Below are 975,175 nucleotides of genomic sequence, written 5' to 3' on the forward strand. Positions count from 1 at the left end.
CTGTGCCTGATCCCCCGGAAGAGGAGGACGGGTTAGTGTTTAGGGGCAGGGGAAAGCTGTTCCATCAGTCCTGGGGAGAGTTCGAGGAGGAGTGTTGGACTGTACTGGAGGATTGGGTGGTGAGGAGAGCAGCGGAGGATTGGGAAGGGCTGTGCCATGCCGTTATCCGAGAGCACATGCTGAGGAGTTGTTTCCCAAGACTGCGTCACCATCTGGTGCGGTGTGGGTTCTCAGACCCCAGGGAACTTGCACGGGAGGCAGACCTCTGGGTAAGTGCCAGAGCGTCTGGGAAGGCTGAGGGGAGTGATCCTGAAGGGAGTGAGACGGGGAGGTGTCCCGAGGTGCCCCAGCTGTGGTCACCGGGCCTGGAGTGTTCTTTAAGAGAACCCCAGGTGGGGAGACTAGGCTGTCCCGATGTGTCATCCAGAGGAAGGGATCCCCTCATGTCAGGAGGACCCGGAGCATCAATAATCGGAGCTCCAGTGGTTCGGGGGTCTGACCAGTCACAGGGTTTAGATCCTGGACTGGGGTTCCAGGATAAGGGGTTGCCTGACCTGGAGGGTGGGGTACCTGTAATTCAGGTCCCTACCAATTTGACTCCCAGGGGTACTACTCCCAGTGGGAGGGTGCGGAACTCTGGGAGGGGGTGCAGAGGGAGGAAGGTCTCTTCTCTGTCACCAGCTCAGCCACAGGGCGCAGATCCTGGGTTGGGTGGCCAGGGACAGGGGTTGCCTGCCCTGGTGGGAGGGACCTCTGTAACCAGAGTCCCCCCGGAAGTGACTCCCAGGGGTACTTCTCCGGGTAGGAGGGTGCGGAACTCTGGGAGGGGGTGCAGGGAGAGGGAGGACTCGCCCCTGTCACCGGTTCAGCCTGTGGGTTTCGACTCCAGGTTGGGGAGAGAGTTGTGTGAGGGTGTCCCCAGGCGTAGGAGATGGAGGAACCCTAGGAGGAGAAGTAGGGGGAGGAGAGCCTCGCCCCTAAGGGCTGGTCAGTCTGAGGGTGTAGACCCCAGGTGGGTGGACCAGTGGCAGTTTGGAGAGAAGAGAGGGGTCCAAGAGAATTACAAGCCTGAGGCTAGAGCCTCCCACTCTAGGAAGGAGAAACATCCCACTAGGGAACACCAGTGGGGTGGTTTTGTTGAGGAAGGGAGGGTTGCGAAAGAGAACCATTGGGTTCCAGAGTGGAGGAGAGACTGCAGGTGCTCCTGTAGTTGCAGGCCTGCGTCCACCTTTTTCCGCCCCAAGCAGGGAAGCCCATCAAGGCATTGATATGTCTACCCTGGCTTTTGGCTGGGGGGGAGTTGTGTTGGACTTGGCCTTTTCCCCCCAAATTTTTTGCTTTTGACCCCCTTATCTAGACTGTCTCCCCCATGGGATTAAACCTGTATAGGCCATGAGTGGTGTGAGACACCTTTGTGTAAATGTAATTACATGTAATAATATGAGCACTTGTAAAATCCCCCATTTTAAAACTGCACCTGATTGAAATGTATTGTTTTTAAAATGGATGCCATGGCCCTGGGTTTTGCCACTGGACTGCCTTAGGTCAGCGGTCTAGATAATATTACCCAGCTACCCCTAGCTTTTGGAGGGAAAGCCTGGCACCTAGGGTGCTCACCCCCTCCCCTAGAACCAGTTTAGGCTAGATGTGCCAACATTCTAGAAGGTCCTGGCACTGCCTGGGAGGAGGGTATAAATAGGGTGAAGTGTCACCAGAAAGTCAGTCAGCGCGGGGACAAAGAAGAGAGGGGACCTGCTGTGAGGTGCTACCGCCACATGGACCTGTGAGCTGGGCCCTGCACCCCTAGAACCCCCCCCTCTGCTGTCCCCATGGGCCCCTGACAAGGGAGGGCCCCTATCCAGGTCACTGACGCTGTTTGACCGGGTATCACGCCAGCGCTGTGTGAAGAAGCGCCCAGGAGGTGAGGAGTGTGCCCCTGAGGAACTGCTGTGGGACTGTCTGCCCCTTTGAAGCACCATGGGGAAGATTGTGCCCCCAAAAGAAATGCTGCTGGCTGAGGTGCTGTGAGGCCCTGTGAAAGTGCTGGGCCCTGGGACTGTTGTGGCCCCCTAGTGCTGTAAAGCCTATCTGACAAGCGCTATAACTGCGAAGCGCTGAGGAAGTGCTAGATTCCTGCCCCCTCTGCGTAGTCTGAGGAAGGAGCTGAGGTTGTGGGCAGAGGGAGGAGCAGAGCGCTGTGAATAGCGCCGTTTTCGCTGTTTTCTGAGGAGACTGGCAGCCTGTGAATAGCGCTGTTTTGGCCGATATAAATAATTAATTAAAAAGGGAGCCTACCCCTTGTCGCAGCCGGAGATCACCATCGCAGCCCGGGTGCTGAGGAGACTGTGAGGGGACTTTATAACAAGAAAGGGAGCCTACCCCTTGTCCTGTCCTCGCGCTGTGTGGCAGCGCCGAAAATCACCGCCGCGGCCCGGCGCTGTCTTGAGGAGATTCCCCCCCCCCTTGCTGGGGTGTGCAACGTTGCGGCAGCCCCCGATGCCAGGAGGGGGCCGCCGAAGCAGAGAGAGGGCCGCGCTAGGCCCTGAAGCCGTTCCGGCCCGTAACACGTGACGAGGGGGCCAGGCTGCGTCATCGGCCCGCCCCCGCCGCGCACGGATTGGCCTGCGCGGCCGTGACCTCTGAAGGCCGCGCAGGGATTGGCGGTTGGCCGGGAAGGCCCGGAGAAGCTGAATCCAAGCCCCGGGTCCCCGTGAGGTAGGAGGGGGACCCGGGTGAAGAGTCGTTGCGGGGCCCCGTGATCGCGAGAGGGGAGCCCCGATTGAGATTGACCGGAGCAGGAGCCTACCCTGCCGGTCTATGCCCTGAGTGTGGGGCCGGGAGGATAGGCGGGGCCAGGGCACACTGTCGGTGCCAGCCCACCTCCCCAAGCAAAGCAGGGCACCACGAGAGCAGCGCGTCGCCTGCAGGGCTCCGTGTGGTGGAGGAGCCCTGCCATCACGCACAGGAGCCGGCCGGAGGAAGTCTGTATTCCTGCGGGGCTCCCAGCCAGTGAGGAGAGCCCCGCACACCGGCACAGTGAAGTCCTGGGCCCCCGTGAGAAGGGAGGGGCCCGGCTGTCATTGTGAGAGAGAGGAGGGGGCATCGAGGCACATTGCCGGTGCCTGCCCCCCTCCACGGAAAAGTGCCCTGCAGGGGAAGAGGACCCCCGGAGTAGCCCGGTGAGTGGGGCTTTAATTAAACTGTGTGGGGAGTGAAGAGGGCAACGGGGCACAGGGTCGGTGCTCGCCCCCCCCCCCCTCCGGGAGACATTGTAATTGAGCTCGTGGGCCCTAATTATACACCGGAGCCCCCGGGAGAAGTACTAGCAGGATTGCCAGGCCTCTGAACTGGGCCACGACATTAGTAATCCCTGCCTGGGGTGTCCAGGTGAATGCCAGCTAGTGTAGGCCCTGGGATTTGTGTTAGTGGGGCAAGGCAGTACGTCCGCTGAATTTCGCACCCAGTGTGTCAGTGTGTTTAGGGCCTAAGGGCACGCCCCATTTAGGTTGGCTTGAGTGAGCCGGGTGGGAACAGATGCCTAGGGAGCCTTCATTAGATGATGCACCAGTGGGGAGGATTAGGCTCAGGCGTATGGTTTAATACCTGCCGTTGCTCTATAATGTGTATGCCTAATGTTCATGAAGAGAGTTGGCTGTTGTGTACACCCTGTTGTTGATACCCCAAGGTTGTTGGTAGAGGGAGCCTAGCTATTTCCTTACAGGTGTTCCTGATCTATGAGGAGGGCCCCTACCTGATATCTATGCTGGGCGATGTATGTTCCGCCTAGGTGGGTCAATGGATCGGCCTGATGTGTTAATCCAGGCCCTTGTTTATGTACCAGATTGATGGGCCAGATAGGCTGATTTATTGCAGGTGTTCCTGCCCAGGTTATGCCGTGATGTCCTAATGTTTTCTTTCCCTAACAGGGGTTGGGTTGGTGTTAATGTGCATGATGATTAACTATGCTAATGTAGAACTTTTGCAATTACAGCCTTCCCTGTAGGATGAGAGCCTGAGTTGGCCCCGCCAGATTGGCCTCCGGTCTAGTGTTAAGTTAACCATCCTTTTTCCTTTCAGCATGGACTTTGGACTCAACCCTTTTTGTCCCATGTTAATAATTCCCCGTGATGTACTTGGCTCTGGCGCCAGTTGGCGCCTTGTCGTGAATACCAGTGTATTTTTCCTTTTTACCTTGCAGGTTGGAGATATCACTAAATTTATTCTTTTTCCAACCAAAGGTGGTGTTGTGACTCTTTTGTAGTGTGATTGGTGTGTCGTCTGTGGGTACTGCGTGAATGCTTCACATGTCCTCGAAGTTTGGCCTGCCCGCTTGATGCCATGCTACCCCCTTGGAGACTTGGGCAACCCCCATTTCCAACATTTGGTGGCAAAGCGGTGGGATAGGACTTGTGTTTGCGCAGTACCACAGCGGCCACGGGTTACACTGCAAAGAGAGCTTTGGATGTAATCCGAGCCTTGTTGTGGGGATTATTGTTGTTTGCTAAATTGCTTCCTCCTGAAAGTGTTTGACAATTGTGTCCCCTTGGTCCACTGTGGGTGTGTCCCGGGTGTATCTCGCCACGATGGGGTTGATTTACCAGGAAGTGGAACTGATGGAGTACACCGAACAGGAGGTGATAGACTTCCTCCTGGAGAGAGGGATACCCCCAGTAGGGAACATTAGGAGGAATTTGTTTCTCTATGAGGCCCTCAAGAGGGGAGAGCCCTTAGAGATTGATAGGGACTTGTCTGACTACCCCCCCGAAGTTTTGAAGGGTCAGTGGGTTAGAGACCAGAGCGAGGGCTCCCCATCTAGAACCCTGGGAGGTAATTGCTCCGATGAGGAGGAGGAAGAGTTTAGCAGGGCAGAGACGCCAGTAGCTGTGGAGGACACCGAGGATAGGGAGTCTCGCACTGGGTCCAGTCCCGGGGGCACTGCCCCATCCCTTTCCCTGTCCCCAGAAGAGTGGGTAGATAGGAGAGAAGTAAGGGAGCATCAGCTGGCGCTGGCAAAGCTCAGGCATGCCGAGGGCTTAGCGCAGCTGAGGGTAGAAGAGCAGCGACTAGAGACTGAAAAAGTCCTAGCCCAAGAGAGGATGGCGGAGGCGGAGAGGGCCTTCACCAGAGAGAGATCAGCTCAGGTGGGTAGGTTGTCCCCTGAGAGTGGTTTTAGGAGTCTGGATTCACCGAAGAGGGTGGGATCCAGTGGTGGCAGCGAGTGTAGGTCCAGTGCAAGGAGTCCCACTCCCGAAGCCCAAGAGACTGTGCCTGATCCCCCGGAAGAGGAGGACGGGTTAGTGTTTAGGGGCAGGGGAAAGCTGTTCCATCAGTCCTGGGGAGAGTTCGAGGAGGAGTGTTGGACTGTACTGGAGGATTGGGTGGTGAGGAGAGCAGCGGAGGATTGGGAAGGGCTGTGCCATGCCGTTATCCGGGAGCACATGCTGAGGAGTTGTTTCCCAAGACTGCGTCACCATCTGGTGCGGTGTGGGTTCTCAGACCCCAGGGAACTTGCACGGGAGGCAGACCTCTGGGTAAGTGCCAGAGCGTCTGGGAAGGCTGAGGGGAGTGATCCTGAAGGGAGTGAGACGGGGAGGTGTCCCGAGGTGCCCCAGCTGTGGTCACCGGGCCTGGAGTGTTCTTTAAGAGAACCCCAGGTGGGGAGACTAGGCTGTCCCGATGTGTCATCCAGAGGAAGGGATCCCCTCATGTCAGGAGGACCCGGAGCATCAATAATCGGAGCTCCAGTGGTTCGGGGGTCTGACCAGTCACAGGGTTTAGATCCTGGACTGGGGTTCCAGGATAAGGGGTTGCCTGACCTGGAGGGTGGGGTACCTGTAATTCAGGTCCCTACCAATTTGACTCCCAGGGGTACTACTCCCAGTGGGAGGGTGCGGAACTCTGGGAGGGGGTGCAGAGGGAGGAAGGTCTCTTCTCTGTCACCAGCTCAGCCACAGGGCGCAGATCCTGGGTTGGGTGGCCAGGGACAGGGGTTGCCTGCCCTGGTGGGAGGGACCTCTGTAACCAGAGTCCCCCCGGAAGTGACTCCCAGGGGTACTTCTCCGAGTAGGAGGGTGCGGAACACTGGGAGGGGGTGCAGGGAGAGGGAGGACTCGCCCCTGTCACCGGTTCAGCCTGTGGGTTTCGACTCCAGGTTGGGGAGAGAGTTGTGTGAGGGTGTCCCCAGGCGTAGGAGATGGAGGAACCCTAGGAGGAGAAGTAGGGGGAGGAGAGCCTCGCCCCTAAGGGCTGGCCAGTCTGAGGGTGTAGACCCCAGGTGGGTGGACCAGTGGCAGTTTGGAGAGAAGAGAGGGGTCCAAGAGAATTACAAGCCTGAGGCTAGAGCCTCCCACTCTAGGAAGGAGAAACATCCCACTAGGGAACACCAGTGGGGTGGTTTTGTTGAGGAAGGGAGGGTTGCGAAAGAGAACCATTGGGTTCCAGAGTGGAGGAGAGACTGCAGGTGCTCCTGTAGTTGCAGGCCTGCGTCCACCTTTTTCCGCCCCAAGCAGGGAAGCCCATCAAGGCATTGATATGTCTACCCTGGCTTTTGGCTGGGGGGGAGTTGTGTTGGACTTGGCCTTTTCCCCCCAAATTTTTCGCTTTTGACCCCCTTATCTAGACTGTCTCCCCCATGGGATTAAACCTGTATAGGCCATGAGTGGTGTGAGACACCTTTGTGTAAATGTAATTACATGTAATAATATGAGCACTTGTAAAATCCCCCATTTTAAAACTGCACCTGATTGAAATGTATTGTTTTTAAAATGGATGCCATGGCCCTGGGTTTTGCCACTGGACTGCCTTAGGTCAGCGGTCTAGATAATATTACCCAGCTACCCCTAGCTTTTGGAGGGAAAGCCTGGCACCTAGGGTGCTCACCCCCTCCACTAGAACCAGTTTAGGCTAGATGTGCCAACATTCTAGAAGGTCCTGACACTGCCTGGGAGGAGGGTATAAATAGGGTGAAGTGTCACCAGAAAGTCAGTCAGCGCTGGGACAAAGAAGAGAGGGGACCTGCTGTGAGGTGCTACCGCCACATGGACCTGTGAGCTGGGCCCTGCACCCCTAGAACCCCCCCTCTGCTGTCCCCATGGGCCCCTGACAAGGGAGGGCCCCTATCCAGGTCACTGACGCTGTTTGACCGGGTATCACGCCAGCGCTGTGTGAAGAAGCGCCCAGGAGGTGAGGAGTGTGCCCCTGAGGAACTGCTGTGGGACTGTCTGCCCCTTTGAAGCACCATGGGGAAGATTGTGCCCCCAAAAGAAATGCGGCTGGCTGAGGTGCTGTGAGGCCCTGTGAAAGCGCTGGGCCCTGGGACTGTTGTGGCCCCCTAGTGCTGTAAAGCCTATCTGACAAGCGCTATAACTGCGAAGCGCTGAGGAAGTGCTAGATTCCTGCCCCCTCTGCGTAGTCTGAGGAAGGAGCTGAGGTTGTGGGCAGAGGGAGGAGCAGTGCGCTGTGAATAGCGCCGTTTTCGCTGTTTTCTGAGGAGACTGGCAGCCTGTGAATAGCGCTGTTGTGGAGGCGCGCTTTGGCGGATATAAATAATTAATTAAAAAGGGAGCCTACCCCTTGTCGCAGCCGGAGATCACCGTCGCAGCCCGGGTGCTGAGGAGACTGTGAGGGGACTTTATAACAAGAAAGGGAGCCTACCCCTTGTCCTGTCCTCGCGCTGTGTGGCAGCGCCGAAAATCACCGCCGCGGCCCGGCGCTGTCTTGAGGAGATTCCCCCCCCTTGCTGGGGTGTGCAACGTTGCAGCAGCCCCCGATGCCAGGAGGGGGCCGCCGAAGCAGAGAGAGGGCCGCGCTAGGCCCTGAAGCCGTTCCGGCCCGTAACACGTGACGAGGGGGCCAGGCTGCGTCATCGGCCCGCCCCCGCCGCGCACGGATTGGCCTGCGCGGCCGTGACCTCTGAAGGCCGCGCAGGGATTGGCGGTTGGCCGGGAAGGCCCGGAGAAGCTGAATCCAAGCCCCGGGTCCCCGTGAGGTAGGAGGGGGACCCGGGTGAAGAGTCGTTGCGGGGCCCCGTGATCGCGAGAGGGGAGCCCCGATTGAGATTGACCGGAGCAGGAGCCTACCCTGCCGGTCTATGCCCTGAGTGTGGGGCCGGGAGGATAGGCGGGGCCAGGGCACACTGTCGGTGCCAGCCCACCTCCCCAAGCAAAGCAGGGCACCACGAGAGCAGCGCGTCGCCTGCAGGGCTCCGTGTGGTGGAGGAGCCCTGCCATCATGCACAGGAGCCGGCCGGAGGAAGTCTGTATTCCTGCGGGGCTCCCAGCCAGTGAGGAGAGCCCCGCACACCGGCACAGTGAAGTCCTGGGCCCCCGTGAGAAGGGAGGGGCCCGGCTGTCATTGTGAGAGAGAGGAGGGGGCATCGAGGCACATTGCCGGTGCCTGCCCCCCTCCACGGAAAAGTGCCCTGCAGGGGAAGAGGACCCCCGGAGTAGCCCGGTGAGTGGGGCTTTAATTAAACTGTGTGGGGAGTGAAGAGGGCAACGGGGCACAGGGTCGGTGCTCGCCTCCCCCCCCTCCGGGAGACATTGTAATTGAGCTTGTGGGCCCTAATTATACACCGGAGCCCCTGGGAGAAGTACTAGCAGGATTGCCAGGCCTCTGAACTGGGCCACGACATTAGTAATCCCTGCCTGGGGTGTCCAGGTGCATGCCAGCTAGTGTAGGCCCTGGGATTTGTGTTAGTGGGGCAAGGCAGTGCGTCCGCTGAATTTCGCACCCAGTGTGTCAGTGTGTTTAGGGCCTAAGGGCACGCCCCATTTAGGTTGGCTTGAGTGAGCCGGGTGGGAACAGATGCCTAGGGAGCCTTCATTAGATGATGCACCAGTGGGGAGGATTAGGCTCAGGTGTATGGTTTAATACCTGCCGTTGCTCTATAATGTGTATGCCTAATGTTCATGAAGAGAGTTGGCTGTTGTGTACACCCTGTTGTTGATACCCCAAGGTTGTTGGTAGAGGGAGCCTAGCTATTTCCTTACAGGTGTTCCTGATCTATGAGGAGGGCCCCTACCTGATATCTATGCTGGGCGATGTATGTTCCGCCTAGGTGGGTCAATGGATCGGCCTGATGTGTTAATCCAGGCCCTTGTTTATGTACCAGATTGATGGGCCAGATAGGCTGATTTATTGCAGGTGTTCCTGCCCAGGTTATGCCGTGATGTCCTAATGTTTTCTTTCCCTAACAGGGGTTGGGTTGGTGTTAATGTGCATGATGATTAACTATGCTAATGTAGAACCTTTGCAATTACAGCCTTCCCTGTAGGATGAGAGCCTGAGTTGGCCCCGCCAGATTGGCCTCAGGTCTAGTGTTAAGTTAACCATCCTTTTTCCTTTCAGCATGGACTTTGGACTCAACCCTTTTTGTCCCATGTAAATAATTCCCCATGATGTACTTGGCTCTGGCGCCAGTTGGCGCCTTGTCGTGAATACCAGTGTATTTTTCCTTTTTACCTTGCAGGTTGGAGATATCACTAAATGTATTCTTTTTCCAACCAAAGGTGGTGTCGTGACTCTTTTGTAGTGTGATTGGTGTGTCGTCTGTGGGTACTGCGTGAATGCTTCACATGTCCTCGAAGTTTGGCCTGCCCGCTTGATGCCATGCTACCCCCTTGGAGACTTGGGCAACCCCCATTTTCAACAAGGTGGAATAAAATTAACACATGAAAGTATGCCTTAATTTCATTGCCCTTGATTCACATTCTGGAACATAGTTGCGGGATAGGTCTAGGCATAGTCCTTGCAGCACACAATAGATTTGCTTGAGGCAGAGGCCAAAATTCAAAAGTCAGGAAACCAGATACAAGTAGGTGGTAACTCAGGGCAGGGGAAAACGCCTGTTGTCCGTGGAGGAGTCATTCCCATCCCAGAAATCTGCATTACAAATTAATTAATAGTATATATTTTTTAAATATCTGTTAGGTGCCAGTCCATATGACTTTCATATCTGCCTTTGGGATTCTATGTTGCAACTCCATAGGGTACATGTATCCTTTGTGAGCTTAATAAAATGTTGAAAATTCTACAAATCCTCACTCCTACATCCAAGTACTCTCATGCTACCATTCTACACTTTGCTCTGTCTGAAAAACAGCTCAACATTTTCAAAAGTCTGCATTGATTTGGCTTGTAAATTATAATTTTGGAAATGTACATGTATTAACTATTTAATTTTAATACTATAGGTGATTGAAATTACGGACGAAGAAAGCAAGATTTAGTACTAAGCAACTGAATGTCAGTGCCATAAGAAGGATTATTGTGAAAAACTGACGGACATCCAGCATTCTACGTTTAAACAATTTCCAAAAATCTAAGTGTGGCGAGGAAAGTACTATACCTGTAAGTGAAGTCTCTAATTTTGCATTTCATTAACCCAGAGCAAAGCCATATCTGTGCACACAGCATCAGAAATAATGTAGAAAGATCACTTCAGCATCTTCATCTGAAAGATTATCAGAAAGACAAATTGCCTCAGCATGGCAGAATAACGTTCATCTAAAGCATCTTGTAATTCTAGAGAGTAAGCACACACTGCATAAAAGAAAATTACAACAAAAGGTTCTTCTGGATACCAAAAAAGAAAAGACACTGAAAGAAGACTTCGAAGCTGACACGTTAACAACCAAAAGATTGGAAAATCACCTTTGTTCAACAACCATTTTTAACCAGTTACGCAGGTTTGAGACTATCTGCCTCTGGATAGAACACAACGACCCACTCTGCCCACTCTTGGGAAAACCTTAAAAATTCACCACTTTATTGTGTTCATGACCATCTCAGATAGTTTCCTTTTTATTGTGTACTGTTCTGTAATTCTATGTAAATCGCCTCAACATTATCTGTTGTGCAGGAGTGATATGTAAAACTGTTAAATATAAAAATGGATTAAAGGAGCACCGTTGCGCTATATCTAATGTAAATAAATCCTCATCCTCAGAACTACAAACCTTAACCTTACCCCAAACAAAGAAAGGGTAGAAGGAATTGATGTTCTGCGACTAATGATCCACAATAGTACTGTGCACGTTCTAACGCCCTCAGTTACTGCCATTACATCAGTGCAAAAAGGTACTTATCAGTTTAATCATTAAATATCAGACTAACACCTTATTACTACATTACTAAGAACCTATACAAATAGATTTGAGAAAAACTTCAGTCACAAATTAAGTTGCTGCCAGAGAGGCTATTACCTAAAGACGATTATCTGCTAGAAACATTTCAACAGGTGTTACAGGGCTGGTGCCAGACATATTTTGCTCAATTCAAGTGTTAAGAAGATTACATACAATTTATTTTAGAGATAAGTGCTGAACATTATCTAAACAAGCCCGACTCTAAAATCAGGTTCACTCTTACTGTGGCATATAAGCAAGAGAAAATTAGAGATATTAACTCTAGGAATACAATTGATAAAAGCACGGGCTGTGAGAACAAATTCAGTGTTCAAACCCGTCTCAATCAAAGCAAAATAACCCAAGTTGGGGAAAAAAGTTACCTGTGCCAACAAAGATTCAGCCATAAATCTCATCTCACTGAATTTGAGAGAATGCTCACTGGGGAAAACCACTCTCAGTGCAAAGTATGCCAAAAAAGTTTCAGGCGTAAATCTTATCTCACTGAGCATATGAGAATCCACACTGGGGAAAAACTTTACCAGTGCCCTGAATGCCAGAAATGTCTCAGTGACCAAAACAGTCTCACTCGGCATATAAGAACCCACACTGGGGATAAACCTTATCAGTGCATGGATTGCCAGAAATGTTTCATTGAGAAAAACAGTCTCACTCAGCATAGAAGAACCCACACTGGGGATAAACCTTTTCAGTGCTCTGAATGCCAGAAATGTTTCAGTTACAAAAGCAGACTCACTGAACATACAAGAATCCAATGTGGGGAAAAACCTTATCAGTGCTCTGAATGCCAGAAATGTTTCAGTTTAAAACGTAATCTCACACGGCATACAAAGATCCACACTGGGGAAAACCCTTATCAGTGCTCTGAATGCCCAAAACATTTCAAACTTAAATCACTTCTAACTGCACATGTGAGATTCCACACTGGGGAAAAACCTTATCAGTGCTCTGAATGCCAGGAAAGGTTTTGTAACAAACAACGTCTTTCTCAACATGCAATAACCCATTCTGTGGAACAACCTTATCAGTGCTCTGAATGCCAGAAATGTTTCAGTGTAAAACGTAATCTCACACGGCATAGAAAGATCCACACTGGGGAAAAACGTTATCAGTGCTCTGAATGCCACAAATGTTTCAGAGACAAAAACTGTCTCAGTCGGCATACAAGAACCCACACTGGGGAAAAACCTTATCAGTGCTCTGAATGCCAGAAATGTTTCATTGACAAAAGCAAACTCATTCAACATACAAGAATCCACACTGGGGAAAAACCTTTTCAGTGCTCTGAATGCCAGAAATGTTTCACTGACAAAAGAACTCTTTCTCAACATACAATAACCCACACTGGGGAAAAACCTTATCCATGCTCTGAATGTCAGAAATGTTTCAGAGACAAAATAACTCTTTCTCAACATATAAGAACCCACACTGGGGAAAAACCTTATCAGTGCTCTAAATGCCCAAAAGATTTCACACTTAAATCACTTCTAACTGGGCATATGAGATTCCACACTGGGGAAAAACCTTATCAGTGCACTGAATGCGACAAATGTTTCAGGGTAAAAAGCCATCTCACGCAGCATATAAAAACCCACACTAGGGAAAAACCTTATCAGTGCTCTGAATGCCAAAAATGTTTCGGCCAAAAAAATTGTCTCATTATTCATATAAGAACCCACACTGGGGAAAAACCTTATCGGTGCTCTGAATGCCTCAAATGTTTCAGTGAAAAAAACAGTCTCACTCAGCATATAAGAACCCACACTGGGGAAAAACCATATCAGTGCCCTGAATGCCAAAAATATTTCTGCCAAAAAAACAGTCTCATTATTCATATAAGAACCCACACTGGGGAAAAACCTTATCGGTGCTCTGAATGCCAGATATGTTTCATTAAAAAAGGTAGTCTCACTCAGCATATAAGAACCCACACTGGAAAAAAACCATATAGGTGCTCTGAATGCCAGATATGTTTCAGTAAAAAAGGCAGTCTCACTCAGCATATAAGAACCCACACTGGGGAAATACCTTATCAGTGCTCCAAATGCCAAAAATGTTTGAGCCTTAAATGTAATCTCACTAAACATATGAGAATCCATACTGGAGAAGAAAATTATCAGTGCTCTAATTGTCAGAAAAGATTCAGAGGTAGAGATAATTTCAAGCGCCATAAGAAAACACACCATCAAAATATTTTAGTGCCAGAAAAGCATCAGTTTTAAACACAATCTCACTCTACATGAGCAGACGCACACAGGGAAAAAGCATTACCAATGCTGTGAATGCCAGAAATTCCTATCTGATAGGCACAACCTCACTAACCATAAGCGATTCTCCATATTGATGAAAAACCTTATGAGTGTTCTGAATGCCAGAAAAGCTGCAGAGAAAAACGCTATCTCACCATGAGAAACTCCACACTGGAGAAAATCCTTATGCCAAAAAAGCTAGTATCTGAAAGACAGAATCTGAAAAAACACGTTAGTGTTGAATGAATGAATGAATAGCATTTTTATACCGTGCAAAACGTAGCCCCAAGGGGCATCAAGGCGCCAGACAAACAAACAAAAGGTCCACATTACCAGATAGATGAACCAGGAAGCCACAAAAGGCGCAGTCCCTAATATGCCTGGGAGAAAAGCCAGGTCTTCAGGTGTTTTTTGAAGACCGCTAAAGAGGATTGGCTAGTGAGCTCCAAAGTGAGAGAGTTCCAGAGTTTAGGAGCTAGAACAGAAAAAGCTCTGCCTCTCCACTTTGCCTTTGTGAACTTGGGGACCACAAGCAAATTCTTGGAAGAAGACCGGAGGGTTCTACTGGGGGAATACACACCCAGAAGGGCCCTGATACCTTCTGAGCCTGCGCCGTAAAAAGCTCCATGGGCTAAGCACAGGAGTTTAAAGGTAATCCTAGAGGGGATGGCAGTTCCTGCCAAAAGTCTTGAATCATTTGAAAAGATACCATGCAGCGTATGGCCGGCCAAATGTGTGGGGCCAATGACCAGTTGACCCAAACCACATGCCGCTAGACCATCTACAAGTACTGCAGTATCCTTCGATTCTATGGCCTCTAAGTGAAAATTAAAATCGCAGAGAATACTGAAGTGGGGCTTATCAACGTAGGGCTCTATCAATTTAAGGATGTCATGGGCAAAGGTCGTTCTGGGGCCAGGAGGTCTATAACAGAGAATACCAGAGAAAGAGGCCGAGGGAAGTAAATTAATAGAGAAATATAAAGCCTCAAACTTATCAGAGGGTAAAGAAAGAGGCTTAGTGCTACAAGTAAAAGTGTCTCTGAAAAGGATACCCAGGCCACCTCCCTTTCGTCCTGACCTATCCATTCTGACCAAAGAATAGCCCTCTGGGACTGCCTCTACGGAATCAGGGCCGGAGGTTTCAGAACCCCAGGTTTCGGTAAGACAAAGTCGTTGAAGGCAACATTATTACGAGTCAACGACCTAGCATTAAGGAGCAGGCCAGCCTCACTTAAATCGTTAGGAACGGGAAACTGACTTCCACATCTCCTAGATTTATTAAGACAATAATGGCGAGGGCGTATGGATCTAGAAACCCCTTTGCAACAGTTGAGATTAACCAGGTTGTCAGGAATAGAAGAGAAATGACACGGTTTAAACCCAGGTCTAAGTGCAAGAAGTGCAGAGTGGGAATATAACTCACGATTTTTATGAAGAGTAAAACGAGGTCCAGCCCAACTAGCCCCTTGCGCGTCCTTAGCGCGGACGGGTGCAACTTCGGCGCACGCCTGCTGCGTGCGTCCGCTGTGCGCGGAGAAAGTCATCACGATTAAATATGGCCGGCCCGAGTCTGGCGCACCACCTGACCGGCACCAGCCAATTTTTTATTTTTATTTTATTTTAAATTCTTCTATAGCGCTGGAATCAATCCCGTAAGGGTATCTCCGCACTTTGCCAGCTATAGAATCATCAGATAGTGCATAAATGAAATTAAAAAGACAGGAATGCTTCTTGATAAAGAAGGGTCTTTAAAGTCTTTCTGAAGGACAGGTGGTTGATGGTCATTCTTACATCAGTGGGAAGTTTGTTCCATAAGGCAGGTCCGACCGAGGAGAAAGCACGGTCTCCTTGTCTGGATTTCTTTGTGGTAGGAGGTTTTAGAAGGGCTTGATTACTTGAGCTGAGAGACCTGCTGGGCTGATACAACTCAAGGGATTGAGACAGATATTTGGGACTTGTTCCATAGAGGTATTTGTGAACCGTGCAGCATATCTTAAAGTTGATACGCTGCCGTATGGGTAGCCAATGTAGTTCTTTCAACCAGGGCTTAGACGGAGTCCTAGCTGGAGCATTCATGACCAATCTTGCTGCTGTGTTCTGGACTATCTGCAAATGACCCACTGCATCTGCGTTTGCTAATGTCAGCAGGCCGTTACAGTAGTCCAGACGACTGGTCACCAAGGCCTGTACAAGTGTCTTCCTATAGGTGGCAGGGAGATACGGGAAGACACGTCTAAGTAGGCCAATGGTGTGGAAACACAACCCTGCGATGTAGTTGGTGTGTTCCTTCAAGGTCAGCTTTTGGTCCAACTTCACCCCTAGATTCTTTACATGAGGTTTGGATGTAGGTACTAGTCCAAGATCTATTGGCCACCAGTCTGGGGACCAAAGGAGACTCGCCTTGCCAAAGAGCATGACCTCTGTTTTTGTCACATTACATTGGAGGCAGTTCACAGCCATCCAATGTGACACTGCCCTCATACCCTCAGCAAAGTTCTCCTTGACTTTAGGGCCAAGGGAGCTGAAAGGGTATAGGAGCTGGGTGTCATCAGCGTAGTAAACCGGTATGAACCCATATTTCCTCACAATCTCAGCAAGGGGGGCCACATATACATTAAACAATGTAGGGCTAAGGCATGAGCCCTGTGGCACCCCCTTCGTGAGCACCCTTGAGATGGAACGAAAGGGGCCTAGGCTGATAGATTGTGATCTCCCGGAAAGAAACTCTCCAACCATGATAGTGCTAAGCCTCCAATTCCAACTCCCTGCAGACGGCTGAGAAGGATGTTGTGGGACACGGTATCAAAGGCTGCGGACAGGTCCAACAGCACTAGAATCATAGAACCACCTCTGTCCTGTGACATTTTGATCTTATCTGTCACAGATAGAAGGGCTGATTCAGTGCTGTGGTTGGGCCTGAACCCAGATTGAGATTGGTCCAGGCCCCCTGTCGCCTCGATAAAGCTGGAGAGGATGTTGTTAGCGTGTTTCTCTGCCAGTTTGCTGATGAAAGGAAGGAGAGAAATCGGGCGGAGGTTGGAGAGTTCTGACCAGGGCCAGGTGGAATTTTTGCGTATGGGGTTCACTACCGCTTCCTTCCAGGAATGTGGGAGTTGTCCCTCGGCAAAGGAGAGATTGAGCAGTTTCTGGATGGGGGGTCCTAATATCTCGCTCAGAGGGGAGATTAATTTGGCGGGTATCAGATCAGTGGGAGAGCCGGTCTTTATTTGATTGATAAGTGCAGTAAGGTCTTTAATGGTTATTTCTGGGATTGCAAGAAGAGTATTCCCAGAGGTCACCATTGGGAAAGTTTCAGGGACCTCGGTTTCCAGGGGAGCTGAGACTGCAGTAATTTTCTTATATATCCCTTCTATTTTGTCCTCAAAGAACTGAGATATTTCATCGCATAGAACTTGAGTGAAGGTATCTGGGCTCTCACATACTACGGGATTGGTAAAGGTTTGAATGATTTTAAATAGCTCTCTTGTAGAGTTGCCCGCCTCTGCAATTTGGGTGGTGAGACTTATTTTTCTTGCTTTTTTTATGTTTTTGTAATAGGAAGTCATAGCCTCCAAATACCGGTTCTTGTCTTCCCCTTTGCCTGTCCGTCTCCAAAGTTTCTCCAGTTTTCTACATCCCTGCTTTTCTGTTTTAAGGGCCTCAGTATACCATGCTTCCCTTTTAGCTGAGGTAGGTTTTTTTACATTTTTCTGAGGAGCCAGAGTGTCAATGGCTGTCGCCAGTGTGGAGTTAAACTTTGAGAGAGCAGTGTCGATGTTATCGGAATTTGAGAGTATAGGCTGTTTCCATGTTTGTGTGAGCCTGGCAGGAGTAATTTTATGCCATGGTCTTCGTTTGGTGGAATAAGTGGCAGAGCGATTTATGGAATTGGATAAGTGTGGTAAAAGGAAATCTATCATTTTATGGTCAGACCAGTAGATGTGCTTAGGGGGGTGGCAATGGACATTGGGATGGGTAGTAAGGATCAAATCCAGAGTGTGACCACCTGAATGAGTAGGTCCACTATTTCGAGGATGTAAACCTAAAAGAGCAAGATCTGCCAGGAATACATTGGTATCAGGGTGATCATCAGTGTCAATATGAAAATTAAAATCTCCAAGTAAAATAAAGTTCTCGTTAGCTTTCATGTGGGGGGATAACAATTCAGTGAGAGCAAGGGAGAACCCAGCATTGGGTCCAGGCGGTCGATAAACTAGTGCTCCTTTCCAATGTACCTTGGGACTGATTTTTAAATAAAAGATTAATACTTCCATGGTAGGTAGCATCACTTGTTCTAAGACTCTAATATTCAATGTGTCTCTATATATGATAGCCGTCCCACCTCCTACCTTCTCAGGGCGGTCTTGACGAAGAATTTTATATCCCATGGGTATCCCTAGGGTGATAGTGGGGATAGTATGGGGTTTCAGCCATGTTTCTGTTAGGAAACATATCTCAGGCTGATTGCTGTAAATGGTGTCCCATAATTGTATATGGTGTTTAGGGAGTGATCTGACATTTAACAAAAAGCTTTTCCAGCCTCCCTGAGAGTCTATACTGTCAATAGGCCGTCCAGCAGTGATGTAGGAGTGAGTAGCTTGAAATCCGCATTTGATGCAGGAGAAGGGACCCTCTGGACATCTTAGCGTTCTATTTGTACAGCTATGATTCTCCTGGGGTTGCAGCATCTTAAGAGCGTGTGGTGCGTACCTGATACTAGGGGCGATCATTGGGCAGTCCATAGTAACAAGGGCAGAGTGGCTGGCCCCTGGCCCCGTCCTGTCGCGGACGGGCGCAGACGGGCCACTCTTTGGCTAGTCTTCGGCGATGTCTTCGGCTCTCCTGCGCGCGATCGCTGCGCGCTCAGGAGGGGGCGAGGGCTAAATAGCCCCGTCAGCCCTGGCCGCTAGAGCGCTAACCGCTCAGCGAAACCGGAAGTGGTGTTCTCCCTCCCCGGAACACAATCACGGGGAAGCGAGCGCTCAGGAGTCTAAGCCTCAGGTGATGTTTCTGCGTGTATGTGCGGGTGTGTGCACCTTTTAAATTCAAGTGTCACAGATGTGTAAATTTTTTAAATCAATTTACAATTTTAGCAGGTTGTAAATTTTTAAAATCACTTCACAATTTTAGCAGGTTTAACAGGTTTAAAATCTTATGCATACGCAACACGCGAGGACTGATAATACAGGCTGATGGTCCCAAGCAGGCCAGCGGGTCCGGGAAACACTGCCACTGTCCCCCTACCGCAGCGCGGGAAAGCACAGCTCAGCCTAAATAGCCCCGTCAGCCCTGGCCGCTAGAGCGCTAACCGCTCAGCGAAAACGGAAGTGGTGTTCTCCCTCCCCGGAACACAATCACGGGGAAGCGAGCGCTCAGGAGTCTAAGCCTCAGGTGATGTTTCTGCGTGTATGTGCGGGTGTGTGCACCTTTTAAATTCAAGTGTCACAGATGTGTAAATTTTTAAAATCAATTCACAATTTTAGCAGGTTGTAAATTTTTAAAATCAATTCACAATTTTAGCAGGTTTAACAGGTTTAAAATCTTATGCATACGCAACACGCGAGGACTGATAATACAGGCTGATGGTCCCAAGCAGGCCAGCGGGTCCGGGAAACACTGCCACTGTCCCCCTATCGCAGCGCGGGAAAGCACAGCTCAGCCTAAATAGCCCCGTCAGCCCTGGCCGCTAGAGCGCTAACCGCTCAGCGAAACCGGAAGTGGTGTTCTCCCTCCCCGGAACACAATCATGGGGAAGCGAGCGCTCAGGAGTCTAAGCCTCAGGTGATGGGCGCGGGGGGCGCGGGGGGACTAGCTGTCTGCCGCCGTGCCCTCCACGCAAACGGGAAAACCCGCGGTGGAACGGGGCACAGGCAGGGAGACCAAACAACACTAAGCAAAGCACCCAATGCACAGTAAAATAATTTCCAATTAAAATGCGAGAAGTTTTAAAATTCGGCGATATATGAAAAGTAAATTCTAAAATAGCAGCAGTAAAGACCAGTTAGCAGCAAGTCAATTCAAATTGTTTTAGAGCAACCGGGCATAGTAAGTCATGCACCGGTAACGAGAACCAACCGAGGATTCCAGTCGTCCCGATTAAATATGGCCGGCCCCGAGTCTGGCGCACCACCTGACCGGCACCAGCCAATGGGAGCAGGGGGACTAGCTGTCTGCTGCCGTGCCCTCCACGCAAACGGGAAAACACGCTGTGGAACGGGGCACAGGCAGGTAGGGACCAAACAACACTAAGCAAAGCACCCAATGCACAGTAAAATGATTTCCAATTAAAATGCGAGAAGTTTTAAAATTTGGCGATATATGAAAAGTCAATTCTAAAATAGCAGCAGTAAAGACCAGTTAGCAGCAAGTCAATTCAAATTATTTTAGAGCAACCGGGCATAGTAAGTCATGCACCGGTAGATTCCTTACCTTAGAATTACCCCCAGGCGTCAGACTGGATACGGAAAGTTTTTCGTCAGCAGTACCCCTGCGCGTCGGTAGGTGTCGTCTTCGGCTCCGTGTCGGTGTCGTGATCGCCGGAATGATGTCGCTGGAGTACTTAGTGGCCTCCCTCGCGCGCTGACGTCAGTTCTTCTTTTTTCCGCGCTAGCTAGCGCAGATCCGGGACGAGCACGTACCGTTAGTCATTTTTTGACTAACTTTTTGGACATTTTTGTCTATCTTTGTCGAGTCGACTCGACTCCTGGTGCCAGTAGGGATGCCCGGTTTAAAGCTGTGTGACGCCTTTAACCGACTGAAGTCTGTTACCGACCCCCTCCGCCGGTGTCCCTACTGTTTGGGGGGCGACCACGATGACAAGTCGTGCCCTGACTGCCGGGCCTTGACGTCGAAGGCTAGGCGGGAGCGTTCCCGTAAGCTCCTCGAGCTCCGGCAGTCGACTCTGTGCCGCTCAAGGTCCCAGTCGGGGAGGAAGTCGAGGAACTGGTCGCAGAGCCGCAGTCATCACCGATGATCCGCATCCAAGTCCTCGCACTCGGGTAAGTCGAGGCATGTCAAAAAGAAGCAGTGTTGCTCTTCGGACTCCCCTCGCCACTCACGCGGCTCAGGAGTCGCATCTTGTCCCACACCCTCCGCTCCCTGGACTCAATGCGACTCCGGGCGATATTAGAGACTTCCTCGTTGCCAAGAGGACTCTCTTCCCGCCGTCGACAACTGCCGGCGCGGCTTCGGGCCCCACTGGGAGTCCTAACTTGCTGGCGGCTTCGGCCCCGGTGCCGTCGGCAACTTCGGTCTCGGCGTGCAGGACCCCGTGGGATCCAGGCCTGGATCCCGGTCGACGCCAGTTGACCTTATGACTTCTCCGCTGGTGCTGACCCCGGCGCCATCCTCGGACAACACCGTCCCTGGTTTTAGCCCCAGTACCGGTTCGGCGTCGGAGCAGCGCGTCTCTGACGTCGATAGGTGAGCCCTTCACCTATGACCCGGCTCTGTCATTTATGCAAGTGTGGCTCACTGGTTAGAGGACGCAGACCCTGAAGCAGAGGTCAGACCTGGGACCAGGGTTCAATTCCCGACGCGGCAGGGTCTTGAGCCCAAATGTCCACGGACTCGACAATTCTCGCTTCGGTGCCTACTCGAATCACGGGTTCACACTCTGCAACTCTGGGCAATAGCTTGCTTAATCTCCAGTACGCCCCCCCCCTGCGGCGGGATGCCTGGCTTTCACCTTGGGGATGCCCAGTAGGGGTTATCTCACAGGGAACAGCCAGGTTCCCAAAGCAAGCGCATTGAGACCTATCGGTGATAAGGCGCTATATAAGAACCTTTGACATTTTACATTTGACATGCCTGTTAATCAGGACACGGATCAAGGGGAGGACTGGGAGGGGTCTGAGGACCCTCTGACACAGTGCCAGTTAAGTCAGGACTGAGCTGGGGATGCCAGTGGTCTAGACACTTTGCCTGACACTGGTTTTCTCTCTCCTCCCTCCGTGACTACGGAGGAGGGGGCTACTTATGCTGTGGTGTTGCGCAGGGCGGCAAAGGCCCTAGCCCTTGAGCTCCCTGCAGCAGCGTGAGGACTAACTTCCTCACCGAGGTGCTTCAACCGCCAGTCAGCTCTACGAAGCCTCTGCTGCCGTTTAATGAGGCCCTCACTGACTTTCTGATGTGCACTTGGTCCAAGCCCTCCACAGTTCTCCCTGTGGATCAGTATGTGGACCGACGCCAACGCCCGGCTCCGGGCGACCCCTGCTTTCTGTCCACCCACTCCACCCCCGAGAATCTGGTTATCCAGGCCTCCACGTCCCAGACCGCATTCCCGACCGCTCCGCCGGATCAGGAATCCAAAAGGCTAGATCAGTTTGGCAAGAAACTGTTCTTCTCGGTCAGCCTAGGATTGCGGTCCATTAACACTGCATGCCTTTTGGGCTGTTACACCCACTCTCTGGGATACGGTGGCGGACGTGCTGCCCCAGTGTCCGGCGGAGGCCCAGACACGGCTCGCCCAGGCTGTCGCTGACGGCCGAGATGCAGCACGGTATTCCATCCGATGTGGACTTGACACCACGGACTCGCTGGGCAGAGCAAATTCAACGACTGTGGCGATTACTCGTCACGCCTGGCTGAGGTCCGCCAGTTTTTCAGGAGATTTCCAGAACACACTCATGGACATGCCCTTTGATGACCGTCTCCTCTTTGGCGACAAAGCAGATAGCGAGCTTGAGCGCTTTAAGGACTTCAGGGCTATGGCCAAGTCCTTGGGCCTGTCGGGCCAGCGCCAGCAAACTTCTGCTTTTCGTCTCTTTCGTGGCCACGGAAGGGGCACCCCTACACGTTTGTACAGCCTCAACGCGGTCGCGGACGTGCTGCCTGCCGTGGTGGAGCAGGGGGTCAGAGAGCCGGTCAGTCCACATCAGCTCCCGCAGCTTCTGCCTCAAAGCCTTCCTAGTCCGAGCTTTCAGGCTCATTCCACTCCAGTCAGAGGCAGGGTTTGCCATCACGTACTCCACTGGCGTTCCATCACTTCGGACAGGTGGGTGCTGCAAATCATCCGAAGGGGCTACTCCCTCCCCTTTGAGGCGACACCTCCAGCCATGCCACCACAGTACCATGTCGGGGGATCACTTGCAACTTCTGCGAGAGGAAGTTACGGCCCTCTTGGCCAAGGAGGCCATCGAGCGCGTTCCTAGTCCAGAAGTAGGACGTGGTTGTTATTCCCACTCCTTTCTGTTTCCAAAGAAGGGTAAAGGGGGCCTGTGCTCTATCTTGGACCTCAGGAGCGTCAACGGCTTCCTCCTGAAGGAGAAGTTCAAGATGCTGACTTTAGCTCATGTTCTGGCTACCGTAGACCCTGGAGACTGGATGGTAGCGTTGGACTTGCAGGACGCCTATTTCCATATTCATGTCCTGCTGGCCCACCGGCGTTACATGCAGTTCATGGTAGGCCACGAGCACTTTCAGTTTACCGTGCTCCCCTTCTGCCTTACCAGTGCCCCCCGGGTGTTCACTAAAGTGATGGCAGTGGTTGCAGCTCATCTGCGCAGATTAGGGGTTCCAGTCTTCCCCTATCTCGACCACTGGTTGTTGAAGGCGGGCTCGCCCCAGACAGTCGTCTTCCACCTCCAGAGTACGGCCGGTCTCCTGCACTCGCTGGGGTTCTCCATCAACGTGCCGAAGTCACACCTGAGTCCCTCTCAGAAGATCCTCTTCATCGGAGCGGTTCTACACTCGCGCAGTTTTGGGTGTATCCTCCCGAGCAGCGGGTTTGGGATATTCAGGATCTGTTTCCAATCTTTCAGCCTTTATCCAGAGTTTCGGTCAGAATGACCCTGCGGCTCCTCGGGCTGATGGCCTCCTGCATCCTGCTGGTACATCACGCCAGGTGGCGGATGCGGGCTCTCCAGTGGGACCTGAAGTTCCAGTGGGCACAGCATCAGGGCAACCTGACTGACCACGTCCTGATCTCGAAAGGCACTGCGAGACAGCTGCAGTGGTGGCTCATGGACCGCGATTGGGTCAGTGGCAGATCCCTCTCCCTTCCCCAACCGGAGCACACAGTGGTGACGGGTGCGTCCCTCCTAGGATGGGGTGGCCACATGGGACAGGCGGAGATCCGAGGCCTCTGGTCTCCGGCTCCATATCAACCTTCTGGAGCTGCGGGCGATCCGACTTGCACTGAAGGCATTCCTTCCCTCTGTCCGGGGAAGTGTAGTGCAGGTGTTCACGGACAACACCACCGCAATGTGGTACTGCAACAAACAAGGGGGGTGGGGTTGTGGACCCTCTGTCAGGAGGCTCTGCGCCTCTGGACATGGCTGGAATTTCAGGGCATCACCCTGGTGGTTCAACACCTTGCAGGTTCGCCGAACACCAGGGCGGACGAACTCAGCCGCCGGTGCATGATCGATCACGAATGGCGTCTGTACTCGGACGTGGCGTAAGGTCTCTTTCAGCAGTGGGGAGAGCCTTGGTTAGATCTATTCGCCACCGAAGAGGACGAGCAATGTCTTCAGTTCTACGCGTTGGAATTTCCAAGGCGGCACTAGCTCGGCGATGCTTTTCGTTGCGAATGGAGTTGCGGTCTGTTGTACGCCTTTCTGCCTATCCCACTTCTGCCCAGAGTGCTGAAGAAGATCAGGCACGACCGGGCCCAAGTCATCCTTGTGGCTCCGGATTGGGCATGAAGATACTGGTATCTCGAGCTACTCAGAATGTGAATCGATCCCCCGATTCGACTGCCTCTTCAGGAGGACCTTCTGTCATAGCAGCAGGGAACAGTCCTCCACCCGAACCTGTCCAGCCTCCACCTCCATGCGTGGAGATTGAGCAGCGACAGTTGAGGCCATTTGACTTGCCTCCTGAAGTCTGTGATGCTATTCTGCCAGACAGGCGTCCCCCCACAAAAACGGTATATGCCTGCAGGTGGAACAAATTTGTGGCATGATGCACAGCAAAGGCTGTGGATCCTCTCTCTGCCCCTCTTTCAGAGGTTTTCCTCTTTCTTCTTTCTGTCGCCCAGCAGGGTTCTGTCCTGGGCACTATCAAGGGCTATCTTTCGGCCATTTCAGCCTTCTTGTGGCTTTCTGGTCAGCCTTCTATTTTCAAGTTCCTTGTTGTAAATAGATCCTGAAACTGAACTCGGACAAGACGGAAGTCCTCATCCTGGGATCTTCACCCTCCGCCTGGGACGACTCCTGGTGGCCCCCAGCCCTGGGCACCGCACCCAATGTAAATGTAAATGTAAATGTAAATGTAAATGTAAATGTGCTGGACTTGTAAAGCGCACAGCTGCCCGTAAGCGTCCCGGCGCTTGCTTAGGGAACCCGTCCTGGTATTCCCCTGTGAGAAACCCCGGCAGGGTGTCCACAAGGTGAAAGCCAGGCATCCCGCCGCGAGGGGCCGTAGTGGAGATTAAGCAAGCTATTGCCCAGAGTTTCAGAGTGTGACCCCGTGAGTTGAGTAAGCACCAGAGCGAGAATTGTCGAGTCTGTGGAATTTTGAGCCCGAGACCTGCCAAGCCAACCGACCACACACGCAACCTGGGCTTCATCCTGGACCCCTCCCTCTCGATGACCAGACAAGTCAACGCCCTCTCCTCATCGTGCTTCAATACCCTGCGTATGTTTCACAAGATCTTCCGCTGGATCCCGACCGAGACCAGGAAGACTATCACCCAGGCACTCGTCACCAGCCGACTGGACTACGGAAACGCCCTCTACGCCGGAACCACAGCCAAGCTACAGAAAAGACTCCAGCGCATCCAGAACGCCTCCGCCCGACTCATCCTGGATGTCCCCCGACGCAGCCACATCTCCAGCCACCTGAGGAACCTGCACTGGCTCCCCGTCGACAAGAGGATCACGTTCCGGCTCCTCACCCACGCACACAAGTCTCTCCACGACCTGGGACCCAAGTACCTCAACGACCGCCTGAGCTTCTACACGCCCACCCGCCAGCTACGGTCCACCAGCCTCGCCCTCGCAGCCGTACCACGCATCCAAAGAGCCACCGCCGGAGGAAGATCCTTCTCTTACCTGGCTGCCAAGACTTGGAACTCCCTCCCCATCCACCTTTGGCTGACCCAGGACCATCTCGCCTTCAGGAAACAACTCAAGACCTGGCTGTTCGAGCAGTAGCATACCCCTCCCCCCAAGCGCCTTGAGACCCTCTCGGGTGAGTAGTGCGCTATACAAATGGTATGATTGATTGATTGATTGATTGATTCTTGAAAGGCATCACGCACATGTTTCCTCCTGTTCCTTTCGTGATGCCTCAGTGGGACTTGAATCTGGTTCTTACCTTTTTGATGTGCGCTCCCTTTGAGCCACTTCATAATTGCCCTCTCCGTCTTCTGACCCTAAAGACTGCTTTCCTGGTTACCATCACCTCGGCCAGAAGAGTGAGTGAGCTCCAGGCTCTTAGCCTGCTTTCCTCTCTGTCCATCCGGACAAAGTTGTTCTGAGGACTCGTCCTTCTTTTCTACCCAAGGTGGTTACTGCCTTTCACATCGGACAGACCATTACCATGCCCACCATCTTTCCGCCTCCACATCCCTCGAAAGAGGAAGAGAGGCTCCACCGTCTGGACCTAAAATGTGCGCTCTCCTTTGACCTGAACCGCACACAACAGTTCCAGGTGGACGACCAACTCTTTGTTGGCTATGTGGGAGCTAAGAAGGGACAGACAGTGCACAAGCGGACAATCTCTCGTGGGTCGTTTTGTGCATCAAGATCTGTTATTCCTTGGCTAAAAAGGAACCTCTTGTGGGGCTGCGCACCCATTCCACTCAGGCTACAGCGGCTACTACTGGTTTGAGACGGGGAGTCCTTTGCTGGACATTTGTCAGGCAGCTACGTGGGCCTCGCTGCACACGTTTGCCAAGCATTACTGCCTGGAGAGCCAAGGCCGGAGAGACTTCTTCTTTGACCGTTCTGTTCTCCAGGACTTCCTGGTGTGATTTTGGTTCGCAGACCCACCACCGGGGTTGGTATAGCTGGGGTATCTATTCTAAGGTAAGGAATCTAACACTAACGTGTTTCTTTCAGATGCACAATTTACTTACCATCGGTAACGATATATCTATAAGAAACATTAGTTAGTGTTAGATTCCTTACCGCCCCACCCATCCTCCCCGTTTCTGCGAACCGATATCTAGGGTTCAGGAATTTCCCTGTCAGGGCCCTAGTTTCATGGTACCAGTGTCTGTTACTTGCATGGCTCTGTGTTCCTGGCGCGGAAAGCTATGTACAGAACTGACGTCAGCGAGGGTGGCGTCTAAGTACTCCAGTGACGTCATTTTGGTGATCACAATGACGGACGCGGAGCCGCAGACGACGCCTACCGACACGCAGGGGTACTGCTCACGAAAGTCAAATTCCACCAAGCAGTTCCAGCGCCTGTTCGTCGTACCAAACAACTGCAGCCAATGAATCCTGGGCTCGCTGTCAAACAAGTTCAAGTGTGACTCCTGATGAGACCATCGCCATTGACTGTCTTGTCTGTGAGAAGCTGCTCCAGCCCTCCTGTGATGGTGGGCTGGAAGACCTTCACCGCAAGTGAAATGCTCGCAACTCCAACAGCTTGATGTGGAGTTGGGTATCTGCCGCTGACGAGGGTTCCCTAATCTCTGTCTCCCGTATGGCCTTCCCATCCCATTCCAGAAGGTCGTGATTGCTATTCCCACTACTTCTTGGTACCCAAGAAGGACAAAGGCCTGCGTCCTATCTTAGACCTCAGGGACATCAACCGGTTTCTCCGGAAGGAGAAGTTCAAGTTGTTAACCTTGGCTCAGGTCTTGTCTGCCCTCGACCCTGGAGATTTGATGGTAGCGTTGGACTTGCAGGACGCTTACTTTCACATCCCCGTCTTGCCTGCCCACTGGCGCTACCTACGGTTCATGGTAGGCCACAAGCTTTTTCAGTTTACCACGCTCCCCTTTGGCCTTACCAGCCACCCCTAGGGTGTTCACGAAAGTGATGGCGGTGGTCGAAGCTCATGTGCGCAGATCAAGGGTTCCAGTATTCCCCTATCTCGATGACTGGCTGTTGAAGGCAGGCTCGCCCAGGCTGTCGTCTCCCACCTCCAGACTACAGCGGACTTCCTGCATTTGCTGTGGTTCACAGTTAACGTGCGGAAGTCGCACCTGATTCCCTCCCATAAGTCCTTTAAATCAGAGGGGTTCTGTCACAGCGCAGTTTTGGGTCTATCCTCCGGAGCAGCGAGTCCAGGATATTCAGACTATGATACCGAAGTTTCAGCATCCATCCCGGTTTTCTGTGAGAATGACCTTGAGGTTGCTGGACCTCATGGCCTCCTGCATCCTGCTTGCAGGATGAGTGAGCTTCAGGCTTATCTTCCAGACCTCCCTTTCTTGCTGTCCATCCAAACAAAGTGTAAGCCCTCTTTTCTGCCCAAAGTGATAGCCTCTTTCCACATAGGTCTGACCATCAGATTACCTACCTTCTTCCCACCTCTGCTGTGTTTTTCTCTGCCAGGCGCACAACATATAGACTGTTCACACACTTTCTGTAGTATGCTTTGTTCTGGGCAGATAAACTCTAATCCGCACTCTACTTCTATCCTCGTGTTAGTGCAGCCCGATGTAAACTGTAATTGTAATGTATTTTGTTTACATAACACTTACTACCCCATACGAACTTTGAAGCGCTTTTTCGACGAGTAGCACACTACTCTAGGATCCAAAAATGTTTAGTGGTGAATTAGTATAGGGAAAAATAAAATGTATATGAGAGCTGGACATGTTGGTCTGTTAGTTGGGTTAAAAAAGATTGTGGGGGGATAGAAGAGGGAAGGTTTTGCATTTATATAGCGCTTGCTACCCCTGATGAAGTGTTGAAGTGCTTTTCGGCGAGTAGCATGCTACTCCAGATCCCACATAGATGAATAGACAGATCAATTATGGTGGGGAGGTTGTTTTATTGTATACACACAACTGTACACAAATTAATAAAATTCCGTTGTAAAGTTGTATCCAAGAGGCAAGTATAGTCTCTGATAATAATGTATACAATACTGATAAGTTTTAAGTTGGCTTGCCATCAAGACTGATGCCTCGTAATGTTGATGCAAAGTCATCTGTGCTGGAGTATCTTAGACTCTTTTTGAATTGTACCATCCACCTTGTAGGTACTGCTATTTGTATCATGTCCACGTTGTAGGCAGACACAAACGCCTAAATTGTGCACTATTTATATTAAGCATAATAAGCATAATGTAAGTGAGCAGATGACAGTAAGCACTGTACAAGCTGTATTAGGTGCTTAGAAGTAGAGTGACATAGAGGGCAAAAAACACTCACTAAATCTTTTTTATTATTATTAACAGTCCTCATAAGAACATACAATTCAATACGATATACAAATAGCCCACTGGGGAACAGTTCAGGCATCATCTGGGGATTACACATCCGAGAAACACAAGTGTCTTTAATGAATACAAATTGACTACTCCTCCAAGGACTGCACTGTATTATTGACACAGGCGAAAAGGCAAACAAGCAGTCAGGAGGCGCACTGATTGTATACCCCCCACCTGACAGGATGGTGACAGACCCCTCCCACCTGCAGGGGAAACGTGCCACCTCACTTAATAGCTGCCAGACGCTTTACTATGTAAGCAGACTGGTGGTTTACAACTGCGCCTACGTTGGGTCACCACATGTTTTTTCCAGCATAATCTGGTGTTCTCGCCCCTGTGTGGGATGATAGCACCCACTGAAAACTGCACCGTTGTGTAGTCTGGGACAGTGCACCTTCCATGTAATTCTGAACTGGGCCTTTAAATACGGTACTATTTTGTGTTGTAATTCAGGTATACAAAGAATGTGGTACTACTTGTATACTAGGGTAGGACAAGGAAGATTGAATTTCTATGGTGGCAGAAATGTTTTTGTCAAAGTGCTTTATGCCCTAAATTCTCTCCCGTACCCTGAACATAATGAGATTACGTAGAATACACCTCTGCGTGCCTAATGCTGCCATTTGTATTTCAAGCCCAGTGATCAATGTGGCTTTATCAAGTTTAAAGCCATTAGGCGTTTCCGACCTGTCTGATACTTGCATATGGAAAAGATGGGTCATTTGAACCTATAGATAGATAAACATATTCATAGGTCACGATTTATGTCTGCATCTAATATAAAACTGTAAATTAGGAGAGGTGATAAGTCAGAAGTTAAAGGCAGCCGCTAATCGAGCTGCATTTGTTCATAGGCCTTCCTATATTATGAGATCTATTCCTGCTTAAGTCTTTAATTGTAATGAATACTTTAATACAAAGGCATGAAGTCATCGTCGAGCTGTTTAAATATCCACCTGTCTCCCCACCTCTTCCCCAATGCATCCTTAACCAGTGGCCTAGCCAGTGTGCCTTGGGCCCCAAGGCAAGAAAGGAAATGTGACCCCTGCCCTCTGTTTGGACTGTGGAAAACAGCAATAATCATTGTTCTGTGGATCCCTCAGGCCTCTGTTTGAACTGTGACAAACAGCAGTTATCAGGGTTCAGTGGGCCTTTAAGGCATCTGGGACCTGGTGCCACTGCACCTGCTGCACCAAGAAGTAGCTAAGCCCCTGCCCTTAACAGCTTCTATTCTAGCCCCACTGGAGAACCGAAACAGCCAAGTACTGATCTGGCCATATCTGCAGGCATGAGCCGCCTCTTCGACTGAAGGGATTTAAGTCGCATGAAAGCAGCATGCGGGAAACAACCATTTTCTGAGGTAAAGTCAACCAACGCCTTGTCTGTTCTAACCTGAATCCATTTAAAACCAGGGACGAAAAAACGGTTCATTGTCATCCCTTGCTTATAAGAAGGGTAAAAGAGATTCATCTAACATTACAGTGTACCACATAAAAAATTGTGATTCTGTTTACAAATTAAAACTAGCATGCATATCGGGAGCCTTTGGCCAAAATAGCCATTTTCCCTACCCATACGTTTAACACATCTTATACAAAACATGCTAATTACGTTGTCATCCGGAAATAGTCATTAATACCTACTCGTAAGCAAATGCTACTTAGAATTGTCTTTCACTTCAAGCTTTCAAAAGTAAATTGATATAAAAGCAGGATTGAATTTTTGACATTGCGTACTCTTACCACAATTTAGAGCATCGATTTTATATGACACACCATAGAAAAAAGGAGTTGTTTATATATACTAAACCTCCAGAAACATTTGAATACCCATTTATAAAGGCACGTCTAGCTTAGTTAGTTTATAGTCTTCTTTTTTTTTAATAGAAATTATTTCACATTGTTACTGGATCTGCATTGCTAAACACTTATAAGGTCCCAAAGGCGAGACCTATTGGCTATGCCAATGCTTGTTATTGATTGAGTACAATGAGCAGCAGCACTTTTGATTAGGTCCTGAAGAAAGCCGCAAACACTTCTTTGAAGGGTTAATAGGCTGAAACATGTTGACCTCCTATTAACACTAACAGTGCATATATTTTTCTACCACAGTGCCCTGTTTTTAATCGTGGCCCAAGGGAGTACAATTAATGGAAACCATATACCCTTTACCAAGTTTTAACTTTCATTCTGCTGCCCTCACTACCCTGAGCTCATTATTGTGGTATTTAGTATACCTTTCTCTATAACAAAACATGCCTGAACTCCTCCCTCTCAGTGAGGGGGTTGTACCCCGTACCGTGACTAGGCATAACTGTGCGAGGAGATTCCGAATGAGGAAGCATGGCAACTATGGTGGGTGAGGGAAATCCTCCTTTTAAAGGGATATTTCATCTTAGCTAGGTCTTAATTTGCAACAGTAATCCTCATAGACCTAAGGGTTTCTTGATTGTGGTAGAATACATTTTTACCCCTTCATTGTACGTTTAAGCACAGACCATTGCTTGAAATGTTGTGATCAATGTAGGAAAAATACTCTGTGCACTGAGAAAATGTATTAACCCCATGGATGCTCAGCATATTCCCCTCCTGTGCTGAGATTTGATGATTCCCATTATTCATGACGAGCTGGGCTCGTCATGAGCGTGCGAGGAGGCTACTTCATGACGAGCCCAGCTCGTCATGAGCGTGGAAGGGGTTAAAATAACGGAAAGTTGATAATCGCAGTTAATACCTTCTCCAACCTGGATTTATCTAGAAGAGAAGTCTGTTAATTCTAGCAGATTTTTGATACCACAAGGTATAAGAAATTAGGGGATCTTTATCTGATATCTTTATCAGTAAATTATCTGAAATTATTTAATATAAATGTTTGCAAGTATTATTTCTAAAGATAAAGGAAGGTCAATATTTGTCTTTTTAAAACGAACCCCAGTGCGTATGACTACAATAACTACCTCTCTCAAATCAATATTGTGCTTGGTTTAGTGAGAAAGCTAAATGATCTAGGAGAAACCAGGAACTGGCGTCAGTATTGTTCTTAGGAAGCTTTAAGTTAGAGAGTGAAAAATTTTTTTGAGTGCCCCAAAAATTGTGATAATGATATTTCAATATGTTTGACAAAAAGAATAGGTACATTTCATGACAATATTGAAAAGGGAAATAAAATAACAGAAACAAATATTTACACCAGATGACAAAAATATTAGAGACAAAATTTCAGCAATATAGGAAATACTGAGGTTCATGTATTAATAATCCATTTGGTAAAAGTGGTTGCTTGTGGAGTCAGCACACTACTGTGTCTGCGATTGCTTTTAAATAAAGGCATTTTTAATGCACCCCATTTTACTTTCAGATTCACAAATGTCCTCTTGGGTTACTACATCCTGTTACTGTTTTTCAGCGCACATATGGTTTCAAAGCTTAATACATACCTTAAGGATGTATTACATATTCAGAAGGGACACTATTAACATTCCCCTTCCAAATTCTGAATTGTTAAATGGGCTTAGTACATTTCAAAAAGGGGTTTAGCATTTGCAAACTCTGTGAATTACCGAACCAGTGGATTTTTGAACAATAAAACCCTTGGTACATGAGGCAATTTTTCTCAATTCCCTCCAAATTAAGTTTGCTAATAATGTTAGTTGGATGATAACCTGTGCACATACCTATTTTGTGATACTGTTGCTTCAGATCAAATAAAAATCATCACACATAACTCTTACACAATACTTAAAGACAGAATTTCTGACATCCAGCTTTAATGTTTAGTATATTTGCAAATGTTGTCACTTAAACAGGAAAGCATCTAAAGCGGTCTCTGGACATACATTGGATGTAATCATAATCTTTAGATACATTTTCTGAGTTTTAGGACCAATGTGTGTCTTCTGGGGTTACTCTAAACCACAATAATAAACATATTCAATCCTTTTAGAATTGATCTGTTTGTACTGGTTTCTATTGCAGACAATAATCTAGATTTAGACCAAGGATCAATTCTACCCATGGCTTTTAAAATCTATTTTTCATTGATCTCTTTTAGTGTTATTGCAAATAAAACTGTAATAGAACTGATCTGAGAGATGGACCTTCAAGTATTATGCCAGGTCAATTTATTGAACAAACTATGGAGTTAAAATCTGAATAGATTAGATCCACAAGCATTGCCTGACCACTGTATTTTACATCAATAGATTACTAATCAGCACATTTTCTCTAAGTACAATTCACTCATCTTCTATTTTTCACGGAGCTCATGCTGGGTCTGTTTGAACTCTCTTAAAATATGACATTTAAATGTCCAAAAGTTCAGGAACTCTAGTTTCAAGCCTGGTCAAATCTTAATGAATGCTATACCTAAAAATGCCCTTCTGTTCCTACATTTTATTGTGCACCACGATTCAGAAATGGCATGTTTTTCCTTTCGGAGGTCAAATTCTAAACATATTTATTGTTGTTGCCATCTGAAACATTATCACTAATTGGGAAGATAACAAGTGGTCCTGTAATGCTTTCTGGAATGGGAAGTGTTTAATCAAAAGGTGGATTGAATTCAAGTTTAGGTGACAATTTTACAAAAATGCATGCATTTTGTATATATTTAAAATTGCTGATCTCCAAAACGGCCTAAATCAATTAATTGAATTGAAATTCAAGTTTATCATTGTAATCCTATTGTTGGAAAAGATGTGATTTTGAACCCCATGAGGCGGTTCCTTTCCAGAAAGCATTCAGGTTGTAATCATGAGTCAAATAATGCTGAGGAGGTTACACTATTCAAATTGAATTCAAATTTCACATGAAATGTTCATTGTTCAATATATTTCTCTTAGTATTTTAGTGTGCAGACATTATTGCTTAAGGAAAATTATTAATTTTGTTTTTCTATACGTAGGAAGCATTACATTAATGAAATTACTGTATCCCACCTTCTTTCTTTCCTTTCCTGTTCTTTATGAACGTTTCTATCGTTTAACTTTAAAGATTGCCCGAAATTAGGAATTGTGCTCTACATAACTTTGCAGTGTTACAGTATGTTGATTTTTATGTACAATTTATTTCTCTTATGAGTATGGCAACTGATGTTCTGTTTTGCTTTAATAATCAGATTATGTTTATTAGGTTTTATTATTCAATAAAATGTTTCAAACACAACAAATGGTAGTTGATATGTATTTACAACTGCAGCATTTTTATTGTATGGGCACTTTCAAAGAGGCCAAAAATGTGGTCTGTGGGTTGACGGAGGACCACATTGGCATCGGCAGGGAGAGGTTTGGGCAGGTGATTGGGGATACATGTAAAGTTGGAAGTAGGGGGAACAACGCTTGTACATTGTGTGGACTGTGACTCCTGGAGTTATTGTGAGGGATACCATGCTACCCTGTAAATGAATCCCCTAGTGATTATTATCAGCAAACTTTATTCGGTTTTATAAAAGAAAACCATAAAAGTCATACATAAAATGATAAAACATTTTGCAAGTTCCAGATTGACAAATATAATATGTACAAATTAATCAAAACACAAGATAAAAATTCATGAATTACAGTACAGAAGTTAATCGCAGCTTGACCTGAGTCTAACAGCGAACCGTAAAAAGTTAAGCGTATGCAAAACAGTGTCTTTAGAGTGGAGTTGTAAAAAGATAAGAGCTGGTCTCGCCCTCCTAAAACCTGTTTTTTGAGAATGGGAATAATAAATAACTTTCTAGGGACAGCATAAAAACTACAGCAGTAAGAGACCGCCACGCGCCCCGACCAGCACGAATCTAAATAGGCACGCCTGGCCACTAGAACGCTGACCTGGGCGGAAGAAGGCGCCCCGAAGTGAAGTTGAATGAGGTCTTCCCTCCGCAACAATCGGCAAAGCTGTGGCGGACCGGGGAAGCCTCAGAACTAAGCAAGGTAGATGTGCAAAATGGCAAAAGTTAGCAGCAAATAGGAAATAATAGTAAAATATTGTTTTAAAAACCCAACATTGTTTTTAGAAGAGTGTCAAAGCAGCAAATACATTCAGTGACAGTTTCATGTGCACCATTTGAGAAAAAGATTATAAAACAGCTATAGGCATGATTCTGTAGTCTAGCCAGCAGTAAGAGACCGTTGAAATGAGTATCACAGCCTTTGACAAATACAAACTGTATGCCATCTTAGGTACAATGTTAGGCGTCTCATATCCCATTTCAGAATCATCATATACCTGAGACAACAGCATTTAGAACTCGTGCCCAAATCTGAAATGCACTAGCAAGTTGCTGAGTTGCGTGGAAAAGGTAGACACATACTCTTTGTCATACATCCTCTTTGGCCATGTAGACACACTTAATTTCAAATAAATACTCATTGAAGAGTTGGCGAACAGACTGCAACTAACATTTAAATGCTTGACTGTGGATAGTAGACCAAACAGCAAATACAGCACCCACACTACTAGTCACCTATATTTGTTTGTAGTGGATAATATTATGTATCCCTGTGTGCAATTCCCCGTATGCACCCCCTCCCCAAGGGTGCCTCCCTTACCAAGGGAATACAATACAACCAAACACAATGAGAGCTGCACCACAAAAAGAGGGCAAACGTGAGTTAAAGAGAGCGTCAACATTTCATAATCAGATACAACTTTTGTTTGTAATTGACAGTCTCTATACAATCCATATATTTTTCTCTTCCTTTTATTTATTGTGAATTTCCAAAAACCATCAGCCAAAGCGTTTCGTCCATTAAAACATTGGACTTCTTCAGGGCTGTAATATAAAATGAGATACACATATACTGTAACCAGACCATTCAGAACTAACAATACACACATATAAACAAATATATGCAACTAGGTTCGATAACACCTAAATAGTGATTAACGGATAAAAAGATATACCCAAGACATCCCATTTCCACAGATGAAAGGCCATACTATATAAGGCCATCGCAAACATATCAGAATAAATGACACACATTTAGAAAAAAACGAAACATTGTAGAATAAACCTAATCAACAAATGTATGGAGGAAAAAACTATGTAAGTGTAACAGAAAAGTGAAAAACTTGATTAAAATCATGAGCTATGTAAAAGAGACCTTATAAAATGCCCCAGTGAGTCAATGGCAGAGAAAGTGACACAGGGCACGCACAAGTGTCAATAGATTCCCTTCACCAAATTCCAAGAAACCTGCAATCTCCAAAGCAGTATCATATAACCATAAAAATAAAAATATCAAATGAGCAAGCCATCAAAGAATAATAGATGTTCATGCTCCTGCTATTGAAATTTCTAAAAATTCTGTCCAAAACCCAGACTAGCAAGAGTCCCTTATCTGGCCTAATATAAAGAGAAAAGATGAAGAAGGCAAGAAGGACCTATGTGCATATAATAAATAAATCATATAGATGAGTAACGTACCAATAGAGATGTAAATCGTCTATTCAGATCAAATTTAGTGTACCCAATATCAAAGGGCACTTTTCAATAAGTGTGCCAATATTCGGCGCCTGTAAGTAAAAAGACACAAGGCTTGTGACAACGCAAATCATTGCGAAAGGTGCATGTTTTCCTACAAAATCTAGACCACGAGAATGGGGCCTACCTGTATGAAACTAGAGTAACAATCTAAACAGTGAAGCCAATCAAAGCAATTGTCCAATATCGGTGATGGTTTGCACAATTAGAAATAGGTGTGCCAATCTCAATCTGAATGGCACCACATAATGGCGGTTATCCACCAAACTGTATGTACCTAAAAACAGAAAAAACATGCCTAAGACACCATACATAAATAAAACAAAATCAATAGCGTAATAGGTGTGTACATTTCTACAGACTCTCACACTCCAACTGTGGCATTAGGCCAGAATGAGATGTACATTACAATCCTAGGCACTGCACAACTCTACAATTAAAGCATGACCAGTCGAGAGCATTTACACACATGAGAACCATTGCGAATGTGTATCTGACATCATCCCTTACAATCAAACCCCTGTTTCTATCAGTGGCCTACTTTGTTAGCCACTAAATGGCACCTGTTGTCACTATTACAGAGCCTGAAACATGGACTCACACTTTAGAATGGAGAGGATGGAATTAGACACCCAATCACGTGAAAGGCCAGTGTGACAGGTGACACGATTTACCAAAGCAGTAATGTGCTCTTGGGATACATTGTTATATCAAAGAACAACGGTTCCTGTGGTATAATACTTTATAATATACACTTGGTATGTAGATTAATAGCAATTAACACTAACACAGAGGGTTGACAGGGATGGCGAAAAGAAATACACAACCAATTATATACATCTCAGGAATGTTTTACTTCAAAACATTAGTAGCATTCAAGCATATTTGATTTGTCACATAGTCATGTGAACACAAAGACACAAACAAGGTGCACAGTGTCCTAAGTGTACGTTTGAAACCAAAATAACACTACAGACAACATAAACTAAATAAGGGCACAGTGGTTTCTTATTGGATAACTGAAGAAGAGAAGGAAAATGACCAAACAAAGCATAAATAATTGTTATAGTGACTCTACACGATCGTAGGCACCACTTTAGTGGTCCAATTCCTTGTGGCGTTGACGGCGTTTCGACCCTCAGGGATACGGGTCTCATCAGGACAGGGCAATATGGGACATCTACAATTAAATGGACAAGGTGGAAGTGAGTTTGGTGTATGACAGTTATTGACAATTAGGTATATGGACAGGGGACCAAAAGTACCTGAATAATAGCTTGTATTCACCCATGCATGGTGAAGAATAAAAACGGACTTACAGGTAGCCCAGCCGGGTACTGTTGTAGTAAACGAGAAAACATTGGGGGATTGAAAAGCAATTAGGCAAGACTGAAGGTTTAGTTCTTATCACACAAACATATTTATTATGTGTGACACTCAAACAGAATAAGGGCAGGTGTAGTACTAACCACATGTAGTGGTCAGGGAAACAAGGATATAGTATGTACATGTAATGGCGTTGTCAATATTTTCCACAGGACAGTGCCTGTTGAAAACAATATATGCAAAACACGACGTTAGTGATTGCCTTCATTTGCGTATATTATCGGGCCAACACAATATTGCAGAGTTTGATTTTACATTTTTAATTTTTCTTTTTTTGTAAATACTTTTATTGAATTTTTTTATACAAAACAGCAAGGCAAGGGGAAACGTCACGTAGAGTACTGAATTCAATACGGGGAAGGAAAAACAACACATTGTAGTCAACGAGCAATGCAAGTGGGAAAAAGAGGGGAGGGGGAGGGGGAAGGGAAATCCAATACAGATCACATGTATAGATGGGATGGTGGAACATGGGTTCAGGGAGAAAGCGGAACATCCGGGGCATCTAATGAAGGTGATGTACATATATTTCCACGGTACGCATTCCAGGGTCCCCACACTCTACTCCATTTTCGGGGTTTACCCCGAGCGAGGTATACCGTCTTTCCCCGAAACATGCACCAGTCCATGTTTTCCTTCCATACCGTTACCGTGGGCGCCCTCGGGGATCCCCACAACTGTGCAATGTCCCTCTTAGCAATCATGGCTCCCAGGGTTACCCACAGCGTCAGAGTTACATTGTGGTCAGTTGGTTCCCATATATTCAGTAAACAGCGCCTGGCCTCCGGTCGAAGGGCAATCCCCGTGACCTCATCCATAACATCGTGTACCTTACTCCAGTAGGCGGAGACCTCACAACATTCCCAAATGATGTGAAGGAACGTCCCCACCTGCCCGCAACCACGCTTATACAGACCATCCTCAGAGAAACCCATATGAACCAGGCGTGGGCCTGTGATGTAAACCCTATGCAGAATCTTAAGTTGGACCACCCGGAGCCGAGCTGGGATCGCGACCTCCTTTGGCGAGGAGATCGCCGACTGTCAGTCCTCGTCATCCAGTTCAAGGCCGTCAAGGGTCCACTGCTCTCGGAGACGTGTGAGGAAGTCTGTTCTGTCGTTAATCAGTTTTTTATAAACTAGGGAGATGGTACTATCAGGCACATAACCATCCAACAACCTGTCCTCGAGCGGAGATGACTCCGGAACCTCCTCCCTGACCCGGAAGACCGAGCGCAAGGCATGTCGAACCTGCACATAGCGAAAATATTCGGAGCTGTGCAATTCGAATTCCTCCTGCTGCGACTCGAACGACTTTACCTGCCCCTTAACCCAAAGGTCTCCCACTTTGTTAATACCTATGAGGTCCCATTTATCGAACCCTTTGGTATTCCAGAGTTTACCAAGCTTGTCTGAAGAAAAAAGCGGGGTCGCCTGAGTCAGGCGATCAGTCCACCCCGTCGCATTGGTCGCGTCTCGCCACAAGCGTACCGCTATCTTTGTGGGGCCGGACAGCTCCCGAATGACGGACCTAGAATATAAAGCCCTATAGTAGTCGCCACCAGGTAGTAGCCATCTGTCCATCGCGCAGGCATGGTGGGGATCGGGCCATAGATGCTGTGGTTTATGGCACTCAGATGGGACACCCAGTAGTAACGCTTTATATCCGGGAGGGCAATACCCCCGTTGAACCACTGGAGTGTCAGATTAGCTAGAGAAATACGTGGTCTACTGTAGGAAGGTGGCTAACTGACTATGGTTACCCCAGATTTTTTGCCTGTGTTTAGCTGGTTTTTTGACTTAGTTGACCTGGTTCCCTGCTAATCAGGGCCCCAGGCCATCTGCTCTCTCTGTAAAATGGATTCCATGCACCCTAGGTACATACCACAATTGGAAATGGACTCCTTGTCAGCCTGTGTATAATGCACTATAGGTGCCCAGGGCATAGGGGCCACCAAGGCCTACCAGGGGCTGCAGCATATCTTTTGCCACCCCTGGCTGGCTCTTAAATTGACACAACTGGCTGATCACTCTGATCACATCAAACTTGCCTGTAGACTGCCTACTTGGTAATGATTTGGAAATCTCAGCCTGGGCTGAGGTTGAACAGGAAATCCATTCTAGAATGGTAAATTCCAATGGAAAGGTTAGTGGGGCTGTAATGGCTACTGCCCCAATCCAAGATGTCCTTCCTGAAAAGGTTGGTAGGGCTGAGAAACTCTCTGCCCCATCTTTAGCAAAAGCTCTTCCTGAACAGAATAGCAAAGCTGTTATGATAACAGCAGAAACCCAAACTGAGTCTCCTCCTGAAAAGGTTGGTGGGGCTGTGATGGCCACAGCCCAAACTCAAACTGATATGTGTGTTGTGAAGCCTGAAATGATGGATAACTCCACACAAACTGAGAGCATGGAGGAGGAAGAGAAATCTCCCCCTCACCAGACTTTAGGACCGGATCAGCCTCCTCAGGGAACTGATCTTACCCCTGATGAAGGAACTGCCCCAGAGGTGGTTGGGCCTAGCCTGACAGAACCTCTGATGTCAGTGGACCCTTCTCAGGTGGGACCCAGTCTGGAGCAGGTAACCTGCCCCTCTCTACCTTGCCTTAGCCAGCCCAGGGCTGCAGAGGACAAGAAGGACAGTGAGACCCAGAGGGCCCCCTGTCAAATAAAGCACCCCCCTCAACAGATTAGGGGCACCAAAACTAGTAGCCCTAGTGAGGTGAAGACTTTAAAAACTCCTGAGGGAGCCCCCTTAAAAACAGTTAGGGACCTCCCACAGATGGATTCTGTTGGACACAGCCAAACCTGGGACCCAAAGGGCCCAAACCTGAACTGTCCCTCCAGCAAGCCAAACAGAGGGACCCAGCCTCCAGCTTTAGGTAGCCAGAGGTTGACCCTGAGAGCACAGTGCAACTCAGTTAAAGAAAGAAAGGCACACATGGTGGAAGATAATTGGAGGAAGCTAAGCCCTAAATTAGTAGAGCCTCACTTCAATACTACAAATCCAAACCAGCCTTTAACTTTGCCTTATAATCCTCGCGGTTATATAGCAACTTTGGTTTGGCTTTATCAAAACATGTCGTGTAAGGTGTCATACGATTTGGAATACTATCCCCTCGCCAGTTCTGGCGACGGGGATAGCATTCCACCCCTCTAGAGGGGTAAGACATGTTACTTTACTTAAATGCGGTTAATTTCTAAAAGGACTTTAGATCCACAAAATGGATGCCTTATAATCCTCGCGGTTATATAGCAACTTTGGTTTGGCTTTATCAAAACATGTCGTGTAAGGTGTCATACGATTTGGAATACTATCCCCTCGCCAGTTCTGGCGACGGGGATAGCATTCCACCCCTCTAGAGGGGTAAGACATGTTACTTTACTTAAATGCGGTTAATTTCTAAAAGGACCTTAGATCCACAAAATGGATGCCTCTGCCACAGACAAGAGTCTGGACCGCTGCAGCTGACCGAAACTCAGCCAAATGGGGCCTGGACAAAGGGTTTCCTGTCGCAGGAGGGTGTCACCACCCTCCAGACAGGAGATAGTGGATTGTAGCAGGGAGGTTTGAAAGAAACCAGACACTGCTTGGGGCGCACAAGGCTGCCCCTTGCATAATCCGGCCAAACCGGTTCTGGGGCACTCCAGCCCTCGTGCCAGGGCGGCCTGGATCAAAGGAAGGGGGTGTATCCACCCACTTCCTGGGTCCCACCCATAAGGGGGGACCTAGCAGGTAATCACGCCCCCCAGATTCGAATAAGAGTGGGAGCAGTGCCAATGCACTTTAGATTTCCTGACGAAACATAAGAAACGAAACTCTGGACCCTTGGACCTCCTACTCAACGTGGAAGCCCGAAGAATCTCCCTTGTGGTCAAGGAGTGACCACCCTGTGCAAACAGGCACCATCCAGCCCTCGACGTCTACTTTGTTGCAGTTCCCGCCGGAACTCGAGCGACAGAGATCGACGAGATCAAGCTTGCCTGCCTTCCAACAGCCCGATCCACTGTCCCTGCAGAGCTGAGACCCGTGGAGGCAACCGGAAGCGTGGGGCACGCCATCTTGAATTGACCACGAGACGCTGACCGTGCAGCCCACGAGTGACCCTCGAAGCTGTACACCGGGGTTTGAGAAGCCCCCACCCTGAGCCACTCTTGCACCGAAGTTCAGCCCTCCACACTCGACAAGTGCTGCGTGGGGCCCTTCTGCTCCATTTGGCTCAACGCGTTGGCCCGGTCACTTGCCAGCTGGCTAGTGGTCCCTGTGCCGACGAAACTACAAATACGACTTGTGATTCTGGTGACCCCAGACTTGCACCAGCTCCCCTGAAAAGGAGCCCCCACTCTGACCCTCCTGGTTCGAGTGAGAAGCAATCTCCCGGTTCCGCATGGATTGCTCTTGCCAAGTGTTGTTTGCTCCAAACTTGAAGCCGACTGCACCGGTGAGAGCCTTCGTGGGACCGATCGTGACCCGCTCCTGGACGTCGCAGATGCCCCAGAGCCCACGTGACAGCGGAGATTAGCTCCTCGACGACCACCTGATTGCGCCCGACATTGCCTGGTTCCGTCCTGGTTCCACCCTGGTCACTGCTGAGTGACCCAGACTCTGTCCCCTCTGCTTTCAGGTACTCTTCGACTTGAGTCCACCCTTGGACTCCACCGGACACTTCACTTTCACCCCGCCTGCAGCCCTTTCAGCTTCAAGCACCAAGAGCCTGCGTGACGAAACCCGACTCAACTTCGACCCTGTGCACCCGCTTCCTGTGTGTAGGAAGGTGGCTACCTGACTATGGTTACCCCGGATTTTTTGCCTGTGTTTAGCTGTTTTTTTGACTTAGTTGACCTGGTTCCCTGCTAATCAGGGCCCCAGGCCATCTGCTCTCTCTGTAAAATGGATTCCATGTACCCTAGGTACATACCACAATTGGAAATGGACTCCTTGTCAGCCCCTGTATAATGCACTATAGGTGCCCAGGGCATAGGGGCCACCAAGGCCTACCAGGGGCTGCAGCATATCTTTTGCCACCCCTGGCTGGTTCTTAAATTGACACAACTGGCTGATCACTCAGCTGGGGTAAGGTGGTGTAATCACCCCTTGCTTAGATATAGTATACCTATATCTAAACCTATATCTGGACACATATTAACCTGTGAGTCACTCCTATGGAAGGCCTCATCAATCCTGGAGGCAGAGTGCGTGGTTTCATGTGAGATGGAGCTCTAGCATGAGCTGAGCCTGTCTGCAGCTGTCGGGAACAACTCCCTAAGCTGTTTCGGGATAACGCCATACCATATACTCTTAAGTGCCTTATAATCCTCGCGGTTATATAGCAACTCTGGTTTGGCTTTATCAAAACATGTCGTGTAAGGTGTCATACGATTTGGAATACTATCCCCTCGCCAGTTCTGGCGACGGGGATAGCATTCCACCCCTCTAGAGGGGTAAGACATGTTACTTTGCTTAAATGCGGTTGATTTCTCCAAAGACCTTAGATCCACAAACTGGATGCCTCTGCCACAGACAAATGTCTGGACCCCTGCAGCTGACCGAAACTCAGCCAAAGGGGTCCTTGACAAAGGGTTTCCTGTCACAGGAGGGTGTCACCGCCCTCCAGACAGGAGATAGTGGATTGTAGCAGGGAGGTTTGAAAGAAACCAGACACTGCTTGGGGCGCACAAGGCTGCCCCTTGCATAATCCGGCCAAACCGGTTCTGGGGCACTCCAGCCCTCATGCCAGGGCGGCCTGGATCAAAGGAAGGGGGTGTATCCACCCACTTCCTGGGTCCCACCCATAGGGGGGGACCTAGCAGGTAATCACGCCCCCCAGATTCGAATAAGAGTGGGAGCAGTGCCAATGCACATCAGATTTCCTGGAAGAAACATTTGAAACGAAATTCTGGACCCTTCGCCCTCCATCTCAACGTGGAAGCCCGAAGAATCTCCCTTGTGGTCAAGGAGTGACCACCCTGCAGCAGCAGGCACCATCCAGCCCTCGACGTCTACTTAGTTGCAGTTCCCGCCGGAACTCGAGCGACTGAGATCGACGAGATCAAGCCTGCCTGCCTTCCAAAAGCCCGATCCACAGTCCCTGCAAAGCTGAGACCCGTGGAGGCGACCGGAAGCGTGGGGCACGCCATCTTGAATTGACCACGAGACGCTGACCGTGCAGCCCACGAGTGACCCTCGAAGCTGTGCACTGGGGTTTGAGAAGCCCCCACCCTGAGCTACTCCTGAGCCGAAGTTCAGCCCTCCACACTCGACGAGTGCTGCGTGGGGCCCTTCTGCTCCATTTGGCTCAACGCGTTGGCCCGGTCACTTGCCAGCTTGCTAGTGGTCCCTGTGCCGACGAAACTACGAAGAAGACTCGTGAATCTGGTTGCTCCAGATCCACACCAGCTCCCCTGAAAAGGAGCCCCGACTCTGACCTTCCTGGTCCGAGTGAGAAGCAATCTTCCGATCCCGCGTGGATTGCTCTTGCCAAGTGTTGTTTGCTCCAAACTTGAAGCCGACTGTACCGACGGTGAGAGCCTGCGTGGGACAGATCGTGACCTGCTCCTGGACGTCGCAGATGCCCCAGAGCCCACGTGACAGCGGAGAGAAGCTCCTCGACGACCACCTGATTGCGCCCGACATTGCCTGGTTCCGTCCTGGTTCCACCCTGGTCACTGCTGAGTGACCCAGACTCTGTCCCCTCTGCTTTCAGGTACCCTTCGACTTGAGTCCACCCTTGGACTCCACCGGACACTTCATCTTTAACCCGCCTGCAGCCCTTTCAGCTTCAAGCACCAAGAGCCTGCGTGTCAGAACCCGACGCCACTTCGACCCTGTGCACCCACTTCCTGTGGGTGAGGTAACTTTGCTCCGCCGGTGTTCCCACACTGGTGCACACCTCTAGGGTCTGTGTGTTAAGTTTTGTTCCTCTAGGTTCAGCGGAAGTGTCCTTTAACTTTAACTTTACAACTTTTACGCACCATTGGTTAACATTGGTGCATGCGTGCGCTTTCCGCACATCTCCCGAATCCCGAGGGCCATTCCTGACTTCAGCATTGCTTGTCCTGACTGCTCCCAGCGATTCCCTAGGCCCTAGGCCTAACCACTGCTCGAGTGGCATCTCTTATACCACTTGTTTAGTATATGGTTTGAGTGGCCCCCTGCCCTCATCCATAATTGTGCAACTTTGTATGTTTAAACAGTGCTTTTGATTTAACGCTTGTGCCCCTTTATTCATAAAGAATACTGGGGATTGTTTTTAGTAATAAATACATATATTTTTATAATATATACTTGTGTGGTGTCCTTTCATTTGGTATTGCAGGATTGTATGTGGTAAAACAGCTCGCTTAACACGACCTCTTAAGTTAAGCCTTTAGGCTGCTTAGTCCATGCTACCCCTAGGTTAGCTTGTCTAATAAGGTTGACTTACAACCAGACACCATAAGGGATTGTTTGGTCTGATAACAGGTGGTTCCAGAATTGGAAACATCACCTATCAGGCCAACTTCTCACATTGGTGGCAGCGGTGGGATGATTTGTTTGGATTCCATCAATGTTTGTAACCTGGTATGTGGCACCAGGTAAAAGTTGCTTAGAGGGGACTATGCCATCAGCCACCATGGTGATGCTAGCCCCTGTGTCTCTAAAAGCTTCAACTTTCAAACCATTGATGATGGGTTCTTGTCTATACTTGCTCAAAGTATTTGGGCAAGCAGAGAAGATGGCAAACCCCATGCCAGTCTCATAAACAAGATCATTGGGTGATGGGCACCTGGATAGGCCAGGGTCCACCTGAGCTCCAACAGTAAACCCACCCAGATTCCTGGGTGTGCTTCCACTTCCTGGGGGATTACTGCTGACAGTAACAGGAGGTGTTGAAGCTGGCTTTGGAGGTATATTTTCTTTATTGTTATTCTTGGGACAACAGTTGTCTGTTTTGTAATGCCCAACCTGTTTACAGGGATAACAATAAGGCTTTTTCTCAGTTGAAGAAGTGTCTTGGGACCCACCCCCATCCTTGGAGTTTTGGGGCCCTGGGGAAGTCTTTCTTCTGGTTACTGTCCTGATTCTTAGGCCTAATCCTGGTTCTGACCCATTTGTCTGCCTTCTTTCCCAATTCTTGGGGAGAGGTCAGATCAGAGTCCACCAGGTATTGGTGTAAGAGCTGGTTCTGACAATTACTTAGGATCTGCTCCCTCATAATCAAATTATACAATCCTGTAAAGTCATGTACTTTGCTGCCATGTAGCCAACCCTCCAGAGCCTTAGTTGCACAATCAACAAAATCAGTCCAGTCCTGAGTCTGTGTCTTCTGGGTGTCTCTGAACTTAAACCTGTACTGTTCAGTGGTTAAGCCAAACCCATCTATCAGAACACTCTTCAGGACTTAGTAATTGTTTGCATCCTCATGTCTGACAGTGAGGAGCTTATCTCTCCCTTTCTCTGAAAAGGAGTACCATAAGATTGCTGCCCACTGTTCCTCAGGAACCTGCTGTACCATGCAGGCTCTCTCAAGAGCAGTCATCCATTTGTGGATGTCATCCCCTTCTTTGAAGGGGGGCACAATCTTTGTCAGGTTTCTACTATCATAGGACCTGGGTTTCTCTTTAGGAATATTGCTGCCACCAGTGGCACCTAAGCCACACAATTTTTGCTCTCTTGCCAAGGGAAGTCTAGCTTGAGCCAAAGCTACCTCCTCCCTCTCTATCTGGAGTTTGACAGCCCTCATTCTGGCCCTATGCTCTAGCTTTTGAGAAGCACTCATGCCTCTCTGTGATTCTCTGGAGGCACTAGAAATATGAGAGTCCCCTGAGGGAGATCTCACTCTTCTGTTGCCTGGGAGAATAACATGATGGGTTCTGGGGAGGTGCTGGCCCTCTCCATTCCCCAGTAGGTCCAAGTTGGCCTGGCTAAGCCTGGCAACTGGGACCTGGCTACCCCTCTGATCCTGATCTTCTAAGTCCTCAACTTCTGAGTCCTCCTCCTCCTCTTCTTCATCATCTTCCTCCTGAGGGGGGTCAATTACAGGGGGGTTCCCTCCATTTCCTGTTTCTAGGGAAGCTTCCTTTGCCCTTTCTAAGTCATCCTGCTCTAGGATTTCTACCAGGATTTGGCAGGTGGGGCTTCTGCCCCTTTTTAACCCTCTTGCTTTGCACAAGGCAATCAAGTCTCTTCAGGTTAGTTTGTCATATCCAAAAGTTGCCTGGGTAAGGTCAACTGTCACAGGAGTAGACCCTGAGGCTTTTCCTGTGTCAGACATGGCTGCTAGTGAGGTGTCATTGGCCCAAAGAGAGTGGCAGTGTCATCAAACTTGCCTGTGGACTGTCTACTTGGAAATGATTTGGAAATCTCAGCCTGGGCTGAGGTTGAACAGGAAATCCATTCTAGAATGGTAAATTCCAATGGAAAGGTTAGTTGGGCTGTAATGGCTACAGCCCCCATCCAAGATGTCCTTCCTGAAAAGGTTGGTAGGGCTGAGAAACTCTCTGCCCCATCTTTAGCAAAAGCTCTTCCTGAACAGAATAGCAAAGCTGTTATGATAACAGCAGAAACCCAAACTGAGTCTCCTCCTGAAAAGGTTGGTGGGGCTGTGATGGCCACAGCCCAAACTCAAACTGATAGGTGTGTTGTGAAACCTGAAATGATGGATAACTCCACACAAACTGAGAGCATGGAGGAGGAAGAGAAATCTCCCCCTCACCAGACTTTAGGACAGGATCAGCCTCCTCAGGGAACTGATCTTACCCCTGATGAAGGAACTGCCCCAGAGGTGGTTGGGCCTAGCCTGACAGAACCCCTGATGTCAGTGGACCCTTCTCAGGTGGGACCCAGTCTGGAGCAGGTAACCTGCCCCTCTCTCCCTTGCCTTAGCCAGCCCAGGGCTGCAGAGGACAAGAAGGACAGGGAGACCCAGAGGGCCCCCTGTCAAATAAAGCACCCCCATCAAAAGATTAGGTGCACCAAAACTAGTAGCCCTAGTAAGGTGAAAACTTTAAAAACTCCAGAGGGAGCCCCCTTAAAAACAGTTAGGGACCTCCCACAGATGGATTCTGTTGGGCACAGCCAAACCTGGGACCCAAGGGGCCCAAACCTGAACTGTCCCTCCAGCAAGCCAAACAGAGGGACCCAGCCTCCAGCTTTAGGTAGCCAGAGGTTGACCCTGAGAGCACAGTGCAACTCAGTTAAAGAGAGAAAGGCACACATGGTGGAAGATAATTGGAGGAAGCTAAGCCCTAAATTAGTAGAGCCTCACTTCAATACTCCATATCCAAACCAGCCTTTAACTTTGCATAAACACACCCAAGGTAGTGATTCCCTATGGTGGAGACCCTCTAATACCCCAAGGGTGAGGGACTGCTTAGTGGACCATGAGACAGGGGGTACCCATGCTAGTGCAGGTACTTCCTTATATGGCCACTCAGGCACTATAGGCTTACCTGGCCAAGGATAGCCTTATCTCCTTTCGTTTGGGGGGGGGTTATGTAGGAAGGTGGCTACCTGACTATGGTTACCCCGGATTTTTTGCCTGTGTTTAGCTGGTTTTTTGACTTAGTTGACCTGGTTCCCTGCTAATCAGGGCCCCAGGCCATCTGCTCTCTCTGTAAAATGGATTCCATGTACCCTAGGTACATACCACAATTGGAAATGGACTCCTTGTCAGCCCCTGTATAATGCACTATAGGTGCCCAGGGCATAGGGGCCACCAAGGCCTACCAGGGGCTGCAGCATATCTTTTGCCACCCCTGGCTGGTTCTTAAATTGACACAACTGGCTGATCACTCAGCTGGGGTAAGGTGGTGTAATCACCCCTTGCTTAGATATAGTATACCTATATCTAAACCTATATCTGGACACATATTAACCTGTGAGTCACTCCTATGGAAGGCCTCATCAATCCTGGAGGCAGAGTGCGTGGTTTCATGTGAGATGGAGCTCTAGCATGAGCTGAGCCTGTCTGCAGCTGTCGGGAACAACTCCCTAAGCTGTTTCGGGATAACGCCATACCATATACTCTTAAGTGCCTTATAATCCTTGCGGTTATATAGCAACTCTGGTTTGGCTTTATCAAAACATGTTGTGTAAGGTGTCATACGATTTGGAATACTATCCCCTCGCCAGTTCTGGCGACGGGGATAGCATTCCACCCCTCTAGAGGGGTAAGACATGTTACTTTGCTTAAATGCGGTTGATTTCTCCAAAGACCTTAGATCCACAAAATGGATGCCTCTGCCACAGACAAATGTCTGGACCCCTGCAGCTGACCGAAACTCAGCCAAAGGGGTCCTGGACAAAGGGTTTCCTGTCACAGGAGGGTGTCACCGCCCTCCAGACAGGAGATAGTGGATTGTAGCAGGGAGGTTTGAAAGAAACCAGACACTGCTTGGGGCGCACAAGGCTGCCCCTTGCATAATCCGGCCAAACCGGTTCTGGGGCACTCCAGCCCTCGTGCCAGGGCGGCCTGGATCAAAGGAAGGGGGTGTATCCACCCACTTCCTGGGTCCCACCCATAGGGGGGGACCTAGCAGGTAATCACGCCCCCCAGATTCGAATAAGAGTGGGAGCAGTGCCAATGCACATCAGATTTCCTGGAAGAAACATTTGAAACGAAATTCTGGACCCTTCGCCCTCCATCTCAACGTGGAAGCCCGAAGAATCTCCCTTGTGGTCAAGGAGTGACCACCCTGCAGCAGCAGGCACCATCCAGCCCTCGACGTCTACTTAGTTGCAGTTCCCGCCGGAACTCGAGCGACTGAGATCGACGAGATCAAGCCTGCCTGCCTTCCAACAGCCCGATCCACAGTCCCTGCAAAGCTAAGACCCGTGGAGGCGACCGGAAGCGTGGGGCACGCCATCTTGAATTGACCACGAGACGCTGACCGTGCAGCCCACGAGTGACCCTCGAAGCTGTGCACCGGGGTTTGAGAAGCCCCCACCCTGAGCTACTCCTGAGCCGAAGTTCAGCCCTCCACACTCGACGAGTGCTGCGTGGGGCCCTTCTGCTCCATTTGGCTCAACGCGTTGGCCCGGTCACTTGCCAGCTGGCTAGTGGTCCCTGTGCCGACGAAACTACAAAGAAGACTCGTGAATCTGGTTGCTCCAGATCCACACCAGCTCCCCTGAAAAGGAGCCCCGACTCTGACCTTCCTGGTCCGAGTGAGAAGCAATCTTCCGATCCCGCGTGGATTGCTCTTGCCAAGTGTTGTTTGCTCCAAACTTGAAGCCGACTGCACCGACGGTGAGAGCCTGCGTGGGACAGATCGTGACCTGCTCCTGGACGTCGTAGATGCCCCAGAGCCCACGTGACAGCGGAGAGAAGCTCCTCGACGACCACCTGATTGCGCCCGACATTGCCTGGTTCCGTCCTGGTTCCACCCTGGTCACTGCTGAGTGACCCAGACTCTGTCCCCTCTGCTTTCAGGTACCCTTCGACTTGAGTCCACCCTTGGACTCCACCGGACACTTCATCTTTAACCCGCCTGCAGCCCTTTCAGCTTCAAGCACCAAGAGCCTGCGTGTCAGAACCCGACGCCACTTCGACCCTGTGCACCCACTTCCTGTGGGTGAGGTAACTTTGCTCCGCCGGTGTTCCCACACTGGTGCACACCTCTAGGGTCTGTGTGTTAAGTTTTGTTCCTCTAGGTTCAGCGGAAGTGTCCTTTAACTTTAACTTTACAACTTTTACGCACCATTGGTTAACATTGGTGCATGCGTGCGCTTTCCGCACATCTCCCGAATCCCGAGGGCCATTCCCGACTTCAGCATTGCTTGTACTGACTGCTCCCAGCGATTCCCTAGGCCCTAGGCCTAACCACTGCTCGAGTGGCATCTCTTATACCACTTGTTTAGTATATGGTTTGAGTGGCCCCCTGCCCTCATCCATAATTGTGCAACTTTGTATGTTTAAACAGTGCTTTTGATTTAACGCTTGTGCCCCTTTATTCATAAAGAATACTGGGGATTGTTTTTAGTAATAAATACATATATTTTTATAATATATACTTGTGTGGTGTCCTTTCATTTGATATTACAGGATTGTATGTGGTAAAACAGCTCGCTTAGCACGACCTCTTAAGTTAAGCCTTTAGGCTGCTTAGCCCCTAGGATAGCTTGTCTAATAAGGTTGACTTACAACCAGACACCATAAGGGATTGTTTGGTCTGATAATAGGTGGTTCCAGAATTGGAAACATCACCTATCAGGCCAACTTCTCACAATGGTGCAGTGCATACATAGACATAAAAAACATATAAAAATTATAGTTTAATATCTACAAAGTTGCTAACTGTACAGTGTGTTTACAATACAAAGAAATGACACTTTTTGTTCTTCCTTGTCAGGCGTCGTTTCTGGCTCAGATACATCAATTGCACCAAGGTCTCCGTAAAAGGCTTTATTGGTTTTGCCAGTGCTTCATTACTAATAATAAGTAGCACAATACTCTAATAACCCGGAAACTTCCCTTAGTAAAGTAGTGTGCCTAACTACGGTTCGTGTCTTCCTACTAGCGAGCTGATACTCTGCCCCTTCGTTCTTAAATGTCCGCTCTTTATCGTTTTCAATGTCACAAAGAGCCCTGCATTTATATGAAAGTAAAGCAGCTTTATGAGGCGCGCACAGGATTGTGGGTATGCAGATTAGGAGTGATGCGCTGATAGTTCCTCCGGAGCCTCCTGACCTCTAGCGACAGGAGGGAGCATTGCACCTCCCGCTCCTTCGCGCGTTTACGCATGGCGCCTCGTTCTGCGTCACGGGACCTTACGCACAGCACCTCGTTCTGCGTCACGTGACCCCGTGACTCCTTCCCGTCACCCCGTGTTGCGCGCGCTGCGATGGCGCCTTTCTGAGGGAAGCAGCGGCCTCCTCCTCTTCTCAGCGGCCGACGAGCCCGACTTGGCCCCCCCCCGAGTCCTTACATTTTAACCAATCACTGAGTTTCTTGTTCAGAAACCCTCCAAAAATTAGAATAGTTTTCGCTTCTCACGGCCCTTCGAAGTGCGCGTGAACCGCGGAGCAATATACCAAAAAGGATGTGATGTATACTGTCGGCCACAATGACGATAATAATATCACTTCCTACTGGTAGGGTGACTTTACAGCGTTGACGTGTTAGTCACCCTCATGAATGCCTGTGTGTGCACAGCTACAGGCGCTCCTTCTCCTATTAAAGAAACGCCTGTGTCGCCTGTACTGATGAATCGGATGTTTGCCGCAGATGCTTCTGGGTATGCAAATGTTGGTGGCCGGCCACACCCCCTCCAGTGACAGCAAGGCTCCACTCTGTTGTGAGTTTTACACTGCATTGTTCCCCCAAATCTTACTGACCAGACTAAGCCCTGACAACATCATCTCCATGTTTGGAACGAGCTGAAGTTTGAAACGCGCCTCTTTAATACGTATTCTCTTTCTCCTGCCTGCATTAGACTCAATTGAAGTGGCTGTAAAGCAACCGGCGCGGGGACATACTTGCTAGTGTAACCAAGCACTTTACAAGATGTATAAATAATAATAATAATAATAATAATAATAATAATGCCATTATATTTGAGCTGCGTTGTGGTTTAGTGCAGCTCCAAGAACCGTTGCCTACATGCTCTCTTGCAAATAAAAATACCCATGTTAACATCATCCTGGGATTATAACTAACTTGCATTTATATCCGAGAAAACACTCAAAACTCACTTCTGCATTATTCTTCGCATGCTTTGCTTCTGGGTGACCCCATTGACTATTCGTCTTGTGAGTATTGTGCTGTTCACTACTACTTTTACGAGTAATGTTTAGCTACGTTACTGTCCAGTACTCTGACATTACTAGTTTCGGGAACTTACAAATTCATTATGTAGGTGATATGAAGTCTGTGTGTGTTAGAGGTGTGAGTATTGTCATTAACCACTTATGTGAGTACTTTTTATTGGTATCAGTTAATAATATAGGGCCCGATTCACAGAATGAACTTAATACTCAATCCTAAACTTACTACTATTTTGGTATTCACAGAATGAACTTACTACTTTTGGCATTCACAGAATGCACTTACTACTTTTGGTATTCACAGAATGAATTTACTACTTTTGGTATTCACAGAAGTTAGGATTTTGTCTTAAGTTTGTCTTAAGACAAACTTAAGACAGACTTAAGACAGACTTAAGACAGACTTAAGTTAAGATTTTGTCTTAAGTCTGTCTTAAGTCTGTCTTAAGTCTGTCTTAAGTTTGTCTTAAGTCTGTCTTAAGTCTGTCTTAAGTTTGTCTTAAGACAAACTTAAGACAAAATCCTAACTTCTGTGAATACCAAAAGTAGTAAGTGCATTCTGTGAATACCAAAATAGTAGTAAGTTTAGGATTGAGTCTTAAGTTCATTCTGTGAATCGGGCCCACTGTCTCTGGGTTTTAGTGCCGTGATCCACATTTAATGAAAGAGATCTATGGCAGAGGTTATCGCTGCTGTGGGAATTTCTGTCATTGAGCACTGGAGTATTGTGCACGGTAGTATAGCATAGTTATAATATGCATTTACGATCGTGTCTGCCGTGTTAAATGTTCCGCATTTTCTCTAGTCAGTAAGTTCTCGAACAGAAATGAAAAAAAAGTTAGTTTCTTTTTCAGTTTTACAAGTCTCAGAGAATCCCGATTAAGGGTATAATCTCTCAGTTGCACTTGCTATGCTATGAGCTTTGTTTTTTAGGCTATTGCTCGCTCATGAATGATCCAATCAATGACATTTTCAGAGCAGCATCAGTGCTTGCTTGCCTTTTGCTACTGAAACTGCAGGCACACAGTCTGTTAGTGCCCTTCCATTTCTGGTGCTTTGTAGTAGTTTAAAGATCTTTTTAGAGGTTCTCGTTACTCAAATAAGTGTAATTATTGATATTTATATGTAGTTTCCCTCATGTTGACTGCTTGATTTTGCTCGTGAGAAGGTGTCACTCATAGTTGTTGAAATGTCACTCATAATTGCAATGAAATTATGAAAATGTCACACATAGCAATCAGAAACCTTGACAGCTATGTCCTGCAGCAGCCCCATGGTGACTTGTGCTCTGGATCCAGGCTGAGAAGAGTCTCAAAATCCAGCAATAATCACACAGCTAACATTTCAGGACAGGGAGGGGGAGATTTAAAATAGAAAATCAGGAGAATGAAAATCCCCCGTTGACTTATGTTGGAGAAAATGCAATTTCAGAGACGGCTAAAATAAAGGCATTTATGGCTTGAAAAATCGGTAGTCTCCCGCCTGAATCGGGTCTATCATCATTAGAGCTCCCGGTTTTATGGTATTTTTTTTTTACCATTTCCGTCTGTATTTATCCATATTTATTTTGTGTTTTGCGTATAAATGTAGTTGAAAAACGGTACATTTCCATATTTATTCAAATGATAGTCCCACAGTCATACTTTAATGTCTGTTGTGTTTTAGCTATTTGAGTTGCGAAATATTACATAAAAGTACACCCACTGGCAAATATTAGCATTATACCTCAAATGTATGTTGAGAAATGCAGTTATTTCAAGAAATGTCATCCAGTTATTTAATTTTCTATGCTTTCATCTGCTCAGCTGTTGGGCTGAATTCATGAAAGATAGCACGAAGGGTCGCTGAAAAGAAGCACATTTTCTGTATTTATCCATGTTTACAAATAAATGCAGACAGAAATCACAATGTTTTCTGTCTGTATTTATCTTTAAAACTCGGTCAAACGGAAAAAAGGGAGCCTTAATTATCATGTATAAATAATGACCATAGGCTCCGTGGGGTTAGGGTACTCTCACAATATACTCGTGTGCATACGTGCCAACAGGCCCGATTCAGACAGGACAGTCCCGACTTTTGAGCCAAAAAGGCTGTCTCCTGCCTGACACGGCAGCTTCTTCAATGCAAGTCAATAGGGAAATGCATCTAGCCCTGCCCAGTACCACGCATCAGGAGTTAGACTAACACATTTTACTGCTGGTGTCCGCATCAATAGACTAAAATGCATTAGTCACGCAATTATAGCGCTCGGGGGACACTGTAGGAGCCGTGCTCGAGGAACTCAGCTGCACAGCCCTGAGCGATCGCACTGGCATGCGCTTTGCGGTGCACAGACATAATATCGACTACAAAATATCGTTTGGACATAATATCGACTCCAAAATATCGTTTGGAGAAAATATCGACAGGACAGAATATAGACAGCCAAAATATCGTTTTTAAGGTAAGTGAAGTAATATCGTTTTTAAGGTAAGTGAAGTAATATCGTTTTTATTTTTAGGGTTCAGGGTCAGTTTTGGGTTTTTGGGTAAAGGGGTATTTTTAGGGTTCAGGGTCAGTTTTGGGTTTTTGGGTAAAGGGGTATTTTTATGGTTCAGGGTCAGTTTTCAGTTTTTGGGCAAAGGGGGTATTTTTAGGGTTCAGGGTCAGTTTTCAGTTTTTGGGCAAAGGGGTATTTTTAGGGTTCAGGGTCAGTTTTCAGTTTTTGGGTAAAGGGGTATTTTTAGGGTTCAGGGTCAGTTTTCAGTTTTTGGGTAAAGGGGTATTTTTAGGGTTCAGGGTCAGTTTTCAGTTTTTGGGTAAAGGGGTATTTTTAGGGTTCAGGGTCAGTTTTCAGTTTTTGGGTATTATTTTATTATATTTTATTACTATATATATATGTTTAATAAATATGAAATAAAAAAATATTTATTTAACTTTCATTAATTATTTAATTATTATAAGTTAATTTAAGTAATTGTAAGTATATTTTAGTAATTAATTATTAATATTAATTTAATGTAACACTGTTTTTAGTAAATACGATATTTTTTACAACTATATTTTTGTAAACGATATTTTTAACTCGATATTTTTGTACTTACCTGTTTGTAGATAGAGACTCGATATTTTGACTGTCGATATTTTCTCAACGATATTTTTGATGGTCGATATTCTGTCCGTCGATATTCTTTCAGTGATCCGCGCTTTGCTAGTAGAGCATGCTTTCTCACTTGTTGTAATGTTTACACACTGCAGTGCCTCCTAATGAAGGAACTCCGGTGCCCCGTGGAGAATCAATCAATCGATCAGAGGGCAGGTGTCTCTGTCAGTAAATATTCCAGGCATGGATCCTGGAGGCAGCACCTTGCCTGTTGTTCGTTCCCGGCAACGCACCCGTCCCACTGTGACCTCGCACGGGCTGATTGACCAGAGTCAGACACCTCCAGGCAGCAGCTTTATTTTAAGTTGCCGCATCAGCAAATTAAACCCAGAAATCACCGGCCTTCACCCGCGCTCAAATCAAGCCTACCTGCGAGGGTTTCAGATCGCTATGAGTAAAATATTAATACATTCAGTGTAATTATGAGTGACATTTCAACGGCTATGAGTGACACTTACTCAAAAGCAAAATCAAGCAATGAAGACGAGGGAAACATATAAATATCAGAAGTTACACCCATTTGAGCAACGAGAAACTCTAAGAAGATCTTAAAACTGCTGCAAAGCACCAGAAATGGAAGGGCAATAGCCAGAGACAGACTGCACTTCTCAGTCAAAGAGGGCAGGGGGCACTGCAGCTGCTCAGAAGAAGATCTCATTGGTCTGATCATTCATGGTGCAACTAGGGGATTATACCATGAGGCCCAAGCGCAGTCTTATTTGTTATTATACCCCCATATTGCCGAATCCATCATTCAAGTCTTAAGTCCCCCACAGCTGTAGGTAAACACTGTATAAACCCTGTGACTGATACACCCATACCTATACATTCTGTCCATACATCTGCTGGCACCAAGGACAAGGTATGTGCTCTGCAGTGTTTGCTGGTTACCCCTGCATTTAGTAATAGAATAATGTGATGTTCACAGCGTGTCTGCGTCTCCTCTTCCACCACACACTCACCTTGAGCAATGCAGTGCTGCGGGCTTATGCGTGGGTGCCCATTAAACACACTATTAACAGTTTCCTGAACACGTACAAGAGTGCGGTGTGTGCAGGCTCGGTGTCATACTGTGGTGATAATAAACGGTGCACTGCATGTTAAGAACGACTCCACCTCTGATAGCTAATATTAACTTCAAAGTGTTTATTCATGGGTTCCTGGTTCCTCATACATAGAGAGCCATGCCAGCAAGCCCCAGCACAACAGCTACTCCTGGCCAACAGCCCCCAATGTTCCTATTTTAATACCCGATCATGTCCCTCACCAACCTTCCACTCACAACATTCCAATGTCCTACACACCTATACAAATAACAAACACAACAAAACAACAATAGACAAATGACACATGCTCATTTCCCTCTTAGAACACCAACTTCCCTGAAATAAATATGCACACTGTAAGTAACTAAAATATAATATTATTCCATCACAAACTCTTTAATATGAGCAGGCAATTTACTCTCTCTCGCACTTCAAGGTACTCTCCCATCTGGATCACTCTGACCTCCACCATTTGCCCCATCACAACTCCCACACATCTCACTCACCCTAGTGTTTGCTTCAACCCTTGAACACACCTCATCGCCCATAAAGCATCCACCTACAGTGTCATGCATACCACACTCCTGCCCATTATGTCCGCTAACTCTCCTGCACTCACTCACATGGCATAAATTCCACACTCTCCCATCTTCAAGTTTCACTGCACCTTTCAACACCTAAGCAATTTTAAGCTTTTTTAAGCAATTGTACTGAATGTTTTAACTTCCTCAACGGTCTGATGGATCAGAGATGACGGGGCAGATTTACAAGCCCTTTGCACCACTTTTGCGTCACTTTTAACATTTAAAAATTGACGCAAGGGGCTTGTAAATCTGCCCGAGATGTTTAAAGTAACTCTTAAGTTCATCTAAGCAACGTTATCTTCCCCATTGTTATTGAAAGGCATTTTTGCATGAAGCTAAATCCCTTAATTCACTGCATAGAACGTGACTAGGAGAGTTGTCACAGGAAACAAAGTCACAGTCGCTTTAGGAACAGCGAGCAAAAGCGTCATAGGCGGTAGGGATACGTGTGGGAGAGACCAGAGAAATGGCTCCCTTGACTGAAGACATTACAGGTATGGGTGTGCCGTTTGTTAGCTTGCACCAGTGAATAGATAGGGCAGCCACTTTATGTTTCAGTGTTTCATAATAATTTATGTGAGATATCAGGTTTTTCTTTTTACACCTGTCAGTAGCAAGATTTTATTGGCGGGCTTTAAACCGCCATCAACATCGATGTGCAGAAGTCCCGTTGGCGTTCTAGACCGTCTATCCCAGAAGCTGTTTTATTTCTTCTGTAGTAGTCTAACAAACATTTGCACCTGAGTGACCTCTGTGCCTTTACGACGCAGCCATCACAACGCAAGTCGTTACTACAACTTGCGCTGGATGGCGCTCTTGCTCAAAGAATAGTTTAATTTTCTATTCCGACACCTTCCCTACTGTTACGTGGGCTGGAGTTGGAATAGAAAATTAAAATAATCCACAATCCAGCGCCCTCCAACGCAAGTCGTTGTAACGACTTGCATTGTGATAACTGCGTTATAATGGTAGCATGGTGTAAACACCGCGTCGTAATGACATACATCCCCCTGAAGGCTCCTTGAAGCCCGACCGCTACTTCAGTACAGTTGCATGCATTAATGCGTTTTTTTTCCGTCTTGTACTTTCTTAAATGTGATTGGGGTAAAAAATCGTAAATTATTTCCCTTACTCACCACTTTATGTACTCTGTCACTTCAACCAAAAATGAAAGGCATATTATTTGCATAGTGGACGTTGCCCGTTTTGCTTGTGATAAACTGCGCACACTGTAGTTCATTGCAACGTTCCCGCTAACTTCTGCAATAAAAACTGCTTGCCTACAGCTAGCACTGGACATTTCGAGGAGTCTGAATGAGTCCAGGCAGGCACAGTATTTCTGAAATCCTGTCTCTTGGTCCAGTTGGGGAGAGGAGGCATTTTTACCTCTGATTCTTCTCAACGTGCTCTACATATAACAGGTTTAGCCAAAAAGCCTCATCTAGTCCATCTCCAAGGCAATCAGTGAAAATCTAGATTTAGGCATCATGGGAACTAAGAAGTATTAAAAGAAAATCTCATTAACCCCATGCAATCAATGCAACACATGGCCAATACTGGAAATGTTAAACTAAATGAATGTTTCATGGTTACATTCTGTGTTTATGATCCTTTAGACATGATCCAGTTCACCAGGTGCCACACTAACTTGGATGTTGTTTGTTTTAGATTGAGGTTTGCCAAGAAAGAGATCATTTCAGTGATCCTCTGCTGACTTAATCTGTTTTCATCCAAAAGGCAATCTCATAATAGAGCATCCTGTATATCTTGTTTTTTTTTATTTCCTCCCATGGAGCACCGGCCAAGTACTGTATCTTTATGCTTTAGGTGTTTATGGGTTCCTTTGGGGGCTCCTTTTTTATTTCTTGTCTGCTCATGTTTAACCGTGGGTGTGTGTTCTCTACTCTGACTGCCAGAAGCACTTCTTATAAGTGTTCTGTTTTGCCTTTTGTTCTCCTGGCTCATCGCGGCGCTCATTTCACGTCTGCTTCGCTTATTGTTTTTGTGTGCCTCATGCTCAGCACACTGCACACTTCAAGTCTGCTGTGCTTTACATTCGTTTTGTGTTCCTAATCCTTTACATGCTCGTGTTACACTGAGGGTGCATGTTAAGCTTTTGTGCCTGTTGCAATTCACTTAATCTCGACCGTGCTGCCCTCCCACCACCACCTCCTCCCGCCCGGATTAGATCTAAATTCATCCCAGCTGCACAATGTTTGTAGCTTATTTGGAGAACAAACCCTACTGTGTGATTCGCTAATAAACCTGTCATCTTAAAACTGCCAATATTCTCACTTTCAAAAAACACTAAAGCAGGACAAGTGCATACATAAAAAAAACAAGCATTGGCATAGCCAATAGGTCTCGCTGCATAACTAAATACTAATAAGGTCCCAAAGGCGAGACCTATTGGCTATGCCAATGCTTGTTTTATGCAGTTGAGCATAAAGTGACTCCGCTCAGAAGGGAAACAACAATTAAGGAGGATGTCACCGTGTGCCTTGTGCTCGACTGGCGCCTCGGGCATGTTTACTGTGAACACATGGAAATGCAAAGCCATCAATCAAGCAGGATGGCTCTGTCTGCCCACAGGCCCAGTGGCGCCTGTTGTCTGTTTACTGCGAGAATTAAAGAGGAAAAAGACCGAGAAGGAGAGAGACATTCAGCTAGTAGACTGTGTAATGTTTAAAATATGTGACGAATGTACAAAAAAAACTGCTTCAAAAAGTCATTCCCTTCATATAAATAACTAAGAAATATTCAATTGCAGAGGCCTTTTCACATCAAAATGAATGTTTATAATTTTTTCCTGGGAGCCCTCTTTTGGTCACAAAAGAAAGTAGCATTTCACCAGATATCATGCACTGAAGTGTTTTTTCAATGACAATGTTCTGAGTAATACGGTAATGAGGGTGGCTGGCCACTTTGCAGGTTGGGAGTGATCTGTGGTTGACGAGTTTTATGATTTACAAGGGCTGACTGCAGCATAGCGGCTCATTGCGTGTCTCGTCTCAAATTATACGTGTGCGCCGGCTGAATTCAGAATTGTATTGTATGTTAATGCCCGTGTCAGGCTACTACCATAAAATAAGCAGAGCAGCATGAGTCAGCGATTCGGAATAAGTGTCTAGTGAGAAGTACAGGCAAATGAAACTAACGAAAAGGAAGGGGGAGAAGGGAGGGGGAGATGTGAGCAGAGCCCAAAAAAAAACAAGGAGAGACACGAGAGTGAAAGTACGAGAAGAAATGCACACGGCGGGCAGGGGAGGGGGCGGAGCGGGGAGAGCGGCATGTGGGTGTGAAGAAGCCGGGGCCTTTGAAGTGAAGCTAAGCTTCACTTCAAAAGGTGTCGGAGGAATGCGGCTGAGGGAACAGACGGCGATTGCGGCTGAGGGAACTGATGTGCACGCGCTTTTAAGCTCAATGCACATGCGCATTGAGCTTAAAAGTCACGGGCACTGCAAGGAATCGCCACGATTCCTTGCTTGTTAGTTAAAGGTTGTTTAAGCCGCAATAGTCTCGCAAGCTCGATGCGCATGCGCATCGACAGGCGAGACCTAATGAATAGGATTTAGACAATCATATTAAAAATTTCTTATATTTATTCCTCAGAGTTTTGTGATTTATGGCACTTTTTTGCATACAATATACCTGTCACTAAACCAGATAAAAAGGATTCATATAAATAGTTATAAAAAATATAGACGCATATTTTCTAATTATACGTTGGCAGCAGGCATTAATAACAGCAATATAGTGAAGGAACAAGGTACACATCTTACTGGCTATACGTCCAATGTCAGAATTACATTGGTGGGAGTGCACCTTCGAGGCGGGCTAGGAGTGAGGTCCGTTCAGCAGTTTCCGTGCACTTTCTTGGTGCTGCAATGCTGCAGAAACTTGCCCTGGAATGGATCTAGCGGTACAATGGGGGATTTTGAGCCTTTCGGCACTGCTCAAAACAAACAAATTCTACAACCTAACAAGTGAGCATCTGGGGCTTGTGTAAGCAGAGGAGGACGTGATTTGTAAAAGTGGGGGGAGTTTTAGGGTTTGATTAACTGGTGTGGTTGAAGTGGAATATTGGTAACTTGTTTTAACACTTCTTGCCACTTGTTGCTCGCTCTTTATGCATCTGTAGCATGCTCTCCCCTTCTTTCTCTCTCCCTCACACACTTTCTGCTACTCCATCTAGAGTTCATTCATCACTTCTTGCATAAACTACTTATCCTTCTATATCTCAATTTCTATCTATTCTATACAGCTCTCACCCATGTATTCAACCTGTGACATAATTGCACGACATCAATATTCTGCACACCACACAATTCCACCCCATAAAATTCCACAACTAAGAATTCCAATTCAGCCCAAATAGTTCCACTCCAAATCACATACATCCACTCCACTCCAAACCAAAACACATAGATAAAATACATTGTCATTCAGTGCCAATAGCTCTAACTCTCACAAATGCAAGACCTATTGCATTGTAAAGGCTTGTTTAAATAGTGAAAGACTTTACTAAACCGTTCGCAGTATCTAGCATGATTCCCCCTATCGGACTACTTTCAAGATAACATTTTAGACATTTACTCTACGTTCGGCCCTACTCTGGATTGCCCGGTTCAAAACTCAGTGGTAACCAATAGTGAGCCATTCACCACCTTTCACCCGATCTCCCCTCATTTAGCACTGCAGAAATTGCTTGCCTGTAAATCAAGCTCCACAAAGGACCCCTGCCTGGCATTAATATTTAGCTCTTTAGCCCCCCTCATTATCTCTACTTTGAACTTGATTTGGAACACCTCCCTGTGAACTGGGGCTTTTCCTCTTTCCCTTTGACCTGGAAACAGGCCATGCTAATACCTACTTTGAAAAAAACGGATGCGGATCCTTCCGTTTTAAAAAATTACCGCCCCATTTCCCTGGTACCTAAACCAGCCATAGTCCGGGAAAAAGTAGTTCAGGAGCAATTATCGAGCTATCTTGAGACGTGCCATCATGTACACGACTCACAATCCGGGTTTAGATCCGGATATAGCACAGAGACTGCGCTGCTGGAGGTTTCTGAAACCATTTGAGAATGTTTGGACGCAAATGAAGCAGCGATGCTGGTGCTTCTCGACCTTTCCGCGGCATTCGATATGGTCTCTCATGATATTTTGCTTGAGAGACTATACAATCCTGGAATTCAGGGTACCCCTCTATCCTGGATCAGATCCTTTCTAGATGGCCGCACTCAACAGGCCTCCCTTCAGCCATTTGTGTCCGAGGAGAATCCACTGAACTGTGGAGTCCCTCAGGGCTCCGCACTGAGCCCGCTATTGATGTAAATCTCCCTCGTCTGGCCTCAGTGGTAGAATCTTGTGGTGTCAGAGTGATTTCTTATGCTGACAACACACAATTGGTGTTCTCATTTAAGCATTACTCAGAAGCAGCTTTCTCTAATTTTAGACACTGCTTGTGCAACATCTCCACCCGGTTGGCATCAAACACGCTTAGGCTCAACTCAGATAAAACCGAGGTGCTGTTTTTTCATCAAAAAACCCTCCTGCGCCTCTGTGATGGTGGCCATTGGAGTTAAACCCCCTCTGGCACCTGTGGACTCAGCCAGGAATCTCGGATTCTGGTTCAACAACCAGTTATTCTGTAAATCTCAATTTGACCGGGTTTCATCAGCGTGTTTCGGTAAATTGTTCATGATTCGCAAAATTCTCCCTTTTCTCCCTCGCGAATTTTGCCATAGCATTGTTCACGCCCTGATCACCTCACATCTGGACTATGCCACCTGTCTCTACGCTGGGGCTCCTGCCTACCTGATCAAACGCTTACAGATTGTTTAGAACGCGGTGGTCAGGGTGATCAATCCCATCCCATATTGCAACTCGATTTCTCCCCACCTGAAGAAGCTTCACTGGCTTTCAGTGACCAGGCGCATTCAGTTTAAGTTACTGGTTTTGGCTTTTAGAGGAATGCAGGGTCAGGGACCGACCTACCTTAGAGCCCGACTTAAGCATGCTCAGTCTAACCTCTCACTCAGATCAAACCATCTCCGCCTTTTGGTGACTCCCCGTTTTTGCCTCTACAGAATGGGTGGCAGAGCTTTCGCAGTGATCACAGCCAAAGCCTGGAACAGACTGCCAATGTCCTTGCGGATGGCTGAATCTGAATCTATTTTCCGATGCCACTTTAAGACCTGGCTGTTTTCCCACTCTTAGCCCTCTATGAGTACCCGCACCTGCCGCCTGTCTTAGAGCCGGGAAACGCCCGCTGGGGGTAGCTGTGCACTTTACAAGCTTCAAATAATAATAATAATAATCTTGATTCTGTTAATGACCTGAGTTTGACTCCGTTTCACATTCTTCTTCATCAGAAGCTCAACCTCTGACTTCCCTTTTTCTTCCTTCTTAATGCTCAACAAGCAAGGTACAAGTTTTGAAGAAGGTGTCCTTCCTCTTAAAACCTTAAATGGCATTGTACCTGTTATTGAATGAGGTGTAATCGTGTTTGATAACAACATACTTTGAAGAGCTTTCTTCCATGATAGCCCAAACTTAAGTGCCAATTGTATTGCCTCTTTGACAATTCCATTGAACCGCTCAACCTGGCCATTACTTTTGGGATAATCCAATGACGTGCTTACATGATTAACACCACACTTTTACAAAAGCGACTGCATCTTACTTGATGTAGGCTCCACCCCATTATCAGACACCAACGACTCTGGTACACCTTCTCTCGAATAAACATCCTCCAAAAAATCAATAAATAACCACCTCCGTGGTCACACTGCCTTTCATATGAACTTCCGCCCACATAGAGTAATGCCCAATGAGATCAATGGCATATGCCTTCTTGGATGGTAACGTGGTAAATGGCCCCATAATATCAATTGTTACTTTCCACCATGGCCCATCACATAAATGTACTGTTTGCATAGGTACCACCACTGGTTTAATCATTTTGTCACTTGACATGCATGCATTAGATTCCCTCACCCAGCAATCCACCATACCATCCAAACCTGACCTCCAAATTTCTTCTTAAACTTTCCACCTCATGCTTGACATCCTCCAATGGCCTTCATCTCCTAACTTGATAATGTTCTCGCGCTTCCCAATAGGCGAAACAAACCTATCTCCTCTTAGGACAATACCATTAGAAAAGGATAATTCCTAGTCGGGGCAAGATGGCGTCGGGGCAAGATGGCGTCGGGGCAAGATGGCCGCGGATCGGTCCATTGAGTGAGACGCCGAGTCATCCTTCTCCCTGAGAATGAAGTCGGAGTGAAAGTAATGCAGATGCCTATGCGACTGGAAGTAAGAAACCGAGGAGCGAGAGTTTCAGTATCGTCGCGGCTGGTGCAAAGGGCATTTCACAGAGTCCTTCGAATTATACGATTTCTAGAGGCGTTCACGTTGTCGTTCTGGTCAGATGCACCATTGACTCGAAGCGGGATGTCTATACGCAGCGCGAAGCAGGGGGGGTGATACAAAAAAATTACCTGTTGCACAGATCACCGCCAGGAACCAAGTGGTAAAAAGCAAGAACCCAGAGCTAGATGTTGATACGGACTCGGCATCCAGGAAGAAAGAGTTAAGGAGAAAGGAAAAGGAGAGGGGTGCCGACACCAGAGCTGAGCAAAGAGCTGAACGCAAGGCGATAATGGCAGCAGCAGCCGCGGAGAGAGCGGGGAAAGAAGCATTGAAAACAGAAGCTGCATTAAGAAAAGAGACAACCCCTAAAACTGGGCGAGGGGCGCTACGGCAACCTACCTTAGCGGAGTCCTTTGCGGGTACTTTAATGAATACCAATAATTAGCTGCCGCTGGAGCGGGGTCAGGACCTGGTGAATCTAGAGGTTGACCCAGCGTAGCCCGCGATACCGGTAATGCGAGAAACAATCCCTGCAGACATGGCGTTACTGGCGGAGGGAAAGTCTGCCAAGGAGGCTGAGGTGGCAGCGACAGAACAAGCAACAGGAGCGGGAGCACCGAGCAGGCAGTACGCGGAGAGCGGCTCGATGGATTCGAAACCAGGAGGAATAGCACAGCAGCAGCCGGAGGGTATGGAGCAGGAGCAGTGTCTACGCAAGACTATAGTTTCGTCCAAGGAGCCGCTGAATGCGGATGGAGGTCGAGAGGCTGAGCTGGGACTAGCATTCAGCGAGGAGGAGCACTTAGGCGACCTGACTCCCGTCCCTACTGAGGTACAGCCAGCTAACTTGACTCTTGGGCCAGGCGGGTCTGACGGCAATGTTCTGCTACCGACTGAGGCAGTGATAGCGGTTACCGACCCACCCAGTATATCGGAGGGGGCTGCGGGGGCTGTGGGGGCTGATCTATCAAAGAGTCCGAGTCTGAGTCGGAGCCTGAGCGGTGAAGTCAGCTCAATGGACACAAAAGGTAACGGGCAGGGAGATAAAGAGATGGGGCAACAGCGGATAGGGGGGACACAGGCGCTGCCAGGTACTCAACTCAATTCACCTCTGGGTAATCCAGACACAGGCACAGCCACAGGTACAGGTGATAACACAAGGAACTCAAATTTAAATAGGAACATGCTAGGAAATGGGCTGGCAGGGGCAATGTCGTTACTAAACATAGCCAAGACAGGGGGTACCGACACCTCTACTGCTAACCCTAATGCTTCTATTGTTTCTGGCACCGACGGAGTCTTTGTGTTAGGCATGATACCAGGCACGGTATCAGGCACACCAAGTGAAGAGATTTTTTACTCAGTAAATGATGAAACGGATGAAACAGACAGAGCTTCTGTAATGTCTAAAAGTGGGGAAGCAGAACCAGAGACTGAATCAGATGAATCTGATAGGAGTTCAGCGCTCAGCGGATCATCTGTCTCAGACCATGACTCAGAGCCTGACCAAACTCAGTCCTCTCTAGACGACAAATTGCAACAACCTACCGCAATTAGGAAGAAACTGCAGCATACCAGAAAACAGCAAAGCAGGATTAGCCCTACACAGATGGAGATGTCTAGAAAGTTGGTTTGGGATTATTCGGCAACCTGTAAAATATACCAAGAGGAAGGGGGAAGGAGGGCCCAACATCATGAGTCGACCGGTGTACAAAATCAAGGTTAGAGTCCCACAATGGGGACACTCTATGCAACCCTTAAACAGATGCAGGGGGAAGCTAGAGCAGAGACTAAAAGGTCTAAATGAGTGAGTAAGAAAATAGAGGGCTCTCTGAGTAAAATGAATAAATTATACGCAGAAATGGCTGGTCGTGTGACTGAAGTCGAAGAAAGAACAGGACATTTAGAGGAGGAAGTATCTCAATGGAAGGAGTTTAAGGCTGCACAGGAGAAGTTTAATGAGGACTTGCAGTGGAAGGCTGAGGATGCAGAGAACAGGCAAAGGCGTAACAATATTAGATTATTGGGTATTCCGGAGGGTCTGGAGGAACAAAATCCGAGAGCTTTCGTGGTCACCTTGTTGAAAGAGGCATTTCCAGAGATTACCGTTTGGAATTGGGACGTTGAAGTACAGCGAGCACATAGGTACCCCTTGACAATTAAGAAATCTTATGGGGCCTCACAGAATGTAAAACCAAGAGCATTGCTTATATATGTAGGGAACTTCCTGGCTAGACAGGAGATAATGGATAATGCTAGATTACAGGATCGCCGTTCCTTCAAAGGGACATCTTTCTTTGCCCGACCCGACTTTTGCCACGTCACGGTGGAAAGGAGATGGAGATTGAGGCAAATGATAGACCCCTTTCAAAAAATAGGATGCAAGGCCTATCTCTTGTTCCCTGCAAGATTAAAAGTAATTTCAGACGGGCACGCAAGAATGTTTTTCTCAGAAGTTAAAGCGCAGAGTTTTTTGACTGAATTAAAAGGAGAATAGAAGGCATGGGGTCGTTAGACCAGGCATCGAATGAACTGGAATAAACAACTTTATAGCTCCAATAGATGGTGTTAAGCATTTAGAGGATAAGGATGATAAAAGGATCCCTCAGGGAGTTGTACAGCCCTTACCCTTGCAACCCCCGTCTTTGGTCTATTCGAAAGACTATTTGAAAATCTTGTCCTGGAACATAGCGGGTATTAAGGCCCGCCTTGTCTCTACTGATTGGTCGAACTTTGTGGACAATTATGACATCATCCTGTTGCAGGAAACGTGGGCAACTGAGCCTGTTTACAAGTTGGGTTACATTACCTTTTTTAAACCTGCTACTAAAGGGGTTAAAGGGCGGGCGTCAGGTGGCCTGCTGATTTGGGTGAAACAATCCTTGGGTTCCCACCCAATTGAATTGCCTGTGGAGAATCTGGATCTTCTCCACGTCAAACTAAGCAAAGGGAACCAGCAAATCATGAACATTGTTAATATCTATGCTAGAGGTCTGCCCGGTGGTCGAAGCCCACCCTTGTTGAATTCCATTGACCATATAACCACGGAAATGGACAGAGGTAATCTCACTATTCTTGCTGGTGATCTAAATTGCACTATAGAACCTTTGTTTGATATGGGAGACACCTGGAGCATGGCAGAGGACTTTGTTTGGGGCATACCGGATTTAAAAGGGGTGAAAAGGGCAAAGGCAACAGAGGCGGCAGTATCTTGGATGGCATTTTGTCTACAAAAGGGGTTTCGTGCATGTAACGGCCGTTCTGCCTCGGACATTAAAGGCAATTGCACTTTTGACAATGGGCAAAGGCAGAGCCGCATTGATTACATTCTGCTGAACATGGAACATTGGCAGTTATTAATTGACATGGCAGTATTACAGCATCCGGAAAGCGACCACAACCCGCTGTCATTGTCTCTGAAGATACCGGGTCTAAATAGACTGGAGGAGCCAATCGCCACCTATACAGGGGACGCTCAACTTACTAATGATAGGAGGAGATTGAAATGGTCCCGGGTATTGGAGGACAAGTGTCTATGGGACAAGATCAATATTGTGGTAAAAAATGCGCTTAACGAAATGTCGCAAATAGATTTGTCGGGGGCAGACCCTGGACTGGCTAATAATGTGATGGGATTACATAGTAAATGCTTTGACCATCTAAAAACTCTTCTTTCCCTCCCGTGCCGAAATGCTCCTACAAAAGTAAATCCTTTGCCTCAAAAATGGTACAATAGGAAATGTAGGGAGGCACATGCAGCTCTCATCTCAGCCATCAAAATTCGGGATATGGTTAGAGTGAAAGCTGCAAGGCTCAATTATAGGAAAACCCTTAGAGAAGCTAAACGGGAGAAGGAGGATAAGTTTTGGTCAGATCTTTTGGAGGCATCCTCCACCAACAACCAAAAAAGGTTTTGGGATTTAGTTAAATGGGAGAAAAACTCGGACGGCTCTACCCCGGGAAATAATGTGCCCCTTGAGGATTGGGTATCATTCTATTCGGCCCAATTTAGAGCCGATGACTCCGAAACCATGAATCCCTTAGGCAACACACTCTTGCTGACCCCACAAAGAGAAAAACTAACCTTCACAGTTGCTGAAGCCGAGCTGGCCCTTGCATTGACTCTTAAAGGGAAAGCGCCTGGTATGGATCTGATCCCGGCGGATTTATTTAAATCTAATCCTGCCCTGTGGCTCCCTTATATAACAATGATAGCCAACACCTTAGCCCTAGGAGCCACAGTCCCGAAATCATGGAGGGGGGCAGAAATTGTTCCGATCTATAAAAAGGGAGATAGGTCCATCCCAGGAAATTACCGCCCTATTAGTTTGATCGATTCGATCCAAAAGATAATAGCACGAATGGTTCTGGGACGGGTCCAGGGATGGATTGAAACAGAGGGTATTCTGTCTCCCATGCAGGCGGGCTTCAGATCGGGAATGAGCACCATAGATCAGGTGTTTAGATTCTGCCTGATCTATTGGAAGGTGGTATGGCTTGGTGGCGGAACCATCTTTGCTGCATTCATTGATCTGAAGTCCGCCTTCGACCTGGTGCCAAGGGACAAACTGTGGGGTGTGCTGAAAAATCTGGGGTGCCCATTTGAACTATTAGACCTCATTGTTAGACTCCATGAGGACAACTTTGCGAGAGTGAGGTGGGGGGGCCAGGGACAAGTGACGGAGACATTTCCCGTAACTCGAGGTGTCCGCCAGGGGTGTGTCCTGGCCCCAACTCTCTTCCTCCTCTTTATTGATCAAATTGTCAAATTTTTTATGGATACCCCCACTGATGCCCCAATGCTGGCGGGGATGAGATTCCCTTTTCTCATCTTCGCAGATGACACTTTAATCCTCTCAAAAACCCGTAGCGGACTCCAGCGGGCACTCGACCGCTTCGAGGAGTACTGTGCCATCAACAACTTGGTGGTAAATGTGGGGAAAACGAAGTTCATGGTTTTTACAAAAAACCATCCAGTTCGGAGTTCCGTGAGGTTGAATGGAGTAAACCTCAAGCAGGTTGAAACCATGACCTACTTAGGGGTTACCCTTGATAGCCGTCTGAGATGGAAGGACCAGATTAATATACAACAGCTGAAACTTGCTAGGCTGACTGGTTGCCTTATTAAAGAGCAAAAGGAATCAATTACAAAGCGGGTTCTTCCGGCCCTCAAGATCTATGACGTTAAAATCTCCACCGCCATTTTATATGGCGCGGATCTTTGGGGCCACATGGACTCACTTAACTTGTTTAAAACTCAATGTAGATTCCTTCGTAATTTAGTAGGCCTCCCACAGTCGACACCTTCGATCCCCCTCTGCTTGGACCTTGGTTCCCCACCGATTAATGAGATGGCTAGATTTAGGCTGGTGGCACTGTGGAGACGGATCTGGACTTCTCCGGATCTATCACAATTTGCAAAGGAACTGGCAGAAGTTAGGTCTATTACGGGCTCAGGGAAAATCCCTTGGCTCTCTGCCGTTAAAACTATTCCTAATGATATGGGCTTGGAACACCTTTGGATATCCCCTCAATCTAATGTCTTCCCTTCCAAAGATGAGTTCAAATCCCTGTATTGGGCCACGACCCGCTTTAAGAGAGTTCTGCTTTCCAGCAAAAACAGCCTCACAGGCAGGTTCCTATCATTCAAACTTGACCTGTCGCGAGAGCCTTATTGGGACATAATAACCCGACCGTTAGACAAGAAGCTGTATCATCAGTTTAGGGTGGGTTCTTTGCCTCTGAACCCTTTTCTAAACAAATGGTCTATAGGGTCGTCGCCCAATTGTACATGTTGCCCAGGTCATATTGAATCGGAAGGACATTTTTTTTTTGCTTGCCCTAGGTACGCTGCACCCCGAAAGAAATGGCTAAAACCCTTGTTTCAAAAACTACCTTTCAAAACATCGAAGGAAGCAATATGGGTGCTTAGGACCAACACCTCCGAATTCTTTGTAGTAAGTCTGGCAAAATATTTGGGATGGGCTTGGCTCTTAAGGCTAAAAAAACATCATGCCTTAGTGGCCATAATTTGATTGATTATGTATCAGCTAATTAATATATGACTTAGTTGTCTCATCTGCACCCCTTGTATTTTTGTTATGGAGGGGCTCACTGATAATGAATTTGAACTGTAAATGTCTTTTTCTAACTTAAATTCATCCTTTTACAAAATATTCAGGTTCTTCAAAAATCGAAATTTAATCCTGTTTTATCTATTTGTCTTAAATGTTTTTTATCTGCATATTTTGGTTAGTTATTTAAATTCTTCTTTATTGTTCTCTTCTTTTCGGTTGTTTTTGTTTAAATTGAAATTGAAGGAGTTAATAATTTCCTTTTTGTATTTTAACGTGTCTTTTATGATTTGTTAAAAATCGAAATAAAGACTTTAAACCTGAAACCTGGAATAAACATGGACTAAATAATTCAGCAATGATGGTTCTCTATTTAAAACACGTTGTTTGGTTAGGCTGGCTATGCGGTGGAGTGATTAGCGAGGGGATCATGGCGGGGGTATTTATTGTGGCTTAAGGGTAAAGATAAAGCTTAATTATATGAATTAGGTGAGGTGGACTAGAGAGTTGGTCTCACTGGTTTCATCACTGGGCAGTTTTTCTATGTTATCGGCACTCTGCAAACAAGGTGAGGCGAGAGGGGAGAGGGAGGGTGGCGACACTCTAGGGGCTGGGAAACAGTCATACGTAGGTCAGGATTGACCTAGTTGCCTGTGATGGTGGGGTGGGGGGGAGGGGTTCTTGGGGTGGGGGAAGCACCGGACAAAAGGGAGTAGTTTTGATTGTACAGGGAAAGGAAGGGAAGTATGGCAGTTGGAAACGGCAAGGGAGGGAGAAACAGATGGAACTGAAGGCATACAGTAACAAGAAATACGGTAATCAGTATGGGTGCAAGAGATTCAGATCTGTAATGGTTGATTCAGGGTTAATAAATGTGTGAATCATCGAAAACCGTCTATGAGTGCAAGTATTAGAATAGTTACTATGAATGTATGTGGACTGAACGATAGAATAAAGAGACAGAGGGTAGCGTTATTGCTGAAGAACACTCAAGCTGATTTTATTTGTCTCCAGGAAACTCATATAGAGGGGAACAAACCATTTATGCTGGAACAACTGGGGTTTCGCTTGCTGGCCCATTCGAAACAGGGGGCTAGAATCAGGGGGGTTGCTATTCTAACGAAACATTTAGATATAAGAACAAGGAATAAATTCGAAGATCAATGGGGGAGATGTGCCTTGATTGAATGCTTTATAGGAGAGGAATGGGTCACTATCGGTTCTATTTACGGGTCTACAGAGAATGACCCAGAGCTATTTGAGTTTTTGGATATCGAATTATCTTCATGGGCATCAAGAGTTATCCTAGCTGGGGACTTTAACATTAACGGGCCACAGGTCTGGGTTTGGATGCGATGGGACAATATCAAGGCAGGAAGAGGAGGGTATGCAGAGCAATCTTGAGTATGGCTAGGAATAACGCATTAGTAGACGTATGGGGGGCACAGAAATGTTTGGATCCAGGTTTTACATTCTTTTCGGCACCACATCGTAAATGTATCCGGCTGGACTATTTTTTTACATCAAGGTCATTACTAGCCAATATGAAAATAGAAAGACTGCCACGAATCCTGTCGGATCATAATCCCCTAAAGCTTATCGTGGAAGGCAGTGGGTTTAGGAGGCGGGCAAAATCATGGACGTTTGTAAAAGAATTATTGAAAGATGAAGAATATATCACACACATGCATTCCTGGATTAAAGATTTTTGGGATCTCAACAGGGGGAGTACTAGTACTGAGAATGATTGGGATACGTTCAATGCAGGGGTTAGAGGGGAGGCACTCAGTTATAGTATAGCTAAACAAAAAACAAGAAAAGATAAGGAATGACCTGCTAAATACTGCCCTGTTAGAGGCGGAAGCAAGATTGGTTCAGGCCACGATAGACCATCAGGAGTTTGCTCAACGATTATTGGAGGTAACGATAGCTAAGACAGAGGCTGTAGAAGGAATGGCAATTAAGGCGGCTAAAATATATGATACAAGGAGGGAGAACTGTTATGAGTGTAGTGAAAGGGTTGGCCGGACCCTAGCAGCGCGTACCAGACAAAGGCTAGCGAAGGGGGAAATAAAAGAAATAAAAGATAGTAGTGGTAATATATACACGGACGATAAGGGGATACTTGAGGTGTTTAGGGAGTTTTATAGTAAACTTTATAAGGAGGAGCAAGATAGGGATAGTGAGGAAATATTGGACTACTTACGGAATATAAATGGGGGTGGGGTCGCACACTACTCACACACCGGCGGAGTCGCCCCTAAGGACTCTGGTCAATTACGGAATATACCTGCCAAAGTGCTAGACAATGAAGATAGAGCATACTTGGACGCCTGCTTAAGAGACGAGGAAATTCGTGAAGCAATATTGGGTTTACCTTCTGGTAAAGCAGCTGGCCCTGATCTGATACCGGGAGAGTTCTATAAGGTATTCATATCCTCAATTTTTCTGGATTTAGTGAGAACGTTTAGGGGAGTACAGTCGGGGTTATCGACCCCAGCTAGTTGGGCTGGGGCAGATATCGTAATATTACTCAAAAAAGGGAAGGAGCCAACAGAACCAGGCTCATATCGTCCTATAACCCTGATCAACGCAGACTTAAAAATATTCTCCAAAGTATTGGCAGTTAGATTTTCCAAGGTAATAGGGCAGATTGTTAGTACAAATCAGCATGGCTTTATACCACATAGAGGTACCACGTTGCATATCAGGAAGATGGTTACGCTATTTGATGTTCAGGGCACGGAGGGGAACCCTATGGCTGCTATGTTATTAGATGCCGAAAAGGCCTTTGACAGGGTGGCTTGGGAGTTCTTGTGGGCTGTGTTAAGGAGAGGGGGATTTGGTGAAGGGTTTATCAGAGTGGTTCAAACATTATATACGAAGCCCATGGCCTGCGTTAGGGTAAACTCAGGCCGCACCTCACCCTTTGCCATCACCAGGGGCACAAGGCAGGGGTGCCCGTGCTCACCCCTCCTATTTGCTATGTACATCGATCCGCTGATTTTGAGACTAGAGCAAAACGTTAGAATCAGGCCGTTAACTACTCGTATGGGGGATATTAAAGTCCTTGCTTATGCGGACGACATCGCGGTTATTACACCTAGGCCGGCGGAGGCAATAGGAGAAATTGAATTAGAGGCAGAATTATTCGGGCGGGTGGCAGGGTATGCCCTGAACAAAAGCAAGTCTCAAATTATAAAGAACTCCCACACAGATTGTGCAGATGAACGGGTGACTAGTGAAGGGGTGTACCTGGGCATTACTATCACGGCAGAATTGGAGAAGCTGGTGGAAATTAATATTGATCCAATTATTAATAAAGCAAGGAAGGATCTAGATAGGGTACATAACTTGCGCATGTCTATAGTAGGTAGGGTAAACTATGTAAAAATGAATTTACTGCCGAAATTTTTGTATTTGTTTAGAACGATACCACTTTTTTTTTAATATGATTTGGTTAACCAAGATAGAGAGTATGGTGAATCGATTTATCTGGTCACAGGGCAAGACCAGAAGAGCTTTGAAATACATGTCCTTGCCACGGGACAGTGGAGGATGGTCACTTCCAGACTTACGAATGTATTACTGGGCAGCGGCACTACAGCAGATGACAGGCCTGTTGGGTGGTGCTGAGAGGGAAAGGGAAAACTTTACAGGATCTACAGAGGTGTACGGATTAATTCTAGGTGACGAGACAAATAATGCATTCCTTAGATATTCTGAACCAAGCTACTTTAAACGAACCAGATTCAAGACGCTAGAAGCTGCATATAAAGTCTGGAAGGCGTTTAAAAAGAGTTTTGGTCTGGGAAGGTATCATGCACATACTAGGCTTACAGAGGATCCTATGCTACCTCCTGAGATTTTTGCTGACAGTATATTTAAGGAATGGGGCCGATTGGGAGTTAAAAGGATGGGTGACTTAATAGGGGAATCAGGGGTACGGCAATTTATAGAAATTCAGCAGACATTCGGAGTTAGTACAAGGAGTTTTTTTAAAATACTTACAGACAAGAAGTTTTCTGGGTAGTAAAAGAGGGGGCCCAATGCGATTCACGGACAATCCAATACTACAGATAATAGAAGGGGGACACTCGTGCACAATAAAAAGGTTTTATGCAGAACTTATAGAGCATAGAGAGGATGACTTAGGAAAATTTGAAGCTAAATGGATGGAAGCATTAGCAATATCTGAAGGTGTCTTTGAAAAATCATTACAGTTAGGACAGGATATTCTTTGTTCATCGGCTCTACAAGCTCAACACTACAAAACTCTGTTCAAGTTATACTATACCCCAGCCAGAATTGCTCAGTGGGGAGGGACACAGGGGATCAGATGCCCAAGATGTGATAGTTTGGAGGCTAACATGAAACATATGTTTGCAGAGTGCCCACATCTTCTCCCTCTAATAAGTAGTATTGAAGCATTTTTTGATAAATCTTTGAACTATAAATTGAAGTTGTCTTCGGAAGTAATTCTATTAGGGGTGGAGGAAAACATATCCCAACAACAACTTGGTTGCTTCATTTTTGTGGCTACGGCTGTTCTTTGCCTATGCATAGCCTCAGCGTGGCGAGATAAGTTACCACCCTCGATGCAGCAATGGCTGGCTAGGCTATTACATATGTATAATCTTGAAAAGGCTATCTACGCTAGGAGAGGGAAGAAAGGTAGAGCATTAGGCTTACAGATTTGGAAGCCTATTGCAGACTGGAAAAATAGGATGGTGAATGTATAGGAAGTGTAGAAATTCGACAAAATGTGCATGTATTTCTTATTTTTCTTTACCTTTTTTTGTTCTTATTTGGTGTGGAATGTTAGTACATTATTAAAATTCTCATTTAGTGGTATCATATTTAAAAGTCATGTAAAGTATACTTAGGTGTTGCTAACCCTCTTATTTTTTCCCTGTGGGTATATTGTCAGGTGCGGGGGGTGGGGGGTGGGGAGTAAAAATGTTGTAAAAAATTGCTTTATAAAAATAAAAACAAATAAAAGGATAATTCCTCCTTTACCTTCCAAAATGTGCTAAATTCAGCTTGCTATTCCCAGTCCAATGGCCACCCATTTGCAATTGTTTTATTTTACATCCAACAGCACCACATCTTTTTTCATTTCCTCTATCCTTCACCTCAGGCAACTCCAACCCATTCACCACATCTCTGTTCCTGCAACACATCACATCTTCATACATGTACGCCACATCACGTCCACTCTCATCCATTTCCTGTGCGTTGCACGATTCCACTGGTAACTGTGACAACCTATCAGCACCACAAGTATTTTTGTCTGGAACACATACAATATCATAATAATACATTTGCAACTTTGAAGCCAATCGTGCTAACTTTGCTCTTATATGTTTCCCAACTCCTGTTTTTGAAATATTCACTAAAGAGTAATGGTTTGCACAGATTTTGAATTTCCTGCCCCGAACATTCTTTCCCTATCATTGAAAATCTTCTGCCCACTTGTGTCAGGGTGCGAGATGCATATACAACCACCCACTCATTGCCATCCTTCTTTAGTGATAGAACAGCTCCTACTCGGTAACCACTGGCACCCACAGATTATTATTTTTTTTAAATATATCTTTATAAAGATTTTGGTGCACGATATATTTTAACCAATCCCTTGTAGGGTGGTGTACTTTTTACCAGTCCAAAGTGCGGTGCTCACAGACATGTACTTTGGTGGTTTCCATCTAGATTCATTAATATATTAAGACTTACCCCATGTTGGGGGGTCTTTTATGATGCTTTTATTAGCCATTTGGCCCACTCTTTATATTTCCATATTTGGCTAGCTTCCGCCTGGCCTACATTTTTAATGTCATACATTACATATATCATTGCTTTATTGAAACACAACTTTAATCATTCATTTGTGGTCAGTTGTTTGTGCGAGAAAAGTAATAGGTTCTTGGAGACCCACAGGGTTTCTTTCCCCGCGTTGATTATTTTCCATGTGGTCTGTTTGTCTGCGGAGGGTAGAACCAGGCCGTAGAGAATGGAATGTTTTCATGTTGTCGGTTTGTCATGGAGGTGATGTGATTTAGGAGCTTGCCCAGCTTCTTCCATAGTTTTTGTGCATATGGGCAGTTCCACATCAGATGAGTTGTGGTTTCTTTGTGTAGGCAGCTTTCTCTGGGGCATTTTTGTGTTCTCGCCATCCCTCTGTGGTGTTGGAACTGTCTGGTGGGGAGGCATTCGTGGACAACCATCCAGGTTAAGTCTCTTTGCTCATTGGTCAGGCGTTTCCAGCTTACTTGTTTCCACATTTCAACTGTCTTTTTTTCCGGCCAGTTGGCGATAGTGTTCATTGTTGTTTGATTTTCAATGTCTGTGGTCAGTTGTCTTGCCGTAGTTTTCTCCCCAATGTCTTGTAGTAGAGCTTTGTTTTTCACCATGAGGGGTTCTCGGCGTATGTACATTGGGGGTGTGATGAGGTCAAAGAATTTGTTTGCTACTGAGTAGAGTTTGAAACGGTGGAACAAAAAGCCTGCGTGAAATTTGATGTACGCTGCACTTTTTGTGTTCTTGTTGTGCAGGCTTCTATAGCATAGCATGAAATATTTAGTGAGCAAAAAGTCTCCGACACTTGGCATTTTCTTCCCTCCTTTGTCGTGGGATTTGCAGATGAGTTCTCTTTTCAGTTGTTTTGCTGAAGAGTTCCAAAGAAAGGTGAAAAGTAGCCTGTTCAGTTTTCGTAGCATGGCTTTGGTTGGAGGGAAAACCACAGCTATGTATAAAAGGATTGGTAGTATAACTGCTTTTGTGAGCAAGATCATCCCTTCCAGGGTTAGGTTTCTTGTGCGCCAGAGTTCTAGTTTGTTTGTGACTTTCTTTGTTGCTTCTTGTCAGTTTTTTCCCCCTTTGTGTCTTGGGAGAAGTGGATACCTAAGATTTTCGTGGGCTCTGTGGTGGTCTTGACTGGTAGCTTGGTTAGGTTGTCCCATTGGCCCATGATGAGAACAGTTGTTTTCTCCTCGTTTAGGGTTAGTCCGGATGCTTAGCTGAAGATTTGTACATGCAAAATAGTTCTCCTCACTGCTTGTGGGGTTTTGCAGATTACTGTGAGGTCGTCCATGCAAGCAATGCATTTGGCCTCCAGCCCTTTGGCTCCTGGTAATAGTGTCCTTCTGATGAGTTTGTCTTTCCTGATTTGTATCAGTAAAGGTTCCAGGGCACATATGAAGAGGGCTGGGGATAGGGGACAGCCTTGACGTACTCCTGTCTGGATGCAAAAGGGGTTAGACAGTGATCCATTTATATTTACACAGCTAGTTGCGTTTGTATGTAGCATTTCAATTGTTTGTATGAAGACGTGGTGGAACCCCATCTTCTTTAGTACTTGTAGGAGGAAAGTGTGTGCTACTCTGTCAAAGGCTTTATTGAAGTCTATTGCAAGGATGCCGACTGTTTCTTTCCTGTCTTTGGCTGACCCAATTGTATCCCTCAGTGTTATAAGGTTGTCCCAGATTTATCTGCCTGGGACAGCACAGGTTTGATCTTCGTGTATTACGGTTCGTAACACTTTCTTCATCCTGTTGGCTAGAACCTTTGTGAAAAGCTTGTAGTCCGCGTTTAAAAGGGAGATTGGTTTCCAGTTACCAATGTTTTTTTCTGGTCCTTTTTTGTGTATCAGAGATATTATCCCATGACAAAGACTGTCTGGGGTGGAGTTGTTCCTTACACATTTATAAAACATTTCTATTACATCGGTGGCTATGATAGGCCAGCAAACTTTGTAGAAATCCCACTTTTTAAAATTTTCCTGTCCCTTCATGACTTTCCCCTTCCTTGTTTAATAAGCTCCTGAATTTCCTTGTGAACTTGTTTTTTCCTAAAGAATACGGAGGTGCATTTTTATCCCTCTTCATAGTGTTTTACTCTGGCGTTGAAGATAGTCTCCTTCCCTTTTTCTTCTAACCATGTGTTCATTTCTTGTTTTGCCTTTGTCATTTCTTGTTGTACTTTCATCTCTAGGCCATCTTATTTGTGAAGGAGGGCTATTCTATCTTGCAGGATGTCAAATTGTTCTGCCTTATGTGCGCTTCTTTCTCTCCCTATGGTTTTGAAATGGGCGGCTATGTGTTGTTTTGCTTGCACCCACCAGTCTGCCATGGATGTGTGATGTGGTTTGTTGTCCCTTAGGTCTTTGTATATTGCCTCAAAATCCTTCAGTGCGCCTTCTTCTTGGAGGAGGGCAACATTCAGTTTCCAATACCCTTTCCCTCTTTTCTTGTTTGCTTGTATCTGGTAGGTGTCGGTTATCAAGGAGTGGTCTGAGAAGGATGTGGGGGTGATGTGCTATTGTGTGGTGTTTATGTTTTTGTTGCAGAAGATGAAATCAATACATGATGTAGTGGTGCCTTTGTCTGAGTGCCATGTAAAATGTGAGCCAGGCTTGTGTTTGTCTCTGTATGTGTCTTTTAGGTTTATGTCTTTGAGGAGAGCGTGCAGTGTTTTTGCTGATATGGCTAAGTTGTAGTTGGTTGCTTTCCCTATCCTGTCTTTTTCTTTTAAAATGCAATTAAAATCCCCTACTAGGAAGGTAGGGTGCGAACCTGTATGGAAAAATGTGATTATGTTAAACAATTCTTCCCTTTCTTTTTTGTCGGGTGATGCATAAACATTAAATATTTGGAAAGTTTCAGCATACAAGTTAATTGTGGTTAGCATTGCCCTTCCTGCACTTATAATAGTTTCCTTGGTTATTTGTGCGTTACTGTTTTTGCAGAGGATCGCTATGCCGGCATTTCTGTTCCCTCCCCCTGTCCATGCAGATGGAACTAGTGTCCACCAGTTTTTCTCCTCTGCATAGTCTTTGTTTAGGTCTAAAGAACATTCTTGCAAGCATATGATATCCGCATCAACATTTTTGCAGTATTCCATTACTGTCAGTTTCTTTGAGTGTTGCCCAAATCCTCTAATGTTTAAAGGAGCGAGTGTGATCGCCATTAGTATTATTTGTGTACTCATCGTGATATGTGTTTTTTTATGATGGTGACCATGGTGAATCCATATTTTCTGACATCCCACCAATCATTATTGGGTTAGTGACCATATTCCTCTGTTATCCCGAAGAATGGAGAAAAGATGGCGTTGTTTGTGTCCTGTGATTTGGCTGTTAATTGAGATTCCTGGGGTTCTGGGATCTCAGTTTCCTCCTGAACCTCCTCTTCATCAGAGAGGTTTTGTAGCACATTGAACTTCCCCTTTACTACTATCTCTTTTGCTTTGGTGAATTGTTTTTTTTGGAGTTTTCCTTTTATGGTTTCTGTGGCCTTTCTCTTGTGGCCTTTTGGGAGTTGCCACCCTTCATCGTCCATGCCGTTTTGAGTATTAAGCTCTGTTTTCTCTTCTTTCCCTCATGCTTTTTTTCAATGTCTGACTCCATCTGTTGAACTGCTAGCACAATTTGGGAGTCAGAGGGTTTGTTGTTTCCCTGTGGTTCTTGGGTTGTGTTGTTTGTTTTGGTCTCTTGCCTTTGTGAGTTATTTTCTTGTTGCTGTTCTGTGTTATTGCTTTCACTGTTCATGGGATCTGCTTGTTGGTTTTGTTCTGTGTCTTTCATGATTTCTTCTCTGAGTTTCTCAAGAGCTTCCAGATGGTCAGAGTCTATGTCTATTTCTTGATCTTGTTTGGACCCTTCTGTTTGATCTATTAGATTGAAGGGGTAGTTGTTTTTGGTTGTTGATGCGCTCTCTCCTTTGTCTTTTCTTACCTGGGCATAGGAGTTTTTCCTCATGGGGCATGAGTTGAATAAGTGTTTGTCGCTCCCACACATATTGCATCTCTTAGGTTTGGGGCATTCAAAGGTTTTGTGCCCGGTTTCATTGCAGTTCTTGCATACCTCTTTGTTGCAATTTTCTTTGGTGTGTCCAAAAGTTTTGCAAGATCTACAGAAGGTGGGTTGGTTGGGATAGTTGAGAAACCCTTTGTTTGCCCCTATAGAGAAGGTAGCGGGTGGGTGTCTGAGGTTCCCCATGCCTGTTTCATCTTGTTTACGTTTGCATAGGTACCTCCTTTTTCCATTCCATACTCCCAAGGAATTTTTCAGGTGCCATCCCCCTATGATTTTTTCGCAGTATTTACGTAAGAACAGCTCAACATCTTGATCAGGGACATATGGGTTATACATTTGGATTGTTATTGGGATTTCCTTTATCACAGTTGCATTGGTCATGGTTATTCCCTTCGTGGCCTCTTCATTTAAATAAAAAGTGTACCATACATTAAGTTGCTTACTGTTGCTTCGTTAGTGAAATTAAATTCATACACTCCCCTACTGGGATATTCCTGAAAACATCTTAATTGATCAATTCCCACTTTAAACACTTTTTTGAGTATTTCAGAAACAATGTATTGTAAACGTTTCACGTTTCTTTCCTCCTCATTGACTTCAATTTTAATTGTGTGTGTCCTTGCTTTGGCACATTTTTATGATACTGCGAGCCTGAGCCCATTGAGCTCCATGCTGGCGCCATCTCCCACGGAGAAATAGGAATGGTGAAATAAGAAACCCCCGTTCAACTCAGTAGCACTCGGTCTGTTGTCCCGACACTCACTGTTGAGCTCCTGGTCGTGTGGAGCTCGGGTGGGAGGCGACAGACGTGCGTGCGATTTTGCAGTGAGGGGGCAAAATCCGGCGATCTTAGGCTGGAGCGTTATTCTTCCGACACTGGGCAGTCTGGTCCTGCGGGTGAAGCGCAGTAGGGGCCCCGAGGTAGAGTTGTCGCAGCAGGCAGGGGTGGTGGGCGAGCGGGTGGACGTGCGTGATACATGTTCCGGGCTCAGGTGCGACATTCCCTCAGAGTTGTAGGGAGACCAGCCGGCCGGCGGGCTCCTGGTTGCGGTATAATTGGAGCGGCCCTCGGTCTTTTCGTCCCTACAGCTGTGTGCACTGACCAGTCGTCTGGATGATGCAGGTATCCCTCAAGTTTGTCTTTCCCAGCCAGACCCCAGACTAGGTGAACCTACCTGATTCCACCCCCATTACAAACAACTTCAAAAACGGCGCATTTACAACCTTAATCTTGATTGCTACAAACTCCTCCTTGTGTTCTTGCCAACAACGTAATGTCACATTTTTCTTTAATAACGCTTATTAATTATCCAACAGATATGGAACGAAGCTTTTGGATCATCAATGTCCCAACAATGACACCTATAGGTTATACCAATGCTTTTTAGGTCTCGCATATAGCGTTGGTCTGGCTGGGAGGTCTGACTCCGATCCCCAACACTTGAAGGTGCTGGGCCTGCACTCCTTGGCTTGTCTGAGACCAGGCTGCGCACCGATGAGTGGAGGGAGGAGGGGTCCAGGGAGAACTCGGGGAAGGCCAACTAAGGGGCTCGGACTCGTATCTGGCTTGTCCGGAGAGAGGCTCCGCTACTTGGGAGGCGTGTTGTATACACTATACTGGGTAAGCCTAATTAAGCTCCGCCCACTCTACACCCATGTTTTGATTGGGTTACATCATATATGCAGTGTTCTCATTGGTTTTCCCATTCTTAGTCCCTCCTCTTCACGGCCATGTTGTCATTTGTAGCCTTCCGAGGCTATCAGCCCCTTTACTGTAATGCTATTTTTTCCTTGTGTTCCCCCCTCTCCTGCAGTCCGTCACTTTTTAACCCCCTGCACCACTCCCCCCACCCCTCCCGTTCATGCCTTTTTCGACTCCCGCACTTTTAAAAAAAATGCAATAGGGCTTGTGTTAATACGAGTCCTATTGCATTTATAAATGCTTATTTTTCCTGGGATTGGCTGACTCAATCCGCAATCCGCACTCTATTTTGCCTGACTTCCTCCCGGCCAGCCCCTCACTTCCGTTCCGCTCTTTCGGGTTTCTCTTGTCCTTCCTCCGTTTGTCATCACTCTGCCGACTCGTGAAGTACTTCGGCGCACTTCTTCAAAATATGATAATTGATGCCTTGATCCTGTTAGTTATTTTGAAAATGTGTGGTGTTTGTTCTTCCAATATTTATGGTGCGAAGGAAGGCTGTGACAGGTTAGAAAGAGGAACCAGGGACGGCTTTTGGAACTTGGAGGCTTTGGTAAGCCTTGCAAGACGCCGAGCTGCAAGCGGCAGTGGTTGGAGAGGTGAATCTATTTGGGGAACGACTTACAGAGCCTTTTTCTAATTTTACATAAACAGTTCCCCCCACTTTTTGCTTTAATAAAACAACCAGCATGACTCCTGAACAGTTAGTGCCGACCTTGAGGTGCCGCCAGTATTTCGACTCCATGTTGTGGAAGGCGAGGGAGAAACAAGCCAGGGTGCCTGCGCCCTGAAAGAAATGTAAATGTAAAAGTGCTGTCCTTCTGATAGAAACTTATATTTTTAAAAAAAGGTTTGCACTAGGTCTGATTTTATATCACGAAACACAAAATGTGGAAATACTTGTTTTATTTGAAACACTGAAGGGCATATTAGCAAGGAACCTCGTGAAATTATCGCAGTCTTATCGACAGGAAACTGCCGCTAAAATGGCGATAATGGGCTTGTTAATATGCGTTATAGAATTCCTGTAGAATCCCAGGTTAGATGTCCTGCACATGCGTGCTTGCCTGTGTGTCCTCTTCCTATTGTCTCGTGCAGTGGTGCAATTGCAGCAATGGGGTGCACTTTACATGTGCATAAATGTAGGGGCAGATTCACAAGCCCCTTGCGCCTTTTTTACGCTGCCGTCGCGTCACTTTTGTGACGCAGCGGCGGCGCAAAAGATGCGCCATGGTGCGGGGTATTTACAACGTGACTCATCTGGGAGATGCGTCACGTTGTAAAGCCCTGCGCCAGAAGGAGGCGTTCCGGCGCAGGGGAGGGGGGGGGGGTACCGGCACAGGAACGCCTCCTAAAAGTGGCTGAGTGAAATCTACAAGATTTCACTCAGTCACTTTGGGGCCCATGTTGCGTCAAAACCCTGTGCCTGCTTGAAGCAGGCGTAAGGATTGACGCAGCATTAACAAGATAGGTCCCCCAGAGCATTACTGGAACTGCATCGCGCTTGCGACGCAACTCCAGCAATGCGCCACCTTTACGGCACAGATGCGCTGCGCTTCTGTGCAGTTTTTGCCCCATGGTGCGCCGCATTGTAAATGTGGCGCATCCATGGTGGCGGAGGCATGGCGCACAATAAGTGGCGCATCCCTGCTGATATGCAGGGTTGCGCCACTTATTGTAAATCTGCCCCAAAGTCTTTCATTTTTATTTCAAACCCCTACTACCACCACCCCTGTTGTCCACTGTTTCCTCTCCATCCCCTTTCCTTCCTAGCTCTTTAAATAGGGCAAACGATCACTCCACCGCAAACAAAAAAGCATAACTAAAAAATACGCCAGTAGCATACCGGTGCCAGTGGTAATTCCTCATTCTAAGTCCTCTCGTTCCTCATTCTGATGATATTGCCTGCATTGGCAAAGACAGACTGGGCCAGTACTTGTTTTTAGGGAGGGGGCAGTGTGTCCTATGAGCCTGTTTCACTTTTCATTGCTCTGGTCCTTAGTCTTCTATATTCAGATCCCAATGATCACCTTTACCTCAGCTGTGCCAGCCTGTGCTGCATGAGGAGATACTCAAAAGGACCCAAAAGCGAAACTGACTACATTACAAATGCATGTTTTACTTGTCCTATCTATAAATTGCGCACGAAACATTAATTAGCCGAAATGTTCCCTTGAAAAGTAGTGTGCCTCACTACGGTTCGTGCCTTCCTACTAGCGGGCTGATGCTCTGGCCCTTCCTTCTTAAATATCCGCTCTTTATCATATTCAATGCCACAAAGAGCCCTGCATTTATATGAAAGTAAAGCAGCTTTATGAGGCGCGCACAGGATTGTGGGTATGCAGATTGAGAATGACGCGCAGAAGGTTCTTCCGGAGCATCCTGACCTCTAGCGACAGGAAGCAGCGGTGCACCTCCCGCTCCCTCGTTGTGACGCACGGCACCTCGTTCTGCGTCACGTGACGCTGTGACGTCTTCCGTCACCCGGTTGTTGCCGCCCGAGCCTCCTCTTCCTCACGCATTCATGAGTGAACACGTACCTCAGCTCATTGCCTGGATATATTTAACTCCCAGTATAGAGCGCAGCTTTAGAATCCGTTTACACCCCATTTTCACCCACACACGGAGCTTCTTGTGCAGAAGCCCTTCAAAAATTACAGCGTTCGCCTCCCGGCGTCACGGCCACTCGGGGTGCGCGTGACACACGGACAGTGCGCAGCTGCGAACAAACGATGTTAGTCCGTGCAGTTTGCCAATGATTTTAAAAATATCACTTCCTACTGGTAGGGTGACTTTACACCGGTGACGTGTCAGTCGCTCTCATGAATAGCTCAGTGTGCACAGCTACAGGCGCTCCTTCTCCTATTAAACAAACGCCTGTGTCACCTGCAGAAATGAATCGGGTGTTTGCCGCACAGGCTTCTGGGTATGCAAATGACTGTGGCTGGCCACGCCCCCTCTAGTGACAGCCAGGCTCCTGCAGCAGCCCCATGGAGACTTGTGCTGTGGGTCCAGGCTGTGAAGAGTCTCAAAATCCAGCAATAAAGGGAATGTGTGAAGCTAATTTAATAATGACAAAAAGTGACACTAGAAGTCCCACCAGAAGTAATCCTGCCGAAATAAACAACAAAATAAACAAAAAAAGGGAGTGACAGAAGGTCAGGCGGTTGGCAGGAGTTCAAAGGTCAGTTATGGCTCCAAAGGGAGCAGGATAAACGCTCTTGTAGGATGTACGTTGTTACAACGCATGCTTTTACCACGCATGCTGTAACAATGCAAGTTTTAAAACGCATTCCATTAAAACGCATTACACTGGGGGGCGCTGGATAGTGAATAGTTTAATTTACTATTCCAACACCAGTCCCCGTGGACACTAGGGAAGGTGTTGGATAGTAAATTAAAACTATTCCCTATCCTAGAGCGCCCCCCAGTGTAATGCGTTGTAATGGTTTTCGTTTTAAAGTCTGCGTTGTAATAGCACTGCGTGCCAAAAGTTGCGTTATAAAGGTTGCTCCCCGCTCTTGTACCTCTTGACTGTCACTAGCGTCTCTATGGTTACACATTATTCAGCGCCTTGAGACACTCACGGGTATGTAGTGCGCTTTATAAGTGTCCTGATTGATTGATTGATTATTCAGGGCCTATGTACAGCCTCATTCAGGTGTGCCTGTGCACAATGGTGCAGATGGGTTTTGCTTTAGTGATACTTGGCCACTGAGTCCGACTGGCTGCAGGGGCCTCCTCTCCCTCCCCCCCGGGTTGCTGTTGAGAGCCCCTGCCGGCCGCTGGGACAGACCATCTGTGAATACTTAACGCCTGCTGGTCCATATCAGGAGGCAGCGACCTCAGGCCCTGAGTACAAGTGGGCTGCAAAATGGCGAGTTATTTACTGGGTGCAGTAAATACCTGGGGGCAGATTTACAAACCCCTTGCGCCACTTTTGCGTCATTGGTAACATGGGAAAAGTGACACAAGGGGCTTGTAAATCTGCCCCCTAATGTTCAGAAATCTCCTCTTGAAAAATGAGGAATTAAATGCAAACATTTATATTTTTTGCACCATATTTTGCATAGATCTGAATTAATTTCATGTTCTTCCAAGGAACATTTCACTAAGTTTGATCTGCCACAATGTTTCAAGGGAAAGTTGCAGGGTGATGTGTGAGCCTCGAAGCTTGACATTCCACTCACTGCACAAACAGGAATGTACCACCCACTCGGGACCAGGTCCTCCGTGTGTTGCTCTCTCATGCGTATGATGGGTGCCATATCATGTGTCACACGGTGACACCGTGTGAGTTAGCTGGTATGAGAATGTCCTGATGCTCTGTAATTCCCACGCACTCTTATTTTACCGGACATGCATATGATTCTTATGAGGCACTCTCAATCAATCAATCAAGGCATTTATATAGCGCACTACTCACCCGGAGGGTCTCAAGGCGCTGGGGGGGGGGGGGGGGGGGGGGGTCCGCTACTGCTCGAACAGCCAGGTCTTGAGCTGCTTCCTGAAGGCGAGGTGGTCTTGGGTCAGGCGGAGGTGGGTCGGAAGAGAGTTCCAAGTCTTGGCGGCCAGGTAGGAGAAGGACCTTCCTCCTGTGGTGGCTCTTCGGATGCAGGGGACGGCGGCGAGGGCGTGGCTGGTCGATCGAAGCTGGCGTTTGGGAGCGTAGAAGTTGAGGCGGCTGTTGAGGTATCCTGGGCCTTGGTTGTGTAGGGCTTTGTGTGCGTGGGTGAGGAGCCGAAAGGTGATTCTCTTGTTGACCGGGAGCCAGTGCAGGTCTCTCAGGTGTCCGGAGATGTAGCTGCGACGGGGGATGTCCAGGATGAGTCGTGCTGAGGTGTTCTGGATCCGCTGGAGTCTCTTCTGGAGTTTGGCGGTGGTTCCGGTGTAGAGGGAGTTGCCGTAGTCCAGACGGCTGGTGACGAGGGCCTGGGTGACCGTCTTCCTGGTCTCTGTGGGGATCCATCGGAAGATCTTACGTAGCATGCGCAGGATGTTGAAGCACGACGAGGAGACGGCGTTGACTTGTCTGGTCTTGGAGAGGGAGGAGTCCAGGATGAAGCCCAGGTTGCGTGCATGGTCTGTAGGTTTGGGTGCACTGCCCAGGGCGGGGGGCCACCAGGAGTCGTCCCAGGCGGAGGGTGAGGATCCCAGGATGAGGACTTCCATCTTGTCTGAGTTCAGTTTCAGGCGACTGTTCGACATCCACTTGGCTACGTCTGTCATTCCTTCGTGCAGGTTGGCTCTGGCGGTGGCGGGGTCGTTGGTGAAGGAGAGGATCAGCTGGGTGTCGTCGGCGTAGGAGATGATGTTGAGGTTGTGCTGGCGTGCGATGGCTGCGAGGGGGCTCATGTAGACATTGAAGAGTGTTGGGCTGAGTGAGGAGCATTGAGGGATGCCGCAGATGACTTCGGTGGCCTCCGACCTGAACGGGGGGAGGCGGACTCTCTGTGTCCTTCCGGCGAGGAAGGAGATGATCCACTCCAGTGCCTTCTCCTGGATTCTGATGTTGCTGAGGCGCTGGATTAGGGTGCGATGGCAGACAGTGTCGAACGCCGCGGAGAGGTCCAGGAGGATGAGGGCCGCAGTTTCTCCGTTGTCGAGCAGGGCTCGGATGTCGTCGGTAGCTGCGATCAGGGCGGTCTCGGTGCTGTGGTTGGCCCGGAAGCCAGACTGCGAGGGGTCGAGGGAGCCGTTCGTCTCGAGGAAGGTGGCTAGTTGCTTGTTGACGGTCTTCTCGATTACTTTTGCCGGAAACGGGAGCAGCGAGATGGGGCGGTAGTTCTTGAGGTCGGTGGGGTCGGCTGAAGGTTTCTTAAGTAGAGCGCTGAGTTCGGCGTGCTTCCAGGTCTCTGGGAAGGTGGCGGTGTCGAAGGAGGTGTTGATGATGTCCCGCAGGTGGGGTGCGATGACAGCGTCGGCCTTGTTGAAGACGTGGTGGGGGCAGGGGTCAGTCGGAGATCCAGAGTGGATGGAGTTCATCGTGCGGACAGTGTCTTCGGTGCTGATCGGGGTCCAGGCGCGGAGGGTGGTGGTGGGGGGCGGTGGTTCAGTCGTGGCGTGCGTCGGTTGAGTGCAGAAGCTGTTGTGTATGTCCGCGATCTTGTTGTGGAAGTAGGAGGCGAGGGAGTTGCAGAGGTCTTGTGACGGGGTGATGTTGTTGTTTCCGGCGTTGGGGTTGGAGAGCTCTTTCACGATCTTGAAGAGCTCCTTGCTGTTGTGTGCGTTGTTGTCCAGTCGTTCCCTGAATGCGGTTTTCTTGGTGGCGTGGATCAGTTGGTGGTGTTTTCGGGTGGCGAGCTTGAGGGCAGTCATGTTGTCCGGTGTTGGGTCTCTGCGCCAGGTTTTCTCGAGTGCTCTGCAGTTCTTCTTGGAGCTCTTGAGTTCGTCGTTAAACCATGGGGCTTTCTAGCTGCCGGGTCTGCTCGTCGGGGTCTTCAGAGGGGCGAGGTCGTCTGCGCAGTTGCTGATCCATTTCGTGAGGTTGGTGGCCGCTTGGCTGGGGTTCGTTGTGCTGGTGGGAGGGTTCTTGCTCAGGGAAGTGGCGAGCTGGTCGGCAGTGATCTTGTTCCAGCTTCTGCGTGCAGCCTGTTGCTGGTGATGGTGGATCATGGTCCTTCTGAAGCTGAAGTGGACGCAGCTGTGGTCCGTCCAGTGGAGTCCCGTGGCGTGGCTGAAGGCGATGTCCTTGCTGGATGAGAATACCGGGTCGAGTGTGTGTCCGGCGTAGTGGGTGGGGGTGGTCACCAGTTGCTTGAGTCCGAGGTTAGCGAGGTTGTCCAGCAGGGTGGTGGTGTTTCGGTCGTTGTTGTTCTCCAGGTGGAAGTTGAGGTCCCCGAGGAGGATGTAGTCAGCGGAGGAGAGGGCGTGCGGGCTGACGAAGTCGGCGATGTCTTCGCTGAATTGTGTGCGTAGTCCCGGGGGTCTGTAGATGAGGGTGCCTCTGAGGGTGGTCTTGGGGTTGATGTGGATCTGGAAGTGCAGGTGCTCGGCGGGTTTGAGGGTGTCGTCGGTGTTGGTCGTGATGCGGATGGTGTTCCTGTGGATGATGGCGATGCCTCCTCCAGTCTGGTTGATGCGGTCCCTCCGGATGATCTTGTATCCGTCCGGGATGGCAATGGCGATGTCGGGCGCTGAGGAGGCGTTCATCCAGGTTTCCGTGAGGAAGGCGACGTCTGGTGAGGTTATGTCGAGCAGGTTCCAGAGTTCGACGGCGTGTCTGTGGACGGAGCGGGTGTTGATCAGGATGCACTTCAGGTGGGTGGTGCTGGAGTTCGGCTTGGTGGGTGCTGGTGTGGCGTGGGTCCGGTTGCAGGTGAACTTGCAGGAGTGGCAGCTGAAGGGTCCGTGGGTGCGTCTCGGTGTGGCTCAGGAGCAACCCGGGGTTCGGCCGGTGTTGAGTGCGTTGGTTTCGGTGGCCTCGTAGGTCAGTCGGGTAGGCTTCCGTCGGTGGGGTCCAGGGTTCCTGGCACTGGGCGCAGGCCCGGCGCAGACGGGCTTACCTTTGGCGCACCTTCGGCGCTCATTCGGCGCTCCCGCTGAGCGCGTCCGCTGCGCGGTTGTTCCGGGGGCGTCATAAGTGAGGAGCCGGGAGGGCGGGTCAGCTGGGTGGCGGGAGCGGGGCGGCCAATGGGCAGGAGGGGGGGCGGAGATGCCAGAGGGCAGTGGCGGGAAGGAGGACCGAGGGCGGCTCAGCGGCGGCTGGGTCGTCCGGCGGCTGGGGGGAGCACACAGGTGGGGGAGGGCAGCAGAAGCGGGGGAGAGGGGTACAGAAGGCAAAGGGGAACAATGCTAAGTACACAGGCAGCGGACAGGGGAGACAACAGGCACACAGCAGGTTACAGAAGGCAAAAGGGGAAATAGGTGTTAAATACAACAGGCGAAATGCAAAGGGCAAACCAGGCACGCAGTAGTTGGCAAACAGCGGCAAAAAAACGGAGGTGGTAGCAGGAGTGCGCAGCATTCAGCAGGGCAGCGTGCTGGCAACAGCAGGCAGGAGCGGCGGAAGTGGGGCGACCTCGCCTGGGGCAGGCTCGAGTGGTCACCCCGTTAGGGCCTTAATGTACTCATGTAAACCTCTGACCCCGTTAGGGCCTTAATGTACTCATGTAAAAGGAAGGAAAGAACAGTCCCTCCTGACCAGGTATAACAAGGTGCACAAAGGCAGTCCCCCTGCCCCACCTATACTAATGATGGAGCAAGGATTCGCATATTACGCGACTTGCTTGAATTCATGAACCTCGAATAACATGTAACAGCGTAACCCAATCTGTTTTGTCTTACTAATTTCCCTTTATTTTGACATTTGGGGTGTCCTAGAGACGCTTGCCCATGTGTTTACTAGCTCAATAACATTTGTAACTAAAAATGGCCACTGCTTGGCGGGTTTTCTTCTGCGCATGCGTTAGTCACACTCACGTGACGTGACGTACTTGCAGTTCTGGTGGGAATCTTTGCGCTTGCGCATTAGCATTAAGATGGCTGCTTTGTATCCTCACATGGTGAAGCTTGCACAGCTGCTTTCGTGTTGTTGTTTATTTGCACTTAAGCCTAGTGCCATAGTATATATAAAGTAAGGGGTATAGAGTAGCTATTCATGGTATACATTGTATTCATTTATTTCTGCGTTTTAATTTGTTTTCGCTTATTTTTCATGTACCGCGTTCTTGTGGGTCTGAGAGACACTCGTGAATCCATCTTGAACAACCTTTCTGCGCATGACAGTCTTCTGCCGGTGGCATTGAATCCCTGCCAACCAGAGGTCTCAGCCACGATGTGCCTGGGCAATGCACCCTCACCTAGCAGAAGAAGCTAAACTGTCCTGCAAATGCAACAAATGTATTTTATTTCGTTGTATTCCGTAGAGTATGTCATGGGAACCCCAAAATCAATAGGCGGTCCCAGAATATGTTAATGCAGGCTTATAGAAATGAAATGTGATTGGTGTGTTGACCTATCCTATTTGGGGACCAATCGAAATTGGGGATTCTTACACTTGCAACATTTGGGGGGTGGTACACTGACCCGAAAACAGTATAACTAGCCTAGGTTTAGCTCGGGAAATTGTCCGACTTGTCTGAATAGCTGACCTGTCACTGACCCAACGCACTCAATATGTGACTGATACAGAGAGGCTGCGGAGCACTCTGTCCGAAAATTTCCATAGACTCTGGAGGTTTTTCTAAACCTTAAGTGCTGGCGGAGCACTTTGCTGGGGAATTCGCTAACCCAATCGGGGTTCTGACTGATAGCTGCAGAGAGGGTGGAGCGAAGGCGTTGCTTCCGAACTTCGGGTGCTGGTCGTTCCTTGGTGATCCTGTCCTGATCCTAATCTGGGTTTCCTGTCCTGTCCTGGGGTGTCCATTCTGCACCTGCTGTCCTGTCGATGACTGTCCTTCCTTGGGGTTTTTCCTGTCATTAACTGACCCGTGGCCAGGGTTGGTCTTCACACCATTCTAGGTAAATATACCGCTGAAAAGTCTATTCTGCACCTTCTATTTTTCTGTCTTTTGCTTCAATAAAGACATACCTTTGCATACGTTAATTTTCCATGCTTTTCGCCATCTACTAAATGAAAAGTCATACACTTATTTTTCTTAGCATGTTCCTATGTTACCCTTCCTTTAAGCAAAATTCTCCATACTGTTTATGAGATATAAATACGTGGGACACCTCCGCTGTGGATTACATCTGCAATGCCCCCTATCGCAGATCAAATTCCCAAATATGCCCATTACATTTATCATTCTTCTACCCTACCCCCACTTGGAGATCAACCCACCCCAACGGGATCCACTATAACAGGGGAATCCACTTACCAACAAGCAGAATGCAATATAGGCCAACATTTGGGGAGGATTTGTTTCCACATAATCCTACACACCTCCTTCAACCCCATTGGAATAGGTTCAGTGTGCTTGAGGAGGTGGATTGACTTAAAATGAAGGGGAACTCCCCATTACAAATTACTAATAAAGAGGCCATTGGGCGATGGGCAGTGGAGGAAAAGGTTACATTCACCACTACAGGGGACGATTCAATACTTTACTCCTAGGAGAAGGAGGGGACCAGAGAAAAGGGGAACCCGGATACCCCCCCTGTAAATGGAGGGAGGGAAGCTCAAGGCTTAGACAAACCAGTGGAAGGTTGTTTAAAAATAATCTCCTGGAACATAGCCGGGCTAAAAATAAATTGCATACACCAGATTGGCATTCTTTTATGGCTGCTCACGATATCTGCCTTATGCAGGAGACCTGGGCAATGGAGGAGAGCAATAGCCCAGCCTTTGCAACCTATGATATTCTAGCAGTATCGACAGGAAGAGGCCGCCCTTCCGGCGGACTATCGAAATGCATTGGCACCTACTTGGGCATCCAGGCAAAACAAAGGCAAACTAATTCCCTGGATGTCCAGTGTGTCCTACTAACACCCCAAAGTAACCCACAAGTAGCCATAATAAACATCTACTCAAGGCCAGTTAAAAAGGGGCAGGAATAAAATACAATTAAAGCACTTGATCAATTTATCCAAGGTTTGGACCCCTCTATTGCGATAATCTTGGGTGGTGATTTTAACTGCCAATTCGAGCCTCTGGGTAGCATGGAGGGTAGCGAACAAGACGAGTTAGACTCATTCTGGCATATCCCAGACCCGAAGATCACCCCAGTGAGAGCATTGACACCGTTGGTTCTCCAGATAAAATCCTTCACCCTTGCAACGTCTATGCGGTCGTGCAATGGGAGATTGGACCCCGACTGTCCAGGAGTAGTCACCTACAATAGGGCAAATCATACCTCCATCATAGATTACATCATGATGGAGGCAAAACATTGGGATAGACTGAAAGAATTGAGGGTTGTACCAAGGCATGATAGTGATCATAATTCCTTGGTTCTAACCCTCAAGCCTGGGTCTTTTGGTCTTACAAATCCTGCCCCAGACCCAGCCATGGTGAGAACACCTCTCACGGTAACTAACAACAGGAAAAGGGTAAAATGGCCACACTTTGCGAATTCTCCCACTAACCTCGCAAAAATATACCAGATTGCAATTCCCTATATAAGCGAGATGGGTGAGCCGGCTTCTTGCCGGCAACCCGTACAAATACATACGCAACTAGCTATTACACTAGGGGAGGTACTCTACCCAGTTAGTAGAAACAAACGAAGCATTCCTAGGTCGTGCCCTTGGTTCGACTGTACCTGCAAGAAAGTAAAAAGGGTCCTCCTTGCAGCAATAAAATCCAAAGATATGCCATTAATTAGGGCAACTAGACAGCGGTACAAATATAGCCCCCTCAGTATGGGAGTGACACTTCGCAGCTCTTTACACAAGTCCGGAGACTGGTGTTGATGCGTATCACAGATAGGCCCAGTTGTAAGGGGCAGATAGGACCCTTCGGACTTCCCCGGCCCCAGAACCCCCACACGAGTATCGACTGTTGGGGGCCTCTGGCCTGGGTCATCGGAGGGGCCCGTTGGACGAACGGGTGATGACTCCCTTTCCAAACCTAGAGAGTATTTCCCTAAAGGAAGTTGAGTCCGCTATCGAAAGATTGCTCGCAAACAAAGCTCCAGGCCTTAACAAATTACCCGGCGACCTATTTCGCTCCCAGCCCAAAATCTGGACTCCGTATCTCGTAGTCCTGTTTAATGCGATCCTTTGGGGTTCCGAGTTACCGGATACCTGGTTGGGAGCTGAGATCGTCCCCATTTACAAGAAGGGCGGCCCGTTATCCCCGTCCAACTATAGGCCCATTAGTCTTCTAGACACTACCCAAAAACGAATGGGCTGGATTCTACTGGATAGGATACTGGGTTGGATAGAGGAGCACAAAATACTGACCACCTTCCAAGCCGGATTTAGATCAGGCATCTCGACCCTGGATCAGATTTTTAGGCTGCAGGTCCTTTTCTGGAAAACTGCAAGAGTAGAGGGTGGCGGCCTCTACCTTGTTTTTGTGGACCTGCGGGCCGCCTTCGATCTTGTGCCCAGAGAGAAATTATGGAGAGTAATTGAAGAACTAGGCCTCCCGTCTTATTTACTAAATGTCTTGGTCCGACTCCATGCCTGGAACTATGCCCAGGTCACGTGTGGAAGGAATGGCGAACTCTCGGCCCCCTTCCCAGTAACCAGGGGTGTACGCCAGGGTTGCGCCCTTGCCCCTACACTCTTCAGCCTCTAAGTCAATGGCTTGATAGAGGAATTGGATGGAGTTAGGGATAACGATGCCCCGAGATTGGCTACTGGAAGGGTGCCTGCTCTGATGTTCGCAGATGACACTCTGTTGTTACCTCGAACATCAACAGGCATCCAGCGGGTTCTGGATGGGTTTTCAACTTTTTGTATAATTGGAGAAAACCGCTGCACTCCTGAGGTATGAAAATGGAAGTGATCGAATAATCCCAAATGACAGTCTTTTAGGTACTCAGGGAAACACCTTCTGGTTCCAAAAAGGTGTGCCAGACAATAGAAAAAAGGAAAGTCTTATAGCGAGTAAGAACTGCCCTGAGCACTCTGAAGGCACTGAAAAGTGCGTAAATGTAGGTAAACTTGAAATAGGAAACGTAGTGTTCAAAGCTTCATGAATTTTTTATTCATCAAAGTAGTTCAAGTGAATCCAAAAAATGATATTCATTAGCACATATTTCTTCATATGTTGATTAAGCTTCTAGTGAAGGATAAATCCATATCAATACCAATACATGGCACATATTCAACTTAAGGTGAAATGGAAATCCCAATGCATTTCGTGCTTGAGCAGCACTTCTTCAGGGGGATATATTTCCATCACCAAGAACGGGCGTGTGTACAGGGAGAATCACAACGGTTGGTCCGAGCCGCAACCCGGAAGACGCAATTCATGAAGCTTTGAACACTACGTTTCTTATTTCAAGTTTACCTACATTTACGCACTTTTCAGTGCCTTCAGAGTGCTCAGGGCAGTTCTTACTCGCTGTAAGACTTTCCTTTTTTCAACTTTTTGTGCCACAAGGGGATTGGAGGTTAACTTGGATAAAACCAAGTTTATGGTTTTCAATCCCCCAAGGCACACCCGCCCGAACCCTGTCTTGAACGGCACCTCGCTCGAGCGGGTGAAAACCTTTGTTTACCTGGGTGTCACGTTAACTGAAGATTTTGACTGGGGTCACCAGGTGTCTAGATCTGCCCTGAGACTTTCACAGATTACAGGAGGCATTGGGAAATTTCATAAAACTACACAATTTAAACAGTTTCCCCCGTTCTTGAAACTTATAGAGCCCAGACCAGGTCAGCAGCTACGTATGGGGCAGAATTATGGGGGCACAAGAATGCACTGAGTCTGCTCAGGGTGGAACAGGCTTTCATGAGAAATTTGGTAGGCTTACCCCAAAGCACCCCTCTCATACCGGTGCGGCTAGATATGGGCCTTGAGTCCATAAAAGATCTTATAGCCGCACGACCCTTGCTCTACTGGAGAAGGCTCTGGACTGTACCGGAACTAGCTGACTACAGAGCGGAATTTTTAGCAGTCTGGGAGCAACTCAAGAACAAAAATATACCCTGGCTATCCCACATTAAGGTTATGCTTTACCAAATTGGCTTGCCTCAATTGTGGGAGTCCCCGGGGGAGAGCTGTCCTAGGTTCCAGAGATCAGAACTGTTGGCTATCTTGAGAAATCACACCCTCAACTCGCTACACAACTCGTCAACTCTGGGTAGGCTAACAACTGAATTCCTGCAGGTGAAAACTGAGCCCAAGAAGGAAGAATTCTTAGACCTAGTGCAGCCTCCTCTTGCGAGAAAACTATATATCCAACTGAGGCATGGCTGCTTGCCCATCAGGGCGCTGACCTCTAAATGGACTATCTCAAATGAGGGAACCTGCCCAGCCTGCAATAACAGCACAGAAGATATCCTCCATGTCCTGTTCTTCTGCCCGGCGTATAGCAAAATACGGAAATGCTGGTTGGCTCCACTGTGCAGAAACTTGGGACTTAGACAATATGCACAGGCTTGCAGAATCTTAACATATGATACCTCCCCTCCCACTGTGTTTGCTGTTTCCCGCTTCTTACATAGCATGTGGCGTAGAAGGACCACCTTTCTGACAAGAACCTAATTGGAGCAACCCCCCTCTATTATTCCTTTTTCCTCTTATTCCCCTTCTTTGATAACTTTTGACCAACTCGTTGTTTAATAACTTTTTAACTGCTTGTATTTATTAATTTTATCACCATGCCTGTATGCATTTTATCTGCACTTTTATGGTCAATGACCGAAATAAAGTTATCAAATGAATGAATGAAATAGAGGGTTATGATCTGGGAATGTTTTTTATAGATATTTTGCATCTAATACCCACTCTACCCACTCACAGTAGAAATATGGTAGAATGTATCAAATTGTGTACACAGTTTGCTTACTGCTGAGCAGGAACCGTCAGCCATGTCAGGTTGTTTTGCCTGCATTACATGGCTTATCTCCTACTGACCGTCCTTCCTGCATTTCTTGTACATTCAATTAACTAGAAGCTGTGGATAACGGGGGAAAGGACCTTCCACAAGCCCACCCTCTTTACAGGTGAAATCACCTCCCATTATCACCAGGTTATCCACTAATCTTTTCAGACTCTCATAACATCCTTCTGTATCATTTAATATCTGCACCATCTAGGGTGGAGCCCCTGGTTTTACCCAGATCAGATCCTACTGTGCATGGGTGAAAAGAGTCTAGCAGAACCCACCCCTTAACATCTGTTGTGTAGTTTATTGCTTCCATCTTGGAGAGCTGAGTTTCTTGTAGAAACACCACTTTTGAATTCATATTACGAGTCATAACTTGAAATGGGTTTGTGCTGCCATTTTGCATCTATGGTTCAGTCCCTGCTTGTGAGCTGTCAATTCTAGCTTTCACTAGTCTGAGGTAGTTTCATATCCATATTGAAGTGAATGGAATTAACATTACGCATCTGTAATGGTGAAAAGCTCCTTCTACAGAGCAGAGGTTACAAAGCCCTCAGCCCTCAAACTATCCAACCTAACATTAGTCAGATCGACCTTCATGAGTCTGGCATCACGGAGTGGTTCCAACGCCACATCGAGAGGGCAGGGACTCATCATAGCAGTCCTCGAAGATAGTTTGGGGGTCGCCATCTGCAGTGCACATGCTATAAAAACTATTGTGTGGAAGTGGAGGAATGTCCAAGGATTGCTGTCCCCATTTCTGAACTTCAAGGTTCCTAGCAACACTTCAATACTTTTAAGCAGCCCCAGCCCCAGCATGCCCACAGACCAAACTGTTCTCATCTCCCGAAATATCCTACTGATGCCTGTGTGAGTTCAGCATTCAGGTTGTCCCGTTCAATAATGGTGCTGCGGGCGCACTGTACCCCTAAAATCCTACACCTGAAAAGCACGCCCAAGAGTTGGGTGGATCGGGGGCAGTATCAACCTCAATTTCATGAGACAACATGTCCCAGAGACAAGGTACAAAACTGCAAATCAAAATACAGTTAATTAAGAAAAGATTGACAAAAAATGTGAGTTCTTGAGTGGGAAGGTTTGTTACAAACCTTTTAAAGGTACAATACACAGTAAAGGAATGCATGAATTGATGATCCGATGTTGGTTCTCCGGGTGAATCGTTTTTGGGCATATACTTCCGCCCACGTGTACGCTTCGTTCAGCTTGTAATCTATCGTATCACTTTTACATTTTCTCAACTTCATCTCTTGTATCTCTTTCCCATATTTCTCAAGTTTGATGTTTAAATCTTCCAATAATTGATTCCACGCTCCTTCTTCCACCCTTGCTGACATTTCTCTTTTGATATTGTACATTTCTTCCTCCAAAAGTTGTTCTCTGTGCAGATGGATACTTAGAGCTGATGAGGATGTAGCACTGACATAAGCTATGTTCGTTATACAGAATTTTCATGTCCACAAGAGGTTCACTTCGTATTGTGGAATGAAAGCGACACACTCATTGGTAAGAATTATGGGAGAGGGGCACGACGGTGTTTGTTTACATTCACGAATAGCCCATACTGACACAAGCTTTCATTTCATCACCATGCAGTTCATGGCGGGCCACAAGCTAATTACTGGGAGCCCGTTTGTGGTGAGCTATTTGTTTGCATGACTTTTTCAAATCAATCTGGTCACATTGACACTGGGCTTTTCGGCATGAACAGTTTTACATTGTATTCAAGATGGAAATTGACATAGGTTTTCATGAACTGAGTGATGAAGTGTTGTAAATACAATGATGGTTCAAATATTGTGCACCGCAATTGATTTCATTATTATTTTTGCAGATTTGCCCCTGACGAAGGGATAGGCAGTCCCAAAATGCATTGGGCAGCATTTTTATTGTGATGTCTTATTTTGTAATTTAGAACATTAGAGTTGTTGTGTTATAAAGATGTGTCAGACTGTGAATATTTAATCTTGTAATATTCAATGGATTAATTAATCATACAATGAGTATTACATTGTATGTTGGATACAACTGAATAACAATTATTGATTAATTGTGTAATTTGTTGGAAAAATTGACACCTTATTAGTATTTAAACCCCTCGCTGTGCACATGTGAGTCTGAGTCGCCCCACCTGGGACCCAGCCACTTGTTGACTACATTTTCACATGACAGGCAGACATTGGTCACATGTCACGCGCAATATACTTTAAAGGCTAACAAGTTCTGTCACTAGCTTGCGGGCAAAGAGAAATAACCGCTCCACAACCCGACTAGTATGTTGTACCCTAGCTGTAATAAGGTGGTCCCAATTCAAAGTATCGTGGAAAATATTCCCTAAGTATGTAACATTTTTCAACTTGTCAATGGTCTTACCCTTAACCTCAAACGTCCTAGTTTTCGTATCTTTAGGGCCACACACCATGACATAAGAGTTAATAAAAGGTACTTTTAGGTCCAACGCCGCCATAAAATCGGTAAAAGCATCCAATGACTTTTGGAGGCTGTTGGCTGTCAAAGTCATTAAAACGGTATCATCCGCATAAGATGACATTGGAATTGCGTTGCCTCCACTTTTTGGGAAATCAAGTTCCTTCTCCATTAAAAAAGCCTCTAAACCATTTGTATACATTAAAAAAGAGGAATGGGGCTAGAATGCAGCCCTGCCGAACACCTTCTGTGGAGACAATGGGCCCCGTCTTCTCCCCCCTAGAACTGTATCATATGGCAACAGTTGTAGAGGTATGGGGGAAGATTTACAAGACCCTTGCGCCACGTTTACGCCGCTGTTGCGTCACGCAAGGTGGCGTAAACGTGGCACATCCCTACGAGGCATTTACTACGTGACGCATCTATGGAGATGCGTCACGGTGTAAGGCCCTGCGCCACATGAAACCTGCGTCAGGTATCATGTAGGCGTTCCGGTGCAGGGGGGGGGGGCATTCCGACGCAGGAACGCCCCTGAAAAGTGACTCAGTGAAAACTACAAGATTTCACTGAGTCACTTTCCCAACGCTGATGCGTCAAAACCCTGAGTCTGCTGGACGCACCACGTTAAAGATAGGGCATGTTGGAAAAGGGCTGGAGTTGCGTGCCGCACGCAACACAACTTCAGCACTGCGCCAACTTTACGCCCAAGATGCGACATGCATCTGTTCATTCCTGCGCCATGGTGCGCCGCATTGTAAATGCGGCGCATCATGGGTGGCGCAAGGATGAACTTGCGTGCCGTATCTTTCCTGGCGCATCTCTGCCGATTTGCAGAGATGCGTCAGGCAACGTAAATCTGCCTTATGAAGTCTACACAGGGGGATACAAGAGCCTCTTCAAAAGCCCTTTGCTCCATTTTTCCCCACAACTTGTCGCGATTAACTGTGTCGAAAGCACTGGACTAGACCCTGAACACCAGGTGGATAGAACCCCTCCTGGCCTTCATGTACTTGCCCATGATAAGGGACAAATTGAGGCACTGTTCTGTGGTGCCCACCCCCCTTGTTAAACCATATTGCAATCTGGACACAATCACGGCACTATTCGCCCAGGTCTCAAGACGCGTAATGATAACCCTCCCTAATACCTTTACAGTGGCGTCGATTAATGAGATTGGCCTATAACTGGAGGGGTCACTCCTGTTACCTTTCTTATATACTGAAACCACAATAGCCTCTCTCTAGGTTGATGGAATGGGGCCAATCACTGCAGCTTTAAAATCATTAGTGAGCAAGAGTGCCCATAATTAGGGTTTCTTTTAACCAGATCCAAAGGACCCCATCAGGGGCTTTCATGCTAATTCCTCTCTCAAGGGCCTGCTCAATCTCTGCCACTGTGAGTGATGAACTTAATTGTGAGGCCAATGATAGGTCAAAAACTGGTTCCCCACTTCCTTCATCTATTTTTTGGGTTAAATATTGCTGAAAGTGGGATTCCCAGGTTGCCCCTAGGATCTGTGAATCCAAGGCCATCTTTGGAAAGCGGGCGATTAATTATGTCCCAAAAACTTTTACACTCTTTCAGGGCAGTGGCTCTTTCCAAGTCCTCCCACGCCAAACTCCTAAGTTACTCTTGTCTTGGTTTAATGGTGCCCTTGTAGGTCTGCCTTGAATTTTGAATTAGTGTTCGATCACGGGGATTGGCATGGAGGGCTATTTTAAGATTCGTATGCGCTCTGGAACTCTCATCATTAAACCATTGCCCCTCCTGAAATTCCCCTTTTCTAAATGATCTGGTCAGATCTTTTGCCACATCTGCACCGATCAGTTAAAAATCATGAACCACCTCATCAGGCAGGGAGTCCGCAACTCATGATGAGATTTTAATTTGTCGTGGAGGTTTTTGCTTCAAATTGGATGGGATCAACTTTACCCCAGCTTAGTCTCAACCGTTTATTTTGATTAAAATCAATAGGGTCCCATCAACTTGCCATCCCTAGCTGTTATATGAAAGAGAACGGTTTAAGGGATATGCAGCCACATGCATCATTGTAGGAATCGCAAATTCCTATGCATCAAGAAATCGCAAAAGTTTTTGCGATTTCTTAATTTTCCTTATTTGCGATTCCTTAATTGCAAATTGCAATTAAGGAATCGCTTTACATTGACTAGGCCCATTGGAATCAATAGGAAGGCATTCTCATTTTGCGAATTCGCAATTAAGGAATCGCAAAATGAGAATGCAATTTCAAGGGTGCAGGGGGGGTCCACAGGACCCCCCCTGCACCCCTGAAATGTCATGTAAGTACATTTTACTCACACACATGTCCCAAGGGCATGTGTGTGTAAAACATAAGTTTCAAAAATGCACTTTTGTGCATTTTTGAAACTTTTCGCAAATTACCACGAAGGTTTACTTCATGGTAATTTTCCCCTTCCTAATTGTGAATTCCCAAATTAAAAAAAATCATGCATAGTATTTAAGAAATCGCAAAATTTGCGATTTCTTAAATGCTATCGCAATTTAAGAAATCGTAAAAAATTGCGATTTCTTAAATTGCGAAAAATGGAAAAAAATTATGCATCCCAAAAAAGGTTTTTGCATTCGCAAACGGCCGAATTTTGCCATTCGCACTGTTTGCGAATGCAAAGAAGCTTGATGCATGTGGCTGATGGTCACTTGCAGTATTTGGTGCTACCTCGAAGTCACCAGCCAGCAGGGAGTACTTCCTGGTAATAAACATAAAACCAATAGTGCCTTCTCTGCGTCCTTCAACATGGGTGGGACACCGGGGTGTACAGCTGCAGAACAAACGATTACTGTTAATAAGGACCAGGTCATGTCAATTACGAGGCCAAACTGCCCCCAGATGCTCCCATTTTCAACCAAGCACGGAATTCCTTTCCTGTTCAGAAACCCTCCAAAAATGTCAACAACTTCACGGCCCCCTCGAGGTGCGCGTGACCCTAAAATTGTTCTGTCCGCGGAGTCACAATAAAAATATAACTTCGTACTGGTAGGGTGACTTTACACCAGTGACATGCCAGTCACTTTCATGACTGCCTCTGTGTGCACAGCTACAGATACCCCTTATAATATTAAACAGAGGCCTGTGTCGCCTGCAGTGATGAATCGGGAGTTTCCCGCAGAGGCTTCTGGGTATGCAAATGTCTGCTGCTGGCCACGCCCCCTCCAGTGACAGCATGGATTCTATTACAGGACCGGAGGCTTCGGATTATGCTTCTCTTTCTTATATTTGCTACTCACAGCAGCCAATGAAAAACGTTTTGTATGCAAATAAAACTACATTTCCCATGATGCTTGTACATACATCACATCCTGTATAGCCCCATAAGAGCTACTGTATCCTGTGTCTCCTCCTCTTTCTTTGCTGCTCACGCAGACAGTTAAGTGCTCAGAACATTGTGTTTGATTAAGGTCTTAGTTGACTGTTGGATTGCCTTTGATGTATTACCTGTATGTTTGCGCTCATATCGCGCTAATTTGCATGCCTGCGCTTATATCGCGCTATGTGAAAATGCTCTGCGCTTTTATCGCGCTGTATTTTATGCTGGTGCCACTATGGTGTTTTGATGCTCAACGCATGTTTTTTGCCGACTTAAAACGGAATTGCCATACTTCTTGAACCAGCGCTCGTGAGCGCCGTTGATTGTTTTTGTGCTTACGGTGGAGCGGCTCCCGCTGGGAGCGGCGTGCTCCGGGGAAGTTTTTCCTTACTTGATAGTTCGGCCTCTCCGGCCGCGTTTTCCGACGCCCGACGGCCTCGGGCATGGCAGTGTTTATCGAGGGGGCGGAGTGTTGAGCCTTCCACAGAGAGTCTGTGCTTCCCTCTGTTGGCCCGTTCGGGAGCAGCTTCTGTCCCTGTTGGCCGCAGAACGTTACAGCTTCTGGCTCCCCTTCATAAATGGCGGGCGCGAGCCGCCTCGTCTCATGGGACTGTGTGTACGGCGGTGTAGCCGCTACGCGGGTGGTCTTATCAGGCGCCCTGTACTTCGCTGGTTTTTTTCCAGGGCCGTGCTTCCCTGCAGGGTCTTCAGGCCTCATTATCTTCACTATGATTGGTTTACACGTGGCTTAGGGGCAAGGCTGTTGCCTCTTATCACCATGGTGCAGGGTTCGATCCCAGGTGCCCCGAGTCATGTTTCCTAATTATCAAAAGGAAATTAAAGGTTATAATTTCTATCTTCGTGTGTTATTGTAATTCACGTTCATTATTTTCCTGGTACATGTTTCATTATTGATTTTGGTAGCGTTTTTGTTTCATCCACCAATACCATTTTCAGATCGCTCCTGCTGGAGTAGTGAGGTCACTTTGCTCTTGCCGGCGAAATTACGCCTCATGGGTGGCCTGGACTCGGCCGCAATCTACATCAATGCTCCCTCGGGAGCTGAAATGCGGCGCTTGCACTGCGCCATGATGAAATGGGTATTATGTTTTTGTCTAGACTTTTTGATCCTAGTTACGTTCCAGCGATGCTGTTTCCACATTGCAAGAGATTTTCCTATCACTTCCACAGGGTTGTTCGAATTAGGGCGCGATCTCGCGCTTTCTCCGCCAAATGCTTTCCCTAGTAGCCGAGTGCGGTTATGGAGTCATAACGCTCCGGTATGCGTAACCCACTTGGGCACAATTTTAGGCTTCATTTTGGGCAATTTGGCTTACGCATGTCGCATGCGGCCCCTGTTTGTTTTGTTTCGAGGTCTCAGTGCCTCCTGCTTTACCTGAGCAGATTTCCTGGTAGCCTCCAGGTTAACAATAGGCTGGCCCTCGGAGTGCGCACACGCTCCTTGTAATTTACATTGACTCCGACGCCCTTTGGACTGGTATTATGACTACAGCTTTGCTGAGGAGCCGATACATTATTCATTTCTCTGTTTCAGTGTGCACAGGGTTGGCTCCCCCTCTACTCCTCCATTGCGTTGTGCTTTGCACTACTATACATGTTGAATACGGATATCCCTTGAGGGTGATGGTGATATATATGTATTGGAGGATGACAACTACTGATAGGAGCGCAAGAGCCTCCTGAACTAATTATGTTGACACCCAGGTTCTTCCCGTTCTTGTGTGATCAACAGGGCCTCGAGTATGACGTTACCTAACTGTGTGACAGGGCTTGCTTGACGCACCCCTTTTTCCCTTCTGCTACCACACATCTTTGAGCATGATTTTATTTTTTATTTATTTATTTTTATCTATTATTTTTATTTCGTGTTTCCTTTTCGCCAACACATAAGGCGGCCGACGCGTGTGGCGGGATTTAGCCTAGGGAGTTGCGAGCCCCTCGTGGGTATAGTTGAGGATTTACCCGACGGTGTCGCCAATCTTCTTCTTTCCAGTTGTCTCGGAAAGGGTTCCCGGATTTGACAAGCTGCAAATCAATGTCGTAGTCAGCCACGATCGGCGGTATGACGCAGTTGCGCCAGATCGTCCGAGAGGCCCAAAGCCTTTCATACAGTTGGGCCCCAGGACATCAGATCCAGGTAGGCCCTTTCGCGACAGGCCCCTATGGGACAGATTGATTATCGTCGAGTGTGTAAAGGGTTGCTGTTTTTGCTGGTGGTCACAATCATACTAGTTGGTCGGTTCCTTTTCCATCGTTTTTCCTCAGCTTCTGGCATATAGCGTTCAGGAGAGTGTCTGGTGATCTCCTCCTTCCCCACGATGGCAGTTGTTCCGGTAGCGGTTCCCATGGGTGATGCGAGGTGTAGGTCGTACCAAGATATTAGCTCTCTAGTACCCTCCGAGTACAGAGTTATTTTACCTTTCAAGTTACCTGGATACATATATGTATGGATGGGTCTATCTTACCAGGCCTTGGCCTCACATTTCCAGGCATCGAATTGATGTGCTGGAATAGCCCGGTCATAACCTTCATACATTTGTGGCTCTTAGTTTTAGGTTTATCTCAAGCTTACGCGACTCAGTGGGTGTACGTCCCAATCTATAGTGCGAGATTGGCTTCCGATGCTATCAATGCTTGCGTTTCCCTTCATGTGAGTGCCACTGTTGCGGTGTGTTGGGCACCGTCATTCAAACAGTTTTCCGATACTTCAGTTATTCAAGCTTTTGTCGTGCACGCCTCTGGAGGCTTACTGATCAACATGCGCAATATCTCGACTGCGAGAACGATCAGCAGATATGGGCATATAGGTCAATTTTTAGTGAACTTGTTCCAGGACTCAGGCCATTCTGCCGAAACCTTCATATTTAGGTTGTTGAACCGGTATACCGCTTAACCTACATGACAGTGACGGATTGTTCCATCCGGTTCCTTGTATTTCCGGCGACTAGGTCGGTCCTTCGGGCAGGGTGGACTCCTTTTGAAATCCCAATGTCCCTTGGGTCCGCGGTGGCCAGCTCGGTTCCTGCCTTACCTTACAATTTTCCCTGTTTTTCTCATGAACTAGCACTATAGATCAGGGCAGATGCCTTTATGGTTCACCAGGGGCTACGGCCCACAGTTTCATCGCTGCCGTCTAGTATGCACGGGTCTGGGTTTGACACGTGGCGATGTGGTGAATACAGTTTTTCCTAGGTGATGGGTATTCAGACTTTGCTTTATTTACGATCAAGTTTCTGGTATCTGTATTAGCTTCCTTGTATTTCGAACGTGCTGAGGGCGTTCATTTCGTAGTCTGGGTCCTTTCATTCCCGACATACGTTTAAGCGATAGAGGGTCGCTTGTAGCTATGTGCGCCTTTGGCGGTTTTTGTGAGGACTGATTTCTCTACTTGTAAGCTATTTACCACATATTGTACGGGGACTTCGGTAACGTTCACCTTATAGCATCCATTTTGGCCGGTTTTCCGCGGCTCATTCTCGGTTCAGGGCAAGTTGCTGAACTTGCGTTGGGTTTTTTCTTGCGAATTCTTTGGTGGCGTACATATTCCAAACCGGACTAAGTCTCGTGATTCCTTTTATTACTATACTTATAATAGTATGTCGACTGGACATTACATATTGTCAGGCAGTGTTATGAAGCATTCCACCTTCAGGTGTTCCTAGGCGAGGCAAGCCCGCGTTTTACAGGTACAGTATATACTATAGGAAGTTGCTCTGTCAATGAGGTCTGAATTGCATGTGGCCAGGACCTGGTCACACGCTTTCGAGATGATGCACTTTATGGGTGTTTCTTCGCATGCCTCATGGCTTACAACGATGATTCTCGGATTTACTATCTGAGGTTTTCGAGTAGATGTTCATATGATTATTGACATTCTATATGTGAGTACGAGGCTATTACAGCCGATGATTGAGGGCCTATTGCCAGAATGGGTGTTAGAACCAATTGTGAGGCGCAGTTCGCCCAGGTACAATACTTTTCATTCTCGTTTAGATAATTCCATTGTTGTGCATGTTTTACTTATTCTGATGGAGTTTCTTGGACTCTATTTTAACCAGTATATTATGTGCCGGTGGGAGATTTAAGACGGTAGTTATGTTGATAAGCGTTAAACTAGCATAATCCGAAGCCTCCGGTCCTGTAATAGAATCAAAAATTAGCTAGCATTCGCGCCAAGAATTTTCAATTCTATTAAGGACACGGAGGCGAGGATTATCCCACCCGGTTTATTACAGTATTGGTAATAATTGCCCACCTGCATGTACTTGATATTCTGTATCGGCAGAAGTTACGGGTTTTTCCTGTCTCATTACTTTCAGCTTCGAGTAAGGAAGAAGGAGCAGGTGTTCTTCTGGCCTAGAAGATGTGATCTTTCCAGTTGACGATGGTTCCCCATGTTGAAGGATGTTTATCGAGACTCAGTTCCGTGAAAAGGACTGGATTTATTAATGCTGGTTCTCCATGTTGAAGGATGTTTATTGAGACTCATATTCTGTGAAAAGGACTGGATTTATTAATGTGTGGACTGTATATGTTCGTGCAAAGAAAGAGGAGGAGACACAGGATACAGCAGCTCTTATGGGGCTATACAGGATGTGATGTATGTACAAGCATCATGGGAAATGTAGTTTTATTTGCATACAAAACGTTTTTCATTGGCTGCTGTGAGTAGCAAATATAAGAAAGAGAAGCATAATCCTCGCCTCCGTGTCCTTAATAGAATTGAAAATTCTTGGCGCGAATGCTAGCAAATTTTTGATCCTGCAATAGTAAACCCATTGTGACCTGCGCTCTTGGGATCCCAAATGTATAATTTCCGTCTAGAGTCGGTTTCTTATACCAGGGGCCTTATTTATGAAGGCCTTGCGCCGCCGGTGCGTCACTTTTAACAAGGGAAAAAGTGACGCATCGGCGGCGCAGGGCTTTCATAAATAGGGCCCATAGTGTGCCTAGATTCGTGTCTTCCTACTTGAGGACTGATACTCTGGCCCCCTCGTTCTTATATGTGCGCTCTTTATCATATTCAATGCCACAAAGAGCCCTGCATGTATATGAGAGTAAAGCAGCATTATGAGGCGCGCACAGGATTGTGGGTATGCAGATTAGGAGTGACGCGATGAAGGTTCCTCTGGAGCCTCGCGACCTGTAGCGACTAGAAGGGGCGGTGCACCCCCACCCTCCCCCCTGCACCTCGTTCTGCGTCACGTGACCCCTTCCATCACGCAGCGTTGCACACACCTGCGATGGCGCCTTCCTGAGGGAAGCAAGGGGGCGCTCCTCTCCTCAGCGCGGCCTTATCGCCCCCGGTAGGCTCACATTGCAACCAATAACGGGGCTTCTTGCACAGAAACCCTCCAAAAATTAATCCACAGTCCGCTTCTCACGGCCCCTCGGAGTGCGCGTGACCCGCGGAATCAGGACTAGTCGAAAGATAAATGTCTATCTGTCCGCGCAATCACAATAATATTATCACTTTCTACTGGTAGGGTGACTTTACACCGGTGACGTGCCGGTCACTCTCATGAATGCCTGTGTGTGCACAGTTATAGGCGCTCCTTCTGCTGTTAAACAGAGGCCTGTGTCGCCTGCAGTAATGAATCGGATGTTTGCCGCAGAGGCTTCTGGGTATGCAAATGACTGTGGCTGGCCACGCCCCCTCCGACAGCCAGGCTCCTGCAGCAGTCCCCTGGGGACTTGTGCTCTTGGATCCCAAATGTATCATTTCCGTCTCGAGTCGGTTCCAGCACTGGGGGGGGCGAGGAGGGGGGGATACACTATCTTTGTTTCCTTCCTTGTCTGGGCGTCATCTCTGACTCCGACCCATCTGTAACACAATTATTCAAGGTCCCTCTATGGGGCACTATTGGCTTTACCAATGCTTCGTTTATAAACACATATGGTACAATACACTAATAAAATAACTTGGAATTTCCCTTAGAAACGCAGTGTGCCTAGTTTCGTGCCTTCCAATTTGAGGGATGCTCTGCTCCCTCGTTCCTAAATGTCCGCTCTTTATTTTTATCGTTTTTAGCGCCTCGAAGAGCCCGGCATCCGGTGACGCAGCGGCGCTGCGATGACGCCTTCCTGAGGGAGGCAGGGCGCGCTCCTCTCCTCAGCGAGGCCCGACAGCCCCCTGGAGGCCTCACGTTTCAACCAATCACGGAGCTTCTTGCACAAAAACCCTTCGCCAATCACACTAACTTCCACTTGTCACGGCCCCTCGCAGTGCGCGTGGACTGCGGATTGTGTATTGACTGAGTGACTCGTGTCCTGTGTACGTAAACACAATAAAAGTATAACTTTTGCACTAGTAGGGTGACTTTACAGCGGTGAAGTGTCAGTCACCCCATGAATGCCTCTGTGTGCACACCTACAGGCGCTCCTTCTGCTGTTAAACAGAGGCCTGTGTCGCCTGTACTGATGAATCGGGTGTTTGCCGCAGAGGCTTCTGGGTATGCAAATGACTGGCTGGTCACGCCCCCTCCAGTGACAGCAACGATCCTGCAGCAGCCTCATGGGGATTTGTATAATTTTCGTCTGGAGTCTGTCCAGCAATGGGGGAGGGGCGAATACACTTCATTTGTTTCCTTCCTTGTCAGGGAGTCTTTTCTGACTCCAGTCCTTTATTTACAGGTGTTGTTCAAGGTACCTCTATTGAGCATTAGTGGCTTTGTCACTGCTTCGTATTGAACTGCATAGAGAACAATACACTCATCATCCGGAATTTCCCTTTGAAACGTAGTGTGCCTAATTTCGTGCCTTCCTACTAGCGGACTGATACTCTGGCTCTTTCGTTCTAAAACGTCCGCTCTTTATCGTTTTCAATGTCGCAAAGAGCCTTGCATTTAGTATGACAGTAAAGCAGCATTACGAGGCGCGCACAGGATTGTGGGTATGCAGAGTGCTGGTGATGCGCTGAAGGTTCCTCTGGAGCCTCCCCACCACTAGCGGCAGGAGGGAGCGTTGCACCTCCCGCTCCTTCGCGCAGGCGCGCGTTTACGCACGGCACCTCGTACTACGTCACGTGACCCTGTGACGCCTTCCGATGGCGCCTGCGGGAGCCTCCTCTCCTCAGCAGCCAAGGAGGCCCGACCACCCCAGGAAGATCACATTTCTGACCAATCACAGAGTTTCTTGTACAGAAACCCTCCAAAAATGCCCCTTGGTTCAGCCCCCCACTCCCCAGGGGGAGGGGGACAGTGGCTGGACCGGGGGTCTCAGTGGAGGCCTCCCCGGGAAGCAGAGCCCGGGCACCAATAAGGATTGGCTGGAGATAAGGAAGGCGAAAGAGCGGGCCCACCAGAGAATGGGCTGGGCCAGCTCAGCTGTAAATCTAGGGTTAGGAATGTGGCAGGGGTTAGGGGTTTTTAAAGGTGGGCACCGGGCACAAGGCCCTCTTTCTCCGGGGAATTGTGTCAGCAGAAGAGGTGCGGAGTCGACAGAGTGCCAGGTGAGGTGGGGGAGGTGTTGGCTTGGGGGGTTGTAATATGGGGGGTGTAGGAGAGAATGAGTGGGAGAAGGGCACTGGGCAGCAGGGGGGGCTGGGTGGCGGTGGCTGGGAGTGCGGAGAGCGAGGCGCAAGGAGAGGGGTAGATGGTGCTATGGAAGGAAAGGTGAAGAGTGGGCGGGATAGCAAGTATTGATAGCGGAAGGTAGAGGACAGTTATTAGTCACTGCCCGCAAATTAGCCAACAATTGCCGGCGCAGGGGGCGGTAGATGATGGGGGGGAACACCAGGGGGGGGAGAGGGGGGTTATGGGTTTGCTGATCTTACTGGCTCGGGTCGGCGGGGCGTCAGGCCTGGGCGATTGCAAGGATTGGTTTCTGGGTGGGTAAATGCGAGGATCTAGGCGGCTGGAATATGGGGCGGTCTGAGGGGTTCAAGCCGCGCGCGGGCAAGGACATCACGGAGTTTCCAAGTATGGTGACAAGGGCATCGGGATAGAGAAGGTCGAAGAGGTGTCCGGTGGGGCAATGGTGCGGGTTGGGCCAAGGTTGCCATGGTGCTCAGGCGACAATAATGACAGCAGAAGGGGTGAGACCGAGTACAGGTGGGTAGGTGTGAAGTGTGGGATAGGCGAGCCCTCGGGCCTTATGCACAGGGAGGGGCGCTCGGGAAAGGGTACCTGCATTTAAATGGTTGGGGGGCGCGGGGGAGGCTCGTGGATCGTGGTTGGGGTCGGGGGCAGGAGGGTGGCTTGGCCGGACGGTGTTTTGTGTGTTTGTGGGGGGGGAGGGGAGGGAGGCCGAGGGCTTGTGGGCAGAACTGCCGGCACGGGGTGATGGCGCAGGGTGCAGCGCAGACAGTGGCCCTCAACAATAAGGGGAAGGGAATAAATAACGGCACGGAGGGCTCGATGTCAAGGGGACCAGGATTAGGGGGGTGCTCTGCCACGGGCCAGGAGGGACGGGTGCGCCCTGGGCAGGGGGCTCAAGGACAAGAAGGGGGTGGGTGGGGATGCAGGCCAGGTGGGGGAAAGGTGAATGCCGGATTGGGCATACGAGACACGGAGGATGTCAGGTTGGCTGGAGGTGGAATTTTATGGGCGCAAGGCGGGCGGCGGTGGGGTACCGGACCGCGGGGGCCAAAGCAGGGAATGCGGGGTGCGGAGGTGATTATGGGATGAGCAAGAACGTGCAGTCTAGGATAGCGAAAAAGGGCGCCAACGAGGTAGCCATGGAGGAGGCATAAGGGGGTCGGATTGCAGGGTAAAGGGTGGAAGCATAGGGTTGGTGGGAGGGGGCTACCAGGTGAGGAATGTAGGGAATAGGGTTATGGGCGAGGGTCAGGGAGGCACAGTTGGTGTCATTCGGTGAATAGTCCGCCGATGCTAAGGAAACAGAAATAAGAAGGGAGTTAGACATGTGTAGCGAAGGCATATCGTTAGATGGCACTCGTGGGGAATAAGCACTAAAGGTGTATGCAAGAATTAGGCATGGATTGTGTCGACATGGAACAGGGTGGCCATTAAGGGGAAGGGCAGGCGCGGTTCCGGTGAAATTCACGTGGGCTTGGGCTGGGGGTTATGGCGCAAAAAGCGAACAAGGGGCGGGAGACGGTCAGGGCGCCAAAAGATAGGGGGCGTAGTGGGGCACCAACGCAGGCAGCCAAAGAAGACACAGCGGAGGGGGTTAGGACAGCAAAGGGGGAGTCATCAAGGGAAAGGAATGTGTAAGAGGAGGAGAACAGGGAGGGCCGCGATGGTACTAAGGGCTGGTGAATTGGGGGGGAAGGGAGGCGGAGCCTGCCCCACCGGCATGGCAGGGAGCGGCAGATAAGGGGGGCGGGGGTGGGGGGTGGGAGCATAAGGTGCAGGGAGCTTGGAGAAGTCCCGGCAAGGAGTTTGCCCCCCCCTTCCCCCCATCCCCGTGGTAGTCAATTAAGAAGGCATGGGTCAGCGCAACAAGGATACGTATGGATATAGAACAAGCGGCCGGGTAGTTAGGAGGTTCGGGTGGGACAGACCTCGGCCCCTCAATAGAGTGAAAATCCCACTCCTGGCATCGGCGGGGCGAGCGCAATAAGCGAGGGTTATAATCGGAAGCATTATGCCATGAAGAGGGTGTGGGGACATTGAGGACAATGGCACGAGCAATGTGCCCAGGGGGCAGGTGGGACACAGGTCGGCAGTTACAGTGAGCACAAGGGTGGGTAGAGATTTGCTACATGTAAGTCCTCAGTAGCCTGCGTCTTATTGATAGTCATCTATAAAAGTTAACAACATTCGCTGTATATTCTTTCACACTTTTTCCTCCTGTAATGCACGGTTTGCTACCTCTTGTATTTTGTTGGCTCACGATTGTAATTTACCACTTGTATTTTGCTGGCTCACAATTGTCAATTTTGCTTCATTTATTGTAACGCTTGCTTTTGTATTTTGTTCACATGGAATTTTCTCATGTATCAGTTCTGTTTCTATTGTAAAGCGCTCTGACACCTTCGGGTAAAGTCCGCGCTATATAAAAATGCATAAATAAATAAACAATAGGTTCAGTTAAGGTACTACAGTAATAGGAGGTCATTCGGCTTGGTGTTAACAGGAAGATACCATTTTGGATTGGGGAATTTAGTTCTGCTTTGTTGCGAAATAAACACAAAAGATAAAAGTTCCAAAGAAACTTGCACTTCAGAAGTGCTCAAGGTTGATTTACCAATACGTACGAATTTATTATGTACAAAGTCTTAAAATGTTAAGTGCCGCATGAGTACATGTGAGCTTATTTTGTGTGATGATTCTAGCAGGTGTACATAGCTGGAAGGGAGGGCTGGATTCGAGTTGTGGGTGAGCCGCTCGAGGGTTGCGGATGCGGGGATGGCGAGGCTGCTGGTGCTCAGCGGAGAGAGGGGTGGGGTGGGGGGGCTGATTGCGAGGATTGGCCGGTGAGAGGTTGCACAGTATTCTCCTAGATGCGCGGCAATTATTTGTTTGTTTGTGTGGCGCGGGCTTTGCCCGGGGGGCGGCGGGGCGCCTCGCAATGGGAGCATTAAGGATATAAAAGAGGAGAATATTGCTGGTGGGCAAATGATGGGGGGACAGGGCTGAATTGCGCGGGGCAGTGGCGACAATTGTGGGTGGATACGGGAGGCGGCAAGGGGTACATTACTGAGGGACAGTTACAGGAGGCAAGAGTGAAGGGGAGTGTGTCCTGGGAAGGGGGCAAGGGGTAGTAAAGGAATTCTGGGGGGTAAAGGGTACCTGCATTGAGGGAGGAGAGGGAGGGCCCCGGTGGTCGGGTCCTGGGGGGGGGCGGCGAGCCTTGAGGATATGCCGAGCAAAAAAAAATACACGAACTAAGGGGGAGAAGGCGCCAAAAGATAGTACATATCACGGTAAGGTGGGCGTGCGGGAGTGCATACTGGCGCAAAAGCTGCCTTTGCAAGGACGAACATTGTTCAGGTGGATCCCACCGGGCTAAATAAAAAATGTAAAAGGTGCTGGAGGTGACTGTATTTCCTACCCGGTGTGGTTGGCACAGGTTGCAACAAATTTGGGATACAGTAAAGAGCCTTGGATAGAGATAAGGGAATTCTGCGGGTAGTAGGCAGGACTGGTCATAGAACAAAAATAACTGCGAGATTTCACCACATAGCAGGGACAATACGGATGCTTCCAAAGATACACCGAAATGATGAAACACTTTCCCGGCAGCTCGTCTGCCATCACGATTACTCGGTAATTCTCGTCATGTTAATGGCAGCCGGGGAGGGGCTGTATGTTTAAGTAATAAGCAAGGTGGAGCTCGGGCCTCTTGGAAGGGGTGAAATAACGGAGTATCGTTAATGCGCAGATGGTCTTCAAAGACCGGTTGGGTACTGGGGGATGGCGGCGTGTGTGCGCATGAAGGAGTCTCAAACAGGGCTGCCGGCCACACACGGCACAGGGGGGGGGGGGCAGGGCAAATTAACACAGGGTCCGGTTGGGGGGGGAGGAGTAGGATCAGGCTGAGCAGAGAACAACACAGTATACGAGTACAGGAGCACAGCGTTCATAAAGGGAGAGGTGGGGGGGTCCAGTCTGCCCCCACCTCTCCTGGCCTTGGTGGGAGTGTGCAAGGACAATGCCGGGGGTTTGGGGTGTGGGGGGGTTGGGAGAGTGGTGACATCCCAACACCCTGTGCCCCCTTCCCCAGTGTGCCTCCACCAATGCGGATGGGGGAGGGATGCATGGGCGGCAAGGATTGTGGGGAAGGAGCCATTGAGGATTAAAGGGTTTCGAAGGCACACAGGGATAAGTTGCCACTTGGACTTGTGGGTGGCATAAAGAAAGTAGGGCGCCCGAAGGGGGTGCGACAGTAGGTACAAGTAGCGCGTATGGGAAGTTAACATGTTATTTCTATTGTAGAGTCGAGCAAGGACTGCACACATTTGGACTTCAAGGGCTGAGGGAACGTACAGGTGGTGTCTAGTGGCGGAGGTAACAGACTGGACGAAGGGAACAGGAACAGGAATTAGGGGTCGGGACTTTGCAGAAGGTAAGTTTGCGACAGACAAAGGGGGTGGAGGGTGATAGGGGAGGTGGCTGTGTGGTAAATAAATAAATAATACCTCTATTTTTGACTAGATATACAATAACAGATAGCTCAATAAATAAGAGTCAAGATTCGAGGTAGTAGGAGTTTGCAGGTTTAATACAGCATGAAGGACAGGAACAGGACAACCTGCACGGACAAGATCTGGGATGGCTAGCCACTTTTAATAACCGTGCACAAGCATATATAGTTAAACAAAATGCATGATGTTCAATACAATAGGCGTAGCAGTGGGCAGGGCCTGTAGCAGTCGCGAAAGATAAGGCAGAAAGGAGGTGTAACAAGAGGCGTGAACAGGGCGTATACATAGACATGTGATGTAAACGTAACAGAATATGTCATAAATGGGGCGGAAACATGGAGGGGGCTACCTAAGGAGCCGGGACCTCTAACCTAGTGGTGCGCGCAAACTGACAATGACATGTTACTAGGGAGAAGCTGGGGGCTATGACTTCTGCGCTAGAAGCAGAGACTGAAGTCTGGAGAGTCAGAGCGACATGTACCTAAACACTATCTAGTATCTGATGTTTAGAGAACATGTTGATAGAATCCAAAAGTTATCAGGGTAAAGGCTAACAGATTCTAAGACTGGTGCATGCATTATTCTACATGTAGTGCGTGTTGAGGAATATTAAATGACCATTAATACAGTATTTCTCTTACATGGAGACGTAAAGGCTAGACCATGACGGAAACTATTGATGCGATTCAGTAGCTTAGGAATGCGGAGAAGGAGGGCTGGACTGATAACTGGAATCATAACATACTCTTGGCAGACTGGCAGGCAGAGCCAGGCCGAGCCGGGCACTGTGAGGCAGGAAGTAAGTGAAGGGTCAGGGATACAGGTGGGGGCTGTATCGCTCCTCAGCGAGGGTTCAGGAGACAGGAGCTGAATCTGAGTCCGGGCCCTTTTGAGGCCTAGAAACGGGGACTTTACAATGAAATAACGTGCACACTGAGAAACATGGCAACGTAGCTTTACATAGGCCTAATACTCGTAGCTTTCACGAGAACTGGAAACTGGCATACTAGAGATGGACACAACTGTAATTGCGTCTTTAATCGATCATGGGGAATACATATGCATATTAATCATGCACATACAACATAGGATGGGGGACACGTAGGGACACAGAACATGGCAAAATTTACTTTTCCACATTCCCTCCTTGTCACTACGTTTCCATCAGGAAACATCAATATTCATGATACCATCTATCATTTCATACAGTATCATTTGCTCGTCTCGAATTGTCTTGGAACGGGATCTAGGACGGGACTTGGGACTAGGAATACAAGAGGTAGCACAAATGCCGCAAATCGCAGGGCCACATTGTATACAGAGGCAGCAACTGAATATGATCGCTACTGCAATACCTAGAAATGACAATACTTTCCATCCCCAGGCAGAAATTATACTCCAAAACCAACCGGACCATGTCCAGGTGCCTGGATTCTGGTGTAACTGATGGGCAATTTTATGAAGTCTGGTTATAGCTGAATAAACAGACGGCGCGTTATTAGGAATGAAAATGCAGCAACTAGATCCGATGACTCTACATGCTCCTCCTCTATCGGCCAGTATGACGTCAAGAACGAGACGATTCTGGAGCACGACAAATCTCATAGCAGATTGCTCTTCGGTTAAGTTACCTAGAGCAGAGGCAGTCTCATTCACTACTGCTTCAAGGGTTCTGGTTAATCTACGTATTAACTTACTATTCTGGACAGGTCCTATAAAGAAGAAGAAACCTTTATTGAAATCTGTATACTGTTCTAGAGCAGTTTCAGTTTGATCGACAATTGGGGACTCAATCTCCCTTCTATGTCTAAGGTGTACTAGATTTGTGTTTCTGTGATAATCAGATGGGGCTAGGAAAACTGGTGGCAGTAGGAAGGCAATGTAACAGGTTCCCTCCCAATCGAGGGGCAGACGAACATATGCGGTCTGACCACAAACAAAATATGAATGACGTGAAGTTTTGAAAATAAATTTCCCACTGTCACTATACTTGACAATAGTAGTACAATCACTGTGTCCTACATGTACGGAACCATTATTTCTAACACATAATTCGCCTTTGACTGGTAGTACTGAAATAGCAGGTAAGTCTGGAGTAGGATCAGACTGAACATTCAGGACCATGAAATTCGAAGAATAATTACCCAAATTATAAACTTCATTTTCTAGATCTAACCCTGTTCTGTGGGGAAGACCTCGCTTGTCTGGAAAACATGTACTGTTCAAAAAGGACATATCTGTTGAGGATGACGTTAACATGGACCAGGCTCCACATGACCCATTATGTGAAAACGGATAAGGAAACAGTGGCAGAACTCCCTTCGGTGTCTGGAAAGGGGCGAGTCGACCACACACCCAACAATTAGTGGCATTGCTGGTCTGGTGTGAATAATGCAACATACGGATAAATGTATTGTTGCGCATAGCAAGACGATAGGATAGTTCGTGAGGAGGCAGATCACTAAACGTGTGCTCTACTGTAGCATTAGAAAACTTATTTACATGAGAAATTGGAAAACATAAATGAAATGCATAACTCGTGCAGGTAACCATCAGGCTGAGAAACAATATAAAACTTAGAAAAACGATACATCGGATTGAGTTTTGACTAACTCTCTCACTATGGGGGTCTATTTCATACATGTCAGATACCCGTCTAACCGTTTCACCTAGGGGAGGACTTAGACAATTAAACTGGCTGACTTATTTTACTAGACCGGAGCTTCAGTTTATACTCCTGCTGCGGAGTTTCCTCTAACAGGGGAGGCTTTGAATCAATGTCATTGGCGGGACAGTCCTTAAGAATAGTATCTGTAGAAGTGTTATTTAAAGTTTTAGGTCTTAGTCCGTGAAATTTCTTGACGTGAGACAGATGCACCCAGCCTTTCCTGCCTTCCAACTTCACGGCTGTGCGGGTGGTTAGAAGGACTAACTTCGGCTCCTTCCAGCGAGGCTCCAGCGGACTTGAACGATCAAAATTCCGGACGAGAACCAAGCTTCCTGGAACAATTTCATGCGGTTTCACCTCGGTATTGTCTGGAAATGCGGCGGCAACCTGTGAACGACAAGAGTGTAGGGCAGACATCAAGGAAGCTAGGTAATCTGTCAGCATATTACTGGAAACATCTGTAATACTTCGGGGTCTGGGTGTACCCCACACGTTCGGGGGGCGGCCGAATACGACCTCATAAGGGGACAGACCTGATCTGGAATGTGCGACCATGCGCATATAAAATAAAGCGACTGGCAAGGCAACTAGCCAGTCTACACCTTTTTCTTGACAGATTTTGGCAATGCGGATTTTCAAGGTTTGATTATGTCTCTCTACGAGACCGGCTGCTTCTGGATGGCGTACACAATGGAACTTCCACTGGTACCCTAACAAAAGGGAAACGTGCTTCATTAATTCAGATGAGAAGGGCTGGCCGTTATCAGAATACACGACCCTAGGGAGTCCATAGCGGGGGAAATATTCACGAACCAACTGCTTGGCAGTGGTCGCGGCTGTGTAATCTGGGACTGGATATGCTTCTGTCCACCTGGACAAAGCGCATACAACTACAAGGACATACTTGAAACCTCGACATCGCTCCATCTGAATATAATCCATCTGGAGGACTTCAAAAGGGTGGTCAGGGGGCTGGAATCCACCTTGTTCCACCGGGACACTTTTACCTGGATTGAACTGGCAACATATCATACAGGTACGGACTTTCTGCTTGGCTGCAGCTCGTAAATGCTTGTTAAACCAAATGTTCTGGATACTGTCTAACATGGCTTTTTCTCCTAAGTGTGCTGGACTATGTGCGGTATTGATAATGACTTGAACCATTGAGTCGGGGAGAAACCATGTGGCTTTTCCCTTCGTCAACCATCCCTGATCTGTCTGGACCCCTCCTTGTTCGGACCATTTCTTGATTTCTTCGGGAGTAGCATGTAACTGGATATCTATGACATCTTGAGTAGGGTCCTTAACTGTCATACAAGTAGTCTGTTCTAGAGTGGATGTCGGTGTCTTGTTAACTGGTATGTCTGGTGTCTGAGCTGTAAGCTTGGCTGTTCGATCTGCTAGATCATTACCTTGGGAAATAATGTCAGTAACTTTAGTATGTGCTTTGCACTTCATGATAGCGATGGATGTCGGTAAATGTATTGCATCTAACAGAGCTTGAATAAGGAAACCATGCTGAATCTTGGTTCCATGAGAAGTCATGAAACCTCTCTCCTGCCAGAGCACTCCGAAGTCGTGTACAACTCCGAATGCGTAGCGTGAATCTGTGTAAATATTAACTTTCAGGTTCTTGGCGTGTATTCAGGCTTGAGTCAGAGCGACTAGCTCTGCTGCTTGAGCGGACAGGGTGTCAATACGGTGTGTTTCAATAACTTCAGTGTCAGTAGTCACTGCATACGCGGCTACTAGTTCTCCTGTACTCGTTCTCATACATGAACCATCCACATAAAGTGTCAGGTCGGGATCTGGTAATGGAATATCTGTCAGATCTTGTCTTGGCTTAGTCATAGTGTTGACTACTTCCACACAGTCATGTGTGGCAGGATTCGAAGTAACTGACGGTAACAGTGTAGCAGGATTTAGAACGTTGCAGCGTCTGATTTCTATGTGTGGCTGGAACAGTGTCAGTTCATAACCTGTCAAACGTGCAATTGTCAAGTGCTGAGTCTGTGTTCGGTTTAAAAGAACTTCCACGGAGTGTGGAACTTGTACTGTCAGGGAGTGTCCTAATACTATGGAATCACTTTGTCTGATAGCTAGTGCGGTGGCTGCAACTGACTTGAGGCACGCAGGCAGAGCCTGGGCTACTGGATCTAGTGTGCTCGAAAAATAAGCACAGGGCTTGTACTGTCCGGCTTGATCTTGTGTGAGAACAGATAATGCTGTACCATCACGTTCTGTGACAAAAAGTGTAAAAGGCTTACTGTAGTTCGGTGTAGCTAGAACAGGAGCTTGGCATAAAGCTTTCTTTAACTCATTGAAACTAAGTGTATGTTCAGATGTCCAAGGGAGAACAGTCGATACGGCTGCCTCCTGTGTCGTTAACTGTATCAGTGGTTTGGCTAGAAATGCATACTGAGGAATCCATTGTCTGCAATAAGAAGTAAGGCCGATAAAAGCACGTACCTCCTTCTGTGTCTTGGGCTGTGGAAGACTCGCTATTAACTGGATACGATCGGGTGTCAACTGCCTACCCCACTTGGACAGTAAGTGGCCTAAGTAGATCACTTGCTGGACACAGAATTGAAGCTTTGAAGGGGACACCTTATGCCCCATCTCGGCTAGAAAATACAAGACTGTAAGTGATGCTCGCTCGCAAGCACGTTCAGAACGGGCTGTGATCAGTAGATCATCGACATACTGGAGCAGGGCAGTGTCAGTTGGCATGTGAATGTTGTCTAGTTGTCTCTTAAGTGCTTGACTGTAAATGCTAGGACTTTCTGTGAAACCTTGAGGAGCTCGTGTGAATTTATAGCTCCTTCCATTTAAACAAAAACCGAAAAGGTACTGGCTGTCTGGATGAATGGGGACACTGAAAAATGCATTCTTGAGGTCAATTACTGTAAAAAATATTGCCTCAGAATCAATGGCTGTCAATAGGGATGAGATATCTGGGACAACTGGATACTGGGGAATAATACATTTATTGAGTTCTCGAAGGTCAATCACTAATCGATATACTGGGGGTGCATTTGGATCAGTACGTTTCATGACTGGAATGATAGGAGAATTACATACATTGGAGTCAGTTTCTACAACTACTCCTTGAGCCATAAGCTCGTCAATAATTTTGGATAAGGCTGCTACAGCCTCAGGTGGCAATCTGTACTGTCTGATTCGTGGCAGGACTATACCTTGCTTGAGAGTCACACGATGGGGTGTGATTTGCATGAAACCAACATCAGTTGGACCTTGCGCCCATAGATGCTGCGGGACATTTGACAATCTCGGATCAAAATCTCGTAAAACATAGTGACCCTTGAAGTCACGTAAAAACAAACGTATTCCCTCTGGGGAACAGCAAATAACTGCACCTAATTCTTTCAGTGTCTTAATACCTAACAGATTTTCTGGACATGACTTCGTAAGCAATAGATCAGTAGTTCGGGACAATGGACCTACTTCTAGAGTAACTGGCTTTGATATCTCGTTTACAATAGGCTTTCCTGAAAATCCAAGGGAAACATTTCTAGAGCCTGAGAGCGGAGCCCCTGGAACCTCGTCGTGACTAATAGTCGTCCTACTTGCCCCTGTATCAATCAGAAACTTTCTGTTTTTCCCTAATACTTGACTATGGACATAGGGACCTTCTTGATCTACAGGAATCTCGATGAGAGGCAAGCCTACCTCCCTCTCTAGGCTGTTTTATGAATACGCTTGATACTCTGGATACTCTGTCTGTGCATACTGATACATTTGCTGTGTAACATGCTGTGTTGCAGCAATAGGCTGCAGTGCTGGAACTGTCTGTTGTGCATTCTGTGGCTGAGAAGTCTGTGAAACTTGTTCTTGTCTAGGCGGACGTGGTCTTTCTTTAGTTTTACCAGTGGCTATATTGTGTTTCAGAACTGCACACTCGTTTATAAAATGACCTGGCTGTTTACAATAATTGCATGTCCCTTTAACGGGAGCGGCAGGATGACTGGCTTGATTCGGACCCCTCTTCTGACTGTCTTGGGGAACAGACTGTGCAACTAGTACTTTCATTTTTGTGTCTTTCATACGTCTTCTCTCGTGTTCTTGCTCTTCTCTGATTCTATTCTGGTGATACTGGAGCATCTGTAACATTTGGGACGGAGTACTAGCTTGCCATGTACTTTCGACTTTCAAAACTCGATTTTTAACTTGTGGACTTGAATTCTCGACTAGTTTAGTAACAAAAAGATGAGGGTATGACTCGCTACCCGTCTTCAAACCACTGTTAATTATAAAACATTTCTCAAATCTGGAATAAAAATCACTAGTGTCTTCGTCTTGTTTCTGTTTACAGGCTGAGATTGCATCCCAGTCTTCCTTTTTAGTGGCTAATAATCTAGGCAAAACTTGTATTAACAGTTCTGGTAATTCTTTACATTTGTCTCCAAGACCGGTACCTGGTACTCGTATCTTATCTTCAGCTTCTAGAGCTGTCCAATCGATCTTTTTCTCTCCCACCTCCCAATCCTTTTCCTTGAGTTTCTCATATATGCCCGCAGGCAACAGGACTTTTAACATTTTAATAATATCTGGATACGTGTATTCTCCCATACGGAGCATGTCTTTTAATTCTCGGTGGAACCCTGCTGGATCTTTGTCGTGACAGGGAATTAATTTCTTCATCTCTAAGAGTTCCATCTTAGTAACTGGGGTGTAAACAAATACTCGTTGCATTTCACCATCCGCTGTCCTAACTGGGTGTACTTCTCGTAGCGGATGCTGTCTATCTATGTAAAACGGTTTACTTTCTGGAGGTGAGACATGAACAAAATGCGGGTTCAAAAACATACTATATTTGTGGCGCTGTTCTAGAATGACACTAATTAAATCGGTGCCTAAACCTTTCCATCTATACTGGAGTAACTCGTTCAGGATATCATGTAACGGACCTGGATCAGAATGTTGACCCTCATACAGTGTAATGAGGTGTTGGATCATATACATACCCACCAGTCGCTGCTCGGCTGGGGGCACTTTCAGAAACATTTGTGCCACTATTTCGTCTGGAAAAGTGGTAGAATCAGTAATCCATCGGACTGCTGATCGGGCTAGTTCTTGTTCATGCATAGTACTTAACTCACTATAACCGATTCGTGATTTCAGGATTTGATCGGTAGCTTGAAATACCTGTTCTAGAGAGCCTTGTTCTGGTGCTGGGAGATGAAAGACTTTCTTGTGTTCTAGGCGTGACTGTCGGTCTGGAAATCTAGATTTACCTACATACGCTATTCTGGCGGTATTCTCGTCCTCTACCTCTTCAGTAGAAGAGTCATTTTCTTTCTCGCTTCCTAGAGCTTCTTTGCGTTGTTCGTGTAACCTTATTATTTCTTTACGAATTTTCTTGTACATACTCTCTATACTATTGAGTGTCTTGTGCTTACCCTCGGCTATATTATCACTCCACCTTGTCAGAACTTTCATTTCGGTCGGATCTTTAGTCGGGGAATCTTGTTCCCGTATTAAACAATTGATCAGAAACTTTAATAGCATCAACTGGATCTCGGATTTCCTGAGAGACATGACTTCAGCAATACTTTCTGGATCTTGTCCTGTACGAATGAAACGATACATTCTGTCTAGATCTTCTTTCATATTCGGTAGGGTGACCAAATACTCGGACACCTGTCTTATACGCACGGAATATAGAACCATACTATCCTCGCCTGGGACTGGATCATAACAGCATTCAGTAAGAACTCGTCTGATTTCTGCAATAGACTTATATTTGGGCGTACGCTGTAACGCACGTTCATGTAACTCGACTGGCCCCAGACGTCTATTTGGCGGCGGGGTACCAGGAGGACCTCCTCCCGCGGCCCCTATACTGGAATCGTCGACTGATACTCTTCGTGCTGGCAGAGTGACTGATGTGGCGGTAATTTGTACTACGGGCTGGACCGGGGGTACCGTAACATGTACTGCAACAGGTGCCCCGGTGGCTGGAGGACCATGAATTACATTATTTACAGGAGCTGGTGGAACAGGATTTGCATATTCTGGGACTGTGTCGTCCAAATAGGACGAGAGAAAAATATCAGCTGCGGTCGGTTTGTGACGTAGCTTGGTCGGAACTAAGGGTGGCGGAAAATTACTGGATGCCTCCGGGGTTGCTTTTGGCAAGCCCTCGGCAAGAAGAGGATACATACCCTTAATGAGGGCATTCCTCTGTCTGTCTGACTGTTCGGTTTTAACTCGTTCACCTATTTCGATTAGTTCCCTTTCTTGGGCTCTTTCTAAGGATTCTCTACTTAATTCTGACTTTCTGATTTCTTTTTCGGTTCTTTTATGAGATTCTTTGCGCCATAACTCGATGGCATCTTTCTGTGACTGTCTGGCTTTCTTTTTCCATAATACTTCTTCTACTCGCATGATGCACTCGGCATCCCATGTGCCCGATACGGGCCATCTGTACTTTTCTTCTAACTGTTTGGTGTACTCCACCCATAAATCTAGATATAATATGGCACTTATGCCATGCTTTTGATACATAAAATGACCTGGACTGTCCCTAGGCGGGACAGGAACTGCTTCTTCTAACAGACCTTTTCTAGTTTTTAACTGACGTAACTTGGAAAACAACGGCATGACTGAACTGTAGTCTAGACACAATACAATACACAATGAACACGATAATTACTGAAGATACACTACTTTCATACCACGACATTGAAATACATGAATGACATTTAAAATAACAGTTCTGACAAAATACTACCTGGAATACTGAAAACAGAATACATGAATTTCTCGAGAACAGAACAGACTAGAACAGAAACTAGATGCACTGCTAAAACAGTACGAAACTTACCGGTCTCATAAAGAGACACGTCAGGACCCGCATCCACCTAAGTGGACACTTCGTGTTGGATCTGTGTACCCCAAACCCACGGACCAGAGACAATGCAATTGACCCTGTCTAGATACTACCCCAGCAACGGTACTCACCGGGCAGCAAGAACGGAAGGCCTCGGACTGGACTGGACTGCTACGACGCCGGACGGACGAACTTCGGACTTCTGTTACGGGTGGGCCTCCGGATACCTCGGACCTTGGACTCTCGGCTTGGGCTCTGGTCGGGACTCGCCACGTTCCTCCACCGCCTCGTCTGGATGCTGGACCGCAACCTCCGTCTCCTCCGTGGGCCTGAGGGATACTTGAAGCAGAAATATCTGCACGTGCACGGTATAGTTCCGTCACGGCTGCAGAGGATCAGGGGGCTTGCGTGGCTTCACCGGCGCGTGGGGAAAGGGCAAGTCCCTATTCGGGCGCCATTATGTGGTAAATAAATAAATAATACCTCTATTTTTGACTAGATATACAATAACAGATAGCTCAATAAATAAGAGTCAAGATTCGAGGTAGTAGGAGTTTGCAGGTTTAATACAGCATGAAGGACAGGAACAGGACAACCTGCACGGACAAGATCTGGGATGGCTAGCCACTTTTAATAACCGTGCACAAGCATATATAGTTAAACAAAATGCATGATGTTCAATACAATAGGCGTAGCAGTGGGCAGGGCCTGTAGCAGTCGCGAAAGATAAGGCAGAAAGGAGGTGTAACAAGAGGCGTGAACAGGGCGTATACATAGACATGTGATGTAAACGTAACAGAATATGTCATAAATGGGGCGGAAACATGGAGGGGGCTACCTAAGGAGCCGGGACCTCTAACCTAGTGGTGCGCGCAAACTGACAATGACGTGTTACTAGGGAGAAGCTGGGGGCTATGACTTCTGCGCTAGAAGCAGAGACTGAAGTCTGGAGAGTCAGAGCGACATGTACCTAAACACTATCTAGTATCTGATGTTTAGAGAACATGTTGATAGAATCCAAAAGTTATCAGGGTAAAGGCTAACAGATTCTAAGACTGGTGCATGCATTATTCTACATGTAGTGCGTGTTGAGGAATATTAAATGACCATTAATACAGTATTTCTCTTACATGGAGACGTAAAGGCTAGACCATGACGGAAACTATTGATGCGATTCAGTAGCTTAGGAATGCGGAGAAGGAGGGCTGGACTGATAACTGGAATCATAACATACTCTTGGCAGACTGGCAGGCAGAGCCAGGCCGAGCCGGGCACTGTGAGGCAGGAAGTAAGTGAAGGGTCAGGGATACAGGTGGGGGCTGTATCGCTCCTCAGCGAGGGTTCAGGAGACAGGAGCTGAATCTGAGTCCGGGCCCTTTTGAGGCCTAGAAACGGGGACTTTACAATGAAATAACGTGCACACTGAGAAACGTGGCAACGTAGCTTTACATAGGCCTAATACTCGTAGCTTTCACGAGAACTGGAAACTGGCATACTAGAGAAGGACACAACTGTAAATGCGTCTTTAATCGATCATGGGGAATACATATGCATATTAATCATGCACATACAACATAGGATGGGGGACACGTAGGGACACAGAACATGGCAAAATTTACTTTTCCACAGCTGGCATCTGGGGGTTTGATCCGGATGGGTGGATGCTTCTGTGAGGGATTGTTCTGATACAGCCCCAGTATCCCCCAGTTACTGGTAAGCTCTGTAGGGCAAAGGTTGTTTATGGGGACGCCTAGCTCTCTTGCGGCTACCCGCATCCTCCTTTAGATCGCAGTCCCTCTCCCTCTCTTGCTCCAGCGGCCGCGCCTCGTGAAGGGCAGAAGGGCCCCATGGTTGCTGCTGCAGGCACATACCGGTGGGCTCCACCCTCTGCTCTCCCTCACACCAAAGGTTTAATAGGACCATACTGTGGGGAAGGCAGCATGCAGAATTTACCTCAAATTATACGGGTAGATGAATGGGCAGGCGGGCTCGCCCACGACGAGGGTGGCCAACATTGGAAAGAGACATCTTGGTGATGTAATTTGATTACAGGTGTAATTTTACAGAGCTACCATGGCCTCCCTTGAATTATGAGTAGCTCATGCAGTGGCAATAGTCTGGTTTGATAGCTACCCACGGGAAAAGAGGTGCTCAACTACAACTTGAAGTTTAACACCATTTTCAATTTTAGGTCAGCCACAAAGGGGATTGATCCAAGACGCGTTTGAGCATGATGGGAGACGAGGGACTGTGTCACAGCGGGGCTCTGGACCTATCAGCAAACGAAGAGGCTGGACCAGGCGGGGTGTTCTCAGGACTGGAGTACCGTGGCGGCCAGGACGCGCAGCAGCTGTGGGCCAGCTTTGCAGCGACGGCTAAGGCAAAGAATTGGGAAGGTTGGGAGCTGGCAATGGCTCAAATGCAACCACCTGCCCCGGAAGGTGGTGGACAAAGCAAGGACGTGGAAGAGTGGCAAGGGGACGTTTTTCCGGTTAATGGCCATACCTATGCAGCAACACGTGGGGAAAAACGGGGTGTGAAAAAGAAGGCGAGGGGGCGGGGGGTCTCTGTCGCAGGAGCCAAAAAGGCAAGGATGCCCACAGAAGACATAACAACAAAGGCAATGATGGGGGAGGACTCACAGGCAGCGGCAATTTTGCAGGTGGTTGTGCCAAATAGGCAGTTGGGAGAGGACAAAGGCAACTCAAGTAAAGAAGGGGCATTGACAACGGAAAGTGGTTCCTTAGGTGAGTTGTCGGAAATAATTAAAAAAGTTGTCGCTAATTGGCAGGAGCGCAGGGGCAAAAGGAATGGAGAAGGGGTTATGATGGAGGAGGGGAGCATGGCAGGCAGAGCAGGTGAGGGGTCCCCAATACAAGTCTGGGTGGGGGGAAATAGGGACCAGGGGGGCGAAGGGGGGGTGGGAAAGAAAGTGTCGGCCCAATCTGTTAAGAGTGGCGCCATTACGCTGGGAAAAGGAGCCGTATCAAATGCATCCCTGGATAGCGACTGTTGGAAATGGGATCCCTGGCTGGCCAGGGCTTTCGCCAAAGTCAGTCAGAGACCACCACTCCCAAGTCAGGGCAAGGGAGTTACACGCCAAGATAACCCCTACTCACCCTCTAGGTAACGTGGCGCGAGCAGCAAGGCTAAACTTGGAGGCGATGTAGGCTAAGTATTTGCGCACGCACCCCAGCAACAACAACCAAAGGCCCACCACAAAGGAAACTCCACACAAGGTTTATATAAAAATAGCCTTTGTATTACACCAAAACACATTAGATAAAACACACTTTACAATGTGCCAGAGGCACGGGCAGAATTTACAAGGGATTATTTACAAGACAGGGCCACCTGGACCACTGTCAGGAATCAGCACTTTTAGAAGTAACAATACAATACTTGTAGGCCTAGAACTTAGAACATAGCCTATCAGACAGTACCTTCCGTCCTGGTTGCACGGGATAATGCGAGTGACCTCCTCAGTAAGCTTGAGCGGGCGACCCAGCGAAGCGGCGCGGCTCAGGGGAGAGCGGCGCCGCTCGAGGCTTGGACGGGCTGCCGGCACGGTACAAGCGTTTCTCTGGGGCGACCAATGTGTGCGGCTCAGAAGAGGAGGGGAAGGCAGGATGCGGGCGACCCAGCGAAGTGGCGCGGCTCAGGGGAGAGCGGCGCTGCTCGAGGCTTGGACGGGCTGCCGGCACGAGCTGCCGAGGGGAACGAGCGAGGCACACTACAGCGAGGCCCCAGGGGTCCAGGGAGATCAGACAAGTCCCATCAATTTGGCAGGGATGGCACCATAGAGTCCACTGGTCCTGGGACTCTGGTCAGGGGGCAAGCTTAGTATCAAGCCCTTGGGATCACTTATAACAGAAGATCACTGTAACACAAAATAGGACATAAAGCACACAACCAGTACCCACTGGTAACTGGTAAGTACCCCCTATGCAATCCTAACCACCCTAGGAAAAGGTCACGCAGGGAACCAGGACCTTACTAGCACCACCTGCACTAGCAAGAACAACCACCTCAGTATCACAATACAAGTAGGGGCATAGACCTGGGGACAAAACACATGATGCAATGCATAACATTCATTCAGAGGTGTAAGAGAAACAAGGCAAATGATGTATCAACAACACATTCAGCGGTGCAGCAAAGAGCACTTTGCAGAAATCACATTAACATGAACTTACATCAAAGTCCAGGGTCCAGGTTGCGCCACTGCGCCAAGACCTAAACGTAGCAGCTGCCCGCTACTTGCTGGGCAGCTGAGGGACAGGACAGGGGGCCTAAACGCTGCAGCTTCCCACTACTTGCTGGGCAGCTGGGATCAGAACACGCCAGGGGCTCTCACTAGCCCCTCAGGAACACTGCGCCACACTGAGCCATCTGGCTCTCGAAATACTGGGCACCTTAGAGCCTCTCTGGGCTTGAAAAACAAGAATGCCCCTTGAGCCTCTCTGGGCTCGTGAATAGGGTGGGGGGCCTTTGCTGGAGTCCCCCCTCTGGGGACTCGAGATGGCCATCTGGGCAGTGGGGTCCCCCACGGGGGACCTAGGAACACCTGGAGAGCCACTCGGGGTTCGACGAACCATGAGGCCGGGTTGGAGCCTCTCAGGGCTCAAGAGCAGCAAGTGGGCCAATGTGGGAGCCTCGCTGGACTCAACAAACGACTGGCCTCTTAGAGCCTCTCTGGGCTCTTAACACAATTTTGCGGGCATAGTTGGAGTCCCCCCTCGGGGGACTCGACATCACTTGAGGCCTCACGGGCCTCACAACACCAGGGTCTCGTTCTGGAGGGGAGAGGCGGGCACCGGCAACATGCCCCGACGCCCCCTCCCTTCCGCACACACTCACCGGGTCTCTGGTGCTCGGTGGCGGCTCTCCTCCTGGGCCGGGGCTCCCTCTCAGGCAGCGCGGGGCTCCTCTTCAACACCGGAGCCCCGCCTGCACTTTCAATCGTCCTTCCTCCGCGTCGGGGCTCTCCTCTCGCTGGGGGAGCCCTGGGGACAGACACAGCTTCCCTGGCCGGGCAGGAGCGCGGGGTGGCCTCCCGTCCGCTCTCTGCCGGGCTCTCTGTACTTCCGGGTGCGCGCGGGGAAGCCCTCGAGGTCGGGCCAATCCCTGCGCGGCCCCAAGATGACGCGTCGGGAGTCCCTGCAGACGAGGACCAATCACAGCGCGGCGGCGGGACTTCCTCTGGCAAACCGGAAGTCCCGCCCCGCATCAGGCACCGTAGTGCCTGACTTCCTGTTTTGCGGCGCTCGGGCCGCAGGCGGTGAATCTCGGGGGTATTTACGAGGGGTGGCACCCTCGAGATTAAAATAAACAGCGAGGTGGGCACTCGCTCGTTTTAAGAAATAAACGGGCAAATAACGCCGGGTGGGCACCGGCTGAGATCAATAGCGCTTCCAAGCGCTAAAAGGCAAATAAAGCGCTCGCCCAGCGCTAGGCACACAGAATACCGCTCTCCTGCACCAGGGGTCAATGGAAAGCGCTCCCAAGCGCTAGGAAGGAAAATACAGCGCTCCCAGCGTTATGAAGGCACAAAAAGCCACAAAGTCCTTCAGGAGGTGGTCATCAGAAGTCCAGGGGCTGGGCAGGGCTCAGGGAGGCAAGCCATCCCTGAGCCCAAGCAGCAGCACGCCCCTGGCAAGATTCAAGCAGCAAACAAGAACATTTTCATGGGGTCACAGCCCCTCTTTTATACACCTTTTCCCTTTGTCTTTAGGTGCAGGGTGGGGGCAGAACCAGTCGCAGCTGGTTCTGGAGCACTCTTGATGGCCCAACCACCCATTCTATTCACTGGCAGGGCTTGGGTCATCAGTCACACCACAGGGGGGCGGAGCCAGCATTGTGTGGGGAAAACCCAGCCCATCCAGGACACAGGTACACTCCTCCCACAGATCACTCATGCTAATCTCCCACTCACCACCGGGGCAGACCCACACAGACTTCCTGGAGCCTGGCATCCCAGCCAGCTCCAGCCAATCACACGCCAGCACCCTCACAGCACACGCACAGCCATGTCTAGAAATGGCGCTTCCCTACTAGACACATACATGCTGCATACACCATCTCGCAGCATTCACTCCCCCGAGTTCACACATACCAAACTTGACCATGCACACCTCACGCACCAGGAACTACCAGGGACACAGACATTCCCCATGCATTCCTATGGGAGGGCAGGCCAATCTCACACACGCACTCAGGGAGAGCACGCACTTTACACTGCGCCACAGTGTCAAAGTGCGCAAAGACCAGAAATCACTATAATTTCAAGGCAAAAAGTTCAGGGGTGACCCTGCCAGAAGGCCCAAGTCCAACACGACCCCCTTCCAGCCAAAACGCAGGGTAGGCCAATCACCACCGTGATGGACTTCCCTGCTTGGGGCGATAGAACACGGACGCGGGCCCGCACTGCAGGGACACCCTCCGGTTCTACGCCAAGTTGATCCATAAGACAAGCACATCCTTAAAAAAACACAGGCCCAACTAGGCTACCCCACTGGTACTCCTTAGTTGTCCACGGCTAGGACCAGGCCCTAGGCCACCTAGATACCACTGGTCCTTGCCAATCCACAGAGTGGGGGGTAGTAACCCCTGGCCTGCACTAGCCATTCTCCACTCCCTCTCAGTGTAGTTCCAAACTACCACTGATCCTCCAACCTAGGGTCCGCACCCTCAGGCTGACCAGAGGTCACGGCCACGATTGCCCCACCCTACCTCTACTTCTGAAGCACCCTCCAGAACACAACTCTCCACCGGGAGTCCACATTCACCGGATGCACAGGGGTCAGACTCCCTCTGACCCCCTTCCAGAGTTCTGCACCCTCCCACTGTAGAACAGGGTCCCTCCACTTAAGGTAGGCCCCACCTGCTCTCAGGGTAGTACCACATCACTCAGCCAAGAACCCTAAAGATCCCTGCTAGGCCTGTACCACCCCTTCTGGGAAACACAGGGTCTCTTCACTTAAGATGAGCCCCACCTGTGTTCACAGGGGTACCCCTAGAAGACAAACCGGCCAGGACACTGGCTACAGTCGCCCTGCCGTCCAGGACAGGCAACCACCTGAACCTGGCTCCCTAACCTAGGGACGCTACCCTTTGGTTAGATGCCTGGCGCACCAGGACTTCTACAAGTTGAAAACAAAAATCTAAGACTTTCTCTCCTCCTTCAGCAGCAAGGCAACCACTGCAGGTCAATACCCCATACAGCTTACCCGGTTCCTTCTCTTCAGGCAGGAGTTCCCTCTTGTAACTTCAGGACACCACGTACAGTTGCCCTTACGTCCAGATCCGGAAACACCGGCTACTGGCTCCCCAACCAAGGGACGTACCCTTTGGTCAGATGCCTGGCGCACCAGGACTTCCTTGAGGGTGACACAACTAATGTGACGTGTACAAGTCTGCCTGACACTCAGGACAGAAGTGGCATCACCATGGTCACTCACTGGCAACACAACCCTTCTGGCTGGCCCCTGACCCACTGGCTCTTCCACTGGGGAACCTATCCCCCTCGCACCCCTCCATCTGTACTTCTGCACCCTCCCAACTGGAGCGGTACTGCCAGACACCAGAACTACTGGAACCCTGGTTACAGAGGTTCCACGTTCTCCAGACACTCTGGAAGATCCTCCTCAGAATGGCCTATTGGTACAGCCTAGGCCCCCGACCGGACGTTCCCTTCAGAAACATTCCAGGCCCTGACACTGGGTTTCGGGCACCTGGAGACATGCAGTCCCACCCACTCCTTCTCCTCTTGAGACATGACGTGAGCCCCTACACCGAGACCTAGCTGGGCTACACTGAACCTCTTCCACCACGCTGGGCTGGAAGACACCTCAGACACTCCTTTTGGAATCACTCCATCCCCTATGCCTCTCTCCTCCCAGAACATTACCAACTCCAAAATTCTGTCTCTCAACAGACCACAGAAATCAAAAAGCAGGCTCCACTATCTGCAGACGTTCTTGGGAAAAGTTTAACACACGGAACTTAGGTACCTGAACAAAACTAGCATTCAGCAAGCTCCCCATCCAGAGAACTCACAAACACATCCAGTGCCACACACCATTCATCCACACACACCCCTCCCCAGACTGGTAAGGCAGTTTCTACCACCCCTGACTTCTCAACCTGACCACACTTGACACAGGTACCATTACTCCGGGGCAGGGACGGGGGACACATGCACTGGACACACTTATGCTGCCACCACTGGATCCCACCCTTCTGGTGAATCCAGAAAACACACTGCACTTAGGGGGATGATCTACCCTCCCGAGCTAGGGACACCTAACTCAAAGTGCACAAGAAACACATTTCCACAGAAATGACATTTTTAGCAAACTTAAACAATAATCCCCAAAATGTTTTTATCTAAAATGCAGAGTTTTGTGGTGCAGCCAGCTGCTACTAAGGTACAACGCAAACACAAATCCTTATCCTCACCGCTTGCCGCCAATGTTGGAAATGGGATCCCTGGCTGGCCAGGGCTTTCGCCAAAGTCAGTCAGAGACCACCACTCCCAAGTCAGGGCAAGGGAGTTACACGCCAAGATAACCCCTACTCACCCTCTAGGTAACGTGGCGCGAGCAGCAAGGCTAAACTTGGAGGCGATGTAGGCTAAGTATTTGCGCACGCACCCCAGCAACAACAACCAAAGGCCCACCACAAAGGAAACTCCACACAAGGTTTATATAAAAATAGCCTTTGTATTACACCAAAACACATTAGATAAAACACACTTTACAATGTGCCAGAGGCACGGGCAGAATTTACAAGGGATTATTTACAAGACAGGGCCACCTGGACCACTGTCAGGAATCAGCACTTTTAGAAGTAACAATACAATACTTGTAGGCCTAGAACTTAGAACATAGCCTATCAGACAGTACCTTCCGTCCTGGTTGCACGGGATAATGCGAGTGACCTCCTCAGTAAGCTTGAGCGGGCGACCCAGCGAAGCGGCGCGGCTCAGGGGAGAGCGGCGCCGCTCGAGGCTTGGACGGGCTGCCGGCACGGTACAAGCGTTTCTCTGGGGCGACCAATGTGTGCGGCTCAGAAGAGGAGGGGAAGGCAGGATGCGGGCGACCCAGCGAAGCGGCACGGCTCAGGGGAGAGCGGCGCTGCTCGAGGCTTGGACGGGCTGCCGGCACGAGCTGCCGAGGGGAACGAGCGAGGCACACTTCAGCGAGGCCCCAGGGGCCCAGGGAGATCAGACAAGTCCCATCAATTTGGCAGGGATGGCACCATAGAGTCCACTGGTCCTGGGACTCTGGTCAGGGGGCAAGCTTAGTATCAAGCCCTTGGGATCACTTATAACAGAAGATCACTGTAACACAAAATAGGACATAAAGCACACAACCAGTACCCACTGGTAACTGGTAAGTACCCCCTACGCAATCCTAACCACCCTAGGAACAGGTCACGCAGGGAACCAGGACCTTACTAGCACCACCTGCACTAGCAAGAACAACCACCTCAGTATCACAATACAAGTAGGGGCATAGACCTGGGGACAAAACACATGATGCAATGCATAACATTCATTCAGAGGTGTAAGAGAAACAAGGCACATGATGTATCAACAACACATTCAGCGGTGCAGCAAAGAGCACTTTGCAGAAATCACATTAACATGAACTTACATCAAAGTCCAGGGTCCAGGTTGCGCCACTGCGCCAAGACCTAAACGTAGCAGCTGCCCGCTACTTGCTGGGCAGCTGAGGGACAGGACAGGGGGCCTAAACGCTGCAGCTGCCCACTACTTGCTGGGCAGCTGGGATCAGAACACGCCAGGGGCTCTCACTAGCCCCTCAGGAACACTGCGCCACACTGAGCCATCTGGCTCTCGAAATACTGGGCACCTTAGAGCCTCTCTGGGCTTGAAAAACAAGAATGCCCCTTGAGCCTCTCTGGGCTCGTGAATAGGGTGGGGGGCCTTCGCTGGAGTCCCCCCTCTGGGGACTCGAGATGGCCATCTGGGCAGTGGGGTCCCCCACGGGGGACCTAGGAACACCTGGAGAGCCACTCGGGGCTCGACGAACCATGAGGCCGGGTTGGAGCCTCTCAGGGCTCAAGAGCAGCAAGTGGGCCAATGTGGGAGCCTCGCTGGACTCAACAAACGACGGGCCTCTTAGAGCCTCTCTGGGCTCTTAACACAATTTTGCGGGCATAGTTGGAGTCCCCCCTCGGGGGACTCGACATCACTTGAGGCCTCACGGGCCTCACAACACCAGGGTCTCGCTCTGGAGGGGAGAGGCGGGCACCGGCAACATGCCCCGACGCCCCCTCCCTTCCGCACACACTCACCGGGTCTCTGGTGCTCGGTGGCGGCTCTCCTCCTGGGCCGGGGCTCCCTCTCAGGCAGCGCGGGGCTCCTCTTCAACACCGGAGCCCCGCCTGCACTTTCAATCGTCCTTCCTCCGCGTCGGGGCTCTCCTCTCGCTGGGGGAGCCCTGGGGACAGACACAGCTTCCCTGGCCGGGCAGGAGCGCGGGGTGGCCTCCTGTCCGCTCTCTGCCGGGCTCTCTGTACTTCCGGGTGCGCGCGGGGAAGCCCTCGAGGTCGGGCCAATCCCTGCGCGGCCCCAAGATGACGCGTCGGGAGTCCCTGCAGACGAGGACCAATCACAGCGCGGCGGCGGGACTTCCTCCGGCAAACCGGAAGTCCCGCCCCGCATCAGGCACCGTAGTGCCTGACTTCCTGTTTTGCGGTGCTCGGGCCGCGGCGGTGAATCTCGGGGGTATTTACGAGGGGTGGCACCCTCGAGATTAAAATAAACAGCGAGGTGGGCACTCGCTCGTTTTAAGAAATAAACGGGCAAATAACGCCGGGTGGGCACCGGCTGAGATCAATAGCGCTTCCAAGCGCTAAAAGGCAAATAAAGCGCTCGCCCAGCGCTAGGCACACAGAATACCGCTCTCCTGCACCAGGGGTCAATGGAAAGCGCTCCCAAGCGCTAGGAAGGAAAATACAGCGCTCCCAGCGCTATGAAGGCACAAAAAGCCACAAAGTCCTTCAGGAGGTGGTCATCAGAAGTCCAGGGGCTGGGCAGGGCTCAGGGAGGCAAGCCATCCCTGAGCCCAAGCAGCAGCACGCCCCTGGCAAGATTCAAGCAGCAAACAAGAACATTTTCATGGGGTCACAGCCCCTCTTTTATACACCTTTTCCCTTTGTCTTTAGGTGCAGGGTGGGGGCAGAACCAGTCGCAGCTGGTTCTGGAGCACTCTTGATGGCCCAACCACCCATTCTATTCACTGGCAGGGCTTGGGTCATCAGTCACACCACAGGGGGGCGGAGCCAGCATTGTGTGGGGAAAACCCAGCCCATCCAGGACACAGGTACACTCCTCCCACACATCACTCATGCTAATCTCCCACTCACCACCGGGGCAGACCCACACAGACTTCCTGGAGCCTGGCATCCCAGCCAGCTCCAGCCAATCACACGCCAGCACCCTCACAGCACACGTACAGCCATGTCTAGAAATGGCGCTTCCCTACTAGACACATACATGCTGCATACACCATCTCGCAGCATTCACTCCCCCGAGTTCACACATACCAAACTTGACCATGCACACCTCACGCACCAGGAACTACCAGGGACACAGACATTCCCCATGCATTCCTATGGGAGGGCAGGCCAATCTCACACACGCACTCAGGGAGAGCATGCACTTTACACTGCGCCACAGTGTCAAAGTGCGCAAAGACCAGAAATCACTATAATTTCAAGGCAAAAAGTTCAGGGGTGACCCTGCCAGAAGGCCCAAGTCCAACAGCGACGAGAAAAACACACCGTCAAATAAGGTGGAATTAGGGGGGCCGAACGGGACACAGTCAGAAGCATGGCATATCCCACTGGAGGTGAAGGAGAAAGTTTGGAAGAGGGAATTCATTGGTATTTTCACTCTACTGGAGCATGTGCGCAGGGGGGTAGACACATTACGGGTAGCTGGGCCCAGCAGAGAAAATAAGGACAGGAAGAGGATTAGGCCCGATGAGAATATTAATAACTGGTTGGACGCTTTTGCATTATTGGCAGCCATAATGTTAGAGAAGTTCCTGGAGCAAGGTCCAGCATTGAGTAGGTACAACCAAGGTATCCTGGACAGGTTCAGGCGCCATGGGGTGGCTGCAATACGATCTGAACTTCCGCCAACGCATGAAAGAGTCACCATCGATGTCGTGGGATCAGAGAGAGGCGAAGGAATGGATGGAACAGATGGGGTCCAAAGCGGGGTATGGGTTAGGGGTAGTGGGGGCGGTGGTTGGGACACAGCAGTGGACAACACCAGTATCTGGGCAAGGTTGGCAGGCAAACACGCAGGCTCATTCCTTGGCTAATGCTCAGTATGGATTGGGGCAACAAATAGTGACAAGTTTTCCGCAGCATCAAGTGGGTCAGGTGCAGGTTCAACACGGGATCACCTATGTGGGGAATGGAACAATGGAGGGGTCCCAGCATCCAGGTGCTGGAATGGGGCCCTGTCAGCAGTCCCACCTGGGTGGCGGGGGGCAGCAACAGACGTGGACGGGTCCCATGCAGCCGCAGACAGGTGGAGGACAAACACTGCAACAACAACTGGGGTCGGGAGGATCACATTACACACAGGCGGGGCCTAGCCATCAGGCAGGCACGGGTTTTCCAATTGGCACCATACAGCTTGGGGGACAGCCTACACAGGGTAACAATGGGCTAACAAATGGGCAATTCAACGGTGGCAGGGGTCAGCAGCCCGCGGTGGGGTTCCCATCTGGAGTGGGGCAGTTGACAGCAGGGCAGCAAGGGGGACACGGTCAGGGCGGCATGGTTACAACACAAAGTTCCCCAGGGTCAGTGCTAGGACAGGGGCAGATCATGGGGAGGCACCAGCAGCCGCTCCAGGAGCAGCAGCAGGCATTTTGTGAGCCAAAGGTGGCAGACGGGTACAAGCAGCTGCTGCAGCGTAAACAGAGGGACAATACCTGTCGCCTGTTCAATGCAGGCAATTGCACCTGGGGGGTGCAATGCAAATTTCGGCATGGGTGCTCCCAATGTAGCGGGGACCATCCCGCTTTGGCATGCAAAGCCATCGTTAGAATTGCACCTGGCACCACGTTCATGGGTCAGCCATAGCCTGGGCTGGATAACAAAAGGCCCATCCCCAATAAACTTTGAATTGCTAGCAACACTTTTGAATGATTACCCGAAGGAAGAGGAGAGGGAATTACTTTTTTGGGGTTTCAAGGAAGGGTTTAAAATACCTTACTGCGGTCCTTTAGCAGGCAGGTCATCTAGGAACCTTCGCTCAGCGGAGGAACTCCCGGAAATAGTCGCAGAGAAGATACAAAAGGAGTTGCAGTTAGGACGGATAGCAGGCCCATTTGATAACACCCCTTTAAGTAACTTTATTATTTCACCACTAGGTATTGTTCCTAAAAAAAAGGCAGGCAAATACCGTATGATCCACCACCTCTCTTATCCCAGAGGCAACTCAGTGAATGACTGGCTAAGCCAGGATATTTGCACAGTCTCCTATGCAACATTTGATGAAGCCATTGAGTTAGTCAGGCAGGCGGGGACAGGAGCTCTCATGGCAAAAGCTGATATAGAATCAGCTTTCAGGCTGTTACCAGTGCATCCCGACAGCTTTCATTTGCTGGGGTTCCAGTTCAGGGATAAGCTGTACTATGACAGGTGTATGCCCATGGGTTGTTCCGTTTCCTGCGCTTATTTTGAGGCTTTTAGTTCCTTTTTGGAGTGGGCAACGAACAAGGTCCAGCCAGCGGGGGGCAAGCTGCATTATCTGGATGACTTCTTGTTTGTAGGCGAGGCTAACTCCCCCGAGTGTTCCCAGGCATTGGCAGCCTTCACGGTCGTGTCGCAGGGCTTGGGAGTCCCATTGGCAGCAGAAAAAACAGAAGGCCCCACAACTAAGTTAACTTTTTTGGGGATAGAGTTGGACTCAGAGGAAGGGGAGTCACGCCTCCCGGTGGAGAAAGTACAGGACTTTGCAGCAGCTATTAAAAAGGTATTGGCGAAAGATAAGGCCACTTTAAAAGACATCCAGGAGCTAATGGGCAAGCTCAATTTTGCATCCAGGGTCATTCAGGTGGGGAGAGTGTTTTCTAGAAGGCTGGCAGGTGCTACGGCAGGCATGACTCAGAAACATCACTTTGTCAGGTTGAAGAAGGGGCTGAAGCAAGACTTGCAGATGTGGTTGTCTTTTCTCCAAGGGTTCAATGGGGTTAGAATATGGCCGTCACTATGGACAGCCGATGAGGGGTCGCAACTGTACACAGATGCCTCCAGGCAAGGGGGTTTTGGTGCAATATTGGGTTCTGCGTGGTGTGCCAAGGAGTGGCCACCGGCCTGGCGGCAAGGTGGCCTCACCAACAATATCACAGCGATAGAACTCTTTCCTATTCTGGTGGCATTATCAATATGGTCGGACACCTTGGTTAACAAGTGCTTGGTCGTCCGGTCCGACAACATGGCAGCCGTCGAGGCAATAAATAATCAGTCGGCGGCGTGTCCCATGGTAGTAGGCTTATTAAGGCATTTAGTGAGCAGGTGTCTCCAGTATAATATTCAGATAACAGCCAAGCATGTGCCAGGGGTTCAGAACAAGGCAGCTGATGCTCTTTCTCGCTTGCAGTGGGAAAGATTCCGGGCAGAATGGCCAGAGGCACAGCAAGAAATGACGCCCTTCAAAGAGGAATATTGGAGACTGATGCATTAGAAGGTCTGCTACAGAATATGGCGGAGGAGGCTCTAGCAGTGGGAACAAGGCACCGGTATCGATGTTGTGTGGACACTTTTCGGAACTTTACAACGGATGATTCCGAGCTTCCAAACAATGTTCAGCAACTGGGGAGGCGGATCAAACAGTTTGTGGTGTGGGCCAAGGGAGCCGGCAAATCTAGGTCATGGGTTGGAGAGCACCTGGCAGCAATAGCATACCATTCAAAGCTGAAGGGTTTTGACGATCCTACTAAAGGTTTTGTGCTTAGGGCAGCCTTGAAAGGGTGGGCAAAAGAGGAAGGAAAAAAGCAGGATCACAGGTCCCCAATTGACTTTAAAACACTAAAGATTCTAATGGACCATCTCCCTTTAGTGTGCTACTCGGATTCTGAAAGTGCGCTGTTTAGAGTAACATTTTCCCTGGCCTTCTTCGGGGCATTTTGCATTAGTGAATTAGTAGCCAGGTCGAAAGGGGATAAAAGCAGCAGGGCCTTGTTGGTGAAGGACATATCCCTAGGCACACAGCAGGTATCCCTACGGGTGCGGCGCTCTAAAACAGATCAAGTGGGAAGGGGACAGTTCATTACACTGAATAGGATGGAAGGGCTCAGCTCGTATTGCCCAGTAACACTCTGGGCAGGGTACATCCGGGAACGGGAAGGTGTTAATGGCGATAACTACCTTCTCACCCACAAAGATGGGTCCCCGGTAACATTGTACCAGTTTAAAAGGGTGTTAGCAGCAACGGTCCAAGCGGCTGGCCTCCAAGGGTGCCATTACACTACACATTCATTCCGCATTGGGGCAGCCACCACAGCCTTCCAGGAGGGCATGTCGGCAAGTGCAATAAAACAAATTGGAAGATGGCAATCAGACAGGTATCGGGTGTACATTCGCCCAACATCCGACGGGTAGAGGAGGGAAGAAGACATGGGTTGCGGCGATTCAGTGGTAGGGGTCTTGACTAAACTTATGTACTGCAATTTAAATGTATAATAAAAGGCGGATATAAGATTTATACACAACATTTATGTGCTTCTGTTCTACTCCACAGAATACAAAACAGTGTGGGTCATCGGGCACTCTTACGTGTCAATGGCCGCTAACAGGGTCCGCAGCATTGGGTGGAATGCAACGTTCCCGTTCCAACGGACAAGGGTGCGATGGTTTGGCAAGCCAGGGTTGCATTGGAGAGAATTGGGGAGCATCATTGAAGACTTCCGCACCTGTGCAAAGGACCCAAATGTTTTAGTAATTCATCTAGGGGGAAATGACCTCCCAGTGATGGGGCGGGGGGAACTCTTTCACATGTTAAAGAGGGATCTCACTAATTTAGCTAGGAGCATGGACACCACAGAGGTTGTATGGTCCGAAATAATTCCTAGAAGGGTATGGGCTGGTGCTCACTCCCAAAACGGCATGGAGTTATCAAGGAAGAGACTAAATAGCCTCATGGCCAAGTTTTAAAAGGGGTAGGTTTAGGTAGCATCAGGCACACACTAATTAACTTGAGGCAGCCGCACTATTACAGGGCAGATGGGGTGTACTTATCAGACACTGGAACAGATGTCCTGCTACGAAATATGCTAGCAGCATTGAATGCAAGGGGCTGTTGGTAGTTTGCAAGAATGGGGCCGCAGTAATGGCAGGGGGGGCTCTCGCTGGCAGCGATAGCTCCCAGCGAGGCATGGCGGTACTTACAAAGCGATCCAAGAGGAATACAAAAGCAGGCTGTGAAGCGGGCACAGACCACAAACAGGGCAGTCAGGACTCAGGGGGTCACTGGCAAGCTCCCCGAGCTCCCCTGGATTCAGGTGAACCGGAAGTAAACGATTGAGGGTGGAGCCGGTGGCAGGGGGGAAGTGGGGAGACCAATTACCGGGTCACCTCGCAGAGATGGATGGGGGAGCAGGAAATCAGGTTGGACGGGCAGGAAGCACATCGGCTTGCCCAGGTAACAAAGGGTACACAACGGAAGCGAAGAGTAAATGGGCGGGGGTGGGACAGACGCTTACCCGGAAGGTGAACTCTTCAACCTCTTATTGATGCATGGTCATTCCACGCCTTCTTCTTGGGGAGAAGCCACTATAACGCTTATACCAAAACCAAATAAAGATTTAAAAAGAATTGAGTCCTATAGACCTATCTCATTGTTGAACACAGATATGAAGATCTATTCCGGTATCCTAGCCACTAGACTATCGAAGGTCATAAAATCCATAATTCACCCTGATCAGAGAGGCTTTATTCCAGGGAGACAGTTAAACGAATTAACATTCCAAGCAATAGGGGCCATAGACTACGCTAACGTTAAAAATCTTCCTTTGGCCCTGGTTGCCATAGACGCGGCCAAGGCCTTTGATCAGGTAAATTGGAAGTACCTATGGGCGACAATGGCGGCTTTTGGGTTCCCTCAAACGTTTGTAGAGGCAGTTAAATTATTATATTATAATCCGAGGGCAAAGGTCTTAGGAATACAAAAGCAGGCTGTGAAGCGGGCACAGACCGCAAACAGGGCAGTCAGGACTCAGGGGGTCACTGGCAAGCTCCCCGAGCTCCCCTGGATTCAGGTGAACCGGAAGTAAACGATTGAGGGTGGAGCCGGTGGCAGGGGGGAAGTGGGGAGACCAATTACCGGGTCACCTCGCAGAGATGGATGGGGGAACAGGAAAGCAGATTGGACGGGCAAGAAGCACATCGGCTTGCCCAGGTAACAAAGGGTACACAACGGAAGCGAAGAGTAAATGGGCGGGGGTGGGACAGACGCTTACCCGGAAGGAATGTGTGGACACCGGAAGTGAAAGGTCACCCGGCCGGGTTGGAACCCTATGGTTACCCGGGAGTGAGTGGACACCGGAAGCAAAAGGGGCCGTCCGGTTGGGTTAAAGCAGATGCTTACCCAAGTAGTGCGTGGCAACCGGAGGTAAAAGGTTACACGGTCGGGCTGGAAGCAGAAGCTTGCCCGGAGTGAAAGGAAAGGGTGCGTCCACAGGGGTATGGGTTACCTGGGCAAGGATAGCTGCACTGAATGTAGGGCACAGTGCAGAGCAATGGGGTTAAGGACGCTGATAGGTGACCTTGGCGAAGGTAGCTGCACTGGATGTAGGGCACAGTGCAGAGTTGATGGGGTGAGGATACAGGCTCGCCAGACAAAAATAATGGTGTGTAAAGGATGGCTTGTAAGTTGGAAATGCCTAATAAACTGCGGCCTCAATTCTTCCATTAAACAAAAACTTGTGTGGTCTGAAGTTATTGGGATTCGGGTGGTGCGACCATGTGGGGAGTGCCTCTGCTGAGTTATTCACGAGTTGAAATTAATTTTATTCTCTACGTTTCGCGGGTCACGCGCACTTTGAGGGGCCGTGAGAAGCGGAACTCGCTCCAATTTTTGAAGGGTTTCTGAACAGGAAACTCCGTGTTTGGTTGAAATTAGAGTTTACTGGGGCGGTCGGGCCTTTTTTGCTGCCGTGGAGAGAAGGTTCCCGAGGCGCCACCGGAAGGCGTCACAGGGTCACATGACGCAGAACGAGGCGCCGCGCCACCGGAAGGCGTCACAGGGTCACATGACGCAGAACAGGGCGCCGAGCGTGAACGCGCGAAGGAGCTGGAGCTGCAACGCTCCCTCCTGTCGCTAGAGGTTGGGATGCTCCGGAGGAACCTTCAGCGCGTCACCATAAATCTGCGTACCCACAATCCTGTGCGCGACTCATAATGCGGCTTTACTTTCGGAGAGGAGGAGCGGAAGCGGCAGGGGCTGTGGAACCTTTCTGGCATGAATCTAAATGAGCGGTGTGTGATGTACTACGCCATGAGCAGCTCTCCCGCGGATAACGCTGGCTCCCTCTACAAGAAAAGTGAAAGAAACTCTGCCTACCACAAGCGCTGGCTCGTTTGACAGTTCTAAGTGTTATTTTAGTGTGATGACAAGGATAGCAAAGAGCCTGCAGGTGCTGCCCCGTTGAACTGTGCGAGGCTACTGGAGTTCGCCTTTGCAACCGCGGCCCTATCTTCTGCCAGGCTGTCATGGAGGCCTGGGTTAAGGCAATCTCCTGGGCTAACTTTGACTACATGAGGCTTGTCCTCAAAGAGCTACAGAAACAGCTGGAGGAGTTGCAGCAAACCATCACTACAGGCGTTTCACTTCATGGCATCAAGGAGAAAGATAAACTAGCTTGGCCAGGGTGTGCGTATGAGGAAGACATGGCAGCGCCCTGCAAATGGCAGCGCTGCCCTTGTACTTGGAGCAACACCACATGGATGCCTAGGACTGCCTCAAGCCGCTGCCTGGCTTCCTCTCTGTAGCAGCCGCTCTCCAGCCAACAGACATTGCATGGATGGCAGTAACAAAATGCCTACCAGTAAAGGCATTTCAACACAAGAGAAACTTGGCCAAAGACTCAAAATGCCCGAGATCAACCTGCGCCGGAGAGGGGACCATCCTCCACTTCCTACGGAACTGTTCCTTTGCGCAGGAAATCTGGACGAAAACGGGGAAACTCATCAGAAGAATCACCAAACAATCATCACTCTCCTACGAACTTATCCTATATGGTATTGGCATGTCATGCCCAAAGGAGAAAAAAGACGCACTGTGGAGACTGATAAACTGCATCAAAGAAAGCCTGTGGTCCTCCAGAAACCTAAAACTATTCAAACACAAAGAAATCTCCCCCGAGGAATGCATCAAAATGGCACTTGACAAAGTGCAGACCTATGTATTTGTAGATGAGAGAAGGAATGGACAAGAATGGGCACTTGACAACTGGAAACAAAAAGACTGGTCAAAACTAATAAACAAACCATAGGCAGTAAAGGTATCTGTGCAATAAGCAATAAAATAATCTCGATGTACATTTTGCACATGACTGAGCTGCGTCTCTAACATGAATGCAAAATCCAAAATGACGCCACCATATTGGATTGGCTAACATGTAAATATGTAAAGTTTTAAATAAAGCCCGTTGAAACAAAAAAAATAAAAAATAAAATAAAAATACAGAGACCTTGGAGCAATTGATTTATCTGAGTCAGAAACGACTCCTGACAAGGAAGGACAAACAGTGTCATTGCTTTGTATTGTAAACATGCTGTATTGTTAGCAAGTTTGTAGATATTAAACTATAAATATGATATGGTTTTATGTCTGTGTATGCACTCCACCATCCTTTTGGAATGTACAGTTGCGAGATGTGATAACAATGAGAGGGGCAGAGAGAGAGGTGGGCACAGAGAGGGAGGTGGGCACAGAGAGGGAGGTGGGCACAGAGAGAGAGGTGGGCACAGAGAGAGAGGTGGGCACAGAGAGGGAGGTGGGCACAGAGAGAGATGTGGGCACAGAGAGAGAGGTGGGCACAGAGAGAGAGGTTGGCACAGAGAGGGAGGTGGGCACAGAGAGAGAGAGGTGGGCACAGAGAGAGAGGTGGGCACAGAGAGGGAGGTGGGCACAGAGAGGGAGGTGGGCACAGAGAGAGAGGTTGGCACAGAGAGGGAGGTGGGCACAGAGAGAGAGGTGGGCACAGAGAGGGAGGTGGGCACAGAGAGGGAGGTGGGCACAGAGAGAGATGTGGGCACAGAGAGAGAGGTGGGCACAGAGAGAGAGGTGGGCACAGAGAGAGAGGTTGGCACAGAGAGGGAGGTGGGCACAGAGAGGGAGGTGGGCACAGAGAGAGAGGTGGGCACAGAGAGAGAGGTGGGCACAGCGAGAGATGTGGACACAGAGAGAGAGGTGGGCACAGAGAGGGAGGTGGGCACAGAGAGAGATGTGGGCACAGAGAGAGAGGTGGGCACAGAGAGACAGGTGGGCACAGAGAGAGAGGTTGGCACAGAGAGGGAGGTGGGCACAGAGAGGGAGGTGGGCACAGAGAGAGATGTGGGCACAGAGAGAGAGGTGGGCACAGAGAGAGAGGTGGGCACAGAGAGAGAGATGGGCACAGAGAGGGAGGTGGGCACAGAGAGGGAGGTGGGCACAGAGAGAGAGGTGGGCACAGAGAGGGAGGTGGGCACAGAGAGAGAGTTAGCAGGTGACAGGGTGGAGTGAAAGCGGGCAGAGGCAGCTGTTTCTATGCACAGTGTGGAGTGAAAGCGGGCAGAGGCAGCTGTTTCTATGCACAGGGTGGAGTGAAAGCAGGCAGAGGCAGCTGTTTCTATGCACAGGGTGGAGTGAAATCGGGCAGAGGCAGCTGTTTCTATGCACAGGGTGGAGTGAAAGAGGGCAGAGGCAGCTGTTTCTATGCACAGGGTGGAGTGAAAGCGGGCAGAGGCAGCTGTTTCTATGCACAGGGTGGAGTGAAAGCGGGCAGAGGCAGCTGTTTCTATACACAGGGTGGAGTGAAAGAGGGCAGAGGCAGCTGTTTCTATGCACAGGGTGGAGTGAAAGCGGGCAGAGGCAGCTGTTTCTATGCACAGGTTGGAGTGAAAGCGGGCAAGGGCAGCTGTTTCTATGCACAGGGTGGAGTGAAAGCGGGCAGAGGCAGCTGTTTCTATACACAGGGTGGAGTGAAAGCGGGCAGAGGCAGCTGTTTCTATGCACAGGGTGGAGTGAAAGAGGGCAGAGGCAGCTGTTTCTATGCACAGGGTGGAGTGAAAGCGGGCAGAGGCAGCTGTTTCTATGCACAGGGTGGAGTGAAAGAGGGCAGAGGCAGCTGTTTCCATGCACAGGGTGGAGTGAAAGCGGGCAGAGGCAGCTGTTTCTATACACAGGGTGGAGTGAAAGCGGGCAGAGGCAGCTGTTTCTATGCACAGGGTGGAGTGAAAACGGGCAGAGGCACCTGTTTCTATGCACAGGGTGGAGTGAAAACGGGCAGAGGCAGCTGTTTCTATGCACAGGGTGGAGTGAAAGCGGGCAGAGGCAGCTGTTTCTATGCACAGGGTGGAGTGAAAGCGGGCAGAGGCAGCTGTTTCCATGCACAGGGTGGAGTGAAAGAGGGCAGAGGCAGCTGTTTCTATGCACAGGGTGGAGTGAAAGCGGGCAGAGGCAGCTGTTTCTATGCACAGGGTGGAGTGAAAGCGGGCAGAGGCAGCTGTTTCTATGCACAGGGTGGAGTGAAAGCGGGCAGAGGCAGCTGTTTCTATGCACAGGGTGCAGTGAAAGAGGGCAGAGGCAGCTGTTTCTATGCACAGGGTGGAGTGAAAGCGGGCAGAGGCAGCTGTTTCTATGCACAGGGTGGAGTGAAAGCGGGCAGAGGCAGCTGTTTCTATGCACAGGGTGGAGTGAAGCGGGCAGAGGCAGTTGATTCTATGCACAGGGTGGAGTGAAAGCGGGCAGAGGCAGCTGTTTCTATGCACAGGGTGGAGTGAAAGAGGGCAGAGGCAGCTGTTTCTATGCACAGGGTGGAGTGAAAGCGGGCAGAGGCAGCTGTTTCTATGCACAGGGTGGAGTGAAAGCGGGCAGAGGCAGCCTTTTCTATACACAGGGTGGAGTGAAAGCGGGCAGAGGCAGCTGTTTCTATACACAGGGTGGAGTGAAAGAGGGCAGAGGCAGCTGTTTCTATGCACAGGGTGGAGTGAAAGCGGGCAGAGGCAGCTGTTTCTATACACAGGGTGGAGTGAAAGAGGGCAGAGGCAGCTGTTTCTATGCACAGGGGGGAGTGAAAGCGGGCAGAGACAGCTGTTTCTATACACAGGGTGGAGTGAAAGCGGGCAGAGGCAGCTGTTTCTATGCACAGGGTGGAGTGAAAACGGGCAGAGGCAGCTGTTTCTATGCACAGGGTGGAGTGAAAGCGGGCAGAGGCAGCTGTTTCTATGCACAGGGTGGAGTGAAAGCGGGCAGAGGCATTTGTTTCTATGCACAGGGTGGAGTGAGAGCGGGCAGAGGCCGCTGTTTCTATGCACAGGGTGGAGTGAAAGCGGGCAGAGGCATTTGTTTCTATGCACAGGGTGGAGTGAGAGCGGGCAGAGGCAGCTGTTCCTATGCACAGGGCACCTGGATGTTCCTCTTCAGATACAGCAACGGAGCGAGTCAGCCGGTCCCACCACACCCGGAGTAGTTTATAATATAATAAGGATAAGCTTCGCCTCACAAAATGAAGCACCCGGGGCTCTCTCTGTAGAATGGGCTGGCTTCATACTGTAGCCAGATGTTTGTTATAACGTGCTGTAGTAGGGGAAAATACAAAATGTTAGTATTTAATGAATATTTAATGAACTAATCAAGAGGCATAAAAGTTAATGATGGAGGTGGGCGGCCGCAGGCTGCAGGGAGAGTTGGAGGCCGTGTTCTGCAGGTAACACTGCACCAAAGGTCACTTTTACCCAGTGCATAGCGTGCAAAGCACAATAGCAGTGAGAGCTTGGACGGTCCCAGCTTGTGCAATTGCATGGGGGGTGCAGAAAAGAATTAAAAACAAACAGAGAGGGCAGGGAGTCCCGGCAGGGCAATGGAACTGAAGAATGGGTGAGGGAGAGAAAGCAGCGAGAGGCCTCCCCTTTCATCTCCACTTCATCAATTAACCCAGCTGTGCATTCATGGTAGGTAGATGAAATAAACATATTTAATAACTGCAGCAATTGACTACGCTCCCAGAGACCCGCCCCGTTGTGATTATTTAGGGGATGGCATTAAAAAGATGAAGTCACATAAAGTAATGTGTTTCTTCAAATAACAATTTTTTTTTCTCCAGATTTAGGTTTATGGGACGCGAATGTCCTTTGATTGGAGATGAAAGGGGAAGCAGCTCGCTGATAATGCACTATCTGAATCTCCTATCCCAACTCAGCCTTTGAACCGCCGCGGGACTGATGAATGCCTTTATTTTAGCCGTCTCTTGCCTGAAATTGCATTTTCTACAACAGAAGTCAATGGGGGTGGGGCGTGGTCTGGCCACGCAGGAAGATGGTCGCCTGTTAGCGCAGCTCCGCCGAGGGACGGACCCCCGACGAGCTTCCCTATCTCACCTGCTCGTGTGGGTCGTCTCTGGGGCGATTACTGCCCTCGGAGACCCATGGAGAGTGCTGCGGTGTTTTCCCTTCCCAGCTGGTGGTTTCCATTCCAGAGATAGCAGCGGGACGGTGAGCCGAATGCTTCTGTGACGTTCGCTGCGGGGTTCGCGCGCTTCTCACGCCGCGCCTCTCCTCAGCGAGGGCGGCGTTCTCAATACCACAGGGCCGCGCCTCTCCATATTGTAGGCCGCGCCCCCCTCTGACGGTGGGGGCGCGTTACAACGAAGCCACAGACTGCCTTTTTTAATACTTTGCCTGCATTTTAGAGCACACGGCGCCCTCCTCAGGATTTTTCTGTGTTGTTTATTTCGAAATTAACAGCAACCTTACTTTGAATAGACACCGTGAAGGAACAACAAAAACAGGGTAAAGTCAATGATCAACTGCCACATTGAAGGGTGTTCTTGTCACACATGTTCTAATGACCTGGTGAAATGAAACAACTTGCACGGCTGCAGCTATGAATATCCTTTGAAGAGTCAGCATTAGCGGTACAGGCAGATTTACTTGTAATAGTACTGCTCCATCTCTCATCTGATTTTGGCACTTTTATTCAGCCGTTTTATAAGACATGTGTCATTTGGGACAGAGCTACTTGTCTCTATCACTTCTTTTACTGTGTCACCCTCTTCCTCTACTGCGACGCTTTGCTAGTTCTGCTACTCTTGCTTTAACAGGTGGAGGCAGATAGAGGGTAACAGGATAGAGGCTGCATTTTCAGTTATGATCGCCATCATATGTTATTAGCTCATGTATATTGCTTTATAAGCCAGCGTCATCATCTCACGTTTTCTTTGAGGCAGCCCTGAATGTATAATATTCCTAATATCTCATATACTACCCTCCATTAGAGACGCGCTTTACTTTCAAAGTGTACTCTCATATTTTGTACAATTACTTTGTCATTTTTGCATTGCTAATCCACTGTAACACTCATTTATTGTACTTTATGCTTTGTTTCTGTGGTACCTTTCGCACGCATGACCTGACACTTTAGCGCTACTTTGGTTTAGTAGCATGCTATTTGTTATCTTGTGCCAAAGCTGTAATAATTTCTTCAAATTTCAGGCATTACTTGTATGCTGTCCGATCTGGACATTCACTTGCTGCTCATATTTTCCTTCCTTCCTATTATTGGATATATTTCATCATTGCCTCCTATTCCAATATTTCCTCTATTCGCTATTGCAGACCATCAATACAGCAGTACTTGAAGATGTCTAATAATCGAAATGGTGGTCGTGGGCCTAAACAACCACTTTTTACTGATGTGATTAAACAATCCTCTACTTCGACGGCTAAAGGTAATGGATCTGTGCCACTTCCTACACCGCCAGCTACATCATCTCAAAGCGACAAATCTTTATCTGACACCATGCAACGTATTCTGCAAGAACTCTCTGGAGTTAACCGACGACTGGAGGGTCTGGATATTGCCATGACTTCCTTAACTGCAGAAACCAAGTCTATCAGGGCAGAACTCACCACTTTCCATACAAGGATTGACGTCATGGATTCTAAAATAGTGGCTATAGAAAGTCGATTGGATTCTATTCAAGGCTCAGATCAAGATCTGCTCTTTCTACACAGTAAGATCATAGATTTGGAGGATCGCAGTCGTAGAGACAATATCCGCTTTTTTGGTTTTCCCGAAAATATTGAAAAGCAAGATGTGAAGTCATTTCTTTGTAATGCTCTTCCTACTTTGACTGGAATTTCCTTTACTCCACCTATTGAGCTCCAACGTGCTCATAGACTGGGCCCACCACGCTCCAGTCCTTCGGCAAAGCCCAGGCCAATGATTGCGTTTTTTCTTCGCCATGAGCAAACTAGACAGATTTTATCATTGGCTCGCGCTCATGGCTCTTTCCTGTTTCAAGGTCATACCATCCATATGGCTGCAGACTTTTCCAAAGAAACGAATGAACGACGGAAAGCGTTTCTTTCCATGCGACCCCAGTTACGTCAAATGGACATCAAATATGGCTTATTTGAACCTGCACCGTGTTACCAGGAATGGAGAGTCCAAAGACTTTTATGATCCTGCACTTCTTCAACAGTTTCTGGACGATATCAAATCCAGTGATATGGAGACTCAGTCTTCTTACTCTGCCCCACCTCCTCAGTCTAAGTCCTCCTCTCCCACTCTGCCATCATCTCAATCCTCCACCTCTTCTTCCATTTTTCTATAAGAATAGGGAGTTGAGGTGTGTGTTGGTTGTTGTATTCGCTCTAATGTGTGATTTTCAGTTTTGCAGTCATTTAATCATTTTCAGGTTCCGATCACTATATGCTATAAGGATGTTATCTTCCTGCAGGTAGTTTTTCTTTATGTGATTCTCAACCTTACAGTCACTCAATCTTTTTCAGATTCTGCCTATTATATGCTATAAGATTGTTCTTTGTTCCATAAGAGATCTTTTTCTACTATTGTTCGTTATCTTTTCTATGGTGTTCTTCTATTATTCCGCTTCTCGTCATTCACTTCATGTATTAACTATTTTGACTTTCTATGATATTCTTTACTTCACTGAGTCTCTCGTTTCTCACTGTGCTCATTTTCTTTTCTATCTTCTCTACAAAATGGTTTCAGGAGGCCCTTACTTCTCTTCTTTTATCTTTTTATGACAATATTGGTATGTTCCTCATCACCTGTTTTCTTTTTCCTCGTTATTGTCTCATGTTGTGTATTAGGCCTTCTGGTTCTTTTATGCTTTGTACTTGTTGGTTGTCTCCCTTAGAGTATTTTCATCTCCTTTCCATATAAACCTTAGGATGCTGGGGGTTTTCATATGTTGGTTACTTTTATTATTCCATTTTATAACAGACCCCTGAGAAGATATCCAGGAGTTGGTCCAGCTTTTTATGTTGATATTTTCCTGTTTTCAGACTTATGCATTACATGTCACAATGTATCCTCTAAGTCCCCATTTTTTCTTCCTCGAAGGGGGTCTGATCCCTTCTGGCGTTGCTCTCAGTGCACCCAGACCCGCAGTTCACAGTCCAGATTGCTCTCTTTTTTCCTTCTCCCCCTATATTTCCTTACTGACTTTTTCTTCCCCTTTTCCTTCTTTTCTTCTCTTTCTTCCTCCCAGAGTAGCATTTCCTTTTTCTCTCTCTGACTTTTCCCATTTACTAGCCACACAATCCTAATATCATGCCCTCTACCCATCCGTTATCTGTGGTTTCTTGGAATGTTCATGGCCTCACCCATTACATAAAACGTAAAAAAGTTCTTTCCTATTTACATTCTAAACATGTGGATGTGGCACTATTGCAGGAGACTCATTTGGATGATATTGAGTCTAGTAAGCTCAGCAGAGATTGGGTGGGTAAAGTTATCCATAGTTCAGTCTCTAAACCTGATCCCACCAATCCTAACCCTCTTCGTAAGTGTGGAGTTGCCATTCTTTTTAGGAAGTCACTTCCTTTCACAATCTTAAAGACATGGTCGGATCCGGACGGTCGCTATGTTTTTGTTAAATTGAAACTTGGCAATTCCTTCCTTTGTCTTGGCTCTGTATACGCTCCGCTTGGCTCCAAAAAGCAATTTTTTCTCCGATTAAATCGCCTTCTCACGGAAACCAATGCTTCTCAACTTCTAATTGGGGGTGATTGGAACCTGGCACTGGATCCTGCTCTTGACAGAACGGGTTGCATTGACACTATTAATGCCTCTGACAGAGCCATTTTTGGTGACATTCTTGCTGATGTTGGTCTTGTTGATCATTGGAGATTAAGTCATCTACAGGATAAGGAATATAAAGTTTTTTCTTCCACCCACGGTACGTTTTCACGTCTTGATTACTTTCTTCTTTCGCAAGATTCGGTCCGGCTGGTTACTGATTCTAAGATTTTGGAAGCAGCTATTTCTGATCATTCCCCTGTCCTCTTGTCGCTGGATTTGGGTCTTATGAATCCGGGGCGCAAATCGTGGCGTTTAAATATCAACAGATATAAAACACCTGCGGGTAAACTTCTTTTACAATCCCACTTACATGAGTATCTTCTCCATAATGCAGACTCGGTTTCCTCTAAACGTATGGTTTGGGCGGCTGCTAAAGCCACCATTAGAGGCCGGCTTATGCGAGATGCTGCTCTGTATAATAAAAAGAATATTGCCAAGCAGACTGACCTGGAAAAAGATATTCGACGACTCTCTCAATTATATATTTCGCAACCATCTCTCCAAAATCGAAAGTTATTAGAACAGGCGCGTATGTCTCTTAATACACTTTTCACCTCTAAGGCGGAGTATGCTTTACAAAAAATGAAAGGCCGCCATTATGAACAAGGAGAAAAAGCTGGCCGGTTATTGGCTGCGCAGTTACGCCAAAGAGAGGCCGCTATGGCGATCCCAGCAATTAAATCAACTGGTGGTGATATCCTCACTCGACCACAGGAGATAGTTGAGGAGTTCGCCTCTTTTTATAGATCTTTATACTCCCCAGGTACTCAGGTAGACAAGACAATGATGTCTAGATTTCTGGATGGGGTTCGTCTTCCACGGCTCTCTGATGATGGCAGAGCTTTACTTGAGGGACCTATCACGAAGGAGGAGATTTCTTCAGCTGTCTCTTCTTTACCATATCATAAGGCCCCAGGTGATGATGGTTTCCCTCCTGAATTTTTTTAATGGACTGGTCAGTCTATGCTTGATACTCTTCATGCCGCTTTTGAGGAAGCTGTGGGGGAGTCCTTTCTGGGTTCTATCTCTAACAAAGCACTCATAGCAGTCTTGCCAAAACCCGGCAAGGATCCTCTTTTGTGTAGTAGTTATCGCCCCATATCTCTGTTGAATACTGATGTTAAACTTCTTGCCAGCATTCTAGCTTCACGACTTCTCAAGGTTTTGCCTTCCTTAATACATAACTCTCTAGTAGGTTTTGTTCCCGGTCGTTCCTCCCGTAATCATTTGCGTACCCTCTCCCATGCCCTATGGTCCGCCAACAATCTTACAGATGATGCCCTCCTTCTTTCTTTAGATGCTGAAAAAGCATTTGATCGTATTGAGTGGGAATACCTCTTTACCATCATGCAAAAATTTGGATTAGGCGATCAATTCATAGCCAAGGTGCGTCTACTTTACGACAACCCATCAGCCCAAGTTAATTGTGGGGGCTTTCTTTTCACTTCATTTCCTATTCGGCGGGGTACCCGTCAAGGTTGTCCGCTATCCCCTCTCCTCTTTCTTTTGGCTATGGAACCACTGGCTGCTGCAATTCGTCAATCGGCTGATGTGGTGGGTGTTCCTCTTCCAATTGCTCATTCCAAAATATATTTATATGCGGACGATATTCTTCTTACACTTACTGATCTTCCGCGATCGCTCCCTGCTCTTCTCCGTATTATTGAGGACTTCTCTTCTTTTTCTGGATATAAGATCAATTGGGATAAAAGTGAAGCCTTACCTATGTCCTTAGGTACTACAAAAGAAGCAATTTCGGGTTTTCCATTTCACTGGCAACCTTGTAGACTTAAGTACTTGGGTATTCTCCTCAACAGAGGATTAGATAATGTTGTAACAGACAATTTAACTCCCTTGATCACACAAATGCAACGGGACTTCGATAAGTGGAAGGCTTTAGGTTTATCCCTTTGGGGACGGGTTCAGGCAATTAAGATGGTTACTTTACAACGCTTTCTCTATGTTCTGGGTATGCTCCCTCTGTCTATTCCTTTGTCTACTCTCCGGTCCATTGATTCAAAAATCAAACTTTTCATATGGGGAACAATTAAACCGCGTCTCGCCTTTGCGAAATTAAAAGCTCACCAACTATATGGTGGTTTAGGTCTTCCATCTATTGAGCACTATTCTCTTGCCCTTCATCTTTCCCACCTCTCTTTCTTTTTACCTAAGTTCAAGGACGTTCCTCAATGGGTACCACTTGAACGTCATTTGTTGGCATCTGGTCCTGGTTTATCCCTTTTATATGGCAAGGGTTCTAGTTCTATTGATCCCAAAAACCCTATTTTGTCTGCCATGTTTAAGTCCTGGCAAAGAAGTCATCGTCTCCTTAAGTCTAATCCGCGGCTTCACCTTAATGCTCCTGTATGGTCTAATTCAGCTATTCGAGTGAGAGGTCGAACTCTACTTTGGCCTTTATGGCAAGAAGCTGGTATTCATTCCCTGGAACAGTTGTTTCATGGTGACCATTTCAAATCCTTCTCCCAATTGAGTGAAGAATTTCATCTGCCACTTACTCAATCCTGTAAATACTCTCACCTCCAACAGGCTATTACAAAGCATATAAGTTCCCGCCTGAGTTGTTATCCGCCTCTCCTATCTTAGCTTATCTGAATTTATGGGGCACTTTTAAGGGTGTCACTTCTGGTCTCTACAAGACTTTTCTACACCCTTTATTTTCGCTACCTTTCTCCAAAGCTCTTCAATTAAAATGGCAAACACGTCTTTCTGTGACCTGCTCAGATACTCAATGGGATCTTATTTTAGAAGGATTGCACAAGAGTGTTAGAGAAGCCCGCCTTAAATTTAGTATTTTTAAAATCCTTCATGAATGGCACTGGTCTCCGGTTAAACTGCATCATGCTAATTTACTTTCGCATTCCTTGTGTTGGAGATGTTCAGCTTCCAGGTGTGACATCACGCACATTATATGTGAATGCCCTCGTACTAGATCATACTGGCTTTTCATACGAAATACCTTGGCTCATTCTATGTCATTGCCCCTACCCTTTACCTCCGCAAACATAATTTTACATGACTTTCGTGACCTTCCCAAGTTTACCAAACCACAGGTTCGCCTTCTACACACTGCTTTAGCCACGGCAAAAATGTGTATACTGCGTCACTGGAAATCCTCCCTACCTCCTTCTCAGGAGGAATGGTTGGTGGCAATGATACAAACAGCTTCATATGAGCGTATAATTTATAATGTACAGGACCAAGCTTCCATTTTTCTTCAAGTATGGTCCCCATTCTTGGAAACCACAGTCGATAATGAGTCTGCCTCTCCTACTTCTTCTGCTGCGCCTATTACTCCTTCCTAATCTTACCTTTTTTTTTCCTTATACCATGTTTCTTTTATCTTACTCATCTATTTATTTATTTTTTGCCTCGTATCGTTCTTTTTATTGCTTTCGTTCTTCTTTATAACTAGATTGCTACTCTGGGTTTTTTTTTTCCCTTTCTTTCTCTCTTACCCTTCTTATTTCTTTTTTCCTTTCTTCTTCTTTCCCTTCTTATTTCTTTACTAAACTACACTTTCAGAATACTAGAGGATATGTTGTTTTACATCTATTTTATCATAATTTAGGAATGCCTTCCTCATTTGTATTGTATATCATTCCTTCTTCTGCATATGTATCTGCATTTGTAATTTGTTTGAAATTTTCTTAATAAATAATTTCACCACAAAGAAGTCAATGGGGGATTTTCCTTCCCCTGATTTTCTATTTTAAATCTCCCCTCCCTGTCCTGAAATGTTGCCTGTGTGATTATTACTGGATTTGAGACTCTTCGCAGCCTGGACCCAGAGCACAAGTCCCCATGGGGCTGCTGCAGGAGCCTTGCTGTCACTGAACGGGGCGTGGCCAGCCACAGTCATTTGCATACCCAGAAGCCTCTGCGGCAAACACCAGATTCATCACTGCAGGTGATACAGGCGTTTGTTTGATAGGAGAAGGAGCGCCTGTAGCTGTGCACTCTCAGGCATTCATGAGAGTGACTGACACGTCACCGCTGTAAAGTCACCCTACCAGTAGGAATTGATAGTTTTATTGTGATGGTGTGGACAGGACAACTATCCACATTATCCGCATTTTATGTTCTTCATTTTCGTCGCGGGTCACGTGCACTTCGAGGGGCCGTGAGAAGCGGAATTTGTTGACATTTTTGTAGGGTTTCTGAACTAGAGGCTCCGTGATTGGTTGAAATGTGAGTCCTCCGTGTGCGGTCGGGCCTCGCTGAGGAGAGGCGCGCCCGCTGCTTTCTTCAGAAAGGCGCCATCGCAGCGCGCGCGTCACCGGGTGACGGAAGGCGTCACAGGGTCACGTGACGCAGAACGAGGCGCCATGCGTAAGGACTGACGCGCGCCTGCGGGAGGTGCACCGCTCCTTCTTGTCGCTAGAGGTCAGGAGGCTCCAGAGGAACTTTCAGCGCGTCACCAGCACTCTGCATACCCACAATCCTGTGCGCGCCTCATAATGCTGCTTTACTTTCAAATAAATGCAGGGCTCTTTGAGGCATTGAATATGATAAAGAGCAGACGTTTAAGAACGAAGGGGCCAGAGTATCAGTCCTCAAGTAGGAAGACACGAACCGTAGTTAGGCACACTACTTTTCTAAGGGAAATTTCGGGTTATTAGTGTATGGTGCTGAAGATTAAAGGAAATAAAGCATTGGCAAAGTCAATAGTGCCCAATATAGAGACCTTAATTAATAACTGGAACTGCTCCCCATTTGCTGGAAAACATACAGTCCGTTTAATACTGAAGTTTATAAAGCGCGACAGCTACCCCAGACAAGGGGATACCAAGAGAAACTGAAGATTTCCCTAACCTGACCGATAGAAAGCGAGTGAATGTCATGAATGTAATCAACGTGGATGCAGAAGCGGGAGGGACCTACCTCAGAAGCGAGAGGGACCTACCGCTGGCTCTAACGAAGATAACGAATGAACACAGAGGACAGAAGCGAGAGGGACCTACCTCAGAAGCGGGAGGGACCTACCTCAGAAGCGGAAGGGACCTACCTCAGGAGCGGGAGGGACCTACCTCAGAAGCAAGAGGGACCTACCTCAGAAGCGAGAGGGACCTACCTCAGGAGCAGGAGGGACCTACCTCAGAAGCAAGAGGGACCTACCTCAGAAGCGAGATGGACATTCCTCAGAAGCGGGAGAGACGTACCGCTGGCTCTAACCAAGATAACAAATGAACGCAGAGGACAGAAGCGAGAGGGACCTACCTCAGAAGCGGGAGGGACCTACCTCAGAAGCGGGAGGGACCTACCTCTGAAGCGGGAGGGACCTACCTCAGAAGCGAGAGGGACCTACCTCAGAAGCAGGAGAGACCTACCGCTGGCTCTAATGAAGATAACGAATGAACGCAGAGAACAGAAGCGAGTGGGACCTACCTCTGAAGCGGGAGGGACCTACCTCAGAAGCGGAAGGGACCTACCTCAGAAGCGGGAGGGACCTACCTCAGAAGCAGGAGGGACCTACCTCAGAAGCAAGAGGGACCTACCTCAGAAGCGAGAGGGACCTACCTCAGGAGCAGGAGGGACCTACCTCAGAAGCAAGAGGGACCTACCTCAGAAGCGAGATGGACATTCCTCAGAAGCGGGAGAGACGTACCGCTGGCTCTAACCAAGATAACAAATGAACGCAGAGGACAGAAGCGAGAGGGACCTACCTCAGAAGCGGGAGGGACCTACCTCAGAAGCGGGAGGGACCTACCTCTGAAGCGGGAGGGACCTACCTCAGAAGCGAGAGGGACCTACCTCAGAAGCGGGAGAGACCTACCGCTGGCTCTAATGAAGATAACGAATGAACGCAGAGAACAGAAGCGAGTGGGACCTACCTCTCAGAAGCGGGAGGGACCTACCTCAGAAGCAGGAGGAACCTACCTCAGAAGCGGGAGGGACCTACCTCAGAAGTGAGAGGGACCTACCTCAGAAGCAGGAGAAACCTAACTCAGAAGCGGGAGGGACCTAACTCAGAAGCGAGAGGGACCTACCTCAGAAGCGGGAGGGACCAATCTCAGAAGCGGGAGGGACCTACCTCAGAAGCGGGAGGGACCTACCTCAGAAGCAGGAGGAACCTACCTCAGAAGCGGGAGGGACCTACCTCAGAAGTGAGAGGGACCTACCTTAGAAGCAGGAGGAACCTAACTCAGAAGCGGGAGGGACCTACCTCAGAAGCGGGAGGGACCTACCTCAGAAGCAGGAGGGACCTACCTTAGAAGCAGGAGGGAACTACCTCAGAATCAGGAGGAACCTACCTCAGAAGCGGGAGGGATCTACCTCAGAAGCAGGAGGGACCTACCTCCGAAGCAGAAGGGACCTACCTCAGAAGCGGGAGGGACCTACCACTGGGAGGGACCCACCTCAGAAGCAGGAGGAGCCTACCTCAGAAGCGGGAGGAACCTACCTCAGAAGCGGGAGGGACCTACCTCAGAAGCAGGAGGAACCTTCCTCAGAAGCGGGAGGGACCTACCTCAGAAGTGAGAGGGACCTACCTCAGAAGCAGAAGGATCCTAACTCAGAAGCGGGAGGGACCTACCTCAGAAGCAGGAGGAACTTACCGCAGAAGCGGGAGGGACCTACCTCAGAAGCAGGAGGGACCTACCTCAGACGCAGGAGGAACCTACCTCAGAAGCAGGAGGGATCTACCTCAGAAGCAGGAAGGACCTACCTCAGAAGCGGGAGGAACCTACCTCAGAAGCAAGAGGGACCTACCTCAGAAGCGGGAGGGACCTACCGCTGGCTCTAACGAAGATAACGAATGAACGCAGAGGACAGAAGCGAGAGGGACCTACCTCAGAAGCTGGAGGGACCTACCGCTGGCTCTAATGGAGATAACGAATAAATGCACAGCTGGAGCTGGGCTCCCCTGCTGCACCTCGGTTAGACAAGATAAAGTATTCTACTCCCGGCCTTTAAAGTGTCAAGGGCTGTTAATTTACAAAAAACTATTCAATATAAGGTGCCACTGCATGACTAATATGCTCTGGTCGCGAATGCTGTACTTGTAATTGTACTGTTGCTATTGCTAAAAAGACAATCTTTTAAATTTGCTTTTAGAAATTTGCCATGTTTTAAATACTTGCACATTACTCATATGTTTGGGTCTTCAGACTGATCACTTAGTATTCTATTTTCCTTTCCGCTTGTTGCCTCCTCTGCCTTGTGCCCCTTTCCACCGCGGGTGTTCCCGTTTGCATGGAGGGCGCGTCGGCAAACAGTTGGTCCCCACTCCCATTGGCTGAACTTGGTCAGGTGGGACGCCAGACTCGGGATCGTACATATTTAAACGGGATGACTTTCTCCGCGTTCAGCGGACGCGCGCCGAGGTCGCGCCAAAGTCAAGCCCGTCCGCGCCTGTCCGCGCTGAGGACGCGCCAGGGGCCAGGCGGGCCGGGCCAGGATTCGCTCTTCAGCCAGATCGTGAGTTGTATACTCGGTCCGCTCTCCTCTCTGTCAGGCCTCCTCCTAGGTCATGGCATTTTACCTTATATCCAGATATTTATTTAATATGCAGTGTTGCAAGGGGGCTTTAAGATCTGTACGGTCCCGGCAATTCATTAGAAATCAGGTACAGCCTGGGCGAGCAAAGCCCGTAGTAAACCCTATAAACCCTATTAAGGAGGCAGGCTTGCTTATTAATGCTAGGTCACTGGTCCGAAATAATGTGTCTTTTAACGACTTCGTCTCGCAAAGAAAACCCCCCTGGGTTTTTATAACCGAAACCTGGGGCTATGACTCCTCAGGCCCGGATCTTGTGGAGGCAGTCCCAGAGGGCTATACCCTGACCAGGATGGACAGGACTGGTCGCAGGGGTGGGGGGTTGGGAATTTTATTTAGAGACACTTTCATCTGCCGCACTGAGCCTCTTTCCTCTACCTCCGACAATTTTGAGGCAATGTACTTTTCTATAAACTTCACCCCCTTAGCTTCCTTTTCTGGCATTCTCTGCTATAGACCTCCTGGCCCTAGTACTACTTTTTCTCAAAATGTTCTTAAACTTTTAGCGCCTTTTATTGATAAACCCAACTTAAGTATCTTAGGCAACTTCAATTTCCATCTAGAGGCTGCAGATGCTAAAGACACTGCTGCTCTGGTGGAAGGTCTAGCCGCATGCAGTCTGGTCCAATTGGTTAATGGTCCTACGCACTCCGCTGGCCACACGCTGGATGGCATCTTCACTAATAATGCCAGATTAACGACTGGAACACCCATCCCTCTGAATTGGTCCGATCATCGGGTAGTACCATTCCACCTTAATGTTAATCCTATGCCACCTAATCTGCCTAAGAGTAACCTATGGGAGACCAGAAGGAACTATAGAGAGATCAATGATGCTACTCTAGCACCATTTATGAATGCTTTTAGTTCTCTCCCTCTGTCTGATCCCAATACGGCCGCACTAGGTTTGTCTAATGCCCTATCCAATGCAATAGACACCAAGGCTCCGGCAAAACAGCACTACTCAGCCCGTAAAAGTCCCTCACGGCCCTGGTACTCTGATCGCCTCAGGCTTCTGCGACAGAAGTGTAGACGACAGGAGAGGTTTTGGCATGCTCACCCTGACTCCATGGGAAAAGCCCTACATAAATCATTGTTGAGAGACTACAAGAAGGCTATTGTGGAAGAAAAAAGGAGTCACTTTACTAACCTTACTTCCTCCCTAAAATCATCGAGAGATTTGTTTAAAATAATTGACACACTTTCTGCACCTAAAGTAGCTGACCCTACTATCGAGACGCAGGAGCTTTGTGATAATATCCCGAGTTTTTTTCACTCAAAAATTGCTGATATTTACAATTCTCTCGAAACTCTCAACCTGGAGCTGGATGCCAACTTGGCACCTTCCTCTCTTTCACTCTCTCCCTCCCAAGTTGAGGCCGTCCAAGTTAACCCCAAATTGCGTCTCATCGGCTTCCCTCTTTTGACCCTAGAAGATCTAAACCGCCTTCTTGACGCCACTAAGTCAAGCTCGCCCTTGGATCCCTGTCCTTTAAAAACCCTAAAGACCTGTAGAGAGGTTATTCTTCCACCTTTATTAGAGGTCATGAACCTGTCTATTAGCAAGGGGATTTTTCCTCTATCATGGAAAACTGCTGTTGTTAAACCGCTACTCAAAAAGGCCTCTCTGGATCCAGGAGTCTTAAAAAACTACCGTCCTATTTCTTTACTTCCAGCCCCGGCCAAGATACTTGAGGCCCACCTCAATCGAAATCTCTCCACTTTTATGGAAAGTTCTAACCTGCTGGATATTTCTCAACACGGGTTTCGTACCGCACACAGCACAGAGTCTGCCCTCACGGTTGTGATTAACAACATCCGTTCTGAGGTTGATAGGGGACACTCGACTCTGCTGGTGTTGCTAGATCTCAAAGCAGCTTTTGACACCCTGTCCCCATCCATCCTGATCTCCAGGCTTGAGGGGATTGGTGTAGAGGGCACTGCTCTCAGTTTACACTCCTCTTTTTTACATCATAGAGAGCAGAGAGTTAAGATGGGTAATTTTCTCTCTTCCTCTCAGTCAGTGCAATGTGGGGTACCGCAGGGCTCTTCGCAGAGTCCTCTATTATTCAACATCTATGTTACCCCACTCGCTAAGGTGGTGAGATCTTTCGGTTTTGAGGTGCTATCGTATGCCGATTATACCCAGATTATAGTTTCCATCACTCAGTCGGCAAGCGATTCAGCCCTTAAATTTAGAGCATGTATGGAGGCTGTCTCCCAATGCATGGTGCGAAATTTCCTAAAATTGAACGGGGAAAAGATGGAGGTTATGATTTTTGGAGGAAATCAGAACCTGTGGTCTGAGGACTGGTGGCCACCCTCCTTGGGGGAATGCCCTCATCCTACTCTTTCCGCTAGAAACCTCGGAGTGGCAATCGATTCAGCTCTATCATTTGACTCTCAGGTCAACAGAACGGTGTCCACCTGTTGTGCCATCCTAAGAACTCTGAGGAAGATCGCCCTGTATCTGTCCCATGCAGCACGGAGACAAGCAACAGTTGCCTTGGTCTGATCTAGGCTTTATTATTGTAATGCCCTCTACAGCGGCATTAAAAAGAGCTCCATCCATCGCCTCCAAATGGTGCAGAACGCCGCGGCCAGGATGGTCTTGAACCTTCCTAGGCTAGCTTCGGTAACTCAGGCCAGAAAGGATCTCCACTGGCTCCCGATACTCTCCAGGATTTCCTTTAAACTTCTTTGCCTGGCCCACAGAGCTGTATATGGCTCAGGCTCAGAGGGTATTAGGTCCCTTTTGTGTGTTTACACTCCCAGTAGAACTCTCCGCTCAGCATCCAAGAAGCTGCTTTCGGTTCCAAGATTTGTGAAGGCAAGGTGGGGAGGTAGAGCCTTTTCCACCCTGGCCCCCAAACTCTGGAACTCCCTCCCTCCGGAACTTTCCAGTCAGTCTTCTCTGGTGGTCTTTTGGAAACTCCTAAAGACCTGGCTTTTTTCTCAGGCGTACTAGTGGCCTTGCATTCGGCAGTCTGAGATTTTATGTTTGTTTTCTCGCGCCTTGATGCCCTTTGGGGCTAAGTTTGCGCATTATAAAACTCCTTTTCCTTTCATTTAATTTCATTTCAGTATGCAACACCAGCTGTACAGGGTATGGAAAGGAACAATGTGCAGCACAGAAAGAGCAGACATGTGTGTTGCTGTACACTGACATCCCTGAGTGCATGCACAAATAGCCAAAAAGACTGTACATTTGAAGGAATCATTTGCACAAATGTATGTTATTGCGGTTGGTGGTTTGATTGGTGATGCAAATGATCTTGACAGTAGGGGAGATGTGGCCACCACTATGGCTTAGCAATCCATGCAGCTGACTCGCCGAGCTGTAATCCATCCGTCACACTTTTTCATTACTAGATTCACACACACTGAGGGGCATATTCACAAGGAGCTATCGCCGAGTTAACTTAACTTTATCACAGCCAAACTCGCGATAAAAACATCGTCCCATTCACAAGCTGGTGCAAACTGCACATAGCACCAGTTTACCAGCAATAGCAGCCGCAATAAACATCGCCACAGATGACCACAGCAACCGTCGCTAATGAGATGCAGAGTAGGCGTTCCTGTGCCAAAAGCCGCAACAACACCACTCCTCAACATTCACAACAAACAGCCCAATCGGCCCTAAGAACACAGAACAGACGGTAAAGCACGTTTGCACCAGGAAATTAACATCTGACCTGGTGTAAAGTCGGACCACAGCCTGCCCCACAAAAGGGAGCCCAGCCCAGAGCCACACCTGAAGAACAACAGATGCCATGGAGCCAATGATCATGCAGCTCGGACCACCAAGAGAGCCACAACACCCACCGATACCCCCCCCCAACCCAGGACCCCAACCCCCCCACCCCCTGAACTCTCCCCGGACCACCACAGAGGCAGCGCAGACAAAGACAGCAGATCCTGGAAATGCATCTGCATCACAGACCAAACACCTGACAATGCCATTGCCCCAAAAGGACAACCATCCTACGCATCCTGACCATCATCGCACAACAGGCCGATGGCACCAACACAGCGTACAACCAACATCCCACCACACACAAAGCGGCTGGCTGTGCTGCACATGTTGGCCTCTGGTACCCCCCAAACAACACCCGCCAAAGTCTGAGGAGTCACACAACCAGCCACATCAAAGTCCTGCACACCTATCGTGGACAACACCATCAGCCTGGTACCTCATTCCATATACGTACAACACAATGCGCAGGATCCGTCGGATACCAAGCAAGGACCATATGCCATAGCTGGATGCACGCACGTGTAGGTGGCTATCCACAGCACACATGTCATGCTTGTGCCCCTTAGTGACACAGCACAGAAGCACTTCTACAGGAAGCACACGTATTCCATCAATGTGCAACCAACAGTTGACCACCGTATAAACGCCGCCAATGTTGCAACAAAATACCCAGCCAGTGTGCATGAGTCCTTCAGCCTCCGACAGTCCATCATCAACCAGCGCGCCCAGGATGGTACCAAGGAAAATGCACAACCCCTTGTCGAGTTGCTAATGAACACCCCACACAACTCAAATCAAAAACCATGCAACTAACAACTCTGGATATGCACACGTCACAAAATCCCAACCAACATGCAAAACAACATGCCCACCCACCAGACACGACAGAACAACTTACAATGGTAAACTGGGATAGCCGTGGACATGAGCCATCAACGTCATGGCACCTCAGCCACACAATTGCGGAATGTGGGGAGAGGTGGAGCCAGGCATTTGTGAAGGTGGTTGGAGAACCATGTTCTGGAAAGTACACAATGCCAAAATTTGGAAGGGTGCAGTAAACACCCATATCCATGGCGACATACACCGCTGGTGTATGGAGTGTAGTGGACAGTGGACGCAACCATGTCCCCACAGCCAGTGGGGTACCCTGAATCCAGAGACTGTATAGTCTCTCAAGAAAAATATCATGAGAGACCGTGTTGAATGTCGCGGACAGGTCGAGAAGCACCAGCATCGCTGCTTCACCTGCGTCCAAATATTCTCAAATGTTTTCAGAAACCTCCAGCAGCGCAGTCTCTGTGCTATATCCGGAACTAAACCCGGATTGTGAGTCATGTAAATGATGGCACGTCTCAAGATAGCTCGATAATTGCTCCTGAACTACTTTTTCCTGGACTTTGACTCGTTTAGGTAGCAGGGAAATGGGGCGGTAATTTTTTAAAACAGAAAGATCTGCATCCGTTTTTTTCCAAATAGGTATTAGCGTGGCCTGTTTACAGTTCAAAGGGAAAAAGGGAAAGCCCCAGTTCACAGGGAGGTGTTCCAAATCAGGGTCAAAGGAAAGATAATGAGGGGGGCTAAAGAGCTAAATAATAATGCTGGGCAGGGGTCCTTTGTGGAGCTTGATTTACAGGCAAGTAATTTTTGGAGTGCTAAATCAGTGGAGATCGGGTGAAAGGTGGTGAAGGCTCACTATTGGTTACCACTGAGTTATAAACCGGGCAATCCAGAGTAGGGCCGGACGTAGAGTAAATGTCTAAAATGTTATCTTGAAAGAAATCCAATAGTCCATTACAGAGTTCCTGAGTAGGGGGAATCATGCTAGATACTGCGAACGGTTTAGTAAAATCTTTCACTATTATAAAAAGGGTTTTCGAAGAATTACCGGTGGAGTTCACTTTCTTGACAAAATACTCTCTCATTACTGAGCGCTTAAGTTTGTGAAAATTCTTAATCGTGGCTCTGTAAATTGATTTAGCCTCTGTTTCATAGGATAGTCTCGAATTCTGTTTGAGTTTCTTGCACTGACTTTTTTCATCGCGCAGAGCGGGAGTAAACCAGGGGGCAGATGTTTTTTTTCTAGAGGAGACAATAGGTTGCTCAGGGGCAACCGTATAAAGGACAGAGGAGAGCAAATAATTAAAGTTAGATACATCTAGTTCCAAACCCCCCTCCAACTGCAGATGGGTGCGAGAAAGGGCGGGAGCCAAAGTGTTACAAGTGATTTTAAACCATTTCCTACTGTGTTCCCGGGCCGAAGAGGAATTAGTTGATTCAGAGAGAGTAGACACACTAAACAGGATTAAAAAAATGGTCTGACCATGTAAAAGGTATATAAATATGTGAATATTGTACAATGATGGTTTGATATAAATTGGATAATACAAATAATTGATTTACTCTGGAATAAATAATGGTTCCAAAGACTTACTGATTTTTTGAGTAAGTTGTGAGGCACTCTACAGGCCCCCTTCCTATTCAGTGGGCAATACTGGTGCTTGTTTTGGTTTGTAGTTTATAGTGTGGCTTGTCCTTATTGCCCGTGAGCCCAGACCCAGTTTTGGTTACGGTACGGCATGTAAAAGGTATAGGCAGAGCCGTGGACAGATTAGGGTTGTACGTAAACAATAAATGTAGAGTATGGTCGGCCTGATGGGTAGGGCCTCTAACCCGCTGGGTTAGATTAAGGCCTTCCAGAGTTTCTAGGAGCTGTCCAGCTTTAGTGCACTTAGTATCATCCACATGTAAGTTAAAATCACCAAGGAATATAATGTGTGTATGTTTAAGCGACATATCAGCCGCAATATTATAAAACTCTGTAAAATGTTGAGGCGGGGAGCTAGGGGGTCTGAAAATAAGAATTCCAGCCACGGCTATATTCGATACAGCAGAGATGCTGAAATACATAGATTCTAAGGGGCTGATGTTAGGGATTTTCCTGGAAGAAATAGCCCAGCCCGAACGCAGGATCACTGCAATCCCACCACCCTACTTGTTGTTAGGCCTCTTTATTCCCACAAAACGATATTCAGGGGGGGTGCCAAGATTGAGGTCGGGATTAGAAATATCCCTAACCCATGTTTCCTAGGCATGAGTTGCATGGAAAAGCAAAACGTCATCCGAATGGCGGGGTAGCGATCTACAATTGAGTAAACAGGTTTTAGTGGGGGTGCAAGACAAATTTCCCCCTTTGCAGGTCCAAAGCGCATTGGGTGTAGTCTGGTAGGGGCTACGGGATCTAAATTAAAAGTGAATAGACAAGCGGCACAATTAAATTGAGACAAGGGGCCGAAAAAACTCACATAAGGTCGGGGCACCTCAGCACTTATCTCTCACTTCAAGCAGTTGCGACCTGGACCAAAGGATTCGAGCACCGGAGGGGCACCCAGCAGAATGGCTTGCGCTGACGGACTTGCTATTGGTGTGCCTTAAGTGCGTCAGTGGCGCGCCCGCTGCGCGCGTCTGCTGCACGCATCCGCTGCACAACAGAAATGCTAGGTTTAAGTAGTAAGTGGACGGTAGTGTGCTAACCCGCTTGTTCCACCTCCAGAAGCAGCCGGAAGTAGAGAAGCCAGATGTCCTCTATACTCTACACTTCAAACGGGCATGCCCGCCATGGACTAGAGTAAGAGGAAAAGAGGCAGGGGCCCTACATACAAGATAACCAAAAGTGCAATGTGCCAGCAATTGATTAAAAAACAGTTAAAAACACAAATATTAGTTTCAATTTCAAAATCTAAACGCAAATAGCGCGAGTGCCTTACATCTACGAGCGCTGGGTAATAAGAAGATGTCGAATATTTTGGTACGTCTGTATGTGCGAGTGAGGAAACCAGGCCTATTGGAAAAGGAGGCACCTCGTTGGTCTGATCCAGTGAAAACTTGAAGATGGAAGCGTGTGGAATTTATGCCATGTGAGTGAGTGCAAGGATGTTAGCGGATGTAGGAGAGTAGGATCTGCTTCCTATGGTTACCCCCACTTTTTGCTGTGTTTCACTGGTTTATCACCTTTAGTCTGGCTGTGGCCCTGCTAATCAGGACCACAGCCTAGCTGCTCTCTCTCTAAATTGGTTACATGTACGTTAGGTACACTACAGATTGGTTTCTGGGTTACCCTTGTAAGTCCCTAGTATATAGTACCTTAGGTACCAAGGGCATAGGTACCCCAGAGACCTACCAGGGGCTGAAGCATGTGTTATGCCACCCCTGGGAAGCCTTCCAAAATGACACCACAAGTCTGCGTTTGAAGCCTGGGTAAGGTGGTGTAAGCACCCCTTACTTAGATATAGTATACCTATATCTACATATATACATATAGACACATATAAACCTATAAGTCACTCCTATGGCAGGCCTTGACAATCCTGAGTGCTTGGTATTCTGTGACAGGGTGCCCTAACACGAGCTGAGCACCTCTGCAGCTTTCGGAAACCCTTCCTTATAGCTGTTCTATGATACAGCCATACCGTATACTCTTAAGTGTATTATATCCTCGCAGTAAATGCTAACTTTGGTTTGGCTGCATCAAAACATGTTGTGTTTGGTGTCAAACACTTTGGAATCCTACCCCCCCACCAGTTCTGGCGGCGGGGGTAGAATCCCACCCTTCTAGAGGGAGAAGACATGTACACACTGGTATACCAGGTAAATGTTTAAAAGAGAAGAACAAAATGGATCCTGCTGCCACAGACACAAGTCGGACCTCCTGCTGCTGGACAAAACTCCAGCAGGGTAGGCCTGGACAATAGGTTTCTGGTCCAGGGAGGTGCCAGCACCTACCCAGACAGGCTTTAGTGTATTAGGTAGTTTAGGAGACAAGGGTACCCCATAAAATGAACCTGGGGTTGAAGCGTATTTAGAGTAAACAATGGTTCAGTAGTGACCTAAATAGGTCCTAAGAAACTGGGGGCCTCATTTATGAGGCCTTGCATCAGTTTTGCGCTTCCAATGCGTCACTTTTTGTGACACATCGACGGCGTAAAACATGCATCCTGTTGCGCACTATTTACAAAGTGACGCATCTAAGCAGATGCGTCACTTTGTAAACCCCTGAGCTACATTATACCTGCGTCAGGTATAAGGTACGCAGGGGGGCGTTCCCTCGCAAGAAGCCTTGTAGAAGTGACGCAGTGAAATGTATGAGATTTCACTGCGTCACTTCTAGGACGCCGTTGCGTCAAAATCTTGCACCTGCCTCACAGCAGGCGTAAGACTGACACAGGTCCTTTCACATGGGGATTGCTCCATGTGAAAGGACACATTGCTGGAGTTGCGTCACTTTTGTGACACACTCCAGCAATGCATCACTTTTGCGCTTACAGATACGTCAGAAATACTGACATATCTGTAACTCCTTGCAACATGATGCGTCATACATTAAATATGACGCATCAGGTATGTCGCAAGGAGTGCGCACTGAGAAGTGACGCATCGCTGCTTTCACGCAGCAATGCATCATTTCTCATAAATGAGGCCCTGGAGCATTTAGTTAAGTCACGCTTGGGAGCAGAATATGTAGGGTAGCATATGAAAAAACACTTATTTTCAATTTTTAACATGTATGAAAGCGTTTCAGGTGCTCTCGCGAGTGACAAGGTGCATATCGTGACATTAGTGAACAAACTGAGACAGAACGAAATGGCACATAACAACGAGGTTAAGTCCAGAAAGCTATATGCAATGGGGTGGTGGCATTTCCTTGGATGGGTCGACGAAGTTTCGATCTTTAACAATTTAAGATCATCATCAGGACTGGGGAGCTTCCGGAAATATTGTATCTCTCGAATGTCCCAGCTTTTGGGCATGAGAGAAACTTCAGTCTTGGAGGTACTAGTTTCAGGGATTTAATTCATTTTTAAATTTTTATCCCAACATGTGGGTTTCTGAATGGAGCTCGGCGTAAGAGAATTTATTTGGTCTCAGGTGAGTTTTGTCCCCATTCATGTGGGTTTCGAAGCGAGGGAATAAATCTGGGTTCAATCTCCGGTAAAAACAAAGTCCTATTTGCAGTCCTGCCGGGAGTTAATCTCTGCAGTCCGTGGCCGTAATTGGGGGTCTGTGTTCCTCGCTGTTAGTGTATTAGGTAAGCATGGGCCAAAAATCCATTTCGCTGGGGTAAAATTCGCAAATTCGCTCAAGGGCGGATTATTTTTTTTTTGATAGCCCACGGTCACTGGAGGCAAATCTTCTGGCCCTTCACGCAGCTGAAGTGTAGGAAAAGCACTATACATTTACCCAACGATGTAGCACTTACTGATTAGCCAGTAGAAAGTACTCCAGTTGAATAGAGGTATCGCACAAAACGGTGGCGTCTTCTTGGATAAATATGCAGGGTAGGATTCATTCTGGCACGATGCACCTGTACCAAAAATTAAAACTAAACAGGAAGTACTAACAGATATAAATAAAGCAGGTGCTCGAGTTGAAGCTCAAATTCAGCAAAGCATTAATCAGCCCCAAAAAAACGTGAGCTTTGTCGAGGCTGGGCAGGTGTGCCTTCTCCCCATATCCACCGCCGAAAATGAGCTGTGATGCTTGATGGAGACCTTTGGATCCTTGACTTTCACGAGTGCAATCCCCGTGCAGTTCTTGTGACCAGAAGCTTCTTTCTCCTCATCTGCTGCTTTGGTCGGTCTGTGACCTTTTATAAACACAAGAGGCATGTGAACTCGCATAGAAGCCCGCCCGTTTTGCCCCGCCCCCACACACTAGGAGGTGTGCACATTCTTCCCGCCCTTTACACATTATGATGACCAGCTCACTCAAGGGACCCCGGCGCCCTTCAGCGCAATTGCAAAGTAACACACACATGGTCACTGGAGACAACTCTTCTGGCACTTTACGCAGCTGTAGTGTAGAAAAGCACTCTACATTTACCCAACGAGGTAACACTTACTGGATTAGCCAGTAGAAAGTACTCCAGTGCAAACAGCAATAAAATCCGTGAGTTCGCAGGAAAATCCGCAAACTCGCTGATTTTTTGCGATTTCGCGTGAATTCGCGGACCGCAGATCCGCAAAATTCGCCCATACTTAGTATTTGGGCAGGGTGGGTTGCATTCAGTAAATGATTTCCAGACACTGCCTGGGGCACACAAGGCGGCCCATGCATTTCCCAGTTCAAATCGGTTGCTGGAGCACTCAGCCCCAGCTCTGGCGTGAAACTGGACAAAGATGAAGGGGTGTAATCACACTTTCCCCAGGTCCTCCCAAGGTGGGATCCCAGAGTTAGTCCAACCCCTAAACTTGGTATAACTTTAGATTACCCTGGACGAAACAGTGAAACATAAATCTTTGACCTTTGACATTCCATATCGACTGGAAGATAGAAGAAATCTCCCCTGGGGTCAAGGAGTGACTCCCCTGTTCAAACAGTCACCAAAGAAGCATTTTGCCGGTCTGCATTTTCAAGGCTCCTGACAGATCCTAAAGAATCTGCGACACAGGACATAGACTTCCAGACATCTCCGAGGCTGACACGAGTCCCCAGCAAAGCTGAGACCTGTAGCTATCACGAGAGACGTGGGACCGGAACTCCTGGACATCCTGCAAATTTGCTAGTGCATCAACTTACCGAGCTTTCCTGAAGTTTTGCATTCGGGAGACTTGTAGTCCAAGCCCTGAGCACCTTTTACCTCGAGGATTGTGGGCCTACACTCCACGAGTGTTCCGTGGGCCCGTTTTCATCATTTCCGATCAAGGCGCCTTTGCGATCCCTAGTCCGTTGGCTAGTGGGTCCCCATGAAGGAATCTACTTTATTTCTAGGGCTTCTCTGGTTGCTCCAGACATGCCCTGACTCCCCTCCAAAGGGCGAGTCCCTCAAACCTTGCTGGTCTGCACCGAAGCCAATCTTGTCATCTTGCGTGGGTTGCTGTTGCCGAGGCTTGCCAGGTCCAATCCAGATACCGACACTGCAGCACTCGATATCCTTCATTGGACAGCTCGAATCCAGCTTCTGGTTGTCGTCGACGCCTCCTGGACCTCGTGGCTGAAGAGTCAAGCTTCATCTACTTCCCTTGAAAGCACCGGACATCGGCTGGCATCTTCCCATCATCATCCTCCTGGTCACTGGTTAGTGACCCACACTCTGTCCACTCTGCTTTCAGGTTCTTCAGATCTCTGATCCACTCTTGGATCCATCCGGACACTCTTCACCTGGACACCTGCAGCATTTCTTCGCAGCTCTCCATTGGAATCGACCACGAAAGCCAACACGAAAAGACACCTATGCACCCGGCTTCCCTGGGTGAGGTAACACAAGTACTTTGGTGCCTTCGTGGGTCTTGACTCTCGAAGTGTCTAGTTCTGAAGGGGATTTACCGTAGTCCACTCCTAAGTGTCCGTAAACTTTAAAACTGTAACTCCAACTTTCTCCATAGAAGTCAACTGTGATACGCGGCCGTGTTTAGACACTGCACACGTCCCCCGTGGGTCTCCTGCATCGCTACCATGGGTGGTTCCTGGTTGCCCCAGCGGTTCTACAGGTTCTAGGCCTGGTCTCTGTGTTGAGAGCGGTTCTTATACCACTTTCTTAGTATATGGTTTGTGAGGCCCCTAGGGCAAAACGTATACTGTGCTACTTTACTGTGTGCTATTTAAGTTCTTGTATTGTACTTTTGCTTCTAGCCTCATAAAGAGACTAGAGGGGTTGTGTTTAGAATAAATACATATATTTTATATATATATATATATACCTTGTTTGGTGCTCTTTTCATTTGGTCATTCAAGAGATTATAGACTGGTAAAACAAGCTGCTTTACATTCCTTCAAGACTTAGCCTGAAGTCTGCTCTCCACAGCTACCACTAGGATAGCTTTCTATAAAGGTTGTCTAAATCGACCATCAATAAGGGTCGTTTGGACTGGCGCAAGGTGCCCACTAGAATAGTGGACAAATATATGCCAGGCCAACTTCTCACAACGGACATAATAGTTAGGTGTGTGGTATGCATGTCACTGTAAGTGGATACTTGATGGGTGATAAGGTGTGTTCAAGGGTTGTGGCAAATGCTAGGGTGAGTGAGATGTGAGAGTATTTCGAAGTGCGAGAGAGAGTAAATTGCCTGGTCATATTACAGAGTTTGTGATGGAATAATATTATATTTTAGTTATTTACAGTGTGCATATTTATTTCATGGTAGTTGGAGTTCTAAGGGAGGAAAGGGCATGTGTCATTCGTCTATTGTTGTTTTGTTGTGTTTGTTATTTGTATTGAGGGGAAGGTGTGTGGGACATTGGAGTGTTGTGAGTGGAAGGTTGGTGAGGGACATGATCGGGTATTAGAATAGGAACATTGGGGGCACTTGGCCAGGAGTAGCTGTTGTGCTGGGGGTAGCTGGCATCATCTCTATGTATGAGGAACCAGAAACTGATGAATAAACACTTTGAAGTTAATATTACCTATCTGCGGTGGAGTCGTCCTTAACTTGCAGTGCACCGTGTATTATCACCACAGTATGACACGAGCCTGCACACACTACACTGTTGGATGTGTTCAGGAAACTGTTAATAGTGTGTTTAATGTGCACCCACGCATAAGCCAGCAGCACTGCATTGCTCAAGGTGAGTGCGCGGTGGAAGAGGAGACGCAGACACGCTGTAAACAACACATTATTCAATTACTAAATGCACAGGTGACCAGCAAACACTGCAGAGCACATACCTTTGCCTCATTTATGAGCCCCTTGTGCCAAATCATTACTTCTAATTAATAGTTTTTTATCATTGTCATTTTGTTGTACATTATACATCATAACTAAACTAACAAAAATGCTTCTCACACTTCTTTATTATAACATTTCAGTATACTGCAGACTTCTGCACAACAAAGCTTAAAAACAAACACAAACTCAATATCTCTGCCTTAACACTTATTAGTTCCCAAAGGCAAGACCTATTGGCTATGCCAATGCTTGTTTTGTTTATTTCAGCAGGATTATTTCTGGTGGGACTTCTAGTGTCACTTTTTGTCACTATTAAATTAGCTTCACACATTCCCTTTATTGCTCGATTTTGAGACTCTTCACAGCCTGGACCCAGAGCACAAGTCCCCATGGGGCTGCTGCAGGAGCCTTCCTGGCACTGGAGGGGGCGTGGCCAGACACAAATATTTGCATACCCAGAAGCCTCCGCGGCAAACATCCGATTCATCACTGCAGCCGACACAGGCGTTTGTTTAATATTATAAGGAGTATCTGTTGTTGTGCACTCACAGGCATTCATGAGGGTGACTGGCACGTCACCGGTGTAAATTTGCCCTACCAGTAAAAAGTGATATTTTCATTGTGATTACGTGGACAGGACAACTTTATACCAACAAAAAATAAATTGGCACTCCTGGGTCACGCACACTTCGAGGGGCCGTGAGAAGCGGAAGTTGTTGAAATTTTTGTAGGGTTTCTATACAAGAAGCTCCGTGATTGGTGAGAAACGTTATAATCCGGGGTCGGTTTGGCCTCGCTGAGGAGAGGAGGGCCCGCTGCTTCCCTTTGGAAGGCGTCATCGTCGCGCGTGTAACACTGGGTGACGGAAGGCGTCACGACGTCACGTGACGCAGAACGGGCGCCGCGCGTAAGGACTGACGTGCGCCTGCGCGAGGGAGCTGGAATGCTCCTTGTTGTCGCTAGAGGTCAGGAGGCTCCAGAGGAACAGTCAGCGCGTCACCAGCACTCTGCATACCCACAATCCTGAGCGCGCCTCATAATGCTGCTTTACTTTCATACTAAAAGCAGGGCTCTTTGTGGCATTGAAAACGATAAAGAGCGGACAGGCTCCGTGGGGTTAGAGTACTTCCACAATGTACTCGTGTGTATACCCACCAACAGACCTGAGTGAGACAGGACAGTCCAGACTCACACTGCAGCTTCTTCAACGCAGAAATGTATCTAGCCCTGCCAAGTGCCACGCAGCAGGAGTTAGACTACTCATCTCAGACACTGGGAATTGGAAGTATGGAGTTTTTTCTGAATTTGTTTCAACAAGAGTACCTTCAGGAATGGCTCTGAATCAAAAATTAGCTAGCTTTTGCACCAAGAATTTTCAATTCTATTAAGAACACAAAGGCGAGGATTATGCTTCTCAATCTTTATTGTAAAGAACACAGCAGCCAATAAACATACACTTATGATATTAAAAACGACATTGTCCATGATGCTTTGCATCAGTCACGCCCACTTTGCCCTCATAAGAGCCCTGGTAACAGTCCCATCTTCCTCTTTCTTTGCTTGAACTTGCAAACTAAGTCCATGAAATAACTCTTGATCCTCCAACGTGGAAGCCAACCTGGAACTCAATTCCAACTTAAATCGTCAGATGACAGAAGCGGTCACTCATTCTTCTTGTCAGCACCTAGAAATAGATATAAAAACATCCCGTAACTTCCGTTTAATATCAGCCAATAGCTTTATAACAACGGGTGGGCAAGCATAGTTAATACATTGACAATGCCGGGTGGGATAATCCTCGCCTCCGTGTCCTTAATAGAATTGGAAATTCTTGGCGCGAAAGCTAGCTAACTTTTTATTCTATTACAGGACCGGAGGCTTCGGATTATGCTAGTTTAATGCTTTATCAAATACCACAGATGTTATATCTCCCACCGGCTTATAATAAAACTGTTTGAATGTCGATTCAGACGACCAATCAGCACAATGCATGATATCCTGAATGTTCTCACCCAGCAGATATGACTTTGATGCCATGGCACCCCGAACTGAATGAGCCCCAAACAACTGAACATCCACACCAGCCTCTTTCATGATGAACGTAAGCCACCTGGCAATAGTAGCCGCAGAGACAGGCTTAAATGGCTTTTACACTGCAATCAAAGTTGAGAAACTCCCACAGGCCTCAAACGACGAGTAAATTCCTCGTAAGCTTTCAAGCATTGGACAACACATAATTTAGGATTATTTGGAAATGCATTATATTCAACATGCCTGGACAGAGTTTTCGTATGACCTGTAATAGTAAAGGAAACTCCTTCCAGAGTAAATACTCTACCTGTAATAGCCAGTGCACGCACGTCTGACGAGCGTCTGCAAGCCGATAAACCCAACAACATAGCCAATTTTGTGAAGAGTTGTTTCCTAGACAGAAGATCGTTAGCAGGCCAACTGTCAAAGAGTTTAATGACCAAAGAGACATTCATAAGCCGGAATACTTAGGCTTAGGAGGATTAGCTACTCTGATGCCCTTAGGAAGCTTACATATGAAAGGGTGCATACCCACCGGTTTTCCGTCTATTTGGGTATGACCCGCCGTGATGGCCGACCGAAAATTATTCACTGACCTGTAGGCCAGTCCGCTCTCTGCCTTCTCTGACAAAAAATTCACAATATGGGAAAGTCCTGCCCCCACGGGATCCAAATCCCGTTCCACGCACCAACCCATCCAGCCTTTCCAGGCTGAGGAGTATCGTTTTCTGGTGGATGAGGCCCAAAACCAACATCTGACCCCACGGACCTAAACAACTACCGTCCTATTTCCAATATCTCCACCCTGGCCAAACTGTTGAAAAAATGCGTACAACTCCAGTTAACAAAACACATTGAACAGTTTGACCTTCTCAACCCTCATCAATCAGGCTTCCGATCAGGTCACAGCACAGAGACATCTATGACACACATAATTGATGACGCCCTCCAAATCCTAGATCAGAACGATACCTGCCTCCTCATCTTACTTGATCTCTCCTCAGCATTTGACACTGTCAAACATGAGAACTTACTTGAGCTGTTAAATACGAGAATGGGTCTATCAGGGACCGTTCTCAAGTGGTTTACCTCCTTTCTGCATAACAGATCACAGAAATTCAAGAGCAACAACTTGATGTCCTAACCTATGCCTGTTACATTAGGCGTCCCACAAGGCTCTTCCCTATCCCCAACACTGTTCAACCTATTCATGGAGCCTCTCTCCACCTTGTTACAAGCATCCAATGTGCACTTTCATATGTATGCTGACGACACCCAGCTCTATCTCAAATTACAATCCCCGAAGACATCAATTTGCTGAACTCAACGCTCAGAAACACCCAAACATGGCTAGCCGAAAATCACCTCAAAGTCAATGCTCTGAAAACTGAGTTCCTTCTGATCACACCTCCCGCAAAAATCTCCACCACTCAAACTTGGCTTAAACACCTAACTGCACTCAACATCAACCCTACCATCGTGGACTCCGTGAAATCCCTTGGCATAACCCTGGACACCAACCTCAATATGCAACACCATATCAGCAAGGCAATCAAGGGAGCTAACTTCCAAATAAATACTCTGAGGAAACTTAAACCTTTCCTCCCAGCTAAAGACTTCCAAACTGCAGTACAAGCCCTAGTCATTCCTCGGATAGACTACGGAAGCGTCGCCCTCTGCGGACTACCCCTATCAACAAGCGCACCACTAAAAGCCTCACTGAACTCCGCTGCGAGACTCATCACTGGTTCAAAGAAACGCTCCCATATCTCCCCTGACTTGAGATCCCTGAACTGGCTGCCTTTCGAAGCCAGAATCCATTTGAAAATCGCCTGTATGACTCACAGGGGTGTACACCATAACTCACCCAGCTACCTCACTCAGAAGCTGACCATCTCAAGTGGCTCAAGAAACACTAGAAGCACAAGAAATCTTCTTCTGAAACCTCGAAGATTCCGGAAGTAAAAAACTTATAAACGCTCCTTTTCAGGAATGGCACCCAGGATCTGGAATGCACTCCCCCCAGAAACCAGACTTATCTCCTCCACTGCATTTTTCAAGAAGGAAGTAAAAGCTATCCTCATGGCTAAATTCACTTGAACATTGACCCTGGATATTTTTGCACCTTTGTATTATCTGTATCTGTTTGAGTTGGTATGCTCCTCGATGTAACTTCCCCCCTTTTAGATGCCCTTTTATTTACCTTCGTTTATTCTGTGATCAGAGATTTTGTTCAATACCTGCTTGTTTTTCTTATCCCTTGCTTTTGTTTTTTGTAAAGCGCTCTGATATCTGAAAAGATCTTGTTCGCGCTGTATAAAACTCTCAAAATAGAATAAAATAAAATAAGCTTGCTTGATGAACTCTGAAGCAGCTCCCGAAACTCCTGGCAAATCCCACTGTTGCCTGAAAGTCTCCATACCATCTGCGACAGTCGCTGAGATAGGATTAGTGGATGATGCTCCCCCAGAGGGCCCTGGAGGAGAGACTCTGAATAAGCTAACATCCTGGGAAGGTCGCAACACATCCTCAAGAGGACCGAAACCAAGGTTGCAACCTCCACAGTGGCGTCACTAACACCACTTCCACCGTCTGCTTGAGAATATGAGAGGTCACTCTCGGAATAAGAAGGAAAGGCGGGAAAGCATAATTCACTGCTCCCGACCAATCCTGGAGAAAAGCATCTGTTGCCATTGCTGCCGGATCCGGCCTCCAACTGTAAAACCTGGGAAGTTGGCTGTTCAACCTGGACGCAAACAAGTCCGTCTGACACGGGCCCCACAGGTCCTGGATCCAAAGGAACACATTGGGACGCAGCCTCCAGTCGCTGTAATCCTTGAGGTGCCTTGAATTCCAATCCGCTACTACATTGGACTGGCCCGGTATATACTCCGCAATTACCGTGATCTGGTGATTGAGACAATAGTGCCAAAAATCTTTGGCAATCTCCACCAGCATGGACGATCTCATCCCTCCTAATTTGTTTATGTACCTCACTGCAGACACGTTGTCCATCCGAAGAAGGATGCAACACGACGTCTGTCTGGGAGACAGGGTCTTGACGTGCAAATTCTAGGCAATTTATGTGTAATTCCAGCTCTTGGGGGAGACCATCTTCCTCCTGTGGAAACACTGCCACAGCGCGCTCCCCAGGCCAAACGGCTTGCGCCTGATTCTATGACCACCTCTGGTACTGAGCCAAAAATGGCTCTGCCGTTCCATGCCTCCACGTGTGCTAACCACCAACGCATCTGCTGAGACAGCAGAACAAGATCTGTGTAGGCCAGACCCTTCTGGAGATGTTGTATCTTCAGTCTCTGCAATGCCCTGTAATGCAAGGGTCCTGGAAAAATCGCTTGAATGGACGATGACAACAGTCCCACAACTCTGGCGATCGTCCGAAGGGATACTATCTGCTTGCTGAGCAGCTTCGCAATCTCCTTCTTTAGATCTTTCAATTTCATTTGCGGCAGGCTCAGCTGAGCCTTCTGAGAGTCTATTGATGAAGCAAAGCTTCGCATATTTTGCGGCTTGCCGAAATCAAGAACCTCATTTATGTGTAATAAGGTAACCCGTGTATGTTTTACTAACGTTTATATTAAGTTTGAGTAAAGTTTAAGACGCTTGCCTATGTGTATTTCTAATGAAATTAATCCATGTCCTTTTAAAAATGGCCGTCGCTTGTATTTTAGTTACTGCGCATGCGTCAGCCACACTCACGTGTCCTGACGCGTCTGCAGAAGTGGAGGGAAAGTTATGCGCATGCGTAATTCATAGCTGTGCTTATCATGTGGTACTGCTCGTGCCACTGCTCTTGTGTTTCGTCTAAATGTAGCTAACATTTAATTGCATAAGTTTATTTCTTGATGATGAGTTAAAAGTACAAACCCTGTGATGTGTTTTTCATAATGACATTATTATGTATTAATTTGTTTTCGCTTACTTTTCATGTACCGCGGGCAATGGGGGTCTGAGTGAGAGGAGAGCCATATTGGAGGTCCCTTCTGCGCCTGTGCGACTTTCGGCAGCACGAGGGACCTTGGCTGATGGAACATAGCCAGCTGGCAGTGATGGGCGAGATGCTCCTGAGAAAGTCACCTCTGCCCTGCGAGAACAGCGAATGTGGCTTCTTATATGTTACATTGTATTTTTGCGCTACTGTTAGCTCATGGGAACCCAAAATCTGCTAGGCGGTACCCAAATATGTTAATGAAGGCTTCAAATTGTGTATTGTGATTGGTGTGTTACCCAAACCCTACCTTAGGACCAATCGAAATTGGGGAATTCTGACACTTTGCAACATTTGGGGGGTGGTACACTGTCCCAAACTGTATATCTACCCTGGGTTCACCCAGTGAACCGTCCGACTTGTCTGGTTTAGCTGACCTGTCACTGACCCAACGTACTCAATAGGTGACTGAAGATACAGAGAGCTGCGGAGCACTCTGTCCGAATTTGACCATAGACTAAGGTTTTACTGAACCTTAAAGTGCTGGCAAGGCACTTAGCTGGGAGTTCGCTGACCCAATCGGGGTCTTGATCGATAGCTGCAGAGCGGGTGGAGCGCAGGCGTTGCTTCCGAACTGTGGATTTTGGTCCTGTCCTGAAGAGGGTCCTGTCCTGAGGGTTTGCTGTCCTGTCCTGAGGGTCCTGTCCTGATTCCTTTTCTGAGGGTATCCTGTCCTGTCCTGGGTGTCCATTCTGCACCTGCTGTCCATTGAGGGGTATCCTTCCTTGAGGGTTTCCTGTCCTTAACTGACCCGTGGCCAGGGTTTGGTTTCCACACCTTTTCTAGGTAAAAATTACCCTGAACCTCTTGAAAATCTCGCACCTTCTGAATTTCTAACTTTTGCTTCAATAAAGTTAAACATTGCATATGTGATATTTTCCATGCCTTTCCGCAACTATTGAAAGTCATTTATAATTTTGCAAAGTTATTCCTATGCCTTCTCATTTGTTAGAAATTATATTTTGCATAGCAGTGTGTCATTTCCTGATATGGTCTAGAACTTCGTTGCCTAGGTTGTTCAAAGGCACATTCACCTTAAGTGAAGCGTGTTATTCATTATAAGTTCTTCTATAGTCACACACACTTAGTCTATCACTGTTTAGTTAATACTGACTTTGCATAGTATCTTTTCTCGTTACATTTTCATTGATACTTTGATGATTACTTTGTCATTATTTCTTTCTGCCTATGTGATTTACGTTATCTTGGTTATTGATTGCCTTATTTTACTGTATCTCATGCAAGAAAATATTGAACTTTAGATAAACATTTTAAAACTTCCAGTTGTCCGTGGTCATTTAAACAATATTGAATGTCATTTGAAATTGCATTTTGCTGCCTTTCCTTTTACAGCTAGGCCCCTGATTCATTGTGGTCATTAGGCACCCGCATCGGTGGATGGTAAGTCGGGTGCACCGAAATTTGGTAGCAGGGAACACACACACACCAACTTGATAGAGCTCGTGAAGTCACCTGATCGATGTATATGGTGATTTGAAAAGTATATGGGCCCTGAAGCCGGAAACGGCGAAAACTGTTGGTCGGGTGGCCTCGCGCGCTCTATCAGTTTTCTGGTAGATCAGAGGATGGTTAGGGACTAGCTAAAGGTTAGGTAGGACCAGTTAGACTAGTTGAGTCGGAAGCTGCTAGTATATGGATGCTGCTAGAAGTGCGGCTGTTCTAAGAGACCTGATCAATCTCTTGTGAATACGCACGAATAATATCTTGTAAAAATAATTCATGAATTACTGTATTGTTATTATTCTTGTTCTTATATTGTTATATGTACTAATCCATGCAATTGTCAACCGTCTTGTTTCTTGTTGTCCGAACTCCCCGGGGAATTGAAAGGGCAAGTGGTGAATAGAATCCATTGTCCTGAGGTCACAGGTTCGAGGAAAGTTAGGTGCAGGTTAGGATAACCGGGAAGCACTAACTAGGGTTTTCTGAATACATGTGTGAATAAACGACAGTGACGGGGTTCATTGGCAAAATTCCCATAGTGGCGTAACCTAGTAAGGGTCACATCGGAAGAGTAGCAGGTTCCTCGGAGCTAGCGTGAAAGCAGAGGGGTCCGCTGAGAAATCTTAAACTCGGAACATATCCCGGAAAGAAGTGGATGAGTTTAGGGGAATAACAGGTTCATCGATGCTAGAGTGAAGGGTAGGCGGAAGAGATCTGCCCGCAGCGCGTGAAAAGTAAATGGAAGTAGTTTACTTGCAGTAAAAGAACTCTTTCTCTGTCTAGACACTTGAGCACTGTGGCGAATGTGTAGTTGTTGTAAATTAACCAAGCACTGAGCACTTTAAAGAAAGAAAGTTTCCGTTACCTTGTGAAGGGAGGGAGTCAGTCGCGAAGCGCCTCTGACGTCACTCTGTGCCGCGCTGGGATTGGTGGACACAGCGGGCGGGTAGCGGAGCTGAAATTGTAAAGGAGGGGTGAGCGCCGGAGCGTGGGAACTGTCTCACGAAGGGGCCGCGCACCCATTGGCGGAGCTTATTTTGTGTCGCGCACCCATTGGTTGCACGAATTTTCTGAAGCGCATTCTGATTGGAGGTAGTTTGTAAACAAAGTTAACGCAGAAAACGTATGTGGCACTCGTATAGTCCAGAGACTAGACCCGATCCAAGAAACCAAGGGTTTGAAAGGGATCAGTGGAAGGCTAACAGATACGATATTATGTACGGAACCAAGAGAAAAATGTCCCTTGTAAATAAGGTGAAAAATTATTTTAAAACGGACAAACCGATTAAATCAAGGGAAGGTGTTCTTGTCCCAGCACCCAATACTCCCGCCTCATTCATGATGTTTGACCGAGGGTACAATACCTGTGTGTGGCTGGAGAATTGGGTGAAGTATACAAAAGATGACGGAGTATTGGCTTTTCCGTTAGATGGTACTTTCAATGGTAGGATCTTATTTAATTTAAGAACCCGAATGAATGAACTGCATCCCAGACCGAGACTAACGCAGTATGAGGCATTAGAGGAATGGGAGATTGAGGCTTTTGAAAGAGAAAGACCCCGAATGGACAAGGGTTTGACCAAGTGGTACCCCAGGCTGAAACAGGAGTCCAGGGATAAAAGGATGAAACAGTGGAGGCAGAGCATGATTGTTGAGGGTCTGTTTCCCATGATGCCGGCATGTCATAACCCTGCAGCAGGTGAGAAAAATACTGAAAAATGTAAGCATTGGGGGGCCCTGGGGGATTCAGATGATGAACTAATAGATGACATCTGTACCAGAAGTCCGCCACCTTACAATGAGGGAACCCGACCTTCCAGTGTAGGAGATGTTCCCCGACGCCCCTTCCAAAAGGAAGAAGACAGGTCCCTGGGACTGGGAGGGGGTGGTCAAGTATTGCCCTACCATGAAAAACCGGAACTGGCGGAAACAAGGGACATATATCCCAAAGTGCCCGCAAGTCAGGAAGAAAATTATCCACGTACAAAAACCTTTTTTCCCAGATCCTTGTATGAAAGCGAAGAGAAACCCTCGAATTCAGGACTGCCTTTTGTTCAACCTCCCTATAGGGAAGAGAGCAGGTCCTTTAATACTGGAACTTTATTCCCGAAACCAAATTATGGTGGAGGACCAAGTGAAACGCATCCTACTGCCCCGAGTTTTACTCCTCCATTGACCTCCCAGATATTACATGACACAACTCTAAGAAGGGTACTAGTGGAAAAAGAGCAAGAGGCTCTAGCTAGACAAAGAACAGAAATAATTCAGAAAATTTCTCAGATAAATACCAGTCCTGAGGCATTGACTATTCCAGTAACTATTGGACCGGTGGTCCCATTATACGGAAATGGTCAGGGAAATTCGATTACTCCAGTCATGACCCCAGTCATAGCAACCCCGAGACAGGAACCAATCATCATAGATGATCAGTCCAGTGAATGCGAGTCTGAAGTTGCGTTCTTGGACTTGCCAAACAAACCGACCGGAAAGGGATTGCAGCAGAGGTATAATCCTTTTAATACAAAAGAAATTAAATTAGAGACAGCAACAGGTACTAGGAATGTCTCTCTGGTAACTCCGGATGAAATTGAGAGTTGGAGTCGTGAATTAGAGAAGCAGACTCCGCAAACAAAGCCTTTAGACCTTTACAAGCTGAGGGTTGAAATAGAGGAATTAATGGCAGGAAATGTGGGGTTGGATCGATTGAATACCTACTCTGAGGAAGAGTTGTCATTCATATGTAAGAGCTTTACAAGGAACACCAGAGTGCTCCATGAAAAACTGACCGAAACTGCAGTTAGTATGGGGGTAGATATCTCAAAATCCAAGCCCTTACAGAAACCGTACAGAGCAGACTTCTCAGACAAAGATATAGAACACCTGAATGTGGCAGGAAAGAAGTTGCAGATTAAAGAATTAATGGGGGTACTGCAAAAATGGGGAGATGTGGAAAAATGGAGAAGCAGGTGGGCGAAAAAGAGGGAAGAGGTTCGCTCCCGACAAGCGACTCCTGAGTTTGCTTTAAGAGAGGTAGAAAAACCTGAGCAGTTATGCCCCATGCGCGAAGTTCCAGGAGGGAAATATGTGCATGTCCCCTGGTCTAGGCAGGATATTGTGTCCTTCACGAACGATTTTCCAAAATTACGAGAGAAACCAGTTGACTGGTACCGGCAGGTGGAGAGGTTCGTGAAGGTACAAAAATGTCTGTGGAAAGACCTGGATGGGTTTTTCGACATTGTGGTTCCAGTAGATTTATGGACCCAGTGTAAGATAAACATAGATTGGCCCAGTGAAGAGTATCCCAGAAACAAGGAAACAGGGGAGCCATCAAAGGAAGTCATGCGAAAATATGAGCAGGTAATTCAGCACTTGAAAGAAAAGGTGCCCGCTAAGGAAACTGATTGGACAAAAATAGATAGAACAACACAGGAAAGGGACGAGACAGTGCACTCTTTTTATGAGAGGTTATTGCAGGTATTTAAAACATACAGTGGTATTGACAACATCGACCTGAAGGATATGACGCATTTTATTTACAGGTTTGTAAATGGTTTAAGACCTGAAATTTGTCAGTGGATAAAAGACAATAAAATCTGTTGGCATACTAAGAAAATGGATGAGGTCCTGCGGTACGCTAAGTACTGTGAGGATGAGATGGCAGAAAAGAAAAAGGCCCTTAAGGAGAAGGTTATGTGGGCTCAGGTGAAGCTCGCAGAACAACAGGAAAAACAATTGAGTAACATGGTTAAAAATGCTGAGAACAAAAGTCCTGGGGAAGGGGGTGGAGGAAAGCCCCGGCCCAAATTTAGCAGGGAAGAGGCTATGAAAAAATTTCCCTGCCATCAGTGCGGCGAAATTGGACACTGGCGAAACGAGTGTCCCCAATTAGTCGATGTTAATGAGACAACTCCTGATTTAATTCCACAGACGCAGAAAGAAAGACCAAGAAAGACTCAACCCCAGGTAAAAACAGTTCAGGTGCCTCGAGCACCCAAGCAGGTATACAGGGGAAGACAGGCAGAAAATGAAGAGATAGAGGTTTGGGAAAGCGGGGAGAACAGAAATACAGCAACTTCGCAGTATCTGCTGAATGATACCTTCCTTTGTAATGATCAGGACTGACGGGGCCTGAGAGGGGAGGACGAGGAGTGCGTACTTGGCGCTTCCTTGCCGGTAGACCAGTCTGGACCATATATTGAAGGAAAGGTTGACGGAAATGATGTCACCTTTCTGTTGGACACTGGCGCTACCCGATCTACTGTGAGAACAGTGGACGTTCCAAACCTACCCCTCTCGGGAGAAAATATCCAAGTAGTAGGTGTATCTAATCAATTGATTAGTACTCCTGTTACCGAACCAATGGAGATTTCAATTGGAAATTTTAAACAGATGCATAGATTTGTCGTCTGTGACACCAGTCCAGTAAATTTACTGGGACGTGATTTGCTGTGCAAAATGAACTGTACCATCTTTTGCACACCAAAAGGTGTTGAAATACAGACCCCAGATGAAGACGGCATTTATAAATTATTGTTGCTTAGACCTGACGCAGAAATTAAAAGATTGACCCTGCAGGACTTGCCCCAAGAACTACAGGAAGCCGTAAAGCCAGAAGTGTGGGATTTCACTGGAAAAGATGTGGGTTTGATGAAAGATGTGGACCCCATACAAATAGCCATCAAGGACAATGCAGTATATCCTAACACTAGGCCCTACCGAATGAATGCTGAAGTAAAAGCAGGTGTCACTCTGGAAATACAAAAATTATTGGAAGGAAACATCATACAGGAAGTGATGAGCAGCCCATGCAACTCACCGATTATGGGCATCAAAAAGCCTAGTGGCAAGTATAGGGTAGTGCAGGACCTGAGAAAGGTTAACAAAATTGTAGTTCCTTGCTGCCCTATTGTCCCAAACCCTGCAGTAATTCTGTACCAGATTCCTTGGGATGCTGAGTGGTTCACTGTGATTGATTTGTGTCATGCATTCTTTTCGATACCCCTGCACCCCGACAGCAAATTTCTTTTCTCATTTGCCTTCGAGGGTCACGTGTATTGTTGGAACCGGGTCCCTCAAGGGTATACAGAGAGCCCCTCTATCTTTAATCAGATCTTGAAGAAATGTCTAGAGACTTTGACCTTACCTGGGAACTCTGTATTAGTGCAGTACATAGACGACCTTCTATTGGCGTCTAAAAGTCACAGGGACTGTGTAGTTGACACCATTGCCCTCCTAAATCACCTGTGTGAGAAAGGGCATAAAGTGTCCCCTGACAAACTACAGTTCTGTGCAAAATCAGTGAAATACCTAGGACACCAGATAGAAAAGGGTGTCAGAAAAGTCACTTCAGAAAGAGTAAGAATAATTCAAAAGATGCAGTTGCCCCGTACTCAAAAGGAAGTCAGAATGTTCCTGGGTGTATTAGGGTACTGCAGGCAGTGGATTCTGGGATTTGCAGCCTTAGCCAGGCCCTTGATAAAAATGACCACGAGAGGAATGCCAGATGTTGTACAGTGGGACGATGAAAGTCTAATGGCTTTCACAAGATTGAAAAACTGTCTGTGTACAGCCCCTGCGTTGGGAATGCCAGATTATTCAAAAGAGTTTGCCCTTTTCTGTGACACTCGCGATAATTGCGCATTGTCAGTCCTGACTCAAGAACATGGCACAAACAGGAGGCCTGTGGCCTATTTCTCTGCCACACTGGACCCAGTAGCTGCTGGGTTACCAGGCTGTCTAAAAGCAGTAGCTGCTACCTGTGCAAGTTTGGAACAGAGTGAGTCCATTGTCATGGGACATCCTGTGACTGTTTATGTTTCACATGGAGTGGTAATTCTATTGACCAGAACTAAAACACAGTATCTCACCCCTAGTCGGCTGACTAAATACGAGAGGATTCTTGTGGGTGCAGCAAATGTAAGCATTGTTAGGTGCGGTATTCTGAACCCTGCCACCTTACTCCCCGACCCCTCGGAAATGGAAGGTAGGGATGATGATGAACATGATTGTATTGATCTGACAGAGTTCAGTACCAAGCCACGCCCAGACATAAAAGAAGTGCCATTGCCTGAGCATGATAAAGAACTATTTGTGGATGGTTCCTGCCTAAGACATGAATTAGGAGGCTTGAGTGCTGCTTATGCAGTAGTGTCTTTCGAAAAGATTGAACGAGCAGGTTACCTATATAACATCAAGTCTGCACAAGTAGCCGAATTGATAGCCATGATAATGGCTTGCAAAATTGGGAAGGACTTACGCATAACAGTGTATACTGACAGTCAGTACTGTTATGGCGTTGTGCATGACTTTGGCCAATTATGGATGCAGAGGGAATTCATGACTTCCTCAGGTACTCCCATTCGGAATGCAAAAGTTGTTCATGACCTTTTAGAGGCCATCCAGTTGCCCAAAGAACTGGCAGTGGTAAAATGTGCTGCTCATCAAAGGAGCATGGACAGAGTATCACTGGGAAACGATTATGCTGATCGAGTGGCTCAATGGTGTGCCAAAGATCGATATGTTATAAATCCAAAACGAGGGGGGCCAGGAACCAGCTGCCAGCTTCAGGTGTTTGAGGAAGTGCCTACATGGGATGAGGTGAGAGAGTGGCAGGAGTCGGCTCCTTGGCAAGAAAGAGAGAAATGGAAAGAGGATGGATGTAGACCGAGACGTGTGGATGGTGTCATCATAGGTCCAACTGGTATGCCTGTGTTACCCCGACACTTGCTTGGCACTATGGCAAGATTAATACATGAAGGATCACACATTGGTAGGGATGCCATGATTCTGGTATTTCAACAGACTTGGTACAGCAAGAAGTTCAGGAAGGTAGCAGAGTCCCTCTGCCAGAGGTGCCTGTCATGTCAACAGATGAACCCAGGCAAAAGGACAATGGTTGAACTGAGCAAGATTGGGAGGTCAGGGGGTCCCTTTATAAAAATACAGATTGATTTCATCACTATGCCCCGTTGTGAAGGGAAACGATATGTCCTTGTCATTGTGTGCGTATTTTCGAAATGGGTAGAAGCTTACCCTACTCCCAAAAGTGACGCACTGACAGTAGCGAAGTGTTTACTAAAAGAACTGATACCTAGGTTCGGAATACCATACATTATTGAATCAGACCAGGGTGGACATTTCCACAATGAAATAATGGCTGAACTGTGTAAGGCCTTTGGGATAAGGCAGAAACTTCATTGTGCATACCATCCAGAGGCTTCTGGAATAGTGGAACAAGTAAATGGAACTATCAAAAACAGACTAGCAAAGCTGACAGATGCTACTGGCATGAACTGGGTGAAGGCCCTGCCCCTGGTCCTGATGGGACTGAGAAGTGTTCCAGACCGCAAGACAGGCCTAAGTCCCCATGAAATCATTATGGGAAGAGTGATGAGACAAGCATGGGTGCCAGGAAGCAAACTGTTGAGTATTACTGATGATTTGGTGCTTGAATACTGCAGAAGATTGGGTGACCAAGTGCGTTCTATCTCTCGCCAGATTGGAGACGACGGCATCCTTAATCCAACGACTCCTCTCCACAACTTGGTTCCAGGAGACTGGGTCAAAATAAAGAAGCACACTCGATCAAGCTGTCTGGCACCCAGGTGGGGAAAGAAGCGCCAAGTAATCCTGGTAACAACCACTGCAGTGAAAGTCGCAGGTGTTCCCCAGTGGATCCACGCCGGACACACCCAGAAGGTATTGCCAGACAAAGGATTTGAAGAACCAGGGCAACCAGCAGAGGACCCTGAAGAAGCCAGACCAGTAGCAACTGACAACGAGCAGCCCAGCACCAGTCAGGTTGCAGGAACAGCAGACGTTGGCCCAGGAGTAGTTGACTGCGAACTGCCAAGAAACCAGCCTGCTGAAGAGGTCCAGGAAACTGAGCCAGGAGTAGCTGAAGACGAGCTGCCAAGCATATGGCCAGAGGAATGGATACCGATGATTGATCTGACCGAAGATCCTATCAGAACAAGAGAACGACTTAGTGAAGGTAGAGAGTGGACTAGTCAGGAAAAGCAAGGCACAGGCGAAGAACCTCAGCCACTTGAGATTCAAATCAAAACTGAGGAAGGAGAAGGTCAGACAGGGACAGAGCACGTGATTGATATAGATCCAGTGAATAAGACTGAACAAATATCCGATACTGAACAAGTACCTGAGACTGAACAAGTGCAGGATACAGAGCAAGTGTTCGATACTCCTCCATTAACTCCTGATGTGGATAAGGGACAGACTAGACATAGAGTAATAGTTCGAGCAGAAGAAAATCAAGAGATCGAAGTGCTTGAACAGGATCAGATAGAGTTAGAAAAACGGGTTCAGGAAATAGGAACAGAAACAGAGACAATAGAAAGCCAAAAACAAAATATTCCTGAACAAGGCCAGATTAGCAACCAGGCAGAAGAATTTGATGCTAGCCCTGGAACTAGTCAGATAAGGGAAGTAGGAGAAGAAAGTGGAGAAGAATTACCACAAGATAAAGAGAACAAGAGAAGAAGAAAAGAAAGTGAAGTCCAAGTACCAACTAAGAGACTAAAGAAAAGAAACAACCTTGAGCCTAGGTTTGTAAAAAGACTGAGACTAAGAATAAAGACAGTGGAAGAAAAACGTGCAGAAGCAAGAAGAAGTGCTCGAATAGCAGAGCAGGAAGAAGACTCTTCCAAAAGAAGGAGTGAGCGAATAAAAAGACAAAACAAAAAGTACAAGTCTCCTGAATGGACACTGGTTTTGGAGGAGCTTGAAGATCTTGATATAACTGACGTGAGTGACGGAGAACCTGTCCCAGAGTACTCAGCTGAAGAAGAAGACGAGCCACCGTGAATTTGCACAAAGTAAGCTAATTGTGTAAAGCCACAAAGAGGGGTTCAAGAGACTCCTTCTAAGCAAAAATGTCTGATTCAACAGTGAATGGTAGACCTAGTTGCAGCCGTTTTAAGACGTGTTGCAAGGTGTGTATATGTAGTATAGTAGTACTGATAGTTATCTGGATAGGATTAACAATTTTCATTCCCTTTGCTGTAAGTAAAGATACTAACATTGTCCCTACTGAAGTTGTAAATACTGACAATGAGGAGCTGACAACACAGAGTGTAGAAAGACATGAGAGAGCATTGAGACAAACTAAACGAGACTTAGAAGCATCAGATGAGAAAGGACTACATTATCATGGCATGAAGAACAGGACACATTTAAATGTTTTTGCAAACTTGTTAATACACTATGTAGAGACTATGGAAATTGAAGATTGCTATGTCTGCATGAAGCTACCTACTTCGGTGGCTGAAGGCGTGACATACCATCATCTGCCATTAACATATGGAATTTCCTGTAGCATTTTAGCTAGTTTATTTTACAAAAGGGGACCGTTACAGTATTATTACTCTAACAATGACGTGATCTTTTCTGAACTTCCTATACGTGGGAACCTGAATCCTGTACATACCAAAACTGACACCATAAGATATATGGGAGACTACTTTCTAACTATAGGGAACATTGACATAGCAGACGCACACAGAGATAACTTGACTTGTTCTTTGCGTGAGCAGGAAAAGATGTTCCTGAACATGGCAGAGAAAAGGAGAATTAAAATTCAGAAGAAGGCTAATGACGAAAGTCAGAAAAAGCCAAAATGGGCAGAAAACATGGAAGGCACCTCATCTGGTGGAGCGGGTCCTGCTCTGTTGCTGGATTTTGAAAAGAAAGGCAAGCTATGTCTTCACCGCGAGAAGACTAGCTATTATAACAATGTTTTCATTGGTTCCAGTGAATGCGAACATAATTACAAGGTAATTGGAGGTTGGGGTTTCAAAAATGGGTCAGAGCCTGTGTTTCCTGGAATTTATTATATTTGTGGGGACAAGGCTTATTTCAAATTGCCGGATCACTGGTATGGAAGCTGCTACTTTGGCATTGTTTTCCCGAAAATATACCATGTGAATGGAAAAGCTGGAAGCAATGAAGATACTAATGGCTTAGTGCGTAGTAAAAGAGAAAGTATAGGTGAAATTATGGGTAGTATTTTCAGTGCACTGATACCTGGAGTGGGAGTGGTTCTGAACACTCACAGAATTTGCAAATTGTCTACTATAGTAGATGTGCTGTCTACTGAAACAGCTCATGGATTTCTGCTGGTCAACACTGAAATGGTTGCGATCAGATCAATGGTTTTACAAAATCGGCTTGCTCTTGACACCCTATTAGCGAAAGAGGGCGGAGTCTGCCGGATGTTGAAGGCGCAACATTGTTGCACTTATATTCCGGACAAAAGTGTACAGATCAAAAAATATGTGAAAAACATTACTAATTTGGCAAAGGAACTGAAACCACTCGAGGTTGATAGTGCCTGGAAGAGACTGGTAGATGGTCTCTCAAATGTAGGTCATTGGCTTGCTGGCATAGGTAAAAGCTTATTATTCAAAATTCTGATGCCAATTGGTATTATAGGTCTTATTATACTTTCCATTTTCTTATGCTGTAAATACCGCAAGCGCACCAGAAAGCACGAGGTTAATGCAAGAGGAGTGAAACGAAGTGTGGATGAGATGGAATTAGAGGAAGTGAATGATCAAATATACAAAAAGGTGAAGACTTCTCACCCTGCTAAAACTGAAAGAGAAAAGCTAGAACGGTTGCTGGAAGAAATAGAACTTTATAAAGTGTGAAAGAAAGTTGGCATCTGGTTCCATTATAATTTGTGATGATAGTAGATATCATCAAAGAGGGGATTGATGAAGCAAAGCTTCGCATATTTTGCGGCTTGCCGAAATCAAGAACCTCATTTATGTGTAATAAGGTAACCCGTGTATGTTTTACTAACGTTTATATTAAGTTTGAGTAAAGTTTAAGACGCTTGCCTATGTGTATTTCTAATGAAATTAATCCATGTCCTTTTAAAAATGGCCGTCGCTTGTATTTTAGTTACTGCGCATGCGTCAGCCACACTCACGTGTCCTGACGCGTCTGCAGAAGTGGAGGGAAAGTTATGCGCATGCGTAATTCATAGCTGTGCTTATCATGTGGTACTGCTCGTGCCACTGCTCTTGTGTTTCGTCTAAATGTAGCTAACATTTAATTGCATAAGTTTATTTCTTGATGATGAGTTAAAAGTACAAACCCTGTGATGTGTTTTTCATAATGACATTATTATGTATTAATTTGTTTTCGCTTACTTTTCATGTACCGCGGGCAATGGGGGTCTGAGTGAGAGGAGAGCCATATTGGAGGTCCCTTCTGCGCCTGTGCGACTTTCGGCAGCACGAGGGACCTTGGCTGATGGAACATAGCCAGCTGGCAGTGATGGGCGAGATGCTCCTGAGAAAGTCACCTCTGCCCTGCGAGAACAGCGAATGTGGCTTCTTATATGTTACATTGTATTTTTGCGCTACTGTTAGCTCATGGGAACCCAAAATCTGCTAGGCGGTACCCAAATATGTTAATGAAGGCTTCAAATTGTGTATTGTGATTGGTGTGTTACCCAAACCCTACCTTAGGACCAATCGAAATTGGGGAATTCTGACACTTTGCAACATTTGGGGGGTGGTACACTGTCCCAAACTGTATATCTACCCTGGGTTCACCCAGTGAACCGTCCGACTTGTCTGGTTTAGCTGACCTGTCACTGACCCAACGTACTCAATAGGTGACTGAAGATACAGAGAGCTGCGGAGCACTCTGTCCGAATTTGACCATAGACTAAGGTTTTACTGAACCTTAAAGTGCTGGCAAGGCACTTAGCTGGGAGTTCGCTGACCCAATCGGGGTCTTGATCGATAGCTGCAGAGCGGGTGGAGCGCAGGCGTTGCTTCCGAACTGTGGATTTTGGTCCTGTCCTGAAGAGGGTCCTGTCCTGAGGGTTTGCTGTCCTGTCCTGAGGGTCCTGTCCTGATTCCTTTTCTGAGGGTATCCTGTCCTGTCCTGGGTGTCCATTCTGCACCTGCTGTCCATTGAGGGGTATCCTTCCTTGAGGGTTTCCTGTCCTTAACTGACCCGTGGCCAGGGTTTGGTTTCCACACCTTTTCTAGGTAAAAATTACCCTGAACCTCTTGAAAATCTCGCACCTTCTGAATTTCTAACTTTTGCTTCAATAAAGTTAAACATTGCATATGTGATATTTTCCATGCCTTTCCGCAACTATTGAAAGTCATTTATAATTTTGCAAAGTTATTCCTATGCCTTCTCATTTGTTAGAAATTATATTTTGCATAGCAGTGTGTCATTTCCTGATATGGTCTAGAACTTCGTTGCCTAGGTTGTTCAAAGGCACATTCACCTTAAGTGAAGCGTGTTATTCATTATAAGTTCTTCTATAGTCACACACACTTAGTCTATCACTGTTTAGTTAATACTGACTTTGCATAGTATCTTTTCTCGTTACATTTTCATTGATACTTTGATGATTACTTTGTCATTATTTCTTTCTGCCTATGTGATTTACGTTATCTTGGTTATTGATTGCCTTATTTTACTGTATCTCATGCAAGAAAATATTGAACTTTAGATAAACATTTTAAAACTTCCAGTTGTCCGTGGTCATTTAAACAATATTGAATGTCATTTGAAATTGCATTTTGCTGCCTTTCCTTTTACAGCTAGGCCCCTGATTCATTGTGGTCATTAGGCACCCGCATCGGTGGATGGTAAGTCGGGTGCACCGAAATTTGGTAGCAGGGAACACACACACACCAACTTGATAGAGCTCGTGAAGTCACCTGATCGATGTATATGGTGATTTGAAAAGTATATGGGCCCTGAAGCCGGAAACGGCGAAAACTGTTGGTCGGGTGGCCTCGCGCGCTCTATCACTATCACAAACCCCAGAACCTCCATCGATTGAGACGGGCGCAGCGCTGACTTGGTCTGATTGATCACAAATCCTAGGCTCTGCAACAATGACACCGTCATTTGTAGATGCTGCGACACTAATTCCGGACTGAGAGCCATGATTAGAATGTCGTCCAGATAAATTATCAAGCGCACTCCCTGTTCCCGGAGTTGCGCTACTACCGGCTTCATCACCTTGGTGAAACACCAGGGAGCCGAGGAAAACCCGAAAGGAAGGGCCGAATATTCGAACCACCGCCCGTTCCATTGAAATTGAAGGAAACGTCGGTGTGGAGGGTATATGAGGATGGACAGATACGTATCCTTCAGGTCTAGCCTGACCATCCAATCCCCTTGTTGTGACAAGTCCGCCAGAAGGTGGATACCCCCCATCTTGAAATGGTTGTAGACTAGGAAATAATTGAATTCCCTCAAATTTAAAACCAGCCTGTGACCTCTACCGCTCTTCTGAACTAGAAATATATTGCTGCAAAACCCTCGTGGACAGTTGTCGCACACTGCTATGGCGTGTTTTTGTAGCAATTCCTGTATTTCGCAGTCGATAAAACCTTTCTCTTGTTGGGAAAAATGGAGAACTCTGGGATATGTGTCCTGCCTGGGAGTTTCGTAAAACTCTAGTCAAAACCCCTGTACTGTCTGTAAAACCCACGCATCCTGAGTAATCTGACACCACTTGTTCAGGAAAAACTGAGTGCGACCCCCCACAGGCAGAAGAAAAGGATCCATTGCACTCACCTGAGGTATTCTGAGCGTGGAAACCAGCTCTGTTGCCACCGCCCTGGAACCTGCGTTTGTTAAAGAGTCGTCGAGTGGGGTAGAACGTGCCTCCTCTTGTCGAGTCCCACTCTCCTCTACCCCGACCGTAATCTCCTCTGGGGGGACCTTGATTCGCGAAACGGCCTGGCCCCTGCCTCGCCCGCCCCTGTTGAAATGGCTCTGCTGAAATACTCGCTTGATCCCTGACTGCGCTTTGTCGAGCGAGGTGATGGTGCAGACATATTTTGACACATCCTTTATGAAGCGATCTACAAAGAGGTTGCCCTTAGATAAGGGGCCTGGTTCTGCTGTCTCCAGATCCGTTAGATTAGTGTCTATTCGCATGAGTAGAGATTTGCGCCGTTCAGTTGAAATTGCACAATTTGCGTTACCAAGTAAGCAAATGGCTCTTTGAGTCCAGCCTGCCAGGATATCTGGGTCTACGGGGACGTTGGCCTCCTTGACCGCCAGGGCCATCTCCAGGATTTTTGCGAGAGGGCCAACCACATCAAGGAGCTTGTCTTGACAGCCGCGCCAAGCGCGGTCTATTCCCTTTTTTGGATCTTTTGCAAACTTCTTTAAGAACGTGAGCAAACTCACGTCAATTTCTGGCGTCTCAGCGACCTTGTCTGGAACGTCAGGTCGAGGACACTCCGACCTAAGACGGTTCTGTACCTCTTTATCAAATCCTTTCCTGAGGTTCTCGTGAAGATATTCCGCTACCTTTGGCGCCGGGGCCCAGTCGGAAGATCTCGGGTGAACTATCTCACTGGGGTTGAAAGTGAAAGGGGTATTCGAGGGAGCAACTGCACTGGCAGATGACACCTTTTTAGCTTTCTTGTTTGGAGGGGCCTCCTCATCCATGTCGGTAGTATTAGTATCCGTGGTAGTAGTGTACGTGTCCACATATACCTTCTGTTTGGTCTTTGCCTTGCCACCTACGGCATAACCATGGTCTCCGCCAGACGGGGGAGGAAGGGAACTTAAAGCACTGGCGTGCGGCCACTGACTGTCTTTCCCTGACTCAGTAGCTGGTGGAGTCCCTTTGCTAGCCTTATCTTTAGTGAACCCATGACGTTTAGCGAAACTTTCAAGCTGCTTTGTGATAGGCTTGAGTGCAGCTGCCAATGCTTGTTGCACAGTCGTGGGTACTGCGCTCTCAATGGCCCTATTAATCCCCACCCCAGGTGACCCCTAAATGTACATCATTCAAGGTGATCAGTAAATTGCGATAATTAGGTTTAGGTTCTTGATGGAAAAGACAACTTTCATAGTCTTCATTCTGGGATAAAAAATGAAGCCGGTAGGATCTGTCGTCACAGCCTCAGTCTCTTTGACACCTACTTCTTTCATGCGGCGACTTGATTGTGGGTGGGGGTATTGGCAGCGCACCGTGTTTGTACAACATGGCACTACAACCTGCAAAGGCACCGCTAGTTTTAGCCTGAATTGTGAGCATTCTTGCAAATTGTGTAACATTGTTCAATTTATGGGCATTCTGTATTACAAATGAACTGGAACTGCTATTTCAGCTGCTTTCAATGCATTGAGGTTCGATGTTTTTGATACACTAAGGGGCGGTTTTACAAGCCACTTGCGCCACTTTTGTGTCACTTTTCCCATGTTTAAAGTGACGCATAAGTGGCGCAAGGGGCTTGTAAATCTGCCCCTAAGTCTTTGATGATTTATCAGTACATTTTCTGAGTATGACGGATCGTGAATTGAATTGCGACGTTGCCGCCGAGCTGGACCCCACTGGAAGAGGCAGCAGGTGAACTGATTCCACTGCTTCCACCCTTGCTTGCTTCCTGTCTTCCCACCCTGAAGGGTCTTCACTTAAACCTTTCCACAGACTGTTGCGAGTCCCCATAGGGCCCACTGTCATTGGTCGCCTGCAGCACTTCTTCGCAGCTCTCTATTGGAATCGAAGACAAAACTCGACACCAAAAGGCACCTATGCTTCCCTGGGCGAGGTAACACGAGTACTCCGGTGCTCCTGTGGGTCTTGACTCTCGAAGTGTTCTAGTATAAAAGGGTCCCATCATAGTTAACCTAGAAGTGTCCTTAAACTGTAAATTTGTAACTTGTTCATTCTCCATAGAAAGTCAAAGGTAACCTGCGGCTGTGTTTAGACACTGCACACACCTCCCGTGGGCCTCCTACATCCTTAATTTGGTTGTTCCTAGAAGTCCCAGCGATTCCACAGGCCCTAGGCCTGCTTTCTATTCCAGACGTGGTTCTTATACCACTATTTTAGTATATGGTTTGTGAGGCCCCTAGGGCATAACGTATACTGTGCAACTTATCGTATGCTAATTAAGTTCCTTGTATTGTACTTTTACCTCTGACCTCATAAAGAGCGCAGAGGGGTTGTGTTTAGGATAAATACATATATATTTGATATATACCTTGTGTGGTGTGCTTTCATTTGATCATTCAAGAGATTATAATTGGTAAAAACAACTTGCTTAACTCGTCTCCAAGTCTTAGCCTGAAGGCTGCTCTCCACAGCTACCTCTAGGATAGCTATCTATAAGGTTGACTTTATAACCTACCATCAATAAGGGTCGTTTGGACTGGTGAAAGATACCCACTAGAATAGTGGACATCATATACCAGGCCAACTTCTCACACACACTACATACCCATGAGGGTCTCAAGGCGCTGAATAATGTGGAACCATAGAGACAGTTGAGAGGTACCAGAGAGGTACCAGATCGACTATTCTGCTCATTTTGGAGCCATAACTGACCTTTGAACCCCAGCCATCCGTGTGACCTTCTGTCACTCCTTTTTTAGGTCTTGCCTTGTAGTGTAGTTCCTATCTTCCCAATAGGCTCTGCGCATTGGAATAATACCTACAGCAGTAAAGGCCTAGACCAGACGTTAACTAGGTCTACTACTGTCGATACTAGACTTAAAGTTTTGGGTTCGCCAGCTTAGCTCAGAGTTCGCTAGAAACTTTCTCGAATGTTCAAGTAGGACTTAACTTCCCTGATTAGACAAGAAGGGATTTAGTTTCTGACAACCATAGAACATGACAACTTTGCTCTCCCCTAATCAAGAGTAAATCTCGAGAGTCGTGTGAACAAAAGGCAATTTATTTTACTCAGTCAGTACGTGCATTCTTAGTCTCATCAGATTGTAGAGAAAAGGAAGAGACTGGCGTGTTCAATAAAAAGGTGTTATTTATTGATCAGTCTCTTTTCTCATACATGAGAAATGGATCGATATTATTGCAATACTTATAGTTAAGTAAAGTGCATACATTAGAAGCAATAGTATAAAATAATACTGTAAAAACATTGATATGGTTTCTAAGCCATATGATGTTTAAAATGAATAAAATATATTTACATACACATATACATTTGACTAAACGTACTCAACTGGTGTTTCTAAATACGCCTACCCCGTGTACCTGACCTAAGTCTAATGCGTGGGCGGGAATAGAAAGTTACAGTTTAAGTTAAGTTTGTTTTTGCCAAGTGAATAACTAAAGAATTCTCTGCGAGGGGTTATTCAGTTCTGTACCTGGAAGTTAGGATGAATGAGGAATGGTATCTCTTTCTCTGCTCTCGATATTCCAGGCTGCCTGCGAGGGCTACCCGAAAGCGCCGGTGCTGGGTCTCTCGGCAGGAGATAGCAGCGCGTCTCTCAGCGCGTCAGGAAGGCGGGGCTGCTGCCAGCGGGGTCTGCTCTGCTTCTGGGCTTCGGCAAGTATGGCTGCTCCGTCTCGTCACCACGCGTGTGTTTGCATAGGGCAAGATCGGTAATATTTATACCTTAAAGGTGCCGAGATTGACGTAAGGATGGACATAGATACGTCAATAAAGATGTCATACGACTTGCTCGTTAGCACATTCTTTTACTGAAGTTCTCTGTGAAATCAAAACAATGTCCGCACGGATTTTCCAGGTTGTCATCGGTTTGATTTGTTATGAGAACGTCGTATGCCTTATCAGGGGCTGGAGGAATATCGCTTGTCTAATTAGATCTCAAGCGTTATGACCTAATCAGATAACACGTTCCTGTGCCGTAGTGTGACTGCGTCAGATAACGGTATCTGCATCATGGGGGTTTTTCTTGCCTCATGGGCTGACTGTTAGTTAACTTGATAGTTAGTTTAACCAGAATAGGGTCAGGAATAGGGGGATCGATTCAGAACCTATAGGAATACATGACACCCACTCCACGCTAACTATGGTCATATTTACTAATCTATGCATAGTATAACATAGTACAACATACTATAGAGTATAGTGTATACCTTACCACCCCAAAATACATAAATGCATTTTGAAACTTTCAAATATACTGAAAAGTTGCAGTCATATATATTGTATGCACTCAAGCTGTATAATAATGCTAAAGTAAACGCATTTGTATACATTATAGCTATTTGGTATATGAGAATTACACATGAAATGGCTCTTAATATGGCTATACAGAAAAAAAGTTTCGAGACCATTTCATCACATAATAAAATATTCATGAACATACCAGCGGGCAGCTAAAGTTTATAAAGTATCTAAAAATAGAAATCTTAGTTCTCTAGGAATAGTTTCTTACTTTAAGCAGAAGATTAGTGTCCCGAAAAATTTATATAGGAAAATATTTTAGGGGCTTGCTGAAAAAATTGCTGTCCGTGAACTGGAGTGAAATTGTTCATGTGACTTTATTTTAAAAGTTGAAGGCCGAATTCAGGGAACGCCGTGTGCGAGCTTGCTCAAAAGTCTCTATTTCTGTTCTGGAGAGAACATCATATCATTTAGGCTTTCGAAAAAACTGTCAACAGCTTCATGGGAAAGTTCCACTAAGTCGGAAATAGGTGTAACCATGCATTCGTGCGCATGATTGTCTCTATTGACATTCTGATTCGCATTGCTGACAGAAGGTCGTACCTGATCGATGCTGCTTTCATCTTGAACTTCACTACTCTTCAATCGTAGTGGTGAAGCTTCCACGAATGCCGTCATCAGGATTGGCAGCCTTTGAGGGCAGCACAAAGCGTGAACCTTGGTAGGAACCAACAGTGTATCTGCATCCACTGGCGCATCCGATTGTAGCGTCAGACAGGTGTCTAACACGCATTCTTCTCCGCATAGCAGGCACCTTAATACAGGTAAAACACACCTTTGCCACATTGGTCGAAATGATAGAAACCAAGTCATGTTCAGGTCTCTAAGCCGGGAGAGTCCCAGGATTTTTGATATCCGGTCCCGGTATCCAATGGCTAGGATAGTTTCTTCCATTGTCGAGAGAGTTTGGTCTGTGACATGGGTTGCCATAACGAAAAATAAGGACTAAGAATAGGATTCCTGCAATTAGTCCCAGGATCAGGGGAAGTCCGCCAAAAATCGAATGGACGAAATCTGGAAAAATACCCAGTATGGCTTTGAATGGTGTTAATGCCATCGAAAATACTGTCTTAAATACCTTTGAGACCCCAGTGGTATCAGAAATATTTAAGATTTCGCTCAGAATTTCCGCGAAATGTACGGCGGAATTCGTTGATAATAATGTATGTATCTCTGCAGTCGTCCTTGCGACTTGTAGATCATACGTTTCTTTTGATGACGTGAGCCTTGTAGGCGTCTGAAGAAGCACTGTTTTCATTCTGCTTAAAGTATCTATTCGAATAGAAGTAATTTTCAAATTGGGCCATGCCCTTGCCTCCCTGTCTGGAAAGGAGCTGGGGAACAAAGAACGTCCACAGCACTTGACCTTCGCAGTCGTAGTTACTAGATAAGGAGTCCCGGGCGTAAGACTACAACATCTGCGGTCTACAATTAGAATGTAACTCCCATTATAGAGTCTTTGAAAGAATGGTTCTATCTCAATTGCAGGTGCGCCTTGCAGGTGACATGAAAGGTTGTATGAATTCCCTTCACAGGCTCCATGCAAACTAATTCCGTTACACAGAAGCGTGCCACAACACAATTGTTGCCACTAAGAAACACTTTCTGTCCTTTATTACTGACACATGCATGTGAATAGGGCAGGTTCCATGTTGTTTTAAGGTACCCCTTTCCCAATTTCTCGTACATGCCAGCCTGTATATATTTTTGGCAGTATTGAAACCTGAAGGTTGAGATTGGAATATTTATGATTCCATGGATTATCCATTCACTGACAGGTCGTTCTGACATTGTCACTGGTAATCTTTCAAGTTTTTCAATGCTCAAGATTGTATAATCAGCACCCTTTTGCGCCATACTGATTTGTCTATCAGTAAGGTTAAAGATTTGGAATAGTGACGTTGTGTTGATTAAACGCCAAGGCACATAACCTGAACGCAGATTTTGTAACGTCCAGCCAAGTTGTACAATAGAACGCAATTGTGACTGACCATGTTGTAGCAACAGTAAGTCTTGCGATAATATATCGATTGCTGAAGACACAATGCTGTCCAAAGAAAAAATTCTGGAGGACAGAGTCATTAACCCATTGTCCACTACAGAAAGTGATTTTTCCAAATTAATACGGTCAATTTCCCGTATTCTCTCTGCTGTTTCAATTTGAGTAACCTTCCAGGCCTCATTGTATGCTGCATATACAGAGGCTGCTATGAAACGCTTTTGACGCTGTTTGCGTGGTCCCATTATGAAATCACGCAAGTCAGCACCATCAGTAAGTAAAGTTAGGTGTTGCTTAATTTCAGGCAGTGTGGAAGTTTGTAGCCATTGAAGGCATAATTTGCCCACACTGTAGGTGGTTATTATCCCTGGGTGTTGTCTTTGGGAATATCTAGGGTCTGGCCTGGTCATTTTGAACCCCTGTGTTTTATTCAGGAATCTGTCTTGACAGTTATTAGTATCTGTGGGCCAGATCAACCATTGTTTCCAATCAGGATGTGTTCTGTTTTGGTTTAAAATATGGTTTACGTCTATCTCTTCATCTGTAGAAGTGTTGCTAAACATTGTTGGCTTTGCAATAGACAGTTTATTTAAATCTTTGATTTTGGCTAAGCCAAGACAGGTGGTTTGTTGAACAGTGTCATTTAAAAATATCATTTGTTCTGGGATCATGCAGGCTCTAAACAAAGCTTCTAAACCCTGTACTTGCCATTCTTTTGTACCCCAAACACTTTTCAAATCAACATTTTACCATCAATAAGGGTCGTTTGGACTGGTGAAAGATACCCACTAGAATAGTGGACATCATATACCAGGCCAACTTCTCACACACACTACATACCCATGAGGGTCTCAAGGCGCTGAATAATGTGGAACCATAGAGACAGTTGAGAGGTACCAGAGAGGTACCAGATCGACTATTCTGCTCATTTTGGAGCCATAACTGACCTTTGAACCCCAGCCATCCGTGTGACCTTCTGTCACTCCTTTTTTAGGTCTTGCCTTGTAGTGTAGTTCCTATCTTCCCAATAGGCTCTGCGCATTGGAATAATACCTACAGCAGTAAAGGCCTAGACCAGACGTTAACTAGGTCTACTACTGTCGATACTAGACTTAAAGTTTTGGGTTCGCCAGCTTAGCTCAGAGTTCGCTAGAAACTTTCTCGAATGTTCAAGTAGGACTTAACTTCCCTGATTAGACAAGAAGGGATTTAGTTTCTGACAACCATAGAACATGACAACTTTGCTCTCCCCTAATCAAGAGTAAATCTCGAGAGTCGTGTGAACAAAAGGCAATTTATTTTACTCAGTCAGTACGTGCATTCTTAGTCTCATCAGATTGTAGAGAAAAGGAAGAGACTGGCGTGTTCAATAAAAAGGTGTTATTTATTGATCAGTCTCTTTTCTCATACATGAGAAATGGATCGATATTATTGCAATACTTATAGTTAAGTAAAGTGCATACATTAGAAGCAATAGTATAAAATAATACTGTAAAAACATTGATATGGTTTCTAAGCCATATGATGTTTAAAATGAATAAAATATATTTACATACACATATACATTTGACTAAACGTACTCAACTGGTGTTTCTAAATACGCCTACCCCGTGTACCTGACCTAAGTCTAATGCGTGGGCGGGAATAGAAAGTTACAGTTTAAGTTAAGTTTGTTTTTGCCAAGTGAATAACTAAAGAATTCTCTGCGAGGGGTTATTCAGTTCTGTACCTGGAAGTTAGGATGAATGAGGAATGGTATCTCTTTCTCTGCTCTCGATATTCCAGGCTGCCTGCGAGGGCTACCCGAAAGCGCCGGTGCTGGGTCTCTCGGCAGGAGATAGCAGCGCGTCTCTCAGCGCGTCAGGAAGGCGGGGCTGCTGCCAGCGGGGTCTGCTCTGCTTCTGGGCTTCGGCAAGTATGGCTGCTCCGTCTCGTCACCACGCGTGTGTTTGCATAGGGCAAGATCGGTAATATTTATACCTTAAAGGTGCCGAGATTGACGTAAGGATGGACATAGATACGTCAATAAAGATGTCATACGACTTGCTCGTTAGCACATTCTTTTACTGAAGTTCTCTGTGAAATCAAAACAATGTCCGCACGGATTTTCCAGGTTGTCATCGGTTTGATTTGTTATGAGAACGTCGTATGCCTTATCAGGGGCTGGAGGAATATCGCTTGTCTAATTAGATCTCAAGCGTTATGACCTAATCAGATAACACGTTCCTGTGCCGTAGTGTGACTGCGTCAGATAACGGTATCTGCATCATGGGGGTTTTTCTTGCCTCATGGGCTGACTGTTAGTTAACTTGATAGTTAGTTTAACCAGAATAGGGTCAGGAATAGGGGGATCGATTCAGAACCTATAGGAATACATGACACCCACTCCACGCTAACTATGGTCATATTTACTAATCTATGCATAGTATAACATAGTACAACATACTATAGAGTATAGTGTATACCTTACCACCCCAAAATACATAAATGCATTTTGAAACTTTCAAATATACTGAAAAGTTGCAGTCATATATATTGTATGCACTCAAGCTGTATAATAATGCTAAAGTAAACGCATTTGTATACATTATAGCTATTTGGTATATGAGAATTACACATGAAATGGCTCTTAATATGGCTATACAGAAAAAAAGTTTCGAGACCATTTCATCACATAATAAAATATTCATGAACATACCAGCGGGCAGCTAAAGTTTATAAAGTATCTAAAAATAGAAATCTTAGTTCTCTAGGAATAGTTTCTTACTTTAAGCAGAAGATTAGTGTCCCGAAAAATTTATATAGGAAAATATTTTAGGGGCTTGCTGAAAAAATTGCTGTCCGTGAACTGGAGTGAAATTGTTCATGTGACTTTATTTTAAAAGTTGAAGGCCGAATTCAGGGAACGCCGTGTGCGAGCTTGCTCAAAAGTCTCTATTTCTGTTCTGGAGAGAACATCATATCATTTAGGCTTTCGAAAAAACTGTCAACAGCTTCATGGGAAAGTTCCACTAAGTCGGAAATAGGTGTAACCATGCATTCGTGCGCATGATTGTCTCTATTGACATTCTGATTCGCATTGTTGACAGAAGGTCGTACCTGATCGATGCTGCTTTCATCTTGAACTTCACTACTCTTCAATCGTAGTGGTGAAGCTTCCACGAATGCCGTCATCAGGATTGGCAGCCTTTGAGGGCAGCACAAAGCGTGAACCTTGGTAGGAACCAACAGTGTATCTGCATCCACTGGCGCATCCGATTGTAGCGTCAGACAGGTGTCTAACACGCATTCTTCTCCGCATAGCAGACACCTTAATACAGGTAAAACACACCTTTGCCACATTGGTCGAAATGATAGAAACCAAGTCATGTTCAGGTCTCTAAGCCGGGAGAGTCCCAGGATTTTTGATATCCGGTCCCGGTATCCAATGGCTAGGATAGTTTCTTCCATTGTCGCGAGAGTTTGGTCTGTGACATGGGTTGCCATAACGAAAAATAAGGACTAAGAATAGGATTCCTGCAATTAGTCCCAGGATCAGGGGAAGTCCGCCAAAAATCGAATGGACGAAATCTGGAAAAATACCCAGTATGGCTTTGAATGGTGTTAATGCCATCGAAAATACTGTCTTAAATACCTTTGAGACCCCAGTGGTATCAGAAATATTTAAGATTTCGCTCAGAATTTCCGCGAAATGTACGGGGGAATTCGTTGATAATAATGTATGTATCTCTGCAGTCGTCCTTGCGACTTGTAGATCATACGTTTCTTTTGATGACGTGAGCCTTGTAGGCGTCTGAAGAAGCACTGTTTTCATTCTGCTTAAAGTATCTATTCGAATAGAAGTAATTTTCAAATTGGGCCATGCCCTTGCCTCCCTGTCTGGAAAGGAGCTGGGGAACAAAGAACGTCCACAGCACTTGACCTTCGCAGTCGTAGTTACTAGATAAGGAGTCCCGGGCGTAAGACTACAACATCTGCGGTCTACAATTAGAATGTAACTCCCATTATAGAGTCTTTGAAAGAATGGTTCTATCTCAATTGCAGGTGCGCCTTGCTGGTGACATGAAAGGTTGTATGAATTCCCTTCACAGGCTCCATGCAAACTAATTCCGTTACACAGAAGCGTGCCACTTAGTGACATAACACAATTGTTGCCACTAAGAAACACTTTCTGTCCTTTATTACTGACACATGCATGTGAATAGGGCAGGTTCCATGTTGTTTTAAGGTACCCCTTTCCCAATTTCTCGTACATGCCAGCCTGTATATATTTTTGGCAGTATTGAAACCTGAAGGTTGAGATTGGAATATTTATGATTCCATGGATTATCCATTCACTGACAGGTCGTTCTGACATTGTCACTGGTAATCTTTCAAGTTTTTCAATGCTCAAGATTGTATAATCAGCACCCTTTTGCGCCATACTGATTTGTCTATCAGTAAGGTTAAAGATTTGGAATAGTGACGTTGTGTTGATTAAACGCCAAGGCACATAACCTGAACGCAGATTTTGTAACGTCCAGCCAAGTTGTACAATAGAACGCAATTGTGACTGACCATGTTGTAGCAACAGTAAGTCTTGCGATAATATATCGATTGCTGAAGACACAATGCTGTCCAAAGAAAAAATTCTGGAGGACAGAGTCATTAACCCATTGTCCACTACAGAAAGTGATTTTTCCAAATTAATACGGTCAATTTCCCGTATTCTCTCTGCTGTTTCAATTTGAGTAACCTTCCAGGCCTCATTGTATGCTGCATATACAGAGGCTGCTATGAAACGCTTTTGACGCTGTTTGCGTGGTCCCATTATGAAATCACGCAAGTCAGCACCATCAGTAAGTAAAGTTAGGTGTTGCTTAATTTCAGGCAGTGTGGAAGTTTGTAGCCATTGAAGGCATAATTTGCCCACACTGTAGGTGGTTATTATCCCTGGGTGTTGTCTTTGGGAATATCTAGGGTCTGGCCTGGTCATTTTGAACCCCTGTGTTTTATTCAGGAATCTGTCTTGACAGTTATTAGTATCTGTGGGCCAGATCAACCATTGTTTCCAATCAGGATGTGTTCTGTTTTGGTTTAAAATATGGTTTACGTCTATCTCTTCATCTGTAGAAGTGTTGCTAAACATTGTTGGCTTTGCAATAGACAGTTTATTTAAATCTTTGATTTTGGCTAAGCCAAGACAGGTGGTTTGTTGAACAGTGTCATTTAAAAATATCATTTGTTCTGGGATCATGCAGGCTCTAAACAAAGCTTCTAAACCCTGTACTTGCCATTCTTTTGTACCCCAAACACTTTTCAAATCAACATTTTACCATCAATAAGGGTCGTTTGGACTGGTGAAAGATACCCACTAGAATAGTGGACATCATATACCAGGCCAACTTCTCACACACACTACATACCCATGAGGGTCTCAAGGCGCTGAATAATGTGGAACCATAGAGACAGTTGAGAGGTACCAGAGAGGTACCAGATCGACTATTCTGCTCATTTTGGAGCCATAACTGACCTTTGAACCCCAGCCATCCGTGTGACCTTCTGTCACTCCTTTTTTAGGTCTTGCCTTGTAGTGTAGTTCCTATCTTCCCAATAGGCTCTGCGCATTGCAATAATACCTACAGCAGTAAAGGCCTAGACCAGACGTTAACTAGGTCTACTACTGTCGATACTAGACTTAAAGTTTTGGGTTCGCCAGCTTAGCTCAGAGTTCGCTAGAAACTTTCTCGAATGTTCAAGTAGGACTTAACTTCCCTGATTAGACAAGAAGGGATTTAGTTTCTGACAACCATAGAACATGACAACTTTGCTCTCCCCTAATCAAGAGTAAATCTCGAGAGTCGTGTGAACAAAAGGCAATTTATTTTACTCAGTCAGTACGTGCATTCTTAGTCTCATCAGATTGTAGAGAAAAGGAAGAGACTGGCGTGTTCAATAAAAAGGTGTTATTTATTGATCAGTCTCTTTTCTCATACATGAGAAATGGATCGATATTATTGCAATACTTATAGTTAAGTAAAGTGCATACATTAGAAGCAATAGTATAAAATAATACTGTAAAAACATTGATATGGTTTCTAAGCCATATGATGTTTAAAATGAATAAAATATATTTACATACACATATACATTTGACTAAACGTACTCAACTGGTGTTTCTAAATACGCCTACCCCGTGTACCTGACCTAAGTCTAATGCGTGGGCGGGAATAGAAAGTTACAGTTTAAGATAAGTTTGTTTTTGCCAAGTGAATAACTAAAGAATTCTCTGCGAGGGGTTATTCAGTTCTGTACCTGGAAGTTAGGATGAATGAGGAATGGTATCTCTTTCTCTGCTCTCGATATTCCAGGCTGCCTGCGAGGGCTACCCGAAAGCGCCGGTGCTGGGTCTCTCGGCAGGAGATAGCAGCGCGTCTCTCAGCGCGTCAGGAAGACGGGGCTGCTGCCAGCGGGGTCTGCTCTGCTTCTGGGCTTCGGCAAGTATGGCTGCTCCGTCTCGTCACCACGCGTGTGTTTGCATAGGGCAAGATCGGTAATATTTATACCTTAAAGGTGCCGAGATTGACGTAAGGATGGACATAGATACGTCAATAAAGATGTCATACGACTTGCTCGTTAGCACATTCTTTTACTGAAGTTCTCTGTGAAATCAAAACAATGTCCGCACGGATTTTCCAGGTTGTCATCGGTTTGATTTGTTATGAGAACGTCGTATGCCTTATCAGGGGCTGGAGGAATATCGCTTGTCTAATTAGATCTCAAGCGTTATGACCTAATCAGATAACACGTTCCTGTGCCGTAGTGTGACTGCGTCAGATAACGGTATCTGCATCATGGGGGTTTTTCTTGCCTCATGGGCTGACTGTTAGTTAACTTGATAGTTAGTTTAACCAGAATAGGGTCAGGAATAGGGGGATCGATTCAGAACCTATAGGAATACATGACACCCACTCCACGCTAACTATGGTCATATTTACTAATCTATGCATAGTATAACATAGTACAACATACTATAGAGTATAGTGTATACCTTACCACCCCAAAATACATAAATGCATTTTGAAACTTTCAAATATACTGAAAAGTTGCAGTCATATATATTGTATGCACTCAAGCTGTATAATAATGCTAAAGTAAACGCATTTGTATACATTATAGCTATTTGGTATATGAGAATTACACATGAAATGGCTCTTAATATGGCTATACAGAAAAAAAGTTTCGAGACCATTTCATCACATAATAAAATATTCATGAACATACCAGCGGGCAGCTAAAGTTTATAACGTATCTAAAAATAGAAATCTTAGTTCTCTAGGAATAGTTTCTTACTTTAAGCAGAAGATTAGTGTCCCGAAAAATTTATATAGGAAAATATTTTAGGGGCTTGCTGAAAAAATTGCTGTCCGTGAACTGGAGTGAAATTGTTCATGTGACTTTATTTTAAAAGTTGAAGGCCGAATTCAGGGAACGCCGTGTGCGAGCTTGCTCAAAAGTCTCTATTTCTGTTCTGGAGAGAACATCATATCATTTAGGCTTTCGAAAAAACTGTCAACAGCTTCATGGGAAAGTTCCACTAAGTCGGAAATAGGTGTAACCATGCATTCGTGCGCATGATTTGTCTCTATTGACATTCTGATTCGCATTGCTGACAGAAGGTCGTACCTGATCGATGCTGCTTTCATCTTGAACTTCACTACTCTTCAATCGTAGTGGTGAAGCTTCCACGAATGCCGTCATCAGGATTGGCAGCCTTTGAGGGCAGCACAAAGCGTGAACCTTGGTAGGAACCAACAGTGTATCTGCATCCACTGGCGCATCCGATTGTAGCGTCAGACAGGTGTCTAACACGCATTCTTCTCCGCATAGCAGGCACCTTAATACAGGTAAAACACACCTTTGCCACATTGGTCGAAATGATAGAAACCAAGTCATGTTCAGGTCTCTAAGCCGGGAGAGTCCCAGGATTTTTGATATCCGGTCCCGGTATCCAATGGCTAGGATAGTTTCTTCCATTGTCGAGAGAGTTTGGTCTGTGACATGGGTTGCCATAACGAAAAATAAGGAATAAGAATAGGATTCCTGCAATTAGTCCCAGGATCAGGGGAAGTCCGCCAAAAATCGAATGGACGAAATCTGGAAAAATACCCAGTATGGCTTTGAATGGTGTTAATGCCATCGAAAATACTGTCTTAAATACCTTTGAGACCCCAGTGGTATCAGAAATATTTAAGATTTCGCTCAGAATTTCCGCGAAATGTACGGGGGAATTCGTTGATAATAATGTATGTATCTCTGCAGTCGTCCTTGCGACTTGTAGATCATACGTTTCTTTTGATGACGTGAGCCTTGTAGGCGTCTGAAGAAGCACTGTTTTCATTCTGCTTAAAGTATCTATTCGAATAGAAGTAATTTTCAAATTGGGCCATGCCCTTGCCTCCCTGTCTGGAAAGGAGCTGGGGAACAAAGAACGTCCACAGCACTTGACCTTCGCAGTCGTAGTTACTAGATAAGGAGTCCCGGGCGTAAGACTACAACATCTGCGGTCTACAATTAGAATGTAACTCCCATTATAGAGTCTTTGAAAGAATGGTTCTATCTCAATTGCAGGTGCGCCTTGCAGGTGACATGAAAGGTTGTATGAATTCCCTTCACAGGCTCCATGCAAACTAATTCCGTTACACAGAAGCGTGCCACTTAGTGACATAACACAATTGTTGCCACTAAGAAACACTTTCTGTCCTTTATTACTGACACATGCATGTGAATAGGGCAGGTTCCATGTTGTTTTAAGGTACCCCTTTCCCAATTTCTCGTACATGCCAGCCTGTATATATTTTTGGCAGTATTGAAACCTGAAGGTTGAGATTGGAATATTTATGATTCCATGGATTATCCATTCACTGACAGGTCGTTCTGACATTGTCACTGGTAATCTTTCAAGTTTTTCAATGCTCAAGATTGTATAATCAGCACCCTTTTGCGCCATACTGATTTGTCTATCAGTAAGGTTAAAGATTTGGAATAGTGACGTTGTGTTGATTAAACGCCAAGGCACATAACCTGAACGCAGATTTTGTAACGTCCAGCCAAGTTGTACAATAGAACGCAATTGTGACTGACCATGTTGTAGCAACAGTAAGTCTTGCGATAATATATCGATTGCTGAAGACACAATGCTGTCCAAAGAAAAAATTCTGGAGGACAACGTCAGTAACCCATTGTCCACTACAGAAAGTGATTTTTCCAAATTAATACGGTCAATTTCCCGTATTCTCTCTGCTGTTTCAATTTGAGTAACCTTCCAGGCCTCATTGTATGCTGCATATACAGAGGCTGCTATGAAACGCTTTTGACGCTGTTTGCGTGGTCCCATTATGAAATCACGCAAGTCAGCACCATCAGTAAGTAAAGTTAGGTGTTGCTTAATTTCAGGCAGTGTGGAAGTTTGTAGCCATTGAAGGCATAATTTGCCCACACTGTAGGTGGTTATTATCCCTGGGTGTTGTCTTTGGGAATATCTAGGGTCTGGCCTGGTCATTTTGAACCCCTGTGTTTTATTCAGGAATCTGTCTTGACAGTTATTAGTATCTGTGGGCCAGATCAACCATTGTTTCCAATCAGGATGTGTTCTGTTTTGGTTTAAAATATGGTTTACGTCTATCTCTTCATCTGTAGAAGTGTTGCTAAACATTGTTGGCTTTGCAATAGACAGTTTATTTAAATCTTTGATTTTGGCTAAGCCAAGACAGGTGGTTTGTTGAACAGTGTCATTTAAAAATATCATTTGTTCTGGGATCATGCAGGCTCTAAACAAAGCTTCTAAACCCTGTACTTGCCATTCTTTTGTACCCCAAACACTTTTCAAATCAACATTTTACCATCAATAAGGGTCGTTTGGACTGGTGAAAGATACCCACTAGAATAGTGGACATCATATACCAGGCCAACTTCTCACACACACTACATACCCATGAGGGTCTCAAGGCGCTGAATAATGTGGAACCATAGAGACAGTTGAGAGGTACCAGAGAGGTACCAGATCGACTATTCTGCTCATTTTGGAGCCATAACTGACCTTTGAACCCCAGCCATCCGTGTGACCTTCTGTCACTCCTTTTTTAGGTCTTGCCTTGTAGTGTAGTTCCTATCTTCCCAATAGGCTCTGCGCATTGGAATAATACCTACAGCAGTAAAGGCCTAGACCAGACGTTAACTAGGTCTACTACTGTCGATACTAGACTTAAAGTTTTGGGTTCGCCAGCTTAGCTCAGAGTTCGCTAGAAACTTTCTCGAATGTTCAAGTAGGACTTAACTTCCCTGATTAGACAAGAAGGGATTTAGTTTCTGACAACCATAGAACATGACAACTTTGCTCTCCCCTAATCAAGAGTAAATCTCGAGAGTCGTGTGAACAAAAGGCAATTTATTTTACTCAGTCAGTACGTGCATTCTTAGTCTCATCAGATTGTAGAGAAAAGGAAGAGACTGGCGTGTTCAATAAAAAGGTGTTATTTATTGATCAGTCTCTTTTCTCATACATGAGAAATGGATCGATATTATTGCAATACTTATAGTTAAGTAAAGTGCATACATTAGAAGCAATAGTATAAAATAATACTGTAAAAACATTGATATGGTTTCTAAGCCATATGATGTTTAAAATGAATAAAATATATTTACATACACATATACATTTGACTAAACGTACTCAACTGGTGTTTCTAAATACGCCTACCCCGTGTACCTGACCTAAGTCTAATGCGTGGGCGGGAATAGAAAGTTACAGTTTAAGTTAAGTTTGTTTTTGCCAAGTGAATAACTAAAGAATTCTCTGCGAGGGGTTATTCAGTTCTGTACCTGGAAGTTAGGATGAATGAGGAATGGTATCTCTTTCTCTGCTCTCGATATTCCAGGCTGCCTGCGAGGGCTACCCGAAAGCGCCGGTGCTGGGTCTCTCGGCAGGAGATAGCAGCGCGTCTCTCAGCGCGTCAGGAAGGCGGGGCTGCTGCCAGCGGGGTCTGCTCTGCTTCTGGGCTTCGGCAAGTATGGCTGCTCCGTCTCGTCACCACGCGTGTGTTTGCATAGGGCAAGATCGGTAATATTTATACCTTAAAGGTGCCGAGATTGACGTAAGGATGGACATAGATACGTCAATAAAGATGTCATACGACTTGCTCGTTAGCACATTCTTTTACTGAAGTTCTCTGTGAAATCAAAACAATGTCCGCACGGATTTTCCAGGTTGTCATCGGTTTGATTTGTTATGAGAACGTCGTATGCCTTATCAGGGGCTGGAGGAATATCGCTTGTCTAATTAGATCTCAAGCGTTATGACCTAATCAGATAACACGTTCCTGTGCCGTAGTGTGACTGCGTCAGATAACGGTATCTGCATCATGGGGGTTTTTCTTGCCTCATGGGCTGACTGTTAGTTAACTTGATAGTTAGTTTAACCAGAATAGGGTCAGGAATAGGGGGATCGATTCAGAACCTATAGGAATACATGACACCCACTCCACGCTAACTATGGTCATATTTACTAATCTATGCATAGTATAACATAGTACAACATACTATAGAGTATAGTGTATACCTTACCACCCCAAAATACATAAATGCATTTTGAAACTTTCAAATATACTGAAAAGTTGCAGTCATATATATTGTATGCACTCAAGCTGTATAATAATGCTAAAGTAAACGCATTTGTATACATTATAGCTATTTGGTATATGAGAATTACACATGAAATGGCTCTTAATATGGCTATACAGAAAAAAAGTTTCGAGACCATTTCATCACATAATAAAATATTCATGAACATACCAGCGGGCAGCTAAAGTTTATAAAGTATCTAAAAATAGAAATCTTAGTTCTCTAGGAATAGTTTCTTACTTTAAGCAGAAGATTAGTGTCCCGAAAAATTTATATAGGAAAATATTTTAGGGGCTTGCTGAAAAAATTGCTGTCCGTGAACTGGAGTGAAATTGTTCATGTGACTTTATTTTAAAAGTTGAAGGCCGAATTCAGGGAACGCCGTGTGCGAGCTTGCTCAAAAGTCTCTATTTCTGTTCTGGAGAGAACATCATATCATTTAGGCTTTCGAAAAAACTGTCAACAGCTTCATGGGAAAGTTCCACTAAGTCGGAAATAGGTGTAACCATGCATTCGTGCGCATGATTGTCTCTATTGACATTCTGATTCGCATTGTTGACAGAAGGTCGTACCTGATCGATGCTGCTTTCATCTTGAACTTCACTACTCTTCAATCGTAGTGGTGAAGCTTCCACGAATGCCGTCATCAGGATTGGCAGCCTTTGAGGGCAGCACAAAGCGTGAACCTTGGTAGGAACCAACAGTGTATCTGCATCCACTGGCGCATCCGATTGTAGCGTCAGACAGGTGTCTAACACGCATTCTTCTCCGCATAGCAGGCACCTTAATACAGGTAAAACACACCTTTGCCACATTGGTCGAAATGATAGAAACCAAGTCATGTTCAGGTCTCTAAGCCGGGAGAGTCCCAGGATTTTTGATATCCGGTCCCGGTATCCAATGGCTAGGATAGTTTCTTCCATTGTCGAGAGAGTTTGGTCTGTGACATGGGTTGCCATAACGAAAAATAAGGACTAAGAATAGGATTCCTGCAATTAGTCCCAGGATCAGGGGAAGTCCGCCAAAAATCGAATGGACGAAATCTGGAAAAATACCCAGTATGGCTTTGAATGGTGTTAATGCCATCGAAAATACTGTCTTAAATACCTTTGAGACCCCAGTGGTATCAGAAATATTTAAGATTTCGCTCAGAATTTCCGCGAAATGTACGGGGGAATTCGTTGATAATAATGTATGTATCTCTGCAGTCGTCCTTGCGACTTGTAGATCATACGTTTCTTTTGATGACGTGAGCCTTGTAGGCGTCTGAAGAAGCACTGTTTTCATTCTGCTTAAAGTATCTATTCGAATAGAAGTAATTTTCAAATTGGGCCATGCCCTTGCCTCCCTGTCTGGAAAGCAGCTGGGGAACAAAGAACGTCCACAGCACTTGACCTTCGCAGTCGTAGTTACTAGATAAGGAGTCCCGGGCGTAAGACTACAACATCTGCGGTCTACAATTAGAATGTAACTCCCATTATAGAGTCTTTGAAAGAATGGTTCTATCTCAATTGCAGGTGCGCCTTGCTGGTGACATGAAAGGTTGTATGAATTCCCTTCACAGGCTCCATGCAAACTAATTCCGTTACACAGAAGCGTGCCACTTAGTGACATAACACAATTGTTGCCACTAAGAAACACTTTCTGTCCTTTATTACTGACACATGCATGTGAATAGGGCAGGTTCCATGTTGTTTTAAGGTACCCCTTTCCCAATTTCTCGTACATGCCAGCCTGTATATATTTTTGGCAGTATTGAAACCTGAAGGTTGAGATTGGAATATTTATGATTCCATGGATTATCCATTCACTGACAGGTCGTTCTGACATTGTCACTGGTAATCTTTCAAGTTTTTCAATGCTCAAGATTGTATAATCAGCACCCTTTTGCGCCATACTGATTTGTCTATCAGTAAGGTTAAAGATTTGGAATAGTGACGTTGTGTTGATTAAACGCCAAGGCACATAACCTGAACGCAGATTTTGTAACGTCCAGCCAAGTTGTACAATAGAACGCAATTGTGACTGACCATGTTGTAGCAACAGTAAGTCTTGCGATAATATATCGATTGCTGAAGACACAATGCTGTCCAAAGAAAAAATTCTGGAGGACAGAGTCATTAACCCATTGTCCACTACAGAAAGTGATTTTTCCAAATTAATACGGTCAATTTCCCGTATTCTCTCTGCTGTTTCAATTTGAGTAACCTTCCAGGCCTCATTGTATGCTGCATATACAGAGGCTGCTATGAAACGCTTTTGACGCTGTTTGCGTGGTCCCATTATGAAATCACGCAAGTCAGCACCATCAGTAAGTAAAGTTAGGTGTTGCTTAATTTCAGGCAGTGTGGAAGTTTGTAGCCATTGAAGGCATAATTTGCCCACACTGTAGGTGGTTATTATCCCTGGGTGTTGTCTTTGGGAATATCTAGGGTCTGGCCTGGTCATTTTGAACCCCTGTGTTTTATTCAGGAATCTGTCTTGACAGTTATTAGTATCTGTGGGCCAGATCAACCATTGTTTCCAATCAGGATGTGTTCTGTTTTGGTTTAAAATATGGTTTACGTCTATCTCTTCATCTGTAGAAGTGTTGCTAAACATTGTTGGCTTTGCAATAGACAGTTTATTTAAATCTTTGATTTTGGCTAAGCCAAGACAGGTGGTTTGTTGAACAGTGTCATTTAAAAATATCATTTGTTCTGGGATCATGCAGGCTCTAAACAAAGCTTCTAAACCCTGTACTTGCCATTCTTTTGTACCCCAAACACTTTTCAAATCAACATTTTACCATCAATAAGGGTCGTTTGGACTGGTGAAAGATACCCACTAGAATAGTGGACATCATATACCAGGCCAACTTCTCACACACACTACATACCCATGAGGGTCTCAAGGCGCTGAATAATGTGGAACCATAGAGACAGTTGAGAGGTACCAGAGAGGTACCAGATCGACTATTCTGCTCATTTTGGAGCCATAACTGACCTTTGAACCCCAGCCATCCGTGTGACCTTCTGTCACTCCTTTTTTAGGTCTTGCCTTGTAGTGTAGTTCCTATCTTCCCAATAGGCTCTGCGCATTGGAATAATACCTACAGCAGTAAAGGCCTAGACCAGACGTTAACTAGGTCTACTACTGTCGATACTAGACTTAAAGTTTTGGGTTCGCCAGCTTAGCTCAGAGTTCGCTAGAAACTTTCTCGAATGTTCAAGTAGGACTTAACTTCCCTGATTAGACAAGAAGGGATTTAGTTTCTGACAACCATAGAACATGACAACTTTGCTCTCCCCTAATCAAGAGTAAATCTCGAGAGTCGTGTGAACAAAAGGCAATTTATTTTACTCAGTCAGTACGTGCATTCTTAGTCTCATCAGATTGTAGAGAAAAGGAAGAGACTGGCGTGTTCAATAAAAAGGTGTTATTTATTGATCAGTCTCTTTTCTCATACATGAGAAATGGATCGATATTATTGCAATACTTATAGTTAAGTAAAGTGCATACATTAGAAGCAATAGTATAAAATAATACTGTAAAAACATTGATATGGTTTCTAAGCCATATGATGTTTAAAATGAATAAAATATATTTACATACACATATACATTTGACTAAACGTACTCAACTGGTGTTTCTAAATACGCCTACCCCGTGTACCTGACCTAAGTCTAATGCGTGGGCGGGAATAGAAAGTTACAGTTTAAGTTAAGTTTGTTTTTGCCAAGTGAATAACTAAAGAATTCTCTGCGAGGGGTTATTCAGTTCTGTACCTGGAAGTTAGGATGAATGAGGAATGGTATCTCTTTCTCTGCTCTCGATATTCCAGGCTGCCTGCGAGGGCTACCCGAAAGCGCCGGTGCTGGGTCTCTCGGCAGGAGATAGCAGCGCGTCTCTCAGCGCGTCAGGAAGGCGGGGCTGCTGCCAGCGGGGTCTGCTCTGCTTCTGGGCTTCGGCAAGTATGGCTGCTCCGTCTCGTCACCACGCGTGTGTTTGCATAGGGCAAGATCGGTAATATTTATACCTTAAAGGTGCCGAGATTGACGTAAGGATGGACATAGATACGTCAATAAAGATGTCATACGACTTGCTCGTTAGCACATTCTTTTACTGAAGTTCTCTGTGAAATCAAAACAATGTCCGCACGGATTTTCCAGGTTGTCATCGGTTTGATTTGTTATGAGAACGTCGTATGCCTTATCAGGGGCTGGAGGAATATCGCTTGTCTAATTAGATCTCAAGCGTTATGACCTAATCAGATAACACGTTCCTGTGCCGTAGTGTGACTGCGTCAGATAACGGTATCTGCATCATGGGGGTTTTTCTTGCCTCATGGGCTGACTGTTAGTTAACTTGATAGTTAGTTTAACCAGAATAGGGTCAGGAATAGGGGGATCGATTCAGAACCTATAGGAATACATGACACCCACTCCACGCTAACTATGGTCATATTTACTAATCTATGCATAGTATAACATAGTACAACATACTATAGAGTATAGTGTATACCTTACCACCCCAAAATACATAAATGCATTTTGAAACTTTCAAATATACTGAAAAGTTGCAGTCATATATATTGTATGCACTCAAGCTGTATAATAATGCTAAAGTAAACGCATTTGTATACATTATAGCTATTTGGTATATGAGAATTACACATGAAATGGCTCTTAATATGGCTATACAGAAAAAAAGTTTCGAGACCATTTCATCACATAATAAAATATTCATGAACATACCAGCGGGCAGCTAAAGTTTATAAAGTATCTAAAAATAGAAATCTTAGTTCTCTAGGAATAGTTTCTTACTTTAAGCAGAAGATTAGTGTCCCGAAAAATTTATATAGGAAAATATTTTAGGGGCTTGCTGAAAAAATTGCTGTCCGTGAACTGGAGTGAAATTGTTCATGTGACTTTATTTTAAAAGTTGAAGGCCGAATTCAGGGAACGCCGTGTGCGAGCTTGCTCAAAAGTCTCTATTTCTGTTCTGGAGAGAACATCATATCATTTAGGCTTTCGAAAAAACTGTCAACAGCTTCATGGGAAAGTTCCACTAAGTCGGAAATAGGTGTAACCATGCATTCGTGCGCATGATTGTCTCTATTGACATTCTGATTCGCATTGCTGACAGAAGGTCGTACCTGATCGATGCTGCTTTCATCTTGAACTTCACTACTCTTCAATCGTAGTGGTGAAGCTTCCACGAATGCCGTCATCAGGATTGGCAGCCTTTGAGGGCAGCACAAAGCGTGAACCTTGGTAGGAACCAACAGTGTATCTGCATCCACTGGCGCATCCGATTGTAGCGTCAGACAGGTGTCTAACACGCATTCTTCTCCGCATAGCAGGCACCTTAATACAGGTAAAACACACCTTTGCCACATTGGTCGAAATGATAGAAACCAAGTCATGTTCAGGTCTCTAAGCCGGGAGAGTCCCAGGATTTTTGATATCCGGTCCCGGTATCCAATGGCTAGGATAGTTTCTTCCATTGTCGAGAGAGTTTGGTCTGTGACATGGGTTGCCATAACGAAAAATAAGGACTAAGAATAGGATTCCTGCAATTAGTCCCAGGATCAGGGGAAGTCCGCCAAAAATCGAATGGACGAAATCTGGAAAAATACCCAGTATGGCTTTGAATGGTGTTAATGCCATCGAAAATACTGTCTTAAATACCTTTGAGACCCCAGTGGTATCAGAAATATTTAAGATTTCGCTCAGAATTTCCGCGAAATGTACGGGGGAATTCGTTGATAATAATGTATGTATCTCTGCAGTCGTCCTTGCGACTTGTAGATCATACGTTTCTTTTGATGACGTGAGCCTTGTAGGCGTCTGAAGAAGCACTGTTTTCATTCTGCTTAAAGTATCTATTCGAATAGAAGTAATTTTCAAATTGGGCCATGCCCTTGCCTCCCTGTCTGGAAAGCAGCTGGGGAACAAAGAACGTCCACAGCACTTGACCTTCGCAGTCGTAGTTACTAGATAAGGAGTCCCGGGCGTAAGACTACAACATCTGCGGTCTACAATTAGAATGTAACTCCCATTATAGAGTCTTTGAAAGAATGGTTCTATCTCAATTGCAGGTGCGCCTTGCTGGTGACATGAAAGGTTGTATGAATTCCCTTCACAGGCTCCATGCAAACTAATTCCGTTACACAGAAGCGTGCCACTTAGTGACATAACACAATTGTTGCCACTAAGAAACACTTTCTGTCCTTTATTACTGACACATGCATGTGAATAGGGCAGGTTCCATGTTGTTTTAAGGTACCCCTTTCCCAATTTCTCGTACATGCCAGCCTGTATATATTTTTGGCAGTATTGAAACCTGAAGGTTGAGATTGGAATATTTATGATTCCATGGATTATCCATTCACTGACAGGTCGTTCTGACATTGTCACTGGTAATCTTTCAAGTTTTTCAATGCTCAAGATTGTATAATCAGCACCCTTTTGCGCCATACTGATTTGTCTATCAGTAAGGTTAAAGATTTGGAATAGTGACGTTGTGTTGATTAAACGCCAAGGCACATAACCTGAACGCAGATTTTGTAACGTCCAGCCAAGTTGTACAATAGAACGCAATTGTGACTGACCATGTTGTAGCAACAGTAAGTCTTGCGATAATATATCGATTGCTGAAGACACAATGCTGTCCAAAGAAAAAATTCTGGAGGACAGAGTCATTAACCCATTGTCCACTACAGAAAGTGATTTTTCCAAATTAATACGGTCAATTTCCCGTATTCTCTCTGCTGTTTCAATTTGAGTAACCTTCCAGGCCTCATTGTATGCTGCATATACAGAGGCTGCTATGAAACGCTTTTGACGCTGTTTGCGTGGTCCCATTATGAAATCACGCAAGTCAGCACCATCAGTAAGTAAAGTTAGGTGTTGCTTAATTTCAGGCAGTGTGGAAGTTTGTAGCCATTGAAGGCATAATTTGCCCACACTGTAGGTGGTTATTATCCCTGGGTGTTGTCTTTGGGAATATCTAGGGTCTGGCCTGGTCATTTTGAACCCCTGTGTTTTATTCAGGAATCTGTCTTGACAGTTATTAGTATCTGTGGGCCAGATCAACCATTGTTTCCAATCAGGATGTGTTCTGTTTTGGTTTAAAAAATGGTTTACGTCTATCTCTTCATCTGTAGAAGTGTTGCTAAACATTGTTGGCTTTGCAATAGACAGTTTATTTAAATCTTTGATTTTGGCTAAGCCAAGACAGGTGGTTTGTTGAACAGTGTCATTTAAAAATATCATTTGTTCTGGGATCATGCAGGCTCTAAACAAAGCTTCTAAACCCTGTACTTGCCATTCTTTTGTACCCCAAACACTTTTCAAATCAACATTTTACCATCAATAAGGGTCGTTTGGACTGGTGAAAGATACCCACTAGAATAGTGGACATCATATACCAGGCCAACTTCTCACACACACTACATACCCATGAGGGTCTCAAGGTGCTGAATAATGTGGAACCATAGAGACAGTTGAGAGGTACCAGAGAGGTACCAGATCGACTATTCTGCTCATTTTGGAGCCATAACTGACCTTTGAACCCCAGCCATCCGTGTGACCTTCTGTCACTCCTTTTTTAGGTCTTGCCTTGTAGTGTAGTTCCTATCTTCCCAATAGGCTCTGCGCATTGGAATAATACCTACAGCAGTAAAGGCCTAGACCAGACGTTAACTAGGTCTACTACTGTCGATACTAGACTTAAAGTTTTGGGTTCGCCAGCTTAGCTCAGAGTTCGCTAGAAACTTTCTCGAATGTTCAAGTAGGACTTAACTTCCCTGATTAGACAAGAAGGGATTTAGTTTCTGACAACCATAGAACATGACAACTTTGCTCTCCCCTAATCAAGAGTAAATCTCGAGAGTCGTGTGAACAAAAGGCAATTTATTTTACTCAGTCAGTACGTGCATTCTTAGTCTCATCAGATTGTAGAGAAAAGGAAGAGACTGGCGTGTTCAATAAAAAGGTGTTATTTATTGATCAGTCTCTTTTCTCATACATGAGAAATGGATCGATATTATTGCAATACTTATAGTTAAGTAAAGTGCATACATTAGAAGCAATAGTATAAAATAATACTGTAAAAACATTGATATGGTTTCTAAGCCATATGATGTTTAAAATGAATAAAATATATTTACATACACATATACATTTGACTAAACGTACTCAACTGGTGTTTCTAAATACGCCTACCCCGTGTACCTGACCTAAGTCTAATGCGTGGGCGGGAATAGAAAGTTACAGTTTAAGTTAAGTTTGTTTTTGCCAAGTGAATAACTAAAGAATTCTCTGCGAGGGGTTATTCAGTTCTGTACCTGGAAGTTAGGATGAATGAGGAATGGTATCTCTTTCTCTGCTCTCGATATTCCAGGCTGCCTGCGAGGGCTACCCGAAAGCGCCGGTGCTGGGTCTCTCGGCAGGAGATAGCAGCGCGTCTCTCAGCGCGTCAGGAAGGCGGGGCTGCTGCCAGCGGGGTCTGCTCTGCTTCTGGGCTTCGGCAAGTATGGCTGCTCCGTCTCGTCACCACGCGTGTGTTTGCATAGGGCAAGATCGGTAATATTTATACCTTAAAGGTGCCGAGATTGACGTAAGGATGGACATAGATACGTCAATAAAGATGTCATACGACTTGCTCGTTAGCACATTCTTTTACTGAAGTTCTCTGTGAAATCAAAACAATGTCCGCACGGATTTTCCAGGTTGTCATCGGTTTGATTTGTTATGAGAACGTCGTATGCCTTATCAGGGGCTGGAGGAATATCGCTTGTCTAATTAGATCTCAAGCGTTATGACCTAATCAGATAACACGTTCCTGTGCCGTAGTGTGACTGCGTCAGATAACGGTATCTGCATCATGGGGGTTTTTCTTGCCTCATGGGCTGACTGTTAGTTAACTTGATAGTTAGTTTAACCAGAATAGGGTCAGGAATAGGGGGATCGATTCAGAACCTATAGGAATACATGACACCCACTCCACGCTAACTATGGTCATATTTACTAATCTATGCATAGTATAACATAGTACAACATACTATAGAGTATAGTGTATACCTTACCACCCCAAAATACATAAATGCATTTTGAAACTTTCAAATATACTGAAAAGTTGCAGTCATATATATTGTATGCACTCAAGCTGTATAATAATGCTAAAGTAAACGCATTTGTATACATTATAGCTATTTGGTATATGAGAATTACACATAAAATGGCTCTTAATATGGCTATACAGAAAAAAAGTTTCGAGACCATTTCATCACATAATAAAATATTCATGAACATACCAGCGGGCAGCTAAAGTTTATAAAGTATCTAAAAATAGAAATCTTAGTTCTCTAGGAATAGTTTCTTACTTTAAGCAGAAGATTAGTGTCCCGAAAAATTTATATAGGAAAATATTTTAGGGGCTTGCTGAAAAAATTGCTGTCCGTGAACTGGAGTGAAATTGTTCATGTGACTTTATTTTAAAAGTTGAAGGCCGAATTCAGGGAACGCCGTGTGCGAGCTTGCTCAAAAGTCTCTATTTCTGTTCTGGAGAGAACATCATATCATTTAGGCTTTCGAAAAAACTGTCAACAGCTTCATGGGAAAGTTCCACTAAGTCGGAAATAGGTGTAACCATGCATTCGTGCGCATGATTGTCTCTATTGACATTCTGATTCGCATTGCTGACAGAAGGTCGTACCTGATCGATGCTGCTTTCATCTTGAACTTCACTACTCTTCAATCGTAGTGGTGAAGCTTCCACGAATGCCGTCATCAGGATTGGCAGCCTTTGAGGGCAGCACAAAGCGTGAACCTTGGTAGGAACCAACAGTGTATCTGCATCCACTGGCGCATCCGATTGTAGCGTCAGACAGGTGTCTAACACGCATTCTTCTCCGCATAGCAGACACCTTAATACAGGTAAAACACACCTTTGCCACATTGGTCGAAATGATAGAAACCAAGTCATGTTCAGGTCTCTAAGCCGGGAGAGTCCCAGGATTTTTGATATCCGGTCCCGGTATCCAATGGCTAGGATAGTTTCTTCCATTGTCGCGAGAGTTTGGTCTGTGACATGGGTTGCCATAACGAAAAATAAGGACTAAGAATAGGATTCCTGCAATTAGTCCCAGGATCAGGGGAAGTCCGCCAAAAATCGAATGGACGAAATCTGGAAAAATACCCAGTATGGCTTTGAATGGTGTTAATGCCATCGAAAATACTGTCTTAAATACCTTTGAGACCCCAGTGGTATCAGAAATATTTAAGATTTCGCTCAGAATTTCCGCGAAATGTACGGGGGAATTCGTTGATAATAATGTATGTATCTCTGCAGTCGTCCTTGCGACTTGTAGATCATACGTTTCTTTTGATGACGTGAGCCTTGTAGGCGTCTGAAGAAGCACTGTTTTCATTCTGCTTAAAGTATCTATTCGAATAGAAGTAATTTTCAAATTGGGCCATGCCCTTGCCTCCCTGTCTGGAAAGGAGCTGGGGAACAAAGAACGTCCACAGCACTTGACCTTCGCAGTCGTAGTTACTAGATAAGGAGTCCCGGGCGTAAGACTACAACATCTGCGGTCTACAATTAGAATGTAACTCCCATTATAGAGTCTTTGAAAGAATGGTTCTATCTCAATTGCAGGTGCGCCTTGCTGGTGACATGAAAGGTTGTATGAATTCCCTTCACAGGCTCCATGCAAACTAATTCCGTTACACAGAAGCGTGCCACTTAGTGACATAACACAATTGTTGCCACTAAGAAACACTTTCTGTCCTTTATTACTGACACATGCATGTGAATAGGGCAGGTTCCATGTTGTTTTAAGGTACCCCTTTCCCAATTTCTCGTACATGCCAGCCTGTATATATTTTTGGCAGTATTGAAACCTGAAGGTTGAGATTGGAATATTTATGATTCCATGGATTATCCATTCACTGACAAGACAGATTCCTGAATAAAACACAGGGGTTCAAAATGACCAGGCCAGACATTGTCACTGGTAATCTTTCAAGTTTTTCAATGCTCAAGATTGTATAATCAGCACCCTTTTGCGCCATACTGATTTGTCTATCAGTAAGGTTAAAGATTTGGAATAGTGACGTTGTGTTGATTAAACGCCAAGGCACATAACCTGAACGCAGATTTTGTAACGTCCAGCCAAGTTGTACAATAGAACGCAATTGTGACTGACCATGTTGTAGCAACAGTAAGTCTTGCGATAATATATCGATTGCTGAAGACACAATGCTGTCCAAAGAAAAAATTCCGGAGGACATAGTCATTAACCCATTGTCCACTACAGAAAGTGATTTTTCCAAATTAATACGGTCAATTTCCCGTATTCTCTCTGCTGTTTCAATTTGAGTAACCTTCCAGGCCTCATTGTATGCTGCATATACAGAGGCTGCTATGAAACGCTTTTGACGCTGTTTGCGTGGTCCCATTATGAAATCACGCAAGTCAGCACCATCAGTAAGTAAAGTTAGGTGTTGCTTAATTTCAGGCAGTGTGGAAGTTTGTAGCCATTGAAGGCATAATTTGCCCACACTGTAGGTGGTTATTATCCCTGGGTGTTGTCTTTGGGAATATCTAGGGTCTGGCCTGGTCATTTTGAACCCCTGTGTTTTATTCAGGAATCTGTCTTGACAGTTATTAGTATCTGTGGGCCAGATCAACCATTGTTTCCAATCAGGATGTGTTCTGTTTTGGTTTAAAATATGGTTTACGTCTATCTCTTCATCTGTAGAAGTGTTGCTAAACATTGTTGGCTTTGCAATAGACAGTTTATTTAAATCTTTGATTTTGGCTAAGCCAAGACAGGTGGTTTGTTGAACAGTGTCATTTAAAAATATCATTTGTTCTGGGATCATGCAGGCTCTAAACAAAGCTTCTAAACCCTGTACTTGCCATTCTTTTGTACCCCAAACACTTTTCAAATCAACATTTTTGTCCCAATAATCAAATCCAAAAGTATTCATTTTTTCGAAGAATGAATCTGAATATATCAATTTTGTGTTGGTTATCATAGTTTTCATCCCTGTCTTGTTTGACAATTTAAAATAAAATGTTTCAGCATTACTTGTGTTAAAACCTGAAAAATATGAATATTTGTCGTAAACGGTTCTTGAGCTCCCTTTTGGAGGTGTAGCACAATGTTCCCATTGATTATAATTTAAAACATTTCTAGGCTGTGCAGATTTATGTAGAAAATGGTTACCATAGTGGTTATAGCAATACATACTATCATAATTTGTAGAACCTTGCAAATAATCATGTTTGGTAAATTTAGCAGACATTACTAAATCAGACACCATATTATTAATGCTTTCGAAGTCCCAATCATCAGCAAATGAGTTCGGTTTCACAAAGTCACTCAAGGAGATCTTAATTTGGTGTGGATATTTCAGGATCTCGACCGGACCATAAATTTCATAGTCAGTGTTGTCCCATGCTACCCCACCCGGTATAGGATTGGCTGTGAAGTTGGCTGAAGAAAGTTCTCTTTTCTCGACGTGTGAGGATGTTTGTGGTTTGAGGATCAAGTTGATGTTCTGACTTGCTGTGTCCATTTTAGCATATTTTCCCTCAATGAAGCGTCCCAAAGTTAATACCATGATGAGCCAAAGTATGAGGATGAATGCACCAAAACCCACCCAAAATTCAATCCATGGAGAAAACAGAAATGTTTCTTTCAGTTGTTTCAAAAGTTCTTTAGCTTTGTCTTTAAAGGTTTTTGATGATGGCTGTGTCTTTGATTCACTGAAGCCTTCAAACGAATCATCGAAGTTTATGAAGTATCCGGATGCAGTTCTGTCAATTGTTCCAATTGCTTCAGGATTTCTGTTTCTTGCATCTTCACTTGGTACTTCACTGTAGATTGGTGTGTCTCTGCTAAATGTTTTTATTTGGGTTTTCAGAGGTCTGAGTTCTATTGCATTGTTGCATAGTCCTTGTTGTTCTTCTGTAGGCGTTTCGAATGTGATGAGCCTCTTTGATAGGACCTCTGTACTGGTAGCAAACCTTGGTGTTCTGCTACTCATTGGGAGTCCACTTGGCCTACTGTTTGTTATCGGCCACATGTTGTGGTTTTACCAGGTCGATGGATACAACTCGGTTCTCCTTTTTACCAGCAAGTGGCGGTAGTACTACTGATCTTGTCCCGTTGACAGACAAGACAGCAACTGCTTTTCTGTAAGAAGGCCCAAATTCCTTCTTTACCGCGATCTTCTCCCTGACTAGATCCCCGACTTTTGGAATCCAGACAGGTCTTGCTGGGACAGGTGGTGATTCTTCAGTGGTTGTTGGCTGTTGTTTCAACTGTATGTTGCTCAGGTCTTTTCTTGTTTTGTTTAAGTCCTGCAAAATAGCCAAACGGTCTTTGACATCAAAGCTTTTTTCTTTAACCACTGAAGTCTGACTGTCGAGGTCAGAGATAATCATTCTAGTTCCAAATAATAATTCGTACGGACTGAATCCCTTCAGAGAATTTCTTGGCAAGTTATTTAGACTACGTTGGACACTTATTAGATGTTTGACCCACCCACCTGGTGTCTGCAGTTTCCACTTGAAGATATTCATTCGTGTCCACTGTCTCCAGATGATTCATAAGGACTTTGCGAGCTATGCTCACTTCTGCTGCGCTGTCTAGCATTGTCTGAGCCCACTCTCCGTTTTTCAGCTGTGTCCTCAGTATTCTCGGCATTGTTAATGACCTTGATACTGGCTACCTTCTTTTTTGGAAATTGTAATTTCTTTTTTAGTTGAGCAGGTTCCTTGTCTTTGGACTTGGCGTGCTCTTCTCTTTGTTCTGATCGTCCTCTTCTTTCCGATTTCTGCGAGGAATTCTGAAAAGATTGAGAGGGACGTGTATCAATGTCTTGATATCTATCAGGCTTTTATATATTATCCCTATTTCTAAGGTTATATCTTTTCCCAGAGGGGTCACTCTGGGGTGACCTGTGTCTCTGGTTCGGAGATTTCTCCCTTCGCCTAGGAGACCTTCCTCGGGACTGGAATTTCTTTTCTTTAGGATTGGATTGTTTGTTTCCATCCCAGTTCTTTTTTGGTGAATTATTATAAAAAAATATTTTTTCAGGACTTTCAGTCAGTTGCGGTTTTTCTGGTATTCCACCTAAACTATCTCTACCTAGTTCCTCGTAGGATTTTTCTATGATTCTGGCAATTTCAGCTGGTTGGTCTGCTATATCTGTCTCTTTTAACCTCTGGCGGATCGCCACGTTTGCTGCTTCACCTTTTATGTTGGCTAATAGTATAGCCGAGACCTGCTTGAAGTCTTTCAGTAATTTCATACCAAGAGTTAAAGCAGGTTCTGGACCATATTCATCTTGAATTTGTTTTAGCACATCTGGTATTACCGAAATGGATGGAATACCGTGCGTTTTTGTGTAGATGGAAGCAAAGACTGTACCCCAAGTGTCACAGTCCTCAATGTGTGGTGCGATTCCCATTGGGAGACATATAGTCAGAATCCTGTGTTTTTCTAGCGGGGTGGTGTCAGGAAACACCGCCTCTATTTGGGTGATTTTTTGTGCCAACCAGAATGGTATCTGTTCCCGTTTAGCCTGAACTTTACCTAGGCAGGATTGGATGTTCTGTGGTGTAATTTTATTTGTGTTCCCCTGGTGAGGGGTCAGCTGTGGACGTTTAATCGCTGGCTGAATTGTTGAAGTCCGCATCACATACTGGACTAATTGTCTATGAATTTTTATTAATTGTTTTAGCTGTGTTAACAGCTGTGGTGCAGGCATCTCGTCGATGTCTGGATGTGGTGTGTATCTGGCTAGGACCGGCCACGTTGCTCCTGGTCTACCTAAAGGACCGAGCCTGGTAATGTGATTATTGTGTATTAGGGCGCCATCAAATAAGAGCAAATGCTCTTGAAATTTGAGTGGCACTTCCACCTCCTCGAAAGGAGTGTATATTTCAGGAGGTTCCTCTACTTTGTAATAGTGGAAGTACTTTGTTACAGCATTTGCTGCTGGAAAATGTATCCATGAATAGTATACCTCTGTCTGCCGATATTCGTGTGCCTCAATTACGAATATGACTGTGCCACCTCTAGGTGTCAGTCCATTTTCTATAAGTTTTAGAGTTATAGTTCTCCTTTTAATGACCGGAATGAGTATTATATCCTGGTCTGCTGCCTGCATGGTAGCATCAGCTGCTGCGAGTTCAGTTGCTAATCTAACTGCCTCTCTTTCATCTTCATTGTCTGACATTTTACTGTCTTGAAGGTTATTATGTTTGTTTGCAGATCAGGTTTCTTATGGAAACAAAGATTAGATGCACAATATTTTGGAACAGTGTATCCTTCAACGTTGACTTAAACCAAGAACCATACATAGGAGTTCCCTCCTGCGAGGTCTGGCGGATATAACCTTTCACCCACTCCAGACGTCTTTGGAGTATAATGGGAAAAGGGGTCTGAGTGAGAAAGCACGACTGAGTTACTCTAAATGTCTTACGTTAGTTTTATCGCCCTTTCCAAACGCGTTGGGCGCCATGTAGTGTAGTTCCTATCTTCCCAATAGGCTCTGCGCATTGGAATAATACCTACAGCAGTAAAGGCCTAGACCAGACGTTAACTAGGTCTACTACTGTCGATACTAGACTTAAAGTTTTGGGTTCGCCAGCTTAGCTCAGAGTTCGCTAGAAACTTTCTCGAATGTTCAAGTAGGACTTAACTTCCCTGATTAGACAAGAAGGGATTTAGTTTCTGACAACCATAGAACATGACAACTTTGCTCTCCCCTAATCAAGAGTAAATCTCGAGAGTCGTGTGAACAAAAGGCAATTTATTTTACTCAGTCAGTACGTGCATTCTTAGTCTCATCAGATTGTAGAGAAAAGGAAGAGACTGGCGTGTTCAATAAAAAGGTGTTATTTATTGATCAGTCTCTTTTCTCATACATGAGAAATGGATCGATATTATTGCAATACTTATAGTTAAGTAAAGTGCATACATTAGAAGCAATAGTATAAAATAATACTGTAAAAACATTGATATGGTTTCTAAGCCATATGATGTTTAAAATGAATAAAATATATTTACATACACATATACATTTGACTAAACGTACTCAACTGGTGTTTCTAAATACGCCTACCCCGTGTACCTGACCTAAGTCTAATGCGTGGGCGGGAATAGAAAGTTACAGTTTAAGTTAAGTTTGTTTTTGCCAAGTGAATAACTAAAGAATTCTCTGCGAGGGGTTATTCAGTTCTGTACCTGGAAGTTAGGATGAATGAGGAATGGTATCTCTTTCTCTGCTCTCGATATTCCAGGCTGCCTGCGAGGGCTACCCGAAAGCGCCGGTGCTGGGTCTCTCGGCAGGAGATAGCAGCGCGTCTCTCAGCGCGTCAGGAAGGCGGGGCTGCTGCCAGCGGGGTCTGCTCTGCTTCTGGGCTTCGGCAAGTATGGCTGCTCCGTCTCGTCACCACGCGTGTGTTTGCATAGGGCAAGATCGGTAATATTTATACCTTAAAGGTGCCGAGATTGACGTAAGGATGGACATAGATACGTCAATAAAGATGTCATACGACTTGCTCGTTAGCACATTCTTTTACTGAAGTTCTCTGTGAAATCAAAACAATGTCCGCACGGATTTTCCAGGTTGTCATCGGTTTGATTTGTTATGAGAACGTCGTATGCCTTATCAGGGGCTGGAGGAATATCGCTTGTCTAATTAGATCTCAAGCGTTATGACCTAATCAGATAACACGTTCCTGTGCCGTAGTGTGACTGCGTCAGATAACGGTATCTGCATCATGGGGGTTTTTCTTGCCTCATGGGCTGACTGTTAGTTAACTTGATAGTTAGTTTAACCAGAATAGGGTCAGGAATAGGGGGATCGATTCAGAACCTATAGGAATACATGACAGCCTAGGCAGCGCGCATGCGCTTCTCTAGGAAAAATGACCTCTTGGAATCGCTCTGGACTTCCCGCCTATGGATTGCTGTTACGTGCATTGGCTCGCAGGTGCTTGTGCACCACTCGCGGGACTTCCGGCCTATGGCTTTATGCTAGATATATATTGGCGACCCAGTTAGCTTGTGCCATAGGTGACTGCCTAGTACTCTCATACGGCTGCACCACTCCCGTGTAAACCTTCATATGGGTGATTGCACCATAAAGGCAGAAACAAGCACGGTCCTTCATAACATCAAACATAGAATTCTGTTTTTGATTGCATTTTTTTCTCTGTCTGTCTGTCTCTTGTTCCAACTAGCTTCTGTGAAGTGCCATTTCAGCTGCCTGCAGTTTTAGTGCTGGGTTAAGTGAGGTCTCCTTAACAAATGATAAAAAGCCTGTGAGAACTGAAAGCATTGGCATTTGTATAACATCACTAGTAAAACAACCACGAGTTGCTGTTTTTACACTGCACATTTTTATTGCAAGCAAATGGGGGCAGTGTTTATCATTTGCTTTCAGTTTGTGACACATGCTTCCAATAAAACTAAGAGTTTCACCTTCTTGCAAGGCTAGCAGCATTGGTTTTGCATATGCTTGCTTGATCTTGTTATTAGCTCCTGTTGGTAAGAACTCCTGCAGCAAGCTAGAGCCTCGAAGGGCTGCATGAATCGAGGGATTTGTTATTTGTAGACGTGCAATGAAGTCTGTGCTGGCCAGCCTGTGGCATGCTCATGCAGACTTGAGGGGGTGCTTTTCCTATAGTCCCCACTTTGTTTCTGGAACTCAGAGTTTGTTGCTTCGGCCTGCATGGCGGTGCTCCCAGGGGGCGTTGTGGATGGTAATCCCCACCCCAGGTGACCCCTAAATGTACATCATTCAAGGTGATCAGGAAAAGGCGATGTTGATGAGCTGGTGTCTGAAGGGCGTGATCCAAACCTTGGCTTCTCCACTTGACCACGATTGCATGAACCTGTGACACGAATGTCTCGTCCTGCACCTCTGGCTCTTTACCTGGCGAGCACCGGCAGCAGACTGAACCTCAACATCAAGAGTGTCTGTTTGGACCAGCCACGCCTAGAAGTGTCTCCCTCGCCTTATATTGTACTAGTCTCACTATTCACCATCTGGTGAAGTGAGACCACGAGAGCTGTCTCGTCTGCTACAATAATACCCTTTATGAAGCGCTGCGCCGGCGTCTAGGCGCTGTTCATCGGGTGAGGTGCATGCTAGGTGGAGGCCACGATCATGAAAGGCTTCTGCTGTGTATTAAGAGGTTGGCGAGATGCTGCGTGCTTGCGCTGCCGCAGTCCACAGGTGACTGGCCACTTCGACATGTACAGTGGGAGTTGTAGTCCATGTGTGCTGTGCGGTGCATCCTGCTTTTTCCTTCAACACCGGCTGCTTTTGAGTGGAGTGGGAGTTGTAGTCCTTGTGTGCTATGCGGTGCATCCTGCTTTTTCCTTCCACACCGGCTGCTTTTGAGTGGAGTGGGAGTTGTAGTCCATGTGTGCTGTGCTGTGCATCCTGCTTTTTCCTTCCACACCGGCTGCTTTTGAGTGGAGTGGGAGTTGTAGTCCATGTGTGCTGTGCGGTGCATCCTGCTTTTTCCTTCAACACCGGCTGCTTTTGAGTGGAGTGGGAGTTGTAGTCCGTGTGTGCTGTGCGGTGCATCCTGCTTTTTCCTTCCACACCGGCTGCTTTTGAGTGGAGTGGGAGTTGTAGTCCTTGTGTGCTGTGCGGTGCATCCTGCTTTTTCCTTCCACACCGGCTGCTTTTGAGTGGAGTGGGAGTTGTAGTCCATGTGTGCTGTGCTGTGCATCCTGCTTTTTCCTTCCACACCGGCTGCTTTTGAGTGGAGTGGGAGTTGTAGGCTGTGTGTGCTGTGCGGTGCATCCTGCTTTTTCCTTCCACACCGGCTGCTTTCGAGTGGAGTGGGAGTTGTAGTCCTTGTGTGCTGTGCGGTGCATCCTGCTTTTTCCTTCCACACCGGCTGTTTTTGAGTGGAGTGGGAGTTGTAGTCCTTGTGTGCTGTGCGGTGCATCCTGCTTTTTCCTTCCACACCGGCTGCTTTTGAGTGGAGTGGGAGTTGTAGGCTGTGTGTGCTGTGCGGTGTATCCTGCTTTTTCCTTCCACACCGGCTGCTTTTGAGTGGAGTGGCAGTTGTAGTCCATGTGTGCTGTGTGGTGCATCCTGCTTTTTCCTTCCACACCGGCTGCTTTTGAGTGGAGTGGGTGTTGAAGGCCTTGTAGATACCTGCTGGTGTGCCTTCTATCCACCTGGCCCACCCCCTCCCATGCATACTGTTTGCACTACGCGCCTGCACCACTGAAATCCTTGCACTGCCCCTACCTGCCCGCCACTGCCAGGGCATCGAGCTCTGGGGTCCATTGCAGGACAGAAAGGCAAATTCCTCTTCTTGCCACTACATCTTCACTGGATGGGGCTAGGAATAAACAAGATCCTTCTCTGCACCCCACTTCTTAGTCAGTCATCTATTAAACTTTACTCCTCCCAGCGCAGGCTCTGCTATCCACCCCTGCTAGGGGAGCTCCTGTTGCTCCGGGGTGGACCTTACAAAGCATGTTAACAAATTGCTGTCTTTAGTGCATGCCTTCGGGTCCCTCACCTCTGTCCTGAGTAGACTCTGCCATGGATGCTGTATCCTGTCCTTGCCGTTGGGTGGACAGAGTAGAGAATTTACCGTCTGTAACCTGTCCCTGTAGAGGGTGCTTCACGCCTGTGTGGCCCAGTACAGCTTTACTGGCTGCCTGTAGATAGTGTATGACATGGGTTAGTGGAGTTGTTTTTTTCTTTACTCCTGGGTGGAGTAAACCGGAGCAATGAAATTCTGAAATTTCCATTTTACTTATAATTGGTGATCATAACTAACTCACTCTCAATAACTCACTCGCTAACTCTCTTACTCTCACTAACTAAATCTCACACTCTCTCACTAACTCAATAACTCTCTCTCACTAACTAACTCACTCACTAACTCTCTCACTCTCACTAACTCAATAACTCTCTCACTAACTAACTCACTCACTAACTCTCTCACTCTCACTAACTCAATAACTCTCTCACTAACTAACTCACTCGCTAACTCTCTCACTCTCACTAACTAACTCTCTCACTAATTTTATCACTCTTACTAACTAACTCTCTCAATCTCTCACTAACTAACTCTCTCACCAATTGTATCACTCTTACTAACTCTCTCAATCTCTCACTAACTATCTCTCACTAATTAACTCACTAAATCTATCACTCTCACTAACTAACCTTCACTCTCCTGTTATTTATACCCACTCCTTTCACAATAAACACCATAAAAAGCAACGAATTTAACAGGCAGATACAAGTTGCCAGCATTCAAACATAAAAACCCACAAATCATTACTTCTAATGAATCTTATTTTTTATCATCGTCATTTTGTTGTACATTATACATCATAAGTAACAAAAATGCTTCTCACACTTCTTTATTATAACACTTCAGCATACCGCAGAATTCTGCACAACACAGCTTAAAAACAACAGAAACTCAATATCTCTGCCTTAGCACTTATTAGTTCCCAAAGGCAAGACCTATAGGCTATGCCAATGCTTGTTTTGTTTATTTCAGCAGGATTACTTCTGGTGGGACTTCTAGTGTCACTTTTTGTCACTATTAAATTAGCTTCACCCATTCCCTTTATTGCTGGATTTTGAGACTCTTCTCAGCCTGGACCCAGAGCACAAGTCACCATGGGGCTGCTGCAGGAGCCTCGCTCTCACTGGAGGGGGCGTGGCCAGCCACAAACGTTTGCATACCCAGAAGCCTCTGCGGCAAACACCCGATTCATCAGTACAGGCGACGCAGGCGTTTGTTTAATAGGAGATGGAGTATCTGTACCTGTGCACACACAGGCATTCATGAAAGTGACCGGCACGTCACCGCTGCAAAGTCACCCTACCAGTAGTAAGTGATATTTTTTATCGTGATTGCGCGAACAGATGAACAACTTATACTTAGTAATAAGCGTCAGGTTTCGCGTTTCACGCGCACTCCGAAGGGCCGTGAGAAGCGGTAAACATTCTCAATATTTGGAGGGTTTCTGTGCAAGAAACTCCGTGATTGGTCAGAAATGTGAGCTTCCTGGGGGTCGAGCCTCCTCGGCCGCTGAGGAGAAGAGGCTCCCGCAGGCGCCACCGGAAGGCGTCACGGGGTCACGTGACTCAGTACGAGGCGAAGGAGCGGGTCCTGTCGCTAGAGGTCAGGATGCTCGAGAGGAAGAGTCAGCGCGTCACCAGCACTCTGCATACCCACAATCCTGTGCGCACCGTAAAGCTGCTTTACTTTCATGCTAAAAGCAGGGCTCTTTGTGGCATTGAAAACGATAAAGAGCGGACATTTAAGAATGAGGGACCAGAGTATCAGCCCGCTAGTAGGAAGGCACGACCCGTAGTTAGGCACACTACTTTACTAAGGGAAGTTTCTGGGTAATTTGCTTTTGAGCTATAGGGATCCTATGAGTATCTTTGTAGCCTGATTGTAATTTTACTCAACATTTTCACAATTTCTCTGTAAACAGTGTAAAGATTATAAGTTGTTATCCATGGTGTGTCCTCGAGTCGTTAGTTCGCGTATTACAATTGCGTCGGCTGTCACTTGGATTATCATGAATTTGTGGAAATTAAATAACTGACTTCAAGACAGAAGCTTTGATTGGACTATTTAATTGGTTCTACTTCCTACAGTCTTTTGTGGATACAGGGCGTTGAAAAATCATTGATTTGTGTGTAACAACATCTATACGCCCTCCTATGTGAAAATATTAATTTTGGTGTAGCTTGGGTATTCTGTACCTTCAAATGAAGTGTATCTGTCGTCTCCTCCCCCCACCATTGCCGGAAACCGACTCTAGACGGAAATTATACAAATCCCCATGGGGCTGCTGAAGGAGCCTCGCTGTCACTGGAGGGGGCGTGGCCAGCTGCAATCATTTGCATAACCAGAAGCCTCTGCGGCTAACACCCGATTCATCAGTACAGGTGATACAGGCATCTGTTTAACAGTTGAAGGAGTAAGTGTAGCTGTGCACACAGAAGCATACATGAGGGTGACTGGCACATCACCGGTGTAAAGTCACACTACCAGTAAGAAGTTACATTTTTATTGTGTTTGCGCGAACAGTTGCAGCGCTATATGCATACAACCTACAACTCCGCGGATCACGCGCACTCCGAGGGGCCGTGAGAAGCGGTATTGTGGTTAATTTTTGGAGGGTTTCTCAACAAGAAACTCCGTGAGTGGGTGAAATGTGAGTACTTGGACGATAGAGCCTTGCTGAGAGGAGGCGTCACAGGGTCACGTGACGCAGTGCGAGGCGGGAGCTGCAACGCTCCCTCCTGTCGCTAGAGGTCGGGAGGCTCGGGAGGAACATTCATCGCGTCACTCCTAATCTGCATACCCACAATCCTGTGCGCACCGTAAAGCTGCTTTCCTTTCATATAACCGCCGGGCTCTTTGTGGCCTTGAATATGATTAAGAACGGACGATTAAGAACGAAGGGTTTAGAGTATCAGCCCGCTAGTAGGAAGGCACGAACCCTAGTTAGGCACACTACTTTACTAAGGGAAGTTTCTGGGTAATATGCTTTTTAGAAGATCACGTATTGCTAAATATCCATTATTAGCTTCCCCAGCTTGAACAGTCCCTGGGCGCATATCAAAGGTGCACCCTGCGAGGCCGGCCTGTCCAGGGCGTGCATCGAGGCGCTTCGAGGGTCCCTTTGAAGCCCCCACCACAAGGAGTGCCCTGCAGCAGTGGAGCGCGCCGTAAGAAGACAAAGAGACCAGCAGAGCATTTCAAAGAGCAGAACCCCAGCCCCTCAAGCCGAGACCCTCCTGGGCACGGCACGCCTGCAGCGCCACCCAGCGACCGACACAGGCACTGCAGCCTGCAAAGAAAAGGAAGGATTTCTCTTCGTTTCCAAAGGACTCCAAAGATCAAGGGGGGTCTGCGCCCCCTCCTCCCACCTGACACCCCCTCGGGGCTCCTTTACAACCCAGAGCTCCCTGAAACCCCAGCCAGCATACTCGTTGTATGCCATATCCTAGCAAGGGGAAGAGCAGGAGAGAATACCATTCCCCTGGCCTTCCCCCACAAACTTGTCCTAAAGGACACTCCTGCAAAAAATGGGGCTCCAGCCACGGCCCTTCCAAGGTTCTAGGCCTAAGCATCACAGGAGCACTTTATTGGGCTCTGCCAAGCTTAAAGTGCCACACCTGCCTGCCACTACCAAAGGTGGACACTAAAGTGCCACACCTGCCTGCCACTACCAAAGGTGGACACTAAAGTGCCACACCTGCCTGCCATTACCAAAGGTGGACACTAAAGTGCCACATCTGCCTGCCACTACCAAAGGTGGACACTAAAGTGCCACACCTGCCTGCCACTACCAAAGGTGGACACTAAAGTGCCACCCCTGCCTGCCATTACCAAAGGTGGACACTAAAGTGCCACACCTGCCTGCCATTACCAAAGGTGGACACTAAAGTGCCACACCTGCCTGCCATTACCAAAGGTGGACACTAAAGTGCCACACCTGCCTGCCATTACCAAAGGTGGACACTAAAGTGCCACACCTGCCTGCCACTACCAAAGGTGGACACTAAAGTGCCACACCTGCCTGCCACTACCAAAGGTGGACATTAAAGTGCCACCCCTGCCTGCCATTACCAAAGGTGGACACTAAAGTGCCACACCTGCCTGCCACTACCAAAGGTGGACACTAAAGTGCCACACCTGCCTGCCATTACCAAAGGTGGACACTAAAGTGCCACACCTGCCTGCCTGTACCAAAGGTGGACACTAAAGTGCCACACCTGCCTGCCATTACCAAAGGTGGACACTAAAGTGCCACACCTGCCTGCCATTACCAAAGGTGGACACTAAAGTGCCACACCTGCCTGCCTATACCAAAGGTGGACACTAAAGTGCCACCCCTGCCTGCCATTACCAAAGGTGGACACTAAAGTGCCACACCTGCCTGCCACTACCAAAGGTGGACACTAAAGTGCCACACCTGCCTGCCATTACCAAAGGTGGACACTAAAGTGCCACACCTGCCTGCCATTACCAAAGGTGGACACTAAAGTGCCACCCCTGCCTGCCACTACCAAAGGTGGACACTAAAGTGCCACACCTGCCTGCCACTACCAAAGGTGGACATTAAAGTGCCACCCCTGCCTGCCATTACCAAAGGTGGACACTAAAGTGCCACCCCTGCCTGCCATTACCAAAGGTGGACACTAAAGTGCCACACCTGCCTGCCACTACCAAAGGTGGACACTAAAGTGCCACACCTGCCTGCCACTACCAAAGGTGGACACTAAAGTGCCACCCCTGCCTGCCACTACCAAAGGTGGACACTAAAGTGCCACACCTGCCTGCCATTACCAAAGGTGGACACTAAAGTGCCACATCTGCCTGCCATTACCAAAGGTGGACACTAAAGTGCCACACCTGCCTGCCACTACCAAAGGTGGACACTAAAGTGCCACCCCTGCCTGCCATTACCAAAGGTGGACACTAAAGTGCCACACCTGCCTGCCACTACCAAAGGTGGACACTAAAGTGCCACACCTGCCTGCCATTACCAAAGGTGGACACTAAAGTGCCACACCTGCCTGCCATTACCAAAGGTGGACACTAAAGTGCCACATCTGCCTGCCACTACCAAAGGTGGACACTAAAGTGCCACACCTGCCTGCCACTACCAAAGGTGGACACTAAACTGCCACACCTGCCTGCCATTACCAAAGGTGGACACTAAAGTGCCACACCTGCCTGCCACTACAAAAAGGTGGACACTAAAGTGCCACACCTGCCTGCCATTACCAAAGGTGGACACTAAAGTGCCACACCTGCCTGCCACTACCAAAGGTGGACACTAAAGTGCCACACCTGCCTGCCACTACCAAAGGTGGACACTAAAGTGCCACACCTGCCTGCCATTACCAAAGGTGGACACTAAAGTGCCACACCTGCCTGCCATTACCAAAGGTGGACACTAAAGTGCCACATCTGCCTGCCACTACCAAAGGTGGACACTAAAGTGCCACACCTGCCTGCCATTACCAAAGGTGGACACTAAAGTGCCACACCTGCCTGCCATTACCAAAGGTGGACACTAAAGTGCCACACCTGCCTGCCACTACCAAAGGTGGACACTAAAGTGCCACACCTGCCTGCCATTACCAAAGGTGGACACTAAAGTGCCACACCTGCCTGCCATTACCAAAGGTGGACACTAAAGTGCCACACCTGCCTGCCATTACCAAAGGTGGACACTAAAGTGCCACACCTGCCTGCCATTACCAAAGGTGGACACTAAAGTGCCACACCTGCCTGCCACTACCAAAGGTGGACACTAAAGTGCCACACCTGCCTGCCATTACCAAAGGTGGACATTAAAGTGCCACACCTGCCTGCCATTACCAAAGGTGGACACTAAAGTGCCACACCTGCCTGCCATTACCAAAGGTGGACACTAAAGTGCCACACCTGCCTGCCACTACCAAAGGTGGACACTAAAGTGCCACACCTGCCTGCCACTACCAAAGGTGGACACTAAAGTGCCACACCTGCCTGCCATTACCAAAGGTGGACACTACCCAGTATGTATGACCAGTGTTTATTCTACCCCCGCACAGATCGTTCAAATGGTCTAAAATGTTTACACTGTCTACAGCAAAATGGTGAAAACGTTTAAATAATTTACAATCAGACTACAAAGGTATTCATAGGATCCCAATAGATCAGAAGCAAATTACCCAGAACCCTCCCTTAGAAAAGTAGTGTGCCTAACTACGATTCGTGCCTTCCTGCTAGCGGGCTGATACTCCGCCCCTTCGTTCTTAAATGTCTGCTCTTCATCGTTTTTAATGCCACAAAGAGCCCACAGGATTGTGGGTATGCAGAGTGCTGCTGACGCGCTGACTCTCCCTCTGGAGCCTCCCGACCTCTAGCGACAGGAGGGAGCGTTGCACCCCCCGCTCCTTCCTGCAGGCGCGCGTCAGTACTTCGCGCAGGCGCCTCGTACTGCGTCACGTGACCCTGTGACGTCTTCCATTGGCGCCCGCGGGAGCCTCCTCTCCTCTCCTCAGCAGCCCAGGAGGCCCGACCGCCTCAGTATCTCTCATTTCAACCAATCACGGAGTTTCTTGTACAGAAACCCTTCAAAAATTTGAAATGACCTCTGCTTCTCACGGCCCCTCGAAGTGCGCGTGATCCGTGGAAGAAACTGTATAAATATTCTACTTGATGATCTGTTCGCGCAATTACAATACAAAATATCACGTACTACTAGTAGGGTGACTTTACAGCGGTGACGTGTCAGTCACTCTCATGAATGCCTGTGAGTGCACAGCTACAAATACTCCTTCTCCTATTAAACAAACGCCTGTGTCACCTGTAGTGATGAATCGGGTGTTTGGCGCAGAGGCTTCTGGGTATGCAAATGATTGTGCCTGGCCACGCCTCCTCCAGTGCCAGCAAGGCTCCTGCAGCAGCCCCATGGTTTCTTGTGCTCTGGGTCCAGGCTGTGAAACTCAGGGCGCTATGACACTCCATCTCTTGCTTCTGCACAAACCTTAGAATTCTTATGATCCGGAGACAGCATGATCGCACAGGGCAAAAGATCGCCCTCTCAACAGCAGTGAACAGAAAACAAGGACGGCACACTTCCTGTGCCACCTATGAAAGATTCCAGCTGAGCGGAGACTGGAGCCACAGCACCAGGCATCGAACCATGAACAGACTGGACAGATCAAGCCTGCTGAATAAAATGAAGAATGGCAGGGCTCTTCGGCAGAAAGAGCAGGACTTGGTGAATAGCTACATTCAGACTAGTGAAGGGATTTCAGAATGGTGCTTAGGTTTGTGTGACACACTTCCAAACTTGGTCATTCATCTGCTGTTGGCCGAGAAAAGGCACAATGTGCATTGCCCTTCCTAAATCCAGAGCTCATGCAACGCCCTAAGGAAGAGACTTTGCTTTACTCAGAGCGTTCTGATCCTACAGGTAAAAACAAAGGTTGTGTTCACCACACAAGTCAGACCTGTGAATTCACTGCAGAGAGGAGGGGTGCAAAGCATCTGTCACTGAATACCCATCTCCTTTCCCAGCCTATCTCCGGTAGGAAAAAAGCTCACCCATATTACCTCAAAATGGCTGAAATGTCATCAGACTGGAGAGGTACTGTAACGCTAAGCACCAGGCTACATGTTGCCATTCCCACCATCTTCTGAAGCCTGAACCAACACAGCCACTGATAAAACACCTTTCTCGTGGCTTCCTGAGATGCCCACTGTTAAAACAAGAATCATTACACGGAGTAGGACTGAGTCAGTCAGTTAGGACAGATGCGGCCTCATAAGGCTATTCACGCGCTGTTACCGTTCTGACTGAAAGGTAAAACGAGCATTAACCAAAGAATCCAGCCGCAGTCCCAGCGATGCGAAGCAGGACACTATGCAGCCCTGCCTCAAGGTCAGGAAGCAGGGAACGGCAAACACATCCAGGCGGGGAGGAGACCTGGGAGGGGGAGGGCTGCCCGTGCATGCGTGGTACATGTTACTTTCGCATGTCCTGCAGCTCGCGCGTGCGGCCGGTGCAGGCAGCGCCTGTCCCCTTCCAGGGCTCCCGTGATGAAGAGGGAGCCCCGGCGCCAAAGAGGAAGTGAAGTGCGGGAGCTGAAGTCCCGGGAGAGCGGCAGATAGCAGTGCGGGGCTCCCATGCCTAAGGAGGCAGCCCCGCATCGTGCTGACAGAAATTTGGAGAAGCTAGAGTGCTCCAGTACCGCGCCACAGCCAGCCGCCACACCGGGTGAGTTTGGAGGAATCTTCATTTTTTGCCGATGAAGGCACTGTGGCAATGTTTATTTACTGAGTGAGCCCGCAAGGGCCGCTCCTACGATGATGCGAGTTTTCACAAAAGTGAAAGTGAAACTGCATGCTGACTTGCCTCCCAAGGGGGACAGGAGATGTGCACCGCGTTCACATTTCCAGTCCGGCCTGCGCATGCCCATCTCTTGTCTCCCGCGAGAGGCAAGTGGACAACAATAGATCTCGCTGGCGACAGTGCTTTCGCGAGAACTAAAAAACTTTGTCCCTTTCCTTTCGTTCCCAGAGAAGGCAAGGACAGTGTCAACTTCTCCTGATCTGCCTCTGGCAGCTGCCCTCCTCCCCTCTCTCGTTATTCCTCCATCTCTTTCTGTCTCTCTCCTCCATACGTGCTGATTTCAAGACACAGCTCTTATGTACTCTCTCTTGCCTCTCCTTTTCTTTATTTGTTCCCCTGTGAAATGGATCCAAAAAAGGTGGAACACTTTGGCTGGAAATGTCCTCATTTTCTGACCGTTTTCTATTCAAAAGAAAAACCTCAGGACGGAGAGAAAAATAATTAAATACCTAAATAAAGCAATACAGAGTGGGCAGCAGACAGGCCAGATTGTTATTACAGCCACACACATTAGCGCCACTTTACAGAGTTTGCCAGTGAAAGCGCTACTTTCTTTTTATCTTCTTTCTTTAAACAATATTGTTTTCCCAGGGTGGGGAAGTGCACCATTCCTAAAGGCAGTGCAATACCTGGTTGATGGGTGGAGTGGAAACGTTTAATGTGATTGTTTTCAACTGTTTTAATTATTTTAGCTTATAAAATGTGGCTCTGTGTTCGGGATGTGGTATTTTTTAAACCAAACTGCTTACATTTTGAAAGGATATAAGCAATGGAGATTGAAACGGGTCCCTTCCTGGTCCTGTAGCCATGTCCTGAACTTTTCAGGCAATATTACTCACTGATTTCTGAATAATGAGTTTTAAACAGTTACGGTAACAATGTTTGCTTTTTCCAGGGTGTTATTCATTTTTTTCAGGCAGCATTTTGCTGTTGTCTAGTGCATAATTTGAATTCAGTCGCAGCACACTTGATTTGTAGCTGAAGGCAGTGCGAGTTTCTCTCAGTGGGGCAGTATGGTGTTCAGTGTGGGAAAAGATGTGGAACTCTGGCCAGAGCTGCTGAATTTGGAACCGGAGAACCAAGTTCAGCCTTCATGACCAGTCCACCAGACCACACTTCTGACAGAGCTCATTCCGATGCTACACCTTAGAAGGCCCGATAGACCTTAGGAGCCCTGGTGTGTTAGCACCCGCAGGTGGACCCTAATGGTGGCAAGTGTGAGTTAACCTTGAAGGCCTCTCTACCACAATCCAAAGTGCAGTTCACCTCCAGTCTTGCGAGCAGGCATACGAAGAAGCACACCCTAGATCGACCGTGACTCTGTCACTGAGGTCACAAGACCCTTGAGGCCAGTCCACCTCACCCATTGGTACTTCCATTGGCCTTTTCAGCAGTAGTAGTGCAACTTACCAGGTGTTGGCAATGTAGGATTTGCATGCACACCAAACTTAGGGGGTGATTATAATGATGGTGAGAATGCCACGTCGCCACGTCAGTAGCTGTCCCAGTGACTGCATCACCGCCCGCCATATTACATTTGCGGGTGGTTCCCTGGCAGTCGGAAAGACCAACCACCACACACCCGATTGGCTCCTTGAGCCCGCCAGTGCAGCGGAGTGGCTTGTGGTTCCTACAATGCTGGTGGTGCCTATCAGGCACCGCACTAGGGATTATGATGTCCCTTACCAGCCAGCCTAGCCATGGCGGTTCACCCGCCATGGAAAAGCTGGCGGAAAGGGACATTGGGGGCCGTAGCACGCCCCTTTCCCCCAGACATTGGACCTGGGGGGCATCTATGATACCCCCTTACGTATCACTGCACCATGTGGCAGGCACCGCATTTTGCCTGCCACGTAGTGCAGTGAAATATGTAACATATCCCTTTTTTACATTGCCGCGGATGATGCAGCTAGCAGCACCTGCTGCAATGTAAAAGATATGCACTGTGAACGCCGTAGTGGCGGTCGCACTGTAAGGCCTATCATGGGGCCGCCACCTTGAAGGCCAGTGGTCCCATTCCCCAATTCGATGGTGAACAGACTGAAGTCCGTCTGCCATCGTAATCAGCCCCTAAGTTTGCAACCTTCTTGGTGTCTGCTTCATGCACAGACACGTTTAACATGTGCAGCATGCTTTCGGGCCACTGGAGTTATGCAGCAATGGAGACCAAAATTATCTTGCAGTGTCGACTAAATGATGCATCAATAAAAAAGGCTGCAGCGTAATGCGGTACATTTTATGATACTTTATTATTGTGACATATTTACACATACTAACGGCCTCTGCAAAGCTTTTGCCTCATTAGTACCTGTGTAACATACAAATGCCGCAGTGGGAAAGCTAAAAGGTCAGCCTTTCCAAAGGGCCCTACACTTCACAGTAACATAAGTCACATTTCTTTTAATAGTTTTTGATACGTTTGAGCTACAAAATTGTTTTGGGTGAAATTGTTAGATTATGCAGCAGATGATGTATTATGGGGCAAATATGATATACGTATTAGGGAGGATAGGAACATTCCGTCCTTGTTGGTGAGTGCACACTTCACTTGACATTCAAGTCTTTTCAACTTTTTCATTTACAAATCAGTCTGAGTCGCTTTTCCTGAGAAATAGTATTTATTTCATATTTCCTTAGGTCATTCAGTAGTTTTGCTGATTATATTTAATCAGTTTAATTTTGTCATCATGTTTCCACATATACCCAATGCATTTCGGGTTGTAAGGGAGACCCTTCCTCAGGGGTCTGTGAATAGGAAAGAACAGGGAACTTTAGCTAGCCTTATACATCATTCATAACATAGTTTCATCTGTTTACAAAAAATGATTCACTTTAAATTTCTGGTAACTGCAGTATCATCGTTAGACAGTGTGTGATACATAGAATCCTGACTCTAGGATGCGGATACATAGGTGTATATTTTAAATAAATTCGAAGGTTTAAATCACGGGGTTTCCATGGTGTGTTGTTCACTTCATTCAATATCGGCCCTGGCATGTTAAAGATATATATTACAGTTGTATCAACGTTTAAATACAGTGGCGGAAATTAATCGTTAACTTGTTAGAGCATCGTGTTATTATGTAGGGCGCCGGTTATTACAGATTACTATCTCTGCCCGTATGTAAACTATGTTTAATTTTCTAACATAACTTACTTCTGTGGTTGCGATGTTGGTGTTTTCCCGTCGTCCGTAGGTTGCCGGTTGAATAACCAATCACCAAGGCAGGTAGATTCAAATCAGCCATGTTGAATGAACTGGCTGATTTCATTGGTAGTCAATCGGTCATGTGATCGGGATGTTCGATCATCAAAAATCGTATTTTATAGTAATATTAAAGGGATTGAGTTGTGCACTATATAGAATTAAAATTCCTAATGGGTGTTCCGAATAAGTCAATTAGAATATTAACGTAATCCCGCGATTAGTGCTAAACACGAGTGTAAATTGCAAGAATGAGTAACCAATCACCTAGGTAGTTAGATTTAGATCAGCCGCGTTGGATGAACGGGCTGATTTCATTGGTAGTCAGTCGGTCATGTGATTGGGATGTTCTAGCATCAAATATCGTATTGTATAGTAATATCAAAGGTTAAAGAAATTAAGGTGTACACTGTATTTAATTAAAATTATTAGAGGATGTTCCGAAAGAGTCAATATGAATAGTGACGTAATTCCGCGATTAGTGCTAGACACGAGTGTAATTTGCAATGTTGATTATAATGTCGATATTTTTTGTGGGATTGGGTGGGAAAGTAAATTTTGGTAAAATAAATAATGACGAAGAACTAGTGTGTATCGGCCATGTATTCACAGACCCCTGAGGAAGGGTCTCCCTTACGACCCGAAATGCATTGGGTATATGTGGAAATATGATGGCAAAATGAAACTTATGAAATATAATCAGCAAAACTACTGAATGATCAAAGGAAATATGAAATAAATAATATTTCTCAGGAAAAGCGACTCAGACTGATTTGTAAATAGAAAAAGTTGAAAAGACTTGAATGTCAAGTGAAGTGTGCACTCACCAACAAGGACGGAATTTTCCTATCCTCCCTAATACGTTTGAAGTAAAGTGTTTTTAGACAAAACACTAGGTAGAAGTTGCACAAACAATTACCCGGAAAAAAGAGTTTAAATAAGAAAAATTAGAGTGCACCGACGGACTCAAGGATTTAGCAAATACGATACATCCATAGTTAAGGGGAAAACATTTTTACACGTAACCTAATTTTGCCCCAACATTGTAGTTGATCAATTTGTAAGTTCCCCAAACCCAAAATTCGAGTTTGGGCACAATTTGCATTTTAAAAGCAGTCCTACAACACAGGGCTACTTCTAAACTGACCTCAGGCTTCACCAGTGCACACATGCAAGCGAAGAAAGGGCTGCTGGCCTCTACAATGCCATGCCCTATTATATTCTAGGGACATACACGGTAGTTCTAATACCCCTGCCCTATTATGTACTAGGGCCTAATAGGATAGGTCATGCCAATGATAGGGGTACCCTAAGCCATAGTGCACCCTAGTGTATGTAGGTGTTTTCACTGTATCTTTAAGTGTCTCTTTCAACCTAGCACTGGCCCTGGGCCTGTTCAGGCAGAGGCCAGGGTCAGTCAGAGTCAGGTACCACCAGTACCAGTCAGCAAAAAGTTGGGGAGTGCCAGGGCACAGGGCAGCTTTGCAACACTAGAGAAGCACAAACTCAGAAATTAAAACATAACACCATGGTTAGGGGGTTCTCTTTAATAATCAGAATTGATTTTTATCCTAATGAACCCATTTTCCAACATTAGGATAAGGAAAGCCTGGGAAAAAATCATAAGATTCTAATCCATACCTTGAAGTTTTCATGCAGCTCTTTGATGACGGTTAATAGCTCTCTGTTCAATGTTAGGATTTTAACTTATAAACTGCACATACCAAAAGATTCTCTCAGACAAAAGCAGTAACTCACTGACCTATTTACATGATATGCAATTTGTGATCTGCGTGGTACACGTTCTTTGCAGCAGGCATATTAACCCACTGTGCCTACCTTACCATGAGTCAAAACTTCCACCAGACAAACCTCCGATCTCTCTCAATAAAGAACATTAATCACCAAAGTTATCTTCACATTTTTATTGTTAACTGAAAATTGCTGGAGACAAGGAATACAGCGGCAGGTATTTTTCAAACCACAATGCACTTGCAAACACGATGCCCCCACCCTAAGTCAGCGACTTTTGTTTGCTTGGTGAATGAAGATGCAAGATTCATATACATGTTTTTTTAACATTTGGTCTGATTACTATATGAGTGTAAATAACAATAAAGCATAATGCAAACTGATTACATAACTGCTTTTCTCAATATATCACTTCAAAAGTATGCGATTGTATTTGTTTAGCGGGCGGCGATTTGTATGGGGTCACTGGAATGTCCACAAGGTTGTCCCTTCCCCCCCAGAATTTTAGTGTCTCCTACGCCCCTGGTGAAGAGTCTCAAAATCCAGCAATAAAGGGAATGTGTGAAGCTAATTTAATAGTGACAAAAAGTGACACTAGAAGTCCCACCAGAAGTAATCCTGCTGAAATACACAAAACAAGCATTGGCATAGCCAATAGGTCTTGCCTTTGGAACCTTATAAGTGTTAAGGCAGAGATATTGAGTTTGTGTTTGTTTTTAAGCTGTGTTGTGCAGAAGTCTGCAGTATGCTGAAATGTTATAATAAAGAAGTGTGAGAAGCATTTTTGTTAGTTTAGTTATGATGTATAATGTACAACAAAATGCTGATGATAAAAAACTATTAATTAGAAGTAATGATTTGAGTTTTTTTATGTTTGAATGCTGGCAACTTGTATCTGCCTGTTCTAAACGTTGCTTTTTATGGTGTTTATTGTTAAAGGGGTGGGTATAAATAACAGGAGAGTGAAGGTTACTCAGTTAGTTAGTGAGAGTGATAGATTTAGTGAGTTAATTAGTGAGAGATAGTTAGTGAGAGTAAGAGAGTTAGTAAGAGTGATAACATTAGTGAGAGAGTTAGTTAGTGAGAGTGAGCGAGTTAGCGAGTGAGTTAGTTAGTGAGAGAGAGTTATTGAGTTAGTGAGAGTGAGAGTGAGTGAGGTTTAGTTAGTGAGAGTGAGAGAGTTAGTGAGTGAGTTATTGAGAGTGAGTTAGTTATGATCACCAATTATAAGTGAAATGGAAATGTCAGAATTTCATTGCTCCGGTTTACTCCATCCAAGAGTAAAGAAAAAAAACAACTCCACTAACCCATGTCATACACTAACTACACTGTGAAACAGTGAAGGTATTGGATCCTACATCTGACCAGCCCGGATCTCAACAATAGGGAAAAACAGAACAGGGTGGCTGGACAGGATAATTCACAAAACAATTCTCAAATCACACAGTCAATATGTACCGTGTGACCACTGGGTTTGTATCCCAAACAAATTTATTTTCTTTTTCACAAAATTTCCAAAACTTTTTTTAAGGAACAGGCGCAAACAGAAATACTGTCAGATCAAAAGGTTCATATATACAGTATCTACAAACATACACATTTACAAATTTACAACTGTATCACATTTGCAACAACGAATCAAGCAGAGCAAATATTAACACACCAAAAAACAATAGAATATATAATGATCCAATTGAATTGCAATTATATACAGTGCAAAATTAGTGCATGAACAAAGGAAAAAATCCAGTCCTTGGAACTAAAAAAACCATGAGACAGGCGGGAGTGAGATCAAGAAGTGGGCCTGCCTGTCTACAAAGGCCTGTGGTGTAATATTTCAGTAGGGTTGCAATGCTAGGGTCCAGAGTAGAGAGCTAATTTACATCCTAGCGACACCCTTTAATATTGCCACAGGGTGGTAGTGTTGACGCGTTTCGAACCTGGCTGTTTGTAGGTTCTCTTCAGGACAGGGACTGGGGGCAAGGATTCTGCACGGGGCACAGAAGTTGCCGTAGTGTGGGTATATCGTTGTTCACAGTCAAACCTGCAAATTGCGCAGAGATAGACTGGAAACGTGATGTCTGCCTCGCGGTGAACACTCGAGATTGGAGACAACTCACATATTTATGGCGCAGTTGTAGAGGGCTGTGTAGATGACAACAAGAAAAGAATTCCCTGAGTGCAAAAGACGAAGAGTAGAGCGCCTGGTCACTGAACCAAATTCAAGCCGGCAGGCGGAGTCGGTTTACACGCGACCCGTCGAGTGGAGGAATCAATCCGACTCTTCAAGTTTGTCGGTACTCCGTGAATCAATCAAGTTCTCCGAGTGACATCTAGTCTGTATTTTCATAATTGTGTTTGTAAAGGCGTTTTTGGATTTTAATGTGATGGTTTCAATATGTCACAGCACCTTTACCCTGTCCCTCACTCCCTATACACATCCTTTCCTTTCCTCACGAGAGCACTCTAAAATGTAATGACTTTAACAATTACATTGAAGTAACTTGGTTATACGTGTAGATAAATTTATCGTTAAATGATCAATTAATAACTCTGCATGAATAAATACCATGAGAGTTTTCTGAAGAGTTTTTGCAAAAATCATTGTTAATTGATCAAATCCAATGGTGATTGTGTGTTTAAAATTAAGTTTCACATATCATGAGACATTAAGTAAATCACTACTCGGATCCGTTTTTCTTTGTACTGCTTCGTGGACCCAGGTCCCCGAGTACTCAAGGGCCAACCCCTTTATTACTCATACACCTGTGGACTGCGGCAGCGCAAGCAAGCAGCATCTCGCCAACCTCTTAATACACAGCAGAAGCCTTTCATAATCGGTGGTACATTCAAAATAAATTGCGACGTAAACAACATTTCAACAAGAAAAACTGATACACAAAAGAAACCAGTCCTTTCATTCAAAAACCAGTGAACAGGTGGAAGTAGGGATGAAATTGGACTGCCTGCCTGTCTCACAAAACCTGTGACGTGTTTATTAATTTAAAGGATTAACAGCGGGTTCCACCAGAGTGGTATTAGTCAATCCTAGCTGCACCCTTCTTCCTTGTCACAGGCTGGGGGTCAACGCATTTCGAACCATATTAAATCGTGGTTCTCCTCAGGACATGGACTGGATAAAATCCTCACTACAAAAAATTAGAGGGAGGTGTCAAACTTATACTGCAACTGAGGGTTATCTGCACATCAAATGGAATAGTCTGGAGCTGGTTGGTATGGGGACCAAAGGTAGAGACACGCACGATCCTTTGTGTATCAGTTTTTCTTGTTGAAATGTTGTTTACGTCGCAATTTATTTTGAATGTACCTGTTATGTAGGAAGTCATTTTGGTGTCTTTGAATTTTGAGTATCCATTGTGAACCCCTGTACACTTGTATATATTGTGCACATTATTGTATGTTATTGATTTGACTGTTTTGACGTGAGTCTCCTTTGAAAACATATGGTCTGATTAATGAAACTTAACTATAAATGAAAATAAATCATTTTGTAACAAAAAAAGTCTAGTTCACGCAAGATAAATTGGTTGCGGGGGCAGTAATTCGTTACAAAACAAACCTGACTAGCCACTTCTGTTCTGTTTATTAGTCAATGCTCACAGGCATTTTATCATTTGTTAAGGCACAGCTTTCCAAACTGTGTGGCGCGACACGTTACTGTGTCGCGCCCCACACGTAGGTGTGTCGCGCGATACGACGCAATGACGTCTGCCGGCCGGCTAATTTTAGGCCGGGGAATGCGACTCGAGCCCCCTCACTTAAGGATTGCGACGTGCAAGGCGTAAGGTGGAGCAGCTGCAGAGCGGAGCCTTGAGGTCAGGCGCTCGATCCTGGACTCAGTGGGTGTAGTGTTGCATTGAGTTCCGGATCCTACAGTGGGGGCATTGTTGGAGTCTCAGCGGCGGTGTGCAGGCCTAGAGAGCAGGTAAGCTCCTTATAGTCTTCCTGAAAGTAGTGCAATAGGAGCTCCCATTGTGTACTAAAATCTTTCGTTTTCCCCTAGCTCACTTAAAAAGCTTTTCCATCGTCAGAAGCCACCACAGCCTCTCGATCCATTGTGCCTCCTTAGGGGATGCAATCTGTCCCCATAGTAGGGCCAGCACAGTCTGTTTGGCCACCAGCAGTAGGAGGGAGGTGAGGTGTCCTTTTCTACATCCCAGGAGATCGTTCTTGTCGTCTGGGTTGCACAATAAAATAAATTCCGGGCAGCAGGTCTGTTTCAATCAGGTGTATCGCTATCAAAATACATGCAGAGAAAGTCTGAATCTTTGGACAGGTCCAGAGGATGTGTGTCAGAGATGTGTCCCCACTGAACTCCTCCAAGTGTGAAGGGCTTCCCTCCCCATTCATACGGGCAAAGCACACTGGAGTGTATTGCCACCTACATAAGATGTTGACTGTTCCCACTCTCCTGGCAGTATGAGAGATAAAGTTAGTCACTCGCTGGAGTATCTCTTGCCAGAGGTCTGAATCTGACATAATGTGGAGTTCTTTCTCACAGGCCCTATATTTTTGGATATTGCACGTGAGTCCTTGGGGGCCATAAGAAGGTATTACTCAAATGGTGTCAATGGCCTGGCTGCTGTGTGTGTGTGTGTGTGGGAGGTGTGTGTGTGAGTGTGGGGGCGTGTGTGTGTTGGGGGGTGTGGGGGTGTGTGTGTGTGTGTGTGGGGTGTGTGTGTGGGGGGGGTGGGAGGGGTGTGTGGGGGGGGTGGGGGGGTATGTGTGTTTGGGGGGGTGTGGGTGTGTGTGTGGGTGTGTGTGGGGGGGTTGTGTGTGGGGGAGGGTGAGGGGGGTGGGATGGGGGTGTGTGGGGTTGTAAGGGTATGGGTTGTGTGTGTGTGTTGGGGGGTTGTGTGTATCGGGGGTTGTGGTTTGTGCTCGCTCGCGTTACCGTGTCCCTGAAATTTCTTCCACAAAAAGGTGTGTCACCAACATAGAAAGTTTTGAAAGCTGTGTGTTAAGGAGACCACACTTAACCCAGCACTTAAACTGCAGCCAGCTGAAATGGCACTTCACAGAAGCTAGTTGGAACAAGAGACAGAAAAAAATGCAATCAAAAACAGAATTCTATGTTCGATGTTATAAAGGACCATGCTTGTTTCTGCCTTTATGGTGCAATCACCCATATGAAGGTTTAAATGGGAGTGGTGCAACCGTATGAGAGTGCTAGGCAGTCACCTATGACACAAGCTAACTGGGTCGCCAATATATATCTAAAGAACCCAGTTTCAGAAATGAAAAGAAACACAAAAACTGGGGCACGTACTGCATGGTCTGCCTATGGAGATAGGGTTCATTGCCATGCACCCATGTGTGGGTGATATAATCGAAGATACAAAGTCATGGAAGCAATATAAAGGATTAAGAGATTTAATGCAAGTACAGAGTAGAAGCTGGTGTACCCAGTAAAGGCTCAGGAGCAACTGGCAAACAGAGAATGCAAGGACAGCAGGTAGCATCATGACATCAGCAAAGATAGAATGTTCTCAATTAAAGTGAAATGCAAGCAGAAATAAAATAAGAGAATACAACAGTGGTCTACACAGAAAGGCAGTGAGTGGAGCGGCCACACTGAAGACTGCCGAAGGGCATCTAGACTCCAATCCACTCATCTCCACAAGACCAAAATGTGGGCTTCGGAGCAAAGAGCTTATCTCCCAGCCCCCACTTCTCCCAGATGCAAAAAAACAAAAAAACACACTGGAGCACCTAGACAATATTTACCACCTGCCAAGCCACCCTCTACGTGTACCATTTGCAATGGCAAAAGTTGGCTCTTTCTTTTGAACTTTACGCCTGCCAAGTTGTGCTACACTGAAGAACACGAGTGCAAAGTTAGAGCATCCCAAATGTGCCATTTACACGTCAGAAAATAAAACAAACTGTGCTTAAACAGAACAGAGTCTGGATAAAAGGGGTTTCGTGTTTTCAGGGGACTTTGTTTTCTGCTCACAGAGCGCCCAGCTCCTGGGATAGGATTGTATTCTTCGCTGCTGTCTCCCACGGATAGGACACGCGTATCCCAACACCCATAACAAGAGCTTCAGCACACACACCACTCACACTGGACAAAAGTAACTCCCTGGTCAGGACAGGTCATCTTTGAGAGAGTCAATGGACGGCAAAGCACGGCAGCCTTCCAGCGTCTGTGGACACAGTGGTTCAACAGGTACCGACTGGTATATATCGGTCAGTGTTGCCGAAGTGTGAAGATTAGCCAGCACTGAATACTGACCCAGTGATCCCCATTGTGACAGCTGGTGTAAGTAAGCAAGAGTGAGAAGGGACACGCCCGCCCTCCCTAGCTTGAGGAATGCATGCACTTACTCATGTAGACAAGAAGGGCACAGCAAAGTGTGAGCAATTCGCGTATTTGATTTAAAACAAGCCCGGCCATGAATACAGCTACAGCGTCCCGCGAGTGGTGCGCGTACACTTGCGAGACGCTGCTCACAACAGCAAGCCGTAGGCCGGAAGTCCCGCGAGTGGTGCACAAGCACTTGCGAGCCGATGCACGTAACAGCAGGCAATAGGCCGGGAGTCCAGAGCAATTCCAAGAGGTAATTTTTCCTAGGGCAGCGCATGCGTGCTGCCTTGGCAAGACCTAAAATGGGAGTGACAGAAGGTCACACAGATGGCAGGGGTTCAAAGGTCAGTTATGGCTCCAAAGTGAGCAGAAGAGACGCTCTGGTACCTCTCGACTGTCAACAGTGTCTCTATGGTTACACATTATTCAGCGCCTTGAGACCCTCATGGGTATGTAGTGCATGTGAGAAGGTGGCCTGGTATATGATGTCCACTATTCTAGTGGGCACCTTGCACCAGTCCAAACGACCCTTATTGATGGTAGGTTATAAAGTCAACCTTATAGAAAGCTATCCTAGTGGTAGCTGTGGAGAACAGCATTCAGGAACGCTTTTTTCAGGTAGTTGAAGGCGAGGTGTCATCATCAAAGCATCCGCTCAGATGTGGGGTTCCGCAGGGCTCCTCCCTGAGCCCCACTCTATTCAATGTCTATATGCAGCCTCTAGAAAAGATAGTTCTCCCTTTTGGTGTGCGGATTGTCACCTACGCAGACGATACCCAGCTTGTGGTCTCTTTGGACCACGAGCTGGGCTCGTCTAACACATTGGGTCCGTGTTTAGAGGCTGTTGAAGGGTGGATGCAACTCTCCCACCTCAAAGTTAACGGGGAGAAGACCGAGATTATGGTACTAGGTAATTCCTCTCCTACTTCCCTGATGTCAAACTGGCCTTTGTGTCTCGGCGCCCCCCCGCTCCCCTAAAGATCAGATAAAGAGCTTGGGTATTTGGCTGGACAGAGCATTGGATTTTTCGGTCCAGGCTACTAAAACTGCCTCGGTATGTGTGGGCCTCATGAAAATGCTCCGGAAAGTGCTCCCCCTACTTCCTTTCCAGGCGAGAAGGGTCATGGTACAGGCCCTGATACTCTCTCGCCTGGATTATGGAAATGTGTTATATCTAGGGGCCCCGGCAACGGTGACAAAAAAACTCCAAGTCACTCAAAATTGTGCCGCACGCCTACTGTTTAATATTCCTCGCTGGCAGTCAGTAAGGACTGCCCTAAAAGAGCTTCATTGGCTCCCAGTGGCGTCCAGAACACTATTTAAAGCCATGTGCATTTTGCACAAATCCTTTCATCGAACTGGCCCGGCAGTACTGTTCCCTTTAGTGGCGCCGTATGTGCCGTCTAGAACCCTTCGTTCGGCCTCATTGCACTTGGCTACCAAGGAAAAAATCAAGAAAGCCCGTTGGGGTGGACGCTCTTTTACTCACTCAGCGGCGAAGGCATGGAACTCCTTGCCTTTACCCCTCAGACAAAACGACAACCTGATGTCATTTAGGAGAGATTTAAAAACCTACCTGTTTTCAAAGGCGTACTAATCTTACCCGGTAGCCAGACACAGTAATCAGCCGACAGCGCTGCGAGGCCTCCGGGTGGTTATGCGCTATATAAGTGGAATTTTTCATTTCATTTCATTTCATTTCATTCAGGCTAAGACTTGGAGACAAGTTAAGCAAGTTGTTTTTACCAATTATAATCTCTTGAATGATCAAATGAAAGCACACCACACAAGGTATATATCAAATATATATGTATTTATTCTAAACACAACCCCTCTGCACTCTTCATGAGGTCAGAGGTAAAAGTACAATAAAAGGAACTTAATTAGCATACGATAGGTTGCACAGTATATGTTATGCCCTAGGGGCCTCACAAACCATAAAATAAAATAGTGGTATAAGAACCACGTCTGGAATAGAAAGCAGGCCTAGGGCCTGTGGAATCGCTGGGGCTATTCAGGACAATCAAAGGTTAGGAAGTAGGAGACCCACGGGAGATGCGTGCAGTGTCTAAACACAGCTGTGGGTTACCATTGACTATTTATGGAGAACGAACAAGTTACAAATTTACAGTTTAAGGACACTTCTAGGTTAACTATGAAGGAACACTTTTAGACTAGAACACTTTGAGAGTCAAGACCCACGGTAGCATCGGAGTACTTGTGTTACCTCACCCACGGAAGCCGGGTGCATAGGTGCCTTTTGGTGTCAGGTTTCGTCGTCGATTCCAATGGAGAGCTGCGAAGAAGTGATGCAGGCAACCAGAGGAAAAGTGTCCAGGTGGTTCCAAGGGTGGATCGAAGATCTGAAGAACCTGAAAGCAGAAGGGACATAGTCTGGGTCACTAGCGAGTGACCAGGATGGTGATGGGAAGCTGCCAACCAATGTCGGGTAAATTCAGGTGAAAGAGGTGAAGTTTGTCTCTTCAGCCACGTGGTCCAGGAGGCGAGATGACAACTAGGAGCTGGTTTCGAGCTGTTCCACAAAGGATCTATCTGGTTGACTGCAGTGTCGGATTCCGAATTGGACCCAACAAGCCTTGGCAGGCGCAATCCACGCAGAATGTCGAGAATGGCTTCGGTGCAGACCAGCAAGAAACGAAGAGGATGAGTGCTGCAGTCTCACCGTTGTCCAGCATGGTCCTGATGTCGTCGTGGCGGCGATGAGGGCGGTCACGGTGCTGTGGTTGCTGCGGAACCCTGACTGGGCGGGGTCCAGGATTCTGTTGTCTTCGAGGTATCGAGTTAGCTGTCTGTTGATCATCTTCTCGATGACCTTGGCCGGGAATGGGAGCAGAGAGATGGGCCGGAAGTTCTTGAGGTCTCTTGGGTCTGCTTTGTTTTTTTTTTAGTAGGGCGTTGATCTCGGCATGTTTCCAGCTCTCTGGGAAGTTCACGGCCTTGAGGGAGAGGTTGATGATGTTGCGCAGGTGGGGTGTGATTGAGCTGCTTGCTTTATTGAAGACGTGGTGCTGGAGTGGGTCTAACGGAGAGCTGAGTGGATTGTGCTCATGGTCTTGATGGTGTCATTGGTGCTCACGCTAGCTGAGGCTAGCATGGGGTCGTGGTTGAAGATGTGCTGAGAGTCTGTTGTGTTGCTGTCAGTTGGGGCTGTCTGGGTGTTGAAGCTGTCGTGGATGTCTGCTATCTTGCGGTGTAGTGTAGTTCCTATTATCCCAATAGGCTCTGCGTATTGGAATAATACCTTCAATAGTATAGGCCTAGACCAGACGTTAACTAGGTCTTCTATTGTCGATATTAGACTTAAAGTTTTGGGTTTGCCAGCTAGCTCAGAGTTCACTAGAAACTTTCTCGAATAGGCAAGGAGGAGTTGAACCTCCCTGGATAGACAAGAAGGGATTTAGTTTCTGACAACCATAGAACATGACAACTTTGCTCTCCCCTAATCAAGAGTGTATCTCTAGAGTCGTGTGAAAACAAAAGACAACTTATTTTACTCAGTCAGTACGTGCATTCTTAGTCTCACCAGATTGTAGAGAAAAGGAAGAGACGGGCGTGTTCAATAAAAGATGGTATTTATTGATCAGTCTCTTTTCTCATACAAGAGAAATGGATCGATATTATCGCAATACTTATGGTTAAGTAAAGTGCATACAATAAAAGCAGAAGTATAAAATAATACTGTAAAAACATTTATATGGTTTCTAAGCCATAAGGTGGTTTAAAATGGATAAAATAGATACATACACATATACATTTGACTAATCGTACTCAACTGGTGTTTCTAACTACGCCTACCCCAGTGTACCTGACCTAAGCCTAATACGTGGGCGGGAATAGAAAGTAGCAGTTTAAGTTAAGTTTGTTTTGCCAAGTGACTGACTCAAGAATTCTCTGCAAGGGGTTATTCAGTTCTGTACCTGGAATCTAGGATGGTTGAGGGATGGTATCTCTCGTCTTTGGTCTCGATATTCCAGGCTGCCTGCAAGGGCTGCCCGGAAGCGCCGGAGCTGGATTTCTCGGCAGGAGAAAGCAGCGTCTCGTCCTCAGCGCGTCAGGAAGGCGGGGCTGCGCCAGCGGGGTCTGCTCTGCTCTGGGCTTCGGCAAGTCTGGCTGCTCCGATCTCGTCACCACCGCGTGTGTTTGCTTAAGGCAACACCGGTAATATTTATACCTGTAAGGTGCCGAGATTGACGTAAGGATGGATATAGATACGTCAATAAGGATGTCATACGAACTGGTCGTTAGCACATTCTTTTGCTGAAGTTCTCGGTGAAATCAAAACAATGGCCGCAGGGTTTTTCCCAGGTTGTCATAGGTTTGATTTGTTTTGAGAACTCCGTATGCCTTATCAGGGGCTGGAGGAATATTGCTTGTCTAATTAGATGGCAAGCGTTATGACCTAATCAGATAACACGTTCGAGTGCCGTGGTGTGGCTTAATCAGATAACGGTTTCTGCATCATGGGATGGCTGCTAGTTAACTTGTTAACCAGAACAGGGTCAGGAATAGGGGGATCGATACAGAACCTATAGGAATACATCACACCCACTCCACGCTAACTATGGCCATATTTACTAATCTAGGCATAGTAAAACATACTGTAGAGTATCGTGTATACCTTACCACCCCAAAAGACATATAATGCATTTCGAATTATGTAATATACGGAAAAAAATAGTCACATGTACTATATGCACTCAAGTTGTAGAATAATGCTAAATTAATCACGCATATATATACATTATTATTAGTCGAATATGAGAATTACACATGAAAATGGCTCTTAATACAGAAGAAAAAGTTCGAGACCATTTCATCACAGAATAAAAATAATTATGAACATACCAGCGGGCAGCTAATGTCTATAAAGTTTCTAAAAATAGAATTTTAGTTCTCTAAGAATAGTTCTTACTTTAAGCAGAAGATAAGTGTCCCGAAAAATCGTAAAAATATTTTGGGGCTGCTGAAAAAACTGCTGTCCGTGAACTGGAGGGAAAATTGTTCATGCTACTTTATTATTAAAGTTGAAGGCCAAATTCAGGGTGTTGGGAACGCCGTGTGCTAGCTTGCTCAAAAGTCGTTATTTCTGCTCTGGTGAGAACATCATATCATTGAGACTGTCGAAAAAGCTGTCAACAGCTTCCTGTGAAAGTTCCACTAACTCGGAAAAAGGTGTAACCATGCATTCATGTGCATGATTGTCTCCATTGACGTTTTGATTAGTATTGCTGACAGAAGGTCGTACCTGATCGATGCTGCTTTCATCTTGAACTTCACTACCCCTTAATTGTAGTGGTGAAGTTTCCACGAATGCCGTCATCAGGATTGGCAGCCGTTGAGGGCAGCACAATGCATGAGCCGTTACCGGACCCAACAATGTTTCTGCATCCATAGGCGCATCCGATTGTAGCGTCAGACAGGTGTCCAACACGCATTCTTCTCCGCACAGCAAGCACCTTAATACAGGTAAAACACATCGATGCCACATTGGTCGAAATGAAAGAAACCAAGTCATGTTCAGGTCTCTAAGCCGGGATAGTCCCAGGATTTTTGACATCCGGTCCCGGTATCCAATGGCTCGGATGGTTTGCCATAACGAAATATAAGGACCAAGAATAGGATTCCTGCAATTAGTCCCAAAATGAGGGGAAGTCCGCCAAAAATCGAATGGACGAAATCTGGAAAAATACCCAGTATGGCTTTGAATGGTGTTAATGCCATCGAAAATACTGTCTTAAATACTTTTGAGACTCCAATGGTATCAGAAATATTTAAGATTTCATTCAGGATTTCTGCGAAATGTATGGGGGAATTAGTTGATAACAATGAGTGAATCTCTGCAGTCGTCCTTGCGACTAGGAGATCATACGTTTCTTTTGATGACGTGAGTCTGGTCGGCGTCTGAAGAAGCACTGTTTTCATTCTGCTTAAAGTATCTATTCGAATAGAAGTAATTTTCAAGTTAGGCCATGCCCTTGCCTCCCTGTCTGGAAAGGAGCTGGGGAACAATAAGCGTCCACAGCACATGACCTTCGCAGTCGTAGTTATGAGATAAGGAATCCCGGGCAGTAAACTACAACATCTGCGATCCACAATTAGAATGTAACTCCCGTTATAGAGTCTTTTAAAGAATGGTTCTATCTCTGTTGCAGGTGCGCCTAGCTGGTGACATGAAAGGTTATTTGAGTTCCCTTCACAGGCTCCATGCAAACTAATTCCATTACACAGAAGTGTACCGCTTAGTGACATCGCACAATTATTGCCACTAAGAAACACTTTCTGTCCTTTATTACTGACACATGCATGTGAATAGGGCAAGTTCCATGTTGACTTAATGTACCCTTTTCCCAATTTTTCGTACATGCCAGCCTGTATATATTTTTGGCAGTATTGAAACCTGAAGGTTGATATTGGAATATTAATTATCCCATGTATTATCCATTCACTGACAGGTCGTTCTGACATTGTCACTGGTAATCTCTCGAGTTTCTCAATGCTCAGGATTGTATAATCAGCACCCTTCTGTGCCATACTGATTTGTTTATCAGTAAGGTTAAAGATATTGAATAGTGACCTTGTGTTGATTAAACGCCAAGGCACATAGCCTGAATGTAGATTTTGTAACGTCCAGCCAAGCTGTACAATAGAACGCAATTTAGACTGACCGTGTTGTAACAACAGTAAGTCTTGCGATATTATGTCGATTGCGGAAGACACAATGCTGTCCAAAGAAAAAATTCTGGAGGACAGAGTCATTAACCCATTGTCCACTACAGAAAGTGATTTTTCCAAATTAATACGGTCAATTTCCCGTATACTTTCTGCTGTCTCAATTTGAGTTACCTTCCAGGCCTCGTTGTAAGCTGCATATACAGAGGCTGCTATGAAGCGTTTTTGACGCTGTTTGCGCGGTCTCATAATGAAATCACGCAAGTTAGCACCATCAGTAAGTAAAGTTAGGTGTTGCTTAATTTCTGTCAGTGTGGAAGTTTGTAGCCATTGAAGGCAGAGTTTGCCCACACTGTAGGTGGTGATTATCCCTGGGTGTTGTCTTTGGGAATATCTAGGGTCTGGCCTGGTCAATGTGAACCCCTGTGTTTTGTTCAGGAATCTGTCTTGACAGTTATTAGTATCTGTGGGCCAGATTAACCATTGTTTCCAATCAGGATGTGTTCTGTTATGGTTTAATACATAGTTTACGTCTATCTCTTCATCTGTAGAGCTATTGCTGTTCATTGTTGGCTTTGGAATAGACGGTTTATTTAAGTCTTTGATTTTGGCTAGGCCAAGACAGGTAGTTTGTTGAACAGTGTCATTTAAAAATATAATTTGTTCTGGGATCATGCAGGCTCTAAACAATGATTCTATACCTTGTACTTGCCATTCTTTCGTACCCCAAACACTTTTTACTTCAACATTTTTGTCCCAATAATCAAAACCAAAAGTATTCATTTGTTCAAAAAATGAGTCTGAATATATCAATTTCGTGTTTGTAAGCATGGTCTTTGTCCCTGTCTTATTTGACAATTTGAAATAAAATGTTTCAGCATTACTTGTGTTGAACCCTGAAAAGTATGAATATTTGTCATAAAAGGTTCTTGAGCTTCCTTTTGGAGGGGTTGCACAATGTTCCCATTGATTATAATTTAAAACATTTCTAGGTTGTGCCGATTTATGTAGAAAATGGTTACCATACTGGTTGTTACAGTACATACTATAATAATTAGTCGAACCCTGCAAATAATCATGTTTGGTAAATTTAGCAGACATCACTAGGTCAGACATCATATCATTAACGCTTTCAAAGTCCCAATCATCAGCAAATGAGCTTGGTTTTACAAAGTCACTCAACGAGATCTTGATTTGGTGTGGATATTTCAGGATTTCAACCGGACCATAAATTTCATAGTCAGTGTTGTCCCATGCTACCCCACCCGGTATAGGATTGGCTGTGAAGTTGACTGAAGAAAGTTCTTTTTTCTCGACGTGTGAAGATGTGTGTGGTTTGAGGATCAAGTTGATTTTCTGGCTTGCTGTGTCCATTATAGCATATTTTCCCTCAATGAAGCGTCCCAAGCATAGTACCATGATGAGCCAAAGTATGAGGATAAATGCACCAAAGGCCACCCAAAATTCAATCCATGGAGAAATCAGATAGGTTTCTTTCAGTTGTTTCAAAAGTTCTTTAGCTTTATCTTTAAAGGTTTTTGTTGATGGCTGTGTTTTTGATTCACTGAGGTCTTCAGAGGAATCATCGAAGTTTATGAAGTAGCCGGATGCCGTTCTGTCAATTGTTCCAATTGCTTCAGGATTACTGTTTCTTGCATATTCGTTTGTTACTTCATTGTAGGTTGGTGTGTCTCTACTAAATGTTTTTATTTGGGTTTTTAGAGGTGTGAGTTCCAATGCATTGTTGCATAGTCCTTGTTGTTGTTCTGTAGGCGTTTCGAATGTGATTAGCCTCTTAGTTAGGACCTCTGTATTTGTAGCAAACCTTGGTGTTCTACTATTTATCGGGAGTCCACTTGGCCTACTGTTTGTTATCGGCCACATGATTGTGGTTTTACCAGGTCGATGGATACAACTCGGTTCTCCTTTTTACCAGCAAGCGGCGGTAGTACAACTGATCTTGTCCCGTTGATAGACAAGGCAGGAACTGCTTTTCTGTAAGAAGGCCCAAATTCCTTCTTTACCGCGATCTTTTCTCTGACTAGATCCCCGACTTTTGGAATCCAGACAGGTCTTGCTGGGACAGGTGGTGGTTTTTCAGTGGTTGTTGGCTGCTGTTTCAACTTTATGTTGCTCAGGTCTTTTCTTGTTTCGTTTAAGTCCTGCAAAATAGCCAAACGATCTTTGATATCAAAGCTTTTTTTTCCTTCACCACTGAAGTCTGACTGTCAAGATCTAAGACCAACATCCTCGTTCCAAACAATAATTCGTACGGACTGAATCCCCTCAGAGAATTTCTTGGCAGGTTGTTTAGACTACGTTGGACACTTATTAGATGTTTGACCCACCCAGCTCCCGAACCTAATATCCTTTCTGTTATAGATAGCTTTATGCCTTGGTTTTTTCTTTACACCATCCCGTATCCATCAGGAAGGAAGTGAGAAGAATCCCGCTGTGCTATGCTCATTTGGCCATGTTTCCCCACAGGCTTGAGGGCTAAAGTGAAAACATTGGTCAAACGTAGCATGCTCCTAGCGTATATGCCATTTAGACTCGCAAATCTTTGTATAACAGTCCCGACGTCAGCCGAGTGCTGGGGTCTACATTATAAGTGGAAACTAGTCTTTGTTTGTTAATAGGACACCTTATTCACACTGGTCTTATTGATTATTGCTTAGCCCTTCTTGAGTGAAACGCCATGGTATTACACCGTTTCTCTCGCCGCTGCGATCTCTGTTGCAGTCCGGGCATTTTTTTACAAAAATGTGATGCTGCAGGCTCATGCCTGGCCACCAGTACACTGATTGTAGTTCTTCCAGAGAATCTTTTAGTTTGAGATGACTAAGATCCTCACCTATATGTGTGTCTACAATTAACAAAGTTCTCCTGTCCATGTTTGGAATTACTCTATCCCCCACTCCAGGGATTCGAGCAAAAGGAACGGAGTTTGCATCGATTATGTATGTATAATTGAGTGGATAGTTGATCGGTAGCGCTGAGCAGTCGCCTTTTGATGACGTTCTCACCGCCAGCACTGTTTCACCGTCAATGTATTTCACTGTACGCTTTTTTCTAGCTACGGAAGCCGATTTAGTTGCTACCGCTGTGGCTGTCTCAGCCAATGAATTCCCTGCAACGTGAACGCCATCACGCTGATGACTCAGTGTATGTATCACATGAGTCTTTGGTAGTTCTGTTTGTAACAGAACTATTTGTTCCCAAAGCAGTTTTTGCTTCATTGTTGCACCTGTGTCATCTTTGTAACCGTTTTGAATCCATTTCTGCAAATCGTTGTTATATGATGTGACGCAGTAATATGAATCGGACACTATAAGTGTCGGGAATTCGCGATCTGCATTATCTAGCGCCATTTTCAATGCTATTATTTCAGTCTATTCTTCTGAATTAGTTTCTACTGAATGTGTTTTTATTAGCAGAGGTCTCAGTTTTCCTCCGCGCCACACTTCTTTTGTAATCTCACATGTGGGGTTGTATGCTTGTTCTCCCCAAACGGAGGGTTGAGCATGTCCGTCTGTATAGATTACACAAGTGTACTGTCGTAATGGCAGAATGTCGATTGGCAGAGGGAATGTTCTTTCATATTCTAGATTTTTCAATTCTTTTAATTCGGGATCAAAGTAGTATTTTACTCTGTCCGTTGTAATTGAATTCACCCATTGTATCCATTCCGGATTCAATGCTGTTGTTGGTAAATTACATGGTGTTGTTAATGCCTCAAAGGCTGATTCTGCTGTTCTGACTGTGATACGTCTACCGTCAGCTTTATCTTTTTCTCTCGCTATTGCGGTTTGAACTGCATGAACAATGTTTTCTTTAATGCTGAACTTCTTTTCAGCTTCTGTGTACAAGTGTGATTTGAATGCAATTGGTACCTTTTCTCCCTCATTAGAGGTCAGGTATGTGAATCCGCATCTTCCTGGGATGACTCGAATCACAAGATTGCGTGTGTTATCACGTGCTTCTAATTTTGTTTTAATTAACATGTCTGTTTGTAAGGATCTCAGAATTTCTGTGTGTATTTGAGTCCAATTGGTTCTTTTAAAATCTGGTTTTATTAGATCATAAAGGGGTTTGACCCTTTCTGCGTAATTTGCAATGTATGTTCTTCCGAAATTTAGGAAGCCTAGAATTGACTGTAGGTTTTTTAGTGTTCTAGGTGCTTGGAGTACGGCACATTTCTCTAGGAAATTGTCAGCCAGGCTTTTGCCTTCACTTGATAATTCATATCCTAAGAACAGGACTGTTAGATGGGCAATTCTAGATTTTTTAAAGTTGAATTTGTAACCCTCTGCTGCGAACCCAAGTATTATGGTGTTCACTCTCTTCAAGTGAGTATCCAAGTCATCATCTGTTAGGTATATGTCGTCGACATAAGATAATGCTTCGTCATCATATGTTTGTAGTAACTGTTACTCTCGCTGAGAATAATCCTGGGCTGTTCTTGTACCCCCGGGGTAACCGACAGAATTGTTTTTGAGCGCCATTTATTGAGAACGCGGACAAATATCTGCTCACTGGTGCTATATTTTGACAAAAGAATCCATTAGAGATGTCTAATGTTGTTTTGTATTTTTTGCGCACTATGTTATTCATTAGTGCAGCACTATGCGAGTTTTGCACTGCAAAAGTTTTGCAACATGAGTTAAGGTGCCTGTAGTCCAAAACTAGACGATATGAATTGTCTGGTTTGGAGACCGGAAACAAAGGGTTGTTCATTTGTGAGGTGCAAGTTTCAATCACCCCCTGGTATTCTAGTTGATCTAGTATTTCTTTTACCTGTTTTTTAGCTTCTTGCTTAATTGGGTACTGTCTTTGTGCAGTAGGTTGTGATTTTAACTGGATTTTGTGAGGAGGAGAGTCCTCATCCCATCCTACATGATTTTTATATAAAGCAGGAGCTTGAGCTACTGCCCATTTTCTAGCAAGTGTGTATTTTTTATGAATTGGAATATGATTTGAGAAGGCAGGCATAATTATTTCTTCGCCATGAGGGCAGTCCCTGACAAACTCTGGTGGCCAGTCTTTTTCAGCTAGAAGGATGTCATAGCCCTTGGAGAGATTATCCCAAAATAGGCCCCTTATTTTTCTAGTCTTATCCCCTTCTATACGTAAAGTTATTTCATATATTTTGTGAGGTTTGCTAACTCTGGTGTCTGCAGTTTCCACTTAAAGGTATTCATTCGTGTCCACTGTCTCCAGATGATTCATAAGGACTTTGCGAGCTATGCTCACTTCTGCTGCGCTGTCTAGCATTGTCTGAGCCCATTCTCCGTTTTTCAGTTGTGTCCTCAGTATTCTCGGCATTGTTAATTACTTTAATACTGGCTACCTTCTTTTTTGGAAATTGTAATTTCTTTTTTAGATGAGCAGGTTCCTTGTCTTTGGACTTGACGTGCTCTTCTCTTTGTTCTGATCGTCCTCTTCTCTCCGATTTCTGCGAGGAAGTCTGAAAAGATTGAGAGGGGCGTGTATCAATTTCTTGATATCTATCAGGCTTCTTTATATTATCCCTATTTCTAAGGTTGTATTTTTTCCCAGAGGGCTCACTTTGGGGAGACCTGCGTCCTTGGTTCGGAGATCTTTCTCTCCGCCGAGGAGACCTTCCTCTGGACTAGAATTTCCTTTCTTTAGGATTGGATTGTTTGTTTCCATCCCAGCTCTTTTTTGTGATGTTAAATTATTATTAAAAAATACTTTTTCAGGACTTTCAATCAGTCGGGGTTTTACTGGTATTCCACCTAAACTATCTCTACCTAGTTCCTCATAGGATTTTTCTGTAATTCTGGCAATTTCAGCTGGTTGGTCTGCTAAATCTGTCTCTTTTAACCTTTGGCGGATCGCCACGTTTGCTGCTTCTCCCTTTATGTTGGCTAGTAGTATTGCCGAGACCTGCTTGAAGTCTTTTAGTAATTTCATACCAAGAGTTAAAGCGGGTTCTGGACCGTATTCATCTTGAATTTGTTTTAGCACATCTGGTATTACCAAGATGGATGGAACACCATGCGTTTTTGTGTAAATGGAAGCAAAGACTGTACCCCAAGTGTCACAGTCCTCCACGTGTGGTGCGATTCCCATTGGAAGACAGATAGTCAGAATCCTGTGTTTTTCTAACGGGGTGGTGTCTGGAAACACCGCCTCTATTTGGGTGATTTTTTGTGCTAACCAGAATGGTATTTGTTCCTGTTTAGCTGGTACTTTACCTAGGCAGGACTGTATGTTCTGTGGTGTAATTTTATTTGTGTTCCCCTGATGAGGGGTCAGCTGTGGAATTTTAATTGCTGGTTGGATTGTTGAAGTCCACATTACATATTGGACTAATTGTCTATGTACTTTTATTAATTGTTTTAGTTGTATTAAAAGATCTGCTGCAGACATTCTTTCGATGTCTGGATGTGGTGTGTATCCGGCTAGGACCGGCCACGTTGCTCCTGGTCTACCTAAAGGACCGAGCCTGGTGATGTGATTATTATGTTTTAGGGCGCCATTAAACAAGAGCAGGTGCTCTTGAAATTTAAGTGGTACTTCCACCTCCTCGAAAGGAGTGTACTCATTAGGAGGTTCCTCTGTTTTGTAATAGTGGAAGTGCTTTGTTACAGCATTTGCTGCTGGAAAGTTTATCCATGAATAGAATACCTCTGTCTGCCGATATTCGTGTGCCTCAATTACGAATATGACTGTGCCACCTCTCGGTGTCAGTCCATTTTCTATAAGTTTTAAAGTTATAGATTTTCTTATGTTGACCGGGATGAGTATTATCTCCGGGTCTGCTGCTTGCATAGTAGTATCAGCTGCTACGAGTTCAGCTGCTATTCTAACTGCCTCTCTTTCATCATCACTTTCTGACATTTTACTGTTAGGAAGGTTATTCTGTTTGTTTGCAGATCAGGTTTCTTATGGAAGCAAAGATTAGATGCACAATATTTTGGAACATTGTATCCTTCAACGTTGACTAAACCAAGAACCATACATAGGAGTTTCCTCCTGCGAGGTTTGGCGGATATGACCTTTCACCCACTCCAGACGTCTTTGGAGTATTATGGGAAAAAAGGGGTCTGAGTGAAAAAGCACGACTGAGTTACTCTAATGTCTTGCGTTAGTTTTATCGCCTATCCAAACGTTTGGGCGCCATGTAGTGTAGTTCCTATTATCCCAATAGGCTCTGCGCATTGGAATAATACCTTCAATAGTATAGGCCTAGACCAGACGTTAACTAGGTCTTCTATTGTCGATATTAGACTTAAAGTTTTGGGTTTGCCAGCTAGCTCAGAGTTCACTAGAAACTTTCTCGAATAGGCAAGGAGGAGTTGAACCTCCCTGGATAGACAAGAAGGGATTTAGTTTCTGACAACCATAGAACATGACAACTTTGCTCTCCCCTAATCAAGAGTGTATCTCTAGAGTCGTGTGAAAACAAAAGACAACTTATTTTACTCAGTCAGTACGTGCATTCTTAGTCTCACCAGATTGTAGAGAAAAGGAAGAGACGGGCGTGTTCAATAAAAGATGGTATTTATTGATCAGTCTCTTTTCTCATACAAGAGAAATGGATCGATATTATCGCAATACTTATGGTTAAGTAAAGTGCATACAATAAAAGCAGAAGTATAAAATAATACTGTAAAAACATTTATATGGTTTCTAAGCCATAAGGTGGTTTAAAATGGATAAAATAGATACATACACATATACATTTGACTAATCGTACTCAACTGGTGTTTCTAACTACGCCTACCCCAGTGTACCTGACCTAAGCCTAATACGTGGGCGGGAATAGAAAGTAGCAGTTTAAGTTAAGTTTGTTTTGCCAAGTGACTGACTCAAGAATTCTCTGCAAGGGGTTATTCAGTTCTGTACCTGGAATCTAGGATGGTTGAGGGATGGTATCTCTCGTCTTTGGTCTCGATATTCCAGGCTGCCTGCAAGGGCTGCCCGGAAGCGCCGGAGCTGGATTTCTCGGCAGGAGAAAGCAGCGTCTCGTTCTCAGCGCGTCAGGAAGGCGGGGCTGCGCCAGCGGGGTCTGCTCTGCTCTGGGCTTCGGCAAGTCTGGCTGCTCCGATCTCGTCACCACCGCGTGTGTTTGCTTAAGGCAACACCGGTAATATTTATACCTGTAAGGTGCCGAGATTGACGTAAGGATGGACATAGATACGTCAATAAGGATGTCATACGAACTGGTCGTTAGCACATTCTTTTGCTGAAGTTCTCGGTGAAATCAAAACAATGGCCGCAGGGTTTTTCCCAGGTTGTCATAGGTTTGATTTGTTTTGAGAACTCCGTATGCCTTATCAGGGGCTGGAGGAATATTGCTTGTCTAATTAGATGGCAAGCGTTATGACCTAATCAGATAACACGTTCCAGTGCCGTGGTGTGGCTTAATCAGATAACGGTTTCTGCATCATGGGATGGCTGCTAGTTAACTTGTTAACCAGAACAGGGTCAGGAATAGGGGGATCGATACAGAACCTATAGGAATACATCACAGCGGTAGAAGAAAGTGGCGAGGGATTCGCACAGGGCTTGCAACGGTGGTATGTCGGTGTTGGAGCTGGGGTTAAAGAGTTCCTTCACGATGTTGAAGAGCTCTTTGCTAATGTGTGCAGTGTTGTCGAGTCGGTCTTTGAAGGATGTCCTCTTGGCAGCCCTGATGAGATGGTGGTCGTTGCAGATGGCATCCTTGTGTGCTGCGTGGCTGTCCGGGGTCTGTTCACTTTGCCATTTCTGCTCTAGTTTCCAGCAAGCTCGCTTGGAGGCTAGGAGTTCTGGGATGAACCAGCTGGCTCTCTTGTTGGTGTCTCTGTGGGGGGGTTTCTTCAGCGGGATGAGGGTGTTGGCGCAGTCTTCGATCCAGCGTCTGAGGCTTTGGGCAGCGTCGTCGGTGTTGGAGGGTACAGTGGGTGGGCTGAGAGCGAGGTTTGCATGTAGTTGGTCTTCGGTGATATTGCTCCAGCAGCGGTGGGGGATCTGTTGGATGTGATGGTGAGTGGTGGGTTTCTGGAAGGTGAAGTGGATGCAGCGGTGATCGGTCTAGAGGAGTTCGGTGGTGTGGTTGAAGGAGACGTGCAGGCTAGAGTAGAAAACGGGGTCAACCGTGTGGCCGGCGAAGTGGGTGGGCGCTGTGACGAGTTGTCTCAGTCTGAGGTTGGTGAGGTTATCGATTAGCGTTGTGGAGTTGCTGTCGTTGTTGTTCTCAAGGTGAAAATTCAGGTTTCCGAGGAGGATGAAGTCAGAGGAGGTCATGGTATGCGTGCTGATGAAGTCGGCGATGGAGTCGCTGTACTGGGGACGGAGTCCTGGGGGTCGGTAGACATGGGGGCCTCTGAGGGTGGAGTTGGGGTCTGTGTGGTTCTGGAAATGCATGTGTTTGGCGGTGCTGAGAGTGTCATCGGTGCTGGACGAGACGCTGATGGTGCTCTTGTGGATGATGGCAATTCCTCCTCCGACTCCGTTTGTGTGGTCGCGGGTGATCTTGTAGTCGTCTGGGATGGCTATGGCGATGTCGGGTGCGGAGGAGTCGTTCATCCACGTCTCTGTCAGTTAGGCGACGTCTGGGTATGTTGTGTCAAGCAGGTCCCAGAGCTCGATGGCGTGTTTGTGTGCAGAGCGGGTGTTTGGTAGAATGCATTGGAGGTGGTTGAGGTATTTCTTGGCAGGTGGTTCGTTGGGTCTGAGGCTGGTGTAGCTGCAGTTCTGGCAGGTGAAGGGGCCGTGTGTGCGTTTCGGGGTGGCCTTGAGGCAGGTGTGGGTCCATCCGGGGTTGAGGGCGTGCAAAGTACTGGCATCGTAGTGGCAGCATTCCTTGTGGTGGGTGCGGCTACCAGGGGTTCTGGCGCTGGGCGTGGTCCAGGCGCCGACGGGCACAGACGGGCTTGCCTTAGGCGAGCCTTTGGCGTTCCAGTGGCACGCCCGCTGCACGTGGCCATGCAACGGCTGGCATATATGGGGAGGTGGGAGGGAGGAGGCAGCTGGGAGGTGGGGGCAGTGAATGGGGCGGGGCCACAGGGGATGCAGCAGCGGGAGCGGGCGACTAAGGGAACAGAAAGCAAAGGGCATAAAATAGTGGGGCAGCGAGTGGAACAGAAGGCAAAAGGGCATGAAAATGCAGGGGCAATGAATGGACCAGAAGGAAAACAAGCATTTGCAATGCAATAGGTCTCGCATTAATAAAGTTTGAGCTTTTGGCATTGCTAATAATAATGCAACACCAATAGCTCAAACATTCAGTAATGCGAGACCTATTGCATTGTTAAAGCCATTTGCTTTGCTATACAATGCCATTAGCAAAGCAAATGGCTTTAACTTAATCAAAGGCGAGACCTATTGCATTTTCAATGCTTGTTGTTAAAGGCATCCATTAAGAATAAAGGCTGGCTTCACATAATTAATCTGCATTATTTATCCTCTGAAAAATGTATAGGCCATTTTGCTCCCTTGTTTATGACGCTTAGGGTCTGCTACATATGTAAATTTGTAACTTTTATTACTGATGAGTTTTCATTTGTGAGCTTTAGAAGTTAAGGGCAGATGGCTCATATTACTATGGTTGAAAAGATTGTGTTGCTTGTGCGACGAAGAAGTAGAAACTGCTGTACATATGCTACTATGTGAATGACATATGTACAATGTCACAAAGCACAGAACTGTCACCATCCCTACCAGAATGTAAGCATTTTGCGGAGAGTGTGCTGTTTTTCCTTTTCTGGAGCTTAAGTGTAATCATGCATATATGGCTGTAGTGTTTTTTTTAGATGGTTGCCAAAATATGTACATTAGAATAGTGTTTTGTTTTCTTTTAGTAAACAGTTGCATGAATTAGAAAATCGCATAATCTCTTTTACTCAATTATTTCAATGATTTTTTTATAAATGTAAATAATTTCACCTATTTCATTAAACTCTGTTGAAAGGGATTATTTTTCAGTGAAGCGTACGATACTTCTCACTCTTAGAGGAAGAAATTATTTTAAAGCCGAACAATATATGTATGTTTACTTATCCTGTAAAAGAACTGCATGTTGCCTGCAAGAAAGAAATGTCCATATGCGCAAAGAAGCAAGCACACAGACACATACTCTCTTACTTCGAAGTGCGCCTTATTTTCAAGAAAATATGATTTTCTGACACTCCAGTCCTTAATTGGCAAATAACATTTTCGGCTTTATACCGATATTAAATACGATTTAGGTGTTATGCGATGACGTTAACAATTCTGCTCTGAAAAAACACATTCCTCCGACGGGAAGTGTATTTCTCTCTGCAACAAACTCGTGACTTGCGTGGAAGGAAGTGGACGGGAGTCGAGGGAGCCAGGAAGAGTGGATCAGCCCGCACAGGCCAGAGGCTGCGGTGAATGTCTGCAAAAAAACCCACAAAACAGTCAAAACACTGGCCCATATACTGACCTTTCAGATCAGCCCATCAGGCACTGCCTGATTTCCCAGGAGGCCAGTCTGACCCTGATTAGAATTGAACAGTGCTTAATTTGAGCCTGAGGTTTCCAGTGCTCAGCACCAGAACTTAATTGTCAACACCAGCAGCGCTTGTAGCAGTGTGCCACAAAGGGGTGCTGTCTGAGATGACCACAACAACAGTCAATTATTAATTCAGTATACAATAAAAATGACTATTACTTGCCGCCCAAACCATTCTTATAGCTTTGGGGGCCTGGAATAGTCCGAATTGTCACGCTTGTAAGATTGTGATAGTTAGCAGTTGTGTTGTTGCTATCATAGGCAGCGCCAGCCGGGGCAATGTGTGGTGCAAGCTGCAGTGGCCTCCTGAGAGCCCTGGCACTATTTTGTTTTACAAATTAAGCACTGGAATTGAAAAGTCTCTTAAGAGCAGCAGGTGAGGATCTTTCCTGTGGAATTCATTTTCTGTTCTTAGTGTTTATTGGTACTGATTAAAACCGGTCTTTTCCAAACTTTTCGTCGTGTCACTTGTCTCTCCAAAGTGCCCTGAAGCAAACGCTCACTGGAAAGACGCTGTCAAAGTGCCCCTTGAGTATGCTGCAGATATTAACCCTTTGGGAGTCGCCGGTCAACATAAACAACATCATTCATTCTGTAACGAGGCTCAGTGAGATGCCTGCCGGAGGGATCACTGCTGGCGGCATGTTTGGGCGAACGCTGAAGCACGAGTAGGTGGCTCCGACCCAAGTGGAGTTGTGATTTATTCTTTCTGCCACTCAAGGACTTCTAAATACGCCGCGTGGCACTTGCATCTACATACAGAGAAAGCGAGTGGTGAATGGTTAACACTCATTAGAACATTGGAATGTTGGGAGCTCCATTGAAAACAATGACGTGCTCCGGGCTTATAATGGCTGGTATAAGCCCGGAGCTCCATCATACCAATGCTTCTTTGTTCACAGCTCTGGCTGTGAACAAAGGCTTCAGGGAGCCTGAGGGGATTCCAATCCCCTCTCGCTCCCATAAGGCTTTGTTCTTTTTTGTTAGAACATTCTGTCCTCTAGTGGCAGAATGTTCTAGTAGCCTTATAGCCCTTCATACCCTAGCTGGCGTGCCGCTGGAGCACCAAAGGCTCGCCTAAGGCAAGCCAGTCTGTGCCCGTCCGTGCCTGGACCACGCCCAGCACCAGAGCATCTGGTCCCCGCACCCACCACAAGGAATGCTGCCACTATGATGCCAGCACTTTGCACGCCCTCAACCCCGGATGGACCCACACCTGCCTCAAGGCTGCCCCGAAACGCACACACGGCCCCTTCACCTGCCAGAACTGCAGCTACACCAGCCTCAGACCCAACGAACCACCTGCCAAGAAATACCTCAACCACCTCCAATGCATTCTACTAAACACCCGCTCTGCACGCAAACACGCCGTCGAGTTCTGGGACCTGCTCGACACAACATCCCCGGACGTCGCCTTCCTGACAGAGACGTGGATGAATGACTCCTCCGCACTCGACATCACCATAGCCATCCCAGACGACTACAAGATCACCCGCAGAGACCGCATAAACGGAGTCGGAGGAGGAATTGCCATCATCCACAAGAACACCATCAGCGTCTCGTCCAGTACCGATGACACTCTCAGCACCGCCAAACATATGCATTTCCAGAACCACAGAGACCCCAACTCCACCCTCAGAGGCCCGCTCGTCTACCGACCCCCAGGACTCCGCCCCCAGTACAGCGACTCCATCGCCAACTTCATCAGCACGCACACCCTGACCTCGTCTGACTACATCCTCCTCGGAGAACTGAACTTTCACCTTGAGAACAACAACGACAGCAACTCTACAACCCTGATCGATAACCTCACCAACCTCGGACTGAGACAACTCGTCACAACGCCCACCCACTCCGCCGGCCACACGCTTGACCCCGTCTTCTCCTCTAGCCTGCACGTCTCCTTCAACCACACCACCGAACTCCTCTGGACCGATCACCGCTGCATGCACTTCACCTTCCAGAAACCCACCACTCACCATCGCATCCAACAGATCCCCCACCGCTGCTGGAGCAATATCACCGAAGACCAACTACATGCAAACCTCGCTCTCAGCCCACCCACTGTACCCTCCAACACCGACGAAGCTGCCCACAGCCTCAGACGCTGGATTGAGGACTGCACCAACACCCTCACCCCGCTGAAGAAACCCCCCATGAGCGACACCAACAAGAGGGCCAGCTGGTTCACCCCTGAACTCCTAGCCTCCAAGTGAGCTTTCCGGAAACTAGAGAAGAAATGGCACAGTGATCAGACACGGACAGCCACGCAGCAAACAAGGACGCCATTCGCAACCACCACCATCTCATCCACCTTTAATGCTGGAGAGGGCCTTTAATAGCCGGTATAGCCCTCTAAGGCGGGCTATATGGCCATATTAACACTACCATACGGACGCCTCCAAGAGTGTCATTACAATGTGTGTGTACAAAGCGCACAATATTTTACACAGGATGTGGGGCACTCACCAACCTCCTGTATATGTGTACAGATATAGAGACCCCGAACCGCGGAGGACGTGGCCCCGCCTTGTAGAGCAGCGATGACTACTTGTAGCGACATCTGTTGTTGCCTCGAGCATGTTTTGCTCTTTGACATAAGTGATAAGACAGGTCTGATAGGAGTGTGCGGTGAGGTCTGCACCAGAACAGTCTGCAATGAGAGCGCTGACAGCCGAGAACTGAGTAGTACACTTTCACAATATGTACTTGGTCTATTTTTAGTGAATGGCCCCCTGGTATCAGCTGGACAGTTCATGCATTTCTTTCTGTTTCCCTGTTAAAGATGGAATGTACAGGAATTGTATTTTAAGCAAAAATCAATAGGTCGGCAACAAGTAAAGTCACGCCAGCGAAGCTCTACTGAATAAACTGAGAGAGGGAGGATGAGCAGAAAAAGACCGAGCGCTGAGCAAGGGGACAGGCACAGAAATGAGACAAGAATGAAACGAACCGGACTCTGGAGGCGGGGGGGGGGTGGGGTTGCTGCTCCTGGGTTTTTCACTACTCAGTGCCCAGCAGCCGGCCTGATTCCTCCTCTGCGGCGATGCCTCGCTCCTACCTCGGATGCAGCTGCCCCCTGACCTGCTGCAGCTTCACAGGCAAAGGAACATCACCACGCTGCCGAAGATCACACAAAACCTGCTTTTCCAGACAAAAAGAGATCTAACCGGCCTGCTTTTACCCACAATCCCCATGACGTGTCCGGTCGGCATACTTTCAATTCTTATTCGGGCAGAGGGGCCGTGAAATGGGAGCCGCGAGTAAAATGACGAAGCAGAAAGCTCCCTCCACCCTTGGACGCTGACTGAGATTAGTCAGAGCAGCGCCAGCGGAGTACATCCCGGGGTTAGCGAGCCCTGCCACCTTCACACATGGGATCGGGGGAGGGGCCCAAAAAAATAAATAAACAGCGGCCGTGAAATGGGAGCCACGAGCGTGCCAGTGGAACAGAAGAGCTTGATGGGGGCTAGGGGAGGGCAAAACCTCCGTAAGTAAGTAGAAGCAGATGGCGGCCGTAAAACGGGATCTGAGCTAAGAAAAAGTAGTCCCTAAATAGACTGATTACAGCCCAGCAGCGTAACTAAACAGTAGTTAGTCGGTGCTGCTTCCTGCAAAACGGCAGCACAAAGGAAGTGACGTTTTGCATCCCAAACCAACCATAAGCAAGATAAGAAAGAGCAATGCAATGTTCAACAAATGGCAAGCAGCAGCACATATCAGCTGCCAATAGGCGGAGTTTCACTCAACATGTACATTACTTTAGTCCCGCTGAGACAGCGCATGCGGCACATGCGCTGTCCAACGCGAGACCTAAAAAGGGCAGAGGGTAACAGGGGCAGCTTAAGGACCAAAAGGCAAAGACGGGCAGAGAGACACAGACAGCAAGGGGTACAGAAGGTAAAACCGGGCAGAGAGACACAGGGACAGCTGGGGCAGGGACACACAGGCGGTGCGGTGAGGAGGGGGAGTGACCTATCTGGTAGGGTCAAGGGTCGTTCTCCTCACCGCGCAGCGGCCAGCATATATGGGGAGGTGGTATGGAGGAGAAGCTGGGAGGCGGGAGGTGGATGCAGCGAATGGGCAGTCAGGGGGGCCGGGCCACAGGGGGCGCAGCGGCAGGAGCGGTGAGGGGCGACTAAGGGAACAGAAGGCAAAGGGCACAAAATAGAGGGGCAACGAGTGGAACAGAAGGTAAAAGGGCACGGAAATGCATGGGCAACAAATGGAACAGAAGGCAAAAACGGGCAGAGGGTTACAGGGGCAGCTTAAGGACCAAAAGGCAAAGACGGGCAGAGAGACACAGAGACAGCGAGGGGTACAGAAGGAAAAACCGGGCAGAGAGACACAGGGACAGCGAGGGGAACAGAGGGGAAAAATGGCACAGATCAAGTACCGGCAGCAGGGGAAGACAGAGAACAGCAGTCACAGACACAAAAAAATGACAATAAAGGCAATACAGTAAATACAATACAATAAATAGCGGAAAAATAGAGGAGATGAACAACCTATGGCCTACCACTGGCCACCAGGAATGAGGCACAGGTGGTAGCTTGCGGGTGGAGGAGGGCCTCAAACTTCCTCAGCAGCGGCGGCTGGTGCAGGGACACACAGGCGGTGCTGTGCGGAGGGGGAGCGACCTACCTGGTAGGGTCAAGTTAACTCCCATCGAGTATTGCCTCTGGATCGAGCAGCGCCGTGCATGCTGCTTGAATGCCTTTATCCTCTTTCCTTTATTTCTTCCTTACGAAGAGCTTATATTTTAAAGTGTTTTATTGTTAACCTAGCCACGAATCCCCAAAGCTTTCTTTGCTATTTGGGGATTTGTAACCCCTTTTTTGTCTCTTGTTATTTTCTGTGCGCGCGTTTTGGGAATTTCACTTCAAGCACATATGAAAACATTCAGTTTACTGCTTTTCCGAACATCATGTTGTGGATAATTACCTTTGATGCTACTTAAAACACTCTCAATGGACCTGTCGGAAATCACACAGGTCAAACCCCAGAGATATAGGGGGAGACGCGCGAGCGCGTGAACAAAAATGGCCGCCGCCGAGTGAAGTTCGTTTCATTATCGGCCCGTTCCAGCCGAAAAACTACGTTTTTTGTCCTAAATTTAATAAAAATGAGGGCGATGGCTTGCTGAAGTGATTTCCTACCTGTATTGCGATTTTCCAATAGTTTCTTACGTCGGAAGTCTGGTTTCCTGCCTCCTGGTTCCTGCTCCCAGCCTCTCTTCAAGGTAGTGCCTGCTTTGTATGCTCAGGGGGAGTTGTGCTTCTCAGGAAAGGGCCTGGCTTAGGCCTAGCCACGCCTACTGTCTGATTTAGCTGCTGCACCAGTGACTTTCAAGAGTTTTTCACTGCTTTCTTCACATTATTACTCTTTTAATTCACTTTTGTGTTTTATTTTAGACTATTGTGCATTTTTTCACCTCACAATGGAATATAAAACTCCAGTCAACAATAAATGGAGACAGCAAGTTTCCCCTCATTCAGTTAAGTCTAAAGCGGTGGAATCATCTGAACCTTCTCTTTCCCTAATTTTGGAAGAAATTCAGGCTCTGCGAATTAATACTGACGCTATTGCCTCTGACATTAAAAGTGTGCGCAAAGATATGGCTTCTTTATAAATTAAAATTTCTGATAATTCCATCAAAATACAGGGTAATAAAAGTAAAGTTGACGCTTTCTCACCTCTAGTGGCTAAAATTCTTCCTATGCACGCTCAACTTTTGGATTTGGAAAATCGAAATAGGCAGTACAACCTTCGCATTTTTAATTTGCCTGAAGAAGTTGAGGGTTCTAATTGTCGCTTGTATTTGGAATCTTTGCTTCCTGGTCCTTTGAACCTCAAGTTTCCAGAAAAATTTGAAGTGGATAAGGTCCATAGAATCCCTTCTCATCGCAGCCCTCGCCATACTAAACCTAGGCAAATGATATTCAAGGTACTGAGCCATCATCATCTTGTCTTGATAAGGAAAGCTGCAAGAGATATTCCTTCACTCATGGTGAATGGTAACAACATTTTTATTCATCAAGACTTTGCTAAAGAGACGGTTGCTATATGCACAGAATTCTCTACCTGTCGTCCACAGCTTTGTAGCCTTGGTTTCAAATATGGACTTTTTGATCCTTCTACCATGCGCATATAGGAAAGATAACTTTTCCAAATCCTTTCAACGTCCTGAAGAACTGAGGCAATTCCTTGACCAACAAGCTCCAGCTTCAATGGATACTCATGACCCTGACACTTGACTCCTTCTAGTCAGAAATTAAATGACACATTTTTGACTACTCATTATCTTTTTGGGCTTCAACTGTTCTGGCCATGCTTGTGGAACGTGTGTGCGTTTCTATGTTTCTATTTATGTCTCTTGTTTGTTCTTTTCTCCCTGTTTTCTTTTCCTCCTCTTCTTTTTCTAATTATAGAGTTGCTATTATAATTTGTCTCTCAATTCTGCTTTTCTCCATCTCTTCTTGTCCCACTGCCTTTTTTCCTTGTTTTTCTTTTTATAATGGCAACTGTTCATAATATTAAAGTTGTTTCTCTTAATGTGAAAGGTTTGAGACATCCAGTTAAACGTACACAAATTTTAGATTATTTGGGTAGTTGCAAAGCTGATATTTGTTTTGTTCAAGAGACCCATATTGAAGATAAGATACTACATTATATGAATAAAAAATGGGAAGACACTATTGTTTCCTCACCGGCTAATGGAAAGAAAAACGGAGTTGCTATTTTCCTTGCGAAACGGCTCCATTGTCAGGTTTTGAATACGATTTCAGATTCCGAGGGTAGATATATAATAGTTAAAATTAAAATTCATGATTCTATTTTATTTTTACTTAATATTTATGGCCCTACAGCGGATGATCCCACTTTTTGGTCTAATATCACTACTAAGCATGGGCGCAAAATCCGTTCCGCTCGCGGATTTTGCGAATTTTTGGTAAATTCACGATCCGCGAACTCCCGCGAATTCGCAAATCCGCAAGCGGCGGATTCTGGGGTCACAAGTTGAAGTCTTGCTGGCCTGTTGTAACTGTTTTACGATGGCGCCGGCAAGCTGCCAGCGCCATCCTAAAATAGTTACTAAGTTAGCTTCAACAGGAAGCTCTAATAGATAAAATAAAGCAGGTGCTCGAGCACCTGCTGTATTTTATCTATTAAAGCTTCCTGTTGAAGCTAATTTAGTAACTATTTTAGGATGGTGCTGGCAGCTTGCCGGCGCCATCGTAAAATATTTATAACATGGCCTTCCTGTGCCTTCTTCCCAAATCTACCCTCGAAAATCAGCTGTGATGCTGGATAGCGGCCTTTGCATCCTTGACTTTCACGAGCGCAATCCTCGTGCTGTTCCTGTGGCCAGGAAGATTAAGGGACCCCTGCACCCCTCAGGGAGATTGCATAGTAACACACACATGGTCGCTGCAACTAGTTGAAGCTCAAATGCAGTGACTCATTCATCTGCCCAAAAAAAATTGTGAGCGTCGTCGAGGCAGGTGTGCCTTCTTCCCAAATATACCGTCGAAAATCAGCTGTGATGCTGGATAGAGGCCTTTGCATCCTTGACTTTCACGAGCGCAATGCTCGTGCTGTTCCTGTGGCCAGGAAGCTGAAGGGACCCCCTGCACCCCTAGGGGAGATTGCATAGTAACACACACATGGTCGCTGAAACTAGTTGTAGCTCAAATGCAGTGACTCATTCATCTGCCCAAAAACAATCGGACCTTTTACCCGCACAAGAGGCATGTGCACTCGCATGGAAGCCCCGCCACAAATCCGCGGATCCGCAAATCCGCAAATCCGCGAAACGTGGATCCGCAAAATCCGCCCATGCTGAAGTTTTAAAGTTGGGTAATGCTCCTATGATTGTTGGGGGCGATTTTAATGTTATTGCTGACCCATTGTTAGATAGGTTGTCTACCACTAGATTTCGCCCCCCTAAGGTGTTTCATGCCTTTAAATTGTTTACTCAAACTACCAAATTAGCTGACATTTGGCGACTCCACTTCCCTACTGAAAAATGTTTTACCTTTTTCTCCAACCCTCATAATTCTCACTCGCGAATTGATTCTTTTTTAATTTCTCCATCTCTTATTCAAACTGCAACTTCCCCGGTTATTGGTAATATTGACATATCAGACCATGCTTTAATTTCTTTTATTTTAAATATTTCATCCAATTTTACTAAGCAAACCAGGTGGCGTATGACTACTGGTATTGCTCTTAACGAGCATAATAAACCTAAACTATTACAAGCTATTCAGGACTATTTTTTGTTTAATCCAGAAAACTCTACTCCTGTAATCAATAGATGGGACGCATTTAAAGCTTACATTAGAGGCGCTACAATCTCTATTATGGCTCATGAGAATAAATTGTTTAATGCTAATATTAAACATTTGTAGAAACAAATAGCAACATTTGAACAGTTATTTATTACTTCTAATAATCCCCAATACAAAACTGAATTACAAAAACTTCGTTATGAATTCAATTCTATCCTTAGTAAAAGAGCTGGGGTTCAACTTGCTAAATCAAATGCTAGATTTAGTTTCAATTCCAATAAGTCTGGCAAACTCCTTGCAAATTACTTATGCATTAAAAGAGATAAAACACAGATTACCTCAATTCATGGTCCTCAGGGTAAGATTGCGTTGTCCCATAATGATATTGTTAATGAGTTTCTTGATTTGTATTCAAACTTATATAACAAACCAGATTTGTGAGACAGTTCATTAATTGATGCCTTTTTGAATAATTATGACTTACCACAAATTTCTCCCGCAGATAGGACTGGATTGGATCTGCCCATTACTAAAGATGAAATTTTGAAAGCCATTGATTCACTTAAAAAGAATAAATCTCCAGGTCCTGATGGTATCCCTGCTGAATTTTAAAAAGAATTTCAACCTCATCTTTTACCTTATTTATTTCAGCTTTTTTCTCACATTAGCTCTTCTGGAACCATTTCAGGCTTTTTTGCTGATGCTTTAATTATTGTACTTCCTAAGCCTGATAAAGATCCTACCCTAGTTTCCAATTATCGTCCTATATCCTTAATAAATCAGGACTGTAAATTATATGCTAAAATCCTTGCCTCTAGATTAGCTCCTGTACTCCATTCTATTATTCACCCCGATCAATCAGGATTTATTAAAAATAGATGCTCAGCTAATAACACTAGATTATTATTACATGTTATTGAACAAAGTCCTACCCTTCTTGTCCCCGCTGGGGTTATGACTTTGGACGCAGAAAAAGCCTTTGATAAAATTCATTGGCAATTCTTATTTCAAACTTTGCTGTCATTTAATTTTGGTCCTTCTTTTATTCCTATGATTTCTGCATTATATTATGCTCCCACTGCTCGTTTATTTATCAATGGCCAAATTTCTACTCAGTTCTCCCTTATTAGAGGAACACGACAGGGTTGTCCCCTTTCACCGCTTTTATTTTTGCTGGGAATTGAACCTTTTCTTAATTAAATATGTAATTGCACTGATATTCAAGGTATTACAATTAAATATGTCACTATTAAAACTTTAGCCTATGCAGATGATGTGTTGTTGTTTATTAGTAATCCCATCTCATCTGTCCCCCCATTATTAGATATTATTGCCAAATATTCTGCAATCTCAGGTTACAAACTTAACGTTAGTAAAACGGAATTTTTCCCTTTAAATATTCTTTGTACATCTGCTATGTTGCCTATTGTCTGGCAAAGAGACAAACTGAAATATCTAGGTATTTTATTTTCATCCTCCTTATCTTCCATGTTAAAATTAAATAGTAAATTTATACTTGACTATGTTAAACATAAAACTTCTAAATGGTCTTCTCTTCATCTCACGTGGTGGGGAGAATGGAATCTATAAAAATGAATATTGCTCCTAAAATATTTTATTCCCTTGCTATGATACCCACCCAATTTACATTAAAATTTTACAAAGATATTGATAAATTGTTAATTACATTTCTATGGATTAATAAGCCTCCTCGGATTACTTATAGAAAATTAAAAATACCTAAGTGTCATGCAGGATTTGGCCTCCCTGATTTTCTTCCTTATCATAAAGCATTTATTTAGAAACAAAGTTCCTTGTGGTTCACTATTTCCCCTATAGTTAAACCTCCTATTTGGTTTGATATAGAAAAATCACTTGTTGCTTATTTTCCATTACCCTCCTTACTCACAATGTCTCATAAATCTACTGTTGTGCACCATTCATCCATACTCAAATCATCAAGATTAATTTTTAATGATTTAGATATCAATTTTGTTTCTCCTTTAAGTTCTACACTGCATGTATCGTTCTGGCATAGTGCTATTATTAAGCTGAATAGAAATATAAATTTTTGGAATTCATATTTTACCTTAAAGATATATTCTGTGATAATGCCTTTATTCCTTTTGACAAATTGCAATCAAAATTTAAGTTGCCTAAAAATGATGTAGTTAAATATAAATTTCTATGTAATTCAATTTTAGACTCTTTTCCAAATGGTGTTCCTTCTACGGTTACGACTGATTTGATCATTTATCTTCACGTTGTTTCTTCATCCTCAAAAGCTGTTTCAATTTTGTATAAACAATTTGCTACTTCATTAGGTAACAATATTATTATAATTTCAACATTTTGGAACTCTGAACTTTCCATTCATTTACCCGATGACTCTTGGAAAGCTATTTGGCTTAATAGCATTTCTGGGTGGTTACCGGTGTCGCTCTACCAGACTAATGCACATATTTTGTTTAATTCCTTATGGACTCCATTACGCCTGCATCGTGCTAAATTACTTCCATCTGATGTTTGTTGGCACTGTCATTTACGTCCTGGGTCCTTGCGTCACATGTTCTTTGATTGCCACATAATTTCAAAATTTTGGTCTGAAGTTTTGGGATGTTTTGTTGAAAATGTTACCTATTCAGGATGTTCTTTCTTATAAATTGTTAGTTTGTAAATCAGTTGTGCTTATTCATCCTCTTCAAGATTCTGAATCAAATTGTTCAATTTCCTAATTTCAGCTGCGTTAAAATCCATTACTTTTTGTTGGAAAGGCGCTTCTTCTCTCTCTGTTCAGGCTTGGTGGTCATGGATCATTTTCACAAGAAGAGGTGCTCAATTATCATTACATGGTGTTAATCATAACTAGCTTTCTTATCAATCCTTCTAGTCACCTATTGACTCATATTTGTTATTACAACAATAGTTTTTAATATGTTTATCTCTTATTTTCACAATATGATGTTTATTCAATATTTAGATGCTAATAGTAACTCTAATGGTCCTTATGCATTGATTTAATATGTACCCTCTTCCTACCCCCCTTTTCCCTTCTCCTTCCCTTGATTGTATTTCTTCCTTGATTGATTATTTTGCTGATTGTAATTTCTTGACCTATTTTGCATCGTTTATTATTTGTATTGATTGACTGATTGGTTTTATTGATATGTAATGTATTTTTGTAATGTCTTTTTATGTCACTTATTGAAAATTCAATAAAATTATTCTGAACATAAAAACCCCCCAGAGATATAGCTTTAGAAGACCAAGAGCCACATACATCAAGCATGTTTGCCCTCGCGAGAGCAAAAAGGACTTTTCTGAAGCATGAAAGGCTTTGTATTTGCAAATTAGGTAATAAGCAATTTTTTACGATTACCTATATTGCGAATGCATTCAGGAAATTGCAATATGTCATTCCCTAATGCCGATGCGCGTAGCCTAAATGCGAACTGTGCATTTAGAAATGTGGCACAGTTGGGGCCCGAGGCACCATCCATTTCTGTGCCATTGGCGTCCCAGTTCAGTCCATCCCTAATTGACACACTAAGCCCTGAGCAGTATTATTTTAATGGCGTCGGAAACGCCTCTGTTATCTAAAGGTGTAATATCTGACATTAGTTTTTGTCTATTTTAATCCAGAAAATCCTAGCCACTGGCGGTCGGTGTATCACTCCTGAATCTCCAAAGCTCAGTGTGTGTGAATCTACTAATGAAAAAGTTACACGGATGGATTACAGCTCCCTGAGGGGACTCTTGCAGCAGTTCGGAGCCCTGCGTGTTGGTGGGGAAGTCAGGGGCAGGACCCAGAAACCGGCGATTACTGTGGCCGTGATCGGCCCGAGGGAACCACAATCCCCAGAATCCTTAGCGGCAGGAAGCCACTCTGACCCGCGCCAGGAGGGGCATACATCCACGGCTACCCCCGGTGGAGCGGGGGACTCTTGCAGCAGTTCGGAGCCCTGCGTGTTGGTGGGGAAGTCAGGGGCAGGACCCAGAAACCGGCGATTACTGTGGCCGTGATCGGCCCGAGGGAACCACAATCCCCAGAATCCTTAGCGGCAGGAAGCCGCTCTGACCCACGCCAGGAGGGGCATAAATCCACGGCTACCCCCGGTGGAGCGGGGGACTCTTGCAGCAGTTCGGAGCCCTGCGTGTTGGTGGGGAAGTCAGGGGCAGGACCCTGAAACCGGCGATTACTGTGGCCGTGATCGGCCCGAGGGAACCACAATCCCCAGAATCCTTAGCGGCAGGAAGCCGCTCTGACCCGCGCCAGGAGGGGCATAAATCCACGGCTACCCCCGCGTCGCGGGATCGCGCGCGGGTCGGCGCCGGGAGAAGCCCGGGACAAGGGCGGGACCATCTAAGGCCATCGTAGGCCAGAGGAGGCCGGGTCGGGGCATCCCCCTTGGAACTGCTTGAAGAAAAGAGGGGGAAAGGACAGAAGGTACAGACAGCCTTTTGACTACTACTACTATATATATCTCCCCCAAGTGTCAGAGTAACGGGACTGTGGAACTTTTTATTGGGGAGAGGGTACTGCCCCAGTGCCCATCATCAAAAGATGAACAGTAAGGGGGGCCTTGGAAAATCCTCCTATCAGAGCAAGTCACACAGGGGATTAATGGACTATTACGTCAAGAGCTCTGTTCTCCCTATTGTCCGCGAATTAGAGAGAATAGAGCAGTCACCAGTTATGGTTAGCTCCCCGAGTGTGTGTTCGCCCCCACAGACTACTGATCCAACTCAAGCTATTTCATTATTGGAGGAACTAAATAACATGTGTGGAACTATATATGCCCCTGTGGATCTTCAATCTAGAGCTCCTATTTCCCCTATAGTAATGCCTAGCCCTAGGACCAGCGGCTCACCTCAACTTACCCAAATCTCACAGGGTACACTACACGCAACAGGCCCAATAGTAAATCCACATCTTGCTGTCGCTAACCAGGTTTCCTCTACTATCAGGAAGGGAGATGGGGCTACACAAACAGGGAAGCAGGCCGAGCAACACACTCTAACTATAAACCCCCCACTCCCTAACACTCCTAGCATTGTAACACCTAAAGTATACTCCAATGTCTCCTTACTGGCCTCACTGGAAAGTATGATAAAGACATTAATTTCTCCGTTAATTGACAAAATGACCAGTCTAGGGGATAGGCTTTCAGGGGTTGAGGAAGCAATAAAGGCTAATTCCCTACTCTTAAGAACTAAGGCAGAGCCTGTTCACCCACTGCGTCCAGCCCCCACAGAACACCATAATACCACCATACAAAGTAAACCAACCCACAATCAATCGGCCGCCCTGCATAGTAAAAATATAAATCATTCCAAGCTAGCTACAACTTCACGGAGTTCTCAGCCTAGAAAAGTCCCAATTAAAGAAATGACACCACAAACGGGAATGGCGGCAAAATGTGATAATTTGCCACAAAAAACCAATCATTTACATTTGCCGCCTGAGGCCGCGCCCATTGTGTGCGTCCTCTCGGGTGTACCAGAAGTCCCAAGGGGAAAATACGAACACAACGAGGACTTAAGAAACAAGGTAGTCTTTTGGCTATCTAACAATAGACCTCTCCCATCAAACATTGACGGTACCATACTTAGCATCAGAAGGGCGGGCTGGTTAGGACCTCTCGAAAAACACATTGCGGGTGATCTGGTACTTGTTAAATTTAGGAACAAGCACGTTGTCTCATACCTTCAATCCCAACACCCACAGTTAAGAGATGGGCCCATTTCCGTTTGGTGTCTAGCTGATTTCTACCCCAGAACAACTTATGGCCCTCCGCATCGCCAAAACGAGCAGTATTAGAATAAAGTCTTTGAAATTGAAAATTTAGTAGGTATTTTTAAACAGTCAAAGTCTAAATGTGTTAAGTTGGCATCGTTTTTTCTCCGAAGGGCCAATGATTTCCCACACTCTGTTCTGTACAAATGAATTTTATTGGGATTGCGGTAAGGTTGAGGGTCCGAGGGGACAGTGCTGACAGTGCAGATATTTGTATAAATTGTATAATTCGTGGGGATTATGAATTGTATTTTGAATGTATGAACTGTTTTATGCACTTTTATGGTATTTTTTAAATACCGAATAAAGTTTCAAAAGAAAGAAAGAAAGAGTCAGCAGCAAGGATTGCTGAGCCATAGTGGTGGCCACATCTCCCCTACTGTCAAGATCATTTGCCCTACCAATCCACCCGCCTACCACAATAAGATACATTTTGTGCAAACTGTTCCTTCAAATGTACAGGCTTTTTAGCTATAAATGTCAGTGGGGCAGCAACACACATTTCAGGTCTTTCTGTGCCTGCACATTGTTCCTTTAAATACCCTGTCGAGCTGGTGTTAGTCTGCTAAGGACATCCACTGATTCTTCTGCCAACATGTTTTGCACACTTTAACCTCTTACACTCTAAAGGCCAGGTGTAGATCAAAATGTTAAAGTAAGATGTTATTTCCTTAAGTGACTGGCAATAAATCTTGAAACTCTGAGAGTTGTAAGAGTGTGAAGAGTGCATACTTTATGTTGTCTAACCGAGGTGCAGCAGGGGAGCCCAGTTCGAACCATGCATTTCTTTACTGTATTCATTCGTTATCTTTGTTAGAGCCAGAGGTAGGTCCCTCCTGCTTCTGTCCTGTTCTGGCTGCATTAATGGTAGTCACTCGCTTTGGTACTCTACCAGTTGGGTTAAGTAGGTCTTCCATTTGTCCAGCCCAATTCATGTCCTCGTCCATTTTCTTGGTATAGGGCTTATCTCTTCACATCTCAGGGGGATCTTCTCTAGAACGTGTGATAATCATCGGCGAAAATCGGTTATCGCAATGTTTCATATCGCCGTCCATCTTGGGAAAATAGCTCTGTGTTAACGTTTTTTTTACAACACCGCGATTATATGCGATATGTTCCCGATAACGTGTCAAATGTCCATGATAAAGTCAACAGGACAGCGATAAAACTGTTAACCCCAATGCAAATGAAGTTGCGATGGGGTCAACGGCGATAAATAAATCAGCAATAATCTTCACCAGGCCTGCAAGTCACACACGGCAGGTGGGAAAAATCACTATAAAAGTAGAAAAAAATATACAAACAAAAGCAAAACATCAGAGAAGCACAATGGAGGTAGCCGGAGCAAGTACAATGGACAACCAGAACCCTACAAGCCCCCCGGAGGACCAGCCTGCGACCTTGAGGTCAGGGCAGGCCAAGGACAAGAAGAAGAGGAAGAAGCAGTTCAGTCCACAGGAAAACAGGATCCTGATAACGGAGGAGGTAGAACACCATCAACAACAGTTTGTCACCTCCACTGTGTCATTGGCAACAAAAAATGGAATATGGCAGTCCATCGTGGACAAGGTGAATGCAGTCGGAGTGCTGAAGAGGACAATGGAAGAGGTTAAGAGGCGCTGAAAGAATGTGAAGCGCAAAACCCAGCAGAAACTCGCTAACAACCAGAAGGCAGCAATGCAGACTGGAGTTTGAAGTCCAACGCCACAGGAGGAGCTGGACGAGATAGAGGAAATGGTGTCCACCGTCATCAGTGGGGAGACGGTGGCAGGAGTGGGGGGACCGGACACATGACCAGATACAACAGCACCAGGGTGAGTAACAACCAGGGACTGGGGGGACGGTAGAGATGGGCACATTGGCACAAATGCACAACTAAGCATAGCACATCTGCAGACAAACCATGTCCCAGACCCCCAACTCCCAACAAGAGACCAATGTACCCAAGTCTGCAACATCTCAGCAGTGTATAAGCACAGAATTGAAAGGCACACCGCATGAAAAGGATAAGGGGCATCAAAATCAGAGCTGCAGGGGTGACTATCCCAAAATGCAGCACAAACACATAACATGCAGAGCACATCACCATTGACAACAATGTGTTACAATCTGCAACACGTCCACAACAGAACAGAGGACACAACTGGTGCCGCTTGTGTGTAGATACTGGCCAAACACATTTGGCATAGCAGGGAAATGTGAGTTGACAATGTACAAGTACATATAATCACATACTTTTGATGATGTCACGGTCCAAAGGCATGTCTTTAAGGTGGTTCAAGACATCTAAAGTATCCCTGAGATAAGTGGGGAGTTTCTGGACCAAAGGTTTGAGGTAGAAATCACAAAATTGTGACAATGGTTCCAGCAACGACCCCATCACGGAGACAATAGGTCTACCAGGAGGGGGTCGTGCTGGTTTGTGGATTTTCGGAAGGACATATAGATATGGTGTTTTAGGATGTTTGTTCACAAGGAATAATGCCTCATGTTCAGAGATCCAATCATTGGACCTGGCCTCTCCCACAGCTGTCACAATTTCTAAAGAGATTTCTCCAGTTGGATCTAGAGAGAGTTTCTGGTAATTTCTCTCATCAGCTAGAAGTCGAAGAAATTCCTCCCTGTATGTATCACTGTCCAGAAGTACCGTTGCTCCGCCCTTCTCAGCCAGTTTTAGAATAATATCCCTACAGTCGGTCAGTTCCCTCAGGGCCTCTTTTTCCACAGTAGACAAATTTGAAAAAGAAAGAGTTTGAGAGGTGTATAGTTTCTCTAGGTCACATACTACTGCCTGTTCGAAGGTGGCCACCTCCGGAGGTAATAGAGCCAATTGAGGAGTGAATGTCGATTTGGGGCAAAACGGGGTATCCCCCTTGAAGGGATCCTCCGAGTCACTGTCTTCAAAAAAGACCCGTAATCTCAAGTTACGAAAGAAGACGGATAAGTCCTGACGTAACCTGAAGGGGTCATGTCTTTAGGTGGTTCAAGATATCTAAAGTATCCCTGAGATAAGCGGGAGTTTCTGGACCAAAGGTTTGAGGCAGAAATCACAAAATTGTGACAATGGTTCCAGCAACAGCCCCACCCCGGAGACAATAGGTCTACCAGGAGGGGGTTGTGCTGGTTTGTGGATTTTCGGAAGGACATATAGATATGGTGTTTTAGGATGTTTGTTCACAAGGAATAATGCCTCATGGTCAGAGATCCAATCATTGGGCCTGGCCTCTTCCACAGCTGTCACAATTTCTAAAGAGATTTCTCCAGTTGGATCTAGAGAGAGTTTCTGGTAATTTCTTTCATCAGCTAGAAGTGGAAGACATTCCTCCCTGTATGTATCACTGTCCAGAAGTACCGTTGCTCCGCCCTTATCAGCCGGTTTTAGAATAATATCCCTACAGTCGGTCAATTCCCTAAGGGCCTCTTTTTCCGCAGAAGACAAATTTGAAAAGGAATGAGTATGAGAGGTGTATAGTTTCTCTAGGTCACATACTACTGCCTGTTTGAAGGTGGACACCTCCGGAGGTAATAGAGCCAATTGAGGAGTGAATGTCGATTTGGGGCGAAACGGGGTATCCCCCTTGAAGGGATCCTCCGAGTCACTGTCTTCAAAAAAGACCCTTAATCTCAAGTTACGAAAGAAGACGGATAAGTCCTGACATAACCTGAAGGGGTACAAGTGATTGGTGGGAACGAATCCCAAGCCCTTATTCAAAAGCTGTTCCTGGATGGGAGTGAGAACATGAGAGGATAGATTGACCACTAGGGATTCTGGCGGCTTGTCCCGGGCGCATTGCCCAATGCCATGCTCCTGGTCACTCTCTGTGTTATTTCCTGATCCTCCCAAGTTACCCGTTGTGGGCCCCTTTGTTTGCCCCTGCCTTTGTTCCGGCCTTTCCCTAAAAAAGCCCCCTGAAAGTTGTGAAACTGTGCAGGAGGAAAGTGGGGCACCTGAAAATGAGGGTACTCGAATAGAGGATTCGGGAAGAAAGGAGGTGGTGGGTATCCCATAACTGGCCAGTTGTAACCCTGATGTTGATACTGGTTGCCTTGCTGGTGGAACATAGGTGGTCTAAACCCCCGCCAGTTGCCCGACCTTGTCCTCTTTTCTTGTGGGGGTATTCATTTTCACTTCCATCACTGGAACTACTAGTGGTATACCGTCTGGGTCGTCCCTGTTGGTTCCCCTAAATGTTTTCTTGGATTTTCTGATGGGCATACTCTTCCTGAGTATATGGATATACCTTTTCCCGGGAAAAGTTCTTAAGATCTTTTTGTAATTTGTTTATCTTGGAGAGCATCAGATAGTCCCTGTACTCGGTGAGTTCTACATTAAACTGATCTAATTTGAAACTGCAGAGGATGACGATGCGGATGAATCTGCCTTCGTGGTAAGCAGGATGCAGTAGCATTCATCTCCGCCATATGGCTCTTTCTGCTTGGTTCTGTCCTGTGCATCATCACCTTCCACTGTCCCTCGATACACTCTGCGACACTCACCTTGGACCTCGACATGGACTGCCATATACTGTTTGGTCACCAATGACACAGCATTTAGACTGCGGACTGTACTCTTTCTCTTCTGATGAACTTGTCATTCCCTAAATGACTCTGGCTGACCCTCCACAGGCCAAAAATGTAAAGTGGGGTTTGCATGGCCCTGTACTGCTCCAGCTACAACACTCCACTGAATGTGCAAAAAAAGTTACATTTCCACCTTGTAGAGTATGGGGCAGATTTACAAGCCCCTTGCGCCTCTTTAACGCTGCCGTTGCGTCACTTTTGTGACACAGCGGCGGCGCAAAAGATGCACCATGGTGCGGGGTATTTACAATGTGACGCATCTGTGAGATGTGTCACACTGTAAAGCCCTGCTCCAGAAGGAGGCGTTCCGGTGCAGGGGGGGGCGTTCTGGTGCAGGAACGCCTCCTAAAAGTGGCTGAGTGAAATACTGAGTCACTTTTACATCCATGCTGCGTCCAAACCCTGCACCTGCTTGAAGCAGGCGTAAGGATTGACGCAGCATTGGACAGATAGGGCCCCCAGAGCATTGCTCGAGCTGCGTCACGCTTGTGACGTGACTCTAGCAATGAGCCGCGTTTACGGCACAGACGCGTCACAGATGCGTCACGCATCTGTGCCGTTTCGCATCCATGCTGACGAAGCCGTGGCGCACAATAACTGGCACACCCCTGCTTATATAAAGGGATGGAGCAGTTATTGTAAATCTGCCTCCAGGTCTCTGCAACATGCTTTCCAGCAGACTTGGAGCGGGGTCAATGGTTTTCCATCCATTCTTCCTCTCTTTTTTGTTGTTGCTTTTATTGCCCAGTGAATTGCGAGGCAGACACTACCAAACATTCCTAAAGGGATACAATTTTATGACAAGACCGGAGGCTCCTATTATGCATTCTAATCTTGCATTTATTGCAATAGCAGCCAAATAAGTGAATAACTACAGTTCCCAGAGGGCCAGGCGACAACTGGGCCATGGGAACGAGAAAAAACGATAATACAGTAACCAATCAGCACTTAGTAAACAGATAAGAGGCCATACTGACTGCGCAGCTTCCTCTTTTCTTGCTGCTCGCTGTCAGATAAGTGCTCTTATCCTTTGCTCTCAGTATTTTAATATTGCTTATTGTCATTACGTTTTTATTATTATTTCATTGCATAACTGGTTGTCATTGTACTTGGTTTCCAGACTTTGCGCTCTGCGCTCGTCATTTCACTTCTCTGTACAGCCTGTCAGCTGTTCTCCCCCCTCCCCTCTGTCTGCCGGTGGTTTCGCCCGGCTCAAGCCCTTCGCGCGCTCGTGCTCCTTCTCACCCTGTCACATTAATCTTCCACAGCGCTTCCGAAGCCTCTGTCCTCTCCGTTTGTTTTCAGCTCTGCACCGGACTGCCTCTCCCCTCAGTCCTGCCCTTCACACGCCTCCCACACGCCCACAGAGCTGCTTGGTTCTTTTAACCCTTTCCTGCCACACTTTGCTGTTTGTAGCTCTGCAATGGAACATGACTGTTCCTCTGAGGATGTGCCCTCTAAGGAGGACAGTGGCTCTTTCAAACGAGATTTGAGCAAGTTTATCAATAATTCTGTGGAACATGCAGTGGATTTATCCATGCAACGTATGTCTAAAACAATGGAAAACTCAATGCTCAGCATTATGTCCAAGGTTTTGACCCATTCTGCGGGGGAAAGCAGAAAACATAAGGTGGACCACTCTGCTCCTGTGCTTACTTCCAAAAAATCGTCATTGTTGGTGGGCGAGTCTTTCTTGCATTTGACTGAGGACTTAGTGCCTCCCAGGCCTCCTGCTAAGGAGGGGTTTGTTGGTTCCGAGGGCAAAAAGAAACATAAGTCAAAGCACGCAGAGTCACCGGTTAAAAAACTGGTAATTTCCACCGTCTTGGACACTGACGATGATATGGCTGATGCAGACGATTTATTTGATGTTTTTGATGTGGCTGACCCTCCTTCCCCCCCTGCAAAACTTCCCAAATCTGATTCTTTCACTTTTGAACCGGTCTTTGACTCTGATGGTCTCCCCATGTTTGACCCTGCTTCCATCCGTCACCCTAATTCCACGGAATGGCTTCCCTCCCACCATGTGGGAGAATATATTTCGGCACGTCGACGCCTTCCTCTGGAGACTGCAGTGCGGTCGAGACTTAAATCAGAGACTGTCGAATTTCTATACCATTGAGCGGGCGCATCAAGCCCCGGCTAGGCCGCCGTTTCAGGGGTGCCCTCCACGACTGGTGGTGGCGCGGTTGTTGCACTTTCGGGTCGCGGCTTGCTTTTAAGGAAGTCCCGCAGCGACTGCCCCTTTCAGGTAGATAACAGTAATGTCACTCTCTTTCCGAACTACTCGTTTGACACGCAGCGTCGCCGCATGTCCTTCCAAATTGTAAAGAAGGAATTGCGGGCAAAGGGGATCCAGTATTCCTTCTTCTTCCCAGATACGTTGCGCATAATACTAGATGGAAAGACCCATTTTTGTGATACGCCCGAGGAGGCCTGGAATTGGCCAGAGTCGTATAAAGCGGGAAAGGATGGTCAGGAAGCGGAGGCTCGGGAGTTGGCTAGTGACTCTCAACCACGCAGATCACAGCATTTGCGGCGCCGCAGGCGGGGCCTGCGGAAGCCATCACCCTCGCAGACGGCCATAGAGCCCAAGGGAGCCTTGGATGCGGTGTCGGCTATCTCCGGAGAGCTGCTGAAGACCACACCAGATGCATCTGAACTTGGCAGCGATAAGGGTCAATCGGAGGGGGAGTCCTCTGCGACGGACGATCAGGGACTGCCAGCGGTCACCCCTTGAATGGCAGATGAACTTCTAGATGAGTAGATATTGGGAGGTCTGCGGGGATGGGGGGTCTGCTCTGGAATGCTGTGTAGCAGTGACTGCCTTGCTATGATTGGAGGTAGTAGTGGTGACCTGGAAACGAGGGTCGTTGAGAGCCGGAGTCGAGAGTGACTGGGGTTGGGGTGGTGGCGGGGGTCTGCCGAGGGGATTCCGGGGGGACCTGGGAAGCATTGCATCTTGCGGGATCTAGGGGGCGGCCTCCGGGTGTGTTATTGGAACTACTGCAGGTCGTATTCTAGGCTCTATCCAACCCCCACCGGATGGTACTATTTAGTTTGCCTTAACCTTGCATGGGAAGGGCAGTTGGGTAGTTTGGATGGGATTCACTATGTTGGTGCCTGTTCTTGGGGGGTGGGAGATGCATTGGGTGGGGTGGATGAGTTTGGGGTTAGATCTTGTTTGTTGGGGGAGAAATGCCTGCTGATTAGCTTAACTGAAGACATGGGATCACTCAGTGTTGTGTATTTGTATAATGGTGGTACTGCCTGGCAGCCAGAGGGAGGGGGCTGCCTGGGGCAGCTTTTGCATTACAGTTGCGGGCTCGTCTCCTGATGTGAAATGTATAACCTGGAACGTGCGGGGATTGCACTCCATGCAGCGTAGATATAGGGTACACTCCTATTTGGTCCGCAGGGGCGCGCAGGTGGCCTTCTTGCAAGAGACACATCTGACTAAATCTGAGGGGCTTGCTCTGCAGCGTAGGTGGCGCGGTCAGCTTTATCACACCACTTACTCGGCCTTCGCACGGGGGGCACTGTTCTGGATTAGGGCGGGGGTCGCATTTCAACTGTTAGATCAACTGATAGATCCTGATGGCCGCTTTGTTGCGGTTAGGGGCCGACCATATGGCCGTGAGGTGACCCTCTGCAGTGTTTATGCTCCTAATGTAGAACAGGCATTTTTCTTGGAGACTTTGTCTTCGGTCCTCGCCGATTATTTCACGGTGCCGGAATTGATGGGGGGGAGACTTCAACTCAGTGACTGGTGTAGCAATAGATAGGTCCCATCCTCCGCTACCCATGGCCCCGATTAATAAGTTGGCTGGGGCTCAAGCCCACTGGCAGGAAAGTTGGGGACTTCTTGACATATGGCGAGCGCAGCATCCAACTGATAGGGATTATTTCTACTATTCGGCCTTGCATGACCTATATGTTCGATTGAACGCCATTTTGGGCAGCCCTGGTCTGGCATCACTGGGGGCTAACAGTGAGTATTTGATGCGCACCATATCGGACCACAATCCGCTATTGGTGAACTTTCGTTGGACGGCGGAGCGTCCCAGGATCCCACACTGGAGGTTGTGTCCCGAGATGTTGGAGGATCAGGTCTTTCGTGCGGAGCTGGGGGATGGGGTGGAACACTACTTTGCGGAGAACGCGGGCACTGCTACAACGGTGGCCGTAGAGTGGGACGCCTTCAAGGTGGTGGTACGAGGGATCCGTATTGCCAAATGGGTGGGAGTTAGGAAGCTGCTTCTGCAGGAAATTGAGACGGCTGAGCTGGCCCTGTGTAATGCCGTGAGAGCACACGCGGATGGTTTGGGGACGCACGACGGGGTGCTGTCCCAGAAGGAGGCGGTAGCGGCTGGGATAGAGCGGTTGCAGTGCTTTGACCATAAGGCTTTCATGGCTCGCATGCACGCGGAGCGGGACAAGGTGGGCACGTTAATGGCCTGGCTTGCGGACCCTGCCCCTAGGTGTGTGCCCATTCTGGCGATGGCCTCCCTCTCGGGAAGGCTGGAATATGAGCAGCATTGCATCAACGATCAATTTCGATCCTTTTATGCGACTCTCTACACCAGCCAGCTGCAGACTGGTGAGGTGGAGGCTCAAACATTTCTGGAGGGCCTGGAATTACCGGTAGTCGAGGAGGAGGAGGCAGAGGCTCTTCGACTGGATATTACATTGGCTGAGATTCGCTGTGCCATTAAGAAATTAGCTCTCAACAAAACACCTGGCAGTGATGGCTTGCCTATCGAATTCTATTTGACATATATTAACCTCCTGGCTCCCAGATTATTGGCGATGTACCAAGAGGCTAGGAAGACGGGGATACTGCCGGCTTCTACGAAGGAGGCCATCATTATACCGCTCCTCAAGCCAGGGAAGCAGCTGACTGACCCAGCTGTGTATAGGCCTCTCTCTATGCTTACTACTGACTATAAAATATTGAGCCATGTACTTGCCACCAGGCTCCTCACCTCGATGACACGGCTGGTGCTTTCAGACCAAGCAGGCTTTATCCTGACGCGCATTAGCGCCAGTAGCATCCGTAGATTGATAGGAATTTTGGACGGGGTTGTGGAGGAGAGGGACAAGCTATGGTGCTTTCGGTTGACATTGCCAAGGCATTTGACAGCCTGGAATGGCCATATCTGTTCTCAGTTATGACAGCATTCGGGCTTGGTGCTGGATATGTCCGTTGGACTAAAATCTTGTACTCCTCGGCAGCGGATAGGGTCCGCGTGGGCAGGGCTATTTCCTCTTCCTACCCAGTGGGGCGGGGCACTAGGCAGGGCTGCCCACTTTCCCCACTGCTGTTTGCTCTTGCAATAGAGCCACTGGCAGTGCGCGCTAGAATGGGAGGGCGTACCGGGGCCTCCGGCTCAGGGGTCGTGAGCACTATATTTCGCTCTATGCGGACGACCTCCTAATGTTTCTGGAAGACGCGGGGGAAGCCCTGAATGGGGCGCGCAATCTCCTTGATCGTTTCGGGGATATTTCGGGCCTCTGGGTTAACTGGGCAAAGACTTGTGTTTTCCCGGTGTCTAGTACATGCGACCCGCCAGTATTACCACCGACCTGACGTGGGAGCCAAGATGCCTCCCTTATTTAGGGACACAGGTGTATCATTCACGGGAGGACCTGCTTGAAGGCAACATTGGGAGAGCGATGAGAGGCGTGAGGAGTAGCATGCGGGTTTGGGGGACCCTTCCATTGTCGGTGGCGGGTCGTGTCACGCTCCTAAAGATGGTGGCGCTTCCTCAACTGTTATATTTCTTCCGAACCCAGCCGATTCGAATACCAGCAGCTTTCTTTCGACAACTCCGCTCGGCGGTGGGTAGCTTCATTTGGGGAGAGAGACGGCGCAGAGTTGCGCTGGACACTTTGATGCGGCCGCGAGCTGAGGGAGGCCTGGATGCACCAGATTTTGAACTATACTACCTGGCTGCGCAACTCCAGGTTCTTACTCAGGTGGTAGCGCTGGAGTTTAGAGGTCTAGAGGGGGGGACTGTGCCAGAAGTGCCGACGCATGTTCTGTCTTTTGTATTCCTGCAGCAGCGTCTGAGGATTGCTGAACTATTGATGGTGGAGAGTACCCTCAGGCATTGTTGGAAACAATTCCACAGCAGAATTGGGGTGCAGCGTCCCTACGCCCCCGAGATACCGTTGGGCATGTGTACGGCATTACTACGCGGTGGCGATTGGTCCGGCCTGGCAGAATGGGAGGAGCTGGGCCTGCAGATGGTGGGTGATCTGTATGCGGACGGCGCACTATTGCCCGATAGCGCATTACAGGAGACCTTTGGCCTTCCGCGGGGTCACTTTCTGATGCACGCGGCCTTGATTGCATCCCTACAAAAACATTGGGGAGCTGGCCTCTCAGAACCGCCAACAAGCAGAGCTTGTCAATATGTGGTGATGGCTGCGGGTACGTATAAGGCGGTTACCTGTCTATTTAAATGAATATTAGGGGAAGGGCTTAACCCTTTACAAAAACTGCGGGAGCACTGGGCGATGGACTTAATCAAGGATATCCCGGATGCGGCCTGGTCACAGATACTTAAAAGAGCGTGGAAGAGTACCAGGAACGTCAGGTTCCAGTTGATTCAATTCTTTGTGCTGCATAGGGCATATCTCACGCCGGCAAAAATTAATCTGTATTTTAGTACCGATACAGCGATATGCACCCGGTGCCGATCTCAGGGTGCGGACCTGAGCCATATGTTGTGGGACTGCCCTCAGCTGGGAACATACTGGGAGGAAGTAACCAGGTCGCTCTGTAGGGTAACTGCGCGGCAGGTCGATATGGATAAAGGTGCGCGCCTATTACATTGGTTCCCGCCCACTAGTAAAAACAAAATAACTAGCAAGTTTATGGACTTGGGTCTCATCCTGGCTAAAAGAGAAATTACATCAAATTGGAAGGCAGCAGCTGGCCCTAGTTTTGTTAGATGGAAAGCAGCGCTACTTATGTGGGCGGGCAGCGAGAGCTCAATTAGAATGCAGCAAGCCCACAGATCCCATAGCGACAAGGCGCTAGAGGCGGCGAGGGTGTGGGAGGCCTTGGTAATGGAGCACCGGAGGCTGGACGAGGACACTGACTCGTACTCTCGATCATCGGGGGGAGGAGCAGATATAGGCAGCTTCTTCTGGACTGGGGGTGATTAGTGCGGGGGAGGTCCCCGACACACGGGAGGTCAGGTTGACTCTTAATATAGTTATTGAGACGGCCTGTAAGCATAGCACACGCGAGGCTGGTACCTTAATAGCATTTCTCATCTAGATCACAGCGCCAGCGGCGGGGGTGGGGATTGGGAGTTGATAGATATTGGGGGGACCACGCATAGGACATTGATTGAGATTTAGAGCCTGAGCTCAGATGTGACACTAGGTTGATAGAGGGGGCTCGACATGGCAGCACTAGACTTGGAATGGGGTTTATATGCTTTGTTAATTGTTGAATAATTGTCGAGTCCGATTTCAACACGAAATGTGGGGTGCTTTGTACTTGTGATGGTCTCTTCTCATGTCTTGTTTGTGTTTTGAAACAATAAAAAGATTTTTTTTTAAAAATAAAAATCAGAAGGACTGTCTAGTAATTTGGTCAGAGTTGTTACAGTTCTGGACTTCTGTCCACCTCAGACCCCTCTTGCATAGAAGTTGTAAATGTATATGTTTACATACAGACTGATCTTCAAATTGATTGGACCAATATCGGGGCAATCTGTGTGGAGGGCCTGTACCTTGAAGCCTGTATCTTGCCTCATTCATATTGCAGCCCACCCAAAGGCCTGCCCATAGACCCACAGGTTGCCGGAACATGGTAGTTCAGGTACCCAGGATGGAATAATGGGTCAATAGACCAGGTTTCCTGGAATAAACAGATGTCGTATGAGTTGATAAAGGTGTTCCATTTTGGTGAAGTTACCTTAGATCTAAGGGCAGCAATATTCCAAGATAGCAAAGGCATCTGGGATGTAGCTTGAATCTGAGATTGGTTGGGGAGTTGGCTTCAATAATAGATCTGTTGATATGAAGACCCATTGGGGCACCAATAGGAAGAGACTCTGAAGAAGCAAATAATGGTATTAATTGTTTGGTATCCTTTCTAGAAACCATGGGATTCAAAGCCAAAAAGCATTCTTGAGGGAGCATTGATGACAGTCAATATATCTCTCGAGTTGGAGCCTCCACAGTGACTAGGGGAAATAATGTTTGTAATATAGGCTGAGTTTGGGATTCCAGTTACTCATATTTAAAATGTACTCTAGTTTCAACCCGGTGTAAAGTGCGTCAAAGGCCCCTAAGTTGTCTACTAGCTCTCTCTGATGGAATGTCAATGCTATGCTATCAAGCTGGGTGCCCTGCTGAGGAAATCTTTGTGCTTTACTTGTCTTCCCTTATGATTGATCGACATCCCCTCACCTGCCAAATCCAATGGGTACATTTATTTATCAATATGTCTTTGTCCTCCTTAATTAAGCTAGTTGATAATTTGGGGACAGGTGTCAGAAACACTGTACATTTTTGTTCTGTGGCCCGCCGTGCCTCTTTGGGGGATACACTTTGACCTGGGCAAAAGGAAAGGTGGTCTTGCCATAGGCCTAGGAGCTTCAAATGATTTAAGAAACCAAGGTATTTTCTGTGGTATACGCATTGATTTATTAGGATTTAAAACTGATTGCTTCTATGTATGCAAAAAGTCTGTAGGGAGTAATGGGAGTAGCTTTTGGGGGCAGTATTGACTGCTTGTTTCCCTGATAGGCTGTCTTTCATGACACAGATGGCCCGCTCTGGTGTGCTCAATTCTCTCATGGATTCTCTCATGGATTAACTGATTTAGCCACAATTGGCACATTTAATTTACTTATGAGGCCCTAGTTCAGTGCACTACATGTACCCAGAGCCTGTAAATTAAATGATACTAGTGGGACTGCAACACACAAATGGTAATGGGAGGCTGCTTGCAATACGTCTAACCACTGGCAATCGGTCAGGGTAGCACTCCCACCTATCATTCTTTTGCTCACCATGCCACGTCTGCTTGGACCCAGTCACATGGCTATGCGTCTTGACCCTGTTCCTCATGGGAACAATCCAGCCTGAACTGGAAGCCAGGCCCTTCCTGAACCAAACCACAAGAAACCTAGGACTGGGACCTAGGACCGGGTTTTGCCCAAGTTATGGGCTCATCAGCCAGGTACAGTTTCAGTGACACAGTGAGCATGGGACCCACATCTGGGTATACTGGGTATACTCATGCTCCTTACAGTGGCACATGAAACACAAAAAAATGATGGAAGGCTGTCTGCAATAAATCTAACCACTGGCAATTGCTCGGGATAGCACACCAACCCATGCTCACCATGCCACCTCAGTATGGACCCAGCCACATGCAAATCCGTCTTGAACTTATTCCTCATAGGACCAGTCCAGCCCGAAACTGCCAAGTGAGGTCCAAGCTGAATTAGAACACAAGCAACCCAGGACTGGTTTTACCCTTTTTATGGAATCATCAGCCGGGAATCACTAGTGGTACAGAAGCACTGCTTGTGCTACCCACTCAAGTAGCCCTTAAACATCTTGCAGGCCTGACATTGCAGAGCCTGTGTGTGCAGTTTACAGGACATGTGTTGTTAAGTTTTACATGTCCTCGTAGTGAAACTCTCCCAAAGTTGTGTTTTACTACAGAGAGGCCTACCCCGGTCATAGGTTAACATGGGAGATTCCTTATTACATTTAATAAGCTGTAATTCCTAATTGAGAGAAGGTTGAGTTGTCAAGTTTAGTACCTATGGAATCGTAATGATAAATCCTCTTTAATGGTAAAGTTGAATTTTTTTTTGTAGTCTGAAAATGAATGCCACTCATAGAGCGTTAACTGCAAACACAACAGTGATGGACAGAATGTGGATCAATGTCACACATTCACCCCAGTCCAAAGATCTGGGCCCAAATCCATCGTTTTTCCACTCCACACCACCCTGGGTTAGACAATGGCGATATGCAAATCAGCGCTGACCCTGTGCCCCATGGGAACAGTCCAGTCCGAACTACAAAAGCCATGTCCTTCCCAGAACGGAATCAAGCATCCGAGGACCGGCCCGGTTTCGAGGTAACACCTCTCATCAGCCCGGCTAGCTTGACTCCAGTGGTGTGGAGTGCCTGGGACTCACGTCTGAGCATCCCCAGTACACTTAGAGCGGTAAATGCAAACACAACAGTGATGGACAGAATGTGGATCAATGTCACACATTCACCCCAGTCCAAAGATCTGGGCCCAAATCCATCGTTTTTCCACTCCACACCACCCTGGGTTAGACAATGGCGATATGCAAATCAGCGCTGACCCTGTGCCCCATGGGAACAGTCCAGTCCGAACTACAAAAGCCATGTCCTTCCCAGAACGGAATCAAGCATCCGAGGACCGGCCTGGTTTCGAGGTAACACCTCTCATCAGCCCGGCTAGCTTGACTCCAGTGGTGTGGAATGCCTGGGACTCACGTCTGAGCATCCCCAGTACACTTAGAGCGGTAACTGCAAACACAACAGTGATGTACAGAATGTGGATCAATGTCACACATTCAGCCCAGTCCAAAGATCTGGGCCCAAATCCATCGTTTTTCCACTCCACACCACCCTGGGTTAGACAATGGCGATATGCAAATCAGCGCTGACCCTGTGCCCCATGGGAACAGTCCAGTCCGAACTACAAAAGCCATGTCCTTCCCAGAACGGAATCAAGCATCCGAGGACCGGCCCGGTTTCGAGGTAACACCTCTCATCAGCCCGGCTAGCTTGACTCCAGTGGTGTGGAGTGCCTGGGACTCACGTCTGAGCATCCCCAGTACACTTAGAGCGGTAACTGCAAACACAACAGTGATGGACAGAATGTGGATCAATGTCACACATTCACCCCAGTCCAAAGATCTGGGCCCAAATCAATCGTTTTTCCACTCCACACCACCCTGGGTTAGACAATGGCGATATGCAAATCAGCGCTGACCCTGTGCCCCATGGGAACAGTCCAGTCCGAACTACAAAAGCCATGTCCTTCCCAGAACGGAATCAAGCATCCGAGGACCGGCCCGGTTTCGAGGTAACACCTCTCATCAGCCCGGCTAGCTTGACTCCAGTGGTGTGGAGTGCCTGGGACTCACGTCTGAGCATCCCCAGTACACTTAGAGCGGTAACTGCAAACACAACAGTGATGGACAGAATGTGGATCAATGTCACACATTCACCCCAGTCCAAAGATCTGGGCCCAAATCCATCGTTTTTCCACTCCACACCACCCTGGGTTAGACAATGGCGATATGCAAATCAGCGCTGACCCTGTGCCCCATGGGAACAGTCCAGTCCGAACTACAAAAGCCATGTCCTTCCCAGAACGGAATCAAGCATCCGAGGACCGGCCCGGTTTCGAGGTAACACCTCTCATCAGCCCGGCTAGCTTGACTCCAGTGGTGTGGAGTGCCTGGGACTCACGTCTGAGCATCCCCAGTACACTTAGAGCGGTAACTGCAACCACAACAGTGATGGACAGAATGTGGATCAATGTCAAACATTCACCCCAGTCCAAAGATCTGGGCCCAAATCCATCGTTTTTCCACTCCACACCACCCTGGGTTAGACAATGGCAATATGCAAATCAGCGCTGACCCTGTGCCCCATGAGAACAGTCCAGTCCGAACTACAAAAGCCATGTCCTTCCCAGAACGGAATCAAGCATCCGAGGACCGGCCCGGTTTCGAGGTAACACCTCTCATCAGCCCGGCTAGCTTGACTCCAGTGGTGTGGAGTGCCTGGGACTCACGTCTGAGCATCCCCAGTACACTTAGAGCGGTAACTTTAAACACAACAGTGATGGACAGAATGTGGATCAATGTCACACATTCACCCGAGTCCAAAGATCTGGGCCCAAATCCATCGTTTTTCCACTCCACATCACCCTGGGTTAGACAATGGCGATATGCAAATCAGCGCTGACCCTGTGCCCCATGGGAACAGTCCAGTCCGAACTACAAAAGCCATGTCCTTCCCAGAACGGAATCAAGCATCCGAGGACCGGCCCGGTTTCGAGGTAACACCTCTCATCAGCCCGGCTAGCTTGACTCCAGTGGTGTGGAGTGCCTGGGACTCACGTCTGAGCATCCCCAGTACACTTAGAGCGGTAACTGCAAACACAACAGTGATGGACAGAATGTGGATCAATGTCACACATTCACCCCAGTCCAAAGATCTGGGCCCAAATCCATCGTTTTTCCACTCCACACCACCCTGGGTTAGACAATGGCGATATGCAAATCAGCGCTGACCCTGTGCCCCATGGGAACAGTCCAGTCCGAACTACAAAAGCCATGTCCTTCCCAGAACGGAATCAAGCATCCGAGGACCGGCCCGGTTTCGAGGTAACACCTCTCATCAGCCCGGCTAGCTTGACTCCAGTGGTGTGGAGTGCTTGGGACTCATGTCTGAGCATCCCCAGTACACTTAGAGGGGTAACTGCAAACACAACAGTGATGGACAGAATGTGGATCAATGTCACACATTCACCCCAGTCCAAAGATCTGGGCCCAAATCCATCGTTTTTCCACTCCACACCACCCTGGGTTAGACAATGGCGATATGCAAATCAGCGCTGACCCTGTGCCCCATGGGAACAGTCCAGTCCGAACTACAAAAGCCATGTCCTTCCCAGAATGGAATCAAGCATCCGAGGACCGGCCCGGTTTCGAGGTAACACCTCTCATCAGCCCGGCTAGCTTGACTCCGGTGGTGTGGAGTGCCTGGGACTCACGTCTGAGCATCCCCAGTACACTTAGAGCGGTAACTGCAAACACAACAGTGATGGACAGAATGTGGATCAATGTCACACGTTCACCCCAGTCCAAAGATCTGGGCCCAAATCCATCGTTTTTCCACTCCACACCACCCTGGGTTAGACAATGGCGATATGCAAATCAGCGCTGACCCTGTGCCCCATGGGAACAGTCCAGTCCGAACTACAAAAGCCATGTCCTTCCCAGAACGGAATCAAGCATCCGAGGACCGGCCCGGTTTCGAGGTAACACCTCTCATCAGCCCGGCTAGCTTGACTCCAGTGGTGTGGAGTGCCTGGGACTCACGTCTGAGCATCCCCAGTACACTTAGAGCGGTAACTGCAACCACAACAGTGATGGACAGAATGTGGATCAATGTCACACATTCACCCCAGTCCAAAGATCTGGGCCCAAATCCATCATTTTTCCACTCCACACCACCCTGGGTTAGACAATGGCGATAGCAAATCAGCGCTGACCCTGTGCCCCATGGGAACAGTCCAGTCCGAACTACAAAAGCCATGTCCTTCCCAGAACGGAATCAAGCATCCGAGGACCGGCCCGGTTTCGAGGTAACACCTCTCATCAGCCCGGCTAGCTTGACTCCAGTGGTGTGGAGTGCCTGGGACTCACGTCTGAGCATCCCCAGTACACTTAGAGCGGTAACTGCAACCACAACAGTGATGGACAGAATGTGGATCAATGTCACACATTCACCCCAGTCCAAAGATCTGGGCCAAAATCCATCGTTTTTCCACTCCACACCACCCTGGGTTAGACAATGGCGATATGCAAATCAGCGCTGACCCTGTGCCCCATGGGAACAGTCCAGTCCGAACTACAAAAGCCATGTCCTTCCCAGAACGGAATCAAGCATCCGAGGACCGGCCCGGTTTCGAGGTAACACCTCTCATCAGCCCGGCTAGCTTGACTCCAGTGGTGTGGAGTGCCTGGGACTCACGTCTGAGCATCCCCAGGACACTTAGAGCGGTAACTGCAACCACAACAGTGATGGACAGAATGTGGATCAATGTCACACATTCACCCCAGTCCAAAGATCTGGGCCCAAATCCATCGTTTTTCCACTCCACACCACCCTGGGTTAGACAATGGCGATATGCAAATCAGCGCTGACCCTGTGCCCCATGGGAACAGTCCAGTCCGAACTACAAAAGCCATGTCCTTCCCAGAACGGAATCAAGCATCCGAGGACCGGCCCGGTTTCGAGGTAACACCTCTCATCAGCCCGGCTAGCTTGACTCCAGTGGTGTGGAGTGCCTGGGACTCACGTCTGAGCATCCCCAGTACACTTAGAGCGGTAACTGCAAACACAACAGTGATGGACAGAATGTGGATCAATGTCACACATTCACCCCAGTCCAAAGATCTGGGCCCAAATCCATCGTTTTTCCACTCCACATCACCCTGGGTTAGACAATGGCGATATGCAAATCAGCGCTGACCCTGTGCCCCATGGGAACAGTCCAGTCCGAACTACAAAAGCCATGTCCTTCCCAGAACGGAATCAAGCATCCGAGGACCGGCCCGGTTTCGAAGTAACACCTCTCATCAGCCCGGCTAGCTTGACTCCAGTGGTGTGGAGTGCCTGGGACTCACGTCTGAGCATCCCCAGTACACTTAGAGCGGTAACTGCAACCACAACAGTGATGGACAGAATGTGGATCAATGTCACACATTCACCCCAGTCCAAAGATCTGGGCCCAAATCCATCGTTTTTCCACTCCACACCACCCTGGGTTAGACAATGGCGATATGCAAATCAGCGCTGACCCTGTGCCCCATGGGAACAGTCCAGTCCAAACTACAAAAGCCATGTCCTTCCCAGAACGGAATCAAGCATCCGAGGACCGGCCCGGTTTCGAGGTAACACCTCTCATCAGCCCGGCTAGCTTGACTCCAGTGGTGTGGAGTGCCTGGGACTCACGTCTGAGCATCCCCAGTACACTTAGAGCGGTAACTGCAACCACAACAGTGATGGACAGAATGTGGATCAATGTCACACATTCACCCCAGTCCAAAGATCTGGGCCCAAATCCATCGTTTTTCCACTCCACACCACCCTGGGTTAGACAATGGCGATATGCAAATCATCGCTGACTCTGTGCCCCATGGGAACAGTCCAGTCCGAACTACAAAAGCCATGTCCTTCCCAGAACGGAATCAAGCATCCGAGGACCGGCCCGGTTTCGAGGTAACACCTCTCATCAGCCCGGCTAGCTTGACTCCAGTGGTGTGGAGTGCCTGGGACTCACGTCTGAGCATCCCCAGTACACTTAGAGCGGTAACTGCAACCACAACAATGATGGACAGAATGTGGATCAATGTCACACATTCACCCCAGTCCAAAGATCTGGACCCAAATCCATCATTTTTCCACTCCACACCAACCTGGGTTAGACAATGGCGATATGCAAATCAGCGCTGACCCTGTGCCCCATGGGAACAGTCCAGTCCGAACTACAAAAGCCATGTCCTTCCCAGAACGGAATCAAGCATCCGAGGACCGGCCCGATTTCGAGGTAACACCTCTCATCAGCCCGGCTAGCTTGACTCCAGTGGTGTGGAGTCAAGCTAGCCGGGCTGATGAGAGGTGTTACCTCGAAACCGGGCCGGTCCTCGGATGCTTGTTTCCGTTCTGGGAAGGACATGGCTTTTGTAGTTCGGACTGGACTGTTCCCATGGGGCACAGGGTCAGCGCTGATTTGCATATCGCCATTGTCTAACCCAGGGTGGTGTGGAGTGGAAAAACGATGGATTTGGGCCCAGATCTTTGGACTGGGGTGAATGTGTGACATTGATCCACATTCTGTCCATCACTGTTGTGTTTGCAGTTACCGCTCTAAGTGTACTGGGGATGCTCAGACGTGAGTCCCAGGCACTCCACACCACTGGAGTCAAGCTAGCCGGGCTGATGAGAGGTGTTACCTCGAAACCGGGCCGGTCCTCGGATGCTTGTTTCCGTTCTGGGAAGGACATGGCTTTTGTAGTTCGGACTGGACTGTTCCCATGGGGCACAGGGTCAGCGCTGATTTGCATATCGCCATTGTCTAACCCAGGGTGGTGTGGAGTGGAAAAACGATGGATTTGGGCCCAGATCTTTGGACTGGGGTGAATGTGTGACATGATCCACATTCTGTCCATCACTGTTGTGTTTGCAGTTACCGCTCTAAGTGTACTGGGGATGCTCAGACGTGAGTCCCAGGCACTCCACACCACTGGAGTCAAGCTTGCCGGGCTGATGAGAGGTTTTACCTCAAAACCGGGCCGGTCCTCGGATGCTTGTTTCCGTTCTGGGAAGGACATGGCTTTTGTAGTTCGGACTGGACTGTTCCCATGGGGCACAGGGTCAGCGCTGATTTGCATATCGCCATTGTCTAACCCAGGGTGGTGTGGAGTGGAAAAACGATGGATTTGGGCCAAGATCTTTGGACTGGGGTGAATGTGTGACATTGATCCACATTCTGTCCATCACTGTTGTGTTTGCAGTTACCGCTCTAAGTGTACTGGGGATGCTCAGACGTGAGTCCCAGGCACTCCACACCACTGGAGTCAAGCTAGCCGGGCTGATGAGAGGTGTTACTTCGAAACCGGGCCGGTCCTCGGATGCTTGTTTCCGTTCTGGGAAGGATATGGCTTTTGTAGTTCGGACTGGACTGTTCCCATGGGGCACAGGGTCAGCGCTGATTTGCATATCGCCATTGTCTAACCCAGGGTGGTGTGGAGTGGAATAACGATGGATTTGGGCCCAGATCTTTGGACTGGGGTGAATGTGTGACATTGATCCACATTCTGTCCATCACTGTTGTGTTTGCAGTTACCACTCATAGAGCGTTAGGCATTTTCTTCCTCTTAGCCGTTTGGTGTCTGCTACCTGGCTCTGATCACTGGGTGGGCTGGGTGACAGCTCACTTTGTGTATTCCTTGTGGGAATCCAGACAAAAAGGAAGGCTGGGTGTGACTTCATGCGTCTTCCGGGGAGGATGGGAGGGAGGAGTGGGGCACAGCCTCACATATACACCTTAGTGGACTGTATCCTGTACACACATAATGGGCTCTATACCCCCTGAAGTGGGCTGGAGCTAGGGCAGGAAGCAAGGACCTCTGCACTTCAAAGACCCTTTTGTGAAGTCATCCTCACTTGAAAGGCGCAACGAGTATAAGTACTGGACCTCTGACTATATCAGCTCAGTACACTTCTGGACCTGAAACCAATCTGCAGAGAAGAAGAACTGTTGTGCTTAAGGACTGCCACTCTGCTGGACTGCTGCTCTAGAAGACTGCTGCCCTGCTGCGTTGCCCTGCTGCCTGCTGCTCTGTCTGATTGGACCTCCATCACTTGAACACTGAATGACTCCAAGGGCTTTCTGACAAGCCTTCTGTTCTTAAAAGTCTCAGGGACATCAAAGTATTTCACCCTGCCATTGTCCTGGTTCATTGGAAGTGAACACAGGAGCTTGCTTCAGGGGAACCAACACATCCTCTGCTTTGAAAGCAGATTTAAAACATTGCTGCTGTTGCAGGAACAAAACTGCCGCATCGCATCACTGCCAAGGCAGAGAGGGACAATTGATGCATCCTCTTGAGAAACTCGGTGCATCGGCTTCAGAAGCAACACATCTCGAAACTGGTGCTTCATCTTCAGAATTGCCCTGTTGCCATTGTTGCTTGGAGAAACTCAAAGCGTCACCTCAACTGTGGGATCAACACCGACACATCGCTTGGCTGCACTCCACATCTCACTTTTTGTGACCAGGATCAAGTAACTTTTTCTCAGTGGGCCCTGAATGGTTCCTGTAACCATCCCGAGCTCCATTGCTGTCGGCCTGAACTTCTGACTTTGTCCCAGTCCAGTGCAGCCAATTAACCCTATAGCACATATTGCTTCTAAGCACCATTTTCAGTCTTATTCTTTATAAATTAATATCTCGACTCCTACTTATTGGATTTTTGTTGTGTTGGTCATGTTTAATTTATTAAATTATGAGCTATTTTTGTAACTTCCTGTTGAACCTTTTTGTGTGGTGTCCACCCTGTGTATAGTTGCATGTGTATTACAAATACTTACACATTGTCTCTTAAGTTAAGCAGGACTGCTCAGTGTCAAGCTACCACAGGGTGAGCATAGGTTAACTTTGGATGTGTTTGTGACTTACCCTGACTCTGGTAGTGGTTCCTGCTAAGACAATGTGCATACCCCTTCTAACCAGAACCCCAATTACTAACACTAACAAACACAAAAACATATGAGAGTATAATAATTCTGATCAGAAGATTAAAGGATTTACTGACAACTAATGTAACAACCAATACAAAAAGAAGAAAAGGGCTTTCTTAAGGATGAGAACCCACACCCACCACCGTGAGGTGGCATTCTTCACCATAGGGTTCCTCCTCACACCACAACTCCTAGAACAGGAAGAGCACTTGGATGGTTTTGATCTATACTATGTGATAAACGTGCAAGTGTATATAAAGAGAATTTCTTTTTCCAGCCCATAACTTTCTTCAGGGAGTTCTTCCATTGTGGTCCCTAAATTATTGAAAAAATATTTCAGGAAGGTTTTACTTAAAAAAGTGCTAATTCCTTATGCATCGTGAAATCATCTCTTTTGAAGCAAGAAACAAACCCTAAACCCTTATTCAACATTTGTTATTCCTTTTTGGTGAGTTGCTGTAGGAAGCTGGCTCTGTATATCATATATCTAAATAAGGTATAGTGTGCACAGAGTACAGTGGGTCCTCAAAGGCTTACAGAAGTAAAAGTAGATAATACCTTGCTCTCTATCTGTGGTAGGGTGGGTTAGCAATAAGGCTTTATCAGAGGGTAGTGCTAAGCATTTATTGTACACACTCAGGCAAGAAATGATCTCACACACTCAAAGACTGAACTCAGACCAATTGTTTGTATCACAATTATGTATTTGTTGTATTTTATGTTTAGAACCAAGCAGGACTTGGTACAGGTAAGTGGAATTGTACCTTTCTAGAAAGATTGATCAACAAGCAAGCTGGATGAATAATGCCTTTTATTAGAGGTTTGTAAAATATTCAAATACAGTTTAAATTAATTTTTGGATTACTTTTGATTATGTTTTAGAGTACTTTTCACCCTCTGCTGCACTAGGGTTGCTGGGTGCAGAGTGCTGAGGCCCAATGTTAGTCTATGGGTTTAGGGGGCCTTCGTTGGTGGCTGCTCTCGGGCAAGGCACAAGGTTGAGGGAGAAAAGCTCCTAGGGTTAACCTCAGGGCAACAGGGGATCCAGGTTAGCACACAAGGTGCACCCACAGCGGCACAGGGGCGGCCAGGTGCAGGGTGCTCGATCGGCGTCAAGTACCCTGTTGTTTTCAATAGGAGATCTGCGGTTGGAACAAATACTGCAGGTTTGGGCAAGGAGGTTTCCTGGAGGAGACCACCACTTTGAAAGGTAATTTGGGATGCTGGCGGTTGTCTGGACACAGATGGTTGCGCCACTTAAGGCCGTGGGGCATTGGGTACAGGGGTGTCTTGAGGTGTTGGGTTTTCCTTACCAGCTCCAGTCGCAGTCAGGGGGATCCTTCAAATAGAGGGTGCAGGAATTGTCAGGAGGCTTGAGGTAATTCAGGGATCACCAGATCCCAAACCAGGATCCCTGGGGAGACCTCCTCGTGATGTTGGCCAACTTGTACTCAGGCCATGGGCATCGGGTGCAGAGAGAATATGGCTCTTGAGCAAGTCCGGTGCTCACAGGAGACAGAGTCTTTGGAGGGAAGGCAGGGCAGGTCCTTTGGGTTCTGGGGGGCTGCTGGCTGCAGGACACACTGGGATTAAGCTAGGGCAGGTCAGGGTAAAGACAGGCCGGAAGGGCTGGGGCCAAGGCAGTTGGTGTCCACCTCTTCTTCTTTCAACACAGCTCTTTGGTCCTTCTTCTCCACTCCTTGCTTGTCTGAGAAGGCAAGGTTCAGGTTTCCCCTAAATAGTGAATTTAGGTACATTTCAGGTAGGTACAGGTTGGGACCAATGGGTCTCGTCCTTGGGGTGGGTGCACCCCCTATTATGCCACTCTCCAGTGAAAGGGGGCATACGCTTCATTCTGGTTGGCTGGGTCCCACCATCTCCAAGATAGCCGGGACTGAAAGTTGTTCTTTGCCCCGCCTCCCCCACCTGAGGGGTGGGGTTGGAAAAGGTGGGCACACCTCTCCTCCTAATATGGTTTTCCTGCCGATTCTCCCTCCCAAGGTGGGGGTTAGAACCAGTGGGGGCCAGTTGCGGGGAGGAGAAAAAGGGCTTGTTCGGCTCACAAAGGTGGCAAGCCTTTGAAGCTTCCACTTCGTTGACCCTGCCCATCCGGGGGAGGAGCTTTGGCCCTTCTGCCTAGGATGTGCTTTGTTTCAGAATCCCGAGTGTGGGAGGCTCTCGACCCAAGGGTCCAGAAACATGTCTGGGAATGGCAGCTGGCGAGCGGCCAGTCAGTCAGGACACTAGTGCTAGGTAGTTTTTCAGGGGGCATCTCTAAGATGCCCTCTGAGTGTACTTGGCATTAAATCCCACACTGGCAGGCATCAGTATGGGTTTAATGTGCTGAGAAGCTTAATATCAAGCTTCTCAGAATTCAGTAAAGCCATTATGATGCTGTGGAGTTCGTAATGACAAACTCCCAGACCATGTACTCTTCATAGCTTTACTGCACTTACAATGTCTAAGAAAGGACTTAGACACTGTAGGTGTACAGGGCTTATGCACCTGAACTCTCACCAGTGGTATAGTACACCCAGCTAGAGAGTTGTCCTACCTATACAATAAGCAGTGGATTGTAAGCATGACACACAGGTATGTGTGCCATGTCAACTCTTCACTTTTCTCTGCACCAAAACACGCAGCCTGCAAGGGCCGTGTGTGTGTGTTAAGTTACAGGGCCTCTAATGGTGGCACAATAGGTGCTGCAGTCCTTAGAGGCCTTCCCTGGTCACACTGCTATTGGTACCCATGGTACATTTTACGAGGGACTTACATGTGGCCAGAAAGGTGCCAATTGGGGGTGCACAGGAACGGTTTTAGGGGGAGGACAGAGGCCCTTGGTACCTGGTTAGCAGGAACCCAGGGCACACTTAATCAAAGAGCTTCAACATTAGGCAAAAAGTGGGGGGCAACCATCAAAAACTGGCACTTTCCTACAGGTGCTGTCTGCTCAAATTCTCTACAAGTTCATCTTCCTACTGGGGCTTGTTTGCTGACCTCCCCTCGTCATGCTCCTTGTCTGTTGTGGTGAGGCCGGGGGCCTTCAACGGACGTGTGTATTGTTTCTTCTTCTGGGCTGAGCCGCTAGATATAATTATTTTGCCTTTTGAATGGGGCTATGTGATGAGGTCCAAGTCGTGGGCGCTATAGTTCCCAGTTCTGCCTAGGATGGGCAGTGACAGTATGGTTTTTATTCCACTGTGAACCAGCTGAGGTTTGTTGTTTAAAAGGTATGGTTAAAGGCCTGGTGAAACGCCTGAAGTTTCCCCATTGAGTACTTTTGTAACGCCTCAGTACAGTAAGCTAGACTGCTGCTTTGATTGATTGTTATATGGACTGGCATTTGACTGACGTGCCTTTGCTCCGACTTGGTTGAACAGGTTGATTTCATAAACCACAACACCAGATTTCCGTGGCTTGTCCAATTGATTCGATCATACCATCTTGTTTGCTGTTAAATAGGAGAGGGTGCTGGAACTCCTCATACTAGAAACTGGCAAGTGGTAGCCACTCAGGCAACTATAGCTTGTGAGCAGGGATTTATGTTTTAACGTTTATTTTGTCCTGTTAACCATCATGTCTACATTCTAAATGTTTTTCAAAGGTCTGGATGAGTGATTATGATTAATGACGAGCCCCTAATCTAAATGGAAAGTCTGTTTTCACTTTGCATGGACTTTTGGGCTACTATGCTTTTGCTGTTCTGACCATAAATACCTCATGTATAGATGAATCACATAAAAGGAGCTATATATTTGATTATGACATCCCATATACATTGATGAATAAAGCTGATGCCAAGATTGCATGTGTAACAACTTGAACTATACACTTACCTATACCCTTTCATATATGTTGGTGCATTAAATTGAAACCAAGATTGGAGGAGTGGCAATTAGATTGCCCGCTCAATAATATCATGTGAGTGTTTACAACCTAGGGATGTCTTTAAGGTAGTTTTGTATTTGCTTGTAATAAAGGCTGTGTGTTTGGTGTGTGTTCTTCGGCCACAGGCGAGAGTTACTTGCAAGGGTGAACCTTGAGATGAGGCAATAATACCCAACCATTGAGGGTAAGATGCTATATTGTGTGTGTACTTACGCTTTGGGTCCCCATGTTTTTCTACCTACCACCATCTAAGGGTCATTATTAAGACTGGCGGAGTTCGTGGAGTTCTACTAAGCAGAACTCCGTGAAGTGCAAAAAAACCTCTGAAATGCTATGAGGAGCTCCGCAAGTGGCGGAGTGCATTGGATAAATGCTGTTCGATGTGATTTTCAGTGCCAGGTGCCTTTCTGCACTTTGAAATCATTGTAAACGGCACCATGCACAGTGTGAGTGGGAGCTGCTTCCTTTCTGTCGCTCAAGTAGATTTTTACTCGAGCAGCTGCTTTCCCAACGCTAACAGACAGTTTCTCAAAACGAGCAGTCGCGGGCGTATGTGACCAGTCGGAATGAGAAATCTGACCGCCTGCGTTGAGAAATCTTGCCAGGATGTTGATTTTCCACGCTTGTGCTCGCCAACTTGATGTTGACGATCATGAATGAGGGAAAATCTCGCAGGGAAGTGGATTTTCCTCACTCTGAGCTTTTTGGAACTCCGCAAACTCAGATTAACGTGGAGAGCGGAAATCTCTGCAACTCTGCGAGCGGAGCAGGGTTCATCGCCCAGACTTAGTCATTATTCAAAAGGGATAAGCATGTCTCATCACTGTGCTTGTGGCTTGCACTGTCAATGAGTGTATACAATCAATGTACACTTTTGGCACACATTTGGATTTTGCTGTTGTTATGATATAATGACGGACTGTCATTTTCTCTATAGATGCCAATGAGGTGGATTCCCTTTACTCTTTGCTACCCACCGTTTATACTAATGTTTAAATTCTAATCATGCTACTATACTGTTACACTTCACATCAGAATGATTTTGAATTAAGTACTGATGAATGCCACCTACACTTTGTTGAGGGTTGTTTTAGGGCAGAAACATGTTGACTCATAAGATATAGTCAGGGATGATCATTTTTCTGCCATTTCTATTGTTTTTAATCCTATCCTTTGTAGACAAGAGTAATGTTTAGGGTCTGGCCAGGAAACAGTTTTAGATTCACCCCTCTTTGAACACACTGCGCAGCTCACCCACACCTTTCAATCACATAGGGTAGGTCAAAAACATCCAAGAGCTATTCCTGTTCTAGGAGTTCTAGCCCACGCCACAGCTGATGTACTGGTGTGAGGACTACTCACAGCAGAGTGGATGAGGGTTTTCATCCTTCAGGAAGCCCTTTCTTCCTTTTGTATGAGTTGTAACATTGATTGTCAGCAAATCCTTAAATCTTTTGATCATAATTATTAGACCCAGATATATTGTTACTATTTAATAAGAACCCATGGCATGTTATAAGGCAGACTGAAGAGAGCAAGACAGTTGAAAGACACCTGTGCCCACCTTTTCCAACCCCACCCCTCAGGAGGGGGAGGTGAGGCAAAGAACAACTCTCAGTCCCCGCCATCTTGGAGATGGCGGGACCCAGCCAACCAGAATGAGGCTTATTCCCCCTTCCACTGGAGAGTGGCATAATAGTGGTTGCACCCACCCCAAGGAAGAGACCCATTGGTCCCGACCTGTACCTACCTGAAACATACCTAAATTCAGTATTTAGGGGAAACCCGAACCCTGCCGTCTCAGACAAGCAAGGAGGAGAAGAAGGACCAAAGAGCTGTGCTGAAGGAAGAAGAGGTGGACACCAAATGCCTTACTGTACTTCTTCTGTTCGGATCCGATAAGGGAATGCCCCCTCTCCCTCTCTCGCATCTCCCTCTGTTCGGAGGTCCTCACTGACTCGCGAACCCCTCCTTTTTCCCACCTAGAACGTCTACCAATTGTGGCCACCGCCTAGTTGCTAACGAAGGGGAATGACCGATGCACCATTTATGATGTCCATTGAAGTGATCGAAGTGCTACATACTTAGTAGTTCGATTTGTTCAAATGTTCATGTTGATGATATATCTCTCTACGTTGTTATGCTCCCCCTTCCCTCTCCCTCTCCTCTCCCATCCTCCGACCCCTTCCCCGATCATCTTCCCCTCCCTCATTGATGTATGGATGTATACATCATGTTACAACTTCTATTTTGTATCATGCTGTGCACCTGTCTCACAACTGTGTTTTTCTTTGATATCCAATAAAAAATGATAACACAAAAGACATTTGAAAGAGTCGGACTAAATATGAGTCAGCTGGAGCTGTAGCCATGAATGGTATACCACTCACCTGATCATTAATGGCCTGGTGTTCCCGTACCCACCTTTTCTGGGTGATAAAATTATTTGATGCTTTTGCTAAATCAGCATCCAAACGCCGTCTGAGAATGTAATGCTCCCACCTGCAGGGCTACCTTTTCCCCTCCTCTCACCCCCCTAGGATAATATTGTGCTTAATATCACATCGTAATTTCATGTCTGTACAGTACTTTCCCATTTCAAGGGGCATAAGTCAATATACCATGGTACTGGTGGGTATTTGCACCTCACCGGTACCATGCAATGGGGTAATAATTAGATAATGTGATGCAATGAAAGGCTCTAATGTTAGAAAGACACATCTGGGTTTTCACCACATCTACCTTTCCAATGCACACAGTTTGAGTTATGTTTCTGCTCTTCATTAAGGGAGCTATCATGTGCCAATGTGCTAATGCATGCTGTGCATTAATTAGCCTATGCTGATGAGATAAGGTCTTAGTTAACAGAACCCTTCTATCAAAATAATTACAAATGAATGGCATAGGATGAAAACAAAATTAAAAGAATACCAGAAATTAAATCAATCAATCAATCAATCAGAGCATTTATATAGCGCACTACTCACCCGGGGGGTCTCAAGGCGCTAGCGGGGGGGGGGGGTCCGCTACTGCTCGAACAGCCAGGTCTTGAGCTGCTTCCTGAAGGCGAGGTGGTCCTGGGCAGGCGGAGGTGGGTCGGGAGGGAGTTCCAGGTCTTGGCGGCGAGGTAGGAGAAGGACCTTCCCCCTGTGGTGGCTCTTCGGATGCGGGGGACGGTGGCGAGGGCGTGGCCGGTCGATCGGAGCTGGCGTTTGGGAGCGTAGAAGTTGAGGCGGTTGTTGAGGTATCCTGGGCCTTCATTGTGTAGGGCTTTGTGTGCGTGGGTGAGGAGGCTGAAGGTGATTCTCTTGTTGACCGGGAGCCAGTGCAGGTCTTTCAGGTGTCTGGAGATGTGGTTGCGACGGGGGATGTCCAGGATGAGTCGTGCTGAGGCGTTCTGGATCCACTGGAGTCTCTTCTGGAGTTTGGCGGTGGTTCCGGCGTAGAGGGCGTTGCCGTAGTCCAGACGGCTGGTGACGAGGGCCTGGGTGACCGTCTTCCTTGTCTCGGTGGGGATCCACCGGAAGATCTTACGTAGCATGCGCAGGATGTTGAAGCACGACGAGGAGACTGCGTTGACTTGTCCGGTCATGGAGAGGGAGGAGTCCAGGATGAAGCCCAGGTTGCGTGCGTGGTCTGTTGGTTTGGGTGCGTTGCCTAGGGTGGAGGGCCACCAGGAGTCATCCCAGGCGGAGGGTGAAGATCCCAGGATGAGGACTTCCGTCTTGTCCGAGTTCAGTTTCAGGTTTCAAATCGCAAACCTGACAACCATCCTTTTAGCATAATTCATAAATGTTGGGTAAATAGCAGTGTTTTGTGAAAGCATGCAGAGAAGCTCAGATGTCAGCTCTGAAAGCAAAAAAGGATATTATGGATCTAAGAGACTAAGATGGAGGCCAAGGAAAAAAGCTCCATAGAAAGGTCACAGTTGAAGGCAATGTAATGTATCTGAAAACTGCTTACATAAATACACAAATACCTTTATATGAAGGCCCTAGACCTCTGTTACCTCAGCTGGTCGTCACCTTCTTCCATGACACTTGAAAATCAGGAGTAGACCTCAATAAAAGAAAACACAAATATTCTTAAAATGGAAAATAGTGCCTTACATAGCTCTCTCCTGACTATCATTAACAGACAGATTATTTGGCTCAACCACAAAACAAAAGTCTTTGGAGTAGAACTGAATGACTGTGTTGGGTTTGCTTGGATTCAGTGCAACACAAGGATAGAAGAAATTACATTTCTGGAATTGACATTAAAGGAATGTGAGTTTTGTCCAGATAGCAGCATGACCTTCCATGCCATTGTCTTCAGCCATTCCATGCATGAGTAGTTTTATGACCACTGAACGTGGGAACCAGTTTGTTAGTATTGGATTTGCATGGGTAGACACTTATGAAACAGTAATTGTCTGTTAAATATTAAGAGCATACTTCCTGAATAAACATAACTCCTTGTGATATTGATACCCATTTTTGCAATTTTATTTTTTTCAACAGAGTCAAATCTATGAGCCCCGCTCCTGTTCCCAAAGAAGTTGTTCGCATGCAGAAATTCTAGCATTACTACCGGTGCTCTGCAGCCGCCTGGCTTAAAAGGAGACGCAAGACTCATGGACAAATCACAATACAAAATATTCTTGAACCATAGTCTCAACTACCCAACCATTTCTTGGATGTCATTTCCACTTCTTTTAGTAAATCTCATAATGATTCCCACTGCTCATAAGCCATTCTTCACAGTCAGGGCTTGAGGAGAATTTCACCCCAATCTTCCATGTCTAAGACTTCTAAATGAACAGTGTGGATTCACTTGTTACCGGAGGAAATGTTAGTTAGTTCATGTTTTAGAATTGTTGCTTGCAACATACCCGTAAACAGTGCATAAGAGGTGACAATGTTATGCTATGTTTTGTTATGTTATGTTATGCATATTTGTGAAGTTCACTCTCACCCGGGACGTTATTCTGTCACTAAGCAGGTGTGAATCTATCCAAAACCTAGGGAAATATGTGATTACTCACACAGCCATGACTTCATATTCTTGTAGAACTCAAGAAATGAGGGAGAGGCTCAGATGTGTAGAGACAAATCATTCCACACTTTAGTATTTATTTATTTATATTTATTTGTGTACTTATAAAGCGCAACCTATCACCCAGAGGGCATCCTGGCGCTTTGAACTTCGGCAGGCACACAACTCACTGCTCAAACAATTTTCGGGAACAAATGCGTTTTCAGCGCTTTCCTAAATGGTAGGTAATCCTTGTGGCTTCTCAGAGAGAGAGGAAGGGAGTTCCAGAGTCTGGCCGCCACAACACTGAATGAGCGGCCACCCATCCTGACTCTCTGGAACCTCGGGACCACCAACAAGCTGGCTGAGGATGAGCGGAGGGGCCGCGAGGCAGCATACCAAGCAAACATGTCGCAAAGTGGTATTGGGCCCTGTTGGTGTACGGCCTTAAACACCAAACACGCGGCCTTATACATCACTCGCAGATGCACCGGAAGCCAGTGCAGGTCTCTTAGAGCCAGAGTGGAAGAGCTAAATCTAGCCCGCGAGAGAGCCAGCTTGGCAGCCATGTTCTGCACCCGTTGTAACTTCCCCACCAGATTTTTTGGGGCCTCCAGAAGCAGCGCATTGCAGTAGTCTAAACGACTTAAAATAGTACTGCGAACTATCTCTGGCCTGGCCTGGGCGGGGAGAAGAGGCAGAACTTTGCGCAACATGCGTAACAGCATCATGCACGTGGCGATAGTTTTGTTTACGTGCAGGTCGAGCTGTAGGTTCGGGCCAAAAATAACCCCCAAGTTGCGGGCTGATTCCGCCGCCGCTACTGGTTCCGGGAAAGCAGTGGGCCAGAAGTTCTCTGGAAGAGCCCGCGGAATTCGATCACTGGAGCAGTGGAGCACCTCCGTCTTAGAGCTGTTAAATTGGAGGGAATTGGCTCGAAGCCAATCCGCTGTAGCTGCCATACAGCGATGGAAAGTTTCCAGTGAGACCGCGTTGTTACCTTCCAGAGAAAAGACCAGCTGGGTGTCATCGGCGTAATTAAAAGCCGAGACACCAAAAGATTTAATAAGCTGGACTAGGGGGCGAAGATACAGATTGAAAAGTATCGGGCTGATGGCCGAGCCCTGTGGAACCCCCTGTCCCACTTTCCGTGGCTCAGAACAGAAAGGAGGAAGCGAGACCAGCTGTTGCCGGCTACCCAGATAAGAAACCAACCAATCTCTTGAGCTCCCTGTGACCCCGCACTCCTCCAGTCTTCTGATGAGGGTTTGATGGCAGACCGTATCGAACGCGGCCGACATGTCGAGCAGCACTAAAAAGGCTGCCCGTCCACTGTCGACACGCGTCCGGAGGTTGACCAGTACGGTAACCAGTGCTGACTCCGTCCCATGCCCGGGGCGGAAGCCAAACTGTGCCTCATCAAACCAACCGATGTTCTCAAGAAAACCAGAGAGCGAGCGGGTCACCCATTTTTCCATGATCTTAATAGGAAATGGGAGCAAAGAGATAGGCCTGTAGTTGGAAAGACAGGCAGGGTCTAACGTTGGCTTCTTGAGCAGTGGAGATACCACTGCTAACTTCCAGCAATCAGGAACCCAGGCCGACTCCAAGGACTGGAGGCAGATGGCGTGCAACGGCGGAAAGAGTTCTGCATGGAAGACCTTCCAAAATTTGGGAGGTAGTGGGTCGAGCGGAGAGCCCGAAGCAACCGTTTGTGCCAAACTGCAAAATTCCTCATAGGAGGGACGGGGAAACTGTCTTAGTTGGGGTCGACTGGATAAAATATCCAGAGCACCCAAGCAAAGACCAAGGTCACTCGAGTGGGGTCGACTGGGTGTTCCGACCGGAGCTCCCAGAGTGGGACCAGGTGTATCCACCTGGGGTCGACTGGAGGGATCACCCGGAGCTCCCACTCCAAGCGTAGCCTGTATAAGGCCTGCATCATTCGGCTGGGGTCGACTGGGTGACCCGTTCGGAGCTCCCGGGTCAGGACGAGACCCGCCTGACCGGGGTCGACTGATCGAGCTAACCGGAGCTCCCAGACCGAGGTCTGCTGGCAGAGGGTTTTTTAAGCCCTCTAAGATCTTAGCAGTCTTCTCCTCAAAGGCACCCGCCAGTGCGTCGCACAGGATTTGCGACGCCACGACCGTGTTGGCCACACAAGTTGGATGAGACAGGTCCCTGACGATTTTGAACAGGGCTTGCGATTTATTAGGCGCCTTATTCAAGATGGATTCCAAAAAGGCCGCCTTGGCCAACTTGATCTGCGCCTTATACCCCAGCAGAGCAGCCCTAAACGAGGCCTTTGCCGATGGCAGATACTGCTTCCTCCACGCCCGCTCAGCACGTCTACAACCCAGTTTAAGCAGTCGTAGCTCTTCCGTATACCAGGGGCAAGCCCGGTTCACTCTCCCTCGAGACTGACGAAGAGGAGCCAGCTTATCCAACGATTCGGTGATAGACTGACATAAGGAAAGATAACTTTCCTCCACCGAGTTGCTCAGACAGAAGTTGGCTGATAGTAGTGCGGGTAGTGAGGATGACTTGGAGAGACGAGACCAGGGTCTACCCAGTTTCGAGCCTCCTACCCCCGCAGCTTCCGCAGGGTAGGTCCCTAAATCAAGGGAAAAGGCCACCAGTGCGTGGTCTGTCCAGCACTGGCTTAAGATATCGTTTACCACTGCTGCTTGAGCGTAGTAGGGATGCAGCAGAAGGTTTGACCACCAGGTCAGGTTTTCTGAAACCTTGGGATGTTCTCAAGTAGGAGACTGACTGAAGTGAAGTGGTCTAGAGGGTATGTGAAAGCAGATGTGATTGTTGAGACATAATGGGCCAGAATTATATTTTGCTTTGCAAGTGTGAGTGAGGAGTTTGAATTCTTCTTGTTTGTGTATGAGTAGCCATTGTAGCTTCATGAGGTGATGTGAGATGTACGCAAGGCATGGGAGATTAAGAGGAATTTTGGCCACAGAGTTCTGAATGGTCTGCAGCTGCCTGGTGAGTTGTTTGTTGATCCTGATATAGAAGATATGCCAGTGGTTAGTTCCAAAGGTTAGCCCACCAGCAAATTGCCTGCTTCATTGAGAGCAATTGCCTTTATCAAGACTCCCAACATGGCTTTCGCAAAGGCTACAGTACAGAGTCGGCCCTCATTGAGATGGCCAATTCTGTGCGCTGGACCTTAGATCAGGGGTCGAGGGCGGTGTTGGTGCTGCTGGATTTGTCAGCAGCATTCGACACCGTCTCTCATTCTATTCTGTTGGATAGACTGAGAGCTATTGGTATTCAGGGCAGGGTCCTCGAGTGGATCGGATCATTTCTTTCAAATCGGAAGCAACAGGTCCACACCCCACCTTTTAGGCCATTGAAATGGGGTGTCCCTCAGGGCTCGTCCTTAAGCCCTCTTCTATTTAATGTTTATTTTTCGGCATTGGCAGAACTGATTTCCCGTTCAGGAATTAAAACGACGTCCTATGCGGATGATATTCAATTACTCTTCACGTTTGAGGAGCCATCTCTTAGCGCCTTTGACCCCCTCAAAGCTTGCCTGAGAGACATCGCTAAATGGATGGACTTTCTGAGATTAAACGCAGGCAAAACAGAAGTGCTCTTCTTTATCCAACCATCCCCCCTAAGTTCAAACATATGGTGGCCGGAAGATCTGAGTCTTGCCCCCACACCGAAGGACTCTGTCAGAAATCTAGGAGTACGTTGGGATGGCAAACTGTCCTTTGGAAACCAGGTCCACACAGTTACAGCTGCTTGTTTTTCTGAAATAAGAACTTTAAAACAATTAATAAATTATCTTCCAGCGCCGGGACACTCTTCGGAGTAGCCGTGCGCTATAAAAGTACCCCTTTAACATAACATAACATAACATAACATAACAGGAAAACTATAGTCATTTCGCACCTCAATTATGCTAATGGACTGTATTTAGGTTTAACTAAAAGCCTTTGTCAAAAACTTCAGATGGTACAAAATGCCACCGCGCGATTAATAGGTGGTCTCACCCGCAGGCAGCACATTTCATCATATCTTCAGAAACTGCACTGGGTCCCCATGAGTAAACGAATAGAGTTCAAAGCCATGACATTAGCGTACCGAGCCACAAAGGGCCTTGGTCTGCCCACCTATGATTGACCCTCCGGCCCTACTGCAATACTATAGCCCTTCACTCAAATACCAAATTTTTGCTAGCCACCCCAAGATTTAAAAAAGTTCGAGCTGGAGGCAAAACCTTTGAGTTTGGTGCTGCTCAAAAATGGAATAAATTGCCTCTGGACCTACGCAGGATCAATTCGGAACGAGAATTCCGTAGATCTTTGAAAACATTCCTGTTTCGCCTATAAACTTCTCCTCAGGGAGACTGTTTCTCAATTCTTTCAGCGCCGGGACACCCCGCTGGGGTAGCTGTGCGCTTTATAAAAGACACAATAATAATAAGAATGGTCCAGATTGTTGATGAAGGGGGCACGGGTGACAGTGTCCCTGAAGTTGGTTGGGAGCCTTCTAAAAATCTTCTTTAGCCTTTTCAGTGTATAAGAGTATACAGCAATGACTGCATTTGCTTGGACATTCATGTCTAATTTGCGGTCAATGACGATCCTGAGGTTCTAGGTTAGGGTGTGGGGTTGGGTGTCAGTCCTAGATCTGTCAGACACGGGGTAGAGTCTCGGGTGGCCAGCTCCTTCCAGTGTTTAGTTTTAAGGCAGTTTGACGTAATCCAATCAGCTATTTTGGTCATGAATTACCTAAGCTTGTTCTGGGTGCTCTGTGTCTTGTCTGAGTGGGAGTGGATAATTTACGTGCCATTCAAGTAAGAGAAAAAGTTGATGTCATAAGTGCAGGTGATGCTAGGCTTGAGGGGTCCTTACGCATTGAAGATGTTCAAGCTGTGGGAAGATCCTTGCAGGACTCTGCAGAAGAGCCCAAACGCATCTGAGGTGAAGAGTGCCAGACTGACTGACTGATTCCTGCCTGTCAGGAAAGGCAGATACAGTGGAGCATCTGACCTTGTATTTTAATGTTGGGAAGGTATAAGATGAGGATTGGGTGGAAGGCCATGTCAAACTCCGCAGACAGTTCCAGGAGGATGAAGGCTGCTGTGCCTCCTCTGTCCAGGGTCATGCACATGTCATCTGTCATGGTGATGAGGGCAGTTTTGGTACTGCGATTGGGTCTGAATCCAGACTCGGTGGCGCCAAGAAGTTGGTGGTTGTTTTAGGTATTCAGTGAGGTGTTTGTTGATGATTTCTCTGAAACCTTGGCCAGGTATGGAAGCAGGGAGAACAGTCTGTAGTTGGTGAGCATCAAGGGTTTCTTCAGCAAGGGGAGGAATGTTACCATGCACCTGGTAAGGTTGCTGAAGAGTTTCTGTTGTTTAGGATGGGTGTGTTACTGAAGAGTAGAAGTGCCAAAGAGTAAGTATGGGGGGTTCAAAGGTCTAAGAGGGCCCCAGTGTGGTAGGACTTCATGATGATGGCAATTTCTTCCTGGGTGATGTTGAACCAAGAGGTGTTTGCTCTTTGAAGGGGGTTGGGGGTCAATTTGCAAGGTTTGCCAGGTCCAGTTGCAAGTTAAAGTCGTGCATATGGTGATTTTTTTGTTTAGGGAGAGGTTGTTGCCGAGGTCCTGTGATACGGTGATTAATGTGGAGGCAGCCACTGGTGATTAATCCTCTACAAAAACCATGGTAAAAGTTGTTGGGTCTCAAGTGTTGTGGGAACGGGAACGGTTGGGCGACCCAGGTATGGTACATATGTGCTGGCATGCTCCCGATTTCATAATTCTGGCTAACCTTGTACCTGTTCATACTCTAATAAACCCAAACTACAAGACCACTTAGACATTTAACAGCCTCTTAAGTGTCCTTGGCAGCAGCTGACGGCTACACTCTGATAAGGATGATGCATATAAAGTATAACTCAAATTTAGAAGGAGAGACTATTGCTCCCTACAAATTCTATAGAGAGACTGATGGTTGCTAACATTTTGAAACTGATAAGTGGTAGATTTTTGAAAACTAAATTGGGGGAATGTATTTTATATGTTGCCTTACATTAAAGTGGAGGCTATTGTAGGCAGGAGACAGCTAAAATAAAGTTTTTTTTGGCTTAAAAAATTGTTAGTGTCCCACCTGAATTGGATTTGCTGGCATATATGCGGGTGTAAATAGGAAGATCCATTGCTCAAAGTAATTAGGATTTATTTCTGTTACACTTCCTTAACTCAATAATGTTTTTAAGGTTCTGCATTAATCATGTACTCAAACTGTATTCTGGATGCATCCAGGTATTAACATTATACCCAGTGCCATGGATGCCATACTGAGACATTAAAGTTTGGGTTATTCTTATCCAACATGGCGGATGCAATCTCAATACATCTCCCATGATGTCAACGAGACATGAGAATCACCAGCCATTTGGAGTGTATATAGAGATGCTAATATGGAATACAAACACTTCCTGTTCTATTTGTGCTTGCTCTTCATTTCAATGCTGGAACTTTCTGATCTGAAGCCTTTTTTTGGAACTTGTTGCTGTTTACAATTGAAGTCCTGTTGGATTGCTGACGCAGTATAGACTACTCACCATGTCTAAAGTTTATGCACAAACATTTGAGGCTTTGCACCCTTGCACCATTGTTTACCCGCTTTTCATTACAAACGTGTGAGTAATGGCCAAACCTCATTCTAGCTACCTGGAATAGATTGTAGGATATTGTTAAGCAACAGTTTATTACAAACCTTTCATGAAAGAAGTTCCTACAGTTTAAATGCATGAAGATCTAGTTATGTCTGAGTGTTTGATTTATGTGCACACTTTTAGTAATATTATTGATCTGACAAATTGTTGTTTATTTCCAGATTACCCTAGGTACAGCAGCATATGAAGCTAAAGATAGTTACTGAAAAAGTATAACTGTGACAAATCATTATCTGGACTAATCACTACAGTAGTATCTATACTTTTAAACAGGATAATCTATGTTTTAGGATAAGAGCTAGTAATCAGTACACTGCAGGTGAATTCCTCAATCGGTTCAGTTTCTATTTCTTTTCCCAATACCCTTTTCTCCTCAGTGCTACCAAGTGGCCTGGGCGGTAAATTCCATTCCGCTTGCGGAATTTGCGGTATTTGTGTAATTTTTCGCGTTACGCGGAGAACGCGAAATTGCCCAAGATTCTGTTTTCCGCGATTTCGCGAACTTTTTTGCTTGTTCGCGTTCTCAAATGCGTGTACGCAAGATATTTCTCCCCGAGCACGCAAACAGCGATTGCGAACAGTAAAAAAGCATCGCGAACAAGCAATTCCGCGTGTTCACGGAATTTCTGCGTGTTGGCGGAGATTATTTACCGTTTCTCGGAGATTTGTGTAACGCTATCCCGCAAATTCCGCACACCCATGATATTGAAAGCTAAGATGGCAAGGTCAGTGAGACGGAAAAGCTTCTGAAATTCCTGTGGACCCGGTGATTTGTGACATGCCCCTCATTACTTTTGTGTAACATATGCTTCCTTAACTGGTTCCTCTCCATGTAAACTGTTTTCTGGTTAAGATGGCAGCAGGTTTGGAGAACCCCTGAGAAGCTCTTGTACGTGAACCTGGAAGGACCCACTACACTGCTCACTGATGGGGGGACTAGTCAGTGGCACATTTTGATACACTGTCTGAATTGGCCACTTTGATCTGATGACTCTCCTCTGGACGACTCGATGGAATGCTTCCAACATTGCACCCTTGGCCGTGAAATGAAGTCCTGTAAGCAATAGCTTATGTCTTCGGACTCATAGTTCTGTTCTGATGAGAGAAGACCATGTCTGCATGAAGCAAAGGAGGAGAGGATCTCAGAAAAGTGGGTACCAAGAGGCACAGAAAGGTGCTTTGGGACAACATCCAGGGCAGCACCAAGCCTGCCATCCTCTGCCTGATTTGACATGGAGGAGTCAAGCACATCAATAACCTCATCTAGGAGGAGACCCGTGGTGTACTCAAGGTTTTTCTGAAGACTATCGCCACCAAAGATGTCGTGTACTCCCTTAAGGGCCAGGGGTGCACTCTATATGAATTTGACAGCTAATTACTCTACTTAGTCCCAAAGTAAATAAGAATCCATAGGAGGAATTCCTCCAAATCAAGAGTGTTCAACCTGGCCCTTGGCTACTCCCTGAGATGTAGGTGTGGTCGCAGAGGTGTTTGGTGACTGGGGGTACAGACGGCCACATGACACCTGGACAATGGCAAAGAGACACAGAGGGGCAGGGACTGAACCCATGCCTGAACATGCCTTGACTGTCTGCATGAACCTTCCCTGGCTTTCTTCTGAGTACAAAACAAAACCAAAGGGGATGATGGACAGAGTGTTGAACATTGCAAGCACTCACTCCCAGTCAACTGATCTGGGTTTAATCCATCATCATTCTTTAGCTCACTCCACCACCCCAGTTCAGACATAGCCATATGGAAATCAGTCTGACCCTGTGCCTCATGGTAACAGTCCAGCCCGAACTGCCAAGCTATGTCTTTCCTGGACAGGAAACAAGCATCCTGGGACCGGTTTCTGGCTAATTACCCGTCATCAGCCAGTCTAGCTTGAATCCAGTGGCAGAGTGAGCAAGGGACCCACGTCTGAGCATACCCTGCCAATCAATTGTGTGTCTTTTGCTTTCTTCTGAGTACAGCAGCACAGCATAGGTGCAGTGCAGCCAAGGTAGGAAACTTCAGAGTAACTGGTAAAGCACCACTTTGGCTATGACACCCATGATTACATGAGGAGGAGGTAGAAGCAGATCAACTCCAACCAAAAACATTAACTTACCACTGAGGACAATATTGCCCCTGTATAGTGAGGGATGATCAGGATCCCAAAATACTAGGGAATATGTCTTTGGGCAGCAAGGTGGCACGGCAATGGAATCCCTAGGACCCCATTACGCATCATACGCTAATAAAATGTAACTCAGTGCTGCATCCTAGCCACAGGAACCTCATCTACTAGGGTGGCATATTTATTTTTATTGTTTTTGATGGCAGAGCTTGGATTCTCTTGGGGGAATCTGGCTTGAATGGTTGAATGTCTTCGATGCTCTACTTAGGTGCTTCCTTGGTCCCGAAATTGCCCTAAACTCCTCAAGAAAGTATGATTGTCAACTGTGTATCGCAAGTATGGTGACTGCTGGCTTTCCCACTCTGTAGTGTCCAGCAGACCAGAACAGAGGTCCAATAGACCTTACATGATACTAGACCAATCTGGGTCCTGCTGTCCCTTAAACACCATGGGCCAGATGTACAATAGAAAATTGCATGCGCAAACGGGTTTGCAACCCATTTGCACATGCAAAAATCCTGTGGGCCATGCACTGACACCATTTTGCAAGTCACAAATAATTTGCGTCTTGCAAAATAGTTTTTTGCGACTTGCTATTAGGAAGGGGCGTTCCCTTCCAAAATATAGAAAAAATATAGAATGCAAAAATATCGAATTCCTATCTACAAACAGGTAAGTACAAAACTATTGAATTAAAAATATAGTTTTAAAATATATAGTTAGTCTTGAAATTGGCGAACCCAGGGACCATCTACAGTGACCTGCTGAGGATTCCTGTCAGCAGCCCTCAACTCAACCCCCCTTCAAGAAACAAGAAACTGGTATTTACAAAGCGCGCCAGAACCATGAAGCGCCAAGAAGAAACCTAACTACCACAGGACGACTGGGGATCAACCAGGTACTGGGCTGTGTTACTTCTGCGCCCCTTAATCCTGTCCTGGACCCCCTTTGCTGAGTGGCCACTGTCGCGTGGCCTGTCCTGTTTGAACTGCTGACTCAACTGCCTGTACTGCCAGGCGCTCATCCTTCGCAGTGCTAGCATCCTGAACTGAATAATTCCTGAGACTGCTGGGTGTGCCCCCACAACGTGTTTCGCCAAGTGCTTCCCTGAGCTGATTGTGCTGACTGAAGCTCAAGCGCGAAGCTCTGTGTCCCCCTGCAGAAGCGCTGTCATCTCCAGGACTGCGTTGCCCTTAAAAGCGCTGTGCCCGAATCGCGCTGCCTGGCCGACTCACTGCCGCAGCCCGGAGCTCATCGGTGTACCCTGCGAAGAGCCGCTGCGTCGCTGGGGCGGCCCCTGTGCGCTATACTGGCCAAGCGCTCCTCTGCCTTTGAAGCGCTGTTCCACACGGCGCCGTGCTGTCCCCTCAAGCGCTCACCTGCTGTGTTCGGCGAAGCGCTGTGTGTGCCCCAGGCGGCCCCCGGAGCCTAAGGGAGGCCACCGCCGTTGCTGACACCGCAGCCCGAGCCGACATCGTTGCCCCCCTCGGCGGCCCTCGGATCCAGGAGAGGGCCGCCGCACAGAGTCCACAAGGCCGCGCTAGGCCCGGGGCCGCGATCTCAGACCCCGTGATGGGGGCGCCGCGTCACTGGCCACGCCCCCGCCCATGCTGCAGCGCGATTGGCCCGCTGGGCCGCGGCCCCGAATCCAGGCTCCTGCCAGACCCGACACCAGGAGAAGCCCTGGCTTGGCCTGAGGCCCGTCGCGGAGGGGGGCCGGGAGGCGTGAGAGCCCCCTCCGATCTTTTACTGGCGCTGGTGCTGTGGAAAAGTAAATTTTGCCATGTTCGGTGTCCCTACGTGTCCTCCATCTTATGTTATGTGTGCATGATTAATATGCATATGTATCCCCCATGTTTGATTAAAGACGCAATTACAGTTGTGTCCATCTTTAGTATGCCAGTTTCCAGTTCTCGTGAATACTACGAATATTAGGCCTATGTAAAGCTACGTTGCCACGTTTCCCAGTGTGCACGTTATTTCATTGTAAAGTCCCCGTTTCTAGGCCTCAAAAGGGCCTGGACACCAGATTCAGCTTCTGTCTCCTGAGCCCTCGCTGAGGAGCGATACAGCCCCCACCTGTATTCCTGACCCTTCACTTACTTCCTGCCTCACAGTGCCCGGTTCAGCCTGGCTCTGCCTCTGAGTCTGCCAAGAGTATGTTTTGATTCTAGTTATCAGTCCAGCCCTCCTTCTCTGCATTCCTAAGCTACTGAATCGCATCAATAGTTTCCGTCATTGTCTAGCCTTTACGTCTCCATGTAAGAGAAATACTGCATTTAATGGTCATTTAATATTCTTCATCACGCACTACATGTAGAATAATGCATGCTCCAGTCTTAGAGTCTGTTAGCCTTTACCCCGATAACTTTTGGATTCTATCAACATGTTCTCTAAACATCAGATACTAGATACTGTTTAGGTACATGTCGCCCTGACTCTCCAGACTTCAGTCTCTGCTCCTAGCACAGAGTTCATAGCCCCAGCTTCTCCTAGTAACACGTCATTGTCAGTTTGCGCGCACCATTAGGTTAGAGGTCCCGGCTCCTTAGGTAGCCCCCTCCATGTTTCCGCCCCATTTTATGACATATTCTGTTACGTTTACATCACATGTCTATGTATACGCCTCTTGTTACACCCACTTTCACCCTTATCTTTCGCGACTGCTATTGACCACACCCACTGCTCCGCCTACTGTATTCATTGTAATGCAACTGTTTTAGTATATATGCTTGTGTACTGTTATTAAATGTTAGCGCGCTCATTCCCTGTCCCCCCTGCAGGGCCCTGCCATCCTGTTCCCGTGCAGGTTGTCCTGTTCCTGTCCTTTATGCTGTATTAAACCTGCAAACTCCTACTACCTCGAATCTTGACTCTTATTTATTGAGCTATCTGTTATTATTATGTCCAGTAAAACCTAGATCCGGTATTATTTATTTATATACCACATAATGGCGCCCGAATAGGGACTTGCCCTTTCCCCACGCGCCGGTGAAGCCACGTATGCCCCCTGATCCTCTGCAGCCGTGACGGAACCATACCGTGCACGTGCAGATATTTCTGCTTCAAGTATCCCTCAGGCCCACGGAGGAGACGGAGGTTGCGGTCCAGCATCCAGACGAGGCGGTGGAGGAACGCGGCGAGTCCCGACCAGAGCCCAAGCCGAGAGTCCAAGGTCCGAGGTATCCGGAGGCCCACCCGTAACAGAAGTCCGAAGTTCGTCCGTCCGGCGTCGAAGCAGTCCAGTCCAGTCCGAGGCCTTCCGTTCTTGCTGCCCGGTGAGTACCGTTGCTGGGGTAGTATCTAGACAGGGTCAATCTAATTGTCTCTGGTCCGTGGGGTTTGGTGGTACACAAATCCCAAAACGAAGTGTCCACTTCGGTGGATGCGGGTCCTGACGTGTCTCTTTATGAGACCGGTGAGTTTCGTACTGTTTTAGCAGTGCATCTAGTTTCTGTTCTAGTCAGTTCTGTTCTCGAGAAAATTCATGTATTCTGTTTTCCGTATTCCAGGTAGTATTCTGTTCGAACTGTTATTCTAAATGTTCTTCATGTATTTTAATGTCGTGGTATGAATGTGGAGTAATTATCGTGTTCATTGTGTATTGTAATTACGTATTGTGTCTAAGTTATAGTTCAGTCATGCCCTTATTTTCTAAACTACGTCAGTTAAAAAACAGAAAAGGTCTGCTAGAAGCAGCAGTTCCTGTCCCACCTAGGGACAGTCCAGGTCATTTTATGTATCAGAGGCATGGCATAAGTGCCATATTGTATCTAGATTTATGGGTAGAGTATACCAAACAGTTAGAAGAAAAGTATAGATGGCCCGTATCAGGTACGTGGGATGCTGAGTGCATCATGAGAGTAGAGGAAGCATTATGGAAAAAGAAAGCAAGACAGTCACAGAAAGATGCCATCGAGTTATGGCGCAAAGAATCTCATAAAAGAACCGAAAAAGAAATCAGAAAGTCAGAATTAAGTAGAGAATCCTTAGAACGAGCCCAAGAAAGGGAATTAATCGAGATAGGTGAACGAGTTAAAACCGAACAGTCAGACAGACAGAGGAATGCCCTTATTAAGGGTATGTACCCTCTTCTTGCCGAGGGCTTGCCAAAAGCAACCCCGGAGGCATCCAGTAATTTTCCGCCACCATTAGTTCCAACCAAGCTACGTCATAAACCGACCGCAGCTGATATTTTCATTTCGTCCTACTTGGACGACACAGTCCCGGAATATGCAAATCCTGTTCCGCCAGTCCCTGTAAATCATGCCATTCCTGCTCCTCCAGACACCGGAGTACCTGTTACGGTACCCCCGGTCCAGCCTACATTACAATTTCCCACTCTGCCAGCACGAAGAGTGTCAGTCGACGATTCCAGTTTAGGGGCCGCAGGAGGAGGTCCTCCTGGTACCCCGCCACCACACCAACGTAGAACGTTGGCCGAGTTACATGAATGTGCGTTACAGTGTACGCCCAAATATAAGTCCGTTGCAGACATCCGACGAGCTCTCACTGAATGCCGCTATGATCCAGTTGCAGGTGATGATAGTACAGTTATATATTCCATCCGTGTAAGACGGGTGACCGGGTATTTGGACACCCTACCTGACATGAAAGAAGATCTAGACAGAATATATCATTTCATCCGTACAGGGAATGATCCAGAAAGTATTAGCGAAGCCATGTCTCAAAGGATAGCTGAGATCCAGCTCTTGATATTAAAGTTTCTGATTAATTGTTTAATAAGAGAACAAGATTACCCGTCCAAAGATCCGGCCGAAATGAGAATCCTGACAAGGTGGAGTGATAATATAGCCGAGGGTAAGCACAAGACTATCAGTAGTATAGAGAGTATGTACAAGAAAATTTGTAAGGAAATACTAAAGTTACACGAACAACGTAAAGAAGCACAAGTAAGCGAGAAAGAGAATGACTCTCCTACGGAAGAGGTAGAGGACGAGAATCCCACCAGAATAGCGTATGTAGGGAAATCTAGATTTCCAGACCGCCATTTACGCCTAGAACACAAGTCAGTTTTTCATCATCCAGTACCAGAACAAGGTTCTCTAGAACAAGTATTTCAAGCTACCGATCACATTCTGAAATCACGAATCGGTTATAATGAACTTAGTACCAAGCATGAACAAGAACTAGTCCGATCAGCAGTCCGATGGATTACTGATTCTACCACTTTTCCAGATGAAATAGTGGCACAAATGTTTCTGAAATTGCCCCCAGCCGAGCAACGACTGGTGGGTATGTATATGATCCAGCACCTCATTACTCTGTATGAGGGTCAACATTCTGATCCTGGTCCGTTACACGATGTCCTGAACGAGTTACTCCAGTATAGATGGAAAGGTTTAGGTACCGATTTAATTAGTGTTATTCTAGGACAGCGCCACAAATATAGTATGTTTTTGAACCCGCATTTTGTTCATGTCTCACCCCCAGAAAGTAAACCCTTTTACATAGATAGACAGAACCCGTTACGAGAAGTACACCCAGTCAGGACAACGGATGGTGAAATGCAACGAGTGTTTGTTTACACCCCAATTACAAAGATGGAACTCTTAGAGATGAAGAAATTAATTCCCTGTCATGATAAAGATCCAGCAGGGTTCCACCGAGAATTAAAAGACATGCTCCGTATGGGAGAATACACGTATCCAGATATCATTAAAATGTTAAAGGTCCTGTTGCCCGCAGGGGTATACGAGAAACTCAAGGAAAAAGATTGGGAGGTGGGAGAGAAAAAGATCGATTGGGCAGTCCTAGAAGCCGAAGATAAGATACGAGTACCAGGTACCGGTCTAGGAGAGAAATGTAAAGAATTACCAGAACTATTAATACAAGTTTTGCCCAGATTATTAACCACTAAAAAGGAAGACTGGGATGCAATCTCAGCCTGTAAACAGAAACAAGACGAAGACACTAGTGATTTTTATTCTAGATTTGAGAAATGCTTTAGTATCAACAGTGGCCTCAAGACAAGTAGCGAGTCATACCCTCATCTTTTTGTTACTAAATTAGTCGAGAATTCAAGTCCACAAGTTAAGAATCGAGTTTTGAAAGTCGAAAGTACCTGGCAAGCTAATACCCCGTCCCAGATGTTACAGATGCTTCAGTATCACCAGAATAGAATCAGAGAGGAGCAAGAACACGAGAGAAAGCGTATGAAAGACACGAAAATGAAAGTACTAGTTGCACAATCTGTTCCACAAGACAGTCAGAAGAGGGGTCCGAATCAAGCCAGTCATCCTGCAGCTCCCGTTAAAGGGACATGCAATTATTGTAAACAGCCAGGTCATTTTATAAACGAGTGTGCAGTTCTGAAACATAATATAGCTACTGGTAAGACTAAAGAAAGACCACGTCCGCCTAGACAAGAACAAGTTTCACAGACTCCTCAGCTACAGAATGCACAACAGACAGCTACAGCACCGCAGCCTATTGCTGCAACACAGCATGTTACACAGCAGATGTACCAGTATGCACAGTCCGAGTATCCAGAATATCAACCGTATTCATGAAACAGCCTAGAGAGGGAGGTAGGCTTGCCTCTCATCGAGATACCTGTAGATCAAGAGGGTCCCTATGTTCACAGTCAAGTATTAGGGAAAGACAGAAAGTTTCTGATTGATACAGGGGCAAGTAGGACCACCATCAGTCACGCCGAAGTTCCAGGGGCTCCGCTCTCAGGCTCTAGAAATGTTTCCCTTGGATTTTCAGGAAAGCCTATTGTAAACGAGATATCTCAGCCAGTTACCCTAGAAGTAGGTCCATTGTCCCGCACTACTGATCTGTTACTTACGAAGTCATGTCCAGAAAATGTGTTAGGCATCAAGACACTGAAAGAGTTAGGTGCAGTTATATGCTGTTCCCCAGAGGGAATACGATTGTTCCTACGTGACTTCAAGGGTCACTATGTGTTACGAGATTTTGATCCAAGATTGTCTAATGTTCCGCAGCACCTATGGGCGCAAGGTCCAACTGATGTTGGTTATATGCAAATCACACCCCATCGTGTGACTCTCAAGCCAGGTGTAGTGTTGCCACGAATCAGACAGTACAGATTGCCACCTGAGGCTGTAGCAGCCTTATCCAAAATTATTGACGAGCTCATGGCTCAAGGAGTAGTTGTAGAAACTGACTCCAATGTATGTAATTCTCCGATTTTTCCCGTCATGAAACGTACTGATCCGAATGCACCCCAGTATATCGATTAGTGATTGACCTTCGAGAACTCAATAAATGTATTATTCCCCAGTACCCAGTTGTCCCAGATATTTCTTCCCTATTGACAGCCATTGATTCCGAAGCCTCATTTTTCACAGTCATAGACCTCAAGAACGCGTTTTTCAGTGTCCCCATTCATCCAGACAGCCAGTTTCTTTTCGGATTTTGTTTAAATGGAAGAAGCTATATGTTCACACGAGCTCCTCAAGGTTTCACAGAAAGTCCTAGTATTTACAGTCAAGCGCTTAAAAGACAACTAGACAACATTCACATGCCAACTGACACTGCCCTGCTCCAGTATGTCGATGATCTACTGATCACAGCCCGTTCTGAACGTGCTTGCGAGCGAGCATCACTTACAGTCTTGTATTTCCTCGCCGAGATGGGGCACAAGGTGTCCCCTTCGAAGCTTCAATTCTGTGTACAGCAAGTGATCTACTTAGGCCACTTACTGTCCAAGAGGGGTAGGCAGTTGACACCAGACCGTATACAGTTAATAGCGAGTCTTCCTCAGCCCAAGACACAGAAGGAGGTACGTGCTTTTATCGGCCTTACTTCTTACTGCAGACAATAAATTCCTCAGTATGCATTTCTAGCTAAACCGCTGATACAGTTAACGACACAGGAGGCAGCCGTATCGACTGTCCTCCCTTGGACATCTGAACATACACTTAGTTTCAATGAGTTAAAGAAAGCTCTATGCCAAGCTCCAGTTCTAGCTACACCGAACTACAGTAAGCCTTTTACACTTTTTGTTACAGAACGCAAAGGTACAGCATTATCTGTTCTCACACAAGATCAAGCAGGACAATACAAGCCTTGTGCTTATTTTTCGAGCACACTAGATCCTGTAGCCCAGGCTCTGCCTGCGTGCCTCAAGTCAGTTGCAGCCACAGCACTAGCTATCAGACAAAGTGATTCCATAGTGTTAGGACACTCCCTGACAGTACAAGTTCCACACTCCGTGGAAGTTCTTTTGAACCGAACACAAACTCAGCACTTGACAATTGCACGTTTAACAGGTTATGAATTGACACTGTTCCAGCCACACATAGAAATCAGACGCTGCAACGTTCTAAATCCTGCTACACTGTTACCATCAGTTAATTCGAATTCTGCCACACACGACTGTGTGGAAGTAGTTAACATTATGACAAAGCCAAGACAAGATCTGACCGATATTCCATTACCAGATCCCGACCTGACACTTTATGTGGATGGTTCATGTATGAGAACAAGTACAGGAGAACTAGTAGCCGCGTATGCAGTGACTACTAACACTGAAGTTATAGAGACACACCGTATTGACACCCTGTCTGCTCAAGCAGCAGAGCTAGTTGCTCTGACCCAAGCCTGCATACACGCTAAGAACCTGAAAGTTAATGTTTACACAGATTCACGCTACGCATTTGGAGTTGTACACGACTTTGGAGTGCTCTGGCAGGAGAGAGGTTTCATGACTTCTCATGGAACCAAGATTCAGCATGGTCTCCTTATTCAGGCTCTGTTAGATGCCATACACTTACCGACATCCATTGCTATCATGAAATGCAAAGCACATACGAAAGTTACTGACATTATTTCTCAAGGTAATGATCTAGCAGATCGCACAGCCAAGCTTACAGCTCAGACACCAGACATTTCAGTTAATCCGACACAGACACTCACTCCAGATCCGACTACATGTATGACAGTTAAGGACCCTACTCAAGATGTCATAGATATCCAGTTACATGCTACTCCCGATGAAATCAAGAAATGGTCCGAACAAGGAGGGGTCCAGACAAATCAGGGATGGGTAACGAAGGGTAAAGCCACATGGTTTCTCCCCGACTCTATGGTTCAAGTCATTATCAATACGGCACATAGTCCAGCACATTTAGGAGAAAAAGCTATGTTAGATAGTATCCAGAACATTTGGTTCAACAAGCATTTACGAGCTGCAGCCAAGCAGAAAGTCCGTACCTGTATGATATGTTGTCAGTTTAATCCAGGTAAAAGTGTCCCGGTGGAACAAGGTGGATTCCAACCCCCTGACCACCCTTTTGAAGTCCTCCAGATGGATTATATTCAGATGGAGCGATGTCGAGGTTTCAAGTATGTCCTTGTAGTTGTATGCACTTTGTCCAGGTGGACAGAGGCATATCCAGTCCCAGATTACACAGCCGCGACCACTGCCAAGCAGTTGGTTCGTGAATTCTTCCCCCGCTACGGACTCCCAAGAGTCGTATATTCTGATAACGGCCAGCCATTCTCATCTGAGTTGATGAAACACGTTTCCCTGTTGTTAGGGTACCAGTGGAAGTTCCATTGTGTACGCCATCCAGAAGCAGCTGGTCTCGTAGAGAGACATAATCAGACCCTGAAAATCCGTATTGCCAAAGTATGTAAAGAGAAAGGTGTAGACTGGCTAGTAGCCCTGCCAGTTGCTTTGTTTTATATGCGCATGGTCGCACATTCCAGATCAGGTCTGTCCCCGTACGAGGTCGTATTCGGCCGCCCCCCTAATGTGTGGGGTACACCTAGACCCCGAAGTATTACCGATGTTTCAAGTAATATGCTGACAGATTACCTAGCTTCCTTGATGTCTGCCCTCAACTCTTGTCGTTCACAGGTTGCCGCCGCATTTCCAGACAATACTGAGGTGGCACCGCATGAAATCGTTCCCGGATGCATGGTTCTCGTGAGGAACTTTGATCGTTCAAGTCCGCTGGAGCCTCGCTGGAAGGAACCCCGACAGGTCCTCCTGGCCACCCGTACTGCCGTCAAGCTGGAAGGCAGGAAGGGCTGGGTCCATTTGTCTCATGTGAAGAAATTTTACGGACTAAAGCCTGTTTCTAAGAACATTTCCGAGGATCTTAAAGATTGCCAAAGTACTATTCTTAAGGACTGTCCCGCAAAAGACAATGATACTGAACCCTCCCTGTTAGAGAAAACTCCGCAACAGGAGTATAAGCTCAAATTAAGGTCTAGTAAAATAAGTCAGCCAGTTTGATTGTCTAAGTCCTCCCCTAGGTGAAACGGTTAGACCGGTTTCTGACATGTATAAAATAGACCCCCATAGTGAGAGAGTTAGTCAAAACTCAATCCGATGTATCGTTTTTCTAAGTTTCGTATTGTTTTTCAGCCTTATGACTACCTGCACCAGTTATGCATTTTATTTGTATTTTCCAGTTTCTCATGTAAATAAGTCTTCTATTGTTACAGTAGAGCACACGTTTAGCGATCTGCCTCCTCATGAACTCTCTTATCGTCTTGCTATGCGTAATAATTCCTTTATCCGCATGTTACATTATTCACACCAGACCAGCAATGCCACTAATTGTTGGGTGTGTGGTCGACTCCCCCCTTTCCAGACACCGAAGGGAGTTCTGCCACTCTTTCCTTATCCATTTTCACATAATGGTTCGTGTGGAGCATGGTCCACGTTAACGTCATCCTCAACAGATATGTCTTTTCTTAACAGTACATGTTTTCCAGACAAGCAAGGTCTTCCCCACAGAACAGGGTTAGATCTAGAAAATGAAGTTTATAACTTAGGTAATTATTCTTCGAATTTCATGGTCCTGAATGTTCAGTCAGATACTACTCCAGATTTACCTGCTATTTCAGTACTACCAATCAAAGGCGAATTATGTGTCCGAAATAATGGTTCCATACACGTAGGACATAGTGATTGTACTACTATTGTCAAGTATAGTGACAGTGGGAAATCTATTTTCAAAACTTCACGTCATTCTTATTTTGTTTGTGGTCAGACCGCATATGTTCGTCTGCCCCTCGATTGGGAGGGAACCTGTTACATTGCCTTACTACTGCCACCTGTTTTCCTAGCCCCATCTGATTATCATAGAAACACACATCTAGTACACTTTAGACATAAAAGGGAGATCGAGTCCCCAATTGTCGATTATACTGAAACTGCTCTAGAACAGTATACAGATTTCAATAAAGGTTTCTTCTTCTTTATAGGACCTGTCCAGAATAGTAAGTTAATACGTAGGTTAACCAGAACCCTTGAAGCAGTAGTGAATGAGACTGCCTCTGCCCTAGGTAACTTAACCGAAGAGCAATCTGCTATGAGATTTGTCGTGCTCCAGAATCGTCTCGTCCTTGACGTCATACTGGCCGATAGGGGCGGGGCCTGTAGAGTCATCGGATCTAGTTGCTGCATTTTCATTCCTATTAACGCGCCGTCTGTTTATTCAGCTATAACCAGACTCCATAAAATTGCCCATATGTTACACCAAGATCCAGGCACCTGGACATGGTCCGGTTGGTTCTGGAATATTATTTCCGCCTGGGGATGGAAAGTATTGTCCTTTCTAGGTATTGCAGTAGCGATCATATTCAGTTGCTGCCTCTGTATACAATGTGGCCCTGCGATTTGTGGCATTTGTGCTACCTCTTGTATTCCTAGTCCCAAGTCCCGTTCTAAATCCCGTTCCAAGGAAATTCGAGACGAGCAAATGATACTGTATGAAATGATAGATGGTATCATGAATATTGATGTTTCCTGATGGAAACGTAGTGACAAGGAGGGAATGTGGAAAAGTACATTTTGCCATGTTCTGTGTCCCTACGTGTCCTCCATCTTATGTTATGTGTGCATGATTAATATGCATATGTATCCCCCATGTTTGATTAAAGACGCAATTACAGTTTTGTCCATCTCTAGTATGCCAGTTTCCAGTTCTCGTGAATACTACGAATATTAGGCCTATGTAAAGCTACGTTGCCACGTTTCCCAGTGTGCACGTTATTTCATTGTAAAGTCCCCGTTTCTAGGCCTCAAAAGGGCCTGGACACCAGATTCAGCTTCTGTCTCCTGAGCCCTCGCTGAGGAGCGATACAGCCCCCACCTGTATTCCTGACCCTTCACTTACTTCCTGCCTCACAGTGCCCGGTTCAGCCTGGCTCTGCCTCTGAGTCTGCCAAGAGTATGTTTTGATTCTAGTTATCAGTCCAGCCCTCCTTCTCTGCATTCCTAAGCTACTGAATCGCATCAATAGTTTCCGTCATTGTCTAGCCTTTACGTCTCCATGTAAGAGAAATACTGCATTTAATGGTCATTTAATATTCTTCATCACGCACTACATGTAGAATAATGCATGCTCCAGTCTTAGAGTCTGTTAGCCTTTACCCCGATAACTTTTGGATTCTATCAACATGTTCTCTAAACATCAGATACTAGATACTGTTTAGGTACATGTCGCCCTGACTCTCCAGACTTCAGTCTCTGCTCCTAGCACAGAGTTCATAGCCCCAGCTTCTCCTAGTAACACGTCATTGTCAGTTTGCGCGCACCATTAGGTTAGAGGTCCCGGCTCCTTAGGTAGCCCCCTCCATGTTTCCGCCCCATTTTATGACATATTCTGTTACGTTTACATCACATGTCTATGTATACGCCTCTTGTTACACCCACTTTCACCCTTATCTTTCGCGACTGCTATTGACCACACCCACTGCTCCGCCTACTGTATTCATTGTAATGCAACTGTTTTAGTATATATGCTTGTGTACTGTTATTAAATGTTAGCGCGCTCATTCCCTGTCCCCCCTGCAGGGCCCTGCCATCCTGTTCCCGTGCAGGTTGTCCTGTTCCTGTCCTTTATGCTGTATTAAACCTGGAAACTCCTACTACCTCGAATCTTGACTCTTATTTATTGAGCTATCTGTTATTATTATATCCAGTAAAACCTAGATCCGGTATTATTTATTTATATACCACAGTGCCCCACAATTGCCCCATTGCAGCGCTGGGCCGAGTAAGGCCTACAGGAGGGCCGGATCCCTTCCCCCTCTCTGCCAAAAGCCATCGCAAGGGCCTCGGAGGGCCGAAGACAAAAGGTAACCCCCAGGGGAGGAGGGCGGAAGGCCGGAGAAGGCCCCGAGTTCGCCCCTCCCCCGGGGAAACTGTTATAGGGCCCTGTTGGCCCCTAAGAGTACGGGGGACTGGGCAAGAGCCTGAATTAAGCCCCTACAGACTGGGCTGGAGGAGGAGTCAACCCCCCCAGCTAGGATGGTGGTTCCTGCCCCATGAACTGCTATCTTACCCAAATGCAATGTTGTCGGAGGTTTGCCGGAATTTCTTGCAGGTGCTGTTTAATGAAGTGTTGCCTGAATTCTCCTGCCCAATGAAATGGTTACTCTTGGGTAATGGGGATAGTTTAATGGTTAACCCTGCTGAAAGAAAGGTTGACTAAACGCCTATTGGGCTATAATGAAATGGGTGCTCCAATGAATGAGAAGTTGCTTGGTCTTCAGGGACCTGATATACGCCTGCATAGTGAAGTGTTGTTATATGTTCTTGCCTTATTCAGTGTTCCCAAGGGCCCTTAGCCACTCCCAGAAATGTTTATTGCTAAGCAATGCAGCATTCAACTATCTAATGAACTGGGTGTTGTGACAGGCCACATGTATTAATGAGATGCTCATGTTATTGTAGGCACTGTTTATTTCTGCCTTCATAAAAAGTTGACCCCTGGATGGGGGATAGTTCCTTATAGGCTAATGCCAGACCCTGATACATGGAGCACCGCTCTGGCGGGGGAATAAACATGTTTATTCCCCCGCCAGAGCGGTGCTCCATGTACCTGAGCTGAAGCCAGGTGAGGTGGGGCTAGTCCTTACTGCCAATAAGGTGAGTGAGCAGGAAAATGCTGTGACAAGTTTGAATGTTAAGGGTGGCTGTCATTAGACTAGCTAAAGGTTGAAATTATATTACTTTTATAATTCTGGCATATACTAATAATGCCATGTGTGTTCCTTTTTGTTTCTTCTGTATGTATCTGGTATTTCACCCTGGATGATCACACCATGAAGTCTGGAAGATGGTAACAGATCACGTCTAAGGTGATATTAGATTCAAGTTTTTTAGCAGTAGCATGTAATGGTCCTGAGGAAGCAGCAGGAGACCACCTGGCTCCATTAGTCTGCAGAAACATGTCGACCTAAGATACTTCTTAGTAGTTATTTTGTTATACTACTATTGCACTGGTTTTTATGGTTTGGATTGAAGGGGTACTGAATAAAAGTTGTTTTCCCCAATCACTACCCATTTTTAACAATTTTTCACCAACTCACTTTTATTATTTTTTTGCACTGCTACTCGGTCTCCCACAGACACCCAGTCCTCCTATGTTTGTTATAGATTAGGCTTAAAAACAACAGCCAATCTATTGTGGAAATGTTATGGTCCCCAATTGATGAAGGGCGGTCTCGTGAGTTGACTGATGGGAACTCGTACATCTATATGATGTTCCACTGAGTAGATTTTCCTATCTAGATACATACTCTAAGTTACATATGTTTTGACTTACTGCTATCTAGTTTTGGTGTTATTCCTACTTAGTGTCACATTCCTTGACAGCTTCCAGTTACCTAAAGCACGGGTTATCACTGAAGTGAAGAAACGCTTATTCCCTGAATGAAATGCTTTCCCGAAAGCCTACAGTCACCTACTGAAATGTTCACTGCGGTGTAAAGAAACGTTATTTTTTTCCTGACAGGATTATTGCAAGGTGCTGCATTGATGATGAATGTTTTCATTTTACCCCATGAAATGTTCTTGATTAATAGGGGTGCTGCTCTGCTTATTCAGGCAACAGGTAATGTGTTGGTTTTCCTCCTAACGAAATGTTCTTATTCTCACCTGATGAAAGGTATATCTCTACCAAATGAACTGTTTCTTCCTGACCAATTTAATCCTGCTAGGGAGTTTTATGTAATGTTCATCCTTGCTTGGTGAGAAGTACTTCACCGTGTTTAATCAAGAGTGAAAGGCATTAGCGTGAAGGGAGGAGTTCCTGTTTGTCTTCCAATAAACATTATTTACAGTGTTTGTGGTCTAACCCGTGCACTGAAGTATAAAGAATCTCTGCCCATTAATGAAAGTAAATACAGCAGCATCGCGTGTACTCAAGCGTTAAGGGACACCTTTCAATTATCTCTTTACAGCATGTCTACTCCAGTGCGTGCAACCAAGCGTTAAGGAACTGTGTAAATGACTGAAAGTAAATAGGGCTCCCAGAAACGTTTATCTAAAGCAAACAAGTGTGTTTATTCAAGAGTTAAGTGATATCGCTACACATTGAAAGGCTTCCAGCAACTCTTAACGTCAGTAACTGTCAAATAAACACAGTTTTCCGCTATTACTTTGTTTACTTTGCACAGCGCTTTCTAGACTGTCATCGTGGGAAGTCTGTTGCTTTCAATTCAACTCTGTCTACAACGTATAAACTCCAGCACCTGCAGTCAGGACGTGACTGTTGTTCATTAGCGCTATCTGCAATACTAGTTCTCCGGTTTGTACACCCAAGCATCAAACATTCACGTTTCATGTTGAAGATAAACACGGCGCTCAGTATCGTGTAATTCCCAGCGTTTTATTTTAAAAGTGACATTTCTTTGAAAGAAACAAAGTGCAAAGCAAACATCGACGTATTTACCTTGTTTTTTTTCATGAGTTTTCAACTTCGTCCAGATTCTTTCTAGGATCATTTCCACAAAGGAACTGCTCAGCAACAAGAACTCCTGTATATTTTCTATCCTGCTCATCGTGTCACAGCGCCACCTGCTGGTTCTTCATGCCATTTCTTTTCTTCAGCGTTTAACACGCTATTTGTGAGGTGTTGATGCTTTATTTTTTTTCTTTCTTCTCCTTCCACAGTTATTAACACACCACTTGTATTCCTGTGTTATTCTTTTTGTTTATTTTTAATTGATATTTTCTTTTTTAGGTTCTGGTGCTTTATTTCATTTACTACTTTGCTACTGTGTTTTCTAGTTTAACTTTGCATGGTGTTCTGTTTACATTATGCAATCTGTTACTTCTCCTGCTTTGTTTCTAAGGGATCCTGGAGAACCACTTTTACAATGGCGTGTTGGTTGAGGCCTTCTGAGGCATATATTGGAGACATTGATGGTTTAAAATTTAAACCAGAAAGAAAACGTAGCCTTTTATATTATTATTTAGGTGTTGAAGGGCAAAATGTTTTCCTGTATATTTGGGCCAAGATTTAGGTGATCTTGATGAATATCAACTTGCAATTAAAAAACGTACCTGTTTATTTTGAGGGAAAAGTCAATTTAGTGGTTCATCGTCACAAATTATTTACTCGCACCCAAGGTCCTAATGAACCCTTTGACACATTACAGCACTAAAAGTTTTAGCTTGTTATTGTGAGTTTGATCACTTCACTTCACAATCGATTAGAGATCAGTTAGTTTCTAGATGTTTTTTGAAGAAAATTCAACAAAGACTCTTATCTTGTAAGAATCCCTCATTGGATGAAGGTATTGATATAGCGAAAAGCATTGAAACTTCTGAAAGTGATTCCAAAATTTTGCAAACTCAACCTTCACCGTCTGCCACTCTTGATGGGGGGTTTCAATAAAGCCTCCTCATACCACTGATAATGTAACTAACAAAACCAGAGGTCCTCTTACCAATTTCAGAAGTTTCAGAAGAACATCTTTTGGTCGTAGTAGAATACAATACTTTAGGCGTGGTTTGAATTCTCATGTATCAAGTTTTAAAAATTGTCCAGCTGCAGCACAAAAATGCTGGAAGTGCAAAAAAATTGGTCACTTTGGCAATGTTTGTAGAGGAGGCAAACATCACCCTGTTAGATTTGTTCAAGACTCTGATGTTGATACTGAGGTTGTAGAAAACAAACTTGAAGAACTATTGTTAGCTGTAGATTGTATTGACATGAACAATGTACATTCTGATAACGCAACTTCAGATCCTTTGGTTCAGATCTTTATTGACAATGTCAACATTCCGCTACTTATAGATTCTGGGGCAAGAATTACCATAATTTCACAAGTATAAACAAAATTGGGAACATAAAGTGTTATTACCCCCTGATGTTGTCACCACAGTATTTGAAGGTAGCAAAATTGATTTAGCTAGGTATGTTGTGGCAATATTACTATTGAAACTAAAACCATTCATGGTAAGTGTCATGACGTGACTGCCTGACTCCTGTCTGCGACAGGACAGGCAGGAGAGGAAGGGGCGTGGGGAGGAAAGGAAGCGTGGGGAAGTTGGGTCAGTAAGAAGGTGGACACGATAAAATAAAGACGTGTTATACCACCTCCGCGGCTCCTGTGTTTTCCTTTGGGGGAGCGCGACACTGGCGACGAGGGTGGGATGAGAATCGATCCCCACATCGCTCGAGACCCCTGCCTCCTGTGAGCGGCCGGAAACAGAGAGCCTGCAGCCCGTGTCGGGGCGGCGCATGTGGAGCGAGAAAAGAAGCGAAGCACTCACACGCTACCCTCGATTGCTGCCAGAAACAGCATCCAGCGGTTACAAGCTGCCTTTGCCTGAAGGGGAAATACGCACGGCGTGCAATGCCACAAGCGGCCAGAAGTGCGGCTGGAAAGTAAAAATCGGCGCGAAAACGGTGCGAAAAGCGAGGAGCACCCGACGATCGACTGTAACGATCGGAAGTAAAGGGGTGAGTCTCAGAGACAAGAAATTACTTTGTTTAACTCGGCGGACACACTAAACGTTGTCAGGCACTGGGCAAAAGCATTGGAAGCTGCAAACACAGACTATAACTGAAGCCACGTGTCCCGAGCGGTGGCCATTTTTAAGTCAGGCATCGCCCATTGACTCTCTTTGGAAATTTCGTGTCGGCCATTTTGAGGTCAGGCATTTTGAACAAAGGTACAGATTTCACTAAAAAAAAAACGCTGCAAAATCAGATAAACAGAAATGTCAGTCACCAGCTCATCTAGTGGGACAGGAGGAGCGCCAGCAGCACAAGCAGCTCCAGGCAACCCACCAGTGGTTGCCCCAACGCATCCCACGGTTATGGGAGTGCCATACCTGAGGCCGCCAGAACCCCTGGAACTGACGTCTGGTAGCAGCATGGGACCCAAGTGGAAAAGCTGGTCCGAAGATTTTGAAGACTACATGACTGGGTCACAAGTACAAGACCCCAAACAGAAACTGATAGCCCTACGAAATTTGGTGGGAAAAGATATCGCACAGATCATTAAGGAACTGGCCAACGCGGCCACCGCCCCATACGATGATGTCAAGGGAGCCCTTGACCGGAGGTTTCTACACAAATACAACTTAGACTACGAGCGCTACACATTCAACTTAGCCACTCAGGAGAAAGATGAGCGAATGTGTGATTTCACTGTGCGCATCAGACGGCTAGCCCGCCACTGCGACTTCGATGACTTCAACACCGAGGATGCACTACGACTCCGCATAATTGAAGGGTGTCACTCGGAGTCACTACGTCGGCGGCTGCTGAAGAAGCATTACACCCTTGAAGAAATTGAGGAAATGACACGCATAAACGACCAGGCGGAAGATCATGCAAAGAAAATGGAAGGCAACAAGATTGATAGGAAAGAACAAGCCTTCAGAATGCAAGTACACAGAGAAAAGAAACACCAGACAGATCGCCACAAATCAAGCAAGTCAACGCATTCCACGTCCTCTCGGAGGCCGGTTGCACGGTATGAATCACGTGAATCGCGACACACTAAGTCCAGCAAAGCGGCGCCCGCATGCTACAGGTGTGGCCAGGATTACCCTCACTCAGCCATTGGACAACGGTGTCACCGCTGTGGCCGGGAAAACCATTTCGAGACTGTTTGCCAAACTCAACGCTCAGGACGAATATCATCAAAACCTCGATCTTCCACACAGCATCACGCCCGTGCAGTAACGGGGCAAGAAAGACACTCCTCCAGCTCTTCCCGGTCAAGTGTCCGGTCCTTAAGTTCATATCGATCACGAAAATCAACATCCAGCGAATCCCCATCACGCACACCAGTGTCACAAGACAGTGAGGAGTATATCTGTATGGTCTCCGATCCGGACAGTCTGAAGAAATATCCAAAACTGGACATCCGGATAGGGGACCACCCGGCGAAGTTTGTTTTGGACTCGGGAGCCTCATTAAATTACATCTGTGCACTAGAATACCAGAGCATGAAACCACGTCCCAAACTGGAGCCAGCAGCTGTGCGAATACTCACGTGGATGTCCAGGAAGCCACTACCGTGCCTAGGCCGTTTCAGCACGACCTTGTCATAAAAAGACCTACAGATCTCAGCCTACATCCATGTTGTTGATGGCCTGGATGTGGCTGATTACCTGCTCAGCCTGCCGACGGCTGAAAGACTGAGACTCGTGGAACTTCTATACATGACAGAAGATGCCCCGGACATCATCGCAAAATTCCTGAATCTTTTCAAAGGACTAGGGAAGTTAAACCACTTCAAGGTCAAGCTGCACATTGATGAGCGCGTGACACCAGTGGCATAACACCACAGGAAGGTACCGTTTCATCTGCAACAAGCGGTAGACGACGAACTCCAGGAGTTGCTCAAAGCTGACATCATTGAGCGCACGTCTGGCCCAACTCCGTGGGTGTCGCCTGTGGTAGTCGTACCAAAAAAAGGGACAGAACAACAAGGTGCGCCTGTGCGTAGACATGCGTGCACCTAACGTAGCCATTGAACGAGAACGCCACCCCGGACCACACATCAGCGACATGATTGCTCGTCTCAACGGAGCCACAGTATACTCAAAACTTGACCTCAACAAGGGCTATCACCAGCTTGAACTTCATGATAAATCCCGCTACATTAACACATTCACGACCCACCAAGGACTCCTCCGCTATAAGCGTCTAAATTTCGGCATCTCATCCGCAGCCGAAATCTTTTAGGAGGCTATCAGGCGCGTGATCCAAGGAATACCAAATGCCTTCAACTATAGCGATGATCTGCTGGTATTTGGAAAAGATCAGACTGAACACGATACGGCTCTCGACAGGGCATGCCATGCCCTGCTAAATGCAAATTTGACCCTGAACGCAGCCAAATGTGAGTTTCACAAATTAACCTTGAAATTCTATGGCCACATTTTCTCAAAGGACGGCATGACACCTGACACTGACAAAGCCTCAGCCCTGGCAGACACACCAATGCCGCAAGATGTCAGTGACCTCCGTTCCTTCCTCGGCATGGCGAGCTATTGTGCTCGTTACATTCAGGACTTCGCTACTATCAGCCACCCCCTATGAGAGCTCACTCGCCAAGGCCAGCCTTTTACGTGGACAGAAGCATGCAACCGCTCTTTCCACAAAATCAAGCACGCTGTCAGCTCCGCCATTAACCTGGCCTACTTTGACGCTAAAGAAACAAACTGAAATTACGGTCGACGCCAGCCCGGTCGGCCTTGCCGCCATCCTAGCACAATATCAAGACGACTCGGACCAGCGCCACATAATCGCCTATGCCAGTCGCAGCCTCACCGATACTGAGAAACGGTACTCGCAACCTGAGAAGGAGAGTCTAGCAGTGGTCTGGGCCTGCGAACATTTCCATCTGTTTGTTTATGGCAAACATTTTACTATCATCACTGACCACCAAGCACTTCTCACCATTTTTGGCAATCCTAAGGCCAAGATGCCTCCGCGTATTGAGCGCTGGGGCCTACGTCTCCGGGACTACATTTACACCATTGTCCACAAACCCGGGAAGTCGGACAACCCAGCAGACTACATGTCACGACACCCCAAGGCCACCACCAAGGAGGTGCGCTCCGTAGCTGAAGACTATATACATTTTGTCATTGACACGGCGTGCCCTCCCACTGTTCCTCTTGAAGCTATTCGAGAAGCATCCAACCAAGACCCAATTATCCAGGACGTCACAGAACGCATTCGCAACAACTCATGGCGTCATGTGAAAGAAGACCCAAACCAGAAGTCTCAGGAGATCATGGCGTTCAAACACATTCATGAAGAACTATCTATCAGCAATGAAGGCTTCATTCTGAGAGGGGGGAGGATCGTCATTCCTCAAAGACTGAGACAAGGAGTGATTAACCTCGCTCATGAAGGCCACCGAGGGATAAGTGCCACCAAGAAGGCTCTACGAGAGCGCGTCTGGTTTCCAACACTAGACCAGATGGTAGAAACCACCCTAAAAGACTGTATCTCGTGCCAGCTGGTAAGCCGTGACGAACCACCGGCTCCTCTACAGATGTCGGAACTACCTGAAGGCGTGTGGCAACAAGTCGCCATTGACTTCTTTGGACCTCTAAAATCAAGCCAATACATCATTGTCATTATGGACGAATACTCCCGCTTCCCATTTGCACACCTAATATCATCCACCAAGGCAACCGCAGTGATTCCAATACTCGACGAAACATTTGCAGCATGGGGCATCCCGCTGCGAGTCAAATCGGATAACGGACCCCCATTTAATGGCCACGAATTTGCAGACTTGGCAAAACACCTTTAGTTCAAACATCAAAAGATCACACCACTATGGCCCCAAGCCAACGGCATGGTGGAACGATTCATGGGGACCCTGAAGAAAGCGGTTCAGCAAGTGGAACTGGCCCACCGAGACATCCAACAAGCACTGAATGAAGTGCTGAGGGCATATCGCACCACGCCTCACAATACTACCAATCAATGTCCAGCCACTCTAATGTTGGGAAGAGTCCTGCGTACCCGACTACCCACTCTGGATGACACGATCCAACCTCCAGCTCCAAACATTGATCATGAAACACTGGTTAACATTGACTATGGAAAGAAACTGAAAATGAAGACATACGCCGACCAACGTAGGCACGCGAGACCCGCGGATATCCAGGAAGGAGACTGGGTGATGGTCCGACGTGACCGAAGAACAAAAGCAGACAGCCGCTATCTCACACATCTCTTAAAAGTCAGTCGCCGGAAAGGAACCATGATCACAGCACAAGGCGATCACAAGCGGATCACCCGGAACATTTCACACTTTAAGAAGTGCAACCCTCAAGGAAGACATGACAGTCGACACTGGGAATCCTCTACTGACAAAGAAAGTCAAAGCAAGAGCAGTGATCTCAGTCATTCCAGTCCGACAAGACGAGATCATCCCATGCATCACCAACTCCGGACACCAGAACAATCTGATCGACCCAGACGGCAAACCCGACGGCCGGAGCGTCTTATTGAAGTGATCTAAGGCACAGCAAGACATTATACAAAAGGGGGAGATGTCATGACGTGACTGCCTGACCCCTGTCTGCGACAGGACAGGCAGGAGAGGAAGGGGCGTGGGGAGGAAAGGAAGCGTGGGGAAGTTAGGTCAGTAAGAAGGTGGACACGGTAAAATAAAGACGTGTTATACCACCTCCGCGGCTCCTGTGTTTTCCTTTGGGGGAGCGCGACAGTAAGATTGATGTGGCATTCAAAGTCATTAATGCTCTGGGTTGGTGGTATCAAGCAGAATTTGAGATGATCATCAAACCTGGTCACAAACATCCTGTTTCTCTTACCAATTCAGTATCTGATCACACAGCTTGGAAAGAAAGATTTAAAAATGTATTCTCATACAAAATTGGTTTGATTAAATATTTTTGCCACATGATTAAGATTAAAGATGGTGTGCAACCAATCAAGCATAGACTACGCAATGTCCCGCACAGTTTTGGAAATGAACTTTCTGCAATGTTAAATAACATGCAGAAAGATGGTATTATAGAGAAAGCAGATGCTACTCTGTGGCTTTCTCTGATCATTTTGGCCCAAAAAAAGAAAAATGGCGAACTTCGCTTATGCATTGACTTGCGCTCCATCAACAATACAATTTGGGTAGAAAATGTTCCTTTGCCCTGCATTGAGAATTTTATCACTGCAGTTGGCCAATCCAAGTGGTTTTCCTAACTGGACTTACAAGCGGTGTACCATCAGGTGGAACTGGACGAGTCTTCAAGGAATTTCACAGCTTTCATTACACCTGATGGTACATTCCAGTTCCGCAGAATGCCATTTGGTTTGGCGTCAGCTGCGTCTGTTTTTCAGAAACTTATGAGCAATATGTTTAAGGATATTTCTAACGTAGTTGTATTTCAAGATGATATCTTGGTGCACACTGTTTCAAAAGAAGAATACCATGTAGTACTTGTAAATGTACTTACCGTATTACAAGACAATCATGTTACAATCAGAGAAAATAAATGCATCTTTTCAGTAAATGAGATTGAATATTTAAGACATGTTCTTTCCAAAGATGGAGTCAAACCTAAACCTAGTATTGTGGATGGTATTGTCAATGCACCTCACCCAATTGACAAAGATAAACTTCATTTGTTCATTGGGCTTCATGAATTCTATTCCAAGTTCATAAAGAATTTTGCAAGTCTCACTGAATGTTGCAGAAGTCCTTTAAAGAAAAACTCTGATTTTATATGGACAGCAACTTGTCAAGACCATTTTCAACGCATCAAAGAAAGTATCCTTTCAGCTCCTGCTCTTCAAGGATACACGGAAGGGTGAGATACATTTGTTACTGTGGATGCCAGTTCTTATGGCATGGGTGCTGTTTTTATCACAAATGGAAGGCAACAATGTGCTCACTATTGGTTTGGCTTCAAGACGAATGAAAGACATTGAACTGAGATGCTGAGTTATTGAGAAAGATTTCCTTGCTTGTGTATGGGGAATTGAGAAATTCAGACCATACTTGTGGGGGAGAAAATTCTGTTTGAGGACTGATCACACGCAATTAGTTGATATACTCTCTGGCAACAAAATCAAAAAAGCAACAGCTAGATGAGCTAGGTTATCCACCAAGCTTTTAGAATTCAATTTTACTGTACAATACATAGCTTGAGGAAAGAATATCAAAGCTGATTTTTTGTCCACACATCCTGTGCATGAGGATGAGTCTAATGAATCAGATGAAGATATTGAAGATTGTATCATTACTAGCACTGATGATACCTTAATTTGTTGAATTATGTAAAGCATTAGAAAGTGATTTACTGCTTAAATAAGTTGTGGAGTTTGTGGTGAAAGGTTGGCCTAAGGAAAGATCTATTGAACCTGAGTTGCAACAATTTTGTAAAGTTGCAAATGAATTATCTCTTGAAGGCAAACTTTTAGTCAGAGAAGGCAAATTAATTCCTCCATTTTGTTTTCGACAAAGAATTCTAGTAACTGCACATTCAGGTCATTTGGGTATGACTGCCACCAAGCGCAGCATACGTAATGATTTTTGATGGCCGTCTGTAGATCGAGGTGTGGAAGCACTTGTTAATAATTGCACACAATGTTTATACAGTGACTAACATTTAGTTACAAATTCTCTATCTCCCAAACCCTCAATTTCTCCCAACAGATTATGGCAAAAGGTCGAAGTAGATATTCATGGACCATTTCATGTTTTACCTAATTGTATGAAATATGTCATAGTTCTAATTGATCACTTATCCAGGTGGGTGGAGGTCAGAGGTATTTCTGAGCCAAATACCAAATCTGTAATTTGATTTCTTTGGGATGCATTCAGCAGAGAGGGCACACCTGAGGAATTACTTACAGATAATGGAGTTCAGTTTACTTCACAACTCATGCAAGATTTTTTGACAAAGATAGGTATCAAACATTTACGCACTCCTTTGTGTTTTCCTCAGGGAAATGGCAAAGTTGAAAGATTTAACATGTTTATAGTCGAATGTACTCAGAGTGCCATCAAAGCAAAAGCAGATTGTTGGTCTGCTATCAGAGATGTGGTATGGGCATATAAGACCACCTCTCACTCTGTATCGGGTTGTGTTCCTTTTGAATTGATGAGAGGGAGAAAAGTGGTCACTGTTTTGTTAAGTGCGCTATTTTCTATTTTTGTTAAAATGAGGGAGATATGTGGTGTCTGTGCATCATTTCTCAGTGCACTACCTTTATATAAAAATGTTGGAATGTTACTTTATACTTGTCAATGTATTCCATGTATTACTTGTTTAGAATGTGTGGGCCAGGCACTGAAATTGCTTCACAGGCAGTAGGGGGTACCACCTTGAGCCCTCTATACCTGTATACCTGTGTATCCTGTTGACTGCCTTAAATCTACTCAAAAAGTGAAGACTCCTGGTCTATGTGGATTGCTGTACAACGTTATTGAAGAGAGCCCACTTCAAACTGTCATTTGCTGAATTTGACATAATAGTTATGCGCTTGTTGTAATCAGAACCGGGAGACATGTCTCTTGTTGTATTGTCCTGTGAGCAGTTAATGTACTACATTACTAACAAAAAATGCAAAAAAAAGGATTTTTTCAAAAAACCGAGGCAAAGAAAATACTGAGTGCTGGAATCTCTCGCTCATATAATATAAGTGAGAGATTCCAGCAATCGGTAATTATTATTTATATATTTTAGTGAAATGTGAATAAAATTGTAAGAAGATAGATCTCACTGCATGTCCGAATAATAATATCAAAAAATATTTGCAGATATAGATATAGTGGTCTAAATATCTTTTTGATAAATGATGCTCTATTGATTGAAGATTTTCTATTATTAGTTCCGGAGTTGCCAAGAACATTTTGAATGTGTTAAATGTTGTAGGTATTACACTTATAGGTACTTCTAGTAAGCCCTCTTCTTCCATTGGTCTGCTGATGTGTTATTCATAGTTCCGTTCCACCCACAACAGCATACAGTGTGGGTCAAGGAGACAGACCACTTCTTCCATTGACTGGCTTTACTGTGAGTGACAACATTTTGGGGCCAGATGTGAATTTCGGCCTTTGCGAATGCGAATTTTCTAAATGGAATGTATGAGGCAAAATCTGGTGCAAAATAAGGAATCGCAAAATTTGTTATTCCTTATTTTGCAATTGCATTTAAGGAATCGCAAATTTTGAGATTCCTTAAATGCAATGTATGTAGCAAAAAAAATTTGCAAAATGCCCTTAAGGAATTGCAAATTACCACCAACTTCCAGTTGGTGGTAAGTTGCGAATTCCTTAAGAAATGCACATTTTTGCATTTTTAAAAGTGCCATGTGACGCACATACATGCCCTTAGGGCATGTATGTCCGTCACATGTGCACCCATGCATATTTCAGGGGTGCAACATGGTGTCCTTTGGACACCCTTGCACCCTTGAAATTATTCTCAATTTGCGATTAGCAAATTTAGAATCGCACATTGAGAATAACTTCCCATTCATTCCTATGGGCCTCCTGGCCCATAGAAATGATGGGGAAATTATTCCTTAATTGCGATTAGCAATTTGCTAATCGCAATTAAGGAATTTTAAGAAATCGCTAGAAAATAGCGATTTTATACATACATCTCAATTTGCAATTCCCAAATAGCGATTTCTAAAAAATCGCTATTTGGAAATCGCAAATAAAGGTAATGATATATCTGCCCCCTGGTCTTCACAAGGTGTGCATATGCCCACAAAGTAGTATTTTGTACAGCAAGTAAAGAATATTTAATAAAATATATATATATATTCATAGCAAGTTATTTTCAGTGCTTGATATTCTGGCATCAAACCCTACATTGTGCCCTTCCCTTTATTTCACAGCTGGAGGCCATTCTCTAAAAACAAATTTTCCTGGTTAAGTGTCAGGATATGTTCATATTAACTGCATCACACAGAAAAAGCCTACAAACATGAGTAAAAGAATCAGAGAAAAGTTCCTCTCCATTATACGTCTGCTCATTTACAGAATGATTCTGAAAAGGGGGTGGTGATGGACAGAGCATCTGAATTAAACAGAACACTCATACCCAGTCAAAAGATCAGGGCTTGATCCATCACCGTTTTTTAGCTCACTGCACCATCCCAGCTCAGAACCTGGCTACATGCAAATTAGTCTGTCCCTGGCCCAGTGCATCATGGGAACAGGGCAGACCAAACTACCAAGCCAATTCTTTACTGGAAAGGAAACAAGCTTCCGGGGACCGGTTTCTGGCATTGCAGCCATCTTCGGCCCGGCTTGCTTGAATCCTGATGGTGCAGTGAGCAAGGGACTCACATCTGAGCATACCCTGCCACTCCTATAGTGGCCAAAACGATTCTGAAAAGGGGGTGGTGATGGACAGAGAATCTGAATTAAACAGAACACTCATACCCAGTCAAAAGATCAGGGCTTGATCCATCACCGTTTTTAAGCTCACTGCACCATCCCAGCTCAGAACCTGGCTACATGCAAATTAGTCTGTCCAAGCCGGGCCGAAGACGGCTGTAATGCCAGAAACCGGTCCCCGGAAGCTTGTTTCCTTTCCAGTAAAGAATTGGCTTGGTAGTTTGGTCTGCCCTGTTCCAATGATGCACTGGGCCAGGGACAGACTAATTTGCATGTAGCCAGGTTCTGAACTGGGACGGTGCAGTGAGCTAAAAAACGGTGATGGATCAAGCCCTGATCTTTTGACTGGGTATGAGTGTTCTGCTTAATTCAGATGCTCTGTCCATCACCACCCCCTTTTCTGAATCGTTTTGGCCACTATAGGAGTGGAAGGGTATGCTCAGACATGAGTCCCTTGCTCACTGCACCATCAGGATTCAAGCAAGCCGGGCCGAAGACGGCTGTAATGCCAGAAACCGGTCCCCGGAAGCTTGTTTCCTTTCCAGTAAAGAATTGGCTTGGTAGTTTGGTCTGCCCTGTTCCCATGATGCACTGGGCCAGGGACAGACTAATTTGCATGTAGCCAGGTTCTGAACTAGGATGGTGCAGTGAGCTAAAAAACGGTGATGGATCAAGCCCTGATCTTTTGACTGGGTATGAGTGTTCTGCTTAATTCAGATGCTCTGTCCATCACCACCCCCTTTTCTGAATCGTTTTGGCCACTATAGGAGTGGAAGGGTATGCTCAGACATGAGTCCCTTGCTCACTGCACCATCAGGATTCAAGCAAGCCGGGCAGAAGACAGCTGTAATGCCAGAAACCGGTCCCCGGAAGCTTGTTTCCTTTCCAGTAAAGAATTGGCTTGGTAGTTTGGTCTGCCCTGTTCCCATGATGCACTGGGCCAGGGACAGACTAATTTGCATGTAGCCAGGTTCTGAACTGGGACGGTGCAGTGAGCTAAAAAACGGTGATGGATCAAGCCCTGATCTTTTGACTGGGTATGAGTGTTCTGCTTAATTCAGATGATCTGTCCATCACCACCCCCTTTTCTGAATCATTTACAGAATGGTCACCACAAAATAGGCCATCTATCCAACACCTATCCTTCAACTCTCTGTGTGTTCCACACTCTTGAAAATCAACAAAGAGGCTTTTCAAAAAACTTGAGCCCAGATTTAAAAAACACTTTGCATCAGGTTTGTAATACTTTTTTTAACGCAAATCAGATGCAAAGTTTTGTGATGGGATTTACAATCCAATGTAAATCATGATTTTTGATGGGATTGTAAGACATAGAGGCGTAGTTAAAAGGCAATTGCACCACTTTCGGCGACACTAGGGTCACGCAATGCCCTTCTCCATTGTTTACAAAAGAGCACTAAGGCACTTTGCGTGTCTTAACACCACCTTGTAAGTATCATACCCTTTGGGGCAGTTTTCTGTGTCAAAGGAGACTGCAATGACACCTATTGCTTTTTGACACAGACTCAGATTTACATGTAATAGTCGGTCCGAGGCAGCACCAAAAACTAACGCCATTGAAAGAGAGGCTTTACAATGGTGCAACTAGGAAAAAAGCATTTATCCCTCCTCGTTTTCTTCTCTTTCTATGTGTGCTACATTCTGCAACACACATAGAGGGAGCAAATTGTCATAAGATTGCTTGTGTGCAGGTAGGTCCCCCTTCCTGCACATAAACAATCATCCCTGTAACGGAGGCGCTCATGCACCATGGTGCAAGGGTGCCTGTGCTAGCCAGCTCTTTCAGCACAAGGGAAACAACAGGGGTGTAAATATGGTGCAAGCCTGCGTTCTTTTAACCCGTTTAGTGCTTCTGTCCGCCGTTGGACGTCGCGCAAGCTGCCTCCCTGGTGCTGCGCACGTCCAACGGCCGACACGGCCCCACCCGTTTCTTCGAATGTTCAGCACTGGCGCTGAACGTTCGAAGCAGTTAAGGCGTTAAATGACACAGTGCGGTGCAGCTATATTGCTTGCAGCTCTGCTTCATTTCATTGTACATATTCCCCTAAGTAACTCAAAGCTATGCATTGTGCTGCCTTGCGTTAACTTTGTCAAGGAGGCGTCCCATGGGTGGTGCATGGGAGTTTTCATCTAAACTCATATGAGTTTTGATGCAAATCTAAAGCTAGATTCTGTTGGATTTGCACCACAATCCTGCACCTCGTCTATACCTATGATTCGCCCTCTCAGCATTTGTTCTGTAGTCTACAGAAAAAGTGGGAAACACCCTGAAACATCCTATTTGTCTAGAAGGAAGTCCATTCAGTAGAAAAAGCTACACTTCCCACAATGCAGACACTGTGAGGCACGGGTGCCTGTAATGGTACGTGGTGGCCAAAAGTGTCCCTGGGAAGGAAGCGACAGTACAGCGCCACATGTTAGTTGACCTGGGGCCTGATGTAGGTAAATCTCATTCACCGGCTCTATAATACCGAATTTTACCGATTCGGTATTCTAGATTCGGTAAATGAGATTTAGGCAAAAATGCGGTAATTTTTACCGAATCGGTATGATTCGGTAATTACCGAATCGGTATGATTCGGTGATTACCGAATCGGTATTTACCATTGATCGGTAATTGCCATTGATTCCTATGGGACTTGAGGCCCATAGGAGTCAATGTCAATTACAGAATCGGTAAATACCGATTCGGTAAAATTACCGAATTGTCAAGGGGGACAGGGTGTCACTTTGACACCCTGTTGCACCCCTGATTCTGGCTTGTGTGCCATGTGACACACATACATGCCATTAGGGCATGTATGTGTGCCACATGGCACAGGTGTACATGCACAGATGTGCATGTATACAGCAATTCGTTATTTACCATAAAATAGTATTTCATGGTAAATAACGAATTCTTAAGGGATGTGGCACTGTTTTCAGTGCCACCTACATCTAGATTTACCGATTCGGTAAATTTACAGATCCAGTAAATTTACCGATTCGGTATTTTACCGAATCGGTAAATTTACAGAATAAGTACATTTAAGGCCCCCTACATTGCAAAAGCCAAAAACCGGTCGGTAAAGGACGAAATCGGCCGTTACTGACTGGTATTTGGTGTCCTACATCGGGCCCTAGGGGCTGTACTCATCTCTCTCCCAGCGCAGTGCAGTGCAACACTGCAACTTCACTTGTTTGCTGAGTTATGTAAATTTTATGTAAATCTGAGATGGGTGTTTATTTTGGAAAATCTCACTTTAGGTAAACATAACAGATTTAAAGATAAATGTTAAATGTGTACTGTAATAGCAACATTTCTGCTTCCACCTGAAGCCACTCCCAGGTAAAATAATTAATTATACAGTTAATGATAGGTACGGGCATTGGAGCTCAGATAATAATTAGAGGCGAGCATGTTATGTTATGTTATGTTATGTTATTAGTTTATTGAAGCGCAACAGCTGCCCCAGCAAAGAGGTGTCCCGGCGCTAGTGAGCGGTAAGGTGGAGTGAATGGAGCAGGCCAGCAGGGCAAAGCCTTAGGGGCAGGAGAACAGAAAGGTCTTTACAGCTTTACGGAAGGCAAGCAGATTCTCGAGGCCACGAATGGCAACCGGAAGGGAATTCCAGAGACTGGCTCCCAGCACCCGAAAAGAGCGCCCACCCATACGGCAGAGCCTGCTCTTAGGGATGATTGCAAGGTGTTGACCAAGGGAGCGTAAATTACGTTGTGGGACGTACAGAGTCAAAAGAGGACGTAAAATGGCCGGGCTCTCAAGTTTGAGGATTTTAAATGCCAAACAAAGCGCCTTAAATTTGATGCGGGATTCCATTGGGAGCCAGTGCAATTTTTTGATCGTAGCTCTGGCAGAGCATCTTCGGGGAAGGCCAACCAGGGTCCTAGCAGCCGAGTTCTGAACTCTCTGAAAACGGGCTACTTCCGTTTTGTTGGCACCTAACAGGAGGACACTGGCATAGTCTAAGCGTGACAGAATGATGGCTTGAATCACAAGCTGACGCATTGCGGGTTCAAAGAACCCCAAGATGGGACGAAGACTCCTTAATAGACCCACACAAGTCGCTGCCACTTTCTTTGTGTGGGTCTGGAGTCCCAAGGAGGGATCCATCCAGACACCCAAGTTTTTCACTGAGGCCTTAGGAGCAGGCATCAGACCTAAGGAGGGAGGCCACCAATGTTCATTCCACAGGGTCGTATTCTTCCCCAACAGCAGAATCTCCGTTTTACCGGCATTCAACTGGAGACAGTTGTTGGTCATCCAGTGCGCAACTGCAGCTATTCCGTCCCTAAATCTTGTAGCATTGACAGATGGACTCTCAGAGAGTGTGACGACTAGCTGAGTATCGTCAGCGTACGATACCAGCGTCAAGCCCCACTCTCTGGCAATCGCAGCAAGCGGCTGTACATAAAGATTAAAAAGGGACGGGCTAAGCGCTGAGACCTGTGGGACACCCTGACCAATATGGTGGAACTTGGATAGAAAGGGAGGGGCCGAGACCCTAAAAGATCTGTCCTGAAGGAATGACTTGAACCATTTCAGGGCACAATCCCTAACACCAAATTCCTCCAAGCGGCGAAGCAGGATCCCATGCGACACCGTGTCAAAGGCAGCGCTGAGATCAAGCAAGATCAGCGCTGCACTCTGACCTGCGTCGAGGATCTCTTGAAGGTGTTCGGTGGTAGCCAACAAGGCAGACTCTGTGCTGTGACCCGGTCTGAACCCATTTTGGGATGGGTCCAGGATGTCATTTTGGTGCACAAATTGTTCAAGCACAGAGTTAGCATAGGCTTCAGCGAGTTTAGCCACCCAGGGGAGGAGGGAAATCGGCCTGAAGTTCTCCGGTCTGGATGGATCCAGGGTCGACTTTTTTATGATCGGGGAGACCCAGGCCTGTTTCCAAGCATCAGGAACTGTTGCTGTAGAAAAGGACAGGTTAAGAAGAGATCTAAGGGGTAAAAGAAAGAAATTCAGGGAATCAACAAATTGGGTAGGCCGCATAGGGTCCGCCGGACTCCCGGATTTAACTTTTTTACAGATTATAGCCAGTTCATCAGCATTGATCTCGGGGATACAGGCCAAGACCGCTCCCTTAGAACTAGGGCAGGTGTAATTACCGGGCTCAGAAGGGTGCTGCGGAAAGGAGCTATATATGGTATTGACTTTCTCAACAAAGAAAGTGGCTAGATCCTCACACTGTTGTGCCGAGGTGATATTGGTGGATGGAGTTCTACTGTTTTGAAGTTCTTGTACAAGTTTAAACAAACATTTGGTGGGATTTGGGCTGACCTTGATTTCATCAGCGTAGAAGGCGGCATGTACGGAGCAGATGGCTTTATGGTAAAGTTTCAACTTGGCCAAATACAGCCGTTTATGCTCATCCCTATATTCACGCCTCCAGAGGCGTTCGGCTCTCTTACAGTCTTTCCTCCACTCTCTGAGGGCATCATTGTACCACGGGTGGGATGGTGACCTACGCCCTTTAGTCCATTTGGCAGGGACGAGGTCATCCAGTCCCTTCACAATCCAATCCTGAAAGATGGAATATGCGGTGTTGACATCAGGCTCCTCTCGACCGGGAAACATCCCCAATGTTGTCTGGAGATCGTCAGGTTTTAGTTTGTGCCACGGTCTTTTTAGGACCCGATTCAGCCCCAATGTTTTGAAAGGTTCCCAGACCTGCAAGGTAGCTTTGATCAGAAAGTGATCCGTCCAACCTATGGATTTAGGGGTGTCGACTCTAAGCTCCAAGATATTAGAGAAAACAGGGTCAAGTGTGTGTCCCGCCACATGTGTGGGAGTATGGACAAAGGATTCCAGTTGCAGGGCCATTAAGTCACTTAAGAGATTCCTGATAGTAGCATCGTGATTGTGGTCAAAATGGAGATTTAAGTCTCCTAAGACAGTAAAATTGGATGGTCCAATTACTAGGGAGCTCACTACTTCTATTAAAGATTGAATAAATGTTGATGCCGGTCCCGGGGGTCGATAGATATAAAGACCAGAGATCGTAAACTGGGGACAAAAAGCTATCTGGAATCTGGCACACTCGCAGTCGCAAATGTCAGCTCTAATAAAGGAGCATGTATATTGCTCCTTGAAAATAACAGCGATCCCGCCACCTCGTGTCTCTCTGTTAATTAATTTGATCAAATAGCCGTCAGGGAGAGTGAGATTAGGTAGGCTGGTGTCCGTATCATGCAGCCAGGTCTCACAAACAAAAAGGGCATCAGGGGTTTCCTCAAGCAAAAGCACCTGTGTCTCTAAGTAATGTTTGGCGAGGGACCTCACATTCAGCTGTAGGACGGTTAGCTGAGTAAACTTATCCGCCCTCGCTTTCTGTCCGACCGAGATGGCGGGCCCCTCGGCAGCACCTACTCGGCTGCAGTGGGGTAGGTCTGGGAGAGAGTGTAAATCCGAGCAGCCAACTCTGCTCTGCAGCAGTCCACAGCGCGAATAAGCACACCGTTATGGCCCCGTGATAATTGGGTGGCACGGTAAGAAATACAGGGCAATAACTGTTAACTAGTAAAATCAGTAAACAGTTAAAATACGACGTTTAAATTTTTTAAAATGAACCAGAACAAAGCGCAATTCTGTCAGCTTAGAAGTCCCGGCTTTCCGCCTGAGGACGCTACAACAAACACACCACACACATTTAGCAATCGTAACTGGTGTAATTCTCTCTAGTTTAATTCCTCCAAATACAGCGAAATGACATGTAATTATGGGCAATTACATGAGAAGCATATTCCAACAATTAGCATTATTTTCTTGGTACAAAATGCACCCTCGCTTCCAATATGGGTCAGCGGATGCATTTTGCCCTAAGAAATTAGCAGTAGATGCTACAGGACATAAACAGCTGTCCCCAGCTGCTGCTTACTCTTAGGAGCACATGAATCATTGTAAATTACATTTGCAAATGGTGCGAATCACAAAATTCGGTAGTTTGCGAATGCAATTTCAATTTTTGGGATGCATCACCATTTTTTTACTTTTTCGCAATTTAAGAAATCGCAAAATTGTGATTTCTTAAATTGCGATTGCATTTAAGGAATCTCAAATTGGGATTCCTTAATTGCAATGCATCAAACTTCAAAATTTTGCGAATTCGCAAATAAGGGGAGCAAATTACCATGAAGTTGACCTTTATGGTAATTTGCGAAAACTTTGAAAAATGCACTAAAGTGCATTTTTCAAAGTTCCATTTTACACACACACATGCCCTTTGGACATGTGTGTGTGCAATATGTACTTATAGGCAGATTTCAGGGGTGCAACAGGGTGTCCTTTGGACACCCCGGCACCCTTGAAATTTAATTCTCAATTTGCGATTCTCAATTAGAGAATCGCAATTAAGGAATTTTAAGAAATCGCTATTTTTTTAGCAATTTCTTGATGCATTGCAGTTTGCAATTCCTTAATTCATTATATTTCGCAATTAAGGAATCGCAAAATGCAATATTGATAAATGTGCCCCTTATTTATTTTATTTATTTATTAGTCGTATAAAGCACACTATCACCTTGCAGGCATCCTGGCACTGCAGGCTCAAAAAAGGACGGACGAGAGTCGAACGGGACAGGAACAGGACAGTCAGATTACATTACTTGGGAAAAAGCCAGGTTTTAACCTTTTTCCTAAAGGGGAGAAGCTCCCCAATTTGACTAATCTCGCACAGAAGGAGATTCCATATTTTGGCAGCAGCCACCTCAAAAGATCGACCCCCTGATCTAACCTTCCTAAACCTATGTACTCTCACCAGCCTAGCCTCTGAAGAGTGAAGCCGCCTGGCTGGGGTATACCAGGCAAATTTAGCTTGCAGGGGTAGAGGACCTATTCCATGAAGAGCCTTAAAAACGAGGCAGAGGGCCTTAAATTGTACCCTCTGTCTCACCGGGAGCCACTGAAGTTTCGCCAGAGCTGCCGTCGTGTGTGCTCCCCTAAGAAGCCCCAGGACCAGCCTAGCGGCCGCTGATTGCATTCTTTGAAGCCTATCCAACAAGAAGCCAGGGGACTCCAATAGTAGGGCATTACAATAATCTATCCTGCTAAGAATAGTACACCTAGCCACTTGGGTGCCCACCTGAAGTGGAAGTAATGGCATGATCTTCCGCAAAGACCGCAGGATAACAAAGCAGCAGGAGGTCGTGTTTTTAACTTGAGTCTCCATGCTCAGCTTCTGATCAAGCATAACCCCTAAATTGCGGACTGATTCCACTGGCCGCACTTTGGTCGTTGTCTCAGGGGGCCAAAAATTCTATGGTAAAGGACGGGAGATCTTATTCCCAGCGCTAAAAAGCACCTCCGTCTTCCCAGCATTGAATTGAAGAGAGTTGTTCTTCAGCCAGCGTGACGTATCCCGCAGACAATTGTGGAATAACTCCACAGGAGTCGATTCCTCTCCCTCAAAGGAGAGGATCATCTGCGTGTCATCCGCGTAGTTTATTATCTTGATCTTATAGGCTTTAATAAGCGAGATCAGAGGTCTTAGATATAGGTTGAAGAGAATGGGGCTAATTGCTGATCCCTGTGGCACCCCATGTTGGACATGAGAAAACACAGATTGAAAAGGGGGTAAGGACACCGCCTGCTGTCTGTACTGCAAGAATGACCGAAACCACAACAGAGCACTACCTCTCACCCCAGCATCACTTAAACGGCCCAGTAAGATCTCGTGGTTGACCTTATCAAAGGCGGCAGACATGTCAAGCAGAATCAAAACCGCTGCCTGTCCCCTGTCTGCACGCCTTTGAAGCTCGTCCACGGCGGTGACCAATGCCGTTTCGGTCCCATGAGCCGGCCGTGAGCCAAATTGATCCCCCTCTAATAAGTGATGCTGTTCCAGATGTTTTGAGAGAGTTGAACTGACCATACGCTCAACAATTTTGGCTGGGAAAGGCAGCAAGGAGATTGGTCTGTAATTTTGGGAACATTCAGTGTCTAAAGAAGGCTTCTTCAACAGGGGAGATATCACCGCCTGCTTCCACTGGGCTGGAACAATACCAGTGGCAAGAGATTGATTACAGATTAGGCGGAGAGTTGGAAATAGTTCCTCCTCATACTCCTTCCACATCTTGTGTGGCACAGGGTCCAAAGGAGATCCAGAGGAAATCCCCTGTGCCAGCCCACTAAAGGCTTCTTTCTTCAGAAGTGGGAGTTCTAGTAAAGGTTCACCCAGAGGCCAAACTGGCCTTAGATTATTGTTCCTGTGCTTCAGCAGTAGGATGTTTGCAACACATTACTATTGATTACTTTTGCTTGTTTCATTACATCATTTCACAATTTTTGCATCACAAGAGTAATGCGCAATTCCTTAAATTGCTCTGATAATTTCCCCAAGTGCAATAATAACATGCTCAGATGCTTTATTCAAATCTAAAAACTCAGCTCCTTCAATACAGATGGTTTGTGTGCCCAGAGCCAATCCAAAACAGTTCACCAGCTGCACAGTGCTTATCTTAGAGCAACAAACAATGCCCCTCAGTCTAGGACTATCCTGGGCGCCTGACCGCATTGTGCTAATAATGTCCTGTTCACATTGTTTCTAAACACAGTACACGCCGACCAGGAGAGTCCACTCTGCTTATTTGCTTTCATCTGTTATTACTAGGTGCATATCAGACATTATTGTCCTAGGCGTTGTTGCTAAATGGTTAGCAGTGCCCTCAGCACCACTGGCAGGGGCAGAAGGTCTCTAACAGTGTCTACACAACCTTCTGTTTGGTTGCAGTAGCACCTGATGGCCACTATACAACTTTAAGCAGCTGAGCATGAACAAACCAGCAGAACTAGATTTTCTCACCTATGAATTTTTTTCAATTTAGAACAACTTATTTACTCCTCACTGTAAGGAGTTGTAAAAGTCACTAACTTAATCTGAGCTGAACCCCTTGGTACCTGCCAGACACGCTTAACTTAGAGGTAATGTGTAAAGTATGTCTTTACTAAAACAATAATATAATGTAAAGTTTAATAAACAAAATGACAAATAAAATTACAACAAAATCTAATAAGGTAAGGTTTAAACAAAACTAGCACAAAGAAGCACAAGGTGCTAATGGTAGTCAATGGTCTGGTTAAAATGGGGCCTATGCTCAATTTGAAGATTGTGAAAAGGAGCACGCGTCGGACACACTAACCAGGTTCATCCTGGTCAAAGATTTTACTTTCTGACCTTTAGTTATTGAAGTCCCAATTTACCACAGTACTACACTACTAAAGCCCTTTAAGACCTTAAGGGAGGCACTTAGAAACCTACAGTGTGTCAGGTATGGTCCAAACAGTGTGGACCAGTAAAATTTAAATTGATACTTGTATAGCGCACTACTCACCCGCAAGGGTCTCCAGGCGCTTGTACGAATACCGCTGTGGAACCCATCCTGGCTTTCCCTGTGAGGTGTCCACTCCTGGGCACCCCCAAGGTGTAGCCAGGCATCCTTAGCGTTGTGGTGGCCGTTGTGGAGATTAAGCAAGCTATTGCCCAGAGTTGCAGAGTGGGACTCCATGATTGGAATAGGCACCGAGGCGAGAATTATCAGGCCCGTGGAATTTTGAGCCCAAGACCCGTCGAGGCGGGGAATTGAACCCTGGTCCCGGGCTAGACCTCTGCATCAGGGTCTGCCGCTCTAACCATTGAGCCACACTTCTCCACAAGGATGGAGGGGGCTCTAGGCAAGATGGCCGCGCTCTAGTACAGCTCTGAAGACCAGAGGGGAGCGCTGAGCCCTGTGCTGTGAATCTGTGAGAACGCGCGTGCGTGGAGCTTTAGGACTGCATGAGCGCCTGTTGGGCCTGTACTTGCTTAAGGAATGGCCTCACGATCTACAGCTAACGTCTGCCATAGCTGGCCGCCTGGTGAGTCTCTGCGCCTGTCGCAACATGGGAAGTTTCTTCCCTTCTTCCCTGGGCTTGTGGAGTACATTAGGGATACAAGGACCCTCGGGGACCATTATAATACACACTGCCACTAAAAGTTATAGTTACCAGGATATACTGAATTTACAAACAGGGCCTTGAGGACCTGTGGCGGCAGAGGTGAGCTACACATAACCCGCTTGCTATTTGGCTGATGATTCCACTATATGTGCCTGATATCGTGACACCCCCTCACTTCTTGACTGCTGTTGATGTCAGCATGTACAGCGGACTGGCGTCACCCTGCCTTTGAACCGATGGGATAAATATTGGACCAACAAAAGCAAGTGAGGTTGTGATAGTGGAATGGGCACATCGTTCTCTGGCAGCCAGGCCCCCACCGGGGACCCCTCCATGCCCCATGATCACACGACTCCTCAACTACTGAGACCGCAATGCAGTTCTCCGTATGGCTAGAGAGAAGGGGAACATTGTACTCAATGGCAACTCCATAGCCTTCTACCCGGTCTTTACGGTAGCGGTTCAAGCAGCATGAAAGGAATACCAACCGACAAGAAAATACTCATGGCTGAAAAGATACCCACGCAATGCTGTATTCTGCACGGCTGAGAGTAGATTTGAGCGGTAAATCTCAGATTTTCACCACACCAAATTCTGCAATGGATTATTCTAAAACGCTAAAATGTAAATCCAACCATTCACCTATCCCAACACCGGATGACGACGATGCTTTCTCGCAAGGCACGTCAGAGTGACACTCCACTTTTATTCTGGGTGATCCCCACCGCTGTTAGGGCAGATTATCTTTCTTGTGGGGCATTGTTAGAGGCAGACAGGGATGGCTTTGGCAGGTTAGGGTTGCTGGAGTTGGTGGGAGATTTGGATGGGAGGAGGGGAACAGGGGAATTTTTGTTGTAGGTAAAAGATACTGTGATAGGATGCAATATGAAGGGCAGTGACACTGAAAAGTTGCTTATTGGTGCATTTAATTTGCTATATGTGAAGACTATAGATGGTTCATGAAAACATTGTTTGCTTAACCTCATGCGTGCCGCGCATTTTCCCGCCGTGCGCTGAGTTATTAAAAAACCCGCGGTTCATGACGAGCTCAGCTCGTCATGAGCGTACGACAGGCGTACCTCATGCCGAGCTGAGCTCGTCATGACCGTCGAAGGGATTAACATGGAATGTTCTGAGCCTTTTCTCTCCCCAAAAAAATAAGGCTGCTACTGGCCTACCTAGATCGCATGACGTAAATATTGCACTCATTCAAGAAACGCACCCCGCACGACATATTGGGGCACAGATAGAGACCAAATGGGTGGGCTGTAGACAGGCCTCATTGTATTCGACATATGCCAAGGTGGTTCTCACCCTGATAAAGAAAATCTTCCCATTTACTCTTATAAAGAGTTGCATAGACAATTCAAGAAGGTGCACAATAGCCCACAGTAAGCTGGCTTCGATCCTCTGACCTTGCGCTGGTCCGTGTCCCACGCGTCTGGAGAGCGAGGGCTGGTGGTCGTTCCTTCGTTATCTGGCCGCAAAACTTTCACTGTTCGGCCCTGGACTTATGGGGTTTCTGGCTTCGCTGGGACGCCTCATTGCTGAGGCAGCTACGCGCATTACAAATCCTAAAATAAATAAACAAATAATAAATTTAGTATATGTATATGGTCCTAATGTAGAAGACCCTGCTTTTTGTGAGCGCCTACTTTCAATATTGCTACCATACTATGGGGCGGAGATCTGAATACCCATCTGGACCCAAGTATGTACAAGTTGAGTCGCGTGACAGGGCATTCTCCTAGATTTGCCAAGGTTATCAACAAGGGGATTGTGGAACTGGCCTTAGAGGATGTATGGTGCCTGCCACATCTGTATACGCTCAAAGGCACACATGTCTCCACAGTACACGCTAGTTGGTCCGGACTGGACTACTGGCTTATGAGTGCTAACAGTACAACCAGGGTATCGGACATAGAGGTGCTCCCTAGAACGCTGTCAGATCATAATCCAGTTAGGTTAGAATTACACATCCCACAAACATTTTCCCGGGAATTCACGTGGTGCTTCTGCTCTGAGGCACTACTTGATCCTCTATATAACCACACCATTAGGGAGGTGATCACACAATACTTTGATCAGAATAGGGGTTCTGTGGACAATGCCGCAGTACTCTGGGATGCTTTTAAAGCCACGATTTGTGGAGTGTGCATTAGTACGACAGCGGGAATCCTAGGAGACATAAGAGACCTGCTAGAAAAGACTGTATATACCTTGCAGCGCCTAGAGCGGGAATATGAGGGCTCCCCAGGACAGTGCTTCTAGCTCAAATTAAGGACTCACTTACGGCATATAACAAATTAGCAGATGATGAAATTCAATATTTATCCAGGAACCATATCACCCGTACATACGGAGACGGGGGAAGACCGGGGCACACATTAGCTAATAAAATTAAAGCAAGGGAAGGGGCACACACCATCACTAAAATAACAGATGCATCTGATGTAGATCATTACTCTAGAAGAGCCATTGTCTCACAATTCCAAGCAACCGATACAGATATGAACACCTCAAAGACTACTGCATCATCATCAGACTTAGATGAATATCTATTAGATATTGCGCTTGCATGGCTCTCTGATGCTCATAGGGAGTATCTGTGCCAAACTATAACTGAAGACGACATAAAAACAGCAAGAAAAGTCCCTTCCGAACAAAAAGTCATGACGGTCTCACCTGCAAGTTTTATAAAGAATTTGCAGAGGAGTTGACTCCTTATCTACTTGAAATGTACTTGGAAGCCTACGAGGTGGGCTCGCTCCCCCCGACACTACGGGAGGCCCTCATCATCACCCTGCTCAAAAAATATAAACCACCAAATCGATGTGATTTCTACCACCCGCTTTCCCTTATAAATTTAGATGCCAAATTGTTGGCAAAAATACTTGCGACTAAAGTGACCTCATTGATGCCCAGGTTGGTCCTACAGGACCTGTCCGGATTCATTCCCGAAAGGTCCACGTCACACAACCTGTGGACGTTACTAGCCATGTATCATGTTCTAAACCTTGACCTACAGGCGGCGGCTGTAATGCTGGATGCAGCCAAGGCCTTTGATTCCATTGAGTGGAGCTACCTTTTTAATATCCTCCAGCGGATGGGTTTTCCACCAATCTTCATCAACTGGATATGTCTGTTGTACAATGACCGTCCTGCTCCCAGCAGAAGCGGTCGCTCCACACGCTGCTCCTCGCCCTCACCTGGTATCGTAGCGATTCTCGCCCTGCTCTGCTTCTGCCTGCATAACTACTTCATTCATATTGATTGCCTGCATAATTATTTTCACTGAAATTGAAAGCGAGAGATTGCCCCGCCTGCCTATTAATAATTAATTAATTGCGGAGACACATTTGATCGTAGCGCTTGATTGTAACTTTTTTACTTGTGCTGCCTGCAGAGTTATTTTGGCTGATTGTGCCGACGCCACTGCCATTTGCTTCGCGATACTGCCGATCCTGCCCCAGTCCTCTTACGTTATTGGCTCGCTGCCATTTTGTTTGTTGTTGTTTGTGCCTCCCTGCCCTGATCTCCACCCCGCTCCCGCCTCCGAGCTGACCCTACCTCCCACGGATACTGACCAGCCCACTCCGCCGTGGTTGCGCTGTGACCGTCCTGCTCCCAGCAGAAGCGGTCGCTCCACATGCTGCTCCTCGCCCTCACCTGGTATCGTAGCGATTCTCGCCCTGCTCTGCTTCTGCCTGCATAACTACATCATTCATATTGATTGCCTGCATAATTATTTTCACTGAAATTGAAAGCGAGAGATTGCCCCCCCTGCCTATTAATAATTAATTATTTGCGGAGACACATTTGATCGTAGCGCTTGATTGTAACTTTTTTACTTGTGCTGCTGTGCTGCCTGCAGAGTTATTTTGACTGATTGTGCCGACGCCACTGCCATTTGCTTCGCGATACTGCCGATCCTGCCCCAGTCCTGTTACGTTATTGGCTCGCTGCCATTTTGTTTGTTGTTGTTTGTGCCTCCCTGCCCTGATCTCCACCCCGCTCCCGCCTCCCAGCTGACCCTCCCTCGCCCCTCCCCCTCCACCATTCACATATGACAGATGCTCTTACGCGCAGCGGTCGCGCCCCATGCGCGCCGAAGGCGCGCCAAAGGTAAGCCCGTCTACGCCCGTCCGCGCCTGGACCGCGCCCAGCGCCAGACCCCCTGGTCCTCGCAAAACCCACTCCACCCGCATAGCGTATGACGCCGCTCACCTCCTTGCCCTCAACACCGGACACTCACCACAATGCTGCACAGCTACCCCAGGATACACCCATGGACCATTCACCTGACACTCCTGCAAGTTCACCTGCATCAGAACCCACACCAAATCCTCTTCCCCCAAACACAGCTCCGACTCTAACTACCTGAAATGCATCTTGCTGAACAACCGCTCGGTGCACAGACACGCCACTGAACTCTGGGATCTACTCGACAGTACATCGCCGGACGTCGCCTTCCTTACTGAAACATGGATGAACGCCTCATCAGCACCCGACATCGCCATAGCCATCCCGGACAATTACAAGATCATTCGAAAAGACGGCACCGTCCAAACAGGAAGAGGCATCGCCATCATCTATAAGAACACCATCCGAATCACGACCAGCTCCGACGACAACCTCGCGCCCGCCGAACACCTTTACTTCCAGATCCACATCGACCCCAGGACCACATTGAGAGGCACCCTCATCTACAGACCACCAGGATCCCGCACACAATTCAACGAAGATATCCTGACTTCATCAGCCCACATGCCCTCACTTCCGAGAACTACATCCTACTGGGAGACCTCAACTTCCACCTAGAAAAGAAAATTGACAGCAACACCACCACCCTCCTGGACAACCTGGCCAATCTCGGACTCAAACAACTTGTGGACACCCCCACCCACTTAGCCGGACACGCGCTCGACCCTATCTTCACCTCCAGCAAACACATCTTCTTCGATCACACCTCAGCTCTTCATTGGACGGACCACAGCTGCGTCCACTTCAGCTACAAGAAGACCACGACTCTCAACCCCCACAACATATTCCTCGAAGAAACTGGAATAAAATCACCGCCGACCAACTCACCACATCGCTTATCCAAAACCCTCCTGCCATTTCATCGGACCCAAACCAAGCCGCCACAAAACTCACACAATGGATCACCCACAGCGCTGACGAATTACCACCCTTGAAAAACCACCAGATCAAACAAGGTAACAAAAAGGCCCCCTGGTTCAAAGATGACCTCAAAAAATCCAAGAAGTTATGTCGCACCCTCGAGAAAACCTGGAGAAAAAACCCAACCACCAACAACCTGACCACCTTCAAGGACGCCACCCGCAAACACCACCAATTGATCCGATCCACCAAAAGTCAGCATTCAAGGATCGAATTCACAACAACGCCCACAACAGCAAGGAACTATTCAACATCGTCAAAGAATTTACCAACCCCACCGCCGGCACCAACGACATCACTCCCTCCCAAGACCTATGCAACTCTTTATCCTCTTTCTTCCACAACAAAATCGCCGACATACATAACAGGTTTGAAAACCAGTCCGAAGAACAGTCCACTCCACCCACATCCGAACCAAAACATCACTCTCACAACCTTTGCACCTGGAACCCAATCACTACTGAAGACACCATCCGCCTGATGAACTCCATCCACTCAGGCTCTCCAACCGACCCATGTCCCCACCACATCTTCAACAAAGCAGACTCCATCATCGCACCCCATCTCCGCGATGTCATCAACTGCTCCTTCAACTCCGCTACCTTCCCGGAAAGCTGGAAACATGCCGAACTCAGCGCCCTTCTGAACAAAACCCACAGCAGACCCCTCTGAACTTAAGAACTACCGCCCCATCACACTCCTCCCATTCCCCGCCAAAGTCATTGAGAAAGCCGTCAATAATCAGCTCGCCGCATTCCTCGAATCCAACAATTCCCTCGACCCCTCACAGTCCGGATTCCGAGCCAAACACAGCACCAAAACCGCCCTCATCGCAGCTACAGACGACATCCGAACGCTACTGGACCACGGAGAAACAGTTGCCCTCCTCCTACTTGACCTCTCCGCCACCTTCGACAAAGTCTGTCATAGCACCCTCATACAACGCCTCAGCAACGTCAGAATACAAGGAAAAGCTTTGGACTGGATCATCTCGTTCCTCGCCGGAAGAACCCAAAGAGTCCGCCACCCCCCATTCAAATCAGAGGCCACCGAAGTCATCTGCGGCGTACCACAAGGATCATCTCTCAGTCCCACCCTCTTCAACGTTTACATGAGTCCCCTCACATCCATCGCGCGACAACACAACCTCAACATCATCTCCTACGCAGACGACACCCAGCTGATCCTCTCCCTCACCAAAGACCCAAACACCGCCAAAACCAATCTACATGAAGGAATGAAAGAAGTAGCCAAATGGATGAAGAACAGCCGTCTAAAACTAAACTCCGACAAAACAGAATTCCTCATCTTAGGACCTTCCCCCTCTGCCTGGGACGACTCATGGTGGCCACCGGCCCTGGGTACAGCACCCATACCTACAGATCACGCATGTAACCTGGGCTTCATCCTAGACTCCTCCCTCTCGATGACCAGACAAGTCAATGCAGTCTCATCTTCATGCTTCAACATCCTACGCATGCTCCAAAAAATCTTCAGTTGGATCCCCACCGAAACAAGAAAGACAGTCACCCATGCACTGGTCACCAGCCGACTAGATTATGGGAATACCCTTTACGCCGGAACCACAGCCAAACTTCAGAAAAAACTCCAACGCATCCAAAACGCTTCTGCCAGACTCATTCTGGACATCCCCCGTCAAGCTCACATTTCCAGTCACCTGAAGGAACTCCACTGGCTCCCCGTCAGCAAGAGAATAACGTTCCGTCTCCTCACCCACGCGCACAAGGCCCTCTACGACCTAGGACCCGAATGCCTCAACACTCGACTGTCCTTCTACAAACCCACCCGCCAATTACGATCTTCCAGTCAAGCCCGCGCTGCAATCCCGCGCATCCACAGATCCACCATGGGAGGAAGATCCTTCTCCTACTTAGCGGCCAAAACCTGGAATTCTCTCCCCACTTACCTTCGCCTTACTCAGAACCATCCTACCTTCAGAAAGCAGCTAAAAACCTGGCTATTCGATAAATAATGCGCCCACCATCCCTCAAGCGCCTTGAGACCCTCTGGGTGAGTAGTGCGCTATACAAATACTTGAACTTGAACTTGAACCCATCAGCACGCGTACGCATAGAGGGCGTCACATCCGACCCCATTATGATTTGCAGAGGCAAGCCGCAAGGTTGTCCTCTCTCGACGCTTCTCTTTGTGATAATGTTAGAGCCACTCATCTGTATAATTTGGCAGCAACATAGGGGAGCAGCGCTGCAATTTGCCCACCGCCCTGTGATCATATCTTTCTATGCGGACAATATGCTCCTCTTTGTGAGAGAGCCACAGAAGTTTCTATCTCAGATACTGAGAGAATACATCCAATATGGGCGATTCTCTAGCTTCACAATAAACTGGTCTAAATCATTAGTTGTCCTGCTTACTGCTTCCACATCTCCCCACACGCTGGAATTGCCACTACTGTGGTCAGAGGAGCCCGTCAAATACCTTGGTGTGTGGGTCCATCATGACCCTGAGCTGGTGGTCTGCAAAAATTACAGTACCGCATGCACAAAACTGGAACACCAAGTTGATCGCTGGATACGATTGTCGCTGTCACTAGCTGACTGCATGGCACTCATAAAAATTATTATTCTACCTAAGTTTCCATATTTATTTAACATCATCCCCTTATCTCGCCCCACAACACTGTTAAACATGCTCCAAATACTTCTAATTTTGCTAATATGGGGGTAAACGAGCACTGGTAAGTCTGTCGACCCTCTCCCTAGATCACAGCAAGGGGGGGTCATTGTACCTGACATGCGCCTGTACTATGTGTGCACACAGGCACAGCTGACGTACTACTGGTACCGCACTCACAACTACATTCCACATGTGGCTGTGGAAGATGGAGATGCACACCCCATCTCTCTACTCTCCATACTAACCCACACACGACAGGGCATATCTTTCGGAAATTAACTCTGTTAATACTACTATTGCAGCCTGGCAGGTGCTGAGTAGTAGGGTTGGAAAACTCCTGTTATACTCCCCACTTGTGCCCCTGGCACAACATGCGGATCTATCAGTCACTCATGAGAGGGGTGTCATGCGCACTTTAATATTAGCTGACATCGATAAAATACATGACCTCCTTCCGGATGGTAGCTTTCTGAAGCCGGCTGATCTAACCTACATACTCAGCTAAACGCCTTTATTCCTTTTCACTGTGCATAGGCTTCGGAAGGCATTGCAAGCACACTACCCATCATTTCCCCTCATGCTGCAACCTCTACATACACTGCTAGCCAGCACTACACGACATAAACTAGTGACTAAACTATATTGAGCTGCCAGAGATGATATTCAGTTGACTCAAAACAAGAGTATGGAGAAATGGAATAGAAAAATGGACCCACCACTTACGCAGAAGGACTGGGAATACTGCTGCCAGTTGGCTTAAGCACTTACATCGAATGGCAACCTGCGGATAATCCACTTTAAATACATAGACCATGTCTACCATACACCACATAAACTCTTGAAGTGCAGTCTGAGGGACCATACCAGATGCAAATGGTGTAATGAATCGGGTAGACTTCTGGCACCTAGCATGGGAATGTGAGAAGAATTGTGGGTGGCTGTGATAGCTATTCTACACGATATGACTGAGCGTCATTTGGAATGTTTCCCACATGTCTGTCTATTGGGCTTGGTACCATTTTTGAAGGGAATGTGCAGGTTTATTAAATTAGTGCTATTGCTAGCAAAGCATAGGGTGACCCTTTCCTGGGGAGTCATGTTTGTCCCTCCACTACCAAGTGGTAGCAAGACATGGTATATTGTCAGGAGACCCTGGCTATGTATGCTGAAGAATTGCCAACGACGGCTAGACCGAAAGAGATCTGGGAACCTCTGTTGCAATATTTTCGCTCACATCACAATGAAGCACCACTGGACTCTGATGCATAGCTATGTCGTGAGTTAATACCAAACTACAAATACAAACTTGCACTGTATGTATAGAGTCATATCAGAATATATGCACTACTGTACCTATTTAATGACACATGTTGTTATGGTTAACTGACAAAAGAAACTTGCAATATTGTATGTAACATGCAGAACTTTAATAAAAATAAATAAATAAATAGAAGGAAACATTGGGGTCCAGTACAGGTCTAGTTGACACTGGTCGGCTCGGTAGATGTGGGGAAAGTCCTCCTGAAGCTTCTTTTATCCTTGTAGCTTTAACAGGAGGTCAACCTTATGTTCATTGCAGTCTACTTCTTTGTTCTGGTCACAATGGGAGGAATGGTCCAATTAACTGTTCTCATCTCAAGTCTCAGACAGCAGGTCCAGACCTCTTTCCATTTTCAAAAGGAATTTTCTGGAGTGGTGCCTCCAGCTACTACATTTATACCTTCTCAGCTGCCCCGAGCACAGAGGAGCACATTATCTCGGTTTTATGTTTACAGAAGGTACCGTGCATCTCTGGCATCCACGTCAGATTCTGGTTGCCAGTTTTCCCCATTTTATGGCCTCAAGTAGGGGGGGGCGATAGGTGTGCATTAATCAAAGACCCATTACCAGACATAATTACACAATTTTAAAAGCTTTTTGGTCTCACCTAAGCTGCACATGGACTGTCTCTTTGAGATCTGCAGTATCTGCTCTGAGTGAGTATTTACCACTTTGTCGAAGTTGAAATTGACAAAATCAGTTTAAACAACAGGTTTTAATTGAATTAAGTTGGTCTGAAGTTGCGAAAATACTGATAGATCAATCGCCCCGTTACTGAGGTACTATCAAATAAATCCCCTTGTTGGCAAATTTACTATATCGAATTCTAGCCCAAGCTCGCAAGGGTATATTGGGTCACCCACCTTAATATAACTGTATCTGCTCTATGGCATTTGGAAACACCTCTTTCTTTTAATTTGTTTCTATCTAGTCAAAGTCATATGTAGCTTTATTCAAAGTCATAAGAAAACATCCATAAAAGCAATTGTACAAAGAGAAAAATTGCATAATTTTCATTTAATTATAGCTGATAAAATACAATTATGTACATTAAAAAGCAATATGAATATGAGCTCATATTATTAAAACAAATAGCTGTCTGATTTTTCATTGAGTGTTTCTTTAAATAAATTCCTACAGTTATTGAAATACAGTAGTATGATGTTCTTAATTTTTCGTTCCAATTTCTCTTACTCCCATGGCTCGTACTACCTGCGCCCCTCGAGTGTATACTCTTTACGCCGTGCACTAGGTAATAACTAATGACATATTCCTCCTAGCATAAAAAGATCCCATAAAAATGATGACGTTCCACAACAAATCTGTAATGTTGGCAATGATTGCAAAAACAAATATGCAGGACAACATTGTTTGAAACATAATTGTCTAATCATCGGAAAGACATACCGTTTCCTATACTTGGTATACAATTTACAAAAAAGAACCACGTGTGTAGTGTTCTGGAGCATCTTGTCACCGGAGAGACAGTTATTCAATTTTGTGGACCAGTCAATTCATAGTAGGGAAACTACATAATTGATGGAATATGTCCAGTCTTAAACATATAAGAACAAACCTATGCCATGCATTTAAAACAATTTTAAGATAAGACTGCATATTAAAAGAAGTTAACATCAATTGAATTTTTTAAACACTGAGTTCAAAAAATTCAATAATCAATGTTCAAAATGTGTCATTGCTTCCCTTTTCAACATTTTTCAACTGATTGTAACTAACAGTTCTGGTTTCAAATAGTATTCATGGTGAGCCACTACACAAAAAAATGCTGGACATACGCCAACCATGCAATACGTGAATATGAAGTTGATTTAAGACAATCGATTGAGGTCTGTGTATTTTGAGGTCCAGATTTTATGCCACAGCAGAATTGGTTCCAACTTAATTGCTTTTGTGAGAAAAGGGGCACCAAGTTCGGTATGGGATACGTACACTGAAGTACTTTTAGGGGTTGAAAGGAGGTATCTAAAACATTTATTTTCCATTAATTGCACCTCTGCAAATGTCTTGTATCCCTCTATACCCCCCATAAAGTGCTATGCTAAGGCATTTTGCTTTGTATATCTTTATCATCATCTCTTGTGGATTGGAGCCTACTCGTCTTGCAAAGCTTCTGAGAGCCCAACAAGTCTTGCTAAATAGTGTCTTTCTATTGTCGATGACCTGGTCCCATAGACCATCCTTGTTAAATAAGACTGCATGGTAAGAAAAAGTGTTGGTTAAACCAATCTTTGTTCCATTTAATATAGCCTTATAGCCCGCCGTAGAGGGCTAAACCGGCTATTAAAGGCCCTCTCCAGCGTTAAATGCTCCGTGCCGAAGGTGAGGGCCTTTAACAAGGGAGAGGGACTTTAATAGCGGTATAGCCCATCTACGAAGGGCTATAAGGCTATTAGAACATTCTGTCACTAGAGGACAGAATGTTCTAACTAAAAAAATAAAGCCTTATGGGAGCGTGACGGGATAGGAATCCCCTCAGGCTCCCTGAAGCCTTTGTTCACAGCCAGAGCTGTGAACAAAGAAACATTGGAATGTTGGCGCTCCAGGCTTATACCAGCCATTATAAGCCCCAAGCACTCCATTGATTTCAATGGAGCTCCTAACATTCCAATGTTCTAATATTATGTCTGTACATTTTATATTGTTCTTCCTGCACTTCAAGTTAAATGTTTTTGATTTAGTTGACGTGGAGACCTAATTCCTTCACATATTCAATAAAGTTGGTGAGCAGTGACTGTAAGGCCAGTGGGCTGCAAGCCATGAGAACTGCATTGTCAGTGTAGAGGAGGGCTCTTAAGACATGCAGTATCTTCTCTATGGCATTTGGAAACCCCTCTTTCTTTAAGTTGATTCTATTTGTTATTTAGTTTGCTTTGTAAAATCTTTTAGTTGTGATTGTTTAATTGTTTGTTGAAGTACCTCCTTTTAGGGTGACAGGCACACCTATGGCTTCTGGCCCATTCACTTGTATTAATCTGACGTTGTTGATGTGTGCTGGTTTCCTCTGACTTTTTTATTTATTTTTCTTTGCTTTGTAATACAAGCACTGAATCTAATGTGTGTAATGTTAAGGGACGTGTATTTTTAAAATGTGTTTTGCTTTGTTTTCTGTGTGAGGTGTATTAGAAGTAATTCTTGCACTGAATATAATGTGTGTATCTACTGTGCATAATGTTATGAAATGTATACTTTCTAATTTGCTTTACTTTCTTTTCTATGTGAGGTGTGTTCGAAGTAATGATAGCACTGAATCTAATGTGTGTAATGTTATGGAACATAGCACTTTTATTTTAACAAATGCTTTGTTTTTGTTTGGTTTTGTTTGTTGTTTTATGGATTGTAATATTTGTAGTCTTATTAGTGGTGTTGAAAATTAATATGCACAATTAATTCGATGTGCTTAACCTTAGGGTATTTGCACTTTTTGTATGTTGCTATGTTTCGCGTTTGTTTTTGTGAAAAATATGTTGAGTTTAAAAGTAACAAACCCATGAAGGTGATTCTTAGCCTTTAACAGAATTTGTCAGATCTTGCAAAAGTGGCCTCCACTTATCGAAGCATTAAATGCAATGTGTATCATTTTATGGAACTAGCACTTGTATTATAATAAATGCACTTATAACAAACACGCTTTAATTCAAGTGCCACCATGTGAAAAAAATGCATTGTTGCTTATCTCAGGGTATTTTTACCTATTTTATGTTGCTATGTTTTTTTAACTGTAATGGTTACGTCCTCTGCAATGGTAGGCTGTGCCGAGGATGTAACCATTGCTTCCTGGCACTAGCCCACATGGGTAGCGCTGGCACTCCACTGTGGGCCATCCCATACATGCCCCCACTGGGGATGGCAGCGGGAGCACTTGCGCTGCCAACCCGAACCCCTTCCTTTTCAATCGGATGACATTGGCACGCTAATGGCTGGCCAATGTCATCTTAGGCTGCTGGTGAGAAGCTGGGAGCCATTTGCTTCCAGCGTATCCAGAGAGAGGACGTACATCAGGTAAGTGCTTCTCTTGGGTGGGGGTTATTTGGGGGAAAACAGACACGGGGAAAGGAAAGAGTTTTTCCTTTCACCCTGTGCCTGTTTCTAATGGATTCATGCTCTACAATTGTGGGTGGGGCCCGGGATTGTGGAGCCAGAATCCATCCACTCGACCACCAGGGCTGTTTTCTTTTTATATTTTGTGGAGGGAGGAACCCCTTAAGCAATGGTCGCTTCCCTGGGGGCATTTGTATCAAAGTTGTGGCCCCGTGGGGGCTGATTCAGCCAATTTTAGGCCAATAATCTTCCCCGCTGAGCCAAAACAAACTTGGAACCAGGGAGATTTTATTTGCACGATTTGGGAGCTACCCCTTGGGCAAGAGCTGCTCCAATGGGGGTGATTTTATTTTGGCTGCGTTTCAGTTCCCCCTGGGGCTGATTCGGTCACATTTAGGCCGATCAACCCCGCCCCGGGTGGCCAAAACCCAGGAGGCCCCAGGGATTTTATATTTGCACATTTTGGGAGAAACCCCTTCGGAAAGGGTTGCTCACAAGGGGGTGTTTTTTTATGTCCATGTTTCGGCCCCCTCTGTGAGCTGATTTGGCTAATTTTAGGCAGATAAGCCCCTCTCCTAGGAGGGCGAACCCGACTAGGCACCAGGGATTTTATTTTTGAGCATTTTGCCAGTGACCCCTTGGGTTGCTCCCACAGGGGTGATAAAAATGTTTCTGTGTTTTGCCCTCTTCGGGCTGATTCAGCCGTCTTTCTGCTGATCTAGCCGCCATGGGAGTCGAAACCCACTAGATGCCAGGGGTTCATTATTTAATAATTACTGGGCAAGGATTGCTCCTCTTTAGGGGATGAATGTTTTGGCCATTTCTGCCCCCCTTGGAGTAGATTGGCTTTATATTTTTAGGTCCATCTGTCCCCAAGGGGGACAGAAACCTCTAGACCACCAGGGATGTTTTATGTATGTACATAGAAATGTTTTGGGGAGTGCCCCATTGGCAAGGGTCACCCCTTTTGGGGATGAATGTTCTGGCCATTTCTGCCTCCCTGGGGGACAGATCGGCCATATATGTTTAGGCCCATCTGCTCCAAAGGGAACAGAAGCTGCTAAACTGCCAGGTATTTTGTTGTTTACGGCCAATTCTCACGCCAAGGTCAGTCAGGGATCGCCATTTCTAAGTCAGGGCAAGGGAGTTACACACCAAGATAACCCCTGCTCACCCTCTAGGTAACGTGACGAGAGCAGCAAGGCTAATCTCGGAGGCGATGTGTAAAGCGTTTGCGCGAGCACCCCAGCGACAACACCCTAGGCCCACCACAAGTGAAACTCCACACAAGGTTATATCAAAAATAACCTTTGTATTATAATAATAAAAACACATTAGATAACACACACACTTTACAATGTGCCAACAGGCACGGGCAAGATTTACAGGGGATTATGTACAGGACAGGCCACCTGGACCACTGTCAGGGGTATGCAGTTTTTAGAAATAATACTTGTAGGTATAACACTTAGCACATAAACCTATAATGAATGTAGCACACAAATAGTAAATGTAGCATACAACCAGTAACTACTGGTAAAGGGTAAATACCTCCTACGCAACCCTAAAACTGTAGGAAAAATCACGCAGGGACCTAGGACCTTAACCGCAGGACCTATGGAAGGAAAACCATCACCTAAGCAAGTCACATTTAGCAAAGGGAAGGAAACCTAAAATAATCACCTAAGCAAGTCACATTTAGCAAAGGCAATAACACATCAACATTCCTCTAAGCAGGTCACTTTTAGCAATGGGAAATAAAAGCATAAACAATTACCTAAGCAGGTCACTTTTAGCAAAGGTAATAACATAAACAATCCTCTAAGCAGGTCACTTTTAGCAAAGGGGATAAAACATAAACAATTACCTAAGCAGGTCACTTTTAGCAAAGGTAAAAACAAACATTCCTCTAGGCAGGTCACTTTTAGCAAAGGGGAATAAAAACATAAAGAATCACCTAAGCAGGTCACTTTTAGCAAAGGTAATAACATAGGCAATTGCACATGAAACATTAAAACACATTCAGAGGTGCAGGTAGAACATTTGCGCAGAAGTCACATAAATCAGTAAATTACAATGCGCAGGGGGCATATAGCACAACACTAGGATTGTCCCTCAGGCCAACTGGCCTCGCAAGGGGCTGAATGCCCTGAGTCTCAATGTCAGGGAAGCTGCGCAGGCAGCACAGCACACAAAGCCTAAACGTAGCAACTGTCCACTAAGTGCTGGACAGTTGTAAATCACAGATGGGCACACGTTGGAGCCTCGTGGGCTCAAGAACAAGGGGTGGCGCCCAAGAACAAGGGGTGGCGCCCAAGAGCCTCACTGGGCTCTACAAAGTAATATGGCAACAAGATCCTCTCTCAGGGCTCTCTAACAAATGTGGGCGCTGTGAGCCTTCTCAGGCTCTGTAGAACACTGGCACCTCAGAGCCTCGGGGCTCTGCAATAACTAATGCGGGAGCCTCTCGGGGCTCGTAAATCTCAAATTGCTCCCAGGAGCCTCGGGGCTCCACTCACCAAGAATGCGGGCTGGTTGGAGTCCCTCACGGGGGACTCGAAATCTCGCAATGCCCACGAACCTTGTGGGCTCTTCAGAAATGCCCCACTCGTCGGAGCGGCCCTCTGCCAACTGGGGCCGCTCGAAGAGCAACAAAGAACCCGCCCCCCCGCACTCACCGGGTCCACGCTGGTGATGCGGGGGCAGGAACACTGCTGGCTCACCTCTCCGGGCAGCGCGGGGCTCTCCCTTCACTCGTGGAGCCTCGCCGGGGACTTCGCCTCGGCTTCCCGGCTCATCTCCTCGCTGCTCGGCCACTGGGCGGGACTTCCGGTTGGCCTCGAGGGGGCCGCGCTATGATTGGCCGGCCGGCCCAATACTTCCGGGTCGCCGCGGGCAGCGCGGCGGCTCGTATCAGGCAGGCAGGCGGGCTCTCAGCATCCGAGGAGTGGGCTCCCTCGTGATGATTTAAATATCCAAGGACGGGGCAATGCCGGGTGGGCACCGGCTTCCAAATTAAATATACAGCGAGGTAGGCACTCGCTATGCCAAAAAGCGGCAAAATAAAACTGGCAGATGCCGGGTGGGCACCGGCTGCACACAAAGCGCTCCCAAGCGCCGGGGACCACAGGAAAAGCACTCCTAGCGCTTGAAATAAAAATAAAGCGCTCCCAGCGCTTAGGGGAGAAATAAAGCGCTTTTAAGCGCAAGGGCAAAAGCAAAAGCTCCAGCAAGGTCTGGAGGCAGACAGGGGGGCAAGGCTGGGCCCAGAGCCAGCACACTGGGTCTCCAGGCAGGGAGACAGTCCAAGTGGCGGTCCTCCTGGCCCCAGCAGCAGCAACAGCCCCCTCTGGCAGGATCCAAAAGTAGAACAGTTTCTGTGGGGACACAGCCCCATTTTTATACAGCTAAATCCTTTGTTTCCAGGGTGCAGGGTGGGGGGGGGCACCAGTTGCAGCTGGCTTGGGAGTACCCTTGATGGCCCAACCACCCCTTTCATTCACTGGGGAGGCTTGGGTCGTTAGACAAACCACAGGGGGGCGGAGCCAGCATTGTGTGGGGAAAAACCCAGCCCATCCAGGACCCAGGTGCACTCCTCCCACACATCACTCATGCTGATCTCACACTCACCACCGGGCAGACCCATCCAGACTTCCTGGAGCCTGGTATGCCAGCCAGCTCCAGCCAACCACGCTCCAGCACCCTCACTGCACACATACATCAATGTCCAGAAGTAGCACTTCCCAACTCGACACATACAAGCCACACATACCATCGCGCAGCATTCATTCTCACGAGTTCACACATACCAAACTCGAGCATGCACTCCCCACACATCAGGAACTAACATGGACACATACATTCCCCATGCATTCCTATGGGAGGGCAGGCCAGCCATACTACACGCACGCACTTTTACTCTGGGACACAGGGAAAAAGTGCGCAGAGACCCAAAAATCACTACCACAGGGTCACAAATAAAAGCAAAAAGACTATGTGTTGGACTTGGGCCTTAGGGCAGGTTCACCCCTAGTGCGTGTAGTATGGCTGGCCTGCCCTCCCATAGGAATGCATGGGGAATGTGTGTGTCCATGTTAGATCCTGATGTGTGGGGAGTGCATGCTCGAGTTTGGTATGTGTGAACTCGTGAGAATGAATGCTGCGCGATGGTATGTGCGGCTTGTATGTGTCGAGTTGGGAAGTGCTACTTCTGGACATTGATGTATGTGTGCAGTGAGGGTGCTGGAGCGTGATTGGCTGGAGCTGGCTGGCATGCCAGGCTCCAGGAAGTCTGGATGGGTCTGCCCGGTGGTGAGTGTGAGATCAGCATGAGTGATGTGTGGGAGGAGTGCACCTGGGTCCTGGATGGGCTGGGTTTTTCCCCACACAATGCTGGCTCCGCCCCCCTGTGGTTTGTCTAACGACCCAAGCCTCCCCATTGAATGAAAGGGGTGGTTGGGCCATCAAGGGTACTCCCAAGCCAGCTGCAACTGGTGCCCCCCCACCCTGCACCCTGGAAACAAAGGATTTAGCTGTATAAAAATGGGGCTGTGTCCCCACAGAAACTGTTCTACTTTTGGATCCTGCCAGAGGGGGCTGTTGCTGCTGCTGGGGTCAGGAGGACCGCCACTTGGACTGTCTCCCTGCCTGGAGACCCAGTGTGCTGGCTCTGGGCCCAGCCTTGCCCCCCTGTCTGCCTCCAGACCTTGCTGGAGCTTTTGCTTTTGCCTTTGCGCTTAAAAGCGCTTTATTTCTCCCCTAAGCGCTGGGAGCGCTTTATTTGTATTTCAAGCGCTAGGAGCGCTTTTCCTGTGGTCCACGGCGCTTGGGAGCGCTTTGTGTGCAGCCGGTGCCCACCCGGCATCTGTCAGTTTTATTTTGCCGCTTTTTGGCATAGCGAGTGCCTACCTCGCTGTATATTTAATTTGGAAGCCGGTGCCCACCCGGCATTGCCCCGTCCTTGGATATTTAACTCATCACGAGGGAGCCCACTCCTCGGATGCTGAGAGCCCGCCTGCCTGCCTGATACGAGCCGCCGCGCTGCCCGCGGCGACCCGGAAGTATTGGGCCGGCCGGCCAATCACAGCGCGGCCCCCTCAAGGCCAACCGGAAGTCCCGCCCAGCGGCCGAGCAGCGAGGAGAGGAGCCGGGAAGCCGAGGCGAAGTCCCCGGCGAGGCTCCACGAGTGAAGGGAGAGCCCCGCGCTGCCCAGAGAGGTGAGCCAGCCGTGTTCCTGCCGCCGCATCACCAGCGTGGACCCGGTGAGTGCGGGGGGCGGGTTCTTTGTTGCTCTTCGAGCGGCCCCAGTTGGCAGAGGGCCGCTCCGACGAGTGGGGAATTTCTGAAGAGCTCACAAGGTTCGTGGGCATTGCGAGATTTCGAGTCCCCGGTGAGGGACTCCAACCAGCCCGCATTCTTGGTGAGTGGAGCCCCGAGGCTCCTGGGAGCAATTTGAGATTTACGAGCCCCGAGAGGCTCCCGCATTAGTAATTGCAGAGCCCCGAGTCTCTGAGGTGCCAGTGTTCTACAGAGCCTGAGAAGGCTCACAGCGCCCACATTTGTTAGAGAGCCCTGAGAGAGGCTCTTGTTGCCATATTACTTTGTAGAGCCCAGAGAGGCTCTTGGGCGCCACTTGGGCGCCACCCCTTGTTCTTGAGCCCACGAGGCTCCAACGTGTGCCCATCTGTGATTTACAACTGTCCAGCACTTAGTGGACAGTTGCTATGTTTAGGCTTTGTGTGCTGTGCTGCCTACGCAGCTTCCCTGACATTGAGACTCAGGGCATTCAGCCCCTTGCGAGGTCAGTTGGCCTGAGGGACAATCCTAGTGTTGTGCTATATGCCCCCTGCGCATTGTAATTTACTGATTTATGTGACTTCTGCGCAAATGTTCTACCTGCACCTCTGAATGTGTTTTAATGTTTCATGTGCAATTGTCTATGTTATTACCTTTGCTAAAAGTGACCTGCTTAGGTGATTCTTTATGTTTTTATTCCCCTTTCCTAAAAGTGACCTGCCTAGAGGAATGTTTGTTTTTACCTTTGCTAAAAGTGACCTGCTTAGGTAATTGTTTATGTTTTATCCCTTTGCTAAAAGTGACCTGCTTAGAGGATTGTTTATGTTATTACCTTTGCTAAAAGTGACCTGCTTAGGTAATTGTTTATGCTTTTATTTCCCTTTGCTAAAAGTGACCTGCTTAGAGGAATGTTGATGTGTTATTGCCTTTGCTAAATGTGACTTGCTTAGGTGATTATTTTAGGTTTCCTTCCCTTTGGTAAATGTGACTTGCTTAGGTGATGGTTTTCCTTCCATAGGTCCTGCGGTTAAGGTCCTAGGTCCCTGCGTGATTTTTCCTACAGTTTTAGGGTTGCGTAGGAGGTATTTACCCTTTACCAGTAGTTACTGGTTTTATGCTACATTTACTATTTGCGTGCTACATTCATTATAGGTTTATGTGCTAAGTGTTATACCTACAAGTATTATTTCGAAAAAGTGCATACCCCTGACAGTGGTCCAGGTGGCCCTGTCCTGTACATATCCCTTGTAAATCTTGCCCGTGCCTGTTGGCACATTGTAAAGTGTGTGTGTTATCTAATGTGTTTTTATTATTATAATACAAAGGTTATTTTTGATATAACCTTGTGTGGAGTTTCCTTTGTGGTGGGCCTAGGGTGTTGTCGCTGGGGTGCGCGCGCAAACGCTTTACACATCACCTCCGAGATTAGCCTTGCTGCTCGCGTCACGTTACCTAGAGGGTGAGCAGGGGTTATCTTGGTGTGTAACTCCCTTGCCCTGACTTAGAAATGGCGATCCCTGACTGACCTTGGCATGAGCATTGGCCGGCCGGGGTCCCGTTTCTAACATTGGTGGCAGCGGTGGGATTGGACTTGCGTTTGCGCTGTACCACAGTGGCGACAGGCCACACTACAAAACTCTGCAATTTTAGATAACCACTTTTTGGGGATTATTGTTTTTTAGGGAGGATCAGTATTGCTTCTCCTGAAAGGTGTCATTTTGTGATTTGTGTCCAGTACCTTGTTCCCCGCCCTACTCCCACATTGGTACCTGTGTCTTTATGGTCAGGTTGAGAAATCAGGGGTGGTAGAAACTGCCTTACCAGGGGGGGTGTGTGTGAATGAGGGTGTGTTACACTGGATAGAGGAGTGCAAGTTCTCTGAGATAGGAATCTTGCTGAATTTTTGTAATTGTGTACTCCTGTGTAAGCTCAGACCCCCTGGTTCCCTGTGTCAAACTCTTCTTGAGAACATCCGCCAAAATGGAGCCTGTTTTTGATCTCTGTGGTCTTTTTAGGTACAGTAGGTCAGAGCTGGTCAGATTCTGTGAAGAGGGAGGCATGGAGGTGAGTGAGTTGGATACTCAGTCTCAGCTTAGGGACGGCCTGATCCAATGGCAAAAGGGTCAGTGGGATCTTGAGCACAGTGAGCGAGAGAGGGCCCGGGCCGCACGTCATGACGATGGTGAGTCTGTTGGGAGCCCTGAAGAATGTGAAGTGAATGAGGATGACAGTGAATGGGCACCAGCAGATAGTGAGGACCCCATAGATAGGGAGTCCCTTGCTGGGTCCAGTGTCAGTACCAGCGCCCCATCCCTTGTCCTGTCCCCAGAGGAGTGGTTGGATAGAAGGGAGGAGCGGGAGCATCAGCTAGCGATGGAACAGCTCAGGTTGGAGCACGCCAAGCTAGAGGCTGAGAGGGCCTTGTTCAGGGAGAAGGTAACCCTAGAGGATAGGTTATCCCCTGAGTGCAGTTATGGTTTTCTGGATTCCCCAGGGAGGGTTGAATCCAGTGGTGGCAGCTATTTAAGTGTTAGTGTAGACAGTCCCACTCCCAGTTCCCCAAGTATGGTACCTGTTTCCCTAGAAGAGGAGTATAGGTTGCAGTTCAGGGACAGTAGGAAACTGTCTCACCAGTCTTGGGAGGAGTTTACAGAGGACTGTCAGTGTGCACTGATTGAGTGGTTAGAGGTTCCCACGGGACATGATTTTGACAAACTGTTTTGTCTTATTCTCAAGGAACAGGTGCTCAGTCATTGTCGGTCGGAGTTGCGGCAACACCTGTTGAGGTTGACCTTTGATCCTTGGGAGCTTGCAAAGGAAGCAGACCGATGGGACAGTGCGAGAGGTTCTTTAGAATCACTGGTGAGTGATTCCAACAAGAATGTTTTAGGGAGTGGACCCCTGGGCAAGGGTTGCTCCCCTTTCGGTGGTGAATATTCTGGGTGTTTATGCCCCATAGGCCTTGTATTTTTAAGTCCATGTGCCCACATGGAAAGTTTATGTGTTAAATCTAGTTCAGCTGATGGTCTGCGTGTTTTTCCATTCTTTGTGATCATAACAGTTTTTTCTCTGTTTCATTTCAATGCAAAGTTTTTGCTTTACTTTGCTGTAACTTGTGCTTGCGGTTTCGTCACCGGTAGAGCTGCAGTTAGTTTAGTTGAAAATGCTTGGCAAGTAAGCATTTTTTATTTTGTTTTCTACAAATGTCTATCAATGACCTACACGTATGTATTTTTTGAAATGTTGTAATAATAGCAGCCTATTTAGCTTCTGTGACATTTTCCTTGTATTTGGGCATAATGTGTATTGTGTTACTTTGTGTGTAATTCTATTTTGTTTTCTTTTTTAGTGAGATATTGGTGCTTGCTGTGTCTGTGCAGAGTAGGTGCTGGTGACTCTAGCTTCCTCTGGCAAGTGAGTGGTATTGTTTTACACTATATTGGTCTTTGTTTGTTTTGCATTGCTTAACTTTACCTTGCAAAAGCTAAATGCATGTAGTCATTTTTTTTTATAAATCCACACTTTGTTTATTACTTTTTTTTACACATTGTGGGATACTGTTGACTTATTTGTCAATTTACTTGTATAACTCAGGATTATGGCTAGCCGCAGGATGCCCATTCAGCACGTTGTTAGGATGCTTTTTGAGTCTTATTCTGACCATGATTATGCGACTGACTCTGCGTCTGAGGTGGAGGAGGAAGGTCAGGATTCGGGCTTTGAATCTACTAATCTCTTGATGGCAACATCTGTATTTCCTGCAACCATGAGTCGTAATTGGTAATTGCTTCTTCTTCGGATGTTGCATTTTGTTGATAATGCTTTTGTGTTGCCCTGAGATCACCCTGATTGTGACGGTCTTTTTAAGGTTCGGCCTATGATTGATTACTTTGTTATCAGGCTAGAAATACCTTATGTTGAGTCTTTGGTCCTGTTCAAAGTCTAAATTATTTTTAGGCAGTACATCCCTAGCAAGATGGCACATTTTGGAATCAAGATGTATATGACGTCTGAGTGTAGTACTGGATATGTCTATAATTTCAGGGTCTACTGGGGAGGGATTTCAGTACTGACCCTCCCTGGTTGTCTCTCCACTTTTGAAGATACCGAGAAAGTTGTGGGTAGTGGGTAGAGGACTTTTTAACAAAGGTCAACATTAAATGGAGAAAACTTTTATATGCCATTGTTCAAGGAATTGTTCAAAGTTGACAGTGCTGCTTGTGGCACAATCCGCTCTAACCATAAAGGTTACCCAAAAGAGGCAGTTTGAAAAAACATGTGACAGGACAGTGCAGCGCCTTGCGTAGTGATAAGCTTCTAGCTCTGACATTTTCTTACAAGGGAAATTTATATATGCTGACTACCATCCATGATGAAAGTACTTCACCTGTGACTGTTTGGGGTCAGGTTGCTAAAGTGTGTAAACCTTTATGCATTTTAGACTACAATAAACACACAGGTGGAGTAGATTGAGTATATGAGAGGTTAGAACCTTTCACTGTATAGCAAGCTACAATGCCTTTGTTGTTTTTAAGGATTGCTCTCCAGACTCAAAGATGATGGTTGTTCAGTTTCAGCAGTCTTTGATAGGCAGCCTTGTTTTAGTGGAACAGGCAGGAGTGCCTTTAGAAGCAGTGGTGGAGGATCTGGATAGATAGAAAGATCGCCACTTCACTGATCACCTTCTTCCCAAGACTTTCCAGCTAAAAAATGAAGTCTTTGCCTGAAGGGTCATATGTACTGCCCCTATTGTCCTTCTAATCCTGGACTGTGTCTGCCCACATGTTTAAAACTGTACAACACACAACAGAGTTTTTGATTGTAACCATGGGCACAAAAGTAAACTGACTGGTCTGTATCGTTTTATATTTTTATTCAGATTTCATGGTTGACATAAGTGTGATATATTTAGTTGGAGCTGTTATAGCTGTTGTGCTTGTAGTGTGCATGAACTAGCAGTGTATGTGGACTGGTGCTTGCCTGGTGGTGTTTGTGGACTGATGCTTGGCTGGTGGTGTTTGTGGACTGATGCTTGGCTGGCAGTGTGCATGAAATGGCACTTGGCTAGCGATGTGCGTGGCCTGGCACTTGTCTGGTGGTGTGTGTGGACAGGTGCTTGGCTGGAGGTGTGCGTGGACTGGTGTTTGGCCGATGGTGTGAGTGGACTGGTGCTTGGCATGTAGTATGCATTGACTGGCTCTTGGCTGGTGGTGTGGTCACTACACACATTGCTAGACAAACTCCAGTTCACACTCAGCTGGTGTGGTTGCTATGTCAGGCATGTGGGCATATGATAGTGATGGGCCCTTGAATGATGCTGCCTATTTATGCAAGTGTTGTAATGTGCTCAGCCCGCTGCTGGCAGTGTGAATGGTCTTGCAAGGGTCACAAATGAAAGGCGTGTAAAGGGCCAGTAAAGAGATTGGTGCCTTGTCTGGGCTTTACAGCTCACGAGCTGTGGGTCATCGGTTCAGGTTTTTAACCTTTTAACGATTAACAGTGCATTTCCTTTTTGTGAAATCTCTTGTTAATAAAATTTTAGATACTGAACCATCACTCACACTTGTGCCAAATCCAACCAGTATGTGTGTGAATTACATGTTCTGGCTTTCTCTGGCAGGGTGTAAATTATTTCTATAGAAAATCTACCAACTCTTGATATTTTCATAAAGTAGAAACTCAGGGGAGTACAGGTGTCCCTTTCATATATTTTGGCATGTTTTCCTACCCAAAATGCTCTGCAAATCCTTTTATGTGACTACAGTCCCAATTTTTTCTTGCATTACTGTGCCTTTTTCTTCTAGAATCAGAAAGAATCCCTAAATTTCCTTCCGCTTAGCATTGTCCTAAGTCTTCCAACAAAAATGGTACCTCACTTGTGTGTGTGGGCCAAGTGTCCGCCACAGGGAAGGACCATAAACGTATTGTGGAGGCATAAAAAATTAGCAATCTCAAAACAACCTGGTTTTCCAAGGAGGTCCCTTGCATTTTTGGCCGCAGGCTGAGCAGCCATGAAAGAAAACCTACCCAACCCAGACATTTCTGAAAAGTCGAGTCCCGGTAAAGTCGAAGGATGTGTGGCTTGGGTGGATTCCCCATGTTTTCCTAACCAAAATCACCAGCAACCTCAAATTTGGCAAAATAAATCACATGTTCCTTACATTTGTGTGTGGCAGAGTTGTGGATTCACCGGGCAAGCACACATTTACTACCACCAAGTGTTCCTCAAAGTCTCCTGATAAAAATGGTACCCCACTTGTGTGGGTAGGCCTAGTGCCCGTGACAGAAAATGGCCCAAACATTATAGTATAGGTGTAAAAAAAAGTTTAATCACAAAACAACTTGGTTTTACAAGAGGGTCACCTGCATTTTAGGCCCCGGGCTCCGTGGCCAAGAGGGAAACCTATCAAATCCAGACATTTCTGAAAACTAGCCACCCAGGGGGTCCAAGGATGTGTACTTTGCGTGAATCACCTGTAAACCTCACATTTTGCAAGAAAGTCACGTTTTTCCTACATTTCTAGGGGTGAATTGCAGTGCCGGCACAATATTCCTACCATCCAGCGTTCCCCTTGATCTCCCGAGTAAAACGATACCTCACTTGTGCGATCATCCAATGCAGAAACAGCTTTTTAAAAAAGTGTAGCGCTTAAAATATATTGTGCTATATCCTCAATCCCAATGTTTTTGGCCCTTCCCAGTCACAGGCCCTTGGCCCACCCACACAAGTGAGATATCATTTTAATTGGGAGAACAAGAGGAACCCTGGGTGAATTTATTTTAGCATACTTTGAGATTCACAGGGAATTCTGGGTATGAAAACATTGGGGGATCCATGCATGCCCCCATCATTGAACTTTCCCGGGTGTCTAGTTTTCAGAAATGGCTGGGTTTGGTAGGTTTCCCTACATGGCTGCCGAGCCTGGGGCCAAAAACAAAGGCAACCCCTCTGCAAATCTAGGTTGTTTAGTGAACGCTCATTTTTGATGCCTCAAAAATACGTTTTGGGCCATTTCCTACCCACACAACTATGGAACAATTTTTATCAGGAGACTTTGGGAAATGCCGGGTGGGTGGAAGTTTTTGGCTTCCCACAGAATCCAGAAATTGCCATCACAGAAATGTTGGGAGAAATAGTTTTTTTGACAAAGTTTGAGGTTTGCAAGACATTCTGGGTAACAGAAGCTGGTGGGAGCCAAACAAATCACCTCATCCTGGATTCCTCTGGGTGTCTTGTTTTCAGAAATATATAGGTGTGCAAGGTTTTCCTAGCTGCGAGCTGAGCTAGGGTTCAAAAAATGTAATGTGTCCACTCTGCATTTTGGGCCATTTTCTGCTGCAAGCACTAGACCTACCGGTACAAGTGAGGTACCATTTTATTGGGAGACTTTGTGGAATGCCAGGTGGGTGGAAGTTTGAGGCTCCCCACGAATTCCAGAACTTTCCATCACAGAAATGTGAGGAAAATGAGTTTTTCTGACAGAGTTTGAGGTTTGTAAGGCATTCTGGTTAACAGAACCTGCTGAAAGCCACACAAGTATTGACATTCTGGATTCCTTTGAGTGTCTAGTTTTTGAAAATGTATGGGTATACAAAGTTTCCTTAAATGCCGGCTTTCACTGGAAAAATGTGATGTATCCAAGCTGCATTTTTGGCCGTTTCCAACGCGAGAACTAGGCCTACCCACACAAGTGAGGAACCTTTTTTCTCAGGAGACTTTCCAGGAAATGCCGGGTGGGTGGATGTTTGTGGCTCACCACAGATTACAGAACTTTCCATCACAGAAATGTGAGGAAAACTTATGTGTTTTTTTTTACAAAGTTTGAGGTTTACAAGGGATTCTGGGTAACAGAATCTGGTGAGAGCAACAAATGTCACCCCATCCAGAATTCCCCTGGGTGTCTAATTTCCCAAAAAGTATAGGTTTGCTAGGTTTACCTAACTGCCGGCTGAGCTAGGGTTCAAAATCCACAGCTAAGCACATTGCAAAAAAAGGTCTGTTTTTACTGGAAAAATGTGATGTGTTCATGTTGCGTTTTGGTCAGTTTTCTGTTGAGGGCACAATGCCTACCCACACAAGTGAGGTACCATTTTTATCTCAAGACTTTGGAAAGTGCTGGGTGGGGAGAAGTTTGTGGCTCCCTCGGATTCAAGAACTTTCCATCACAGAAATGTGAGGAAAAATTTGTCTTTGTTTCCAAAGTTTGAGGTTTGCAAAAGATTCTGGGGACCCAGACCTGGTGAGAGCCACTCAAGTCACCCCACCCTGGATTCCCCTGGAAAAAGTTGATGTGTCAACGCTGTGTTTTGGGCCATTTTCTGTCGCAGGCACTGGTCCTACCCACACAAGAGAGGTACCATTTTTATTGGGAGACTTAGGGGGAATAGGGATGTCCTAGGGAAACACAGAATAGTAGAGCAAGCGTTATTACCAATTTACTTTCTTCGCATTTCTGCCTCCCAAATGTAAGACTATTTGTTAAAAACATAAGTCATTTTGAAAAATGCCCTCAAATTCACATGCTTGTATGGGTACCCACAATTTTGGCGTTGTGCAAATAACTACTGCTTTTAAACTCTATATTTTACTCCGATTTTAGAAACATATAGGTTTTCTTGGTACTTTTTTCACTCTTTATATTTTACCAAATTAATTGCCATATACCCAGTACATAATGAAAAACCATATCAAGACGAAGCTCAGTTATTGCCTCTGGGTTCCTCAGGTTCTTGGTGAACCAACAAGTCCTATATATCCTCACAGCCAGAAGGGTCCAGCGGATATAATGGTATTTTGCTTTCAAAAATCAGTTAGAGCGGAAAACATAGGCACAAATGGCAGTTTTTTTCAACTTCACTTCAATATTCTTTTATTTTAAACTGTAAGTTTCCATAGAAAATATCCTTGAATGATCTACACAAATGACCCCTTTCTAAATTTAGACTTTAGTCTACTTTTCAGAAATGTATAGCTTTCCAGGATCCATTATTGTTTCAAAACCATTTCTCCCACTAACTGGAGGCAGTTGAAAGCACAAAAAATAGGAAAAATATGCTATGTCCCTGTAAAATGACAAAACTGTGTAAAAAATGTTGGTTTTCCTCAAAAAGGTTTTGCTGGTCCTACAAGCTGTGAAATATGTGATTTTGACACCACAAACCCTTTGTTGATACCTTTTGCAGGGTAAAAAAACAGACGCTGTCTTCTGCAGCACATTATCCCCATTTTTGTGCCCAAAAATATAAATGTAGCTATATTTTGCCTAATTTCTTGGTGCCCTCCAGGTGAATCCACAAACCTTGGGTTCCTTTAGAATCCTTAAGATGTTGGAAGAAAAGGAAACACATTTGCCGAGGAAACCTTATGTGGACCTTATGTGGACAAAAAGTTATGGGGCCCAAGCATGAACTACCCCAAATAGCCAATAAAGGCATGTCATTGGTGGCCAGGCAGCGAAGGGGTTAAAACCATCAATTAGCTGCCTAGTAAAAGCAATTCTGAGCCTTATAAAAAATCAGTTGCATGTTGCAAAAGCAGAACCCATTTCTTTTCTTTAAAGTAAATAAAACTAAAACTACTGATGTTGCTTTGCACCTACGATAAATTTACTTTGAGAACAGTCTCTCTTCGAAGCTTTCTCTGGTGTGTTTTATGGCTAATTAGTTACTGTGTCCATGTGAATTATATACACATTTGGATACAATCTGGATAGTGATCTTGTCTGTTCTTTCTGTCGTCTTCTGTCTCTCTTCACCTCACACTCTTTAGTTATTTAGCCATCTCTGTTTGATTAGGTGAACACAGCTCACATTTTAAACCCTTTTCTGCTAAACTTAGCGTTTTGTGGTACAGATGACATGTTGTTTCGTTTGAGGCATTAACACTCAATGGGGCATATTCTCAAGGAGTTAACAGCCCTTTATCACAGCTAAAGTCGCGATAAATGTATCGCTGCATTCACAAGCTGGTGCCAACAGCCCATAGCACCAGTTTACCTGAAATAGCACCCGCAAAATTCATTGCCACAGATGACACCCTCAACTAAAGCTTATAAGATGCAGAATAGGCGTTCCGTACAAAAAGCCACCACAACATCACTCTGCAACATTCTCAACGACCAGACAGATCGGCAACACGACCACAACACATGCAATGAGGTGCGTTAGCAGCAGGAAACTAACACCTGCTCTGACCTGGTGCAAAGTTGGACCACAGCCTGCACCACAAAAGGGAGCACAGCCCACAGCCTCATCTAAAGGGCAACAGATGCCATGGAGCCCCTGATCATGAAGCTCGGAGCCCCAACAGTACCACAACACCCACCGCCACCACCCCCAGGACTCCCCTCCTAGGGGCCCCCTCCCGACCAAAGACATGCTACATCAACTACATGGAATGATGTACCAAATAATTATTGTCCTGACCCCTATTGGTTTGGAAAAATAAACAACTGCATAAAGGTTCTGATTATTAAACAAGGCAAAATCTGAAAAGTTTGTAAATTTAATAGGGGAATTGGTTCCGGAAAACTTGAGATTGTAGATTCTTACCTCTATTTGGGGAAAGTAATTTCAAGTAGTACAAAGATCATTCCCCAAACTGAACACAGCTCCTGCAAAGCAGCATTGAATGCAAATGGTCTACGCATATTCTATTGCGTTATGGGTTGAAGACATTTCTCACATTTGCTTTTAGTTTTTAAAGCTAAAACCCCTCCCACCTTGTTATATTCTATAGAATCTATACCAGTAAGAGAATGGAGTTTTCTGGATAAGATAGAAGGCCAGATTTTACACAAGCTATGCGATCTTAATACTCTTGTTCTAATAGCTGCAATTGAGCTTGAATTTGGTTTGGTAAGTTCTTTTATACTAGGTTTAACTTAATTATTTCAGTGTGCAAGAGGATTTAGTGGTGTTTTGTTCTCTCTCAGACTTGAAATCTTTCTTAAAGGTTCCAAGTGGCATAGTTAGTCACCAGAGAGATGTTACATTTTGTAGAAGAAGGGTCAGACTGAAGACAATTGCCAAGGCTTCTTCCCTGAGAGTTCATAACTAGGGACAATGGGCAAGGGCACTACTGAGCATTTAATGTTGTGAGGGCTTCAGGCAGTGTAGAAGCCCCACAGCAACATTAAAAAAAACAGTAAGTCTCCTAAAAATTGGAGGAATTGCGGTTTATGTAATACAAAATTTTACATATTTCATTGTCTAGTATTTCATTATTCTTATTGCAAATTTTACTAATGGTCATCATTATATAATTGTGTCAACCAGTTTTATGGTTTTTACCGGTGACATGGTTAATTGATGATTCCTTGATTCCACTATATGTGATACATGGTATAATCTGTATGGCTGTCTACAGCAAAACATTCCTGACAAGAAATTCAAAATATAGTATCGAAGAAAGAAAGAAAGCCTCCTGTTCATTACATTCATCACCCCAGGAGAGCTTACTATAATTTTCATAGCGCTCCAAGGTGGAACTCTATGCTTTTCACATGAAGTGCAAGGCCCGGTGTGCCTGTTTTTATTTGACTGTTTTTATTAGAGTTTACAATAGCAAACAGACATAGCAGTACATGCCCTAAAGCGGACCTAGAATCTTACAATATCATATTACTATCTTTTGTAAAATTGTAACAAACATGCAAGGTCTAAAAGTTTGATCGAGAGCCATTAACATCTCCTCATGTAGAGCGATGAGTGTGTTGACATTGTGCATTGAGGTTGCTACCCACCTAACCAGCGTGGTACCCATAAACTAGGGGAGGAGGATCATGATTTAGACTTAGAGAGCGGAAAATTCTTGTCAGAAAATAGCATGGGTAGATAAACAGAGCGGGGCTCCAGTTGTGGTGTAGATGTTGCAGCAGGCGTAGCTAGGACCTGGGATAGCATGCAGCTGCTGTGGGGTGCGAGATAGAGAGGCTGCATGGCAAAGGCAGGAGGGAGGGCCCAGACAGAGTTGTGAATTGGTGCAGACTAGAGCCGATTAAGGTCCAGATTGAATTGACAGGGTTAGGTCATCATTGTGTGCAAGCTGTTAAAATAGAACTTTCATATCACTCCTTATCTCATTGCCATAGTGAGAATACAGCAGTTGAGCTACTCTGGGGTCAGAGAGACTCGGTGTAGGATAGACAACTGTATTCCTTTAAATCGAGCATTTTGAGAATGCAAAGGCTTGTTCCATTGATTGTCATGTAGTGCCTTCCCTATGTTGTCCTCCCACTTGGCCCACAGAGCAGTCAGTGTAAACACAGTGTGTTGCCCCATCTCCCTATAAATCAATGCTTCCAGGTGCCCCCCTGCATGACAGCGTGTGTCTGAGGTTTCCAGCAGTGTGTGGACCAGAGGACCTGGCAGCTGTTGCATATTTTTCCATAGGTAAGATACTGTCCCAGTGGCATAACGTGCTCTGAGATACTTTGGTCAAGGTTAAGTAGGTGGCCGTCAGTGTAAAGATCACAGAATGTGGTTAGTGAATGCTGGTGACAGCTCCATAGTTCCGTGGTTGAGTAGTAGCGGGGGAATCGTGGAATGCCCCGCAAGGGGAACACCATGGTGTTCGGGGGGATTTGGCCTGTGAGGAGATGAACATTGGTGCTGCACAAGTGGGCTACTGACAATGGCAGGGACCATGGGGAAGTGGGAGTCATTTTGGGGATCAGGTAGCCTCTTATCATGACCAGTGCAAGAGGACCAGACCCATGGCACCTCTCAACCATGTTACAACCCGCCAACTTGGTTGAAACCCATTGCAGCTGTGCCAATAAGTAATAAGCTTTAAAGAATGCCAACTGGTATTTGCAGAATTTGCAATGAAATTTGGTCATGTTTGTGTCAGCAGAAATGTTCTCCCAGTTGGGCGTCTAGTTATTGGAAGAAGCACCGGGGAGGAGGGTAATTGGATGGTTTGCAAAATATTTGGACAATCAGTGGTGAAATTATTTTCTTGGACAGGGATATTTTCCTAGTGGTGGCTGAAGGGAGATTTTTCCAAAACTGTACTTGCGACTTCAGTGTAAACAGAGCTTTTCTTAGCTTTCCATTGTAAAGGTAGCCGGTGTATGGTAAAGGTGAACTACAAGGTATCAGACTGTGGCCCCCCTCCAGCTTAGCAAAGTACTCACCTCAAGTGGGGCTATGCCAGAATTCAGCGGGTATATGCACAATTTTGCTCAGTTGACTCAGACACCAGCTGCATGGGCAATTGCATAGAGTGTGACCTGTATTGAGAAGAGGTCAGAACGGATATCCTGGAGGTATAAGAGTAAACCATCTGCATACAGGGACACTGCATGTGTCGCATCATCGAACAGGTCTCCTCCTGCTCGGCTCCCTAACCATCCAAGTGGTGGATTTGGCTGTGACCAATCAGCGGCCCCATTACAAAAGTCAGGTAACTGTAGCTTGACTTCTGTTACACCAGTGTAGCTTCGACTACACCAGTGTAGCTTTTGCTCCACTGGTGCAGCTTCTCAGACTTGAGCCGTTGCACCAGTGGAGCACAAAAGAAAAACTTTTTAATAAAGGGATTTAAAATTAATTGAAGATATACATAATCCAAGGAATATTATAAAGCCTCGGAAATGATGAATTTTTTTCATTTTCCATCATTTTTTAGCGTTTTGGACCACTTTGAAGCACTGGTGGAGCTTTAGGAATTTAATGATTAATATGATCAGAGATACTCCTACCTCTGTTCTCTTATATTCTCACTTGTCTTCCCTCACTCCCTCTCTGTTACCCTCAGTCCCATTGTCTCCTCACTGTCTTACAACCCTACATTCACCCTCACTCACCTTCCATGCCTCATTATCATTAATCCACCGTTATTCACTCCCGCTTCTCTGTCACTCACTCCCCTTTCTTTACTCCCCTTTCTTCCTTTAGTTTTCCTAATGCACATTCCTTTAGTATCCTACTCACCTTCAGTTCATTTCTCTCTCCTGCTCTTGTTCACTGTCACTGAATGTATCCATCTCATTGTCCTTTTAGTAAGTTGCTCTCTCTCTATTTATTTTTAACTCTCTCTGACCTTCGCCATTCCTTTATTTTCCTTTGTGAGTCCTTCACTTCTACTTTATCTCTTACTAACTCTTTATGACTTTTAATCTCCTACTTTGTCTCTTGTATTGTAAAATATATATTATAAATATTCTAACTTATTTTTTTTCTCTTTCACAGATATTAAATTTAATGAAAATATGTAATTAAGTTTACATTACTTATAAGGTAAGTTTGATGTACTAAATTTACTTTCCCTATACTCTTTTCCTTAAACTCACTACTCTTCTCTGATGCTCCCACACCCCTGTTCCCTTATTGCACTTGCCTCACTTATTCTGAATCCCCATGTTTACTTCCCTTTTCCTCACTTCTCTCTCACACTCACCTTCTTTCAGACCTTCTCCTTTACTTTCCTTCCTCTCTCTTCCCTTTCTTCATTCCTTTACTCTTTTCCCTTCCCTTACTCTCCTTACTCCCCTTCACTAACTCCTTGTCTTACTCCCTTTGTCCTCTTACTTCTACACTCCCCTTCCCTCATTCTCTCTCTGTTAGCCTCATTCTCTCCGTCCTCTTAGTCTCTCACTCCTCTTCTGTCACGCTCACTCCGTATAACTCAGCCATACTCCCACACTCACCTTCTTTCAGACCTTAACCTTTACTTTCCTTCCTGTCTCTTTCCTTCTTTTGCTCCTTCACTCTTTTCTCTTCCCTTACTCTCCTGACTCCACTTCACTAATTCATTCTCTTACTCCCTCTGTCCTCTTAGTTCTACACTCCCCTTCCCTCATTCTCTCTCTGTTAGCCTCATTCTCTCTGTCCCTTTAGTCTCTCACTCCTCATCTGTCACGCTCACTCCCTATAACTCAGCCATACTCCCACACTCACCTTCTTTCAGACCTTAACCTTTACTTTCCTTCCTGTCTCTTTCCTTCTTTTGCTCCTTCACTCTTTTCTCTTCCCTTACTCTCCTTACTCCACTTCACTAACTCCTTCTCTTACTCCCTCTGTTCTCTTACTTCTACACTCCCCTTCCCTCATTCTCTCTCTGTTAGCCTCATTCTCGCTGACCCCTTAGTCTGTCACTCCTCTTCTATCACGCTCACTCCCTATAACACAGCCACACTCCCTCACTTATGTTTCTTTCCTCCCTCACTCAGTCCTCTACTCTCACTTTTTCTTTCACTTTCTCTGTCTGTTCACTCCCTTACTCACCTTGTCTCACACTCACTTGCCTTTATCCAGTCTGTATCTCCACTCTTTCCTCAACATCACTGCTCTTTTCTTACCCTTCCACACACCCGTTCCATTACTACATTTTCTTCACTTATCCTCATTCCCCATGTTCACTCCCCTTCTCTTCACTCACCTCCCACACTCACCTTCTTTCAGTCCCCCTACTTCACTTCCCTTCCCCTCTCGTCCCTTTCTTTGCTTTCTCACTCATTCTCCTTTCCTTTCCTCTCTCACTGCACTCCACTTCAGTTACTCTTTTTGAATTTTTTAAGAATACAGCTCTTTTTTTGAGAATTGGAGGTAGTACTAAAAAGAACTTTTTTTTTTCTTCTTTTTTCGTTTTTTTCTCAACACTGCACAACAGGAGCAAAAAAAAGTCAAAATTAGGGCTGTGTAGACGGCAGCGGTGGTTTTCTCTTGTTCGGACAATGTTCATAATACTTTGTTCACCGTAACAAAGTAGTTCATCACAGTCTTTACATTTGACTGTGATGCCATCAAAAACAGGCTGAATATTAGGAATCAGCTGTTCAGGTCGCCCCCTCACCGATGATGCAGTTGGTCCTCCAGTCGACGTTGAAGCACCATCCCTTGGAGCATCTCGTGCCAGAGCTCTGACATTCTACCGGGCATAGTTCTGGGGGTGCCTCCTCTGAACGTGCCGAATCATGGTCGAATTTCCAAAATTGTATTTCCTTGTAGGGTCACCCCATGAAAGGACAGTATGGCAAATTCTGCACTCCACCTTTGGAGCATTCACCTTTTTTTTATCAGCTGGTATTGTGAAAACTTCCAAATGAAGTGCTCTTTTACCCTGGGCTGAGGAGCCTCTTCCTGTATGAACTCATCCGAGTCCTCACTGCTACTGGTGGGTCTAGCAGCCATTATAATCCCAAAAAGGTTGAGCAGAAAAAAACAGGTATTGCAGTCACAAAAGTGAAAGAAGAAGTGTAGGAAATGGGTGGGGTTTTCGTTCTTTGTAAAAAAAACTGTTAGCAACCAATGAAAAGTGTTATTTTAAGGTCACATGACTTGACGCGCTTATGCTGCGCGCACCGGAGCGCTTCCGGGGGCGCTTACGCAGCACGAACGTGGGTGCTTCCGTGGGCACTTACGCGGCGCGCCTTAATGACATTTTGCTAGCTTTACGGAAATGCAAAATCATTTCCATTCTGAAAATCAAAAATACTACTTTTATAAGTCTGGTACTGAATGTCTTCCATTATTATTTAGTTTTCATACATATTTTTTTTTACGAATGCAGAAATGGCGCTCTCGCTGCGCTCTCGGGTGAGCTTACCGGTGCGTGCACCCTGAGCGCTTCAAGACAAAATGATACGGGTAAGCTTACCGGTGCGCGCACCCTGAGCGCCCCAGGAAAAAATGATAAAAAAAACAAAAATACATTGAAAAAATATTTTTTTTAAATAAATTAATAATAATTAATAGTTATACAAAACAGCTAATAAAAAAAAAACAAAAAATCGTAGGTTACAAACTTGATATTCAAAGGAATTAGCTTTTAAAAAACCTTTGAAATTCACTGAAAAAACCAGAGGTTTCACAATCGTTATAGTTAGGAATTAGCATTTTAAAAACCTTTGAAATTCACTGGAAAAAACCATGGGTTTCACACCAGTTATAGTTAGCTGAACATTTTACTCATACAAAACCATTGAAATTCCCACGTTATAGTTAGTTGGACTCACTATAACTCGCGCGCCCGCAATCCACTGCTGATGATGTCACATATTACATCATTCATGACATGGTCAGTGACATCACTGATGACATCACTGATGACATCTCAAATGACATCACTGATGACATCACTGAGGACATCTCAAATGACATCACTGATAACATCACTGATGACATCTCAAATGACATCACTGATGACATCACTGATGACATCATTCATGTGATAATACGATGCACCTCCTCACACTCTAATCTAACCTTTGATACATCCAGTGTTAAATACAGACTACCATTCCAGAAACCATTGACACACCAATACCAGTTACTACATACGCACTCACTGATTCCTAAGACTACACACATATCCACTCATTCACACATACAATCACTCATACATACAGTCAGTCATCAATACAACACTATTATATGCACTCATACACCTATACAGACACTCACGCACTGCCACTCATTCATAGAGTTACTAACACACCTAGTCAGTCATGCAAAGAAAATCACACTCCCATATCCTCATCTATACAGTTATACACACAAAACCTTACTTATTCAAACATAGATTAACACATACTTACTCTCTTTTACAATCACTGATAGAAGTACACATTGATCCATACAGTCACTTACGCAATCACAGGCTCTCATATATAGTCATTTATATATGCCAACTCTCACATGCACTGTGTTTTATATATGTACTTACTTGGACATGTAGCACTGAGATATCCATTCACTCACCAACACACCCATGCACACAGTCAACCGCCCATACAGCTCTTTCCACATGCACTCTTGAACCCATATACCAAGTGAATAAACTGCTCACACATCTATGCACAGAGTCACACACCTCCCAGCCACCCACACACACACTCAGCCTCACATACAAATACTTGGGCAAACAATCAATAACCCATATAGCCACTCATATAGCTACTGATCAACACATGCAGCAGCTTACACAACAACAGACATACTGATGCACACATTCAAACAGATTAGTCACTAACCAATGCATTCAGTAAGACACATTTAATCACTCACTCATACAGTCACGCACCTACTAAATCCTTCATCCTGTCACTCATACATCCACTCATTCTTCAAAATATAATACATATATTTACTTTTCAGAAACACACATTCACTGGATGATGTCATCTGTGATGTCATCAGTGATGTCATTTGAGATGTCATCAGTGATGTCACTGACCATGTCATGAATGATGTAATATGTGACATCATCAGCAGTGGATTGCGGGCGCGCGAGTTATAGTGAGTCCAACTAACTATAACGTGGGAATTTCAATGGTTTTGTATGAGTAAAATGTTCAGCTAACTATAACTGGTGTGAAACCTATGGTTTTGTCAGTGAATATATATATATATATATATATATATATATTCACTGAAAAAACCATAGGTTATAGATTATATATAGTTAGGAATTAGCATTTACAAAACCTTGAAAATTCACTGAAAAAACCATAGGTTATAGACCATATATAGTTAGGAATTAGCATTTAAAAAACCTTATTTTACTCACACAAAACCATTGAAATTCCATATATAGTTAGTTGCACTAACTATATATCGCGCACCCGCAATCCACTGCTGATGATGTCACATATTACATCATTCATGACATGGTCAGTGACATCACTGATGACATCACTGATGACATCTCAAATGACATCACTGATAACAACATCCAGTGATTTTTTGTTTCTGTAAAGTTTAAATATGTCTTAAATATTGAAGAATGAGTGGATGTATAAGTGTCTGGACGAAGGATTTAGTAGGTGCATGACTGACTGTATGAGTGAGTGATTAAATGTGTCTCACTGAGTGCACGGGTTAGTGACTAAACTGTCTTAATTTGTGCATCATTATGTTTGTTGTTCTGTAAACTGCTGCATGTGTTGATCAGTAGCTATATGAGTAAGTATATGGGTTATTGATTGGTTGCTCAAGTATTTGTATGGGAGACTGAGTGTGTGTGTGGGTGCCTGGGAGGTGTATGACTCTGTGCATAGATGTGTGAGCAGTTGATTCACTAGATGTATAGGTTCAAAAGTGCATGTGGAAACAGCTGTATGGGTGGTTGACTGTGTGCATGAGTGCATTGGTGAGTGAATGGATATCTCAGTGCTACATGTCAAAGTAAGTACATATGTAAAACACAGCACATGTGAGAGTTGGCATATATAAATAACTGTGCATGAGAGCCACTGAATGTGTGAGTAGCTGTATGGATCATTGTGAACTTGTATCAGGGATTGTATAAGAGAGTAAATATGTGTTAGTATATGCTTGAATAAGTAAGGTGTGTATAACTGTATAGTTGAGGAAATGGAGGTGAGATTGTTTCTTTGCATGACTGACTAGGTGTGTGAGTAACTCCATGGATGAGTGACAGTGTGTGAGTTTCTGTATACACTGAGTGTATCTAAGGTTATATTAGAGTCTGAAGAGGTTTATCGTATTAGCACAAGAATAATGTCAAATGAGATGTCATCAGTGATGTCATCAGTGATGTCATTTGAGATGTCATCAGTGATGTCATCAGTGATGTCACTGACCATGTCATGAATGATGTAATATGTGACATCATCAGCAGTGGATTGCGGGTGCGCGATATATAGTTAGTGCAACTAACTATATATGGAATTTCAATGGTTTTGTGTGAGTAAAATAAGGTTTTTTAAATGCTAATTCCTAACTATATATGGTCTATAACCTATGTTTTTTTCAGTGAATTTTCAAGGTTTTGTAAATGCTAATTCCTAACTATATATAATCTATAACCTATGGTTTTTTCAGTGAATTTCAATGGTTTTTTAATAGCAAATATCTGTAGCTGTAAAATGTATTCTTCTTTAAATCCCAAAATATATTTTATATGTTTATTAATAACTTTAAAAAAAAAAAAAAAAATTTCTTCGTTCCCGCTTCGCGAATCGGGAAGCTTCCCGTTAGCTGACCTTGATGCCGCGAAATAGACCGCGAGCCGGTAAACGTTTCTTTACCGCAACTGCCGCGTTAAAAAACAACATCGTGACGCCTCCCGTCCGCATGACGTTTCGCGTTCTCGCGCGATACGTCATATGGCGTACTACGTTAGCGAACTGGTACACTTACCGAGTCGCAAAGCACAGGTTTCTGGAAGCAAACCGGGAGGCCCTGCAAAGCGTGTAACGTAAACACAGCAGGTCATGTGACTTGGTAATAACACTTTTCATTGGTTCATTTCACTTTTGGTTTCCTAATGATGTAAGACTAGGTCATATAATCTAAAATGAACACTTTTCATTGGTTGAGAACTATTGTTTTTCCCAAATGATGAAAATCCCTCTTTCTTTCCTCACTCTGACTTTCATCATTGTGAGACAAAGACCCTTTGTTACCAGTGAGCAATGGCTTCTTTAGTAGCTTCAGCTGGTGCTTCCCCACCACCTCCACCACATCCAAGGAAGAGTGGACCGATGTGTGAATGTGTTCACTGTATGCAACAACTTTGACACTTACAGAAGCCTCACCTTCTCCATGCCTCCTACACAGTTCTACATGTACATCATAAATGCAAACAGAACAGAATTAATTATACATGTTAAATGGTTTATTTTTGCTGTTCTCAGAATGTATCAAATTTCACTAAAAACAGTGACTTGAAGGTATTCATCATATAACAGCGGGGAAAAAAAAACACAATCAAAATGATTGTGTTTAAAAAACCCATACAACATAACAAAGCAGAATTCAGAACTCCTTAAAGTTAACTTACTTTCCATGACGGCCAAGGATGTCCTATGAACAGCTTACACTCTGTTGTGCTGTTATTACTTTCAACCCGCCACTTTCTGAAAGAAAACCTCCATCGTTTTCAAAAACATGTTACATACAATAAATGACTTCTTGCTCTCTACCACAAGTTTCCACAAGGCCAAATCTTCTCAGACCCATTTATAACTCTTGGATTTCTTGTAAGCCAATCCCGTCTTTTCGCATTTCCGCAACTTTCAGAATTAAAATGTTGAAGATCATTTACACAATCCTGGACTAGTAATATCTTCCCCTTCTTGCTCAATCATGTTCTACATTTCCTATCACACTGATACTGCTTACTATGAAGCAGACTTACACTACCTTTATGACTAGTACAATTATTTAATTCTCTACATCACTTTTAATCACAAAGCAATGTAAAACAGTAGACAGCATTGCAGACTTACATTCCCTCTACTCCATGTTTTGATTGGCTGCTTCAATTAGCTTATAAAAAGAAATAGTTTTTCTGAACTCATTCAAAGTGCACGTATTTCTCCATGACGTCCAGTGTTATGGTAAGAAGTTATGTCTCTGTACTACACTTATCCTCAAGGCCAAATAGTGTAGGAGCCATGAGAACTTCTTGAAATTCCTCAGAGCACATCCCGAGATTCTTTCCCTAAAATTTTGGTTTTAAAAACACCAGGTAAGAGTTTTTAAGGTCATATGGCAATTTTTTTGTGAAAATTAAAACAGAATCATTGCAGAATGACCAGCCATTTCTACACTTTAAATAAGCTGTATAATGTCCTGATGTTATTGAAGGACCATCATGATATATAATTGCTACAGTTACAAAAGTCCTTCCTGATATTGACAACTGTGAAGCCACAAAATTTTTAATTAAAGTTGTCAATTTTGTTCCATCAGGCCTACATCGTTGGAACATTAAAATGACATACTGGCCATATGTTCGTATAAATAATGTGGACATCATTTCAGATTTACATTGGCTACACTCCATGTTGTGATCAGCTGCTTTTACTAGCTTATTAAAAGAGACTGATTTACTGTCTGGCAAAGTTAAATATATAAATCTTTCTGAGTCTACACTAGTAGTACTTGATACCCTACAGTTCTCGCAGTCATGCTGCCATTGATAAGAAAGCCCAAACAGGTGATCTACATCTACACCTTCATCATGCAATACATCAAGCATATACATTAAAAACTCCTGACAATCTTGCTGACTATTTTGAGAGAATTGTGTTTGGCCTGAACATCTGTCTAACAGATTTCGAATTTCAGACACACTTTCTATGTTTGTTCTATCAGTGCTACATTTCTCTAACACAGAATTTAACAAACTGCAAAATCTTTGATCAGAATTGACCACAATCTCTTCTTTTACATTTTCTAGAGAAAACAAAACATTAACCACTACATTAGCATAGCAGTTGACACCAGAACTGTTTTCAAATTGAAAACCAACAACATCTTCAACAGAATCCTTTTTGTTTCTGCTTATAATTTCAGGTTCATCGACTTTTCGTCTTTTTGCTACAACCTCCCCAGTATTGGTCACATTTCTTCGTTTCCGGCCTACCACACGTTTCTCAAACAAAGGATACTGAGGCAAATGTGGCGCATACTCTCTTCTCAACCTATTGTATTCCTTAACACAATCTAGATCCGCACAAATGTTTGTGACATCACACTCAATCAAGTACAATCCCGATAAAGTCCTAACTCGTGACAATGCCACATATGCCATACCCTCCTTGAACACAGAACTGCCAATATTCACCAATGCACAGTCTACACTTAAACCTTGCGATTTATGGATTGTCACCGCATATGCCAAGCAAACAGGAAACTGCTTACGACGAACATTTAAGTCTTTTACAAGCAAAAATCTAGCAGAACAACGAGCAATTAGCTGTACTTCCTCAATGCCATCAAATTAAATTTTTAAAAATTCAATTCCATCTCTATTTCTGTATTTCACAAAATCAACAACATTACCCATTGATCCATTTACCAGACCTCTTTCAACATGTAAATTCCTTCTTAAAATTATACGGCAGTTCAAGCACACATTCAGAGTCTTTTCAAAACCCGCAGTTTTAGATATACTCTTCTCTAATGAATCCAATTTTGTTTTCAGATTCTCAGACAAAATAATTGTTGATCCCATATGCTCTACTCTGTCAATAGCTTCCAGTTTCACAATCTCTAGCTTTTCTAAATGCAACATTTTGTTGTTGAATTTGGCACATTCTGCAAGAGTTGGCATCAAACATATTCCAGATTTTTTCTCAGTAACTTTCTGAAAAATATTCTCAGGCACAACATCTTCGTCTGGATATAAATTTGTCAGTAATCGTGCATGTAAAGCTTCTTTCCCATGGTCGGTCACTTTTCCAATTCTAACATCTTGTAGAATAGTCTTGTAAACTTCATCCTTTGCCTGACGCATATTTTCATGCAGTTCAGCATAATTGAAGTTTAACCATATATTGACGTTGCCAATGCTCCCTAAGCACTTCCTGGTATCTTCATGCGTGAGCATTTTGAACACAGGTTGCCCTTTCACTGGTGTCAGCTGCAGAAGATCTCCGAAAACAATGATGTGTTTGCCACCAAATAACACATCATACTCTGTTTTGAGAACTTCTTGCACTCTCAAATGCACAAAGGCAAGCATGACATTGGAAACCATGCTTACTTCATCAATGATAAGAAGTTTCATTTTCCTCAAGACTCTTGAAACTTCAAAACAAGCATCTCCAGATAGCTTGTGATATTCTAATTTGTTGTCATGCTCCACTGGCAGCATCAGTAAACGATGTAAAGTAATCCCTTTAATGTTATGTGCTGCCAGTCCAGTTGGAGCGGTGACAACACAAGACAGCGATGACTCTGTCCTTTCCTGCAAATAACACGAAATTGCTTTAATAAGGATACTTTTTCCAGTTCCCGCTTCTCCACTCACGTACAGTCGGACAGGCTTCAACGACGTACATGAGCACTCTTTCTTGTCATGACGTAATCCATGATCAATTTGCATGGTAAGTTCGTCATATATTTTCCTCTGCTCAACGTTGAGTTGTCTTTCCAACTCTTCTAAGTTAACCGCATCCTCCTGAGCATGTGCCATGGCTCTTTCCACTTCATTCATAGCAGTGGCAGCTTCATTTTCGATAAGAGGTCCTCCTAGTGGATCCTGACTCAATGAAGCAGAACTCTGACTGTCCTGAGAACTGTCTCTGGCAATCTCGGCTGCAATCGTTGCTTCCTGCTCAATTTCCACATTCAACATTTCTACATATTTAGGAAAAGCAGGACATTCTATGGTCTCCTTGGCAGCATTGAATGAGTCTTCGTAACAAAGGAAATCTCCAAGCAGTTCCTCTTCTGCACGCCAAGGCTTAAAAAGTTGCAAAAGTGCTAAATAGAAAAACTCCTTTTTTTCAGGACATTCGCCAGTCAATTTTCGATGGTTTATCAAGTGGCATTTTCTTTGCTTGACCAGACATCCCTCACTTCCTATTACAGCATACACTCCTTTCTCAGTATCTTCTTTGATGTTCCTCTTGAATATGTAATTTTGCAGAACCTCATACAGACAAACATTCTCGAGATGACTGCTTCGATTTGGATAATATGTATCCAACATGTTGCTCTTCAAAATGTCGGTACTGTTTGGCTCCTTTTCCGCCAAATACTCAATTTCCCGCACAGGTTTCAGAACTCGATTACGCGTTGCAGCAAGACCAACACTCGCCCAAACGATACTCCTGGACTTGGGATAGAGACTTGCTGAAGACAACCGGTCAGAACATTCGTAAGCTCCGATTTCTCGATGCGACAACATCTTCAGACTGAAACTGTACAACTTCTTGCTGAGGCTCTTTTCATGGGAAATGTCCTCCCACATATCCTTCAATTCTGTCTTCTCTTTTTTGGTGATGTAAGATGTCACATACCGAGCCACAGCCATACAGTTATCAGCCACAAACTGTATATCCATGTTAGCATTCCACATGGACAAAATCACCGGGTTGTAGTCGTTGATGTACTTAGACTCTTCGTTCCTCTTCAAATTGTATGTGTTTTTAGGTGATTTCTTCATCACATTATGTCGCAGCGAAGACATCAAACTGTTCACTCTTCCTTTAGAAATCACCGGTCGTGGAAAGCCGAAACGACATTTGGTGTAGAACTTGTCTTTGTTCCGGAATTTACGACGACAGTACTTTCCACATCGATGGCTTTGGAAACGTAGAACTTTTTCTCTTAGGCTTTTTTTCTCCTTTGCGTTTGGAACAGCACACGTAGAATACTGTTCTATGAAACTCATCACTGAGTCTTCTGCATCCATTCCAAATTTAGGTGCATCCTTGATCCACAGCAACATATGTATATGAGGAGCACCTCTTGCTTGGTACTCCTTCCTCCAGAAGAAATCCAACACCTCTCCAAGAGGTGGATTCTTCTTATTCATGATGAAAGACATCATACCTTCAAATCTATGATTGAAGTACCTACATACATTGACTGGATCCAAAGAGCACAGTTCTCCGGGTGTCTTGAATTCGATGTTTTCTAAGTTAGCATTTGCCTCTCGTAGAAATTCAAGTAAGTCTTCCCAGCCATACTCAGCACAGCTCAAAGTGAGGAACCATGTGGGAGTTCCTAAGTTCCTCAGCATACATTTTAAATCACCATGACGACGGTACCAGTACTCATTAGTACCACGCTGACACGCCATGAGATTAATCAGGTGAGAATCCAAAATACTGTCTTGGACATTGACTTTATCCATAAAGTCACTTGCCGAGATGTTTTGCATGTGTATACCACTTTTCAAGATGTGGTTCACTGCATATGACAGTCCAGACAGATCGCTTTCAAACAGGAGATGAAACAAATAAGGAATGCATTGTCGAAACCTAGGATCTCCTGCATACAATCGCAAAGTCCGGTATTCAGAAGCAGGAATTTGATGAGGTCGCTCATCATATCTTCCTCCCTGACCTGTTGGAAAAAGCTGTGGGAAACACCGAGCTTCCAAACTTTCCTCCCAAACACTAATGGGACTCCCTTTCGCTTGTTTCATTTGAAACAACTCAATAGCATTCCCCATGACTTCCTTGGAATGCAAAGGATGAACACTATAATGTTCATATATTTCTTCACTAGTACAGGGTTCTACTTTCTCAATTTGACCAGCACACAAATCGCTATCCTCTTCCTCACTTACTTCCTCTTCTGCAACATATACATTTTTATAGTATTTATTATATTTTTTCAAATACAATGTTGCCCTTTTGACTTTCCTAACATCTACTAAATCTTGCCATATTTTCTTATTCTTTGTCGGAACCCCATTAACTAAGATAACAAGAGGTTCCTCTTCCACTTTTTCTACTCCAATTGTGTTAATGTTTTTCTTCAAATCTAGAGGCAAATAAACAACTCTTCCCTTTAATCCTCTCTGTAAATCTGATGGAGGCAATTTCCCTGTCTTTGGCTCCATTCTTACAATAGCCTGAAAGGGATGGATACTTTGAATCAAAATAGATTCATAAGTATTTAAATCCTTCAATTCAGAAGGAATCTCAACCAATTCCAGATTATTATGAACTGCTCTAGCAGGCATCTGGTTTTGATTTAATTTGTTACAACAATAAGTACACACACGTTGATCCAATCCCAAATCAAAACAATTTTCTACCATCAAGTATGTTGTAAAATCCTTCCATTCACTATTATTTTCCCTTTCACTTTTTCCATATAAATCCACTAACTTAGTCTGATTCTTATAATAAGTGCGTCGACAACACACACAAGTGAAATTTGGCCTCTCACTTGATTTCACCTCAAACGTCGCAATTTCCCTCTGGATATTATCTGTACTGGAAACCTGTACACTATCTTCCACATTACTCTCTTCTTCTTGGTCAATTTCAACATTCTCCTCTTTACTTCCAAAGTAACAAAACTCAATTTCTTCACATATATTCTTCACATCTATTTCAGAACCATGCAAAAGAGCAGCGCATAATTGTTTAAGCATAATTGCTGGACTCTTAGCATAATACAACATTCTAACTAATTTCCTCACTTTATTATGATGCACTGCTAGCATCCTGAAATGATGAAAAACACTCTGGCATACTCTCCTGGAAAGACAAGCCAGTGAATGACCATGCAAACCTATCACTTCTCTCACTCTGCAAGGATCTAATTCTTGCAACAACTTCATTTTCTGCTTCAAACTTTTCTTATTAAATGACCGTATAAAATCACAAAGCAAATTGATGGAATCCTGTCGTACACTGCAAATACTACTACACTTCCAGGTGTACACAGGACCCTTAGGACGTCTCCCTAAAACCTCATTACCTAACACCTCTTCTATCTCTGTTCTCACAACTTTTTCTTTTTCAACTGGACAACCATCTTTCACTTCATAAGCTCGACCACTGGTGTCAACTACATGCACCAAATCATTATCCTGGAAATAACTCTCCTCATTAAAAAATGCCTCAGAGCTTGAACTATGCATCCATTCTCCAGAAAAAACTTCACAAAAATTACTACGATTAACTATTCTCTTCCATCTACTATTTCTTTTGAAATCATAAATTACCTTGTTTAGCTTCCTAATTCTATTGATTGTCAAAATAAATAACTTACGTTTAATTTCAAATGCCTGATCAATAACTTTCTCAACTATTTTTTTCTCTTATAAAAAACCACTTTCTGCTGACCTTTCTTAATATTTTTTAACAAATTCCCAATTATCCTGTTGCGGAACATTCGTTTACGAATATCCCTAAACTGTTGTTTCCTTCTACTTTCATGCATAGAGTTATCTCTTACTCTAGCAGTAACATTTCTCATTGGCCTTTCCTTACCATTTGAATTCTTTCTCCTTTTCTGGACTGAAACATTTTCTGTTGTAATATTTTTTTTACTACACATATTTCTTATGACTGTTTTTGGACTCTTACCCGGTGCTTTCTTGGTGACTTGACAAATCTTTTTGTTAGAGGACTGCTGCATTATTCCATGGTCCTGCTGTCTTTGACGTTTTGCAGCCTTTCTTACTCTTTCTTTGCTAGGCATCCTAAAATCTTGAAATAATCTGCAGTTGAATCTGTGGTAAAATATAATAAAAAATGTTATTAACCACTATTACCCAACAGTAAATTAATAACAGTCATCAAAAACTTAACACACTACTTAAGTATATAATATACTGAAGCCTATCTCCAATTTTTCACTGAACAGGACTCATCTCTTCTTAACCTTGGATAAACCTCACCTACTCTGTGTCCCCTGCACATAATTAAATGTAAAGGGGCAGATTTATATTAACTAGCACATCCCCAGGGATGCACCAGTTAACGTGCACCGCTGCTCTGCCACCCACGGTGTGCCGCATTTACAATCAGATAGGACAAAGCTACATCAAAACCCTGCGCCTGCTTGAAGCAGGCATAGATCTTGACGCAGGTAGGCTGAAAGCTAAAGCAACAACTAAGTGTCGTGTGCAGAAGTTAAAAAAAAGGAAAAATGGCGTTTAAACCAGTAATGAGACCATGCTAACGTAACACAGAGTAAAAATATCCAGGATCTACATCAGTTTGGGGTTCACGAACCTGGCAGGTACACTGAGGCTTTCCACCGTGCATGTCTCATCCCAAATCATATGTTGTTTGTGAATGAAACAATTTCCCAGACCAAATGCTTTGGATTGGCTACTTCTAAAAAATTAAACACCCCTACTATCCCGGAGTTAGAGGAATATGATGGTTGGAGTAATTTTATTCGTTGTCCATTAAAGATTTACAGGCCCTACTCCGTAATTCTTCCTTTAACATTTCCAGTATAAATCCAAAAGGTTGACTGCTTTGGCAACGTGCCTTATCCACGGTTTAATAACGCTGCCTTTTGCTTTATATAAGTTTTCAAATTGTATGAAATATATACCAATAGGTCGTTATTAACCTTTAGGTAGTGGTTTTCTTCATGAGGTCTGGTCGCTTCCATACACATACAGATTTTCAAAGATGATCAAGAACTTTATCTGAATGGAGAGGAATGCACTGAGACGCCAGATCATTCACTAATGTGTACGCACATACAGTTACACGGTTCATGCAACAAACACCGACCAAATATGGCTTGCGTGTTGCAAGGCACACCAGTTCCTGCTATCATCCCCACGTTCAAGTTCTTGGAAAATGGTAGTTATTTGATGCTCAATAATGAAGATTGTTCTGGGTTAATTAAAAGTATTCATTTTATCGTAACAGTAAATGAACGGGTTATTTGCTGCAGAAATGTTCTATTTCCTCCCACACATGAACATAGGGAGTTTTCAATCTGGCCACAAATACCAACCTTGGGAGCACATTTCAACGGCATGGCAAGAATAAGAGCTCTTTTGTCTCAGAGAGAGGTGGCCTTGAGTTCGGCCCGTGAAACTTTCGTGCTTCACACAGCGAACACCCGTACAGAGGTGCAGACCCTTTTAAATACAGATTCGCCTTTCCATTTCAGCAAGATGGTTCGGACTATCTCTAACGCGTCCTCCACAAAGGGCCTGGTGCACTTTTTTAAAGTTGTTACCAGTGGTGTCGTGACTTCATTTGAGAAAATCTTTGGAGTCATCCCTGCTTTCTTTCATTCTATTTTTTCCACTCTGCTTCGTGGATTCCCATTTTTACTTGCATTACCAGCGGACGCTCTTGTGCTTTTTTACATTTTTAAATATGGGTGTCCCTCCTGTGCAAGCTCCCGCCCTGCAGCTGCTGACACTGTTCCGCAATCGCATGCTAGAATATTATGGCACAATGCCGTTGGCGATATTAAGCACGGCATATGGATTATCTTTTCGATTCTCCTACTTCACCTGTGTCCAGCCTGTATTTCACTGCCTGACCTGTGATTTCGATTGGGCCATTGATTTGTGTCTCTGCGGACAGGTTTCTCCTGACGTCGACTTTAATCAGCTGATGACTCCTATCATTACTCACGAGTTGGTTTGTCCTGGCGAAAGGATTATGGCTGTGGCATTGATGCATGGACTAATTGGTCCCTGGAATTTACTGGCGGCAACACAGTCTTTCTTCGAACAGAGCTTTCTTGAAAACCCACCGAGCTGTCCTCTGATGTTGATAGAGGATCCGGTGCTGGGAGAGCACTTATGTTCTTTTCCGCTTTTAAATTGGATGGCTGAACTCTTTTCGGATGAAGACGGTGACTTCCTATTGGAGGCTGTTGCAGCTTATTTTGCATACACAGTTATGTCATAGACCTTTTTCATGTTTGATATGCTGAGTACTAGCATTTCATTGACAATTCATTGACTTATTTGTCAAGTTTTTATTATTTAGCTTGCCTATTGGCTTAAGACTCGATAAAGTACTTGGCTGTTTTATTTTTCTTTAGCATTAAATTTTCCTAGTTTTTAATGTTTTACCTTGCGGACCGTCCACATATAAAGTTGCAATCTGCTCTCATGAGATGGCACTTCTATTATCTTATTCAGTTCGTTTCCGGATCATGGGGAGGTGTCATCTAGGTCCTGGATATCTTTACACCGTGTTAAGTTAGCATGGACTCATTACCGGTTTAAACGCCATTTTTTCCTTTTTTGCAACTTCTGCACACGACACTTAGATGTTGCTTTAGCTTTCAACCTAATAGTTCATCGTGATTTACATGAGAATAATATGTTATTGCTCTACTATCTGCTTTACTTCTTAAACTATATCTGTACAGCGAGTGCTGAAGTTTCAAGAACAACACGATACAGAATTGTTATGAGGTCTGATCTCCACGACTTCATACTCATAACATAAGTGCAGCTTCTCCCAATTCTGGGCATGAGGCGGGTTTTATATTGCTTTGCCGAACACACATACACAACACTTGATGCGGTTCACATGAAGAGAGAGCTGGTGTATGCTGATGTGATTCCTTCAAATCTAAGACACTAAAGTATGGGCACGCCCTAAACCAACACAAAGAGACCTTCTTAGCAAATAATATATTATGTGTATTAGGGAGGGTGAGATATAAGCAGCCGCGGGCCGTGGAGGGAGTTACGGTGGGGCAGGGAGGCGGGGAGGGGGAGGGGCAGGGTGGAGCCCTCTCCACCCTGCCCCTCCCCCTCCCCGCCTCCCTGCCCCACCGTAACTCCCTCCACGGCCCGCGGCTGCTTATAAGTGTTGCTAACTCTTATTCATTTACAGCATGTTAACATACTGTCACCATTCGCTTTTTATGTACTATTGACTATGCTGGTAATTTTGCTACTGATAATATGTGTACTTGTATAATCTAAGATACTACGCCTGAGAAGACGGCATTAGTAAATAAACATTTCAAATACACATGTGTTCTTCTTAACTCCATGTTCTGGTTTCTAAGAAATATATAACGACCGACTGTTCATGAGTTCCACGTATCCTGAGGTACTATAAGATCATATTCTGGATTGTCTAAACATTGAGAGTTTGTTATATCCAATGTGACACTGTACCTAGCTTGCTAAGGGGTTTTGATTACTAAGGTGAGTTTTGGGACACCCTAATTCGCCGAGGTTCCAATCCTCTGTCCACAGTTCTGTGTCAGAACATAAACCCTGCGACAGGGGCACCCCTCAGCCTTACTGGAGCTTCATCACACTTGCGATACAACTCCAGCAATGCGACAACTTTACGGCACAAATACGTCACGCATCTGTGCTGTTTTTGCCCCATGATGCGCCGCATTGTAAATGCAGCACACCATAGGTGACGGAACAGCGGCACAGAATGACTAACACATCCCTGGTGATGCGCCAGTCATCATAAATCTATCCCTATGCTTCTTATCTTGTTAGAGATGAACCGCCATATGTATCATCAAAGTTTTTTGCATTTCCTAAATAGCGAACTTTAAGGAATAAATAGCGATTCTTTACCATTCCTAGTTTGCGATGACCTATTTGCTAATTACAAATTACCCATTCATTTCCATGCAGCAGGAGGCCCATAGGAATGAAGGTGCAATTTGCGATTAGCAATTACCTCATCGCAAATTACGAATTTTTCCGACGGTGCAGGGGTGTCTCAAGAACACCCTGCTGCACCCCTGAAAAAGAAATTTGGGGTCATATGGCGCACATAAATTTTGAAAACATTCCTTTACCTCAAAAACGATTTTCAACTCATAATTTGAAAACACTGCACATGGGGAAATGACTTAAAATGTCCTTAAGACACATAAAAGCATTTTTTGATTGCCTTTGCAGCATGTTTCAGTCACCTTTAACATGCCTATGTAACGGAAACATTCAAAATCTAAATTTGCCATGCACAGGTGGGAGCATATTTACAAGCAATTTGCTCCACAGACAAACTTCTTACATTGAAATGGGAAAAATAACATCAGAGACTCTCAATTACCTTATAAAGAAGCAGACACCATTATGTCCTTCTCATCAATATTAAAACCATTGCTTTTTCTCAAAAACGATTTACAAGTCATAATTTGAAAACACTCCACAGCTCCTATGCACATAAAAGCCCTGTCAGTACTAATACTTCACATTTTCTCCAATTACAATTTCTCAAAGAAACAAAATCTATTTGTGAAACACTTGAGACAAAGCAACATTTGAAAAACACAACTTTCTTCATAATTTTCTCCTTAAAGCACACTATTTTCTATCTAAATTAAAGAAATCTTTTCTCACCTTAGCAAATACTTTGAGTTTCAAAACAGTCTCAGAAACACACCAATTTGTCTTCAGCAGAGCAAAAGGTATGCACTCCAGAGTCTGCAGCTATCAAAAGCACAGAAATGCTGTAATTCCTCACACATATCTCTCATGTCACCCAATCAAAACTCTTCCCTCACTTTTTTTCAAAGCAAAACCCTTCCCCCATCTGCCCCCTCTCTGCTTTTTCTGCATAGCAACCACCTCTTGCAAGACCTCTCACACAACAATGTTGCAATTGAACTCTGAACTCTCAGTGCACCTGCATATCCAGTGCATTCTTTCATTTAATGATTTTTTCTTCGCCACTCAAAATACATCTTTCAACGAACTCATCCATGCACACTAACTTTCTGTTTTCAGCAATCAAAATCCACCAATCACTCTTACTGCTTCATTAACACAGAAACTCCTCAGTTTTTTTCATTTTACACTCTCATTTTTTCAACTGCCATTTCATTGCCACACTTCATCTGACTGCACCAGAACCTTCTCTCACCATGTTTTCTGTCTGGATTGTTGGACATAGTTACATCTATTGGGCTCAAAGGTACGCTGAAAACAGGAATTTACCTAACCTCAATTTACAAGATGTGGAAATTAAGTGGTTTGGCCACAGAGGATTAAAATGTCACCAATTGATACCATTGGTGAAAACCTTTATGCATTTGCCAAAACCTGACCTGTTAATTGTGCACTGTGGAGGTAATGATTTGGGCACTTTGACTGGGATAGGTCTGGAAATGCTTTTAAAGGACACCTTTGAGCAATTGATGGCACTTTTTCCTCAGACTGCCTTGGTATATTCAAATATATGCCAAAGACAGAAATGGAGGTGGTCGAACCAATTTTGTCCACAAATTGAGAAATCGAGGAAGCATGTAAACAAATCTGTTTCAGCTTACATGAGAGACCATGGAATGGGCTCCCTGTACAACAATAACTTGCGTTACTACATGCAAGATATATACAGAGGAGATGGAGTTCACTTCTCAGATGAGGGCAACAGAGTTTTCACTCTGAATTTAAGACTGTGCATTGGTACCTACTTATAAGTACCTAAATGTACCATAAACCCAAAAGCTCTTCTCAGAGCTACCCTACATCTGATCACTCACAATTATTATTTTACTCTAACTTTTTTCACTAATTTTCAAGAAAGTACGCTCCCCAGAACGCTTCCCGGTTCGCGAACCGGGCGCACTCCACGCAAAAAAACTAAAAAAATTGTATATTTTTTTTTTGCCCTGCGAGACCCTTTCAAAGCCTCCACATCAAACCTAGGGGGTCAGGGACGATCTACTATGCCCCCTTATGGTCATTTGCCCCTTCGCTTTGGCCTCCTCTTGTCTCTCGATCCTACCGAGAGACAAGATGGCGGCCGCTACGGACTGTTTGGAATGTTTACAGACGCCGAAAAACCAATCAGCTTCGCAAACCTCCGTAACGCGAAAAGTACGCAAAGCGGAGCGCTGTTACAGATATATATCTTTTTTGAACGTTAATTTCTCAAAATCCACTGGAGCACATATATTGAGACCTAGCAAAGGCACATCGGGCTACCAGTCCCTACAATTTTGCCAAGTTTCGTGCAAATCCATTCAGCCGTTCGATTATTATTATTTTATTTTTTTTTGCCCCGCGGGGCCCTTCTAAAACCTCCACATCAAACCTAGGGGGTCAGCGACAATGTACTATGCCCCCTTATGGTCATTTGCCCCTTCGCTTTGGCCTCCTCTTGTCTCTCGATCCTACCGAGAGACAAGATGGCGGCCGCTACGGACTGTTTGGAATGTTGACAGACGCCGGAGAACCAATCAGCTTCGCTTCACAAAGCTCCGTTGCGCGAAAAGTACGCGTCCTGGAGCGCTGCCCAGAGCGCGCTTACAGATATATATCTTTTTTTAAACGTTAATTTCTCAAAATCCACTGGAGCACATATATTGAGACCTACAAAAGGCACATCGGGCTACCAGTCCCTACAATTTTGCCAAGTTTCGTGCAAATCCATTCAGCCGTTCGGGCTAAAAGTGAGGCCAACCGCCCTATGGAAATTAACATGGGAAAAACGCGTTTTGGGACCCCCCTTTTTTCTCGGCCCCCCCTTGACGAACCCCCCCAAAATTTTCAGGGGCTGCTCAGAAACAAAATGTGCCATTTTCCTGAACATTTCAGCCAATTCCGTCCACAAACGCCAAAGTTATTAGACATAGAATTTTCAAAAATCCCATAGAGAAAAAATCCTAACTATATATACCTACTGGCGACCGCCAGTAGGTAATATATATATATATATATATATATATATATATATATATATATATATATATATAGGGATACTTTATCTAAGTAAAATGTGATTACACCACCTTACCCAGGCTGTGTTAACAGACCTGTGGTGTCAGTTTGGAGGGCCAGCCAGGGGTGCTGCAGCCCCTGGTAGGCCTTGGATGCACCTATGCCCTTGGTACCTATGGTAGACTATACAGGGACTCACAAAGGTGACCCAATACCCAATCTGGTATGTACCTAAAGTACATGGTTACAATTTAGAGAGAGAACAGCTAGGCTGCGGTCCTGATTAGCAGGGCCACAGCCAGTCTAAAGTTGAAAAACCAGAGAATCACAGCAAAAAGTGGGGTTAACCATAGAAAGCAGCCCCTACTATCCTACAGATGCCATATCCTTGCTTTGTGTCATTGCCTCTGATTACTGCTGGTATTATGTTTCTTCCTGTTTAAAAAACCAATAAAGTTGATTATCAAAAAATAAAAATTGTTGAAGAATCTGACAAATGTATGAGAGAAATGCACAATTTAGAGACAAAACGAGATGACAATGTAAAGTTGTAGGAAAGAAGGATGGCCAAAAAGACAGTGAGTACAAAGTAAAGCAAAAGAGTGATGCCATACCTAGTTTAATCAAATCTAAATCTAAATCTGTAGGGAACAACAAACAAACTTAATGGGTGTTATAGGGGTGGTAGTATGGGTCATGCTGCGGAATATGTAGGATGTTACGCTAGAGATAAAATTTGCAGAAAGTGTGGCAAAAAAAGTAATTTAAGTAGAATTTGCAAAGACCTTTCAAAAAATAGTCATTTTTGTTGATGAAGGTTATGTTGCTCCTGACATATGATTGTGTGTTGAAGACGAATCTTTGAACAAATTACAGAGACCTAAAGCAACCTTCTTAGTGAATGGGGTTGCTGTAGAATTGTTGGAGGATCCATATTCCATCAAAGGCTTAATGGAAACTAAGTTTGAATTTAAGGGAAGGAGTGCAATGGGAAGTGTATATGTCTCAAATGACGGCTCTGCTATCTTAGGCTGTGTACAACAGCATGATTTGATGTGGTCATAGATCCCAGGTCTACGGAACTAGTGATGTTGGTGGAGGATTGTGTTATGCTTGATGCCATCTTAACCAAGTACAAAGGAGTTTTTCGTGAGGATTCAGGAAAAATGGTGGGGTATGTGCATAAGATCAAACTTAAGGATAATGCTCAGCCGGTCAGAGATGGGTTGAGGAAGATTCCTATCTCCATTCGGGATGAGGTTAAGGAGATGTTGAGTGACATGCAGAAACAAGATGTTATAGAACCCATAGAAGTCTCGGAGTGAATTTTCCAGTGGTAATCACTAAGAAGAGGGATGGTAAACTTTGTTTTTCTGTTGACATCAGGTCTTTGAATCAAAGCATAGTTGTGCATAGTATTCCACTAAATTAAATTTAAGGTCAGCGTACCATCAAGTTATGTTGCCTCAGGATTACAATGGAGGGTGTCTTCCTATTCAAGAGTCTTCCTTTTGGACTCGCATCGGCCGCTAATGAATTCCAGTGCATGATTCACAGTTTACTCAAGAACACTCACTATTTCCAAGATGATATCCTTATAACTGGGAAAGACAAAGCAGAACATAACAGAACTTTGTCAAAGGTTCTGGAGATCATAGACATAGCAGGACTGACATTAAGGAAGGATAAATGCAAGTTTTTATTTAAAGAAGTAGATTATTTGGGGTACACTATTTCGGAGAGTGGTGTTCAACCTAAAGAAGATTTGTTAAAAGCTATTAAGCTAGCTGCCACTAACACTACTAAAGATCAACTCAAATCCAAAGGCACGGAAAAAAGGGCGGAACTTATGTCATCACGCCGACGTAGGCCTAATAAGGAGTCAGTGACGTCAGGTGGAGTTGCGCACAATGCCGTGCTCCTAGGACGTCGTCCACGGCGGCGTGCTGCAAAAGAATTTTCCGAACGATGCTGACGTAGGGGGGATATTCACAAGGTGAGTAATCCACAAGCAGATACTGTATCCACCAGAAAAAGCGTTACCGAAGGTAAGTAACTTGTTCTTTTCATTCATGTCAGAGAACATTAAGCACTAAAGAAAGGTTTCCCCCCTTTTCTTCACAGCTGATGGTCCTGAAGAGAACTCCAGAACTAATTGTGAGTTTGAAACGTGTAGACCTTTATATAGAGCCATAAGATCATTTGATTGCTCTTTCAAACTTTGTAAAAATGAGAAACTAAAGTGTCTATGGCTTTTTGTGAATTATACAATTGAAGTGTAAATAACATTGTGGTGTGTGAGTTGATGAAAGACAGTGCGACTGAGGAATGAAGTCAGTGTGAGTATGATTATGAATGATGAGAGGGTAATGTTTTTTAAAAACAATATTTGATTAATGTTTTTGTATGTTTTGTACAGTGATTTCTGAAATATGAAATTGGTGAAAATTCAACAAAAGCAATGAACTAAAAAAATTGAAAAGATAAAATAATAAAAGATTCATTCTGGAAATAAGCTGTGATGACACATATTGTTCAAGTCGTATGTGTACGCAATTTGGATTAGGAATAAGGAGAACAGTATTGGCATTTTCTTTGTTTGACAGTAGTCAGTGGCTTGGCCTTTGTGTTGGGAGCCCATACCCAGTGGTGTTTTTTTCGTAATTGACAGAGAGGCTTTAGCTGCGGCATGGGGTTTTCACTATTTTCGTACCTATTTGTGGGGTGCACGCTTTACCTTAAGAACGGACCACAAGCCTCTTATCTGAATGTTGAGTCCTGGTGGGGCAAATAATGGCTCTTGGCAATTAATGAGGTTTGCGGACAGGCTGCAAGAGTATATGTATAAACTTGAGTATACATCAGGATGGAAAAATGTTCAGGCGGACTGTTTATCAAGAATACCACTGGGTGTGGAAGGGAATGAAGAGAATTATGAGGAAATTGTATGTATTTTACCCAGTGTAGAGGATGTGCTTGAAAATAAATTTAAATCTGTGACCAAGGATGAGTGGTACAAAAGGGGTGGCGATGGACGGAGCATCTGAACCAATCAAACACTCACACCCAGTCAAGAGATCTGGGTTTAATCCATTACAGTACTTTAGCCCACTCTGCCACCCCAGTTCAGACATGGCCATATGCAAATCAGTCTGACCCTGTGCCTCATGGGAACAGTCCAGCCCGAACTGCCAAGCCATGCCTTCCCTGGACCGGTAACAAGCTTCCAAGGACCGGTTTCTGGCATTTCAGCCGTCTTCAGCCCGGCTTGCTTGAATCCAGTGGCAAAGTGAGAAAGGGACTCACGTCTGAGCATACCCTGCCAACTTATGGCGAACAAAGTGGTACAAAAGAGGGTGGCATGAAGCAGTCAAGAACGATGATGAATATAAAGAGTTGGTAAGTTCTATCAGGTCAGGATGAAAACGTGAAAGTGATCTCAAACCAGCCTTAAGAAATGTTGTCAAATTGCAGGAGGAGCTCAGTATTGGTGTGATGGATGACTTGGTTTTAAGGGGTGAAAGATTTGTACCCCACTAAAGTATTCAGAAAGAAGTTGTTGCTTCTGGGACATGAAGGTCATTTGGGACAAACCATTACAAAGAAACATCTCAAGGACAGTTTTTGGTGGCCAGAATTAGATGAGGATGTCAGATTGTGGGTAGAAAGCTGTGGCTTGTGCAGAGGGTGAGAAAAAAAAACAAAATTGGTTCACAGGGTATGGGTTCTATTTCTGGAGATCAGAGAGGGGCAGCGTGGGAGAAAGTGTGTATGGATTTCATTGGCCCCATGGATTTTCTACCTGGAGACAAGCGGTTTGCTGTGGTCCTGGTGGATGTCTACTAGCGAAGGGTCATTGTGGAATTTCTTAGAAACATCACTACTGGTACGGTGATCAAGAATGTAGACACTATATTTAAGAGAGAGGGTTTCCCTAGTGTTATGGTGACTGATAATGGCACTCAACTCATTTCCCATGCCATGCAGAGGTTTTTTTATGGGGAAATGGCATAAGACATGTGTGCACATCATTATACAATCCACAGGGAAATGGCATGGTGGTACGTATAAATAGAGTCATTAAAGGCACCATGCAAATGGCTGTTCAGGGGAATCAAGATGTTCGGAGGAGCATGGATAACATGGTATGGTATTACAACACTGCTATACATGGTGTCAATGATGAAATTTCGTTTAACGGGATGAGGAGAAGAGTGCCAAAGACTACACTTACTCCTCAGTGGATGCTTGAAAGTAGTGTTCGTGTCAAGGGAGAGAACACCTCAAAGAGAGGTAACACAGAAACTGGTGATTTGGCCATGGTCAAGTTGAGCAAAAGAAAACTACGGATTTTCTGCACCTGTGGAGGTGAAAGAAGTGCATAAGTGACATGTAGTCTTAATGAATGGACAAAAGTGGAACACGAGGAGAGTAGCCCTGTATTGCAAGAAATTGCCTAATTACGCTCTATGCTGTGCTAGTCAAATAATTTTTAACCTCACTGCATTTGTGATTTGATGATTTTTAAAACCATTTATTCTGTGTTTTGTTGAATAGAAATCACGCCAGAATCTGCACTCGTAGAGTGCCACTGTGTTTTTCCATACCTGAATCAATAGGAGGGGAATCACTTGTTAAAGGCAGCGGGGAAGCCTCGGCTCAACTTTCTTTCATGCCCGCCCCGTTCCGACAGGGTAACTAGTACCGTTGTGCGGCGGGTGAGTCAGGTGAGAGCCAGGTACTTCCGGCAATCCCTGGAGTGGTTAGCTCTCTAGTGGTTTCACTTGAAGGCTATTTAGCCCTTGCCCCCTATCGAGCGCGCAGCGGTCACGCGCAGCCGAAGACACGCCGAAGAGCAGCCCGTCTGCGCCCGTCCGCGACAGGGCGGGGCTAGGGGCTATGGCCTCTACTCTTTCCAATCCATCTTTGGCAGAGACATGTAAAATCAGGTACTCCATCCAAACTTTATTAAATTTACGGATAGCACCGCTGAAAGGATGTATAAAAGACTCCTGGCCATGTCCAGAAGGCCCTTTTTCATGTTTACCTGCCATTTTCAAGCATCTCACGCTAGCCTGAACAACAGGGAAAATAAAGTGATAGCTACTTTTTTAAGTGGCATAAAAAGCTTTCTCTTGAATGTTCGTTCTCTTCCCAAACACTATCTTGAAGTATGGGACCTTGTACATACATTGCAACCAGATATATGCTTCCTAACGGAGACTTGGCTAAAACCCCACACAGCCCCAGCTATAGCACTAGGGGTTCCCTTAGGCTATAAGTTTTTTAATTTAGATCGTCCTGAAAAAGTAGGAGGTGGGTTAGCCATTATGTACAAAGAACACCTGAAAGTCACTATACTAGAACAAAAGTATAGTTCATTACTAGAAATAATGATTTTTAAGATTAGCTCAGCCGCAAAAACATTTTGGAAAGGAGCGCTAGTTTATCGTCCTCCGGGACCTAACCCGGGTTTTACCCTTTCCCTCTTGGAGCTATTAGCCCCACATTTTAAAGCAAAGGAAGATTTTATTCTTCTTGGTGATTTTAATATTCATGTAGACATCCCCACGCACCCAGAAACCATATCCCTGCTTGCTGATTTATCCACCCTAGGTCTAGAATTACAGAATAGGGAACCTACACATATAGGAGGTCACTCTCTGGATCTACTTTTTTCCAACTGCTCCAAAGTACTGTGTCAACCTATTGTTCAAATAAATTGGTCTGATCACTTTTTAGTGGAATTCTCTCTACTGGGCATGAACAAACCTTTACAAAAAAACACTCTCCCGCCAATCTGGCGTCGACAGTGGCATAAGGCCACGGTGGATGAGCTGCAGAGGGTGTGGAAACGGCCTATTTTTATAGAAAAGGATAACGTGGAGTCTGCACTGCTTAAGTTTAACAACTCTCTTATAGAGGCAATCGATTTACTAGCCCCTTTAAAGCTACACAAACAATACCCCACCTCTAAGCAAGAAATATGGTATACTGAAGCACTAAGAACCGAAAAGCAGGGATGTAGAAAGATAGAAAAAAATGGAGGAAAACTCGAACAAACGAAAATAAGAAAGCATATCAAGACACCCAATCTAATTATTACAAACACATAAAGCTGGCAAGGAAGAACAGTCTTAAGCAGCAACTTGCAGAGGCGGGCAACTCTTCTAAGGAACTATATAAAATTCCACAGGCATTTACTAAACCGGCAGCCTGTGAAAGTCCAGATGACTTCTCCCAGTCCCTATGCGATGATATTTCTCTGTTTTTTGAAAACAAGATAAATATGATTTATGATAAAATAACGAAGGCCTCCAGCCAAAGGAACAACATCTCAACTCCCTCCATTCTGCCCACATATGGGGATAATTCACTTATGACTTTTCCGGCAGTTAGTGATCTAGACCTTCCATCCCTCATTAGCCACATAAAATCGGGGTCCCCTGATGATTTTCTGCCTGCTAAAATGGTTGCCTCCCTGAGCGTTCTGCTTGGACCGCAGATTCAATCAGTTATAAATCTTTCTCTTAAGGAAGGACAGGTGCCTATGGAGTGGAAGAAAGCGGTGGTGAACCCCATTCGTAAGAACGCAGCACTTCCTTGGACAGATCTTTCAAACATCCGACCCATCTCTCTCCTGCCATACCTTAGCAAAATGACCGAGAGGCATGTGAACACCCATCTATCTAATTACATCGAGACAGCGGAGGGTCTAGACTATTCTCAATCTGGGTTTAGACCCAATCACAGCACCGAATCTGCCCTCCTCTCAGTGACCGATAACATCAGGATGGCACTGGATGGAGGGGGCTCCATGATTCTGGTGCTGTTAGATTTATCTGATGCCTTTGACACGGTGTCACATGAGATACTTCTCGGTCGTTTGAGGGAGGTGGGCATTGGAGGCGAGGCCTGTCCTGGTTGGAGAGTTTTCTCTCAGGTCGCCTACAAGGAGTCAGATTGGGCTCCCACTATTCCATCTCAAGGGAGCTCACCAAGGGAGTGCCACAGGGCTTATGCCTAAGCCCTACACTCTTCAATGTGTACGTGGCCCCCTTGGCAGACATTGTAAGAGCATACGGGTTCACCTCGGTGACGTATGCTGACGACACCCAACTTTTGTTCCCTTTTCAGACCCTCACGCCCGCAATACAAAAATCTTTTGCGGACGGCATGAGGGCAGTATCAGACTGGATGGCCTCAAATTGCCTCCAGTGCAATGTAGGCAAAACAGAGGTCATGCTGTTTGGAGAGGCCACTCTCCTGTGGTCTCCAGAATGGTGGCCCCTGGACCTTGGACCAGCACCTAGTCCAAAACAGACCGTAAAAAATCTCGGTGTGCGGCTAGATCAGGCACTATTTGCGAAAGAACATACAAGCCAAGTTGCTGGATCCTGTTTCCGTGTTATCGGACTTTTACGTCGTGTTTTTCCATTCTTGCCTGATAACTACAGGAAAACACTTGTCCAGACCCTAGTAGTCAGTAGGATGGACTACTGTAATGTCCTGTTCATCTCGGCCAATAAAGAACAACTAAATAGATTACAAGTGGTCCAGAAAACCGCGGTGAGACTTGTTCTCAACACCCAGCCTAGGACCCCCTCACGCCCCCTTCTGGCCAAACTTCACTGGTTGCCGGTTAGGCAACGTGTCAAATTTAAAATCTGTTGCACCATACATAGGTGTTTGTTTGGTACTGGCCCCAAATATCTGAAAGAAAAATTCAACTTCTACAGTCCAGGACGCTCCCTGCGTTCCAGTAGTCAGCAGTTACTTCAGGTTCCAAGGGTCAGGAGAGCCAGACAGGGAGGTCAAGCTCTTTCCTACAAAGGCCCCATTCTTTGGAACTCACTCCCTCCCATTCTGAAACAAACTATTAATTTTCAGTCCTTCAGGAAGTCTCTAAAAACCTATTTATTTTCAACATCCTAACTATTAGTCACTTCACAGTGTATAATTTTGATTGGGCTCCTCCGGTAAAAGCGCAAGCGCGGAGATACCCCTTCGGGGTCGAGTCCTGCGCTATATAAGAATATAAATAAATAAATAAATAAATAAAGGTGATGCCTGTGTCGTAAATTGACAGCAATAGGTTAGCATTTAGCTGAAGCCATCTTGTATTTAGAAGTTATCTTATCCGCTTTGTAAAAGCCATTTTGTATTTCTGGCAGCCATTTTGTTTGCCTTGTGCTCTGTCTTCCCTCAGTGTTAACTGCTCTTGAAATCTGCCTAGAGACAAACTATATTCAGCATCTTCCACTACGCACATGCCCAGAAGGGCCTAACTAGTAGAATGCACCTGCTTCTCTAATATAACTGTCAGGCTATTTTTGCTGCTGTATGGAGAAGTAACTCTCCTCCCACTTTGTTGAGCAAACAGATTTTGTATGCCCAACTTAGTCATTTTGCATGATCACTGCCCCTTGCATTTATGCTTACTCTGTAACCCAAAGCATATTTAAAGCCTCTGTTTTCTGTACTCCTTAGACTGCCTCATTCAGTTGCTAAGGCTTCTGTGTGACGTAGTCTGACTCATTTGAGGTTAATAAAATGTACTTTTATATTTCAGCTTCTGTGCCAATTTCTTCTTTGTTGGTTTAAAAGGACCAAGTATCAGTGGGACCCCTGTTTCAGGTTTCAATGTTCTTCAGATGGCGCTCCAATGTGGAACTCATCAGAGAAGTGGCTATCTGAGGGTGTGTGATCTTGTCAGGAGACGGAAATCTACTGAGGATGACAGGACAGGATTCTACTAAGGAGGTACTCTGTGCGTGGAGATTCTGGGGATTCTCTGTCTCTGCAGCCCGGTATATTTCTGGTCTTCCTGATTTTGATCCTCCACATGATGTCACCCCTGACTGAGAACCTTTTTTTGGCGTGAGTATAAAAAAAAAAAAAAACGACCATCAGGTCATTCAGAACTTGGCAGTTAGAATTTGGACAACCATTTGTTTTGTAAGAGTCTTTCTGCAGCTCTTGATGCCTAGGATTGGTAAGGTAGTTTAGCAACTCTTACTGTGGCTTAGTATCTAAGTATGTGTTGGCCAACTTTTGATGATGATGTTGTAGAAAATATATGAATTGCAATTCATATAGGCAGGTAATGAGGAGATTTTTCTCTACTTTGATAAGTTGAACGGCGCACCGTACGCAGAGTACTTTAAGCACTACTTGGTTTATAATACTGCATATTGTGCACTATTTTTTGGCATGCCTGTTTCAAGCACACATCGAAGAATGTGTTGCTTTTTGGAGGTACCATAGTGAGATGTGAATTAAATTAGCCGTCTCCCTTAAGGGAATATCTAAATAGGTTTAGGTATAAAAACATATTTCTTCCTTGGTGATTCTGTATTTATTTATTTATTTATTTATAGGTTTTTATAGCGCTATGAATAAACTCCCGAAGGAGTATCTCCGCGCTTATGACACCTAGAGTGGAGAGCTTAGATGGAGCTACGGGGAGATATTATAACACTTTAATACCAAAGGTCTAGTAAAAACCAGCAGATAAATGCTTAACATAGGCTAAACAGAAAAGTTTTCAGACATTTTCTGAATTCTAGATGACTCCCACACTGTTTTAAAGAAAGCGGGAGGGAATTCCAAAAGCTTGGGCCTACCACAGACAAGGTCCTACCTCCTTGCCTTGCTTTGGTGATTTTTGGAATGTTCAACAAGAGCGGTTCACCAGACCTAAGGGTACGTGTAGGAACGTAGGGAACAAACTTAGCAGCAAGATACTCAGGTCCTAATTCATTGAGGCCTTTGTGGATTATACAGCCGATCTTAAAATTCACTCGCTGCCGTATTGGCAACCAATGAAGTTTGTGCAATAAAGGTCTAGAAGGAGACCTAGGGGGAGCATTGAGCACCAACCTCGCTGCTGTATTTTGTACCACCTGTAGGCGGTTAAGGACCTCTTCGTTAGCTCCTACCAGGAGGCCGTTGCAGTAATCAAGGCGGCTGATAATCAGAGCTTGAACCAGGGTTCTCCTATAAGAATCCGGAAGGAAAGGAAAAATCCTCCGGAGGAGACCTATTACGTGGAAGCATGTTCCTACCGTAATGGAGACATGATGTTTCATAGTCAGCTCTGGTTCTAGTCTGACTCCTAGGTTCTTGATCACTGTTTTGGGCTCAGGGACTGGGCCCAGATCAGGAGGCCACCAGTCAGGAGACCATTGGACCTTGACATCACCAAAAAGCATAACCTCCGTTTTTCCAACGTTGCATTGGAGGAAATTGGCGGACATCCATCTTGCAACTGCCTTCATTCCGTCGGAGAATGATTGTATTATCTCCGGTGTAAGATGTTTAAAAGGAAAGAGCAGCTGCGTATCATCAGCATATGATACTGGGTGGAATCCATAAGCTCTAGTTACACCTGCCAAGGGGGCCACATAGGTGTTAAACAGGGTTGGGCTCAAACAAGAGCCCTGCGGGACCCCCTTGGTGATGTTAACCTCCTCCGACCTAAAATCACCCATGGTGACAGATTGGGTGCGGTTGGAGAGAAAGCTTCTGATCCAATCCAGTGCCATACCACCGATTCCACTCTCAGCCAGGCGTTCGATAAGAATGTTGTGCGAGATAGTATCGAACGCTGCCGATAAGTCTAGGAGTACCAGGATGACAGAGTAACCTTTGTCCTGGTACAACCGAAGATCGTCAGTAATCGACAGCAAGGCCGTTTCGGTGCTAAATTTTGGCCTGAAACCTGACTGAGATGGATCGAGGTAGCCGGATTTTTCCAAGTAGGTGGATAGATGTTTATTGGAATGCTTTTCGGTGATTTTCCCCAAGAATGGTAAAAGGGAAATAGGTCTAAGATTAGACAGATTGGTCCATGGAATTGAGGAATTCTTCCTGATCGGTCTTACAAGAGCTTTTTTCCAACATTGTGGAACTACTCCAGATGTTAGTGAGAGATTTACTAGCCTCTGAACGTCAGGGCCCAGAATACTCCCTAGTGGGCCCATAAGCCTAGCTGGGAGCCGGTCTGCCGGACTGCCACTTTTGATATCCATAATTAGACTTTGGACCTCACTCAGTGAGATTTCTGGAAAGTTATTAAAAGAACGAGACTTCTTGGCTTTAGTTGATGATGTACGCATCAAAGCAGAATGATCTTGACTACTATTCCCAGTATTAGTGGTCTCTATTGTCCTGTAAATGACATCAATTTTATCGGAGAAAAAGCTTGATATACTATCACAAAGATGTTGTGAGGCCATATCTGTACTTTCGCAAGCAGCGGGCTTCAAAAATGTATTGACAATCTGGTACAAGGTCTTTGAATCATTACCAGCTGCCTCTAACTGAGCGATGATATGGTGCTTGCGAGCCGATCGTATGGCTTTGTGATAGGTATTAAGAGCCATCCTGTAATTGGCTTTATCTCCTTCCAGGTGGGAGGTTCTCCATGTTTTCTCAAGTTTCCTAGCTGTACGTTTTAAAGTACGCAAATCCTCCGAATACCAGACTTCGTGTTTCTTGGTGAGACTAGTTTTAAAGGTTTTAATCGGGGCAAGTTGTTCTACTACATCACCGACTGCTAAATCCCACTTCGAAAGAGCGCTGTTAATGTCGTCTGTACATACGACAAAAGGGGGACAGTATCTTTGTTCAAAGGTGTTTCTAGTGATTTTATGCCACTGCCTTCGTTTGGATGGAATTTGGGCATGTACAGCGGCAGGGGGAACGTTTATTGGCATGAAAAACTCCAGCACAGAATGATCTGTCCAAGGATAATATTTGGGTAGGTTACATTCGATGGCCGGAAAGTTGGCTATAATCATGTCCAAAGTATGTCCTGCTTGATGTGTAGGTCCACTGTTACATTGTTTTAGTCCCAGGAGAGAGATATCAGTCATAAACGATTGTACCTCCTTATTATTTCGGTCTTCACTGTGGATATTAAAATCCCCAAGTAATAGGAAATCTTTATCTATGCTAATATGTGGTGCAATTGCTTCCACTAACAGTTTAGACATGTTTTTCAATGGGCCAGGTGGACGATAAACCAAGGCCCCTTTCCTACTACATTTAGTGGGTAGATCAATCCTAAATGTCATCATCTCAAAATCAGAGGTGTAACATTGATCTAAAACAGAGACAGAAATGTCATCTTTAAATACGATTGCTATACCACCTCCGGTTTTTATAGGTCTATCCTGTCTGACAATCTTATAGCCCATCGGTATGCCAAGAGTAATAGCGGGAGTGGTATGAGGTTTAAGCCATGTTTCGGTTAGGAAACACATATCTGGCTTGTAAGTGGAAATGAGATCCCAAACCTCAGTGGAATGCTTAACTAGAGATCTAACATTACACAATAAGTTACTACCCCCATAAGTCAGAGTAGTCGTGGTATTAATAGTACATTGTTGATGGAAGACGCTATGCGTTGAGAATTGTGTATGGCAAAACCTACACGAAAAAGGCCCTTCAGGGCAACAGTGAGATAGCGTAAAACAGTTAGGTGAAAGCACATTAGGGCGTAAAGAACGTAAAGTGTGTGAGAGATATACCCGCCTGGTACCCTGAGTACCGTCAGTCGGTAGTGGCCTAGCCCCTAGCCACGTCCTGTCGCGGACGGGCGCAGACGGGCTTCTCTCTGGCGCGTCTCAGGCGTTTCACTGCGCGCGACCGCTGCGCGCTCGAGGCGACGAGGGGGCTAAGTAGCTTTCCTGAATGGGAGACTAGACCGCTACCCGCTTGTACTAGCGGAAGTGGAGTGTGTGTGTCTGCCTCTTACCTGCCCGCCCTCCGCTCAACGGCGCTACTAGCCGAGTCGGACCGAGGCGGACAGGCTGAACCACCGAGTGCAGACTCCCTTCAGTAGGTCAGTTTTAAAAACCCCTTTTGCCCCTGAGCAGCGTGTGCAATTATTAAAATACAATTTTCACTAATGTGCTGTAAAATTTTTAAGTAAAACGATATCAAGCATTAAAATACTGTTTCCGCATTTGCTGACTGGAGCAAGCTGTCTGGCGTCAAGCGGGTTGGGGAGACTCTGCCACCGTCCTCCCTACCGCATCCGCCGGCAGCTCCTCGCTGCCTAAGTAGCCTTCCTGAATGGGAGACTAGACCGCTACCCGCTTGTACTAGCGGAAGTGGAGTGTGTGTGTCTGCCTCTTACCTGCCCGCCCTCCGCTCAACGGCGCTACTAGCCGAGTCGGACCGAGGCGGACACGCTGAACCACCGAGTGCAGACTCCCTTCAGTAGGTCAGTTTTAAAAACCCCTTTTGCCCCTGAGCAGCGTGTGCAATTATTAAAATACAATTTTCACTAATGTGCTGTAAAAATTTTAAGTAAAACGATATCAAGCATTAAAATACTGTTTCCGCATTTGCTGACTGGAGCAAGCTGTCTGGCGTCAAGCGGGTTGGGGAGACTCTGCCACCGTCCTCCCTACCGCCCATGGAATTCAAATATGTACAAAAATACATACAAGGATCCTTTTTCTGCGCAATTTTATGAATGGAGATATGCAGAGCGATTTTTTGGTGTTCTGCCAGACAAAGCTAGTGAATTGAGTATATGTTGGCTTCTTGGAAATAAAACAGTCTGTTGGGCTGTTTTTTTTGCAGTCTTTTGGAATACTATTGAAAAGCTTTTCTTGTAAATATGAATTACAACTAGTATTTACAAATGGTTTGGTTTTAGTACAGTCTGTGGGCTGTCCTTTGTTTCTGTCCTCAGTGTTGATCTGAGGGTTAAATGTGTGTTTAAATGTCTATGTAGTTCGTGGTTTTACATTGCGCTATTTATGAAATAATGGCTAGCCTTAAGCGCGCTGTATTATGTGATTCTGAGTGTATGACCCTTTCTGTATATGTCTAAAATGAGCTCAATGCGTGTGTTGTTGGTTTTTCTTGAAGTCTTCAGTCTGTTATGCAAAATGTCATTTAATTAATATTAAAGAAAAATTAAAGAAAAATCCAGAAATTAATCATATGATATGCTAAATAACTATATGTTACTATTTAAATTATAGAGTAAGGAACTATGTACATGTACAAACTGCCAACGCTTAAAAGATAAAAGTAGAATTCACATTCAGTAGGAATAAAAGGCCTCAAAAACGAAATTGTGTGTTTTGCAGTAAAAAAAAAATACAGCATTTTCCTTAGATACATTGTGTTAGATATTAACAGGCAAACACATCATCTGAATAAATTGGATTTTGCTGAACTGCACACACATTTTAAAACTAGAAATGTCTCAGTTTTAAATAGACTGCCACCATGATTACGTTTCAACACTGAAAAAAATCTTAGCTACAACTGCCGTTTTTGCAGGCCACAAATAGACAGAAATGTTCACTCAGCCAGGATTTTGTCAATTAACACACCTGGTGAAACCTGTATTTCAGATTGCTGTTTTCAAAAGTTACAAAAATCAGGTTCATTATTTTAGATATGAGGAAAACGTTTAAGGTAGGGATTTCCATTCTTTAAAGTCTTTTACATAAGCACATTCTTGGTTATGATGCTAAAAAAAAAATAATAATAATAATTGTCCTTTTAAAAAAAGTTGCGCAAAAATGTGTCATGTTTCAAGTTAGGCTTCTGGCTTAGGCTTGTGAATGAATGCGTTTAAATATGATCGGCAAGGGATGCAGCTTTCTTTTTATATATGGAATTATCAAAAATGATTGGTTTTATTAAAAGAAAAAATTATTAATTATAAAAAAATTATTAAAAAATAAGGGCTTTTAAATTCATTTTTTAATATTTATAAAGCTTAATACTCATACTCTGACCTCCTAGCATTACAATTTAATTTAAGTTGTGGTATATCACATAATGAGGATATTTGCATATGGAATTTCACTCTGCGAAGGCGTAAAAAAATGAATTTTTCTAAGGATTTACATGAGATATGTCTAATGTTCAATCTCTGCAGAGAACATTCTGAGGATGATTAATATGTTACAAAATGACAAGATATTCATTTTTAAGTGCCCCAAATGTCAAAGTCGTAATTGGGTAAATTTCACTATTTAAACAGCATTTTTTCCATTTACAGTAGCTTTTAAAGTGACTTAGGCTTCAGTAAATGCATACATTTAGGTATAAAACAAAGAGCTGACCTTTATATTGCTGCAAAAGTATACTGCACACTGCTTATAATTGAAAATATGTATAAAACCAGCAGAAGTTATTTTCTTAACTCTAAAACTGACAGATAGGATTGTATTCGCACACACACAGAATAGCAGCTGTGAAGAGTTAAATGTCAGCTCTATATTTAGAAGCATAGCATGGCATCCAGAGCAAGGTCTGCGTGTTACCTTTTTTTTTGGCAAAAAACAAGCACTTTATGCACTCATGTAATAGAAAATGATATAATGGTATATGTGAACTTTGATTAAACAGATAACCTTTGCCACATTTATACAGCACTAATGCTTACAAGCTGAGGCAACAAAATGTGTATATTTGCTGAAAGGATTTTTAGCCCTCTCAATAGTGCTATGTACCTCCTATAACTTTGTTTATGCCCAGTTGCTACACACAGGGGTCGATAGTGTTGACAAAAGTGAAACCTGTTTCAGGTTTCCCTACTGTCAAACTGGCGGAAGGAGGCTAGCTCCTCCACAAATTAAGGCTAGTTAATATGTATTTTGCTCTCTCCTTTTCTCAATCTTTTTTTTAGCCTGTCTAAATTGTCTGTGAAATAGCAATGAGACATTTAATTGGCTATTCAGTGATACTGTTTTAAATATTGTTAGCATTAATAAAATGAATAAATATATAGGTTTTATTGCTGCCCATCCTGTTTGATGAAATTATGACAGGATCAGTAGTTTAGATTGTTGTTCTCTTATTTTGACCTTTAACCACATCGCTGCTAGAGGTTTTCCCCTCCTGTGCTGCAAAGTGGGATTTATCATTGTTCATGACGAGCTCAGCTCGTCATAAGCACACGACCAGTGTACTGCATGACGAGCTGAGCTCGTCATGAGCAGGGAAGGGGTTAAGGTGAATTAAATGTGGGTAGTTTTTTTCTACAAGTCTTAGATGATAACACCATTATTGTACGTTTTGCAAGGGCATTGCTAGTTTTTTTTATTAGCTAGTCTGTGTAAATAAACTGAGAGTCCTTATTAGAGCTGATGTTGCATAGTCTGGATCATGAAAAGTAGAACGGAGGGAAGATGCCCATGTGATCCTTAGGGAAATTTTTTTTGAAGGAAATGTTGTTTTATAGATAAGAACCCTGTTATATTCGCAGTTTTAGATTTTCCTGCTGCTCCTATAACATGAGAGCATGGTCCTAATCGTACAATGTAGGTATGTAGGTGCTTTTTATTAAGAAGAATCATTTTAGAAGTGTCTGCAGTCCTGTACAAGCAAATGTAAAATTTATGAGCAAAAGTGTGGAACATTTCCTTTTTTTTTTAGAGAGTTTTCAGCAGATAGACTTGAATGGCAGAGGATAATGCTCTCACATTGAAGTTAGTGAGGATAACGAAGAGTACCCAATTGAAGAGACTAGAAGTACTGCCTTTGCCTTAGTATTCTATGAGAGTGACAGTGCATTCTAGATCACAGTAGTCCCATGGCGTCTGGCCACTCCCTCGAAGGTTGCAGGCCATCTACCTGTAGTCCCATTGTTAAATACAATGAATTGTTTTTGTACTATATTGAAGGAAACTAACAGTTGTGTCAGGTTTTTATATCACCAGGTTCTGCAGGATCTTCCAGAATAAAAGGAAGAGTCATAATAACCTGCAGAACAATGATTTAAGCTGAGCCCTAATTCCCATCAGTGACAGCTACAGATGAAGGGCAGACGTCTTGGAACTACAGTCCCAGCACCCAGAAAGTAGCAAGGCTGGACAGCGATCGCCAGCACGCCATCAATGGCTAACCAGGCCGGCTTCCGACCCGGCCACTCTACGGAGACAGTGATCTTGGCCGTGCTGGATGCCCTGAGAGACGGTGTCGACAAAGGTACCCCCCAAGCCTTGGTATTATTAGATCTGTCAGCCGCCTTCGACACGGTGGATCATAACATCCTCCTCCATCGTGTCGAGCAGGCTGGCATCAAGGGCCTGGCTTTGGCCTGGGTCAAATCTTTTCTGACCGGCAGGTCTCAGACCCTCAGTCTGGGCACTTTCAGGGCTCCTGGGGAGCACTCACCTTGCGGGGTCCCCCAGGGCTCTTCTTTATCCCCCCTTCTCTTCAATCTTTATCTTCGCCCCCTTCTTTTTTCTTTGAGGCAGTGGGACGTTACCGTGTTTAACTACGCGGACGACCTGCAACTCATCTTTTCTCTCAACTCCCCGTCCGCTATCCCCAACTTTCAGGCAGTCATGTCCCACATTCTCCAGTGGATGGGCGACAACCAGCTAAAGTTGAACCCCGGGAAGACGGAGCTCCTCCTTCCTGGTAGGAGCGCCACCTTCTGGGGGCCACAATTTTGGCCGGCGGAACTTGGTCCTTCTCCCACTCATGTGGCCTCGGTGAAGAGTTTGGGGGTCACAATTGACTCCGGTCTATCCCTTGGGCCGCAGGTGGGGACGGTGGTCTCATCCTGTATCTACCAGCTGCGCAGGATCAGGAAAGTGGCATACCTCCTTACACCTGATGCCCTCCTGCAGGTCATCATGGCCCTCGTCCTCTCCCGCTTAGATTTTTCCAACGCGATCTATCATGGCCTGTCTAAAACATCGGTGGCTAGACTGCAAGTGGTCCAAAATCAAGCGGCGAGACTGGCCTTAGGGATCCCGAAGTGGCAATCTGCCAGGCCCCTCCTTGCCAAACTTCACTGGCTCCCTGTCGCCTCCAGGGCGGCCTTTAAGATCGGCTGCCTCATCTTCAAGGCGTTAGCTGGGCCCTGCCCCGCCTTTGTGAAATCTCTCATTAGATCTTACTGCCCATCCCGCGACCTGAGATCCTCTCATCTTCATCTTTTGACTGTCCCCTCTTACAAGCTCTGTAGATCTGGAGGCCGGAGATTTGCATACCTGGCCCCCAAGCTTTGGAACTCTTTTCCTTTCCTTCTCAGAACTTCTAATTCTTTGACTCTCTTCCGTAAATCTTTAAAAACTTGGCTCTTCCCCCAATCTGGTTAGTCCCTCTGTCCCTCCCACTTCCTACCAGCGCCAGGAAACCCATGGTGTCAGTGCGCTCTACAAGCACCCCTTACAATACAATACAATACAATGGCATCTCCAAAGCATCGTGCTTGCTCCATCTGGCGTCGTTGGACATCAGACAAAAAGGAGGAGCTGGTTCCCTGTTTGCAACAGAACCAGAGTTTCAGTGCAAAAGAGTGAAAGAGAAGGATCCCTGTTGTTGAAGGCAGGGCTGGTTTGAGGCTTCAGTTTTCTACCTGTCATGTGCTGGTAACCTCTGACAGCGCGCGGTCCCTTGAGCCCCTTGGCCTGAATTTTGGCCACCCCCCTTTTCTTTGCTCCAGCGGAAGGGCAGTGCACCGGAGGATCCAAGATTGGCAAAAGGCACTACATCGGGGTACCCATGTTGAAAGGAAAAATAAAATGAAAGAGCAGCCCGAGGGTCCTCTGACACTGAATAAAAAGTGTTGGAGCCTGAGAATGTAGCTGCCAGCAAAGACCTCAGGGAATTCCTTGATCCAGTCTCAATTAGCATTACTAAAAACCCCAACTGGTGGTAATTCTTTTAGGCAGACAGATCTCATTGGGATAAAGGCAGATATGTAGATCACGTTGATGGAACCAACTTATGAGCTGGTCCCCTTTCACCAAGAAATAGATTTTACCAGGGATGACTTTCCCTTGGAAGTCAATCGTGCCCCAGAAATAACCCAGCAACTCAATAGTCACCCCACCTTGACATTTTGGTCTAATGTTTGGCTTCAACAGGGTGACTTTGCCCAGCAGATTATGCTCATAAAATGTTTTTGGGAATAGAGTTATCTTGGCCCCAGAATTGAAGAGCATGCTCATTGGAGCAACATTGATCCAAACTAGCTCCTGAGGGCCATCACTAGCATTCCCTTTGAATGGGAGAATATTGACTCCTTCTCAATCGTCTTCATAAAGATCAACTTCCCTGACGTTTTTATGCTCGTTGCCCGTTCTGCAGCTCTTTAAGACGTGACCTTTTCTCTCACAAGTTTTGCACATGGCCTTCCAGCTTAGGCAGTCTTTAACCTGTTTACTGCGGCGTGAATTTCACAGCGGTGCGTGCATATTAATGATTGGGCGTAGTTCAAACGGCCCCCGGCCATCCTCTGCACATGCTCACTGTGTCGTTGGATGGCCGGGGGACGTCTGACGCACACAACGGGTTAAATTTGGCCATATGGCCGGAGTTGCCACACCTGAAGCACTTCCCTTGAAAGTTCTTTGTGTTAAAGGGCTTTGAAGTGGTGCTCGATTTGGGTTTAACAAATCTATCCACCAGCACATTGACATTAATGTTATCACCTGAATTGTCTTTGCGTATTTCAACACACGCTTTTAAATGCTCATGACTTTTGGCTATGGTCAGCACTTCTTGAAGTGATGGCGTGTCTTTTTGCCAGAGGGCGTGTCTCGTTTTGTCGAGGGGACAGCCCAACATAAACTGATCTCTTAAGCGCTCCTCTAAAGCTGCACCAACATTGCAAGGTAGTTATGTACTGTTCCACCAACTCATCCTGCCTTTGCATTCTTCTCCCGAAGTGATATCGTTCAAGGACAGTACTCACTTTGGGGAGGTAGTACAAGGAAGTACCACAGACACAAGCATAATGTGTGAAAACCTTCTTCCACTTCAGCCACGAGAGAGGAGGAACTCCTGGAGATGTCAAAAAGAAGGGAGGGGCTTTGACATTTTGCATTATGTATGTACTATGGGCCTTATTTATGAGAAGTGACGCATCGCTGGTGAAAGTGGCGATGCATCACTTCTCAGTGCGCCCTCCTTGTGACATGATTGATACGACATATTTACTGTATGACGCATCATGTCGCAAAGAGTTACAGATACGTCAGTATTTCTGACGTATCTGTATGGCGCAAAAGTGACGCATTGCTGGAGTGTGTCACAAAAGTGACGCAACTCCAGCAATGTTTCACTTCGTAAATATGCCGCAACATTGCACATCTTTAACGCCACTGGTGCATCACAAAAAGTGGCGCACCGGTGGTGCAAAAGTGATGAAGAGGCTCATAAAAGACCCCCTCTGTTTTGACCTAGTTACTACTTAAGGGTGATCTTCAGTGATCTGCTTACAGTGCGCAATATCCACAAATATTATAAGCTGTGCGCATCAGCGAAATTGCGTGAAACTTCAGCAGTTAAAATTTAGGCCAACAGTCCCAAAACTTTATTTGCTGTGGGCATCAGCGGAACCATCAGCCCGATTACTGATGGCACATATTTATGCAGGGAGGAGTCACTTTAGTCTGGTGCTCAATTACATGTGTAGATGTGAGTCTGGTGGTGCCAGAAAACTGAAATGCACATATTTGTTTACATACAATTTCATGTATATCTGATTCATTATTCCTATTACAGCGCCTTCTACCTTGAGAAGGCCCATCCTAGACCAGTATGTGGACAAAACCCATGCCGACGAATCAAGGACAAAGGGATTGGGACATGGTCTAGGGACACTAACAACAAATCCTACATCAAACCTCACGTTTAACTGATGGAGCGCTATGAGCGACCTGAAGCGTAATACTGAGAAAAAGTAACCTGGAGAATTGCTGCAAATTCAAGTAAATTAAAAAAAACTAATAAAGAACTACATAATCACAACTGTGTGACCCGGAAGGCGATTATTTCTCAACATAGCCCTTCTTTGCGATCACCTTACAGTGCTCAAATTATCATCCGCGCTAGAAGAAATGGGAGTCTGGGGTGTCTCGTCACAGAAGCTCATTTACATACAAAGGGGGTGACAGCCTGTTCACAACGCACAGCACAACTTGTTTACGTACAATGCTTGTACACAGAACAGGGTAAAGTCATGGTTTTTTTTCATTTTCTTTAATATATCCTGCACCTCGCTCTCTTCTTCTCTTTCTCTCATTTTATCATAAATTACTCAATTTCACTATTGCTTTATCAGCACGGCAAAAGTCGGGGGTGGGGGGGTAGCCACAGTTTAAGGGGTCCCCCCACTATTATCTAGAAACGGGACTCAGTTTCACCTAGATCCTTAGTTTGCAACTGGTAATTGTTACTTTGTACCCCAGCACTGCAGACACAGGCCTCTGAGTGTTTGTGTGAGTGGTGCAAGAGAGGAACAGAGAACTTGACAAAATTAGCCCTTCTATTGCTTAATATATTGTAAATGTGAAACAGTTTGGGGCTTAGGGGCTGGATAAAGAATACCGTCAGGAAACAAACGCAAATTAAAAGTACATTTTATTTATTCGCTGAAAACTGTTTAAAAATGTAATTTCCAAGTTCCACATCTCTGTTTAAAAATATTTACACTTTCAGTCAATTCAGAGTTTAGTTACAAACTGATAGTGGGAAAAACATATGATGTATAAAAACTATAACCGAAAAATTATTTTTACATTATTTTATATTTCTTGTTTTGAAACTGAGTCTGCTGCTTACAGTGGCTCAATTCTGGTAAAAAGTAGAGTTTGGCGAGTCACAAAATGAATAGGGAGAGCCAAGTCGGAGAGGAGCCACGGGTCGCACTTAGTAATAAGGCCTGAGTCACGGGCTGATCCATCAACCGATAACAGTGTGTAAAAGATGCAGCAAACGTTACTTAAAAACAAGGTATGTGCTCTTTTCTACCTGAAAATAGGTTATTTCTTGAACACCTGTGCTTCGCTTTAGTTCATTACATATACTGCAGTGGCATTTGTTAATAGTAATACCTACATTTTACCAATGAAGCTTCCATCTCCAGAGCTCTGACAACATGTCCACTCTGGGTATGTTGGGTTTATGCGTTTTATCACTAATCCGACAAGTTAGCTGAAAATACCCCTGTTAGTCCCAGTATTGTTCAGTGTTGCTTTTACAGGTAGTGTGGTCAGGTGCGATTGAATGTTTTTCTTTGTATCTCTTCTTCACCAACTAAAAATCAAGAATTTTTCTTTTCTTTTAATACACATTGTGCTTGTCTCCCACTGTGTATCCTGGTACATCATGTCACTTTTCTATGTGTACGGAAGTGAACAATCACTGGAAACAAACAATTTTATAATTCTGCAAATGCTGTTATCTGTTTTTCTTCTTTACTGCTAGTCAGGTCTTGTATCAACTGGTATTTCAAAGTCCCACATAATTTGAATTTTATCTTTTTCCGTAATTCATTCCTCTCACAATAACTGCACTGTTCTGCTCTTGTCTATGTCCTCAGATGGGTCAATATTATTTTTGATGTTCTTAAATTCTTTTCGGAATCTCTGCATCTCTAGCATTATTTCCATGTGAGTTAAATGAAGGAGTGTATTCACTGAGGGCTGTGTGGGATCGAAAATTGACAAAAGCCCTTCTCACTTTCATTGCCATTCTATGTTTTCCCCCTGTGTGTGTGTTCGCTGATGACTTTGAAGGTGTGATAACCGACTAAAGCACTTTGCACATTCACTGCACTTGAATGGTTTTTCCCCTGTGTGTGTTCGATTATGACGTTGAAGGTCTGATAACTGGCTAAAGCACTTTGCACATTCACTGCACTTGAATGGTTTTTCCCCTGTGTGTGTTCGATTATGACGTTGAAGGTCTGATAACTGGCTAAAGCACTTTGCACATTCACTGCACTTGAATGGCTTTTCCCCTGTGTGTGTTCGCTGATGTCTTTGAAGGTGTGATAATTGACTAAAGCTCTTCACACATTCACTGCACTTTAATGGTTTTTCCCCTGTGTGAGTTCGATTATGACGTTGAAGGTGTGATAACCGACTAAAGCACTCTGCACATTCACTGCACTTGAATGGTTTTTCCCCTGTGTGTGTTCGCTGATGTCTTTGAAGGTGTGATAACCGACTAAAGCACTTTGCACATTCACTGCACTTGAATGGTTTTTCTCCTGTGTGTATTCGCTGATGACTTTTTAGATGTGATAATCGACTAAAGCACTCTACACATTCACTATACTTGAATGGTTTTTCCCCTGTGTGTGTTCCCTGATGTCTTTGAAGGTGTGATAACCGACTAAAGCACTTTGCACATTCACTGCACTTGAATGGATTTTCTCCTGTGTGAGTTCGCTGATGATACCTTAATGAAGACGAGACGCGAAAACTACTGTCACATTCACTACAATGATAGAGTTTTTCCCCCGTGTGTGTTTGCTGATGTCTTTGAAGGCGTGATAACCGACTAAAGCTCTTCACACATTCACTGCATTTAAAAGGCTTTTCCCCTGTGTGTGTTTGCTGATGACTTTGAAGGTATGATAACTGACTAAAGCACTTTTCACATTCATTGCACTTGAATGGCTTTTCTCCTGCGTGTGTTCGCTGATGTTTTCGAAGGCTTGATAACTCACTAAAGCACTTTGCACATTCACTGCACTTGAATGGTTTTTCCCCTGTGTGTATTCGCTGATGTCTTTGTAGCTCTGATAATCGACTAAAGCACTTTGCACATTCACTGCACTTGAATGGTTTTTGTCCTGTGTACGTGTGCTGATGAAGCTTGAGTAGTGATGACAAACTAAAGCTCGTGCTGCATGTGTAGGATTCTTCTTTCTTGGTTAGTGTCTCTGGGTCGAGTATATATTTGTCTACATCCCATGACTGCATTTCCTGATGGGCCAACATGGCTGATAAAACACTTGTGTTTTTCTCACACATTTAATATGTGTGCGGTATTTCACATGTTTGATTTCTGTTTTAACAATACAATGCAATAGCCACCAAATATTTGCCACACTCCTAATACGTAAAATGTGTCTTTGGAGGCGATTGGGCCTTTAGATTGGATTATGGCTATGCACGCTTGTAGGTAAACATGTATCTTCCTTCTGGACGGTGCAAATTGGGACAGTCTGTTGTATTATAGATAGACAAACTCCTCTTTCCTTTACCCGTCAATTGTCTGGCTCCGCTCTGTTGGTCTCTTCTCTGGTTACTGTGGTTTAGCCAGAAAGAGTTTACAATTCTCCTAGAGCACGGAATGATGGCTTTTCATCATTTTAGAAAACAGAGCACTGTGGTAATCACATCATACCGATCCCATGATCAAAGCTGGTGTTAGGCACTTGTTTATAAAGGAGGCGGTTTGTTATTGTTGTTGCCTTAATTTTCCTAAGGTCATTTCTTCGTCTTGTAGCATGGAGGTGCACAGCTCAGACTCTTACAATCACTGAACTGCCCTTGATACTTCATCCAGGATCTGTCAGTTTGTGTGCAGGTTCCTCTGTCGCCGACTGCGCTGAAGTTTTCCTGAATACTGTAGCTCATTATTTCTGCTATGATTGAAGATTTACAGCATTTGCTTCATTATTGATGGTCATTTCATACATTCAAGGCTTGTTTTCTGTTGGATGTAAAGATATTTAAAATTACTAAATTGAAACATAATGTAATGAGAATTCACAATGTTTAACTGGTTGTAAAAGACATTTCGGGGGAGATTTACCAAATCTCCATGCATTGCAGCGCAGCCCCCCCCCTGCGCGCGAGGCTGCGCTGCGTGGCGCAACAGGAAGGGAACAGGAGAGCACCATATTTTCAAAGATATGGCTCTTTCCTTCCCTTTCCCTTGCGCCGGCACTGATTACAGCGGCACTGCATCAGGCACACACCTTAGCACCAGAGCGCTAGGGTGTGTGTGTGTGAGTCCAGCATCGGTTTTGTACAGGAAGAACACCCTTCCTGTACAAAATTCTATGTCAGACATGAGGGAATGCTTTTCCAAATTTGTATGCGTGTTGCGCAGTGCAGCACGCATGCAAAGTCAGAAAAGGAAGGAGAAATTAAATCATTTCTCCTTTCTTGTGTCTAGTTTAAAAGGGTGCAGTTTTCTCACGCTAAACTCAATCTACTGATTTTGGTAAAATGGGTTTAGCATGAGAAATCTTGGGTGGTTGCACGGGAACGCCCAAGCACCCCCCTTGGCAGGCCCCAATGTGTGAAGTAATGTGAAGCAGTGCTATGCGCTGCTTCACATTACTTTTAAATTATTTCCAGCGCTAAAAAAGTTTAGCGCTGGAAAGTAAATTAGGAAAAAAAGATTTTGCGCTGTTTTGTGCCACTTTTATGCTGCAAATACGGCGCAAAATATTAGTATATCTCCCTCTTCTTCTTTACCGCCTTTAAAAATTAGCAAGAAATATTTCATCTTACACAGATATTTAACTAAAGGTTCTGTTGATCAGGTGATATCTTATTAATGTCTGAAAAGGAGGTGATTTAACAGTGTTCACAGAGTAACTGAGCAAAGTAAGGGCGCTCATGGAGCACCCAAGTGCTCGAGGTATAGCTTAAGATAGACGCACATGGTCAAGATTTCATTTAAACAACAAAAGAGTTTAGAAAAAGAGATGGATCAGGCTGGGCTGCAGAATTTTCAGTAATTCTTCATGAAGTATACAACAAAAGTAACTCCATTCACACACTTCTTCTCGTTTCTTTCCTATTTACTTAAGATCCTCTCAAATACCAACTCCTGTCTTTACTCGCTGTTCATAAGTCACCTTTGACACTTTCAACAGCTCCCTTGGTTCAAGCATTTCTGGTTTCTTCTAACCTGGAAGATTGGAACATTATTGTAGTTTGAGGGGGGTTTCCTATCGCCATAACATCTGTCCATCTCCCTGAAACTAGTGCCGCTTACAGCGCACGGTACTGGCCCTGAAAGACAACTTTAAAAATCAAGTCTTTAGTTCTTACTAAAGTAAATAAAGTTCTGTAATATGCCGCTCCTTCCAGGGCTTTTATGTAAAACAGAGCGAGGGGTTCACTGTAAGGCCCTTCCTTTACATTATAAGCGCAGATAAGGCAAACAAACGTTGATTCATATAATTTAATATTTAACAATATCAGTAATTTAGTACTTATGGAGAACCCATCACAACCAATAATTTACCTGACATATCCACGCAGCAGATGTGGGCATATTACTCTTTTTCCCCCCTTTTCCACCATTACATGGCATCTGGCATGACGTTGTCAGTTTGGGGCCCAGGATGCCACTTTGTGACTGGATGGTCATTTGGCAGAGCGGGAGGAGGTGTCAGTTATCCACAGGTGATGCAGCATTTCTACCTTTCCATATTTCTCGTTTTCTAGTTTATTCATTTCCTGTCCTTCGGTCCCTCTACTGCCCTCTGGCTGCTCACTCACTCTGTAGGGTTCATCAGAAGTCAGATAACGGCCTGATACTCACTAAGTATGGGCGTATTTTGCTAATCTGCGGTCCGTAAATTCATGCAAAATCGCAAAAAAGTCTGCGAATTCGCGGATTTTCCCGCGAAATCGCAGATTTTTGGGCGATTTCCATCAACTCAACTGGAGTACTTTCTACTGGCTAATCAGTAAGTGCTACCTCGTTGGGTAAATGTATAATGCTTTTCCTACACTGCAGCTGCGTAAAGGGCTAGAAGATTTGTCTCCACTGACCATGTGTGCCTGTAACTTTGCCACCGCGCCAAAAGGCGCAGAGGTCCCTTGAGTGAGCTGTCCATCATAGTTGGGAAAGGGCGAGAAGACGTTTGATACCGCTAGTGTGTGGTGCGGGGCTTCTATGCGTGTCAACATGCCTCTTGTGTATAAAGGTTCAGAGAGCGAGCAATGCAGCAGGTGAGGAGAAAGCAGCCTCCTGGTCACAGGAACTACACGGGATTGTGCTTGAGAAACTCACGGATTCAAAGACCTCCCTCGAGTATTACTGCTAATTTTCAACGGCAGATATGGGATTAAAGCACACTTGCCCAGCCTCGACCGTGCTCACTAATGTTTTAGGCTGATTAAAAGTTACTGAATTTGAGCTTCAACTCGGGCACCTGCTTTATTTATATCTGTAAGTGCTTCCTGTTGAGGTTTAATTTTTGTGACAGGAGCTTCGTGCCAGAATGAATCCTGCCCTGTATAGTTATCCACAAAGATGCCACCATTTTGTGCAATACCTCTACTCAACTGGAGTACTTTCTACTGGCTAATCAGTAAGCGCTACCTCGTTGGGTAAATTATAGTGCTTTTCCTACACTGCAGCTGCGTAAAGGGCAAGAAGATTTGTCTCCACTGACCATGTGTGCCTGTAACTTGCCACCGTGCCAAAATGCGCTGAGGTCCCTTGAGTGAGCTGTCCATCATAGTTGGGATTGGGAAAGGGCGGGAAGACGCTTGATACCGCTAGTGTGTGGTACGGGGCTTCTATGCCTGTTCACATGCCTCTTGTGTATAAAGGGTCAGAGAGCAAGCAGCGCAGCAGGTGAGGAGAAAGCAGCCTCCTGGTCACAGGAACGGGGATTGCGCTTGAGAAACTCAGGGACGCAAAGACCTCCCTCAGGTATTACAGCTAATATTCGACGGCAGATATGGGGTTAAAGCACACTTGCCCAGCCTCGACCGTGCTCACTAATGCTTTTGGGCTGATTAAAACGTTACTGAATTTGAGCTTCAACTCGGGCACCTGCTTTATTTATATCTTTAAGTGCTTCCTGTTGAGGTTTAATTTTTGTGACAGGAGCCTTGTGCCAGAATGAATCCTGCCCTGCATAGTTATCCACGAAGATGCCACCGTTTTGTGCAATGCCTCTTCTCAACTGGAGTACTTTCTACTGGCTAATCCAGTAAGTGCTACCTCGTTGGGTAAATGATAGTGCTTTTCCTACACTGCAGCTGCGTAGGGCCAGAAGATTTGTCTCCACTGACCATGTGTCCCTGTAACTTTGCCACAGCGCCAAAAGGCGCCGGGGTCCCTTGAGTGAGCTGTCCATCATAGTTGGGAAAGGGCGGGAAGACGTTTGATACCACTAGTGTGTGGTGCGGGGCTTCTATGCGTGTCAACATGCCATGTGTATAAAGGGTCAAAGAGAGAGCAGGGCAGCAGTTGAGGAGAAAGCAGCCTCCTGGTCACAGGAACGGGGATTGCGCTCGAGAAACTCAGGGATGCAAAGACCTCCCTCGGGTATTAAAGATAATTTTCGATGGCAGATATGGGGTTAAAGCACACTTGCCCAGGCTCGACCGTGCTCACTAATGTTTTGGGCTGATTAAAACGTTACTGAATTTGAGCTTCAACTCGGGCACCTGCTTTATTTATATCTGGAAGTGCTTCCTGTTGAGGTTTAATTTTTGGCCCACAGGAAGCACTTACAGAGTTAAGGCAGGTGCCCGAGTTGAAGCTTACTTTGTAACCATTTTAGAATGGCGCCAGCAAGCACTCTGGCAGCTTGCCGGCGCCATTCTAAAATGGTTACAAAGTTAGCTTCAACTCGAGCACCTGCCTTAACTGTGCTTCCTGTGGGCTAAAAAAAAAAATCCACCCGCTCGCGAATTCGCAAATTTTTCGGCAATTTAACGAGATTCGCGGATTGCAAAATTGCCGAACATTTGCACATTTCGTGAGCGGAGCGGATTTTGTGCCCATACTTAATATTCACAAGGCCGTGGTTCTTACTTCTTCTACAACACTTATTATGGCCTAGTTTGAAGTTTGTCCAACAGATTATTGCCTCAAAACTAGGGGTGGGCGAAGAATTCAGCTCCGCCGGCAGAGCTCGCAAATTTTTGCCCAGAGTGCGGAGTTCCAAAAAACTCCATGAAGTAACGCAGAACTGAGTTTTTTTTCTCAAGCAGTTCTCCAACCGTAAGGTGGTGAGTGCTTGTGAGAAAATATAATGCACTAGACCTCCTCCTGGCGAGATTTCTCATTGCGGTAGGTCGCTGCAGGTCACGACCACTCGAGTGTAGAAATCTGCCACTCTTGTTGATGAAGCTGCCACTCGATTAGAATATCAATTAGAGCGGCAGAAAGCAGCATCGCCCTCTGGCGCAACGCGTAGTGCTGTTCGTGCTGATTTTACAGTGCAGATTAAACTCCTGGCACTACAAATCAGTGAGAGCAGCGCAACTAAACAAACTCTGCCACTAGCGGAAGTCTGCAGAGTGCGGCGGAGTTTCCCTGGCACTTCGTGGAATTCTGCGGAGTAAAACTCTGCAAACGACGCCAAGGCATTATCAAAACGTGACAGATATCCTGCCTGCCTTATTATAATTGCCACAGGATGTAATGCATTCCTAAAGGGGCGGGCAGGATACCTGTCACGTTTGTGTTGGAATAAACCATCATCTGAAATCTAAATCAGGCCTTTGATGTACATTGCGTCCAGTGTGGCTAGCTGGGCTTGACGGATCTTGTGGTTTGTGGGTCTCTCCCTGCTTTGAGGTCATCGCCAGGCAGACCTTCTGTCAGCTGTGCCCTGAGCAGATCTTCCTTCCAGGAAGGGGCTTCCGTCAGCTGCACCTTGTGCAGATCTTCCTTTCTAGGCAGGACTTCTGTCAGCTGTGCCTTGTGCATATCTTCCTTCCAGGCAGGACTTCTGTCAGCTGCGCTTTGTGCAGATCTTCCTTCCAGGCAGGACTTCTGTCAGCTGCGCCTTGTGCAGATCTTCCTTCCAGGTAGGAGTTCTGTCAGCTGCGCCTTGTGCAGATCTTCCTTCCAGGTAGGACTTCTGTCAGCTGCGCCTTGTGCAGATCTTCCTTCCAGGCTGGACTTCTGTCAGTCGTACTTTGTGCAGATCTTCCTTCCAGGCAGGACTTCTGTCAGCTGCACCTTGTGTGAATCTGCTTTCCAGATAACGGCTTATTTCCTCAAGGATCAGTTCAAAGGTCGGGAGAGGTAGAACTGGTCTAGGTCATCTTCTTTATTGCCGTTCAACTGGTCAAGCCACAGAGCTCGCGCTCTGAGACGAAGGATAGTCTGGATTTCTGAGCTCTGTGAAACATTAAGACAGTTCTACGGTATCCAGCACATACTACAAGACTCCAAGAGTCAACGCTACAAGTGCTGCTCCAAGGTTTAATTCAACCAATGTATCTGAACATCCCCTGGCAAATGTCAACTAGAGAATAAACATCCTGCCTGCACCAGCAGAGTGCAGAAAGCTTTTCAAGCGCCTGGAGGTATATGGACTTTCTCTATCTGTCGAAGACGTTAAACCTTGGTACCATCGATCCCCTTCGGATAAGGTCCCCCATTTTGTTATCAGAATGTAACTCATCCTGCGCAGACACAAACCCTCTAGTCCGTATTGCATGAAGCTGGGTGGTTCTCACCCAAAAGAGGGCCCTCCACAAATTTCTGACATTTCTTACACCCCCCGGACAGCTGTGGCAACACACAGACTAACTACACCCCCTCAAGGATCACCATTCCATCTGCCAGGATAAAGACTCAGATCTTTCAACCTTCTCTGTTACCATCTTTGGAACGGCCCGTCTCTGGGATTTGTGGAAGCTCCATACTCAGTGAGCTCAGAGTTGCCTTGTAAAACCATCTCATGAGAGTGGAAGAAAAGAACATTAAGTGACACGCACTGCACAGACATGTAAATAAATCTACCATTATCGTTCCGTGAACCATTGTCCTACTGCTGTTGTTTTGACATGGATGTTTTGCTGTCTATCACAGCAGCTTCTTCATTTAAAATCTTTCTCATCACTTTCTTTTCCATCATACCTATTTACCTATGTACTGTTTCTAACCCTACAACTTCAGACATGTTGTGCTGTCTGTTGCTTCATAAATGGGAAGTAGATTGCTACTGCTGTAGTGTAGTTCCTATATTCCCAATAGGCTCTGTGCATTTGAATAATATTTCCTATAGATTAGATGTAGGACTGAGGTCGACTAGGTCTCTTTCAAATATATTAGATTTAATTGAGAGTGTCAGCTAGCTCAGAGGTCACTAGAAACTTTCTCGAATTCACAAGAAGGGATTAGTTTCTGAAAACCGCATAAACATGACAACTTTGTTTCCCAAGAATAACAAACATATCTCTAGAGTAGCGGAAACAATAGATAAGTATTTCACTCAGTCAATCATTGCATGCTTCGTTTCAACAGAGTTTGTAGAGAAATAGAGAGACGGGCATTTTCAATCAAAAGGTTTATTGAACAGTCTTCTTTCTCATACAAGAGAAGTGAACTGCTACAATCGTTAAGCAGACTGCAAAGTATAATGCGTACAGCGAGAATAGTATTATAAAATAATACTGTAAGAGCATTGTATGGTTTCTAAGCCATATAAAAATACATACATAAATACATAGGCTAAAATACTCAACTGATGCTTCTAAAATACGCCTACCCCGATGTACTTAACCTAAGTCTAGTTCAAGGGAAGAAGTAAGTATTGTGTAGAATAGGTTTAGATTTCTTTGCCAAGAATCTATCGAAGATTTCTCTAGGTTCTAATCAGCTCCATACCTTAGTTAGAATGAAGGAGGTCTGGTATCTCTGTCTCGGGACTCGATTTCCCAACACCCCACAAGGGGAGCTTGGAAACACTGGAGCTGGATTCTCGGCAGGAGAAGAGACAGCTTCCTGATCAGTGCGTCAACTGAAGGGTCGGCTTCCGTCGGCACTTGCTTTAGCGAGCTCTGTCGGGCAAGTAGATAGTCGAACTGCTCCGAACCACCGTGTCTTGCTAGAGCAAGTGGAGGTATATTTATACCTCGAAGTGTAGTGTAGTTCCTATTATCCCAATAGGCTCTGCGCATTGGAATAATACCTTCAATAGTATAGGCCTAGACCAGACGTTAACTAGGTCTACTACTGTCGATATTAGACTTAAAGTTTTGGGTTTGCCAGCTAGCTCAGAGTTCACTAGAAACTTTCTCGAATAGGCAAGGAGGAGTTGAACCTCCCTGGATAGACAAGAAGGGATTTAGTTTCTGACAACCATAGAACATGACAACTTTGCTCTCCCCTAATCAAGAGTGTATCTCTAGAGTCGTGTGAAAACAAAAGGCAATTTATTTTACTCAGTCAGTACGTGCATTCTTAGTCTCACCAGATTGTAGAGAAAAGGAAGAGACGGGCGTGTTCAATAAAAGATGTTATTTATTGATCAGTCTCTTTTCTCATACAAGAGAAATGGATCGATATTATTGCAATACTTATGGGTGACTCACTCTCTGCTTCCAAGCTGAGTGGTCGCTCCCCTGCTGCTGAGGTATCGTTTGTGCAGCGCTTACGCTCTAACCTGGTCTGCGATTATAATTACTGCCTGCTGTGTGCCCTCATTACCGCAGCGTGCTGGAACTGCCGCTTTGCCCATTTAATTGCTGAATTTACCGATTTGCCCATTTACAGTGCGATATTGCTAGCGTGACTCTGTTGCATATTGTGTTTTCATCTCGCCGCTTTATCTCATTAGCATTTTGCTCCGTAGCGTGACACTATTGTAATATTTGCGTTTCCCCCCTAGCGCTCCTGCCGCCCTGACCCCTCCACCTCCATTTTGTTGTTGTTGTCGTCCTCCTTTGCCCGCCCCGCCTCCCAGCTGAAGCGCCCTCGCCCCTCCCCCCCCCACCTTCCATTTATGGCCAATGCCCCCACGCGCAGCGTCCACGCGCTACGGCCGCGCCGAAGGTGCGCCAAAGGTAAGCCCGTCTACGCCCGTCCGCGCCCGGACCGCGCCCAGCGCCAGTCCCCCTGCCCCTCGCGCTGCCCAGCCCCCCCGCGTTACCTACGATGCCGCCACCCTCCTAGCCCTTAACCCCGGTCGCGCCCCCACCTGCGTCCAAGCCGCTCCTGGACGCACCCATGGACCGTTCTCCTGCCTCTCCTGCAAATTTAGCGGCACCAACAACATCTCCGCTGCGACCACAACACAGATTCCCGACCCCAACCACCTAGAATGCATCCTTCTCAACACCCGCTCGGTCCACAGGCACGCCATTGACCTTTGGAACCTACTAGACACCATCTCTCCTGACGTCGCCTTCCTAACGGAAACATGGATGAACGCTTCCTCCGCCCCTGACATCGCCATCGCTATCCCTGATGACTATAAGATCACACGCAAGGACCGCACCGACCATACAGGAGGAGGAATCGCTATCGTCCATAAAAAATCAATCCGCATCTCAACCAGCTCTGACGCTAACCTCGCTAACTCCGAACACCTTCACTTCCAGATCCACATCGACCCCAAAATCACACTCCGAGGCACCCTCCTCTACAGACCACCAGGACCCCGCGCAAAATTCAGTGAAGACATCACGGACTTCATCACCCCACACGCGCTCCCCTCCAAAGACTACATCCTTCTGGGAGACCTCAACTTCCACCTTGAAAAGATCAACGACCGCAACACCGCCACCCTCTTGGACAACCTCGCCAACCTCGGACTTAAACAACTGGTCACTTCCCCCACCCACATCGCAGGTCACACACTTGACCCCATCTTCACCTCCAGCAACCATGTCTCCTTCAGCCACACTACGAATCTCCTCTGGACTGACCACAGCTGCGTTCACTTCACCTACAACAAGCCGAAACCCATCATCCACCTCCAACCAACTCTACAAAGAAACTGGAACAAAATCACCACGGAGCAGATCTCCACATCGCTCCTTCAAACCTCCCCAGCCCTCTCTTCTAACGCCAACGAAGCCGCCTCCAACCTCACCCTTTGGTTATCCAACACCGCCGACACCTTAGCACCACTGAAAAAACGTCAACACAAACTTGGCATCAAGAAGGCCTCATGGTTCAACGATGACCTCAAGAAGTCCAAGAAACTGTGCCGCTCCCTTGAAAAGGCCTGGAAAAAAGACCCATCCACCAGCACCAAGGACGCCTTCAAAAGCGCCATCCGTACTCACCACCAACTAATCCGAAAAGCCAAGAAAACAGCATTCAAGGATCGACTTGACAACAACGCCCACAACAGCAAGGAACTTTTCAACATCGTCAAGGAATTTTCCAACCCCTCGGCCAACTCCAACGACATCACCCCCTCTCAAACCCTCTGCGACTCCCTAGCCTCTTTTTTCCACAACAAGATTGCTGACATCCACAACAGCTTTGACAAACAACCCGGAAGCCAACCCACCCTACCATCAGCTGACCATCTTCCCCTCGTTAACACCCTTAACGCCTGGAACCCAATCTCCACGGAGGACACCATACGCCTGATGAATTCCATCCACTCTGGATCCCCCACAGACCCATGCCCTCACCACATCTTCAACAAAGCAGACTCCATCATAGCTCCGCACCTCCGAGACGTCATCAACTGCTCCTTCAACTCCGCTACCTTCCCAGAAGACTGGAAACACGCTGAACTCACCGCCCTTCTAAAAAAACCAACAGCAGACCCCACCGAACTCAAAAACTACCGCCCCATCTCGCTTCTTCCATTCCCGGCCAAAGTCATCGAGAAAGCTGTCAACAACCAGCTCGCCGCCTTCCTCGAAGCCAACAAATCACTCGACCCCTCACAATCTGGCTTCCGAGCCAAACACAGCACTGAGACCGCCCTCATCGCAGCAACAGACGACATTCGAACTCTACTGGACAATGGAGACACAGTCGCCCTCATCCTCCTCGACCTCTCTGCAGCCTTCGACACAGTCTGCCACAGCACCCTTTTACAACGCCTCAGAAACATCGGAATCCAAGGAAAGGCACTGGAATGGATCACCTCGTTCCTCACCGGAAGGACCCAGAGAGTCCGCCTCCCACCATTCAAGTCCGAGGCCTCTGAAATCATCTGCGGCGTACCACAAGGATCCTCACTCAGTCCCACCCTCTTCAACGTATACATGAGCCCCCTCGCGGCCATCGCCCGCCAACACAACCTCAACATCATCTCTTACGCGGATGACACCCAACTGATCCTATCTCTCACCAAGGACCCCAGCACCGCCAAAACTAACCTACACGAAGGAATGAAAGAAGTCGCCGAATGGATGAAACAAAGCCGTCTGAAACTGAACTCAGACAAAACAGAAGTCCTCATCTTAGGTAAATCCCCCTCTGATGGGACGACTCCTGGTGGCCGGAAGCCCTCGGAAATGCACCCATCCCGACAGACCACGCACGGAACCTTGGCGTCATCCTGGATTCTTCACTCTCAATGAACAGACAAGTCAGCGCCGTATCCTCTTCCTGCTTTAACATTCTTCGCATGCTCAGAAAAACATTTCGCTGGATCCCCTCCGAAACAAGGAAAACAGTCACCCACGCTCTAGTCACGAGCCGACTGGACTACGGAAACACCCTCTACGCAGGCACCACCGCTAAACTCCAGAAGAAACTCCAACGAATCCAAAACGCCTCAGCCAGGCTCATATTAGACATCCCACGCAACGAACACATCACTGGTCACCTTAAAGACCTCCACTGGCTACCCGTCAATAAGAGGATCACTTTCCGTCTGCTTACCCACGCACACAAATCACTCTACGACATCGGACCAGATTGCCTCAACTCTCGACTGTCCTTCTACACCCCTTTCCGCCAACTACGTTCTTCCGGCCAAGCCCTCGCCACGGTACCTCGCATTAACAAGACCACCATGGGAGGCAGATCCTTTTCATACCTGGCTGCTAAGACATGGAACTCACTCCCCGCTCACCTTCGCCTCACCCAGAACCACCTAGCGTTCAGAAAGCAGCTTAAAACGTGGATATTTGACAAATAATCCTCCTCCCCTCCTAAGCGCCTTGAAACCCTCTGGGTATGTAGTGCGCTATACAAATTTTATGACTTGACTTGACTTGACTAAAGACCTGGGATTTCAGATGTCACAGACAGTTCAAGAACAGGGCCTCACACATGGCTGCTGCTGTGTAAAAGTATTTATAGCTTCTCTTCAGATGAGCATCTTCCAAACACTGGCGTAAAGGACTGAAGAGTATTTACAGAGAGGTGACAACTGGAAGTGACAGTCTGTATTTCAATGAATATATCTGAATTTCAATGGATATATCTGTAATTAAATGAATATATGAGTATTTCGGTTTTGCAATTAAACTGGGCAGCTTATTTATTTATTGAAATAATTTATTTGCAGATTTTTCAAATCCACAGCGTGGTACATAGGAAAGTAAACAGAGGAAAATACCATGGAGTTTTAAACACCAGATCAGTGACAATGCGGCCTAGGCCATGAGTCAAAGCGACAATTAAAGGAACAGCTTATTTCTAATTTTCCTGTGTCTGTGGCATATTGCTGATATTTGATACGGTTTTATGTCCTCGAACAAGACTGGATTGTAAGCCCCAATTAGGTTTCGAGTTTCTGGTTTAAGAGTTCAAGTTCAAGTTCAAGAATTTATATAGCGCACTACTCACCCAGAGGGTCTCAAGGCGCTTGGGGAGGGGGTTCATTATTTATCGAATAGCCAGGTTTTAAGATCTTTTCTGAAGGAGAAGTGGTTCTGAGTAAGGCGGAGGTGAGTGGGGAGTGAGTTCCAGGTCTTGGCCGCCAAGTAGGAGAAGGATCTACCTCCCATGGTGGATCTTTGGATACACGGAACTGCGGCGAGGCCTTGATTGGAGGATCTTAGTTGGCGGGTGGGTGTGTAGAAGGATAGTCGAGTGTTGAGGCATTCGGGCCCTAGTTTGTAGAGGGCCTTGTGTGCGTGCGTGAGGAGACGGAATGTTATTCTCTTGTTGACGGGAAGCCAGTGGAGGTCTTTCAGGTGGCCGATAATGTGATCCTGGCGAGGGATGTCCAAAATGAGTCTTGCCGATGTGTTTTGGATGCGTTGGAGTTTTTTCTGTAATGTGGCTGTAATTCCGGCGTAGAGGGTGTTTCCGTAGTCTAGTCGACTCGTAACCAGTGCGTGGGTAACGGTCTTTCTTGTCTCGGTGGGGATCCAATGGAAGATTTTTTTGAGCATACGAAGTACGTTGAAACAGGAGGATGAGACGGCGTTGACTTGTCTGGTCATCGAGAGGGAGGAGTCTAGGATGAAGCCTAGGTTACGTGCGTGGTCTGTGGGTGTGGGTGCTGAGCCCAGATCCGAAGGCCACCATGAGTCGTCCCATCCTAGGATGAGCACTTCCGTTTTGTCTGAGTTAAGTTTAAGGCGGCTGTTTTTCATCCATATGGCTACTTCTTTCATGCCTGCTTGGAGATTGGTTTTGGCAGTGTTGGGGTCTTTAGTGAGGAAGAGGATCAGCTGGGTGTCGTCAGCGTAGGAGATGATGTTAAGGTTGTGTTGACGCGCTATGGAAGCGAGAGGACTCATGTAAACGTTGAAGAGGGTAGGGCTGAGTGATGATCCTTGTGGTACTCCGCAGATGACTTCGGTGGACTCTGATTTGAATGGGGGAAGTTGGACTCTCTGAGTTCTCCCAGCAAGGAACGAGATGATCCAGCCCAAGGCTTTTCCTTTTATGCCGATGTTGTTGAGGCGTTGTATGAGGGTGCTGTGACAGACAGTGTCGAAAGCGGCGGAGAGGTCGAGTAGAATGAGGGCTACTGTTTCTCTGTTGTCCAGTAGTGTTCGGATGTCGTCTGTTGCTGCGATGAGGGCGGTTTCGGTGCTGTGTTTGGTTCGAAAGCCGGATTGTGAGGGATCGAGGGAGTTGTTGGATTCGAGGAAGGCAGCGAGTTGGCTGTTGATGGCTTTCTCAATGACTTTGGCAGGGAATGGGAGGAGGGAGATGGGGCGGTAGTTTTTAAGTTCAGAGGGGTCTGCTGTGGGTTTCTTCAGGAGGGCGCTGACTTCGGCATGTTTCCAACTTTCCGGGAAGGTAGCAGAATTGAAGGAGCAGTTGATGATATCACGGAGATGGGGTGCGATGATGGAGTCTGCTTTGTTGAAGGAGTGGTGGGGGCATGGGTCGGTTGGCGAACCAGAGTGGATGGAATTCATTAGGCAGATGGTGTCTTCAGTAGTGATTGGGTTCCAGGCGCTGAGGTTGTTAGAGGGCGGTTTGGGTTCTGAGGGGGGTGGAGAGTGTAGGAGAGTAGGGTCTGCAATCCTATGGTCACCCCCGATTTTTGCTTTTTGCTTAACTAGTTTTTTTTTTTGAAAATCTGTTTATTAGCATAGTGAATGGAGCAGTTACATACATATTCGGGCATAGCAATAATCAGAATGTCACATTCATATGTCTGCTCTGTGATTACAGGTACTTAGTGTCATTGATTTTTCATTTTCGTGCGGAACCATTGCAACTGAACAATCCCGTAACATACCCACACCCCCCACCCACCCGCAAAGATCCCTCCCGGCACTCTACTAACATGCGTATAAGTGTGATGTTTACATCCTGGTCACTAGTTGTTCCGTATAGTACAGTTTTTAGTCTTTCCCACACACATAGGCAGGCTGGGATAGAATCGTCAACGGTACGGGGTTCTCCGTACCTCCACCCAGTGCACCTAACATCAGGAATGCCCTAAGGGTTTGGGCCCATTCAGCCCGTGTGTATAGAGTTATCCGTATCCCCTCCGTCCTCCTCATCCCCAGCCTCAAAGGTCCCCTGCCTCAAAGGTCCCCAGCACAGTGAACCAATCTAAGGAGATCAGTGTTTTCCTGAGACCTCTGTGTTCCTCTCGCTGCAGCGCCTCGCCCTCTGCCTTGCCCCACCTTATTACCTCTGCTTTCCATAAATCCGGGTCAGAGGGCCTGGGGGATTTCCACCTCATCGTGATCGCTCGCTTCGATAGTAATAGGGCCAAGTCTGTGAAACGTGTCGCCACGGTCCTAGTGCGTGTCGGCGGTCCCAACCCTAATAGTGTATGTTCTATGGTGAGCGATTGGGACAGGGTGCCAGCATTCTCAAGCGTGTCAGCGATGGTAGTCCAGTAATGACCCAACTTGGGGCATAGCCATAGCATATGTATTAGTGATGCGTCATCAGCGTCGCACCGGGGGCAGTTGCTACTCGCGTCGGGGAACATCATGTGTAGGCGATGCGGGGTCAGGTAGGCCCTATGAAGTAACATTAGCTGAATAAACTTGTATTTGGGGTTTCTGGCTACCTTCTTGGGAAATTGGAGGATGCGTTCCCATTCTTTGTCTCGCAGCGGCCTACCAATGTCTCCCTCCCATGCTGCCCTGAGTGGTGTTAGCGGGATCGCCCTCTCGGTTTTTATGCTAGCAGTGAGCCATTTGGTTAGGTGGCCGCCCGTGCCCATAAGGTAGTGCATTGTTATCAGGGGGTTTGTAGTTGGCTCCTGTCCTTCAGGCGCCCAGGTGTGCGTTATATAGTGACAAAGGCATGCGTGTAAAAGGAATGAGCCTCCAGAAACGCTATGCACAGCCTTGAAATCTGTAAAGGACAGTAGGTGCCCCTCCGCGAACAGGTCTCCCACATACGTCACACCTGCGTCCTGCCACGGCGTTAGCCTGTTTGTCGTGAGCGTGCCCGAGCCCAGCAGGATGCCCAGAAGCGGGATCGTGGGAGCGTACAATGTCGTGGGGGAAGTGTATTTCACTGCCTTCCGCCAGTATGTCACCGCAAGCCGGAGGAGCGGTGGGGCATCTCTCGGCATGTTCGAATGGGGTAGGAGCAACCTGTGTACGTCCCCTCTTTCATGTTCCCTCTCTGTTTATGTTGATCTCGTGAAGGTTGCGGCTCGCCACCCAGTAGGCTAGCCATTGTAGCTGGCATGCATAGTTGTATGCCCTAAAGTCCGGCAGGCCCATACCACCGGAGCCTGAGGGGAGCTGCAGTTTAGCCAGACCAATACGTCTGCACCCGTGTCCCCATACAAGTTCCGTAAGTAGTGTGTCGAGGTGTTTAAATGTCGCAGCTGGAATCAGGAATGGTAGGTTGGTGAAGTGGTAAACAAGGCGAGGGAGCATTACCATTTTAGAAATGGCCACCCTGCCAGCAACAGAGAGGGGCAGCGTCAGCCAGAATTGAATTTGGGACTTCAGTGCTCTCAGGGTCCTTCCAAGGTTGCCGTCAATCATCATGTCAGCTTCCCTGTAGATGTGCATCCCTAGATATCGGAAAGTGGTTCCCGCTATCTGGAATTCATGTGGGGCGAAGGGTAGGGGAGTGGAGGAATCTGTATTCCTGAAGGTGAACCCATAGGACTTGTGTTCGCTTATGGTGAGGCCTGAGATCTCCCTAAAGTCCTCAAATATTTGGGGTATAGGGCCCATGTCGCCCCGCAGGTCCCGAAGGTACAATATGATGTCGTCGGCATAGGCGGACACAATATGCGCCGTCCCATGTCTCCGGATACCATAGCGGGGGGCCATCGCCCTGAGTCTGCAAAGCAGGGGTTCGAGGGCGAGGATAAACAGGAGAGGGGAGAGCGGGCAGCCCTGTCGGGTGCCCCTCGCTATAGCTATAGGTCCCGAAATGTGCCTGGAAGTCCTCACTCTCGCTGTAGGGAGAGTGTACAGAAGCCTGACCCAGGCAACGAATTCGGGCGGTATCCCGAATTTTAAGATTGTGGCAAACATGTAATCCCATCTGAGGGAGTCAAACGCCTGCCTCAAGTCTAGTGATATGCAGACCTCCGGGCCCGTGTCCACCACGCTTCCTAACATCAGTTGGGCCAAGCGTCTGAGATTCATGGCCGTGCTCCGGCCCGGCACAAAACCACATTGGTCAGGATGGATCAACTGAGGTATATATTGCATAAGTCTCGTCGCCAGCACTTTGCTCAAGATCTTCGAATCCGTATTCAGGAGGGACAGGGGTCTGTAGTCGGCCAGTTGCAGCCCGCCCTTGCCTGGTTTTAAGAGGGATGTGATCAACGCTTGCATGGATGTTTGTGGTAGGGAGGCCGACCGTAGGGCTTCTAGATAGAGAGCATGTAAACGCGGGGCCAAGAGATCTATAAATGTTGTATAGAATTCGGCTGGGAGGCCATCGGTTCCAGGGACCTTGTTCCTAGGGAGGGCTCGTATCGCCTGTCTAATTTCCGCTAGAGAGATGGTGCGCTGTAGATCTTTGCTTTGCATGTCGGTGAGTCGGGGCAGGGCCAGTTCCTCCATGAAGGTCTCATAAGCGATCTCTGACTGGGGCGGCGGGGGGCTATACAGCGTGGTATAATAGTCCTTGAACGCCGTATTGATCCCTATTTGGGTGGTGGCCGGATTGCCTGCTTGGTCCAATATTTCTAAGATTGGGTGGCAAGGTGGGGAGTCTCGCAGTAGCCGGGCCAGGAGGGTGCCAGCTCGGTCTGCCTGTGTATGCTGTCTATTTGTGTGCTCTCTGTAGTCTAGGAGTCTCAAGTCTTCTAATAGCTCTGCATGCCTGATGTGAGCCTCCTGTAGTGGTGTGAAATGTGCATTGGTGCCCGCTGCCGCACTCTCCAGGGACGCTAGGGAACCCTCCACTTCGCTTAATTGACTGATAACCTCTTTCTTTCTACCCACTCGGGCTGCCATCGCCTCTCCCCTTAGACAGACTTTAAATGCGTCCCATTCGATCTGACGGGTACTGGCTGTGTTCGCATTTGTGGTGAAGTAGGTTTCTATAGTATCGGATAGGGAGGATTGGAAAACTGTGTCTTCAAGTAGGTCGGGGGGTAGTCGCCAAGCCGGGATGGGGGGCAGCAGCTTGCCCCATTGCCAAGTGAGCTCGACGGGGTTGTGATCGGATAGGGTTTTCCCCATGTGTTGGGTTTGGACAATTGAGGTCGTCAGGGAGCGGGAGCAGAAGACATGGTCAATTCTGGTATGGAGCTGGTGGGGCGGGGAGAAAAAGATATATTCCCTCTCCTGTGGGTGCGTGCTGCGCCATGCGTCTGCCAGATCCCAGCCCACAGCCCAGCGTGCTAGAGCGTCCGCCTGTTTCCTGCTCTCCGTGGCCAACAGGGGGGGGTGGGACCTATCTAATGTAAGATCGAGTACAGCATTGAAATCCCCGCCAATGACCCACTGGTGGTCAGCCCAATCAGCAAGTATCACGTTTAGAGTTAGCAAAAATTCCGACTGGCCTGTGTTTGGTGAGTACACACAACCTAGTACAATGGCATCCCCATCCAGTAAACCCCGCACAAACACATATGGCCCCTCCTTATCAATCTTTTGTTCTAACGCCTTGAAGGGGACAGAGTTACGAAGCCAGATCGCCGCCCCCCTGGAGAACGCAGAATAGGAGGTAGCAAAGAGCTGTCCTCGCCATTTTTTGCGCATCTTCACGTTTTCAGCATTGTTCAAATGTGTCTCTTGCAGGCAAGCTATCTGTGTCCCTCTACGGTTGAGTTGAGCTAAAATTCGGTGGCGTTTGTGTACTGAGCCCAGTCCCCGTACATTCCAGGTGCACAAATGATAGGCATTAAGAGGTCCCATAACCTTCTGTGCGTGGTGGTAGAGCGGAGCTCATGAGTGACCATGTAAGATTCGTCGTGGTACTAGGTGAGAGTGCCTCGTGAACGTCTATCCCCTTAACTAAAAGGTCCCCAGGCCAACGGGCTCGGGAGCCAAACAAGGGTGCCCAACGTGGGCACAAGTCAATGTGTTCCATGTTCAGAACGGGGGGAGCAGGCCTCTGTTGACTGTCACTTGATGGCCCGCTCTGGCATGGTAGCCCTTGACAGGGTGAGCCCTTCTGCAACCCACCAGGTATGAGAGGGGGGGGGGTCGGTTATACGTTACCACCCGGAGAGGACCAATCGTGTCGCCAATCAAAACTCCTCTGCCATCTGGGCTGTGATCTTTGGGAACAGTTGCAGACTGTCCACTGACCCGGAAACCTCAGTGTGGGTGTCGGTGGTGACGGTGAGTCTGTCCCCGGTTGCTCCCGCGTCGTGAGCGGCCAGCGCTTCCTCTGTTAGTCGCATCCGTGGTGATGGAGACTGATCTGCTGCCCGGTCCCCCGGCGGTTGAGTGTTCATAGGCGCGCTTCGTGGGGATTGATGTTTGGAGGTGGAAGGATTATCTCGTTGACCCTGCGAGGATCTGCGACCCCCACTGTGGTCGTCTGCGAGTGGGTCATGGGAGGCCGGTGGGGTGAGGGCGACTTCCATCCATTCCTCCGCCTCTTCCGGCGAGTCGAAGAAGTGGGATTTGTTGCTGTGTAATATCTTGAGCCTTGCAGGGAATAAAATAGCATATTTCATATCTCTGTCCCTGAGTTTGCGCTTAACCCCCAAGAAAGTGGATCTGGCTCTTTGCACTGTGGGCGTGAAATCGGGGTACACCGATATGTTTTTATCTTCGAAGCGTATAGGTGCCTTCTCCCTTGCCACTCTTAGAACAGTGTCTCGATCTTTGTAGTGGAGTAGGCGCGCAATCAGTGGTCGAGGGGGCGCCCCCGGTTGCGGGGGACGCGATGGCATCCTGTGCGCTCGTTCCACACTGTACAGGGCCGTAAGGTCTTCCTGGCCCACTAGATTCTGGAGCCAGTCCTCCACCAATAGGGTGGGGTCCCTCCCCTCACTTCTCTCCGGAATACCCAGGATGCGGACGTTGTTGCGGCGGGCCCGTCCTTCCGCGTCGTCCACCCTGCCCCATAGCTGTTTCTCCACGGCCTCCAGTTTCGTGGAATGCTCCGTCTGTTGGGGTATGAGGTCACTCAGCGCTATCTTCTGTTCCGAGACCCGCTCCGCCAGCTTGGTATGGTCAGCCCGCAGTAGGGATAGGCCAGTCGCCATGCTGTCTATGCGCGATTCTAATGCCTCGCGTGTGGCGCGTATTTCGTTGAGGATGAGGTCCAACTTGGCGTCTTGGGATCCCTTACCGGTTGGCGGGATGATGTCCGCATTCGAGGAGGCCAATGGGTCTTCGGAGCCCGTGGACTGCATGTCTGCTGGAGCGCCCGGGTCCTGGTTCCTGCCCCTGTGCCTACCCATTGACCTGGTATGCAGGGCGACGCCGGAGTAGCTGTAGTCGCCGACCTCCCCCTTCGTACTTGTCCACTCAAAGGTGCAGGGCTGCGATGTCAGTGTGCCCAGGTTCCGCTGGATGCAGGCTATTGCGGTGTAGTCCTCGGGTTAGCCAGGAATTACGTTGGCCAGCTCGTGCACGGAAGGCATCGACTGGCTGGTCGCGGCGTTGTCCTAGTGCGGAGTGGTGGTCTACTCGTGGTCTTGTGGGTCGTTAGCGACCTGGCCGTGCAAGGTGTAGGGGGGAGTCCATAGGCCTTAGATTACAATGAGGAGGGATCACTCTAACAGCCGGGATCGCGGTAGGCGCCGGGCTCGCAGTGTGGCAGCAGGGCTCCGCAGCGCGCGTCTTCTTCCTCCCGCGTGTGCCTGGTTACCCCAGCTCCAGTATGTGAGGTCGCAGGCCCCACTGCAATATGGGCTACTGTGCACTGACCGTGCGTGTGTGCTGCCTCGGGTGCTCCCGCTGTGTGATGCCCGCCGTCGCTGGAGCCTGGGGTGTGCAGGTTGCCGAGATCAGTATCCCGGGGGCCCGGGCTCGGCTCTGGGGTGCAGACAAAATGGCGCCTGTAGGATCGCCCTGACGCCGGCTGCCCCGCGCCCCTCGGCGCGTTGTATTGGGAGCGGACTTCGGGTCCGAAGCGCCGATGGCGAGTCTCGTATTCCGCTAGACCCGTCCTCCTCGCCGGTGGGGTCGAGGGCGCGGGCGCTTCAGCTGGGCTCAGTCCGGTGGCGGCAGGTCCGGAGCCTCGGGCAGCCCAGCGGGTCCCACAGCGGGGGAGATCAGCAGGTGTGCAGCAGCCCGGTGGAAGGGGCTGCGAGGCTGCAGGCGGAGCATGGGGAACCCTCCTGTGTGTCCTGGTAGCGCGGTGAAAAGTCCGCTGCACCTTTGGTCCGGGGGTCCGCCTGGAGCGAGACAGCAACCCGGGGCGGGACAGGCAGGTCACAAATCGAGGCCGAGGCCTCACTCCATTCTTCAGGCCGCAACAGGCTCCACGGTCACAGCGTGTCACCGGCGAGGTCCGGGGGGGAGCAGCACCCCTCCGCTGCACGCCGCTCGCTCTCGGGGCCTCTGTGCACCGTTTGTAGGTGGGTTGTCTGTCAGGATTGCAGGATAATTGGCTAGTATTACGGGCTAAGGACGGAGCTCCGGAGCTACACGTCCACCATGATCGGCTCTTGGCCACGCCCCACTTTTGCTTCACTAGTTTACCACTTTCCCTGGCTGTGGGCCTGCAATCAGACCCACAGCCTAGCTGTTCTCTCTCTAAATTGTCTCACGTGTACCTTAGGTGCATTTACCAATTGGTACTGGGCCACCTTATCAGTCCCTGTACAGCATACCTTATTTATCCTGGGCATAGGTGTACCCAGGGCCTACCAGGGGCTGCAGCATGTATTATGCCACCCCTGGCTGGCCACTCAAATCTGACACAACTGGCTGCACGAAGTGTGGCTCAGGGGTTAGAGGCGGCAGACCCGGAAGCTGAGATCGGCCCTGGACCAGGGTTCAATTCCCCGCCTCGGCGGGTCTTGGGCTCAAAAATTCCACGGACTCGATAATTCTCACTCCGGTGCCTTCTCGACTCACGGGTTCACACTCTGCGACTCTGGGCAATAGCTTGCTTAATCTCCACAACGGCCCCTCGCGGCGGGATGCCTGGCTTTCACCTTGTGGATACCCTGCCGGGGTTATCTCACAGGGGAATACCAGGACGGGTTCCCTAAGCAAGCGCCGGGAAACCCTTTGTGGGTAGCTGTGCGCTATATAAGCTCAAATACATTTACATACATTTACACGACAGCTGGGGCAAGGTGGTGTAATCACCCTTTGCTTTAGATATAGTATCCCTATATCTAACCCTATAATGGACACATATATTCCTATCAGTCACTCCTATGGCAGGCCTTAACAATCCTGAAGGCAGAGTGCTTGGAATTATGTGAGTTGGTGCTCTGGCATGAGCTGAGCCCGTCTGTAGCTTGCGGAACCAAGTCCTAATAGCTGTTCCATGATAACGCGTACCATATACTCTTAAGTGCATTATAATCCTCGCGGTTATTTGCCAACTTTGGTATCGCTTTATCAAAACATGTCGAGTAAGGTGTCATACCAATTGGAATACTAACCCCTCGCCAATTCTGGCGACAGGGTTAGCATTCCACCCTTCTAGAGGGACACGACATGTATGTAGCTGTGAACCCCGGTTAAAGTTAACTCGAGCCTCAGCATCACAAAATGGATGCTGCCACCACAGACACAAGTCTGACCTCCTGCTGCTGGGAGTCCTTCCAGCGAGGAGAGCTTGGACAAAGGGTTTCCTGTCAGGGGCGGTGTTAGCACCATCCCAGACAGGGTTTTGTGTATCCCAGGTAGGCAGGGCTGAGAGGAAGGTGACTGCAAGTGGCACCCCGGTGCTCACTGTGCATATGCCGGCTCAAACGAGTTCCAGGGGCACACCAGCCCCTGAGCTGGGGAAAGTCCGGACAAGGGAGAGGGGTGTAACCACCCCCATCCTGGTCCCACCCATGGGCAGGACCTAGTCGCGTGCCAGCCCCTTTTCTTAGGTTAAAGGTAGGAGCGGGCCCCCTTCCCAAATTAGATAATTCTGAATCTTGAACTACTTTCCACAAAAGGAACTCTTGACTTTTTCTGAAGACTCTCCCTTGTGGCTAAGGAGTAGCCACCCTGCACCCGCAGGCACCATCTAAGCATCGCGGTTTGCTGCCCTCCATCCTCCGGATCAAGACTGACCAGCTCAACAAGACCCGGATTCCCTGGCATCTCTGACCTCTACCTGCATCATCAGCCCAGCTGAGATTCGTGGGTGTGACGAGACCTGAGGGACCGGCCATCTTCTGAAACTGCACGACGCTTAACCAGCACGACCGCCGAGGGATCCTCGAGTGAGTGCTTTGGGGTTTGAGAAGCCCTAACCCTGAGCAGCTCCAGCACCGAAGTCCAGCCCCCCTGCATCCACGAGATCTGCGTGGGGCCCTTCTGCTCTTTGCTGCTCACCGCGTTGTCCGGTCACTTGCCTGTTGGCTAGTGGCCCTCCTGACGACGTACCACGACGATTACACCGCTGGTCTAGTTGCTCCAGACTGGCCCTTGCTCCCTTCCAAAAGAGGAGCACCCCTGACCCTCCTAGTCCACTCCAGACGCCATCTTGACTCCACCGCGTGGGCTTGAATTTGCCAAGGTTTGTTGCCCCAATCCTGGGTCCAGCATCGCCGACAGCAGACACCTTCGTGAGACAGCTCGCACCTCCAGCCTGGTCACCGACAATGCCTCCTAGCCCGTGTGACTGCAGAGTCCAGCGTCGCCCACTCACCTGGTCGAGGTGACTTCATCCGGTGCTATCCTGGTGCCCACACAATCACTGGCTAGTGATTAAGAACTGAGTCCCCTCTGCTTTCAGGTCATCTCCATCACCGATCCAGGCTTGGATCACATCGAACATCTTCACTGGTCGCCTGCCAGCAACTTCTTCTTTCAGGCTCCATAGACTACAACGAGGATTCCCGACGTCTTTTGAACCCTATGCAGCTGCAGGCCCTGGGCTAGGTAACCCGAGCATTTCGGTGCTCCAACGCAGGTTCACTATCCAAGTATCCAGATCCTTTTTCGTTTTAAGTCTATCTAGTCGGATTCGTCCGATAACAGTAACTTTAGAAATACTAGCCTCCATAGACTTTGTCCCGCATCCCGCGTGAGAGTGCACACTCTGCACCCGATCTCCCTAGGCCTCCTGCTCCTAACCTTAGGGTTCTGTAGTGTAGTCCTAGCAATCCTGAAGCCTCTGGATCTTGTTACTTACCTGCTAGTATTTCGCATTCCACTTTTAGTGTATATGGTTTTTCGTGCCCCTCAGGCATTTGTGTAAATTGTGCAACTTGAAGTATTTTCTTAAGAGTTTTGTATTGTGCTTAGCTCCCTGACTCAAAGAGTTCAGGGTAGACTTGTTATAAATAAATATCCTTTATTTTCATAACAACTTGTGTGGTGTCCTTTCACTTGGTGTTCAAGGGGTATATGTGATGGTAAAACAGCTGGCTTAACACGCCCTCTAGAGTTTAGCCTAAAGACTGCTTTTGTCCACGCTACTAGGATAGCTGGTCTATAAGGTTGACTTACAACCAATCATCAATAAGGGTCGTTTGGTATGATACACAGTTATCACTAGAATAGTGAGCACTATATATCAGGCCAACTTCTCACAGAGAGGATTGTTCGTTGGAGCTGATTTCGAAGCTGTTATGTATGTCGGCAATTTTGTTGTAGAAGAAGGAGGATAATGAGTCGCAGAGGTCTTGGGAGGGAGTGATGTCGTTTGAGGCTGCGGTGGGGTTGGTGAATTTTTTAACGATGTTGAATAGTTCCTTGCTGTTATGGGCGTTGTTGTCGAGTCGATTCTTAAATGCTGATTTCTTAGTAGCTCGAATCAGCTGGTGGTGTTTGCGGGTGGCTGCCTTAAAGGTGGTCATGTTGTCGGTGGTTGGGTTTTTTCTCCATGTTTTCTCAAGAGTACGGCATAGCTTCTTTGATTTCTTGAGGTCATCGTTGAACCAGGGGGCCTTTTTGCTGTTTTGTTTGGTGTGATGGTTTTTCAAGGGTGCTAATTCGTCAGCGCTGTGAGTGATCCATTGTTTGAATTTGATGGCAGCTTGGTTTGGGTCCGAAGAGAGGGCGGGTGGGTTTTGGTTGAGCGATGTGAGGAGTTGGCCGGTGGTGATTTTGTTCCATTTTCTTCGAGGGATAGGTTGTGGGGGATTGTGGGTCGAGGTGGTTTTGTAGCTGAAGTGAACACAACAGTGGTCCGTCCAATGGAGAGCTGTGGTGCGATCGAAGGAGATGTGTTTGCTGGAGGGGAAGATTGGGTCGAGCGTATGTCCGGCTACATGGGTGGGGGTGTCAACAAGTTGTTTGAGGCCGAGATTGGCCAGGTTGTCAAGAAGGGTGGTGGTGTTGCTGTCGTTTTTCTTTTCCAGGAGGAAGTTGAGGTCTCCTAGGAGAATGTAGTTCTCGGAGGCGACGGCATGTGGACTGATGAAGTCAGGCCAACTGTCTCCTAAAATATTAAGATAGCGGTCTCTTCCAGGCGTTGTTGTTTTTACAGTAACCACCTCCATCTTTCAACAGAGATTCAATCACAAAAAAAAGAAAGCAATATGTCTTTGAAACAATTAACTCCTAAGATCATAGAGCAATCAATAATGATCCAAAGATTTCTCACAGCGTGCGTTGAATCATAAAAATGTGTGGGTGTTTCTGGTCTGAAGAACCGGGGAGGGGCATTTCACTAATCGAAAATATTGTTCTCCTTCACATAGGCCCCTATATCATAGTACGCTCATCATCAATACACCGTTTATTAGTGAGTGCAACAACTCTTTGCAGCATTGTCCTGCAAGCTACCTTGGGCGACACAACAGCAACATTAGTTCGAACGTGTATAAATCAGAGCCCTCGAGCCTCACTCATCACGAGTGACACTCACACATTTAGAGGTTGTGCTGAAGACTGACTCAAACCTGGCCCATTCTTCAAAACTATGGAGATGAACTAGAACTTCACACATGACATCTGCTGTGTGCTGAGTAGCATCGCCCTAACTTTCTGCACAGAGCAGACTCCCCGTCCACATTTTGGTGGCAAAACCTTTCTCATATTTCACCTTGAGCACTGCACATGTTACAGTTCAATAGAATGCTGATGTGAATGCCTATTTTAGTGAGACTTGGTTGTTACTTGTATCACTTTACACGTGTTCTCATCATATCTATAAATTCAGTAATGTCTCTTCCTTTTACATAGTCACAGTCAAATGTTAAGTGACATCACTCCCTGTAAGGTCATCTGTATGCCAATTCGTTTTCAAAAACTTGAGAGGCCTTTTTTAAATATCTCAATTCTTAATTGATTTTCCATATACAATCAAGAGGTATGAAAGATCATCTATGAAGCAGAGTCCAAGATACTGTGTAAATTGGAACTTGTGAGAATGCATGGAGAACAGGAGAAACAAATAGCATAACCCTTCGAGATAGAGGTGATACGGCCCAGAAGATCCCGCAGATGATTAGGGAAGGAGGACGAGGGGGAACATGAGGGGAAGGGACATGGGAACAGGAGTGAAATGTCAGGGAGCCAGGCCACCTGGCAGCCCCTCAAGAAGCCAACTCCCATCCCGAAGTAAATCAAGGGGCAGGTACGGAGGACGGAACCAGGCCGATTGGTGTCAGCGTATACTGCTACCCATGTAGGAATGGACCCCAGACTTCTGCAGTTGGTCTTTCAGCTTACACATAGGTCTTTTGTAAGTGGCCATGGTGTGCATGTCAAAGAGCCATGTACCATGAGACGGTAGCGTGGTGGAAAACCAATGCCATAAAATTTCACCTTTGCCTCTATGAAGGCCGTAGCCAGCCATCTCTTACCATGGTGGGTTAAATCTGGGAATATTGACATTTTGTGAAGCAAGGTCAGATGGGTCGTTAATTGTGGTGTCGCCCCTAGGTTGGTCATCAAGGTATCCCAAACTGAGCCCTAGTAGCACAAAAGTACTATACAGTCCCACAGGAAATGCAAAATGTCACAGGCCAGTGAACCACACCTTCAGCACCTCCAGGACTTGGAATCCTCTGCCATATGTGCTTTATAGACCCACTCTGGCTTCCAGTGCCATTGGTGTAGGAACTTGAATTAACTGAATTTGAACCTTTTTGATTCAGTACTTGGTGCAATTATATCGCACCAATCTGACTCTTACATCTAACAATAAACAACTTCTTGCAGTCCCTAGGATTAAACAGTCACAGACAGGAGGTCGACAGTTCCCCTAAAACGTGGCCAAGTTTTGGAACCAGCTTCCGGACCATATTCGTCTTGAACATAACTATCTTAGGCTCAGGAAGCAGTTGAAGACGTTTCTCTTTCCTTGAGCTGTGGTGAATGATAAGGTGTCACAAGAAGCGCTGGGATGCCCTTGGGTAGCCACGCACTATACAAGTGCGTATTCATTCATTCATTCAACCTGGCCTCTTGGAGGGAAATGACATGGTCTTTCCAAAGTTCATGGGAGTCCTCCTCAGAGAGTGAGAGGTACAGCCTCTGCTCCAACAAACACCATAAATTGTGGATGGTGAAGCTCGAAAAAAGGCTGTCTGCAGCGGTGTAGCAAAGTAGGATCTGCTTCTATGGCTCCCTTCCCTTTTTGCCCGGTGTTATACTGTTTCTGACTAGTCTGGCTGGGATCCTGCTAACCAGTACCCTAGCCTCTGTTCTTTCTTCCCTAAATTGGCTATGGCAAGTACCTTGGTACATTCATGTTTGGCTACTGGTGCACCCTTGTAAGCCCCTTGTATATGGTACTGAAGTACCTGGGGCATAGGTGCGCCAGGGTTCCTCCCTGGGCTGAAGCATGTATTATGCCACCCATGAGTGTCCCTCTAAATCCTGACTACAGGCCTGCCATTGCAGACTGTGTGAGTTGGTGCTTGCACCTCTCACCGGAGATATAAGCTCCTCATATCTCTCTCCACTGCACTTAGACCCTATAAGTCACCCCTCTGGCAGGCCTTTTCAGCCCCATAGGCAGGGTGCTCGGTTATAAGTGTGAGGGTGCCCCTGCATGAGCGGGACACCCCTACAAACCCTGGAGTCCATTCTCCAGGCTTTGTAAGTGGAACAGCCATCCTGAAATAGAGAGGCCAAGAGTCATCACGCGATGACCATCTCAAAACTGACTGGAACGAACCTGGGCATGTTTGGTATCAAACCTGCTGGAATCATACCCCAACACCATATCCGGTGTTGAAGGTATGATTCCAATCACAGGAGAGCTCTTCCGGGGAACCCTCCCTGCTCCCGAGACCGACGTTACAGAGCCTAACCGCAACCTAGGCCGATGCCAGACACAATTCTGCCTTCCTGCTGCTGGGCCATGGCCGAGCGGGGAAGGAAGGACAATAGGTTTCCTGTCACAGGGAGGTCGCTCCCCACACTGCAACAGCACCACCTGCCTGCCCGTGTCTCCCAGCTCTCTGCTGTTGCCTCGGACACGAGTTCAAGGCCCTCCTCCACCCGCAGGCTACCACCTGTGCCCCATCCCTGGTGACCAGTGGTAGGTTGCTTTGTGTAATTGTATTGCTTGTTGTATTGTTTATTTTGTTTGCTTCATTCCCCCTGTTGCCTCTTGTGTTACTTCTATGCCCTGTGCCCTTCTGTCTTCTTGCCGTTCCTTCTGTGGTTTCCCCGCCGCTGCGTCCCCTGTGGTCCTGCCCCCCTGTCGCTACACTTCGCCTTAGTGTATATTGTATTTGTATTGCATTTTGTTGGATTGTTAGTTGTTTACCTTTCCATTCCTCCTTTTCCTCTTGTGCCATTTCTGTGCCCTTTTGCCTTCTGTACCCTTGCCGTTCCCATTTTTCCTGGCGCTGCGACCCCTGCGGCCCCAACCCCCGCTCTCCCATTCATGCGCCCCCACCTCCCAGATGCTCCTCCCTCCCAACTTCCCTTCTTATGGCGGCTGCTGCACGGTGAGGAGAACGATCCTTGACCCTTTCACAGGCAGGTGGCTCCCCACGTCGCAACAGCACCACCTGTCTGCCCGTGTCTCCCAGCTCGCTGCAGCTGCCTTGGACGCGAGATCGGTCCCTCCTCCACCTACAGGCTACCACCTGTGCCCCATCCCTGGTGACCAGTGGTAGGTTGCTTTGTGTAATTGCATTGCTTGTTGTATTGTTTATTTTGTTTGTTTCATTAACCCGGTTGCCTCTTGCGCTACTTCTGTGTCTTTCTGCCTTCTCGCCGTTCCTCCCATGGTTTCTCCACTGCTGCGTCCCCTCCGGCCCCGCCCCTCCACTTGCTACACTTCGCCTTAGTGTATTTTGTATTGCATTTTGTTGGATTGTTAGTTGTTTTCCTTCCCATTCCTCCTTTTCCTCTTGTGCCATTTCTGTGCCCTTTTTGCCTTCTGTACTCCCGCCGTTTCTCCCCCGTTTTCCAGCCGCTGCGCCCCCGCCCTCCCGCTCACCCATTCGTCTGCCCCCACCACCCAGCTGCTCCTCCCCTCCACCGCCCCTTCTTATGGCGTCCGCGGCTGGACCGCGCCCAGAGCCAGAACACCGGGCCCCCGCGAACGCCACGACACCCGTCTCCGCTACAACTTCAGCTCCCTCCACGCACTCAACCCTGGACGATCATGCGCCTGCTGCCTGGCTGCCCCGAAACGCACCCAAGGACCCTTCTCCTGCCGGAACTGCAGCTTCACCAGCATCCGGCCCGCCAACTACCTTAGATGCATTCATCTCAACAGGGCAGTAGAAAAACGAATTTGCAGGAAGTTGGCACTTCTTTACGATCCCAAAGGGATTCTATAAGGACAGTATCCACTTGTCCTAGCTCAAATTTACATTTTGTTACAATCAGTCAGGGAACTTAGAGTCAAAGAACTTAAAGTATAAGTAAAAGATTCATATATTCATTTGAAATGTAAATGCTCCACGTTCGATTTATGAAGAACGAATAAATCATTGTGGGTTCTCTCCGCGCTTCTGGTTAACGAAACACAGCAGAAAACATAAACGGGATGCAGCTGGCAGCCGCAGCGTGTGCATGCAGTGTTCAAAGGCCTCGTGTAAGATGGCCGATCAGTTGAGTGGCGGTTTAGCTGCCGTTTGCTGAATGGTACAAGTGGGATGATACGAAGTATGCATCTAAGACTACCCAAGGTTTCAGTCCTGTTTTTCTATCACAAACTTACTTCAAATGTTTTCTTTGATTTAACTTATTCCTGTAACTGTTCAAAACGAAGAGATTGCTCTTGAGAACACAATTTGTCACAAGGGTAGGCTGAGAATTAAGAAAAACAACAAATCTCCTGGTTTTATAGATGCCATCTTGTTTTTTAGTGGATGTCACTGTCTGTGATGGTGAGACCGGGACCGTTCTTATCATGGAAATGCCACTGAGTGCAAGCTGCCCAGACCTTGAATAAAGAGTTCTCAACCACAATATTTTGGCAAAGAGGTGAAGCCAGGAATAAATGAGTGAGGTTTGTGGCTGCCCAAATCAGTGAACACCTTGTTGGGGGGGGCGGGGAGATTCACAAGGATTTTTTTGAAGCACTCGCGCTACTTTAACAGAGCCAGTTTCCAAGCACTCAAAGTGTTTACCGATAAGAGACTAAGGGCCAGATGTAGGTAGCTAAATACCGGTCGGTAATGACCAGAAATTGGTGAATTTCCCGTTACAGACCGGTATTTAGCCCTTTCCAATGTAGGAGGTTGTAAATAAGGATTTGGTAATTTACCGATTCGTTATTTTAAGGAATCAGTAAAATACCGATTCGTTATTTTAAGGAATCAGTAAAATACTGATTCCTTATTTTAAGGAATCAGTAAATTACCGAATCCTTAAAACCTATGTAGGTAGCACTTAAGTGAGTGCATTTTTGCTTTAAGGATTCTCTATTTACCACCAACTACAAGTTGGTGGTAAATACCGAATACCTTTAAAAAGCAATTATTTGCTTTTTTCAAAGTGCCATGTGGCAGACATACATGCCCTTAGGGCATGCATGTGCGCCACATGGGCACACATGCACGATTCAGGGGTGTAACAGGGTGTCAATGTGACACCCTGCCACCCTTGAATATGCTCCCGCTATTACCGATTCGGTATTTACTGAATCGGTAATAGTAAATGGCTTTCTATTCATTCCAGGGCCATAGGGATAAATGGGAAGGTATTCCTCATTACCAAATCGGTATTACTGATTCGGTAATAAGGAATATTACCAAATCGGTAAATTTTACCTATTTTTTACCTACATCATATTTACCGATTCTTAAATACCGAATCGGTAAAATTCGCTATTTAAGAATCAGTTATTTGAGATTACCTACATCGGGCCCTAAAGGTATAATAAGGAGATAGCGATGCCTAAGATTTTATTTCATACCAATCGAGTTACTTCCTGTGTAGACTTGGCTCACCAAATGCAGCCATAGCAGGCAGAAAAGGCTTACTTTAAGGTCCAGTACCGTCTAATCTATGTTTCTTCTAAACACTAGGGGATTCAACAAACTTTATTCGGTTTTATAAATGGAAAAAACCATAAAAGTCATAGATAGGATGCTTTTTTGCAGCATGCGTATGACAATATGAAAGAAGCCTGTGAACAGATACAAACACTATTCCTCTGTAGAAAGTACGCATGTTTACCTGCTAATAAACACAAAGCATCACTTCTGAAATGATGAGACTGTGAAAGAACTATCAGGAGTCTCTTTGAATTGACTTACATAGTGAAGGGTGGTCCTGCTAGATAGAGACCCGCCCCACTTAAAGCCTTGCGTATGACAATATGAAAGAAGCATGTGAACAGATACAAATACAATTCCTCTGTAGAAAGTGCGCATGTTTACCTGCTAATAAACACAAAGCATCACTTCTGAAATGATGAGACTGTGAAAGAACTATAAGGAGTCTCTTTGAATTGACATACATAGTGAAGGGTGGTCCTGCTAGATAGAGACCCGTCCCACTTAAAGCCTGGCGTATGACAATATGAAAGAAGCCTGTGAACAGATACAAATACTATTCCTCTGTAGAAAGTGCGCATGTTTACCTGCTAATAAACACAAAGCATCACTTCTGAAATGATGAGACTGTGAAAGAACTATAAGGAGTCTCTTTGAATTGACATACATAGTGAAGGGTGGTCCTGCTAGATAGAGACCCGTCCCACTTAAAGCCCTGCGTATGACACTATGAAAGAAGCATGTGAACAGATACAAATACTATTCCTCTGTAGAAAGTACGCATGTTTACCTGCTAATAAACACAAAGCATCATTTCTGAAATGATGAGACTGTGAAAGAACTATAAGGAGTCTCTTTGAATTGACATACATAGTGAAGGGTGGTCCTGCTAGATAGAGACCCGTCCCACTTAAAGCCCTGCCTAGGACAATATGAAAGAAGCATGTGAACAGATACAAATACAATTCCTCTGTAGAAAGTACGCATGTTTACCTGCTAATAAACACAAAGCATCACTTCTGAAATGATGAGACTGTGAAAGAACTATAAGGAGTCTCTTTGAATTGACATACATAGTGAAGGGTGGTCCTGCTAGATAGAGACCCGTCCCACTTAAAGCCTTGCGTATGACAATATGAAAGAAGCCTGTGAACAGATACAAATACAATTCCTCTGTAGAAAGCATGCATGTTTACCTGCTAATAAACACAAAGCATCACTTTTGAAATGATGAGACTGTGAAAGAACTATAAGGAGTCTCTTTGAAGTGACATACATAGTGAAGGGTGGTCCTGCTAGATAGAGACCCGTCCCACTTAAAGCCTTGCGTATGACAATATGAAAGAAGCCTGTGAACAGATACAAATACAATTCCTCTGTAGAAAGCATGCATGTTTACCTGCTAATAAACACAAAGCATCACTTCTGAAATGATGAGACTGTGAAAGAACTATAAGGAGTCTCTTTGAATTGACATACATAGTGAAGGGTGGTCCTGCTAGATAGAGACCCGTCCCACTTAAAGCCTTGCGTATGACAATATGAAAGAAGCCTGTGAACAGATACAAACACTATTCCTCTGTAGAAAGCACGCATGTTTACCTGCTAATAAACACAAAGCATCACTTCTGAAATGATGAGACTGTGAAAGAACTATAAGGAGTCTTTTTGAATTGACATACATAGTGAAGGGTGGTCCTGCTAGATAGAGACCCGTCCCACTTAAAGCCTTGCGTATGACAATATGAAAGAAGCCTGTGAACAGATACAAATACAATTCCTCTGTAGAAAGCATGCATGTTTACCTGCTAATAAACACAAAGCATCACTTCTGAAATGATGAGACTGTGAAAGAACTATAAGGAGTCTCTTTGAATTGACATAAAGAGTGAAGCGTGGTCCTGCTAGATAGAGACCCGTCTCACTTAAAGCCCCGCGTATGACAATATGAAAGAAGCCTGTGAACAGATACAAATACTATTCCTCTGTAGAAAGCACGCATGTTTACCTGCTAATAAACACAAAGCATCACTTCTGAAATGATGAGACTGTGAAAGAACTATCAGGAGTCTCTTTGAATTGACATACATAGTGAAGGGTGGTCCTGCTAGATAGAGACCCGTCCCACTTAAAGCCCTGCCTAGGACAATATGAAAGAAGCCTGTGAACAGATACAAATACTATTCCTCTGTAGAAAGTACGCATGTTTACCTGCTAATAAACACAAAGCATCACTTCTGAAACGATGAGACTGTGAAAGAACTATCAGGAGTCTCTTTGAATTGACATACATAGTGAAGGGTGGTCCTGCTAGATAGAGACCCGTTCCACTTAAAGCCCTGCCTAGGACAATATGAAAGAAGCCTGTGAACAGATACAAATACTATTCCTCTGTAGAAAGTGCGCATGTTTAGCTGCTAATAAACACAAAGCATCATTTCTGAAATGATGAGACTGTGAAAGAACTATAAGGAGTCTCTTTGAATTGACATACATAGTGAAGGGTGGTCCTGCTAGATAGAGACCCGTCCCATTTAAAGCCCTGCCTAGGACTATATGAAAGAAGCATGTGAACAGATACAAATACAATTCCTCTGTAGAAAGCACGCATGTTTACCTGCTAATAAACACAAAGCATCACTTCTGAAACGATGAGACTGTGAAAGAACTATCAGGAGTCTCTTTGAATTGACATACATAGTGAAGGGTGGTCCTGCTAGATAGAGACCCGTCCCACTTTAAGCCCTGCCTAGGACAATATGAAAGAAGCCTGTGAACAGATACAAATACTATTCCTCTGTAGAAAGTGCGCATGTTTACCTGCTAATAAACACAAAGCATCACTTCTGAAATGATGAGACTGTGAAAGAACTATCAGGAGTCTCTTTGAATTGACATACATAGTGAAGGGTGGTCCTGCTAGATAGAGACCCGTCCCACTTAAAGCCCTGCGTATGACAATATGAAAGAAGCCTGTGAACAGATACAAACACTATTCCTCTGTAGAAAGTACGCATGTTTACCTGCTAATAAACACAAAGCATCACTTCTGAAACGATGAGACTGTGAAAGAACTATCAGGAGTCTCTTTGAATTGACATACATAGTGAAGGGTGTCAGTGCTAGATAGAGACCCGTCCCACTTAAAGCCCTGCGTAGGACAATATGAAAGAAGCATGTGAACAGATACAAATACTATTCCTCTGCAGAAAGTACGCATGTTTACCTGCTAATAAACACAAAGCATCACTTCTGAAATGACGAGACTGTGAAAGAACTATAAGGAGTCTCTTTGAATTGACATACATAGTGAAGGGTGGTCCTGCTAGATAGAGACCCGTCCCACTTAAAGCCTGGCGTATGACAATATGAAAGAAGCCTGTGAACAGATACAAATACTATTCCTCTGTAGAAAGTACGCATGTTTACCTGCTAATAAACACAAAGCATCACTTCTGAAATGATGAGACTGTGAAAGAACTATAAGGAGTCTCTTTGAATTGACATACATAGTGAAGGGTGGTCCTGCTAGATAGAGACCCGTCCCACTTAAAGCCCTGCCTAGGACAATATGAAAGAAGCCTGTGAACAGATACAAATACTATTCCTCTGTAGAAAGCACGCATGTTTACCTGCTAATAAACACAAAGCATCACTTCTGAAACGATGAGACTGTGAAAGAACTATAAGGAGTCTCTTTGAATTGACATACATAGTGAAGGGTGGTCCTGCTAGATAGAGACCCGTCCCACTTAAAGCCCTGCGTATGACACTATGAAAGAAGCATGTGAACAGATACAAATACTATTCCTCTGTAGAAAGTACGCATGTTTACCTGCTAATAAACACAAAGCATCATTTCCGAAATGATGAGACTGTGAAAGAACTATCAGGAGTCTCTTTGAATTGACATAAAGAGTGAAGGGTGGCACTGCTAGATAGAGACCCGTCCCACTTAAAGCCTTGCGTATGACAATATGAAAGAAGCATGTGAACAGATACAAATACAATTCCTCTGTAGAAAGCACGCATGTTTACCTGCTAATAAACACAAAGCATCACTTCTGAAACGATGAGACTGTGAAAGAACTATCAGGAGTCTCTTTGAATTGACATACATAGTGAAGGGTGGTCCTGCTAGATAGAGACCCGTTCCACTTAAAGCCCTGCCTAGGACAATATGAAAGAAGCCTGTGAACAGATACAAATACTATTCCTCTGTAGAAAGTACGCATGTTTACCTGCTAATAAACACAAAGCATCATTTCTGAAATGATGAGACTGTGAAAGAACTATAAGGAGTCTCTTTGAATTGACATACATAGTGAAGTGTGGTCCTGCTAGATAGAGACCCGTCCCACTTAAAGCCTTGCGTATGACAATATGAAAGAAGCCTGTGAACAGATACAAATACAATTCCTCTGTAGAAAGCACGCATGTTTACCTGCTAATAAACACAAAGCATCACTTCTGAAATGATGAGACTGTGAAAGAACTATAAGGAGTCTCTTTGAATTGACATACATAATGAAGGGTGGTCCTGCTAGATAGAGACCCGTCCCACTTAAAGCCCTGCGTATGACACTATGAAAGAAGCCTGTGAACAGATACAAATACTATTCCTCTGTAGAAAGTACGCATGTTTACCTGCTAATAAACACAAAGCATCATTTCTGAAATGATGAGACTGTGAAAGAATTATAAGGAGTCTCTTTGAATTGACATACATAGTGAAGGGTGGTCCTGCTAGATAGAGACCCGTCCCACTTAAAGCCTTGCGTATGACAATATGAAAGAAGCCTGTGAACAGATACAAACACTATTCCTCTGTAGAAAGCACGCATGTTTACCTGCTAATAAACACAAAGCATCACTTCTGAAATGATGAGACTGTGAAAGAACTATAAGGAGTCTTTTTGAATTGACATACATAGTGAAGGGTGGTCCTGCTAGATAGAGACCCGTCCCACTTAAAGCCTTGCGTATGACAATATGAAAGAAGCCTGTGAACAGATACAAATACAATTCCTCTGTAGAAAGCATGCATGTTTACCTGCTAATAAACACAAAGCATCACTTCTGAAATGATGAGACTGTGAAAGAACTATAAGGAGTCTCTTTGAATTGACATAAAGAGTGAAGCGTGGTCCTGCTAGATAGAGACCCGTCTCACTTAAAGCCCCGCGTATGACAATATGAAAGAAGCCTGTGAACAGATACAAATACTATTCCTCTGTAGAAAGCACGCATGTTTACCTGCTAATAAACACAAAGCATCACTTCTGAAATGATGAGACTGTGAAAGAACTATCAGGAGTCTCTTTGAATTGACATACATAGTGAAGGGTGGTCCTGCTAGATAGAGACCCGTCCCACTTAAAGCCCTGCCTAGGACAATATGAAAGAAGCCTGTGAACAGATACAAATACTATTCCTCTGTAGAAAGTACGCATGTTTACCTGCTAATAAACACAAAGCATCACTTCTGAAACGATGAGACTGTGAAAGAACTATCAGGAGTCTCTTTGAATTGACATACATAGTGAAGGGTGGTCCTGCTAGATAGAGACCCGTTCCACTTAAAGCCCTGCCTAGGACAATATGAAAGAAGCCTGTGAACAGATACAAATACTATTCCTCTGTAGAAAGTGCGCATGTTTACCTGCTAATAAACACAAAGCATCACTTCTGAAATGATGAGACTGTGAAAGAACTATAAGGAGTCTCTTTGAATTGACATACATAGTGAAGGGTGGTCCTGCTAGATAGAGACCCGTCCCACTTAAAGCCCTGCGTATGACACTATGAAAGAAGCATGTGAACAGATACAAATACTATTCCTCTGTAGAAAGTACGCATGTTTACCTGCTAATAAACACAAAGCATCATTTCTGAAATGATGAGACTGTGAAAGAACTATAAGGAGTCTCTTTGAATTGACATACATAGTGAAGGGTGGTCCTGCTAGATAGAGACCCGTCCCACTTAAAGCCCTGCCTAGGACAATATGAAAGAAGCATGTGAACAGATACAAATACAATTCCTCTGTAGAAAGTACGCATGTTTACCTGCTAATAAACACAAAGCATCACTTCTGAAATGATGAGACTGTGAAAGAACTATAAGGAGTCTCTTTGAATTGACATACATAGTGAAGGGTGGTCCTGCTAGATAGAGACCCGTCCCACTTAAAGCCTTGCGTATGACAATATGAAAGAAGCCTGTGAACAGATACAAATACAATTCCTCTGTAGAAAGCATGCATGTTTACCTGCTAATAAACACAAAGCATCACTTTTGAAATGATGAGACTGTGAAAGAACTATAAGGAGTCTCTTTGAAGTGACATACATAGTGAAGGGTGGTCCTGCTAGATAGAGACCCGTCCCACTTAAAGCCTTGCGTATGACAATATGAAAGAAGCCTGTGAACAGATACAAATACAATTCCTCTGTAGAAAGCATGCATGTTTACCTGCTAATAAACACAAAGCATCACTTCTGAAATGATGAGACTGTGAAAGAACTATAAGGAGTCTCTTTGAATTGACATACATAGTGAAGGGTGGTCCTGCTAGATAGAGACCCGTCCCACTTAAAGCCTTGCGTATGACAATATGAAAGAAGCCTGTGAACAGATACAAACACTATTCCTCTGTAGAAAGCACGCATGTTTACCTGCTAATAAACACAAAGCATCACTTCTGAAATGATGAGACTGTGAAAGAACTATAAGGAGTCTTTTTGAATTGACATACATAGTGAAGGGTGGTCCTGCTAGATAGAGACCCGTCCCACTTAAAGCCTTGCGTATGACAATATGAAAGAAGCCTGTGAACAGATACAAATACAATTCCTCTGTAGAAAGCATGCATGTTTACCTGCTAATAAACACAAAGCATCACTTCTGAAATGATGAGACTGTGAAAGAACTATAAGGAGTCTCTTTGAATTGACATAAAGAGTGAAGCGTGGTCCTGCTAGATAGAGACCCGTCTCACTTAAAGCCCCGCGTATGACAATATGAAAGAAGCCTGTGAACAGATACAAATACTATTCCTCTGTAGAAAGCACGCATGTTTACCTGCTAATAAACACAAAGCATCACTTCTGAAATGATGAGACTGTGAAAGAACTATCAGGAGTCTCTTTGAATTGACATACATAGTGAAGGGTGGTCCTGCTAGATAGAGACCCGTCCCACTTAAAGCCCTGCCTAGGACAATATGAAAGAAGCCTGTGAACAGATACAAATACTATTCCTCTGTAGAAAGTACGCATGTTTACCTGCTAATAAACACAAAGCATCACTTCTGAAACGATGAGACTGTGAAAGAACTATCAGGAGTCTCTTTGAATTGACATACATAGTGAAGGGTGGTCCTGCTAGATAGAGACCCGTTCCACTTAAAGCCCTGCCTAGGACAATATGAAAGAAGCCTGTGAACAGATACAAATACTATTCCTCTGTAGAAAGTGCGCATGTTTAGCTGCTAATAAACACAAAGCATCATTTCTGAAATGATGAGACTGTGAAAGAACTATAAGGAGTCTCTTTGAATTGACATACATAGTGAAGGGTGGTCCTGCTAGATAGAGACCCGTCCCATTTAAAGCCCTGCCTAGGACTATATGAAAGAAGCATGTGAACAGATACAAATACAATTCCTCTGTAGAAAGCACGCATGTTTACCTGCTAATAAACACAAAGCATCACTTCTGAAACGATGAGACTGTGAAAGAACTATCAGGAGTCTCTTTGAATTGACATACATAGTGAAGGGTGGTCCTGCTAGATAGAGACCCGTCCCACTTTAAGCCCTGCCTAGGACAATATGAAAGAAGCCTGTGAACAGATACAAATACTATTCCTCTGTAGAAAGTGCGCATGTTTACCTGCTAATAAACACAAAGCATCACTTCTGAAATGATGAGACTGTGAAAGAACTATCAGGAGTCTCTTTGAATTGACATACATAGTGAAGGGTGGTCCTGCTAGATAGAGACCCGTCCCACTTAAAGCCCTGCGTATGACAATATGAAAGAAGCCTGTGAACAGATACAAACACTATTCCTCTGTAGAAAGTACGCATGTTTACCTGCTAATAAACACAAAGCATCACTTCTGAAACGATGAGACTGTGAAAGAACTATCAGGAGTCTCTTTGAATTGACATACATAGTGAAGGGTGTCAGTGCTAGATAGAGACCCGTCCCACTTAAAGCCCTGCGTAGGACAATATGAAAGAAGCATGTGAACAGATACAAATACTATTCCTCTGCAGAAAGTACGCATGTTTACCTGCTAATAAACACAAAGCATCACTTCTGAAATGACGAGACTGTGAAAGAACTATAAGGAGTCTCTTTGAATTGACATACATAGTGAAGGGTGGTCCTGCTAGATAGAGACCCGTCCCACTTAAAGCCTGGCGTATGACAATATGAAAGAAGCCTGTGAACAGATACAAATACTATTCCTCTGTAGAAAGTACGCATGTTTACCTGCTAATAAACACAAAGCATCACTTCTGAAATGATGAGACTGTGAAAGAACTATAAGGAGTCTCTTTGAATTGACATACATAGTGAAGGGTGGTCCTGCTAGATAGAGACCCGTCCCACTTAAAGCCCTGCCTAGGACAATATGAAAGAAGCCTGTGAACAGATACAAATACTATTCCTCTGTAGAAAGCACGCATGTTTACCTGCTAATAAACACAAAGCATCACTTCTGAAACGATGAGACTGTGAAAGAACTATAAGGAGTCTCTTTGAATTGACATACATAGTGAAGGGTGGTCCTGCTAGATAGAGACCCGTCCCACTTAAAGCCCTGCGTATGACACTATGAAAGAAGCATGTGAACAGATACAAATACTATTCCTCTGTAGAAAGTACGCATGTTTACCTGCTAATAAACACAAAGCATCATTTCCGAAATGATGAGACTGTGAAAGAACTATCAGGAGTCTCTTTGAATTGACATAAAGAGTGAAGGGTGGCACTGCTAGATAGAGACCCGTCCCACTTAAAGCCTTGCGTATGACAATATGAAAGAAGCATGTGAACAGATACAAATACAATTCCTCTGTAGAAAGCACGCATGTTTACCTGCTAATAAACACAAAGCATCACTTCTGAAACGATGAGACTGTGAAAGAACTATCAGGAGTCTCTTTGAATTGACATACATAGTGAAGGGTGGTCCTGCTAGATAGAGACCCGTTCCACTTAAAGCCCTGCCTAGGACAATATGAAAGAAGCCTGTGAACAGATACAAATACTATTCCTCTGTAGAAAGTACGCATGTTTACCTGCTAATAAACACAAAGCATCATTTCTGAAATGATGAGACTGTGAAAGAACTATAAGGAGTCTCTTTGAATTGACATACATAGTGAAGTGTGGTCCTGCTAGATAGAGACCCGTCCCACTTAAAGCCTTGCGTATGACAATATGAAAGAAGCCTGTGAACAGATACAAATACAATTCCTCTGTAGAAAGCACGCATGTTTACCTGCTAATAAACACAAAGCATCACTTCTGAAATGATGAGACTGTGAAAGAACTATAAGGAGTCTCTTTGAATTGACATACATAATGAAGGGTGGTCCTGCTAGATAGAGACCCGTCCCACTTAAAGCCCTGCGTATGACACTATGAAAGAAGCCTGTGAACAGATACAAATACTATTCCTCTGTAGAAAGTACGCATGTTTACCTGCTAATAAACACAAAGCATCATTTCTGAAATGATGAGACTGTGAAAGAATTATAAGGAGTCTCTTTGAATTGACATACATAGTGAAGGGTGGTCCTGCTAGATAGAGACCCGTCCCACTTAAAGCCTTGCGTATGACAATATGAAAGAAGCCTGTGAACAGATACAAACACTATTCCTCTGTAGAAAGCACGCATGTTTACCTGCTAATAAACACAAAGCATCACTTCTGAAATGATGAGACTGTGAAAGAACTATAAGGAGTCTTTTTGAATTGACATACATAGTGAAGGGTGGTCCTGCTAGATAGAGACCCGTCCCACTTAAAGCCTTGCGTATGACAATATGAAAGAAGCCTGTGAACAGATACAAATACAATTCCTCTGTAGAAAGCATGCATGTTTACCTGCTAATAAACACAAAGCATCACTTCTGAAATGATGAGACTGTGAAAGAACTATAAGGAGTCTCTTTGAATTGACATAAAGAGTGAAGCGTGGTCCTGCTAGATAGAGACCCGTCTCACTTAAAGCCCCGCGTATGACAATATGAAAGAAGCCTGTGAACAGATACAAATACTATTCCTCTGTAGAAAGCACGCATGTTTACCTGCTAATAAACACAAAGCATCACTTCTGAAATGATGAGACTGTGAAAGAACTATCAGGAGTCTCTTTGAATTGACATACATAGTGAAGGGTGGTCCTGCTAGATAGAGACCCGTCCCACTTAAAGCCCTGCCTAGGACAATATGAAAGAAGCCTGTGAACAGATACAAATACTATTCCTCTGTAGAAAGTACGCATGTTTACCTGCTAATAAACACAAAGCATCACTTCTGAAACGATGAGACTGTGAAAGAACTATCAGGAGTCTCTTTGAATTGACATACATAGTGAAGGGTGGTCCTGCTAGATAGAGACCCGTTCCACTTAAAGCCCTGCCTAGGACAATATGAAAGAAGCCTGTGAACAGATACAAATACTATTCCTCTGTAGAAAGTGCGCATGTTTAGCTGCTAATAAACACAAAGCATCATTTCTGAAATGATGAGACTGTGAAAGAACTATAAGGAGTCTCTTTGAATTGACATACATAGTGAAGGGTGGTCCTGCTAGATAGAGACCCGTCCCATTTAAAGCCCTGCCTAGGACTATATGAAAGAAGCATGTGAACAGATACAAATACAATTCCTCTGTAGAAAGCACGCATGTTTACCTGCTAATAAACACAAAGCATCACTTCTGAAACGATGAGACTGTGAAAGAACTATCAGGAGTCTCTTTGAATTGACATACATAGTGAAGGGTGGTCCTGCTAGATAGAGACCCGTCCCACTTTAAGCCCTGCCTAGGACAATATGAAAGAAGCCTGTGAACAGATACAAATACTATTCCTCTGTAGAAAGTGCGCATGTTTACCTGCTAATAAACACAAAGCATCACTTCTGAAATGATGAGACTGTGAAAGAACTATCAGGAGTCTCTTTGAATTGACATACATAGTGAAGGGTGGTCCTGCTAGATAGAGACCCGTCCCACTTAAAGCCCTGCGTATGACAATATGAAAGAAGCCTGTGAACAGATACAAACACTATTCCTCTGTAGAAAGTACGCATGTTTACCTGCTAATAAACACAAAGCATCACTTCTGAAACGATGAGACTGTGAAAGAACTATCAGGAGTCTCTTTGAATTGACATACATAGTGAAGGGTGTCAGTGCTAGATAGAGACCCGTCCCACTTAAAGCCCTGCGTAGGACAATATGAAAGAAGCATGTGAACAGATACAAATACTATTCCTCTGCAGAAAGTACGCATGTTTACCTGCTAATAAACACAAAGCATCACTTCTGAAATGACGAGACTGTGAAAGAACTATAAGGAGTCTCTTTGAATTGACATACATAGTGAAGGGTGGTCCTGCTAGATAGAGACCCGTCCCACTTAAAGCCTTGCGTATGACAATATGAAAGAAGCCTGTGAACAGATACAAACACTATTCCTCTGTAGAAAGCACGCATGTTTACCTGCTAATAAACACAAAGCATCACTTCTGAAATGATGAGACTGTGAAAGAACTATAAGGAGTCTTTTTGAATTGACATACATAGTGAAGGGTGGTCCTGCTAGATAGAGACCCGTCCCACTTAAAGCCTTGCGTATGACAATATGAAAGAAGCCTGTGAACAGATACAAATACAATTCCTCTGTAGAAAGCATGCATGTTTACCTGCTAATAAACACAAAGCATCACTTCTGAAATGATGAGACTGTGAAAGAACTATAAGGAGTCTCTTTGAATTGACATAAAGAGTGAAGCGTGGTCCTGCTAGATAGAGACCCGTCTCACTTAAAGCCCCGCGTATGACAATATGAAAGAAGCCTGTGAACAGATACAAATACTATTCCTCTGTAGAAAGCACGCATGTTTACCTGCTAATAAACACAAAGCATCACTTCTGAAATGATGAGACTGTGAAAGAACTATCAGGAGTCTCTTTGAATTGACATACATAGTGAAGGGTGGTCCTGCTAGATAGAGACCCGTCCCACTTAAAGCCCTGCCTAGGACAATATGAAAGAAGCCTGTGAACAGATACAAATACTATTCCTCTGTAGAAAGTACGCATGTTTACCTGCTAATAAACACAAAGCATCACTTCTGAAACGATGAGACTGTGAAAGAACTATCAGGAGTCTCTTTGAATTGACATACATAGTGAAGGGTGGTCCTGCTAGATAGAGACCCGTTCCACTTAAAGCCCTGCCTAGGACAATATGAAAGAAGCCTGTGAACAGATACAAATACTATTCCTCTGTAGAAAGTGCGCATGTTTAGCTGCTAATAAACACAAAGCATCATTTCTGAAATGATGAGACTGTGAAAGAACTATAAGGAGTCTCTTTGAATTGACATACATAGTGAAGGGTGGTCCTGCTAGATAGAGACCCGTCCCATTTAAAGCCCTGCCTAGGACTATATGAAAGAAGCATGTGAACAGATACAAATACAATTCCTCTGTAGAAAGCACGCATGTTTACCTGCTAATAAACACAAAGCATCACTTCTGAAACGATGAGACTGTGAAAGAACTATCAGGAGTCTCTTTGAATTGACATACATAGTGAAGGGTGGTCCTGCTAGATAGAGACCCGTCCCACTTTAAGCCCTGCCTAGGACAATATGAAAGAAGCCTGTGAACAGATACAAATACTATTCCTCTGTAGAAAGTGCGCATGTTTACCTGCTAATAAACACAAAGCATCACTTCTGAAATGATGAGACTGTGAAAGAACTATCAGGAGTCTCTTTGAATTGACATACATAGTGAAGGGTGGTCCTGCTAGATAGAGACCCGTCCCACTTAAAGCCCTGCGTATGACAATATGAAAGAAGCCTGTGAACAGATACAAACACTATTCCTCTGTAGAAAGTACGCATGTTTACCTGCTAATAAACACAAAGCATCACTTCTGAAACGATGAGACTGTGAAAGAACTATCAGGAGTCTCTTTGAATTGACATACATAGTGAAGGGTGTCAGTGCTAGATAGAGACCCGTCCCACTTAAAGCCCTGCGTAGGACAATATGAAAGAAGCATGTGAACAGATACAAATACTATTCCTCTGCAGAAAGTACGCATGTTTACCTGCTAATAAACACAAAGCATCACTTCTGAAATGACGAGACTGTGAAAGAACTATAAGGAGTCTCTTTGAATTGACATACATAGTGAAGGGTGGTCCTGCTAGATAGAGACCCGTCCCACTTAAAGCCTGGCGTATGACAATATGAAAGAAGCCTGTGAACAGATACAAATACTATTCCTCTGTAGAAAGTACGCATGTTTACCTGCTAATAAACACAAAGCATCACTTCTGAAATGATGAGACTGTGAAAGAACTATCAGGAGTCTCTTTGAATTGACATACATAGTGAAGGGTGGTCCTGCTAGATAGAGACCCGTCCCACTTAAAGCCTTGCGTATGACAATATGAAAGAAGCCTGTGAACAGATACAAATACAATTCCTCTGTAGAAAGCATGCATGTTTACCTGCTAATAAACACAAAGCATCACTTCTGAAATGATGAGACTGTGAAAGAACTATAAGTAGTCTCTTTGAATTGACATACATAGTGAAGGGTGGTCCTGCTAGATAGAGACCCGTCCCACTTAAAGAACTGCCTAGGACAATATGAAAGAAGCCTGTGAACAGATACAAATACTATTCCTCTGTAGAAAGTACGCATGTTTACCTGCTAATAAACACAAAGCATCACTTCTGAAACGATGAGACTGTGAAAGAACTATCAGGAGTCTCTTTGAATTGACATACATAGTGAAGGGTGGTCCTGCTAGATAGAGACCCGTCCCATTTAAAGCCCTGCCTAGGACTATATGAAAGAAGCATGTGAACAGATACAAATACAATTCCTCTGTAGAAAGCACGCATGTTTACCTGCTAATAAACACAAAGCATCACTTCTGAAACGATGAGACTGTGAAAGAACTATCAGGAGTCTCTTTGAATTGACATACATAGTGAAGGGTGGTCCTGCTAGATAGAGACCCATCCCACTTTAAGCCCTGCCTAGGACAATATGAAAGAAGCCTGTGAACAGATACAAATACTATTCCTCTGTAGAAAGCACACATGTTTACCTGCTAATAAACACAAAGCATCACTTCTGAAATGATGAGACTGTGAAAGAACTATAAGGAGTCTCTTTGAATTGACATACATAGTGAAGGGTGGTCCTGCTAGATAGAGACCCGTCCCACTTAAAGCCCAGCCTAGGACAATATGAAAGAAGCCTGTGAACAGATACAAATACTATTCCTCTGTAGAAAGTGCGCATGTTTACCTGCTAATAAACACAAAGCATCACTTCTGAAATGATGAGACTGTGAAAGAACTATCAGGAGTCTCTTTGAATTGACATACATAGTGAAGGGTGGTCCTGCTAGATAGAGACCCGTCCCACTTAAAGTCCTGCGTATGACAATATGAAAGAAGCATGTGAACAGATACAAATACTGTTCCTCTGTAGAAAGTGCGCATGTTTACCTGCTAATAAACACAAAGCATCACTTCTGAAATGATGAGACTGTGAAAGAACTATAAGGAGTCTCTTTGAATTGACATACATAGTGAAGGGTGGTCCTGCTAGATAGAGACCCGTCCCACTTAAAGCCTTGCGTATGACAATATGAAAGAAGCCTGTGAACAGATACAAATACTATTCCTCTGTAGAAAGTACGCATGTTTACCTGCTAATAAACACAAAGCATCACTTCTGAAATGATGAGACTGTGAAAGAACTATAAGGAGTCTCTTTGAATTGACATACATAGTGAAGGGTGGTCCTGCTAGATAGAGACCCGTCCCACTTAAAGCCCTGCGTATGACACTATGAAAGAAGCATGTGAACAGATACAAATACTATTCCTCTGTAGAAAGTACGCATGTTTACCTGCTAATAAACACAAAGCATCATTTCCGAAATGATGAGACTGTGAAAGAACTATCAGGAGTCTCTTTGAATTGACATAAAGAGTGAAGGGTGGCACTGCTAGATAGAGACCCGTCCCACTTAAAGCCTTGCGTATGACAATATGAAAGAAGCATGTGAACAGATACAAATACAATTCCTCTGTAGAAAGCACGCATGTTTACCTGCTAATAAACACAAAGCATCACTTCTGAAACGATGAGACTGTGAAAGAACTATCAGGAGTCTCTTTGAATTGACATACATAGTGAAGGGTGGTCCTGCTAGATAGAGACCCGTTCCACTTAAAGCCCTGCCTAGGACAATATGAAAGAAGCCTGTGAACAGATACAAATACTATTCCTCTGTAGAAAGTATGCATGTTTACCTGCTAATAAACACAAAGCATCACTTCTGAAATGATGAGACTGTGAAAGAACTATAAGGAGTCTCTTTGAATTGACATACATAATGAAGGGTGGTCCTGCTAGATAGAGACCCGTCCCACTTAAAGCCCTGCGTATGACACTATGAAAGAAGCCTGTGAACAGATACAAATACTATTCCTCTGTAGAAAGTACGCATGTTTACCTGCTAATAAACACAAAGCATCATTTCTGAAATGATGAGACTGTGAAAGAATTATAAGGAGTCTCTTTGAATTGACATACATAGTGAAGGGTGGTCCTGCTAGATAGAGACCCGTCCCACTTAAAGCCCTGCCTAGGACAATATGAAAGAAGCATGTGAACAGATACAAATACAATTCCTCTGTAGAAAGCACGCATGTTTACCTGCTAATAAACACAAAGCATCACTTCTGAAACGATGAGACTGTGAAAGAACTATCAGGAGTCTCTTTGAATTGACATACATAGTGAAGGGTGGTCCTGCTAGATAGAGACCCGTCCCACTTAAAGCCCTGCCTAGGACAATATGAAAGAAGCCTGTGAACAGATACAAATACTATTCCTCTGTAGAAAGTGCGCATGTTTACCTGCTAATAAACACAAAGCATCACTTCTGAAATTATGAGACTGTGAAAGAACTATCAGGAGTCTCTTTGAATTGACATACATAGTGAAGGGTGGTCCTGCTAGATAGAGACCCGTCCCACTTAAAGCCCTGCGTATGACAATATGAAAGAAGCCTGTGAACAGATACAAACACTATTCCTCTGTAGAAAGTGCGCATGTTTACCTGCTAATAAACACAAAGCATCACTTCTGAAATGATGAGACTGTGAAAGAACTATCAGGAGTCTCTTTGAATTGACATACATAGTTAAGGGTGGTCCTGCTAGATAGAGACCCGTCCCACTTAAAGCCCTTCGTATGACAATATGAAAGAAGCCTGTGAACAGATACAAACACTATTCCTCTGTAGAAAGTACGCATGTTTACCTGCTAATAAACACAAAGCATCACTTCTGAAATGATGAGACTGTGAAAGAACTATCAGGAGTCTCTTTGAATTGACATACATAGTGAAGGGTGGTCCTGCTAGATAGAGACCCGTCCCACTTAAAGCCTTGCGTATGACAATATGAAAGAAGCATGTGAACAGATACAAATACTATTCCTCTGTAGAAAGTACGCATGTTTACCTGCTAATAAACACAAAGCATCACTTCTGAAATGATGAGACTGTGAAAGAACTATAAGGAGTCTCTTTGAATTGACATACATAGTGAAGGGTGGTTCTCCTAGATAGAGACCCGTCCCACTTAAAGCCCTGCGTATGACACTATGAAAGAAGCCTGTGAACAGATACAAATACTATTCCTCTGTAGAAAGTACGCATGTTTACCTGCTAATAAACACAAAGCATCACTTCTGAAATGATGAGACTGTGAAAGAACTATAAGGAGTCTCTTTGAATTGACATACATAGTGAAGGGTGGTCCTGCTAGATAGAGACCCATCACACTTAAAGCCCTGCCTAGGACAATATGAAAGAAGCATGTGAACAGATACAAATACAATTCCTCTGTAGAAAGCACGCATGTTTACCTGCTAATAAACACAAAGCATCACTTCTGAAATGATGAGACTGTGAAAGAACTATAAGGAGTCTCTTTGAATTGACATACATAGTGAAGGGTGGTCCTGCTAGATAGAGACCCGTCCCACTTAAAGCCTTGCGTATGACAATATGAAAGAAGCCTGTGAACAGATACAAATACAATTCCTCTGTAGAAAGCATGCATGTTTACCTGCTAATAAACACAAAGCATCACTTCTGAAATGATGAGACTGTGAAAGAACTATAAGGAGTCTCTTTGAATTGACATACATAGTGAAGGGTGGTCCTGCTAGATAGAGACCCGTCCCACTTAAAGCCCTGCCTAGGACAATATGAAAGAAGCCTGTGAACAGATACAAATACTATTCCTCTGTAGAAAGTGCGCATGTTTACCTGCTAATAAACACAAAGCATCACTTCTGAAATTATGAGACTGTGAAAGAACTATAAGGAGTCTCTTTGAATTGACATACATAGTGAAGGGTGGTCCTGCTAGATAGAGACCCGTCCCACTTAAAGCCCTGCCTAGGACAATATGAAAGAAGCCTGTGAACAGATACAAACACTATTCCTCTGTAGAAAGTGCGCATGTTTACCTGCTAATAAACACAAAGCATCATTTCTGAAATGATGAGACTGTGAAAGAACTATAAGGAGTCTCTTTGAATTGACATACATAGTGAAGGGTGGTCCTGCTAGATAGAGACCCGTCCCACTTAAAGCCCTGCCTAGGACAATATGAAAGAAGCATGTGAACAGATACAAATACAATTCCTCTGTAGAAAGTACGCATGTTTACCTGCTAATAAACACAAAGCATCACTTCTGAAATGATGAGACTGTGAAAGAACTATAAGGAGTCTCTTTGAATTGACATACACAGTGAAGGGTGGTCCTGCTAGAGAGAGACCCGGCCCACTTAAAGCCTTGCGTATGACAATATGAAAGAAGCCTGTGAACAGATACAAATACAATTCCTCTGTAGAAAGCATGCATGTTTACCTGCTAATAAACACAAAGCATCACTTCTGAAATGATGAGACTGTGAAAGAACTATAAGGAGTCTCTTTGAATTGACATACATAGTGAAGGGTGGTCCTGCTAGATAGAGACCCGTCCCACTTAAAGCCTTGCGTATGACAATATGAAAGAAGCCTGTGAACAGATACAAATACAATTCCTCTGTAGAAAGCATGCATGTTTACCTGCTAATAAACACAAAGCATCACTTCTGAAATGATGAGACTGTGAAAGAACTATAAGGAGTCTCTTTGAATTGACATACATAGTGAAGGGTGGTCCTGCTAGATAGAGACCCGTCCCACTTAAAGCCTTGCGTATGACAATATGAAAGAAGCATGTGAACAGATACAAATACTATTCCTCTGTAGAAAGTACGCATGTTTACCTGCTAATAAACACAAAGCATCACTTCTGAAATGATGAGACTGTGAAAGAACTATAAGGAGTCTCTTTGAATTGACATACATAGTGAAGGGTGGTTCTGCTAGATAGAGACCCGTCCCACTTAAAGCCCTGCGTATGACACTATGAAAGAAGCCTGTGAACAGATACAAATACTATTCCTCTGTAGAAAGTACGCATGTTTACCTGCTAATAAACACAAAGCATCACTTCTGAAATGATGAGACTGTGAAAGAACTATCAGGAGTCTCTTTGAATTGACATACATAGTGAAGGGTGGTCCTGCTAAATAGAGACCCGTTCCACTTAAAGCCCTGCCTAGGACAATATGAAAGAAGCCTGTGAACAGATACAAATACTATTCCTCTGTAGAAAGTACGCATGTTTACCTGCTAATAAACACAAAGCATCATTTCTGAAATGATGAGACTGTGAAAGAACTATCAGGAGTCTCTTTGAATTGACATACATAGTGAAGGGTGGTCCTGCTAGATAGAGACCCGTCCCACTTAAAGCCTTGCGTATGACAATATGAAAGAAGCCTGTGAACAGATACAAATACTATTCCTCTGTAGAAAGTACGCATGTTTACCTGCTAATAAACACAAAGCATCACTTCTGAAACGATGAGACTGTGAAAGAACTATCAGGAGTCTCTTTGAATTGACATACATAGTGAAGGGTGGTCCTGCTAAATAGAGACCCGTTCCACTTAAAGCCCTGCCTAGGACAATATGAAAGAAGCCTGTGAACAGATACAAATACTATTCCTCTGTAGAAAGTACGCATGTTTACCTGCTAATAAACACAAAGCATCATTTCTGAAATGATGAGACTGTGAAAGAACTATAAGGAGTCTCTTTGAATTGACATACATAGTGAAGGGTGGTCCTGCTAGATAGAGACCCGTCCCATTTAAAGCCCTGCCTAGGACTATATGAAAGAAGCATGTGAACAGATACAAATACAATTCCTCTGTAGAAAGCACGCATGTTTACCTGCTAATAAACACAAAGCATCACTTCTGAAACGATGAGACTGTGAAAGAACTATCAGGAGTCTCTTTGAATTGACATACATAGTGAAGGGTGGTCCTGCTAGATAGAGACCCGTCCCACTTTAAGCCCTGCCTAGGACAATATGAAAGAAGCCTGTGAACAGATACAAATACTATTCCTCTGTAGAAAGCACACATGTTTACCTGCTAATAAACACAAAGCATCACTTCTGAAATGATGAGACTGTGAAAGAACTATAAGGAGTCTCTTTGAATTGACATACATAGTGAAGGGTGGTCCTGCTAGATAGAGACCCGTCCCACTTAAAGCCCAGCCTAGGACAATATGAAAGAAGCCTGTGAACAGATACAAATACTATTCCTCTGTAGAAAGTGCGCATGTTTACCTGCTAATAAACACAAAGCATCACTTCTGAAATGATGAGACTGTGAAAGAACTATCAGGAGTCTCTTTGAATTGACATACATAGTGAAGGGTGGTCCTGCTAGATAGAGACCTGTCCCACTTAAAGCCCTGCGTATGACAATATGAAAGAAGCCTGTGAACAGATACAAACACTATTCCTCTGTAGAAAGTACGCATGTTTACCTGCTAATAAACACAAAGCATCACTTCTGAAATGATGAGACTGTGAAAGAACTATCAGGAGTCTCTTTGAATTGACATACATAGTGAAGGGTGGTCCTGCTAGATAGAGACCCGTCCCACTTAAAGTCCTGCATATGACAATATGAAAGAAGCATGTGAACAGATACAAATACTGTTCCTCTGTAGAAAGTGCGCATGTTTACCTGCTAATAAACACAAAGCATCACTTCTGAAATGATGAGACTGTGAAAGAACTATAAGGAGTCTCTTTGAATTGACATACATAGTGAAGGGTGGTCCTGCTAGATAGAGACCCGTCCCACTTAAAGCCTTGCGTATGACAATATGAAAGAAGCCTGTGAACAGATACAAATACTATTCCTCTGTAGAAAGTACGCATGTTTACCTGCTAATAAACACAAAGCATCACTTCTGAAATGATGAGACTGTGAAAGAACTATAAGGAGTCTCTTTGAATTGACATACATAGTGAAGGGTGGTCCTGCTAGATAGAGACCCGTCCCACTTAAAGCCCTGCGTATGACACTATGAAAGAAGCATGTGAACAGATACAAATACTATTCCTCTGTAGAAAGTACGCATGTTTACCTGCTAATAAACACAAAGCATCATTTCCGAAATGATGAGACTGTGAAAGAACTATCAGGAGTCTCTTTGAATTGACATAAAGAGTGAAGGGTGGCACTGCTAGATAGAGACCCGTCCCACTTAAAGCCTTGCGTATGACAATATGAAAGAAGCATGTGAACAGATACAAATACAATTCCTCTGTAGAAAGCACGCATGTTTACCTGCTAATAAACACAAAGCATCACTTCTGAAACGATGAGACTGTGAAAGAACTATCAGGAGTCTCTTTGAATTGACATACATAGTGAAGGGTGGTCCTGCTAGATAGAGACCCGTTCCACTTAAAGCCCTGCCTAGGACAATATGAAAGAAGCCTGTGAACAGATACAAATACTATTCCTCTGTAGAAAGTACGCATGTTTACCTGCTAATAAACACAAAGCATCACTTCTGAAATGATGAGACTGTGAAAGAACTATAAGGAGTCTCTTTGAATTGACATACATAATGAAGGGTGGTCCTGCTAGATAGAGACCCGTCCCACTTAAAGCCCTGCGTATGACACTATGAAAGAAGCCTGTGAACAGATACAAATACTATTCCTCTGTAGAAAGTACGCATGTTTACCTGCTAATAAACACAAAGCATCATTTCTGAAATGATGAGACTGTGAAAGAATTATAAGGAGTCTCTTTGAATTGACATACATAGTGAAGGGTGGTCCTGCTAGATAGAGACCCGTCCCACTTAAAGCCCTGCCTAGGACAATATGAAAGAAGCATGTGAACAGATACAAATACAATTCCTCTGTAGAAAGCACGCATGTTTACCTGCTAATAAACACAAAGCATCACTTCTGAAACGATGAGACTGTGAAAGAACTATCAGGAGTCTCTTTGAATTGACATACATAGTGAAGGGTGGTCCTGCTAGATAGAGACCCGTCCCACTTAAAGCCCTGCCTAGGACAATATGAAAGAAGCCTGTGAACAGATACAAATACTATTCCTCTGTAGAAAGCGCGCATGTTTACCTGCTAATAAACACAAAGCATCACTTCTGAAATGATGAGATTGTGAAAGAACTATAAGGAGTCTCTTTGAATTGACATACATAGTGAAGGGTGGTCCTGCTAGATAGAGACCCGTCCCACTTAAAGCCCTGCCTAGGACAATATGAAAGAAGCCTGTGAACAAAAACAAATACTATTCCTCTGTAGAAAGTGCGCATGTTTACCTGCTAATAAACACAAAGCATCACTTCTGAAATTATGAGACTGTGAAAGAACTATCAGGAGTCTCTTTGAATTGACATACATAGTGAAGGGTGGTCCTGCTAGATAGAGACCCGTCCCACTTAAAGCCCTGCGTATGACAATATGAAAGAAGCCTGTGAACAGATACAAACACTATTCCTCTGTAGAAAGTGCGCATGTTTACCTGCTAATAAACACAAAGCATCACTTCTGAAATGATGAGACTGTGAAAGAACTATCAGGAGTCTCTTTGAATTGACATACATAGTTAAGGGTGGTCCTGCTAGATAGAGACCCGTCCCACTTAAAGCCCTGCGTATGACAATATGAAAGAAGCCTGTGAACAGATACAAACACTATTCCTCTGTAGAAAGTACGCATGTTTACCTGCTAATAAACACAAAGCATCACTTCTGAAATGATGAGACTGTGAAAGAACTATCAGGAGTCTCTTTGAATTGACATACATAGTGAAGGGTGGTCCTGCTAGATAGAGACCCGTCCCACTTAAAGCCCTGCTTATGACAATATGAAAGAAGCCTGTGAACAGATACAAATATTATTCCTCTGTAGAAAGCACGCATGTTTACCTGCTAATAAACACAAAGCATCATTTCTGAAATGATGAGACTGTGAAAGAACTATCAGGAGTCTCTTTGAATTGACATACATAGAGAAGGGTGGTCCTGCTAGATAGAGACCCGTCCCACTTAAAGCCCTGCGTATGACAATATGAAAGAAGCCTGTGAACAGATACAAATACTATTCCTCTGTAGAAAGCGCACATGTTTACCTGCTAATAAACACAAAGCATCACTTCTGAAATGATGAGACTGTGAAAGAACTGTCAGGAGTCTCTTTGAATTGACATACATAGTGAAGGGTGGTCCTGCTAGATAGAGACCCGTCCCACTTAAAGCCCTGCCTAGGACAATATGAAAGAAGCCTGTGAACAGATACAAATACTATTCCTCTGTAGAAAGTACGCATGTTTACCTGCTAATAAACACAAAAATCACTTCTAAAATTATGAGACTGTGAAAGAACTATAAGGAGTCTCTTTGAATTGATATACATAGTGAAGGGTGGTCCTGCTAGAGAGAGACCCGTCCCACTTAAAGCCCTGCGTATGACAATATGAAAGAAGCCTGTGAACAGATACAAATACAATTCCTCTGTAGAAAGCACGCATGTTTACCTGCTAATAAACACAAAGCATCATTTCTGAAATGATGAGACTGTGAAAGAACTATAAGGAGTCTCTTTGAATGGACATAAAGAGTGAAGGGTGGTCCTGCTAGATAGAGACCCGTCCCACTTAAAGCCTTGCGTATGACAATATGAAAGAAGCCTGTGAACAGATACAAATACAATTCCTCTGTAGAAAGCACGCATGTTTACCTGCTAATAAACACAAAGCATTACTTCTGAAACGATGAGACTGTGAAAGAAGGATAAGGAGTCTCTTTGAATTGACATACATAGTGAAGGGTGGTCCTGCTAGATAGAGACCCGTCCCACTTAAAGTCCTGCGTATGACAATATGAAAGAAGCCTGTGAACAGATACAAATACTATTCCTCTGTAGAAAGTGCGCATGTTTACCTGCTAATAAACACAAAGCATCACTTCTGAAATGATGAGACTGTGAAAGAACTATCAGGAGTCTCTTTGAATTGACATACATAGTGAAGGGTGGTCCTGCTAGATAGAGACCTGTCCCACTTAAAGCCCTGCGTATGACAATATGAAAGAAGCCTGTGAACAGATACAAACACTATTCCTCTGTAGAAAGTACGCATGTTTACCTGCTAATAAACACAAAGCATCACTTCTGAAATGATGAGACTGTGAAAGAACTATCAGGAGTCTCTTTGAATTGACATACATAGTGAAGGGTGGTCCTGCTAGATAGAGACCCGTCCCACTTAAAGTCCTGCGTATGACAATATGAAAGAAGCATGTGAACAGATACAAATACTGTTCCTCTGTAGAAAGTGCGCATGTTTACCTGCTAATAAACACAAAGCATCACTTCTGAAATGATGAGACTGTGAAAGAACTATAAGGAGTCTCTTTGAATTGACATACATAGTGAAGGGTGGTCCTGCTAGATAGAGACCCGTCCCACTTAAAGCCTTGCGTATGACAATATGAAAGAAGCCTGTGAACAGATACAAATACTATTCCTCTGTAGAAAGTACGCATGTTTACCTGCTAATAAACACAAAGCATCACTTCTGAAATGATGAGACTGTGAAAGAACTATAAGGAGTCTCTTTGAATTGACATACATAGTGAAGGGTGGTCCTGCTAGATAGAGACCCGTCCCACTTAAAGCCCTGCGTATGACACTATGAAAGAAGCATGTGAACAGATACAAATACTATTCCTCTGTAGAAAGTACGCATGTTTACCTGCTAATAAACACAAAGCATCATTTCCGAAATGATGAGACTGTGAAAGAACTATCAGGAGTCTCTTTGAATTGACATAAAGAGTGAAGGGTGGCACTGCTAGATAGAGACCCGTCCCACTTAAAGCCTTGCGTATGACAATATGAAAGAAGCATGTGAACAGATACAAATACAATTCCTCTGTAGAAAGCACGCATGTTTACCTGCTAATAAACACAAAGCATCACTTCTGAAACGATGAGACTGTGAAAGAACTATCAGGAGTCTCTTTGAATTGACATACATAGTGAAGGGTGGTCCTGCTAGATAGAGACCCGTTCCACTTAAAGCCCTGCCTAGGACAATATGAAAGAAGCCTGTGAACAGATACAAATACTATTCCTCTGTAGAAAGTACGCATGTTTACCTGCTAATAAACACAAAGCATCACTTCTGAAATGATGAGACTGTGAAAGAACTATAAGGAGTCTCTTTGAATTGACATACATAATGAAGGGTGGTCCTGCTAGATAGAGACCCGTCCCACTTAAAGCCCTGCGTATGACACTATGAAAGAAGCCTGTGAACAGATACAAATACTATTCCTCTGTAGAAAGTACGCATGTTTACCTGCTAATAAACACAAAGCATCATTTCTGAAATGATGAGACTGTGAAAGAATTATAAGGAGTCTTTTTGAATTGACATACATAGTGAAGGGTGGTCCTGCTAGATAGAGACCCGTCCCACTTAAAGCCCTGCCTAGGACAATATGAAAGAAGCATGTGAACAGATACAAATACAATTCCTCTGTAGAAAGCACGCATGTTTACCTGCTAATAAACACAAAGCATCACTTCTGAAACGATGAGACTGTGAAAGAACTATCAGGAGTCTCTTTGAATTGACATACATAGTGAAGGGTGGTCCTGCTAGATAGAGACCCGTCCCACTTAAAGCCCTGCCTAGGACAATATGAAAGAAGCCTGTGAACAGATACAAATACTATTCCTCTGTAGAAAGCGCGCATGTTTACCTGCTAATAAACACAAAGCATCACTTCTGAAATGATGAGATTGTGAAAGAACTATAAGGAGTCTCTTTGAATTGACATACATAGTGAAGGGTGGTCCTGCTAGATAGAGACCCGTCCCACTTAAAGCCCTGCCTAGGACAATATGAAAGAAGCCTGTGAACAGATACAAATACTATTCCTCTGTAGAAAGTGCGCATGTTTACCTGCTAATAAACACAAAGCATCACTTCTGAAATTATGAGACTGTGAAAGAACTATCAGGACTCTCTTTGAATTGACATACATAGTGAAGGGTGGTCCTGCTAGATAGAGACCCGTCCCACTTAAAGCCCTGCGTATGACAATATGAAAGAAGCCTGTGAACAGATACAAACACTATTCCTCTGTAGAAAGTGCGCATGTTTACCTGCTAATAAACACAAAGCATCACTTCTGAAATGATGAGACTGTGAAAGAACTATCAGGAGTCTCTTTGAATTGACATACATAGTTAAGGGTGGTCCTGCTAGATAGAGACCCGTCCCACTTAAAGCCCTGCGTATGACAATATGAAAGAAGCCTGTGAACAGATACAAACACTATTCCTCTGTAGAAAGTACGCATGTTTACCTGCTAATAAACACAAAGCATCACTTCTGAAATGATGAGACTGTGAAAGAACTATCAGGAGTCTCTTTGAATTGACATACATAGTGAAGGGTGGTCCTGCTAGATAGAGACCCGTCCCACTTAAAGCCCTGCTTATGACAATATGAAAGAAGCCTGTGAACAGATACAAATATTATTCCTCTGTAGAAAGCACGCATGTTTACATGCTAATAAACACAAAGCATCATTTCTGAAATGATGAGACTGTGAAAGAACTATCAGGAGTCTCTTTGAATTGACATACATAGAGAAGGGTGGTCCTGCTAGATAGAGACCCGTCCCACTTAAAGCCCTGCGTATGACAATATGAAAGAAGCCTGTGAACAGATACAAATACTATTCCTCTGTAGAAAGCGCACATGTTTACCTGCTAATAAACACAAAGCATCACTTCTGAAATGATGAGACTGTGAAAGAACTGTCAGGAGTCTCTTTGAATTGACATACATAGTGAAGGGTGGTCCTGCTAGATAGAGACCCGTCCCACTTAAAGCCCTGCCTAGGACAATATGAAAGAAGCCTGTGAACAGATACAAATACTATTCCTCTGTAGAAAGTACGCATGTTTACCTGCTAATAAACACAAAAATCACTTCTAAAATTATGAGACTGTGAAAGAACTATAAGGAGTCTCTTTGAATTGATATACATAGTGAAGGGTGGTCCTGCTAGAGAGAGACCCGTCCCACTTAAAGCCCTGCGTATGACAATATGAAAGAAGCCTGTGAACAGATACAAATACAATTCCTCTGTAGAAAGCACGCATGTTTACCTGCTAATAAACACAAAGCATCATTTCTGAAATGATGAGACTGTGAAAGAACTATAAGGAGTCTCTTTGAATTGACATAAAGAGTGAAGGGTGGTCCTGCTAGATAGAGACCCGTCCCACTTAAAGCCTTGCGTATGACAATATGAAAGAAGCCTGTGAACAGATACAAATACAATTCCTCTGTAGAAAGCACGCATGTTTACCTGCTAATAAACACAAAGCATTACTTCTGAAACGATGAGACTGTGAAAGAAGGATAAGGAGTCTCTTTGAATTGACATACATAGTGAAGGGTGGTCCTGCTAGATAGAGACCCGTCCCACTTAAAGCCCTGCCTAGGACAATATGAAAGAAGCCTGTGAACAGATACAAATACTATTCCTCTGTAGAAAGTACGCATGTTTACCTGCTAATAAACACAAAGAATCACTTCTGAAATGATGAGACTGTGAAGGAACTATCAGGAGTCTCTTTGAATTGACATACATAGTGAAGGGTGGTCCTGCTAGATAGAGACCCGTCCCACTTAAAGCCCTGCTTATGACAATATGAAAGAAGCCTGTGAACAGATACAAATATTATTCCTCTGTAGAAAGCACGCATGTTTACCTGCTAATAAACACAAAGCATCATTTCTGAAATGATGAGACTGTGAAAGAACTATCAGGAGTCTCTTTGAATTGACATACATAGAGAAGGGTGGTCCTGCTAGATAGAGACCCGTCCCACTTAAAGCCCTGCGTATGACAATATGAAAGAAGCCTGTGAACAGATACAAATACTATTCCTCTGTAGAACGTGCGCATGTTTACCTGCTAATAAACACAAAGCATCATTTCTGAAATGATGAGACTGTGAAGGAACTATCAAGAGTCTCTTTGAATTGACATACATAGTGAAGGGTGGTCCTGCTAGATAGAGACCCGTCCCACTTAAAGCACTGCGTATGACAATATGAAAGAAGCCTGTGAACAGATACAAATACAATTCCTCTGTAGAAAGCACGCATGTTTACCTGCTAATAAACACAAAGCATCACTTCTGAAATGATGAGACTGTGAAAGAACTATAAGGAGTCTCTTTGAATTGACATAAAGAGTGAAGGGTGGTCCTGCTAGATAGAGACCCGTCCCACTTAAAGCCCTGCCTAGGACACTATGAAAGAAGCCTGTGAACAGATACAAATACTATTCCTCTGTAGAAAGTGCGCATGTTTACCTGCTAATAAACACAAAGCATCACTTCTGAAATGATGAGACTGTGAAAGAACTATCAGGAGTCTCTTTGAATTGACATACATAGTGAAGGGTGGTCCTGCTAGATAGAGACCCGTCCCACTTAAAGCCCTGCGTATGACAATATGAAAGAAGCCTGTGAACAGATACAAATATTATTCCTCTGTAGAAAGCACGCATGTTTACCTGCTAATAAACACAAAGCATCACTTCTGAAACGATGAGACTGTGAAAGAACTATCAGGAGTCTCTTTGAATTGACGTACATAGTGAAGGGTGGTCCTGCTAGATAGAGACCCGTCCCACTTTAAGCCCTGCCTAGGACAATATGAAAGAAGCCTGTGAACAGATACAAATACTATTCCTCTGTAGAAAGCACACATGTTTACCTGCTAATAAACACAAAGCATCACTTCTGAAATGATGAGACTGTGAAAGAACTATCAGGAGTCTCTTTGAATTGACATACATAGTGAAGGGTGGTCCTGCTAGATAGAGACCCGTCCCACTTAAAGCCCAGCCTAGGACAATATGAAAGAAGCCTGTGAACAGATACAAATACTATTCCTCTGTAGAAAGTGCGCATGTTTACCTGCTAATAAACACAAAGCATCACTTCTGAAATGATGAGACTGTGAAAGAACTATCAGGAGTCTCTTTGAATTGACATACATAGTGAAGGGTGGTCCTGCTAGATAGAGACCCGTCCCACTTAAAGCCCTGCGTATGACAATATGAAAGAAGCCTGTGAACAGATACAAACACTATTCCTCTGTAGAAAGTACGCATGTTTACCTGCTAATAAACACAAAGCATCACTTCTGAAATGATGAGACTGTGAAAGAACTATCAGGAGTCTCTTTGAATTGACATACATAGTGAAGGGTGGTCCTGCTAGATAGAGACCCGTCCCACTTAAAGTCCTGCGTATGACAATATGAAAGAAGCATGTGAACAGATACAAATACTGTTCCTCTGTAGAAAGTGCGCATGTTTACCTGCTAATAAACACAAAGCATCACTTCTGAAATGATGAGACTGTGAAAGAACTATAAGGAGTCTCTTTGAATTGACATACATAGTGAAGGGTGGTCCTGCTAGATAGAGACCCGTCCCACTTAAAGCCTTGCGTATGACAATATGAAAGAAGCCTGTGAACAGATACAAATACTATTCCTCTGTAGAAAGTACGCATGTTTACCTGCTAATAAACACAAAGCATCACTTCTGAAATGATGAGACTGTGAAAGAACTATAAGGAGTCTCTTTGAATTGACATACATAGTGAAGGGTGGTCCTGCTAGATAGAGACCCGTCCCACTTAAAGCCCTGCGTATGACACTATGAAAGAAGCATGTGAACAGATACAAATACTATTCCTCTGTAGAAAGTACGCATGTTTACCTGCTAATAAACACAAAGCATCATTTCCGAAATGATGAGACTGTGAAAGAACTATCAGGAGTCTCTTTGAATTGACATAAAGAGTGAAGGGTGGCACTGCTAGATAGAGACCCGTCCCACTTAAAGCCTTGCGTATGACAATATGAAAGAAGCATGTGAACAGATACAAATACAATTCCTCTGTAGAAAGCACGCATGTTTACCTGCTAATAAACACAAAGCATCACTTCTGAAACGATGAGACTGTGAAAGAACTATCAGGAGTCTCTTTGAATTGACATACATAGTGAAGGGTGGTCCTGCTAGATAGAGACCCGTTCCACTTAAAGCCCTGCCTAGGACAATATGAAAGAAGCCTGTGAACAGATACAAATACTATTCCTCTGTAGAAAGTACGCATGTTTACCTGCTAATAAACACAAAGCATCACTTCTGAAATGATGAGACTGTGAAAGAACTATAAGGAGTCTCTTTGAATTGACATACATAATGAAGGGTGGTCCTGCTAGATAGAGACCCGTCCCACTTAAAGCCCTGCGTATGACACTATGAAAGAAGCCTGTGAACAGATACAAATACTATTCCTCTGTAGAAAGTACGCATGTTTACCTGCTAATAAACACAAAGCATCATTTCTGAAATGATGAGACTGTGAAAGAATTATAAGGAGTCTCTTTGAATTGACATACATAGTGAAGGGTGGTCCTGCTAGATAGAGACCCGTCCCACTTAAAGCCCTGCCTAGGACAATATGAAAGAAGCATGTGAACAGATACAAATACAATTCCTCTGTAGAAAGCACGCATGTTTACCTGCTAATAAACACAAAGCATCACTTCTGAAACGATGAGACTGTGAAAGAACTATCAGGAGTCTCTTTGAATTGACATACATAGTGAAGGGTGGTCCTGCTAGATAGAGACCCGTCCCACTTAAAGCCCTGCCTAGGACAATATGAAAGAAGCCTGTGAACAGATACAAATACTATTCCTCTGTAGAAAGCGCGCATGTTTACCTGCTAATAAACACAAAGCATCATTTCTGAAATGATGAGATTGTGAAAGAACTATAAGGAGTCTCTTTGAATTGACATACATAGTGAAGGGTGGTCCTGCTAGATAGAGACCCGTCCCACTTAAAGCCCTGCCTAGGACAATATGAAAGAAGCCTGTGAACAGATACAAATACTATTCCTCTGTAGAAAGTGCGCATGTTTACCTGCTAATAAACACAAAGCATCACTTCTGAAATTATGAGACTGTGAAAGAACTATCAGGAGTCTCTTTGAATTGACATACATAGTGAAGGGTGGTCCTGCTAGATAGAGACCCATCCCACTTAAAGCCCTGCGTATGACAATATGAAAGAAGCCTGTGAACAGATACAAACACTATTCCTCTGTAGAAAGTGCGCATGTTTACCTGCTAATAAACACAAAGCATCACTTCTGAAATGATGAGACTGTGAAAGAACTATCAGGAGTCTCTTTGAATTGACATACATAGTTAAGGGTGGTCCTGCTAGATATAGACCCGTCCCACTTAAAGCCCTGCGTATGACAATATGAAAGAAGCCTGTGAACAGATACAAACACTATTCCTCTGTAGAAAGTACGCATGTTTACCTGCTAATAAACACAAAGCATCACTTCTGAAATGATGAGACTGTGAAAGAACTATCAGGAGTCTCTTTGAATTGACATACATAGTGAAGGGTGGTCCTGCTAGATAGAGACCCGTCCCACTTAAAGCCTTGCGTATGACAATATGAAAGAAGCATGTGAACAGATACAAATACTATTCCTCTGTAGAAAGTACGCATGTTTACCTGCTAATAAACACAAAGCATCACTTCTGAAATGATGAGACTGTGAAAGAACTATAAGGAGTCTCTTTGAATTGACATACATAGTGAAGGGTGGTTCTGCTAGATAGAGACCCGTCCCACTTAAAGCCCTGCGTATGACACTATGAAAGAAGCCTGTGAACAGATACAAATACTATTCCTCTGTAGAAAGTACGCATGTTTACCTGCTAATAAACACAAAGCATCACTTCTGAAATGATGAGACTGTGAAAGAACTATCAGGAGTCTCTTTGAATTGACATACATAGTGAAGGGTGGTCCTGCTAAATAGAGACCCGTTCCACTTAAAGCCCTGCCTAGGACAATATGAAAGAAGCCTGTGAACAGATACAAATACTATTCCTCTGTAGAAAGTACGCATGTTTACCTGCTAATAAACACAAAGCATCATTTCTGAAATGATGAGACTGTGAAAGAACTATAAGGAGTCTCTTTGAATTGACATACATAGTGAAGGGTGGTCCTGCTAGATAGAGACCCGTCCCATTTAAAGCCCTGCGTATGACAATATGAAAGAAGCCTGTGAACAGATACAAATACAATTCCTCTGTACAAAGCACGCATGTTTACCTGCTAATAAACACAAAGCATCACTTCTGAAATGATGAGACTGTGAAAGAACTATAAGGAGTCTCTTTGAATTGACATACATAGTGAAGGGTGGTCCTGCTAGATAGAGACCCGTCCCACTTAAAGCCCTGCCTAGGACAATATGAAAGAAGCATGTGAACAGATACAAATACAATTCCTCTGTAGAAAGCACGCATGTTTACCTGCTAATAAACACAAAGCATCACTTCTGAAATGATGAGACTGTGAAAGAACTATAAGGAGTCTCTTTGAATTGACATACATAGTGAAGGGTGGTCCTGCTAGATAGAGACCCGTCCCACTTAAAGCCTTGCGTATGACAATATGAAAGAAGCCTGTGAACAGATACAAATACAATTCCTCTGTAGAAAGCATGCATGTTTACCTGCTAATAAACACAAAGCATCACTTCTGAAATGATGAGACTGTGAAAGAACTATAAGGAGTCTCTTTGAATTGACATACATAGTGAAGGGTGGTCCTGCTAGATAGAGACCCGTCCCACTTAAAGCCCTGCCTAGGACAATATGAAAGAAGCCTGTGAACAGATACAAATACTATTCCTCTGTAGAAAGTACGCATGTTTACCTGCTAATAAACACAAAGCATCACTTCTGAAATGATGAGACTGTGAAAGAAGGATAAGGAGTCTCTTTGAATTGACATACATAGTGAAGGGTGGTCCTGCTAGATAGAGACCCGTCCCATTTAAAGCCCTGCCTAGGACTATATGAAAGAAGCATGTGAACAGATACAAATACAATTCCTCTGTAGAAAGCACGCATGTTTACCTGCTAATAAACACAAAGCATCACTTCTGAAATGATGAGACTGTGAAAGAACTATAAGGAGTCTCTTTGAATTGACATACATAGTGAAGGGTGGTCTTGCTAGATAGAGACCCGTCCCACTTAAAGCCCTGCCTAGGACAATATGAAAGAAGCCTGTGAACAGATACAAATACTATTCCTCTGTAGAAAGTGCGCATGTTTACCTGCTAATAAACACAAAGCATCACTTCTGAAATTATGAGACTGTGAAAGAACTATCAGGAGTCTCTTTGAATTGACATACATAGTGAAGGGTGGTCCTGCTAGATAGAGACCCGCCCCACTTAAAGCCCTGCGTATGACAATATGAAAGAAGCCTGTGAACAGATACAAACACTATTCCTCTGTAGAAAGTGCGCATGTTTACCTGCTAATAAACACAAAGCATCACTTCTGAAATGATGAGACTGTGAAAGAACTATAAGGAGTCTCTTTGAATTGACATACATAGTGAAGGGTGGTCCTGCTAGATAGAGACCGTCCCACTTAAAGCCCTGCGTATGACACTATGAAAGAAGCCTGTGAACAGATACAAATACTATTCCTCTGTAGAAAGTACGCATGTTTACCTGCTAATAAACACAAAGCATCATTTCTGAAATGATGAGACTGTGAAAGAACTATAAGGAGTCTCTTTGAATTGACATACATAGTGAAGGGTGGTCCTGCTAGATAGAGACCCGTCCCACTTAAAGCCCTGCCTAGGACAATATGAAAGAAGCATGTGAACAGATACAAATACAATTCCTCTGTAGAAAGTACGCATGTTTACCTGCTAATAAACACAAAGCATCACTTCTGAAATGATGAGACTGTGAAAGAACTATAAGGAGTCTCTTTGAATTGACATACATAGTGAAGGGTGGTCCTGCTAGAGAGAGACCCGGCCCACTTAAAGCCTTGCGTATGACAATATGAAAGAAGCCTGTGAACAGATACAAATACAATTCCTCTGTAGAAAGCATGCATGTTTACCTGCTAATAAACACAAAGCATCACTTCTGAAATGATGAGACTGTGAAAGAACTATAAGGAGTCTCTTTGAATTGACATACATAGTGAAGGGTGGTCCTGCTAGATAGAGACCCGTCCCACTTAAAGCCTTGCGTATGACAATATGAAAGAAGCCTGTGAACAGATACAAATACAATTCCTCTGTAGAAAGCATGCATGTTTACCTGCTAATAAACACAAAGCATCACTTCTGAAATGATGAGACTGTGAAAGAACTATAAGGAGTCTCTTTGAATTGACATACATAGTGAAGGGTGGTCCTGCTAGATAGAGACCCGTCCCACTTAAAGCCTTGCGTATGACAATATGAAAGAAGCCTGTGAACAGATACAAACACTATTCCTCTGTAGAAAGCACGCATGTTTACCTGCTAATAAACACAAAGCATCACTTCTGAAATGATGAGACTGTGAAAGAACTATAAGGAGTCTCTTTGAATTGACATACATAGTGAAGGGTGGTCCTGCTAGATAGAGACCCGTCCCACTTAAAGCCCTGCCTAGGACAATATGAAAGAAGCCTGTGAACAGATACAAATACTATTCCTCTGTAGAAAGTACGCATGTTTACCTGCTAATAAACACAAAGCATCACTTCTGAAACGATGAGACTGTGAAAGAACTATCAGGAGTCTCTTTGAATTGACATACATAGTGAAGGGTGGTCCTGCTAAATAGAGACCCGTTCCACTTAAAGCCCTGCCTAGGACAATATGAAAGAAGCCTGTGAACAGATACAAATACTATTCCTCTGTAGAAAGTACGCATGTTTACCTGCTAATAAACACAAAGCATCATTTCTGAAATGATGAGACTGTGAAAGAACTATAAGGAGTCTCTTTGAATTGACATACATAGTGAAGGGTGGTCCTGCTAGATAGAGACCCGTCCCATTTAAAGCCCTGCCTAGGACTATATGAAAGAAGCATGTGAACAGATACAAATACAATTCCTCTGTAGAAAGCACGCATGTTTACCTGCTAATAAACACAAAGCATCACTTCTGAAACGATGAGACTGTGAAAGAACTATCAGGAGTCTCTTTGAATTGACATACATAGTGAAGGGTGGTCCTGCTAGATAGAGACCCGTCCCACTTTAAGCCCTGCCTAGGACAATATGAAAGAAGCCTGTGAACAGATACAAATACTATTCCTCTGTAGAAAGCACACATGTTTACCTGCTAATAAACACAAAGCATCACTTCTGAAATGATGAGACTGTGAAAGAACTATAAGGAGTCTCTTTGAATTGACATACATAGTGAAGGGTGGTCCTGCTAGATAGAGACCCGTCCCACTTAAAGCCCAGCCTAGGACAATATGAAAGAAGCATGTGAACAGATACAAATACAATTCCTCTGTAGAAAGCACGCATGTTTACCTGCTAATAAACACAAAGCATCACTTCTGAAACGATGAGACTGTGAAAGAACTATCAGGAGTCTCTTTGAATTGACATACATAGTGACGGGTGGTCCTGCTAGATAGAGACCCGTCCCACTTAAAGCCCTGCCTAGGACAATATGAAAGAAGCCTGTGAACAGATACAAATACTATTCCTCTGTAGAAAGCGCGCATGTTTACCTGCTAATAAACACAAAGCATCACTTCTGAAATGATGAGATTGTGAAAGAACTATAAGGAGTCTCTTTGAATTGACATACATAGTGAAGGGTGGTCCTGCTAGATAGAGACCCATCCCACTTAAAGCCCTGCCTAGGACAATATGAAAGAAGCCTGTGAACAGATACAAATACTATTCCTCTGTAGAAAGTGCGCATGTTTACCTGCTAATAAACACAAAGCATCACTTCTGAAATTATGAGACTGTGAAAGAACTATCAGGAGTCTCTTTGAATTGACATACATAGTGAAGGGTGGTCCTGCTAGATAGAGACCCGTCCCACTTAAAGCCCTGCGTATGACAATATGAAAGAAGCCTGTGAACAGATACAAACACTATTCCTCTGTAGAAAGTGCGCATGTTTACCTGCTAATAAACACAAAGCATCATTTCTGAAATGATGAGACTGTGAAAGAACTATAAGGAGTCTCTTTGAATTGACATAAAGAGTGAAGGGTGGTCGTGCTAGATAGAGACCCGTCACACTTAAAGCCCTGCGTAGGACAATATGAAAGAAGCCTGTGAACAGATACACATACTATTCCTCTGTAGAAAGTACGCATGTTTACCTGCTAATAAACTCAAAGCATCATTTCTGAAATGATGAGACTGTGAAAGAACTATAAGGAGTCTCTTTGAATTTACATACATAGTGAAGGGTGTCAGTGCTAGATAGAGACCCGTCCCACTTAAAGCCCTGCCTAGGACAATATGAAAGAAGCCTGTGAACAGATACAAATACTATTCCTCTGTAGAAAGCGCGCATGTTTACCTGCTAATAAACACAAAGCATCATTTCTGAAATGATGAGATTGTGAAAGAACTATAAGGAGTCTCTTTGAATTGACATACATAGTGAAGGGTGGTCCTGCTAGATAGAGACCCGTCCCACTTAAAGCCCTGCCTAGGACAATATGAAAGAAGCCTGTGAACAGATACAAATACTATTCCTCTGTAGAAAGTGCGCATGTTTACCTGCTAATAAACACAAAGCATCACTTCTGAAATTATGAGACTGTGAAAGAACTATCAGGAGTCTCTTTGAATTGACATACATAGTGAAGGGTGGTCCTGCTAGATAGAGACCCATCCCACTTAAAGCCCTGCGTATGACAATATGAAAGAAGCCTGTGAACAGATACAAACACTATTCCTCTGTAGAAAGTGCGCATGTTTACCTGCTAATAAACACAAAGCATCACTTCTGAAATGATGAGACTGTGAAAGAACTATCAGGAGTCTCTTTGAATTGACATACATAGTTAAGGGTGGTCCTGCTAGATATAGACCCGTCCCACTTAAAGCCCTGCGTATGACAATATGAAAGAAGCCTGTGAACAGATACAAACACTATTCCTCTGTAGAAAGTACGCATGTTTACCTGCTAATAAACACAAAGCATCACTTCTGAAATGATGAGACTGTGAAAGAACTATCAGGAGTCTCTTTGAATTGACATACATAGTGAAGGGTGGTCCTGCTAGATAGAGACCCGTCCCACTTAAAGCCTTGCGTATGACAATATGAAAGAAGCATGTGAACAGATACAAATACTATTCCTCTGTAGAAAGTACGCATGTTTACCTGCTAATAAACACAAAGCATCACTTCTGAAATGATGAGACTGTGAAAGAACTATAAGGAGTCTCTTTGAATTGACATACATAGTGAAGGGTGGTTCTGCTAGATAGAGACCCGTCCCACTTAAAGCCCTGCGTATGACACTATGAAAGAAGCCTGTGAACAGATACAAATACTATTCCTCTGTAGAAAGTACGCATGTTTACCTGCTAATAAACACAAAGCATCACTTCTGAAATGATGAGACTGTGAAAGAACTATCAGGAGTCTCTTTGAATTGACATACATAGTGAAGGGTGGTCCTGCTAAATAGAGACCCGTTCCACTTAAAGCCCTGCCTAGGACAATATGAAAGAAGCCTGTGAACAGATACAAATACTATTCCTCTGTAGAAAGTACGCATGTTTACCTGCTAATAAACACAAAGCATCATTTCTGAAATGATGAGACTGTGAAAGAACTATAAGGAGTCTCTTTGAATTGACATACATAGTGAAGGGTGGTCCTGCTAGATAGAGACCCGTCCCATTTAAAGCCCTGCGTATGACAATATGAAAGAAGCCTGTGAACAGATACAAATACAATTCCTCTGTACAAAGCACGCATGTTTACCTGCTAATAAACACAAAGCATCACTTCTGAAATGATGAGACTGTGAAAGAACTATAAGGAGTCTCTTTGAATTGACATACATAGTGAAGGGTGGTCCTGCTAGATAGAGACCCGTCCCACTTAAAGCCCTGCCTAGGACAATATGAAAGAAGCATGTGAACAGATACAAATACAATTCCTCTGTAGAAAGCACGCATGTTTACCTGCTAATAAACACAAAGCATCACTTCTGAAATGATGAGACTGTGAAAGAACTATAAGGAGTCTCTTTGAATTGACATACATAGTGAAGGGTGGTCCTGCTAGATAGAGACCCGTCCCACTTAAAGCCTTGCGTATGACAATATGAAAGAAGCCTGTGAACAGATACAAATACAATTCCTCTGTAGAAAGCATGCATGTTTACCTGCTAATAAACACAAAGCATCACTTCTGAAATGATGAGACTGTGAAAGAACTATAAGGAGTCTCTTTGAATTGACATACATAGTGAAGGGTGGTCCTGCTAGATAGAGACCCGTCCCACTTAAAGCCCTGCCTAGGACAATATGAAAGAAGCCTGTGAACAGATACAAATACTATTCCTCTGTAGAAAGTACGCATGTTTACCTGCTAATAAACACAAAGCATCACTTCTGAAATGATGAGACTGTGAAAGAAGGATAAGGAGTCTCTTTGAATTGACATACATAGTGAAGGGTGGTCCTGCTAGATAGAGACCCGTCCCATTTAAAGCCCTGCCTAGGACTATATGAAAGAAGCATGTGAACAGATACAAATACAATTCCTCTGTAGAAAGCACGCATGTTTACCTGCTAATAAACACAAAGCATCACTTCTGAAATGATGAGACTGTGAAAGAACTATAAGGAGTCTCTTTGAATTGACATACATAGTGAAGGGTGGTCTTGCTAGATAGAGACCCGTCCCACTTAAAGCCCTGCCTAGGACAATATGAAAGAAGCCTGTGAACAGATACAAATACTATTCCTCTGTAGAAAGTGCGCATGTTTACCTGCTAATAAACACAAAGCATCACTTCTGAAATTATGAGACTGTGAAAGAACTATCAGGAGTCTCTTTGAATTGACATACATAGTGAAGGGTGGTCCTGCTAGATAGAGACCCGCCCCACTTAAAGCCCTGCGTATGACAATATGAAAGAAGCCTGTGAACAGATACAAACACTATTCCTCTGTAGAAAGTGCGCATGTTTACCTGCTAATAAACACAAAGCATCACTTCTGAAATGATGAGACTGTGAAAGAACTATAAGGAGTCTCTTTGAATTGACATACATAGTGAAGGGTGGTCCTGCTAGATAGAGACCGTCCCACTTAAAGCCCTGCGTATGACACTATGAAAGAAGCCTGTGAACAGATACAAATACTATTCCTCTGTAGAAAGTACGCATGTTTACCTGCTAATAAACACAAAGCATCATTTCTGAAATGATGAGACTGTGAAAGAACTATAAGGAGTCTCTTTGAATTGACATACATAGTGAAGGGTGGTCCTGCTAGATAGAGACCCGTCCCACTTAAAGCCCTGCCTAGGACAATATGAAAGAAGCATGTGAACAGATACAAATACAATTCCTCTGTAGAAAGTACGCATGTTTACCTGCTAATAAACACAAAGCATCACTTCTGAAATGATGAGACTGTGAAAGAACTATAAGGAGTCTCTTTGAATTGACATACATAGTGAAGGGTGGTCCTGCTAGAGAGAGACCCGGCCCACTTAAAGCCTTGCGTATGACAATATGAAAGAAGCCTGTGAACAGATACAAATACAATTCCTCTGTAGAAAGCATGCATGTTTACCTGCTAATAAACACAAAGCATCACTTCTGAAATGATGAGACTGTGAAAGAACTATAAGGAGTCTCTTTGAATTGACATACATAGTGAAGGGTGGTCCTGCTAGATAGAGACCCGTCCCACTTAAAGCCTTGCGTATGACAATATGAAAGAAGCCTGTGAACAGATACAAATACAATTCCTCTGTAGAAAGCATGCATGTTTACCTGCTAATAAACACAAAGCATCACTTCTGAAATGATGAGACTGTGAAAGAACTATAAGGAGTCTCTTTGAATTGACATACATAGTGAAGGGTGGTCCTGCTAGATAGAGACCCGTCCCACTTAAAGCCTTGCGTATGACAATATGAAAGAAGCCTGTGAACAGATACAAACACTATTCCTCTGTAGAAAGCACGCATGTTTACCTGCTAATAAACACAAAGCATCACTTCTGAAATGATGAGACTGTGAAAGAACTATAAGGAGTCTCTTTGAATTGACATACATAGTGAAGGGTGGTCCTGCTAGATAGAGACCCGTCCCACTTAAAGCCCTGCCTAGGACAATATGAAAGAAGCCTGTGAACAGATACAAATACTATTCCTCTGTAGAAAGTACGCATGTTTACCTGCTAATAAACACAAAGCATCACTTCTGAAACGATGAGACTGTGAAAGAACTATCAGGAGTCTCTTTGAATTGACATACATAGTGAAGGGTGGTCCTGCTAAATAGAGACCCGTTCCACTTAAAGCCCTGCCTAGGACAATATGAAAGAAGCCTGTGAACAGATACAAATACTATTCCTCTGTAGAAAGTACGCATGTTTACCTGCTAATAAACACAAAGCATCATTTCTGAAATGATGAGACTGTGAAAGAACTATAAGGAGTCTCTTTGAATTGACATACATAGTGAAGGGTGGTCCTGCTAGATAGAGACCCGTCCCATTTAAAGCCCTGCCTAGGACTATATGAAAGAAGCATGTGAACAGATACAAATACAATTCCTCTGTAGAAAGCACGCATGTTTACCTGCTAATAAACACAAAGCATCACTTCTGAAACGATGAGACTGTGAAAGAACTATCAGGAGTCTCTTTGAATTGACATACATAGTGAAGGGTGGTCCTGCTAGATAGAGACCCGTCCCACTTTAAGCCCTGCCTAGGACAATATGAAAGAAGCCTGTGAACAGATACAAATACTATTCCTCTGTAGAAAGCACACATGTTTACCTGCTAATAAACACAAAGCATCACTTCTGAAATGATGAGACTGTGAAAGAACTATAAGGAGTCTCTTTGAATTGACATACATAGTGAAGGGTGGTCCTGCTAGATAGAGACCCGTCCCACTTAAAGCCCAGCCTAGGACAATATGAAAGAAGCCTGTGAACAGATACAAATACTATTCCTCTGTAGAAAGTGCGCATGTTTACCTGCTAATAAACACAAAGCATCACTTCTGAAATGATGAGACTGTGAAAGAACTATCAGGAGTCTCTTTGAATTGACATACATAGTGAAGGGTGGTCCTGCTAGATAGAGACCCGTCCCACTTAAAGTCCTGCGTATGACAATATGAAAGAAGCATGTGAACAGATACAAATACTGTTCCTCTGTAGAAAGTGCGCATGTTTACCTGCTAATAAACACAAAGCATCACTTCTGAAATGATGAGACTGTGAAAGAACTATAAGGAGTCTCTTTGAATTGACATACATAGTGAAGGGTGGTCCTGCTAGATAGAGACCCGTCCCACTTAAAGCCTTGCGTATGACAATATGAAAGAAGCCTGTGAACAGATACAAATACTATTCCTCTGTAGAAAGTACGCATGTTTACCTGCTAATAAACACAAAGCATCACTTCTGAAATGATGAGACTGTGAAAGAACTATAAGGAGTCTCTTTGAATTGACATACATAGTGAAGGGTGGTCCTGCTAGATAGAGACCCGTCCCACTTAAAGCCCTGCGTATGACACTATGAAAGAAGCATGTGAACAGATACAAATACTATTCCTCTGTAGAAAGTACGCATGTTTACCTGCTAATAAACACAAAGCATCATTTCCGAAATGATGAGACTGTGAAAGAACTATCAGGAGTCTCTTTGAATTGACATAAAGAGTGAAGGGTGGCACTGCTAGATAGAGACCCGTCCCACTTAAAGCCTTGCGTATGACAATATGAAAGAAGCATGTGAACAGATACAAATACAATTCCTCTGTAGAAAGCACGCATGTTTACCTGCTAATAAACACAAAGCATCACTTCTGAAACGATGAGACTGTGAAAGAACTATCAGGAGTCTCTTTGAATTGACATACATAGTGAAGGGTGGTCCTGCTAGATAGATACCCGTTCCACTTAAAGCCCTGCCTAGGACAATATGAAAGAAGCCTGTGAACAGATACAAATACTATTCCTCTGTAGAAAGTACGCATGTTTACCTGCTAATAAACACAAAGCATCACTTCTGAAATGATGAGACTGTGAAAGAACTATAAGGAGTCTCTTTGAATTGACATACATAATGAAGGGTGGTCCTGCTAGATAGAGACCCGTCCCACTTAAAGCCCTGCGTATGACACTATGAAAGAAGCCTGTGAACAGATACAAATACTATTCCTCTGTAGAAAGTACGCATGTTTACCTGCTAATAAACACAAAGCATCATTTCTGAAATGATGAGACTGTGAAAGAATTATAAGGAGTCTCTTTGAATTGACATACATAGTGAAGGGTGGTCCTGCTAGATAGAGACCCGTCCCACTTAAAGCCCTGCCTAGGACAATATGAAAGAAGCATGTGAACAGATACAAATACAATTCCTCTGTAGAAAGCACGCATGTTTACCTGCTAATAAACACAAAGCATCACTTCTGAAACGATGAGACTGTGAAAGAACTATCAGGAGTCTCTTTGAATTGACATACATAGTGACGGGTGGTCCTGCTAGATAGAGACCCGTCCCACTTAAAGCCCTGCCTAGGACAATATGAAAGAAGCCTGTGAACAGATACAAATACTATTCCTCTGTAGAAAGCGCGCATGTTTACCTGCTAATAAACACAAAGCATCACTTCTGAAATGATGAGATTGTGAAAGAACTATAAGGAGTCTCTTTGAATTGACATACATAGTGAAGGGTGGTCCTGCTAGATAGAGACCCATCCCACTTAAAGCCCTGCCTAGGACAATATGAAAGAAGCCTGTGAACAGATACAAATACTATTCCTCTGTAGAAAGTGCGCATGTTTACCTGCTAATAAACACAAAGCATCACTTCTGAAATTATGAGACTGTGAAAGAACTATCAGGAGTCTCTTTGAATTGACATACATAGTGAAGGGTGGTCCTGCTAGATAGAGACCCGTCCCACTTAAAGCCCTGCGTATGACAATATGAAAGAAGCCTGTGAACAGATACAAACACTATTCCTCTGTAGAAAGTGCGCATGTTTACCTGCTAATAAACACAAAGCATCATTTCTGAAATGATGAGACTGTGAAAGAACTATAAGGAGTCTCTTTGAATTGACATAAAGAGTGAAGGGTGGTCGTGCTAGATAGAGACCCGTCACACTTAAAGCCCTGCGTAGGACAATATGAAAGAAGCCTGTGAACAGATACACATACTATTCCTCTGTAGAAAGTACGCATGTTTACCTGCTAATAAACTCAAAGCATCATTTCTGAAATGATGAGACTGTGAAAGAACTATAAGGAGTCTCTTTGAATTTACATACATAGTGAAGGGTGTCAGTGCTAGATAGAGACCCGTCCCACTTAAAGCCCTGCCTAGGACAATATGAAAGAAGCCTGTGAACAGATACAAATATTATTCCTCTGTAGAAAGCACGCATGTTTACCTGCTAATAAACACAAAGCATCACTTCTGAAATGATGAGACTGTGAAAGAACTATCAGGAGTCTCTTTGAATTGACATACATAGTTAAGGGTGGTCCTGCTAGATAGAGACCCGTCCCACTTAAAGCCCTGCGTATGACAATATGAAAGAAGCCTGTGAACAGATACAAACACTATTCCTCTGTAGAAAGTACGCATGTTTACCTGCTAATAAACACAAAGCATCACTTCTGAAATGATGAGACTGTGAAAGAACTATCAGGAGTCTCTTTGAATTGACATACATAGTGAAGGGTGGTCCTGCTAGATAGAGACCCGTCCCACTTAAAGCCTTGCGTATGACAATATGAAAGAAGCCTGTGAACAGATACAAATACAATTCCTCTGTAGAAAGCATGCATGTTTACCTGCTAATAAACACAAAGCATCACTTCTGAAATGATGAGACTGTGAAAGAACTATAAGGAGTCTCTTTGAATTGACATACATAGTGAAGGGTGGTCCTGCTAGATAGAGACCCGTCCCACTTAAAGCCCTGCCTAGGACAATATGAAAGAAGCCTGTGAACAGATACAAATACTATTCCTCTGTAGAAAGTACGCATGTTTACCTGCTAATAAACACAAAGCATCACTTCTGAAATGATGAGACTGTGAAAGAAGGATAAGGAGTCTCTTTGAATTGACATACACAGTGAAGGGTGGTCCTGCTAGATAGAGACCCGTCCCATTTAAAGCCCTGCCTAGGACTATATGAAAGAAGCATGTGAACAGATACAAATACAATTCCTCTGTAGAAAGCACGCATGTTTACCTGCTAATAAACACAAAGCATCACTTCTGAAATGATGAGACTGTGAAAGAACTATAAGGAGTCTCTTTGAATTGACATACATAGTGAAGGGTGGTCCTGCTAGATAGAGACCCGTCCCACTTAAAGCCTTGCGTATGACAATATGAAAGAAGCCTGTGAACAGATACAAATACAATTCCTCTGTAGAAAGCATGCATGTTTACCTGCTAATAAACACAAAGCATCACTTCTGAAATGATGAGACTGTGAAAGAACTATCAGGAGTCTCTTTGAATTGACATACATAGTGAAGGGTGGTCCTGCTAGATAGAGACCCGTCCCACTTAAAGCCCTGCCTAGGACAATATGAAAGAAGCCTGTGAACAGATACAAATACTATTCCTCTGTAGAAAGTGCGCATGTTTACCTGCTAATAAACACAAAGCATCACTTCTGAAATGATGAGACTGTGAAAGAACTATCAGGAGTCTCTTTGAATTGACATACATAGTGAAGGGTGGTCCTGCTAGATAGAGACCCGTCCCACTTAAAGCCCTGCGTATGACAATATGAAAGAAGCCTGTGAACAGATACAAACACTATTCCTCTGTAGAAAGTACGCATGTTTACCTGCTAATAAACACAAAGCATCACTTCTGAAATGATGAGACTGTGAAAGAACTATCAGGAGTCTCTTTGAATTGACATACATAGTGAAGGGTGGTCCTGCTAGATAGAGACCCGTCCCACTTAAAGCCCTGCCTAGGACAATATGAAAGAAGCATGTGAACATATACAAATACAATTCCTCTGTAGAAAGCACGCATGTTTACCTGCTAATAAACACAAAGCATCACTTCTGAAATGATGAGACTGTGAAAGAACTATAAGGAGTCTCTTTGAATTGACATACATAGTGAAGGGTGGTCCTGCTAGATAGAGACCCGTCCCACTTAAAGCCTTGCGTATGACAATATGAAAGAAGCCTGTGAACAGATACAAATACAATTCCTCTGTAGAAAGCACGCATGTTTACATGCTAATAAACACAAAGCATCACTTCTGAAACGATGAGACTGTGAAAGAAGGATAAGGAGTCTCTTTGAATTGACATACATAGTGAAGGGTGGTCCTGCTAGATAGAGACCCGCCCCACTTAAAGCCCTGCTTATGACAATATGAAAGAAGCCTGTGAACAGATACAAATACAATTCCTCTGTAGAAAGCACGCATGTTTACCTGCTAATAAACACAAAGAATCACTTCTGAAATGATGAGACTGTGAAAGAACTATCAGGAGTCTCTTTGAATTGACATACATAGTGAAGGGTGGTCCTGCTAGATAGAGACCCGTCCCACTTAAAGCCCTGCTTATGACAATATGAAAGAAGCCTGTGAACAGATACAAATATTATTCCTCTGTAGAAAGCACGCATGTTTACCTGCTAATAAACACAAAGCATCATTTCTGAAATGATGAGACTGTGAAAGAACTATCAGGAGTCTCTTTGAATTGACATACATAGAGAAGGGTGGTCCTGCTAGATAGAGACCCGTCCCACTTAAAGCCCTGCGTATGACAATATGAAAGAAGCCTGTGAACAGATACAAATACTATTCCTCTGTAGAAAGTACGCATGTTTACCTGCTAATAAACACAAAGCATCACTTCTGAAATGATGAGACTGTGAAAGAACTATAAGGAGTCTCTTTGAATTGACATACATAGTGAAGGGTGGTCCTGCTAGATAGAGACCCGTCCCACTTAAAGCCCTGCCTAGGACAATATGAAAGAAGCATGTGAACAGATACAAATACAATTCCTCTGTAGAAAGCACGCATGTTTACCTGCTAATAAACACAAAGCATCACTTCTGAAATGATGAGACTGTGAAAGAACTATAAGGAGTCTCTTTGAATTGACATACATAGTGAAGGGTGGTCCTGCTAGATAGAGACCCGTCCCACTTAAAGCCTTGCGTATGACAATATGAAAGAAGCCTGTGAACAGATACAAATACAATTCCTCTGTAGAAAGCATGCATGTTTACCTGCTAATAAACACAAAGCATCACTTCTGAAATGATGAGACTGTGAAAGAACTATAAGGAGTCTCTTTGAATTGACATACATAGTGAAGGGTGGTCCTGCTAGATAGAGACCCGTCCCACTTAAAGCCCTGCCTAGGACAATATGAAAGAAGCCTGTGAACAGATACAAATACTATTCCTCTGTAGAAAGTACGCATGTTTACCTGCTAATAAACACAAAGCATCACTTCTGAAATGATGAGACTGTGAAAGAAGGATAAGGAGTCTCTTTGAATTGACATACATAGTGAAGGGTGGTCCTGCTAGATAGAGACCCGTCCCATTTAAAGCCCTGCCTAGGACTATATGAAAGAAGCATGTGAACAGATACAAATACAATTCCTCTGTAGAAAGCACGCATGTTTACCTGCTAATAAACACAAAGCATCACTTCTGAAATGATGAGACTGTGAAAGAACTATAAGGAGTCTCTTTGAATTGACATACATAGTGAAGGGTGGTCCTGCTAGATAGAGACCCGTCCCACTTAAAGCCTTGCGTATGACAATATGAAAGAAGCCTGTGAACAGATACAAATACAATTCCTCTGTAGAAAGCATGCATGTTTACCTGCTAATAAACACAAAGCATCACTTCTGAAATGATGAGACTGTGAAAGAACTATCAGGAGTCTCTTTGAATTGACATACATAGTGAAGGGTGGTCCTGCTAGATAGAGACCCGTCCCACTTAAAGCCCTGCCTAGGACAATATGAAAGAAGCCTGTGAACAGATACAAATACTATTCCTCTGTAGAAAGTACGCATGTTTACCTGCTAATAAACACAAAGCATCATTTCCGAAATGATGAGACTGTGAAAGAACTATCAGGAGTCTCTTTGAATTGACATAAAGAGTGAAGGGTGGCACTGCTAGATAGAGACCCGTCCCACTTAAAGCCTTGCGTATGACAATATGAAAGAAGCATGTGAACAGATACAAATACAATTCCTCTGTAGAAAGCACGCATGTTTACCTGCTAATAAACACAAAGCATCACTTCTGAAACGATGAGACTGTGAAAGAACTATCAGGAGTCTCTTTGAATTGACATACATAGTGAAGGGTGGTCCTGCTAGATAGAGACCCGTTCCACTTAAAGCCCTGCCTAGGACAATATGAAAGAAGCCTGTGAACAGATACAAATACTATTCCTCTGTAGAAAGTACGCATGTTTACCTGCTAATAAACACAAAGCATCACTTCTGAAATGATGAGACTGTGAAAGAACTATAAGGAGTCTCTTTGAATTGACATACATAATGAAGGGTGGTCCTGCTAGATAGAGACCCGTCCCACTTAAAGCCCTGCGTATGACACTATGAAAGAAGCCTGTGAACAGATACAAATACTATTCCTCTGTAGAAAGTACGCATGTTTACCTGCTAATAAACACAAAGCATCATTTCTGAAATGATGAGACTGTGAAAGAATTATAAGGAGTCTCTTTGAATTGACATACATAGTGAAGGGTGGTCCTGCTAGATAGAGACCCGTCCCACTTAAAGCCCTGCCTAGGACAATATGAAAGAAGCATGTGAACAGATACAAATACAATTCCTCTGTAGAAAGCACGCATGTTTACCTGCTAATAAACACAAAGCATCACTTCTGAAACGATGAGACTGTGAAAGAACTATCAGGAGTCTCTTTGAATTGACATACATAGTGAAGGGTGGTCCTGCTAGATAGAGACCCGTCCCACTTAAAGCCCTGCCTAGGACAATATGAAAGAAGCCTGTGAACAGATACAAATACTATTCCTCTGTAGAAAGCGCGCATGTTTACCTGCTAATAAACACAAAGCATCACTTCTGAAATGATGAGATTGTGAAAGAACTATAAGGAGTCTCTTTGAATTGACATACATAGTGAAGGGTGGTCCTGCTAGATAGAGACCCGTCCCACTTAAAGCCCTGCCTAGGACAATATGAAAGAAGCCTGTGAACAGATACAAATACTATTCCTCTGTAGAAAGTGCGCATGTTTACCTGCTAATAAACACAAAGCATCACTTCTGAAATTATGAGACTGTGAAAGAACTATCAGGACTCTCTTTGAATTGACATACATAGTGAAGGGTGGTCCTGCTAGATAGAGACCCGTCCCACTTAAAGCCCTGCGTATGACAATATGAAAGAAGCCTGTGAACAGATACAAACACTATTCCTCTGTAGAAAGTGCGCATGTTTACCTGCTAATAAACACAAAGCATCACTTCTGAAATGATGAGACTGTGAAAGAACTATCAGGAGTCTCTTTGAATTGACATACATAGTTAAGGGTGGTCCTGCTAGATAGAGACCCGTCCCACTTAAAGCCCTGCGTATGACAATATGAAAGAAGCCTGTGAACAGATACAAACACTATTCCTCTGTAGAAAGTACGCATGTTTACCTGCTAATAAACACAAAGCATCACTTCTGAAATGATGAGACTGTGAAAGAACTATCAGGAGTCTCTTTGAATTGACATACATAGTGAAGGGTGGTCCTGCTAGATAGAGACCCGTCCCACTTAAAGCCCTGCTTATGACAATATGAAAGAAGCCTGTGAACAGATACAAATATTATTCCTCTGTAGAAAGCACGCATGTTTACCTGCTAATAAACACAAAGCATCATTTCTGAAATGATGAGACTGTGAAAGAACTATCAGGAGTCTCTTTGAATTGACATACATAGAGAAGGGTGGTCCTGCTAGATAGAGACCCGTCCCACTTAAAGCCCTGCGTATGACAATATGAAAGAAGCCTGTGAACAGATACAAATACTATTCCTCTGTAGAAAGCGCACATGTTTACCTGCTAATAAACACAAAGCATCACTTCTGAAATGATGAGACTGTGAAAGAACTGTCAGGAGTCTCTTTGAATTGACATACATAGTGAAGGGTGGTCCTGCTAGATAGAGACCCGTCCCACTTAAAGCCCTGCCTAGGACAATATGAAAGAAGCCTGTGAACAGATACAAATACTATTCCTCTGTAGAAAGTGCGCATGTTTACCTGCTAATAAACACAAAGCATCACTTCTGAAATTATGAGACTGTGAAAGAACTATCAGGAGTCTCTTTGAATTGACATACATAGTGAAGGGTGGTCCTGCTAGATAGAGACCCGTCCCACTTAAAGCCCTGCGTATGACAATATGAAAGAAGCCTGTGAACAGATACAAACACTATTCCTCTGTAGAAAGTGCGCATGTTTACCTGCTAATAAACACAAAGCATCATTTCTGAAATGATGAGACTGTGAAAGAACTATAAGGAGTCTCTTTGAATTGACATAAAGAGTGAAGGGTGGTCGTGCTAGATAGAGACCCGTCACACTTAAAGCCCTGCGTAGGACAATATGAAAGAAGCCTGTGAACAGATACACATACTATTCCTCTGTAGAAAGTACGCATGTTTACCTGCTAATAAACTCAAAGCATCATTTCTGAAATGATGAGACTGTGAAAGAACTATAAGGAGTCTCTTTGAATTTACATACATAGTGAAGGGTGTCAGTGCTAGATAGAGACCCGTCCCACTTAAAGCCCTGCCTAGGACAATATGAAAGAAGCCTGTGAACAGATACAAATATTATTCCTCTGTAGAAAGCACGCATGTTTACCTGCTAATAAACACAAAGCATCACTTCTGAAATGATGAGACTGTGAAAGAACTATCAGGAGTCTCTTTGAATTGACATACATAGTTAAGGGTGGTCCTGCTAGATAGAGACCCGTCCCACTTAAAGCCCTGCGTATGACAATATGAAAGAAGCCTGTGAACAGATACAAACACTATTCCTCTGTAGAAAGTACGCATGTTTACCTGCTAATAAACACAAAGCATCACTTCTGAAATGATGAGACTGTGAAAGAACTATCAGGAGTCTCTTTGAATTGACATACATAGTGAAGGGTGGTCCTGCTAGATAGAGACCCGTCCCACTTAAAGCCTTGCGTATGACAATATGAAAGAAGCCTGTGAACAGATACAAATACAATTCCTCTGTAGAAAGCATGCATGTTTACCTGCTAATAAACACAAAGCATCACTTCTGAAATGATGAGACTGTGAAAGAACTATAAGGAGTCTCTTTGAATTGACATACATAGTGAAGGGTGGTCCTGCTAGATAGAGACCCGTCCCACTTAAAGCCCTGCCTAGGACAATATGAAAGAAGCCTGTGAACAGATACAAATACTATTCCTCTGTAGAAAGTACGCATGTTTACCTGCTAATAAACACAAAGCATCACTTCTGAAATGATGAGACTGTGAAAGAAGGATAAGGAGTCTCTTTGAATTGACATACACAGTGAAGGGTGGTCCTGCTAGATAGAGACCCGTCCCATTTAAAGCCCTGCCTAGGACTATATGAAAGAAGCATGTGAACAGATACAAATACAATTCCTCTGTAGAAAGCACGCATGTTTACCTGCTAATAAACACAAAGCATCACTTCTGAAATGATGAGACTGTGAAAGAACTATAAGGAGTCTCTTTGAATTGACATACATAGTGAAGGGTGGTCCTGCTAGATAGAGACCCGTCCCACTTAAAGCCTTGCGTATGACAATATGAAAGAAGCCTGTGAACAGATACAAATACAATTCCTCTGTAGAAAGCATGCATGTTTACCTGCTAATAAACACAAAGCATCACTTCTGAAATGATGAGACTGTGAAAGAACTATCAGGAGTCTCTTTGAATTGACATACATAGTGAAGGGTGGTCCTGCTAGATAGAGACCCGTCCCACTTAAAGCCCTGCCTAGGACAATATGAAAGAAGCCTGTGAACAGATACAAATACTATTCCTCTGTAGAAAGTGCGCATGTTTACCTGCTAATAAACACAAAGCATCACTTCTGAAATGATGAGACTGTGAAAGAACTATCAGGAGTCTCTTTGAATTGACATACATAGTGAAGGGTGGTCCTGCTAGATAGAGACCCGTCCCACTTAAAGCCCTGCGTATGACAATATGAAAGAAGCCTGTGAACAGATACAAACACTATTCCTCTGTAGAAAGTACGCATGTTTACCTGCTAATAAACACAAAGCATCACTTCTGAAATGATGAGACTGTGAAAGAACTATCAGGAGTCTCTTTGAATTGACATACATAGTGAAGGGTGGTCCTGCTAGATAGAGACCCGTCCCACTTAAAGCCCTGCCTAGGACAATATGAAAGAAGCATGTGAACATATACAAATACAATTCCTCTGTAGAAAGCACGCATGTTTACCTGCTAATAAACACAAAGCATCACTTCTGAAATGATGAGACTGTGAAAGAACTATAAGGAGTCTCTTTGAATTGACATACATAGTGAAGGGTGGTCCTGCTAGATAGAGACCCGTCCCACTTAAAGCCTTGCGTATGACAATATGAAAGAAGCCTGTGAACAGATACAAATACAATTCCTCTGTAGAAAGCACGCATGTTTACCTGCTAATAAACACAAAGCATCACTTCTGAAACGATGAGACTGTGAAAGAAGGATAAGGAGTCTCTTTGAATTGACATACATAGTGAAGGGTGGTCCTGCTAGATAGAGACCCGCCCCACTTAAAGCCCTGCTTATGACAATATGAAAGAAGCCTGTGAACAGATACAAATACAATTCCTCTGTAGAAAGCACGCATGTTTACCTGCTAATAAACACAAAGAATCACTTCTGAAATGATGAGACTGTGAAAGAACTATCAGGAGTCTCTTTGAATTGACATACATAGTGAAGGGTGGTCCTGCTAGATAGAGACCCGTCCCACTTAAAGCCCTGCTTATGACAATATGAAAGAAGCCTGTGAACAGATACAAATATTATTCCTCTGTAGAAAGCACGCATGTTTACCTGCTAATAAACACAAAGCATCATTTCTGAAATGATGAGACTGTGAAAGAACTATCAGGAGTCTCTTTGAATTGACATACATAGAGAAGGGTGGTCCTGCTAGATAGAGACCCGTCCCACTTAAAGCCCTGCGTATGACAATATGAAAGAAGCCTGTGAACAGATACAAATACTATTCCTCTGTAGAAAGTACGCATGTTTACCTGCTAATAAACACAAAGCATCACTTCTGAAATGATGAGACTGTGAAAGAACTATAAGGAGTCTCTTTGAATTGACATACATAGTGAAGGGTGGTCCTGCTAGATAGAGACCCGTCCCACTTAAAGCCCTGCCTAGGACAATATGAAAGAAGCATGTGAACAGATACAAATACAATTCCTCTGTAGAAAGCACGCATGTTTACCTGCTAATAAACACAAAGCATCACTTCTGAAATGATGAGACTGTGAAAGAACTATAAGGAGTCTCTTTGAATTGACATACATAGTGAAGGGTGGTCCTGCTAGATAGAGACCCGTCCCACTTAAAGCCTTGCGTATGACAATATGAAAGAAGCCTGTGAACAGATACAAATACAATTCCTCTGTAGAAAGCATGCATGTTTACCTGCTAATAAACACAAAGCATCACTTCTGAAATGATGAGACTGTGAAAGAACTATAAGGAGTCTCTTTGAATTGACATACATAGTGAAGGGTGGTCCTGCTAGATAGAGACCCGTCCCACTTAAAGCCCTGCCTAGGACAATATGAAAGAAGCCTGTGAACAGATACAAATACTATTCCTCTGTAGAAAGCACGCATGTTTACCTGCTAATAAACACAAAGCATCACTTCTGAAATGATGAGACTGTGAAAGAACTATAAGGAGTCTCTTTGAATTGACATACATAGTGAAGGGTGGTCCTGCTAGATAGAGACCCGTCCCACTTAAAGCCTTGCGTATGACAATATGAAAGAAGCCTGTGAACAGATACAAATACAATTCCTCTGTAGAAAGCATGCATGTTTACCTGCTAATAAACACAAAGCATCACTTCTGAAATGATGAGACTGTGAAAGAACTATCAGGAGTCTCTTTGAATTGACATACATAGTGAAGGGTGGTCCTGCTAGATAGAGACCCGTCCCACTTAAAGCCCTGCCTAGGACAATATGAAAGAAGCCTGTGAACAGATACAAATACTATTCCTCTGTAGAAAGTGCGCATGTTTACCTGCTAATAAACACAAAGCATCACTTCTGAAATGATGAGACTGTGAAAGAACTATCAGGAGTCTCTTTGAATTGACATACATAGTGAAGGGTGGTCCTGCTAGATAGAGACCCGTCCCACTTAAAGCCCTGCGTATGACAATATGAAAGAAGCCTGTGAACAGATACAAACACTATTCCTCTGTAGAAAGTACGCATGTTTACCTGCTAATAAACACAAAGCATCACTTCTGAAATGATGAGACTGTGAAAGAACTATCAGGAGTCTCTTTGAATTGACATACATAGTGAAGGGTGGTCCTGCTAGATAGAGACCCGTCCCACTTAAAGCCCTGCCTAGGACAATATGAAAGAAGCATGTGAACATATACAAATACAATTCCTCTGTAGAAAGCACGCATGTTTACCTGCTAATAAACACAAAGCATCACTTCTGAAATGATGAGACTGTGAAAGAACTATAAGGAGTCTCTTTGAATTGACATACATAGTGAAGGGTGGTCCTGCTAGATAGAGACCCGTCCCACTTAAAGCCTTGCGTATGACAATATGAAAGAAGCCTGTGAACAGATACAAATACAATTCCTCTGTAGAAAGCACGCATGTTTACCTGCTAATAAACACAAAGCATCACTTCTGAAACGATGAGACTGTGAAAGAAGGATAAGGAGTCTCTTTGAATTGACATACATAGTGAAGGGTGGTCCTGCTAGATAGAGACCCGCCCCACTTAAAGCCCTGCTTATGACAATATGAAAGAAGCCTGTGAACAGATACAAATACAATTCCTCTGTAGAAAGCACGCATGTTTACCTGCTAATAAACACAAAGAATCACTTCTGAAATGATGAGACTGTGAAAGAACTATCAGGAGTCTCTTTGAATTGACATACATAGTGAAGGGTGGTCCTGCTAGATAGAGACCCGTCCCACTTAAAGCCCTGCTTATGACAATATGAAAGAAGCCTGTGAACAGATACAAATATTATTCCTCTGTAGAAAGCACGCATGTTTACCTGCTAATAAACACAAAGCATCATTTCTGAAATGATGAGACTGTGAAAGAACTATCAGGAGTCTCTTTGAATTGACATACATAGAGAAGGGTGGTCCTGCTAGATAGAGACCCGTCCCACTTAAAGCCCTGCGTATGACAATATGAAAGAAGCCTGTGAACAGATACAAATACTATTCCTCTGTAGAAAGTACGCATGTTTACCTGCTAATAAACACAAAGCATCACTTCTGAAATGATGAGACTGTGAAAGAACTATAAGGAGTCTCTTTGAATTGACATACATAGTGAAGGGTGGTCCTGCTAGATAGAGACCCGTCCCACTTAAAGCCCTGCCTAGGACAATATGAAAGAAGCATGTGAACAGATACAAATACAATTCCTCTGTAGAAAGCACGCATGTTTACCTGCTAATAAACACAAAGCATCACTTCTGAAATGATGAGACTGTGAAAGAACTATAAGGAGTCTCTTTGAATTGACATACATAGTGAAGGGTGGTCCTGCTAGATAGAGACCCGTCCCACTTAAAGCCTTGCGTATGACAATATGAAAGAAGCCTGTGAACAGATACAAATACAATTCCTCTGTAGAAAGCATGCATGTTTACCTGCTAATAAACACAAAGCATCACTTCTGAAATGATGAGACTGTGAAAGAACTATAAGGAGTCTCTTTGAATTGACATACATAGTGAAGGGTGGTCCTGCTAGATAGAGACCCGTCCCACTTAAAGCCCTGCCTAGGACAATATGAAAGAAGCATGTGAACAGATACAAATACAATTCCTCTGTAGAAAGCACGCATGTTTACCTGCTAATAAACACAAAGCATCACTTCTGAAATGATGAGACTGTGAAAGAACTATAAGGAGTCTCTTTGAATTGACATACATAGTGAAGGGTGGTCCTGCTAGATAGAGACCCGTCCCACTTAAAGCCTTGCGTATGACAATATGAAAGAAGCCTGTGAACAGATACAAATACAATTCCTCTGTAGAAAGCATGCATGTTTACCTGCTAATAAACACAAAGCATCACTTCTGAAATGATGAGACTGTGAAAGAACTATAAGGAGTCTCTTTGAATTGACATACATAGTGAAGGGTGGTCCTGCTAGATAGAGACCCGTCCCACTTAAAGCCCTGCCTAGGACAATATGAAAGAAGCCTGTGAACAGATACAAATACTATTCCTCTGTAGAAAGCACGCATGTTTACCTGCTAATAAACACAAAGCATCACTTCTGAAATGATGAGACTGTGAAAGAACTATAAGGAGTCTCTTTGAATTGACATACATAGTGAAGGGTGGTCCTGCTAGATAGAGACCCGTCCCACTTAAAGCCTTGCGTATGACAATATGAAAGAAGCCTGTGAACAGATACAAATACAATTCCTCTGTAGAAAGCATGCATGTTTACCTGCTAATAAACACAAAGCATCACTTCTGAAATGATGAGACTGTGAAAGAACTATCAGGAGTCTCTTTGAATTGACATACATAGTGAAGGGTGGTCCTGCTAGATAGAGACCCGTCCCACTTAAAGCCCTGCCTAGGACAATATGAAAGAAGCCTGTGAACAGATACAAATACTATTCCTCTGTAGAAAGTGCGCATGTTTACCTGCTAATAAACACAAAGCATCACTTCTGAAATGATGAGACTGTGAAAGAACTATCAGGAGTCTCTTTGAATTGACATACATAGTGAAGGGTGGTCCTGCTAGATAGAGACCCGTCCCACTTAAAGCCCTGCGTATGACAATATGAAAGAAGCCTGTGAACAGATACAAACACTATTCCTCTGTAGAAAGTACGCATGTTTACCTGCTAATAAACACAAAGCATCACTTCTGAAATGATGAGACTGTGAAAGAACTATCAGGAGTCTCTTTGAATTGACATACATAGTGAAGGGTGGTCCTGCTAGATAGAGACCCGTCCCACTTAAAGCCCTGCCTAGGACAATATGAAAGAAGCATGTGAACATATACAAATACAATTCCTCTGTAGAAAGCACGCATGTTTACCTGCTAATAAACACAAAGCATCACTTCTGAAATGATGAGACTGTGAAAGAACTATAAGGAGTCTCTTTGAATTGACATACATAGTGAAGGGTGGTCCTGCTAGATAGAGACCCGTCCCACTTAAAGCCTTGCGTATGACAATATGAAAGAAGCCTGTGAACAGATACAAATACAATTCCTCTGTAGAAAGCACGCATGTTTACCTGCTAATAAACACAAAGCATCACTTCTGAAACGATGAGACTGTGAAAGAAGGATAAGGAGTCTCTTTGAATTGACATACATAGTGAAGGGTGGTCCTGCTAGATAGAGACCCGCCCCACTTAAAGCCCTGCTTATGACAATATGAAAGAAGCCTGTGAACAGATACAAATACAATTCCTCTGTAGAAAGCACGCATGTTTACCTGCTAATAAACACAAAGAATCACTTCTGAAATGATGAGACTGTGAAAGAACTATCAGGAGTCTCTTTGAATTGACATACATAGTGAAGGGTGGTCCTGCTAGATAGAGACCCGTCCCACTTAAAGCCCTGCTTATGACAATATGAAAGAAGCCTGTGAACAGATACAAATATTATTCCTCTGTAGAAAGCACGCATGTTTACCTGCTAATAAACACAAAGCATCATTTCTGAAATGATGAGACTGTGAAAGAACTATCAGGAGTCTCTTTGAATTGACATACATAGAGAAGGGTGGTCCTGCTAGATAGAGACCCGTCCCACTTAAAGCCCTGCGTATGACAATATGAAAGAAGCCTGTGAACAGATACAAATACTATTCCTCTGTAGAAAGTACGCATGTTTACCTGCTAATAAACACAAAGCATCACTTCTGAAATGATGAGACTGTGAAAGAACTATAAGGAGTCTCTTTGAATTGACATACATAGTGAAGGGTGGTCCTGCTAGATAGAGACCCGTCCCACTTAAAGCCCTGCCTAGGACAATATGAAAGAAGCATGTGAACAGATACAAATACAATTCCTCTGTAGAAAGCACGCATGTTTACCTGCTAATAAACACAAAGCATCACTTCTGAAATGATGAGACTGTGAAAGAACTATAAGGAGTCTCTTTGAATTGACATACATAGTGAAGGGTGGTCCTGCTAGATAGAGACCCGTCCCACTTAAAGCCTTGCGTATGACAATATGAAAGAAGCCTGTGAACAGATACAAATACAATTCCTCTGTAGAAAGCATGCATGTTTACCTGCTAATAAACACAAAGCATCACTTCTGAAATGATGAGACTGTGAAAGAACTATAAGGAGTCTCTTTGAATTGACATACATAGTGAAGGGTGGTCCTGCTAGATAGAGACCCGTCCCACTTAAAGCCCTGCCTAGGACAATATGAAAGAAGCCTGTGAACAGATACAAATACTATTCCTCTGTAGAAAGTACGCATGTTTACCTGCTAATAAACACAAAGCATCACTTCTGAAATGATGAGACTGTGAAAGAAGGATAAGGAGTCTCTTTGAATTGACATACATAGTGAAGGGTGGTCCTGCTAGATAGAGACCCGTCCCATTTAAAGCCCTGCCTAGGACTATATGAAAGAAGCATGTGAACAGATACAAATACAATTCCTCTGTAGAAAGCACGCATGTTTACCTGCTAATAAACACAAAGCATCACTTCTGAAATGATGAGACTGTGAAAGAACTATAAGGAGTCTCTTTGAATTGACATACATAGTGAAGGGTGGTCCTGCTAGATAGAGACCCGTCCCACTTAAAGCCTTGCGTATGACAATATGAAAGAAGCCTGTGAACAGATACAAATACAATTCCTCTGTAGAAAGCATGCATGTTTACCTGCTAATAAACACAAAGCATCACTTCTGAAATGATGAGACTGTGAAAGAACTATCAGGAGTCTCTTTGAATTGACATACATAGTGAAGGGTGGTCCTGCTAGATAGAGACCCGTCCCACTTAAAGCCCTGCCTAGGACAATATGAAAGAAGCCTGTGAACAGATACAAATACTATTCCTCTGTAGAAAGTACGCATGTTTACCTGCTAATAAACACAAAGCATCATTTCCGAAATGATGAGACTGTGAAAGAACTATCAGGAGTCTCTTTGAATTGACATAAAGAGTGAAGGGTGGCACTGCTAGATAGAGACCCGTCCCACTTAAAGCCTTGCGTATGACAATATGAAAGAAGCATGTGAACAGATACAAATACAATTCCTCTGTAGAAAGCACGCATGTTTACCTGCTAATAAACACAAAGCATCACTTCTGAAACGATGAGACTGTGAAAGAACTATCAGGAGTCTCTTTGAATTGACATACATAGTGAAGGGTGGTCCTGCTAGATAGAGACCCGTTCCACTTAAAGCCCTGCCTAGGACAATATGAAAGAAGCCTGTGAACAGATACAAATACTATTCCTCTGTAGAAAGTACGCATGTTTACCTGCTAATAAACACAAAGCATCACTTCTGAAATGATGAGACTGTGAAAGAACTATAAGGAGTCTCTTTGAATTGACATACATAATGAAGGGTGGTCCTGCTAGATAGAGACCCGTCCCACTTAAAGCCCTGCGTATGACACTATGAAAGAAGCCTGTGAACAGATACAAATACTATTCCTCTGTAGAAAGTACGCATGTTTACCTGCTAATAAACACAAAGCATCATTTCTGAAATGATGAGACTGTGAAAGAATTATAAGGAGTCTCTTTGAATTGACATACATAGTGAAGGGTGGTCCTGCTAGATAGAGACCCGTCCCACTTAAAGCCCTGCCTAGGACAATATGAAAGAAGCATGTGAACAGATACAAATACAATTCCTCTGTAGAAAGCACGCATGTTTACCTGCTAATAAACACAAAGCATCACTTCTGAAACGATGAGACTGTGAAAGAACTATCAGGAGTCTCTTTGAATTGACATACATAGTGAAGGGTGGTCCTGCTAGATAGAGACCCGTCCCACTTAAAGCCCTGCCTAGGACAATATGAAAGAAGCCTGTGAACAGATACAAATACTATTCCTCTGTAGAAAGCGCGCATGTTTACCTGCTAATAAACACAAAGCATCACTTCTGAAATGATGAGATTGTGAAAGAACTATAAGGAGTCTCTTTGAATTGACATACATAGTGAAGGGTGGTCCTGCTAGATAGAGACCCGTCCCACTTAAAGCCCTGCCTAGGACAATATGAAAGAAGCCTGTGAACAGATACAAATACTATTCCTCTGTAGAAAGTGCGCATGTTTACCTGCTAATAAACACAAAGCATCACTTCTGAAATTATGAGACTGTGAAAGAACTATCAGGACTCTCTTTGAATTGACATACATAGTGAAGGGTGGTCCTGCTAGATAGAGACCCGTCCCACTTAAAGCCCTGCGTATGACAATATGAAAGAAGCCTGTGAACAGATACAAACACTATTCCTCTGTAGAAAGTGCGCATGTTTACCTGCTAATAAACACAAAGCATCACTTCTGAAATGATGAGACTGTGAAAGAACTATCAGGAGTCTCTTTGAATTGACATACATAGTTAAGGGTGGTCCTGCTAGATAGAGACCCGTCCCACTTAAAGCCCTGCGTATGACAATATGAAAGAAGCCTGTGAACAGATACAAACACTATTCCTCTGTAGAAAGTACGCATGTTTACCTGCTAATAAACACAAAGCATCACTTCTGAAATGATGAGACTGTGAAAGAACTATCAGGAGTCTCTTTGAATTGACATACATAGTGAAGGGTGGTCCTGCTAGATAGAGACCCGTCCCACTTAAAGCCCTGCTTATGACAATATGAAAGAAGCCTGTGAACAGATACAAATATTATTCCTCTGTAGAAAGCACGCATGTTTACCTGCTAATAAACACAAAGCATCATTTCTGAAATGATGAGACTGTGAAAGAACTATCAGGAGTCTCTTTGAATTGACATACATAGAGAAGGGTGGTCCTGCTAGATAGAGACCCGTCCCACTTAAAGCCCTGCGTATGACAATATGAAAGAAGCCTGTGAACAGATACAAATACTATTCCTCTGTAGAAAGCGCACATGTTTACCTGCTAATAAACACAAAGCATCACTTCTGAAATGATGAGACTGTGAAAGAACTGTCAGGAGTCTCTTTGAATTGACATACATAGTGAAGGGTGGTCCTGCTAGATAGAGACCCGTCCCACTTAAAGCCCTGCCTAGGACAATATGAAAGAAGCCTGTGAACAGATACAAATACTATTCCTCTGTAGAAAGTACGCATGTTTACCTGCTAATAAACACAAAAATCACTTCTAAAATTATGAGACTGTGAAAGAACTATAAGGAGTCTCTTTGAATTGATATACATAGTGAAGGGTGGTCCTGCTAGAGAGAGACCCGTCCCACTTAAAGCCCTGCGTATGACAATATGAAAGAAGCCTGTGAACAGATACAAATACAATTCCTCTGTAGAAAGCACGCATGTTTACCTGCTAATAAACACAAAGCATCATTTCTGAAATGATGAGACTGTGAAAGAACTATAAGGAGTCTCTTTGAATTGACATAAAGAGTGAAGGGTGGTCCTGCTAGATAGAGACCCGTCCCACTTAAAGCCTTGCGTATGACAATATGAAAGAAGCCTGTGAACAGATACAAATACAATTCCTCTGTAGAAAGCACGCATGTTTACCTGCTAATAAACACAAAGCATTACTTCTGAAACGATGAGACTGTGAAAGAAGGATAAGGAGTCTCTTTGAATTGACATACATAGTGAAGGGTGGTCCTGCTAGATAGAGACCCGTCCCACTTAAAGCCCTGCCTAGGACAATATGAAAGAAGCCTGTGAACAGATACAAATACTATTCCTCTGTAGAAAGTACGCATGTTTACCTGCTAATAAACACAAAGAATCACTTCTGAAATGATGAGACTGTGAAGGAACTATCAGGAGTCTCTTTGAATTGACATACATAGTGAAGGGTGGTCCTGCTAGATAGAGACCCGTCCCACTTAAAGCCCTGCTTATGACAATATGAAAGAAGCCTGTGAACAGATACAAATATTATTCCTCTGTAGAAAGCACGCATGTTTACCTGCTAATAAACACAAAGCATCATTTCTGAAATGATGAGACTGTGAAAGAACTATCAGGAGTCTCTTTGAATTGACATACATAGAGAAGGGTGGTCCTGCTAGATAGAGACCCGTCCCACTTAAAGCCCTGCGTATGACAATATGAAAGAAGCCTGTGAACAGATACAAATACTATTCCTCTGTAGAAAGTGCGCATGTTTACCTGCTAATAAACACAAAGCATCATTTCTGAAATGATGAGACTGTGAAGGAACTATCAAGAGTCTCTTTGAATTGACATACATAGTGAAGGGTGGTCCTGCTAGATAGAGACCCGTCCCACTTAAAGCACTGCGTATGACAATATGAAAGAAGCCTGTGAACAGATACAAATACAATTCCTCTGTAGAAAGCACGCATGTTTACCTGCTAATAAACACAAAGCATCACTTCTGAAATGATGAGACTGTGAAAGAACTATAAGGAGTCTCTTTGAATTGACATAAAGAGTGAAGGGTGGTCCTGCTAGATAGAGACCCGTCCCACTTAAAGCCCTGCCTAGGACACTATGAAAGAAGCCTGTGAACAGATACAAATACTATTCCTCTGTAGAAAGTGCGCATGTTTACCTGCTAATAAACACAAAGCATCACTTCTGAAATGATGAGACTGTGAAAGAACTATCAGGAGTCTCTTTGAATTGACATACATAGTGAAGGGTGGTCCTGCTAGATAGAGACCCGTCCCACTTAAAGCCCTGCGTATGACAATATGAAAGAAGCCTGTGAACAGATACAAATATTATTCCTCTGTAGAAAGCACGCATGTTTACCTGCTAATAAACACAAAGCATCACTTCTGAAACGATGAGACTGTGAAAGAACTATCAGGAGTCTCTTTGAATTGACGTACATAGTGAAGGGTGGTCCTGCTAGATAGAGACCCGTCCCACTTTAAGCCCTGCCTAGGACAATATGAAAGAAGCCTGTGAACAGATACAAATACTATTCCTCTGTAGAAAGCACACATGTTTACCTGCTAATAAACACAAAGCATCACTTCTGAAATGATGAGACTGTGAAAGAACTATCAGGAGTCTCTTTGAATTGACATACATAGTGAAGGGTGGTCCTGCTAGATAGAGACCCGTCCCACTTAAAGCCCAGCCTAGGACAATATGAAAGAAGCCTGTGAACAGATACAAATACTATTCCTCTGTAGAAAGTGCGCATGTTTACCTGCTAATAAACACAAAGCATCACTTCTGAAATGATGAGACTGTGAAAGAACTATCAGGAGTCTCTTTGAATTGACATACATAGTGAAGGGTGGTCCTGCTAGATAGAGACCCGTCCCACTTAAAGCCCTGCGTATGACAATATGAAAGAAGCCTGTGAACAGATACAAACACTATTCCTCTGTAGAAAGTACGCATGTTTACCTGCTAATAAACACAAAGCATCACTTCTGAAATGATGAGACTGTGAAAGAACTATCAGGAGTCTCTTTGAATTGACATACATAGTGAAGGGTGGTCCTGCTAGATAGAGACCCGTCCCACTTAAAGTCCTGCGTATGACAATATGAAAGAAGCATGTGAACAGATACAAATACTGTTCCTCTGTAGAAAGTGCGCATGTTTACCTGCTAATAAACACAAAGCATCACTTCTGAAATGATGAGACTGTGAAAGAACTATAAGGAGTCTCTTTGAATTGACATACATAGTGAAGGGTGGTCCTGCTAGATAGAGACCCGTCCCACTTAAAGCCTTGCGTATGACAATATGAAAGAAGCCTGTGAACAGATACAAATACTATTCCTCTGTAGAAAGTGCGCATGTTTACCTGCTAATAAACACAAAGCATCACTTCTGAAATGTTGAGACTGTGAAAGAACTATAAGGAGTCTCTTTGAATTGACATACATAGTGAAGGGTGGTCCTGCTAGATAGAGACCCGTCCCACTTAAAGCCCTGCGTATGACACTATGAAAGAAGCATGTGAACAGATACAAATACTATTCCTCTGTAGAAAGTACGCATGTTTACCTGCTAATAAACACAAAGCATCATTTCCGAAATGATGAGACTGTGAAAGAACTATCAGGAGTCTCTTTGAATTGACATAAAGAGTGAAGGGTGGCACTGCTAGATAGAGACCCGTCCCACTTAAAGCCTTGCGTATGACAATATGAAAGAAGCATGTGAACAGATACAAATACAATTCCTCTGTAGAAAGCACGCATGTTTACCTGCTAATAAACACAAAGCATCACTTCTGAAACGATGAGACTGTGAAAGAACTATCAGGAGTCTCTTTGAATTGACATACATAGTGAAGGGTGGTCCTGCTAGATAGAGACCCGTTCCACTTAAAGCCCTGCCTAGGACAATATGAAAGAAGCCTGTGAACAGATACAAATACTATTCCTCTGTAGAAAGTACGCATGTTTACCTGCTAATAAACACAAAGCATCACTTCTGAAATGATGAGACTGTGAAAGAACTATAAGGAGTCTCTTTGAATTGACATACATAATGAAGGGTGGTCCTGCTAGATAGAGACCCGTCCCACTTAAAGCCCTGCGTATGACACTATGAAAGAAGCCTGTGAACAGATACAAATACTATTCCTCTGTAGAAAGTACGCATGTTTACCTGCTAATAAACACAAAGCATCATTTCTGAAATGATGAGACTGTGAAAGAATTATAAGGAGTCTCTTTGAATTGACATACATAGTGAAGGGTGGTCCTGCTAGATAGAGACCCGTCCCACTTAAAGCCCTGCCTAGGACAATATGAAAGAAGCATGTGAACAGATACAAATACAATTCCTCTGTAGAAAGCACGCATGTTTACCTGCTAATAAACACAAAGCATCACTTCTGAAACGATGAGACTGTGAAAGAACTATCAGGAGTCTCTTTGAATTGACATACATAGTGAAGGGTGGTCCTGCTAGATAGAGACCCGTCCCACTTAAAGCCCTGCCTAGGACAATATGAAAGAAGCCTGTGAACAGATACAAATACTATTCCTCTGTAGAAAGCGCGCATGTTTACCTGCTAATAAACACAAAGCATCATTTCTGAAATGATGAGATTGTGAAAGAACTATAAGGAGTCTCTTTGAATTGACATACATAGTGAAGGGTGGTCCTGCTAGATAGAGACCCGTCCCACTTAAAGCCCTGCCTAGGACAATATGAAAGAAGCCTGTGAACAGATACAAATACTATTCCTCTGTAGAAAGTGCGCATGTTTACCTGCTAATAAACACAAAGCATCACTTCTGAAATTATGAGACTGTGAAAGAACTATCAGGAGTCTCTTTGAATTGACATACATAGTGAAGGGTGGTCCTGCTAGATAGAGACCCATCCCACTTAAAGCCCTGCGTATGACAATATGAAAGAAGCCTGTGAACAGATACAAACACTATTCCTCTGTAGAAAGTGCGCATGTTTACCTGCTAATAAACACAAAGCATCACTTCTGAAATGATGAGACTGTGAAAGAACTATCAGGAGTCTCTTTGAATTGACATACATAGTTAAGGGTGGTCCTGCTAGATATAGACCCGTCCCACTTAAAGCCCTGCGTATGACAATATGAAAGAAGCCTGTGAACAGATACAAACACTATTCCTCTGTAGAAAGTACGCATGTTTACCTGCTAATAAACACAAAGCATCACTTCTGAAATGATGAGACTGTGAAAGAACTATCAGGAGTCTCTTTGAATTGACATACATAGTGAAGGGTGGTCCTGCTAGATAGAGACCCGTCCCACTTAAAGCCTTGCGTATGACAATATGAAAGAAGCATGTGAACAGATACAAATACTATTCCTCTGTAGAAAGTACGCATGTTTACCTGCTAATAAACACAAAGCATCACTTCTGAAATGATGAGACTGTGAAAGAACTATAAGGAGTCTCTTTGAATTGACATACATAGTGAAGGGTGGTTCTGCTAGATAGAGACCCGTCCCACTTAAAGCCCTGCGTATGACACTATGAAAGAAGCCTGTGAACAGATACAAATACTATTCCTCTGTAGAAAGTACGCATGTTTACCTGCTAATAAACACAAAGCATCACTTCTGAAATGATGAGACTGTGAAAGAACTATCAGGAGTCTCTTTGAATTGACATACATAGTGAAGGGTGGTCCTGCTAAATAGAGACCCGTTCCACTTAAAGCCCTGCCTAGGACAATATGAAAGAAGCCTGTGAACAGATACAAATACTATTCCTCTGTAGAAAGTACGCATGTTTACCTGCTAATAAACACAAAGCATCATTTCTGAAATGATGAGACTGTGAAAGAACTATAAGGAGTCTCTTTGAATTGACATACATAGTGAAGGGTGGTCCTGCTAGATAGAGACCCGTCCCATTTAAAGCCCTGCGTATGACAATATGAAAGAAGCCTGTGAACAGATACAAATACAATTCCTCTGTACAAAGCACGCATGTTTACCTGCTAATAAACACAAAGCATCACTTCTGAAATGATGAGACTGTGAAAGAACTATAAGGAGTCTCTTTGAATTGACATACATAGTGAAGGGTGGTCCTGCTAGATAGAGACCCGTCCCACTTAAAGCCCTGCCTAGGACAATATGAAAGAAGCATGTGAACAGATACAAATACAATTCCTCTGTAGAAAGCACGCATGTTTACCTGCTAATAAACACAAAGCATCACTTCTGAAATGATGAGACTGTGAAAGAACTATAAGGAGTCTCTTTGAATTGACATACATAGTGAAGGGTGGTCCTGCTAGATAGAGACCCGTCCCACTTAAAGCCTTGCGTATGACAATATGAAAGAAGCCTGTGAACAGATACAAATACAATTCCTCTGTAGAAAGCATGCATGTTTACCTGCTAATAAACACAAAGCATCACTTCTGAAATGATGAGACTGTGAAAGAACTATAAGGAGTCTCTTTGAATTGACATACATAGTGAAGGGTGGTCCTGCTAGATAGAGACCCGTCCCACTTAAAGCCCTGCCTAGGACAATATGAAAGAAGCCTGTGAACAGATACAAATACTATTCCTCTGTAGAAAGTACGCATGTTTACCTGCTAATAAACACAAAGCATCACTTCTGAAATGATGAGACTGTGAAAGAAGGATAAGGAGTCTCTTTGAATTGACATACATAGTGAAGGGTGGTCCTGCTAGATAGAGACCCGTCCCATTTAAAGCCCTGCCTAGGACTATATGAAAGAAGCATGTGAACAGATACAAATACAATTCCTCTGTAGAAAGCACGCATGTTTACCTGCTAATAAACACAAAGCATCACTTCTGAAATGATGAGACTGTGAAAGAACTATAAGGAGTCTCTTTGAATTGACATACATAGTGAAGGGTGGTCTTGCTAGATAGAGACCCGTCCCACTTAAAGCCCTGCCTAGGACAATATGAAAGAAGCCTGTGAACAGATACAAATACTATTCCTCTGTAGAAAGTGCGCATGTTTACCTGCTAATAAACACAAAGCATCACTTCTGAAATTATGAGACTGTGAAAGAACTATCAGGAGTCTCTTTGAATTGACATACATAGTGAAGGGTGGTCCTGCTAGATAGAGACCCGCCCCACTTAAAGCCCTGCGTATGACAATATGAAAGAAGCCTGTGAACAGATACAAACACTATTCCTCTGTAGAAAGTGCGCATGTTTACCTGCTAATAAACACAAAGCATCACTTCTGAAATGATGAGACTGTGAAAGAACTATAAGGAGTCTCTTTGAATTGACATACATAGTGAAGGGTGGTCCTGCTAGATAGAGACCGTCCCACTTAAAGCCCTGCGTATGACACTATGAAAGAAGCCTGTGAACAGATACAAATACTATTCCTCTGTAGAAAGTACGCATGTTTACCTGCTAATAAACACAAAGCATCATTTCTGAAATGATGAGACTGTGAAAGAACTATAAGGAGTCTCTTTGAATTGACATACATAGTGAAGGGTGGTCCTGCTAGATAGAGACCCGTCCCACTTAAAGCCCTGCCTAGGACAATATGAAAGAAGCATGTGAACAGATACAAATACAATTCCTCTGTAGAAAGTACGCATGTTTACCTGCTAATAAACACAAAGCATCACTTCTGAAATGATGAGACTGTGAAAGAACTATAAGGAGTCTCTTTGAATTGACATACATAGTGAAGGGTGGTCCTGCTAGAGAGAGACCCGGCCCACTTAAAGCCTTGCGTATGACAATATGAAAGAAGCCTGTGAACAGATACAAATACAATTCCTCTGTAGAAAGCATGCATGTTTACCTGCTAATAAACACAAAGCATCACTTCTGAAATGATGAGACTGTGAAAGAACTATAAGGAGTCTCTTTGAATTGACATACATAGTAAAGGGTGGTCCTGCTAGATAGAGACCCGTCCCACTTAAAGCCTTGCGTATGACAATATGAAAGAAGCCTGTGAACAGATACAAATACAATTCCTCTGTAGAAAGCATGCATGTTTACCTGCTAATAAACACAAAGCATCACTTCTGAAATGATGAGACTGTGAAAGAACTATAAGGAGTCTCTTTGAATTGACATACATAGTGAAGGGTGGTCCTGCTAGATAGAGACCCGTCCCACTTAAAGCCTTGCGTATGACAATATGAAAGAAGCCTGTGAACAGATACAAACACTATTCCTCTGTAGAAAGCACGCATGTTTACCTGCTAATAAACACAAAGCATCACTTCTGAAATGATGAGACTGTGAAAGAACTATAAGGAGTCTCTTTGAATTGACATACATAGTGAAGGGTGGTCCTGCTAGATAGAGACCCGTCCCACTTAAAGCCCTGCCTAGGACAATATGAAAGAAGCCTGTGAACAGATACAAATACTATTCCTCTGTAGAAAGTACGCATGTTTACCTGCTAATAAACACAAAGCATCACTTCTGAAACGATGAGACTGTGAAAGAACTATCAGGAGTCTCTTTGAATTGACATACATAGTGAAGGGTGGTCCTGCTAAATAGAGACCCGTTCCACTTAAAGCCCTGCCTAGGACAATATGAAAGAAGCCTGTGAACAGATACAAATACTATTCCTCTGTAGAAAGTACGCATGTTTACCTGCTAATAAACACAAAGCATCATTTCTGAAATGATGAGACTGTGAAAGAACTATAAGGAGTCTCTTTGAATTGACATACATAGTGAAGGGTGGTCCTGCTAGATAGAGACCCGTCCCATTTAAAGCCCTGCCTAGGACTATATGAAAGAAGCATGTGAACAGATACAAATACAATTCCTCTGTAGAAAGCACGCATGTTTACCTGCTAATAAACACAAAGCATCACTTCTGAAACGATGAGACTGTGAAAGAACTATCAGGAGTCTCTTTGAATTGACATACATAGTGAAGGGTGGTCCTGCTAGATAGAGACCCGTCCCACTTTAAGCCCTGCCTAGGACAATATGAAAGAAGCCTGTGAACAGATACAAATACTATTCCTCTGTAGAAAGCACACATGTTTACCTGCTAATAAACACAAAGCATCACTTCTGAAATGATGAGACTGTGAAAGAACTATAAGGAGTCTCTTTGAATTGACATACATAGTGAAGGGTGGTCCTGCTAGATAGAGACCCGTCCCACTTAAAGCCCAGCCTAGGACAATATGAAAGAAGCCTGTGAACAGATACAAATACTATTCCTCTGTAGAAAGTGCGCATGTTTACCTGCTAATAAACACAAAGCATCACTTCTGAAATGATGAGACTGTGAAAGAACTATCAGGAGTCTCTTTGAATTGACATACATAGTGAAGGGTGGTCCTGCTAGATAGAGACCCGTCCCACTTAAAGTCCTGCGTATGACAATATGAAAGAAGCATGTGAACAGATACAAATACTGTTCCTCTGTAGAAAGTGCGCATGTTTACCTGCTAATAAACACAAAGCATCACTTCTGAAATGATGAGACTGTGAAAGAACTATAAGGAGTCTCTTTGAATTGACATACATAGTGAAGGGTGGTCCTGCTAGATAGAGACCCGTCCCACTTAAAGCCTTGCGTATGACAATATGAAAGAAGCCTGTGAACAGATACAAATACTATTCCTCTGTAGAAAGTACGCATGTTTACCTGCTAATAAACACAAAGCATCACTTCTGAAATGATGAGACTGTGAAAGAACTATAAGGAGTCTCTTTGAATTGACATACATAGTGAAGGGTGGTCCTGCTAGATAGAGACCCGTCCCACTTAAAGCCCTGCGTATGACACTATGAAAGAAGCATGTGAACAGATACAAATACTATTCCTCTGTAGAAAGTACGCATGTTTACCTGCTAATAAACACAAAGCATCATTTCCGAAATGATGAGACTGTGAAAGAACTATAAGGAGTCTCTTTGAATTGACATAAAGAGTGAAGGGTGGCACTGCTAGATAGAGACCCGTCCCACTTAAAGCCTTGCGTATGACAATATGAAAGAAGCATGTGAACAGATACAAATACAATTCCTCTGTAGAAAGCACGCATGTTTACCTGCTAATAAACACAAAGCATCACTTCTGAAACGATGAGACTGTGAAAGAACTATCAGGAGTCTCTTTGAATTGACATACATAGTGAAGGGTGGTCCTGCTAGATAGATAACCGTTCCACTTAAAGCCCTGCCTAGGACAATATGAAAGAAGCCTGTGAACAGATACAAATACTATTCCTCTGTAGAAAGTACGCATGTTTACCTGCTAATAAACACAAAGCATCACTTCTGAAATGATGAGACTGTGAAAGAACTATAAGGAGTCTCTTTGAATTGACATACATAATGAAGGGTGGTCCTGCTAGATAGAGACCCGTCCCACTTAAAGCCCTGCGTATGACACTATGAAAGAAGCCTGTGAACAGATACAAATACTATTCCTCTGTAGAAAGTACGCATGTTTACCTGCTAATAAACACAAAGCATCATTTCTGAAATGATGAGACTGTGAAAGAATTATAAGGAGTCTCTTTGAATTGACATACATAGTGAAGGGTTGTCCTGCTAGATAGAGACCCGTCCCACTTAAAGCCCTGCCTAGGACAATATGAAAGAAGCATGTGAACAGATACAAATACAATTCCTCTGTAGAAAGCACGCATGTTTACCTGCTAATAAACACAAAGCATCACTTCTGAAACGATGAGACTGTGAAAGAACTATCAGGAGTCTCTTTGAATTGACATACATAGTGACGGGTGGTCCTGCTAGATAGAGACCCGTCCCACTTAAAGCCCTGCCTAGGACAATATGAAAGAAGCCTGTGAACAGATACAAATACTATTCCTCTGTAGAAAGCGCGCATGTTTACCTGCTAATAAACACAAAGCATCACTTCTGAAATGATGAGATTGTGAAAGAACTATAAGGAGTCTCTTTGAATTGACATACATAGTGAAGGGTGGTCCTGCTAGATAGAGACCCATCCCACTTAAAGCCCTGCCTAGGACAATATGAAAGAAGCCTGTGAACAGATACAAATACTATTCCTCTGTAGAAAGTGCGCATGTTTACCTGCTAATAAACACAAAGCATCACTTCTGAAATTATGAGACTGTGAAAGAACTATCAGGAGTCTCTTTGAATTGACATACATAGTGAAGGGTGGTCCTGCTAGATAGAGACCCGTCCCACTTAAAGCCCTGCGTATGACAATATGAAAGAAGCCTGTGAACAGATACAAACACTATTCCTCTGTAGAAAGTGCGCATGTTTACCTGCTAATAAACACAAAGCATCATTTCTGAAATGATGAGACTGTGAAAGAACTATAAGGAGTCTCTTTGAATTGACATAAAGAGTGAAGGGTGGTCGTGCTAGATAGAGACCCGTCACACTTAAAGCCCTGCGTAGGACAATATGAAAGAAGCCTGTGAACAGATACACATACTATTCCTCTGTAGAAAGTACGCATGTTTACCTGCTAATAAACTCAAAGCATCATTTCTGAAATGATGAGACTGTGAAAGAACTATAAGGAGTCTCTTTGAATTTACATACATAGTGAAGGGTGTCAGTGCTAGATAGAGACCCGTCCCACTTAAAGCCCTGCCTAGGACAATATGAAAGAAGCCTGTGAACAGATACAAATATTATTCCTCTGTAGAAAGCACGCATGTTTACCTGCTAATAAACACAAAGCATCACTTCTGAAATGATGAGACTGTGAAAGAACTATCAGGAGTCTCTTTGAATTGACATACATAGTTAAGGGTGGTCCTGCTAGATAGAGACCCGTCCCACTTAAAGCCCTGCGTATGACAATATGAAAGAAGCCTGTGAACAGATACAAACACTATTCCTCTGTAGAAAGTACGCATGTTTACCTGCTAATAAACACAAAGCATCACTTCTGAAATGATGAGACTGTGAAAGAACTATCAGGAGTCTCTTTGAATTGACATACATAGTGAAGGGTGGTCCTGCTAGATAGAGACCCGTCCCACTTAAAGCCTTGCGTATGACAATATGAAAGAAGCATGTGAACAGATACAAATACTATTCCTCTGTAGAAAGTACGCATGTTTACCTGCTAATAAACACAAAGCATCACTTCTGAAATGATGAGACTGTGAAAGAACTATAAGGAGTCTCTTTGAATTGACATACATAGTGAAGGGTGGTCCTGCTAGATAGAGACCCGTCCCACTTAAAGCCCTGCCTAGGACAATATGAAAGAAGCCTGTGAACAGATACAAATACTATTCCTCTGTAGAAAGTACGCATGTTTACCTGCTAATAAACACAAAGCATCACTTCTGAAACGATGAGACTGTGAAAGAACTATCAGGAGTCTCTTTGAATTGACATACATAGTGAAGGGTGGTCCTGCTAAATAGAGACCCGTTCCACTTAAAGCCCTGCCTAGGACAATATGAAAGAAGCCTGTGAACAGATACAAATACTATTCCTCTGTAGAAAGTACGCATGTTTACCTGCTAATAAACACAAAGCATCATTTCTGAAATGATGAGACTGTGAAAGAACTATAAGGAGTCTCTTTGAATTGACATACATAGTGAAGGGTGGTCCTGCTAGATAGAGACCCGTCCCATTTAAAGCCCTGCCTAGGACTATATGAAAGAAGCATGTGAACAGATACAAATACAATTCCTCTGTAGAAAGCACGCATGTTTACCTGCTAATAAACACAAAGCATCACTTCTGAAACGATGAGACTGTGAAAGAACTATCAGGAGTCTCTTTGAATTGACATACATAGTGAAGGGTGGTCCTGCTAGATAGAGACCCGTCCCACTTTAAGCCCTGCCTAGGACAATATGAAAGAAGCCTGTGAACAGATACAAATACTATTCCTCTGTAGAAAGCACACATGTTTACCTGCTAATAAACACAAAGCATCACTTCTGAAATGATGAGACTGTGAAAGAACTATAAGGAGTCTCTTTGAATTGACATACATAGTGAAGGGTGGTCCTGCTAGATAGAGACCCGTCCCACTTAAAGCCCAGCCTAGGACAATATGAAAGAAGCCTGTGAACAGATACAAATACTATTCCTCTGTAGAAAGTGCGCATGTTTACCTGCTAATAAACACAAAGCATCACTTCTGAAATGATGAGACTGTGAAAGAACTATCAGGAGTCTCTTTGAATTGACATACATAGTGAAGGGTGGTCCTGCTAGATAGAGACCCGTCCCACTTAAAGTCCTGCGTATGACAATATGAAAGAAGCATGTGAACAGATACAAATACTGTTCCTCTGTAGAAAGTGCGCATGTTTACCTGCTAATAAACACAAAGCATCACTTCTGAAATGATGAGACTGTGAAAGAACTATAAGGAGTCTCTTTGAATTGACATACATAGTGAAGGGTGGTCCTGCTAGATAGAGACCCGTCCCACTTAAAGCCTTGCGTATGACAATATGAAAGAAGCCTGTGAACAGATACAAATACTATTCCTCTGTAGAAAGTACGCATGTTTACCTGCTAATAAACACAAAGCATCACTTCTGAAATGATGAGACTGTGAAAGAACTATAAGGAGTCTCTTTGAATTGACATACATAGTGAAGGGTGGTCCTGCTAGATAGAGACCCGTCCCACTTAAAGCCCTGCGTATGACACTATGAAAGAAGCATGTGAACAGATACAAATACTATTCCTCTGTAGAAAGTACGCATGTTTACCTGCTAATAAACACAAAGCATCATTTCCGAAATGATGAGACTGTGAAAGAACTATAAGGAGTCTCTTTGAATTGACATAAAGAGTGAAGGGTGGCACTGCTAGATAGAGACCCGTCCCACTTAAAGCCTTGCGTATGACAATATGAAAGAAGCATGTGAACAGATACAAATACAATTCCTCTGTAGAAAGCACGCATGTTTACCTGCTAATAAACACAAAGCATCACTTCTGAAACGATGAGACTGTGAAAGAACTATCAGGAGTCTCTTTGAATTGACATACATAGTGAAGGGTGGTCCTGCTAGATAGATACCCGTTCCACTTAAAGCCCTGCCTAGGACAATATGAAAGAAGCCTGTGAACAGATACAAATACTATTCCTCTGTAGAAAGTACGCATGTTTACCTGCTAATAAACACAAAGCATCACTTCTGAAATGATGAGACTGTGAAAGAACTATAAGGAGTCTCTTTGAATTGACATACATAATGAAGGGTGGTCCTGCTAGATAGAGACCCGTCCCACTTAAAGCCCTGCGTATGACACTATGAAAGAAGCCTGTGAACAGATACAAATACTATTCCTCTGTAGAAAGTACGCATGTTTACCTGCTAATAAACACAAAGCATCATTTCTGAAATGATGAGACTGTGAAAGAATTATAAGGAGTCTCTTTGAATTGACATACATAGTGAAGGGTTGTCCTGCTAGATAGAGACCCGTCCCACTTAAAGCCCTGCCTAGGACAATATGAAAGAAGCATGTGAACAGATACAAATACAATTCCTCTGTAGAAAGCACGCATGTTTACCTGCTAATAAACACAAAGCATCACTTCTGAAACGATGAGACTGTGAAAGAACTATCAGGAGTCTCTTTGAATTGACATACATAGTGACGGGTGGTCCTGCTAGATAGAGACCCGTCCCACTTAAAGCCCTGCCTAGGACAATATGAAAGAAGCCTGTGAACAGATACAAATACTATTCCTCTGTAGAAAGCGCGCATGTTTACCTGCTAATAAACACAAAGCATCACTTCTGAAATGATGAGATTGTGAAAGAACTATAAGGAGTCTCTTTGAATTGACATACATAGTGAAGGGTGGTCCTGCTAGATAGAGACCCATCCCACTTAAAGCCCTGCCTAGGACAATATGAAAGAAGCCTGTGAACAGATACAAATACTATTCCTCTGTAGAAAGTGCGCATGTTTACCTGCTAATAAACACAAAGCATCACTTCTGAAATTATGAGACTGTGAAAGAACTATCAGGAGTCTCTTTGAATTGACATACATAGTGAAGGGTGGTCCTGCTAGATAGAGACCCGTCCCACTTAAAGCCCTGCGTATGACAATATGAAAGAAGCCTGTGAACAGATACAAACACTATTCCTCTGTAGAAAGTGCGCATGTTTACCTGCTAATAAACACAAAGCATCATTTCTGAAATGATGAGACTGTGAAAGAACTATAAGGAGTCTCTTTGAATTGACATAAAGAGTGAAGGGTGGTCGTGCTAGATAGAGACCCGTCACACTTAAAGCCCTGCGTAGGACAATATGAAAGAAGCCTGTGAACAGATACACATACTATTCCTCTGTAGAAAGTACGCATGTTTACCTGCTAATAAACTCAAAGCATCATTTCTGAAATGATGAGACTGTGAAAGAACTATAAGGAGTCTCTTTGAATTTACATACATAGTGAAGGGTGTCAGTGCTAGATAGAGACCCGTCCCACTTAAAGCCCTGCCTAGGACAATATGAAAGAAGCCTGTGAACAGATACAAATATTATTCCTCTGTAGAAAGCACGCATGTTTACCTGCTAATAAACACAAAGCATCACTTCTGAAATGATGAGACTGTGAAAGAACTATCAGGAGTCTCTTTGAATTGACATACATAGTTAAGGGTGGTCCTGCTAGATAGAGACCCGTCCCACTTAAAGCCCTGCGTATGACAATATGAAAGAAGCCTGTGAACAGATACAAACACTATTCCTCTGTAGAAAGTACGCATGTTTACCTGCTAATAAACACAAAGCATCACTTCTGAAATGATGAGACTGTGAAAGAACTATCAGGAGTCTCTTTGAATTGACATACATAGTGAAGGGTGGTCCTGCTAGATAGAGACCCGTCCCACTTAAAGCCTTGCGTATGACAATATGAAAGAAGCATGTGAACAGATACAAATACTATTCCTCTGTAGAAAGTACGCATGTTTACCTGCTAATAAACACAAAGCATCACTTCTGAAATGATGAGACTGTGAAAGAACTATAAGGAGTCTCTTTGAATTGACATACATAGTGAAGGGTGGTCCTGCTAGATAGAGACCCGTCCCACTTAAAGCCTTGCGTATGACAATATGAAAGAAGCCTGTGAACAGATACAAATACAATTCCTCTGTAGAAAGCATGCATGTTTACCTGCTAATAAACACAAAGCATCACTTCTGAAATGATGAGACTGTGAAAGAACTATAAGGAGTCTCTTTGAATTGACATACATAGTGAAGGGTGGTCCTGCTAGATAGAGACCCATCCCACTTAAAGCCCTGCCTAGGACAATATGAAAGAAGCCTGTGAACAGATACAAATACTATTCCTCTGTAGAAAGTGCGCATGTTTACCTGCTAATAAACACAAAGCATCACTTCTGAAATTATGAGACTGTGAAAGAACTATCAGGAGTCTCTTTGAATTGACATACATAGTGAAGGGTGGTCCTGCTAGATAGAGACCCGTCCCACTTAAAGCCCTGCGTATGACAATATGAAAGAAGCCTGTGAACAGATACAAACACTATTCCTCTGTAGAAAGTGCGCATGTTTACCTGCTAATAAACACAAAGCATCATTTCTGAAATGATGAGACTGTGAAAGAACTATAAGGAGTCTCTTTGAATTGACATAAAGAGTGAAGGGTGGTCGTGCTAGATAGAGACCCGTCACACTTAAAGCCCTGCGTAGGACAATATGAAAGAAGCCTGTGAACAGATACACATACTATTCCTCTGTAGAAAGTACGCATGTTTACCTGCTAATAAACTCAAAGCATCATTTCTGAAATGATGAGACTGTGAAAGAACTATAAGGAGTCTCTTTGAATTTACATACATAGTGAAGGGTGTCAGTGCTAGATAGAGACCCGTCCCACTTAAAGCCCTGCCTAGGACAATATGAAAGAAGCCTGTGAACAGATACAAATATTATTCCTCTGTAGAAAGCACGCATGTTTACCTGCTAATAAACACAAAGCATCACTTCTGAAATGATGAGACTGTGAAAGAACTATCAGGAGTCTCTTTGAATTGACATACATAGTTAAGGGTGGTCCTGCTAGATAGAGACCCGTCCCACTTAAAGCCCTGTGTATGACAATATGAAAGAAGCCTGTGAACAGATACAAACACTATTCCTCTGTAGAAAGTACGCATGTTTACCTGCTAATAAACACAAAGCATCACTTCTGAAATGATGAGACTGTGAAAGAACTATCAGGAGTCTCTTTGAATTGACATACATAGTGAAGGGTGGTCCTGCTAGATAGAGACCCGTCCCACTTAAAGCCTTGCGTATGACAATATGAAAGAAGCATGTGAACAGATACAAATACTATTCCTCTGTAGAAAGTACGCATGTTTACCTGCTAATAAACACAAAGCATCACTTCTGAAATGATGAGACTGTGAAAGAACTATAAGGAGTCTCTTTGAATTGACATACATAGTGAAGGGTGGTCCTGCTAGATAGAGACCCGTCCCACTTAAAGCCTTGCGTATGACAATATGAAAGAAGCCTGTGAACAGATACAAATACAATTCCTCTGTAGAAAGCATGCATGTTTACCTGCTAATAAACACAAAGCATCACTTCTGAAATGATGAGACTGTGAAAGAACTATAAGGAGTCTCTTTGAATTGACATACATAGTGAAGGGTGGTCCTGCTAGATAGAGACCCGTCCCACTTAAAGCCCTGCCTAGGACAATATGAAAGAAGCCTGTGAACAGATACAAATACTATTCCTCTGTAGAAAGTACGCATGTTTACCTGCTAATAAACACAAAGCATCACTTCTGAAATGATGAGACTGTGAAAGAAGGATAAGGAGTCTCTTTGAATTGACATACACAGTGAAGGGTGGTCCTGCTAGATAGAGACCCGTCCCATTTAAAGCCCTGCCTAGGACTATATGAAAGAAGCATGTGAACAGATACAAATACAATTCCTCTGTAGAAAGCACGCATGTTTACCTGCTAATAAACACAAAGCATCACTTCTGAAATGATGAGACTGTGAAAGAACTATAAGGAGTCTCTTTGAATTGACATACATAGTGAAGGGTGGTCCTGCTAGATAGAGACCCGTCCCACTTAAAGCCTTGCGTATGACAATATGAAAGAAGCCTGTGAACAGATACAAATACAATTCCTCTGTAGAAAGCATGCATGTTTACCTGCTAATAAACACAAAGCATCACTTCTGAAATGATGAGACTGTGAAAGAACTATCAGGAGTCTCTTTGAATTGACATACATAGTGAAGGGTGGTCCTGCTAGATAGAGACCCGTCCCACTTAAAGCCCTGCCTAGGACAATATGAAAGAAGCCTGTGAACAGATACAAATACTATTCCTTTGTAGAAAGTGCGCATGTTTACCTGCTAATAAACACAAAGCATCACTTCTGAAATGATGAGACTGTGAAAGAACTATCAGGAGTCTCTTTGAATTGACATACATAGTGAAGGGTGGTCCTGCTAGATAGAGACCCGTCCCACTTAAAGCCCTGCGTATGACAATATGAAAGAAGCCTGTGAACAGATACAAACACTATTCCTCTGTAGAAAGTACGCATGTTTACCTGCTAATAAACACAAAGCATCACTTCTGAAATGATGAGACTGTGAAAGAACTATCAGGAGTCTCTTTGAATTGACATACATAGTGAAGGGTGGTCCTGCTAGATAGAGACCCGTCCCACTTAAAGCCCTGCCTAGGACAATATGAAAGAAGCATGTGAACATATACAAATACAATTCCTCTGTAGAAAGCACGCATGTTTACCTGCTAATAAACACAAAGCATCACTTCTGAAATGATGAGACTGTGAAAGAACTATAAGGAGTCTCTTTGAATTGACATACATAGTGAAGGGTGGTCCTGCTAGATAGAGACCCGTCCCACTTAAAGCCTTGCGTATGACAATATGAAAGAAGCCTGTGAACAGATACAAATACAATTCCTCTGTAGAAAGCACGCATGTTTACCTGCTAATAAACACAAAGCATCACTTCTGAAACGATGAGACTGTGAAAGAAGGATAAGGAGTCTCTTTGAATTGACATACATAGTGAAGGGTGGTCCTGCTAGATAGAGACCCGCCCCACTTAAAGCCCTGCTTATGACAATATGAAAGAAGCCTGTGAACAGATACAAATACAATTCCTCTGTAGAAAGCACGCATGTTTACCTGCTAATAAACACAAAGAATCACTTCTGAAATGATGAGACTGTGAAAGAACTATCAGGAGTCTCTTTGAATTGACATACATAGTGAAGGGTGGTCCTGCTAGATAGAGACCCGTCCCACTTAAAGCCCTGCTTATGACAATATGAAAGAAGCCTGTGAACAGATACAAATATTATTCCTCTGTAGAAAGCACGCATGTTTACCTGCTAATAAACACAAAGCATCATTTCTGAAATGATGAGACTGTGAAAGAACTATCAGGAGTCTCTTTGAATTGACATACATAGAGAAGGGTGGTCCTGCTAGATAGAGACCCGTCCCACTTAAAGCCCTGCGTATGACAATATGAAAGAAGCCTGTGAACAGATACAAATACTATTCCTCTGTAGAAAGTACGCATGTTTACCTGCTAATAAACACAAAGCATCACTTCTGAAATGATGAGACTGTGAAAGAACTATAAGGAGTCTCTTTGAATTGACATACATAATGAAGGGTGGTCCTGCTAGATAGAGACCCGTCCCACTTAAAGCCCTGCGTATGACACTATGAAAGAAGCCTGTGAACAGATACAAATACTATTCCTCTGTAGAAAGTACGCATGTTTACCTGCTAATAAACACAAAGCATCATTTCTGAAATGATGAGACTGTGAAAGAATTATAAGGAGTCTCTTTGAATTGACATACATAGTGAAGGGTGGTCCTGCTAGATAGAGACCCGTCCCACTTAAAGCCCTGCCTAGGACAATATGAAAGAAGCATGTGAACAGATACAAATACAATTCCTCTGTAGAAAGCACGCATGTTTACCTGCTAATAAACACAAAGCATCACTTCTGAAACGATGAGACTGTGAAAGAACTATCAGGAGTCTCTTTGAATTGACATACATAGTGACGGGTGGTCCTGCTAGATAGATACCCGTTCCACTTAAAGCCCTGCCTAGGACAATATGAAAGAAGCCTGTGAACAGATACAAATACTATTCCTCTGTAGAAAGTACGCATGTTTACCTGCTAATAAACACAAAGCATCACTTCTGAAATGATGAGACTGTGAAAGAACTATAAGGAGTCTCTTTGAATTGACATACATAATGAAGGGTGGTCCTGCTAGATAGAGACCCGTCCCACTTAAAGCCCTGCGTATGACACTATGAAAGAAGCCTGTGAACAGATACAAATACTATTCCTCTGTAGAAAGTACGCATGTTTACCTGCTAATAAACACAAAGCATCATTTCTGAAATGATGAGACTGTGAAAGAATTATAAGGAGTCTCTTTGAATTGACATACATAGTGAAGGGTGGTCCTGCTAGATAGAGACCCGTCCCACTTAAAGCCCTGCCTAGGACAATATGAAAGAAGCATGTGAACAGATACAAATACAATTCCTCTGTAGAAAGCACGCATGTTTACCTGCTAATAAACACAAAGCATCACTTCTGAAACGATGAGACTGTGAAAGAACTATCAGGAGTCTCTTTGAATTGACATACATAGTGACGGGTGGTCCTGCTAGATAGAGACCCGTCCCACTTAAAGCCCTGCCTAGGACAATATGAAAGAAGCCTGTGAACAGATACAAATACTATTCCTCTGTAGAAAGCGCGCATGTTTACCTGCTAATAAACACAAAGCATCACTTCTGAAATGATGAGATTGTGAAAGAACTATAAGGAGTCTCTTTGAATTGACATACATAGTGAAGGGTGGTCCTGCTAGATAGAGACCCATCCCACTTAAAGCCCTGCCTAGGACAATATGAAAGAAGCCTGTGAACAGATACAAATACTATTCCTCTGTAGAAAGTGCGCATGTTTACCTGCTAATAAACACAAAGCATCACTTCTGAAATTATGAGACTGTGAAAGAACTATCAGGAGTCTCTTTGAATTGACATACATAGTGAAGGGTGGTCCTGCTAGATAGAGACCCGTCCCACTTAAAGCCCTGCGTATGACAATATGAAAGAAGCCTGTGAACAGATACAAACACTATTCCTCTGTAGAAAGTGCGCATGTTTACCTGCTAATAAACACAAAGCATCATTTCTGAAATGATGAGACTGTGAAAGAACTATAAGGAGTCTCTTTGAATTGACATAAAGAGTGAAGGGTGGTCGTGCTAGATAGAGACCCGTCACACTTAAAGCCCTGCGTAGGACAATATGAAAGAAGCCTGTGAACAGATACACATACTATTCCTCTGTAGAAAGTACGCATGTTTACCTGCTAATAAACTCAAAGCATCATTTCTGAAATGATGAGACTGTGAAAGAACTATAAGGAGTCTCTTTGAATTTACATACATAGTGAAGGGTGTCAGTGCTAGATAGAGACCCGTCCCACTTAAAGCCCTGCCTAGGACAATATGAAAGAAGCCTGTGAACAGATACAAATATTATTCCTCTGTAGAAAGCACGCATGTTTACCTGCTAATAAACACAAAGCATCACTTCTGAAATGATGAGACTGTGAAAGAACTATCAGGAGTCTCTTTGAATTGACATACATAGTTAAGGGTGGTCCTGCTAGATAGAGACCCGTCCCACTTAAAGCCCTGCGTATGACAATATGAAAGAAGCCTGTGAACAGATACAAACACTATTCCTCTGTAGAAAGTACGCATGTTTACCTGCTAATAAACACAAAGCATCACTTCTGAAATGATGAGACTGTGAAAGAACTATCAGGAGTCTCTTTGAATTGACATACATAGTGAAGGGTGGTCCTGCTAGATAGAGACCCGTCCCACTTAAAGCCTTGCGTATGACAATATGAAAGAAGCATGTGAACAGATACAAATACTATTCCTCTGTAGAAAGTACGCATGTTTACCTGCTAATAAACACAAAGCATCACTTCTGAAATGATGAGACTGTGAAAGAACTATAAGGAGTCTCTTTGAATTGACATACATAGTGAAGGGTGGTCCTGCTAGATAGAGACCCGTCCCACTTAAAGCCTTGCGTATGACAATATGAAAGAAGCCTGTGAACAGATACAAATACAATTCCTCTGTAGAAAGCATGCATGTTTACCTGCTAATAAACACAAAGCATCACTTCTGAAATGATGAGACTGTGAAAGAACTATAAGGAGTCTCTTTGAATTGACATACATAGTGAAGGGTGGTCCTGCTAGATAGAGACCCATCCCACTTAAAGCCCTGCCTAGGACAATATGAAAGAAGCCTGTGAACAGATACAAATACTATTCCTCTGTAGAAAGTGCGCATGTTTACCTGCTAATAAACACAAAGCATCACTTCTGAAATTATGAGACTGTGAAAGAACTATCAGGAGTCTCTTTGAATTGACATACATAGTGAAGGGTGGTCCTGCTAGATAGAGACCCGTCCCACTTAAAGCCCTGCGTATGACAATATGAAAGAAGCCTGTGAACAGATACAAACACTATTCCTCTGTAGAAAGTGCGCATGTTTACCTGCTAATAAACACAAAGCATCATTTCTGAAATGATGAGACTGTGAAAGAACTATAAGGAGTCTCTTTGAATTGACATAAAGAGTGAAGGGTGGTCGTGCTAGATAGAGACCCGTCACACTTAAAGCCCTGCGTAGGACAATATGAAAGAAGCCTGTGAACAGATACACATACTATTCCTCTGTAGAAAGTACGCATGTTTACCTGCTAATAAACTCAAAGCATCATTTCTGAAATGATGAGACTGTGAAAGAACTATAAGGAGTCTCTTTGAATTTACATACATAGTGAAGGGTGTCAGTGCTAGATAGAGACCCGTCCCACTTAAAGCCCTGCCTAGGACAATATGAAAGAAGCCTGTGAACAGATACAAATATTATTCCTCTGTAGAAAGCACGCATGTTTACCTGCTAATAAACACAAAGCATCACTTCTGAAATGATGAGACTGTGAAAGAACTATCAGGAGTCTCTTTGAATTGACATACATAGTTAAGGGTGGTCCTGCTAGATAGAGACCCGTCCCACTTAAAGCCCTGTGTATGACAATATGAAAGAAGCCTGTGAACAGATACAAACACTATTCCTCTGTAGAAAGTACGCATGTTTACCTGCTAATAAACACAAAGCATCACTTCTGAAATGATGAGACTGTGAAAGAACTATCAGGAGTCTCTTTGAATTGACATACATAGTGAAGGGTGGTCCTGCTAGATAGAGACCCGTCCCACTTAAAGCCTTGCGTATGACAATATGAAAGAAGCATGTGAACAGATACAAATACTATTCCTCTGTAGAAAGTACGCATGTTTACCTGCTAATAAACACAAAGCATCACTTCTGAAATGATGAGACTGTGAAAGAACTATAAGGAGTCTCTTTGAATTGACATACATAGTGAAGGGTGGTCCTGCTAGATAGAGACCCGTCCCACTTAAAGCCTTGCGTATGACAATATGAAAGAAGCCTGTGAACAGATACAAATACAATTCCTCTGTAGAAAGCATGCATGTTTACCTGCTAATAAACACAAAGCATCACTTCTGAAATGATGAGACTGTGAAAGAACTATAAGGAGTCTCTTTGAATTGACATACATAGTGAAGGGTGGTCCTGCTAGATAGAGACCCGTCCCACTTAAAGCCCTGCCTAGGACAATATGAAAGAAGCCTGTGAACAGATACAAATACTATTCCTCTGTAGAAAGTACGCATGTTTACCTGCTAATAAACACAAAGCATCACTTCTGAAATGATGAGACTGTGAAAGAAGGATAAGGAGTCTCTTTGAATTGACATACACAGTGAAGGGTGGTCCTGCTAGATAGAGACCCGTCCCATTTAAAGCCCTGCCTAGGACTATATGAAAGAAGCATGTGAACAGATACAAATACAATTCCTCTGTAGAAAGCACGCATGTTTACCTGCTAATAAACACAAAGCATCACTTCTGAAATGATGAGACTGTGAAAGAACTATAAGGAGTCTCTTTGAATTGACATACATAGTGAAGGGTGGTCCTGCTAGATAGAGACCCGTCCCACTTAAAGCCTTGCGTATGACAATATGAAAGAAGCCTGTGAACAGATACAAATACAATTCCTCTGTAGAAAGCATGCATGTTTACCTGCTAATAAACACAAAGCATCACTTCTGAAATGATGAGACTGTGAAAGAACTATCAGGAGTCTCTTTGAATTGACATACATAGTGAAGGGTGGTCCTGCTAGATAGAGACCCGTCCCACTTAAAGCCCTGCCTAGGACAATATGAAAGAAGCCTGTGAACAGATACAAATACTATTCCTTTGTAGAAAGTGCGCATGTTTACCTGCTAATAAACACAAAGCATCACTTCTGAAATGATGAGACTGTGAAAGAACTATCAGGAGTCTCTTTGAATTGACATACATAGTGAAGGGTGGTCCTGCTAGATAGAGACCCGTCCCACTTAAAGCCCTGCGTATGACAATATGAAAGAAGCCTGTGAACAGATACAAACACTATTCCTCTGTAGAAAGTACGCATGTTTACCTGCTAATAAACACAAAGCATCACTTCTGAAATGATGAGACTGTGAAAGAACTATCAGGAGTCTCTTTGAATTGACATACATAGTGAAGGGTGGTCCTGCTAGATAGAGACCCGTCCCACTTAAAGCCCTGCCTAGGACAATATGAAAGAAGCATGTGAACATATACAAATACAATTCCTCTGTAGAAAGCACGCATGTTTACCTGCTAATAAACACAAAGCATCACTTCTGAAATGATGAGACTGTGAAAGAACTATAAGGAGTCTCTTTGAATTGACATACATAGTGAAGGGTGGTCCTGCTAGATAGAGACCCGTCCCACTTAAAGCCTTGCGTATGACAATATGAAAGAAGCCTGTGAACAGATACAAATACAATTCCTCTGTAGAAAGCACGCATGTTTACCTGCTAATAAACACAAAGCATCACTTCTGAAACGATGAGACTGTGAAAGAAGGATAAGGAGTCTCTTTGAATTGACATACATAGTGAAGGGTGGTCCTGCTAGATAGAGACCCGCCCCACTTAAAGCCCTGCTTATGACAATATGAAAGAAGCCTGTGAACAGATACAAATACAATTCCTCTGTAGAAAGCACGCATGTTTACCTGCTAATAAACACAAAGAATCACTTCTGAAATGATGAGACTGTGAAAGAACTATCAGGAGTCTCTTTGAATTGACATACATAGTGAAGGGTGGTCCTGCTAGATAGAGACCCGTCCCACTTAAAGCCCTGCTTATGACAATATGAAAGAAGCCTGTGAACAGATACAAATATTATTCCTCTGTAGAAAGCACGCATGTTTACCTGCTAATAAACACAAAGCATCATTTCTGAAATGATGAGACTGTGAAAGAACTATCAGGAGTCTCTTTGAATTGACATACATAGAGAAGGGTGGTCCTGCTAGATAGAGACCCGTCCCACTTAAAGCCCTGCGTATGACAATATGAAAGAAGCCTGTGAACAGATACAAATACTATTCCTCTGTAGAAAGTACGCATGTTTACCTGCTAATAAACACAAAGCATCACTTCTGAAATGATGAGACTGTGAAAGAACTATAAGGAGTCTCTTTGAATTGACATACATAGTGAAGGGTGGTCCTGCTAGATAGAGACCCGTCCCACTTAAAGCCCTGCCTAGGACAATATGAAAGAAGCATGTGAACAGATACAAATACAATTCCTCTGTAGAAAGCACGCATGTTTACCTGCTAATAAACACAAAGCATCACTTCTGAAATGATGAGACTGTGAAAGAACTATAAGGAGTCTCTTTGAATTGACATACATAGTGAAGGGTGGTCCTGCTAGATAGAGACCCGTCCCACTTAAAGCCTTGCGTATGACAATATGAAAGAAGCCTGTGAACAGATACAAATACAATTCCTCTGTAGAAAGCATGCATGTTTACCTGCTAATAAACACAAAGCATCACTTCTGAAATGATGAGACTGTGAAAGAACTATAAGGAGTCTCTTTGAATTGACATACATAGTGAAGGGTGGTCCTGCTAGATAGAGACCCGTCCCACTTAAAGCCCTGCCTAGGACAATATGAAAGAAGCCTGTGAACAGATACAAATACTATTCCTCTGTAGAAAGTACGCATGTTTACCTGCTAATAAACACAAAGCATCACTTCTGAAATGATGAGACTGTGAAAGAAGGATAAGGAGTCTCTTTGAATTGACATACATAGTGAAGGGTGGTCCTGCTAGATAGAGACCCGTCCCATTTAAAGCCCTGCCTAGGACTATATGAAAGAAGCATGTGAACAGATACAAATACAATTCCTCTGTAGAAAGCACGCATGTTTACCTGCTAATAAACACAAAGCATCACTTCTGAAATGATGAGACTGTGAAAGAACTATAAGGAGTCTCTTTGAATTGACATACATAGTGAAGGGTGGTCCTGCTAGATAGAGACCCGTCCCACTTAAAGCCTTGCGTATGACAATATGAAAGAAGCCTGTGAACAGATACAAATACAATTCCTCTGTAGAAAGCATGCATGTTTACCTGCTAATAAACACAAAGCATCACTTCTGAAATGATGAGACTGTGAAAGAACTATCAGGAGTCTCTTTGAATTGACATACATAGTGAAGGGTGGTCCTGCTAGATAGAGACCCGTCCCACTTAAAGCCCTGCCTAGGACAATATGAAAGAAGCCTGTGAACAGATACAAATACTATTCCTCTGTAGAAAGTGCGCATGTTTACCTGCTAATAAACACAAAGCATCACTTCTGAAATGATGAGACTGTGAAAGAACTATCAGGAGTCTCTTTGAATTGACATACATAGTGAAGGGTGGTCCTGCTAGATAGAGACCCGTCCCACTTAAAGCCCTGCGTATGACAATATGAAAGAAGCCTGTGAACAGATACAAACACTATTCCTCTGTAGAAAGTAAGCATGTTTACCTGCTAATAAACACAAAGCATCACTTCTGAAATGATGAGACTGTGAAAGAACTATCAGGAGTCTCTTTGAATTGACATACATAGTGAAGGGTGGTCCTGCTAGATAGAGACCCGTCCCACTTAAAGTCCTGCGTATGACAATATGAAAGAAGCCTGTGAACAGATACAAATACTATTCCTCTGTAGAAAGTACGCATGTTTACCTGCTAATAAACACAAAGCATCACTTCTGAAATGATGAGACTGTGAAAGAACTATAAGGAGTCTCTTTGAATTGACATACATAGTGAAGGGTGGTCCTGCTAGATAGAGACCCGTCCCACTTAAAGCCCTGCCTAGGACAATATGAAAGAAGCATGTGAACATATACAAATACAATTCCTCTGTAGAAAGCACGCATGTTTACCTGCTAATAAACACAAAGCATCACTTCTGAAATGATGAGACTGTGAAAGAACTATAAGGAGTCTCTTTGAATTGACATACATAGTGAAGGGTGGTCCTGCTAGATAGAGACCCGTCCCACTTAAAGCCTTGCGTATGACAATATGAAAGAAGCCTGAGAACAGATACAAATACAATTCCTCTGTAGAAAGCACGCATGTTTACCTGCTAATAAACACAAAGCATCACTTCTGAAACGATGAGACTGTGAAAGAAGGATAAGGAGTCTCTTTGAATTGACATACATAGTGAAGGGTGGTCCTGCTAGATAGAGACCCGTCCCACTTAAAGCCCTGCCTAGGACAATATGAAAGAAGCCTGTGAACAGATACAAATACTATTCCTCTGTAGAAAGTACGCATGTTTACCTGCTAATAAACACAAAGAATCACTTCTGAAATGATGAGACTGTGAAAGAACTATCAGGAGTCTCTTTGAATTGACATACATAGTGAAGGGTGGTCCTGCTAGATAGAGACCCGTCCCACTTAAAGCCCAGCCTAGGACAATATGAAAGAAGCCTGTGAACAGATACAAATACTATTCCTCTGTAGAAAGTGCGCATGTTTACCTGCTAATAAACACAAAGCATCACTTCTGAAATGATGAGACTGTGAAAGAACTATCAGGAGTCTCTTTGAATTGACATACATAGTGAAGGGTGGTCCTGCTAGATAGAGACCCGTCCCACTTAAAGCCCTGCGTATGACAATATGAAAGAAGCCTGTGAACAGATACAAACACTATTCCTCTGTAGAAAGTACGCATGTTTACCTGCTAATAAACACAAAGCATCACTTCTGAAATGATGAGACTGTGAAAGAACTATCAGGAGTCTCTTTGAATTGACATACATAGTGAAGGGTGGTCCTGCTAGATAGAGACCCGTCCCACTTAAAGTCCTGCGTATGACAATATGAAAGAAGCATGTGAACAGATACAAATACTGTTCCTCTGTAGAAAGTGCGCATGTTTACCTGCTAATAAACACAAAGCATCACTTCTGAAATGATGAGACTGTGAAAGAACTATAAGGAGTCTCTTTGAATTGACATACATAGTGAAGGGTGGTCCTGCTAGATAGAGACCCGTCCCACTTAAAGCCTTGCGTATGACAATATGAAAGAAGCCTGTGAACAGATACAAATACTATTCCTCTGTAGAAAGTGCGCATGTTTACCTGCTAATAAACACAAAGCATCACTTCTGAAATGTTGAGACTGTGAAAGAACTATAAGGAGTCTCTTTGAATTGACATACATAGTGAAGGGTGGTCCTGCTAGATAGAGACCCGTCCCACTTAAAGCCCTGCGTATGACACTATGAAAGAAGCATGTGAACAGATACAAATACTATTCCTCTGTAGAAAGTACGCATGTTTACCTGCTAATAAACACAAAGCATCATTTCCGAAATGATGAGACTGTGAAAGAACTATCAGGAGTCTCTTTGAATTGACATAAAGAGTGAAGGGTGGCACTGCTAGATAGAGACCCGTCCCACTTAAAGCCTTGCGTATGACAATATGAAAGAAGCATGTGAACAGATACAAATACAATTCCTCTGTAGAAAGCACGCATGTTTACCTGCTAATAAACACAAAGCATCACTTCTGAAACGATGAGACTGTGAAAGAACTATCAGGAGTCTCTTTGAATTGACATACATAGTGAAGGGTGGTCCTGCTAGATAGAGACCCGTTCCACTTAAAGCCCTGCCTAGGACAATATGAAAGAAGCCTGTGAACAGATACAAATACTATTCCTCTGTAGAAAGTACGCATGTTTACCTGCTAATAAACACAAAGCATCACTTCTGAAATGATGAGACTGTGAAAGAACTATAAGGAGTCTCTTTGAATTGACATACATAATGAAGGGTGGTCCTGCTAGATAGAGACCCGTCCCACTTAAAGCCCTGCGTATGACACTATGAAAGAAGCCTGTGAACAGATACAAATACTATTCCTCTGTAGAAAGTACGCATGTTTACCTGCTAATAAACACAAAGCATCATTTCTGAAATGATGAGACTGTGAAAGAATTATAAGGAGTCTCTTTGAATTGACATACATAGTGAAGGGTGGTCCTGCTAGATAGAGACCCGTCCCACTTAAAGCCCTGCCTAGGACAATATGAAAGAAGCATGTGAACAGATACAAATACAATTCCTCTGTAGAAAGCACGCATGTTTACCTGCTAATAAACACAAAGCATCACTTCTGAAACGATGAGACTGTGAAAGAACTATCAGGAGTCTCTTTGAATTGACATACATAGTGAAGGGTGGTCCTGCTAGATAGAGACCCGTCCCACTTAAAGCCCTGCCTAGGACAATATGAAAGAAGCCTGTGAACAGATACAAATACTATTCCTCTGTAGAAAGCGCGCATGTTTACCTGCTAATAAACACAAAGCATCATTTCTGAAATGATGAGATTGTGAAAGAACTATAAGGAGTCTCTTTGAATTGACATACATAGTGAAGGGTGGTCCTGCTAGATAGAGACCCGTCCCACTTAAAGCCCTGCCTAGGACAATATGAAAGAAGCCTGTGAACAGATACAAATACTATTCCTCTGTAGAAAGTGCGCATGTTTACCTGCTAATAAACACAAAGCATCACTTCTGAAATGATGAGACTGTGAAAGAACTATCAGGAGTCTCTTTGAATTGACATACATAGTTAAGGGTGGTCCTGCTAGATATAGACCCGTCCCACTTAAAGCCCTGCGTATGACAATATGAAAGAAGCCTGTGAACAGATACAAACACTATTCCTCTGTAGAAAGTACGCATGTTTACCTGCTAATAAACACAAAGCATCACTTCTGAAATGATGAGACTGTGAAAGAACTATCAGGAGTCTCTTTGAATTGACATACATAGTGAAGGGTGGTCCTGCTAGATAGAGACCCGTCCCACTTAAAGCCTTGCGTATGACAATATGAAAGAAGCATGTGAACAGATACAAATACTATTCCTCTGTAGAAAGTACGCATGTTTACCTGCTAATAAACACAAAGCATCACTTCTGAAATGATGAGACTGTGAAAGAACTATAAGGAGTCTCTTTGAATTGACATACATAGTGAAGGGTGGTTCTGCTAGATAGAGACCCGTCCCACTTAAAGCCCTGCGTATGACACTATGAAAGAAGCCTGTGAACAGATACAAATACTATTCCTCTGTAGAAAGTACGCATGTTTACCTGCTAATAAACACAAAGCATCACTTCTGAAATGATGAGACTGTGAAAGAACTATCAGGAGTCTCTTTGAATTGACATACATAGTGAAGGGTGGTCCTGCTAAATAGAGACCCGTTCCACTTAAAGCCCTGCCTAGGACAATATGAAAGAAGCCTGTGAACAGATACAAATACTATTCCTCTGTAGAAAGTACGCATGTTTACCTGCTAATAAACACAAAGCATCATTTCTGAAATGATGAGACTGTGAAAGAACTATAAGGAGTCTCTTTGAATTGACATACATAGTGAAGGGTGGTCCTGCTAGATAGAGACCCGTCCCATTTAAAGCCCTGCGTATGACAATATGAAAGAAGCCTGTGAACAGATACAAATACAATTCCTCTGTACAAAGCACGCATGTTTACCTGCTAATAAACACAAAGCATCACTTCTGAAATGATGAGACTGTGAAAGAACTATAAGGAGTCTCTTTGAATTGACATACATAGTGAAGGGTGGTCCTGCTAGATAGAGACCCGTCCCACTTAAAGCCCTGCCTAGGACAATATGAAAGAAGCATGTGAACAGATACAAATACAATTCCTCTGTAGAAAGCACGCATGTTTACCTGCTAATAAACACAAAGCATCACTTCTGAAATGATGAGACTGTGAAAGAACTATAAGGAGTCTCTTTGAATTGACATACATAGTGAAGGGTGGTCCTGCTAGATAGAGACCCGTCCCACTTAAAGCCTTGCGTATGACAATATGAAAGAAGCATGTGAACAGATACAAATACAATTCCTCTGTAGAAAGTACGCATGTTTACCTGCTAATAAACACAAAGCATCACTTCTGAAATGATGAGACTGTGAAAGAACTATAAGGAGTCTCTTTGAATTGACATACATAGTGAAGGGTGGTCCTGCTAGAGAGAGACCCGGCCCACTTAAAGCCTTGCGTATGACAATATGAAAGAAGCCTGTGAACAGATACAAATACAATTCCTCTGTAGAAAGCATGCATGTTTACCTGCTAATAAACACAAAGCATCACTTCTGAAATGATGAGACTGTGAAAGAACTATAAGGAGTCTCTTTGAATTGACATACATAGTAAAGGGTGGTCCTGCTAGATAGAGACCCGTCCCACTTAAAGCCTTGCGTATGACAATATGAAAGAAGCCTGTGAACAGATACAAATACAATTCCTCTGTAGAAAGCATGCATGTTTACCTGCTAATAAACACAAAGCATCACTTCTGAAATGATGAGACTGTGAAAGAACTATAAGGAGTCTCTTTGAATTGACATACATAGTGAAGGGTGGTCCTGCTAGATAGAGACCCGTCCCACTTAAAGCCTTGCGTATGACAATATGAAAGAAGCCTGTGAACAGATACAAACACTATTCCTCTGTAGAAAGCACGCATGTTTACCTGCTAATAAACACAAAGCATCACTTCTGAAATGATGAGACTGTGAAAGAACTATAAGGAGTCTCTTTGAATTGACATACATAGTGAAGGGTGGTCCTGCTAGATAGAGACCCGTCCCACTTAAAGCCCTGCCTAGGACAATATGAAAGAAGCCTGTGAACAGATACAAATACTATTCCTCTGTAGAAAGTACGCATGTTTACCTGCTAATAAACACAAAGCATCACTTCTGAAACGATGAGACTGTGAAAGAACTATCAGGAGTCTCTTTGAATTGACATACATAGTGAAGGGTGGTCCTGCTAAATAGAGACCCGTTCCACTTAAAGCCCTGCCTAGGACAATATGAAAGAAGCCTGTGAACAGATACAAATACTATTCCTCTGTAGAAAGTACGCATGTTTACCTGCTAATAAACACAAAGCATCATTTCTGAAATGATGAGACTGTGAAAGAACTATAAGGAGTCTCTTTGAATTGACATACATAGTGAAGGGTGGTCCTGCTAGATAGAGACCCGTCCCATTTAAAGCCCTGCCTAGGACTATATGAAAGAAGCATGTGAACAGATACAAATACAATTCCTCTGTAGAAAGCACGCATGTTTACCTGCTAATAAACACAAAGCATCACTTCTGAAACGATGAGACTGTGAAAGAACTATCAGGAGTCTCTTTGAATTGACATACATAGTGAAGGGTGGTCCTGCTAGATAGAGACCCGTCCCACTTTAAGCCCTGCCTAGGACAATATGAAAGAAGCCTGTGAACAGATACAAATACTATTCCTCTGTAGAAAGCACACATGTTTACCTGCTAATAAACACAAAGCATCACTTCTGAAATGATGAGACTGTGAAAGAACTATAAGGAGTCTCTTTGAATTGACATACATAGTGAAGGGTGGTCCTGCTAGATAGAGACCCGTCCCACTTAAAGCCCAGCCTAGGACAATATGAAAGAAGCCTGTGAACAGATACAAATACTATTCCTCTGTAGAAAGTGCGCATGTTTACCTGCTAATAAACACAAAGCATCACTTCTGAAATGATGAGACTGTGAAAGAACTATCAGGAGTCTCTTTGAATTGACATACATAGTGAAGGGTGGTCCTGCTAGATAGAGACCCGTCCCACTTAAAGTCCTGCGTATGACAATATGAAAGAAGCATGTGAACAGATACAAATACTGTTCCTCTGTAGAAAGTGCGCATGTTTACCTGCTAATAAACACAAAGCATCACTTCTGAAATGATGAGACTGTGAAAGAACTATAAGGAGTCTCTTTGAATTGACATACATAGTGAAGGGTGGTCCTGCTAGATAGAGACCCGTCCCACTTAAAGCCTTGCGTATGACAATATGAAAGAAGCCTGTGAACAGATACAAATACTATTCCTCTGTAGAAAGTACGCATGTTTACCTGCTAATAAACACAAAGCATCACTTCTGAAATGATGAGACTGTGAAAGAACTATAAGGAGTCTCTTTGAATTGACATACATAGTGAAGGGTGGTCCTGCTAGATAGAGACCCGTCCCACTTAAAGCCCTGCGTATGACACTATGAAAGAAGCATGTGAACAGATACAAATACTATTCCTCTGTAGAAAGTACGCATGTTTACCTGCTAATAAACACAAAGCATCATTTCCGAAATGATGAGACTGTGAAAGAACTATCAGGAGTCTCTTTGAATTGACATAAAGAGTGAAGGGTGGCACTGCTAGATAGAGACCCGTCCCACTTAAAGCCTTGCGTATGACAATATGAAAGAAGCATGTGAACAGATACAAATACAATTCCTCTGTAGAAAGCACGCATGTTTACCTGCTAATAAACACAAAGCATCACTTCTGAAACGATGAGACTGTGAAAGAACTATCAGGAGTCTCTTTGAATTGACATACATAGTGAAGGGTGGTCCTGCTAGATAGATACCCGTTCCACTTAAAGCCCTGCCTAGGACAATATGAAAGAAGCCTGTGAACAGATACAAATACTATTCCTCTGTAGAAAGTACGCATGTTTACCTGCTAATAAACACAAAGCATCACTTCTGAAATGATGAGACTGTGAAAGAACTATAAGGAGTCTCTTTGAATTGACATACATAATGAAGGGTGGTCCTGCTAGATAGAGACCCGTCCCACTTAAAGCCCTGCGTATGACACTATGAAAGAAGCCTGTGAACAGATACAAATACTATTCCTCTGTAGAAAGTACGCATGTTTACCTGCTAATAAACACAAAGCATCATTTCTGAAATGATGAGACTGTGAAAGAATTATAAGGAGTCTCTTTGAATTGACATACATAGTGAAGGGTGGTCCTGCTAGATAGAGACCCGTCCCACTTAAAGCCCTGCCTAGGACAATATGAAAGAAGCATGTGAACAGATACAAATACAATTCCTCTGTAGAAAGCACGCATGTTTACCTGCTAATAAACACAAAGCATCACTTCTGAAACGATGAGACTGTGAAAGAACTATCAGGAGTCTCTTTGAATTGACATACATAGTGACGGGTGGTCCTGCTAGATAGAGACCCGTCCCACTTAAAGCCCTGCCTAGGACAATATGAAAGAAGCCTGTGAACAGATACAAATACTATTCCTCTGTAGAAAGCGCGCATGTTTACCTGCTAATAAACACAAAGCATCACTTCTGAAATGATGAGATTGTGAAAGAACTATAAGGAGTCTCTTTGAATTGACATACATAGTGAAGGGTGGTCCTGCTAGATAGAGACCCATCCCACTTAAAGCCCTGCCTAGGACAATATGAAAGAAGCCTGTGAACAGATACAAATACTATTCCTCTGTAGAAAGTGCGCATGTTTACCTGCTAATAAACACAAAGCATCACTTCTGAAATTATGAGACTGTGAAAGAACTATCAGGAGTCTCTTTGAATTGACATACATAGTGAAGGGTGGTCCTGCTAGATAGAGACCCGTCCCACTTAAAGCCCTGCGTATGACAATATGAAAGAAGCCTGTGAACAGATACAAACACTATTCCTCTGTAGAAAGTGCGCATGTTTACCTGCTAATAAACACAAAGCATCATTTCTGAAATGATGAGACTGTGAAAGAACTATAAGGAGTCTCTTTGAATTGACATAAAGAGTGAAGGGTGGTCGTGCTAGATAGAGACCCGTCACACTTAAAGCCCTGCGTAGGACAATATGAAAGAAGCCTGTGAACAGATACACATACTATTCCTCTGTAGAAAGTACGCATGTTTACCTGCTAATAAACTCAAAGCATCATTTCTGAAATGATGAGACTGTGAAAGAACTATAAGGAGTCTCTTTGAATTTACATACATAGTGAAGGGTGTCAGTGCTAGATAGAGACCCGTCCCACTTAAAGCCCTGCCTAGGACAATATGAAAGAAGCCTGTGAACAGATACAAATATTATTCCTCTGTAGAAAGCACGCATGTTTACCTGCTAATAAACACAAAGCATCACTTCTGAAATGATGAGACTGTGAAAGAACTATCAGGAGTCTCTTTGAATTGACATACATAGTTAAGGGTGGTCCTGCTAGATAGAGACCCGTCCCACTTAAAGCCCTGCGTATGACAATATGAAAGAAGCCTGTGAACAGATACAAACACTATTCCTCTGTAGAAAGTACGCATGTTTACCTGCTAATAAACACAAAGCATCACTTCTGAAATGATGAGACTGTGAAAGAACTATCAGGAGTCTCTTTGAATTGACATACATAGTGAAGGGTGGTCCTGCTAGATAGAGACCCGTCCCACTTAAAGCCTTGCGTATGACAATATGAAAGAAGCATGTGAACAGATACAAATACTATTCCTCTGTAGAAAGTACGCATGTTTACCTGCTAATAAACACAAAGCATCACTTCTGAAATGATGAGACTGTGAAAGAACTATAAGGAGTCTCTTTGAATTGACATACATAGTGAAGGGTGGTCCTGCTAGATAGAGACCCGTCCCACTTAAAGCCTTGCGTATGACAATATGAAAGAAGCCTGTGAACAGATACAAATACAATTCCTCTGTAGAAAGCATGCATGTTTACCTGCTAATAAACACAAAGCATCACTTCTGAAATGATGAGACTGTGAAAGAACTATAAGGAGTCTCTTTGAATTGACATACATAGTGAAGGGTGGTCCTGCTAGATAGAGACCCATCCCACTTAAAGCCCTGCCTAGGACAATATGAAAGAAGCCTGTGAACAGATACAAATACTATTCCTCTGTAGAAAGTGCGCATGTTTACCTGCTAATAAACACAAAGCATCACTTCTGAAATTATGAGACTGTGAAAGAACTATCAGGAGTCTCTTTGAATTGACATACATAGTGAAGGGTGGTCCTGCTAGATAGAGACCCGTCCCACTTAAAGCCCTGCGTATGACAATATGAAAGAAGCCTGTGAACAGATACAAACACTATTCCTCTGTAGAAAGTGCGCATGTTTACCTGCTAATAAACACAAAGCATCATTTCTGAAATGATGAGACTGTGAAAGAACTATAAGGAGTCTCTTTGAATTGACATAAAGAGTGAAGGGTGGTCGTGCTAGATAGAGACCCGTCACACTTAAAGCCCTGCGTAGGACAATATGAAAGAAGCCTGTGAACAGATACACATACTATTCCTCTGTAGAAAGTACGCATGTTTACCTGCTAATAAACTCAAAGCATCATTTCTGAAATGATGAGACTGTGAAAGAACTATAAGGAGTCTCTTTGAATTTACATACATAGTGAAGGGTGTCAGTGCTAGATAGAGACCCGTCCCACTTAAAGCCCTGCCTAGGACAATATGAAAGAAGCCTGTGAACAGATACAAATATTATTCCTCTGTAGAAAGCACGCATGTTTACCTGCTAATAAACACAAAGCATCACTTCTGAAATGATGAGACTGTGAAAGAACTATCAGGAGTCTCTTTGAATTGACATACATAGTTAAGGGTGGTCCTGCTAGATAGAGACCCGTCCCACTTAAAGCCCTGTGTATGACAATATGAAAGAAGCCTGTGAACAGATACAAACACTATTCCTCTGTAGAAAGTACGCATGTTTACCTGCTAATAAACACAAAGCATCACTTCTGAAATGATGAGACTGTGAAAGAACTATCAGGAGTCTCTTTGAATTGACATACATAGTGAAGGGTGGTCCTGCTAGATAGAGACCCGTCCCACTTAAAGCCTTGCGTATGACAATATGAAAGAAGCATGTGAACAGATACAAATACTATTCCTCTGTAGAAAGTACGCATGTTTACCTGCTAATAAACACAAAGCATCACTTCTGAAATGATGAGACTGTGAAAGAACTATAAGGAGTCTCTTTGAATTGACATACATAGTGAAGGGTGGTCCTGCTAGATAGAGACCCGTCCCACTTAAAGCCTTGCGTATGACAATATGAAAGAAGCCTGTGAACAGATACAAATACAATTCCTCTGTAGAAAGCATGCATGTTTACCTGCTAATAAACACAAAGCATCACTTCTGAAATGATGAGACTGTGAAAGAACTATAAGGAGTCTCTTTGAATTGACATACATAGTGAAGGGTGGTCCTGCTAGATAGAGACCCGTCCCACTTAAAGCCCTGCCTAGGACAATATGAAAGAAGCCTGTGAACAGATACAAATACTATTCCTCTGTAGAAAGTACGCATGTTTACCTGCTAATAAACACAAAGCATCACTTCTGAAATGATGAGACTGTGAAAGAAGGATAAGGAGTCTCTTTGAATTGACATACACAGTGAAGGGTGGTCCTGCTAGATAGAGACCCGTCCCATTTAAAGCCCTGCCTAGGACTATATGAAAGAAGCATGTGAACAGATACAAATACAATTCCTCTGTAGAAAGCACGCATGTTTACCTGCTAATAAACACAAAGCATCACTTCTGAAATGATGAGACTGTGAAAGAACTATAAGGAGTCTCTTTGAATTGACATACATAGTGAAGGGTGGTCCTGCTAGATAGAGACCCGTCCCACTTAAAGCCTTGCGTATGACAATATGAAAGAAGCCTGTGAACAGATACAAATACAATTCCTCTGTAGAAAGCATGCATGTTTACCTGCTAATAAACACAAAGCATCACTTCTGAAATGATGAGACTGTGAAAGAACTATCAGGAGTCTCTTTGAATTGACATACATAGTGAAGGGTGGTCCTGCTAGATAGAGACCCGTCCCACTTAAAGCCCTGCCTAGGACAATATGAAAGAAGCCTGTGAACAGATACAAATACTATTCCTTTGTAGAAAGTGCGCATGTTTACCTGCTAATAAACACAAAGCATCACTTCTGAAATGATGAGACTGTGAAAGAACTATCAGGAGTCTCTTTGAATTGACATACATAGTGAAGGGTGGTCCTGCTAGATAGAGACCCGTCCCACTTAAAGCCCTGCGTATGACAATATGAAAGAAGCCTGTGAACAGATACAAACACTATTCCTCTGTAGAAAGTACGCATGTTTACCTGCTAATAAACACAAAGCATCACTTCTGAAATGATGAGACTGTGAAAGAACTATCAGGAGTCTCTTTGAATTGACATACATAGTGAAGGGTGGTCCTGCTAGATAGAGACCCGTCCCACTTAAAGCCCTGCCTAGGACAATATGAAAGAAGCATGTGAACATATACAAATACAATTCCTCTGTAGAAAGCACGCATGTTTACCTGCTAATAAACACAAAGCATCACTTCTGAAATGATGAGACTGTGAAAGAACTATAAGGAGTCTCTTTGAATTGACATACATAGTGAAGGGTGGTCCTGCTAGATAGAGACCCGTCCCACTTAAAGCCTTGCGTATGACAATATGAAAGAAGCCTGTGAACAGATACAAATACAATTCCTCTGTAGAAAGCACGCATGTTTACCTGCTAATAAACACAAAGCATCACTTCTGAAACGATGAGACTGTGAAAGAAGGATAAGGAGTCTCTTTGAATTGACATACATAGTGAAGGGTGGTCCTGCTAGATAGAGACCCGCCCCACTTAAAGCCCTGCTTATGACAATATGAAAGAAGCCTGTGAACAGATACAAATACAATTCCTCTGTAGAAAGCACGCATGTTTACCTGCTAATAAACACAAAGAATCACTTCTGAAATGATGAGACTGTGAAAGAACTATCAGGAGTCTCTTTGAATTGACATACATAGTGAAGGGTGGTCCTGCTAGATAGAGACCCGTCCCACTTAAAGCCCTGCTTATGACAATATGAAAGAAGCCTGTGAACAGATACAAATATTATTCCTCTGTAGAAAGCACGCATGTTTACCTGCTAATAAACACAAAGCATCATTTCTGAAATGATGAGACTGTGAAAGAACTATCAGGAGTCTCTTTGAATTGACATACATAGAGAAGGGTGGTCCTGCTAGATAGAGACCCGTCCCACTTAAAGCCCTGCGTATGACAATATGAAAGAAGCCTGTGAACAGATACAAATACTATTCCTCTGTAGAAAGTACGCATGTTTACCTGCTAATAAACACAAAGCATCACTTCTGAAATGATGAGACTGTGAAAGAACTATAAGGAGTCTCTTTGAATTGACATACATAGTGAAGGGTGGTCCTGCTAGATAGAGACCCGTCCCACTTAAAGCCCTGCCTAGGACAATATGAAAGAAGCATGTGAACAGATACAAATACAATTCCTCTGTAGAAAGCACGCATGTTTACCTGCTAATAAACACAAAGCATCACTTCTGAAATGATGAGACTGTGAAAGAACTATAAGGAGTCTCTTTGAATTGACATACATAGTGAAGGGTGGTCCTGCTAGATAGAGACCCGTCCCACTTAAAGCCTTGCGTATGACAATATGAAAGAAGCCTGTGAACAGATACAAATACAATTCCTCTGTAGAAAGCATGCATGTTTACCTGCTAATAAACACAAAGCATCACTTCTGAAATGATGAGACTGTGAAAGAACTATAAGGAGTCTCTTTGAATTGACATACATAGTGAAGGGTGGTCCTGCTAGATAGAGACCCGTCCCACTTAAAGCCCTGCCTAGGACAATATGAAAGAAGCCTGTGAACAGATACAAATACTATTCCTCTGTAGAAAGTACGCATGTTTACCTGCTAATAAACACAAAGCATCACTTCTGAAATGATGAGACTGTGAAAGAAGGATAAGGAGTCTCTTTGAATTGACATACATAGTGAAGGGTGGTCCTGCTAGATAGAGACCCGTCCCATTTAAAGCCCTGCCTAGGACTATATGAAAGAAGCATGTGAACAGATACAAATACAATTCCTCTGTAGAAAGCACGCATGTTTACCTGCTAATAAACACAAAGCATCACTTCTGAAATGATGAGACTGTGAAAGAACTATAAGGAGTCTCTTTGAATTGACATACATAGTGAAGGGTGGTCCTGCTAGATAGAGACCCGTCCCACTTAAAGCCTTGCGTATGACAATATGAAAGAAGCCTGTGAACAGATACAAATACAATTCCTCTGTAGAAAGCATGCATGTTTACCTGCTAATAAACACAAAGCATCACTTCTGAAATGATGAGACTGTGAAAGAACTATCAGGAGTCTCTTTGAATTGACATACATAGTGAAGGGTGGTCCTGCTAGATAGAGACCCGTCCCACTTAAAGCCCTGCCTAGGACAATATGAAAGAAGCCTGTGAACAGATACAAATACTATTCCTCTGTAGAAAGTGCGCATGTTTACCTGCTAATAAACACAAAGCATCACTTCTGAAATGATGAGACTGTGAAAGAACTATCAGGAGTCTCTTTGAATTGACATACATAGTGAAGGGTGGTCCTGCTAGATAGAGACCCGTCCCACTTAAAGCCCTGCGTATGACAATATGAAAGAAGCCTGTGAACAGATACAAACACTATTCCTCTGTAGAAAGTAAGCATGTTTACCTGCTAATAAACACAAAGCATCACTTCTGAAATGATGAGACTGTGAAAGAACTATCAGGAGTCTCTTTGAATTGACATACATAGTGAAGGGTGGTCCTGCTAGATAGAGACCCGTCCCACTTAAAGTCCTGCGTATGACAATATGAAAGAAGCCTGTGAACAGATACAAATACTATTCCTCTGTAGAAAGTACGCATGTTTACCTGCTAATAAACACAAAGCATCACTTCTGAAATGATGAGACTGTGAAAGAACTATAAGGAGTCTCTTTGAATTGACATACATAGTGAAGGGTGGTCCTGCTAGATAGAGACCCGTCCCACTTAAAGCCCTGCCTAGGACAATATGAAAGAAGCATGTGAACATATACAAATACAATTCCTCTGTAGAAAGCACGCATGTTTACCTGCTAATAAACACAAAGCATCACTTCTGAAATGATGAGACTGTGAAAGAACTATAAGGAGTCTCTTTGAATTGACATACATAGTGAAGGGTGGTCCTGCTAGATAGAGACCCGTCCCACTTAAAGCCTTGCGTATGACAATATGAAAGAAGCCTGAGAACAGATACAAATACAATTCCTCTGTAGAAAGCACGCATGTTTACCTGCTAATAAACACAAAGCATCACTTCTGAAACGATGAGACTGTGAAAGAAGGATAAGGAGTCTCTTTGAATTGACATACATAGTGAAGGGTGGTCCTGCTAGATAGAGACCCGTCCCACTTAAAGCCCTGCCTAGGACAATATGAAAGAAGCCTGTGAACAGATACAAATACTATTCCTCTGTAGAAAGTACGCATGTTTACCTGCTAATAAACACAAAGAATCACTTCTGAAATGATGAGACTGTGAAAGAACTATCAGGAGTCTCTTTGAATTGACATACATAGTGAAGGGTGGTCCTGCTAGATAGAGACCCGTCCCACTTAAAGCCCTGCTTATGACAATATGAAAGAAGCCTGTGAACAGATACAAATATTATTCCTCTGTAGAAAGCACGCATGTTTACCTGCTAATAAACACAAAGCATCATTTCTGAAATGATGAGACTGTGAAAGAACTATCAGGAGTCTCTTTGAATTGACATACATAGAGAAGGGTGGTCCTGCTAGATAGAGACCCGTCCCACTTAAAGCCCTGCGTATGACAATATGAAAGAAGCCTGTGAACAGATACAAATACTATTCCTCTGTAGAAAGTACGCATGTTTACCTGCTAATAAACACAAAGAATCACTTCTGAAATGATGAGACTGTGAAAGAACTATCAGGAGTCTCTTTGAATTGACATACATAGTGAAGGGTGGTCCTGCTAGATAGAGACCCGTCCCACTTAAAGCCCTGCTTATGACAATATGAAAGAAGCCTGTTAACAGATACAAATATTATTCCTCTGTAGAAAGCACGCATGTTTACCTGCTAATAAACACAAAGCATCATTTCTGAAATGATGAGACTGTGAAAGAACTATCAGGAGTCTCTTTGAATTGACATACATAGAGAAGGGTGGTCCTGCTAGATAGAGACCGTCCCACTTAAAGCCCTGCGTATGACAATATGAAAGAAGCCTGTGAACAGATACAAATACTATTCCTCTGTAGAAAGCGCACATGTTTACCTGCTAATAAACACAAAGCATCACTTCTGAAATTATGAGACTGTGAAAGAACTATCAGGAGTCTCTTTGAATTGACATACATAGTGAAGGGTGGTCCTGCTAGATAGAGACCCGTCCCACTTAAAGCCCTGCCTAGGACAATATGAAAGAAGCCTGTGAACAGATACAAATACTATTCCTCTGTAGAAAGTACGCATGTTTACCTGCTAATAAACACAAAAATCACTTCTGAAATTATGAGACTGTGAAAGAACTATAAGGAGTCTCTTTGAATTGATATACATAGTGAAGGGTGGTCCTGCTAGAGAGAGACCCGTCCCACTTAAAGCCCTGCGTATGACAATATGAAAGAAGCCTGTGAACAGATACAAATACAATTCCTCTGTAGAAAGCACGCATGTTTACCTGCAAATAAACACAAAGCATCACTTCTGAAATGATGAGACTGTGAAAGAACTATAAGGAGTCTCTTTGAATTGACATAAAGAGTGAAGGGTGGTCCTGCTAGATAGAGACCCGTCCCACTTAAAGCCTTGCGTATGACAATATGAAAGAAGCCTGTGAACAGATACAAATACAATTCCTCTGTAGAAAGCACGCATGTTTACCTGCTAATAAACACAAAGCATTACTTCTGAAACGATGAGACTGTGAAAGAAGGATAAGGAGTCTCTTTGAATTGACATACATAGTGAAGGGTGGTCCTGCTAGATAGAGACCCGTCCCACTTAAAGCCCTGCCTAGGACAATATGAAAGAAGCCTGTGAACAGATACAAATACTATTCCTCTGTAGAAAGTGCGCATGTTTACCTGCTAATAAACACAAAGCATCACTTCTGAAATTATGAGACTGTGAAAGAACTATCAGGAGTCTCTTTGAATTGACATACATAGTGAAGGGTGGTCCTGCTAGATAGAGACCCGCCCCACTTAAAGCCCTGCGTATGACAATATGAAAGAAGCCTGTGAACAGATACAAACACTATTCCTCTGTAGAAAGTGCGCATGTTTACCTGCTAATAAACACAAAGCATCACTTCTGAAATGATGAGACTGTGAAAGAACTATAAGGAGTCTCTTTGAATTGACATACATAGTGAAGGGTGGTCCTGCTAGATAGAGACCGTCCCACTTAAAGCCCTGCGTATGACACTATGAAAGAAGCCTGTGAACAGATACAAATACTATTCCTCTGTAGAAAGTACGCATGTTTACCTGCTAATAAACACAAAGCATCATTTCTGAAATGATGAGACTGTGAAAGAACTATAAGGAGTCTCTTTGAATTGACATACATAGTGAAGGGTGGTCCTGCTAGATAGAGACCCGTCCCACTTAAAGCCCTGCCTAGGACAATATGAAAGAAGCATGTGAACAGATACAAATACAATTCCTCTGTAGAAAGTACGCATGTTTACCTGCTAATAAACACAAAGCATCACTTCTGAAATGATGAGACTGTGAAAGAACTATAAGGAGTCTCTTTGAATTGACATACATAGTGAAGGGTGGTCCTGCTAGAGAGAGACCCGGCCCACTTAAAGCCTTGCGTATGACAATATGAAAGAAGCCTGTGAACAGATACAAATACAATTCCTCTGTAGAAAGCATGCATGTTTACCTGCTAATAAACACAAAGCATCACTTCTGAAATGATGAGACTGTGAAAGAACTATAAGGAGTCTCTTTGAATTGACATACATAGTGAAGGGTGGTCCTGCTAGATAGAGACCCGTCCCACTTAAAGCCTTGCGTATGACAATATGAAAGAAGCCTGTGAACAGATACAAATACAATTCCTCTGTAGAAAGCATGCATGTTTACCTGCTAATAAACACAAAGCATCACTTCTGAAATGATGAGACTGTGAAAGAACTATAAGGAGTCTCTTTGAATTGACATACATAGTGAAGGGTGGTCCTGCTAGATAGAGACCCGTCCCACTTAAAGCCTTGCGTATGACAATATGAAAGAAGCCTGTGAACAGATACAAACACTATTCCTCTGTAGAAAGCACGCATGTTTACCTGCTAATAAACACAAAGCATCACTTCTGAAATGATGAGACTGTGAAAGAACTATAAGGAGTCTCTTTGAATTGACATACATAGTGAAGGGTGGTCCTGCTAGATAGAGACCCGTCCCACTTAAAGCCCTGCCTAGGACAATATGAAAGAAGCCTGTGAACAGATACAAATACTATTCCTCTGTAGAAAGTACGCATGTTTACCTGCTAATAAACACAAAGCATCACTTCTGAAACGATGAGACTGTGAAAGAACTATCAGGAGTCTCTTTGAATTGACATACATAGTGAAGGGTGGTCCTGCTAAATAGAGACCCGTTCCACTTAAAGCCCTGCCTAGGACAATATGAAAGAAGCCTGTGAACAGATACAAATACTATTCCTCTGTAGAAAGTACGCATGTTTACCTGCTAATAAACACAAAGCATCATTTCTGAAATGATGAGACTGTGAAAGAACTATAAGGAGTCTCTTTGAATTGACATACATAGTGAAGGGTGGTCCTGCTAGATAGAGACCCGTCCCATTTAAAGCCCTGCCTAGGACTATATGAAAGAAGCATGTGAACAGATACAAATACAATTCCTCTGTAGAAAGCACGCATGTTTACCTGCTAATAAACACAAAGCATCACTTCTGAAACGATGAGACTGTGAAAGAACTATCAGGAGTCTCTTTGAATTGACATACATAGTCAAGGGTGGTCCTGCTAGATAGAGACCCGTCCCACTTTAAGCCCTGCCTAGGACAATATGAAAGAAGCCTGTGAACAGATACAAATACTATTCCTCTGTAGAAAGCACACATGTTTACCTGCTAATAAACACAAAGCATCACTTCTGGAATGATGAGACTGTGAAAGAACTATAAGGAGTCTCTTTGAATTGACATACATAGTGAAGGGTGGTCCTGCTAGATAGAGACCCGTCCCACTTAAAGCCCAGCCTAGGACAATATGAAAGAAGCCTGTGAACAGATACAAATACTATTCCTCTGTAGAAAGTGCGCATGTTTACCTGCTAATAAACACAAAGCATCACTTCTGAAATGATGAGACTGTGAAAGAACTATCAGGAGTCTCTTTGAATTGACATACATAGTGAAGGGTGGTCCTGCTAGATAGAGACCCGTCCCACTTAAAGTCCTGCGTATGACAATATGAAAGAAGCATGTGAACAGATACAAATACTGTTCCTCTGTAGAAAGTGCGCATGTTTACCTGCTAATAAACACAAAGCATCACTTCTGAAATGATGAGACTGTGAAAGAACTATAAGGAGTCTCTTTGAATTGACATACATAGTGAAGGGTGGTCCTGCTAGATAGAGACCCGTCCCACTTAAAGCCTTGCGTATGACAATATGAAAGAAGCCTGTGAACAGATACAAATACTATTCCTCTGTAGAAAGTACGCATGTTTACCTGCTAATAAACACAAAGCATCACTTCTGAAATGATGAGACTGTGAAAGAACTATAAGGAGTCTCTTTGAATTGACATACATAGTGAAGGGTGGTCCTGCTAGATAGAGACCCGTCCCACTTAAAGCCCTGCGTATGACACTATGAAAGAAGCATGTGAACAGATACAAATACTATTCCTCTGTAGAAAGTACGCATGTTTACCTGCTAATAAACACAAAGCATCATTTCCGAAATGATGAGACTGTGAAAGAACTATCAGGAGTCTCTTTGAATTGACATAAAGAGTGAAGGGTGGCACTGCTAGATAGAGACCCGTCCCACTTAAAGCCTTGCGTATGACAATATGAAAGAAGCATGTGAACAGATACAAATACAATTCCTCTGTAGAAAGCACGCATGTTTACCTGCTAATAAACACAAAGCATCACTTCTGAAACGATGAGACTGTGAAAGAACTATCAGGAGTCTCTTTGAATTGACATACATAGTGAAGGGTGGTCCTGCTAGATAGATACCCGTTCCACTTAAAGCCCTGCCTAGGACAATATGAAAGAAGCCTGTGAACAGATACAAATACTATTCCTCTGTAGAAAGTACGCATGTTTACCTGCTAATAAACACAAAGCATCACTTCTGAAATGATGAGACTGTGAAAGAACTATAAGGAGTCTCTTTGAATTGACATACATAATGAAGGGTGGTCCTGCTAGATAGAGACCCGTCCCACTTAAAGCCCTGCGTATGACACTATGAAAGAAGCCTGTGAACAGATACAAATACTATTCCTCTGTAGAAAGTACGCATGTTTACCTGCTAATAAACACAAAGCATCATTTCTGAAATGATGAGACTGTGAAAGAACTATCAGGAGTCTCTTTGAATTGACATACATAGTGAAGGGTGGTCCTGCTAGATAGCGACCCGTCCCACTTAAAGCCTTGCGTATGACAATATGAAAGAAGCATGTGAACAGATACAAATACTATTCCTCTGTAGAAAGTACGCATGTTTACCTGCTAATAAACACAAAGCATCATTTCTGAAATGATGAGACTGTGAAAGAATTATAAGGAGTCTCTTTGAATTGACATACATAGTGAAGGGTGGTCCTGCTAGATAGAGACCCGTCCCACTTAAAGCCCTGCCTAGGACAATATGAAAGAAGCATGTGAACAGATACAAATACAATTCCTCTGTAGAAAGCACGCATGTTTACCTGCTAATAAACACAAAGCATCACTTCTGAAACGATGAGACTGTGAAAGAACTATCAGGAGTCTCTTTGAATTGACATACATAGTGACGGGTGGTCCTGCTAGATAGAGACCCGTCCCACTTAAAGCCCTGCCTAGGACAATATGAAAGAAGCCTGTGAACAGATACAAATACTATTCCTCTGTAGAAAGCGCGCATGTTTACCTGCTAATAAACACAAAGCATCACTTCTGAAATGATGAGATTGTGAAAGAACTATAAGGAGTCTCTTTGAATTGACATACATAGTGAAGGGTGGTCCTGCTAGATAGAGACCCATCCCACTTAAAGCCCTGCCTAGGACAATATGAAAGAAGCCTGTGAACAGATACAAATACTATTCCTCTGTAGAAAGTGCGCATGTTTACCTGCTAATAAACACAAAGCATCACTTCTGAAATTATGAGACTGTGAAAGAACTATCAGGAGTCTCTTTGAATTGACATACATAGTGAAGGGTGGTCCTGCTAGATAGAGACCCGTCCCACTTAAAGCCCTGCGTATGACAATATGAAAGAAGCCTGTGAACAGATACAAACACTATTCCTCTGTAGAAAGTGCGCATGTTTACCTGCTAATAAACACAAAGCATCATTTCTGAAATGATGAGACTGTGAAAGAACTATAAGGAGTCTCTTTGAATTGACATAAAGAGTGAAGGGTGGTCGTGCTAGATAGAGACCCGTCACACTTAAAGCCCTGCGTAGGACAATATGAAAGAAGCCTGTGAACAGATACACATACTATTCCTCTGTAGAAAGTACGCATGTTTACCTGCTAATAAACTCAAAGCATCATTTCTGAAATGATGAGACTGTGAAAGAACTATAAGGAGTCTCTTTGAATTTACATACATAGTGAAGGGTGTCAGTGCTAGATAGAGACCCGTCCCACTTAAAGCCCTGCCTAGGACAATATGAAAGAAGCCTGTGAACAGATACAAATATTATTCCTCTGTAGAAAGCACGCATGTTTACCTGCTAATAAACACAAAGCATCACTTCTGAAATGATGAGACTGTGAAAGAACTATCAGGAGTCTCTTTGAATTGACATACATAGTTAAGGGTGGTCCTGCTAGATAGAGACCCGTCCCACTTAAAGCCCTGCGTATGACAATATGAAAGAAGCCTGTGAACAGATACAAACACTATTCCTCTGTAGAAAGTACGCATGTTTACCTGCTAATAAACACAAAGCATCACTTCTGAAATGATGAGACTGTGAAAGAACTATCAGGAGTCTCTTTGAATTGACATACATAGTGAAGGGTGGTCCTGCTAGATAGAGACCCGTCCCACTTAAAGCCTTGCGTATGACAATATGAAAGAAGCATGTGAACAGATACAAATACTATTCCTCTGTAGAAAGTACGCATGTTTACCTGCTAATAAACACAAAGCATCACTTCTGAAATGATGAGACTGTGAAAGAACTATAAGGAGTCTCTTTGAATTGACATACATAGTGAAGGGTGGTCCTGCTAGATAGAGACCCGTCCCACTTAAAGCCTTGCGTATGACAATATGAAAGAAGCCTGTGAACAGATACAAATACAATTCCTCTGTAGAAAGCATGCATGTTTACCTGCTAATAAACACAAAGCATCACTTCTGAAATGATGAGACTGTGAAAGAACTATAAGGAGTCTCTTTGAATTGACATACATAGTGAAGGGTGGTCCTGCTAGATAGAGACCCGTCCCACTTAAAGCCCTGCCTAGGACAATATGAAAGAAGCCTGTGAACAGATACAAATACTATTCCTCTGTAGAAAGTACGCATGTTTACCTGCTAATAAACACAAAGCATCACTTCTGAAATGATGAGACTGTGAAAGAAGGATAAGGAGTCTCTTTGAATTGACATACATAGTGAAGGGTGGTCCTGCTAGATAGAGACCCGTCCCATTTAAAGCCCTGCCTAGGACTATATGAAAGAAGCATGTGAACAGATACAAATACAATTCCTCTGTAGAAAGCACGCATGTTTACCTGCTAATAAACACAAAGCATCACTTCTGAAATGATGAGACTGTGAAAGAACTATAAGGAGTCTCTTTGAATTGACATACATAGTGAAGGGTGGTCCTGCTAGATAGAGACCCGTCCCACTTAAAGCCTTGCGTATGACAATATGAAAGAAGCCTGTGAACAGATACAAATACAATTCCTCTGTAGAAAGCATGCATGTTTACCTGCTAATAAACACAAAGCATCACTTCTGAAATGATGAGACTGTGAAAGAACTATCAGGAGTCTCTTTGAATTGACATACATAGTGAAGGGTGGTCCTGCTAGATAGAGACCCGTCCCACTTAAAGCCCTGCCTAGGACAATATGAAAGAAGCCTGTGAACAGATACAAATACTATTCCTCTGTAGAAAGTGCGCATGTTTACCTGCTAATAAACACAAAGCATCACTTCTGAAATGATGAGACTGTGAAAGAACTATCAGGAGTCTCTTTGAATTGACATACATAGTGAAGGGTGGTCCTGCTAGATAGAGACCCGTCCCACTTAAAGCCCTGCGTATGACAATATGAAAGAAGCCTGTGAACAGATACAAACACTATTCCTCTGTAGAAAGTACGCATGTTTACCTGCTAATAAACACAAAGCATCACTTCTGAAATGATGAGACTGTGAAAGAACTATCAGGAGTCTCTTTGAATTGACATACATAGTGAAGGGTGGTCCTGCTAGATAGAGACCCGTCCCACTTAAAGCCCTGCCTAGGACAATATGAAAGAAGCATGTGAACATATACAAATACAATTCCTCTGTAGAAAGCACGCATGTTTACCTGCTAATAAACACAAAGCATCACTTCTGAAATGATGAGACTGTGAAAGAACTATAAGGAGTCTCTTTGAATTGACATACATAGTGAAGGGTGGTCCTGCTAGATAGAGACCCGTCCCACTTAAAGCCTTGCGTATGACAATATGAAAGAAGCCTGTGAACAGATACAAATACAATTCCTCTGTAGAAAGCACGCATGTTTACCTGCTAATAAACACAAAGAATCACTTCTGAAATGATGAGACTGTGAAAGAACTATCAGGAGTCTCTTTGAATTGACATACATAGTGAAGGGTGGTCCTGCTAGATAGAGACCCGTCCCACTTAAAGCCTTGCGTATGACAATATGAAAGAAGCCTGTGAACAGACACAAATACTATTCCTCTGTAGAAAGTACGCATGTTTACCTGCTAATAAACACAAAGAATCACTTCTGAAATGATGAGACTGTGAAAGAACTATCAGGAGTCTCTTTGAATTGACATACATAGTGAAGGGTGGTCCTGCTAGATAGAGACCCGTCCCACTTAAAGCCCTGCTTATGACAATATGAAAGAAGCCTGTGAACAGATACAAATATTATTCCTCTGTAGAAAGCACGCATGTTTACCTGCTAATAAACACAAAGCATCATTTCTGAAATGATGAGACTGTGAAAGAACTATCAGGAGTCTCTTTGAATTGACATACATAGAGAAGGGTGGTCCTGCTAGATAGAGACCCGTCCCACTTAAAGCCCTGCGTATGACAATATGAAAGAAGCCTGTGAACAGATACAAATACTATTCCTCTGTAGAAAGTGCGCATGTTTACCTGCTAATAAACACAAAGCATCACTTCTGAAATTATGAGACTGTGAAAGAACTATCAGGAGTCTCTTTGAATTGACATACATAGTGAAGGGTGGTCCTGCTAGATAGAGACCCGTCCCACTTAAAGCCCTGCGTATGACAATATGAAAGAAGCCTGTGAACAGATACAAACACTATTCCTCTGTAGAAAGTGCGCATGTTTACCTGCTAATAAACACAAAGCATCATTTCTGAAATGATGAGACTGTGAAAGAACTATAAGGAGTCTCTTTGAATTGACATAAAGAGTGAAGGGTGGTCGTGCTAGATAGAGACCCGTCACACTTAAAGCCCTGCGTAGGACAATATGAAAGAAGCCTGTGAACAGATACACATACTATTCCTCTGTAGAAAGTACGCATGTTTACCTGCTAATAAACTCAAAGCATCATTTCTGAAATGATGAGACTGTGAAAGAACTATAAGGAGTCTCTTTGAATTTACATACATAGTGAAGGGTGTCAGTGCTAGATAGAGACCCGTCCCACTTAAAGCCCTGCCTAGGACAATATGAAAGAAGCCTGTGAACAGATACAAATATTATTCCTCTGTAGAAAGCACGCATGTTTACCTGCTAATAAACACAAAGCATCACTTCTGAAATGATGAGACTGTGAAAGAACTATCAGGAGTCTCTTTGAATTGACATACATAGTTAAGGGTGGTCCTGCTAGATAGAGACCCGTCCCACTTAAAGCCCTGCGTATGACAATATGAAAGAAGCCTGTGAACAGATACAAACACTATTCCTCTGTAGAAAGTACGCATGTTTACCTGCTAATAAACACAAAGCATCACTTCTGAAATGATGAGACTGTGAAAGAACTATCAGGAGTCTCTTTGAATTGACATACATAGTGAAGGGTGGTCCTGCTAGATAGAGACCCGTCCCACTTAAAGCCTTGCGTATGACAATATGAAAGAAGCCTGTGAACAGACACAAATACTATTCCTCTGTAGAAAGTACGCATGTTTACCTGCTAATAAACACAAAGAATCACTTCTGAAATGATGAGACTGTGAAAGAACTATCAGGAGTCTCTTTGAATTGACATACATAGTGAAGGGTGGTCCTGCTAGATAGAGACCCGTCCCACTTAAAGCCTTGCGTATGACAATATGAAAGAAGCCTGTGAACAGACACAAATACTATTCCTCTGTAGAAAGTACGCATGTTTACCTGCTAATAAACACAAAGAATCACTTCTGAAATGATGAGACTGTGAAAGAACTATCAGGAGTCTCTTTGAATTGACATACATAGTGAAGGGTGGTCCTGCTAGATAGAGACCCGTCCCACTTAAAGCCCTGCTTATGACAATATGAAAGAAGCCTGTGAACAGATACAAATATTATTCCTCTGTAGAAAGCACGCATGTTTACCTGCTAATAAACACAAAGCATCATTTCTGAAATGATGAGACTGTGAAAGAACTATCAGGAGTCTCTTTGAATTGACATACATAGAGAAGGGTGGTCCTGCTAGATAGAGACCCGTCCCACTTAAAGCCCTGCGTATGACAATATGAAAGAAGCCTGTGAACAGATACAAATACTATTCCTCTGTAGAAAGTGCGCATGTTTACCTGCTAATAAACACAAAGCATCACTTCTGAAATTATGAGACTGTGAAAGAACTATCAGGAGTCTCTTTGAATTGACATACATAGTGAAGGGTGGTCCTGCTAGATAGAGACCCGTCCCACTTAAAGCCCTGCGTATGACAATATGAAAGAAGCCTGTGAACAGATACAAACACTATTCCTCTGTAGAAAGTGCGCATGTTTACCTGCTAATAAACACAAAGCATCATTTCTGAAATGATGAGACTGTGAAAGAACTATAAGGAGTCTCTTTGAATTGACATAAAGAGTGAAGGGTGGTCGTGCTAGATAGAGACCCGTCACACTTAAAGCCCTGCGTAGGACAATATGAAAGAAGCCTGTGAACAGATACACATACTATTCCTCTGTAGAAAGTACGCATGTTTACCTGCTAATAAACTCAAAGCATCATTTCTGAAATGATGAGACTGTGAAAGAACTATAAGGAGTCTCTTTGAATTTACATACATAGTGAAGGGTGTCAGTGCTAGATAGAGACCCGTCCCACTTAAAGCCCTGCCTAGGACAATATGAAAGAAGCCTGTGAACAGATACAAATATTATTCCTCTGTAGAAAGCACGCATGTTTACCTGCTAATAAACACAAAGCATCACTTCTGAAATGATGAGACTGTGAAAGAACTATCAGGAGTCTCTTTGAATTGACATACATAGTTAAGGGTGGTCCTGCTAGATAGAGACCCGTCCCACTTAAAGCCCTGCGTATGACAATATGAAAGAAGCCTGTGAACAGATACAAACACTATTCCTCTGTAGAAAGTACGCATGTTTACCTGCTAATAAACACAAAGCATCACTTCTGAAATGATGAGACTGTGAAAGAACTATCAGGAGTCTCTTTGAATTGACATACATAGTGAAGGGTGGTCCTGCTAGATAGAGACCCGTCCCACTTAAAGCCTTGCGTATGACAATATGAAAGAAGCATGTGAACAGATACAAATACTATTCCTCTGTAGAAAGTACGCATGTTTACCTGCTAATAAACACAAAGCATCACTTCTGAAATGATGAGACTGTGAAAGAACTATAAGGAGTCTCTTTGAATTGACATACATAGTGAAGGGTGGTCCTGCTAGATAGAGACCCGTCCCACTTAAAGCCTTGCGTATGACAATATGAAAGAAGCCTGTGAACAGATACAAATACAATTCCTCTGTAGAAAGCATGCATGTTTACCTGCTAATAAACACAAAGCATCACTTCTGAAATGATGAGACTGTGAAAGAACTATAAGGAGTCTCTTTGAATTGACATACATAGTGAAGGGTGGTCCTGCTAGATAGAGACCCGTCCCACTTAAAGCCCTGCCTAGGACAATATGAAAGAAGCCTGTGAACAGATACAAATACTATTCCTCTGTAGAAAGTACGCATGTTTACCTGCTAATAAACACAAAGCATCACTTCTGAAATGATGAGACTGTGAAAGAAGGATAAGGAGTCTCTTTGAATTGACATACATAGTGAAGGGTGGTCCTGCTAGATAGAGACCCGTCCCATTTAAAGCCCTGCCTAGGACTATATGAAAGAAGCATGTGAACAGATACAAATACAATTCCTCTGTAGAAAGCACGCATGTTTACCTGCTAATAAACACAAAGCATCACTTCTGAAATGATGAGACTGTGAAAGAACTATAAGGAGTCTCTTTGAATTGACATACATAGTGAAGGGTGGTCCTGCTAGATAGAGACCCGTCCCACTTAAAGCCTTGCGTATGACAATATGAAAGAAGCCTGTGAACAGATACAAATACAATTCCTCTGTAGAAAGCATGCATGTTTACCTGCTAATAAACACAAAGCATCACTTCTGAAATGATGAGACTGTGAAAGAACTATCAGGAGTCTCTTTGAATTGACATACATAGTGAAGGGTGGTCCTGCTAGATAGAGACCCGTCCCACTTAAAGCCCTGCCTAGGACAATATGAAAGAAGCCTGTGAACAGATACAAATACTATTCCTCTGTAGAAAGTGCGCATGTTTACCTGCTAATAAACACAAAGCATCACTTCTGAAATGATGAGACTGTGAAAGAACTATCAGGAGTCTCTTTGAATTGACATACATAGTGAAGGGTGGTCCTGCTAGATAGAGACCCGTCCCACTTAAAGCCCTGCGTATGACAATATGAAAGAAGCCTGTGAACAGATACAAACACTATTCCTCTGTAGAAAGTACGCATGTTTACCTGCTAATAAACACAAAGCATCACTTCTGAAATGATGAGACTGTGAAAGAACTATCAGGAGTCTCTTTGAATTGACATACATAGTGAAGGGTGGTCCTGCTAGATAGAGACCCGTCCCACTTAAAGCCCTGCCTAGGACAATATGAAAGAAGCATGTGAACATATACAAATACAATTCCTCTGTAGAAAGCACGCATGTTTACCTGCTAATAAACACAAAGCATCACTTCTGAAATGATGAGACTGTGAAAGAACTATAAGGAGTCTCTTTGAATTGACATACATAGTGAAGGGTGGTCCTGCTAGATAGAGACCCGTCCCACTTAAAGCCTTGCGTATGACAATATGAAAGAAGCCTGTGAACAGATACAAATACAATTCCTCTGTAGAAAGCACGCATGTTTACCTGCTAATAAACACAAAGAATCACTTCTGAAATGATGAGACTGTGAAAGAACTATCAGGAGTCTCTTTGAATTGACATACATAGTGAAGGGTGGTCCTGCTAGATAGAGACCCGTCCCACTTAAAGCCTTGCGTATGACAATATGAAAGAAGCCTGTGAACAGACACAAATACTATTCCTCTGTAGAAAGTACGCATGTTTACCTGCTAATAAACACAAAGAATCACTTCTGAAATGATGAGACTGTGAAAGAACTATCAGGAGTCTCTTTGAATTGACATACATAGTGAAGGGTGGTCCTGCTAGATAGAGACCCGTCCCACTTAAAGCCCTGCTTATGACAATATGAAAGAAGCCTGTGAACAGATACAAATATTATTCCTCTGTAGAAAGCACGCATGTTTACCTGCTAATAAACACAAAGCATCATTTCTGAAATGATGAGACTGTGAAAGAACTATCAGGAGTCTCTTTGAATTGACATACATAGAGAAGGGTGGTCCTGCTAGATAGAGACCCGTCCCACTTAAAGCCCTGCGTATGACAATATGAAAGAAGCCTGTGAACAGATACAAATACTATTCCTCTGTAGAAAGTACGCATGTTTACCTGCTAATAAACACAAAGCATCACTTCTGAAATGATGAGACTGTGAAAGAACTATAAGGAGTCTCTTTGAATTGACATACATAGTGAAGGGTGGTCCTGCTAGATAGAGACCCGTCCCACTTAAAGCCCTGCCTAGGACAATATGAAAGAAGCCTGTGAACAGATACAAATACTATTCCTCTGTAGAAAGTACGCATGTTTACCTGCTAATAAACACAAAGCATCACTTCTGAAATGATGAGACTGTGAAAGAAGGATAAGGAGTCTCTTTGAATTGACATACATAGTGAAGGATGGTCCTGCTAGATAGAGACCCGTCCCATTTAAAGCCCTGCCTAGGACTATATGAAAGAAGCATGTGAACAGATACAAATACAATTCCTCTGTAGAAAGCACGCATGTTTACCTGCTAATAAACACAAAGCATCACTTCTGAAATGATGAGACTGTGAAAGAACTATAAGGAGTCTCTTTGAATTGACATACATAGTGAAGGGTGGTCCTGCTAGATAGAGACCCGTCCCACTTAAAGCCTTGCGTATGACAATATGAAAGAAGCCTGTGAACAGATACAAATACAATTCCTCTGTAGAAAGCACGCATGTTTACCTGCTAATAAACACAAAGCATCACTTCTGAAACGATGAGACTGTGAAAGAACTATCAGGAGTCTCTTTGAATTGACATACATAGTGAAGGGTGGTCCTGCTAGATAGAGACCCGTCCCACTTTAAGCCCTGCCTAGGACAATATGAAAGAAGCCTGTGAACAGATACAAATACTATTCCTCTGTAAAAAGCACACATGTTTACCTGCTAATAAACACAAAGCATCACTTCTGAAATGATGAGACTGTGAAAGAACTATAAGGAGTCTCTTTGAATTGACATACATAGTGAAGGGTGGTCCTGCTAGATAGAGACCCGTCCCACTTAAAGCCCAGCCTAGGACAATATGAAAGAAGCCTGTGAACAGATACAAATACTATTCCTCTGTAGAAAGTGCGCATGTTTACCTGCTAATAAACACAAAGCATCACTTCTGAAATGATGAGACTGTGAAAGAACTATCAGGAGTCTCTTTGAATTGACATACATAGTGAAGGGTGGTCCTGCTAGATAGAGACCCGTCCCACTTAAAGTCCTGCGTATGACAATATGAAAGAAGCATGTGAACAGATACAAATACTGTTCCTCTGTAGAAAGTGCGCATGTTTACCTGCTAATAAACACAAAGCATCACTTCTGAAATGATGAGACTGTGAAAGAACTATAAGGAGTCTCTTTGAATTGACATACATAGTGAAGGGTGGTCCTGCTAGATAGAGACCCGTCCCACTTAAAGCCTTGCGTATGACAATATGAAAGAAGCCTGTGAACAGATACAAATACTATTCCTCTGTAGAAAGTACGCATGTTTACCTGCTAATAAACACAAAGCATCACTTCTGAAATGATGAGACTGTGAAAGAACTATAAGGAGTCTCTTTGAATTGACATACATAGTGAAGGGTGGTCCTGCTAGATAGAGACCCGTCCCACTTAAAGCCCTGCGTATGACACTATGAAAGAAGCATGTGAACAGATACAAATACTATTCCTCTGTAGAAAGTACGCATGTTTACCTGCTAATAAACACAAAGCATCATTTCCGAAATGATGAGACTGTGAAAGAACTATCAGGAGTCTCTTTGAATTGACATAAAGAGTGAAGGGTGGCACTGCTAGATAGAGACCCGTCCCACTTAAAGCCTTGCGTATGACAATATGAAAGAAGCATGTGAACAGATACAAATACAATTCCTCTGTAGAAAGCACGCATGTTTACCTGCTAATAAACACAAAGCATCACTTCTGAAACGATGAGACTGTGAAAGAACTATCAGGAGTCTCTTTGAATTGACATACATAGTGAAGGGTGGTCCTGCTAGATAGATACCCGTTCCACTTAAAGCCCTGCCTAGGACAATATGAAAGAAGCCTGTGAACAGATACAAATACTATTCCTCTGTAGAAAGTACGCATGTTTACCTGCTAATAAACACAAAGCATCACTTCTGAAATGATGAGACTGTGAAAGAACTATAAGGAGTCTCTTTGAATTGACATACATAATGAAGGGTGGTCCTGCTAGATAAAGACCCGTCCCACTTAAAGCCCTGCGTATGACACTATGAAAGAAGCCTGTGAACAGATACAAATACTATTCCTCTGTAGAAAGTACGCATGTTTACCTGCTAATAAACACAAAGCATCATTTCTGAAATGATGAGACTGTGAAAGAACTATCAGGAGTCTCTTTGAATTGACATACATAGTGAAGGGTGGTCCTGCTAGATAGCGACCCGTCCCACTTAAAGCCTTGCGTATGACAATATGAAAGAAGCATGTGAACAGATACAAATACTATTCCTCTGTAGAAAGTACGCATGTTTACCTGCTAATAAACACAAAGCATCATTTCTGAAATGATGAGACTGTGAAAGAATTATAAGGAGTCTCTTTGAATTGACATACATAGTGAAGGGTGGTCCTGCTAGATAGAGACCCGTCCCACTTAAAGCCCTGCCTAGGACAATATGAAAGAAGCATGTGAACAGATACAAATACAATTCCTCTGTAGAAAGCACGCATGTTTACCTGCTAATAAACACAAAGCATCACTTCTGAAACGATGAGACTGTGAAAGAACTATCAGGAGTCTCTTTGAATTGACATACATAGTGACGGGTGGTCCTGCTAGATAGAGACCCGTCCCACTTAAAGCCCTGCCTAGGACAATATGAAAGAAGCCTGTGAACAGATACAAATACTATTCCTCTGTAGAAAGCGCGCATGTTTACCTGCTAATAAACACAAAGCATCACTTCTGAAATGATGAGATTGTGAAAGAACTATAAGGAGTCTCTTTGAATTGACATACATAGTGAAGGGTGGTCCTGCTAGATAGAGACCCATCCCACTTAAAGCCCTGCCTAGGACAATATGAAAGAAGCCTGTGAACAGATACAAATACTATTCCTCTGTAGAAAGTGCGCATGTTTACCTGCTAATAAACACAAAGCATCACTTCTGAAATTATGAGACTGTGAAAGAACTATAAGGAGTCTCTTTGAATTGACATACATAGTGAAGGGTGGTCCTGCTAGATAGAGACCCGTCCCACTTAAAGCCTTGCGTATGACAATATGAAAGAAGCCTGTGAACAGATACAAATACAATTCCTCTGTAGAAAGCATGCATGTTTACCTGCTAATAAACACAAAGCATCACTTCTGAAATGATGAGACTGTGAAAGAACTATAAGGAGTCTCTTTGAATTGACATACATAGTGAAGGGTGGTCCTGCTAGATAGAGACCCGTCCCACTTAAAGCCCTGCCTAGGACAATATGAAAGAAGCCTGTGAACAGATACAAATACTATTCCTCTGTAGAAAGTACGCATGTTTACCTGCTAATAAACACAAAGCATCACTTCTGAAATGATGAGACTGTGAAAGAAGGATAAGGAGTCTCTTTGAATTGACATACATAGTGAAGGGTGGTCCTGCTAGATAGAGACCCGTCCCATTTAAAGCCCTGCCTAGGACTATATGAAAGAAGCATGTGAACAGATACAAATACAATTCCTCTGTAGAAAGCACGCATGTTTACCTGCTAATAAACACAAAGCATCACTTCTGAAATGATGAGACTGTGAAAGAACTATAAGGAGTCTCTTTGAATTGACATACATAGTGAAGGGTGGTCCTGCTAGATAGAGACCCGTCCCACTTAAAGCCTTGCGTATGACAATATGAAAGAAGCCTGTGAACAGATACAAATACAATTCCTCTGTAGAAAGCATGCATGTTTACCTGCTAATAAACACAAAGCATCACTTCTGAAATGATGAGACTGTGAAAGAACTATCAGGAGTCTCTTTGAATTGACATACATAGTGAAGGGTGGTCCTGCTAGATAGAGACCCGTCCCACTTAAAGCCCTGCCTAGGACAATATGAAAGAAGCCTGTGAACAGATACAAATACTATTCCTCTGTAGAAAGTGCGCATGTTTACCTGCTAATAAACACAAAGCATCACTTCTGAAATGATGAGACTGTGAAAGAACTATCAGGAGTCTCTTTGAATTGACATACATAGTGAAGGGTGGTCCTGCTAGATAGAGACCCGTCCCACTTAAAGCCCTGCGTATGACAATATGAAAGAAGCCTGTGAACAGATACAAACACTATTCCTCTGTAGAAAGTACGCATGTTTACCTGCTAATAAACACAAAGCATCACTTCTGAAATGATGAGACTGTGAAAGAACTATCAGGAGTCTCTTTGAATTGACATACATAGTGAAGGGTGGTCCTACTAGATAGAGACCCGTCCCACTTAAAGCCCTGCCTAGGACAATATGAAAGAAGCATGTGAACATATACAAATACAATTCCTCTGTAGAAAGCACGCATGTTTACCTGCTAATAAACACAAAGCATCACTTCTGAAATGATGAGACTGTGAAAGAACTATAAGGAGTCTCTTTGAATTGACATACATAGTGAAGGGTGGTCCTGCTAGATAGAGACCCGTCCCACTTAAAGCCTTGCGTATGACAATATGAAAGAAGCCTGTGAACAGATACAAATACAATTCCTCTGTAGAAAGCACGCATGTTTACCTGCTAATAAACACAAAGAATCACTTCTGAAATGATGAGACTGTGAAAGAACTATCAGGAGTCTCTTTGAATTGACATACATAGTGAAGGGTGGTCCTGCTAGATAGAGACCCGTCCCACTTAAAGCCTTGCGTATGACAATATGAAAGAAGCCTGTGAACAGACACAAATACTATTCCTCTGTAGAAAGTACGCGTGTTTACCTGCTAATAAACACAAAGAATCACTTCTGAAATGATGAGACTGTGAAAGAACTATCAGGAGTCTCTTTGAATTGACATACATAGTGAAGGGTGGTCCTGCTAGATAGAGACCCGTCCCACTTAAAGCCCTGCTTATGACAATATGAAAGAAGCCTGTGAACAGATACAAATATTATTCCTCTGTAGAAAGCACGCATGTTTACCTGCTAATAAACACAAAGCATCATTTCTGAAATGATGAGACTGTGAAAGAACTATCAGGAGTCTCTTTGAATTGACATACATAGAGAAGGGTGGTCCTGCTAGATAGAGACCCGTCCCACTTAAAGCCCTGCGTATGACAATATGAAAGAAGCCTGTGAACAGATACAAATACTATTCCTCTGTAGAAAGTACGCATGTTTACCTGCTAATAAACACAAAGCATCACTTCTGAAATGATGAGACTGTGAAAGAACTATAAGGAGTCTCTTTGAATTGACATACATAGTGAAGGGTGGTCCTGCTAGATAGAGACCCGTCCCACTTAAAGCCCTGCCTAGGACAATATGAAAGAAGCCTGTGAACAGATACAAATACTATTCCTCTGTAGAAAGTACGCATGTTTACCTGCTAATAAACACAAAGCATCACTTCTGAAATGATGAGACTGTGAAAGAAGGATAAGGAGTCTCTTTGAATTGACATACATAGTGAAGGGTGGTCCTGCTAGATAGAGACCCGTCCCATTTAAAGCCCTGCCTAGGACTATATGAAAGAAGCATGTGAACAGATACAAATACAATTCCTCTGTAGAAAGCACGCATGTTTACCTGCTAATAAACACAAAGCATCACTTCTGAAATGATGAGACTGTGAAAGAACTATAAGGAGTCTCTTTGAATTGACATACATAGTGAAGGGTGGTCCTGCTAGATAGAGACCCGTCCCACTTAAAGCCTTGCGTATGACAATATGAAAGAAGCCTGTGAACAGATACAAATACAATTCCTCTGTAGAAAGCATGCATGTTTACCTGCTAATAAACACAAAGCATCACTTCTGAAATGATGAGACTGTGAAAGAACTATCAGGAGTCTCTTTGAATTGACATACATAGTGAAGGGTGGTCCTGCTAGATAGAGACCCGTCCCACTTAAAGCCCTGCCTAGGACAATATGAAAGAAGCCTGTGAACAGATACAAATACTATTCCTCTGTAGAAAGTGCGCATGTTTACCTGCTAATAAACACAAAGCATCACTTCTGAAATGATGAGACTGTGAAAGAACTATCAGGAGTCTCTTTGAATTGACATACATAGTGAAGGGTGGTCCTGCTAGATAGAGACCCGTCCCACTTAAAGCCCTGCGTATGACAATATGAAAGAAGCCTGTGAACAGATACAAACACTATTCCTCTGTAGAAAGTAAGCATGTTTACCTGCTAATAAACACAAAGCATCACTTCTGAAATGATGAGACTGTGAAAGAACTATCAGGAGTCTCTTTGAATTGACATACATAGTGAAGGGTGGTCCTGCTAGATAGAGACCTGTCCCACTTAAAGTCCTGCGTATGACAATATGAAAGAAGCCTGTGAACAGATACAAATACTATTCCTCTGTAGAAAGTACGCATGTTTACCTGCTAATAAACACAAAGCATCACTTCTGAAATGATGAGACTGTGAAAGAACTATAAGGAGTCTCTTTGAATTGACATACATAGTGAAGGGTGGTCCTGCTAGATAGAGACCCGTCCCACTTAAAGCCCTGCCTAGGACAATATGAAAGAAGCATGTGAACATATACAAATACAATTCCTCTGTAGAAAGCACGCATGTTTACCTGCTAATAAACACAAAGCATCACTTCTGAAATGATGAGACTGTGAAAGAACTATAAGGAGTCTCTTTGAATTGACATACATAGTGAAGGGTGGTCCTGCTAGATAGAGACCCGTCCCACTTAAAGCCTTGCGTATGACAATATGAAAGAAGCCTGTGAACAGATACAAATACAATTCCTCTGTAGAAAGCACGCATGTTTACCTGCTAATAAACACAAAGCATCACTTCTGAAACGATGAGACTGTGAAAGAAGGATAAGGAGTCTCTTTGAATTGACATACATAGTGAAGGGTGGTCCTGCTAGATAGAGACCCGTCCCACTTAAAGCCCTGCCTAGGACAATATGAAAGAAGCCTGTGAACAGATACAAATACTATTCCTCTGTAGAAAGTACGCATGTTTACCTGCTAATAAACACAAAGAATCACTTCTGAAATGATGAGACTGTGAAAGAACTATCAGGAGTCTCTTTGAATTGACATACATAGTGAAGGGTGGTCCTGCTAGATAGAGACCCGTCCCACTTAAAGCCCTGCGTATGACAATATGAAAGAAGCCTGTGAACAGATACAAATACTATTCCTCTGTAGAAAGTACGCATGTTTACCTGCTAATAAACACAAAGAATCACTTCTGAAATGATGAGACTGTGAAAGAACTATCAGGAGTCTCTTTGAATTGACATACATAGTGAAGGGTGGTCCTGCTAGATAGAGACCCGTCCCACTTAAAGCCCTGCTTATGACAATATGAAAGAAGCCTGTGAACAGATACAAATATTATTCCTCTGTAGAAAGCACGCATGTTTACCTGCTAATAAACACAAAGCATCATTTCTGAAATGATGAGACTGTGAAAGAACTATCAGGAGTCTCTTTGAATTGACATACATAGAGAAGGGTGGTCCTGCTAGATAGAGACCGTCCCACTTAAAGCCCTGCGTATGACAATATGAAAGAAGCCTGTGAACAGATACAAATACTATTCCTCTGTAGAAAGCGCACATGTTTACCTGCTAATAAACACAAAGCATCACTTCTGAAATTATGAGACTGTGAAAGAACTATCAGGAGTCTCTTTGAATTGACATACATAGTGAAGGGTGGTCCTGCTAGATAGAGACCCGTCCCACTTAAAGCCCTGCCTAGGACAATATGAAAGAAGCCTGTGAACAGATACAAATACTATTCCTCTGTAGAAAGTACGCATGTTTACCTGCTAATAAACACAAAAATCACTTCTGAAATTATGAGACTGTGAAAGAACTATAAGGAGTCTCTTTGAATTGATATACATAGTGAAGGGTGGTCCTGCTAGAGAGAGACCCGTCCCACTTAAAGCCCTGCGTATGACAATATGAAAGAAGCCTGTGAACAGATACAAATACAATTCCTCTGTAGAAAGCACGCATGTTTACCTGCAAATAAACACAAAGCATCACTTCTGAAATGATGAGACTGTGAAAGAACTATAAGGAGTCTCTTTGAATTGACATAAAGAGTGAAGGGTGGTCCTGCTAGATAGAGACCCGTCCCACTTAAAGCCTTGCGTATGACAATATGAAAGAAGCCTGTGAACAGATACAAATACAATTCCTCTGTAGAAAGCACGCATGTTTACCTGCTAATAAACACAAAGCATTACTTCTGAAACGATGAGACTGTGAAAGAAGGATAAGGAGTCTCTTTGAATTGACATACATAGTGAAGGGTGGTCCTGCTAGATAGAGACCCGTCCCACTTAAAGCCCTGCCTAGTGTGGTAAATAAATAAATAATACCCTATTTTTGACTAGACTTATAGCATAACAGATAGCTCAATAAAATAAGAGTCAAGATTCGAGGTAGTAGGAGTTTCTGCAGGTTTATTACAGCATAAGGACAGGATCAGGACAACCTGCATAGGAATAGGACAATAAGGCCCAGCAGGACAACTGGGGCCCAGCAGCTGCTGGGGCTAGGTCTGGGATGAGCGCGCTAACATTTAATAACATAACATTGACTTATATACATAGCGCAAACACATAGCATTACATTACAGTAGGCGTAACAGTAGGTGGAGTAGAAGGCGTGACAGGTAGCAGTCGCGAGAGATAAGAGTAAAAGTAGGTGTAACTGGGAGTATACATAGACATGTGATGCAAAACGTAACAGAATATGTCATGAATGGGCGGACACATTGGAGGGGGCTACCTAAGGAGCCGGGACCTCTAACCTAATGGTGCGCGAAAACTGGCAATGACGTGTTACTAGGAGAAGCTGGGGGCTACGAACTCTGTGCTAGGAGCAGAGACTAGAGTCTGGAGGGTCGGAGCGACATGTACCTAAACCCTATCTGGTATCTAATGTTTAGGGAACGTGTTGATATAAACTAGAAGTCATGAGGGGAAAAGCTAACTTGATTTCTAAGACCGGACCATGCATTATTCTACATGTAGTGCGTGAAGAATATTAAATGACCATTAAATACAGTATTTCTCTAACATGGAGACAAAAAGGCTAGACAATGACGGAAACTATTGATGCAGTTCAGTAGCTTAGGAATGCAGAGGAGGAGGACTGAACTGATAGCTGGAACTATAACATACTTTTGGCAGACTCAGAGGCAGAGCCGGGGTGCACCGGGCACTGCAAGGCAGGAAGTAAGTGAAGGGTCGAGGATACAGGTGGGGGCTGTATCGCTCCTCAGCGAGGCTTTCAGGAGACAGGAGCTGAATCTGTGGTCCGGGCCCTTTTGAGGCCTGGAAACGGGGACTTTATAATTGAATAACGTGCACACTGAGAAACGTGGCAACATTACTTACATAGGCCTGATATTCGTAGTATTCACGAGGACTGGAAACTAACATACTAGAAGTGGACACAACTGTAATTGCGTCTTTAATCAGAAATGGGGAATAACATATGCATATTGATCATGCACACATAACATATGATGGATGAGGCGTAGGGACACAGAACATGGCAAAATTTACTTTTCCACATTCCCTCCTTGTCACTACGTTTCCATCAGGAAACATCAATATTCATGATACCGTCTATCATTTCATACAGTACCATTTGCTCGTCTCGAATTGTCTTGGAACGGGATTTAGAACAGGGCTTGGGACTAGGAATACAAGAGGTAGCACACATGCTGCAAATCGCAGGGCCACATTGTATACAGAGGCAGCAACTAAATATGATCGCTACTGCAATACCTAGAAAGGACAGGACTTTCCAACCCCATGCGGAAGTTATATTCCAGAACCAACCGGACCATGTCCAGGTGCCTGGATCTTGGTGTAACAGATGGGCAATTTTATGGAGTCTGGTTATAGCTGAATAAACAGACGGCGCGTTATTTGGAATGAAAATACAACAACTGGATCCGAGAATTCTACAGGCCCCGCCCCTATCGGCCAGTATGACGTCAAGGACGAGACGATTCTGTAAAACGACAATTCTCATAAAGGATTGCTCTTCAGTTAAATTACCTAGAGCGGAGGCAGTCTCATCTACTACTGCTTCAAGGGTTCTTGTTAACCTACGGATAAGCTTACTATTTACAACTGTGCCTAAATAAGGGAAAACACCTTTATCTATATCAATGAATTGCTCTGCGGCGGTTTCAGTATAATCGACAATCGGGAGATTTCTCTTGTGTCTAGTGTGTACTAAGAAAGAATTCCTATGATAGTCAGGTGGGGCTAGAAAAACAGGTGGCAGTAGGAAAGCAATGTAACAGGTTCCCTCCCAATCGAGGGGCAGACGGACATATGCAGTTTGACCACAAACAAAATAAGAATGACGTGAAGCTTTGAAAATAGATTTCCTACTGTCACTATACTGGATAACAGTAGTACATTCACTATGACCTATATGTACAGAACCATAACTACGGACACATAATTCGCCTTTGACTGGTAGTACTGAAATAGCGGGTGAGTCTGGAGTAGTATCAGACTGAACATTCAGAACCATGAAATTCGACGAATAATTTCCTAAATTATATACTTCATTTTCTAAATCTAAACCTGTTCTGTGGGGGAAACCTTGCTTGTCTGGGAAACATGTACTGTTAAGAAAAGACATATCTGTTGAGGATGACGTTAACGTGGACCATGCTCCACACGAACCATTGTGTGAGAATGGATAAGGAAAGAGTGGCAGAACTCCCTTCGGTGTCTGGAAAGGGGGGAGTCGACCACACACCCAACAATTAGTGGCATTGCTGGTCTGGTGTGAATAATGTAACATACGGATAAATGTGTTATTACGCATGGCGAGGCGGTATGCATATTCGTGAGGAGGCAGATCACTAAACGTGTGCTCTACTGTAGCATGAGCAGACATATTTACATGAGGAACTGAAAAACACAGATAGAAAGCATAGCTGGTGCAGGAAATCATTATGCTGATGAATAATACGAAACTCAGAAAAACGATACATTTGATTGAGCTTTGACTGACTCTCTCACTATGGGGGTCTATTTTATACATGTCAGAAACAGTCTAACCGTTTCACCTAGGGGAGGACTTATACAATCAAACTGGCTGACTTATTAGACCTGAGCTTTAACTTATACTCCTGTTGCGGAGTTTTCTCTAACAAGGGAGGGGTTGTAATAGTGTCTTGTGCGGGACAGTCCTTTAAAACAATGTTCTGGCAATCCTTCAAATCCTGGGAAATGTTCTTGGAAATGTCTGGTTTCGGTCCTTTGAAAAGTTTTACATGAGAAAGATGAACCCACCCCTTCCTGCCTTCCAACTTGACGGCAGTTCGGGTGGTCAAGAGGACCTGACGTGGCTCCTTCCAACGTGGTTCCAGCGGACTTGATCTGTCGAAATTTCTGATCATCACCAAGGAACCTGGAACGATCTCGTGCGGTGCCACCTCGGTATTGTCTGGAAATGCGGCGGCAACCTGTGAACGACATGAGTTGAGGGCAGACATCAAGGAAGCTAGGTAATCTGTCAGCACATTACATGAAACATCGGTAATACTTCGGGGTCTAGGAGTACCCCACATGTTAGGGGGGCGGCCGAAAACGACCTCATACGGGGACAGACCTGATCTGGAATGTGCGACCATACGCATGTAAAACAGAGCGACTGGCAAAGCTACTAACCAGTCCACACCCTTGTCTTTACAGACTTTTGCTATACGGATTTTCAGAGTCTGATTATGCCTTTCGACTAGTCCAGCTGCTTCTGGATGGCGTACACAATGGAACTTCCACTGGTACCCTAACAAAAGGGAAACGTGTCTCATGAGTTCAGATGAGAATGGCTGGCCGTTATCAGAATATACGACTCTAGGGAGTCCATATCTAGGGAAGAATTCACGAACCAACTGCTTGGCAGTGGTCGCGGCTGTGTAATCTGGGACTGGATATGCTTCTGTCCATCTGGACAAGGCGCATACAACTACAAGGACATACTTGAAACCTCGACATCGCTCCATTTGAATATAATCCATCTGGAGGACCTCAAAAGGGTGGTCAGGGGGCTGGAAACCACCTTGTTCCACCGGGACACTTTTACCTGGATTAAACTGACAACATATCATACAGGTACGGACTTTCTGCTTGGCTGCAGCTCGTAAATGCTTGTTGAACCAAATGTTCTGGATACTATCTAACATAGCTTTTTCTCCTAAATGTGCTGGACTATGTGCGGTATTGATAATGACTTGAACCATAGAATCGGGGAGAAACCATGTGGCTCTACCCTTCGTTAACCATCCTTGATCTGTCTGGACCCCTCCTTGTACAGACCATTTCTTGATTTCATCGGGAGTAGCATGTGACTGGATATCTATGACATCTTGAGTAGGGTCCTTAACTGTCATGCATGTAGTCAGATCTGGAATATGTGTCATATTAACTGGGATGTCTGGAGTCTGTGCTGTAAGCTTGGCTGTGCGGTCTGCTAAATCATTACCTTGGGAAATAATGTCAGTAACTTTCGTATGTGCTTTGCATTTCATGATAGCAATAGATGTCGGTAAATGTATGGCATCTAATAGGGCTTGAATAAGGAGACCATGCTGAATCTTGGTTCCATGAGAAGTCATAAAACCTCTCTCCTGCCAGAGCACTCCGAAGTCGTGTACAACTCCGAATGCGTAACGTGAATCTGTGTAAACATTAACTTTCAGGTTCTTGGCATGTATACAGGCTTGTGTCAGAGCGACTAGCTCTGCTGCTTGAGCGGACAGAGTATCAATACGGTGTGTTTCAATAACTTCAGTGTCAGTAGTCACTGCATACGCGGCGACTAGTTCTCCTGTACTAGTTCTCATACATGAACCATCCACATAAAGTGTCAGGTCAGGATCTGGTAACGGAATATCTGTCAGGTCTTGTCTTGGCTTTGTCGTAATGTTAACTACTTCCACACAATCATGTGTGTCTGGATTTGAACTAACTGATGGTAACAGTGTAGCAGGATTCAGAACGTTGCAGCGTCTAATTTCTATGTGTGGCTGGAACAGTGTCAATTCATAACCTGTTAAACGTGCAATTGTCAAGTGCTGAGTTTGTGTTCGGTTTAAAAGAACTTCTACTGAATGTGGAACCTGTACTGTCAGGGAATGTCCTAAAACTATGGAATCACTTTGTCTGATAGCTAGTGCTGTGGCTGCAACTGACTTGAGGCACGCAGGCAACGCCTGGGCGACTGGATCTAATGTGCTCGAAAAATAAGCACAGGGCTTGTATTGACCTGCTTGATCTTGTGTGAGAACAGATAATGCTGTACCTTCGCGTTCAGTAACGAAAAGTGTAAAAGGCTTACTGTAGTTCGGTGTAGCTAGAACTGGAGCTTGACATAGGGCTTTCTTTAACTCGTTGAAACTAAGTGTATGGTCAGATGTCCAAGGGAGGACAGTCGATACGGCTGCCTCCTGTGTCGTTAACTGTATCAGTGGCTTGGCTAGGAATGCATACTGGGGAATCCATTGTCTACAATAAGAAGTAAGGCCGATAAAAGCACGTACCTCCTTCTGGGTTCTGGGCTGGGGAAGACTCGCTATTAACTGGATACGGTCGGGTGTCAACTGCCTACCCCTCTTGGACAGCAAGTGTCCTAAGTATACCACTTGCTGGACACAGAATTGAAGCTTCGAAGGTGACACCTTGTGCCCCATCTCGGCTAGAAAATACAGAACTGTAAGTGATGCTCGCTCGCAAGCACGTTCAGAACGGGCTGTGATCAGTAGATCATCGACATACTGGAGCAGGGCAGTGTCAGTTGGCATGTGAATGTTGTCTAGTTGTCTCTTGAGTGCTTGACTGTAAATACTAGGGCTTTCTGTGAAACCTTGAGGAGCGCGTGTAAACATATAGCTCCTTCCATTTAAACAAAATCCGAAAAGAAACTGGCTGTCTGGATGAATTGGAACACTAAAAAATGCATTCTTGAGGTCAATAACAGTGAAAAACATGGCTTCGGAATCAATGGCTGTTAACAGGGAAGAAATGTCTGGAACAACTGGGTACTGAGGAATAATACATTTGTTAAGCTCTCGTAAATCAATCACTAATCGATATACTGGGGGTGCATTTGGATCAGTACGTTTCATGACTGGAATGATCGGAGAATTACATGCATTGGAGTCAGTTTCTACAACTACTCCTTGAGCCATGAGCTCGTCAATAATTTTGGATAAGGCTGCTACAGCCTCAGGTGGCAATCTGTACTGCCTGATTCGTGGTAACACTACACCTGGTTTGAGAGTCACACGATAGGGTGTGATTTGCATGTAACCTACATCAGTTGGACCTTGCGCCCATAAATGCTGCGGAACATTAGACAATCTTGAATCAAAATCTCGTAATACATAGTGACCCTTGAAGTCACGTAGGAACAGACGTATTCCCTCTGGGGAACAGCAAATAACTGCACCTAATTCTTTCAATGTCTTAATGCCTAATAGATTTTCTGGACATGACTTAGTAAGTAACAGATCAGTAGTACGGGACAATGGACCTACTTCTAGAGTAACTGGCTTTGAAATCTCATTAACTATGGGTTTTCCTGAAAATCCAAGGGAAACATTTCTTGAGCCTGAGAGCGGAGCCCCTGGAACTTCGGCGTGACTAATTGTGGTCCTACTTGCCCCTGTATCGATCAAAAACTTTCTGTCTTTCCCTAATACTTGACTATGAACATAGGGACCTTCTTGGTCTACAGGTATCTCGATGAGAGGCAAGCCTACCTCCCTCTCTAGGCTGTTTCATGAATATGACTGGTACTCTGGATACTCGGACTGTGCATACTGGTACATCTGTGAAGTAACGTGCTGTGTTGCAGCAATAGGCTGCGGTACTGTAACTGTCTGTTGTGCATTCTGTGACTGAAGAGTCTGTGAAACTTGTTCTTGTCTTGGCGGACGTGGCCTTTCTTTAGTCTTACCAGTAGCTATGTTGTGTTTCAGAACTGCACACTCGTTTATAAAATGACCTGGCTGTTTACAATAATTGCAGTTCCCTTTAACGGGAGCCGCAGGATGACTGGCTTGATTCGGACCCCTCTTCTGACTGTCTTGAGGAATAGATTGTGCAACTAGCACTTTCATTTTCGTGTCTTTCATACGTTTTCTTTCGTGTTCTTGCTCTTCTCTGATTCTATTCTGGTGATACTGGAGCATCTGGAGCATCTGGGACGGAGTATTTGCTTGCCAGGTGCTTTCGACTTTCAAAACTCGGTTTTTAATTTGTGGACTTGAATTCTCGACTAATTTGGTAACGAAAAGATGAGGGTATGACTCACTACTTGTCTTGAGACCACTGTTAATACTGAAACATTTCTCAAATCTAGAATAAAAATCACTAATGTCTTCATCTTGTTTCTGTTTACAGGCTGAGATTGCATCCCAGTCTTCTTTTCTAGTCGTCAGTAATCTGGGTAAAACTTGAATCAATAATTCTGGTAATTCTTTACATTTATCTCCAAGACCGGTACCTGGTACTCGTGCCTTGTCTTCAGCTTCTAGAGCTGCCCAATCGATCTTTTTCTCTCCCACCTCCCATTCTTTTTCTTTTAACTTTTCATACACCCCTGCGGGTAGCAGGACCTTTAACATTTTAATGATATCTGGGTAAGTGTATTCTCCCATACGGAGCATGTCTTTTAATTCTCTATGGAACCCCGCTGGATCTTTGTCATGACAGGGAATTAATTTCTTCATTTCAAGGAGTTCCATCTTTGATATCGGAGTGTATACAAATACTCGTTGCATTTCGCCACCCGCCCCTTGGACTGGGTGGACTTCTCGTAGCGGATTCTGTCTGTCTATGTAGAATGGTTTACTTTCTGGGGGTGAGACATGAACAAAATGCGGGTTCAGGAACGTTCTATACTTGTGGCGCTGTTCTAGAATGACACTAATTAAATCGGTACCTAGACCTCTCCATCTGTACTGGAGTAACTCGTTCAGGATATCATGTAACGGGCCTGGATCAGAATGTTGACCCTCATACAAGGTAATGAGGTGCTGGATCATATACATACCCACCAGTCGTTGCTCGGCTGGGGGCAGTTTCAGAAACATTTGTGCCACTATTTCGTCTGGAAAAGTGGTAGAGTCAGTAATCCATCGGACTGCTGATCGGGCTAGTTCTTGTTCATGCATAGTACTTAATTCGCTATAACCGACTCGTGATTTCAGAATGTGATCGGTAGCTTGAAATACTTGTTCTAGAGAACTTTGTTCTGGTGCTGGATGATGAAACATAGACTTAGGTTCTGGACGTAAATGGCGATCTGGAAATCTGGATTTTCCTACATACGCTATTCTGGCGGGATTCTCGTCTTCCTCTTCAGGATCAGAGACACTTTCTTTCTCGCTTACTTGTGCTGCTTTACGCTGTTCGTGTAACCTTATTATTTCTTTACGAATCTTCTTGTACATACTTTCCATGGCACTAATGGTCTTGTGCTTACCCTCGGCTATATTATCACTCCACCTTGTTAGGATTCTCATTTCGGCGGGATCTTTAGACGGGTAATCTTGTTCTCTTACTAGACAATTGATCAGGAACTTTAATACCATGAGCTGAATCTCGGCTTTTCTTTGAGACATAATCTCGCCAATACTTTCTGGATCATCCCCTGTACGGATGAAACGATATATTCTGTCTAGATCTTCCTTCATATTCGGCAAGGTGACAAGATACTCGGTCACCCTTCTTACGCGTACGGAATATAAAACCATATTATACTCGCCTGGGACTGTGTCATAGACACATTCGGTAAGGGCCTGTCTGATTTCTGTAACAGACTTATTACTTCTAGGAGTACGCTGTGATGCTTGAGCATGTAATTCGAGTGCTGATAAACGCTTGTGTGGTGGCGGGGTTTGAGGAGGACCCCCTCCTGCGGCCCCTAGACTAGAATCGTCGACTGACATTCTTCGTGCTTGCAGGGTCGGTAATTGTAACGTGGGCTGAACTTGTATGGCAGGCTGACCCGGGGGTACCGTAACAGGTACTCCGGTGTCTGGAGGAACTGGAAGTGCCTGATTTACAGGGACAGGTGGAGCGCGAACTGGATTTGCATATTCTGGAACTGTGTCGTCCAAATAGGACGAAATAAAAATATCAGCTGCGGTCGGTTTGTGACGTAGCTTGGTCGGAACTAATGGTGGTGGGAAATTACTGGGTGCCTCTGGGGTCGCTTTTGGCAAGCCTTCGGCAAGAAGAGGATACATACCCTTAATGAGGGCATGCCTCTGTCTGTCTGACTGTTCGGCTTTGACTTGTTCACCTATCTCGATTAATTCTCTTTCTTGGGCTCGTTCTTGGGATTCTCTACTTAACTCTGACTTTCTGACTTCCTTTTCCGTTCTTCTATGCGCTTCCTTACGCCATAACTCGATGGCATCTTTCTGTGACTGTCTGGCTTTCTTTTTCCATAATGCTTCTTCTACTCGCATGATACATTCGGCATCCCATGTACCCGATACGGGCCATCTATACTTTTCTTCTAACTGTTTGGTATACTCTACCCATAAATCTAGATACAATATGGCGCTTATGCCATGTTTCTGATACATAAAGTGACCTGGACTGTCCCTAGGCGGAACAGGAACTGCTGCTTCCAGCAGACCCTTTCTAGTTTTTAACTGACGTAACTTTGAAAAGAGCGGCATTCTAAACTTGAATCGGAACACAATACAATACACGAAAAACAATAACAATTGGGAAAACAATTCAGGCATACCACGACATTGGAAATACATTAAACAATATCATAACATAACAGTTCGAACAGAATACTACCTGAAAATACTGAAAACAGAAACAGAACAGAATTCTCGAGAACGGAACAGACTAGAGTTACTGGATGCACTGCTGTAACAGTACGGAACATACCGGTCCCATAAAGGAACGCATCAAGACCCGTATCCACCTAGGTGAATACTTCGTTTGTGGGCTTGGGTACCACCAACCCACGGACCAGGAGTCAATTTAGACTGACCCTGTCTAGACACTACCCCAGCAATGGTACTCACCGGGCAGCACGGAACGGAAGGCCTCGGACTGGACTGGACTACGACGACGAACTTCGGACTTCGGACTTCAGTTACGGGTGGACCTCCGGATACCTCGGACCTTGGACTCTCGGCTTGGGCTCTGGTCGGGACTCGCCGCGTTCCTCCACCGTCTCGTTCGGATGCTGGACCGCCTCCTCCGTCTCCTCCGTGGGCCTGAGGGATACTTGAAGCAGAAATATCTGCACTTGGCCAGTATGGTTCCGTCACAACTGCAGAGGGTCAGGGGGTCGGCGTGGCTTCACCGACGCGTGGGGAAAGGGCAAGTCCCTGTTCGGGCGCCATTATGTGGTAAATAAATAAATAATACCCTATTTTTGACTAGACTTATAGCATAACAGATAGCTCAATAAAATAAGAGTCAAGATTCGAGGTAGTAGGAGTTTCTGCAGGTTTATTACAGCATAAGGACAGGATCAGGACAACCTGCATAGGAATAGGACAATAAGGCCCAGCAGGACAACTGGGGCCCAGCAGCTGCTGGGGCTAGGTCTGGGATGAGCGCGCTAACATTTAATAACATAACATTGACTTATATACATAGCGCAAACACATAGCATTACATTACAGTAGGCGTAACAGTAGGTGGAGTAGAAGGCGTGACAGGTAGCAGTCGCGAGAGATAAGAGTAAAAGTAGGTGTAACTGGGAGTATACATAGACATGTGATGCAAAACGTAACAGAATATGTCATGAATGGGCGGACACATTGGAGGGGGCTACCTAAGGAGCCGGGACCTCTAACCTAATGGTGCGCGAAAACTGGCAATGACGTGTTACTAGGAGAAGCTGGGGGCTACGAACTCTGTGCTAGGAGCAGAGACTAGAGTCTGGAGGGTCGGAGCGACATGTACCTAAACCCTATCTGGTATCTAATGTTTAGGGAACGTGTTGATATAAACTAGAAGTCATGAGGGGAAAAGCTAACTTGATTTCTAAGACCGGACCATGCATTATTCTACATGTAGTGCGTGAAGAATATTAAATGACCATTAAATACAGTATTTCTCTAACATGGAGACAAAAAGGCTAGACAATGACGGAAACTATTGATGCAGTTCAGTAGCTTAGGAATGCAGAGGAGGAGGACTGAACTGATAGCTGGAACTATAACATACTTTTGGCAGACTCAGAGGCAGAGCCGGGGTGCACCGGGCACTGCAAGGCAGGAAGTAAGTGAAGGGTCGAGGATACAGGTGGGGGCTGTATCGCTCCTCAGCGAGGCTTTCAGGAGACAGGAGCTGAATCTGTGGTCCGGGCCCTTTTGAGGCCTGGAAACGGGGACTTTATAATTGAATAACGTGCACACTGAGAAACGTGGCAACATTACTTACATAGGCCTGATATTCGTAGTATTCACGAGGACTGGAAACTAACATACTAGAAGTGGACACAACTGTAATTGCGTCTTTAATCAGAAATGGGGAATAACATATGCATATTGATCATGCACACATAACATATGATGGATGAGGCGTAGGGACACAGAACATGGCAAAATTTACTTTTCCACACTAGGACAATATGAAAGAAGCCTGTGAACAGATACAAATACTATTCCTCTGTAGAAAGTACGCATGTTTACCTGCTAATAAACACAAAGAATCACTTCTGAAATGATGAGACTGTGAAGGAACTATCAGGAGTCTCTTTGAATTGACATACATAGTGAAGGGTGGTCCTGCTAGATAGAGACCCGTCCCACTTAAAGCCCTGCTTATGACAATATGAAAGAAGCCTGTGAACAGATACAAATATTATTCCTCTGTAGAAAGCACGCATGTTTACCTGCTAATAAACACAAAGCATCATTTCTGAAATGATGAGACTGTGAAAGAACTATCAGGAGTCTCTTTGAATTGACATACATAGAGAAGGGTGGTCCTGCTAGATAGAGACCCGTCCCACTTAAAGCCCTGCGTATGACAATATGAAAGAAGCCTGTGAACAGATACAAATACTATTCCTCTGTAGAAAGTGCGCATGTTTACCTGCTAATAAACACAAAGCATCATTTCTGAAATGATGAGACTGTGAAAGAACTATCAGGAGTCTCTTTGAATTGACATACATAGAGAAGGGTGGTCCTGCTAGATAGAGACCCGTCCCACTTAAAGCCCTGCGTATGACAATATGAAAGAAGCCTGTGAACAGATACAAATACAATTCCTCTGTAGAAAGCACGCATGTTTACCTGCTAATAAACACAAAGCATCACTTCTGAAATGATGAGACTGTGAAAGAACTATAAGGAGTCTCTTTGAATTGACATAAAGAGTGAAAAGTGGTCCTGCTAGATAGAGACCCGTCCCACTTAAAGCCCTGCCTAGGACACTATGAAAGAAGCCTGTGAACAGATACAAATACTATTCCTCTGTAGAAAGTACGCATGTTTACCTGCTAATAAACACAAAGCATCACTTCTGAAATGATGAGACTGTGAAAGAACTATAAGGAGTCTCTTTGAATTGACAAACATAGTGAAGGGTGGTCCTGCTAGATAGAGACCCGTCCCACTTAAAGCCCTGCCTAGGACACTATGAAAGAAGCCTGTGAACAGATACAAATACTATTCCTCTGTAGAAAGTACGCATGTTTACCTGCTAATAAACACAAAGCATCATTTCTGAAATGATGAGACTGTGAAAGAACTATAAGGAGTCTCTTTGAATTGACATACATAGTGAAGGGTGGTCCTGCTAGATAGAGACCCGTCCCACTTAAAGCCCTGCCTAGGACACTATGAAAGAAGCCTGTGAACAGATACAAATACTATTCCTCTGTAGAAAGTACGCATGTTTACCTGCTAATAGACCACAAATGCTGCAACCCTATGAGCTGCTGCCACACGGTAAACCACTGGCTTAGTAACCCTCCCTGCCAAGAGGCTCCTTGCGGCCTCGTTTATATTGGGCATGTGTCACCGAGCACTCTCTGATTTGGAATCAAACCTTTCCTTCCTCCTGGATTGCCTCCTCGGATATCATTTACTTCCGTTTCTCTTCAGCAGCGACGCACAGGCTGTTGGTGGTTATTCGGAGTTTAGCGCAGCTGATTCAGGGCTGACACCATCTACGCTGGAGGGCAGTTAAACTATTTATTATTTCTCCCCCCCCCCCCTAGCCTTGCAATGCAGTTTTCTTGCGCCCGAAGCGCAGAGGCTTTGAGGAGGAGATCGGATCATCCACAGGACTCCCAGCAGACGACTTTGGGGTCAGGCGCGGTGCGTCCATTGGGGCGTGGGGACGTAGCCCCCCCCGCCCGCAGCTCCCTCGGCGTCTTTGAACTTAAGTAAACTCTCAGTTTACTTAAGTTTAAAGACGCCGAGGTTGAACTGACAATCATGTCAGTCAACATGACGCCGGACCGCCCGGTCCGCGTCATGTTGACTAACATGATTGTCAGACCAGTGGGGGGCAACAGGCATCAGCACAACAAAAGTGCGCAGGAGTGGGGACGGAGGGCACCGTGCCCACGCATGCGCACTTGTGTTTTGACCTGTTTTGACCTGTTTGCGCATGCCCATTAGGAGCCCTTTGGGCTCCTAATGGGCGTGCTACGGGCGAAGAATAGCCATGCCCTGGCGCTGCCAGGATTGGCTTAGAGGGGCTGTACCTTTGGTGGTGATCCTGCCTCCCGTCTGTGTGTTGAAACGCAGCGCTCCCTCATCACACAAAATGTCCCACTGCGAGGAGGAGGGTTAAGGGTAAAGAAGGTTCATGTATAACCATAATTGTTTAAAAAACCACAGACCCTCCTGTGATGTAACGTGAAATTTATTGCCTTAACATCAGAGCGCGGAAGGCTGTGTTTCTATGGTTACATCAGTACTGGCAAGAACTATCTGCACCTGGGGTTTCACAGCTGGCGAGCTGTTCTCTCTGCGGTTTGATTGGCTGGTACCAGGGCTATTGTTTCAGTAATAAATCCACGAACTGAAGTGTCCACCTATACAATAAGTATCTTTTAGGCATTTGCAGGACATAAACCTGGCCTGATGGGCGGCGAATCGCTTTACATAATGAAAGCAGAGATATGCAAAGCGAGTAGTCTCATATATAATGATACATTGGGGCAAGTAGGAAGGTGGGGGCACGGAACGTTAGGGCCACTGTTTGGTTTTAAAGTGACCATAGCTTATTGTTATGACATGAAAAATACAAATACACTGCGGCATCCGCTGGTGGATATCAGGCACAGCAACCTGCCGGGGATACTGGTGAATGGGGGAGGGAGAGGGGGGGGGGGTGGTCCTGGTGGCTGCGAGAATGGATTAATTGAATTCTATTGATGAAGGGTAGATGGATGAATGTCATGTGGGAGAGTTTGAATTCATGGCTGCAGGTGGATGGATGAATGTCATGGATGCAGGATGGATGGATGAATGTCATTGATGCAGGATGGATGGATGCATGTCATTGATTCAGGATGGATAGATGGATGGATGAATGTCATTGATTCAGGATGGATGGATGAATGTCATTGATGCAGGATGGATGGATGAATGTCATTGATGCAGGATGGATGGATGAATGTCATTGATTCAGGATGGATAGATGGATTGCCCTTTGCTTACCGTGGGACGTACAGTATTAGTGTGGAAACTCCCACATAAAAACCTGCAACGAGACACAAAACTCACCCTTGAAATGTTCTCACGCCTGACGAAGTCATTTCATTGGTACTATTTATAAGATTAATTTAAATAGAAGGCAGCAGAACACCACGTCCTTAAGAGCAGCCTACGACGGGTATAAATACATCTACAGGAATGCAGCGTTCCCTGCTCGTGCGGGAAATGAACCTGCCATCACTGACCCGGAAGAGGAAAGTCCATTTCGCCTTTCACCAACAGAAAAACACAAATTAATAAAACAACCAGAATCCTAGCCCCAGAACTCCCAAGTGCATTATGGTATATGTAGTTCACTGTAATGTTTCAAGCATGCGACATTCACCAACAGAGAATAGTCCATTTGGTCTGTGGGGGCCTCATTTTCAAATTTCACTAGCTCCATTTTAGCAACGAGCGCACCCCCATGTTTCGTCAACTGCATTGAACCCACAGCTTCCAGAGGCTCTTGACACAAAGAGCTGAACGCTGCAGGTTGGTCAAACCCTAACTGGCCAGACCTACACACTATGTCACAGTTGCGCACGAGCAGGACCACGCGTCACAGGTGCGCAAGCGCAGGACCGCGCGTCACAGCTGCGCATGTGCGGAGCTGCGCGTCACAGCTGCGCATGTGCGGAGCGAAGATAGACTCAAATCGCCGAGTTAGGACCTACTTCTGGACAGATCTCACTCAACCTGCGCAGAGGAAAGACACTTCTCCCCGCATAGAGGAGCCAACCCGAGGCGCTTAAATATATCTCAGCGTGTGCCGTATGTTGTCCTCAGCGCATGCGCAGTTAGTCTAAGGCCTCTTTACCCGGCGCTGTGGGGAGCTGTGTCTATCTCCAGCGCATGCGCAGTTGTTCATCCACGGCCCTCTTTTAACCCGACCCCAGCAGGGCCCACAGGACCCACATCAAACCCCAGGTGAGGGCATGAGATACAAAGACTGTCTGGTGCTGGCAGGGTCTCGAGCCTGCTGTCCGGGATTCATTTTGTTGTTGTCTGCATCGATCGATGATTATTTGTATCAAAAATGCTGATTGACCCTCATTGGTCATCCATTCCTATGTGACCCTTGAGTATATCCAGTCATATCCCTTCCCTATGTATATAGAGATAACTCTAATCCAGGGGCGGCTGGTGACATTTGAAAGTGGTGGGGCGTAAACTAATTTGCATATTGCACCGCAGCGAGCGAGCACAGCGAGCGAGCGAGCCCGAACCACCTTGCATCCATCCATACATCATTCATGCATCCACCCATCCATCCATCCACCCACCCACCCATCCATCCATCCATCCACCAATTCTGCATCCATCCTGCATCCATCATTCATTCATGCATCCACCCATCCATCCAGCATCCATCATTCATTCATACATTCACCCATCCATCCATCCTGCATCCATCATTCATTCATGCATCCACCCATCCATCCATCCACCCTGCATCCATCCTGCATCCATCATTCATTCATCCACCCATCCTGCATCCATCATTCATTCATGCATCCACCCATCCACCCATCATTCATCCATTCATGTGTCCACCCATCCATCCACCCATCCTGCATCCATCATTCATGCACCCATCCATCCACCCTGCATCCATCATTCATGCACCCATCCATCCATCCACCCATCCATCCTGCATCCATCATTCATTCATCCACCCATCCATCCACCCATCCAGCATCCATCATTCATTCATTCATGCATCCATCCACCCATCCATCATCCATCCATTCCTGCATCCATTCCTGCATCCACCCATCCATCCATCCATCATTCATTCATGCACCCATCCATCCACCCTGCATCCACCCTGCATCCATCATTCATTCATCCACCCATCCTGCATCCATCCTGCATCCATCATTCATTCATGCATCCACCCATCCATTCATCCACCCATCATTCATCCATCATCCATCCATCCATCCACCCATCCTGCATCCATCATTCATTCATGCACCCATCCATCCACCCTGCATCCATCATTCATTCATTTACCCATCCACCCATCCTGCATCCATCCTGCATCCATCATTCATTCATGCATCCACCCATCCATTCATCCACCCATCATTCATCCATCATCCATCCACCCATCCTGCATCCATCATTCATTCATGCACCCATCCATCCACCCTGCATCCATCCTGCATCCATCATGCATTCATCTACCCATCCACCCATCCTGCATCCATCCTGCATCCATCATTCATTCATGCATCCACCCATCCATTCATCCACCCATCATTCATCCTGCATCCATTCATGCATCCATCCATCATTCATGTATTTTTATGACCCTATAACTTGCACACAGCTTGTCAGTGTTTAATACCAGTCTCGAACCTTGTACTCCAGCACCAATGATACATGATTAATATTAATTGTTTTTAAAAACATGTATTTATTCGACACCAATTTCACACCTTAGTCGGAACATCATTTTTATTTGTTTTTTAAAATATCTATTTATTTAACACCAGTGTAAGTCATGTATACATTTTTATGGTTCGATAAGAGGCTCGAACCTGGTTTCCCATCACCAAAGTCGGCCGTGCTATCCGTCAGGGGTTATGTAACAGGGCTATGTAGTGACCAGCCAATCCTGCGCCAGGATTGGCTGGGGGGGCACCATGACTCCTCGCCCAGTCGCCCTGTGTAACCCCGGGGGCTGCGGCCCGCCCCCTGGTCCTCTCTCTAAGGGGGAATTCACAAGAAAACGATCTGCGCATGCGCGGGCATGTTTGTGCCCAAAAATACACTTGCGCAGCTGCAGCAGCCCGATCCTTCCCCCCCCCCCCCCCCCCTCCCCCCCCTTGCACACTCCGGGAAGGTCGGGTGTCTCCCGGTTTCCCGGCCGGCAGATAGCGCGATTTTTTTAAATAATTGTGTTTGGCTTCTAGTGACAACGTGGTGGGTCCATGGGGCTTAGTGGGGCTTCGCCCCTACGCCCCAATGGACGCACCGCGCCTGCTCTAATCACTAGTATATGCAGTAGACCGTTGTACTCTCTACCATTTCTATGTGACTCTTAGAGTATATCCATCCGTATCCCTTCCCTATGTATATATAGATAACTCTAATCACTAGTATATGCAGTAGACCTTTTTACTCTACCATTCCTATGTGACTCTTAGAGTATATCCGTTTGTATCCCTTCCCTATGTATATAGAGATAACTCTAATCACTAGTATATGCAGTAGACCTTTGTACTCTCTACCATTCCTAGGTGACTCTTAGAGTATATCCATCCGTATCCCTTCCCTATGTATATAGAGATAACTCTAATCACTAGTATATGCAGTAGACCTTTGTACTCTCTTCCATTCCTACGTGACTCTTAGAGTATATCCATCCGTATCCCTTCCCTATGTATATAGAGATAACTCTAATCACTAGTATATGCAGTAGACCTTTGTACTCTACCATTCCTATGCGACTCTTAGAGTATATCCATCCGTATCCTTTCCCGATGTATATAGAGATAACTCTAATCACTAGTATATGCAGTAGACCTTTGTACTCTCTACCATTCCTATGTGACTCTTAGAGTATATCCATCCGTATCCCTTCCCTATATATAGAGATAACTCTAATCACTAGTATATGCAGCAGACCGTTGTGCTCTCTTCCATTCCTACGTGACTCTTAGAGTATATCCATCCGTATCCCTTCCCTATATATAGAGATAACTCTAATCACTAGTATATGCAGCAGACCGTTGTGCTCTCTTCCATTCCTACGTGACTCTTAGAGTATATCCATCCGTATCCCTTCCCTATGTATATAGAGATAACTCTAAACACTAGTATATGCAGTAGACCTGTTATATGTGACTCTTAGAGTATATCCATTCGTATCCCTTCCCTATGTATATAGAGATAACTCTAATCACTAGTATATGCAGTAGATGTTTGTACTCTCTTACATTCCTATGTGACTCTTAGATTATATCCATTCGTAGCACTTCCCTATGTATATAGAGATAACTCTAATCACTAGTTTATGCAGTAGACCGTTGTGCTCTATTCCATTTCTATGTGACTCTTAGAGTATATCCATGTCTATCCCTTCCCCATGTATATAGAGATAACTCCAATCACTAGTAAATGCAAGAGACCTTTTTACTATCTTAGAGTATATCCACGTGTATCGCCTCCTTGTGTGACTTTACATCTTGTACATTTGCAATTTTTTCCGTGTGTATCCTTCTTTTGTAACGCATGTAATCCTAAGTCCTTATGTTTCTCAACTGGTGCTTATGTAAAGCGCTCTGACACCTTTGGGTAAAGTTCGCGCTATAGAAAATCGCATAAATAAATTGGTGGAGTTGGGTCACTCTTTTTTTTCCCGCTGGGTCTGGGTACCTTAAGGTCTGTACTACATAGCAGCTATACTGGGTCTCCTTGTGTCTGCTGAGCTGGGTCACTCTTTTGAAGGCCTCAGCAAACGTTGACATTTTTTCAGCCTGAAAACTCAGTGTGATGAGAAGATCGACTCGAATTCCGTTTTTGGCTTTCACCAGAGTAAAGGGGGGCAGCCCCGTCAATTGAAAGTGAAAGATCACACTCACAGTCAGCACCACCAACTGCGCCTCATTGCTACATAGCCCTGGGCCTGCACATCTGATGTGGATAAAGAAAAATATGTCTAAACATCACTAGGGCCTCAGTAACCAGGTAGCGGTCAGCCAATGCCCATCAGGTAAACAAGCATGGGCATAGCCAGTAGGTCTCGCCTCTGGGACCTTATACGTGTTTAGTTATCCAGCACAATATCCTTGGGGCAACAATATCAACTGTTGCATGGCTAAACACTTATAAGGTCCCAACGGCGCAACCTATTGGCTATACCAATGCTTGTTTTCATTGGTTCCTGTTTGTGCCTTTCAGAGATGCAAGCTTCTGTTTCATCCTCCTGTCTAACTACTTCCATCTTTTGTTGATCTAGGTCACAGGTACTCACAAACATTTTCCTGGGGCCCGCAAAGTTTGGTCTATGGTAGGACCGAGGGCCGTACTGATGCCATCGGGGGTGTTAACTCTGGGTAGGGGAAACAAAGCATTTATATCTAGTGGCTGCCTTTAAGAATGAAGGTGTTCCTAAAGTTAAGGGCCTAGTTACCTCCTTTTTATTTCTCGTGGCGTTAACAGCGCGAGCGCTGTCTCGCCAGAGACCTATTGTTAGCGACGCAGCTTTCCAGGAGACAGGACCTGGCCGCGTGCCTCTCCTCTGCCGGAAGGCGATTTGAGCGGGCCACGCGCACAAGAACGCGCTCGCTGTGGCCAGCTCCTGTCTCCTGGAAAGCTCCACCACACACGCATGTGCACACACAGAGGCACACACGCAAGCGCACATACACGCACGCACACATACAGAGACACCCTACTCCCCCGTCGCACACAAGAGACACACACACAAGCACACCTACACGCACGCACACATACAGAGACACCCCCCTCCCCCGTAGCACACAGAGACACACACATGAGCGCACATACACGCATGTACACATATAGAAACACCCCCCCCACCGTCGCACACATACACACACGCGCGCACACATACACGAGCTTACCGACACCCTCCTGCCGCCCCCCCTACAAGTAAGGCCCACTTACCGGCACTCCGGACATCTGCAGCCTACGCGGGGCTCTCCCTCGGGCATAGGAGCCCTGCGTCACCACTGCTCCTCCAGGCACGCTTTCACCAGGCACACACACACCACCAGCCGTCAGAGCACGCTTTCACCAGGCACACACACACACCACCAGCCGTCGGTGCACGCTTTCACCAGGCACACTCACACCACCAGCCGTCAGTGCATGCTTTCACCAGGCACACACACACCACCAGCCGTCAGTGCACACTTCCACCAGGCACACACACACCACCAGCCATCAGTGCACGCTTCCACCAGGAACACACACCACCTGCCGTCAGTGCAGGTATCAGAGCGCTTTAAATCAGCATGCTTATAACAAGCAAGACTAGCACTCTATATTACTGCCAACTTTGCTTAGCATAAGCAACAGCTAACCATTCACAAACAATGTTTACATACCAATTGCAAATTAAAAAAAAAATTAATGCAAAGCATTGTCAATTACAATGCCAGTAACTCTAACTTTAATGCTGCGAGACTTATTGCATTGTAAATGATTGTTCTAACTGCAATTAACCTTTAAATAAGTGTTTGCTGTATATGTACGTTTCTTTTTCATGTTAGTTCTGAGTCAAGTAAACAGCAGCCCAGTGCTGCTGCTTCCGAGGGGCCCGCATGTAAAGACCTGGAGGGCTGGGGCTGCCCTTCCAGATGGTCACACCCTGCACAGCTCAAGAAGCTGCCATGGCTTAACAAGAGAAACAGGAAGAATCAGAGAAACTAACACAGGTCAGACACACGGTACCAGAGAGTACTAACTGAGAACTTGCTTGTTTGCACAGTCTCTTTAAGCCAGAGTATTTTGAATGATTGAATGTATCGCTTTTAAAATTACTCTGGATGCTTCTAAGACAATCGCATTTTAAATTTAAAGCTTTTTGAAACAAATGTTTTTTAAACTGAAATTGCATTGAATGCTTACTCACTGTGGGTAAGCCTGACTTACGTCGAACAGTAGAACGGGAACGGGAGCTGGGCTGGGCAGGACCAGTGACCACAGCTGGAGGACTCACCCTCGTGGGGAGCGAGGGACAGGTCAGCGCTCTAGTAGTTAAGCATAAGCCTACTTATGGTGCCCACAGCATGGACGTGCAGCGGCACGCTGCTGGCGCGCCTAAGGCTAGCCCGCCTGTTTACGGACACGGTCGAGGGCGAGGAACCATGCCGGATTTGTCCCAGAAAACGGTAAGCTCATCACATATGATAGAGCATTATTACTCTAATTTAGATACTCGGGTAGAGCCCATTGTGAGATGATTCTAGCGCCAACAAGCTTGATAGGGTGGAAGATGTCATGCTCTATCTGCCGCACTAAGTTTAACTCAGGCATGGTGATGGATGTGGTGGTTATGGACGTGGTGATGGTGGTGGACATGGTGGCGGTGGATGTGGTGGACATGGTGGTAGTGGACGTGGTGGTGGTAGGTGTGGTGGTGGTGGGCGTGGTAGTGGTGGACGTGTTTTGTACACAAATACAGTGCCATTTAATACAATTAAAAATGTGTCAATTCATATGAAGAATAATGACAACCTGTATTTTATTATTCTTCATGTGAATTGACACATTTTTAATTGTATTAAATGGCACTGTATTTGTGTACAAAAGTATTGTTTTATATCGAATAAATTGTACAATTTTCTTAATATTTTCTCAAAATTGTTTTGATCTTATTTTTCTATTTTTGTGTTTTATTAGAAATGTGGTTATGGCATTAATGGGTCTGTGAGTTATGAGTGGTCGCATTTTGAATTCCTTTTCATTTTTGGAAAAATAGGGACTTGTTTTTATTACTAGTCTCGTAAATACAACACATATTGCATTACAAATGCTATAGGTGTCACATTTGCGAAAGTTATAACTATTGGCATTGTAAATGACAAAGCTATTAATTTTGCTATTTTCAAAACCAACACATAAATAAAAAAATTGTCATTTACAATACCAATAGCTCAAACTTTCCTAATGCGAGACCTATTGCATTGCAAATGCTTGTTTAAGTATTTGACACAATATTGAATTTATAACCTTTGTTTTTATGGTCATGAGTCACCAGAATACTAAAAACGTGTCTTTTATTTTCAGGGTCAATTAAGTAATGGTCACCAGCTTGGAAGCTCTGTTCATTCTTCAGTATTTGTCATTGATCTCCACTTGTGGCTGGTTTGGGTCTGCCCCCTGCATCGTTCCCGATAACTCGCACAGGTAAGGAGCTTGTAGCAGCAACATGATAACCCCATACTCGTCTGTAAGAAGTGCGCTCTGAGGCAGGAATCCGATCATTTTTGTGAAACAAGGAAGGGCCAATATCTGCTATGTACATTTGTTAAAATAAAACAGTCAAATCACAGTATACTGTTCCAGAGGTTCGTCCCAGAGACATTTTCTGTAACTGAATGCAGACACCCTAAAGCATGTGCTTTTAAGACAAGTTGTGTTTACTCACCTGAAGGTGACATGTTTCATCATTGGGCTATACTCCTCACCAGGCCGGTGCTACAATGCCTGGTGGGCACCCCTAGAGGGCACTCTGTCGGAGATCTTTTAATAAGTACGTTGGATGAGCATAGTAGGACAGAGGATGTTGTGTCATAAGATGTGAGATTGGTGAAGTCTGAATATAAGATCAACTATCGACCAGTTGCCGCAATATACTTAATGTGATCTTCCTGGTCCATGTTGAGATTAAAAACAGTGGCAGAGAAATTGAGGAACTAAGGGCGCCTATCACTGTGTGAAAGTATTGATCACCTATGGACCTGCTGGTAAGCTGGGGTCTATACTTCAGGTCAACTTTGTTCATGCCTTGTGTAGTCATGGAGCAATCTGTTGGCATTTCATCAGGACCAAATATGGGAAAATTGGTAAATGGGACCTAATCTTCTCCACAGCGTGAGGAGCTCTGTAACTCAAAGCCCTGCACCATGCATAGGTGATAAGGTGCCTAGTAACATCTTACTACCACAGGTGAGCACTCTCTAACAGAGTGCACTAGTTACGGTAACCCTCCTAAAATTCAGGACAAACTGATTTATTCAATAACTTGGACGCCGCATCAGGGGGCAACTGGTTTGAAAAGCACATGCTTCCTAGGGTGTTCAGTTAGAGATAATGTCTGTGGGACTGAACCTCCAGAACAGTATACTGTGGGTTGATTTATACAAAGAATGTGTATACTGGACTGTCATATTCCTCGTCATCTCTTATGATATGTAAAATAAAACACAACACACCTGGAGGCCAACACATCTATTATAAATTTAATGCAAAAATAGCAAAAGGCCAAGCAAACTAACAAGTGACAATTGTCTTTGCAATGGACAAGAGCATCCACCCTAAAGCAAGTTGGAGTATATAATGCTAATGCTACACAATGCATTTTTATACACTTCACCTAATACAAGTCAATGAAACATGAACACGTGATACAAACAGTTACTTAAACAATACTAATGAGTAGGAGGCAAGATCTTCTCTCGAGAGGAATGTGAGGAGTCCGTGAGGTGCAGATAAAAGATACACAGACAAGCAGCAGAATTCACTGTTTCTGGAAATAACACTTCTGTTTGTCAATATTCAATTTACGACAAGGTGCAGGAAAGTGTGGAGATGGACATCACTAAATAAAACGGTTCTGGGCCTAATAGAATCATGTAACTTTGCAGGCATATTAAGGCGAACAGTCACATCAAATTAATATAAGAATATTGTAATTTGGTAATGTAATATATCAATGCACGTTGTGGCATTCATGTGTAACCAATTATCGGTGTTAAAGAAACCAGTATATCCAGGTATGCTTTCTCAATTCCTTCTTCCGAGAGGCCACCACTGCTGCTAGCCAGCTGTATTCAGCAGTGCCACCTGTGACCTGGAATCCTGCATTTAATCAATACCAAAGGTCGTCAATGCTTCTAGCCAACTCCGGTCACTGGTGCCACTCGCACCCCACCACCCTTGGGCCTGTTATTCTTTTAGCCAGCTCCAGTCAGTAGTGGCCCCTTGGACCTGTATGTAAGCCTACTAGCCAGCTCCTGTTAGTACTGGCCCCTGGGACCTGTTATCATCCTAGCCAACTTGAGTCATTAGTAGCACCTTGGGACTAGTGATCATACTAACCAGCTTCAGCCAGTATTGGCTCCCTGAGACCTAGTATCCTGCTAAGTAACTCCAGTCAGTAGTGACCCCTGTACCTTACATCCTGCTAATCTACAAAACCAGAGGTCAACTCTACTGCCAACCAGTTCCAGTCAATATTGACATGCATTGTTAGCCTGCTTGTCATGAATACCAGAGGCCAGCATTGTTGCTAACCAGTATTGGCTCCCTGAGACCTATTATCCTGCTAAGTAACTCCAGTCAGTAGTGACCCCTGTACCTTAATTCCTGCTAATATTCAAAACCAGAGGTTAACTTTACTGCCAACCAGTTCCAGTGAATATTGACATGTATTGTTACCCTGCTTGTAATGAATAACAGAAGCCAGCGTTGTTGCTAGCCAGCTTCAGTCACCATTGGCCCGTCACATATTATCCTCAATAGGATCAATGCCCAAGGCCTGTGCAGCTGCTAACCTGCTCTAGTCAGCAGTGACTTCCCGGACCTGTTATTCTGCATATAATCAGCATGTCTTCAGACCTAAATACACTCACCCCACATCCTTACTGTATAATAGCAATTATTTACTTACATCATACAGTAGGTACCGCACTATATCACACGATCCCAAAAACAAAGAAAATAAAAAAACGCCTAAGCCTTCAGTACTCCACCTTGTCAAAAATGACCAAATCACACCAAGCACTATAGCCTGCCACATCACATGGCACACTCAGCCACAACATGACGATACCACAGCAGGGATTTGGGGCCATTAATCCTCTGTTCTAGGCATGTATGCTGTAGATGCACATGATTTGCATACTCCTGCCATCTGGTGTTGGGTCCGGATGTTTGCAAGTTGTCTTTGAAGAAGTCTTTCCAGTCACGAGGTAAGGTGACCATCTTTCGGTGATAGTGCACATGGGCATTGACTCCATTGTTAGATTGTTTTTTACCCCAAACGGGTTCGGGTGCATATTGCTGCACTCCGAAACCGCTCTTCGGGTTCCCCTCAGTGCGCAGTCCACTCTACCCTCAACTGTATTGTTTCAGTACACATTTCCCTGTTCTCCTCGTTTCAAATAGTTTGGAAAACTCTCCATTTTTGATAGAAAACCTTGTGGGCAACCGTCTGGCCTTGCTGCGTAGGGCCAGCCATCTCAAATGGAACGGCCTCCATTCTATTTCTGTCCTGAGTGCCACACCAAGTTCCCTCCACCGACGTACATCAAGTTTGTAACTTGTTCCTCTCTCCGGAGCACAAGAAGGAAGACTGCGACCCTTGTAAGTCGTTTTGGTCCAAGAGAACTCTACCCGATCATCAGGCTCGATGACAAGAGAAAGAAACTCAGATGGTGATTTGGCAAAAACCTTGTTTTAAACTTGTGTGGTGTCACTTATTTACTTGAATTGTGATCCTTACTGTACCCTCCACAACAGTAAAAGCCTCTTGAAGCACACAGCGGTGCATACGCTGTAGCGCTTTTTACTTTGCTAAAGCGGCCGCCATTAGACCAGGCGTGCTCGCCGACCACGCCCACTAGAGGCCACGCCCCCATTTTCCCGCCTACTTAAACGCTGATCGTCAGCGCAACGTTTACATCCCTGACCCAGTCCTGAGGCGGAAGCCGGGAGCTGGAGGTACGCATCAAACCTTGGCAAAAACCTTGTTTTAAACTTGTGTGGTGTCACTTATTTACTTGAATTGTGATCCTTACTGTACCCTCCACAACAGTAAAAGCCTCTTGAAGCACACAGCGGTGCATACGCTGTAGCGCTTTTTACTTTGCTAAAGCGGCCGCCATTAGACCAGGCGCGCTCGCCGACCACGCCCACTAGAGGCCACGCCCCCATTTTCCCGCCTACTTAAACGCTGATCGTCAGCGCAACGTTTACATCCCTGACCCAGTCCTGAGGCGGAAGCCGGGAGCTGGAGGTACGCATCAAACCTTGGCAAAAACCTTGTTTTAAACTTGTGTGGTGTCACTTATTTACTTGAATTGTGATCCTTACTGTACCCTCCACAACAGTAAAAGCCTCTTGAAGCACACAGCGGTGCATACGCTGTAGCGCTTTTTACTTTGCTAAAGCGGCCGCCATTAGACCAGGCGCGCTCGCCGACCACGCCCACTAGAGGCCACGCCCCCATTTTCCCGCCTACTTAAACGCTGATCGTCAGCGCAACGTTTACATCCCTGACCCAGTCCTGAGGCGGAAGCCGGGAGCTGGAGGTACGCATCAAACCTTGGCAAAAACCTTGTTTTAAACTTGTGTGGTGTCACTTATTTACTTGAATTGTGATCCTTACTGTACCCTCCACAACAGTAAAAGCCTCTTGAAGCACACAGCGGTGCATACGCTGTAGCGCTTTTTACTTTGCTAAAGCGGCCGCCATTAGACCAGGCGCGCTCGCCGACCACGCCCACTAGAGGCCACGCCCCCTCCACCTAGAAATGTGCATGCACAGGAAGCGCAGCGGACGAGCGCAGCGGACGAGCGCAGCGGGAGCGCCGTTTGCGCACTGAAGGCGCGCCTAAGGCAAGCCCGTCTGCGCCCGTCCGCGCACGACCGGGCCTAGGGCCAGCCCCCATGCCGGAACCTACCGCCAATAGGAGATATTACTCACGTCGAGATCTCCTCAGCATCAGACCTTCGAAAAATATCACCTGTCATGCAATACACGACCCAAACGTCCCCTTCACTAGCTGTAACATCTGCAAACCTGGAAACCTACTCCTTCCCAGGATGGCCGCCCCACTCCCAGGCCTCAAATTAGCGACACTCAACTGCAGATCGCTTCCCAAGCATGCCCTACTCATAAACCATCTGATTGTCGATCACGATCTGGATATACTCTTCCTAACCGAAACTTGGATCACCGGTCATTCCAACTCCGACATAGTCTCGGCCCTTCCCCCGGGCTTTCTCATCATGTCCCAACCCCGCCCTCTGGGTCGAGGTGGTGGAATAGCCATCATCTACCGAGACTACTTCACCTGCCGATCTACTGAGATTCAGAACCAGGAGTCGGAGAGCTGTCTGTTCACGCTGACGCTCTCACCATCCTACTCCCTGTCAGGCCTTCTGGTCTACCGGCCCCCTGGACACCTCAGCCCCTTCTCCGCCGCTTTCTTAGAAACCGTTTCATCCCTGGCCCACTTAACATCTAACTTCTTGATTACAGGTGACCTTAACATCCATTTTGATGATCTATTAGACACAGGGCCATCTGACTTAATCTGTGAACTTGGCGCCCTTGGCTTCTCCCTGGCTAACTCAGGAGCCACGCATTCGAAAGGACATCTGCTCGACCCTGTATTCTCGAACATCCCTTCCCTCCAGTTCACCAATTCCCTCCCCCTCCCGTGGACGGACCACTTCTTGGTCTCGGCCCATCTCCCAGGGTCCTTTAAGAAACCCCATAATCCCCCAACTTACACCAAGGACAGATCTTGGGCCAGACTTTCGATGGAAAACTGGGCCTTGGCTCTTGACGCTACCACCCCCAGTCTTGCAGCCGACCCCGCCTTGGCAGACACCCAGTTCAGAGACTGGATTTCCTCCTCCCTCGACAGCCTCATCCCCATCAAAAATCGAGAGGTTAAAAATAAGACCAAGGGCCATGCACCTTGGTATAATTCCGAACTCAGAGCGCTCCGTAAAGAGTGCAAGAAGGCCGAGAGAGTATGGAGGAAAGATTGGCTCCATAGTAACAAGGACATATATCACAATGCGGTAAGACGATACAAAACAGCCTTGAAATTAGCTAAATCAACGTTTTATGACAACAGAATAAAAACCGCGACTAACTCATCCAAAGAATCTTATCAGATAGTCAAAGAATTACTAAACATCCCAACAGCACCCCCCCTCACTCCCCCCCCCCCCAGACAGAAGTAAGGATCTGGCTAACTACTTCGATTCGAAAATCCTGCGGATACTGGACACCCTTCCTACCGTCAGCCCCCCTCCCATCACGGATATAGCGAACGGCAACAATAGCCCACAGCTGGACACCTTCAGAGCAGTTTCCCTCACCGAGGTGATGTCCACGCTAGAGAAAATGAAAAGCGGTTCCCCCCTTGACCCAGCCCCGGTCAGATTCCTAAAAAAGGTGTCTCCCATCATAGCCCCCATCATCGTGGACCTTATCAACTCTTCCCTCGCTGGAGGAACGGTGCCCCCCAATTGGAAGAACGCAGTTGTTAAGGCCCTGCTGAAAAAACCCCAACTTAACCCGGACGACATGTCTAATTACAGACCGATCTCACTGCTCCCATGTATCAGTAAGATGGCTGAAAAGCTAGTTAACTCGCAACTGTCCCAATTTCTTGAGACAAACAATATCCTGCGCCAATCCCAAACTGGGTTTCGACCCGGCCATGGCACGGACACCGCCCTCCTCTCTGTCATCGAGGAGGCAAGGTGTATCCTAGACTCAGGGGGATCAGTGGCAGTGATCCTCCTGGACCTTAGCGCCGCCTTTGATACGGTGGATCACCGTGTCCTATTACATCGCCTGGCCAAGGCAGGAATTGTGGGTACGGCGCGAGCGTGGATCGAATCCTTTCTCTCCTATCGATCCTTTCAGGTGTGGGACGGCAACTCCCGGTCAGAATCTCTTCCACTGAAGAATGGAGTTCCCCAGGGGTCGTCGCTCAGCCCCACCCTGTTTAATGTCTATATGGCCCCCCTGGAAGACGTAGTGGCCCCCTACGGTATAAAAATAATTAACTACGCTGACGACACCCAACTAGTCGTCTCCCTGTCCCACCTGGATAACCACCCTGACAGCTTGCTGCATTGTCTCCAGGACATCCATACCTGGATGTGTGACTCGGCTTTGAAGCTGAACGGTGCAAAGACCGAGATCATGCTCCTGGGCAACAAATGGACGTCCTTTCCACCATCATCTTGGCCTGACACCTTCGGCGAAATCCCCTCTCTTAAAAATGAGATCAAAACACTAGGAGTATGGTTGGAACCTGACCTAACCATGGAAACGCAGGCGGCCAAGACAGCAGGCACCTGCTTCGGTCTCCTGCGTTCCGTGCGCAAGATCCTACCTCTTCTTCCCCTCCCATCCAGGAAATTGCTGGTCCAGGGTCTTGTCTTGGCCCGGCTCGATTACAGCAACGCCATCTATCTTGGGGCCCCTGAGTACACCCTGGCCAAACTCCAACGCACCCAGAATGCGGCGGCCAGGCTCATTATGAACCTCCCCCCTAGAGTTTCAGCAAAGCCTGCCCTCAAAGCCCTACACTGGCTCCCTGTTCGCCAGAGAGTAGAGTTCAAGGCCCTCTGCACCACCCACAAGCTCATCAATGGAGCTGGTCCAGCCGCGCTAAAAAATATGGTTACTCCATACAAAGCCTCCAGACCCCTTCGCTCTGACGCCGAACATCTTGCCACGGTTCCCAAATTCAGGAAGGCCCGCACCGGCGGTCGTCGCTTTTCGGTCAAAGCCTCCACAGCATGGAACTCACTCCCTCTCAGTCTACGTCTGGAACCCTCCCTCACTGCGTTCCGCAGGAAACTTAAAACCCTCTTGTTCCCCAAATAATTCACTCCCTCTCCCCCTCCTCTGGATCTTCTCAGGTTTATAGCGCGGGGATGCCTACGGGTCACCAGGCGCTCTAGAAATCGCAAAATAAATAAATAAATAAATAAATTAGAATCGTGATTTAAAAAGAGTGTGGGCTACTCATCAGACAATAATTTTATTGAGAAGGTAGCTTTAACTCTAGTAAAAACAGTGAAAAAACAATGGACTAGTGATTGGTTGGGTTAGCTTGAACCAATAAGTCCTCACAAAGGTGACAAATAAACAAAGATGGTCAACATGTTTCTGCTAAGGAGCCCAGAGTCAGCTCAGCATTCGTCAGGACCAAAACACTCATTCATACTCCTTGGTGGGCACTCACTAAGGTGTCCTAACCTAAGGTGTAGAAAAAGAAAAAACTAATACAACCTGGTGACTGTAAGGGTTCCTAAGATGGATGAATCTCCATGGGGTCTCGCCTCATTAAGGGAGACTAAAATTCTGAAAAATAAAAGAAACAAACAAATCTGTTTTGCTACTAATTGTACTAGACTTAATAGAGTTCAGTTTATCTAAGCCAACGTGCACAAGATTTACCAGTTAATAAAATTACCACAGAAAATTGTACTGTAGAAAATACAGGGTACAGTGCCCGAGAGAAGGCCATCTCATGTTATGAGTTCCCAGACAAGTATTTACTCGTTATTTAACCAATATCAGAGAAAACACGCAAATAATATTATATCTGCATGTTTTAAGGGTAGATACTTTATTAATGAAAGTGCTCGTCAAAAACGACCAAAGGTCGGGATTGTGAAATTGCAAAAACGCCCTTTAAATAAAGCGCAATCAGAAGTCATATCGAGACAGGGAGGTAAAACTCACTTTCAAAAGTCCGCTGTCGAACATCATGGGCTGGCGGAGGGGGGAAACCTTCACGCTCGGTCAATCTGTCAGCATAACATAATGGTATTAATAGCCGGTTCTGCTGGCGTGTGTTTTTAGAGTTGCGGGTTTTTTTTTATGCGGTGAATGGAGTGTAAACCTAAGACCTACTTGCTCCGATGTGACTCCCCGCCGGTAGACCTGTTCAGACCAAAACCACCGCCCGCAACAACCGAGGGGCAATGCGGTCGCGGATTTGTTTTTGTTGGAAAACGCGGAAGTTCGGGAAGGGCGCGGCTCGCGTTGTCAGCGGTCACGTGTTCCTATGACTACTCATATCACTTAAAGGGACCTCGCTGTTTCTTAGTTCGTTGTGCCGTGTTCCCAAATTATCGGCATAGCAAAACGAAGAGATCCCATCATTTTGGAAAAATGCTATGTATCATTGACACTACGTTTATAAAGATGGCATATTACACTAATATGATCACGAAATATAGGGAAGTCAGGACACATCCAGGGAGTAATAATTTTAATTTAGGATGGCAAAACAATTAGGCCAAACTCATTGCGGGCATGTTTAAAGGGGATAAGTGTAATCTGGGTACAATTCACCTTATTGCTCGCATCCCCCTCACTCCATGCCTGGAAGGACATACTGAGTGCCATCTGCCTGATTGGTTTTAATATCTAGATTAGGAGCTCCCTATGGAATGGTGCGCGCTTAAGTACTCTCACTACAAACCAATGCCATACTCTGGCCGTTTGTCGCACAATATATGGATTATCTCTTGGTGTTGCTGATTCCTCCATTAACAGCTCCGGAAGACAACCAGCATCCACCATTCCCGCCGAGAGCCGAATTTCCCAACTAGGGACTGTGTTGAGCCATCGAGCTGCGTGTTGAAAATGAACGGCATAATATTAGGGGTCCAAATCCCCCGCTGCATACGTCCTGGTCAGTGTGGCCAAAGCCGGAAGCCACCTACCAGATCTTACCAAAAACCCAAAATGCCGCAGCCCGCCTGCTCACAAACACCCCATCAAGAACATCGGCCAAACCAGCGTTGAGAAAACTTCATTGGCTCCCCGTGAGGGAAAGAGTCGCATTCAAGGCCCTCTGCCTGGCCCACAAGACCCTGCACAACGCTGGCCCCCCCATTCTGAGCACGTGGATCACCCCTTACAGACCACCGAGAGCGCTCCGGTCTGAACAGGGAAACCTTATCGTTGTCCCTAGGGTGAAGAAAGCCCGCTTTGGCGGTCGCAGATTCTCGGTAAACACGGCCAGAAAATGGAACGCTCTTCCCCCGAACCTTAGAGCGGAACCAAACCTCCTAAGATTTAGGAAGTCCCTCAAAACCCTCCTCTTTCCTTGATCTACTTGAAGTTTCCCCTGCCCCCCCCCCTGTAGGAGTACGAGGTTTCAGCGCTGGGATACTCGAGGGTGACTACGCGCTCTATAAAAACCTAAAATAAATAAATAAATAATAAATAAATAAATGTGTAATGGCCTTGTTGAAAGATTTAACAAGACAATGAAGGGCATGATCGGTGGACTTCCTGAAAAACTCAAAAGAAGAAGGGATGTCTTACTTCCCTGCCTGCTTTTTGCCTATTGGGAAGGGCCACAGAAAGGAGTAGGGTCCTCCTCATCTTAACTTCTGTTTGGGTTTCCTGTCGGTACCACTGTGCCTTGTGAAAGAGTGATTGGAGAAACCTCTCGTTGAACCTTAGCAGATATAGTGGACTATGTGTTTGGCTTTTGCTCCAGGATGTATGAGTACGTGGAAATAGCAAGCAAAAACGTCGAGGCCAGCCTAGCTCCAGAAGCTCTGGTAATGCCAAAAGGCTGCTATGGTTGAGTTCCAGCCAGGGCAGATGGTGTGGGTTTTGGGGCCTGTGACTCCTAGGGCTCTGCAAGGTAAGTGGAGTGGACCCTACCCTATCCTAGAACGAAAACTGGTGGTCACCTACCTGGTAGACCCTGGCTCAGACAGGAACCATAAGAGGGTCGTCCATCTCAACCGCCTTACACCCTACTATGACATGGCAGATGTGACCATGCTCATGGTTACAGATGAGGATCGGGAAGCAAAGAGTGAACCTGCCCCTGACCTGTCCAGCAATCAAAAGATGGGTCAGTGGAAGGTGTGGTCTTGTCAGACACCCTACCTGCCCATCAGGAGACTGATTGCAGGCAAGTCCTAAATCAGTTTGCTGAGCTCTTCTTTTTGACCTGTCGCCAGACTAGCTGGTGTATCCATGCTGTAGACGCTGATGAAAGGCTACCTTTCGAGAATAAAACATACAGGCCGACCGAACATGTGAAAGAGAGCATCAAAGCTGAAGTAAGCATGATGCTGGAATTGGGAGTTCTAAAGCCTTCTGAGAGCCCCTGGACCTGCCCAGTTGTCTTAATCCCCAAGCCTCATAGCCAGGATGGTAAGAAAGAAATGAGGTTTTGTGTGGACTATTGGGGCGCGAATGCTGTGATCAAAACTGATGCATGCCAAATTCCATGGGCAGATTAACTTATTGACACGTTGGGAGCAGCCAAGTATCTGAGTATGTTTGATCTCACATCAGAGTACTGGCATATAGGTCTCACGACTCCAGGAGCAAAATAAATATCTGCATTTTCAACCCCAGATGGGTATTATCAGTTCACTGTAATGCCCTTTGGTTTGAAAAATGCATCTGCCACTTTTCAAAGGTTGGTGAACTAAGCCCTTGCTGGGTTGGAATCCTTGAATGCAGCATTTCTACACACTATTGCTGTCTTTAGCTCCACCTGGCAGGATCACCTGAACCACCTTAGGAAAGTACTGTGGGCTCTGAGAAGTGCAGGCCTCGTTATCAAGGCATTCAAGTGTCAGATAGGGCAGGGAAAGTTTGCATACTTGGGTCACCTTGTTAGTGGAGGCCAGGTTCAACCCTTACACCCCAAGATCTAGACGATTCTGGACTGGGTGGCTCCAACTACCCAGACTCAAGTGAGAGCCTTCCTTGGCTTCCCTGGTACTGTAGGAGGTTTGTGAGGGATTATGGCACCATTGTGGCACCCCTCACAGACTGACTTCCAAAAGAATGCCACAAATAGTGAACTGGACTGTGAGCAGTCTAATAAAGACTTATAAAGCGCGCGCACACCACAAGGTTTCATGGTGCTGCGGACAAGAGAGTCCTGCCGCTAAGTATTTCATTCATAAGCCTGGCGAAAAAACCAGGTCTTTAATAGTTTCCAAAATTGAGGATATGATATCATCGATCTAATGTCCCAAGGGAGAGAATTCCAAAATTGAGGGGCCAGGACCGCAAATCTTATTCCCCGCGATTTCTAGCGTTTAAAGGATGGAGTAGCTAGGGGATTCAAATGGGAAGACCTAAGATCCTGAATGTGGATATATTTCTGGACCCGAGTAGATACAGACAATGGGCAGTTGCCATGGAGCGCTTTAAAGAGGAGGCATCCCAACTTGAATGCACTGCGTTCGACTACCAGAAGCCAATGTAACTTTTTCATAAGAGGGGTGACATACTGCATTCTTGGCTGGCGATAGATTACTCTAGCAGCCTGGTTTGGCAGTAGTTGCAGTCTTTTCGATTGATATGCCGGAATGCCAAAGTAAAGAGTTAGTGTAGTCAATGTGAGAGATAACTAAGGCTAAAGCAACTTGGGTAAGAGCTTCAGTAGTGAGAAATCTGTTGTTCTCCAGTAATGGGGTAACTTTCATAGATTCACATGCTTGAATCATTCCCCGTCATCGAAGTGAGATCCCCACGGTACATAGAATAGCAGTATAGCAACAGCATAGCTAAAGCACAGCTAAAAGAGCAATAGGAAGTATTGTAACATGGACGTTAATAGGAAAAAAACGTGTCACTTTACTAACTTGTCCAAGTCCTTAGATATGGTACAAGCTCCAGCCAATCAGGCGACCGCACCCTCTGGAACCTTCTCCTCAGAGGCTCAGGCTCTCAGATGTTCTACCGCACGTCGTGTGAAGGGAGTCTCCCTGAGCGCTGCTCAGTCCCTCTACCTTTTCTCTTCAGAAACCCATCTTCACTGCTTTGTCTACTAGAAAGAGGTCACTCATCAGACACTGTGAGTCTTGTGGGAAACTCCGGCTTTATTCCAAAGACCCCCACAAAAAATGTATCTACTGCCTCCACCCTGAACATCAGGTGAGAGATTGTAAAATCTGCTGGACTTTTCTTCAAAAGACTTTAAGAGACAGAGAGGGAAGTCTACTTCTGTGGTTACAGAAACTCAAGACCACGGATAATCCCTTATCAGATGTTGAGAGTGATTCCTCTCTCAGGACTGTCATCTCTAAGAAGGGGCTAGTGACTGGGGGTTTGGTATCTGCTAATCAATCAATTAATCAAAGACATTTATATCGCGCACTACTCACCCGGAGGGTCTCAAGGCGCTTGGGGAGGGGGGGTCCGCTATTGCTCGAACAGCCAGGTCTTGAGCAGCTTCCTGAAGGCGATGTGGTCTTGGGTCAGGCGGAGGGGGTCGGGAGGGAGTTCCAGGTCTTGGCGGCCAGGTAGGAGAAGGACCTTCCTCCTGTTGTGGCTCTTTGGATGCGGGGAACGGCGGCCAGGGCGTGGCTGGTCAATCGGAGCTGGCGTGTGGGAGTGTAGAAGTTGATGCGGTTGTTGAGGTATCTCGGGCCACTCGGCTACGTCTTGCATCCCTTCGTGAAGGTTGGTTGTGGCGGTGGTGGGGTCATTGGTGAGGGAGAGGATCAGCTGTGTGTCGTCGGCGTAGGAGATGATGTTGAGGTTGTGTTGGCGTGCGATGGCCGCAAGGGGGCTCATGTAGATATTGAAGAGGGTGGGGCTGAGCGAGGAGCCCTGAGGAACGCCGCAGATGACTTCGGTGGCCTCTGACCTGAACGGGGGTAGGCGGACTCTCTGTGTCCTTCCGGCGAGGAAGGAGATGATCCATTCTAGTGCCTTCTCCTGGATTCCGACGTTGCTGAGGCGCTGCACTAGGGTGCGGTGACAGACAGTGTTGAATGCTGCGGAGAGGTCTAGGAGGATGAGGGCCGCTGTTTCTCCGTTGTCGAGCAGGGCTCGGATGTCATCGGTGGCAGCAATGAGGGCGGTCTCGGTGCTGTGGTTGGCCCTGAAGCCCGACTGTGAGGGGTCGAGGGATCCATTTGTCTCGAGGAAGGCGGCCAGTTGCTTGTTGACGGTCTTCTCGATGACTTTGGCTGGAAATGGGAGGAGCGAGATTGGGCGGTAGTTTTTGAGTTCGGTGGGGTCCGCTGTTGGTTTCTTTAGTTGAGCGCTGAGTTCGGCGTGCTTCCAGCTCTCAGGGAAGGTGGCGGTGTCGAAGGAGGTGTTGATGATGTCCCGCAGGTGGGGTGCGATGACGGCGTCGGCCTTGTTGAAGACGTGGTGAGGGCAGGGGTCGGTGGGGGATCCGGAGTGGATGGAGTTCATCGTGCGGATGGTGTCTTCGGTGCTGATCGGGGTCCAGGCGCTGAGGGTGGTGGTCGGGGGCGTTGGTGCGGTCGTGGGGAGCGTTGTTTGTGTGCTGAAGCTGTTGTGTATGTCAGCGATCTTGTTGTGGAAGTAGGAGGCGAGGGAGTTGCAGAGGTCCTACGATGGTGTGATGTCGTTGTTTCCGGCGTTGGGGTTGGAGAGCTCTTTCACGATGTTGAAGAGTTCCTTGCTGTTGTGTGCGTTGTTGTCCAGCCGCTCCTTGAATGCTGTTTTCTTGGTGGCGTGGATCAGTTGATGGTGCTTTCGGGTGGCGAGCTTGAGGGTGGTCATGTTGTCCGGTGTTGGGTCTCTTCTCCAGGCTCTCTTGAGGGCTCGGCAGATCTTCTTGGAGCTCTTGAGTTCGTCGTTGAACCATGGGGCCTTCTTGCTGCCGGGTCTGCTGGGCGGAGTCCTCAGTGGGGCGAGGTCGTCTGCGCAGATGCTGATCCACTTCGTTAGGTTGTCGGCGGCCTGGCTGGGGTTCGCTGAGCTGGCGGGAGGATGCTGGCTCAGGGATGCGGCGAGTTGGTCGGCCGTGATCTTGTTCCAGCTTCTTCGTGCAACCTGTTGCTGGTGGTGGTGGATCGTGGTTCTTCTGAAGCTGAAGTGCTCGCAGCTGTGGTCCGTCCAGTGGAGTCCGGTGGCGTGGCTGAAGGCGATATCCTTGCTGGATGAGAAGACGGCGTCGAGTGTGTGTCTGGCGTAGTGGGTGGGGGTGGTCACCAGCTGCTTGAGTCCGAGGTTGTCGAGGTTGTCGAGCAGGGTGGTGGTGTTGCGGTCGTTGTTGTTCTCCAGGTGGAAGTTGAGGTCCCCGAGGAGGATGTAGTCAGCGGAGGGGAGGGCCTGCGGGCTTGTCAGGGTGTCGTCGGTGTTGGTCGTGATGCGGATGGTGTTCCTGTGGATGATGGCGATACCTCCTCCCATCTGGTTGGCGCGGTCTCTCCGGGTGATCTTGTAGCCCTCCGGGATGGCGATGGCGATGTCAGGCGCTGAGGAGGCGTTCATCCAGGTTTCCGTGAGGAAGGCAACGTCTGGCGATGTGGTGTCGAGGAGGTTCCAGAGTTCGATGGCGTGTCTGTGGACGGAGCGGTTGTTGAGCAGGATGCACTTCAGGTGGTTGCTGCTGGTGTTCGGTTTGGTGGGTGCTGGTGTAGTGCAGGTCCGGATGCAGGTGAACTTGCAGGAGTGACAGCTGAAGGGTCCGTGGGTGCGTCTCGGGGTGGCTCGGTAGCATCCTGGGATTCGGCCGGTGTTGTGTGCGTTGAGGGTGGCGGCGTCGTACGCCCGGTGGGTGGGCTGGGGTCTGCGGGGGACAGGGGACCTGGCGCTCGGCGCGGTCCAGGCGCGGACGGGCTCAGACGGGCTTACCTTTGGCGCGCCTTCGGCGCACAATCGGCGCGCCCGCTGCGCGTACGCCCGGTCGCCATTTATGGCGAAGTGGGAGGGAGGGAGGAGCTGGGAGGCGGGAGCGGGGAGGGTACAGAAGAAAAGGGGGCGTGGCCACGAGCACGGCGGCGGGAAGCGGGGAGCGGGGCGGGGGGCACAAGGGGAGACAACAACACGGAGGAAAAGTGCAAAATCACAGGGGCACAAGGGCAAATAACAGCACGGAGGAAAATAGCACAAAGTCAGAAGCTCAGGGGGATACAAGAAACAGTGTTACACGGGAGGAAAAACAAGTTTAGCACAAGGTAGACAATGCGATCCCGCTAGGGCAGCGGGGGGCGGGGTCGTGGCTGCAGGCTCAGCGAGGCTGAGTGCAGCAGCGGGAAGGAGGGGCACACACAGCAGCTGGTGGTCGTGCGGTGCGGGGGTGTCCTGGGAGCAGGTCACACTCACCTGCGCCGCACGGTCGCCATTTATGGCCAAGTGGGAGGGAGGGAGGAGCTGGGAGGCGGGAGTGGGGAGGGTACAGAAGAAAAGGGGGCATGGCCGCAAGCACGGCGGCGGGAAGCGGGGAGCGGGGCGGGGGGGCACAGGGGCACAAGGGGAGACAACAACACCTAGGAAAAGTACAAAATCACAGGGGCACAAGGGCAAATAACAGCACGGAGGAAAATAGCACAAAGTCAGAAGCTCAGGGGGATACAAAAAACAGTGTTACACGGGAGGAAAAACAAGTTAAGCACAAGGTAGACAATGCAATCCCGCTAGGGCAGAAGGGGGCGGGGTCGTGGCTGCAGGCTCAGCGAGGCTGAGTGCAGCAGCGGGAAGGAGGGGCACACACAGCAGCTGGTGGCCGTGCGGTGCGGGGGTGTCCTGGGAGCTAAGGCTAAGGTGCTCAAGAAAGACCACACCTCTACTCATGAAGGCCAGACTTCTTCCCCAAAAAGGGCTCCTGCTCCTTCTAAGGGACTACTTATGACCTCTCGCCTCCGAGATTTGCCACTAAGTCTCAGGCTTCTAAGTCTCTTCCTGAGTCAAATTTGCCTAAAAAATGGGTTCCTCGTCGACGAAGACTTCCGTCGCCACTGCTACAACGACGACTTCCACCTTCTCTTCTCCTCAACCTACAATGATTATTTAATTCGCGTCCTCTCCGTCGATGTTTGTCATGGTGTCGGTGAAGCCTCGCTTGTCTGCCACCTCCCTCACTTCGTGGTCAATGAAAAATAGTACTGTCTCCGGTCGGTCGTCGTTGGATGCCTCCTCGCCGACGAGACGGTCGATGGCTTTCAAGGCTCTACCTGCTTCGTCGACAGATGCCTCGTCGAAGGTTGTCTCGAAAATGATGAGTGCCCAAGTCGGCAGCTCTGGCTGCTGCACCACATCCTCTCCCCATAGCAAGTACATAGGCTGGACACTCGTCATTATGAGTTCGCAGCTCCATGATGGCTTCACTGAAATATGTGATGTTTGGCCCCAAGCATCTCAACATAATAAACTTCCACCGATTCCAGTGTAAATTTTTATTAAAAATTACACACATAGGGCCCGTTAGCGTGGTCCCCTGAAACCTACCAATCCTTAGTGTGGTAATTGACTGGCCTGAGCCTGCCTGCTACCACCAGAGTGTGTTCTGACCTCAGGGGAGAGTGCCTGCGCACTCTGAGACTGAGAACAATGCCTTTCCTGGGTGGAGGTGTTCACGTCTCCCCCTGCACAGGAAGAGACATCCGTGGTGGGGAGCCTCAAAGGTCTTGCCGCCTCTGTAAGGCAACCCCAGCCTCTTCTGTTTGAAGGAGCTGGTCTCCATCCTGTCCTCACCCCCTTTTTGGCAGCAGGACAGGTGGGAAACCTTTGATAGAAGAGGAGATGTGCCCCCCTCTGCCAACTATACCCCTCGGGTGATGGAGGCTAGGTCAAGTTCACTTTTCAGTGACCACCATCTTGAAGATGATGGGACTTATCCAGTTAGGGCTAGGACTGTGTCCTCCTCTCACAGAAGGTGGGCATGTTAGAGGGCGTAGACCCCCCAGGCAAAGGGCCCATTGGACACTACCTGTCACTCCCTTGTAACACCCTTAAATCTAGTTTTCAGGTGGCATCCCCAGACTCTGAACTTCAGTTCCTGATGAACTAAGAAGAGCCGGCACTACCGATGTGCACCAGCAGAGAAGATTGCAGAGAACTACTGTACACAGGTGTTCCAGGACCTTTTGTCTAAAGTAAAATCTGTATCCCCTACGGACTGCTGCCCACCACACATCCTAAAAGAAGCCTTCACCGGCCTCCCAGGACCAGCCCTCTCTCTTCTGAATGAGTCCCCATTCTAGAGTTGTGTCACTAAGGCCTTTAAAGATGCAATTGTGGTTCCCCTTCTAAAGAAATCAGGGGCAGACCCCCAGATCCTGTTGAATTACCGCCCAATCTCTTTGCTCCTGTTCCTGTGGTGAAGTGCCTGTCCAATTTTATTGAACAGTCCAATTATATCGACTCACACCAAGCTGGCTTTCGGCCTGCCCACTCAATGGAGACCGTAATACTGGCGGTATTGGACTTGAGAGAGGGCTGACAGAGGTACTCCTCAGGCCCTGGTGCTGTTGGATCTCTCGGTTGCCTTTGACACGGCCGACCATGGTACCGTGGACCGTGTCAAGGAGGCTGGCATTCAGGGCTCAGCCCTTAGTTAGATTAGCTCCTTTCTAGAGGATCGCTCCCAGTCAGTCTAGAGCGAGAGTCCACCATGAGCTGACCTCGTCTGGACTCCTCGACGTTACCTGCAGCCTCTGCAAGGAGACCCCCTCAACCTTAACGTGCTTTGGTATGCCTTTTCTGACACCAAAAGGCACCCTTGCAACCATCCGTTCTGGGCTTTGGTGAAGAGGACAAAGGGTGTCGCTATGTTCCAGAGAATCAAAACTTACCATGACAGCTTTTGGTTTCCTTCGACCGGCCTCCTGGCCCGAGCCTGCAGATCTTTTCCAACTTGGCCGGTCTTTGATGCTGTGTTGTCTTGCAACCTCCGTCGCTGGTGGTGTGGTGTAGTCATGGTGCTGCTTTGGGCCATGTCCAGTGTTGGCCTCAACCCCCAGAGACTAGTTCCCACAAGCCGCTGTTACTTACCTGTAAGCAGCCTCTGTCCGATTGCCCCAGTCCCCCTTAATTTGTATTGGGTTTCCAACCTTGAACTTGCACTTGCACCTGGGCGCCCCTGTGCCGCTAGTGGTGCCCTGTTGGTTCGGAACTGAACCTTGTCCAATCCTAACTTTAACTTCCGAAGAATGGTCTTGTAAGTAGATGTTGCCTATACGTATGTTGAATGTTTTCTTCACCCCATAGGTTAACATTACAAAGTCTGGAAAATGCACTAATTGTCCACTTTTTATATTGAACAGAATTACTATTGCAAAACGTATTTGCCGAAGATGAAATTCTGTGGTTCCGCAAAATAAATCTGACCAAGTGTCATTTTATAAATTGGTCTCAGATTTATTCATTGAGTGTGTGTCATTTATTACCACTGTGTGTACAACAGTGTGTGTCATTTATTGCCACTGTGTGTACAACAAATGCTTAAAACAATCCCTCGTATACGTCTAACTGCTCCCCCACACTACCACAAAGAGCATTAGTATTATCTACTTTAGCCTCTGTTTACCTCTGGGGATCCGCTGGACTCTCTGCACGCTATACCTCTTTTTGAGCCGGCTCCCCACGCTCAAGTACTCACACTCACTCAGACATAGACAGACAGACACACACACTCTCTCTGTCTCTCTCTCTCTATCTCTCTCACACATACCCACCCTACCTCACATAAGAAACATATATTTAACTTCTAAATGACACCTTCAATTAGGACCATTAGTAAATAGGTTCATGCAGAATTCAAAAGATCCTACTTGTAAGGATATCTGTGCAGTCATCCCCATGACAGGAAAGAAGAAATACAAATGAATGAATAAAATGCTTTAGGAGGCTGAGCACTCTTTTATGTATTTATTTATTTTGACTTTTTTTTATTGATTTTAATGCAAAAACAAAAAGAAAAAAAACTGACCTGTCAGATACATACCTGAGAATTACAGTCAGCATACATAGTCATAATCAATACAGAAACCAACAACTGAATAGCATCCCCCAATTCCCACCCCCAGCCCGGGCCTAGTTCTGCATTGTTGACCACACATTAGCATGATTTGACCCATCTGGGTGGAGAAGTGTGGCTCACGGGTTAGAGGAGGCAGACCCTGAAGCAGAGGTCAGACCCGGGACCAGGGTTCAATTCCCGACGCGGCAGGGTCTTGAGCTCAAATGTCCACAGACTCGATAATTCTCGCTTCGGTGCCTACTCAAATCAGGGGTTCACACTCTGCAACTCTGGGCAATAGTTTGCTCAATCTCCACAACGGCCCCCGCAGCGGGATGCCTGGCTTTCACCTTGGGGGTGCCCAGTAGGGGCTATCTCACAGGGAAAATCTAGGACAGGTTCCCAAAGCAAGCGCCTTGATACCTGTAAGGTGATAAGTGCGCTATATAAGAAACCACACATACATACATACACATACATCTCGCTGATGGATACGTATATCAGTACTAGAACACATCCTTACCCTGTGGGCTTGCAGTTCAGTGGCTACAGTCTTTGACTGAAACAGTTCTCCCGTCAGTCTGAAGGAGCATTGACCGCATCTTCAGTCTGCTCACTACGGGTCAACAAGTGTTCTCGTAACGGGGCCCAGATGTCTTTAGGTCGTGATCTCATTGGAAGTTCTTCTTCATAGAGGGACAATTGCGCCAGACAATACACCATATCAGTTAACCATTTGGCAGCTGCCGGGCCTCGCTTCCCATCCCACGTGAACAGAACCCTTCTCTTTGCCAGCAATATAGCAATTCTCACAAAGCGTCCCATCACATCCTGCACTGTCTGCAACAACTAGTATCGTCTGCAACAACTAGTATCTCTAAGTATCTCTAAGTCCTATTTTGTGTAAGCGTGCGGGTGTGTGGTATGTTTGATGGAGGAATTTAAGGTGTATAATGCGTAAATTACTATTAGCTGACAGCTTTCCCGTCAGACCACAAATCTGTCCCCACATTTCCAACGTGACCTGTGTATCTAAAACCCTGTTCCATCTTGCCAGACTCTTGTCTTCCGGGAGCACCAATTCTTCCTGCACCACCCGATAAAGTTTAGTGAGTAAATGTTTCCTAGAGGCTGCCGTCACAACCAATTGCAGCTATTTGGAAATGTAGTATAGTAATCCCTGACAGCTCTGCGCAGACGATAGCAGGTATAAGTAAACAACGGTGTAGGATTGGATATAAAGCTCAAATCTTCCCCAATAATATATGTCCCATCTCTATAAAGATCACCCATCATCGAAATGCCTGCCTCTTTGAGTGCACGAAGCGCCCCGCGCTCTCGCGCAACCGATAGGGCACTATGCCCCTCAATAGGCATGTTAGGAGCATACAGCGGGAGTTTATGTGTCCTCCGGCCTATAGCTTGCCATGCAGAGACCGTGGCATCAATGGTATTTATTTCGATTTGGGCGTCAATCTATGCACTTGTGTAATAATGCCATGCAAAGGTATCTCGCCGGCATCCCCCTCCTCAACCGGCACATGAGGAATAAAATCATGCGGCCGAAACCAAAAATATGCGTATTGGGCCAGTAGGTAGTATACGAAGAAGTCAGGAGCACAGAACCCCCCTGTATCAAAAGGCAATGTAAGTGTGGACCAGCCAATTCTGGGTGGCTTCGCACCCCACGCCAAGCGGAGCAATTGTGTTTGCACCGTTTTAAAAAATTGCTTGTTTAAGCGGATAGGAATATTACTGAACAGATACAGTAATTTAGGCAGTATCACCATTTTGATGACAGCTATGCGGTCCGCTAGTGATAAAGGTAACCCCACCCATCTATCAATTAGGTGTACCAGGTCAGTGTAAGCCCTCCCATAATTTTCGCGGACAACCGTCACGGGGTCACTATGGATCCAGATGCCCAGATATTTCACAGGATCCTCTGACCACAGCAAGGGATAGTCAACCTGGGGCGATTTAGTGGCAGGTGTGAGGGGAACCTTGACAGATTTCTCCCAATTAATGGTGAGACCAGAGTACAGCCCATAACGGACATATTCACGGATGACCTGCGATAGATATAGCTATGGTTCACGAATGTATAGAACCATGTCGTCTGCATACGCAGATATGCCCACTGGCCTATTATTAAAGTTCAAAGCCACCGCCCTGTGTGTTTGGCGAATTCTACAGGCAAGGGTTTCTAGCACGATGGCAAAAAGGAAAGGGGATAAGGGGCACCCCTGTCAAGTGCCCCCTTGTATAGTGAACGGAGCAGATGTGAAGCCACCCACTCGCACCCTTGCCAAGGAGACTGTATACAAAATTTGAACCCGCCGGACAAACACAGGGGGGAATCCCATCCTGTACAACATGGAAAGCATGTATTTCCATTCGATGGAGTCGAACGCCTTGGCTGCATCCAGTAGCACAGCCACAGCAGGCAACTCGGGGTTCAGCACATGGAACATGGCAAAAATCGTCCTGAGATTCCAAGACGTGGAGCGGTCCGGGATGAAGCCAGACTGGTCTGGTAAAACCAGTAGGGGCATTAAAGGATGTATATTTTAGCGAGGACTTTGGCGTCAATGTTAATCAAGGATAAGGGGCGATACGATTCGCACCGTGATGCGTCTTTATCTTTCTTCATCAGGGTGATAATAAGTGCCTGCCGGAGGGATGGAGGGAGATGGCCAACCTCATGCCCCTCCGCATACACTGCCAAGAGGTGAGGCGCAAGCAAGTCGACATATTGCTTATAAAATTCTGCTGACAGCCTATCGGGCCCAGGAGCCTTCTTGTTGGGCATTGATAGTATAGCGTCCTTGACGTCTTGCACATCGATGGGCAAGCTTAAGAATTTTCTATGTACATCAGATAACGATGCGCAAGCTGTATCCGAAAGGTAGTCTGTTAAGGCGGATTCCGGCAGGTCACCTCGAGAGGTATAAAGTGTCTCATAGAAGCTACAAAATTGACCTAGGATGTCCCCAGGGGTGAAGTGTTTGCCCCCCCCCCCCGTCGTCCACAATGCGCTCTATCTGGGGGGCATCCATACGGTCACGAAGACGGTTAGCCAGCATTCGGCCCGGCCGGCCACCCTCCCCATACGCTCTTGCCACAAACCTCTTAGACAAGTACTTCACCTCAGAGGCACCTAATGTGTTGTATTCGTCAATGTATTCTCGAATGAGTGTAAGTGTCTCAGGCGAGGGCGTTGCGTCATAAGAGGATTCCAATTCTCGCAATTTATCCTGGTGCGCCGCAATTGCCCCCTTAAGTCCTGCAATATGCCTGCCGGCATACCTATGCATACTCCCCTTATTGTGACCTTGAAGGCCTTCCACAGGGTGGCCGCGCTATCAACCGAGCCCACATTCAGATCAAAATACTGTACTATGGCTTTCCTAATGGTATCCTCATATACAGGGTTTAGGAGAGAGTCTGCCCGAAACCGCCAAGTAAATGGCCTGTGTATGTTCTGTGGCACTAGGAGTTGTAATATAACCGGATTGTGATCCGAAAGGATCCTCGGGAGGGCGCTAACCTCAGTGACCCAGCCATTCGCCTCACCACCCAACAGCCAGTAATCTAGCCGTGACCATGTATTGTAAGCAGGTGTGATATGCGTGCCCTCTCTAGCTCCAGCATGTCGGGAGCGCCAGATGTCCGATAACCCCCTCTCCTCCATGAAATCCCACACACATTGGACAACCTTAATCATACGTTGACTAGATGAGGGAGACTTGTCCATGTGTGGATCTAAACAGGTGTTTAAATCGCCCCCCCCCAGCAACAAGGCCGATTCCGGCCACTCGCGCAGTACCTGAAATAGAGATAGAAAAGATGCTGGCTCATCAACCACCGGGCCGTAAATATTGGCTATTGTCACCAACACCTTCCCCAATTTACCCCACACCACAGCCCATCTCCCCTCTCCATCTACCCTGGTATCCAGTGGCTGAAACGGGGTCCCCTTCTTCACAAGGATTAAGGCACCTCTGGCATAGCTAGAGTATGAAGAGGCCAAACGAAAGGTGGCCCAACGCCTTGCTATAGACCCCTCCGTATGTTTGGTTAGATGGGTTTCCTGTAATACGGCTATTCTGACGCCATGCCTATCCAAGTGCGCGAGCACCTGCCTGGTCTTCTTAGGCGTATTCAGCCCACGTACATTCCAAGTAATACACCCGTACTTCTCACCCTTCAGACTTCCCCCTTGTAGCCAATCTCGAGCCAGCATCTCCCCACAACGAGAAATAACACGCCTCAGTTTATGCAAATATCACCAGTACAGTAACTAAGCAGTGAGCAGACTCAGACCCCCCCCCCTACCACCCACTTTGGCACCCCCAACCCGCCAAAGACACAATACACCCACCCCCCTTGCCCCAACATACCCAACAAGAGCCAATATACTTTTTGGGGCATTCCCATTGAGGGCCGTGGTGGCGACATACACTCCCGGCGCTAGGTGGAAGTGGGCCACCGCAGTCTACTTTACCCACACCTCAGAGACCGCTGACATTAGTGACATAAGTGACTACGTAGGAGCAATCAGCATTCCATATACCATACGGATATTGGGAACTGTCAATAATCCCTCCCGTCTCTAGGATAGTCTGTAAGTACATTACATTGTTAAAGCCCAACAACATTTCCGCCATTCGAGGAGAAACACCGCTTGTGCAACCGCCTGTCCCACTCATCATCCCCAAAGTTCCAGCAGTATTGAAAAAACAAAGGAAGGAACACAATACTGGCATTCAGAAAACAAAGATACATATCTCAAGCATTGTCATACTCAGTCATCAACCTCAGAAGTGGAGCCATCAGATTTGCGCTTTTTCTGCAAGGATTTAGCATATGCCATGGCCTGTTTCGGCGTCGCAAAGATTTTCCCTCCTTCATACTCGCCGATCCGCAGTCGCGCAGGATACAGCATGGCATAGGGGATGTTTTCTTGCAGGAGCAGTTTTTTCACATTCTGGAATTCTTTCAGCGCTGCCTGTACTTGAGCCCTAAAGTCCGGGTAGAATGATAACGGAGTGTTCTGGTATACTACTTTGCCCTTCCGCCTAGTAATACGCAGAACAGTGTCTCTGTCCCGGTAGTTGAGCAGGCGAACAATGATAGGCCTTGGCGGGGTACCCGGGGGTGGACGCACCGCCAAAGACCGATGTGCCCTCTCCACCACAAACATGGGGGACAGTTCCTCCAGGCCGCACACCTCTCGTAGCATGGTCTCCATATAGTCCTCCATCCGGCCCACATTCGTCGACTCCGGCAGCCCCAGCACGCGAATATTGTTGCGCCTCGAGCGTGCTTCGATGTCCTCGTTCTTCGCTTGTATGACCGCAAGCAGCTTGGTGAGGTCTGACATTTTTTCCGGCACCTGTGGAGGAGTCCATCCTCTGCGTCGGAGATCCTTTGTTCCGCCTCACCAATGCGCGCCGCTTGCTTGTCGAGTTTGGCGGAGAACAGATCCATGCGACCATTGAGGGCTTCAATCTTCCCATCTATGGCCTGGAGGCTATGTTGGATGGCTGCCAGCGCTTTCTGCAGACTGGGGGCACCCTGAGACGCGGTCTCCATGTCTGGGTCCAACGTTTCAGATTGTGGTGGTTTGCCATTTTTTCTGAGTTCGAATGTGAGCTTCGGTTGGGCCCTGTCTGGCTTGCCCATGTTGCAGTCTCGAGCTGGCTGGTCACTCGGCACAACCACGTAGCTGGCGCCCTTCAGACCTTACTGTCCCCGTCACTCACCGACGTTTTTTTTTAGGGGTACTGTCACCGCCTCCTTACACTCTTCGCACCTCACCCTGCACGCTAACCTGGGGCGGCTCCCCTGCACAACGTCAATGGCGACCAACCTCACCCCCGGGAGATTTGAATAAGTGTTGCGGTAGGGGCGGTCGTCGGTTAGGCGCACCTCCTTCCCACCTCTTGTGTAATCACCGCCAGGCTTCACAAAACCTCAGTAAAAGGCACAGGCACTCCACGAGCCCAGTGGCGTCCTCCGGTCATGGGAGTATCGACGGAGACCACAGTGTATAAGGACACTCACAATCTCTCATCCGGTGGATCCCAACGGAGTGGCTCCACACACATGTCCATACGGGCAGGGGTGAGGTCCCAGTGATGGCTAATGACCCTTCCACTGTTGTCCAATCGGTCAATACCAAAGTCCCAGCCTCGAGGGTCGCGGCCTATCCGCGGCCTAGTGCACCCTCAAGAGCAGGGCGCTGACCTGGTGATGGTGCCCGGCTCTCTGGAGCCCCGCTCACCAGCGCGAAACTCGAGGGCCGCCCACAGCAGTTCTTAGATGTTCCCCCACTGTGATCTAAAAGGGGGGACGGTACAACACAGGGGCAACAGTCACTTCATTTGCGGACTCTAACTGGCAACTAATCGTCCATGCCGGGAGTCGGGAGGTGGAGTAAGCAGCTTCACAGTGGCCTACTATGGGAGCCGGCCGCCTCCCCGCAGTGGTTCACTCACCCCGGCTGCATGAATCTCGAGGTCCGCTCGCGGCGGTCCTTCGCGTCCTGTACACTGGGCACAGTCTCCTCCGCTGTTTCGGTGGTTGCGTGGACCTGTAGTGTTCCCCAGCAGCGTCCGATGGGCCTCACTGCAGCCACACTCCGTACTGTGCCCGGAGCCGGGGGCGATGTCCGGTGCCACTTAACTAAGCACCGCGGCTCACCTCAGTCTCCGTAGACCCCACGCTTGGTAGCAGTTTATGAACACAGTCCGCTCCGTTCCAAACAGGCAAGCATCTGTCTCCGATAGGGCAGGATATTTCAGGATATTGCACGGTGGCCCGTGGAGCAGCACTACAGCGCTGCCATCTTGCCGCGCGCCAAGCCGCGCCCCCAGGCTGAGCACTCTTAAATTAAGAAATGAAAGAAATATAAACCAGGAATAGAGAGAAACAGACAAAGCAATAAGAAAGAGAAAAAAAAGAGTAATAAAGATAATGAAAACAAGAGAAATAGAAAGTATGAAAGAAAGAAACAAGGCTCCCCTATATCATATTCAGTAGTGCTTGTAACACGACGGCCAGGATATCTGTCACGTTTGTGTCTGAGTAACCCTGCCAGTAGCTCACCCAGCGAACTCTAAATCAGGCTCTTGACACTTTGCATGTTGCTGCTGTTAACTGTGCACTATTACTTCTTCACTACTTGCATTGCCCGGGCCCTCTGCGGCGTCGCCGGCGGCTCTGGCACCGACTGGCTCGGCTCCAGGATTGGAGGATGTGATGCTGTTGGGGTGCGGACCTTCGGAGGTCCCTCCTTCGGATCACGCAAACTCCTGCGCAAGTCCCTGTGGTGACGCGGGAGGTCACCGGGGCTCGGGTCGCACAGCCCTACTCCGCCCTCTAGACAGGCGACAACCTTTACCACGGCTGAGCTTACGCCGCTACGGCGCCGGCGCCTGCTGGCCCTGGCGGCGCCACAGGGGTCGGTAGACTCGCTCATCCTGCTCTGGGTCGTGGCTGGACGGGGCCCTTTGTCCCCCTCCGGGCCCCTCTTGTCCCGCCACGCAGGAAGCTGCCTCATCGGAGGTCGAGTCGGAGATTGAATCGGCCCCAGGCGGCGCTGCATGCATCGGCGGACCACCTACGTCACATTCTGGGCCGAGGCTGGCAGAGGGCTTCTTGTCACTCCCCTGGTCCCTCTCATCCCTCCACGCAGGCGGCTGCCTCGTCAGAGGTCGAGTCGGTGCCGATCCGGCACCGCCCCTTGGCCACTTCGGCTCAGGTCTCCGGCGCTGCGTGATTTGGAGGAGCCCTGTCCGGCGTCTCCTTCGGCGCCGGATGGTGATGACGTCCTGCCTCGGGCTGCAGACTCTACGACACCGGACAGACATTGAGTTGCGGATTCGGCTTCGGATAGTCATAGTCATAGTCAGACATTCTTATTAAGCGCGCAAATCACCAAAGTAAGTCTCAGGGTGCTCCCTCTTCTCCGGAGGTTGGGTGCCTGCTGGCGTCATCCTCACCGGAGGCAGTCCGCCGCTTGGTGGCTTTTTCACCGGCGTCATCAATGGGCAGCTCCCCACCATTTCTAATGCCGCGGCGTTTTCCGGGGGTGCAACAGGTCCCCCACTCTTCGGTTCCTCCTTCGTACTTCCAGGTCTGGTCTTTGCCCGCCCCGCCCCGCTTGGCTTCGGGGACAGGCGTCTTAGTTTACAGCTGTATCCCACGGAGGAGCTGCTTCTCCACTGCAGGGCCCTAAGAAGGCGGGTGCGGCCTTTGCTCACGCAGTGTCCACGGCTGTGGGTATTCTGCGCATTGGTGACCCGCTTGCTCATTTCCCGGCAGACCACCTTTTGGAGGTTCTCCCCCAGGGCTCTGGTGGGAGGAAGCTATTGCTACCCTTTGAGGGTTCGCTCCTTTCTTCCCTGATGGGGACCTGGGGGCGTCCCGCCACAGGCGATCCGGTGCCCCAACACCTCCTGCAATGGCACCTTCCAACGCCAAGTGACTCGGCGTGTCTTTCCCTCCACCCCTCTGCCTCCAGTCCACTTTTGCGGGCTGTTTTTCCCTCCCTGCCGCCACTGTTGTCTCCGCCATCCCGGTAGGTACGCTGGCTGGACTTGAGGGCACAACATGTTTGCCTCGACCAGCGACGCTTTGCGGGCCCTTAACACCTTATGAGTGTTGGCTAGGGCCGCCTCTTCTCTGTGGGACTCTGCTGAGTCCATGGGATCCACTGCTTTACAGGAGACTGTTCAGGTCAACTTACGCCATCATGCGTTGGATGGCCGGGAGCTAGCGGCGTTTATTCTCCGCTCCGCTCTGGACATCTCGGAGGTGCTGGGCCATACCATGGCTTCCTCGGTCGCCCTTGGTCGGCATGCTTAGCTTCGAGATGGTGTGTTCCCTGAAAATGTTCAGAAGTGGCTGGTTGATCTTCCTTTCAATAGCACTCTGTTATTCCATGCCCCAGCAGATTCCGCCATCCAGAGGTACTTGGCAGGGCTCAGTCCTCCTCCTCCTCTTTCTCCTCCTCCACCTTCTCCCCCTCAGTTACTGCTGAGTTTATCTGGTTCTTGGACCTTCTTTTGGGCAGGCTGCCCTGGCTGTGAGGTGTGTTTTATGGCCACTCGAGTCCTCCTTGCTGAGACTGTGGCATTGTTGGCTGCTGGACGGCCCTTTGTTGACTGTTTATTTATTTATTTTATCAATTTATAGGGCGCAACAGCTACCCAAAAAGGGTTTCCCGGCACCTGTGTGTGTGTTTGCTTGAGTTATCTGCACATAATTGGCCCTGAGATTAGGCCTTCTGTTTTTGTTTTGGGCTGCTTAACAAGTCTTCTGTGGGTTTTTCCCCCGTGGCTCTTTTGTTTTTTCCTCTGCTGCGGAAGTTTCTTCCAAAGAGGGTTCCCTTGTCTTGGGACTTAACGTAAACTATGTGGGGTAGTCGTAGCTGTTATACAGCTTGCGCTCTGCTAGGGAGTTCTGGTCGCCTTTGGGTCTCTGCTCTCCATGGCGTTTATGTATGTTGCTGATGCTTCTTTGGGTCGTGTGCGCGGACCCCTCGTAGTAGTGTGTCTGGGCATTTCCTCGCCTTCATGCTCCTGTCCTGGAGGCTGGGTTGGTTCTGTGTTTCTCCCTTCGTCAGGCATAGCCTGCCCGGTCTTCCTGGGGCCCGAGCTGTTCTTCCTGTTTTCGGTGGCTCATTACTGCCGGCGCCGCTCTGTCTCGTCTGTTGCCTCGAGTGTATGGTGGGCTCGCCTTCTTTTTCCTCGTTTCCTTGGGCCCTCTAGGCTTTTCTTCTACCTCTTCCTTGCCCTGGCATTGGATAGAAGCTCTGTTGCCTTTTAGGGGCATGGGGTGCTTCAGCCTCCCTGGCCTTTCCCTTGGTTCCTCTGTTGAGAGTGAACGGGCTTTCTTCTTCTTCCCACACCCTTCTTGGGGTTGGTGTTTTTCTGCTTGTGGGGGTTCCCCCTCATGCCTGGGAGGGCGGGGCTCTTCACCCTGTCCATTGGATTAGTCCCCTGTGGGACCCTCTGTCATGCCCAGGCTGGTGGGGTCCTTCCCGTGGGTATGGCTAGGGTATCTATGCTACGTTAAGGAATCTGCCGCTAGTAGTCTCTATCAGATGTACGAGTTACTTCCCTTCGGTAACAATGTATCTTTTAGAGACGATTCTAGCCGCAGATTCCTTCACGGCCCGCCCTTCCTCCCCGTTCTGCGAGGACCCTTTGGCTTTCCCTTCTGCACTCGCCGGCGGATGACTATGATGAGTGAGTGCATTCTTTCGCTCTCTCGCCAAGATGTTGTCTTGCTTTGTTCCTTCCTCTTCCGTGGCAATGTAGAGGCTGGGTCTATAGGTACTCCTGTGCCCCTCTACTCTGGTTGCTCCAGGATTGAGGCTGGTGTTCTTTCATCCCTCTTGTTCCTGAGGGTCCTGGCCCCTCTGCTACCCTCTGGGTTGGGGTCATTTGGCATTGCCCTGCCCTGGCTTCCTTGGGGGGGGTTGTCTTGGAGGTCTGTCGTTCCCTGTTTGTCTTGGAACTGGCTCCCCTTGATGGGTCTTGGTTGGGGGTTGTAGTCCTGCTGCATGTTGTCATGACATTTTGCATATGTTCCTTGTCTTAAGGGGGTACTATTTTCATACTGGCAGGGTGGCTGCTCAGGGCTGTGCTCTGTTCTTTCTTCTTTCCCTGTTTTGGGTACTGCAGTGTTGGCACTGGTCCTTTTGGTGTTCTTCGACACCATTCCTTCTTTTCCATTTTTCTGCAGTTTCGCACACTGTTCCCATGCTCCCACAGCTTCTCTGCTGGCTCCGCGTTGTGGTGCGGAAAAGTTCTCCTAACAAAACTGACGTAGGTGCGCCGGGGTGGGACTTATGGAACCTCGCTGACGTCACGTACGCAGACGACGCCTGGGCGAAGTCGCGTAATGCTGTCCCCCCGGTGCGCAGGGATGCTGTGGCAAAAAGTTTTCCGGATCCAGTCTCACGCCTGGGGATAATTCTACATTAAGGAATCTGCGGCTAGAATCGTCTCTACCAGATACATCGTTACCGAAGGTAAGTAACTCGTACAATAGGTACATCATAGAAAGACTGATGGACATAATGAAGCAGACCTAGAGATATATGCATAACAAAGAAAATATAAAGGTCTTGATTTAGAGTTTGGTGAGCAGGGTACTCCGCCACAAATGTGGTTGAGTACCCTGTCCAACAAACGAATGGTCTGCCTGATCTAGTGCAAGTCAGCAGGATTGTCATGTGTCCAGCCTTGCTTGAGTGGCATCAGTGTGAATACATCGGATGGCCCTTCCTCTCTAGATCAGGCTGGCTGATGTATTTTTCTCTTATTCAGGACCACCAGGGAATACCTGGCAGTCGTGATGAGAATTTCTTTTTAAATGAACCCCACTTCCTGGGAGAAAATTAATCGGGGAGAAAGTTCCAAGGGTGTGAGAGTGATTAGTTATTTGTTATTAAAAACAAACTCCAGCTTTGGAAGCTTGTTTTTGATAAACACAAATATTGGTGAATGGGCGCCTGAAACATGGCAGCCGCTCACCACCCCTGCAGTGCCTTCAGAGGAGCCACCGTGGCTGCTGCTCCTCTGAAGGGCCAGAGAGCGCCACAGGGCCAGCAGAGATCGCTAACAAGTCGGGTTACCCATTGAACTTAAAATCAGACCCATAGTCTTGATAATTGACAAATAGAGGAGTGGAGAAAAGAGAGAGTTAATTAGAATGCTGCCTATATGTTATTTCTTTTATGTGAATAAGTAAATGACAAGACGCTGCTGTGTTCCTTACCTTAACGCAGCCTTTTTTTTAAAAACTGCTATCTATGTTTCTGGGTTTATCTCTGCTATGTCAGCTGAACAAGTTACTGGTTATGTTCAAATCAAATTGTCTTTATTCGGGTTTCGACAATCATTGAAACACCATAAAAGTTCATAAAATACATTGTTTACATGATTATTTAAAAACACTAGAACAGGACTATTTAGATTGTACGAGGATTAAGACAAAATACACATAAATGTACAGTTAATTAAAAGCTTGCTTTAGGGATGCTTATTGTAAAAAACGAAAGCAGTTAAAATTAATGGTACCGACTTGTATCACATGTTGGCCAATCTGGAGCGAGTCAGCTCCATTCACACTAGCTGTACATTTTTCACAGATTTGCACGGTGCCTAATACAAAATTTAAGAAAGTAGGCTACAGGTTTGGCTATAAGTTCGTTTTCCAGGCATTGGAAGGCCAAAAAGGCTGGGCGACACTGCCTCAAGTTCCATGCCTTTAAAATGGGAACAATCCATCGCCTCCGTGGAATTGAATAAAATTTGCAGAAAAACAAAACATGTATGGTAGATTGTGACGAACTTAGATCACAGGGACAGGGGGATAGATTTGAGGTCCAATCATTCTGGGAAGGGAAAGAAATCAGACGATGAAATACATTGAACCTGAAACGGGTCAACAGAATTTTACCATATTGGTTTATGTTGTAGTTCAGGTATGGCTGAATAGTAGGGGCTGTTTGCATTAACAGACAATGCTGGACAGAAGGTTTCCCTATCTCACTCAACAGCCGGAGTACATTCAAGTGTGACAAACAAACCATTTTTAACTCCTTCCTTGTAATATCCAAAATTGTTGTTGGATCGGAATAAAACCTTGCAAGACCTATGTCTGTTAAGAATGACTTTACATATGCTAGCCATCCTATTTTTCCAGTATTGTCTAACTTCATACAATCCTTCACAATTGACCTCGTTAGATGACACTGGTCCGTGACCCAAATTCGTCTCCACAACATAACTGGTTGGATTTTTATAATGTCTGTTAGATAATCCATTCCCAGTTCAATGTCGCACCCATATGTTGTCGAACTTTTCGGGACTGCCAGCAAATACCTAAGGAAAGAGTTTTCAATTAGCTGGAGCTGGTCTACGTTCGCCCCACCCCAAATCCCTGCCCCATAAGTTGCAGCACTGACACACTTTGCCCTATATATTGTGAGCATTTCTGCAGGGGGTCTTTTCCCCAGTTTTTGGGCAAAAGATTTCAATGCGGCAACCGCCCTTAGGAAGACTAGTTTGCGTGATTTGATGGCTTCCTTCCATTTGAGTGCCTCATCGAATAAGATTCCCAAATAGGGATATGTAGCTGTGCATTCGAGAGGGGCCGTGTTCACGAAGATTTTCCTGAGGTTTCTAGTCTTTGGGCCAACGTGCATCACAAAAGTTTTCTTTATATTTACTTTTAGATTCAGACTATTCATAAACGAGCAGTACTTGTTCAGAACCCGTTGTAGCTGGACTGGGGTTCGGGCCAGGATAACCACGTCGTCGACATATAATAATGCTGGTATCGGCCGACGACCAATGACAGGGAGATCAACTGCGCCCTCAAGAAGGGCGGCCTCTAGGCCGTTGGTGTATAGGGTTAATAGGAAGGGGGCCAGGACGCACCCTTGCCTGACCCCCATCTCCACCACAAAACTATCCGTCAGTTGCCCCAAATCTGACTCTCCCGGTAGCCCCAGAATACAGTTCCCGTAATAAATTGACAATAGGGGGGTCAATTCCCATTTCTAGTAGGGTTGTCCACAGCCTCGTATGCACAACGCAGTCGAATGCTGCGGACAAGTCGATGAATACCATGTACTGGTTATGTTAAATTATGTCATGCTGGATTGCGGTCTAGAAAACATACAAGGACCAAATGCTTCAGCTTGACAAAGAAAGGGAGTTTCAGTCCTGTCTCTATGTTAGTCCACTTCTGGGGCCTCTAATAGGTCAAAGGGGTCCCCTGGGGAGGATGTAGGGCAGGTCAGCAGGGGAAAAGTCAAGATTCTAAGCAAGGGAGGGACCTACCCTGTATTTCATCAACTAGCGGCTCATCAGGAGTCCAGCATTTACAATCAGTCGCAACTTTGAGCTCTCTCCCTTTTTAGTGCCACATTAATTAATCAGAGAATTCATTCATTCCAAAAATATACTTTTTATTTTTATTGTAGTTTTTTCCATATATTATTTGTAAAACAGTACATTGGTTAATCAGATTCGACAAAGAAATTATAAATAGCACACTTCCCCTCTAGTTCATACATTCATGCATCCCATTCGGCAGCAAACCTCACACATTCGCATTCACTATTCCTCATAACACACAACACAGCTTTAATCAATAGTGCTCTGAGAACATCCTGAGTAGGTCCTCTCAGCCATCGGCAGGGGACCCAGAACTGGAAACTCAGGACAAGATGTAGTAACGCCAACGCGCGTTTCGGTGCGAGGCCCAATGACCGGCCGCACCTTCGTCCATTTCTGGGGCCATGGGATAGGCAGCGGCTACTGGGTTGAGGTCACTTTCCTTTGATGTTATGTGACCTGTCCTAGTAAGGCTGTGCAAACTGACCAAGTAAACCCTTTTTTGTACTTGACTCTCAAGTTAGCGAGGGCGAGCAGTCACAATATTCACAGCTTTGTAATGTCGACCAGCTTGAACTCAGAACTCAGAGCTCAACAATAGATCAACAGACTCAATTGAATAATGTCCAGCACACTGATTATCTTGCCAAGACACAGTTACTTTTAAATACTCTTTTTATTGAACTAGTGCTCAATTGATGGTGTTGACAACGAAAATACGGTGCACATTAGTGAGAGTGATTAGACCAAAAAGTCTGCAAATATGGAGTGAGTAACATAGCTTGGCTTTTCCTGATACTCCCTGGCCAAATCCCACTACATAAACCTAGATCGCAAGGATGGTACATATTTAACTTTCTCTACCTCATGGCCGGTCACATGGCCCAGTAGCTCTGCCAGCCCTCCCATATCTTTTCCCATTTACAAGGGCAGCCCCTGCTGAGATCCACCCTGTGTCCACCCGTTGACACCAATCGAGATCTGCTTCCCAATCCTCCACTCTGGGGGAGAGCTGTCTCCCCACCCCGTGCAATATTATGCTTGCCAACCGCTGAAGCCAGGGCCAGTCATATTCTGCGAAAACAATGCCATGTCACCTCACTCGTGATATCCATGAGGTGCCATTTGGCCCCCATGGGGATCGCTAGTCCCATGACCTGGGACTTTATTCTCATGATCTCTACCCAGTAGCATTGAATTACCGGACAACTCCACACCGCATTAAAACAAGCCCCTCCCTCACATTCCTTTACGCAGAGAGGTGGCCACCCGCCCTATTCGGTGCAACAAAGTTCTGGAGTGGTAGGTCCTATGTAGGATCTGTAGTTAAATTAGACCAAAACGAGTTCTAATTGCCACCTCCCTGGCACCCTGAATGGCCTCAACCCAATCGCCATCGCCAAGCGTGCCTAGGTCCCTCTCTCACATATCCCTCCGAGTCCCCAAGGGATCCAGGGAATTGTAGATCAACTTCCTATAGATGGTTGAGATTGCTTTTTTGGTCAGGGGATTAGTTAGCAGATGGTCCTCCAGTAGGGATGCTTCAGGCAACTGCTCCCCTTCCCACATGTGACCATGCAGAGCATGACCCACCTGCAAATGTCAGAACCGTTTTTAGTCACCTAATTTATACTTTTGTTGTAGGTTTGTGAAGGACACAAGCGCCTGTCCCCTCCACACATCGCCCGGCCGCTCTAAGCTAACAATCCCCATTTTGTGAAGCCCTGCAATCCTCCCGCTGCACTTACGAGATCACCACCATACAGTGGAGTAATTTCAGTCAGCTTACCTTCCCAGCCTAAATACTTGGTAGCCTCTCTCCACACCCTTACCAATGTTTGTGTATGAGTAGGTAGGGTGCACTCATACTTTCTTCGATATAGCACCGGGGTGGGGTAACCTCTCTTGCCCATGGCCTATCCATCTACCCGGTAACAGGTTCTTCACGGTCCGCAAAAATCCAGTTGTTGACTGCGACCAGCTGCGTGGCCCAGTAATACTTGAGAATGCTCCGGACCGCCGGTCCACCTTAAACTCCCCTCTGCAACTTACTCAGCGCGAAGTGCCACCATCCCACAACAGGAGCCGAAGTTCTCAGACTACCTTTTGAAAGAAAATGCCTGCTGGGATCTTAAAGGACGTTTTTTGCACAATGTACAGCGTGCCAGTTTGGGTTATCCCTGCGACACCGGTCTAATTTCGGGAGTATGTTCCTGCCTGTGGCTCTCTTGTAATGAACACACCCAAATATTTTGTTTGAAATACATTTTTATTTGGTAGGTAAAGAATAGAACACAGGTCCAGATATACACAGCGTTAAGCTCACAACCCTATTTAGAGCCGGCAGCGTACTATGAGAGTCTACAAGAGTATAGAGAAGCAGTAGCAAAGTAGCTTGAACACAGCATGTCGCCTACAACCTTCGTACCACATTATTTATAGCAATATTGGTCTATTGTGGGAAGTCGCAGGACCCTTTAAAAACAACAGCACTAAGAACACGGGCAAGAAGCCCATAAGAAGTGAGCAGTTATGAGTGGACAGAAAAGTGTCGGAAAGAGAAAAGGTAGTAGGAAAGACAGATTACGCCCAAATATTTAAAGCCATGTAGTGCCACCCGAACTGTGCACCTAGAGTGTAGCCGTATGGTCCATTGCCTCCAGCAGGAATATTAAGAACTTCTTCCAATTGATCCTCCATCCTGAATGATCTCCAAATATGTGAAAAATTTGTAAGATTTGTGCACTCGAAAAGGCTGGTTGTGTGTCATATAGCAAAACATCAGTGTAGAGGGAGATTCTCTCATCCCACTCCTGATAAACTGGAATACCCCATCTGAGAGGTCCTGACTAACCCACGCACCTGAGAAGAGCATAGAAGACAAGGAACATCCCTGTCGGAGGGAAAAGACTCGGGAGACTGTATTATTGACGCTCATGCGCACTAGAGGGGCCACATTACAAGAGCTTGACAGCAACGCCACTGGTTTTAGCAAAGGAATCCCCTGTTGCATATGGTACTCCATTAAGGTGTTGGAAATTTAAGCGCGTTCCCGGGTGTGGCATAAAGCCCGATTGATCAGGATGAACCACTGTTGCAATTACTGTCCGCAGGCAGATCGCCAGGGTGTACGCAAGGACCTTAGCCTCAAAATTAAGCAGGTAGATAGGTCTATAAGACCCACACTCAGTTGCTGGTTCGACCTTTTCTGGGATGACCACCACCTCAGACGTTCTTTGGTCCTCTGGGAGACACCCTTATTTTCACGCAGTCTTATACCTCCTCTGGAGGCACTCTCTGCTTTTATATATTTGTAAGGGGAGCTCATCAGGCCCTGTCGCTTGCCCTGTTTGCAAGGTTCCTATTGTCTTATTTATTTAGTCTACTGGCAGGTCTTGGTCTAGTGCGTCTCAGTCCTCATTCGTTAGCATTGGCAGGGTCAGGTCTTTCAGGAAGTCTCTCCCAATATTTCCGTCCCCTTGTAGTCAGTGTCCTCAAGGATCCTGTTCCGTCCTTTGTCTTGTCTCTCTAACCATGTAAGCAACTCATTGGCTTTATCACCAACATCATAGAGACCATTCTGGGTAGCCAGCGCATGAGTGCCCGCTATTTTCCATTAGTGCTCTTAATGTAATAATAATAAACTTTATTCGGATTATTACAATCCATAAAAGCAATACAAATTAAAAAATCTTCAAAGAGATCTAGTTATCAGTTACTTAAAATGATTGCAGAAAGGAATTTCATTAGTATATACAGTACAGATATATTTTCTTAAAGGTTTTTCCTATGTCTGTATATACATTTCAAAAAATTAAGGACATGGTAACATGTGGCTTCAGTATCCAGAAGCTGCAGGCTCAACATGGCCACTCTGCATTGTCTGAGACCCCACGATTTTAAAAGGGTCAGTAGCCAGAGTTTGCGGTGTTCCTGATAAAATTTACAGAACAGAACTGTATGAAGCGTGGATTGACCTGATATCCCATCACATGGGCATGGAGGTGAATTTAGGTCCCACACGTTTGGTGTTGGGAAAACCACCAGTTTGTGAAATAAGTTCAGTCTGAATCTTATCAGGAGGAATCGTTCAAAGGTACCAATGTCAAGATTTAAATAAGGCTGCATCGAAAGAGTAGATTGAACCAACATGGCGTGCTGCGTCGACTGTTTCCCAGCCTCGACCTGAAGTCTTAGTTTGATCAAATGGTCCAACGCTCGCTGTTTTAAATTCTCCTTTGCGAGTTCTCCAATTTTTTCGGGATTAAGATAATATTTTTCCATTCCAAGATCTCGAAGAAAGGTCCGAATGTAGGCCAGCCATTTAATTCTCGAGACATAATCCAGGGACATTGCGTCCGCCACTATCATTTTTGTGAGGGCGTTTTTGTCCGATGTCCAGATACGTCGCCAAAGTAAAATTGGTTGTAACTTGGCAAGGTCTTCAATATATGGTGCCCCTAGTTCCAAGTGGCAGGCGTAAGTGGAGGAAGTTTTGGGGGCGGATAGGATAAATCTAAAGAATTTATTTTCTGCAGTTTGCAGAGAGGTGACGTCCATATGTCCCCATAGTCCTGCACCATATAAAGCTGTGGATTGGCATTTGGCTTTATATATAGTTATCAGTTCTCTAGGTGGACGTTTTCCTAATTTTTGAGAGAACGATACCAAAGCGGCTAGTGCTCTTTTGAAACAATGGCTTCTGGCTTCTATTGCTGGTTTCCAGGAGAGTTTATTGTCTATCATGACCCCCAGATAAGAGTATTCTTTGGTTGAGTCAATTTTTTGACTATCAAGGTAAATAGAGTTTTGCTGTTTTTTCCCAACCCCAGCATTCATTACAAAAGTTTTTTTCACATTTATGTGGAGGTCAAGAGTTCTCATAAACTGGGAATAACTATTAAGGGACCTTTGGAGTTCACGGGGAGTTTGTGCGAGAAGGACGGCGTCATCCGCATACAGCAGGGCGGGGATCGGGCGATGTTTTGCCAAGGGAAGATCACGGGCACCCTTTAGTAGCTCAACCTCCAAGTTGTTGGTATAGAGGGAGAAAAGGAAGGGTGCCAGGACACAGCCTTGTCTGACCCCACGCTCTACTGCGAAGGACTCCGTCAGTTCTCCCTTTATTCCATAACGAACTCTTGCAGATGGATAGGAATAGAGTTCCCTTAGAAAATTCAGGAGTGGAGGATCAACCCCCATCTGTGCCAAGAGGGACCACAATTTTGTATGGGCGACGCAGTCGAACGCCGCCGACAAATCTACGTAGATCATATAAAGTTTTGCTTTCTTTGCATGCACATATTTTCCAAAAATTAATGATAAATTTAGGGCTTGTTCCACGGTACCTAATCCTTTTCTAAATCCGAATTGAAGGTCGGATAAGATACCTCTTTCTTCTGCCCAGTCCTGAAGTCTTTCTAAAATCACTCGTCCTGCTATTTTTCCCAATGAGTCCAACAAGGAGATTGGGCGATAGCAGGCGGGGTCCATGCGATTACCTTTTTTAAAAATCGGCACCATAATGGACCTGGTCCAAGACTCCAAGATTCCTATTTTTGCTGTAGCGGTGCAGACTCTTGTTAAAATTGGTGCCCAGAGATCTATTTGATGTTTGAAAAGATCTGCCGGGACACCGTCCGGCCCTGGAGCTTTCCCTTTTTTGGTGGAGTTCAGTGCCACGAGAATTTCGGGAATATCAAAGCTTATATCTATTGGGTATGGTGAGGGTATTTTTTCCTCTTCTTCCAGGTCTTGATCGTGGGTTGGTTTTCGGAAGATGCTGGTGAAATGTGACACCCAAGTTACAGCGTCTATGGCAGCTTCGATTTTTGGGCAAATGTCGTCTGCCAAAAAAGGAGTTCTTATAATTTTCCAGAAAGCTTTAGAGTTTTTTTCCTGGGCACTGGTGTGAAGTTCATTCCACAGCTCTCGCTTCAGTTCCTCTTTCCTCCTTTTTCTTATTTTTAGATATTCACTTCTGAGAGTGGCTATTGTTCTAGGATCCCTTTCTTTTTTATTTAGGGCTTGCTTTAGGTTTGTATGAGCCTTGGTGCACTCTTGATTGAACCAGCCATTAGGCTTGGATGAGGTAGGTTTTTGTTTTTTTGTTAGTAACACCTTAATTTTTCCCATGATTTGGGCGAAGTTGGTTAAAAGATCCGTATCGTTGGTGGCTGTATCCAAACAAATTTCAATTTGGGGATGGACTAATCTTATTAGCTCTTTAGTGAGTTCCTCTGGATTTGTCCTCTCCCATTTTATAGAATACCCATTTACTTTATCCATGTTAATATCTTCCTGAGTCAGTGCGTTGGCTATTATTTCAGAAGAACATTTCTGGTTAATTAATGAGACTTCCAGAGTTAGAATTGCATGGTCGCTTTGGGAATTTGGTATTACTTCAAAGTTCTTTACTCTTAGTTGTAAGGACGCTGATATAATTATAAAGTCTACCGTAGTTTGGTAGCCTCTTCCAATGTAGGTAGGTGCAAGCGAGTTTTCCCCATAGTCCGAGGTGTTTGCTATCTGGAGATCCAGATCGGATAGGAGATCATTCATTTGCCTTCCCGTTTTATTATGGGAAAAATGAGTGAGTAAGAGGCCTTCTTCCGTCACCATGCCGGGACATTTTCTTTTTGGTTTGGTACAGGCGTGTAGGTTGAAATCGCCTGCCCATAATATGTTTACCGGGCCTCCTTCTCCTTGTTTCATTCTTAAATTAATTAGTTTCTCGTGAAGGTGGGCCAAGACTTTCTCGAAGTCCAATTCATCCAGATTGTTATAAAAATTGATAATAATCATCGACTCTCTTTTCTGGAAGTAAAGACCAAGGATCTGCAAATTTTGTGCCAATTCGATAACCTTTATTTTAACGTTTTGGATAGTGTTGGCTATAAAAATACAGAGACCTCCCTTTGGTCTACCTGTATGTCCCGACTGCGCAAGGGACGAGTACGTTTTAAATCCTTGCAGGTGGTATTCTTGTAGGGACCATGTCTCCTGTAAGCATAGTACTTGATGATTAAGCGTATGATACAGGATTGTCCCATCCTCTATTTTTGTCTTTAATCCCGCAGTGTTCCACGAGATCAAGCTCAGGATTATTACGCTATCCCTTGAACTTTTTGTACTTTTTAATTCATTTCGGATCTCAGGAGCTGTTAGGGTCTCTGAGACTGGGGAGACTAACGGGCTTTCTATTTGAGGTTGGGAGTCTTCCTGAGGTTGTGATTGTGGTAGTCAATCAACACATTCCAGGGGGCTGTATCTATTTTCTAATTGGGGGCCATTCCAACTATCCCAACGTGCGGAATCGTTGCACTTTGTCCGGTGGTCCTGGCCTCTCCATTCGTCCCTATTTCTGCCATGATGATTTGGGCCTAGTGGGTTGAATGGGGGAAGCCATCCTTGCCGCGGCTGTTGCCAAGGATGGATACTAAAATGCGTTGGTTGCTGAGGTTGGTGAGGTTGCCACCCTTGTTGGGAGGTGTGATGTGAATATTGTGGTAGGTTGATGGGGTGTTGGGTTGCATGGTGTGCAAATTGGGAAAATAAGGCCGGTGATTGCCACTGAAAAACTGAATGTTGTACGTTTTGTGGGAAGTTAGGCCTATCTAAGTAGTGTTGGGGATGATATATGTTATTTTCGGGGGGATTTGCAGGGCCGGGGTTTGGTGGATATGCATAAAAGGGAAAATTCTGCCTTGAAGGTGAAGATAAAAAATAAGACAAGGGGAGGGGATTTATTTTTGTGGCAGGACCTCTATTGGGCGAATTACAGATATAATTTGACGCCCCGATCTCCCTGAATTTGATACTGATGACATCCCCCGCTATTGCCTTCGGGGTTCTACCAACCCAGTCTCCTCTACGTACAGAGAAGATGTCACCCCTAATATGTGCGGGTAATGGTCTGTGGAGTTGGAGCCATTGGGCACATTTGTTCCTCAACTCTGCGAAAGTTTCTCTCGTACCCTCCTTCAGTGGGGGCACCGCTGTTAGCACCACCACGAGGGGAGAGGCTTCCGGGGGTAAGTTAATAATTTTGGGCCGAGGTTGCTTTGTCTTCAGATCTGATGGATTTTCCTGAGAGGGGGTCTCTGGTGGGATAGTGAGATTCCCTTTTGTTTGTCTATTATTTGTTTTTAATTGACCTACTAAACCTGTTTGTGTGGCAGAAGGAGGAACTACCACCTCCGGAGTGTTTTGGGAGACTTCCAAATTGCTCCCTTTTTTTGCTAAAGGAAGTGTTTCTGCCGCTTTTTTAATTTGTGAAATATTGGGATTAACTGTTTTACCTGTTAATTGTTTGGTGCTAGGTGATTTTTGAGGTGTTTCCTTTGCTCCCTGTGTTGGGGCAGGACCGTTTCTACTTAATTTACAACTGCATTTAGTGTTAATTAATGACGTAAGTCTGTCCAGCTTTGATATGAGTGGTTTGATCTGTGCTGTAATTTTAGCTTCAAGGTCAGATTTTAGATCCATAACCATGTTTTCCACCCAACAGGGGATACCTGCCGAGGGATTTGGGGTAGGAGTAATTAAATTATGGTTCTTTATTTTTGATTTTCCCTTGATGATTGGCATTTCCTTTGAGAAAGTAGTGATGATTTCCTTTGTTTTTGTTGGTTCTACATACGTTTCTGGCTCAGGTGGTAAGGAATTACAAATGGGACTTTGAACTAATTTCTCATCCGGTGATTGGCAAGCTTCTAGATCAGGAGTTGCGTCGAGATCAACATATGATTGATCGGAGTCCGATTGGGTTACGGATAAGTCTACTGAGTTTGGAACAGTCACCATAGGAACGATGGTTAGTGGCAGGGGTAAGGAGCAATTATTATTGTTTGCCCCCTGATGGACAGGAGAATTTGCGGTAGCAATTGAGCCGAGCGAAGATCGTTTTGCCTGTATGAGGTCTAAAGAGACTCTTTTCTCCAGTAAGATGATGCTTTTGTCAATGGTGTCATTTACCCTGGATATGAACAGGTCTATAGGGCCGGTCACTTGCGTCACCAGTGTTGCTTTCTTGGACGTGCTTCTTGTTTTGGGACGCATCCTGATCCCCAATAATGTACGTTAAATAATTCAAAGGGGCCCAGAAGGGTTGTCGTGGGGTGCAGGGTGACAGGGCCTGGGCCGTCCTCTGCCGTCCTCGAACGGCCTCAAACGGCCCTGTCTTTGCCCTGTCTTCGCCCGAGCTGCGTCCCGCGCTGCGGGAGGGAAGTGTTGTTTTGTAGGAGGTGCAAAAGGGCGGGGGGCGGGCCAGCAGGGAGAGCGGACCGGAAGCTCTTCCTTGGTCTTGCAGGGACTTCTGGGAAATGAAGTCCCCGCACGCTCGCAGCCCCGCTGGTCCCTCGCGCCCCTTACCGCCTTGGAGTCTTGCTGCCGGTATCCTCGCCTCAATCCTACAAGAAGGTGCCTCTACCAGCACCCACCGGCGAAGCGGCACCCGCGAAGCGGCACCCGCGAAGCGGGTGCGGCGAGAGGTGGGCTCGGGAGGCTGGGAAACTGATGCGCTGCTTGACTGGTGCGTGGAGCTGATGCCTTCCGCTTGGCTACAAAGTAGGTAAATGTCCCACGAGGTGGAGGGAGAGGGACGCTTTTAGCTGGCTCAGGTGGGCGGGGGGCGGGCCAGCAGGGAGAGCGGACCGGAAGCTCTTCCTTGGTCTTGCAGGGACTTCTGGGAAATGAAGTCCCCGCACGCTCGCAGCCCCGCTGGTCCCTCGCGCCCCTTACCGCCTTGGAGTCTTGCTGCCGGTATCCTCGCCTCAATCCTACAAGAAGGTGCCTCTACCAGCACCCACCGGCGAAGCGGCACCCGCGAAGCGGCACCCGCGAAGCGGGTGCGGCGAGAGGTGGGCTCGGGAGGCTGGGAAACTGATGCGCTGCTTGACTGGTGCGTGGAGCTGATGCCTTCCGCTTGGCTACAAAGTAGGTAAATGTCCCACGAGGTGGAGGGAGAGGGACGCTTTTAGCTGGCTCAGGTGGGCGGGGGGCGGGCCAGCAGGGAGAGCGGACCGGAAGCTCTTCCTTGGTCTTGCAGGGACTTCTGGGAAATGAAGTCCCCGCACGCTCGCAGCCCCGCTGGTCCCTCGCGCCCCTTACCGCCTTGGAGTCTTGCTGCCGGTATCCTCGCCTCAATCCTACAAGAAGGTGCCTCTACCAGCACCCACCGGCGAAGCGGCACCCGCGAAGCGGGTGCGGCGAGAGGTGGGCTCGGGAGGCTGGGAAACTGATGCGCTGCTTGACTGGTGCGTGGAGCTGATGCCTTCCGCTTGGCTACAAAGTAGGTAAATGTCCCACGAGGTGGAGGGAGAGGGACGCTTTTAGCTGGCTCAGGTGGGCGGGGGGCGGGCCAGCAGGGAGAGCGGACCGGAAGCTCTTCCTTGGTCTTGCAGGGACTTCTGGGAAATGAAGTCCCCGCACGCTCGCAGCCCCGCTGGTCCCTCGCGCCCCTTACCGCCTTGGAGTCTTGCTGCCGGTATCCTCGCCTCAATCCTACAAGAAGGTGCCTCTACCAGCACCCACTGGCGAAGCGGCACCCGCGAAGCGGGTGCGGCGAGAGGTGGGCTCGGGAGGCTGGGAAACTGATGCGCTGCTTGACTGGTGCGTGGAGCTGATGCCTTCCGCTTGGCTACAAAGTAGGTAAATGTCCCCTTAATGTGTGCTGCTTCAGTTGATGGTGTAATAGGAAAGAATCTCATTCCCCACTTGCAAAGGGAACCTCCAGGAAAGCACATTCCTTGTCCTGAGCCTCGCACCTCAATTTACGTTCCTTCGGCATTCCCCCATCAAGGTTTGTTGCTTGGCTTGAATTACTGCCTTGAATTCATCCTATAGCACGCAAGATGATTAGACAGGCCGCCCGGTCTCCATAAAATAGAAGTCTGCTCCATCTCTCATACGAGCTTTGAACATCTTGTCTAATAAATATCACAGATCAACCCTTGGGGGTAGCATGAAGTCCACAACCGGACCATCGAGTTGCACCTCCATCAGCGAATGGTCTGAGATTCCCCCTGCTATGTGTGCAGCGGCTCTAAAATCAACTTTATGGCTAGTCTGGGTGAAAGGATGGTGCATGCATGCCAGACTACCATGTGCTGCAGACAGGTGCGTCCGGTTCTGATCCTCTCTTCCCCTCTAGGGGCATTTAGGAGTATCATGAATATAGTATAGGTGCAGTTCTGTCACTCCAGTCACCCCAATGCGTATATGCTCTGTCGTAAACATCTTACCCTTCCACAGGATGAGTCAGTCTTGCTTGGGTCTCTTTCCTGTTTCCCGGCACTTGAATGGCACGCCCGAACACTCGAGAGAGCAGTGACCCACCAGCAGGCTTTTGTGGAGCACTTTTGTCCTGGATGTAGGGCTGCATACAGTAGGGCACCCAGTCTGTCTTTTCTTTGCGGTTGCCTGAAGATCAGCAGTCCCAAGGTAGCAGTCACACCTGGCCTGTCGGTAAGTGCAGCCCCTCTGGAGGCCTGACTGTCAGCAATTGAGCCCACACTGTGGCCGGCTCAGACAGGGTGTTCAACACTGGAGTAGTTGTAGTCCCTCATGGGCCTCTGACACAGAGTAGTCAGGAATTCAGCCGCTAAAAGCCCAACACAGGCTTTCCAGTAAGCCAATAGATTCAGACCCAGTTGTGTTAGGAATTTGGCAAATGCAACCTTGAACGGGCCGGTTGGCAGCACACAATCGTCCAACTGGGCCTCAACAATCACGTTGTCGTAGAGTATTAGATTCTGCCTTGAACTGTTGTGAGCGTCTTGGGGGTGGGGGTGTCCCTCAGACTAGCGGTTTACTCTGTCGCACTCTCACATTGCATTTATCCTACGCACACCAACACCCTAAACATGCACTTGATGTTGGCGCAAAGTCTGGGCACAGGCATAGAAATGGAGCATTACATGGGTGTGTCAGTAGGACGCCACTCCAATGACCATAATGCAAAGATCTCATCAGGCTATTGATCCTTACAACAGGGTGCATTGCCACCACCGCTCTAGCTGTTAAACCCATGACAGTCCTCTGCCTTAAATAAGGGCACACTTGGTGTGACCCTCCAGGTCACAGGACCCGTCCTAGACCTCTCATAGCCCCTTGTTAGAAGTTGCACAGTACTGGAGTGGCTGAAAAGTCTCATGTAATTGTTTTTTTTTTAACTTTGTGGTAGATTTACCCCAGTAACGTCTAGTTACAAGTTTGACGCAATGGACTGAAGAGTTGCCACGAGGAATAGGTTCTTCTGCCTGTCAAACCACATGCCATTCACTATTTCATAGTGTTTTTCTGCTTTTATTTGCCACTTATTTTAAGCAGGTGGTAGATATATGCATGTGGTTGGTTGGGGGGAGATAGGTGAAGCAGGGGAGGGAAGGGGAAAGCATTTTCTAACAGAGGGAGTAAGGTAAATTGTATTTACATGATTAACAAAAATCTTACAATTACTACATTCTTAAAGAAAACACACCACTTTAAAATACAGACCAATAATTTTAACATTTCAAAAAATCCAAATTAGTTTGATTAACATAAACACAATTTATAGACATTACATCAGACCGTCATCTTTCCAGGACTTAATATAAATAGTGTCAATTAATATTTCTGTAATGTATGTGTGATATCATAAAAATTGTCCTAAATGTTGTCCTTAATTATCTTAGACTTCCAGATTTCCTGTGGGCACCTCACAAGTATCCAACTTCTTTTTAACAAGTATTAAAAATGTTGTAAAATTGGCGTTCATCTTAATAACCGTTGGTCTAAAACAAACTACCATGGCATGTCTGCAGGTACGAACACCTCTGTCAATGAAGCAGTTTTTCAAATATCGTTTTCTTTCTGTCATCATTACTGCACATATACAAACAAAATGCAAAATACTTTCGTCCCATAGGTTGCATACTCTGCACATAGTCGGCTTAGATGGTCTCAGCCAGGGCACTAAGCCAGGTAAGTTGCCGAATTGTGCTTTCATAAAGGTGTTTTTGGTTTGTAGAGACCATGGTATTTATAAATATAGTTGGATCTTAAGACTTGTACATTCCTGGACCAACATGCATGCGTGGGATCTCTTAATAAACAGTTCTTTATCTTTTAAAAGTGACAAATATTTAACTGATTTGTTATTTATTTTCTTAAACTATGTACTGTTAAAGACATTTCCCAGATCTCAGCAATTGACAATTCTTCAAGAGCTTTTTTCAGATATTTACAGAAGGACAATTTTTTCATTTTGTTGCATTTCTTTCCACAAAAATATGCACATTGGGGTATTGATATTAGTTTTGATTTGTCTCCAGGTCTTAACATACTGACCCATTCTTGCATATTGTTGATTACAAAAGCCAAATTCTAGCCTTATCTGAGCAGGTGATACATTAAGTGGAAGCCGAAACAGATGTTTAAATGTATTTGTAATAGCATTATTTAATAATGCAGAATCCAAAACACTGAGTATTTCACTTCCATATAAGGCTCAGGAGCAATTTCGCTTTTATTACTTTTATTAATGGGGTATAAGTTGGGCCTCCCAAGGAGCTATAAAGTTGGCGAAAAGCCCCTTGTAGACTTTTGGCTCTTTTCTTCATCTCCATTTTATGGTATGAGAAATATCCTTTCTCGTCAAACAGTATCCCAAGATATTTAATACATTTAACTTTTTATCTAGCTACCTCTTTTGGTGGTACCACTTGAATTGACTGCCCTTCCGTTTCTTGGTACTGACTTCCATTACTTTTGTTTCGTTTATTGTCATTTTGTTCTCAATTGAATACATTGATGTTTTGTTTATTAATTGCTGCAGTACTACCCTTGTTTGGCTTAGCAGGACGACATCATCAGCGTATAATAAGTTTGATATTTGTTTCTCAGCCAGCTTTGGTGAGTCTGCTAACTTATTGTTTATTGCAAGGGTAAAGTCTGATAAAAATAGATTAAATAAATATGGAGCTAAAACACACCCTTGCTTTAAGCCTAAAGTTTTTTAAATTTTCCTCGAAAGTTTTGAGCCATTCCCAAGCCGGACTCTTGTCCAAGTATTGGTATATAACAATTGTATTGCATTTACAAGGCTGAAGCTAATGCCATAACAATCCTGTTTCCTCCATAAAATCTGCCTATTTACACAGTCAAAGGCAGCTTTATAATCAACAAAACATAAATATAATGGCTATTTTTTTGTTTGATATTTTTCCATTAAAATTCCCAGTGTTAACACATTTGTTGTTGTACCTCGACCGTGTACAAACCCGATTGGTTCGGTGGAATTAAATGGTTTTCATTAGCCCAATCAATTAACTCCTTAAGTAGAACCGATGCAACTAATTTAGCTTCAGTATCTTGGAGCGTAATTAATCTGTAATTGGATGGGAGGGACCAATCCCCACTTTTATATATGAGAAATTATAGATCCCTTCCATGCCTCGGGGACTGTTCTTGATTGGAGAGCATAATTAAATACTGCTGTTCGATAGCTCGACTAATATGATGCTTTCTCCTTATACAACACAGCGGGAATCCCACTTGGGCCTGGGGCACCATTGGATCTCTGATTCTTTGTTAATATACATACTTGGTTTTGAGTTATCTTTCTTTTCTCCTCCAATTCATAGCCCAATCAGTAGAATTCACAGCCATTTTAGGAGTAGGATTCAAATGCATATCTATGAATGATACCCATTCAGATTCAGTTACTGTTGATGAAGTAGATTTCCAACTAGATCTACTCAGTTTGTTTACTAGAATCCAGAAGGCTCTTGGATTACTCCTTTTGCAAGCATATAGAGCTTTTGCCCACAACAATTGCTTTTCTTGCATTTTGTCCTTCCAGACCATTTTCCTTACTACTGCATTTATCTTTTTAAGTTTTACTCTGTAAATTAAATTAACTGGGAGCTTTTTTACCAATCTCAGGATTCTGTTACGTATTATTTTTAATTGATGGCTTTCAAACTAAATTTTCACCAATGAACATGCTGTTTTTGTCCTCCACTAACCTTTATTAGCATATTATTGAGATTGACTGGTAATTAATTGCTGTGTGAAGAAAGACCATTTTTCGACAGCATTCGAATAATCTCCTTCAAAGTGAAAATCAACAATTGCCTGCGCAGTGTTTGTAATAGAATCTTTGGTGTTATCTGACCAATAAAGTTTCTTATAATTTACTGTCGTTATTTCTCCCGGAAGTGTAATATAGTTTTCAAATCTTAGGCCATTTAGGTTTAACTCCATTATTTGTTGATCGTGGTCGCTTATATCTATTCCCACTATCTGATAAGACAGAAATGTATGAAATAGATGCAACAATGCTATGGTATAATCTATTCTAGACCTATGATACCCTTCTTGAAAAGTCCATGCTGATGGCGAATCTTGGGGAAATTGCTCATTTAGCACCCTTAGACCTATGATGTATAATTCTTTTACAAGAGTCTTGCCGATTTTTTCATTCTTTTGTTCCCTCATACCCATTGTTGATGATAATCTTGGAATTGACCATAAGTAATTTTGCCATTGTATTTCAACATCTCTATCGTAAGACCATAGCATGTTCATGTTATATTTCCCGGTAATAATAATCTCAGTTTGGGTGTCATTGTCCATTTGCTGCGTTATCATAATTATCAAATTGGTCGCCATTGTTCTTCGTGATTATATACGTTGATTACTACACGAGATTTAATTATATTTTGCTCCTTGTATCGTATTTTGACAATTAGATCATCCTTTTGACTTGGGACGTCCATTTCACTTACCATTTTTAGCTCAGTTGATATAGAAAATAGCCAAACCCCCACAAGGTCTGCCATAGTTACTTGTTCTCTTAGCTAATGAGTAATAAACCTATACCCTTCCAATCTAAAAGGAACTAAAGCCCAAGTGTCTTGTAAACAAATGATTTGAAAACAGCACAAAGTAGCTAATTGGTTATTCTGAATCTTTGCTTGAACGCCATTTATATTCCACGAACATAATCGGACCCTTTCATTCATAATTGTTGGCCCCCTTAAAGAAACTTCAGATTGTAGATGTCAATCCTGCCTGACATTATGGAGGGCTGCTGTTAGCCAACCTAATTTGACAGTGTCAAATAATAATTCTCCTATTTTTTCCCTCTAATTATTTCAAAAGATGCCTGTTGGTCATACCTATAGGGTTTTTTAATATGGAGTATTTCTTATTATTCTCGGTTCTCATTTAGTTATGATTTTGTAATTTTGTTGAAATAAAAGGGCTAGGATAGGAAGATTGCAGGGGAGTTATTTTTAATCCCCAGTTCTGAAAGAGATTATGTTCTTGCATAATACGGCTGGCGGCAGTAGAAGATGTCCAAATTACTAATGTTGATTCGCGATTATTATTCTTGATGTGTCTAATTCAATTGATTCTATGCAGGTACATTTAATTTTCTTTAATGAGGGTACTGCATTACACAATTTTAATATGTTCCCACGAGTCAAGATATCATTATTACCCCTAGATTGATATTCTGGCGTAAAAATTACCTGCTCCACTCCTTCTTTTTTATCTGGGTTATTTAATTTAATTTGTTGCAGACTATTTTCACCTTGAGCATGTTCAATTAACCTTCCATTATGATTACTAACAGTTTGAGACCATGATTGTCGATGTTTATGTAACTGCTTCGTTTTGGTTCCCAGATCTTGTGGTAATTTAATATCCTTCCAGGTTTTTAACAAATCTCTATTCGTTTCATCTTCTCTAATACTCTCACTCTTTGCTCTATTTGTTTCCAATAGTGATGGCTTATTTTCCACCTGTTTATTACTTTCCTCCACTTGCAGCATTTCTAAGGACTGAATTTTCCCATTCTCTATCATTTCCATACGATCAGCTTGCTTGTTTAAGCATTTATTTTTCATAACTGCTTTTACCTCCGATAGATCCTTATTAAATAGAGGGTAAAAGGGTTTTGTTGGTAACATTTGTTTACCCTCACCTTCACAATATGATATTTGGTCATGGTTGTTTCCAGTGTTCAATCTCACTATATCTGATGAATTTGTATTTTTTTATAATTTTAGAAGCTTTATTTCTTGCTTTCTGTTGTTTTTTCCTCTGTCTTTTTGATAGATGAACTTCTGGAGCTGCGTTTGTCAATGTTGATTGTGTCCAGCATAGGTGTATCACTTCTTGATCTTTTGTTTTATCATCTATTTTTTCTTTAACAACAACAGTATTGTCTTTACATTTTATTGTATCTTTAGAGGGGCAGTCGGTCTTGATGGGTTGAATTCCCACATTAGGAAAATTCCCTTTTACATTGTCAATTATCGTTTTTAAAATATCCGGAATGGTAGCAAGTTTGTTAATTAGCGGGGCACAACTACACTCTGCATACGTAGATATTGGCTGAGATTGTGCCCTTACTATTAGATTATTTTGCGTTGTTATCTTCTGCTCAATTCCGGCAACAGAGGATGCCATAGCCCTCAAGAGATCTATTTGGACCTCCATTTTGTTGGACTGATATGTTAAAGCTTCCAGATTTAATTGCGAGGTTTTGAAGAATAAATCCCAAATTGCTCCCGCGTTCCCACTTCCAGGTACCTGAGTACCTGGGCTATGGTGTTGCCCATTTATGAATGATAGGTCCTTATACTCCTCTTTTTGTGGTCCTTGAAAATCATGTCCCTCGTCACAGCCGCCGCACCAGCAGCACCGCAGGCCAAGGCTCCTTTGACCCCTGCAGCGTCCGCCGCACAAGCAGCACCAGCAGTGCCTTAGCACTGCGGTGCCGGCAGTTGCCGTTCCTGCCCCCAAAACAGATCTGTCGAACTTAAAGCGCCCGTATAACAGGACGCGGGTGAAGCGGGAGAAACCTTCGGGAGCGGGAACTGGTCACAAAACAAACCCGGGCAGTCGTCCCAGGCTCCGCTCCTCTTGCTCGTTAACTCCTCCTTGGCTCGGCCCCTCGGCTCTACTCGATACGCTCTGCACTCAATGCCGAATCATAGGCCGACAACGACTGTGAACACCAACAGAGGGAAGAATTGTGGTTTTCCCCCAGTTAGTAAAGAAAACAGCATAAGTCTTGGCTGCTTCTGCTGCACCCCCAGAGTCTCATGCGTCTTTTCAGTCTAATTTTTCTGTCTGGAAAATAATTGTGTCCTGATTTTCTGCACCCAGTAATTCCAGGTGCAGAAAACCTAACAACTGATAATCAGGTGGAATAAAATGAACACATGAAAGTACGCCTTCATTTTATTGCCCTTGATTCATACTCTGGACCATAGTCGAGGGATAGGTCTAGGCATAGTCCTCGCAGCACATAATAGATTTGTTTGAGGCAGAGGCCAAAACTCAAAAGTCAGGATACCAGATACAAGTAGGTGGTTACTCAGGGCAGGGGAAAACACCTGTTGTCCGTGGCGGAGTCCTTCCCGTTGTCCATGGAGGGGAAATTCCCGGCCCAGAAATTTGCATTACAAATTAATTAATAGTGTATATTATTTTAATATCAGTTTGGTGCCAGTCCATATGACTTTAATATCTGCCTTTGGGATTCTATGTTACAACTCCATAGGGTGTATGTATCCTTTGTGAGCTTAATAAAATGTTGGAAATTCTACAAATCCTCCCTCCTACATCCAAGTACTCTCATGCTACCATTCTACACTCTGCTCTGTCTGGAAAAACAGCTCAACATTTTCCAAATTCTGCGTTAATTTGGCTTGTAAATTATATTTTTGGAAATGTACATGTATTAACTATTTCATTTTAATACTATAGGTGATTGAATTTACGGACGAAGAAAGCAAGATTTAGCAATAAGCTACTAAATGTCAGTGCCATAAGAAGGATTATTTTGAAAAACTGAAGGACATCCAGCATTCTACGTTTAAATAATTTCCAAAATCTAGGTGTGGCGAGGAAAGTACTATACCTGTAAGTGAAGTCTCTAATTTTGTATTTCATTAAACCAGAGCAAAGCCATATCTGTGCACACAGCACCAGAAATAATGTAGAAAGACCACTTCAGCATCCTCATCTGAAATATTATCAGAAAGACAAATTGCCTCAGCAATGGCAGAATAACGTTCATCTAAAGCATCATGTAATTCTAGAAAGGAAGCACACACTGCATAAAAGAAAGTTATAACAAAAGGTATCTTCTGCATACCATCAAAGAAAAGACGCTGAAAGAAGACTCTGAAGCTGACACATTGACAAGCAAAAGATTGAAAAATCACCTTTGTTCAACAACCATTTTTAACCAGTTACACAAGTTTGAGACTATCTGCCTCGGGATATAACACCTCGACCCACTCTACTCACTCTTGCGAAAACCTGAAAAATTCACCACTTTATTGTGTTCATAACCATCTCAGATTGTATCCTTTTTATTGTGTACTGTTCTGTAATTCTATGTAAATCGCCTCAACATTATCTGCTGTGCATGAGTGATATGTAAAACTGTTAAATATAAAAATTAGATGAGCACAGTTGCGCTATAGGTAATGTAAATAAATCTTCGTCTTCGGAACTACAAACCTTAACCATACACCAAACATAGAAAGGGTAAAAGGAACTGATGTTCTGCGACTAATGATCCACAATAGTACTGTGCACGTTCTAACACCCTAAGATACTGCCTTTACGTCAGTGCAAAAAGGTACTTATCAGTTTGATCATTAAATATCAAACCAACACCTTATTACTGCATTCCAAAGAACCTATAGAAATAGATTGGTGAAAAACTTCAGTCACGAAATAATTTGCTACCGGAGAGGCTATTACCTAAAGACTATTATCTGCTAGAACAATTTCAACAGGTGTTCAGGGCTGCTTCCAGACATATTTTGCTCAATTCAAGTGTTAAAAAGATTACACACAATTTCTTTTAGAGATAAATGATGAACAGTATCTAAACAATCCTGACTCTAAAATCAGGTTCACTCTTAGTGTGGCATATAAGCAAGAGAAAACTAAATGTAGAGATATTAACTCTAGGAATACACCTTATAAAAACACGGACTTTGAGAACAAATTCAGTGTTCAAACCCGCCTTAATCGAGGCAAAATAACCAAAGTTGGGGAAAAAAGTTACTTGTGCCAAAAAAGATACAGCCATAAATCTTATCTCACAGAATTTGACAGAATGCACACTGGGGGAATCCACACTCAGTGCAATGTATGCCAAAAACATTCAGGCGTAAATCTTACCTCACTGAGCATATGAGAATCCACACTGGGGGAAACCACTCTCCGTGCAAAGTATGCCAAAAAAGTTTCAGGCGTAAATCTTATCTCACTGAGCATATGAGAATCCACACTGGGGAAAAACCATATCAGTGCTCTGTATGCCAGAAAAGGTTTAGTATCAAACCGAGTCTATATCGACATGAATTAACCCACTCTGTGGACAAACTTTACCAGTGCGCTGAATGCCAAAAAAGTTTCAACCGTAAATCTTATTTCACTGAACATATGAGAATCCACTCTGGGGAAAACCCTTATCAGTGCTCTGAATGCCAGGAAAGGTTTTGTAACAAACAAAGTCTTTCTAGACATGTGATAACCCACTCTGGCGAAAAACCTTACCAGTGCTCTGAATGCCAGAAATGTTTCATTTACAAAACCAATCTCACTCGGCATAGAAGAACCCACACTGGGGATAAACCTTACCAGTGCTCTGAATGCCAGAAATGTTTCATTTACAAAAACAGTCTCATTCAGCATAGAAGAGCCCACACTGGGGATAAACCTTTTCAGTGCTCTGAATGCCAGAAATGTTTCAGTTGCAAAAGCAGACTCACTGAACATACAAGAATCCACACTGAGGAAAAACCTTATCAGTGCTCTGAATGCCAGAAAAGCTTTTGTAACAAACAAAGTCTTTCTAAACATGCAATAACCCATTCTGTGGAACAACCTTATCAGTGCTCTGAATGCCAGAAATGTTTCAGATACAAACAAAGTCTTTCTCGACATGCAATAACCCACACTCGGGAAAAACCTTATCAGTGCACTGAATGCCACAAATGTTTCAGTGAAAAAATCTGTCTCACTCGGCATACAAGAACCCACACTGGGGAAAAACCTTATCAGTGCTCTGAATGCCAGAAATGTTTCAGTGAAAAAGGCTATCTCACACTGCATATAAAAACCCACACTAGGGAAAAACCTTATCAGTGCTCTGAATGCCAGAAATGTTTCAGTGAAAAAATCCATCTCGCGCAGCATATAAAAACCCACACTGGGGAAAAACCTTATCAGTGCTCTGAATGCCAGAAATGTTTCAGTGACAAAGGAAGTCTTTCTCGACATACAATAACCCACACTGTGGAAAAACCTTATCAGTGCTCTGAATGCCCAAAAGATTTCAAACTTAAATCACTTCTAACTGCACATGTGAGAGTCCACACTGGCGAAAAACCTTATCAGTGCTCTGAATGCCAGAGATGTTTCATTGACAAAATGAGACTCACTAAACATACAAGGACCCACACTTGGGTAAAACGTTATCAGTGCACTGAATGCGACAAATGTTTCAGTGAAAAAAGCAGTCTCACTCAGCATATAAGAACCCACACTGGGGAAAAACCTTATCAGTGCTCTGAATGCCACAAATGTTTCAGTACAAAAAACAGTCTCATTCATCATCTAAGAACCCACACTGGGGAAAAACCTTATCAGTGCTCTGAATGCCAGATATGTTTCATTCAAAAAAGAAGTCTCACTCAGCATATAAGAACCCACACTGGGGAAAAACCTTATCAGTGCTCTGAATGCCACAAATGTTTCATTGGAAAAAACAGTCTCACTCATCATATAAGAACCCACACTGGGGAAAAACCTTATCAGTGCTCTGAATGCCAGAAATGTTTCAGTAAAAAAAGGAGTCTCACTTACCATATAAGAATCCACACTGGGGAAAAACCTTATCAGTGCTCCGAATGCCAAAAATGTTTCAGACAAAAATCTCATCTCACTGAACATGTGAAAATCCACACTGGAGAAAAAAAATTATCAGTGATCTAAAATTCAGAGGTGGAGATGGTTACAAGCGCCATAAGAAAACACACCATCAAAAAAATTCAGTTCTCCGAATGCCAGAAAAGCATCAATTTTAAACTCAATCTCACTCTACATGAGCAGATGCACACAGGGGAAAAACATTGCCAACGCTTTGAATGCCAGAAATTCCTATTTGATAGTCACAGCCTCGCTAACCATAAGTGACTCCATACTGATGAAAACCCTATGAGTGCTCTGAATGCCAGAAAAGCTGCAGAGAAAAACGCTATCTCACCATGAGAAACTCCACACTGGAGAAAATCCTTATGCCATAAAAGGTTGAATCTGAAAGACAGTGTTATGCTTCATGAGAGATCCACTCTGGGGAAAAACCTTATGAGTGCTTGAAATGCAAGCAAAGATTTGGTTACAAATTACTTCTCACTTGACATGAGCAAACTCACACGCGGGAAAAAAGCCTTATGTGTGTTCTAAATGTCAGATAAGGTTTAATCACGAATACAATCTCACTTCAAAAGAGAGAATTCACACTGGACTAAAGCCTTTTACAGGAGGGGAAAGCCAGAAACGTTATACTCAGAAAGGAGATCTCACCAAACATGAGCAATGCATCCACACCAGGTGGAAAGTAAGGCGTATCTTGAGTTGCAGAAAAGCTTCTAACCTGACTTTACATGAGAGAGCACATATTGTAGTTGCAATAGGATTCATCAAGAAACTCTTGTAGGATAACTTAGGCTGCCTGCATGCAACCCCCAAAGAAATTTCAGGCCTTGAAATATTTTTAATTGCAACAGAATCCACAATTTGAGTATCTGAAAGTTACAAAACTCTCAAGGTCTTTACTTGGCACAGAGAAGTGTTAGTACTCGCAAAAATCAAATAATTGCCAAAAAAATCACAATATTAAAGTCTCATAAATATTTTACTCTACCAAAGAAGGTTTCTACTCACCCTTGTTTCGTAACTGACTGAAATCTATATTTTCATGATAAGATTAAGCCTAGGCGGAGTTCCTCAATGAAGAACTCCGCGAAGTGACAAAAAAACTCTGGTGGTCTACGCGGAGCTCCGCGAGCAGCGGAGTTCGTAAGGGTCATGCCGTTGGTGGTGATTTTGATCTCCTGGTGTTTGTCCCGCCCTGTAACAATAAACACGAAAGGCACCATGTGCAGCACAAGAGGGTGCAGTTGCTTCTACTCGAGCGGCAGCTTTGTCAATGCGTATGAAGGTTTCTTAACACAAGTGGTTGTGACCTGCCGCGACCACTTAGATTGAGAAATCCGACGACCCTCTTTGAGAAATCTCACCAGGAGGTTGATTTTGCTTGCCAACTAGACCTTGGCGAGCGCGAGCAAGGAAAAATCTCATCAGGAGGTGGATTTTCCTCGCTCCAGCACATGACGTTGAAGAGCATGAGCATTGAAAAAAACCTTGCTACGCAGCGGAGTTCAGCACCCAGAATTAGATCATATACAACAGCAGGAAAACATAACAAACCAGTTATTTGCCTATGGTAACGCTTTTTCTGATGGATACTCCTTTACCTTCAGATTCCTCACCTTGTGAATATTCCCAACATGCCAGACTGGATCCTAAAACTTTAAAGCAGTCCTGCTGCACGCAGGAGGAGACATCATGCAGCTCAGTGTCGACCTCATTCTGCTCCAGAAGTGACAAGCGGAGATTCATATAAGCACTTCTCATGCGCACATTGAACAAATACAGGGGTTTATGAGTTCACTATCTCACAGGTCTGTATCACATATGCAGGCCCTGGGCAGATATTAATTCACCATTTTTATCATGATTAGAATTCAGATGAGGCCTTTTCATTTCCAAAAATTCTAATTGCATTCTCAGCAGCAAGTGTATATATAGTGTATATATAAATCGTTGAGTGATGACTGTGCAGTGCTCAAGATGAAAGTGATATGATGATGAAACAGTCTGATCCACATTTTGTACACCAAAACAGGGCTGTAAATACTTTTGTACAATACAAGTTAAGCAAAGCTATTCTTAGAAGACATAATTTTATGAAATAGTCCCTGTATAGTTAATGTTTCGACCGTTCCTGTTAATTACCATAGTCTCGTCAGGACGGTAGATCGCCGCCTCTCCAATATGCTTCTCAACTATATTTAATACAACCGAGTAAGGATTCTTCTGTATCTCGGGGCAGCGTACCTGGGAGGAACTCACGTTCAACTAAGCAGTTCCAGCGCCCGTTCGTCGGACCAAACAACCGCAGCCAGTAAATCCTCGGCTCGCTGTCAAACATGTTGTGACTCTTCCTGATGAAACCATCGTCATTGACTGTCTTGTCTGTGAGAAGCTGCACCCGCCCTCCTGTGATGGTGGGCCGGAAGACCTTCACCGCCAAGTGAAATGCTCCCAACTCCAATAGCTTGATGTGGAGTTCGGTCTCTGCCGCTGACGAGGGTTCCCTAATCTTTGTCTCCCATATGGGCATCCGATCCCAGTTGTGATACCTCCGTCACCACTGTTGAGTCTGGGTGGAATAGGGAGAGGGGTCTGCCACTGGCACAATCTAATTCACTGAAGAAAATGTTGGATGCTGCCTACAATAGGGTGAGTCAGTGTCTGGAAGGACACAAAGAGGTTTTGCAGCTGTACCAGTAGTGGCAGCAGGTCACTCAGTGGCATGATGTCCTGGACATTTCCTATATGTGCCATGGCCATGAAAGAACTGGGAGACCTGCTGGGTTTGCAGCAGGGTCTGGCGCTGGCAGTGTTGAAAAACCCTACTGTAGCCAAAAGGGGACGAGATTTGTGATGAAATTGTGTGGCAGAGGCAGACAGACCCAAGGAATCTGCCTGGGGCCTAGTCCGCTTTCTTGCTTAAAAGGCGAGAGCCATCGAATAGCTTGTCCATTAACGCTGCTCGGGTATCTTTAGAGAAGCATATAGACCTATTCCGGGCAATGCACCGAAGTTCCACACTCATGCCAATCGCCTGACCAAAGAAATTGGCTGTGTCCAAGTCACAACATATTACGAACTTTACTGAAACACATCTATCCTGAATAGCTTGTGTTCGCCGACAGAGTTTAGGCCACTGTTTCCCACAGGGCATGATTATATTTGGGAGCATTGTCATTCAGACCCTCCAGGATATGCACGATGTGCAAAAAAAAAAATCGCCAGTTTTGTAACAAACCTGCACTTGTCATAAAAATTCCAGTGAATGCAACCTCGTCCTTGTATTGATCCAGTGCTCGCCAATGGGCCAATAAAAGGAGGAGTCTCAGCAGCAGGCAAGTGATGTGTTCTTTGTTTATTTACTCCTCACCGGCCTGCCTGCTGTTTTGCATTCATCTGGAGGGCTTCGGACTCCACCACCTGCCGTCTGACCGGAGGACCTTCCTGGCTGCAGCCTGGACTCTTCTCCAGCTAGAGGAGAGAACAGACTACGTCGGAGAACGGGGCACCAAAAAGTAGATCAGGTATGTTATACTGGCATGCTGCAGCAGTGTTGTTAGAAAGGCGGTTCCAGGAGAGACAGAAGATGTCTGACTGCCGCCCCGAACCCCACCTCTCCGTATGGAATTGGCCGAGCGCCGTTGAGAGGCCTCTTGGGCGAGGCTCCTCTCCTACTATCGTAACAGCCGAGCAATCACACCACCACAGAGGGACACCACACGAGAGTAGATTTAAGAGTCTTTATATAAAGAATAAAGGCAAGGTTCTGCAGAAATATGTACAGGGGGATCGTGGGATCCCAACAAAGTCTCAATGTCCGGGGAAGGGGGTAGCGGGACAGTCTTGGTACCAGAGGGTACTAGGCAACCCTGCGCACAGCTCTCAATCCTCGAGCTGGGGGGGTGCCGGGAGCCGCGACAGCGTCAGCAGGGCTCCGGAGAAGGTTCAGCTGGGTCGAGTCGCGACAGCGTCAGCAGGGCTCGGAGAATGGTTCAGCTTGGGGGAGCCGCGACAGCGTCAGCAGGGCTCGGCGGATGGTTCAGCTTAGGGGAGCCACGACAGCGTCAGCAGGGCTCGGCGGATGGTTCAGCTTAGTGGAGCCGCGACAGCGTCAGCAGGGCTCAGAGGGTGGTTCAGCTTGGTAGAGCCGCGACAGCGTAGGCAGGGCTCGGCAGATGGTTCAGCTTAGTGGAGCCGCGACAGCGTCAGCAGGGCTCAGAGGGTGGTTCAGCTTGGTAGAGCCGCGACAGCGTCAGCAGGGCTCAGAGGGTGGTTCAGCTTGGTCGAGCCGCGACAGCGTCAGCAGGGCTCAGAGGTTCCAGGGTCCAGGTTCAAGAGTTCTTATCAGGATCAGCCGCGACGAGGTCAGCAGGGCTTCGACTCCCAGATACAACTGACTTCCTGACCCAGGGCTGGCCCAGACATAGGACTGGAGTCCTTTGATGTCCGGACCCTCGCGCTTGTGGGGCAGAGGGTCCGGGATGAAGGTGTCCGGACACTCAGCAGGGGGGTGGAGCTAGCGCCCAGGGAGGCTGGGGGCGATCGATACCAGGCGTCCGAGGATGGCTGGAGGGCCATCGAAACTCCTCTCCTCCGGGATCCGCCAAGTGGCCACTTTACCACCTGGGTTGATCTTGGTGCCTCGATGTCTGGGCTTCGCTGGGGCCACGGCCGGGGTCGGACCGAGGCCACGTGCTCGGGACGTGATGGGCCCAAGATGGAGTCGGGCCTGAAATGGTGGCTCGGGCTGGTAGCCGGACCTGTCGGGTTTGGGGCGAGCAGGGTCGCCGGGGAGAGCCGCGGGTTGCCAGGGGCTGCTCTCGTTGGTAGTTCGTGGAGGGTAGTGTTCCGGGGGGGGGCGACAGCGGGCTGATGGAGGGCCGATGTCGTCCTGGGTCCGCCATGCGGGAGGGGTAGGACCACGCCACGAGGCCGGGTCCAACACACGTCCCCTCCAGCTGAAGGCGGGGAGAGTCACCCATCTTCTTGGGGATTCTCCTCGTCGAGGCGGAAGAAGCGGGACAGGCCGTCAGCGTTGGTGTGGTCGTTGCCAGGGCGATGTTCCACAGTGAAGTCCATCCCTTGCAGGGAGATGGACCATCGCAGCAGCTTCGGGTTCTCTCCACGCATCTGCATCAACCACCGCAGGGGCCGGTGGTCGGTCTGTACCCGAAAGTGGGTGCCGAAGAGATAGGGCCGGAGCTTCTTGAGGGCCCACACGACGGCGAAGGCTTCTCTTTCGATGGTGCTCCACCGTTGTTCTCGCGCCAGCAGCCGCCGGCTGATGAAGGCCACTGGTTGGTCAACTCCCTCAGGGTTGACTTGCGACAGGACTGCCCCGATGCCGTGCTCTGAGGCGTCAGTTTGGACCACAAACTCTCGGCTGTAGTCAGGGGCCTGGAGCACAGGGGCGGTGCACATGGCGGCCTTTAGAGTCTCGAAGGCCGTCTGACACTCGGGGGTCCAGTGTACTTTCTGTGGTTGCCTTTTGGATATCAGCTCAGTGAGGGGCCCCACCAGGCTCCCGTAGTCCTTTATAAAGGGCCGATAATATCCCGTGAGCCCTAGGAAGGCTCGGACGGCTGTCTGGGTGACCGGGGGCTCCCAGGCCACGATGGCATCAATCTTGGGCTGGAGGGGAGCCACCTGACCGCTCCCCACTTGGTGCCCCAGATAGGTCACGGACCCTTGGCCTATTTGGCACTTGCTTGCTTTCACTGTTAGTCCGGCCCGTCGGAGGGCCGTCAGGACCTCCCAGAGGTGTCTCAAGTGTTCATTCCAGTGGAAGCTGAACACCGCAATATCGTCCAGGTATGCGGCACTGAACTCTTCTAGCCCCGCTAGCACCCGATTCACTAGTCTCTGGAAGGTGGCCGGAGCGTTCTTCATGCCAAAGGGCAAATCTCCCCCGAAATGTATTTTACAACCAGTTAAACATTGTGAATTCTCATTCCATTATGTTTCAAATCAGTAAATTTAAATATCTTTACATCCAACAGAAAACAAGCCTTGAATGTGTGAAATGACCATCAATAATGAAGCAAATGCTGTAAATCTTCAATAATAGCAGAAATAATGAGCTACAGTATTCAGGAAAACATCAGCGCAGTCGGCGACAGAGGAACCTGCACACAAACTGACAGATCCCGGATGAAGCATCAAGGGCAGTTCAGTGATTTTAAGAGTCTGAGCTGTGCACCTCCACGCCACAAGACGAAGAAATGACCTTAGGAAAATTAAGGCAACAACAATAACAAACTGCCTCCTGTATAAACAAGTGTTCAACACCAACTTTGATCATCGGATCGGTATGATGTGATTACCACAGTGCTCTGTTTTATAAAATGATGACAAGCCATCATTCCGTGCTCTAGGAGAATTGTAAACTCTTTCTAGACAAACCACAGTAAGCAGAGAAGAGCACAACAGAGCGGAGCCAGACAACTGACGGGTAAATGAAAGAGGAGTTCTTGTATCTACAATACATTAGACTGTCCTAATTTGCACCGGCCAGAAGGAAGATACATCTTTACCCGCAATTGTGCATAGCCATAATCCAATCAAAAGACAAAATCACCTACAAAGACACCTTCTACGTTTTAGGAGTGTGGCAAATATTTGGTGGCTATCACATTTTATTGTTAAAACAGAAATCAAACCTGCAAAATACTGCACACATATAAAGTGTGTGAGAAAAACACAAGTGCTTTAACAGCCATGTTGGCCCATCAGGAAATGCAGTCATGGGATGTAGACAAATATATACCCAACCCACAGACACTCACCAAGAAAGAAGAATCATACACATGCAGCAAGAGCTTTAGTTTATCATCACTACGCAAGCTTCATCAGCAAACCTACATAGGAGAAAAAACATTCAAGTGCAGTGAATGTATCAAGAGCTTTAGTAGATTATCAGAACTACAAAGACACCAGCGAACACACACAGGGGAAAAGCCATTCAAGTGCAGTGAATGTGTAAAGTGCTTTAGTCAGTTATCAAACCTCCAAAAACATCAACAAACACACACAGGAGAAAAACCATTGAAGTGCAGTGAATGTGCAAAGTGCTTTAGTCAGTTATCAAGCCTTCAAACACATCAGCGAACACACACAGGGGAAAAGCCATTCAAGTGCATTGAATGTGGGAAGAGCTTTAGTCGATTATCAAACCTTCAAAGACATCAGCGAATACACACGGGGGAAAAACCATTCAAGTGCAATCAATGTGCAAAGTGCTTTAGCCACTTATCAAGCCTTCAAAGACATAATCAAACACACCCAGGGGAAAAACCATTCAAGTGCAGTGTATGTGCAAAGGGCTTTAGTCAGTTACCAAGCCTTCAAAGACATAATCAAACACACCCAGGGGAAAAGCCATTCAACTGCAGTGAATGTGTGCAGAGCTTTAGTAAGTTATCAGACCTAAAATGTGATCAGCGAACACACATGGAGGAAAAACCCTATAATTGTAGTGAATGTGACAGTAGTTTTCGTGACTCTTCAGCATTAAGGAATCATCAGCGAACTCACACAGGAGAAAAACCATACAAGAGCAATGAATGTGGGAAGAGCTTTAGTCGATTATCAAAGCTACAAAGTCATCAGCGAACACACACGGGGGGAATACAATTCAAGTGCAGTGAATGTGCAAAGTTCTTTAGTCATTTCTCAAGCCTTCAAACACATCAGCGAACACACACAGGGGAAAAACCATTAAACTGCAGTGAATGTGGGAAGAGCTTTAGTCGATTATCATTCCAACAAATTCATCAGCGAACACACACAGGAGAAAAACCATTCAAGTGCAATGAATGTGGGAAGAATTTTAGTCAATTATCAGACCTACAAAGACATCAGCGAATACACACAGGAGAAAAACCATTCAAGTGCAATGAATGTGGGAAGAGCTTTAGTCAATTATCAGACCTAAAAAGTCATCAGCGAACAAACACAGGAGAAAAACCATTCAAGTGCAGTGAATGTGTAAAGAGCTTTAGTAGGTTATCCGACCTACAAATTCATCAGCGAATACACACAGGGGAAAAACCCTATCATTGTAGTGAATGTGAAAGTAGTTTTCACAGCTCTTCAGCATTAAAGTATCATCAGCGAACTCACACAGGAGAAAAACTATTCAAGTGCAATGAATGTGGCAAGGGCTTTACTCAATTATCAGACCTACAAAGACATCAGCGAATACACACAGGAGAAAAACCATTCAAGTGCACTGAATGTGCAAAGTGCTTTAGTCAGTTATCAGAACTTCAAAGTCATCAGCGAATACACACAGGAGAAAAAACATTCAAGTGCACTGAATGTGCAAAGTGCTTTAGTCAGTTATCACACCTTCAAAGTCATCAGCGAACACACACGGGGGAAAAACCATTCAAGTGCAATGAATATGGGAAGAGCTTTAGTCGATTATCAGAGCTACAATGTCATCAGCGAACACACACAGGGGAAAAGCCATTCAACTGCAGTGAATGTGTGAAGAGCTTTAGTCAGTTATCAACCCTACGACAACATCAACAAACACACACAGGGGGAAAGCCACTCAAGTGCAATGAATGTGGGAAGAGCTTTAGTCTAGTATTAGAGCTACAAAGTCAGATTCCAGAAAGAACTTAAGAACATCAAAAATAATATTGTCCCATCTGAGGACATAGACAAGAGCTGAATAGTGCAGTAATTGTGATGGGAATGAATTACGGAAAAAGATAAAATTAAAATTATGTGGAACATTGAAATGCCAGATGATACAAGACCCGACAAGCAGTAAAGAAGAAAAACAGATAACAGTGTTTGCAGAGTTATGAAAGTGTTTGTTTCCAGTGATTGTTCACATCCGAACACATAGTAAAGCGATATGATGCACCAGAATACACAGTGGGAGGCAAGCACAATGTGGACTAAAAGAAAAGAAACATTGTTGATTTTTATTTGGTGAAGAAGAGATACAAAGAAAAAAATTAAATCACACCTGACCACACTACCTGTAAAAGCAACACTGAACAATACTGGGACTAACAGCAGTATTTTCAGCTAACTTGCCGGATTAGTGATAAAACGTATAAACCCAACACACCCAGAGTGGACATGTTGTCAGGGCTCTGGAGATGGAAGCTTCATTGGTAAAATGCATGTATTACTATTAACAAATGCCACTGCAGTATATGTAATTAAGTAAAGCAAAGCACATGTTTTCAAGAAATAACCTATTGCTAGATATTAAAGAGCATATACCTTGTTTTTAAGTAATGTTTGCTGCATCTTTTACACACTGTTATCAGTTGATGGATCAGCTCGTGCCTCAGGCTTTATAACTAAGTGTGACCCGTGGCTCCTCTCCGACTGGGCTCGCCCTATTCATTTTGTGACTTGCCAAACTCTACTATTTACCAGAATTGAGCCACTGTAAGCAGTAGACTCTGTTTGAAGAATGTGGTGAAATAGCGAAATTGCTTGCCGGGGTCCATGTTGCAATTTCCTTCTGTAGCAGCCAGAAGAGTAATTTCCAGATTCAGGCAAGCAGAAGGGGTGACGTCTCTGTATCCCTGAGACTTCAGACAGGAGGCAAGCTCAAATTCAAGCCCTTGGAGATTTTCTGCAAGATGATGAAAGTTTCAATAAAAGTCTTTTCTCCTCTCCTTGGCAATAAAGAAACCACTGCAGGCCAACCCAGCAAACAACACACTGGCATAGGGTTAGTCAAAAACTCCTGCCGATTGTCTGGTTCTTCTGCTTGGCAAAAGGTCCATCTTGATTTCCAGAAGTGATCTAAAGTTCTGGGGTCTGGGTTCCCCTTTTTATACACACAAATGCCTTGTCTCTGAAGGCAGAGAGTGTCTGTACCTGGTCCAAACCAGTTCTGGGTGCATCCTGCCAGTGCAAAACTTCTTCCTTTGTCAGTGTGGGCCAGGGTCTTCAGACACACCATAGGAGGTGGAGCCAGCATTGTAGATCGCAGGCACAGACCTATTCAGGCCCAGATGCTACTCCTCCCACCACTCCCACTTCAGATAGGTCTATTTAGACTTGTGCTGACTCACCCTGTCTCCTGGAGCCACCTCAGCCCCTGTCACTCACAAGCCAGACATGGAATATACAACCTAGCAGAGGCAGGCTTGGATGGTTAGGCAAGAAAATACCTATTTTCTAAAAGTGGTAGTTCAAACACAATGTTAAAACCATGTTCACTAAAAGATGTACTTTATCATTCTGAGTGCAGGCATATTAAACTTGTTTTTCTACCATGTTCCCTGTGATAGTTAGGATTATAAGGTATTATAACCAAGCTGCCCATTCTGGCCTATGGGGACAGGTACCCTTGCAACAGTGAAAAATGAAATTGGCTGTAATTCACTACCAGGACATGCTACACACATCAGGGCATGTCCTACCTATCACATACAATGCACCCTGCTTTAGGGCCTACCTTAGGGGTGGCTAACATTTAGAAAATGGCAGGTTTAGGGACTGGTCAGTGGGTGCACTTACCAAGTCGACATGACAGTACTAGACTGCACACAGGCTCTTCAATGGCAGGCCTGAGACACACTTTACAAGCTGCTTCTGCGGGTGGCACAATCAGTGCTGCAAGCCCACCAGCAGCATTTGACTTACAGGCCCTGGTCACAGTGCATTGAACTAGGGTCTGACAAGTTAATCAAATAAGCCAATCATGCAATTAATAATTCATTACATCAATTTAACATAGGGAGCACTTGCACTGTGGCACTGAATAGCAGTGGCACAGTGCCCAAAGCATTTAACCAGCAAAAACATATCAAAAACAGAGGAGACAACAGCGAAAAATGGAAGGGAGACTCACGCCAATGCTACCAGGTCTAACAGTGGGCAGAATTGAGGACTGGAAAGAGAGAAAGAGGTGATAAAAAAAGAAAGATCTTGTATGATAAAAGGAGGGCTGTGAAGAGAACAGTGTTCGACGTGGGAGACTGAGTCAAGATCAAGTCTCCCAGATCCAAATTCAGTCTTCCGTTTCAGGTTATCAAGGTTTTCAAAAATGCAATAAAGACAGTTGGAATCTAAGTCGAGTGGCGAAGTGCCAGGCGAGCACTAGTTTTGATACCAGCACCGCAACTGGTGGGCGTGATTCGGGCTCTGAGGTGGAAGAGCCTGTTGCACGAGAAAGGGGCTCAGGGCCACTTCACTTGAAATGTATTCCCCGATGTTTGCACGATTGTGTTTCTTAAAGTGAGCTCTTTCCCATTTGCCATGCACCCCAGTTTTCTCCTTGCCTATGAAATCGCTTTTTTGAGCTCTTCAAAGATCGTAACTGCATTCTCCATTATGTTATTTGTACCCTCTGCATTCATAGTTAAGTTTCCTTTTATTTTCTTTAAGTTTAGAATGTTTAAGGGGGAGAAGGTATGTCGTCCTGTGTCATGATATTCTGCAATGTGGGGATGGTTGCTAAGCCGTGGGCTGGAATAGAGACATTTGTCCGTTGGTCTTAGCTTGATGATGGATGGGGTCTCTGTAGCTGTGATACTTAAATAAAGCTTTCTTGACCCCCGTATGATCTACTGTGCTTTCTGGAGGGACACATTTCCACAGACGTCAATGTTAAATCTAGCAGCGCACAACCCACTGAGCATTCTTGCAGGTGTGGTACTTGATGGCAAAGGTTAATTGTCAGCGGTTTATGCTCCAACGCCTAAAACATTGATATTTACACCACATAACAAAACAATCACAATTCTTGTTAATTTAAAATGACTTAAGCATTGTTCATATAAATACTACACTTTGCACATAATCCATGATCTGACAGAAAATGCAAGTGCAAACGGATGACGTACATCACTATTAAAACCAATCAATTAGATAGAGCATCATTAGATCTTACTAATCTTACTAATCTTACTTCTTGGTATTTGTCATTCGGGGATGGTATGTTACGAAGGCCCCCTTTGCAGTGGCCTGGGTTTCCAGTCAAGGGTGCAGGATTGATGATTGGGGTATTACGTGTTGTTTGTGTGCTCTGGGTAGTGAGATGATTAGATTTCACTATCGTGAGTGTACTCAAAGGGCGCATGGATAGTAATGTCTCTGGGCTACTGCGATCTTCTCTAATGAGATGTAATTTGGAAATGAGGGTGGTTAAAGTCCTTATTGTTTCTTTTAGGGCTAGAATTTCCCTCTGAAGTTCTAGGTTAGTTGGTTTTGTTTCAGTATTCGTCTCCCTGCAACCACAGAGGTGAAGGGTCATATCCATCCCACCAGGGGCTGTGCCCATAGGTCGCGAGCTCTTCTTGTGAATGGGTGTGTCTGACGTAACTGGTTGTTCTTCGAGGGATGCAATTCTATTGCTCAAGGTAGGTTTACTAAAATCCCACCTTGGGCTTCGCTATGATTGCCCGGGAAGCCGATAGGGAGCGCCTCGATATCTTCAGTGCGATATCAAAGGGGACGATGCGCGGAGAGTTGGAGCAAATCAAACACTCACACCCAGGCAACTGATCTGGGTTTAATCCATCACCATTCTTTAGCTCACTCCACCACCCCAGTTCAGACATGGCCATATGCAAATCAGTCTGACCCTGTGCCTCATATCTTCAGTGACTTTCGCCAGTCGTTTCTTGTTAGCTACCTTTTTGAATAGGCTTGGTATGCTGCCAAGCCTGGAGTAACAGATGCAGCGGTAGAGGAGGTGGAGGTTTGGGGGTCCCTCGGGGAGGGAGAAGATGTAAGAGTAGATGGTATAGATGTCATAAGCAAGCCCTCACAATCAAATAGTATGGTTTCTATTCAGTCCATCACATTTTCCCCAAGTTCCCCCTCTCAAGCCCAGGGCTAGGATTCCGAGTCTTTTTCTTCAAAGCGCCTCCCAGCCCTCCCTCAATTACTTTCCTTTCCCCAATAGTTAAGCAGGAGCGCAACACCATGAGAGAAAAAGACCAAGAATAAAACTAGCTGGTCACTATTAGGGGATCTGTTTTATAGCTTGGAAGAAGTCAAAGTCGGTCACAGTACCTTTAGAGGGAGGGTCAAGCCTTCAGTTGTAGGTTTCAGGGGGGTGGGCCAGCCCAGCCTCTGATGGGCGCAGACTGGCCCACCCACGCTTGTCCTGCGCTGCGGGAGCTCTGCTGCAAATTTAAGCGCCTTCTAGCGTGCTCTGCTGCCGTCTTTGGCCTCAAGGGATACTGGGCACTGTAGTCCTGTGGCCCAGGGAAGTGCAGTTGCAACGAGGTCTGCAAAATGGGCTTCCCGCGCTGCGGGAGCCCTGCCACAAATTTAAACACTTCCTGGTGCACTCTGCTGCCGTCGTCAACCCCAAGGGATGCTGGGCACTGTAGTCTTGTGGCCCAGAGAAGTGCGGTGGCAACAAGCTCTGCAAAACGGGCTTCCCACACTGCTGGTGCCCTGCCGCAAATTTAAACGCCTCCTGGCACACTTTGCTACTGTCGTCAGCCCCAAGGGATGCTGGGCACTGTAGTCTTGTGACCTAGGGAAGTGCCGTGGCAGCAAGGTCTGTCAAGTGGGCTTTAGGTGCTGTGGGAGCCCTACCGGAAATGTAAGCCCCTCCTGACGCGCTCTGCTCCCATCATCTGCCCCAAGGGATGCTGGGCACTGTAGTCCTGTGGCCCAGGGAAGTGCGGTGGCAACAAGGTCTGCAAAATGGGCTTACCGTGCTGGGGTTTTCCTGCTTTGCAGAGAGTTTTTAAAGGGATCTTCAAAACCAACCTTCTGCAGCATTGTTTCCTATATTTTCACTGTTGGCAGTATCGCCAAGACCCTTGCTGCTGAGGTAGTTACATATACCCCTATTCTGCACATTCATGCTCTCTTTTGCCCCCACTGCTCCTAGCTGTAGAGTCTATTTGGGAAGGCTCACCCCCCTCATCCCTGCTGTCAAGAGTTCATACGCAGCCAGGCTCCATCTGGCTGTGGACTACCTGGGAGTCATTTACCTTCACAGTTTCTCCCATTGCTTTTTCCGGAGCATCTTCTGTCAGGCCTCTCAGCTCATCCTGCTCCACATCGGGCTTCTCCGGAAGTCCACTAGTTATGTTCTCATCTCGGGGCTCCTGCATCTGCACGGTCCCAGTCCCAGGGCCCAGTCCAGGCCGCACTACAGGGCCTCTGAACAGATAAGCAATCATGGGACTGGCGAGGCGCTGCTGGGGCGCAGCTCCTCCCTTCCCCTTTCTCTATAGAGCTAATGTATATTTTTCCTAAATATGGATACAATTTGACTACTTCCAATTTCTCGTTTCCCAGGAACCAATTCAAATTTTTTCTGACCTTACATCCTTTATCACAAAAAATCATAACTTTGCTTTTTATAATATGTATTTTTAGATAATAATCCTCTGTGTACATATTTAACTCACCAAGTCGTCTTTGCAGTCCAATTAGGGTTAAATCCACCATGATGGCATCATCTGTATATAGTCGTATGAACAACACAGAGTCTTGACTCTTAACCCAGCAAGGCTAAGCCAAATATAAGTAATAAACAACACAAATGCCAATACTGGACTTGACTTACAACATTTACTGTTAACCCCTTTATGAATAAAACATAACGGTCCATTCTTTTCTAACGTCACTAGTTTGTTTATTTATTTATTTCACTAGTCACTTTTAACTTTTTGTTTCTCAGAAGCACTTTTTTTAGGTGCATATACAAAAATATACAATAAAAAAACAATCAATTACAATAACATATATTCACTGTACATATTTACAACACATCCACCCCAAACTTTGACTAGTCCATTCACCCCACACTCACGCACACACATGTATATAACATGAAATCAGAGAGTATGGCCCTTTGCCAACCAAAATTATCCAACGTACAATTTATGTACCCTACTAGATATCTTAATGTGACTACATTACATGAAAATATACAGTTAGAACTCGATTTCTTAGTATCCTAACACAGTCCTTCTAGCCTTATTATTGGCTCAGGGCCAACTAAGGTCGACGCATTTCGAACCCCCTGGTTGCGGGGTTCTCCTCAGGACCATAAAGTTCTACAAAAGACAAATGTGCCAGATTAAGTCACCTATTCCGTGAAACTGCCCTTTTTATGTATCAACAAACAGCCGCCCGCCGGCTCAAATCCGCCTACCTTATGTCTAAGGAATTGAAGTCCCTTGGAAGGTCATGTGGTGTAGTCACAATGAGCTGGACAAAAAACTATTACAAAGAGACATTTACTATACGTAGGGAAGGCCTCTACATGCGCGCCAAAGCTAATGGGGCGACGATTTTTGGTACTCACCTCATTCAACTTGTGTTGAGCAGTGACACTAAATGGAACAGAAGCTACAAGTTAGTCGGGAAAGAGACGGGCTAAAGCGATTTGTAAAGTCACTGGAGATGAGACTAACCTTAGTTATGCGTTGGAAGGGCTAGTAGTGCCTAAAGAAAGAAAGCGTGTGTCGAGAGTTACTAAACACTAAGCATGGGCTGAAAATTTGTTCCGCTCGCGAAATCGCGGTAAAATCCGCGAATCAGCGGGGACGATTTTTCAGCCAAGCACTTACAGGGTTACCGCAGCATGTGCAAAAGTTGAACCTAATTTCTTTGTAACCTTTTACAAAAGGGTTACAAAGAAATTAACTTCAACTTGGGCACCTGCTGCTAAGTGCTTCCTGGCGCCTCGTTGCCTACTTGCAACTATTCTCTGACCCTGCTCTGACCCTTGAAGCAGGGTCAGAGAATAGTTACAAGTAGGCAACGAGCACCTGTCCCAGGAATTAAACCTCATCAGGAAGCACTTACAGATATAAAAAACAGGAAGAAGGGAGAGGATGGCAAATACACCCATTTTGAGTTGTCAGGAGGGGTTAAACTAAAAGAGACCGTTACAGCACAATTTTCATATGCATTTTGCTAAAAATAAAAAGCTGTCTGTTCGGTAGGGGCAACTCAGGAATCTGGCCCTTCAGAGATCCGGCCTCTCTTTCTTTCTCTTTCTCTCTATCTATCTCTCTCTCCCTCTCCTTTCTTGCTCTATGTATCTCTTTCTCTCTCTCTTTCAAGTTCTTCCTCTTTCTCTGCTTATCTCTTTCTTTCTCTGTTGTTCTCTCTCTCTTTCTCTCTTTCTCTCTCTCTTTCTTTCTCTCTCACTCTCCCTCTTTCTCTCCCTCTTTCTCTCTCTCATCCTCTCTCTCTCTCTCTCTCCCTCTCTGTGTGTCTTTCTCTCTTTCTCTCTCTTTCCATGTCTCTCTCTCTCTTTCTCTCTCTCTTTTACTTTCTTGCTCTTTCTCTGTCTCTTTCTTTCTTTCTCTCTCGTTCTCTCTTTCTCTCTCCCTCTCTTTCTCTCTCTCGATCCCTCTCTCCTCTTCTCTCTCCCTCTCTCTCTCTCTCTCTCCCTTTCTCCCTCTCTTTCTCTCTTTCACTTTCTTGCTCTTTCGCTGTCTCTCTCTTTCTTTCTCTCTCATTCTCTCTCTCCCTGTTTGTTTGTTTGTTTCTTTCTTTCTTTCTTTCTTTCTCACCCCTCTCTCTCTTACTCTCTCTTTCTCTTTCTCTCCCTCTCTTTCCCTTTCTCTCCCTTTCACTTTCACTTTCTTGCTCTTTCTCTGTCTGTCTCTTTCTTTCTTTCTCTCTCTCTTACTTTCTTTCTTTTTTCATTATTTCTTTCTTTCGTTCTTTCTTTCTTTCACTCTCTCTCTCCCTCCCTCTCTCTCTCTCTCTATCTCTCTCTCTTTCTCTCTTTTGAAACATTGCAAAGATCTTGTAGATGACAAAGTACAAACAAGCATTTGCAATGCAATAGGTCTCGCATGTTTTGTATTTACGTGACTTAGCTGTATTGATATTACAAATTACAATGGCTTTTAATTTTTTTAAATAATTAATACTTAAATAAAAGTAATTTAAATTTATAATGGCAATAGCTTAAACTTTTGTAAATAACGTTTGTGAAGATTATGTTCAGTGTATTTTATCCAAGAACAGAAGTGAAATATTAACAACTTTTTGTGACATTTGTAATAAAGTTTGAAACATTGAGAGAACATATTTGAACCAGTTGTTGTTGAATGGTTGCGCAGATTGATGCTGGGGTGGCGCTGAGTGGTGCTGTGGTGGTGCTGAGTGGTGCTGTGGTGATGCAGAGCGGTGCTGTGGTGGTGCTGAGTGATGCTGGAGTAGCGCTGAGTGATGATGTGGTGATGCAGAGGGCAGAAAGGCACAACAAGCAGTCTAGCAAAGGGCAGAAGGGCAGAAAAACAAGGGAAAAACAAGTCTAACAGAGGGCAGAAGGGCACAAAAAACCAGTCTAATAGAGGACAGAAGGGCACAAAAACAAGGGAAAAACGAGTCTAACAGAGGGCAGAAGGGCACAAAAACGAGTCTAACAGAGGGCAGAAGGGCACAAAAACAAGGGAATAACAGAGGGCAGAATGGCACAAAAAAAGAGTATAACAGAGGGCAGAAGGGCAGAAAAACAAGGGAAAAATGAGTCTAACAGAGGGCAGAAGGGCACAAAAAACGAGTCTATCAGGGGGCAGAATGAATCCCGCCCTGCATGTTTGTCCACGAAGATGCCACCTTTTTGTGCAATACCTCTACTCAACTGGAGTACTTTCTACTGTCTAATCAGTAAGTGCTCCCTCGTTGGCTAAATGTATAGGGGCAGATTTACAATAACTGGCGCATCCCCAGTGATGCGCCAGTTATTGTGCGCCGTAGTTCCGCCACCCATGGTGCGCCGCATTTACAATGCGGCACACCATGTGGCAAAAACGGCACAGATGCGTCACGCATCTGTGCCGTAAAAGCAGCGCATTGCTGGAGCTGCGTCGCGCTTGCGACGCAGCTCCAGCAATGCTCTGGGGGGCCCTATCTCCCCAATGCTGCATCAAGCCTTGCGCCTGCTTCAAGCAGGCGCAGGGTTTTGACGCAGCATTGTCCTAAAAGTGACTGAGTGAAATCTTGTAGATTTCACTCAGCCACTTTTAGGAGGCTGAGTCGGAACGCCTCCAGATGGCGCAGGGCTTTACAACGTGACGCATCTCACAGAGAGATGCGTCAAGTTGTTAATACCCAGCACCATGGCACATCTTTTGTGCTGCCGCTGCGTCACAAAAGGTCTCGGAGAGGGTGGCAGTGGTGAACCAGAGGGTGGCAGTGATGAACCAGAGGGTGACAGTGATGAACCAGAGGGTGGCAGGGGTAAACCAGAGGGTGAGAGTGCTGAACCAGAGGGTGGCAGTGCTGAACCAGAGGGTGGCAGGGGTGAACCAGAGGGTGGCAGGGGTGAACCAGAGGGTGGCAGTGCTGAACCAGAGGGTGGCAGTGCTGAACCAGAGGGTGGCAGGGGTGAACCAGAGGGTGGCAGGGGTGAACCAGAGGGTGGCAGGGGTGAACCAGAGGGTGGCAGTGCTGAACCAGAGGGTGGCAGTGCTGAACCAGAGGGTGGCAGAGGTGAACCAGAGGGTGGCAGGGGTGAACCAGAGGGTGGCAGGGGTGAACCAGAGGGTGGCAGTGATGAACCAGATGGTGGCAGAGGTGAACCAGAGGGTGGCAGTGGGGAACCAGAGAGTGGCAGTGGTGAACCAGAGGGTGGCAGTGCTGAACCAGAGGGTGACAGTGGTTAACCAGAGGGTGGCAGTGGTGAACCAGGGGGTGGCAGTCGTGAACCAGAGGGTGGCAGTGGTGAACCAGAGGGTGCTGTGATGAACCACAGGGTGGAAGGGGTGAACAAGAGGGTGACAGGGGTGAACCAGAGGGTGGCAGTGGTGAACCAGAGGGTGGGAGTGCTGAACCAGAGGGTCACAGTGGTTAACCAGAGGGTGGCAGTGGTGAACCAGAGGGTGGCAGTGGTGAACCAGAGGTGCTGTGATGAACCAGAGGGTGGCAGTCGTGAACCAGAGGGTGGCAGGGTTGAACCAGAGGGTGACAGTGCTGAACCGGAGGGTGGCAGGGGTGAACCAGAGAGTGGCAGTGCTGAACCAGAGGGTGGCAGTGGTGAACCTGAGGGTGGCAGGGATGAACCAGAGAGTGGCAGGGGTGAACCAGAGGGTGGCAGTGGTGAACCAGAGGGTGGCAGTGCTGAACCAGAGGGTGGCAGTGGTGAACTAGAGGGTGGCAGGGGTGACCCAGAGGGTGGCAGGGGTGAACCAGAGGGTGGCAGTGGGGAACCAGAGGGTGGCATGGGTGAACCGGAGGGTGGCAGTGGTGAACCAAAGAATGGCAGTGGTGAACCAGAGGGTGGCAGTGCCGAACCAGAGGGTGACAGTGGTTAACCAGAGGGTGGCAGAGGTGTACCAGAGGTGCTGTGATGAACCAGAGGGTGGCAGTGGTGAACCAGAGGGTGGCAGTGGTGAACCAGAGGGTGACAGTGCTGACCCAGAGGGTGGGAGGGGTGAACCAGAGAGTGGCAGTGCTGAACCAGAGGGTGGCAGTGGTGAACCAGAGGGTGGCAGGGGTGAACCAGAGGGTGGCAGCGGTGAACCAGAGGGTGGCAGTGATGAACCAGAGGGAGGCAGTGGTGAACCAGAGGGTGCTGTGCCCATAAACGACTGCATGGGTAACTTCGCCATGCAAGCGGCCCGCGAACACGCAAAAAGTCCAGCGAAAACGCAAAAAAACCCCGCGAACACACAAAAAAACAAAAATCCGCAAATTTGCACGAATTCGCGGATTTTGCGGATTGCGAGTTCGATTTCGCGGAAAGCGAATTCGCAAATTTCGCCCATACCTAACATCAATACAATTCGACGAAACCAGCCAGTTAATGGTTACAATGGACGTAGTCTCATTGTATATCCAGATCCCTCAGGACCAAGCTTTGGAGACTTTAACAATTTTCTTGGATCAAAGAGAACAACCTACTAGAGTACCTACACGGTTTTTAGTGAGATTGGCCAAGTTTGCGCTGAAAAAACTATTTTCAGTTTGACACTGACTTCTTTTTCCAAACGAAGGGGGTGGCCATGGGCTGCCCCTTTGCACCGGAATTAGCAGTATTGTTTATGGGGCTCTATGAGACCAAATTAATTTACAACAACAATCCGTTCACTGAATTCATTACTAAGTACATCAGATACATCGATGATGTATTTTTCATCTGGTCGGGGACCCAAGAGGCATCAAATGATTTTGTGACATGGCTCAACTAAAGAACTGAGGACATCAAATTTAGCCACACTGCATCTAATAAAAGTATCACTTTTCTTGACGTGGAAGTGTATGCAACGGAAGGCACATTAGGAACAACATTGTTTCGGAAGCCAACTGATAGAAACAAAGCCCTCCACTACACAAGCCACCACCCTAGAAGCCTCAAGCAAAATTTGCCATTTTGTCAATTTTTACAAATTCGGCGAAATTGCTCCAACAAAGATGAATATTTCAAGCATGCTAATGGGCTGATCGAGCGGCTGCGTGAAAGAGGCTATCCAAAAAAACTATTGAAACACTCATTAAGGAGTGCCTGGTGTGTTCCCCGTGAGACTTTGTTACAAAAGAAGGAACGACCTGATACTAAGAGGATTGTGTGTGTGACCACATTTGGCCCCAGCTCACACCAACTGCAAAAAATGGTAATGCAGAACTGGCACCTGGTAAAAAATCTACATTGTGACCTTCAAGAACCACCGCTGTTCGCATTTAGAAAAGAGAAATGTGTGGCTAACCATGTGGTACGGGCTGCCCTACCTCGTGAAACTAAATCCACACTAAGAGGAATGTTGGGGTTACCCCCGATAACAGGACATCATAAGTGTGTAAATTGTGCCTGTTGTGCACAAATGGAGGAGGGTGCAGTGTTCAGTTTTGATGGAATTCATTGGAAACATGACAAATTCACTAATTGCCAGACAAGGAATGTGGTATACGGGATCATGTGCCCGTGCCCAAAACTAAATATTGGAAAAACTACACAGGAGGCACGCCAGCGGATTACGCAGCACAAATCCCAGATAAGAAGAGAAGTACCCAACGCAACATTGGTCCAACATTGGATATCAGAAAAACATATGGAGGAAGATTTACTCTGGACAATCATCTCAAAAATTGACAAGGACCCTCGAGGGGGTGACATGGAGCTGAAGCTGGGACAGCGGGTGGCACTACTAATAATGAAGTACAATACTGCCCTTACTGGCCTAAACGAGATTTCTGAAATCTTCAGAGCTACTCCTCAAGACAGTATACCTTTGACATTTGTAAGCTGCCTGCCTGCTGAACCAGAGGGTGGCAGTGGTGAACCTGAGGGTGGCAGGGGTGAACCAGAGAGTGGCAGGGGTGAACCAGAGGGTGGCAGTGGTGAACCAGAAGGTGGCAGTGCTGAACCAGAGGGTGGCAGTGGTGAACCAGAGGGTGACAGTGATGGACCAGAAGTTGACAGTGATGAACCAGAGGGTGGCAGTGGTGAACCAGAGGGTGCTGAGATTAACCAGAGGGTGCTGTGATGAACCAGAGGGTGGCAGTGATGTACCAGGGGGTGGCAGTGGTGAACCAGAGGGTGGCAGTGGTGAACCAGAGGGTGGCAGTGGTGAACCAGAGGGTGGCAGTGGTGAAACAGAGGGTGCTGTGATGAACCAGAGGGTGCTGTGATGAACTAGAGGGTGGCAGTGGTGAACCAGAGGGTGCTGCGATGAACCAGAGGGTGCTGTGATGAACCAGAGGGTGGCAGTGGTGAACCAGAGGGTGGCAGTGGTGAACCAGAGGGTGACAGTGCTGAACCAGAGGGTGGCAGGGGTGAACCAGAGGGTGGCAGTGGTGAACCAGAGGGTGCTGTGCCCATAAACGACTACATGGGTAACTTCGCCATGCAAGCGGCCCGCGAACACGCAAAAAGTCCTGCGAAAATGCAAAAAACCCCGCGAACACGCAAAAAACCAAAAATCCGCAAATTCGCACAAATTCGCGCATTTTGCGGATTGCAAATTCGATTTCACGCGAATTCGCAGAACGCGAATTCGCAAATTTCGCCCATACCTAACATCAATACAATTCGATGAAACCAGCCAGTTAATGGTTACAATGGACGTAGTCTCATTGTATATCAAGATCCCTCAGGACCAAGCTTTGGAGACTTTAACAATTTTCTTGGATCAAAGAGAACAACCTACTAGAGTACCTACATGTTTTTTCGTGAGATTGGCCAAGTTTACGCTGAAAAAAACTATTTTCAGTTCGACACTGACTTCTTTTTCCAAACGAAGGGGGGGCCATGGGCTGCCCATTTGCACCGGAATTAGCAGTATTGTTTATGGGGCTCTATGAGACCAAATTTATTTACAACAATCTGTTCACTGAATTCATTACTAAGTACATCAGATACATCGATGATGTATTTTTCATCTGGTCGGGGACCCAAGAGACATCAAATGATTTTGTGACATGGCTCAACCAAAGAACCATGGGATGGGATGGGATGGACGGCACAGCCAGCCCAGGCTGCAACTAGAGATAGAGCACATGGTGAAGTTCTTTGAATTAGGTGACCCCATGGTTGTTGTTTTTTTAGCCCAAGTAACACTTTTTAGCCAGCGCATTTGATTCCATATGTATCTAATTCTTGGTTCATACCATTTGCGATGCTGAAGGCAGGCTTTTATTACGAGATGCAATAGCCTGAAGACCCATGTGCATGTTGCCGGGGTCTTGGTTCGAATAATGACCTTATCTGTGACCGTACCGATGACGAGTGATAATTCAAAGAGGTTGCGCACACACTGTGAGTCTTTTTTAACAAAAACGACGTTTAAATGTCTGATGCATCCATGCGGATCGGCATTAAAGAGTGATTGTGCACGTACTTTTCTTTGACTCGCAATAAGTTGCATCAAGCCCAATAGGCGATGTACCTTTAAGAAAATACTCGATCACGTGGCCAGAACGGAGCGTGATATACGTACAAGTCGGCGTTCAACGGCAAACTTCCGGATTTCTTTCGAGAAATGCATCTGGCATAATCGTAAGTCTAAACAGAGGGTTTTCATGTTTCCCTGCGCCGCCGGTTCCTTAAAATGCTCTTACTTAGTCTCCCCGTTTCTATTTTTAGAACCCCCCAAATTGTCATGTTTTGCATATTGAAGCTAATATAAAAATAATGTATTATTAAGAGTTGCACTTGGATTTGGACTATGAAAGGAAAAATGTTACAGTTAAGATTAGGGAAGGGTTTAGTTTAAGGGTTGAAGGTGAGGTTTGGAAGGTAAGAGATGTGGTTAGGGTGAGGCATTACGTTTGAGTTAGAATAGGCTACAGTGTGAGATCAGACTTAGGAGTACAGTTAGGGTTTAAGAGTGAGAACTGGTGTAACGGTTAGGGTCTGGGTTGGATGTATGGTTCTGGTATTGTTACTGGTTAATGATATAGTATTATGGTTAAGGTTGAAGTACGTGTTGGGGTTAAATTACAAAAGGGGGTGGTGATGGACGGAGCATCTAAACCAATCAAACACTCACACCCAGTCAACAGATCTGGGATTAATCCATCACCGTTCTTTAGCTCACTCTGCCACCCCATTTCAGACATGGCCATATGCAAATCAGTCTGACCCTGTGCCTCATGGGAACAGTCCAGCCCGAACTGCCAAGCCATGCCTTCCCCGGACCGGAAAAAAGCTTCCGAGGACCGTCTTCAGCCCGGCTTGCTTGAATCCAGTGGCAAAGTGAGCAAGGGACTTACGTCTGAGCATACAAATTGATACTTTAAGCAGAATGAAAGCCATTCTTTTTCAAAAAACGGTGCCACTGACCTCTGCCAAAGTAACCTATGATCTACAAGTCGCAAGGACTTCTGCAGAGATACATGCCCTCTTAACTACAAATTGCCCTATACATTTCTCAGAAATGTTAAGTCGTATCTTAAACATGTCTAATACGAGTGGTATTGTACCACTCGACTTAGGACGCAGTCGCTTATTTGCGCATTGGGGACATCTTCTGGGGTCATAGCTAGTGTAGCTCTCACCTGCACTATAATTGTACCGCCACTCGCACTTTGCGGGACCTAGAACTTCTTGGAAACCGCATCGCGGTATTTTGGGCACCATCTTGGGTGTGGGTAGCCAGGAGGTGCCGAATAACGGGCGCCATCTTGGATGTGGGGCCAGAGATCTGCCTCGCAGGACTCCCGCGCTCTGAGGAGGGATTTAAGCAGGAACTCCCTAGTCCAGGTAGACTTTACCTGCTACTGCACGCTTGCGTAAGCTGCTGCTGCTTTTTGTTGTTTTATCATTATAAAACTCACTTCACGCGCACTTGCACCGCGCTGCTCGACTTAGGACGCAGTCGCTTATTTGCGCATTGGGGACATCTTCTGGGGTCATAGCTAGTGTAGCTCTCAACTGCATTATAATTGTACCGCAACTCGCACTTTGCGTGACCTAGGACTTCTTGGAAACCGCATCGCGGTATTTTGGGCGCCATCTTGGGTGTGGATAGCCAGGAGGTGCTGAATAATGGGCGCCATCTTGGGTGTGGGGCCAGAGATCTGCATCGCAGGACTCCCGCGCTTAACGGCTATATAAGATGTGCCACTCCCAAGCGCGCAGCGGTGCCGCGCAGCGGGCGCGCCGTAGACGCGCCGGAGGTGCGCCAGAGGTAAGCCCGTTTGCGCCCGTTCGTGCACCGGTCGTGCCCAGTGCCAGTCACGCTGTCCTTGACTCTCACACTCCTATCACCTACTCTAGGACTAAGTTAATTCAGTTACGTCAAAATCCCGAAGCCAGCCAGGTGCTGAACATCAACTCCGCTAAGCCGGAGGCGTTGTCCTGTGGCCTGCTGAATGTCCGCTCTCTTTGTAAACACCATGCTGAAATCACACTCCTTATAGATTCCTACAGGTTGGACGTGCTCTTTCTAACTGAGACGTGGACCCGAGCGGATAGCGATGTAGAACTTGGACTGGCCTGTCCTCCAGGCTACAAAATCTTGCATTGCCCGAGGCTGGGAAATAGAGGTGGAGGAATCGGTCTCATTTTTAAAGACTCCTTGACCTTCTCCCTATTTGAGGTCAAAGCGATCCAAGGGTTCAAACTTACGGGCTTCTCGCTCAAAGGGCACAAAGGTGTTTTGAACTCTGATCTGCTCTGCTACAGACCACCGCGTTCGGCACTATGTAAGATACCAGATCTGGTAGACTTAATTTATGATCTTTCTAACTCCATACTAGATTACTTATCTTGGGGGACTTCAATCTATGGCCTAATGGGCCGCTAGACACGGCCTTCAGGGAACTGTGCCAGGCATGCAGCAACCTTCAGTTGCAACAGCTGGAACCATCGCAGACCCATTCGAAGGGCCATATCTTAGATCTGGTCTTCTCAGAATGCTCCGGGTGGTGATTAAGGAAATAGCTTTTCAATGCTGGACGGATCATGCATTAGTTCATTTCTCCCTTTACCTGCCCGTAGAGTCCCTCAATAGGAATGGCCTGGATTCCATCAAGGCCAACAGGCAGTGGTCCAAACTTCTGCATAACCCTAATCTCCCTTCTTTGCTTCCCGGAGGTTTTGAACTGAGGGAGAATGTCGAGGCGAGCTATTCTAGCTTGTGCCAGCAGATCACTAACTCGCTGGACGCGCTGGCTCCTTTACGTAAATCTAGAGCCAGGCGAAGGCCTGCCATGCCATGGTATTCGAGCAATCTTCTCCAGTTTAACCACCGGTACAAACAGGCAGAAAGGGCATGGAGGAAGTCCTATTCTGAGGCGGACAAATCCCGATACAAATTAACACTGCTGGAATATAAAGCCCAGATTAAATGTGCCAAATCTGAATACTTTGAGACCACACTGACACACGCAACTAACAAATCGCAGGCTTTGTTCAAAATAGTAAACGACCTTTCAAGGCCGGCTTGCGCAGCTAATAACATCCCAGCCTCTCAATCTCTTTGCGACTCACTTGCAAAAGCGTTTGAGGATAAAATTGCGAATATTCTGTGCGGCCTCTCCACTCCAGACACTTCTTGCCTGCAGTCTTTGGACACTCCCGTATTACTTCACACGGTAGCCGAGTTGGAAGAACAGGCAGCTCACCGGCGGTTGGAGAGTTTCTCTCTTCCTCCGTTTGCTGAGTTTTGTGCCCTAGCTTGTGGAGTGTCCTCTGGCTCCCCTCTAGATCCCCTCCCGCACAAATATTGGAAATCCTTTCAGGAGGAACTCTTCCAGCCTTTATACTCCATCTGCTACCAGTCTTTCAGCACTGCCACGGTCCCTGACAGCTGGAAGCTGGCTGTGGTTTCCCCCCTCCTAAAGAAATCCACTCTTGACCCCACCTGTCTGTCTAACTATCGGCCAATCTCGTTGCTTCCTTTTCCTGTTAAGATCATGGAGAAGCTTGTGACCTGGTCTCTATCCAGCTTCCTGGAAAATAACATCTGTCTGGATGTGGCCCAGTTCGCTTCCGGCCGGTCCACGGTACGGAGTCGGCACTGGTGGTTGTGTTGGACACCCTTCGATCACGGGTCGACAATGGTCGATCAACCTTTTTAGTGCTGCTCGACATGTCGGCCGCGTTCGACATGGTCAGCCACTCCATTCTTATCAACAGGTTGGTGGAGGCCGGGGTAGCAGGACTCGCACGAGATTGGCTAATCTCCGATCTTCAGAACAGACACCAGGTGGTGGCCTTACCTCCTTTTCGCTCAGGTATTAGAAGAGTGGGACAGGGTGTCCCTCAGGGGTCCGCATTCAGCCCCATCCTGTTCAACTTGTATCTTTGCCCCCTGATTACCTTGATCAAGTCCTTCGGCATTTCAGTGATCAACTATGCTGACGACACCCAGCTTATTTTCTCCCTTGAAGGAGAAGATGCTGTGTCCACAGAGACCTTCCATCGCTGCATGAATGCTACCGCTGACTGGTTAAAAAATAACTCGCTCCAGTTTAATAGTAGTAAGACCGAGGTACTTCATTGCTCATTAGACCAAGTTCTGCGTCCTTTACCATCTGATCTCTGGCCTTCCTCCTCCCTGGGCAATGTGGTGGCAGGGGCTTCTGCCCGCAACCTTGGAGTCATGTTTGATTCTAATCTTCAGCTGGACAGCTTTGTGAACAAAACCATCTCTACTTGCATGGTGCTACGCCGCACTTTGTGGAAAATCCTTCACCTGCTCCCAATTCAGGCAAGGCCAGAGGTGGTGCGTGGCATTATCATTAGTAGGATAGATTACTGCAACGCACTGCTTCTGGGGGCACCTGCTACCCTGATCAACAAGCTGCAGCGCATTCAAAACATGGCTGCGAAGCTGGCTCTTTCTAGGCCTCGTGCTGCCTCCTCTTCCCTTGCATTTAAGGATCTCCACTGGCTGCCAGTCCAACAGCGAATCCTTTTTAAAGCATCTTGTCTGGTCTTTAAAGCTCTACATGACCAAGGCCCAGTCATGTTACGCAACCTCTTTTCCTGGTATCACACAGCGAGACCTTTGCGTTCTTCATCAGCTTATCTTGCGGTGGTCCCGAGGATCCAAAGGCTACGGATGGGGGGCTGATCCTTTGGATATGTGGCTGCCAAGCTCTGGAATTCTCTCCCCTTGCCCCTGAGAAGCCTGATGGACTTCCTCTTAGTCAAGAAAAACTTAAAAACCCATCTTTTTCCCAGAACAGCATAATATACGTGACTATGTAGGTGGTTAGTAGAGTCAAAGCGCCAGGATACCCTCTGGGTGACAGTTTCGCGCTATACAAGTGCATAATACATACATACATACATATTGTACATGTATTTAAGACCATATTTTTGGGACTGTTAGCACCTTTTGAAGCAGTCCTAGTAATATTTCCAAACTTTGTGCACTCTGTGTTTGGCGGATTGCCTCTCATTTTGGGACTCGCTGCAGGAATACTATTTTTGCTTCTATTGCTGCGATATGGCAAGGCATTTCACAAACGACAGCTAGTTCTCCATGGAGACAACTCTACTGGCGATGAAGTGTCGTGAGCGCACCGTCCAAATTTTGGGACTACCTCATCTAAGAGAAATAAATACCACATGCTTTCTGTCATTCAGACCAATTTGGCAAGATTGCATCCTACCTGTTCTACGCTGCCTGCTATGCGGAGAAGAATGCGTCTTAGACGCATGTCTCACACTCCCATCAGTCATGCCAACGGATGTTGATACTTTGCTTGAACCAGTAACGGCCAATGCACTGTGTTGTCCCCAGCGGCTACCGATTCTGATAATGGCATTCATTGAGATCTCACAGATGCAAAATGCTACTACTGTGATTCATGAATTTTTATCTTGTGTTCTGATTAACTAGGACATATTATATTTGTCAATCTGTAACTTGGAAGATGTTTTTCTTTTATAAAACCGAATAAAGTTTGTTGATAATAATCACTAGGGGATTCATTTACAGGGTAGCATGGTATCCCTCACACTAACTCCAGGAGTCACAGTCCACACAATGGACATTTTTTGTTCCCCTTCTACTTCCAACCTTACATGTACCCCTAATCACCTGCCCAAACCTCTCCCTGCTGATGCCAATGTGATCCTCGGTAATCCCACAGACCATATTTTTGGCCGCTTTGAAACTGCCCATACAATAAAAATGTTGCAGTTGTAAATACATATCAACTACCATTTGTTGTGTTTGAAACATTTTATTGAATAATAAAACCTAATAAACTTAAGCTGATTATTAAAGCAAAACAAAACATCAGTTGCCATACACATAAGAGACAAAAGTAGTACATAAAAATCAACATACTGTAACACAGCAAAGTTATGTAGAGCACAATTCCTAATTTCGGGCAATCTTTAAAGATCAACAATAGAAACGTTTATAAAGAACAGGAAAGGAAACAAAGAAGGTGGGATACAGTGATTTCATTAATGTAATGCTTCCTACATATAGAAAAACAAATACTAATTATTTTGCTTAAGCAATAAAGTCCTCACATTAAAATACTAAGAGAAATATATTGAACATTTCATATGAAATTAGAATTCAATTTGAATATTTTAACCTCCTCAGCATTATTTGACTCATGATCACAACCTGAATGCTTTCTGGAAAGGAACCGCCTCATGGAGTTCAACATCACATGTTTTCCAACAATAGGATTCAAATGATAAACTTGAATTTCAATTCAATTTATTTAATTAGGCCACTTTGGAGATCAACAATTTGAAATATATACAAAATCCATACACTTTTGTAAAAATTGTCTCCTAAACTTGAATTCCATCCACTTTTTGATTAAATACTTCCCATTCCAGCAAGCATCACAAGACCACTTGTTGTTATCTTCCCAATTAGTGATAATTTTTTGGCTGGCAATAACAATAAATATGTTTAGAATTTTAACTCCAAAAGCAAAAACATGCCATTTCTGAATAATGGTGCACAATAAAATGTAGGAACAGAAGGGCATGTTTTGGTGTAGCATTCATTAAGGTTTGACCAGGCTTGAAACTAGAATTCCTGATTTTTGGGACATTTAAATGTCATATTTTTGAAAGAGTTCTAACAGACCCAGCATGAGCTCTGCGAAAAATAGAAGATGACTGAATTGTACTTAGAGAAAATGTGCTGTTAAGTAATCTATTGATGTAAAATACAGTGGTCAGGCAAAGCTTGAGGATCTAATCTATTCAGATTTTAACTCCATAGTTTGTTCAATAAATTGACTGAGCATAATACTTGAAGGTCCATCTCTCATATCAGTTCTATTACAGATTTAGTTGCGATAACACTAATACAGATCATTGATAAATAGATTTTAAAAGCCATGGGTGGAATTGATCCTTGGTCTAAATCTAGAAAGTCTGCAATGGAAACCAGTACAAACAGATCAAATCTAAAATCATTGAATATGTTTATTATAGTGGTTTAGAGTAAACCCAGAAGACACACATTGTTCCTGAAACTCAGAAAATGTATCTAAAGATTATGATTACATCCTATTTTATGTCCAGAGACTGCTTTAGCTGCTTTCCTGTTTAAGTGACAACATTTGCAAATATATTTAACAAAACATTAACGCTGGATGTCAGAAATTCTGTCTTTAAGTATTGTGTAAGAGTTATGTGCGATGGTTTTTATTTGATCTGAAGCAACACTAACACTAAATAGGTACATGCACCGGTTATCATTCAACTAACAATATTAGCAAACTTAATTTGGAGGGAATTGAGAAAAATTGCCTCATGTTTTATTGTTTAAAAAATCTACTGGTTCAGTAATTCACAGAGTTTGCAAATGCTAAACCCCTTTTTGAAATGTACTAAGCCCATTTAACAATTCAGAATTTGGAAGGGGAATGTTAATAGTTTCCCTTCTGAATATTTAATACATTGTTAAGGTATGTATTGAGCTTTGAAACCATGTGTGGGCAGCAAAAACAGTAACAGGAGGTAGTAAGCCAAGGGGACATTTGTGAATGTGAAAGTAAAATGGGGTGTATTAAAAATGCCTTTATTTAAAAACTATCACAGACAAAGTAGTGTGCTGACTCTACAAGCAACCACTTTTCACCAAATGGATTATTAGTACATGAACCTCAGTATTTCCTATATTGTTGAAATTTCGTACCTAATATTTTTGTAATGTGTAAATATTTGTTCCTGTTAGTTCAGAATTTCAATATTGTCATGAAATGTACCTATTCTTTTTGTCAAACATATTGAAATATCTTTATCCCGATTTTGGGGCATTCTAAAAAGTGTTTTCACTCTCTAACTTGAAGCTTCCTAAGAAAAATACTGACGCCAGTTCCTGGTTTCTCCTAGATCATTTAGCTTTCTCACTAAAACAAGCACAATATTGATTTGAGAGAGGTGAATATTGTAGTCATACACACTGGGGTTAGTTTAGAAAAGACCAATTCCTTAATCTTTCGAAATAATACTTGGAAAAGTGTATGTTCAATAATTTCAGATAACTTACTGATAAAGATATCAGATAAAGATCCCCAAACTTCTTATTGTGGTATCAAAAATATGCTAGAATTAACTTTCTAGTTATATTTGCGATGATCAACTTTCTGTTATTTTAACACATTTTGTCAGTGCACAGAGTATTTTCCCTACATAGATCACATTTCATGCAATGGTCTGTGCTTGAACGTACAATGAAGGGGTAAAAATGCATTTCTGCCACAATCAAGAAACCCTTGGGTCTCTGAGGATTACTGTCGCAAATGAAGACCTAGCTAAGATGAAATATCCCTTTAAAAGGACGATTTCCCTCTCCCACCATAGTTGGCATGCTTCCTTATTGCGAATCTCCTTGCACCATGAAACAACTCCCTCACTGAGAGGGAGGAGTTCAGGCATATTTTGTTATAGAGAAAGGTATACTAAATACCACAATAATGAGCTCAGGGTAGTGGGGGCAGCAGAGTGAAAGTTACAACTTGCTAAAGGGTATGTGGTTTCCATTATTTGTACACCCCTGGGCCAGGATTAAAAATAGGACACTGTGGGAGAAATATATATGCACTGTTAAGAGTCAATAAGAGGTCAACATGTTTCAGCCTATTAACCCTCCAAATAGGTGTTTGCGGCATTCTTCAGGACTTAATCAAAATGTTTTGCCGCTCAATGTACTCAATCAATAACAAGCATTGTCATAGCCAATAGGTCTCGCCTTTGGGACCTTATAAGTGTTTAGCCATGCATATTCAGTAATAATGTGAAATAATTACTATTAAAAAAAGAAGACTATAAACTAACTAAGCTAGACGTGACTTTATAACTGGTTAATCAAACGTTTCTGGAGGTTTAGTATATATAAACAACTCCTTTTTTCTATGGTGTGTCATATAAAGTTGATGCTTTAAATTGTGGTAAGAGTACACAACGTCAAAAAATTCAATACTGCTTTTATATTAATATACCTTTGAAAGCTTGAAGTGAAAGACAATTCTAAGTGGCATTTGGTTATGAGTAGGCGCTAATGACTATTTCCGGATGACAATGTAATTAGCATTTTTTGTATAAGATGTGTTAAAAGTATGGGTAGGGAAAATGGCTATTTTGGCCAAAGGCTCCTCTTTCTTTATGCATGCTAGTTTTAATTTGTAAACAGAATCACAATTTGTTATGTGGTACACTGTAATGTTAGATGAATCTGTTTTACCCTTTTGATAAGCAAGAGATGACGATGAACCGTTTTTTCGTCCCTGGTTTTAAATGGAGTCAGGTTGGAACAGACGAGGTGTTGGTTGACTTTACCTCAGAAAATATTTGTTTCCCGCATGCTGCTTTCATGCGACTTAAATCCCTTCAGTGGAAGAGGCGGCTTCATGCCTGCAGATATGGCCAGATCAGTACTTGGCTGTTTCGGTTCTCCAGTGGGGCTAGAATAGAAGCTGTTAAGGGCAGGGGCTTAGCTTCCCATTGGTGCAGCAGGTGCAGTGGCACCAGGTCCCAGATGCCTTAAAGGCCCACTGAACCCTGATAACTGCTGTTTGTCACAGTTCAAACAGAGGCCTGAGGGGCCCACAGAACAATGATTATTGCTGTTTTCCACAGTCCAAATAAATGGCAGCGGTCACATTTCCTTTCTTGCCTAGGGGCCCAGGGCACACTGGCTAGGCCGCTGGTTAAGGATGCATTGAGGAAGAGGTGGCGAGACAGGTGGATTATTTAAACAGCTCGATGATGACTTCGTGCCTGGGTATTAAAGTATTCATTGCAATTAAAGACTGAAGCAGGAATAAATCTCATAATATAGGAAGGCCTATGTACAAATGCAGCTCGATTAGCGGCTGCCTTTAACTTCTGACTTATCACCTCTCCTAATTTACAGTTTTATATTAGATGCAGACATAAATCGTGACCTATGAATATGTTTATCTATCTTTAGGTTCAAATGACCCATCTTTTCCATATGCAAGTATCAGACAGGTCGGGAATGCCTAATGGCTTTGAACTTGATAAAGTCACATTAATCACTGGTCTTGAAATACAAATGGCAGCATTAGGCACGCAGAGGTGTATTCTACGTAATCTCATTATGTACCTTAGTATACAAGTAGTACCACATTCTTTGTATACCTGAATTAAATAGGCACACAAAATAGTACTGTATTTAAAGGCCCAGTTCTGAATCACAGGGAAGGTGCACTGTCCCAGACTACACAACGGTGCAGTCTTCAGTGGGTGCTGTCATGTCACACAGGGGGAGTACACTGGATTATGCTGGAAAAAGCATGTGGTGCCCCAACGTAGGTACAGTTATAAACCAGCAGTCTGCTTACATAGTAAAGCGTCTGGCAGCTATTAAATGAGGTGGCACGTTTCCTCTGCAGATGGTTGGGGTCTGTCACCATCCTGTCAGGTGGAGGTATACAATCAGTGCGCCACCTGACTGCTTGTTTGCCTTTTCGCCCGTGTCAATAATACAGTGCAGTCCTTGGAGGAGTAGTCAATTTGTATTCATGAAAGACACTTGTGTTTCTCGGATATGTAATCCCCAGATGATGCCTGAACTGTTCCCCAATGGGCTATTTGTACATCGTATTGAATTGTATGGTCTTATGAGGACTGTTAATAATAAAAAAAGATTTAGTGAGTGTTTATCGCCCTCTATGTCACTCTACTTCTAAGCACCTAATACAGCTTGTACAGTGGTTACTGACCTCTGCTCACATACATTATGCTTAATATAAATAGTGCACAATTTAGGCGTTTGTGTCTACCTACAACGTGGACCTGATATGAATAGCAGTACCTACAAGGTGGATCGTACAATTCAACAAGAGTCTAAGATACTTCAGCACAACTGACTTTGCATCAACATTACGGGGCATCAGTCTTGATGGCAAGCCAACTTAAAACTTATCAGTATTGTACACATTATTATCAGAGACTATACTTGTCTCTTGGATACAACTTTACAACAGAAATTTATTAATTTTTGTACAGTTGTGTGTATACAATAAAACAACCTACCCACCATAATTGATCCGTCTATTCATCTTTTTGGGATCTGGAGTAGCATGCTACTCGCCGAAAAGCACTTCAACACTTCATCAGGGGTAGCAAGTGTAGGAAGGTGGATATCGGACTATGGTTACCCCCAAACTTTTTGCCTGGTGTTTAGCTGTTTTTTGACTCAGTTGGCCTGGGATCCTGCTATTCAGGGCCCCAGGCTAATTGCTCTCTCCTTAAAATGGACTCCATGTACCTTAGGTACATTACCAATTGGAACTGGTTCACCTTATTGGCCCCTGTAACAGTGTACCCTAGGTACCCAGGGCATAGGTGTTTCCAAGGCCTTCCAGGGGCTGCAGCATGTATTGTGCCACCCCTGGCCTGGCCTCCATATTTGACACAACTGGCTGATCACTCAGCTGGGGTAAGTTGGTGTTATCACCTCTTACTTAGATATAGTATATCTATATCTAACATATATGGACACATGGTAACCTATAAGTCACTCCTATGGCAGGCCTTAACAATCCTGGAGGCAGAGTGCTTGGTTTCATGTGAGATGGTGCTCTGGCACGAGCTGAGCCTGTCTGCAGCTGTCGGGAACAACTCCCTTAGCTGTTCCGGGATATTGCCATACCATATACTCTTAAGTGCATTATAATCCTCACGGTTACTTGCTAACTTTGGTTTGGGTTTATCAAAACATGTCGAGTAAGGTGTCATACGAATTGGAATACTACCCCCTCGCCAATTCTGGCGACGGGGGTAGCATTCCACCCTTCTAGAGGGACACGGCATGTACATAACCTGAACCCCGGTTAAAGTTAACTCGAGCCTCAGCATCACAAAATGGATGCTGCCACCACAGACACAAGTCTGACCTGCTGCTGGGAGTCCTTCCAGCGAGGGAGGCTTGGACAAAAGGTTTCCTGCCTTGGGAGGTGCTAGCACCACCCAAGACAGGATTTTGTGTATTAGGTAGGACAGGGCTGAATAGAATGAGACATGCCTGGGGCACACAAGGTGTCCCTGTGCATATGCCGGTTCAAACCGGTGCTGGGGCTTTCCGGCCCCAGTCCTGGCGCGGAACTGGACAAAGGAAAGGGGGTGTAACCACCCCCCTTCCTGGTCCCACCCAGAGGAGGGACCTAGCAGGTGATCCGGCCCCTAGATTTGGAATAAGAGTAGGAGCTGTGTCCCAAGACTTCAGATCATCCTGAACTCAACTTGAAACTAAGAAGAAAACTGGACTTCGACATTCTGCTGCACAGAAGACTGAAGAGCATCTCCCTTGTGGCCAAGGAGTGACCACCCTGTGAATACAGGCACCATCCAGCAACTCGATGTCTGCTTTGCCGCCGCCTCCCGCCGGAGCCCGAGCCCAGAGCTCGACAAGACCTGGATTCTCAGACATCTCAGAGCCCGATCCACAGTCCCTGAAAAGAAGAGACCCATGGAGGCACCGAGAGATGTGGGACTGGCCATCTTGGAAGATCCACGAGGAGCTGACTGCGCAGCACCCGAGGCACCCTTGATGCTGTGCTTTGGGGTTTGAGAAGCCCTGCCACCGAGCAGCATCTGCACCGAAGATCAGCCCCCCAGCATCTCCACGATCTGCGTGGGGCCCTTTTGCATTTTGTCACTCGGCGCGTCATCCCGGTTACTGGCCCGTTGGCTAGTGGCCATCTTGGTGACAAAATCCGAATTCAACACCACTGGTCTGGTTGCTCCAGACTGGCCCTCGCTCCTGTAAAAAGGAGCAGCCCCTCTGACCTTGCTGGTCCGAGTGAGAAGCTTGTATCGTTTCCTGCGTGGCTTGCATTAGCCAAGGCCTGTTTGCTCCGATCAAGAAGCCGACACCGCCATCAGCTAGAGCCTTCATGGGACAGCTCGTGATCGGCTCCTGGACATCCTCGACCTCTTCGTGTCCACGTGGCTGCAGAGACAATCTTCACTTCTTCACCTGTTTGCACCCAACATCGCCTGGTTCCCTCCTGGTTACACGGTAGTCACTGGCTAGTGGCTTTGAACATTGTCCCCTCTGCTTTCAGGTCTTCACCTCTTCAGATCCACCCTTGGATCCACCGGAACTCTTCTCGACGACCCGCCTGCAGCATCTTCATCTACAGGCTAATTAGACCAGCGCGACGAAACCCGACACACTTTGAGACATATGCACCCGCTTCCTGTGGGTGAGGTAACCCTGGCACTCCGGTGCTCCTGTGTAGCAATACACCTCTAGTGTCTTTGTTCCAAGTTGCTAGGTTCTAGGTCATCCAGAAGGTTCCCTTTGCAGTAACTTTGTACTTTTTACGCACCATTGACTTTGCATTGGTACATGCGTGTGCTTTAAGAGCTGCACCCGAGTCCCGCGGGCCTTTCCCGACTTCATCACTGCTAGTCCCGCATAGCTCCAGCGATTCCCAAGGTCCTAGGCCTACTTCCTTTTCGATTAGTGATACTTATACCACTATTTTAGTATACGAGTTGAGTGGCCCCTAGGGCCTATCCATATTGTGCAACTTTTTTATATTTAAACAGTGTTCTGTTTTAACGCATTTGCTTCTATGCTCATAAAGAGTATAGGGGATACTTGTAGTAAATAAATATATATATATTTTCAATACATATCTGTGTGGTGTCCTTTCATTTGGTATTCAAGGGGATTGTATATGGTAAAACAGCTTGCTTCAAATGCCTTACCAGAGTTTAGCCTAAGACTGCTTTGTCCATGCTACCTCTAGGATAGCTGGTCTATAAGGTTGACTTACAACCAATCATCATAAGGGTTGCTTGGCATGGTACAAGGTGATCACTAGAATTAGTGAGCATCATATACCAGGCCAACTTCTCACAGCAAGCGCTATATAAATGCAAAACCTTCCCTCTTCTATCCCCCCACTATCTTTTTTAACCCAACTAACAGACCAACATGTACAGCTCTCAAATACATTTTATATTTCCCTATACTAATTCACCAATAATCATTTTTGGATCCTGGAGTAGCGTGCTACTCGCCGAAAAAGCGCTTCAAAGTTCGTATGGGGTAGTAAGTGTTATGTAAATCTAAATACATTACAATTACTGTTTACATCGGGCTGCACTAACACAAGGATAGAAGTAGAGTGGGGATCAGAGTTTATCTGCCCAGAACGAAGCATACTACGGAAAGTGTGTGAACAGTCTATATGTTGTGCGCCTGGCAGAGAAAAACACAGCAGAGGTGGGAAGAAGGTAGGTAATGTGATGGTCAGACCTATGTGGAAAGATGCAATCACTTTGGGCAGAAAAGAGGACTACTTTGTCCGGATGGACAGCAAGAAAGGGAGGTCTGGAAGATAAGCCTGAAGCTCACCCATCCTGCAAGCAGAGGTGATGGCAAGCAAAAAAGCAGTCTTCAAAGGAGGCGAAGAGGACAATTTGGTAGGCGCTCAAAGGGAGCAAACATAAGACAAGTGAGGACAAGATTCAACTCCCACTAGGGCATTACGAAAGGAGAAGGAGGAACGAGAAGAGTAATGCACTTCAAAAATCTGTTAACAATAGGATCGTTGACCATGCTCAAGGGCTCGGGGGTACCAGACTTGGGACTGATCGCGTTTGATCTTCTTCAGCAATCTTGGCAGAAGTGGTACAGGAGGCCGCAACTCCACTCGCAACTAAAAGGGTCGCCGAGCGAAAGCCGCCTTGGAAACTCTAACAAGCAGAACTGCTGACATTGAGCGTTCTCTTCGGTGGCGAATAGATCTAACCAAGGCTCTCCCCACTACTGAAAGAGACCTAGCACCACCTTCGAGTGAAGATGCCATTTGTGATCCATCATGCACTGACGGCTGAGTTTGTCCGTCCTGGCGTTCAGTGAACCTGTTAGGCGTTGAACCACCAGAGATATGCCCTGATGTTCCAGCCATGTCTAAAGGCGAAGAGCCTCTTGACATAGGGTCCACGACCCCACCCTGCCCTGTTTGTTGCAGTCCCACATGGCGGTGGTGTTGTCCGTGAACACCTGCACCACTCTTCCTTTGACAGAAATAAGGAATGCCTTCAGTGCAAGACAAATCGCCCGGAGCTCCAGAGGGTTGATGTGGTGCCTGGACTCTGCCAGAGACCAGAGGTCTTTGATCTCCGCCATTCCCATATGGCTGCCCCAACCCAGGAGTGACGCATCCATTACTACTGTGAACTCAGGTTGGGGAAGGGAGAGGGATCTGCCGTTGACCCAATACTGGTTTGTGAACCACCACTGCAACTAACTTGCAGTCTCCTCCGAAATCTGAAAGTCATCGAAAAGATTCCCCTGGTGCTGCGCCCACTGGAACTTCAGGTCCCACTGCAGAGCACGTATATGCCATCTGGCATGATGCACCAGCAGGATGCAGGACATAAGGCCCAGCAGCCTCAGGGTCATTGTCACCGAACACCTGGATGGAGGCTGAAACATCGGTATCATAGCCCAAATATACTGGACTTGCTGCTAGGGAGGATAGACCCAAAACTGTGCTGTGTCCAGAACCGCTCTGATGAAAAGGAGCTTATAGGAGGGAATCAGGTGTGACTTCAGCACGTTAACTGAGAACCCCAGCAAATGCAGGAAGTCCGTCGTAGTCTGGAGGCGGGAGACGACAGCCTGGGCGAGCTCACCTTCAACAGCCAGTCGTCGAGAGAGGGGAAGACTGGAACCCCTGATCTGCGCAGATGAGCTGCGACCACCGCCATCCCTTCCGTGAACACCCGGGGGGGGGGAGGGGCTGGTAAGGCCAAAGGGGAGCGTGGTAAACTGAAAATGTGTGTGGCCTACCGTGAACCGTAGGTAATGCCGGTAGGCAGGCAAGACGGGGATGTGAAATTAAGTGTCCTGCAAGTCCAACGCTACCATCAAATCTCCAGGTTCGAAGGCAGACAAGACATGAGCCAATGTTAACATCTTAAACTTCTCCTTTCGGAGGAAGCGGTTGATGTCCCTGAGGAATAAGATAGGATGCAGGCCTTTGTCCTTCTTGGGTACCAACAAGTAGTGGGAGTAGCAACGCCGACCTATTTCTGGCACAGGGATGCGTTTGATAGCTCCCTTGGCAAAGAGATCCATAACTTCCTGGAAGAGAAGGGCCAAATGATCCTCCGACATGGGATGAAATCACCACAAACTGCATGACCCTTACGCACTCCGCTGCTTGCGGAACTCCGCGTTGACCGCCAGAGTTTTTTTGTCACTTTGCGGAGTTTCTCACTGAAGAACTCCGCATAGGCTTAATCTTATCATGAAAAAATAGATATCAGTCATATGTTAAGAAACAAGGGTGAGTAGAAACCTTTTGGATGGAGTAAAATTTAAGACATTATTATTGTGATTTTTTGTGCAATTAGTTGATTTTTGCAAGCACTAACACTTCTCTGTGTAAAGTAAAGACCTTGAGAGTTTTGTAACTTTCAGATACTCAAACTGTGGATTCTGTTGCAATTAAAAATATTTCCAGGCCTGAAATTTCTTTGGAGGTTGCAAGCGGGCAGCCTAAGTTATCATGCAGAGTTTCTTGATGAATTCTATTGCAACTACAATATGTGCTCTCTCATGTAAAGTCAGGTTGTTAGAAGCTTTTCTGCAACTCAAGATACGCCTTACTTTTCACCTCATGTTGATGCATTTCTCATGTTTAGTGAGATCTCCTTTCTGAGTAAAACGTTTCTGGCTTTCCCCTTGTAGGAAATGGGACCCCCGGCCGGCCAGGGCTTGCGCCACAGCCAGTCAGAGACCGCCACCCCTATATAAAGTCGACCCCTGCTCAACCTCTAGGTAACGCGGCGTGGGCAGTCAGGCCTATCTCGGAGGACATGTGTGAAGCATTTGCGCACGCACCCACCAACAGCAACATCCCAGGCCTCCCACAAAAGGAACTCCACACAAAGTATATATGAAAATAGTCTTTGTATTAAGAAGGACACATAGGAACACACATTGTACAAGGTGCCAGGGGCACGGGCAGGGTTTACAGGGAAGAAGGTACAGGGCAGGGCCAAGGGGCCCCTGCCAGGGGTATGCACATGATGGATCTAGCATTAGAACACATATCCACTGGGAGCTTCCTCAGACTAGGACTAGAACACATAATCACCAGGAGCTTAGCATTAGAATACGTCACGCCCCGGGGTCTCATAGAACTAGCAATAGAACTCACTCTAACCAGTATAGACATATATGAGGCAAGGTTATACAGGAGGGAAGGAATGGCAAGGTACATAACACAACAGAGGCCCCCATCAGCAGGGCAACACATAAGAATTCTCAGCATTACTTTGATAATAGTCAGCAGCGCCCCCTAGGCCAGAAGGCCTTCCTGGGGCAAGGGCGCTCTAGAGTCTGGATGTCCAGAGTGGGCTGCAAGGGGCCCGGGGCAAACCTAAACGTGGCAGCGGCCCACGAAGTGCTGGGCCGCTGGGGGACTTGGACGTAGCCTTGCAGGCTCAGGGGGGCAGGGGGGCAATGGTGGAGCCTCTCGCAGGCTCGGCAGGGTCAGGGACACGTGGTGGAGCCTCTCGGGGCTCGGGGATTATAGCTGGAGCCACTCGGGCTCAGGAACACTGGGCGGAGCCTCGTGGGCTCGGAGGGCCAGAGACACATGGTGGAGCCTCCTCGGGGCTCAGGGGCAAATGGGCCCGGGGTGGAGCCTCCTCGGGGCCCAGGGAATTTAGATGGAGCCTCTCGGGGCTCAGGGGGCCAGGACACGTTGGAGCCTCCTCGGGGCTCGGGGGAGAGTGTGCAGATGGAGCCTCTCGGGGCTCAGGGGACAAGGGATGGCCAGGCGGGATCCCCCTCGGGGGACCCGGCATCAATGGGGGCCCCAGGGGCCGTGACAGAGCCTCGCGGGGCTCAGGGAGGAAGTTGCGGACAGGTGGGGTCCCCCTCGGGGGACCCGGCATCCCTGGGGGCCCCGCGGGCCTCTATGCACATGTGTGCCCACGCGGGAAGGGAGGGGCGAGCACCGGCAATGTGCTCCGACGCCCCGCCTCCCCTCCTGCAGCACTCACCGCTCCAGTCGCGCCGGTTTCTCCTCGTTCTCCGGGGCTCCCGTTCACTCCTGGGGTGCCCCGGGGGGAAGCGGCACTTCTGTTGGGGGACGCAGGGGTGCGGAGTCGGCTCCCGCTGCCCCCTGCACTGCTCGGCTCTCTCTCCCCGCCTCCACAGCTCCCCGGGCCGCCGGCCAATCAGAGCGCGGCCCGGGGGAGCGTCATCAGCCAATCAGAGCGCAGCCCGGGGGCGGGCCTCACAAGGGTTCCCGGGCTGCGGCGGTGAACACCGGGGGGATTAACGAGGAGTGGGCTCCCTCGATAATTACAGCAAGGGCGGGGGCAAGCGAGGTAGGCACTCGCTGGGGGCTCGGGCCCCTCACACGATCGGGCAATTGCCGGGTGGCACCGGCTGGTGAAAGATAGCGCTCCCAGCGCTAGAAACATAAATGAAGCGCCCCAAGGCGCTAGGCCGGCAGGAGAGCGCTCCCGAGTGCTAGAAGCATTGATGAAGCGCCCAAGGCGCTAGGACAGCAGGAAAGCGCTCCCCAGGGCTAGTGGCATGGAAAGCAGAGTCCATAGGAAGTCCGTAGTTCAGGAGCAGAACAGGGCCCAGGGAGGCACGCCCTTCCCTGAGCCCAAGCAGCAGCACGACCCTGGCAGGGTCCCAAGCAGGAAGAAGAAGAGAGAGAGAAGAGGGCCCACCCTCCTTTTATACAGGAGCTCCCTTTGTCTCCAAAAGGGGCAGGCAGGGAGAGAACCAGCTAGAACTGGTTATAAGGAATTTCTTGGTACTGGCCAGGCTAGGGACACTGGACGCACCCCAGGGGGGTGGAGCCAGCCTGGTGGGGGGAGGCCCAGCCGGCTTCAGCCAATCATACGCCAGCACACCTACTGCACACACGCACCAAGGTCTAGAAGTGGCACTTCCCTTCTAGTCACCCACATGCCGCATACATCATCTTGTAGCATTCAACCTCACGAGTGCACACATACCAAACTCGACCCGGCACGCCCCAAGCATCAGGGACTACCAGAGCCACATACATTCCCCATGCATTCCTATGGGAGGCAGGTCTCTCTCACCACACACACACTCAGAAGGGGGATCACCAGTCCCAGGTCACATATAACAAGCACAAAACTTCAGGGGGGGACCTGCCAGAAGGGCCACGTCCAACACATGCCCCTCCCAGCCCAAACGCAGGGTAGACCAATCACTACCGTGATGGACTTCCCTGCTGCAGGGCGATAGAACATGGACGTGGCCCGCGCTGCCGAGCCACCCTCCAGTTCGACGCCACATGGACCGATAGACACACACAGACTAAAAATTTAAAAAAATAAAAAATAATAAAGACATAGGCCCAACCAGGCTACCCCACTGGCCCGCCTTAGTTGTCCGTGACTAGGACCAGGCCCTAGGCCACCCAGATACCACTGGTCCCTGCTAATCCGAAGTGGGGGGTGGTAACCCCTGGCCCACAATAGCCCTTCTCCACTCCCTTTCTCAGGGTAGCCACGACTACCACTGTTCCTTCCACCTAGGGTCCGCACCCTCAGGCTTGCCAGAGGTCACGGGCAAGAATGCCCCACCCTACCTCTACTTCTGAGGTTCCGCGCTCTCCCAGGAGAACACCCTCAGAACACACTCGCTTACCAGTCTTGGAACTTCCTCCCTCCACTGGTCTTCCACCTGGGAACTAAGTGTTCAGCTCTCCCCTAAAGCAAGCCGCGGCCGAGCCAGCAGGTATTCCTTGACCGGGATACCACTTAACATAAATTCAGCCAGGGCAACACATGACGCCTAAAACACAACAAGATGAGCCGCGGCAGCGCCAGCAGGTCTCAGTGTTCAGCTCTCCCCAAGGCAAGCCGCGGCAGCGCCAGCAGGTCTTCCTTGTCCGGGATACAACTCAACATAAATTCAGCCAGGGCGACACCTGACACCGAAAACACAACAAGATGAGCCGCGGCAGCGCCAGCAGGTCTCAGTGTTCAGCTCTCCCCAAGGCAAGCCGCGGCAGCGCCAGCAGGTCTTCCTTGTCCGGGATACAACTCAACATAAATTCAGCCAGGGCGACACCTGACGCCTAAAACACATTCAGCGGGGTAAGGAAGACATGATGCATCCAACACATTCAGCGGGGTTAGGAAGGACACTATTATCGTTGATTCAGCAAGCTCCCCATCCCAGAGAACTTACACTCCATTACTCAGCACACCTCAACATTCATCCACACACCGTCCCCTAGACTGGTAAGACAGTTTTCCACCGCCCCTGATTCCTCAACCTGACCCTTGTGGCACAGGTACCATCACTCTAGGGAAGGGACAAGGACCACACACTTGAACACAATTACGCAACTACTACTGGATCCCACCCTTCTGGTGAATTCAGAAAACCATATTGTACTAGGGAGATTATTTACCCTCCCAAGCTAGGGACACCTAACTCACAGTGTATACGCACACATTTTTCCACAGAACGGACATTTAAGTAACCTTAAAAACTTTCCACAGAACGGGTATTTCTATTAATCATTAAACATTTCCATAGAACAGACATTTTTAGCAACCTGACCTGACCCATGTGGCGCAGGTATCATTACTCCAGCGAAGGGACAGGGACCATACACATTGAACACAATTACGCTGCCACCACTGGATCCCACCCTTCTGGTGAATCCAGAAAACACATTGCACTAGGGAGTTGATCTACCCTCCCGAGCTAGGGCCACCTAACTCATAGCGTACCAGAATACATTTTTCACAGAACGGACATTTAAGTAACCTCTTAAAAACAATAATCTCCTTTCTTTGCGACCCTTTACAATGCAGAGTTTTGTAGGGAGGCCAGTTATCGTTGTGGTACAGCGCAAACACAAGTCCGGATCCCACCGCTAGCCACCAGTGTAGGAAATGGGACCCCCGGCCGGCCAGGGCTTGCGCCACAGCCAGTCAGAGACCGCCACCCCTATATAAAGTCGACCCCTGCTCACCCTCTAGGTAACGCGGCGTGGGCAGTCAGGCCTATCTCGGAGGACATGTGTGAAGCATTTGCGCACGCACCCACCAACAGCAACATCCCAGGCCTCCCACAAAAGGAACTCCACACAAAGTATATATGAAAATAGTCTTTGTATTAAGAAGGACACATAGGAACACACATTGTACAAGGTGCCAGGGGCACGGGCAGGGTTTACAGGGAAGAAGGTACAGGGCAGGGCCAAGGGGCCCCTGCCAGGGGTATGCACATGATGGATCTAGCATTAGAACACATATCCACTGGGAGCTTCCTCGGACTAGGACTAGAACACATAATCACCAGGAGCTTAGCATTAGAATACGTCACGCCCCGGGGTCTCATAGAACTAGCAATAGAACTCACTCTAACCAGTATAGACATACATGAGGCAAGGTTATACAGGAGGGAAGGAATGGCAAGGTACATAACACAACAGAGGCCCCCATCAGCAGGGCAACACATAAGAATTCTCAGCATTACTTTGATAATAGTCAGCAGCGCCCCCTAGGCCAGATGGCCTTCCTGGGGCAAGGGCGCTCTAGAGTCTCGATGTCCAGAGTGGGCTGCAAGGGGCCCGGGGCAAACCTAAACGTGGCAGCGGCCCACGAAGTGCTGGGCCGCTGGGGGACTTGGACGTAGCCTTGCAGGCTCAGGGGAACAGGGGGGCAATGGTGGAGCCTCTCCCAGGCTCGGCAGGGTCAGGGACACGTGGTGGAGCCTCTCGGGGCTCGGGGGTTATAGCTTGAGCCACTCGGGCTCAGGAACACTGGGCGGAGCCTCGCGGGCTTGGAGGGCCAGAGACACATGGTGGAGCCTCCTCGGGGCTCAGGGGCAAATGGGCCCGGGGTGGAGCCTCCTCGGGGCCCAGGGAATTTAGATGGAGCCTCTCGGGGCTCAGGGGGCCAGGACACGTTGGAGCCTCCTCGGGGCTCGGGGGAGAGTGTGCAGATAGAGCCTCTCGGGGCTCAGGGGACAAGGGATGGCCAGGCGGGATCCCCCTCGGGGGACCCGGCATCAATGGGGGCCCCAGGGGCCGTGACGGAGCCTCGCGGGGCTCAGGGAGGAAGTTGCGGACAGGTGGGGTCCCCCTCGGGGGACCCGGCATCCCTGGGGGCCCCGCGGGCCTCTATGCACATGTGTGCCCACGCGGGAAGGGAGGGGCGAGCACCGGCAATGTGCTCCGACGCCCCGCCTCCCCTCCTGCAGCACTCACCGCTCCGGTCGCGCCGGTTCCTCCTCGTTCTCCGGGGCTCCCGTTCACTCCTGGGGGGCCCCGGGGGGAAGCGGCACTTCTGTTGGGGGACGCAGGGGCGCGGAGTCGGCTCCCGCTGCCCCCTGCACTGCTCGGCTCTCTCTGCCCGCCTCCACAGCTCCCCGGGCCGCCGGCCAATCAGAGCACGGCCCGGGGGAGCGTCATCAGCCAATCAGAGCGCGGCCCGGGGGCGGGCCTCACGAGGGTTCCCGGGCTGCGGCGGTGAACACCGGGGGGATTAACGAGGAGTGGGCTCCCTCGATAATTACAGCAAGGGCGGGGGCAAGCGAGGTAGGCACTCGCTGGGGGCTCGGGCCCCTCACACGATCGGGCAATTGCCGGGTGGCACCGGCTGGTGAAAGATAGCGCTCCCAGCGCTAGAAACATAAATGAAGCGTCCCAAGGCGCTAGGCCGGCAGGAGAGCGCTCCCGAGCGCTAGAAGCATTGATGAAGCGCCCAAGGCGCTAGGACAGCAGGAAAACGCTCCCCAGGGCTAGTGGCATGGAAAGCAGAGTCCATAGGAAGTCCGTAGTTCAGGAGCAGAGCAGGGCCCAGGGAGGCACGCCCTTCCCTGAGCCCAAGCAGCAGCACGACCCTGGCAGGGTCCCAAGCAGGAAGAAGAAGAGAGAGAGAGCAGAGGGCCCACCCTCCTTTTATACAGGACCTCCCTTTGTCTCCAAAAGGGGCAGGCAGGGAGAGAACCAGCTAGAACTGGTTATAAGGAATTTCTTGGTACTGGCCAGGCTAGGGACACTGGACGCACCCCAGGGGGGTGGAGCCAGCCTGGTGGGGGGAGGCCCAGCCGGCTTCAGCCAATCATACGCCAGCACACCTACTGCACACACGCACCAGGGTCTAGAAGTGGCACTTCCCTTCTAGTCACCCACATGCCGCATACATCATCTTGTAGCATTCAACCTCACGAGGGCACACATACCAAACTCGACCCGGCACGCCCCAATCATCAGGGACTACCAGAGCCACATACATTCCCCATGCATTCCTATGGGAGGCAGGTCTCTCTCACCACACACACACTCAGAAGGGGGATCACCAGTCCCAGGTCACATATAACAAGCACAAAACTTCAGGGGGGGACCTGCCAGAAGGGCCACGTCCAACACCCCTCCTGTATAATGCTTTAGTCCAGTGTGAATTCTCATGTGAAATAACATTGTATTCAAGACTAAACCTTATCTGACATTCAGAACACACATAAATGATGTTCACTCTTCTAGTGAGCACCTTGCACAAGTCCAAACAACCCTTATGGTGATGGTTGTAAACTCAACCTTTGTAGCAGGGATTCTGTACCTATACAGAACTGTGCATAGAGACCCAGAACATCAGTGAATGAGGGTGTGCCAAAAACTCACCTCAGTATCCAAAATCCCCTACCAGACTAGCAACCAGTGTCTCATTGGTTCTTTCTCATCCCCAATGATTAGACAACCCAGAACATGAACTCAGAACACCTCAGGTAAAGTGGAATACATGAACACTCTTTCGTCATACCAACATATCAGTCGAGAACGAGGAGTAAATGAAGACACGTGCAATTTTGAAATGTTTATTTCTAATGCCGTGTTCTCAAGCGCAGTGTCTTAGATAATACAAGGAAACATTATCAAGAACAAGGTTATCAGCATTGTTACTATTCCATAAAATACAAAAGGAGAAAGCATGTCGAAATGCTAATAGTAAAAGGTTACATTAAACGTAAGTTTACCCTCCCTAGTCAGTATATTATATTATATCTAAAGAAGGTCTCTTTTGGGTTTAGAAGGGCAGACCCATACCTCTTGGTCTTAGCAGAAACGGATCACATCATCTCCTGCACCAACACTCAGCATACGAATCTCCATCAAGTGTGTTTTACTTCTCTGTGCAGTGCATTATTAAACCCGCTCAATCCCAAAGTTGGCCACAGCTGCAAATGTGTTATGTCTAGACCGTGCGCTGATCAACTCGAACAACAAGCACTGTGTTGGAAAACCTTGAAGGCCTCGGCACTCACTGTACAGACATAGATTATCAAGCAAACCTTGTTATTCTCACGTCAAGCAAAATATGCAACTGGGCGAAAAGCTGTAATAACATAATGTGCCGTGTGCAGAGGCAGCAGAAAAGGAAAATGGCTTTTAAACTTGTAAAACGCTCATGCTAACTTAACACAGTGTGAAGGTATAATTACAAACACGTGACACCTTATAGACCAGCTATCCTAGGGGTAGCATGGACAGAGCAGTCTTAGGCTATAACTCTATAGCTGTTTTACCATATGTAACACCTTGAATACCAAATGAAAGGGGCACCACACAGGATATATATAAAATATATATGTATTTATTCACTAACCCACTCCTCTGAACTCTTTATGAGGAAAGAGGCAAAAGCACATAACAAGTTACACTTAGAAATACTTTAAATAGCACAATTTACAGTTAGGCCCTAGGGGCGCGTAAAACCATATACTAAGTAAGTGGTATAAGAACCACGACTGGTGAAAGGAGAAGGCCTAGGGAATCGCTGGGGCTACACTATCTGACCCTTAGGTTAGGAGTAGGAGGCCCACAGGCGGCGCGTGCAGAGTTGGAACACTCACGCGGGAGTCAAAAGAAAGTCTATGGGAACTTAAAAGGTAAGTAATTATAGTTTTAGGACACTTCTGGTTTAAATAGGAGGAAACTACAAGCAAATCTGGACACTAGGATAGTCAATCCCTACAGGAGCACCGAAGTACTCGCCTTACCTCACCGACGGGCTGCGGGTGCATAGGTGTCAAAGTGTGTCTGGTTTCGCCGTTGATTCCAATGGAGCCGTGAAGAAAGATGCTGCAGGCGACCAGGAGGAAGATGTCCGGGTGGATCCAAGGGTGGATCGAAGTTGAAGAAGGACCTGAAAGCAGAGGGGACAGAGTCTAGGTCACTAGCCAGTGACCGGGTGGAATCAGGAAGCAACCAGACGTCGTCGAGGAGCAATCAGGTGCTGTCGTGAAGCTGGTCTCTGCAGCCACGCGGACCAGGAGGTGTCGAGGACGACCAGGCGCTGGAGAGGAGCTGTCCCACGAAGGTTTTCGCAGAAGGAGGGGTCGACTTCAAGATCGGAGCCAACAAGCCTAAGCAAAGGCAACCCACGCAGGATACACAAAAGGCTTCTGGTGCAGACCAGGAGGGTCTGAGGTACTTCACCTTTTCAGGGAAGCAAGTGCCAGTCTGGAACAACCAGACCAGCGATGGATTTCTTAAAGGATCGTCGTCACAGGGCTACTAGCCAACCGGCCAGCAACCGGGACAACGCGTTGAGTAGAACACAAGCAGAAGGGCCCCACGCAGAACACGTGGAGTGTGGAGGGCTGATCTTCGGTGCAGGTGGTGCTCATTGTCGGGGTGTCTCGGTCCCCAGTGCACAGCTTCGAGGATGCCTCAGGAGCTGCGCTGGTAGCAAAAAGAAGGACTTTTCAAGATGTCCGGTCCACGAGGTCCAACGCCGTCCAGGTGCTCATCTGTGCTGGAGTCGTGCAGTGGGGTCAGAGGGCTCAGGGAGTCAGGATCTTGTCAGGCTATGAGCTTGGGTTCCGGCGGGAACGGGGGCAAAGCAAGCCGTCGAGTTGCTGGATGGTGCCTGGTTGCCCAGGGTGGTCACTCCTTGGCCACAAGGGAGATTCTTCAGTCTTCAGCTTAGGTGAATGTCGAAGGGTCCAGAGTTTCGTCTTCAGTTCGATTCCAGGATTAATCTAAAGTCTCCTGTCTCAGCTCCTATCTTTATACAACTAAAGTGGGCTGGTTTACCTACTAGGTCCCTCCTATGGGTGGGACCAGGAAGGGGGGTGGTTACACCCCCTTTCCTTTGTCCAGTTTCGCGCCAGAGCGGGGGCAGGGGTGCCCCAGCAACCGGTTTGAACTGGGGTATGCATGGAGCACCTAGAGTGCTCCAGGCAGTGTGTTTCTTTTCAACCCTCCCTGTCCTAATACACAAACTCCTGTCTGGGGCGGTGCTCGCACCTCTCCAGGCAGGAAACCTATTGTCCAGGCCTCCCTCGCTGGATGGACTCCCAGCAGCAGAAGGTCAGACTTGTGTCTGGGGCAGCAGCGTCCATTTTGTAACGCTGGGGCTCTGGTTAACTTTAACCGTGATCGTCAGAACTAACATGTCTTCTCCCTCTAGAAGGGCGGAATGCTACCCCCGTCGCCAGAATTGGCGAGGGGGTAGTATTCCAAAGTGTATGACACCTTACACGACATGTTTCGATAAAGCCAAACCAAAGTTAGCATTAACCGCGAGGATTAAAATGCACTTAAGAGTATATGGTTTGGCAATATCATAGAACAGCTATAAGGAAGCAGTTCCGAACGCTGCAGACAGGCTCAGCTCATGCTAGAGCACCATCTCACATATAACCAAGCACTCTGCCTTCAGGATTGTTAAGGCCTGCCATAGGAGTGACTTATAGGTTACTATGTGTCTATATGTATGTAGGTATAGGAATACTACACCTATGCAAGGGGTGATTACACAACCTTGCCCCAGCTGAGTGAAAAGCCAGTTGTGTCTGGGTGGCCAGCCAGGTGTGGCATAATACATGCTGCAGCCCCTGGTAGGCCTTGGTTGCACCTATGCCCTGAGTACCTAGGGTACACTATACAGGGACTCATAAGGTGAACCAATATCCAAATGTGTATGTACCTAAGGTACATGGATTCCATTTTAAGGAGAGAGCCGATAGTTGGCCTGGGATCCTGCTATTCAGGGCCCAGGCTAAGTCGAAAACCAGCTAAACACTAGGCAAAAAGTTGGGGGTAACCATAGTCAGATATCCACCTTCCTACAGTGTGTTTTCTTATGGCGCTTGTAACCATCTCTACCTCTGAATATTTTCTGACATTTAGAGCACTGATAATTTAATTCACCAGTGTGGATTCTCACATGTTCAGTGAGATGAGATTTTTGGCTGAAACATTTTTGGCATTCGGAGCACTGATAAGGTTTTTCCCCAGTGTGGGTTCTTATATGCGGAGTGAGACTACTTTTTTCACTGAAACATTTGTCACATTCAGTGCACCGATAACGTTTTACCCAAGTGTGGGTTCTTATATGCTGTGTGAGACGGATTTTGACTCTGAAACATTTCTGGCATTCAGAGCACTGATAAGGTTTTTCCCCAGTGTGGGTTCTTATATGCGGAGTGAGACTACTTTTTTCACTGAAACATTTGTCACATTCAGTGCACCGATAACGTTTTACCCAAGTGTGGGTCCTTGTATGTTTAGTGAGTCTCATTTTGTCACTGAAACATCTCTGGCATTCAGAGCACTGATAAGGTTTTTCCCCAGTGTGGAATCTCACATGTGCAGTTAGAAGTGATTTAAGTTTGAAATCTTTTGGGCGTTCAGAGCACTGATAAGTTTTTTCCCCAGTGTGGGTTTTTATATGCAGCGTGAGATGTCTTTTTTCACTGAAACATTTCTGGCATTCAATGCACTGATAAGGTTTTTACCCAGTGTGGGTTCTTGTATGCAGAGTGAGACTACTTTTTATACTGAAACATTTCTGGCATTCAGAGCACTGATAAGGTTTTTCCCCAGTGTGGATTCTTATGTGCCGTGTGAGACTACTTTTTAAACTGAAGCATGTCTGGCATTCAGAGCACTGATAAGGTTTTTCCCCAGTGTGGAATCTCACATGTTCAGTTATATGTGATTTAAGTTTGAAATCTTTTGGGCATTCAGGGCACTGATAAGGTTTTTCCCCAGTGTGGGTTCTTATGTGCCGTGTGAGACAGCTTTTTTGAATGAAACATTTCTGGCATTCAGAGCACTGATAAGGTTTTTCCCCAGTGTGGGTTCTTATATGCTGAGTGAGACGGATTTTGACTCTGAAACATTTCTGGCATTCAGAGCACTGATAAGGTTTTTCCCCAGTGTGGGTTCTTATATGCTGAGTGAGACTGCTTTTTTCACTGAAACATTTGTCACATTCAGTGCACCGATAACGTTTTTCCCCAGTGTGGATTCTCATATGTTCAGTGAGATGACATTTTTGGTTGAAACTTTTTGGGCATTCAGCGCACTGGTAAGGTTGTTCCACAGAGTGGGTTAATGCATGTCGAGATAGACTTGGTTTGTTACAAAACCTTTTCTGGCATTCAGCGCACTGGTAAGGTTTTTCCATAGAGTGGGTTAATGCATGTTGATATAGACTCGCTTTGACTCTAAAGCTTTTCTGGCATTCAGAGCACTGATAAGGTTTTTCCCCAGTGTGGATTCTTATGTGCCGTGTGAGACTACTTTTTAAACTGAAGCATGTCTGGCATTCAGAGCACTGATAAGGTTTTTCCCCAGTGTGTACTCTCACATGTTCAGTTATATGTGATTTAAGTTTGAAATCTTTTGGGCATTCAGGGCACTGATAAGGTTTTTCCCCAGTGTGGGTTCTTATGTGCCGTGTGAGACTGCTTTTTTGAATGAAACATTTCTGGCATTCAGAGCACTGATAAGGTTTTTCCCCAGTGTGGGTTCTTATGTGCTGAGTGAGACTGCTTTTTTCACTGAAACATTTGTCACATTCAGTGCACCGATAACGTTTTACCCAAGTGTGGGTCCTTGTATGTTTAGTGAGTCTCATTTTGTCACTGAAACATCTCTGGCATTCAGAGCACTGATAAGGTTTTTCCACAGTGTGGAATCTCACATGTGCAGTTAGAAGTGATTTAAGTTTGAAATATTTTGGGCATTCAGAGCACTGGTAAGGTTTTTCCCCAGAGTGGATTCTCATATGTTCAGTGAGATAACATTTTTGGTTGAACCTTTTCTGACATTCAGCGCACTGGTAAGGTTTTTCCATAGAGTGGGTTAATGCATGTTGATATAGACTCGCTTTGACTCTAAAGCTTTTCTGGCATTCAGAGCACTGATAAGGTTTTTCCCCAGTGTGGATTCTCATATGCTCAGTGAGATAAGATTTACGCCTGAAACCTTTTTGCACTGATGTAATGGCAGTAACTGAGGGCGTTTGAACGTGCACAGTACTATTGTGGATCACCAGTCGCAGAACATCAGTTCCTTTTACCCTTTCTATGTTTGGTGTAAGGTTAAGGATTGTAGTTTTGAAGATGAGGATTTATTTACATTACCTATAGTGCAACGGTGATCCTTTAATCCATTTTTATATTTAACAGTTGTACATATCACTCTTGCACAACAGATAATGTTGAGGCGATTTACATAGAATTACAGAACAGTACACAATAAAAAGGAAACAATCTGAGATGGTCATTAACACAATAAAGTGGTGAATTTTTAAGGTATTCGCAAGAGTGAGCAGAGTGGGTCGAGGTGTTATATCCCGAAGCAGATAGTCTCAAACTTGCGTAACTGTAAAAACGGTTGTTGAACAAAGGTGATTTTCCAATCTTTTAGTTGTTAACGTGTCAGCTTCGGAGTCTTCTTTCAGTGTCTTTTCTTTGATGGTATCCAGAAGAAACCTTTAGTTGTAACTTTCTTTTATGCAGTGTGTGTTTCCTCTCTGGAATTACATGATGCTTTAGATGAACGTTATTCTGTCATGCTGAGGCAATGTGTCTTTCTGATAATATTTCAGATGAGGATGCTGAAGCGGTCTTTCTACATTATTTCTGATGCTGTGTGCACAGATATGGCTTTGCTCTGGGTTAATGAAATGCAAAATTAGAGACTTCACTTACAGGTATAGTACTTTCCTCGCCACACTTAGATTTTTGGAAATTGTTTAAACGTAGAATGCCGGATGTCCTTCAGTTTTTTAAAATAATCCTTCTTATGGCACTGACATTCAGTTGCTTAGTGCTAAATCTTGCTTTCTTCGTCCGTAATTTCAATCACCTATAGTATTAAAATTAAATAGTTAATACATGTGCATTTCCAAAAATATAATTTACAAGCCAAATCAATGCAGAATTTTGAAAATGCTGAGCTGTTTTTCAGACAGAGCAGAGTGTAGAATGGTAGCAAGAGAGTACTTGGATGTAGGAGTGAGGATTTGTAGAATTTTTAACATTTTATTAAGCTCACAAAGGATACATTTACCCTATAAAGTTGCAACATAGAATCCCAAAGGCAGATATGAAAGTCATATGGACTGGCACCAAACAGATATTAAAAAATATACACTATTAATTAATTTGTAATGCAGATTTCTGGGACGGGAATGGCTCCTCTACGGACAACAGGCGTTTTCCCCTGCCCTGAGTTACCACCTACTTGTATCTGGTTTCCTGACTTTTGAGTTCTGGCCTCTGCCGCACGCAAATCTATTGTGTGCTGCGAGGACTATGCCTAGACCTATCCCTCAACTTTGGTCCAGAGTGTGAATCAAGGGCAATGAAATTAAGGCGTACTTTCATGTGTTCATTTTATTCCACTTGATTATCAGTTGTTAGGTTTTTCTGCACCTGGATTTACTGGATGCAGAAAACCAGGACACAATCTTTTTCCAGACAGAAAAATTAGACTGAAAAGACGCACAAGACTCTGGGTGCAGCAGAAGCAGCCAATGCTTATGCTGGTTTTTTTTCACTAACTGGGGGAAACACACAATTCTTCCCTCTGTTGGTGTTCACAGTTGTTGTCGGCCTGTGATTCGGCGTTGAGTGCAGAGCGTATCGATTAGAGCCGAGGGGCCGAGCCGAAGAGGAGTTGACGAGCAAGCGGAGCGGAGCCTGGGACGACTGCCAGGGTTTGTTTTGTGACCGGTTCCTGCTTCACCCGCGTCCTGTTATACAGGCTCATTAAGTTCTACGGATCTGCTTTGGGGGCACGAACGGACGCTACCGGCACCGCGGTGCTAAGGCGCTTGTGGTGCTGCTCGTGCGGCGGCTGCTGCAAGGCACAGAGGAGCCTTTAGCCTGCCACCTTATTTATGTCAAAAATTTGTTCATTAATTTTTTTTCCACAGTCCACAGGCATAAATTACATCATCACTTGGTCCCACACAGGGGATCAGAAAGTCTGGGGAACTGGGTTCGAGTCTCGGTAATGTCGCTAAAACATCCTGTGATTCTGGGCAAATCACTTAATCTCCCCGTGCCTAACAAAAATGAATGTGTGTCCTTATGTAACGTAACTGGTGCTATGTAAAGCGCTCTGATAACCTAATCGGTTCAAGTTCGCGCTATATAAAAACTCGAACAAAAAAAAATATATAAACCAGCTCCTCCTCTTATTAGATAAGCCAAATGAAAGATACGGCTTCTAAGTGCCCCGGAGATGAGATAGAAAGATAAAAAAAGAAGATCATGCAACTTTGCTAAGCCTGCAGATAGGTCTAAAGAAAACTTAACGGGCTTCTGTAACGGTAATTTCTCCAGGTTGCTCCACCGAGGTGTTGTATGCGGAATAGCCAAAAAGCGTGGACAAACGCATCTTAACATGGGATAAGTAATTATGATTCTAACAAGGAACAAAGAAAAAAAAAAAAGAAAAAAATCCACCCTCCACCCCACCCGTGGTGGCGGTGTGTTCATACTAACGAGAGGTTGGTCGACACTGGGATTGTGATCAAAACTGGAAGAGGTGGCGGGCTCTGATGGTGGAGGGACACACCGCAGACGGACGGCCCTGGGAGAGGAAGGAGACAAGGGGGCCCCATTTAAATTCGAAATTCTTATAATTATCCCTGAAAATATCAGCCATACGGTTTAGACTAAGCAGTCTCCAAAGACGCGAGTGCCATAGGGAAATAGTTGGAGCCTCCCTTCTCTTCCAGGCGGCTGCCAGGGTGATCTTAGCTGCCCCATACGCACCACTCTTAAAGTATGGACTCCTTTTCCATCCGCATTCACTCCAATCCATTTCAATCCAACTTTCCCCCCGGCCCAACATAAGGGACCCTTTGATGCCCGGAGAAGGGGAGGCTGCTTAGCTCTAATACATTTGTTCCACAATTTCGATCCCCTTACTTTTGATCAATGTCAAAGGCACTTTGAATTGAAGAACACGGAAAGATATCAGTATATCCAATTGATGCACTGGGCCCTCACACCTCAGATATGGGAGGCTGCTACTCCACCTCTCACAAAATTTGAGGCCTTTCTCACCAAGACTGCTAACATGAAAGGGGTGATCTCATTTATCTATAGCTTCCTCCTTAAAACAGTGCTTTCCCCACGCCCCCGGTATATGTCTATGTGGGAAGACTTAATTCACCGTCCTATTTCCGATGAGGAATGGACGCATCTATGGTCTGACATCACACGCTTCAATCATTCCTCAGAACTCAGGGAACTGCCGCCTGATTTTATGTATACACAAAGCATTGAGCAGAGCAGAGCTGAGCAGAGGAGTGGAGGGAAGTGCCTACATCTGCCGTCTGTAGAGGGACTGGCTCTGGATCCCGCTCTTGCCCTTGAACAATTGCCAGCATTCTCCCTTGTACTCTTGACAGGGATGAATAGCAACGAACAAGCAATGAACAGTGAGCGGTGAGTGACAAGTGGCAAGAGGTGTGTGGCATGTGGCGAGTAGTTAAGGTTGATCCGTCCGTAAGTCGCTGAGCCATTGGAGTCTGTAACAAGTCTGTAATACAAAATCTGAGAAATTATGCAAAGGGGAAAGTGACAATAGACTTTGACCCTGTTAAAGCACCCCTCGACCCCTGATTTACTATGCATGCCTAGACTACAGCCCTACCCGGAGCCCGGATATTAATCAATTGATTGATTAATTAGTTCATTAAATAAGTAACCAGCAGCACCGACGGATTCTGTGCTGAGATGTGCTTTGGGGGTGTTTTCCCTTGGAGGTGTTTGGAGGTGTTTTTGTCCAATCAAAGCACCGTTTGGTCTTGTCACTGGCCCGTTTGATTCTCTGAAAGAAGCAAGACTTCTTCACCTTAGAGGGTGTATTATGAGGTCAGGAAAGGAGCAGCCACCTTTCCCTCCTATCAAAAGGAAAAGAAAAATACAACAAACACTAATATTAAATATGTTTAAAATAAAACAGACAGGTGACATATAGTCCATTGGGGAACTGGGAAAGTAGCTGTCAAAGTTTGATTTTATGAAAGATCCAACTGGTGCTATGCTAACATTGCTAACTAACCCATGTGTTCTTCAAACTCCAATTAAACCACTGAGTAGAACAAATATTATATCCCCTAAGCAAGGAGTAAGTGAACGAGGCCACCCTGAGTCTGAAGCTGAAGTCGAACGAATGTCAAATTCAACTAAGGACCAAGTCAACCACTGGGGTCAAATAATGGACCTAGAAATGTTAACTATTCCACTTACTGGTCATTCACAACAAAAGGACACAAAATGCACAAATCTAACAATGGGAGATACTCAGCACTTACTACCAACTAGGCAGCCAATGCCAATAGAAGTGCAAGTAAAAATCAGAAAAGCTAACGGTATAGGGAAACCATCTAATTTGGGCCAAATAAATCAACGAGAGCAAGAAGCTCCAAATGAACTAAATGGTGGGGTGAAAATCATAAGGGAAGCCAATACCCCACTGAAATCAGATCTTACTCGTCTAAAATAAATTCAGGTAAAAACAGGACCAGCCGAAATGTAATCAAAATAACGGATCTCAAATTAATAAGGACGAATACAACAGCAACCCAGAAACTCTGCAGCGTTGGAGTACTCCGTATCAAAAAGACGTTTTCAATAGCAGTCCACAATTCATTAATTCTTGTGACGAGGACATGATTTTCAAGGACAACAAAAAGAGGAGTATAAGGACCTATCATTCATAAATGGGCAACACCATAGCCCAGGTACTCAGGTACCAGGAAGTGGGAACGCAGGAGCAATTTGGGATTTATTCTTCAAAACCTCGCAATTAACTCTGGAAGCTTTAACATATCAGTCCAACAAAAAGGAGGTCCAAATAGATCGAGCGCTATGGCATCCTCTGTTACCGAAATTGAGCAGAAGATAACAACGTAAAATAATCTAATAGTAAGGGCACAAACCCAGCCAATATCTACGTATGCAGAGTGTAGTTGTGCCCACTAATTAACAAACTAGCTACCATTTCGGATATTTAAAAAACAATAATTGACGATGTAAAAGTGAATTTTCCTAATGAGGGAATTCAAACCATCAAGACTGACTGCCCCTCTAAAGGTACAATAAAATGTAAAGACAATACAGTTGTTGTTAAAGAAAAAATAGATGATAAAACAAAAGATCAAGAAGTGATAAAACTATGCTCGACACAATCAACAATGACAGATGCAGCTCCGGACGTTCATCTATCAAAAAGACAGAGGAAAAAACAACAGAAAGCAAGAAATAAGCTTCTAAAAGTATAAAAAATACAAATGCATCAGATATAGTGAGATTGAACACTGGAAACAACGATGACCAAATATCATATTGTGAAGGTGAGGGTAAACAAATGTCTCCAACAAAACCCTTCTACCCTCTATTTAATAAGGATCTATCGGAGGTACAAGCAGTTATGAAAAATAAATGCCTAAACAATCAAGCTGATAGTATAAAAATGATAGAGAATGGGAAAATTCAGTCCTTAGAAATGCTGCAAGTGGAGGAAAGTAATAAACAGGTGCAAAATAAGACATCACAATTGGAAACAAATAGAGCAAAGAGGGAGAGTATCAGAGGGGATCAATCAATCAATCAATCAATCAATCAATCAAGCATTTGTATAGCGCGCTACTCACCCGGAGGGTCTTAAGGCGCTGGGGGAGGGGGGTCTGCTACTGCTCGAACAGCCAGGTCTTGAGTTGCTTCCTGAAGGAGAGGTGATCTTAGGTCAGGCGGAGGTGGATGGGGAGGGAGTTCCACGTCTTGGCAGCCAGGTAGGAGAAGGATCTTCCTCCCATGTTGGCTCTTCGGATGCGTGGAACGGCGGCGAGGGCGTGGCTGGTCGATCGTAGTTGACGGGTGGGAGTGTAGAAGGTCAGGCGGTTGTTGAGGTACCTGGGGCCCAGGTCATGGAGGGCCTTGTGTGCGTGGGTGATGAGTCGGAACATGATTCTCTTGCTGACGGGGAGCCAGTGCAGGTCTCTCAGGTGTCCGGAGATGTGGCTGTGTCTGGGGATGTCCAGGATGAGTCGTGCGGAGGCGTTCTGGATGCGTTGGGAGTCTTTTCTGTAGTTTGGCTGTGGTTCCGGCGTAGAGGGTGTTTCTGCAGTCCAGTCGGCTGGTGACGAGTGCCTGGGTTACCGTCTTCCTGGTTTCGGTGGGGATCCATCGGAAGATCTTTCGGAGCATGCATAGGATGTTGAAACATGAAGATGAGTCGGCGCTGACTTGTCTGGTCATCGAGAGGGAGGAGTCCAGGATGAAGCCCAGGTTGCGTGCGTGCTCCGTTGGTTTGGGTGCTCTGCCCAGGGCAGGGGGCTACCAGGAGTCGTCCCAGGCAGAGGGTGATGATCCAAGGATGAGGACTTCCGTCTTGTCTGAGTTCAGTTTCAGGCGGCTGTTCATCATCCACTCGGCTACGTCTTTCATCCCTTCGTGTAGGTTGGTTCTGGCGGTGGGATGAAACGAATAGAGATTTGTTAAGTGGTGCAGGTAATTTTTACGCCGGAATATAAATCGAGGGGTAATAATGAAACAACTTGCAAACATCCGGACCCAACACAAGATGGCAGGAGTATTCAAAGCATGTGCATCTACAGCATACATGCATCGAACAGAGGATTAATGGCCCCAAATCCCTGCCGTGGTATCTGGTCATGTTGTGGCTGAATGTGCCATGTGATGTGGCAGGCTATAGTGCTTGGTGTGATTTGGTCATTTTTGACAAGGTGGCGTGCTGAACGGTTAGGCAAATTTTGAATTTCTTTGTTTTTGGGATCGTGTAGTGCGGTACCTACTGTATGATGTAAATAAATTACATCGCTAATATACTATACGGATGTAGGGTGAGTGTTATTAGGGGCGAAGCCTTGCTGATTATATGCAGAATAACAGATCTGGGAGGTCACTACCGACTAGGGCAGGTTAGCAGCTGCACAGGCCTTGGGCATTGATCCTATTGAGGATAATATGTGACGGGCCACTGGTGACTGGAGCTGGCTAGCAACAACGCTGGCCTCTGGTATTCATTACAAGCAGGGTAACAATGCATGTCAATATTGACTGGAACTGGTTGGCAGTAGAGTTAACCTCTGGATTTGAATATTTGCAGGATTTAAGGTACAGGGGTCACTACTGACTGGAGTTACTTAGCAGGATAATAGGTCTCTGGGAGCCAATACTGCCTGAAGCTGGTTAGTATGATCACTAGTCCCAAGGTGCTACGAATGACTCAAGTTGGCTAGAATGATAACAGGTCCCAGGGGCCAGTACTAACAGGAGCTGGCTAGTAGGCTTACATACAGGTCCAAGGGGCCACTACTGACTGGAGCCGGCTAAAAGAATAACAGGCCCAAGGGTGGTGGGGGTGCGAGTGGCACCAGTGACTGGAGTTGGCTAGAAGTATTGACAACCTTTGGTATTGATTAAATGCAGGATTCCAGGTCACAGGAGGCACTGCTGAATACAGCTGGATGGCAGCAGTGGTGGCCTCTAGGAAGAAGGAATTGAGAAAGCATAACTGGATATACTGGTTTCTTTAATACCGATAATTGTTTACACATCATACACATCAATGCCACAACGTGCATTGATATATTACATTACCAAATTACAATATTCTTATATAATTTGATGTGTCTGTTCGCCTTAATATGCCTGCAAAGTTATATGATTCTATTAGGGCCCAGAACCATTTATTTAGTGAAGTCCATCTGCACACTTTCCTGCATCGTGTAGTAAATTGAATATTGACAAACAGAAGTGTTATTTCCAGAAACAGTGAATTCTGCAGCTTGTGTATCTTTTATCTGCACCTTACGGACTCCTCACATTCCTCTCGAAAGAAGATCCTGCCTCCTACTCATTAGTGTTGTTTTAGTAACTGTTTCTATCACGTGTTCATGTTTAATTGACTTGTATTAGGAGAAAAGTGTATAAAAATACATGGGGAGCATTAGCATTATATACTCCAACTTGCTTTAGGGTGGATGCTCTCGTCCATTGCAAAGACAATTGTCACATGTTAATTTGCTTGGCCTTTTGCTATTTTTGCATTAAATGTATGATAGATTTGTTGGCCCCCAGGTGTGTTGTGTTTTATTTTACATATCATAAGAGATGAAGAGGAAAATGACAGTCCAGTATACACATTCTTCATATAAATCAACTAACAGTATACTGTTCTGGAGGTTCAGTCCCACAGACATTATCTCTAACTGAACACCCTAGGAAGCATGTGCTTTTCAAACCAGTTGCCCTCTGGAGCGGCGTCCTCGCTATTGGATAAGTCAGTTTGTCCTGAATTTTAGGAGGGTTACCGTATCTAGTGCACTCTGTTAGACAGCGCTCACCTGTGGTAGTAAGATGGTAATAGGCACCTTATCACCTATGCACGGTACAGGGCTTTGAGTTACAGAGCTCCTCACGCTGTGGAGAAGATTAGGTCACATTTACCCGTTTTCCCATATTTGGTCCTGATGAAATGCCAACAGATTGCTCCATGACTACACAAGGCATGAAAAATGTGGACCTGACGTATAGACCCCAGCTTACCAGCAGGCCCATAGGTGATCGATACTTTCACACAGTGATAGGGGCCATTAGATCCTCAATTTCTCTGCCACTGTTTTTAATCTCAACATGGACCAGGAAGATTACATTAACTATATTGTAGCAACTGGTCGATAGTTGATCTTATATTTAGCCTTCACCAATCTCACATCTTATGACACAACATCCTCTGTCCTACTATGCTCATCCGGCATACTTAATAAAAGATCTCCAACAAAGTGCCCTCTGGTGGTGCCCGCCAGGCATTGTAGCACCTGCCTGGTGAGGAGTATAGCCCAATGATGAAGCATATCACCTTCAGGTGAGTGAACACAACTTGCCTTAAAAGCACATGCTTCCTAGGGTGCCTGCGTTCAGTTACAGATAATGTCTCTGGGACTGAACCTCCGGAACAGTATACTGTGATTTGATTGTGTTTTATTTTAACAAATGTACATAGCAGATATTGGCCGTTCCTGGTTTCACAAAAATGATGGGATACCTGCCTCCGAGCGCACTTCTTACAGACGAGTATGGGGTTATCATGTTGCTGCTACAAGCTCCTTACCTGTGTGAGTTATCAGGATTGATGCAGGGAGAAGACCGAAACCAGCCACACATGGAGATCAATGACAAATACTGAAGATTAACAGAGCTTCCAAGCTGGTGACCATTACTTAATTGACCCTGACAATAAAAGAAACGTTTTTAGTATTCTGGTGACTCATGACCATAAAACACAAAGGTTATAAATTCAATATTGTGTCAAATACTTAAAAAATGGAACTGGGTGTGCTGAATCAGATGTTGCCCCAGGTCATGCGTGACACCTTTCACCACTATTGCTTATGGGACTTGTAGTTTTGTTCTTCTCATTAAAAGGATGGGTTCTAAAGTCCCAGTGATCTCCTCTTTGCCTTAATCTTGGAACCACTGGCTGCCTTGACACGCACAACACCACTATATCATGGGATAACATGGGAGGTGGGCTGGGAAGACCGTATCTCCTTGTATACCGATGATTTGTTGCTCTACATGAAATCCCCAACAGCATCCCTGCAGACCCTTCTGGATATACTGACCGGCTTCGGGGAGCAATCCGGCTACATGATTAACTGGTCTAAATCATTGCTCTACATATTGCGCGGCCCGACTCCTACCCTGCCCCCAGACTGCCCAGTACAAATAGCTTTTCCGCTAGATAATCTCGTCACATTGACCTAGTACATACACCACCAGAGCATAGTACCCTTAGCCCAAACCAACAATCCTTGGGGTATCCACCAACAACCCTGTATTGGGACATCCCAGTATTTTCTACTGTCATTCCCCTGGTCCCAGATCATATCTGAGAGGGGTCCTCCTTTTATTTACTCAGTACAAATAGCGACCAGGGGATTTAAATATCTGGGAATCTACATTACACCTCAGGCCACCACTTTTATGGCGGAGAACCTATTGAAGCCACTCCATAGACTAAAATCAGATGTATCCCACTGGCGGTCTCTCCTGCTTACCCTGCTAGGTAGAGCGGCTCTTTAAAATGTTGGCGCTTCCCATATTTCTCTATGCACTACAAAACACGCCTTTCCCGGTCCCGCTCTCATATTTCCAATCTATCAATGCCGAAGTGGCGACTTTACTGTGGGATGGACGCCCGGCCCGAATAGCGCACCCCAAACTGTCTCGGAGCTGGTATGATGGGGGTATAGCACTTCCAAGTGTCAAACTGTATTACTGGGCGGCTCAACTAGTGGTAATCCATCAGTGGTTGCATGCACCCCACGACGACCCAGCTTACAGACTGGATAGGGAGATACTACCGGCTGACCACCTGAAGAGGGCTTTATACACCACTAAGAGACGCCTGGCGCTGACTGGCCCCACGGCCCACACGATTCGTATATGGCACACGGGCCAGAAGGCATTACAGGGAGTGCTCACGCTGGCTACTCCACTCTGGGAAACAAGACGCTTGGCACCTTAGCAAACACCAAAGGGTTTAGACACTGGGACCTCATAGGTATCAAACATTGGGGACTTATGGGTTCGGGGGGAAATCCTCTCCTTCGCTGCGCTCAAAGAAAAATACGGCATGGCTGACACGGAGTTGTACCGCTACTCCCAAATCAGGCACACACTCCGGGGTGCCATTACCCCCGAAACCACGTTGGTGGACGCCTCCCCACTGGAGGACAGGCTCCTCACAGATCATTTAGATAAGAAAGCCATTTCCCTACGTACCGGAAACAACTGGTCAACAACCTACCTGACCCTACAGTGGTGCTGCGCAGGAATCAGGCTTCCGATCAGGCCACAGTACGGAATCAGCAATGACACTCATAATTGATGACGCGCTTCAAATTCTTGATCAGAAGGGTACTTGCCTCCTCATCCTACTCTACCTCTCATCAGCCTTTGATACGGTCAAACACTAGAACTTACTCGATCTGCTGAGTCTCAGAATGGGTCTATCAGGGACAGTACTCAAGTGGTATACCTCCTTTCTACATAATCGGACTCAGAAATTTAAGATTAACAATACCATGTCCACACCCGTTCCAGTAACACTAGGTGTTCCACAAGGATCCTCCCTATCCCAAACATTGTTCAACCTAGTCATGGAACCACTCACCGCACTACTTCAAGCATCTAATGTGCAATTTCACATGTACGCAGACGATACCCAACTGTACCTTAAAATACACACCCCAGAAGATGGGTGTGTAATCTTTACGCCAGGCTCTCTCGCTCTGGCGGAGAGATTGTTTCAGTAACCGAAGAGCATCATTGAACCAAGGAGCACCTTTGCCCTTGTCCAAGATTCTCACCTTACGTGCGTTCTTGCATTGATTGCATCAGATTCTCCCAGTGGCAAGTGGGAGATTGAACTTGGGAAAAAAACGACTCGGACTGGATGGAGACACTTGCATCAGCGAGAGAGGCCGCAATCCCCTCCTGTTTGAGATTGGTGCAGCTTAAAATCCTGCACCCGGTCTACTACTCCCGCACAGTGATACACAAAATAGGGCGGGTGCCTGATCCACTCTGCCTCAGGGGATGTGGTCAAGCCGGTACTTACTACCATACGTTATGGACGTGCCCCAAAATACAATCATACTGGGAATACGTGCTGGAGCAACTCTCGGAAGTGAGTGGGGTGGAGGTACTGGCAGATCCTCGTTGTATCTTGAACATATGGCAACCTACAGATCTTAATGTGGCACAGAAAACGTGGGCGACATTGGGTATGGCCCTGGCAAAACGGAATATAGCACGGAACTGGGGCTCCGGGGTGACACCCTCACAACCACAGTGGGAAGAGGATATGAACATTGCTATGATAGCCGAGAAGGCGGTTTACACGCATAGGGGCTGCCCAAGAAAGTGGATGCGGGCGTGGGGGAAGTGGAATGAAGCCAGGGGGAACTTATGTGAGCCGCCACGTACAGAACACACACCGGAGAGCAGCCCATGAAAGACGCAATCCTTGTAATGGCCGATGGCTTTATAATGCTGACGGGATTGGAGGGTGGCGGATGGGGTGATGGGTGGGAGGATGTGAAGGGTTCTTACTGTAGGTGTACTGTCCTAAGATCACATAATGAAACTGCTATGATGTTGATTAGCCTTGATTACTGGAACAGGAGACAACTGTATTTGTTTGATTTGTTCTCACTGCCTGCTCAACTGAAAATAAAAATAGTTTAAAAAACAAAATGCTCGAACGCAGATTTCTTTAGCCACCACCTCTCATCAGCCTTTGATACGGTCAAACACTAGAACTTACTCGATCTGCTGAGTCTCAGAATGGGTCTATCAGGGACAGTACTCAAGTGGTATACCTCCTTTCTACATAATCGGACTCAGAAATTTAAGATTAACAATACTATGTCCACACCCGTTCCAGTAACACTAGGTGTTCCACAGGGATCCTCCCTATCCCAAACATTGTTCAACCTAGTCATGGAACCACTCACCACACTACTTCAAGCATTTAATGTGCAATTTCACATGTACGCAGACGATACCCAACTCTACCTTAAAATACACACCCCTGAAGACATCAAACAACTCAACACAACGCTTAGGAACACACAGACTTGGCTGGCAGAGAATTATCACAAACTTAACGCTCTAAAAACGGAATTCCTCCTAATAGCACCTCCAAAACTCCACATCACTCAGGCTTGGCTGAATCATCTCACTGCATTCAACGTGCAACCTACCATCGTGGACTCAGCGAAATCTTTAGGCATAACCCTCGACTGCAATCTCAATATGTAGCATCATATCAGCATTGCAACGAAGGTAGCTAATTTCCAAATCAACACATTGAGGAAGCTGAAACTCTTCCTTCCAGTCAATGACTTCAGGACTGCAGTCCAAGCCATAATTATCCCTCGAGTAGATTATGGAGGTGTCGCCCTCTGTGGCCTCCCTACATCGACAACCGCACCCCTAAGGGCCTCTATTAATGCTGCAGCGAGACTAATCACTGGCTCAAAAAAACGCTCTCACATCACTCCCGACCGAAAATCCTTGAACTGGCTGCCATACGAAGCTAGAATACACCTGAAAATCGCATGCATGACACACAAGGCTATACACCACAACTCACCCAGTTACCTCGCTCGGAAACTGACAATCTCGGGTGGCTCAAGAACCACGAGAAGCACAGAAAATCTTCTTTTGAAACCTCAAAGATTCCACAAGAAAAATACATATAAACGCTCCTTCTCAGGGATGGCGCCCAGGATCTGGAACGCCCTCCCTCCAGAAATCAGACTTATCTCATCCACGGCATCCTTAAAAAAAGAACCAAATCACTCCTCTTAGCTAAACTCACCCGAATATAGACTAAAGAAATCTCGAGACTCATTATTTTTCCTCGCATGACTATGTCCAGACTGATCACCTATGCATCGGTACTACCTTGCGTTGACTCTATTGTTAACCATTTGCTCATCTTTGCACAAATTGACTTGTTTAATTATTATTCCTCAGTTCTTGGTATTCCATCTGTGTGTAAAGCGCTCTGATATCCGTAAGGATCTTGTTCGCGCTCTATAAAACTTTGCAAATAAATAAAATAAATAAACAATGCAATAACACAGGCCAGGCGTTGGGAGAACTGACGCAAACAATGCAATAACAGGTCAGACACTAGGTGAATCTGACGCAAACACTGCAATAACACAGGCCAGGCACGAGGAGAATCTGATGTAAACAATGCAATAACACAGGCCAGGCACGAGGAGAATCTGATGTAAACCATGCAATAACACAGGCCAGGCGTTGGGAGAAACTGACGCAAACAATGCAATAACACAGGTCAGGAACGAGGAGAATCTGACGCAAACAATGCAATAACATAGGCCGGGCACAAGGAGAATCTGATGTAAACAATGCAATAACAGGCCAGGTATGGGGAGAATCTGACGCAAACAACGCAATAACGCAGGCAAGGCACTAGGAGAATCTGACACAAACAATGCAAGAACACGGGCCAGGCACGAGGAGAATCTGATGCAAACAATGCATTAGCACAGGCCAGGCACAAAAAGAATCTGATAAAAAAATGCAATACCACAGGCCAGGCACGAGGAGAATCTGATGCAAACAATGCAAGAACGCACGTAAGGTGAGAATCTTGGACAAGGGCAAAGGTGCTCCTTGGTTCAATGATGCTCTTAGGTTACTGAAACAATCTCTCCGCCAGAGCGAGAGAGCCTGGCGTAAAGATTATGAACCTAGCACCCAGATTGCCTACGCAACAGCGTTCGCCGCCTATAAACAGGCCATCATGTTACGGAAGGCTGAATTCTATGAGGACAGAATTGCTGCTGCTAGCAAACCCCAGAAAGAAACTTTTACGGTCCTAAATGAGTTAAGGAAAAATGAGGGGCAAAAACCCTCCTTTACCCAGGAAGACTGCCACACATTTCAGTCTTTTTTTACTAAGAAAATAAAGGATCTCCTGTTGGAAGTTCATCGCACCCCAAGCCTCCCCTGTCCCACAAGCCCCAACCCCACACCCCCTATGATTGCCCATCCTTTAACCACCTTGCCACTACTCACTAAGGAGTCCCTGGCAGTCCTGACCAGGCGGGTGAAATCAGGGTCACCAGTGGATCCCTGCCCACCCAAGATTTTCAAGATGGCCTTCCAGGAATCGATGAAGACGTAATCGCTCTCTGGAAACCCAGATGGAGTGTCGGATCTACAACTATGCCGACGACACTCAAATCAATATCCAAATCGACAGCTCTCCGACAGCACATGTAAGAATGCAAAACATACTAAAATTCATGGTTAATTGGATGTCAGCCAACTCATTAAAAATAAACCCTGATAAAACAGAGGTACTGGAGGTTACCTCAGCTTCCAGTCCATGGAATGACCTCTTCTGGCCAAAAGAACTTGGGCCTTTTCCTGTACCGGCAGTGGCCGTGAAAAGCCTGGGAATCAAAATCAATGCCAAACTTTCTATGACACAAGAAGTCTCAGCAGTCGTAGGTACTTGTGTTGGCCTCCGGAGACAACTGCGAAAACTGTCTCCACTCCTCACCTTGGCCACGCTCAGACAAGCGGTCTCAGCAATGATCCTGTCGCATCTGAACTACGGCAACTCCCTGTACCCCAAACAACAGTTGGACAGACTACAAATTGTCATGAACGACGCAGCAAGACTAATTTTTCAAAAACCAAGATGGACGCACGCCACACCCCTGCTACGCGATCTCCATTGGCTCCTAATCAGGCAGATAATTAAATTTAAGGGTCTCTGCATTACACACAAAACCCTGTACGGCAAAGCCCCAAGTTATAGCAAGGACCGCATTGTCCCCTAGTTCCCCAGTAGGACACTGCGGTCAGGAGAGGCCACCCTTTTGGTCTGCCCCGGCTTCAAACTGTCCTCCGTGGAAGGACGAGCGTTCTCAACCGCAATCCCCCTGTCCTGGAATAGCCTTCCAGTGAGCCTACACAAGGAATTGAATCTCCTTCCCTTCAGGAAGAAGCTCAAAACCGTGCTCTTCCTGGAAGCATGGGGTACGACTTAGCAGCCTTCCCTCCCCTCTCTCCACCTAGTCCATGTGTGCCCTCTGACAGCACTTAGAGACCTCTGGGTGATAATGCGCGTTACAAATTTAAATTACAATAACACAGGCCAGGCACGAGGAGAATCTGAGGCAAACAATGCAATAACACAGGCCAGGCACAAGGAGAATCTGAGGCAAACAATGCAATAACACAGGCCAGGCACAAGGAGAATCTGATGAAAACAATGCAATAACGCAGAGCAGGCACTAGTAGAGTCTGACGAAACACTGCAATAACACAGGCCAGGCACAAGGAGAATCTAATGCAAACAATGCAATAACACGGGCCAGGCACGAGGAGAATCTGATGCAAACAATGCAATAACACAGTCCAGGCACGAGGAGAATCTGATGCAAACGATGCAATAACAAAGGACAGGCACGAGGAGACTCTGATGCAAACAATGCAATAACACAGTCCAGGCACGAGGAGAATCTGATGCAAACAATGCAATAACACAGGCCAAGCACGAGGAGAATCTAAGTCGAACAATGCAATAACACGGACCAGGCACGAGGAGAATCTGATGCAAACATTGCAATAACAGGCCAGGCACGAGGAGAATCTGAGGCAAACAATGCAATAACACAGGCCAGGCACGAGGAGAATCTGATGCAAACAATGCAATAACCAAGGCCAGGCACGAGGAGAATCTAGTGCAAACAATGCAATAACACAGGACAAGCACCAATGGGTTTGCACCCAGTGGAGTTACTAATAGAAAGTGTTCAATGTCTACTTGCAGAAAAACTTCTATTCTGTTTGTAAGTTCTCTTGACAGGTGAGCATGTAATAGCTGACAGGTTCCAGGGTACTGTGTGGGCAAGAGGGTGGGAAAGTAAAGACTAGTTTCAAATGGACTGAAGCATGGGCAAAATGAGCAATATTTCAAGGAAGTATCACCATATAGTAAATCATGCAGTCATTTGTTTTTTTGGGGGTCCAAGTTTGGGATATTACGTACCAAGGAGTGTCAGAGAGATTATAATCTTCCCTACAAGGGTCATCTGCTTTACAAAGAATTTCAATACGAGGAGTGACTCTAAAAAGCAGCGGCGGGACATGCAGTGAGAGGAGAGAACGCAGATTTTCACTAACATTATGGAACAGCACACAGCTTTAGAGGCTACGTAGATACAAGGGAGACACCTGAAATGGGCTCTGCACCTCACATGAATCCAGTACACGAAAGCGCATTTACACAGAGACCAATCATCCTTGATGGGTCCGACTGGAGGAGGAGGGGCTCAGAACACAAACATAGAAGGAAGAGCTAGTAGGCGTTCAGGGACACGTTACTGGAAACTGACTACTCTAGTTAGTAGTGTCATGGACTGGTTGTGGAGACAGTAGTCCCCTACAACAAGCAGCTTTGCCCCACGACAAAAGGAAAAGGTCTCAACCTTCTTACATGAAAATATTGGTAGACAGTCACTTATAAATATGCTCAATACATCTACCAAATGCTGTAAAAAAACCTTGACACAACCCTTAACGAGGTAGGCAATTCACTAGTGTGTGCACACACCACCACTAGACATAACATCTAATCCCGGCTTTACCACTTTACCTAAAGATGCTGGAAATAAACACCAAATGGTACTGCTCAACTGGGCCACTGTACAGGCCATTATCCTGGGATAGTAGTCCCTCAGCTGCTCCCTCACAATCTCCAACACCCCAAGTGTGGTTTACTGCACTAGGAAACTGTGCAACCAGGAGACTCTGTGTTTAAACCTGACCTACCAATTTGTGAAATAGTGCGCTTCGGGAATCACTAAGTAAATTTATGCTTCTCTTCCCATTTTTGTCCAAGATCGGGGGTATTTACAAACATCCTAAAGTTGTAAGTAAAACTGTGCTTTTAAAAATGGACCCAGACTGTGGTGATGCGTCTTTAACTAAAGATTCCTTCCAGCAACTCCTGGAATGTAGTCGATGCATTGCCAGGAGTGTTGATGCGCTGCCAGGAGTGTTCCCGACAGTTAGGGTCAGTTCTTGGTACAGTTGGGTGAGTGGTGAATAAATCTTACCCTTAGCCTACCGATGACACGAGAGTTTGATTACCACATAGACATTGCCTGGGTGGGTGGGGGAAGGGTACACATCACCCACTCTCATGGACTATTCACCAGAATGTAACGTGTCCAAGTAATAACCTTTGGAAAAAGTAGTTCTGTGTTCATTCAACTTAAACTGTTTAGTACTAGGCGAATCCTACTCTTTCTGTGCCTCTGTCCCCTTAGCTGGATGGAAGACAAACATGAAAGGCACGTTTCCCAGCACCAACCACCAGCATGGATTTCATTCACTCGTTCAGAGCTGCTTAACTGCAGGTCTCCACACTCCATATCAGCATCTCTAAAGGCAAACACTGTTGAAGCAAAGGGAGGGAGAGAGCCCGTATGATCCTATAGAGCCTAGGCCGCTCACTAGAAAACGACGACGAAGGACAGGACAACAGGATAAACCAATCCAACTCAAATATGAGGTCAACGTATTATTTATCGCCTTAATGGTGCAAAAATCACTCTGGAATTAAATCAATACTATTCGAATAATCAAGGTTCGATTTAGAAGAGACACATTGCTGTGCTGCAATAAAAGAAATCAGCGGCAACAATAGCTATTCTCACAACAAAGTGTACTTATTTCAAGTTTGGCTTGCATATTTTACAAGAAGGGGATAAAGTGAGAACTGATAGACCACATTATAAAGCTTGCCTTATAAAGGTTACTGGTACTTTTAGAACACAAAGGTTAAGGAAAAGCAGTAGTATCAAGGTAGACAGTATATCCACAATGACGGACAATAAACCCTTATTAATAGTGACCACATAACAACCGTCTCCAGGTAGGAGTGCCTAATTACAAAAGACCTGCTAATACGGTGATCGACTACAGTGCATCAAACTGTGACTATGACATTGGTCTTTCAAAACATTTGAGTTCTGCGTTTGTTCTTCTCGTTAGGTGTTGATCCTGGAAGATATAGGTTGATGGGTTTCGGGCTTGTGCTTTATGCACGCTTCAGGACTTTGTGGAACGAATGTCACCCAAATATCACACCATGTTGAGGAGGCCATTGGGGTGAGAGTGGGTCGCGTAAAATGGAGCGCTACGATAAAAACTGTTCGAAGAAGCACTGGGGTTACCAGCTTCTCAAAAGGGCATGTCCTCTGTTTAGATAGCTGTCCAGAGGGCCAGAGACCTGGGTGGGGCCATAAATGTAAGCAATGGCCCAGAGCCGCCTTGGCTAACTTGTAACTCCTGGGTCAGTTTGCTTGTGTGGTGGCAGCAAAGATTCGTAGTATGCTGAAATGGTTGGGTTGCGAACACGATCCACAAACTGGCATGTGGACACTCACTTTGCGATCCTTGCTGCCGGGCAGCTCCTGCCACCCAGCACCAAACAAGCAGGACTTTTATAGCTGAGCTGTGTGCACCCTCCAGGCTGTTCCAGTTGTGCTGGCATCACCGAGCTGCACTAAATGAGTGCAGGCAATGGAGCAGACCACCCAAGGGCGCGACAAACCTGAAGAATCACAATAACAAAGAGTAATTCTTTTTAAGATTACTGTGAGGGTGTTCCCAGTACTTCTTTAATGCAGTATTTTCATGGAAACCTTAAAAAAGGTTAACTCTAGCTACAGTAGGATTGTGGATACTAAAAATGTAACATCTGATAGCACAGTAAGCATTTACACGTTCTCTCTTTTTGCAAATTATGCTCGACTGATCTTACTCTGTACAGCTCATCCTATAATTTGTGTAGCGTATTGTATATTTTGTTTAATTCTTTCTTTAAACTATTGGCTTTCATATTCAAAGTGCTGTCTGTCACGGGCAGGGACGTCATAGCACTGTAAATATACAAGTCACTATTCCCTTGTGCACCAACCAGGATTCAAATTAGCAACTCTCCACTTTGAGACAAAGACATCAGAAATTATAACACTAAGCCCAGTGCCCCAGGCGATCTGAATAGCGTCTGAGTTGAGCCCATTTACGTAAACGCAGGCCATAGGCTGGGTGTCCAGCAGCTTCATACCTGATCTCAAACTCCCTGACATAGCAAGCCGCCTAAACGTCTCGATCATAAAAGGCTACTCCAGGGAGTAAAACGCCTTATCGGCATCAGCTGACTTCATGTCTGGGTTTACCCGATGCAGCACTGCGATTACAGTCTGTAGATCAACCGCTGTGGGTTTATGTGGGACAAATCCCAACTGTACAGGGGAGACTATTTTCTCTAGTAGGAGGGATAGCCGTGTCGCATCACCTCAGGCAGAAATGTATTGTCATTATTACCCAGTGGCAGAGGGCAATAAGATAATCACTTAAAGGGTATTTCCAGGCTTAGGGGGCACTGATATGACTGCATCACTTATAGGCACCAGCGACACACCGCCCTTCAATGCCTCGGCATACACCTCCAGCAGGTATGCGGCTGGTATTTGTTTGTAAAACTCTACACCAAACCTTCAGATCCCAGAGCCTTTCCTCCTCCTAGGGCGTCTATAACGGCAACAATCTGTGGCCCAGAGATCGATGGCTTATGATGGGATGTGAGAGACAATTTATATAGCGCTGCACAGCTAGTTCGGGACAGAAGTGTCCTGGCGCTAGTATAAGCACATAAGTATCAAAATCCCACAGCCCCTGAACATGAACAGAATGGTTTTGATTTATATCCTGAAAGAACTCATGTTTTCTTGGTTGCACAGGGCAGGTGGGAGGGCATTCCATTCCAGGTACCTGCAGTTACCACAAGCAGAGAGCAGCCATCTATTCTGATTTTTATAAACTTAGAGACTTTACGCCGCAAAGCATGATGGGATCTCACCCCTCGGCCAGCTGATACCAGGCAAAAAGAAAGGACAAATAAGAATGAACCCTCTGACTGTAGAGCGTTTATGACATTTAGGGGCATATGTATGAGCAAGCCCTTCTGCGATTCCTTAATTGCGATTTTTAGCGAATTGCTATTACGGAATCGCAAAATGCTATGTATGTAGGAATCGCAATAATGATTGCGATTCCTTAATATTCCTTAACCGCATGCGTGCGGCCGTTTTTCCCGCTGTATGCAGCAGTTTTCAAATTACCGCGATTCATGACGAGCTCAGCTCGTCATCAGCACACGGCAGGTAACGCTGATGACGAGCTGAGCTCGTCATCAGCATGGAAGGGGTTAATTGCGAATCGCGATTCGCAATTAAGGAATATCTTCCTATTCATTCCTATGCGCTAGGAGGCCCATGGGAATGGATTGGAAGACAGTCTCAATTTGCGATTCGCAATTAGAGAATCGCAAATTGAGAATGTAATTTCAAGGGTGCCAGGGTGTCAAAAGTATACCCTGTTGCACCCCTGAAATATGTATGTGTACACATATGACGCACATACATGCCCCAAGGGCATGTATGTGCGCCACATGGCACTTTCAAAATTCAAAAAAGTGCATTTTTCAAAGAAATCGCAAATTACCACCAACTTGAAGTTGGTGGTAATTTGCGATTTCTTAAGGCCAAATTGTACTTTTACCATGCTTCATACATTGCATTTAAGGTTTCGCAATTTGCGATTCCTTAAATGCAATTGCAAAATAGAGAACCGCAGATTTTGCAATTTTCTAATTTGCGATGCCCTTTTGGGATGATACATCCCAAAAGGCCTTTTCCCGTTCACAAACGGGCCGGGAAAAGGCGAATGGGAAAAGGGCTTGATACATATGCCCCAAAGTGCTTTAAATTGACATCTTTTCAGGACAGGAAGTCAGTACAATTTGGCCAGTTTGTTGGAGAGCGACGTTGTTTTTTTTAACCTCAGAACTAGCCCAGCTGCTGTATTTGTAGCAGCAGCAATCTATGATGGCGATATTTAGATATGCCTACGTATAAAGAGAGCAGAAATTCCTTCTCGATAGAATCAGAACCAGAACCAGGTCCTTCCTAGATAAAGCAGGGATGAACGAAAGTATTTTTCTGATAACTTTCAGCAGTCAGAAGCTTGAATAGCAGATGATATTAATGTATCCTTTTAAGAACAGATGCGAATTCACCCAAACTCCCAGTTTGCTGACTTGATGGAATGGGGTGGACAGAGCTCCCAACGACAACGGCCTCCACCCTTGTGCCATGAAGCTCTGGACCCAAATACCACTATTTCCATTTTTTTCACTGTTCAGCGCCAGGGATTTGAGCTCATCCAATCAGCGACTTCCAGGCGGCAGCTCCTGAAATTACTGGACATTTTATCTGTATTTAATTCTAATCTAATGATTTGTGTATATTTGAGTAGAGGTGATATCGAATGACTCGATCAGGCTGGCCAAGTGGGCCATGTAAAGATTCAAAAGATTGTGGCTCAAAACCAGCCGGGGGAGGGGGAATTGTCTTAGGGGTTGATCTGAAGTGAGCTGAGGCCACCGCTTGGGTCGGATCTTTCAAAAAGGATAAGAACCAAGCAGGCACTTTCCCCAAAGACCCACCACCTACAATCTCTGGAGGAAAGTGGAGTGGGAGATGGTGTCAAAGGCTTCTGATAGATCTAATCAGATCAGAGCCCCCACCTCCCCACCCCCATACATAATGTCTCTAATATCCCACGTGGCTTTAGCTCTGTTGGAGCCCTGGATGGACTTTGTGCAGAAGTTGGTGGGACTCAAGGTATTTGGTGAGCTGCTTGTTCACCGTGGCCTCAGTTAGTTTGGTGAACATCAGGAACAGAGAGACATGCCAATCCTTAGAGTTAGAACTGCTGTGACTACTGGAGTAGACATCTGGAAGTAATGTTGTCTAAAGCACTCTGATTGGCTGCAGGCTGGGGTGCAACGGAGGGCAAGAACAAGAAGGATGGGCTGGGATGTGTCCCTGAGTAATAACCAGAGCCTGGGATGAACTCAAACATTCCATCCATCATTTTGCTTATTTCTAAACAGGACAGGTGTGCCCAGATGTGGGTCCCGTGCTGGCTGCAGCGCTGAAATCAAGCCGCACCCTACAGTCAAGACCCAGATGTGGGTCCTGTGCTTGCTGCACCGTTGAAATCAAGCCAAACCCTACAGTCAGGGCCCAGAAGTGGGTCCCGAGCTCGCTGCACCACTGGAATCAAGCGTCACCCTACAGTCAGAGCCCAGATGTGGGTCCCGTGCGTGCTGCACCGCTGGAATGAAGTCGCACCCTACAGTCGAGGCCCAAATAGGCTAAAACCAGTCTTGGGTTGCTTCTGTTCCGGTTCAGAAAGAATCTGGATTGGCTCTTCAGGCTGGACTGCTCCTATTGGGAGGAGTCTAAAGCTGATTTGCATATGTCTGCTTCCTGTTTGAGGTGGCATTGTGTGTCAAAAACCAGTTGATCTCCCTCTGCAGCTTGGCCTGGTTGGGACCAGGATGTGAGCCGGAGTCTAGTGAGGACTAGCATGTGGGCAGGGCTTGTTATAGACCAGGATTTGAGCCGGACTCTAGTGAGGACCAGGACGTGTGCCAGGACCTTCTGAGGACCAGGACGTCAGTCGGGGCCTGGTGGGGACCAGCATGTGAGCCAGGGCCTGGTGGCGACTAGGACAGGAGCCAGTGCCTGGTGGCGACCAGGACGTGAGCCAGGGCCTGGTGGCGACCAGGACGTGAGCCAGGGCCTGGTGGCGACCAGGATGTGAGCCAGGGCCTGGTGGACCAGGCCATGAGCCAGGGTCTTGTGAGGACTAGGACGTGAGCTCCGGCCTGGGGGACTAGGACGTGAGCCAGGGCCTTGTGAGGACCAGGACGTGAGCAGGGGCCTGGTGGGGAATAGGATGTGAGCCAGGGCCTGGTGGGGACCAGGATGTGAGCCAGGGCCTGGTGGGGACCAGGATGTGAGCCAGGGCCTGGTGGGGACCAGGACGTGAGCTCCGGCCTGGGGGACTAGGACGTGAGTCAGGGCCTTGTGAGGAACAGGACGTGCGCAGGGGCCTGGTGGGGACCAGGCTGTGAGCCAGGGCCTGGTGGGGACCAGGATGTGAGCCAGGGCCTGGTGGGGACCAGGATGTGAGCCAGGGCCTGGTGGGGACCAGGATGTGAGCCAGGGCCTGGTGGGGACCAGGATGTGAGCCAGGGCCTGGTGGGGGACCAGGACGTGAGCTCCGGCCTGGGGGACTAGGACGTGAGCCAGGGCCTTGTGAGGACCAGGACGTGAGCCGGCGCCTGGTGGACCAGGATGTGAGCCAGGGCCATGTGAGGACCAGAATTTGAGCCGGGCCTTGTGAGGACCAGGACGTGAGCCAGGGCCTTGTGAGGACCAGAATTTGAGCCGGGGCCTTGTGAGGACCAGGACGTGAGCCGGGGCCTGGTGGACTAGGACGTGACATGGGGCCTTGTGAGGACCAGGATGTGAGCCAGGTGCTTGTGAGGACCAGGATGTGAGGTGGGGCCTTGTGATGACCAGGACATGAGCCAGGGCCTGGTGGACCAGGAAACGAGCCAGGGCCTTGTGAATACCACGACGTGAGCCGGGGTCTGGTGGGCCAGGATGTGAGCCGGGGTATGGTGAAGACAAGGATCGGAGCCGGGGCCTTGTGAGGACCAGGACATGGGCCGGGGCCTTGTGAGGACTAGGACGTGAGCCGGGGCCTGGTCTGGACCAGGACGTGACCTGGGTGAGCCGGGGTCTGGTGGGGACCTGGATGTGAGCCAGGGCCTGGTGGACCAAATGTGAGCTGGGGCCGTGGTGGACCAGGAGGCTGAGCCAGAGGCTGGTGGACCAGGACATGAGACAGGGCCTTGTGAAGACCAGGATATGAGCCAGAGCCTGGTGAGGACCAGGACATGAGCCGGGGCTTTGTGAGGACCAGGATGTGAGCCGGAGACTGGTGAGGACCAGGACATGAGCCGGAGTATGGTGAGGACCAGGACATGAGCCGGAGTAAGGTGAGGACCAGGATGCTGAGCCGGGGCCTGGTGGACCAGGATACTGAGCCCACTCTCGCTCTCTTTGAGAGGCCCGACTAAACACCCAATTCGTCCTCTCTTGCAGGACCAGGCAAGGGCCAGTACAGAGATCCAAGGACATCAGAGACTGGGGCGCTGGACTTGCACCCCCTGTTTTTCATTGCATTTCTCCATGAAACTGATAAAACTGTGTGAAATCTCCTTGAGAGAGATTCAGATTCCCTAGATCTCACTGGACTCACAATCTGCAGAAAGAGGCTGAGAATGAAAGTCCTTGCACATTAACTGTTCTACTCTTTTCTGCCACAATCCCCTGGGATGTACCAAATATTTCCGTAGAGTGATCCCCCAAATATTCATGCCTGTACTTTCATGTAATACGTAAGTGCATTCTGGGAGTTGTAGTCTCCGTTACTTCACTAAAAAAAGTGGTTAAAAAAATAAACTCCTTGCTTGGAGATGTGTGCCTCTGTCATGAGCCATCTGGGGCTCAATGGTAACTCCGGATACTTTTCAAAAACTCAGATTATGAGTGTTGGATTTGGGGGTCTCTAGTTGGCACAGGTAGGTACTAGTGACAAATAGGGCCCCTCTCCTCTAGTCAGGATAAGGGGATTACACTCCCAAAATAACCCCTGCTCACCCACTTGGTAGTTTGGCACGAGCAGTAGGGCTTTACTTCAGAGGCGTTGTAAGTTAAGCAGTTGAGACCACATACAATAACCCAGTGACAACACTACAAATGGACACCACACAGGTTTTCTATCAAACATAAGTAGACTTTATATAGAGTTACCACAAGACCATCAATGACAAAAAAATACACACTATGATTACTTTAAGATGGTAGATGTTAGACCTGGCACCTTGGCGGGAGTCTCCCTTCCACTTTTTGTTGCTGTGCCTCGTGTGTTTTGCTTGTGTTAGCTGCTCAGAGCACTGTGCCACTGCCAACCAGTGCCACAGTGCAAGTGCTCCCTGTATAAAATGTAGATATTGATTGGACTCCATGATTGGCTTATTTGGTTTACTGTCAGACCCCAGTACAGTGCACCAGGAGTGCCCAGGGCTTGTAAATCCAAATGCTGCTTGTGGGCCTGCAGCACTGGTTGTGCCACCCACAGAAGCAGCCTTGTAAAATGTGTCTACGGTCTGCCAGTGCAGAACCTGCGTGCAGTCTGGTACTGTCATGCTGTCTGGGCAAGTGCACCCACTTGCCAGTCCCTAAACCTTTCCTTTGCTTCATATCAGTCACCCCTATGGTAGGCCCATGGGCAGGGTGCATTAAGTATAAGGTGGGACAAGCCCTGTGTGGCATGTCCTAATAGTGAATTACAGCCATTTTCGTTTTTCACTATTGCAAGGCTACCTGTTCTCATAGGCCAGAATGGGCTGTTGGAATTGTTACATTCTATGATCCTAACATACTCTGGGAACACGGTAGAAATTCGAGTTTAGTATGCCTGAAGAATAATAAAATACATCTTTTAGTAAAGTTTATTTTAATATTCTGTGTTTGCAAATACCACTTTTAGAAAGTAGGTGTTTGCTTGCCTAACCATTTCAGCCCGTGTCTGCTAGGATGTGTATCTGCTGTCTGGCTTCTGTGAGTGACAGGGCTGGGGGATTCCAGGAGACAGGCTGAGGCAGCCCGGTGGTGAATAGAGAGATTTACATCCAGATGGGTGGGAAGAGTGCACCTGGACTCTGCACAGGACTGTGCCTTTCCACCACAATGCTGACTCCACCTCCTGTGGAGCGTCTGATGTCTCTGCCCTGCTCCGTGAATGAAAAGTCAAGAGTCATGTCAACAAAGTGCTCAAGAACTGGTTCAGGCTAGGCAAAGGGCCCTCAACCCCAGAGGAACAAAGGAATTAGGTGTATAAGTATTAGGACCCTGCTCCCAAGAAATTAGATCCTGCTTTGACAAGAAGAAACCTCTGCCCGACGAGAAGGAACTGGGAAAGCTGAAGGAGGAGTACTGCCCCTGACTTGGGGGATTGGCCTGCAGTGGTTGCCTTGCTGCTGAAGGAGAGGAGAAAGACTACAAAGACTTTATTTCCCAACTTGTGCAAAAGATCTCCAAGGGCTTGTGAGTTAGCTTGCCCCCTGAACGAAGTCCCAGGACCATTGGACTTCATCCACCTTGCAAACCACCGCTGGAAACACTGCTTTCAGTCGCCGACTCGCACCGCTTTCAAGGACTGTACGACTCCAGCTCCCAAAGTACGGCTCGTACGTCGCAACGGAATAGTTCGCACCGCACAAGGCACAGTCCCCTAAAGAAACGCACAGGCTCGCACCGCGACAGGAGGACATCGCCGCGTACAACGTTTTTTTTTCAACGCATCGTCCGTGACAAACTAATCAAAGCAAAGGTACTATGTACGACTTGCACCGCATTTTGGTACGCATCGGACAAGAGTGTCGGCTGCGTTTGTTAGACTCTTTCTGGGTATTTTCATCACCGTGAGAGCCGGACGAAGGGTACGAAGCGCACAGAACTCTAAAATACGCATTTCAACAAGAACTCTTTATTGCTAATAGTATTGTGGCTCATTTTTGTCGTTATTTGGTCTTGTGCTAAGTCTCTATATAAAGATAACTATTTTTGATATAATACTAGTGTGGTGTCCATTTGTAGTGTTGTCACTGGTTTACTGTATGTGGTCACAAATGCTGAACTTGCAAAGCCTCTGAAATAAGTCTTGTCTGCTTGCGTCAAGCTACCTAGAGGGTGAGCAGAGGTTATTTTAAGAAGGTAATCCCCTTATCCTGACTAGAGGAGAGGGTCCCTGCTGTCACAAGTACTTACCTGTGCCAACCAGAGACCCCCAAATCTAACAGTAGATTTAAGCTTAGTTCAGTTCAGTTCTTAGATGCGTCAATGTACCTTAGGTTGCGTTGCGCTTCCACAACAAGCAATGTCGCAGCGATGGGAAATGCGGCAAAGTTCAGATACAAAGAAATAAAGACGTGAAGATCTCCCAGATGCGGCACACTTCTAGGGGATGCTAGAGTCCTCGGTTCGATGCGTGGACTGTAGCGGTGACACCCTTTCGATACGACGGCAACAGCTCCAGCGGCGACGCTCTTCTCCCATGATACGTGAAGCTTCCGCTTGATGCAACAACTACAGCGGCGACATCCAAGATGCGACGGCAGCAGCTCCGACCGCGGCGCGCTTCTCAGGGATGCGAGGTGCTCTTGGTCAATGCGGTACAAAGCGACAGTTCCAGCGGCGACACCATCCTTCGGAGTTGCGACGGCAGGCACAGCGACGGCGACACGCTCCGACCTCGTTGCGAGATTCTTCTCCTGATGCGGTGCAGTGCGACAACTACAGCGGCGACACCCTCCTTCGGAGTTGTGAGGGCAGCGACGGCGACATGCTTCCTCTTCGTTGCGGCATGCTTCTCTCCAATGCGGTGCAGTGCGACAGTTCCAGCGGTGACACCCTCCTTCGGAGTTGCAACGGCAGGCCCAGCGACATGCTTCTTCTCGTTGAGTCGCGCTTCCAGCTCCCTGCGACACGCAGTTCTTCAGAAGGCCCAAAACAGCAGCAGGCACTTCCTAAAGAACTCTGGGGAGCTGGGGGGTGACGTCTATTGTCCATGAGACTTCAGCAGGAGGCAAGCTATTTTCCAAGCCCTTGGAGATCCTTCACAAGTTGAAAGCAAAGTACACAAAGTTCCTTTCTCCTTCCTTTGGCAGTAAGGCAACCACTGCAGGCCAATCCCCCAAGCAGCACTTCAGCTTGGGAATAGTCTCTCCCCAGTTTCTTGAGGTTCATCTCCTCAGTTTCTTCTTGTAGTCCAAAGTGATCTAATTTCATGAGATCAGGGTCCCAATATTTATACCCTAAAATTCTTTGTTCTCTGGGGGGAGAGGGGCCTTTGCCCAGTCAAAACCAGTTCTGAAGCACTCTGTTAACCAGACTTCTCCTTTCCTTTCACAGTGCAGGCATATCATACGTCCCACAGGAGGTGGAGCCAGCATTATGGAAGGCAAGTACAGTCCTGGAGCACTTTGTTTACAGGACTCCTTCTCTTCTTTCAGTGTGCAGGGCAGAGACTTCAGCCGCACCCTAGGGGGTGGAGGCAGCATTGTGGAAGGCAGGCACAGCCCTATTTAAGGTTCAGGTGCAACTCCTCCCTCCCATCTAGATGCAGATCTCTCTATGCACCACTGGGTGACTCAGCCGGTCTCATGGAATTCCCCAGCCCTGCCACTCACAAAAGCAGACATAGGAATACACAACCTAGCAGAGGCAGGTTTGAATGGTTAGACACGCAAACACCTACTTTCTAAAAGTGGTATTTGCAAACACAGAATATTAAAATAAACTTCACAAAAAGATGTATTTTATTATTCTGAGTTCAGGCATACCAAACTCAAATTTCTACCAGGTTCTCTGAGTCTGTTAGGATTATAAAATGTAATGACTAACAGCCCATTCTGGCCTACGGAGAACAGATAGCCATGCAATAGTGTAAAAACGAAAATGGCTGTAATTCACTATTAGGACATGCCACACACATCAAGGCTTGTCCTACCATATACTTACAATGCACTCTGCTCTTGGGCCTACCATAAGGGTGACTGATATGAAGAAAAGGGAAGGTTTAGGGACTGAGAAGTGGGTGCACTTGCCCAGTCAGCATGACAGTGCCAGACTGCACGCAGGCTCTGCAATGGCAGACACTAGGCATATTTTACACGGCTGCTTCTCTGGGTGGCACAACCAGTGCTACAAGCCCACCAGCAGCATTTGAATTTACACTCCCTGGGCACACTCAATGCACTAGATTAAGGTCTGACAAGTAAACCAAATAGCCAAACAAGGAACCACTGATTCATACATCAATTTACAATAGGGAGCACTTGCACTGTGGCACTGGACAGCAGTGGTACAGTGCCCAAAGCATCTAACACCAGCAAAAATACATGAGGCGACAGCAAAAATGGAAGAGAGACCCACACCAATGGTTCCAGGTCTGACAATGAACTCTTAAAATAAAATGATATGCCTCTAAAGGAGCATCTCTGGCTGGTGAGAGCAGTGGCTGAGGTGGTCGACACTCCTCATGTTGTGCTGAGCCTCAGCTAGGCCTACCACTGCTAGGGGTTTGCCCTGCTCTGCACAAGTCCTCAAACCAATAGAATAGAAGTTGGCACGGAAACTGGAATATAAAACAAAAGCTTTATTAACCTCATGAGGTGGAACTACATTCACACAACACCACCCTTTGGTAGTGTATGAAGTAGCACAAGGAGTAGAAGGACCATGGGTCTTTTATACTCACACAAGGGCTCAAAAGGAGGCGGTACAAGTTCACAGTGGAGAGTTCACATACATAAATGGTCACACAGATATGCACAGTCAACAGTAAGAAGGAGCTAGCAGTTTGCGGACTCCAGTAAAAATAACCTGACAGTTACAGACTAGAACATGTGTATGAACAGGTACAGTTTCTTCTGCGCATGTGCAGAGTAGCAAAGCCTAAATATAGCCAGTCCATAAGCAGAGTACAAGGGTCAATGACAGTAAAGACGGACAGAGCACATGGTAAGCACATGGCAGATAAGATGAATGCCGGAAACAAGATGGCTTCAGCTAAATGCTAACATCGATCGCTGTCAAATTACAACACTCATACCCAGAGGACAAACCAGGACAGACATCTCCTCCGACCCCACCATGGCAGGTTTCATAACAGCACAGGACAGGCCTCACCTCCTTTGCTTCACCCCACCAAGACAAGACAGGCATCTCCTCCTACCCGCGTAGGGCAGGCTTCACCTCCTCTGCATTCCCCTGGACAAGCCTCACCGCCTCTGCACCCCTGGACAGGCCTCGCCTCCTCTGCACCCTCTTGGACAGGCCTAATCTCCTCTGCGCCTCCCTGGACAGGCCTCGCCTCCTCTGCAGCCCTTGGACAGGCCTCACCTCCACTGTAACCCCTGGACAGGCCTCACCTCCTCTGCATTCCTTGGACAGGCCTCACCTCCTCTGCATCCCTTGGACAGGCCTCACCTCCACTGTATCCCCTGGATAGGCCTCACCTCCTTTGCATCACCCACAGCCTGTTCTGCACCCCCCCCCCCCCCTACAGGACAGGCCTCACTTCCTCTGTAACATAACATGTGTATTTGTAAAGCGCACATTCACCAATAGGTCTCTTGGCGCTGAAAAACAGATGTTCATTGTTACCCAACTCAATGGTACTCATTTTATCGACATCCGATGTATGAAATGCTGAGTGGGCCCGCCGAGATTTGAACCTGTGAATATGAGGTTGAACACAGACCCCTGCAATGGACGCATTAGTCACCTGAGCCACCAGACCCCTGGGCAGGCCTCACCTGCTCTGCACCCCTTGGACAGATCTCATTACAACTGCACCCCTATATACACCTCATCTCCTCTGCAACCCCCTGGATAGGCCTCAACTCCTCTGCACACCCTGGATAGACCTCACCTCCTCAGCATAGTACAGGCCTTACCTCTTCTGCACCCCCTGGACAGGCCTCACCTCCTCTGCCCCCCCTGGACAGGCCTCACCTCCTCTGCACCCCTCCTGGTGTTGTAATTTGACAGCGATTAGATTGAGCATTAGCAGAAGACAAGCTGTATTTGGCAACTATCGTAACAATTCAGTCGACTCTATTTTGTATTTGCGGCAGCCATTTTGTCGGTCATATGCTGCCATGTGTTCACCGTGTGTTTTGTCCTACTTCCTTGTTAACTCTGCTCGAAATCTGCCCAGCAACAGGCTATATTTAGTATCTCCTGTTTCAGCGCATGCCCAGTAGCGTCTGCAGCTGTTAGTAATTAGTTCCAGATAGGAATGTGTTTTCGAAGGTCTCGAGAACCGATAACTCCGCCCACTCATCGATTGTGCTTCTAAAATGTCCTTATAAGTACATAAAACTCATTCTTGTGTTTTGTACCTCCTTCTTTGAGCCCCCTCTTTGTGTATAAAATGGGCCATGTGCTTTAGTTCCGTGTGCTACTCCATACAATACTGAAGGGTGCTGTGTGGACCGTAGTACCACTTCCCGAGGTTAATAAACTATACTTTTCTATTTTCCAGTTTCTGTGCCAACTTCTTCCTATGGTCTGAGGACTTTGTGCAGAGAAGGGCGAACCCCTTGCACTGGTAGGCCTTGATGAGGTTTACTTCTACAAATTGGCGCCCGACACGTGGGGCTCTTCGGCGACTCGGATGCCCGAAGGAGTGATCGTGACGAAGGATTGGAATCTCGCTGCGGACGCGATCGCATGCCAGAAGAAACCCGAGTCTTGGCACCCACGGCGTTTTTCCTTTCTTTCCGATCTGACCATCCAGGTGGCTCCGGTCCTCGACTGAGATCTCTTCTGTTGACTTGCTGTGCAGTGACCGTTTGGTCGAATTTAGAACTTGGCAGTTGGAATCTAGATGCCCTGTGATTGGTAAGCACCGTTGTGCTTTACTTGCTGTGGGTTTTGGAAGCCTGGGAGTGGCAAGGCAGTTTTAGGAACGCTTGCTGTGGCAATTTGATTTGGGAGACTAGTCATGATTGGTATGATTTGGAATTGGATACATGCGTTGCAACCCATATAGGCAGGAGACTTTTCTCCAAATTGCGATTTTGATTTGAACGGCACAATGTATTAAAGATACCTTAAGTGCTACTTTGATTATAATAATGCATATTTTGCACTATTTTTGGCATGCCTGCTTTTAGCGCACTTCGTAGGATGTGCTGCTTTTGTAGTGATAACCGGTTAAGACTTGAAGAATCGCAACCGGCTCCACCAGAGGGGACGCCTAATAGGGATATGTATATTAAATATGGTCTTTCTTCTATAATGTACATGTACAACACATTATGGAATAAATACACTCGTGCGGGAGTTACTTTGGCTAATGCATGGGTCATTTGATTCGCGAAAGATTGAGTACGTGGAACAGTTTATGTTTGAGCGGAAATCCAGACAAGATTTGTTTGAATGTATACGAATGTGGGTGAAAGAAGTACGTGAACGAGAGAGGCGTGAGCAAGCGTTGATTGAGAAAGAGCAGCGGAAGAGTGTGTATGAGAAAGCAGAGGAGTTGAGAAAGAAAGAAGTGAAAGAATTGTAAGAGAGACATGAGAAGGAACGCAGATTACAGATATCTGGCCAATATGCTGTACGGCAACCTCTCTATCCTGTCCTTCATAAACCACAAGATGATTTTTTGTTATTAGATCGTCCTCCGCCTCCGTATGCCGTTCCGTCCGCTCCGTCTGGCGAAGATGAGGATTTCGATTCGGACCACAAGAAACGAGGCACTCGCTCTATGCGGTCGGTCGACCGTGCGTCCGAGCTCAGAAAGATCGCTCATCAAGCACTTCGTGATAATGTTTCTGTTTCTAACATTTTAGACAGCTTAAAGGGGTGGCAGGAAAAGAAACAGTTAAATTTTACTGAGTCGTTTGCTGGAGAAGTTGTTGAGATGTTTCGGAAAGTTTTTGGTATTTTAGAACCTGATGATGTAGCAGCCGATTGTAAGCAAATGCGTGATGGTCTTTTTACTCTCCCCCAGGTGGCTGATGCGATAAGGCGGTTGTTCAAAGTACGAACTGATGCGATCCGTATGCGAGAGGAGAAAATGAAAGCAGATGCAGCTGCACGGACGGTTTCGGCTGACGGAAAGCAATCATCTATCTTTGAAACAGATAAGACCATGATAGTGCATGCGAAGCCTATGCGAGAGGCAGCGCCCTTAGATGTTCTTCCTAAAGGAACGGGTACAGGTGAGGATAAGAGTTCTGCTGATGCTAAAGGCTGTTTTATTTATAATTGGGCATACACTCCCTGGAATAGGGCAGAGGTAATGGCACTTAAAGCAGCATTACCTGACCCGCGGAAAAATCAAGCCACTTTCTATGAGGAAGTTTCAGGGTGTTAATAACTCTTGTACTAGGACTTTGGCTGACATTGATTTATTTTTCGGGTTCATATTACCGCCTGATATGTGGAGGTCTGGGCGTAAAATTGATGATCGTGCAGTTTTTGGGGCATTATGGAAGGAGATAGATCAAGAGGACGAGGAAAGGGAACCTGCGAAAAAGCGATGTCGATTAATATTAGATCTTCCCGCCGCGATATTAACTAAGTTAAAAATGATTATCCCCCCCTAAAGAGATTGAATGGACTGTTCTAGCATTGTGTAAGCAGAAGGTAGATGAATCGGTTTCAGATTTCTTTACGCGCTTTGAGGAAGCCTTTCATGATTTTAGCGGACAGTTGCTAACTAACGATACGTGTCGACATTGGTTTGTAGATAAATATGTTGCAAATTTATTACCAGGAGTGGCTAGTAGTTTGAAAGCTAGTGAAAGCTGTTGGACTACCTCTTCACCGGCATCTCTCTTGGCGATGGCTCATATATTACGTGCGTCAGGAATTAGAAGCGAAGGGTAGTGAGGATAAGAAGTCTAAGGAGTTAAAAACAAAGGTCACGTTAGCCCAAGTATATGGTCCGCCTTCTAGGGATAACGATAGAGGTGGACGTGGTTCTTATGGTTCTTCTTACGCTCGAATGTGCGTATTGTAGGAAATTTGGGCATTGGGCAGCTGAGTGTCCAGCATTGCACTCACAGCAGTATACACGTGGTCGGGGACAAATGAGAAATCACGCGGGATATTCAGGGCCTAGGGGAAATACAAATGATCGCGCTAGATTTGATTCTAATGCATGAATACAGAACGGGTTCAATACTTTTGACAGACGTAATCAATATCAAATGTCTGATTATGCGCAGCCTGATTTACATGATTCTGCTTATGCATAGGATTGCCTAGGATGGGGTATGGAATCAGTTGAAGTTCCAGTAGATCAGAGGGGTCCTTATGTTACAGCACATGTTTTGGGTTCCACTGATCAGTTTCTGGCGATACAGGAGCTACTCATAGCGCGCTGTCTAAACAATTGGTTCCAAGGGCTCCCCTGTCTGGCTTAACCATCACATCGATAGGGTTCGATGGAACACCTTCCCTTAGCCCAGTGGTTCCCAAACTTATTTAACCTGTGGCTCCCTTGACCTAATTGGCAGTTGGACGTGGCTCCCCATCATGTCATGAGGTTAATTGGGATGAAGAAATGAATAAACTGTCTTGGTGTCAATTTTAGTATCAGGTATTTCTTTCATTCCTCCGTCACATTCCTCTTCCCAGAAATAAAACAAACATGGCCCAGTTTGGGGTGATTGAACAGCGTGCAATCCTTTAATTCCAGGTTCATCTCGGTATATATTTTCCACTTGCTCTCAGCAAGTGAAAATGTGAGTAGAAACACACTTTGTTTCATTGTTTTAACTCAACAATCAGTAAAAATGGTAATTGTGCAGGGTTAATTAACCCAAAAATAAAATAGAAATAACCAAGCCAGACCACTCAGAATACGCTCCAAAATCATTATCCCAAGTTCAAGGGGAGCTTTTCGGAATCGGACAAAAGTGGATAAAATGTAAGCACGTCCAGTGGTTTCATAACACTACATTTTCTCTAGGTGAAATACAACTTCAGCTTTAAGAAATAGCTTCAGAGCAGTGGAAGTACCAGTTCCGTATAAATAAGCTGTGCATGTCTTATCTCACATTTCAACAGCCAGGCCAACAATCTATTCTACATATATTCTTTTTGCCTGTAATTAGGGCCCATCTAGATATTTGTTGTAGCAAAATAATACTCGTCCTGACGTCACCTCAGTGTGTGATTGTAGATAAGGTTTGAAAATACTCATTTTTATTTTGGAGGCCTTATTCTTGCTTTGAAATAATAAGTAATTAAACAGCTGTAAGTTTGTACTTGTGGCGTTTTACCTGTTAGCGCCTGTCTCTTCCTGAAGCAGTGGGCATCAAATCCAGCAAAAGGGAACATTTTGGCATTTACTAACAGCAAAGCAGAATAGACAAGCACTCACTGTTGGGACAATATATGTCATATATAAACCTTTCCTGAGCACATGTGATGCTGGAGATAATGACATCTCAAAAAATAATACTCTTCGTAAATGTTGATTTAGCAAGAAGTAGCACAAGTAAGGTATCCATCACAGCGAGGGTGAACCTTGCCCAGGCCAAGGCCTCTATAGCCTCCCATCTGGTGCCACAGGAAAGCAGTCAAGACTACTAGAAATGAAACGTGCTAATGTCCTTCCCTGACACTGCCAACTTGATCCCTGACATCAGGGATAGAGGGGCCTTCCAATACGAGCCAAATCATGCGGGAAAACACAACTTTTCCCCGATCTGGATAGGGAATTCAGAGGAAGAACAAGTCTTCCCTTCTGGAAAGGAATGAGGGTCACACGAGGCAGCTGGGAGGAGGTGATGTTTCTTAGAAAGGGAAGGTGTGTTTATTTCTAGCAAGTCCGACCATAAAATTACTTCAGTGGCAAACTCCTGAAATATACGGAGGAAATAAGGGGGAACTGCTTTCACTGAGGCTGGAATATGCTTTCTGCCTGGCCTTGGTTGAGGGTCAGACTGGGTCCGGGAAACGAATCCAGGCTCCAATTGTAGCCTATTTCGAACACAGCAGCGAGTTTGCCCACTGGAAATTCTGTCTGGTAATTTCTGGCACAGACACGAACAAAGTGCAGCAACAGCAGCCAGCATAATTACAGGGGCTTGGCCGGTCACGAGCTAGTCATGTTCCCCTTTTTTGCAGTAAGCAAGAAGTATTTTAGTCCGTGTGAAACCAACCTGTATAAATTATGAAGGATCCTCAAAAGCTGCGCAGCAGAACACGGGCTGCAACAACGCTCGACAGGCTGCTGTGCGTAAGCGGAGGCTACCTGAAAGCATGTCAGTAGCGCGTATGGCGGCCGTGGCTCCTGGGCCAAACCAAGATTTCAGATTACTCAGGTGGCATTTGAAACTCCCCCGTGTGTTGCGCCGCAGCTGGGTGTCGTCATTTGAATACCATTCACTGTCTTGCTGCCTTAAAGCTGACCGCTGACAGGTAGCGGTAGGGTGTCTAAAGACGCATCACTTTGTTAATGGCGCACCTTCTCACTATTACAATACTACATGATTAGAAGCTTCCTCAGCGCAGGCCATCTTCCCACATTGTGTGCGGCGCCCCTGGTGACTCTTGACGGCGCACCGGGGTGCCGCGGCGCACAGTTTGGGAACCACTGCCTTAGCCCATTGTCGCAACCACTTGCATTTCATGTTGATAAATTCATCGCTCCATGTCTGTTTTTGCTTTTCCCGAATACACCAGATAATATTGTGTGGGTCTTGATATGCTCAAGTATTTCAGAGCTACAATATGATCTTCCCCTGAAGGAGTATGTGAGATTTTGAATGATAATTACCCTGTAATGGAAAGAGATTGCCTTGTTAAAGAAGATACTGCATTAGCTTCCCTCGCTGAAACTTTGTGGGCTACTTCAGATACTGATTTGGGACAGATGGTTATTCCACTGGTGCATATTAGTGTAAAGGAGGGAGCTGTGTTACCACGTTTGCCTCAATATAGAATTTCACAGGAGGGTGAGGAAGCACTCACACAAATTGTACAGGATCTTATTGAAGTTGGGGTTGTTGCCATTTAATGTCTGCAACAGTCCGATTCTCCCTATTTTGAAAAAAGATACTGACACTAGAATTTATCGATTCATAATTGATTTGCGAGAAGTGAATAAGATAGTGGTACCACAATACCCAGTGGTTTCTGACAGCACAACACTTCTTACTCTAGTTCCTCCAACTGCAACTACGTTCTCTGTTATAGACTTGAAGAACGATTTCTCTTCGATCCCTATTCATCCGGATAGCCGATATTTGTTCGGTTTCACTTTGAATAATCGATCGTATAGATTTTGAAGAGTTCCTCAAGGCTTTACCGAGAGTCCTAGTATTTACAGCCAAGCATTGAAATGACAACTAGGTTCTTTTGTTCTGCCTGAAAGTGTGGCGCTCATACAATATGTCGGTGATATCTTGTTGGCAGCCGATACCCCTGAGCAATGTGAAAAATGCACTCTGTCTTTGCTTTCCTTCCTTGCTTCACATCATCATAAAGTATCATGAAAGAAATTGCAATATTGTATACCAAAGGTAACCTATTTAGGTCACCTTTTGTCTAAGGAGGGACGTGCACTCACATCAGATCGTATTCAGGCAATTTTAGACACACCAGTACTTTCTACACAGAAAGAAGTTTGTGTATTTCTTGGTCTTACTTCCTTTTGTGGGCAATGGATATTAGGATTTTCATACATTGTTAAGCCTTTGTTAGCACTGTTGACAAAAGATACTCCAATATCCCTTCCATGGACAGATGAATGTGAGAATGCTTTTCGACAGTTATGACAAGCCCTTTGTTCAGCACCAGTGTTAGGTACTCCAGATTACACGAAGCCTTTTACATTGTACGTACACAAGAGAGATGGATGTGCATTGTCATTTTTAGTGCAGACACATTGCGATAAGCAACCTCCTTGTGCATATTTTTCAGCAGTACTTGATCCTGTTGCTCGAGCGTTGCCTCGATGTTTTCGCTCAGTAGCGGCAACAGCTGTGTCAATACGCCAGAGTGAATGGATAGTTTTGTCACATAAACTGTTGGTGCTGGTACCCCATGCTGTTGATGCCCTTTTGAATTAAACAAAGACGCAGCATTTAACTAGTGCTCGTCTGACAGGATATGAGCTGACGCTGTTAGCTCCTCACATTACACTGAAGAGATGTGCAACACTAAGCCCAGCCACGTTTTTGCCATTTCCGGTGACTCAGCCTGAGGCACAAGAAACACATGATTGTATATTCCTGGCTGAAGAACAGACAAAGGTTCGTATTGATTTACAAGATACGCCCCTTCTAGATGTAGATGGAGAACTGTGGTTTGATGGGTCTTGTCTGAAGTTGCCAGATGGTACAACTTCAGCCGCATACCCAATTACCACACTTCACACAATAGTGGAGACAGCTCGCATACCACAGAAGTTAGCTCAAGCAGCGGAACTAATAGCTTTGACACGAGCATGTGAGCTTAGTACTGATTTGTGTGTGAACATTTATACAGATAGCCGCTATGCTTTTGGAGTGGCGCAAGATTTTGGCCTGCTCTGGAAGGAAAGAGGCTTTCTGACGTCACATGGGATGCAGATAATGCACGGAGAATTAGTGCATAACCTTTTGACTCCATTGACATACCCAAAACAAGCATTGGCATAGCCAATAGGTCTCGCTTGTGGGACCTTATAAGTATTTAGTTTTGCAGCACAATATCCTTGGTGCAACAACATCAGCTGTTGCACGGCTAAACCTTGTACCTTATAAGTGTTTAGGCATGCAACAGTTGATGTTGTTGCACTAAGGATATTGTGCTGCAAAACTAAATACTTATAAGGTCCCACAAGCGAGACCTATTGGCTATGCCAATGCTTGTTTTAGGACTTGTGCCCTGCACTTAACCACACACCTCGCACGATATAGCGTGCTACCCACGGGGGAAGCGCTTCTGTGCCGCACATAGTAGTAGTAAGCACTGTACAAATTCTGCAATAAAGGCACGACTTCATATAAAACAGATACTTCCCTCGCCCTTGCTCTATCTGGATGAACAATTTCTTCAATGCCATGTCCATCAAACGTACACACTACGCTTCAGTTTAAGTGCGTTTTACAACAATCGCCCACAAAAGTGCGCGCCTTTAGCTGAGAAAGGCATGACACAAATAAGCGGTTTTACAGGCTTTCAGAGTACGGGTAATTTTCACTCCCTCCCTGAAGTTTCCCGTGCTTGTAAACCAGGAAGTAGCAGGATTACAGCTCCCAGACACGATGTCCCGTAACACTTAATGCTCCGACCTCGCTCTGGAAGAGAAACCCGGCCGGGATCTCTGTTTGTGAAGCGCGGTGAGTCAGAGCCTACTCTGTAAGCATGTCCTGTTTTTCGGCAGACACTGAATGTAGTGCGCATGTTGAAACCTGAGCAGTGGCAGAGAAAGGTAAGGTGTCTTATAATGGTGCTGCTCTGTCTCTGCCTAAATGGTTCTTTTTATGCCGCCCTTCCCGGTACTGGGTGCGATTAGAAAAAATGCCATTGTGCCGCTAATTCAATTTCCGACGGATTATTGCTGAAAGTCACGCAAACAGGCCACGGGCGAAACGTTTGTATCTGCCGGCCACGCACTCCGTTCTGCTGTTTGTTGTTTTGAGGGACGCAGCATTTGAAACAGGCACGGCTGGCACAGGTAAACGTGGTTGGGTGGGGCGTAGTGGTGGGGAGACGACGGGATAATAAATAAAAAAAGAAAATAACAAGAAAGCAAAGCAAATGCCGGATGGGTGCGGGAGAGCCTGGTGGGGGGGTGGGAATGCGAGGGAGGAGAAGTGTGGCAGGCGGAATGCCTGAGGGAAGCCGGCGACGGTGAAAGCGAAACCTAACGTGCTGACACGATAAAAAAAAACAAGAACGCAAAGCAAATGCCGGATGGGGGCGGGAGAGCCTGGTGGGGGGGTGGGAATGCGAGGGAGGAGAAGTGTGGCAGGCGGAATGCCTGTGTGCGAAAGCGCGATGCGCTTGGAGAGAGGCCGGATGGGGGCGGGAGAAACTGAAAGTACGAGTAGGAGGGAGGCTGATGCGCGTGCTTGTTTGCTCACGTGATTCACGTGAACTTAATGAAAACCGCAGCGCAAGAAGCCCTTGGTTTCACTAGGATTTCGAGCACTTGAATTCTCGCTCCGCTCAATGCGCTTGCGCGCATTGATAGGTCGCGAGACCTAAAGAATAGCTATTGTGAAATGTAGTGCTCACAAGAAAGTTACAGATAAGGTGGGACAAGGTAATGCTTTTGCAGATCGAGTGGCACGTGAGACTGCGATGCAGCCCAGTACTACTTCCATGTATGTAGTGAAGTTGCAAGCTGAGCGGTAAAACAATGCTAGGCAAGAAGTATTAGAGATACAGAGAGCCGCTTCTGAGAAAGAACGGGAGCAACGGTCTAAAGATGGAGAGTTGGAAGATGAAGGTTGTTGGCGAAATAAGCAAATGGATAAATGGAAGTTGTCCATAGCTTTTGTACAACCTGTGGATCAGATGGCACATGGGCTGGCACATGTTGGAGCTTCAGCAATAGTGAAATTGCTTACGCCAGTTTGAGAGCATACAGAAATTGGTAGCACAGCTAAGAGAGTAGTACAATCATGTATGATTTGTTTGCAATTTAATCCTGGAAAAGGGACACGAACTCCTGCAGGAGGGTTTGCTACACCAACTGCACCTTTTGAAGTTTTGTAAATGCGTTATATTCAGCTTGAACGCTGTAATAATCTGAAGTATGTCTTGGTGGTGGTATGTGCCTTTAGTAAGTGGATTGAGGCGTACCCCACAAAGGACTACACTGCTATTACTACGGCAAAGGTGCTTTTGAAGGAATTCTTTCCTAGATATGGTGTTTGTAGACTTTTGTGGAGCGATAACGGACCTCACTTTATAGGGAATGTTATCAAGTATGTCCTGAAAGGATTAGGGATCAAACAGAAGTTCCATGCGGTGTTCCACCCGCAATCAGCAGGATTAGTGGAAAGATACAATGCTACTCTGAAGTTGAAATTAACGAAAATACAGGTTTTTACTTTTTTGACTTGGCCAGATGCGTTGCCACTGGCATTGTTGTCTATTAGATCAGTACCGCATTCCCGGACAGGTCTCACGCCCTACGAGCTTGTGTTCGGGAGGCCAATGAATATCTCGGGAGTTCCTAAACCAAGTTCTATTTATGATGTACCTTGTGTCTTAATGAATGACTATTTGCACAATTAATTGATAACTTGGTTTCTATTCATCAACAGGTTCGAGAAGCACTTCCTGATAGATCTAAAGGTGAAGCCATGAACTCCGACTGGGTGGCTTCGTCATGGTGAAGTCATTCGAGAGGTCGAGCAGTCTGGAGCCGAGGTGGCGCGGACCAGAGCAAGTATTACTTGCTACGAGGACAGCGGTTCGAGTCACGAATCGGAGAACTGGGTCCACAGTACTCGCTGCCGGAGAGTACGCCCTGCCTTGGTGGAGCCTGCTGTGTTGACCGACCATCGAGAGGTTTTGACTGCGGAGAAAGGCCACGCCGTGACACCTGACGGATCTGAGGAGTTCTTCCCAGACCCGACAATCCCTGGAGCATCGAGATATAATTTGAGGCTGAGGAAGGAGTTTGCAGTACCTGTGAAAGTTGTCTGAGCATTCCCTGGGTCAGTGAAACGGAGAGCCCATGTGGCAAGGGGGGGGGGGGGGGGTCAGCCATGCATTAGAGTAGTGACACCAGTCTTGGCCCGTGGTGAAGAAATCAACGGCTAACCAGGGGTAAGAGCTCTGGCGACTACTTTAGTTTCTGGAAGAATGGTCTAGTGCTCTTATTGAAATGGAGAGAAAGAAGATTTTTTGTGCTATAGGGTTTATTGCTGCTTTAGTGATTTTGTCAACAATCACTTGGTCTGTTGAGAAGACAACTCCTGCTCGTGAGTTGTTTGTTACTACTACGCCAATACCGGAGGAGCACTTCTTCTTTACGCTCCTGTATCAGGAGCAGAAGCATCGTCAATCTTATCTCAACAACACTTTTATTCAGATGCTGCATCATACTCATAATGCTACAAACGCAACCAATTGTTGGGTATGTGGGATGATGCCTGCTCATCAAAAGAAAGGAGGAACACCTTTTATACCTCTTCCTTTCTCACATAATGGCTCTTGTCGAGCCTGGTTCACTCTCTTGTTTGCAACCAGAAAGCCTACAGTAGGTGGACTTCTTTTCCGTTTGAATAAAGAGTGTTATCAAGACAAGGATGGGTACCCTCAAGCTAATGGAACTAAATGGGAGGAATACCGACCGAACAATATTTCAACGCCATATGTCTTCAGCAACACAAGAGACTCTGCCGAAAGTGAACGCTTTGTGATTTCTGTTACAAAGACTAAAGCAAACATGTGTACAAAGTGTTGGACAGATTCCTGTTGGAATAAGTGACTGCTTTACCGTTTTTAATATAGATGGAATAAATTATAGTTCTTTCCTAGCTTCACATAATACATACTTTGTATGTGGCAGCTATGGGTATTACCGACTACCAGCTGGGTGGTCGGGTGTATGTTATGTATCGTTTTTATTGCCCCCTGTATTTTTAGCACCTGCATCATATCATCGAGATCTTAAATTGTTTAGTAATATTACTATGAATCGGTATAAAAGGACTTTAATACAGATGATGTAGATGAAATAGATACTACTTTACAGCAATATGTGGACTTTAATCTAGGACTGTTTTTTTTGTAGGTGCTGCATTAAATAGTAGGAAAGTGCGACGATTGACTAGGATTGTGAAAGCTGTTACAAATCAGGCAGCTATAGCACTTGGAAATATTACTGAAGAACTGAAAATTGCTAGAGTTGTTGCACTCCAGAACAGGATGGTGCTAGATGTTATGCTTGCTGACCGAGGTGGTTCATTTCGCATCATTGGTAGTAGTTGTTGTGTGTTCATCCCTGATCACACACCGTCAGTGTATAATGCGATAAATAAACTCCATAAGATTTCTTCAGAAATTCATACAGAAAATGGTACTTGGACTTTTGCGGGATGCTTTTGGACTCTAGTTTCTGCTTGGGGCTGGAAAATATTGACTGTGCTGTGTATCATAATTGCGATAATCTTTACATGTTGTATTTGTGTGCAATGTAGTCCAATATTATGCTCTATGTGCATTACTGCCTGTATACCAGCTAGGAGAAATACTGCAGATATGAAAGTACAAAGTATTTTAGACAAAGAAGTAGCTGAAACGATGAAAATTGGTATACAGGATGAATATTTAGACTATCCCAGGAAGTCGAATGTATTCAGCTAATGCTGAAAGGGTTGTCTGTTGTAATTTAACAGCAATTAGATTAAGCATTAGCAGAAGACATTCTGTATTTGGCAACTATCGTAACAATTCAGTCGACTCCATTTTGTATTTGCGGCAGCCATTTTGTCCTTCAAATGCTGCCATGTGCTCACCGTGTGTTTTGTCCTACTTCCTTGTTAACTGCGCTCGAAATCTGCCCAGCGACAGGCTATATTTAGTATCTCCTGTTTTAGCGCATGCCCGGTAGAGTCTACAGCTGTTAGTAATTAGTTCCAGATAGGAATGTGTTTTCGAAGGTCGAGAACCGTTAACTCTGCCCACTCATCGATTGTGCTTCTAAAATGTCCTTATATGTACATAAAACTCATTCTTGTGTTTTGTACCACCTTCTTTGAGCCCCCTCTTAGTGTATAAAAGGGCCATGTGCTTTAGTTCGGTGTGCTACTCCATACAATACTGAAGGGTGTTGTATGGACCGTAGTACCACCTCCGGAGGTTAATAAACTATACTTTTCTATTTTCCAGTTTCTGTGCCAACTTCTTCCTATGGTCTGAGGACTTTGTGCAGAGAAGGGCGAACCCCTTGCACTGGTAGACCTAGCTGAGGTTTACTTCTACACTGGATAGGCCGCACCTCCACTGCACCCCAGCCCAGGACAGGTCTCTCCTCCTTAGCACAGTACAGACCTCACCTCTTCTGCACCCCCTGGACAGGTGTCAGGGTGCATCAAAAAGTAATTAAAGCTCTTCTTTGTCTCGCAGTATCTGCCATTGAAAGTGCATTGCAAAGATCACCCGCTCGCAAAAGGTCGCAGGCGATTATAGCGCGGAACCGGGCATTCTCCCCTATACTACCAACAGGGAGGACCGCGGTGGAAGTTGCCGGTCTAGTCCTGAGTTCCTGGACACGGGCGCGAGGTCTAGACCAGCTTTGAAGTGCGCCGGTTGATTCTAGAACCGAGGCACCAATGGATTTTTTTTAGAGATTAGTGATATTCTTTCTGTAGTCTAGTTAGATGGAAATAGCGCAATTTTTTGCCAGGCTTAGGCGCATGTTCGAGCACTTTGGTGCGTCGGTTAGTTAGTTTGGTAATTTAGAACTAGAGAGAAATACCAATTTAAAATGAATAGGAAAAAAGAAATATAAAGAGAAGAATTAACACTTACCCATTGAATACTTCAGTTCCTGATTTCTTCGTTGCTTGGTTGATGACGGAGGCTCCAGAAGGTTTCTAAGGGAGAAGTAAGAAGAATTCAGAAGATAAGAAAGTAAGGCAGTGAGTGAATGAACGAATGAGTGAAAAAGAATAAACGAACTCACAGAGTTAAAGGGTGCGAAAAAGTTGTTTATAATGCAGGTTACCAATGAATAAAATACTTTAGGAGCAAAAGCCATAGGCTCTCTGGGAAAGGAAATATATATATATATATATATATATATATATATATATATATATATATATATATATATATATATATATATATATATAGAGAGAGAGAGAGAGAGAGAGAGAGAGGGAGAGAGTGAGAGAGTAAGAAAGTGGAGAAGGAATTGAAGAAATTTAGTAATGGTGTGCTTTTCTGTTACATCGATGAGTAAACATTTTGTAAAGAAATGTCCCAAGAAGCCAAAAACCTTCAAGAAGTAAAACTCTCTGCACCACTAGTAGAAGGAGTTGGGCTGGTGGTTGCTAACAAGGATACAACGCCAATTTCTCATCAAGTGGCCAATATTCTACAATCTTCTGCTCCACACCTTATTCTGATGAGGAACCTAGGATTTCAAGACAGAGTTCTTTCAGGAGTGGGCGTGATGCTGGACTCCGGTGCTACGGGGAACTTTCTCCCAGATATGACGCACCTCCTCTGCACCCCCAGCCCAGAACAGGCACCACCTCCTCTGCACCCCTGGACAGGCCTCACCTGCTCTTAACCCCCTGGACAGGACATGCCTCACCTCTTCTGTACCCCCGGAAAGGCATCACCTGCTGTTAACCCCCTTGACTGGACATGCCTCACCTCCTCTGAACCCTTGACAGGCCTCACATGTTCTGTACCCCCATGGACAAGACATGCCTCACCTCCTCTGCACCCCCTGGATAAGCCACGCCTCCTCTGCTCCCCTGAACAGGCATCTCCTCTGCACCCCTCATGACCCGCCTCACCTCCTCTTTTCCCCCTGGACAGGTCTCACCTGCTCTCCTCCCCATGGACAGGACTTACCTTCTCTGCACCTCTAGGACAGGCCTCGCCTCCTTCGCAACCACCCCACCCCTGAAAAGGACATGCTTCACCTCCTTTACACCCTTTGGACAAGCCTCAAATCCTCTGTACACCCCCCGGGCAAGCCTCACCTCCTCTGCAACCCCTGGACATGCCTCACCTCCTCTGCACCCCATGGACAGGCCTCACCTCCTCTGCACCCCATGGACAGGCCTCACCTCCTCTGCACCCCATGGACAGGCCTCACCTCCTCTGCACCCCATGGACAGGCCTCACCTCCTCTGCACCACTCTGGACTGGCCTCACCTCCCCTGCACCCTTGGACAGGCCTCACCTCCTCTGTACCCCCGCGGGACAGGCCTCACCTCCTCTGCACCCCTGGACAGGCCTCATCTCCTCTGCTACCCCTGGACAGGCCTCATCTCCTCTGCACCCCTGGACAGGCCTCATCTCCTCTGCTACCCCTGTACAGGCCTCACCTCCTCTGCACCCCATGGACAGGCCTCGCCTCCTCTGCACCCCCTGGACAGGCCTCACCTCCTCTTCACCACTCTGGACTGGCCTCACCTCCTCTGCACCCCATGGACAGGCCTCGCCTCCTCTGCACCCCCTGGACAGGCCTCACCTCCTCTTCACCACTCTGGACTGGCCTCACCTCCTCTGCACCCCATGGACAGGCCTCGCCTCCTCTGCACCCCATGGACAGGCCTCGCCTCCTCTTCACCACTCTGGACTGGCCTCACCTCCCCTGCACCCTTGGACAGGCCTCACCTCCTCTGTACCCCCGCGGGACAGGCCTCACCTCCTCTGCACCCCTGGACAGGCCTCATCTCCTCTGCTACCCCTGTACAGGCCTCACCTCCTCTGCTCCCCCTGGACAGGCCTCATCTCCTCTGCTCCCCCTGGACAAGTCTCACCTCCTTTCCTACCCCTGGAGAGGCTCCACCTCCTCTGCACCCCTGGACAGGCATCACCTCCTCTGCCCCCTGGACAGGCATCACTTCCTCTGCCCCCTGGACAGGCATCACTTCCTCTGCCCCCTGGACAGGCATCACCTCCTCTGCCCCCTGGACAAGCCTCACCTCTTCTGCACCCCATGGACAGGCCTCACCTCTTCTGCACCCCATGGACAGGCCTCTCCTCCTCTGCACCCCTGGACAGGCCTCACCTCCTCTGCACCCCTGGACAGGCCTCACCTCCTCTGCACCCCTGAGAAAATCAACTCCCCAGCACACGTATTTAAGTAAGATGTGGTTTCCCTCCAAGTTAAAAACAAGTACAGTAAATGAGTCACAGAATATACACAATTCTTTCTTTCTTTTGTCTTGTTCGCGTTTTATTCTGGTGTTCTCGGCCACAACCAACGCGTGTTTCGTCGCTACAGGGTGTGATCCCGCGACTTTATCAAGGCTGTGTAAAAAATAAAAGGTACAGAACCATGGTCTAAATAGAAGTCACATCCTTGTCAGTCATTGGTATTATTTTTTCTAAAATTAAATACGGCCACAGGGCATATAAACTAAGTTTGTTGTCTATGTTGGGTATACAAACAATAGTAACCTAACCTTGTTGAGACGATACATGTAAAACAAGCATTTACAATTCAACGGTCTCACCTTTGCCAAAGTTAGAGCTATTGGCATTGTAAATGACAATTTTTTTATTTATGTGTTGGTTTTGAAAACCGATAAATAAATGGCATTGTCATTTACAATGTCAATAGCTTAATTTGTCGCATATGGCACAGAAAGAACTGAGCGATGAGAGACATCACATAGAAAAGTAGAGCAACAAGTCAAGCTAAGGGAACACAGGGCAACCTAAGGCATTGCAGGCCTTGAGTAAAGCGTCACAGCAAACACAGACAACTAATGGAGTCAGTAAAACACCACAAGAGAACCTACGACAAGCCTTTAAACAAAACAACACATGGCAAACTAAGACAACACACGACAAAGCGGGGCACCAAAAGGGAAACAAACAGAAAATAAACCAAAGTAATATATGCCTCACATTTCAGCACAAAAAGTAAGACAATTCCAAACAGGCTAAGGCACAAGGCAATCTAACGCAACACACGAAAACTACCTTAACACGAGGTACCCTGAGGTAATTAAAAGCAAACCATGAAATGCAAAGTAGGAAAAATAGCTATTGTGAAATGTAGTGCTCACAAGAAAGTTACAGATAAGGTGGGACAAGGTAATGCCTTTGCAGATCGAGTGGCACGTGAGACTGCGATGCAGCCCAGCACTACTTCCATGTATGTAGTGAAGTTGCAAGCTGAGCGGTGACACAATGCTAGGCAAGAAGTATTAGAGATACAGAGAGCCGCTTCTGAGAAAGAACGGGAGCAACGGTCTAAAGATGGAGAGTTGGAAGATGAAGGTTGTTGGCGAAATAAGCAAATGAATAAATGGAAGTTGTCCATAGCTTTTGTACAACCTGTGGATCAGATGGCACATGGGCTGGCACATGTTGGAGCTTCAGCAATAGTGAAATTGCTTACGTAAGTTTGGGAGCATACAGAAATTGGTAGCACAGCTAAGAGAGTAGTACAATCATGTATGATTTGTTTGCAATTTAATCCTGGAAAAGGGACACAAACTCCTGCAGGAGAGTTTGCTACACCAACTGCACCTTTTGAAGTTTTGCAAATGCGTTATATTCAGCTTGAACGCTGTAATAATCTGAAGTATGTCTTGGTGGTGGTATGTGCCTTTAGTAAGTGGATTGAGGCGTACCCCACAAAGGACTTCACTGCTATTACTACGGCAAAGGTGCTTTTGAAGGAATTCTTTCCTAGATATGGTGTTTGTAGACTTTTGTGGAGCGATAACGGACCTCACTTTATAGGGAATGTTATCAAGTATATCCTGAAAGGATTAGGGATCAAACAGAAGTTCCATGCGGTGTTCCACCCGCAATCAGCAGGATTAGTGGAAAGATACAATGCTACTCTGAAGTTGAAATTAACGAAAATACAGGTTTTTACTTCTTTGACTTGGCCAGATGCGTTGCCACTGGCATTGTTGTCTATTAGATCAGTTACGCATTCCCGGACAGGTCTCACGCCCTACGAGCTTGTGTTCGGGAGGCCAATGAATATCTCGGGAGTTCCTAAACCAAGTTCTATTTATGATGTACCTTGTGTCTTAATGAATGACTATTTGCACAATTAATTGATAACTTGGTTTCTATTCATCAACAGGTTCGAGAAGCACTTCCTGATAGATCTAAAGGTGAAGCCATGAACTCCGACTGGGTGGCTTCGTCATGGTGAAGTCATTCGAGAGGTCGAGCAGTCTGGAGCCGAGGTGGCGCGGACCAGAGCAAGTATTACTTGCTACGAGGACAGCGGTTCGAGTCACGAATCGGAGAACTGGGTCCACAGTACTCGCTGCCGGAGAGTACGTCCTGCCTTGGTGGAGCCTGCTGTGTTGACCGACCATCGAGAGGTTTTGACTGCGGAGAAAGGCCACGCCGTGACACCTGACGGATCTGAGGAGTTCTTCCCGGACCCGACAATCCCTGGAGCATCGAGATATAATTTGAGGCTGAGGAAGGAGTTTGCAGTACCTGTGAAAGTTGTCTGAGCATTCCCTGGGTCAGTGAAACGGAGAGCCCATGTTGCAAGGGCGGGGGTCAGCCATGCATTAGAGTAGTGACACCCGTCTTGGCCCGTGGTGAAGAAATAAACGGCTAACCAGGGGTAAGAGCTCTGACGACTACTTTAGTTTCTGGAAGAATTGTCTAGTGCTCTTATTGAAATGGAGAGAAAGAAGATTTTTTGTGCTATAGGGTTTATTGCTGCTTTAGTGATTATGTCAACAATCACTTGGTCTGTTGAGAAGACAACTCCTGCTCGTGAGTGGTTTGTTACTACTACGCCAATACCGGAGGAGCACTACTTCTTTACGCTCCTGTATCAGGAGCAGAAGCATCGTCAATCTTATCTCAACAACACTTTTATTCAGATGCTGCATCATACTCATAATGCTACAAACGCAACCAATTGTTGGGTATGTGGGATGATGCCTGCTCATCAAAAGAAAGGAGGAACACCTTTTATACCTCTTCCTTTCTCACATAATGGCTCTTGTCGAGCCTGGTTCACTCTCTTGTTTGCAACCAGAAAGCCTACAGTAGGTGGACTTCTTTTCCGTTTGAATAAAGAGTGTTATCAAGACAAGGATGGGTACCCTCAAGCTAATGGAACTAAATGGGAGGAATACCGACCGAACAATATTTCAACGCCATATGTCTTCAGCAACACAAGAGACTCTGCCGAAAGTGAACGCTTTGTGATTTCTGTTACAAAGACTAAAGCAAACATGTGTACAAAGTGTTGGACAGATTCCTGTTGGAATAAGTGACTGCTTTACCGTTTTTAATATAGATGGAATAAATTATAGTTCTTTCCTAGCTTCACATAATACATACTTTGTATGTGGCAGCTATGGGTATTACCGACTACCAGCTGGGTGGTCGGGTGTATGTTATGTATCGTTTTTATTGCCCCCTGTATTTTTAGCACCTGCATCATATCATCGAGATCTTAAATTGTTTAGTAATATTACTATGAATCGGTATAAAAGGACTTTTAATACAGATGATGTAGATGAAATAGATACTACTTTACAGCAATATGTGGACTTTAATCTAGGACTGTTTTTTTGTAGGTGCTGCATTAAATAGTAGGAAAGTGCGACGATTGACTAGGGTTGTGGAAGCTGTTACAAATCAGGCAGCTATAGCACTTCGAAATATTACTGAAGAACTGAAAATTGCTAGAGTTGTTGCACTCCAGAACAGGATGGTGCTAGATGTTATGCTTGCTAACCGAGGTGGTTAATTTCGCATCATTGGTAGTAGTTGTTGTGTGTTCATCCCTGATCACACACCGTCAGTGTATAATGCGATAAATAAACTCCATAAGATTGCTTCAGAAATTCATACAGAAAATGGTACTTGGACTTTTGCGGGATGCTTTTGGACTCTAGTGTCTGCTTGGGGCTGGAAAATATTGACTGTGCTGTGTATCATAATTGCGATAATCTTTACATGTTGTATATGTGTGCAATGTGGTCCAATATTATGCTCTATGTGCATTACTGCCTGTATACCAGCTAGGAGAAATACTGCATATATGAAAGTACAAAGTATTTTAGACAAAGAAGTAGCTGAAACGATGAAAATTGGTATACAGGATGAATATTTAGACTATCCCAGGAAGTCGAATGTATTCAGCTAATGCTGAAAGGGTTGTCTGTTGTAATTTAACAGCAATTAGATTAAGCATTAGCAGAAGACATTCTGTATTTGGCAACTATCGTAACAATTCAGTCGACTCCATTTTGTATTTGCGGCAGCCATTTTGTCCTTCATATGCTGCCATGTGCTCACCGTGTGTTTTGTCCTACTTCCTTGTTAACTGCGCTCGAAATCTGCCCAGCGACAGGCTGTATTTAGTATCTCCTGTTTTAGCGCATGCCCAGTAGAGTCTACAGCTGTTAGTAATTAGTTCCAGATAGGAATGTGTTTTCGAAGGTCGAGAACCGTTAACTCTGCCCACTCATCGATTGTGTTTCTAAAATGTCCTTATATGTACATAAAACTCATTCTTGTGTTTTGTACCGCCTTCTTTGAGCCCCCTCTTAGTGTATAAAAGGGCCATGTGCTTTAGTTCGGTGTGCTACTCCATACAATACTGAAGGGTGTTGTGTGGACCGTAGTACCACCTCCGGAGGTTAATAAACTATACTTTTCTATTTTCCAGTGTCTGTGCCAACTTCTTCCTATGGACTGAGGACTTTGTGCAGAGAAGGGCAAACCCCTTGCACTGGTAGACCTAGCTGAGGTTTACTTCTACACTGGATAGGCCGCACCTCCACTGCACCCCCAGCCCAGGACAGGTCTCTCCTCCTTAGCACAGTACAGACCTCACCTCTTCTGCACCCCCTGGACAGGTGTCAGGGTGCATCAAAAAGTAATTAAAGCTCTTCTTTGTCACGCAGTATCTGCCATTGAAAGTGCATTGCAAAGATCACCCGCTCGCAAAAGGTCGCAGGCGATTATAGCGCGGAACCGGGCATTCTCCCCTATACTACCAACAGGGAGGACCGCGGTGGAAGTTGCCGGTCTAGTCCTGAGTTCCTGGACACGGGCGCGAGGTCTAGACCAGCTTTGAAGTGCACCGGTTGATTCTAGAACTGAGGCACCAATGGATTTTTTTAGAGATTAGTGATATTCTTTCTGTAGTCTAGTTAGATGGAAATAGCGCAATTTTTGCCAGGCTTAGGCGCATGTTCGAGCACTTTGGTGCGTCGGTTAGTTAGTTTGGTAATTTAGAACTAGAGAGAAATACCAATTTAAAGTGAATAGGAAAAAAAGAAATATAAAGAGAAGAATTAACACTTACCCATTGAATACTTCAGTTCCTGATTTCTTCGTTGCTTGGTTGATGACGGAGGCTCCAGAAGGTTTCTAAGGGAGAAGTAAGAAGAATTCAGAAGATAAGAAAGTAAGGCAGTGAGTGAATGAACGAATGAGTGAAAAAGAATAAACGAACTCACAGAGTTAAAGGGTGCGAAAATTTTGTTTATAATGCAGGTTACCAATGAATAAAATACTTTAGGAGCAAAAGCCATAGGCTCTCTGGGAAAGGAAATATATATATATATATATATATATATATATATATAGAGAGAGAGAGAGTGAGAGAGTAAGAAAGTGGAGAAGGAATTGAAGAAATTTAGTAATGGTGTGCTTTTCTGTTACATCGATGAGTGAACATTTTGTAAAGAAATGTCCCAAGAAGCCAAAAACCTTCAAGAAGTAAAACTCTCTGCACCACTAGTAGAAGGAGTTGGGCTGGTGGTTGCTAACAAGGATACAACGCCAATTTTTCATCAAGTGGCCAATATTCTACAATCTTCTGCTCCACACCTTATTCTGACGAGGAACCTAGGATTTCAAGACAGAGTTCTTTCAGGAGTGGGCGTGATGCTGGACTCCGGTGCTACGGGGAACTTTCTCGCAGATATGACGCACCTCCTCTGCACCCCCAGCCCAGAACAGGCACCACCTCCTCTGCACCCCTGGACAGGCCTCACCTGCTCTTAACGCCCTGGACAGGACATGCCTCACCTCTTCTGTACCCCCGGAAAGGCATGACCTGCTGTTAACCCCCTTGACTGGACATGCCTCACCTCCTCTGAACCCTGGACAGGCCTCACATGTTCTGTACCCCCATGGACAAGACATGCCTCACCTCCTCTGCACCCCCTGGATAAGCCACGCCTCCTCTGCTCCCCCTGAACAGGCATCTCCTCTGCACCCCTCATGACCCGCCTCACCTCCTCTTTTCCCCCTGGACAGGTCTCACCTGCTCTCCTCCCCATGAACAGGACTTACCTTCTCTGCACCTCTAGGTCAGGCCTCGCCTCCTTCGCAACCACCCCACCCCTGAAAAGGACATGCTTCACCTCCTTTACACCCTTTGGACAAGCCTCAAATCCTCTGTACACCCCCCGGACAAGCCTCACCTCCTCTGCAACCCCTGGACATGCCTCACCTCCTCTGCACCCCATGGACAGGCCTCACCTCCTCTGCACCCCCTGGACAGCCCTCACCTCCTCTTCACCACTCTGGACATGCCTCACCTCCTCTGCACCCCATGGACAGGCCTCACCTCCTCTGCACTACTCTGGACTGGCCTCACCTCCCCTGCACCCTTGGACAGGCCTCACCTCCTCTGTACCCCCGCGGGACAGGCCTCACCTCCTCTGCACCCCTGGACAGGCCTCATCGCCTCTGCTACCCCTGTACAGGCCTAACCTCCTCTGCACCCCATGGACAGGCCTCACCTCCTCTGCACCCCCTGGACAGGCCTCACCTCCTCTTCACTACTCTGGACTGGCCTCACCTCCCCTGCACCCTTGGACAGGCCTCACCTCCTCTGTACCCCCGCGGGACAGGCCTCACCTCCTCTGTACCCCCGCGGGACAGGCCTCACCTCCTCTGCACCCCTGGACAGGCCTCATCTCCTCTGCTACCCCTGTACAGGCCTCACCTCCTCTGCTCCCCCTGTACAGGCCTCACCTCCTCTGCTCCCCCTGGACAGGCCTCATCTCCTCTGCTCCCCCTGGACAAGTCTCACCTCCTTTCCTACCCCTGGAGAGGCTCCACCTCCTCTGCACCCCTGGACAGGCATCACCTCCTCTGCCCCCTGGACAGGCATCACTTTCTCTGCCCCCTGGACAGGCATCACCTCCTCTGCCCCCTGGACAAGCCTCACCTCTTCTGCACCCCATGGACAGGCCTCACCTCTTCTGCACCCCATGGACAGGCCTCACCTCTTCTGCACCCCATGGACAGGCCTCACCTCTTCTGCACCCCATGGACAGGCCTCACCTCTTCTGCACCCCATGGACAGGCCTCACCTCTTCTGCACCCCATGGACAGGCCTCACCTCTTCTGCACCCCATGGACAGGCCTCTCCTCCTCTGCACCCCTGGACAGGCCTCACCTCCTCTGCACCCCTGAGAAAATCAACTCCCCAGCACACGTATTTAAGTAAGATGTGGTTTCCCTCCAAGTTAAAAACAAGTACAGTAAATGAGTCACAGAATATACACAATTCTTTCTTTCTTTTGTCTTGTTCGCGTTTTATTCTGGTGTTCTCGGCCACAACCAACGCGTGTTTCGTCGCTACAGGGTGTGATCCCGCGACTTTATCAAGGCTGTGTAAAAAATAAAAGGTACAGAACCATGGTCTAAATAGAAGTCACATCCTTGTCAGTCATTGCTATTATTTTTTCTAAAATTAAATACGGCCACAGGGCCTATAAACTAAGGGGGTTGTCTATGTTGGGTATACAAACAATAGTAACCTAACCTTGTTGAGACGATACATGTAAAACAAGCATTTACAATTCAACGGTCTCGCCTTTGCCAAAGTTAGAGCTATTGGCATTGTAAATGACAATTTTTTTATTTATGTGTTGGTTTTGAAAACAGATAAATAAATGGCATTGTCATTTACAATGTCAATAGCTTAATTTGTCGAATATGGCACAGAAAGAACTGAGCGATGAGAGACATCACATAGAAAAGTAGAGCAACAAGTCAAGCTAAGGGAACACAGGGCAACCTAAGGCATTGCAGGCCTTGAGTAAAGCGACACAGCAAACACAGACAACTAATGGAGTCAGTAAAACGACACAAGAGAACCTACGACAAGACTTTAAACAAAACAACACATGGCAAACTAAGACAACACACGACAAAGCAGGGCACCAAAAGGGAAACAAACGGAAAATAAACCAAAGTAATATATGCCTCACATTTCAGCACAAAAAGTAAGACAATTCCAAACAGGCTAAGGCACAAGGCAATCTAACGTAACACACGAAAACTACCTTAACACGAGGTACCCTGAGGTAATTAAAAGCAAACCATGAAATGCAAAGTAGGAAAAATACTTATACGGTTCCAAAGGCGAGACCTATTGTCTATAGCAATGCTTGTTAGAGTGTGCAGTCGATATGTCTAGTCAGTGTATTTTATGCACCTTCGTTAGTTCACTTGAGGGTTGTAGTTGTCTCGTCTGGAGGTCTTCATTTTTTCTGAGAAATAATGCAGCTTTTAGGTGGTTCATGGCAGCAATTTCTACACATTTTACATGCAAAAGTACGAAACTAATTATAGAGGTATGGTTTAGCGGAGCTCGTAGTTGGGTTCTGTAGGACTTGGTTAGGTGGCCGACTTTTCTGCATACATTTTGGAAGACCGTTTATACAGACCGACAAACTAATTAGAGCTATTGTTGTACCATGATGCTTGATTCAAAATGAAGTTTAAACATCTTGCTTTACCGTCCTCACCACCCCCGTGACCGACGGAAGCTTTGAGAGAGAAATAAATAAATGGTTCAGGGTTGCAGTGTTCATGAGTTTTTTTTTTTTAAATGTACTACTTCCTGATGTTCCCTAAATCAATAGTTTTGGGAAGTTTGAGGGGACGACGCTGATCTAATTATGTAGCGCATTGTATTAATCAGTAATGTTGACATTTAAACTCGCAGATGTAAAATGTAAACGTTATAGAAAAGTTTCATTAAATGATTTACGCTTTGCAGAAGGCTTTCACTAGTCAACATTGATCTTGTGGCATTGGGCAGATACCCATCAGTAGCATTCTGTGATTCCCCGTTTCCTGGATGTCTAAGTTGGTGTCAGAAATGCTGAGAGTGAATGATGTATTAGTATGTTATGTGAGGGTATAGCTAGGAGACAGACAGTTACATGAAGGATGAAGCTCTGAGGGAACATATCTTCTGTTTCTGTAACCTAAGGGCCCAACATGAAATAAAGATCTTAATTGAGTGGCTCTTGTATGAAGATCCTGCCCTCTGACTTAAACGTTTTTGCAACATGCCTGAAACATAAAATACAGTAAAAATCAGTAACCTTTGTGCCCCTGCTGCCCCAAGCCTCGCCTCTGGGTAACACTAGGATGGCAGAGACGAGTCGGGCACCACGCGCCATAGTATTCCAATTCACACACACTAAGACACAAGCGCTCAATCGCATCTGCCTTCTACGTGGTTGTCAAGGATCAGCAGAGGCGTCAGTTCTGGATGCTCAAACCGCGCATCTGTTCCCAGCTACTGCCAGAGCACATGATTGCAAATGCCCTGCAGTCCTGTCGGTCAGAAAGAATGTGCAGCAGGATACAGGGTGCGGGGATAGGACCGTGAGCACGTGCACTTTGCACCAGTACAATAACACTTTGAACAGACGCTTCTCAGGACTAACTAGTGCAAAATCGATATTTGCGCGTAGTGAGCTATGCAAAATATTTACCATACGCCAACAGTGCAAACCTATTCATTTCTAGGTCAGCTAACCTGTGCACATGCTTTGCACTGGTGTGGCGATGCAAGCCTGCAGTGCACTAGTGGTAAATTGGAGGGGGGTGTCATTGTCTGCTAACAAGATCTAATCTGCCAGATTCTCCGAATAGGCGGAGAATGCAGTGTTGTTGTAGGAGCAGGACACAGTGTTTACTTTGTGCAAGAAAACAATGGTTTAATTTTGGGAATCAGACTTAATTTCTCACCAGACTGATTCCGAGAAAGCGATAGAAAGGCAGAAAAGAGGAATAACGATTATGAGAAACCCAACATAACAGAAAGTGGGAGATAGTGATGAACGCGAACAACAATTACATATAAAGAGGGAGTTTAGAGAGGTGTACGACAAAGGCATGAGGTGAAATAAAAGAATCACAAGTGTGTACTTATTGTCAGTGGTGTGCGGGGCATGTGGCTGTGAGGGGCGGGGCCTGTGAGTTTCGGCGGGGTCTGTGAATGAGGGGTCTATGTGAGTGAGGCCTGAGGGGGTGGAGGGTCTGTGGCTGGGGTGGAGGGTCTGTGGCTGTGGGGGCGGGACCTGTGAGTTTGGGCGGTGTGGGAGGGCAGTGCGGATATACAGACGCGGAGGCTGGATATATTGGCGAATACTCCCCTGCACCCCTGGATAGGTCTCATCTCCTCTGCTACCCCTGTACAGGCCTCACCTCCTCTGCACCCCATGGACAGGCCTCACCTCCTCTGCACCCCCTGGACAGGCCTCACCTCCTCTTCACCCCCTGGACAGGCCTCACCTCCTCTTCACCACTCTGGACTGGCCTCACCTCCCCTTCACCACTCTGGACTGGCCTCACCTCCCCTTCACCACTCTGGACTGGCCTCACCTCCCCTGCACCCTTGGACAGGCCTCACCTCCTCTGCACCCCTGGACGAGCCTCATCTCCTCTGCTACCCCTGGACAGGCCTCACCTCCTCTGCTCCCCCTGGACAGGCCTCATCTCCTCTGCTCCCCCTGGACAAGTCTCACCTCCTTTCCTACCCCTGGAGAGGCTCCACCTCCTCTGCACCCCTGGACAGGCATCACTTCCTCTGCCCCCTGGACAGGCATCACCTCCTCTGCCCCCTGGACAAGCCTCACCTCTTCTGCACCCCATGGACAGGCCTCACCTCTTCTGCACCCCATGGACAGGCCTCACCTCTTCTGCACCCCATGACAGGCCTCACTTCCTCTGCACCCCTGGACAGGCCTCACTTCCTCTGCACCCCTGGACAGGCCTCACTTCCTCTGCACCCCTGGACAGGCCTCACTTCCTCTGCACCCCTGGACAGGCCTCACCTCCTCTGCACCCCTGGACAGGCCTCACCTCCTCTGCACCCCTGGACAGGCCTCACCTCCTCTGCACCCCTGGACAGGCCTCACCTCCTCTGCACCCCTGGACAGGCCTCACCTCCTCTGCACCCCTGGACAGGCCTCACCTCCTCTGCACCCCTGGACAGGCCTCACCTCCTCTGCACCCCCGCGGGACAGGCCTCACCTCCTCTGCACCCCCGCGGGACAGGCCTCACCTCCTCTGTACCCCCGCGGGACAGGCCTCACCTCCTCTGTACCCCCGCGGGACAGGCCTCACCTCCTCTGTACCCCCGTGGGACAGGCCTCACCTCCTCTGTACCCCCGCGGGACAGGCCTCACCTCCTCTGTACCCCCGCGGGACAGGCCTCACCTCCTCTGTACCCCCGCGGGACAGGCCTCACCTCCTCTGTACCCCCGCGGGACAGGCCTCACCTCCTCTGTACCCCCGCGGGACAGGCCTCACCTCCTCTGTACCCCCGCGGGACAGGCCTCACCTCCTCTGTACCCCCGCGGGACAGGCCTCACCTCCTCTGTACCCCCGCGGGACAGGCCTCACCTCCTCTGTACCCCCGCGGGACAGGCCTCACCTCCTCTGTACCCCCGCGGGACAGGCCTCACCTCCTCTGTACCCCCGCGGGACAGGCCTCACCTCCTCTGTACCCCCGCGGGACAGGCCTCACCTCCTCTGTACCCCCGTGGGACAGGCCTCACCTCCTCTGTACCCCCGCGGGACAGGCCTCACCTCCTCTGTACCCCCGCGGGACAGGCCTCACCTCCTCTGTACCCCCGCGGGACAGGCCTCACCTCCTCTGTACCCCCGCGGGACAGGCCTCTCCTCCTCTGCACCCCTCTGGACAGGCCTCACCTCCTCTGCACCCCTGGACAGGCCTCTCCTCCTCTGCGCCCCTGGACAGGCCTCACATCCTCTGCACCCCTGGACAGGCCTCACATCCTCTGCACCCCTGGACAGGCCTCTCCTCCTTTAGACAGGCCTCACCTCCTCTGCACCCCCTGGACAGGCCTCACCTCCTCTGCACCCCTGGACCGGCCTCACCTCCTCTGCACCCCTGGACCGGCCTCACCTCCTCTGTACCCCCGCGGGACAGGCCTCACCTCCTCTGTACCCCCGCGGGACAGGCCTCACCTCCTCTGTACCCCCGCGGGACAGGCCTCACCTCCTCTGTACCCCCGCGGGACAGGCCTCACTTCCTCTGTACCCCCGCGGGACAGGCCTCACCTCCTCTGTACCCCCGCGGGACAGGCCTCACCTCCTCTGTACCCCCGCGGGACAGGCCTCACCTCCTCTGTACCCCCGCGGGACAGGCCTCACCTCCTCTGTACCCCCGCGGGACAGGCCTCACCTCCTCTGTACCCCCGCGGGACAGGCCTCACCTCCTCTGTACCCCCGCGGGACAGGCCTCACCTCCTCTGTACCCCCGCTGGACAGGCCTCACCTCCTCTGTACCCCCGCTGGACAGGCCTCACCTCCTCTGTACCCCCGCGGGACAGGCCTCACCTCCTCTGTACCCCCGCGGGACAGGCCTCACCTCCTCTGTACCCCCGCGGGACAGGCCTCACCTCCTCTGTACCCCCGCGGGACAGGCCTCACCTCCTCTGTACCCCCGCGGGACAGGCCTCACCTCCTCTGTACCCCCGCGGGACAGGCCTCACCTCCCCTGCACCCCTGGACAGGCCTCATCTCCTCTGCTACCCCTGGACAGGCCTCATCTCCTCTGCTCCCCCTGGACAAGTCTCACCTCCTTTCCTACCCCTGGAGAGGCTCCACCTCCTCTGCACCCCTGGACAGGCATCACCTCCTCTGCTCCCTGGACAGGCATCACTTCCTCTGCCCCCTGGACAGGCATCACCTCCTCTGCCCCCTGGACAGGCATCACCTCCTCTGCCCCCTGGACAGGCATCACCTCCTCTGCCCCCTGGACAAGCCTCACCTCTTCTGCACCCCATGGACAGGCATCACCTCTTCTGCACCCCATGGACAGGCATCACCTCTTCTGCACCCCATGGACAGGCCTCACCTCTTCTGCACCCCATGGACAGGCCTCACCTCTTCTGCACCCCATGGACAGGCCTCACCTCTTCTGCACCCCATGACAGGCCTCTCCTCCTCTGCACCCCTGGACAGGCCTCACCTCCTCTGCACCCCTGAGAAAATCAACTCCCCAGCACACGTATTTAAGTAAGATGTGGTTTCCCTCCAAGTTAAAAACAAGTACAGTAAATGAGTCACAGAATATACACAATTCTTTCTCTCTTTTGTCTTGTTCGCGTTTTATTCTGGTGTTCTCGGCCACAACCAACGAGTGTTTCGTCGCTACAGGGTGTGATCCCGCGACTTTATCAAGGCTGTGTAAAAAATAAAAGGTACAGAACCATGGTCTAAATAGAAGTCACATCCTTGTCAGTCATTGGTATTATTTTTTCTAAAATTAAATACGGCATAGGGCATATAAACTAAGGGGGTTGTCTATGTTGGGTATACAAACAATAGTAACCTAACCTTGTTGAGACGATACATGTAAAACAAGCATTTACAATTCAACGGTCTCGCCTTTGCCAAGGTTAGAGCTATTGGCATTGTAAATGAAAATTTTTAGGTCTCGCCTGTCGATGCGCATGCGCATCGAGCAAGCGAGACTATGGGGGCTTATTCACTCTTGATCCACTGCAAGGAATCGTGGCGATTCCTTGCAGTGCCCGTGACTTTTAAGCTCAATGCGCATGCGCATTGAGCTTAAAAGCGCGTGCACGTCCGTCTTGTTTACCCGCTCCGCCCCCTCCCCTTCCCGCTGTGTACCATTTCTCCTCCCCCCTCCCCCGTCCGTCTTGTTTGTTTAATTTAACCCGCTCCGCCCCCTCCCCTTCCCTTCCCGCCGTGTCGCATTTCTCCTCCCCCCTCCCCTCTCTTCCCTCAGTCTCGTTTGTTTAATTTAACCCGCTCCGCCCCCTCCCCTTCCCGCCGTGTCGCATTTCTCCTCCCCCCTCCCCTCTCTTCCCTCCGTCTCGTTTGTTTATTTTACCCGCTCCGCCCCCTCCCGAGTTAGCCCACTGCTCTCTTCCCAGCTCTGAAGATCATCCTCGGCAAAAGAGCCGCCGACCCGCAGCCAGCATCAATGCGGTACAGACCTAGGACTATGCTGGTAAGTACTGGCCTCCGGTGCAAATGCTTGTTTCCTTTGTTGAAGGATGGGACATGTAATTTCCTGCCTGACTTTAACGTGGCCGCTGGATCAGTGAGCGAATTGTGTATTTTGTCTGCCTTTCTGGCCTCTTACCAAGCCCGGTCATGTGGTTCTAGAGCGCAGATGCGTGCGAGGGCTGCAAAGAAGTAAACAAACGAGTGGGCGCTGTGGTGTGTCACCGACGAGTTGAATAAACAATTTCCCACGGCAAAAATCGTGAAATAAAGCTCTTATCTTTGATTTATGGTAGTTGCGCTGTTGAAATGAGATATACTTCTATCAGCCCCACCTCTTGACAGAATGTACACACATCATGACACCGTCCCAACTTTATTTCTTGGCAAGCAAGCGCAAATAATACAGAAATCTACCTGTTTAGCATGTACTGCAGTGCATTTCCTTAATTAGGATCCACACCACAGGGTATCCGGGTGACCCGAATGTGTAGGGACTGTCCCGGGTTTCAACATCATTCTAGCCAGTACATTTAGCAAGTAGACAAACGAGTGAACAAAGGTGATTTGTCATGCGCTCCAGTGCAGAATGAGTTAGAAGCCCTCTACGGAAAATAATTAACTGAGAAGATCTGATGTGTAAAAGTTTGCATTTATTTACTCCTTATGTTTGTTTTCTACATTGGTGTTCTGTGGCCCTCAATTGATGCAAACTTGTGGTCTTGCTTCTGTGTTTCAGCAATGTCTCGGTGTTTGGTTTTCAAAGTCTGATCGCCATGCCTTAAAAATAATGCATTTTGCAAGCTGCATGTGAACTTACACTACAGCTCGTTACAAATAAATGCATCTCTGTTGACACCACTCATTCCTTTGGACGTACCTCTTAGGCAATTGTGGGGAAGAATGACTTGTGTATTTTTAGTGTTTTGAGGGCCCAGAATGTGACAGAAAGCATTGTGAAAATGAAGTTGTTTTAAACTCACATTATACCAGAATACGGTAGGCTGTCACAAAATGTGTAAAAAAAAAATAGGTTTAAGAAAAAAGCGCTTTCAAATTATAGATTTTTTGTAATACACCATCAGACTGTAACTCGTGCAAACATTTTTATACGTGTCCATTACAATCACGCACTCCACAGCTCAGCAGCTGACACCCTTACAGTGCCTCTCAAGTAGCATAGATCTATGTCATCACAAGGTTTCAAAGGGCTCCATCAATTAAAGCCTCACCCTCACCAACCCTCACCCTCACTCACCCTCAACCCCTCACCCTCACTCACCCTCACCCTCACTCACCCTCACCCTCACTCACCCTCACTCACCCTCAACCCCTCACCCACCCTCACTCACCCTCAACCCCTCACCCTCACTCACCATCAACCCCTCCCTCACCCTCACCCTCACTCACCCTCACCCTCACTCACCCTCACCCTCACTCACTCAGCGCAACCACAGCATCTTCACTAAATATATTTAATAAACTTTAAGCTATTGGCAATATAAAATAAAATCCATTTTATTTACGTATTAATTATTAATTGTTTTTTTAAGCCATTGATTTTTTTTATATCAATACATATAAATCACATATAAGTCCCGTTAATACAAAACATGTTGCTTTACAAATGCTAGAGGTGTCACATTTACAAAAATTATAACTATTGGCTTTGTAAAGAAGAAAGCTATTAATTTAGCTATTTAGAAAAAACAACACATAAATAAAAAACAAAAAAAAAATAACACCTATAGCTCAAACTTTACTACTGCGAGACCTATTGCATTTCCAATGCTTGTTTTATTTATGTGTTGGTTTTGAAAACAGATAAATAAATGGCATTGTCATTTACAATGTCAATAGCTTAATTTGTCGCATATGGCACAGAAAGAACTGAGCGATGAGAGACGTCACATAGAAAAGTAGAGCAACAAGTCAAGCTAAGGGAACACAGGGCAACCTAAGGCATTGCAGGCCTTGAGTAAAGCGACACAGCAAACACAGACAACTAATGGAGTCAGTAAAACGACACAAGAGAACCTACGACAAGACTTTAAACAAAACAACACATGGCAAACTAAGACAACACACGACAAAGCAGGGCACCAAAAGGGAAACAAACAGAAAATAAACCAAAGTAATATATGCCTCACATTTCAGCACAAAAATCAAGACAATTCCAAACAGGCTAAGGCACAAGGCAATCTAACGCAACACACGAAAACTACCTTAACACGAGGTACCCTGAGGTAATTAAAAGCAAACCATGAAATGCTAAGTAGGAAAAATACTTATACGGTTCCAAAGGCGAGACCTATTGTCTATAGCAATGCTTGTTAGAGTGTGCAGTCGATATGTCTAGTCAGTGTATTTTATGCACCTTCGTTAGTTCACTTGAGGGTTGTAGTTGTCTCGTCTGGAGGTCTTCATTTTTTCTGAGAAATAATGCAGCTTTTAGGTGGTTCATGGCAGCAATTTCTACACATTTTACATGCAAAAGTACGAAACTAATTATAGAGGTATGGTTTAGCGGAGCTCGTAGTTGGGTTCTGTAGGACTTGGTTAGGTGGCCGACTTTTCTGCATACATTTTGGAAGACCGTTTATACAGACCGACAAACTAATTAGAGCTATTGTTGTACCATGATGCTTGATTCAAAATGAAGTTTAAACATCTTGCTTTACCGTCCTCACCACCCCCGTGACCGACGGAAGCTTTGAGAGAGAAATAAATAAATGGTTCAGGGTTGCAGTGTTCATGAGTTTTTTTTTTTTAAATGTACTACTTCCTGATGTTCCCTAAATCAATAGTTTTGGGAAGTTTGAGGGGACGACGCTGATCTAATTATGTAGCGCATTGTATTAATCAGTAATGTTGACATTTAAACTCGCAGATGTAAAATGTAAACGTTATAGAAAAGTTTCATTAAAGGATTTACGCTTTGCAGAAGGCTTTCACTAGTCAACATTGATCTTGTGGCATTGGGCAGATACCCATCAGTAGCATTCTGTGATTCCCCGTTTCCTGGATGTCTAAGTTGGTGTCAGAAATGCTGAGAGTGAATGATGTATTAGTATGTTATGTGAGGGTATAGCTAGGAGACAGACAGTTACATGAAGGATGAAGCTCTGAGGGAACATATCTTCTGTTTCTGTAACCTAAGGGCCCAACATGAAATAAAGATCTTAATCGAGTGGCTCTTGTATGAAGATCCTGCCCTCTGACTTAAACGTTTTTGCAACATGCCTGAAACATAAAACACAGTAAAAATCAGTATCCTTTGTGCCCCTGCACCTGCTGCCCCAAGCCTTGCCTCTGGGTAATACTAGGATGGCAGAAACGAGTTGGGCACCACGCGCCATAGTATTCTAATTCACGCGCACTAAGACACAAGCGCTCAATCGCATCTGCCTTCTACGTGGTTGTCAAGGATCAGCAGAGGCGTCAGTTCTGGATGCTCAAACCGCGCATCTGCTTCCAGCTACTGCCAGAGCACACGACTGCAAATGCCCTGCAGTCCTGTCCGTCAGAAAAGAATGTGCAGCAGGATACAGGGTGCGGGGATAGGACCGCGAGCACGTGCACTTTGCACCAGTACAATAACACTTTGAACGGACGCTTCTCAGGACTAACTAGTGCAAAATCGTTATTTGCGCGTAGTGAGCTATGCAAAATGTTTACCATACGCCAACAGTGCAAACCTATTCATTTCTAGGTCAGCTAACCTGTGCACATGCTTTGCACTGGTGTGGCGATGCAAGCCTGCAGTGCACTAGTGGTAAATTGGAGGGGGGTGTCATTGTCTGCTAACAAGATCTAATCTGCCAGATTCTCCGAATAGGCGGAGAATGCAGTGTTGTTGTAGGAGCAGGACACAGTGTTTACTTTGTGCAAGAAAACACTGGTTTAATTTTGGGAATCAGACTTAATTTCTCACCAGACTAATTCCGAGAAAGCGATAGAAAGGCAGAAAAGAGGAAGAACGATTATGAGAAACCCAACATAACAGAAAGTGGGAGATAGTGATGAACGCGAACAACAATTACATATAAAGAGGGAGTTTAGAGAGGTGTACGACAAAGGCATGAGGTGAAATAAAAGAATCACAACAAGTGTGTACTTATTGTCAGTGGTGTGCAAATCGAGTCGTGATTGGTTGAGTGTTTCAAAGAAGCTTTTCATTTGAACGCTCGGACACAGTTTTATTTATTTTGCTTAATATACCAGTTGTGGTTCATGAGCACACAATCTTATTTATTTTGCTTAATATAACAGCTGTGTTTCAACGCCCTGAATACTCGTGCGACTCTGCTGGCGCTGAATACTGGTGGCGCTGGTGGCTGCGGAGTGACACGACAATGACAGCTCAGCATTTCCTTCTTGGCGCAAAAGGAAGGCCGGGGCCAGGTGCGGTGAGCCAGGGCTATCAGCGGTCCTACATTATTGAAAAGTCAATATGAGATGTCTCACTATTGCCTGCCGCCTAGCCTACCTCTGGAGGCATCCCACTGACTCAACTCCACAGCATCCGCCTGTTCGGTGACTCCCAGGACGAGCCCCAGCCGCCTGCTCGATTTAAGGCAGGCAGTGTCATCGTCAGGCGCAGCTCTTCACAAAATGCTTCCCCGCTAAACATTCACTTCAACCATCCAAGGAGCGCTACTGAGGCTGCAGGCCTCATTAATAATGGATCCATGCCTAGCAATAGATTTAGACAACTGGTATTTACGTATCGGTTCTTATTGGAGTCAACGAACTGTTGTATCCCCCCATCCCTCGTCTAGCGGCTACATAAAAAAAAATTAAACTAGCTGTGCGCTTGCACTCTCACGAACTTCCGGTTTCGGGATGTGCACGCTTACGGCTGTCGTGGGGAGGGACTTCCGTCTTTGCGAGAAGCCCGCGCCCACGGAGTGGATGGCCCAGAGGAGCGGTGGCAGCAGAAGTCAGGAGTGGCGGCTGAGGCCGCCAATGCGGTAAGTGGGGCTTGGTGTGTGTGTGTCTGCGCGTGTGTGAGTGTGTGTGTCTGCGCGTGTGTGAGTGTGTGTGTCTGCGCGTGTGTGAGTGTGTGTGTCTGCGCGTGTGTGAGTGTGTGTGTCTGCGCGTGTGTGTGTGCCTTCGGCCGGCCTGCGTAAGCGCGTCCACAGACCTTGGTAGGCTCGTGCACCGCTCTGTCTCCCTTGAGAGACAACTGGGCGACAATACGTCTCGAGAGCGAGACCTAAAAAGCATTCTAAGATACAGTATACGATGGAGAGAGCGAATCCAGATAAAACTCCAATGTTAAAATTACCTCCTTATAGCCCTGGTGCACAAAATCCTTCGTACTTTCAAGTGTGAAAACACGTGTCTGTGATTTGGTCCGAATGATGGCTATCATGTCGCATGCTCTAGTCTAGGGGTCATAAGTCCCAAACCTTAGAGCCCCAAGTGTATCAAGCATGAAGTTGAGAAATAAATACCTATACCGTCCCAGTATAACTTTCTGTAAATAAAGGATATTTTTAAACGTCTGAAAATCCATCTCTGTAAAGTTCCAGAGTGCTGGTTATTTCAAAGAAACCTACTGTTGCATGTCTAGTTTTTCTCCTCCTTTTCTCTCCCTTCCCATTGGTCATGATAATGACGTAGGCAGGAATGTTCAGTAAATATTTATAGGAGAGCCACGCCCCTGTTACGGAGTCGGCTTCTTCCTTCACAGCTGTTCCTTCACCTTTCGTGAGCTCGCTTAATTTAATAAAATACTTCACTTTCTATTTTACTCGTTTATTGCATTTCTGTGACCTACATCACAACATATTTTTTTTTTCACAACATATTTTTTTATTGAATAAAGCAAGCAAGGCAATCAATGTGGCACCCCACAATCAGGAGGAACCACCAAGCATTTGGATACATTGTATATTGCAGGATCTGAGTCGGATCTAGAATCATGGCAAAACATGTACATTAGAAACTACCCCCCACCCCACCCCAAACTCCCACCACCCACAGCCCATCCCTCCCCGTTATCCCTCCCTAACCCTGTGCATGTGTGAAGAAGAAACCACGTTGTATGAGCATAATGTGGCAGGCATGGCGCAAGTCGCAGGCCTATACAAAGGAGGAAGTCTAGAGCTCCTCCTCAGATTCGACTGGGGGATCCAGTGGCAAGTCCCTATAATCGGCCCACTTTTTCCATATCTTAAAGTGCTTGCGGGGGCATCCTCGCGCTTCAAATATCGGTCGCTCCAGACCCATACAGAAATCTAATCCTGCTTTCCATGCACACAGAGGAGGGACCCTTTCGTCTTTCCAAGCCCGTGCTAGGTCTCTCTTGGCCAGGAAAAGCCCCAGTAGCAGTAGATGGCGCTTATAAATATTCCCCCCCACTCCCTCAAGAATATGAAGCAATCCTAAACGATGGGTGCGGGGCAGGTCCCAGTGCAGCACTTCAGACAGGCAGCTCCACACACCTCTCCAAAAACCAGCTATTCTTGGACACAGCCATACAGTATGGAGCAGCGAGCCCACCTCCATCCCACAACGCAGGCATTCCGGCGATTCAATCAGTCCAGCTTTCCATAATCGCTCGCGGGTATAGTAAGCCCTGTGGAGAATTTTGAATTGGATAAACCTGAGCCTCATTGCGATGGCAGTCCCTCGCGGGGATTCCAGAGCCTCCCGCCAATCATCCTCGTCCATGGGACCAATGTCCACCTCCCAGGCCGTCCGCAGGGGAAGGAGGTCGGAAGAGCAGTGAGTGAACAACGTTTGGTATATACGGGATACTTTTTTGTCTCCGAGATCGCCCATAAACAATTTCGCCTCAATAGGGCTGAATTCGGGGAGCGAGTCCAAATCAGCAATGCTGGGTGTTAGCGCATGCCGAAGCTGCAGATAGCGGAAGAACTGGGTCCGTGGCATGTGGAACTCCGTACTGAGTTCCTGGAACGACTTGAGGGCAACTCCAGACATCACATGTCCCAGTAACGAGATCCCGATCGCGTCCCATCCATCAAAACCCGACAGGGAGGCCAGTGCAGGCAGTCGACCGTTATGCCACAGCGGTGTTTCCGCAGTCAGCCTACCCCACCAGCCCATGCGTCGCAACGCTTGACGCCAAACAATGAAGACAGTTTTTGTGACTCTAGGCAACTCCCGCCGTAGCTGAGCAGAGTAGAGGAGCACGTGAAGCGTATTTTCACCCATCAGCACGCGTTCTAACGCGTAGGCCGGATCACCCCAATCGCTGTACCACCAGTCATTGAGGATGAGCAGATGAGCAGCTTGATAGTAGGACATGAGGTCCGAGGTGGCGAGTCCTCCACAGTATGTGGATAAGAAGCACGTACGCAGCGCCACCCTGGCGGACCCCCCAGCCCACAGGAACCGTCCCAAGACCGAGTTCACCTGCCGAAACCATGAGGATGGGACTGGATGGGGATAGTTCTGCAGCTGATATAGGAGGCGTGGAAGCGCCACCATCTTGAAAATGGCAGATCGGCCAAATATATTAAGAGGCATCCGAGACCAAGTTTTCACGTCAGCCTGCACCCGCTCCCAAACCGGCAGCACGGAGTGCTCCCATGTGAGGTTCACTGATTCCGATAGGAACACTCCCAGGTATTGCAAGCCACCAACCGCTACCCGCAGGTCCAATGTCCAGGGATCCGCCACCGCACCACCCCCAAGGACCCACAGGGTGGATTTACCTAAGTTGAGGTAGAGGCCCGAGACCTCTCCGAAGACCCGCATTATTTCCAAAACCCGCGGCCCTGAGCGTCGCAGGTCGGTGAGGAAGAAAAGGATATCATCTGCGTACAACGCAATTCTATCAGAGAGGCCCCGGGGCCACACAAATCCTCGCATCTGCGCATCTATACGCACCCAGGCGGCCAAAGGCTCCATAGCAAGGGCGAATAGGTAAGGGGATAAAGGGCATCCCTGTCGGGTTCCTCGGCCAATGTGGAAGGTCTCCGACACCGCCCCGACAATACGCACTGCAGCCGTGATATCCGTATAGAGCAGCTTAATATAGGACAGAAATACCGGGCCCAGATTGAGACGGGGCAGGAGCGCGAATAGGTACGTCCAGCTCACCGAGTCAAATGCTTTATTGATATCAGCAAGCAACAAAGCTGCCTGCTCACCTGTGGCCCCCATAGCATCTATCGCAGCCCATGCACGCCGAATATTGTGGCGCGTAGCCCTGCGAGGCATAAAGCCGGATTGGTCGGGGTGTACCAGATCCGTTATATACGGAAGCAACCGATTCGCTAGAGCTTTGGCCAGTATTTTGGCTTCTATGTTAAGTAACGAGATGGGGCGATTTGAGTCATGTCTATCGGGGGGTCGACCCGGTTTCGAGAAAACTACTACCTCGGCATGGCGCCAATCAGGAGGCAGCCTACCCTGTGCCCGTGCCGCCTCAAGCGCACGACGATAATGGGGCCCTAGTTGCGTATGAAATTTTCTTAAAAATTCACAGGGGTAGCCGCTCGGCCCGGGGGCCTTACCTACATTGAGCTGTCCCAGAGCCTCCCCCAGTTCCTCCGCCGTAAGAGGAGCATCTAGGGATTTCCTGGCCTCATCTGACACTGCTTTTGGGGGCAAGTCATCAATAAATTTAGCCACTTCGTCCACTGATAAGCGATCACACGGAGCATATTGCGTCGCAAAGTAGGTGGCAAAGCTCGCTGCTAGTTCGGTAGGATCGGTGATGACCACCCCATCCTCAGCCATAAGACTAGGCAGTGTGTCGGGTTTAATGCTATATTGGCATAGTCTATGGAGCAGGGAGCTCGATTTATCACCCCACTGGTATATCCTGCTCCTGGTGGCCAGCCATGCCTGTCTGGCTTCGTCTAGTAAGACCGACGCATAGGATTGCTGTGCCTGAAGAAGCAGCCGTATGCCAACTTCATCCCCTCCTCCTTGACTCCGCCGCTCCAGTGTCTCTACTAGTGCCGCAGCCGCCGTGATCGCCTCGCGACGCCCACGGCGGGCCGCAGTGTTCCACGCAATGTCCACCCCTCGCACAGTGGGCTTCAAGGCCTCCCACACCACCACCGCGTCAATATCATCCACTAGGTTCTCTCGCCAATAATGATCTATGACCTCCCGAAGATGCTTGACATAACCAAGCTGTTGGAGATGCCACGAGGACATCCTCCATCTGAAAGGTTGACGTTTCCTAAGAAGGTCCACTTCAATTGACACTGGGGAATGATCAGACAGTCCCCTTGGCAAGATCTCCGCTGCTCGCACCCTGCAATCCCAAGCCCAAAGCAGAGGGCCTAAGACCAACCATGCCAATGGATCCCAACTCCCGGAAACCCAGTTGTCGCAACCCCCCCCCCCAAACAATTCCTACTGACGTAGGAGAGGGACTGCCCCCAATCTGTGGTCCCCGAGCCATTCCCACCACCCCACTCAAGTCCAATAACACAGTCTCGAGATGACGCTGAGGCATCAAATAAGCATCTAATTCACCGGGCCACAGCCGCCACTTCTCCAATCCCCGGGAACCACACCATCAAACAGGGAACACAGAGTACCTGAGTTCATCAGTGTCACTTCCCAGATTGGTCTGAGTCTTCAGTTCTGCCACTTTCCTGTGCATCAGAGACAGAGGCCGACCGCTTCAGTGAGCGGGACCTCCGATTTCTCCTACTCTTGGTCGGTCGATCTCCCCGTTCCTGCGACGGCCCCCTCGAAGATCCCGGGTTCAATCCCGGCTGAGCATGTGGCCTGAGCGCCACTGTTTCATCCTTCCACTTAAAGAGATCCTCCGGAGAATCAAAAAACAGCGTTTTGGACTGGAAGATCACCCTCAGGCGAGCCGGGTACAGCAACGAGTATTGGAGTTTCAAACCCCGCAGCTTCGCCTTTGCATCCATGAAGGACTGTCGCCTCTGCTGCACAAGCTTAGTATAGTCTGGGAAGATCATGATCTTTCGATTTTCATAGTGGAGAGCATCCCTGGTCCTGGCTTCCTGCAAGATGGCATCTCGGTCGTGATAATTCAACAGTCTAGCTATCACCGCCCTGGGACGTTCACCCTCCGGAGGCCTCTGGGTCAAGGCGCGATGTGCACGTTCGATGATGAAACAGTTGGACAGGGCCTCCGGAGGCATCCAACTCTGCAACCACTGAGCAAGAAACTGTTCCATGTTCCCCTTCTCACAACGTTCCGGAAAACCGATGAAGCGGAGGTTGTTACGACGAGCACGTCCTTCCGCATCCTCAGCCCTAAGCGCCAGATTCTTATGCACAGATTCCACTACTGCCAGTCGTTTCTTCAAGGAACCCACATCATCCTCCACCACCGAGATCCTGGATTCTGCTTCGGTAATCCGCGCTACAGCGTTCCGTAGATCCTGGCGAATCAAAGTAACATCGACACCAACCGCGCCTACTTTGGCGTCCAGCATATCCCTGGACTGGGTGATGGCGGCCATAAGAGCTGTATTGTCCGCCCCCCCCCCCTGAGGGGGGTTGTTGTTGTCCACCACCCGATGGGCCTCCAGTGGGTCCCGTGTATTTATCTATGGTCGGCTGCTTGGTTGGACCACCGCCTCCTCCTTGGGTCATGATTACCAACCGCCAATGGGCCACCGACAGACAACACAGGTATGACAATATGGGGTCTCCTATCTCGTCTGTGCAGTCCTGCCGGGACTCACCCAGCCGATCTCTCCCACTGCCGGGTGTGTTCCCCCGTGTTTCTGATCCCGTGTCCTGGCTAAGGTAGGACCTACAGACAGCTTGTTCCTGGGAGAGAGTGAGCAACACGGACCTTCTGTGGCTTGATTACTTCATTCAGAAAACGGGCCAACTTTAACTGCCGGCCTGAACTGAGGCCAGTGACCGGCCGCTTCCCTCCCTGTGGTCTGCATAGCCAGACCTACACGCGCAAAATAATGTGAGCCGCCCTGATACCTGCAAGCTTCTGAAGCCTGACACCACGCCTTAAGTCCTGCTCTGCGCCTATTGCAGGTGTGAACACGACATACCTACGCCACGGCAACCTTTGTGCCCGCGTGCAGAATCTGTTTCCCAGTCCCTGTCCTGAAGAGAACCTTGAATACTTAGGTTCGAAACGCGTCGACAATACCACCCTGTGGCTACAACAAAGGGTGCCGCTAGGATGTAAATCATACCACCACTCTGTATCCTAGCCTTGCAACCCTATTTAACATTACACCACAGGCTTTCGTTGACAGGCAGGCTTGTTTTTGATCTCAACCCCGCCTGTCACTTGGTTTTTTCAATCTCTAGGACTGGTTCCCGTTTGTTCGCTTATGGATTAATCTCTGCACTGTATATAATTGCAATTTATTTGAATTATTATACATTTGTGATTGTCTTTTGGTGTGTCTAACCAATCTTTTGTTTGATTCTTTGTTGTAAATTTGTAAATGTGTGCATTTGTAGATACTGTATATATGAACCTTTTGAATTGACAGTGGTTTTGTTTGTGCTTGTGTTTCAAAAAATTGCTGATAAATGTAAAAAAGAAAAATAAACTGGTTTGGAAAATTAAATCCAGTGGTCACACGGTACAGATTGACTGTGTGTCTGGGGAATTGTTTCACGAATAATCCTGTCCAGCCACCCTGTTCTGTTTTTCCTAAGGTAGGTCAAGGCAGGCCTCAGGATCTGCCCCCACACCGCCAGCAGCCCGCAAGTCCTCTGTTGCACCCCCCGTATGCTGTAAGTCCGGCTGCTACCGCCATGAACGTCTGGGGGCCCAGAGGCGGGTACTCACTATTCGTCGTCTGCTGCAGGGCCCACTGACAGTCGTCCCACTGTGCTCAGGGCCGTTCTTTGTGTGGGAGCAGCAGGGAGGTTCCCCGCCAATCCCAGCGCTGAGGCCTCGTCCAGCCCCGGAGGCGGCCGCAATCCACAGCGAGCCCCGGGCGGTAGTCGCGAAACTCGAGGCCCCCGGCTTCGCTGGTTCCACCAGGCCGCAGCGTCTAGTAGGACGAGCTCACGCCCCTCCGGATCCTCAATCGTCCCGCTGGGCTCTCGAGGGATATGCGCCGACTATTGTGCCTCCCGCTGGGCTATCTCGGTGCCAGGAAAGCGACAGGGCGGTCACGCCACACTGGTGTTCCCCACTTCGGGTGCACCAAAATCGAGTCCCCTGCCTTCCGGCTGTGCGCTGGGCCGCACTCCCCTCGCTGTCTCCCGGCCGCGTTCAAGGTGCCCGGGGCACCGCCAACCACACCGGAGGAACTCAGGCACCTACAGCAGTTGTCGCCTCACTCTGGGTGTGATGTAGAGGCTCGGTGATCAGGATAAATGAGCAAATATGTCGCGGGCAAGCGGGAGCTCTAGAAAGCTGCGACCGCCATTGCCGCTCGCTAAGCCACGCCCACATCACAACATATTTGGCAACGAGGTCGGGATACGAATTTTCGTGAAGCAAGCTTGCGCAAAGAGTTCGGTCGGAGCGTCTTAACCACAACTTCAAGGCAAGTTCAGTATTTATTGATGTTTGGAGGTTATGACACTCGCCTAATTTTCAATTTCCATTTAATTCGAGAAAACGGTAATAGCCGAGTGTTAACATCACGTCGTGGCAAGTACCGAAGAAGACGTGAAGTCCCCGTGGTATGCAGACGACGGATTGCTAATATTGAAGAGGCAAGTTATGATGTATTTTTTATCATATTTAGTTTACACAAGTTGAAGTGTACGTATTTTCCGCTACAGAGAGCAGTTTCTGAGGTGATCGTTGCGTCAGTGAGAGCTGACAGTTCAACTGTCAATTTCTTCGCGCAAACTGCCATTCCGATTCACACAGCTGAGAGGCAACGTCAGCTGTTCACGTCAAGACGTCATCAACGTGATCGACGCGACGCCATTTTGCCTCTTGTCAGAAAGTCATAGCGTCGGGAAAGCAAGGTAAATTGCAACCGAGTGACTGTTTTATGAGATTCTTCACGTTACTCGTTTTAAACAGTGCGAGTTTACCTACTTCTTTTTGAATCCTACATTGGAGTGGAGTAACCTTTTCACGTTATTTCACATGTGACTGATTTAAAAAAAATATATATATATATAGTGTGTTAGACCTGTCTGGATTTTTTTGCGCAGTCCCTCCTCATTATTATTTATTTTGTCCCCTTTTTGCCCCTCATACCCTTACTATTTTTTGTGTCTACTACTTTTTAGGTGTTGGTCAAGGGGATAGGTGTTCTTTTTCCCCCCCATAGTCTTTTACCTCAGGCCCAGAGGCCTGTTCTGACAGGGAAGCTGGCACCACCTAAAATGGTGGCCACCAACTGCCCCCAACTGTCGCACCTAGAACTTGGCCATAGCTTAACATAGGGCATTCCAGAACCTTCTGGTCCATGCTGGACCATTGAAGGGCAGCCTATAAAAGGCGGAATGCGAGGCAGCCATTTTGTCTACCTGTGGAAGTCAGCTGGAGGACAGGTGGTAGCTGAGGGTGGGAAGAGGTTGGACTCAGGGTTGACCTCCTGAACTGGGAGGCTGCTTTACTGGTTTAACCCATTATTCCCCTGTTGGTTACTCGCCCTGGCCCCGCTGTGGGAAGTTGCTGGAGACCCTGGGCGCCTAGTTGCCCCTTTCTAACTAATAGTGGGGAAGCCCTAGGAGAAGGAGACTGCAGCGCTGCGGAGCGCAGTCCTCTGCCCAGAGACTGGTAATTGAGATAGACTGTTCCCTGGTCCCTGATTCTCTGGAGCGTCACCTCTCACCTGCTGTGGTGGAGCGCCACTGAGGAGAGTAGAAGCCAGGAGAAAACGGGCTGATCCGCCCTTCTGAACCCCCAAGTTGGCACTGGACGAGCGGCGCCGTTGTGGAGCCGAGTTTGTGTGCCCTGTGGTGAGAAGCAGACCGGGGAGAGCCCTTGTCAAGTGCCCAGAGGAAGAGCAGCGTCAGACAATCAGCGCGGTCTCCGGAGGTGAGACACTCCTCTCTCGCGCATGCCCAGTGGCGCTGTCAGGCTCCGTGAGGCGGAGTTGGAGTAGTGCAGGCGGGAGCGAGGGAAGCGTCGCGCATGTCTGGAGGATCAGCGCGACCCCTTTCAGAGTGAGGAGAGCGCCGCGCATGACTGGAAGAGCAGCGCGACCCCTTCCAAAGTGAGGAGAGACGCGGAGAGTCCCTCGGCGGTTACTACACAGAGGAGCTTTTCTCTTCCCCCCCCCCCGGCTCGAGCGCCCTGCAGTGAAGTGAGCGCGAGCGGGGAGGGAAATATCTGAAACCCCCAGCGGCCCCCTTCCTTCTGAAAAGTATTAGCGGGAGCGGAGCAGCGCGACCCCTTCCCAGCGCCTGTGTGGCTGTGCTGGCGAGGAGGCGGCGCTGAGAGTAAGAGACCATCAGCGGTGAGCTCCAGCTACTAACGCTGCATCACAAGTAAGGTGGGGGATCTGGGTTAGTAAAGACTGGACCACGAGAAAGGAAGGTCCTACAATTAAAGTACTATGAACAAGTCCCTAGTGTGAGTTCATGGGACAGGTTTAATGAAATTGTGATCTTGAGACTGGGGGGAAATCTCCCAAAGTACTTAACCTGGTTACTGAAGCAAGATAAGATTGCCAGATTGATGAACTGAGTAATACTGCTGGTTAGGATGTTTGTTTTTATTACAGAGTGGGACAAGTGAAGAAACTAGATGACAGTAGTGATAGAAGCCAAAGTTAATTAAGGTTGCTGTCTGATGCCATGTTTACTTTTGACCATAGCTCTTGAAGCAGGTTCATATTCCTGGAGGTGGCACTACTGATGTTCATGATGTCCAAATGAAATGAAAGCTACTGCTGATTAACTTATTATTAATTCAATAATATCTTCTTGTGCTTATATTGTATGATAGTTTTCTCTCCCAAAACTCTAGTGAATTGCTCTTTACTTGATTTATTGTAAAGTACTGAACTGTAAATGCTAACCGAATAAGAGAACAGAGTATATTATTTTTATAAAACAGTACTTATTTTTCCACATTTTTGGTGTAGCGTTTTCTTTTGTGTGATATTGCGTGATTTTACTTTTGGGTGGTCTGCAACCTTAACACTGTGCCTCTGAAATGCATGTCTTGCCCTAGGCCAGGCTACCCAGTTCCAACATAGTGCAATTTTCTCTTCTTCTTAAAGTAAAAGAAATATGTGACACATAGAAAAGTATATACTTTCAAGGATTTTGTTTTATTAACCATTCAAAATTGCTCTATTCATTAAGAAAGAGACTGCAGATCTAGATAACATGGCAAATGAATCGAACTTCAATGCTCCTGCAGTATTTCTAAATAAACCTGGCAAACCAGTTATGAGATGGCGCAACTGGTACAGGGCCTTTGAAAACTATTTAATTGCCATAAATGGTAAGTGATTCGACGCAGAAAGGAAAACAGCTATTTTAGTAGGTTTATTAGGCGTAGCAGGCCAAGAAATTTTTTATAGTCTGCCCGAGTATGAACCACCATCAGGTCAATTCATACCATTAGATGAATTTCAGGAAGCAGTTAAAAGATTGGAACGACAAATCGATGAGGAGGAAAATATAATGGTGGGCAGACACCGTTTCTCAATGAGAAAACAATCTGAGAATGTGGAGGAATACATAGCAGCGTTGAGAGTTCTAGCAACGAAATGTGATTATAATGATAGAGTGGACGAATATATACGCGACCAATTAGTCTTTCATTGTTATGAAAAGAAGATTCAGGAGAGACTATTGGCATGTAAGAGACCCACTTTATCTGAAACTATTGACATTGCCAAGGGTATCGAAAGATCAGTGGAAGGGTCAAGGGAAATAACGGGAACCGCAAACAAAAATGCAAATGTATATTTGGTTAATGATAAAAGAAGAAATTTATATAGCAACAAGAGTAAGCCACATGCTAATACTAACATTTTGCAATTTGTATGTTATAAATGTGGTTCTCACAACCACAAGGCAGATTCCTCAAATTGCCCGGCTTTGGGAAAGAAGTGCACGAGATGTTTAAAGGTAGGGCATTTTGCGGGGTTTGTGGCACATTTGGCCAGAAACGTTTTACACCAACTTAAAATAAATTGCGTAGAAGAGTTTGATGAGAACATGTGTTCTAACATTGTAATTACTATAGAAGAAGATTACAAAGACATAAAAGGCCCTTTAGGTGTAGCCACTGTGGGAGAAGTACAATTGAACATTATGGCGGACTCGGGTTCACCTATTACAATTGTGTCTGACAAAAAATTCCTGCAGTATTGGCCACAAGTTGATTTGGTTGAGTCAGATGTAAATCCTAAAGCCTTCGGTGAATCTAACATTAATATATTTGGTTATTTTGTAGATATTTTGAACATTAAAGGCAGGAGTATCTATACCAATATATATGTTGCAGAGCGAGGCAGGGACATTGTTGGTTGGAGAGACTTAGCTAAACTCAAAATAATCTTGAAGCCCGGAGCAGAAGACCCCATCATACTGGATGATGGATTTGTTTCCAACATTAATGTTTCTTCTATAACATGTGAAAATGAAAATGTAAATAACATTCTAAGTAAGTATGAGTCACTTTTTGAGGACAGAATAGGTTGTGTGAAAGGTTTTGTTCACAAGATAGTTCTCAAGAAGGATGCAGTACCGGTAAGACATAGGGTAAGATCACTCCCTCTATCAGTCAAGAATGATTTAAAGTTGGTCCTTGAAAAATTGGTAAATGAAGGAATCATTGAACCAGCAGATTCTGCTGAATGAGTTTCGGGAATAGTGATGATAAAAAAGAAGAATGGAGAATTCCGCCTGTGTGATCTGAGGTCACTTAATAAAAATATTCTAGTAGATTGTTTCCCTCTTCCAAGAATACAAGAAATCCTTGCAGCCACAGCAGGTTCAAAATATTTTTCCTTAATGGATCTCAGATCAGCATACCACCATGTCAGGCTTGATGAGGAATCAAAAGAATTGACCACGTTTATCACACCCCTTGGAGCTTACCGTTATGTACGATTGCCATTTGGGTTGGCATCCTCAGCTAGCGTTTTCCAAAAGCTCATGGAAAATATGTTTGGGCAGATGTCTGGAGTACAAAAATTCCAGGATGACATACTTATCCACGCTGAAACGATAGGAGAACATAATGTCATCCTGGAAAAAGTCCTTGGTAAGTTACAAGAGAGGGGCATGACAGTTTCAAAAAAAAGTGTGAGTTCTTAAAAACTGAATTGGAATATTTAGGCCATGTGATCAGTCAAGAAGGTATCAAACCTAAGATGAATTTAATCAAACCCATTGCTGAAGCACCCAAACCTGAAGACAGGGATGCGCTCAGGTCCTTTTTAGGGTTAAGCGAGTACTACTCCAGGTTCATAGAAAACTACGCAGATTTAGTGGAACCATTAAGATCTCTTTTACGCAAGGGTGAGCAGTTTAAGTGGGATGTACAGCATGAAGTATCCTTTACAGAGATTAAAAAATGTATAGTAGAGGCTCCTACATTGAAACCATTTGACTCAAAGGGAACCAATATAATTACTGTAGACGCCAGTTCAGTAGGTAATTAACAAACAGATGCATACGGTAGCGTTCATTTCACGCAGACTAACAGAAGCTGAAAAAAATGACAGTACAATTGAACGTGAAGCTCTAGCTTGTGTGTTGGCAGTGGACAAATTGAAGATGTATATATGGGGAAGAGAATTTGAATTAATTACTGACCACAAACCGCTCACATACATGTTTGATGGTTACGGAAGAGGTAACGGTAAGGCCTCGGCCAGATTGGTAAGACTTCTAGCTAAATTGCAGGAGTATAATTTTTCCATTAAGCATATATCAGGGAAGGACAATATTCGAGCAGATTTCTTGTCAAGGTTACCTACCGAAAATAATGAAGGTCAGAATGAAGATGACACTGAATGTGTAGTCTCTGCTATTTCCAGTTGCTATGCAACAGGTAATGCTTTGTCGGAAAACGACTGGGTAGAAGCCATGAAAAATGATGCCGTGTTATTGAAGGTTAAACAATACATGTCCCACAAATGGCCCCCTGTTCGGAATTTGCCCCATGAATTCAAAAAGTTTTTTCAAGTTTCAGAAGAATTAAATTGTGTTGATGGGTACATTTTGAGGGGTGATTTGGTGGTTCCTCCATGTAAGCTAAAGAAAAAGCTTATTGAAATAGCTCACAGTGCTCACTTAGGTGCCACCATGACAAAAAAAAGACTAAAAGAACAATATTGGTGGCCCCAAATGGATTTGGATGTAAATTTATTTGTTGAAAAATGTATTGAATGTATCAGATCTGACAAGCACTGGAAACCCAGAGTCCAAGAGATGTAGTTGGTGTCCATTCCTAATTCTTCATGGTACAAGGTAGCCATTGACATGGCGGGACCTTTCCAAGTTTTGAACCAAGGATCCAGATTTCTCATTGTCATGAGCGACTATTACAGCAAATGGATTTACCATAGGTTTGTTAAAACCATCGACTCGGACACAGTCATAGACTTTTTGGACAATTTTTTTTCTGTGGAAGGAAGCCCACGAATACTCGTATCGGATAACGGAAAGCAACTTACGTCCAGTAAAATGACTGCATTTTTGAGATTCCACGGTATTAGACAAGAGAAAACTCCATTCTACTCACCTAAATCTAACGGTCAGAGATAGAAAGGGTCAATCGATTCATTAAAGACGGTATCCAATTGGCTTTGTCTTCCAACATTCCAGTCGAGCGATTCATACAAGACAGAGTGTTTGCGTATAATACCACCCCGAACAGTGTAACTGGGTTTTCCCCATTCTTTTTGATGAGGGGGAGGAGGTGCGATAACGAGATGGTACCGAAATTAGAAGATTTTGAGTCATGTTTGCCAGAGCCAGTAGCCTTAAGTGATGAACAAATTCAAGTCAAGCAAAAGATTTGTGACAACCAATCCAAAGCCAAAGTATATCACGACAAGGTGCACAAAGCAGTTTACAAGGAGTTTTGCAAAGGAGATTGGGCACTTATCAGAAAACATGAGAACCAGGTCAAAGGAGTGTCCAAGTATTATGACCCTGAAGAGGTGGTAGAAGTCACAGATAGTGCCATTTGTTTGAGATTCCTGGGTTGGCGGAACAAAAGTGATGCTATACATTTAAGCAAAGAACAAGTTGATTTATGGTTCAAAGGGAAAAGAAACAAGGAAGTGTTGGATAACGAATTGTCATGGTGTATGTATACTGATATTGAAGATCTACAAGTGTCTATGCCACACAAAGAATATGCAAGATTCCATGATGTGTACAACAATGTTGAAAGTCATGAAAATGATTTGAGTAGTTCTGGTGACGAGATAGAACGGAGTATAGATGAGGAGATTACCACAGAAGTTATAGATGTCAGTAAGAAAATGTCTGATCAAAATCCAAGTACTTCTGGTACATTCAATGAGGAGAAAAATGAATGTCTTGGAGGGTGGGAAGGTACTTGTACCAGGTTTGGAAGAATATCCAAATTACCCATTGGCCTCAAAGATTATGAATTAATGTGAATACTGCTTATGCCTTTTGATAAAAGGGAGATGTTGCATGTCTAGTTTATTTTCTCCTTTTCTCTCCCTTCCCATTGGTCATGATAATGACGTGGGCAGGAATGTTCAGTAAATATTTATAGGAGAGCCACGCCCCTGTTACGGAGTCGGCTTCTTCCTTCACCTTTCGTGAGCTCGCTTAATTTAATAAAATACTTCACTTTCTATTTTACTCGTTTATTGCATTTCTGTGACCTACATCACAACACCTCCTTTCAAAGCCGTGTTTAACCGAGCCCTGCCACAAATTGTTGAAGTCTATCAAGGCATCATTCTTTAATGCAAACACTGACAGTCACATGCGCCTGCTCTACGTGAAGGAAGGGCCCTCGGGTCTATGGTCAGCGCGGATCTCACCTCGAGAGTCCGAGTGACCCACAGGGAGCCGCTCTGGTATGAAACCTCAGCGTGATGACCCGGAAGCTCTCAACCGACATGAACCCTGTGATCTCAGTCTCACCTTTCTACCGTCGCAGAGTCCAGCAAAGGATCCAAACATCAGCAGAGCTCAGCCCGTCGCTCGGGGTGACTTCCGGTATCCCGACATAGCAACAAACGAAGGACTACGGCAATGGAAACGGGCGCCATCTTGGAATGGTGAAGATGTCAACTGCTCGTGGTCTGTACACTCATCAACTTCTGAGTTCTAGCAGCATTATACATCATAAGAGGGGTAGAGCGCATGCGCAGTTGTTTAATCAACCAGTCCCTCTTTAACCCACACTGTGCTGTGGGAATCAGCGTCTGTCCTCCGCGCATGCGCAGTTGTTAACCCATCGAACCCTCTTTAACCTGCGCTCGTAGTTCAGTCCTGGGGCTTTACCGTGTTTGAGGGAAGACAGTGTGGACGGTCCCGGTTGTGTCCCCTCTCGGTTGGACTCTGCTGTCCCCTCTCTGGTGGCCGTGATCTCTCTGCGGTGTTGCTCAATACACAGTAACTAACTCTTACAGTTTAATGTGCTTCGCTATCCTCAGCGCATGCGCGGCCATCAGCAGTGGAAATCCTGCGCATGCGCACTCGTGACAATGCGTGTCCTGCGCAGCTGCAGGTCATCGGCGGCTCATGTCCCGCGCGCGGTCTGTGGTCCGTCGTCCCCTCAGGGCCGCTCCTCACAGAGTAACGCACGAGAGGTGAGGGAGACGAGGCCTCGAGGCAGCGGGGGCTGGGCTATGGCTGTGGGGGCGGGGCCAGTGGGTGGAGGCGGGGTCTGTGAGCTTGGAGGGGTCTGTGAATGAGGGGTCTGTGTGAGTGAGGCCTGGGGGCGGGGCTGCGGCTGCGGAAGCGGGGCCAGTGGGTGGAGGCGGGGTCTGTGAGCTTGGAGGGGTCTGTGTGAGTGAGGCCTGGAGGCGGGGCTATGGCTGTGGGGGCGGAGTCTGTGGGTGGAGGCGGGGTCTGTGTGCTTGGGGGGTCTGTGAATGAGGGGTCTGTGTGAGTGAGGCCTGGGGGCGGGGCTACGGCTGCGGGGGCGGGGCCAGTGGGTGGAGGCGGGGTCTGTGAGCTTGGAGGGGTCTGTGTGAGTGAGGCCTGGGGGCGGGGCTATGTCTGTGGGGGGTGGGCCTGTGAGTTTGGGGGGTCTGTGAATCGGGGTCTGTGTGAGTGAGGCCTGTGGGCGGGGCTATGGCTGCGGGGGCGGGGTCTGTGGGTGGAGGCGGGGCCTGTGAGTTTGGGGGGGGTCTGTGAATGAGGGGTCTGTGTGAGTGAGGCCTGGGGGCGGGGGTGTGGGGGCGGGGTCTGTGGGTGGAGGCGGGGTCTGTGAGCTTGGGGGGGGTCTGTGAATGAGGGGTCTGTGTGAGTGAGGCCTGGGGGCGGGGCTATGGCTGTGGGGGCAGGGCCTGTGGGTGGAGGCGGGGTCTGTGAATGAGGGGTCTGTGTGAGTGAGGCCTGGAGGCGGGGCTATGGCTGTGGGGGCGGAGTCTGTGGGTGGAGGCGGGGTCTGTGAGCTTGGAGGGGTCTGTGAATGAGGGGTCTGTGTGAGCGAGGCCTGGGGGCGGGGCTGCGGGGGCGGGGCCAGTGGGTGGAGGCGGGGTCTGTGAGCTTGGGGGGGGGTCTGTGTGAGTGAGGCCTGGGGGCGGGGCTATGTCTGTGGGGGTGGGCCTGTGGGTGGAGGTGGGGTCTGTGAGCTTGGGCTGGGTCTGTGAATGAGGGGTCTGTGTGAGTGAGGCCTGGGGGCGGGGCTATGGCAGTGGGGGCGGGGCCTGTGGGTGGAGGCGGGGTCTGTGAGCTTGGGGGGTCTGTGAATGAGGGGTCTGTGTGAGTGAGGCCTGGGGGCGGGGCTATGTCTGTGGGGGTGGGCCTGTGAGTTTGGGGGGGGGGGGTCTGTGAATGAGGGGTCTGTGTGAGTTAGGCCTGGGGGCGGGGCTATGGTTGTGGGGGCGGGGTCTGTGAGTTGGGGGGTCTGCGAATGAGGGGTTTGTGTGAGTGAGGCCTGGGGGCGGGGCTATGAGGGCGGGGTCTGTGGGTGGAGGCGGGGTCTGTGAGTTTGGGCTGGTTCTGTGAATGAGGGGTGTGTGTGAATGAGGCCTGGGGGCGGGGTCTGTGAGTTTGGGCGGGGTCTGTGAGTTTGGGCGGGGTTTGTGAATGAGGGGTCTGTGAGTGAGGCCTGGGGGGTGGAGGGTCTGTGTCTGTGGGGGCGGGACCTGTGAGTTTGGGCGGGGTCTGTGAATGCTGGGGCGGGGCCCGTGGAGGGGCTGTGGGGGTGGGGCCTGTGAGTTTGGGCGGGGTCTGTGAATGTGGGGGCGGGGTCAAAACAGCAAACCCGCCCCGCCTGGGGGCGTTACATTATACAGGGAGCGGGCGCCAATGTGTCTATGAGTTCGATTTCCGGCGTGCACCGACGCCAGTGCCTGTGCGGCCAAAGTTAAGGAATCAAAGAAAGGTAAGAAGAAAGGAATAGAGAGAAACAGAAAAAGCAATAAGAAATAGCAAAAAGTAAAATAACGATAACTAAATGAGAGAAATAGATAGACGAACGATAGTAAAATGACTTTGGTATATTATATTCAATGGCACTTGTAATACGACGGCCAGGAATAACCCAACCACCGAACTCTAAATCAGGCTCTTAATACTTTGCAATGCTTCTGCTGTTAACTATGCAACATTACTCAAAAGTCATGACAAAGAGACATCTGGTCGTGCAACCAGAGTTTGGAGCTCGCACCCTCTGTACCTCCGCACCGCCACCTCTTTCCGCTTCTTCCGAAAGGACCTTAAAACTCTTCCAAAGACACAGCGACCAATAACTCTGACTGTTTCGTATTCCTCACTGGAGACTAGTTTGTTCTTACGCTTCGATTGTGGAATGTGTTTATTTGGAACCCTAATCGCTTTAACTTTAGTTTGCCGGGTGTAATTTTTAGCGACTTTATACTCTGTAAATGTGTTACCACAATATCTAATCCTATATACTTCGCTCTATCTTAAAGCGCTCTGACACCTCTGGGTAAAGTATGCGCTATCGAAAAATGCCTAAATAAACACAATGCCCTGCGACCAGGCTGTTGGGGACTCCTTGTCGCCCGTGGCCGTGGACTCACTGGGTCTGTAGACTAAAGACTTTTTAAATAATTTAATTTTAGTAGCCCGCTACTCATAACTGTTCAATTCCTCAGCCTCTGGCTTTTGGAAGCTTCATATGATAAAAGACAACATTATGTCAAAAGGTAACACTAGGGGAGTCAGATATACTGGTATGTAGAAAACATTACGAGGAAGGAAAAAACGGGAGACTCGCGTACATTTTTTTCTAAAGTGCACATGGCATCATATATTTAGAAAAAGGGATGTGCAGTTGTAACAGCACAATAAGGATGAAGGGCAATGGCAGCACAACTTGGACTTTGTGCACAATTGTGCTTGTGACACATAAACGTGGCAACGCAAGTGACAAGGTGAGAACAGTGAACGGCGCGTAGTGAGAGCAGGTGAAGTAATATATACAAGTGACTGTGTGGTTCAGCACGGTTTGATTCACAAAGGTTGCATAGATATGCCGTCAATCGCGCTGTGTGAGTCCACGACTTTTCAATCCTATGGATTCAGGATCATCTTCGTGACGGGGCTGCTGTATTTGAGGTAGTGCTCTCCATGGGGGTCCGGAGGAGTCGAGGTAGTTGAACTACTGTTCGTCAGCGGGTAGTGGATCCTGCGACAACAGATCTTGGCGAGTGTATTTGATTGGGGGCTCTGGAGGGGCAGAGGAGGCAGGTAGGGAGCCACGGCAGCGAGGAATGCTGACCCGGGAAATGGCGACCGGAAGGTTGGGTGTCGAGTAGCCAAGAATGAAACCACGCATTAGGGATTGGCGCGTTAATCAGCTGATAACCGCCACGGTTGTGTTTGGAGGCTTTAGGCATGATTCTGAATGCCGCCGTAGTCGGCGAATCTCAAGTTGCACATTCTTACCTTTCTTTTGGGCCTCTGCAACCACGTACTGCTGACCTCATCTATAAATGATGTTTTTGACACAAGTGTGTCCACATGAGCATCTTTTAATTTGGCTGATCTGGGACATGACCTGGGGCTTGCTGCAAATATTTTTTTTAAAGCCATGCTCTTGTATTTACAATCAGCAGAAGCTTGTGCAGTGAGGGCTGGTGCTGCTTCTGACCTCCCAATCAGTTTGTGGAAGTGCACTTTTTGTGAATACAGATCATGTCTACTCTCTTATCGTGCTTCAGTGCACAGGCCCGACGTGGCTGCCTTCACAGTTTTATCCCACACAAAAGTGTCTACTTGCACACCCGGCAGCCTTCTTCTCAAGCACCAAAAGACAGAGATGTTCACCGTCTCTTTCGCTAAATCTTGTTTTAAATGGAACAATTCTGTCCTTCTCTGCTTGGTGCTTCTGAATATATACAATGCTAACAATACAAGATCAAAATTAGATTTTGATCATACACAAGCGAAGTATAGCATTTTAAGTGACATGTTCTTGTTTCGGACAAATATATAACTTTTAAGTCACTTGTAATATAACAGCTGTAGTTAAAACTGGCTTGAGTAAAGCCACAGCAATTGCAGCCTATTTCATTGAAACCATTTTTATTACAAAAGCTGATCACTAGGGCAAATACGCGTCTTCTGTGGTAATATGTTAGATTGTGGTAATAAATACCTCTCTGCAGGCTTTAATGCAGTGTAATAGCAATTCCCCTATATTATATCCTTAGCCACTTTAACATATGCTTTTCATAATAAATACATCCGACCATATGTTTTTGCATATCTTTTATTAATAAATTGATCAGGCATATTGCCTACAGTAAAATTGATTGAAATTATTTTAGGGAGCTAGTAGCTAAGCTGAAGCCTTTTGAGAAAATTACATCTGTGTGCCTCAGCTTCTCACTCTCCTGAGGTTTGCCCAGTGCTGCGGCGGGCTGGGCAGCACTCCGAGTTAGCAGACTGTAGTTACTTTAAGTAGTAATGATAATTTATTAGCAGGCAGCTGATATTATCCGCGTTGGGGCCTCTCAAATCCTGTTTGGTACAGTCATTTCCCACACAGGGCTCGACAAATCCTAAAAATGTTAAAAAGCCTTGCAGATCTAGTGACTCAAATAATCTACTCAACCTAATTATAGTGCTCTTGACCCCTAAATTGGTTTCAAATTATGTGATCCTGGGCAAGTATTTTAATTTCCGCAAGATAAGACTAAAGGATTTTTTTCAAGAATAAACCTTAGCTTGTACTTTAGTCAAGGGTACACAGATTTGAACTTGGAATTATCTTTGAATTTCCAACCAGGTTGTATCCCCCCTGAAGGTTTGGCCTGAAGATGCTGCGATAAAGCAGATTGAGAATGTAGACATAAGGATAGCCAATTACAATAATCTTACACAGATTGAAAGAAAAGCCCTGGGAAGATCTTGAGAAGAAGCCTCTACTAGTCATAAAACACGCGGATAAAGGAGGCGCCATTGTGATTCAGTCAGCAGATAACTACAGAGAGGCATACCTTACCCTATTAGGAGACACCAGAAATTACAAAGTGTTGGAAACTAATCCAACTGAAACACTTCAGAAAGAGATTAATGTTTTGATGGAAGAGGCCAAGAATGAAAGATGGATCACTGGAAAGGAAGCTGCATTTTTGATTACAATGAATGCTAAGATACCCTATTTTTATATTTCTAAAACAGACATAAACAGAGCCTCCACATGGGCGCACTATCGTCTCTGGCATAGGTTCTGTTCTTGAGCCCCTTTCCAAATTTGTGGATTGGTTTTCATGTCCACTTGTCTCAGAAATGAGGTGCTACGTTAAAGACACAATAAAACCTGTTGAATATCATCTCAGATCAAGAGTTTGATGTAACTTTCAAACTTATGATGTGCCTTGATGTGGAAGCATTATACACAAGCATTCACCGAGAAGAAAGCCTATGAGTCATTGAAGACATCCTAAATGAAAGGGAGTGGCCTTTGAAGCACCAGTCAAGTGGACTATACAACTAGCGTGCATCGCCCTAACAAGGTACTTCTTTCAATTTAAAGATACCATCTACTCACAATTACATGGAACTTCCATGGAAAGCACTTTCATGCCTAGCATAGCCTGTCTCTATGTACACCGATTCGAACAACAGAACAAATGGAATAAAAACCTCCTTTACACAGGAGCTACGTCTGTGGTGCAAATACAAAGATGATGGCTTCATTATCTGGCATGGCACCTTGGAAAATGCAACCCGCTTCTTAAATTAGCTTAACAGCTGAAACAAATTCGTTTGGGTTTGCTCAAGTGGCAGCAGAGCTAGCTGTGCCATTGATATAAAATTGCGCCGTTGGGTGGCTTTTGAGGATGGACTGATGAGTAATGGAGGTTGCGGTTAATAATCGCGCTCCTCACTTTGAAGGGATGGCCTCCCCTGTAGGGGATGGCCTGTGTACCCTGTGCATGATAGCCCCTTCGTGCTATACCTGTCCCCGATGTGACTTTCTGTGGCTTGAGCTGTTTCAGTGGCGTTGGCATCGTAGTTGTTTCGAGGCTTTCTACCGGCATGAGGTGCTTCGGGTACTATAGGATCTAATGAAAAACAAGGAACCTGGTCTCGATTTTACGTGGCTGCTTTTTATTTTGGCAGACTCAGTACCTCAACAAGTTAATTCTTAGGTACTTATATTTGTCGTCATCATCTATTTACATCATATATTTTTACACATTTGTGATTTTCAAAAATGTCCAAGTTTAAAACACTACAAGACATTCAAATCAATAAACACTTTTTCAAAAACAATATAAAGACACCAAAATGTGAGAAAAATAATTGCAAACAATTGAGTCCATTCACAAAAAAATGTACAACATTACATAGCGACAGTACACCAGTTAATTTTCTGAAATAAGTCCTATCACATCTACTTATTTAATGTCTCAGTATGGGACTATAGGAGGCAGCTAGCAGCGAAGGGTGAAAAGGTGATATTGAAGGTACATTAACAAACACGGAATCGAAACGAGTGTGCGCCCGCAGCACAGAGGAGCGGGGGCGAGGGAGGCCGGCAGCAAAGCGAACGCGTGCTGATTATAAACACATGTTTATATTCGTTCTATACAAAAATTGCTCTTATTTCAGAAGCTCAATGTCAATTTACATCGATCTCTTTGCTGGTGTAAAACGGATCACACAGCTCTTCTTACTCAAGATCAAAGTTAATTTGAGTCGATCTACTGCGGGTTATGTGAAACCATTGAATGTCATAAGTCGACGGGTGCAAATACTTGCGTGAGAGTAGCAAAACCTCTATAGCCTCTTAACGTTACGTCTTGATCTACATTTTTAACGACCCTTCACAATGACTCCTCTTTTGCTCTCAAAGTTCTTAACAAACTTGACTGATCTGCAGATAAATTGTGGATCCGCTGTACACAAAACTTGTATGATGGCAGTTCGACAAGTACGTATTCCATAGTCATTAAATTTTTCCTTTAACCAGCGCCGTCGTTCCTCGTCCAATGTTGGACAGATGCAAAATAGGTGGATAAGGTCTTGTTTTGTGGCACCACATAAGTCACACTCCTTGGTGTCCGGTTTCAACCAAGCTGGTTGATCTGCATTTGTCAGCAGGTTTCCCATCCTTAAACTAAGGTATTTCAGCTTGACAAATGATGAAAAGGATGACCCGAAATAAACTGCGGGTTTGAGCATAGTGTATGATTGAATTATCATCCAGGCATGGGCGCGGTGACTAAAGATTGACTTATCATTAGTCAGCGAATGCCTGTTTGCCGCCGTTTTAAGTACTTGCTTGAACGATGATACCGGTAGCTTAGTTTGCCACAATGATGCAAGTTCGGTAGTATCAAGAGACTGATTTAAAAACTTGGTGTACTGGGAATTGGGACTATTTTGCATTGCCTCCCACGTAGCAGAATTGATCTCTGTTTGCCTGTTCATCCAGATGTCATACCAGAACTTAATGGTCTCATACTTTTTTTGCAGATCTTGGGATTGCAGGCCAATCTCGAGTCGGACCTGTGCCGGAGAGGCATTGTGCGGTAAACTGAATATACGCTTGTAGACTCTAGTTTGAATCTTGTCTAGTAGTTGTGCACTTCTCCCATGGTGTAACACACTGCCGTAGGCTATTGTAGGGAGTAGCTTGGCCTTAATGACAGCCAGAAGTGGATTAAACAGAGGGCCCTTTAACTGCTTAGAAATACTGTTGAATGCATGTAACAGTGCTATTCCCTTTTTTTCGATGGCCTCAAAGTGCGAGGAAAAGTTAAGGTGTCTGTCCAGTTGTATTCCCAGGTACTTATAACTATCCACTACCTCCAGTTTCTTGTTGTCTATGACAAAAAGTGGCGGGGCTTTGCGCTGGCGAGTTATTATCATGATCTTTGTTTTTTGGCTATTTATTTCAAGAAGATTCTGTTTAGTGTATTCAGCCAGTTCATGCAGGAGGCGTTGCAGACCTATTTTAGTCTGACTAAGGAGCACCACATCATCGGCATAGGAGAGATGTGTCAGCCGTAATGTTCCTAGCCGCGGTGGGTGGGCGTTAATCCCATCCAGACTTGTTGTTAGGTCTGCCATGAATAGATTAAAAAGATGGGGCGCCAAGACGCAGCCCTGTTTCAATCCGCCATATGTCCTGATCTTCTGTGTTAGTTGGTGCCCATTAGCGATCTTTACCTGCATCCAGGTATCCGTGTATAAATCCATTATGGGATTTAGAATTGTGTCCGGCAGTCCCTGCTGTTTTAACTTGGACCATAGTAGCTGACGATTGACACGGTCAAAAGCCGCCTTGAAATCAACAAAGCAGGCGTACAGTGCTTGACGGCTTTGTATACTCTTTTCGGCGATTAAACATATCGCCATGGCATTAGCCATAGTGCCTGTACCCCTGCGAAACCCTGTCTGATTTACCGGAATCTTCTTATTATCTTCAGACCATTTGGTAAGGTCGATTAGCACAAGGGATGCATAGTATTTTGCTTCAGCATCAATAAGTGCTATCAGACGGTAATTTGCTGGTTTTTTTCGGTCTCCTCCTTTGTAAATCGGATTTATAATCGCCCCTCTCCAGCTTTCAGGGAGCCGACTTGTGCTATTTATTGACTGAAATAGGATGTTTAATTTGCATGCCCAATATTGGGGGTCCTCCTTATAGATGGCCTGGGGAACACCATTTGGTCCTGGTGCGCTATCTTGCCTGCTTCTTTAAATTATTTTTGATATTTCTGATTCCACGTAAGAACTGGATGTCTGAGCCCCACCTTTCTGATTGGTACACAGATTGTTTAATTGTGCTGGAAAGGAGGTCTTTAGGTTCACTACATTTGATGTATTGTTAGTTGTTGTTATGGGCGGCATCGATAGATTTACTGAGAATGTGTCAAGTATATGTTGAACCCATGCCTGTTCTGTAACACAGGTCATGTTTATTATTTGTGCTGATCTGTTTAATGAATTTACCTGTGACCAGAACGCTCTGGAATCGGATTTCTTTATGTTATTCAGTAGTTTGGTCCAAAAATCGGTATCTCTGTTTTTTTTTTCAATCCATATTTGTCGCTTATATTGTTTCCTTACATGTCGGATTGTTTGCCAAACATGCAAATCTGAACTACGACCCTTTGCTTGCCTCATGAACTTCCGCAAACGCCTTCTTAAGGACAGAATGATCTTACTGGGCTGACCTTTATTCCTTTGGTTGAATTTTATGCTCAAGTTGGCTCTAGTCTTTAATAATTTATTCAAAAAGGTAGTCCATGTTTCTGCGCACATTTCATTTCCATTGGTTATATTTTGAAGTAGGTGCTTTGCTTCCTGTGCTATTTGCGGTAGCGAGTTACTCGTCCATCTTAAACGCTTCAGGTTGATTGTCGATGTTTCCCCAGCTAATGATCGAGCTTTTAAATGTTTGAACGGTGCCAGGCTGATTTCAATATGCTGCATTGAATGGTCGCTGTCAGCCGTACACAGAATTTGGAATTTTTTGATTAATCCCAGCAGAGGGAGCGAGACAATGGTATAATCCTAAATTGTACTTGCGCTAGGGCCTATATAGGTGTTTGAAGGGGGTTTATCCTGTTTGATTCTTCCATTAAGTACTCGCAACCCATGATTTTCCAGAGCCCACATCAACTGTTTTCCCACTTGGTCAGTCTTCTTGGCGAGCGGGATCTCCTGTGTTTCAACCACCCAAAATTCGTTTGCAGCGATGACATTATCCTCCTGTTCTGGGTGGTGTATAAGATTAGTATTGAAATCGCCCGTAAGGATTATCTCCCATGTTGGTTGATCAAGACGAAACCCAGATATTACATTGTTAATGCATTTAAATAGCTCTTTTTTTACCTTCATTTTTGGGTGAGCATATATATTGATTAGTATTATGGTTCCGATACCAGCCTTGGATAACCTCTCAAATTTGATTATTTGCATATCGGTCGTAGAGTTTGCCAGTTGGGAGGCTTTGATGTTTAATGCAGTATTTATGTAGACCGACAAACCGCCTTTCGCTCGTCCATGGCGCTGGGTGCGGGTTGCACTAACATGAAAACTGATTCTGCCTGGGACATCAATTGGCTCTGTTAGCCATGTTTCCTGCAGGGCAACGATGTCATAAGTGGCCCAAGTGTCCATTTTCCAGTTGTTGTTTAAAATTTCTTTTGCTTCAGCGATCTTCCAGGAGAGGACTTTTACTATACTTTGTTCGATGTTATACGCCCTGCTGTTAATTCGGTCTTCAGTAGGACATTGCATCGGCCTACTCTGTTGCTCAGCTTTTATAAGTTCTGCACCCCTGGCACCTTGCAATACCGAGTATGTTTGTTTTCGACTTATACCGGTCTGATCTTCTCGTCTGATGTGCTTTCTTAATAGGGGCGAGGGATAGCCTGCCGTTTTCTCTTCTTTGAGCGAGATTCCCCACTCTTCGAATTTTGTGGTTTCATTGAGTAACTGCTTAACTATTTCCACGCTCCTCCAGGTTGAGAGGGTGCCTTCCTTGGCTGAATTGTTCCCAAGATCAACAAATTCAATTGTCAATAAGTCTGCAGGCGTTATATGGTTGAGGCTCGGGATAGCCGAGATCAGATGTATGATGTTTCCTCGGTTTTAGTAGTCTTGTGTGTCTCGCATTGTGTAGTTAGGTATAAAAAGTATCCTTCCAGTTGTTGTTAATTGTATATCATCCACATTGCAATGTTGCCGAGTTCTCACATTTTTATTACTTCCGTTGTCCCTCGACTCATCCTTTATGATTTTGACCTGTTGGATATAGTCATCATTCACTAATTGCTCTGTTGGCATTCTTGTCTTGGTTTTTACTTCCGGAATTGTTCTTTTCTGTCCGCCTGATTTTGTGTTAGGCGTACAATCGTTAATGGTGGTCACTAGAGAAAGCATTGGTCTTGTTGCTTTTCCCGGTCCTATGCTTTGATGTTGGTCGTACCGCTCTGTAATAATCTTTACTTGTAGTTGATGCTGCTTACTTCTATCGACTCTTGCTGTAACTTGTCTTGTGTTAGTTTTGTCCCTTTTCGAGGTAATGTTGATACTCCTAGTTGTATCAGGATTTGGCGTAACTTTATGTTTATTATCAAAACTGTTAGTCACTACCCTTTGATCTCCTTGCTTGTTGAGCTCGTATTTACTGATTTCTTGTTTCATTCCTTGGTGGTTAGTGCCTTGCGGCTTGACGCAGGTTCTTTGTTGTTTTTTATTCCCATCATTATTTGGCTCGTCCTTCAAACTCACTTGTACTCTGTTCAATGGTGAGTGGTCATACTCAATACTTTCCAGACTCCAATCCGCACTGCTTGATGTTGTGGCTAGGGTTGCATGTTCATCCTTATTTGAGTCATCTGTATCTGAGCTTGCGACATGGATCATCTCCTCGTGTGTTGTTGCTGTTCGTGATCTTTTTATTTGGGCTAAGTCGTTACACCATTCTTCTTTGGCAGTGTGCTTTTGCCTTTCTGCTTTTAAGCTCTGCTTCCCGAGGCTGCCCCGGGATTTTGGTGTTATTGATAGGGGGTGTAACCCCTCTTCATTAATAGCTTTGGCTTTGACTGATGGCTTTGGGCGGTTAAAGATCGGGAAGTTGATCAAGGTCTGCTTTGTTGCTGGCATACGGTTTAATAATTGGTTTCTATTTTTCCTCGCCCGTTTTTTCTGTCTTTTGGTTAGGGGTTGGTTGGTGTTCGGATTTTTTTCACTAACCTGTATGAACTGTTTCTTCTGTGTTGGATCATGACAAATGCTATTCCGAGGCCCTGGGTTTGTCCCTCTAAGATTTTGGACATCCTGTTGTTCTTCAGTTATTATTTTTATTGACATGTTTTGTTTCGATTCCTTATCTGTTGTTTGTTGTGCTGCTACTGTTTTCAAATCTGCCTTTCTCTTTTCTCGATTTGCTATTTTATCTTTGAGTACATCTTTTTGTTGCACGATAAGGTTTCTTGTATCAAATGTACCGTTGACTCCCTGATTTGCCTGCTTGCATTCCTGTAGAATGTCTTTAAGTATTAAAGGCAACTCCTTTAGTTTTTCCAATATTGGACTGCATGTACAATTCGGGGGCTGTGTCTGGAGGCGAGATTGTTCCTGAATAATCGCAACCATGTTTCCCATGGTATCCAATTTTTTGTTTATACTGGATATGTGTTCTGCTATTGTGCTCATTAAGTAGATTTGAATATCAAGTTTGTCTGACTGCATATTCAATGTTTTGATTGAGGTTTCCAATATGTTACCCAGTGCACTATGTAAGGTTATTATTGATTCCAGATTTTGGTTGAGACCTGCTTGCATTCCTGCTTGCTGGCGTACGTTTGCTTTAGTAGTGTTTGGCGTGAATTTAATGTATGGGTATTCATCAAGAGACGCTAGTATTCGATGTTCCTCGTTTAGATTGTGTAGAGATCCCTTATGTACTGACTCTTTTACGAGTGGTGGCTCACATAATGCTGTCACACTTGAAATTTCTATTATTGATGATTCCTGACGGTGCTCGTAGCCGTTGCAGTTAAACAAATCTGTACGTTTTTGGGTTTCTTGGGTTTCTATATCCTGATTTGACCCACTAGATAACTCAATTAAACTATTATTTGGTGTTACCAGGGTTGATTGATTGCCTTGGTGCTGTTCTTTTGAGATATTTTCTTTTGCCTCTGTTGTTGGCGCTACAGACTTGTTGTGTAGTTTCATTTGTTTGGAACCAGTCAAGTTTGTTTGCTTGTCTTGTTTTACATTGCGCGACATTATGCTTTGTTTATTGTCTGAAAAAGTTTGGCAGTCCGTCCAGTAATTACATCCATCACTGTTGTCGCTGGGCTTTGACTTTATTTGATTTAAACGTGAGTCCAGTCTCGGGGTTGAGTGATTATTTGATTGTACCTTGTACACAGCATCAATCCCACTAGCATTATGGCTTCCTACATCAACACCCACAACCAGAGGGCTACTGGTCCTTGGTAGTTCTTGATTTATGTCAATTATTAATGGAACTGACTGTGTTGAATTCGTGGTGGTCCTTTGAGGCCACATGGTCGACATACTGTCGCCCAAGGGTTTTTCACTAGGACTGTCCAGTTTCCAGTCAATGATACCGACGGCATTGAACGATTCATTTGTTCTTGAGCCGGGTCGTGACGACTGTTATCCGCGTGCTTCGTGTGTACCGTATGTACTTGATCTTGAATTTGTATCTTGTGCTTGTTGTTCCTCAGAGCTATTTGTGGGCTCTTGTCTGATTCAACTTTTCCAAAGCCCTTCGCTGGGGTAACGGTTGCACCGGACAGGGGGGGCTCTGGAACAACTGACTGCATGATAGCCTTGCTCGGAGTCATAGGTTTTTGTAGTCCATTTGGGATTGCTGGCATTGTGTATATCGCAGACACAGGATCTTTCAAAAAGGTGAATTTTCCATTTGGCTTCATAGAGCCGAATATTGAATAGATTGGAGGTATTAGTGGGGTGGTGGGGGGATTGGCTACAGTATCTATACGGCGGCTAGTGTTTGCTTTTGCTTTGGTTTTCCGTTTTGTGGTCCGTTTTGTGGTCTGTGGGGGGTTTCCTCGTGTTTTTCCCAACCTCATTGTTCCCACCGACTGAACTCCAGGCCTCTCGCTGCCCTTGGCGACCTTTGCGATGGGAACTTGCTAGGTGTATACTTGCTTAGTATGACGGTCATTAAACACGGGTTGTGGCCGTTAATAAGTAAACTGATCTGGCCCAGACACCCCCTCTGCACTCCACTCCACCCCTCTCCAAAGTCCTTTCCAAACTGTTGCTCCAGCTATGGCTGCCTTTGCCACTGCAACCCCCTGCTGTCTCCTCTGTTGCCGCTAACACTCAAGACCCTCCACCTCTCCTCACCGGGTATGCTGCTCACTGCTCACTGCTCGCTCGCAGGATTCCTCAAAAGATGCTTTAGGCGTTACAACCACTTTGGGCACCTCCGTGCTGCCGCCTCTCCTCTGAACAGGTTTTGGGTCCTCTCCTCTGGTCAAGCTTTTAGGTCAGACATGTGGCCGGCAGCGCCTCGGGGGCTTCAGGGCTTCGGGATGCCACGGCGCTTTCAAAGCCTCAAAATTCACTTATGCTCCAGACGGTATTAAAATGCTCCTGTTTATTTATCCTGTTTATTTACCTGCATCTGCGTCTGGCATCTGGCACTGGTGTGACGCGGTACTTCAAGGCTCCGAGTACCAAGTCAGCCTGGGAGTAGCTCTCAGCTCTCAGCCTGCTCCCGGCACCCAGCTCCTGCTTCTACTTGAACCTCTGCAGGGCGGTGCGGCGCAGAGCTGTAATGGAATCCCCTGGGCTTCCGAGGTGGAAACAGCGCGGGGCGCCTCAGGGCTTTCGAAAATACCGCGACGCCTCTGCACTTTAGAGCGCTTTAGAGCACCACCAGCGCTCCAGCGCTTAGAGCCCCACCAGCGCTCTCGTCTAGCGGCTCGCGGCTCGCACCTCGCTTCAGTATCACGATGCAGTATGCAGTATGCCGGCTTTGATCCCACCGGTGCTCACCAGCCCTCTTAGCCCTCTCAGCCCGCTCCAAAAGCCAAAAGCCCGCTCCGGCACCCTCCTCTCCTGCTCCTCTCCCGCTGCAGCTCGACTGCTCCACGCCGCTCGATTGCTGCTCAACAAACAGCCCAACACATGTTTATAATTTAAACCAGATGTCCCTGCTGCGCGTAACAGACACCAATAGGCCATGAGCGGAGCAATGCCCCCACCTGTGGCCAATTGCGTGCTGTCTTTTTTAAAAACAACAACAATAAAAGGGGTATGCCCAAATCACCCCCTATACCTGGGCATATAACATCAAAGATGTATAGCAAAGAAAAATAGTACGGAGGGACCAATCAATCATTTATTTTTGTTCATGGTACCATCAATTACCCTGACGTTTTTTAGTATTTTGAAAATCTACATATACATGATACTAACAAATACACGTGTCATATCACGGGCTGAGTACAGAACATCAATTGCTCATACATTAAACATAATATATACAGGACATGAACAAATACTGAAAATCACATATACATCACAATTACGTATATAACACAATACATATACACAATATATACAACATATAAAATACCTAATTATAACCAAAATGAATGTACACTCCTTACTCTGAGCAATACACTCTGAGGAAGTCCCCTGCGCGCCTGAGGTATAACACCGCTTGTCTCATTACCCTATAGGCGCCCTTACTCTAAGGCAAAATTCAAATTAATGCGACTCCTCATATGTTTGTCGACGCAGTCCCGGTCGCGTTTCAGCCAATCATTTCTTTCGGCTTCATCAGGACATGGGTATAAACATATCTACAATTATAATGAAAAAAGCATAACTACATTCTATTCTACCGGAAAAAATCTCCCTATCCCATCAGTGCCCATGCAGTGCTCAGAAAGTCAAGAGACCACGTGAGATCAGAAAGAGCCAAAAAAGGGGAGGGGATCAAGACGGTGCCACACATGAAGCAAAACTCTACACTCACCCACTCAAATATCCATCCACGCCTGGGTGTATGGTGCAAGTACCACCGGGTCGGTGTTAACCCGAACGACACACGGGGGCAGAGAAAAGGTACTTAAACTAAAAGGCAGCCAAAGAAGTACCTGTAGTGAAGTCTTCACTCTCGAGTTCACAGACAAATTTATACTTCAGGGGTACAGAGATACCCACATCGCCCGAATCCTAAAACAACTCGAATCCTAAAGTGATAATGAAAAAGGGGGGGCAGGAGTCATTCATCACAAAGCTTCATCCTGGATCTGATTCTACCTCGAGTGTGGTACAACACATGTAAAACACATACCAATCAGGCATACTTGCGAAATCACGCTATTAATACTGGTCAGAGCAGCCGCCAACGTTCTCTCGTTCTGTCGGCAAGCTGGGGGTCGCATAACTAATTCCTACACCTCGCTTCCTACAGTACAAAATATCCAGAAATTATCTCCCCATTTCTCCCCACCAAATGCTCTTACTGTATGGTTCAGATAACTATTTTATAATAGTCCACAACATTTACCTGTATATCGGGGCCCCGTCAGCAAAAGGTCCTAAATCTTCCATCATGCTCACAGAATTGAAAACGCCACAACACTGGGTTGGGCACAGTTAATTGTTTTAGTTTTAGTTTCAGGAGGACGTTTGACAAAAGGTGCTATAACAGGATTTAGACGAAAAGACATAATAAAACTGCATTACGTAGAGCCCAAGGAGTGCTAAACTTCAAGGATGCTTATGATTCACACAAATTCGGAGAGTAGTGACGGGGATCCCCAGGCACAGGCCTCCAGACCATCCGGTCTCCTGTTGAGGGTACTATCCTGGAATGTTAATGAGCTGGGGGATAAAATCAAGCGAGCCTGGTCTTGCATTACCTTAGGCCAGCAGTTCCCAAACTGTGCACCGCGGCACCCCGGTGCGCCGTAATGAGGTGCCAGGGGCGCCGCGCGCACAATGTGGGAAATTGCCGCAGCGTGTTTGCTGGCTGCCGTGCTCTGCCGTGCCTCGTGGGACCCTCTGCACAAGGAAGTAGGTAAGTCCACCTAAGTCCACGTTAGCCAGTAATGGGCAGGGAATGAGTGGGTACGTGTAATAGGGGATGGAAACACAGTGCTGGGGGAGGTCATGTTACAGGATGGTCGAGCGTTATGTTGGTCAGGTAACAGCTGCTAAAATCTGTGTGCAGTGTGAAAGCATAGCAATGGGCTAGCCTGGATTTTCAGTGACGTCATCCTTGTGATTATAACTCTGTGCAGTATTCGTTTGTTGATACAGACAGTGGGTCTGCCAGCGCGGCAAACAGATGACCGCAAACAAAACATGGAGAGGGCGTTGCACATGGTGCGGATTATGTAAAGTATCTCTTGCAAAACTTCAACTAGAGAAGTGCTGACATTTAAAAGAACTGTTTGCAGATTTGGACTTCCCATGAGACCGCGCGACAGTTTTTAAACTCTGCACAATATTTTTGAATGTTTTAATAGCCCCTGGCGACCAAGTAGAGCCAGGACCATGCCAATTTGCTATATTAATTAATTATTTGTATATCTAGCTCATGCACATATCCTGAAAATATGTTTAGATCCAGCCTTCCAGGGCCTGTGTTGGACACACCTGCACTAACAGATGTTATGTTATGATCCCGAGGTGTGAGAAATTGCGTTTATGTGACATATTTATGATACTTTTTTTTTTTTGTCCTCATCTCATCAATAAGCTGCTGCAGATCTTTCAAAGCCATCAATTTCGAACTGGGCACCCTTAGGCTTCCTGCACTTGCTTAGGTCACCCGACAAGCCCCTTTTTTGGGGTTTTGGTGTAACTAATCATAGTTCCAGTAGATTTTTACCTTAGATGTCCTAATAATCTCAAGTCTCGGCCCATGGTGATAAAAGGTTGCCAAATATTCGTTGATCTATCACTGGTTGCTGCAGGTTCAAGGCAAGCCATTGCAAGTGAGGATTTTAGCCAATCTTCTGTTTTAGAAGGGTGGGGATCTCTCCATTTTATACATATTTCCTTGCGGGCAAGCAAAATCAGACATAACAACAACCCTTTGTGTGTCTGTGTTAAGTCTGCTGTGGAAAGACCGTCATTAACGAAAAACACCAATGAACCATTAACCTCAATGTTAACTTTGAAGATGTTACGCAGATAGTCTCCTACCTCCTTCCAAAACCGCTCTAACTCGGGGCACTCGTAGAATATATGGATATCATTGGCTTTAGGTGCCATGCATCTGGGACATTTTGGCTCAGGAAGTGGGCGAATTTAGCAATTCTGGCGGGTGTATAATAAATGCGGTTAGAGACAAAAAAGTGATTTTTCTTAAGACTAGCTGGTTTAATAAACTTATACAATAGTTTAAAGATGATTCTAGGTGGTTACCCATGATGGATTCGAAGGGGGATTGGTTCTAAGACGATGACTGTGGTGGAATTCCTAGATCATTTGCATCCAAAAGCTTTTTTATACCAGATGGAAATTTCTTTCTTGTATGGCTGGACAGATTGAAAGAGGATCTCTATATCCCAGATGCCTCTTATGCCCCCATTGTCTGCCTCAAACCAAGATTTAAGTAGTAGGTAATTAAACTTTGAGAAACTAGAACCTATCTTGGCTCTTAAGAATTCCCACAGATGGATTCCGTTTACATCCCCCAGATCAGACCATATGGAGATTCCCGCTCTCTTAATGGGGCCAGCTAAACCATCTTGAAGGCAGGGCGGTGTCCCCGGGGAGTCCCATATAGGTGTAAAATCAGAATAGTAGCCAATTTCCCATTTAGGGCTAGATGTAGGTAATTTCTATTTACCGATTCCTGAGTACCGAATTTTATCGATTCGGTATTTAGGAATCAGTGAATAGAATTTAGGTAAACAATCAGTAAATTTTACTGATTCTGTAATATTCGTTATTACCGATTTGGTATTTACCGAATCAGTAATAAGGAATGCCTCCCTATTCATTCCTATGGGCCTGGAGACCCTATAGAGTAGTGTCGGTTACACCAGTCCAGGCAGCGTGTAGCCTACCCCGGCGCGCCTTCCAGTCTGGGATCTCCGCTAAGTAGGCCCCTTTCAGGGTGCCTGATCGGGTATTGCACCGCCGACCCGAGTAGGAGCAGGCCCAATGATGAAGCAAGACACCTGCTAGTTGGGTGTGTGAGGGTCTTTTTCAGAATAGGAGGAACCCTTCCTCCCTGTTTGGTTTTGCACTGACATTGGGGTTCACTGATCCTCGCAATACATACCTAGTTTCCACCTGCTCCCCTTTCTTTCTCTACTATTCCCCCTCAGGAACGTCATACTAATCTTGTTACACTAGTTTGTGGGCCTGTATGTTCGACCTTCATAGCCCATCGTTCCCTCTCATTGATATAATTAATACCGTGAGGACCTATCAGGTTCAAAACTTAGTGTCTTTGGTTGGGCCCGAGCAAAGGACGTTGCCATCTCCACAGCTTGATCTACAGAGAGATGTGGCTGTTGACATAGCCACCTCTGGGTGGGTGTTGGTAAGACCTCAAGAAACTGCTCCAGATAAATGACCACCAATATTTGTTCCTTGCTGTTCTCTTGGGGTCTTAACCATGTATCCGCAGCCGCCTTTAACTTTAAAAATATGGTCTTTGGGTTATCTCCGGGGTTACCTCGTTCCTTTCTGAATCTTGACCAATATGCTTCAGGATCCATTCCCAAATGGTCCAATATGACAGTCTTAATGTCCTTGTAAGGAGTGTTTCCTGTGGGGTTAGCCACCTGGTACACAGCCTGGGCCTCCCCTGTCAATAGCGGTGCTAAAAAGAAAGTCCACTTCCCCTCCGGCCATCCACAGCTTGGGGAGCCCTTTCAAAATTCGTAAGGAAGGCATACGGGTTCTCGCCCGGTTGTTTTTTCTGAAGGGATATGTTGGGGTGCCCTGCATGTACCCCTTGGTGGCTCTGTTGATTCGTGGTTTAGTGCGTTTGACCGTCAGCAACCTCATGTATGCATTCAACCTGCTGGGTGAGTGAAGCCTTGTACATTTCCCTGCCCACTTGGGCCGTCGTCATCTATCTCTCTATGGCCCATTCCAATTTTTCTTGACCACGAATTATTTGTTGTATTAGGCTTACCATTATCTTGGACTAATGGAATTATGCCCACATTCTACACCAAGTATGTAGAAGAGTCGGTCAAGAAGGAGCTCATTGCATTGAATAATTTCTTAGTATGCACTTTTTTTAGTATTACAGGAAATCACAGTAATTGATTGTCTCTTTTGTATTCTTCTTTCCCACAGAATCTTCTACTTCAGTCCCTTAGGTGAGCCTCGGCCACCGTCGTCCCTCGGACAGAAGGAAAAGGCTCAGGTAAGTGTTTTTGCTTTATGGTTTAGTCAAGGGAGGATGTGAAGGATAAATAATAGCTATGCATAAATGTGAAGGAAGGCGGTAGAGGTTGGAGTAACAAAAAAGAAAAAGAGTAGCCAATGATTTCTGCTCTTGTCTTTCTTTTCCGTCTCACTTATTTCCTTTTCCCTGGGCCCCTTTCACCCCTCAGCCTCCCCTCCCTCTTTGACTCAGCCCCTTTCCAAAAGCCCCGTATACGCCCACGCACCTGGAAGAGCCACGTCCCTCCGAGCCGTGGCGTAGTGACTACGCGTCCTTCATTGAGGTCTGGTCTCCTTCTGCTTCAGCTTTCCCTCCTCTGCCAGGTTCGGGTGTTCCGTTCGCGGACAAGCTGTGACCTCCCCTGGGCTCCGGTTCTCTCTCTCGGAAGGTTGTTAGGTCTTCTCCGTCTTTCCAGTCTTCCCAGCTGGTTTCTCTGCCTCGCGCTCCCTTGCTGTGTGTATCTGGACCAACTACTGACCTACCTGACCGGCTCTCCGCCCCGCCTTCTTGAATCATGTATCGTCTGAAGTCTGTCCTCATCTCTGGCTTAAAGGGGCCTCCTTGTCGTGCAGGCCTCAACCAGACCCTCTAGTGCAAGGGGTTTGCCCTTCTGCGCACGAAGTCCTCAGACCCAAAAGGAAAAAGTTGGCACGGAAACTGGAAATGCAAAACATAATGTTTATTACACCTCATGAGGTGGTGCTAAAATCCGAGAAGTAGCACAAAGGGCTACTGAACGCATGGTTTATTTATACCCACACAGGGGCTCAGAAGAAGGCGGTACAAAGCATAAGAGCACATTTTATGTCCATACAAGGTAATATCGAGATGCACAATCGATCAGTGGGAGGAGCTAACAGTCTTGGGGTCTCGGCTAACATATTTCAATCTAAGGCTAACCATTAACAGATGCGGACCCTAACGGTCAGCGGCAAAACACAGAGATGCTATTATTAGCCTGTTGCCGGGAAGATTCAAAGGCCATGAGCAGAAAGGTAGGACAACGCACATGGTCGACACGAGGCAACGTGTGGCAGACAAAATGGCTGCCGTGAATCCAAAATGGATGCCGCTAAATGTCAAGATAACGGCCAGAACTAAGATGTCTTTTGCTAACGCTCAATTTAATCTCTGCTAAATTACAATAGACAACCCTTTTAGCGTTAGCTATAGACATATGCTCTTTTAGGGTAATCTGTGCATTCATCTTGTATATCTATGCACATTATATTTGTCACTTCTTTATCCAACGATTGTTGCACTTTTACTGCATTTCGTTTCGATGGTATACAGGCATTTATGCACATAGAACATAGCATTGGGCCACAGTGGATACACATACGACAAGTGAAAATCAATGCAACTGCAATACATAGAACAGTCAGTAACTTCCAACCCCAGGCGGAAACCAAAGCCCAAAACCATCCAGCAAAAGTCCAAGTGCCATTTTTCTCATGAATATCGGCAGCTATTTTATGTAGCTTAAGAATTGCTTCATATACAGAAGGCGAATTGTCAGGGATAAATACACAACAACTACTTCCGATGACTTTACATGCTCCTCCTCTATCTGCTAACATAACGTCCAGAACCATCCGGTTCTGAAGAGTTACAATTCTGGCAATTTGTAGTTCTTTGGTGATATTACCAAGAGCTACAGCAGTTTCATTGGTGACAGCTTCTACAACTCTAGTCAATCGGCGTATTTTCCTACTATTTAATGCAACACAAACAAAAGGAAACAGGCCTAAATTGAAATCAACATATTGCTGCAGACTAGTGTCTGTTTGGTCAATGTCCTCAATCCATTTACTGAAGGAGCAAACCACCACTAGGACATACTTTAAATTATTACACCGCTCAAGCTGAATGTAGTCCATTTGAAGGACTTCAAAAGGTGCAGTTGGTGTAACAAAACCTCCAGATGGAACTCGTGTCCCTTTTCCAGGATTGTATTGCAAACAAATCGAGCAAGACTGTACTACACTCTTAGCTGTGCTAGCAATCTCTGGATGCTCCCAAACCTGCATAAGCATTTTCGTTATTGCGGAAGCTCCAACATGTGCTAGCCCATGTGCCATCTGAACCATAGGTTGTACGAGAGCTATAGGCAGCTTCCATCGATCCATCTGCTTATTTCTCCAACAACTTTCATCATCTAACTCTCCTTCTTTAGACCACTGTTCACGTTCTTTGTCAGAAGCTGTCTTCTGTATCTCTCGCACTTCCTGCCTAGCATCGTGCCATCTTTCAGCTTGTGACTTCACTACATACATAGAAGTGGTATTTCTCTTCATCGCAGTTTCACGTGCTACACGGTCTACAAAGGCATTTCCTTGTCCAATCTTGTCTGTTACTTTCTTGTGTGCACTGCACTTCACTATAGCAATTTTCTTCGGATATGTCAATGCAGTCAAAAGATTATGCACTAAGTCTCCGTGCATTATCTGTATTCCGTGAGATGTAAGAAAGCCTCTTTCCTTCCAGAGTAGGCCGAAATCATGCGCTATTCCAAAAGCATAGCGGCTATCTGTATAAATGTTCACACACAAACCAGCACTAAGCTCACATGCTTGTGTCAAAGCTATCAATTCAGCTGCTTGAGCCGATTTCTGTGGTATGCGTGTTGTCTCCACTATTGTCTCAAGCGTGGTAATTGCATATGCGGCTGAAGTCGTACATCTGGTAATTTCAAACAAGACCCATCAACCCACCATTCACCATCTACATCTGGAAGGGGCGTATCCTGCAAATCAATGCGACCCTTTGTCTGTTCTTCAGTCAGAAAAATACAATTGTGCGTTTCTTGTGACTGAGGCTGAGTCACCGGATATGGCAACAAAGTAGCTGGATTCAAAGTTGCACATCTCTTCAATGTAATGTGGGGGGGTAGCAATGTCAGTTCATATCCTGTAAGACGAGCGCTAGTCAAATGCTGCGTCTTTGTCTGATTCAAAAGGGCATCAACAGCATGAGGTACTAGCACTAACAATTTGTGTGACAAAACTATTCCCTCACTCTGTCGAATTGACACCGCTGTTGCTGCAACTGAGCGAAAGCGTCCAGGTAATGCTCTAGCAACGGGATCAAGAACTGCTGAAAAATATGCACACGGACGTTGCTTATCGCCGTGTAACTGAACCAACACTGACAATGCACATCCATCTTTCTCGTGCACGTAAAGTGTGAAAAGCTTCGTGTAATCTGGTGTGCCTAACACTGGTGCTGAACAAAGGGCTTGTCGTAACTGTCGAAAAGCACTTTCACATTCATCTGACCATGGAAGGGGTACTGGAGTATCTTTCGTCAAAAGTGCTAACAAAGGCTTAACAATGTGTGAAAACCCCAAAATCCACTGTCTACAAAAGGAAGTAAGACCCAAGAATGCACGTACTCCTTTCTGTGTGGTAGGAACTGGTGTGTCTAAAATTGCTTGTATGCGATCTGATGTCAATGCACGTCCCTCCTTAGACAAAAGGTGACCTAAGTAGGTTACCTTTGGTCTACAATATTGCAGCTTCTTTCGAGAGACTTTGTGATGATGTGAAGCAAGAAAAGAAAGCAAAGATAGAGTACATTTTTCACACTGTTCCGGAGTGTCGGCTGCCAGCAAGATGCCATCGACATATTGTATGAGAGCCAAACCTTCGGGCAATAAAAAAGAATCAAGTTCCCTTTTCAATGCTTGACTGTAAATACTTGGACTCTCAGTATAGCCTAGAGGAACTCTACAAAATCGATACGATCGATTATTCAAAGTGAAACCGAACAAATATCGGCTTTCAGGATGAATGAGGATCGAAAAGAAAGCGTTCTTCAAGTCTATCACAGTAAATGTAGTGGCAGTCGGAGTAACCAAGGTAAGGAGTGTTGTGATGTCAGAAACCACGGGATACTGTGGTACTACGATTTTATTCACTTCCCTCAAATCAATAATGAATCTGTAAACTCGTGTGTCAGTATCTCTTTTCAGAATCGGAAGAATCGGACTATTGCAAACATTGTATGGAACTTCCTCAACAACCCCAACTCGTATCAAATCATGTACAATTCGTATGAGTGCATCTTCCCCCTCCTGTGAGATTCTATATTGTGGCAAACGAGGCAACACAGCTCCCTCCTTGACACTAATCTGAACCGGAGGAATGACCATCTGACCCACATCAGTGTCTGAGGTAGCCCACAAAGATTCAGGAAGTGAGGCTAATGCAATATCTTCTCTAACAAGATAAATTCTGTCAAGTTCAGTGTAATTATCATTTAAAATGACTCGCACCCCTTCATGAAAACATCGTATCGTGGCTCGAAAGTGCTTCAACATATCAAGACACAGAATGTTATCTGGTGTGTTAGGGGAAAGCAAAAACGGACATGGAGCACTGAATTTATCAACAGAGAATGAGAGTGGTTGTGACAATGGGCTAAGGGAAGGTGTTCCATCGAAACCTATCGAAGTAATAGTTATGCCAGACAGGGGAGCCCTCTAAACCAATTGTTTAGACAAAGCGCTACGTATAGCTCCTGTATCAACCAGAAACCGATCAGTAGAGCCCTAAACATGTGCTGTAACATAGGGACCCGTCTGATCTACTGGAACTTCAACTGATTCCTTACCCCATCTTAGGCAATCCTATGCATGAGCAGAATCGTACAGATCAGGCTGAACATAATCGGACACTTGATATTGATTCCGCCTATCGAAAGTGTTTGGTCTCTGCTGTGGGCGTGTATTTGTGTCGGATCGGGCACCATCATTCATATATCCCCGAGGCTCCGAGGAACCTGAACCAGTTCTCCCTTGGCCCTGCTCCCTGGCATCCTGTTGAGGATGTAGCAACGGGCAATTACACATCCAATAGCCTAGCTGCTTACAATATGCACATTGATTGAGAGATAAATCCGTACGACCGTAAGGAGTATTGGGAAGTGCTCGTCCACTGCTCGCAAATCTACTTTCAATACTCATGCTGATTTGTTCACTGTCTGCCCGGATTTCTGCACGCAAAACCATTTGAGCAACGTTCAGTGGCGACTTGGAAGGTAACTGCACGCAAATCCACCATTCTAGATACTCATGCCGATTTCCCACTTTCTGCCCGGAACTTTGCACGCAATCTATTACTTTAAACACTCATGCCAGCTTTTTACTTTCTGCACAGAATTTTAAACTGATATCGCTTTACTTTATGCCCGGAATTTTGAACTGATATCGCTATACTTTGTATTTTCGCGGGCTTTGCGATCGTCTCACTCTCCATTGGCCAATATGGCTGGGGCCATAAACTGGTGCCATAAATCGCCCCCCTACCCACCGGATGACCATGAGGCTACATACCAAGGCGGTCAGGGATCAGCAAAAAAGAGATAAGCCTCGCTCCTCACCATCTAGCAACATAAAAGCTGAACTCCATCCTCCCCTTCTAGCAACATGGAAGATGGACTAACTCGACCTACCCAGAGTAGAAAGGGAAACTGAACTCTGTATTCACCACAATTTGGCGGCCATTTTAGACTGGTCTCTCTTTCTCTCTCTTTGGCGGCCATCATGGCCTAGTCATATTCACATATGACCACACCCTAAGAACTGGCCTCTTTAGTCTATTCTCAACTAGCGATTGTCTGCCTTTTATTGCAGTATTATACCTCTACTTGTATTTAATGCGCCGATCGTTAGCTCATATATTTCTGGCTGTTCTCTAGGCTCATTTTTGACTCATTTAGCTCTTTGTGTACACCTGTATTTTGTTCCAGTATATAATTAGTATTATACTCCTATATTGTACATTGTTTAAGCTGCACCCTTTGCACTTTCTATTTTGTATTGCACCGAGTGCTACCTCATATTTTTATATATCTCTCTGTTCTTTTTCTTTATGGTAAGCGGCACTCATTTCCATTTCACTTTGTGCGCACATGTATTTTGTTCCAGTATATCATTAGTATTACACTTCTATACTGTACATTGTTATAAGCTGCACCCTTCTCACTTTCTATCTTTGTATTGCACTGATCGCTACCTCATATTTTTTTATTATTGTTTATTTTTTTATATATCTTTCTTTTTCTTTTTCTTCTTTGAAAGCTGCACCCATTCCACTGCACTGCCTTCCCCTGACCCTCCAAAACAGACAAAGGACTCGCCTCTCCCTACCCTCCTAGTAAGATAGAAAAAGGACTGCCCCAAAACTTGGTTGCATCCCTGATTTCAGGACATAAGAACAAACATAGGACTACCTTATTCTGTGCTACCTCTATACCCTGGCAGCCATCTTAACCATGCCTAACGAAGCGGCATCTTAGGCTAGTCAAATCCTCTACCCCCATGCACACTTCCTAACTCCCTCTCCCACTCCCACTCCTCCCCCGCGCACACCTTAGCTTTTGCTTACGCTCAACCTCACATCCCCCTTCGCACGCCTCTTCCCCCTTTTGTCCAACATGGAACTCACGGGCAAACACACATATAAAATTAACTACCCCCCAGAGCTCTCCAAAAAAACCGCAAAACGTTTTAAGCAAAACTTCTTAAAGTCCCACCCTGAAACGCCCTTCCTAGACACCTACTACTCCCCCATCAATGTAGCCAAGAGCACCGATATTATTCTCTACACTGCACGCAGAGCACAATGGAGAAAAACAGTCCTCACCCTACTCACCATATTGACCACCAGGAAAACTGCTCACGGCATTACACTCTCCACCGCACCATCCCAACGCTACCCAGCGAAAGCATCCATCACTATCTACAATAACGGTACTATCTTAATTCAATCCACAGACAGAAACCTCGACCTATTTGACAACCTGTTCCCCACTTTCATAGAACACATCTCCAACGCTCAGATCCCACAACACCTGGCCCCCAATTCCAACACCACGACCTACCAGCACCCCCTACCACCAACACGCACCTCCTTCCTTCCTCCAGTACTGACACAGCACAGCCCTCTATCCCAATCGTGGCTCTCCCCTCCGCCACCAACACCCCCACCCCCTCTACCCCTCTCCCACCCCCACCCACCTCTAACCCGCTCCCACCGAACCAGCACCCCATTGCCCTGACTAGCTTCCCAGAACAACAAACATCACCTGACAGCACCCAACACAACATGACTCTCTCCCAACCCATCACCCCTCTCACTCTTTTCACTCCCGTCACTCCTAGCCCTCACTCTTCCCTCAACTTCTCCCCCCACACTCTCTGTATTACCACCACTCCTAGCCCTCTCCCCCCTTCAACATCCCCCCCCACTCTCACTCCCTTCTACCACGCTGTCACCCCCGCAACATCCAGCCTCCAAAGATCCCGCAATTACCTCACTCCCCCTATCATCGATTCCCTGCTCAATAACACCAACACCACCACTAATCCTCTCTCACTCACCCCCTCACCCACCCCCCCAACATCCTCACCTACCCGATCAGCAACACACTCACTAACACTTCCAACCCCAACTCCATCCACCTCACATGCACCCCCTCCCCTCCCCCCCGTCTCCAGTAACACAGACACTAGCTCTCCATCAATCCCCACCCCCAACACCGTACCCAACCCCACGCTTGACACTATCATGTCCACCCTCCTACAATTGAGAGAAGAACTCCACACCCTCAGAGAGTTTCTCTTCACACGCCCCAGACACCCCCTTCCCATCTCTACTTCTCGACCTAACAACCTAGCTCCCTCACACCGTTCTCGACCTAACAACCTAGCCCCCTCATACCGCTCTCGCGACCGAACAACCTAGCCCCCTCATACCCTACGCACCCCCCTCAGTGGACCACTATCCCCTCTCGCAACACCTCCAACCGCCCTCGACGCACCGTCAGGTCTCTGTCGGACCTCGACATACTCACCCTACTCCGCACATATGTCTCGGCTCGCCAAAACTCCATGGCCACGACACACCTGTCCATTCCTACGATTCTCTCTAACCCTCGTAGGCACCCCACGCAGAACAACAGAAGCTCTGTCCCCAACAACCTCACTAAAGTACCCTTCACTCAAGATCACCCACCCACCCTCTGCACCCCCAAACTCAAATGCACACTTCTCAACTGTAGATCGGCCCAAAGACACTCCTCGGAGGTCGCGGATCTCATCATCTCTCTGAACCTTGACCTAGCCATCCTAACTGAAACATGGTTAACTGAATCCTCTACTCCTTTCATGGATATCCTAGTCCCCCCCCAACTACTGCATCATTCGACTTGACAGACCCAGGAAGACAGGCGGTGGAATTGCATGCATCTACAAGAGCAACCTTGCAATTATTAAAGTCTCCACCCCCTCTCTTACCTCCTGTGAATACTTCTGCCTTGATGTCATCAGTGAAAACAAACCTGTTTGTTCACTACACATCATCTACCACCCTCCTGGGGACAACCTCACGTTCTCCCAACAACTCATGGACATTATCTCAATCAACTCAGGCCGGCAAAACACACAAATTTACCTTGGAGACTACAATCTTCACTGGAATGATGGTAGTGACGCAGAGGTCAATAGCCTCAAAAACTACCTTAGCGCCTCCGACCTCACCCACATTTGCAACAGCCCGACCCATGACAAAGGATCTATCCTTGACCTCATCATCTCCAAAGAAGGCACTATTCAACTTGATTCAATCCAACCCTGTGACTGGTCAGATCACCATACTGTCACCTTCTACATCAACGAAAAAGTTAAACGGATCCCGGTCCAATCCTCCAAGCCCAAAGTTTGGAAAAGAGACTTGAAGAAACTCAAGCCAAACGCCGTACCCCCTAACAGCTGCAACCTCCTACTTCCCCCGTCCGACGTTACGGACGTTCAGTGCTTAACTGACCAATATCTCAACGCTATGACCTCAATATTCAATGAGGCTGCACCGATGCAACTGAAAAGAGACACCTCCAAGATCTCTAACCCTTGGTACGACGGGAGTCTCAATGAAGACAGACGGGCCATGCGAATGGCAGAGCGCACATGGAGATCTGTTCCCTCGGCACAGCACCTAAAAATTCTGAAGAAAAAGAGAAACGCATACTTCAGGAAAATAAAGCGCTCAAAGTCAGATTTCTTCAGACTCCAGCTCGACCAAGCAAAAAACCGTCCAAGAAAATTGTTCGAGCTAATTCGATCCCAATACAAGGAACAACCCCAAGCAGTCGACACTATGGGCAATGCACCTTCCTGTGAAGACTTCTCTGCTTTCTTTAAACAAAAAACTGACAACATAAGGAGCGATCTCCTCATTGACGCAAACCTCTACTCCAAACACCACTGCATAACACCCAATGTACCAAAAAGCAATGCAACATGGTCATCCTTTGCCAATTTCTTCTTCAGAGTACGTGTCAATCTACTCAGCACCCTGAAACCATCAAATCACCTCAGTGACCCTCTTCCCGCTAACGCTGTAAAAGACTTCACCCCGTTTATCCTTCCACTCTGGACTAAAATTATCAATAGCTCACTTCAGCAAGGAATGATACCTGACTCCCTCAAAGTGGGACAAGTAACACCTTTACTAAAGAAACCAACAGCAGACCCCACTGATCTAAACAACTACCGCCCTATCACCAACATTCCCACTCTTGCCAAACTGTTGGAGAAATGCGTTCAACTACAATTGACAAAGCACATAGAACAGTTTGATCTCCTCAACCCTCATCAATCAGGCTTCCGAGCAGGGCACAGTACCGAAACTGCTATGACTCACATAATTGACGATGCCCTCCAAATCTTAGATCACAATGACTCCTGCCTGCTTATCCTTCTTGATCTCTCTTCGGCATTCGACTCTGTGAAACATGAGAACTTACTGGAACTTTTAAAGACAAGAATGGGTCTCTCAGGGACTGTTCTTCAGTGGTTCACCTCATTTCTTCACAACAGATCTCAGAAATTCCAGAGCAACAACTTGATGTCCTCCCCAGTACCTGTATCATTAGGTGTACCTCAAGGATCCTGCCTATCCCCTACTTTGTTCAACTTAGTTATGGAACCTCTCACCTCCATGCTACAAGCTTCCAATGTACACTTCCACATGTACGCCGATGACACTCAATTGTACCTCAAACTACAATCCCCCAAAGACATCATGCGTCTGAACTCAACGATCAGAAGCACCCAAGCATGGCTGGCCGATAACCACCTCAAACTCAATGCTATGAAAACTGAGTTCCTTCTGATCTCACCTCCCGTGAAAATATCTACCACTCAAACTTGGCTTAAACACCTAACTGCACTCAATGTCCAGCCGACCATCGTGGACTCAGCAAAATCTCTAGGCATAACACTTGACGCAAATCTCAACATGCAACAGCATATCAGCAAGGCAACTAAGGGAGCGAACTTCCAAATAAATACCTTGAGGAAACTCAAATGCTTCCTCCCAGCCAAAGACTTCCAAACTGCAGTACAAGCGCTAATCATCCCTCGCATAGACTACGACAGCATCGCCCTCTGCGGCCTCCCCCTAACTACAACTGCACCCCTGGGAGCCTCACTAAACGCGGCAGCGAGACTCATCACTGGATCAAAAAAACATTCACATATCACCCCTGACTTCAAGTCCCTGAACTGGCTGCCTTTTGAAGCCAGAATACACCTGAAAATTGCCTGCTTGACACACAAGGCTATACACCTGAACTCACCCAGCTACCTCACTCAGAAGCTGACAATTTCAGGCGGCTCGAGATCCACCAGAAGCGCAAAGAATCTTCTGCTGAAACCTCGAAGATTCCGGAAGGAAAGAACATACAAACGCTCCTTCTCAGGAATGGCGCCGAGGATCTGGAACTCACTACCTCCTGAAACCAGGCTCATCCCCTCCTCTTTTCTTTTTAAGAAAGAAGTTAAAGCTATCCTCATGGCTAAATACACCTGAATTCCCACCCCCGATCTTTTAAGACTCTGCGTCGATCTGTACTCGTGCTCGATCCATTTGCACAGCTGTTTCGTTTTACCTTTATTACCGACCTTCCCGATTGTTATTACTCCCTCCTATCTGTATTTTATGCTCCCTCATGTACCCACCCTCCCTTGCATATGTAAAGCGCTCTGTTATCTGCAAAGATCTTGTTCGCGCAATATAAAACTTTCAAAATAAATAAATAAAAATATCATAATTTCTATCAGGGCTCCTATTGTAACCTCTAGAAGGCAGGCCATAAACCTGGGCCAACATAACTTTCGTTTTTAACTCTTTTGATTTCTTGTCCTCATTCCCCTTCGCCTCCGCCGCCTGGCGCTCATAATACTGAGCTATCGTCAACACAGAGGCCGGAGAGGACGTAGTCCAAGAACTTTCGCTAGCTTTTAGACGGCTGGCTATCCCTTCGTAACATATTTATCAACAAACAAATGCCTACCGGTATCATCTGTTAAAGACTGGCCACTAAAATCATGAAAAGCTTCCTCGAAGCGAGTAAAGAAATCAGAAACGATTCATCTATCTTTTGTTTACACGATGCTAAAACAGTTCAATCGATGTTTTTAGGGGGGATAATCGTTTTAAGTTTAGTCAAAATGGCTGCAGGAAGATCTAATATTAACCGATGTGGTTTTTGGGCGGGCTCTCTGTCCGCAGCTAAACGTTCTAAATCTTTCCATTCATCACCGAAAATAGCACGGTCATCAATTTTATGAACAGTCCTCCACATGTCAGGGGGCAAAATTAAACCGAAAAACAAATCTATATCACATAAGGTCATAGTACAAGAATTTAAAGCGCCTTCGACTTCCTCATAAAAGGCGGCTGGATTTTTACGCGGATCAGGTACTGCTGTTTTAAGCGCATTACATCTGCTCTATTCCAAGGAGTGTACACCCAATAATAAATGAAATATCCCTTAGAATCAACCGAACTTTTGTCATCACTATCACCCGTTCCCTTAGGAGGAACATACAAGGGCGCGGCTTCCCGCGTAGGTCTCATGTCAGCTGGTTTTATCTTATCTGTCTCGAAGAGGGAGGACTGCGACTCTCCAGGCGGATTGGACTGGGGAACGTTGTCCGCAATCTTTTTCTGCTCCTGTAGGTGGCACGCCTCGTTTCGTAATTTAATCAGTCGTCTAACCGTGTTGTTTACCTGGGAAAAAACAAAAGAACCATCACGTAACTGTTTACGATCACTTGCGATATCATTAGGTTCTAAGACTGTAGAGTATTTTCGAAACTTTTCTACAACTTCATCAGCATATGTTGTAAGAAAATATAACTGTTCTTTTTCCGACCAATCTGTCATAATATTCAAAAGTTCAGGAGCAGATTCAGTGTCACGTAATGCCAAACGAGCAGCTTGCCGAAGTTCGGTCGCGCGTGCAGTAGTCAACGTGGATCGAGTGTCCCACGATTTTCGTTGATCCGAACCAGAGTCCTCGTCGTCTCCGGACGGAACGGCATACGAGGGTGGAGGTCGGTCTAATAACAAAAAATCATCTTGTGGTTTATTAAGGACAGGATAGAGAGGCTGACGGACAGAATATTGGCCAGATATCTGTAACCTACGTTCTTTTTCCTCCCGCTCCTGTAATTCTTTCGCTTCTTTCTTTCTCAATTCCATCGCTTTCTCACACACAGTCTTTCGCTGTTCCTTTTCAATCAACGCTTGCTCACGCTTCTCTTGCTGTCGTACTTCTTTCTCCCACATTCGCAAACTCTCAAACATATCTCGTCTAGACTTTCGCTCAAACAGACATCGTTCCACATACTCAACCTTTCGCGCATCAAATGACCCATGCAGTGGCCAACGTAACTCGGGATCCTTTCTCGTGTATTTGTGCCACAACGTGCTGTACATTATGGCAGAAAGACCAAACTTCTCATACATATCTCTATTAGGTGTCCCCTCTGGGGGAGCCGGCTGCGATTCCTCAAGTCGTAAACTGGTACCATCAAACAAGCAGCACAACTTTCGAAGTGCGCGAAAAACAGGCATGCTCAAGAATAGTGCAAGATATACACTACTATATGGAAAGAGCGCTTAAGGTACTTTCTTAGTACGTTGCGCTATACAAATCAAAGTGGAGGAAAAGTCCTCGCATGGCCTGCCTATATGAGTTGCAACACATATATTCCCATATTCAAATCAAAAGTCAAACAAAATCCAAAGTAGACAAGTCTATTCCCAAATACAAATATGCCACGGTAAGTGTTCCTAAGACTACCTTACCATACAAGGGCATCCAAAACCTACAACAGGCGCCGCAAAACGTCTCTTACCAATCATAGGCTGTCCAGATTCCAACTGCCAAGTTCTAAATTCGACCAAACGGTCACTGCATGGCAGACCAGCTGAAGAGATCTCAGTCGAAGACCGGCGCCACCTGGATGGTCGGATCGGAAAGTAGGGAAGAACCACCTCGGGTGCCAAGACTCGGGTCTTCTCTGGCAGCGATCGCGTCCAAAGCGAAGTTCCGAACCTTCGTCACGACCAATCCTTCGGGCCTCCGAGTCGTCGATGAGCCCCACGTGCCGGGCGCCAATTTGTCGTGCAGGCCTCAGCCAGACCCGCTAGTGCAAGGGGTTCGCCCTTCTGTGCACGAAGTCCTCAGACCCAAAAGGAAAAAGTTGGCACGGAAACTGGAAATGCAAAACATAAAGTTTTACACCTCATGAGGTGGTGCTAAAATTCAGACAGTACCCTTCAGCACTGCGAGAAGTAGCACAAAGGGCTACTGAACGCATGGTTTATTTATACCCACACAGGGGCTCAGAAGAAGGCGGTACAAAGCATAAGAGCACATTTTATGTCCATACAAGGTAATATCGAGAAGCACAATCGATCAGTGGGAGGAGCTAACAGTCTTGGGGTCTCGGCTAACATATTTCAATCTAAGGCTAACCATTAACAGATGCGGACCCTAACGGTCAGCGGCAAAACACAGAGATGCTATTATTAGCCTGTTGCCGGGCAGATTCAAAGGCCATAAGCAGAAAGGTAGGACAACGCACATGGTCAACCCGAGGCAACGTGTGGCAGACAAAATGGCTGCAGTGAATCCAAAATGGATGCCGCTAAATGTCAAGATAACGGCCATAACTAAGATGTCTTTTGCTAACGCTCAATTTAATTGCTGCTAAATTACAACATCCTGCCGATTCCCCTCTCTCCACTTCATGCTGGCAGCAAAACGGCCAACTGGTAACAGGGGACTGTGAATATAGGAGGGGATATGAAGGGATGGCATGGCACTCTTTATCCTCTAACCCATCGTCTACTACAGGGCCTTCCTGACACCCGTTTTGCTCACAGGTTAGACATCCCTCCTCGCAGAGTGATTGGCAAGCAGCTGAGTTGAGGTTTTAGCAGGGAGTGACCTTGCAATGACAGCAAGTGCTCCTCTGCCCCAACCCAGAAATGTTTGTTTATTGATAGCAACAAGCATTCTTGTTTCCAGGCCGAGACCTAAGTCAGGCCGCCCTTTGTTCATGATCTATTGATAGCTCATGGACGAATAACAAACCGTCTCATCTGCACAATGTATGTTCAGACCTTATGAGTTGGTCAAGGTGTAGTGATAGTGTTCTTACGAAGTGGAATTCGTAAGCAAAGTAGTTTCATGGAAACTAATCCTTCACTTTCACAAATGCAAATGCGTCAAAAGTCATCATGTGAAAGAAAAGGCAACTTTGTCGAACGTGTCCATGTTAAAATGGCTTAAGAAAGACCAGGGAACCCAAAAGGTATGCCATAGGGACCTTGGGCAGTATCATGTTACAAAAAACAGTGGTCCCTACTCGTGGACACAATGGTATACTGAGCTAATAATCACTCACCTGATAAGTGTTATGTCTTTTGTCCAGCCGGACAAGGAATTTATTTAACATTTTTCTTAATAAAAACTGAATGAACACATTAATAACAAGTGGGCACAGCCGTGACCCACAACATTCAGACAAAACAACGAACAGAATGGTAAAAGGAGCAAAGCAAAAATATGTCTGTGTACTTGTAGTCAGTGTTAAAGACAGAGATTGTTATAACCACACCAATGCATTTCACAATATTTTAAATGTCATATTGCATAAGGGTTTTTTTTGTTCGACGACGTTTCGATGCCTGAGTTAAATGAGGGGTATCATCATCAGGACAAAACTATAGTCATTGTTGTCTTTAAATATTACACTGCCTTTTAACGCAATTCTATACAATTATACATTCATAGGAAAAAGGAGGAGAAAAGGGGGGAGAAGAAGAAATACATGAAATTAGGCATGTTGTATTGGAAACTTTCAACCTCATCTCTTACATTAAAACAGAGTATATTTAAGTGCTCGTGGTGGAGAAAAACGACGCATTTGTGGAACTCAGTGTCCAGGACTGTGAAATACACAAGGGAAATGACTTCATTGTGTGAGAGGGGTGTATTTGAGTGCCAGTGATGACAAAATAGCGGCGCATAATAACAATTCCCGTGAGGGCAGACTATTTAGGCGCAGTGATGGAGACAATTGTTCCGAATTTCGATGTGACATAGTGACCGGAGTGAGAACGGTCGGAAATGAGTAGTTGATGATGGCTGGCAGTGAAGGTCTTTATACTATAAATTAATTGTGGACGGAGGCTGAACCGGGTAACGTGGGGCAGGCATGTAGTGAAGGGCACAACCATTATTAGTGCAGGTGAACATTAACACGGAGCATACGACTGGGAAAAATAGAGGCTAAAACCTACGCGTATCACATCAGGCAATTCAACGGATAAGCAGATACCATGAACAATGGAGGAATCTGGAAAAATAATGGTTGAGCATTAAAAGGGGTCGAGTGCGACCGAGGGGGGGGGGGGGTTGAGCGGCATGGCGTACTGCTGGCAGAATAATTACCGGTACTGCCGTTTCCAGCGTGGAAATGTCGTCTGGATTGGGAGTGTAATAGCTCGATCTGGGGAGAAAGTTCAATGGAGTCAATTACCCAGCGGGGCATGGTGGGACTAGAGTGATAAGAGAAACGGCGCTTGCGGGTTACTTACATGTAGAAGTCGGCGGCGCTGTGGCGGACGGTGAGGTTCTGATGTTGGAGAACTCACATGTGGCAAGTTTTTAAAGGTCCATGTGGTCTGTAGAAAGCGATGGTGCACTGCGAAAGTGAGAGCCGGTTAGGCTGTGAACAGTGAAAAAGGACTGGGGAAGTAAAACCTCTAGTCATGGTGTGTAGACGCGGCGGCCATCTTAAGGTGGTGAATATTGTGAAAAAATCAGGCACATTGCAATACATAGAAAACCAATTAGAGGGTTATTTCATGTAAGCCTTGTTTACAGTAGGGAGGTCCAATCTTCAAGACGATTCAGGCCATTCCTGATGCTGTTGGTTTTAACGATCCAATGGAGTTCCTCCTTGTTGAGTAAAAGGGACATCTCTGCTCCTCTAGGGGGGGTTTGATGATTATCACAGTCCATACAAAGTCTTTGTCACTGACCTTTTTCTGAAAAATGTTCAACAAGCGGTGCATTAGCTGTCTTGCACCTTATCCTGCTTCTGTGTTGTCCAATTCGTAGTTTCAGTTTCTGGCTCGTTTGGCCTATGTAAATGAGCATGCATGGACATAAAATAGCATATACAAGATTTGCGGAGTTGCAGTTGGAAAAGTATTTACGGTCAAATTTTATATTTCCATACTCAAAAGTTTTGCCTTCGATGGTTGAGTCGCAACATACACAGTTTCCACATTTTGAATGCGCCCCTATTTTGTCATCACTGGCACTCAAATACACCCCTCTCACACAATGAAGTCATTTCCCTTCTGTATTTCACAGTCCTGGACACTGAGTTCCACAAATGCGCCATTTTTCTCCACCACGAGCACATAAATATACTCTGTTTCAATGTAAGAGATGAGGTTGCAAGTTTCCAATACAACTTGCCTAATTGCATGTATTTCTTCTTCTCCCCCCTTTTCTCCTCCTTTTTCCCATAAATGTATAATTGTATAGAATTGCGTTAAAAGGCAGTGTAATATTTAAAGACAACAATGACTATAGTTTTGTCCTGATGATGATACCCCTCATTTAACTCAGGGATCGAAAAGTCGTCGACCAAAAAACCCCCTTATGCAATATGACATTTAAAATATTGTGAAATGCAATGGTGTGGTTATAACAATCTCTGTCTGTAACACTGACTACAAGTACACAGACATATTTTTGCTTTGCTCCTTTTACCATTCTGTTCGTTGTTTTGTCTGAATGTTGTGGGTCACGGCTGTGCCCACTTGTTATTAATGTGTTCATTCAGTTTTTATTAAGAAAATTGTTAAACAAATTCCTTGTCCGGCTGGACAAAAGACATACCACTTATCAGGTGTGTGATTATTAGCTCAGTATACCATTGTGTCCACGAGTAGGGACCACTGTTTTTTGTAACATGTTAAAATGGCAGCGTTTCTCCCTGGGCCTAATTGAGCCATGTGACAAACCGTCACAAGTAAGATTTTGAGAAGGGATAATACAATAGCAGTTTTGAAGCAGTGAATAGATATTAGTTAAGCTGGAGAGATTTAGTAGTGAGGTTCAGCCGAGAAATGTATTCAAAAAGGTGTTTAACATTCACACCCATGAAGAGGTCAGATGTTGTGCAAGATGGATTGGCTGATTTGAGAATTGCAATGGGTTCTCAAGGTGAAAAAAAAGAATTAAAGTGAGTGTTCAGCAAAGAGATAAAAGAGAGATGAGGGGCAGTAAGTGAAGTAGCGGGGTGCTCCCCAAAGTCGTGATCTTAGAGGAAAGTACGAAGTAAGGTTAGTGGTAGAGAGTGTGGAGTGAATGATGAGTGGGCTTAGTGATCAGATGATATCTTGAAAGTATGTGCACTTGATATTAGCAGCAGCTAGAGACTGTGTGTTTAGTGCATTTATGTTAGTGACAAGATTTTCTTGTTAAATTTGTCGGGAGGTCAGTAGAATGAATATAGAATTTTATAATGGTCTGGCGTAGGCCATATTAATTTGCTGCATGTGCAGTAGCCTACACATGATTCTGTTTTCACCCTGGCGTGTGCAGGTTGTCAGCTCATCTGGTTCTGTTTACTGATTATGTCAAATGCAGATCTAAATTACTTGTTGATTGGTCCATCCCATATGGTAGATCCTATTTTTTAATCCTCTCTTTTCTCCAGTGAGTTTGGTCAGTAACATACCAATCCCGGTACAGGAGAGAATCCGCTTTAACGCTCTATGCGTTGCCCATAAATCTCTGAAGGGAAACGGTCCACCCCTCATCAGGGCCCTGTTTAGACCTTACAAGGCCTCCAGAAGACTTCGCTCTGACGAGCTCCACCTGGCCGAGGTTCCTAGAATAATGAGGGCTAGATCAGGTGGCTGCCTCTTCTCATACAATTCGGCTAAGCTTTGGAATTCCCTACCACTCTCTCTCCGGAAAGAATCGAAACACCTGGCTTTCCGGAAACAGCTGAAGACCTGGCTCTTCCCCTAAGGGCCCCCCCTTTAGTCCTGCCTCTGGGTAGCCAGGCTCTATATAAAAGCCTTTTTCATTTAATTTTATTTCAATCCTGCCCCCTGCCCGTGCAGTTTCTTTATTACCTCCACTCTCTGTTTGTACTAAGGGTTTCAACCGAGATCTGTGTAACTTTGCAGCTTGTATAACATTTTGCAGACCACTGGTAACTATCAGCTACTCAAAAGCTTTAAAATAGACGCTTCCAATGCTGAGCAAGTGCCTTATTTAGAGTTTGGAGGACAGGGGACTCCTTCTTAATGTGGTGGGTCTCCCACCTCCCATGTTTGAAGTTCTATTAACGTTAACGATGTCCAGACTGCATGAGCAGATATGCCCCAGCAATATCCTTGTCGATTCCTGGATATTGCAAGTGACCAGGGAAGCTCTGTAGTAAGTGCGTTGCTCTGAAATATGGGATATTTGATAGCAAACATCTCAGCATATTAAACCTGCATTGATTGCAGTGTCCGATTTATAAAAAATTGCACACAGAGTGCCGCTTAGAGGTGTCCCCTAAGATCTACCAATCCTTAGTATGGGCACCGACTGGCCTGAGCCAACCTGCTACCACCAGACAGTGTTCTGTCCACATGGGTAGAGTGCCTGTGCACTTCGAGGTCGATAACAATGCCTTTCCTGGGTGGAGGTGCTCACACCTCCCCCTGGTCAGGCAGAGCCATCTGTGGCAGGAATTTTCAAAGGCCTTGCCGCCTTGGTAATGCGACCCCAGCCTCTCCTGTTAGAGGGAGCAAGCGATCTTCCTGTCCTCACCCCTTTTAGGTGCAAGGAGAGGTGGGAAACCTTAGATAGAGCAGGAGGTGCAACCCCCTCTCCCTCTGTCAACTCCACCCCTCAGGTGCTAGAGGCGAAGTGAAGTACACTTTGTAGTGCCCACTATCTTGAAGATGGTGGGACTTATCCAATCAGGGCTAGGACTGTGTCCCCTTCGCACAGGAGGTGGGCATGATAGAGGGTATAGACACCCCAGGAAAGGGGCCCATTAGCCTCTACCTGTCACTCCCTTGTAACACCCTTAAATCAAGATTTTAGGTGGCATCCCCAGACCCTGAATTTCAGTTCTTGGCGACCTAAGAAGAGCCGGGCACCGCGGCCTTCTCTGCTGGTGAGGCTCTGTAGAGAACTATGGACTTGGTCCCAGTCCTACTGGCCTGTCTGCATCCCTGGATGAACCTGAATCAAAAGTAAACTCGTCTTGCAGGCCCAACGACCTCCAGAACCTTCGGAGGACTACCTGCCTTCAATAAAGGGCAATCTAGTTTTATGTAGTGGGATTTGGCCAGGGAGTGTCAGGACAAGCCAAGCTATGTTACTCACTCTATATTTGCAGACTTTGTGTTTTTAGTCTAATCACTCTCACTAATGTGCACCGTATGTTCGGTGTCAACACTATCGATTGAGCATTCGTTCAATAAAAAGAGTTTTACAAAGTACCTGTGTCTTGGCAAGGTAAGCAGTGTGCTGGTCATTTATTCAATTGAGTCTGTTGTTGAGCTCTGAGTTCATGCTGCCCTTTAATGTAAACAGGGTAATTGATTTGGCAGTATCAGTATCTGCAGTTAAATTAGACAAAAATGAGTTCTAATTGCCAACTCCCTGACACCCTGAATGGCCTCAACACAATCGCCATCGCCAAGCTTTCCTAGATCCCTCTCCCGCACAGCTCTCCGCATCCCCAAGGCATCCAGAGAATTGTAGTTCAACTTCCTATAGATGGTTGAGATTACTTTTTTGGTCAGGGGATCAATTAATAGCTGGCCCACCAGTAGGGATGCATCAGGCAACTGCCCCCCTTCCCGGATGTGACTTTGCAGACTGTGGCCACCTGCAAATGTCAGAACCGTTTTTAGTCACCTAATTTATACTTTTGTTGTAGGATCGTGAAGGACACAAGTGCCTGTCCCCTCCACACATCGCCCGGCCGTTCTAAGCTAATCAATCCCCATTTTATGAAGCCCTGCAATCCTCCCACTGCACTTACGAGATCACCATCTTACACTGGAGTAATTTCAGTCAGCTTACCTTCCCAGCCTAAATACTTAGTAGCCTCTTTCCACGCCCTTTCCAATGTTTGGGTATGAGTAGGTAGGGTGCACTCATACTTTCTTCGATACAGCACCAGGGTGGGGTAACCTCTCTTGCCCATGGCCAATCTATCTACCCGGTAAGCAGGATCCTCACAGTCCGCAAAAACCCAGTTGTTGACTGTCACCAGCTGCGTGTCCCAGTAATACTTGTGAATGCTCCGGACCGCCATTCCATCTTAATAAACTCCCCTCTGCAACTTACTCAGCGTGACGTGCCGCCATCCCACAGCAGGAGCCGAAGTTCTCAGACTACCTTTTGAAAAAAAAATGTCTGGTGGGATCTTAAAGGACATTTTTTGCACAATGTACAGGAGATCCTGGAGGGTCATCACTTTAAATAGGGCCACCCAGCCCAGTAAGGAGAGCGGGAGGGCCCGCAAGTGTGGGGCATCCCAGCGAAGACGGTCTAATTTCGGGAGTATGTTCCTGCCTGTGCTCTCTTGTAAACACCACAACCAAATATTTAAAGCCATGTAGTGCCACTCGAACTGTGTACCTAGACTGCAGCCGCAGGGTCCCTGCCACCATCAGGAATATTAAGGACTTCTTCCAGTTGATATTAAAACCTGATAATCGGGAATATCCCATATGAGAGGTCCTGGTGAACCCAAACATGTGCGAAGAGCATAGGAGACAAGGAACATCCCTGTCGGACGGCAAAGACTCGGTAGACTGTATTATTGACGCCCATGCGCGATAGAGGGGCCACATACAAGAGCTAAACAGTAGCGCCACTGGTTCAGCAAAGGAATCCCTTATTGCATATGGTACTCCATTAAGGTGTCGGAGATTTAAGCGCGTTCCCTGGTGTGGTATAAAGCCCGATTGATCAGGATGAACCACTGTTGCAATTACTGTACGGAGGCAGATCGCCAGGGCGTTCGCAAGTACCTTAGTCTCAATATTAAGCGGGGAGATAAGTCTATAAGACCCACACTCAGTTGCTGGTTCGTCCTTTTTGGGATGACTGCCACCTCAGACGTTCTTTGGTCCTCCGGGAGACACCCTTATTTTCAGGCAGTCTGAAACATACTCTTGAGGTACTCCCTGATTTTATCCATCATGATTTTATATAATTCTAACTGGAGCTCATCAGGTCCCGCTGCTTATTTATTTAGCCTGTCAGGTCTTGGTCTAGGTCCTTATTTGTTAGCATTGGCAGGGTCAGGTCTTTCAGGAAGTCTCTCCCAGTATTTCCGTCCCCTTGTTGTCAGTGTCCTCAAGGATCCAGTTCCGTCCTTTGTCTTGTCTCTCTAACCATGTAAGCAACTCATTGGCTTTATCACCAACATCATAGAGACAATGCTGGGTAGCCAGCGCATGAGTGCCCGCTATTTTCCATTAGTGCTCTTAATGTGTGCTGCTTCAGTTGATGGTGTAATGGGAAAGAATCTCATTCCCCACTTGCAAAGCGTGCCTCCAGGAAAGCACCTTCCCTGTCCTGAGCCTCGCACTTCAATTTACGTTCCTTCGGCATTCCCCCAATCAAGGCTTGTGTCTGGCCTCGAATCACTGCCTTGAATTCATCATATAGCACGCAAGCTGATTCAACAGGCCGCCCGGTCTCCATAAAATAGAAGTCTGCTCCATCTCTCATACGAGCTTTGAACATCTTGTCTTATAAATATCACAGATCAACCCTTGGGGGTAGCATGAAGTCCACAACCGGACCATCGAGTTGCATCTCCACCAGCGAATGGTCTGAGATTCCCCCTGCTATGTGTGTAGGGGCACTAAAATCAACTTTATGGACAGTCTGGGTGGAAAGATAGTGCAGGCACGCCAGACTACCATGTGCTGCAGGCAGGTGCGTCCGGTTCTGATCCCCTCTTCCCCTCTATGGGCATTTAGGAGTATCATGAATATAGTATAGGTGCAGTTCTGTCACTCCAGTCACCCCAATGCGTATATGCTCTGTCGTAAACATCTTACCCTTCCACAGGATGAGTCAGTCTTGCTTGAGTCTCTTTCCTGTTTCCCGGCACTTGAATGGCACGCCCGAACACTCGAGAGAGCAGTGACCCACCAGCAGGCTTTTGTGGAGCACTTTTGTCCTGGATGTAGGGCTGCATTCAGTAGGGCACCCACTCTGTCTTTTCTTTCCAGTTGCCTGAAGATCAGCAGTCCCAAAGTAGCAGTCACACCTGGCCTGTCGGTAAGTGCAGCCCCTCTGGAGGCCTGACTGTCAGCAATTGAGCCCACACTGTGGCCGGCTCAGACAGGGTGTTCAACACTGGGGTAGTTGTAGTCCCTCATGGGCCTCTGACACAGAGTAGTCAGGAATTCAGCCGCTAAAAGCCCAACACAGGCTTTCCAGTAAGCCAATAGATTCAGACCCAGTTGTGTTAGGAATTTGGCAAATGCAATCTTGAACGGGCTGGTTGGCAGCACACAATCGTCCAACTGGGCCTCAACAATCACGTTGTCGTAGAGTATTAGATTCTGCCTTGAACTGTTGTGAGCGTCTTGGGGGTGGGGGTGTCCCTCAGACTAGCGGTTTACTCTGTCGCACTCTCACATTGCATTTATCCTACGCACACCAACACCCTAAACATGCACTTGATGTTGGCGCAAAGTCTGGGCACAGGCATAGAAATGGAGCATTACATGGGTGTGTCAGTAGGACGCCACTCCAATGACCATAATGCAAAGATCTCATCAGGCTATTGATCCTTACAACAGGGTGCATTGCCACCACCGCTCTAGCTGTTAAACCCATGACAGTCCTCTGCCTTAAATAAGGGCACACTTGGTGTGACCCTCCAGGTCACAGGACCCGTCCTAGACCTCTCATAACCCCTTGTTAGAAGTTGCACAGTACTGGAGTGGCTGAAAAGTCTCATGTAATTGTTTTTTTTTAAACTTTGTGGTAGATTTACCCCAGTAACGTCTAGTTACAAGTTTGACGCAATGGACTGAAGAGTTGCCACGAGGAATAGGTTCTTCTGCCTGTCAAACCACATGCCATTCACTATTTCATAGTGTTTTTCTGCTTTTATTTGCCACTTATTTTAAGCAGGTGGTAGATATATGCATGTGGTTGGTTGGGGGGAGATAGGTGAAGCAGGGGAGGGAAGGGGAAAGCATTTTCTAACAGAGGGAGTAAGGTAAATTGTATTTACATGATTAACAAAAATCTTACAATTACTACATTCTTAAAGAAAACACACCACTTTAAAATACAGACCAATAATTTTAACATTTCAAAAAATCCAAATTAGTTTGATTAACATAAACACAATTTATAGACATTACATCAGACCGTCATCTTTCCAGGACTTAATATAAATAGTGTCAATTAATATTTCTGTAATGTATGTGTGATATCATAAAAATTGTCCTAAATGTTGTCCTTAATTATCTTAGACTTCCAGATTTCCTGTGGGCACCTCACAAGTATCCAACTTCTTTTTAACAAGTATTAAAAATGTTGTAAAATTGGCGTTCATCTTAATAACCGTTGGTCTAAAACAAACTACCATGGCATGTCTGCAGGTACGAACACCTCTGTCAATGAAGCAGTTTTTCAAATATCGTTTTCTTTCTGTCATCATTACTGCACATATACAAACAAAATGCAAAATACTTTCGTCCCATAGGTTGCATACTCTGCACATAGTCGGCTTAGATGGTCTCAGCCAGGGCACTAAGCCAGGTAAGTTGCCGAATTGTGCTTTCATAAAGGTGTTTTTGGTTTGTAGAGACCATGGTATTTATAAATATAGTTGGATCTTAAGACTTGTACATTCCTGGACCAACATGCATGCGTGGGATCTCTTAATAAACAGTTCTTTATCTTTTAAAAGTGACAAATATTTAACTGATTTGTTATTTATTTTCTTAAACTATGTACTGTTAAAGACATTTCCCAGATCTCAGCAATTGACAATTCTTCAAGAGCTTTTTTCAGATATTTACAGAAGGACAATTTTTTCATTTTGTTGCATTTCTTTCCACAAAAATATGCACATTGGGGTATTGATATTAGTTTTGATTTGTCTCCAGGTCTTAACATACTGACCCATTCTTGCATATTGTTGATTACAAAAGCCAAATTCTAGCCTTATCTGAGCAGGTGATACATTAAGTGGAAGCCGAAACAGATGTTTAAATGTATTTGTAATAGCATTATTTAATAATGCAGAATCCAAAACACTGAGTATTTCACTTCCATATAAGGCTCAGGAGCAATTTCGCTTTTATTACTTTTATTAATGGGGTATAAGTTGGGCCTCCCAAGGAGCTATAAAGTTGGCGAAAAGCCCCTTGTAGACTTTTGGCTCTTTTCTTCATCTCCATTTTATGGTATGAGAAAGATCCTTTCTCGTCAAACAGTATCCCAAGATATTTAATACATTTAACTTTTTATCTAGCTACCTCTTTTGGTGGTACCACTTGAATTGACTGCCCTTCCGTTTCTTGGTACTGACTTCCATTACTTTTGTTTTGTTTATTGTCATTTTGTTCTCAATTGAATACATTGATGTTTTGTTTATTAATTGCTGCAGTACTACCCTTGTTTGGCTTAGCAGGACGACATCATCAGCGTATAATAAGTTTGATATTTGTTTCTCAGCCAGCTTTGGTGAGTCTGCTAACTTATTGTTTATTGCAAGGGTAAAGTCTGATAAAAATAGATTAAATAAATATGGAGCTAAAACACACCCTTGCTTTAAGCCTAAAGTTTTTTAAATTTTCCTCGAAAGTTTTGAGCCATTCCCAAGCCGGACTCTTGTCCAAGTATTGGTATATAACAATTGTATTGCATTTACAAGGCTGAAGCTAATGCCATAACAATCCTGTTTCCTCCATAAAATCTGCCTATTTACACAGTCAAAGGCAGCTTTATAATCAACAAAACATAAATATAATGGCTATTTTTTTGTTTGATATTTTTCCATTAAAATTCCCAGTGTTAACACATTTGTTGTTGTACCTCGACCGTGTACAAACCCGATTGGTTCGGTGGAATTAAATGGTTTTCATTAGCCCAATCAATTAACTCCTTAAGTAGAACCGATGCAACTAATTTAGCTTCAGTATCTTGGAGCGTAATTAATCTGTAATTGGATGGGAGGGACCAATCCCCACTTTTATATATAGGAGAAATTATAGATCCCTTCCATGCCTCGGGGACTGTTCTTGATTGGAGAGCATAATTAAATACTGCTGTTCGATAGCTCGACTAATATGATGCTTTCTCCTTATACAACACAGCGGGAATCCCACTTGGGCCTGGGGCACCATTGGATCTCTGATTCTTTGTTAATATACATACTTGGTTTTGAGTTATCTTTCTTTTCTCCTCCAATTCATAGCCCAATCAGTAGAATTCACAGCCATTTTAGGAGTAGGATTCAAATGCATATCTATGAATGATACCCATTCAGATTCAGTTACTGTTGATGAAGTAGATTTCCAACTAGATCTACTCAGTTTGTTTACTAGAATCCAGAAGGCTCTTGGATTACTCCTTTTGCAAGCATATAGAGCTTTTGCCCACAACAATTGCTTTTCTTGCATTTTGTCCTTCCAGACCATTTTCCTTACTACTGTATTTATCTTTTTAAGTTTTACTCTGTAAATTAAATTAACTGGGAGCTTTTTTACCAATCTCAGGATTCTGTTACGTATTATTTTTAATTGATGGCTTTCAAACTAAATTTTCACCAATGAACATGCTGTTTTTGTCCTCCACTAACCTTTATTAGCATATTATTGAGATTGACTGGTAATTAATTGCTGTGTGAAGAAAGACCATTTTTCGACAGCATTCGAATAATCTCCTTCAAAGTGAAAATCAACAATTGCCTGCGCAGTGTTTGTAATAGAATCTTTGGTGTTATCTGACCAATAAAGTTTCTTATAATTTACTGTCGTTATTTCTCCCGGAAGTGTAATATAGTTTTCAAATCTTAGGCCATTTAGGTTTAACTCCATTATTTGTTGATCGTGGTCGCTTATATCTATTCCCACTATCTGATAAGACAGAAATGTATGAAATAGATGCAACAATGCTATGGGATAATCTATTCTAGACCTATGATACCCTTCTTGAAAAGTCCATGCTGATGGCGAATCTTGGGGAAATTGCTCATTTAGCACCCTTAAACCTATGATGTATAATTCTTTTACAAGAGTCTTGCCGATTTTTTCATTCTTTTGTTCCCTCATACCCATTGTTGATGATAATCTTGGAATTGACCATAAGTAATTTTGCCATTGTATTTCAACATCTCTATCGTAAGACCATAGCATGTTCATGTTATATTTCCCGGTAATAATAATCTCAGTTTGGGTGTCATTGTCCATTTGCTGCGTTATCATAATTATCAAATTGGTCGCCATTGTTCTTCGTGATTATATACGTTGATTACTACACGAGATTTAATTATATTTTGCTCCTTGTATCGTATTTTGACAATTAGATCATCCTTTTGACTTGGGACGTCCATTTCACGTACCATTTTTAGCTCAGTTGATATAGAAAATAGCCAAACCCCCACAAGGTCTGCCATAGTTACTTGTTCTCTTAGCTAATGAGTAATAAACCTATACCCTTCCAATCTAAAAGGAACTAAAGCCCAAGTGTCTTGTAAACAAATGATTTGAAAACAGCACAAAGTAGCTAATTGGTTATTCTGAATCTTTGCTTGAACGCCATTTATATTCCACGAACATAATCGGACCCTTTCATTCATAATTGTTGGCCCCCTTAAAGAAACTTCAGATTGTAGATGTCAATCCTGCCTGACATTATGGAGGACTGCTGTTAGCCAACCTAATTTGACAGTGTCAAATAATAATTCTCCTATTTTTTCCCTCTAATTATTTCAAAAGATGTCTGTTGGTCATACCTATAGGGTTTTTTAATATGGAGTATTTCTTATTATTCTCGGTTCTCAGTTATGATTTTGTAATTTTGTTGAAATAAAAGGGCTAGGATAGGAAGATTGCAGGGGAGTTATTTTTAATCCCCAGTTCTGAAAGAGATTATGTTCTTGCATAATACGGCTGGCGGCAGTAGAAGATGTCCAAATTACTAATGTTGATTCGCGATTATTATTCTTGATGTGTCTAATTCAATTGATTCTATGCAGGTACATTTAATTTTCTTTAATGAGGGTACTGCATTACACAATTTTAATATGTTCCCACGAGTCAAGATATCATTATTACCCCTAGATTGATATTCTGGCGTAAAAATTACCTGCTCCACTCCTTCTTTTTTATCTGGGTTATTTAATTTAATTTGTTGCAGACTATTTTCACCTTGAGCATGTTCAATTAACCTTCCATTATGATTACTAACAGTTTGAGACCATGATTGTCGATGTTTATGTAACTGCTTCGTTTTGGTTCCCAGATCTTGTGGTAATTTAATATCCTTCCAGGTTTTTAACAAATCTCTATTCGTTTCATCTTCTCTAATACTCTCACTCTTTGCTCTATTTGTTTCCAATAGTGATGGCTTATTTTCCACCTGTTTATTACTTTCCTCCACTTGCAGCATTTCTAAGGACTGAATTTTCCCATTCTCTATCATTTCCATACGATCAGCTTGCTTGTTTAAGCATTTATTTTTCATAACTGCTTTTACCTCCGATAGATCCTTATTAAATAGAGGGTAAAAGGGTTTTGTTGGTAACATTTGTTTACCCTCACCTTCACAATATGATATTTGGTCATGGTTGTTTCCAGTGTTCAATCTCACTATATCTGATGAATTTGTATTTTTTTATAATTTTAGAAGCTTTATTTCTTGCTTTCTGTTGTTTTTTCCTCTGTCTTTTTGATAGATGAACTTCTGGAGCTGCGTTTGTCAATGTTGATTGTGTCCAGCATAGGTGTATCACTTCTTGATCTTTTGTTTTATCATCTATTTTTTCTTTAACAACAACAGTATTGTCTTTACATTTTATTGTATCTTTAGAGGGGCAGTCGGTCTTGATGGGTTGAATTCCCACATTAGGAAAATTCCCTTTTACATTGTCAATTATCGTTTTTAAAATATCCGGAATGGTAGCAAGTTTGTTAATTAGCGGGGCACAACTACACTCTGCATACGTAGATATTGGCTGAGATTGTGCCCTTACTATTAGATTATTTTGCGTTGTTATCTTCTGCTCAATTCCGGCAACAGAGGATGCCATAGCCCTCAAGAGATCTATTTGGACCTCCATTTTGTTGGACTGATATGTTAAAGCTTCCAGATTTAATTGCGAGGTTTTGAAGAATAAATCCCAAATTGCTCCCGCGTTCCCACTTCCAGGTACCTGAGTACCTGGGCTATGGTGTTGCCCATTTATGAATGATAGGTCCTTATACTCCTCTTTTGTGGTCCTTGAAAATCATGTCCCTCGTCACAGCCGCCGCACCAGCAGCACCGCAGGCCAAGGCTCCTTTGACCCCTGCAGCGTCCGCCGCACAAGCAGCACCAGCAGTGCCTTAGCACTGCGGTGCCGGCAGTTGCCGTTCCTGCCCCCAAAACAGATCTGTCGAACTTAAAGCGCCCGTATAACAGGACGCGGGTGAAGTGGGAGAAACCTTCGGGAGCGGGAACTGGTCACAAAACAAACCCGGGCAGTCGTCCCAGGCTCCGCTCCTCTTGCTCGTTAACTCCTCCTTGGCTCGGCCCCTCGGCTCTACTCGATACGCTCTGCACTCAATGCCGAATCATAGGCCGACAACGACTGTGAACACCAACAGAGGGAAGAATTGTGGTTTTCCCCCAGTTAGTAAAGAAAACAGCATAAGTCTTGGCTGCTTCTGCTGCACCCCCAGAGTCTCATGCGTCTTTTCAGTCTAATTTTTCTGTCTGGAAAATAATTGTGTCCTGATTTTCTGCACCCAGTAATTCCAGGTGCAGAAAACCTAACAACTGATAATCAGGTGGAATAAAATGAACACATGAAAGTACGCCTTCATTTTATTGCCCTTGATTCATACTCTGGACCATAGTCGAGGGATAGGTCTAGGCATAGTCCTCGCAGCACATAATAGATTTGTTTGAGGCAGAGGCCAAAACTCAAAAGTCAGGACACCAGATACAAGTAGGCGGTAACTCAGGGCAGGGGAGAATGCCTGTTGTCCGTGGCGGAGTCCTTCCCGGCCCAGAAATTTGCATTACAAATTAATTAATAGTGTATATTATTTTAATATCAGTTTGGTGCCAGTCCATATGACTTTAATATCTGCCTTTGGGATTCTATGTTACAACTCCATAGGGTACATGTATCCTTTGTGAGCTTAATAAAATGCTGAAAATTCTACAAATCCTCACTCCTACATCCAAGTACTCTCAAGCTACCATTCTACACTCTGCTCTGTCTGAAAAACAGCTCAACATTTTAAAAATCCTTCATTGATTTGGCTTGTGAATTATTATTTTGGGAAATGTACATCTATTAACTATTTAATTTTAATACTATAGGTGATTGAAATTACGGACGAAGAAAGCAAGATTTAGCACTAAGCCACTAAATGTCAGTGCCATAAGAAGGAATATTTTGAAAAACTGAAGGACATCCAGCATTCTACGTTTAAATAATTTCCAAAAATCTAAGTGTGGCGAGGAAAGTACTCTACCTGTAAGTGAAGTCTCTAATTTTGCATTTCATTAACCCAGAGCAAAGCCATATCTGTGCACACAGCACCAGAAATAATGTAGAAAGACCACTTCAGCATCCTCATCTGAAATATTATCAGAAAGACAAATTGCCTCAGCATGACAGAATAACGTTCATCTAAAGCATCATGTAATTCTAGAGAGGAAGCACACACTGCATAAAAGAAAGTTACAACAAAAGGTTTCTTCTGGATACCATAAAAAAAAAGACGCTACAAGAAGACTCCGAAGCTGACACGTTAACAACCAAAAGATTGGAAAATCACCTTTGTTCAACAACCGTTTTTAACCAGTTACACAAGTTTGAGACTATCTGCCTCTGGATATAACACCTCGACCCACTCTGCTCACTCTGGCGAAAACCTTAAAAATTCACAACTTTATTGTTTTCATGACCATCTCAGATTGTTTCCTTTTTAATGTGTACTGTTCTGTAATTCTATGTAAATCGCCTCAACATTCTGTTGTGCAGGAGTGATATGTAAAACTGTTAAATATAAAAATGGATGAAATGAGCACCGTTGCGCTATAGCTAATGTAAATAAATCCTCGTCTTCAGAACTACACCTTACACCAAACATAGAAAGGGTATAATTAACTGATGTTCTGCGACTGGTGAGCCACAATAGTACTGTGCATGTTCTAATGTTCTCAGTTACTGCCATTACGTCAGTGCAAAAAGGTACTTCTCAGTTTAATCATTAAATGTCAGACTAACACCTTATCACTGCATTGCTAAGAACCTATACAAATAGATTTGAGAAAAACTTCAGTCACAAAATAAGTTGCTGCCGGAGAGGCTATAACCAAAAGACTTTTATCTGCTAGAAACATTTCAACAGGTTTTACAGGGCTGCTTCCAGACATATTTTGCTTAATTCAAATGTTAAGCAGATTACACACGATTTCTTTTAAAGATAAATACTGAACATTATCTAAACAAGCCAGACTCTAAAATCTAGTTCAATCTTACGGTGGCATATAAGCAAGAGAAAACTAAATGTAACTCTAGAAATACACCTTATAAAAACACAGGCTGTGAGAACAAATTCAGTGTTCAAACCCGCCTCAATCAAAGCAAAATAACCCAAGTTGGGGAAATAAGTTACCTGTACCAAAAAAAATTCAGCCATCAATTTCATCTCACTGAATTTGAGAGAATGGACACTGGGAAAAACCTCTCTCAGTGCTCAGTGTGCCAAAAAAGTTTCATCAGTAAATATTATCTCATTGAGCATATGAGAATCCACACTGGGGAAAAACCTTATCAGTGCTCTGAATGCCAAAAAAGGTTTTGTAACAAACAAAGTCTTTCTCGACATGTATTAACCCACTCTATAGAAAAACCATACCAGTGCTCTGAATGCCAGAAATGTTTCAGTTTAAAAAGTAGGCTCACACATCACATACGAATACACACTGGGGAAAAACCTTATCAGTGCTCTGAATGCCAAAAAAGGTTTAGTGACAAAGCGAGTCTATATCGACATGCATTAACCCACTCTTTGGAAAAACCTTACCAGTGTGCTGAATGCCAAAAAAGTTTCAGCCGTAAATCTTATCTCACTGAACATATGAGAATCCACTCTGGGGAAAAACCTTACCAGTGCCCTGAATGCCAGAAATGTCTCAGTGACCAAAACAGTCTCACTCGGCATATAAGAACCCACACTGGGGATAAACCTTATCAGTGCACGGATTGCCAGAAATGTTTCATTGAGAAAAGAAGTCTCACTCTTCATATAAGAACCCACACTGGGGAGAAACCTCTTCAGTGCTCTGAATGCCCAAAACATTTCAAACTTCAATCACTTCTAACTGCACATGTGAGATTCCACACTGGGGAAAAACCTTATCAGTGCTCTGAATGCCAGAAATGTTTCAGTTTAAAACGTACTCTCACACGGCATACGAAGATCCACGCTGGGGTAAAGATCCACGCTGGGGTAAAACGTTATCAGTGCTCTGAATGCCAGAAATGTTTCATTGACAAAAACAGTCTCACTCTTCATGTAAGAACCCACACTGGGGAGAAACCTTTTCAGTGCTCTGAATGCCAGAAATGTTTCATTCACAAAAACAGTCTCACTTTTCATGTAAGAACCCACACTGGGGAGAAACCTTTTCAGTGCTCTGAATGCCCAAAACATTTCAAACTTAAATCACTTCTAACTGCACATGTGAGATTCCACACTGGGGAAAAACCTTATCAGTGCTCTGAATGCCAGAAATGTTTCAGTTTAAAACATACTCTCACACGGCATACAAAGATCCACACTGGGGAAAAACCTTATCAGTGCTCTGAATGCCAGAAATGTTTCATTGACAAAAGAAGTCTTTCTCAACATGCAATAACCCACACTGGGGAAAAACCTTATCAGTGCTCTGAATGTCAGAAATGTTTCAGAGACAAACTCGGTCTCACTCAGCATATAAGAACCCACACTGGGGAAAAACCTTATCAGTGCTCTGAATGTCAGAAATGTTTCAGAGGCAAACTCAGTCTCACTCAGCATATAAGAACCCACACTGGGGAAAAACCTTATCAGTGCTCTGAATGTCAGAAATGTTTCAGAGACAAACTCAGTCTCACTCAGCATATAAGAACCCACACTGGGGAAAAACCTTATCAGTGCTCTGAATGTCAGAAATGTTTCATATACAAACTCAGTCTCACTCAGCATATAAGAACCCACACTGGGGAAAAACCTTATCAGTGCTCTGAATGCGACAAATGTTTCATTGAAAAAAGCCATCTCACTCAGCATATAAGAACCCACACTGGGGAAAAACCTTATCAGTGCTCTGAATGCCAAAAATGTTTCTGCCATAAAAACAGTCTCGATAATCACATAAGAACCCACACTGGGGAAAAACCTTATCGGTGCTCTGAATGCCACAAATGTTTCAGTGAAAAAATCCGTCTCACTCACCATATAAGAACCCACACTGGGGAAAAACCTTATAGGTGCTCTGAATGCCAGATATGTTTCAGTGTAAAAGGCAGACTCACTCAGCATATAACAACCCACACTGGGGAAAAACCTTAACAATGCTCCGAATGCCAAATATTTTTCAGCCTTAAATGTAATCTCACTAAACATATGGGAATCCACACTGGGGAAGAAAATTATCAGTGCTCTAAATGTCAGAAAAGATTCAGAGGAAGAGATAATTTCAAGCGCCATAAGAAAACACACCAAAATATTTTAGTGCTCTGAATGCCAGAAAAGCATCAATTTAAAACACAATCTCACTACATGAGCAGACGCACACAGGGAAAAAACATTACCAATGCTGTGAATACTAGAAATTCCTATTTGATAAGCACAGCCTCACTAACCATAAGCGATTCTCCATACTGATGAAAAACCTTATGAGTGTTCTGAATGCCAGAAAAGCTGCAGAGAAAAACGCTATCTCACCATGAGAAACTCCACACTGGAGATAATCTTTAGGCCAAAAAAGCTTGTATCTGAAAGACAGAATCTGAAAGAAACACGTTAGTGTTAGATTCCTTACCTTAGAATTACCCCCAGGTGTCAGACTGGATCCGGAAAGTTTTTCGTCAGCAGTACCCCTGCACGTCGGTAGGCCTCGTCTGCAGTTCCGTGTCCGTCGTCGGCGTCGTGATCGCCGGAATGATGTCGCTGGAGTACTTAGACGCCACCCTCGCGTATTGACGTCAGTTCTTCTTTTTTCCGCGCCAGCTAGCGCAGATCCGGGAAAAGCACGTACCTTTAGTCATTTTTTTACTAACATTTTGGACATTTTTGTCTATCTTTTTCGAGTCGAGTCGACTCCTGGTGCCAGTAGGCAGCCCTTCTGTCCCTAAAATTAATAATTATACAGTTTCCCTCGATAGACTTTTTCCGTGGCCCAATCCAATCCACGCGCCTTGCAAACAAAATTTCAGTAGATACCTTAGGGGGAAAAGGCCTGTTGTAATTAAGGCAATGGATACATTTGTTCTTAAGCTCCATATACTCCTCCCTTCTACCCTGGCTCAATGGTGGGACCCCCCGCAAGAACCACACATACGGTGTGGATACCAGGGGAAGATCTATAGGCGGTAACCCATTTGTTGATGGAACATGAGAAATATTATTGTTCGCTTGGCGTTGTTCAATTATAGCCCTGCTCCCATCTTCTATCAATGCCCTTCCACTCAACACAATGTGGTTAGTCACTGCAATATCATTAGATGAGATGAAGTAGGATTAGAACAGGGGCACTGATATCAGCTGCATTACTCGTAGGTAGAGGGGTAGAGGGAATTTCAGATTCATTAGTTTGCTTAGATAATCTCTTTTGTTTTTCTGTTATCCCTTTATCCCGGTTCCCACCCCGTGCCTGAGCCGAAGCAAGCGATAATTAGAGACTTGCAAGCCTGTTTTCTATCAAGTTAAGTCTGTCATAAATGGGGAGACATGTCTTTTTAAAAATGTGTTCAAGTTTGGTCCAAAAGTCCAATCCCAACTCAGCGGGAAACACAACACCAGGACTCAATATCGATGTGGGCTCTTCCGTGATGGGCTGGCATGTAGCAGGACTAGGCAGAGTTGGTGGTAGGCAGTATATGATGGTCTCAACATCGTGGCCATGAATTCCAACACTGGCACTAACACCCTCGCAATCCCAACCCAGCCCCTGATCACGGACACTAGGGAAGGACCCTCACTCACCCTCCCTGCCTACTCCAGCTTTCCCGCCCTAAAGGAGCCGCAGGTCGCTGATCTTCTCCTACAGATGAAGTCAGGATCTCCTCTATATCCATGTCCCCCGCACATCTTACACTCAATCCCAAAAGCGATAACTGGAGTTCTGACCTCCTTATTAAATAAGGCTATCAGCCTGGGCAAATTTCCTTCAATTTGGAAAAAAGCCTGCATCCGCCCGATTCTCAAGAAAGAAACGCTTAATCCCACAGAATCTAAACACTATCGGCCCATATCCTGCCTACCTCTACCAGCTAAAATCCTCGAGAAAGCTATGAATCTAGAATTAATGACTTTTTTAACGCATAACAACCTTCTAGATTCTACACAACATGGCTTTCGAGCGTGCCATTCAACTGAGTCAGCACTCATTATGGCAACGGAGGACATTAGGAAGACGATGGATGACGGTGGAAGAACGGCCCTTATACTACTCGACTTAACCACGGCGTTCGACACCGTCAACCATTCGGTTTTATTGAGTCGATTGGAAAAACTGGGCATTTCAGATGCCGCTTTGGCCCTACTAGCATCATTTCTAACTGGCAGAATCCAACAAGTACATTGGGATGGACTCATCTGAGGAATTTACTCTCCCTGGAGGTGTCCCGCAAGGGTCGGCATTATCACCAACTCTATTTAATCTGTATGTAACACCTTTGGCCGACCTAATAAAATCCCATGGTTTAAAATTAGTGTCTTACGCCGACGACACGCAAATTATTGTGTCTGTCTCTGAATCTATTGAAGCTACTGCAGGGCGTTTCAGAGACTGCCTTCTCGACGTGAAAAATTGGATGAGTCAAAATGTTCTCAAACTAAATACAGAGAAGACCGAAGTTATAGAATTCGGTCAGAAGCCTTTGATCTGGAGTCACTTATGGTGGCCCCCGGAAGCTGGCTCTTGCCCGACTCCAGCTGAGAAGGTCAGAAACCTCGGGTTTCTGCTGGACAAAAACCTCTCCTGCACGTCACAAGTTAATCAAGTCACCTCAGCATGCTTCCATGGTCTTTGGTCTCCGGAGGAAAGGTTGCTTCACATTAACCTTCTAGAGTTGCGGGCAATACGTCTAGCTCTCAAGGCCTTCCTCCCTTCCCTTCGCGGTCGGTTCAGGTCCTGACGGACAACACGACCGCGATGTGGTACATCAATAAGCAGGGAGGAGTGGGGTCGCAGTGTCTCTGCAGAGAGGCTCTGCGTCTCTGGTCCTGGGTTAAGAACCATTAGATTTGTCTGATGGCAAATCACCTGGCCGGAGTACTGAACGTGCGTGCAGACAGTCTCAGTCGGCAGTTCTCGACCGACCACGAGTGGAGGCTTCATCCAGAGGTAGTTTGTTACATTTTTCAGATGTGGGGGACTCCGCAGGTGGACCTGTTCGCTACTCTCGAGAATGCTCACTGCCCATCATTCTGCAGTCTCCAGTTTCTGATACAGGGAGCCTTGGGGGACGCGTTTCAGTTGAGTTGGGACTCAAAACTACTTTACGCGTTTCCTCCCATACCCTTGATTCCTCGGGTTCTGAGGAAGATTCGCCAAGACCGGGCCCAAGTCATATTGGTCGCCCCGGATTGGCCAAGAAGGGTGTGGTACACAAATCTTCTCCGCCTCTCCTCTTGCTCGCCGCTCCGTCTCCCTCTCAGGGCAGATCTACTCTCTCAGATGAAGGGGCAGGTTCTACACCCCCACCTCCAGACCTTACACCTTCATGCCTGGAGATTGAATGGGGCAACCTAAATTCCTTTTCTCTCCCACCTAATGTGGTGGATGTCATCTTATCAGCCAGGCGTGACTCCACCAAGTCTATCTACTCTTATAGGTGGTCCAAATTTGTTTCCTGGTGTGGAGAGAGATCTATTGACCCCTTGAGGGCTTGTTTTGTCCAACATACTTCAGTTTGCTCTTTATTTGGCCCAGCAGGGCTTTGCTGTTTCAACTGTAAAAGTTTATTTATCGGCCTTGTCGGCATTCCTTTGTTTGCCGGACCAGCCGTCTTTATTTAAATCACCTATTGTGTTACGTTTTATAAAAGTTCTGACTAACAAATTCCCTCCTACTCCATTTATTGTGCCTCAATGGGACTTGAATCTTGTTTTGACCTATTTGATGGGTTCACCTTTTGAACCATTACACAGGTGTCCCATGAGGCTTCTGTCTTTTAAGACTGTTTTTTTTTGTAGCAATCACCTCGGCAAGGAGGGTAAGTGAGTTTCAAGCTCTTAGTTCTAGGCCCCCATTCTTGACTATTCACGCTGAACGAATGGTACTCAGGACCAGGGCTGCTTTTCTGCCTAAGGTGGTAACTCCCTTCCATCTAGGACAGTCCATTACCCTTCCTACCTTCTATCCTCCCCCTCACCCTTCCAAGGAGGAGGAGAGACTACACCGTCTGGACCCTAAGAGGGCGGTGAGCTTTTATCTCGATAGGACTAAAGACTATCGTGTGGATGACCAGCTCTTTGTTGGTTTTGCTGGCTGCAAGAAAGGAAGGGCACGCTATCAAGATGGATTATCCTGTGCATTAAGATATGCTACGCTCTTGCTGGTAAGGAACCTCCAGAAGGCATAAGAGCTCACTCTACTAGAGCAAAGTCATCAACATCTGCTTTGTCTAGAGGTGTACCTGTTGAGGACATTAGTTGGGCGGCAACTTGGACCTCCCTCCACACTTTTACGAAGCATTACTGCTTGGATGCTGAGGTGAGGAGGGACGGCCACTTTGCTCGCTCTGTCCTGCAGGATTTTCTGGTATAAGAGAGTGGACCCCCTCCTCCGGGAGTGGGGACTGGTGTGGGACTCTATTCACAAGGTGAGGAATCCACTGGCAGATGTATCTATCAGAAGAACAAGTTACTTACCTTCGGTAACGCTTTTTCTGGTAGATACAGTTTCTGCCTGTGGATTCCTCACTGACCCACCCGCCTCCCCGTTGTCCACTCTTCTATACCTGAGTTACTGTAATGTAAATATTTTTTATTGTCAAAGGAAATGTTTTATTTCAATTGCTTTCCTGCATTGGTTTCACACTGTTTGTGTTATCTTGACATTTGTGTACTGTGTATTCTGTGTATATATCTACTGTCATCGCTCCGCCCGTGTGCCTCGAAAGCACGGAAAAAGGGCGGAACTGATGTCATCACGCCGGCGTGGGCCTATTATGGTGTCGGTGACGTCAGCGGAGTCACGCGCGATGCCGTGCCTCTGTGACGTCGTCCACGTCGGCGCGAAGCTACAAAAAGAATTTCCGGATGTTGCTGACGCAAGGGGATATTCACAAGGTGAGGAATCCACAGGCAGATACTGTATCTACCAGAAAAAGTGTTACCGAAGGTAAGTAACTTGTTCTTTGAGTAGTTTCCGGAATCTCATGAGGTCTGTGCACGCTCTAGCTTCCAGAGTTAAGGAGTTCCATAATTTTGGGCCTAGGGTGGCGAATCTTGACCCTCCAGCGCGTTTTAGCCTGAAGGGGGGTATGGCCAGAAGGTGCAGATGGGCAGATGGCAGGTTGCGAGTGGGAATGTATCTGTTGATCAAATTATCGATGAATTTAGGATTTTTATTATTCAAGGATTTGAAAATGATACATCCCACTTTGAAGGCGCATCTCTGGGTTATAGGGAGCCAGTGTAGCTTCTTTAGCAGTGGGGTGGTGTGTTGGCTCCTATTTGCTTGAAGGACCAGCCTGGCCGCCTGATTTTGAACCATTTGAAGGCGGTTGATGAGGTAGGTCGGGATGTCGAAATAAAGGGAGTTGGCGTAGTCGATGTGGGATATTACCATCGCAAGGACTGCCTGAATCTATGCTTCCTGGCTAAGGAATCTACTATTTTTTCTTATTTTTCTTAGCTGGAAACAGCAAGTAGAGACCACAGCTCCAATTTGTTTGTTCATGGTAAGATCGCTGTTGATTATTACCCCCAGGGTTTTAGCAGAGGTAGAGGGGGTGGGGGATTGTCCCTGATCTTTAGGCCAAAAAAGGGGGCTCTAGGGGTTCGTTAGGCCACCTGTGAGGATGACTTCCGTTTTGTCCGGATTCAAGCTTAAGGTGATTGCTGTTCATCCAGTCACGGATGAACAGCATTGTTGTTTGGAATTCGTGGACAGTAGTGGGGGAGTTATTGATTGGGAAGATTAACTGAAAATCATCCGCGTAGTTAAAGGTTTGAATTTTTCCTTCCTTAAGTGCATGGATGAGTGGGAGAAGGTATAGATTGAATAAGTGGGGTGATAGGGAGGAGCCCTGGGGGACATTGCATGTATTTTTAATCTTGGAGGTTGTGAAGTTTCCCAGACGGACCGCTTGGTAGCGGTTGTATAGGAAGGAGCTTATCCATTTGAGGGCTAGTCCTTGGATTCCAGCCCATGACCCGATCGACCAAGGTGTTGTGGTCGACCGTGTCAAACGCGGCGGAGAGATCCAGAAGCACAAGTGCTTGGGGAGATCCTCCATCCGCTTTTGGTCGTAATTGGTCCAAGACTGATAATATAACTGCTTCTGTAGAGTGTGCAGGGCGGAACCCTGCTTGGTGAGTGTCCAGGTAGTCTGACTCCTCCAAAAAGGCCGACAAGTTTTTGGCTACATGAGCTTCAAGTAGTTTGGCCATGTAAGGGATCAAAGAGATGGGACGGTAATTTGTGAGAGACCCGGGGTCTGCTCCTGGTTTTTTCAGGAGAGGGATGACTGACGCCTCTTCTAAAGTGTTGGGAACATAGTCTTGAGATAGTGAGAGGTTTAATAAGGCCATGGGTGGATCTGGGCAAGCCGTAAAGGCTTCCTTTAGGATCCTCGGGGGGCAGCACTCTTCAGTGGAGCCAGATTTGACCTTCATCATAAGGTCCCTGAAAGCTTCTTGGTCAAAATCAAAGATTTCCACCGGTAAAGAAAACAGAGGCTCCATCAGTGGAAACATGACGATTAGCCCAACTTTAAGCATAGCACTCAACTCCAAAGTGGTGGATTTCCCTGCCTGCAAAGTACGTAATTTCTGAATATTCATTGCGAGCAAGCCCATGAACACCCCTATATGACAGGTGGCTTTATTTAAAATAATAACTGGTTCTTTAATATAGCACTTGATATCAAAGTTTTCCTTTTTTAAGATGGTGATGCTAATGTTAACCAACTTAAAAGTATTCAGTATATCAACCTCGTAAGGATGAAAATCTAAATTGACCTATTCAGCATTTAAACACATGACCTGCAGGTGACACAGATTCATTTTCATGGCTTTAAAGTCCACTTTCCCTCATGTGCTAATTAAACCTACTCCCAGACTGGCCTGTTAAACGTGAAGTGTAACACAAATAGAGGGGCGGACCTGTTCACACTTTACTCTTCTAATAAACAGGCAGAATCAAAGCTTGTGCCTCGCCTATGCTGTCTATATACGTTACTAGGCGTCTGTTCAGGAACTGAAGTGAGGAGTGAATGTTACGACAAATTGTCACTTTGCTCAGGGCAGCAAAATCTTACTGTCACTCCCAGTTCTTGTCAAAACGTTTTTGCACAAAGTATCGGAGAGAAGCTGACTGGGAAAATAAATGTGCACAGTTCACCAGGATTCCGGTCCATTTTGCCTCCAAAAAGGCCTGGATGGCCAGTAAGGAACGTCCGGCGAGTTAGCGGTAAAGAAAGGTCGTCTGGGGTTTACAAATGTGATTCAGCACCACCATCTGCTGGTCGTTTGTTTTTCCTCCGGTTCCTACTTCAAAATGCATCAGAGAGCTTTTTAACTGTCTGTCTATTGAGAAATGTGTTGATTCTTACGGGCACAAAGGCTAGGCTACGGAGCTATTCTCATACTAATCCTGTCCAATTAAAAGGTCTCGTCAGATAAGTGTTACTCAAAATAACGCGAATAGAGTGAGGACTCCATGAGACTCCCACAGATAGCGTAACTGCTTGACATTAAACCATCCTCCTCTGACTAAAAAAGAATCGAGCATTGGTAAAAATAATAAATCGGTCCTTGGAAAGCTGGTGCGATATTTATTTATTTTATATTTTGAAAGCATATTCCACTGAATAAAAAAGAAGAAAAGAAAACGCAGTGCCTGCTAAAGTGTCAGCCTTATGTTTGCAATAATAAAAAAATTTAAAACAAGCTCTTGGCATTGCGGAGGGGGGAGGAGAAATGTGAGACGCGGCCTGGCGGCCGTGAAAGTGAAAATACCGCTGGCCGGCCGTGGGCAGTGAATAATTGGGGGAGGAGAAATGCCTGAGGCCGAGCGCACGCTGGGGGAAGCTTCAGATGTCTTTGATGTGGACGCGCTTTCTGCTTGACTACTCCACAGGCACTGTACGAAATCCACCGATGGTTTAGCCCTGGTTTAGCCCCTATATCTCTCGCCAGCAATGCGCAAGCGCATTGGCAGGCGAGACCTAAAAAGGAGTTGTTATATACTAAACCTCCAGAAACGTTTTATTAACTAGTTATAAAGTCTTCTTTTTTTTAATAGAAATTATTTCACATTGTTACTGGATCTGCATTGCTAAACACTTATAAGGTCCCAAAGGCGAGACCTATTGGCTATGCCAATGCTTGTTATTGATTGAGTACAATGAGCAGCAGCACTTTTGATTAGGTCCTGAAGAAAGCCGCAAACACTTCTTTGAAGGGTTAATAGGCTGAAACATGTTGACCTCCTATTAACACTAACAGTGCATATATTTTTCTACCACAGTGCCCTGTTTTTAATCGTGGCCCAAGGGAGTACAAATAATGGAAACCATATACCCTTTACCAAGTTTTAACTTTCATTCTGCTGCCTCCACTACCCTGAGCTCATTATTGTGGTATTTAGTATACCTTTCTCTATAACAAAACATGCCTGAACTCCTCCCTCTCAGTGAGGGGGTTGTACCCCGTACCGTGACTAGGTATAACTGAGCGAGGAGCTTCCGAATGAGGAAGCATGCCAACTATGGTGGGTGAGGGAAATCTTCCTTTTAAAGGGATATTTCATTTTAGCTAGGTCTTAATTTGCAACAGTAATCCTCAGAGACCCAAGGGTTTCTTGATTGTGGTAGAAATACATTTTTACCCCTTCATTGTACGTTTAAGCACATACCATTGCTTGAAATGTTGTGATCAATGTAGGAAAAATACTCTGTGCACTGAGAAAATTTGTTAAAATAACGGAAAGTTGATAATCGCAGTTAATACCTTCTCATACCTGGATTTATCTAGAAGAGAAGTCTGTTAATTCTAGCAGATTTTTGATACCACAAGGTATAAGAAATTATCTGAAATTATTTAACAAATGTTTGCAAGTATTATTTCTAAAGATAAAGGAAGGACTATATTTGTCTTTTTAAAATGAACCCCAGTGCGTATGACTACAATAACCACCGCTCTCAAATCAAAATTGTGCTTGGTTTAGTGAGAAAGCTAAGTGATCCAGGAGAAACTAGGACTGCGCGTCAGTATTTTTCATAGGAAGCTTTAAGTTAGAGTGAAAACATTTTTTAGAATGCCCCAAAAATTGTGATAAAGATATTTCAATATGTTTGACAAAAAAATAGGTACATTTCATGACAATATTGAAATGGGCAATAAAATAACACAAACAAATATTTACACCACATGACAAAAATATTAGAGACTAAATTTCAGCAATATAGGAAATACTGAGGTTCACGTATTAATAATCCATTTGGTAAAAGTGGTTGTTTGTGGAGTCAGCACACTACTGTGTCTGTGATTGCTATTGAATAAAGGCATTTTTAATGCACCCCATTTTACTTTCAGATTCACAAATGTCCCCTTGGGTTACTACCTCCTGTTACTCTTTTTCAGCCCACACACGGTTTCAAAGCTTAATATAACATATTCAGAAAGGACACTATTAACATTCCCCTTCCAAATTATGGATTGTTAAATGGGCTTAGTACATTTCAAAAAGGGGTTTAGCATTTGCAAACTTTGTGAATTACTGAACCAGTGGATTTTTGAACAATAAAACCCTTGGTACACGAGGCAATTCTTCTCAATTCCCTCCAAATTAAGTTTGCTGATAATGTTAGTTGAATGATAACCTGTGCACCTACCTATTTAGTGATAGTGTTGCTTCAGATCAAATAATAATCATCACACAAAACTCTTACACAATATTTAAAGACAGAATTTCTGACATCCAGCTTTAATGTTTTGTTAAGTATATTTGCAAATGTTGTTACTTAAACAGGAAAGCATGTAAAGTGGTCTCTGGACATAAATTGGATGTAATCATAATCTTTAGATACATTTTCTGAGTTTTAGGACCAAAGTGTGTCTTCTGGGTTTACTCTAAACCACTATAATAAACATATTCAATGCTTTGAGATTTGATCAGTTTGTACTGGTTTCTATTGCCGACAATAATCTAGATTTAGACCAAGGATCAATTCTATCCATGGCTTTTAAAATCTATTTATCATTGATCTCTTTTAGTGTTATCGCAAATAAAACTGTAATAGAACTGATCTGAGAGAAGGGCTTTCAAGTATTATGCCTAGTCAATTTATTGAACAAACTATGGAGTTAAAATCTGAATAGATTAGATCCACAAGCATTGCCTGACCACTGCATTTTACATCAATAGATTACTAATCAGCACATTTTCTCTAAGTACAATTCACTCATCTTCAGTTTTTCGTGGAGCTCGTGCTGGGTCTGTTTGAGCTCTTTTAAAATGACATTTAAATGTCCAAAAGTTCATGAACTCTAGTTTCAAGCCTGGTCAAACCTTAATGAATGATATACCTAAAGACGCCCTTCTGTGCCTACATTTTATTGTGCACCATGATTCAGAAATGGCATGTTTTTCCTTTCGGAGGTAAAATTCTAAACATATTTATTGTTGTTGCCATCTGAAACATTATCACTAATTGGGAAGATAACAACAAGTGGTCCTGTGATGGTTGCTGGAATGGGAACTGTTTAATCAAAAGGTGGATTGAATTCAAGTTTAGGTGACAATTTTACAAAAGTGTATGGATTTTGTATATATTTAAAATTGCTGATCTCCAAAAAGGCCTAAATCAATTAATTGAATTGAAATTCAAGTTTATCATTGTAATCCTATTGTTGGAAAAGATGTGCTTTTGAACCCCATGAGGCGGTTTCTTTCCAGAAAGCATTCAGGTTGTAATCATGAGTCAAAAAATGCTGAGGAGGTTAAAATATTCAAATTGAATTCTAATTACACAATAATTAATTTTGTTTTTCTATATGTAAAAGCATTACATTAATGACATTTCTGTATCCTACCACCTTTCTTTCCTGTTCTTTAGGAACGTTTCTATAGTTGAACTTTAAAGATTGCCCGAAATTAGGAATTGTGCTCTACATAACTTTGCAGTGTTACAGTATGTTGATTTTTATGTACAATTTTTGTCTCTTATGTGTATGGCAACTGATGTTCTGTTTTGCTTTAATAATCAGATTATGTTTATTAGGTTTTACTATTCAATAAAATGTTTCAAACACAACAAATGGTAGTTGATATGTATTTACAACTGTAGCATTTTTATTGTATGGGCACTTTCAAAGGGGCCAAAAAGATAGTCTGCGGGATAACGGAGGACGACATTGGCATCAGCAGGGAGAGGTTTGGGCAGGTGATTGAGGGTATATGTAAGATTGGAAGTAGGGGGAACAAAGCATGTACATTGTGTGGACTGTGACGACTCCTGCAGGTATTGTGAGGGATACCATGCTACCCCGAAAATGAATCCCCTAATGATTATTATCAACAAGCTTTATTCGGTTTTATAAAAGAAAAACATCTTCCAAGTTACAGATTGACAAATATATTTATGTCCAAGTTAATCAGAACACAAGATAAAAATTCATGAATCACAGTACAGAAGTTAATCGCAGCTTGACCTGAACAGCGACCCGTAAAAAGTTAAGCGTATGCAAAACAGTGTCATTAGAGAGGAGTTGTAAAAAGATAAGAGGTGGCTTCACCCTCCTAAAACCCGCTTTTTTGAGAATGGGAATAATAAATATCTTTCTAGGGACAGCAGAAAAACTACAAAACATTAAAAAAGTGCATCATGTCCTGAGGAGACTCACCGTTGCAGCCACAGGGCATGAGGCACAGGCCTCTGTGGGAGCCACGAGGGTGTGCCAAGAGGTAATGGAAGAGGTGGAGCCGAAACCGGGTCAATAGAAAACGATCATGGATGCTTTTAAGCCCTAGAAGATAAGGTTCGGTGGTTGGTGCAGTTTTTAACACAATTTATTTACGCACACTAGGCTTCCACAGCTCATTTCCTCTCTATCACAGCGGCTTATTCTTAGAAAACACTCTTTGACCAGAGAAAGGTCCCTCTTACATATGCGCTCAGGGTTAGCAAATAGTTCCTACCTACCCTGGAGAGGCCAACACTTATATACTGGAGCCATCGGATGCGTGAGACACGGTCAAGTGAAAGGCATTCCTGTAAGATGTCTTTGCTAAGTGTATTTTCTTAATTAGCCCAAATATTAAGCCACAAAGCCAGGGGACGGAAAACCAGTAAATCTGAGAGGAACGGGGTGCTTTGTGGGACAGAAAGGGCCCATCGCAGGAAAGAGTTTTCAGCACTTTGCATTGCCCCTACCCCAATGTGGCCCCATATCTCACTCCCATAACTAACCTTTGAGATATATTTGTCTTCATATGTCTTCAAAGGAGCCTCTATTGGCTTCCCTCCCACTCTGCTGGCAAAGTTAAAAACAGCTGCAAAAGCTTTCACTAGATCCCCTTTCTTCCAAGTAAGCAAAGGGCACCAACTGAGGGAATCGTCAAACACAACTCCCAAATAGGAGAAAACATTTGTCTTCGGCATTGATGAAAGTCCAAATTTAAAAGTGAACTGCTTAGCTTTACAAGGTCCCACCTGCACAATGCACGACTTGGAATGATTAAACAAAAGGTCCAAGTCCTTCATAAAAAGGGCAAAAGAATTCAGAAGAAGTTGTAGGCACCTAGCTGTCCTAGCCCAAGGACTGCGTCTGCGTAATGGAGGACTGGCAGGCTACGCTTGCCTACATGGGAACAATCAGCATTTGTGGCCAAAAGGGTCTTCTCTAAGGAATTAATATATAGGTTAAAAAGAAAGGGTGCTAAAATGCACCCTGACACACCCCTCTCTTGATGTCAAGCTCTCTGGACACTTTCAGGTCCTTTGAATAGCGGGCAACCACGGTTGAATCACGGTGAAGATCCCGCAGAAACAAAATGATGTTACTGTCAATGCCACTGGAGGACATCAACTGCCACAGCTTGGACCTATTGACCCAGTGGAATGCTGAGGACAGGTCCATGAAGGCTAGGTATATGGGGCTGGAACGAGCCACAGTGTATTTGTTCAGAACCATGTACAGGTTTAAACACTTCCACAGTGTAACGACCTGGGCGAAAGCCGTATTGGATATCGGATAAAAAGTTGTTTTCATCAACCCAAGATACAATTATGTCAAGTATCATGCGGCCCACCACCTTCACCACAGAGTCCAGAAGAGAAAAAAACGGTCTTTGCAGCATTCATAGACGTTTCCACAGCGTTATTGCCTTACATTCCTCGACCTGGCAGCAAGAACTTTTAGGAGAGGACGGTGGCCTCTCAGCCGTAATTCATACTAATAATGGATTGAAACAGGGATGTCTGTAGGAGTCGACCATCTGTCATGTTTACTTTATGTAGATGATATTGTTATCTTGGATTTAACGGCTCAGGGTCCCAATTCCCTCCTGTTTTCTCTCTGTCAGTTTGCTGTTTCCCACTTTTCGAAAGTTTATATTTCCAAGAGTAAAGGTTTGATTTTAAGGGAAATAAGTTTCGTAAACATTGCAGCTGTGATTGGTACCCTGGTAAAGAGTAGCTGGAAGCCTTCCCCCTACTTGGACGAAATATCGTCTGATACCCAGAATGAAAGTGAGCACATATTAAACAACTCCTCGTTGCGTAGGTGGGTTAGAGGCTTATTACAATGTCCATAGGTACTTTCTACATTTATCACCTGTATATCAAGCAATAGTCTCTTAGACTCTGCTGGACGCTATGAATGCATAGATATTTCAAAATGCTACTTTTTAAATGACAATTTTAAGGAAAATATGTCATTTGAATACACTTCTGGCAGTACCAGCACTTAGACTAGAATTCAGGATAATGAATGGTTTTGTGTAAGGCCTGGCAGCGGTAGTACGGTGGAGGCACCGGCTGCAGATGAACAAAGAGAACACAATTCGATATCTTTCACTGTCACTTACAGAAAGTTTTGATATGAAAAAAGAAAAGTGTGCATTCTATAGAAATTTTAAATATGCATTAAATATGTTTGAGGTAAATCAGGAAACTCTTATCTCATGTTCAGTTTATCAGCTGAAACGTTTTGTAAAGACATCCTTGGGTGCCCTTAGTTTAAGTTTGGATTCTTAATTTTCTACAAATAAGGGAACATTTGATGTAATAATTTCATCCTTTTCTGTGACAAAGCCTCAAAAATCTCTCTCTTGGAACCTTGATGACAGAATTCAACACTTTTTGATATTGTTCTGTATGAATCACTCCCTTTAAAATCTGTTACTGCAAACTGGTCTCGGATGAAAGTTAGGGATGGAATATGTGACTGCTGTAAGCTGGTATACAGGATAGCAACCATGTACTCTTTGTTACCACTGCCTCGCGCTAACAGCGTTGTTTATTATTGAGACCTTTGTTTTTAAAATACAATATAAGCACAGTAGAGAAAGCTCCAAATCTGATATTTTTACCTGATAATGAACTGTTGTGTCAAAAAGTTTTGATATTTTTAAATGTTTTTAAATTAGTATTAAAATATATTTTAAACCTATCTTGTGGACCTCCCCATTGATCTAAATCTTTAACTAAGATTAAAAGTGATGCAAAAGTGAGAATTTCTGTCAGTTTATCATGGTTTTTCCGCTATGTTTTTGGATAGCGTCTATGTTGAAATGTTCTGATTACTTCAACAATTCAATTTCTTGCTCAAAGTTTTCTGCATGAGCCATGGTTCTCTTCATTTTCAGAGTTGAGAGTATGGGTGAATATCTATCACATGGGTCAATTGAGTATTAACGCAGCCTGTTGTTCCTATCAGTGCATGTTTAGTAAATAGCTCTGTGGCCACCTCTCAGCACCTTCAGTAGCTGCACTCACTCCTCAGGTCAGACACGCCTGTCAGACTGGCTGCTATGAGCTCATGACAGCTGTGCAGCTCCTCACATCTGGGAGATTGGACACCGCAGTCAGGTGGACACCAGCCCTCGTCAGAAGGCCCCCACTCATGTGACACAGAAAAAAGGGTCTGTTCACAACTATTAATTCACAAAACATGCTACGCTGCTACCACCGCTCAACACGCTAAAGGCATGACCGAGATTGTAGGCCACTGTCCAAGAACTGAGGACACGCGTGAGTTCTCACCTCAGATCCAGGACCTCACGTATGTCAAGGGACATGCACGGGCCCTCCCCCTCTACCACCTTTCTCCCCCCACCTCTCTCTCTCCTCTCTACTGTTCTCTCTCTCCTCTCTCTCCCGCTCCCTCTCTCCTCTCTTTTCTTCTCTCTCTCACTCTTCCCCTCTCTCTCTTTCTATCCTCTCTCTTTGTATCTCTCTCTCTCTCTGTATCTCTCTCTATGAATATTTCTCTCTCTCTCCCCCTCTCTCGTCCTCTCTCTCTCGTCCTCTCTCTCGTCCTCTCTCTCCCTCTCTCTCTCTCTCCTCTCTCTCTCTCTCCTCTCTCTCTTCTCTCTCTCACTCTTCCCCTCTCTCGCTCTCTCTCTCCTCTCTCTCTCTCTTTCTCTCTTTATCTTTCGTCTCTCTCTCTCCTCTCACTCTCTGTATCTCTCTCTCTCTGTATCTCTCTTTGTATCTCTCTCTCTCCCTCTCTCTCTCTCTCTCTCTCTCCCCCTCTCTCCTCTCACTCTCTCTCCTCTCTCTCTTCTTCTCTCTCTCACTCTTCCCCTCTCTCTCTCTCTCTCTCCTCTCTCTCTTTCTCTTTCCTCTCTCTCTCTCCTCTCACTCTCTGTATCTCTCTCTCTCTCTGTATCTCTCTCCTCTCTCTCTCTTTCTCCCTTTATCTTTCCTCTCTCTCTCCTCTCACTCTCTGTATCTCTCTCTCTGTGTATCTCTCTCTGTATCTCTCTGTATCTATCTCTCTCCCTCTCCCTCTCTCTCTCTCTCTCTCTCTCTCTTTCTCTCCCCCCTCTCTTTCTCCTCTCTCTTCTTCGCTCTCTCACTCTTCCCCTCTCTCTATCTCCCTCTTCTCTCTTTCTTTCTCTTTCTCTCTTTCTCTCTTTCTCTCTTTCTCTCTTTCTCTCTCCTCACTCTCTCTTTCTCTCTTTCTCTTTCCTCTCTCTCTCTCCTCTCACTCTCTGTATCTCTCTCTCTCTCTCTCTCTCTCTCTGTATATCTCTCTCTTTATCTCTCTCTTTCCCTCTCTCTCTCTCTCTGTCTCTCTCGCTCTCTCTCATAACGTTGCACTGGGACAAAATCAAAAAACAATGCCAGATATTCAACACTCGGGCAGGGAAACACAACTGGACACCATGCAGGGGACATTCTCATCTCAACCCTAATGCTAACCCTATGAAGCACCCTAAAACTTTAGGACTACTCACACACCTGGGACCCACCATTCACACCACCATCTACAAAATGGTGGTGCTCAGGAACACTAACCAGCAGCCCTCACAGCAAAAAGACCTCATCGAATCACTAAAGGAAGCCCTGTCACCTCTGTCTCTATTTCAGTGTCCCTACACCAATAGGAATGTCAGCAGTACACTTCCACTGTCTACGTCTATGTGGTGTTATTTATAAAGCGCAGCTATTACTCCAAGGAGTGTCCTAGTGCTACTTTTTTGATCATGGTGATTCTATCCCTTCCGTAACTCCATCAGAAAAAGTACGCAGCCCACCACCTAGCTGGTTTGGTTTTATGCAGGTTCCATAGAGTTTCCGGACCTATACAAAGAGCAGGAATACCGCCTTAAAGTTACATCTTTCAATACTATGTAACTTTAACTTTATTTTCAGAACAGAGCCATGATTTCTGTGAAATTCGTTCCCATTTTAACCGTTTGTCGGTAATAGCAGCGCCGTATACGCGTTTGGTGTCGTTGGCACACCCGCAGTCTATCTATTGAAGCTCACTTACCGCCACATATAGAAAGAGTTGTGGCCCTCCTGATGAAGGCACTCACAGTGCCGAAACGCGCGGTGAGAACATTCATCTCCTAGCCACCTCACATTATATATCCTATTGGTCCTGAGAATCCTATATTAATATAGTGAATGCATGAATCTTAGTTTAAAATCCGATAAATGTGTGTCTCCATCTCCTAAGTTCATAATTCTCTATATTTCTGACTCAGTCTGAGTTTCTATTTGATTAACTTCAATTTGTGCCTACGAACTTTGAATATTTTCAAAGTAAATCTTTAAAACGTAAGACTATTGTGTCTGTCGTTCTTAAAGATTCCAATGTGATCACGAGACAATGTTCTACTGAATTTTCATTACAGGAGAGATGGGTGCATCAGGGAGCATCAAATTCCGTATAGGAACGTCACCGCACCTGGTCCGAGAAAATCAACATATGCAGGGGAGAAGAGAAAGATGTGGGGTTGCGTGCTGTCTATTGGTGTCAGGAAGACACCATTGCTGGTTGCACAGCTATCCTTTAAGTACTCTGTGGATCACTACCTTCCTTGGCTAAAGAGAATTTTTGAACCTGGAATAGCAGGTATATTTTTTTTAACTTTCTTGGACATAGAGAATTTGAATATGGAGCAGCAAGTGCATCTGCAGCTCATACTTTTGTACAGTTAACGCTTGCAAGGGATATGGATTTTCTGTCTGCACTCTCGGAACTAATTTGGGTTGGTTCTTCAGTCATGTGTCTTCTCCAGGACATCTTCTAGATTGATCCTTTAATCCACAAATAAATTAAATGAAAGAACATGATCCTTTTTAGGTCTCGCTGAACCAACGTGCATGCGTTTTTCTGCGAGAGTATAGCAATGGGCTTTCAAAAATGCTCCCAAAGTCTGCAGGCGGATCGGGCACAGTGCATGTGCGCCAGGCGCATGCACCATTTGTCCCCCTACAGCCTTTGGGAGCATTTTTGCAGCCGCTTTGATGTTCTCAGTGAGCCGCGTGGCCACCGAGAACATCAAAGCGGCCGCAAAATGCTCACCATTTGCCACTCTCTCATTTACCCCACTTCCTGCTTGTCATTGTTTGTCGGACAGTGTTCGTAATCCTTTCATTCCGTTCTTTAAATTGCTTTCCTCACTCCAATTCGCTTCTGTTCACTCTCCCCACTTTTGCAAATGGTTTCTTTATTCCGTTTTCTTAAACTAGTGCGATCGTTTTGGGCTAAGCATTTCTTGTGCTCACAGTTGACCATGTGTTTCTGTCAATTTAAATTTGTACTTGCTTGAAACAGTTGAAGTTCAATTTATTTCCAAAACAGTGGACAACTTCCATTTGTTTACATTTCCTCCTCACATACTTGCGGCTTAAGCTGTGAGTCCTGAAATAGAATAGTTCACTTCCACAGCTTTGCACCGCTGTTGTCTGTAAGTTGCTGTCAATTACTTTAATTACCCTTTGCTCTGACTTGCTGACGCCTTCTCAAAGCACGTTTTTGCCCAGATTCACGCTCCAAATCTTTCTAACATGTTCCTCTGATGTACAGGAATTCTTTGTATGATAACTCCTTTTCCATTGAATTTAGGGATCCATCGGACACTGTTTCTTCTCTTCACTGTTTTTTAAATAGTGTATATAGTGCTTACATGCCATTCTCAAATTATTTAATCACGTCTATTCACTTTTATTCACTTTCACCACTTATGCGAACAATTTGTTTTACTTTTTTTTTCAACCTAAATACGATCGTTTTGGGCTAAGCATTTATTATGCTCAGAGCTGATCATTTTTTCATGTTAATTTGTATCTATACTTGCGTGTAACAGGCGGAAATTGAACTATTTCCAAAGCTCTGGTTGAGTTTTATTTATTTATATTTCCTCCTTAGACTGTGAGCCCCGAAATTGAATAGTTCACTTTCAGAGCTACGCGCCGCTGATGTCAGTACGTAACTGTCAATTACTATAATTACCCTTCGCTCTGGCTTGCCGATGTCTTTTCAAAGCGAGTTTTACCCATATTCACGAATTTCAACGGTGTCCTCAGACGCCGCTTCCTTGTTTTCTTCATCTGGTGACTGTAGGCTTATGCTGTCACATTCCTTTATTGTTGAGCAGTGTTTATCCTTTTGCGATCTCTTTCACAAGTTGTTAGTCCTTGATTTGATTCTGTGATCATACATGCTTGGCATATAACTTCTGATTCGGTTTGTTTCTGAATGTGATTACTTGTGTTGTTGTGAGTGTGTGTCAGGTCAAGTTCAGTGCCAAGGTCATTGAATTCCTCACATTTAACCGGGCGCCGCTGTTTTTTTCCTTGTAATTTTGTCATTACGATACCTGTTCCACAGTGCGCTCAGCCTTCCGGTGCTTTCATCAACCACATACACACACTACCACACACACACACACACACACACAAGCATACCCAGACACAACCACACACAAAATCACACACACAACCACACACACAAACACAACACACACAATCACAACCACACACACAACCACACACACAACCACAACCACACGCACAACTACCAACATACACACAACCACAAGCACACACACAACCACACACACACACAACCACACACACAACCACACACACAACCATACACACACAACCACAAACACACAACCACAAGCACACACAACCACACACATAACCAAAACCACACACAACCGCACACATACACACACACAACCACACATACAAACACACCCACACACAAACATAAACACACAACCACAAACACAACACACACAACCACACACACAACCACACACAACCACACACACACAACCACACACACAACCACACACACTCACACACACAACCCCAACCACACATATAACCACACATACAACCACACACACACAACCACACACACAGCCACACAGTCAGTGTACACTTTCAACAGGCACAGACACCATCAGTTGTCAGTGCACGCTTTCACAGGGCACAAACACCACCAGCCATCAGTGCACACTTTCACCGGGAACAAACACCACCAGCCATCAGTGCATGCTTCCACCTGACACACACCACCAGATGTCAGTGCACGCTTTCACCAGGCACACACATACCACCAGCCATCACTGCACGCTTTCACCAGGCACACACACACCACCAGCCATCAGTGCATGCTTTCACCAGGCACACACACACCACCAGCCGTCAGTGCATGCTTTCATCAGCCACATACCACCAGTCATCAGTGCACGCTTTCACCAGGCACAAACACCACCAGCCGTCAGTGCACACTTCCACCAGGCACACACACCACCAGCCGGCAGGGCACACTTCCACCAGGCACACACACCACCAGCCATCAGTGAACAATTTCTACAGGCACACACACCACCAGAAAATCAGTGCACAATTTCTACAGGCACACACACCACCAGCCATCAGTGCACACATCAATTGTTAACGCATCCACAATTAACTATTGTAGAAATCGCAGTATAGCGCACTTTACTTTTAAATAAAAATGTTGTACAGTGCACACCTAATCTTAATCTCACCTAAAAACCTTTTTCCTGAGTAATCCAGTGTAATTCTAGGCATGCCTGGCAGGATGGAGGATGCTACCCTCCAAGTTAAACTATGAACAAAAATGTTCAAGTGACAACAGTCACTTGACTCTACCCGCACTGCAAGTAGCAAGCTTCCGTTTGCATTAATTAGTCAACAGTTTAATCTTTACTCTTTAATCATTCTTAAAGTATTAGAACATGAGGCATATGCAAAATGCATTCACAGTCCTCTTTTTATGAACCTTTTGAATTTGTCCATTACAAAAAAAACATTAACATTTCAATTAACATGAGAACACCTTTTCATGTACATAAACATTTTAAAATCAATATTGCTGCTGTTACAAATCCCACTGTATTTTGGGAATGACTCCCTTCTTCAGGGGAACAACAATATCGTAGTCAAGATCAATGCCTTCATGGGTTCAGCTAATAACCACCAATGTCTGATAGTGGCACGTAATCAAAGACGAATGAGCACTCTAACTACTGCCAGGCTGGTCAAATTCCAGTATAGAGGAGCTCAAATCCATATAAACCAACCTCGATGAACTATTCCTTCTTTAGTGCACTCATAATTGCCTTGAACAATCTTGAACTCTAATGGTACTCCACCATATACCCGCTCGCTGTGATCACCACCACTTCACTTCTCTCGGTTCTCAACCACCTCGGATAGTCAGCTTCATTTCTCGTACGAACCTGGTAAGCCTAGTACATCAAACATGTATCATACAATAATGCCAAATGATTATAGAATCAAACCCGTGAGAGTATATTTTCATATTGACAATGATGGTGAACAGTGGCTGCTCATTAAATCTAAGACTCAGAGATAAATACTGTAATACGGTAGCTGTCAGCATCTGTTGTTAAATGCTCTTCTAGCGATCTCATCCTAAACCTTTTACTGAGACCACCTCAACCTGTGGATGAACACTTACTATAAACTTTCATAGTTGATTTGAACGATGTTCTACTTTACTGCTATCAAAGAACACAAATCATATCCAGTTTATCATTGAGGCCTTTCGGTACCATGGTCTCCAAGAATTTAATCCACCAGATCTCCCTTTTTCCTAGCCATTTAGAGTTATCGCTATCTTGCTCCAATTTGATTTGCTCTAAGACCTGAAACCCCAATTGTGGAATGGTAGGATTCATTTCAGCCCAATGAGTAGTCAGACTCGACATTGTGGTCTTGTTACGGATTCTACTTTTATGTTTAGTTATGCGTACCTTTATTTTACGCTCTGTCTTGCCTACGTATAGTTTTCCGCAGGGACATTTAATACTGTAAATTACATGTGATAAATTACAATCTGTCTGACATTTCAATTTGACCTTTCTACCAGTTTATGGACGTAAAATAAATGATCCTACAATGACGTTATTGCATGCGTGCAGTTTTGAAATTTTTTCATCCCTGGATTCAAACTGTGTCATCTATGATGTAGTGGCATCAGTCACCAACTCTTTTAGATTCTTGCTCCTTGTATATGCAAACAAAGGTTTGCTTGCAAACACTCTTTGAAAATCTTTTTCTTGTTGTAGTAATTCCCAGCGGGAAATCAATTTCTTTTTAATTTGCTGTGATTGTGTAGAATATTTAGAGACAAAAACCAACCTTTCCTGTTTAGTCTTCGATTTAACTTGTCTTAGTGTTTCTCTTGGTACTGTTTCCATTCTTTTTTCTGCTGACTGTACAATTTCACACGGGTACCCATGAGCTAAGAATCTATGGGGCAGATGTATCAAACCATTTTTTTGTCGCAAACGCTGTGAATTGCGACACAAAAATAGGAAAATGGAATGTATCAAGTAAAAAGCCTCGCAATATTAAGGAATCACAAATTTTGTGATTCCTTAATATTGTGTAAGCATTTAAGGAATCGCAAATTGCGATTCCTTAAATGCTATGTATGAAGCATTTAAGTTTTGCGAATTTAGGCTAAGAAATTGCAAATTACCACCAACTTGTAGTTGGTGATAATTTGCTAATTCTTTTACAAATGCACTTTTTGCCATTTGTAAAGGTGCCATGTGACGCTCATACATGCCATTAGGGCATGCATGTGCGCCACATGCGCACACATGTCAATTTCAGGGGTGCAGCAGGGTGTCCTTAAGACACCCTTGCACCCTTGAAATTATTCTTAATTTGTGATTAGCAAATTGCGAATCGCAAATTGGGAATGAATACATTCCCATTCATTCCTATGGGCCTCCTGGCCCATAGAAATGAATGGAAAATTATTACTTAATTGCGATTAGCAATTTGCTAATCGCAATTAAGGAATTTTAAGAAATAGCGAATTTCTACATACATACCATTCTGCAATTCTCAAATAGCGATTCTCAAAAAATCGCTATTTGAGAATCGCAAAAGGGTATCTTGATACATCTGGCCCTATGTCTTTGTCACTTATCTGCAAAAAGTAATCTTCCTTCCATCTGAAGTATGAGTGTCGTAGACAAAATTGTAGCAACTCCAATATAAACACTAGGCCAATACATTGATGAGTTTCTGCAAACGTTTGTGCAAGGTTGGGTGACGTATGTGAGAGATACTGCACACTTTCTTCAACTTTTACAGTCAGTAGATCTAGAACATCGGAATATAATTTTGATTAATTTGCTGCAATGAGGGCAAGAATTAAGGGCAGACCTCCAAACTCTGAATGCACAAAGTCTAGAATGATTCCGATAGCTGTCTGAAAGGTGTATAACAGTCCTGAACCAATGGTCTTAAATACATGTACAGTTCCGCTCGTGTCAGACATGTTAAAGATACGACCCATAATTTCTAGGAAATGTATGGGGCAGTTTGTGTGTATCAGAGCCTGTATCTCAGCCTAGGTCCTTGCAACTTGAAGTTTATAAATGTTTCGAGTGGAGGTTAAGGGTTGGCTCTGTTGTATAAACATGGCTTTCATTCTGCTTAGAGTATTACAACGTATAAAAGAAACATTCAGTGAAGGCCAAATTAGTGACTCACTGACTGTATTTGCTGGGGGAAACAATACTTGCAATCAACAAATAACCCTGGAATTCACTGTCACCAGATATGGGATGCCTGATAGCATGCCACAACAGCCTTGATAATTCAACATGAGGTAACTCCCATTTGAGAGTAGGCCGAATGTCCTTGCAGGTGGCCGGACAAGTTTGCCACAGAACCATTACAAGCCCCGTGTAAAGAAATGTCCTGACATATGAGCGAACCGCTCAGTGTATTTTCACAGTTGGTACCACTTAGAAACACTTCCCTCCACTCCTACATCTATAGTCATACGGTAGTTCCCAGGATTGCTGAATGTATTAGCTACCCAACCTTTCATATTTGCCTGCCGGCTTTTGTGTAACCCTTTCCCTAGGGGGTGTTTCCCCCCCCCCGCTGTGCGAGGGCGAGGAGGCGCGTGCGGCGCCGCTGTGCTGGTGACGAGCTCGGCTCTTCATGAAGCACAGCGAAGCTGCACTCGTGACGAGCGGAGTCACAGCCAAACGTTCAGCACACGGGGATAATTACCCCCGCGTGTGAACTTTCTAACGGCTGTGACGAGCTCAGCTCGTCATGATTGCAGCTCAATTGTGCCTCATGACGAGCTGAGCTCGTCAGCAGCATGGAACAGGTTAAGGCAATATTGAAATTGGAAAGTTGTGACCGGCAGGTTGATATGGCCATGAATAAGCCACCCTGTAGCTGTTTTTTCTGCTACTGTGAATGGTAATCTTTCCAGTATTTCAATGCGCAGCGTTGTACACTTCGCTTCCCTTTGTGCCATTTCGATCTGTTTATCTGTGAGATTGTATTCAGAGAACAGAGATGACGTGTTGATAAAACGCCAAGGCACATAGCTTGCACGCAATGATTGCAGCGTCCAGCCTAATAGTAATAACATTACTGAACGTAACTGGGACTGGATGTGCTGTAACATGGCTAAATCCTGTTCGAGTATGTCAATAGCAGAGGATACAATACTACCCAGTAAATAGATCCTGGATGATAAAGTCGTTAAACCAGTGTCAACCACAGCAAAATATTTCTCTAAATTAATACGGTCTAATTCTCTTATTCTCTCTGCAGCCTCTGCCGGTGAAACTTTCCATACTTCATGATAGGCAGCCTTAATGCCGGCATATATGAAATGTTTTTGACACAGTTTCCTTGGTTCTAGCAAGAAATCCTTAAGGTCTGCATCTTCTTTGATTAAAGATAAGTGTTCTTTCACTTGGTCTAATGAGGATGTCTGTAGCCAATAAAGGCACAATTTCCCTACACTATATGTAGTCACTACCCCTGGATGTAGTCTTTGTACATAACGTGGGTCTGACCTATGGATGGTAATACCCTGTGTTTTGTTCAGGAATCTTTCTTGACAAATGTTTGTGTCTGTGGGCCAAATAAACCATTTTTCCCAATTGGGGTCTGATTTGTTGTATTGTAGTAGGTAGGTAGGTAGGTAGGTAGAAAAGCTTTATTCGATTTTAGTGAAATTTAAAATCATAAAAGCAAAAGTCATCAAAAATCATACAAGAATATACAAATGTAACATACAATGAATGCAATAGAATTTAAGAAAGGTTTAAGTTTTTTCTTTTTCTAAAAACACTCTTTAAGAAACCAATCATAATAGCCACACTCCGTTCGTCGTTTAAACTCTGGAGATATAATAACGCAGGGCGGCAGTAATGCCAAGGGCCGTTGATATTCAGGTGTGGTTTAATCCATCGGGCTCTCTCTTTATGATAAAAACCACAAAAACAAATCACATGAAGTGTTGATTGTTCGGCACTCCCATCACAAGGGCAATTGGTAAGCTTTTTCGACCAGTCATTAGTATGGGGGAATGATACTAGACGGAAAAAAAATATCAAATCTGAACCTGGTAAGGAGAAACCGGTCAAAGCCACTGGTGCACCAAATAAGATAAGATTGCATATTGCCCGAGGTAAGCAACATTTGGTGGCGCACTACGGAGACCTTGTTCAGCTCTACCCCTACTCTAAACAACAAAGGGACCCTAGGGGGATTCGGACTAGGTACAGGCTGCCCCCCACTCACTCAACCTCTCTGAACAATGTGCCTGACCTTGTTGCAAGGTGAACTATCCCTTTCTTTCTGTAAATTGAGATAATCCTAGTAGTGGGAATGTTTTACTCCTACTACTGATTTCGGTGTATATTGTCACATTTACCTTTATCTATGCATTCCTAAAACCACGTGTGTGTGTACCTATTAGTCCCTTGTGCTGTTCTTCCCTGTCCCTCGGCCCTTCTCTAGTGAAAAAAGGGGAGGGGGGGTTGGCAACGCCTCACGGGAGCAACCACCAAGGAGGATGTGTCAAACTGGTACTCGCTTGACTCCCCACTATATCATCATCAGCAGTTGCCAACCATAAAAGTAAAGGGGATCAAAAATTGTGCTTAAGAAAACAAACTCTGTGTGGTGATGTGAATGACCCAACTACGTGATAGGGCCTACCCTCCTGAATGTGAATTGTAGGACCTATTAGGGTAAAAAGAACTTGGCCCCACTAGCACTTTCCTTTTATTCTTTGCCGTGTGCCTGTTCTAATAAAAACCAACATGTTTCATCGCCGCTTTATACATTACCGGCGATTTCATCAGGGTTGTGTTGGGATCAGCGTACTTCTTGCACATGTCATCAATTTTCTCCCCTTATTGTACCTAAATGCACATATGGAAATAAAAATGTAACACACACATCTATGGCAATTTGGTCATTGTGACTCGAAAAATGGTATATTCTGACACCATTCCTACAGAACCTTGTTATACATTACCAGGTAGCCTTGTGTAGTAGTGCATACCAGGCTCCCGTGGAAGAAATTGCTGTTAAAAGAACCCCCTTTATCCATAAGCGGGTTTGCGTGTTCGCCCTTGGGTCGATATCTAAAAACCGAGTGAATTATGATTAGTTGCTCATTATTCTGCTCTGAAGTTATTTTAGCCGATCATGGTACCCTAATAGGTCCTACAATTCACATTCAGGAGGGTAGGCCCTATCACGTAGTTGGGTCATTCACATCACTACACAGAGTTTGTTTTCTTAAGCACAATTTTTGATCCCCTTTACTTTTATGGTTGGCAACTGATGATGATGATATAGTGGGGAGTCAAGCGAGTACCAGTTTGACACATCCTCCTTGGTGGTTGCTCCCGTGAGGCGTTGCCAACCCCCCCTCCCCTTTTTTCACTAGAGAAGGGCCGAGGGACAGGGAAGAACAGCACAAGGGACTAATAGGTACACACACACGTGGTTTTAGGAATGCATAGATCAAGGTAAATGTGACAATAGACACCGAAATCAGTAGTAGGAGTAAAACATACCCACTACTAGGATTATCTCAATTTACAGAAAGAAAGGGATAGTTCACCTTGCAACAAGGTCAGGCACATTGTTCAGACAGCTCTACCCCTAACCGTAGTGATTCGAGATGGTACCAGCAATCTTTCTTTAAATCTTTCCTCGAGATCATACATAGCCCCTCTGGTGAGGTGTAAAACTCAGGTTTCCCCATGTCTGCACAACATTTTTGGATATAGGATAACCATGCTATTTTATGGGAATTGTCGAGTGCCATAACGTCACGTATAATCTCTCTATTAAGTACTAGCTCGACAGCTGTCCATACCCTATGCCAAAGTAAAAGTGGTTGCTGTAGGAAGGTAGATCCCTGACTATGGTTACCCCCAACTTTTTGCCTGGTGTTTTGCTGGTTTTCTGACTTAGTTGACCTGGGGCCCTGCTATCCAGGACCCCAGGCCCACTGCTCTCTCTGTTGAAATGGATTCCATGTACCCTAGGTACATATCCAATTGGATACTGAGTCACCTTATCAGACCCTGTACAGTATACCTTAGGTATCCAGGGCATAGGTGTACCCAGGGCCTACCAGGGGCTGAAGCATGTATTATGCCACCCCTGGCTGGCCATCCAAAACTGACACAACTGGCTGCTTGACAGCTGGGGCAAGGTGGTGTAATCACCCCTTGCTTTAGATATAGTATGCCTATATCTAACCCTAAAATGGACACACAGATCTCCTATCAGTCACTCCTATGGCAGGCCTTAACAATCCTGAAGGCAGAGTGCTTGGAATCGTGTGAGATAGTGCTCTGGCATGAGCTGAGCCTGTCTGCGGCTTTCGGGATCTATCCCTTAGCCGTTTCCATGATAGCGTCAGACCATATACTCTTAAGTGCCTTATAATCCTCGCGGTTATGGTAACTTTGGACTGACATTATCTAAACATGTCGTGTAAGGTGTCATACGCTTTGGAATACTACCCCCTCGCCAGTTCTGGCGACGGGGGTAGCATTCCACCCCTCTAGAGGGAGAAGACATGTTGGTAACCATAAAGATATTCACTCACCCAAACAACAATTATAACACGTAGTCTTTTTTTTGTCCTCATATTGCGAAAGTTTAGTATGAATGGATTTTGTGTATCCCAGGTAGGCAGGGCTTTAGAGGAAGGTGACTGCAAGTGGCACCCCGGTGCTCACTATGCATACGCCGGCTTGAACCAGTTCCAGGGGCACACCAGACCCTGAGCTGGGGAAAAGCCCGCCAAAGGAGAGGGGTGTAACCACCCCCTCCTAGTCCCACCCATAGGGCAGGACTTAGTCGCATGCCAGCCCCCTTTTGCAGGATAAAGGTAGGAGCAGGCCCCCTTCCAAATTAGATCAATCTTTGAATCCTGAACCGACTTTCTACGAGAGGAACTCAAGACTCTTCCTAAGATTTCTCCCTTGTGACTAAGGAGTAGTCACCCTGCAGCAGCAGGCACCAACCAAGCATCGCGGTCTGCTGCAAGTCTCTCCTCCGGATCAAGACTGCCCAGCTCGACGAGAACCGGCTTCCCTGGCACCTCTGACCTCAACCTACATCTTCAGCCCAGCTGAGACCCGTGGGTGCGACGAGACCTCGAGGGACCGGCCATCATCAAGACTGCACGACGCTTGTCCAGCACGACCACCGAGTGACTCTCGACCGAGTGCTTTGGGGTAAGAGAAGCCCCGACCCTGAGCAGCTCCAGAACCGAAGTTCAGCCCCCCTGCATCCACGAGATCTGCGTGGGGCCCTTCTGCTCTTTGCTGCTCACCGCATTGTCCAGGTCACTTGCCCGTTGGCTAGTGGCCCTTTTACGATGCTCCTCGACGACAAACACCGCGGGTCTGGTTGCTCCAGACTGGCCCTTGCTCCCCTCCAACAGAGGAGCACCTTGGAACCTCCTGGTCCACTCCAGACTCCATTGTAGGTCCACCGCGTGGGCTTGCATTTGCCAAGACTTGTTGCCCCAATCCTGGGTCCAGCGACGTCGACAGCAGACACCTTCGTGGGACAGCTCGCACCTCCATCCTGGTCGCCGACAACGCCTCCTGGTCCGAGAGACTGCAGAGCCCAGCAGCGCCCACTCACCTGGTCGAGGTGACTTCGTCCGGTGCCATCCTGGTACCCACCTAAATCACTGGCTAGTGATTCAGAACTTGGTCCCCTCTGCTTTCAGGTCCTTCTTCTTCCCGGATCCAGGCTTGGATCACTACGAACTTCTTCACTGGCCGCCTGCCAGCAACTTCTTTCTTCAGGCTCCTGGTTCGTCAACGAGGGTTTCTGACGCAACTTGAACCCTATGCAGCCGCAGCCCCTGGGCTAGGTAAACCGAGTACTCCGGTGCTCCAGCATAGTCCAACACTCTAAGTGTTCGGATCCACTCTTGTTATCGACCCACCTAGTCGGGTTCGCCCGAGAACAGTAACTTTGTCTTTGCTAGCCTCCATAGACTTTTTCCCGCCTTACGCGTGAGAGTTCCACTCTGCACACGACGTCCCTAGGCCTCCTGCTTGCAATCTAAAGGTTCAGTAGTCCAGTCCTAGCGATTCTAAAGCCTATGAGAATAGTTACTTACCTGCTAGTAATTCGCATTCCACTTCTTGTGTATATGGTTTTTCGTGCCCCTCGGGCATTTGTGTAAATTGTGTGACTTTCAGTAATTCTTTAAGAGTTTTGTTGTGTGCTTAGCTCTCTGTCTCATAAAGAGCCAGGGTAGTCTTGTTATAAATAAATATCCTTTATTTTTGATAACAACTTGTGTGGTATCCTTTCACTTGGTGTTCAAGGGGTAATGTGATGGTAAAACAGCTGGCTTAACACGCCCTCTAGAGTCTTAGCCTTAGACTGCTCGTATCCATGCTACTAGGATAGCTGGTCTATAAGGTTGACTTACAACCAATCATCAATAAGGGTTGTCTGGACTGATACATAGTGATCACTAGAATAGTGAGCACTGCATATCAGGCCAACTTCTCACAGTTGCATTGAAATCAAATCGCTAATGTGACGGACCCCCAGCTCTGCCTGGCAATTGAATACAGATAAACTAAAAGGGACTGCTAAAATAAACCTTAAAAAAGCATTTTCTACAATTTGTAATTCCCTGGTGTCTTGAATACCCCATACACCGGCCCCGTAGATGGCTGTACTAACACATTTGGCCGAGTAGATCTTGAGCAAAATTGCGGGGGGTCTTTTTCCCATCTTACGAGAGAAAGCCATGAGTGCAGCAGTGGCTTTTTTAAACGACAGGATTCTACTCCTGATTGCAGGGCCCCAATATCCACCACCCTCTAGAACTACTCCTAGATAAGAGAAAGTTGTTGTGGACTGCACTTTTTCCTTACGTGCTAACAGTTTACAGGTTTTGGACTTACCCCTGGTGCACGTCATCAGGATTTGTAGAATTGCTGTGTTTGCTTGTTCTCGTCGAACTAATTGATCACTTGTTACATTGGTGTGTACAGGTGTATCTGGTCGGACTGTTATTTGGGTTTCAAGAGGGATGAGTTCCATAGCATTGTTGCATAGTCCTTCATTTTGCACTGGCGACTCCTCGATGGTTATGAGTCTTTCGGTTTGAACCTCTTGGATAGTAGCGAGAGGAGGGCGTCTGCTACTAGGGCGGAGACCACGAGGCCTACTGTTGAGTATTGGCACATATTGTGATTTGATGAGGTTGATTGACACATATCTTTTCTCCTTTTTTTCCGGCAAGGGGTGGCAGAAGTACAATTCTTGTTCCGTTGACAGCTAGGATGGGTACAGGTTTTCTGTCCAAATTCCTTCTTATCCGCACTTTTCTCTCTGACTAGATCCCTAACTTTTGGGACCCAGACAGGCCTTGCCTGGACTGCCGATTCTTCCCCAGTGGCGGTTGGCTTCAGGTTAACGTTGCTTTGTTTCGTTCTTAATTCAAGTAAAACAAATGATCCCTTGGATTATGCCACAATGAAGTGGCATAACCCTGTGCTCACTTCAGAGTTCACCCTTAGATGAGAAAGATCCTCCAGCCTGAGCAATAGACTCCTACCACTCTTATAATCATATAAATTCCAACACTCAAAATGTATCATTAAAACCTTTTTTAATTAAAAACGTTATCATCAGTTTACAATAATCATCACACACTATGTGTCACACATTTCATCTGAAGCAATACAAGTTTAAAAACCACACATTACATGTGATACAATCAAAAGCCAATTGTAAGAGTAGCACCCTGCAGCACTCCAGGCAACCCTTATGGCGATGTTAGTGGTTTAGCCAACTTTATAAAGGCTCTCAAAGTGGTAGCTATGGAGAGCAACCTTTAGGCTTAGTCTAGGAGGAGTGCAAAGCAGCGCGGTTTACCAGTATCTAATCCTTTAGTGTAGGCTAAGAGAAAAAGAACTACACACGCTATGTATAAAAATAGATATTTATTACAATAACCAACTAACACTAAACAATGCACACAATATTGCAACAATATATTAGTAAAGCAGCACCAATACACAATAGTCCCCCGAGGGAGACCAAACCATGTATACTGTCAAGAAATAAGGACCCTTCTCAGTGGACACGCGGAATACAGAAGGTTAAGGAGCCACCCCACCAGTGGATGTCATCGGAAGCAGGATACCTATAACCACTGTCGGAAACGAAGGAGGACTTCCGTTCGATGCCGCTGCTGGAAGGATGAAAGAGTCTGTTGCAAGGTCTACAGAGTCCGTTGGACGAAGTCAGTCTGTTGGAACAAAGACAGAGTCTGTTGGAACCCTAATGCGGATCATGTAAAGTAGTACCTGTAAGCAGATGGAGTCAATGCGGGAGGCCTGGAAGATGCAGGTCTCTCGAAGACAAGAAGAACAGGATGCTTGTTGCAGAGCCCAGGCTCTGTTGCGCCGAACCAGTAGTTACGCCGGAACTACTGCGTCTTTGGAGATGGCTGAGTTGTTCCGATCAAACAACTGCATCCTATGGGTCAGTTTTAAAGGGGACAGACTCAATGACAGAACCTTCCGTAGTGATCGACTCCGTTACCGCGAGTTGGTGGAGGTAACCGATGCGGTCACCAGGAAATCAAGGGATCCAGTGTTGCAGTGCACAGGGGTTCGGTTCCATGAGGGATGCTGACCTCAACTGGATGAGAGGACAGATCAGACATCGAAGGGATGCAGGACCACCACCTGTGTTGCTGAACCTTTGGGGAGTCTGGAGGAGCTCAGGCTTGGCAGACCGATAGGTTGCCTTGCAGTGCCTGCGACTGCAGGGGAGTGACTCCTTCACTCCAAGGGAGACTCCTTAAGTTGTCTCGGAGTTCCACAGGCCTTGGTTGGACCTGTATGGAGCACAGGCACATATGTTGCAGAGGGCTTGCAGGACGAGGCAGTAAAGAGCAGCAAGAATCTACCCCGGTGCAATCTCGAGGTCCAAAGCGAAGTCCAGAGTACCCAGGCGGTCGAAGTAGAAGTGATGTTGATCTGAATCGAATCCCACAATGACTCTAGGGATGCATCCACAGGTAAGTCCTTATGTACCATAAGGTGAGGATTGGGTTGATTCAGGGGTCCCTCTCAGAGGAGGGGTTAGACAGTGGGGAGGATACGCCCATGTCCTTTGTCCAGTTTTGCGTCTGTGCAGGGAGCCAACAGTGTTGAGGTATGATTCCAACAGGTTTGATACCAAACATGCCCAGGTTCGTTCTAGTCAGTTTTGAGATGGTCATCGCGTAATGATGCTTGGCCTCTCTATTTCAGGATGGCTGTTCCACTTACAAAGCCTGCAGAATGGACTCTGGGGTTTGTAGGGGTGTCCTGCTCATGCAGGGGCACCCTCACAATTAAAACCAAGAACCCTGCCTTTGGGACTGAAAAGGCCTGCCAGAGGGGTGACTTATAGTGTCTAAGTGCACATGGGGAGAGATATAAGGAAACGTATATCTTCCGTACCACATACTAGGTTCAAGTTCAAGTTAAAATTTGTATAGCGCACTACTCACCCAGAGGGTCTCAAGGCGCTTGAGGGAGGGGGGGTTTGTTACTTATCAAATATCCAAGTTTTGAGTTGTTTTCTGAAGGAGAGGTGGTTCTGTGTAAGGCGGAGGTGGGTGGGGAGAGAGTTCCAGGTTTTGGCCACTAAGTAGGAGAAAGATCTTCCTCCCATGGTGGATCTTCGAATGCGTGGAATCACAGCGAGGGCTTGATTGGACGATCGTAGTTTGCGGGTGGGGGTGTAAAAGGTCAGGCGCGTGTTGAGGTATTTGGGTCCTAGGTCGTAGAGGGCTTTGTGTGCGTGGGTGAGGAGACGGAACGTTATTCTCTTGTTGACGGGGAGCTAGTGAAGGTCTCTCAGGTGACCGGATATGTGATTGTGGCGGGGGATGTCTAGGATGAGTCGGGCGGGGGCGTTCTGAATGCGTTGGAGTTTTTTCTGTAATTTGGCTGTGGTTCCGGTGTAGAGGGTGTTTCCGTAGTCCAGTCGGCTTGTGACAGGTGCTTGGGTGACCGTCTTTCTTGTTTCGGTGGGGATCCATCGGAAGATCTTTTTGAGCATACGTAAGATGTTAAAGCATGATGATGAGATGGCGTTGACTTGTCTGGTCATCGAGAGGGAGGAGTCCAGGATGAATCCCAGGTTGCGAGCATGGTCCGTTGGTATGGGTGCCCTGCCCATGGCCGGTGGCCACCATGAGTCGTCCCAAGCAGAGGGGGATGATCCTAGGATGAGGACTTCCGTCTTGTCTGAATTCAGCTTTAAACGGCTGTTCTTCATCCACTCGGCCATGTCTTTCATCCCTTCGTGTAGGTTGGTTTTGGCGGTGTTTGGGTCTTTGGTGAGGGAGAGGATCAGCTGGGTGTCGTCTGCGTAGGAAATGATGTTGAGGTTGTGTTGGCGCGCGATGGATGCGAGGGGGCTCATGTAGACGTTGAAGAGGGTGGGGCTGAGCGATGATCCTTGTGGTACGCCGCAGATGACTTCGGTGGCCTCTGATCTGAAAGGGGGGAGGCGGAGCCTCTGGGTTCTTCCGGCGAGGAATGAGATGATCAAGTCCAATGCTTTTCCTTGTATCCCGACGTTGCTGAGGCGTTGTACAAGGGTGCTATGACAGACCGTGTCGAACGCTGCGGAGAGGTCCAGTAGGATGAGGGCAGCTGTTTCCCCGTTGTCAAGTAGTGTTCGAATGTCGTCTGTGGCTGCGATGAGGGCGGTCTTGGTGCTGTGTTTGCCTTGGAAGCTGGACTGTGAAGGGTCGAGGGATCCGTTAGACTCGAGGAAGGCGGCGATCTAATTCGTCAGCGCTGTGGGTGATCCATTGTGTGAGGTTGATGGCTGCTTGATGTGGGTCCGATGATTTGGCGGGAGGGTTTTGGTATAGCGATGTGGTGAGCTGGTCGGTGGTAATTTTGTTCCAGTTTCTGCGGGGGACTTGTTGTGGGTGGTGGTGAGTCGTGATCTTTCTGTAGTTGAAGTGGACGCAGTTGTGGTCCGTCCAATGGAGTCCTGTGGTGTGATTGAAGGAGATGTGCTTGCTGGAGGAGAAGATTGGGTCGAGCGTGTGTCCGGCGTAGTGGGTGGGGGTGTTTACCAGTTGTTTGAGTCACAGATTGCGAGGTTGTCCAGAAAGGTGATGGTGTTGCTGTCGTTGTTCTTTTCCAGGTGGAAGTTGAGATCTCCTTGGAGAATGTAGTCCTCGGAGGGGAGGGCGTGTGGGCTGATGAAGTCAGTGATGTCTTCGCTGAATTGTGTTTGGGGTCCTGGTGGTCTATAGATGAGGGTGCCTCTGAGTGTGGTCTTAGGGTCGGTGTGAATCTGGAAGTGAAGGTGTTCGGCGGCTGTGAGGTTGTCGTCGGAACTGGTCGTGATGTGGATGGTGTTCTTATTAACGATGGCGATGCCTCCTCCTGTTTGGTTGATGCGGTCCCTTTGGATGATCTTGTAACCGTCCGGGATGGCTATGGCGATGTCGGGCGCTGATGAGGCGTTCATCCAGGTTTCTGTAAGAAAGGCGACGTCCGGCGTTGTGGTGTCTAGTAGGTTCCATAGTTCAATGGCGTGTTTGTGGACCGAGCGGGTGTTAAGCAGGATGCATTTCAGGTGGTTAGTGTTGGAGCTCTGTTTGGCGTTTGTGGATTTAGTGTGGGTCTTGATGCAGTCAAATGTGCAGGAGTGGCAGGTGAAGGGACCATGGGTGCGTCCTGGGGCGGCTTGGTGGCAGTCAGGGAGACGGCCGGTGCTGAGTGCAGAGAGGGTTGCGGCGTCGTACGATATGCGGGTGGAGTGGATTTTGCAGGGACCAGGGGGTCTGGCGCTGGGCGCGGTCCGGTCGCGGACGGGCGTGGACGGGCTTACCTGTGGCACGCCTTCGGCACGCATAGGGCGTGCCCACTGCGCGTGAACGCTGCGCGCATGTACATCTGTCATAAGTGGACGGTGGAGGGGGGGCGGAGCGAGGGAGGAGCAGCTGGGAGGCGGGAGCTGGGTGGAGAGACGGGCTAGGAGGCACAACAACAAAATGGCAGCAAAAACAAAAGCGAAACAGGACGAGATTGGGGCACAATCTGGCACTAATACGATTATGGGCAGTGGCACAGGCACAATCAGGCAAAAGTGGTATTAAAAGGAAGGAGAGCAATATCGCTACGATATGGGCAGTGGCACCGGCACAATCAGGCACAAATAATTCTTACAAGCAATGCGAGCAATAGCTCTATGATATAAGTAATGGCACAGGCACAATCAGGCACAATTAATTATTAACAGCAATGAGCAATATCGCGCTACGATACCAACTTGACCAGGGAGCGGGTGGAGCGACCGCTTCTGAACAAGTCAGGACGGTCATCTAGGGACTTACAAGGGTGCAACAGTAACCAAACAGGAATGAACCAAGGTACTTGCTATAGCCAATTTAGGGGAGAAAGAACAGAGCCAGGGTCCTGGGTAGCAGGATCCCAGCCAGAGCAGTCAGAAACAGTATAACACCAGGCAAAATGTGTCGGGTAACCATAGAAGCATATCCTACTTTCCTACACTGCTGCAGACAGCCTTTTTTCGAGCATCACCGCCCATAATTGATGCTGTTTGTTGGAGCAGAGGCTGTGCCTCTCACTCTCTGAGGAGGACTCCCATGACCTCTGGAAAGACCATGGCAGTTTCCTCCAGGAGGCCAGGTTGAAATTCAGTTATTTCAAGTTCCTACACCACTGGCACTGCACGACAGGGTGGGTCTATAAAGCACATTTGGCAGAGTATTCCAAGTCCTGGAGGTGCTGAAGGTGTGCTGCACTGGCCTGTGACATTTTGCATTTCCTCTGGGACTGTATAGTATTTCTGAGCTACTGGGGCTCCGTTCAGGGTACCTTGATGACCAACCTAGGGGTGACACCGCAATTAATGACCCGTCTGACATTGCTTCACAAAATGTCAATATTCCCGGATATAATGCACCATGGTAAGAGTTGGCTGGCTATGGCCTTCGTAGAGGCAAAGGTGGAATTTTACACCACGCTACCGTCTCATAGTACATGGCTCTTTGACATGCACAACATGGCCACTTACAAAAGACCTATTTGTAAGCTGAAAGATCAGCTGCAGAAGTTTGGAGTCCCTTCCTACATGGATAGTGGTATACGCTGACACCAATCGACCTGGTTCCGTCCTCTGTGCCTGCCCCTTGACTACTTCGGGGTGGGAGTTGGCTTCTTGAGGGGCTGCCAGGTGGCCTGGCACCCTGACTTTTCCCCCCTGTCCCCATGTTCCTTCCCCTCGTGTTCCCCACCATCCTCCTTCCTTGATCATCTGTCCGATCTTCTGGGCCGTATCACCTTTATCTGAAGGGGTTATTCTATTTATTGTTTTTCCTGTTATCAATGTATTCTCACAAGTTCTAGTTTACACAGTATCTTGGACTCTGCTTAATCGATAATCTTTCATACCTGTTATATGCTGATTGTATAAGGAAAATCAATAAAGAATTGAGATATTATAAAAAGGCTATTAGTGACATTAATGAATTTATAGACATGATGAGAACACATGTAAAGTGATACAATTAACAACCAAGTCTGACTAAAATAGACATTCACATTAGCATTCTTCTGAACTGTAACATGTACAGTGTTCAAGGTGAAATATGAGAAAGGTTTTGCCACCGAAATGCGGGACAGAGAGTCTGCTCTGTGTAGAAAAGTTTTAGCGATGCTACTCAGCACACAGCAGAAGTCATGTGTGAAGTTCTAGTTAATCCCCATAGTTTTGAAGAATGGGCCAGGTTTGAGTGAGACCTCAACACGACCTCCAAATGTGTTAGTGTCACTCGTGATGAGTGACGCTTGAGGGCTCTGATGTATGCACGTCCGAACTAATGTCACTGTCGAGGCATTCAAGGCTGCTTGCATGACAATGCTAAAAAGAGTTGACGCACTCACTAATCAACGGTGTACTGATGACGAGCGTACTATGATATAGGGGCTTATATTAAGGAGTTCAATATTTTCAAGTAATGAAATGCCCCTCCCCTGCTCTTCAAACCAGTAACACCCACTCATTTTTTTTATGATACAATGCAAACTGTGTGAGAAAATTCTGGTTCATACTTGATATCTCTATCTTAGGAATTAAATGCTTCAAAGATAAATTGCTTTTTTTGTCAGTGAATCTTTGTTGAGAGAGGGAGGTGGTTACTGTAAACAAAACAACAAAGCCTCGAAGAGGCCGGTGTCTTAATAATTTAGAAGACAGTTGTGCTCTTAAATCAGAAATTCAAAACCTACTTAGGGCATAAATTTCAGTCTTGTTCGAGGATATAAAACTGTATCAGATATAAGTAATAAGCCACAGACACAGGAAAATTGGAAATAAACTGTTCCTTTAATTGTTGTTTTGACTCATGACTCATGCCTCATTCTATTTTACCTGGTGTTTAAAACTCCCTGGTATTTTCCTCTGTTTACTTTCCTATGTACCACGTTATGGATTTTAAAAACCTGCAAATAAGTTATTTAGGAAATAAATAAGCTGTCCAGTTTAATTGCAAAACTGACCAAAATACTAATATATACTTTAAAATACCGATATATTCATTGAAATACAGATATATTCATTGAAATACAGATATATTCATTGACATTCAGATTGTCACTTCCAGTTGTCACCTTTCTGTAAATACTCTTAAGTCCTTTATGCCAGTGTTTGGAAGATGCTCATCTGAAGTAAAGCTATAAATACTTTTTTACAGCAGCAGCCAAGTGTGAGGCCCTGTACTTGAACTGTCTGACCCTTAAAAACATTCCCGTCTGTGACATCTGAAATCCCAGGTCTTTACAGGTATACATTCTTGTTTGTGTGAAATGTATTCACTCCTGGACCCTGGAGGTGGCGGTTCCGTCAGCGGCCACCAGAGGGCGCTCCTCGCCTGCTGATGAAACCCAATGAGCTGCACATTGTATGAAAGGAGAAGGGTTTCCTCTTCCGGGTCAGCGGCGGCAGAGACAGCATCAGCAGCGGTGGTGACATCACTTCCGGCCTCTCCTGGTGTGTCCAGCCTGCTGCAGAGGAGGAAGGAGCCCTGTCTGGTGGGCAGTTACCGCCATCTTCAGACACCCACAGATCTGCCCCCCCTCAGGGCCCCCCAGGAGGAGGGAGAGCCTGGACAGGTTTCTGCTCAGGTAGGAGAGCTGCCAACTCACTTTATTTTTTACTTTTCACAATTTATGAATCCATGGATCAGATCCCCTCCCTCCCCCCCTGGCATTCATGGTGAGGTCAGGAGAGCCTGAGTGGGGAACAGAGGAGGAGAGGCCTGTCCAGGGGTGTAGAGGAGGTGAGGCCTGTCCAGGGGAGGGGCAGAGGAGGAGAGACCTGTCCAGGGGTGGAGAGGAGGTGAGGCCTGTCCAGGGGTGCAGAGAGGTGAGGACTGTCCAGGGGTGCAGAGGAGCAGAGGCCTGTCCAGGGGAGGGGCAGAGGAGGAGAGACCTGTCCAGGGGTGGAGAGGAGGTGAGGCCTGTCCAGGGGTGCAGAGAGGTGAGGACTGTCCAGGGGTACAGAGGAGGAGAGGCCTGTCCAGAGGTGCAGAGGAGGTGAGGCCTGTCCAGGGGTGCAGAGGAGGTGAGGCCTGTCCAGGGGTGCAGAGGAGGAGAGGCCTGTCCGGGGGTGCAGAGGAGGAGAGGCCTGTCCAGGGGGGCAGAGGAGGAGAGGCCTGTCCAGTGGCGCAGAGGAGGTGAAGCCTGGCCAGAGGAGAAGAGGCCTGTCCAGGGGTGCAGAGGAGGTGAGGACTGTCCAGGGGTACAGAGGAGGAGAGGCCTGTCCAGAGGTGCAGAGGAGGTGAGGCCTGTCCAGGGGTGCAGAGGAGGTGAGGCCTGTCCAGGGGTGCAGAGGAGGAGAGGCCTGTCCAGGGGTGCAGAGGAGGAGAGGCCTGTCCAGGGACAGAGGAGGAGAGGCCTGTCCAGGGGTGCAGAGGAGGAGAGGCCTGTCCAGTGGTGCAGAGGAGGTGAAGCCTGGCCAGAGGAGAAGAGGCCTGTCCAGGGGTGCAGAGGAGGAGGGGCCTGTCCAGGGGAGCAGAGGAGGTGAGGCCTGTCCAGGGATGCAGAGGAGGTGAGGCCAGTCCAGGGGTGAAGAGGAGGAGAGGCCTGTCCAGAGGTGCAGAGGAGGAGAGGCCTGTCCAGAGGAGGGGCAGAGGAGGAGAGGTCTGTCCAGTGGTGGAGAGGAGGAGAGGCCTGTCCAGGGGTGCAGAGGAGGTGAGGCCTGTCCAGGGGTGCAGAGGAGGAGAGGCCTGTCCAGGGGCAGAGGAGGTGAGGCCTGTCCAGGGGTGAAGAGGAGGAGAGGCCTGTCCACAGGAGGGGCAGAGAAGGAGAGGCCAGTCCAGTGGTGCAGAGGGGGAGAGAGGTCTGTCCAGGGGTGCAGAGGAGGTGAGGCCTGTCCAGTGGTGCAGAAGAGGGGGGGCCTGTCCAGGGGTGCAGAGGAGCAGAGGCCTGTCCAGGGGTCAGAGGAGGAGAGGCCTGTCCGGCGGTGCAGAGGAGGAGAGGCCTGTTCAGGGGTGCAGAGGTGATGAGGCCTGCGAAGCTGATGCAGAAGAGTTGAGGTCTGTTCCGCGGGGGTGCAGAGGAGGTATGGCCTGTCCAGGGGTGCAGAGGAGGAGATGCCTGTCCTGAGGGGTGCAGAGGTGATGCCTGTCCAAGGGGAGCAGAAGAGGTGAGGCCTGTCACGGGGGTGCAGAGGAGGGGAGGCCTGTCCAGGGGAGCAGTGTCTCTTCGTGGGCCTTTGCATAGCGCCGCGAGGCTCAGGGCTGAATGAGAGGCGCTGTATGGGGTGGAATGAAGTCTGGGCTCCTCTGTCCTTAATGAGAATCCTTCACCGAGAGCTCCTGGGAGAAGCACCGAGAGGCCTGTCCAGGAGTGCAGAGGAGGTGAGGCCTGTCCAGGGGTAGAGAGAAGGTGATGCCTGTCCAGGGGTGCAGAGGAGGTGAGGCCTGTCCAGGGGGGGCAGAGGTGCAGAGGCCTGTCCAGAGGAGTGCAGAGGAGGCGAGGCCAGTCCAGGGGTGCAGAGGAGGTGAGGCCTGTCCAGGGGTGCAGAGGACGCGATGCCTGTCCAGGGGTGCAGAGGAGGCATGGCCTGTCCAGGGGTGCAGAGGAGGAGAGGCCTGTCCAGGGGTGCAGAGGAGGAAAGGCCTGTCCAGGGGTACAGAGGAGATGAGGCCTGTCTAGGGGTGCAGAGGAGGTGAGGCCTGTCCAGGGGTGCAGAGGAGGTGAGGCCTGTCCAGGGGTGCAGAGGTGGTGAGGCCTGTCCAGGGGTGCTGAGGAGGTGAGGCCTGTCCGGGGGTGCAGAGGAGGTTAGGCCTGTCCAGGGGGCAGAGGAGGCGAGGCCTGTCCAGGGGGCAGAGGAGGAGAGGCCTGTCCTGGGTGCCGAGGAGGTGAGGCCTGTCCAGGGGAGCAGTGTCTCTTCGGGGGCCTGTGCATAGCGCCGCGAGGCTCAGGGCTGAATGAGAGGCGCTGTATGGGGTGGAATGAAGTCTGGGCTCCTCTGTCCTTAATGAGAATCCTTCACCGAGAGCTCCTGGGAGAAGCACCGAGAGGCCTGTCCAGGAGTGCAGAGGAGGTGAGGCCTGTCCAGGGGTAGAGAGAAGGTGAGGCCTGTCCAGGGGTGCAGAGGAGGTGAGGCCTGTCCAGGGGGTGCAGAGGAGGAGAGGCCTGTCCAGAGGAGTGCAGAGGAGGCGAGGCCAGTCCAGGGGTGCAGAGGCCGTGAGGCCTGTCCAGGGGTGCAGAGGATGCGAGGCCTGTCCAGGGGTGCAGAGGAGGCATAGTTATAGATGGGTCTCCACCTTCTTGGAAGCATAGTGTAATTGTTATGATATACAAAAAAGGGGACGGGGAAGCCCAAAGAACTGTAGGCCCATCTCCGTGTTGGACACAACTGCCAAACTTATGGGTTGGCTCCTTTTATTCAGGCTGGAAGAGTGGACCCAAGAAACATCTTAATGCAGGTGCAGTATGGCTTCCAGAGGGTAAAAACCACTACAGACCAATGTCTAAACCTGTCACTAATATACCAGAGCGAAAGACGGGAAAATCTACATGGTTTTTATAGACTTGTCAGCTGCATTTGACTGCGTGAGCCATCAAAAACATTATTATTTATTCGAGGAGATGGGGATTGATCCACTTATAATTAACTTTATCCGCCAACTATATGTAAATGCCACTGCATGTGTCCCGAATGGCAAAAATGTGGAATGAACCCGCCCCTTTAAGATCGCTAGGGGAGTTAAGCTGGGATGTGTCCTCGCCCCGTTTCTGTTTTTTTCCAGCTATACAAACAGGGTTGAGGCAGCCCTCTCGGGCTCATAACACGGACGTGCCCGTGTTTGACACCAACCCCCTACTAATGTTAGCTTATGCTGAGGTGCAGTGTTAATTGCAAGAACGGGGGTAGCTCTCCAATGGCTCATAACAACAAATGCATCATTCATGGCTTCGCTGGACCTTAAAGTAAATGATACAAAATCTTCTGTCATTATAGCAGGATCTGGCAAAGCTGATAAATCCCCACATTTCCATATGGATTGCCAGAAAACAGAAGTGGCAGAGTCCTTTACATACGTAGGAGTAATACTTGATAAAAAATCAAACTTGGAAGAACCTGGTATCGGCAAGAGCACCAGGAATGAAAGGAGTCTGAAAGCTATTAAGGCCTTCTCCAAAAGTTAGACGCTAGCTCCCTTGACCCAATTAAAAACATTTCTCAGGCCAAGATGAAGGCAGTAGCCACATAAGGGGCAGGAGTCTGGGGTATGGCGCCTACCGGCTGTCTCCAAAAACTTGAAGATCATTTTTAAGTCCCTAGTGTCCCTACCATCCACTTATTCAAATGATATCTTACATATAGAATTGGGATTACCTTATATGTTACATACCATTAGACTAGCGCCAATTTAATACAAAATATATTTAAAGATTGTTGAAAATTGGACCATTACAATAAGATCAGATGGCTGAGTTATGTGGAATCAGAATTAATGGCAATTTGGTTGGGAGAATTATTTAAGGATTAAACGGCATGCAGGAAGATTTCAAAACAGTAATTAATTGAGATTTTTATGCGGAGGGCTCAGTATCTTCGCAGGGAAAGGAATTACAGAAAAAGACGGTCCTTGCATATCATTTGATTCCCCCGGGCCAGAGGGAGGATATTCCTATCTAGATCTAGATAGGAACTATTGAGATTTTGTCGGACTCTCCTCCCCTTGAGGTTAGGTTATACGGAGAGAAGAGTCAAACACTCAGATTTGATGCTGTGCCCCTGCGACAACCATTCCCCCCAATGTGACCTGCACCTAGTCTTGTTTTGTGTGTTTTATAATACAGGAAGAGAAGAATTTATCCTTTCGATTTTAAAGCGCCACAATTTTAAACGATGCCAGGTGGCACGTTACTTCTGTAAATCTCTGCCTGATCCCTTTGTCTGTGGTAGCCACCTTTCTGTGGGCCTGTATGAAAAGTAGAAAGGCGCGAGGTTGGTTTTAACTAATAATTATATGCAGAAATGAGTAATTTGATGTAAACTAACTGGATTCGGTCTATGAGGCACATGATGCACTTTATGGGATAAAATGTCCTGTAAAAATTATCTGATGTTCTTTTTTGATAATTCTACTTGCTCTAGGACTTTAACTTGTTATGAACTGGGGCTGGTTGTTGATCACTGATTTAAATTGTGCTTTTATGATCTGTATTTAAGAGATCGAATACAGATTTTTTTGATTGATTGACTTACACGTGTGTCTCAGAGTCTCACCCCTCTGTGCTCCCTCCACCTGCTGCTTCGAGCTGCTGCTGAAGTGTCCCTGTTGTGGCAGTGAGGAGCTCATGGTTGGTGGCACTGCTGCCTTGAATTCAGAGTTGTGCGTGTGCCTTTTAAAGACCACCAGTGGCGCTGCTCTTACCATGACCAGACACAAAGTTACCCCAGACAAAAGGGCAGCAGCCTGTGTGTGGAGGTCAGCGAAGGCACTCTGGTTGTCCTAAAATTTAACCAAACTTAAACTCTAATGGGCGGCAGCAATTCCTGAATACATACAGTTGCAATTAATGTATTTAAATTGTACAAAAAATAACAAAATATTTAAAATGTCTTGCAGATATTCTAATTTCCTTCCTTGTCCCCCAGGATTTGCCACAGTAACAAATTAGACACCTCGTCATTGAAAGAGGGCTGCCAGAATCAAAGTCTGTGGCTTGAATCTTTGGTGGATGACCTACCATTTCTACGCACACACGTAGACTACTTTCTATGCTCACCGGGACAAGCCGGCGGCTTTATGACACAACAGCATTCTTTGCCCGTGATGGTCTAGATGCGTATATCTGAAAAGGGCAAAAGTGTATCTTCATGCGCATTTGGAGTTAATTATCTCTAACGGCAGAAGTGTTCCACTGTACCAAAATGCTAAAAACCGAGTGATGGCTGGCAGACCAATGCAGCATCCGAATAGCGGTGGTCAAGGGGAAGGAGGTGCAGTTGAGTCAGCAATGATGTCTCCCTACTTACAAAACAAGTCCTTAACAACCTTCCCTGGGGAGAGGCAGGCCTGCACAGCCATGCCGGTGTACAGCAACAGTTCAGTCTATATTCCGCTTTTGTAACTGTGGGATATTTTCAATTATTATCGTGATATTCACATTAAAAAAACAACTCCCTTTGTTATACGTTGTTATGTATTCCGCCCTTTAGGCATATTCAGCCAAGGTCCAAATTGTGGGGCTTTCTTTTCGCCCCACTCCAGTGGCGACAGCCTCTTTATTAACTCCGCATTTGCGTCAATTTCTTTGTCTGTAAATTTATACTCTACTTTTTTAAACCATTCTGTGGTGTTCGACATTTCTTCTCGTCAATCTTTAAATTCTTTGGATGTTAATGTTCGTCACATGCAATGTGGGCTTGGCATGTCAAGCAGTGAGCACGCCACATGATAAAGACTGCGGTTATAAATTGAGTTAAAAATTTGGTTGTATGAAAGGTGTGCAACCCGTTTTCATGTTAAAACGTCATATATTCAGCTAAGGGCCATCAGCTTCGCTAAAACCAAAACTGGCGTTTTGTATAAAGCTGTTTTCTTTGCAGCTCTTTTATTGTATTGTGACTAGTGGAGTGGTGTGGCTCACTGGTTAGAGGCAGCAGTCCCGGAAGCAGAGAACGGCCCGGGACCAGGGTTCAATTTCCGACGCGGCAGGGTCTTGGACCAGGGTCAGCGGACTCGATAATTCTCGCCTCGGTGCTTACTCTAATCAGGGATCACACTCTGCAACTCTGGGCATTAAGCTTGCCTCATCTCTACAACGGCCCACCACAGACGCCGGGGATGCCTGGTTTCACCTTGGAGATACCCAGTAGGGACCATCTCACAGGGAAAGCCAGGACGGGTTCCCCAGCGGTCTCCAGCGCCGGGACGCTTACGGGCAGCAGTGTGCTTTACAAGTCCCACACATTTACTAATTCAATGTTGCCGGACTGGGAAGCAAAATCAGCTCGGAAATGTTGCATTTAAGATTAGGGGCCAGATGTATCATACCAACATTTTGCGATTCTGAAATTGCGAATTTTACCAAATCGCTATTTTGGAATCTCAAAATGCAATGTTTTTAGGAATTGCAAATTATTTTGCGATTCCTTAACATTACCTAATAGCGATTCTATAAATAGCGAATCGCTATTAGGTAATATGACTCCATTCATTCCTTTAGGCCTAAAGACCCATAGTCTTTAATAATTTTCGATTACCAAATTGGTAATCGCAATTAGCGAATGCAAAGCCAAGGGTGCCTAGGGGCCTAAGCCGCACCCCCCCGAATTACTCCCCCCAAAAGAGAAGTGTGTACTTGTAAAGCACACACATGCCGTCTCATGATACTTTGAACAATGCATTTTTGTAAATTTTTCAGTTTGCTTGCACATGGTTACCATCAACTTGAAGTCGTTGTTAATTAGCGTTTCCTAAATGCACAGTTCGCATTTAGGAAAGGCTTCTTTCATTTGCAAAAGGGATACGCAGATTGCGATTACCTAAATTGCAACTGCAAAGCCTTTCATTCATTAGAAAATGCCTTTTTCAGTTCACAAACCGGCTGATTCTGCTAATGGGCCCGTTTGCGAACGGAAAAAGGCTTGATACATCTGACCCTAGCCGTCTCAATTGTCCATGTTTGCGGAAGACACTGTTTGCAAATCCCAATGGGGTCGCAAATTGCATGCCTCATCAATATTCATGAGGCAAGCGCAATTTGCGACCCCATTAAGCCTGGCTAGCACTCACATGGATGATGACGTGAAATCTGGATAGATGGATATATCCATACCTTTGTCCGATAACTTGCCGAGTTCTCTGGCCTTTCGGAGCGCCGCATCTCTGTCTCTGTAACTTAGTAACTTGGCGACAATCGGTCTCGGTCTGGAGCCAGTAGGGGGTTTTTCATTTTTTCAGGAGATTAGTCACCATTTCCTGTACAAATCTTATTAACTGGAAATGGGATAAAAAGCTGCATTGTTCAGCCCAATTTTAACAGCAGTTAAAGTAAAGTGCAAATATGTACATTTTATAAGGATCAGAGAGATTGCATGGGGTGTGAAATCCCTCTGTTATCAAAGAGGAGTCAGTAAATGTAGTTCCAGCTATTTAGCATCTGTAGTTTTTGTCTTAAACAACAGACGTGTTTCCATTTTATATCCTCTGTTCTTATAAGTTAGAAGGTGTTGAAGAGATAGTGCTACGGGTTCTGACCTCTGAGGCCTTTCTTCAGTCTTGTGCAGAGCAGTTGTGGTCATCAGGTTTGTCTGTGGTCAGGAGAAAAGATTCAACTGCCTCTATGCCTTTGTCATGGGGTATAGATGTATATAGTGCTTTCACATCTATGGTACAGAGGATGGTATCGGGAGTAAGTTTGTCCTGGATGGTTTCTAAGATGTTTAAAAAGTCAGTGGTGTCTCTGATGTATTTACTCATGGATTGTACCAAGGGCTGTAAATGTTTGTCCAGATATCTTCCAATCGGTTCATGTAATGAATTGATGGTAGAAACAATCGGTCTAAACGGAGGTATGGTTGCATGTTTGTGAATCTTAGGTATCATGTAAATGTAGGGTATTGCAGGGTTGGATTTGTTGATGGTAACCTTTTCGATGGCAACATTGAGAATGGTTTGTAAGATGTTCATGAAATCATTGGTAGGGTCAAACGATAAAGGCATGTAAGTGTTGGGATCTTGGATGTGAACATTAAAATTTTTCTCATAAAAGTCGGAGTCCATGATGACCATTGCCCCACCTTTATCCGCTTGATGAATGGTGATTTCTGTTTTTGCTGCTATTTGTAAAAGGGACTGTTGTTCCTTTTGACTGATGTTTGTATTTTTAATTTTTCTTTGGTTGTATATTTTTTCCAATTATTTTAGAGTAATGGTTTCGAAAGCATCTAGAACTTTGTGGCTGGTGGGAGCCATAAATGTACTTTTATTACATAGTCCCATTAACGTGTTATCTCGTGGGCTTTGTGTTGAATCTACCACGTTATGAAAAAAATGTTTTAGCCTTAGTATACGCATGAATTTGAAATAACAAACTTTTATGTCAAGGTGATTGGAGTAATACGTAGGAACAAACGATGTTCCCTTTTGTAAGGTTCTCATTTGGAAGTTCGATAATTTGTGTCTGGAAATATTGATCACTAGGTTCCCTGACTGCGCGTTCCCTTTGCAACAGGTTTTGTTAACAATGTTTTTCCTCCTGCTTCGTCTTGTGGCCTTGGTTATGCTCAGCACTATGTTTTTAATATCTTACATTCCGGCATCTTCCTTTTTACCATTGTCCCAACAGACGCGTGAGTTTATCGTAGTACCCATTCAATCGTGTCACCTCGTTATCTTCAAACGCTATGTTTTTTCCATTCACCGATCTTTTGATTCAATCCATTAACATTGCAGTACTTCAAATACCGCATGAGCACTCGCCGCTTTTTACATTTTCCTTCACTGTTTCTCATCATATCTTGTGTGTACCTTCCATTACGTCCAGCACCATTGGAACTTTAAATACCACAAATTCACTTGTTTCCTTTTTTCAGGGCATCACCTAACAGTTAATACACGTTGACAGGCACTAACCACGCGATCACTTATAATTATGGATTCTCAAATTCACCAGAGTTTTTCACACGTTATCACTATGGCAGTTAATCATACTATTGGTATGGTATTAGGGCTCACAGTTTTATGATACGTAGTTCTTTGACATTTCTGTCTGTATTTATCTATTTTTATTTTTTGCTAATTTTTTCAATATTTTTTTGTGTGCAAAGTGTATAAATGAAACTGCAATGAGAATATGTCCACATTTATTTACTGATAAATATATAATCACATTTGAATGACCAAAAAGGTTCAGCTATTTGCAGTACAATACAGTCATCTGAAAACATCTGCATTGTGTTACAGCATAAGCAGCTGTATATTGGCACTTATTTAACGTACATTATGAATGTGTTGCTTTTTTAACTCTCCTACCTGTCAAACTGTTCACTTACTTTCCTGGCATTTATGATTGACAGTAGTGAGAACTATCCAAACAACATATTTTCCATATTTTTCTGTATCTAAAAAATAAATACAGACAGGAAAATAGATTGTTTTCTGCCTGCATTTATCAATAGAAATGTGTAAAAAAAAGAAAACTGGGAGCCCTAATTTGTATATGGCAGTTTCTTTCATAAAACTATAGAAGTCGACTGTGGTAACTTTGTATAATTTTGGTTCTTTATTTTTCATGGACTAAGGTGAACACTTATCATTTTGGCCAGTTCTTTTTTCAAACAGGTTTAGCATTTGACCTCTACTTTTTGGTGCAACCTGTTGAGCCACTTGTACAGTAGGCGATGTGGCTGGGCTAGTACTAGATTGCTGTAAAGGTTTTGTTTTTGAGCACTTATTGTTGAGAGTAAGTGAGGCAGAGCGCCGACGCGCTCGGAGACAAGTGGCGGAGGGAGTGTCTGTCCTCTACGCATGCGCAGTTGGTGCTGGAGACCGTGTCCTCTGAGGTTTATTCAAAACCCTCTATATCCCGCGCTCCGCTGTCGGAGCCAGTGTGTGTCCCCGGCGCATGCGCAGTTATTAACCCCAGGCCCCTTTGGACCCGCACTTCGCTACAGGAGGCAGTGGGTGTCCTCAGCGCTTCCGCACTTAACTCAAGGCCTCTTTAACCCCCGATGCGGGAAGCAGTATCTGTACCCAGCGCATGCGCAGCTGTTGGTACAGCTCCTCAGCGCATGCGCAGCTGTTGTTACAAATTCCTCTGCGCATGCGCGGCTGTAAGTGGCGGACCTCCTGCGCATGCGCAGCTGCACGCGGTTTGTCTGTTTGTTTCTGAGCCGGAGTCACAGTCTCAGGCCGCAGCGCCGCCTCTCACGGCCAACGCACAGCGAAGGGACGAAATGGCCTCGAGTCAGCGGTCGAACAGAAGTACATAACTATAAGAACGGTAGTGGGGGCGGGTCCAGTGAATGCGAGGGCGGGGCCTGCGGGTGGGGGCGGGGCCAGTGAATGAGTGGGGTCTGTGGATGCGGTGGCGGGGCCTGTGGGTGGGGGCGGGGCCAGTGAATGAGGGGGCGGGGCCTGTGGTGGGGGTGGAGGTCTGTGGGGGCGGGGCCTGAGGGTGTGGCTTGTGCTCAGTGGCTGTGGGGGCGGGGTAAAAACAGCAAACCCGCCCCGCCTGGGGGGCGTTGCCTTATAATGGGAGCGGGCGTCCGTATGGTTCTCGTGCACGTCGCCTGTGTGGCCAGAGTTTGGAGCTCGCTTCCTCCGTACCTTCGCACCGCCACCTCTTTCCGCATCTTCCGAAAGGACCTTAAAACTCTTCTCTTCAAATTCACGGCGACCAACAACTCTGACTGTTTCGTGTTCCTCACTGGAGACTAGTTTGTTCTTAAGCTTCAACTGTGAAATGTGGTTTTCTGGAACACGAGTTGCTCCAACTTTAGTTTGCAGCGTGTAATTTATAGCGGATTTATACTCTGTAAATATGTTACCATAATATCTAATCCTATATACTTTGCTCTATTGTAAAGCGCTCTGACACCTCTGGGTAAAGAAGCGCTATCAAAAAATGCCTAAATAAATCCAATGCCCTGCGACCAGGCTTTTGGCGACTCGTCGTGGCCTTGGGGCTCCCAGTCACACGTCCTCAGGTCTGTAGACTAAAGACTGCTGCAGCTTGCAACTCAGAACTGTTCAACTTCTCAGGCCCCGACGGGCTGCTTTTGGAGGCTTCAGGCATGATTCTGAATGCCGCCGTAGGCGCCGAATCTCAAGTTGCACATTCTTACCATTCTCCCGAGCCACTGCAACCACAGACTTTACCCATCTGCTGACCGCATCTATAAATTATGTTTTTGACACAAGTGTGTTCACATGAGCATCTTTTAATTTGGCTGATCTGGGACGTGACCTGGGGCTTGCTGCAAATATTTTTAGGTCTAACCTACACAGCGCGCATGCGCTGCCTATAAGGGACCTCTTGGAATCGCTCAGGACTTTTTGCTTAAACTCGTGCATGTTTTGCACTTGTCTCTAGTGGCACTCGTGCACATTTTGCGATTCCCTTGCGGCAGGGAGCTGCAGCCCCATCTATTTTCAATTATCTTGCTCACACTTTCGAAACAGATGGCACCTTTTCTCACTCCTGCAAGGGAAATTCTGTGTATGTCTGGTCCCTGTTTGAAACCTTATCTGTGTGCTTTGTCCCACATGACAGCCCTATTTATCTCTTTTGCCTTTGGTTTTAGTTGTGCGTTTCCTTAATTGATAACCGCAGCACATTTCGCTGCTGGCAGTTCACTTGGCAGGATGGCATAATCTGCTTGTCGTGCCTGGATGCTTGAATGGTTTGCATGTGGTTGTGTCGTTTTTACATGTTCATGTGCTTTAGCTAAACTATGTTTCTGCTGATTAAAAAAACAAAAAAAAATCGTTTCTTCCGGGTGGCAGGTAACTCGTATTCTGGTATTCTGGAGAGGGTCTGAATCTTTGCAATATCATGACATCACCACAGCCTGATATTCCTGGTAAATTATTTAATCTCTAGGTTCCATTCAACTCTTCCCTCTCCGGCTTGATGTGGTACCTGTGCCTCCAGTCACCTCCCCCCTTTCTTGTTTCCCAGTTATAGCCTTCAAAGTAAGAGAACCTGTTAAAAAAGAGCACCTCTTTCCACTAGAAAAACAAATAACCTCAAATTTATGGACAGTTGACGTTTATCTAATTGTAAGCCTGGCATGCGTTCAGATTGTTACACCACTAATCACTGTCGTTTGAGTTATGTGCTAACAACCTGGCTTGAGATGTTTTCATGTACTTGTTCTTTAAAGTCTGTTTTCAAAGTGCCTATGTGCTTCAAAAAGAGCCACAAGTTGGGGTATTTTTGGCTTTGAAAATGATCAGGTTATAAGTCTGCCCTGCTCCAAATTCTTTGCCATAATGTGGTGCGTTCCTTGAACAGACTGGAGAGTATGTTTTGATTTAGAGGACTACGTCATAGGAACAAAGTGACTGTGCCTCTGTCTTGTCCAAAGCTCACTATGGCAGTTGTTACAGGTGGGGGTTTAAGGCACACGTGGGAAGTAATGGGAAATGCCCGGATCAAGGACAGTGTTGCAGTGTTGGGGCATTTTCAAGCAGTATGAGTGTATGCTCTACTGTAAAAGTCGGCACAATTGATGTTAATGAGGAAGAATGTCCCCAGAGGGAATAACTTAGTTTTAGAAATTGATTCCATAGTTCGTTCCACCTTCATGCAACAGGTAATGTGTCCCTTGTGTATCTTTCATGCTGATACGGTGTTGTTAAATGGAATGGCGAATTCATGACAACCCATCAAGATTTTGTGTGATGTAGCCTTTGATAAAACTAGAGTTGTGAGGAACAGCTGACACACCTTAGGTGAGCAGGATATTGATATATACTGGATTACTTTGTTAGTCCGCTGGAATGATTGGGTAAGAAGATTACCTCAAAAATGTATGTAGCCGTCAATGGAAGGTAAGGGATGGAATGACAGAATCAGACTAAGTTGGCTTCGCTATGAGGCCGGGTCCGGATAATGCAGCGGTGTTGAATGACATGCCTGTGTCTAACGTAGATTTTGATACCAATGACATTAAGAATACTTTACCTCATTCTCCTGATGTTTACCGAGTGGGAGCAGTGAATGGTTTGAGCATTGTATCACACTTAAAGCTCAGGCAGTACCTCTCATTCATAGAGTGCGCTTTGTTTTTCTCAAGGTACGGAGTGAGCTTGCTGCCCTTTTACATGATTTATGATGTCACCAATTCTTCTGAATTGTTTTGCCAGTTTTATTGTCCAGAAGAGGTCTGGGGGCAAGCATCTTTTAAAGTTCACAGACCACAGCCCTTTGCTTTGAACCCTTAATGGTGCCAGTCAGGCCCCTGTAAGGCTGCTAATGTTGTTTTTAAAATTACAACTTTGACATCAAATTAGTAAACAGAGACTGAAACTACAGGGCTGGCTGCTTATCTAGAAAGCCATTTTTGGGTAGTTTGGGTGACGAGGATTTGGATTTTCATGAATGTTTGTGGCAGCAGTGTTAGACGTTGTCCATGATGCTGCTTGTGCTGACCCAGGAGTGGTGCCAGTTAACAAGGACTTCACAGATGGTCTCCCCTGGGACTGGTGCTTAAGTGCTGAGGTGTTTGGGTGTGCTCAAGTGGCGGCAGAGCTAGCGGCAGAGCTAACTCTGTCTCTGGGTATGGTTATGAGACCCGATTCTTTTGTTCTGCTTGGTAAGCCAAGACCGTACTTGTTGAATATTCATCCAATGTGAGTGGTGAGATCCGCATTGCTGGTCTGCCTGAAGTTGTGATGCTGCTGACAGTAGCGCGCCTGCTAAAAGTGATGGCGTGGCTGGTGGAACTATAAAGCCAAATAAGAGAAAGTTATCTTCCGACACCACAGTCTTTGTGACAGAGACCAGTAACACTGAAGACTCTGAGACTCACAGCAGTAATTTCTCCTTTCAGAGCATTATTGCTGCGGATGGAGTGGAGCCAAGAAGTAAGCACATTACTAAGGTACCAACAAAGTTTAATCTTTTTCATTTATATTAACTGTTTCTCTTTTGCAGCATTTGGAAATGCATTTTCTAGTTTTGATGCTTTTTTTGTCTTGTAGGTTGTTACCTTTGGTTTAAAGGGTATGATGTTGTAGTGTGTGACCTTAATGCTGCAGTTTGCATTTCAATACCATCATTTGCTTATCCTGGAAAATCTCCAGGGTGTTGGAGGTTTGCTATTCCAGAGTTCTTTCTTCAGCTTCTGGGCAGTTGTTGCTCTGTGGCGATCTGTGGTCCTATTTCTCTGCTTTTCTTGTAGCAGCTCCTATCAGAGCTTCATACTCCCGCCAACGATAATAAAATGCCAGGCATCACCCAGCACACAACACAGCCTATGATGGGCTACGTCTATCTGCTTGGCGCAGTTAGAGCGCGCATAAAGTTCTCCGGACCCATAAGGCTGTGAATGTAACCTAAGGGCTTAAGATGAAATGAAGAGCTTACCTCCTTCCTGAGTGTCTCCAGACTGCTGGGTGCAGACCCGATCGCTGGCAGCACCCTGGAGTATGTATGTATAAATCAGATTATGTTGGAAGTAACCTGCAATATAGTGACAGGCAGCACCCTGCCATAGAGTAGGATTTCTCATAGTATTTTATTTCCTGACTCATTAATGGAGATAGTCTTTTAACTGGCAGAAGAATAACACTGACCATGCATTTTCCTGGCACTGTCTTTAAAATGACGTACACATTAGGAATGTCATTTCGTTCTGCTGGAATAATAACATAATAAAGTTATATATATATTTTTTTGTCCTCATTTGCCTCATTTGGGAAACATCAACCACCTTTACGTGTCTGCGTAAGCATGAGCCCAGAAACCTAGGTTCATAACTCTCTCTCCAAGACACAGATATCTTATTGGCGGAAGAAGTTACCAACAATTTGAGGGCTAGCTAAGTGACTCCATCAAGGTGTTTTACCACCTATTGGACCGCAATATTAACCGAAGGGAACCAATCCGAAAGGTCCGTGGAGCAGAACAGGCATAATCATAGGACCGGGGGGAAAAAACAGGAAAAAAAAATAATAGAAACCCCAGAAATCCTAACTCCACTGTACCAACAATTCCCAAAAAGCTACCTTTTATTTACTACATGATCTGGCCATATCCACCCTGGAGACTTCATAAAGGGACGTCAGCCAGCCAGAGTGTGTTGGAGCGGCTGAGTCAACCCAAAACTTACAAATTTGTCTCCTTGCCAAAAGGATTGCATAAAAAAGGAAGGATCTTGTATAGCCACGGATATTGTCATCGATTCCAAAAATAATTAATGGGAGGGTGATATTCAAGGAAATTTTGAGGATAGAATCCAAAGAGGCCTTCACTTCCTCCCAGAAAACATTGGGTCTCTACTTGAAGGGATGTTATTTCATCCTCCTCTAATAATATTGTCCGATCGAAGGACCAGGAAGAATGTCCAGGCTGCTGGCCGGAATTTAGGCTGAGAAAAATAGCCGAATGATTGGGGAGATGGGAAGGGAGATATACTATGTCCTCCAACCGGTCCTTGAGACTATAGCTGAACAGTGCATAGTCTAGTCTAGACAAATGCTTATATTTTAAGTTCCGGAAAGATGCCCCCAGTTTTTCCCCTGCCCTTTCCCTCCAAATATCTGCGACCCCAACTGTGCCATAATTGTCACCAGGGCTTGCCTGGATTTTGAAAGGACGCAGGCTCTTGAGTTAGGAGATTTGTCGAGTTTAGGATTTAGAACAATGTTAAAATCCCCAACCCAAATTACAGGGTCTTGAAAAGCTAATAGATGACCATGGATGATTTCTAGATATGTAGGGTCGTCCTGGTTTGGACCATAGTATCCTACCAATGAATACATCCAACCTCCTAACAGGGCCCTCAATAAAAGCCATCTCCCGCTGTGGTCCTCCTTATATTCCACAATTTGGGCCTTTGCTTGTTTTTTAAAAATAAACAGACCCCCTCTAATGTCAGCAGACTGGTCTGTGCACACAAAGGTGTCTATCCATTTCTGTCTCAGCTTTAAGGAGATCTGTTTCCTGTATGACAATGACTTGTGCTGGGAGTCTCTCAGATATTGGAGTATTTTTTCCCTTCTACCCCTCATGCGCAAGCCATTGACATTCCAGGATAAATATTGAATCATCGTCATCTTACTTTCACCCCCCCCCACATAATTCTATCCTTTTCTGGGCCAAACGCCTAGAGCCCTCGCGATGTCCCCAATGTGGCATTAAAGAAAACTGTACTGGCGCTGGCATATGAGGAAATTTTGTGCTTCTACGCCCGCCACCCCGCTTGGCTTCCCCTCCCCCCACCCCCTGGAAAACACATCCCTACTTACACTGGCCTGATGTATGGCCAGTTTTACGTCCTCTAACCGCCCCCTCTCCTCTACCCCCGAATTGTGACTGTGTCAGTGCTTGGAAGTCATGTGTGTCTAAATAGTAGTCTTTCTTTAGAGTGTATATATTAAAAACGTTTTTTCCCCCCTGTTTTTCCTTTTCTTCCCTCTTTATTCTTCTTTTTTTTCCCCATTATGATATTAGACCACCCCCTTTTTTGTTATTTTTTATTTTTTTTAGATTCTTCGTTTGTTTTCAATTTACCCATATACGGGTCTAGTGAAGATTTTATAGTTTAGGTTAGATCTAGTACCATGAAGACATCGTGGGAGAGCTTTAATCTACCTACTGGGTAAAGTGCAGTCTCAAACCCTGGTTATCTTCCTTTTCAACTTCCTGTCCCCCCCCCCGTGAAAAGTCCTTTATGCACTCCAACATCTCGTCAGCCTCAAGTGGGGTCCTAAGATTGTGCATCTTATTATTGAACATAACCCGTAAGAAAGCAGGGAATCTCATTTGTACCGTGGCCCCCAAGGCCCTGAACTTCTCCATCCTCTGGCCTATTTCCCATTGCCTGTCTAGCGTGGTCTTAGAGAGGTCCAAACGAATCTCAAACAGGAAGTCCAAGGCTTTTTAGTGTTTTAGCTTTCAAGGCCAAGTTTAGAATTTTTTCTTTTAGCGAGTACGTGAGAAAGTTAACAAGTATCTTCCTTGGTTTTACCCTCCCAGGATTTAAACGGAAAGGGTCCCTGTGGATCCTTTGGATATCTTTCTCCAAGATGTCTGGAGACTCCTCAAGGTTTAAGGCTCTTTTTAATAATACAACCACAAAGGTCTTGATGTCATTCCCTTCTTCCCCTCCAGAACCTTCAGGAGCCTAAGATTATTGCTCCTTGAATAAAGTTATCTTGTACTCTGCTATGATGTTGCACCACAGATCTTTGGCTGCAATGCCTTCCATGTTTCATTCAAACGTGCTTTCTACAGGCCACATACATGATTTGGTGCTGTAGAGAAATAATGCTCCTGTGTACTGTGGCAGCCTCAGAAATAATGAAAAACGTCATGATTTCTCTTTCAGCACTTCGTGTAATGCCTTTCACTTTTTGACTCATACATTTGGCAGAAACATAACTTAGTACCATTAAAATAGTTGTGATGGGGAACATTCATGTGGGGTTAGGACTGGCTCGACCAGAGTGCTTGCTGACTTGGAGGAGCATGGAGTTGACCACCTTGCCTGGTCCGGTGTGGAACCAAGCCAGCGATGCTTTGCTGCAGGCTCATTTGCCCTGATAGCTGGTCGACAGTTTGAGGAGGAGGAGGCGAAGAGCTGGCTAAGTGTGCCATGAGGCTGGCAGTTCAGTACATCCCTGAGAAGTGAGCTTTGAGTCGCTGTAGTGTTCCTCTTATACCACGTGCAATTCATCCTTTCCAAAGCCTCAAGAATTCCTGGGTGTGAGGGGCGGCTGATTCTGATTGGGTGCTTGATAGTTTTCCAGAAACTCATGTTCTTGATTTTTCATGCTTGTCAGTAGTTAATTAAATACGCCCAGGGGTCTTATCTCTTCAGTGACTCAAGCTGCAACAAAGGTTTTTTTGTCGTTACAAATAAATATGAATGGCTGACAAGCCTCTGTCTGTCAAAGAATGGAAGGGCTGGGGAACTGTCATTCATCTCACTGCTAAGCAGAGCCATGTCATGCTTCACCCTCACTCAGGCCTCTGATTTTAACCAACATCGTTCAGAACACTGGGACTTTAGAGCCCATCCTTTTAATGAGTAAAGCAAAACTACAAGTCCCATAAGCAATAGTGGTAGAAGGTGTCATGCATGACCTGGGGCAACATCCGATTCAGCACATCCAGTTCCATTTGCTAAGTATTTGACACAATATTGAATTTATAACCTTTGTTTTTTATGGTCATGAGTCATACTAAAAATTTGTCTTTTATTTTCAGGGTCAATTAAGTAATGGTCACCAGCTCGGATGCTCAGTTAATTCTTCAGTATTTGTCATTGATCTCCACGTGTGGCTGGTTTGGGTCTGCCCCCTGCATCTATCCCGATAATTTGCACAGGTAAGGAGCTTGTAGAAGCAACTTGATAACCCGATACTCGTCTGTAAAAAGTGCGCTCCGAGGCAGGTATCCAATATTTTTTTTAAAACAAGCAAGCGCCAATATCTGCTATGTACATTTGTTAAAATAAAACACAATCAAATCACAGTATACTGTTCCCGAGGTTCAGTCCCAGAGACATTATCTGTAACTGAACGCAGTCACCCTAGGAAGCATGTGCTTTTAAGACAAGTTGCGTTCACTCACCTGAAAGTGAACATGCTATCGACCAGTTGGGCGGGCGCTAGAGAGCCCGGAGCAAGATGGCCAGACATTAGTGCAGCTCTGCTGGTCAGGGCCCAACATCCTATATTATCCCGTCTTACCTGTGGGCGATCGTTTGCTCTGCTCTGTCGTTCGCGAAAATGGAGCTGTTTGTGGAGGATTTGTTGAAGACAATGTTTGGTGCCGAAAACTTCTCCGTCATGTTGGTGGTAGAGCAGGCGCATAGGTCCCTTGTGCCGCGCCCGGTCCCAGGGGCGCCTCCACATCCGATTATAGCAAGACTCCTTAATAATAGGGGTCGGAAAGTGGCGCTTCGGATGGCATGGGAAATGGGCACTACAAGGTATCAGGGAACAGAGATACAGCTCTATGTGGATTTCACAACAGCTGTTCAGCAAGCCCGGTGGGAATTTCAACAGGTCAAGAAGAAGTTGCAAACGCTTGCAATCCAGTATGCAATGCTCTACGCAGCCCGGCTCAAGATCCAACACGGCAGCAAGCTGAGGATCTTCATGACTCCTAAGGACGCACTGCATTTCATCAAAAAAATTGAGCGTAAAGCCTCGACGATGACAGAGGGTGGAGAAGCAGATGCAGGGGACTGATGAGGCTGTGAAGGTGCTGCAGATCACCTCAGTAGTTCTGCTGTGTTACATGCTGGAACATGATTAGAGCCAACAGCTTCGATATCTGAACATTCTCTGTTGTTTGCTGTTATAGGTATATGGTGTAGGTATGGGCTCACATCTTGCCACATCAAGCTGGCTGATACATGCTCCTATAACGTTCGGATTGTATGTCAGTAATGAGCCTGATTCCGTTTTCTTTGCTGTTTTCTCTTTATTTTACTAGTTGTACACATGCTGTAATATGGTTATTTTCCGTTGCTCCTTGATGTCTAGCGTACTTGCTGATCCTTCACGGATACAGTCAGCAAAGGAATGACAGATGCTATACATACTATGGAGGGTGGGAATTGACGGTGGATAGCCTTAACGTTGTGGACTCCAGACTGTCATTGATTACTGTGGGGTCTTTTCAATTTGTTACAGTTTTTACTACAATATACTACAGCTAGTTCGATTGAAGGGGGCTATGATTATGGCTCTGACCCCCCTGCTTACAATAGTGGGGGCATTTGGGCTACTAACTTTCCTCAAAAGGGAACTTCCCTAGCAGTTTAGCTTTTGTTCCTGGGGTGTGAGCAGGTTCTCTGCTTTTGGTGGGTGGGGGCAAGGGTTATGTTTTGTTATGTTTCTTCTGATGGGGCTGCGGGCATGATTGGGATGCCTGTGTGGGTGGGGGGGACTGAAAGAGGACTTGTTTATATGTATTGTTATGCTGTACAGAATGCAATATGCCAGGCAGAATGCTTTATAAAGACAGCATGCAACATTACAGTGGGATATGATAATTGAACTTAATGTGAATGGTAGCTGAGTTGGGCAAACTTACATGGATAACGTGGAACGTCAGGGGCCTCAATAGTCCAAAGAAAACGAGACAGGTGCTTGCATACTTGGATAGGCATAATGTACAAGTGGCGTTTCTGCAAGAGATCCATCTGACTAAACAGACGGCCGAGAAGGTAGCCACGAAGTGGGCTGAGTTTAAGTGGGCCTCCAGTTATTCCTCCTATGCAAGAGGCGTCATGCTATTTATTAAGAAAGGCAGCCCCTTCCAGGCGACTCATGTGGATATAGATTATTTTTTTTTTTTTATTTGTTTTATTGTTGCATCAAAGTAAATGGATACAGTGGAAATTATCAGCTGACGTGGCCTCAACATTCAGCCATGCGTGCAACGTTTTTCGGTTTATACAACTGGTGCAAATATACAATTCCTCAATTAATCTGTGCAGATCGTACAACCATGTCTGCTGGTCGGGAGACAGTGAACCTGCATAGCCAAGAGGACAGTGGATAATAACAGGTACGTAGATTCCCGTCTCAAGGGCGTTGGATCAGGGCCTGTACTGTCCGTGAACGGTGCTACCAGAGAACAGGGGGGGATAAAACCGTGGGAGGGAAGCATGTGGGCGCCAGCATGGTCAAAGTAGGGGGATACCGGTGACGGGCGTCGGGGAGGGGGGGGGACCCAAGGAGTTAATCAGCCTGCAGTCCAGAGGGGTGAGTAGGCAATCAGGAGCCTGCTCTGGGGGAGGGGGGGAGACATCGGGTAGATGCTATTGGTCTTCTCGGGCTGGGAGGGGAGGGGAAGGGGTAGGCGGAACACTTACACTTGTGGACTGTCGGAAGCTGTGGAGGAGCATGGCCCATTCCATGGATATGGGAAATTTACGCGCGCCCCTGGCTTCTTCCTCTCTAAGAGCATCCTCTTCCGCCGCCGCCCATTTACCGACCGCCCCCGTCCAGGCTGCTATAGGGGGACCCTCCGGGGATCGCCAGCGCATGGCTATGCATCTGTTCGCTAACAGGAGCGCTAAGGACACGAAGCGTCTATGCACTGGGACTCGTTTAGGGACATGAAAGATGCCTAGTGCGCTAGACTCCCAGGTGGATAATGTGGTGAGGCCTGTCAGTTCCGACAGGGTGTCGTGTACTGCCCGCCAAAAGGAATGAAGGTCGGGGCAGCTCCAAAACATGTGGCGAAAATCTGCGGCAGGGTCGCAGCATCTGGGGCATAGAAATGGCGTGGAGGGATAGAATTTCTGTAAGCGCGCTGGGGTGAGGTACGCCCTGTGTAGGATATAGTATTGGATGTTCTTGAAGCGGGCGTTCCTAGAGACGCGTTTGGGGGCTTCCAGCGCCTTAGTCCACTCAGAGTCATGTAGCGCGCGGCCTATGTCCTCCTCCCACGTAGTTCGCAAGGTCGTCAGGGGAGCGTGTGAGAGTTCTCGGATGGATTTATACAACCAGGTGACTAAGTGGCGTCCCGACTCATGTGGATATAGATGATGATGATGGCAGGTATCTCATTGTGCAAGGGAAAATGTGTGGCATGACACTGACTCTGATTAATCTGTACTGTCCTAATATTGTTGACTCTGGTTTTTATGAGGAGGTCTGGAATAAGATCTATCATTTGCCCCTAGCTCTGATTGTCTTATGGATGGGATCTTTTTTTTTTTTTTATTATTATTTTTTTTTATAAACTTTTATTGAAACAATAACAGAAACACACAACAACATCACAAGGCAACAAGGACAGTATATCAGCATGCCATGGGTCCGCGCAGGAGGCGCTCCACTGCAATATCACGTATCAAACCAGCAGGATACAAAGGAAAATGGGGGGGGGCAGCGAGGAGAGAATCAGTAACACATAAAACCAATAAATGGAATGCTAATCATGGGGTCAAAGCGACATCCGGATCCAAAGCCTGTGGGGGGGTGCAAATATCGCCACGATAGGAGTTCCACTGTGACCAAATTCTACTCCATTTCCTGGGTCGACCCCGCGACAGATATACAGTCTTCTCCCTAAACATGCACCAGTCCATGTTTTCCTTCCAGGACGAAACTGTAGGCGACCTGTTAGAACCCCACAGCTGTGCAATATCACGTTTCACAATCATATTCCCCAGGGTCGCCCAGGTAATCTGGGCCATATTGTAGTCATTTGGTTCCCAGACATTGAGAAGGCAACACCTGGCTTCGGGAAGCAGGGCGACACCAGTCACCCTTTCCGTCACAGCATGAACATAAGACCAGAATTTACAAACCACCGGGCATTCCCACAGAATATGGAGGAAGGTGCCTTGCATACCGCATCCACGCTTACACTGATCATCCTCAGAAAAACCCATGCGAACCAGACTCGGAGCAGTGACATACACACGATGGAGGATCTTGAGCTGAACAAATCGGAGGCGAGCTGGGATGGCGACCTCCTTAGGTGAGGACAAGGCAGATTGCCAGTCCTCGTCATCTAATTCCAGACCATCAGCGGTCCACGAGGCCCTGAGGCGCACAAGCAGATCGGCTCTATTGTTTATGAGCTTCTTATAAGTCAGGGAAATCGTACTATCAGGTACATGTCCGTCAAGTAAACGATCCTCAAGGGGAGAAGATTCAGGTAGATCCGTGCCCACCGTGAACACCGACAAAAGAGCATGTCGGACCTGCAGATAGCGAAAATATTCTCTATCCCCCAGGTCGTATTCAGCCTGTAGCACCGCAAAGGACTTCACATCACCTTTGGACCAAAGATCCCCCACCTTGCTAATACCAATCATGTCCCATTTATCAAATCCTTTCGTTCGCCACAAATTGCCCAAACATTCAGAATCATACAGGGGGGTCGCTCGGGTGAATCTGTCACGCCAACCAAGAGCCGCAGTCGCATCGTGCCACACTCGCACCGCTATCCTAGTGGGTCCAGTCAGCGAACCACAAAGCCTACGGGAATAAAGCGCCCTGGTGAAAGTCCCACCAGACAAAAGGTGTTTATCCATTTCAAAAGCCGGGGCCGGGCCGGGGGCATACGTCGCGTGATTAACCGCGCTCAGCTGGGAAGCCCAATAGTAGCGCCTGACGTCAGGAAGTGCGATACCGCCGTCATACCATGGTAAGGTAAGCTTAGACAGGGCAATGCGCACGCGACCGTCCCAGAGCAGTCGCCTCTGTAGGCCCTCCACCTCACGAAAATACCGAGAGGGAACAAAATCAAACGAGTTCTGGAGAGCATACAGAAATCTGGGCAGCGACATCATTTTAAATAGAGCCGCACAACCCAACGGGGACAACGGCAACTTACGCCAGCGAGCGACATCCATCTTCAATCTTTGAAGAGGAGGTAGAAAATTGCGTTCATAGCGAACGGTGGCATCCAAGGAGATATAGATCCCCAAGTATTTAAAGCCAGTCTCAGCCACTTGAATAGGACATCTACGAGGCAAGGGGGGAAGACCCCCAGCCAAAACGTAGACACAAGATTTGGTCCAATTAATGACGAGACCCGAGTTCTTCCCGAAGGAGGTAAGAACATCGAAAAGCACATTAAGAGATTTCCATGGGGAGGTAAGGTAGAGGAGGATGTCGTCCGCGTAAAGCGAGACACGATCCTCAAAGTCAGGGGACCACCGAATGCCCTTTAAGGAAGGCTCCCAACGGAGCCAATCAGCCAGCGGTTCCAATGCAAGGGCAAAGAGTAACGGGGATAACGGGCAGCCCTGCCGGGTACCACGCCCCAGCGGGAAAGTCCCGGACACCTTACCATTGACCACCACTTGAGCAAGGGGCTTCTCATAAAGAAGTTTAACCCAAGCAATGAACCCCGGGCCGAACCCAAACTTCGAAAGAGCAGCCCAGAGATAGGGCCACTCAATGGTATCAAAAGCCATCGTAGCGTCAAGGGAAACCAAAATGGCCGACTCAGTAAGCGTTGCAGCCCTCGCGAGAACCCCGTGGAGCCTCCGCAGATTAAGGGCGGTGTTGCGATGCGGGATGAAACCGGACTGATCCGGATGGACCAGGTCCCCAATCACAGCACCCAAGCGATTAGCCAACAATTTTGCGAGAATTTTGGGTTCAGCCTTAAGCAGTGAAGTGGGTCTGTACGAGGTACAGCGATCACGAGGCTTGCCCTCCTTATGGAGAACCACAATGGTAGCAAGTCGCTGATCCGCGGGCAGGGCGCCAGAGTCCAAAGCCTCCAGAAACATCTCCTTTAAATAGGGTGCCACGGTATCGGGTCGTAGCTTATACAGTTCAATAGGTAAGCCATTGGGACCCATTGCCTTACCAGATCGAAGGGAACGGATAGCACTTGCGATCTCATTGACCGTGATAGGCGCGTCCATGAGGTCTCTGTCGTCCTCCGAAAGATAAGGCGACGCAATGTCCCGAAGAAGGAACCGGGAATCATCCTCGTCTCTGTCGGAGACCGAGGCGTACACTGTCTGAAAATGGTCAACAAAACAGTCAACGATCCCCGCAGGCTCCGCAACACGCTCACCATCCAGCCGCTCAATCACCGGGACAACACGATTCTCTCTCTCTTTCTTATCCAGCCAAGCAATCAGTTTACCAGCCTTGTCCCCCACATCATACAGCCGACCCTGTTGCTCACTGTACATCGCCTTCGCCGCATCAGTGACTAGGGCTTTGTAGTCAGCTTGCTTCAAACTAAGGGAATGCGAAGCCAAACGTGTCACCCCAGAACCAAGTTCATTCTCAAGTGCAGTGATATCATTTTCAATACGCACAATTTCCTCATTTTTAGCCTTCTTAGCAGCAGCAATAAGCGATAGTGACTGCCCTCGGATAACTGTCTTAAAGGCCTCCCACAAAGAAACAGATGAAGAAACAGACCCCACATTGTCATTGAAATAATGGTCAATATTTTTCACTAGTTCAGAACGGGTCTTAGGGTTGCGAAATACCAAGGGTTGATGGGGGCAAACCTACCCGCATTACCAACTCCAACCCGAAACCGAAGCCACAAAGGAGAATGGTCAGATATACCCCTAGGAAGATGTCGAACCTCATCAATGCAGGAGGACTGGGCTGATGGCATCAGGAAATAGTCGAGCCTGGAGAGACTACCATGCGCCCCGGAATGGAAGGTATACTGAAGCTGGGTGGGATGCATCAGTCTCCAGCTATCAATAAATCCAAAAGTCTCCAGGAAATCACTAAGCCACATCTGAGACCTGACCAACTCCCGAGGGGGAGAACGGTCCGCAGCACCAGAGACCACGGTGTTAAAGTCCCCACCGAGAATAAGAAGACCCTTGGGTAACCCAAGAATAACCGTACCCAAATCAACATAAGTCGGGGCCTGCAAGCCCGGAGGGACATAGATCGAAAGAATGGAGAGAGTCTTACCCTCCCATCTACCAGTGAGGACGGCATAGCGCCCCCTATCGTCAAGTATCACGTCATCGATCTCAAAAGGGAGAGAGGACCGGATAAGGATGCCCACCCCCCGGGAACCAGAAGTGAAACCAGAGTGAGCGACTAAGCGATAACCCCGCCTATTCAAGGCGTGACACACGTTGCCAATCGGATGTGTCTCCTGCAGGAGAACAACATCAGGAGAATGCCGTCTGAGGAACTGCAGGACCACCCCCCGCTTTATTCTGTCTCCCAGCCCATTAACATTCCAGGACAACAGTTTCAACTCACCACCCCCCATCCCCGAGAATGAGCAGGGAACCCCACACATGTACCCAAACTACATGAGCTAAAAAAGGAGAGACAATACGAAGCCTTGTGACGACAAAAAACACACACATTCCCCCCACCCCCCAACTGAACCCCGTTATAACGCCCCCCACCCTGCACCCCTGCTTACGACTCAGAAGCCACCCCAACTTGCAGTGTGCCTGTCGCCCCATAGTAACTACTCTACACAAAGAACCCAGGAGGAGAACGAGTTCCCAGTAACCCCGCCACCCTCAGGCACAATCAATAACATAGAAACAAAAGAACCAAAGTCCAAACTCAGCCGAAAGGATCAAGAAGTTCGAAACACCAGCATCATTCCTATTCCGACACGCCACCCTCGGCTCCACCGGGGTGCTCAGTACGATCATCCCTTTTGGGCAAGGAGTCAAGCCAGTCATTGACACTGTCCGGTCGATCAAAGAAAAACGTTAGTTCACCATGTTCCACACGAAGCCTGGCCGGAAACAACATGGCATACTTGAGTCCCAGGTCCCTCAACCGCCTCTTGGCTCCCTGAAACCCCATCCTCTGCCGTTGTACAAATGTAGTAAAGTCCGGATAGAAGTTGACTGTGGAATTCTCGAACTTCAACGGGCCTTTGTCCCGGGAAGCCTGCAGGATAGCGTCCCTGTCCCTGAAGTGGAACAATATGGCCACAATGGGTCTGGGGGGGCCCCGAGCTGAGCCCTTCCCCCGGGAACCCTATGAGCCCGCTCAACCGCAAAGAATTTGGTGAGCCCGGGGGGGGACAAGATGGTTAGAGACCAGATCTTCCACTCGGAGGTCAGTAGCAGTAGGATCGGAAGTCTCAGGAACACCAATAATGCGCACGTTGTTGCGACGGGACCGATTTTCATAATCCTCCAGACGACGTGCCATCATGTCCCGAGAGGAACGCAGGTTCCCGATCTCTGTTTGGATCTCCGTGACATCAGTGGTCAGACTAGAAGTTTTTAAATTCAACTCCTTGACCCTCTCATTTGTCTTCGCCAAGTCCGCTCTGATTAACGTGACGTCCACTGCCACCGTGTCTATCTTGGAGGCAAGCGCCTCATATTGCTGTCCCATAGAGACCTTACGGCCGGAGATGGCACCCATAACGTCCTGCAACGATAGTTCCGTCGCGGCAGAAACGGCCTTAGGATCGTCGAGCGTACGGCCAGCACTGCTAGGGGATCCCTTTACTTGGGAATATTGGTCCATAATGTTCGTCTGAGATGGGCCCCCACGATGCAATGTCTTGGTCTTACATTTCTCCGGCTCGTGCCTAGCGGCCATATTGGAATAGGGACCCCGAAGGGGCCCGCGCGACCTGGTGAAAATGGCCGAGCGCGGTGTTGCCAGAAGCCACTAAACTGGACAAAATGGGCACAAATGGCAATAACGTGGAAGACACGGTGGTCAAAGAAGACGGCTGGCAGCAATGCCTCGAAATCAGGCTGCGGCAGAAGGCGAACCAAGCCGTAGTCCGGTCAGTCGTGCCGGGGAGAGAAAGTGAAACCGAAAGTCCCACAGGGGCCGCCCAGGGGAGAGAACCCCCTCGGCCGTTGTTGTTCAACTACTCCCCGGCCAACAAATCAATTGAGATCCCGGTGCCGCCTCGAGGTGGGCCGATAAAGTTCCCGACGGTCTAGAAATGGACCCAAGCGTCCGATTTCGATTTTTCGAAGGATGATGAAGTCAGCCGAAGTTCGTCTTCAAAAGCCCATCAATAAAATCAGGATTTCGAAAGGATAGGTGCAAAGGGCGGCGCGGGTCTCGGGAGCTCTACACTTACGCGACCATCTTGGATGCCCGCGAAGCTCCTCTATGGATGGGATCTCAATGTGGTCCTAGATCTTAAAATGGATCGCCAATCCAGGGTGGATCCGATAATTAAGAAAGCTTCGCAGGCGGTTAAGGATGGTATGCAAGCGCTGTCTCTCATTGATGTTTGGAGGCTGAGGCATCCTGGGCAGAGGGAGGTGTGGAAAAGTAAATTTTGCCATGTTCTGTGTCCCTACGTGTCATCCATCATATGTTATGTGTGCATGATTAAATATGCATATGCATTCCCCATGTTCGATTCAAGACGCACTTATAGTTGTGTCCATCTCTAATATGCCAGTTTCTAGTCCTCGTGAATACTACGTATATCAGGCCTATGTAAAGCTACGTTGCCACGTTTCTCAGTGTGCACGTTATTCCATTGTAAAGTCCCCGTTTCTAGGCCTCAAAAGGGCCTGGATACAAGATTCAGCTCCTGTCTCCTAAAGCCTCGCTGAGGAGCGATACAGCCCCCACCTGTATCCTCGACCCTTCACTTACTTCCTGCCTTGCAGTGCCCGGTCCAGCCTGGCTCTGCCTCGGAGTCTGCCAAAAGTATGTTATAGTTCCAGTTATCAGTTCAGTCCTCCTTCTCTGCATTCCTAAGCTACTGAATCGCATCAATAGTTTCCGTCATTGTCTAGCCTTCACGTCTCCACGTTAGAGAAATACTGCATTTAATGGTCACTCCATATTCTTCATCACGCACTACATGTAGAATAATGCATGGTCCAGTCTTAGAACCAAGTTAGCCTTTCCTCTCCTGACTTCTAGTTTATATCAACATGTTCTCTAAACATCAGATACTAGATACTGTTTAGGTACATGTCGCCCTGACTCTCCAGACTTCAGTCTCTGCTCCTAGCACAGAGTTCATAGCCCCCAGTTTCTCCTAGTGATACGTCATTGCTAGTTTGCGCGCACCATCAGGTTAGAGGTCCCGGCTCCTTAGGTAGCCCCCTCCATGGTTTCCGCCCCATTCATGACATATTCTGTTACGTTTGCATCACATGTCTATGTATACGCCCCGTTACACCTCTTTTCACCCTTATCTCTCGCGACTGCTACGCGTCACACCTTCTGCTCCACCCACTGCTACGCCTATTGCAATGTAATGCTATGTGTTTGCGCTATGTATATATGCTCATGTACTGTTATTAAAAGGTCATCCCTTTTCCTTTCCCTTGTCCTGATCCTGACGCCAGCAGCGCTGCTGGGCCCTGCCATCCTATTCCTATGCAGGTTGTCCTGTTCCTGTCCTTTATGCTGTAATAAACCTGCGAAACTCCTACTACCTCGAATTTTGACTCTTATTTATTGAGCTATCTGTTATTCATTTATACATTCAAAAATAGGGTATTATTTATTTATTTACCACATAATGGCGCCCGAACAGGGACTTGCCCTTTCCCCACGCGTCGGTGAAGCCACGCCGACCCCCTGACCCTCTGCAGTCGTGACGGAACTCTTCTGCGCACCGGCAGATATTTCTGCTTCAAGTATCCCTCAGGCCCACGGAGGAGACGGAGGAGGCGGTCCAGCATCCAAACGAGACGGTGGAGGAACGCGGCGAGTCCCGACCAGAGCCCAAGTCAAGAGTCCAAGGTCCGAGGTATCCGGAGGTCCACCCGTAACTGAAGTCCGAAGTTCGTCGTCCGTCGTCGTAGCAGTCCCGTCCAGTCTGAGGCCTTCCGTTCTTGCTGCCCGGTGAGTACCGTTACTGGGGTGGTATCTAGACAGGGTCAATCTAATTGACTCTGGTCCGTGGGTTGGTGGTACACAGACCCACAAACGAAGTGTCCACTTCGGTGGATGCGGGTCCTGACGTGTCTCTTTATGAGACCGGTAAGTTTCGTACTGTTTCAGCAGTGCATCTAGTTCCTGTTCTAGTCAGTTCTGTTCTCGAGAAAATTCATGTATTCTGTGTTCCGTATTCCAGGTAGTACTCTGTTCGAACTGTTATTTTTAAATGTTCTTCATGTATGTAAATGTCGTGGTAGGAATGGGGAATAAGTATCGTGTTTATTGTGTATTGTATTGTGTCTAGATTATAGTTCAGTCATGCCGCTCTTTTCGAAATTACGTCAGTTAAAAACCAGAAAGGGTCTGCTGGAAGCAGCAGTTCCAGTTCCGCCTAGGGACAGTCCAGGTCATTTTATGTATCAGAAGCATGGCATAAGCGCCATATTGTATCTAGATTTATGGGTAGAGTATACCAAACAGTTAGAAGAAAAGTATAGATGGCCCGTATCGGGTACATGGGATGCCGAATGCATCATGCGAGTAGAAGAAGCATTATGGAAAAAGAAAGCCAGACAGTCACAGAAAGATGCCATCGAGTTATGGCGCAAAGAAGCTCATAAAAGAACTGAAAAGGAAATCAGAAAGTCAGAATTAAGTAGAGAATCCTTAGAACGAGCACAAGAAAAAGAACTAATCGAGATAGGTGAACAAGTCAAAGCCGAACAGTCAGACAGACAGAGGCATGCCCTTATTAGGGGTATGTACCCTCTCCTTGCCGAGGGCTTGCCAAAAGCGACCCCAGAGGCATCCAGTAATTTCCCGCCACCATTAGTTCCGACCAAACTACGTCACAAACAGACCGCAGCTGATATTTTTATTTCGTCCTATTTGGACGACACAGTCCCGGAATATGCAAATCCTGTTCGCGCTCCGCCAGTCCCTGTAAATCAGGCACTTCCCGCTCCTCCAGACACCGGAGTACCTGTTACGGTACCCCCGGTCCAGCCCGCCATACAAGTCCAGCCTACATTTCCATTTCCCACTCTGCCAGGACGAAGAGCCTCAGTAGAGGGCCGCAGGGGGAGGGACTCCTCAAACCCCGCCGCCACACAAGCGTTTAACGACAGCCGAATTACATGCACAAGCGTCACAGCGTACGCCCAGACATCAGACTGTAGCAGAAATAAGAAAATCCCTTGCCGAATGCGGCTATGATCCAGTCCCAGGCGAGGATAATATGGTTTTATATTCATTCCGCGTAAGAAAGGTGGCCGAGTATCTAGTCACCTTACCGAATATGAAAGAAGATCTAGACAGAATATATCGTTTCATCCGTACAGGGGATGATCCAGAAAGCATTAGCGAGGCCATGTCTCAAAGGAAAGCCGAGATCCAGCTCATGATATTAAAGTTTCTGATTAACTGTCTAATAAGAGAACAAGATTACCCGTCTAAAGATCCGGCCGAAATAAAAATCCTGACAAGGTGGAGTGATAATATAGCCGAGGGTAAGCACAAGACCGTCGGTGCTATGGAGAGTATGTACAAGAAAATCCGTAGAGAAATAATAAAGATACACGAACAACGTAAAGCAGCACAAGTAAGCGAGAAAGAAAGTAATTCTGATACTGAAGAGGTAGACGACGAGAATCCCGCCAGAATAGCGTATGTAGGAAAATCTAGATTTCCGGATCGCCATTTACGCCTAGAACACAAGTCTATTTTTCATTCTCCAGCACCAGAACAAGGTTCACTAGAACAAGTGTTTCAAGCTACCGATCACATTCTGAAATCACGAATCGGTTACAGTGAGTTAAGTACCATGCATGAACAAGAATTAGCCCGATCAGCAGTCCGATGGATTACTGATTCTACCACTTTTCCAGACGAAATAGTGGCACAGATGTTTCTGAAACTGCCCCCAGCCGAACAACGACTGGTGGGTATGTATACGATTCAGCACCTCATTACTTTGTATGAGGGTCAACACTCTGATCCAGGTCCGTTACATGATGTCCTGAACGAGTTACTCCAGTATAGATGGAAAGGTTTAGGTACCGATTTAATTAGTGTCATTCTAGAACAGCGCCACAAATATAGAACGTTTCTGAACCCGCATTTTATTCATGTCTCACCCCCAGAGAGTAAACCATTTTACATGGAGAGACAGAATCCATTACGAGAAGTCCACCCAGTCAGAGGAACGGGTGGCGAACTAGAACGAGTGTTTGTTTACACTCCGATTACAAAGATGGAACTCCTCGAGATGAAGAAATTAATTCCCTGTCATGATAAAGATCCAGCAGGGTTCCATAGAGAATTAAAGGACATGCTCCGTATGGGAGAATATACGTATCCAGATATAATTAAAATGTTAAAGGTTCTGCTGCCCGCAGGGGTGTATGAAAAGCTCAAGGAAAAAGAATGGGAGGTGGGAGAGAAAAAGATCGATTGGGCAGTTCTAGAAGCTGAAGACAAGGCACGAGTACCAGGTACCGGTCTTGGAGATAAATGTAAAGAATTACCGGAATTATTAATACAAGTTCTACCCAGATTATTGACAACTAGAAAAGAAGACTGGGATGCAATCTCAGCCTGTAAACAGAAACAAGATGAGGATATTAGTGATTTTTATTCTAGATTTGAAAAATGTTTTAGCATCAACAGTGGCCTCAAGACAAGTAGTGAGTCATACCCTCACCTTTTTGTTACTAAATTAGTCGAGAATTCAAGCCCACAAATTAAAAATCGAGTTCTGAAAGTCGAAAGTACCTGGCAAGCTAATACCCCGTCCCAGATGTTGCAGATGCTTCAATACCACCAGAATAGAATCAGAGAAGAACAAGAACACGAGAGAAAACGTATGAAAGACACGAAAATGAAAGTACTAGTTGCACAATCTGTTCCTCAAGATAGTCAGAAGAGGGGTCCAAATCAAGCCAGTCATCCTGCAGCTCCCGTTAAAGGGAATTGCAATTATTGTAAACAGCCAGGTCATTTTATAAATGAGTGTGCAGTTCTGAAACACAACATAGCTACTGGTAAGACTAAAGAAAGACCACGTCCGCCTAGACAAGAACAAGTTTCACAGATTTCTCAGCCACAGAATGCACCACAGACAGTTACCGCACCGCAGCCTATTGCTGCAACACAGCACGTTACACAGCAGATGTACCAGTATGCACAGTCTGAGTATCCAGAGTACCAGCAGTACTCATGAAACAGCCTAGAGAGGGAGGTAGGCTTGCCTCTCATCGAGATACCTGTAGATCAAGAAGGTCCCTATGTTCACAGTCAAGTATTAGGGAAAGACAGAAAGTTCTTGATTGATACAGGGGCAAGTAGGACCACAATTAGTCACGCCGAAGTTCCAGGGGCTCCACTCTCAGGCTCAAGAAATGTTTCCCTTGGATTTTCAGGAAAGCCTATCGTAAATGAGATTTCAAAGCCAGTTACTCTAGAAGTAGGTCCATTGTCCCGTACTACTGATCTGTTACTTACTAAGTCATGTCCAGAAAATCTACTAGGCATTAAAACACTGAAAGAGTTAGGTGCAGTTATATGCTGTTCCCCAGAGGGAATACGATTGTTCCTACGTGACTTTAAGGGTCACTATGTATTACGAGATTTTGATTCAAGACTGTCTAATGTTCCGCAGCACTTATGGGCGCAAGGTCCAACTGATGTAGGTTACATGCAAATCACACCCTATCGTGTGACTCTCAAGCCAGGTGTAGTGTTACCACGAATCAGACAGTACAGATTGCCACCTGAGGCTGTAGCAGCCTTATCCAAAATTATTGACGAGCTTATTGCTCAAGGAGTAGTTGTAGAAACTGACTCCAACGTATGTAATTCTCCGATCATTCCAGTCATGAAACGTACTGATCCAAATGCACCCCCAGTATATCGATTAGTGATTGACCTACGAGAGCTTAATAAATGTATTATTCCGCAGTACCCAGTTGTCCCAGACATCTCTTCCCTATTAACAGCCATTGATTCCGAAGCCACGTTCTTCACTGTCATAGACCTCAAGAACGCATTTTTCAGTGTCCCTATTCATCCAGACAGCCAGTTCCTTTTCGGATTTTGTTTAAATGGAAGGAGCTATAAATTCACACGAGCTCCTCAAGGTTTCACAGAAAGTCCTAGTATTTACAGTCAAGCACTCAAGAGACAACTAGACAACATTCACATGCCAACTGACACTGCCCTGCTCCAGTATGTCGATGATCTACTGATCACAGCCCGTTCTGAACGTGCTTGCGAGCAAGCATCCCTTACAGTCTTGTATTTCCTAGCCGAGATGGGGCACAAGGTGTCCCCTTCTAAGCTTCAATTCTGTGTCCAGCAAGTGGTCTACTTAGGACACTTGCTGTCCAAGAGGGGTAGGCAGTTGACACCAGACCGTATCCAGTTAATAGCGAGTCTTCCTCAGCCCAAGACACAGAAGGAGGTACGTGCTTTTATCGGCCTCACTTCTTACTGCAGACAATGGATTCCTCAGTATGCATTGCTAGCCAAACCACTGATACAGTTAACGACACAGGAGGCAGCCGTATCGACTGTTCTCCCTTGGACATCTGAACATACACTTAGTTTCAATGAGTTAAAGAAAGCCCTATGTCAAGCTCCAGTTCTAGCTACACCGAACTACAGTAAGCTTTTACACTTTTTGTTACTGAACGCGAAGGTACAGCATTATCTGTTCTCACACAAGATCAAGCAGGACAATATAAGCCCTGTGCTTATTTTTCGAGCACATTAGATCCTGTAGCCCAGGCTCTGCCTGCGTGCCTCAAGTCAGTTGCAGCCACAGCACTAGCTATCAGACAAAGTGATTCCATAGTCTTAGGACACTCCTTGACAGTACAAGTTCCACATTCCGTGGAAGTTCTTTTAAACCGAACACAAACTCAGCACTTGACAATTGCACGTTTAACAGGTTATGAATTGACACTGTTCCAGCCACACATAGAAATCAGACGCTGCAACATCCTTAATCCTGCTACACTGTTACCATCAGTTACTTCGAATCCTGACCCACATGACTGTGTGGAAGTAGTTAACATTATGACCAAGCCAAGACAAGATCTGACAGATATTCCGTTACCAGACCCCGACCTGACACTTTATGTGGATGGTTCATGTATGAGAACAAGTACAGGAGAACTAGTCGCCGCGTATGCAGTGACTACTGACACTGAAGTTATTGAAACACACCGTATTGACACCCTGTCCGCTCAAGCAGCAGAGCTAGTTGCTCTGACACAAGCCTGCATACACGCCAAGAACTTGAAAGTTAATGTTTACACAGATTCACGTTACGCATTTGGAGTTGTACACGACTTCGGAGTGCTCTGGCAGGAGAGAGGTTTCATGACTTCTCATGGAACCAAGATTCAGCATGGTCTCCTTATTCAAGCTCTGTTAGATGCCATACATTTACCGACATCTATCGCTATCATGAAGTGCAAAGCACATACGAAAGTTACTGACACCATTTCTCAAGGTAACGATCTAGCAGATCGCACAGCCAAGCTTACAGCACAGACTCCAGACATTCCAGTTAACATGACACACACCCCAGATCCGATTACATGTATGACAGTTAAGGACCCTACACAAGATGTCATAGATATCCAGTTACATGCTACTCCCGAAGAAATCAAGAAATGGTCCGAACAAGGAGGGGTCCAGACAGATCAAGGATGGTTAACAAAGGGTAGAGCCACATGGTTTCTCCCCGACTCTATGGTTCAAGTCATTATTAATACCGCACATAGTCCAGCACATTTAGGAGAAAAAGCTATGTTAGACAGTATCCAGAACATTTGGTTCAACAAGCATTTACGAGCTGCAGCCAAGCAGAAAGTCCGTACCTGTATGATATGTTGTCAGTTTAATCCAGGTAAAAGTGTCCCGGTAGAACAAGGTGGATTCCAGCCCCCTGACCACCCTTTTGAAGTCCTCCAGATGGATTATATTCAGATGGAGCGATGTCGAGGTTTCAAGTATGTCCTTGTAGTTGTATGCGCTTTGTCCAGGTGGACAGAAGCATATCCAGTCCCAGATTACACAGCCGCGACCACTGCCAAGCAGTTGGTTCGTGAGTTCTTCCCCCGTTATGGACTCCCTAGAGTCGTATATTCTGATAACGGCCAGCCATTCTCATCTGAACTCATGAAGCATGTTTCCCTGTTGTTAGGGTACCAGTGGAAGTTTCATTGTGTACGCCATCCTGAAGCAGCCGGTCTCGTAGAGAGACATAACCAGACTCTGAAAATCCGTATTGCAAAAGTGTGTAAAGAGAAAGGTGTGGACTGGCTAGTAGCTCTGCCAGTCGCTTTATTTTATATGCGCATGGTCGCACATTCCAGATCAGGTCTGTCCCCGTATGAGGTCGTATTCGGCCGCCCCCCAAATATGTGGGGTACTCCTAGACCCCGAAGTATTACCGATGTTTCAAGTAATATGCTGACAGATTACCTAGCTTCCTTGATGTCTGCCCTCAACTCATGTCGTTCACAGGTTGCCGCCGCATTTCCAGACAATACCGAGGTGGCACCACATGAAATCGTTCCAGGATCCATGGTGATGGTGAGGAATTTTGACAGATCAAGTCCGCTGGAGCCTCGCTGGAAAGAGCCCCGACAGGTCCTCCTCACCACCCGTACAGCCGTGAAGTTGGAAGGTCGCAAAGGCTGGGTGCACCTTTCTCATGTAAAACAGTTCAATGGACTGAAACCCGTCTTAAAGAACATTTCCCAGGATTTGAAGGATTGCCAAAGCATTGTTCTTAAGGACTGTCCCGCAAAAGACATTGCTACAAACCCTCCCCTGTTAGAGAAAACTCCGCAACAGGAGTATAAATTCAAGTTAAGGTCTAGTAAAATAAGTCAGTCAGTTTGATTGTCTAAGTCCTCCCCTAGGTGAAACGGTTAGACTGTTTCTGACATGTATAAAATAGACCCCCATAGTGAGAGAGTTAGTCAAAAACTCAATCCGATGTATCGTTTTTCTATGTTTCATATTGTTTCTCAGCATTATGATTTCCTGCACCAGTTATGCATTTTTCTTGTATTTCCCAGTTCTTCATGTAAATAAGTCTGCTAATGCTACAGTAGAGCACACGTTTAGTGATCTACCTCCCCATGAACTCTCTTACCGCCTCGCTATGCGAAACAACTCATTCATCCGCATGTTACATTACTCACACCAGACCAGCAATGCCACTAATTGTTGGGTGTGTGGTCGACTCCCCCCTTTCCAGATACCGAAGGGAGTTCTGCCACTTTTTCCTTATCCATTTTCACATAATGGTTCGTGTGGAGCATGGTCCACGTTAACGTCATCCTCAACAGATATGTCTTTTCTTAACAGTACCTGTTTCCCAGACAAGCAAGGTCTTCCCCACAGAACAGGGTTAGATCTAGAAAATGAAGTGTATAATTTAGGTAATTATTCTTCGAATTTCATGGTCTTGAATGTTCAGTCTGATACTACTCCAGACTTACCTGCTATTTCAGTACTGCCAGTCAGAGGTGAATTATGTGTCCGAAATAATGGTTCCGTACATGTAGGACACAGTGATTGTACTACTATTGTCAAGTATAGTGACAGTGGGAAATCTATTTTTAAAGCTTCACGTCATTCTTATTTTATTTGTGGTCAAACTGCATACGTTCGTCTGCCCCTCGATTGGGAGGGAACCTGTTACATTGCCTTCCTACTGCCACCAGTTTTCCTAGCCCCACCTGATTATCATAGAAACACACATCTAGTACACGTTAGACATAGAAGGGAGTCCCCAATTGTCGATTATACTGAAACTGCTCTAGAACAGTATACAGATTTCAACAGAGGTTTCTTTTTCTTTATAGGACCTATCCAGAATAGTAAGCTAATCCGTAGGTTAACCAGAACCCTTGAAGCAGTAGTCAATGAGACTGCTTCTGCTCTAGGTAATTTAACTGAAGAGCAATCTGCTATGAGATTTGTCGTTTTACAGAATCGTCTCGTCCTTGACGTCATACTGGCCGATAGGGGCGGGGCCTGTAGAGTCATCGGATCTAGTTGCTGCATTTTCATTCCAAATAACGCGCCGTCTGTTTATTCAGCTATAACCAGACTCCATAAAATTGCCCATCTGTTACACCAAGATCCAGGCACCTGGACATGGTCCGGTTGGTTCTGGAATATAATTTCCGCATGGGGATGGAAAGTCTTGTCCTTTCTAGGTATTTCAGTAGCAATCATATTCAGCTGCTGCCTCTGTATACAATGTGGCCCTGCGATTTGCGGCATTTGTGCTACCTCTTGTATTCCTAGTCCCAAGCCCCGTTCTAAATCCCGTTCCAGGATAATTCGAGACGAGCAAATGATACTGTATGAAATGATAGATGGTATCATGAATATTGATGTTTCCTGATGGAAACGTAGTGACAAGGAGGGAATGTGGAAAAGTAAATTTTGCCATGTTCTGTGTCCCTACGTGTCATCCATCATATGTTATGTGTGCATGATTAAATATGCATATGCATTCCCCATGTTCGATTCAAGACGCACTTATAGTTGTGTCCATCTCTAATATGCCAGTTTCTAGTCCTCGTGAATACTACGTATATCAGGCCTATGTAAAGCTACGTTGCCACGTTTCTCAGTGTGCACGTTATTCCATTGTAAAGTCCCCGTTTCTAGGCCTCAAAAGGGCCTGGACACAAGATTCAGCTCCTGTCTCCTAAAGCCTCGCTGAGGAGCGATACAGCCCCCACCTGTATCCTCGACCCTTCACTTGCAGTGCCCGGTCCAGCCTGGCTCTGCCTCGGAGTCTGCCAAAAGTATGTTATAGTTCCAGTTATCAGTTCAGTCCTCCTTCTCTGCATTCCTAAGCTACTGAATCGCATCAATAGTTTCCGTCATATTCTAGCCTTCACGTCTCCACGTTAGAGAAATACTGCATTTAATGGTCACTCCATATTCTTCATCACGCACTACATGTAGAATAATGCATGGTCCAGTCTTAGAACCAAGTTAGCCTTTCCTCTCCTGACTTCTAGTTTATATCAACATGTTCTCTAAACATCAGATACTAGATACTGTTTAGGTACATGTCGCCCTGACTCTCCAGACTTCAGTCTCTGCTCCTAGCACAGAGTTCATAGCCCCCAGTTTCTCCTAGTGATACGTCATTGCTAGTTTGCGCGCACCATCAGGTTAGAGGTCCCGGCTCCTTAGGTAGCCCCCTCCATGGTTTCCGCCCCATTCATGACATATTCTGTTACGTTTGCATCACATGTCTATGTATACGCCCCGTTACACCTCTTTTCACCCTTATCTCTCGCGACTGCTACGCGTCACACCTTCTGCTCCACCCACTGCTACGCCTATTGCAATGTAATGCTATGTGTTTGCGCTATGTATATATGCTCATGTACTGTTATTAAAAGGTCATCCCTTTTCCTTTCCCTTGTCCTGATCCTGACGCCAGCAGCGCTGCTGGGCCCTGCCATCCTATTCCTATGCAGGTTGTCCTGTTCCTGTCCTTTATGCTGTAATAAACCTGCGAAACTCCTACTACCTCGAATTTTGACTCTTATTTATTGAGCTATCTGTTATTCATTTATACATTCAAAAATAGGGTATTATTTATTTATTTACCACAGAGGGTACGTGCCATTCCTATGCACAACACTCATGGTCTAGGTTGGACTATTGGTTAGGTTTAGTCGAGGTTAACTCACTGATCACTAAAGCCCATCACCTGCCCAGAACACTATCAGATCACTCTCCAGTTCTCATTCAAATGCTTATTCTCTCTTATATATATATTACGTCCTGGCAGAGCATTAGCGGAGAAGATCAAGGAACCTGGGGCAAAACACAGAATGATACACTCCATTCTGGATGGGGGCCATAGACTCTGTGATACTGAGGGTATGCTTACTACCTTCGTGCAATATTATAATCAAGCTAGACAAACCGCGGGGGAAGAGGAGATTGCTCACTATCTCGAAGAGTGGCTTTCCAAGGGGCTGCAGGAATTTTTAATGCATCCCATCACGATTGGAGAAATCCAAGATGCGATTAAAGCTTTGTCAAATGGGAAAGCTGCGGGCACGGATGGACTCCCTGCGGAGTTTTATAAAGAGTATGCGGAGTTGCTGGTGCCACACCTGCATGCCATGTTTGAAAATGCTTATGAGCAGCAACTGTTGCCGGGCACCATTCGGGAGGCTTTGATAGTCACTTTATTGCAGCCCGGCAAGGAGTCTGACAAATGTGAGTCATATCGCCCCTTATCTTTAATGAATATGGATATCAAAATACTAACAAAGGTCCTGGCCACGAGGTTGCAGTTGTTGCTGCTCGTCATGGTCTTGCCGGATCAGTTGGGTTTTGTTCCATCGCGCTCCACCGCCCACAACTTGCGAACGCTCTTTGCTGTCCTGCATCTTCTAGAGCCCACCATGCCGGCTGCTACGGTCCTCTTGGACGCCGCTAAAGGTTTTGATTCTATCTCCTGGCGGTATATGATAGCGGTACTACATCGTATGGGTGTCCCCTATATTTACACCAATTGGATTAAGCTACTATTTGAACAACCTGTGGCGAGAGTGAGGGTGAATGGTAGGACGTCTGAATCATCCCCAATTAGGCGAGGGACGCAGCAGGGATGTCCGCTGTCGCCAATACTTTAAGCTATCGTACTAGAGCCAGTGGCCCGTATATTGCGGCAGCGGCATGCCAAGGCAGCGTTGCGCTTTCACCTGAGACCATTAGCAGTGTCTATGTACGCTGACGATATGGTTTTATATGTGCGGGTTCCAACAATAAAGGGCCCCACCTGAATTGCACCTATCTTGACTAACACAAAGGATCTGTTAATAATATTATCTCCTTATTCTCCTAGTGTGTTAGTTTACACAGCTATGTTTAGTCATGGTGCCCTTTCAATACTTAAAAGCCGTCATCACAGGTCTATACTAACTCGTGAAGAAATGTAGTGTGTAAAGAGAGAGTACCTCACGGTAACCCCCGAGGGGGTTACTGACTAATGATTGCCAGTCTACCCACTTCTCATCATTGGCTACTCCCTCTTTGTTGTGTGTGGGTAAGGATATATAAAAAAGAACTAATGTGCTCCCTTTACAACAAAACTCATATAGTGAAGAAATAGTGGACACAGTTAAATTTGCCCACTACACAGACCACATACGTGCTCAAAGAACCCCAGTGAAAACCAAAAAAAAAGAAATTTTTTAGAATTCCCACTTATTAAAACAGGGTGATGCTAACTGGCCATCCAATTTTATTCCTGGCTGCAAGCATTCCCACTTAAAAATGGTTACCAATACACCATCATTTTTGCCAACATGTTTTGTTGCCAAGAATTTACGCAACTTCGTCAGGGCTTTGGGGGTTCTATACTCTTATTCTTCACTCTTGATAGTTCCCAGGACCTGTGACAACATTAAAAACGAACCAACATTAGATCACCCAAAGGTTACAAATCGAACCGCAGTCATTCTGAGAACCACGAAGGTTCAATGAATATCATTTAATATTCAATCGTCTCAACAGTACCTACAACCATCACTCATTTATGGACCCCGTGTCAAAAGATCACATGTCCGCCAAGTGGCCCCTCAATGTCGAGCACCCTACAAAGTGTAAAAAAGCATGAGATAAAGCATGTCACATCCCAGTCAATATTCATAGATTGTGTAGTACACATCCCACTTTAAAAACTCCTGCAATGCCTTTGTGTACCCCTGTCTCACTTTAAATATTCCCGTGCTGCATGGTATATGTTCCCGTGTTCGGGTATGACAGCCTGCGGCGCCCTGGGCACCGAGGGTCTCTTCTGGGCTCCATTGGTTCCAACCCTACCACATCATTCGATTGCACTAAATGCAGGCTCCGCACTTCTCTCGGACAAACAACCAACACACTGAAGTGCTTACCGGTGCCGAGTACCTACGACGCGTGTTAAGCTCCGACAATCTGCTCTCACCGCCGCTCTGTTTAAACGCCCATGCTGACCAAGCCTACTAGGTCGAGTGTGACGTTTGCGTGTTCACGTCGTCAAGCGTGGCGGCCATCAACGATCAGGATGTGTTTTGTGTGCCAGAATTTGGAAAAAGTTATTTCAAAAAAAAATTTCACAACTAATGTCCGCATATATATACATCTGTGATTACCATGCGGCCCCTAACCTCGCAGGCAATTTCACAGAGCGATGCGCCTGCGTGTTACTGCTGCTATCAGTGGCGGCCATCTTGGGTGAGGGTGCAATTCTGAATAGAAAGTGAATAAAGGTACAAAATTCAAAATCCGTGACCACTAAGTCTTGCATGCCAGACACTCCAATTGCTCTCGGATCAGTTATTAGCAAAGGGGACAGGGAGCAAGAGGGGGTACATACTGTGCCTATTTATCAAAGGACCCTCATGAGCCGACCTCACGTACCTCACATGAAAATGTTGTGAGAATTGTCATAGGGTCACAAATCACCCATGAAAAAATAATACAAATTCATGAATTTCGGATAATGGGTCTTTCCTCATTTTTCATACTATGTACATATCGGGGCACAGGATTCTCATCGCTTGCTAACCTTATTCCACTCAATTGAATCGTTAAGCCCATCCTGATCTGCTCATTCTGAAAAGATCCATTTGGCCTCTTTTCTTGCCAGAATAGCTTCCAAATTGTGAGTGTCACCTATCACCTTCTCTAATACAGTCCATCTTAAATCCCTTGGGTCATGCCCCTTGTCAGTGAAATGTTGCACTAAGCGTGTTGTCAACTTTCTCGCTCTAATTGTACTCAGACGTTCCTGAATGCGTATTTTAACCTTTCTGGAGGTTAATCCAATGTGGTGCAAACCACAACTACAAGTCAACCTATAGATCACGTATGAAGTGTTACAATTACTAAAACGATTTTGAAACCAGGTTCTCCCATCGTGTAATGTGACACTTTTCGTCATCTGTGTCAAACCACAGACAGAGCAACCTCCACAGGGATAATGCCCCACTGGCAGTGAATTAGGTGGTGTCTTTATCGGTGTGCACGAGTGGACCAATTTATCTTTTAAATTAGGAGCTCTTTTAAATGCAAAGCGTGCCACTGGCATTTTGCTAGTAGCTGTGTCCAAAATGGACCAATGTTTACGTATAATCTGTCTAATTTTTGTTGACAGCAGGTCAAATGTGGTTACCACCGGAAGACAGGCCTGTCTTTCCCTAATGTTTCTTTCAAGCAAGGCTCCACGCGGGGTGTTTAGTGTCCGTTTCTGCGCCTACTTAATGACCTTCATAGGATATTCTCTATCCCTCAATTTCGTTAGCAGCTTCTCCGATTGTTCCATAAATGTATCAATTGTTGAGCAATTCCTCAGATAGCGTAAAAATTGGCCAACTGGGAGATTAACCCTGAGAACCCTGGGATGGAAAGAGCGATAATGGAGGAGCGAATTCCGGTCAGTTACTTTACGGTGGACATTTGTTGCTAATTTATGTTCCACCGCAGAGATATCCACATCAAGATATACTGCAGACACGTTACTGATGGTCCAAGTGAACCACAGGCTTTCATCCGCCTGGTTCAACCATTGCAGGAATGACAACAGCAGGTCGTCTGTACCTGTCCAGATACAGAGGTAAAATGCAACTTCTGCAGTATATCTCGCGTGTGATTGATAAATCTGATGGGGGGGGAGAAGCCACGTATTAGTTGGGGTTTCCTGACACGCCCTTATGAGAGAGGTGGCTTTAAGGTACCTGACATGCATCTGTATTATTTGTGTGCACAAGCACAGTATGCTTTTTTTTGGCAAAGTACACCTCCCTATATACCGCATGTCGCGGTTGAAGCTGGGGCAGTGCGGCCTGGTCACACCTCAATTTCGCATTGAAAAATTACCCTTTTTCGTCAAAGTGCCTAGCTGTTGTTTTTTTACCCTAGCTCTGCCGGCACCTAGGGAAACCTAGCAAACCTACACATTTTTTTAAACTAGACACCCAGGGAATCTAGAATGGGGTGATTTGACTGCCTCCCACAAGGTTCTGTTACCCAGAATCCATTACAAACCTAAAAAATACCACATTTTCCCCACATTTCTTTGGTGGAAAGTTCTGGAATCTGCATGGATCCACAAATTTCCACCCACCCCGTGTTCCCCAAAGTCTTCCAAGCAAAATGGTACCTCACTTGTGTGGGTCGGCCTAGTGCCTGCGTCAGGAAACAGCGCAAAACGCAACGTGGTCACACCTCAATTTCGCATTGAAAAACGACCCTTTTTTTGCAAAGTGCCTAGCTATAGTTTTTGAACCCTACCTCTGCCGGCACCTTGGGAAACCTAGTAAACCTATACATATTTGAAAACTAGACACCCAGGGGAATTAAGGATGGGTTGACTTGTCTGCCTCCCATCAGGTTCTGTTACCCAGAATCCCATGCAAACCTAAAGAATTGTCCAAAAAAACAAATTTTCTCCACATTTATGTGGTGGAAAGTTCTGGAATTTGCGTGGACCCACAAATTTCCACCAACCCTGCATTCCCCAAAGTCTTATGAGAAAAATGGTACCTCACTTGTGTGGGTCGGCCTAGTGTCTGCAACAGGAAATGGTGCAAAACGCAACGTGGTCATACCTCAATTTCGCAGAGAAAAATGACCGTTTTTGGCAAAGTGCCTAGCTGTAGTTTTTGAACCCTAGCTCTGCCGGCAGCTAGGGAAACCTAGCAATCCTACACATTTTTTAAAACTAGACACGCAGGGGAATCCAGGATGGGGTGACATGACTGCCTCCCACCAGGTTCTGTTACCCAGAATCCCTTGCAAACCTAAAACATTGCCAAAAAAACACATTTTCCCCACATTTCTGTGGTGGAAATTTCTGGGATCTGTGTGGATCCACAAATTTCCACCCACGCCATGTTTCCCAAAGTCTTATGAGAAAAATGGTACCTCGCTTGTGTGGGTTGGCCTAGTGCCTGCGACAGGAAACGGCGCAAAACGCAACGTGGTCCCACCTCAATTTCGCAGTGAAAAATGACCCTTTTTTGGCAAAGTGCCTAGCTGTCGTTTTTTAACCCTAGCTCTTCCGAGACCTAGGGAAAACTAGCAAACCTGCACATTTTTGAAAACTAGACACCCAGGGGAATCCAGGATGGGGTGCCTTGACTTCTTCCCACCAGGTTCTGTTACCCAGAATACTTTGCAAACCTTAAGAATTGTCACAAAAACCACCCCGCATTCTCCAAAGTCTTCAGAGAAAAATGGTTCCTCACTTGTGTGGGTCGGCCTAGTGCCAGCGACAGGAAACGGCTCAAAACGCAACGTGGTCACACCTCAATTTCGCATTGAAAAATGACCCTTTTTATGGCGAGCTGGTCTAAGCAGCAGCGAAACCTCTATTATTAGCGACTTGTGGGACAGGGGATGGGCACGTGCTGGGCCGTCGGCGATTTCAGCATGTGTGCGCGCACGTACAGGCCCGAGCCGTGCACATCTCCTGTCCCGCTTCCAAAGCAAGTCAGCCTCTCGCAATCGCGCGCACACACTCACACGCACGCACACACGTGCACACAGCCACACAAACACACAGCCACACACACACATGCACGCATACATAGACACAGCCACACACCCCCCTCTCTCTCACGCAGGCATGCAGCCACACACACATCTACACACACACGCACACACACACACAGACACAGACACCCCTCCCTCTCTCTTACGCAGGCACACAGCCACACACACAGCTACACACACACGCACACACACAGACACAGCCACCCCCCTCTCTCTCTCGCAGGCACACAACCACACACACATGCACGCACACACACACAGCCACACACCCCCCCTCTCTCTCTCTCACGCAGGCACACAGCCACACACACACGCACGCACACACACACAGCCACACACCCCCCTCTCTCTCTCCTCAAGCCCCACTCACTTGGCTCTTTTGTCGCGACTCCCCTGGTGTTATCCCCGCCGCATCACCTGGCACACATGCAGGGCTTCCCTCACTCATGGGAGCCCCGCACTTGCACCGGCGGCCTCAGCCGCCACGTCTGCCGCTACCGCGGGGCTCTCCCTCAGGCGAGGGAGCCCCGCGTCAACACTGCTGCTCTCTGCCACGCACTCCGTGGGCGCGGGCTTCCAGCAGAAGGCGGAAGTCCCTGCCCCGCGACTGTCTTCACGCTCCCGAACGTCTGGTTTACGCGCCGGGATATCCTTCACCATCGCTCCACTTTATGGCAATCTCTTCGTGTTTCAAATAAATAATTACAATGTAGTGTTTTCTCACCGGCTAATAGGAATTTCCGCCTTCTTCAAAGGTTCTCTGTAGAGAGAACCCTCACAAACCTCCAAAGTATACTTGCTTTGCCAAAATACGAAGTCTGCCAACTTTCGCATAGCCATTCAGTAAAAGTTAAATTCGATTAGTCGTGCTAATTTCCATACTAGCAGCCTCCTAATGCCATATGGCGCTACACACAAAGCTAACACAATCTATTCATAACACAAGTAACTGCATGCTTCAAAATACATAGTAACATGATATCGGAACAATGCTAGTCAGAAAATGGTTAAACGCTCGCGGCTGACATCTGCAGAGGTCTTTCGGCCGCAGTTCCAATCACAACAACAAAAGCCAGACTTTTGAGGTCAACAGATTACCATTAACGAGGGGAAAAGAGATAGCGCTTGTCTCTACTTGTTTGCTAAATGTGATCCTTCCATTGATTTGCTGTGTTTTGCTAAATTTAATCTTCTACTTGCTTTTCTTTACTTTTTGTTTACTATCTATCTGTTTCTCCATACTACGTGTCACTTGTTCTAATTGCTCTCATCATAAAGAACAACAACTACACACAAAGCACAGCTCTGTAAATATACAATTCATAAGTCGCCTTTCAACAACACTATGAGTTCTGTTCTGCAAAATACAAATATACAAACTTGAGATACAACTGGTAAAGTCCTATGGTACGTGCACGTCCTACACCTTCACCAAACTAAACATCGAACAATCCCATCTTAACCTGATCTACAATTGAACTTACCTTAAATCACAATAGCTGTGATCAGACAGACTCCCCACATTCTGTAAGCGCTATGGGGTCTACAGTTGGTATCAATGCACTATGTAAAAGCCTGTAACATTAGCAGTGGAGACAAGAAAGCAGACTAACACTGTTCTTTATTTCTACCAGCTTTTCCATCCTTCCTTTCACTCCCTCTTCTTTTGATGTAGACACACTTGTCTTCATTCCTTGCCTCTCATCTTATCTGTTTGCTTTTCTATTCCTTCTTCTTCTCGTCTTTTTTTTTTTGCTGCATCCCGTTTCACTGCAGCCTCTGTTCTCACTCCTTTTCCCCTGCTTCTACTCTCAAATTCCTGCCTCTTCCCTTGCACCTTTTTGTGTAGTAAAACAATCCCATCCTTGGCCACACCTCTATGTTCTCATTTCCCTTGTTTTCCTTTCCTAATATCCTTCCTTCATTCCTGCATCGTTCTACCTGTCTTTCGTAACAACCTCTAGCTTTTCCTCCTATTGCATGTCTTCATTTTCTTATGCTTTATTCTCCATAATTCCTCTCTCTTTCACCGCTTCACTCTCTCTACAAGGAGTCATCTCAGGAAAACATATATTTGTCTTTTTGATGGCTGTTTTAGCTAATCAAAACTAATCCGAGCCACTGCAAACAGTAACTGGAAACAGTGGGCTGAGGTGCCAGGCGCGCTGCTGGAGCCCGCTTTGATATCGGCAGTCGGCCGAGCAGCGCCTTTGTGCCCCCTAGTGTCGCAGCGTAGGCTCCAATAACGCCAATGCATATCTCGCATACTTGGAAAAACAGGTACAGAAGGCAGCAGCCAGGAGCTTGTCCCGGTATGTGGACTCTGAAGGGCCAAGCCCCGCTGGTAGCATTTATCTTGACATGTGACACCGACCCATGCTGTAAGGCACAGTGAAGATGCAGCCTCGCAGTGACAGCGCACTCTTATGATAGGATCTCGCTAGAGCAGTGTCTCACTCAAACACATGTTCAGAGTGGACTTTTTGTTGTTGTTGCAGTTTTATATAGCGGGGAGGTTAAAGGACTTGCCCAAAATCACAGGGTGCTTGAGCCTACCACCAGACTCGAACCCAGTTCCCCAGCTTGTAAGTCAGCTGCTATAGCCGTTAAGCCACATCTTTAAATACTGAACCAAATATTTGCCTCCTAGTACATTATTTCCATTCCCCCCCTTGAACCCGTCTCCCCTCTGCCTTGCACCCTTCTCCCCTCTGCCTTACACCCTTCTCCCCTCTGCCTTGCACCCTTCTCGCCCTCTGCCTTGCACCCTTCTCGCCCTCTGCCTTGCACCCTTCTCGCCCTCCCCCTTGCACCCTTCTCCCCTCCGCCTTGTACCCTTCTCCACCTCCGCCTTGTTGTGGTATGTTGTCAAGTCCGAGCCCCTCCACACTCTATCTATCTATCGCCCTCACTCCATCTATCTATCTATCTATCTTTCTATCTATCTATCACTATCTATCTATCTATCTATCTATCTATCTATCTATCTATCTATCTATCTATCTATCTATCTATCGCCCTCAATCTATCTATCTATCTATCTATCAATCTATCTATCTATCTATCTATCTATCTATCGCCCTCACTCTATCTATCGCCCTCACTCTATTGCCCTCTATCTATCTATCGCCCTCACTCTATCTATCTCCCTATCGCCCTCACTCTATCGCCCTCATTCTACCTACTATCGCCCTCACTCTATCTATCTATCGCCTTCACTCTGTCTATCGCCCTCACTATATCTTTCTATCGCCCTCACTCTATCTATCTATCGCCCTCACTCTATCGCCCTCTATCGCCCTCTATCTATTGCCCTCTATCTGTCTATCGCCCTCTATCTGTCTATCGCCCTCTATCTATCGCCCTCACTCTATCTATCTATCTATCTATCTATCTCCCTCTATCTATCACCCTCACTCTATCTATCGCCCTCCCTCTATTGCCCTCTATCTATCTATCGCCCTCACTCTATCTATCTCTCTATCGCCCTCACTCTATCTCTCTCTTTCACCCTCACTCTATCTCTCTCTATCGCCTTCTCTCTATCGCCCTCACTCTATCTATCTTTTGCCCTCACTCTATCTATCGCCCTCACTCTATCTATCTATCACCTTCACTCTGTCTATCTATCGCCCTCACTCTATCTATCTATCGCCCTCACTCTATCTATCGCCCTCACTCTATCTCTCTATCTGTCTGTCTATCTGTCTATCGATCTATCTATCTATCTAGCTATCAATCTAGCTATCTATCTATCTATCTTTCGACATCACTCTATCGCCCTTACTCTATCTATCTATCGCCCTCACTTTCTCTCTCTATCGCCCTCACTCTGTCTATCTGTCTATCTGTCTATCTATCTATCTATCTATCTATCTATCTATCTATCTATCTATCTATCTATCTATCTATCTGTCTATCTATCGCCCTCACTCTATCTATTGCCCTCTATCTATCTCACTCACTCTATCTATCTATCGCGCTCACTTTATCTATCTATCGTCTTCACTCTATCTATCTATCACCCTCACTCTATCTAGCTATCGCCCTCACTCTATCTATATATCGTACTCTATCTATCGCCCTCTATCTATCGGCCTCTATTTATCGCCCTCTATCTGTCTATCGCCCTCTATCTATCGCCCTCTATCTATCTATCGCCCTCTCTCTATCATCCTCACTCTATGTATCGGCCTCACTCTATCGCCCTCTATCTATCTATCTATCTATCTATCTATCTATCTATCTATCTATCTATCTATCTATCTATCTATCTATCTATCTATCTATCTATCCTATCGCCCTCTATCTAGCTATCGCCCTCACTCTATCACCTTCACTCTATCTATCGCCCTCTATCTATCGCCCTCTATCTATCTATCACCCTCTATCTATCGTCCTCTATCTATCGCCCTCACTCTATCTATCTATCTATCTATCTATCTATCTATCTATCTATCTATCTATCTATCTATCTATCTATCTATCTATCTATCTATGTATCTCTCTATCGCCCTCTATCAATGTATCGCCCTCTATCTATCTATCTATCTATTTATCTATCTATCTATTGCCCTCTATCGCCCTCCCTCTATCTATTGCCCCCTATCTATCGCCCTCTCTATCGACCTCTATCTATCGTCCTCTATCGCCCTCACTCTATCTATCTATCTATCTATCTATCTATCTATCTATCTATCTATCTATCTATCTATCTATATATCTATCTATCTCCCTCTAACAATGTATCGCACTCTATCTATCTATCGCCCTCTAACTATCTATCTATCTATGGCCCTCCCTCTATCTATCGCCCTCCCTCTATCTATCTATCGCATCACCACAGCATCGCTCAGCACCACCACAGCATCAATCTGTGCAACCATTCAACAATAACTGGTTCAAATATGTTCTCTCAATGTTTCAAGCTTTATTACAAATGTCACAAAAAGATGTTAATATTTCACTTCTGCAAATCAACAGTTGATGGACAGAATGCAGAACAATGTCATACATTCACCCCAGTACAGAGATCTGGGCCTAAATCCATCGTTTTTTTGCACTCCACACCACCCCAGTTCAGACATGGCCATATGCAAATCAGCCTTGACCCTGTGCCTCATGGGAACAGTCCAGCCCGAACTGCCAAGCCATGTCTTTCCTGGACCGGAATCAAGCATCCTAGGACCGGTTTCTGGCTATCAGCCGTCTTCAGCCAGGATAGCTTGACTCCAGTGGTGTGGAGAGCATGGGACTCACGTCTGAGCATACCCATTGTGCAAGATTCCGTCCATCATCTTGTGTATTTTGCTGTTCACCCTATGTGGGAAGGGTATGCCCAGACGTGGGTCCTGTGCTCACTAAGCCACTGGAGTCAAGCTATCCTGGCTGAAGACGGTTGATAGCCAGAAACCAGTCCTAGGATGCTTGATTCCGGTCCAGGAAAGACGTGGCATGGCAGTTTGGTCTGGACTGTTCCCATGAGGCCCAGGGTCAAGACTGATTTGCATATGGCCATGTCTGAACTGGGGTGGTTTGGTGAGCGAAATAACGATGGATTAAACCCAGATCTGTGACTGGGGGTGAATGTTTTGCCATTGTGCAACATTCCGTCCATCATCTTGTGTATTTTGCTGTTCACCCTATGTGGGAAGGGTATGCCCAGAGGTGGGTCCCGTGCTCACTAAGCCACTGGAGTCAAGCTATCCTGGCTGGAGACAGCTGATAGCCAGAAACCGGTCCTAGGATGCTTGATTCTGGTCCAGGAAAGACGTGGCTTGGCAGTTCGGTCTGGACTGTTCCCATGAGGCACAGGGTCAAGACTTATTTGCATATGGCCATGTCTGAACTGGGGTGGTTTGGTGAGCGAAATAACGATGGATTAAACCCAGATCTGTGACTGGGGGTGAATGTTTTGCCATTGTGCAACATTCCGTCCATCATCTTGTGTATTTTGCTGTTCACCCTATGTGGGGAGGGTATGCCCAGACGTGGGTCCTGTGCTCACTAAGCCACTGGAGTCAAGCTATCCTGGCTGAAGATGGCTGATAGCCAGAAACCGGTCCTAGGATGCTTGATTCTGGTACAGGAAAGACGTGGCTTGGCAGTTCGGTCTGGACTGTTCCCATGAGGCACATGGTCAAGACTGATTTGCATATGGCCATGTCTGAACTGGGGTGGTTTGGTGAGCAAAATAACGATGGATTAAACCCAGATCTGTGACTGGGGGTGAATGTTTTGCCATTGTGCAACATTCCGTCCATCATCTTGTGTATTTTGCTGTTCACCCTATACGGGAAGGGTATGCCCAGACATGGGTTCCGTGCTCACTAAGCCTCTGGAGTCAAGTTATCCTGGATGAAGACGGCTAATAGCCAGAAACCGGTCCTAGGATGCTTGATTCTGGTCCAGGAAAGACGTGGCTTGGCAGTTCGGTCTGGACTGTTCCCATGAGGCACAGGATCAAGACTGATTTGCATATGGCCATGTCTTAACTGGAGTGGTTTGGTGAGCAAAATAACGATGGATTAAACCCAGATCTGTGACTGGGGGTGAATGTTTTTCCATTGTGCAACATTCCGTCCATCATCTTGTGTATTTTGCTGTCCACCCTATGTGGTAAGGGTATGTCCAGACGTGGGTCCCGTGCTCACTAAGCCACTGGAGTCAAGCTATCCTGGCTGAAGACGGCTGATAGCCAGAAACCGGTCCTAGGATGCTTGATTCTGGTCCAGGAAAGATGTGGCTTGGCAGTTCGGTCTGGACTGTTCCCATGAGGCACAGGGTCAAGACTGATTTGCATATGGCCATGTCTGAACTGGGGTGGTTTGGTGAGCAAAATAACGATGGATTAAACCCAGATCTGTGACTGGGGGTGAATGTTTTGCCATTGTGCAACATTCCGTCCATCATCTTGTGTATTTTGCTGTTCACTCTATGTGGGAAGGGTATGCCCAGACGTGGGTCCCGTGCTCACTAAGCCACTGGAGTCAAGCTATCCTGGCTGAAGACGGCTGATAGCCAGAAACCGGTCCTAGGATGCTTGATTCTGGTCCAGGAAAGACGGGGCTTTGCAGTTCGGTCTGGACTGTTCCCATGAGGCACAGGGTCAAGACTGTTTTGATATGGCCATGTCTGAACTGGGGTGGTTTGGTGACCAAAATAACCATGGATTAAACCCAGAACTGTGACTGGGGGTGAATGTTTTGCCATTGTGCAACATTCCGTCCATCATCTTGTGTATTTTAATATTTCACTTCTGTTCTTGGATTTTCGTCATTATTAAATACACTGAACATATTCTTCACAACAGTTCTTTACAAAAGTTTAAGCTATTGCTATTATAAATTACAATAACTTTTATTTAAGTATTAATTATTAAAAACAATTAAAAGCCATTATTATTTGTAATATCAACACATATAAGTCACCTAAATACAACAACATTAACATATTGCATTACAAATGCTATAGGTGTTACATTTGCGAAAGTTAAAACAATATGCATTGTAAATGACAAAGCTATTAATTTCGCTATTTTCAAAACCAACACATAAATACAAAATGTATCATTTACAATACCAATAGCTCAAACTTTCCTAATGCGAGACCTATTGCATTGCAAATGCTTGTTTTGCAAAGTGCCTAGCTATAGTTTTTGAACCCTACCTCTGCCGGCACCTTAGGAAACGTATACATTTTTGAAAACTAGACACCCAGGGGAATTCAGGATGGGGTGACTCGACTGCCTCCCATCAGATTATGTTACCCAGAATCCCTTGCAAACCTAAAGAATTGTCCAAAAAACACATTTTCCCCACATTTCTGTGGTGGAAAGTTCTGGAATCTGTGTGGATCCACAAATTTCCACCCACCCCCCATTCCCCAAAGTCTTCCGAGAAAAATGGTACCTCACCTGTGTGGGGCTGCCTAGTGCCTGCGACTGGAAACGGTGCAAAACGCAACGTGGTCATACCTCAATTTCGCAGTGAAAAATTGCCCTTTTTGGCAAAGTGCCTAGCTGTAGTTTTTGAACCCTAGCTCTGCCGGCACCTAGGGAAACCTAGCAAACCTATACATTTTTTAAAACTGGACACGCAGGGGAATCCAGGATGGGGTGACATGACTCCCTCCCACCAGGTTCTGTTACTCAGAATCCCTTGCAAACCTAAAGAATTGTACAAAAAAACACATTTTCCCCACATTTCTGTGGTGGAAAGTTCTGGAATCTGTGTGGATCCACAAATTTCCACCCACCCCGCGTTCCCCAAAGTCTTATGAGAAAAATGTACCTCACTTGTGTGGGTCGGCCTAGTGCATGCGACAGGAAACGGCGCAAAACGCAACGTGGTCTTAACTCAATTTTGCAATGAAAAATTACCCTTTTTTGGCAAAGTGCCTAGCTGTAGTTTTTTAACCCTAGCGCTGCCGGCACCTAGGGAAACCTAGTAAACCTATACAGTTTTGAAAACTAGACACCCAGGGGAATCCAGGATGGGGTGACTTGACTGCCTCCCACCAGGTTCTGTTACCCAGAATCTCTTGCAAACCTAAAAAATTGCCAAAAAAAAACACATTTCACCCACATTTTTGTGGTGGAAAGTTCTGGAATCTGTGTGGATACACACATTTCCACCCACCCCGAGTTCCCTAAAGTCTTATGAGAAAAATGGTACCTCACTTGTGTGGGTCAGCCTAGTACTCGCGACAGGAAACGGCGCAAAACGCAACGTGGTCACACCTCAATTTTGCAATGAAAAAGGACCCTTTTTTGGCAAAGTGCCTAGCTATAATTTTTTAATCCTAGCTCTGCCGGCACCTAGGGAAACCTAGCAAACCTATACAGTTTTGAAAACTAGACACCCAGGGGAATCCAGGATGGGGTGACTTGACTCCCTCCCACCAGGTTCTGTTACCCAGAATCACTTGCAAACCTAAAAAATTGCCAAGAAAAACACATTTCCCCCCACATTTCTGTGGAGAAAAGTTCTGGAATCTGCTGGATCCACAAATTTTCACCCACCCCGCATTCACCAAAGTCTTATGAGAAAAATGGTACCGTAGTTGTTTGGGTCGGCCTAGTGCCTGCGACAGGAAACGGCGCAAAACGCAACATGGTCCCACCTCAGTTTCGCATTGAAAAATAACCCTTTTTCGACAAAGTGCCTAGCTGTAGTTTTTGAACCCTAGCCCTGCCAGCACCTAGGGAAACCTAGCAAACCTATACATTTTTTAAAACATGAGGCACAGGGTCAAGAGTGATTTACATATTGCCATGTCTGAACTGGTGTGGCGTGGTGAGCAAAATAACGATGGATTAAACCCAGATCTGTGGTTGTGGGTGAATGTTTTGCCAATGTGCAACATTCCGTCCATCAGCTTATGTGTTTTATTTCCCAAAAAAACCCTGGCGTCTACATGGCTTTTTGCCCCTCCCGGATGGGCAGATTGGGTGCTAATGCCACCAATCTGCCCCCCCCCCCCGGGGGGTTGAATGTCCACTAGACGCCAGGGAGTTTTTTGGGCAAATTTTAATGAGGGTGGGGGCTGCCCAAAACGGGCATGCCAATGCCCTCACCCTAATTAAAATGTGCCCAAAAAACTCCCTGGCGTCTACTGTTTGCACCCCTGGGGGGCATATTGGCAGCTAATGCCCCCATCTGCCCCTAGGAAAGGCGGGAAGGCTATATGTTTTGCGGAGGAGGGAGTGGGGGCATGAACACACCTGTTTTGGCCAGCTCCCACCCTAATTCTAATTTGCCTAAAAAAATCCCTGGCAACTAGTGGGCTTTTCGCTCCCCCGGGGGTTCAGATTGGGGGCTAATACCCCCATCTACCCCCCAGGGGGGCAGAAAGCCTACTAGACGCCAGGGATTTTATTGAGGACATTTTAATTAGGGTAGGGGTTGCCAAAAATGGGCATGCCAATGCCCCCACCCTAATAAAAAATTCCCCAAAAATCCCTGGGGTCTAGTGGGCTTTTTGCACCCCGGGGGGCAGATTGGGGGCTAATGCCCCAACCTGCCCCTCAGGGAGTCTGAAAGTCCACTAGACACCAGGGAGTTTTTTGGTCAAATTTTAATGAGGGTGGGGGCTGCCCAAAACGGGCATGCCAATGCCCTCACCCTAATTAAAATTTGCCCCAAAAATCCCTGGCGTCTACTGGGCTTTCCCCCCCCCCCCCAGGGGGGCAGGAAGGCTGTAATATTTGCAGGGAAGTGGGTGGGGGCATGGGCATGTCTGTTTTGGGCATCCCCATCCTAATTCAAATTTGCCAAAAAATGAATCCCTGGCGACTAGTGGGCTTTTTGCTAATGCCCCCATCTGCCTCCCAGGGGGAGCAGGAAGCCTACTAGACGCCAGGGATTTTTTTGAGCTAATTCTAATTAGGTTGGGGGTTGCCAAAAACGGGCATGCCAATGTCCCCACCCTAATAAAAATGTGCCCAAAAAAATCCCTGGTGTCTAGTGCTCCATCTGCCCCCCAGGGGGGGCATGAAGGCTGTAATTTGTTGCCAGGGAGGAGGTGGGGCATAGGCATGCCCATTTTGGGCAGCCCCCACCCTAATTCAGATTTGCCCCGAAATAACCCTGGCTTCTAGTGGGATTTTTACCCCCCCAGGGGGGCAGATTGGGGGCTACTGCCCCCCAGGGGGGAAGAAAGGCTGTAATGGTGGCGCGGGTGGGGGCATTGGCTTGGCCGTTACAAGCAGCCCTCACCCTAAAAAAAATGTTGCAAAAACAAAATCCCTGGCGCTTAGTGGGCTTTCTGTCCCCCTTGGGGGGAAGATTGGTGGCTACTGCCTCCTCTGCATCCCAGGGGGGGCAGAAAGGCTGTACTGGTGGCTTGGGTGGGGGCATTGGCGTGCCCATTTCGGGCAGCCCCCACTCTAAAAGAAAATTGTGCAAAAACAAAATCTGTGTCATTTAATGAGCTGTCTGCCCCCCGGGGGGCAGATTGGGGGCTACTGCCCTATCTGTCCCCCAGGGGGTGCAGAAAGACTGTAATTATTGTGGCTGAGGGGTGGGGGCATCGGCATGCCCTTTTTGGGCAGCCCCCACCCCTAATATATATCCCATAAAAAATCCCTGGTGTCCAGTGGACTTTCTACCCACCGGGGGGCAGATTGGGGGCTACTGCCCCCATCTATCCCACCAAGGGGGCAGAAAGACTAATGATGCCAACATTTTTATGGTGGAGCGAAGGCTCTTGCCCAGACGCTGCTCCCCCCTTCCTGGTGCCTAGTGGGTGGATCTCTGCTTGGGGATCGCCAAGCAGGGATCCACTAAGGAGGGGTACCATTGGAAAGGGGAGAGTCTGCCCTTTCCAACGATACCTTTCCTGAGTTAGCCCCCTGAGCATGTAGAAACTCTAACTGAAAATGAGCCTCTAGGCTCATTTCAGTTTCGGTTTCACTGAAATGACGTCAGCGCGACGTGCACGCTGATCGTCATTTCAGGGAAACCAGAGGGGGTCTCGGGAGCTGGGGAAGCTCTTCCTCAGCTCCTGAGGCTTTGGGGGAGAAAAGGGAATCCCTCTGGTGCCCGCACCAGAGGGATTTCCGGTTCTGGGTGTCATGATGAGCTGGGCTCATTATGAGCACACGAGCACTGTGTGCCATGACGAGCTCAGCTCGTCATGAGCACTCAAGGGGTTAATATCCCAGCTCCGGGTAGTGCTGTAGTCTAGGCATGCAGAGTAATTCAGGGGTCGAGGGGTGCTTCAACAGGGTCAAAGTCTATTGTCACTTTCCCCTTTGCATAATTTCTCAGACTTTGTATTACAGACTTATTACAGACTCCAATGTCTCAGCGACTTACGGACAGATCAACCTTAAGTACTCGCCACACACCTCTTTCAACTTGTCACTCACTACTCACTGTTCATTGCTTGTTCGTTGCTATTCGTTGCTGTCAAGAGTACAAGGGAGAATGCTGGCAATCCTTGAGGAGCAAGAGCGGGATCCCGAGACAGTCCCACTACAGATGGCAGATGTAGGCACTTCCCTCCGCTCCTCGGCTCAGCTCTGCTCTGCTCAATGCTTGGTATATACGTAAAATCAGGCGGCAGGCCAAGGCTCCTCTGTGCCCTCTGTGCTCCTCTGTGCCTCTGTGCCCTCGAGCAGCCGCCGCACCAGCACACCGCAGGCCAAGCTTCCTTTGACCCCTGCAGCGGCCGCCGCACGAGCAGCACCAGCAGCGCCTTAGCACAGCGGTGCCGGCGGTGGACGTTCCTGCCCCCACAGCGATCCATAGAACTTAAAGCGCCCGTATAACAGGACGCGGGTGAAGCGGGAGAAACCGTCGGCAGTGGGAACCGGTCACAAAGCAAACCGTGGCAGTCGTCCCAGACTCCTCTCCGCTTGCTTGTCAACTCCTGCTCGGCTCGGCCCCTCGCCTCTACTCTATACGCTCTGCCGAATTACAGGCCGACAACGACTGTGAACACCAACAGAGGGAAGAATTGTGTGTTTCCCCCAGTTAGATAAAAAACAGCATAAGTCTTGGCTGCTTCTGCTGCACCCAGAGTCTTATGTGTCTTTTCAGTCTAATTTTTCTGTCTGGAAAAAAATTGTGTCCTGATTTTCTGCACCCAGTAAATCCAGGAGCAGAAAAACCTAACAACTGATAATCAGGTGGAATAAAATGAACACATGAAAGTACGCCTTGATTCATACTCTGGACCATAGTTGAGGGATTGGTCTAGGCATAATCCTTGCAGCACACAATAGATTGGCTTGAAATTTGCTTGAGATTTGCCAAAACTCAAAAGTCAGGATACCAGCTACAAGTAGGTGGTAACTCAGGGCAGGGTAAAACGCCTGTTGTCCGTGGAGGAGTCATTCCGTTCCCAGAAATCTGCATTACAAATTAATTAATAGTATATATATTTTTTTTATACCTTTTGGTGCCAGTCCATACGACTTTAATATTTGTCTTTGGGATTCTATGTTACAACTCCATTGGGTACATGTATCCTTAATAAAAAATTAAAAATTCTACAAATCCTTACTCCTACATCCAAGTACTCTCATGCTACCATTCCACACTATGCTCTGTCTGAAAAACAGCTCAACATTTTCAAAATTCTGCATTGATTTGGCTTGTACATTATATTTTTGGAAATGTACATGTATTAACTATTTAATTTTAATACTTTAGGTGATTGAAATTACGGACAAAGAAAGCAAGATTTAGCACTAAGCAACTGAATGTCAGTGCCATAAGAAGGATTATTTTGAAAAACTGAAGGACATCCAGCATTCTACGTTTAAACATTTTCCAAATATCTAAAGTGTGTCGAGGAAAGTACTATACCTGTAAGTGAAGTCTCTAATTTTGCATTTCATTAACCCAGAGCAAAGTCATATCTGTGCACACAGCATCAGAAATAATGTAGAAAGACCGCTTCAGCATCCTCATCTGAAATATTATCAGAAAGACAAACTGCCTCAGCATGACAGAATAACGTTCATCTAAAGCATCATGTAATTCTAGAGAGGAAGCACACACTACATAAAAGAAAGTTACAACTAAAGGTTTCTTCTGGATACCATCAAAGAAAAGACGCTGAAAGAAGACTCCGAAGCTGACACGTTAACAACCAAAAGATTGGAAAAACACCTTTGTTCAACAACCGTTTTTAACCAGTTACTCAAGTTTGAGACTATCTGCCTCGGGATATAACACCTCGACCCACTCTGCTCACTCTTGCGAAAACCTTAAGAATTCACCACTTTATTGTGTTAATGACCATCTCAGATTGTTTCCTTTTTATTGTGTACTGTTCTGTAATTCTATGTAAATCGCCTCAACATTATCTGTTGTGCAGGAGTGATATGTAAAACTGTTAAATATAAAAATGGATTAAAGGAGCACCGTTGCGCTATATCTAATGTAAATAAATCCTCATCCTCAGAACTACAAACCTTAACCTTACCCCAAACATAGAAAGGGTAGAAGGAACTGATGTTCTGCGACTAATCATCCACAATAGTACTCTGCACGCTCTAACGCCCTCAGTTACTGCCATTATACCAGTGCAAAAAGGTACTTATCAGTTTAATCATTAAATATCAGACTAACACCTTATTACTGCATTGCTAAGAACCTATACAAATAGATTTGAGAAAAACTTCAGTCACAAATTAAGTTGCTGCCGGAGAGACTATTACTTAAAGACTATTATCTGTTAGAAAAATTTCAACAGGTGTTACAGGACTGCTTCCCGACTTTTGTTGCTCAATTCAAGTGTTGAGAAGATTACACACAATTTCTTTTAGAGATAAGTGCTGAGATTATCTAAACAAGCCCGACTCTAAAATCGAGGCAAAATAACCGAAGTTAGGGAAAAAAGTTACCAAGATACAGCCATAAATCTTATCTCACCGAATTTGACAGAATGCACACAGGGGAAAACCACTCTCAGTGCAAAGTATGCCAAAAAAGTTTCAGGCGTAAATCTTATCTCACTGAGCATATGAGAATCCACACTGGGGAAAAACCTTATCAGTGCTCTGAATGTCAGAAAAGGTTTAGTATCAAACTGAGTCTATATCGACATGAATTAACCCACTCTGGGGAAAAACGTTATCAGTGCTCTGAATGCCCAAAAAGTTTCAACAAAAAATCTCATCTCACTGAACATATGAGAATCCACTCTGGGGAAAAACCTTACCAGTGCTCTGAATGCCCAAAACATTTCAAACTTAAATCACTTCTAACTACACATGTGAGATTCCACACTGGGGAAAAACCTTATCAGTGCTCTGAATGCCAGAGATGTTTCAGTGACAAAATGAGACTCACTAAACATACACGGACCCACACTTGGGTAAAACGTTATCAGTGCACTGAATGCGACAAATGTTTCAGTGAAAAAAGCAGTCTCACTCAGCATATAAGAACCCACACTGGGGAAAAACCTTATCAGTGCCCTGAATGCCAGATATGTTTCAGTCAAAAAAGCGGTCTCACTCAGCATATAAGAACCCACACTGGGGAAAAACCTTATCAGTGCCCTGAATGCCAGATATGTTTCAGTCAAAAAAGCAGTCTCACTGAGCATATAAGAACCCACACTGGGGAAAAACCTTATCAGTGCTCCGAATGCCAGGTATGTTTCAGTGTAAAAAGCCGTCTCACTAAGCATATAAGAATCCACACTGGGGAAAAACCTTATCAGTGCTCCGAATGCCAAAAATGTTTCAGACAACAATCTCATCTCACTGAACATGTGAAAACCCACACTGGAGAAAAAAAATGATCAGTGCTCTAAATTTCAGAAAAGATTCAGAGGTAGAGATGGTTACAAGCGCCATAAGAAAACACACCATCAGAATAATCAGTTCTCCGAATGCCAGAAAAGCATCAATTTTAAACTCAATCTCACTCTACATGAGCAGACGCATACAGGGGAAAAACACTACCAATGCTGTGAATGCTAGAAATTCCTATTTGATAGGCACAGCCTCACTAAGCGACTCCATACTGATGAAAAACCTTATGAGTGCTCTGAATGCCAGAAAAGCTGCAGAAAAAAACGCTATTTCACCATGAGCAACTCCACACTGGAGAAAACACTTATGCCATAAAAGGTTGAATCTGAAAGACAGAGTTATGCTTCATGAGAGATCCCACTCTGGGGTAAAACTTTATGAGTGCTCGAAATGCAAGCAAAGTTTTGGTTACAAATTACTTCTCACTTGTCATGAGCGAACTCACACGGGGGAAAAATGCCTTATGTGTGTTCTGAATGTCAGATAAGGTTTAGTCTTGAATACAATGTCATTTGACATGAGAGAATTCACACTGGACTAAAGCCTTATATAGGAGGGGAAAGCCAGAAACGTTTTACTCAGAAGGGAGATCTCGCTAAACATGAGAAATGCATCCACACCAGGTGAAAAGTAAGGCGTATCTTGAGTTGCAGAAAAGCTTCTAACAACCTGACTTTATATGAGAGAGCACATATTGTAGTTGCAATAGAATTCATCAAGAAACTCTTACAGGATAACTTAGGCTGCCCGCATGCAACCTCCAAAGAAATGTCAGGCCTGGAAATATTTTTAATTGCAACAGAATCCACAATTTGAGTATCTGAAAGTTACATAACTCTCAAGGTCGTTACTTTACACAGAGAAGTGTTAGTGCTTGCAAAAATCAACTAATTGCCCAAAAAATCACAATAATAATGTCTAAAATTTTACTCCACCCAAAAGGTTTCTACTCACCCTTGTTTCTTAACATATGACTGATATCTATTTTTTCATGATAAGATTAAGCCTATGCGGAGTTCCTCAGTGAGGTACTCCGCAAAGTGACAAAAAAACTCTGGAGGTCTACGCGGAGTTCTGCAAGCAGCGGAGTGCGTAAGGGTCATGCAGTTTGTGGTGATTTCATCCCATGTCGGAGGATCATTTGGCCCTTCTCTTCCAGGAAGTTATGGATCTCTTTGTCAAACGCGTCCCTGTGCCAGAAGTAGGTCAGGGTTGCTACTCCCACTACTTCTTGGTACCCAAAAAGGACATAGGCCTGCATCCTATCTTAGTCCTCAGGGACATCAACCGCTTCCTCCGAAAGGAGAAGTTCAAGATGTTAACCTTGGCTCAGGTCCTGTCTGCCTTCGACCCTGGAGATTAGATGGTAGCGTTGGACTTGCAGGATACTTACTTTCACATCCCAGTCTTGCCTGCCCACGGGCATTACCTACGGTTCCCGGTAGGCCACATGCATTTTCAGTTGACCACGCTCCCCTTTGGCCTTATCAGCCCCCCCCTCCCCATCCCCCCCAGGGTGTTCACGAAAGTGATGGCGGTGGTCGCAGTTCATGTGCGCAGATCAGGGGTTCAAGTCTTCCCCTATCTCGATGACTGGCTGTTGAAGGCGAGCTCGCCCAGACTGCCGTCTCCCACCTCCAGACTACGACGGACTTCCTGCATTTGCTGGGGTTCACAGTTAGCGTGCTGAAGTCGCACCTGATTCCCTCCCATAAGCTCCTTTCCATCAGAGCGGTTCTGTCACAGCGCAGTTTTGGGTCTATCCTTCCTAGCAGCAAGTCCAGGAAATTCGGGCTATGATACCGATGTTTCAGCCTCCATCCCGGTGTTCGGTGAGAATGACCCTGAGGCTGCTGGGCCTCATGGCCTCCTGCATCCTGCTGGTGCATCATGCCAGATGGCATATACGTGCTCTGCAGTGGGACCTGAAGTTCCAGTGGGCGCAGCACCAGGGGAATCTTTCCGATGACGTTCAGATCTCGGAGGGGACTGCAAGTCAGTTGCAATGGTGGTTCACGAACCAGGATTGGGTAAACGGCAGATCCCTCTCCCTTCCCCAACCTGAGTTCACAGTAGTGACGGATGCGTCACTCCTGGCATAGGGCAGCCATATGGGAATGGCGGAGATCAGAGGCCTCTGGTCTCCGGCGGAGTCCAGGCACCACATCAACCCTCTGGAGCTCCGGGCGATTTGTCTTGCACTGAAGGCATTCCTTCCATCTGTTAAAGGAAGAGTTGTGCAGGTGTTCACGTACAACACCACCGCCATGTGGTACTACAACAAACAGGGCAGGGTTGGGTCGTGGACCCTATGTCATGAGGCTCTTCGCCTTTGGACATGGCTGGAACATCAGGGCATATCTCTGGTGGTTCAACACCTGGCAGGTTCACTGAACGCAAGGACGGACAAACTCAGCCGCCAGTGCATGATGGATCAAAAATGACATCTTCACTCGAAGGTGGTGCTAGGTCTCTTTCAGTAGTGGGGAGAGCCTTGGTTAGATCTTTTCGCCACCGAAGAGAACGCTCAATGTCAGCAGTTCTGCGTGTTAGAGTTTCCAAGGCGGCTTTCGCTCAGCGACCCTTTCGTTGTGAGTGGAGTTGCGGCCTCCTGTACCACTTCTGCCAAGATTGCTGAAGAAGATCAAACGCGATCAGTCCCAAGTCTGGTACCCCGAGCTCTTGAGCATGGCCAACAAACCTATTTTTAACAGATTTTTTAAGTGCATTACTCTTCTCTTTCCTCCTTCTCCTTTCGTAATGCCCTAGTGGGAGTTGAATCTTGTCCTCACTTAACTTATGTGTGCTCCCTTTGAGCGCCTACATAATTGGCCTCCTTTGAAGACTGCTTTTTTGCTTGCCATCACCTCTGCTTGCAGGATGAGTGAGCTTCAGGCTTATCTTCCAGACCTCCCTTTCTTGCTGTCCATCCGGACAAAGTAGTCCTCCGTATAAGCCCTCTTTTCTGCCCAAAGTGATTGCCTCTTTCCACATAGGTCTGACCATCACATTACCTACCTTCTTCCCACCTCTGCTGTGTTTTTCTCTGCCAGGCGCACAACATATAGACTGTTCACACACTTTCTGTAGTATGCTTTGTTCTGGGCAGATAAACTCTAATCCCCACTCTACTTCTATCCTCGTGTTAGTGCAGCCCGATGTAAACAGTAATTGTAATGTATTTAGATTCACATAACACTTACTACCCCATATGAACTTTGAAGCGCTTTTCGGCGAGTAGCACGCTACTCCTGGATCCAAAAATGATTAGTGGTGAGTTAGTATAGGGAAATATAAAATGTATTTGAGAGCTGTACATGTTGGTCTGTTAGTTGGGTTAAAAAAGATAGTGGGGGGATAGAAAAGGGAAGGTTTTGCATTTATATAGCGCTTGCTACCCCTGATGAAGTGTTGAAGTGCTTTTCGGCGAGTAGCATACTACCCCAGATCCCAAAAAGATGAATAGACAGATCAATTATGGTGGGGAGGTTGTTTTATTGTATACACACAACTTTACAAAAATTAATAAAATTCTGTTATAAAGTTGTATCCAAGAGGCAAGTATAGTCTCTGATAATAATGTATACAATATTGATAAGTTTTTCGTTGGCTTGCCATCAAGACTGATGCCCCGTAATGTTGATGCAAAGTCATCTGTGCTGGAGTAACTTAGACTCTTGTTGAATTGCACCATCCACCTTGTAGGTACTGCTAATCGTATCAGGTCCACGTTGTAGGCAGACACAAACGCCTAAATTGTGCACTATTTATATTAGGCATAATGTAGGTGAACAGATGACAGTAACCACTGTACAAGCTGTATTAGGTGCTTAGAAGTAGAGTGACATAGAGGGCAATAAACACTCACTAAATCTTTTTTTCTTATTAACAGTCCTCATAAGAACATACAATTCAATACCATGTACAAATAGCCCATTGGGGAACAGTTCAGGCGTCATCTGGGGATTACACATCCGAGAAACACAAGTGTCTTTCATGAATACAAATTGACTACTCCTCCAAGGACTGCACTGTATTATTGACACGGGCGAAAAGGCAAACAAGCAGTCAGGAGGCGCACTGATTGTATACCCCCCACCTGACAGGATGGTGACAGACCCCAACCACCTGCAGGGGAAACGTGCCACCTCATTTAATAGCTGCCGGACGCTTTACTATGTAAGCAGACTGGTGGTTTACAACTGCGCCTACGTTAGGGCGCCACATGTTTTTTCCAGCATAATCTGGTGTGCTCCCCCTGTGTGGGATGATAGCACCCACTGAAAACTGCACCGTTGTGTAGTCTGGGACAGTGCACCTTCCATGTAATTCTGAACTGGTCCTTTAAATACGGTACTATTTTGTGTGCCTATTTAATTCAGGTATACAAAGAATATGGTACTACTTGTATACTAGGGTAGGACAAGGAAGATTGAATTTCTAAGGTGGCAGAAATGTTTTTGTCAAAGTGCTTTATGCCCTAAATACTCTCCCGTACCCTGAACATAATGAGATTACGTAGAATACACCTCTGCGTGCCTAATGCTGCCATTTGTATTTCAAGACCAGTGATTAATGTGGGTTTAGCCATTAGGCGTTTTCGACCTGTCTGATACTTGCATATGGAAAAGATGGGTCATTTGAACCTAAAGATAGATAAACATATTCATAGGCCACGAATTATGTCTGCATCTAATATAAAACTGTAAATTAGGAGAGGTGATAAGTGAGAAGTTAAAGGCAGCCGCTAATCGAGCTGCATTTATACATAGGCCTTCCTATATTATGAAATCTATTCCTGCTTCGGTCTTTAATTGTAATGAATACTTTAATACCCAGGCATGAAGTCATCGTTGAGCTGTTTAGATAATCCACCTGTCTCGCCACCTCTTCCCCACTGCATCCTTAACCAGTGGCCTAGCCAGTGTGCCCTGGGCCCCAAGGCAAGACAGGGAAATGTGACTTCTGCCCTTTATTTGGACTGTGGAAAACAGCAATAATCATTGTTCTGTGGGCCCCTCAGAACTCTGTTTGAACTGTGACAAACAGCAGTTATCAGGGTCCAGTGGGTCTTTAAGGCATCTGGGACCTGGTGCCACTGCACCTGCTGCACCAATGGGAAGCTAAGTCCCTGCCCATAACAGCTTCTATTCTAGCCCCACTGGAGAACCGAAACAGCCAAGTACTGATCTGGCCATATATGTAGGCATGCAGCCGCCTCTTCCACTGAAGGGATTTAAGTCGCATGAAAACAGCATGCGGGAAACAACCATTTTCTGAGGTAAAGTCAACCAACACCTCGTCTGTTCCAACCTGAATCCATTTAAAACCAGGGACGAAAAAACGGTTCATCGTCATCCCTTGCTTATCAGAAGGGTAAAACAGATTCATCTAACATTACAGTGTACCACATAACAAATTGTGATTCTGTTTACAAATTAAAACTCGCATGCATATAGAAAGGGGAGCCTTTAGTCAAAATAGCCATTTTTCCCTACCCATACTTTTAACACATCTTATACAAAAAATGCTGATTACATTGTCATCCGGAAATAGTCATTAGCGCCTACTCATAACCAAATGCCACTTAGAATTTTCTTTCACATCAAGCTTTCAAAGGTAAATTGATATAAAAGCAGTATTGAATTTTTTGACGTTGTGTACTCTTACCAAAATTTAGAGCATCAATTTTATATGAGACACCATAGAAAAAAGGAGTTGTTTATATATACTAAACCTCCAGAAACGTTTGATTAAACAGTTATAAAGTCACGTCTAGCTTAGTTAGTTTATAGTCTTCTTTTTTTTTAATAGTAATTATTTCATATTGTTACTGGATCTTCATGGCTAAACACTTATAAAGTCCCAAAGGCGAGACCTATTGGCTATGGCAATGCTTGTTATTGATTGAGTACATTGAGCGGCAGAACTTTTGATTAAGTCCTGAAGAATGCCGCAAACACCTCTTTGGATGGTTAATAGGCTGAAACATGTTGACCTCTTATTGACTCTAAGAGTGCATATATATTTCTCCCACAGTGTCCGGTTTTTAATCCTGGCCCAGGGGCGTACAAATAATGGAAACCACATGCCCTTTAGCAAGTTTTAACTTTCACTCTGCTGCCCCCACTACCCTGAGCTCATTATTGTGGTATTTAGTATACCTTTCTCTATAACAAAATATCCCTGAACTCCTCCCTCTCAGTGAGGGGGTTGTTTCATGGTGCAAGGAGAATCCCAATAAGGAAGCATGCCAACTATGGTGGGTGAGGGAAATCGTCCTTTTAAAGGGATATTTCATCTTGGCTAGGTCTTCATTTGCAACAGTAATCCTCAGAGACCCAAGAGTTTCTTGATTGTGGTAGAAATGCATTTTTACCCCTTCATTGTATGTTCAAGCACAGACCATTGCATGAAATGTGATCTATGTAGTGAAAATACTCTGTGCACTGACAAAATGTGTTCAAATAACAGAGAGTTGATAATCGCATTTAATAACTTCTCATACCTGGATTTATCTAGAAGAGACGTCTGTTAATTCTAGCATATTTTTGATACCACAAGGTATAAGAAATTTGGGGATCTTTATCTAATATCTTTATCAGTAAGTTATCTGAAAATATTGAACATAAACTTTTGCAAGTATTATTTCGAAAGATTAAGCAATTGGTCTTTTCTAAACTAACCCCAGTGCACATGACTACAATAACCACCTCTCTCAAATCAATATTGTGCTTGTTTTCGTGAGAAAGCTAAATGATCTAGGAGAAACCAGGAACTTGCGTCAGTATTTTTCTTAGGAAGCTTCAAGTTAGAGAGTGAAAACACTTTTTAGAATGCCCCAAAAATTGTGATAAAGATATTTCAATATGTTTGACAAAAAGAATAGGTACATTTCATGACAATATGGAAATTCTGAACTAACAGGAACAAATATTTACACAATATTACAAAAATATTAGAGACTACATTTCAGCAATATAGGAAATACTGAGGTTCATGTATTAATAATCCACTTGGTAAAAGTGGTTGCTTGTGGAGTCAGCACACTACTTTGTCTGTGATAGCTTTTAAATAAAGGCATTTTTAATGCACCCCATTTTACTTTCAGATTCACAAATGTCCCCTTGGGCTACTACCTCCTGTTACTGTTTTTCAGTCCACATATGGTTTCAAAGCTCAATACATACTTTAACAATGTATTAAATATTCAGAAGGGGAAACTATTAACATTCCCCTTCCGAATTCTGAATTGTTAAATGGGCTTAGTACATTTAAAAAAGGGGTTTAGCATTTGCAAACTCTGTGAATTACTGAACCAGTAGATTTTTTTAACAATAAAACATGAGGCCATTTTTCTTAATTCCCTCCAAATTAAGTTTGCTAATAATGTTAGTTGAATAATAAAAGGTGCATGTACCTATTTAGTGTTAGTGTTGCTTCAGATCAAATAAAAACCACCACACATAACTCTTACACAATACTTAAAGACAGAATTTCTGATATCCAGTGTTAATGTTTTGTTAAATATATTTGCAAATGTCGTCACTTAAACAGGAAAGCAGCTAAAGCAGTCTCTGGACATAAAATAGGATGTAATCATAATCTTTAGATACATTTTCTGAGTTTCAGGAACAATGTGTGTTATCTGGGTTTACTCTAAACCACTATAATAAACATATTCAATCCTTTTAGATTTGATCTGTTTGTACTGGTTTCTATTGCAGACAATAATCTAGATTTAGACCAAGGATCAATTCCACCCATGGCTTTTAAAATCTATTTATCAATGATCTCTATTAGTGTTATCACAACTAAAACTGTAATAGAACTGATCTGAGAGATGGACCTTCAAGTATTATGCTCAGTCAATTTATTGAACAAACTATAGAGTTAAAATCTGAATAGATTATATCCACAATCATTGCCTGACCACTGTATTTTACCTCAATAGATTAGTAATCAGCACATTTTCTCTAAGTACAATTCACTCATCTTCAAAATTTTGTGGACCTCATGCTGGGTCTGTTGGAACTCTTTTAAAATATGACATTTAAAGTCCAAAAGTTCAGGAATTCTATTTTCAAGCCTGGTTAAACCTTAATGAATGCTACACCAAAAGATGCCCTTCTGTTCCTACATTTTATTGTGCACCATGATTCAGAAATGGCATGTTTTTGCTTTCGGAGGTAAAATTATAAACATATTTATTGTTGTTGTCATCAGAAACATCATCACTAATTGGGAAGATAACAACAAGTGGTCCTGTGATGTTCGCTCGAAAGGGAAGTGTTTAATCAAAAGGTGGATTGAATTCAAGTTTAGGTGACAATTTTACCAAAGTGTATGGTTTTTGTATATATTTAAAATTGTTGATATCCAAAAAGGCCTGAATCAATAAATTGAATTGAAATTCAAGTTTATCATTTGAATCCTATTGTTGGAAAAGATGTGATTTTGAACCCCATTAGGCGGTTCCTTTCCAGAAAGCATTCAGGATGTAATCATGAGTCAAATAATGCTGAGGAGGTTAAAATATTAAAATTGAATTCAAATTACACATGAAATGTTCATTGTTCAATATATTTCTCTTAGTATTTTAGTGTGCGGACTTTATTGCTTAAGGAAAATAATTAGTATTTGTTTTTCTATATGTAGGAAGCATTATATTAATGAAATCACTGTATCCCACCTTTTTTCCTTTCCTGTTCTTTATGAAAGTTTCTATCATTGAACTTTAAAGATTGCCCGAAATTAAGAATTGTGCTCTACATAACTTTGCTTTGTTACAGTATGTTGATTTTTATGTACAACTTTTGTCTCTTATGTGTATGGCAACTGATGTTTTGTTTTGCTTTAATAATCAGCTTATGTTTATTAGGTTTTATTATTCAATAAAATGTTTCAAACATAACTAATGGTAGTTGATATGTATTTACAACTACAGCATTTTTATTGTATGGGCAGTTTCAAAGGGGCCAAAAAGATGGTTTGCGGGTTGACGGAGGACCGCATTGGCATCAGCAAGGAGAGGTTTGGGCAGGTGATTGGGGGTATATATAAGTTTGGAGTAGGGGTAACAAAGCATGTACATTGTGTGGACTGTGACTCCTGGAGTTATTGTGAGGGATACCATGCTACCCTGTAAATGAATCCCCTAGTGATTAATATCAACAAACTTTATTCGGTTTTATAAAAGAAAACCATAAAAGTCATACATAAAATGATAAAACATCTTCCAAGTTACAGATTGACAAATATAATATGTCCAAGTTAATCAGAACACAAGGTAAAAATTCATGAATTACAGTACAGAAGTTAATCGCAGCTTGACCGGAGTCTAACAGCGACCTGTTAAAGTAAAGCGTATGCAAAACAGTGTCATTAGAGAGGAGTGGTAAAAAGATAAAAGCTGGTCTCACCCTCCTAAAACCTGCTTTTTTGAGAATGGGAATAATGAAACTTTGTAGTGACAGCATAAAAACTACAAAACATTATAAAGTGCATCATGTCCTGAGGAGAATTACTGTTGCAGCCACAGGGCATGAGGCACTGGCCTCTGTGGAAGCCGCAGGAGTGTGCCATTAGGTAATGCAAGAGGTTGAGCCAAAACCGGGTCAATAGAAAACGATCATGGATACTTTTAACCGCATCGCTGCGGCGGCTTTTCCCGCTGTGTGCGGCAGTTTTCAAAATACCGCGTTGCATGACGAGCTCAGCTCGTCATCAGCATACGAGCGCCGTAGCTGATGACGAGCTCAGCTCGTCATCAGCATCGAAGGGGTTAAGCCCTAGAAGATAAGGTTCGGTGGTTGGTAAAGTTTTTAGCACAATGTACTTACACACACTAGGCTTACACATCTTATTTCCCTCACTATTACAGTGGCTCATTCTTAACAAACACTTCTTGACCAGAGAAAGGTCCCTCTTACATATGCGCTCAGGGTTAGCGAATAGTTCCTACCTACCCTGGAGAGGCCAACTCTTATATACTGGAACCAACGAATGCGTGAGACACGGTCAAGTGAAAGACATTCCTGTAGGACATCTTTGCAAGTGTATTTTCTTTACCCCTTGGCTGCGGAGCATATTTCCCTGCTGTGCTGGGGGAGGGGAGGGGCGCGCACAGTGCCCCGGTGCTCATGACGAGCTCAGCTCGTCATAAGCCACGGTTCTTGTGTATTTTCTTGCTTAGCCCAAATATTAAGCCACAAAACCAGGGGACGGAATGCCAGTACATCTGAGAGGAAAGGCATCCCCAATTCTTCGTGCACAACATAAAAGGGGGTGCTTTGTGGGACTGAAAGGCCCATCGCAGGAAAGAGTTTTCAGCACTTTACACTGCCCCTACCCCATGTGGCCCAATATCTCACGCCCATAACTAACCTTTGAGATATATTTGACTTCATATATCTTTAAAAGATCCTATATTGGCTTCCCTCCCACTCTGTTGGCAAAGTTAAAAACAGCTGCATAAGCTTTCCCTAGGTCCCCTTTCTACCAAGTAAGCAAAGGGCACCAACTCAAGGAATCATCAGATAGGAGAAAACATTGGTCTTCGGCATTGACGAAAGTCCGAGTTAAAAAGTGAACTGCTTAGCTTTACGATGTCCCACCTGCATAATGAACGACTTGGCATGATTAAATGAAAGGTCCAAGTCCTCCATAAAAAGGGAAAAAGAATTCAGAAGAAGTTGTAGGCCCCTAGTTGTCCTCGCCAAGAGGACTGCGTCATCCACGTATCGGAGGACTGGCAGGCTACGCTTGCCTACCTGGGGACAATCCGCATTTGTGGCTAAAAGGGCCTTCTCTAAGGAATTATTATATAGGTTAAAATGAAAGGGTGCTAAAATGAACCCCTGACGCACCCCTCTCTTGATGTCAAGCTGACAGGACACGTTCAGGTCCTTTGAATAGCGGACAACCGCAGTTGAATCGCGGTGAAGATCCCTCAGAAATATAATGATGTTACTGTCAATGCCAATGGAGGACATCAACTGCCACAGCTTGGACCTATTGACACAGTTGAATGCTGGGGACAGGTCCATGAAGGCTAGGTATATGGGGCTGAAACGAGCCACAGTGTATTTGTTCAGGACCATGGACAGGTTTAAACACTGCTCCACAGTGGAACAACCTGGTCGAAAGCTGTTTTGGATATTGGATAAAAAGTTGTTTTCATCAACCCATGATACAAGTGTGTCAAGTACCATGCGGCCCACCACCTCCACCACAGAGTCCAGCAGAGAAATGGGCCTATAACAATAGGTACTGTCCCGTTATCCCTTTTTAAATACCGGCACTATAATCGATAAAGCCCAAGAATCTTGGCGGCCAACCTGGACTGCAGCATTGATGACAGCTGTGAGGACAGGCACCCTAGGTTTCTACGTGGGCGGTGTGGAGATCTGGCGGGATCCCATCTGGCACGGGGGCCTTGTTTTTAGAGAGACCCAGAATACCGCCTCTCACCTCTTGCATGGTGAAAATAAGTTGCGACTTGCTTTCCACCCTTACCTGCCTCTCAGTTGGCGGGGTATATGACTGGAAGATACCCTCAAAATGATGTATCCAATCATCCTCTGTGATTTGGGCATCCAGTAAATTAGCATTATTTGCAGATAAAAATGGGCTGTTAATAATGCCCCAGAACTTTGAGCTATTACACAGTGTACTAGCCTTCACTAAATCGATCCAGGCCTCCTCCTTCAGGGGGGAAACATCCTTTACAACGGAACCGCTACAACGCGGTACCATTACGATGCAGTTTTAAGAACGGAAGTCGTTACAACGACTTTCGCTGGAGGGCGCTCTAGGATAGGGGATAGTTTAATTTACTATCCAACACCTTCCCTACTATCCACGGGGACTGGTGTTGGAATAGTAAATTATCAGCGCCCCCCAACGCAAGTCGTTGTAACGACTTGCGTTGTTAAAACTGCGTCATAAAGGGACGCGTTGTAACGGTGCGCGTTGTACCGTCATACATCCCCTTCAGGGCAGACTTGCGAGTTGCTAGAGCAGCCTTATATGCTCTTTGTAGGCTTTTGACCTCCAACCGGTCTCTGGGCTTTAACAACCAAGGCCTGTCTCAGGTTCCTGGAAGCCTGGGAGCATGCCGAATCAAACCATCTTGGACCTGGTTGCTTACAGCCCCCGCCCGGGGCCGTAGTAACTTCCTTCTGACAGTAGACATGGATCCAAATGTACCCATGATGTCCGGAGCACTTGCCTCATCATCGAGACAAGTGGCAAACTCGCTCCGACACTGAGATAAAAGGGACTCGTGGAGTAGCTCTGGGACAATACACTTTACGCTCCTTCCCGCTTCCACCGCTTTAAGGGGGACACCAGCTCCCCAGCCCACCTTGGTGTGTCCGAGTGTTCGGGTCCAGCCTGTTAAGACACAAATGGGGTTGTGGTCACTACATTCACTCGCCTGCACAGAAAAATCGGTAACCAGAAAATAAAAGGGGGTTGATACAAAGGTGAAATCAATAAAGGTCTCACACCCTCTCCCAAAAAGGTGGGAGTAATGTCTTTTTTCACTGAAGGCAGCGTATTCATTACAGATGTTAGATCAAATTCAAGCAAGATGGAATTAAGCTCAATAACCTGGGTAGTATGTTCCATGTGTAAGCCTGCCTGTCGTGCACAGCCCATAGCTTCCACTCCTCCTTGCCTGAAGTCCCCACACATGAGTGTTAAAATCCCGTTAAAAAAATGTAGTGATAACTCTGACCTTTCAACATGCTATGCTAAAGTACAGACCCCAGCAAAGTTATATTACCCTCATCCGCGTGTGTAACTCCCGCGTTGTAAAAGTTTACCAGAAGTAGCTTGCTCTTTCCACTGGACAACAACATCACATGTAAATTGGGAGAGACGTATAGTGAGGTAGCGGAGATGCCAGGTACAGCTAGATAAACAAAGGTGATAAGCCCCCCCTTGGCTCTCCTCGACCTGGATGGTGTAGCTGGAACGAAGAGGGTTTGATAGCCATCCGGGTGATAATTATTGTCTACAGCCCATATTTCCTGGCGGCATATCACATCAAAACTCTTAACATGGGCCAACGGTGTTCTTGATCTTGCTCTCCTGCCCCGCTATATTCCAAGAAAGAAATTTACACCCTCCATTCACTCTTTTCTTTTTTTAAATATCTTTATTGGTCTTTTTCATAATATTCAGTTTTCTTACAATACATGGCAAAGCAAAAATGTGGAGAATACAGTGTATATATGTAACGTCGTCTTAATAACATTATAATAGAATAACTGTTCCTATTTCAGCAACACGATTTCACATGTATAGTCTCACATCAGCTTATTGCTAATAGACAGTTTGACATACATTGTTGCGATTGCCTGCCCACCACATATCTCTGCAGCTTTCAAGTGCCTATGCTAGAATAAAAATATAAAGAGAACAAAGGGACATGTTTCTAACGTCACATGCTAATATTTCCCACATTCTTTAAGTCCTTTGTGTCAAATGGACACATCGTTATCAGGCGCTGGAGACCTATACATGTGACCTGTTCGATATTACAATGAAGCGGGCTTTGCCAAAGAAGAATAGGGATGGTGCATGATTATAACAACAGACGCATCAATAAAGCATATTTTATCTAAATGAAAAATATTGTGCAACAAAACTAAAGGGCTTCTATCTGGAAAAAGTATGTTAACCATTGCCTTACTGAGTGTGGGACCGGTTATTGCACGAATAACTACTTGGAGACTCATTGGGACTCAACTCGGACTCATGTATGTGTAGGGGGCTAATGTCAGAGCACTAGGCGTCGGGGCAGGAAAGAACAGGGCCCCCAGTACATCAGACGTCCCCCACGGGGTATCATCTAGTGCAAAGCGATAGGCATCCACCGCTATCTCTAGCCCCGCCGCCCGGAAACTTCAATTAGTATATCATGGGGTCGCTGGCTCAGTGTCATTGTCCTCCCCGTTTGCTCCATTTCTGAAGGCCGTAAGTATGGTGTCCCATTGTTGCGCTATGGGGCACTTGCGGAGCCCTGCCGTTTCCTCCCTGTGTAGCGCTGTACTCTCTACCTGTGCCCATATTTTAAGTGAGCTTATCCAGCCGTTCATTTCTGGGGGATCTGCCTGCTTCCACCGTTTTGTAATTAAGTGCTTGGCAGTTATTAAACCTAGGTCTCTGAAGGAGGTGTCGCTACACTGCGCCAGAGTTGCAGCGACCTCTCTCCAGTAGCCTTGAAGGGAGGTGCAAGACCAAAGCATATGGAGCAGATCCACATTGGGCTGCCGACAGCGTGGTCATTACACCCTCCATTCACACTCAATACCTGCTCTGGGGGCGATACATTTCCCTGGGATGCGGGTGCCACAGGGTCCGAGGGACACACACATCGTCAATCGCAATCTTCCAATGAGCTCAGAGGAGTAAACCTATTTGCTGTGCTTAGCCCTATAACCCCCTCTGCACGAACCCTATGGCCCACCTCTTGGAGCCGCTCGCTCTGGGATCGTAGTTGGTAATAATTGAGTCTGTAGAAGTATCCCAGCGGGAGTGTCAAGAATGCAGAGTTCCAACGCCTGTAGTTAGACCGGGCAACCGTGCTTAATATTCGGTTTACCATGACTGGATTGTTCAAATTGATGATAATGCAGTCCCCTAGCCAGGATTTCATGGCGCTACCAACCCACTGTGTACGGCACACCATGGGAATTTGGTTTTCCACCCTAAGCCCAGGGGCAGTGTTTGAATTGAGCCAGTGCACCACCTTTTTGTTCAGCTGGTAAAAGTCTTCCTTGCTCCCGGGGTTGAGGCATGTTACTCTAGCCAAAACCACAACAAGCTGAGTGGACTCAGGTAGGAGATGAACAGAGCCCAAACTAGGCGAACAGTTATTCAAGTCCCCAGGGGGCATGGCTTCCACCCCTTCCCACCGATGATCGGAACTGTACAATCCGCCCACTTTGAAACCCTGAGATTGCAGAGACTGAGTAGAAACTGGGTTCAGGGTGCCCCCGCCTCCCTCCGGTTGACTGGATGGTGCTGAGGGTCAATCCTGGGCATAATAGGTGCCGTTGTATCTCCTACCATATGACTAGGCGGCCACTACTACTGGGACTGGAAATGGTGGTCGAGATTATAGGCGTTGTAGGAGGGATACTTGTGGAGAGAATAGCACAATCCCTTTGCAAGGAGGCTATCAGTTCAGAAAGGTTGCTTTCCAGTGCAGAAAGTCGGAGTAGGATGGGGTCCATTTTAGTTCCAAGTGCTGACAGCAAGGTTGCTTTGAGCATGTCTAACGAAATAGCATCCAGGTTAGGAACTACTGGGTGGACTGCTGAAGATGACTGTGATCCAATGTTGTTTACAAGGGCCCCCAACCGAGGGGCGCTTCCTCTTAGTGCCTGCTTGGCCCAACCCATTGTCAGGGGTCATGTTAGGGGCTGACCTAAAAATTGGCGACTAGGCATCCTATGTATGACTTTTAAGGTTTATTTCTGTTATAAAACCAAATAAAGGTTGTTGAACTGAGTTGGGCAGCCACAAACCTCACTGGTTTATTCCTGGCTTGACCTCTAATATTGTGGTTGAGAATTCTCTATGAAAGGTCTGGGCAGCTTGCACTGGCATTTCCTTGATAAGAACAGTCCCGGTTGCACCATCACAGACAGCGACATCCACGTTGTGTAACAAACAAGATGGCATCTATAAAACCAGGAGATTTGTTTTTCTTAATTCTCAGCCTACCCTCGTGACAAATTCTGTTCTCAAGATCTATCTTTTCATTTTTTACAGTTACAGGAATAACTTAAATCAAACTAAACATTTGAAGTACGTTTGTAATAGAAAAACTGAACTGTAACCTTGGGTAGTCTTAGATGCATACTTCGTATCATCCCACTTGTACCATACAGCAAGCGGCAGCTAAACCGCCACCCAACTGATTGGCCATCTCACACGAGGTCTTTGAACACTGTAAAAACATGCATGTACACGCTGCAGCTGCATTCCGCTTATGTTATAGGTCTATTATACCGTGTTTCGTTAACCAGAAGCGCAGAGAGAAGCCACATGGAATTATTTGTTCTTCAGAAATCGAACGTGGAGTTTTGAAACTTCTAATGAATATATGAATCCCTCTCTTTTACTTATACTTTAAGTTCTTTGACTCTAAGTTCCCTGACTGATTGTAACAAAATGTAAATTTTAGCAAGGACAAGTGGATACTGTCCTTATAGAATCCCTTTGAGATCGTAAAGAAGTGCCGCACTCAGCGCAACTTCCTGCAAATTCGTTTTTCTACTGCCCTGCACTGAAAAGCCAGGAAAGATTGCATCAAAGAGGGCATTATGAACTTTGGCACCGTATCTTGTATAGCGTTCCTAATTTAATTAATTTTCCTAATTAGGTTACCTTGCCCCTTGGACAAAACATTGATCCACACTTTTCATCTCATCCCGGCTGGGAAGTGAGTCTTAACATGCTTTCTACATTTGTCTAACCTCCAGATTTAAATAACATTAGGCCAACAAGGGCTTTTATTCCCATTCAGGGGCCTTTTTAGGGCTCGCCTAGGTGGCGCTTGCGCTGTCCCTTTGAGACATGCTGTATTCAGGATATGGGAGTGAAGCTCCGCCCACTTTCTGCCCATCTTTTTAGTTGTCTCCTGTTACTGTCAATTGTAAATGGTGGCTTTTCAATAGAATGCACCCAGTATATGGAATGCACTCCTTAGAGACCTCCAATGCCACCGCTCCTTTTCCTTCTTCAAACGGATCCTGAAACTCCTCCTTAACAAATACCTTACCACACACGCCAACTGAACTGGGCTCCAATAGCTCACTCTCTCCATGACTCGACCGTTTGGGGTAGTTAGTTATTTGATTGTTTCAGCTGTCTAGTATGCCATTCACTTCTATGATTTATGCTCTTCTAATTAGTCCGCTCACTGTAAACACACCTTTTTTTTGCCTGATTCTCTTTATCTCTATTTATGCTTGCTCATTAATCTAAGTGTATAGCATACTACGCAGAACTAAGTAATTCTATTTCTCATTCTTTGCATCCTATGTAAAGCTGCATTGGGCTCTTTCTTTTTATGTAAAGCGCTCTGATACCTTTCCGTCTAGCTTACGCTATATAACATTTATAAATAGGCTTAGTTCTCATTTAGAGCCACCTTTTTTCATGTTGTGACCTCCCATTGTGACTGCCCCCTTACATGTGTTCCTGCGCTGTATGTGTTATTTACAATCTGGAGTCCTATTTTCTTAAAAGACTTTCCCCAACCTGCTGTTGCAGGTACGCCACGCTCACCCGCAACGTAATGATTTTTTATTTCAATGCATCATGCCCTGCTTGGACTTTAATAATGGCGGCCTCTCGTTTTTAGGTCTCGGGCAAAAGAACAGTCTACCAACGGCGGATTTGGGAAAGTTCTTGTGACCTATGTGCGTGCACAGACCAGCCACATCACAAACAACCATTTGTCTGTGCCTCCCGCCTCCTGTCACACTTCAAAGCTGCCGCTCCCCGCCCCCGCATCAGACTTCAAAGCAATGCGCTCCCGCCCGCCCCCCCACAGCAATGCCAAGAGCTTTCCCAGCGCCCTCCACTCTCTCACTGTTGCCACACGCATTAGTAGGCAGCCCACCCCCCTCCCTCTCCATATGGTAGCTGCCTCGCACTCTCATTCACAGGGCCGGCGCTAGGCATGGGCAGTGTGGGCAGCCGCCCAGGGCCTCGCGCTGAGCACAACACAGGGGGCCTCGCGCCCCTGTGAAAGGTCACACTTTCACAGCTCACTACAGGGCCCCCGCAGCGCCTCGGTTAAGTACCGACCATTCTCGGCTCTGTTTGGGCATTTTGTATCCAAGCAACAGAGGCCCCTTTGTTTCTTTCGAGCACCAGCCGGACACAGGTAAGAGAAGGTGGGTGAGGGGAGGAGGGAGCAGCCAGATCAACTGGCTTTTGTTATACTTCGAATCTTGGTAGGGCAGTGTCTCGTATCTTAATTGAACAGCTCGATAAATTAAACACATTTCATTTATGCAGAAGCAATATTTGACTTGTACTGATCTGACACAGGGGGGGAGTATTACATACAAATCGAAAATATATTTACTGTTGCCATCTAAGCTAGGTACAGCTACAATTGAAGCACACCCCTTCAGCTGACGTTTTTTTTTTTTGCTCTCTGATGAGCTCTCTGCAGTGTCTTGGGAAGTGCCTTGTTACGGTTTGAAGGCCCAGGGGAGGGGGGCCCCCTCCCAGGGCCTCATAGCACTGTGTCGAGCTGGAAGGTCATGGTGTGGGGGCCCCCTTCCCTGGGCCTTGTAGCCTTCGGTGTCTGTTTCAGAAAGCGCAGAAAGAGTGTAAGTTTTAAGCAGGACTCATTCATATATTGGTGATACATTCGGCAAGTCAGTGAAGGTGGCAATGTATGCCTCCAATGAGCCTGTCCTGTACTACAAAATTGTTATCATCTTTGTAATGTGGGCATTGTAGCCATTGGTGGCTATTGGGCAG

The 975,175-nt window shown here is 45.5% G+C and overlaps 6 protein-coding genes across 16 annotated transcripts in view; 5 read left to right on the forward strand and 1 right to left on the reverse strand.

Moving 5' to 3' along the window:
- LOC144806423 (uncharacterized) overlaps positions 1-13,449 on the forward strand; it is a 23,990-nt gene extending 10,541 nt beyond the window's left edge. Inside the window, exon 2 of the mRNA XM_078672782.1 lies at positions 10,194-13,449. Within this exon, the coding sequence (XP_078528908.1) occupies positions 11,561-13,369 (1,809 nt within the window). The 5' untranslated portion in view covers positions 10,194-11,560 and the 3' untranslated portion in view covers positions 13,370-13,449. The remainder of the gene's footprint in view (positions 1-10,193) is intronic.
- A 125,211-nt stretch (positions 13,450-138,660) lies between these two features.
- LOC144806411 (integrase/recombinase xerD homolog) lies at positions 138,661-139,560 on the forward strand. Its single transcript, XM_078672773.1, has one exon. It carries the CDS (start codon positions 138,661-138,663, stop codon positions 139,558-139,560), a length of 900 nt encoding a protein of 299 aa, XP_078528899.1.
- Positions 139,561-435,981: 296,421 nt separating this feature from the next.
- On the reverse strand, positions 435,982-805,042 carry LOC144806428 (uncharacterized). Of its 2 annotated transcripts, XM_078672795.1 has the most exons (5): positions 804,754-805,017; positions 775,454-775,518; positions 767,977-768,041; positions 732,456-732,574; positions 717,858-724,163 (listed from the first exon to the last, which is right to left on the reverse strand). In XM_078672795.1, the coding sequence occupies exon 5, from the start codon at positions 723,244-723,246 to the stop codon at positions 721,798-721,800; it is 1,449 nt and encodes a 482-aa protein (XP_078528921.1). In that variant the 5' UTR covers positions 723,247-724,163; positions 732,456-732,574; positions 767,977-768,041; positions 775,454-775,518; positions 804,754-805,017; the 3' UTR covers positions 717,858-721,797. The 2 variants fall into 2 exon arrangements, with proteins under 2 accessions (XP_078528922.1, XP_078528921.1); XM_078672796.1 differs by lacking the exons at positions 717,858-724,163; positions 732,456-732,574 and adding an exon at positions 435,982-439,081 and having other exon boundaries at positions 804,754-805,042.
- Positions 615,875-958,557, forward strand: LOC144806430 (uncharacterized). 3 transcript variants are annotated; one of them, XM_078672798.1, is made up of 4 exons: positions 896,280-896,416; positions 910,320-910,370; positions 914,702-914,821; positions 954,537-958,557. In XM_078672798.1, exon 4 carries the CDS (start codon positions 955,777-955,779, stop codon positions 956,638-956,640), a length of 864 nt encoding a protein of 287 aa, XP_078528924.1. In that variant the 5' UTR covers positions 896,280-896,416; positions 910,320-910,370; positions 914,702-914,821; positions 954,537-955,776; the 3' UTR covers positions 956,641-958,557. The 3 variants fall into 3 exon arrangements, with proteins under 3 accessions (XP_078528926.1, XP_078528924.1, XP_078528925.1); XM_078672799.1 differs by lacking the exon at positions 910,320-910,370 and having other exon boundaries at positions 896,312-896,416; XM_078672800.1 differs by lacking the exons at positions 896,280-896,416; positions 910,320-910,370; positions 914,702-914,821 and adding an exon at positions 615,875-615,988.
- Positions 677,203-680,435, forward strand: LOC144806421 (uncharacterized). The gene has a single exon (XM_078672779.1). It carries the CDS (start codon positions 677,895-677,897, stop codon positions 679,806-679,808), a length of 1,914 nt encoding a protein of 637 aa, XP_078528905.1. The 5' UTR covers positions 677,203-677,894; the 3' UTR covers positions 679,809-680,435.
- LOC144806424 (uncharacterized) lies at positions 804,754-870,564 on the forward strand. Of its 8 annotated transcripts, none has more exons than XM_078672789.1 (5): positions 804,754-804,864; positions 824,716-824,785; positions 848,722-848,850; positions 848,955-849,010; positions 854,789-870,564. In XM_078672789.1, exon 5 carries the CDS (start codon positions 856,144-856,146, stop codon positions 858,031-858,033), a length of 1,890 nt encoding a protein of 629 aa, XP_078528915.1. In that variant the 5' UTR covers positions 804,754-804,864; positions 824,716-824,785; positions 848,722-848,850; positions 848,955-849,010; positions 854,789-856,143; the 3' UTR covers positions 858,034-870,564. The 8 variants fall into 8 exon arrangements, with proteins under 8 accessions (XP_078528915.1, XP_078528916.1, XP_078528911.1 ...); XM_078672786.1 differs by lacking the exon at positions 804,754-804,864 and adding an exon at positions 804,948-805,061; XM_078672790.1 differs by lacking the exon at positions 848,722-848,850.
- Positions 958,558-975,175: the final 16,618 nt, after the last annotated feature.

Source organism: Lissotriton helveticus, assembly GCF_964261635.1.
Source record: "Lissotriton helveticus chromosome 1_1 unlocalized genomic scaffold, aLisHel1.1 SUPER_1_unloc_7, whole genome shotgun sequence".
In the NCBI taxonomy this organism is placed as follows: Eukaryota; Metazoa; Chordata; class Amphibia; order Caudata; family Salamandridae; genus Lissotriton; species Lissotriton helveticus.

What these genes read in the sequence shown, in the direction of transcription:
- LOC144806411 (XM_078672773.1), top strand. Translation starts at nt 138,661, where the DNA reads ATGGCGGAGGAGGCTCTAGCAGTGGGAACAAGGCACCGGTATCGATGT.
- LOC144806421 (XM_078672779.1), top strand. Translation starts at nt 677,895, where the DNA reads ATGTTGGCCCATCAGGAAATGCAGTCATGGGATGTAGACAAATATATA.
- LOC144806428 (XM_078672795.1), bottom strand. Translation starts at nt 723,246, where the DNA reads ATGAGAATCCACACTGGGGAAAAACCTTATCAGTGCTCTGAATGCCAG.
- LOC144806424 (XM_078672789.1), top strand. Translation starts at nt 856,144, where the DNA reads ATGGACACTGGGAAAAACCTCTCTCAGTGCTCAGTGTGCCAAAAAAGT.
- LOC144806430 (XM_078672800.1), top strand. Translation starts at nt 955,777, where the DNA reads ATGCACACAGGGGAAAACCACTCTCAGTGCAAAGTATGCCAAAAAAGT.